This window comes from Leiobunum rupestre, chromosome 8 (genome assembly GCF_980474605.1).
Source record: "Leiobunum rupestre chromosome 8, qqLeiRupe1.1.hap1, whole genome shotgun sequence".
Taxonomy (NCBI): Eukaryota; Metazoa; Arthropoda; class Arachnida; order Opiliones; family Sclerosomatidae; genus Leiobunum; species Leiobunum rupestre.
This window is the reverse complement of record NC_143391.1, coordinates 54,010,517-55,163,949: the sequence shown is the minus strand read 5'-3', so window position 1 is coordinate 55,163,949 and position 1,153,433 is coordinate 54,010,517. Positions and strand designations below refer to the sequence as shown.

Below are 1,153,433 nucleotides of genomic sequence, written 5' to 3'. Positions count from 1 at the left end.
CGTACAATACGAAATCGCGTCTTTTAGAAAGTCAAAGTGACCGCCAGCGGCTATTTGCTCCCCGTGCCATTTAAGAAGAGCCGTTCTTTCCTTTACACCTAGATAGTTAGCCCCGTACGCTTCAAGGGGCGGAAATTTATCCCCCTTCTCGGTCGAATAATTAGTGTTTATGGGGTCAGCAGGATCGAAATTATTTTCGACAAAATTAAACAATAGGTGAGGGAATCTACCCTTATCCATGGAAGGCCCTAGTCCAAACGTCTTCCTAAACGCGGCGAGTCCCATGGGAATGAACGAATAGGAATCGAGAAAATTGAAATTAAAGCAGTTAAAGAAGATAATTTTAGTCCCGTTTACTATCACGAAGGGCACAAAGGTCTCGTCGATTGATAGAACGGCTTTAAATACGAATTGGAGATCATAACATTTTGCGGCGTGAGCGAATAAGTAAATTTTTTTAATATCCGCTAGAGTTCTGATATAATCCACAAACTTCCCCACTACATTTCCCCCGTAAAAAAATTTTTGTCGCGAGCTAAAGCGGATGCACACCCCGCAATCGAAGTTCGAGTCTCGCTCGTCGATACACGCGGGGCATACAATTTGGGATATTAGAAGAAACGGCTCATCTCGAATGCCCCCTTTTTATTTACGTGTTGTTTATTCTGAATCGACTCGATGTCATAAAACACAAACAAATAAGAAGGCACGCCCCCTAGTGCTAATCTTCGTTTGGTCATGTCAGGCTCGGGGCGGTCTTTAATTCGCTGGATGAAGCAAAGGTGAGGATGCGGCGCGTGCTTTTTACAAATACGGCAGAAAACTTCCGAACAAGAATGGATAGTTTCCCTAGAGTGATAGTCCACGTATTTGTAACAGTCTTTGCACACTTTAACTTGACTACAGAGGGAGGGAACCGATTCGAGATGGCTTTGGAAGCATCCCAGTCCGTGAAAGGAGCGAAAACAATCGACGCATTTGACGAGCTCACCGGAGCATTTCTGATGTCTGAAACAGGATTTGCAGAAAATTGCGCATTTGTGGCGTTCCAATTTATCGTATCCGACCAAGCAGATGGAAGAGGCATAATTCGTGGCGAAGAATGATGTCAATTTCGCGATAACGTCATAATGTTTCTGATTATAAATTAAATAAAGTTTATTTTCGGAGTTCCCACCTTCGCCTTGGAATAATACTCTAGGTCTGTCATTATAAACCTCAAAAACGATTATTTGATAATCAGAGAGAATAAATTGGAAATGCACTAAACTCGTGAATGCTCCACATTCGCGTTTCGAAACGCCGGCCTCGACGCGTAACTCTTCGGCTTTTTCCCTTTGTTTTCGCGAAGAGGCCTTGTACAAAGCCTTATACTCCTGGAAATATTCTTTATTTCTGGGGTTTCGCGTTTTCTTTAAATGGGCTATAGCAATAATTAAAGCACGCGGGAGACACAAGGAGTCTTTGTTTTGGACCGAGATAAAACTTCTTTTATCGCGTATGTAATCAATATGCTTTTTAAGTCCTCGTCGCCTCAGGGACCCTCCGTGAGGTAATCTTACCATGTTTAACGTGAATAAAATTGGTGAGTTCCAGAAATCATCTCGCTCATCCAGATAGATCTCCCCTTCGAGTAAATCGAAAACATCACCGGGCTGAAGTTGCGATTTCTGGCGGAAAGAAATTTCGAGGACCCGCGCCGGGAAGACTTCCGATGTACCCGAAATTTGAACTCGGTCATCATGGAGAAGTTGATCAAAAATAAAGGTCACGAACTGCGTTATCCCGAGTTCTACGTCGGCCAGGAAGCGCACTTCAACGTATCTTCCAACGAGATTAAATAGCGGATATTCTTTCGTTCCATCTTGGATAATTTCAAAATTCGCGGGTAGTTCCAGCTGAAGACCCTGGCCATCTTGTTGAACGGGCGGAGCCTCGATGACTTGAAGCGGAAGTGGCGGGATGACTGCGAGCTGTAGAGGCTCCTCTTCTTGAAGAGCAGGCAGTTCTTCAGGCTGGGGTGCTTGAAGAGGCTGAGCGATTTCCGGTTGATTACTTCCAACTTGAATCGGGGGTGGTTGGTTGATCTCTAATTCATCGAGCGGAAATGGTTGAGGCGGTGGAACATCATCATCGTCCGCGGGGAGAGGCGATAAAAGAGGAGGAATATCTTCGCTCGAATACCAGTTAAATGATGAAATCGAACTTTCACTTTCACTGCTCCACTTTAAAATTTTATGCGAGGGTCCCGCTTGATCTAGAAAAGGATCGGAATTCTTACGAGGAGAAGGAGAAAACATGGGGCATGGGGAATCGCCGCGAGAAAAAGTGTCTCTAACAAATATCGCGTTAGTGGAAGTCCCGGTTCGCGGTGAAACTTCCCCGGAATCCGCTTCGGGAACCGCTAAATTAAACGGAAGAAGTTGCGATGAAGATCTCCTTTTTCTAGAAGGAACTAGGTTATTATCGTTTGAACTCTCGTGAAATTCTGACGTAATATTCAAATCGAGGGGTGAGGTAATAGAAGTTTTTACTTCCGGATTCAGACACCTAATTTTATGAGTAAAGACGCGGGAATGCGAATCGCCGCGAGAAAAAGTGTCTCTAAGAAATACCGCGTTAGTTTGAGGAAAAGTCCCGGGTCGGGACGAATCTAGCCCTAAATCCGCTTCAGGAACCGAGATATTATATGGTAGAAGTTGCGAAAAAGATCTCCTTTTTCTAGAAGGAACTAGGTTATTAACGTTTGAACCCTCGTGAAATTCAAGCCGAGAAAAGTATCTACTTCCGGATTTAAGCGTACATTTTTTCCCTCCTTATTAAAATAGTTAGCGCCGTCGACGCCAGATGGCGATAGCGCTCCTATATTTGGCGGGGCAAGGAGCGAGTCTCTCCTCTCCTCCCCGCGCGCCAAGGCTTCCGGCGAACCGCCCGCTGTAGTTAAGCCACATGTCTCGCTATTCGTGGAACTGTCAGCTGGGGGTTTTGACCTTTCGGGAGGAAGGAGCGAGTCTCTCCTCTCGTCTCCGCCCGCTGTAGTTAAGCCACGTGTCTCGCTATTCTCGGGACTGTCAGCTGGGAGTTTTGACGTCTCGTTTAAAGGGAATTCCGCAAGCCAATTTTCTTCTTCGGAAGGTAAAAATAAATCGTCATTAAGCGAGTCTAAATTGTTTTCGGGGGGAATCGAGGGTAGATCAGGGGGGTCCACTTTCATCATTGTTTTTAAAAATATTCGTTCCTTCAAGTTCAGCACCGATTGTTGCCCTGATAATATCTGCTAGTAAGGAAGTCTATGGGGGCTTAAGGCCCCGTGTTGAAGGACATTAATCGGGCGCGGTAGCGCTAGGGATAATATTTTCGAGGTCTACCGAATGTCCGCTGGTTTCGGCTTTGCCGTTAATTAGTAATGCTTTTTCAAGCTGAGAAAATTGCAAAAATAGACTGGAGTGCCCCCATTCTGGGCTTTTTTCCGGGGAAAGTTGAGTAATTTCTAGATGAGGCGTCGTGGGATTAAGATCCGATTAGTAAAGTTTTTTCATACTGAGAATATTCGGGGGAGAATGAAAAATCATCCGTAAATATTTCAGAATTCGTAATCTCTTTTTCGGGGTTATTTAATTCGGGACTAGGTGATTTTTCCGAAGGGTTAGAACATTTTATGAATTTTATCTCGTCATTCGAAGTGGAAGAGCTGTCGTTTAGAGTAGCGTCTGATATCTTTTCAGCCAGGGGTACCCATAAATTATTTGAGAACGGGAAATCGGCGTCTAGCGAATTGTCATCGATGGGGCTAACGGGGCTGGGGTTAACCGGTATTTCACGTGATTGACTGGCCGCTGGATCGTTTGATTGGCTGTTCGCTGGATCGTTTGATTGGTTTGACCAAATGTAATCGAAGTCATCATATTCCCCGAATTCGTTTAATACGTCGTGTTGTTTCGCGCATTCAGCTAAGAAGGTCGAGGTTTTAATCTCGGACGGAACATTACCGATTAACAATTCCAATTCTCTTAAATTATTACAATTTCGCGGGGCTAGAGGTATAAGTTTAAGGTAATCAATAAGTTCAATAAAAACGCGTACCAATTCCAAATCTTTCAGACATTTAGGTAATACGCGCGGCAATTCATCAGGACAAAGGGTTAACGAAGTCAAATAGAAAAAAAAACCTAAATAATAAATTAATGCTTACCGGTCTTATTCCCGATTTAAAATCGCGCAGTTCGTTAAGGAAATTTAGTTCCATATTTTTTGGGTAAAAAATTTCGAATGGGGCTTTTTAATCGGGTCCCGGGTCATTTTATGGTCTCGGTTTTATCCCCCCTCCCCATCGGGGGATGGTATTCCAGACACGTAGGGGGGTGGAAAAATGAATCGTGTCTACCCGAGACGTAATATTATTCAGGTATAATATTTCCCACGGTTTTTTGAAAAACAATCCCATTACTCACAATTTGAAGCAGGGTCCGCTCGTATTATCCCCCTAAATTCATCGACAGCTTTTCTGATTCGTAAAATCTCGCTTTAGAAATAAAAATAGTCGGATTTTTTCACATTGTAAAAAAATAACATTCCTGACTTTGTGTTTTTTCCCCGTCCGCTATAAAAATTCCTCCTTTTATTGAAAGTTAACCTTAAGTCGTAAACTCCCCGGTTGTATTCAATAACTTGGAGGCGCTTTTATTTGGTGAGGAAAACTGTCTAGATTTCGTGACAATCTCTAGCGGTAAATTAAGCGTGGGTCCAATGAAACTCCTTAGAGGTTTAACCCCCCTAGCGGTCATCCGGGTTTCGACCCCGCCCCTTAAAATTACCGGTATATCTAGCCTCGTGAATTTACCGATAGTCAGAACAAGTCCAAGAAAAAACATGGCCTCTGGGAATTCCCGAAAACGCTGGTAAGTTTTTCAAATTTTTATTTAGCTTGATTATTAAATTCTAACTTTTTAAATATTATCTAGCCGTCAACCCTCTTCATCATCCTCCGATTCCTCCTCTAGGGAAGAGCTGGAGGCTCTTACCTCTATTTCGTGAGTTTTGATATTTATATATTTTCGTTATTGTAATATCTATTTTTTTTACCTAGTTATTCCCCTGCAAGCCCTATTCCGAGCTATTCTCTTTGGAACGATAACCTTCTCCTTCCTTCATCACCAGATGTGGTGATAATTTCTCCCAAGTAGGTTTTTTTAAAAAAATCTTTAACCCCTTTTTAAAAAAATATCCCAAATCATTTTTGTTTTTCTAAAGCCCACTTTCATCACCTTCACCGCCGCCTGTACTCCTCGCTCTCCCGGATGTTATTCAGGGCGACCATCGTTATGTGTCGGCCTTAATCTCCCTGGCCGCCGTGTTACGTGGTGCCTTTCACGCGGCCCGTAACATGGGAGACTATCTTCGCCTTTTTTCAATTGATAATCATGATTCGCCTTCTCTCCAAGCCTGGGCGGCCCAGAACGCAGCAATTTCCCATATCACCTCGGTGATAACGGGAGATTTCGCCGAAACCGCTTTCGCCGCCGATATGGGGTATTTAAAAAAAAAAATAATTTTCAGATATAAATTAAGGGGTCTAAAATTTGTTTTCGAAATCAGCTTAATTGTACCACCGCCTATCCCGGATTTCCTGAACGACCTCGAAGTCGCCGTTCCTTCTCCTCCTATTATGCCTTCGTAATATCATTTTTTAGAAAAATTACAGCTTTTTCTGAAATTAACTGGTTTTTTTTTACAGCTCCGTCCTCCTCAATTCACCGCCTGTTTCGCCTCCCCGGTGCTTTTTCCACCCTCGGATTAAAAAAACGTTTATTTATTTATTGTATATTTTCTTGTATATTTTAAAATCGTCTTTAAATAATTATCAGTAAGCTTATTTTTTCATCTATTTTCACCATTTTACTCCTTTTCTACGGAAAAAAGTCGGGTATTGTCCCCCCGCCGTTTGGCTCGCGGCAGTTTCTACTTGCAGGTGTGGGTGATTCAACCCCCGCGGGGACCCCCTTCTCTCATTGTCATCCTGCTCGTCTTATTTTTTTGACCGCGAGTGCTAGAATTCTCTGGCTTCATTTCGAAAATGTCATCTCAAGGCGACCAGCTAAAGTCAATGTAAGATAAAATTTGGTCAATTTTTTATTTTGCATTTCTTAAAAAAAATGATTTTCGTTAGTCCCGAGGAACGCCTATCGCCTTGTCGGGAAGGGGAAAATGTCATCCCCCCTCCCCTAATTCCGGCGGCAGTGTAAGTTGAAATTGGTCTATTTTTTTACAATTCTTTAAAAAAATGAAATACCATAGCCCCGCTGGAGGTCGGATACGTGGGGGGATAATCCGCTGTTGGATAGAGCGTGGGCGATCTATTGCCTCATCGGAATTCCGGCGTGAGTCGCATTTGGTCTAATTTTTTTTACATTTCTTAAAAAATGTGATTTTCATTAGTCCAGGGGAAAGCCTACCACCCCCGCGAATTCCGGGCTACGAGCGTGGCCGTCCCGTCATCCCCGTCGAGATCTCGGCGATTCCCGACCCGTAAGTTATTATCCTATAAAATATCGGTTATTTTTTTAAATATATTTTATCGCTAGCGGCTGTCAACTCTCCATTGGGCGGGGAGTCTTCCGACGTCGTCGTTGTGTAAGAAGAAATTTAACTAATCTAAATAAAAAAATAATAATATTTCTTTAGCCTACAGCCGAGTTACCCGACGTCGTTATAGACGCGGTCCAGGCTATACTAGCCGCGGCGGGGGCCGAGAGGGCCCATTAATTAATGTCTTAAGTATGTCTTACTTTTTAATCACTGCTCCGGAAATTTTATTAACACCTATTTCTTTTTCCCAGGTAATTTTTTTTCAAAAACAATCAAACACTCGTTCTTATTGCACATATAATTTTTTGATACAATCGGTGATGGAAGGGTAAAAAAAAGTAGCCCCCTAATATAGTTAGAAACCCCCCTTAAAACCTTTTAGTAGTTATACTGGATTCTTTTTTTGAAATTTCAGCAGTATATTTCGGAACTTTTTAAGGATAATAAAAAATCTTGTCCAGGCGTGATATATTTTCCCCCGGGGTGCATGAGTCATCCGAGGGATATAAAGATCGGGGATAGTTCCCGGGTTTGCGTCATTTCGTATTCGGGTTTCGAAGCGTTAAGATGTCTTACGATTTGGGTAACAGAAAACAAGATGCAAACTTTCAGCGGAAAATCAATTTTCGCTGGCGTTTAGGAAAAAATTCGTGTCTATCAATTGGTTTAAAAGGCGAGGACCTGGAAATATTCTTTTTCAACGACGTTACTTTCCAATCCTCGATATGCCTCCCGCCTGTAGCTTTTAATAAGATGTATCAAAATTGGTATCGCATTGAATCACATACTAGAGAAGTTGAAAAAATAAATTTAGCCTCGAACTCGCCAAAATTGGGGGTCGTACTTTTGAACTTTTAGCTAGTAAAGGAAACTTTACTCTTTTGGCGTATAAAAGTTTCGGGAAAAAAGAGGAATTCCAACTTGGCGAAGCGGGTATCCTAGCTTTAAATTTATGTATCCATGCAGTCGACAAACATTTGACTGAAATTGAGAAGGAGAGGGCTTGTATTGAAGCCATGTTCGAAGTTCTCAAACTTCACGTTCAACGAGTTGCCGGGTACCCTGACAGCGAAGATTTTGAAGAGATCCATTTCGGGCAAGGAGATTTTGATATATTTCCAGACGTAATGCGTAAATTTGGTTGAGAGGCGTAAACTGACATCTGCCCTTCAAGCGTATAACTTGTTCTTCTTGTGTTTTACACAGTTACCAACTCTGGTGTATTATCAAAATTAAAAATAAAAATTAAAAAAATATATGTAATGTTATTCAACTAATATTAGGCAATTGAACGCGCGTCGTGAAAGAGGCTTATTCCTACAAAAAAGAGCGAGTAACATTATTGGCTTGCTATTGTCGAAAAAAAGAGGGGGACCCCTGGAGCGCAGAAGTCAGCGGCTAAAACGGTCATTGTAAGTATCCATAAAACGAGGGGTGGTAAGCGAGGCTCCGTAAAAACGCCGGAGGCAAAAAAAAGCGAGGTTAAGTATCTTTAAATTCGGTGGATCTATAAAAATCGCTCTATAATTTTGGTATCTATAAAAAATGATATTATGGATAAAGGGACCTTATCTATATTCCTGGTTAATTATAAAATCGCTCTATAATTTTGCTTATCCTTGGCCAGGCCTATTTCTCTACAAAACACGGTCCAATTCGTTGGTCGCAAATTTTGAGGGAAACTGCCTCACTTGCCACCTTTGTCCCCTCTCAAATTATGTTGTCTATACCGGACTTACCAGATCCTAAAAAGGCGCTTCTAAATAAACCCCTCTCTGACTGTCTTGCCCCCTGTTGAAAATGCCGCCAGATCTATGAATAGAACATTATCAGCTTTGGCAGTAGGAAGGGAAACCATAGACCAGTTATATGTCCAGTCGCCGCAGCACAAACTCTATAATCAGCTTTAATGACCTGTTATTTAAAGGACTATTAGACACCAAAAATGGAATTTTTAGGCCATATTGCTAGTTGGTACCAATTTTGATGTTGAGCTACCCTCTTTTACCATTTTATCATATGTAACAATTACTCATAAGTGTGCCAAAAAGAACGTCTTCTCAATGAGACCTTGTTCACAGGTTTTTGTATACAGAGATGTTATATAGAGGCATACTTCTGAGTAATTATGTTACATAGGCCCGTACTAACCGTGCAGTAACACTTCTCATGTAGTAAATAAAAATAAAACCCGAAGGAAAAATAAATTAAAGTATGAAAACTTCTAAAATCTAAAATTGCTTGGAGGGGGGATACTGTTATTTGGATGTAGCTTCCTTAAATGTTAATTCCCCAAGAAAATGTTTTGACAGAGAATGTATTATGTCGAAATTAGTCGATAGAGGGCAAAAATTAGTTTTCCTAAATTTTGCTATTTTGGGGATCCGCGAATAACTTACCTCCAAGTTCAAATTCCCAAATTTTTAAACATTTTATTTAAAAAAATAAATAATATGGTGTGTTAAGGATTTCATTACCTATAAAATAAGTCATCGATCACATTTTTATCTCTCTTAGAACTGAAGTTATAGCAACGGATTTTCGAAAATCGCAAAACAGTTATTTTATCATATAACTTCCAAATAAACTCATTTCGGCACTTTTGCTGAACAGGGCTTAGTTTTACCCATAACTACACCTGCCCAAAAAATTTAATAAAATTCGGTGACTTGAGTGGTATGGTCCTGGTTGATATGACGTGGAGTGCTCAGTTTTAAGTTTTAAAAATCGGGTTCGTTTTGCCCTTAACGTTTGACCTTGAACGACTAGGAAACACAAGATGAAAATTTCATATGTTATATAATGAAATCTGTACTTTCAGATGGTATCAAAATTATTTTGTGTTTCAGTATCCGACATTGCCAAACCGCGACTATTCACTACCATGATTTCCCGATTTTGATAAAAACGTTAAATTTGAACCCCTATAACTCCAAAAGTATAGTTCTGCGAGTAATTCTGGTTCCTTTTTTACCTCTCCGAGGTATAACCCCTAGGAGGGGTTATACAATCACCGTGTCTGTCTGTGGGTCTGTCTGTCAGGCCTGCGAACGCGTTCGCATTTTCGGTGCAAAGTGTAATTACTGCGTGCGCAGTTTCTCGAAGAGTTGGCAAAACCACCGTGTGAGGGTGAGCGTTAACGGAATCATTTGCGGTTTGGTTTCGATGGTGTTTTTCACTCACCGTCGTGACGGTCCGGTGTAATACGTTTTTGAAATGTTTATGCGTAGGTTGTGAGTGTTGAGTTTGTTGTGTTTGTGTTCTGATGGTTGTGCATGTTGAGTCTGTTGTGTTTGTATGGGCGTTTTCTCTCCAACGTCTTCCTAATGACTTTAGGACGGACCGAGTGCTGAGTGTAATGCTACCTCTCAACGTCCAATGGCAGGGTTTCCACCAGTTGTACACGGTATTCGTCTTAGTATCAATTTGCGATCGCATCGGGCGGGATCGAACCCGGGACCTCCTGCTTGACAGGTGGACGTTCTACCACCGAACCACCGACACTTATTACTCTTTATTGAAAATTAGACCTTCAGCTTTATCGGAAGCGTATTTAATAGAGTACGAAATTTTGGTTAAATTAAAATAGAATAGAAATTGAAATTATTGCATCGAAGAAATTCTAATTTAGCGTTTCTGTATTGATTAAAAACAAATGCGCCACCCAGGTTTCGAACCCAGGCCATTCGGCTTGGCAGTCGAGCGCTCTACCACAGAACAACCAATAGCTGCTTAGGTTCACTGAAATTAAGACACGCATCGTAAGCATAATAGGTAATAAAGTCTTTTTTATTAATGAATTTATGAAGGCCTAATCTGTTTTTTTACGAATGAAATTTTAAAGGTTAAATCTTGTTTTAGCGCAGTCAGCCCGGATTAGAGGGTTAAAGGGTAGACCCTGTGGGAGGTCCACTTTGTTAGTTTTTTTGTTATTTATTTACGGGTATTCTTAACGACCTATATATAGCTGTGTTAATTCAAAGAAGATAATTTAACGTTAATTGCTTTAAGAGCTGGCGGTTAGTTAAGTGGCTCTCTGTGCTTTGTTGATGGTAAGGTTTTTGCTTCTTGTAAATATATTTGGTGTGGATATTTGGATATCTACGATTTCTAACGCAGTCAATGATTTCCTGGGTGTGCGAGTCATAATATGATATTGGAAATTGGACGGCATTGGTCTTTTTCATGCGGTATGTGTCACAACGTCAACTGGAAGTCTACGAGCGTTGAAATAAAATGAGCGTTAAAGATGCGGCAAGTATTTCGTAAGCGAGAAAAATACAAATACCATCTGTAGATATTTCTTTCATTAAAATTTGCTTAGTATTATATTCAACTGATAAACATGTACTGTAAAAAGGGTTAAATTCAATTGTGCATTGTTTAAGTAAGTCTAACTCGCTGTTGTAATTACTTAATTTATAATATTCTGAATAAATTAAACTCGATTCTTTCGTCTCAATTATTTAAATTAAAATTAAAATTTTATACCGGGCAGGGTTTGAACCGAGAATACGTTTTTCGTAAATAACTCTGAATTGTGGAGATATCTTTGGGGGTCGTGTCGAGAAATTAATACCACTAGGGACCATGCTTTCGAGGAGAGGTATATTTTGGCTTACCAACTTGTTGTATTCCCCGGCTTAATTTCATCCTATATAGGTCGATTAATGAATTTAAAAAAAATTATTTCTATGTCTTAAAGACCAACGAAGTTGGTCTGTTTACCTGTTTTGCAATTTTTTATGGCACATTCGCTGATTTTTATAAAATTAACGACTCTATTTTCGAACCTCATAATGAATACTTAGTTATCTTTACCACCAGTTAAATCGTTATAAAAAATTGCACCTACGTGATATTAACCGATCTTTAGCTATCAATGCTCAAAAATGACAAAATTGTACTTGTCAAAACACTCTACTACTTGCAAGGTTATTTAAAAAAATCGTATCTTCAAAAATACTTCGATTTCAGAGCTTAAAATTTGGCTCTAATGCTCAAAAGGTCTATACAATAAATGGTTAAAGTTTAAACGAAATCGAAACTGGTGCCGTGGGAACTTTTCTTGAAATCGGGTGATTTGTCATGGATTTACCCTAGGGGTTTTTTTTAATAAAAGTTAAAACCACGGAATAATTAAGTCAATACGATAATTCAGCCAATGATTTTCGTACTGCTTCTGCAATTTTCCTTCTTTTTTAACGTGTTGAAATTGGGTACATTTAATGTATAGCTGCTAAAACAAGTGTTATTAATTTCAAAATATAACCGCTCTCTAGACAACACCATATCTGAGTTCGTTACCATCAATAAACCTTTTTAAGGTTTGCGCGCAAGAGATTTTCTCATTAAAAGTATAAAATTCTGAAATTAACTGTTAATTTCAAATCAGAAATATAACCACTGTCTAGACTACACCACGATCAACAAACCCTTAGAAGGTTTTAAAATATACATTAGTAATAAAATTGTGAACTTTTGCTTTAGTAATTAATCCAACAAATCAATGACTTATTTAAATGATTAAAACGCATGAAAATTTATTAACCTTAATGCAATGATATATTTAATCGGACAAAAGTTTCAAAGGCTTAACGGAAATACACAATAATTTAATTTAACCATAAGACTAAAAATAAATTACAGTTTAATAAAAAACCTCATGCCTGCCTTAAGGATTTATGTTAAAAGGCAACGATTTATAACATATAATAAGCTATTTATTAATATTCAGCTACCCACCACCTTAGGCCTAAGTCTAGAGGTGTCAATGAGCGAGCTGAGTCGAGTTTTATAGCTCGACTCGAAGTTGACTCGGTTCGGTTTAGGCCCGACTCGATTTGCGCGCAGCTCATTTTTGGCTCGGTTTGACATAGGCTCGAATAAAATTGACCCGACTCAAGTTCGGCTCGGGTGACGTTTAAGCTCACCGAGCCAGACTTGAGTCGCGCTCGACTCGAGTATAACTCATCTCGTCATAAGCTCGCTCGAAACACAACTCGCTCAGACATTTTAAGGGCACCTACGCTGTCGCGGGGCCTGCAGTATCATCGCTATGCCGCAGCAAGGAAATATAGTAAAACACCTTTCAAAATTTGAAATTTTATTATCTGGGTATACTTATCAAATTTATACCCATTCAGTTTGTGTCTAGGATCTAACACTATAAAGAATAACAGGATTATCAAAGTTTGTCATTTATTTAACGAACAAAGTACCAGTAGCCATGACGTACATCAAGTCATCCGTTGATGGAAAGTACTTTTCAAATTTTGCTAGACCCCTGGTGACAGGTTGGCGGAGGCACAATGGATATTCGCGGCGCTATTCCACAATTTGGTCAGCTACACCCGGAACATATTTCTTCAAATGCGAGTGGATGTGGTGGTACACTAATGCTCCAAATGAAATGTTCGGGTAGTCCTGCTTGGATATTAGATCTGACATGTCTTCAAATGGCTAAATTATCCAAAATCGTTTGAAAATTAGTAAACAGCCAAATATTTAAGAATTACAAAAAATACCTCAAGCAATACTTTAATGTTGTTAACTTTGATCCAATCGTCATCTGTTAAGAGCCATTTAATTAAGGATTTCTCACTTCTCAGAGTGGAATCCAATAGCTGAAAAGTTAAAATAAAATATCTAAATAATGATAACCTTGTAACCTCGTGAATTTACAAATGCAAAAGACTTACCTGTCTCATCTGCTCTGCACGCTTCAACATATTTGAAGTGGAATTCCCCCGCTTTCTAATATCACGGATTAACTCTCAATTTCATAAACTTCGCATTGCCTTTTGTAAAGCTGGCGTCGTTGGGGTGATGATTTAACGCTGATTACTGCCTTACGTAACTAAATAATGTGAATGACATAATATATAGTTTTAGCACGAGTTACTAGTAATACCGATATTAATTTTTGATGAAAAGTACGTGCGTTTCCCATTATACCGAGTTCTCTTTTACTCGGAACGTCTCCAGACTATGTAGATTTTTTAAATTAGCATCCGAGGGGGTCTTCCTTTTGATTCTGGCTCATGTATCGTCGGCAAATTCTTCGTTCGAATCTTCACTGTCTGAATACTTGGCGTTCTTATCAATGATCGTTTCGCAGATGATGTTTAACACATGAGCCAAACATCTCACCCTGTGTTGTGATTGAGAGGATTTAATACCTTTAAGGATATCGTGATCCTTGAATGACGCAAAAAATGTGTACATATTGGACGCGTTGTCTGTTGTGATGGATCCAATTTTACAAGCTGGAATTTTAAATTCCATTATCACGTCCGCGAACGCTGCAGCGAGGTTTTTTCCCGACTGAGACATTTCTAGGAACGTTGTATGGTGTATAACTGCCATCTATCAGTAATCCATTGCGCAATTACTCCTTGAAAAGGATGTTGATTGCTAGATGTCCAGCAATTCACCACAAAGTACAATTTTCCAGGTGACAATTTTAAATTAAAAATATATTAGAATCAAACCAATATAGAGAACCGATTGAGCATACCTTTATTTGTTCTTTAAGTATGCCTATTTCCTTTATATACATATCGTGGATATATTTTCGTACATTATTACGTATTGGTAACTGGATTTCGCCTTAAGTAATGGATAACTTTCAAGAAATTATTGTCTTCCGTGATATTAAATGGTCGATCTTTGGCCACGATGAATTTCACTACACGGTCAATTAAGCCATACAAACTGAAAATCAAAGATTACGACAGTTTTAAGAAGTTAAAACTTTATGGGAGTCATAGATTCAAGCAAAGATAATACAAACCTCGTATCCTAGATTCGAAATATCAGTCTCGCGTGTTTTTCAATAGCGGTTACCCACTTCCTGTCGGAACTCCGAAACAATTAGGTCCATAGTTACCAGGGTAACCAACTAAAGATCAGACTACGGCCAGCTTTGATAACGTGCTGTTCGCGCAACAGAGCGTCATCAAAGATAGCCATAGGACGTTGGCAGCGACCGATGAAGGCTGATTTTTCGGAGGTCACGTGCCGGAAGTAGGTAAACGCTTAGTTACAAAACCTTCAATCGCAAAGCTCTCAGAATTCTTATCTAGGGTACGGAGTTCTATATTATCTTTGATTCAAGTGTTTATCAAAATAAAGAAGCCAGGCCCGTCACTTCCTTAGAATTTTATTTCCCAATGTATTGTAATCAAAACTAATTATTATCCTGCCAATTGTTTTCAGTCGAAGTCAAAAATACTTTAAAGTAAATCTAATTTTAGCACTATTGTATAATTTGCATAGCAATACGTAATAGATCGTTCAATTTTCGTCAATGTATCGGTAATAAAACACATACTGAACGTAGTGCAGTTACAAACAGTACAGGGTGATGAGACGTTCGTTGCGTATAACTGGCTCTTCGTTTATATACTATAAAATCGCGAAAAAGTAACAAGACACAATAACAGAGGGGAAATAAGTTATAAAGGGAAATAATACACGGTATATCAACGATTGGTTTTCCTTGAAATCCTATCGACTGGTACAACGCGTATTATTACCTAATAATTATAATGTTTATTACTTGTTCGCGCTTTTTATAGTACTTGTACATTATCTTTCACTAACGCTGGTTTCCATCGTTTATACTTTAGCTCTCATTAAATACTGAGAAATTTCGAAAACCAACGGATCACATGCGTGAATAGAGCATTTGTTGCGTACCCTTACAGACCCGACCGAAGCTACGGTCAAACGACTGGAAAAATCGATTCGATACTGCATTTTAAATTACCCATAGAAAATGGTTTCAACGATATATTTTTCAAGGTAGTTCACACGAGCCTTAAATAACAACCATTATTCGTCAGGATAACATCGTAACTATTTTTTTGCTACAGCGGGATACCCGAAGAAGAGTATTAAGCATGGATTTTAGTCCCGTTGGCTTTGGACCATTACTGTTGTATCGTTCAAACATTTTTGCTTTTTCATGTATCTCGCTTTATCGCCAAAAGTATCGGGTGCGTGCATAACCCTCTTCGCGCAGATATCGGTTTAGAACTAGTAACGTAGATCTACTTATTTTGTGGGCTTAGACGCTTGTGTAACCGTGGCTTGAATTTTTAAGGTTGGCCCTGATTAAAGCGCTTACAGTAATTGACTCTCACAATATCGTTTACTTGGCATGTAATTACTTTGGAATAAAGTACATTTTACAAAAAAAAGATCCATCTCACAACCCTTAGCAATATACTCACCATTGACTCTTGTGGTTCTGGTGTTGGGTACAATCTGATGAGCTTTTTGTGGGTGTTACGAATATGTCGCAACATGGAATTGGTAGTTCCAGATTTATTTTTTCCATAAACTTTCCTATACATTCTTATATACACGCATTCTTATAACAGCATAACTAAATAAAGAGGGGCCCACACCTCCTAACGAGCGATAGGGATTAAGTTATTCCACACATTCCAGTAATGAACTAATTCGTTTATTACAATAGATGACTCATTATGTCAAAGGATTTCATTTAAAAATATATAAAATTATACTGCAATTGTTTTTGCCTAATTTAAGTATTTTCAATGCCATAAAGATCAGTATATTACGTAATTTAATAGTTTTATCAACAAAATGCACTTGAGCGTGGTACTTATCCACAACTTGTGCAAGCGAATTTCTTTGTCAATTCGGAATAGCTGAAATATTAATAAATCTGAGACCTACATTTCCTCTTCTTAATTGACTGAGAAAGCGAATGGTTCGACCTAAAAGACGCCCTTACGCGACTGTCTTCCTCGGAAATTTCCATATCGACCACGACTAAAGCTTGTTCACTATCTTTATGTATGTACATTTAACGCACCGGGCATTACCTCCTTAAAAATAATTACCTGAACAAAAATCAATGTGGCTAATTTTATTGGAACCCTTGTCGCCAAACAAGAATGCTATTTATAATTTTTTCTTTGCCATCAAAAATAAAGTACAAACAAGTTGGCAAGCCATAATATACCTCTCCTCGGAAGAATTGTCAATAGTGGTATTCATTTCTCGAGATGACCCTTAAAGATAGATCTCCGCAATTCAGAGTTTTTACTAAAAACGTAATCCCGGTTCAATCGCGCCCGCTATAAAATTTTAATTTTAATTAAAATAATAGAGACGAAACAACAGAGTTTAATTTATTCAGAATATTATAAATTAAGTTGTTACAACAGTGAGTTAGACGTACTAAAACAATGCACAATTGAATTTAACCCTTTTTACAGTACAAGTTTATCAGTTGAATATAATACGAAGCAAATTTTAATGAAAGAAATATATACAGAGGATATCTGTATTTTGCTCGCTTACGAAATACTTGACGCATCTTTAACGCTCATATTATTTCAACACTCGCCTTTGATGGAGATACCGTAGAATAGCTATATTCGACATCTGGTAGTGGACGACTCGTAGACTTCCAGTTGACGTTGTGACACAAACCGCATGCAAAAGAGACCAATGACGTCCTATTTCCAATATCAAATAATGACTCGCACACCCAGGAAATCAATGACTGCGTTAGGAATCGTAGATATCCAAATATCCACACCAAAAGTATAACAAGAAGCAAAAACCTTACCATCAACAAAGCACAGAGAGCCATTTGACTAAACGGCAGCTCTTATATCAATAATCGTTAAATAAACGCATTTGCGCTATTACAACTATATTTAAGACGATAATAAAACCCGTAAATAAATAACAAAAAACTAACCAAGTGGACCACCCATAGGTTTTACCCTTTAACCCTCTTATCTCTGCTGACTGCGCTAAAACAAGTTTGACCTTTAAAATTTTATATAAAAAAATGTAAACTTTAAAAACCATTAATATACTCTTCCGCTAAGCTGAGTTTATAATTTTCAAAGAAACGTAATATGTATCGGTGGTTCTGTGTTACTGGTATTTAAACTTTAGAGATGTAGACGTCAATGGCTCATCGGTTAAACGTACGCGTCATAAGAAAGTACCACGGGTTCGATTCCTGACGACGATCCTATTTAACTACAAATTGATCAATTTCCACAATTGAAAATTTTATACATATCAAAAAAAATAAAATGGTACACGAAAATTTTGACGTTAATAACTATAAAACTGCTTAAAATACTTTCACCAAAGCTGATTTAGAAAAAAACACCGTAGCTTAATTGGAAGTTGAGAGGTTTCCATAACACTCAGCACTCGGTCCGTCCCAAAAGTCAATAAGAAGAAGTTGAAGAGGGAACGCCCGTACAAACACAAACTCAACACCCACAACCGTATTTAAAAACTTGATTGTATAACCCCTCCTAGAGGACATAGTCCCATCGGAGAGGTAAAAATATGGCCGAACGACGTCGAGAATATACGAGCATTCAGGCAAAACGGGTTTAAATTATAGTCAAATTTAAAGATAATTCGTAAATAATACAAAATCTAGTTGCAAATTGAGTTTTTGCAATAAAATAATTAGCGATTTGACCAGTATGTAATTGTATTTTTATTATTTCTGGCTATATCGTCTCAATTCATCGTTAAGACTTGGATGCTTTAATATATGTATACGTATTTTCCTTTTTGTACACATTATTCAGCGAAGAGGCTCGTGTAATGTTTATAGACGTGCGTCTGAAACTAACTGGTGTGAGTTCAAATCTCGTTCGTGAAATATTTTTTATTAAATTTTTCATTTTAATTTTACTTTCAGTTTGAACATTTTCTCTGCTTTTTATATCAAATAATTTATATTACTTAAATTCCTCGAGTTCTATTTTGTCATTTTAATTCATTTTGGGCTCCCAACGCCATCTCGTTACAAAAAAAATGATCAAGAATTTGGTAATTGCTGTATTTTTCACTTATAATTATTTTTAATACTATTTAATTTCAGTAGTATTTCCAAAAATATTGTTAAAAATATTAAATTACACTCTTTAAACTAAAATAACTACTAACAATAAACAATCTGAGCAAATTAGCACCTACACACGGGTACACGATTCATATTACAAAAATTTATTTTTGTTTCCTTGTATATTTTTACTGTGCAATAATAATTATATAGATCGCATTTTAATATATACTTTTTGTAAAACACTTTATTTACTTAAGTATTTATACAGGGCGTTTGTCCTCCTGGCATTGTAAAAAGACCTTTATGCTACGGTAGAAATAACCTTTAATTTGAACCAGAAGTAACTGAACCAAAACTTTAAAAGGTATTTTCCTTAAATATTAAACATTCGATATACACGTCACCACCTACTAATGGCTAGATGGCGATAGTGGAGCTATGAAGACGACTCAAAAACCCGGTTTATTTAATTTTGTTACTGCTAATATTAGAGCTTATAATTTAAATTAAATTAGATATACGGGATAATTTTAATATTAGGTGGGGTGGCGGAGTGGTAAGCACTTTCCCCTGGTTAAAGGGGTTTTCCCTTGAGGTCTTCGGTTTTCTCTTTCCATAAAAATTTGAAGAGGTTAACGGTAATAGTTAGTGTAGGGAGCTGTTGGCTCGCGTGGCATGAAGTACTTAAAAGTCGCTAGATGACTTGGTCCTAAAGTGGCGCCTTGGGTATTAGCCTATCTGATTATTATTATTATTATTATTATTATTATTAGTATTATTATTATTTATTTACATGTTCATTATGTAAGTTGGCTTAGAAATGTTTAATTAACAATTTAAACACTTTTTTAATTTAAAGAATTTATGTATTTATTTTTTAATAATTTTTTTAAAAGAAAGTAACGCGTCTTCTTCGGCTTCATCTATGGTTTCCTTTAAGAAATATGTATAAATATTAAATAAATGGCTTTTTTTGTTGTTATACCTCTCCGGGTTGTGCTTCCCCACCCTCCTGCGGGAAATAGGCTACTGGTGATGCCATCGAGGGAGATGAGGTCCGGGTGGATGCCGGTTGAGTTTGCTCCAGGTAAGGAGCGTACGGTAGCCATGGTCCTTCATTTCGGTGCAACGGAGATTGCCTCATTGGAGGCCTAGTTGCGGAGTGGGGGCGACGACTAGAAGAACAGGAGTAGTAGCTAGTAGAAAGTCTATTTCCTCCGCTGAGCCTCCTCCTTCTCTGTACACGGCAATCTGTTGCCATGTGGCCCTCCTTTCCGCAATAGCGGCACTTCCATCTCTGAAGGACCAACCGCCTTCCCGTATGCAGAACATTCACCCGGAGTCGCCGGATAACGTCTGAATGTCTGGCTACCCCAGGATCAATTCCCTCACCTGGACATTGATCGTCACACGCGGGCCGTCCACTCTTAAACTTACTATGGAATTAAAAATATATATTGTTACTGGTAGTGGCTTTCCTAAACGTAAGTCACTTATTTACGCTTACGTGTCAGGTCCGCGTGCCCAATCAATCCGGCATCCCCCTGCTGTCTCGTCCTTTCCATGTAGGCGATGTTGAGACTGCGCCAAGAGTTTAAAGAAATTTTCGTCTCTTCTTGGTTTGATAGCGCAGCCTCAACATCAATTCCATTGACCACCACGTTGATTCTACATATTAAAATCAGTTATCACGTCTACCTCATTATTTACTTTTTAGCTATGATAGATTACCCGAAATGACTCTACGCAATATAAAGAAACCATTGTCTACCTAGTCTTAAGAGAAACGTTAAGTACAGGGTGAAAGCTTTGGCTTAGGAAGAAATATCAAGAGTTATTTATGGCGCAGAATAAAAATCACAAGTCAGTGTAAATGATAAAACACGAATAAATAACGAATAAATAACGAAACTTGTAAGTAGGACACATACGCGCCTTACTTACTCATTGTCTAACCGAAAACTATGTCACCTGGTGATTGTAGGGGCAATTTAAACTTTTAGTCAAAAATAAATGTAAATATAGTTATCTGCTATTTATTCCAACAAAATAAGCAGAAAATTTACTGTATGATCTATGAGCCATATACATATTTATCGTCTGGTAATTATATATCTGTCCCTGAAATAAGTTGCAGCGTCCAAGTGGGGAGCAGTGAGTTTAAAGTGCAGCGTCAAAGCTTTTAGAAAAAAGTAAGGAACGAACGGTTTACCGTACCAACGGTACCATTTTATAGTACTGCCGTGCAAAGCACAAAAGCATTAACGACCAAAACCAAAATCTGGAGAAAACCCGCGAAATTCAAACTTTCTTTGCCTTAAGATACCCCAACTTACTTCTTTCAAGTTTGTGTAGTAGACTTGGATTTTTCAACTAAAATTATATTATGGTACTTAACAATTTACAGGCCAAACGATATTTCAGAAATATAATTAAAACCATGTCTTAAAACGCGAAAAAAATGCGTTTTGATTTGACTTTTAAAGAAAATAAACACATTAATGCGTTTTTGGTTTGAAAATAATGCAAAAACCTAAAATAATGCGTTTTGAAACAAGTCATTTCTCTAAGAACAAAAATTTTAAATTCGAAAATTAGTACAAAATTGAATTTACCGTATAAAATAAGGAGAAATAAAACCAAAATCTGTAAATTGAAAATTTGGTAGTTAATGCTTTTGTGCTTTGCACGGTAGAGTACTTGTGAACCCACCTCTACCCTCCCTTTTGAAAATTTCCCGTGTATAACCAATATAATGCAGAGACTTCTTACCAATTATAAGAAATCTGAGCACCTTTGTTCAGTGGCAGGGTGCAGGCTGTACACAACAAAGTTAAGTCTACACGGGGTAACAAATTCGGGTGATCCTAATTTTCTCACTTGCTCACTTTGCTCACTCATATAGAAATAAACAAGTGCGTCGAGAGGGGGCAAAGGAATTTCAGTGAGCAAAATTCAATTTTTCTCACTGAATTTTAAAGGTGGTGTATCATGGAAAATTGAACTTCACTAACTGGGCTTTGAGGGAAAGCAAACTTGCAGGGGAAGTGAGCAAAATCGAATTTTTCTCACTAGTTAATAAAATTGAAATATCATTTTAATGGGAAATTGGATTTTACTCACTGGGCTATGAGAGATAGCTATCTTACGGGGGAAGTGAGCAAAATCGAATTTTTCTCACTGGATTTTAAAGTTGATATATCATTTTAATGGGAAATAGGATTTCACTCACTGGGCTATGAGAGATAGCTACCATACGGGGGAAGTGAGCAAAATTGATTGTAGGTTTTCAGAATGCCAATTATTTTCAAAGGTTATGATGTGTGTAAATATTTAATAATTATCTAAATTGAAACTAAAGAACGTAATTATTAAATGAATTTGAAATAAATTTTAATATATATATTGAATGGAAATTTTTGGGCACAAAACACGAAAATGTCACAAAACCGAAGATGGTTAGATAGTGGTTACAAATTCAGTTTTATTTTCTTATTGAGACGCGAAGGGTATTTCTCCATTTATACGAGTATTGTTCCAACAACTTGCTTGTTTCATCTTCGGCTTTTTTATTTCGACAATCTAAATTTAGTTTACTCGCTTCAGCAAGCCAATAATTACACTTTTCAATACTTTCCTTTTTTCTAGTTTCTTTGTTTTTATAACAAAAAACTCGGGGTATAGTTTGTATTTTATCATCGGACAGGTGTGAGAGAACGTACAAAATCCATTTTCTCCCACTAATGGAATCTTTTGGTAATTCTGTGCGCTTGGCTTTAAGTATGGACAGCATGTAGTAAATCACGAAGGGTCCGCAGTCACTGGGCCATTGCTTCGGACTGTCTCTACTGGAGACGCACGACCATTCCTTCGAGTTGAATGAGATGTTAGCGATATCTAAAGTTAGCATTGCAAAACATAGAAGTGTTTTAAAGTGTAATTGGAGGGCTTTTGCATCAACGTGTATGCCATCAAGGATGTAAATTTTCTTTCCTTTAAAATTAACTAAGCCCAACAGCCAGTGTGATCCAAACCTTTGTGTTTGCTTAGAAAACTCACAATCATCGGACATTAAAACTGACAAAATATCTTTATTCGTCACATCGCTATCTTTAAGCACGTTGTGACAATACCAATAATTGTTAATAATAGTGTCAAGCTTCTTATAGTATTTCATTGCCACGTATGATCTAGAGAACGCATCAGCGTGAATAAAAAGAACATGATTCTCTAGTTGAAACCATTTAATTATGCAATTTTTAGTATTTTCTACTCTAACCTATTTGCCCATCGTGTTTCCAACCTTGATTTTGATATCGTTTCGGTATGTTCGTTTCACTAGCGGACATGCGCTTAGGATAAACTAAAGTAAGGCTGGGCGAATAGCATTTTTAGCCTATCGAGACGAATATCGAATACCCAATAAATTTCTAATCGAATACCGAGACGAATAGTAGTTTTTGAACCAAATACCGAATAGTTAGGCTTAGTACAAATATTACCTTATCGAATATTCGTCGAATAATAGGCCCAAATATTCGTCGAATACTAAACCGAATATTGACACAAATATTTGTCGAATAACAGATCTAATAGTCTAAATATTAAAAAACAATTAATATCTAAATGGTAGAATTGTATCAGTTTAAAGTATCATTGAGCATCCCAAAATAAAAAATATATTTTATTTTAAAATATCACTAGAGTATATATCGGTATTAAATAAGAAAATCACATTTTAACTTTTTAGGGTAATTTTTTTTCGTCGAATATCTTCCGAACATTCGCCGAATATCTTCCGAACATTCGCCGAATATTTTCCGAATATTCGCCGAATATTTAACGAATAATAATTACCGAATAATACAAATGCTATTCGATATTCGATCAAATACCAAAAAAGGCGTGAAGCGAATATCGAGACGGTTATTCGTCTCGATATTCGATCGAATTATTCGGTTAATTCGGTTATTCGCCCAGCCTTAGGATAAAGCTTATAATTTTTTTACAATGACCCAAGCTACCATAAAAGATCCAATAGCGGACGGGGGGATAAATGTTGATAATAACCCGAATACCATGTCGCTCTATGCCCTAGATACTGCCGATTTGAGTAATATTATATCAGGACTCGCTAGTTCTTCCGCCCCTGGCCTTGATGAAATTCATCCAAAAACGATAAAATTTGCTATGTCTTTCTTATTGGTCCCTTTGACATTTTTGATAAATCTATCCTTTTCTACGGGAGTCTACCCGGATAAACTGAAGCAAACCCTAATTATCCCAATTTTTAAGAAAGGGGATCCGTCCGATCCTACTAACTATAGACCAATTTCTCTCCTGTCTTGTATTGCTAAATGTTTTGACAAAGCATTTCACAATAGATTACTATCATTCACTGAAAAATATTCACTTCTTTCGAATAATCAATTTGGATTTAGAAAGGGCCTGGGTACGATTAATGCAATAGCGAGAGTTTATGATAAAATTATTACGGCTTTAGATAAGAGTGAAAGCTGCCTCGGCGTATTTCTAGATCTACGCAAGGCTTTTGACTCAGTCTCAGATGTCAGAGTATTGCAGAAATTGTACCGTATGGGGATAAGAGGAATGGCGGGAAATTGGTTAAAAAGTTATCTTGCAAATAGACCCTGCAAAACCCAAATAAATGACAAAGTATCAGGTTTTAAATATCTTTCTATATGTCAGGGGTCGGTATTGTCACCTCTACTATTCAACTTGTTCTTTAACTATATATTTAATATTATTCGAAAAGAATTTTTTTTTATATGCCGATGATGCAATACTAATCTATTCGGCGAAAAATCTTCTTCATCTAACTCAAAAAATTAATGGTCTACTGGTTAAAATTAATAATTGGCTAAAAAATAATGGCTTAGCATTGAATGTTGGAAAATCTGAATATATAGTTTTCTCAAATAGAGACACAGACCACTTTAACAATAAAATTGAGGTTGATGGTACTGAGCTAAAAAGAGTATACCTCGGTATATGGCTAGATAGCCAATTAACTTGGAATAATCATATTAATAATATATGCAAATCCCTTTCGAGAGTCTGTGGTATTTTTTACCACTGTAAAAAAGCTATTCCTATAAAAATGTTAATTGATATGTATCACGCCTTGTTTAATTCAACCTTATCCTATGGAATTGAAATTTAGGGAAACAAGTCGAATCAAAATCTTAATAGACTTTCGACTCTACAAAAAAGGATAATTAGGACAATTTACAATGCGCCTTTTCTGGCCGGTACTAGGGATCTATTTAAAAAAAGTAAGATCTTAAAATGAAGGCACTACTATTTATTTATAAAGATCTACTAAACGTTGAACCCCTATTTGAATTTAAAAAAAACCAATGTGCATTTACGACGCTACGATAAATTAAAGCTTCCCCTTTGGGTCATTATTTCTGAAATCGACAGGGTTTTTTGCTCGATAGTGACGGATTTCAACCAAACTTTTTTTGTGGGTTTATATAGCACTCGTATGGAAATGTACGAAGCACGTGGGCCATAATTGAAAAATTTCAAAAGTTATGAATTTTTGAAATTTGACTTTTTTTAATCGATTTTGCGCACTGTCTTCATATTATATTGAATATCTCAATTGGTATTTTTTTTAAATACGAAATTTGGTACCCCAGCCTAAAAGGACCATCTAAAGTCGATATTGAGGTCAATTTTTTATAGATGTTATAGTTTTTGCAATATGAGTTCATTAGGGGGGTAGTACGTGATGTTTGATTCAGAAAAAGGGTCAACTGGAAATTCATTAAATATTTTAGCTAAAAGCCTACTTATAGAGAGGAAATATACGTTGAAATAAAATTAATGGTATCTTGATTATTAAGGTCAAAATATTTTTTTTTAATTTTTAAGGTTTATTCATTTTCACACAAAATATTGCTAATAAATTAAACACAAGGTACGACTTATCATTTATTTACACAAAAAGGGTGTGCTCCCAAATTGATGAAATTTTACGATAATCTTTGCGTCCGAGCTGTTGTCACGCGCTACATGTATATTTTATTAGATAAGCCTAATATTATGATTTATGGAAATATGCGTACGGTTCCTTCATGTCGCACTGCAAGATATACGTTTACTTTTAACTAATTTAATCCAACTGGCACGAAATAATGTTAATTAAATAATGAGTATAAATAATTATATTTGTATAGTATATTAAATTCTCTTTTTAACAACAATTCAGTTTAATTATAAGTAAACTTCTATGATTTTTACTATTTTGCTTAAGTTAGAAATTAAAATAACAGTTTGATTTTAGAAATTTCTCGATGGTGAAAGGTTAACGCATAAATATATAAAGTCTTTTTGGGGTTTTTCTTCGAAGAAATATCTTGTTGTGCCGTTTCCTGCAACTGAAAAGGAAACTTTCCTATAACTCTTAAACATTTGAAGATATATAGTATTTAAATTGTAATCGACTTACCAGTTATGGAAAATGAAAATATTGTGATTCTAGAAGACTCAACTAAGCTAATGGATTTAGGAAGCTGTACTGTGGGTGACCTGATTGGGAAATCGTTTGAATGTCATAAAACTTCGTTTACAAATGGCAAAGCTGGTTTTACTCAGGTTAATGATTTATCGCCGAGGATCCAAGGAGCTATTATTTCTTAGAATTCGTCATCCAATTGAGAGCTTGGAAAGCACGATATGTTTGCACCACGAGAAATTATTACTAAGTAAATATTCATATTTTCAAAAACACTGCTGCAACCCTTTTAATATTCATAAAAGTACGATGCCAGTTAAGAAAGGGATAAGAGAATTGTCAATTGATTCTGCAGTCGAATTGTCGAGATTTTCCAAAAAAGGAATAGTACCTGGTATGAAAATTTGCTCAAAATGTCGAAATCATACACCAGTAGAACCTGCGACAAGTTCCCGAAACTCGAACAATGACTCTCAACAGACCCAAACGTTGAATCCTGACGAACAATTTGACGCTCAAAATGTTCTAAATCAGAGTTTATCTATACTGGGATGTTCCCCAATGAAGGCAAGTCGTTTATCTATGGACAGACAGGTATCTTATGGCAAGCGGAAACTCGAAACGGTAAAAAACGCAGTAAAAAACAAGCTAGCCACTGCTATTGGACCAATTGAAAGCGAAATTTTAGAATGCAAGAAATGTTCGGATCTGGACGAACTTCTTGGCCTAATGAAAGACAAACTTCAGATATCAAATAGAAATACAAAAATACAAATACTAACTTTAGTTCCTTCCAGCTGGTCAGTTCCTAAAACTGCCGAATTTTTCCAAGTTTTGTTTTACCTTGTAAGAAAAGCCAAAGAAATAAAACGAAATCGGGGAATATTGGGTCTACCTGAAACGAAAAAAGGAAAACCGTTGGCCGCCGATGTAATTTCTTGCGTAGAAAATTTCTATTTAAGTGATGAAGTAAGTCGCATATGTCCTGGAAAAAAGATAACGTATCTGTTTTTAAAAACGGAACTAGGATTCATGTCCAAAACAATGCATTACTGTCTCTAGTAAAGGAGCCCATTCCGTAAGTGTCTGCACTATTCATCAAAATGTAAAACTAATGCTCACAACAATTGGATTTTCCAATTACACGGACACATTTCCATTGTATGTATGTTCTACATCATCAAAGGAATGCATGATGCACGGCTGCTCGTCCTGCCCCGGAAAAGAATTCTTTATCAAATGTATCGAAGAGAAAATTGCCGAAAAATTAGATTCTACCGACGTGATATAATACAAGCAGTGGGTGTCAACTGACCGTACGACGTTGGTAACTCACGAATGTACAGTGGACGAATACCTTTACGAAATTGGTGATAAATTTGAAAAACTCCTTAAGCATCACTACACGGCTAAACATCAATCGAAATATTTATCCGATTTAAAGCTAAAATTGCTACCACTAGAAGAAGCCGTCGTATTAATGGACTTTTCTGAAAATTACTCTTTTATAGTCCAAGACGCTGCTCAGGGCTATCATTGGGAGAATACCCAAGCTACAATACATCCTTTTTTCGTCTATTATAAAGACTCTTCGGATATCATTAAACATATATCGTATGTGGCTATTAGCGACTCTCTTAAGCATGACGTCTTGGCTGTTAACTATTTCATTCAATTATTAATTATCTATTTAAAAAATGTTCTTCCACAACTTCAAAAGATTCACTACTTCAGTGATTGATGCGCTGTGCAATATAAAAACTGCAAGAACTTCCTAAACCTCTGCTACCATGAAGAGGATTTCCACATCAAAGCTTAATGGACCTTTTTCGCCACCAGTCATGGTAAAAGCGCTTGTGACGGGGTAGGAGGAACTCTGAAACGACTGGCTGCTCGTGCAAGTTTACAAAAAACTGTCACCAAACAGATCCTTACACCATTGGATCTATACAACTGGGCTAATAAAAATATAACGGGAATGACATTATTTTTCGTTTCAAAAGCTGACATCGATTCATATGCAGAAAAATTAAAACCCGAATGGAGAAGGCTAAAACTGTTCAAGGAACACGTAGCCATCACTCTTTCATTCTAATTAGTAAAACAGATCAAAAAATATCACGTCTCTCTGGCGATGAATTCCGTGTTATAGTTCAGGTTTCCGATGAAATCTTCGAATCAGATGTACGACCAGACTTCCTCCCTCGGCAGTATGTCGCGACTACCTTAGACGAGAAGTTATATTTTTGGTTAATTCTGGAAACAAATGAAGAATACGAAGAGTCTCTGGTGAAATGTTTCACCCCCATGGGTTTCAGAGTTCCTTTTTTTTGGCCAAATAGAAAAGACGAAACTATATTCCAAAGAGTCAAATTCTGTGTGAGGTTAAACGTCCAACGTGCCCTAGGGTAAGACACTATTATTTCGATGAAGAATGTTCGAAGAAAGTCTTATCGGTTTTCTCAAAAAAAAACTTTAGTTTTTTACTATCTTAAAAAAATATTTATTGAATGTATTGTTTCACCTTTAATAATTTTTCAGTAATAAACGTGCGCCAAGATGTTTAATATAAAATTTCATCAATTTTGGAGCACACCCTTTTTGTGTAAATAAATGATAAGTCTTACCTTGTGTTTAATTTATTAGCAATATTTTGTGTGAAAATGAATAAACCTTAAAGTTTAAAAATATTTTGACCTTAATAATCAAGAAACCTCCATTTTTTAACGTATATTTCCTCTCTATAAGTAGGTTTTAGCTAAAATATTTAATGAATTTCCAGTTGACCCTTTTTCTGAATCAAACATCAAGTACTACCCCCCTAATGAGCTCCTATTGCAAAAACTATAACATCTATAAAAAAATTGACCTCAATATCGACTTTAGATGGTCCTTTTAGCCTGGGATACCAAATTTCGTATTTAAAAAAAAATACCAATTGAGATATTCAATATAATATGAAGACAGTGCGCAAAATCTATTAAAAAAAAGTCAAATTTCAAAAATTCATAACTTTTGAAATTTTTCAATCAGGGCCCACGTGCTTCGTACATTTCCATACGAGTGCTATATAAACCCACAAAAAAGTTTGGGTGAAATCCGTCACTATCGAGCAACAAACCCTGTCGATTTCAGAAATAATTACCCACAACCTTGTATCCATTAAATTATAGAGATAATTGGAACATCATAGTAACAGGGAAAAAGCTTAGCTTGGAATTATAAATATTGGGGTGGAGGAATGTTAAAATTTCGGCTCTTCGTTTTTCCAACTGCTTTTCTGATGTAACCAAAAATGGACCAAAAGTACCCTAAACTGGACCTATTAGCTTTATTGTAATGTTAAACTCCCATAGAGATTTCCCTAAAAAGAAAAACTTGCGGTCCAATTTTGTGTACTAGAAGTACTTCGGAGAGGGAACCCTCACTAGGAAAATAATACCGGGAAATCAGCGGTTCAAATTTTATTCTAATTTGCATATTAAAATGATGTTTATTTCTTAATTCGTAATTTACACGGTCTTCGTACTGTATAACGTGAACAATCTTTTTAAACCGAACCACCGGAACCTTAATATCCGGTAGTGTTAACATGCCTGATGGATAGCCGGAACTCTCAATTTCCGGTCCGGTACAATCGCTAGCTTCTAACTTACAGTTTAAGATGTAGGTAAACCGGGTTGCATGTCAGAACATCTTGCAAATATGTCCGGAACAATTTCCGACTACGATTTGGAGATGTATTGAAAAACTCTCTACGCCCCCACTGCGCCCCCTTTACGCCCAATAGCGCCCCTTTGGCTCTCAACTGACAATTTCTACCTACTGAACAGAAGTAACTAATATGTGTGACACTGATCTTAGACGTCTTTGAGCTTTGATCGTATGGCCAGAAGTAACTAATAAGTGTGACACTGATCTTAGGCATCTTTGAGCTTTCACCGTATGACCAGAAGTAACTAATAAGTGTGACACTGATCTTAGACGTCTTTGTGCTTTCATCGTATGACCAGAAGTGACAAATAAGTGTGACACTGATCTTAGACGTCTTTGAGTGTCACTCGGCTGCCGTTTAAGAATCTGACGACATAATGAACCCGTATATCTTTCATACAATTGATAAAATATATATAGCGGAAATAATTTTTCGTTAGGTAATATAATTTCATTGGAGCTATCGAGAATTTTATTTTGTTAGCTCCTAACCATAAAAGTAACATGAGTAGTTATGTACCGTATTCCTAGCCAAGCGGGGGCGTGGCTACCGCGTCCACAGCTGCGTGACGGGGGGAATGAAGCGGGGAATCGCGATTCCGTCCCCCGCTCGGGCGCATGTCACGCGCGCGTGACCTGAATAATTAATGAGATTAACAGGTGTTTTGAATAATTAATTAGTTGATCTGTCAATCAAGTTCACTAGAGTGCAGGTGTTCAAGGTCAATTAAAAAAGGGTGAATATTAATGAGCGTGCCAAGTATTGACCTGTTATATGGATAGTATAGTAACATGTGTTTGGTAAGTGCGAAAAGGATCAATGAACAAGTGGAGGGGAGGTAAAGTTTGTATTTACTAGTTATAAAGTTTGTACCTTTATAATTAACCGTTAGGGGTATTTGACCTGGTTGTTATTTGGTTAACAACTCATTAGCATTTTTTGCGTGAATTTAACATTTATTTTGGGAAAGCGACGCGAGGATCAGTGAACAAGTGGTTAAACTCTATAGGTCTATTACATGCTTGACATGATTTTGGCGGGGAAACGGGTATAGTTTGTACTCTATAGGTCTATTACATGTTTGTACCTGTATAATTAACCGTTAGGGATATTTGACCTGGTTGCTATATGGTTAACAACTCATTTTTGGCGGGAATTTAACATGTGTTTCGGTTAGAACAGCGCGGGAAATTGTTAGCGTCGATCAATAAGTTGTTACACTCTGTAGGTTTATTATATGTTTGAATATTAATTTATGGCGTGGAAACGGGTAAAGTTTGTACCTTTATAATTACACGTTAGAGCTAATTGACCTGGTTGCTAGATGGTTAACAACTCATTGGCATTTTTGGCGGGGATTTAACATGCGTTTATGATGATGTAAGCTCGAAAAGGATCAATGAACAAGTGGAGGGGGGTAAAGTTTGTATTTACTAGTATCAACGTTTGCATGGTTTAATTACCTGACAACGGTTAGGAAGCGTCTTTGGGATTATGGACCTGAACAAGTGATCTCTTTTAGTGGATGTTATATGGTTGAGCTTTTAGCATTTTGGCTAGAAAATTATTTAACATGTTCTGAAGACGGTTAGGAAGCGTCTTAAGTAATCTTAAGAAGTAAATATTAATGAGTTTTATAAGCTGTGTTTTAACGTTAGGAAGCGCGGTAAAATGATTCATATTTACGCTAACAACACATAACGGGGTAAAGTTTGTAGGCTGGTTTCGAGTGGTCTCTCTTTTAGCGGTTGTTATAAGAACTCTTAGTCATTTTTGACTTGAAAATTCTTTAACATGTGAAATGATTAGGGAGAAAATGTATCGACCAATTAACAAGTGGTGTCTTGGTTGAACTCTTAGGAAGAAATTGAGAGTTAAAGGTATAATAAAAGGTTACATCATAATAAGCTGTGTTGTAATAACCGTTAGGAAGCGTGGTAAAAATGATTCACTTTTAATGACTGAACATAACGGGATAAAGCTTGTATCGTGTTATAACCTGTCATTCGTGGTCATCTTTATAGTGTCCCACCAGGGGTGTCTCATTGGGTAACAAGTTGTCCCTATATGGTTCGTTAATGATTATAGCCGCGTCACGTGACACGCACCATCTTATTTACGGTAATTGAAATGGGTCTTCCATAAAGATTGCTGGTGAAAGTTTAACATTTGTCAATGCTTCACCACTAGACTGGTATCTTTGGATTCGGGTAGAAGTTTCAAATATAAGTCACCCCTAATACGGGCAACTTTTTAACGGTTTTTAGGTTATTAATCTAACAATGTCTTTATGCACATAAAAAGTATATACTCTTAAATGCGCCTTCCCGAAGCGCGGTAAAAATGATTCATATTTACGCTAACAACACATAACGGGGTAAAGCTTTTAGGCTGGTTTCGAGTGGTCTCTCTTTTAGCGGTTGTTAGACATTTTTGGCTGGAAAATTCATGTGTTTTGGCCGCCATCTTTAATGATTCATATTCAAACGGGTTCCGTAGGGTGTATTGAAAAGGGTGGCTATCTTTGTTATTTTTTAGGAAATTTGCCATATTTACTTTATATCATGTTCAAGCTTGTTTTTAAACAAGTTGTCCCTAAAGGTTTTTTATATATATATTAACGTAAAACGTCGCATTAAAAGTCGGTAGATGGCTTGGGCCTAGCTGATTATTATTATGTAATTGTAAATGCATCAAAAACTATATATTACCGTCACTTAACCTTTAACAAGGACGCAGGGGTAAAGTTTGTAGGTAGCCTGGCCATCGTGAATATTAAGCCTTAGGAAACTAAAATTTATGAAATGTAAACTGGGTATTCAAGGTTATTTTTGGGGTGAAGAAATTAACTAGGGAGTTTTGTTTATTAGTGGCCATCTTGGATATTTCAAGTTTTTTAAAATAGTCAATACGTTAATGACAGTAAAGATAGTATATCCTGTCGTCCGTTAGGTAGCGTGTTTGGGGTCATCTCACGTAAACATGTGTTGAAAAGGGTGAATTACATAATGCCAAAAGACATTTCAATAACTCGCGTTTCGGCGTGGTTAACAAGTTTTCCCTATATGGTTCGATCAAAAAGCCGCGTCACGTGATCATCTGATTTATGGTTAATGAAAGGGGTCTTCCATAAATTAAATTATTATAATCATGCAATGCATTTCTTAGGTATAAACGTCGCTATCTATGGATATTTTCATTCGGATACATGATTACCTGATATGAAAACTGTACAAGTTTCAATTTTGGCTAAGTTGTCCCAAACAGGGGAAACCATTTTCGTGTAAAGTTAATCTAACAATGCCTCACGTACATAAATCGTTTACGTTTACATTGTTTTATATTACCGTACCATCGGTCTGGTCTAATCGTTAACCTCGCAGTTTGAAACAATTGTCCCTATATTAAGAATAAGCTTGGGATTATTAACAACGTTTGCAGCTCTGGCCTTATAAATGTTTCACAGTCTTTACGCACATCGTATACATTTTCCTCAAAATATCAGTTTTACGCATAAAATTTAATATTAATATTTATTTACGACAACATATAACCAGTCGAACATGTCTGCGATTCTTTGTAATTTTGCGTTAGTTTATCAATAATATCGTGTATATAAATTATAGTATTAAGAACTATACTTGTATTGAGCCGTTATAAATGTCGTAAAAATCTTTAATATTGAATAAACGTAAAAAAGATCCTCTAATCTATCGTTAACTAGCTGTATATTATTCCGTGTTTACCAAGCGGCAAGAGGAATGTTTACGTAGCGGTTTAATAGACTTTAACATGTACGGTCCGTTAATTTTCGTAAGTGGTAGCGAAATTATGGGAGGAGCCACTACGTGAAAGAACGCTCAATCAATTTGTGAACCTTTAAAATGAGTAATAGATTTATTAAATGGGTAGCAGACATGGGCTTATAGTAATATTTACAGATTCTATTTAGATTTTAGAGTGGCATTGCCATTGAACTCTTATAAACGTTCGTTGTTTATTAAAGGACATTATAGTATTGCCATTTCTCACCACTAGAGGTAAATTGAACTCTTATAAACGTAACAAAGAACGAACGTTACGTAATTCGTTGACCGAGGGTATTAAAGAACATTATAGTTTCACCACCAGGGGTAAATTAAGGACTTAGTGGCAGCACACACTACCCTGATTGTAACGACTGCTTATTAATGTAAGCAATGTTTAAATACTTGACCAACGAATGTTCCTGTATGTTAGTTTAATGTTGATATTTCGGTTAATAATGCAGTAAAAAGCTAAGCCTAACAAATACATTGTCGTCAAAACTCGGACCAAAAGCTATAACTTGTTACTGAAAACATTTATACTTTCTGTTATAATCTCCCGCGTATTAACTTGGTTATAATAATGGTTAAACGTATTTTATAGCGTCATATGAAATAACGGGCGGAAATAACTTACTAGCAGGTGTTTTCGGTAACGAGTTGAGGATGAACCCTAAAAAAGCAAGAATTACATATTTCATTTTACGGAACAAAATTGGACGACAGTCGGATAATCAGTGATAAGGAAAATAACGAACCGTGTACGGAACTATTAAAAAGTATAAATATATTGAAAAAAAAAAGAAACGAAAACTTCAAGCGGAATATATAGCAGCGAGAATAGAACTTGAAAGTGTACTTCCTACGATACGAAAGGAGCATTCTTACGAGTCTTTAAAAATGTTTTCGGAACAAGAAAGATTTTTAAGTTTTAAAAACTGGGTTAAATATGGAACCGAAGAGTTGGCCGCCTGGGGATTTTATTCGCTCAAGAACGACTCGAGTGTCAAATGTCCTTTTTGCGGACTAGTGGTTGAGGAATGGAAAGATGAAGACATACCGTTAATAGTTCATTGCCGTTCAATTCCATTGTGTCCATTTATTCGAGGATGCCAAGTTGGAAATGTAACAATATTACCAAAGTCGTAAACATATTTTTAATTTCAAAGTGTAACGAAAAATATTATAATAAAGTATCAATGTAAAAAAATATGTATCCGAGTTTTTTAATACTGCCTTTACATTAAATTTTAAGTGTTAAACTGTAAGTGTTCTAAAAAATCATTGTTAGTTTACTTTAATTAAAAAGTACTTTATACGGTCCCCTTAAAATGTTATTAAAAATAACAATGAATTCAATAGAAAGAACGTTTATTCACAATTTCTTTACAACGGTTTTAATATTAGGAATTTGATTAGTTTTACAATATTCTTGAAAATAAATCAGAGCATCCATTTGCTTTTCAGTCGGCAATTTGAATTCGGCGGGAAAAACCACGTTAGATGTAGTTTTTGTTGACTCGTATGATTCAATTCTTTCATCGGGCTTTTTACATGCCACAATAAGTTCGTTAAGATAATCGATAATTTTATCATCTGACATTTCCTCTTGCTCGGTATAATGGAGAGATTCACTCGCCTCACAATCACACGCCAGATCCGATTCTTCTTTTATTTTATTACAAGATAAATGAGTCATTAAATGTTGTTTGAAACCCCTCACGGACTGGTATCGTTCCTCACATATCCAGCATTTCTTTGGTACCCTAAGCGGAGATATCTTTCTCTTTCCCATAGCGGCTGGCTTATGAAAACAACAACGCATCTATGAAAATTATTTCACGACTTGTGACGTAGTTTATATCACGTGATCTGTTGAAAAAAAGTTGAAAGCTGAAGGAAGCCTACAGAATTGAAAAAACTGAAACTAAATCTCGAAATGGATTTTCCAATGGAGTCACGAAAGGCTTTTGGAAATACTGGGTACTTAAAGGCGACGAATTAGGTACATTCATAGCGACGGCGATAGTAAAATATCCATTTTTATTTCAAAGTGTGATCCCGAGTTTGGTAATTGCTAGGATGCTTGGATAACGCCGCCATCTTTTTCATTTTTAAACAAGTGGTCGAATGTTACATTTACACCTTCAGTTACGTTAGCTTAATAAAATTGACCACCTGCACATTATTCTTAAAACCCCGTTACGAAAATTAAACCAAAATGGTTTGCAACGAAATAGAAACAGCTGCTAGATTTTCCAACGCGTCCCGCTAGGGGTTATAAAATGTCAGAGTAGTTACATTTACACTTTTAATTACGTTAGCTTAATAAAATTAACCACCTGCACATTAAAACCGTTACGAAAATTAAACCAAAATGGTTTGCAACGAAATAGAAACAGCTGCTAGAGTTTCCAACGCGTCCCCCTAGGGGGTTTTAGGTAGTATATATATCCTTAAGTCGCCTGAATCTAGGAAGCCTGACCCTAGTGAGCCTTCCCGGAGTAACAAAAATGTAAGTTTCTATAGGTGTTTTTTTTATTGTTACAAATACTTAGTTATTTCTTCTAGGGAATCGTTTGTAGCCGTACACATTCTTTTTGCCATGATTTGGCCTAAAAATAAATATACGTCACCAAAACGATTTTTAGTAAAAGAGGTAATTTTTTAAAGTTTTACATAGTAATTAGTATAGTATTTATTGTAATAGTTAGTGTAGGGAGCTGTTGGCAGGGCGTGTAACCCGGCCACCTAAATTAATGACTTCAAAAGTCGTTTGATGACTTCAGCCTATGGTGGTGCCTTGGGTATTAGCCTAGTTGATTATTATTATTATTATATTTAAAGACCCATATAAATCTTACAGATTGGATACAAAACTTCAGATGGTCGCGAAGACCTCATTGTTTTTCGAACACCGGCTGCTCAAAATTATTCGGGGGATGCAAACCGCAAAATGAACGCGATTAGCAACCATGTCAATAAGCTTCCCAGGGCTCAGGGACAATACGATATCGAGGCCGTCGATCGCCATATCTTAAATATAACGCGACTGGCCGAATACGTTATTGTCAAAGAAAGGCAAACGAAAGAGTACCTGGGAAACTTTATCGACTTAGATCGAATAATTGTGGCCACGAGATTCGAGTATCCTAATTTCCCCGAATTAGAGCTACAACCGGGAGAATTTCACCACCATTTTAACAACGACCATACGCGGTATGAATCAATGACCACCATCTTTTGTCGGGGAAAATATATAGTATTTCTTATTTTACAGAAATGTGTGCGCCTATGAAAATTCGATGCAAGTGGCCGCTTATTTAAAAAGTATAGAGGGTAATCCCCTAGAAATATATCCCGAGAAACAGGACGACCCGACCGAATCGCCACCAGCCACATCTCCGAAAAACCCGGAACCTCCAGCGAACAAACCTAGGGAGCTTGATCTTCGAAATGGTAATTATAAAACAAAACTATCATGTTTCTCATTTTTAATTTTAAATATTAATTACAGCTCCGGGAATCACTATCGTCGTAGAAGGAGGTAAAACATTACGTTCCGAAAAAATAATTACAATTCTAATACCATTTTCCATTTCTAGGTTCCGAGTTAAAAATTATCTTATAACACGTTTTGTAAAAAATTGTATAAAAATTGTATAAAAAATTGTTTAAAAAATTGTATAAAAAATGTATAAAAATTGTATAATAGGTTGTATTAAAATAAAGCAACACACTGATCAAAAAGAGGCGAACTTATTGTTACGTATCACTAAATTTTAAATGTGTAATTATTTAACATTTTTAAAAAATATGCAGGAGGACTTGGCCCAATAGCGTTTGGTATAAATTTACACGCCTCCCTCATTCAGGCGGAGTTTCACCAGCTGGTTATTTCGGCGTGAGATAACGTTTTACCGAGATTCCCCGAAAGCGCAGAGAGAGAGTGTTTCGCCGAAGAAGCAAGGTTCCCCGAAAAGCGCGCGAGAGAGAGGGAGTTTCGCTGAAAGAGAAAGTTTTTTGCCGAGGAAGCTAGGCCACGAGCTATTAAAAAATTCCTGCACGTTTTATACAAGGACAAAATTTTATAGTTGAATTGATTCGATAACAAAAAGTGGATTATTCATACAATGTCCTTTAAAAAGGGTAGGTGAAAAACTTTTTTAAACTTAAATTTTATTTAACACGTATTTTATTTTAGTTTCTCTGACGTTACATTCGCCCACTAGATTGGTAGTGACCGTATCAATATTTAACAAAGAGCCAGGTATTTATATTTCTAATGGAGCCCAAAGTACGGACATTTCCTTAGAAACATGGGACGCCCTTACAAAAGAATGGTCTTCAGTCATTGAAAATCTAAACTCAACAACAATAAAAAAGATTTGTCTGCCAATTCCAACCGTCGAACCTTATTCCGATTGTACTTTTGAACACAATTTCGAAGTTTCTTGTTCGGGAGGAAAATTTTCATGGAATTTAATGCCATTTACTCAAAAATATTTGGAATACGAAATAAACTTATCAGCCAGTTAAGTCTGTTAAAACAAAGCGTACCGGTTATAGACCTAATGTTTAGTGTTTTGGTCGACAATTTTTCGAAATTTCAAGGGGGTTATAAACCATTACAGAAGCAAGTCCCCTGTGACTTTATAGAAATTTACGCCGCGTTTCGTATTTCTCAGGATCACCAAGTGGAAAAAGATTTTTTGGAACAATTTATAGGTTATTGTCCATTTGACGTAAGGGATTTGATTGATCATTGTTTAAATGATGTAATATATTTGAAAAACATTTTATAAATAAATTTTTTATTAGTAAATGTGTTCTTTATTATTATACCATACGAAAAATTAGTGTACACTAGCAAATTATATACACGAGGAACCATGATAATAATAGTTTCCGTATATTTTCAAAAAGCCACCTCAGGACAGGCACTACTAGCGACGATGCGTAACGTACGAAAATAGCTTATTTTAATTGTACATCATTTAAAATTTCCTTACCAACGCGTTCAGAATAGTCTTTTCGTATATCAGTTTTAATATGTTGAAAACGATGTTTGATTTAAAGTCTACATTTTAATACTCATTGTTTCTGGTTGAAAATTATAAAATGCTACAAAGTGGTCTAGATTTCTTCCGATCTAGAGTTTCAATGACATGAGTATTTAAGCTATAGACCAGAGCCTTCTCGTTAGTGCTTGAATAGGGCGCTTGGTTTGAATCATACTCGTATGGTATATTACCGCAGTTCTGGTTTAAAACGAATTTACATCTCGGGTAATATTTAGCGTGCTCTTCCATCGGAATATCGTTCTGTTCCCAAAATAATAGCTCTCCAGCACAACAGAAGCATTTGACACAACCTTGGTTATACGTGTAGAAGAGACCTGCGTGTGCTAAATCTCTCACGTCTATGTAATCAATCGGGAAATCCTTAAACGACTGTAATCTCAGAAATTCAGATCGCATAGGTCCTAAATTCCAAAAATCATTCGTTTCGCGTAGCACGGGAATGTTATCCGTAGTTTCATCCTGAACAAAATTTGCAATTCGGGAACCGTTGGATGTGAATTAGTAAAGGTACATTCCCCTCTTTCCAATCGTTAACCAAACCATCACAACAGAAACACATGACAATATTTTTATTCCCGGTGTAAAAAAAGCCGGCGTTTGCCAACTCGTTTACATTTAAAAAGGTTGCCGAAAAATTTGAGTTGAAACTCTCTTTTCTTTTTCTTTCAAAGTGCATTTTTACGTATTTAAAGCTGGTTAAAAATTTAGCTCGCGTAAAATGTAACCGGCGTCACGTAGCGGCCACTGTCGTCACCTAGCGGTAAATTGTAACTGACGTCACCTAGCGGTAACTTAAAAAACGCTATCTAGTGGTTATGGTTCTCAAAACACCTGGTACAAGAAAAAAAACCAAATATATAGTTAAACAGACGAGCGTTATTAAAGGGTAATCTTCGAAGAAAGGCATTTCTTCCAATATGTTAAACTTTATTTAAACTTATCAAGTACAGTTCAATAATACCGCTTCTCAAATAGTCCAAAATTACCCTTTCAGCCGCCACACTCAATACCGAAAACACCTGCTAGTAAGTTATTTCCACCCGTTATTTCATATGACGCTATAAAATACGTTTAACCATTATTACCAAGTTAATACGCGGGAGATTATAACAGAAAGTATAAATGTTTTCAGTAACAAGTTATAGCTTTTGGTCCGAGTTTTGACGACAACGTAGTTGTTAGGCTAAGCTTTTTACTGCAATATTAACCGAAATATCAACATTAAACTAACATACAGGAACATTCGTTGGTCAAGTATTTAAACATTGCTTACATTAATAATGCAGTCGTTACAATCAGGGTAGTGTGTGCTGCCACTAAGTTCTTAATTTACCCCTGGTGGTGAAACTATAATGCTCTTTAATACCCTCGGTCAACGAATTAAGTAACGTTCGTTATTTGTTACGTTTATAAGAGTTCAATTTACCCCTAGTGGTGAGAAATGGCAATTCTATAATGTCCTTTAATAAACAACGAACGTTTATAAGAGTTCAATGGCAATGCCACTCTAAAATCTAAATAGAATCTGTAAATATTACTATAAGCCCATGTCTGCTACCCATTTAATAAATCTATTACTCATTTTAAAGGTTCACAAATTGATTGAGCGTTCTTTCACGTAGTGGCTCCTCCCATAATTTCGCTACCACTTACGAAAATTAACGGACCGTACATGTTAAAGTCTATTAAACCACTACGTAAACATTCCTCGTGCCGCTTGGTAAACACGGAATAATATACAGCTAGTTAACGAGAGATTAGAGGATCTTTTTTACGTTTATTCAATATTATAGATTTTTACGACATTTATAACGGCTCAATACAAGTATAGTTCTTAATACTATAATTTATATACACGATATTATTGATAAACTAACGCAAAATTATAAAGAATCGCAGACATGTTCGACTGGTTATATGTTGTCGTAAATGTTTTATGCAATGTACACGTTTAACACGAATAACCGTTTAAAAGTTCATATAGGGGCGACTTGTTTAAGTAACAGTTTTAGGTAACCCGAATCCATAGATACCAGCGTGTTTAACTTTTTATAATCAATCTTTATGGACATATCCTTTAGCGACGAAAATTCAGAGCTGCAAACGTTGAAAATTATACCTAAGATACCACAGTATTAATTCAAACCATCATTGATCTATTAAAATGATGAACGGTTATTGAAATATCCATTACAAAGTCAAGTGATTTACCCTACAAAGTTTACTATTATTTAAATTTCATGAGCGCGAACCGACCTTGTTATGTAAATATTTCGTATAGTGTCAATGTATAAATGCATTATATTTACTAGGATTTATAAGCGGTAATATTAAATTTTATGCGTAAAACTGATATTTTGAGGAAAATGTATACGATGTGCGTAAAGACTGTGAAACATTTATAAGGCCAGAGCTGCAAACGTTGTTAATAATCCCAAGCTTATTCTTAATATAGGGACAACTTGTTTCAAACTGCGAGGTTAACGATTAGACCAGACCGATGGTACGGTAATATAAAACAATGTATACGTAAACGATTTATGAACGTGAGGCATTGTTAGATTAACTTTACACGAAAATGGTTTCCCCTGTTTGGGACAACTTAACCAAAATTGAAACTTGTACAGTTTTCATATCAGGTAATCATGTATCCGAATTAAAATATCCATAGATAGCGACGTTTATACCTAAAAATGCATTGCATGATTATAATAATTTAATTTATGGAAGACCCCTTTCATTAACCATAAATCAGATGATCACGTGACGCGGCTTTTTGATCGAACCATATAGGGAAAACTTGTTAACCACGCCGAAACGCGAGTTATTGAAATGTCTTTTGGCATTATGTAATTCACCCTTTTCAACACATGTTTACGTGAGATGACCCCAAACACGCTACCTAACGGACGACAGGATATACTATCTTTACTGTCATTAACGTATTGACTATTTTAAAAAACTTGAAATATCCAAGATGGCCACTAATAAACAAAACTCCCTAGTTAATTTCTTCACCCCAAAAATAACCTTGAATACCCAGTTTACATTTCATAAATTTTAGTTTCCTAAGGCTTAATATTCACGATGGCCAGGCTACCTACAAACTTTACCCCTGCGTCCTTATTAAAGGTTTAGTGACGGTAATATATAGTTTTTGATGCATTTACAATGTCATAATAATAATCAGCTAGGCCCAAGCCATCTACCGACTTTTAATGCGACGTTTTACGTTAATATATATATAAAAATCCTTTAGGGACAACTTGTTTAAAAACCAGCTTGAACATGATATAAAGTAAATATGGCAAATTTCCTAAAAAATAACAAAGATAGCCACCCTTTTCAATACACCCTACAGAACCCGTTTGAATATGAATCATTAAAGATGGCGGCCAAAACACATGAATTTTCCAGCCAAAAATGACTAACAACCGCTAAAAGAGAGACCACTCGAAACCAGCCTAAAAGCTTTACCCCGTTATGTGTTGTTAGCGTAAATATGAATCATTTTTACCGCGCTTCGGGAAGGCGCGTTTAAGAGTCTATACTTTTTATGTGCATAAAGACATTGTTAGATTAATAACCTAAAAACCGTTAAAAAGGTGCCCGTATTAGGGGTGACTTATATTTGAAACTTCTACCCGAATCCAAAGATACCAGTCTAGTGGTGAAGCATTGAAAAATGTTAAACTTTCACCAGCAATCTTTATGGAAGACCCATTTCAATTACCGTAAATAAGATGATGCGTGTCACGTGACGCGGCTATAATCATTAACGAACCATATAGGGACAACTTGTTACCCAATGAGACACCCCTGGTGGGACACTATAAAGATGACCACGAATGACAGGTTATAACACGATACAAGCTTTATCCCGTTATGTTCAGTCATTAAAAGTGAATCATTTTTACCACGCTTCCTAACGGTTATTACAACACAGCTTATTATGATGTAACCTTTTATTATACCTTTAACTCTCAATTTCTTCCTAAGAGTTCAACCAAGACACCACTTGTTAATTGGTCGATACATTTTCTCCCTAATCATTTCACATGTTAAAGAATTTTCAAGTCAAAAATGACTAAGAGTTCTTATAACAACCGCTAAAAGAGAGACCACTCGAAACCAGCCTACAAACTTTACCCCGTTATGTGTTGTTAGCGTAAATATGAATCATTTTTACCGCGCTTCCTAACGTTAAAACACAGCTTATAAAACTCATTAATATTTACTTCTTAAGATTACTTAAGACGCTTCCTAACCGTCTTCAGAACATGTTAAATAATTTTCTCGCCAAAATGCTAAAAGCTCAACCATATAACATCCACTAAAAGAGATCACTTGTTCAGGTCCATAATCCCAAAGACGCTTCCTAACCGTTGTCAGGTAATTAAACCATGCAAACGTTGATACTAGTAAATACAAACTTTACCCCCCTCCACTTGTTCATTGATCCTTTTCGAGCTTACATCATCATAAACGCATGTTAAATCCCCGCCAAAAATGCCAATGAGTTGTTAACCATCTAGCAACCAGGTCAATTAGCTCTAACGTGTAATTATAAAGGTACAAACTTTACCCGTTTCCCCGCCATAAATTAATATTTAAACATATAATAAACCTACAGAGTGTAACTACTTATTGATCGACGCTTACAATTTCCCGCGCTTTTCTAACCGAAACACATGTTAAATTCGCGCCAAAAACGATTTGTTAACCATATAGCTACCAGGTCAATTACCCCTAACGGTTAATTATAAAGGTACAAACATGTAATAGACCTATAGAGTACAAACTATACCCGTTTCCCCGCCAAAATCATGTCAAACATAAGTGTACATTAATAAACCTAAAGAGTTTAACCACTTGTTGATTTTTATACACGCGACGCTTACACTTTCCCGCCAAAAATTAATATTCAAACATATAATAAACAAGTATAACTACTTGTGATCCTAAACACATGTTACTATACTATCCATATAACAGGTCAATGACCCCTAACGGTAATCCATCTAGTTAAACAATACCACGCTTATTAATATTAACCCTTTTGACCTTGAACAGGTTGATTGACAGGTCGACTAACTAGGCTAATTAATTAACACCTGTGCTCGTTACGCACGAGTGCACGCGTGACACGCGCCCGAGGGGGGTCGGCAACGCGATTCCCCGCTTCATTCCCCCCCGTCACGCAGCTGTGGACGCGGTAGCCACGCCCCCGCTTGGCTAGGAATACGGTACATAACTACTAACATGCCTTTGATACTCTAGCTTTAACCAATGCTACCTAGTTCATTCGTTGCTCACTACGAGGCGTTTTATCCTGTTTTTTTTAACTGCCTTCCCTCCCCAAGGCATACTTTCCCTTCTACCCTCTCAACTTTTATTTCGCTAGTAACATTCATTAAGAAACAGGTCCGATTGACACTTTTGTACTACAAAGTACAATAATGCACTACTAAAACCGGTTGCACGTTCAATTCGAAGCTGGGCAACAGTGTCAGTGTGGAAAAAATGTTCCGTCAGAAAATTTGCATGAACACATCTGAAAATGTCATACTAAATTTTATTATGTTACTCATGATATTTTTGATAAAACGTCATATAATCTGAGGTTTGAAAAAGCGCAACTTTAGGAGTTTATTAAAAAATGATCAGTTACTAAAACAAAATGCTGTTTAATAATAAAGCAGGGGGAGGAAAATTAACCTTTTAAATACCCCCAAATCTAGAACGTTTTGAATTCTAGCTACTTAAAAAAAAGGTTTAAGGAGGTCATACAAGTCATGTATTTCTTTACACTAACTAGAAATATTAATTCAATAATTGTCTCTTACTGTTACATAATAGCTACTTGACAGTTTATAAACATCCATTATTTCAGTGTTTCTTGGAGTCAATTTTTTTCAACTTCCAAATATCTGAATCACAATCAATTTCATAGGCGTACAGTTCTTTGCAGAAAAGCTTCGCTTTAAGTAATATGCCAGCTAAAAATATACATCCGTTTACATAAAATATGAATTTAATTTGGAAAAAACTTTTAATGTCAGATTCTAATATTTCATGGGCAAAAACACAACTTGTCGTGTAAATTAAGCAATTAACCATGGTTTTGTTAACTGAATAGTGAGAGTCGGGGAAATCATCAACAAGGTCTCTTAAAGCTGGGAGTATTTTATCTTTAGTGACAAATGATCCTGACAAAGTAAACTGAATACTGCTGAAATTTTCAACCAATTGCATATAACATTGGAAAAATTCTTTGAGGCATAAGCAATTTTTTTTAAAATAATTATGCTTGCTCTCAAATCTAATACATGATATTGATCTTAGAGGGCCGAATTTATTAAACGCTGAAACATAATGTACTAAATAATGATATTTAGGGGTCATAATATCTGCCTAAAAAATAAGTTTCACTCTTTTTAAAAATTCTTCTATGAGGTTTTCTAAAATAGACAAAAATAACTACGGCAATTGAGGTGCATAAATATAACCAATAATTTCTCTAAACAATAAATACAAGTCCCATACATCACTAGTCTCTGGTAAAGGTATAAAGTCATAACAGATGAAAGTAAGAAGGCGGAACAAACAAAATATTTCGCTTGCTGAACCTTTCAAATGGCTATCACCAAATATGGAAGTTCTATTGTGTTTTTGTGGTTTATTAGTTTCAGTTTTCCCATAGCTGAAATCACTAACTCGTTTATTGAACAAATCCAATGATAGAGTGCTACTTGAAATTAGGTGAGCAATAACACCCCGTAAATAGAACTTTCATTAGGATCAATAGAGATACTCTGTAAAAGATATTCGTGATGAGGCATGCTTCTCAAAGCCACTTGATTTTCTTTAGTTATGTTATGAATATTTATTCGGTCAGCCATGCAAAAACGACAAATTATACCTTTGTTAAAATTAGCATTAAAGCCACCAAGCTGGTGGAGGCCTAGGTTGTCTCCGGAAAACAGTGCAGGAAATACTTTATAATATGTTTTTTCACTTGGTATAAATATGCCAGTTTCGCCAAAATCTTTAAATCATACAGTAACGGCTGCATAAGTTCATTAAATCCATATTTATCAACATCATCTGATCTTGCTAATAAAGTTAAATGAATGTTGCTGAGCTTTAATTTGTGCACTCCGTCTAAATTAAGTATTGAAAAATACCACCCTAGTACTTTATTTATTTTTCTCTTTTTGATCCAAGTGGGTTTGCAACCTCAAATTCGTCTGTGTAGATTTGAAGTTGAATGGTTTTATTTAACAAGAAAGTATTCCGCATATTTTTTTTTGCAATCGCACCTTGAAGAAAATGACCAATGGTATCACTCGACAAGTTACTTAAATCCACTTGCATTTCCAGTTGATAATCCGATGAGTCAAGTTTCTCCAAGACTTTTATTATTGGAACATAATGAAAGATTTTCTTTTTTGGAAGATTAATCGTTTCAGAAAACGTGTATTGAATCGGTTCAATCATTCCAAGATTGGATTTGCAATAAAACTGTATGTTGTAGTTGCTATTTAAACTCTCGAAAGCCAGTTTCACATTTTCTTGCTCTTTTAATAAAACATCTTGAACTTGTTTAAAACCGTTAGTATTCTTCATGACATCAATGGCCAATGCATTAATTGTTGAAAGTATTTGATTAACTAAACCTAGAAGGTCATTTACGAGAGACTAGGTAACTGGAAGTTAAACCAAGTGGTAACAGAGCCATTTGGTTTGCGGCATTATGTATAAACTTCATAAGTGGGTCGATAATTTTTTATAGCGGGAACGAGGTTGCAAGACCTTATAATCTATAATTCAAACCTGATTCGCGACCGAAACAGCTCTAGGTGGCAATGCGGTGCCTCAGTTTTCCCGCCAATTCTTGTGTGTGTAGCGTCTGCTAGAGCCGAAAATAAATACATCTGGGGTCAATGACGTTCTGTGTTGTATTCTAATAATAAAACTAGTAACTTCTGAGGAAAATATTATATATTTCAGCGCGATTTAAAACTTTAATTGTTAGTACCGTCTGCTAATACGCGACCTGTTACTGCTTCCGTCTGCTGCCGAAAGTGGGCGTATCCATTGATTTTGGTCGCGAATTCCCTATCGGCGGAAGTTAGGTTTAATCGCGAGACGATGATGAAACACATACATAATAAATAGGATAGACCCGCGGCGAATAGGCGAAGCCTTACGGAAAACGCCAGATTGAAACTCAGCAGAAAACTCAAATTTCTGCATGTCGTTGATTTAAGATGCCCTCTGTCGGTGACCTATATTACAATTTTATAAAAAAAAAAACGCACGATATTAACGTTAGACCTAAGGACGCGTTTATGAAGAAATTGTTGAAGCTGGCAAAATATGCTATATGTTATGTAATTGAAAAAGTTAGTAAATAGTATAATTTTCATTTAAAATGGTGGGAGCTTACCGTGTTATCAAATATTGCAAATACAATATTAAAAATTCAAAAAATGTTCCGTTTCATAGGTATTAGCAAATTATTATTTTCTTGATTAAGACCTGTAATTTTACCTCACATATTTACGTGAATAAATGTGTTGTTTACCTTTCAAAATTTGTTCATTTTTTAAATATTCGAAAAAGTTTAAATTTATATTAAACTTAAACTAATTTTTAAATATTTTTTTAACTTTACACCTAACCGACAGAAGGCGCCTTAGTATATCGACATGCATAAATGTGTGTTTTCCGCTAGGTGTCACCTCCGTATTCACCACAATTGAAATCTTTTATCCAGAGCTTTATATACATTTCTATATCTTTGGATGAAGAGTAACGGGAAAAACTCATCCGTCGTCTGCTATAACTCCGAAAATTTGGGAAACTTGTTTGTCTTCGCAAATTATTGTGTTATTTTGAATTAGCGAGTCATACGCCCCCTGGATGTCGTCCGTTAAAAACAAATTTAGGCCTTTTAAAAAAGGCGGGAAATTTGAATTTTGAAATGATGATATAAAGATATACCTATTTCACATATGTGGAAACTCAATAACGTTGGCAAATGTTTAAATATATATTTAAATATATATTTGTTATTTGGTGGTATGGCAGGGTACATGAAAACAGTGACACTGTCTGCAATATTTAAACAAATAAATTTTAGTTACCCACTATAATTTTACCACTGACCAAAGCCTGTTTTTAATTAAAATTTTTATTTAACTAATTTAAATTAAAAATCAGTATAATTTAAGTTACACAGGACTTTTTACAAGTAGAGGTCAAATGATTACATTCAACTCTTGAAGTTAGAAAAACATATTACTACTTAAATTTTTAGTTAATTTGATCTAGAGTAAAATTGTGTTCAGTTTTTCTGCATCTGAAGATTGTTTACTCTGATTGTATGTACATTTTCTTTTAATAAATTGGTATAGTATATATTTAATATTGGTAGCAAGTGATATGTTCTTTAAAATGGCCAGGTTTTTAAATAGGTTCATTATTAATATAATTACCCAACACAGGTTTTCGATGAGGATTTTGGAACCAATGTAGATGTGGATGAATCTACGGTGTTTCAAGATTTTACCAAAGTTTACGTAGTGAAAAATCTTCCAATTTTAAAAACAACCTTACTCCTGTTCCTAAAGAACCTGCAAATGTTGCGACAACTTCCACTGAATTGTTGCTGGTTGACGATGATACTAGTTCAGCTAATAACAGTCATGAAAATGTATGTTAGTGATTATTTTGTGAGGTCCAGTAATTTTGTCTAGTGGAATTTGTAAATCTTGGAAGATTTTCCATGTAAAACGTTTGGATTTTGGAGTTAACAGATTATTACCCATTATTATTTATTTTCCCAAAGTCGAAAATAATCTCAACATGTCTTTTTACAGATGGATACCAGAGCATCAGAGAAAACCCCTTTGTAAGTTAAGCGCAAATAATTTTTATTTTTTTTTATTTTTTTAAATTCGACATAGCGTGAAATGATAATACAGTTCCAATCTTTCAATTCGTTTGACTATAGTGACATGGTAGTTTAGGCTATGGCCACCATTTTGGCGGAGGATGTTTTATTACGGAAAAAGCATGGGTGTTGCCTTGCAACCTCACAGTGCCTTGTCCCTATATAAATTAAACTTCAAACTAGGCGTGAATAAACAATAGTAGTCAATGAAACGTGGGCTAATATTTGGGGTTAATAACCTTAAATCTGCATCAAATTTGGGTACTAAAAAAATTAGTTAATTACTTTATCTTCCTGGCAAGGTCAAAACATAATCCACAAAAGGGAAAAGGGAAATCAAGCACGCAAAAGGTGTAAAAAAATCGCTAAAATGTTAAAGCCAAAATAAGGCATAAGACTCCCAGGAGATATTGAGACAGTTCCAAAATCATCACTAACTTAGTTTCATTTAACCCAAATCTTCTCTAACCACTAAAAAACTCATACCTAAAGCCATAAGCAAAAAAACAAACACAAATCAGACACACAAACGCGAAACAACCATTATCCTCTAAAAACGACATAGTACTCAAATTTAAATTGCCAAAGTTTAAATATTCAATACTAATCTTATTGTTTTACATAAATAAATCCCGGACGGACCCCCAAAATGTAACTAAATATATTACCTTTACCCATTGACCTAATTAATCATTAACTACGTTCTAAAAAGGGGTAAAAAGGGGAAGTCGGTTAAACGTATGTTTACCTTCGCTACATTAATCGAACTAAAAACGACTGGCCCGGGGACTCACGTCACTTTCACTATTGGGCTGAGCGAGGTTATTAAAATAGTGTAGGGGTATTTTTAATTATAGTTAGTCTGTCTAGGGGTATGTTTATACTAAAAGATAACAATGGGGTTGAGGTTTGCCAAGTAAAACAAAACATTTAATAAAGATTTAAGAATAACATTGCCCACTGGGCGAAATATAACACACAAGAAAAATAAAAGGGAGGACTACGTCAAATAATGCCAAAGGCGTCATATTAAGGCGCCAGTTAGCCTGAAGCCAAATATAAATCGAAATACAAAATTGATATCATAAATTAAAATAAAAATGTTTTACGATATGGTCCAGAGACGGTGGATGCTGCAAGCTCCTTGATGGAAGAACTGGCGATGTCGGTTAGCTAGAATCACGCACTCACATATTATGCACACATGGCGACTCTTTATCGCGAAATCGGGTTCACGCGTTTCTAAAACGATCGGTCTACGCGACCCGTACTGGGACTATGTCCCAATTCTTGTTTGGTGACTTTCCGATCTTTATATCTGGCGGTCGTCTCCTCTGGTTGACTTCCAGAGTTATATATGTTGAAAAATGTCTAAGTCCGAGTATTTAAACCAGGTCGCAACTTGGTCTTAGAGATCGTCCGTAATTCGGGCCAATCATGACCTCTGAGAAAAGCCCGGGAAAGAGTAACTACCAATCCCTGACCGTGGGATCAGCCACTGTGTCCAGCGTCATCAAAGTTTTGACCCGCGCATCACTTGTCCGTAGAAATGTCAAAAGTGGCGCCAGGGCGGCGACCACCATAAATTATAAAAGTTCACCATATATGGACGCAAACGTTTTGACAGGGCGATCCCAATAAGGTCGCCTTGTTAAATTAAAAGCGGAATTCCCACGAATTCTCGCGAATAAAATAAAACATACAAAAAGAAAGTATTGGCAACTAGATAGGCAAACCTTAACGTTTTGGGTAAAATTGATGGGAAATGGTCCTTCCTTTAAAGAAAATAACAATAGGTAAGAGAGGGAGAGTCGCTAAGCCCAATAAAGATGGTGCCGCGGGACGGCAAGAAGAAAGCGAAGGGGGAACCGTGGCCAGAGGTCCCAGAACGACTTTCTATAGAGAGGGGATCTAGAAAGGGGGTAACCCCATTAACCTGTCAGCTAGACGGCCAGCGTCTAGGCAGGGAAGGGTTTTGGGGATGTTTTCCTGAGAATTTTGAAATGACTCTAAGCATATACCCAGAGTCGTAAAGTTAAGAATGTGAGAAAAGTGAACTAATGTGAATGTTTAAATTAAATATTACGGCTATTGATTTTATGCATTACAAGTTGTACAGAAAAGAAAGAGATCTACTGGAACTGGTTCCACAACAAACTTTTTTATAGAGTACTCTCTACCAGAGTTACCAGAAAGATTTAGAAATTCAGAAGAATACGCCAAAATTCCAACCAAAAAGAAGGCATACAAAAACTATGAACTAGTGTCTATTTTGTTCAATGATATTTTAAAAAGATTTTCAATGTAAGTTTATTTATATGAATTTGGAAATGTTTTTGTTCTAAATTTTTGTTACAGATATCCTAATTCACACATCATTGTTGCACAGAGACTAATACAGGAGTGCCCACATTTGCGTCAGAGTCCAGGATAAGGCTATGTAAGAATTATCCGTTGTGTAAATTAATTCACCTCAGATAAGACGTAGGTAATGGCGTTTTTCATTGAGCTGCTCTTTCTGTTGTGGGAGCACAAAAATGGGAAACAAATGCTATTTTTTGAGTTCTTTGGGAGCACAAAGAGGAGTCCTATGAAAAATCGCGTAACTTATTCCGGTAACATAATCATTTAAGCGAGCAATAATCAGTCTTATAATCAGTGGCGTATCATAAGTTCCTTTCTGATCTTGAGGACACATTTTTGATATTGCAAGCTCTGTGAGAGTGTTTTGCTCATAATTATAAGTATTCGCTCCTGTAAAACTTTATGGTAAACATTTTTAACATATTAACCAAGTCAAAATACTAAGTTAAATACTAGCCTCCTCAAAAGGGATTTAATATACAAGGGCGTATACAAGGTCTGGGATTTACTCTCCAAAATGAATGGTTTACAAGGAAAGGAACTGGGGTAATTACGTTATTACAGTTATGAAATCCCCCTGAAATAAAATCCTGGCTACGCCTTGTTAACTTGTAACTTCATTAATACCATAAACATAAGTATGACAGTGAAAGATGTTGGTTAATGATAGTTTGTTGCAGGGTGATTGTGTAATCGGAGTATTCTAACCGGATATTCGTTGAAAAACATACCTTTACAGCATTATATACAAACCAAAAATGCGTTTGGGTCTCGAATTCGAACAGAACTACCTTCAGAAACAAAATAAAGTTTTAAGCATGTACCGATTCAGCTCACGGAGAGTTGTCAGTCCTTGGATGTAATGACTTATTGTCATTACCAAGGCAGACTATCATTAACAAATTTATCATTGGGAGGATAGGAGGTGTCATATTTATAGTTATGTTACTTATGTTAATACGTTAATGTCTATAGTATATGTAACCCTTTAAGGAGAAACGGTATATGAAAATTAAAGGGAAATTTAAAAATTTCCGCCAAACCATTGATAAAGACGATAATGCTGAAGACTTTGAAGAGGTGGAAGAAGCGAAAATCAAATTTGGGAAAAATGAAAAACCACTGAAGTTCATTGAGAACAAGAAAATGACAGCACTTTGGAGAACCCTTAAGGCAACATTCACAGGTTGGAGGTAAACTTCTGATTTCTATTTTAGCAAATAAGGTCATGAATATGATAGGCTGAGGTAATTTATAAGGCTTCTAAGAGATTTATGTGGTGATAATTTTTTAAGGTTCCCGAATTTCAGGACTTTGAAGATAATTTAAGCCTTGAAGCTCATCAGAAAGCCATGAAAAATGAAATGGAGAAATCGGAACCTAATGTTTTGTTGATTGACTCCAAAATGGATAAGACATTCAATGACCGTTTAAAATTAACAAGAAGTCTAAGCATTAGCGAAGTATTAAAAATTTATCCCGCATTAGTGTATGCTAGACAAGTAAGTTGTATTTAGTTTTCTGGTTTTGTTTATTTACAATTTAGTCTTATAAGAATTCAATTTTTGTGTTTTAATTTTAGATCAAAATGGAATTCTTTAGAATTACACAAATTAAATTCAACAACAGAGCTTCGTGCAGAAATAATGGCTCACATTATGGCTACTTGTGATAGTGAGAGAATTGGTAAGAAATAATTCGATTTTTTTAAACTTTGTACTGACTATTAAATCACCCTGTATATAAGTTGACAAAGTAACTTTGTTAGTTATTGTAGTAGTATAGTTTCAGATGGTTATTCATACCAGAGAAAACACATGTTTTAAATTCGAAAATAACTAGCTAATGCTCGAGCTAATGTTTAATGTTGATAATAGTTATTTTTATATCCTTATATAATAATGCATACATATTTTCACACATAGTAAGCGTTATTTACATTTTTGAAAGCATTTCAAATTTTAATGGGCCTTGGCTGTATCACTCGGCGATTTCCAAAGACAAAGAGGAATTCGCCGAGAGTTCTTACTCTTTAGTCACATAATAATTTACAATGGCGAAACCGATCATTATTAAAAAAATGCATTAGTTGAATAGCTAGTGCCATACTTATGTTTAAGATATTTACTTAAACCATAAGTAACATAATACACATAAGTATGACTATTGAAGTTATTACGCTTCAATGATAATAGCAGCTTCCACACAAGATGAAAATGAATTAAGACGGAGTCAACATTTTAAAACTATAAATCAAGTTTATTTAAGATAAAACATAATACGAACTGAAGCAAGGTTACTTTTTGCATGGTGGTTTTTATACTGAAAAATGTAACCATTAAAAAACATGGAAGAATAAAACGTTATCGGTGCGACAAATAGAATATGCTTTAAAAAATATATTTACACAATAAAAATTTTTTTTTGTTTACACATCGCATATCTTTATCGCTTCCAATTTTCTTCAACAATAACACTTATGGTTTAAGTAAATATATTAAAAATTTGGTGGGCAAGAGAGGGCCCCAAATTATAGTTCCTACGTGGGAAAAATTCCTGGCGGCGCCACTGACGCCAAGTGTAACTACCTAAAGAACTGCCACTGCTTAAGCTCACAAGGTAATGTTTTGTTTCCAACATGTTACTTAGAGCTTTGCAATAGATGTAATTTAATTACCCACGAAAATAAGATATAGATAGAAATCTCGATATAATACAGATATTATTTAATTTAATTGAATATGGAATATCTAACCTTTAGCCCAAATTTTTAGTAATACCGAACAATTAAAAGGGCACAAAAATCACGCCCGGGATGGTCGCCCCCCCCCCCCCCCCGGTAGATACGCTACTGCAACGACCACAACCTTCCTCCCTACAAACGCCCAACCTCGCTCAACGTTAATTTTTCATTTAACCCGCCGGAATTAGTAGCTAAACTGAAAATTATTCTTGCTATCCTTATTTTGTTTTGACGGTTGTCATTTTATTTCGCCTTCACTCGCTCTGCCTCGTCTTCTCGAACCCAGAACCCGAACTTTACCCTTTAACTGTTTCGGGCCGACGTTTTCAAATGTAGATTGCGGCATCTTGATCTTTCCCCTCTCTACGCTGTTTTTGTTTCGGTTTCAAAGGTCGGAAACGCTTAGCGCTGCGCGATCCAAAGAGTTTCCCACTGTTTGTGGCAATATTTTAAAGTATTTTGGTGGCGTTTGAGCGTTTGCAACAAACAACTAACAGCTGAACGGGGGAGGCATCTAGTGTGCTTAATTTTCGTATTATTAGTTGTAATGGAAGTTAACGATGTGGCGAATTATATAGAAAGCCTTGGTAATTGGTACGAATCTTTCATAAGATACCGCTATAGTAACGATTTAAACGTGATAGAAATGCTTAAATGAAGATTACAATCGCATTGTTTAATAATGGGGCGATTTTTGTTAGCCTTAGATTGCCGCAATCACTTACTTCCCGATGACAACAGAAATTACGTAAGAGAGCTTTTGGAAACCCTTTCTAACGCCTTGAACTGTCATTTACTAGAGTTGTTAAATCATTTATATAACCAAGAAGATTTTTCTTCCAATCCGTATGTTTTGTTTGCTAAGTTATCCGTTCAGCTGCAGTAGGAAGACCACCTTTCGATATCACTAGGGATCAAATTTCGTGGTGTCGTTATAATTTAGGGCTGTCGTGGTCACGGAGTGCGGCTGTTGTTGGCGCGAATGTTCGTACCATCTTTAGGCGTCGTCTTGAATATGGAATGTTGGATGAAGAATATGAAATAACCGACGAGGAACTGGATCGAAATATATTATATCTACTGAATACCACCCAAAACATCGGGGAAACCTATGTCATAGGCGGACTACGAAGCCTCGGTATTACAAGACACGTTCCTCGGTGGGGAATCCGAGAGAGGCTCAATTTTTTGGATCCGGAGGGACGGGTCACGAGCGCTTCGCTTGAGATATCCTATACTTAGGCGGCAATACCGAGTTTTTTATTAATTAATTATTTGTTTTTATTAATAAATGAAATGAGTCCCATAATCGGTTGGGATTTTCATTATAAAAAACGATTTAATTTACGACCTATATCTAGATCCGTCTTTCACGCGGAAAACTACTCTTTTAAGGTGAAGTATACAGGGTGTCCACGACAAAAATGAACCATGGTGAATATTTAAAAATCTGTTTTAGGTACGATTTTGAAATTTTCAGTTCGCATAAAGTGTGTAGGGGGAAACCTACTATAAAATTGGTCTATTGGTCAAATTCGATCGGTTCCAAGCTATTTAGACCTAAAACGTGACGAGGAATAATTTTCTGATTGGAACCAACTTTTTAACTCTTATGGTTCTTCACGATAATTTTTGGATGACCTTGAAGAAATGGTTCAAGGTCATCAACAGCTTCATAGTTGGTTTTCACCCTACACATTCTATGCTAATTGAAAATCTCAAATTCGTACCTAAAATCGATTTTGAGATATTCTCCCTGGTTCATTTTTGAGCCGGCGCCCTGTATAAAAAAAGCATGTTTCAAGCATGAAGTTAGATACTTCCCCCACCCTCTGAAGGAAATTGATATAATAGGCATCTGGGTATAGTTAGTCCTATATATAACAAAATCGAGTGTAAATGAACTGGATTTATCGAAAAAGCGCTTGCAATCGCAGGGCATTCTCTTATTAAATCTAGTGAATGTCGAGCCCCGTCTTTTATCTAGAGAGCGGTAGTAGAGTTCAAAACACGCAACCAAACATCTGTAAAACCTTCGTCAGCAGCCCCTTGAAATTCTGACCTCAACCCCCCCCCCCCCCCCCCGAAATGAAATCCTGGAGACGCGCGAAATTTAAAATCCGATAGTAAATAGTTACACGATAAGACTCTTAAGAGAAACGCTTCTAAAATGGGGAGTATGATTCTGATACCTTCGGTTCATTACTTTAGTTCTCTGTTTCCTTATTATTAACATCAAAAGTTTATAAGATAGGTTAACAGTTGATTTTTTAAAAATTTGAAACGTGGGGAAAGAGAGTAGTAGAAAAATAGAATTTTACTTTTATAGGAATATAGACAGCAACCCCAAGTTAAACTCGTGGCGCAACGTCTTTCACGCGGAAGAAATGGTTGAAGAAATGGTTCAAAGTCATCAACAGTTTCATAGTTGCCCAGGTTGTAAAAACACGTGTATTTATAGTGGAATTTTCGTATTTTTCGTGGATAATACGTGTTTGAAAATTACACACGTGTAGAAAACGTGGAATTTAGGGTTAATAGCTCACGAAATACAGTTCGTGTAATTTAACACGTTATCTCCTGGTGTCTTAAAGGTTTTTAACTCACGAGGGTTTTTTGGTGTTAATTTACACGTGCCCTGAAGGTATGACACTGATCGACCTAGTCTTCGGCGTATGACCAGAAGTAATAAGTGTGACACTCAACGTAACAAATAAGTATGATCAGAAGTAACAAATAAGTATGAAACTGATCGAACTAGTTTTTGTCGTATAACCAGAAGATATAAGTGTGACACACAACGGCTGACCAGTAGTAACAAATAAGTGTGATCAAAAGTAAAATAAAAGAGTGATACTGATCGAAAGAATCTTCGATGCTTTCAAAGTATGATTAGAAGTAACAAACAAGTGTAAATATGTATATATGTGTGACCGTGGATATATTTTGGTTGTGATACCGGCGTTGCAGGTTGCTGTGAATAGCTCAAACAAACTTAACACATTAGAAGGATTGTGTGTTTTCTGACCGTCGTACGTCTTGTTCTTGTCTACTGTTGAAATCTCTGGCCTAAAATTTTTGACCTTTGATATAAATATCTTAATGTTGGAATTCAACGGAAGCCCGAGCGTAAAAGATGTCTGCTGAATAGCGACTTCTATGCAATCATTGGTGAAGAATTTCACTATAAGTTGCAATGGACTGCTCACTTATAGGGCACTCTGATTGTTTATTAGTTATACTGATAACGGCAGATTTGTAAGGATAGCAAGAGTTCCTACCCAGCACTGATGAGCCCCGAAAGGGCGGAAACGGTCTACTTTTGGAAACTTTGACCTAAAAACTTTGACTTTTGTTCATATTGCTTTTTTATTGAAAAATTCATTTCAATAAAAAATTATTTGAAAATATTGTTTTATTCGAAAGATTATAAATAATATTGGACATAAAATTTATTAATCGTATTTAATATTTAATTTTAGGCGGGTATGTTAAAAAAAATTTAAAATGAAAAAGTTGTGGGTGATTTTAATTAACAATAATGCAATATTTTCATTTATGAATGTAGGAGAATTACTAGGGTTAAAGAATGGAAGTTCGATGTTCGTTTAGTGTTACTACGGTGTTTGAACACGTACAATTAAAGGTGTTATACAGGAACAAATTATGTGTTCGAACATGTGTATTAAATGATGCCCGAAACGTAAATAACCGGTGTTCAAACATGTGGACGATCAGTATATGATCACGTGAACGATTCGTGTTTAAACACGTTAAAATGGGTGTGTAAGCACGTGCATGATTTGATTTTGAACAAGTGCATGGTACGTATTTACACACGTAGCGATTGATGAATATACACGTGGACGGTTGGTTTATGCACACGTACGCGGTCGGTGTATTCACATTTGTGGACGGTCGGTGTATGCACATATGCGAAAAACGTTATCAAATCGTGCTGAAACACGGGTTTGAGGGTGACAGGCTCGCCGTTTCACCCACGTGAACTACACACGTGTACCACACTATCATATTACTCGTGTTTAACACGTGCTTTTGCTACCTGGGTGGTTTTCACCCTACACATTCTATGCTAACTGAAAATCTCTAATTCGTACCTAAAACCGATTTTGAGATATTCTCCCTGGTTCATTTTTGAGCCGGCACCCTGTATAAAAAAGCATGTTTCAAGCATGAAGTTAGATACTTCCCCCACCCCCTGAAAGAAATTGATATAATAGGCATCTGGGTATAGTTAGTCCTATATATAACAAAATCGAGTTTAAATGAACTGAAGTTATCGAAAAAGTGCTCAGAATCGCATGACATTCTCTTATTAAATCTAGTGAATGTCGAGCCCCGTCTTTTATCTAGAGAGCGGTAGTAGAGTTCGAAACACGCAACCAAACATCTGTAAAACTTTCGTCAGCAGCCCCTTGAAATTCTAACCCCCCCCCCCCCCCCCGAAATGAAATCCTGGACACGCGCGAAATTTAAAATCCGAGAGTAAATAGTTACACGAGAAGACTCTTTAGAGAAACGCTTCCAAAATGGGGAGTATGATTCTTATACCTTCGGTTCATTACTTTAGTTCTCTGTTTCCTTATTATTAACATCAAAATTCATAAGATAGGTAAACAGTTGATTTTTTAAAAATTCGAAACGTGGGGAAAGAGACTAGTCTAATTTTAGATAAATCGAATTTTACTCTCGTGGCGCAACGTTTTTCACGGGCTATTCGATTGGTATAGTCAGTAATTGATACACCTACGATTTGAAGCGAATACCGTATTTCAACACTTTCAGGAATATGTGATACTCTATGGCACGCCCTCGAGAATTCGAGGTGACATGGGTGTAGATAATACCATGGTTGCCAGATATATGTTCACCAATCAAGGATTAAACCGTGGAAGCTTTATCACGGGTTTGAGCGTCCACAATACAAGAATTGAAAGACTTTGGGCAGAAGTCAATAGAGTTGTATCTGCGGAATATCGAATCAATTTTCGTTTTATGCAAGAAGAACAGATCCTTGATGGCACGGATGAAATACATATTTTCGCTTGACACTATGTGTATCTCCCAAGAATTCGAAGGTCACGCGAGACATTCCGAGAGGAATGGAACAACCATTCGCTTAGAACTGAACGAAATTACTCTCCCCAACAACTGTGGTCAATCTTTCGAGTAAATACAACTCGATGACAAGAAGAAGATCGAGAGTATTTCTAAAGCCCGGAAGTGTTCCGGGTCGACGATAATTTACCTGATGCGGTGAAACTGACAACAATATCGTGGTGCCTGAAAGTCTTTTTAGACCACCGGAAGCAATTTTACCGGAAATATCCAGACATATCGATCCATTCACAAATGACGGAAATTTTGGAATAAACCTTTATTTAAATATTGTAACAATATTATATCGCGAATAACTGTATAAAAGTATTTTATGTTATCTTACTCTTAGATCAAAAGTAAATAAACTAAGTTATCAAACTACCAATCTAAATTGAGTAAATAAATCAAACGTTGAACCCCGTCTTTTGACGAGAGAAATTGTACTAGGGAATGGCAGTGGCGTAGCGAGGATATTTGGGGCCCAGGGCAAAACTCAAAAATTTTCCATTCCCCCAGTTTTGTAACTTGTTTTCAAATGAAACCTAGTTTTTATCAGGCTTTCCCCACTCCCTCGCCCAGTCAGGTAAATTACGAATAATGGTAAACCGATAATTATTTTATATTTTCTATGGGAAACTGGCCAAGTCTTGGACATAAACCTAAGCTTTAAAAAAAAACACTTATCATATCCATATCCCATATAAAACTTTCATATTTATTCCAATTCAATATTTTATTAAAAAAATGCATTCATATAACAACATACTAAAATACCCTACCTTTTTAGTTGATTTTGCTTGAAAAGCAGGGAAAGTAAAGTGTTAAAACAAGCTTAATTATAAATTTAAAACTCAAAAAACAAATAAAATAATGTAAGCAGCAAGACAACGACGGTCCATTTCACACTATCCTCTTCATGTATTAAGTTTTTTTGAACTATCAACGCCTATAGCGTAAAATACAGCTTCGATAAATGTCACACTTATTTGTTACTTCTGGTCATACGAAAGCTAGGCGTACTGCTCCGATAAGTGTCAAATTTATTTGTTACTTGGGGCCATACGTGGTACGACCTTGAAAATGCGAGAGATAAATTATCGTATAAACCTATAAAGACCTATAAACACGGGTATTTACGACGTCAGAAGGCACGGGTGTTCATATACGCTTTGCCAAAAACCGTACTTAGAATTAAAATTAAGCGATGTAAATGCAAATCTCCGTAATATGACAATCACGGCTATTCATGAAAATTGGACTTCAATTAGGCGCAAATATAAAACCACGAAAATTTGGCTCAAGTAAATTACCCCTAAAACCAGACATAAAATTAATATTTATATTTACTGATGAAGCCGAAGATATAGGTCCGCTGTATCCTAACCTAACTCAAACTATTTTTTTGGAGGTAATCGGACTTAATTTTAAGTAAAATCTCTACCACACAAAGAGAAACCGAAAACAGTGAATCGGACAAATGCCCAATTTTTTCGGAAAAATTTGTAAAGGCTATCGAGGCCGGGAAGTGTAGATTCGTACGAGATACCTACATGACCGTCGGTGACCGGGGCAGATGTAGTAATAAAAAATACACGGTAAAGGCTGCAATGGTTAGTCACATACGTATGTATTTGGTTAATAATACCTTTCTCAATTCTCCTCGGTTTAAGGTGTCGACCTTTTCTCGATATTTGATCGTGGAAAATTTAAAATACGAGGAAGTAACTCCTTAAGAAAAAGGCCTCCAACGTGGGAAGTATAGTGATCTGATAACTACGGTTCATTTACTTCTGCTTAGATCAAAAATATTTTGATTGGAAAAATTTCGTTTAAAAATATTTTTAATTCTTTTAAGGCCCAACAAAAGACGTATCTTACTGTAGCTTTAAAACTTTTAAGGCAATAAATATATTTCATTAGTTTTCCATCTTTTTAGGCAACAAAATAAATTTTTAACAGGAGTTTTTACAAACTGTATTTGAAGATAACATAATATATTTAAGACTGGAAAAAGGGCTACAATACCCGAGAGCGTTTGGGGAAAAGAGAAACTTTTAAGCCTGTACAAAATAGGACTCCATCGCGATTTTGAATTCGCGATAACTCCTATGAACAACCGGCAAATTTAATATCAACGCGCAAGTGTTCGCCATCGGGAATCTACTTGGAAACGAACTAATTTTCATGTATAAACTGAATATAGGATTTTGGTGCGAAACCCGTCGGTGGCTCCTTACCGAGCCGGTTGCGAAAATTAGCAACTTTCCAAATGTAATATCACTAAATCCAAGTTCAATATCCAATAGATAATTTAGATAGAAGCTAAAAGCAACTTGCTCAATTTCGTACTTAATATTTCCTTTTTCGGAGTATTTGACGCTGAAAATATTACAAATATCATCTCTGGTAAATTTCTTTTGACCCTTGTCAACCAAATTAGGCCTAAAAAGTTCCGTATCAGATGAAATTTCTCTCAAAACACCCAACATTTTTAAACCTCTTTTAAAATAATCGATATTTTGTAGCCAACGCCCTATTAATAAAACATGAGCTACTCTTGCACACAACTCCTCTTTGTACTCAATATCAGTAAAATAATTGCAATTGCCAGATATCAAAGTTAAGTCAGGTATCATGTCTACATTTTCACGTAACTGTTCTAAGCTTTCTGATTGTGATACTGTCTCTAATCTTGCGCGAAAGTCAGTATCAGGGATATCTGCAAGTGACACTTTGACTGCACTTGGATTTCGGTTCAGACATTGATCGATTTCAAAGCCGCCAAAACGTTCCAGCAATGTCACCTTTCTTCTCTCCAACGTTCGTAGCTTGCGTAACAAGATCAAGGATTGAACGATTTTAAATTTGGAGCGTTATGACGTTATTGGTCTCACTGAAACGTGGCTGGATCCCTCTGTTTTGGACTCGGAATTATTTTCTCAAGATTATGTTACTTTTCGTTGCGACCGTCCTACGCGTGGTGGTGGTGCCATTCAAGACTCTCTCCATCCTCTTCCAGTACATGTACCAAATGAATTACCACAAACTGATGACGGTGTGGTCATTGAGGCAATCTTTTCGACTTTTACGTGTGGTACACGAACTGTTGTGGCAGGTTGCGCCTATATGTCACCGAGTTCTTCCTTGGAATACGTAGCCAGACTCTGTGAAATTTTCGGATTTTTGCACGAGACTCTTCCGCCTCATGATGTTTTCTTCCTGATGGGAGATTTCAACCTGCACGTTGACTGGGTAAATCCATCTCCTAGTTCTGCCGAGGAGCAAATTTTTGCGATACTCTTCTCGGATTGGTACTACAAGAAACTGTGACATTTCCGACTCGAAAAAGAAAAACCCTAGACTTGGTTTTTATAAACGACCAACGTTTTCTTAAAGGGATTGAAAGCAAAGCCAACCTACCAAGCGATCATTCTGCTGTTTCTGGGACCCTTAACTTACCCCGGCCGTTTGTCCAGCGAATTCGTCGAACTATACTCAGCTACAAGGATTTGTCTGAGAGAAATCTTCTTGAGACTGTGTCTTACGCTCCGTGGGATATGGTTTTTAACTCAAGTGATGTCGATGTAACTTGGGAACTTTGGCTGGATATTTTTTGGGCATGAGTTAAAGATAATATTCCATCAATTTCCATCTGTGGGAAAAAGCGTTCGCCATGGATTACCGGTGATAATGTCCACGACAGTCACGTTAAGAATTCCCTTTTTAATAAGGCCAAAAAATCACGGAGAGAATTGGACTGGACAAAATACAGAAATTTTAGCAACGTCCTTCGAAGAAGAACTCGAGACGCCTACGATCGGTTTATTTGTCAATTGCACGATACTATCGCTGCGTATCCCAAACGGTTCTGGAGTTTCGTCCGCTCTTAGTCACAGCTTCCACCGCCGTCGTAATTTAAAGTCCAGACTCGTCAATTGTCATGTCCTTTGGCCATAGCAGCTGCATTTGGGGATTTCTTCTACCGCAGTTTTAGTATGCCGGACACAGATTTGACTCTAGCCTCGATTAGACCTCCGGATAGATGTTTATCTCTCTCTTCTGTTGACGCATCGGATGTAGCTTTGGCCTTAAAGCGTTTAAAGAACGGCTCTGCCTGCGGTCCGGATGGTATTACTCCTAGACTTCTCAAGATGATGGCTCCAGCTATTATTGATCCACTAGTGAAGCTTTTTATCTTGTCGCTCTCAACGTCTTCTCTTCCTTCGAGTTGGAAGCTTGCTAATGTCGTTCCAGTCTTTAAAGGGTTTGGGAAGCGTAATGATCTTGCAAACTACCGCCCTATATCTCTGACGTCTGTCGTTGGCAAGTTACTCGAATCGATAGTTTCCGTGAAACTGACTAAGTTCTTAGATGACAATTCCGTAATACCAACGTCACAGTATGGATTCCGCCAAGGTCGCTCTTGTACCCACCAACTTATACAGTCTTTCCACGAGTGGTCATCCGTTTTAGACGAACGTAACCCGCCTGACATTCACGTGGTTGCGTTGGATTGGTCAAAGGCTTTTGACTCAGTTTGCTACAAGCGGTTGATTTTCAAACTTGAGAAAGTTGGTGTCAGTTAAGAACTTTTGAGATGGTTAATGAACTTTCTATCTAATCGTTTCCAACGTGTTATACATGTATATGGTCGTGAATTCAGCAGTTACCGACCAGTGCTCCCTGGGGTTCCTAAGGGGTCGATATTAGGACCACTACTATTCAACATCTTCGTCTCGGATTTACCGTCTGCGCTAACACCCGACTGTTCTATTTATCAGAACGCTGATGACAGTTACATATCGCTCCCGATTCGATCTGTGACGGACCATTTGATTCTGCAAGATAACGTCAATAGGATGTTCCATTGGGGTGTTACCAATAACATTTCTCTCAACATCAAGAAGTGCAGTTTTTTGGTGATTTCTCGGAGGAAACCTCTCGATGACGTCACCTACACGATAAACAACTTCCCACTAGCTCGCGTACACAATTTGAAAATCATCGGAGTCGTTGTTTCCAGAGATCTGAAATTGTCGTCCCATATTTGTTACATTGGAAATCGAGCCCGTCGACTATGTGGCCTTATTCGAAGAACAACTGGTTTTACGCGCGCTTCTACCACTCTATTTCGTTCAATGTGCCTGCCGGTCCTTGATTACGCGTCTCCGGTTTGGAATACTTACTCCAAGAAAGATATTACATCGTTGGAAGGTATACAGCGTAACTTGACTCGATTCGTCCTGAAAACTCCACGATCTAATTCACCTGGCCATATTCCTTATGAACAGCGTCTCGTAACTCTCCATCTTTTACCTCTATCTGTTCGAAGGGATGTTTCAGATTTGATTACGCTCTTCAAGTTCGTCAATTCTACGACTTTCGATCTCGGTGAACATCTGACATTGATTTCCAGGCGGACCCTCCCTACTTACTATATAAAGTTTGCTAGATGCCTGGCATTAGAAAATTCGTTTTTCTTCAGAACTGCTCGAACCTGGAACAGTTTGCCTGATGACATCCGGGAAAATTCCACTAGCCTTTCTGTTTCCCAGTTTCGTTCCCTGGTTTCGGAATTTCTATTTGCGCTTTGGATCAGTCAAAATTCTTAATTTAATTTTAATTTTAATTTTATTTCATTAAGTTAATTTTTTAGGTATTTTGATTTGTATTTATATTACTATGTGTTGTGTATCGTCCTGGTAACCACCCTGTAAAGGCTTTGTCTCCGTGGTTGCCTGCATTGGTTTTTCTTTGCGAAATAAATATTATTATTATTATTATTATTATTATTATTATTATTATTATTATTATTGGAAAAGTACTTTACTCAAGCATTGTGGGCCTGGACCCCCGTGAACAATGGACATGGCAAATATAAGTTCAGCTAAATAGTACAAATTTTCACCTCTTGCCGAGCTGTTTGTACTAATTGATCTGGAGTTTTCTGGGCCTTCAAATGTCTTACCAGCTACCACTTCAACTACAAGTAATCTGATAATTCACGTTTGGGGCCCCACATATCTACTGCGCCCTCATGCGTAATAAAATCGTCAGTGAAAACAACATAAACAAACGCGGAAGGATCAAAATTTTATCTCTCCAAACTTAGTTTTGCAGCATCAAATACTCTATTCCTTGGTATAAAAAATAATTAACCGCTTCTAAATTGATTTTCTTTTTTAAATTACAAATAACGTCTGTAAGAGATTTTGGTTCACTATCACTAAGCTAATCACTTGTTGTAATATAGGTCGTCTGGTCGCGATTTCCACTTTTGGTCGTATGGTCGCCATTTGCGCAATCGGTGGTGCTATATACAGGAGTGTAGTTTCCATTGGTTTCCACGTTCGCCAATGTTGTGTGGAAAGGGGATTTTATCAAAGGTATTTCTGCGGGAAATAATCTCAACACGTCTTTGTAGACGTCGGGGTCGAACACACTAACTGTTGATGATGCAATTTTTTATGTTGTATGTGATTGGTAGGAATCGCCATCTAAAATTAACAAAAGGAAGTTAGCCACTTGCTATATGTTATAATGTATCATCTTATTTCTTCATTTACCGTACTTTTTTTCCAACTCCACTTCAGGTAGTTCATCGGATTCATCTGAACTTGGCATGAGCTCCTCTAGATTAATTTTGGTGGCTGATTTCTTAAGTTTGATATCCTTATGTGTGGCGTATGTATAAATGAGTTTTTTACCAGCTTTTATGAATCGTATCTCCATCAAATTCCTCTCCGCGAGATGATTCAATCGTTTGCAAAAACGTATTATTGGCTTTTAGAAAGCCAAATCCAAACGTTTTACAAAATAATAAATTATTTTATTTACCATAAATTTTAATTTATAGAAAAAATCTTACTCTAAAGGTCCAGATAATTTGTAAGGAAATAGTTCAAAAATATGTTTTCGGACAAGCGCTTCATTCCATAATTTACAAAATATGACTGCATATATGATCCAACCATTGACTATCAACTTCTTTTTAATTGGTCCTCTAGGGACTAAATTTCACTTAATAAATAATACTATTAAAATAAACCCAACTAACACCTTAAGAATTGTTTAAGAATTAAGTTAGCACTATATCTCAAAAGTATTCCGCTATAAAAAGGTAAAAGTGAAAATGTTTAGAAAATTAAGGGTGTAGAATCTTAGTTTCTTTCCATAAACACGTGACCTTTGTTCTCAGGTGGCGTTTTGTTCAATAAAGGAACGTACCTCTAATTTTTTCCTTTTTTTTGGATAGTTATTTGTCCATTCTCGATTCGTTTGAATGTTGTGCCTTGAACACAACCGATAGCGCATTTCTTCAAGGGTCGTAACACTTGTCGGAGTATGAGTGACGGTAGCTGCAATCGGCGTGGAAGTGCCGGTGATATTGGACGGCGTATCAGCGATGTTATTTAAAGCATACAACAACCCGGGATTGGCTAATGCATTTAGAAAATATCGCGTACTTGAGAACTGTTGATATTAGGTAATTGTTCCGCCATATTTATAATCAAAAGGAATCCCGAAACTAACAAAGCCCGCACGGAAGTCTAAAGCATCGAAAGCGCGGAATGGAATTCTAGCCGCTAGTATAGTGCTGTGACTCGGACCGAAAGTCTGCATCAAAAAAGGGAACACCCAAAACCCTTCGAAAATAAGAACGGTCCAAGGCCAAAGTATCACGTGTTCCAACCATGTGTGTCGGAACCGGAGGTAACTTCGCTGCCCTCGCGTTTGAGAGAGGAAAAAGGTAGAATACCCTTGAAAGTAAAAGTAATCTGCCTCGCTGTTTTGTTGGCCTTAAAAATTTAAAATAAAACCCTAGTATTATACGACTTGATATTTACATCATTTTTAACTCCTCCCTCTGATAAATTTTCTTTCAGTAGCGCACGGGGCATGGTTAAAGACATACATCGACTTCAACACGGAGAAAAGGAAGATGTCGGCTAATGAATTTGAAAAGAATCTTTTTAAATAATAAATAAAAATAAACAATTAAACTTTTTTTGTTTCTCCTAAGGTAAAACCATGGAAAACTAACGTTAACGTAGGGATTACAAATAAGTCACGTCAGCTGAAAAGGCGGTAAAAATAGCAAGTTCCCCGGCATTTGAAAAATTCACTATTTTTCAAACTGATCTCGTGGGAATTCATTCGGCCAAGAAAAAGCTTATTCTAAACGACCTATTTACACGGGGTTCTTCATTTTGGATCTATCAAAACTGTGTATGGATAGATTTCATTATGATCTCATAAAGAAACAAGTAGAAGGAAAGTGAGGGTCTGGCGCCACTCCCAGGTTCAGGTTTAGGTTCGGGATCGAGATCCGGGATTTAAGGGGTGAAATGGGGGTAAAATCGTCGAAAAGTCAATGTATTTATGATATTTCTCGCGACGATTTGTTTTTTCGTATATCAACATATTGTGTCCAGGCCAACTTGTTCATTTATCTACGCTTATCTCGAAAGATACTTGAACGTATATCTTATCAAGTGTTATCGTACGGGATAAGTTGAAATGATGTAAAAATTGATAACCTAGGCGACGCGTGCGCAGATTACCCCTTGGGACGCGGTTAATTTGAATTTAAGAGTATTTTGACGTCATGGAATATTCGTTGTTAAAGTAGAATGGAAATATTTTTAAACTTCATTTTAATATCATTGTAGTACTTAAATATGCTTGACACTTGAACCAATCTCACGAGTATTTCTTAAAACGAATATCTCGATCACGTTTTATCGTACGAAATAAGTGGAAATTATGTAAGTTGTATGATACTTGATAACCTAGGCAGGAAGATAGCGCGCGCGTGCGCGGATTACCTGGGAGGCGTGGATTGCCCGGGCGCGCGGTTAATTTGAATTTAAAACATGGATTCCCTCTCCGAAATAATTCATGTACCCAAAATTGGACCGCAAGTTTTTTTCTTTTAGGGGAATCTCTATGGGAGTTTAACATTACAATAAACTTTAAAGGGTATCTTAGATTTTTGTTTTTAATTTTATTCAAGTTGAAAACGTATCAAGAGTCCTTCAAATAGGTAGAATAACACTATGAAAAGTTCCTTTTTCTTCTTTTAATACGACAACCCACAACTCTGATACGCAAATATATAAAGAAAATATAAAAAAAAATTACTCTACGTTCGATACGTTAAAATACATTTCCGATACACAAATATAGATAAAGAAATACTATAAAATGTAAAAAGGTAGAAAAATACTACACATTAACCATTATGAATTTAAGCTTACAACATCCTTCACGTATAGAGCATAACATATATGTTCAGAGTTAACTTGTTTCCTCGTTATCTTTATCGCATGTGTTTTAAATAGCGTATGGAATAAGTTAAGAATGTACTGAAATGGTGTATGTTTAAACCTCGTAGAATAAAGAGTAAAACATATGTTCAGAGTCGGCTTGATTACTAAAGCGAATAACACAGAGACGTTTCCAGTGTAGTCACGTAGGAAGAAAAATACTACAACACTCTCTATACTCTACATTCAACACGTTAAAATAGATTTCTGAAATGCAAATGTAGGTAGTAAATACTACAAAATCTCTATACTCTACCTTCAATACGTTAAATTACATTCCAATATGTAAATATAGGTAGTAAATACTACAAAAGCCTCTTTTCTTGGCGTTCAATATGTTAAAATAGATTTCTGAAATGCAAATATAGGTAGTAAATACTACAAAAGCCTCTTTTCTTGGCGTTCAATATGTTAAAATAGTTTTCTGAAATGCAAATATAGGTAGTAATTACTACAAAAGCCTCTTACTCTACGTTCAATACGTTAAATTAATGATATGCCTCCGATCAAATCGTTCATTTTTTCCTATTTAAATATACGCATTTAAATTAGAATTGCTTCTAGTGTTCGGCAGTCGATTAATTTTTATCCACAAATTTTCCGATTTATTTAAAAAACGTTGGTAAAAAGAATATCATTTTAACTTATTTAATTGTGTTTTTTACCCAACCAAGCATTTATTTGAATAAAAGTGGTATTTATTTAAATAACCAATAGTTAAATAAAAATTGTTAAATGTTTAAATAATCGAAAGTGAACAAGCCTATTTTTTAAATAAAACAAACAGACTTTAGAGTTGATAAGATTTGTAAATATCATTTGAAACTAATAATTTTCACGCTTTATTTAAGTCAAGCAATTACATTTTTAAAAATGAAAGAAGTTAAACAATATAAAAATTTGTAAATATTGTAAATATTTTTAGGTAATAAAGAAATTAAGAAATGTTTTAATTAAAATGTCTTTCATTTTCTACTACATTTTTAAAAATGAAAGAAGTTTAACAATATAATTATTCTAATATAATTTCAAAATCAGGTATTATTTAAATTACAAATGCATAATTTAGTGAAGCAATTCTTATTTAAATACTTTTATTTAATCAATTTGTGTATCTGAAATGTATTAATTGAAAAATAAGTGGGTTTTACTATTTATCACGGTTTTATATATATATATATATATATATATATATATATATATATATATATATATATATATATATATATATTGGAATTGTTACAAAAGGTTCTTTTAAACGTAACTTAGTACATTAATTTATTTTGGAAGTTCAAAACGTATTAAGAGCCTCCGTCGACGTCTGAAATGTGAAATGGGGCACCGACGGGGCTGGCGCGGACGCTGGGGCACGGGCGCCACCCGCGTCTCAATGTCTGACTATCATCTCGCAGTTCCATACTGGGCTATTTGACCATCAAAATGACCAAATACAAGTATATTTGAACATTTCCTTGACTACATGACTGAAAAAATGTCTAAAGCTCCATCTACTTGGTTACACAATTTGTTAAATACTTGGCTTTAAGGCCATCTAAATTAAAGTTAGAAGAAGCTAGACAAAGAGAAATTGTTCTGAAAAATAAAATTAAAGATATAAAAACTAACCAATAGTATTTCGAATACCAAATAATTCGACGTATTTGTTTTTGAAATAACTAAATAGTTTGGATATTTGTCAAAACAAAAAACTAAAAAAGTAATTGAAATTACTATTAATTTTACTTGCAATAGTAAAATACTAAACCAAATGTATAATTTATATTTTATTTTATTTAATAAATTTAAACTATAATACTAAACTTTTCAAAAAAAACTTTTACAAACAAAATTTAAAATACACATTTTTAAAATTTAACTACACCAGCTCCAAGTCAGCTAGCGACTTTTTTTAAGTAACTACTAACTACAATTAAAATCAAAGGATCTGCTATATTTTTCATGCTTTGAAAACAATTCATTAAAATCTCGAGTTTTTAAATATATGTAAAACACGAAGGAGCAGATCTTTTATCACAAATTTTCAAAAATTATATTTAATTAGTTTATAATAATATAGGGAACTCAAAAATTAAAAAACGAAAAATCAAAAAAATTACTTACTTCAACCTTTCTCCCAGTTATTAGTTTCGTTTTAAACTTGGTTTACGTTTTAGTTTTACTTTGCTATTCTAGAAAATTCCAAAATTCCTTTAGAGTTTATCAGTAAAACCACTTTAAGTATTTTTTTAATTAGTTCGGTCTAATAGTAGATTACGCACCTATAATCCATGATGTTTTCATTTAAATTCATATTATAACGAATTGAAAGTTTGAAGAAAATATTAATTTAGTTTGTAAATGAAATCCTTTTATAGTACTCTGAAGGGCTCTTAATACGTTTTGAACTTCCAAAATAAATTAATGTACTAAGTTACGTTTAAAAGAACCTTTTGTAACAATTCCAATATATATATATATATATAAAAACCGTGATAAATAGTAAAACCCACTTATTTTTCAATTAATACATTTAAGATACACAAATTAATTAAATAAAAGTATTTAAATAAGAATTGCTTCACTAAATTATGCATTTGTACTTTAAATAATACCTGATTTTGAAATTATATTAGAATAATTATATTGTTAAACTTCTTTCATTTTTAAAAATGTAGTAGAAAATGAAAGATATTTTAATTAAAACATTTCTTAATTTCTTTATTACCTAAAAATTTTTACAATATTTACAAATTTTTATATTGTTTAACTTCTTTCATTTTTAAAAATGTAATTGCTTGACTTAAATAAAGCGTGAAAATTATTAGTTTCAAATGATATTTACAAATCTTATCAACTCTAAAGTCTGTTTGTTTTATTTAAAAAATAGGCTTGTTCACTTTCGATTATTTAAACATTTAACAATTTTTATTTAACTATTGGTTATTTAAATAAATACCACTTTTATTCAAATAAATGCTTGGTTGGGTAAAAAACACAATTAAATAAGTTAAAATGATATTCTTTTTACCAACGTTTTTTAAATAAATCGGAAAATTTGTTGATAAAAATTAATCGACTGCCGAACACTAGAAGCAATTCTAATTTAAATGCGTATATTTAAATAGGGAAAAATGAACGATTTGATCGGAGGCATATCATTAATTTAACGTATTGAACGTAGAGTAAGAGGCTTTTGTAGTAATTACTACCTATATTTGCATTTCAGAAATCTATTTTAACATATTGAACGCCAAGAAAAGAGGCTTTTGTAGTATTTACTACCTATATTTGCATTTCAGAAATCTATTTTAACATATTGAACGCCAAGAAAAGAGGCTTTTGTAGTATTTACTACCTATATTTACATATTGGAATGTAATTTAACGTATTGAAGGTAGAGTATAGAGATTTTGTAGTATTTACTACCTACATTTGCATTTCAGAAATCTATTTTAACATATTGAACGCCAAGAAAAGAGGCTTTTGTAGTATTTTTCCTCCTATATTTACATATTGGAATGTAATTTAACGTATTGAAGGTAAAGTATAGAGATTTTGTAGTATTTTACTACCTATATTGGCATTTCGGAAGTATATTTTAACGTGTTGAATGTAGAGTATAGAGAGTGTTGTAGTATTTTTCTTCCTACGTGACTACACCGGAAACGTCTCTGTGTTATTCGTTTTAGTAATCAAGCCGTTTCTGAACATATGTTTTACTCTTTATTCTACGAGGTTTAAACATACACCATTTCAGTACATTCTTAACTTATTCCATACGCTATTTAAAACACATGCGATAAAGATAACGAGGAAACAAGTTAACTCTGAACATATATGTTGTAAGCTTAAATTCATAATAGTTAATGTGTAGTATTTTTCTACCTTTTTACATTTTATAGTATTTCTTTATCTATATTTGTGTATCGGAAATGTATTTTAACGTATCGAACGTAGAGTAAATTTTTTTTATATTTTCTTTATATATTTGCGTATCAGAGTTGTGGGTTGTCGTATTAAAAGAAGAAAAAGGAACTTTTCATAGTGTTATTCTACCTATTTACATATCGGAAATGTATTTATATTTTACCGTATTTAAAATATAGGTAATTGTTTTTATTGGCTTGACTTAAATAAATCGTGAAAGTTATTAGTTTCAAAATGATATTTACAAATCTTATCCACACGAAATTTAATTTAATTTTAATTTTAGTGTTTCATAGTATCTTTCTGACTATATTTGTGTATAAGAATTATATTTTACCGTATTTAAATAGTAATAAAAGCGAATTGAAAGTTTGAAGAAAATATGAATTAAGTTCGTAAATAAAATCCTTTTATAGTACTTTGAAGGACTCTTAATACGTTTTCAACTTGAATAAAATTAAAAACAATAATCTAAGATACCCTTTAAAGTTAAATTCCTTTAGAGTTTATCAGTAAAACCACTTTAAGTATTTTTTCAATCCTTATACCTATATTTACATATTGGAATTGTTACAAAAGGTTCTTTTAAACGTAACTTAGTACACTAATTAAGTATTTTTAATTTACCGTAATTAAAATATAGGTAAGTGGTTTTTATCTTATTTTATACCTACGGAAGGGATAAATAAATTAAAGCAATAAATTTTTGGAGTTTGGAGATGGGTGGAAAAAAAATAAGGCTCTTCGTTTTTCCAACTGCTTTTCTGATGTACCCAAAAATGGACCAAAATAGACCAAGAGTACCCTTAAAACGACCAAAGTCACCATTTTCGGCCCAATGTACCCCATTTCAGACCAAAAGTACCCCAAACTGGACCTATTAGCTTTATTGTAATGTTAAACTCCCATAGAGATTCCCCTAAAAGAAAAAAACTTGCGGTCCAATTTTGGGTACATGAATTATTTCGGAGAGGGAATCCATGTTTTTAATTAAAATTAACCGCGCGCCCGGGCAATCCACGCCTCCCAGGTATTCCGCGCACGCGCGCGCTATCTTCCTGCCTAGGTTATCAGGTATCATACAACTTACATAATTTCCACTTATTTCGTACGATAAAACGCGATCGAGATATTCGTTTTAAGAAATACTCGTGAGATTAGTTCAAGTGTCAAGCATATTTAAGTATTACAATGATATTAAAATGAAGTTTAAAAATATTTCCATTCTACTTTAACAACGAATATTCCATGACGTCAAAACACTCTTAAAATCAAATTAACCGCGTCCCCCGGGGTAATCTGCGCACGCGTCGCCTAGGTTATCAATTTTTACATCATTTCAACTTATTCCGTACGATAAAACTTGATAAGATATACGTTCAAGTATCTTTCGAGTTAAGCGTAGATAAATGAACAAGTTGGCCTGGACACAATATGTTTATATACGAAAAAACAAATCGTCGCGAGAAATATCATAAATACATTGACTTTTCGACGATTTTACCCCCATTTCACCCCTTAAATCCCGGATCTCGATCCCGAACCTAAACCTGAACCTGGGAGTGGCGCCAGACCCTCACTTTCCTTCTACTGAAACAGTATAGTGAAAAAGATAAACTACTTTTTACCGATACTGGTAAGTACATAAATCTTCTAAGTTTGTTTTCGAGACTCCGTTTAATATTTCATTATATGCTTCCAGATAGTCTCATGTACCAAATCGAAACCCCTGATTTGTACGAAGATTTCGCCAAACAGAAGGAAATGTACGATTTTTCTGGATACCCCATAAATCACCATCTGTTTGACGAAACCAATAAAAAGAGACTCGGGAAGTTTTAAGACGAGATGGACGGTTCACTAATTGAAGAATTTTGTGGACTTCGACCCAAAATGTACAGCATCCTGTCCGCCAAAGGCGAGAAAAAAACGTGCAAGGGTGTCTGCAAACGCGTGGTACAGAAGCGCGTCCGGCACGCGGAGTATCGCGACTGTTTGTTGAACCGTAAATTAACTATCGCGGAGATGAAGCGTATTGTCAGCAAAAAACATATAGTGTCAACTGTGCGCCAGAATAAACTATGTCTAAAACCCTGTGACGACAAACGTTTTATCATAGACGATGGTATCGCAACTTTAGCCAAATAAAATATTTTTATATCCAATTTATTGAGTATTTCTTATACAAAAAATATCTCCCGGGAAAACGTACTTACAGATCTACATGAATCATGACGTGGTTAGCTCCTTTCGTATTTTGAGTATAATAGAGACAAAATTTAATCGATTATAAAAACATGGTTTCTTTTATTATTTACATTGTGTTTAGTCAATCATAATAGAAAAATTTACGTGGTTAAACATATTTTCAAGAGCGGCAGTTACGCTACAATATTCTTGATCTGAAATGTCAGGTATATGTGATGAAACTGTAAGGCGATTAAGTACAGGAATTGGTTATGATTTCGGCACATCGTAATCCATGTCATAATCCGAAGATTCTTGAGAGAATAGAGAATTCCCCTTACTGATGTCGGTGCTCTCGGAAAGCGCAGCATCAATGATTTCGTTAAGATTGGGCAAAGTTGGGAAGACTGTAGTATCTTCATTCGGAAATCGAACGTTTTGTACAACCGGAAAGTTAGATTGTAGGATGGGAGAATTTGGTATGACGAAGTCTGAGGTATCACTTTCTTCGCCATCTACCACAACTGATGGTTGATATATGGTTGACTTTGCTAAATATTTATATAATTTATATATATAACTATTGTGTATATTAACTATTATAAAAATGACAAGGGAAAAAATACCTTTTCTAGCATCAACCGAAGACTGATTTCTCGACTTAGAAACCATGTGATTGATTTTTTTGATGACGTAAAAGCGAATCATGTCGCAAAAATAACTTTTTACAAACGACACATTTTACTTAAGTTTAATTTCTAACGTGCCAGTATAAAAATAACAATAGATGGTTCGAGGGAAGATACAAATTATACCTTTTATATCATCTATATAATATCTTTATAATAAAAAGCTGTTGGTCGGGTGGTTCGTTCGTTTCTATATAATAAACGTAGAGTGGTTCGTTCGTTTCTATATAATAAACGTAGAGTGGTTCGTTCGTTTCTATATAATAAACGTAGAGTGGTTCGTTCGTTTCTATATAATAAACGTAGAGTGGTTCGTTCGTTTCTATATAATAAACGTAGAGTGGTTCGTTCGTTTCTATATAATAAACGTAGAGTGGTTCGTTCGTTTCTATATAATAAACGTAGAGTGGTTCGTTCGTTTCTATATAATAATCGTAGAGTGGTTCGTTCGTTTCTATATAATAAACGTAGAGTGGTTCGTTCGTTTCTATATAATAAACGTAGAGTGGTTCGTTCGTTTCTATATAATAAACGTAGAGTGGTTCGTTCGTTTCTATAAAATAAACGTAGAGTGGTTCGTTCGTTTCTATAAAATAAACGTAGAGTGGTTCGTTCGTTTCTATATAATAAACGTAGAGTGGTTCGTTCGTTTCTATATAATAAACGTAGAGTGGTTCGTTCGTTTCTATATAATAAACGTAGAGTGGTTCGTTCGTTTCTATATAATAAACGTAGAGTGGTTCGTTCGTTTCTATATAATAAACGTAGAGTGGTTCGTTCGTTTCTATATAATAATCGGAGAGTGGTTCGTTCGTTTCTATATAATAATCGTAGAGTGATTCGTTCGTTTCTATATAATAAACGTAGAGTGGTTCGTTCGTTTCTATATAATAAACGTAGATTGGTTCGTTCGTTTCTATATAATAATCGTAGAGTGGTTCGTTCCTTTCTATATAATAATCGTAGAGTGGTTCGTTCGTTTCTATATAATAAACGTAGAGTGGTTCGTTCGTTTCTATATAATAATCGTAGAGTGGTTCGTTCGTTTCTATATAATAATCGTAGAGTGGTTCGTTCGTTTCTATATAATAATCGTAGAGTGGTTCGTTCGTTTCTATATAATAATCGTAGAGTGGTTCGTTCGTTTCTATATAATAATCGTAGAGTGGTTCGTTCGTTTCTATATAATAAACGTAGAGTGGTTCGTTCGTTTCTATATAATAATCGTAGAGTGGTTCGTTCGTTCGTCAGTTAGGTCGTCGACGATTTTTGTTCCTCTTTTCGCACTATTTTCGCGCGCGCGTTACAAACGTGTGGTTTTTTATGTACTCTACGAATTGCGTTTTCGCATAAATTATTCTTAGATTTCCAATTTGATTTGATACTTTTAACGCAATTCCAACTACCTTTATTCTTTATGACTTTTCCCCCGATTTACTACACTTCTACGAGGGAACTGAGGGAAGAAATGTTTAGTGAAAATTCGACTAAATGGAAGCCCGCCTCAGCTAGTTCGTTATCATATTTTGATTTTCTTCCGCCCTATGACCGACAGTCATATTATTTCTTTATAATTGTACCTTCGGCTAATTGACTAAGGACACGTGACGTCTCGAATCGTAGATTTGGGTACATTTGTTCGAATTACATTCGTCCGAACGGTGGTACAAATGTCCGAATGATCATTTCTCCGAATGCCGGAAAACAGAATCGTATGTCCGAAAACGTATTTCATTTGCCCGAAAAATTTATCACAACTTTCTTTAGTGATTTACTCGATCAGTTTATGCTAACTTTACTGGCGAATTTCATTTGTTCGAATAATCGTTTGTCCGTTTTTCCGAACATTAGGAATTGGTTGTTTTTTTAATATTGTTAATATAAGAAAATAGTAACATTAACGTGAACCGAACCTAACCTAACCTAAAATATCCACAAGATTCAACGCAATTCCCACAAAAACAACTTGAACAAACAACGATATTTACAATGTAGTTTAATATTTTTTATTCTTGCACTATAAAAAATCCTGACCCAAAAAAAAACAGCAATAAGAAATACTAATTTAGCGACAGAATTCAGACAAGTGATGCTACCGATTCGGACGAATGAAACAAACAAGTTGTCCAATTCGAACAATTGAAACATTTGTTATTTCGGAGGTTCGGACGATTGAAATTCGAATATTTGTTTTACCGTTCGGACGATTGAAATTCGAACAAATCTACCTACCCCCAAACGTATCGTGCTGACTACTGCGGAACCGATACAAAAGGGAGATACTTCAATTAACACGTACATCACCGCTTCAAACCATATATATAGTGTTATCAATTCCAGTACAATTCTATTTTCTTATACTCTTTGTAAAATATCTCTTAGATTCCATTCTAGCTCGACGCTAGTTCGCATAAACTAAATTTAATCAATTATATTACAGCCCTCTAAACAAACAAACTCTCGAAGAAATCTGGTTACTACTACTAGCTCTCGCCTGTATAATCTCGGATATTATCCACTACGTCGGGACCATTCGAAAATAGTCTAACAGACTTTGTAAACAGTTATCCCCGAAAATTCGCGTAACCCCGAAAATTACGGTATATAAATATGTTTTAATTTCTTTAAGACAAATAATTGAAATTGATACCTTTTATGATTTATTATCATATTTTAAAAGTATATCTGATACACCTTACTTATCAATTTCTATTATCAATTTGTGAATTCATATATTTTTAAAGCGTTGAACCTTTGTTCCAGGTTTGAAATATAGAATCAATTACTTTCCACGTTTTCCCACCAATGCTTCAGAAACATCATAAGGGGCTGTTCACAAATTACGTAACGTGGTAGGGGGAGGGGGGTTTTGGTAAGCGTTACGAAATGTTATGGGGGGGGAGGGAGGGTTAACTGAAATGTTACGTAACACATCTTATTTTTAATATCGTAAAATAAAATTTTCTCCATTTTCAGAAACAGTCACAATTATTAAAAACATTTGTATTTTCATTGGTTTACTCACGTTTAAAAGAATTTCATGCCCATGGGTATAAATGTTGCGTAAAAATACAGTTGTAATTTCAAATGATAATTACAAACAATAAAATTTAATACCTGATCTTATTGTACTTTATTACCAGCATATTAGTTGTTACGTACTATAATAATTTAAGGGGGGGGGTTCGATATTTGTTACGTAATTTAAGAAGAGGTGTCTTTCCGTTTGTTACTCTTTGTTACGAGGGGGAGGGTTGAGTCCAAAAAGTGGTTTTTCTGCGTTACGTAATTTGTGAACAGCCCCTAACCGAGATTGTTTCTGCTTGTAAGCGTCCTCGCTTTGGTGTAACTTAATCGGTCCCAGCGGAAAAAACTCTCTCAGAGAGCACCGAAGTAGCTGGTATAGCAAGGTAATCTCTGGCCATTTTAGCAACCGAAGGATAATTTATTTCATTTGCCTAAAACTAATATAAAAACGATTCATATAATAACGTATTAGTTTCACTCTTCGACTTAAAAAATGTCCAGTTTAGTTTTGAAAATTTACCCCAATTTAATTAAATGTCTTCCTTTAAATCGTACGCGTTGATCGAAAAAGGTTAAATAATGCTCAGTCATACGTACTTACCACCAATGAAGAACATTGGTTTTTGGTGCCTGGAGGTCGTCTTTGAAGAATTTAAGTAGCTGTGAACAATGAGCTAACCTAGTCGGTCGCTTGGGATAAAACGCGAAAATTCCATCTGAGTCTTCAACCGTAGTGGAGAAGGCAGATAAATTATTTTCATAGAAATTATTGTAAACATTCAAAATAATTGATTTAATGGATTTTTGCATCGTCTTCCCAAAGTACCGTTCCACAAAATCCAATTTCAAAGTTGTATCCAAAGCTATATAAAAATTTATGTAATTTATTTATTAATTAATCGATACCAAAGTGAAAACGGGAAAAGACAACGTCAAAAATGATCACGTGACTCCCGATGTGGTTGAAACTTCTAGAGCGTTTTTGCTTAAAGGGCAACATCGGCTTTTCAAAAAACTCTGGGTTAAAATCGAGTAGCTCCACCTCTTCGTTACCACTTGATTACAGATACATCAATTTAAGTTCGGCATTTTTCGATTTCCGTTTCCGGAAATCGCGCGGGAAAATATTGAAACTCAAACGCTGGTGTGGCCTTTTAATTGTATAGCGTGCCTATTTGTTAATAAACTCTCTCACCAATTGCTACCCAAAATGCTTCGATGTTTGAAGCTTCCTGATAACTTGCTAACTTGGTTTTAGCAACAGCGCAGGCATCGTTAAATATTTTGTCACTGGAACCTTTACTTAATTTGTCGAGAAGCCAGTGGTTAGCCGGCATTAGCATAGAGATGGCAGGATACGATTCGGAAGACATTATGTTTGTAGCAAAATCGAAATCCTAAAATTTAGTTTAAAAGTCGCGGGTTTAGAAAACATTTACTTCGGTTTCAATGTAAGGTAAAAACCTTTAATAAAACCAATAGTGTGTTAATGATTTCCCATTCACTGTCCGATAATGCCAATTTTCTTAAATCTTTGTCCGTCTTTGTAATGGATTCTAAAGTCTAAAATAAGTAAAGCAAATATTGAAATTGTGTATGTACATATTTAGTTTGACTCTTAATTGTTATCAAATCACATGTCTCAAATAAATAGCTCGGAAAAGCATTCCATAAGTAGAATTCCATCGGGTTTTTACAGCCAGTATAACTTTTCGATCTGCTATACCGAATTCGGCATTCACCTCGGACAGTATCTTTTCGCGTTGAACGGATAACCGAATTTTGGTGCCTAAAGTCCTGACATGAAATAATCACTCAAATATATTTATGTTTACAGAAAACTAACACATCTTTGAAATATCGAAAAAGTTCTGTAACTATTATTAAAATTACTATTGGTGACTCAATAACATTTTCAGGACGATTCAAGCCTGATTCAATTACTCCTACGATAAGTAAAGAATGCTCTTACAATTTCGTGGTTTCCAGTTACCTTTCTAACTGCATTTTCAATATTGCTATCCGTGGCCATGTAAGTTTCTTCTGACTCTTCTATATATTGTTCTTCGGCGTCATGACATGGTTGAGATTGTAGATGTTTAAGCAAATCTTGCACTGCCAAATTCAAAATATGTACAAAACCACGGATGCGATTTCGTGCAGTGTATCTTAGTCCAATATCCCTAGTCTTTTTTTTTTCAAATTCCTGACTAAATTTATCGCTAGCACCTAGAGTTGGGTTAAATTTTTAACTGGTCTTTTACAATTTTAACCACATTGAATAAATCTTACCTTCGTTTCAAACTTCTGTACGAGAACAGTGAACTCATCGCAAATATTGTTTCCAGTATGGCGTACTGCGAAATGAATGAACCTCAAAAGTGTGTTTTTCAGAACCCAATTTTCGTCGATCCAATGTGCTGTAACTCCCAAACCGGTATACGACTGTTCGACGTCCACCCATCCATAGTTAAAGAAACTTGATCTGGAATAGTCTGCAAAAGTACGTAAATCCTAACCGCTATTATACAAGTCTTTTTTTAAACGTACTTTACAAAGGTCTAAGACTTTTTGTGTTTCTCTTTCGTAGCAACTCATTAGGTTGTTTGTAAGTACTTTCGCAGACTTTACTACGCTATCAGCAATAAATGGGTTATCAGGATTCATTGATTTTAGCAGTTCCTTAAACTTTGGCTGTTCTACAACAGTGAATGGTTGGTCAGTTTCCGTAACCCAACGCATTAAGCAATTGTTTGCCTTGTTAGTAGTATAGTACCCCCTTCCTAGCCAAGCGGGGGCGTGGCTACCGCGTCCCCAGCTGCGTGACGGGGGGGGGGGAATGAAGCGGGGAATCGCGATTCCGCCCCCCCTCGGGCGCGTGTCACACGTCCACTCGTGCGTAACGAGCACAGGTGTTAATTAATTAGCCTAGTTAGTCGACCTGTCAATCAACCTGTTCAAGGTCAAAAGGGTGAATATTAATGAGCGTGGTATTGTTTAACTAGGTGGATTACTGTTATGGGTCATTGACCTGTTAGATAGTATAGTAACATGTGTTTAGGATCACAAGTAGTTATATTATATGTTTGAATATTAATTTTTGGCGGGAAAGTGTAAGCGTCGCGTGTATAAAAATCAACAAGTGGTTAAACTCTTTAGGTTTATTAATATACACTTGACATGATTTTGGCGGGGAAACGGGTATAGTTTGTACTCTATAGGTCTATTACATGTTTGTATCTTTATAATTAACCGTTAGGGGTAATTGACCTGGTAGCTATATGGCTGTTAAAGTTTTGGCGCGAATTTAACATGTGTTCTGAAGACCGTTAGAAATTGTAAGCGTCGATTAACAAGTTAAGTAGGAATGGTACGTTTTAACCAATCTGTATGAAAATGGTTTATATGATACAACTAACGTGTTTATTAAGAAAGAGACAAAAATAAATATAAACAGTTTATTTTTAAATTAAAATTTTAAGGGCGCCACCTAAAATTACATAAATTAGTTGTTAATATAATAAAACATGTTGAATATATTACCCCCTTCCACGATGATTTTGATCCCCGGCGCTAGTAAAAATTCATATTATAATTTCATACGTATTAAAATATATTTAACGAATTACCTTTCCTCAAGTCCAGTACTCGCATTTCCGTCGACAATGACGGGTTGATCAAAATCTCCCGATAGGGAATTGTGGGAGAGTTCGAGGGCGTTGGGGAGTTCCCAGGTGTTGGTGGGTCCGAAGGCGTGGAGGGTGGTGGCAACGTGTCGGGTCCTATTGTTAGAAATTTTATAAAAGTATAATAAAAAATAGAAAATAATTACTTCGAACTGGTCCTAGGTCCGCGTTTTCTCCTATAATTTAATATTTATCAATTACTTGTTACAGTATATTATCAAAAGTACATTACTTCCGCGTCCTCTCCCCTTCACTACTTTAATAAAATCTGCTGTAGTGTGGGAAACCCTAAAATTAGATTTTTTTTGAAAAGGTTCGTATTAAGACGTTTTACAACTTACATTGTAGTTCAGGAACGAAATGTGATAAAACATGAAAAAATCGCGCCTTTTATACCCGGCAATCTTAACCTAAATATTTGATTTACTATAGCTCGAGGTTAGGTTCGTGTATGGAATTATTCTCGAGAAAACACTGATATATTTAAAAAAACCGTTGCGTTAATAGAGTACGTAAAAAAAAATTGTTACAAAACCATTAGAAAATGGAGTTTCCTAAGCATCCCGCTAAGGGTTTATTTACCACATGTTGATATAAAAAAACCGTTGCGTTAATAGAGTACGTAAAAAAATTGTTACAAAACCATTAGAAAATGGAGTTTCCTAAGCATCCCGCTAGGGGTTTATTTACCACATGTTGATATAAAAAACCGTTACGAAAAATTACGAGTACCTAAAACCGTTATGAAAATTAGCATGTGTTATAGAAGTTCCTAAGCGTCCCGCTAGGGGATTTTTGTTTATTACGAAAAATTACGCATGTATTAATAAAAGCGTTAGATAAATTAGCATATGTTATAGAAGTTCCTAAGCGTCCCGCTAGGGGGTTTTGCGACTATAAATAGAGGGACGCGCTTTATTTGCATTTATTTCACAACTTGCATTCGACTTGAAGAAATTGTAAGTAAATTTTAAAATTTGGGGAATTACCTTTTTTAAATGACCGTTTATTGTTAGGAAATTATTCTGGCACGATGGACGTTGACCGCAAAGTAATAGTTTATTAATTCAGTCTATTTTTTATACCATTTAATTTAGTTTAATTTTTAGAACCAATCCGAAACACCTCCCTGCTCCCAGGTCAATAAGGTCCGTCGTCGATTAGATTTCGGAAATAAAGTAAATATTAAGAAAACTCGTTTCGAAGTAGACATCCCGAAGAATCAACCCGATATCATAGATTTAACATGCCACGAGGTACTCGATAGCCCTTCGAAACAATCGCCATTCAAACCAGTTGATGCGCCACCCAAAAGCACCCTATCCAAGCCAGGCCCATCTCAACCAGGTCCATCTCAAGCCGGCCCATCTCAAGCCGGCCCATCTCAAGCCAGTAGACGACGGCTGGACGGATATAGTCGTAGAGTTTTCCCGCCATAAAAATTTCGGGATAAAAATTGCAAGTTTCAAAAATAACTTGTATTTAGATATAAGGCGTTACGTCAAAAATAGCGATAGGCCAACCGCGACGAAAGACGGCGTTTGCGTCAAACTAGATTCGGCGTATGAGTTAAAAGAGTATCTAGAACAGATAGTTTATGAAGAAGGTGATTTTCAACTAAGAAACGAGAAGGTTGAAATTCTAGCGGGTCGGCGAGGTGAAGTTCTAGTTTACAAGAACCGTGGACGTCACTACGAAAAACTATTAAACTTGCAGAATTCCGGCGAAGTTTACGACGTCGCGACAACGATTCAAACCGTATTAAATATTTACGCAGGACTTTAAAAACACCATGGCCCTCGATCTTAGCACCCGTTTCAACCCTAAAAATTTTTACTCGATAGATAAAATCATTGCCAGTTCTTCTCGAAAGTATAGGTGTAAATCTATGTTATTCGAGTGTAATTTTAAAAATTTAGACCAATTAAAACACGCCGATATCAGTAACCAACTGACCCGTATTTTCCAATCAATATTAGATAGAATTACGGCTGATAATTTAGGCTACACGCGCGTCAGGGTGGTGGTAATTACCGATGAGCTGCACGATCCGATAAATTTCCAATTAATGAATATTAATGAGTTGACAGCTGAGAGAATTTTAACGGGGATTGAAAAGGTAGCCCAGTCCGTTAAGACAATTTATTTAGATTCACCCCTCCGATTCGACCTAATATTTCTTCAAGATACCCCTATGAGAGGACCCCCTCGCAGCGTTAGAACAAGAAGTTATGAATGTCTAGATCAGTATATCAACCAAGGTAACACATTTATTCCCATTAGAAATACGGACAATTTATGTTTTACGAGAGCCCTGGCGGTGGGAAGAGTTTTGGCCGACTATCAGCATTTAAAAAGTTTAGGACAGGGTGCTAGTTTTAATCAAAACGATTTAAAGACAATTAGAAACGGGCAAAAGCCCGAACAAGAAATTGAAGCTAAAAAATTACACGCCCTAGCGGGGGTTCCCGAAGGCCCCGTAGAAATAATAGACATTAACCGATTCCAAAATATATTACCCGACTACCAAATTATATTAATCTCGGCGGACGATAATTTCGATAAAGTGTTTATTGGTCCCTTCAAAGAAAAAAAATTTTCCTCTTAAAAATTAAAGACCACACCCACGTCGTACGATCTTATTCGGCCATGTTTGGGGCAAAATATTATTGTAAATTTTGTCTTACCCTGTTACATAGTATCAAACAGAAAAAAAGTCACGACTGCGGACCCGAGCTTAAATGCCGCCGGTGTCACGGTCCGGAATTCCACCCTAGTTTAGAACAGGCTACCCGTTGTAATGACTGTAATAGGTATTTTGCCGGACCAAATTGTTTCTCCCAACACGTAGAACTAGGAACCTGTCAGGTTTTAAGGCGCTTTTTAAATTGCGGGAAAGACTATGAAGGCAATCATAATTGCGACAACAAATGCGCTTTTTGCAAAATTGAGCATCCCAAAAACGAGTGTCACGTCCGCCCATTAGAAATAAAATCAAATGAGAAACGACTATGTTATTTTGATTTTGAGACCATAACGACTGACACTAAAATTAGACCAATTTTAATCATTTCCGCGATGCAAGAAGCGCCATTTTCGACCAATTATGATTACCGAAAATTTCACGGCTTTGATTGCGTTCAAAATTTCCTAGATTATTTATTAGCATGCCAGGTGACAGTTAATGGTCGGAAAAGAGATACGGTTACGAGGCCGGTCTTTGAAAACGTCATATTAATTAGCCATTTCGGGAGTGGTTTCGATACGTTGCTAATTCTTAACGGTCTATTAAAACGAAAGATTAAACCCGAGATAATTTATACCGGTTCCAAAGCCCTGGGTATGTTTCTCGCCCAATTTAAAATAGCCTTTATCGATAGTTTCATGTTCCTACCTACAGCCCTTCGAAATTTCTCGAAAACTTTTAAGATTGTCCAAAAGAAAGGTTATTTTTGTTATTCATTCGCTACGGAAAACAATTTAGATTATATCGGCGCCCTCCCCGAGAAAGAATATTTTGGTATCGACAAATTTACGGACGAGGAAATCGTAGAATTTAATCAATGGTACGATTCCCAGCGTTACGTCGTTTTTGATCTAAATAATGTTTAAACCGAATACGCGATCGATGACGTTAAACTTTTACAGAAAGGATTCGATAGTTTTAGAAATTTATTTTTAAAAACCGTTGATTTTGATTTGTTAGGGTCAAACGCCATAACGTTGCCGGGAGCCGTCAGAAATTTATTCCTTAGTAGATTTGTCGAACCAAACACTATCGCGATTGTTCCGGGAACGGGTTATAGGAAACGCCATAGTGTCAAGGCCCTAACATGGTTAGCTTATTTGGGGAAAAAACTCAACGTGAAATTTCAAACGGCGCGATCGCTAGGTGGAGAACATGTCATTTACCCCTATCGATTAGACGGTTATTGTTCCTCGCCCGAAATAATTGCCGAATTTTACGGCTGCCATTACCATAAATGCCCACTGCACACTGACCACCAGGCTTACAATAAACAGTTAAAAGATTCAAATTTAAATATTTATCTCAAAACCCTCGACCGCGAAAATTTTTTAAAAAAGGAAAGGCCTAATGCACAGTTTATTAGTATATGGGAGCACGAGTATGATCAGTTAGTAGAAGACCCAGCAATTGCGAGTTTTTGCGATTCCCTACCCTTTACTTTGTAATTTACGCCGAAGCCACTCCCGATCGACCAATCAAAGTCGTGGATTTCAATAGCATGTACCCGTCCGTCCAGATGAGTTCCTATAAATATCCCAAATCAAGCCCCGAAATTATAACTTGTAACTTTAATTTTTCCGTTAACGCTTATTTTGGTCTTATTAAAGCTACGGTGCTGCCACCTACCAATTTAAACCTCCCAATTATCTCAGCTAAAATTAATAGTAAAATTTATTATACTCTCTGCTACAAATGTGCAGCTGAACAATGTTTCGAATGTACCCATACTGATCGAGAGCGTAGCATAACCGACGTGTGGACGACCCCCGAGTTTTATCTAGCGATAGAGTACGGTTACAAAATTATTACAATTCACGAAGTACATCATTACCGAGAGACATTCGATAAAGATTGTCCGCTATTCGATGACTATATTCGGCTTTTTTACAAAATCAAAGTTCAAAATTCGTCGTATCCAAAAGACATAATTACATTAGAACAAAAACTTAATTATTTACGAGACTTTAATGAAATTGACGGGTTAGATTTAAATTTAGACGATATAACCGATAATCCCGCTTTAAAAGCTATTGGCAAACTTAGTCTAAACAGTCTGTGGGGCAAAAATTCAATTAATTTAAATCGAGGCCAAAGTGTTTTTATTAATTCTTATAAGGAATTAGTCGAAATTTTGGCCGATAAAAACAAAGAATTAACGGATTTTAAACTACTAGACGATGATAGAGCCTTAGTCACCACTCGTTTTCGGGAAGACTACGTTCCAACTTATCGGAAAGGGTCACCAACGATAGGCGCGTTTGTAGCCAGTTACGGCCGTATTAAATTATACAAATTAATGGCTCAAATTGGTTCTAATTTAAATTACGTCGATACTGATTCTGCTTTTCTTTATATGAGTAAAGACTTAAATATTCCGCTAGGGACTACCCTAGGTACATTAGCTGACCAGTATCCCAATGAAAATATAAAAGCCTTTGTTTCCTTGGGATGTAAAGCTTATTCAATTTTATTCGAATCTGGAAAGATTGTCACTAAACTTAAGGGCATTACATTGACTAAAAAAATCAGTCAATTGTCAACTTTGAAGCTTTGAAGGACCTCGCTACACGCAACCAACAATTGAAATACAGCGTCGAAGTCCCATTTAACGTGAAACGTTTAAAAACGGGGCAGCTATTCCAAAAACCAGCTGAAAAACTCGTTGGATTTACGTCTAACAAGCGAATCTTCAAGAGCGACGGTACCAGTATTCCCTTCGGCTACAAAAATGTCAGTAACGCGGCTCAAGTTTAAATCGCCGACCACGTTCCTCATCAGTGGACCGAGTCGATGCGGAAAAACAGTTTGGACTTTTCGGCTTTTAAAAAATCGACACACGCTGTTCGAGAAACCTCCCGAGCGAATCATTTATTGTTATAATATTTGGTCGGAAAAATTCAATGAGCTTAAAAAAATTATACCAGATATCGAGTTTCATCAGGGTTTATTAAGTGAGAAACCGGAAGAAATATTTGATAGTTCTATAAATAACTTGCTCGTTCTCGACGATCTCTCTCAAAGTTGTTTAAATAACGCGTACGTTTCGGAATTATTTCGTGTTGGTAGTCACCACTTAAATTTAACTATATTATTCTTAACCCAAAATGTTTTTGGTCAAGGTCGAGCGGCTCGCGATATTAGCTTGAACTCATCGTACATTGTTCTATTTAAGAGTCCGCGTGATCCTAGTCAGATTAAATGTCTCAGTCGACAAGTATTTCCTAATAACCCAAATTTTTTAAGTACTGTGTACAATAATGTAACTGCTTCTCGACCCTATTCTAATATTGTTTTAGATTTAAATCAAGAAACACCAGAACATTTCAAAGTGCGAACAAATTGCTTATTTGAAGAGGACCCAATGATAACTTTTCTAGAGTAATGGTGACGGGTTTAAAAATAATGTTTAAAAAAATTTATTCTGTTAAATATATTCTATAAAAAATATGTGAAAATGTTTTCATTGTATAAATTCTTTGTGTTTTTTGAATAAATTTGAATGTATTTATAAAATTGTTTCATTACGTAAGATGACTTGGCCACGAGCGATACGGGAACATAAACCTTATTTAACGCTCATTAAAAAAGCTTCCCCCAGTCAACGCAAATTTTTAATTAAAAACGCTAGTCCCGAACAATTAAACTCTATTTCTTATATTTGTCTTAATATTACCTGGGGGGCGCTACCTGTAGGTGCAAATAGGAAAAAAATATTACAGCGCTATAAAGCGTGCATCAGAAAACTTGCTCGTAAAAATTTAACCGACTTAAACCGTCGAAAAATTCTAATATCTCAGCGAGGCGGATTCTGGGGTGCAATTCTCGGTTCATTAATTCCCGTGGTTCTTAACCGTATTATTAATCGATGAAAAAATTCGTTTTAGTCCAAGCCGATAGCTATTTTAGCGATACGGCCAAATTAATAGACATTATTCAAAATCAAATGAAAAGTATCATAAATAAACCGATTAAAGTAGGGAGTGAGGAGGATACGTTACGAGAGTATTTAACTATGCTTCAAAGGTACTTTAAAATTAAAGAATTTCAAGGAGTCCCCGCCGTTCGTTTAGAGCCCCCACCGATGCCTCCTCCATCGAATACGTTAGCTCCTCTTCTCGCACCGGCGCAGATTATACGGCCCGTGGCCCCTCTTCTCCCCCCGGCGCAGATGATACGCCCGTAGCGACACCAACAAATTCTCCGAGAAATGTCTCTCGCAGTTCCCCCGTTTCACCCAGTACTACGTTGATTTCTCCCGATCCAATTCCCGTTTATCTACACGCGGAACCGAGACCCCCTCTTCGACCTACTCCCCCAGTCCCGGCGTTTCTACCGGATCATTTGATAGCGGAGTCAACACCGAATATTCCCGAAGCCGTCCACGAAGCACTCCGCCGCGAGTTTGATCCTCTTTCAAGTAGTACACCACGCCGTTCCGAAAGTACCAGTAACATAAGGAACCTCTTCAATACGTCTGAAGGCGCGACGGGTACTACACGAGACAGCGACGTAACGTATAGGCCATCGGCTGAAAGCGTGGAGAATTTATCGGAGGCTGTGTCTCTACCATTTTCGGATAAAGATTTACAAACGAATGAAAAGCACGTGAAGAGGAGACTAAATGTTCGCAAACCTTATCCGACACCTAAAAACAGACGCCGAGCATTAATCCCTCTTAAAAAATGGAAAAATTTATACAATAAAAAATTTATTGCTTACAATATTTATTTTCGTGATTCATTAAATGCAGACACATATTCCATAACGAGATTATGTCATTGATATATAGAGTATCATTATACATATCTAATATTTCTCTATAAGTATACCCCGAACATTTACATACGATATAAAATAAACAATGAGCACCGCATGTTTCCGAGTCAATCGGTTGGATAATATTTTTATTATATACCCACTTTTTAGCTAAATGACCCAAGTTAAAATTGTACGTAACAGGTGAATTTCCAAACGAACAGAAAAATTCTCCCTTTCCCGATTCAATAAACACAGCGACCCAATGAGAACCTGGTTCCGTCGAATCGTCCGTATTTATAATAAAACAATACGTTTTCTGTTTCGGCGCTTTTTTGGGAATCGCGTCTTTGGAAAATGTACCAATATAAAATGGGCGCGTTCTATAATCACATTTCAAAAATTCATCAAGCTGATTAGTATTCATGATAGAATCTTTTGTAGTTCGGGATAGAATGAACCCAAGATGACTTGATTATTTTGATCTTGTATGACGTAAACAGGACGAGGTCTATTAATCACTCTCTTAATAGTAAACACTTCCTTCGACCAGTATCCCTTGTAGCCTTTAGTAAACGCTTTCGGGGCTTTTGTTAATCGAACACGTTCACCGACTTTGAATTTGGCTTTTTCCCTAATTGATTTTTTACCGTAAAGATTTTTCCAAACTAAATGCTCATTATCAACCGTTACTTCACACGGTTTGAACCCGGTCGACCTGTGTACACTGTTATTATACGATCTAACAATTTTCGGTAAATCCTTAATGAAATTTGGTTTCTTAGTTTTAGTAATTAAACGATATATTTTGTTCTCGAGAGTTCTATTGGCGCGTTCTACGATTCCGCATTTTATGTCCCCGTAACTTACAAAATGTTTTATATCGTTCTTTTTTAAATAATCCTGTACGGTCTTATTAAGAAATTCCTTCCCTTGATCCGTATTAATTTTCATGGGTTTATTAACTTTGTGAATTTTTTATAACGCCTGTAGAACGTTTTTCCCGCTCTTTGTTTTCAAAGGTAACGCGGATAAAAAGCGCGATAAAACGTCAATGTTAACTAAAATATAATTATAATCCGGTTTCAACTCGTCCAAAACTATTAAATCCATTTGATGAATTTCATTCAGTGACGTCACATATGTTGGTGTACGAGCAAATTTAAGCTTTCGGTCTCTATGCAACGTATAGGGGTCTTGCGTTAACAACCATTTTTTAATTTTGGTCTTTGGAATTAAGGGCAAACTTTTTTCTAATCGCTTGACACCGCCTAATCCCCCTGGATTTTCAGTATCGTAATAGACTTTCTCTATGGTTTTATTCATGGCTGCGCGCTTTGACCTTTTAACTTGTAATAAAAATTAAACAAACCATATTCTTAAATTTATACCATTTATAAAAACAAAAATTCTGTAATAATTTCATTTACATCGTTAACCATTGCATGAAATAAATTATGTATGTTTAAAGAACAATGTGGGTAGTTTTCGTTAAAATTATTTAGAGTCTTTTGATAATTGACCAGAGGAAGAGCTCTTTTCACATTAGCCTCAAGCCTTTCAGACCAATGCGAAGCTACGGGAAGGCACGTAATGTCATGAGCCAATTGAAAGTGACAAGCTGTATTTTCACAGGATCCCGTTAACGACATTAGAATCTCGGTTAATTCGTCTTTAATACATTTCTTCATACACTGGTAACAGTTTTTTCTCTCCTGAATTTCCGTATTAAGACTTAAGCGAATAATTTTTAACCGCTCCCAGCTTGTTTTACACATTGCAAAACCGTTTGAAGTCGAGTACAAGACATTATACTTGTCATTAGCTCCGCGGACGTGCGAACGCAAATCAATAAATTTACCTCTTTGACATATAAATCCTTCGAGTTTTACGTAATCGGTTAGCCAACTATGAAATCGGGTTGCGGGTTTTGTCAAGTCAAAGAATGTGTCAATTTCATCGGAAAAAGTCCATAAGTTTTCCCAAACGTTAAGATTAAATGAAACGTATTTTCTATGCCCTTGGCGTTTAATTTTAAGATCGGTACCCGGAATGTCATTTGAAAGAAAAATTTCCAGTTTATCGGAGAGATAATGAGAGCGTGACATGGTTGAACGATTGCAAGCGAGGAACTGTTAAACCGCTTAAGGTAAAGTGCTTTAAATGGGTTTTATTCGGCGTTATAAATTACTTTGCGATCGCGTGTTATCAAAATCTCATTATCGAATTCAAAATACATTATACATGTCACATTATGTGTTAATGCGTTTTTAAATTGCACATCGAGTCGTAAACTACCGTCCTTTCTAAGAGACATATAATCCCCACTAGCATTGTTGTCGCTTGTTAGATCGAATAGATACATGTTATACCCGTATTTAAAATTTTTAAAACTTATGAAATTACCACGGTCGGCCCCATCGATCCCCATCGCGGAAAATAGACTCTGATAAGGTAAACAATAATTCCCTTCGTCGTAGTCCATTTGGAACCCATCGGGAGGATAACGATCAGGACCCACCGAGAGGGACAAATCGGTCACGTTTAAATGTTCAAATTGTAAACTATTACTATTCAATGACCCAATAAACGCATCTTCCTTGACAAAAACCACAATAGCTCGTTTCGGTAATCTACCTAAAATGATGTTATCGCGGTTTATACTCGTTAGGCCTCTCGCTACGCTAAAATTTTTAACAATCGTTTGCGTTAAGGGATAGATAGCTGGAATATCTGATTCTAGCATTTTTGCATGCGCCAATACGATTGAAGGATTAACTTTAACTTTTGTCACGTACAAGTACGCTTGGTCTATAACTAATTTATAATCCTTGCCAGCTTCCATAGACATGACGGTAGTTAGGCGCGGGCTTCTAACTAAACGAAATCGTACCGAAACTTGGTTTAACATAAACTTATTAATTTTACACACATCAACAGACAAAGGCCCCATTATTTCAAAGGATTGCGATTCTTTTGATCTTGAGCTTCGCTTCAGGGCCCCGTTGGACTCTGACTTGAACGTATCTAACCACATTTCCGAAGGCTTGGTCGTAGAGTCCATATAAAAGAGGCTATTTTGGAGTTGCGAATTTTTTGCATCTTGTCCATAGTTGACTAATTTTTCAATGTACGAACTGTAAGCGTAGCAGTTGTTCGCGGACTGGGTAGAAGTATCCCCGAGATAACAATCGCATTGACTAAAAAGCGACCCTATTAGATTATTCGTTGGTGCCACTTTTGTTTCAACGGCGGGGACATTCGATCCATCGTTATGTAAAAGTCTCAGTTTCAATTAATAAAAAATTCCAGAGGGCCATTGTCCGATAAATTGTTTGTTGGTAAATATCTTATTTCCGTTGTGGTAATTACATTAGTATTGACCAATGGGCGTTGAAAAATATCCAGCTGACTTAGCATTCCCTCGTAAACCGCCATTATTATCCTAAAAAGTCAAGTTTGGTTCTTTTTGTAACTCTCCGTTTGAACACTTTTTTTTTGGTTCCTAATGGGGCCCGTTCGTCGTTTACGGCAGCCGCTGCCAGACTGATTTCTCGTTAATCGATCAGCCGCTTTATGTAATAAATTGCTACCGGCGATTCTTAAATTGTTCTTTAACGTTTCTTTAGGGTCATGTCCTTGTTTTAAATCTTGCCACCATCTCTTGCCTACTCCAAAAGCCTCATTGGTCACGGGTTTGATAATGGGTGTTATATATTTTATCAGCTTTTTAAAAATTCCGCCCACGCCTCTTCCCCGTTGATAAACAGGTCCGGCAAAAACTGGTCCGCCACCATATTGTTCGCGGTAATATTTGAAATAACTTTCACTGTCGGCCATTTCGTCTCAAATGAAGTCTAACGACACTTTTTCCGTTTATAAAGGCTATTGTTTCGCCGAAATCCGTTTTCATGTCAATGTCAACTATTTCTGTATTATTTGTTCTCAAAGGATAGTAATCAATTTGGTCAAAAATAATAGATTTTTCAAACGGCTTATCATTTCCAGCTAGCGGTATTATTTTCATCAAAGGGGCAAACGTATCGCCTACATATTGAGGGTATATTAAATTTGAATATATATATAGTGTTCTGGCTCCCATTGATAAATCAGCAGCGTAGAGACTGTCTGTATTGGCCAAGAGTTCACTAAAGCGCGTAAAGCCTAACATTTCACCGAGACCTTTCTCAGATGAATGAAATATAATTGCAAACCCCGCCGCGGCTCCAATGTGAACGGATCCATTATGGTTAAGGGTTAATTTAAATTTATCCCTTATTTCCTCATCCAAGGTTAACATCATTGCGTCTAAAATGTCTTGGACACTCGAGTAAGCACCAGTCGGTATTTGATAATCAATTCGAGTTTCGACTCTAAACGCGGCGTCTTGTACATTATCACTTCTAATTTCAATGTAATTAAAGTTATTTAACGATAAGGACTTTATATAACCAGCAAAAGGTTTCGTACAAAAATATGACCCAATATGAAATCCGTCTTTCCGATATGGATTTATGTTAGGTTCAAAATCGAGAAGCTCTTTAATTGGTCCATTGGGAATTCTAATATGGTAGTTATTGGTGGTTATCAAATTCCAACAGAGCCCGTTTGGTTTTGCGTGGAGTTCAATTTTAATTTCATTATCAAGCCCGAATTCTTTTAAACTTTCATTAAGCGCTGCAATAAGTTTTCGCACGACACTATATCGAAGGATATTTCCATTCTGGTCTTTCTCCGCTTCAATTTTACCCACTTTCACTGATATTTTAAAGTATGTAAACGGTTGCACGTTTTTAACGGTTGTCGTGGAAACTGCTAAAAATGACCGGTTTTTTTCTGTAATATTTTCCCATGTTGGCGGTAATATAATTTCGCTAATTCCAACTTCAAAATTTGAAGGTACATTTAAAGGTCGTCCTAAATTTACTTTATAAGTAGACGCTGTATTTTCCGGGTATAAATCGCTCGAAGCGTTACTCGGTAATGTTAAAAATAGATCGTCCATTGCAAAAATAATATGGCCACTAGCCTGAACCACCACGTAAACTTTAATTAGATACGATATTAACAACTGGTTATATACTATGACATTCCTTTCTAATTTATAGGGCTATTCACCTCTAGTTATCGATAACCTGATTCTGATTTCCAGTTTTTCCTGGATTTACTGATATAAAAGGACGGGTTTTTTCCATGTATTCTCACAATTCGTTAATGTTTCTGATAAAAAGTTTTACGTTCCTTATGAAAAATCAACAATCTACTAGTAGCTGGGATCTCTCTCGACATGGTAATATACTTATAATAACATTCAAATTATTTTAAAATATTCCACCAAAAATGTGTGTAAAGCTAGTCTTAAAACAACTTAATGTTTCCCCGACATACGTTCTAAAACGCCTCACTTGGTGGCGCTGGAGAAACTTTTTGACGGAGCCTCGTACCCAGTTTAACCCCCCCGACCTCCCATAAATCTTGCTATCATACACCTTATTTAAATTGAATAATACAATATATATATTTATATATACGACCCAAAACAAAATACTAGCTCAAAATTATAGTTTTTTACCTTGTCAAATGACAATGATGAGTCCGTTACTGTTCGTTGAGCTTTACCAATGGCCGTTAGTAATGGCGTACATCCTAGAACGTTAAAATATTTTAAAAAAATGTTCATTTATAAGCCTAAAAGTTTACCTGGAAAGTATGCGGCCAATATAATTCCTAGAAATCTAAAAAAATGTTAAAAGTTACGCGGTTAGATACTTAGCACAATTTAGTTCCCATTAGCAATAACTAGAGTGCCCGAAATCCTATTTAAAACGTTCAAAACTTAAAACATTATCTTAACAATACTTCTGGCTTAACTTTCTTTTGGAGAATGGCTATTTCGACCGCGTTGCTTAAGATGCTGGGTGAAGATGCTGGGTGAAGAAAGTGGCGCCATCTAACTTAAATATTATTTATAAAAAATTTAGTAATTTATAAAGTGTTATTAATATTGATATATAATAAACAAATTAGCCTGATATTTATGCTATATATTTTAAAACGTTTTTGTTCGAAAATATATTTTTATGGCAATCTTGCAACGTAATACATAGATGGCGCTAGTGGGCTTGGAAAAGAGAGATTTTGGCAATTTTTTAGGAGGCGAGTTGCTTAAAATTATCGGTTAGGTTAAATGTTATATTATATTAATTATAAAGTGTTATGAATATTGGTATATATTAAACAAATTAGACTGATATTTATTTTATAAATTTTTAACAGCCCAAAAATATATTTTTATGTCAGTGATTTAGTACAATAGATGGCGCTAGTGCGCTTGGAAAGTAGGGATTTTCGTGGAGGCGCGGTAAATTCGAAATGTCAATATAAAATGTTAAGTTACTTATCGTAAACTTTATGCTTTGTATAATAGGAATAATGGCCATCTGGTATAATGAATTCAATACGAGTTCTATGGGAGTCAAAAGAGTTTCAGCAACTAAATATTTGGACACTGATAATCCTGGACATCTGAAGAAGTCTTAAATTTCGAATTAGAGGATGAAGGTCAAAAAGAGTTTCAGCAACTAAATATTTGGACACTGCTGATCCTGGACTAAATCTGAAGAAGTCTTATATTTAGAGATATATGGTTCGGTGTTGGTCAAACCGAAAATGTTCAATACACCTTTTTAACTATTTTTGTTTAACCACTTGCTGATTTATGCACGCGACGCTAACATTTTCCCGGTAAAAATTAATATTCAAACATATAATAAACCTTTTCAAAGAGTTTAACCACTTGTTAATCGACGCTTACAATTTCTAACGGTCTTCAGAACACATGTTAAATTCGCGCCAAAACTTTAACAGCCATATAGCTACCAGGTCAATTACCCCTAACGGTTAATTATAAAGATACAAACATGTAATAGACCTATAGAGTACAAACTATACCCGTTTCCCCGCCAAAATCATGTCAAGTGTATATTAATAAACCTAAAGAGTTTAACCACTTGTTGATTTTTATACACGCGACGCTTACACTTTCCCGCCAAAAATTAATATTCAAACATATAATATAACTACTTGTGATCCTAAACACATGTTACTATCTAACAGGTCAATGACCCCTAACGGTAATCCACCTAGTTAAACAATACCACGCTCATTAATATTCGACCTTGAACAGGTTGATTGACAGGTCGACTAACTAGGCTAATTAATTAACACCTGTGCTCGTTACGCACGATTGCACGCGTGACACGCGCCCGAGGGGGGGCGGAATCGCGATTCCCCGCTTCATTCCCCCCCGTCACGCAGCTGGGGACGCGGTAGCCACGCCCCCGCTTGGCTAGGAAGGGGGTACTATACTACTCTTGTTTATCGCGACACTGAAAAGTTAAAAAACAACGTTGCACTCTTTTATCCCAATCAAATATTAAATATTTTCCTTTCATACCAATGAAGTATCAAACAACTCAGGGTGATTCTTTTCCAGGTAATATTTTATGTGGCTAGTTAATTGTTTTTTTTTGTGTTTTCACGGATTTTATATTTGCCTCTATATTCAAGAAATTAAAATATCAATTTAAATTGCTAAATAAAAAATATATTTATATATAGAAGCTGTACCAGCACAATTGCAAGAAATTATAGTGCGTTCCCCCTCTTCTTAAGAACCTTTATATTTCGTGATAGCTTCCCCAATATTACGGGATTGAAATCACTACCCAACGGGCGTAGCTTCTAACACCTTATGTTTTCTCTTTAATTTTAACTGTTGAATAAATACGATCTGGATAATTAATATTGAGCATTTAATTCGTTAATATATATACAAAAGTTAAATAAGTTAGTTAATTAAATGAAGAGACATCGTCTTAACGATCTCAAAGAGAAGAGGGGGAGTAACATTTTCTGGCAGAAGACTCTAACAAGACTGCCAGCTCAATAGTACGGCCAACTTAGGGCTAGACATAAGCTATCCTTTCTGAAAATATTGGAGTCTTAGAAATGAGTTACTAACAGTAACTAGCTGAAGAACGGGCGCGCTACAGCCAATTGTTTGGTTCCTTTCAAATTCTCTATTCTACATTTAACGAAACATATCTTCGTAATATTTAAAACAATCTACCAGCTTTTATCACATTCCTAAATGCTTTTGTTCGACAGTTATTCGAACTAATTTCTCTAACTTAGGTGTTGTCATAAGTAAATGGACCAGAGTACATTTACAGTATATTTTTTGGGAACATTCCCAAAACTTTAATTTGTTTTCTTCTGATCAATTCGATAGCTTTTATAGTGTTTCTTAATTCCTGATTAATTACTTCTAATCACTCATACGTTAAGGGACTTCATGATTTAAGTACAGTGACAGGATATTTTGTGGGACAACAACTTTCGTAAATTTCCATATGACGACTCCTAACAATGTACAATGAGAGGATATTTCTCGCAGTCATTTCCATAACTTGGCATTATTTACTTCTGATCACAACTAAGGGCACTTGGATGGCTTTTAAGTATCTCATAATATCTGATTATTTATTTATAATCACAACACACTTAGTATAATCGAAATTCATTTTGGGTTCATTTACATCGTATTATACAATAAACAGGATCGCCCATACATACCCTTAAAATGTTATTGGCAAAACAACCAGTAAAATAGGATCGGCCACAACACCCCCGTAAACTATTATTGGCACAACACCCCCTTAAAATATTATTGCCACAACACCCCCGTAAAATATTATTTCCACAGCATCCCCTTAAAATATTATTATGTAACTGTGCATAAGAAAACTTACATTTCGCAGTATTTGCAAATTGCCATTTCATTTTCCACAAGAAAATGCTGCCACATAACGCTGCGGTACTTCCTTTTCTTACTTCCATCATCAGTCGTATCACGATAAGTACTTTCTGCCATGCTATTTAGTTACAACGAATTAGGTATTTGTTACTTCTCCGTAAATGTATTAACCAGAACTAATTTGAAACAACAGTGCAATCAGCTAACACGAAAATTACGATAAACAGTCTTATTTTGCGAATACATACGCTATTATGTCGAAAGGTCAGTAACGATATATACTCCAAAATATATGGAAAAATATTTAAAAATAATCGAAACATAGGGATACTTAAACAAATGAAAATATTCCACCTTGGTCTCTCTAGCATAAAGATATATTTATTTGCCTGTCTTAAAAAAAGAGTTAATCGTAAAGATTTTAAATATTGTATTTGGTTTTTAATGATGAATAGTCGTTATATGTTTTAGAAATATTAATATTTTTAATGATTAACCCTTTCTACGGGTCAAAATACGTTTAATTTGGAATAAAATAATCGTATCACGGATAATGTGAAACGATTAACGTTACCGCAGGATAGAATAAATTATTTTATTTATGGGAAGTGCAGACACCCTCTATAAGTGGATAACCATCGACTGAACGCCGAGCCCTACTGTAAGCTAAGAAGTTCAAAGTACAATTCAATAAACTACAAAAATTTGAAAGCACAAGAGCTAGGCTTAACGAGCTGCAGTGGCTTTTAGGATGGCCCCCGCCTATTCCGGAAACGAAGATGAAGCGCGCTCGCCCTTTGGAAAATCTCTTCCTATTGGCCGTACTGGCATTGGCGGAGAATTTAAGAAATACAGGTAGAGATCGCCCGTTTTTAATTAATTTAAAGTAACTCGTACCGTAAGTATTATTATTGTTCTTCTTCTAGGAGTAGGAATCGATAAAATAAACGTTATATAAGCTTTTCATTGTCACTTTGAAAAAAGGCGGTTCAGTTTTTGAAGAAAACGAAATTGATTCGTACTAAAAACAGATTGAGCTAAAGCGTGTATTTCATGTAATGAAAATACGCTTGTGCTCTTACCGTTCAAGGAAAGACGCTGTGCACCCACGTTTCAAGTTAATAGTATCCTCAAAAAAGTGAAAAAACTGATATCTGAACACCCGCTTCTTTGTAATAATTTGGGCAACTATTTATATTTTTATAAACATTATTCTTACAATACACTTATGACGTCCTTGTATATTCTTATGTGATGTAAATTTATGGTTTATTTAATATCTACCAACAAATTCTTAAAAGATATACTGATCTGTATATAAACCTTCTCATACATTCGTAATAATCGTTACTTTAGAACGAAAAATGAAGATACCGTAATAAACCCGCCCCCAAGATCGGTTTTCTGGGGACTTCACAACCCCTTCAGTTGCGGCGGGGGGGGACGAGACCACCGATCTTCAGCTGTACAAAGTTCTTCTGTTAAACAACTTGAATAACATTTCCACAACCTAAGTTGCCGTCCCTTTACTTTACGTGGGTTCACAAGAGTAACATTTAAATTCGTGTGCACAGTACGGAAATAACAAATACCGCGAAAATATCATATTGGACTGATAAACAAAATAAGTTTTGTAAGATCATTTATTACATAGTACACATTCGACGTGAGAGTTCCTCTTTCTGTTGAATGTTTTCGTATTTGAACCATTTAAATACTCTTTGCTGTTTGCATTACTTTATAAGTTATTTTAAGTTATAATCTTTGTAAAGTTATGGCTTTTGAATTTGTAGTCGGAAACCGAACTACCATTCAAGCGTATGCTAGAACGAACTGAATATTACAAACCCGAATGTTTTATCAACGCATTTGACCTTGTTATGGAAGACAACCACTATGTCAAAGTTTCCGGAGGGTACGAGGCTTTGCTGCTCCCCGACATGTTATACGAATTTGCTTCTGGGATCGTACTTAAAGATTTTGAAAGAGGAGAATTAGAACTCTACATATCCAAAGGAGATTATTATTCATATCCAGTGTTTAACGTAGTGCATCGAAATAAATCGTTGCAACTTTTGGAAGAAATTAATTTAAGGTAAGTGTTTTCAATAGATTCATTAAGAATAAAGATTCTGTACTTGTTTAATCGATTTTCTGAAAGTAGGTCGATTTGGGCAATTCTTTGAATATAAAATCCGATAGATTCAAAATTCATAATGAATTTATCTTTCATAACGCGTTTTTTATAAAGATTAACTTTATTGGGTCCGCATTCATAGGACGAGACAAATCACCGGGCAATCCTTCCAGTCATCCACAATGTGTCCACGTAAATAGAAATCGGGCTTTATGGCAAAACAAAGACAAATTTTGTCTTTAATTCCTTTTTAAAACTGATGTGTGTGTTATTCAAACAAGTTGGCAAGCCAAAATATACCTCTCCTCGGAAGAATTGTCCCTAGTGGTATTAATCTCTCGAGATAACCCTTAAAGATATATCTCCGCAATTCAGTGTTATTTACTAAAAACATAATCCCGGTTCAATCCCGCACGGTATACAATTTAATTATAATTAAAATAATTGAGACGAAACAACCGAGTTTAATTTATTCAGAATATTAGAAATTAAGTAGTTACAACAGTGAGTTAGACGAACTAGAACAACGCACAATTGAATTTAACCCTATTTACAGAACACGTTTATCAGTTAAATGTAATACGAAGCAAATTTTAATGAAAAAATATCTACAGAGGGTATTTGTATTTTTATCGCTTACGAAATAACAACACAAAAAACCTTCTTTAAACCACTTCACACGAAAAAATGATAATAAAAAGCCAACAATACCGCCCAAAAGCTCAACACAATCAAAAAATTAAAATACAAAACCCCAATCGACCAAACCTTGGAATCAAAACGACCAATAGAAAAATAAATAATAACAACCCAATCAATCAGACCAGAGCAGAGCAAAAATAATTAATAGAAAAATATATAATAACAACCCAATCGATCAGGCTTCAGAGCAAAAATAACGAATAGAAAAAATTTATAATAATATCCCAATCAATCAGACTTCAGGATCAAAATAGCTCATAGAAAAATATTATTATGCAGTCGAGTAATAAATAAATTCAAAACCAAGCAATATAAAATAGAAAATCAAGAAGCGCAACACCTTACCATTCACAAATACGAATTATAATTATAATGAAACCGGATAAGCTTTAAGCCACGATGTAACCACTTTAAAGGTTCCACTAAAACTGAACGATTTCGAAAAATAAGCATAACAAGTTCGCCAAGAAGGCGATGATATTATCTCATGGCCAGGTGTTACACTTATTTGTTACTTCAGGTCATACGTTGTAAGCATCGCGTATTACTCCGATAAGTGTCACACTTATTTGTTACTTTTGGTCATACGTTGTTAGCATCGCGTATTACTCCAATAAGTGTCACACTTATTTGTTACTTATGCTCATACGTTGTAAGCATCGCGTATTACTCCGATAAGTGTCACACTTATTTGTAACTTTTGCTCATACGTGGTAAGCATCGCGTATTACTCCGATATTAAGTGTCACACTTATTTGTTACTTCAGGTCATACGTTGTAAGCATCACGTATTACTCCGATAAGTGTCACACTTATTAGTTACTGCAGGTCATACGTTGTAAGCATCGCGTATTACTCCTATAAGTGTCACACTTATTTGTTACTTTTGGTCATACGTTGTAAGCATCGCGTATTACTCCGATAAGTGTCACACTTATTTGTAACTTTTGCTCATACGTGGTTAGTATCGCGTATTACTCCGATAAGTGTCACACTTATTTGTTACTTCAGGTCATACGTTGTAAGCATCACGTATTACTTCGATAAGTGTCACACTTATTTGTTACTGCAGGTCATACGTTGTAAGCATGGCGTATTACTCCGATAAGTGTCACACTTATTTGTTACTTCAGGTCATACGTGGTACGCATCGTGCATTACTCCAATAAGTGTTACACTTTACTCCGATAAGCGTTACACTTATTTGTTACTTTTGGTCATACGTTGTAAGCATCGCCATCTATCAATTAGGTCTTCCAATCTATAACAAATTTACATTAGAAGTTTTTTAAATAACGCAGCATATTATATGGGATTTAAATTTCGCGGTCAGGATGGCATTCCGCAAGACAAAAAATATTACATGGTATTCAAATTTTCGCGGGCAACATGGTATTTCGCGCCACCTATCAATTAGGCCTTCCAATCTATAACAATTTTAGACTAGAAGTTTTAAAGTACGTTTTACGAACTAGAGGATGGCGTAGATCCTTGAGGCGTCAGTTCTGGAAGCGGAGGGCCGTGAGTCCGAATTTCGGTCACGACGGTTTTTTAAAAAATTGGCTTTTCTGGTTAAATCCGGTAGGGGCTCCTCCCTGGTGGTCCCCCTTTTCCCTTCCTACCCCAAAATCGGTCCTTAAGCTGGGAGCGGCGGCGGCGGCGTAATCCCCTACAAAATTTCATTGCCACCTATGTGAGGCAATGAAATAAAAACCAACAATACCCAAGAATAGACAAAAAACAACATAAAACCCTTACTTTGCCTGAAACCCAGATACTTTTTATATTTTAAAACAAGATTTGACCTTTAAAATTTCATACGTAAAAAATGTAGACTTTAACAAGATTAAATCAACATAATTGCATTCGTAAAAAAACCAGATTAGGCCTTCAGAAATTCATTCATAAAAAATTAAAGACTTTATTACCTATTATGCTTACGATGAGTGTCTTATTTTCAGTGAAGCTAAGCAGCTATCGGTGGTTATATGATCGAGCGCTCGACTGCGAAGCCGTATGGCCTGGGTTCGAAACCTGGGTGGTGCATTTGTTTTTAATCAATAGAGAAAACGCTAAATTAGAATTTCTTCGATGCAATAATTTCAATTTCAATACTATTTCAATTAAACCAAAATTTCGTACTCTATTCAATACGCTTCCGAAAAAAAACAAAATAAACATCTTCGTAGGGTGTTTATAATCTCAACATTCCCACCCAACACATAAACATTACAAAAATATCCACTCAAACTGAATTAAAACTGCCGCGACGGTGAGCGTTAACGAAAAGCAACAACAAAACCCAACCCAACCGCAAATTTATCCGTTAACGCTCACCGTCACACGGTCGTTTTGCAAATCTTTCGACTTCGTTCCCTAATTCCAAGCAATTGCGAACGCGGATTCCGAGATAATGCGTACGCAATGATTACACTTTGTTACACAAATGCGTACGCGTTCGCAGGCCTGACAGACAGATCCACAGACCCACAGACAGACAGACACGGTGATTGTATAACCCCTCCTAGGGGACTTTGTCCCCTCGGAGAGGTAAAAACCTTTTGAACAAGCATGCTCCATTTTTTTGTACTTGGTGAAAGCCCTATTTATGAATATTTAATACAAGATGTGGGAATTACAAAGCAAAATATTTCTGGTTTATATTTCAGTTTTATTTGAATAAAAATAAAATTATATTTATAATTTTTCAACATTTTCCAAAATTAATGAAGATTAATACCATTGGTCATCTTATAAGTTAAATTAACTAGTTTCTTTCGAGGGGAGACTTCAGCTATGAATTTCAAAATTATCGGACGTGAGGGACTCCGGTAACACATTCTTAACTACTCGTTTCCTTGGACAGAAGAATATATGTGGCTTTTAATGAGAGTTTTTACTTTTTGAGTACATTTCCTTATGTTTCATATTTCCAAATTAACGTGTATAATCTTCGTGAACTTCTTTGAACTAATGTTACGTTTGGGTAGAAATATGGTAACCTTTCTAAATTTTCGTTTTCTTTGGGGCATTCTTAGTAGTATGTAGTAGAACCTCAAAATCTATCTTAAAAATCTTGCGAGGACACTTATTAATTCGCCGTTAGTTCGCGAAAATCCAAAATATCTTACATACATAGCTCATTGAAATTACGTTTCGGGGGTTCAGTTGATATTTGGGCAGTTCTAAAAAATCTGTAATCTACACGATATCCTGCTTATTTGACGAACCATTGGATAACCGATGCAATATAAATATTTTGTAGGATACTGAAACTATTAACTAAGTATGGTCAATTTCGTAGTTTTTAAATTACATGTTAATTATATTAGGTCAATTTCTACTGATTTCTTTAACTTAGGGGCTGTTCACAAATTACGTAACGTGGTAGGGGGGAGGGGGGTTTTGGCAAGCGTTACGAAATGTTACGTGGGGGGAGGGAGGGTTAACTGAAATGTTACGTAACACATCTTATTTTTAATAACGTAAAATAAAATTTTCTCCATTTTCAGAAACAGTCACAATTATTAAAAACATTTGTATTTTCATTGGTTTACTCACGTTTAAAAGAATTTCATACCCAAGGGTATAAAGTGTTGCGTAAAAATACAGTTGTAATTTCAAATGATAATTACAAACAATAAAATTTAGTACCTGATCTTATTGTACTTTATTACCAGCATATTAGTTGTTACGTACTATAATAATTTAAGGGGGGGGGTTCGATATTTGTTACGTAATTTAAGAAGAGGGGTCTTTCCATTTGTTACTCTTTGTTACGAGGGGGAGGGAGGAGTCTAAAAAGTGGTTTTTCTGCGTTACGTAATTTGTTAACAGCCCCTTAAGGGCTAACCCCTTGCGTATTTTGGTGTACCCTTGATTGCATTACCAATTAATCCCAAATGAATAAAAATATAACATATTACGAAATATTGTCGTGACATCTTCTTTGGCTAGTCTTTATTTCAATTATGGATCAACTAAGCTACCTTTGCCTCCAAAATTAGGAAAAAGAATGAAGTGAATCCTCTAAAAGATTATCAAAATGTATAAAACGGCAAAATGCGCATTTTACTTTTATTCAGGTTAATGAGATCCTTGTAATAGATGAATTAACATGCAACTATAATTTTTTTTATTTACTTTGGAACATGGTGCTTAGAATATTTGAAACTCAAACCTTCGAACAAGTTTTATATGGACTGCGATACATTGTTTACGAAAAGCACAAGTGGAAATATCCGGAGCAATTGAACATGTCTTTAACGTTTAAAGATTCATATATTTCATTTTAATTTACCATCATGTTTCTCAGTGCAAATACCTAAGTTTTGTTTGTTGAAATTGTTCATAATTGTCCTATTTCAAGAAAAAAACCTCTCAATTTTCTGTAAAATAATTCATCAAAGAAAACAACGCTATGAATACATTTAATCAAAAATGTTGGTTAGCTCTAGTTTTTGAGATACAGTCATAGTGACTTATTCAGTCATTATAATGACTTGAACAGTCTCCATGACTGTATCTCAAAACCTAGAGCTAACCAACATTTTTTATTGTCAAATTCGTGTTCAGCAGACCAAAATACATTAATATCAGCTAAGTTTGAGCCTGAAACCTTTTCTTTGTTGTTCAGTGAATTGATTTAATTAATTTAAACAAGATTATTAAAAGAAAGCGAAACCACCAATGGGGATTTCAGTTAAGAACTAAGGAACCCTTTATATGCAGTCGAATGCTCTTTTATTGACCTATTTCCCCTTGCAACTTGTTTTCCTTCTTCTAAGGACTCCCTAAAATGTTAAAACAGACTATTAAAAATTTCGAATTGCTACGCAAAAGTCTCCTTGTAAAATATTCAATTTGTATCTCAAAGCCAATCGAATAACATATTTTAAGCTAACGCATATTTCAGGTTACGCTTTCGTTTATTTAACTTAAAAGTACGTTTCGCCTCTTCGATTGGGAAAGGTTATTTTAGGACTTTTCTAAGTTTTATATTTCCAAAATGTGTCATTTGGTATTAATGAATAATTTTGAAAAACCGACCTTGTTATATTTACGCATTCCCGAATTATTGATGACACAATTAAAGCTGCAAAGAATCTTTATTAAGTGCTACCAAAACTCGACAGAACTTTTCGATCATTTTACCAAGTAATGGCGAAAGCTTACCCAAAAAGAAGACGCCACTAAAAGAAAACATTTAAACAGTTAACCAATAAGGCAAATCGTTTAAGTGCGAAAATATAAGTTAAATCTTATAAACTTTAAATCTTGGGTAAACCTTTTAATTAGAAACTCAGTTTCAACTTCGTAAGTTGGAAAGCGTTTAGCACTTTCACAAACCGATAGAGTAAAAACTCACGACAACTCCTTCCGTAAGCGAATATTCGGTATCCGCTTTCAAGAAAACTTAAATAAAAGGTGATTGGAGCAGTTGGATCGCGTGCTTTTAAGGGCTTACCACCACTGACGTAATGTAACCCCGCTTGCGAGAATATAGGCACAGGAGGTCGCTATTTGACTGATTTTTAATTAGTAATAAGACTATGTTTTCAAAAAAACAAACTTCTAGGGGTAATTTAAATTTTTTCTCATCTATAGAGGTTCTTTTGAAATAAATATTTTTTTTTAAATTTATAAGATGTATACTCAGGGTTTTTAACATATAGGGATGTAAAAATCCCGCAATAAAGCTGGACTTTTATTTCTAATTAAATTTCACGTAACGTCCATGCATGGCTGTCTTTAATTACTTAATTACTTAATGAAAAATAAATCATTATTTAAAATTTTAAGAAACGATTTTCTGTTTACCAAATCACACGATTCGTCGTAGATGGATCTACATGTTTCGTTAAGTTATACTAGGATTGTTTTAAAAGGAACGCCGTTCATACTGATGTGCCTTGAGAGAAAGGCACCATCTTGCTTTAGCGCGTATGTCACGTACTACATGCAGGGTGCACCACTATGTAACAGTAAAATACAACGAAAGGACAAAACGTTTAAATAAAAACAAAAGATAGTTCATTTTAAAGATATTATTAATGAATAGAGGCCAAGAAACAAGCTTGAGTTTTAAAAAAAAGTATAAAAATATAATATTTCGAAATATACCCTTGCGCAACCGTAGTTAAGTAATCGTCGGCACCCACAAAGTATCATTCCGGGCCCCATAAACCTGGTTTTACATTTATTTCATGTTAGACAAATATTTCTTTAAATAAAAAATGGGTGATAGGTGAACACGAAAGTAAAAATATATTAACCAAGTCTGGGGAGATAAGTAAAATGCCGTACATCGCCCATTCCTGTTGCCGAGACGTACAGCACGCGAGCAAATGGTAGGTTATCCTGAATAAACATCACATTTTCACCGATTTTACTCGGTTGGTTATTTTTAACGGCTAAATAATTTTTCGCCATATGGCATTCGTCGAAAACTACCTGTAACGGGAAATATTTAAATATGAATAAATGTTTATTCTTAAATTTAGTCAAAATAAAGGAAAGAATCTACATACCAGACCGTAAAATTCAGGGCCTAAATGGTTGATGATAAACTTAGTTAAATCCAAACTTTCAGGTTCCTTTTTGTTATTAAGCATTGAATATGTTGTAAAAATGAGCCCCTCGTATATATTTTTTAATACATTTGATTTTAAATACTTAAATAAATCCACTTTAGTTGTATCTAGCAACTGCATTTCACGACGAAAGACTAGTTCTAACGACTAAGACGTTGTCAGAATAAGGTGAAGTCTTCTCCCTTGCTCTGTTTTCCAGAATTGTGGCGCATATTACGCGAGTCTTTCCCATGCCATATTTTATACGGAAATATACACTTCTGAATTTAAACTCACCAGAACCGTCTCCTGCAAACAAATAAAATGAAAGCTTTGGTAAATAAATGAACATTAACGTGAATCTTAGACTGAAATAATTAGAAAGATTATAGTTTTGTTATTCTACGTTTCTGTTTACTTTAATGTTTTTTCTCTAACAAAAATTTTAGAAAAAACCCACCCACACAAACCTCGAAAGGCTGTATAATCTAATTTACGTTTTTAAAATTACATCAACAGTCGACCTTTTTAGACGACAAAAATTCCTAATAATATATTTTTCGGGTTTAATTTGGAAGAGGCTCTTATATTAAAAACCAAGTTAATTACCTAGTAAAAACCCGCCTCTAACTGAAATTTTCCCTAAGGCTGAAGAAAACATGTCGGCAACAAATAGCATTCTATCTTTCAACGTTTTTTATGGGACGTACGAATATTCATTTTTAGCCGAGCAGAGCAGTACCCCTTCGCAAACATTTGTTGGGTGACTGGAAACAGTTTTATCTGTGAAAATAATGGAAAACCATCTTATTACTTGCCAACTTATAAATACTAATATATACAATTATTAAATTATTTTATTATAACAATATAATATTATATAGAATTATATTTTTATAAATATTACAACATTAGGAACTTCTTTTAGTCTAATGTTAAAAATCAAATTAAAGACCATTGCCTCGAAACTTGAGGTAGTAGAGTCATATGAAAAAGTAAACGCTTTACGAAATTAGTTTGGTTTACTTTTTATAAATCGAATTATTTAAAAATATAATTTCTCTTAAAATATTGTTGTTAGACGATACCCAATTGGTTGACTAAATAGGTTGAAAATCCCAACAATGGATCATTGAACGAAACCTCGGGTAAAGTTAACACTCTGAGAAAGAAAAGATAGTCAAAATTTATTACCTTCAGATGAGGAATACTTCTGGTCCGCGGCCCTTTTACTAAAGTCATATTCCATTTTTCAAACACTAAATAATAATTCTCAAATTACTTAATTCACTTTTTCTAGAAAATATCTTGCAATCAAACGGAATAATAGTTCTTATAAAATGGAGAGGTGCTCACTGCGCACAAGCAGGAGGAAACCTATTTGGGCTAGATTAGTAAACCACTTCAGTAAATAAAAAGGTTTGGCTACCAGCCTTTCGAACCATTATAAAATAAATAAAAAGTGCTTTCATCAAAGCAGTTGAAAGGTTGATTTGGAAACATTTGAGTTTGTTCTTTTATCGGTGTTAATGACAAAAATTCTTTCACCGTTAAATTTGGCATCAAAGTCTTTACAATCCAAAACTATAGACTTATTAACAGCGACTAACGTTTTGTCGGAAGCTGCTGAGAGTTTACAGATTTTAAGGAATAGTTACGACACTATTAAATTAGGAGCAATGGAAATTTCAAAGAAATGGGGTGTTTCTACAAAATTTGAATAGAAGAGACAAAAAGTTACTAAGAGACTGAGTGGTGAGCTAGCCCAAGATTTTCGTTTTACTAACGCCGAAAGTAGCTTTAAGGTAAATGTGTTCAACAAAACTACCGATCTTGTTAGTTGTCAAATCTATGCCCGCTTTGGAGGACTAAAATGTATCGCGAATTTGTTTTCATTTCTTGAACCAAAGAGACTGGTGCTTCTTTCCGATACAGAATTGATGAAGTCCGCGGAGATTATTCAAAAGAAATACGACGAAGACTTATCTGAGGCACTCTCAATTCAACTTGTGCTATTAGTGAACACCTTGAAGTCTGAAATTAGCAAATTAAATAGCATTCGTGATTTAGCAAATATGATATGATTACATCGTTCAGCGAAGTTAATTTTATTTCTAACCATTCCAGTCACCTCTTCCTCTGCCGAAAGGTCGTTTTCAAAACTTAAAATTATTAAAAATTATTTAACAAACAAAATAAGCAAAGAGAGGTTATCTTCTTTAGCGATGCTAAATATTGAAGCGGAAGCGGCTCAATCTATGGATGTGTCAAAACTAATAGATGACTTCGCGGCTATAAAAGCAAGAAAAAAACAATGTTAACTTAAAATTGTTTTTTTTTTTAAGTTGAAGCAATAAACAATAAATTTCATTATATTGCATTGTATTTACTTACACACTTCCGAAAATTGTAATACCCCTTCATTGCAAATAAAAAAAATATAAAGCGCCCTTTTGATATCCTGCAGGGGGGTTCAAAATTTGTCGTTACGCCACTGATGCTACCCATAATCACTATCTTACGAAAGGTCTGTTTTTGATTGAAAGTTTTACCAAAATTAGTATATTTCACATGCTTACTAGAACCAGTTTTACACCTATTATCTTGTTATCTAAGTCTTAATGGGAAATTAAAACTCAATTTGACATAACATTATGAAATAATGATGATAATTGGTTAAGTAAAATATTTAAATTAATATTTAATATTTTAAATTACATTCAATAATATCAAAATGTCTGTTCAAAATATACTTAAAAATAAAATCTATTTATTTTCTAACTTATGTCCTTTATTTTCAATTATAAATTTTAGGCAAAATATGCCCTGCGTGGCAGAGCAAAGGGACAGCTATTAAATAAAAAATGCTTTTATCAAAGCAGTTGGAAGGTTGATTTAAGGGGTAGTTCGGATCAATGAAGGCACAGATATTGGAAATGTTTTAGAATTAAAGAGTTATTTTTTGGAATTATTTTAAAATGCAAAATATATTTCTAAAATAATTTCCATTTTTTCTCACCTTTTATATATTTTAAAACCCTTTCCTTAAATTTGAGCCTTGCAACTGTAACAGTAAACTGAGAAAATTTTCAATTGTAACGGAGTACGCATGTTTAGTTCAGAATTATGCATATTCTAGTGGAAATATTTAAAATGAGTTTTAAAATAGGGCTGTGGGATAAAAAATTCGAAAGAAAAAGACATACTACGAAGGTTTCTTAAGAAACCTTTATACTACGAGCTGAGTTTTGTTGCTTGATAAGGCACTATATTTTTGAAACGCTTATTTCTGCCATTGGTTTTTAATGCTATAGACGCAGTGCTTCCATATGCATTGAATTTTTCCTTGTTTGGAACGCTAAAAGGGAATATTGTAATTTAAGAGTAAAATCGGGAAAAACGATGGAAATTTAATAAAGGGTCATTATAAAAGCAATGCAATTCACGATCTAAATATCTAAAGCCACTTTTGAGGATATGATTTTTCTGCAAAATAATAATAAAACCTTAAATTTGGATTCATTTTCAGAATTAATCGGAATATCTATATAAATTAGTATTAAGAGTAGGGATACAAAATGGAAATTTCCAGGTTAAAAACGCGAAAAACGGGATTTTTCATTTAATGAAATTATCGCAAGAGGAAAATTTTATATATCAAATTTGGAAGCCCTGTATAGACGTCTGCTATGCTGTCGTAACTAATAAATATACTGTTTTATATGTTAAATTAAAATTTTATATAAATTCATATGAAATTAAACGGTCAAAGGAGTTTGCAACTTTCTATGTAAGCTAATTATCTTAATGAATTAAATGAATTTATAAAACAGAAATGTACTAAATTCTATCTATTCAAGTCTGCACTTATTATATTAAACTTCTGGTTTAAAGTAGAATTTTACATCAGCATTTAAATTTGGCATGCATCATGAAAAACTGAATATCCTCACAAGTCAAGTACCCGCTGGTAGTAAAAAAGAGTGATCTAAGAGTTACAATAAAATGACCACATTTCTTTCTAGAAAGGCCTGATGAAATGTGTGCAGTTACACTGCAGTGACTGCAGTAGCCTGTTGGAATTCTTAAAGCGACTTTCAAGAAAGACCTAGTCAAATTGAAATAAGTCATTCAGTCGTAACTTCGGGTTCACAATGTACAGCATGTTAACTTTAATAACTTTCTTGATTAAATTGATTGCAAACCTCTTTTATTGATGACTTTTTACTAGTTTAGTTTCTATAATGAGTTTCAGCAAATTAAATGCTGCAATTTTACACGTAATCATTTACAATTGAAAATTCTCTCAGTTTACTATTACAGTTTCAAGGCTCAAATTTAAGGAAAGGGTTTTAAAATATATAAAAGGTGAGAAAAAATTGATGGAAATTATTTTAGAAATATATTTTACTTTTTAAAATAATTCCAAAAAATAACTCTTTAATTCTAAAACATTTCCAATATCTGTGCCTTCATTGATCCGAACTACCCCTTAAATCAACCTTCCAACTGCTTTGATAAAAGAATTTTTTATTTAATAGCTGTCCCTTTGCTCTGCCACACAGGGCATATTTTGCCTAAAATTTATAATTGAAAATAAAGGACATAAGTTTGAACAGACATTTTGATATTATTGAATGTAATTTAAAATATTAAATATTAATTTAAATATTTTACTTAACCAATTATCATCATTATATCAAAATGTTATGTCAAATTGAGTTTTAATTTCCCATTAAGACAGATAACAAGATAATAGGTGTAAAACTGGTTCTAGTAAGCAAGTGAAATATACTAATTTTGGTAAAACTTTCAATCAAAAACAGACCTTTCGTAAGATAGTGATTATGGGTAGCATCAGTGGCGTAACGACAAATTTTGAACCCCCCTGCAGGATATCAAAAGGGCGCTTTATATTTTTTTATTTGCAATGAAGGGGTATTACAATTTTCGGAAGTGTGTAAGTAAATACAATGCAATATAATGAAATTTATTGTTTATTGCTTCAACTTAAAAAAAAACAATTTTAAGTTAACATTGTTTTTTTCTTGCTTTTATAGCCGCGAAGTCATCTATTAGTTTTGACACATCCATAGATTGAGCCGCTTCCGCTTCAATATTTAGCATCGCTAAAGAAGATAACCTCACTTTGCTTATTTTGTTTGTTAAATAATTTTTAATAATTTTAAGTTTTGAAAACGACCTTTCGGCAGAGGAAGAGGTGACTGGAATGGTTAGAAATAAAATTAACAAAGAACAAACTTCGCTGAACGATGTACTCATATCATATTTGCTAAATCACGAATGCTATTTAATTTGCTAATTTCAGACTTCAAGGTGTTCACTAATAGCACAAGTTGAATTGAGAGTGCCTCAGATAAGTCTTCGTCGTATTTCTTTTGAATAATCTCCGCGGACTTCATCAATTCTGTATCGGAAAGAAGCACCAGTCTCTTTGGTTCAAGAAATGAAAACAAATTCGCGATACATTTTAGTCCTTCAAAGCGGGCATAGATTTGACAACTAACAAGATCGGTAGTTTTGTTGAACACATTTACCTTAAAGCTACTTTCGGCGTTAGTAAAACGAAAATCTTGGGCTAGCTCACCACTCAGTCTCTTAGTAACTTTTTGTCTCTTCTATTCAAATTTTGTAGAAACACCCCATTTCTTTAAAATTTCCATTGCTTCTAATTTAATAGTGTCGTAACTATTCCTTAAAATCTGTAAACTCTCAGCAGATTCCGACAAAACGTTAGTCGCTGTTAATAAGTCTATAGTTTTGGATTGTAAAGACTTTGATGCCAAATTTACCGGTGAAAGAATTTTTGTCATTAACACCGATAAAAGAACAAACTCAAATGTTTCCATAGCTTTTCGAATTTTAGAGGCCTCGTAATTTTTGAAAGGGCTCTGAGGAGGTCTGTGTAACGTACTTTTATAGAAATAAGAGACAGTAAACGGCCAGACTAACGTGTCGGGTTCAGTCTCTTTAATGTAATTGTCGATTCCCCGGTAAACGAAGAAAGTAATTCCCATCTATTTAAACTAAGTCCAAAAAGTTATAAATTCTTTGCAAAAGTACGAAGAAATTTGACACTTCTCTAATCTCGGTGGAGCCAGAAACGGTGTCATTTATTACCAAATTCAGGTTGTGAGCGGCGCAGTGTACGTAAACCGCGTTAGGTTGTAATTCCTTTATTCGACTTTGTACTCCTGAATATACACCACTCATGGTGCTTGCGCCATCGTAGCCCTGGCCCCGACATTTTTTTATGTCTATTTCTAACTCACTCAAATTCGATAAAATTTCTTCAACAACACCTGCAGCGGTTCGATCTTTAAGGTTGAAAAATCATAAAAAAGATTATTTTACTTGTATTTCACTTGTGTTGGACTCGTTCGTCTCGATCTGAACAGTCTGAACGTATCTTAGAACAATGCTGAGTTGATCCACTTTATTTATGTCCTGTGTACTGTCCACTATTAGTGTAAAAAACGGCCCTTTTTTATTTCAGTCACTAGTGTTTGTCGTAATCGGTCTCCTAAACATTGAATGAGTTCGTTTTGTATCTTCGGACTGAGATATTTAGTAGATCGATTAGGTAGGTTAATAACTTGATTCAGTATTGGGTCATACTCTGAGAGAAGTTTAACATCGGAAAGGAAATTCCCATTGTAAACGTCTTCTAAATTTTCCTTATGACCTCGAAATGCTAAACCATTTTTGGCAAATTTGAGTGTAATTTTAACTAGCCGTTCTAAAACGTTACGCCAAAATGAGGTTTCGCTTCGCAAACGATTTTCCGTCACCGTGTCAATTGTTCTATTTCTAAGCCACTGTTCCTTTAAATAACATGACCGAATATGGTTTTGGGAATTTTCATGCTGTTTAATTTTTTTAGAAATTCCTTGCCAGTCCCTTACACCTATACCATTACACCACCCTCCTGGCGCTATATCAACATCTGTTTCTGAAAAAAGCCAACACGGCTCTCAATAGGCAGCATCCAGCTTTGGTGAGTAGCACAGCCAAGATGTTTCGAATTGAAGACCAGATTTGTTTTTTTTTGTAGAAGACCGCGGAGAAAGACCGACCTTTGGTATCTTTCGGAAAGGGGCCCATTGGTCTGCACGAACCATGTTGTAAGATTAACCTTTTGGTATCCGAATCCAATGTTTTAGAAATTCCATAGTGTCCCATATCAGATGGAAAAGCTTCGTTTATTATATTAACCGTATTTTATCCTGAATTGTCAAAGACCGCCAATAAAGTTGAATTTCCATCCGTTAAACATTCTTTAACTAGACTAGAATACTTTTCGGAACCAGAGTATGGTTTTGCCACATTTTCCGGTGGTTCAGTATTTGAATTTATCGAACACAAAGTCTGCGATAAGTTGGAATCTTCACCAATTTCATCATGCGAAGGTGAACGACATGAAATGGTAACTGACCTTTCCGAGGCTATTGCATTTATATATCTGCGCTTTCTTCGATTTTCTTCATTTCATTCACTGGCACTATTTCTTGAGTATTTGAGCTATCACAACCCAACATTAAGTTGTTAATTTTGGAATAGTTTTTAACTGCCTTGACAACTTTTCTTCAGAAATTTGACGGTTTTTCGTCTTCTGAGCACCGCTTTGGGCCTTTAATATTGAGGCGGCCTTATCCAATTTGTCACTTTCCATAATTGAACACTTTTAAAATTAACGTACAGTTTTGAGAGCTAACGCCACCAAGAGCAGTACCAGGGGGTTTATTAATACTTTCTTCGTTCGAGTGATAAGTGATTGGAGTTGCAGAGCTACGCAGTCCGATCTTTAACTGTTGGTAAAAATGTATAAATTAAATCTGGCAGGTATCCCCAAGATTTCCAGAGAACTTGTATAAAATGGGGTGAAGTGGGTTACGTGACGAAGACATGCTTAATGATGCTTTAAACAATACTAAAATTCAACATTATTCCGTAGTGGAGCTAGGGTTCGTTGCGCAGCTTGCACCCCAACACCGCTTAAGATTATCGCCCCTCCATATATATATAAAAGTTTTAAAAAAGTAAAATTATAGTTTCCCATCATAGCTTACGTAGAAACTTAGATTTACTAAGAATTGTAACAGATTAATAACGGTATATTAGTGTTACCTAAAAAAATATTACGTCGCCTTGTGTGGTCGTGCACCCTACTTCATCACAAAAATATAAAATGTGTGAGAGAAACGGTTAAGTTTTAGTTCCACTTATGTAAGATTTTCGATTTTAAAGGGTTAATTCTGTATTAATCAACTTGATAAACAAATTACTATATGTATAAAACTAATAAAACATACAGAAAATAAAAATAACTTACAAACTCAAAAGTCAGTGCCAAATGAGTGATCTACTCATCTACAATACAGATTATCCAGCAACTATCCGTATTAACCGTTTCCGTTAACACGGCCAACTTTGATCACGCGCTGTTCGCGCTACTACGGCCAACACATTCGTCGAAATTCCGCGAGCAAGGATTTTCCCCATATAAACTGTACTATAATGTGTAGGAGTTCAGCACCACTCTCGGTGGTTATATTGTCTTCAATGTAAAATTATACTAAAAATAATAATCCGCTATGTGCGCTGACGTCATACACATCTTTTGCTCATGGGTTAACACAGAAACGTCAACGAATGAGATGGCCGCTGTAGCGCGAGAGATGCGCGAGAAATCAAAGTTGGCCGTGCCGTTAATCTAAAAATTGAACACGATCGAATAAAACTTCGACGGAGTCGGACAAACTTCCATCCACAGTTATCACCATAGAAATCTCATAGGCAACTAGAATGCTGCCGTGTAACTGGCAAATGGCCCAAATGCCGTGGCAGACGACGGCAGATCTCAGCCAATGAGAGCTCAAAGAGCGGTTCTGCCAAGAATTTAATTTCACCGGAGAGAATGACGTTACCTATCTCCCGCTATAGTAACGGAACCAAGGAGGATTATTATCCTCCTTGGCGGAACCACTCTACGGCCTCACATTGGCTGAAGGTTCAAGGCGAACTGGCGTCAAGCTCGGCTGTAGGCGGCAGCATTCTAGTTAGCTATGAGATTTCTACCTTAGTAGCCGCCGGTCGCAAGAAAGCAAAATTCGTATTTGGAATCTTGGATAAAACTAACTAATATTTATTATTTAATATGTATGTTCTTTAATTTAATATGTAACCTAATTTTTAATGTGTATCAGAGGCATTTTGCAGGATAAATGTTTATATTTTTACCAATAGTTAAAGATTTTTTTTAATTCATTTCAAAAAAAATATATATGAACAAATATTACTTAAACTAAAGGGCCCCCTATTTTGTGAAAATGTCACGCCCCCCCCCCGCAGTCGCGGGGTCTGCGGGTGCCTAGTTACGCCACTGGGTAGCATAGCATGATTTGTGAAGAGCTTTTAATCGTTTACTTTTATCTCAATCATGTATCAAGAGTTTTCCAATTCTGCGGAGCTTTCAAATAAAACCCAACCATGTGTAATTTATTCGCAACCTAAACTTTCACTAGCGACACCAAGCGTCACTTAGCAGAACTACGATCTAGGGTAAACAGTAGAGATGAATTCAAAAACTGGCGGTAGCGCATGCTATAAATAACGTAGATAATTTTGTTTTAACCGTGGTACGTTTAATAGTTCCTAAATGTATTTGGTGGTATTAATTTAAAAATAATTAAGAAAATGAGTGCATCAGAATCACCAGCAAACGAAGGTAGGAACACGTTTTATTTATATTCATCTCAGTTAAAATTTCTAATGTAGCTTTTGATAAAAATAGGCCAAGACTTATGTGTTTCTGTTAATTTACCTCTACCAACGATTATGCAGTATATTGGAAATAGAATCAACTGTCTAAAACAAGGGGAAGAGAAGTTAAAAAGTAAACATATAGTGTCCTGCAGCGTCACTGGAGACTCGGATATATTTGAAGGAGGATATAAAATAGAGGCCTTATCATTACAATCCAGTGGGATTATGCATGATCCTCATCATGTGGTTTTGCATTTAAAAGATGAACAGTTCCACATTAAATGTTCATGCCCAGCTGGTGAAAGTTCTTATTGCAAACATTGTATTGCAGTTCTACTACTAATTAATAGATCTGAAACAATTCCAAGAGAGGAAAATACATGCACAGGAATAAAACAGAAATGGGGAAAACTGAAACCATCGGCGGTAGAAATGCATCGGGGAACACGTATTGAAAATCTTTGCTGTGTTAAGCCCCCAAAATACAATTCTAATTCGTTGAGTAAAGAAAAACAAAAAGAATTGGTAATGGGCTTTCTTGCAGCAACAACGTACGTGACTGCCTTACACAAACATTTTTTACCTGAAAAACATTGCTCAAAGTCTTCATCTGAAGCTAATAATTTAATTCCTTTAGAAAAAGTACCTGAAATTTTAAATTGTGATATTGACGGTAATGCCAAAATTGTCATGAACCATATGAATGACTGTGATTTTTTTATTTTAATTTTAAATGAAAACTTAGAAAACTATTTAAATGAACTTTCACGAGATGAGAGTTCTTTTTATGTAAATGAAATTTGTCTTTCATTTGAAGATACAATTAGCATTGCATTACAAACAAAGCATCAGTGTGATAAATTGTGGAAAGCTGAAAGACAAAAACGAATTACAGCTAGCACTTGTTATGAATATTTCACATACAAAAAAGATCCCACTGATAAAATTTTGAAACATCTTATGGCCAAATTTAAAGGAAATAAAAATACACAGTATAGAATATTTAATGAGCCAAAAGCCCTAGCTGCTTATGAAAGACAATTCAATGCTCAAGTAATTAAATTGGGTTTGGTGATTCACCACGACCATCCATATTTAGCCTGCTCACCAGATGGTGTAATATGGGGTACACACCTAGAATTTAAATGCCCAGTTATCGGGAAAATGAAGAATTGCGATGAAGTTCTAATGGAAACCCCCTATTTAATTAATGATAAAGGAGAGTATAAACTCAAAAAGAAACACAAATACTATGGCCAGATCCAATTAAATTTAGCTATTTTAGGTTTTGAAAACTCTCATTTGGTGATATATTCACAATTTGATGATAGATGTATTGCCATTAATGTTCCTAGAGATGAAATTTTCTTAAGACAGTTGTTGCCAAAATTACAAAGAACTTATTTTAAATCATATTTGCCTACTTATATTAAATGGAAAAAAGGACTAATTCTGAATAAATTTATTGTCTGCTAATATTGGTGTTGATAAATTTACAATTGCTGAGGCCACACGAAACATTTTATTTACATAACTCAATAAATCCCACGGCAATTTAGTTTGAAAAGCGTTAAATTGTTTTAGACGACCAATACTTCTTTCCACGTGTACTCGTGCAGTGGCTATTTTGGAAGAGTAAAGCGCCTCCTCACGAGAAAATTGTTTTTTCTTTTTCAAAAAAGGTGGAATTATCAATTTCAGAGAATTTTCATTACATAAGTCTTCAATAGCAAAGCCTTTGTCCACCATAATTGCGTCAACGTATGGTATACATTTATTTAAAATACAACTTTCCTGAGTAATCTGTTTGTCAGATGATTTACCCCCATAAGCGGGACTTAAGTAAGTTATAACACCTGAGGGTGCTATCCCAATTAAAATTTTACAAGTGTTATTTCCCTTATAATGAGAATAAGTTTTGACTTTGCACTGCAGGCAACATGGTTTTTCTACTTGCACTTCAGTGCAATCCAAAACAATGCGAGTAGAAGGAAAGGGCTCGAAACATTTAGGCATAGTGTTGACAATATCTTCCTTTTCTAGCCAGGGTACCGCTCCTTCCAAAACAGTGGCAAGGTGACCTAAAGTTTGCTTAAAATACCGTGAAGTTACTTGCTGACTTAAACCAAACACTGCGCCTAAAGCCGAGTATGAAATTCCCAATTTTAATTTCATCAGAGTTAATAAAACTCTATCAGAAGCGTTAACGGGCATTCTGGTTGGAAAATTTTCTTCAACCGCTTTCACAAGTCTACTGAAAAATCCCATACACTTTAGTCCCGTTAAACTATTAATGGTAGATGCTGTCAATACTCCACTGTTTGCTGAAATTTTACACACGTGATCTTCTGGAGTATTAACATTTATGCCTTTATCATATGTAATAATGGATGTCTCATTCCCAGTACTTTTGTCAATCAATCTTTCAGGATAATCTTGGCATTCACCAATATCATGTTCTAAAATTTCAAATATAAATATATTCATAGCAGGTGTCTCTTACGAGAGAAGTATACACAATACACTTGTCAATTAAAGCGAATTTTTCCTGAACTATTTTTATTCCAGAATGTGTATTGACAAAAAGGCGGGAGCTAATTGAAGCTAATAACATTGCCATTATACTTCTCTCATAACAGAATATTATATACTTGTGGTAATACCATCCATACATGGGCAAACCTCAGGACGGCTTCGAGGGCACCATTGAAATTAACGTTATGCCCTACGTTCCCTCCGGTGGTTTGCCAACGTATTATAGCATCTATCTATCTATCCACTTGTAAATTACCTTCATTTACACAAGTTGCCTCTTTTGTTTCAGCTCTTATTCCATAGCGTTTAATTCTCTTTTTGGCAGCTGCAGATTCCTTCTTATCAAATTTACGAAGTGGTAAGTTCTTTGAGGGTACGGCTAAAGGCCTCAGTCGAGGAGGATATTTGAAATATTCTGAAAAGTAGATAAATATTAACATAAATTTATAATGAACGATAAAGAAAGTTGAATTACCTTTATGTTCAGATTCTGGCAAGGCTTTATAATCTGTATTGTCAAAGTGAGATGAACAAACAACCATTGCCTTGGTATGCTTCTTTCCCATTTTCAAGATAATCTCCCATTTTTTGGCTAATTTTTCCATTTTGGGGAACAAATGGAACCTTAATCCTTCCATTGTTCCATTGTTACTACACCCATAAACACAACAGAACTTCACCATTATTAATTTATCAGTAAACTTTGTTTCTAATTTACAATTATCCCTACGAGCCTACGGAATTGTTTACTCTAGATCGCGCCATCTTGGAGGGTTCGTAGCGCCACCTATCGAAACTTTAGGTTGCGAATATTAAAAAAACTAAACAAATTCTACGCGCGTAGTGTAAGTAAGTACATTTATCAACAGTACTTGAATGGTGGGTCTCCAGTCCTGTTCTGGCTGTACTTCCTTACAACGGTATGGCTCGTACACTACTAATCCTCAAATAACAATAATTTCAGTCTACTCACTCTTTAAGCTTTTAAGACGCCTTACACAGATGATTAAGTTTCAATGCCCAAAACGTTTATTGTTATGAAAAATTATTCAAATATTTACCATACTTCATTACTGTAATTAAAATTCCCAAATTATTCACACAATGCTAGATGGATACACCTAAATGAAAATAAAATTATTATTTGTTTTTAACTCTGTAAAAAATCAGCTGGGTAAAAAAAAATTATGGATGAGATAAAACCAAATTAACTTTTAAATAAATTTCACTTTCCACAAAATGCTTTCTGGTACTACTAAATACGTTATTTTTAACCTAGAATATATGATCGGGTTCTACGGGCTAATTTTCCCTACGAAGCAAAGGCTTAACCGTTAAATGTTAATTACTATTCAACTGCAAGTAAATTAATTACGATAATGATAATTTTTACTCCAAAAATACTAAATTACCTATAAATAATGAGATTTAAATAAATTTCCCACAAGAAATGGTTAATTATTTCTTGAGTAGAGTGCGAAAAACAACGTTAACTCGAAGACGGACAGAATTTGATTTTTGCATTTTTCCGGAAAACTGGCTACGAGCTTATCAGTTGGCCTTCCATGTCAAAAATGGTACACTAACTTATTACAGTACGGAGCTTCTTATCTATAGTCGACTAACTTTCATTAAATGACGGGATTCCAATAAGTTTCTCGCTGAAGTTGACAGTAGCAACAAATCCGTATGGCTATCTCTGTACTGTACACGAACGCTGATACATTAATAGTAATTGTAGTACTTCAGACAACAATTGTTGAGAGTAAGAATAATGCCGTTAGGCATCCACAATACTGAATCTTGGGCATGAAAAGCGCTTAAAATAAAGTCTTAAAAGTTTTAGCTTGGCTGTATTAATTTTAGCCAAAGGAAATCGCGCTGACCCCTTAAATAACCGGATAAAATTTGGTTCGGCTATCCTTTTATTTGGTCTCTCCACTAATAAACCACATTACTAGAAACACTTAAAGGAATTTGCAACTTACCTTGCAGCATAGAAAATATCAGCGCGATAATGAAATTTCGTTTTCTTCTGCCTCTTCACCCTATTTAGGCCACTAAACCCTAATTTTACTATTTTTTCGCTAAAAACGTTGCAGATCCCTTTAATGAAACCGAATTTCATTCTGATAAACTCTCCTTCGTTCGCGCCTAAGCTGGTCTACACTGGGTCTTATTACAATGAACAATACAAATATCGTTTCCCCACATACTCTCCTTTCCTTAAGTGGCAACTTTCACCAACTGCGTCGTTGGTGTTATATTGACTACCGCGTTTAAGTTTTATGCGAACGTTCTATCCACATTACTTGCCAAGCTGGAAATCCTTACATTAGTGCGTCTAGCAACCTTGACCAATTAAGATAGTTCGTAGAAATAAACAGTACTTCTACCTTAAAATTTCAAAAATCCCTATATTCCACGATTCATCATAAACGGAAAGGCTTCATCACCCACTATAACATAGGGAAATTCAATATTTTTGGAACCGGGTATTGTTTTAGCCTAAGGAATCCCAGCTTTGTTTTCATCCAAAGCTTTTCCAAAATTGGAATGAGCAAATACTCCTCCATCGCTACCCCGACCCGTAGCACCAATATCAACTACCGTAAATCTTAATTATAATTTATCACAATTTAGAACTTTTATTAAAAAAGAAACCAAAAAATTCTTACCTATATTTAGCATTGCAAACGGCTAATAAAACTATGCTTAAAATGCCTTTATATTTGAAGAAAAATGATCCCGTATTTCTGGGTCAATGAATCCATACATGTTTTCCATCAATTGATCGAATGCAATTTGGAAAATGCCAGATCTCCTCAAATTCCTCTGCCGCTGCTTGCCACGCTTCAGTGTTTGGTGGTTTCAAAACCAAAGGAGATAAAACATCCCAAATTGCTAACAATGTATGAAAAACTACTTGGGAAACTGTAGACGATCCTGTTCTATAGTTAAGTGCAATAGTTTGAATATCATCTCTTTTTGCAACGTAGCTTATTAAATAATAATAATAATAATACATTAGTGTTTTAAAATTTAAATGCAAACAATGTAGGGCAAACAAATTAGCGTATAGTAATGGCTAAACGCTCTCCCGGTGAGATGGCTTTTCGAAAAGGCGTATCTATTTTTAATGAGAGGTCCAACTAAATTAATTAGTTCAGCGAATTGAGGTGGAACCTTACGGAAATAGACATAGAACATTTTATGGTCTTCTAGACTCATTTCTTGAACCAAACGATGGTATTCTCCATACTGCTCTCTTCTTGTGTTAATGGCACGTACCCACACTCTTTTTAAGATTGTTTTCCTCCTTCGTTTAGCGTACAATAATATCATTAAATCATTATTCATATTGGCTAGAGACTGGGTAAAACCAATTAAAAGAGCTTCACTACAAATTTCCATTGCTAAGGTCTGGGACAATTTAAGAAACAATAATAATTAAGGAAACAATTTATTTTTCAATGATTGTTATTTAAAATTTAATAATTTATAAATTAACACGTGACTGATACTTCATGGTTTAAAACGTCATTTTATTTTTAAAAAATGGATAAAAACTTTTCTGGCGAGCTTTCGGGCTGCAGCCCCGTCTCAAGCACGTCTCAATATAATCTTTATTGAATAGCACATTTCAGCGCTATCGTGCCATCTAGCCTTTTTTATGGATCGAATTTTAATAAAAACGAAACTGTAACTACAAGATATATTTGTTTTCTAGTAGACGATATAACATACCTGTATAATGTTTTTTCGAATATTGTTTTAAGCAGCAGGAACAAAAAACAATTGTGGAAAATTTGGAGTGTGTCTAAGGGCTCGTTGCAAAAGTCTGCTTTGCTAGAATCGCACATGTTAAATTCTATGGGCTAGCACTTTGGCTGGGCTTTTGCAACAGGCCCTTTGCCTCGAGTGACAAAGCCATCGAAAAAGGAGCGGTTACCTCGTAGAAAAAGACGCTACATAGCTCCACCTTAAATTTCTTTGTGTGTTTGTGTTTGGATTGAGGTGCACCTATGTTGGGTTTTAGTTTAAGGTTATTTATTTTTATTTTTATATTAAGCTAAAAATTTAAATTTTACAAACACCATAAAATAATTAAATGTTCAACATATACTTGGACACCTTGGCCCTCGAGGGTAACTCATCTCCTATTGCAATTTGAAACGATAACGTGTGACTTCTAATTTCTGTGTCGTCTCTTCAAACAACTTAAAACATTTCAATAATACCACGCCTGGCAAGCAAGTGCAAATAGATTTTCCGTTCTTCTTCAAACTCTAGACAATAATTCTGCTGACGCACCATTGATGAACCCGGACGACGGAAAAAAGAAAAAGTAATCGAAATATCTTTATATGGTGAAGTATTGAGGATATTCCCAAAACAAATCTATCGCCCATTCAGGCCACAAGTCAATCGGCCCAACGATGCCTAAAAGTTCTGACCAAGACGTATCATCATTGGCCATATCGACGGTGTTATGAAGTCTAACTGTATTACAAAACAGTCACTAAAAGTAAATTATAAATTCCGTAAATTGCTGCTCTTCAACACTCGTTAACAAGCTGACGATTAATACTTACACTAATCAAATTCAAAGGAACAGCCTACAATTGGATTGTTAAAAAGATGTTGATAAAATCATGAAGTACTAGCAACTTACCTTAAATCAACGAATAAAATGATAACGTTTCTACTGTATTTTGTTTCGTAGCAGTTACTACGTTACAATTTATAAAATTTATAAATGTATAGGGAAATTACAATCGTATTGCCTTGATAGTGTTGGAAATTGAATTGGCTTTGGAATGTGGTCTTAGGCTTTTTAAAAAGACAGTAGAAACGATTTACATTAGGCTATTATTAATCACGTCAAAGAGTGTAAAATCAATATGTAATATTAAATTCACCAAAAAATTTGAATATTTCACGCAACTATCAGTTTTTTTCGATAATTAGAGCAATGATTCATATCTCACCGAAAATTCCTCCTGCTTTACAATTAAGACAATTCAATAATTAAAAGGGCAACGCAAGCAAGCTGACAAATTTGTGCGAAGTAAAACATTTAAGTCTTACCAGAAACGGCTACTGCTAACCCGCGAGTGAAGGGCTGGGGTTACAAAGCATGGGGCTTTTTCTTTTTTCAGCTCCCTTGCGTTCCTCTTTATTCCAAAGATTATAAAACTTTTGTACCGCATTTTTGTAAGAATACAAGCTATATCAATCTACTTTAACCAAATTTCAAATAACACTCGTAGGTGGTTCCATTCAACAACTTAATTTAATCACCTTTTCGATAGCGTCTAGAACTTAATTTTGTTTCCAAGAACTTATGAGTCTACCTTGCTAGCCCACTGTTACGATGTACTGAAAACTTTGTTCCTTTAACATACAGCAATTATATTTGTAAAGTGTCATCTAGCTCAGTCGCACGAGCGATATCATTTGTTTATCTAGAAAACTAGTATAATTATATTAAAAAAGTGTGATTGAATCTTTAAGTTAGTTCGCGCAGCTAAATATTTGCCTGATTTTATCGGTTTAAATGGTGAATGCGTCATAAATAGCAGAAATAACGTAAAAAATTAAAAATAAGTTCAAGAAATAACAATAACGCCGACAGATGGCGTAGCCCCAAAGTTGCCCTGCATGCCACGAGATCGAGCCAACAGCTCCCTACACTAACTATTACCGTTAACCTAGACAAGTTTTTATGGGCAAGTAGTAATTGGAATGGATGGCATGAGCTACCTGTCCAACACGTGTTGGATATTTGCCTAAGGATTACTTGTTGCACAGCACCTGATTCATATACTGTATTTATAGTGTTTCATATTATATGCCTATTTATACAATTTTATTATTTTTCAGCAATAATGGGAATTTTTTGGATACAATTAGTGGTCTCGAGTGTTGGAGAGAAGAAGAAATGGCTTTGTTTTTCTATCCTCAATAATTAACAATGGACGATAGAATTTTTTAAATATCGGCATTTGCTTTTGTAAATGATACAGACCATTTAATTTTTACTTTGGCCATCAATGAAAATATCCCGCGTTTGTCCTTCGGATGGACAGTATAATTTGTTTTTGATATTTATCAGTTACGTCGTGCAAATGTGGAAGAAAGAAGAAAAGTTGTATCAATTCATTTAAACCGGCAGACTCGTTAACCTAAACTTGGAAAGAAAAGTAAGCAGTCTGTTCTTAATTAGAGTGTAATACGCTGAAGTATTTAAAAAGAGGTCAGTTGGAATAAATATTTATTCATTATTTCCGAGAATGGGTTGGAAATTATTTAGCAGACAAGAGAAGTTACCAACTTGAAAAGTTGAAAAACCATGTTTCTTCGAAATGAGAGAGTATTAGACTTTACTCAGTAAAGTTCTGTTAAAGCGCTTACATAGACGCTTCTATGTAAATTTTTTCTTTTGTAACCTTAACTTAACTTAGTAAAGTTTGATAAGCGTTGCTTTATGACAGTTTCGTTGTGTATTAAATGGGGCTCAAAAGTATCGCTAAAATCCGTATAGTAATACGGATTTACTGCAGGGTTTGTATGGGCGCCGGCATACGAATTAGGCGTGCTTTTGTCAGTGGCAGACATTCCTACTTGGCTCACCGTGGGCCGTACTTTCGATTGAGCTGTCACCCGTAAAAGCGGAGGCATCCTCTGATATCGAGATGATATCATATAATTTTACAGCCATTTTATTATTTTCAGATCGAAAGTTACGAACCAAAATAAAATATACAGGAATGGTTTTTCAAAAGTTCTTAGCCACTCTGTGAAGAACAGTGAGGCTTCTGTATGGTAGTGGAGTACAATCAAGGTTGAATACTAAAAATTTTAGTTTTCAATAAATGATTATTAAATGTCTTCACAAAAGAAGTGATATTATGGAGAGCTCCAAATTGCTGAGTAGTTTACTAGATCCCATTGAATATAGTTTAAAAGTAACCCAGTTAGTCTCTGTACACCTCTCAGACTTTGTCACGTATTATAAATTATAACCATATAGCAAATAATGGGAATTGGATATATAAATTTTACATTTATTTACCTGAATGTTTTTAAATTTACCCAAAAATGTATTATTCTGGAATGGTTTTTTTTGGGCATTTTCGATATTTTAGAGAAATATAAATAAAGCGTTTAAAAAGAGTTCAAAACAGTTGGTCGAGAACCAGGCGCGAAGTTGCGATTTCCAGGAGCGTACTGTGCTATCAATATAATGCCTGTGTGGAAGGTGAATGAAATTGTCGTTGCTGATTGTGTTTTTATTCCATTATTTTTGCTGCCCAAAACATGAACATCGATAACGAATGCTTTTGAACAATGTTTAATTTAAGTAAAAATGGATTTTAATTGATAAAAAATCTTAAACCTATCGTACTAATTTTCATTTACAATTTGATAGAAATTAGGTTATTTTACTATTTGACATAATTTTCTGGCCCCACTAAACTAAAAAAATCAAGGCGTATCTAACATTTTAATAGTTAAAAGTTGCTTTAAATGTTAAGCTTGTCATAACATAAGCCTCATTGAACTATTAGAGTGTTTTAATATTTTAATTCTTATAATTTGTGATAAACCTTACTATGGACTTGTAAAGTCAAGTTTTTCATATGAATATTTAAGATGTTAGTGTCAACAGTTTCAGTAACATAAATTTTGTAATTTAATAAAATTTATAGTATTGATATTTTTTTTAAAGGAAAACACAAGGAATGTTTAATTAAAATGTTTCTGTCCATCTTTCTTATTGTACATGGAAAATTTAAATTGCATTCAGAGTAAATTGTTCTCTTTTTATTTTATTTTTAATTTGGATAATAAAATACATTTCTATCATTTTTGACCATATACTTTGGTAACTTTCTTAATTGCACTTAATTATTGGAAATATGTCATTACTTATTTGGGTTAAATGTAGATTTCGACCATGTAATTGGGTAATTTAATTTTTTACCAAAATATTGGTCAAATATAACTGGCCAATAAATTGTGTTATTTAGCCACCTGGGGTGGCGGAGTGGTTAGCACTTTCGCCTCGCCGGGTTCGATCCCAGCTTGTGGCACTGGGTGAAAACTCGGAACAACTCCTTCTGCGTTGAGTTTGCAAGTTCTCTCCCCACTGGTTTAAGGGGTTTTTCCCCGAGTTCTTCGGTTTCCCCTTCCATAAAAAAACTTGCCTAGGTTAACGGTAATAGTTAGTGTAGGGAGCTGTTGGCTCGATCTCGTGGCATGCAGGGCTTGCCACCACCCTCCTACGCATTGTAACCCGGTCACCTGAATTAAGGGCTTCAAAAGTCGCATGATGACTTAGGCCTAAGGTGGTGCTTTGGGTATTAGCCTAGCTGATTTATTATTTATTTATAAAAATTTAGGAATTTTCCTAAATACTCTGAATATTTGGGTTGTATTTATTTGCTACTACTTAAGTAAGCATGGTTTAACCCAAGATTGGTTAATTATTTATGCTCAAATTGCGTTGTTTAACAGTTGCCCAAATTTTTGGACTGTAGAAATATTGACCCAAATTTTTGGGTAATATTGGCCTTGGGTAAGGCCTAGAAAAAAAATTGGGTAAATTTTACCCAACTTTATTTAGCGAGTATGAAAATTCTGCCATAGATTTCAAAATCAAATTTAGTGTTTCTTACACTTACTGTGATGTTATGAAATAAAATCCTAAAAAACCTGTTTCCATTGCCTTTAAAATATATAACGCTAGATCAGTAAGTTTATAAATAACTTTTTGGGTTGTTTCTTATCGTTCGGTGGCGCATTCGTCTCTTTTAAAGGGACGAGAGATCGACGCCCATGATAAGCGTGGTTCAAAACTATAATGCCGAACAACGATTAAACCTTAACCGGTGACATAAGTATAACTTATGTTACCGGTGACGGTACTAATACCATCCTAACAACGGATTAACATTAGCCAGTGACGTACTTATGACTTTTGATGCCCCTATCCCCAGCCGAACAACGGTTAAACATTAGCGAGTGCCATACTTGTGTTACTTATGACGCCACTATTACAAGCCAAACAACGGTTAAACATTAGACAGTGGCATACTTCTGACTTAAGATGTCACTGATACGAGCCAAATAACGGTTAAATATTTGCCAGTGGCATACGTATGACTTATGTTACTTAGGACGCCACTAATATTCGATTAAACATTACCCAGTGGCATATTTATGGCTGACTTACTTGTGAGGTCACTAATACCAACCGAACAATGGTTAAGTTATGGTTGTTGTTTTACTAGTATTGTGCATCGGGGTGTGGTTGAAACTAATAAATTTGTAAAAACTTTGCGCGTAGGATTGTCACGAATGTGGGCGCGGCGTTACTACAAACAACACTTAACGACTTTCCATCTTTAGAAATATTGTCACTTCGAAGAGACACGATCTACGAGGTTACCGCCCTACTTTTAAAAACTGTAAAATTGACTAGTAGCACCCGGCGGTTAATTGCTGTACTTAAACTTCAAGCCAAACTAGAGACTAGTCGGGCTAACTTCTTTTCCGGCCCGACCCGACCCGTCCCGTAAAAAAAAATTAAAATAATTTTTTTAAATCATAATCAGCTAGGCTAATACCCAAGGCACCACCTAAGGCCTAGGTCATCAAGCGACCTTTGAAGCTTTAAATTCAGGTGGCCGGGTTACAATGCGTAGGAGGGTGGTGGCAAGCCCTGCCACCCGGCTCCTCTTGCTGCGAGGCGAAAGTGCTAACAACTTCGCCACTCCGACCCGATTAATTATGCCCGGCCCGGCCCGGCAACCAGATAAGACCCGTAAACCCGACCCGAAGAACCGACGCGACCCATAGCATGAAGTTTTTTTTAAATAATATATTTTACTGTAGATATAGATATGCAATATAAAATATAAGAAGAGGCATTTATTTATTTAAACAATTTTGGTGAAAAAAGTTAGTTGCGAAAGAGTTGAACCTTTTAAATTTGTTTTTCGAGGACCAAGTGTCAGTCCCGAGCTGGAAAATACACGTTCGTCACTCGTTTGTGACGCGGTATAACCTAGAATTCTTCTAGCTAAATTTTTTCAAAGTACGCCGAGACACGCGACTTGCAAATTCACAATTTAACGCCGGGAAATAGAAAGTAAAACCAAAACTAAACGTAAGTGAAGTTTAGGAAAATCGGAGCAGCTCGCAATACTCCCCCCCTCTCTCTTCCTCTATCCCTCTTCGTACAACACCCGAAGGGCCGAAACATTTCACACACCCTACGCAGTACGCAGTCGCGGTAAAGGTCGGGTCAGGTCAGGCCTTTTTTTAAAAGCCCGGTCCTTTTGAAAATTGGCCCGGCCCGACCCGGTCCGACGTGGACCCGATTGAAAATTAACTCGAAACGGCATGTCCCGAAATTTAAAATAAATTAAATTTGCCCGACCCGAACCGCAAAAATTAATAATATTTAGCATACCCTATTCAATGTGGTTTTTTATAACGTAGGTGTTGTTTGGATCGCTGGTGTTCGGTTGGATTGCTAAAGCTATAACTGTGATATAGTTGTGCGCGTTTAGCTGTCTCTTTAAAATCCGGGTTTAAATCCAAAGTTCTTTTTCCATTTTGATTCACTGTAGGCATTGTAATGTTTTATCAATTAAAATCTGATAGCTATCAAGGATACAAGTCTCTTTTGAATTACCATTTTCTGAAATTTCCAATGGTGTAGAGTCATTTGTTGGAACAGCGGATGGTGTGATCCTATTTTGAGTTCTAATATTCATAAAACTGTCATCAATGAAATGATTCGCTAAAGGCAGAAATTGTTTATTTTAGCCACTATTAGCTAGATTATTGGTGTGTTTTCTGTTTTTGAATTTTCTAGAATAATAAAACAAAACTGGGAGAAAATATGAAATAAGTAACTTTGTGGTTAAAAAAGTGCATTTTGGGTAATATTTTGAACTAATTTGAATGGTAAGTCAAGAAAGTAGTGGCGTAGCTTCCACAGGACTGTGCAGACTGGGCCCCTCAAGGTAAATTCCCCCAAGATCTATGAACGATAAAAAATCTACTCTGTAAATTTCACCTTAATAAAAGTAACATATAATTTTACAAATTTGGGGGCCTCAACAACCTTTGAATTTACTTGTTTCCCAGCAATTGAAGCAACGATAGATATCTATTTTCTAAGAATAGTAGGAAATAAATGTGTGCTACCTTTGTGAAAAAAATCTAAATACATTGGAATACGTCAATTGGCGAGAAACTAGTAAAATTCTGATCAGTTACGTAATCAATTATTTAAGATCAGTTTCTGATATTACGGGAAATACTCAGCCCCTTGGATTTTAGGTTTAAAAGTGTTTGGGTTGAGGGCCCCTTTATCAAGTTTAACCCTGGGTCTCAATTAATATAGTAACCGCACTGCCAATTTTAATAATAAAATAAAAATTGTACTCTTAATTGGTATAGTATTTTGCTATTTACAAGTAAAACGTTCTGTGATTTCAATTACTTTTAAATTTTTTTTACAAATATGCAAACTATTTGGTAATTTAAAAACCATAAACGTCCAATTATTCGATATTCGAAAAACTATTTGGTATTTGATCAGTTAACTGGCTTGGATTTTTCCCCTAAGAATATTCAACCAAATCATTCAATTTGGTATTTGACTCGTCTCGAAAAAATATTTGATATTCGATTTTATCCCAAAAAAATGGTATTCACACACCTCTCACAATTTATCAAATAATTCAATCAGAGGATATTTAAAATAAGGTCCTTTGATTTGCTAGATTAATAAATCATTGCCACTGGGAAGTCACTGTGTGACCTTAGGGTATTTCCACGACATATTTTACCACCTAAGGCACATGATTACCCTGAAAACTTGTCCTGGAGGTTATTTTTGTTTTTAACTTTTATGAACTTTGACCTTGAAAAAGGGCAAAATTTTAGCACATTTTTTAGTTTTTCGCTTATATCGTCTATACAATGCGTTTTGTCTGTACCCTATTTATTAAGAAAGTTGTAGATCGTTAAATTACCTTCCAAGTTATTTTTGGCCCCATAGTTACCGAGATACAGGGGTTTGAAAACGTGCTACATTTCTTAAGTTTTAAATTATAGTCAAAATTAAGTTTTTCACTAATTCATAAGTGGGGAACTCGAAACAAATATATATTTAAAAAAAATATAATGGCACTTTTTCAAGGTCAAAGGTCTAAATAGTAAAAACAGTTTTTCTGTACGTAACGCCAATTGCGGATTGACAATAAGTAGTTTACATTTTTGCATTTTTTTATGCCTTTAAAATGATACCTCGTTCGTGGTTTTAGATTAACATTCGTCTAAGAAATTGCTCCCTCAATATTGGGGGTCAAGGTAAATTTACGAAAAATTACTATGGCGTAACTAGAAAACTACGGGACGGAACTTCCAGAAAATTTCAAAATCAGGGATTTTCGAAACAAATAACCTCAAACAGAGCCGGATTTAGACTACTGAAGGCCCCCATAATGGTCTAACAATTTTAAGTTATAGAGAATCAACGGCGTTAAAGCAAGTAACGGCTTTTAATATTTTATGTTAGATACTTGTAATTTTGATGTCAAATGGGTTAATGATGACCAAAAGAAAAGTTTATTTTAAATTTAAACAATTCTTAAACAGGAACTATTTACTCGTATTTAAAATTCCCCGAAAATAGTCGCGTGTTGCTTTAAATATTTCGTCGCTTGATTTTATGTAGCTCTTTTAAATTCATATGACTGTAAGTGTAACGATGTTTGTACGATCTGAGTACTAACATAAATTTATGGTACTATGGTACTAATATTTAAAAAAAACTCAATTATATAGAAAAGTACGTTATATAACGTATGTACTGTACTGCTGTGATTATTTTCGCTTCACCAATTTGTGGGAAAAGACGTCGTTGCTTAAAATTAAGCCCCGATTATTTAAAATATAATTATTGGTTTAAAAAATTTATTTAAATTATTTAAAATTAAATTTAGACTTTATAGTTTTGGTATCAAATGCGCACTTTCAGGGGTATCAGTTATTTATTAGTGGAACACTTACATTACAGCAACATTGCGCTAAGCCGGGAACCAACGGGAATAAACGGTATAAACCTAATAATCTAACAATATCATATAGGGATCAATGGAGGTAAGCGTGATAAATTTTTTTTGGGAGTTCACTTGAAACTACTCCTAAACAAAAATAGCACCCTCTTAAGAATTGGTACCATTAATATGGCCACTTTATTCTACACAACTACGATATCAAATTTAATATCAATTTAAGAGTTATTTAAATATTAATTATTTAATTTAACTCTGTTACTGATCACTCTTACTTCCAAAATGCGGGGCAAGTGTGAAAGAGGATGGAATCATTGTGATCATGTGAAATCCTCGACCAATCGCAATGAAATTACATACTGAGGTTATATATGGTGTCTAAATAAAGTTAAATCCTTTTCGTAGCTCTAAAATAATGTCTTGAACCTAAAGTACCGAGATGCTAATAAAGCTAGATTAAGCTTAACCTTTCCTTTTATAGTAAGTTATAATCATGAAAATTATAAAAAATAGTCTAATAAACCATAAATTATTTGACCAAAATTGAACATTGCTTAACTGATCACACTTACCACACACGACAAATTTAGAAATAGTTTTTCCAGATTAAATTTTGAAAACCTCAAATTATTAGCAAAAATACAAGATTTTCCCAGCAGGTAAAAGGATAAGTAGACTACAAAATACCAAAATACGAAACGGGTTTGTTATTTAGGAAAAAAGTTACAGAACTTTTCTTTTGGGTATAAAAATTCTAAACACATGTAGAAGAGTATAACATTTTTGAAACTAAAAGTTTTAAAAACCAAATTTAATTTAAATAATATTGAAAATATTCAATATGTGTATAATTAAGCATATTTCTGTATCCAATCATCAAATATTTTATTATAATAATATTTGGGGATAAAAGAGGGGGTGATCACATTTACCTTAATTGACCATATGTTATAAAAAATTTGGTATTGTCCATCTTCTTATCAGTCCTACTTCACAAGGCGAGTTAGAACTGTAACAAGTAACTACTTTTATATAAACATATTTGATACAGTAAGACTTATTATCATTTTTTTTATATTTTTTAAATTGCTCTATTGAGGTTTAAAATACTTCCAATTAATTTTAATCGTGGCCGAGCGGTGTGCATAGATTTGAACACTACCGTCACCAGCCTTAAATTGTAGGAGGAATCAAGATGGGGCACACCTTTAACTAAAGGTATTTTTCAAGGGCAAACTGATATTGTAAAAGTAAAATAAATTGAGATTTAACCCAAAGGCTATTTTTAACAATAGGTACTTCTATTTTTTTTGGTGTATTATTTGTCAAGGATTACAGTAATGCCAAAAGTTTTAACAGCAATTTATTATTTAGAAAGATATGATAAATATAAAATTGTTACTTTGCACCAAATTTGACCTCGGAAAATACGAAATATTTCGAGATTTTTGTACGTGTTAGATGAAGTTAGGACTGATGACGAATTAGATTTAACTACATTTTTAAAGGGAATATAACCTCAGGTTTTAGGTGTGAAACACTAAACTTCGACCATTTCCCGCTGCCTCCTATGACTTTAGATATTTTTGGCACTGTTTAGTGACTTCCCGCCAAAATTGCTTACAAAAAAGCATAAAAAACGTGTGCAGAGTGAAATGTGTTTTTTTACGGCAAATTCAATTCGCTAGATACTAGGTACGATTTCACTGGATACGATGTCCGTAGATGAGGTTAATATCTGCACCCAGGAGGAGGGTATACTCATTCATGTGGGGTCCATTAATCTCTCAGTCGCTCTCCCTTGTTTATTTCGGACCACATGAGACTAAACTAGGTACTGTCCTCTAGGTCGCAATTTAGATGGCACAGCTTGATTAGCAAGAATGGGGCTGGGGTGGCGCTGTGAGGCCCCAATACTTCGTTTACGAGTCTAGTTTTACTTTTAGTTTTTCAATTGATTATCGGTTGTAGTTTTCCATTAGACAGATAAATTAGGTTTTACTTCTGCTTTCGGTTACTTTACCTTGTCCAAATTTAACTGGGGTTGTGTCAGGCCCGTAGCCAGGGGGGAGGGGGGATTTTTTTCGCCCGACCTGGTGTTCCTCGAACTAAATCTATAAAGACTCCACTGAATACTACTCGCCCTTCCTAAATTGCGGTTCACCTGGTCTACATCTATAGCCTGGTTACGGCCCTGGGTTGCGTGTTGGGCGTTCTTCTGATTCTCTTTTATTCAATATTTCTTTTATTATCTTGCCGTTAAATCTATTTCGTCAGCAGTCCTACCTCATCCAACATGTAGAAAAATCTCGAAATATGTCGTATTTTCCGTGTTAAAAATTGCTGGCAAGTTAAAAATTTACATTTATCATATCTTTCTAAATAATAAACTGTGGTTAAAACTTTTGGCATTACTGTAATACCTGACAAATAATAAACCAAAAAAAGAAAGAAAAAACAAAAGTACCTATTGTTAAAATACCGTAAACAACTTAAAATCATAACATAAATACTTTTATTCTTCTACAAATACTAATTATTTTATTTTGATTTTATTCAAAGTATGAGAAAAAAATTGTCAAAGGCTTGTTTAAATTGTGATTTGTCCTTTCGTGAAAATTTAAGATAAATCTCTATTATTTATGAAATAAAATCTTATATTTCTTAAAATGTTGAAAAAATTTACTTCTGCACTTAATATACTGAAAAGTGCAAGGAAAAGTGTCACTTACCAGTTGACCGCGCAAAAAGGTGGGGCGAAAATGTTGAGCGCTATCGTCTCTAGGATAAATTATTGCTATTCATACTACTTATCATATTTTTAATAGTTTTTGAAAAATTTTGTTTTGTTTTGTGCCGCCAATTCTTTTGTTTTCTGGCAGAAGTCGCCACACTAGTGGACCGAGTCGGATTTTGGGGTTGATTGATGTTTTCAGTATTTAATAATTTATATAATGGTAGATTTTTATAATATTTAGTAAAATAATGGCCTCCGGTTCAAGTTCAAATATTTCAACGCGATCTCAAAGTGCCCATTCTGTGTTTGGTCAACCATGTGAGTTACCGGATCTCCAACTACCAACAAAAACCGATATTTTCTAATGTTAATTGTGGTACCGTGAACAGCTTTCGGATGATAGAAAAGCAAGTAAAAGAGACATTTTTAAACTTGTTGGTGGTGATGTTTTGAAAATATGGGAAAAAGCAAGTATGCTTGTCATAGCCCCTTGCAGCTTGTTAAACAAATTGCAAAAAATTATAGATAAAGGTCAGTATTTACAAAAGTATCCAATAACAAAACGCACATCTGCCACATTCTTGGCCGATGAAAAAGCCTTTGAAAAAGTCTTCCTTCGACATTTGTCCTTGCAAGTGTATCAGTAAAGGCTTGAGAGATAGAATCCTTTGTAAATGAGCTTCAAAGGTTCCAGTTCTGGAATGAGATTTTTGGTTCGACCAGTCTTCAAGCCGAAAGATGGTTATTGGATCAATTGATAAACGTGAAAGTGACCTGTTGCAGAAAGAGCAGGAAGAAAGAGGCGAGCTGATCACTTTCGGGAAAAACATTTAGAAAACGTAGGTTACGCTTGTAATTCTAATGAACCTTCACAAGAAATATCAAGTGATTCAGAATCTGAAAATTCTCCTAATGCAGAAAGTAAATCTGAATATAGCACTTCTGACATCTCTGATTTTGAAACGAGAACCAATCAAAACCGTCAACTGTATGAAAATTTATCACAAATGATGGAAAGGACTGGAATAAGCAACCGTGACGCGTGTAAAATAATCAATGCTTGCTTACGTGACATGAAACTAGACCAATCTGAAAACATAATCGAACCAACAAAACAAGACAGCGTATATTAATTGCAGAAGAATAATTCTACATTCGTGTTCTTTGGAATCAACAGAGTTACTTTGTATCGGCTTTGATGAACAAATAGATGACACAAGAATTCAAAAACAGAGAAAAAGGACCACTACGTCATCGTCTCGTATCGCAACGGAAAATATATCGATCACGTTGCCCCACAAAGCGGAAAATCTAAGGACATCACATCTGAATCGTTGTCTGTTTTGCGAGAAACTAATTCCATTGACACACTTTGCGCTGTAACGTGTGATGGAACTAATGTAAACACGGGAGAGCACAATGGCGTAATTCGACAGCTTGAAATATATCTCCAACGTCCTTTGCAATATTTAATTTGTATGATACATCACAATGAGTTAACGTTTAGAGCTGTTTTTCAGCTGATTGATGGAAAAACATCGGGACCAAGGGAATTTAGTCAAACCATCGGTAATACGTTAAAATTTGACTATGCCAACATACCCATTGTCGATTTCAAGGCAATTCCTGGATCCACAAATGATTTGCATGATGATATTAAAAAAGATTTAAGCACTGATCAATCGTACTTGCTAAAGGGTTGCCTAACAGTTCAGTTAGGTAAGCAGAATGCCCGTGAAGACTACTTGAAGTGTTTAGGTTCAGCGCTACCAGGTACCCTGAACCATGCAAGATGGCTGACCCTTGCCAATCGAATTCTACGGTTGTATATGGGAACCAATGAACCGCCAGGTGATCTTGTAAAAATTGTGAAGTACATTGTTCAAGTTTATGCCCCAACGGTGTTTCAAATTAAATCACATCCCCATTGTACCGATGGAGCGCGTAACTTTCACTTCTTGCTTCAAAAATGCAGAGTTAGAGAAGATGCCAATATTCGTAAAACTGTAGTGCATTCGCTAAATATAAACTGTTATTTCGCACACTACGAAAATGTTCTTCTTTCGGCCCTGACAGACACAGATGTCGAGGTCAGAAAAGATGCCGCCAAGAAAATTATTGCTTCAAGAATTAGAACGAGATCGTTGGCCCCTGTTAGAAAGATTTCAAAATCCGAAATTAATCTCAAAATGGATGGTAGAACATATTATAGTATGATAGAATGGAACAAGTCTGAAATAACACCACCTCCTGAAATCGATTCAATGTCTGACGACGAGCTAATTAATCAAGTCGAAATTGGCCAATTGCAAATTTCTAAGTTCCCATGTCACATCCAAGCAGTTGAGCGAGCCACCAAAGAAGTGACCCGAGCTTCTGCAAAAGTGTTCGGACATTCCGCGCGGCACGGAATGATTATGTCAGCCGATGAATCAAGAAGAAAAAACCAAAATCATATTTCAAAGCATTCGTTTCTTAGCAAGTAAAATTTTGTGTAACATGTATAATTAATTTAGCCTTTATATATACAATATAGATTCTAATGGAACGAGAAAACATTATTTACTGTACTTATCTATTAGAAATCTTAATAAAATAAATATTTTAATAAAGCAAGCTTCAAAATTTCACCAAGATTTAAATGGAAAATAGATAATTATTCAACATAAAGTTTGGGGTCCTAAATAAGGTGCTAAAATCTGGAAATTTGCCTTAATAACTTTTCGTCCTATAGCAAATATCTGCACTAGAAACAAAACCAAATGATACAATTTCATAAAATTCGCCCCACCTTACTGCGCAACTCGTCACTCCCACACTCGGGCGAAAAAGAAGCGAACAACCGGGAAAGCGGTTCTTCCGAATCTTCCGTAAGTTGCAATTTTATTTGTGTGGCAGGTACAACGAAGGCCAATAATTACAAGCCAGTCTATGAACTAACTTCAACTAGGAGGGGAGAAAAAAATAGCAGTCCCAATTACTACAAAAGTTTTTTAGGTGGCAAGGCTCTATTATTTGTTGTATAAGCTTTTGGAATCGAGTGGACACCTAGCCTCGGCAAGGCTCCTTCAAACCGTGAGGCCCTGTGCTGCAGCACACTTAGCACATACGTAAATCCGGCACCGAGTCCTCAAGGACAAGTTTTCAGGGTAATCTAAAAATGTAGGGTGCCTAAGGTGGTAAAATCTGTCTTGCAATTACCCCTAAATAAATATTGCATCACCCTAGATTCGCGTAACTGTCACAATGCCCAAACTCCCTATTTGCTCCGGGTTTACTCAAACAAGATTGATTTAAACCTTTGTCCGCAATAGGTTTCCAGGAATTTGGGGCTTAGATTCCAAAAAAATTACATGTAGAATGCTACAAAATCGGTTTAAAATTTGCTTTTAATATTTTTACCGTTGTTGAATTTAAAATATTTAATATTACATTTTATAAATTAAAATATAATTTAAAACAGTTAAATTTCAAAATGGTGTTCCAAAAAAAAAAGGTTCTAAAAGTTTTAATTTTCACAGATTTTCTTTTTTCATTTACAGTTTTATTAGATTCATCTTGTAAAGTTTTCTTTTTTACATCTGGATATCTTCCCCTGTGTGATTCGACAACTTTCAACAAATTTTGCAATTCGCTCTCATTTTTCGTTATTGATTCGTTAAACGTAGACATTAATGCAATAGTTCGTTCGGCTTCATCATAAACAACTTTTAGAGAATTTGTCAGCGTCTTAGCTATCTTCATTATCGTCCCATTTTTTGAGATCGGTATCGAACAATAAGTCAAGTTTGATATTCAACGATTTTAAAGCCGCCATGGAAATAGGACTTATGAAATCGCTCAATGTTTTATGTTCCAGATCTTGAAAGTTTTAAAGTTTAATTCCACGTTTAACCCATGGCCCTTCTGGTTTTTCATTTCATTTAAAAACAATTTCTTGACTTGGGACTTTATCGGAGAACAAACAAAATTGAACTATTTCAGGTCCTAGGTACCATAAGTGCCTTTCAAACTTTGAAATAGGTGTGTGAGATATATTTTTATTGAAAGGGAGGTAATCGTTTATTTCCTTGTAAAAGTTTAAGTCGTTAAATGGAGCGTCGCATGTTTTCGTACAAAATATCCAAAATCAAACGTACAAAAGACTAGCAAATAAACAGAACCCCATTTAAACTATTTTCTTCCTTTGATGTTAATTTGAATTGTGATCTTAAAACAGTATATTACTTTGGTCATCCATCGAGCCATGTGATACGCTCCGGGTATTCTAAATTTGTAAGGTAAAATGAGAAGCGAAAGATAGAATATTTCTTTGTGATCTTCTCTTGGGATACTGTCTTGGTTTCGAAGAACAGTTTAAATCTCACGAACAACCAAACTTTTTAACTTTATTAGTTTTGAACTATTTAATCTGTCATCGTTTAAGGGCGTATATTTCTTGTGGTTTAAATCTGGAAATTGTTTTTGAAATCGTTGAAAAAGTGGAATATTCGGCCCACTTGATGGCCCTAACAACGATTCGAAAACACTAGATATTATTATCTCCAAGACGGGATGCCTACAAGCCTAATGTAAAAGTTTTTCCCATAATTTTTTCTAAAAGGCAACACGCTCCTTACTTTCCTCCAGTATTTGAAGAAGTATTGTCAAAATTAATACAACGAATATCATTTAGAACAGCCCACATTATCAGAAGTTCATAAGGAGATTTAGCTTTCATTTCTATTGGGTATTTTAACAACGCCGAGTATTTTTTCAATACGATATCCACTTACAACTACTGCTAAACGATCAATTTTAGACTTCTGGTTAGCTGCTGAAATATTAGAGCTACCTTTCATAAGTTTTCATCCCAATGAACCACTAGTTGAGGTTTGTCTTTGGAGCCAAACTCTTCAGGAATGGCTTGAGCGATGATTGCGCGATGTTCTTGACTTTTACGGTAAATGCTACTTCGAGACAGTGTTACTTTTGATATGTCCTCTGAATTAGCTTTGGATATTTCCGCTGCTACTTAAGCAAATTTGTTGTTTGCGAGATTGATTCGGTCAAGGGCTGAAGTAACATCAGGGGAATTTAAAATGTTATCAACTTGTCGTTCTTTTTTGTCTTGTGGTGTATTTTGTATTGCACTTGTGCTGGCTTCACAAATTTTTCTTTTTAGGTATAAAGGAATTTCAACTTCATAGCCGTCCGATTCGGTACTGTCACTAGCAGTCTCTCAGTCGTTGTCGTCCGACGACGACGCCCGAGTTGATGGCACGCTTGAAGATAATTGTTGACTTTTATTTCCTCGTTGTATTCTTTCATCTTCTTGTTTTTGCGTTTTAGAATTCGAAGCACTTTCTGCGTTAAATGTTTATCTTCACCGGCCATGACCATTTTGCGATCTCCTTTCTGATCAACCAAACATTTTTTATCTTCGTCGAGATGACTTGGCCCATTACAACAAAAAATATATATGTACCCAATACAATGCATGACCAATTTTAATATGTTTTTCGAATTTTTATGGGCAACATTAAAAAACTTCGTTAACTTGGTTTTAAACGTTTCGCCTTGCGTATTTATGTTTCAGTTTTCCTTTTCTTATTCTTTTTAAACAATTTGTGTTGATTAACTAGAGACTGAAGCTTTCTTAAAATATTACGTTTTAAACCCTTTGGAATTCTAGCTAAATTCCATACATGAACAAGTTCATCCACAGTTATGTGAGAACTACGAATAGCTGACTCTTTTAGTATAAAATTGTGGTAAAAAACGTTTTCAACACATCATTTACTGTTCGAAGAACATTATGTGGAAGTAGTGGTTGAAGTGAGCCTATCAGCCAAAGAGAGGTTTTTAGTCTTGTATTTGACACAATAGATGAAGTTGAAGGCTTGCTTGACTCCAAATTTCTTTTAATGCTTAACATTAATGCACATTCTAAACTAAAAAGGATTATAGGTAAGAAACGGAAATATAAAAACCATAACATATGCACATTACCGTCGATAACCGAGTCAATTGCATTGAAAAGAAACCAGTTAAAATATGGCAAAACCTAAAGACTTTGACGTCAATGAGCACCTGTAAAGAATCATTTAAAATAAAAATCCCGATTCACCTTTTCCCTTCTCTACAAAAGGAACAAATATATCAATGAGCACTTTTGGAAAGTATTTTTTTTATCTTCTATGGAACTCTGAAACACCCTATTGTACACTCTGTTAAATAAGTCTTCGTCCGTTGGGATTTTGGCACTTATTTGTGATAATCTCAAAAACTATAAATGATAGCAAGTTGAAACCAATTTTATTTTTAATATTTTACGAATATCTTTCTAACCTATGTCTTGATTAACGTGTGGCATTTCCATATCCGCCGGAAACGCCAAATATCGTTTTTAACAACTTTTTCAATAATGATGTTACGCCCCTGAAATCTGCATTTTTGGATTCACAAGGGTTGATTCATATTTAGAAAGTGCCATTGTTATCCGGCTACATCGAACGGCTGCTAAGATATGGCCTATCGAAAGTTTGGGTCCCATTCGGAAAATTTTAAAATGCTCGAGGCGACCGAGAAATAATATCTCATTGTTGAGGTAAAAACAACTTTCGTCGTTTCATTGCGGGTAACACAATAAGCATAAATATATATTGATTTAACGAGTTGTTAAAACGCTCTGGTTATATGCCGGATTAATAAATTGATTAATTAGGCATTTTAGAATTTTCCGAATGAGACCCGAATTTAGCAGCCGTTCGACGTAGCCGGATATCAATGGCACTTTCTAAATATGAATCGACCCTTTTGAATCCAAAAATGCAGTTTTCAGGGGCGTAACATCATTATTAAAAAAGTTGTCAAAAACGATATTTGGCGTTTCCGGCGGATATGGAAATGCTACACGTTAATCAAGAGATAGATTAGAAAGATATTCGTAAAATAATAAAAATAAAATTGGTTTCAACTTGCTATCATTTATAGTTTTTGAGATAATCGGAAATAAGTGCCAAAATCCCAACGGCCGAAGACTTATTTAACAGAGTGTACATAATACAATTCGATATTCTTAGTTTTATTTTCTTAACGATAAATGCGTAATTTAATGTATTTTTTATTTAAAATGTTATATCAATCATTTGTTTACCAACGTGATATTGCGAAAGGTGGAGGCATACTGCCGTGTAATAAAATGAGTACTACTTGTTGGCTCATGGATTTTAATTCTGAATTAAGAAAATTAAAATTGATTATATTTTATCTATAAATGTGTATATGAATAAACGTGTGTTTTGTATACATGTGATTATGTATACATGTATCCTGTACCAAAAAAAAGCTGGTTTCTTAATCATTTAGTATTGTCCTGGATTAATCTAGTTTTAACATTTCGAATAAACATTAATCAATGCAAATTTTCGAAGGCGATCTCGACAAGGCATAGGCTATCGAGATCGAATAACCGTTTTTACAGAATAGCCCCCAGGTTCAAACTATCAAGAAACAACTTCACTTATCTGGCTGACACCATTTCGAGTGTCTTAAAAATTGCTAACAAACCGAGTATTTGATACTAGGCCATACTGTCATAAAAACCCAGGTAATATCCTTTTTATCACCCGGTCGGTTACATTATAAAACTAGGCCACTGGCTATATCATACTATGCTTTATTCCATTTGAAAACCATACCATTTTCGGGCAATGTACATTTACCAGTTAAAAACTATTTAAAATTACCAAGTTGATGAGTACTGAATAATTCTAGGTAACAAACTGAGAGATTTAATTCTCTAGGTTAAAACCAACTTTAACCGGGTTAATTTTCTGCTAAAATCAAAAGTCCTTTTCTTACCAGGTTAGTACCCATTTTTCATAATTCAAAAAGAACAAGCTAGGTTAAGTTTATTTGAAAACCATCTTAATCAAACAAAACCAGCAATTAAGAAGCAGTTTTTGGATGATAAATTCTTGCGTGAAGTGCGATAAAAATTTTATAAATTAATTTTCTCTTATCCAAGCATCATATGTTAGTAATATCTCATTTTTGTAGAAAGTGTAGATATTTTAAATCTCAGTTATTTTCTTTTTTGTAGAATTCATGGGAGAAAACAATTTTGCTTACATTCTGAGTGTGCCAAGTTTTTTCAAGGTAAAAAATACTAGTACATTGATTTGTAATTTTGGTTTCAGATGAGAAAGAAAGTTAAATAAGAACCAGTAAAAGAAGTTGGGCTGTGTAGGCTAATTTGTTTATGGAACTTGAACCAAATTTATCTACAAGTATTCGCTGCAGAAAACTTCAGCGTCGCTGCGCCACATATACAGGGTCTTTTTTTTTGCTCGGAAAAGTGTTTTTTTTTCAAAAACTATTTATAGTACCGATTTCAAATTTGGAAGGTCAATTCTCTATACCGGGGGACATCAGTTTGAGAAATTTGAGCGTTTTCGGTAATGTTTTTCACCAATTTTGAAAAATTATTTTTCGACCACTAGGTGCGAGATAAAAAAATTCTAGTATAAAGTTGTAGGCCGTCATCGAAAACCCTTAAAAATTGTTCACTCGACGAAAAACAATTTATTTATCAGTGAAAATTCGAGCTTGAAAAATTTACAAGTTGGTGAAGCCAAATTACGATTGTTTGAAACGATAATTGAAACCGAATTACCTAATCCAGTTGAAACTTTGGTTAAAAAACGACCGGATTTAAAAAACACGAGGCTATAGGTCAATCCTAAACATGCATTGGGTATTTAAAGGAAAACTTTGGGAGATTATTATCAGTGTTTGATAATATTTCGAACAATGCCTCGTTATTCAGTAGCTGAGCGTACCGAGATAGTTGCCATTTACAATGGAGAAGCAGCGCAAAACCTTAGAAGAGTGACTGAAATCTTCGCAGAAAGACATCCAAATGGAGCACCATCTGTAAATACAGTAAGACGAACAATTCACGATTTCAATCAATTTGGTAACTTGCAACCTAGGTTTCGCGGATTGGGTCAACCGGATTTAGACTTCGAGAACAATGTACTCGCGTACTTTGTGGCATATCCTCGTCACAGTTGCGCTAACGCCGCTGCTGATTTGGGTTGTTCTGCAAATCGTGTGTGGAAAATTCTTCGTAAGAATCGCTATCACCCATACAGAGCTACGCTCCACCAAGGACTAATTGACGGAGACCATCAAAGACGTTATGAATTTAGCAACTGGTTACTAAATGCTGTCCAAGAAGATAGACAATTTTTGCGCCATGTTTTGTTCTCCGACGAAGCGTCATTTTCTAGAGATGGGCCCTTTAATCATCAAAACAGCCATCTTTGGTCTGACATCAACCCACATTGGGGTTTTGAATATCATCACCAGGTTCAATTTGAACGGGTCAATGTTTGGGTTGGACTTGTTGGAAACCGTTTGATTGGTCCCTTTTTCCTGCCGACGAACCTCAACGGCCAAAGGTATTTACATTTTCTACAGAACGAACTGAGTGACGCAATCGACGACCTTCCATTGGCTGAAAGACGTCAGTTGTGGTTTCAGCAAGATGGCGCCCCTCCGCAATTTTCCCGGCAAGTAACTGAGCACCTCAACAACGAGTTTCCTGAAAGGTGGATAGGGAGAAATGGTCCAGTGCATTGGCCAGCAAGGTCACCTGACCTAACACCGCTGGATTATTTTCTCTGGGGATTCGTTAAAGCAAAGGTATACGCCACGCCCATTGAAACTAGGGAGGAACTCATTAGACGAATAATCAGTGCTTGCCGAGACGTCACACCAGAAATGGTAGAGAAAGCGTTTGAGAACTTAATTGTCCGCGCACAAACCTGTGTTGCAGCCAATGGTGATATTATTGAAAATGTTTTGTAAAAATTTATGTGAATAAAATATCTGCATTTAAAAACCAAACGTGTACATTTTTTCAAGTGTGAAAACTCTACTACGTTTGTATTAGACTTGTTCCCTTTTCAATTATCGTTTCAAACAATCGTAATTTGGCTTCACCAACTTGTAAATTTTTCAAGCTCGAATTTTCACTGATAAATAAGTTGTTTTTCGTCGAGTGAACAATTTTTAAGGGTTTTCGATGACGGCCTACAACTTTATAATAGAAATTTTTTATCTCGCACCTAGTGGTCGAAAAATAATTTTTCAAAATTGGTGAAAAACATTACCGAAAACGCTCAAATTTCTCAAACTGATGTCCCCCGGTATAGAGAATTGACCTTCCAAATTTGAAATCGGTACTATAAATAGTTTTTGAAAAAAAAAACACTTTTCCGAGCAAAAAAAAAGACCCTGTATATACTCGTTTCGGTAGCGAATTAGGAAATTTTACGGTCACGGTGTTAAGACTGCTGCCGAAAGGGATTATTGTTTTCGGTAGCGATTCTAGCGAATAAGGGTGATTTGGCATTTTAGTTTATTTAGAAAAAATAAGCTTTCTTTGAATAATGAATATTTAAGTAGATTTATGGTACATTTATTTACTTAAAAATAACGTTCAGTTTACACCAAAATAACCCACAAAATATTAAAAAAACGTTATAAATACGTTTTATATATATAGCAATATTCCTGCTGAAAATTGGTTTTTGCAGCTATTAAATATCAATGTAAACGAATAGTTAATAATTAACTAAAAACGCTCTATCTACCAAATAAAAAACAAAAACTCAACCATGCAGCAACGTTCACTTTGCTACCCGCGTAGCCAAGACATTAATAACTTAAAAATAAAAAAATTGATTTCCGTATTTAATTTTTCTTTTAAAAAGCTTACTACACTCGAAGTATTTATCAACAGTAACATAGGAAAGTATTAATTTTCAAAATTAGTGAAGACCTTTTAATTCTAGCTGGTCTATTATTATGAAATTATGAACAATTTTTTTAAGGAATGTCCTTAAAGCAGCAATAACTCATTTGAACTGATCTTTTCACAAAACTTAGTAGCAGAATGTTCTGTATGAAAAAAAAAACAAAAAATTAGCCAACCTATTCTCTATATTTTCCTGCTGGTCTTTGTACTTTTGAAACATTTTTCAAAATTTTCAACGTGGCCCAACCACAGGTGATAGCTTTTGAAAAGATTCCTCGTCAATACAATTGGCTGAAAAATTATTTTATACTTGAAAAAATTTAAAATCACCCAATTTTTTTTTTTTTTCACCTAGCCGCTTCAATTTTAACACCCAATTTCAGTGATTCCCTACTCTGACTCCTTATTAATACTGGTTTACAGTGTACTTCAGTCTGTCAGCTACGACTATCCTTGAAATGCATTAATTTTAAACAATCCATCCATGGTTTGGATTTTATTCCACTTAGCTTAATATTTTTCTTTTATATTTTTTATGTCATCACTATGAAATTGACCATATTTCGCCAATTACAATGATTTTTTTAAGGGATATTTCCCATTTCACTTTTACAAGGGTGACGGGTCCAGTATTGAATTGTCTATGGTATTAAAATAATAATATTACCATCCTTTAGCTCATAACCATTAACTATCCAATAGTGTGCATATAATCCATTATTAAAGAGCCCTCAATTTTCCATTCGATCTTTTCTTTTAATTTATATTTTAAAATTTTTAAATATTCAATTTAGTCTGTCACTTCCTGTGGTAATGGACTGACCCTGACTAAACATGTTAAAATTTTTGTTATTACATTAAAAACTTACGTATATTGTAATATACAACTGCATCCCCTTTAAAACTGTACGTTTTTAAAATAAAATCATAATGTTAACAATTTAATTTGAACTTACCTTAAATCATTCTTATTTGGAATAAGTGAAGATGAACTCCTTGGCGCACTTCTTGGTAACAACGGTATTACCACAAACGCGACTTTGCGATATCAAAAGTAGCAGTAGAGAATAGGAGCTTATAAGTTGGCGGAAGGTTTCACCAATGGATTTCTTCGAAATGGAATTTAAAGAAACGGCAGCAGACGTCAAGTATAAGATTACGATGTATTTGGTCGAAATTACCCAAGCCGGACTGGATAGATACGTCTATAAATACAACTCATAGAGAGATAGTGAGCCAAAATTGTAATGTGATCCCAAATTGGGCTAACAATTTGTCAAAATATTTTGCCATTCATTTGACCCAACCATTTTTAGCGTGTAGTAAAACGTTGGTGTTTCGTACGCGTCTCGTGTATCATCTCAAGCCATGTCTCACGCACTACATATCAATTGATCTCATGTATCCACTCAAGACCTCTCTCATGCATAATCTCAAGCCACCTCTCACGCGCTTCTTACTAATTTATCTCTTGCAGATCTCCGGTATTCTTCCGTGGGCGGTGTTAGGTGCATCGATTACACGACGACGGTAAATCCATTTTAAATGCCGGTAGGAAAAAGTTAATGCATTGATCACTTCTCATGGGATATTGTGTGAGTGATGGCTTGAGGTGATGCATGAGCTAAATTGATAAGTAGCGCTTGAGATGTTGCTTGAGATAAATTTAACGTGGTGCGTGAGAGGTGGTTGGATATAATGCCAGAGATGAAGTCGATGCAACATTATGAAATTTATTAAAGTCGCTTTCCCTTTAAGGCGTCTCGCCGCAGCGGATATACATCGGCGATATCGCATTGTGCTTAAAGAAATCTTTCAAACCATACCAAATATTGACGCTTTGGAAGTGAAACTTATTTGAGTTACTATCTCTATAAAGCGTCTTCCCACAGCGGATAACGTATTCTGCTCGAAGAAATCTTTCCAACCATACCAAATATTGACGCTTTCGAAGCGAAATTTATAGAAGCCACCACCCTTATAACGAATCTTGGCGCAGCGGACTGTTGGCCGATATCGTCTTCTGCTTAAAGAAATCTTACCAACCAAACTTCATAAAAACGCTATCCCTTCAAGGCATCTCTTCGCAGCGGATGTGGATCGCCGACATTATCTTCTCTTTGAGAAATCTTACCAACCAAACTTCATAAAAACGCTCCCTTCAAGGCATCTCTTCGCAGCGGATGTGGATCGCCGACATTATCTTCTCTTTGAGAAATCTTTCCAACCAAACTTCATAAAAACGCTATCCCTTCAAGGCATCTCTTCGCAGCGGATGTGGATCGCCGACATCATCTTCTCTTGGAGAAATCTTACCAACCAAACTTCATAATAACGCTTTCGCAACGAAATTTATTGAAACCTTATCCCTTCAAGGCATCTCGTCGCAGCGGACTAAGAACGCCGATATCGTTTTCACTTCGAAATTTTTTGTGTGACTCAAGGAATTGTTTCATTGCATATTGTACTTGATTTTACATTGATGTAGTCTAGCTTGCGTTGTTCGGCAGTGCAAGGGGGAAATAGAAAAGTGAAGTGGTTTCGTAACTGATTAAGCGTGTTGCAAGTTTCGTTTAACCATTCGCGCCCAAATTTATGTTTAAACGTTTCAACTAATTATTTGTTGAAACAATTTGGTTGCATAATAGGAGTACATCCAAAGCGTAGGGGAGCTGATAAGCCAAACTCTCAGTTAAAATTTTCGTTGCCAGAGGTTGTCTTTGTTTCCTATTTTATAAAAACTAGACGCGGTCTTCAAGATTGGAATTCATTTCGATAATTGTGGTCGTATCAATCCGAAGCAGCTTCTAGAGGATTGTTTATAAATAAGCTCTGTTAAAATATGTAGTGCTTGGAATTACGAACAAGATGAATATAGATAAACCGTATAAATTTCGATAATTTGTTTATTGGATAAGCATCCATGAATAAAGTGCACCCACCTTTAACTTTGGATTATCAAACAAATGAATAACGGATAAACGCTTTATCCATTGTCGAAACAAATATTATCCAATTTATTCGTTTGGATAAGAGCTCATGAAATGTTAATAATGGATAAAATGACTACGGGGGGTTATCCACAGATACGTATTTACGTATAAAGAACGTGGCGTATAAATATATTTTTTTATCCAAAAATAATTCCAAGCTGCAATATAACTTATCTTTTAGATAAGTCTATTTTATTATTTATTCATATTTTATGTCTATTGAACATACAGTTTTGTACCTATTTTAAGTTACTATCTATTAAATAATGTTTACTTCATAGTTATTTATGGATATTGCAATATTAACCACGGATAAAGAACAAAGGTCTCTCATTCTTCCTTTTTTCGATTCAAGTTGCCAGTTGCAAAGTTTTCCCGCCAGATTTGGCTACTTTTAAAAGTATGATGCGAAAAATACATTGTAGGTCCTTGGATAAGAGACGTAATTTTGGGGTATGGGGAATTGTAACTTTTGAAATTTAATTGTTCTACCGAGAACCGACTATGTAGAACCGGAACCGAATCGATCAAGACAAATTGGAACCGAAACCGAACCGAAAACCGTCCATTTGGGACTTGAGTTTACGAGTGAATTCTACCAAAATACGTGACCTCCCGCGTAACAAATAATCGGAATGCGTTGCCAGATGTACGATAATTATAGTACGCGTCGATAATTTTGAGGAATTTTTGGCTGCGTACTATAATTTCAACTGTGTACTATATAGTACGCTATTTTCCGATAATTTCGCTTTGGCGTACTATAATATACTATATTTTTCAACGGAGGGACGGAGAGACTCTAGACTTTTACCCTCTCGGTAGAGTCGGTAGGATTTTTCGGGAGTTCGGAACTCGATGTATGCCAATAACCTGAACGGAACTCTTGAATCGCTTGTTATCATTTATCACGGCCAACTTTGACACTTGTGTGAGTGTCCAAGTTGGCCGTGATTTTCTAAAGAGGCGGAAACCAAAGACTATATAAGCTATCGCGGCTTTATATAGTCTTTGGCGGAAACGTTTTGGAGTTGGAGACTTGGAGTGTTGGACTGTTCCATGTTCCTACTGTCCCTATCTTTCCCACTGTCCCTATCTAGTGGTGTGATGGGGTCACTGGAGCCTGTGGGGGGCTCCATACCCGGCTCTCAAGGTCATGTGATCGGGGCGCTGGGTCACTGGAACCTCATGGGTGTTCCACACTCGTCATTCTGTGACCTACTAAGGAGGGTAGTTTGCAGTGGAAGAGGAAGCCACTCTAGTCCTCAGCTGTGCCAGGGTGGGTCTCGGGCAGCCCATGGTGTCGCCTTTTGTTGGGCCGTGATGAGGGCGTTTGTTTGCTATATGTGAGGCGGTCAAAATGGCTGTCTCACTGGCCGAACGTTGTTTCGCAAAGCGCACTTTTGTCCAGGGCTGGTTGTTTAAGGTGGCCGCTGTAGTGCTTAAGGCGGAGCAGCGGGGTACAAATACATATACTTATGTTCCATGTTCCTAGAAAAGTAGAAACAATAAGTTATATGAAGTGAAGTTACTATGGAGAGTGGTGTCATTAACAAAGGTAATATAATACGATATTATCAGTTTTTTTAAGTCATTTTAAGACAGTATGGTTTACTATTACTAGAAAATTCTGTAAAAGAATCCCAAAGTGGTTCTGATAGTTATGAAACTGCAACTCATTCTGATGGGCCCATTATTAAGAAATCCAAAACTGTGAGAAAACGCATCCAAAAATATCGTAAGGAATGGGAGTCCAAACCTGAATATTCACCATGGCTAAAACCTGATAAAAAATGCACAAAAGCAAGGTGTACTTACTGCAATGTATAATTTTTGGCTCAAGTTCAAGTGATCAAAAATCATATGTAAGGGAAAAAACATATTGATAGAACTAAAGATGTTAGATCTGTAAGTAGAAACATGGCAACGTTTTTTACACAAAACCAAGATCAAAATTCTGTGTCAAATGCAGTGAAAAGAGCTGAAATAAAAATATGTGGCTTCCTTGTAGAGCATAAAATAGCTTTTCAGTCAGTTGACCATTTAACAGAACTAGTAAAGTCTTGTTTTCCGGACTCCAAAATTGCACAAGAACTACGACTCAGAAGAACCAAAACAACTTGTTTATCAACAAATGTAATTGGTGCCTCTTACAAGGAACAATTAGTTCAGACACTAAGAGAAACTAAATTTAGCATAATGATAGACGAAAGCACAGATATATCAACTGTCAAAACTACATGTATCGTAGTCAGGTTCAATGATGAAAAAACTGGAAAAAGTGTTAGCAAATATTTTGGTCTTGTTCAAATTGAACCTTCTTCAGAAACTGGAAAGGTCAGTGCTGATCATATTTTTAAATCAGTCCTCAAAGAATTTGAGTCAAGACAAATAAACATAATTGGGTTTGGGTCAGATGGTTGTAATACCATGATGGGTGCTCATGACTCAGTTGCTAGTCGATTTAAACAACACTGCCCAGGTATTTTTATTATGAAATGCATTTGTCATTCTCTGGCCATTTGTGCAAGCGAAGCTTGTAAAAAACTACCTCGTCGTTGCGAAGACCTAGCACGAAATATTTACAATTTTCTAAAGCATAGTCAGAAAAGACAAGCTGAATTAAAGCAATTTCAAGAAATATTAGGAATCCCAGTACATAGAATTTTACACCCATCTCAGACTAGATGGTTGTCCCTCATATCTGTAGTTGACAGAATTTTGGAACAATGGGAGGCTTTGAAGTTTCTCTTTTCAAATATGTGGAACCGCGAGAAATTGATTGCTGCTGAAGAAATCTATAAAAGCCTTCATGACCCAAGCATTAAAATGTACTTCACTTTTTTGCAATGGGTCTTGCCAAAGTTCACTGGCCTCAATGAGTATTTTCAAACTGCAAAATTTGTGATAACCACACTTCATGAAAAATATCTAACAAGTTACAAAGAACTCTTAATAACCTTTATGGATAGAAACTTCATAAATGTAACTGATTTCAATGAATTGAACATTACTGATGAGTCAAAGTACATTCCCTTACACCAAATTTATCTTGGAGTAAATGTTTTGAATGAACTTGGCAACCCAAAATTGAAAAACCACCCTGATTTTCAAAACATAAGGAAAGATTTCCTTAATAGATGTAGAGCCTTTCTGATAGAAGGATGTGACCAGATGAGAAAGCGATACAATTTTAACGATCCAGTGCTGTCAAAAGTATCGCTTCTCTCTCCAATATCTGTGCTTGATGGAAGATTTCCTACTCTAACACCATCGGCGACACATCTTCCTAGACTATTTGCAGGCGAAAACTTGCAAGAACTAGATGATCAGTTTAGATTTATATCTATCTGTGATATACCAGATGAGGTAAAATTACTTAAGGAAGTAGATGTGTTTGGGAATAAAATGTTAAAAATTGAAGATACTACTGGGAAAAAGAGATTTGATGTAGTAGCTAATTTTGCACTCGGCGTTTTATCACTCCCTCACTCAAATTCGGATTGTGAAAGGGTTTTCAGTAGAGTCAATTTGACCAAAACCAAATCAAGAAACAAATTGATAACTTCAACAATTGATGGCACACTTTTAAGTGGGGAATGTATAAAAGGAGCTGGCAACTGTGTTAATTTCGAGCCAACTAAAGATATGTTAAGCCGTTTTAACAAAGAAATGTACAAAATCTCTAATGACTCTAGTCAAATGGAAGATGATACCTTTGATAATTAATGATATTTTTGTTAAAAAGACACTTTAAAATTGTATTTTTAAAAGCTAGTGATCTCTAAAAACCAAGTGATATTTTTTAAAACAAGTTAGTTTTATGACAAAGTGCCAATATGATTTAAAAATCAAATAACATTTTATTTCTAATAGTTCCTAGTGAAAGAAATAAAAAAGCTGTTGCTCGAATTAAAAGAGTTTTAATTATATGAACGAGATTTCATTTAAATTTAAGCTTACATTCAAAGTCATTGAAAATACGCTCCTTAAGATATACCTCGAATTCTACTTCAATCGTTGAAAGGTGAATAGATTTGAAAACTTTAAATTTAAAAAAAATTATTAAGATTTACATTTTTTCGAAACGTTTTCAGTAATGTCGGGAGGGGGGGGGGTTGTGCCATTCAAAAATCAAATTTGGCGCCAAATGTAAGTGTGCGATAATTTTCAACGAAAATCGATAATTTTTTACGCTGGATACGATAATTTCATATTCAACATCTGGCAACGCTGAATCGGATAAAACAAATAGATTAACTGATTCAATATTCATTTGAAAAAACAATGTACACATTACGAAAACGAATAAGATAAAGTTTTTTGTTTTGAACTGAAAGGATATGTCTACTTTATTGATTGGATAATTTAGTCAACGAGCAATATTTTTTTTAAGATAGACCTCCTAATTGGATAAGCTTAGTCGATTTTCATTTAGATTTATCCATGGATAATGGAATTGTGAACATACTCGACACTTCATTTATATTATTTGAACGTTTTATAGATAAGAGGGGTCAGAGGTGAAACGTATAAAATTACACGTTTCGATATAGTTTTCTTTTTATCTGAATTGGTAGATAATAAGAAGGTATATTTTCATCAAAATGGATAAACCCATGAATATTAAAATAGACCTTATCTAATGGATACAAATTACACGCACTAAAAATATGGCATTTACTTCACTATGGATCGTTGTAGAGTTTTTGTAGGTGGTTTTAATGTGAACGATACTGATGGCATTTGGGAAATTTTTCGAGGAGCGTTTCTGTGGGCAATGAATCGTGCGTAAGTGGATGATAGTGGCCGGGAATATTTTCGTTTTATGTTTCGCTCTAACCAAAAAACCCTTCAAGTAGTATAAAAGTATTTCGTCCATTTGGATTGTGCTATTGAAGCTTGCGTTGTTGAGGTGGTAGAGTTGGAGTCTCCAAAGACAAACTCAGAAGACATACAAGAATTTAAAACGAGACCGCAATTTCAGAAAATAACCCTTAATAGCCTTATTGAATTGTCCGATAAAAAATTTGATAACACGACGGATATTTTGAGCTTCCTTGGGATATTTAATTTGGCCGAATTCATCACTAGGAATAAGCAGCTCGGAGATTTGTTTCGTAAAAAGTACGCGAAGCCTGATGCTTGCAACTACCCGCTTGGTGACTTTTCATGGAACGCTTAACCTAAAAGCATTTTAACGAAGAAGGTGCAAGTTTTGATAGGGCTATCTGGTATAGCGAAAACTAAGTTTGCATAAGCTCACGGGTCACATACCTTGATCATAAGACACAAAGACGATTGGAAGAAACTGAGAGCTGGAGTAGCAGCCACCAAAAATTGGGTCGCTCAGGATTTCCTTAAAATCTTAAATTTGGATAGGGATGCGACCTGTGATGCCAAATTTACAAGTGTTGAATTCTGTGAGGGCATTCCTCGGTTTATCTGTTGTAATACGGAGTGAGTCCTTTGGCCCATAGACATGAAGACCAAAGCTGCGAGTTTGCGCCACATAAACATTTATCTTCTCACCGAACCACTTTTTAATGGTGTGAAAGTTAACGCAAGCTCATCATCTTTGGAAATAAATTAAACTTAAATAATTTTGGGGGAAGATGTAATAAATAACCCTGTTTATCTTTCTAATAGTCGTTTTTTATACATAGATTTTTTACTTAACCTTTTGGTGAAAGTTTATTATGTTTTGTATAAATACTTAATGTTCTAGAGTATAAACAGTCCTTTTTTCGCAAAAAATTATCAAAAATGTTACGTGCGATTTTATCGTAAAAATAAATTTTGTTAATCTCTCTTCACTCGTCGTTAATTTCAATTCACCCTTTAGATAAACTTCAGTACTGGCAAGGTAAAGTATCCCGTCCTGCTAGCATTTACTGTTAGGGTCAAGAAAAGCGGTTCAATTATGTTTTCGTTGGAGGAATCTAAGAAATTATTTATCAACTAGAGGAAACTGACAGTTTCGGATGCAACTGAACCCACAAGGTGGTTTACAGTTTTTGCCATTGTTAAACTTTTAACATATGAGAGAGAATTAACTTAAATTAATATGGTCCCATTAAATTTTGGCGCCTAGTTTTAACCCGAAATCATTTTAACCGACCATTCGATGTCTAAACGTAACGTATGTTTGTATTTTTACTATTTTCTAGTACATTGCACAATGTTTTTTATCAAATGTGGTACATCGGACACGAAGTAAATATAGTCTCCAGTTTTGTAGCCTACACCAGCTGAATTATCCACATCTTGGCAGCACGTTTTAATAAGCTTTTGGTTTATCCCAGCCTTATCGGAAACGACTCTAAGAACTTTGAATCCTCCCAACTGAAGATTCTCAATATCTTCTCATAAAAGGCTCTAAAGCTCATCCGCTTTCATTTTATCACATAGGTAAAACTTCGAACCATTAATTGCATAATGTGAGAGGCTAGTTATGGAAATTCTTCATTCCCTTCAGAACTTTCCACTAGCCTTTTTACTTTATTTTCAAAATCATTAGAATTAGTAACTCCAATGATCTCACCGATAAACATTTACTCTTGTCATCTGCATTTCTCCTCTTCTGGTGTAGGCCAGTCTTTCCTAGTTGACACAACTGAACTAATTGGTAAATTCACATCATCTTCTAGATTTATCCTGAATCACTTTCCAACTTGTTCGATATATGAAGCCTGATGTAGTTTCAGTGAACCATTATTGGTTTATTCAAACTGGACTCTTAGTAAATTCTTGAGGTCCCAGTGCTTTCAGATCATACTTCTGAGAAAATAATTTGTATACATCCTGTAAGAAATCTTCTGTCTTTGCCAATACACCAAGATCATCAACGCAAAGTGTCCCAAACACATAGAAATAAACGTCTTGTCTAGTTCCTCTTTGCTGAAGACCATAGAGAGCCTTGATAAGCTTTGAACAGTGAGTATAATTATCTGTTCCTTCATAGCCGGGAATATGATTCCTGAATATTTATCTATATTACTTATCATTCAAGTACGCATTCTTTACATTCAATTGGCGCTGGGCCCATTTGAATGCCACGAAGAAACGTATGAGAGTAAAACAGATGATAAGGTCTCATCAAAGTCGACCCCCTCTATTTACTTTTAGCCTTGGGCCGTGTTTCGTATTATCTTCCCCTCGTGATCTCTCTTGACCGACATCCAACAACTCTTTGATTCATTAGTTTTTATACAACTTCTGTGACCCCGCGTTCTGCTAGTGTCTCCATTGCTTCGTCTATTACAGACCTCCTTTTCTTGACGTGGTGTGACTTCATGGCTTGTTGGTACGTCTATAGAACAATTACCTCAGTACAAGATATTTCTGCAATATTATCTTCGGTAATTGTTCTTATTAGCGTTGCAAGGTTCTTTTTTGAAAAATCATTCGGAAAAGCGTTATCTTCCAAATATTTCATTACCTTTGTTATCGATATTAATTTTCCCCATCGGGCCTCTAATAATAAATATCGGCCATTCCGTTGGTCTATAAGTGACTTCGACCCTCCAACCAGGTGGTAAAGGACCCCGCACACCGTCTATAGGAAAATGGCTTTCGGCCAATTTTTATGAAATTTCGATATGGTGTCCTCATAAAGTAACAACGATATTGATGTTATTGTACTATGCTTGCTAGCCAGATTCATTAGCTGCCCGTCACCTCTTCTTTACTAGAAACCAGGGATAAGTTGCCATTCGCGTGTTTCATGCGGGGAGGGTTCTACAGTCGAGATACGACTGGCCCGACCGTTCGTGGAATCCGTTGCCAGTCGCCTGATTTATTTTATCTTCGCAACCGTGTTAGTAATAAATCTTATATTTGTGGTTCATTGTTGTTTGGAAGGGCTCTGTTACCAGCATCTTGCGTAGATCGTAATAGATCGGTCGACGGGTATTTGATCTTGTTCTCATGCCGCGCGTAACCCAAATACCAAAGGACGCTGGACACGTGCGCGCAAGCTCCAAGTGTTCTAGCGCCTGACTTGCAAGTATAATAATATCCCAATATTGGACCCTCGTCATCAGCGGCTTCTCCGTCCCCTCCCTCGTCGTTGACTCGATAGGCAATCCAGAAAATATCCTAATCGTTAAAGGCATTATAACCTCAAGTCTTTTTTAAGGTTTTTTATGTTAACAATTTTGGCGGGAAATCTCTAACCAGCGCCAAAAATATTTGAAGCCATAGGAGGGAGCGGGAAATGAACGAAGTGTTGGTGTTACACACCAAAAAACCTGAGTTTATATTCCCTTTAAAAATCCTGGTTCACCTACCATTTTGTCGAATTCAAAAACCTCAGCGTTTCCCGCTGCAACTTATCTTGTATATATGACAGCCCTAGTTTTATTTGATAAACTCCAACGGTGAAATCTCATAAATATGGTAATGCCAAACACGGAAATCCTGCCTCCTGATTAGGTATTAACGGCGCCCATTGGGCATTTATTCTTTGAAGTCGTTCGTTCTGCTTCAACTCGGGCTTGAACAATATTTTCCATGTCGGCCTTTTCAATAATAAATCGCGCTCTCTCAACGGTCGCGTCCTGTATTTCTATGAGTCAGTGGTATTTATTAATTATTGGAGCAGCAATACGATAGAAATCGCCTATATTTTGCGCGTGTGCCATCGGTATTGTACCGGAAAACAGTTTAAACTTACTTTTGTTATGACCATTACGGGCCTTAATTATCCATCTGGTAAATTTTATTAAGTGAGACGCGTTAGCTTCTTCAGTTTCTAGCTGTTGTTGGTGCGGACGCAAAAGTGACGGCATTTTGCTTGCGATTCCAAGCTTTTCAAGCAAGGGAATCGCATCGCGATAGCCTCTATCTACAATGAAAAGGTCTTCTTCAAACCAATCTCGAATTGCGGATAGATCCTTTTCAAACTCGTTACGGAGGATCTTCGTGTCACTGTTTTTCGAATCAGAAAAGTACGGCCCTTGGATGTACCAAATGTACCCATCAGGGGCTACAATTAATACCGGCTTCAGCAAAGGACGACCCTTATGAACGCAATAAGATTGCCGTAGAACCATAAAATTGCTGCTTCTTGGTATATCGCAATACGTTCCATCAATGTAAGCAATGGCTCTAGGAATATCAGGCTGCGGATTGTATAGTTCATTTGTGAAAGGCGTTATATGTCTCTGAATATAATCTACTCTAATGATAGTCCCAAAACCCAGATTATCTGGTCCAAATCGTTGCATTAACGACTTCCGTACGTTAGATATGGCCAAACTGGTATTTTGCCTACTAGAATATCGAAATATAACTCTTAACAATTTCGTCAGAGAGTACTTGTTGCATTTTGCATCTGCTACGGTGCCGCAATACTGGAAAACATCGCGGAAATCGTTTTTGGATATAGAAAACCCCGTCTTAATTTCTTCGTCAGTAAAGGTGTTTTCGTCATCATAGTGCGACGCTGCAGCGTAGTTGGTCACAGCTCGCAATTTCGTTAACAAAGTTGTAATTGGTCTCCTTTAATTACGTACGTTTTTTTTAAAAAATCGCAAACCAGGGAGCAATAAAGGTAAAATGTTCCCCTTCTCGTCATGATGGATTGGGCAGCATCTAGTTTTTTGTGGAACGTAGATATATCTTGCAAGGTAAACGTGAATTCTTCTATCAATGGAAATCCTTGGAATTTTATAAGGCACGTTGCATATCACGCACGTCTGACGCGCGCTTTGAGTTATGACATTCATTTTTAAACAGGAAGGTTTTACTTAAACTGCTCATATTTCTTCAACTATTTATCTATTACAATTGATGCAAAAACGCGTATGCTCGCTAACTTCAACCTGTGGCAGACCTGCCGCATGACACCTTTCAACCGCAATTTCACGTTTATGATTATTGCCTTCCCCATCAATCCTAGCCATTTGCTGCCTCGCCATCTTTGATTGACACGTGCCTCTATTTTTATTCGGCATTTCTCTCTAGTTTCTCAAAAAGGTTGAGTAACAAGATAATTAAGTCCGTCAAAAATGTCCACAATCAATTTCAAGCATGAGGTCAGGTAATCACGTCCTTTAATCAGTATCGTTATGCAGTTGCGTTATAAAATAAAGCGGCCAGAGCAGTAAGTTTTAAGTTTCGAATCAGATTGAATAGAGATAATATAAAACACCAGAGGTCGGCATTATTTGGCCATTATCCACGATATTTCAAATTATTTATAGAAAACAGAAAAAATTATTTAACTTCGTATGTTAAATAATGCAGTAGAATTATTTAAAAAAAATAAACCTAGACAAGAACGTAACGTTTTTAATCGTGAAAAAAGAACTGTATCTGTTAATAGCCAAATTAAGCCGAACAAATTGTATCAAATAAATCTATTCATGCAAGTAACAACAAAAACGTGACTGAAATTTAAAATTTCCAAAATATTTTTGAATTTTTAAATAATAGATAATCAAACCTTAATATCTTCTTATCACGGAAAATTGCTTTTCATTGTTTGTGTCATTTATCGACCGAAATTGGGTCGCTACTGAAAATTAAATTATTAGTTTTGACCAAAGACAAACACATGCATCAGTGCCTACTACCTTGCACTAATATCCAACCACCATAACTTTAAGGACATCATGGCCTCTTTTAGAAGTGCAAGATCAGTTCCTGCAAAACATATTTGTTCAGATGGTACTGAGGTGGCTGGTATGGCGGGGTAATCTTGCGCCATTTTAGCTATTGAAGGATAGTGAATTTCGTTTTCCTGCAATGAGATGGCATACCATTATATTAGTACATATTAATACGAGCCAAAAATATTTGGTTAGCAATCTCATTAAGTGAATGACATAAGAAAGCATCAAGTACTAACCATCCACCACTTTTGTACGTCGGTTTTTGGTGGCTGAAGATCGTCCTTGAAATACTTTGAAAGTAAAACGCAAAGATTCCGGTACGATCTACATTGGTGGTATTTAAATTAGATGGCGCAGGGATTCCAACTCCAGAACAAGAATTATTATCCTAATAGGTGTTGAACATATTTAATACCATGGCCTTTCATAGTTGGTTTGAATAAAGTACATCTTTAAATAAGGGTCTAAAGCTAGTAAAATAGTAATTTTAAGTTTTCTGAAAACACAAGGAAGTATAAAACAAAAACGTTAACCAAATATGTACCCCATGCATATTACGTAGCAAAGCAATTAATAACACCAATGTGATGGAATTTCGACATTATAAGTGAGATTGCCACCGAATGTTATACGTCAATTAACAAAGGAATAAAATTGATATTCGCACTATATTTACCCACTAGCCCAGAATATTCCTAAGTAAAATTCGATTAAGGATTGATTTTAAAGACAGAGCAGTGCTTGAAAGCTCACCAATAGATATCTAAAATAATTCGATATTCGATGAATCTTGGTACGTTTTGAGTTTGTTTCTAGCAATAAGGCATGCTTCTTTCAAAAACGGACCCATCGTTGGATTGTTCAAATTATCCAGTAGGCTGGCATCACCATAGAGATAGTGTGATACAGCACAAAGGAATAAAGGTTTGTAGCAATATCGAAGTCCTAAAATAATAAAAATTTTACGTATATGCGGTTACGAGCTCAATTTCATTTGAAAGTAGTGAAAATAATTTGTATTGAAATTTAAGCAAGTAAGCACGTTCAGTGTCACCAAGGTACTCTGTAAGAAAATAATAACATTGGTATCGTCGTCTCGAGTCGTTATAGCAGTTAGATATTCTACTATCCACCCAAAAACCTTTCGGTTAAAAATTGCAAGGTCCTGTAAACAAAAACGTCGCATCCTATATTACTCTAGACCATAAAAGTAGTGAAATCAAATAACGGGCAAGATCTGTAATTATATTCCCATAAACGTCATAAACTGGACTTATTTATCGACAAGTGATGTGCTCTGAAGTAATATGCTAGACCTCCCGCGTCCTAAGTGTTTTACTGAGTTAAAATCCTTTGTATAACCATAAAACATTTCAAAGAGAATGGCTAATATTAGAAGAGACAAGTTTTCTTAGCTTAGGTGTAACGATTCTAATGATACAATATCAGTTACATAATTTACCAAGTTAATTAAAGAAAAAGGTCAATATAAGATAAAACGTTTTCTTAAGAATGTATAAAGAGTGAACAAATCATAAAATTTACAACATAGCGGACGAAAGGCGAGCATAAATATCAAGAATTAGTTCCTAAAAACGATGTAGCGTTACCTAAGCACGGGACCATTTCAACCTCCCGACTTTAAAGTTTTCTTTCGTTCTCGCAAAACGTGGCCCGACTTGTTTATTTTATTTATAGGTGCATATATTGTTTAGATCGAAATATATTATCTCCTCTGTTTAGATTTACTCTTTTACCTTAAAAGCATAGTAAACGAGTTTCAATAATCAGAGTCAACATAACTTGGCAGTGAAATAAACGTTGGCACGTGTTTAATTCTTGTCTCGCTAAAAGTACCAACTTGGCCAAACGAGACAAAATAAAAACACTCGATAAAATTACTGAAACTGTCCGTACTAGTGGTACTCGAACATTTCTGAACATTATCGATAGATGGCGGTGCGACTATGGAACTGGCAAATTACTGAAAGCAGACAAGTTGTTGACTGCAGTGACGTAATTACTGCAGTCAACAACTTGTCTGCTTTATTTAATTATGGTTTTAAGGTAAAAGAGTAAATTTAAACAAAGAAGATAATATATTTCGATCTAAATAATATATTTGATACAATGCGGTTCTAATATTAGTCATTCTCTTTGAAATGTTTTATGGTTGTACAAAGGATTTTAACTCAGTAAAACACTTAGGACGCGCAAGGTCTAGCATATTACTTCAGAGCACATCACTTGTCGATAAATAAGTAAAGTTTATGACGTTTATGGGAATATAATTACAGATCTTGTCCGTTATTTGATTTCACTACTTTTATGGCCTAGAGTAATATATTTGGACGTGAGGTTTTTGTTTAAAGGACCTTGCAATTTTTAACCGAATGGTTTTTGGGTGGATTTTACGCCTTTTGTTTATAACAATAGAATTGAAGTTATTATAATACCTTCAAACGTAACAAAGCGGAAATAATATTTACAAACAAAATTGAAAAGTGAACTTTCACCTATTTGGAATATTGAGAACTGTCTATCTCTTTAGCCAACATTGTGTACGTTTAGATATTGTTTACTTTTATTTCTTGAAAACGTGACGTCATTATGCTCTTTAATTCATTTTTTAATATTAATAAATAAGCTTGTACGATTGTTATTAAACTTTACACGTTTTGTACTGTGTTTATCACTCATTGGCATCGTTTACCGCCCTCTAACGGCACACTGCCCACCGTGACACTGGCGAGACACTTCGAACTCACTGCACCTCTTTCACTTAGAAACAACCTTTAAATCAGTAGCATTCGAATGTTTAATCTATTTCCCTAGGACAAGATCTGTAATTATATTCCCATAATCTTCATAAACTGGACTTATTTATCGACAAGCCCTATGGCGGACAACCCCCACCCTGACACTCGCAAGACTATTGTTGACGAACTCAGTGCCCCTTTTTACTTACAATCAATATGTTGCATACATAGTTTCCAAGTATATCCGTCATAGCGGGCATTTTAACCTTTAAAACTATTTTTTCGAACACAGCGCCACGTTTTCACCTAGAATAAACCCTCAAACCTTTTGCATTATTTTTTTAAATCGCTGGCCGTTCCGGTTTAGTACTTCTTATGTGTTTATTACTCCATGGTTTCGTTACCGACTCGCTGAACTGTACATTTGTCGCCATACCTCAAGAACTATACCAGATATGAACTTCGCCTTTGGCAGGACACAATGGGAGCTTAATTTGAAACTGTATACCAAATTACATTTAAATCGGGTTAGTAGTTTTTGCTGTAGAGTGGTCTGCGAGGAGGAGATGGAAGAAGAAGAAGAAAAAGAAGAGGAAGAAGAAGAAGAAAAATTAAGCCTTACTTTGCCCCATTACTACGAAACGTCGCCTCAACCCTGTGCGATGGAATTCGTATATGTTTGCCGCGTGCCTGTAACCTTTCAAACAATACATCACTTGTTTTGATACGACCTATAGTTTTTGAGATACGAGGGGGTAAAATCGGCTTCATTCTGACTCGAGATAATATAGCAATTGCCCGGGTAGGTGCTCTACTCTATACCCGGACCTTGCATAGGGACTACCGTCCCTTTTGATCAGATAATTTATGCCGCACACGCAGCAGCCCTTTATAGTGACGTAGAAGTGTGCGAAAGTAGAATTTCGCGCGTTTTTTTTTAAGAAATCGAGTATTTGAACGAGTGATGAATAGTTAATATATTTACCACGAACTATTCGATAATGCGTTTTACAAATAACCGCTAAAAAGCGATTTAAATATTTATTCAATTTCAAATGGGCCAAATATTTCCGAAGTCAATTTCAAAGTTTTAACATACATTTCGGTAAAAATGTACTGTACTACTCCTAAGCTCAACCTCAGGTAAAACATTAAGTTTTCGGTTCTAGAAAAAAAGTATCCCAGAATTCGGTTTTCCCGCTAACTTATAAATGAAGGAAGCTTAAGGAAGCTTGAAAAAGCTTGCCACAGTCTTGCTAATTACACCTATGTGGACTAAGAGAGTTGAAAACCTACGGTTTCAATTACGCTATTTACATAATATCTTATTGTTGTTACTAACCTTCAGCAAATTTAAAAGTGCTTCTAATGCACTTTATTGGACTTCCGTTAAAACAAATTTTCTTTACTCCTTATCTGTTTGCATCATGTTTTGTAAAGACTAAATGGAAGGAATCAAATATGAATCGTTTTAATTTCAAGTATTCACCCGATACCGATTATGTCATCTAAAACACCTGTTTTAAATATTAAGCTTAGGAAATCATGGCGAAAGTGTTATTCCAGCGCGTTTTTACATCCAGAACCAATTTCAGATCGTTGATTCCAAAAGACTGATAAAAAGCTTCGATAGAGGCTCTTCGCGTAGACCAGATAATCTTATTTTAGTAACAATATTCCGTATCTCAAAATACCCATAGTATAAGCTGAATCAATTTAAATTTCCAGATTGTAGAGTTCAACTCCAAAAAAGCACCAACGATGTTTTAGCATAACAAGTTAACGACTAAAAAGTGCGGAAAACTTATTTTTTCCGTTAACTCGTGTTCAGAATTTTTTGAATTAGTCTGTTAGCTATCACATATATCTTATTTCTAAGAAACTCGTATAATAGTAAAACAACGCTTTTTTGCTGGATACCCTAAGAAAATGGGTGAAAGGAAACTTTGTATAAGAAGTTAAGCTGGCACGAACCACCTATGGTTTCGCGTCTCGAAGGCCTATCTGGTTTTTACATTTGTTTAATTTCTCTTAGGGTTTGTTTTTTTCCCCTTCCATGACTGACTTTTCTACTTTTCGCGATTTTAAAATGTAACTTGAAGGGAAACGTTTTTGCACATATGGTTCATTAAACACATTGCGCCCCTCTCACGATTCCATGTTCTAATTCTCGTGTAAACTTGTTTATTAGTTTTAAATATTACCTTTGCTATAGCATTTCCAACGAGGGAGTCCGTGCATCACTATCACCCGAATTTTCCATGTATTCTTCGAGGGTATCAAAGTTTGCCCGCGACTTAATGTTTTTTAGTAGTTCTTGTACGGTGACTACGGTCAAATTTACCACGTGGGCGAAGCACCGAATTCGGTTTTGCGAACTATATCTTAAACTGACGTCTTTGCTAATTTTTTCCAATTCGTCTCTAAATGTGTCGTTATACACTGTGTTATCCATTGTAATAGCGAGGACCGGTTCAAAACACATATGTCACTACGTAACGTATGATCAAAAATGAATAATGCCAACTGAAAATATTGGGCGCGAGAAAGAGCTCTCACAATAGCAGCATATAATTTTTGGGTTTTGTTATAATTAAACCGAAAAGCACCTTTCGTACCAAATCAGAGGGTTCCCCTAAATAGTGTCAGTTAACAATTTCTTTTGTTAAACTATAAAATATGTTTGAAATAATACTTGTACGCTGCTCTTTAATTCGAATATAACTGACCTTTGAATCATACTTTTGTACAATCCTTAGGAACACAAAATATATTTTTCCCGTTATGTCTTACGGGAAAATGAATAAATCTAATTAACTTGTTATGAATAACCAAACTTCCATCAATCGAATGCCCAGTGATGGCAAGAAATTGAATTCGGTTATTCGATGTCCATGCATCAAGGGTAAACGACAGCATTCCCGTTAAAACATTATTAAAATTAAACAAAAACGTTAAAAGGGTTGAATTCGCTTAGACAAAATAAGCAGAAAGCCTATACACTCTTTTTCGCGGTCTTTTCGCCGCCCGGTAGTCGTCCATTACCTGGAACCACCGGTGGGGGTCTAGGCTCGGGTCTTTGGTCCCAGGATGACGATATGGATAATGGGGGTTAAGGGGGTAAACTCAACATGAACGCGCCCAGCAAATTCCCCAAAAAAGAGTGTAGTCCTACGGACGAAGTTAATTTAAAGTACCAAGTACCTCTGCTAAAAAGCACAGAGATGAATCAATAATTACCCGAATTAGACAACCCTCACCCACGAATTACTTACCTCCTCCAGTCAGCCCAGCTCTTATTGTCTTATAACTCCCGTCTTTCTAAGTATGAACCAAAAAAAACAGGCCCTTAAGAATCAGAATTTATCAGAAATAAACTTAGCCTAATTGATGAAAGAGACTACAACAAAAATTGAGCAGCATGTTCAGCTTAAACAAGTGAAATATCTCACTTAATGAAAACTATCAATAAAAGAAAAACTGACCGACCAAAAAATGCTTATTATTAAGTGGGATAGAATTATTACAGAAATGTAATAAATTAAAACTTAGTCATTTTGTGATAAAAAATTTGCTTCAAATAAGATTTAAAACAAAGTCAGTTAAGAAATAATCCTACTGTGAAATTTTATTGTAAAAATTAAAGATTAAATAAAGATCTAATTTTTGTTAAAATGGTCCTTATTTGTTTATTACTATTAAAAATTTGGTTCCTTTTTTACCGTATTTCTAGCCAGAAAAATCCCCCCTTTCCCTATTTTTTTTTAATTATGGTTGGAGCCCTCCGTTGATATATACAAAACCATTCACAATAAGTATGAACCAAACTTCTTAAATTGCTAATAGAATGGTTTATACTAACCTGGGAAATAGATTGATGACAGCCAAGTCAGGGAAAATTAGTTTTTGTAGTAAATATTAGGAAAGTCAAAGATTCGACTTATTTACTTCCTTTAAAATGTGGGAAGATTCCTTAGGGGTCAGAAGCGCTTAAAAGTAGGATTTGATTGGGGAAAGGTGCTTTATCTCATCTCATCGCTTTGACATTTAAATGTCATTCGTAATCCAAATTTTTAACCAGGTCATAAGGCGGATAAAGACGAGATTACGTGAGGCACTCTGAAATTTAAGTGGTAAAGAAGAATTTCGTAAATAGTGATATAAATGGGATTTCTTAATTTCCACTAAACATCTTGTTCGCTGTTCACGTATGGAGTTGGACCAACAGTTGTGGTTTTCATGGTGTCCATATGTGTCAGTAAACCACCAAATGAACAGTCGAAATATTCTATTTGACCAACATCTGGTTTTTGAGTGGTGGTTGAATCTGTTATGAAGGGAACTAGTCAATGGTAAAGTACTGGTTTCAGTATCAAACAAATATTTTAAAGAACCAATACTAAAATCTTAATTATCCCAACTAATAAATTATATAGGTTACGTTAATAGTGCGTATGAGATTTATTTCTTTCCAAACTACTGTGAAAGCGGTTGTTCTAATTCCATGTAGAGGCTCTGTCAAGAATTGACAAAAGCCTAAAACGATTTAAACGTTAACTGAAAATTTCTTCGGAAACGATCATTTTCCCAAACTGGATCCACATCTATATAAACCCTTTCTTTGAATTATGCGATTACGATATCCAAACAGTAATGAAAAAAAAAATCAGTCATGGTACTAGAACGGGGGAAAAAGTGGGCTTAGGATATTACACCTAAATAAGAAGTAGATTAAAGGACAACTTAAGGTTGGAAAATATTGATTAAGCTTCGCAATGAAGCTTGCAACTCATTTGATTTTACATATAAAATTCATTTTTAAAAACCCACGAAAAATATAAAAATACCAACGAAAAAGGGCCCATCAATACGGAGTTTGCTATAGAGAAGCAATGGCGGCCAAATGGTAGGAGTATAATTTCGACTAGTACAATTTGTTTTCAACTAGTCAAAATCATAGTTTTTTTGAGAAAAATATCTAAGAAGCAATGGTTTAAATGGCAGAAGTTACGCCGACAAAATTAGAGTAGACACAAAACCAAAGATCTAAGGAAGAAAATATCTTTAGCTACCCGAAGAGTATTTTCAAAGCTCAATTGCAGCACCAATGAAACGATTGCTTACCACAAAAATAGCAGAAACCAGTGGGCAAACCCACCCCTTCTTTGACCTTCACGGTGGGTATATATTACAATTGATACTGAGTCTTCGTTTTTAAGAAAAAATATTTATTATTAAGTAGATTGCTACTTGTTTATTGATAAACCATACAAATATCTATGCAATTGAAAAAAAAACAACAAAACTTTTATGTGTAGAATCTAGAAGACCGTCTTGTTTCACATTTGTATTCATGTTAGATTCCAAATAAAACAGGCACAGATAAATTTAAGCAGAAGAATTACGTTTTTTTCAGTAATTATCAAGGTTGTTTGCAAATGTTATGATTTAAATTTTTTTGCATTACTGATTTAAACTAACACCCTGTAAAGCAGAGGCATCGTATACTAGGTGAAGCTTGAGCTCCCTTATGTTCGTAATTTAATGCAATGTTAGAATATATTACATGTTATCCAGTTAAAGGATATTTTAACTTTAATTCAACCAAATGAAAAGAATTATCAAAAGTCTCTTAAAAAGTTGTTTGTTAAATTAACAATTACTATTGTTCAGAATTATAACCATTTTTCGATTTTTTATAAATATTTATTAAGTTAATTGAAAATTGGCTTTCTCTGAAACCTAAAGTTCATATTGCCGCTCACGTTACAGAACTCAACAATTTTAACTTTAATTAACCGCCAACAAAGATTTACAAACGGTTAGAAAACGCTATTTTACTAGAAGTCAATCCATTAAGAAAAACGGATAATCATTAATTTAAATGTAGTATGGATATCTTTCTGACATAGTGATGAAAGAAGAATTGGGATATATTTTGAAAAGAAGCGCATCATGAACCATAAGGGGCACAAAGGTTTCAGGGACGAAGTAGAAAATTGTCACATTCATAAAGAACAACCCTAACGTTAGAATTTTAAGCTCCGCTTTCCCTTTAATATATGTGTCCAAGCAAAAAGTCACGTTCCTTGAAATCTTTAACGCGTAATTTTAGAAATGTCCAGCGTTAAGCTATGTCTGCTGCGCTCCCAGTTTCCAATAACCTCTAGAAGGTTCAAGGAGTAAGAGGCTTGACTTTAATCACTTAAATTGCAACATACAACTAAACTGTTCCTTAATGACCTTACTTCAGCTATGATCTGAAAATAATACGAAAAAATTCTATAAATAACAAAGGATTTCATTTATGTTACAATGTTAATGTGATGCTTTTGACTTATGAAGCGAAACATTTTAGAATAATGAAGGTCTGTTTTTAAACAAGAAACACCTTGATTAAATTGCTAGCAGATTTGTAAACGCCAGGGCTGAAAATGGAATCTTTAAACGATGTTTCGGCGTGCTTACGTTCGTAACCTTTTCAATATTTTAAATGGCATGGTTATTAGCGAGATAACTAAAATGAAAACGAATTTTAAAAACTCCCATTAAGGACATTGTGTTCGGAAGTGTTTCCAGGTTAAGAAACGAATCACGCAAAGTAGCGAGGTCCCTCGATCATCAAAATGCGATACGTCAAGCAGTTCTTGGATTTATATAAAATGTTTTTCCTATAACATTTAAAGACGGTCTGTGGAAAAGATCAAGATTCTCTTTGCTGATTCACCCTTGAATTTAACATTTGAAAATCAAGACCACCGAGTTTCATGGAATCTAAGCGTTCTTCAGTGAAATAGCAATTGATTTTAAGCAAAATTGTCATTTAAGACTAATGAGCCAAATTTTAAATAAAATTAAGGTACGTGACGCGAGACGTTGAAATTATCGCAAGAATTCGGCAAAGCTGTTGGCAATTCCTTAAAAAAACTCTGATAAAAAACATGCTCGGGGCTTAATTTTCATGTAAGTTAATATTTTTAGGTTGCACTATTAATAGGAGACAAAAACATTAAAACTTACTCAAAATAAATTGATCATCATGGAATCCCAAAATAACCAAACTCAATTTAAAGTTCTAATAAGAAAAGTAAGTTATGTATTTGATCTTCATATTTTTCAGAATTTGTTTTAATTTTCTAAAAGAGTATTCAAATGAATACACTTTGGTTCGTACCATAAAGAAGCCGTTGCAATTTCGAAAAAATCCCGAACTGAAACACCAACTGTTTGTTTATTCATAATTTTAAATTTACATCTAGATAAAGATAGCGGGTTCTCTAAATGAATGAGTAGGAAAAGAAGCATTTCATTTGCTATTGTTTTACCTAAGAGCAACAAACGCAACCCGCCAAAAGTCTTATATTTTCTTGTGTACATTTTTCATTTGTTAGACATTATAGCACCTGCTGCCGTCAGAAGGGGGAGACTCAGAAATTGTCTTCCAACTTTCCGTAAAACGTGCAGCGTAAAGGCTCGTCCAATGAAATTTGTACACAACACTGCGTTAGCGTGTTTAAAGGCTAGCTGCGTTCTCCTTGTGTGGGGTGCTGTGTTTGTTGCTCCTAGTTTTAACTAACCATATTTTAAAATTAGTTAAGGTTACCTCAGTTATTTAAGTACTTTATCAATAATTTAAGCGTTATAGAACCTCAGCATTGAGATAATATAAATTGCCTTCGTACAAACGTTCGTTTTAGAAAGGTTAACGGTTTGAAGTTTCGGCAATCATATCAATATATTGAAAATATGGAAAATCTAGTCCCTTCCTACTCAAAAGAGAGAAAACATTCTTAGACTATAGCATGATCTTAAGAATACGAGATCATTTAGAAAAACGTAAGAATGGCGGGTTAAGTGGAGAGCAATGTTAGATTCTGGTGACACGAAGCAAAGTTGAAACTGCCAGCAGTAGTGTTCACCCGCTACCTGTGGCAGCTGGACCGAGAACAGTTCTATTTATAATTTCCGCTACGCTGGCCAAATTTGTTTTATTTGGCTCTTACGTCCCGATGTCATAGCTCTAATAGAATAGTTATGACATGCACTGTTTGAACTCACACGGGAAAATCGAGGTTTCTAGCGCTTTAAGCACGATCGCGTAATATAACAAGGTTAAAGGTGTGACGCAGTAGCTTAATTCAAACCAAAAGGCCACGTTAATTTAGGAAAACACCATTTATTATGAGAAAGCGGTTGGTTAGCCGATGATGTTATATCTAACCAGTTTAAAATTTCTGAATCAAATTTAACTGAGTAAGCTCTCATAATTAAATCTATATATTTTAAATCTGTTCAAACATTGGCCTCTTCAGATTTAAATGGCTTCCTAAAATATAAAACAAGGCAGAAATGTTTTAAGCCGACTATCTACTTTTGATTCTGCGTAATGAGAAATGGTTGAGTCAATAAAGGAAATCGGACTTTAACCTTTCCCTACTTCCGCCATCCAAAAAAAAATCGTGTCATTAAATCTGTGCAATCCTTCTCTAGCCAATTAATGGCAAGGAAGTATTTATTTATAAATGAAGCGCGTTAAACAAAGATTTCATTAATGTTTCGGGAAATAACACGATAAAACTTTGTATAAAAGCAAAGTTTTATTTTCATTGTCATATAGTTTTATGTCTCTCGTGATAAAGGTTAATATTCACGCTCTAAATATTTTTAATCTTAACTTCTTACTATTAACTATTAAAAATCAAAAACGTTAACAATGAAAATAAAGCCATAAAAGAATTTATTGTACAAAAGGTCATCAAACCGGTTTTTAAACCCCAAGGTTTTATTAAATTGGGTACGATGTAAACGGTTTAGCAAGCAAAGGCCAAAATAAGGATTTTTGAATTTAAAATCGTTTATTACTGATATTCGCATTTTTTAATATATATGCTCTTTACAATCTTGGATATAGTTGAGGTGGTTATATGACAAGAACTATCAGGAATGGGCGAAAGAAATTTGCATTGCGATGGAAAAATGTAACAAAACGTAAGCATAATATTAATTTGACTGGATCAAAACTAGCAATACCCAAAATCAACAAAGTTCTTATTAAGTCTTTCCCCTACTGATTAATAAAGGTCAATTTTACGGTAAGAAACCCCAAAAGAAAAGAAACCTAAACGTTATATGTGGCGCCCATCATCGCCAATCTTTATAGCAAGATGAGTGTTGCCAGTTTATTATATATTCTAGTGTTTAATAGTTTTGGGTCAAAAAAGAGTTGTTAAAATTTCCATTGAGAATCCTATACATTGTCAATCAGCTCTCTTCCTTTCTCCTTTATTGCCTTATGCATCTCGCCAGCCCCGAGTTCATCGAGGGATTATCAAATTTTGCTTAAGGGATTTAAAAGTGTTAAAATAACAATTGATACATAAGATAAATTAAAACCACAACACCCACTTCTTGTACAATTAAAGTTTTTAATTTAAAAAACGACGACTAGTTTCGTTGCCCCTTCGGGAACATCATCAGACCTGATGATGTTCCAATTGCGAGCTTCCAGCAATGAAAGACGGTACGTTAGTAATTAAAAAAAACATTGCTTTGTTATGAAACTTTTAATTACTTTAATTAGGCTAGAAGGCTAATAATTAGTCTTTAATTCCCACAAGTCACTATAGTGTTACTAAATTTGTGGAAACTATGGTTCATTTATATCAAAGGAATATTTTCCAGCATTGAAAGTTACCCAGCCAACACAAAAAGTTCCTATGACATTCCAGGGAGCTCAGGTTGGGAGATTTATGTTATCCATATGATATCCAAAAAACAAGAAATGTCGATTTGGGGACGTCCCTCGGGTAACCAAATGTCATCAGTATCCTTATCACCAATACATCCAGTAGAGGGAAGTTGAGACGTTTAACCGATATCCCACGGACTTTGGAGGGAATTTCATTAGGTCTTATTTTGGTGCTAGGAATATTCTAGGGATATTGGATTCAATATTGGGATATATCGTTTTCTCCCAGGTATATTCTGAGAACATTAATAATTATTAAAAACTTCATATTTTCCCCAGGTATGTACATAGTATATCCACAAACCCAAAAATTGTTTCCATAGAATGTCCGACGAATATTAAATTTGATATTATAGAGACATACTAAGCTTTTCATAAATATGCAAAAAATGTACACACGCTTATTAAATTGTTAAAACATTTTTAATTTTAAAATTCATGATTTAGGTACATTTCCTTTAAAAATATCATTTAACATTTTAAAAATTAATGTTTACATTCAGTTACAAATGAATTATGTACACTAATTTGTAATTTTTATTGGTTAAAAAAGGCTTTAATTAGTAATTAATCTTCAAATAGAGCTTATTTAGATTTTCTTCGATGTGAAGGATTATATTTCACTCTGTCGGAGGAGTGGTTAAACCATGATTTAATTTGTTTTTCAATATCAGTAATTGTAGCCTCTTGGAAGGTTTTGGAGCTTCAAACAGGGTCTGATTTAAAAGTTTTCAAAAATTTCCCTTTGGCTAGTTTTCTAAATTCCAAAAGATACTCCGTAGCCAGGCTGGAACGTGGCCGACGTTGCTAGTCGTAAATTGATTTTAGGCTTATAGAGCCAAAGGCCTAACTCTCAATCTACAATAATAACCAATTAATTAATATCAATAAAAATATGGTTAAAACGAAATGACATGAAATTTAATAGTTACCTACGATTCTAGTAAAGCTAATCGTCGAAATCCACCAACAAAACTACACTGATTAAAAAGAAAAGCAACTCAAATATAAAAATTTGGAGCCGGATAACGCTTGGGCCGTACACTTACACGATAGGCAAAAATGGCGTCGAATAAAGGAATTAGGAAAGAGAGATGGTTTACCGAAGTTTTTTTTTAGTCGATTGTGACGTGTGGGACAATTCAGTCCTCTCGTCCATGTGATTAATCAGGGCGAGATATGTGTAACGGCCAAGCCAACGGGGGGATACGGGGGGATACGTGGGGACACCCGTGGGGACACCCGTGGCGGAAGTATTCCGACTACCCGTTGGGGGATTGGTGGTCTTCCTCAAACGGCCATCCACAAACTCTGCCTCCCAGACGCTTGGGATTACAGGAGTACGCCACTACTCCCGGCGGTTTACCGAAGTTCCCTTTTTTTGAATAATAAAAATATAGGAAAACAATGTTATTAATTTAAAAATATTGAATTATGTTAAAATAAATCCTTATTATTTTTTTAAATATTTATAAAAACCAACTGCGTATATATTTTTTTTGAGTATTTCTTATCACGTGCGATATACGCCGCAAGCTTTTCTGGGGCGCTGGTGATGTTGGTTTTTTTGGATATTTTAGGAACGTTTTTCGTGAAGCCAATTGTGGAATTAGTTATATGGATATCTTAGAGATATCCCTGGGTTATGGGGTTATGGATTTTTTTTTTGGATATTCCAGGTATATTCCTAGAAATTCAAATTTGGATGGGGCCAGAAAGGGAGGTTTGGATCTTTTACGGACATCGCTGGGGTCTTTTGTGTTTGCTGCGTAGCTTATACTCATTTTAAATTTAATTCCCTATTTAATCGAATAAAACCAGCTTCTTATCAAGTTTATCAAAGAGAGATGGGTTTTACATGACCTAAGGTATTTCAAATTAAAAAAAAACTTCAAGTTCCCCTTGATATTGGCTATATCATATTTTATAAATAGTCTCCTTTTTAGCATTACAATGGTTTTTGAAAAAGTTTGCGAAACGTAAAAACCTAAATTTTAAGTAATTTTATCCAAAATTGCATTAACCTGGTTTTAACGCGAACACTTAAATAAGTTTTTAGATAAAGCGAAATTTTCGAGTTACCTGGTTTTAGAAATACGGTTGTGAAACGTAAGCACTTTAATTTAAAATAATTTTATCTAAAAAATAATTTATCGAGTTTAGGAAATAAGGTAGTGAAACGCTTAACTTTTTGGGGTTAGATGGCGCCTGTATCAATTGGTACGAAATTTTAATATGAAAATTGTGATTACGAATTGTGTAGGGTCCTGCGAATTGGCTAGCAATCTCACTTAAAAAAATCATAATGCAACCGTAGCTCAGAAATGATCAGCACTAACTAAATAAGATATTTTCAACTATAAGTAGGCTGAATTGAAGAATTGAACTGTAAACTTGTAGACCCCAATCGATCCATTAGTTGGCAGTTGAATTCGAAATTCATAGCGGGCTACCGAGGGCATGATATTTCTTTTCGATTAAGATACCCCAGGCACTTCTTAACCAAATTATAGGAGAGTGATGTGGAAAATGGTGGAATCGACTACACTGTACGTGGGCCCAATATAAACAAATAATTTAGAATTGTTCGAGAACCATTTGAAAGTCAACAACGCCATTTTCAAACGACCGTTCTTATTCCCAAAAAAATAAATCATTTATTATCAGCATTTGTTTTTCAGTAAACCGAAGCCAACTAGGCCTTATTAAATTTAATATTCATTAGCACTCAAAGTCAATCACCAAACTCTCTCTTCAAGTTTACAAACGTTCATACAAAATTTATCTAATCTAATGCTAGCTTATTTATTTTCGAATTGCTATAATTTTTTTAATATTTCAGAGTTCTTCAAAGTTTTAAGATAGTATCAGAATATGATTGGAAGGTTTGGATGAATTTATTGAAATCAGAAGTAAGTCATTATTAAATTTTTTTAAAGGCAAAGGTATTTCCATATTTCTAACAAAAGTGTGTATTTTTCACGCTAAAGTAATTGGTACCGGGGATAATTTCATAACAAATAAAGGTACCTTATCTCTGACCCACAAATAATAAAATTGGAAGGCTTATAATTTCATACTTTTATACAACCAAATTTATTGTTAATTTATAACCCAAAATTTAGTCATATATTAACCATATTTTAGGAAACTTATAAATTTAACCAAAAATATCGTTATTAAAATAACCCATTTTGGGTGACAACGAAAACCACCCAATATTTTGTTTGGTTAAATACTGACCGAATAATGTGTAAAAAAACAACCCAATTAATTGTTAAATTATAACCCAAAATTTAGTCATATATTAACTATATTTTGGGCTAATGTTCAATCCATATTTGGGTAACTTATAAATTTAACCCAAAATAGCGTTATGAAAATAACCCTTTTTGGGTGAAAACTGAAACAACCCAATATTTTGTTTGGTTAAATACTGACCCAACAATGGGTAAAAAAACAACCCAATTTGGGTCAAAAACAACCCAATATTTTTAAGAGTGTACGGTTTGGCGGCCGGATTACGGGTTTCTTCCTATATTCTTTTACTTCACAAGCTGACGGGGGCGTAGGTACTTCGGGTTTCGGTCTGAAATGTCCGGCTAGGCTAGGGAGTCGGTCTCAGTCATCTGGCTTTCTTCTCTCGGTACGGCTAGAAATTGGGTGATCAACAGGTGATTCGAGGGCGTTGATGGCATTACGCTTCCCAGACTTATTACTGCTTGGATTTTGCTCTTCCGGTCGGAATGTCCTGGCGGCGGGTCATCTAGGCAATCAGTGAGGGTTGTTCCGATCATGAGGGTTGCATTGAGTGTTAATTAATATCTAAGCGTGACTTCACCGCACATTATTTTATATTTATTTCGACATGGTTCTTCTCTTTCCCGAGAAGCAGAGTTCTGTTCTGATATTTTGGGGCTCTTGTCTCTTGGTTTTGTTCCGGGGATTGTACGCGGAGTTGAAACAAAAGTAATTGGTGACCTCCCATTTTACGTGGGTCATTGGTGTACCTAAGACTCGTGTCCTGTCATAATACGTAATATATGACGTCGTCTGATTTACGAAAGGTCGCTCGGGGTTGCGGGGGGGGGGGGTGCCACGGAGTCTTGAGGTTACCTTCTTTTTTGTCTGAAAGCGGAAAAGTCCAGGCGCCCTCGCGACTCTATGGCGGCAACCTTGGAAAACGTGCGCTTTTCTTGGGATCTTACCACCTTATAGTTAATATGAAGCTTGAAATGATTTCATGGGATCGCTGTGAGCTGTAGCGCGGGTGTCGAATGTTGGAGATCTCAACCTAGGGACAATCGACTTAAGCGAACCCCTAAGGTACCCGTCTACAATTAATAATAATGACTGAATACGCCCGGGACTACTCGCGTAACGTGATATGGTGGGGTTAGCGAGGGTCCTCAGTATTAAATTGGTGTCTAGGAGAAATTTGTTATTAAACGTATCAAGCCAGTTGTTAGATTGCCAAACACTAATTGATTTAATTTAAACTCAATATCCTAACCAAACATTTAAGCTAACTTAAAACTACCTAAACACTAATTAAACTAAATGAAATATTATCAAACTAAGCAACTGGCCAGTGCTCGCGGCATTAACGAAATGTAAAATCTAGGTTGCAACCATTACTTAACAAAGTTCATCCCGAAATGTTCAGTTGAACTGCGGAAACTTTATCGAAGTGGCAGAGTCCGGTTGGAGCCGTGGAAGAATCTGAGCGACGTTGTTGACGTTTCGGAACAGCGGAACACAGAATTTATGTTGGTGGCGATGGTATCTCGTACAATATGTTGAATGTAACCGCTGGATGGTTGGGCATAACGAATTGGCCAATATAGATTGTTCCTGTCCTTATCTTGAAGTCAACACGTTTACAGCTCGAAGGTTAAACAAAACACGACTTTAACGTCCAAAATTAGTTGAAATATCAATTATTTTGCTCCGATCATAAAATGGAGTCCTTTTCAAATCAAAATCCGAACCGTTACTATTTCTTTTTTTTAGCTCGCGTCCGAGCGCGCGTTATTAAAAAAACTCGCGTTATTTATCTCGCGTATTATTTTCCAACTCTTCAATTTTGAGAATAAATATAAACGTAAAAATATGTATAATACATGTAAGCATATTTTAACACAATAAATAATTTATAATATATATAATGTATAAGAAATATAAATGACTATCAAACAACTGGTCTTAGACACGTCGGCATATCAATAAGGGGTCAAAGGGGCGCTGTGATCTCCTCGCTATCCAACAAAAACAAAGATCTCCTGGTAAAAGGACGGGCCCTTCCCTTACCTGGGGTAAAACACCAACAACCGAATCACCCAATCACCAAAATATTCGACCAGCAATTATTTTGGGGGAAAGGGGATGGTATATTTCTTATTAATTTGATATTTCGCATTACAGAGCTGAGGGGACTTTAGAGGTCTAGTTCGGAATATTTTGGGGAAAAACCTGGGTAAGGACGGCTCGGAATGTATTGCACGATTGTCTTGTGATCGAGAGAAAAACACTTTCATTAGCGAGGGATTAATATTAACGTTGCCAAATGCAGGGATTTAGTTTATAATTTATATTGAGATGTTGGTTTAATTAATTATCTTAATTTTATATTTTATCGTGGGGGTTGATCGAGTTCTATAAGACTTATAAACTATAATTAATTTGTATGTATGGTTCAAAAGTTTTTTAGTTTAACATTATGTTTAGTTTCATTAAATAGAGCTCGAAATTCCAAGATATTTGACGTGCTGGGCTTTAAAAATACTTAACAATAACAGTCAATTTAGAGGGTCAAGAGTGCGGGGGAAAATGTAATAACAAAAGTAAATAAAACACAGAAAAATAAAAAAAAGTAAGTATGCGGGGGAAAGTGAACCTGATGGGTTACATATATTATAATTGGTTAAATTTTGAAAGAAATTGAAGATGGTGCCATTGGAGTCATCGGTGGATTTGACATGGATTTACCCTAAAATGAAAAAGGATAAAAAAGCTTAACCCTAAACAAAGTTAAAGAACTTCGTGCATATAATCATTCACCACTCTCCCCCTCTTTGAAATTTTTAATGTTAAGGCTTAGTTTATCTTTTCGGTGTTATAGCGTAAGGCTGATTTCCATGCGGTATTGTTGAGTACCCGCCTCCATCTCCTGTTAAACCTGATGAAATAAGCAATAGAATAACCCTTACATTTCTTTAAAGAAGTAGTCGATCTAAGTAGCATTGTAGCCACTTTAATTTGGCGAAGTTTTTCTTTTAACTTGGAAATTATGTTAAAAGCGGATGGTTAATACTTCAAACACCTGCCAGAATTTTTTTTTATTTTGGGGTGTATTCGGTGCTTAGATACTTCAATAATGCGCCATGATGTTTCGTGTCAAACAAATGTCCTCACCGTCAGAAAAAACTGGGAAATAGCCTTATATTATTTCAAAAATCTTAATTTTTATTCAAAAATGTTTGTACTTGAATAAAGACAACGGTGAATTTTGAATGCAGGTTCTATTTTGAAGAATGAGTCTCTCAGAAAGAGAATAATTTTGGGATTGTGGTTCGTTTGTTGCTTTTTCACCACTAATACATTACTTTGTTTTCAAAAATCAAACGACCCAACAGTCTATGACAAAATAAACAACCTTGAAGACATAATAAAAAAACCAAATCTTTTACCTATTTTTTATCAAGCACATTATAGTTTTCATTATATAGAGGTAAGTATAAAAAAAATTATATTTTCTCTGATATAGAAAGTTTTCAAAAACAAATTTATCTAGGTTCTAATATTTTGTATGGTTTTAACGTTGTTTTTGGTGCATTTAATTATGTCCTATAATCAACCACCAAAGGTTTCATTACCTTCTTAAAGGATCAAATTTCCAAATTAAAAACTAATTAAACTTTAAGAGAATGGCAAATGATTTTTAAAATGATGCTTGTACGGGAAACGGTTTAAAAAATTGGCGGTCTTTTTGGAGTTTGGGCGTAAGGTTCAACTAAAATATAAATAATTTAAAACTAAATTTAAAAAGACTAAAATGTTAATTAAAAATATTGGTTTCGAATTTCGTATTCGAATCACTGTTAAATTGTGTAAGAAATTGTCCTTATAAAAAATTAGAATTCAGACCATTAGAGCGAATAATTTTGTAGTAGGCCTAGAAAGCTTGCTTTTGGAATTAATTTTTTTAGGATTACAATTGATAATTTATGTCATTTTTGTCAGCACGAAATAGTTTATGGGTAATACATCCATTTTTATGTCTGACGTCTAAGATAAATATATTGCTTAGCTTATACTAGAGGAGCCACTATAGGCCAAAGGGCCCGTTGCAAAAGTTTGTTCGACTAGGAATTATACTTCACGATTGTAGCCATGCGTAGTCAATTCCCGCCGAAAACCGCGTGGCAAAATTATAACTTTCATTTTGGCTAGCGGAAATTCTTCCTTCCCAATCGGCGACTGCTCTAACCCGGCCGCTGACGGCTAGAGCGGTGGAAGTCGCTTAATTTACAGCTTTGCTCGATTAGGACAGATTTATTAATCGTGATAATCAAGCTGCAGAACCGGTTTTAAGATTACAAATAGTACGACACAAATAAGGAAAATGAATATAAAGAAGTATATTCTAAGTCGATTTTAGTCATAGTTTTCCACTTGGTATAGCAGATGGTGTTTATTTCAAAATCAAAATTACAATTTCCTAAATTGAACCGTTATATAGTAAGAACAGTTATCTGGGAATGTTTTGGGGAGCATAATGTTATGGCATTGCACTCCGAGGACGAACAATGATTTTCGAACAATGATTTTAAGGCATTACTGAAAAGATAATTTTAGCTTTAATATGATGTATAACAACATTGACCTTAATGATTTTAAGAGATAAAAAGCAAGAATTACAATTTTGGTGAAATATTTTAATATTCTAGGTTATATTTGCATGGTCGAAGACAGAAATACGGCAGTACGGGGGTACTTCCCCACGACTCAGTGACCTCCATGAAAATTAGAATGAGCGGGGTCGGGGGTTCCAAGGTCTCTCATCTAAAATACCACAATTAACCAGTTTTATAGATTTCTACCAAACGTTAGGCAAACACAAATCCTTGTCGGTGAAAAAAAATTATGTTTCAGGCTAGTTTCAATAAGTTGGGCTCGCTTTTTAGTTTTACTTTTCAAATCAAATAATTTATCCTTGATTGATTTTCCATTTCTGATAAAACAAAAACCAAACGCTTATACTTCCAAAAAATTTTCTTCGCAATCCTTGTTAAATTCCTTGGCACTGCTATAATTTTTAATGTATCTAATATCACTGTTTATTAATCCTTGCCATAATTAACAAAAATTAGGCTGATAACCTCATCTCGGTTTAATAAATTGAGTAACAACCAATAACAATTGAAATTAAAAGCTGGAGATTGGTCAGCTGCTTATTATTATCTTCGTTTATGCCACAAAAATTAAAGGTTTTCTTTGGTTTAATATTGGGCGGGGCATAAATGTAAAAAAATACGAATACGCTAGGATTTCCTTTGGCTAGATCGCTCATGGGTGACTTATGAAACTCGCTTTTTAGTGATCCGCCAAACGACCTAGCCGATTGGCGATTTCTGGCCGATAGGCTAAAATTTTCGGAATGACTTTTACAACGGGCTCTTAATCAACTATGAACTTGTGAAGTTAATAACCGGTAACCGCGTTCCATTTCGTAGGAGGAAGGTGGCAAGCCCTTCGGACCACGTGAGCCAATGGTCCCCTACACTTACTTTAACCGTTAAGAACAGCAAAATTGTATGAAAAAGGGAAACTAAATAACTCGTGAGGAAATCCCTCTAACCAGCAGCTTACCCACCTTCGTTTTGATTGTTTAAAGGTATTCAACATTAAATCCCGGGTCGTTCATAATCGGGTGATATCACGGCAATGTACGTCATTCCGTAGGCAAAGTCGTTAGGCCTAATGTCAGGATCTGCTTTCTCAAGTGTCAAATCTTGGGAACGGTAAATAACAGACAGCATTGCCAGATGTAAAAAGCAAATTTATGGTTTACGACCTTAAATATTATTAAATTCTTTGCTAAATTACTTCACTAGCATTGTGTTGGCTAGTTTTGGTAATTTTAAAAAAATAAAAGTTTATTTAAATGGTAAACCACCAAAAAAGATTCCGTTGTCGACTTCAATATTAAATTTAAACAAAGGCGATTAATAACCTTTTATGGACTGAACGTCATTGCCAAATGTTAGTGGGTATTGAAAATATGGACTATAAGGAAAAACCTATCAGAATTATTGAAAATATGATACGATCTGCTAAAATAATTGCAAAAAGGTGTACCATATGGCACGCTGTAGAAATTATGGTACTTTCCAAATTCCTAGCCAAAATTATTGAATTGTACCATAATAATGGTACGTCTGGCAACGCTAATAGAATAATTTTTCCATAAATACTTTTTGTTCGCGCTAGCCTTTTATATTTCCCTACCCACTTCGCCTTTCTTGTAATTCCCACCCGCGTACTCCCTCTATTGAAGACCCTCCCCCATCCACGGACAATGATGGCCTATTTCTGTCCCCGCTGCAAACCCGTTTTACCCCTAAACACGACAAACACACGAACAGCATTCTTTCCATAGAAGCTTCTGCAATGTCAGCTTCACTCAATCAGATTAAGAAAGCCCACAATGACTTTAACACTTTTCATAGAGTGGTTCGTTAAGTCAATGCTGTTCAAAAGATGATGCAGGTTCGAAGTATAGAAGCAATAAGAAAGTAGATAATGCTTGCTCGAAAAATTATGAAGTATATTAGGAAGTAGTTTTCACAATAACGAAAAGCGCTGTGGAAGACACTGAGTTCGTTTTAAATTAAAAAACAAGAAAGCTAACCAATTATATTTTTATTTCATAGACTCAAAAAGGCGAGATAGGGAAAAAAGTAATCGAACAAGTGAAGAGAAATGTGGGTGTACTACGCAATTTCGCCGAACTATCCGAATTTGCTCTCAGTCTGGATATCAACCATCCATCTGTTAGATTAAATGTTGATCCTTTATTTTACCGATTTCCAATGGATTTAGTTTTTCCCGAATTTGAACGGGGAAGAGATAAAATATACATAGGAAAAGAAATGATTGTTGAAAAGATAATTGCCATCCCGTTTTCAAAAAATGTTTCTTTATTATGCATGGAAGTCATCAACTTGCGGTAAGTTTATTTTTATTAAACTGTCTACAGGGTGTTTCATAAGGCTATGCAAAGAGTTTAAGGAGTTGTAGGGGGTGAGTTGAGAAGTATGCCTGTTTTTTTCTACGTTGAGTTAAAAGAGCGCCAGAGAGCTTCAGAGTGTTGCCTACTAGCCGCTGGAAGTAGGCTACAACAAGCACACAACGAAGCAGGGGGGATATGCGATCATTAAGGTTTGGGTTCGGGTGATAGGTAAAAAAGTAAAGTTAAACAGTTAAACCTCACTTATTTGTTTTAACTGCGACGTTAGTTGTTAATTTGACCAAAATGATGTCATTATAGAGCGATTTTATTACTTCTTAAGCAGAATAGCATTAAAGCAAAACGTGCTAAAAAGCTAAAAATGGTATCAGCCAAGGTTCGAAACCTTGGGGATGGATCACAGTTTTTAATACGTAGTGCACTTGCAAGTTTTTATTTTGGTTTGGAGTCTCACTTGGATGTCTCTTAACGAGTATGAATGCCAGCCTGCGTTAGAATTCAAGAGTCTGAACTTCCTAAGCAATATACGGACAGACGGTCAATTAGTTATTTTAAAAAAGGTATATTGTGTTGTTATTTCAGTATGATTAACTCTAAATGGGCTAATGGTCCTGAAAACTAATCTTATATCCCACTAGTCACTATAACGTTACTTAAGTTGTGGAAACTGTGGTTCATTTAATTTAAAGAAATAATTTTCCGCATAGAAAATTTGTTTATAATAATTTTAATTCAATTTACAAAGTATTTGAATAAAACCTGCTACTTATCAAGTTCTCGATAACCCGACTCGTTAAAAAAAATCACTCGACTCGAAAACTCGATGAAAACAAAATCGTACTAAATGAATAAAGTGTTAAAACTAATCTACTAAACACAATTGAAAAATTTACTTCAGCTCGGTAGTCAATACAAAAACTTCAAGAATTTGGCTTATTTATGCTGTCTAGAAAAGGATTTTAAAATAAAAGCTCAATGGCACTTTTTCGACACCTCACATGGTAAAAGCACATATGATGTAATTGGGGATACTGTGAAACGACTAGTATGCTAGGTGCCTTTTCAAATGTCATATCTAGTGTAAGACCTTTGTTCTAAGCAAACTAGAACGCATACATTATGCCAAAGGTATATAAATAAAACCGATTTGGTTTGCAGTCAAATTAAAATTGAATCATGATTTTCTTTGAAATAGATATCCGTTAAACAACTATTTTATTTGCGAATTTTGTAGCTAAAAGTCTCAGCTTTCAAACGGTAGTAAACTTTTTTAATTATCAATTTTCTACAAACCGTAATTTCGTCGCACACACTACCGTGTTTCGTAGTTTTTTAGGAAAATGAGTCAGTTCACGTAGCTTTAACTCCAAAACTAAATTTCTAATATTTTGTTCATTGTACTTTTCATAAACTCATATTTATCTCCGATTTAATATCATCATCTTTAGTTCAACTCAACGTACGACATTTCAGTTAAAATCGCCATTTTCCAACATTTTTTATTAAAAACTAATTTAAATATTTCGGAAATTTTTTTGAGTTACTCTCTACCACCTGTATTTATAGTGTAGAATGTTTCGTGGGTCCATCTTGAATACATTTTTGAGTTATCCGTACGCACATACTGAGATTTTCGTCGTTTCGAAAATGCGCACCCTAGATATCCTTTAAAAAAATATATTTTAAAAACTACGTTGAATTTTGGGCTAAATTAATTCTTCACTATCGTGTAAATTAATGTTGAAATAGCACACGGTGCTTTGGGGAACTTTTTTTTTCCCAAAACGGGTGATTTAACTTAAAATAACGGTTATGGTTTCTAATATACAGGGTGGATGAGAAAACGCTCAATGTCGACAAATTTTACTTGGGTTGTTAAAGGATACTTCTCTATTTAATATGTAAGTGGTTGAAATTTGGTTCGATTATTACTTAAATATTAAATTTTTTTAATACATCAAGGTTTGTGTGTACGCAAAGGTCAGAGTCATTTTGTTCAGTAATTGAAATAACGCGGATCTTTGGCACAAAAGCATTTAAATTGTCTCGTTTTTGCTTAACATATATCTGTCAAAGTCATTTCGGTTATTAAAAAACGGAATAATTTTAGTTTAATTTTAAAGTGAACTGATATTAATCCACACTAATATTTGAGATCTTTTCTTTAGGATATTGAGAATATTCGAATCTATGTTTTTAGATTATCAATTGAAACAAGATAAATATCCATGGAATTTAAATACGTTCTATGAAATTGAAGAATCTTACAGAGAAATTAAATTCCAAGACCAAAGGTTCATTGTGTTGTTATTTATTGGAGGATTAACCTTTTCATTTTTCATTGCGTTCTTAGAAATTATTTGGATTGTTTTATGTTAAAATATGATTATTATTTTTTTAAATAATTTTATATATGTTAATGTTATAACATAACTTGTATTGGATAATACGATATTTTACATCGCATTATTAATATCAAGATTTGTCGATAATCTTAATTGTTCCACTTTCGTGTAAAATCAATTCACATTTTGTTTTTGAAAAGCATGAGTGAACATTTTTCTAAAATCTCGAATAGAAGGAAAAATCTTTTAATATTAAACATGTTAGTCAAGTGGATCGCAATATTATTGATTAAAATCTTATGATTCTGCGTATCTCAGTCTGGGAGAGTGAGTGTTAATTTCGCCCCAGAGAAAAACGATTCAAAGTTGTAAAACGTTGCCCAAATATCAAAATGTATTACTGTGAATAAAGTGCACATAGCAAGAGACAAAGACAAAACACCGAGGGAAATATATAAATACTTTGCAATATAGTGCTGATTTAATTATATCCTTAAACGTGGCGTTGCGAAGCTTTTCTTTAGGATTCCCAATCTTAAAATAATATTTTCCCAATATAACAAAAATGTGATTGTAGCTCGTCAAATTTGGAAATGCTATAGAGCATATAAATATATAAATACATACATATATATATATATATATATATATATATATATATATATATATATTGTTTGTTCCTTCCCTCCTTGTTATATATTTCTGTCAGTGAAAGCAACACATAGGAAGCAGATCTAAAGAAATTGGAATCGATTTGTATAATAACTTACATTCGCATTAAAGCAAGTTGGCCTGAAAATTATACCGTAGCCCTTATCTTCTTAAAATAAGCTAGCATTAAAAATTATTTCATTAGGAACAACATTAAATATCTACATAGATAGTTATATTTTAAAATAAATTGTCAAGAGCTTTTAAATTATATTACTTTAAACATATAAATATTTTTTACTCCAACGCAAATTTTATCCTTTCTCTTACAAGAATTATGAAACAATAGCAACAAACTCTCATCCAAAAATTAAAAAAAATTATAATCATTGTTAATAGTCGTCATTTTATGGAACAAGGTTCAAAATTTGTTTTATTATTGTTTTTAGATCTTTCAATTGTTTATTTTATTGGATTAATTAAATATTGTGTAAGAGTATGACGTGGTAAAAACCACTTAGATTTAATTACCTAATGCATAATTGTAAATTTTATCTTAATTCATCAAACTTTGATTTTTATGTAAATATTGGAATTGTAAAATTAGTAACGAAATGTCAAGTTTTTATAAATATATATATATATATATATATATATATATATTGAATAATATTGTTTATTGTGCTACGAAACAGTACAGAAAAATACCAGCAAGTCTAAACACAGGTAGTCAAAAGTAATAAACCAGAAAAAAAATTGCAAAATCGTATACACAAAAATTAAAATGTGACTCAAAATAAATAAAATGAAATTGAAAATTATGGTCAGAGTTTATTATAATAAATATTTGTAAAGGTATTATGACAATTGTATGTTTTTGTTAAATAAACATTATGAAAGACGTCGTTAGAGGCTCCATGATTATTAAAGTTATGTACAATGCGACTTGTGGTTTTTCAACATATTGGGGTTATATAAAACACACTATTGTTCCTAATTACACGCTGAGGACAATTTAACGAAAAGTTTCCTAATAATTCTGGACAATTTATTTAAAAAAAAATGTATGTTCAAATTTATAAAGGGATTCCAAAATAAGATCAAGTTTATATTTATTTAAAAAATCTATGTATTTCAATGTTTGATGATAAATTGCTAAATAGAAGTAGTATAATTTATTTGGAAGGTTTTACAATTTTTTCAGACTTCTTTCACCGGCGTTACTATATAAGATACAACCATATAACAAAGATTATTTTACTAGAGATTTATACAGTCACTGAACATTTTTCAGAATTCAGTAAAAGAGATATTTTATAGGAGCAACCTAAGATTTTATGACCATGGTCTGTAAAAACTCATTTTTTGGTCGAAATGGAACAATAAGTCCTTTATTTTACACTCGCGCTTTAGAACAATGTTATTTAAGTTATAAATTTATCGGACAGCATTTCTTTTCCGCGTAAAGGTAACTCTGACTGTTTTTTGTTCATTTATCGGAATTTTGGTTTTTAAGCACCAGCCGTTAAGATTGCGCAAGTCTGACAGTAGGTCAACACAGTCATTTCCTGAGTTTATGTGATTAATTAGTTTATGGCCGTCTCCGAATTGAAGTAACTTCGATTTTTAGATTGCACTGGGGATATAAAAAAGATAAATATTGAAGTAAGGGGGACCTGGTGAGGACCCCTGAGGTACCCCGCAACAAAACTTGATAGTATACGTTGGTAAGTCGTCCGTTGGCATTTAAAAAAATTGGTACGATTGGACAAATAGCTCTCGCACCAACTAAGTAATGATCCCGACAGGCCATGCACTGCTAGTCTTTGTAATAGTCGCTGATGAGAGACACGGTCAAATGCCTTGGAAAGTTCTACATAGATGACGTATACTTGACCACTGGACGATAGGTTTGTGTCGACCGACCTAACCTTCACAAACCCGTGTTGACACTCTGGGATAAAAACGAATTATAGAAGTAAAGTTGTGGTGTATAGTCAAACACCATACCAAGCGAATTTAGAACTGATATTGAACGATAGTTACTTGAATTGCCACGAAACCCTTTTTTAATTGGTGAGATGACGGCCGATTTCCACTTCCTCCGCCCTACGAAGTGAAGGCCCGCATCTCGACAACTCTCTCCAGTCTCCACCCTCCACAGTGTTTGTCATCTATCCTTTTATTTACCATAGCCATTCGTTTGGTAAAAAGGGACTTGGAAAATCTACCTTACGCTAACGATTGTACAAAAACGTTTGATTTTTCGATGTAAATTAACACGTTGATTTTTTTTTACGAACTTGAATGCAATTCCTTAAGTTGGCCAATATTCGTTGTTGCGTGGGCGTGATTTTTTAAAAATTGCGACACTAAAACAACGACAGACAATTATCGCCATCTACTGATCAGTTATAGAAGTTCCGTGTTTGTGTATTGATGTTAAAATTGTTAATTTTAATGAAATTTCAATTAATTTTAACTTCTATTGATTTATACATGTTTTGTGTACCGTCCTGGTAACCACCCTGCAAAGGCTTTGACTCCGTGGTTGCCTGTAATGCTTTTATTTTGGCGAAATAATAATTATATTATTATCGTTCATTAGTTATTCTATAAATATACAATCCTCACTGTAAGGACATCCAACTATACAACCAAAACAGAGAAAATTTCATCATCCAGTTGGCCCAACAAGTGATAAATAGTTATTTTGAGGAGTTTACTACGAAACAATAGTAAAAGCATTAGGACTTGGATACTCATCTTCTAAAAGACGCATTTGCCCATATTGCACGACTTAATCCAAGTCCAGGATGGAATAATAATGGAATGGAACATACGAATAATTTCCTGACTCCAGACTTTATAATTGTAGAAAGTCAAGTAACACCATCTGGTACGTTAATCTTTTAATGTCTTCCGCTGGAAGAGTTCGTCTTATTTTGACCATCACGTCAAATAAACTTCTGTGCATAGGACACGACATTTGTCTTGATTTTTAGCTACAATAAGGTCTGAAAATGGATTAGTTTCTAAATCTACGTGAAACAGATAAACAAAAGGACTCTCTATGAACTTCCTTACACGATTACTTTCTAACTTGCCAAAAGCAGTAATGGCCTTATGGCCAAAAGCATATAATAAATTGCTGCTTGGGTGCATCCAGTCCCTTTCTGTAATGTAACAGAGTACACTTACCTTTTTATCCATTTTTTAAATCTCGAATAAAGCGCTGCAAAATTTCATGATTGGATGGATCTTAATACCATAGAGGGCACCTATAGTTTTTGCTTTTGTCAGTCCTACATTGCTTCGATCAACGGCAATATTTTTTGACGAAAAGCAAGTAACAATTCTTAGAATAAAATTTAGGTATAGACTGATAACTGTCACATATTCATAATATCATTTTCTTCCAGAATATGAATCGCTAATTCCATTGCCTTTGCTAACTTTATTGGACCAGACTTAGTGCCTGCTACTAAATAGTCGACCTTGGTAGAAATATAATATAATAACCTACCCCCTGCTTGCTCGATTAATTTAGTCATATCTTCCCGTGTAAACTTCTGAGAGGTACCTGGAATAACAATTTTCTTTAATATAATGGCAACTTGCTAGAAAAAACCGCTTCTTCTGGTAGTGCAAATTGCAATCCAGCCGCTTGAAGGCCAACCAAAATCGCTTTTTGATACGGGTCCTCTAAGTAATCCAGTATACTTTGGCCCATCTTTTTCCCAATCTCTGGTACCTGTAACAATTCAAGTGCAGTAGCACGCCGCAACCACTCCATACTTTTAAAATAGAAAGCCAATTTTTTAGCTAGTTTCCCCCACATGTTTAATGCCCAACGCAAACAATACTTTTTCAGAAGTATTTGCTTTTGAAGCATTAATGTTTGACAAGAGCTTCTGTGCAGATACTTCTTGAAACCCTCCTAATGCACAACTTTCTTCGTGACGCAATTTACAAAGATCTGGTGCCGTTTGAACCAATTTGGCCTCAAACAATGAATCCACTGTCCTAGGTCCTAAGGAATCAATATTCATAGCTTTGTGATGGGCAAAAAATGCAATAAGGTTCCTTTTAATTGAGGTTAACATTGTTGCTTATTAGGACAATAGTAAACAGCTGCTCCCACGTCTCGATGTAGTACTGTGCTACAAGCAGGGCACACGTGGGCAAAAACCATAGGCCTGCTTACTTAATTCCGGTGTGCCATATCTACACCAACCCCTTTAGGAATAATCTTTCCTCCTTTCTCAATAAAAATAGCGTTTCCTACCTAGGGGTCCATCTAGCCATCTCAGCTGCATTGTGCAAAGATGCACGGCATAACATAGTTCTAGCCAAGGGAATCGGTTTGAAGTGAGCTACTGGCGTAACAGCACCTGTTCTTTTGACCTGGAAGGTTACATCTTTCAAGATAGAATGCGCCATTTCTGGGTGATAGTTATAGGCAATAGCTCCACGTGGTGACTTTGATGTGATACCAATAGCATGTCGTTGATGCACACCATTTATTTTAATAACTGTACCATCTACACCTACAGCCAAGTCATTTTTATGTTGCCCCCAATAATGAACATTCTCCATTATTTCCTCAACATCACGACACACTTGATAAGTAAGTGCAGCAGGAAAGCCAAATTAAGCAAGTACTGTTAGTGCTTCTTGTTGGGAAGAACCAGGATAAGCTGGGGTATACAAACTGTATCCATAAAATGCTAGTTGATGATCTTTGACTAAATCTACATCTAATGCTTTTAGTGTTCCTACTGTAATATAACAAGGATTAGCCCATAACGCTTCGCCTTGCGTTCTGCGTGCACTATTTAATGCCTCGAAAACCTCCTTTGGCATAAAAGCCTCTCCACGCACCTCAAATGACTGATATTGGGCATCTTGAATCTTTTTAGGCAATTTTAAGCATTCCGAGTTACATCATCTCCTTTTACACCATCACCACGTGTAACGACAAGCAGCAAATTGCCCTTGTCATAAATATCAAAACTTAACCTATTATCGTTTAGCTAACGATAGCCTATACCTACATTAACAATTCGACAAACACAGCCAGGCCAGCCCTAAATAAACTAAACCAAAGGGTGAACTGGTTCAAGTTATGATCTGGACTGACTTCATGGAGGATAGTAGTCGAAATATACAAAAAATCACACTTAACAATAGAAAGCAGCGCAACACTACTACAAAAACCAACTATATAATTATTTACATAACTAGTCAGGCACAATCCCACTGGAGAAGCTAAGAAGAATACACCTAATTTGCACAAACTACGCTTCCATGATGGTGTCAAGCTCTGCAATGCACTCATTAACGCCAACGCCTCATCATGCCCAGTAAAACCCTTCTTAGCTTGATGATAGCCATGGCTATGCACATGACGATGGGCTTAAATAGTTAATAAATAATAAATAATAATAATCAGCTAGGCTAATACCCAAGGCACCACCTTAGGCCTAAGTTATCAAGCGAATTTTTAAGCCTTTAATTCAGGTGGCCGGGTTACAATGCGTAGGAGGGTGGTGGCAAGCCCTGCATGCCACGAGATCGAGCCAACAGCTCCCTACACTAACTATTACCGTTAACCTAGACAAGTTTTTATGGGCAAGTAGTAATTGGAATGGATGGCATGAGCTACCTGTCCAACACGTGTTTTAGTGTCGGGAAAATGTGTTGGATATTTGCCTAAGGATTACTTGTTGCACAGCACCTGATTCATATACTGTATTTATAGTGTTTCATATTATATGCCTATTTATACAATTTTATTATTTTTCAGCAATAATGGGAATTTTTTGGATACAATTAGTGGTCTCGAGTGTTGGAGAGAAGAAGAAATGGCTTTGTTTTTCTATCCTCAATAATTAACAATGGACGATAGAATTTTTTAAATATCGGCATTTGCTTTTGTAAATGATACAGACCATTTAATTTTTACTTTGGCCATCAATGAAAATATCCCGCGTTTGTCCTTCGGATGGACAGTATAATTTGTTTTTGATATTTATCAGTTATGGCGTGCAAATGTGGAAGAAAGAAGAAAAGTTGTATCAATTCATTTAAACCGGCAGACTCGTTAACCTAAACTTGGAAAGAAAAGTAAGCAGTTTGTTCTTAATTAGAGTGTAATACGCTGAAGTATTAAAAAAGAGGTCAGTTGGAATAAATATTTATTCATTATTTCCGAGAATGGGTTGGAAATTATTTAGCAGACAAGAGAAATTACCAACTTGAAAAGTTGAAAAACCATGTTTCTTCGAAATGAGAGAGTATTAGACTTTACTCAGTAAAGTTCAGTTAAAGCGCTTACATAGACGCTTCTATGTAAACTTTTTCTTTTGTAACCTTAACTTAACTTAGTAAAGTTTGATAAGCGTTGCTTTATGACAGTTTCCTTGTGTATTAAACGGGGCTCAAAAGTATCGCTAAAATCCGTATAGTAATACGGATTTACTGCAGGGTTTGTAAGGGCGCCGGCATACGAATTAGGCGTGCTTTTGTCAGTGGCAGACATTCCTACTTGGCTAACCGTGGGCCGTACTTTCGATTGAGCTGTCACCCGTAAAAGCGGAGGCATCCTCTGATATCGAGATGATATCATATAATTTTACAGCCATTTTATTATTTACAGATCGAAAGTTACGAACCAAAATAAAATATACAGGAATGGTTTTTCAAAAGTTCTTAGCCACTCTGTGAAGAACAGTGAGGCTTCTGCATGGCAGTGGAGTACAATCAAGGTTGAATACTAAAAATTTTAGTTTTCAATAAATGATTATTAAATGTCTTCACAAAAGAAGTGATATTATGGAGAGCTCCAAATTGCTGAGTAGTTTACTAGATCCCATTGAATATAGTTTAAAAGTAACCCAGTTAGTCTCTGTACACCTCTCAGACTTTGTCACGTATTATAAATTATAACCATATAGCAAATAATGGGAATTGGATATATTAAGTTTACATTTATTTACCTGAATGTTTTTAAATTTACCCAAAAATGTATTATTCTGGAATGGTTTTTTTTGGGCATTTTCGATATTTTAGAGAAATATAAATAAAGCGTTTAAAAAGAGTTCAAAACAGTTGGTCGAGAACCAGGCGCGAAGTTGCGATTTCCAGGAGCGTACTGTGCTATCAATATAATGCCTGTGTGGAAGGTGAATGAAATTGTCGTTGCTGATTGTGTTGCAAGCCACGCGAGCCAACAGAAGAATGCATGAAGTGCTATAGAACTTAAAAAATTAAATATTTTATAGAGTTTTGTACAACAGTGACCTGCCACTGATGCCATGGAACAAACATCTTAAACTCTAACACTAAATATTTATATTAAACGCTGTTAAAAAATGAAATCATCACATAACCAATAATATAAAGTGTTTTAACTTCGTACAAGTAGTGTTCAGGAATCAGGTGAAACCAAGTATTCACTAGTAGGAAGCCACCAGAATAAGTAAGTAAAAGTGGTAAAACCCGAGCGGCAACGGCTATGCAACCAAGTAATGCTGAAAGAAAAAGGGCAAAAACTCTACAATCTTTGTTAATTTAGTATGTTTAAATGACTTTACACATATGCATGCTATGATACTTAAAGCGCTATCCAACACGTACGCCTATGCGCAACCGCGCACTGCGCGCACGATTGTTGCTACCTACCTCCTCTATAGAGGGTATAAAAACAAAAAACGCAATAGGTTGCCATAAGAATATCTTTACGCTTGTCCTAATAGATTACTTGTATTTAAAAAGTTTTTAACCAACGGATCTCAAACGAATGATAAGGAATAATAGCAATACGATTATGTCAACACTGCGTTTAAATAAATATTCTAACTCAGTAAGTTCATTACTCACCTCAATACGAAATGCTTGAAATACGTTCGCAAAGTACTAATTTTCTTTGAATTTAGGAGCGAATGGTTCAACAAAAGCTTTCAACTAGTAGGTAGTTAAAATGGATCCACGACTGCGTGCTTCGGCAATAGAAGTTTCTCTAACCACTTCTCCATACAAACGTTATAATTTAGCAAGGTGTTCCACCTTATAGCTATTAACAATTGCTTGTGCTGTACGGAGGGACTTTTGGTCCATTCTCATATCCAACATTTCATCGAATCGGGTAGAAAAAACACTTGCTGGCGTATCCACTTGGTAGAAAGAAGTCCCTAAGTCTTCTAGCAAACCATCTAGCTTTTCTACATTATAAAAGTTTAGAAATTCCTTTGGAAACCGAAATGGTGCCCTTGTAAAAAAGAAATTTTTATCCGTTAAGAACGGAGCTATTTTAGCAGCCTCTAAGTCCTTATAAAAGGCAAATAAATGTCCCCTAGCAAGCAAAGTGATTATCTTTTTGCATGCCCCCCCTCCCCCGAAAAGTAAAGTATGCATAGGTACCTGTTGGTACAATAGCCAAGCCTTAATCGTGCATCATAGCTTACTGGAATAGTTGTAAACATGAATGGATTTTTAAATGTAAGTATAAGCTTTATACATATAAGCTATTATTTATTGATTCAATAATTTGAATCAAGCCAAAGACGTAAGGTACATAATCGACTAATCTAGTAATTTATTTACTATCTAGAAACATATTCCTTTCACGTACGCGAAATGCGTGGTCTCATGCGATTCCCTAGTGGGAGATGTGGGGGTGGAAGTTTAGTCTGAAAAGTTTCAGCGGGTTCGTCTGCTTCGGTATCTGGACTTCGTTCGGGCCTCGGGCTAAAAATGGGTCACGCTTATTGTCAAAAGAAACAACCCAAATCTAAAAAGCCGAATGGTTAGTATTACAATTTTAATTAATGTCATAAATTGTTTGTTTCAAATATAATTTCAGGGGTAAACTTTAAAAAAACGCTTCAAAATTAATATTTTTGCCCAATGAAGAGATTGAATCTCCGGATTTACCTTTTGTAAAAATTAGTTTTAAATGCTTAATTTCAAATGTTTTTATTCTTTTTAAACAGCTTCACTTAGAAAAAAATTAAGGCAAATCCAATAAAAATGATGACAAATGAAGCATTCCATTACTTGTACATATTTACAATTGAGGGCACCAACGTATTAACTAACATCGATACAATTTCAATTTAACCCAACTTATGATTAAAGATGATTTGTGATAGCTCTTACAATTCTTCAATGGGCAAGATTTTCCCATATTTAGTTTACACCTTGGTAAAATAAAATAAACCGTAGTTTAATATTATATCTGGTTAATGTAACTTAAAACAAATACCTTTGAAATCCAATCAGTAAAATAAAGAAAATTTACGCTTCAAATCAAACTTGGTCGAACCCTCGGGCCTCGTCCTCCGGTCCCGATTTTTTTTGTTTAGACTGCCAGCAGCCAGCACCGATCGCGGAGACGAGATTTAAAACTGAACCGAACTGAATTTTTCAGACTTTTTACCCCCACGCTATTACATTGCCCCCCCCCCGCAACTAGGGAATCGCGTGGTTTGACGGGAGCCCGTAGGAATCTCGACGCATTTCCAATCTAGGGTACGTAGTCTAGATTATCTTTGCTTTCACGAGCCTGAACCGACCAGTCTGCTGTTTTAATTTCCTTAAATCCCACTACCACACAAATATCACCTGCTTGCACAGCATTAATTGGATTTTGTTTGTTGACATGCATTTGCATCAAACGGGCGATCCGTTTTTTTTACCTGTTCTGTTGTTGTATACATAGGATCCGTCATCTAATGTACCAGCAAATACACGTAAAAAGGCAAGTCTACCCACAAACGGATCAGTTGCTATTTTAAAAGCGAGTGCCGTAAATGGTTCATCCTTTTAACATAAAAATACACCCTTTTAACTTAAATTTATTAGTGAAAATATCTCTTACGGTTTTCTTAACCTCAGGCATCTTGGGCTCAAAGGATGGAGGAGACAGAAATAAATGAACACTTATTTTGTATAGAATCCTCTACTCGTAAAGGCTCACGGGAAGATGTTATTTTCAAACGCATTACGAGGCGTCTGCTAGACATTCTGTAGTGTCTACCGCTCCTTTTCCCCCTTCGTGATAGCTATGCCTGTGATAAACAATTATTGTTTATACTCAATAGTTCTTTTAAATAATACTTTTTATGCAATTTAGTAATACCTAATGTATTATATTGTGAATATGTGAGGTTCAACTTAAGGGAAAAGATTACATTATCTTAAAATGGATTATTCGACCATACTACATAAGAAATTTCTTGGGATTGATTATCATTATGATTTTTTCAAGGTATGTCATTTTATTATCAAGTACTATTGGTAGATATATGTAGTAATTAAACCTTTTTAATTCTAGTTATAGACACAACATTAGCCAATGGATTAACATCTGCAGTTACGAGTTTGATATGTGTATTGATGAGTGAGACAAGCACGGTAAATATATGGATATTGATATGGATATTTCAGTTTCAAGGTTTGCATTAATGTTAAAAATAGACTTACAGTGGAAAAAATATTAACAATACTTTGAATTGCAGCTCTACGCGCATTAGTTCTGCATTAATTAATGGCACCAATGATGAGAATAGACTTCAACTACCAAAGCGAAACTGGACTAAACTGATGCGGCATTTTCTAAATAATTTTAACGAAGAACAAATCAATTCATATTTTACCAGACACAAAGCAACCAAACATTATCAAAATGGCTATCGCATGTTTAAAGCCAGTAAAGTCACGAAAGTTCTTTTGAGTACTGGTGATCAGGAAGAAGAATGTGCTATAGAATTTGTGTTTTTGAAGTGCAAAGTACAAGCATCTATGACACTGTCACGAAAATATGATGCAGCAATGAAGATAAATTTTCATACTAGCTTGATAGTGTGTTAAGCTAGAAAAGGAGGAGCGTGTATCCACGTTTCAGCTTTGGGTTGGAAAATGTTAGATTGCCTAAGAGAATGAAGAAAATTTACACCAGATGACGTTGCTTGTACTGAAAAAACGAGAGGGTGGGGAGTACCGAATGCAAAAGGTGCCTTGAAGACAAACCATTTCCAACGTCTCAACTTTATTCGGCACAAGCCTGGAAAATCTAGCGAGTCTCTCAAATTAAAAGCTGACAAACTTAAAAATTACTCTTGTTTAAAAGGTTTCGGTACTGATGACGATAACATCAAAATGCAAGGCAGGATTGAAGATTTGACTACCAGTCTGAGAAAGAGAGGTAAACGAAGTTTCTTTTGTTAGATATTGGAAGAAGCCAATTTTATACCAGCAAAGATCGTCACCAAATTAAACCCAGTTGGCAATGCTATAATTGAAGAAGCTGATAGCAGTGACAGAGTTCCACTTCCAATAAAAATATTTGATATTAGGAGATGTACCGAACCTATAATGGCTATAACAGAGCACGCTCTCTCTCTAAAACCTCATCAAACTTTAAAATCACTCTCGATGTAGCTCAATCTTTAGAGCTAGAAACTCGTTCACAGTGAATTGCGATATGTGGAAAAGTGAACGTACAGAACGTCTTACTGCTTCAAAATTCGGTGCCATATGCAAAAGGCGGAAGGAGGTAACGGCTGAATTTCTAAAAGGGATAGTAATAGGCAGTGATCTTTCACGTAACAAGTACGCTAAAGATGGTTTAAATAACGAGGTTGAAGTTGCGAAAAAATATGAAGATATCAGAGGTTCATTTCAAACATTCGTTGTTGGCTTGTGCGTAAATCCTGGAATTCCCATACTCGGTGCTTCTCCAGATCGTTTTGTTCTTGACAAAACAACCAGAAAATCAGGCTTACTTGAAATAAAGACACTGGCTAAGTGTAAGCTAAACAAAGTCTCAATTAAAAATGCAATACACGAAAAAGAACCTACAGCATCTTTTCTGAAAGTTGATGAAAATGGATCTTTTTATCTTGACAAAAAGCATTCGTATTATTATCAACTTCAAGGCCAACTTGGAATCACTGGGTTAGATTGGTGTGATTTAATTGTAGACGGCGGAGACAATTCGCCATTTCGCCAAAGAATTAATTTTGACGAAGATTTTTGTTAACAATCATATGGTTCCGCAACTAACACAGTTTTATGAAAAAAATGTTGTACCTTATTTACTAAACAAAGGCGACAACATTGCAAATGTTTCTAAACCAACAAAAGTGTGAAAAAACCAAAAATTTAAATACGAAAATTATATTTATGGAAATTAGTTCCTGTTTTAGTGTTTTAATACAGAATTACGATGTTATTGGTTTTAGTCCGTGTAATGACAATTTTAATAAAATAATTATTTTTAATAAATTAAAAAATTAAACTATTTTACACTTTCTAAAAGGGGTTCGTATTAAAAATTGTGCAAATAGCCACATATTTTCCAAATTTTTGGTAATTGAACATACATTCTATTAGGAAAAGTACTTTTTAAAATATGATATTTCTTGATGCCAGCGATAACTCGTTCAACGTGAATACGATGTCTCTCGTTCTGTTTTCGTCCACTAGAGACAACTGATCTTTCTCACCTAAAAATGGAGGAAAATTTAAAGTGGCATTTTTTTCTGTGAATAAGTTCTCGATAGTGAACCCGCTATCAGCCATAACACCATCATTTTGGTCTAATAAATCTACAATGCACTTTGTCTCGTGATTTCTATATCCGACATTCTGCCAGGCGAAAGAAGCCATTTGGCGTTATTCCAATCAGGCCCTTGGTCGTATTCTGGGACTTGTAAGACGACCAAGTGTCACTTTGGGTGGTATAGTCGTTGGGGTTTTGAATGAAGAGCTCGGTCGCGTCGATGATTACGTGAGTAGTTGGGTACAATTTTTTAAACTCTTGGGGCATATGTTCGTTAACAACTTTTCTAGAGGGCCATATTTTTAACTGGGTTAGTCTTTTACTAAAAAATCAAACCATGTCAGGCAAATGTTCGAAACTGTTGAGACTGATATGTGAAACCTGTATGCTAGGTCTTCCTCAAATAGTCCAACTTTGAAACGGCACATAACTAAGAATAGTTGGTCACTAAAGTCTAATACCATAGGGCATCCTTTAATTCATTTTTGTTAATATATTATTTTTATTTGATGTATAATATTTGTTTGTTATGTTTATTATATTGATTAATAAACTTAATAATTAATTGTTTTTCTTTTTACCAAAAAAGTGTCATGAAACGTAAATGAGTGGAAGTATTATTTTTTTCGTTGCGGGTAAGGCATTAGCTGTTATATCTTCGTCCGATCAGACCCTAACTTGTCAGACTGATAGACCGAGTCTTAATGGTAAGGGGATGTGTCAAAGATGAAGGTCAAAGGTCATCTTGAAGTTCAAATTCAAGATAAAAAATTATGTTTTCAACCTTTCCTGTTGCCTTCAAGGTCAAATTCCAGATCAAAGCTGTCAATTTTCCCTGTTGCTGTGGGGGGAATTGTGAAGGTTTTACACGGCAAATTGTCAGCCATCTTGAAAAAAAATTGGTTCAAATTTGATCGATCTCTACTACCACCACGTCGGACGATGATAATTGGGAAAAGGAGAATATTACTGATACCCAAAACCCTGTTGAAGTCATATCTGATAATGAAGAAACAGAAGTCACATGACCTTCTTCGCCTCCCGGAGAATGGAAAACACTGAAGTAAGTACTTATTATATATATCATAAACTTATATATATATATAACATTTACTTATAGGTCAAAAGCAAACGAAACGTAAAGGCATGCAAAGTCGTACGTCGTCAACTGCTGAGTGACATAAGTATAATTCCACTGTTGGATGAAATAAAACCGCTAAGGACTTTTCGAGTGCTAGTAGCCATTCTTCACACTTAACCGTTGCATCCCTACCGGACAGTGTAAAATATTTAAGAGCCCTGTGGAAATTTCATAGTCACGGGCCAAGGAAATAGTGCTGGAGCAGTACTCCGCAGTTGGGCTCTAATTGGCAAGCTGGCGGGCCCTTTTTCTATTGAATTTTTTTAGAAAAACAATCAAGCTTTTGCGTCAAATTAGAAAAAATGCCTTTACTTTTCCGTCAGAGGGCGTGATTTCAATTTTATACTTCCGCTTAAATTTAAGTGAAATGTTGAGTAATTTAAAATATAACCACGAAATGTATAGCCAAATAAATTTTGTGCCCTATTCTAAGATTTCGGGGCCCTCTTTAAAATTTACTTCGCCTACCCCCTGGCGCTGCCACTGGTTATTACCGTTGGTCGTACGGTTAAAGTTTAAAGCGCACGCTTCTTTTATTTTTGGGGCGCGAGAAAAATCGCTCGACCCACGGTGGTATGGTCTCTGTTACTAGGTACACCGGGCTATAAATTCTGACACACGACCCACTTTCCAATTACGCAATCGCTCTACGTCAGACTATCATTAACCGAAATCATTCAGTGCGATACTTATTTCTTTTATGTTACTTATGCTATATCTAATACAAATAAAAATTTGTACTCGAGATACAACTGATTCCTTTTATAATAATACCGCCTTACATTACTGCGAGTCCAAATTTCAGTTTTAATCAAATTATGTTAAATAGGGCAGTTCTATCGCTCCTAGTGAAGAGGTTCCTACTACGAATGTGGAATTTGAAGAAGTAAGACCGAGAGCTTAATTTCAAAGTACCGCCTATTTTAAAAGAAATCGTGTTATTCTATAGGAATACGAAGTTGAACCTTGGGAAGTTCTAGAAAAGAGCAGATACAAAACCGGCCGGGGTAAAAAGAAGACGAAGCCCCTTGCAAAAGCCACCAAAAATCACCGAGAAAATCCGGCCCAAAAGCAGCCGGAAACAGAGCCATAAAGGCTGCTATGGTGCAGATTGATAAAGATTACGAATCGTTCCTGGAAAGTGGTCTAGCAAAACGGAACAAGGATGATAAGGTGTGTATTATTTCGCTAAACCTTAGTTTAATCGTAAAAGCTATATATAGAAGGCTAAGCAGTGGCGCATCCCGAAATAATTTGGGGGGGGGGACTTGTTTTAATAATTAGGAACAAATTAGTTTAAATCCGGACGTTATTGAGGTGCGCCATTGTGGCTAAATCTGTCGAAAAACCATGTGTGATAAGATTATTTCGCTTTAGAATGTTATAAATACTACGACGGACAAAGCAAAAAATTTGCTCATTATGAAAGTGGCTCAAATATTGCCAGAAATAAGTGGACTGCCTAATGAGGCAATTGCAGAGAGTACAGCGAGCGAAATCGCGGACATGAACATTCAAGGGCTAGGCCAATGTGAACCTCAAGGACCAGATGTAGCAACCACAAATGCGGCATCTGGAGGAAAAACGAATGTATAAGGAGCTCAAGAAGTTGGTGCACCTTTTCCTAATCCTGAGCCTAACCCCCATCCAGAATTTTGTCTCTGTGGGAATTGCAGCCCAATGGCCACAGACATGGAAAATCAATGCTGTAACCAGCATAATTACTTAATTGGAACACCACAGTTCCGTATATTATGTTTAGAACCGTTTGTTTTAGTTCTAAACATGCGTTTGTGGAACGAGCTTCTAATGGACATAGACATGCTCCAAATAGAAAATGATCGCTTGCGCCTCGCCGCGTATTCCATTTAGCACTGGGGCTATATGGACGTTTGGGCGTGGATAATCGCTTGGTACATCCATCTTGCTCAGTCCTCCGAATTCACCAACGTTTCCCTAGTCCAAACGGACAATATAGAGGGTTTAGAAGGGGTTTTTATCCGGATTAGGATGGCTCGCGATTTTCATCGTCTCTATTAATTCTATAGGTTAAGTAGCATCGAAAATTAGAAATGAAATATTTTTCAATAATGAGTCATTTCGGAGATAATAAAACAAATGATGTACGGAAACCTTAAATTTAATATTCAATTAAAAATTCGATTGCTAAATATAAGGGGTCATCCATACGTCAAGTGTTCCTTAACTCGGAAAAGGCCAAATATCGAGAAATATTTTCGGTTGAATTGGCTTGAAAAATCATTAGGACGCCTCTCCTAACACTCTTTTTCATAAACCTTTTATTTACAAATCGGGAGTTGTTCTCGGCCCTTATTTTTGTGTAATATAACTAAAAAAAAATATTTTCCAATTGTAAAAGTTGAAAAAAATGGACTAATTTGTATCAAAAATCCATTAGTTTAAATATAAACCTGATTTTGTTACAAAAAATTAAAAATTGCATTATCTATCAGTCGTAGATCTGTAAAAAGTTTTTAACATCTTTGCTATGCAAAAAGCCTTCACTGTTTTTATTTTAACAGCGTTGTTTAAAATTAAAGCGCGAATTTTTTGCTAGGTTATTTGAAGAATGTTGCTCTGCTTTTCTACAAACAGTTTGAGCTGTTCTTAAGTGTGGAACTCCGCTCGTCACATCTGTAGTTTCGTAGTAGGTGGTATTTAGGTGGATTTTAGACAAGCTGTTGCCCATTGCTATAAGGCAGGGAGTTATGGGGGAAAGGGGGATGACACTAGCCTTCCTCTATAGCGATGATTACGTAACGATAAAACATGGTATGGTCCTGGAGAAATAATTGGCCGTTTCAGTAGGTTGACCACCTGAAAGCCCTATAACACCCTAAAATTTCCAAATCGTAGCTACAGTTCCACCTAGAACAAAGTTCACTAAGCGACAGTGGCGTATCTACCGGGGGGGGCGAGGGGGGAATGGCCCCGGGCGCATATTTTCAAGGGGGCGCGTTTTGTGGCCATTTTTAATGGTAGGTCGCAGATTATCATTATAATTATATTCGTTGTATTACAGAAAAATATAGTTTAAGATTATTTTCCATATTCGTTTAAATTACATATCTGTATTATATCGAGATTTCTATTTGAAGGACTTCCATGTATACTCATGACTAACCATAACAGAAGTTTATTTTGTCCCACGGTATCTCGATATGATGATTTATGGTTAAGGCTTCAGGAACCGTCCAAATGACTGTTACTCGACCAGAAAGTGAAATGTATCTAATGACTTCTTTAAGGGGCCCTTTTTGTAATGCTATGATATTAGAAATAGAATCTTCACTCAATCTCAAACTTTTTTCAAAATTAAACTTGAAATTTCGAGCTTGCTTAACATTTCTAAATGAAATGTCTTCAACATGGTTGTATTTCACCTTAACTCTTTTTTATTTGAACTCTAATTGATTAATTTTGTTACAAGTTTCTGTTTTAGCCGCAGAATAAACTTTTATAGGGCGGTCATTTTTAACTTTTGCTTTGACTCAATCTTTCACGGTGGACATAGTCCTGCAAAATGGCCGTTTTGTTTTTTTTTTGACATTTCCATGAGGTTCACGTGGCACTATCTTTTCATTACCAAAATAGTGGGCTATGACTCCTACTTTTTATTCTTAAAACCTGGCACCTGGCGCACATAAAATATTCTTGCTTCACTGAGTTAACTTTTTTCTCAGAAATATTTCCCCCACGTCTTCCTTTTTCAGATCTCCTTTTGTAGATAAAAATTTACTTTGTCACATTTTACATCATTAATTTCATCGCTGGGGATGCAACAAGCATACATGTCCCCACCACGTTCTTAAATATTCATGGGGAATGGTGTGCGGAATAATGGCCCAACAAATTCATTCTTTTATATCGAATTCAATAGCATCTCTATTTCTTTAGATGGCATTGAGTTCTACACTCCAGTTTGAAAGGGCTTTCCCTTTTCACCAATGGAAATATTTGTCTCTTCTTTATCACTCACATTGTCACCTACATCATTTTTAATTTCCTTCTTAGTTTTATGAGATTGAATGTGTGATTTCATCATTAACTACCATTGGGCATGGTTTAGAGACGGCATTGTTGCCTGTCCCTGGAGATGGTTTAGAGACAACATAATTAATTATATTTTCTCCAAAATTTGAAACATCATTATGGATTCTCTCTGGCTGATAAAACAATTGCAAAAATGATTCTATCTTTTCCTTTAAATTTGCACGTTCCTTAATTTGTTTTTCAGTTTCTATAGTAATTGGCGTTATATTTAGAGGTGACGGTGGTAATATGTTTCTTAATTTAGTTTATATTTCTGCAAACCCAAAATCACTTTATACCTGATTTTCCGATTCATTAGAAAAGCATTCATCAAGTCTACTATTTTTGGATGTGAAATAAAATTATTATAATATTCATGGTCTAGTTGACTACTTAAAATTATCAGTGAATTTGGTGAACCTAAAATTATAGTCTTTTGTTGCGCCACGTGAATTAAAAATTACTAAGTTCCCAAACTTAGTAATAAGATCAAATAGATCTTCAGCGTGAACTTTTAAAAAAGAGTCAATATCCAATTTACTCAAATAATCTAAGAAACATGTCTAATGTTTTCAGGTATGTGGTATATTACGTGTTTTTGGTATGACATAGAGTTCTTCAGCCATTTCAATAATCTGCAAATAAAAATTAATTTCAACACAAAATTTTCACCATATTAACCCAGTGACAAAGGTGGAATAATTTTAGTCATGAATTTTAAATTTAATTAATTGTATATGGACCTTTTTGTAAATCAGACTTGTCTGAAAGAGTTATCCAATAAAAGCCTTTTATTATTAGGGATGCACCGATATGGGTAAAGCCGATAACATCAACCGATATCAACCAAGTTCTCTATCATAATAGTAGTGTATATGATAAAATCATAGAAAAAAATGGTGCACTGAACCGTCTTTTACAAATTTTTCATGTTTTTTTCATTTTACTTGATACATATTTTCTATCACAAATCAAATACATTGGTTTTTATTTGTTTACACTCATAATTCCCCACATCTAAAAAAGGTACGATCTAGCTTCTTTAGTCTTTCGAACGTGGCGTGTCCAATCAAATAAAATATTATCCTAAGTTAGTTAATTGAGAATTTTCTTAATTTTAAAAGTTTTTCCTTAAAAAAATTTTCTACTACCGGAATCGGCGAATATCGGCTTTGCTTAAGCCAAATCCAATATAAGAAATATAGGCCAATATATCAGTGGATCCATATTTATAATTATTATTTTAACGCAAGCAGGTACGAGCTGGAAAGTTTAAAGCGCAGTTTATGAGGTTTCCAAATAGAGAAGCGTAATCCAAATGGGGGAGAACTACGGAGTTATAAAAACTTTGAATAAATGGTGTTTCGTATTTTCATAAAGGTTTTATAGGTTTGACTAAAAAATTATAGGCCATAATAATTCAGGATGGCAACAGATAAATAAAACCGTCCAGCCTTTCATCATAGCCAATTCTAATGAAATTTAAAGCTTTGACTGTTAATTTACTGTTTTGGCGGGAAAACGAAAGTTGACTATTTTCGGTGTATTTCAAACAACATCATTATTTTTACCCTTGTATTTTCTAAATCAGAAATTTCTGAAGCTGATCGGTGGCTTTTTCGACTCAACATTAAAAACGCGAACAAGTAATGGGAGGGAAAAGGAGCGGTTCTTCGGTAGATAGGCCTTCAAGGCGAAAAAATTAATTTTTGACTTAAGACTATTATTGCGTAACTATCGTCGTAACGAAGCATTTTCCAATTGCCGCCGAAATTTTGCAACGAAGGCTTAGGTAGTTTCAACTTACAAATAATAAAATGTAATGTTAAATTTATTTAGTAACATGAAGACTTCGACAATAAAAGCTAAATCAGCGAGGCAAGCCAGCAAGTATAAGGAAACCTATTGCTGCATTTGCCCATTTTCCAGGAGCGCACTCCGGCGCTGCGATTTTGGCCCAACTCAAGGCTATATTAGCCGAATTTGACCTATCACCGTCTTCCGTAAGAGATTCTATCACTGTGGCGATAATTTAATTAGAATTTTCTGTTTTGTAGATATGGCTCGACTCCAAGTCCATCGACGTCCTCCACTAGCTCGGACTCCATCAATTATAGTGATTTGGAATAATCACTTTCCGAAGACGAAGGCAGTATCGTTCTGGATGACGGCAAGTTTGATTTCCAACTCGCTAACCAAAGGAATGCATTTTTTTCTTGTATATACGATTTACCTCGTTTATAGGATGGAATACGCTTAATTAAATGTAAATTCCTTCAACTTTGCCCGCGCCTCCAACGTCATCCCCGAGCCCGAGAACCTTCCAATTTACGGGAGGTTTCATGACACGCGGATCCGAGTCCGCTGCATTTGCCACTCGTTGCAGCTGGTGGTTAATAATCCCCTCAAAACAATAGTAAGAGCGGACGTGATGGTCAAGCGCGTCAACGACTGGGTGACGTTCTTCCATCGCTCCTACAAATGGAGCGAAGCGTTTCGAAGGAGGTCACCCGGGGGCCTAGACGTTAAGGCCATCGTCGTTACTCGATGGAATTCCATCTTTATGGCTATGGAACGACTCGTTCAAGTAAGTGACATTTTGGAAACCAATGGCGAGACAGGGTTTCACAAATACTATGTTTTTGTTTCCCTTTTTGACCCTGTAGAATGGAATGCTTGCGGCTCTGAAGAGCTCCTTCATCGAGGCCAAAGCGTTTCTCGAAAACCTGCCAAGCGAAGATCATCTCTTCCAGATGAAGGAGATACTGAGGTTGCTAAGGCCCATAAAAATCGCCCCAGACAACTTCCAGAAGTGGGAGCCCGTTGTTCATCTGGTATTTGGAACGCTTCTGGATGTTTTCGATCAGATCTCGGCGGCGAATGCTCCTTACTTTATTGATTTTCGGGAGGAGCTGCTGTGCAGACTAAAAACGTGCTTCTTCGAGGAAGTGGTAGACCCGCAATATGTACAATGAAAATCTTTAAAACACCTAAAAAGCGTTTATAGATCACCTAAAAACACAAAGGAACGTCACGAAATTTAAACACCTGACACCTGTTGAACGTTTAATCAAGTGTAATTTACGTGTTAATCATGTGTAATTATGTGTGGGATATGTGTTTTATACATGTACTATAGATGTACTTGAAACGTTTTTCGTCGATGACTCACAGATGTTCTTTTACAACACCTGTGGAACGAGATCGTCACAAAATTCGGGCATCTGTAACATCTACAATACACTTGACACCTGCAGAACGCTAGCTCAACATGTTCAGTTGAACATCTGAAGAACACATCTGTTTAAGAAATGCAGCTCCCCTAACATATACAACACTTAAAAATTCCTGTTAAATTTACAGGAATTTACCTGGCAGAAAATTACCAGGAAAATTCCTGTAACATTACAGGTTTTTTTCCTGTAAACGTAGCAAGTAAAAACCTGTTCTAGACACGAGAAATATAAAGTACCATTAACAGTAAATTTTAAATTGCGGTTGTTCCAACATGAAATTTCCCATTAGGTTTACGGGAATTTAACAATCTAACTTCATTATCCTGTTGTCACAAAAATTATGCTGTTGCAATTGTTACATGAATAGCAATTTTAAATTTAAATAGATAAAACTAAATTATTGATGAACTTTTTATTTGAAAAACATGATTTTTAAAACACAAACAAGCGCAGAAACCTCACCAAGATTTTTTTTACTAAAAATTCTATTACAATTTATACTATTTAAAGTTCATAATTTCAAATCAATTAATAAAATAAAATCTGTCAACGTTCATTAACACTTGTATTTTGGTGGAATTAAATTATAAACGTGAATTTTCTGATATTTAATACTTAAAGGGTTAGGTTTTCTTCTTCCTGTCACCCTTTAAATTTACTTTCCTGCCGCACAAATATCCTGGTGGTAGGCCAACCGCAGAAAACGTTGGCCTACCACCAGGGTATTTGTGCGACAGGGAAGTAAATTTAAAGGGTAACAGGCAGAAAAAAACATAGACCTTTAATTTAATTTAACAATTGATGTTTTTTGAAATTATCAGCTTCAGCTTTCTTGTCTGTTTGCCATTGATGGAGATACTCGAGATGAAACTTTACTCAAATCCAGCTGTTTCAGTTTCTCAATCTTGATTTTAATTAATTCAGCCAAAATATTTTTCAATTTGAAACTCCTCAGCAGTGTTCAATGTTTTCTACGAGGGTACTGCCGCTAAACAATATAATAATTTTAATAACTGGAAATCACAATTATTGAACCAAAAACATATCTATGCACATTAAGCATAGTCATTAAGATTTTAGGCAGGGTCTTTCAACGGTAGTGATTAAAATACAATTGAAATTGCATTTTTTTTAGTAAAAAAGTTTAAATGGATAACCAAATTTCAAACTCAATTTTAAAAAGGGAGCTAAATGGATTTTTTTTCACCTAGCTTACTCAATGGGTGACCACAGACTAAGAAAGATAATTTTGAAGATATTTAAAGGCAACTTTTCTTACATTTCACCCAGAATGACATTAATTGAATAAAAGAAATGTAATCCCATACTTCAAGACTTGGGCAAGGTGGTTTTAAGAGGTGTTAAAACAATAACTTAAATTTTAAATAAGTCTGAATAACTATGTAAAGAAATAAAAGGGTGGTTAAATATTTTTGTATTCAATAATTGAGATTTAGGGCAAAAAAACTTGCATATTAAAGTTATCGCAGTGAAATAAAAAAGTTTCCTTTAAATGTAGCTGAAAATAAACATTATTAGTTTGTGTTCACCCATTGAATATGGTAGCAGGTGTATAATAGTCATTTTGCCAACTTTTTAAAATAATGAAGTGCTTAAATATCTTTCTTAAATATGATTCTGGGTAAAAAATCATGTATTACAGTATTAACTTAAGTAAATAAAATTTTTCATCTGCTACCATACCCAATGGTCACACAGACTAACAAAGATAATTTTCCACTATATTTAAAGCCAACTTTCCTTACATTTCACTATGAAAACACTGAAACTTCTTTCAATGCGATAACTTTATTATATGCAATTTTTTTTTCCAGAATTACAATTATTGAACCAAAGAAAATATGTAACCACCTTAGAATTACCCAACACAGCTATTCAGACTTGGGCCATGTTGTTTTTAAGTGATGGTGTTCAATTTAAAAAAAAATACTTCAGCTTTTAAATAAGATTTTATATTGGATCCACCCTATATCATTTACATAAAACGTGAAATAATTAATTTTTTTAATTCTGATTTAACTGTGATATTATGTGATTTAATATGTTCCTAATAATGTAACTTAATAATAAAATAATAGTTGTTGTATTATGGACAAGTAACAAATACGAACTATAGATGTCGCTACGAAGTTATTAGCGATATGCTATTCTCGGTCATCTTCTTACAAAGATACTTGTTCCTCAATGGCTATTGTATGTAACACGAAGTTGTACTGCTCTAATTAAATATATATTTTGCTATAGTTTATTAAGTAGTATTTACTTGTGACGTGGTTATAATTTAAAAGTCAAGTGTTTTGTCCATAAAATTTGGCTGGCGGAGTGGTTAACCAAAGCTTCGTCTCCACAACAAAGCGGTGTTCTATTCCACTTTCGGAAGGCTATCACGGTCAGTTCCAAGCGCCAAAATGGCGACTACTCCCACTCCAACCGCGTCTTATCAGGTTATGCCACCAGAACAATATAATTTTGCAACTCCGGGCGAATGGCCGAAATGGAAGCGCCGTTTTGAGCTATTTAGGCTGGCATCGGGATTGTGTGGCAAGCCGGATGAAGAACAAGTCAGTGCTTTAATATACATGATGGGCGATCAAGCCGAAGATATTTTTCTTTCGTTTGGGCTTTCTGCAGCAAATCAGACGATCTACATAACGGTTCTTGACAAGTTTGAATCTCATTTTGTGATTAGAAAAAATGTGGTTTTTGAAAGGGCGACATTTAATTCAAGAAACCAACGAGAAGGAGAACATATGGAAGAATATATTACTGCGCTATACGCATTGGCAGACTCATGTGATTACGGAGCGCTTCATGACGAGATGATCCGAGATAGAATTATAGTAGGAGTGCGAGACAAAAACCTTTCTGAAAGAATGCAATTAGATAGCACGATGACCCTGGACAAGGCTGTGGTTGCTGCTCGTCAACATGAGGAAGTTAAACGCCAGCAAGAGTTATTACATGAAGGTCAGTCAGTATCTAAAAATGCAACAGTTAATAAGATAGGTACAAAGTATCCGTCTATGGCTTACACGAACAAGAAATCTAACAGTTCCAGTTCTCGTCAAACTCGTAATACTGATGATAAGAGAAATAACAGCTATGGAAATAAACCAAAGCAAAAATGTCATAAATGTGGCAAACCGTGGCATACACTTGAAACATGCCCTGCTCGAAATGTTACGTGTCATTATTGTAAACACAAAGGACACTATTCAAAAGAATGCTTTAAGAAAAAGAAACCAGTACATGAAGTTACTGAAGAGGTTGATGAGGCTTTCATGGGTGAAGTTACTTATACGAATGACGATTCTAATGCATATCTGGAGGAAATTACAGATGTAAATCGAAAAAAGTTATGGCTGGTAGACATTAAAGTTAATGGAACTGAAATAACGTTCAAAATTGATACGGGAGTTGAGGTGACAGTGATTCCGGAATCTGTGTATAAAATTCATCTTGGAAAATATCCGTACCAGAAACCAAATAGACAAATTTTTGGACCAGCTAAGTCCCAACTTCAATGCCTTGGAATGCTTGATGCTGAATTAACATTTAATGGTAATGCTGTGCAAGAAAAAGTATACATTGTGAGAGATCTTGATAAACCTTTATTGAGTTTGACAGCTAGTGATAATTTGAAAACTGTGAAGAAACTATTCGCAATTTCAACATTTTCACAAGTAGACCCGCAGAAAGAATTTCCGAATATTTTTAAAGGTTTAGGAAATGTTCAAGATCCATACAAGATTCAGTTAACAAGCGATGCAGTGCCATATGCGTTAGCAACACCAAGAAGAGTTGCGATTCCCTTGATGAATAAATTGAAGGACGAACTCGATAGAATGGTTCAACAAGGTGAAATAAAACCAGTAGAAACGCCTACCGACTGGTGTTCTCCGATGAGAATCGTAATAAAACCAAATGGATCCCTGCGTATTTGTGTTGATTTTACCGAATTGAACAAATACATTAGACGAGAACGATATCAATTGCCTTCAGTTGATCATACACTGGGACGTTTGGCTGGAGCGAAAGTCTTTTCTAAATAAGACTGCAACTCAGGATACTGGCAAGTTCCCCTGGACCTTGAATCAAGTCAGTATACCACATTCATAACACCATTTGGGCGATTTCAATTTTATCGACTAGCGTTTGGAATATGTTCAGCTTCTGAACATTTTCAACGTCGCATTAATTCATATATCGACAATATTCCGAACACTGTGGGTCACCAAGATGATTTTCTTATTTGGGGCTCCGATATGAAGGAACATGACGTTATCTTGCGAAAAGTTCTTAAGCGTTTGGAAGAAAAAGGAGTCACGCTTAACCGTGCCAAATGCCAATTTGGGGTTGATGAAGTGAAATTTCTGGGCCATATTATACATTCGGAAGGTATACGACCTGATAATGACAAGGTCGAAGCGATAGACAAGATGTCTCCACCAACGAATGTGTCGGAACTTAGACGATTTCTCGGGATGACAAACTATCTATGCAAGTTTATACCCAATATGTCAGAGATAATGCAACCTCTCTACAGTTTGATGAGCTCTAAAAACAGATGGATGTGGAATACACCACAGAAAACAGCATTTGAGAATGTGAAACACATTTTAACCAGCAAACCAGTTTTGGGAATATTCGATGCGAATAAACCGACAATCGTATCCAGCGATTCTTCAGCTTATGGAATTGGAAGTGTATTACTACAAATCGAAAAAGATGGTACTAAACGAGTAATTGCGTATGCATCGAAAACATTATCGGACGCGGAACGACGCTACGCGCAAATAGAGAAGGAAGCTCTAGCAATTGCCTGGTCATGCGAACGTTTCCGTGACTATATCACTGGATTACAATTTACCATTGAAACGGACCACAAACCATTGTTAACGCTACTCCAAGCAAAACAATTGGACGATCTATCTCCAAGACTCCATCGTTTAAGAATTAGATTAATGCGCTACAATTATAAGATAACGTATATACCTGGTAAATCATTGGTCGCCGCTGACACACTTTCGCGAGCACCATTGTTAGAAATAGGTGACTCTGAGTTAGAAGATGAATTAGCTGCCTATGTTCAGCACATCACTTCTACACTACCTGCATCCGATGGCAAATTAGCTGAAATTTGGGAAAGCCAAACAAAAGATTCTGAATGCCAAACTATCAAGATTTATGCTGAACAAGGTTGGCCTAGAAAGAGCAAAGTCAATCCAATTTGTTTGATATATTACCCTTATCGCGATAGCATAACTGTGCAAAATGGTTTGATAATGATGGGATGCAGAATTCTTATACCGAAAGCCATGCGATCTAGTATGCTGAATAAAGTTCACGAAGGTCACTTAGGTATCACGAAGTGTAGACTTCGAGTTCGACGAAGTATATGGTGGCCAGGTGTATCTCGTGACATAGAAGACAAAGTTAAAAGCTGCACAAAATGTATTAAGGAATCAAAGAATAAACATGAACCACTGATAGTATCACCTTTACCGGACAGAGCTTGGCAAATAGTAGCTCTTGATCTATTTTATTTCGATTCAAAGTGGTATTTGTTAATAACCGATTATTACTCCCGATTTTTTGAGATAGTGGAATTGAAACAATAATTCAAATAACAAAGAACATTTTTGCGAGGTACGGAATTCCTGAAATTGTACGTAGTGACAATGGACCGCAATTTAACCCAACTAAAACTACTGCTTTCATCGACTTTGCTAAGAATAACGAATTTAAACACATCACGTCGAGTCCTTATTTCACCCAAAGTAACGGCTTTGTCGAAGCAGCTGTTAAGGTGGTCAAGCGTTGTTTGAAGAAATCCGAGGATATTTATTTAAGCCTTCTTGCCTATCGTAGTACACCTTTGCAGAATGGATTTTCTCCAGCTGAACTATTAATGAATAGACAGTTACGTACAACGTTACCGACTGCGTCTAGTCAATTGAAGCCTCGAATCCCACCTACGAGCGACGTACAAAAAGCTGAAGCAATTCAAAAAGCGTCACAACAGGTACATTATGACACAAGACATGGAGTTAAAGAACTGAAAGAACTTAAAAAGGGAGATAATGTGTGGATAATTGACATTCGCACAGAAGGTCATATTGTTGAGAAAGCGTTCGAACCACGTTCCTATATAGTTCAAACTCCGACAGGAAGATTTAGACGAAATAGGTTTCATTTGATTCCTATCCCCAATACCTCGAACCAGCAAGAACGAGCACTAGTTCCTGAGACAATACCTAATCGTCCAGATAATACCATGTTAACTCCGAGTTCACTACAATCCGACATCACACCAAATTCGAGCGTTCAACGATCAACGATTCTAAGAAGCCAGCCAGCAGCTTCAGGTTCGCCTACCGGACGAAATGATGATAGAAACCAAACACCAAAACAAGACATTATAACACGAGCCGGAAGACATGTGAAACCTCCGAGTAACTAGATCTTTAGATGCTAATTAAATATTACAAAGTAACTTCAAGAAAGAGAAGATGTGATATTTAGTAATTTAATATGTTCCTAATAATGTAACTTAATAATAAAATAATAGTTGTTGTATTATGGACAAGTAGCAAATACGAACTATAGATGTCGCTACTAAGTTATTAACGATATGCTATTCTCGGTCATCACTTTAAATACCTTGTGCAAGTCAGAATAGTTGTGTAGAGTACCAATAACGTTCGCCCATTGAGAATGGTAGCAGGTGAAAATAAAATTAGCCAGCCTAATTCTGTAATATATGCAAATTTTTCACTCAGAATCACAATTATTAAACCCAAAAAATATTAAGCAATTTTATTATTACCCAACAAAGCTATAATCAGACTTAGGGAAGCGTGTTTTAAGATGTGAAAATGAATTTAGAAAAAAAAATGCTTGAACGTTTAAATATATGATACAGAGTGGATAACAAAATTTCAAAATAAAATTTAATAAAAGCTTTCTAAATGAATTTTTTTTCACTTCCTAACATATTCAATGGGTGAACACAGACTTCAATGATAATTTTCAACTATATTTAAAGGCAACTTCCCTTAAATTTCACACTGAAAACACTAAAGTTTCCTGCAATCCAATAACTTTAACTTATGCAAATTTTTCACTCAGAATCATCACATTAAATGTGATCCATCCGGTATCATAGTTAAAAGCGCAAGCAATTTTTTTCCAAATTAATTTTTAACTAATCTTAAAACAAGCTTCCCTAAGTCTGACTAGCTATGTAGGGTAATAATAAAATAGCTAAATATTTTTGGGTTCAATAATTTTGATTCTGAGTGAAAAATTTGCATATATAAAGCCTACAGTATTAGTTTGGCCATGGTTTGGCTAATTATTTGTTTCATCTGCTACCATAGTCATTGGTAATTTTCCACTTTATTTAAAGCGAACTTCCCTTACATTTCACTATGAAAACACTGAAGCTTCTTTCAATGCGATTACTTAATTACACGCAATTTTTTTCCCAGAATTACAATTATTTAATCGAAAAATTACCCAACGCAGCTTATCAGACTTGGGCAAGGTTGTTTTTAAGTGATGGTGTTAAATAAAAAAATATAATTCATCTTTTGAATAGGATTAAAAGCTGAAGTAATTTATCCATTCAATTGTAAATTAACAAACATTAAAAAACCAGGTTCAAGTCAGAATAGCTGTGCAAAATACTTATAACGTAGAAAATGTTTTTGGTTCAATTGACCTGATGAAAAATTAGCATATGTTAAAGTTACTGGACTGATGGAAGCTTCAGTGTTTTCAGATCGAAATTGAAGGGAAGTTGCCTTTAATTAGCTTTATAAGTCTTATGTTCACCCACTGAATATGTTAACGAGTGAAAAAATTTCATTAAGCAAACCTTTATTATATTTGAGTTTGAAATTTTGGTATCCGTTATCGTGTATAACATATTTAATAGCAAAAGCATTTTTTTACAAATTCATTGGAATCATAACTTAAAACAACCTTCCCTAAGTCTGACTAGGGTAATAATAAAATAACTATGCTAAATATTTTAGTTTCAATAATTGAGATTCTAGGTGAAATATTTGTATATATTACAGTATTAAGTTGACTAAGTTTTTTTACCTGCTATTTTCCTTCAAAGTGATAACTATAATATATACAAATTTATCACTCAGAATCATTATTATTGGTGATACTTTAATTACTGTTAGGTGCAAAAGTTTTAAATTATCGCGTTTAACGGGATAATTTGTTTATACCAAATATACAACACAAATGGCCCCATACTAATTTAATTCTACTCACTATTTTGTATTTGATGATAATTTGTGTGCCGAGATAAGATCTTCTACAATTGCACCACGGCAAAGCCGTTACTTTTTGGAAAAAAAACTCTCGTAAGACACAGCCTACTTAGATCCACTGCTACTCGCATTAGAGTAGCAGGGGATCTAAGTTGGCCTTCCGTAAGCCGACGGTAAACTTTCAAGGTGCGAATTACGAATAAAATAACAAGACGATAAATCTTAAATGCGCGAAATACTAAATAACAAGACGATAAATCTTAAATGCGCGAAATACTAAATAACATACTAAGATGGTTAACTTTCAAGGCGCGAATTACGAAATAAAAATTATTTTTCTTTGAATTATTTTATATGACGTATAACGTTTCTAATATAATGTGTTTAATTTTGTATGACGTTGTTCACTTGCTAAGTAAGATTTACAATCGTAATGATTTCTTATTTACCGTGTCATACACGGTAATATAAAAATAAATACAAGTCAAAATTAAAACTTGTCGATGTAATCTAGACGCTCAAAAACACACATAAAATACGTTCAAAAGAACACTTGTAGATGTAATCTAGACGCTCGTGAAAAAAGCTTCAATGCAACTCAGACGTCCGATGTTCTTTAGACGTTCTAGAAACATCTTTATTACACTTTGAACATCTGTAAGACACTTGTATTTTTGTAAATAACCCCTGAGCTACGTTAAGGAAACATTAAATAACGAAAAGCGAACACCAGTAGTACATCTGTCACCTGTGTATGTGTTCCACAGATGTTTTCCGGTGTTCTTTAGCCGTCCCAAAGATGTGCAGTGTAGTTGCGGCGTTGTTAGACCCTCGAGGGAAAACTGCATTATTTCCCGGTAAGATAATACAAATCATATTTTTGTCCCACTCCCAGAAGCTAAATAATTGATAAAATTCTACAGCATCGAAAGCCATGGACGATGGATCAAACATTTTCCGGTCACTTGGAGAGAGTGACGCGATTCGTCATTTGTCGGAGTTTGCCGCCCGCATAATGCCCGAGGAACAGCATCAGCAGCAGGAGGAGCAGCCTAGCAGATCAGGGGGACTCTGGTCCAGGGTTCGAGTGGCCCGGACTTCAGAGCAGCCAGCCACAACGCAACAGCAGTCGTTCAAGAGCGAAATCGCTAATTATTTGGAGGAGCCCTTGCAATCGGAGGAGTGCCAGGTCTCTTTTTTTTTGGAAGACTTACCGAAAAAAGTACCCTGTGCTATCAGAATTGGCTAAGAGGGTGTTAAGTATTCCTGCGGCAAGTGCCGACGTTGAAAGAACGTTATCGGTAGCGGGTTCCACCACCCGCTTCCGAAGAAACAGAATTTCGATGTCCAACGTTGAGTACCTCCTTTTATTGAAGGAGTGGGGCGTTTTTAACTGAATTTCTGTAAGTGATGGTAATTAAGTACCTCAGGTGTCATCATCGTATTAAGATTATCTTACCTTTATAGGTGAGGTGAGGTCAAATGAGACGAGGTGTAGTGTTCAATACACCAAAGAAAACCGTTCCTTTTCAGGACCATTTTCATTTTGGAGAAAAGATCGCTAAAAATGTATTGGTCAATGGAGTTGAAATAAGCCTACGTTATATAGATATATCAAAATTGGTCGTGCGCCATTTTTGGTGGATTTAATGAGCGAAGGCATGGTGACGTCACTCTCCACAAAAACATTCATTTCATTACGACAACAATCCGTTTAATTTAAAATTTTGTTAGAGGTGTACAGGTCCGTATCCAACGGGGCGCATGAGAATGCTGAGCGTCTGCAAAACAACAGTGCGCTCCCCCTCCCTACAAACCCTAAGAACTCAACTATTAGTTAACCACCAAAATCATTTATTTTTATCCGTTTTTCTACTTGTAATTATTTGTAAAGATAATTTAATTTAGAAAAGTCAAAAAACAAATGAAATCCGATAAAATAACTTTCAATCTCAAAAAATTATTTATAATGTTTAATCACTTAAGCTTACTTAGATAAAAAAAATATATTTCATTTGCAAGTAAGCTAAGAAATTAAGCGGGTCAGATAAATTATTGGAAAACGACGAAAAGAAGCTTATCTTTAACTGATGTGTACCCGTTATTTTTTACAATTGATAATTTATTTCAGATATTCCTCAAATTAGAATTGGAAAAATAGTTTTTGAGAGATAAACTTTTAAAAATAAATTTATCTTATAAAATAGCTATTATAACTGAAAAAAAAACGTTATTTTTATTATCCCATTAGATTTTTTTCACTTAGAAATGACAATCTATTGAATAGCAAGTTTCAAAAATAATTAGTTCTGATAAATTATCTATAAATGCCAAAAAAAAAGATATTTTAATTTTCGTTTTTGCAATTTCTTTTTCAAAAATATACGTGTAACGAGCAAACTAGTATAAATTCAATAGTCATAAAAATGTTGCTAAATTTGATCTATTATTTTCGAAATTTGGAAAATAATTAAATAAAAGCAATTATCTATACAAATAAATTTCCATCAATTCCTATCAATTTTGATCGTTTTGGATCGAAACTATTGATTTTGATAATTTTTTTCTGTGTTATTAACATTTTTCAATTTTGAAAAAAAAAATATTTGAAACAAATTTGAGATAGTTGGTCGAATTTAGTTTATTTTTATATAGTTTTTACAAAACTTTAAAATTGGGCTAATTTAGATCTATCATTTTCCAATTTTGGCAAAGTTTGATCAAATTGACCAAAATAAATACTTTGTTTATCTATACATTAATCAAATTTTACACAACTTATAAATTTCCGTCAATTCCTATGAATTTTGATCGAAACTACGGTTGTTGATCAATATTTTTTCAATTTTATATTTGTTTTTTTTTTAATTTAAAACAAAATTATTTTAATCAATATTGAAATATTTTTTCCAATTTAAGCCATATCGGTTCATTTTCACCCATTTGGTTCAAATTGATCAAAATGTGATCAATTTTGGTATTTTTAAATTTTAAATTTTTTTTTAATTTTTGCACAGGGGGGGGGGGCCTTGGAATCGGTCACAATCCCATGTTATTTTCAATGGTAAAATTGCCATTTTATGTTTTCAAAAACATTTATCGTTGCCATGGCAAAACCGTTGCCCATTGAATAAATTCCCTTTAGGATTTTTCAAGTTACATGAAGTTCTACCAATCCCCCGAGTTTGAACAAAATCGGTGTGTAACACCTCGGATCGTCTCCGGCTCCATTAAGTTGCCCCCCCCCCCCACCCAATCGTATACTGGAACTAATGTATGGAAACGATTGCGCTAATCGTGCGCTCTCATGCGTCACCATTTTTATCTTGTGCGCCACTACGGTTCAGCCGCCAAACAAGAAAGAAAGTGGGGGGGGGGCAATTTAACGACGAGCCCACCCACATCAGAATATCGATACGTAAGTAGGCTCATTCGATTGCGCTCGTCGTGCGCTCTTATGCGCCACCTTTATTTTCGTTTGCGCTGCTTTAGTTTTAAAAATAGATCGAAAAACAAGTGGGGGGGGGGCTAACGACAGCCCCCCACCAATGAAATTAACTATATAAATAGCACCAAATTATAGAACTCGTCGTGCGCTTTTATGCGTCACCTTTATTTTCGTTTGCGCTGACTTCGTTCAAAAGTTACAATTGAAAACCGGCTAAATATTAAAATTTATCATTTTTTTCTATTATAGTGAAAATTTCCAATATCCAATTTTTAGTTCCTTTATTTTGAACGCTACTTGTTGGTCATATATCTGAAATTTATAACGTGCATTATTTTCATTAGGAATATTAAATTATTTTCATATTCACAACTTACGAATTCTGGTGGTGATTTGAACTATGAACTTCCTTGACGCCATGAAGCTTCTTTAGTTCGATTAAAGCCCGACAAAGGGTTAAAAACCCCTCAAGTCGAGACTTGGAGGAGTGCTAATCAGTGGCGCCGATCCCATGAGGGCAGCGGGGCCGAAGCCCCCATTGGGAAAAATCAATGACAAAAAGACATGCGAGTTGGAGAATGCGAAAAAAAAAATAAATAAAGGGAGAGACGAAAACAAATGAGAAAATTAGAAAATAGAGGTTAAGAATCAAGTAACGCGAGAGGAATCTTTAAAATGAAAAGCGGCGAAACGTGTGGCGATTGGGGATAGAAACAATGTCTTGGGGGAGGGAATTCCAGTCATTAACAACACTACAGGAAAAATGATTTAGACGCTGAGCGGTACGAACTAAGAGAGAAGAAATCGGCCAAATTTTGAGAAAAGTTATTATAGAAACAATCGTGAAGCAAACAGATATCATTAACACGGTGTCGAAGATGTACCGGATCGATGTGAAGGTACTGCAAGCGAGATGGAGCAGGGAGAGACGAAATTTGGTGGGGAAGCTTAGCGAAGGCATTTTGAGCTTGTTGGAGAGCAAGGATATCCGATTGGAGACGAAGGAACAGAAATACAAGTGGGGCAGAATAAGGGAATTATAAAGGGTACTAGGAGAGCGGAAGAAAATATTGCGACGGACAACACCAGTAATAGAGCGAATTTTCTTAGAAATTTTGTTAGCGTGACTCGAGAATTTCAGAGAAGGATCCACAATAATGCCTAAATCGCGTTCAGAGAGAGTGGTGTTAATTGGGGCATCCCTTATAAAATATGCGTGATTGGGGTTATTCCTTCCTAAGATAACCCCTTCGAGTCAGCCCAGAAAACAACAGCGTCAAGGTTAGATTGAAGACACGGACAATCGGGAGAGGATTTGATTCAATGAAATAATTTAGTGTCATCCGCAAAGAGCTCAATGAGCGCATAACGAACAATATCAGGGAGGGAGTTAACTAAGACGTTAAACGGAAGGGCGCCAAGGATAGAACCCTGGTGGACACCACAATGGACATCAGCCCAATCAGAGGCTTCACCGTGAACCACAACACGCTGTTAACGAGAAGAAAGGTAATCCGCGAGCCAAGCAAGCACATCACCCCAAACACCGGCGTGTTGAAGGGCGGAAATAATAGCGGCGTGGGGGAGGGAGTCGAACGCCTTTCTAAAATCCAGAAGAATTACGTCGACGGCGAAGCCCTGATCAAGCCAACTTGACCAACGTTTAGAAGCAGACAGGATGTTAGAGAGACAGGATCGTTTAGGTAGAAAGCCATGTTGAGCATTACTGAAAAACATTGAGGAAGCGAGGAAGCTAAGCAGCTGTTCAAAAGCCATGGCTTCAGACAATTTAGGAACCTGGTTTAAAACGCAAATGGGGAGAAAGTTAGATGGAAAAACGCAGGGACCCTTTTTGTGAATTGACGTGACATTTGCCTCCTTCTTGGAAGGAGGCAACGAACAATTCGAGAAAGAGAACGAAATAAGAAGGTAAAGGGGGAAACAAGGGAAGGGGCACAATTGCGTAATAAGAGTGGATGAATACCGTTGGAGCCCGGATACTTGTCAATTTTTAGTTTCCCAAGTTGACGACTAATATCAGCTGGCGTACACGCAAAATTTGTCAAAAGTAGAGAGAGAGGCAGCGCAAGAAGGAGACGGGACAAAGGGCAGAGGTTGAATAGCAGAGGCAAAATACTGATTCAAAACATTGGCGGCCTCCTAGGAAGAAGTCGTAGAGGAGCCATCAGATTTTTTCATTTCAATTATTTTATGGCGAGAAACGCGAAATCGATTGACATGATAATAGAAAGCTTTAGGGTTGACCTTTATAAGACTGGAAAGAGCTGTCTCAGATTTTCTCCTCAAATTACGCGAGTGATTAGTGTGGCCGTTGCGAGCCTTACGATAAGAGGCAACATGTGCAGAGATAACTGACTGGGAAGCGTGTCGTTTATTATATTGATTTCGGCGACACCAGGCAATAGATTTAACTTTTCTGCTTAAGGCCGAGCGGTGGTTAGAGTTACTATTACGATGCTTCGGCTTACTAAATGGGATAAAGGACGAAATCCCGGCAGTTAAGAGGGTATGAAAGGCAACCCAAGAGTCAGCGAGGGAATCACGGGAAAGCGTCAGAGACCAAACAATACGCGAAAGAAAGTCATTAAAAGCGTCATTGTTCCCTTTGTAGAAATTAGGTTAAGATCTAAAAATGGGAGCCATGCAAAGCAAATATAATACCGTGGTCACTAGTACCCAAAGGAGAAAAAAGAGAAATGTTAGAAACCAGACCGGGGTCAGAGGAAAAATTTAAATCCAGAATATTGTCGCGACACAGTGCACCGGCAGATCTACTTGGGAAATTATCAAACTGGGAGAGGGAGGAATCTGTTATACAATCAAGAAAGAGTTTCGTTTGGGCACAGGCACCTACACGCGGAATATTATTAAGCCAGTCTATAGAGGGATAATTAAAGTCTCCTAAGAGCGATAAACGTCACAATGAGAACAAAGAGCAGAGATAAAAGAAATAGCATACGCGTGGTTGTGATAATGAGCATTATTTGGCGTACGATATCTTATAAATTTAAAACACTAGCCTGATAAATCAAGTAGGAAGTCAGAATTTCTAAGGAATTCGGAGCAACGTGTCTGCCATACGTTTTCAATACGTTTCAACTTCTATAAAATGTTTTTGAGGAAGGTAAGCCGTTTAGTTAATACGGAAGCGACGCCAAGAAGACAATCAATTTTTTTCCTGGGGTACTACGTTTAAGCGACGGCTGTCGAGTAGGTGAGATAATAAAAAACATCGCGTGATTTTAAACTCGATAAATATTGTTAAGCACTTTACATGTAGTACACCAGAAATACGGGTAAGGTTTATAGAAATTGATACGGGGTTGTCTGGTAGTTATCGCTCCCGTATATTTTAGGCAAATAACACTCTGCGTAAGGTATCTATTTCTTTAATATATCTATGGTAGCACCATCCATAGCAAAAAAGTGTTGCCAGTAGCCTCATTCCAAGTTTATTAGTGAGTTTCGGCCCCCATTGAAAAAAAAAGCGATCGGCGCCACTGGTGCTAATCGTACATGTCCTAGTACGTAGCAAAGGCCTTCCGGAACTGAGCACGGTCGGGAACGACCTTTAGGTACTCCGGAAGGGAATTCCACTCCTGTATGGAGGAGGGGAGAAATGAATGTTTGCGAACGGCAAGTCTGAAGCCCGGAAAGATCTTAGAGGCGACCCGATTCCCTCTTAGGGGCGACGCCAGTCGGACAAGACCGCCGAGATGGGGGGGCAAAGGCACCACAGGAGCGATGAACCACGCTATTTATGATAATGAGACGATAAAGACGGCGGTGCAAAGCTAAGGTATCCCATTTGTTGTTCTTGAGCACGTTTGTCATCGACGTACTCCACGCGAATCCAACGCTGGTCGCGAAACGAAGGGCACGCCGCTGGATACTGTCAACCGCGTGGACGCCACTTGCAGTTGATGGGGACCAGACGGCCGGACAGTACTCCAGGATCGGAAGGACGTAGGTTTTAACTCCGAACGACTTCATCGCGAAGGAGCAGTGGGACAAGTGTCGGCGGATGAAACCAAAGGCCCTAGCGGCTTGGGCAATGACACGGTTGATGTGAGTGGACCACTCCAGGGTGTCTGTTAAGGTCACTCCGAGATTTTTTTGAGAGGAGACTGTGCACGGGTCAGCGCCTTGAAGGACATATTTCGCTGAGTGAACTGGTTGACCAACTCTGCGAAGAGAAAGAACTGATAACTTTGCAGAGTTTAGCGGTATCAGCCACTGCTCACTCCACTTTCCGATAGTATCGAGGTCAGATTGAAGAGAAACGCAGTCCTGTGTCGAGAAGATCGGCCTGGAGAGTGCTATGTCATCCGCGAAGATGTAAAGTTGCGAGACGACGTTGTCTCCGATGTCGTTAATTTAGATTATGAAGAGGAAAGGCCTCAGGACCGATCCTTGCGGTACGCCAGAGGAAACAGGGAGCCAGTTGGAGGTGGCACGGGGGAGTACCACTCGAAACTCCTTGTTCTGATAGGCAGTTCAGGGTCCTACCCCTGACCCCGTAGGAGTAAAGTTTGGCCTTGAGGAGCTCATGCGGAACCGAATCAAAGGCTTTGTGAAAGTCAAGGAAAATGATATCTTGTTGACCGGCTTGCTCCAGCCCAGACGTCCAGGCGTCAATGCAGCAAATGAGCTGAGTTTCAGTGCTGAAGCCATTACGGAAACCATGCTGGGACGGACTCATGAGGTTGTGCTGGATGAAGTGAGCCGAGATGGTGGACGCACTGAAATGCTAGTCGGCTTTGAGGACCTGTGACAGGAGTGCAATCGGGCGGTTCTCCGTTGGGTCAGAGTTGTCTCCACTCTTAGGGATCGGCGTGACGTTGGCCCGACGCCAGTCATCCGGGATTTCTCAAGTGTCGTAGGAGAGCTGGAAAATGACAGTCAGAGGAGTGGCTAAAACATCGGCACACCTGCGAAGGACCCAGCCTGGATGCCATCTGGGCCCGGAGCTTTTTGTGGTTTGACCTTTGTGAGCAGCTGGTGAATGCCTTTGACCGAGTAGTTTATGTCGAAAATTGGTGGGGCACGTGGTTCCAGGAAAAGAACGGCGGAAGGTGGAAGTCAGGAGATTGGATTTGGCAGCTGGAGTGGTGTATGACTGCCCTGAGCGGGAGAGGTCAGGTACTCCAGTCACTGTCACCTTCATATTTACGAACTCGTTTTTCGCCGTTCTTGTTTTGTTAACCTATTACCTTATTTAAAAAAAAGATTGTTATTCTGTATTTTCTGTATTTTCTTAATTGTTTTCATTAAACTTCACCGGTGACTTCGGGCGCATCCCGCCTGTGCTTCTCCTCTCCTGCCCTTCGCGGGGTTGGGCTGTGGTTGGGTTCGGCAGGGTCCTCCTTCCGCGTTGTCGTTGTCGGCTTGTTCCGTTGGCTGTGTTTTCGCTATTCCCCCCTTCCAAATTTCTCTGCAAAACTACCCCGTTTCTGCAACACCCCCGGTATGTATTTTTACGGTACGGGGGTATATAAATCCATTAATCCATGTCACCTTCATAGAGACGAGCTTGTAGAACTCCTTCCTGTGGGTTGTTAAGTCGGAAGCCACCACCCTCCTACGCATTGTAACCCGGCCACCTGAATTAAGGGCTTCAAAAGTCGCATGATGACTTAGGCCTAAGGTGTACCTTGGGTATTATCCTAGCTGATTATTATGTTAGCAGCCATAGGGCACAGCCGAGAACGATTATAGCGTCGCTTCGTGATACGCATCAGACGGCGGAGAGAGGAGCTGACCCACGGGAGATTATTCGAGAGGAGAGCTTCTTCATCGGAACTTAGGCAGCGATCGCCTGGGTGATGGTAGTAGTGAGTGCGCTCCACGCCTCTGCAATAGAAGTAGTGGGCGTCACTTTAACAGTTGCCAACGACCTCTCCATAGCAACGAAATCGGTCTTGTTGTAGTCAGGGACGGAACGGGCGGGGGGCAAACCACTCGGATTCTGAGAAGGAGAATGTCGTGATCACTGACTCCAGGTAGATGGGAGATGTCCTGAAGTAGGTTGTCGTCAGAGACCAGCACAAGGTCAAGAATATTGGCGGCCACGTCCTTGACCCTGGTAGGCTCGGTGACTCGTGGGTAAAATGAGAGACCAACAGCATGTGAAGAAAGCTTGAAGCCACTCGTGAGCGTAGCCCAGTCAACAGTGGGAAAGTTGAAATCACCGATTATGATGAAAGAATGCACTCTTATTGTTAATGTAGTTAATCGTTTTTAATCGAATATTTTTTGGTATTAACGTCTCAATATGAATATAATCATTAAAGACACAGTAATTAAAATGCCTTATTATCCTTAATACTCAGGATTCGGTAGAAATAGAATGCATTTTCCAATTCAAAAGAAACACGAGCGAACTATTTTTAATTTTAACTTGGATATTTTATAATTTGGTTGGACACCGAAACGAGTAATGAAGGCGCTCAGTTCCGAATAATGTTAATATAAAACTCTAAAGAGTCCTGAATGCGCTTGCTTAACGCCCAATGCAGATTTTCAGCAGTTGGCGAAAGGAAGCGAAGTTGAAGTGTGATCATGAATGCACTCATTGTTACCATAAGTATAGAGCTGCATTAGGTACTCTGTCATCCGTTACGAAAAAGGAAAGAATAAATCGTACTATGTTCGCTTACTCGTTATGCCAAAACGTAGATTCCTTTTATATATTTGGAAAGTTTTATAATAATTTTATGATGTAAGAAATAAAAAATGCCAATATTCCAATGCAATATTAATTGTTTCTAGTGGTCGGCATTATCCATCCATTATCCGAGAAAATGTTGTATAAGTTTAAAAATTTATACTCCGGGGTAATACCCAAAAGGATAATTTTCGGTTGGTTAATGATATATTTTAGAGAATAAATTAACCGAACATAAAATATTTATTTTATTTTAAAAAGTACTAATTTTTTTAGATTAGCAAAGCAATTTAATTATTATTCGTAATCGATTTACGGCAAATATTATTTTTCGAATATTAATATTTCAGGAAAAATTCTATTTAAAAAAAACGAACAATCTTCAGCGGTTAGCTGCTCTTTAAATTAATCATACCAAAAATTTAAAAATATATTCTTTAAAAATATTTTTTTTTGCGAGAAAGTGGTTAATTGATCAGACGGATAAAGAATGGTTTTTATTCATTAAATGAAATAACCGCTGATTTTTATTTTTCAAATATCTTTGTTTCGAAAGAACATTTGTGGTATACAAAAAATTATTCTTTGACAGATTTATCTATACGGATAATAATAGTTATCGGTTAACCGTAATAAATGGTTTATCCGAATAAAATAACTGAAACAAATAAGGTGATAGACTTCCGATAATTATTCATTATTCAAATCACCGAGCACTAGTGTAGCCGCCAGACTAAGGAAAGCCAAATTACTATTTGGACAATTCTAATACAGATATATTTATATTTCATTTTTTTAGAGGTAAAGTGAAATATTTTCAATTTGTTTTTAATAAAATTTTTATTTTTTCAATATCTAATTAAAATTAAAATCTTCAATTTTGCGCCCCTACAATTTTTGCGTCCTGGGACGGTGCTGGGTAACACATCATAATGCCTAAATCATCGAATAATTTCGGGCGGAGAAAGTCGGATCCAGTTTGGATGTAAAGTTGATGAAATTGCCTGGGACATGTAGAGCTAAGTGTAAACATGGGCCAAATAATGATTTATCATTATTTGGCCCATGGTGTAAACATTGGAGAAGTGAAATTAGTGCAAGGGCCGAGAGAGTCAGGCATCATATGGACAAATGTCTGAAAAAGCGGAAAAACTTGTTAAAATAAACAGATTCTTGAATATGAGTTCAGAGAAATAAATAAATATTGGTTCTGTGGTCGATTTTTTAAATTTTATTAAAATGCAATTAACTTCATTCAGTGTCAAAATTATTGATATTATAACTTATAATTGTACGTTACACAGCTTTAAGCTATTAGAAAAGGTGTATATTTTCCGATACACACCGTACACACCTTTTTCCAATTCGACGATCTCTACCGAAGACGGAAAGAAAAAAGTGTGTCGGGTGTGTCGGTGTGTCGTTAAGTCAATTAGAAAAGGTGTGTATGATGCGTAACACACCGTACACACCGTTTTCCAAATCACCGACCTCTACCGAAGATCAAAACTCTTACAATTTTATCTCAGTTTAAGAACATTGGAAGATCGAGAACTTTGGTAAGAATAAGTCGCTATAGCATATTTATTAAAGTAACGTTGATTAAAATGTAACTACCCTACATAAATATTTATTTTGATTGTATTTTAAACTCTTTATAAAAATGATCTTCTAATGAAAATAAATCATTCTGGTATTTGATCAGTTTTGTATTTTTTATGCCAAAATTTATTTATTTATTTTTTTAACTATTAATCTAAGAGTTACCACTTTATTTCTAATAACCTATGATAGTTTTATGTAACAAAACCCATATAACTTTAGTTACGTGGATTTTGCTTTTAAAAGTAATTCGATTTAAAACTATACTAATGCTCCAAAGGTCTACATGTTCTTAGGACACGTCTTTATTAATTAAATACCAACTTCAAGGACCAAATGTTATCATTTAATTTTACAGATGAATCTAAACATTTAATTTTTTTCTCAAAATGACCTCCGCCAGGTTACGTCGTTTTTGCTTTCAGGCGACGAGTGTGTGGTGTGTCTTTTAGTCAATGTAGAGGTATTCACCCGATGGTTTTACACACCCAAAACTTCGTGTTCTCACACTCGCCGGCTTACGAAGGCGTAAAATAAGACGGAGTAAAGGTATGACTGGGATTTATTATGGAGGAAGCATACTGTATCTATCAAGGCAATTAGTGAACTATATGACCTATTATAGCCAGATAACGTACAAAGTTTGTGATTTAAATTCGAAGAATTATCCCACCATTTTTAACTCGTGACGTTGTTCGTCCCTATGTTGATTAAAACGAAATCCCTCTACTAAGCAAACAACAGTTCATTACCGATATATGGAATGAACACTTAAATGAGATAATACAAATGTATTTTATATTTGTCTCGACGAAAGACGAAATTTCAAATTCGGATAATTGCGATTAATGGGAGTATAAACATAATTATGTCGGATCAAAGTTTTTCAGATTTTGCAGAAGATGAAAAATTGTAGTTTTCCAGTAGGGTATGTTTCTCGCTAAAAATGAGTTTATATAGGTAATCATATGAATTTCAATAATTGTTTTATCCATGGAAGGATAATTTTATTTTAAGGATATGTCAACGCTAGCTCTGATATGATTATTATCCCTCTGAATAAAGAAAAAGTCAGATTATTGAATGACCTTTATTAATACATTAAGCAATTTAAATAATAATTATATTTGAATCTTCGAGGAAACCAACCACAAAAGAAGATAAACCATTAAAACATCTTGCTGAAACCTGAAAAAGAAATTTTAATAATAAACTTAAAAAGCCATAAATTGATAGTGTTTAATTATTAAAGCAACAAGAGTTTGAAGACCAAAACTCTTACAACGTCATTTAATACCATCGCTAAATGATTTGATGGTATTTATGATTGTACATTACCCAGCTTCACTTAGTATCATACTTATGGATATTCTTACTTATGATTGTGCGTTTCACAGCTTCATTCAGTGTCATACTTATGGAGATAATTACTTATGATTGTACGTAACACAGCGTTAATCTACAGCCGATCTCTACCGAAGGCGGAAACAAAAATGTGTATAAGGTGTGTCGATCACTGCATTGTTTAGTCAATTAGAAAAGGTGTGTATTTTGCGATACACACCATACACACCTTTTTCCAATTCGTCGATCTCTACCGAAGACAAAGACTCGTACAGCGTCATTTATAAACCATCGCTAATTGATATAAAGATTTCACTAAGTATCATACTTATTGGACATTGTTTCTTATGATTGTACGTTCAACACACCATTCTTAACTCCATTTAGTGTCGTATCTTTATATATAATTATTTTGATTTTACATTTCACAGCTTCATTCTTAGTCATACTTATAGATATTCTTACTTATGATTGTACGTTTCACAGCTTCATTCAGTGTCATACTTATGGAGATAATTACTTATGATTGTACGTAACACAGCTTTAGGCTATTGGGAAAAGGTGTGTATTTGCGATACACACCGTACACACCTTTTTCCAATTCGCCGGTCTCTTCGAAGACGGAATCAAAAAAGTGTGTCGGGTGTGTCGGTGTGTCGTTTAGTCAATTAGAAAAGTTGTGTATTATTTTCCGATATACACCGTACACACCTTTTTCCAATTCGAAGATCGAGTCGCTTAACGACGAAGAAATGCGTGTATGTAGCTGAAACACTGTGAAAAATAGTTTGTGTTGGGACATTAGTCGTTGCGAACTAGAGAGAAAACCGGTTTGTCGAGTGTGTACGGTGTGTGAGGTGTGTTTTTTAGTCTGGGAGTTGAGGGGGAAAAAAGTGTGACGGGTTAGTCAAGCCCGATTAGTTTTTCAATTTTTTTTTCAAAAGAGTGATTGTTTCGATATTTTTGCTATTAAGCCTTTATCGATTGCGTTATTATTATACCTTTTCTATTCGTTATTTTTTCTCTGAAGCCTTAATCGATTCGGTTATTATTATACATTTCTCTAATCGTTATTTTTGCTCTGAAGCTCAAATCGACTGGGTTATAATTAAACATTTTTCTATTCGTTATTTTTGCTCTGAATCCTAAATCTACTGGGTATTAGCCTAGCTGATTACTATTATTAAAAAAAAAGTGTGACGGGTTAGTCAAGCCCGATTAGTTTTTCAATTTTTTTTCAAAAGAGTTATTGTTTCGATATTTTTGCTATTAAGCCTAAATCAATTGCGTTATTATTATACCTTTTTCTATTCGTTATTTTTCTCTGAAGCCTTAATAGATTGGGTTATTATTATACATTTTTCTATTCGTTATTTTTGCTCTGAAGCCTAAATCGACTGGGTTATTATGAAACATATTTCTATTCGTTATTTTTCTCTGAAGTCTAAATCGACTGGGTTATTATTATACATTTTTCTATTCGTTATTTTTGCTCTCCACCAGTAAACAAGATGAAGAATATTTTAACGCATTAATCATTGTATACTCATGAATTGTCATCCTTTAAGATATTATAATATTTAATTTTTATGCATTTCGATAGTTTCTATTAAGACTTTACGAAATAATACAGCGTAAAATTTAAAAAAAAATATTTCTGAAATGCATTGTTTAGAATTAGGCGAACTTATTTTAACTTTCGAAAATGGATATAGAAAATTCTAGAACTCCAATTTAATTATAATATAACATCGAAATAATATCATATGAATTCAACGCCATTTTTGTAAATGCCGTTTAAAATGTATTAACGGTCCTAAGACCAAAGAAAACCAATTATATCTTTAAGTTTATTTACTAATATAATTTCAAATCTTGGTTAATCTAATCGTGCCGTATAAATAAAAACCATGCTAAATAGCCAACGTATCTTGCATAAGGTCACTGAAGCGTTTTATCGAACAAGAAACTACTACATAAGTTAATTTATAGTTTATTATGATTCTATCGGATGAAATTGGAGCTGATTAATTTAAGGTGACAGCGTGCTTCGGTGGGAGATACCGAAACTCTTAAATTTGTGATGTGTTCTTCAGAACTTGATAAAATTCCTTTTGAGTACTTTTTCAGGCATCACATAGCAACCGAATCTGACATTTCAAGAATACGGTTGAGCAAGATAACGTTTTTTGTTAAGTTCCGGTTTTATTTTTCTAAATAAAAGGCGCAGTAATCGTTTAATATTCGTAGCAGCTTGTTAATGTGTTACTCGCATTTGGATACTCAAATACAAAAATAAGTAAGTGTACTTTTTTCTTTATAAAGATAGCCATAGATTAATAACGTCTAAATGGCAAAATAGCATGACGTAAAATCCTACCTAATTTCACGGTTAAATCTAACATATTATCAAGAAAAATAAAAACCTTGACTATGTACCTTTTTTACGATTGAAAACAGATAATATTACCCCTAAAAAGGATATCTATCGTTAAAGTTATGATTTATCAAGTGAATACAATAGCTAGGCCCAAAGCTTAAATTAACGGCAACGGATACGCGTGACTTTATTTCACAATAAGAATTCCCCTTTAAAGAAAATTATAACCTAATGCAACCTTGTAACTTATTTTTAACTTTCAAATTATTACTATACCACATATTTTAAGCAATTTTTGATAACACCAAAACGTTAAGCCGAGACAAATAACGAACAATGTGGGCTTGTTTTCCTCTTTGTTCCGTCTCTCTCAGTTAATTGTACTGACTTAAGACAGATTCACTGGGGGTAGGTAGATGATTGTTTTACTCGAAATTTGAATTAATATTGGTGATGAGAGATTCACTTGAGGTGGGTAGATGGTTGTTTGAGAGCATCAATTCGTTAAGCTTATCAGTGGTGTTATTTAGACGGCACATACGAAGACATTGAATTGGCCGTTTCCTTAATGACCATTTTATACATTGATTCCAAAGAGTTAAGAATTTTATTTTGGCCGTCTTCAGTCAGCAAAACCTATCCAACCCTTAACCGACTCTCATTATCTTAACAGACTACTAACCGATAGAGCTGTGCTACATGGGCGGTGTACCGGTTTTAAACCAACAGTTATCAAACCGGTTTAAGACAATTATTTTAGTTTTATCAAACATGTTTAAGACAATTATTTTAAAATCAAATTTATGTTTAAGGTTTTAAATTAACAGATTTAATCATAATCTAAAAAATTTAGTTATCCGTACCTGAAAACGCAGATTCTCTACATGATTTAAATCTACCTGTAGAAATCACATTTGAAACTATTATTTTGGTTATTTATTAGATGATAAACATTTTAAAACCACAAGTCAACTCTTAAGAAAACCAAAGATTTTGCCAAAAGAGTAGAGGTCGGCGTTTGGATAAAAATTCACCGTTTATTTGGATAATATCCATAAACAAAAATTATCCAACAAATAATCAGTTATTTTTGGCTTTTTCCCATATTAAATCGTTTCTATCCATGGATAAACGGTTAACCGCAATTTTTATGATTAATTGAAATTTGGCCAGTTAATTTATCTGTTACGCCGATCTCTACAAAAGACGAAACCTTAGATATTGCTCGAAAATTAAATATTGAAATGAAAAAAACTATTTTTACAAGCGATTCCTCATTAACGTGTAGGGAATCTTGTACACTATACAGCGTGTCTTAATTTGATCGGCCCAGGCAATTTTCTCAAACACTTTACCTTCTAGAAATGTGAAATTTTCAGTATCTACTCTCTCGGTAGAGATCGGTGTTATTTGTGCATTTCAGAAAAATTGTGAAATTTCTCACGGTTTTAGAGTTTGTAGTTTTTGAACGGTAGGTGGTACACAAAATGTTTCAATGAGTAAGTTGTAGAAAACCTTTAATGGAGTTGGTATGGTCAAAATCGTACATTTTGTCACGGAAATAATAGGTCGTGAAAAATAACAAGTTGGTACTAGCCAAATGTTTTTACGCCTCATGTTATTGTAATGATAGTCTGTGAAACATTAACATGTTTTGAGCCAAATCATTGTTTTACTTTTACAAATTAGGTGTTAGAGCAAGTGCAATTATTATACTAAGGATTTACAAAAAGTGTTTTACAAATACGGTTCAATAATGTCACCGTGCTGCTATAGAAATGCGTACGCGATGAAGCATATTCTGGAACGAACCACGGACAATATCTGGAGTAAGCAGTTTGAACGCTGCAATGATTATCTGGTGCAAGTCGTTTTCACTAATGACTGGCGTCTTGTATACTTCCTGGTTAGGAGGTTCACCGTCATGCAAGAAACAAAGGCGTGGCATGTTGACTAAAGGGACATGTTCCAATGCTTCTACTACTTCATTTCGTAAAAATGCCAAGTAGCTCACCCCATTAAGCCAATTCGGAAGAAAAAATGGCTCAATGACACAATCTCCTAGTAGACCTGCCCAGACGTTTAAGCGGAATTGTACTTGATTGTGATGTGGAAATCCCCAGTGCGGATTTACATCGCTCCATATATAGTTATTCTGACGGTTAAATGGGCAGTCCCTTCCAAAGGAACACTCGTCGACCGCCGGGATCAAACGGAGGAAATCTTCGTTGGCATCCGCCATGGTTTTGAACCAGTTACCGAAATCGAACATAAGGCGCTGATCACCATCGTGAAGTGCTTGGTGGAGCGTGGCACGAAATGTGTGAAATTTATTGTGGTTAAGGACACTCCAGACATAATATTTTGACAAGTCCAAATCGGAGCATGCCATTCTTATACTTACTCGAGGGTAAGCGACAAAGAAGGCGATGACTGTGTCTTCCATATTATGACGTCCAGGTGCGCGGAAACTGGGATTCACATTGCCGTCTCCTTCGAAGGCAGCAACTGCTCGGAGAATAGTGTGGTGATTTGGTTGACTGTCAGGATATAACATTTGAAACAACCGATTGTTAAACGTGCGTTTCGATGACCATCACCGTAGTATAACTCAATCCTGCACCGCTGTTCACGAGTATAACGATTCATACTTTTTTACCGGATTACTTAGAGATAATGTTTTTCAAACAAAGCGGTGGCACTTTAAATATTAAAACGGACCCACATTTTAAAAGATTCAGAATTGAAAAAAACAGATTTCGAAAATTCAGTTGGAATAAATTAGAAATTTTGTAGAACCTAAAACCTACTTTTTCTTGTTTAATAAAAAACACCAACTTTTGGTCCCTAGAAAACGTGTGCAGGGTCCTACTGTAATTCGTTATAAAATTGCACTTTTTCTAACACTTTATTTGTAAAGGTAAAAAAACATCATCATTCCTATAACCTGAGGCGTGAAAACATTTGGGTAGTACCAGCTTGTTATTTTTCATGGCCAATTATTTCAGTAGCAAAATGTACGATTTTGACCATAACAAATCCACTTTAGGTTTTCCAGTATGCTCAACAAACTTACTCATTGAAACTTTTCGTCTACCACCTAGCGTTCAAAAACTACATGTACAAATTCTAAAACCGTGAAAAGTTTCACAATTTTTCTGAAATTCACAAATAACAACGATCTCCACCGAGAGAGTACATAAAGAAAACTTCACATTTCAAGAAGATAATAGTGTTTGAGAAAAATGGCTGGGCCGATCAAATGAGGACACCCTGTACAGACTTCAGCTTCGACTTCCCTTCTACAAATGCCTACTACCACGTCTTCACCTTTCTGCTGTCTTGCCCGGCGGACACGCTTTTCTTGAGCCATGATTTTTATAATTGTTCCTCGAAGTTCCTTTCATACATCTGAAAATGTAATTAATATTTTGAAATTGCTTAATATTATCCTAATATTTGAAATTTCTACTTTAGGGTAAAACTGCTTTAAAACCTTTTTAACACAATTGTATTTGATATACCTAGAAACATGAACCGAATCCTTCAACCGCTGTTGGTTGTTTTTGTTGTACTAATTCTCGAAGAGAATGAAGTCGACGGCATTTGCTGTTACCCGATTTGCAATATCGGTAACCACGGTTTCTATCCCATAACCAGATGTGGTGATTGCACCAGACCCACACCATTTTGCTCTTTCGGGAAGTGCAATTTCTTTGGTTGCCGTTGCGGCGACCAATGTCGACCGAGAAACTGTGATCGCTGCCATAGACAAAAAAGGAGTCCATTCTATTCCGAGGAATTAATTTCTAAAGTGGTATCTTCGAACGGCTACTTGGATTCCATCTTTCAATTGGCTGACCTTAACAATGATAGCGTTTTGGACGAATTTGAGACTGGCTATTGGCTCGAACGAAGTAACCCAGCCGGGTTTAAAGGGCACCGGAAGAGTATCGCTGAGGAGTTGAAAGAATTGGATACTAACCATGACGGGTTTATATCCAGAAGCGAAATCGACCAATAATAAAAAAAGCAAATGCATTGTAAAGAAAGATATAATATAATTTGAAATTTCAATTCATACAATTTTTTCAGTATTTGTACTGCTTAATGATAATTGATTAAAACGACAAAGTTTAAAAGTACACCAAAGTTATTTTAATTGAAACCAAAACACTGCGTTTCGGCATTTGAGGAGTACTCGGTCGTTCTCAAAGGCGTTTTGCAAATCTAATAATTAAATTATAAAAATTAATATGACTTCATAAACTCCATCTGCAATCTTTTGTCTATAAAAATATGCATTCATAACTGTTGGCTTCGTTAGTGTTATAATTTAAGAGCTATGAAAAGAAATGCCAATGTAGAATTAATACCTACAGCGCCCTCCTGAAGTCTTTACGAAGATCTCCAGGTTTCGTTTTCCTGGAACGTTTAAAAATTGTAGTAGGCTTGTTATTCAAATCGATAAACCGAATGCAGCTGGTCTACGAAACGCCAAGAAAGCAGGTCAAGACTTGCGATATGCGGCACAGAGCACCCAGTTTGCAATATAACGTTTAAAGGCTTTTTAATATTTGTTCATCATTACACTTAAATGTCCAATAGTTTGGTTAAATAAAAATGTATTCTTTGGTAAAATGAATCGTGTAATGCTTAAAGATCAATTTAAAAACGGCTCCGCGAAAGCTATTTTCGGTTGTATCAACCTGTTTTTGTTCATGACGTAATATCTAAGTAAAAATTTGACTTTTTCGATGGAGCAAATTTCATTTGTACGTTCGAGAGTACAGTCTACACATTTTTCTTTAAAATCGGATAAAACGTTTTTTTGAAAACTACAAAATCTTTTCCTATTTTTCTTAAATTTACAAATCATAACGTTCCTTTGCCAATTAATATATTTACAAATTTCAGAACTCAAGATTACACATCTTTTTAGAAAAATGCCCTGGTCGTTCGCCCTGAGACACTCTGTATATCCTCCTCCTGGTTTGGCACAATGAAAATATTTTGCGCATAACGAAAGCCTCCGGTGATTTCAAGGCTCTGGAAAAATTCTCGATTTGAAATCCTGCAAAAGACAAACGGATAGTAAAAGGTTTATTAGTAATTACGTAATTAGACTTTAAAATAAAATTTAAATAAATTGCATTTCTTTGTTAAATTATAGCATTATTTGGAATTTTAAATTACGTATTTAATGTGAATAAGATTAGCTTTATATCTTAATATTAAAATTGTAATGATAAAACATGATTACGTTTATTGAGGCATAATATTTATATTGATATATTTACGATATTCAAATAACCAAAAATGTGTAAAAATGTTTTCAAGGTTAAAGAAAAAATTGCTTTCAATTTAAATTGCATTTAAATACTTTGGATTTAATGAAGAGTAAATCTAATTAAATTTTATATATTTATATTTGGGACACAAACAATTGAAAAAAAATAAATACATTATCCAAAATTATTCGAAAATTTATGTATATGATTTTATTCAGTCTTGATAAATACGTTTGGATACAAACCCAATTTCACTTTCCTGAATAAGAAATGATCGAACCAAAATGGAAATTATTTGAATTAAAAATATTTGATACGATCTCAAAAATTGAAGTCATAAAGCTAAATTGTTCGTTGCCGTCACCTTGTTTCCCAAATTTATCTGCCTGAGTTTCAAAAGCAAATCAGACGTTTGTTCTCTTCGTATCACTTTTTATTTATTCAATAACAAAATTGAGTAAAACCGTTCAATGTAATTGTTTTTCCTTACTTATTTATTTCAATGATTTCTTATTTTATCATAAAAATTTATCAAAGCTTTTCTACCTAATGATATGTGATGACTTTGAATAGAGGTAATTTAAACCATTCAATCATAAATATAAATGTTTGAGAAACCATGGCGTTAGAATTTAAAAGCCAAGAGACAGATAGAAATAAAAAATTGGGGCAATTTAATGATTAGGTTAAAAAATGCGTTAAGAGATAATGTCGGAAATTGTTAATTTTGTAAATTTCATTTATTGTAACTCTCGGCTTGAAAAGGGACCGCGGTCCGAAAGCTCGCCAATATGTTTATTTTGAATAGCCTGCTATGATCTAGTTTCCCACTCGGGGATATTTTTAGAGGAGTCACAAATTACATTGGGAAATCACTCCATTTAAAGTACTATTTGAGCGTTTTAGCCTTTAGAAGAATTTACATTTCTAAATAAATAATTTAATTAATAAATTACTTTATGAGTTCCTAGGAAAAGTTATTTAAAATGGAATATTTCAATTCGTGAGTTATTTTAAACGTTGATCGTGATTAAACACACATTGCTAGGAACACCACTGTCGGAAATATGTGAAACCTCAAACTGTGATTTTAACCGTAACACCTTAGGCTCGTGATGATTGATATTGAATTTGTATGATATATTATTGACCACGCGCATATCAAATGAACTCGAAATATATATATAATCTTTCTTCTTACTACGTACAATAGGTATAAGAAGTAGCATTCGTTTTAATAGTACTTGCAAAAGTAAACAAGAACTCTGAAGTCAAATTTATTCACTATCGAAACATTTTAGTTTTTACGTGAAATGTTTACAAAAATCAAAATTAGTTTGCCGTTATTATTTGGTATTTCAAATCAAACTTAATAATTTCTGAGAGTCCCACGATCAACTTGGTTTGGCGTGACTTGCAATGCGGGTCTTTTGAAGGCTTAATCTTGGGATTCACTTTTAACCAGTGTTTATGTGACCGGGTGCGCATGTTTCCCACACAAATTTGATAACAGATTTATCAAGAATTCCTTAAATAGTGCCAGAAACAGCTTAAGCCACATTGGAAGTGTTGCTATTCCACACAAAATACGTAAGGTTCTATTCCCTTTAATTTCATACGAATGAAAACCATAATCCTAATAGTATAAATATACGAAGTGGAATAAGCTCTCAGCCTCGTGGGTATCTGCTTAAACCTTCGCTAGTTTGTGTAGAACGCATGATGGACTTTATGGTGACCGATTCCAAACTATCGAGTAATGGCGTCGTACAAAAGAAACTACAAACTGGGCTACCAGATATTTTAAAAGGACTTTAGCGCGGCCAACTTAGATCAGCTTTTTTGCAGTAATTGGCTGTGATTGTAGAAATAATTCATCAAATGAAAATAATGGAAATAAAAATTAAGAAAATAATAATATAAAAAAATATAAAAATTAAGAACAGATAAAATTAATTGAATAATTAAGTAGTTTTGATTTAACACGTAATTTCATTAATTCACGTTAAATAAACTCGTAAATTTAAATAATAATATTCATAATAAAATTAATATTTTGTGGTTCATTAATCATTATCAGCTCAAATACAAATACAGGTGAAAAAAATTAAAATTAATTGCTGATAAACGCGCCTCTACATAGCATTGATGGACGAAATATTTCGGACGAATAGTGGAGATCCATGCGACGTCGATTGGGCAGAATATCGGATGTGGCGAAATTGGTACTACGAGGACTAAAATGGGTCGTCCGTTATTCGTCCCGTAGGACGAATTTTGGACGGGACCAAGCTGCCCAGGTAGCAAAGCAACGTTGCAATTTGGTTAAATTTTGGTTATCTGGTTGAAATATCGTTATGAGTTATTTTTTCAACGTTCTACTAACGTTGAATTATAGTTTATAAATTTAACTGTTTCGAACCAAATTTTACAATAAACTTCTTAACGTTAAAATAACGTTGTTTTTAATAAATTTCGTCTCAGTTTATTTTTATACGAAAATATAACGTTTCTTTTTGGTTTTGTTAAAAACTATTTTTTCATTAAGGATAAATAACCATATAAACGTTCTTATAGAGTCTAATTCAACGATTAAGTTTCAAATTTAACTTAATACTTTAGTATATCGTTGTTAAAAATACTACAGCAAAACCTCTAAAACTTATTTTTGGTCTTACAATTTGTCATTTACCATATTTTCACCCGAATTAAGTTGCCTATTCGTAATTTATCCATCTATAGAAAAAAAATTATTTCATCCCAAGCATAGCTCAAGTGATGTGTTATAATAATTAATTTTATTGTCGGGTATAGAAAGTGATTGAACACTTTTGTACCCCGAAACGGGATTCTAGATGCTACAATTGTAATGCGCGTAGGAGTGTGGTGGCAAGCCCTTCATGCCACGCGCACGTGGACTAACAACTCCCTATACATGCGACCAATCGAAGTCGGCTGTGGCTCTGCCCAGGTAGAGATTATGTAAAGTGAAAGTAAAAGCAGTACCTACAAATTTGTATTATAGGCAGTGCTGCAGTGGTAAAAGTATCGCGCCATTAGGCATGCCATTAGCACGGTCGGTTTTAAACAATCAATAGATAGTGCTGTAATTTGAATGAATATGGTAATTATAAGTATTAAATATATTATCAAGTTAATGATAAGCTTATAAAACATTAATAGATATTTACTAAATGTCATTTGACATGATCGCTTGGTATTTAATAATTGATTATCATGACCCAGCAGTTAAGCCTTTGTATCACTTTCCAAAGTCTCATTTGCATTAACAAACTTTTTTTTTAAAACTATGATTTTATGAATTTATTCAAGCTATAAATCGGTTCACATTGTGTGCAATAAATTAACTTAGGTTCAATTTGTTTCCAATAAGTTTAAAATTTAGAAATGATACTTTTTATTTGAATGTTGAGTATTGAAATTGAGAAAAACTACATTTTTCTAAATCTTAAAAATGAATTATTATTACCAGGGCTATATTTACTGCTAATCTTGAAAAATATAGGCCATCACAAATTCATATTATTAATTAAAAAGTTTAGCAATAGACAGTTGTGACAAAAAATTCAAATATTTAGCTCTGATTACATGATTCTTGGTATGCGATACAGCGGGTGAGCAAAATACCAGTGTATTTAATGTGAAAATTTTAAATTCTGGGAGAAAATATAATTCCATTCCCAAATTGATGTCTCTACATTAGTTCACAATGTTTGCATTAAGTGATTTTAGGAAAAAAAATTAGAAATAATGCTTTTTAATTCAACGTTGAGAGTTGAAATTTTTAAAAATTCTACATTTTTCTTAACCTTAAAATATGGGATTATTTTCATTAGAGCTATATTTACTGCTTATCTTTAATTCATATTATTAATTTAAAAGTTTAGCAGTTGAGAGTTGTGATAAAAAATTCAAATCTTTAGCTCTGATTACATGATTCTTAGTATGCAATACAGCGGGTTAGCAAAATACCGCATTCTGTATTTAAAGTAAAAATTTCAAAGTCTGGGGGAAAATATAATTCCATTCTCAAATTGATGTCTCTACATTAGTTCACCATGTTTGCATTCAGTTATTTTAGGTAAAAAAATTAGAAATAATGCTTTTTAATTCAATGTTGAGAGTTGAAATTTGGAAACATTTTACATTTTTCTTAACCCTAAAATATGGGATTATTTTCATTAGGGCTATATTTACTGCTAATCTTAAATACTATAGGCCATCACAAATTCACAATGAAAAAGTTTTGTAATAGTCAGCTGTGATAAATAAAAATCAATCTTCATCTACAGTTTCTGTTTATATTGATAGACAAATTTATATTGCTTAGTTAGTACTAAATAATTTTGAGGAATGTCATTATTGTTATATTTAGAATTTTGTTTTCTGTTGTCATTGAGTTAAGGTGATTTGTGTACCTTCAATAATGAAATAGATTTTGTAGTACCATATGTTTATGCTTTTCAAAATAGGGATTAATTTGAAAAAGACTTAAATATTTAGGAAGTAACGACAAGTAAGAATAAACTTTTTTAAGATGTTTGACCAAACTGATGGAGATTTTAGATTAAGTATTGCAATAAATAGCGTGTATATTTTCCGCCAAAAGCAATTTGTGATATTTTAGAAACAAGTGAGATATTATGTTCCCTGTATACATCGAAATTAGTATTTAAAATTCGTTAATTAAATGTTTAGTTTCAAATATTCTCGATTATTGGAAATACGATTCAAGTATTTTTAAATAACGTATATTCAAGTTTTAAGTAGATCCAATTTTTTATTGTCCAAAAAAGTGATTTGTGTTGATCTAATTAACTGATATGTTTTAGTAGTTCATATTGTATTGTAACCCAAAATTTTTATAAAAAGGACAGTTCTTTCTTTTCTTAACTTAAATTTTTTCCAGTGTCTGTTTATATTTTTATGGCTATCAATAAATTTTTATGTGAGAGATACATTAAATAAAAATTGAGCTATTTCGGAGATCACGCCTGCTTTAATTAGTATGTAAAAGGCATAAATTCTAATATAAGAACGACGTTATTTTAACGTCTAAAATACGTTGATTTACAGTTGGTTTCAATTAGAGCACTAACGTTAGAAAAACGTTTTATGGTAGTTTATTGAACGTTTAATAAACGGTTTTTTGTATAACGTTTTATTTACGTTGCACAAGTAACGTTTCTATTAGAAAAATTCTAACGTTAACTAAACGTATTTCTAACGGTTTTTTTATAGTATAAATCACCGGACATGATCTACGTTATTATAACGTTTGATTTCCTACTATTTATCAACGGTTTTAAAACGGTTTTTTAACCACATTTTGCTACCTGGGTGGGCTCTATGGACCATGCTGGGACGTCCCAGGGACGGTTTGTGTTTGCTGGGAGCTTCATTTTAAAATCATTCTCTCAACGTACTGCAGTAAAATAAAAAGATGCCTCGTTATACCTGTGAACAGCGGTCCAGGATGGTCGAATCATACTACGGAGATGGTCAACGAAATGCACGTGAAGTGAGTCGATTATTTAAAATGTTGTATCCTGACAGTCATCCTAATCACCACACTGTTCTCCGTGCTACCCGCGACTTTGAAAACTAAGGCAACGTCAATGACAGATTCCGCGGATTTGGCCATGACAACATCAACTGGAAGACACAGTCATCGCCTACTTTGTCGCCTTCCCTCGAGCAAGCATAAGAATGGCCTACTCTGATTTTGACTTGTCAAAGTACTACGTTTGGAGTGTCCTTGGCCGTCATAACTATCACCCATTCCGTACCACGCTTCACCAAGCACTTTACGATGGTGATCTGCGACTTCGGCTGGATTTCTGTTACTCGTTTAGTTATTTGGCCGACGGAAACGAAGATTTCCACCGTTTGGTTCTTGTGTCCAACGAGAGCTCCTTTGGGAGAGACGGCCCGTTTAACAGCCAAATAATCCGCACTGGGGATTGCCTCACCACAATCAGGTACAATTCCGTTTAAACGTCTGGGCTGGTCTTCTGGGAGATCGCGTTATTGGGACATTTTTTCTTCCGCCTCGACTCAATGGGCAGAAAAACCTGGACTTTCTACAAAATAAAGTCTCAGACGAGTAAGAAGATGTGCCATAAGTAGACGTCCCACGCTTTTGTTACCAGCATGACGGTGCACCTGCCCACCCAGAAAGAAACGTCGTGCAGTACCTTAACAACGAGTTCCCTGGGTGATGGATAGGCAAGAACGGCCCAGTAACTTGGCCTCCGAAGTCGCCAGATTTCGCACCGCCGGACTTTTTCCTGTGGGGATTCGTCCAAGAGGAAATATATAAAACGCCTGTCACTAACGAAGAAGATCTACGGCAGAGAATCATCGCAGCGTTCCAACTCGTAACTCCCGAGATGGTCCGTGCTTCGTTTCAAAATATGCTTCATCACGCACGGATTTGTATTACAGCGGATGGTGGAATTATTGAACCTCATTTAAAATAAGACGCGTGAATTCTGTAAATTGTATTTTCTCTAAAAAAATTATTTAAAATGATTTGGCTTAAAAACAGTCCTTTTTTATCTTTACAAACATACGATCATTTCAAATAGGCATTTCAATAAAGTACCCTGGCCACCTTGTTTTAATGTAGCTACTACGTCACACGAGTCACGTGTCTCCGTAAAGTTATAAATAACTTGCAGGCGCTTTCGTTCTAGACCATTTTCCGCTCGCGAATTTGCTTTTTCTCCGCACTTTTTTCTTAGGAAGAGAGATATCTTTTGTTTAGTTGGTTTTACTAGTCTGCTATTTCATATTTGGTAAGTGTATTCATTTTATAAACTTCATAAATCTTTGTTAAAAAAACTACTTTTAAAGAAACTGAAAACATCTTATAAGCCTGAAAGCCATTTAAGCCTCGGTTTCATTTTCTAGATGATCTTAATATAAAGGTTATTAAACATGGTTGGTCGGCATTGCTGTGTGCCAGGATGCAAGACTACTAGTTTAAGAAACCCAGGAGCCACATTTAGTCCATTTCCGAAAGATGAAATACAACGCAATGAATGGATTCGTATCATCACATCAAATACAACTGAAATTTCTATCTATTCTCAAAGACGACCATGGTCTACACCAACACCAAGAAAACCTTTAGGACAAAAATATCAAACTGTTTGTGGCTTCCACTTTAGGCAGGATGGCAAAAAAACATTTTTTGATAGGTTTCCTGCATATTTTGGAGACCCAATGGATGGCGCAACTCTGCACATAGCTCACGAAGTAGAGATTTCTTCCAACTCTACCAATGAAGAACTATTCCCTCTGTCAGAAGAAACATATATTACAGTTGAAGCTAAAAATGGTGAGTTAATAATTAGTACAGGTATATTTTTATGGTGTGTATTTAAAAAACTTTCTCTATTACAGATCACAATTATTGCCTTGAAAATGAAGATAGCAAAACGTTGGCGAATATTATCAGAACTCATAGGAATGAAATTTTATTCCTTCGTGAACAACTAGAGGTCATTTGGAAAACACAAAACTTGAATAGGGAGCTACAAAGAGAAAATCAAAAGCTGAAACAGGACGTGTTAAAAGCGCAAGACTCGGTTACTGAATTAAACAACTTGAAATTGAAAATTGCAACACTAACTAAAGAACTTGATTTTGTTAAGTTTGAAAATTTACGCAACAAAAGTAAAGTACAAGTTTTAGAGAAACAACTAAAAGAAGTTGATAGGTTTTCTTTAAAAAAAGTCTCCGGATCACCTACTATGATAAAGTTTTACACTGGATGTGAAAACATTGACAATTTTAATGATTTATACCAGTATATTGAACCTGATTTAAATAATTTAAAATTATATAATGGAGCGAAAGGCTACAAAAGAAAATGGAGTAGAACTTCTAGTAGTAGTTTCGGACGTCCTATGCGGCTATCATTTAAGGATCAGCTGTTTATGGTACTGTGCCGCTTAAAAGTAGGCCTGTTAGAAGAAGATTTAGCTTACAGATTCCAAGTCTCGGTACAAAGTATTTGCAATTTATGTTTCACGTGGTTTGATTTGCTAGAGAAACGATTGACATGTCTTACAATATGGCCCTCTCGTGCTATTGTTGACAAATACATGCCGGAGGAGTTCCGAACCAAATTTCCAAATACTAGGATTGTGATCGACGCTTCAGAATTATTTATTCAAAAGCCAAATGATTTTAAAACGCAAAGCGACACGTGGTCATCTTATAAGACACACAATACGGCAAAAGGGCTCATTGGCATAACGCCAAATGGGTTGATTAGTTTTGTTTCAGACCTAGTTCCGGGAAGAATGTCAGATAGGGAACTTACGGAGAAGTGTGGTATATTGGACTTGTTAGAACCATCTGATGGGATTTTAGCAGACCGTGGCTTCCTAATTGAAGAGTTAATAAAAGAAAGAGGCCTCACTCTCAACATGCCACCATTTTTAGGAAATAAAGCTCAGCTGTCATATGAAGACGAAAGGAGGACTCGAGAAATAGCTAGTGTTCGTATACATGTTGAAAGAGTAATTAGATCTCTTAAAACTTACCATCTATTGAGTAACATATTTCCAAACTCGATGCACACTCAGTTAAATAAAGTATGGAAAATATGTGCCTACTTAGTTAACTTTTGTAACGAACCTTTACTAGATGTAAAGAAAAACTGAAAATTATAACAAATATTTTTTATTAAAAACGAGAGTAAATGAGATCATTTTGATACATTTTTGTACTGACTTTTGTTTTAAATTTTTTAAAATTTCATGTATTTTTTAAATCTCACTATCTTTTAGTAAATAAGGCAGACCATGGCCATCATAGAAAGACAATAGTTTAGGAACCATTTCCATATAAAAAAAACCTTTATCAAAGTTTATCCTATCACAGTATGGATTAGGGTCCCCGCAATCCACCAAAAGATCACACCATGTAATGCCAGTTATCCCAAGTTGGCCTTGGATTTGGTAGAAGAAATGGTGCTTCCGATCCAAATGTATTTCCCCATTCTCATCTTTTTTAAGGAATTTGCTGGTTGGTTCTTTCGTCCGAACAGCTTCCTCGATATTGATCCCCTTTTCTTTACATTTGGCTAATGTTTTAATTTCCAATAGGCCGAAACCAACGTTCTCTTCAAACACCAATCGATCCGGAGAGGCACCCAACATTGGAAGAGACGGATTAATACATAGTCCAACTGAAAACGTAGTTACATTTGGACGGATAACTTTGTACTTCGAGGTTGCGAGATTCTCATTTCTTAAACCTTCGGCGACATATTTATTTTTTGATAGATCTGGTCCTTTAAAAATGGAGTTTACAAAAGTCTCATTAACTTCTTTACGCCTTTTACATATTTTGCCAAAGTTTGATGCGGTCAGCCTTGCATTCCTTTCTGTTTTCCACAATGAACAATTTGATTGTTGTCTCGTTGCCTCTTCAAGGTTAATGGCTGCTGTTAAACAAAGTTTAACATTGTCCGGCATCTTCGACAAAACCCTCGTTAAAAGTGGAATTAGATTTTCATCCAAATCTAGCAATCCAATAGGTAAAGGAATCTGAGTGACTAAATTTGTAACGGGTGTATTTAGACCCACAGTTGTAGTTGAAATGTCCTTCTCTTGACTAGATAAGTTTTTAAATGATGGGGCATAGTTATTTTCTTCTTGTATTTCACAAAGCATCAACCTCCGTTTACCAGCTTTCAATATTTCAACGGTGTTTTTAATTCGGCTCTCCATTGCCTTCAAATCGTTTGGGGTTCCATATTCGTCTAAAGAGTTGTAATTCCGTTGTTTTTGTTGCCTTAAGGAAGCATTTGTACTATTTTTATCAGGCGCATGTTTAATAAATTCTAAATCTGAAAAACTCGTCTTGTGCAAGTTGCCTTTAGCAGTGGGAGCACTCCATCCTCTCACTTTCTCCGTGCACGCCTGGTCATCGGGTATATAACTTTTCCCTTCACGCTTGCAATCTAGTATGTACCATAGTACAGCCGCAACGTGCTTACATGCACCACCCTCACCAGCTTTGCAACCACACCAGGCATTCTTGACCAATCCCGTTGAATTATTTAGTTTGATTGCAACATTGTATTTACTATGAAGAGTAAACGATCCTTCTACTTTGCATTTGATAAAAACAACTTGATTTGATCCACTACTTAATAAAACCTCAGACACCTTCGATGCCTTAAACATGCGGTATCCCACAGTGAAATGTTTTTTAGCACCAAAGTTCAGATGATGTTTCGTTATTGCACTTTCTTTGAAATTATTTGGTATCACATTTAACTGTTTAGTCCAGTTTCCTTTTGGCAGTAAAATCTTCTTGTTCGTAGCTAATTTTGGCTTCATAATAGGAACCTTAATGAAAATAATTTGGTTAGGTTTGTTTTACATATAGAAAATAGAAATACATACTTTGTTAAAACTGACACAATGTGTTGTTCATACTTTTTTAGCGTTAGTTACTATTTATAATTAATACATTTCGCACGTTTAAAATAGTGGTACATTTAAAAATTACGAACTAGGTCTATTTTTGCTTACATTCAACTGGGACCATCGAGCAGAAGAATTTTCTTACCCGGTACATTGAGTGACGTCAAAATATCACGTGAACCGTGACGTAGTAGCTACATTTGAACAAGTCGCGCAGGCATAGCGATCTTTATTGAAAGGCCTATTAGTTTGGTTTCTCTTTCCATTTCATGAGACGTAAACCTTTTTAGGTAGCACCAACTTGTTTTTTTTTCATGACGTATTATTTCCATGAAAAATTTTCCGTTTTTGACCAAACAAATATCATTAATTGTTTTCGAGTACGCTCTACAACCTGTTGTTTGAAAAATTTCATCTACCACGTATCGTTCAAAAAATAAAAATTTCAAAACGGTTAAAAATTTCACGATTTTTTTGAAAATTCCCAAAGAAAAGGGTCCTCCCCGAGAGAGTTTATCCTGATAATTTCACATTTCTAGCAACTATAGTTTTTGAGAAAAACGCCTGGGCCGATCAAATTAAGACACCCTGTATTGTTCTAATAAGACAAAAATTAAGCAGAGGTTTGGAAAAGCCCAATCAAGATTATATGTAAACAATTATAAAAAATCCTTTCTTAACTGATAATTAATTTTTCTTTATTATAAAGGATACACAATTTAGAAATAAAATGGGATATTTTTCAATACCTATAAAAAGCAAAATGTTTCACGTACAAGTTTACCTTAATCATTATTGAAGGAATATTCTTCAATAATTATAATTTTAAATGAAGATACTCAGGAACCAAGCAGGTTTTAGCTTCTTGTTTTTTTTATCCTTGATATGTTATAGCCCATAACGGTCAAAAGTGCCTACTGAAAAATCGAACATTTAGTGCCGAGTTTCTCATTTTTATTTCATAAATTATACTTTTAGGAAAGGGTCCTGGATTAACCTCTTCACCGCAGTTTATAATTATTATTCTCCGAAATTAAAAAGCAAAACACAAAGACAGAATACTTTTTATATTAAAGGGTTGTCAGCGTATAATGCAACGACTGGTAATTTGACTACACTGAACTTTGACTTTTCAGATTCCATATTTTCTGCAATTTGATCAGGAAAAAAAAACACATTTTCCAAAACGTCTTTTGACGCACCATTTGTTTATTCAGATGGCTTTCAATATCTTTTACGCCAAATTAATACAAGGTCAGATATTTCAAGCGTAGTTGTTTAAAACCGAATGTTTTCAAACAATCAATTTATCCATGTTGCCATAACTGTCGCAAAAGTTTATTATGGACTCATTGATTTATCTGACCAAGCCAGAGAAAAATCGAGTAGTTTAATTTTTTAATTTTATATAAATTGTATACGAAAATTTCTATTTTTGATCAGCTTTGAGGTTAAGGCTTTCGATATCATTCACGACTGGAATTTGTATAGAAATATGGCAGCTGCAAAAGTAAGTAACGTAATAATCTTTTAAATAAAAAATATAATTATAAAAAATTGAAAATGGCTTATCGCGAAAGCTTGTTTCAAATGCACCGTGTTGGTAATTTTTTAGGTTGTGATAAAAATGTGGTGAAAGTACTTAATAAATAAAGAATAAAAATAATATTTAAGTTACCCTTTACATTAGTTTCATCACTGACTTTTAAATAAACTTTCATAAAATAGGCTGCTGCTACTTTTAAAATTTACTATCTCGAAATAAACTAGGTAATTGTTCTATAAGTTTTAATTTAAGGTTTTTTATTTTATTCAAATATAAAAGAAAAGTTATTTTAAATAGGAACTGGACTTTTACATGTCCGTTTATTTTATGGGCCACACGGAAGTAAATTGCAGTATCATGACATCGACTTCACCTTTTATTCAACAGTCAACGGCGATACTCTCAGGACAACCTAGGAGTTATCGGTCAAACCTTTGGGCTATATTCACTTTGCTCCCTTATCAAGTAATATTAAAGGCTTTATTTCGTATTCATTTAAAGAGGCTCTATTTAATTATTTTAGAATTGCAAACCCTTTAAGTTAAAGGCCTTTAAAAATAAATGAAAAAATTGGATGATTTTAGTATTCTGATGAAATTTAACGGTCTTCTTCTCGTTAATATCAACACAGTCATGATCTCGTTGTATAAATCCTTAATATTTAAAAATTAAGGTAAGCGGAAAGTTTCAATAATTCATTATACCATACACTTTTCTTTCACTTTCTTGTCTATGGAGAAATTATAAATAGTTGAAATTTTAAATAAAAAGTAAAAACGACAGAAGGATTAAAGTGCATTAAACGTTTCCTTAAAATAATTTGAACAAAAATACAAATAAAAGTTATTATCTTTCGTCACAAGATAGAGATTTATTATATCAAAAGTCAAACTTAAGGCCAGAGATTCCAATTGACTTTTGATATAAAAATCTTAACGTTGGAATTCAACGGAAGCCCGAGCGGAAAAGATGTCAGCTGAATATAGCGACCGCCATGCAATAATTGGTGTAGAATTTAACTATAAGTTGCAATGGACTGCTCACATATAGGGCACTCTGAATGTATAAGAGCGCTTTATTAATATTATCGTAAACCCAAACCATTTGAACTAGAGCTTGAAAATCCGAAGCTCCTCGCGATTTCACTACGCGCTCCTAGATTTGTAAAATAAAGAGACAGTGACTGAAATGAATATTTTAAACGAGAAGGCAATGTTACAATATAGAAAACCTAATTCTCATATTTTAATGAAAAATAAACAGTACCATTCCTAGGCATTGTAACCTGTTTACAGGCATTAAAAGTAGTGCTCGGAATTGTTTATTCATTATCCACAAAATTTCCGATTTATTTAACAAAAGTTGGTTATAAGAATATAATTTTAACTTATTTAATTATGTTTTGTACGCAACCAAGCATTTATTTGAATTAAAATTGTATTTATTTAAATAATTGTTCGTTTTGTTTAAATAATAGGTTTATCCATATTCGATTATTTAAACATTTTACAATTATTATTCAAATATTGATTATTTAAATAAATATTATTTAAATATCGCCGAACTTATTTTATCCATGGATTAAAGTTAATCGAATGCCGACCTCTAATTAAAAGTCGCTCGATGACCTGGTCCTATAGTGGTGCCTTGGGTATTGGCTAAGCTGATTATTAAGATATTATTTCGTAGCTTTCGAGACCATTAAAAAATCCCCAATTTCATAAATTGATGTTTGAATTTATCAAATGTTTTTCTGAAACATTTATTTATCTTTGTGTCGTCGCGTGTGTTCAGTAACCACTACTGAACACCATTTTTTAAATCACCACAAATGAACGTAGAGAAACGGAAGTTTGCAATCTTCGTCCAACTCAAAAGCCAATTTGATGTCTTTATCTTCAACATTGGCTTTGTCCATAATAGCATCAATATATTTCCTTAATTGTTTATAGAAAAAAACGTCCTCAACTAATCTTCTTCAAATATATTTTCCTTTTCTTATAAACAACGTGATACTTTCACATACAATGGTATATGCATTCTGCTGAATTAGTGAATGGCATACCCATTAATTATAACTTCTTTATCAACTCCGTAATACTAATCGGCTACGAGTACAAAATTGTGTTCCGTGTTTGTTATATCAAAAGCCGTCGTACGCGAAATTATATTTATATTACAAATCGGATTTTAGTAAAACAAATTGTCTTATTCAAAATTGGGGAAATTTTTATTTGCCCTGATAACGATACAACTAAAATAGAAAATCAGCTAATATAATAATAATCAGATGACGGTTTAATTGATAAAATGCTTAAAGCTCAAGTAGTTAGAAATAAAAAGATTTAAAACTATGATATCATTGCCATATATAAAGTATGAAGCGGATTTAATTAAAATAAACAATTGAAAAGGTTGGTTGAGAAATGGCTTTAGCTTGAAAGTTTCCGAAAGCCTCCGACCTTTTTGAACTAAAATTATAACGTTACAATTTAATCCATCATGCCTATTTCATCTCTTTTATATAATGTTAAATAAATGAAAGTGCAATTGAACAAAAAATTAATTTATAATAATCAATAATAATTACCTAGACTAATACCCAAGGCACCACCTTAGGCCTAAGTCGTCGAGCGACTTTTAAAACCATTAATTCAGGTGGCCGAGTAACAATGCGTAGGCGGGTGGTGGCTAGCCCTTCTTGCCACGCGAGCCAACAGCTCCCTGCACCAAATTTATTCAACTTTCCTTCCGATTAGTCTAGACTTTGCCTAACAAGGTCACTAAGACCAATGGGCAATACATTCTGCTACCACCCTCGTGTCCATGGAAAATCTTAACAGATGGAGGTCGTCTATGTAAAAGACCAAACAAAAAATCTAAACCCGACCAACTTTCGTTACACGCCAAGCGAAGGGTTGAAAATTAATTAATTATTTTAATCCTCTTTAATTATTTAGATTATTTTTCTGGAAATATTCACCATTTTGATTGCGGCAGCAATTTGTTCTTTTGATGATTTAATAGCACAAGAAATATTGCTTATAAGGAATTTAGATTTTCTAAAGAAACGTTTTGTGCACCATCTGTTGGACTGGGTTTATTTGCCATTTTTCCAATGTAAGCTCATTTACCTAAAATTTACATATGCACCTAATGCTTTTAATTTTTTTAACCATTTTGAAATATACAGGGTGTTTTTTTGCTTGAAAAAGTGTTTTTTTTCCAAAATCTATGGTTTCTAGAAAATTGGAATTTGTACTGTACATGGTACGTGCCGGGGGACACATTCTACCAAAATTGCATCTAAATCAAAAAATATTTTTACGTTTTTTGAAAATTTAAATTTTTAACGCTAGGTGCTATAAGAAAATTGTCAATGAGAAAATTGTAGAGCGTCACCGAAAACGTACAAATAGCGTTGCACGAAAAAAATATAGACGTCTTTTTAACTGACAAAATACGACTTGAAAAAGTGACAAGTTGGGCAAGCTAAAATCTTTTTTTTTACTCCATTGGGAGAGTATTGCAACTTAATGAAAGTCAGAAATTTGTTAATCTGGTGTTTAATGTGAGGTCAGTAAAAACCTTAAATTTATTAAGTATTTAAATAACTGTAATACAAACTATGTAACATTATTCAATCTTAACAATCATGCCTCAATATTCCAGAGCTGATCGTACGGAACTAGTGGCCATTTACTACGTGAAAGGTGGAAGAAATCGACGACGAGTGAGTGAGATCCTTGAGCAACGACATCCAGATAGAAGACCACCCATAACTACTGTAAGGCGATCTGTAAATGACTTTCACCAGTATGGTAACGTACAACCCCGATTTCGTGGGCTTGCTCAGCGAGATTTGGACTTTGAAAACACCGTTTTAGCAAATTTTACCCACGTAGTAGTTGTGCCGCGGCGAGTAAGCATTTGGGTTGCTGTAAAACTCGCATTTCGTAAATTTTACATAGGCATAAGTACCATCCTTACAGAGCAACGCTTCACCACGGTTTACGAGATGGAGACGCTCAGCAACGGCTGGATTTTTGCAATTGGCTGCTAAATTCCGTGCCAGACGACCCACAATTCCTCCGCAACATGCTATTCTCAGATGAATACTCATTTGCAAGAGACGGCCCTTACAATCAACCAAATAATCATGTCCGGGAAGACACAAATCCACATTAGGGTTATGAACACCGTCACCAATTTCAAATTGGGCGCTTGAATGTTTGGATTCGTCTTGTTGGAAACCAGTTAATTGGTCCAGTATTCTTACCGCAAAATCTAAATGGCCAGAGTTATTTGTATTTCTTGAGAAATGTGCTAGAACCACGACCTTGACGAACTGCCGTTGGCCTAACGAGCAAGACTGTGGTTTCAGCAAGACGGCACCCCGCCTCATTACCACATAGCCGTGAGAGATTACCTAAACAACGAATTTAAACAACGATGGATAGGGTGAAACAGTCTCTAACACTGGCCAGCAAGGTCGCCCGATCTGACTCCGTTGGATTTCTTTCTTTGGGGCTTCATCAAGGACAAGATGAACGCCACTCCGGTTGAGACCCCTGAAGAGCTGCTTCAACGAATTGTAAGCACTTGCCGGGAAGTAAACCCGGAAATGATTCCACCCACCTTCGACAATATGATTGTTCGCGTCCAAGCCAGCATCGCAGCCGAAGGTGGTACTTTCGAAACGTACTTATAAATTTTGTTTGTAAGTAGGTAAATAAAATGTATCTTTGTTTTTTTTTTAAAAATTCGCAGTTTTCATCCTACGAAATTAAATCGAGTAATAACTTCTTCGCCATTGTCTCCTCGTTTTTTCCGCGGTGTTTATTGCATTAAACACCAGATTAACAAATATCTGACTTTCATAAAGTTACACTACTCTCCCAATGGAATTCAAAAAAATCTATTTTAGGTTGCCCAACTTGTCACTTTTTCAAGTCAAATTTTTTCAGTGAAAACGACGTCTATTTTTTCCGTGCCAACGCAATTTGTACATTTTCGGGGACGCTGTACAATTTTATCATTCACAATTTTCTTATAGCACCTAGCAGTTAAAATTTAAATTTAAAAAAACGTTAAAATATTTTTCGATTTAGAAGAAAGTGTCCCCCGGCACGTTTAATGTACAGTACAAATTTCAACTTTATAGAAAATATAGTTTGGAAAAAAAATCACTTATTCGAGCAAAAAAACCCCTATATATGAAGCCGCATCTCTAGGCTTGAGCCTGTATCAATTACTAACAAAGAGCCAAATTTGGGCGCAACGGGTTTGGTTTTAAGTTGAAAAACGCAATAAACACTGCTACCCAACCTAAATATGCCTTACAACCGACTCTAGGCACGCCTTATATATTCTAATCTAACCTATAATTTATAAAAGAATAGATTGATCTTAATTTGAAGTCTTTCAATATTTCATTTTTGACTTATGTCCTTCTTTATTGTGCTGTGTATTTAAGTTTTTTTAGACTAAGAAATTGTAAAATATTTGTGACATATAGAAAATTAATATAATAATAACTTTCTATATGTCACAAATATTTTACAATTTCTTAGTCTAAAAAAACTTAAATACACAGCACAATAAAGAAGGACATAACGAAAACCTTATCTTTGCTTTATCTCAACAAATGTATTTGGAAAATTTACAACACCATTCGGAAAATTCAAACCTTCGTGGCTCATTATTAAAAGCGTAAATCACCTGAATTTTCTGTAATCTAAATACATCATGAAAGCCCTAAAGATGTTTTAACGGTAGCTGCTTATTACTTTAACAAGAACCAAAGCTTTGCTTGAAGATATACCAAATATTTATATTTATATTTGTAATAAATTGGTCTTTAAAGAAGGAAATTATTAACCATTAAAAAAATCTGTTTTCCAAACTCACAGCCAGTCCAACTACACCAATTAGACTTGCTGGACGATTGATTTTCTTTGGTTGGTGTATCTCAGTTCTGGTCATAAGTAGCGTTCTTGTGTCAACTCTAGTAAAAGAAACCACTATGCAAGGATTGCCAATCAGAATCGACACTCTTAAGGACATTCTTAAATATCCGGATCTGAAGCCAGTTATCGAAACAACAATGCTTAAAGATTTGACGGTATTTTGTTTTTATTGGTTTTCAGAATAAAACTTATCTTGCTTCAGCCTAGACTTTATCAGTGTTCTTAAAATATGTCAACAACTAAAAAAGAAAACATAAGAAAATTGCTGAAATACTAGTTTGACTTTAAACACTTTTGTTATTCAGAATAACATCATCACACTTCTGTTTCAAATGAAAACTTATTTCTTTATCAGAATATTTCAATAAAACAAAAACTATTTTTTCGTTCAATACCAATAATTAAAGGGAATATAACCTCAGGTATTTGGCGCCACTGTACAGGGAAATTTGAAAAATTGAAGGGGTCTTCCGTAAAGATTGCTTTGCAGGTTATATTCCCTTTAACTTGTTTTATCTAAAAATAATTCATCTTTGATCTAAACTACTACAGGGAAACTCGCGTGAAGACAGTCAACTAGTTGGAGAGCAAAGCCTTCGACATCAAACAGTCATGGATTGGACAGATATGATGGATTGGTTCGACAAAGCTCGAACCGGAGATGCAGTGATACTTGGAATTGACGATATCTTGCTGAAGGCTCTGCAGCTATTTACCAACTCAGAAGTGCCCGAGTATTATATTGGAAAAGAACTCTTTCATTTGCAATACTGTGTTTGTCTATTAGCTAATCACTTTTCTGAGGAATTCAAGGAATTGATTAACTATAGGTAAGGGAAAATTAGCTTTTACGAAAGCAATCGACTTCTTTCCTTGGTTGGTTGCAAAGAAAATAAAATTGAAGGATCATTACATAAGATCAAAATCATTTTCATCATTACAGTTTATTTCTCACTGTGTGAATAATTATGTGTAATATAAAACATAAATTTTACTAATTATTTCAGTTAATCGTTATTAAATATACTAAATAAACTATTATAAATCAGAAAAACGGAATCTATATTTAAATAAAATAAAGAAAAATGTAAATTTCTATTTTAATTCCAACAAACCGGCCACTTCTTATAACAGTTTATTTCTACTAATACTTATTTTTAAATAAGAAATATGCCCTTTAAAATAAAGTTCCTCTGCCAGGGCGCAAAAGGTTAAGTGTTACACTGTGAGGTTGCGGAAAAAATCATATAATTAAAGTGAACTAAAAGGTTTACTGTGTATTCTTAAATTCTAGTCCATTCTTGACCGCGATTTCATTGAATTTGTTATGAAGAATAATTGTTTTTAGTGCAGCTTTCAAAAAAAAGAAGGCTTTATCAAATTGTTCCCCCTTATATTGTCACTGAAATTAACTGTACTTCTTATAAAACGATTAAAAATATTGAAATTAAAAAGAGTTTAAAAATTAAATACAATTATTTTAAATTTCAGTATTTTACTTTTTTCGCAAACTGGCATTATGGAATTCAGCAGAGCAGCGTTATTTCATCAGAGCAAGAAATTAATTGTTGAGGATACACTAAATATGAAAGGGTTAACTATGTATAAAATTTATAACGTGTTTGTTTTTTATGTAATAGGAGTAATTGGGGCATTCCTTATAGGTTTGTCAGAAATTTCATATGAAAAGATATATTTTTAAGCTGTTATGATATATTTTTAACTAAAACTTGTGAGAAACGTTTGGGCCTAGATCCGTTCATTATATTTAAAGTATTAGACGGAAATGATAATGTTAATTACTGTAAATTATAATAAATAATTTAATTTTCTTAATTTATACTTATAGTAAAATGTATTTTAAACAATGTAGTGGTATTAAAATGATACGGAAAATCGTTGATGAACTTCTTATATTATTTAATAAGGCGTTATGTAATGTGTTTACTTTCTTCTTATATTTAAAGCTATTTTAAATACCATTGTTGGCTCAAGTACATAACATAAATATAATAGAGCAATTAAAATTTTATTAACACTAGTACGGTAGCCTTCTAAGTCATCTTCTCGGAACGCGTCTACCAGAAGACATCGTCATTGAATTCAGTAGAAGTCGTCAAAACCACGATACCGAATGGCAATAGGAAGAAATTATACGTTTCGTGAAACGAGAGGTCGTAAGCAGACAGCACGCGTACGCCCTGAGACAAAATACCATACCATTGAAGCCGGGTCCTCTGGGAAAGATTACCGAGTCGTCGAAATATTCGCCTGAAAAGCACTTGTTACCTTCTGCCGCGTCGCTCAAAGTTGCCGTCGAAAAATCAGAATGGTGCCATTTTTGTGAAAATAATAATCACTATACTGGCAACTGCGAAAAGTACACGAATGTTGAAAAGAAGAATTTGGTTATCAAGAAAATACTTTGTTTCTTATGTCTAAGGAAGAATCACACGATTCGAAACAGCAGAACGAGGAACAAGCAATGTAGATACTGCGGTCGAAGACACCATCACACTATTTGCGATTCGAAAGAAGTCAAAAATTATACTAAAGAGAGTCAGAGTGCCTCGACTGGGTGTTCTAAAAGTTCGGATGATGATATTAAACCGAAGGTAGTACTTTCGTGTGGAAATGCTGAAGGCGAAGGAGTGGTGCTTATGCAAACGGCTAAAATGAAAATCGTTAACTTCGATGGAAAATGTGAAGAATCCCGTTGTCTTTTGGATACGGGGAGTCACGTATCTTTCATATGTGAAAAAATGTCTCGTAAATTGAACTTGAAGGTGATCGGTGAAGAAGTTATAACGATACACGTTTTTGGCCAAGACAAACCCGAAAGAGTCACCCGTAGGAAGGTTTGTATAGTCCTCAGAAGCTTATACGACCCCAAGGAATTTATTGAAATTATCGCCATTGAAACTCCGAAGATCCGTGGAGCGGTATTCGCGATTCCCAGTGATAACATAGTGAAGGAGATGTCCGAAAGAGGCTACCAGCTAGCAGATGTTATTGTGAAAAATCAAGTTTCAGTCAAAGACTCGTCAATAGAAGTGTTAATCGAGTCAAATTATTAGTGGAATGTTGTCAAAGAAGAGAGAGTGCGTTTAGATAGCTCCCTGATGGCCTTGAATACGATTTTCGGATGGATAATTCACGGTACAGATGTAAGAAATACTATAGATATTGGAGTAAACTCAATCGCAGTTTTACACGTAAATATTGAAGAAGAATTATCGAGCCAGGTGCGAGCGTTCTGGGAATCCGATTCGATTGGAATTCTAAAGAACAGTGAATCGAGCGTGGAAACGAAGGAGCAGTTGGATGAATTCGAAAGAAATCTTCGGAACGTTAAAGGGAGATACGAGGTAGTTCTCCCTTGGAACGTTCAAAAGTGCAAACTGGCCGATAATTACGGAGTAGCGAAGCGAAAATTTCTCAATTTGATGTTAAACCTAAGACGGAATCCGGAAGAATTTGAGCGCTACAATCAAGTGATATTTGACCAAAAACAAGCTGGTATTATTGAAGAAGCGCCATGTGAAAAGTATCCTAGTGCGAAGCAACCGGTATATTACATTCCTCATAGAGCCGTAGTGAGAGATCAGAGGACAACTACTAAATTCAGAATAGTCTATGACACTTCTTCTCACGGAAAGGATAAGTTGTCTTTGAATCAATGCTTGGATACCGGACCGTCTCTTTTACCGGAATTGTTTGATGTCTTGATCGGATTTAGAGAAAAAGCAATAGCCTTTACGGGGGATATAGAAAAGGCTTTTCACCAGATAAGTGTGCGAGAAGACGACAGAGATGCATCGAGGTTCTTCTGGGTGAAAGGTACTTCGGAGGAAGAGAGAGAAAAGATGATAATCAACAGATTTACAAGAGTACCGTTTGGTGTTAATTCCAGTCCTTTCTTGCTGAACGCTACTATCAAGTGCCATCTACGCAAAAACGAAGACCAGTACCCTGAAACGTGCCTGGAATGAAATGAGAAGCTTTACGTCGATGATTTTATATTGGGCAAGGACTGCGTAGCTAAGGCCTATAAAGTCATATCGGACGCGAAAACCATAATGAAGGACGCTGGTATGAACATACGAAAATGGCGAACTAATTCATCTGAGCTCCGTAAAATGCTCGGGGACGATACGCCTGGAGTAAACGAATCAAATACACTTCCACATAACTCGTAAGTCCTTTCACCATTCGAGCGAAAATGCTTTTTCAAGAACTTTGGGGTGAAGAATGCAAGATTGATTGGGACGATGAACTTCCGCCGAACGTGTCTAAAATATTTGACGATTGGTGCAAAGAAATTTGCGGCCTAAAACAAATAAAAATACCCAGATTTGTATTCGAGGGAATCAGGAATTCGGAACCTAACAATGCTGAAATTCATTGTTTCGTTGACGCGAGCGAACGAGCCTTTGCCGCAGTTGTATACTGGAAGTTTCAAGACATAAATGGAAATTATCAGACGAGTCTGATAACGTCAAAGACTCGAGTAGCTCCTTTAAAAAAAGGAAACAATTCCGAGACTTGAGCTAATGAGTGCCTTAATCGGATCGAGAATTGTATATCGAGTAGTGAAGAAATCTTCAATTAAGCCAGTATCGATAAATCTATGGACATATTCTACGATCGCAATGTATTGGATACGTCGAAAGCCATCGGATTGTAAACAGTTCGTAGGAAACAGAGTAAAGGAAATCCAACGACTTATTAATCCTCAAGACGTGCGTCATTGTCCAGGTCATGAAAATCCGGCCGAACTACCCACTCTTGGAATGTCCGTCGATAAATTGGCGTCAAGTTATTTGTGGTGGCACGGTCCTGGATTCTTGATCGACGGAAACGAAGAGCCGTCCGTTGATGTTATAGAAGAGACAGACTTGAAAGTGGCCGAAAAAGAATTATAAACGAATAATTCAGTTTATGTAATGGTAAACAGTGCGAAAACAGTTCAGAAGCCACTAATGGACTTGACTAGATATAGCTCATTTATACGAGTCGTGCGAATTACGGCGTGGATTTTGAGACTATTCAAAAACACGAGAAGAAAGGTCAAGAAGTTAGGATCTTTGGACGCTGAAGAAGTTCAAATGGCTGAGCAGTATTGCGTATTGAGTTCACAAAAGGAGAGTTTTACAGATGAATTTGAAAAATTACAAAATAATGAGAAACTACGTAAAGAATCAACTATTATTTCTCTGGATCATTTTCTGGATGAGAATGACCTTCTCTGTGTCGGCGGACGACTGCTCGGAGATCATTTTTCATATCGACAAAAACTCCCTTGGATATTAGATCCTAAAGGTCGACTGGCAGAACTACTCATGTTAGATTGAACCACGCGGGAGTTATTGAAGTTTTAGTCGAAATCAGAGAGACTTATTGGATTACAAGGGGTCGACAACTTGTGAAGAAAGTTATACATGGTTGTGGCCGTTGCAAGAGATTTAGAGTAAAACCAGCGGAAGTAAATATGGCGCCACTACCGACGGTTCGAACTAAAGAAGCGCCACCCTTTAAGGTGTGCGGTGTTGACTTTGGTGGTCCACTTTTAACCAAAAAAGGAAACAAGTGCTACGTCACACTCTATACACGCGCTATTACACGCGCGGTTCATTTGGAGATGGTTACTGACTTAACGGCCGAAAAGGTTTTACTGAGTTTTAGAAGATTCGTGTCACGACGAGGAATGGTACGAATATTGATTAGTGATAACGCCACCACGTTTAAAAGAACGTAGATGGATTTGGAATTACTATGGAAGAATATAAAAGGAAAGGAGGCTATGGAGTACTTCAGTAAACACAAAATAGAATGGCGTTACAACGTCCCACGTGCCCCATGATGGTGGGGCGGATTTTTTGAAAGGTTAATCCGTACCGTTAAAACCGCACTGAAGAAGACACTTGGACACGCCCACCTTATATATGAAGAATTTGAAACTACCTTAACGGAAGTTGAAGCTACGGTTAATTCGCGTCCACTTACATTCGTGTTCCAAGACGTAGATGAGCCAGCACCACTGACACCTGCCCATTTCTTGATTGGCAAAAGGTTAACCGGATTCCCGTCGCAAATTTTCAAAAATTCCGAACTGCGTCAGATTCATCGAACAGAACTTACGAAGAGACTCAAGTATCGACAGCGTCTCAGGGAAGCGTTTTGGACGCGTTGGAAGAAAGAATACATTTTGGAGCTACGGTCCGCGTTCTATCGGAGCAAGAGCAACCCTAGTCGCGAACTCGAGGTGGCCGATATCATTTTAGTAGAAGAAGGCAATTTACCACGACTAATGTGGAAAATGGGAAAAATCGAACAAACTTTCAAGAGTGATGATGAAGTGGTTAGATTTTGTCTAATCAGAACGCCGAGCGGAACGAAATTAAAGTGACCTGTCCAAATTTTGTATCCGATGGAGTACAAATAAAATATGAAATCGGAATGAAGCTTAAGCTTGAACGTTGTTCAAGGCTGGGGAGTGTGTTAAAATATTATATTGGTTAAAATGTATAAATAGAAAATTGCGTTAATGTATTATATTGTATTATATGAAGTTTTGGTACTTATGTAAGCGTATGCGCATTGTTTTAAAACGAACTTGATTTCTCGTCCGAAATTATATTTTTTTGATGTTTGAGCGCGTAAATAAAAACATGCGAATTATTGGAGATTTGAATTTGATCTCGTTCGGTTTGTTAAAATTCTCGTTTTAATAAAAAAGGTATTCGTAACGTTTAAAAAACCGGCGTTAAGCCTAGTTTGTTCAGTCGGCTAGAAAAATATTATAAAGCTCTCCCAAAACCAAAATATCAGTATTATTATTTTAACAGATACAAATATCATAAAAATTCTAAAGGAACGGTTTTCAAATTGTGTAATGCGTTCTTTAGCTAATATGGCACATTGGTCTAGGAACGCTTATTGCACGGATGGGCTCAAGAAAAATGGGTTAGAAGCTTAAAGATTCAACCAGCACTGGTGTCAGATCGACTGCCGTTTGAGTCTGTAGATAGATGGCTAAGAGAAATACAAGACATCAAATGAACGTCCTGGATAAGTCCCGATTAAGCTGATATTTAACCATACTAAATACTCTCGAACGTCTTTAGGATAAACGTACACTTATCCTTGGGATGTTCACCAAAAACCCGACGGACGTCTTAGTACTTGTCCTCGGGACGTACTTTGACTCTGAGAAAATCAGACATTTACTCGTCTTTTAACCTCCGAGTAGTGGTCGGAATTCGTATAACTTTTGTACATCAGATGAGGCTTACAAATATCGATATTCATTTATACATTTGAAGAAACGTTGATATTTTTATTTATGGATAAAAATATCTGTAAACAAATTTAATTTTCATACAATTATTCATTTAAATAATAATTTGTTCAATTTTTACGAAACGTTGTTTGTTTCTCTTACGTTTTCTATTTTTGAATAAACAATTATTCTGGGTTTGAAGGACGCAAACATTGTTTTAAGAACTGGTGAAATTCACCCGTAAAAATAACTATTGTGCTTTTAGATGGTAAATAAATAGTAGAAATAGATTGTTGTTCATTTACGTTGTTAAAAAACTGGTAAGATAAAATTTGAACAAAATCTTATTTTTTTTAAACAAATCAATATCTACGTGTGAGTATTAGAAAATAATAATTAGTGTGGTTTATTAGAGAGAAGGGTGTCTATCCGGTGAATGAGAATTTCATTCTCAATCACCGGATAGACACAAAGAGCTTGGCTCCCGCCGTTCACCCGCGCCTCTCCCGTTCCTCCCCCACCCGCGCCCCCATCTCAATCACCAGAATTTCTAATCACCAGAATTTCCAATCACCAGAATTTCCAATCACCAGAATTTCCAATCACCAGAATTTCCAATCACCAGAATTTCCAATCACCAGAATTTCCAATCACCAGAATTTCCAATCACCAGAATTTCCAATCACCAGAATTTCCAATCACCAGAATTTCCAATCACCAGATTCTCCCGTTCACGGGTTGCTTTCCCCCAACCCCCATTCACTGGATACTTTATCTCTCGTTCACCAGCTCCTTTCCCCCATTGCTTTCACCCCTTCTAATCACCAGTTGCTTTCCCCCAACCCCCATTCACTGGATACTTTATCTCTCGTTCACCAGCTCCTTTCCCCCATTGCTTTCACCCCTTCTAATCACCAGTTGCTTTCCCCCATCTCTAGGCAATAAAAACAACCATAATTGTTATCTCTCATACTATCGATCCCAATCGCTAGAAATTGGCTTTTTCCCCATTCGCTATAAATCGCAGCAGTTTGCCAGAATTAGTTTTATCTCTCCGAAATAATTAATGTACCCAAAATTGGACCGCCAGTTTATTATTCTTTTTAGGGGAATCTCTATGGGAGTTTAACATTACAATAAAGCTAAAAGGTCCAGTTTGGGGTACATTTGGTCCGAAATGGGGTACATAGGGCCGAAAATGGTGACTTTGGTCGTTTTTGGGGTACATTTGGTCCATTTTGGTCCATTTTTGGGTACATCCCTGCTTTCCCCCATCCCCATTCTCCAAAATTAGTTTTCCTCGCGCAGATATCTGGAGATTAGATTTTTACCCGTTTGCTTATCGCTTTCGAACCCCTTAATTTCTAATCTCTAGGCAATAAAAACAAGTTATTTACATTTAATTTTTTATTTTAGAACTTTGTTTTACATGTTAGTAGGTACTATCAGATATTCCATTAGATGGTTATCTTGTACATTACACAATTAAAACAAATTAAAGTAGTTAAGTTTACAGGCATTTAAATGGGGTGAAACGATCTCCTGCAACTTAATTTAATTAAAAGTTCTAACTCACGTATTTGTAGTGTTTAGCAACAGTATCGTCTGACATCCGAAGGACAGTTACAAACGTCTTCTTCTGGTACAGGTGAGAAGCTTTTGTCAGAGACCGTAGTTGCTTTTGGCGTCGGGGGAATGTCCCATTCTAGCGAAAGGTACTTTTTTTCCGATGGTGAATTATCCCTAGCCGGACAGTTTGGAAAGAATCTAGCATGTTCAAGTTCTGGTACGTCTCCTGATTTCCATCCTTCTAATACGCCATGGCATTTGTAACATCGTACTTCATCGCCCCGCTGAATATAGTAGAATCCAGCCTTCGCTAGTTGCTCCTTAGTGACGTGCGGATTTTTCCAGTGACGAAACGTTTCAAGTCGATACACTTCAATGTCCATAGCTGATCTAGACCAAATACGTTCTATAGTTTCAAATGATACATTCTCTAAGCCTACATTTACCCCTAAGTCTACTAAACCTAATTTTATCAATATGGTTAAATTTCTACGCTAAAATTATCAATATAAATGCTTTTTTCAATATGCAAATTGTTTTAAATATGTCTAAAAATATAGTCTATTACCAAGAAAAAATAGTTACTTACTTTATGGGTAGAAATCCTTTGTCAAGCTGTAGAAAAGACTGAGCGAACCGTCAGCAGGTCTTTACTCGTCAATGTGCCGTAGAGAAATGACGCACGGAAGATTAATTTATTCCTATCTTGTTGAGAATAATTCATCACGTGATCTAAACTTCAAATAACCCTCAAATTCTATTGGCTGTCTCTCTCTGACAGTTTAAACTGCCTCTAATGATTGACGGCACATATTAACCCACTTGAGTATTTGGAAAAAACCCTTTGCTACTCAAGGAGAGTTTTGGAAATACCACGTTGACGATATCAAAATCGAGCTCTCACTTGAAAATGTTTACGGAAAACAATCCTCTTGGAAAATTGAGTTACGTAGAAGATTGCTAAAAAATGGCTATGTGTTAAGTTTTTTTCAATAATGAGTCTTATTTTTTACATTTTAAAGTATTTATTAAGAGTGAAAAATCCTATGACTACACTGACGGCATATCTTAAGTACCGGTGGAAAAATCCAGTGCTCAAAGTTCAGTTATCTTATTAAACGTGCGCGTGCACAGAAAAATGAACGAGTCACGTGATAGTAACTTAATTTCTACGCTAATCTTACCCCTACTAGACCTAATTTCTGTCTAATACATTTCCAATATATATATATAAAAGAATGCCTAAAAATTTCATTTTAAATATAATAAAATAGCCTAGCTGATTATTATTATTATAACTTACTTTTCAGCGTGACCTTCAATGACTATTCCCAATGCTAAGACTCTTTATTGAGATAACTAAGAATTGATTCCCATGACTACCCTGACGGCATATCTTAAGTACCAGTGGAAAAAAAATCCATTGCTCAAAGTTCAGTTATCTTATTAATCGGGTGCGCGCGCACAGAAAATGAAAGTCACGTGAGAATCGGTACGTCACTGAAAATAGTGGAAGTGTCATCACTAGAGTTCTTTTATCAATATATTTAATTAAGGATTATTTCAAAGTTTAGATGGCGCCATGGTTCTCAAAGCAGTGATATTAAAAGATCTCAACGGGTGGAATTGGAGAAACGCTAAAAATATTATCGACATATTCATTCTCCCTAAGTATAAATAAATAAATAAATAAATAAATACATTCTTGGCATAGTAGTAGGATTTTAAGAAAAAAATTAAATACGGAAAATCAATTATTTTATTTTAAAGGTTTTGTGATTTCTCACCAAACAATTTCAACATCTTCAATGTAGGCTATCACATCAGGGGCATCTCAAAAATCTTTTTCCTCTGATCTCCTAGTTTCTGCCTCTGTCTTTAGTATTTATAAATATTTTCCTATCCATAAACCATTTCCTAACTGGTGGACATTGATAACACTAAAAGTTTACTTATAATAATATGCTGAAATACATTTTCCAATACGCAAAAAATTAAAGCTAGACCTAAAAACCTGTAAAGTGTAAATAGTTAAGACTAAATTTCTAAGCCTAGCCCATGAAAGTACATTTTCCGTAAATCATATCCTAACATGAATGCATTTGTTTTTTTTAAAAAAAATATGCTAATTAATTTCGTAAACAAGCATAAATTTTAGTTCGCCCTTCCTCCAAAATATCTAATAGAGGTAGTACATTCTCGATAAATATACATGTTCTTGGGGAATAAGAGACGTTTTTTATCAAAGTAAGCCAAGTTTAAAGCTTATTGTCATTGGTTCCATAACAAAAACCACATTCGGATCAAAATAAATTTATTTATTTTATTTTTATACAGATTTTTTTTCATTTTTTTTTGCCTTAATTTCAATTTTGGGAGTCGGTACCCGTTTCACCGAAGATGAAGATGCTTCGTTTTATTCAGCGTTGGGTAAATCGCCGTGTAAAAAAACATCTAGCATTGCATTAACTTTTTCCTCGTCCTCGTCCGAGACCCCTACAATACGTCTCTCGATCTATAAAGTAAAGAAATCAAAATAATAAGCTAAAAGATAATCCATACCTTCTATTCACTAGTTCAATTTATCACTGTCTCATATATCCACTATCGTACATACATACATTCATACACTAACTTACTAACGCTTTAGTCTCCGCAAGTTTTTATGTTGTATAATCAAAGTTTTGAATCGAATAATAATAATAATAATAATAATTAGATCAAAACAAATTTCAAGCTTACGTTAATGTATTCCCTTGAGTGAGGGCCCAATCTTTGAAAAATCTTCTCAATGACGACATGGGTAGCTAGATGGACGTCGATGTAACCTTCGTCCTCTTGCAGGTTCAATTCACGTAAATACCAGTTTTTATATTTTCTTAACATTATTTCTAACGTTCTAAACGAAAATTGTTTTTCGTTTGGCATATCAGGCTTAAAAGAAAACCTAAGAACTGCTTTAGTTACACGCATATCCACGTTATTTTCCATAGCTAATATTTAGCCCTTAAACTTGCTCGTAATTACGAAGAATGTAAAAATGTAGAATGCTCGCTCCTATATTTATGCCAAATCAGAAATCACTTGAAATAATAACTTCATTTGGTACTTAAAAAACGGTGAGAGGTGGGAGGAGGGGTTTGGTAATTTATAAATTTTTATAATCAAATGTACCATAGCAAAAGTATATAAATAATACAAGAAGTGCACTAATTATTATTTTCGCTCGCCAGGTAATTTCGTTTGATTTCCGTTTCGCACGGACGCAGATAACATGGTAACGCGACTACAGCGAACCGATAAAGCTAATTAATAAAATATTGTCAACCATTTGATATTAGAAATGTTAAAATAAAACTTTTACAGATAAATCTAATTTATAAAATATTGCCAATTGAGGGTTTGCAAGTTAGTTTGATTATAGGTTTTGAGTGTTAGAATAGAAATAACGCTAAATACAGGGTTAAATTCAATTCAAAATAAAAGACCATGACAATAAAAAATAACCTTTAAAATATAAATCGCGAAGAAAATGAAGTAACGCGACTTTTAAAATTAGTATAAAATGTTTAATCCCTCTGAAAACGTGAAAATTCATATAGGACAAAACCCAAATACATGTTTACTGAGCTTAGCACTCTACTTTTTCAATCCTCTATTCTCAATGGTGGCCTCTATTTTTACCATCGTCTGCTTCGTAAACTTTATGGATGCATTGGAAGGGCTCAAATTAAGCTAAGTGGGTACACTTCTTGTTTAATTTATATACTTCTAACCATATTAAAGTATCAATTTTAATAAAAGGAATTCAACTTAAGTGTTGTTTTGCTATCTGAAATTCGAAAACAAAGAAGGTAGTACAGGGGTACTTAAGTTGATTTTAATATTTTTTTTAGAAATAACTTAAGTATACAGCGAAATAATCATTAGTGGTATCTAATTTTTTAAGTGCCCACATACTTCTCATCTCGTATAAAAGAGGGTCATTTTTGTACTATAAAACCATTCCATTCCTGAAATCCGCTACAGGAAAAAAGTTGATTAAGCTAAGCAATTTACGAGCGACGTCCTAGCGTACTTGTAATTAAGAAAGTAAGTACTTAGTTTTACGATTTTGCTTAAAACTATGATTTTAAATCGATAAAGTGAAACACGTAAAGTGTCCCTGACCAAAATTGTTTCACAAACATCTGTACCGTTTAATAAGATACGAGTATGATAACGATTTCTAGAGCCCTATGTTCGATAATGATTCATTAGGAAAATTTGAATATAGTTTAAATTTTTAATTACTTATTTTTTGGTTTGACTACCAATTTGGAGGACTACTGTTTTGATTTTGATATAACTAAATTTGATTGGTTTTCGAAAAGTTTTCTCTTCTACCCCCGCCCCCAGTTTATAATTATGATGTCAGTTGTAAATTGTTTTTTTCGAGTATAAAAAGGGTAAACAGAAAAATTGAGAGATAGTATTAAGAAAACAGCCAATTCGAATTGTTTCGGAATCGGCTCGAGGGACTAAGTACGTAGATATACGTCAATTGTAAATTCTAAACTTTGTATATATATTATATTCATTCATTCATTCTTACTAATTTTATAGTAATGGATCCTATTTCCATAACTTTGGCCTCGGGAAATGAGTACGTCGGTACGACAACCGAATCTATGATTTGCTTTCACTGCGGCGAATGTACGGAAGAATTGGCAGTAAGAGGCGGAGAACTCTTCTTTTGCTGGGGTCGAGAGTGCGCGCATTATCAAATGGGAGTAATTTTTCGACATGGTAATGTCTATACCAAACACATCCCAGGGCATCTTATAAAGGATTTCCCGCCCCATCTCCGCTGTACGTACTGTGGAAGAAGAGGGTCGAAGAGAAGCCGTCGACGGGAGGAGTGCTCAGCGTTCGATTTCATGGGATGCTGTCATTACCCTAAGCCTCCCAGAGACCGAACTGTAGTTCGTTTTATAAATAGATAAATAAATAAATAAAATTGCGAATAATTTACAAATAAATGTCTATTGACTTTTCTTCATCCTATAATATAAGTTTATTCCTAAATTTTTAAGCTTATTACAATAAGATTTCTTTAAGAGAGAGAGAGAGAGAGAAAAGAATTGCTTAAATTAGGAAGTAATAATGAATCTATTGAATCCAATGTAAAGAAAATGCATCAAGATATTAACTTGGAAAATCCAAAAGATGATTCACCAGTAAGCAGTATCCAGTTAATTAAAAATCATAAACAAAAACCGACTGATTACGGTGCATCAAGATATAATATTTGTATATCTTCGAAAAAAGGTGAATCATTAAACATCAACAATGCGGTAATTTACTTATAATATATTTTATATGAAAATAATTAAAGGTTTTATAAATGATAAATTATATTATAGATTATAGGTGGATCTAATAGCAAAATAGTATACGTCCAGGTAAAGTATTGTTTTATTTAGAAGTTTAAATATTAAGTTAATGGTTTATTTTAGAATAACTATATGTTAAATGATTTATTTTAGAATAGCGTTGATACATATGGTGGTAGGACAACATTAGAAAGTAGGTATATTGATTTAAAAAAACTATCGATTAATTAAACATTTTAATAATATTTTTACATAGCTTCGATAGTATCCAGAGATTGTACGATTGTTATTACGAAATGAAACTAATTTATTTTATAATAAATATAGGTAGTAAAATGCTGCAAAAACCTCTGACTCTACGTTCAATACGTTAAAATAGATTACAATACGTAAATATAGGTGAAAAAATACTAGAAAAACACGCATACTATTATTTTTTTTAATTTTTGGAAATACACAACATCCACCAGTTACTTCGCAATGACGAACTGGCTGCTCTCTTTGTCCCAGGAGACATGACCAATGAGTTGGCAAAGTACGGAAAAGACTCGTACATCCAAGAATTGGCAACAGGTGGCGCAAAAAATTACGCCTTGATTTATACGGAACACGTAATTTTTTGCGCCACCTGTTGCCAATTCTTGGATGTACGAGTCTTTTCCGTACTTTGCCAACTCATTGGTCATGTCTCCTGGGACAAAGAGAGCAGCCAGTTCGTCATTGCGAAGTAACTGGTGGATGTTGTGTATTTCCAAAAATTAAAAAAAATAATAGTATGCGTGTTTTTCTAGTATTTTTTCACCTATATTTACGTATTGTAATCTATTTTAACGTATTGAACGTAGAGTCAGAGGTTTTTGCAGCATTTTACTACCTATATTTATTATAAAATAAATTAGTTTCATTTCGTAATAACAATCGTACAATCTCTGGATACTATCGAAGCTATGTAAAAATATTATTAAAATGTTTAATTAATCGATAGTTTTTTTAAATCAATATACCTACTTTCTAATGTTGTCCTACCACCATATGTATCAACGCTATTCTAAAATAAATCATTTAACATATAGTTATTCTAAAATAAACCATTAACTTAATATTTAAACTTCTAAATAAAACAATACTTTACCTGGACGTATACTATTTTGCTATTAGATCCACCTATAATCTATAATATAATTTATCATTTATAAAACCTTTAATTATTTTCATATAAAATATATTATAAGTAAATTACCGCATTGTTGATGTTTAATGATTCACCTTTTTTCGAAGATATACAAATATTATATCTTGATGCACCGTAATCAGTCGGTTTTTGTTTATGATTTTTAATTAACTGAATACTGCTTACTGGTGAATCATCTTTTGGATTTTCCAAGTTAATATCTTGATGCATTTTCTTTACATTGGATTCAATAGATTCATTATTACTTCCTAATTTAAGCAATTCTTTTCTCTCTCTCTCTCTCTCTTAAAGAAATCTTATTGTAATAAGCTTAAAAATTTAGGAATAAACTTATATTATAGGATGAAGAAAAGTCAATAGACATTTATTTGTAAATTATTCGCAATTTTATTTATTTATTTATCTATTTATAAAACGAACTACAGTTCGGTCTCTGGGAGGCTTAGGGTAATGACAGCATCCCATGAAATCGAACGCTGAGCACTCCTCCCGTCGACGGCTTCTCTTCGACCCTCTTCTTCCACAGTACGTACAGCGGAGATGGGGCGGGAACTCCTTTATAAGATGCCCTGGGATGTGTTTGGTATAGACATTACCATGTCGAAAAATTACTCCCATTTGATAATGCGCGCACTCTCGACCCCAGCAAAAGAAGAGTTCTCCGCCTCTTACTGCCAATTCTTCCGTACATTCGCCGCAGTGAAAGCAAATCATAGATTCGGTTGTCGTACCGACGTACTCATTTCCCGAGGCCAAAGTTATGGAAATAGGATCCATTACTATAAAATTAGTAAGAATGAATGAATGAATATAATATATATACAAAGTTTAGAATTTACAATTGACGTATATCTACGTACTTAGTCCCTCGAGCCGATTCCGAAACAATTCGAATTGGCTGTTTTCTTAATACTATCTCTCAATTTTTCTGTTTACCCTTTTTATACTCGAAAAAAACAATTTACAACTGACATCATAATTATAAACTGGGGGCGGGGGTAGAAGAGAAAACTTTTCGAAAACCAATCAAATTTAGTTATATCAAAATCAAAACAGTAGTCCTCCAAATTGGTAGTCAAACCAAAAAATAAGTAATTAAAAATTTAAACTATATTCAAATTTTCCTAATGAATCATTATCGAACATAGGGCTCTAGAAATCGTTATCATACTCGTATCTTATTAAACGGTACAGATGTTTGTGAAACAATTTTGGTCAGGGACACTTTACGTGTTTCACTTTATCGATTTAAAATCATAGTTTTAAGCAAAATCGTAAAACTAAGTACTTACTTTCTTAATTACAAGTACGCTAGGACGTCGCTCGTAAATTGCTTAGCTTAATCAACTTTTTTCCTGTAGCGGATTTCAGGAATGGAATGGTTTTATAGTACAAAAATGACCCTCTTTTATACGAGATGAGAAGTATGTGGGCACTTAAAAAATTAGATACCACTAATGATTATTTCGCTGTATACTTAAGTTATTTCTAAAAAAAATATTAAAATCAACTTAAGTACCCCTGTACTACCTTCTTTGTTTTCGAATTTCAGATAGCAAAACAACACTTAAGTTGAATTCCTTTTATTAAAATTGATACTTTAATATGGTTAGAAGTATATAAATTAAACAAGAAGTGTACCCACTTAGCTTAATTTGAGCCCTTCCAATGCATCCATAAAGTTTACGAAGCAGACGATGGTAAAAATAGAGGCCACCATTGAGAATAGAGGATTGAAAAAGTAGAGTGCTAAGCTCAGTAAACATGTATTTGGGTTTTGTCCTATATGAATTTTCACGTTTTCAGAGGGATTAAACATTTTATACTAATTTTAAAAGTCGCGTTACTTCATTTTCTTCGCGATTTATATTTTAAAGGTTATTTTTTATTGTCATGGTCTTTTATTTTGAATTGAATTTAACCCTGTATTTAGCGTTATTTCTATTCTAACACTCAAAACCTATAATCAAACTAACTTGCAAACCCTCAATTGGCAATATTTTATAAATTAGATTTATCTGTAAAAGTTTTATTTTAACATTTCTAATATCAAATGGTTGACAATATTTTATTAATTAGCTTTATCGGTTCGCTGTAGTCGCGTTACCATGTTATCTGCGTCCGTGCGAAACGGAAATCAAACGAAATTACCTGGCGAGCGAAAATAATAATTAGTGCACTTCTTGTATTATTTATATACTTTTGCTATGGTACATTTGATTATAAAAATTTATAAATTACCAAACCCCTCCTCCCACCTCTCACCGTTTTTTAAGTACCAAATGAAGTTATTATTTCAAGTGATTTCTGATTTGGCATAAATATAGGAGGGAGCATTCTACATTTTTACATTCTTCGTAATTACGAGCAAGTTTAAGGGCTAAATATTAGCTATGGAAAATAACGTGGATATGCGTGTAACTAAAGCAGTTCTTAGGTTTTCTTTTAAGCCTGATATGCCAAACGAAAAACAATTTTCGTTTAGAACGTTAGAAATAATGTTAAGAAAATATAAAAACTGGTATTTACGTGAATTGAACCTGCAAGAGGACGAAGGTTACATCGACGTCCATCTAGCTACCCATGTCGTCATTGAGAAGATTTTTCAAAGATTGGGCCCTCACTCAAGGGAATACATTAACGTAAGCTTGAAATTTGTTTTGATCTAATTATTATTATTATTATTATTATTCGATTCAAAACTTTGATTATACAACATAAAAACTTGCGGAGACTAAAGCGTTAGTAAGTTAGTGTATGAATGTATGTATGTACGATAGTGGATATATGAGACAGTGATAAATTGAACTAGTGAATAGAAGGTATGGATTATCTTTTAGCTTATTATTTTGATTTCTTTACTTTATAGATCGAGAGACGTATTGTAGGGGTCTCGGACGAGGACGAGGAAAAAGTTAATGCAATGCTAGATGTTTTTTTACACGGCGATTTACCCAACGCTGAATAAAACGAAGCATCTTCATCTTCGGTGAAACGGGTACCGACTCCAAAAATTGAAATTAAGGCAAAAAAAATGAAAAAAAATCTGTATAAAAATAAAATAAATAAATTTATTTTGATCCGAATGTGGTTTTTGTTATGGAACCAATGACAATAAGCTTTAAACTTGGCTTACTTTGATAAAAAACGTCTCTTATTCCCCAAGAACATGTATATTTATCGAGAATGTACTACCTCTATTAGATATTTTGGAGGAAGGGCGAACTAAAATTTATGCTTGTTTACGAAATTAATTAGCATATTTTTTTTAAAAAAAAACAAATGCATTCATGTTAGGATATGATTTACGGAAAATGTACTTTCATGGGCTAGGCTTAGAAATTTAGTCTTAACTATTTACACTTTACAGGTTTTTAGGTCTAGCTTTAATTTTTTGCGTATTGGAAAATGTATTTCAGCATATTATTATAAGTAAACTTTTAGTGTTATCAATGTCCACCAGTTAGGAAATGGTTTATGGATAGGAAAATATTTATAAACACTAAAGACAGAGGCAGAAACTAGGAGATCAGAGGAAAAAGATTTTTGAGATGCCCCTGATGTGATAGCCTACATTGAAGATGTTGAAATTGTTTGGTGAGAAATCACAAAACCTTTAAAATAAAATAATTGATTTTCCGTATTTAATTTTTTTCTTAAAATCCTACTACTATGCCAAGAATGTATTTATTTATTTATTTATTTATTTATACTTAGGGAGAATGAATATGTCGATAATATTTTTAGCGTTTCTCCAATTCCACCCGTTGAGATCTTTTAATATCACTGCTTTGAGAACCATGGCGCCATCTAAACTTTGAAATAATCCTTAATTAAATATATTGATAAAAGAACTCTAGTGATGACACTTCCACTATTTTCAGTGACGTACCGATTCTCACGTGACTTTCATTTTCTGTGCGCGCGCACCCGATTAATAAGATAACTGAACTTTGAGCAATGGATTTTTTTTCCCACTGGTACTTAAGATATGCCGTCAGGGTAGTCATGGGAATCAATTCTTAGTTATCTCAATAAAGAGTCTTAGCATTGGGAATAGTCATTGAAGGTCACGCTGAAAAGTAAGTTATAATAATAATAATCAGCTAGGCTATTTTATTATATTTAAAATGAAATTTTTAGGCATTCTTTTATATATATATATTGGAAATGTATTAGACAGAAATTAGGTCTAGTAGGGGTAAGATTAGCGTAGAAATTAAGTTACTATCACGTGACTCGTTCATTTTTCTGTGCACGCGCACGTTTAATAAGATAACTGAACTTTGAGCACTGGATTTTTCCACCGGTACTTAAGATATGCCGTCAGTGTAGTCATAGGATTTTTCACTCTTAATAAATACTTTAAAATGTAAAAAATAAGACTCATTATTGAAAAAAACTTAACACATAGCCATTTTTTAGCAATCTTCTACGTAACTCAATTTTCCAAGAGGATTGTTTTCCGTAAACATTTTCAAGTGAGAGCTCGATTTTGATATCGTCAACGTGGTATTTCCAAAACTCTCCTTGAGTAGCAAAGGGTTTTTTCCAAATACTCAAGTGGGTTAATATGTGCCGTCAATCATTAGAGGCAGTTTAAACTGTCAGAGAGAGACAGCCAATAGAATTTGAGGGTTATTTGAAGTTTAGATCACGTGATGAATTATTCTCAACAAGATAGGAATAAATTAATCTTCCGTGCGTCATTTCTCTACGGCACATTGACGAGTAAAGACCTGCTGACGGTTCGCTCAGTCTTTTCTACAGCTTGACAAAGGATTTCTACCCATAAAGTAAGTAACTATTTTTTCTTGGTAATAGACTATATTTTTAGACATATTTAAAACAATTTGCATATTGAAAAAAGCATTTATATTGATAATTTTAGCGTAGAAATTTAACCATATTGATAAAATTAGGTTTAGTAGACTTAGGGGTAAATGTAGGCTTAGAGAATGTATCATTTGAAACTATAGAACGTATTTGGTCTAGATCAGCTATGGACATTGAAGTGTATCGACTTGAAACGTTTCGTCACTGGAAAAATCCGCACGTCACTAAGGAGCAACTAGCGAAGGCTGGATTCTACTATATTCAGCGGGGCGATGAAGTACGATGTTACAAATGCCATGGCGTATTAGAAGGATGGAAATCAGGAGACGTACCAGAACTTGAACATGCTAGATTCTTTACAAACTGTCCGGCTAGGGATAATTCACCATCGGAAAAAAAGTACCTTTCGCTAGAATGGGACATTCCCCCGACGCCAAAAGCAACTACGGTCTCTGACAAAAGCTTCTCACCTGTACCAGAAGAAGACGTTTGTAACTGTCCTTCGGATGTCAGACGATACTGTTGCTAAACACTACAAATACGTGAGTTAGAACTTTTAATTAAATTAAGTTGCAGGAGATCGTTTCACCCCATTTAAATGCCTGTAAACTTAACTACTTTAATTTGTTTTAATTGTGTAATGTACAAGATAACCATCTAATGGAATATCTGATAGTACCTACTAACATGTAAAACAAAGTTCTAAAATAAAAAATTAAATGTAAATAACTTGTTTTTATTGCCTAGAGATTAGAAATTAAGGGGTTCGAAAGCGATAAGCAAACGGGTAAAAATCTAATCTCCAGATATCTGCGCGAGGAAAACTAATTTTGGAGAATGGGGATGGGGGAAAGCAGGGATGTACCCAAAAATGGACCAAAATGGACCAAATGTACCCCAAAAACGACCAAAGTCACCATTTTCGGCCCTATGTACCCCATTTCGGACCAAATGTACCCCAAACTGGACCTTTTAGCTTTATTGTAATGTTAAACTCCCATAGAGATTCCCCTAAAAAGAATAATAAACTGGCGGTCCAATTTTGGGTACATTAATTATTTCGGAGAGATAAAACTAATTCTGGCAAACTGCTGCGATTTATAGCGAATGGGGAAAAAGCCAATTTCTAGCGATTGGGATCGATAGTATGAGAGATAACAATTATGGTTGTTTTTATTGCCTAGAGATGGGGGAAAGCAACTGGTGATTAGAAGGGGTGAAAGCAATGGGGGAAAGGAGCTGGTGAACGAGAGATAAAGTATCCAGTGAATGGGGGTTGGGGGAAAGCAACTGGTGATTAGAAGGGGTGAAAGCAATGGGGGAAAGGAGCTGGTGAACGAGAGATAAAGTATCCAGTGAATGGGGGTTGGGGGAAAGCAACCCGTGAACGGGAGAATCTGGTGAATAGAAATTCTGGTGATTGGAAATTCTGGTGATTGGAAATTCTGGTGATTGGAAATTCTGGTGATTGGAAATTCTGGTGATTGGAAATTCTGGTGATTAGAAATTCTGGTGATTAGAAATTCTGGTGATTGAGATGGGGGCGCGGGTGGGGGAGGAACGGGAGAGGCGCGGGTGAACGGCGGGAGCCAAGCTCTTTGTGTCTATCCGGTGATTGAGAATGAAATTCTCATTCACCGGATAGACACCCTTCTCTCTTTTATTATTATCCATTTTTGAATGCCGCTTCGAAAGCGTGATGTTCATTTCGGCGTCTAAACTTAAACGTTATCATGGCTGAGGGAAAGTTTGATATGACGAACGGAAGTATAAAGTGTAAATAAAGAATATTCCGCTCTAAAGCGCTACCTCGTCAATTATTACGTTATTACTTTGTGCTATTTTTCTAAGGTTGTGGGGGTGTACCTATTTATCTCGGTGGCAGAAATAATGAAATAAATAAATGAGATGAGATGATCAACCATAAATGTTTAACTTTATACTCTTGGAACGTTTCCTCTCACGGATAGAGCTTTGCGTAACAGATAAATTAACCGACAAAATTTCGATTAATCATAAATGTTTTGGTTAACTGTTTATTTATGGCGATTATCCTGGGATAGACATGTGTCAGATTTATAGCCCGGTGTACCGGTAAGATTGAAACCACACCACCGGAGGTCTATCATCTGAATGCTCTACGCCAGCGTCCACAAGCCCGGACAGGTGACAAACCCAGCATGGGTAGTAGAACCCTACTACGGATGGTCACACCCTCTACGCAAGCCGCTCAACCCAGCAGAAGGTGCAGCAATGGTTCGACCAGCTCGCCACTTCGCACACAGCAGTCCTGGGGTAGACAACGATTTAACATGCAACAAAAAATATTTTCGGAAAAGTTGCTAATATTTATCCAAACGCCAAGCTCTACTCACGGATACAGATGTCGCCACTAATATGTTTGCGCTGCTGTGAGTGTGAAGTTGTGAAAATTTGTAAAATGACGTTACTAGTACCGCACATTGAACATTTCGAAAAGCTCAAAATGCGGCAGAAATTAAAAATTTACCAGGCACATATGATATTTACATATTTGTAACAAGGAAGTAATAACGAATAACGTAACACCAAAATTTTAAAAACTGCGCCTCCTAGCGACGAATTTATAGCTTCCCCCTAGGAACACGTGGTTCACGTTGGTGGCATGCGATTGCCCTAAAAGAATTTATAGCGTTAACAAAAATTAACAGTCTTAAGTTTTACCAAAAAACTATTAAACATTAGTTTTAGGGTTGGAAAAGTCCATTTTGGAGCATGTTGACCCGAGGTTTCTTCCGAAACACGAAAGCGAATAATCAAATCTTTTCAAACGTTTACCAGAAAACGTTCCTTTAAATCCATTCCGTAAATATTTCCAGTTTCCCTTCGCGAAAAAATCCCCAAAAAAATATAAAACACCTCGAATTAATTAAGTGGTCCAGTGGACTGGACCACTAACCTCCTCCGGGTAATTTTTAAACTGATCATTTGCCTACTGCCACCTCTTTATTTCCCACGCTGACGTCTGATATTTCAAGGTAAAAAATGCCTTTGCCATAGGAAACCTTTATTTCATTAACTATTTGAGGGTGCTGCTGTTGTTTAAATCAATTTTGAATGGCAATTTTGTTATAGATGTTTAATTGTTCATATATTTTCCGGATAAGAAAAAACACGTCATAGTTTTCAAATGTTCGTTTCACTGTCTCAAGAAAATCGAACATTTTTATTAAAGGTTGGCTGTTTGCAGGGGCATAATCAGGATTTGGTTCCGGGGAGGGCACACAATGAAAAAAAATAAAACAAGAAGTATTGTACATACAACCATACGTTTCAGGGGGCACGTGCCCCCTGTGCCTCCCCCTGGCTGTACCACTGGTGGTTTGCCGACTTAAAACGATTTGGAACCGTATTGAAACGATTCCAAACGGCTACAAATTGCTTCGAAGCGATACCCAGCTTCATGCGTGAACGTAGCAATATCCACATATATTTCGGAGATGAATAATTTGGTATTTTGGCTGAAGTCATACACCCTAGATATTGCAAATCTTCAAAATTGTTATTTCTTTAACGAAATAGACATATATATAAATTCGTGATTCTAAGCATAACTATTGAATTGTTGGTTTAAACAATGTTTATCCGAAATATTTTTCGGTGTTTTAAAAAATAATGTTATAAGCAAAATGCGTTATTTAACAAAAACAATATTTAAAAAAATTTTGTTTTATCCAAATTAATAATGTTGAAATATAGAACCACAACCATCGTGTTTTAAATATTGTAGATATAACAGTCAGTTTATGATATTGATCAAGGCACTTCATTCATTTGTATAAATCTATCCCATTAATAATTATTGCTATATTTCGTATAATTTTAAGATAATGACTATCCGACTCCGACCACTACCCCTTACTCTCAAACAGGCTCGTAACCTTGGTCGAAACGAGTTGGTTAACCCCCGCAAATATTGTTGCTTTAAAAATATTATTAATAACGTGTTAATAATTTAAAAAAAAAACATTAATACCGTTCTGTCGAACGTTCTCGAAATTCGACTTTGAGTATAAAAAAGAGATGTTGGGAACAAGTTAACATTAGTTAATTTAGTTTTTCCCACTAACCAACATGCCAGTAATCAGCGAAGAACAACGCTTACAGATCATTAACTCGCGTCAAGGAGGAGCGACTTGGAGTTTCATAGCGGCGGCAGTAGATTGTTCGGAACGGGGAGCCAGATACCGCTATGCGCAGTTTCTTCGTCATGGAACGATTTCGGTAATGGAATTATTTTTGTTTTCCAAACGATTTACCTTATAGCAAGTTCTTTATATAACCAATAAATATTTACGTATTAGAATCGTCCTAGAAGTGGTCGTCCGAAAAAGACTACGCCAGCTCAAGACCGAGAGTTAACCAGAGATACGGGCCCAAGTAAAATGTTTTTTGGGCACGCGTTATTCGCACGCGGGCTTCAAAACACAGGAAAACTTCCCCAAGACTCCAGAACCTGCTGTCCGATATTAGGCTTAAATTGTTAACGAAAATTATTTACCAAGGACGGTAAGTTGCGTGTCCAAGTCGTAGCTTTTAGAGAGTATCAGTGTCGAATAAAGATTCGGTCAGACAATTAACTTTAAAGCAATAGAAAGTTTCAACGTTGTTGTAGTTGTATAGAAAGTGACACTAGTCATCCTAACTTTAGAATTATCGTTAATAAAAGTTTTAATTGTATAACTTAGGTGGTTTAATCTAGTTTTTAATTATTTTATACACAAGTGCCAACAATGAGTTATATTATGTCAAGTAAGTTTCTAATTGCTCAACAATCTAATCGTGGAGTCTGGAAATGACTAACTCAATTTTAAATCTATTAAACACCACGAATAGAGTAAAGGCTGCGTGACGTGATGGCACTTTACCCATGCTTTTCCCGGTAGATAAAAAAATCGCGACCAAAATGGCGACCATGGCCAAAGCTACGGAGTGCCATTACTCTATATTAAAACAAAAAAATCGTGTGCGCGTTTATTTCAAGCAACTAGAAATCGTGCGCATAAAAGGCGTTTTCCACAAAACCGATTCCCTTCCTTAAGTTTGAAAGCCAATAACTCGTCACCTATTGGTCTTTGAGACCTGGATTTAACACTTCGTAAATATAAATTGACCACCCCGAATCCATTTTAATCATTTTCAGTGGAGTAACTCTTTTATTTTAAAAGTTGTCCAATGATATTCGTCAATTCCGGATAAGTGTTATATTTCTCGACTGAACTGATGGTCGTATCTGAAAGAGGGTCGAAAAATATTAAGAATAAAATTGGTTTCATCTTTCTATCAGTAATACGTTTTGAGAAATTAAAAATTAAGTACCAAAATTCCAACAGGCAAAGACTTATTTAACAGAGTGTACCAAAACTTCATATAATACAGTATAATACATTAACACCATTTTATATTTATACATTTTAACCAATATAATATTTTAACAATGTAGAATAAACTTAAAACCTAAAAGTATAAATAATCCGTAATTCGTTTAGATTAATGATAACGCCAGCTAAACCTAATTCGGAAGTGATACGCAAAAACCAGTTACAAATAATTATTGTCTTTTAATAAATGGTAAAACATCACAATAACTTCTCAAAATGCGCACCTTGGGCTGCTATACAAAAATTACAACGCCGTACAAATGATTGACGAAAGATTTCAGGCTTGTTCCGAATAGTCTCACATCCATCAATAATGCGTTGACGAAGGTCATTAATGTCACGGACATCTGTTTTATAAGCAAGGTCCTTCAGATATCCCCAAAAAAATCGCAGTTGTTTAAATCGGGAGATCGAGGCGGCCACGAAATAGATCCTCCTCGTCCTATCCACCTTAAAGGAAATGTTGCATCAAGGTGATCTCGCTCTGCGTGGCTGAAATGTGGTGGTGATCCATCGTGCAAGAACCACATTCGCACTCTAGTTCCCAACGGGACGACTTCCAATAGCTCTGTCAACGATTCCTGAAGAAATCGTAGGTATGCCTCTCCATTTAACATAGGCGGAAGAAAATATGGTAAGTTAAGTTAGAAGAAACCACCTATGGACTGTGAGAAGGATGATAAAATACGCGAAAAAGTAGATTAGTCCATAATTAAAAGGGATCATATAGCTAAATCTACTTTTTCGCGTATTTTATCATCATTCTCACAGTCCATAGGTGGTTTCATCTAACTTAACTTATCGTATATACTATTCTCCACCACACTCCCAACTTTTCGGCTTTCCGTTGCTATATACAACGCGTTGTGAAATTTTTAATGTTTAGGCTTAGTTTCTCTTTTAGATTTGACAGTCGCCAGCCAGATTTCCCGCACGGTACTGATGAGTTCCAAATATATAGAACGAAACCGGTCTACCGTTGGAATTTCTGGCTATTTTATTTATTTTTAGTTTAGTTTATTACTCGAAGATCTATTTGATCCGAGTTTCGCGTTTTTTGTTTGCTCGAAGACCTATTGGTACGAGTTATTAGTAAGTTTTTTTAATTTCTTCAAATTTGTTTAGGATTTAGCTATATTATCCCTTTTAATTATGGATTAATCTACTTTTTCGCGTATTTTATCATCCTTCTCACAGTCCATAGGTGGTTTCTTCTAAATTAACTTATCGTATATACTATTCTCCACCACACTCCCCCCCCCTTTTCGGCTTTCCGTTGCAATATGCAACGCGTTTTGAAATTTTTAATGTTTAGGCTTAGTTTCTCTTTTAGGTCTGACAGTCGCCAGCCAGATTTCCCGCACGGTACTGATGAGTTCCAAATAGAACGAAACCGGTCTACCGTTGGAATTTCTGGCTGTTTAGTTTATTACTCGAAGATCTATTTGATCCGAGTTTCGCGTTTTTGTTTGCTCGAAGACCTATTGGTACGAGTTATTAGTAAGATTTTAATTTCTTCAAATTTGTTTAGGATTTAGCTTTATTATCCCTTTTAATTATGGACTAATCTTCTTTTTCGCGGAAGAAAATATGGTCCAACTAAATAGTCCCCGACAATGCCACACCAAACGTTGAGGCTAAAGCGCTCTTGTTGAGTTGCGACTATAGTTCCATGTGGGTTATTTTGGCTCCATTGATTATTGTGCAAATTGACTATGCCGTTCCGGGATAAATTGGCCTCATCGGCTGTTAGGATAATACTTGCGAACTGTGTGTCATTCAGTACCCTGTCCCCAAATCACTGACAGAAGTTGGTACGTCTAGGATAGTCCGCGTCATTAAAGTCTTGGACTTTTTGAAGATGGAAAGGGTGAAAACGATGACCACGTAGGTTTCTCCAGACCATAACATGATTGACACCTATCTGTCTTCCAACTTGGCGGGTACTTGTTCCCGGATCATCATCTAAAATTGTAAGTACCTAACATTTTAACAGAAAAATGTAAAAAATTCATAACTAAAAAGTAGTTATAAACCGAGGTAGTTACCTTTTCTTCCACGTCGAGACGGTTGAAGTTTACCGCTCTCTCGTAAGCGCCGGTCTACAACTTCAAAAGTTCGCCTATTCGGTACCCTGCTTAGTGGGTAGTGTTCTTGATACAAGCTCCGGGCCACATCTCCTCTTCCTTCGGCTCGTCCGTACCTCAAGTGCATATCCGCGTATTCAGCGTTAGAAAAATGTGCCATCAATTTCGCCATTGTGGTTACAAAGTAAATAAGTTTCCCAAATAACCAGATATTTTATTCTGATTTATTTGAAAAAAAGTTCAAAATACAAAGTTAACATTGTTGAGAGAGATAAAAAGAATATTTCGACTGGTCTAACCAAATAGACGAACGTTCTTGGACGTGCCATATTAACCACAGAACGAATTAGACAAACTTAAAAGCATTCTTTTAGAAATCTTATGCCATTTGTATCTTTAATTTGGATAATTAAAATCGTTCGTAACGAAAAAATGTTTTTATTTTATTTGGAACCGTGTCAATAAAATTAAAATGGCTTTGTCTCATTTTACTTCTAAAAGGACATTAGTGAACTTTTGCCACTTGTTATTAAAGTTTATCGCCTCACGGATAAAAAACAATTGATAGTTTAATAGTCCGGGCTTGTGGACGCTGGCGTAGGGCATTCTGATGATAGGCCTCCGGTGGTGTGGTTCTTTTCTTACCGGTACACCGGGCTATAAATTCTGACAACATGATAGTTTAATGAAAACAATTTGGTTCAAGGAAGAATATTGTTTCCCAAATTTAAGGCTGTGTCTGGGTTTTTGGGGTAGTTTTTTGGGAGCCCATATCTCTGAAACGAAGCACTTTGGGACTCATGTTTATTAGACATGTTTTACTCATAGAGACCCATAGAATGCATATAGAAAGTTTCAGTTCTCTTATCCGTAACACCCTGTATATCGACCTGTCAAAGGCGTTTGACAGGAATTCACACCCACGCCTTATCAACAAGCTCCACCATCATGGACTATCTGGTTCCCTCTTACATTGGTGTGAGAATTATCTATCGAACAGAGTGAACTACATAAAATGCAACGTCAGCTACAATGTAACTTGCGGTGTTAATCAAGGGTCCTCTTTAGTACCCCTACTCTTCAACGTGTATATATGTGATATACTCTCTAGTGTCAAACACTCGAAAGTCTTCCAGTTGGCAGACGATCACAAGTTTGCGAAAGAAATTTGTCGTTACTCACACTGTATATCGTTACAGGACGACCTAAATCAACTTTCGTTATGGTGTGGTCAAAATAACATAACAATTAATGCCGCCGAGACTGTTCTGGTTTCATACACCAGAAATATAAAAACTATTTATTTTAATTATCAAATTGACGGTATTTCCCTAATCCGAGTAATAACCGCCAAAGATCTCGGTGTGTATTTTGATTGTAAGTTGCTTTATAGCGACCTTGTTGACCACACCCTAGTTAAAGCCAAAAAATTGTTGGGTGCCTCGTTTCGTAAATCACGCCAACTTAAATAATTCAAGTGTCTTTTAACTCTCTTTAATTCACTCGTCAAATCGTCAATACTTTTTGGCTCGATTATCTATGCTGACACGTGTAATTCCAATATTGATAAAATTGAGAATATTTTTAAGAGGTTTATTCACCTCTTTAAGAAATTATCAAATTGGGACAATATACTTTCTCTGCGTTTGGATAAATTTTAGGTCACTTTAGTTAAGACCGATATTAAGTTTTTACACCATGTCATTAATCAAAATGTTATTTGTACTGACCTTTTAAAAAGTCTTCATTTTAATTGTGGAACATTTAGGTCCAGAAACAGAAATTTATTCTATGTAACTAATGTACAGTGTCCTACGATCAATTGAATTATGGACAGTTATAACAAATGTGGTTCTAAAATAGACCTTTGTAACCATACTTTACTTAAAAATGGTCCTATATTTTTAGTCAAAGAATAAGTTATTTTGTATAATATTTTACCAGTTTACAGTAAAAACCAGCAAGTTGTTACACAGTTGTTCTTCATCGGGCTTATTAAATTACAAAAACATTCGTCGCTTAAATGAGTTTACAATTATGTGTTTTTGTAATGTTATGCTAATTTTGAAAGTGATATATATCCACGGGTACAAGAAATGACACGTTACAGAGTGTAGTAATTTCATAAATTCGACTATAAGGGGTAAAAACAGTTTTAAGAAAATTATAAAATACTTAGTACACAATTAAAATCATTTCAACATAAAAATATATTGAAATGAAATATAAATAAACAAAATTTATTCTACACCAACTAGTATTACTTGATTATTTGTCCACTTTTTGTTATTGAATAAATCGTTTTTAGAACTTAGAACCGTATTTATTAAAATTGCCCATTAGCCTTTCTATGGTACGGTACTGTTTATTAGATACATAAAATAAATTTCGGTTTCTGGGTATGCGTTTTCCACAGTTAAAATTTAACGATTGTAAAATGCTGGGAAAATTAACATTATTATTTACAATATTGAGTCCATTCGTTAAGTTGAAAGATTATTAAAATAATCACCTAAAAGTTTGTGACCATTAAAAGTTTTATATAAATAAATGAAATTTTTATAAACTATCCCAATTTTCACTATATTACTTGCACAAGTATCGGAATAAATCACCGACCCATAGAAGATAGTACTTTTAACTAGTGTATAGAATAGGGTAAGAAAGCAAGGTTTGGAGTTTTACTGACGAGATATTTTGTATGACGCTCCCAACAGATTTTTAGATATAGTCACGACGTTATCTATGTGGTCATTGTAATATAATTTGTTATCGAGGTAAACTCCAAGATCTTTAACGGTTTTAACTTTAGTAAGTGGGACACCATCTATAGAATAATTATAAAATATTGGCAGGGTCTTTCGTGTGTAACTAATGACCACCGTTTTCGTGGTATTTATTGGAATAATATTCCGACAGCACCATTGGAATATTATTCCGACAGCACCATTGGAATATTATTCCGACAGCACCAAAGATTAAATTTATCCAAATCTATTTGTAGCAAATGACAGTCTAAAATATCGCGAATTTCATTGGCGAACTTATGGTCGTCAGCCAATTGGAACACGCGAGAATGTTTGACTCCTGTGGGAATGTCATGTATATAAACATTAAAAAGCAACGGTCCCAATGACGACCCTCGCGGCAGGCCGCATATGACATCATTATAAACGTCAGTCATTTCCCCGTTGAATTTGATGTAGTTGACGCGATTGGATGAGTAGTCTTTGCACCATTCCAACATGGAACCTGAGAGGCCGTGGTTATGAAGATTTTGGATAAGACGAGGGTGGGATACCCTGTCAAAAGCTTTTGATATGTCGATATATACTCAGTCAACTTGACCACGGGCGGTAAAAATCGGGTCGCTGTAGTTGACGAAAGTCAGCAGATAACTTTCCACCGACCGTCCTTTTACAAAACCATGTTGAGTCTCAGTTAAGAATAGTTTGAACCAATTATAAAGATAGCGCCTTACTGTAAAGTCAAAGAGCATAGCTAGTGATCCTAACTGAGAGATTGGTCGTAAATTGGCTGGATTGCCTTTGAAGCCTTTTTTTGAATCGGTGAAATGATAGCCGTTTTCCCCGCCAGATGATAATGATAGTTTAAAAATAAAAGTTAGAGGTTTTTTTAAAAGATCACTGCAGCCCTTCAACCTAAAGTTAGGTATACGGTCGTACCCAGATGAAGTGTTCGGTTTCAGTTTCTTAAAGGACTCGATAATGTCGTCTTCGGTGATATGAAGATTAATTAGATTATTTAGTGATATTGCGTCACTTTGCGATATAACTTCGGGAATACAGTTATCACTTCCTGCGCTAGCGAAAAGAGTTGAGAATTCCTCAGCTAAGCAATGGCAGTATTGTCGGTTATAGGGACGTCATTCTTGACCAAGGCAATGTTTTGGCGAGGTTGTAGTCCCAAAATATTTCAGAGTTTTTACCTGCAGAATCGGATATTTTCGTGGAGTGTGCTGACTTGTTACGGGCAATTAGATTTTTCAATATTGGCGCGTTGAGCTCTAAATCTTTCCTTATGTACATCACTGGGTGTACGTTTAATTTTTCGATGTAAATATCTTTTTTTCTTGAGTGATTTTATCTTATCGTAGGAGAACCAGTTAGGGTAGGTCAGGGTTAATTTTGGTTTTTTATTATAATTTATTACTTTGTTTTTTTCTTTTAGGAACAGTGGTGTTGAGAGCGGATATTAATTCGGAAGTGAGTACATCGACAGCAACGTTAACGTCCGTGCTGGAATAGAATGCGGACCAATCAATGGACGCGACGTACTGATAGAGGTGTAATTAATTGCCTTCAATAAATGATAGATGGAGCCAAAATTTTCAGAGGTGTATAGAAGTCCAGCATGGTAGGTAACGCAAAGAGCTGATTGAAGCGGATCTATTTTAACGACAGGACAGTGGCTCTCTACGATTGCATTATTATCGCTTACGAGACACAAGTCTAAAAGATTGCCTTGGCTGTTCTTCGTATTATTAATTTGGGAGAGATTATAAAAGTTGATAAAATCGATTAAAAATTCAGCTTTTTGCTTCACGTAAAACTCACATCTACTTATGGTGCATTCCGGCCAATCGATTTTGGGCACGTTGAAATCTCCCAAAAATCAAAAGTCGCCGTCATACGATGAAAGTTTAGCTTTCAGTGAGGTGAAGAGTTCTTCGTATCTGTAAACTGGTGTAGTAGGGCATAAGTATATATTTCCTAGTAGAACTTTGCGATTGTCTGTCTAAAAAAATTCAAGCCAGACAGATTCATAATTTGACTCGAACTCCTCCCTCCTTAAGCACTTGATGGAGCGAGAGACAGTGATAAGAGCGCCTCCACCATGGGTAGCCCTATCGGATCTGTAAGCAATATAATTATCTGGAAAGTGTTCCGTATCTAGATCGCCAGGACAGAAAAACGATTCGGTCAGACAGTAAACTTGAAAGTCATAGGTAAGAATACTTTCGAAAACTTCATCGGCTTTGGTTTTTAAGCCTCTAACATTTTGGTAATGTATTTTTAAAGTGTTACTTATGTAGGGACGTTTGCGACACGATCAGGAGATGGTTGTGCAATGTTTTTATTATCATTGGTATATTTTTGGTCTTCCTTTAACAAGCCATAGAATTCCGTAACTAAGCAGTCTTTGGGAAAGTTGTTCGGATCGGATAGTTTCAAGAAGTCATCATCCGCGCAGGTGACGTTGAACGAAGCGTAAATCGGGCGTTTAGTTTTCATTCGAGTACAGGTCACAGAAGTCAAATCGGTGTCAGCTTCTTTATAATTTTTCATTTCTTCGTTGGTGACGTTTGTTGGTAGTCTAGATATGAATAATTTTTTTTTACGTCGAAGCGGTCGAGCAATGGCTTTTATGGAATCTGTATTTTTACCACCAATATAGATAACTTTTTTAATTTTGGTTTATCCGTAGTAGTTTACGTATTTTTGGATGATTGCGCATTTAAACGTGGTTTATAGGATTGGCCAGAAGACAAATGAGATTGTGAATTTTTTCCCATTATAAGGTTGCCTAAAACCCGTGGAATTAGAAGCTGAATTATTATTTAATGCTGTAGAATAGTTCATAGTTCGTTTCTTATTTTTTACCTCTATAAAGCATTCTGAATCATCGGACTGTTCAGCATGGTCTTCTTCGTTTTCAAATTGATTTATGTCAGGGTTAGCAAGGTTTTTAATACTGGCAACGCTTTTGTTTTCAGCATTATTCGCTTTAATTAGAGATAAGTTAAGTTAGAAGAGACCACCTATGGACTGTGAGAAGGATGATAAAATACGCGAAAAAGTAGATTAGTCCATAATTAAAAGGGATAATATATCTAAATCCTAAACAAATTTGAAGAAATTAAAAAACTTACTAATAACTCGTACCGTAATTAGAGATAACTCTCCCAGAATTTTTTTAATTGGGAATTTTATGTGTCGAAGTTCCTTTTGCATTGCTTTTATCAGCGTCACTAAATATTCATAAGAAACTTTAGGCTTACTAGAAGAAGGGTCCATGTTGTTATCGGATTCTTCTGAGATTTCGGAAACCGAGGACTTGTCTTCATCTACATCAGCTTCGGAGTTTGTGACTCATGATGGGGTCATCAAAATCAGTAGAGTCGTAAATATTCAGGGGATAAAACAAAATAAAACGCTATTATACACCTAGGCCTAGGCCTCAATTTACTAACAGAAACTTGGAAATCGCGGGAGCTAAATTACGTGCGGCCGCTCTTGACTAGAGCTCTAGCGGATATAATGACGGAACTTGTTACTTTTGAGGACCCAAGTTAATTGTATTTGGTAAAAGGGTAACACAAGTTATTTTTTGAAATTTTGAAGTAAACAAAGTACTACTTTGACAGTAAACATCACAGTTACATTTCTCGGCTAATAAACCAATTATAACGTAACAGGTAATAATTGCAAATAAACTTTTAGTGTTGGTTACATAAATCCACGAAAATTATGTGAGCAGCCTTTGAAAAACGCGATGAAAATTAAATTTCCTTGAAAATAAAAGTGACGTATTTTGTCGATATTCAATTTTTAAAGATAAGTGAGTCAGTGACAATTAAAATAAAAATGTATTATCATTACAGGAATTATTACTTAAATTTATTAAATTTGTAATTTCAAATTGGCTAATTTCTGTCCCGTTGCAATTTTTAAAAATTAAATTGAATGTATTTCATTGTTACACTAAGCCACTTTCCCATTGTGACAAACAAAAAAAAATCGAAAATTTATTCCGAATATAAATATAAACTGAGCATGATTGAGAATCTTACATTTAACTGCTTACTCATTAGAGTTCTCTTTATTATTGGCTGACTTTGTTGTTGTATAACGTATTTTGGTTTTTGATGTTGAAGTTTTATATTTTTCTTTCGTTCCTGTAAAATTGTAAAAAGTCGGCAAACATTTAATTTTACGGGCAATGTTTTTCTACATACCAAACCCACGAAATGCAAAATCTAAAATAGTTTTTTAGAAACTCAAAATGCAAAATTCCAAATCATATGACACTAATGATAAATGTCCCATATTAGCTGGTGCAAGTTTTTGCTTTTGATAATTAACCTTGTTAAGAGACAGCTAATGCCTTATTTATGGGTCCAGTAGAACATTGGACTAATTAACCCATGCTGCCCAATTCTTTAAGTTTCGAAATGTACATTTCGATCAAAAACCCTTTTGATTTCGACTGAAGTTTTCGAAAATGTCCAAAGACGAATTTTGTAAGAAAGATTTCGTAAAAATATTTTCGATCCGTATACGAATTTGATGAGGGAATCGAAATACATTTGGATAGCGTACAAGTGGGCGAAATCGTATTCGATATCAAGTCACAAAGCAGCATATACTGAGACACTTTTTGTCGTCGAAAAATGTGTCTTGCATAGGATTAAGTTTCACAATAGAAATAGGCTTTCAGAGAAGAAGGAATTTATAAAGAAAGATGATTTTCAGAGAGATCCAAAGCCTTTGAGTTTCCTGGTGTTAATTTTAGGCGCTATATCGTGTATAAATCCCATTGTTTTGGAGCTATGTGAAGGGCTACGTAGGCCGTTGTATAGGCAGAGATTTAATTTCCTTATGATTGCACGGTTTTTTAATTTCCTTTTATGTTTACAATGATTCTATATAATTTAGGGTTGTTATAATTTACGATTTATTTTGCTTCGCGATTATGTAAGGTAGGGTCTTATCAGACTTTCATAGGGCAAAATTTGTTCTTAGAAACTAGTCAGGCAACCATGTGTAGAGATTTATATATTGTAACTATTATGGTCATGTTTGAAATTGAAATTAATTCGCATCATTGTAACGCGAGGGCACCATTTATATTTATTATATCTGCCTCCGAAGATCGGACGTAGCCTAAAACGTCAGTCGCTGTACCTCGCCGAGGAGAAGTCATGTGATTGTAAATATGTTGTATTTCTAATGTTCTATTAAATTGCAGTTTATTTATTTAAATTATCGTATTTTTTAGTAAACAAACTTAACAATTGGTGATTGAATATGGATATCTAAAGGATTTCAACGCGGCTCGTTCTAGTAAAAATGGCCGTTTTTCGTTGTCATAGTCGTTTGCGAAGAACACCTTGACGCAACGTCATCTCGACTAGATCAAATCTAGAGGTCTGAACGAAAGAAAACAAACCCACAGTAATAAACCTTGTATTAGAAGAAATATGCAATAACAAATATATAATAATAAGAAAATCAAACAACAAGGTAATTCAAATACTTAGAAATCCAGAAGATGACAATCCATATACCCAAGGTAATGAAAATTTAAATAGAAAAAACCAAAAACACTGTACCGTTAACAATTCCCGGCTTATAACGCACACAAAAAACCCTTAACTGAATGGTGAAGGCTTAACAAAAGCGCATATCTCAAAATAAATAAATCTAACGTAACCACATTAATGAAAATGTATCACACATTTAAAGCCGATAAGAAAACACGTAAAATAAATTACAAAGTTTCGAGTAAAGTAAGCGAAACGAAAAAAGTGCGTTGTATACCACTTTAAATTGCATTCATAAATGACCCTTAACGGTTCAAAAGTACCGATAGACAAAAAACTAACTAAGTGGATCACCCACGGGTTCTACCCTCTAACACTTTTATCTCTGCTGACTGCGCTAAAACAAGATTTGACCTTTACAATTTCATACGTTAAAAATTTAAGACTTTAAAAACTATAAATGTACTCTTCCGCTTAAGCTAAGTTTATAATTTTCAGTGCAGCGTAACATGTATCAGTGGTTCTGTGGTAGAACACTCGCCTGTCATGCAGGATGGCTTAAGTTCGAAACCCGACCGATGTGATCGCAAAATGATATTATGACGTATGCCGTGAGCATTTGGTGGAAACCCTGCATCCGGACGTAGAGACGTTTATCGTAACCCTCAGCACTCGGTCCGTCCCAAACTTCAAAGATTCGTCACGTACAATCATAATTCGCAAAAGAAAAATGTACTACACCCAATAACAAAAAGAGGGCTCTTTTGGAAAAACCTTTTCCCTAATTCCAAGAAACTGCGTACTTCCCTCGGAGAGGTCATAATAATAACTGCACAACTGAAATTCCCAGAACTCCTAATACTCTTAGAAATTATTTTACTGAGAAAGTTAGATCTAATGAATAAACCAGACTTTTATTTAGATAAAAGTAATTGAAATGCCATGGATATCCTTCCGGTCATTGAGCCAGACATACGTACAATAGGCCAAATGATATTGAATAGCTCTGCAATCAGGGATGGGCAAAAAATCATTTAGCGAATAACGAATAATTTTTTTCCCTGTTAGTTGTTATTTCTCAATAATGTAATAACTAATTTACTTGGAGAAAAATTTTAAATAATTATAAGAAAATATTTTTAATATAATTAGTTCATAAATAAAAAAGGTCAAAATATCTGTTATATTAAATCATTTGAAATAAATTTATCTAACAAATAAAAAAAGAATGAAATATTTTTCCAGCGGATATTTCAGGTTTGCGTATTTTACAAATAAATCGTCGAAAATAGTTTGTTTAGTTATTATTTAGTAGATAACGAATTATTTGAGAGGGATAGATTCAAGGAACATAACTGAATATATTACAAAATTATAAAATAAAATACTATGTTTCGTAGACTGAAAGTAAATACCGGTGTCCGAGACAATAAAACCAATTCCACCACCATTTTTATTTTAACCAAGAGGATCAATATTCCCCAGCAATGGCACAGTGAAAGCAGACCCGCCGTTAGCTAATGTATTTTTAAATGGAATATAACCTACAATGTGTTATTTATGCAAGACTCCCACATTTTTGGGATTGCCTCTACTACGCAGCGCGAAAAGTTCTAAAGCCATAGGAGGGAGTGACTCAGTGACCAACAGCGAAACTCTTGGAAGGCAACAGAAATTTGGTTTTCGGTGAGGGGGAGGTAGAGTAGAGCCCTGGACATATTCCACAAAAAATCGTCCTTGGGATCACGGAAAACATCCTTGCAGAAAACCCTAAGGAGTGTAGCTTCGCAGGCCCGCCGCTATTAAGTGCGGGAAACCAAGCCTCTTCTCACAACACAATTCGTTTTGCGAAGGAAAATATGAAGGAACCCCAAAAGTTCGGGGGCTCAATAAGTGCCGCTAGGTGCTGGGCCCTCAATACATGTATCTTCTTCTAGGTGCGGGCGCCTTGCTCGCCTTGCGCCAGCGCTGGCCCTGTAGCTATGTCACCGACTCATTACTCAGACGACCACGTCTACCTTTCTTTTTAGGTCGAAAAATGTAAGACACCAAAGCACGCAAAAGGACGGTAAAAGAAAAAAAGACTTAAATGTCTGTGAAGAATTTCGGCAAAACGCCATTTAATACATTATCGATCAGGAAGAATATTCGCCTTTGATAGGACTTTTTTGTCAAACATTTTATCAGACAACCTATTACCCCTTGAGCAGTTCACCATTGTCGCGAATGAAAACAGTCTCTCAACTGGAGCTGAGGAAGGCAGGGGCGTGTTGTACCTCAAGAACACTCGTTTTACTTCCGAGTAAGCCGCCAACGACGAAATATCAAAACTTGAGTCTTCCAAGTATTGCAAAACCTTAAAACCATAAACGACACGGTTAATTAAATACTTCCTAAACACTCGTTATCCTCTCCGCGTACTGTATAATATATACCATAAATATGACAGTGAACGATGTCGTTTAATGATAGTCTGTCTCGGAGTGATTGCGTAATCGGAAGATTCTAAACCGGAAATTCTTCCAAACAATTATCATTACGGCATTATATACTAGTCTAAACACGTTACGGTCTCAGTTTAGAAAGCAAAAGAGCTTATAAAAAATAATGTTTAAAATGCCTTGCGTTTCAACTCACGGATAGTTATCAGTCCTCAGTATTTAATCATTTATATGGTCAGTGCCGAGACAGACGACTTAAAATAATTTAGCTTTAAGAGGAGAACATGAAATGTAATACTCATGGTTATTATGTTACTTATGATATACACTGTGTCTGTACTTGTATTTAGTAATATCCCAAGTAAATTAACTTTATTGTGGAACTTATGTTTATTAAAAGATTGGCTAGCCTCAGGCGCGGAATGTTTTGAATTAGGTGGTACAGCTTCTATTTTGAATTTGGCGCCCCGCTCATCGACAAGCTTTTAGCGCCTCTTTTAACACAATTTGGCGCCCCTGCCCAATTTCAAATGGGGACATTGTATCCATGTCAGTAGTAAAGCGATGGTGTAAAAATTCATGGATATGAAAATATATTACCTGTATTTCTGCTTTGGCCGTCTTTTTCATTCTTGTTTCTCGTGGTTTTGAACTGTTCCAAAATCCAAAAAATCTTCGTTGTCTGGTGGTAGATTTGCCTCTTTAGTTTTAGTGGATTCCATGTTTGCTGCCACCGTATTTGTAAACAGGTTAATTAGTTTTTTGTGGTGCATAGAAGCTTTACAATTAAACCACATCGTTTTGAAATTGCTGCAATAGGAGCGTTTTCAGCTTCTGGACTGGCGACATTTAAAATGTCTGCAAATCTATTTTCAATACTACTAAGAAGTGACTTAACTAATGGCGCGCAAGTGGTCCAGGAGTTTGTTTTTTATATTTCCAGCTTTCGCCTTAGTGCCAACAAGCAGGGTAGAACAATTCCATAATAAATATTTTTTTCTCCTTGGAGAATATCCAATGCCTCTGCTAAAGGTTTGACGCAAGTCAAATGTTCTTCTATGTAGAGTAACTTGGATTGTTTGAAGCAAGAGTGTTTTATTCCTAACGCCTTATACAATTCTGGGAGATTTTCCTTTACACTGAGAATTTGTCTTAAAGAGTCGTAGAGAGAGTTCCATCGCGTTTCTCCAGGCCTTTTCAGTGTGTGCCCTAAAATACCTTCTATAACCTAATGTCAAGAAAAAAGCTGCTCTGTAATATAACTAATAATGTAATACAATATAAACATAAGTTAATAAACAAAAAGTTATCGGATAGTTTAAAATGTTAACGAGGCATTTTCGTTAACGCGGAGCTGCTGTTCCAGACTTCGCTCAGGGCAGGAGGAGGTTGTTAAATAAACCTGATAACTCGCGTAACAAAAAAGTTACAATTTCCTTCATGCTATATGAAAATATCAACTGTCAATAAAAATACTCTAGCCAAACCCGACTTTGTAAAATCACGGGTACCCCTGGATATTATTTTCTATGTAGATAAGTATAACGTGGATAGACCCATTACACCTTAAACCATGGGAATAAGTTGGATAAGAGTATATATAAAACGTGAGAAGATACATCTAATGGTTTGACTGCGAGCTTATGTAAAAGTCATAAAACAGGAGACGAAATGAAAATGCTCTTTTCACTAGAGCTATGACTACTAATAACTTCGGTTCATTAAGTCATTTACTTCTGATAAAAGTATCTCTGATTTACCTCTGCTGACTTAGGTCTCCCAGCTGCGTTCCACAATGACGTACATCTCAGCATAACTTGATTGTGCAGATCGCGAAGGGGTACCGTTGCTTTGGTACATTTGGTGAGGTCCGTGGTTGCGCAGCACCTCAAATGGTGCGGTAAACTTAAATCATTCATTTGATTGTTGAATGTCATTATTGGTAGATGTGGTCAGGTGTTTTATAGAGTCGTTTTCGCTTTCTTCACTGCTCAATTCCGAATCCTCGTTCACGTCCGTTCGGGAAAGCTGAACGCCAAACAATTTGAACGCTTTCACGAAGTTACTGCAATATATATTCGTGGTAAAACATTAAACTTGTTTTAATTTCTTAATTTCTTTTCAAAGTAGCAAACGTGTTACAATTTGGTGAAACTTCCGCCCTCCCCCCTGTAACACATACGAGCCCCCTCTAACAATCATATCACAACAAAAGAGAGATCGGTAATCAAGGTATAGTACCGTAGCGATATAGGTCTACAGTGGTCCCTAAGGCTAGGCGCCGACTGGCTCTCCGTTTCGTATACGTCCTGCCTTCCACAAGGCATTGTCTCCGTTACGAAGCAAAGGCTTGTGAAAGGTAGGACGGAGACGTTACGAAGAGCAGTAAGCGCCTGGCTTACGACCACAAGCCGGACTCAGTCAATCGACGTTGGTTTTTAAGTTTCACATATTCTTGATTCGATGATTGAAAGTAATTTAATTAAAGACATTAATGTTTTGCCATTAAACTTAATATTCATTACATCAAGAACCGATATTTTAAGCTAGGGCCCTGACGAACAAAATCAAACCATTAAAACATAAAATATACAGGGTGTTCCCAAAATGGTGGTAGGACCGAACGTCTGCGGTTCTACAGACCATTTTCAGACGAAAATGTTCTTTGGAATTTTTTCGATTTGGGCCGCCTTTTCGAGGTTACGAAACAATTTATGGACATTTTCGTCTTAAATTAGTCTGAAGACAGCGGCGCCGATCCTGGGGGGGGGACAAGGGGGCTGGGGCCCCCTCTGAAATAAAAGTGAGGGCTGAGCCCCCCCCCCCCTGGGAGCACGTCAGTCCTAAAGTGCCAGGGAATTACTTACGTAGTAAACTGTAGAATCATTTAAAAATTAGTTTAAAAATGTTTATTAAGAGGCTGATGGGCAAAGCTATTGTTGCATATTTAATCTATTTAATCAATTCCCTCTCCTAGAAAATAGCGATCGGGGCCGCTGCATGTCGAACCCGCAGACGCTCGGTCTTACGACTATTTTGGGAACACCCTGTATTAAAATGAAAATCCACTTACTTTGTTAGTGCTCAACCTGTACTCCATTTGAATATCTTGAAGTAAAGTAGAAATTCTGTCGTAGCTGTGGGTCCCTTTAAATTGACGGCACGCGAGATTCGCTGATTTTCGTCCCAAGGATTCGGTATCTATCCAGTGAGCCGTTTCCCCAAAAAAACTTCTTCGTTTCGCAGACCAGATGTGCAAACGTAGGACACGATATTAAAGGTATTTTTCATGTTTTCAACATTATTGTCAAAAATGATATCTATTCGTCTACCGAGGGTGCGTCGTTTCATAACTTGCAGGTGTTTCTGCATCCCGAGGTTTTCGAATAGTTTAATTCAATAGGGATCCTCTACTATGCTGAGTGGCGACAAAGAATGGAGGACAAAATTAGTTAAGTCCCTATCAAAACCTTCTTGAGAAACTACAGATCTACCGCGACCAGAGGAAAATAACTTTGGAGTTGATGGAAACTCGTTTTTCTTACGTTTCTCGTCGATATACTTATCAAACTCTTCCACCACGGTAGAATCGTGCTTTCTCCGCAAGTGAGATTTAAAGTTCGATGTAGCTTTCCAGGTTCCCTTTATTTCGACACGTTTTGGTTCGCACTTTACACAGAGCGCTACAACCTTTTGCGCGTCACTCTGTTCAGTAAGTACACGAAAAAATGTCCCGTCTAATACTGCCGACCCTATAATTTTCGTAATATCGTCTAAACCTTGTTCCTGGAGGTGCGTGTCGTTGGCATTAGTGCTAGACGTTGCCATAGCAAGGAATCAAATATCCGGCAACCGTTCACTCGATTAACCAAAGCAAAAACAACACGGTCTAATTATTCGTTATTTAAATTAAAGAAAATATTTCCATTATTTGCATTTTTTTTTACTGAAAATATTTTGTAAAAAACAATTTACCAAATAAATGTTCATGAAATATTCGTAAAAAATTATTTACAAGATAATAGTCGAAATTATTATTTTTTTAAATCATTAACCAAATAACTAAATCTAAAATATTTTGTCCTGTCAATCGACAAATAAATCTGCTCGGATATTTTGTTATTTAGTAATTTATTTGTTATTCGCTAAATGATTTTTGCCCATCTCTGTCTGCAATAGTATATGATGTTTTTCATCAAAAAAAATGAAATTTGCACTTCCTTATATTTTTCCGCTTCTTATCCTGATCAACATTTCATTTATCTTTGTTACTTACCCACCATACTAAAAAATATAATCATACAACCAATTTTCAAACAGGATAATTTTTCAAATTATTCCAATTAGAGTCCAATATCCATCCTCTTTTTTTCGACTGAGCTCTTTGATTAAGACAACTACAATACCGTCAAAACGTTACTATCCTTCTCTTAGAAACTTAGTAGTTTCCCAACCATAAATTCTGTTTAAGAGAAGGTAGGAATACAACCAATGCAATCTGCGAGGTCTATACTCAAATCCAAAACTTTATTGATGTAAGCCAAATCTGTACCGAAACTTTTCTAGATTTAAGAAGGGCTTTCCATTCTATTGCTCACAATTACCTTTTAGAAAAACGTTCATACCTGGGTAATGGTGGTCCAAGTTTGTATGAAAAATGTTTTTGCTCTTTCATTCTTGCTTAACTTCTTGTTCGGTTATTAACAAAAAGGATATATACCAAAATAGAGCCTTCTTTGACTACGTTTGGAGGTCGCTATGATTTGCAAGTATAATATTTTTCGAAGTCGCCAAATACAACGTCAAGTTTTAAAAAATTTGCGCCTTTGGTCTATCCCGTTACTATGTTGCTAGTTAGCTGCAGTCCGCTCATTCAAAATTCTCACTCGCGTAGGGACAAGGTACATCTTTTGTTTTAGTTTGCGCGTAATCGGCAGCCAAAGTGCATGACACATCGACACAAGTAATCGCATGCTTGGGCATTCGTGAACCAGTGAAATATGACATCTACTAGAAGTTCCGGGTCTACAATCAATAACCAATAACCTCTATTTCACACGCGAGACTTCCGTCAAATGGCGATGAGCTAAAAAAAAATTAATTTCATCATTTAGAAGAGAAGCAACCAGTTAAACATACTGTTAAATACACGGTGAAATTTGAGAAAAGGCGAGAATTTCGAGGCATAGAGTTGATGCAGCGGAAAATTAAGCAAACTCTTAGAAAAAATCACTCTTTTAAAAAAACATAAGAAAAACTAATTTGGAGTCTGGTCGTATGTAAGTGGAACTTTTCAAATCTGATCTTCTGGAACTTTTTGATATAGCTGCAAAAGATGCTTTAAAATTAATGAAAAATGGAGAAGATACTAAGTACTGCATTATGGCTGGCGTAGATATGAGTCTATGTCAAAAAGAAGCTTGAAAAGGAAAACGAGTAACAGACTGAAATCAGAAAACGGAATCAAGTCCTCATTTTTACGCAAGCCAAGAATGTTTGCTACGAGCTATTGGTTCGAGTTCGAGCAGTATTGAATCTCTATCTTCAGACGATGCTTTACTAATTCCTGTTACTCCTACGTTACTTACTAGCAAGAAAAACCCGCAAAAAATCCCTCAGTTATTAACTGAAGAGGTTGCTGCAACATTACATCGAGTTACATTGCAGGCGATGTTCTTAATTGTATCTGTAGTTCAAGCATTGGGAACAACGGTAGCAGAAATGTGTTTATCAAGAAGTACAATTCGTCGTCTAGTAAGGAATTCAACAAGGCGTCATTTTCTACTTCAAATCCTCTTGTTTTACCCGGGGATGGTACATTGCTTCCCGATATTGTAGGTGGCGTAAAAAAATAAATAGAATAGCCGTCACTGTAAGTAAAGGGGGAAATAGCTCTTGGAATTTCCCGCAATCAAAAAAGGTATTGAACAATAACTAACTACCGCATTCTTAAAGATCCTTGATGAGTGGCAACTAAAAGCTCAGGTGCGTGGCCTCTGCTTGGACTCAACTGCTTTTAACCCTGGACTGAATTTGGGTTTATGTTCTTTGATTGAAAAAGTTCTAGATAAGGAACTTGTTTGGATTGCTTGCCGACACCATATTTTGGAAGTTATCCTCTCTGATGTTTTAATATCACTCTGTTAAAATGCTTCCAAAAGAAATGTCCGGAAATAGATCAAAAGAAATTCACAGTTGCTAGTGATAATTTGTATAATACCGCGGAACTTATTTCACTACGTCCAGAAATGCAAAAGTATTACAGTGAAGCAATAAAAAATCAACCGCCCAGAGATTATTACCTCGAATTGCTGAACTTGTGTCGTAACTTCCTTGAAGGTTCCGAAGCGACTGCCAAGTTTCGTGCGCCCGGGGCCTTACATCAAGCTCGCTGAATGGCAAAAGCTATCTAATGCCTAAAAATTTATTTATTTCAGAACCAAATTAATCTGACAGCAGCAGAAAAGCGATATTTTACAGAATTAGCGTTGATTGTTACTCTTATTAACGGGTGATATTGGAACGAAGTCCCGCTGGCAGAAAAAGCCCTTTGAATGATGCAAACTTCCAAACACAGGTCAGAGACTATCCAAACCAAATGATCAGCACCAGCGCCGTGAAAGCATTTCGCCGCTATCTTTGGTTGGTCTTTCTTTATTCGATCCGAGAATCACTCCAGAGGCCAAAAGAATAATAATGGGTCAAAACCTTCAGACACCGCCAAAAAAAGGATTTGAAAAACCAGAGGGCAAAACAATTCAATTACAAGAACCGTTGCTGTTAAATTATTTTGTCATGCAATGGACAAAAGCCCTTTTAGACTTGCTTATTAGAGATGGTCAAGAAACACCAGAAGCATTTTTAGTAAAAGATCCTTCACAATGGCATACTGATGAAATTTTTGTTGAAATTCAGAAAGAAGCCCGCCAAATGAAAGTTGTGCGAAGAACAAAGACAAATTCTTATCCGCGTCGTCGATCTTAACAGAAAGAAATATCTAGTGGCCTCTAAATCTAACATCCTGAAAAGGGATTCAGGAGATAAGGAAAGAATGGACATTGATTGGCAATGATAATTACTACAATAATGTTATTTTTTCTTAATTTTACTTATATGATTATTTTAATTTTCCATATTTTTTTAAAAATTACTGGCCTACAAAAAATGTTCGATTTTTCTTTATACCCAAAAAATCGTCAAATCATAACGACCCCTAAATATTGTTAGATTTCGCTCAAATTTAAATTTAAGGTCTAATCGAATAAAAAGAACCTTGTGGAGATTGCAAAATAGAAAAACCATGCGAACATTGAACAATAGTTTACATATAAAAAATTAAATAAGAAAATTTGCAATATTTTATAAAATTATTTAAACCTGGGAATAAAGTAGAGCTTTTGTACACTTAATACTCTCAGGCAGGCAGCATAACATAAAATTGACAATCGTCAAAGAAACATTCAGCAAAATTTTAGAAAACGCTTTCAACAACAGAAGTTTTCAGAAAACAGTCTCTTCCCCATGGGGTGCGAAGCAACTACATGTATCTCAAACATAGGCCCCGGGCAGTAGTTAAGAAAACGATGAGCAATAGCTAAAAATAATTGGGGTTTCGTATTTTTCTCAAAAAAAATATCTGGTTTTCATCGATCCAAACTTTATCATTGACAAAAGTGATTTAGCAACTACTGGTAATTAAAAATATTTCAGTAAAATTTAAATTTAAAATTTTCAAAATTTTTCCAAAAATCACTGGTCCAAATGTTATTTATTTCAAATTGTATTTCTTATTTTTAGTGAAATGGAATAACAGTTTTCAAATTTTTCTACAATTTAGGTACGAGTGTTCTTCCGGATTTCAAGAACAGCAGAGAGACTTCTACAGAGCCAAACGACCGTGTCTGTCGTGAAATAGATAAATTATTTCTCAGTTAAGTGAAGAAATAGCCGCATTATTGCGATTTCAGGGAATGCTGCCGGATATGAGATAAGTTTTTAAATACCTTTTTGGTTTCTATGCACTTTATACAAAGTTTATCTCTTCCGTTAAAAACAAATATCTGTATAAAAATAAACAACAGCCTTAATATAATTCGTCCCGATTTATCATTTGAAAGCTATTACACCTTTGGGTATGTTTTATAAATTAGTTTTTATATTTGTTTACTTAAGAATGAGCGATTTTTATCTGTATTATATTACTAAAATTGCTTATATCTAAATGTTTTAGACTAATTTAATGTACCGTAACTTTAATATTGTATTTTTATATTTGTAAAATATTATTTTTATATTCATAAAATATAGTTATTGTTATTATTATTACTTTATATTCATAAAATATAATTTTTTTTAGTAGTATTATTTTACATTTTTATTATCCTATTTTATTCATTATTATGTTTTTTTAGCACTATGCATTCGTATTGTGGAAGAGTGTTATTCGTGACGATGGTCGTTACTTTCATGAGCAATGACGAAGTGAATGGAGTCTGCTGCCCGGCGCCTTGCGCATTCGGAGATTGGAAATTTCAGTATCTCAAATGCGATGATTGCTCCACGCCGACGCCATATTGCTCTTACGGCAAGTGCAACATTTTTGGTTGCAGTTGCGACGGCAGATGCCGACCTACGTACTGCCAAAGCTGCGCCCGGGGAAAACGAAACCTGAAGGTTCAGCAGACAGATGTCATTCAGGGATATTTGAAGTCGATTTTCCAATCGGCCGACGGTGATAAGGATCAATTACTGAATGAGTCGGAGAGTAAATCGTGGCTCAATCATAATATGAGGGACACTATCTTAAGTTCCAAGTTCCGGCAAATGGACTCCCTTACCAAAATCGTGACTGTCACTTTTAATCTTAATAAAGGTTTATTTAAAGCTGCCACAGTTCCAAATACAGCCTCAAATCAGATTTAATTAATACTTATTCTGAGAAAATGAGTCTTAATTACGGTGCAAAAATCTGGTAAAATCAAGTTTTAAATAAGTTTGCAAGAATAAACACATTTAAGACTTAATTTAAGCTGCCACAGTTCCAAATAACATCCTTATTGATAACTTATTTCATACTTGTTTTGAGTCTAAATCAAGTCTTAAAGCCACAGTTCCAAATACATCGATCCTTATTTATTACTTATTTCATACTTGTTTTAAGTCTAAATCAAGTCGTAAATGTGTTTATTCTTGCATACTTATTTAAAACTTGATTTTACAAGATTGTTTGCAACCGTAATTAAGACTCTCGTTAGTCTCAGAAAAAGTATGAATTAAATCTGATTTGAGGCTGCATTTGGAACTGTAGCAGCTTTAAATAAAACCTTTTTAAGTTTAAAAGTGACCGTCACGATTTTGGTAAAGGAACTCTAGCTGTAATAGGAAGTCTGCCGATATCAGTAAAACTAATATACATCCAGGGTACCTGTATGTGAGCAGTCCACTGCAATCTATAACGAAATTCTTCACCAATTATTGCATGGCGATCGCTATATAGCTGGTAGTTTTTACGCTCAGGTGTCCTTTAAAAAAATAAAATTATTTTCTAAATATCTAATTTTAAAATGACCCTCTATCTGGCTACTCAAATACTGAATCAAAAATGACTACTTTGTTCAGCTGCCATGCTGGATTGCAAGTTTTAAAATCTCCAGACTTCAAGGATGGCGCTAGATGTTAGGCTATTTTTGACCAAGTTCAGTTGTTTTACACACTCATACTTAGAATTAATTTTAATTGAAATGAAATATCCTATTTGAAGAATTTCAAGTATATTATTTAGTAAATAGACTTAAAATTTTGAAACTGTTATTTAAAAACAAAAATTTTAATTTTAAGTATGTGAGGGTTTCAAGTAAGTTTAGCTTAACCAAATATAGCCAGCCAATCCTGTACGACCATTTTGTAACCAAGCTTTAAGATTCAAGTTGCAAATCCGTTACCATTAATCTAAAGGGGTCATTATAGTTGAACTCACGATGAGTTCAATTGTTTGGACTTTACTACAATATAATTTTAAAAGTATAATTTAAAAGTATAGTACAGTAGATCATATGAAATATTTGGTATATTGTACATATATTTATATCAATTGCGCGGCACGTGAGCGAAACTCATTTTAGAGAACACTACCAAAATAGCTAGATAAGAGGATCCAGTCGAAAGTTTAACATTTACGATTACTTTTTGTTTAACTTCAAATTGTTACCTCTAAGCAACTCTCAATTATGTATCATTCAAGTCCCAAGAAATGAATCTCCCCATATGAGACTTAAGTGAAGTCTTAAATGACATGACTCTTATTTTTATCTTATATTGTAACCCATAGTAAACTCTCAATTAAGTCCCTTTCAAGTCCCCAAATATGAGTCTTCAAATATGAGACTTAAGTTAAGTCTTAAATGACTCTTATTTTTATCTAAAATTCTAATCCATAGTAAACTCTCAATTAAGTCTCTTTCAAGTCCCCAAATATGAGTCTTCAAATATGAGACTAAAGTGAAGTCTTAAATGACACTTATTTTTATTTAATATTGTAACCCATAATCAACTCTCAAATAAGCCTCTTTCAAGTCCCCAAAAATTAGTCTCCCTATATGATACTAAAATGAAGTATTAAATAACTCTTATTTTATATAATATTGTAACTCATGATCAATTCTCAATTAAGCTTCTTTCAAGTCTATAGAAATGAGTCTTCCTAACTGAGACTAAAATGAGTTTCATTTAAATATATAATAATAAAACTCTTTTATTGAGACTAAAATAGATTTTATTGAGGACCCGCAATTCTGGTATCAGTTTTTTATGCTTACATAATACTTAAAAATCCTTGATCCTACATTGAGACCAATTGGCGACTAAAGTAAGACTCCCATTTTGGTAAGGGCTCCAACGGGGACGGCTTCCTTTCCTGTCAAGAAATCGACAAGTAACCAAGATGAAGAATATTCTAACGCATTAATCATTGTATACTCATGAATTTTCATCCTTTAAGATATTATAATATTGAATTTTTATGCATTTCGATAGTTTCTAGTAAGCCTTTACGAAATAATTCAGCGTTAAATTAAAAAAAAAACATTATTTCTGAAGTGCATTGTTTAGAATTAGGCGAATTTATTTTAACTTTCGAAAATGGATATAGAAAATTCTAGATCTCAAAGTTAATAATAATATAACAACGAAATAATATCATATAAATTCAACGCCATTTTTGTAAATGCCGTTTAAAATGTATTAACGGTCCTACGGCGATAACCGCTGCTCACTGTTGAGGGCTTTCGTTTTGTGGGAAAGACACTTTCAAGGTTTTCAATATTTAAAAAATTTCCAAAAGACCAAAGAAAACCAATCATATCTTTAAATTTATTTACTAATATAATTTCAAAATATAATTTCAAATCTTGGTTAATCTAATCGTGACGTATAAATAAAAACCATGCTAAATAGCCAACGTATCTTGCATAAGGTCGATAAAGCGTTTTATCGAACAAGAAACTACTACATAAGTTAATTTTTAGTTTATTATGATTCTATCGGATGAAATTGGAGCTGATTAATTTAAGGTGACAGCGTGCTTCGGTGGGAGATACCGAAACTCTTAAATTTTTGATGTGTTCTTCAGAACTTGATAAAATTACTTTTGAGTACTTTTTCAGGCATCACATAGCAACCGAATCTGACATTTCAAGAAGACGATTGAGCAAGATAACGTTTTTTGTTAAGTTCCGGTTTTATTTTTCTAAATAAAAAGCGCAGTAATCGTTTAATATTCGTAGCAGCTTGTTAATGTGTTACTCGCATTTGGATACTCAAATACAAAAATAAGTAAGTGTACTTTTTTCTTTATAAAGATAGCCATAGATTAATTACGTGTAAATGGCAAAATAGCATGACGTAAAATCCTACCTAATTTCATGGTTAAATCTAACATATTATCAAGAAAAATAAAAACCTTGACTATGCACCTTTTTTTACGATTGAAAACAGATAATATTACCCCTAAAAAGGATATCTATCGTTAAAGTTATGATATATCAAGTGAATACAATAGCTAGGCCCAAAGCTTAAATTAACGGCAACGGATACGTGTGACTTATTGTTACAATAATAATTCCCTTTTAAAGAAAATTATAACCCAATGCAACCTTGTAACTTATTTTTAACTTTCAAATTATTACTACCACATATTTTAAGCAATTTTTGATATCACCAAAAAGTTAAGCCGAGACAAACAACAAACAATGTGGGCTCGTTTTCCTCTTTGTGCCGTCTCTCTCAGTTAATTTTACTGACTTAAGACAGATTCACTAGGGGTAGGTAGATGGTTGTTTTACTCGAAATATTGAATTAATATCGGTGATGAGAGATTCACTTGAGGTGGGTAGATGGTTGTCTTACTCGAAATTTGAATTAATATCGGCGAGGGGAGATTCACTTGAGGTGAGTAGATGGTTGTCTTACTCGAAATTTGAATTAATATCGGTGATGAGAGATTCACTTGAGGTGGGTAGATGGTTGTTTGAGAGCATCAATTCGTTAAGCTTATCAGTGGTGTTATTTAGACGGCACATACGAAGACATTGAATTGGGCGTTTCCTTAATGACCATTTTATACATTGATTAAAAAGAGTTAAGAATTTGATTGTGGCCGTCTTCAGTCAGCAAAACCTATCCAACCCTTAACCGACTCTCATTATCTTAACAGACTACTAACCGATAGAGCTGTGCTACATGGGCGGTGTACCGGTTTTAAACCAACAGTTATCAAACTGGTTTAAGACAATTATTTTAGTTTTATCAAACATGTTTCAGACAATTATTTTAAAATCAAATTGATGTTTAAGGTTTTAAATTAACAGATTTAATCATAATCTAAAAAAAATTAGTTACCCGTACCTGAAAACGCAGATTCTCTACATGTTTTAAATCTACCTGTAGAAATCACATTTGAAGCTATTATTTTGGTTATTTATTAGATGATTAATAGTTTAAAACCACAAGTCAACTCTTAAGAAAACCAAAGATTTTGCCAAAAGAGGAAACCTTAGATATTGCTCGAAAATTAAATATTGAAATGAAAAAAAAACTATTTTTACAAGCGATTCCTCATTAACGTGTGGGGAATCTCGTACACTATACAGCGTGTCTTCATTTGATCGGCCCAGGCAATTTTCTCAAACACTTTACCTTCTAGAAATGTAGAGATCGGTGTTATTTTTGAATTTCAGAAAAATCATGAAATTTCTCACGGTTTTAGAATTTGAAGTTTTTGAACGGTAGGTGGTAGACCAAATTGTTCAATGAGTAAGTTGTTGAGCATACTGGAAAACCTTTAATGGAGTTGGAATGGTCAAAATCGTACATTTGGTCACTGAAATAATAGGTCATGAAAAATAAAAAGTTGTTACTACCCAAATGTTTTTACGCCTCATGTTATTGTAATGATTGTCTTAAAAATGAACATGTTTTGAAGTTTTGAACCAAATAATTGTTTTACTTTTACAAATTCAGTGTTAGATCAAGTGCAATTATTATAATAAGGAATTACAGAAAGTGTTATACAAATACGGTTCAATAATGCCACCGTCCGCTGCTATACAAATCCGTACGCGATGAGACATATTCTGGAACGAACCACGGACCATTTCAGGATTAGCGAGTGGGAACGCTGCAATGATTCTCTGGCACAAGTCGTCTTCGCTAGTGACTGGCGTCTTGTATACTTCCTCCTTGACGAATCCCCACAGGTAAAGGTCCAGCGGTGTCAAATCTGGGGACCCAGGAAGCCATCGCACTGGATCATTCTTCCCAATCCAACTCGGTGTTGAGGTATTGCATCCTGGTAAGGAGGTGCACCGTCATGCAAGAAAAAAAGACGTGGCAGGTTGACTAAAGGGACATCTTCCAAAGCTTCTGCCAAGTAGCTCACCCCATTTAGCCGATTCGGAAGAAAAAATGGCCCAATGACGCGATCTCCAAGTAGACCTACCCAGACGTTCGAGGGGAATTGTACATGATTGTGATGTGGAAATCCCCAGTGCGGATTTACATCGCTCCACATATGGCTTTTCTGGCGGTTAAAAGGAAATCTTCGTTAGCATCCGCCATGATACTGAAACAGTTACCGAAATCCAACCTAAGGCGCTGATCACCATCGTGAAGTGCTAGGCGGAGCGTGGCACGAAATGGGTGAAATTAATGGTGGTTAAGGACACTCCAGACATAATATTTTGACAAGTCCAAATCGGAGCATGACATTCTTATACTTGCTCGAGGGTAAGCGACAAAGTAGGCGATGACTGTGTCTACCATATTAGTGTTATGACGTCCAGGTCCGCGGGATCAGGGATTCACATTGCCGTCTCCTTCGAAGTCAACAACAGCTCGGAAAATAGTGTGGTGATTTGGTTGACTGTCAGGATATAACATTTGAAACAACGAGTTGGAACGCTGCAATGATTCTCTGGCGCAAAAAAAAAATGCATTTCTTTTTTTCAATTTATATCATTATTTAGATTTTTAAATATTGATATATTTACGATATTCAAATAACCAAAAATGGGTACAAAAAGTTTTCAAGGTTTAAGAAAAAAAAGCTTTCAATGTAAATTGCATTGAAATACTTTGGATTTAATGAAGAATTAATCTGATTAAATTTTATATATTTATAATTGCGACACAAACAATTGAAAAAAATAAATACATAATCCAAAACTATTCTTCGAAAATTTATGTATATGATTTTATTCAGTCTTGATAAAATCGTTTGGATAAAAACACAATTTCAGTTTACTGAATAAGAAATGATCGAATCAAAATGGAAATTATTTGAATTAAAAATATTTGATACGATCTCAAAAATTGCAGTTATTAGCGAAAGTCACCGACCGCTAGATAATGTGTTGTCTGTCCTCAATCATTTAGTTCTTTGCTGTTAGTGTAAACATTCTACAGAAAAAGTAAAATATTTCGCCTCTCAAGGTCTCGATTACGTTACATTAGCAAAATATAAAGTGAAAGAAGCAGAAAATTGAGAAAAACGGTAGAAATTAAAGCTAACTAACCACAACGAAAATAACAGGATCTGATGCTGAAGTTTGGATCGAAATGGAATCAAAACACAGCCATTGCAATGAGATATAACATTTTGAAATTTAAGTTATTTCGGTCAAACTCTAATTTTGATCTGATCAATTTTGGATGAAACTTTTCAAATAAAGTTTGATTTGCCATTTTTGTTTGAGAAAAACTCGCCATAAAAACAAATAAACCGTTTTCCCTTTAGCATTTGGTGTTATGTAAAACACATTTACGACTATAACACTATGTCTACACTTCAATTATTTCTTTGCATTTCAGTTACCTCTTCAAGTTTGACTTTTTCTTTATTGAGATGAATATTATTCACATTCAGCTGCATTAAAAGTGATTTGTACATTTCAAAAGTATTTTAGAAAAACATTGTGGAGCATCAGAAATAAATATCATAATCATGATAAGAAGTAACCATATAATGGTTTCCAATATTGAAAGTACAATAAAATTGCTATTTATTTCCATAACACTAGGTCTTAACCTAAAATTCCAACTAATATGATCAGTTCGCGAAGAAAAGAAAATTTGCGAAGGTGCTCACCGACTCCAATTGTGAATTAAAGATAATCGAAATTTTCCATTTATTATTATAGTTTATTAGTAAACGTTACAGCTGCAAATAAGAAAAACATTATTCATCTAAAATTTAATGTATTATGTTTAAATCAAGGTCGCCTACCTATTAAACCTTTTTTTAACTTCATGGAATTTAAGAAGTTTTTTTTTCATGGACCTTTGCTTATAATTAACAGCGACGGTGCCTGACTAATCCAAAAGTTAATTTTCCTTTTAGACTTATTTAAATGATAAATATGTAATATTCATGGAACACAAAAGGTGAATAAAGTTAGCTTTCATCTAAAACGAATTATAATTTCTTGATTAATGGTTTTCAAAATAATAAAACTATAGTTAATTAAAATTATTGATAAGAACGACGAAGTTTAAAAGAACACTATTAGTCAGTTAAACATATAAAGCCATTCGTATCATCCGCGAAGTCTGAAAAGACGAGAGTTTTGGGAGGAACGGTATATTTATGGAGTAGTTGAAAAGTTGTTTTCTATGGTGAAATAGAAACGGCTCTGGTGACAGATTAAACATTGGCTCTCGTTGTCTTATCCCTTTTAGTAGTTTAAATTTTGAAGTTATAATATCACGTATCCTGAAACAAGCTTCTGCAGAGTGGTATGTTTTTTTAATAAATTTTGTTATTCACTTCGCAATGCGAACATCGTCGAAAAGTTTAAACAGCAACTGGTGACTGACGTGGTCAAAAGCTTTTACTGGATCCAGAGCTAATATAGCCAGAGGACTGTTAATGTTTGGTTAAATACTTGACATAGTAATGTAAGATTAAATTAAACGACCTAGAATTCCTGATGTCCGGTCTTCGTTAATATGTTTCTCAGTGATTTTGCGAATTCGAATGGCGATTACCTGTGTTAAAATCCTGAAATCCACATTTAACAGCGATTGAGACCAGCAATTCTGTTGCAAATTATACTGGTCATACAAATCCTTTCGAATGCGCGTCTCCTTATGGTCCATGAGCAAATATGTGCACGGTTTTTTAAAGATAATGGACATCTCGGGTAGATAAGTGAGCCGTGCTTTTCGTTGCAGGGGCGTAGGAACCGGGAGGGGCAGGGGGCGGGCAATGCCCCTCCCTAGAATTTTGCTGGGAGGGGCAACTAATGTTATTGCCCCCTCCAACCTTTGGTCAGTTGAAATCTTCAAAAGGCTCAAATTATCATTTTAAAAGCATATACAGTTTATAGAACCTCAACTGTGTTAAAATTTCAGTCCTTTCCCGCCAATTTACATAGTAGTAACAAGTACACATGTATTCGGAGAAGCTAAACTCCATTAAAAATTAAAAACCATTATCCAGACCCCTTTTCATTTATCTTTGACCCCTCCAACTTCTAGAACGTTCCTACGCCCCTGTTTCGTTGAATAAGATGGTCTTGAAATGAAAACTCTATAAAGTTCGAAGCGGTAGCACCAGTAAATTGAATGAAAATGAACAGGTATTTGTACGACCCAGCCGTATATTAGAATTAGAGTTGTCGATGTTATTGGGCCAATTATAGCCACACCTAAATACTTAAGTTGTCCGTAATTTTAGCAAATTTGGCGTTTTCGACCAAATCTTCCATGTTTGTAATGTTCGAAGAAATAACCAAGAGGTAACCTTAAGCCTAAAGTACACGTTAAAAAAGATAAATCAATTATATCTTTACTAAAACGCCTATGAAAGGATAACAAAATGTTTTCTAAGCATACTGAAAAATGTAAAATCACGGTTTTAGGGACTTGTTTCAGAGATAGAACGCAAAACCTTTATGGCGAAAATAAAATAAAAACAAATGACCCCGCAAAACATTGGATTTAAAACCCAAAAGACAAGAGTGTAATATATCTATGAACCCCAATGGAATTTAATCTACCGACGAGGTAGGCCTCGTGACAGTACCATATTTTAATTGATAATTAAGAATTAATGCTTGCTGCTCCCCGAAAAATAGTCCCAAATGGTTTGTTTCGAGAGCGACGATTTCGCTTGTTGGGGACATGCGAAAATCAATCAACCTTTTATTAAACAAATTTCTTTAGTTTTTAGTTATTTACTACTTGAGTCACCCCACGACAAATGATCAAAGGTTATCAACCCTTCCCCCACGGATTTCTTTTAAAATAGGTTCTTGAGGTTCTTTTTGGCGAAACAGCCGTTTTCCCAAAATATTTTTGAAATCCTATGGAAAGGTTTTGAGAAACTAAACATTGAAAAATTGCAAAAAATGGCAAAAATAGCCTTGACCCGTGATATAGGCAAGTAAATATCCTAATGGAAATGTATCCGATTTTAATGAAACCAACCTTGATTGAAAGACATTTTCATAAGTTATTTGAGAAAATTTGTACATTTGACCCTGGACATCTTTTTTATAGGTTAAATTCTTTTATCTTTGACCTATGGCCTTTGGCCTTAACCTAGGTACTTTTTATTTTAATTATTGATTTTGAATTCTCTGGATATATTCAGTTAAAATTTTTAAAATATCAATATGACATTTTTAGTTCTCGATAAATATAATAATTTATTTTACCCCATTTCAATAAAATTATTTCATTTTCCGTTATTTGTCAAAAATGAACTTGACCCCTCAAAATGTTAGATCATAACTATTTCAATAATTGACCATTTTTTTGTGATGAAGCTCATTTTAAATCTATTTGCTTGTGGTTTCAGATCAAATTTTTTAAAAATTAATTTGCCTTAACCCTTAAAATGCAGTTGAAAATACAGGGTGTTTTTTTGTTCGAAAAAGTGATGTTTTTCAAAAACTATGTTTTCTAGAAAATTGAAATTTGTACTGTACATTATACGTGCCGGGGGACACTTTCTACCAAAATTGCATCTAAATCGCCAAATATTTTAACATTTTTTTTAAATTAAAATTTTAACCGGTAGGTACTGCTATAAGAAAATTGTCAATGAGAAACTTAAAGACCGTCACCGAAAACGTACACATAGCATTGGCGCGAAAAAAATAGACGTCTTTTTAACTGACAAAATACGACTTGAAAAACTGACAAGTTGGGCAAGCTAAAATAACTTTTTTTTGAATTCCATTGGGAGAGTAGTGTAACTTTATGAAAGTCAGAAATTTGTTAACCTGGTGTTTTATGCAATTTCAATTTGGGCGCTTGAATGTTTGGATTGGTCTTGTTGGAAACGGGTTAATTTTTTCCAGTATTCTTACCGCGAAAACTAAATGGCCAGAGTTATTTAGATTACTTGAGAAATGAGCTAGAACAACAACTTGACGAACTGCCGTTGGCTCAACGAACAAGACTATGGTTTCAGCAAGACGGTGCCCCGCCTCATTACCACAGAGCCGTGAGACATTACCTAAACAACGAATTTCCACAACTATGAATAGGGAGAAACGGTCCCGTACACTGGCCAGCAAGGTCGCCCGATCTGACTCCGTTGGATTTATTTCTTTGGGGATTCGTCAAGGGCAAGGTGTACGCCACTCCGGTTGAAACCCTTGAAGAGCTGCGTCAACGAATTGGAAGAGCTTGCCGGGAAGTAACCCCGGAAATGATTCAAGCCGCCTTCCACAATATGATTGTTCGCGCCCAAGCCTGCATCGCAGCCGAAGGTGGTATTTTAGAAACGTTCTTTTAAATTTTATTTGTAAGTAGATAAATAAAATGTCTCTTTGTTTTTTCAAAAAATTCGCATTTTTCATCCTACGATATTAAATCGTGTAATACCTTCTTCGCCATTGTTCGCTCGAATTTTCAGCCGTGTTTTATGCATTAAATACCAGATTAACAAATTTCTGACTTTCATAAAGTTACACTACTCTCCCAATGGAATTCAAAAAAAGTTATTTTAGCTTGCCCAACTTGTCACTTTTTCATGTCGTATTTTTTCAGTGAAGACACGTCTTTTTTTTTTCGGGCCAACGCTATTTGTACGTTTTCGGTGACGCTCTACAATTTTCTCATTGACAATTTTCTTATAGCACCTAGCGGTTAAAATTTAAATTTTCAAAAAACGTGAAAATATTTTTCGATTTAGATGAAATTTTGGTAGAAGGTGTCCCCCGGCACGTATAATGAGCAGTACAAATTTCAACATTTTAGAAAACATGGTTTTTGAAACAAATCACTTTTTCGAGCAAAAAAAAACACCCTGTATATGGCCTCTGACCTTTACCCGTATATTTAAAATCAAAAATATTTCAACCCTGTTTTTTATTTCCCTGGGTGTTTTTACTATAAAATGCTAAAATGGCAAGAGTTTCTGAAGCGTTTGAAAACGGTGGCGTACACGACAACGTGCTGAAAAATGTTACACGATTTTAATTTATTTATTTAAATTTATTTTATACTTTACCGGTTGTAATTTTTTATTTTTATTACATAGTTTACACTAGTTCCGAATATTGCTTACTTCAGATCTCAGTATTCTAATCGTTTTTATTTTTAGATTTGAAAGAAGAAACGTAGATTCTTATTTCTATGAGGCTATAATTTATTATATTTCTCGAGAACTAAAAATATAATATTGGGATTTAGCATTGTATAATGAAATACATCCAGGAAATTCGAAATAAATTATAAAAATACCAAAATAACCTAGTTTAAGAGCCAAGGTCAAAGATTTAAAAAAACTATAAAAACGTCAAGGGTCAAATATAAAAAAAAATATAAAATTAATTATGGAATGTGCAGGATAATGTCTATCCATTCAGCTTTGTTTTAATAAAATCGGATAAATGTTTCATCTGGAATGCTCGTACTTGGAACCCTGGCGACATCAGGGGGAATGCCACTCAGTTGGCGATTGCACAATTTCGTTCCAAAGTATCGGGATTCCTCTTTGGCATTTGACTTTCTCAAAATTCTTCATTTTTCTCTATTTTATGTTTAATTTAATTATTTTTGATTTTGATTTTATTTATTTAAACATTTTTTGTTGCGCTTTCAAATTTTTTATTTAATTACTTTGTTTGTAATCTCCAGGTTACCAATACGTGTAGGCTTTGACTCCGTGGTTACCTGCAAAGTTTGTCTTTTTTCAATATAATTATCATTTTTATTATTATTATTCCTTCTTTATTTCGACAAAAATGACAAGTAATTCTTCCCCTTTGGGCGCTTTGGTATTAAAAATGAGTTGGTAAGTCTATCTACTCTAGGAGCATAACAGCGTTAAGTCTCTAATTTGATAAACATTCCAAGCTATTTATTTATTTATGTCAATTCCATCAGATGAAGGTATTACAGAGCTTAACAGATAAATTAAAAGAGTCTTAAATGTATTAAATTAAAAGAAATAATTGTCTTATGCTTGTTGAGAAAGTTTATTGATTTTATCTCAAATTGATGGTCAAAAGCATTCTAAACCGACTTAACTTGAACGTATATTAAGAAACGCTAAAAATTAATAATTATTAAAATTTAAACAAGAAAAATATTTACATTAGGAATGATTTTGTTTCCTTTTTAATAATAATAATAATCGGATTTTGTTGATTATTTATATAAAATCGTTTTATTAGCGGACATGGTGATATTTTAAAATCAGGGAATTTTGTTTAACACTTTAAAAAGTATTATGCGCGTTAATTAGAATATTTAGTATATTTTAAATATTAGAATATTTCAAGAAACAAATTAATAGATAAAAATTACTTCTGAAAAAGTGATACATTATTATTGATTTAAGTACGCACGTGATATTTTTAACTCTACATGTAGATATTGTTAGAACCGTTTACTTTTGTAGCCACCACTGCAAAGCTAATCTCCGTTTTGGAAAACGTGTTCTTATCGTTATCTTGTACCGTTACTTGAAGAAACACACGTGTCAGAATTTATAGCCCGGTGTACCGGTAATATCAGCAGATATCTCCCATACAACCACAGCTGAATTTAAAACATGAATAAAAGCAAGAACTACCATGTATATCTTTACATCGCTTAGCGCCAAACTCATGTTAGCTTCGGATGGTTTATCCCATGTGAATCTCAAATAAAGGATGTTCCTACAATCTGATGGAACTGAAAACTTGCGTTTCGAAGATCCTCATTATGCTGTCAATTAAAACCAATTGAAAAAAGTTGAAAGTAAGTGAATTTTTTTATTATCTGTAACATGTAAGAATGAAGTATGCATATGCAAAATGTGTCATTTTCTAAATTTTACTTATTTGAAAATAAGTGAAAATATATTTTTAGGACAAACGCAGTAAATTTCCAGTAATTGTTTTAAATGAGACACACCTTTTAGGATAAGGTCAAGGTGTGAAGTTTTTGCTAAACGGGCCGGTTTAACAACTGTGTTTACAAAAATAAAAGAATAAATGTGTGAATATAACTTTCCTCTTTAATAGTCTTAATTTTCTGATCTTAAAATAAATATTGGCTATTTTCTACTCAATGATATTTTAAATTTATAATGACCAAAGCAGTGAAAGAGTTGATAATCAGCTAGGCTAATACCCAAAGCACCACCTTAGGCCTAAGTCATCAAGCGACTTTTGAAGCCTTTAATTTAGGTGGCCGGGTTACAATGCGTAGGAGGGTGGTGGCAAGCCCTGCATGCCACGCGAGCCAACAGCTCCCTACACTAACTTTTACCGTTAACCTCAACAAGTTTTTGATGGAAGAGGAAACCGAAGAGCTCGGGGGAAAACCCCTTAAACCACTTGCAAACTCAACGCAGAAGGAGTTGTTCCGAGTTTTCACCCAGGCACTTTAGAGTTTTAATCAAACAATTTAGATTACAAGGTGATTTTTTGCATATAGGTAGTTTTTGAAGTAAAGAAAAATATACTTAAAGTCCCCACCCCTCAGATTCTTGCGTCGCCGCCATTTTGCATTTTTTAAAGGAATTTTTATTTTCGCAACGGTAGGCTATTAAAATTTAATTCCAAAGATTTTGGGTAAGCTTACATCATTGATATTTCGCTCAATTATGGCGCTCTCAGAATAAAATAAATTTTAAAGGATAAAGCACTTAAAGGTGTGCTAATAACGTTAATTTAGTTAACCTCTCCCGCGTCAATTATTATAAAATTCAAATAGAATATTACCCTATACCGGTCATGTCCCGAAAACGGAGCGTTTTTGGGTAAGCTTACGTCATTGATATTTCGCTCAATTATGGCGCTCCCAGAATAAAATTAATTTTAAACGATAAGGCATTTAAAGGTGTATAATTAACGTTAATTTCATTATTCTCTCTCGCGTCATTTTTGAGAAATATGAACCCTAGCACTTACTCCCCAGTCGTTTTTTTGTAATTTAGACCAAACTTCCTTTTCCGCGTCGTGTTCCCACCGTTATCCAAAAATGTACTTTTAAGAATTTTCGTTCTGGCAAATGTGTGTGAATGTGAGATAAAGATAATTAAATTGTATATGTACAAGGGGCTGCCCTGGACTCATTACATGGATGTCGGTCCATATTTGGGGAAAATAAACTGAACAGTAAAGCAACATTATGCATACACTTTCTGTAAAAGTTTAAGTATTCCATAGTGATTAGACGATTACAGAATCCCTCTAATTGTCCTTAAAGGGTCTTTTCAGGAATTGTGAAATGGAAACTTGAAATTACATTCCTGTCACCCCTCCACATTAACTATCCCAGTTTTGAAACACTTTTAAAACCCATTAAAGGATCATAGAATCATAAGTATTTTTCCAGTTTCCCACACCACGGTCACCGAAAATTGAGCATTTATAATGCCCTTTTCTGATTGGTCGGATCTACAATCACTATAGAGTACGAGCGATTGACACGCAGAGCCTCTTGGGGCGAGCTCACGCGTAACTTGTTTAATAATAAACTACAATTCCCGTTGTAAATGTAGCCATGACTTAAAGTAAATTAACAAATCGTTTCTAGAAAAAATATTTGATAACATTTTTCCAATATATATGAATTTAGAAGAAAACCAAAAAAAAGCCTTTAAGATTTTATCGTTATATTTTCGATATAGGCGGGCTCAAAGTTCATGCGTATGAGTAGATATACATCTAGTGAGAGAGCAGTGTTTCCCGTTGAAATTTAAATATTTCTATCTTGTACAACCTAAAGTAATATTTTATAGAAATTATATGACAATTAAAATTAAATTACTTACATTAATTGTTGTATCGTAGACTTTTTTAGTCACCGACGTGGCTCGTATGCACTGCCCTTGAACTACTGAGCTGTCTTCGTTAAAAAGCTGTTTCCCTAACGTTAAATATACGATTGCCTACCAAAAGAGCATGACCTTTTCTATACGTAGATTCTCTAAAATATTTTTACTGCCAAATTTCCCACGCATTTCGTTATTTGATTCATATTACAATTAGCGTTCGCCATCATTTAACGATAGTAAATTAGTAAACGGATTTTTCCGTTTCAAAATAAGCAGTAGATTAAACCGAGTCTTAAGACTGGGCAAGAGTCACCGCTTTAAAATTTTCGTCTATTTTAAAGATACATTGTGAACGAACCAATGGATGAAAAGTTACGAAACTAGCTTTTAAATAAACCTCGAAACTCATTTCAGGTCATATTTATAATTCACTAATGACAAAATTCTCGAACAGTATTAAAATAGTTTAGAATTAGAACCTACTTTCTAAAAGCTCATTTTGCTTTCTAATACGCGCGTTGACAACTCAAACTTTACCTAGACGAGCAGCTGTTCGATTATCTACATGACGCGTTAAAAATATTATTTTTTCAATGTTTTAAAGCGATACACGATTTTTAAGACGATTTTATATTACATTTAAGTTCATATAAACGGGAAAAATTTTCAGTGGAATATTTCGTATATCATTTGGTAGGTTAATTAACGTTTAGTTATAGCCAACTTTACATTAATTTCAATGGGGTGGGAAAAAACTTTTGGCGAAGTTACGCGTGAGCTCTCCGCGAGAGGCGCTGCGTGTCATTGTCGTTTGAAACCGAAAAAGCCTACAGGTAAAGAAATTCGGGTTGAAATTTTAAAATGATTCAATGGCCTTTTAAGTAATGTTTTGAAGAACGTGTTAAAAAAAATATATTTTTCATTCGGTGAACCTAGCTTTAGTTTAATTCAAACATAATTAAAATAATATTAATATTTATTAATATCATGATTATTGTAAGTGTTGCAAGCAGTGGCGTAGCTAGCATGAGTGGAACCCGGTGCGGTTACCATGGTGTGCTACTTATTTACTAGTCAAAACGTGTAAAAAAGTTTTTTTCGGATTTCTATAGTTTTTTTTCACGGTCAGCTGTTACCCGCAAAACGGCCCGAAACGGGTGGTACCCGGTGCAAATCACCGCCGCCCCCCCCCCCCTAGCTACGCCACTGGTTGCAAAGTTTTATTCAAACCGGAATGTAACCTTTACTTTGAAAATGCCATTCTGTATTTTCAATCAATAATCAAGATGACTTTCCGAATATGAAATTGCAACTTCCAATTAGCTTTATTGAAGGGAGTTGAAAATTAGTTGAAAAATCGTCCGCTAACCCACGCTGCGACTGGTTGCAAGAGAAACTATCGCCAATCATCCATAGCACTTGTTAAACTCGGCGATTTAAGTGTGAAATTGGTTCATCCGCCATAAATACGAAAGTTCACACTGCCTTGAACTTAGAAGGACCCGTTTCTAAGCAGGATGTAAATGCTCTGCCTGGTATGTGAAATTAAATTAAAAAGAATTGTATGAAAGGTATACGGAGTATATATTTTTTTCAATTTATAATCCTGAGAGGTCTTTGATACCTGGAAAACCGGGGTGTTTCACAACCGCGATTCGGAGAATTCCTCTTCGTTTTAATCAGGAGCGTGTTTTCCTTTTATTATCGTTTCACCATTCGACTTCGAACTTTGAATAATTTTGACTGCTAGTTCGATTAGTCTTTTTCTTGCTTACAAAGCCTCCAGTGTTACTTTAGTTTCAGCTTGTGTAGCGAGTGATAAAGGTACTGTTATTTTTATTATAGATATACTTTAGGATTACTTTGTGTATGACAATTTTTAATTTCCTTCTTATTGAAAAATATTGAAACATAAAAGGAATAATTATCCCAATCTTTTTATTGGTGGATTTTAAAAGTAAAACCTAATAATATTGTAATTAATCATGGTTAGTTTATAAATATTTTTTTAAATAAACCTTACCTAAATTTGTGGATTTGAATAAGACGTAATCATTTATTAAGAAAATAATTTAAAAATAAATCTTAATAATGCTTAAATGAGTTGATTTTGAAATAAGGGATTCATAAAAATCACAGTAAGAGATAGGAATATAGGTAAGACCATGTTATTTTAATTTGGCAATTTTTTCCAGAAACATTTTAATGAATTTATCGTCGTAATTTCGAAAGATCGGTTTACGCACGAACGTGAGAATTTTACTGCCCAGTAACGGTATTGCCACCTGTTTCTTAACTATTTTTTTGCAAATCTATCTACGTTATCCGTGCAGATAAGGCAAAAAAAACGTAGATAAACTTTCTTTATAACTTCAGACAATTTTCGAAATTAATTACTTTCATTTCGAGAAAAACAGACAAAATCTGCCGTAAGTTATTTTTTTTTATAATTATTGAAATTTTGATATTAGAGTTATATGAATATTTACAAAAAACTTAAATCATGAATCATTTTTAAAATCTAATAATAAGTAGTTTGGATGATATGGGATTTGGATAACCAAGAATTCGGATAAAGTTTTTGGATTAAATAGTCAAAAACAGTAAAACAAAAGACATTTAATTTTTGAAAATGTGGAAAGTAAAAATTAAATAACCTTTACAATTGCGATACTAATACTAGTACAGAATTATACGATATAAAATTCATAAAAATTAAAATGTTGTAAAAAAATTACAAATATATCCGCATGAAGTTTAAGTTGATAGTTTTGTAGTTTACATTTAATTAAATTTAATCGATTTACCTTTATTAGAGGAAAAATGAAATCATTCATTAACGACGGAGTTTTGGCCTTGGCATCAATATTCGTAATCTTGTAAGTGTTTTCCTTGAATTAAAATTTCCATTCAACAGAAATTCGGGCGTTCTACAAATAATTCATATATTTTAAATAAGTACGAAATGAAACCGATCCGTTTTTATTAATTTATTTAACTGGATCGGAAAAAACGAGTTGGCAACATCCAGGAGCAGCAATCACATCCCACACACGGAGAAAGCAACGCGTTTTTAGACGCGCATTTTCGTATGTACATTTCTCATTGGCTAGACGCTTAAGCACCTGCCACCGCCGGAAGGGGAAAGTTCAGACAATTTCTCTCTTCCCCCCACCGCCCGCGTAAATGGTTTTGCCAAAAGGAGCGACCAATGAAAATTGTACGCGAGAAAGGGCGTGCAAGGCTCGCTGCGTTCTCCTTGGGTGTTTGTTGCTCCTGGGATACCTTACATAATGCCTAATATTCTTTAATATGACCCTTTTGAAGATGTACGCCACTGTAATTTTGCACAGTAAAACATTATGTAAACATTCAAACAATGGTGTCATTAAAAATTGATTTTTATTTATGTAATTAAAAGTTAGTTCATATTTCGTAAAAATGTAACTAAAGTTAGGCTACTGGAATATTACAGAACTTCATTTAAACAGTTGAACCTGTTCAGGATTATCTTTAATAAATCACCACTCGGTAAAATATAAAAATCTATGAAATTATTTCATTTGTGTCAGGTGCTTTGCTCAGGAGATAAAAGCGGATAAAAACTCCGAGTTGATCCGTTACACACTGCTGAAAGACAGGGCAAAGGTTATTTCACTGCTGAATACGGGAGCCAATATTGACACCCAATCAGCCAACGACGGAGGTGCCACACCCCTTATCCTCGCCACCAAATTCGGAGACACAAACATGGCTCTGCTCTTCATCGACCGTCGAGCCAATCTAGACATCCAAGACCAGCACGGGCAAACCGCTCTTCTTTGGGCGGTTGCCTTCGACCAACTGGACATCGCCAGAGCTCTAATAAGATGGGGCGCTAGCATAAATATACCCACAGTAACCGGTAATACCCCGTTGCATTCGGCCACAGCCAAGAACCACAAGAAAAGCGTCGCCTTGCTGTTGGACAAAGGAGCCGACGTCAAGATTAAGAACAAGGAAGGGTTGACCGCCTACGACGTGGCCGTCAAAGCGGGACTCGCCGATATCGCCAATATGCTGAAGAACGCCGATGTCAACTGCAACGCGGGTACGCTGACGACTTTGTTGGACAAGGTAACCGATCTGTCTCAGAAGAACAACGCTTTGACGACGCGAGTGAATGAACTGGAAGTTGAACTCTTGAAAAAGAACGTTGACTGTCTTAAAAATCCTTAAACTGGATAACATAGTCATTGTTTAAAATTTAAAAAATATTCCCAATATCTTCTTTAATTAGTTCATATATGTGCTGTTTTGTTACATAGGTGAAAAAATTAAAAAATAAGTATTTATAGGTACAAGATATGATATTTAAAATTTGTCCAATTATTTCCTAATAAAATTGGTGGTTTTCGGATAATTTCCTGCAGTGTATACAGGGTTATTCAAAAGGTTATGCAAAATTTCTAATGCGTTTTAGGGGGTGAGTTGAGAAGTATGCCGGTTTTTCCCCCATTTCCTTACGATGAGTTAAAAGAGCGCCAGAGAGCTTCCAAGTGTGGCCTAATAGCCCCTGGAAGTAGGCTGCAACAAGCACAAACCCAGCAGTAGGCACTTTAAATACTGTTTAAGTTACATTTTACGCGAGTTACTTCGATTTGTTTACAAATTCCTTTTTTACCTATTACAAGAACCCAAACCTTAATGTTCGCATTTCCCAAGAATGAGGCTTAGAAGGGACAGGAATATCGAAATCGTAAAGACACATCATGCTCTCGTAAACCGTTAAAATTTTGTCGATTAAGGTCCACAAGTTAGTCATGTGACAATTTACCGATTTTCGGTTTGGAATCTACATACTATTCTTAAATTTAGTTCGATTTCGTTGAAAATTATTTTTGAAGTTATTGCTGGCCATTTCTGAACTACGTTTATAATTTAATTTATAAATTTTAATTTTAAGTAAGATTTCAGGCCAGCTCACTGAACCCCACAAGACGAGTCACGGCACTTTAGTGATATTGGAGTTTCGTACCATTTCAAGATTCAGAATACAAGCACCATCCGCCTACAAATATTTAATATTTGAGCTTGGAAACCTCTACGAACTGTGTCATTGCTGGATACTTTCGGCGTGCTCTTTAGGGCGTTGTCAACCTGGCGCGCCAATCAAACGAAAATCCAAATTAATTATTTCAAAATTACGCGCCAATTACGCACTTTTACGCGCCATAAGTTTAAAATTTCGCGCCAGATTGGAATTTCAAGAAAGAGGATTTGAAACTTGGCGGGCTAAGTTGACGCCAGCTCGCCAATAATAACAAATTGCAAAAAAAGAAAGCACATAATTAGGCGCCCATTTCACGCTATTGCGCGCCACTAGTTTAAAATTTTGCGCCATAAGGGTTCATGGCTTATAACACATTAATTTTTTTTATTCAGTGGCAAAACTCATGAAAAAAAAGGAAAGATATTTCATAATATCGCTCGAATTATGCGCTATTGGGCTCCAGCAATTTAAAATTCAATAACATTAAATTAGGCTAAAATACATAAGTTTAATCATTTTTGAAACCAGACTAGACAATTTAACAAAAATGACAAATGTCACAAATTTCTATGTAACAAACTTCATTATATGAAAAAAATTACGCGCTATTACGCGCCAACGATATTTTATTTCGAAACTTTCTACATTTGTCTCAAACCAATTTGAAACCTGGCGAGCTAACTTAACTCAGAATGGCAATATCAATAATTAGTTTCCCAAAATAGTCTATAATTACGCGCTATAAGGCGCCACCACTATTAAATTTTGCGCCAACATGGAATTAAGGTAATAATTAAAAATAGTATCTTCACTTGTAATACAGAATTAAGGTACGTAAGAATGGTAACATATTTTTTAATTATTTAGTTTCTCAAAATAGTCTATAATTACGCGCCAATTACGGGCTATTAGGTGCCACCAATTTTATATTTTGCGCCAACATGGAATTTAGGTAATAATTAAAAATAGTATCTTAACTTGGTATACAGAGTTAAGGAACGTAAAAATAGAAAATATTTTTTAATTATTTAGTTTCCCTAAATAGCCTATAATAACGCGCCAATAACGCGCTATTAGGCGCCACCACTATTATATTTTGCGCCAACATGGAAATTAGGAAATAATTAAAAATAGTATCTTAACTTGTAATACAGAAGCTTAGTAAAAATAGTAAAATATTATTTTATTATTTAGTTTCCCAAAATAGCCTATAATAACGCGCCAATTACGCGCTATTAGGCGCCACCACTATTATATTTTGCGCCAACATGGAAATTAGGAAATAATTAAAAATAGTATCTTAACTTGTAATACAGAAGCTTAGTAAAAATTGTAAAATATTATTTTATTATTTAGTTTCCCAAAATAGCCTATAAAAACGCGCCAATAACGTGCTATTAGGCGCCACCACTATTATATTTTGCGCCAACATGGAAATTAGGAAATAATTAAAAATAGTATCTTAACTTGTAATACAGAAGCTTAGTAAAAATATTAAAATATTATTTTATTATTTAGTTTCCCAAAATAACCTATAATAACGCGCCAATTACACGCTATTAGGCGCCACCACTATTAAATTTTGCGCCAACATGGAATTAAGGTAATTATTAAAAATAGTATCTTAACTTGTATTACAGAAGCTTAGTAAAAATAGTAAAATATTATTTTATTATTTAGTTTCCCAAAATAGCTTATAATAACGCGCTATTAGGCGCCACCAATTTTATATTTTGCGCCAACATTATTTTGTTTGTAGAAACTTAGATTAACAAAAACCTTATGAAAGATTAATTATATCCCATAAAAAATTCATTACACTAAAGAATGATACTTATGACGAATTGACGACAGTCATTGAATTAAACAGCAACAATCATACTTATAATCGTCGCATTAATTATATGCTTTTTCTCTTAGAAGCTTAGCCAAGATAAATGTCCCGCACTCTGCTTAAATTCAACATTCCACTGTTAGTACTCAACGAAGACCGATATTTACAATGTTAAATAAAGTTTTTTAAATTAAAGGAATATTGCAGTAATTATAGTCCTGAGTTGTTGTTCCACTAGGCTCATTGAACTTCCCGAAGTAACTTTAACCAAATCATCAATTTGAAAGCCCACCGTTTTTTAACATTTCAAATTGCCCCGAGGCTTAAGGAAAAAGAAACTTTTACCTTTCACGTGAGCGCGTGCAGGGGGCCGTGACTTGATTGACGTGGGCCAATCAAATGCGGTTCGTAAGGTGACGTAATCTAAAATCGAATTATTATTTCCTGTAACTCAAACTAGATGGCAACGAGTCGTTGCCGTAGTCACTCTTTGAATCCTGATTGGCTGATAATGACGAAACCTCCTAAAATGTAATTGGCCCATTTTGAATTTATACGGAATCATACTATGTTATAAGATTTCTATGGTACAGCCCTAGCGCAAGGCATTATGATTATTCGCTTTATACTAATGGCTGGTAGCCCTGTTTGAAACATTTTGTCGTCTGCTACATAAATAATAACATAAAATTCTTTGAACACGGCTACCAGCCCTCGTAACAACCATTCGTAATTTCGTTTAAAGCGAATAACCAAAATGCCATGCGCATATTTGGCAGTACTACCGGTCTTGTTGTATTGTTAATATTTTAAATATTAAAAAATTTATCACAGAGTACTAAATAAAATAACGTTGTTAAGTCGTTCTTTCTCAGTATATGAAGAGACCAATTCTTCGATCAGCTAAACATTAAAAAAAACTGCATTTTCTTGCGATAAAATTTTAAAAATGATTATTCTTTTATCTTGTTTGGAAGGATTCTTTATAGCAATGAACTAATTATCAATAAAATAATCGACCAAAATTTTCCAATATTATGAATTCGCGGCAACAGTAAAAAATCAAAACTCTTTACCAAATTTCAAGGTAGACTGTCGCACATCTATCGGGAAGCTTCTTTTTCTAAAGTTAAAGCGATACTCTGGATCAGACTTGGAAATAGTGATATTTTTTACGGGGGCCCTGCGGGCCCCCGACCCCCCTTAAGTTTTTTTTTATTGAGAGCCACTGGCCCAAGCGGGGGGGGGGGGGGGATTAGGGAAAAAAATTTAAAATTAGGTAGGGAAAATAGGAAAATAAAAATTGGTTACGTTACTTACATAACATTTATTAACTTTAAAACAAGCAAGTATATTATAATATCACACATAATCATTTGTAACGCTAGATCCCGCTCTCGTATAAGGTAGGAAAACAGAGTTTCAAAAACGGCGTACAAATCAATATGTTCCAGAAATTTCCGTAATATGTTTAATAAATATTTTTTAATTAAATTCAGAGCCCCGGTGGCCCGCAACCCCCGTTCGAATGATTTATTTTAAGAGCCCACTGATTTTTATTAAGAGCCATTGGCCCCAAGACTCCCGCTAATTCCAAGTCTGCTCTGGATGATATTGGGCGATTAATTTCACAACTTTTTCGTCCGTCCGTCCGTCCCTTTTTATTTATTAGATATCCTTTTATTTGAATATTAAATATTTCTCACCTCTTATTTTGCTATTTCATTTTGGTTTGCAAAACATTTTCGTAATAAGGTGCAAAGGACTCGTAAGTTCAAAGCTGTCCTATTCAAGATCACTACCAAATTTTCATTTTAATTCGTGGAAAATTTTAGTTTCGACTAATTAGCCTATACTTATTTAGTAAGTCGTGTGACCGCTTTTCAGTCTAGACATGTTCAAACCGTGAGAGAATCCATTCCAAAGTTTGAAAGTTGACTCTCAAACTTTGTTTAATCATTCAACGTAACGAGTTTCCTCCGGCGAAAAGGAAAGACACTTTTATATAGGTCTTTTTTTTTCCAAAAATGGCTGGTCGAAAACCAAAGGACAAGGATATTGTTCAGCGTATAAAAGGCGCCATAAGTAAATATAAAGACGAAATATATATTAATAAATCGGTAACTGGCAAGTCGTTTCCAATATGGCACACCATTAGCAAGTATCTCGACGGAATAGTTAGTCCTAATGCTCTATACACTATTGTAATAAAGGGTCGCTACGAAAGTCAGGATATTTTAGGAATAAGGCAACTCGAAAGCAATAACGATAATGCTAATTGCGAAGTACTCGATGAAAATTCAGAAAAGATTAGCGACACTGGAGGCATTACCGTTTCTGATATTTCTTCAGATGAAAATCAAGACAATGTCTGTGTAATCGAATTCACCATAACTCTTAAAGCTGACGAATACGCTAGAATGGCTCCTAAGCCAGAAACGTACGGAAAAGTGTCTAAAAGGGTTAGAGAAGTATTTCAAAAAGGATCGTGGACACATATAATATTTAGACACTTCGCTGAACACACACGATTACCTTGCACTCTTGTTTTCAAACAAGCTACTGTAAGCCGAAGTGGTACACATTTTGCTAGTCTAAAAGGCCAATGCAAAGAATGCCAATCACGGTTTTTAGGTTATATCGAAGAGGAACCGAGCGTCAATACGAATGTTCGTGTTTTGTGTACCTACAAGGGATCCTATTACCAACCTCATTCCAATAAAATAAAAAGGCAGCTTTCTGGACAAGCTAGGAAAGAAGTGGTCGAAGAACTGTACAAAAGAAATATAGCTCCGAGTATTTACCGTAAGCTAAAAGCTCAAAAACAGATGCGATTGGGTGAAAAAGAACCAAAGGATCTTCCATCTCCCGGTGTTTTGCGACATGCACGACACCAAGCTTTCAAAGAATCTCTTCTCGACCATAATCCTGTAGAAGCGATTTATAAATGATGGTAATTAAACCTTTTAGGGGAATTATTAGAGATCTGGGCTATTGTAAATTCCGAGTATACTATTGGTCATCAACTCAGATTCATGTATACAGAGCATACTGCAACAAGAACGTTGGTCAGTCCAAAATATCAATAGATGCCACTGGAGGTGTTGTCAAAAAGCTTCAACCGTGGAATGAGAGTAGTGGTCATATTTTCTTATCAAATAACTGTTCAAAAGCCTTCCACGCACAAACAATATGCTGTTTGTAATATGTTATCGGAAAGCCATGCCTCGGAAGCGATATACGCGTGGCTCACTGCGTGGATAAGAACAGGGGCAGTCACACCAAATGAGATAGTGTGTGACATGTCCCTCGCCCTAATTTACGCTGTTACAAAGGCTTTTACTAACTGCAGTTCTCTATCGGAATATCTTACTAAGTGCTGGAATGTCTTGAATACCCCAGACTCCGAATTTCAACGTTCTCAATTACCAAGTTGTTATATTCGTTGTGACGTTGCTCATGTTATTAAAATTATGACCCAATTCCCGAGTTTGAAAAAACTTCAAGCGCAACATGAAACACGAACGCTACAGTTTTTTTTTAGATGCCTAGGGCAAGTTGTACAATGTGAAGAACTGGGTGATCTAGAAACCCTCCTCGAAGCTGTATTTACAGTTGCCTACTCCGAAACGGAAGGAAAATTGTTCGTACAAAGGAACCAACGAAGTGTGAACTTAGAAAAAAATTCTTAATTAAACGGGTCTCCACTGGAAACGTAGAGTCTTTGGTTAATGATGGGGGGGGGACTACGAACGTGAGATGAACAACGCTGCTGACAACCATCTTTCTAAGGAGCATGATGTAACATCACCGTTTGAGAAATTTGCGAAGAAAATAAACGAAAATAGTCTGGAAGAACTTCAAGATCCGGATCAAGAAGGTGAGAGGGGAAACCAACAGGTGTGCCCAAACATTGTTAAAGATATTATTAAAATGTCTCGATTGATTCCTCTCTGGACGTCGGTTATGAAAAAGTTCTTTGGCACTGCACCTGTAATCGCTACTAGTGCTCCAGTAGAAAGCAGTTTTTCACATCTTAAAACTAGAACATTCGGACATTGCAATTTGCCTCTACGCGCTGACAAATTTTTGGAAATGCATATCCTGTCGAATGAAGGAACTATGAATTTAGTAGGAACCAATCATAATAATGGTAAGTACTTTTCCATCCAATTCTAAAAATAATTTATTATTATTTTTAAGTGCATAATATATTAAGCAGCGCCTCTTAACCAAATGACTATATGCTCAGAAGTCGAATCTATTTTGGAAAATCAAGAATCCAACTTGGAAATTCAAGAACGTCACCTTCAAGAAACCGGCTCCAATATGGAGAGCTTGTACTCGGAAACTTACGAAACACAGCCTGAAATAGTATAATTGCGTTCTGAAAGTGAATCTCATTTTAAAAATACGGAAATGCACCGGAAAAGGCAAGAGTCGCCGCCACTCGAAGGTCATGGGTCGCCGCCACTCAAAGGTCATGGGTCGCCGCAACTCGAAGGTCATGGGTCGCCGCAACTCGAAGGTCATGGGTCGCCGCCTCTCGAAAGTCATGGGTCACCGACACTCGAAGTTCATGGGTCGCCGCCACTCGAAAGTCATGGGTCGCCGCCACTCGAAGGTCATGGGTCGCCGCCACTCGAAGGTCATGGGTCGCCGCCACTCGAAGGTCATAGGTCGCCGACACTCGAAGTTCATGGGTCGACGCAACTCGAAGGTCATGGGTCGCCGACACTCGAAGGTCATGGGTCGCCGACACTCGAAGGTCATGGGTCGCCGACACTCGAAGGTCATGGGTCGCCGACACTCGAAGGTCATGGGTCGCCGACACTCGAAGGTCATGGGTCGCCGACACTCGAAATCATGGGTCGCCGACACTCGAAATCATGGGTCGCCGACACTCGAAGGTCATGGGTCGCCGACACTCGAAGGTCATGGGTCGCCGACACTCGAAGGTCATGGGTCGCCGACACTCGAAGGTCATGGGTCGACGCAACTCGAAGGTCATGGGTCGCCGACACTCGAAGGTCATGGGTCGCCGACACTCGAAGGTCATGGGTCGCCGACACTCGAAGGTCATGGGTCGACGCAACTCGAAGGTAATGGGTCGCCGCCACTCGAAAGTCATGGGTCGACGCCACTCGAAGTTCATGGGTCGACGCAACTCGAAGTTCATGGGTCGCCGACACTCGAAGGCCATGGGTCGCCGACACTCGAAATCATGGGTCGCCGACACTCGAAAGTCATGGGTCGACGCAACTCGAAGGTCATGGGTCGACGCAACTCGAAAGTCATGGGTCGCCGCCACTCGAAAGTCATGGGTCGCCGCCACTCGAAGGTCATGGGTCGCCGCCACTCAAAGGTCATGGGTCGCCGCAACTCGAAGGTCCATGGGTCGCCGCAACTCGAAGGTCATGGGTCGCCGCCTCTCGAAAGTCATGGGTCACCGACACTCGAAGTTCATGGGTCGCCGCCACTCGAAAGTCATGGGTCGCCGCCACTCGAAGGTCATGGGTCGCCGCCACTCGAAGGTCATGGGTCGCCGCCACTCGAAGGTCATAGGTCGCCGACACTCGAAGTTCATGGGTCGACGCAACTCGAAGGTCATGGGTCGCCGACACTCGAAGGTCATGGGTCGCTGACACTCGAAGGTCATGGGTCGCCGACACTCGAAGGTCATGGGTCGCCGACACTCGAAGGTCATGGGTCGCCGACACTCGAAATCATGGGTCGCCGACACTCGAAATCATGGGTCGCCGACACTCGAAGGTCATGGGTCGCCGACACTCGAAGGTCATGGGTCGCCGACACTCGAAGGTCATGGGTCGCCGACACTCGAAGGTCATTGGTCGCCGACACTCGAAGGTCATGGGTCGACGCAACTCGAAGGTCATGGGTCGCCGACACTCGAAGGTCATGGGTCGCCGACACTCGAAATCATGGGTCGACGCAACTCGAAAGTCATGGGTCGCCGCCACTCGAAAGTCATGGGTCGCCGCCACTCGAAAGTCATGGGTCGCCGCCACTCGAAAGTCATGGGTCGACGCAACTCGAAGTTCATGGGTCGCCGACACTCGAAGGCCATGGGTCGCCGCCACTCGAAATCATGGGCGGCGACACTCGAAAGTCATGGGTCGCCGACACTCGAAGTTCATGGGTCGACGCAACTCGAAGGTCATGGGTCGCCGACACTCGAAGGCCATGGGTCACCGCCACTCGAAATCATGGGTCGAAGCCACTCGAAGGTCATGGGTCGACGCAACTCGAAAGTCATGGGTCGCCGCCACTCGAAGGTCATGGGTCGCCGCCACTCGAAGGTCATGGGTCACCGCCACTCGAAATCATGGGTCGCCGACACTCGAAATCATGGGTCGCCGACACTCGAAGGTCATGGGTCGACGCAACTCGAAGGTCATGGGTCGACGCAACTCGAAGGTCATGGGTCGACGCAACTCGAAGGTCATGGGTCGACGCAACTCGAAGGTCATGGGTCGACGCAACTCGAAAGTCATGGGTCGACGCAACTCGAAAGTCATGGGTCGACGCAACTCGAAAGTCATGGGTCGCCGCCACTCGAAAGTCATGGGTCGCCGCCACTCGAAAGTCATGGGTCGCCGCCACTCGAAAGTCATGGGTCGCCGCCACTCGAAGGTCATGGGTCGCCGCCACTCGAAAGTCATGGGTCGCCGCCACTCGAAGGTCATGGGTCGCCGACACTCGAAGGTCATGGGTCGCCGACACTCGAAGGTCATGGGTCGCCGACACTCGAAGTTCATGGGTCGACGCAACTCGAAGGTCATGGGTCGCCGCCACTCGAAGGTCATAGGTCGCCGACACTCGAAGTTCATGGGACGACGCAACTCGAAGGCCATGGGTCACCGCCACTCGAAGGTCATGGGTCGACGCAACTCGAAGGTCATGGGTCGACGCAACTCGAAGGTCATGGGTCGACGCAACTCGAAGGTCATGGGTCGACGCAACTCGAAGGTCATGGGTCGACGCAACTCGAAGGTCATGGGTCGACGCAACTCGAAAGTCATGGGTCGACGCAACTCGAAAGTCATGGGTCGCCGCCACTCGAAAGTCATGGGTCGCCGCCACTCGAAAGTCATGGGTCGCCGCCACTCGAAAGTCATGGGTCGCCGCTACTCGAAAGTCATGGGTCGCCGCCACTCGAAGGTCATGGGTCGCCGCCACTCGAAGGTCATGGGTCGCCGTCACTCGAAGGTCATGGGTCGCCGCCACTCGAAAGTCATAGGTCGCCGACACTCGAAGTTCATGGGTCGACGCAACTCGAAGGTCATGGGTCGCCGACACTCGAAGGCCATGGGTCACCGCCAGTAGAGAGTAACTAAATATGAACACTTTTTTCCAAGATGGCCGCCAAGATGGCCGCCATAACCCCCCCCCCATAACACCCCCAAAATATTTTCCAAAAAAATTTTTGTCCTTGGAAAAATCGAAAATATTTTTGTTTTCAATTTCACCTTGAAGATAATCTTTGACCTCGACGCCCGACACCTGTACACAACCACTAAGCCTCGGTCTATCAAATCAACAAGTTTGGTCACGATCGGACAAGGTCGAACCGAGATATCGGCGGTAATGTGTAACCCCACCAAATACTTCCACTTATTTACTTCTGATATCGTTTTTTCGTTTTTTCCGTTTTTTAGCGGTTTAAAATGCTAATTAGTTATTTGCGAGATGGGGAAACGAATTCGCGACCTTCGCTTTATACCCTTGGCGGTTTTGGCCCCACCCAAAATACTTTAAATAATTAAACTAATATAAATAAGTTATTCGCAAATATTTTATTATTTTAAAAACAATGCTAGTTTAAGTAGTCAAAAAAACACAATTAGTTATTGTAATATTTAATAACTATGATATTTCAATATATTTTTTAAACACTTAACAACATATGAAACACTAACAATAAAACTAAAAGCTAACAAAATTAATAATAAAGAATTAAAGTAGGTTGTATAAATAATTTGAAGGCTGAAAAATATAAAAACACAATGTTAAAAATATTTTAAGTGTATAATAAAAATAATTATAATTACATCAATTCGTAGAAGGTATTTTTCCTCTTCGGTACAAAACGAGATGTCGGGTTGGAAATTCAGGCTAGAATTTATAAATATAAATAAATTAACCTATTAAAAACGAATATATCTAAAAAATATTTACCACAAGAATTCTTTTTGTTGATCTATCATCGCACGAATAAAACACTGGTTTTGGTCTTAATCGCTTCGGAAGTATATAGTTCGAGAATGTCTGAATTAAAACAGATCGAATGTTGTACAGTGCCAACATGTTGAATTTGATCTATCATACGAAGTTCAGACTTTAAATTCTTGTGATTCCATCGCGAAATTTGACGAGTCTTACAAAAGAATAAACATTCTTACTACTCGAAAAGAGAGAATTTTTAAAGATCGCGGCAAAGAAAGTACAGGCTTTAGATGAAATTCACCAGACATCTTGATTCTAGATTTCTTTTGGTAAAATCCTTTACATTGAGATTTTATAGTTTAAGCCTGACATATATTTTTAAAATTTAAAAATATTGCCTTTGGGAATAATTATTAATTTTTTAATACAACTAAGGTTAACTAATTATCCCTATCCTTCTTAAACAAGTTTTTATAAAAATTAATAAAAACAATTATATTCAATTTTTAAAAACAACCTAGTACAAAATGTACTTATACAATTTTCAGTTAATAAACTATTCAATTACCAAAAAAAAACATAAAACATTAAAGTTTAACCGATATTAGTATAAAAAAGTACATAGAGTACATGAAAAAAATCAGAAAGAATAATAAATAATCAATGGTTCGTTTGTTATGAGCGGTAGGATCAAGGTTATATAGCGAAAGAGATGAAGAAACAAAAAAGATAGCGCAAGAGATGAAGAAACAAAAAAGATAATAATAATAATAGAAAAACATTAAATCTAGTACAAAATGTACTAATAAAATTGCTTGAAAATGCGTTGGATAAAAAAGATGAAAACAAAGGATTTTTTAATATAGAGAAAAAAGAAATTTACACCAATCCCAACATTAAATTAATAAAGCTAGTTAAAAAAGAAAAAGTAGATTATGAAATATTAAAAACAACCTCCACCGCCTGAATTAAATTAATAAAGCTAGTTGATTTGGAAAACATATTTAAACACTTAAACTTTCTAAAATAAAAACATTTAAAATAAAAAATATAAAACATTTTAAAAATTAAAACCTTTCACCAAAATAAACAAATTAAAAAATAAAAACACAAAAAAGTCTTTAAATAAAAAAATTAAAATTTTATAAGGTTTGAGTCCTATTTTAAAAAAATAAATAGTTTTAGTTTTTTTAAAAAATAAATAAATTTTTGTAATTACCTTGAGTCGCAGTTGGAAAAGTTGCCGACGATCGTTTAAATTTTGATTCGGTCGAGATAATTTGCAACTAAATAAAAATATTTATTTTAATTATTGTAATTATTTTTTTAAAATTAGTATTCCTTACTCTAAAGTTGTAACTATTTTAACTTCTTGTCGATCCAAATCATTAATAAAAAATAGAACGATCATGCCTAATTCCAAACGGATGTTATACCGTGTTAGGCGAAAGTCAGTGGTAATAGATAAATGTTTTTTTCGGAAAAAGGAAACTTGTTGTAATTGAAAGAGTAATAAAAGGTCACGTTGAAGGCTCCTACGATTTTTATGTTGACGGAACCATGGGATCTTATTTAAATTTTTATATAGGCGCATATGTTTTCCAATTAGGCGTAAAATTTCGTAAGAAAACCAGCCTTCAAGAGAGGATTGAGTGTGGAACAATAAGCCGTCAAACTCAAAAGCCTCGTGGGGACAGACAAAATTAACAGAATGAACGTCAAATAGACAAGAATTGTTATTGATTCTTCTAGAAAAAACCGAAGCGAAAACAGCTGGTGATAATTTGAAAGAATTTTTTATAAAGGGACAGGCAAAAACAATTTTGTTAAAGGGTTCTATTAATGCTTTACACTCAAGAAAGACAGTTCTCATACAGTAATTTTCAACTCTAATTGAAATATCGTTAATTTTAAAAAGGTTATAATTCCTAACTTTACGTAAAGCTAAATATTTTAGTGAAAAAGGGTTAATAGCGAGAGGATGAGTAATCTTACCAGAAACAGTCAAAACTTCGCGAGAGCCCATGGTTTATAAAAGGAATACGTTGAAAATCATGCTTTTATAAGAAAAATTTCAGAATATTTAATTTTTACATCCTGATTTTAACCTGTTTTAAAATCAAGTCAAAAGACAATTTTTTATCAAATACACCCTGCAGAAATATAATTTTATCCATTCGTTTAAATTTTATACCTCGCAGAAATATATTTCTTCCCATAGAATTTTAAAACATCTAACCCTGTAATTACCAAAATTCTTACATCCATAATCGATTTTTAAAGCAAAATAATATTAAAACTCTTAGGGCGTTGTCTTTTTTGTCACGAAAATTAAATATAAAGTCCTTCAAAAAAATAATTAATAATTTTATATTTTTATACATGTCTATATTTAAATTGACATTCACAAACAATTTTAAATACCGTTGAAATACTGATAAATTATAACTAGGTTCTATCCTTGTAGTATTAATCCCTTTAATATTCAAGGTTTTATATTTCGAAAAAAAATTAATGAAAAATACATTTGGTATAAAAGGGCAAAATTTTCTATTGAATCATAACAGGCTAAAATGGCTTCCACAAGTAATAGTCAAATCTCCGCGAGTCAGGTAGTTTCAGTTTTCGATAGTCCTGAACAGGAGATGTTAATAGAATCAGACGAATCGGATGGGGACTATATTCAAGAGGTTCGTCGCATGTCAAACATCGAAGAAGTCGGTATCGAACAATCAGTGAAAGTCAAGAAAGGGGGAGTGTCTTACGAAACTAAAACTCCGAGAAAAAAAGCGAGCGACAAGGGATTATATCTAGATATCCAGATATATTCATATAAAAACATCAAACATCTTCCCCAAGATGAACTCTGGAAGGGTGATTATAAGAGGGTGAAATTCTTAGCTAACACCCTATCCATGGATGTTATTCGAATAATAAACTCAACAAACAGGCTGAAAAAATTAATTGAGCAGACGGAAGGAAAAATTGTTGTTCCACCCACGAAGGCAAGTTAAACTCATTAATTAATTATTCGTAATAGTAATTAGAATAATATTTTAGACCTGGAAACGAAATTAGAACATGGAAGACTCGAGTGATTACGATTCGGACTCTCAATTAGACTTTTCATCGTTAAACAGTTTTAATTATAAAAAGTTTTATAAAATTAAAAAATTAAGCCCTAGAAATTCAAAAAAGTGGAAATGTAAACAACTGGACATTGACCTAGAACTAATATACTTAAACGAAATCCCCACACATTTATTTTTTACAGTATTTGAAAAGATTCTGTCCAAAATTATCAAATACGTAAGACAAGAAGCACCCGGTTTCGATTTCCTCAGATTTGCAATTCAATCGGAAAATTTAGAACATCCAATTAACATTAAATTTATTAAAATTGATCAGTTAACTGTTTCTCGAATATTTAACCATATAGCTCGCGTTGCTCAATCAAAAAAAGATTTCTTACTAGATGGAGAAATTAAATTTAGTATAATTCTTTTGAAATCCCCACAGAAAATGGGAAAAAATTTTTTATCTCTAAAAAATAGAGATATTATCGATCTTGATGCTTTTTTAAAAACTAAAACCAATTTTTACTATATCAATAATATCGATAATTTGTGCGTAGCAAGAGCCCTTACAGTAGGAATAAAACTCTGTGAAATTGCCGAGTACAAAAAGAAAAGACTTTCGTTAACAACCGTTCTTAAAGAATATCGAACCTTAACACTCTTTCGTAGTAAATTACAAACTAAAGCCGCTAAGAAATTGCACGATGATGTAGGAATTGCTCGAGGTGCTGTAGAAATTGGTGATATAGCTAAATTTCAATCATATTTAGCCCCAAAGTATCAGATAATAATATTTAACGCCACGGAAAATTTTCAAATTTATTTCAAGGGTTTTCCTCCTGCCGAACACAAAATTCTACTTGTAAAAATTGGCACGCACGTTCATTTAGCTAAAAATCTACATTCCATTTGGGGCGGTGTAGCTTCATGTTTAAATTGCGAAAAAAATTTTTATTCCACCATACATAGAAACAGGCACCACTGTTTTGACACTAGAAATATTAAATGTAAAAGATGTTTAGGTCGAGAATTTCACGAAATTTTAGAAATTCCTTTAATTCGTTGTAAACTTTGTAATAGATATTTAAAACAAGGGGAATGTTATAGTTTTCACCTAAAAAATGAAACTTGCAAGCTTTTCCACAGATGTGAAAAATGCTGTGTTCAATTTGAAACTTCAAAAACTCACAAATGTGAAACAGCTTGCGAATCTTGTAAAATCGATCATCCTCCAAACCAACATTATGTTAAACAGTCGACATTTAAAAAAGAACCACGATCCTATGTATATTTCGATATTGAAACCATAATCGAGAATAATGTGCATAAACCCATGCTCTTAGTGGCCCAAAGTGAAATTTTAAATCAGCCTGTGGAAACCACGGTTTTTGAAGGACAATATTGTGTAAATAACTTTCTCAATTTTTTGTTTCAACATGAAACTATTTTACTTACTGATGGGAAACGAAAGCGAAAAACAATTAGGCCGAAATTTACCAACCTCATCGTAATGGCCCATAATCTAAGATCTTTCGACGGAATGTTTATTATTTCTAAATTAATTAATCATGTCATTCCCGAGGTTATTTACGATGGAGCCAAGATACTCACTATTTATATTAAAGGGGTAGACATTCGTTTTGTAGATTCTTTGAACTATGTTAGTGCTCCTTTAAGACATTTTCCTAAAATGTTTTCTTTGCCTCAATCTAAAGGATATTTTCCCTATATTTTTTGGACGAAAGACACTTTGAACTATTCAGGTAAAATTCCGGACGAAAAATACTTTGAACCCCATAAAATGAAAGAATTTGAATACCGAGAATTTAAAAATTGGTATTCACACAAACAGCTCGAACCGGTCTATTGTATTAAATCAGAATCCAGAGCGTATTGTCTTTTAGATTGTAATTTATTACGCTTAGCTATGCAGAAATTTCGCATCTTATATAAAGAACTAATTGAAATTGATATCAGTAATTATGGGGGTATCTCTCTTTCTGGGGCACTTAATAATGTATTTATCGACAAGTTTTTAGAACCATATACACTATGTACTATTCCTGCTATCGGTTTGGCAAGTAGACAGAATCAAAGCGAGATTGCATTAAAATATTTATCTTGGTACGAGAAGGAAAATAATTTAATTTTGCAAACGGTAAGATCCGCGGCTGGGGAACAGGCTGTAGGTCCGTATTTTGTAGATGGGTACTGTGAAAATCCACCCATAGTAATTGATGTAATGGGTGATTTCTGGCACGGTTGTCCAAAACATTTTTCTGGCTCGAGCTTTAATTCAATTATCGGAAAATCATTCAAAGAAATTAGAGAAAGGGAATTAGACCGAAAAGAATTTATTGAACAAAATTTACCAAACCATACATATATTCAAATTTTTGAATGTGAGATATTAGAACTGTTGAGAAAAAATGTCGAGGCGAAAGCATTTTTTAATACAATTAAAATCATTCCTAAAATTAACCCTAGAGATTCGCTAGTAGGTGGCCGTGTAGAAACAATCAAGCTGTATCATGAAGTAGAGCCCTTACTTGGAGAACAAATCCGATATTTTGACTTTTGTAGTCTGTATGCCTATTGTTTACAAAAAATGGAATACGGTTGTAAAAATGTTAAAGTTATCACACACAATTTTGATTATGCCCCAGACGCGTATTTTGGAATAATTAGCTGTTGAATCCTCCCCCCCCCAGAGACCTCTACTTACCCGTTCTTCCATACCGATTTAATAAAAAACTTTATTATCCTTTATGCGGAAGTTGTGTAATAAACAATGACAGCAAATGTACACATAGTATTGACGAACGAGCTATAACGGTAGTCTTACCCTCGGTGGAAATCTACTATTCAATAAAAGAATGTAACTACAAACTGTTAGAAATTTTCGAAGTATACCACTATAGTATTACAACAAATTTTTTCAAAACATATATAGACATTTTTTTTAGAGCAAAAGTTAAAAATTCAGGATTTCCACCCAATATTAAAACATATCAAGAGCAAAAAGAGTATTTAGAAGCGATATACAAAGCTGATGGAGTGCGGTTAGAGCCTGAGGAAATTGTTGATAACCCATCCTTAAGAACTTCCGCGAAATTGGCGCAAAATTCGTTATATGGCAGAATGGCGTTAAGAATGGACAAATCATCAACTAAAATTATACATCGCTACTCCCATTTAACCGAGATTATAGCAGACACATCGAATAAATTAACAGACTTTCATTTAATCAACAACGATGTTGCCATGGTAAGCTATAAAAAAAAAAGTGAGCTTGCGCCAACTTTTCGCAAAGGTAATGTTATAGTGGCTTCCTTTGTCACCAGTTACGGTCGTATTCATCTGCATAAGCTAATTAATAGGCTGGGGAAGCGTGTAATTTATTATGACACGGACGGAATAAAATTTACACATAAACCACACGAGTGGCTACCCCCCCTTGGTGGTAATTTAGGTGAACTTACGTGCGAGACTCCGAATTCATATATCACAAAATTCGTATCAACTGGACCAAAAAGCTACAGCTATAAACTTGAAAATAATCAGACAATTATAAAACTTAAAGGAATAACTCTTACCAGGGAAAACTCAGAAATCATACATTTCGACGCCTTCAAACAAATGATTTTTGTGCCAAATACCGAGTTTAAGGTGAAAATTCCCTTTAACGTAATAAAAGATAAGTACAAAATGCTTTTACGTGTTGGCAACTTAAGTAAAACTTTCAAAAAGACTTTTTGTAAACGTGTGCTACAAGATTATATTTCCAGTGTCCCCTATGGATATTTAGAATGTGAAAATGGCGAATTGTAAAATAAAGTTGTCTTTTAATTATAAATCTAAAAAACATGTAACAAAAAAACTTGCAAAACAGGTGTCATTTAACCACATAGTTATAGTAAATGAAATCTCTTCCGAAAATCGAGTAAATACTTTATTTTTAAATAACCTAAGATTTAAACTTTTAACTTCCAAAATTGAATTTTTACTAAAAAACGGGAATTAATAGTTTTTTTTGGTGAAGGAGATATTATGATTTTATTTTTTATTCAAAATGTTATTTTTGTATGTTATTTTGAAACTTTATATAACTGGTGAAGGGATGTTTTTGATAAGAAACATTAATCTTTAATAAAATAATTTTTTAAATTTTAAAAATGTGTTTGTTTATTTTTTCATATATTCTATAAAACAGACAATGTACTAACAAAATACGTAGTATGTTGTTTTTGTTTAAACAGTAATGTCTTATATAAAATTTCTTTCACCGTTTCGAATGATGGTGTCAGGACCTACAATGTCGGGCAAGTCAGCATGGACGAACTCACTAATTAGATGGAGGAATGAATTAATTGATAAACCTCCTATTAAAATTATTTATTGTTATTCTGTTTGGCAATCAGGTTACCATGATTTATCTCAGTTTTTAACCGATATAGAGTTTATTCAAGGACTTCCGCCAATGGACAGCGAGTTCTGGGAATCAAATAGAAATTCTTTACTTATTATTGACGATTTAGCAGACGAACTTTACAAAAATGATCAAATTGCGAAATTAGTTACCGTAGACAGTCATCATTATGAAATTTCAGTTGTATTAATCTCACAAACCCTATTTCCTCGAATCAAACAATCTCGTTTAATCTCTCTTAATATGTCATATCTAAATCTGTTTAAATCTCCTCGAGATCTAAGTCAAATCCAATATCTGGCCAATCAAATATCTCCAAATAACACAAAAATAATTAAAATGGCCTACGATATGGCTACTGGAGAACCTTACAATTCACTATTTATAGACACATCTGTAACCACTCCAGATAGCTTACGATTAAGATCGTACACATTTAATCAAAATGGACCACAAATGGTAGTTTTTTCCAATAATAAATAATTTACTATATTATTATCAAGTTCATTAAAGAAAATGACACCAAAAAAGACAGTACGTACAAAAACTACTCCTATTGCAAATCCCTCTGACAGGTTTAAAACACACTATCCATATTTAAATTTATTGTATAAATCTAAAGGAGGGGTACGTAAAAATTTATTAGCTAACAGTTCTCCAAAGCAATTAAAAGCCTTACAAAGCGTTTGCAAAAACTTGAAAGGTGGTGGAATTATATTATCTAAAGCCAAAAAAAACAACTTTCTAAATATAAAAAAACAACTTTCTAAATATAAAAAAACAATACGCTTCTTAGCCAGTCCGAAAATTTCGCAAAAAAAGAAGCGTGCTCTAATAATTCAGAAAGGTACGGGATTCTTCATACCGGCTTTATTAGGCTCTATTGTTCCTTTAATTGCCAATTTATTCAATAAAAGATAAAATGAAAAAAATGATTTTAGTTCCCGCCTCGAGTGTCGGACAAATATCTCAAGAAAATAAACAGCTTGTTTCTCCCCAGGAAACGTATTATAACTTATTAGATAATGAGTTGCAAAATATATTAACTTCTAATTTAAACAGCCGCTCTAAATTGCGAGAATTTCTAAAAATACTGAGCGAGGCCCGGGAAATGAGAAAAGCGATACCGGTACCTAAAGTTGAAATTACAAACTTTCAAGCCCCCGGACCTGTTGCTCCATTAAATTCCCCGTTCACCTCGCAAATTTATTCACCCTTCAAAACGCCCGAGGGAGTTAACGCTGGAGACGCTGCGGAGGTTCGTTTAAATACTATGACACGCAAAATGAAAGAATATCTCAGTGAGAGAGAAAACGATCAGAGTAGAAAATTCCCGAGTCTCTTAAAAAATGTAGAATCTTGGAAGAGGAAAGCATCTACGCCGATTGTTAAGCAACAAAAGACAATTACCGATGATAGAATGCGTAAACGATTAAGTCGAGAAAATGAAATATTTGAAGAATACTTAGAAAATACCGATATTGGAAGTCAATTAAGCCAGGAAGAGGATTGGGATCGAGAGCTGTCTTTGGAGGAGGAGGGTGCTGTCGGTGGCGTTCCAATATCGCCGCAAAAAAAATTAAAATTACCATCCCCCCCAAAAAAATCGCCGAGGCCTAAAAGACAGACCCGCCCTCCTTCTCGTTGGCAAGAATAATAAAAAATGTGAAAAATAATTATGTGTGAAATAAATAAACATTTTTTTTTATTTTAAACAAATTGATTTATTTCGTTTCCACTCTTTCATCAAATGAATACATATATTCAACAACGCTAAACTATCGTTTCTTTTTAAATCGAAATTATACAATTCGTTAATTATTTTACTGTAAGAAATCCCCATACATCTCGAGGTTAGAAAATAAATCACATGTGGTCCGCAGTTTTGGCTTTTATTTGATTGAAATTTATGAGTATTGTGTCGAATACGCTTGCTATATCGCTCTAGCAAAAATCCATAGTCACGATGTGATCTTCCTAGAGAACAAAAAAAGTCCAGAGTGTCGCCCGATTTGTAAACAGCCGTCCAATGAGACCCTGGAAGCGTATCGGGATCGGTGTTGATTACGAAACAATATGATTTTTTTTTAATTGGAACTTTTGGTAATCTATTAGCGGGAAACACTCCGATAAATTTATCTCTCGAACGGGGGTCACACTTAAGTATAGCTTGGATTTGATTAGTATTCATCTTTCACGTCACTGTCAAAATGCATAATTTCTCATATTGATCTTTTGTTAAGTTGATTCCTCTGATAGATGGTTTTAAACTACCGTCTTCTTTTTTAAAATGTCGCACGTCAAAAGTTTCGTTACATTTTACAAGGTACGTGTCTCTTCCTAAATTGAAGGCTTTGTCGCAAATTCCAATATCTAAGCTGTATTCTGGACTTCTTTTTTTAAATTTCATCGCGGAGGAAAATATTGTTGCGCTCACTCCAAATATTACAATCGCGAGACTCAGGAGAATGTGTACTTTACCCATGCTTAACAAAATGTTGAATAAAGAATGTAGCGCTCTACACTTGAATTTTAACTATTTCTTGAGCGTAAAAAGCTCCTTTAATTATATTGCCGGTCAAATCTTTCACAATATACATACAGGGATCTCTCGTAATTACTCTATGAATTTCAAATATTTCGGCTGTAAACGTTCCCTTGTATGATTTATCAAATGTTGTTTTTGCAACGGCTAATCGAACTTTATCCCCAATTTTTAAACTTGCCTTTCCAATCATACTAAGATTGCCATAGTTTTTTTTCCCAAATTGCCGATTCATTGTTTTTATTGACATCTTTAGGGGCGATTCCCGTTGTTGAATGTTTTCGAGCGTTATAAGCTTTTGCAATTAATGGTAGTTTATTAAGATAGTGTAAATCGCCGGTCTTGGTAATTATTTTAAAAATTTTAGATTTTACCGTGCGAACGAGTCTCTCGATCATAGAAGCTTTTTTCTCGGAGTACGTGAGGTAATGGTGTATGTTATAACGTTTTAAGAGAGCGCGAAATGGGGCGTTTCGAAATTCTGTCCCTGCGTCGGTACATAAATTAAGGGGTACTCGTTTTTTGAAAATCTCTCTAAAGGCCTTCACAATCTCGCTCGAGGTTTTATTTTTAATTGGTAGAATAAACGCGAATTTGCTTAGAATGTCCTGAACTAATAACGTATAGCGGTACTTTTTATTAAAAGTTTGTAAAATAGGGAGGTCTAATAAATCGGCCATAAATGTCTCATCAATCGTCGTTACATATAATTTGTTACGTTTAAAATTTAATCTCCTAGCTCTGTGTTGTGTGTAGGTTGGTTGTTTACTGAGAAAATTTTTAATTTCTTTTTCCGAAATTTTGGGAAATTTTTTTCTTAAAGTAACACTGTCAGAATAACTATATGGGCTTTCAACATCGTAATAAACTTTACTTAATTGTTTGTCTGTTTTTGACAACAACATCTTTAAATGTGTGAATAGAAATAATAAAAACAGATTATAGTAAAAGTTTTTGTTTTAATAAATTAAATCGCATTTTAAGTTTGAAACATTTTGTACAATATCAAAATATAATTGACTTTCTACTATTAAGGGGTCAAGACCAAATTCCTTTTGGAATCTTACAACAATATGATCGTAGTTTAATTGGGGGATAGCTATTAATATCATATTTTCCACTCGGTCTTCAAAATTTGTGCTTAATCCTAGTTTACAAGAGACATCGTGAGCAATCGAAGATTTACAATGCGGATTCTCACAATTTTCGGTAATTTCAAACATTTTATCCGTGAGCTCATGTACAATTATGTCACGCATAATATTTTTTGCCGACAAAATTAAATTAATTTCTTGATCGATTGTATGTTTACAATGTTTTAATCTTTTCCACCCTGCTTGGTTGAGATTAAAACCATAATTTGTTGAATAAAAAAGATGATACAAATGGTTTTTTCCTCTGGCACAAGCGCGTACATCCACGAGTTTTTCCTTTTGTCCCTTGAAACAGTCGATTTTTATCTTTGAACCTTCAAGCGGAAGCCAGGTGTGAAAACTAGCAACTTGGTCTTCAAAAAAATCAGTTATTTCCTTTTCGAATGTGAATAGAGATTGCCAGGCTTCTAAATTTAGTTCAAATTCGGAGCAAGTGTCTAGTCGGTAAATTTTGATGGATGGATTTACATATCCTAGCACCGTTACTTCTTGTTTGGGTGAGAGACTGTGAGTTCGAGACATCTTTACCACTACGATTTCGCGAAACAACTAATCAATCTTTGCCGTCGTTGATTGGTTTTATTCCGTAATATACGTAACTTGACGCTCTTGGTTAATGACAAATCGGTTTTCGTATTCTCCAATAATAATTATGTTTTGAATATTAGTTAAGGGGGAAGCAAACTTCATTACCATACGTAAACTACCATTTCGTTGAATTGAGAGGTTGTTAGAGTTTGCCGAGGAATCGTAAGTTAAATCAAACGCGAATAATGTATTACCGTTTTTATAATTTTCGTAATCAATACAATTACCAGAGTTATTTCCAATTAAATCCATTGCCGAGAATAGTGAATAATACGACCGAGTATAGAGGTTTTTATTAAAATCTGGAGTTAGAGCAGTTTCTGGTATATTCTGGTCGTCTAATGAAAGTTGTAAGAACGAGAGATTATTATGGTTAAATTGAAAGGGATTTTCTCGACTAGACCCGTTGTAAGCAGAATTGTTTACCATTCCGATTATTACCCGATTTGGAATTTTACCTAAAAAAATATTTGACTTCACGAAATCGCTCGCGCCTGCTGAAATTGTCAGAGTTTTAACAACAGTTTGTGTTAGATCGTACAAAGCCCTCTGTTTCTGCAATATAGCATTATGTGCCAGCTGTAGATCTGGATTTACGAGAATATGTTTAGCAGTAAGAACAGCTTCTTCGATAATTAATCTATATTTGATATTAACATCTTCTTGTGATATAATTATAAATTCATCGGAATTTTTCAAGAGTCGAATTCTTAAATTCACTTTGTTTAAAAGAAATTTGTCTATTTTACAAGAGTCTACATGAAGTCTTCCCATATATTCACAAAGTTTCGATCCCGCAATATCTTTACTTCTTTTTAAAATTCCATTATTTTTTTTATCTTTATGAACATCGTTAAACGCTAGCGTTGGGTCGCAAAACCCGTCTTCGTAATAGCCCTCGGCGGTTTTGTAAGATTGTTTGGCGCCTTTATCAAAATTTAAAACTGTTGCTAAATATGCTAAATATGGGTAGCAGTTGTTGCTAGATTGTACTAAAGTCTCATTCATAAACACGTCTATTTGGCTAAAAATAGAATGCAATGGAAGATTACATAATGATACTTTTTTTTCGGCTGCTGGTATATCTATTAAAACACCGTTTTGTTCTTTTTTAACCCGAATTCGAATTTTAAGCATCAAGTTTGACATGTCAATATAATAATCTCCCCCGGGGATAGAAAAATCAATCTGTGTAGCATTAGACAAGGGAGCTATAGGGAAATAGTCTACAAATTTATTCCCCTCAATATTACCATTAATCAGGGGTTCGTTAAAAAGCTCTAACTCCGAACACATAGATTCAAATTGAGGCATAATGCTTTAGTCAAGAAAATCGGTTTTTGTTCTCTTGCGTTTTCTTTGCTTATTGCGTAATTTTGATTTGCGCTTCTTTACTCTTCGAGCTCCAGAGCCTTTCTGTGTATTTAATATGGTATCACCGAGACTATTTAAAAGATTTGTTCCAGCAATTTTACTATTTTTTTTTAACGACTCCTTAAAATTTTGACCAGCAACAACATCGTCCATTATCCTTTTCCCCATAACCAACCCTTGAATACCGAGTGATTTAGCTATGGGTCGAAAAAGAGGTGTTACGAATCTTGCTAAACTTTTAAAAATTGACCCAAATCCACGCCCAGTCTGATATTGACTTCCTCGAAAGATGTTATATCCGCGTCCTGTTTGAACATAATGATGATAATATCTTTCCATGATGAGCTTGTTTTAAGTGTACTTTAGACTAAGCATCCAGTCTTTTAAATATTAATTTAATAATAGTCTTGCCTGTTTTATATGGCAGGAGTTCACCGTAATCCGACCTTAAAGAAATTTCTATAGTCTGTATTTGATCGTAGAGAACTGGAAAATGGTCTAAAAAATGAAATCTTTCAACCTGTGCTCGATTTTTATTTTCGTTTAATTTGATAATTCTCAGCAGGGGTGTGTTAGTGTGTCCTGTTATTACAGGTTGTATAATATTTGTATAGACATAAATTCCGGATATTCCGTGGTTGAGATCTGCGGGGTACATGCCTATTTCGTTAAAAAGAGGCCTTTCAATTTGATTGTTTGAAAATCCTAACATTCGCCCGAGTTTGGGGTTATCTATTGGAAAGGTTAAAAAACTGTTTCCACCCAAACCTTTAACTGAAACTGTCGAATCTGAATTAAAATTAAACTCGAATTTAGCCCAACTCTGCTGTGGTAATGATTGTTTCATTGCTAATAAAATATCATCAATAGTGTGGTACACACCAGTTGGAATTCGACAATGGAATTTGTCTACAATATTTAGTTTATTATTTTTACCATGTTCGTAATTGTGGAAATCAATATCACGTTTTTGTCGTCGACTATTCTCAACTCTGTTTAAATCGTTTCGAAAAATTATAAAATTAGCCGTATTATCTAATTCTAATCTAATTTGAAGAGGGTCTAATGCTTTGCTTTTATAAACTGAGGATATATAATCTACTTTGTACTCAATTTGTAAGAGGTCTGCTAGAGGACCGAATATTTTAATTTCCAACCCACTCATTAATTCAATTTGAAAATAATAATTTCCATTTTCTTTGAAAATAAAAAAACCCGCCTTAAGTGAGATATGAGAATCAAAATATTTTTGAAGTTCATTCAAAATTTTGAAATGAAGAGATAACGGTATAAAATTCCCGCCTAAATCTTTATCAGACTCGTAATAGTTTCGTTCAAACGTATAACTGTCATTTTCCCAGTTAGGGTGTTCGATTGGAATATTTTTATTGTACCTAAAATCTATAACCGATTCTTCATCTGACATAAATTTTTCCTCATACACTTTTAAAGGATTTTTACTGCTAATTACACCATTTTGAAATTCTGGCGCGTTTATATTAAAAATATTTGCTAATCTCCCAGTGAAGGCAATTTGTAGATCTCTAGGAAATGAAATTCTCAAGTAATGACCTCGATTTATTTCTTCTATTGCGTAACTAATTTCGTACCGATTTAAAGGGGGGAAGTTAGTCGCCTGTTGAATCTCGTTTTTTAATTGCCTATGCAAAGATAATGGGATAATATTTCCAAAATCATCTCTCTGACCTTCAAATAAAAAAGGTTGTATGATTGATACGGAATAGAAAGCCCAATCTTCCTGCTCAAATTGCGGTATTTTTGTTGTCTCAATACGTATGTCGATAAAATTAGTACGCGAATTAAAAGTAATATTATTTAAATTATTTAGCGGGCCAAATTTTTGAATACCCGTAAAATAAGTGTCTGGTGGAATTTTAAAAAGATCTGCTAATGGATTTTGAAATTTAATTTCCATTCCTACCGGTATTTCTAAATTAAAATATAAATTATCTTCATCATCGGAAGATATCGCGGTTTTTAATCCATCAAACTGTCTTGGTTTACATCGTTCTAATAAATCACGTATAATTAAGTGTAATGTGAACGGTTGAATTTCATTATTATATTGTCTTTCTCCCTCATATCTGCCCGCTTCAAAAACAATCGCGTAATTATTCCATTGTATTTGTTTAATAACAGGCTGAGATGGTGTATTAATGGGTATTGGGAGAGAACTTGGTAGAATATTTTCTTCGGAAGGATTTAAAACTTCTGGTTGGTTGACGTCTTCATTAATATTTAGAATTAAAGGTTCTGTTGGTAAAATGTTGTTTATATTTTCTTCTAGTTTAAAATTTGGCTTTTCTTCTAAATTTGTTTTTGGTTCAAGTTTTGGTTTTTTCTCTTGTTTCACTTCTGGTTTTAGTTTCGGTTTCTTGTTAATTTTCTGTTTTTTTTCTCCTGGGTTGTGATTGTATTTCTTCCACGGGAATTTGTCGTGGTAAATATTTTTGTTGATATTTATTCACAACTAACGCTTTTTTAATTCGTACTTCGATAAAATTTGTTGCGTAAGTTAAAGAAATAGTTTTAGCGTGATTCGAGAGAGGATAATTAGAAAGATAATCACTGTCGACAAAATCATTTTCTCGAAATTCCAGAACAGATGCTAGGGGCGATGCTTGAGGTATTCTTACTTGCACATCTTTTTGTAACTGTATTTTTAATTTTGAACTGTCTTCGTTTTCGTCAACTTTTACCGTATTCATATGTATTTTTCCTTTAAGTACTTGATTGGCTTCAATATTTTTAGCAAACTCGTTGAGTATATTATTTTGAAGAGATGTTGGAATATTATTCTTATTTCGATCTAGATCACCCTCGTAACGTTTTGGTGGAATTTCAATTTTAATATAATCCCATTGATTTTCTTCGGGTGAAATAACATCTGACACGTGCCCTACTTGGAAATGCGAATACTCATTTGTTATATTCGAATAAGTTTCAGGAAGAATTATTTCTGCTAATGCGCAAGACCATTTTTCATTATTAAAATTTAAAGGTTTTGCTAATTGAACTTTAAAGCTAGAAGGTGTATTTTCCGGGTAAATATCGGGTGATGCGTTCGAAGGTAGAAATACTACGAAACTTGTCATCTTTATAATGACAGTTTCAGTTGGGCGACAACTCGTTTTATACTAATAAAAGATTTAGCGTGATAGATCGAAAGGATTGTGATTTGAACTTGAGACTGTTTGAATAACCTCCTGCAACGCTACCGATCTACCACGCTAAACCTTAACATGAAAGAGTTAAAATATCTATTTTTACGTAGGAAAAATAATCACAATATATTAGAAAATCAGCTTTATTCACATATTTTCAATCATTTGACAAGTTGGTTCAAGATTTTCCAAAACCTCAATGGGTGTTTCAACTTGATTAAGAGTTAAAATTTGATTATTTTTACAATATTCTTGAAAAAAAATAATTGCTTCCATCTGCTCATCAGATGGCATGACAAAGTCTGGTGGAAATACAACATTTGATTTTATTGTTGAATTTAAAGTTTCTTCGGACTTAATACCAGTTGTCTTTTTTTTACGTTGAATTTTCTTTGGAGTTCCAGTACCATTAACAAACTCGTTTAACCATTCTTGATGTTTTACGTTAAACTCGTTCAAATAATCAATAATTTGATCGTCTAATATTTCTTCTTTGGTTGTATATTCTGGTTTCTTTGAATGAAGACAATCGCAAACATCAATACGAATTTGATTTTTATAACTACTCGATAAGTGATCCATTAAGTGTTGTTTAAAAATTGTCTTGTCAAGACATTGTTCTTGACAAATCCAGCATTTAACATTAAAGTTTAAATTATCAAAGAAATTAAAAGCGTGTTTGCGACATGGCTCATTATAATAACAAGGATTCTCGGTAGGCGATTTGCATTTAATTTCTGGTTTCCCCATAAATAACTTCATTTTTTTAACCTTTAAAGAGCTCGATTTTTGAGACGTCTTACGCTTACACATATCCTTTGACTTTTAAATGTAAAAACAATTATTATTTATAGAAATAGTTATTATTGCAAGTTTAGACACGTTTATTAGCTGTTTAAAGTATTTTGGGTGGGGCCAAAACCGCCAAGGGTATAAAGCGAAGGTCGCGAATTCGTTTCCCCATCTCGCAAATAACTAATTAGCATTTTAAACCGCTAAAAAACGAAAAAAACGAAAAAACGATATCAGAAGTAAATAAGTGGAAGTATTTGGTGGGGTTACACATTACCGCCGATATCTCGGTTCGACCTTGTCCGATCGTGACCAAACTTGTTGATTTGATAGACCGAGGCTTAGTGGTTGTGTACAGGTGTCGGGCGTCGAGGTCAAAGATTATCTTCAAGGTGAAATTGAAAACAAAAATATTTTCGATTTTTCCAAGGACAAAAATTTTTTTGGAAAATATTTTGGGGGTGTTATGGGGGGGGTTATGGCGGCCATCTTGGCGGCCATCTTGGAAAAAAGTGTTCATATTTAGTTACTCTCTACTACCGCCACTCGAAATCATGGGTCGCCGACACTCGAAAGTCATGGGTCGACGCAACTCGAAAGTCATGGGTCGCCGCCACTCGAAGGTCATGGGTCGCCGCCACTCGAAGGTCATGGGTCGCCGCCACTCGAAGGTCATGGGTCGCCGCCACTCGAAAGTCATAGGTCGCCGACACTCGAAGTTCATGGGTCGACGCAACTCGAAGGCCATGGGTCACCGCCACTCGAAATCATGGGTCGCCGACACTCGAAATCATGGGTCGCCGACACTCGAAGGTCATGGGTCGACGCAACTCGAAGGTCATGGGTCGACGCAACTCGAAGGTCATGGGTCGACGCAACTCGAAAGTCATGGGTCGACGCAACTCGAAAGTCATGGGTCGACGCAACTCGAAAGTCATGGGTCGACGCAACTCGAAAGTCATGGGTCGACGCCACTCGAAAGTCATGGGTCGCCGCCACTCGAAAGTCATGGGTCGCCGCCACTCGAAAGTCATGGGTCGCCGCCACTCGAAAGTCATGGGTCGCCGCCACTCGAAAGTCATGGGTCGCCGCCACTCGAAAGTCATGGGTCGCCGCCACTCGAAAGTCATGGGTCGCCGCCACTCGAAGGTCATGGGTCGCCGCCACTCGAAGGTCATGGGTCGCCGCCACTCGAAGGTCATGGGTCGCCGTCACTCGAAGGTCATGGGTCGCCGCCACTCGAAGGTCATGGGTCGCCGACACTCGAAGGCCATGGGTCACCGCCACTCGAAATCATGGGTCGCCGACACTCGAAAGTCATGGGTCGACGCAACTCGAAGGTCATGGGTCGACGCAACTCGAAAGTCATGGGTCGCCGACACTCGAAGGTCATGGGTCGCCGCCACTCGAAGGTCAAGAGCCGAGCCCGAAAATTTGAGAGTGGCACTTGGAAAGTCAAGAATGGTACTTGGCGAGTTGAAATTCGGACATCGAAATCCATAGCTCGCCCCTACAAACTAAAGGCTCGAGCCTCAAGCGTCAAAATTCGCACCTGAAAAGTCACGAAATACACCTTGAAAGTCCATGCTTGCACTTGGAAAGTCGTGAATGCAAGACTGCAAGTTCTTCGAAAGAAATAGATAAAAATATCCTTGGTAAATTAATTCCTGGTTAATTGGTTATTCTAATTTATCGTACTAAAAAATTTCACACAGAATGCCAGCAGTCTTTAGAAACTCAAGAAGAAAATAGTCCTAACTGTGTTGCCTGCGCAAATGGAAATCATCCAAATAAAAATGGAGCTCACAGTTGCGTGATTTGTAAAGTAATTACTAGAATTTCTTTGAAATATTATTTTTACTGTTTTAATATTAACTTAATTCTATTTGACTATTCCCCAAAATATGGGCATTCTATCTGTTAGGTTGGCCGTTAAATGATTGTAAGTATAAATTTACCCACATCAATAGCCCTACGTGCCGAACATATTGGAATTGAAACATTAGCATTAATAGGATTTAAAGAGACAGGGGGAAATTACTACCGGGGTTAGTTGCCCAGTCTTGTTATCCTTTGTGTCTGTAGGCAGACGGCCATTTGAAGACGACCAACCATTGCCCAACGGGTGTTGTTAGGTTTCAGTTAGACATGCCGTCAGGTCGAGTTTCAAGTAACCTGAACTTTACCCGACCCGAAACCCGACAAAAATATATAAAGATATAACTATAACTTGGTCTTCAAAATTAGTCTTCGGAACTTTTTGAAATGAAAAATTAATATTTTCTTAACGGGTTGTCGGGTCGGACCGGGTTGAATGGACAGCTCGACCCGATAACACTCCGGTGGAAAAAAGCTATCCCTATAATAATACTAATAATAATAATAATAATCTTGCTAGGCTAATACCCAAGTCACCACTACTGGCCTAAGTCATCTTGTAGCTTATACGGACTTTTAATCAGCAAGCGTTTATGCGAAGGAAAAATCGAACATCTCGAGGGAAAACCCCATGATACATATCTCGACCCTGATTACTTAGCAAGCTGTTAAGCTAGCAGACTGTACTGTACTGTACAACTTACTCTGAAAAGGAAAACAAATCATGAATAGATAAGGCATATTAATACCTTTGTTGCTTTTTCGATTTTGGGAAATTAATGGCTCTAATGTATTCATAGGCCTTTACTATAGTAAACTCTCAAATTTAAAACGAAAAGGTTATATCACTAGATAGAAAGTATAATTTATAAATATTTATTTAAAAATAAGATTAATATAATTTATAAATATTTAAAATGATGTAGAATAAATTATAGTACCTTACGTTATAACTTTGTAAAGGACATTCGCCAAAGCTGTTTTTTAGAAAAACACCGTAAATTAGCAAGCGTTGGTGGCTGAGTGGTAAGAGTACATCTCTTGCACGAGGCAGACCCGGATTCGATTCCCGGCCGGCGCCAAAAAAGCGCAAATTGATACTAAGACGAATACCGTGTATAATTGGTGGAAACCCTGACATTGGACGTTGAGAGGTTGGATAACACTCAGCACTCGGTCCGTCCCAAACTCATTCAGAAAAAGCTGGAGAGAAAACGCCCATACAAACACAACAGACTCAACATCCACAACCATCATAACACAAACACAACAAACTCCACACCCACAACATTCACAACACGAACTCAACGCTCACAACCTACACATAAACATTACAATAACGTAATATCCAATCAGACTGAGTTAAAACAGTCGCGACAGTGAGCGTTAACGAAAAAAAACCATCCAAACCAAACCCAACCGCAAATTCATCCGTTAACGCTCGCCGTTACACGGTGGCTCGCCAACCCTTCGAGAAACTGCGAACGCAGAAATTTAGAGAAACTGCGTACGCAATGATTACCCTATGCCCCTCCTAGGGTACAAAGTCCCCTCGGAGAGATAAAAATCCATGAGATAGAGAAAAGCGTAAATCTTAAGAGAACGTTTTTTCTTGCATTATTACATGTAGCTCTTTCCACTAACGATTGAAGGTTCTTTTTATTTTAAATAGGGTTACAGCAAATGAGTTATTTGTGACGGGTTTGGTTACCATAATAAGATTTGTAAAACGTTATTAACCAAATTAAGTTAATAATAATAATTTAGCGAACAATATATATTTTTTCTTCCACTTATAGACCTCAGTTCACCCATGGCCAGGGTGTAGCTATCCCATTGAAGGGGAAGAAGAAGGTTATCCCAACTTGAAAAAGATTCCCTTCAAGAAAGATTCGAAATCGAGAATTGGTGAAATCAAGGAAAAAGTCCTCCAAAGAAACGTCGCCGAACATCGTACCTGCAGCCCCTCACAGAAATGAGTGCAATAGATTGGACTTCGTCGACTAAAATAATACCAATAGGTTTGCTTAAAAATAGCAACAGAACCATTTTGAAGCCAATCAGTCTTGCCCAACTTTTCGCTGTATTGCATTGCGCAAGTGATCGCGCAAAAAAATGGATGGCGAAATCCAAAAATCATTTTTTTGTTATGGTAATGGAACTGATTTCTGGAATATCTGCACAGACATATCGAGAGAGAGCTATTTTATTAGAAACCATATTTGAGGCAAAAGCTGAACCATTCAATGTATGGCGATTAGAAACCAAGGATTGCGTCGCGTCGCTCGTCGAAAAATTGTTAGCCCGTCATTGTTCTTTCACGGAAACGCAAGTTTGTACTGAAAATGAATGTAGTCAGAAAACCATTGAAATTTCAAAGCGCATTCTTAAAGTAAAATGCGCAGGAAATGAAATTTCTATCCTCGACCGAAAAATAGTTAAAATTTTGGAAAATGTGAAATATGTTCCTTGCTTATATTGCTCAGGCACTCGTGCGTTTTCCTATGTTTTACCTGATAGTTTTATTTAAGTAGAGACCGTTGATATTACAAAAGGGTTAAACAGCGAAACTCATACGAGTATAAAACTTTGTGAAATACCAAAGTATTTACGTTGCAAGAAATTTATTTTCTCTGTTCGAGGAGTTATAGCGTTTAGGCGAAGCTCAAAGAAAACCGGAAATAGTATGTTACATTACATTTGTTACGCACGTAGGCCCAACAACAAATGGGAAAAATATGATGATTTACTAGACTAGAGTAGATTGCAGCGGATACGAAATCGTTATAGTACATTTAATATTGTACTCCAATTAGAAAATTATACACCGAAAAAAATCGCGGAATTTTCTAGGATAGGTTGCGTTTCTTGTCACACGTACTCTGATATTGAAAAAAAATCTTTGTTTGGTTGACCTTTAAAACAGAATTCCTAATTTTCAGAAAAAATCAACATAGCCGTTGTCAATATAAATATATACGTGATTTAACCAAAATTTACCTTCGTCCCTCTTTTGACATAGAAATCTTTGATAAAAAATTGGTAGATACGGCGGAAACAAATAATTTCATTAATGGTTTTCTAAAATATTAGGTAAGCCACATGAATTACCCTAATACTGGGGTTGCAATAGAGGTATACTATATCTCTACAACGATTTTAAATTAAAATTTGGGTTTTTAGATAGTGTTCTAGAATTTCCTATACAACAAAAATTGTACACAAAAATGTAACAATATTTAGCTGTTATGATATTTCTGTAATTTCCAGAAATACTTTTCAAGTAAAATAAATTAAATATACAAATATATCGGATTATCAATTTTATTTATTAAATTTATTTATTTAACTACTTATCTGGGTATCAAAATTAAAACTATTTATAACTATAGTTTTAGTTAATATAACCCGAGGCCTAATATTTCAAAGAAATATCTTCAAATTGGTATATAATAAACTATGGTGTGGAAACAAAATCTTTTAACAGTGTGAATTAAAATTATGCGTTCGTGTTTAAAATGACTTCGTTGTTGTAAGATATAATAAATCTAAAACTAAATATTTTATCTTGGGTAGTATCAAATCAAAATTTGCGTAAAATTTAAAAGAAAACTAAAAGTGTGTAATTATAGTCTACGTTGCGTTTCAAAAAATAACAAATGAGAATTTCGCATATTTACGTAATCCTGTATTAGATTAAAGGGGAGTTTCGGGAGACTGCCATATATTATTGGGCGTATTCTTAAGGTCATAAAAAATTAAAAATATCGTATACACATGGGCCTTAAAGCTTTTCGTTTCCAATTTTTCGAGGGTCCAAAACACAAAAACAACCTTCAGTTATTATCCAATTGTTATTTTTATTAGATAAGATAAATTAGTGTCAAAAGAGCATTTTTTCTTTAAATGTACCTGTACGTTTAAAGAAAATTTAAACGTACCTGGTGGCGCCTAATAGCGCGTAATTGGCGCGTAATTATAGGTTATTTTGGGAACCTACATAATAAAATAATATTTTACCATTTTTACTAAGCTTCTGTATTACAAGTTAAGGTACTATTTTAATTATTTTCTAATTTCCATGTTGGCGCAAAATTTAATAGTGGTGGCGCCTAATAGCGCGTAATTGGCGCGTAATTATAGGCGATTTTGGAAACCTACATAATAAAATAATATTTTACCATTTTTACTAAGCTTCTGTATTACAAGTTAAGGTACTATTTTAATTATTTCCTAATTTCCATGTTGGCGCAAAATTTTATAGTGGTGGCGCCTAATAGCGCGTAATTGGCGCGTTATTATAGGCTATTTTGGGAAACTAAATAATAAAAAAATATTTTACCATTTTTACTTAGCTTCTGTATTACAAGTTAAGATATAATTTTTAATTATTTCCTAATTTCCATGTTGGCGCAAAATTTAATAGTGGTGGCGCCTAATAGCACGTAATTATAGGCTATTTTGGGAACTAATTATTGATATTGTCATTCTGCGTTAAGTTATCTCGCCAGGTTTCATATTGGTTTTGAGACAAATGTAGAAAGTTTCGAAATAAAATATCGTTGGCGCGTAATAGCGCGTAATTTTTTTCATATAATGAAGTTTGTTACATAGAAATTTGTGACATTTGTCTAGTCTGGTTTCAAAAATGATTAAACTTATGTATTTTAGCCTAATTTAATGTTATTGAATTTTAAATTGCTGGAGCCCAATAGCGCATAATTCGAGCAATAATATTAAATATCTTTCCTTTTTTTTCATGAGTTTTGCCACTGAATTAAAAAAAAAATTAATGTGTTATAAGTCATGAACCCTTATGGCGCAAAATTTTAAACTAGTGGCGCGCAATAGCGTGAAATGGGCGCCTAATTATGTGCTATCTTTTTTTTGCAATTTTTAATTATTGGCGAGCTGGCGTCAACTTAGCCCGCCAAGTTTCAAATCCTCTTTCTTCAAATTCCAATCTGGCGCGAAATTTGAAACTTATGGCGCGTAAAAGCGCGTAATTGGCGCGTAATTTTGAAATAATTAATTTTGATTTTCGTTTGATTGGCGCGCCAGGTTGACAACGCCACATAGCAATGTCCTCAAGTAATGATTGAGACTCGTCAATATGAAAAATATCTTCATTTTCAGTTCCAGGTAAAATGGACCTAGCGCTTTGAACTGTAACAAAAATAATTTTGTTTATTAAGCAAGTAATTGATGTATGCTCTGCATTTTATTTACTTAATTACCATCAATAGATGAGGAACCCAGAAAATTCGGTTGATTGCAATTTTTTCCCAAATTTAGTCCTTTATCTGCGACAAATACAGATAGGTGTTATTAAAGAAATATAATACAATTAACTTTGTTTCACCTGATGTAGATACATTGGTGGTGACTTTGGATAGTGCAGCAGTGTTCAGAATGGTAGATACAGTTTTAAGATGTCTTATAGCAAATGTTTCTGGAAAATTATAATTTCAATCCGTTGCTCATAATAAGTAAAATATTCAAGTACCGTCAGTTGAGATTTCTGTATCTCCATCACTGGATGGTTCTTCGCATACATTTAATAGTACAGTGTGCTTAACATTTCGCTTTAAAATTGGTGTTTGTGGCCCCTGTAGCACATGAAGTCATTTTGGTGTCGGGGTACGGTCGAAAAGTCGCTTTATAGTCGACGACCAAATGACGACCTAAAAACGTCCGAACGTTTTTCGACACTAAAACCTTAAATCCTTATTTGGGACTATTTATGGTGGGTATGGCGACCATTATCCGACTTAAAATAGACCTTACATTTAATTATTACCCCTATAGCACAAAGAGTCGATTTAAGGTCGCGCTTTGCCAATTAATCGCTCAAAATTGTAAAACTTGGCGATTTAATAATTCAAATTGAAATATTTTTAAAATAACTCCCTTTCTGTATTATATTTTTCCGAAAACGATTATATATTCAATCTGAGAATGTTTACTTATTAAAAATCTCTCAGCGCAAGTAGGTTACATTCGTATAGCTAAATATGTTAGGCTAAGATATTATTAATGAAAATTTATTCGTTACTTTTACTAAACCCCAAGGAACTCTAGAACTCTGTACTCAAGATTGAAGAGCTTTCCGACTGACGGAAATAAACTCATTGTTTCACCATATTTTAGGAGGGGCGAATTGTCCCAAAAGGTGGCGTCGGAGTTGAGTTGCAGAAAAGGCTAGTTCGGGCGAAAGAGTCCCAGTACTGCCCCCCCCCCCCTGGCTACGGGCCGGGTTTCACTCCTATTCATGGGACTTCACCAACTACATACATGTATAAAGCTATTTATATAGCTATATTTACGGTTTTATTTGGTCATTTTCAGTCACTTAAAATATCAAAAAGTAAGTCGTTTCGACGTAATTATCGAGTACATTCTAAGTCGGGATGACGTCGTTTCGGAGTCGGATCTTAGGTCTATTAAAAGGCGGTAAATAGTCGACGTTTTGTAGGCGGCCTACGGTCGGCCGACTTTTTTACCCCTAGGACATTTCGACCCTAAATCCAAAGGTCGGCCGACTTTAGTGTTTAGTACCTTTTGCTGACGTCGGCCCGACTCTAATTTGCTAAAGGGGTGGTATGCTTTTTTTTTTGCTTTTCCTATTGGTTCCACATATTTTTGCACTTTGAACCAATATTATCTAAAAAAAACATGAATTTTCTTTAATCTCATCAAATGATTTTGGATACATAGGTGTAGAGCACGGGCGTAGGAACCGGTAGGGGCAGTAGGGGCAATGCCCTTCCCTAGAATTTTTCAGGGAGGGGCAACTAATGTTATTGCCCCCTCCAACCTTTGGTCAGTTGAAATCTTCAAAAGACTCAAATTATCATTTTAAAGCATATACAGTTTATAGAACCTCAACTGTGTTTAAATTTCAGTCTTTTCCCGATAAGTTACATAGTAGTAACAAGTACACATGCATTCGGAGAAGCTACACTCCATTAAAGTTTAAAAACCATTTTCCAGACCCCTTTTCGTTTATCTTTGCCCCCTCCAACTTATAGAACGTTCCTACGCCGCTGGTGTAGAGTTTTATAGACTCATTCTGCTCAAGTACTAGTGATACTTATGAGACTGCTAAGTCTCAGGCCAATAATTTAATATTCATGTCATTTTCCATTACTTCGATTCAATTACTTTTGCTACAGTTAGATTTAGGGGACAAAAAGCTCATTTTTCATAGACAATTTTTAAAAATTTAAGAAACTACACTTATGCTTGGATATCAGTCATATCACTTACCTATATCAGACTCTTCATCGCTGATTGCTGAAAAATTAGTTTTTCTCTTTTTACTTCTTTTGCCACGTCCAAGTTTACTATCTGACTCTGTCCCTAAATCCGATGTTATTTCTGCTTTTGAACATTCTGCTCTGGCCCTCGAGTAAGACACTGCAAACAGTTAAAATATTACTTAATCTAATTTTGGAGATTATATATATGAGAGAGAGAGAGACACTTACTAGTTTTGTATAGAATTTTAATTTGATGGGATTACCATTCAGCGTTTGGTTCTATTTTGTCTTTCACCATCTTAGTAATTTGATTCATACTTAAGTCATTAGGCTAAACACATTTATTAAATGCAGTGCACCATGACTAATCTAATTATTGTTTAATAATTATGTACTAAGACAAGAGTTTTTTAAATTTAAATTAACAAAGAAAATTTTATAAAAACGTACATTTAAAAGCTTAGAAACTGATAGCGCGATAACTATCTGTAAACCGAGGGGCTAACCACTCTTAGAAAGTCTGTACACCGGATTACGCTTAGATTACCACTGCCAAAGGCAGGGACTTCAAAGATTACGCGTAATCCCATTAGTGCAGTCAATGGTACGGCTCTGTACACCGATTACGCGGAGTGATCAGCCCCTCGCTGTAAACAATACTGCGGCAGAGGTAACAGTTATCTAAAATTACAAATTTCAATAAGTTTTCTAAAAAGGACACTTTTAAATAAAAGGTTAATTTATTACAATTTAACTTGGCTACTATGAAATTAGAACACTGAATTTAGTTAGCTAAATTTACGCAAAGTGCAAAAGTGGAAATATATAAGCATTTTTGTTTGATTTGGGAAAGCAACAGCATTTTTGCTTTACAATATCTAATGGGAAATTTTTCAACTGCCTTGATGTTACAGTTTCAAATATACCTAATTTAGAGGATTGAAGAGAGTAATTGTAATTATCATCATGTTTTAGCAAATATTTCCTAACAGAAATATGCCCTTCGCATTGTCTTGCAAAATTGTTTTAATCAAAAGGATGTCTCCTGTAGTTAGCTTAACACAGTTTTCCCCTTTACGAGTCGATATCTTAAGCTTTGGACAAATTAAGGTTTTATACCAGATAACATCTTGTAGCAAATTTGGGTCATCCGAATGATACGCCTTTTTCAAAACTGGTAACTTTGTCTCTATGCGTCTAGATGGCATAGAGGAGTTTTCACTTAGCCTTTTCATAATTTGTCGTAAAGGGTCATTCGGAGACCTCAACTTTCTTTTTAAGGAATTGCAAATGGTTTTCAAATTCGAATGCTCTGAACCAATCTAAAGGGCCAAATCGACGTGTATCATTTGCTAGATGTGATAATGCATGAACGTTCACTACCATAAATCTTTTCCCATATATTTTACTAGCTGTTCTGATAAATTTGCGAAGGAGTTTCTCAGCATAATCTGAATATAATTTATCCAAATCTGGACTAGCTAATACATAAATCGCACAATGTAACATAAGAAAATGTTGCATAATTTCCTCAGAAACGATACGTTTCAAGACAACCGGACCAGTATAGGGTAAAAATTGGTGGAACTCTGTAGCCTTCCATCGGTCTACGTAATTAATGGTTCGGGGCTTCCTAGCAAAATCACTGGCAATGTAACTTGAGATCTCACTTAACTTGGCTGAGAGCATATTTTTAGAATAGGTATTCAGTCTAACATTACGAATGCCTTTAGAAACCCAAGATTTCAATAATTTTTTCATAACCCCAAGACAAACTAGATGCATGTAATCAAGTGGAAACTGCAATACCATATCAATATCTAGGTCCAATATTGGTGAATCTTCTGCACTTAAATGGTGGCTGGGGAATGTTTTACTTCTAAAATTATCATTATTACGTAATGGGCAATTGAGTTTCAGAAAAACAATACGGTTGTCATGCCGTTCGCCATGGACTAAACATTTGTCACATGAGCAGAACCCTGTGTGACCTTTGGTACCTTTAATCAGCGCTCTAGCTGGTGTATCCAGAATAAATGGACCATTAAGATGAACAGTTTTAAGCTTATTTTGATATAAGAAACCATTGTCCTGTAAATGCTTTAGATCAAATATAAATTGATCAAGGAATTCAACTAAGGATCCAGGTTTTGAATTACCACAAATAATTCCAATTGTAAATGGCTTTCCAACCATACCACTATTGAAACTGTAAACGCAAACAAGTATAGGAAAAAACTGCATATTGGTGCTATTGTGGATAGGCATGCCATCTATGTTAAAAACTGTGTTAACCCCAATATGCCAATATGCCAATATTAACCATTGTGAACAGAGACTATGTCCGAGCTAGTGTTCCTCCGCGTTTGTAATAGTGTTCTCGCATCTTTTGGGAGATCAAGCCCATATCGTCTTATCAGTATTATGTTTTAAAGCCCATTCTCTAATATCATTCTTTATGTCATATTCTATATCTGATATAGAACTTGAACTTGAGGAATAATGAAATTAATCCGTTTCATCTGAACTTTCATTTTCCACAGTTCCACTACCTTCAGTATCATTGAACGCATCACTTTCAGGATATATAACCTCACTACTTTCCGCTTTTCAACTTCGCTACCTTCCGCAATTTCAACCTCGCTACCCCTGGATTTTTCAGCTGCACTATCATCTGCATTTTTAAACAATTCGGAATCTTTTTCACTATCATTAGAATCTCTAATATTGACAACTGAATCCACTACAATACTTTTAAGAGCTTGCTTCTTTTTTCTAAGCCTTTGCCTCTTAGAAACATCTCTTATATCTTTGTAAGGTAGCCTCTTACTTTTTCCTTCCATATTTGTAAACAAAGTGTAATGCTGGTGCAAATTGAAAAAAGGGAATTCGAACTTTCAAAGTGTATAATACACAAAGGCCTAGGCCTAAGTACCTTGTATTTTATCAATTTTAACTATGCTTCTAGACTTCGTTAATGTAACTTAAAATATAATCTTTATTTAAAAACTATATGCATACTTTTAGGTAGAAGAAATAACGTTGCTTACGAAGAAGTTTAAAAAACACAAGACTAAAACCATGCACAATATCACAGCATGGTTCACGTCTTTGTCTAAGAAGTAAAACAAAAATATAACAACCTTGTTATTATCCTCCTTGGCCTTACCGCCTGTAACCAGCATGGATGCCAGAACGGAAACATTTATTCCAAGAATTCCATATAAAAATAAAGCCCAAAAATACCAAACTGTAAATATACGTTAGTTATAATTGAGTTACCGATAATTTTTAAATTGTTTCGCAAAATAATGATTAGTGAAAATAATGAAAGACTCATCTTTTGGAGTGGCGTCAGCCCAACTAAACTTTGAAAATTTGTACACAACTAAAACCCATGGTTTACAGCTGCTCAAATTATAGTCGGCCCAGCCGCTACGGATACCGAAATAATTATAACGGTATACGTACGCGGCATCTAGTGGGCGTGACGCTCACTAACCGACTCCTATCCCGTCAGACAGCAAGACCTATATCCGCTCACACATCGAACTTCGTGAACCATGGAAGTGGCTTCGAGCCGACCAACATATGACAATTTGTGCTCAATGAAATCACATGGTTTACAGCTGCTCAAATTACAGTCGGCCCAGCCGCGACGGATAGTCGGCATTGCGTCGGTGTGACACCTAGAATTCGACTGAAATTGGACCACAAATCGGACTTTCTGAGCTTTTGGAATAGCGTCGGGCCGACTAACGTTTCGCAATTTGTACCCAATAATAACTCATGTTTTACAGCTGCGCGAATTACAGTCGGCCCAGCCGCGACGGATATTGAAACCAATCATTTCCGTCGGCATGGAGTCGGCGTAACGCGCACTAACCGACTCCGACCTTTACCCGACAGCGCGACCCCTACCCGACCAAAAAACGGACTACCTGTGCTACTAGCTTAGGCAACGACTGTCTTCCATGTTGATGTTGTGATTCACGTTGCCTTCGTTTTCATAGTCACGGACAGCACGGAGAACAGTTTGGTGATTTGGACGACTGTCAGGATACAACATTTGAAATAATCGACTCACTTCACTTGCAATTCGTTGACCATCTCCGTTGTATAATTCACAGGTATAACGAGGAATCTTTTTATTTTACTGGAGTACGTTCAGAGCATGATTTTAAAACGAAGCTCTGTCTCTTTAAATACTAAAATGGAGCCACACTTTAAGCGACAGAGTAGTGCAAAATAAGAAACACGTGGGAAATTCAGTTGGCATAAATTAGACGGTTTCGTGGACTTCTTGCAACATTCTTGCCCCAAATAAGACGCGTGAATTCTGGAATTCTACTATGTAAATTGTATTTTCTCTAAAAATATATTTAAAATGATTTGGCTTAAAAACAGTCCCTTTTTTATCTTTACAAACATACGATCATGAGAAATTAAATAGGTTTCTCTAACTTTATTTTTCATGAGGCGTAAACCTTTTTGGGGAGTACCAACTGGTTTTGTTTTCATGACGTATTATTTCAATGAAAAATTGACCGTGTTTGACCACACCAATTTCATTATAGGTTTTTGAGTACGCTCTACAACTTTTTGATTGAAAATTTTCGTCTACCACCTATTTACATGGTTAACGTTTATAAAGAGAACTGCCTTTTAATATGCAACGAAATACAACAAAAACATAAGGGTATAGTTATACATGTATCGGGATTCAAAGTCCACGAGGTCCACGGGTCGGGAGAGATAATAAAACAAACACAAGAAAACACGTGTCAGAATATAGGGCGGGAAAATTCAAGAATTCCAACATATTAAACCCGTGATCGTGGGTGTTCAAGCTTAGAAAAATCGGATCCATTTCCCGTGTTAGAAAAAACACGTGTTACTTCTAACACAAGCGTTTCATGTAATGTAGCACAGAAAAATGCGGCTTACATCTTAAACGAATTTACTACCTCCATGAAAACGTAGTTTATGCGTGTTACGTTTCGGTCGGAATACTTGAAGCAACAACCGAATAAAATGGAAAAAGGCCATTCCCCTTTTAAGAATTGTTTTTAAACTATTTTTAAGCGCAATACCACCAAAAGCTCCCAAACCCTGCCGCCTCTACTTTTCCCTGTGTCGTGTTTTCCCTTTCTTTCCTCTTTCTTTGACCCGGTGTCATTTACCCCTTCCTTTGCCTATCCGCGCTCATTGCCATGTGTCATTTTCCCCTTCTCCTGCCCCCGGGTAATTTTTCGCTTCCCTTGCCCCTGTGTCATTTATTATCTTTTCCTAAAATGTTGCCTTTTGGCTATTGAACTCGGTCCCTTCTGCATGTCAAGCGAGTGCTCTACCACTGAACCACCGACACACATTAAATTATGACGATATTTAGAGAAACAACTTAGGGGAAAGTCCGTCTTCTTTAAATTTTTATGAACTTATTTAGAAATTAAACTTAAATAAGTTTAAAAGGTAAATTTATTCGCAAAGATTTTTATTATTTATAGATTTAAAGAAAATTAAGGTTGTGGCCAGGAATTGAACCAAAGTCTAACTTTTAGCAGGCGGTTACTTTATCGCTAAACCGTTGACCATTAAGTCACACGGTTAAAAATACACTAATGCGGTATTAAGACTAACAGCCTTGGAGAACGTCCTTGTTCGTTAACGCTTTTTTAAATTTATTAACGTCAATTTATTCTATAATTCATTTAAAGTTTATTTAATTAAAATTAATTAATAATTAATTAAGGCTCAACATGGATTTCATTATCTATATAAACAATAGTCGGATCATTTGTAGAAGAGTCGGTAATTTGACTAGAAGCTGTTGTAAAGGTTGGTGTACTAGTTGGCTGAGTATTGGTTAGAAATTCTTCAGATTCCATCGGTTCATATGATTCACTTTTTTCGAGGTTTATATAAATATATATTTTAATTCTGCATTAATTTCATGCTTCGTCGCTTTTTTATATTTTTGTTATTTCCTAAAACATGAGCTTCAACAAAATCCATGTCATTGTGAATAACCTTTATCCGTTTATTTGATGTGTTTGAAATTATTGCCCCAAATGGCGAATTTTGAGTTATCCCGCTTACGTTTGTTAGATAATGAATCAGTTTTCTGTTAATCTACATCGTAATTTGATAAAATTAATATAAACCAAAATTAATATACATTTATATTAATTCACTATTGTGATTATTCCTAAAAAAGTTATGTATAATTTGTAAGCTTTCGTACATTCTTAATCGTTAATCGAGGGAGGTGGTTCAAACGATTTCATATTTTGCATTATCGGTTTCATTGCACAATTGTTTGTTTAGCTTATTTAGATGGACTCCTTTTTTAATCGGGAACTTAAGTATGCACCTATTTTAAAGGTGGGTAAAAATGTCGGCCAATTCTTTAAAGTTTGAATATTTATGTCATTCATAGTTTCGTGTTTTCGATTTAAAATTGTCTGCGATTCAGACGATGTGTAAAGAAATAGCAGTTTATTATTGGTCTTTCATATTAATTAAAATTTTTGTTGGGTAGGTTGAAATTTTTATTCACCGTGTAATATAGGCGTAAACGAGTCATTATAGGCTGGTGTCGTCCATGTATGCGGGTTAATTGAAACGTTAAAGAATGCTAAGCCAAGCATCGAGGAATGCGGTATAGCCCAAGAGTACGGAAAGAGGTACAGTTTCGTGGGGTACAGTCAGCAGTAACGTATACATTGACGTACGCAGTGACGTATATGAGTTTCCCGGCCCCAAAATTTTGATATATCGCGTAATAATAATAATAATTCACCATTCCTACAAAATCTATTTGCAAAATGGGTTTATGGGATAGAGTAATTAACAATTTTAACGGAATATAATAGTTACTTCCTTATTTCTGGATTTTTAGATCGGAAATAATAGTGGCAAGGCTCATTTTAGGTATATAGGTTAATTTCGGGTTTTTGAAGATTTCATATCGACAATGCTGTTGCACATTGGATGAAGCGATTGACTTCGGAAATCGAGATCACGGGTTCGAGCCTCCTATAGTGATGATTTTTCATATTAGTATTTTAATTGTTCTTTACACTAACATTCAATTTTATTTTTATTTTTGACATTTAAAATCCTATAATTGATATTACTTAATACTGTTCTGCCAAATTAAGAAACAATATTTGTTTTTAAGTTCCTCTCACTAAGCTATCTTCATATTGTTGTAGATGAACCGAGAACGGCGCGGTCGGAGCAGCCTAGTCACATTGGTCGAAGATTCTGGATCGAGCGGCGGGGTATGGTCCTGCGTTGGTGGCGGTGGCGGAGGGGGTTCCGTGAACGACTTCCTTCCTGGGACGTCCTCTGCCGGAAAAGGTGGCGAGCTCGTAGGTCACTTCTCCCGTCTGACGTGGAATTTTGTAGGGGCCATGGAATTGGTTAAGCAGTTTTTTGGCTCTACCTCGTTCGCGGGTGGAGGAAGACATACGAGGTCTTCGGCGGTGAAGGAGCGGTCTCGTTGTAGTCTTGTCTGGCGTTGTTAAGCCTGGGCGATGCGCAGTTTGGCAGTCTCTCGGCGAGTGGTGACGTTTTTGAAGTTGGCCTGGGCCAGCGTATTAGTGGGGAGAGTGCATCCTGGTAGTACAGCATGAACGGTTCGTCCGAGGCTTGACGGTGTGCAAAAATTTGTTTCTCCCAGTGCAATGTCGGGGGTGATCCTGAAGGCGGCTTCTAGTTGGGATTTGCGTTCGTGTATGTAGTGGGTTCAGCATCCGGGCTGTAGCGACCAATTTAAAATTTTATAGTTTCGTTATTTACAGTTCCTTTAAACATCTTGGTGTATTCTTAAATGTATATTTATTTCCAAGAATTTCCAAATTCAACCTTTTCTCTTTCTTAGAAATTTATTAGTTGGTATAGCTTTGGTCTACTCTGGCGGGATTGCCGGTCGTCACCACCAGGGGGCCCGGGTGAAGCTATTTATAGCTATATCGCTCTAATTGAAGTGACCGCGCAACGGAGGTCTTTGGGAAGGGTTTGTCAAAGGTGATCTTGTGGCCAAAGCGTATCCTGAGTTATCCTATTCGCTGTATTTTTCTCTGTCTCCGTTCTTTTACTGTTGGGATGCCATCGCGAGTGCTCTTTAACCCTTTATATTCCCTTTGAGTTTATTGCCAGTTCGAATTAAGGGGTGGCCAATTATCAACTTGGAGAAATTCTCCGTTGTTGTACATTTTTAAAAGACTAAACAGTTTATTGTTTGAATGCCTGGCGCCTTGATGGCACCATGTTTGACATTATTTTAACGAAAGATTTATGAGAAAAGCAACGGCGGACACTTTGTAAGAACTTCGCTCTCACCGTCGGTGAAACACAATGAGCGCCAGGACGCTATGGTCGTGATTGGAGGGGGTCTATCCAGTGGTTTTTTAAACTGGGTCACCAATTAGATAAAAGGTAACCAACATCACGAACCGCGTGATCTGGCCCGGAACAAAACCAGACTCTTGTTGTTTTCTTGTTCAAATCTCGACTGGATCTCACTTTGTCTCCGAAGGTGAGGATAACCGAGTCCCCAAGGCCGAAAGTTCCAAAACTAAAAGTTAGTGATGAAGAACCCCGACCGCGAAGTACGGTAAAAGTAAACGGTCTCGCGGGGCTAGAAAAGTTCTTCGACAGAATGGCAAGATCCTGGTTCACCTAGTCGAACCCACCAACGGTGAAGCCGGCGCGAATGTGCGGTTAAAGCCGCCAATAAGTATGGAACTCCAACACGGATCGATCATATAAGTATTTAGTTATTAATCCGTGGCGACGGCGCTCAGATATTTTTTATTATTATTGTTGGGATTTGCTATGGTTAATGTCATACTATTATATGGTTTCATTTTAACCTGTTATAATTACTGTTATTGCTTGTTTTATTTTCCCAAATTTAATGTTAACTTTTAACCTTAATTTAATTATAAGCATACCCTATAGACACCCTATTCAACCTCGCTAACCCCACCAGTAAAGTTACGCGAGAGGGAGGACCATTTGAGTGAATGTAGGTTTGGTCACCGGGTTTCCTTAAGGATAGGAATAGCGACCTGTATCAAGTAGAAAATCCCCTACTAGGCATATGTTATCCGAATAGTCAGCAGCGCTGCCACTCAGGTATTGTTCGAGGAACGCCGGTTGCATGTCGTCGGCCCACCCTTGAATACGAGCGTGACGTTCTAATCGTTTCAGCCATCGTTCGGTATTTTCGTCGGGGTGGCCCGAGAAAGCGAGGAGCATAAGAGGGTGACTCATCCTGGCTGTGCGTTGCGAGAGCGGGATAAAAAATGCTGCCCAGCGCCACCACCAATGAAATTGTGTATTTGGGTTTAAAGACTTAATTCGTTAATTTCGTTCCTTAAAATACAAGTGTTGTAGATAACCCGAGTACGGCACGGTCAGAGGTGGTATGGTGATTCCCAGCGATAAAAACTCTAGATCGGTCGGGAGGCGATGGAGGATTCCGGATTGGTGGCGTTGGTGGTCGGGGAAGCGGTGAAGTGTTTCCTCCTGCTGGCGGCGGTAGTTCTGGTCGGGGCTGGCTACGTCTTGGTCGGTCGCAGGGGTCATTCAAGTCCCACTCTACTCCTCTGCCTGATGAGCCGGCGACAGGGGATTTTATACCCCAGTCCCCGTAAGCGAGCAGTGGAAGTCCGAGTGGGGGAGAAAAGTCGGCTCCAGGACTTCCAGGCCGGTTCGCGGTGTTTTCCTCGGGGCTCGGGCGATCACCCCGGGCTTCTCCCTCTTGGCTGCTGTTGTTTTCTAGGGGTCCATTACCATATATTTTGTAGCGTCTGCTAAGATCTTGGGGTAGGTGTTTGGTGCCTAAATTAATACGATTTGACAATTTTGGGGAAACTTTAAAATGACTTATTATGCTCTTAATTTGTAATACCTTAAAAAAATTAAATAAATGCACCTACACAATTCGTATTACAATTTATTTTGGTTTCCTTGTTTATTAAAGTTTGAGATCATTGCCTACTTCAAAAGTCACTCTTTGAGTCGGTAATTGTGGAAATAGCCCTGACCCTTAATAACAATAAATAGGTGTTATTCTAATAAATTTTTGAATTTAAATTGCGCTTACATCCAGTAACACTTTCAATGATTAGTTTCAACTCCACTTTAGAATAGTACAACAGATATATCATCTAAATATCGCGTTTTTCTGTAGAATATTAATGATTTACCGTTTCATGACAACTTTTACAATTCACTTTCCCAAAGTATTTTACAACGAGGCGTAGCCGTATAATATTAATAAAATCATGCAATCTACAGTTACAACTGAAACTTCAAACTTTTAAACCTATTTATTCACCAAACGCTTAAACACTTTAAATTTGTTACCATAGTATAAAAAAGTGCGAAAGATTAGTAACAAACTTTATCGTTTTACCTAATCTAGGGAACAGGACAACGGTTAAATGAGTGGTTTGAAATCTAGACTACATCGAGACCCCTCAATGAAGTATTTTTCCTGATGCAAATCCCTCAGTGAACAAAAAGGGAAATCGTATTTCTTCTCCAGTTTATTTTTCGCGAATCTAGCTCATGCTTTTGGCATGCTAAACTCACAGTCAATGATCCCTTGTGGTGTAAAGAGGTCAACATTTTCATTTGATAAACAATTTAAATAAGACGTATAAATGTCTTTTTTCAAAATGATTCTTACTATGATTATCTTTTATGAACATTCTAAGAATTCGAATTAGACAAAACTTTTAGCAAAGAACCACATATAAAATGAATTTCCTTAGTCAAATTACAAATGGGATAAAAAGAGTGGACAAAGATATTGGTCATCGTTTTGACTAATCAGGTATAAATTTCAACAAAATTCTTTTTTTTATTAAGTCAGTTCGTTGTAAGCTTATTACCTCAAAAAAAAACCTCATACAATGGTAAGGCTCCACATTGACTGATAATTTAAAATAAAATATGAGGAAAACTTTCCGATTTAAATTAATAATCAGCTAGCTAGGCTAATACCCAAGGCACCACCTAAGTCATCAAGCGACTTTTTAAGCCATTTATTCAGGTGGCCGGGTGACAATGCGTAGGAGGGTGGTGGCAAGCCCTGCATGTCACGCGAGCCAAAAGCTCCCTACACTAACTATTGCCGTTAGCCTCAACAATCAATGTTATATAGTTTATTTTTAGGGCAGACAACAAGAGGGATATCAAAAGCGTTGGTATCATTAGAGAGTGAAAATTCAAATGTTTCCAAAAATTTTAATATTAATTTTAAATTACTGGTATTTCTGTAAAAAATTGCAAAAACAGTTACTATTTTAAAAAGTTTTTTTTATCAAATATTAAAAAAAAACATTTTGGGTGTGGTACAAAAAACCATATCCAGGGGCGTATTAACCATTAGGCAGAGTAGACAGGTACCTAGGTCGGCATTTTTCTACGGGCGTCAACACTCTGATAAAGGTCCAAGTACTTGGCTTTCCCCTACTTAACTGACCAACCCTTTAGACAATGCCAATAGGCTTCGTGCGTAGTTTAAATTAAGGTCATAAGTATCACCGCCTACCAACCGAGTTTTATATATGAAAGCTGTCTGCTCGTTCAAAATTATCTCTGCATAACAGCTGAAAGTTCAACTCGAAAAACCTAGAAATTCAAAAAGCGTCTGCTATTTTTTAACATATTAAGTTTACGGATATTAAGGCAGATGACTATATATTTCTTAAGCCTATAGGTGCCAAATGTTTTTGTGCCTACAGGTGCCGAAAGGGTTAATTCGCCCCTGACCATATCTATTATTGAACATAACTTGGGCAACAATTTCAAAAAATTATATTAGGGAACGCAACAGAAACCGAAAGATTTCCTGACACGGCACTGTTTACACCTCGAACTATTTAAAACATATTAAAGTGAAATATTTTTTAAACACAGTAAAAGTTTATTAGCTTTTAACCGCATTACAAGTTAAATACTTATTACATAAAAATGCAAACCTAACATTATTGCAGGAAAGTCTTAAAATGGGGTACTACAGTGTAGCAGACGACCATCACGACTTCCCTATTGTTATCAGGAGTCAATGAGGGCCAAATAAGTTTTTCGAAAAAAAAATCTAGGGTCTGCTTATATGCTACCAATCAATTAAGGATTTTGTAAGTTCTTCAAGATTTGGATATAACGAAGGTTTCGTACGAGGTTGTATTTTCTCTCATACTAGATTGAAAAAAATAATTGTTTTCTTTACAGAAACACGGTTTGAATTTAGAAAATACATATCTTTTTATGCTAACCCATCAGGGTTTGGTGTGACGAGTTATACTATATCACGTTTTTACACTTAAATAATAAGTTGTGTTCTCACTGAACTTGCTAGAGATTTAAAGAACCAAGCTTATGCCAAAAGAATTGGAATGATATTCGAGGATACTAATAAATCATCGATGAAATCACAAATTCACTTTTCAAATTTCCTTTAAAGGCGTTCATTAAAGAAAGCATTGCAAGTGTCCATGTAGCTATAAGTCTTTTCTCGGGAAAACCCGCGGTGGAAATATCTCAAGAAGTACATAATTTATTTCACAAAGTGTTTTTATTTTTAAAAAGGTACGGGACATTTTTATGATATCTAGAAGAAAATATTATTTTACCAGTATTTTTAACTATTTTAATTTAATTTAAATAAATATTTGTTTGTCTAAATATCATTAAGGTGCATACACTTGCCTATTTAACTCTACTATGCTTCTTTAAAAAAACAGTAGGAATAACAGTTCTTTTTAAAGGATGCTCTGCAGGTAACAGCCGAATAGTTTTATTACATTTTCTGGCGTTGGAGTAAGAAGTGTTGCAAAAGGTGTTAAATGAGTTTTAGAATAACTTCTTCATCCCCAGCTTTCCAGATCTAAATCAACACCACGCCATTGTTGTCTTTGAAGGTGGGCAATGTATGAATACTGTCTTTGCGCCGCAGACGTAGGAGGTAGTTTATCCAACTCGAACGCGGATTTCACAAATAAACGTGCCTCTGAACGAATATAGGCGTAGTATCGACGGTAATGGGCCAATTCCGCAGTTTCCATTAGCGCAGTTCCCATTTCCACAAATGCAATTTCGCGGTTTTCCATTTGCGCAGTTTTCATTTGCGCAGTATCCCATTTCCACAGTTTTCCATTAGCGCGTTTTTCATTTGCGCTTTTTCCGTAAGCGCAGTTTTCCACTTGCGCAGATATTTTCCATTTGCGCGGTTTATCAATTGCGCAGGTTTGTCATTTGCGCAGATTTTCCATTTGCGCGGTGTCCCAATGGGGCTGTTTTCCATTTGCGCAGGTTTTTGTATTCCGCGGCTTCTCGCGACCTGAATATTCTATATTAAGCAATTTTCCTTGAAATAAGATTTTTTCAGGTAGTTTATTTTTAACGTAACCTTGTTTACCATCCAACTGTGCTGCTGGTGTATTTTTAATTACCGGTCACACTGTCCATACCAATAATTTAAAGTTGTTTGAAGTTGACATATCGGTTGTTGAATTATTTTGTTGGTAATAAATCTTCGGTCGACAAGCGAATCGTAGTTTCTCAGCCGTTAAGCTAAAAGAAAATGTAGTATCTGTAACACTGAGGTCAGTATATTGGCTGCTATTTAAATTTAGTGCCTTCCACCAAAAATGCACATTTTTAATTGCACTGCATGTTTCCTAGGGGTCAGAAATAATATTCTTTAACGGTTAGGTTAGCCGGGCGCGCCGCAGGCGCGTAGGCACCGTTTTCATATAGGAAGTGTTCTACGACAGAGGACGTATATTGTTCTACGACAGAAGCCATTTTAAAAGTGGTGCTAAGGTATTAGCAGCATTTTTATCTGAAATTGAAACATTTTTTAATTCTTGTTTATTTTAGATTTTAAACATCGTTTTTATTTTTTATCATTTTTTATTGTTCGGAAATAGGTTTGTTTCAATTCACTTATTTGGACTATATATATTTTCCCAAGAGACTAATTCAACGAATGCTATTTTAACAGCCCAACCGGACATTAAACAAACACTAGCAGCGCAGCTGGATGGTAAACAAGGTAATGTTAAAATTTACCTGCCAGAAATAACCCTTTTTCTAGGAAAAAGGATTAATAGTGAATATTTAAGTCGTAAATATCCGCGCATATGGGAAAACCGTTCAAATAACAAATCTGCGCAACGGGAAACTGTGCAAACGGGGAAACCGCGCAAACGGGAAACTGCGCAATCGGGAAAAAGCGCGCAAATGGTAAATTGCGCACATGACAAACTGCGCAAATAGCAATTCCGCAAATGGGAAACGCGCAATTGGTAACGTGCGTAAACGAAAACTGCGGAAGTGGGAAGTGCGCAAATGGAAACTGCGCAAGTGGACCCAAACCGTATCGACAGTATTCTAGAGTGTCCGACTTTTGGACCCCGTTAAGTAAAACAAGGAACTTTTCTCCAATTGCAGCGATGGGATTCGTTAAATATGGACACTAGACCCTTTACTTCTTTATTTACTTGACGAATTTTCAAGGTAATCTTTCTGTCCTTTTCTATACAGTGCCGAAGTTTTACCACAGTAATTGCGTGTATTAATAAAATATCTTTAGAAAGTCGTCCCATTGATTTTGAAGGAATTTCATTTTTATAAGTGCCCTTTGAGTGTCCTTGCTTCATGGCTTTAGATATAAACGGTCTTTCCTATTATTAGCTAGTGCCACTAAAGGAACAGTAATTGCAGTTGTTACAATTAACCTGTCGGAATGCGCCTCCGCTTGGTGGCTTTCAATTCGAGATTTCGCTACTTAAGCGCGCAAGAGATTTATCAACTGGCTTTGGTTATGCGGATTATTTAAACATTGGATTGAGAAGCTTACAAAAACATGTTTTGTTTAACAACTTAGGTTGCTTCAACGTTTTTTGAACTTCTTCTAATTGGTTCAATTTCCTTTGTAGAAACCCACAATTACTTGGGCAGCAAGAGGAGCCAGGTTCGATCCCAGCTTGTGGCAATGGGTAAAAACTCGGAGCAACTCCTTCTGCGTTGAGTTTGCAAGTTCTCTCCCCACTGGTTTAAGGGGTTTTCCCCCGAGCTCTTCAGTTTCCCCTTCCATTAAAACTTGTTGAGTTTAACGGTAATAGTTAGTGTGGAGAGCGGTTGACTCGATCGCGTGGCACGCATTGTAACCCGGCCACCTGAATTAAAGGCATCAAAAGTCGCTTGATGACTTAGGCCTAAGGTGGTGCCTAGGGTATTAGCCTAGCTGATTATTATTATTTTTATTATTACCATAGGATTCATCTAGTTGTACACCTTTCAAGTACGTGGCAGGCTTAGGTCAAATGACTTTGTGCATTAGATGTCCCCAATCTATGACGTAGAAAGTATCCGAATAGGATGCATTGTCGTCTATAGTCGCTATATTTTACAACGTTGGCTAAAGAAGCTTTTTTTTTCTCATGGATGGCATAATGTTCATCGGCTACCATTCCACTGGCTAAAGATACAAGTTTGCTAGAATGTTTTTAAAGGGATTGTTATATCTTACCAAGACAAAAGTCTGATCATGTTAACCTTATCTCTTTACTGTCTACTGAAGCTCCACTGCAAACGCCACTTAACTGTTGGACGACCTTTTGAAACTCTGACTCTGAAAGCAGATTTTGAATATCTCACATTTGTTGGATGTAAATTTGGCAGCTTTGGCGTATAGTAAGTGCGCTGTTGCGTGGGGAAAAAAGGCAACTATTCAGGTATCGAATGCCAATGAAGCTCCCAATCGCCAGTTCGTTTGACTCGTACAATCATTTTCTTAAGTGATACATGTTCGTGATACTGTAGCCAAAGTCTTGCGGTGTCACTCTTTTCTTTGTAGGCTAAGGCGAGTTCACTTATTTTAACTTTAATATTATTAAGCGCGAAGAAGTTGTTGACGTCGTCAACTATTTTTTTACTTTCTTAAAGCTTTCTGTGCAGCTGCCCTACTTCCTCAGGGTCACCATTATCATTTTTAATGCCTTCCTGAGAAGATAAGAAAGCGCCAGTTTTATAATATAATGCGCAAGCGTGTCCTGTGAACATTTGTTCCACAGAATGCCTGCGTAAACTACGCATCACATTTCCGGAAGGCCACTTCCAGCCATTATGCTTCCTATAGCTCCCATGAAACACAGGAGCAAATGAAATCCTCCTAATCGAGGAATACTCTTAGAGATGGTACTGTCTTTATCAGTGGTGGGAAACGTTTCGACTGCCTTCATGTACGAGGGTTGGTCGAAAGTGACAATGCAATGTGATTGTTTATGACGTCAAGCTTCATTAACACCAAGTAAATTGTTGTTAGGTTACTGAGATCCATAGTTATAAAAGGCCAGAACTTTGGATGTTTCGTAAGATGTCGCTAACGAAAATACTTTTTGCATAACTCCATTCTCTCTCCGAATACATGGCTAAGTTTCCGTCTAAAATGAACTTCGGTGTAGCAATTGTTTCGTCACATTATTATCGTATTATCTCATACAGTTCTTTACTTAAATATTGGCTTATATCATTATTATATTATTGTTAGAAATGTAATCACAAATTTCTTGAATGCGTCACCCAGGTTTGAAATCTCTGATCGAGTAGCTGGAGTTTCTTTTGATGTTGAATCTAGTCGAACCAGGATAATGGTAACAAGCCTCGGCAGCTACCATTCTATCTCCCCATTCATCATTACGTTTAAGAGCTCTTTCCTTAGTTATATTTATGATATGCTAAGTTCTAACCTCCTGAATTGTTAAACGGTACTGTTTTGGTTTCTTGTAATTTCTCAGCGGTATTTTCACAAAATATATCTAACGTTTTAAAATCAATGAAATACACGGACGACTTCAGTAACTGAGTAGTGTTTGCCAAAGAAGCTTCCTCTAGAGAAACCGTTGCCAAGGTTTTTATTGAAGGCCAATCAAGTATATTCTTTTCTACAAGCCTTGTGCAAAATATCAATATACAAATCAGTATTTTTCTGGTCTAGTTCATCTTTTCTTCCGAGACTTGATTCTACAACCATCTTTAAGCCTCGAGTTACCCAAACAGTCTCCCTCAGTCAAACTTGTTCCGCAAGTAATGCATTCCATCGACCCGAAACAGCTGTGGCCCTACTTTCACTTTAGCTTTCCTATAGTTAGCGATTGATCAGAAAGTTATTAGATAGTAATTATCAGATTATATCAAAAATTTACGCCCAAAATTCTCCCAAAAAACTGGACGGTTCTTGAATAAAAACTTAACTTCTAATATAACCGTTACCGTTTACGTGTAAAACGCCACCTATAACAATAGCGCTAGTATCTTTTTTTTCATTAACTCTTGAAAATTAATATTCGTAAAAGACAGTTTTATAAAATGGAACATTATGAAATGTGTAATTGTGATAAGTGTTAGTCACAAAGGGGCGTTATTAAAATATTAAATTTAATTTATCACTCTATGAATGATGTTTTATCAAACAGCCTTGAACTTAGATAAGGTTAGAATTTTAGACACAAAACCGGCGGCCATTTAGTAAAATGGTCGCCAAAAATATGGCCCTATAGGCTATTGCAAACCTAATTGTATTTTTCATTTGAAATAAGTTTTATCATCTTCCGTTTCAGGGACAATTGAAATTTATGGCAAAATATAAAAATTGACTGCCTTTTTTAGAAAATGGTGGCCCAAGTTTACACTAAATGGTTCTCTGACAGATATACTTGTCCTAAGATAATACCCATTCGAATGAAATTTCTAAAACTAACTGTTGTCGAGTTAGAAAAAAATCGAAAATATTCACCGTTTTCCAAAATGACGACGACGCTAGAGTCTGAGGCGTGGGGACTTTTGATAGATTTTTTGCTACACTAAAAATTACTTATCTTCCAATTTTCAGCTTGTTCCTCAAGTATTTGGATTAATTCCCTTTTTAAAATTATCAGCTCTGGGCTATTAGTCGCAGCCCTGGTTATGCCGACGATGTAGTGATTATAAATAAGTGGAAAATTCTAAAGATTCAGTTTGGATATGATGAGAAAAGCTCTTGTTTTGGTGGAACGCTGTTGTAAGGAGGTTGACCTCACCGTCAATCCTGAGAAGGCAAGTCTGGTTCCCTTCACTCCGATGAGGGTAGAGCGCTTTATTAATGATATTTCCATCTTTGTGTAATTATCGACGGTAAACTAACATTCTAGATGTTTAAAAGTACCATAACCTAGTCTTGGAGACTTAGCCCAATGTTTGATTATTAGATCTATAATTAGATCATCAGGCCAAAGCTGATATATGCAGCAGTGGGTTGGTGATCCAGGGTAATACTTCAGTCGGTACAAGCACAATTACGCACTGTACAAAGGCTGGCCTTTTTCGGCATTAAAGGCGCTATAAGAACAGCCCCAAGCGCAGTTACTCCTGGATATTCTTCTGCTCAATCATCATATGGAGAAGGTTGCAAGTAAAGGTACCTATCTTTTACTACATAATGGTTGGTAGGGGTCGACCTATTGGTCGAGCGTGTCTTCAAACCTGCTACACCATTAAAGTCGCCTAACATAGAATATACTTACAGAGATTCAGTCGACAAATATAAAGCCCTAATCCGACTACTCGAACCTGAGATATTGCTTATTTATGATATCGCATACCAACCATTTTGATAAGCTATGGATTGGAGAGTGCACAATGCAGTTTCAGTTGTCCCATTATATTATTTATCAACCCGGTTCGATTCATCTCTTACCCTCGAATCAAACTGACCAAAGCACCTTTCTCATCGACGATAATGGAAAAATCCATGGACTTGATGTAATTTTAATCGAGCTTTTGCCTCTTAGTGAGAATTTACATTGAACGTTTTAAAGAATAAATTATAGAACGTTTAGCGTTTCTGATAGGCCTCTGTAGGCACAACGGGAGATAAACTCCAGCTCACGACGGATCTGGTCCCAATTGACGATGCTCAGAATGAAAGCGATTCATATTTGGAGCATATGGCCAATACCGGAGTTAAATGAGCAGCTATCTCCCTAACGAGGTTATATAATAACTGGGGTCATCTCTAACGTGACCATAGATCCCGTTTTATACGGGAGTGCCCCTTTATTCGGCACTCCGTCCCAGTGTCCCCGGGGAAAGCTTCGGGACGCAGAACTGTCCCGTTATCGGCGAAGAATCTCCGATAATATCGAACTATCACGCGTTTAAGTGATGTCCGTGGCGCTTGCTGGAACGAGCTTGTAGGCGGCGAGGCCGGCAACGTCACCTCACCCGCCACCCATGTGGCACGTCAGCGTCTACTCACTGTCGCTTCACTCGTGCGCCGTCTGACGTTATTTGCGATTTGTGTTTTACAGTTACCCGTTTTGAGTTAAAATTAAAATGGTCACGGTAATCATATTGAGCCTTGCCTTTTTCTAGGTCCGTAACGTAGTCAAACGGTGCTTAGGATATTTAGGAAGCTAAGTGATATTTAGGGCCGGTATTGAAGCTAAATAATCTAAAGCATCCTGTGTTAGGCTTTTTGGGTTCTAAGGCCGATATCTACGCTGAAGCATGCCTGAGCCCGTTACAAGTATAAATTTATATACAAATTTATTTATATGAATCTCTGTAATAGTTATACATATTTTTGGCTGTTAAGGGCCAAGTCGTCTAGTGACTTAAAGCCCTAGCTATATGTTCAGCCGGTATCGATGCAAATCCGAAGAATATTTGCAATTAAAGAACCCTAAAGGGTGCTGTCTAGGAACCCTGACCTTTAAATATGTTTTAATGTACCTTTTTATGAAATGATATGCTCATTTAAACAAATAATCACTTTAATCTGAGATCAAGTTAATTCATGCACCTTTAAAAACCATTTGCCGATTGGCGCTGATCCTAGTTCAAACTTCACATGTAGTTGCTTTTATAAAATCTACTTCAAAGTCTTATTTAGAATTGGGCTTCAACGACTTAACTTGCAAATGATTTTTGTTTATACTGGCAAAGCTGGAATTAAAGTTCTAATAGCAATGTTTTACAGAAAAGCAAAGAGTCAGCAAGGATGAGATGGAAAAAGAATAACAATTTTTGCTAAATTAATTAAAAATATTTTAACTAAACAATTCCATTAATTTAATTGCCAAATTGCTAATGACTCTTGGACATATCTTATAAAATAAACAATTAAGCGAAATAACCACACAATGCGATCATTTTATAGGAAAATAGTCCTAATTGAGGCATGACACGCAACCACTCTTTAAAAACATTGCTAGAAATGTTTAATGATTTGTCTCGCGTGGTCCGTTTGATAGACAATTCACAGTATGCGTGCAATACTCAGCACGAACGAGACGAAATAAACTCAATAGCTTGAAACGGAAATATAAGTATAGTAGGTCAGTTTTAAAGAGCTTGAGCGGTTCCAGCCCCTACCAAATATGGTGCAATGTTTTAAAAATCTTTTTAAAAAATTACAACAGAAAGTAATTGGCGGTGACACATCAGCCAATCTACTCGGATTTGATATGTTCACTTACCATTTGAAAAGTATAGGCGTCTGCCTTAACCATAAAGTTGAAAAGACATCTTGGTATTCTCCGATTTATTGGTTACCGTTTCTTATTTGGATATGTTGTCAGTTCTGTCCAGTAATCATAAGCAACCCAAATCCAACTCTACCATCAGTGGAGCGCCAAAACGCAACAAGGCCATCAACAAGTCCAGTTTCGGAATTACATATTTATTTCGCAGTTACGACGATTTTCTTGTCATATATCGTTTACGAACTTTTCATATTTTTCACTCTTTACCACAAACGGTTCGCCATCTACCGATGCACGGCTGAACTGAAAAAACTGCCGCACATGATCGCAATTACCGCAACGGCCTCGCCAACTTTAATGATGCATGGAATTGCACTCCACTGCTGCGCTTTAACTTGTGTCGTAATCTATTTACTGCAAATTTGGATCGATTTCCAATCACGCTCAGACGTTTCGAACTTTTGGTGGTCGACCGAGGAAATGATAAGGTCATCTGTGTGCCACGTCCATTCCGTGGTCACAGGCTGGTCGGTGGAATTCCTCTTCGTCTTCTACTCTTTGTACTTCGAGGCCTGTTTGATATCTTTTAACGAGTCACTAAGGATTGCTTTGAAGGATTTGCTAAAGGGCGATTTGTTTTGCGCAAATCGTCTGAGAAAATTAAGATACAGTTTAACGCGTTTGAATTACAATTTTAGTAGAATTCGTCAGGAACTAGGGCCACTGATTGCTGCCAATTTGTCCATGCGAATTATTGCCATTATCGGGAAAGTTGCCGTGCTCAACATGAATATCGAAACTAGATCCAACATCGTAAGTTTGGGGCTCGGCGAAATTTACACTAACATTGCGGCGCACGTTGCAAGAATCGCCATTCTGTGCTTTTATTCAGATAGATGCTACGACCAAGTAAGTTAATATTTTGATGTCCAATAGATACGGCCAATCTCTCTTAAGTGGTCCATTATGCTCAGTTTCAGGTTAAGAAAGGCGAAATATCTAAAACATTAGGCGAAACTATACCAGATAAGGCAATTTCGACTTTGCCTATTTTCTGTTGAATTCCTAAAGGCTCCTACGCGTGTTATATCAATCCATTTTGGAAATAACTATTGCGTAAATTTCAAAGTGATCAATAAATATGTAGATTATTAGTTCATTGTAGCGTAGTATATTATTATGCTCCTAAACAATTATAAAATTGCTCGTTTATGTACGTCAACGTGGTAATCTTGGCATAACCTGCTTTATACTTACCCTGGACTCGCCAAACTTTGAAATATAACGCAATAGACGATATTTTCCAAAATCATATAAACAGGTGAAATTCAAATTTATCACCTCCGATTTATGGGAAATACGTTATAGACTTTTTCTGCCAAATGTACTAGATATTTTGCCTTTCATAACCCGCAACTGAGTATAGAAGGCAGTTTATCGTACATTACATTAATAGTAAAGGTCAAAGACAGTTAAATAAAACGCCACATCTTAAAGTAGTTTTGTCATTTACCCTATTTCTTTACCAAACATATATAACCAGAAGATTATCATAAGTTCATTGAAATGAAACATGTTTATTTGAACGCTCAACACAAATTCTTTGAAATGCGAATTTCCCCCGCCAACCCGTGCATGTCATCAAGTCTCAAAATTTACCGAATTTAAGCATTGAAGCTTCAATACAAATTTTATACGATGTTTTTTTAATAACTAAATATGCAGGTTTTATATATTTCACTTAAATATTAGAACTAGTAGCGTTGAAGTACTAAAAAGATGGTCAATAAATGATGGAACCTCTTTCTTCTGAGGAAAATAACTTTGCACGAAAATTGGACATTTGTTAATAAGTTGAGCAGTTGTACATATTTGCTTAAAATAACTAGTCTAAAGGATTAACTTAATTTAAAAATTTTACTGACTGTTTCATTTACCCTGATGAAATAAAAAATATTTGATACAATTTTTATTTAAAAGAAAATCATTTAATTAACTCTGCCTTAAGGCCTCAACAAACATTTATATTGGGAAAATTAGTACAGCCAAAGGCAGGAAAATTTAAAGTCGGACAGCGATAAAATAAAGAATTTTCACTTTTTACTAGCATTAGGATGGATAGTCATAATTATTTCTACTATCGACATCAATGGAAATATCTTCAGAATTGCATTACTTGACAGTTGATAAAAGCTGTGTTTTAATGTTATCCGATAGGTTTTCTGTTTATTCTTACCCTCGACTCCCGCCTTTGACAAGCTTTTCCCTTTAAATGACACAAACTTTGCCATATCACGCTGCTTTGTGTATTACCGAGATTTTAAGTCCAAAAATTGGAAGAGAGAACCTGAGAACATTTATTTGAAATGCTCGTAGTAAGAAAACTAGTCGTCGCAGATAAAATCTATGACACTGAGTTTCTGACTTTTCAAACTAGCTCCTCTTAAATTTTTCAAGTTTTATCCCCATAATATTAACCGCGAAATCATTCATTTAAAATGAGAGAGGTCATTTTTGCGTCGTTCCTAAAACGTCTCTGAGCTCGTCTCGGGAGACCGTGTGGGAAGACAGCGGGGGTCTAAAACGAGAGTGAAATTGAGAGATCGACGTTTGGCACATTTCCAACGTGCGCTTGACGGTGCGCATTTAAATGAAATTACACATTAATAACGATGTTGTGCTTATTTAAAGTTTAAATTTAAAATTTTACATTTTCCTGAAGTAATTTATGTCGCGAAACCGCTCAGCTCGCGTTTCTTGCAAGACATACTTCCATTTTGTGTATTCCAAATTGTGACCTGGTAGTAAATTTGTGTTTTCTCAAAAGAGGGACCTTAAATAAAATTGCATTATTTGGGAAGAAAACAACATTTTATAGAAAGTACAAAGTTCAGACACAAAACCAAAATGAAATAAATTAAAATAAACGCATAATAATAAGAATAATGAAACCTATTTCAAAGTAATATGTACCTCGAGCGTTTATCTTCGTTAATGACGTTTGTCACGAGGGAAATACCACTTTCAGTTTACTGGGACGACCCGATCGATTCATGGAACTTAGCATGAATAAAGTCAGGTCACGCTACCTATAAAATAAATTCCAACCTGCTTGACTGTCTTAACGGATTTTATACCGTTAGTCTTTATTTATTCCCTTAAAAATCGAAACCAACGGACCATATGAAACTTCGAAACGAAATGAAAAGCGCCGAAAGTTATTTTTCGGAGCTCTCAGCATCCAAATATTCTGCAACTTTTTTTAAAATCGCAAAAGAAAAATTCAAGACAAAGCAATTGGAAATTTCAGTTCAGCTAATCCAGTAAGATTAAATCTTTTCACTTATCACATGACACTATTTGGAGTTTGCATAAGCAACAAAGTTGTAAAGGCGTCTTGGTACTCTCCAATATACTGGGTTTTGCAAATATGTTGGATCGTGTGTCAGTCATTTTCTCGCCCAAAAGGACTACGTCGAGAAACAGCTATAATTCCATGTTCTATTCGCACATCAAAATCGTCCAAGAGAACAAGAACGTTCTAATATTTTTAGTATGGGCCACGTTTTAGTTGGCAATTTTGGTTACAAAATTTTCATATTTATCACGCTTTACCAAAAACGATACGCTGTTTATCGTGCTAAAAAAGAGCTCAAGGAACTTTCTGGAGAAATTTTAAGAACATCAACAACCATCCGAAACACGATAATAAAACACGGAATTGGTCTTCACGCTTGCGTATTGGTGTATTTCGTTTTCTTATCTGTAAACCTAACTATGGAGCTCTAACACATTTTAGCCATGACGTAAGAACTTATCTGGACGCAACCTTTCCTTTAAGGTGGATAGGTTAGAGCCGGAAGACACCATTTTAAACAATTTTTGTAATTTTATAAATAAAACAGAAATTTACATTTGTAAATTCTATTCTTAGTTATTAAATATGTAGATTCTTTAATAACTTAATCTTAGGACATATGTCGATACTTGCAATTGCCGGGCTTATGACACTGACTACTCTTGTCTATTTCTGACATCACATATAGTCATTATCGTTTCACCATAAAAAACAAATGATTATTAAATAGAAGTAATTTTAGGCATTCGCAAGGACCATTCCGTTTTCTTAACACTAGTAATTCGCTTTTGTGCGCCTTCCAAGTAAAGAAACACTCACAGCATCCTTGGGGGAAAATACTTTGAATGGCCATTTACCTCGTTCACGTTACTTGTTTCCAAAATATCTGACAGTGTCGATTAAAATCGATTACTTGTCAGTAATCATTCTAGGATTTAACACACTTCTGCTAGATCAATAATGAGCTTTTGGCATTGGTTATTGTGTTTGTCGTTTCTCTTTTAAACAATAAATGAAAAAAAATGAAAAATGGGTTCGAGGCAGGTTACGGAATTTTACATTACTGGCTAATTCGTTGTTTTGTGCGCGGTGCTTGTGGGCCTAAAACTCCGAAACAAAGCATGATAGAACCCATATTCATAGGACATTTTTGATTCATTAGGACCCAAGAACACGCCCTTAAATTTTGGCTAACTTGTCAATAACACCCTGTTTACTGAATATTTAAGTTAAAACTGTTCAGTTAAATAAATCTGACGACAGGGGTGTAGGAAACGGGGATCTATGTCCCTCACAAATATTTAGTTTTTTTGTTTGTTAAAACTACAAATTGACTAAGAAGATTAGAGGTCAAATAGAGAAAATGTTAAACAACGGTCCTTACTGAAATCGTTCCAATTTTTGTGTTAAAGATCAATATAAATCCGTTTATTAAATTTCGAAATATAATGGTGCAAATACGTTCCGTTATTTGCTTTTTAAAAATGTAATTACTAATCGTCAGGAGACTGCCCCTCCAGAGCATAGGGTTGGAGCTGCTAGGTGCCTCTCAACATCTGAAACGTTCCTACGTGAGACCAATTATAGCAAATCTCTTCAGATCGCTTACTTGAGATAATGTGCAATTGGAAATCACAAACAAAACTTTTTCAGTAGCTTAAATTTTTTGATGAGTGCTTTTGCTTCTGCAATCATTGAATTCTATTTTATTTAATCCAAAGAAATTTAAGTCTAATACTAACCTTATTTAACTTCACTTCCTTAGGAAGTAGCTAATGACGGGCCATTTTTGACTAGCCAAATATTCAATTTGAACGACAAAAAATGATATTTTGAAAAGGGCTTTTTCTTTTTGACTAGTCAAATTGGTCACGTCGTGATTGGAAGGTATATCTTAATTCATTATTGGCAAAAGCTGTAATTCACATAATCAATTAACACTTTTGGTTCAGTTAAAATAATTTCGATCTTTCATTGGTCATTTTGCATCATTTGAATAGATTAAGTAACAAACTTAAATAATATCGCTAATAATTTCTATCACCTTCGAGAAAATGACCATGTAAAAAATTATGAATAGTTAGAAAGTGTAGTCAAGCGCCCTTAAGGTGTCTTAAATTCCATTTTGTCATGTCAATATTAAATTGTTTTCCTAAGTTTTCTGCGTTTATGATTGACTGAAGAGTGTTTCAGATTTAGTCTGTAAAGCTCGAGCCTAGTCGAATATGTTCTAAGCGACATACCTAGACTATAGCTTTACAAAATTAATCAGCGAAGCTATTCAGCGAATCCTCAACTCCAAAAACTTTCCAAAAGTGTCTCAATATAATCGTTTTGGTCTCATCGAAAATGTGTCGCTTAAGAACATTTTCTTTTATCCCTGTATGGTTCAGTACAATATCGTAAAGTCGGTTCCCCAATACTTGCCAAGAAAATTATATTATGCGTTTTAAGCGTAGGCGGTAGAGGGAGTTAGATACACCACCACGAAAGTGTTTATTCAAATAATCAGGAAATTTAATAAATAAAACGTCATCGTATCTGGTTAGTCGGTTAACGGCCTAGACAAAAACTTGATCCACGCTCTTTATTCTGCTTTCATATTTGCATTAAAAAGCTGTTGTAAATAAATATGTTTTCGAAACCGAAGATTTTCTATTAAACGCATTATTTCATTAATGGAAAAACCTCTTCGCAATAATTTCCGGAGGAAGTGAAAAATAACTAACCTCTGAATATATAGAACTTGTTATTGAACTTTTGCGACAAAAGTAGAAAGTTCTAGACCCAAAATTAAAAAATAATTACTGTACGAAACTGCAGCCACAGTTGAGAGGTGTAAAATAAGTCACGTAAAAAATGTTCACCCTTCTCTCACTAGCAAAAATTTAATTCTCGACCCCGCTTTCAAAAGCAGAGTTCGGAAGTCTTGGGGTCCTTACTCCTGGTTTTGTTAATTTGTTCTGGGGATTGTGGGGAGGGGTTGTAACAAAAACAACTGGTGACCTCCCATTCCACGTGGGTCATTGGTGCACCTAAGACTCGTGTTCGGTGATGGTACGGATGACGTCGCCTGACCTTGTAAAGTTCGCTCGGGGTTGCGGGGGATGCCAGGGAGTCTCGAGGTTACCTTCATTTTTGTCTCCAAGCGGTAACGTCCAGGTGCCCTTTTGCCCTTGTGGCCTGGCCGTGGAAAAAGCACGCCTGTTGTTGGGGTCTGGTTACCTTAAAGTTAATATGAAGCTTGTGGACTTGGAAATGCTTTCATGGGATCGCTGTGAGCTGAGGGAATATTTCTGGTCTAGTCCGGAAGGATTTTGGGAAAAACCTGGGATAGGACGGCTCGGAATAAATTGGACCATGGTCTGGTGACAGAGAGAAAAACAATAAAATTAGCACTAAGGTGCGAGGGATTTATTTTTAGCCTTGCGGAAAGCAGGGATTTAGTTTATAGTTTATATTAAGTACACCGTTTAATTAATTACCTTTATTTTATATTTAATTGCGGGGGTAGATCGAGTTCTATTACATATATTAACTATATTAATTCGTATGAGGCTTTCAAAAGTTATTTAAGTTTTTAGTTTAACATATGGTCAAGAGTGCGAGGGAAAATGTAACAGAAAAAGTAAATAAAACATAGAAAAAAATGTGGTATGCGGGGGAAGATGAGCCTGAAGGGTTACACCTCCATCTTAAATGAAACGTTAGGCTTAAGCAGCTGAATTGCTACCCCATCTGATCAAATAGCCTTCAATGGGAACCTAAATATATTATAATTATAACAATTGTATATGATTTTTCTACCGTTTTCTTGACAAATCTTCCGTTCCTTGCCTCTGATTTCAAATAATGCCCGGTATTTGGAAAATGCTAACTTTTTCTTTGACACTTCTAGTTTTACAGCGTTTAATAAACTCTGATTAATTTTATCGCAAAACCACTTCTCCCTCGAAATGGTGATACAAATCAAATTGATTAAATTTGGTTAAGAGATGGCGCTGCAGAGTGTAGAAAAAACTGAACTGAACTCGATCTAAAAATCAATGACGTAACCTCTTCCCTCAGCGCCTTGACCTTATTGTAGGGAAATTATTCGCAATTTTAGAAATACCACTTTGACATTTATAAAATTGATTTATAAATAAATATTCGTGGTTGTTACAATCGAACAAAGTAGGGACATTTTCGTATGCGGCTCTGACGCAGCCTTCAATTGCTGCCAGTTTATTAAAACAAAGACATTTCTACCGCTGGTTATTATAGCGTGATTCCAAATAACTGAAAAATATGTAAAGACCCTTAATTCAGCTTCTCAAGACTCAAATAGCAATTTTTTACCGATAAATTTTGGTTCTTTTAAACCTGAGTCAGTTTGCCAGAATTCTGAAAAATGGAAAAATAAATTGACGATAGCTTAAAGTACTCACAGAAACATGAACTTAACTGAAGCCAACCTTTGAAATAAGTATGCGCTCTGTGACCCTTAAGACCCTTCCCAATAACATCTATTTGTGTGTATTTACTTTTTTTGTTACAACTCATTTCTAGAATCTTGAACTTACCCAAGTATTCAACCTATAACAGTAAAAATTGTATTATTTGTCTCTCAGTTTTTGCATTTTGGTATATTCTTTATAATAATTAAAGAATTTAAAACAAAGTTCTGCTACTACATGGTATACTTTTATTTACAAGTTTAGTAAATAAAAGTATACCATGAAGTAGCAGAACTATGTTTTAAATTCTTTAATTATTATATTTTAGCCATGGTCAAAAAAGAAAATATACACGATATTCTTTATGCCATGGCTATAGCAGTCCTTAAATTGATCCGACCGTTGAGAACCTGAACCTCTTTAAATAAAAACTGTTCCAACTACATATACGAAATTCAATTTCGACTAGACAAAATGGGAATTAAGCCCCATTTTCGTGCTCGCTGGTAGCGGATAAAAATCGTCAAAATTCGCTTCCGCCACTCGCAAGCGTGAAAATAAAGCTAAAATATAAGTTTGAAACAGATCGACGCGGAAAGTGAAAAAGTGTATAGCGGAAGCGGAGTTTGACGACTTTACCCGCTACCAGCGAGCATGAAAATGAGGCTAAAGGGCACTTTTGGCAAGCGTAAAAATCCTTTTCGGGAATTGAGACACCTTTGGCGCTCTAGACTACACTTTCTTAATATTCAGAATTTTTGACATGTTCAAATTATCGAAGGGGATAGATATTGTTAACGAGGTTCCTTAATCTAATCAGATAATGCGAAATGGCCAAAGAAAGCTCATTTTTTTAATAAACAAATAGTATCATTGTGTTCATTGACTATGTTAATAACAACTGTGGCCAATAATGAATTAAGAGATATCTTACAATCACGAAGTGAGGAAAATTGACTAGTCAAAAAGGAAAAGCACTTCTCAGATCGGATTGTCCTTATGTATTCCCAAAGGGGACAACCATTATCTCCTAGTATAATGTTTAATTAGGTTCAATTAACCCTATTTTATTGGCCAATGAGATTGATAAAATTAGAAGCTACACAAAAGCATCAGTCAAAATTTGTTTTGCTTTAGAGAAGCCGTATATCATAAATAAACATTCGCTCAACTCATTAATTTGGTCAACAGATGACCTTTACCGTTTTTAGTAAAGTTATTTTAAAATATGGGCATATCAAGAACTACATAATTCTTAATCTCTCTGTACATGGGTTTTTGGTCTAAATCGAGTTTAATTAACTTTCAATGTAAATTAACTAAAAAGTGGTGTTTGAGTTGTCACGTAAGATCAAACGAAGAGCGTGTTAAATCACAAAACCCTCTTTTTTATTTTTGTACTCTTTAAATTTATTTAGCTGATACATTTTGAGCCGCTACTTCATTGTCAACCGTATAATTCAAGGTCTTTTTGAACCTATTCGAACGAAATTCTTCCTCTGGCTTCCCCCTCTCTTTTTGGCCTACCAGGAGGGCGAACTTTAGCCCGTTCCCTCTCCGGTATATTTCCAAGTGTTTTCCAAGAAAATACGATTGCACCATTTTTTGTAAACCTCCTTGCGAGCGTTCCTTTTGTCAAAAAACGTAGTTAGATTCTCTTCTCACCCCAACGGGTCTACAGCGCCCGAATTCTGATCACGCGAGTTTTGGACTCAACTACAATTTCGTACGTTTATAACCAAGTCGCGGCGATACTATAATTTTGTAACTCTTTTTTCACTTCAGTTAATTTTCCCCTCTTTTTGATTTAAAGTTTTGTTAAAGTTTTAAATCCGTTTTCGATCATTTAACGCGTTGTCACGACAAACGAACTGCTTAGATAGGCCTTTAGATTTTTCAGTAAACTTTTATATCCCCCCCCCCCCTTTTGCGGTATTTCAAAGTCACATTTTGGTGCCGAAACCCGGGAACTCTGATAACAACGATTTAGATTATTCGGATTTTGCGCGGAACTTTTTTCAACTACGATGACGGAAGATTTGACGAAATTAAAACTAAGACGTAAAAGTACTAAACAAGCCACGACAAAGATCAAGGATCAACTAGACGCGGAGTTCAGTAAACCCAAGCCGGACGTGGGTATCATCGAAGGACTGTTTAAAGAGCTAGAGAGAAAAGAACCTCTTCTCGCAGATATATTTGCAAAAATAGAGCCTCTACTTGAAGACAAAGATTTCGAAAAAGAGACGCAATCTGCCCCGGAATACATGGATGAACTCACCACAGGGGCGTAGGAACGTTCTAGAAGTTGGAGGGGGCAAAGAGAAACGAAAAAGGGTCTAAAGATTGGTTTTGAATTTTTAATGGAGTGTAGCTTCTCCGAGTGCATGTGTAATTTTTACTTCTATATGAATTGGTGGGAAAAGACTGAAAATTAAACACACTTGTGGTTCTATAAGCTTTATATGCGTTTAAAATGAGCATTTGAGCCTTTTGAAGATTTCAACAGACCAAAAAGTTGGAGGGGGCAATAACATTAGTTGCCCCTCCCAGCAAAATTCTAGGGAGGGGCATTGCCCCCCTGCCCCCCCCCCCTGGTTCCTACGCCCCTGACTCACCGTCTCTATGGTACGCGCTACGCGATTAGTAATTGATATTAATCAAGGGATGTTAGCAAATCAACAACCGGCAGCGCGTCCTCAAACGATAAAAATTCCGAAACTACAGATCCGTCACTACAGCGGTATACACACGGAGTGGCAACCCTTTTGGGGCACCTACGAAAGCCAAATCCACAATAACTGCGACATCGAGAAAGGAGCTAAGTATCACTATTTAATATCGCTTTTGGAAGGGGACGCCGCTAGGGCAATAGAAGGGCTCGCACCAACAGCTGCAAATTACGATGAGGCTAGGAGGCGTCCATTAATTACGTGAGGCGTTTAGGGGGGGGGGGAGGGGGTCGTGTTAAATCTCACCCAATCTCACGTGGGGGAGAGGGGGGGTTTCGGAAAATATAACGTAATTTTTTTCCGCAAGAAACAGCTTAAATTGAGAGCAAACTGGGCTAAATTTATAAGTAAAACATGTTTCTCAACTAAAATATGGCTAAATGCTACACAATAACACCTTGCGCAGTGGCGTAACTACGCCGATGCAGTGCATTGGGACCCACCGTAGATAGGGTGCCCATAAACCACGAAAAAAACACCGTATAAATAAAGTCAATTACAGAGAAAATTAAAGAAGAACATACATAATAAATATAAATGCGTCTGTTGTAGTATTGTCCAAGATTCCAATTACGATTTTTTCCTTTCTAAGTCCGGCGGCTACCAACGTAATATAACCGTGAGTTATAAATTCCATCCAACCGCGTCGACGTTTTAGCCGATCGACGATCATATTCAGTCTTATAGATTAACGAAACCTGATTAAACCGTTAGAAATCACTCATTTGAGTCAGTCTAAATTAAAATTGTAAGTTATTTTTCTTTTCTGTATTTTTTATTACTTCATTAATTTAACATAACAGTGATAGTGCATATAGTTAATAATTAAGCTTAATAATCCTAAATTAACGTTTAAGATCGAAAATCTTAAATCGAAAGTGAAACTAAAACTATTGCTTTCCTCAAACTCAAACACCTCATATTTTTCTGATGTAGTAGGGTACACTACCACACAAAATATAATAGTTTGTTTAGGTAATACTAATATACCATTAAATAAAACCCATTTTAATTCCAACTAATTCTAAGGTTCTACGTAGGCTATGATGGGAAAAATTAATAATAAAACCTTTATAGTTATTCTCTTTACCGAAAAAACACGTTCAAACAATCTTATTCTGTTAAAATACATTGAACACATGTGCATTGTGTACCTTGTTATTTGCAATTTAAGGAGTTCTAATTTACTTCACTTTATTTTGCAACTGCCTTGAATTTGTTCATAAAACGGAATACACGACGGTGGCGTATTTACATGTTTTGTTAATAGACCGTTTCCAGACAACGTTCTGTCTATACTAGTCTTAAATATAAATAATAAAGGAAATTGTTTTTTTTTAAATAAATTTAACGCTATCAAACACATACTAACGTATTTACACTAAAAATACGCATTTTTAAAATCTCACGTGATATTAGGGGGGAGGGAGGGGTTTAGCCAAATCTCACGACATCCCACCAAGGGGGGAGGGGGGTTGAAAAATCGTCAAAATCACCTCACGTAATTAATGAACGCTCCGCTATCAGTATTTTAAAAGATCAATTTGCCAGTCCAGCGCTTTTAATAGGCAAACCTATGGAAAAACTTTTGAAGCTACCGGAAGTTAGAGAAGCAACCGACGTTCAAGGCCTACGAAAATTACACGATTCATGTAGAATTCAAATTCGAAGCCTCAAATCGTTAGGATAACTCAACGATACTTACGGTTAGTACAGTCGAAATACGGAAAAAAGAGGGTGTACATCAAACAAATTGCAAGAGAATTGTTCTTTTTTTATTCATAACGAAAAACATGCGCTAATTTAAAAAAAAATTGTTTCTCGGCCTAACTCGCTGCCATCCCCCTCTTTTTGCCTCCCTTTGGGGGTGAAAACGCCTAATTAATTCACAACTCTCGTTCTATGTATCCGATTTTAATTTCCTGGCCATATTCGTGTAGGTCTCTGTCTCATCTATAATATTGGTAAAAGAGTACAAGTTTCGTAAACGCAGCCAATATTAAGATATTTAGGTTATATACTACCCCCCAATCTAAAATTTCTCCACGAGTAGAATTTGAGCGAAGAAATTTTATTTTTAACCGAGTCTATATTTAAGTGAATGTTAGTCCAGGTTGTAAAGTTGTCTTAAGTTTGCTAATTTCGTAGTTTTTGGCCACGGGTCAAATAACCTTTGACCGCGGGACAGAAAAGACTGACCTTGCGCTGTCAAGAAACGCGGGTATTCAGAACCGCGGGAATTAATAGGCTCCCCGACCGACGACCCTCGGACTTTGCCTCCTACTCGCGTTACGATAGTCCAGCTAGACTATAGTTAATAAATACAGACAACCTTCGAATCCAGAGACAAATACAGATATTCTCTAACATTTTAATAGTGAGAACCCCGAATAAGTTAATCTCCAAAAGATATTAAACTTAAAAGTAGTGTTCTCCGTATTCGAGTATTTTATTAGTCTGTGGAAGTTTTATTGAGCTATAAAATGGACCACGAAATCTGCGTTTTCTGTAATTTGAAGGTGCTGAACGATAAAACATCAAGTTGCTTAACAGAGAAAGGTATAAACAGTATTAACAATGCTTGTAAGATGAGTAATGTGCCTATCTTTGATTTAAAAGTTGGGCAGAAAATCCACCAAAAGTGCCGTTCAAATTTCACTAACTCTGAGAAAATAAAGCAAGCCCAAAGAGTCGATTCAGCATCCTCGAGAAAACCATCATTGCGTTCTTCAGAAAGTCAGTTTGTTTTCAAAGAAAATTGCTTACTTTGTGGTCAACGAGTAAAGGAAAGGGATCTTGCTCGAAACCTAGCGTATCTTGTCAGAACCAAAACATATGATAAATCAATATTGGAAGCGTGCTCTAAACGGAATGATGGTTGGGGCTTAATGGTGAAAGGGAGAATTGAAATTACTAATGATCTACACGCTAGTGACGCGATTTATCATAAGGTTTGCGACATTAATTTTCGAACTGGTAAGAGCATACCCTCCCAACATTGTCCTAAAGAAAAAATAGAATAAAAAGCTGGTAGACCCAAGGATGATGTAAGACGCATCGCTTTTCATAAAGTTATAGACTATTTAAGAGAGAACGATGAAGAATTAACTAGCGTTCAAGATCTAGTTTCACTAATGGAAAATTATTTAGATGGTAGCAACTGTGAACCGTATTCAGCTGTTTACATGAAAAACCAAATTTCTGAACATTTTTCTAACGAAGTGGTGATTACAACTGTCGATGGTAGAGCTAACATTGTCACTTTCCGACGCAAAGCTGCACATATATTGAAGGAACTACATGATAAAAGAGACGACGATATCAATGAAGAGAAAATCAGAGTGTTAACTGCTGCAGCGGAGATATTGAGGAGCGAAATTAAAAGTCTGGTAATTACAAAAGAAAGTTACCCGTCGACAACTGAAATTGAAGATACTTCAACTAATATAAGATATTTGCCAGATTCTTTAATGAATTTCCTTAAGTTATTATGTACAGGAAAATATGTAGACGGTAAAGTTGCATCGTTAGGACAGTGCATTATGCAAGCTGTCAGGCCTCGGGTTATTATAGCACTTTTGCAGCTTGGTCTAGGAGTTCTCACTCATCATAAATTAGGGTCAAGATTTATGGTTGACGTATTGCATAACATGGGTTTCTCGTGCTCATATGACGAAGTACAACGATTTGAAAAATGTGCAGCGAAACAATCTCAAAAAGAAATATATGACTTAACTTCAAATAGTTTTTGTCAATACATGGCGGATAATGTTGACCATAACATATGCACATAAGACGGATACGGAACCTTTCACGGTATGGGTATAATTTCTACTCATACCCCTGCTATAAAGAAAACTACTGCCATTCAACGTGCAATTATTTCCGAAGATGATATACGACAGGCTGGCGGAATAAAAATCAACTATCCACCTTCTCTAAAAAAGTGGCCTTTCTTTGATAAAATATGCACCTTTGCCTGAAAATACTTTTAACCCTTCTTCAACTGATAACCGAGAAACACTGTGGAAAATATCACGTTTATTGAAAACACGTAGACCTAATTGGAGTGGATTTATGGAACTCGTCACACCAGGAACACATCCCGGAAAAGCTTCCGTTTGCTACCATCCTATGATAGATATGGAACCGACCAACGACGTGTGCATTTATTCAACGCTCTGCTTTGTGGCGAATCACGCTTCGAAGTACGATGCTGTCCCAATTTTAACCTTTGATCAACCACTTTTCCTAAAAGCAACAAGTCTAATTGAAAACGAGCCTGATGCTAGTGGTTTGAAGAAAATAGTACTTAGACTTGGAGGACTCCATACAGAAATGAGTTTTCTCGGAGCAATAGGTTACATCATGGCCGGGTCCGGATAAAAAGAAATATTTGATTTAATATATGCGAAAAATACGGTAACTCATATGCTATCCGGTGCGGCTATATCTCGGGCCGTACGAGGCCATCTATTATTAGATGGTGCTCTATGGACAGTTATAGCAAAGAAATATTTTCCCGACTTGAGCACGAATCGAGATGTCTCAGAAGCAGGTAGTATACTTAAAGGAATTTTCAGCTCAAACATCGAACCTGAAGAAGTTGACAAATCAGATTCTCTGAGAAGAATAAATGACACTATGCAAACAAATCTGAATAACGACTGTAAAGAAGACCCGACTCTTAAACTTTGGGTTCAGTACTTGGACATGATTAATATCCTGAAGTCTTTCATCAAAGCTGAAAGGACTTGCGACTGGGCTATGCATGTTAAATCTGTGGCCAATATGTTGCCTTACTTTGCTGCATCAGGACACAATTTTTACGCAAAATCTGCTCGAATCTACATTCAAAAAATGCTGGATCTCCAAATCGCATCTCCTGACGTGTTCAGCCTTTTAAGAAAGGTCTACACGTTGTAAGAAGGACGGATAAATTCTGGGCTGGTCTTTCAACTGATTTAATAATCGAACATATTCTAATGAGAGGCGTTAAGACATCTGGGGGCTTGACTAGAGGTCGTGGAATGACTGAAATACAACGAACCATTTGGTTGCTCTCTAGACCTGTATGTACCGAAATGGCAAACGCCATGGAAGAAGTCACCGGGAAACACATGCATGGTCGTGAACAGCACGCAGATATTTTTGATTCACGTCAAGAACGCGATGAAATTGACACTCAAACTCTGGAACATTATTTAGAAAAGAGTGACATCTTCGAAAATAAGAACTCCTTGAGAAACATTGCTACTGGAATTATAGCTAACGAACACGTAAATGTTCAATCAGCTTTTGAAGTTGGTTTAAGTATACTTCGTGATATGGATGTTAAGAATGTTATCGAATATACGTTCAAGAAGAAAAATCGAGCTGTCAACATGGACTCAAAGCATTCGGTAATAATTGACAACGAGAAAGTGGAAATAGAACCTTCAGTTCTATTTCAAAGGTTACTAATAACTGCTCAAGCAAACGAAGATAATCTCGCTGAATTATTCAAATTTGAACTATGCACGCATCCAGCTTCGATATTTGATGAACAAGGGCAAATGCGAGAAGCCACAAAAAGTGTGTTAGCCAATGCGTTGTGGGACTTGGTTAAGACGGACATCAGTCAAATTGATGGAGAGGTAAGCCATAAATATGTTTTAGACGGTGGATCTTTGCTCCAAAAATTGCCATGGACGAAAGGTTCTACGTATTTAGACATCATCTTGATGTATGTCGAATACGTGGAAAAAAAGTATTCGTCGTGCACCATAGTTTTCGATGGTTATGCTGCCGGTCCGTCTACTAAAGATCACGTTCATGAAAGGCGCACAAAAAAGGTTCCAGGAGTTTAAGTCTCGTTCGACTTGAATATGAAAGTAGTCGTTACAAAGGAGCAGTTTCTCAACAATGCTAATAACAAACAACAATTTATTAATATCCTCTCAAAACATCTGAAAGACGCCAGAAATAATGTTTTCAATGCAACAGCTGATGCAGACTATGACATTGTAAAGGCAGCAATTCAAGAGGCTAGCCACAATGTTACAGAGGTGATCGGTGAAGATACAGACCTCCTTGTACTTCTTTTGAAGCATACGCCAGCAGACTACAATGAAATTTATTTAAGGGGCGAACCAAAATGTAACTCAAAACGAATAAAAATATTTAACATAAAAAAATTGTAAAAGCGATTGGGCGATTTTCAAAGTGAACACATCTTATTTACGCATGCTTTTTTGGGGTGTGATACTACTTATCGTTTTTTTGGTATTGGAAAATCCATTGGATTAAAGCTCATTAAAAATAATGATACGTTTCAAGCACAAGCAAAAATTTTTCAAACTCCAAACCTAAAACAAAAGGATATCATTGAAGCTGGCGAAAAAGCACTGGTAGAACTATACAACGGTCAAGCGATCGAAAAAATTCACGATTTAAGATATCGTTTGTTTCGCGAAAAAGTTAGCAAATTTAACAAAGAAGTTAAACCAGAAGTATTACCACCAACAAGTGACTCGTTACAGAATCATAGCCTCAGGGTTTATTGGCAAGTACAAAATTGGTTAGGCCACTTATTGAATCCTCTTGAATGGGGATGGAAAAATGAGGGAAGCAAGTTGTTCCCCATTAAAATGTACCAGGCCCCTGCTCCAGATTACCTTTTGTTTGTGATACGCTGTGGATGCAAGACTGGATGCCTAAGCAATCGATGTTCTTGTAGAAAATATAATATGGAATGTACTATTGCGTGTAATGTTTGTAAAGGCTTTTGCAAGACTAATTCGGTTATTAATTGTGACGAACGACCACATAAAACCTTCACATAAAATTAGACTCGGTTAAAAATAAAATATCTTCGCTCAATTTCTACTCGTGGAAACATTTTAGATTGGGGGGTGTAGTATATAACCTTAAATATCTTAATATTGGTTGCGTTTACGAAACTTGTACTTTTTACCAATATTATAGATGAGACAGAGACCTACACGAATATGGCCGGGAAATAAAAATCGGATACATAGAACGAGAGTTATGAATTAATTAGGCGTTTTCACCCCCAAAGGGGGCAAAAAGAGGGGGATGGCAGCGAGTTAGGCCGAGAAACAATTTTTTTTTGAAATCAGGTAGCCTTCTATGCCCCATCATAACACAGAGACTCCCCACGGAGATCAATCTGGCCTTCAGTAGAGCTTACTCCAATGTCAATCACCTCAAAATAGAAGATCTTTTGTCATTCTTACAAACGGAAATCGCCAGTCGAGAGCGCGCGAAAGTTTTCGGAAAATCGGAGCCGGACCGAAAGTTCCTAAAGCCGTCGGCCGAGAGACTCAGCTTGCGCGACACTCATAGCAGTCGTAGCCAACGCCCTACCCAGAAACCGCTATCAAGTGCCGGCGCTCTAACCGTAGGAAATACGCCACGTCCCTGCCTGTTTTGCGACGCCTGTGATCATTTAAACTCTAGTTGCGACAAAATGTCCCTAGAGGATAAAAAGAATGTCCTTATCAAGAAAAGGCACTGTTTCGTATGCCTGCGCGAAGATCATCAGTCCAGAGACTTTCTTCCAAGATCCATGAACTGCAGAAAGTGCGGTCGTCGGCATCATCATCTGATCTGCGAGACGCCTCCAGATCCGGATCAGATAAATACGGATGACTCTGGCTCGACTAGCTTAAGGGTAGTGGCTAGCGCGGCTGGCGTTAAGGTTAATACTGGTACCATATTACTACAGACAGCAGTAGCGGATGCTCAGAGCTCCAAAGCTGGTAAAGCTCTTCAAGTACGTTGTCTGCTGGACACGGGAAGCCACGTGACATTTGTCAAAGAAAATATATCTCGACAGCTTGGCCTACAAACAATCAACGAAGAAACGCTCGACCTACACAGTTTCGGTTCTCCCAACGCGGTACGAACGAAGAAAAAGAAGGTACTCCTCACTCTAAGGAGTCGCCACGACCCCTATCAGAAGGTTACTTTAGAGTCATACGAGATTCCGGAGATATGCGGATCAGTATTCGCAGTTCCAAGCGCGGATCTCGCGCAACAGTTCAAGGATAGAAAGCTGGTGATGGCAGACGCTATAGGTATTGAAAATAAGCGAAGTAACTCGTCCTCTATCGATGTTCTCATTGGCGCAGATTATATAGGAGCCGTTTTGTCAGAAAATGGAAAAATAGAACGCTTCGGTCCAACACTAATTGGCTTCGAAACAATTTTCGGGTACACATTACAAGGTCCGACAGCGGTAGGTTCCCCAACCTACGGAATAAACACAGTAGCGATCATGCGAGTCTCAGCATGGGTCGTCGACCAAGAAGAAGAGGTGTCAAACCAGCTTCAGAGTCATTCGGCGTTAAAGACTCAAACGAAGACTCTACCACCGGTAACAAGATTATTGAAGACTTTGAAAAATCAACCACTTACAATGATGGGCGATATACCGTGGCGCTACCCTGGAAGTCTACCGTCTCAGAACTTGGCGACAACTATAAGGTAGTTGTAAACCGCGCTCCAGCCAGCGGCAGCTTTCAAGATTACCGCTTCACGCTCGTTCCTTTCGGCGTTACGTCATCACCATTTCTCCTCGCAGCAACAATACGTTTTCATAGCAAAAAATTCCAAACGACCAAACCAGAAGCCAGCAGAGTACTCACAGACTCGACGTACGTTGATGATGTGGTATAGGGAGCTAGCGACGAAAGGGAGGCGCATCAGTTGATCAAAGACAGTAGCGAAATAATGAACTCAGCCGGAATGCAGCTGCGAAAGTGGAAATGCAACGCACCAGACCTTCAGCGTCTCCTCGAGGGTGCCAACTTCGACAAGAACAGTGGTCCAAACACGACCTCCTTCAGCGAAGCCAAGGTACTTGGTCTTTCATGGAACAGCACTGATGACGTGCTGTTTTTCGACATAAAGCCCTACTTCAATTCGTTCAAGAGCGACGAATCTCCAAGCGAGGGGTACTGTAATATCCTCTATAAACTACCTATGTTAAATATTCAAATTTTAAAATGGAGCGTATTGCGCGCGGAAATAAAAAGAAACACGGTCTTGTAAGAACACGTGATTTGAAAATGTAAAACAAAAAGGCAGTTGGAAATAAAATATTAAACCAAAAGGATTATTCAAATTTAGCTCTTAAAAATAATATTAAGCCTAATATACAAAATACGAAATTGGCGACGGAGACTGGGCGAATCTCAACATTTTATCGTAACATACATCTCAACTGAAGATGGCTTTTCCAACTCCAAATGTATTACCGTTTACCATAGCTGAATCGAGAGAGGACGTAAGCCAACGTTGGGAAAAATGGCTAAAGCGATTCAATATCTTCCTGGATGCATTCGCCATAAACGATCCACACCGAAAGAAATCGGTGCTTCTTTACTACGCTGGACAAGAGGTCCAGGATATTCTTGAAACACTACAACTCCAAGTACCACAAGCAGCCCCGGCTCAACCAGCAGCGGGTCAACAACAAGCAGGCGCAATCCAACAACTTGACGAATATATTGTAGCAACAAATGAGCTGAATAATTATTTTCTCCCAAGACGGAATACAGTCGTGGAAGAATTCAAATTAAATCGATGAATATACAATCAGACTAAAAGCTCTCGCTGTGTCCTGCGATTTCCATGACTCTAACAAAGAAATCTTGGGGCATCTCATAAAAACGTGCTCTTCGGCATCACTTCGCCGCAGAGCATTAAGGGAGCCAGCGATAACTTTGAACGCATTTCTTACAATCGCTAAGTCCTACGAACTTGCTGAGGAACAAGCCAACCTTATTGAAACTACATCGGACTATCTACCGTCTGCAAATGCTCTTAGAAATACTATAACCCAACAACCAAGCCAAAACATTCAAATTCCAAACCAAAAACAACAACCAACTCAACGAAACTATGCTAACCATTTTCAACGAACATCCAATCAATTAACAACACGTCAAGCAACTAATCAACAAACAAATTATCCACAGCAACAGTCTCACCAACAACAACGTTACCAATCACCATTTTCATCTTTTCAAGGGGGTTATCGTCGATCTCAATTTCCTATTCCGCAACAAATACCGCGACATATACCGCGACATCCATCACCGATCATGGGCAGTAGGTTTCAATTATCGGGAACATGTTATAACTGTGGGGGCATATATCCCCATCTTCAAGGTCGACAGGGCTGTCCAGCGAGAAACGAAACATGTGCATGGTGCGGAAAATTAGGACACTTTGAAAATATGTGTCGATCGAAATCAACCAACTGTGGGATAACGTCAGCCGCAATGATTACAATGGATGAATTCCCGGAAGATCACGACGAATCTAACCCTTCCCATCAACCTGACGACGAAACTTTTTGTATTTGTACATTAACTCCATCGTGTGTATCTACAATCAACACTTCTGACCAAACAGTAACACCCAGCGTTAAAAATCGTATGATGAAAATCTTCAACATAAATGGATTCAAGGTAACCGCGCTCCAAGATTCAGGAGCGTGTATCAATATTTTGGATTTTGAAACATTTTCAAAAATGCAACCACGACCTAACCTCGAGGCTACTACGATTAAGGTATTTCCCTATGCTTCTAAAGAACCTCTATCACTCATTGGCAAATTTTCAACAACCATCAATAGTATCCATGGTATCTTCCACGTTTTACACCCCAATAAATCGGCGTACAACATTGTCGGTGCTCCAACATTAGAAAAATTGAATTTAATATCGAAAATATCTTCAATCAACGAAGCAACTCAAGACAATCACGACGATATTTACTGTCGGTATCCACACCTTTTCAAAGCAATTGGCAAACTTCGAAACTTTCAAGCACATATCCATATCAACCATTCCATGCCACCAATCCCTATACACCACCAGCGAATTCCATTCCACATGCGACCACAAGTAAAAAAAGAACTTGACTACCTACTCGAAAACGATATCATAGAACCTGCCACGGGTCCTACAACTTGGCTTTCTCCCTTGGTAATTATACCAAAGCCGAATACCCAAGATCAGATACGTATATGTGTCGATATGCGTGAACCAAACCGGGCGATACTCCGCGAACGCCATACCCCACCCAAACTTGATGACATCATTTACGCTATGACTGGAATGAGAGTGTTCAGTCGATTGGATCTAAATAAGGGATACCACCAGCTTGAACTCGATGAGGAGTCTCGTAACGTTACAACTTTTTCAACGCACATTGGTCTATTTCGCTACAAGCGTTTGAATTTTGGAGTCAACAGCGCAGCGGAGATCTTCCAAAAGGCAATCGAAAATGTTATCAGCGGAATCCCCAACTCCATTAACACCAGTGACGACATACTGGTAGGAGTTTCGGATATGAAAGATCACGATAACAAACTTGAAAGGATATTAAACCGCCTGACTGAAAATAATCTCACTGTTAACGGCGACAAATGCAAGTTTCGAAAGAATTCATTGGGTTTTTACGGATATATTTTTTCCAGTGAAGGAATTAAACCAGATCTGAAAAAAATAATGGCACTTGAATCACTACCAGCCCCTAAAAATCAACAAGAAATCAGAAGTTTCCTTGGACTTGCCAATTATTGCGCTCGTTTCATACCAAACTTTGCAACTATCACTGAGCCTCTAAGACACTTGACAAGAAAAAACTGCGACTGGATTTGGACTACACACCATGACAATTCCCTACAGCTCATAAAAAATAACTTTAAAGCCACGACGAGCTTAAATTACTTCGACCCAACAAAATTAACTACCATCCACGTCGATGCAAGTCCGTTCGGGTTAGGCGCCATGCTTACACAACTCGATTCTCTCGGACAAGTTAAAGGAAGGGTGTAATATCCTCTATAAACTCCCTATGTTAAATATTCAAAATTTTAAAATGGAGCGTATCGCGCGCGGAAATAAAAAGAAACACGGTCTTGTAAGAACACGTGATTTGAAAATGTAAAACAAAAAGGTAGTTGGGAATAAAATATTAAACCAAAAGGATTATTCAAATTTAGCTCTTAAAAATAATATTAAGCCTAATATACAAAATACGAAAGGTACTGCAATCAGTTGCCCGCATCTTCCACCCATTGGGGCTCATCCCGTCATTCACCGTCCGTGGGAAAATGTTATTCTAACAACTGTGGAAAGTAAATGGCCTCACGTGGGACAACGAATTACCCGAAGATTTATCGAAATCTTTCAACGATTGGTGTACGGAATTGACGGACTTAAATAAAATAAAAGTTCCACGCTACTACTTCGATGGAAAGACTGAAGATAATTACCCCATCCTCGAAATGCACTGTTTCACAGACGCAAGCCCACGCGCCTATGGGGCCGTGGCCTACTTTCGCTTCCCGAATATAGATGGGGAGATAACTACTAGCTTTATTACCTCAAAATCCCGGGTAGCACCAGTGAAGACCTTAACCATTCCACGTCTTAAGTTAATGGGAGCGTTGTTGGGTGCTGGACTCGTCAAACATTTGTACGATACATTAAGGACTAAACCTAGTCAAATCTTCATGTGGACAGATTCAAAAATAACACTAGGCTGGATCCAAGGTCCCGCGGATAAATGGAAGACCTTTGTTCAGAACAGAGTAAGGGAGATCCAAAACATATCCAATCCTTCCAATTGGTATCATTGTAAAGGCGTTGAAAATCCCGCCGACCTTCCAACTCGCGGACAGAAGGTACTTGACCTAGCCAACAACAAGCTTTGGTGGGAAGGCCCACCCTTCCTCAGAAATAAACTAAAATCGGAACTTCAGCCACATACAGTTGAAGACGCCGAGATGGAAAACGCCGCGGACGAGATGCGTAAAGCTACACTCGTAGTCGTGAAAGCTTCAGAAGCAGTGGCTCCTTTACCAGTCAAACTATTCAGCTCATTAAAAAGACTCTACCGAATCACGGCTCTTATAATTAGATTTGCGCACAACTCGAGGAATCCAAACAACAAGAGATCTGGCCATATGAAAGCCGAAGAGATTCGCGAAGCCGAAATCGTATGGTTAAAGGTAGCCCAACTAGAAAGTTTCCCCCTGGAAGTCAGCAATCTGAAGAACGGTAAAAAAATTGACAATCAGTCGCCTATCTTCCGACTACATCCTAAGCTGGATAAAAATGGAATCCTCTGCCTAGGAGGCAGGCTGCAGAAAAGTGAATTCTCGTACGAAGAACGCCATCCTTGGATTATCTCGCCAAACCATCATCTGTCCGAATTAATGGTACGCGCCGCCAACGATCGAGTCATTCATGGAGGTACCAATCAAACCCTCGTTGCTCTACGCGAAAGCTTTTGGTTAATCAAAGGTCGCCGAGGAATGGTTCAACGAATTGTATCGGACAATGCTAAGACTTTCAAGCGCGCAGACGTCGAGTTACGCGAACTCTGGGAGCAAGCCAACACGCCCAAGGTCACTCAATACATCGCGAACGCGCAAATTTCGTGTGTGTTTATTGCCGACAGGGCTGCCTGGTGGGGCGGTTTTTATGAACGCCTTGTCAAGTCCGTGAAAACCGCGCTTCGGAAAGTACTCGGTCGTTCGCGTCTTACCTACGAGGAACTGGAAACAACCATTATAGAGGCAGAAGCTACCATCAACTCGCGCCCCTTGACTTTCGTGTCCGAGGACACAAGCGAACCGTATCCACTGACACCCGCGCATTTCCTAGTCGGGGATCGGTTAATCGGTTTACCACCGCGTATGACCAAGCAGAATGTCAAAAGAAGAGAACTTGAACTTCAACGTAATTATCAACAGAAGCTCACAGGCGATTTCTGGAGAAGATGGAAGACAAACTACCTTCTGGCGTTACGTTCAGCCCACTTTCGAACCCCGAACATTCCTACAAAGACATTGGTTCCGCGAGATGTCGTTCTAATCGAAGAACGGATGATGCCAAGACTGGCATGGAAAACTAGAGTCGTCGACGAAGTATTCAACGGTCGCGATGGCCACGTCAGATCATGTTTAATAAGTCTTTCTAACGGCACGAAATTACGCCGCCCAATTCAAGCGTTATACCTTTTTGAAATTTAATTGTTTACCTGTATTGATTGAACTGGTTACAGTCCAATAGGGCGGAATATGTTAAATCACAAAACCCTCTTTTTTATTTTTGTACTCTTTAAATTTATTTACTTTTGGTCGCCTTTAGCTGATACATTTTGAGCCGCTACTTCATTGTCAACCGTATAATTCAAGGTCTTTTTTGACCTATTCGAACGAAATTCTTCCTCTTGCTTCCCACTCTCTTTTTGGCCTACCAGGAGGGCGAACTTTAGCCCGTTCCCTCTCCCGGAATATTTCCAAGTGTTTTAGAAGAAAATACGATTACACCATTTTTTGTAAACCTCCTTGCGAGCGTCCCTTTTGTCAAAAAACGTAGTTAGATTCTCTTCTCACCCCAACGGGTCTACAGCGCCCGAATTCTGATCACGCGAGTTTTGGACTCAACTACAATTTCGTACGTTTATAACCAAGTCGCGGCGATACTATAATTTTGTAACTCTTTTTTTACTTCAGTTAATTTTCCCCTCTTTTTGAATTAAAGTTTTGTTAAAGTTTTAAATCCGTTTTCGATCATTCAACGCGTTGTCACGACAAACGAACTGCTTAGATAGGCCTTTAGATTTTTCAGTAAACTTTTATATCCCCCCCCCCCTTTTGCGGTATTTCAAAGTCACAGAGCGTATTGATAAAATTCAAAATAGCCCGATTTCTCATATTATCGTTAATTGAAGTAAACGTCAGCGAGGTTTTTCCTTTCCTTTTTTTTGACGTTGGAAAATGACCATAATGAAGTTATTATATTTAAGAACAAGTTAATATATTTTTGATCAAAGCCAGGAATTGACCTTTCCTTAAACTTTTTAAGCGAAGATCGTTCAAAAATTTGATAATGTTTTTATTTTTTTTCTAGAGCACCTACGTTTTCAACGCACTGGCTTATTTCAAGTTCAAAGTGGCATCTAGTGAGAAAATATATGATATCGACGAGGTAATCGGCAATATAATTGATCTTATAGGTTGATATATGATTAAACATAAACTAGGACGTTGCAAAAACCGAAAACGGAATTTTCAACAAATACTTGAGCGGAGCGAGATGCAAATTCGGTGGTTAATTAGGCTTAGATTAATTAAACTCAAGTAGAGAAAGGAAAGCGAGATAAATCATTTAGTTTTTAAAGATTACTCTTTATTTCAATTCGTTTGCATTCATGAGTGGAGAAACAGTTTTAAGATGCGGGGAACGACTTGCCGGTGTGGAATCTGAGGTCGACGTCGACGTGGCCCATTGTTTAAATGTTCTTTTACGTAAAATTTCAAAATAAATTTTTAAACGTGTTGTTTTTTTTAAATAAAAATATAAATTTCAAAACTTATTTAAACGTTTTGTTTTTTTCGGTCAATAAAAATATAAATTTAAAAATTCATTTAAACGTTTTATGTTTTTCGGTCATTGTCAGCTGTTGAGTCTTTTTAGTTTTACACGAGCCTAGTATAGGCTAGAGTAAAACTCCCGTAGCCGCTACGGTCCCCGCCGCCGCCGCCGCCGTTCGCAAACACGCCGTTTTCGAACGCCACGGTAGGATTCTCATCGTCCGCAATAACGTCGTTCTCTTACGCCACGGTAGAATCCTCCTACGCTCGCGCTTTAAACCAGAGAGGGAAAGGCCGTAGAAAGCTAGCCATATGCTGCTATAGTTATACCAGCTTTTCATCCCTAAAATTCACGCGGTTTAGACAACCAACAACCTTGCAAGTCAGGCAATCGGGATTCGGTGATCTTCTGGCCTTTCCGTCTCTGGCGTTTTGGCGTTTTCGTTCGCACACGGTTTCCGCAACAGCGCTTGCCTCTCGCTTCCATTCGGGTGGGGGAGGGTAAGATATGGCGACTCTCCCACCGAGCGCTCCTATCTATTGTTGGCGACTCTTCGGAGCCCAGCCATTCTATGGAATTTGGGAACTATGCTATCACCTTCCCTGAGCCCCTAGGTGTGAAGGGAGGGGAGGGGGCGGCATGGGTTTTCGTAAGTGCATCTCTAAACGTGGTGAAATCGCTTCTGTTGGTTTTTTAACCCTTTAGCCCAACCACTCTGGGTAATTTTTGAAATTGTCACCCCTATATTTCCCACAAACATATTTCGAGCGGTTCCCATATTACCTACAAAAATATTTCGAGCGGTTTTTCTCGACCGTTTATTTTATTTGTTCATGTTTCCGTTACCGGTTATACTACTATTCGTGTGTTCGTAAAGCTTGGCTCGTGTGAAACTATTATTTGGGACTGCCGGGCCCACTTGTTTCCCCTCTCGTGGCTCCGTCAGACAGCAGTTTTCTGGCGCCGGCTCTTCTGGAGTCGTTTTTCCCCCAACACAACCGATTAACCACTCTTTCCCTTTCGACTCGTTTTCCGAAACCCCACTCCCCCCCCCCAATTCATCGCAGTGAGAGAATACCAATTTTTTTTAAAGCGCGGAACAATCACCCGTTTTTCCCTCTCGAGTCGTTTTCCGAAACGCCCCTTTTCGTTTCATCCAATAGCTTCTCTAAGACCGGACAGCCACTTTTTCTGCCAGTTTCCACAGTGAGAGCTACGCTCAATAAGATGTGGTTCTAACCTTACGCTGTTAAATAATAGTAATTAAAAACATCACGAATTATTGCGTAAGTAACGATAAGTCGACCAGTTTCGGCAGTGTTGGTGCCATCATCAAAACTAACAAAATCATATCGCGATTACAATGTTTAAATGGACTACGTTTCGGTTGGCTGAATAATACCACAATAACGTTATTTTCACATTAAAAATCTGTTCCACGCTAAACCAAAAAACGGACGTTTCAAAATTTCAATACTTTCATGTACTTGGCTGGGCGATAATTTAAGATTGGTCAAAATCTATTTCGTTGCCATTTTTTTTCCAGTGGGTGCTACGGCAGATACATTCCAATCGCATCTGTTTAAGTAGTCTTTTTATTCGGCTATTCTCTTTTTAAAATTGTGCTTAGTTTGACCGATGTAGGTTTGCTTACAGATTTAACAAGGTATTCCATAAATGCCTTGTTTGTTGTTGTCTTCTAGGTGATATTTCCCATGATTCAACTTATTTTTTATTTGGTTCTGGGGTTTAAATGCGATTTTAACACCACTTTTTAAGACAGTTTGCAATTTTATGAGATAATTTTGCAAAATAGGGAAGCGCCGAGACGGTTCTTTTAACGTTATTTTTTATAAGATTACTTTTAGGTTTTTCATACTCATTTCTTATTTCATTAAAAAGGCTTTCCACTATTTTGGAATGGAAACCAATATTTTTAAGGTTATTGATCTTATTCATAACATCACTAAAATCACTACAGATTCTAAAGGCCCTATGGATAAGGATTTTATAAACACCTATTTTCTGAGAGTAGGGGTGAACATATTTTTTATGGGGGAATAAACTGAAATTTTTCCTAAAGATACTCGTTTTGAAACTAGAGCACCGAGAAAACCAATTTTTCTATCAGATCCTTTTTATGCATTTTATTTAGGTTACTGAAAAACACGTCAACGTCTAGGGTGGTTTCGGGAAACAAGATTAAGGTTAACCATACTTACGCAATAACTCGTGATGTTTTTACTTGTTTATTGGTAATTGATAGAATAGAGGTGTCTTTAGTTAAAAAAGCGGAACATAGGCGATTTTAAACGAATATGTGTTAGAGAAGATTCTATAGAACAAAAATCAAATTATAAAGGCCACGGCTACTAGGAATAAAAGTTGGTATGCAGGAGTAGCGGAAGAGTGTTGAGTTTAGCTTTATAAGTGAATGTTTTACCTGTCGATATCAGTACACATGAGAGAGAAATAAGAAGATATGAGTTATATCGTTATGAAAATTGACGGTGCCCGGCAAACATGACACTGACTTCTTGTGCTGGGTTTTCATCTCCTGGTAGCTACACTTTAAGCCAAGTTCCCAATTGGTCGCTTTATATATAAAAGACAGGGTAGATCCTCGTTTGTGAGCCAAAGTAACTTCATTATCAGACGATTTTGTGGTTGCTACTGAAGAAAAGTGTTTTACTTATTTAATAGTATTCTCTTTTCATGGCAGGCAGCTCAATCTACTGAGGTCGAAAAAGGTCGATGTGACATGAGTAGAACGTGCAACGAAGTAAACCCTCTTTACTATTATGATATCAAATTAGTTAAATTTTATTTTGCTTCTTATTCAACGGGAAATAGTGAATTACTATTACGCTTTCTTATCTTTATCAACCAACATAAGTTGTTTTTCGCATTAAAGGCTTATTCGCTGAATTACCTCGTTTATTCCCGTATTTTAGCTTAAACTACGATCAGACTAATGTACTAATGTTTAAACCCATTTTAAGTCGCTTTGAACGGTGGTAAAAAACCCGCCATATAAATTGTTTAAGCTGAAAAGTGAAAATGTTTTTTCTAAAACTGCTTAACGTTGGTTTTCGTCATTTTATGAAATATCCTAGCAACGAAATGATTCAAACCAAAAGGGAAAGATAACTCTTCCTTAAAATGAAACATGTAACTGAGAACCATAGTGGTTGGCTCAAGGTGATGTGTATTTTATTCAAGGCTAGAAATATAAAATATTACACATGGCAATACGATATTTTTTAAATTATGTATTTTTGGCGTTTGAAAGTTTAAAAAACAATTTTTTTCTCTTTTTTTTTCTTAATATTAATCGCATTTCAAAAACCGGTGGAAGCGATGTACTTATACATTGTGTTTTATTTGTTCAGACATGCGATTTATTTCATAAACTATTAAAGTATAATATTACATTTTTATGGTGGAGTTAGTATACGGATTCTTATTGGGTCCCAAATAGAACGAAACCGGTCTATCTTAGGATTTTCTGGCATTTTTGTTTGGGGTTAATAATAATAATAATATTCAGCTAGGCTAATAACCAAGGCACCACCTTAGGCCTAAGTCATTGAGCGACTTTTAAAGCCTTTAATTCAGATGGCCAGGTTACAATGCGTAGGAGGGTGGTGGCAAGCCCTGCAAGCCAACAGCTCCCTACACTAACTATTACAGTTAGTAATATTTGAAGATCTATTTGGTCCGAGATATAAGACCTATTGGCACGAGTTATTTGTAAGTTATTTCATTCTAATTTCTTCGAATTGGTTTAGGGTTTAGCTTTTTGATCCTTTTTGATTATGAACTATTCTACCTCTTTGCGTACTTTATCACTCTTGGTTTTGCAGTCCAAAGGTGGTTTTTATTAACTTAAAACTTTTCCTAGGAACGACTTAATCATTCATTTAATACTACTTTTTAGTAAGAGGCTAGGGCCCGTTCCAGAGACATTTTCAAAAGCCTCGTGTTATGAGACCATATCTATGAGACCCGAACTCTCTTATTTTAAACGCGTTCCTGAGACAACTTTTCAAGAATTCGTAAATTCCCGATCTAGTATTTTTGGCTTTTTTTATAGGCTCCACCCCCTCCCCCCCCCCCCCCGCTATAGCCAATAGAAACGCAGGAAAATATCGGAGGGAAGCAGGTTACTTCAATCGCTCAGTTAAGCCTTAGCTTTGACTTGCTATTTATTTCTGGTAAACATTGGCAATTTTCCACTTTTGTTATTATTTACGTTTGTTTTTATATATTAATTACATTTGTTTTTCAAAAACCGCGAAATTGTTTTAAAAATAGGGAAAGCAAAGAAGGAATGCCAAGGGCAAAGAAGTCTAACCTAGGTTCAACGAAAAGGAAATAATTGTGGCTGAACTTGAAGCTAGAATGGGTTTGGTCAACATGCAGAGTTATGAGAATAGTGAAAGCCCAAGATATCATAAGGAACAGAGAAACGACTAGGTCGTGTTCCACCACTAGCCAGAACAAGTGGTGCTTTTATTGGTAAGCCAAGTGCGGGTTGTTTTCACATTACTCCTATGAGTACTCCACTGAGCGTGGTTGGTAGTGCTCCCTTTCATTTGCCTTTAAAGAGATTTTGTAAAATATTTCTAGGTAGTAGAGGTTATCAATATTTAATTGAAATTTAATTAAGCTTCCCAATTGATGGCAACACAACGGTAAAAAAATACGATTGACAATGTAAGATATTGTCAATGAAATGGATAGATTTAGAAACACTTACGAGGAGTGTACCCGAGGTGTAAATCACCGATTTTGATGAAACTCGGGGGGTATGTAGACCTTGGGGTAACATGAATTTTCACCAAGGGAAAAGTTACGCTGGGCTTCCGTTTTTCTATGGCAACCGAAAATGTTTTTGACAACTTAAAATGAAAAAATCTACATTTGAAAAAGCATGGGATTTTCTCGGTTTCACAGGGGGCTACTTGATAAATTTTACCCAAAATTTTTGAAATTTAGCATTTTAGTTGAAATTTAAATTTTTATTTTTTTTTGGGTTTTCAAAAATTTTCACCTGTGAAACCGAGAAATTCCCATGCTTTTTTAAATGTAGATTTTTTCATTTTAAGTTGTCAAAAACATTTTCGGTTGCCATAGCAAAACGGAAGCCCAGCGTAACTTTTCCCTTGGTGAAAATTCATGTTACCCCAAGGTCTACATACCCCCAGAGTTTCATCAAAATCGGTGATTTACACCTCGGGTACACTCCTCGTTAGTTTAGATATATCACTTAGTAGACAATATAGCTCGGTTACATTTTTAAATAGACGCCAGGGCTGAATACCTACTTCCATCAGATCCGCCTAGATGAGGTGGTATTGTTAACGTTCATTTTTCCTACATTTCCTGTAAAACAGATTGACATAAATTTACATACAAGTAAAATTTTGGTATAAGTGTTAACAGAAGCGATAGTAAACATCACACATAACCTCTTGCTACTAGCAGTGCCGAAACATTAGATCACGTTGATCTGTCTGTAGTTAATAATCCAGAAAGATTCAATGGGCTTTTGTAAATTATTCTACACGAAACGAAAGCTTAAAATATGCAATTTTCTCTCGAATTTTCAAGTCATTTGGACAAAACCAATAAAATTCTGGTGGCCATAAGCAACTCTATTGTTCCAGCTGAAAATGAAATAGAAAATTTTTCTTCAGTGATTTTGCCTTCATAAACGAATAATTAATCACCCTTAACTATAAGAATATTTACCAGCAGTATGTCTACTTCTTTATTGTCAGCACCCCAAATTGTTTTAATTTCCAAAGGCGCTGTCTCCATTTGCATGCTGGTTTTTCTCTTAATATCAGTTTGGCGGTAGATGGAATTTCATTTTGCTATTATTCAATGGTGGTTATCACCTTCCTGTAATTTATTACCAATAAAAGCAGTTTGGGGTCAATAAATATTTCATTTAGTATATTTTATCATTGGGTATCAGGTCAAAAGGGAGATGATAGCTACAATAAAATAAGTATTACTTATATTTTAGGAATTGAAATAAGTTTTATAATAGTGGAGGAAATGTAAAAATCAAGGTGTAATACAAAAACTAATTTGACTGTTGATGTTGTAAATGATTCGACAAACACTCAATTTGACAGATCTGGGTCGATAATAATTCGCCGTCTTTCCAAAACCACTACAGCACCTGATTTAAAAGATCTGTAATAAGATTTAATTATTATACAATTTCTCTTTTCGTTTTAATATTAAATAAAAATAGCAGTTATGAATTTCTTACCTGCGTAGGCTGTCTTTGGGGCGCCTTTCCATTCGGACCCTGGCTATTCAATAAACGCGGTTGCAGGTAAATATTTGACTAGTTGTGCCAAAAATTATTTTTGATAATCCATTCATAGTATTGGGTCAGTCACTATATATTATCGTCAGCGAGACATGTTTCGAAATTGATTGCACATTGATTTAAGGTGGGGTGGCGGAGTGGTTAGCGCTGGGTTCGATCCTGACTTGTGGCACAGGGTGAAAACTCGGAACTACTCCTTCGGCGTTGAGTTTGCAAGTTCTCTCCCCACTGGTTTAAGGGGTTTTCCCCCGAGCTCTTAAGTTTCCCCTTCCATAAAAACTAGTTGAGGTTAACGATAATAGCGAGTGTAGGGCGCTGTTGGCTTGCAACCGCCCTTCTAGAGCTCTCGTTAAAAAGTCTCTGGAACGCGTTTTTGAAAAAGATTCGCAATTTTTCATCTCTATCTAAAAAGTAGTATTAAAAAAATGAGTTTTATGAAATGAAAGTTAATTCTAGCTTGAACAAAACAATTTTTAGTTTTCCATCGAACCAACTATATTCTTACCTTTCCAATGACGCTCTACAAATTTTTCATTGTCATTTTTCATCTAGCACCTAGTAGTGAAAAATTTGTTTTGGAAAATTGTGAAAATCATTTACAGAATTCGACGAAATTTCACTGGCAAGTGTCCCCTGGTAAACTAACTCCACCATAAAAATGTATAATTTCCAGCTATTATAGTTTTCCGAATAAATCGCTTGTCGCAACCCAAAATCGCCTTGTTAATTCAAAATCGATAAAATTAAGGATCTTTTTAATAATCTCCATTCAAGGTGGCACAGATCCGCGTGTGTAGGATGTGGCTATAACTGCCACACAGTGCCACAGCTAACGACTATATCATAACTTATTTCCGTCTCTGTCAAATTACCACGTAAAAACTCTAGTATACATTAGGGTGGTATAGGACTATTCATTCGCATTTACGATGGAATTGCTAAAACAATATTTAATTTTTAAAGTTCCGATTTAACAATGCTTAATTTTTCTTAATTTCAGATTTCAATGTTCCTCTCGTTAAAACAAGTTATTTCGTTCAGATTTTCAGCCTCTGGATTCTGCGAGATAAAAAAATCCTTGTTTCCAACGGTAATTTCAAAAGATTTTAGCCATACTTTAAGAAAGATATTTTATTTATACCATCATTCTCAATGGCACAGCGTTACATGATGTATAACTTCGCTTTGCAATTGGCAAAGCAGAAACGTGTAATCTTTATTTGATAGTATAGCGTAACGATGTTTTGCAAAAAAAACATTCGCTTCAAGGATATCTTTATTTTTAAATAATTGGTTATTTAAACAACTTATAGTACAGTCGAGGTAAAGTTTGAGCTCAAACAAGTTGCAAGATAATTTTTTTTATTATAAATGGAAAAAAAGCGCTGATTCCATTAAAAAAGTTTACAGCTCTAACTCATTTTCTTCCACCTTTTTCGCCTCCTTTTTAGCGCGAAATTTACCTAAATGCTCATAGCTTAGATTCTATGGCACATATTTGCTTAAGATGTCCACGTTTAGAAAGCTGTTGTCATTCTCTAAAATGTATGTATGTCGATGCGCTGAGTGGTTAACAAGTTGGGCAAGCCTAAAACTTAACCCACACTCGTGTTGTATTCAGAAAATAATTTTTTTCTGTTTTTAATGAGAAAACAGATCGATTTTCTTTACGAAAACTTTTATTGATTAGGAAATACAATATTTTTTCATCAAACAAATCTAAGATTCGTGAGTTATTGCACCGTTAAAGTACGAAAATCAAAATTGTTTAGTTGTATGCACTAAATTTTTGCATAACGTCTGTCTACATTTGAGGCATACAAATATAGGTTTATGTAAAGATTTCCCCTCCTTAATTGTTATTTACCGCCCGAAAGGGAAAAGTAGCAACTGACACATTGCCACGCGTAGCGAAGTAGCTTCGTCCGAACAAAAGAGAGACCTAATATTGGGCATTTAGAACTTTCGAGTTAGGCTTAACAAAGTCCGCAATGAAATCGGAAAAGTGTGTTTTTTTGCCACAAAAAACTACGGACGAGAAAGCTTTCGGATTAACTGAAAAAGGTATTAATTACAGCGCGAAGGAAAAGAAATGTGCCAGATTTGAAGTTATAAACGGGACAAAAAGTTCATAGCAAATGTCGTGCGGATTTTATCAATGCAAAGTTGATAGAACGAGCCAAGAGACACACACAAGGTTTGACTAGTAAAGCCACCATACGATCGAAAGCAAGTAAATTTATGTTTGAGAAAAACAGTTTATTTTCCGGAAATTAAAGAGATAGTGTCAGAATTTTCTTCGCATATGAAGTTTTTGCATCAATTATTTAAAAAAATAGTAAAGAAAAATATAGCTATAAAACATAAATATAAATATTCACGATTAATTTCAAATTTTAAAATAGAAAGATAGCGTAACTTTTTTTATCACATACTGTCTACGTCATAGATAGGTTGATGTTTATTGGTTGCTACTAGAGCGAGCTGGAAATAGAATTTTTAGGGGATTACAGGAGGAAATTTTACTCCCATCGCTTTCTTTTGATCCGAGTTTCACACGCTTTAAGACCCTCATTCGATGGAAAATAATGAAAAGATAAGCCACTTTTGTTGTTATTATTACTGCAGGAAGGAACTGCACAATACACTGTGGCGCCCACGGTCTTCGGTGCTTTCGGTGGCATCTTTCCCTAGAATATAAATATTGTTATAATGACTATGTATAAGAAATAATGATATAATTTATAAACAATACCTTCTTATCGATTTTTTCTTCAATTTCTACACTGAGAGAAAAAAGTTCTGTAAACTTTACAGAAGATTTCTGGCAACCCATGTTGCCTGAAACTTCTGTAAAGTTTACAGGAAAAAAGTCTGTCTGTAGGTCAGATTCTTACTGTAAAATTTACATATGTCTACAACAGACCCAGTTCTGTAAATACTACAGTGTTCTCAAATATGTAATTTTTACAGTTTCGTTCCGCATGAACAATCTGTAATTTTAACAAGCACTTATGCAAATTTCACTGGTTTGGTCTGTTTTGGAAACCTGTAATTTTAACAAGCACTTATGCAGATTTCACAGGTTTGTTCTGTTTTGGAAACCTGTACTTTTAACAAGCACTTATGCAGATTTCACAGGTTTGTTCTGTTTTGTAAACCTGTAATTTTAACAAAAACTTATGCAAATTCCACAGGTTTGTTCTGTTTTGGAAACCTGTCCTTTTTGCACATATAATTGTACACTTTACAGTTTCGACCTGCATGAACAACCAACAATATTTACAGATATTATTGTACATCGTACAGCTTTCTTTGGCATGAAACACCTGTACTTTTTACAAACAGTAATGTAAATTCTACAGGTTTGTTCTGTTTTGGATACCTGTAATGTTTTAAATATAATTTTTAAATTTTTAATGCTACTCTAAGTGTTTTGTAGAAAGTGTTTAAAGCAAGTTCAGTGGTTTGTTATGCATATATTTTTTATTATTATTTTTCCATCAAACATTTATTGTATCAGATACCATCAAACTGGAACATTATGTTAGTTAATAATAATATTTTTACATTCACTTCATTTTCTTCATTTTGAGAATTAATCCTGGCTATGCACCTAACATAATTATAATTTGAAAATGTTTTTATTGTTAAAGACTAAATAATATTTACCGTTGAACAAATTGCATAAAAACTGCAGCTCTTGCCGGATACTTTATTTTCAAAATATAGCATAGTCCAAAAAAAGAGAAAAATCATGTTAACAAATCCGTTGATTTGATATGATCATTGATAATTGTTTTATCGACAGAAACTAAATATTGTGAAGAGTGTCCAAAAGTTGCTCCTATAATAAATAAATATATTATATATATAATACAATTACATTAAATGATATATAAATAAATAAGAGTTTAACCAGTTACCTATTGTTACGAGACACGGGTGGGGGGTTAGTTCTTCTCGATACCCCTAAGGTTGGTTCCACCCTAGAAATAATAAAAACTTTTCTTTTGTAAAATAATGATGTTACAAATATCTCATATAATATACAAATAAAGTACCTCAAACATTGAAAATATTACATCACCATCTTCTCTGAAATGGTCCATTAGAAGCATTACAATCGTGGCTACCACAGCTTGGGTTTTGTCCTTGTGGTGGCCTACTTTAAAGGTGGTGATAATGTTACGAACTGTTTTTTTTTTACTTCTTGAAAAGTAAGTTAGTATGTGGCTGCTCTTTTCGGTAAAAAATCTTTTAAAATTTGATAAAATATCAATGCCTAAGAGATTTTTCAAGTGGACATCAATTCCGAAACCCTCAAAGAGGAATGGCCAATTTATTTTTAGCTGTTCTACAGTCATTGCTACTTCGTTAATATCTGCTCACTGTAGAACAAAGCTTTTACTGAGCATTTCATGGATTATTTTAGTATCCGGATCACTTGACAAAGCCATCAAATTCATTTTCTCCTTAAGTTTGAGACATATTTCTTTATCTGTGCTACTTAGAGCAGGTGCGAAAGAATAATTTTCAGGAAACTTTTCTCGAGGCTTCTTTCTGCTTGACTCTTCTGTACTTGACGTTCTTTTTACTGGTGGCATTTTGCTTAGAGATTTTCGAGACAGGTGGTCAAGTCTGTTGAGTACTTGCTTTTCAGAACTTCCATACCCTGAGCTGGCTCTCTCATTACATATCTTATCATCAATGGCATTTGGGAATTTCTTTACAAACATCTTTGTAATCACTCTCATGTTGGCCCTACTAGGCCGCGGGCATTTTTTAAGAATGTCCATGAATAATACACGAATCAATTCTTGTTTAATTGATTCATTAATTTGTTTTCCTTCTTCCAAACTCTGCTGGATGTTAAAGGGGAATATACTGGCCGTTATAACATTACTTTCCAGCCACTTGTTACATCTTGGATCCTGATTATTGTCACATTCCGTGGAAGTACTTGTACATCCAGCAGTAGTGCTTAACGCCGATATCGATTTATCTTCTGGTTGACAAACATCCTGAACTGCTACTAATTAAATATATTAATTTTAGATTTGACACCAACATTAACATTTGAAATTAATGTTTATAATTAACTCCACATTAATAAACCTCAGCTAAGCTAATACCCGAGTCACCATTACAGGTCTAAAGCACCTTGCAACGTATAAGACCTTTTAATCTATAGCCGGGGTAAATAGCATAGGCAGAGCCGTACCCAAGGGGAGGATAAGGGGCAGTTTCCCCTAAAGGTTTTGGAAAGTTCGCAAATCAAGGGCCCCTGGGAAAACGAAGCAGCCCTCCGTCAGCAGTACCCTCTTCCCTGGGATTTTTTTGACAAAGCCGTGTTAGTACCCTTCTTGAAATGTTCCCAGCCCCGAATTTACAGTTGCCAAAATCACGCCTTACCCCCAATCTGACTTCATGCCACACGAGCTGGCCATAAGTTCCCTACACTCACTATTATAGTTTATCTCATGCCCTAGGACAATATAACCACATATAATGTACATAGAATTAAATAACTTGTTACCCTTTTTGAGATAATCTCCGACTTGAAGCAATTTTTTTCTATCAATGGGCTTTAATTCATCAATAGATTTCAAAAGATATTCAGTTAAAAACTGTATGTCATCTATAGAATATACGCCAAGATCGATCATAACTTGCAGAACTATCCGTTGTATTTTATCTTTAGGGAAGGATTTAAAAACCTCGGAAACATATTTGTTTAAAGCAGTAGAAGTGCCATTTTCACTGTCATCTTCTTCTGTACCTTCCGGAATTAATTCTCGATAGATAGAGTCTATTTCATAAAATATAAATTTAAGATTAACCACATGTATTACAAAATACAATCAATTAAGGTTAACCATTGGGTATTATTTTAATTGTATAGGGACTAGCCTATATCAATTATGTTTAATATCTCAAAATATACATTCAGTTGTTAATATAGTTAACCGAATCAAGCCGTTAGAAGCAGTTATGTGGAAACAAACAAAATTTACCATCCCAAAAATAGTTTTCGCTACAGAATTGAAAAACGCTCCAACAGTACACTCGCTCGAGGTTAAAAATCGCAATGCACGTAGTGTTGCCAATGTTGGCAATTGTAAATTCCCTCTTCCGTTTCTAAACGTTCCCGCCTTATTATAAAACGTTCCCCCTTAATCCTTTTGTTTTTAGCCAAATCTCTTTACATTTTTTTTACATTTTCTTCGTATATTTTGATAACTATGATTTTCCGCTCGTCTTGTGTGATTTAGGCGCAGTCAAATAACCATATTCAGAATCTTTAGAGATTATTATACGGCTAAACTAGTATTTTAAAAAGATCATTTAACCGCTAACTAGCTTCACAAAAAACAATCGTAAATTATTCTTAGAAGTCAAAAATACCGCCAAATCGAAGTATTTCGCCAACAATTCCCTTGTCCCCTTTTATCTAAATTATAGGCGATAATTCCGCCAACCGGAAAAGTTCCCGCTCATTGGCCACATTGAAGGCACGTTTCCAGTGTGTGTTGCCAGGTCCCAAAAAATCAAATTATCGTACTAGAGCGAGGAAATTATCGATTAGCTCTAAGCAATTTGCAACGCAATGATAATTTGCTTAGCTGACACTGTTGATGTATAAAAAGTGAGACAATTTTTTTTATTTACTAGGAGTGGCTGACGCACTATTTGTTCTCTCTGCCATTGTCTTAGGCAGCGCCGCTGCGGGAGTGGTTATAGCCCGATAACTTTGAAAATTATAGTATATCTTAGTGGAATTATTAACTATGTAATTTTTAAATTAAATCAAATAATTAATTATATAATTAATTATTAATTATATAATACGCTGTCGATAACTATAGAACATCTGGCAACCGTTGAACTGTTAAGCTCTAAATTAAATGCTGTCATCTCCAGCGCTTAAGCATTTTCCCTCTTTCCTGAATAGCTTAACGGAACGGGGGCGAAACGACCTTGAACAAAGACTCCAATGAGATAAATCCGATGAGACCCATACCGTCGCCCGACAATCATCACGTTCTTCTTGAAAATAACTTCTTTTCGAGGAGAAAAGCTTGTTGAAGACTGACTTAGCTTTTGCTATATGTAATAGAAAAGTCTTTCTCTATGGATCTGTGGGGTCAGCGGCACCGATACTGGGAGGGGGGCAGAGTTTGCTTTTTAAATTAACTACGGAGTTCGTTTTTGGTTGGCCGCGAAGCTCGCCCCCCCCCTCCCTTGAAAAAAAAAGAGATCGGTGCCGCTGTGTGGGGAGCTGTGTTTGATGCCCCGAGTTGGCAGGTACCTACGTACTTTCGATCAACAGTACAAAATCGTACACTAACTTGGGAACCGTAAGAGTTTCAAAGTAAGTTCCCATTAGAAAAGTGTTCCCAGTCGCATTTTATGGCCAACTATCTTCGACACGATCTGATTTGCGAAATAGGAAGTTAGGCCAAAAACGAGACGATCGTTAAGTAGATAACGTGTCGAAGACGAGGTTCTGGAGCTGATAACTCTAAAATTACTCGTGTTAGAGATCTGAAATTTGCTAGAAATCCTCGTCGAGAATGAGGGTCTGTAGTTCAACAATTTTAATGACTTTGTACCATGTCTTCAAAGTCATTCGAAAAGTATCTAAAGAACCGTAAAAGTTACGAAGTTCAATTAGAAAAGTGTTCCCCGTCACAATTTATGGCTAACTAGCTTTCATGGGATCTAATTTGCGTGTTAAAAAGTCGAGAACACGTTTCTAATTGGAAACAACTTCATTAATATATTTGAGATAGCGGTTCTCAAGTTAATTTTCAAACTACCTAGGAGACATGGTTCTAGGTCATTGAAATTTTCAAACATGTAATTTTTAAAATTTTATTTCACTCCGCCTACCGTTATCATCCGATTACTTTTATCATTTCTGACAAATCCCAAAACAATCGCTAAAAGCGAAGTCTGTATAATGTATAATAACTGTCAACATTCTGTGAATATTACAGAATAACACCGTGTCATGCATGTTTTTTCTGAAGTGTAAAAACCACAGTTCGCCCCAAAATCATTTTTGTGATATTTACAGTATAAAATAGTGAAACCTTTCAAATTAATGATTAGTGAATCACAATTAACAGAACTATTCCTGTACATTTTACAGAAAATAGTTAAAAGTATAGTCCCACTGGTATAATTACAGATGTACACTGTGTATAGTTAAAATATTTTTCTGTGTTTCTTTCATACAGAAAAACACTAAATTTATTTTACATTTCACTACTGTAAGACCTTTCTGTAGAAAGTACAGCATTTCTCTCGGTGTACTTTGAAAATAATATTTTTACACGTAGCCGGCTCGTGAAGTCGTGATTCGAGAATCTCGAACCGCGTGGTCCGCGAGAAGAAAGTCAAAAAACGCGCTTACAAATCCTCTACACGATAGTAGAAAAAGACTACTCGAAATTCCCCGTCGCTCAAGCGCGCCGAAATTGACCAAACTCATGACGTCAACAATCTGTAAAGTTTTGACGCGGCTATTGAAGTACCATTATTTTACATTAAAATATAAAACTAAATACTAATTGAAAGTGCTAATATGTATATATATTCTGATTCAGTACTTAAAATCTATCATAACGTGTTAGCCAAAGAACAAAATTAAAAATTAATCTGAGTTGGCACTATCTCTTTAAGTAACGGAAAATTATAAATCTAAAAAAAGTGTACCACGTTAGAACCAAAAACTACGATATTACAATTCATAGCATCTGCTAAGAACGAAATGATACTTGAGCACTTGAAGTTAAAGGACGTCCAGAAATAGCCAATGATTTACATGCCAGTGACCCGGTTTATCACAAATTATATAATTTCAATTTTAGATCTTTCCGTTACGTTCCATCGCAGTACCGTTCCAAGGAAAGGATCCACTCAAAAATCTGGAAGACCAAATGACCAACTAAGGCTTAATGCCTTTATTGAGTTGCTAATTTCCTTGGTGATAAAGACGAGGAACTAACGTCCGTTCACGATCTTAAGACTCATGGAAAACTATTAAGAGGGGACAGTTTATGAACCATATTCCACAGTATATTTGAAGAAAAAATTATTGGCTCGTTATAAAGACCAAATTTTAATAACTACTATTAATGAAAAGGAAGATATCGTAACGTTGCCCTAATCCGCGGATCCTTTATAAAGCAGTGGCAGAAATGCTAAGAAGCGATTTAAAATGTGCCGAAAAAATAAAGGAAAGGATATCTGCGCTTCGTCACTTGAAATTGCGGATATTTCAGAAAATGTTAAATATTTACCAGAACCGTTTTTATTCACTGGTAAAATGTGGACGTGAAAATCGCTTCAGCAAGCGTTCCGACCTCAATTTTTAATCGCGCCATTACAGCTTGGTCTCGAAGTTTTAAAGCACCAAAATCAAGCTTCGAAATTTCTGGTAGATGTTTTGCACGTATAGGGATTCTCGTGTTAGTAAGAGGAAGTGCAACGCTTCGAAAAATGCGCTGCTATAAAATATCAAACTTATGTCGTTTAATTTACGTCAAACCAGGAGTAAATATGGGGACTGGGTATCTCTGAATGTTTTGAGAGACGGCACTTTTCATTTTTTTCCCGCGCTTTTTATTTTCCGGCTTTTTGGAGAATCTGAAATTTTTTCGCGGATTAATACACTTCTAAAAAGGTAGGGAATGAGTGCTACGATCCACGGAAGGCCGTAAACGGGCAATGCCTTTAGCAGGCGTTACAAGCGAAATATTTAACAAAAACTTTTTCGTCCTCTCACGATTTTCTTTGTAAAATATTTCAGGATCAACACAAAATATATACAGTTACCTTTTAACTTATGTATTTACTCTATTTAGAACAACAAAAACCCTCTGTGAAGTAAGTTTAGCAGTTTAACTCGCCTAGTTAATCGGTAAATAGGACGTATGGTATTTCCAAGCTTCTATTTCGCGCCGAACCGAGACTTAAATTTTTATATAAATATAGGCGGCTTGTTTAAACGGTACGCAGGGCCTACTTTGTTAGATCATCATCTGTTCTCGCTTCACTGGCATCGGAGGCACCGCTGGCATGGAAGAAGTTTTACGTAGGATTAGTGACGAATAATTTAAAGCCATTTCACTATATTCTAATAGAAAAGTAATTTTTGACAAGATAAAAGATATATTTGAAGTGATGCACCAGAATTTTGAGATGTTAAAAAAATCTAATGAACCTAGCGAAAAAACCAAAAAAGTTGGTGGATATCATATGTTTTTAAATTCATGGCAATAATGGGTTACAAATGTAATAGCAAAAGGACTAGGTTTAAATTGTGATATTAATTGTGATGGGACTGAAGAAATTGAAAGCATAATCGCACAATATAAAAATTCAAAATCTGATGGTGTAGTTGAAGACATTGCTGTAATTTTACACTGGCTTGCAACTGCTATCTTAGACTGCTACTGTGATAGAGAAAGAGCTGTTTTATAGGAAAATATCTCAGAAAATTCTCCTGAAATTAATCCATTTGTGCCAAAAGATAGTCTAAGACACAGATCGACAGATATAGAATATGCAGCTTACCGTCTTGGAGGTGGTTGTTTAGGAGAAATAATAAATGTAAATAAAAGTAGATTGAAAAATGCAAAGTTATCAGCTAGTCAATGGAATACTTTTTATGAGCTTCTAAAGATTTGCAACTTTCTATCAGATCGCAACAAAACAGATCCAAACATCCCGAAAGCCATGAAAAACCAAGATAGAGGTCAAATGTATTTTATTCAACCTGCTTTAGTGCCGTATATAAAATTAGTTTCTCAATTTGTCGGAGAACACTACAGATTGTACTGCGAATCCAATGAGAAAAAAGTTTTGAGTATGTAAAGATGTTAAGCGTGAAAAAGGGAATACTTCTAAATTTGTTTTCTTCTGTTTGCAGAGTAGACTATGGCCTCTTTGTTATCAAATGATAATTTAAAAGAAGAATTCAAATTGGCATTAACCTCAATTTTTGAAACAGGTGAAAACAATTCTCAACAATCCATGGAAGAGTTTAGGCAACTTTTTTTTAAGAAAAATGGGACATGCTCTTTTAAATGATTTTGTCTGTGCAAAAATTGACAAGAAAAATAGAAAAGACAATGTACGAGGTCAAGGAGGACAACTTCTACGTGACAAACTTTACCAATTTTCTGAAAGTTCAAAAAAAAACAGCTCAGACTTCAGCGAAGATGAAATCAAGGAAAATAAGAAAAAAATAATTAAAGCCAACATTTGAAACTACCAAAGAAATCTCACCTTCATCACTGCCCACAGCTGTTAGGAAAAAACGAAAACAAGCTTCGACTCCTAAAATACCAGCTGTGTCAAGACAACGAAGAATAACGAAGCCCAGAAAATAAACTAGTCAACATTATCTCCAGTTTCTAACACATTATTGATACTAGTAAAAATCTCGTAATATTTTAGTAACTAGAAAATAAAAATAGATCTCACAATGTTAAAATGATAAAAATGTATATTAGGAATTAAAGAAAAAACACTTGTTTTTGTTAAACATCAAGAAATGTGATAAATAGTCCTAGATTAAGAAAGTGATAGGAAATAAATGTTTTTACCCCGTTTTGGTGAATTTAGAAAGGTCCAAAAATATTTAATTTTTAATATGAAAAATTTATTGTTTAAAAGTAAAGGCTGTAATATAGTCAATACATCTAAAAAAAAGTGATATTTTCAACCCAAATCTTTAGATCTTTTAACCTGACCATCCATATTCAGTCACATGATATTACAATTAATTTAAAATTGAAGATAGATTTATTTCAACACCTCGGTATGAGTGTTCTTCGGCTAAGATATTTTCATTTGTTTCAGGGCTTCTCAAATCCGAATGAATAAGAAGTGACCTACGAGATGGTTTGTAATTCACCCCAGTTAACTTTCCAGCCGTAATAAATCTAATTTTACTGAAAAAACTCTCAACCACAATGCCATTCACTTTGACAGGATAAATATAATGATTGGGATATCTTTCATTAAAATCCTTCACAAAACCAATGAAACCAAAGACGGATATACGAAGGAGATCCCAAGTTTGCCACGCTAAAAATGACTTGCCATCTCTACCAGAAAAAGATTTTCCCTGTTTAATTGTTTCCGTGGCCCATTCTTCAAAGTAAGAAAATCCTTTCAAATATATTGTGACATGCATAAAGAAACCCGTAGCACGCCTTAACTTCTTTAGCGTCCGTTGGTGGATCTCCAAATTGCGGGTGAGCGTAATTAAACAACTCATTTAAAAAGGGAAGCTGCTGTAGGATTTTAGCCGGTGTCACATTCAACTCCGACCACGAATCTCTTACAATATATGAGTGACGTAAGCCTTTGACTTGACGAAGTTAGTGTCTATCTCTCCTTTCATCTTCTCTCGTTTCAACATTCTCAATTTGTTTCCATCCATACTTCACCCCATTTTTCTCAAAGGTACGAGTACTTTTCTCTAAATATGTCGCTTTCCGTCTTCAAATATTCAATATCAATACCAGGATTACATTTTATTTTTTGGACTTTTTTTCTTAATGGTGTGAACAGTAGGTAGATTGAAAATGTAAAGAGATTGTAGGGCTCTAAAGGCTGCTGGAGCTCTGGAGTAAATGGTCAGTGCGAGACGGTATGTCAAAGGGTTCCATCTGTTTCCTTTACCACCTTGCACATTTTTTTTTGGTTGTTTAAAAATTCGGAGATTTTATGGTTTTCAGAGTCTGTTTCCCACGATTTAGAAAATGCATTTGCCAGAATTGGGTTACGTCTCTTTATTTCAATAATATTTTTCTTCAATTTCTCCGGATGATTAGTGTTAAATTCATGTAAGGCCTCGGTTAGGTCTTGACTTTCTATAGGATTTAGTGTTCATATGTTTTCTTTAAGTTCCCTTTCCATTTGAGCAATTTTTTTCTTAAGTCTATATCTGTGATTGCGTAAGTTCTTGAGCCTTACTGAACGACTCTTTGGAGTTAGGTGTTCAATGGGAAAGTTCGAAGTGATGAAAGTTCTTCTTAGCTTAGTCCTAGGTGTTGTTTGAACTAATTTTTCCCGACTTTTCAAATACCTTTAAAACATAATCAAATTAGTATTTCAGTTATAAAAAACATAATAGGTCTGTGTGAGTAGTGAATTTTTGGCTACTCGATACTGAACTTGACCAGCCTATGTGGAAAGAAATCGTACCAGCGCCCCTGAGAAGAGCGCCAAATTTATTAAAAAAGGATCCCTTTTTTTCATATTGGTTCGTCCAAATTAGCTTTAAATAGGAGGGCATCCTTGTTTGATTAGGTTGTAAATGTAAAAAATGCAATGTAATATCTCACAATTGTTTACTGTTGAATGTTTAAATCCTAAAGCATTATAATATTGATGTTAGTTTTAGCAAGGGGGGGGGGGGCAAATCGTAGTGCCTAGAGGATAGCGCCGCCGATCAAACGCCGCCGCCGCCGATTATTTAGATAACGCCGAAACGCCGCCGCCGATAAATTTCCATTATTAAAGTTTAATAATTACGTTTTGAGATCTAAACTACATAGATTTTTCTTTTGGTAGTGCTACGATTCCTAGGCTGTTGGGTGCACCGTACTAGCTTTATAAAATTAAAAATAATTAATAATTTCCAAAAGATCTGGCACCACTGCACCGCGCGCACCAAGATTTTCTGCAGCAGATAGCTGGGATAGGAGAGAAAGAAATGAAAACGGCTTTGGAGTTGCCTCGCATCGTATTTTGTAATAAGTACAGAAACGTATCAGCTGCATTGGCTGCATTCAGCAATAACTATTCTATTACATTTTAAAAATTCCTTTGATACAAAGATAAAATAATTTGTGATAATAGACTTAAATGCGCGGGGAAAAACCGGATTTGGGGGGATGAAATTTATGCGGTAGAGGGCTGGCTCGTTGGTTGTCTGTACGATAATGGCGGTGCCCTGCAAAAGTTTCTAAAAAGAGTGTATAGATAATAATACTAGTGAAATGGTAGTAAATTAGTACAGTATTGTTATTACTAGCGTAAATGTTTTAGTTTAATAGTATCATATGTGACATAGTTACTCATAAGTGTGCCTCTGTTTAACATATCTGTATTAAAAATTTAAATGAGACCTTGTTTCACAGCCACCAAAGACTATATAAAGCTACGCGTAACTTTATATAGTCTTTGACAGCCACCAAAGAAAATACAGCACTAACGTCGCGTAAAACTGGTTTTAACTTCCTTCCCCCCTACGCGAGAACTAGTTTTGATGACGATAAAACCGTCATCGACTGGGAAGTGACGTCATTAACGTCATATCCTTGCAACAAGGTATCATTAAGAAAAAATTCTTTCAGGCACACTTATGATTAAATAAGTTACATCTGATAGTATGTAACCAAAGTTACTTTTTCTTTGTTTTGGAAACAAGTGGTTCCTATTTTAATAAAATACATTCTATTAAACATGTATTTTTTAAATGTGTTTAACAATTTAAGTTCTAGCGGTCTATTAAAAGGCTGGCGCTATTTCCGAGGGGGGGGGGACAGTTTTTCCCCTTAGGCGCCGCCGCCGCCGATTTTTTTCAACGCCGCCGATTATTTTCGGAAAATCGGCGCGCCACGCCGCCGCCGAACTAATTATCGTTCCCGCCGCCGCCGTTGAAAATTGGTTCGGCGCTATGCTCTAGTAGTGCCTATGTAAGAAAAATATAACTGTTTTTTACTCGATACTCTACAAGTATTTAAAATTTTCTTATTTAAGTTTGAGTTTTTTACAGTTCTTGACCTTTAAAAAATCCATTACTCGCACAGTCTTAAAACCACTAAAATTGGATATTTACTTTTCCAAATACGAACATCTTGGACAGGTACGTGCAATATTCTGGAGAGATATTGGAAGCCTAAATATAACCGGACACAACTTTGATTGAAGTCTTTCACATGGGATATGTAATGCATCCAGAGATTTGGCTTTTGCATATGAGAACTCCTGATAAGAATTAAAAACAATATCAATAAAATTACAAAATAAAACAAGCTAAAAACATACTGTTTTAATTCCATGGCAGAAGGCATTGTTTTCATTTAAGTAGTTAAAAGCTCTAGAAATGGTGCTCTCAAAAATTGCAGAATTCTCTGAATCCCAAAATGTTTCTTGAATAGCAGGCTTTAAAACAATGACGATCGAAGCCAAACCAACGGATGTGAACTTGAGTCGCACTGGAACTTCGTGAAACCCACCAATGTTTCGAAGTGAATCCCTTCTTCATACGTTAAGCGAAAAGACAGACCCATCAAAACACTTTTCGAAGTGGTATTCTAAATCTAAAATTATAAATTGGTTTTTAAATCCTTAAATCTGAAAGTTAAGGGAGAAAAATTCTTACCAGCTCTATTTTCAACAATTGTCCAAATGGGTTTTAAAACTTCGCTATCACAAGGAATTGTTTCAAGATTAAATACTTCGTATTGAGATCTAATTCTAAAGGGCTGGAAGCTTTTCTCTTATGTGAATTTTGTAATGGATTGTTTGTATTTATAATATCACAATCAGATGATGAATCGGTAAAATGTCGAAATTTGGATTTAGTTCCAAACGTTCCTAAAGAAATTCTTAATGGTGCATCTATCTCTTTCTTTTTCACTCCACAAGTGCAAGAAGAACAATGGTTTAAATGATCAATTCCAGTGGCCTTGTCTTCGAATTTTACTCTGGGTACAGATGATTTAACTTCTTTGGTTGGGATGATTTTACTTTTACGGGAACCTTTAAACGAACTTCCGTTGTTTTATCTCTCGTTACTTTGTAATTTAAGTCACACTGGGTTGATTTATTCATTTTAAATAACAGATTTAATCGCGCGTTTATGAAATTTACAGCCACTCCAGATGTAAAATAAAAATGGACCAGCTGCAGATGACGCGTTTTAGTTGGTTCAGTGACCGACAGGTGGCGCTGTACTGAGCTAGACCGCGAAATACGAACTATTTTCAAGAAGTCTCTGATTGACTGAATTCAAATATTTCTTCTCCCACCACCCACTTTTCAGAGAACATGCCCACTGGCACTAGCCAAAGATACAGAAGCTTACTCCCGCTAATAATAATGGCGGATAATGTTGATCATAATATATGCACAATTAAGGGTTACGGAACGTTTCACGGAATGGGAATAATTTCAGCAATAACACCGGCAATTAAAAAGAAAAACTTTATCCAATGGCCAAAAACATCTGAAGATGAGATTCTACAGGACGGCAAGATTCAAATTAGATTCCCAGAAAAAAAGTTAAACAGACAGACTTAATTTAATTAAATACATAGATTTACCAGACGCAAGCTTCCAACAACTAATCAAGAATCGGATTGGAGAATTTAACGTTTACTTAGGGCTACGATAACAAATTAGAATGACTATATGGAAACTTCGATATACACCCTGGCGTGGCATCTATTTGTTACTTACTTAAGATTGATATGGACCTATCGAATTCTATTCTACTCTTTCATTTATAGCCTAGAATGTTGCAAAATGTAACTCGATACCCATCTTAACGTTTGACCAACCACTTTCTTTAAAAGCATTTAATCTTCTCCAAAATTAATCACCTAATAGTGGACATCAAAATATTGTCGTTCGACTTGGTGGTTTCCACACCGAAATCAGTATTTTAGGAACTATTGGCTATATTATGGCCAGGTCTGGAATAAAAGAACTTTCGAACTTAAATACACGTCCCATACAGTTGCGCACATGTTTAATCAAATGAAGATTGATTTATGGATTCAAATCAAATGCAGCGTGGTTTGTGGATTTTAATCTAATGAAGCGCGAATTATGGATTTTAATCAAATGAACCGTGGTTTAAGGATTGAAATACAATGAGCACAGTTTATGGATTTAAATCTTATGAAACGCGAATTATGGATTTAAATCTAATGAAGCGTGGATTATGGATTTAAATCTAATGAAGCGCGAGTTATGGATTTAAATAAAATGAAGCGCAGTTTATGGATTCAAATCAAATTAAGCACGAATTATGGATTTTTATCTAATGGAGCGCGGTTAATGAATTTAAATATAATAAAGCACGAATTATGTATTTAAATCAATGGTAGCGTGGTTTATGGATTGAAATGAAGCTTGAATTAAGGATTTAAATCAAATGAAGCGTGGTTTCTATATTTAAAGCTGGTTATTTTACCAAAAATCCAAACTAAACAATTCAAAACCGAACTTATATTGATTTATAATTAAACCCAGATTTGGGTAAGCCCTAGCTTTCCACCTTCAGAAATGTCTATCTAGGGCAAGAATTATATAATAAAACTTATCCTTGAATTGAAAAAAATACGTTTATGTAGGTAAATATGACGGCTAAGCTGCGGCCAATTTTAAGAGTGTTAAGCTGCCTGTTAATTTCCTAAACAGCAATGTCTCAATTACTCTTGGTACAAGAAATTAATTCGATTTATTAAAACAACAGTTTGAAGTTAAACCTTAATCTCTACTTTTGTACAGTCAACTTCTCTTAAGCGAAACGAGCCAGTCCTTCCCTGCACCGTCTTTCAGTAACTATTGTCTCCTAGTGAACGGAAAAATTAACGGGACGTTATTTAAATTATCTCAACACTTTTAAGTTCTCACTGAAATGTCAGGAATCCTGTGCAGGTTGTACGCGACGAGTAGTTATATCGCCAGTCAAACTGAATACGATTGCGTAAAAATTTATTCTATTTAATCTTTGGCCTATGGGCTAAATAGGCTTGCCACGATTTAACCTCCTCCCTTTAAAAAGCGCAGTGTTACTTAGATATGATGACACAGTTTCTTCGGTGATTTGCTAAAATATTTGTAAAATTATATTTGCCAACGCATAAAATTGTTGAAACTATCGCGAAATATCAGGCCAAAATACCATTTCCGAATCGTTTTGTAAGAATTATTTCTAATGCAATGAAATAAAACATGTTATTTATATTTTATTATTTTAGCTTTTAGGAGTGCTGGTGACGTACACAGTTGTTCTTCTTCAAAACGGATAATTGAAAAAAGTTAGTTTTTTCGTCATTTTTCTTCAGGACCATTCCACCTAATATTGCATTCCAAAGAATCTTATTCAATCGAACTTCGATAAATTTACCGGCTTTTAATTAATTTGACTGTCATTCAAATAAATAGAAATTATAATATTATAAAGACTGATTGCTACTTGGACTTTTTGCGTCACAAACTTCAAGGGGATGGACGACGTGTCACTGTAGGATCAAGTGCGGCTCTGTTTCAGCAAGATGGTGCACATCCCCACTTTAATCACTAAGCTCTGGCAAACCCAGACTGAAGCGGGACCAACGCCATGGCCAGCTAGATCACCTGACCCTACATGGCTTGACTACAAGTGCTCGACAAAGTCAGTTTTCGCGCAAGCATTTGATATGCCTATAACGTTTTCTGCTCCTACAGAGAATTAATTGGTTCGTTCTATGCAATATTACGCATTGCACAATTATGCTTAAAAACCCGTTGCCGAAATCATTATGGTTCACAATTCATCAACTTCGTTGGCATTACTATAATAAGAGCCATTTTAATCAAGTGTTATTTGTATTTTGCCTTGAGAGAAACCTATAAACCAGCTTATTCATTACTGACTTTTGAATTAAATTGTGTTGTGGGTTTTTTCACTTCACCTTACTTTTAACAAGTAATAATTAGCTTCGGATATGATGTTGAGCAAGACCAATATATGAGGTTAATGTTTATTAATGAATTGTCTGAGGGAAATATTTCCTTTTGTCTGCAATATTTAATAACGTTGGTATAATCGTTCTCCTAGCTACTGACCTTTGGAGGTAAAATTACTCTCTTGGAAGAAATAATTTAAGGCTGCAATTTTGAATTTTAATAATTAATTAACTTATAGAGAAACAGTAAGAAAGGTTCAAATCATTTTCTATACACCCACCATAAGAAAATTTGGTTTATGAACTCTATTTGCTGTTATGACTTATGGTAATTGAAACGAATAGCACGAGAAAAATTGCGAATTTGGTTTTCTTTCTTAAAACTGAACTTATTTTCCTGAAAAGAAAATTAATTCTACCTTATTTTTCTTGTCTTGATGGCCCATACGCGCATGCCACACAAGTAGGACCGCTCTTTTATCATCCCTTGGTTCTGTGGCTAAGTACACTGGACCTGACAAGTGTTCCACCTTGATATCCAAACGGAATAGAAACTCCACCTTTTCAGGAAGACATAGACGACGCTTGCCTTTATCCTTCTCGTACAAACAACAATGGCTTGAAACTCTAGCTTGGCGTTTCCCTTCATGGTACACTATAGTGAGAAAACATTGCATGCGAATTTTCTCATATGCCAGCATTGGCTAACTTTGTACGATCTTCCAACTTTTAAACTTATGCGGAAGTCACCTTCTCCGTCAGTAATCATCTGCAGATTATTTCTAACTTGTAGCGTACCTGGACTTTCGAATTTTCTGAAGCTGATGAACTTCGAAACACCATTCGTGATTTGCTGCGAATCAAAATACCGGAGAGCCTCTGTCGATGAACGAGCAACCAGACCGTTAGCAGTGAAGAGACCTCCACTGTCAATGAGATTGGTGTTTTTTTTTTGAGATACACAAATATCGGTGTCGACCCGAGGCCTTAGACACCAGCACACACACAATAACTGATTAATCAGGGTGAGATATGTGTAATGGCTACGCCAACGGGGGGATACGTGGGGACAGGGGTGGGGACACCCGTGGCGGAAGTATCCCGACCACCCGTTGGGGGATTGGTAGTCGTCCTCACACGGCCTTCCACAAACACTGCCGCCCGGACGCCTGAGATTACAGGAGTGAGCCACTACTCCCGGCATGAGATTGGTATTGGTACTTATTTTGATTCCGCTGGTTTCGTTGCTTCGCGTCGACTTTTTCGGCTTCGTGCAAATATTTGCCAATTGTATTTGGGACGAAATCTTCTGGGATTCTGTCGTGAAGAAACCCTTTCGAAAATGGGAGGTTTATTTTACGATGGAACTGGGGTGATTAATGATCAAGTCTTATGTAAAACTGAAATAAACAGATATTTTAGAAAAATCAAAATATGACACATTTAAGACTGAAACAAAGCTTAAGCGTGTATGACATGATCAGACTTAATATATAACTCACAGAAGTTTTAAAAACATCTTTATTTCTACGATACATTTCTTGTTAGTTTAAGTCCTTAATAAGTCTTTAAATTGACGGAAATAAAGAGAAAATATCGATGCTTATTGCTTTTTCAAGTCTTAAATAGGGTGTAAATTAAAAGTCTGAAATGTGTTTTAATAGAATTATCTACTAGTTGAAAAAACCTTATTTAGCTTAAGAAGAGCTCTGAAGTAAGGCTTAAAATACATATTTAACGTATATTGAAGTACTAATCTAAAATATAAAATAAGGTTACCCTCAAGGCTCAATTATGAAATAGTTGTTCTGAAATATTTAAATTTTGTCTTTATTTTTAAAACATAAATCACATTCAAATATTTTTTGATTATAGTTTATAAATACAGCTTAGATTTAACAACAATAGGAGTTTTAATTTAGGATGCAACTAGGATTAATTAAGAATCAAGTCTTAGAGTAAACTTCAATAAAGTTTTTTTTGTAAAATTAAAATAAAACACTTGTAACACTAAACCACGCCTCCCGCTTGTAAAATATTTGTTGACTAATATAAGTCATAGAGGTCTTCTTAATATTTCAAATACGTCTTTTTTCCAAAGTTACATTTCGATTTATATTAAGTCCTAAATAAATTTAAAAATTGACTGAAATAAAGGTAAAATAGGAGTGCAAATTTCCATATAATCGCAGATTTTGAAAAGTATCGAACCAGGTTTAAAATTTAATTATAGATTGTTTGTCGATAAAAATACCTGAAAGTTAAAAAAATCTTTATTTTAACCTCATAAGAGAGCAGAAGTCAGTTGAAACGTATATTTAAATGTTTATTTTAAATTCAAATAAAATGTACTTGAAGTTCCAATTATGGATTTAATTAGGATCAAATAGTCGTCAAAAAGTATTTCAAGCTGAAGTTGAAAAAATTATATATAATAAATTTGCACATTTTGACAAAATTTGTCTCTCGGACAAGACTTAATCATCTCTCAACTATGGCAGCTACATTGACGTTTAGATCATGCCCGAAATTTGATAAGTTAAAGCATAATATGAAATTTTAGACTTAATATGCAAAAACGACTTTAATTCGACAATTAATTGAGTATGACTAACATGGATGAAATTAAAAAATTCAATGTAAAATAATCTCATTTTATCTAAATATGACTCTCCAATAAGACTTAAATATGGCAAATATTTTCAGCTACAATTTCGTTTACATCAAATGTAATAAGAATATTTAAAGAAAAATTACATCTGCAAAATTAATATAAAATTGAGTCTTGAATTCAATTTAAAAATGTCACCTTGCCTTTAACGAAAAAGGAACAATATTTAAGAATGAAACGAGGATAATTAAGGATGAATTGTTAGACTAGACTGAAATATACATATTTTCGAAACATCAAAATATTACTCATATTCAAGACTAATCCAAACCTAACCGGTGTTAATATTCCCCAAATAAATATATATTTCACATAAATTTTATTAATACCTGCGTAACTTTTCGATTTATTTTCAGTCCCAAATAATTTTGAAAAATCATTTTTGACCAACTTCCAGAAATTATCAAGTTCAATCGATCATAAATTACAAAAACCCTCTCAAACAATTCAGTGGTCTGTTGGTCACATGAGGAATGTATTTCATTATACTAAGAGACTATGACTATTTTGAGAGAATCCGTGGGAGGAGGAGCGAGGAAAACGTCAAAGGTGTTTCTTTCAATCGCATCATCCCGTCGGAAGATGTCAGTATTAGGGAAAATAATAAGCTAGCTAAATTATTAAAGAAAATTATGATATTCGACATTACATTTCATCGAATTACCAGTTCTTAAATCAAGGACACATAAAAGGACTCTTATTATTTTCGAGGTAAAGGCTGTGAGGGTTTCAGGTGATTGAAATTTAGAAATTTTATTGTCCGTTATTAGGAATTCATATTTCCCCCTATACGTTTCAAGGAATTGATGCTTATTATAATTATTATAACAAGTTTTATTAATATTCAGTCTACATAGTTTTTTAAATCAGTTCACAAAATTTAAAAAATGGAAAATTTCCTTATTAAATGTAAATGCGTTTGTTTACGACTACGTGAATTTTGTGTAAATATAGCATTTTTTACTTCCAACTTGTTATCTACACTTATTTTTTACCGTTTCATTTTTTCTATAAATACGTAATGTATCTATCAAAAAGGGTAGTGTGTTCGAGTAATGACTTTCGAATTCTGTACCGTTTCTAAATCGTCATGTAATAAATTGTATATAGAATTTTAATTAAGTGTAAAGAGGTTTATTTCCGTTTGTGATCAGTCTGGTTTTCGCTACAGCGTTGTTCCCAAAACTCTACATAAAGCTGCGGTTTATTTCGATAATGGATTTTTTTGGGGAACGTTTGTTTTGAAGTTCAGTAAGCGATGTATTGACGTCCTCCGCATTTGTCTTCGAAGTCTATTGAAAATGACCTGACAAGTGTATTTCTCTTTCATTTCCTCACTTTAAACATGAAAGGTCTAGCTAAAATTACTCGCCATTTCTTGACTTTGAGCTAATTCTTTCTCCGATTCATTTGTTATGTTTTAAGGTATTTTCTAATTTCGCTGCTTTGTAACCGTTAGTCGTATCAACAACGTTTAAAAGAGAAAATTTTTTGTAGCTAAACTAGTAATACTTCCATTTAATGATTAGTTATAAATAGCCAAAGTTTTAAGAAGCAGCACGAATATGTTTTTTAAATTACAAACACTGTTTATGACTCTAAAAGAGCTGATTTCTTTTAATCTGTAATTTTTTGTTAAGTGACAGTAATTTTCTGTGTGTTAACGTCGAACACTACATTAATTCAATAACATTTAGAAAGACTGTTCCCTGTTAAGTGTTGTTTCCTTTGAAGTATCTGTACTTTCGACATTGCATTTATCAGAACAGCTCTGAACCCAAGAATTATTTCTGTCATAGCCCCATTGTTACTAATAAATTTGGCGAAAGCCTGAATTTGTAGTTTTTATTTAGCGACCCAGCAGCACTGGCAAGTGACCAGGGTAAAGGACCAAGTCAATGACAAGGTTTCGGTTTTCTGCGACAAGAACCATTTGGGAAAATCGCATCTGATCGGTTTTCAAAATTATTTCATTTTCCGATACCGTCATCGAACGAGGCTTCATAGAATTTTTTTTTAAATAGGTGAGGGTTTTCGCGGCTCTTTAAGGAAACTCAATGTTGGATTCTATTTCACTGAAAGCTATTGTAAGATGCTTCTCTTTTATTGAAAGCGTTCAGAAGATCTTGACTAACAGCCGAGAGAGCGAAGGCTCCAGTGGATAAAACTGACTATCCCGGAATGAGTTCAATTGTTATATCAAAATTCGTACGTAGAAAGAACGCCATCTTCATAACTGTGAATTATTGTTTTTATGCAAGTCGTGATGATTTTTAAAGAATTCCAAGGCAAATCATTTCATGAAGCCATTTTTCCTTACTCTTCGACAAATTTCCGAAAATGAAACTTTTCTAAATCTTATCATTTTCATCAAACTCAGAGAAGAATATACCCAATATAAGACCCGTTTTAACGAAAAATATAAATGGCTGTTTAGCAAAACCTTTGCATCCTAATATGTTAATGAAGTTCAAGCTCAAGTTTGTTCATTGTTAATCATATGGTTTTACATTGTTAAAGGTTCGCGTTATGTTGAATAATTGGAGCATTCGACGTTTCAAACTGAAGACGTGTTGTCAACTGACGTTATAGTTAGAGATTACCCGTTAAACGATGCTCTTCTTAATTTCTTTGTTAAAAAAGATTAATAAATAGTTCTTAGTTAAATTAGAATGAAAGTCATCGAAAAGATTAAAATTTTTCGTCGCACAAAATTCTATTTTGTCTAAAATCTGATGAAAATAAATGATTTTCGTTGCAATGGGTCCATACTATAGATTTCTTATTTAAGACGTTTGCGCTCAGTTCTTGAATAATTATAATTTGGTGATTTAATTAACAATGAAGGCTTGACTGTGGGATTAAAAATTGACGAGTTACCTCCCTTCAAAAATGCAACTTCGGGAGGGAGGTTTTCTAAAAATCCGAAGATTTCGAACTAGAATGCTCATTACCGAAATTTTAGGTTTTCATTTGGGTAGAATCGGCTAAATCTAAACTTGAATCTGTTTCATTAGTTGTAACATGAGTCGTTATATCCAGAATTTTAGGATCGATAGAATCTGGACTTTGTCCCTTTTCGTGCAGGTGGTTAGAATTTCTTTGGCCCAAAAATCTCTTTTCGCAAAGTTGGGTTTGATGGAGCGAGCTTTGTGGTTTGGTTAAACATTTTTTTAAATGACGATAAAAATTTAAACAGCTGTACCCAATACCACTAACAGTTTTATTCAAAGTTACTTTAGCCCCACAATCTAAACGATGGATTTTATAGTCATCTCCACCACTTGCGACTTCAAATTCGAACTTGAAATTAACATCTTCCAGTAACAATGACGTTTTGTGGCAAGCAGAGCTCTTTTTGTACTTTTTTACTTGATCGCGAAGCCCTTTAAGTACCTACAAATTTGACCCTGCCGGTGGATTTTCCTCAGGAGTTTCTGGTGTTTTGCTTGCCGGTTTATTTGAAGATAAATCTACTTAAGTCTTGATTGTCGTATACAACGCGATTCTCATTTGGATGCGCCATGAAGATGAAAACTGTCGAACTAGATCTACTGGAAGAAAAGAGACAAGTCAAAACCACAGGTCAAAACATTTTTATCGAGGTTTTTACTTCTCACACTGAGCTTTCAAGCACCCTGAAGCCTCTGCTCGGTATAATTATAACAGATTCCGAAAGCCGCAAGAATCAGACGCAAGCGAGATCGAAGGTCGAGACCAATGTCTCTAGCGGAAGGTCTACTAAGCCTGTACCGAGTTGTTGTTTTTTTTGCGATTTTGGTCTACTGAAATCAAGTGCATTTTGAAGGGAACTCTGATAAACTAGTGATGAGATTGAACTACATTTTCATACGTATTTTTGTCTTTGAGGTGTGAATCCAGTTTTTCCTTCGGTGTTGTACTACTGGCTGACCCAGCGTGATGTCTGGGGCGTTTGCTCAAGGTTAATCTCGGGCTATTCCGTCGAAACTACTATAAACTTTTTCATCTAGTTGGCTATTAGCTTTGTGATTTGGTAATTTTTATGGTGAATTCATGATATTTCATTTAATTTGGTGATTTTCTGTTGATTTTGTTGGAGATTTAGTGATTTCGACGAAACAAAATGATTTCGAAAACATCCCAAATGATTTCTTGATTTCTTATCTGATTTAAAAATTTCCCCGTGATCCGGTGATTTCGTGATTTCGACGAAATCAAATGATTTAAAAAAATCCCAAATAATTTTGTGATTTCTTGTGTACGGGATTTCGTAGAATGTCCGACCCCTCGTTCAATCAACTCTTAATTGACGGTACAAAATTAATTAAAATAAGCGACAATTAAAGAAGTAGAGACGGTTCATCGAACAACATTAAATCTAGAAATTCAGAAATGATAGCAGAAGAATTATGAATGATTAACACTAACCCAACCGTACCAATCCGCACGTGCCGACAATATTTTAATTTAATTTACTCCAAATTTGACGAGGCAATATTAATTGAAATTAGCTTCAACTAAAGAATTCGACATGTTCTATCGAACGACATTAAACCTAGAAATGTGGCAATGATAGCAGACGAATTTTATTTAATTAAGTCTTAACCTACTCTAGTAATATCATCGGTTTTATCTATCGCATGTTTACCATAAACATATTCTTATTATTTTAAATTAAAAAAATATATATTGATGCGGGTTTTGTTTTGAGTTAAGTTTCATCTAGGTCTCTGGGTGGACGATTTTGTTAAGGAATGATACCAAAATTCATTTGTTGGTCGTCTCATTACCAGTAATGAACGGTGTTCTAGTAATAAGGGTTTCAGTTGAATTCTTTTTGATTTCTCATTTCTCAAATCACGATGACGCAATAAAAATTGTCTTTCTTGATTTGATGGTAAAGGTACCGTTTCAACGGATCTAGATAATATATATTTTTAATAGTTAAGGGTAAAAGGTTTAAACCGATCCAAGAAATATGTTTTTTAATAGTAGAAGATAAACGGTTTCAACGAATCGAAAAAATGTTTTAAAAAGACACTTAAAAAAGTTTTAAAATATATTAAATAACTCAATTCTCGTTATCAGTGAAAAATAAGTAGTACCCGGAAAACGCTTTGTTTATAAATTAAGTGTTGACGCCTGACGTCGCCACACGTTCACTAGGCTCTCGTGCTGGGGGCACGCGCTTTCTAATCACGATGGGCCGTCTAGCATCGTGACCTAGAGGTCAGTACCTTGGAAAATCGTTGACAAACGCGCTATTCTCTAGTTGAATAATGTCTTTTTCCCAAAAATACCCGGATAATCCTCTATACATTTTGTCAACACCCAAAGCCCTCTTTTTTTTTGCCCTGGTCCCGTTAGCATGTTGGAGACCTCAAAAATGCGTTGATAAAAAGTCAAAAATTGCGAAAACAGTGTCTAGTAATTAATTGCCAAAAATGAGTGGAAAAACGCAATATTCTCTCGAAAAAAGTCTTTTCCCCAAAAATTCCCGGATAAATCTCTAAATTAGGAAACAGTACCCCATTTTTAATAAGACAAATAAATAATTAAGTCATGCCGCCTTATTCGATCCGTTGACAGCATTAACCTTTTACTCTTAAAAATGAACAATTTTAATTTTTTTAGCGGTTTATTTATTTTCAGTCCGTTGAACCTTTTTCGCTTTACACGTCTAAAAACCTTATTTTAACTTTAGACTGGTTGGACGATTAATTTCGGGCAGAGATATTTCGATCCGTTGTGCCCTTTCGGTTGGTTGGTCTTCAGCCCGTTAGACCGGTACCTTGCCCGAGAATCTACAATGGATCTACGAGTGGTTTTAGGTGGCTGCCATTTTTTCAAGACGGTACATGACGACTTTGGTGTCAAAATATTTTCACGTTTGTTCTTATTAAGACTATGTAAGAGATTAAATAGTTTTTGGTTGTTACTTTGGGTAGAATTGACTATGGGATACAGTGCTCAGTTAATTCCAACGTTGATTCTATTAGTAAGTAAAATGAGAAACAATAATTCGGGAAGGTTTTGTGCTGTTCTAAATTGTAAAAACACGGATAAAAATTTAGGGAGTTGGAAGGCCTTAGAGTGTACCATTCATCACGATAGCGCTAACCAAAACAGATTGTCCTTGCCGTGTGCCATACAGGTTCCATATTTTTCCTAAAGAAGAATCAAACCAATTGAAATGGATTCGTGCTCTACAAAGAAAGGGTTATAGTCCAAGGAAAAGAGCAGTGTTAATTTTGATTACACGTGTACGTTAATATTTGATACACTTTAAATTCCCTGTCTTTTGGAAGGACGGCCTACTCGAGATTATCTATAACCTAGTGAATATTTAGGTCATCATCATAATTTTTCATCTGGCAGGCGGACCTTAAAAAGAAAAGCACTATCTCTCAATAAATTGCAGAGATAATCTGAACATCATGATTCGGATAGAGATATTGTCAGTTTAAATACCAGTGATGAGCAAGGAAAAAGCTAAATACTAGTACTGGAGATATTTTTAACTCTCGCAATGAAATGGAACCTAGTTTTAAAAAAAATTATGAAGAGTTTGCTAGTTTTAATACGTTGGATCATGCGTACTCTCAAATTGAGCCAAGTTAACATCAAATACCGAAATACAACCAGAGTACGCAAATAAAGGCCTCATTATAGGTGACCATATCTCTTACATTTTCTGTCATTGTATAAACAAGGAAATGACATAAAGTTCTTTTTTTATTCGATTGTATCGTGTGGGACAATTCAGTCCTCTCGTCCATCTGATTTATCAGGGCGAGATATGTGTAACGGCCACGCCAACGGGGGGATACGCGGGGGCAGGGGTGGGGTGGGGACACTCGTGGCGGAAGTATTCCGACCACCCGTTGGGGGATTGGTGGTCGTCCTCACACGGCCATCCACAAACTCTGCCTCCCAGACGCTTGGAATTACACGAGTGAGCCACTACTCCCGGCTGACATATAGTTCTTCTAATACAGTAAAGCTGAATTTGGGTTTTGAGGTGATAATCGTATTTGCCTGTGGTATTTAAAATATTGTCTCCGTTTTGATTCTTTCTAACATCGTTTTTGTTACTATCGAATAACTTATCTAATTAATTAGTCATTGGACATTTAATTTCTCTTAAATGACCATATCCAATGTAACCATCAGGGCTAGCTGATAGCCACGTATCTTCCTTTGATAGAACAGTCCCTGCAAGAATAACTTGAACGCCAAAAGTATCTTGGTAGACATTTATCGTAATAGGTTGGAATATTGAACAATCGTGATTTTTCATAAAATTTCCAAATGAGGTGGTGCTGCGCTTTGGGATCTTTTTATCTGTGGATGCGGTTATATGTATTTCCCGGGAGTCTATCCATAGAAAACTGTAACTGTGAGTGACTGTTTCACTTTCGAAGTTATTCAATTTATCCTTATCCATTTCAACAGACTTTTAAAAAAACCTTTACAAGGTTCACATCATAATGAGATTGAATTTATGGGTTTATGGCAATCTGCATTATTGTGGCCATGTTTGAGATCTTGACTAGATGGTTTTAGGAAATTATAATTTTCACGGAGGCCAATTATTTTTCTTAGAACACGCGGAGGAGATGGTGGTAGTATTTTTGCATTTAGCGTAACGCTCATAAATTATGGTACCTGGTGAAAATAATAATGGAGCTAGCATTTAGCTTTTAGATTTTGCATTCAAGCTTTGGTGGCTGTCATAATATGCTGGCATCTTTAAGGGTGGAATTACGTCTTTTAGGTAGATTAGGTCTTTAAAGAAAGGTATTTCTCCAAATTATTCTGGCTCAACTTCTTTCCGTGCTATCATTCCACCTGTTAGCATGGCTAGTACAAACTGGGCCCTTCGAGTCTTCACTCTTCCAAAATTCAATTTTGAACAACAAAGCCGCAACGTGACTACAAACTTTCAACAATCCAGCAGTACACGTACCGTAACCAAATACAACATCTCCGTCCATTGTGCTAACAAACCCGGCTTGATGATCTTTTTCAGAGTGCTTGTGATCGTGATACTTCTCCACGGCAAGCCACCAGAGTAATATTCAGTTTTATAGTATATATAGTTCCAACCCACCCGTTTTCTAAATAATTGCCAGCTTCGAAACTTTTCCTAGCATTAGTTGCTTGATAATCACACGCAATTGAATCTAAAAGATAACTCTTAAGTTACGTTTGGTCAGTTCGTTTAGTTACTTTTGCACTCATCTTCTGGTTAGAAAGCCGGATTTTGAAACGTCCTTTCACCTAAAAATAATACATTTAAGACCTTATTTATAAAATATCGAGTTTCTTTGGTAATGGAATAAAAAGGTTTTTAATCTATGGTTTGGTGATAAGGCCAAACTCTAACAAAAATATATAAGCCTTGGTGTAGGATTACAAAATCATTTGGATTCTAGTATTTTTAATACATTTTGAAGACAAGTTGGCAAGGCAAAATATACCTCTCCTCGGAATAATTGTCCCTAGTGGTATTAGTCTCTCGAGATGACCCTTAAAGATGTATCCGCAATTCAGAGTTATTTACTAAAAACGTAATCCCGGTTCAATCCCGCCCGGTATAAAATTTTAATTTTAATTAAAATAATTGAGACGAAACAACCGAGTTTAATTTATTCAGAATAATATAAATTAAGTAGTTACAACAGCGAGTTAGACGTACTAAAACAATGCACAATTGAATTTAACCCTATTAACAGAACAAGTTTATCAGTTAAATAGAATACGAAGCAAATTTTAATGAAATAAGTATCTACGGAGGCTATTTGTATTTTTCTCGCTTACGACATTATTGCCGCATCTTTAACGCTCATTTTATTTCAACACTCGCCCTTTATGAAGATACCGTAGAATAGCTATATTCGACATCTGGTAGTGGATGACTCGTAGACTTCCTGTTGACGTTGTGACACATACCGCATGAAAAAGACCAATGCCGTCCAATTTCCAATATCATATAATGACTCGCACACCCAGGAAATCAATGACTGCATTAGGAATCGTAGATATCCAAATATCCAAACAATAGAAGATGTAATTATAGCAAGAAGTGCGACACCTTACCATTAACAAACAGGAATTTTCGACGTTATTATAATGAAACCGGATAAGCTAAAGCACACGACGTTCACACGATAAAGTGCCCTCCAAAACTGGACGTTTACGTGAAAAAATAAGCTAAAAATATTTAGATAAAAATATAGGATCAAAGAATAGACAAAAAAACACATTATCTCGATCAGTAAAAAAACCATACGACCCTTCCTTTGCCTAAAACCCAGATACATATTATATCCACCCAAAAACCATTCGGTTAAAAATTGCAAGGTCTTTTAAACAAAAACGTCACGTCTTATAATACTCTAGGCCATAAAAGTAGTGAAATCAAATAACGGGCAAGATCTGTAATTATATTCCCATAAACGTCATAAACTGGACTTATTTATCGACAAGTGATGTGCTCTGAAGTAATATGCTAGACCTTGCGCGTCCTAAGTGTTTTACTGAGTTAAAATACTTTGTACAACCATTTCTTAGCTTAGCTGTAACTATTCTAATGATACGATATCAGTTAAATAATTTACCAATTTAATTAAAGAAAAAGGTCAATATCAGAAAAAAACGTTTTCTTAAGAATGTATAAAGAGTGAACAAATCATAAAATTTATAACATAGTGGACGAAAGGCAAGCATAAATATCAAGAATTAGTTCCTAAAAACGATGTAGATGGCAGCATTACCTAATCACGGTACCATTTCAACCTCCCGACTTTAAAGTTTTCTTTCGTTCTCTCAAAATAAAAACACTCGATAAAATTACTGAAACTGTCCGTACTAGTGGTACTCGTAAATTTATGTACATTATCGATAGGTGGCGGTGCGACTACTGAAACTGGCAAATTACTGAAAGCAGACAAGTTGTTGACTGCAGTGACTTCATTACTGTAGTCAACAACTTGTCTGCTTTATTTAATTATGGTTTTAAGGTAAAAGAGTAAATTTAAACAAAGAAGATAATATATTTCGATCTAAACAATATATTTGATACACTGCGATTCTTATATTAGCCATTCTCTTTGAAATGTTTTATGGTTGTACAAAGGATTTTAACTCAGTAAAACACTTAGGACGCGCAAGGTCTAGCATATTACTTCAGAGCACATCACTTGTCGATAAATAAGTCCAGTTTATGACGTTTATGGGAATATAAATACAGATCTTGCCCGTTATTTGATTTCACTACTTTTATGGCCTAGAGTATATAAGACGTGACTTTTTTGTTTAAAAGACCTTGCAATTTTTAACCGAATGATTTTTGGGTGGATTTTACGCCTTTTTGTTTATAACAATAGAAGTGAAGTTATTATAATACCTTTAATCGTAACAAAGCGGACATGTTTATAAACAAAATTGGAAAGTGAACTTTTACCTATTTGGAATACTGAGAACTGCCTAGCCCTTTCGCCAACATTGTGTACGTTTAGATATTGTTTACTTTAATTTTTTGAAAACGTGACGTCATTATGCTCTTTAATTCATTTTTTAATGTTAATAAATAGCCGTGTACGATTGTTATTAAACTTTACACGTTTTGTACTGTGTTTATTACTCATTGGCATTGTTACCGCCCTCTGGCGGCACACTGCCCACCCTGACACTGGCGAGACACTTCGAACTCACTGCACCTCTTTCACTTAGAAACAACCTATAAATAAGTAGTATTCGAATGTTTAATCTATTTCTGGAATTATATTCCCATAAACGTTATAAACTGGACTTATTTATCGACAAGCCCTATGGCGGACAACCACCACCCAGACACTTGCAAAACTATTGTTGTCGAACTCAGCGCCCCTTTTTTCCTACAATCCACCTATAAATACGTTGCATACATAGTTTTCAAGTATATCCGTTATAGAGGGCATTTTAACCTTTAAGACTATTTTTTCGAACACAGCGCCACGGTTTCACCTAGAATCAACCCTCAAACCTTTTGCATTATTTTTTTTAAATCGCTGGTCGCTCCGGTTTAGTACTTCTTATGTGTTTATTACTCCATGGTTTCATTACCGACTCACTAAACTGTACATTTGTCGCCGTAGCCCAAGGACTATACCAGATATGAACTTCGCCTTTGGAAGGACACAATGGGAGCTTAATTGGAAACTGTATACCAAATTGCATTTATATCGGTTCGGTAGGTTTTGCTGTAGAGTGGTCTGCGAGGAGAAGATGGAAGAAGAAGAAGAAAAATTAAGCCTCACTTTGCCCCATTACTACGAAACGTCGCCTCAACCCTGTTCGATGGAATTCGTATATGTTTGTCGCGTTCCTGTAACCTTTCAAACAATACATCACTTGTTTTGATACGACCTATAGTTTTTGAGATACGATGGGGTAAAATCGGCTTCATTCTGACTCAAGATAATATAGCAAGTGCTCGGGTAGGGGCTCTACTTTATAAACGACTAAAGGTGGGGTGGCTGAGTGGTTAGCACTTTAGCCTCGCAGTAAGAGGAGCCGGGTTCGATCCCAGCTAGTGGCACTGGATTAAAATCCGGAACCACTCTTTCTGCGTAGAGTTTGTAAGTTCTCTCCCCACTGGTTAAAGGGGTTTTCCACCGAGATCTTCGGTTTCCCCTTCTCATAAAAACTTGCTGAGGTTAACGGTAATAGTTAGTGTAGGGAGCCGTTGGCTCGCGTGGCATGAAGGGCTTGCCACCATCCTCCTACGCATTGTAACCCGGCCACCTGTTACTTGATCAAGCACAAGCAGCATTGCTTATGTGGTCGAAGGTGGTGCCTTGGGTATTAGCTCTATTTTAAAAAAAAAGCTGTTATTTTAAAAAAACACTGTAGCTTAGCAAGCGTCGGTGGCTCAGTTGTTAGAGTAAATCTCCGGCACGCGGCAGACCCGGGTTGATTCCCGGCCGGTGCCAATAAATAACAAGGCGTACACCGTGAACATTTGGTGGAAACCCTGCCATCTGGATGCTAAGACGTTTAACGTTACCTTTTGTATAAACCTTTTCCCTCATTCTAAGCCACTGCGAACGCGGTGAATTCGCTTTGCACCGAAAATGCGATAAATTTGTTGGGACCTTTTTTTATAAGCTTAATTAGTAGCAAATATGATGATTAATTAGGTTCCATAGTGAATGGAATTAAACACTCGTTACGCAACATATTTAACAACGATTTTATATGTGGGGACCTTTTTAACAATCATGTAAGACCTTCAGGGGCTTATAAAAGGATTTTTCAAAATTGCTAAAATCAGTGGGAGAAAGGTATATTATCCGATTCTCAATGAACAGTTCATTGATGTTAGAGTAACCAGTGGCGTACGTAAGAGATCAGAGGGCTCCCCGCAAAAATATATATCAAAGGGGCTTCTTCTCAAAGAAATATGAATACCTTTGTGGGCCAAATTTGACCAAAGATTTTGTGTTAAAAATTGGAGGAGCAGTGGACTGTGATTTGAAAGCAGAATGACGTCATTCTGTTGTTCACAGGAGTATTTTTTTTCAATTTCAATGAATTTAACAAATTAATCAACAATAAAAAATAATATATGTTCTTTAAGACCGCACCTGTAACGAGCTCTTAACTGTTTTTCAGTTCGAAGAGCTGTTTTTGTTATAATTTGTGCCCATTTATGAGAAGTGGTGCTTTATAAAATTGGGTTGAGTCACTCTTTTAATTTAAAAAAATATTATAAATGAAATGTTTGTATCAATAAAAGTTTATCGATAATTGAGCCAGTTTCTCAAAAAACAAGGAAACAAAATAAATGTTTGTAATATGAATCGTGTACCCGTGTGTAAGTGCTGGTTTGCTCAGATTGTTTATTGTTAGTTGTTATTTTAGTTTAAAGAGTGTAATTTAATATTTTTAACAATATCTTTGGAAATACTACTGAAATTAAATACTATTATAAATAATTATAAGTGAAAAATATAGCAATTACAAAATTCTTAGTTATATTAAGTGAAAAATACAACGATTCGAAAATTCTCAGTTATTTTTTTAACGAGATGGCGTTTGGAGCCTAAAATGAATGAAAATGACAAGAGAATGAATTCGAGGAATTTAAGTAATATTGTTCGAGGAATTTAAATAATATTATTGGAGGAATTTAAGTAATATTATTCGAGGAATTTAAGTAATATTTTTCGAGGAATTTAAGTAATATTATTCGAGGAATTTAAGTAACATAATTTATTTGATATAAAAAGCAGAGAAAATGTTCAAACTGAAAGTAAAATTAAAATGAAAAAAATATTGACAGGAGCGAGATTCAATCTCTCATCCGCTGGCTTCAAAGCGCGCGTCTTTTTTTATTATTGTGACGGGTGGGACAATACAGTCCGCTCGTCCATTTGATTAATCAGGTGCGAGATATGTGTTACGGCCACTCGGGGATAGGGTTGGGACACCCGTGGCGGAAGTATGACAACCACCCGTTGGGGGATTAGTGGTCGTACTCACACGGCCTTCCACAAACTCTGCCTCCCGGACGCCTGGGATTACAGGAGTGAGCCACTTACCATTACACCGACCTCTTCGCTGTGTTACATGTTTAAAAAATAAAAGACATACAGGTCAAATCGCTAATTATTTTATTGCACTAACTCAATTTGCAACAAGATTTTGTATTTTTTATGAATTAACTTTAAATTTGACTAGAACGCAGGTCCAGCTTTCTTCGTAATTTCCTATATTTGAAATACTTAATTTTTGACGGTGTTAACTAATTAAATAGTAAAATGTGGCTATCGAATCCAGAGCTCCGAAATGCAAGGAATCCAAACCTGGTCTCAGGTGAGTGGTTGATTTTACAATCACCAAAAAAGTAACGGGTGACTTTAAATTTTTAACAGTGTTTCGATGTTTTAAATTTTGTGATGGTTTTAACTATATAAGTGGTAAAATGTGTATATCGTGGCCGATGCTACGAAATCCGAGGAATCCAAATCTGGTCTCAAAATTAAAATGGGGTGAGTGGTTGATTTTATAATCACCAGCAAAAAATAACGGGCGACTTTAAATTTTCAATTCGAGGATCCGCCCTTATCGTGTCCACGGTAAGTTGATGTGACGCGGATTCCCCCGTTTTGGACTGCCTTAAAAAGCATCCTATACAATTCAGAGGGTTTTTAAGGTGGACGGAAAAGTGAGCTCTAAATAGACTCCGCTTCCGCAGAGTATAATAATTTTTACACACATAAGCTAAAGCTAAGAAAACCTTTATCGAAATTAGATCAGTTTCGACGTAATATGTGAATTTCTAAAAATCCCCGGAACTACGTTCAAAAGATTTTTGATGTTACCATTTTTAAATTTCAAATTTTGAGTAAAGATGAATTTCCTCCAAAAACTCTTATTAGAAGCCAAACTATTTAAATAGACAACAACAGAATAATTATATAACTTTTTGTCTCCACAAAACGAAAAAGTAGTCCCCACTTCCAAAGCAGCGGAAAATCGTCGATGTTTCTAGAATTTAGAAACCGAAGCGTTCCATAAAAAACAAATGTACCTTGAAAATGTCAGAACACTAGCATTAACACATTTTGAGAAAAAATCTCTTATCGCGCAAATTGAGACACCCTGTATATTTACCAACTGGATAGCCTGGCGGACTTACAACTAGCGGTGTTCTTAATGAAATAAGGTACTTCATCCGCTTTTCAGGTTAAATTGCTGAAAGGGATAAGGTAAACTCTTACCAAAATAAAAAAGATGTCAAGGACATTTAAGTACACACGAATGTTTTAAGTACATTTTATATGTTATGAAAGGATTCCAAAACACTACCTACTCTGTACATTAACCTCATCGATGTGTTAATTATATCTTGCATATAAAATTAAATATCGAATAAATTTTTTAATGATTTTTAGAATCATTAGAACAAGTACTAAATCCTCCCGAACAATATTTAAATTATCCTGTACATTAACTATAATCAATATTTAAATCACTATGCACATTACACATTGATTACTTCTGGCCATATTGTTTAAAATTAAAAGAATAGTTACTGAATAATTCCTTCTGGTAATATAATGTCACACTTATTTGTTAATCCTGGTCATACATTACTCCAAGAGTCACACTTATTAGTACCTTCTTTTAATACATTGTTTCGTTAAGTGCCACACTTTGTAGTTACTCCCGGTCAGATGTTGTTGCGATAAGTGTCCAATTTGTTCAAAACTTCTATCGGTATGTTGTTTGAACTTGAAAAAAAATTAGTACAATTATTTATTACTTCTGGTTATATAGTGTCACACGTATTTGTTAATTCTGGTCGTACGTTGTTTCGAGTGTCACACTTATTTATTACTTCTGGTCATACGTTGTTTCGAGTGTAATACTTATTTATTACTTCTGGTCATATCTGTCACACTTATTCATATCTTCTGCTCATATAATATTTCGATAAGTGTAACAATTTTTAGCTACATTGGGTCATACATTGTTTTAATAAGTGTCAAACTTATTTTTAATTTATGGGCATATTTTGTTAGAATTTCCAAAAACATTTTTAGTCACAGTTAGTTTTTTCTTCTGGTCATATAGTGTCACACTTATTTGTTAATTCGATCTTTCTAGTAACGCATTTTTTAGTTACTTCTGGTCATACATTGTTTCGATAGTGTCAAACTTATTTATTACTTCTGGTCATATTTTATAGAATTTTTAAAATCATTCATGTCACACTTATTTATTACTTCTGGCCATATTTTGTTAGAATTTAAAAAAATTGTGTCGCAGTTATTTATTACTTCTGGTCATATTTTGTTAGTATCGCACTTATTTAATACTTCTGGTCCTATTTCCGGTTTCGGCTGCTACACTTATATGCTTAATATATATTAAAATATCTAATTTTAGTTCTCTTCACTTCACTTCTAATTTTAGTTCCCCTGTTACGGTTACTTTTCCATTTTTATTTTTAATTGTTCAGATCTAAAACAAAATCAAAACACCTAGTGATAGGCCCGGAGTCGAGGGGCAGGTCACTTCCTTGATTAACGACGCACCCCTCAAAAGATTAAATCCGATTTAATCGTGATTATTTTGATTAAATTCAGTTTAATCACGAGTAAGTTGATTAAATAACGTTTAATAATGATTAGAATGTTTAATCACGAGTAAGTTGATTAATTTGAAGTTTCATTTAAATCAAGGACTACTTCTGCGTATTGTTCCATACCACAGTGACTGAGAAAAATCATATCACCTCGGGTAGGAATCGAACCTACGACCTTTGGGTTACCGTCCCAACGCCACTACCATTGGACTACCGAGGCCACGAATAATCAGGCCTCGGACATCCAATTTAAGAATGACTCGATCTGATATAATATATATATGAAGCTGCAACAAAACGTGTTTTATCGCTCTCCGAGTTTTTGAAGTGTTTCGTGAGTTTTTCGTCCTTCCCAACCTAATTTTTTGTAATATTCCGGTTTTTAAAGTTTTTCTCTACCCGTTTTCAATTTCGGTTTCCGGATAGGACCCATATTTTTGGTTTACCGACGGTTTTTCTGTGTTCCTAAAAGTCGTTTTTTTAGATTTTTAGGCCCGTTTTATTATTGAACATTTTTTATTTCGGCCTCGTGCGAAAACTTTATTATCTCACGTGAACTTTTTAAAATGTCGAAAACTCTTGTGAAGTCTTCGTTACGTTCGCGCTTAAGAAGTAGGCCTAATGCGGAAAATGGTGCAGTTCCGAAGAAAACGCTGTTGAAAGATAAATCTAATGTACATTCTCCAATCTCATCAACAAACTGTGAGACAGAGATACTGAATAATAGCTATTCAATTTTGTCATCAACCGATGCTGCTTTGAACATTTCAAAACGCATTTCTATTTTACCTCCTCTTCCTGCTGATATTTTAAACTGTTCTCATGCTGCCCTCTGTGAGAATATGGAAGCTCGCCTCGTTGCCCTTGAAACTAAAGTCAGTACCTTGATTATCCAACGTGAAAGTGATACTGTACAACTTTCGGACCATCAAGACCTTATTGATATTCTTTCGGCTGATGTCGCTGTCCAAGGTCAAGAATTACTTGATTTTAAAAAGGACTTTGATCAACTTAAGACGGAGCTACAGAATGAATTTTCTTCAATTCATGCCGGTTGTTCCAACGTTCATTCTGCTATAAAAAAAAACAGATGAGGCTATTGCTGAGCTCACCTCTAATCTCAAGCGCCTCGAAGAACGTTATTCGGCTAATTCCGCGGGTTCTACTGATTTGGAATCTAAAATCGAAGAGTCCCTCAAAGAGAGAGATGATGTACAACGCCGTCAGTTTAACGCTATTCTTCGAAATCTTCCCGAATCAACTCCGGATGTTGATATTTCCAACGTTCGCGGTCTACTATCGGATCTCGGTTTTTTACACACTGAGCTAACTAACGTCCAAGTTGCGCGTTTAGGACGCCAACGCTCTACTCCTCGCCTCGTGAAATTGATTTTCCCCTCTCTGAATTTAAAATACAAATTTATATCTGGAATGAAGACTTTCCGCGCATCAGATTCATCTATATCTTTGACATGCTCTATTGACCGCACTAAACTTCAACAAATGAAGCATTCCGAAGCTGTTGAGGAGCTTCGCTATCGTTATTCTCAAGGCGAGAGAGACTTGGTCATTCGTGATGGCACGGTTCTTGCAAGATCTGAACTTCCACAGCGCCGTATCTCTTCGTCTTCTACCGTACCTACTGATGATACTTCCCCAAAAAAACTACTAAATTCACCTAATCTCGTTTTACCTATCTGTCGATCGTCTCTGGTTTTACAAAATATTATCTCTCCTCCAAAGTTAAACCCTTGCGCACCAATTTTTGTTCCTCGTCGCCGTGTTTATATTTCTTCACTTCTTACCAATGTTTGCGGACTAAACACTTATAAACTTACTGAACTTCAAAATATCTGTTCCCAATATGACATCGAACTTGTAGCTTTAACTGAAACCTGGCTAACTAATGATGTTTTGGACTGCGAAATATCACTTTTTAACTCAACTATTTACCGCCGTGATCGTTGCCCACCATTACGCAGAGGTGGTGTAGCTCTTTACGTGTCGAATCGCATTCAATGTCACAAGCTTGATCTTTTGCCCATTACAGTAACTGATCTCTGGTCTTCGACTCTCGGTTTGGAGTACCTTACTTTATCATGCACAACTGCGTCACAACGATTTTTGGTCTGCGTCATTTACCGCTCGCCAACATACGTTAATCATACTCAAACTCTTGAGCTGATTAATACCGTGACCAATTACAGCGACTCTAAAGGATTTAATTTACTGATCCTCGGTGACCTAAACTATCCTCACATTGACTGGTTGACACTAAGTCCTTTGCCTGGTGCGACCCCTCCAACCCGCACGTTTATCGATACACTTTCTTCACTACATTTGCATCAAATTGTAACGACTGCATCTCGGATTTCTACGAATTCTGCTTCAAATATACTTGACTTGATTTTAATGACTGACCCGAATCTCGCGTACGACACTCTTCACCTTCCACCTTTCGGAAAAAGTGACCATAATGTTATTCTGTTCAAAACTGCTGTATCACTGAGCTCAAATCTCCCTGTTCGACGGATTTGTAGAGATTTTTTTAAAAGCGATTTTGAAGACTTCCGTGTTTTTTTGAATAATGTACAATGGGCTGAAATTTTGCAGTCAAGTGATATTGATGTCTTATGGTCAAACTTTATGGCTATTATGGATAAAGGAATTTCGTTGTTTGTCCCATTTCGCCGTTCACATTTTCCTCGCGCTCCATGTGTTGACATCAGACTGTCTAAATCCAGTGCCTATAAATCTAAATATTGGACTACCTATGTCCGTCTTAAGCGACGCCATGGTATTACTGATACCGTTACTGCTGCTTATGAAAATTACAAACGTGCGAGAAATGGACTTACCAATGCTTTGAGAAAACAGAAACGGAAAACAGAATATGCTCTATCTAAACAAATTTCTTCGAACCCCAAAGCTTTTTATGGTTATGTCAATAAACTACGAAAAAGCAAATTTACGATTAGCGAAATGAAGACAGTTAAGGGTGCGTTAACCACTGATCTCAGCGAAATTGTGCAAATTCTCGGTTCACATTTTGCCAAGGTTTCATCCAACCAGCCGACTGTTGCTGTCGCGACCTTCACGAGTGATGATCGTCCTACTCTCTCTGTCTTACAATGTGACCGTACTACTTTATACACGCTTCTTCGTCAGCTGAATGTCACCCAAGCGGCGGGGCCTGACGGTCTTCATCCTTTCCTTTTGAAATCTTTAGCGGCTTCACTCACTGAACCTTTGCATCGTATCATCTCTCATAGTTTCAGTACTGGAACTATACCAGTCTCATGGAAAGTTACGAACCTCACTCCGATACATAAATCTGGTAGCCGTACTGAACCGGGAAATTTTAGGGGAATTGCTCAGACTAGTCAAGTTTCGCATACCGCAGAACGAATAGCGAAACCGCAATTGGAGACTTTCCTAAATGACACTGAGTTTTTCTCTAAATGCCAACATGGATTCCTTCCTGGAAAATCGTGTTCCAGTAATCTTCTCGCTGCTACCAATGATTGGACCAAATGGCTGGAGTCTGGTAAAGCTGTTGACGTCGTATTCCTAGACCTAAGTAAGGCTTTCGATACGATACCTCACAAAGGTTTACTTGCCGCTTTGCAAACAGCTGGTATAACTGAGTTGGCTCACAAATGGATTAAGGAATTACTGACCAATCGTTCTCAAAAGGTGGTTCTGAAAGGAATATCTTCGGATACCCATTGTCCATTGAGCGGAGTACCCCAGGGAACAGTGCTAGGACCACTCTTGTTTTCTGTCATTATAAACAATCTGCCTTCTGCTGTTTCACACGCGACGCCTTATTTGTTTGCTGATGATACGAAATTGGGATATCCGTTGGTTGACAGCTATGATTGTCTTCCTTTGCAAAGTGACCTGGATAGCCTTCATATATGGGCGTCAAATCTTGGTATGAAATTCAATCCATTAAAAAGTTTAGTTCTTCACCTTGGGAGTAATAATCCTTGTCATACCTACACGCTTGATGGTTTAAATATCAAAAGTTCTACTGAGGTTCGTGACCTTGGAGTAATTTCTGATAACCGATTACATTACTCTTCACATACTCGAACTGTCAGTAAACGTATCAACTCGATCTCTGGACTAACTCGTCGCAATTTTTACTTTCGCTCGAAGAAGTTTATGCGCACTATTTACTGTTCTTTAATTCTACCGAATATTGACTTTGCTTCAGTTGTGTGGACTCCCTCTTTAACGGGTGATAAAACTTCACTTACTAAATCACATAATCGTTTCACGAAGCTCACTCGTGGCCTAGATAAATCTTCACCAACTCATCGGAATCGTTCCCTCGGAATTGTAGACCCAATATTACGCCATCGTATTAACGACTTGGTTTACGTTTTCGAGCTGTATCAACAATCCCTAAAGATTCCGTGCCATGACACATTTTATGACTTCTTCGTTTTATCAACTAACACGCATACAAGGGGTCATCAAGCCAAATTAGTTAAACCCTTAATTAAACACTCAGTGCGTTTTCGTCATATAACAAGTCGAGTAATAAATGACTGGAATTTAATTCCACCTGAAGTTTTACAATCGTCGTCCAAATTTGCCTTTCGAAAGGCAGTTACACTGTGGCTCTCTACTGACGACTCTCTATGAAATCCCTAAAGTCATTTAGTACCAGGTCAAGCGTTTTTAATTTTAATTTTAATTTGAATTTAATTATTATTATTTTATTTTTATTTTTTATTGTTAAAATATTTCTAGTTCCCTTCTGTATTACCCTCTGTCGGATTACATATAAGCCTACTGTGGCTTTGTAGTCTTTGTATATTTAAATAAATAAATAAATAAATAAATAAATAAATAAATAAATATATTGACGGGATATATTTAACCCGTTGTTGACGGTGCCGTAGCATTTAACGTCAACTAATTTATAACAGGACCTTGATAGCCTGTAGTCATAACATAGAGATAATTTAATTTTTTATTATTACGCAGGAATTAATATAATTTGAAGTTTCATTTAAATCAAGGACTACTTCTGCGTATTGTTCCATACCACAGTGACTGAGAAAAATCATATCACCTCGGGTAGGAATCGAACCTACGACCTTTGGGTTACCGTCCCAACGCCACTACCATTGGACTACCGAGGCCACGAATAATCAGGCCTCGGACATCCAATTTAAGAATGACTCGATCTGGTTCACAATATTGACGGGATATATTTAACCCGTTGTTGACGGTGCCGTAGCATTTAACGTCAACTAATTTATAACAGGACCTTGATAGCCTGTAGTCATAACATAGAGATAATTTAATTTTTTATTATTACGCAGGAATTAATATAATTTGAAGTTTCATTTAAATCAAGGACTACTTCTGCGTATTGTTCCATACCACAGTGACTGAGAAAAATCATATCACCTCGGGTAGGAATCGAACCTACGACCTTTGGGTTACCGTCCCAACGCCACTACCATTGGACTACCGAGGCCACGAATAATCAGGCCTCGGACATCCAATTTAAGAATGACTCGATCTGGTTCACAATATTGACGGGATATATTTAACCCGTTGTTGACGGTGCCGTAGCATTTAACGTCAACTAATTTATAACAGGACCTTGATAGCCTGTAGTCATAACATAGAGATAATTTAATTTTTTATTATTACGCAGGAATTAATATAATTTGAAGTTTCATTTAAATCAAGGACTACTTCTGCGTATTGTTCCATACCACAGTGACTGAGAAAAATCATATCACCTCGGGTAGGAATCGAACCTACGACCTTTGGGTTACCGTCCCAACGCCACTACCATTGGACTACCGAGGCCACGAATAATCAGGCCTCGGACATCCAATTTAAGAATGACTCGATCTGGTTCACAATATTGACGGGATATATTTAACCCGTTGTTGACGGTGCCGTAGCATTTAACGTCAACTAATTTATAACAGGACCTTGATAGCCTGTAGTCATAACATAGAGATAATTTAATTTTTTATTATTACGCAGGAATTAATATAATTTGAAGTTTCATTTAAATCAAGGACTACTTCTGCGTATTGTTCCATACCACAGTGACTGAGAAAAATCATATCACCTCGGGTAGGAATCGAACCTACGACCTTTGGGTTACCGTCCCAACGCCACTACCATTGGACTACCGAGGCCACGAATAATCAGGCCTCGGACATCCAATTTAAGAATGACTCGATCTGGTTCACAATATTGACGGGATATATTTAACCCGTTGTTGACGGTGCCGTAGCATTTAACGTCAACTAATTTATAACAGGACTTTGATAGCCTGTAGTCATAACATAGAGATAATTTAATTTTTTATTATTACGCAGGAATTAATATAATTTAAAGTTTCATTTAAATCAAGGACTACTTCTGCGTATTGTTCCATACCACAGTGACTGAGAAAAAACATATCACCTCGGGTAGGAATCGAACCTACGACCTTTGGGTTCCCGTCCCAACGCCACTACCATTGGACTACCGAGGCCACGAATAATCAGGCCTCGGACATCCAATTTAAGAATGACTCGATCTGGTTCACAATATTGACGGGATATATTTAACCCGTTGTTGACGGTGCCGTAGCATTTAACGTCAACTAATTTATAACAGGACCTTGATAGCCTGTAGTCATAACATAGAGATAATTTATTTTTTTATTATTACGCAGGAATTAATATAATTTGAAGTTTCATTTAAATCAAGGACTACAGGCTATCAAGGTCCTGTTATAAATTAGTTGACGTTAAATGCTACGGCACCGTCAACAACGGGTTAAATATATCCCGTCAATATTGTGAACCAGATCGAGTCATTCTTAAATTGGATGTCCGAGGCCTGATTATTCGTGGCATCGGTAGTCCAATGGTAGTGGGGTTGGGACGGTAACCCAAAGGTCGTAGGTTCGATTCCTACCCGAGGTGATATGATTTTTCTCAGTCACTGTGGTATGGAACAATACGCAGAAGTAGTCCTTGATTTAAATGAAACTTCAAATTATATTAATTCCTGCGTAATAATAAACAAGTTGGCAAGCCAAAATATACCTCTCCTCGGAAGAATTGTCCCTAGTGGTATTAATTTCTCGAGATAACCTTTAAAGATATATCTCCGCAATTTAGAGTTATTTGTTAAAAATATTAACCCATTTCTATCCCGCCCGGTATAAAATTTTAATTATAATTAAAATAATTGAGACGAAACGACCAATTTTAATTTATTCAGAATATCATAAGTTAAGTAGTTACAACAGTAAGTTAGACGTACTATAACAATGCACAATTGAATTAAACCCTTTTACAGAACAAGTTTATCAGTTAAATATAATACGAAGCAAATTTTAATGAAAGAAATATCTACAGAGGCTTTTTGGAATTACTCGCTTACGAAATACTTGCCGCATCTTTAACGCTCATTTTATTTCAACACTCGCCCTTGATGAAGATACCGTAGATATCTGGTAGTGGACGACTCGTTCACTTCCTGTTGACGTTGTGACGCATACCACATGAAAAAGACCAATGCCGTCCAATTTCCAATATCATATAATGACTCGCACACCCAAGAAATCGTAGATATAAAAATATCCACACCAAATGTATTTACAAGAAGCAAAAACCTTACCATCAACAAAGCACAGAGAGCCAATTTACTAACCGCCAGCTCTTAAAGCAATTAACGTTAAATTATCTCCTTTGAATTAACAGAACTATATATAGGTCTTTAAGAAAGTGGACCACCCACAGGGTCTACCCTTTAACCCTCTAATCTCGGCTGACTGCGCTAAAACAAGATTTAACCTTTAAAAAATACCAGATTAGGCCTTCATAAATTCATTAATAAAAAAAGACTTTATTACCTATTATGCTTACGATGCCTGTCTTAATTTCAGTGATTCTAAGCAGCTATCGGTGGTTCTGTGGTAGAGCGCTCGACTGCCAAGCCGAATGGTCTGGGTTCGAAACCTGGGTGGCGCATTTGTTTTTAATCAATAGAGAAACGCTAAATTAGAATTTCTTCGATGCAATAATTTCAATTTCAATTCTGTTTCAATTAAACCAAAATTTCGTACTCTATTAAATACGCTTCCGATAAAGCTGAAGGTCTAATTTTCAATAAGGCGTAACAAGTGTCGGTGGTTCTGTGGTAGAACGTCCGCCTGTCAATCAGGAGGTCTCGGGTTCAAATCCTGCCCGATGCGATCGCAAATTGATACTAAGACGAATACCGTGTACAACTGGTGGAAACCCTGCCATTGAACGTTGAGAGGTAGCATTACACTCAGCACTCGGTCCGTCCCAAAGTCATTAAGAAGAAGTTGGAGAGAAAACGCCCATATAAACACAACAGACTCAACATGCACATCCATCAGAACACAAACACAACAAATTCAACACTCACAACCTACGCATAAACATTACAAAAACGTAGAACACCAAGCCGTCACGACGGTGAGCGAAAAAACACCATCCAAAAGAAACCGCAAATGCATCCGTTAACGCTCACCGTCACACGGTGGTTTTGCCAACCCTTTGAGAAACTGCGAACGCAGTGATTACACTTTGCACCGAAAATGCGAACGCGTTCGCAGTCCTGACAGACAGACACACCCACAGACCCACCCACAGATCCACCCACAGACAGACACGGTCGTTGTATAACCCCTCCTAGGGGACTTTGTCCCCTCGGAGAGGTAAAAATTAAATTATCTCTATGTTATGACTACAGGCTATCAAGGTCCTGTTAAAAATTAGTTGACGTTAAATGCTACGGCACCGTCAACAACGGGTTAAATATATCCCGTCAATATTGTGAACCAGATCGAGTCATTCTTAAATTGGATGTCCGTGGCCTGATTATTCGTGGCCTCGGTAGTCCAATGGTAGTGGCGTTGGGACGGTAACCCAAAGGTCGTAGGTTCGATTCCTACCCGAGGTGATATGATTTTTCTCAGTCACTGTGGTATGGAACAATACGCAGAAGTAGTCCTTGATTTAAATGAAACTTCAAATTATATTAATTCCTGCGTAATAATAAAAAATTAAATTATCTCTATGTTATGACTACAGGCTATCAAGGTCCTGTTATAAATTAGTTGACGTTAAATGCTACGGCACCGTCAACAACGGGTTAAATATATCCCGTCAATATTGTGAACCAGATCGAGTCCTTCTTAAATTGGATGTCCGAGGCCTGATTATTCGTGGCCTCGGTAGTCCAATGGTAGTGGCGTTGGGACGGTAACCCAAAGGTCGTAGGTTCGATTCCTACCCGAGGTGATATGTTTTTTCTCAGTCACTGTGGTATGGAACAATACGCAGAAGTAGTCCTTGATTTAAATGAAACTTCAAATTATATTAATTCCTGCGTAATAATAAAAAATTAAATTATTTCTATGTTATGACTACAGGCTATCAAGGTCCTGTTATAAATTAGTTGACGTTAAATGCTACGGCACCGTCAACAACGGGTTAAATATATCCCGTCAATATTGTGAACCAGATCGAGTCATTCTTAAATTGGATGTCCGAGGCCTGATTATTCGTGGCCTCGGTAGTCCAATGGTAGTGGCGTTGGGACGGTAACCCAAAGGTCGTAGGTTCGATTCCTACCCGAGGTGATATGATTTTTCTCAGTCACTGTGGTATGGAACAATACGCAAAAGTAGTCCTTGATTTAAATGAAACTTCAAATTATATTAATTCCTGCGTAATAATAAAAAATTAAATTATCTCTATGTTATGACTACAGGCTATCAAGGTCCTGTTATAAATTAGTTGACGTTAAATGCTACGGCACCGTCAACAACAGGTTAAATATATCCCGTCAATATTGTGAACCAGATCGAGTCATTCTTAAATTGGATGTCCGAGGCCTGATTATTCGTGGCCTCGGTAGTCCAATGGTAGTGGCGTTGGGACGGTAACCCAAAGGTCGTAGGTTCGATTCCTACCCGAGGTGATATGATTTTTCTCAGTCACTGTGGTATGGAACAATACGCAGAAGTAGTCCTTGATTTAAATGAAACTTCAAATTATATTAATTCCTGCGTAATAATAAAAAATTAAATTATTTCTATGTTATGACTACAGGCTATCAAGGTCCTGTTATAAATTAGTTGACGTTAAATGCTACGGCACCGTCAACAACGGGTTAAATATATCCCGTCAATATTGTGAACCAGATCGAGTCATTCTTAAATTGGATGTCCGAGGCCTGATTATTCGTGACCTCGGTAGTCCAATGGTAGTGGCGTTGGGACGGTAACCCAAAGGTCGTAGGTTCGATTCCTCCCCGAGGTGATATGATTTTTCTCAGTCACTGTGGTATGGAACAATACGCAGAAGTAGTCCTTGATTTAAATGAAACTTCAAATTATATTAATTCCTGCGTAATAATAAAAAATTAAATTATCTCTATGTTATGACTACAGGCTATCAGGGTCCTGTTATAAATTAGTTGACGTTAAATGCTACGGCACCGTCAACAACGGGTTAAATATATCCCGTCAATATTGTGAACCAGATCGAGTCATTCTTAAATTGGATGTCCGAGGCCTGATTATTCGTGGCCTCGGTAGTCCAATGGTAGTGGCGTTGGGACGGTAACCCAAAGGTCGTAGGTTCGATTCCTACCCGAGGTGATATGATTTTTCTCAGTCACTGTGGTATGGAACAATACGCAGAAGTAGTCCTTGATTTAAATGAAACTTCAAATTATATTAATTCCTGCGTAATAATAAAAAATTAAATTATCTCTATGTTATGACTACAGGCTATCAAGGTCCTGTTATAAATTAGGTGACGTTAAATGCTACGGCACCGTCAACAACGGGTTAAATATATCCCGTCAATATTGTGAACCAGATCGAGTCATTCTTAAATTGGATGTCCGAGGCCTGATTATTCGTGGCCTCGGTAGTCCAATGGTAGTGGCGTTGGGACGGTAACCCAAAGGTCGTAGGTTCGATTCCTACCCGAGGTGATATGATTTTTCTCAGTCACTGTGGTATGGAACAATACGCAGAAGTAGTCCTTGATTTAAATGAAACTTCAAATTATATTAATTCCTGCGTAATAATAAAAAATTAAATTATCTCTAAGTCGATTAAATAAAGTTTAATAATGATTAGAATGTTTAAATCTGATTTAATCATGATTAAATGATTAAATCTGATTAAAATGATTAAATCTGTTTAAAATGATTAAATCTGTTTAAAATGATTAAACCCTGATTAAAAAATTATATCGTGATTAGTATGAATAAATCGTACTTTATTTTTGATTTTAATGATAAATTCTCGATTCGACCGATTATTGATTAAATCGTGATTAAAATGATTAAATCTAATTAAAATGATTAAATCTAATTAAAATGATTAAATCTAATTAAAATGATTAAATCTAATTAAAATGATTAAATCTAATTAAAATGATTAAATCTAATTAAAATGATTAAATCTAATTAAAATGATTAAATCTAATTAAAATGATTAAATCTAATTAAAATGATTAAATCTAATTAAAATGATTAAATCTAATTAAAATGATTAAATCTAATTAAAATGATTAAATCTAATTAAAATGATTAAATCTAATTAAAATGATTAAATCTAATTAAAATGATTAAATCTAATTAAAATGATTAAATCTAATTAAAATGATTAAATCTAATTAAAATGATTAAATCTAATTAAAATGATTAAATCTAATTAAAATGATTAAATCTAATTAAAATGATTAAATCTAATTAAAATGATTAAATCTAATTAAAATGATTAAATCTAATTAAAATGATTAAATCTAATTAAAATGATTAAATCTAATTAAAATGATTAAATCTAATTAAAATGATTAAATCTAATTAAAATGATTAAATCTAATTAAAATGATTAAATCTAATTAAAATGATTAAATCTAATTAAAATGATTAAATCTAATTAAAATGATTAAATCTAATTAAAATGATTAAATCTAATTAAAATGATTAAATCTAATTAAAATGATTAAATCTAATTAAAATGATTAAATCTAATTAAAAGGATTAAATCTAATTAAAATGATTAAATCTAATTAAAATGATTAAATCTAATTAAAATGATTAAATCTAATTAAAATGATTAAATCTAATTAAAATGATTAAATCTAATTAAAATGATTAAATCTAATTAAAATGATTAAATCTAATTAAAATGATTAAATCTAATTAAAATGATTAAATCTAATTAAAATGATTAAATCTAATTAAAATGATTAAATCTAATTAAAATGATTAAATCTAATTAAAATGATTTAATCTAATTAAAATGATTAAATCTAATTCAAATGATTAAATCTAATTAAAATGATTAAATCTAATTAAAATGATTTAATCTTTTAAAAATGATTAAATCTAATTAAAATGATTAAATCTAATTAAAATGATTAAATCTAATTAAAATGATTAAATCTAATTAAAATAATTAAATCTAATTAAAATAATTAAATCTAATTAAAATATTTAATCTAATTAAAATGATTAAATCTAATTAATATGATTAAATCTAATTAAAATGATTAAATCTAATTAAAATGATTAAATCTAATTAAAATGATTAATGAAATGAAATTAAATTAAATAGTTTATTTAGAGTGTAAAGCAACAGTACAAAGGGTACCTACAAGGCGATACACTGAAATAGGGTTAACATAATAGTAACATCAGAAAATTAGTGTGTGCTAACTCCAGGAATTTATGTTGCACATTTTCGATCTTGCATATCAAGTAACTTGAACAGCCTCCCCAGTCGTAGAAGATACTAGACTTTTTGTCTCGGTAAAACGTCTCTGGAACGCGTTTTTGAAAAAGTTTCGTATTTCTACTAGACACGCCCCCTTTTTCGTAACTTTACGAAAGTTTTTCGTCTCTGGAACGGGCCCTAAGTCTTTTAAGTTGTTAGTGCGCAACACAGCTTTGTCATTTAAGGTGTAATTACTCATAATTTTATTGGTTTTGCGTGTAAAGGTAGTAGCCAGGCTTTTATTTTTAGTGCACCAAATATTAATTTTGTTAAGGTCGTTTTGAAGGTTGTTGCTGTCATTGCGAGCTATAATAGTATTGTAAATTTTGTTGTCATCTGCGAATTGTATAATTTTGGAATGTTGTAGAACGCTTGGTAAGTCGTTAGCATATATGTTGTAAAGTAGTGGACCTAATGAGCTGCCCTGGGGTACACCGCAGGCTGAAGGGAAAGAGACATTGGTGACAGTGTCGTTGCATTTCATTACGTTAGTGCGGCCACTTAGATAGTCTTTAAGCCAGTCAGAGGCCATGCCCACCATTCCGTATTTTTGCAATTTGTGGATCAAAAGAGGGTGGGAAACCCTATCGAAGGCTTTCGACAGATCGATCGAGATGACGTCGACCTGACCATGATTTGCGACTTGTGGCATAACATCATTTAGAAATGAGATGTGATTGGTTTCCACTGATCTTGATTTTACAAATCCGTGCTGACTGTCTGCAAGATTTGGTTTAAACCAGTTGTACAGAATGGTTTGCATTACCGAATCAAGCACTTTTGCAAAGCAGCAAAGTAACGAGATGGGGCGGTAGTTCTTCACATCGCCTGCGAACTCACTTTTGTAAACCGGAGTCACGACGACTGTCTTCCACAACATGGGAAATTTTCCCGTGGTAAAAGATACGTTAAAAATGTGGAGTAGTATTGGCACTAGAATGTCTTCGCAACCCTTGATGATAAACATAGGCATGTTATCAATTCCGGTGGATTTGGTAAGATTAATTTTTTGATAGCTAGACGAATATTTGTTTCATTGACCTTGACGCGGTTGAGGATGCATACGGGTAGTTGCTGACGTCAGTTAGAGTGTCTGAAGCAATGTTTGCAAAGTTTCTGGAGAATTACTGTGCTAAGGTGGTTGGGTCAGAGGTTATTGTTGAGTCGACCGCAATCGAGGTTGGAGGTGACTGGTTCTTCGTTCTATTGTTGACAAAATTCCAGAGGGACTTAGGGTTTAGTAGCGCTTGTTCGTATGTTGATTGAACTTGTTCTTTTCTAGCTATTGCAAGTAAGAGTTTGGCTTCTTTTCGGAGGGCTTCATATTTGTTTCTGTCATCAGGACAGTCTAGCCGTTTAGTTTTGCGGTGATAGTAATCTTTTTTTTTAGAGTTTGAATCAAATCGGCAGGGCACCAATGAGGATACCTAGAATTTCTTTTAATTTTTGATTTGGGAATGTGTTTTGTCATTGACTTCTGAACGCGATCAGTTAGGAGCTCTACGCACTTGTCAACATCCTGTGAGCTATAGAGTTCTGACCAATCCATAGACGCTAAGTCTCTGTACAGTTTTTCATAGTCACCGCGACGGTAGTTGAAGTTAGCATCAGTACGTGGTGCTGAGCAATGAATGTCACTATGGTAGGTTGCAATAGTTGGTGGGTGATATGGGTCAATCGAAACGAGGGGACTAAGGGCTAAGCTGGATGTCACAAGATTGTTGTTGACTAGAATGAGATCAAGTACGTTCCTCTTAGAATTCTGAACCGAATTTAGTTGTGAAAGATTGCATTCCGCGCAGAAGTCAATAACTGCTTGTGCTTTCGTGCGAACATTGGGATAGCAACCAATGTTGGAGTTGGTTGACCAGTTTACTCCAGGGACGTTTAAGTCACCTAGAATTAACAGGTCGTCACGAATGTCGTTGAGTTTAGATGATAAAAGTGTAATATTATTAATGAGTTCGTCAGGAGTTAGTTTGGGTGAGAAATAGAGATTACCCACTATTAGTGTGGCTTCGTTAGAAGTCTTGATCTGCACAAAAATACATTCCTTCACGACTTCAAGATCTGTGCGACGAAGGAAGGTTAAATTGTTTTTCAGGGCAACTAGCACCCCTCCCCCCATAGTTGTTGAGTCATCAATTGAACATTTATCCGAACGAAGGACAGTGTATTGGTTGGGTATAAAAACTGCAGAATGATGTTGCGAGGTGAGCCACGTTTCAGTTAAACATATTATATCAGAGTCGTTTAAAAGTACATTTGTAAATAATTCATTTGATTTAGTTCGGAGACCGCGTACGTTCTGATAAAATATCTCGGGGCTGTGTTTATTTTTGGTGTTCCTCATTATTGGTTTTGAGATCAGGAATTGTAGTATTCAATGCAACTGGGCTGTTAGGAAGAGAGGGATTGACACTCTGGGCGTTGTTTTCATTGAGCTTTGGTGTGGGGTCCTTGAAGACCATGGCAGCGGACTCAGACTCGTGCCTTCTCTCCTTGTAAAGTGGTCCCACAAATTCCGCTAGAAGGCATTCCTCTGGTCATGTAGCAACGTCCAACAGTGTGTCGAACTCAGATTCCTCTGCCCATACGTGGAAAGAAGAATAGTAGGGGGCGCGGGTTTTAGGCGAATGCAAAGGATGGTAGATAAGGAATTTTCAGATTAAAAGCATTCCTTGAGTTCCTTAGAAGTGAGATCGGGATGCAGCCTGGGTAACAAACACCGCTCGCTTGCGAGGTTTAATTACTCTTGGGACGGCCTTCAGGGAAGTGTAAGAATTGGAACCCATTAATTTGGATTTTAGTTTTTCGTCTGACTGTTTGGGCCTACGTTGACGCCCGTCGTGATGACTGTTCTTGTTGGTATTTTTTTCTTTTGTTATAGTATGGTCGCTCTTGGTGTTTGCGTTGATTTTGGTAACCTGGTTCGAAGCCTGGGTGCCATCTCCCGCCGGCGGCGCATTCGAAACGTTGTTTCTATCGACAATAGCAAAGGAGTTAAACTTTCTAGGATTTGTGCCTTGAGAGGCATCCGGTTCGTTGTGTTGCGGATGAATATTTAATTTAATCTAATTAAAAATATTAGATCATGATTATTATGATTAAATCTCGTTTAAATGATTAAATCCTGATTAAAAAGATTAGATCATGATTAGAATGATTAAATCTCGTTTAAACCGTGATTAGATTTTTTAATCTTGATTACCCTGATTTAATCATTTTACTATGATTAAGACGCACCTAAAATAGAAGTGACCTGCCCCCGATCCTTTATGAAAAAACTTTTATTTGTTATGAAGCAGTAGTAAAATTTTCGAAATTGTCGTAAAATAGTAATTTTTCAAAGGAAAGGGCACCCTAGTTTGTGAAAATTTTATGCCCCCCTTGGTCGCCGGGGCTCCGGGTCCTTAGTTACGCCACTGTCGTAACAACATAAAATTAAGGGCCTATTCCCCTTGAAAGGTTTAATTCGGCACTGTCCAACTGTAAAAATGTCAATAAATAAATACACATTTTGAAGCGTACCCACCCTGAAATAGATAGAATGGACTATGCCATCCACCCTGACATAGATGAAATGGACTATGCCATCAACGCGTTTTTCTCGTCAAGGCCGTTCGTTTAAATAAAGAATTTCCGGCTTCACGAATTATAGACGAATGTTATTTCAGTCCTTAATTCTTAAGCAAATATAAATTCAATACTGCCACGATGTATGTTCACAATAGAATTAAATCTTTTTTCAATATTTTTAACTATATGGTACGATTATTTGCTAGAAATATATATTTTGTACCCGAGTCTACGCTCTCGGTAAAAAAAGTTAGATGACCTGGGAAAACGCGCGAAAAGTGTTTTAGGCTTGTGGGTTAGATATATTTCATTGACAAAAATTAAATAGCGTCTCAAATTATGAATGTCATCCAACTAGTTGTTTGGTCTATGAAATAAGCTACTTCATCCAGTTTTCACTTTAATTTGATAAATGGGATAAGTTAAACTATGTTACCAAAATGAAAATAAAATTAGAGCACATTACAAAATAATTAAACAAAAATGTTTAAAGCGTTATTATTACGCACCCTACAAAGATTAAATACAATTTAACCGTGAATATTTTGCTTAAATTCGATTTAATCACGATTATGTTGATTACATAAATTTAAATCATTTTTAGAATGTTTAAATCTGGTTTAATCATGTTTAAATTATTAAATCCTGAATAAAAAGATTAGACCATGATTAGAATAATTAAATCACGTTTAAATTGTGATTAGATTAAATCGTGATTAGATTTTATAATCTCGATTAGATTTTATAATCTCGATTAATTTTTTTAATCTTGATCACGATGATTTAATCACGATTATCCTGATTAAATCATTTTACTATGATTAAGACGCACCCAAAATGGAAGTTACCTGTCCCTCGATAAAGGACCTTTTGATATCTTGCAGGTGGGAGGGCCAAGAGATACGTTACGCCTCTGAGTTACGAATATTTTTGGTAAGGTTAGGACTCAGTGGACCTATATATCTTCGGTTTCATCAGATAATATTAATTTAAAGTGCTTTTCGGGGTAATTTACGAGACCCCAATTTTCATGGTTTTTATTTTCGCCTAAAAGTCTATATAACGATTCTTAATTGAAGTCCGCTTTTCCTTAAAGTAATATTTTTGAATAGCTCCGGTGGTGATATAACCTAGATTTGCAATAACGTCGCTTAAATTTAATTATAAGTCAGGTTTTTTGGACAGCGTATATGGACCCCCGCGCCTTCTAACGTCGTAAATCCGCGTGTTTATTGTACTTATACGAATATGGGCGTTTTCAAGGTCGTTTCAAATTTGACGAGAAGAAACTAATAAGTTTGACACTTTTCGGAGTAGTACGAATGGATTTCCACGTATGACCAGGAGTAACAAATAAGTGTGACACTTATCAGAGCTGTACGCGACTCTTACAAAGTGTGACCAGAAGTAACAAAGTAGTTTGACACTGATCGAAACCGACTGTGTCACTTTCAACGTGTTACCATAAGTAATTAATAAGTGTGATACTTATCAAAGCCACCTGACGGTTTGCTTTAAACGTATGAGCAGATATACAATGTGTAACTCCAAACTAGTGTAAGAGTTATGCGAAGGAATTAAAAACTCAACGATTCAAAGTACACTATTGTGACAGCGCTCTTTTCCCTATCTCTTAACAGAAGAAGAGCGGGGCTTAAACGTATGGAAAGTTTTGGGGCTTTGGCGTTCCTTTCTTTTATAGCCACTTTCTTTTGTATTGCAAACCTCGGGCAATACCGGCCGATGGCTCAGCTACCAAGGTCGCACTTCTTGGAATTTGGGGGACAACCCCGGGGAAACCCGCTCGGGGGGAAAGGGGAGAAGCGAGAGGGAAGCGCACGTTTTTCGGAAAGAGGAGAACGTTTTTGGATGCGAAACGCGAATGTGTGAGAATACGAGTAGAAAGGAAAAATAAAGAATCAATTTTTTTTATACGTTAATGTTTGAGTTATTTCGTTAGTTTTCGAAACCAGAGTTCGATTTAGTGTAACACTATAAAAGTACTATAGTGTACTTTGAATCGTTGAGTTTTTAATTCCTTCACGTATGAGCAGATGTAACAAATAAGTGGGACACTTATCCAAACAGTAACGCTTTCAACGTAGATATTTAAAGTAGTCCGTGAGCCGGGCAAATGTGAATGGTAGTTTCTGAAAGGTGTAGCAATGGGGAGTGTCGGAAAAATTGGTGAATCGTGAACGAGACGTCCAGCTTTTCCCCCAAATGGGGATCAAAGGGGAAAAAACGAAAATTCGCCGATTTTTGATTTTTAATTACTTAAAGACTCAATATATTCAATGAGATTTGAAAATATAATTTAAAGAAAATAATTGAAATCGAAAATTAATTTTTTTTAATTATACTTTAATATAGATTATACTGACTGAAATTGTCAGGGATCTTCCATAAAGAACGCGATGAGGTTATATTTCCTTTAAAACGGATTATAAATAAATCGCGCCTTGCAGAAAGTGTTATCACATTGGGGAAATCTTGGATTTTAGAAGACGATCTTTTCGATAAACTTAAAAGTTTAAGTTTACTTTTCAAATGTATGCAAGGTCAGTAAACGATCTTTGTTATGACTAATTTAGGCTGAAGAAAGGTCAAATACTTATAGTCAGGTACCTCCGTGAAAGGTTTGCACTTTACCAACATTCAGTAAATGCAAATTATCAAGCGGCTCTTTGGAGTAGAAGTTTGGAAAAAACGAACAGCTTCCCCTACACTCTGAGCAATTACTATAAATGAACACTAATTTCACCGTTAAATTAACATTTAAATGAAGGAACAGCTTTTTGACGTAAATGTTTCAGTCAAATTAGTGTTATGCTCCTTAACACGTATTGCTTTGTTGTCTTTTTAATTTGGTAAGTATTTAATTACTACTTTTTTATTATGAATTTTCTCAAAAATTTATAATAAACAAATGGGAACCTTAAAAGTCTTTTCAACATAGTTCCGGGGATTTAACAAATTCACACGTTTCGTTGAAACCGATCTCATTAGTTAGTATGGGAAGTCCTGGTGCATCTGTAAATACATTTGTTGACTAAATTCATCTGAGCTCACAAATTAAAAATTGACAAATGGGGAACTTAAGAGACTTTTCAACGTGGTTCCGGGGACTTTTAGAAATTCACACATTCCGTAGAAACCGATCTCCACTCCTCAAACGTTTCTTAGCTAGACCTCATTTGTGTGTAAGAATTTTTTTTAATAAGGGTTATTGACATTCTTTAAAATGTATAAGTGCTGTTATATACACACCATTTTCGTCTGTTTGCCAAAATAATATATAATTATTATTTTGTTCTCATTTTAATTAGTTTAGCATTTAATAACATTTTTTTATGAATTTTATCTTGGCTCACGAATTTAAAATTTACAAATGGGGACCTTTAAAGACTTTTGAACGTTGTTCCGGGAACTTTTAGAAATTCACTCATTCCGTAGAAACCGATCTCCACTCCTCAAAGGTTTCTTACCTAGAGCTCATTTGTCTGTAAGAATTATTTTATAATAAGTCTTTTACATTCTTTAAAATGTATAAGTGGTGTTATATACACACCATTTTGGGCTTTTTGCCAAAATAATATAATTATTATTTTGTTCTCATTTTAATTAGTTTAGCATTTAATAACATTTTTTGATAAAATTCATCTGAACTCACTTATTTAAAATTTACAAATGGGTACCCAAATAGTCTTTTGAACGTGTTTCCGGGGTCTTTTGGAACTTCACTCTTTCCGTTCAAACCGATCTACTTTCAATAATGTTTTACTTACCTAGAGGTTATTAGTGTGTATAAATAGGAACTTAAACATTCTTTATCATGCATTAATGGGAACATATACACACCATTATTGGATATTTGCCAAAATGTTATATAATTATTGTTCTGTTGTCTTTTTAATTAGTTTAACATTAAATTACAATTTATAATAAAATTCATCTGAACTCACTTATTTAAAATTTAGCAATGGGGACCTTAAAAGACTTTTCAACGTGGTTCCGGGGACTTTTAGAAATTCACACATTCCGTTGAAACCAATTTTATTTCAATAATGTTTTTCTTAACTAGAGGTCATTGTGTGTAAAACATAATCCTGTATAAATAGGAACTTTTACATTCTTTATCATATATTAATGGGAACATGTACACACCATTATTGGATATTGCCAAATGTTATATAATTATCGTTTTGTTGTCTTTATAATTAGTTTAACATTAAATTAATATTTATAATAAAATTCATCTGAACTCACTTATTTAAAATTTAGCAATGGGGACCTCAACACACTTTTTAACGTGGTTCCGGGGATTTTTAGAAATTCACACATTCCGTAGAAACCGAACTCCACTCCTCAAATTTTTCTTATCTAGAGCTCATTTGTGTGTAAGAATAATTTTTTATAATAACGGTCTTTAACATTCTTTTAAATGTATAAATGGTGTTATATACACACCATTTTGGGCTTTTTGCCAAAAGGTTATTTATATATTGCTTCCTTGTCATTTTAATTTGTTAAGCATTTATTTACATTTTTGGATTAAATTCATCTGAACTCACGAATTTAAAATGTACAAATGGGGACCTTAAAAGACTTTTTAACGTGGTTCCGGGGACTTTTAGTAATTAACACATTCCGTTGAAACCGATCTCCACTTTTATAAGTGGGGCTTTTACTTTCTGTATATTGTATATGTGGGGACATATACGTACACACCATTTTGAGCTGTTTGACAATATGTAATATAATAACTCTTTTATTGTCTTTTTATTTAGTTTGGTTTATAATTGGAATTTTATGAATAATTTTATCTTTATTAACAAATTTTCGAAGTGGGAACCTCAATGAACTTTTTAATGGATTTCTGGGGATCACACTGTTTAATGTATATGCGGGGACCTAAATATATCGCCATCTATCGCTCGAAATTGTAATTAAAATCGATTTTTTGGTCCACAGATGTTCGTCCAGGAGAAGTCATCGAAATGTTTGGGGATATATTGGGACTTCAGTACATTTTTACGACTGGCGCCATCTTTTGATAGTGTGTGAATTTCCTAAGTCTCCAGATCTATTATGAATAGTTTATATGGTTATCTGTGGGGACATTTCTCTCTCTCTCTCTTCACATGCATTCGGAGAAGCTACACTCCATTAAAAATTCCAAACCATTATCCAGACCCCTTTTGGTTTCTATTTGCCTCCTCCAACTTCTAGAACGTTCCTACGCCCCTAGTGCAGACAGACTTTTCTAAGTCATTTCGCCAACTCAACCCAAGTTTGGCCCTCTAGACAAAGTTGATTTGGGTGGATTCGCCCCTCCGCTTAACTAGAAATCGGAGGCTAGATTAAAGTTGTTGTATCTTACGGCACTGTAAGGGCAGAGACGTTTCCAATGTGAAGCGCGGGCGAAGTACAGGACTCGAAATCTTGCCAAAACCTACGCCCTCTGCACCTCGTTATTCAGCATATTAGAAGTTTCGTAGGAATCTGGCATCATTAAGCAGCGATTCATGCTATCGAATGGCAGTATCCTAGTTAACTATAAATTTAATTATAATCAGCTAGGCTAGTACCCAAAGTACCACCCTAGGTCCACGCCATCTAGTGACTTTTATTGCCTCTAATTCAGGTCGCCGGGTTACAATGCGTAGGGGGGTGGTGGCAAGCCCTTCATGCAGCAGGAACCAACAGCTCCCTACACTCACTATTACCGTTAACCTCGACAAGTTTTTATGGAAGGGGAAACCGAAGATCTCGGTGGAAAACCCCTTAAACCAGTGAGGAGATAACTTGTAGTCATTTACATAACGCATTATGTATAATTATACTAACGTCAAAAGTAAATTAGAAATTAATTAGTTTTCAATTATTTATGTCTAAAATGAATAACGTTAACAATTATAAACAGTTACTTCTTCAATTTCAAAAAAAAACAATATGCGAATTAACTTACTCATATATATCACATGTTATTCAATTGTAGATATTTCCAAATCGGCATTAAAACTTTGAAATAAGTTCGTAAATTTATTTATTTATTTAATTTACTTTTTGCCATTGTAAACATTTTGGCTTTTGCGAAGTTATTTCTTAAAACTATTTAATAAATAATAATAATTCGAATATTTTAATTCATAATTATAAATACAGCGGGTATTGAATGTTATTTAATCATTTTGTGTATGCAAGTCAGAATTATATTTGATGATGCTATACATTTACTAGAAAGAATTGCGGAAAATGAGTTCCCTCCCAATCGTTTAAAAAATTATTGTACCACTAATAAAGGTTCTACGACACTCGTTCGACTTCAATCGTCTTATCGCAAATCGACACCTCCGGTACCGAACTAGAATGTAATTCGTTGCAAAATATCACATTTCGATCGAGATATATCTCGTTCGATAAGGAATAATTTGAGATCTCGTTCGTTTCAATTAAGTTTGAAAACTAAAAAGTTATAGAATTAGTTAGTGAATAACCTCACAGGCCCGACGACGTTTCAGACGGTAATCTTTTGGGAGATAAAAATATTTCAGGTTACGTCGAACAATCATTAGCTGTTTCTTTAAAAGAAACTTCATACAAACTTAGTCGTAGGACACGGAAAATGAAATATGAACTCAATTTTCCGCAATTATTGACTAGGATACTGCCATTCGAAAGCTTAATGGTGCCAGATTCCTACGAAACTTCTAATATGCTAAATAATGAGGTGAAGAGGGCGTAGGTTTTGGCAAGATTTCGAGTCCTGTACTTCGCCAGCGCTTCACATTGGAAACGTCTCTGCCCTTACAGTGCCGTAAGATACAACAACTTTAATCCAGCCTCCGATTTTTAGTTAAGTGGAGGGGCAGGGGTAGCCACCCCCATCAACTTTGTCTAGAGGGCCAAACTTGGGTTGAGTTGGAGAAATGACTTTGAAAAGTCTGTCTGCAACAGCACTCCCGGATCGGGTTGGCGAGAAGTAACTTTCACCCCCCCCCCCAATAAAACATTCTTCGCTACACCCCTGGTTAAGCTAAAAATGTGTTTAGCTAATTTGCGAACCAATTCAAGTACACTACTGCACATTTATGAGTGCTTTTGTTACATATGATGACAGTAACTTAGCGAATTTCTAATACGGGGCTAGCGATCATGAACTATTAAACACAAAATAAACAATACAAAGTACACATAAAACATTTGATCGGAATAGTGTTTGAATGTTTTGATTTCTGGTTTGAATTTCCACTGTTGTACCGACTTCAAATGTTGCTTCAAATCCTCGCCGTACTTGGAGGAAAAGGAATAATTTTCTTCTTTGCAACCATACTTACCTGCCTCCAAGGATTTCGGCCTCCCACACTTTTTCTTGCACTCATCATACCAAGATTCTTTCTTACACTCGCATACCTTAAAAAACATACTTCTCTTTGAATTCATCTAAATTATTAATTTTTTCGCACCAAAAGAAATCTATTCTACCCGCTTTCCCCGCCAAAACACGTAAAATATCTTTTTCACCTGTGTTTTCAACACGTATGACTTTTATACTTAGACGTAAGGAGATATAATAATAATAATAATATCAAATAATTAAAATAAATATAGTGTCAAATAATTAAAATAAATATTCTATCAAATATTTAAAATAAATGTTCTATCAAATAATTAAAATAAATAAACTATAAAATAATGCAAATAAATATACTATCAAATAATGCAAATAAATATACTATCAAATAGTTAAAATAAATATACTATAAAATAATTAAAATTAATGTTCTATCAAATAATTAAAATAAATATACTATAAAATAATGCAAATAAATTTACTATAAAATAATGCAAATAAATATACTATCAAATAATTAGCATAAATATACTATCAAATAATTAAATTAAATATACTATCAAATAATGCAAATAAATATACTATCAAATAGTTAAAATAAATATACTATAAAATAATTAAAATTAATGTTCTATCAAATAATTAAAATAAATATACTATAAAATAATGCAAATAAATTTACTATAAAATAATGCAAATAAATATACTATCAAATAATTAGCATAAATATACTATCAAATAATTAAATTAAATATACTATCAAATAATGCAAATAAATATACTATAAAATAATTAAAATAAATATACTATCAAATAATTAAAATAAATATACTATCACATAATTAAAATAAATATACAATCAAATAATTAAAATAAATATACAATCAAATAATTGAAATAAATATACAATCAAATAATTAAAATAAATATACAATCAAAAAATTGAAATAAATATACAATCGAATAATTAAAATAAATATACTATCAAAATTATATAATTCGATAGACCAGGAACATATATTTTTATCAAAATTTAGAACTTTTAATACATGGCGCATATAACACCGCGAAAAAGCGAAGAGATATACCATTTTAATATTTTGCTTAATTCCAACAGCAATGTTTCCCCGCCAAAACACGTATAACATCTATTCCACCCTTGTTTTCAACACATACGAACCTAAGCTCCCAATATCAGTATGACTTGTATACTTAGACGTAAGGAGAGCGTAGGCTTGAGCATGCTGAAACAATGGGTGAAAGAGAATATAAAAACACGCCTCCCTTTGAAACGGTCTTTCCCATAGGACGAAAAGAGTCCGGTGTCGTCGAGGAATTATCGGCTCGTGATATATCAAGGTGAGTACTATTATTTATCCCAGGTGGACCAAACTCAACAAACTGAGAGTTTTTCCTCAAATTGGAAATAATACGGTGGTAACGTTTGCGCCTTTTTATATTGCGACAATGCACAGGGTAAAACAGAGCCTTTTATTTTTTTTTGGCTTTCCAAACGACAAAGGTTAGTAATAATTTATCATTTATTTTCACGAAAGACCATGCTCATCGATATATTTGGCATAAAAATTGATATGCAGAATATTAAAAAAAATTTTCACCTTCATCAATTTTATCTTTTTACATTTAAAAAGGATATTTTAGTTTTTTTTACCTTCGATAAAGATTTCATAAGTGGAGTATCAACCTTTTATGTTCAATTCACCGCCTATTTCTCTTAAGCCTTTCTTAACAGCCAATCTAGCAGATAACAAACAATTAGTTTTCATCGTGTTAACCAGGGGGCACTAGTGTTAGCAAGTCTACCAGTCACTTTCCTAAAAATCTACTGATTTTGCACTCCTTGACATCTCTATAAGCCCCCTACTGATCGTTGTGTTTGCCTTAACGTAAATATTTGACTTTTTAAAATATTTTAAATGCGTTTTCAACGTTTTACAAAAATTCCGATTTTTTGTTTCATTTGGAAAAACCTATTTTGGATGTACATGTAGTAGATTTACCTATGTATTTTTCACCTTGAAAAACCAATTGTAGATGTAGTAGAGTCTATTTGATATTTATCATTATTCGTGTACTCAACTGTAGCTGACAAATTATTTTTTGAAAATTGGGGTTTGTGAATTCGGACGCATCGACTCCGTCGTCAATCTGCCAGAATTCTGAAACTTGGAAAAGGTAATATTTATGGTGCGAGGGAGTACCCGACGAAAGAGAATTAAGCTTTAGTCGTAACTACGGCGTAAAACATTAGGAACTGCTTTTAAACTTTAATAGCCTCATAGAAAAAATTATCTAACTCACTAAAAACCTTGTTTACTATTATTAATAACCAAAAAAGCCAGAGTTATCTAAAAATAGGAGAAATAACATAAATCACAAATAAAACTAAAACAGATATTTTTGACCGCGTTTTTTGAATTTTCCATTAATTTACTAAAATTTTACGTACGAAATGTGATTGAAATAAATATAATTTTATTGGAAATAACGTCAATGATTCTTCAATATGTGTTTAATTAAATGAATAGGAAAAGCGATTTAAATTAATAATATTTTAATATTATGAGGGTAATGATCAATTAATTTGGGTGGACGGACCTCCTATACAAGATTAAATATTAAAGATTAAACCCAAACAGATGATTCCGCGATGACACGGTGGATCGTATTCAGACTACCAGCAGTTATTTAAAGTAAGTTGGTTCTAGTAGAAATAATGAAGTGTTAATCCCAACTTCCAATCATATTAAGGAGGAAAACATTGTTTCATGCGAAGGAATGAAAGAAATCAACGATTCAAAGTACACTATAAAGCAAATTAATTGTTAAAATATTTTAACCATTAAAATAATTCAACTAAAAAAAGGCGCGACATGTTTCGGCTTATGACGAGTACGCCGCCGTTTTCAAACGCAGTTACAAGTCTCATGACTTTTATCTGCGTTTGAAAACGGTGGCGTACTCGACACAAGCCGAAACATGTCGCGCCTTTTTTTAGTTAAATTATTTTAATGGTTAAAATATTTTAACAATAAATTTGCTTTATAGTGTACTTTGAATCGTTGAGTTCTTTCATTCCTTGGTTTCTTGTGGCCTGTAGAAAATTTGAGAAAAATGCATAGGCCAATATTTGGAATTCATGTTTTGCCATTGCCTTTGCTTTTTCATAAACATTTCTACAGATATTATAAATTATCCCCATCACTCCGTTACAATAAGTTTTTTTGTTATTGATGTCTTCAGAGGAGCCTGTCGCTCCCATCTACTTATCTCGTCCGAGGAGCATATCGCTCCCAGCCTCCCATCTTCTCAACACAGAGGAGGATATCGCTCACGTTTTACCATCTTCTCAACACAGAGGAGCATATCGCTCACGTTTTACCATCTTCTCAACACAGAGGAGCATATCGCTCACGTTTTACCATCTTCTCAACACAGAGGAGCATATCGCTCACGTTTTACCATACCTAAATGCTATACGTACTGTATATCTTAGAAAGGTTTGGTCATTTTACAAATGGGCCTCTACCCGAAATCAATGAAATATATAAAAATTCTTTAATTATGTTACTTTAAATTATTTTTCTCATTTTCTAATTCTGATTTAAAGATACATGTATCTCGCCAGTTTTGAACATCATCTAGGGATTTTCTAGGTATTTCCTGTTAACCACTTAGCATATAGGCAAATCATTGGCTCGCAATCGTATTTATTGGTTCCCCTTATAAATTCATCGGACGACGCCGCGGTTACCCATTTAGGGATTGTTAGTTTAAAATAACTAGAAACTCGATTAAATAATCTAATAAGGAGCTGTATTTCCTGTACATGCTTTCCTATATAAGGATTTTTCTTTATGGAATGGCCATAGCATGGATCGTAAACTGTTATTTTAAATATTCATTTTTTGATCATTTTTACTGTAAATTGAAAAAAATGGTTTTCAAAGTTAATTGGTATTAACGAAAATTCCATTTTTGATCATTTTTACTGTAAATAGAAAAAAATGTTTTTTAAAGTTAATCGGTATTAACGTTAATTCCATATTCTGATAATTATCTATATAAAAACACCATTTATCGTCTTCTAATTTCATGTCTTCATCCCTACCGGTAAATAAAGAAATGCGTTTATAGAATGAGGTATTTAAATATTGTTTTTTTTGAAAAAAATTTCAAGAAGAAAAAAAATTTTCAGTATATCATAGAGCAATTAAAAAAGCTGTTAGAGTTCACTATAATTTTCATTTTCCGTTTGCCTAAAGGCAATGTTTTCTCAATTGTTTTTAACTTTAACTTCAGACTACATAAATCTTTAACTTCCTCTTCAAAATTGTCAGAAATGACATCTACTGCCGAAATACTCTCTTTCGATTCGAATCTCGCGCATGCGCTATAACGCGTTTGGATTCTGAGTAGCAGCCGATTGACAAAATGCAACAGGAAAAGCATGAAGACTCGCTAGTTCGTTTAAATATTCCCAAATTAAAAGTTCTATGCATTAATCTAGGTATTAAATTTAAAAGTACATGGAAGAAAAAGTATATATTGTAGAAATCGAAAAAAAATTAAAGAAAGCAGAGAAAACAAAGTTGTTGGGAAAGAAAACGTGTTAAGTCTTGTTCTACCTTAGATTCTCGGAGTCGCCGCTCTTGCCTCCACAGATTACAACAAATCAAAAAGAAAAAAGGCGTACTTTTCCTTAGTTTAGGAACTAATAAGTTCTTTCAGGGTAAGTATATTATACACTTGTTGGCTTAATTCTGGATCTGAAAGAGCTTTGCTTTATAGAACTATGTGGACAAGAAGCCCCACAGCCAGACGAAGTGACTAATTGGGAAAAAAATCCACTTCCTTCAACTATTCCTAAGATAACAGTCCTTGACGTCTATGATTACCTCGTACAGAGAAAAGCATTGATTGATAATGTTAGCGCAAAGCATTTTAAAGGCTTCAATAAATCGGTGGCACATCTTGTTGCGAAAGACATCATTAATGGGATTGAAATTAGCCTTTTAAATTGAAAAAGGTATTTTTATAAAGAACGATTAATAATTATGGTTTCAATTCAGGTCTGTGATCAATTCTTATATGTTAAATCCAGCTGTTATCCATCAATGACAGCTGAAAGTTACAGAGTTGTGGTTGTATTAGATTCTGTTGACAGGCACATTTATAGAGGAGCTTGCGAATGTATTATAGGGTTCGTCATTAGTCTTTTGCATAAATCAAAAATATTTCCTATAAATCATATTTTTTGTTTTTTATAAAATCAGGGACGTGTAGTCATGTAGGAGCTTTGCTTCTTATTTTTGGAAAAATACACTGATGTAGATGATGAAGATTTTGAGATCTCTTGCACATCGATGCCATGCTCATGGAGCGCGCCCAAGCTGAGGAAAGTTGAGTGCAAGCCCTTGACTGAAATATGTTGGAATAAGCCAAAATTATGTGGCAGTAAAAAGAGTTCCGATAGTGATCATTTTAACTATTCAAAGTTTGATCCAAGACATCAAGATGATCGGTCACCAGACAAGAAACGCATTAAACAAGCTATAATGGACCTTAGAGATATATACCCGAAAACTGGTGCTCAACATTTTTGGGATTTGGACAATGACTCTGAAAATATTTCAATTTCAACTCCGGCACCATTATATTTTGTTGATATTCAAGATCAAGTTTCTGCCATTACGGAGGCTTCATTTATTGAAGATGAAATTAAACTACTGAAAACTAGAGCCATGGAATTGATTTACAAGCCTTGTAAGTGTGACTCACTCTTTAGAAATGGGCGGTAATTTTTTGGCCTGTCCGAGTCCAATATTTAAGGTATCGAGTTGAGTCTCAAGTCCTAGAAATGTTAGTTATCAGAAGTTGGGTGATATACGTTCTAAGCCTCAGAAGAGGACACACTCTGTATTACCAATTTCTGCTTACTGACGGTTAGGTTAAAAATGGACTTGAGCAATCACTAACCCTAGCCTCGAGTCCGGAGGCCAGATGTCTTAGGACTCTAAATCGTTCTCGAGTGAATAAATTTTCATTATCGAGTCTAGAATTCTACTTGACTCGAGACTTGATCGAGTACTTGTACACCCTAGCCAGCGCCGTAACTAGCCTTTCATGGGCCCTGTGTAAGGACGTGATTCCCCCTATTATATAGAAATCAAAGGAAGTCAATGTATGGGCCCCCATCTGGGTCGTGGGCTCTGTGCGGCCGCACCTGCCTAGTTACGGCACTGCCCCTAGACTGATTTCATCAAAATTTTAAATATTAATGTGTATTGGCAGCTTTGACATTCAAGGAGGTAGATGAAATCGTACGAGAGGATTTTGTTGAAAAGCAACACACATCACAAAATGTTATTGATTTCATTGAGAGGTCGACTCTTACTCAATCAGAAAATACTTTGTGGAAACCCTGAAAGTTGGCAGACCGTCAAGTTCCATGTTCGGTCAGATATTAGGATATAGAGGAAGAACATTTCCAACTTCACTCATTGATAATATATTGAATAATCCAAAACTAGATGGGTAAGTTTGAATTAATATTTGTATTTGCAAACTATTATTAATTTAATGTATTTCATTTTAATTATAGTTATGCGAGATTACCTCCAGCAATCCAACGAGGAAGAAAGCTCGAGTCTGTAGCACGAAAATGTTATGAAGAACTATTTAAGGTGAAAGTTGAGGCCAGTGGTTTTTCTATAATGAAAGATTATTCTTTCATTGGGGCAAGTGGCGATGGACTCATTTCTGACCCAGCAGAAGAAACCATAGGGGTTCTAGAAATAAAGGTACCAGGCTCCATTAAAGGGACTGACATAACCAAAATGGAAATCGCTACCATTGTGGAAAACTTCAAAAGTTTTTGTTAGAAAAAACAAGATGGTAAAATCCAGTTAGATAGAAAATCACATTATTACTGCCAGGTTCAAGGAGAAATTAGGGTAAAAAACTTAAAGTGGGCAGATTTTGTAAATTTTACAGAAGCAAAGAATGATTTCCTTTTCAGGGAAAGGATTTGGTTTGATGAAAAATATTGGAATGAACTACTTCTTCCAAAATTAGTTAATTTTTTAAAAATATATAGTACCTTTCCTTATTCAAAGTTCCTAGTTGTCACATGAATTTATGCAACGGGTGATATACATAGCTTTAAAATTTAAAGTATTTTGCAAATGAATTAAAATTTAAGGTTAAAATTTAATGGCTGATATTCTTATATAAACATACAACAAATTCAAATTAATGGTTCATACATATTTGTCAAATAAGCGCAGACTGCGAACATGCTACTACTCATTCGAACCATACTAATTGGCATTGTTCCGTCAAAAATATGAAATTTTTTAATTCTAGCAATAGCTCTTTCTACTTGGATTCTAACTTCTGCAATTCTATGAGTTTCAATTATTTCCTGTTCTGAGAACTGCGCTTTATCTTTTAGGAATGGTGGTAAATTTAGCGTGCAATTTTTTTCTTTTAACAAATCCTCTATGAGGAACCCCTTATCGGCAATTACATTATCACCGTTATCTAATAGCAAAATGAATTTTGAGTGTTTAGATATCACTTTATCAGAAACTCTGCCTCCCCAACCATCTGAGACAAACGAAATAACTCCACCCGGTGTGATACCTATTAAAAACTTCATTGTGCTGTGATGTTTGTAAGTTGAAAAAGTTTGATTTTGAACGTCTAATGATGTTGACCGTTCCACAAATATTTAACTACAAACAATAATAATCCTAGTATTGGGGTATTTTTTAAAACACTGTGGCATAAATTTGTCAACCAGAGCTCTGCTAGGAAAGGGAAACATTTCTCGTAGTTCTAGTTCCATAAGTTTTATCCGTATATTAAATATGTCTGAGAACGTCGATGGTGATATATCAAAGCGATCTGCAATGTCCTGGTTAAAAAGTCCAACTTTGAGACGCATTAACACCGCAAAGAACTGATCAAGAAGAGATACCTTGAATGCACGCTTTCTTTTTGGGTCTTTACCTTCCTTTTTCTGTCCTCTCCAAAAATGCATTCTTTCAGCTTTTGGTTGTAAAAAACTAAATTACCACATAAAAACAGCAAAGGTGGGCAATCCCGTATAAAATCTCGTCATCTCATCATTGTCTTTAATTTTATGGACACCCCAAGTCTTCTGTGCTATACACTCCTCCAGGTCTTTCACTTTTGCCTTTAACATGCGATTTTCTACTTCCATATCGAAATACTCAGTTTGTGTACCCTGGGAATACACTGGTTTACAATCAGAATGCTCCATCGTTGATTTTGACAAACTAATATTTCCTTCAGCTGATGAAGTTAAAGAAGGTGTGAAATTATCCTGAACTGGTAATGGTGAGGTAATAGGATCTGTTACATCAATATTAGCCATTGTTTCCAATAATGAATTAGTGTCAGTCATTGATGTTTCTGGAAAGGTGTCTGTCGTAGACTGTGAAACCGTAGCTTCTTTTATACTTATATCAGTACTGGCATAATCGTGGAATTTGAGAGATAGTATCAATCTTTTCCTCACCAGGTGTTTTCCAAAAAACCTTCATATAACTTCTCCTAGTATTAAAAACAACCAAGGCTTAATTAGAAAAATTTATTAAAAAAGCAAATCGTCTTAGCAAATTGATCGAAAATTTAAAAAAAAACATAAATTTTCCTACCTACTCACCATTATGAAATTAAGAATACTTACCCACAACACTAGAGGTCTAAAAAGCCACATTAAATTTATTAAAGAGTGTAAAACACTAATCTCGTCGACTGCTAAACTAGCCTTCTGGCAAGAAACTCATTTAACGTATAACCCCGCCCCCATAGCTTTTCAAAACTGTTTTACTCATAACTTTAATGGTTTATCCAACCACCAAGCGGGCGTTGCCTTAATCTCTGATAACCCATACCTGATGCGTAATGATATAGAGAAAGATTTTGAAAATATCATCCCTGGTTACCTTCAGTGCTGTATTTTAAATTTTACAAACTTGAATTTTAAATATTTTATTTACAACATATACATGCCACAATCCAATACAAGTGCAATAAATTTACTCGAAAAGGTGATAGAACACATCGAAGAAAATGCTTTTAATATAATTTTATTGGGGGATTTTAATTGTACAATCGACCCAAAGTTAGACCGAGTAAACACCGACGAAACGCGTTTTCCACTATTACAAAAATTAAACCAAGTACCAGCTAAATATCACCTTATAGACGTTTACCGGAAGTTATTTCCTGAAGGGAAAGAAATGACTTGGCAACCAGATTCCGACCCTAGTAAATACGCACGTCTAGACCGCTTCTATGTTTCTCCTACCATTTGGCCATCTGTAGCTGGTGTCATAAAAGTATTAGGCACCACCACGTCAGACCGTATCCCGTTGATTCTCGATCTTAATATCACCTCAGCGACGAATAACAGGAACATAAGCGACACCTGGTGCTTTAATAACTCACTTTTAAAGGACCCAAAGTTTGTAAATGTCTTCTATCTTTTCTGGGGAAAGCGAATACTTGACCTACCAAACTTAGACCAAGATCTGCTCCCCTGGTGGGATTAACAAAATACCTGATTAAAAATTTTACTAAGGAATAAACTTACCACTCTAAAGTCAACCGAAGAAACGAAGCAAAACAGATATCAGAAAAACTAATCCAGAATCCAAACCTACCTGAAAATGAAAAAATAAAATTATTATAGAGGTTGAAAGAAATTGAAAACATAAAGGTTGATGGAATACTTACCCTCATCAAATTGGAAAAGGCAGTCGCTGGAAATATCCATCCAAGGAGCTCCTCAGACGTGAAAAGAATAAGATCGTTAATAGCATTTCGACAGTTACAACGGAAAACGGTAACGAGACTACTACAAAATCCGAACTCTTTAATGAAGTAGTAACATACTATATGAATCTCTTCGCAGACGAAAACACAGAAGATTGTAATGAGTACATAAGCGTTTTACCGCAACTAACAGAGGAGGAAACGAAAGATTGCGATTGTTTACTTCTAAAATCAGAAGTAGATGAGATTGTTAAAAACCTACCGAAAAACAAATCCCCAGGCAAGGACGGCCTAACCAATGAATTTAACCTGCTTTTTTGGCCTATTATAGGCGAGACAATTTTTAACATATACGTATGCATTTTAAATCGAAATTATATTCCAAGCTCCTTCACGACCGCGATCATCACCCTCATATTCAAAAATGGCGACCCGAAAAACTATCAAACTGGTGGCCAATTTCACTACTCAACTGCGATTTTAAAATTTTATCAAAATGTCTCGCCAACCGAATACGAAAATATATCTCTAAATTAATAGACCCTGACCAAACGTCTAGTATTCCCGGAAGGGACATTTTATCCAAACTAAACATAATTCGCGATATTATATACCATTTTAACTATTATTCCACTGACAATCTAGCAATTATTTCTTTGGATCAGGCAAAAGCGTTTGACAGGGTTAAGCATGACTATCTGTTTAAAATATTAAAGCATGTAGGCTTAGGAGACACGATAACAAGTTTTATCGTAGCAGTCTATAAAAACGCCACAGCGCGAGTAAAAATAAACAACACCTTGTCCGCTAAATTTCCGATAGCAAAAGGAATTCGGCAAGGCAACCCGTTATCCAGCTTCCTCTTTAACTTATCGATAGAACCTTTTTTGTGCAATATCAGAAGTAAACTAGCAGAGTACTCAGTACGGCTTCCTTTTCTACCACGTCCCCTATCAGCATTATCCTTTCCAGATGATTTAAACCCTTTCGTGACCGCAGAGATCGGTTTGAAAATCTTACGAACCGAGAGCGATAATTATACGAGGATTAGTAACGCGAAATTTAATTTAGACAAGAGCAACGGTTTATGGTTAGGTGGATGGAAGGGGAGAACAGACGAACCGTTTAAGATAAAATGGAGCAGTGAGGAAATAAAGATTTTAGGAGTACCCATGAGCACGACCGGAAACATCATAGATAAGCACGTGATGTCAGGGGCAGATGAAATTATAAACAACTTAAATGAGATACCACGAACTTCCGAAAATATATCTTTCAAAACGCGTGCCCAACTGTGCAATATCCTCCTCAGCAAACTGTATTATATTTTACCCATATTTTATCTATCTACGCAACTATCTGACAGGCTGTTTAAGGCTTGTGTCGAAGCCATTTGGGGTACGGGGAAACAATGGTTAAATAAAGACGATATCAAACAAAGTACGATACTTGGAGGGCTCGGAGTTGAGACCGTAACACAGCGGTGGAATGTTTCGCTTTTAATAAACTCCAAAATCGGATAACGGGAAAGTGGCACCCGGTAGAGGGCGCTTTCGTGCTTTACTACTTGAAAAATGCCAATACCTATAACACGAGTTATGAGGTGTTGGGTTTGCCAGACATAGAAATAAAAAAGACCACCTACCAAAATACTACGACAACCTGTTTGATTTTTGGAGAACGTGCCCTGTGCGATTAAAAAAACCTGTCGACATTGAATCTTTATTGAAAATGCCTATACTAAAAAATCCGTACTTACCACTAGACTTTTATCATCCTAAATGGAAAACCCCCGGTTATCGCTTCATAAGTGATATTTTTAATAGTGAAGAAAACTGTTTTGAAAACCCGTTTACAAATATAGGTTTAAGACCGCAAACAGAGCGAGTCCTAGCCCAACAATTTAATAAAATTACAGGTATTTACCAAAAATACATAGAAAATCTCCGGCCACCAATAGACAACGACCCTGTCAATAATGAATATATGTTGGAATTTAATTTACGCGAAAATAAAATACCACTAGAAAACGTTACGAAAACGCAATTTAAAAATTATATAACGCCAATCTCGATGCAAGTTCTCTCCCCACTGGTTTAAGGGGTTTTCCCCCGAGTTCTTCGGTTTCCCCTTCCCATAAAAACTTGTAGAGGTTAACGGTAATAGTTAGTGTAGGGAGCTGTTGGCTCGATCTCGTGGCATGCAGGGCTTGCCACCACTCTCCTACGCATTGTAACCCGGCCACCTGAATTAAGGGCTTCAAAAGTCGCATGATGACTTAGGCCTAAGGTGGTGCTTTGAAAAGCAAAAGCAAAGCAAAAGCAATTAAAAAATAGAATTTTCAAAATTTCAAATTGTAACCAAAACCTCAAACCAAAACTAAATGTCGTGTGGAATTGTACCTTCTTTCCTAAGGAAAATAATGTCTTGTGGCGCATTCTAATTGGAAGTATTATGACCCCGATTGTAGCGGAAAAAGTTTATAACTTAAGTCCAGTGTGCCCCCTATGTGAACAAATGAGAGGTGTTTTGAAACCCAAATTTTTTTAAGTGATGTACAGACTTTTATCAAAAATTTTTGCCCCAATTTTACATTAAGCGAACATATCTATCTGTTTTATGCGAAAAGCGAAGTACCATACTTCAAAATAATTTTAATTCTAATTAATATATCAAAGCTCGCAATATACTTCACATATCAAACACGAATGAACTCTAAAGACATGGAACCCATAGAAATGCTAAAAAAATATTTTAACAAAAAATTATACTTTTGTATTTTAACTGAATTTGAATATTTTACAAAAGGGGATCAATCTGTATTTAACGATTTTACAAGCTCTGGAAATTGTAATCGGGATAACTGTGAGATTCTCATCAATATGTACCTATGATGTTACACTGTTTTTGCCTTTTTTAAACCTTTCGTTTTTAAATGTAACCTAACCGTAGATAAATTGTTGTTTATGCATTGTACACGAATACTCTATACTATTCGTGGCAAGTGTCTGTAAATTTTTTTTGATATCTCCAATAAACGCCTACGCCACCTGGTGTCAGGCTTAAGAAAAATACATATAGTGATTTACCTTTAATTTACTTCTATATTTTTCTCTTGTAATTCTCAGTATAGCTGAATCGATTTGACTTCTGGTTAACAACTTGGTATTTTTCGGAATATGTAAAGTAGGAATCCAATCCGGATCACTTTTCTCCCATCCTGGATAACCCGACACAAAGTGTTTGCTACATACCCGGAAATCTACTGTGGCTTTGAAATTTACTCTGTTTATAATTTTACCCCATAACCTAAGTCGGGCTTTAGGAATTCGGTGGAATTTTATATTTGGGTCTCTGCTTTTGCTTTTACACCCAACAAAACTACAGCAAACCATAACTAAATTAAAAAAAACTACTTGTAAATGTTACCCAGGTCACTCGTCCATTGACTTAACAGGGCAGAATAACAAATATGGCCGCCCGTATGATCCAAACATAAGTCCTGCGCATGCGCTAAATTTCCCTCTTTTACCCTCCCCATTTTCCGTCGAAAGAGAGTATTGCCTCTTCGTAGTCGTCAAAGAAGAATTTGGGTTTATTAACCTCAGGAAATTTGGAATTAGGCTCTGACAAATTAGAATAAATCTCGGGCAATTCGGAAGAGGGAAATTCAGATTTGGAATCGATAATTGGATCATCGGATTCGGATATTTCCTCATATCTAAATTATGTTCTAACCAAAATATTTTTTTTTAAAGAGCTAATACCCAAGGCACCACCTTCGACCACATAAGCAATGTTGCTTGTGCGTGATCAAGTAATAGGTGGCCGGGTCACAATGCGTAGGAGGGTGGTGGCAAGCCCTTCATGCCACGCGAGCCAACAGCTCCCTACACTAACTATTACCGTTAACCTCAGCAAGTTTTTATGGGAAGGGGAAACCGAAGATCTCGGTGGAAAACCCCTTTAACCAGTGGGGAGAGAACTTACAAACTCTACGCAGAAGGAGTGGTTCCGGATATTCACCCAGTGCCACTAGCTGGGATCGAACCCGGCTCCTCTTGCTGCGAGGCTAAAGTGCTAACCACTCAGTCACCCCACCTTCATGGACATGTTTCCTTTAGATCCAGTTTTGGTTTCTCTATCCGTTTTTGAGCCCTTATCTAAAATTTGTTCTAAAGGCTTTCGCGGTTTATTTTGGTTTCACCGTAATTTTCCCCCTACTATGCCTGACTCCCCCTTCCCTGCTTAGGTGTATGTTTACATTTTTCAACTAACTCTTCATGATCTATGTAATTGACTAACCCATTTTTGAAATATTTTCTGGGAGTTTATAACGATGGAACCTCTCTGCGATTATGTCTACCAAAATCCCCCGTTAACACCTCGACAGATGTATTTTGAGCTAGGGTAACACTATCTAAAACCGACTTGCTATCAACCAAACCGATAATATCATTTACTAGATAAGATACAACGTCAAGTATCTGAATATAGTTGGAGTTCTGCCTTATGGGCTGAGATGTGGTAATGTTAGTCGGACATTGAACTAAATAGCTATTCTGATTTCCTAAACCCGAGTCTAAACCAGTTAAAATGTAAAAGAAAATAGAAAAGTTATAAAATGGGCAATAATTTGAAAAATATTTAAAATTTTATGTTAAAAAAAATCAAAATTTATCAATATTGATCGGAAATTAAAAATGTTGATCAAAATTTAACAAATTTGATAAAAATTGATTAAACTAAATTATTTAATTAAATCAGGTTTAAATATCACACCCGAAACATCTTAGACGCCATTGTCGCGGAATAACCTGGTTAGGTTTAAAGTTTAATATTTCATCTTGTATAGGAGGTCCAGACGTAATTGTTATATCAATAGATAGCCGGCCTTCAGAATTATAAATGGTGGTAGTATGAATATGATTCAAGGTGTCATATTCTATTAAATCGGGTTTAAATATTACACCCGAAACGTCTTAGACGCCATTGTTGCGGAATAATCCGGTTAGGCTCAATCTTTAATATTTCATCTATAGGAGGTGCTTTCACCCAAATTAATTGATCATTAGAGGGAACCAAACATCAAATGCTTGCGAACAAACCCCTACCGTCCACGTTCGAAAAAGACGACAACCGAGCAATGTCGAACGCGGGCGGGCTAACACGAAGTCGGGATGACCGCAAAAAAACGAACCAGCCTAGCTAAAAACTTTTACTTTTAACCCCGACTGAAACTCTGTGGCTAAATTAAAAATTTGGCGGTTTTCCTCAGTGCGGAGGCCTTTCTTGGGAAGATTAGTAGATTTCATGACGTGGAAGGAAACGTCATTGATGTGGTGAACGTGATTATATTGTTGCGTGACGTGGTTCTTTGCCGGCGTCTTTCTAATGTCATTAAGATGCTCCCTGAACCTGTCGGCGAGCCGCCTTTCAGTCTCACCGATGTAGAGCATCGAGCAGACTTTACAGCTAAGAGCGTAAACGAGATTGGACGTCATGCGGGCAAACGACCCATTAATCTGGAAATCCCGCTTCGGACCACGCACCAGTAGATCACCAGACACAAACGCGCAAGTGTTACATCGCCGGCGATTGCACTTTTGGGTACCCTCGTTAGTCGCACCGCCGGCGTTATGTCCCAGCAAGGAGCTAGAGACAAGGATAGAGCGCACGTTATTATCACGGCGGTAACACTGAAAATATGGCTTTTGTCTGGGTCCAGCCGTAAAAGGTAATAGTTTTTCCGAATAACAGTCTCGATTCTATGAATTTCCGGATGATACGTCAAGACGACAGAAGTCCTCTCAGTGACAGGCTTCTTGAGGTGAGCGGCAAGAACATCATCGCGTGTAACAGCTGAGGCATTGGTAGAGTAATCTCTTGCCGAAAAACAATCGCGCATTTCGTAAGCGAAGAATCTGTGGAAAATTTAATTTAATTTTGGGTATGCCAAGGATGACCAGAGGTAAGAACGAGTCAGTAGGCTTGCGATATAACGTGGTTGACACGCCATCGCCGGAAACCGAAATACACAAATCCAAGAAGTTGATAGTTGCCTCTGAGACTTCGATCATGAACTCCAGGGCAGGATGCATGGCGCAAAAGGATACGAGGAAGGTTTCTAGGTCAACACGACTGCAAGAGGCGAACTGAGCAACGTCATCGATGAAACGAACATGAAAATCCGGAATAGGGCCAGCGTAACCTGAAAAAAATTGCTCCTCAGCCCAGCCAACGAATAAATTCGCGTAACTTGGTCCCATCTTAGTACCCATAGCAATACCGCTAACCTGTCTGTAGAACTTGCCGTCAAACGAGAAAGCGTTCAGCATCAACACCAGTTCAGCGAGACGAACGAGGGTATCGGTGGGAGGGTACTTGTCGGTCCGTTTGTTCAAAAAGTGTTGGAGGGCACGAAGACCATCAGCGTGAGGAATCATGGTGTACAAAGATTTAATATCCATAGAAATTAACCACCTTTTAGTACCTGTAAAGGAGAAACTAGAGAAACGGCGGAGAGCATCACTTGTATCTTTAATGTAACTCGGAAGACAGGTCACAAGCGACTGCATTTCACTATCCAAGAAACTCGAAATGTACTCCGTAGACAATTGGACGACCGGGGTTGTTAGGTTTGTGGATTTTAGGTTGTAGATCGAAGTGAGATGCCCGGTGGTTGTCAACGATAAGGCATATCGCCATGGGTGAAAGATATGTAGCCTCGATCATTTAATTGATTTCAGGAATAATCTGTTTTTGATACTCGAATGTTGGATCAACTGGAAGCTCTTCGTAGAAGTCGGTGTACGAAAGTTGACGGAGGGCCTCGGCAACATAAAGGCCCTTCTTCCAAACTACAATAGCACCCCCTTATCAGCAGGTTTAATCCCAATATCATCCATACCTCGAAGAGACTGGAGAGCAACACGTTCGGCAGTCGTCAAATTAGAAGTCTTAGTTTTACGAAACTTAAGATTGGCAATCTCGTTCTTGCAGGCAGCAATAAACACATCAGGAGTTTTATGCTTCCCTTGACGATTAAAGACTTTCTCTTTGGGATTGTGAATCTGCTAAAAGATAGGGAGGGAATCTTTGGGTTCAGACGGCTGGTCGGAGAAATGGGACCGAAGGCGCAGACGACGGTAGAAGTCCTCGAGATCGTGAAGCGACTGGAAGCGATCCGGCAAAAGTTTCTCTGAAATGAAGGATAAACCCTTCGAGAGAACCATCCTTTCATGGGTAGTAAGAGTCCAATCCGGTGGAATAGTCACGACGAGACGCTCAACCGGCACTGCAGTGGCTGGAGTCCTAAGGGTGGTAGTTTTACGGGCCTTATTCTCGGAAATAGCATTGAATAAAATAGAATTTCATATCGAATGGCCAGAATTATAGTCTAATAGAGAGCGTTGTTCGGTACACAAAGGCGTCCCAAAACCTCCTTAAGTGAAATGAGAGCGCGGCGAAGGTCAGTTTTCTTCTGTTGTAAGCAGCGCAGGTACGAACGCATAAAACGTCTGGAGGCCACTCTTAAGATGTTGGTAGATTGAAAATAGAAGTTCCGCGCATCGTCCGGTCCATGGAAATATAGTCTAAAGCCATTGGGAACAACATTAGCATCCAGGAAGGAACGATGGAACGTAGAATGGGACGCCGTCTTAGTAGAAGTAGTGGTCTGGCCGAAAACTTCAATGCTGGCACCGAAGATTTCAGGCGGAACAGGAGGAAAACCAGGCGGCGGACCAAGAGTATCCCGGAAAAAAAACTGATATGTCGTTGATGAAATCAACGTGAAGAGAGTTAGATAAACGACTGATAAAGGGCATAGTGGTGGATAAATAAATAATGACAATAGAAAGACGCCGGCAAAGAACCACGTCACCCAAAATTTTAATCCCTTTCACCACATCAATGACGTTTCCATCCGCTTCATGAAAACTACTAATCTTCCCAAGAAAGGCCGCCGCACTGGGGAAAATCGTCTACTTTTAATTTAACCACAGAGTACCTATCGGGGTTAAACGTTAAATTAGTTTTTAGCTAGGTTGGTTCGTTGTTTGGGGGGGAGGTGTTGTTTTTCCCGCCCGCGTTCGACATTGCTCGGTTGTCATCTTTTTCGAACGTGGACGGTATTTTGGTTGTCGGGTAGGAGTTTGTTAGCAAGCATTTGATGTTTGGTTCTCTCGCCCCTCGTTTTTTTTCTTTCGTCGTTTTTTTTTCCTTTAATTGTTCATCAAACTTATTGCGAACATTCCTGTTTTATGACAGTCCTTTTTAGCTATTGTAGTTTTTTTCCTCCCCTTGTTGTCGCTTGTCAAGGGCGTATCCAGGATTTTATTTCAGGGGGGGTTTTTGAGGGAAAATTTCAAGGGGGGGTGCTGACGGAAGTTTCACTGATTTCTATTAAGCACCCCCCCCCCCTTAAATACGCCCTTGTCGCTTGTTTGTATTTACTTTTTTGTTGTCGCGTGTTAACGTCTCGCGCCTCGCGTCTTAACTATTTTTTTAAACATTTTCAAATCTAGTTGTCGGTTAGTCCTGATTAATTTTTTCGCCTTGAAGGCCTATCGGCCGAAGTACCACACCTTTTCCCCCATTAAAGATAAGTTTTCTCCCCCACGTCTTTGGTCTCATTACTTGTTCGCGTTTTTACTGTAATTGATCATTACCCTTTTAATATTAAAATAATTTATATTTCAATCATTGACGTTAATTCCAATAAAATTATATTTATTTCAATCACATTTCGTTAGTCAAATTTTATAAAATTGAAATAAAATTAATTTAAATTAAAAAAGCGGTATTTTTAGATAACACTGCCTTTTTGGGTTATTATTAATAGTAAACAAAGTTTTTAGTGGGTTAGATAATTTTTTCCGTAATGCTATTAAAGATTTTAAATCACAATGCAGTGTTTCGAAATCGACTTTTTGGGACAAAATTAAATATGAATAAAATATATTAAATGTGTATATATTTTTGATCAGATTCATTAGCTCTATACGAATATATATTTTATATTCTTGTAACTGCCACCAGAGGGCCGAACGTTCCCTTCTTGGAATTTCGGTAAATTACTTTTTTCATTGAATGTATAGACTTAAGTTGAACGTAAATTTAAAATTTCAATAAATTTGGTTGAACAGAAGCTCTGTAATAAGCACTCAAAGGTACAATTTTAACCAAAATAAGACTTTTTCAAAAGGCGATTTTCCAAAATATCGCAAGTTGTAGCAATACTTTGCAACGCTGTCTTGTAGAGTAGTTACCTGCAAAAAACTAGAATGCGACAGTGATCCATCTTCAAAAGATATATAAACATTTATCAAAAGAATTAGATTTGCTTGTAAACGCCATTTTATACTGTCTCTGCTCATCTTGTTCTTTACTGTCTACTATACTATACTACAGTCGAGAAACTTCTATTTGGTCCTACTGCTAGAAGAATTTATTATTTGTTTCATTAGTTTCCACGCACGCCACGGATTTCAATCGGTTGTCGTGTAACAATGAGATTAAAGAATGTGTCAATATTGAGATACAGCGGGTACGTGACGGAAAAAAGAGAGCGAGTGTGAATTAAGACAAAACATACTACAGCATTATTTAGCTATTTAAAAAACGCCCCCTTACTTAAATTTAATTTTTTAATCATCCAAAATCACCGCGATTGCGACATTATCTTGTAAATAACGGGCCTAACAAAACAATTTCGAAGAAAACAGCAAAAAAAGCTCGCTAAAGTGTTAGTTTGGTCTCATTTAGTTTTTTCCTTCGATGTTCCGCCTACACCTAAACCTCAAAGGTAAAGTTTTCTAACATTATATTGGAATCCGAGGCGTGCGTGAAACCTAATGAAACTAATAATAAATTCTACTAGCAGTAGGACAAAATAGAAGTTTATGCACTGTAGTATAGTTTATAGTGGATAGTATACAAACAAGAGGAGCAGAGACAGTATAAAATAGAGTTTACAAACAAATTTAATTCTTTTGATAAATGTTTATATATCTTTTGAAGTTCGATCGCTGTCGCATTCTAGTTTTTTGCAGGTTATTCTACGGAAACTACTCTACAAGACAGCGTTTCAAAGTATTGCTACAACTTGCGATATTTTGGAAAATCGCCTTTGGAAAAAGCCTTATTTTGGTTAAAATTGTACCTTTGAGTGCTTATTACAGAGCTTCTGTTCAACCAAATTTATTGAAATTTTAAATTTACGTTCAACTTAACTCTATACATTCAATGAAAAAAGTAATTTACCGAAATTCCGAAAGGGGAACGTTCGGCCCTCTGGTGGCAGTTACAAGAATATAAAATATATATTCGTATAGAGCTAATGAATCTGATCAAAAATATATACACCTTTAATTTATTTTATTCATATTTAATTTTGTCCCAAAAAAGTCGATTTTGAAACACTGTGTAATGTTTTATGCCGTAGTTACGGCCATAGCTTAATTCTGTTTCGTCAGGTACTCCACCGCACCGCCAATATTATCTTTTCCGAGTTTAAGAATTCTGGCAGATTGACCTAAGCACATTGACGTCCGCAGTTAGGTGCTAGTCGCGAAAATAACGCAGCCGAGAGTCTCATCGGTTTGGTCTATAGAGGAAAAACTCTGAAGTAATATGTAATATTCCATATAATGTTTTGATTTTTAAGTTTACTTTCTGCATAACCAAAGTGTGGTTTTATCTCAAAGTATAAAACTACGAATGTTTTTCTTTGATTTTTCATTTTAATGATTTTGTAATTGAAATAATACGGAATACATGAAGACAAACTTCACCTTTAGACTATACTACACCAATCTAACATTGGGCAGGGCTGTTTCATTTAAATTAGCTATTATATTTATGTATTTGTGAAAATGTAATAGTAGCTAGTTAAAAATTTGTCAGTACTAATTATATGTTATTAAGATGATCAATTTAAATTTTAGATACTAATGCACACAAATATATTAAGAGATAAATATTTGTAATTTAATATAATAGAAAAACAAAAAATCGATTGAAATTAATTAAACCTATTTTTTATTTGATTAAAAAATCAAAAAACCGAGCAATGTTGTTGTAGCCCTGGTAAATACATTTATTTGTGCTCCTTTTGTAAAATAAATATTTTTCTGTGTCTCTTTTACAGTGACTTTTTACCGATAGAAAATTGGTGTTAAAGGAAGAAAAAGTTATTGTTTTTCAATCTGTGACATCGATTAGAAATGTCATTTTTGTTGTCTGCCCCAAGTTTGAAGAAGATGGCTTCGGTCAAAGTTTGCGGCAGTTTATGGATGACTGAAATAGCAATCCGTGATATTCTAGGCTGCCAAGATGACAATGATGTGTGCGACGAGTACGACGAAAGGATTGCTGTAATTGAAGTTAAACTTATTAAGAATTTGTCAATTCTCGGACTACCCGACGATTTGAAGAAAGAATTGCAGCCTGTCATCCAGGAGATGGGCAGAAATTTCTTTGAATTCAAACACAGATTCGCATCCCTATGGCACAACGAAGACCACGAATTTTATTTCCATTTCTTAAGCCAAGTTCGTTGGCGTAATAGGGGAGATGTGGACACATTCGCGACAACGAAGCGGCATTTGCAAGAAAATGGAGCTCTGAGACGAGAACCAGACACAGTTAGCGTTTTCCATTGGGTCACCTTAGTTGGTCATCCCAATGAAATAAAGTCGGAGTTCAGTCGTAACAGGGAACAGCTGTACGCAGCTCTCAAGTCTACGGCCTGCGCCCATTTTTGGATGCTCTACGTTGACCGCAGTCTACCCGCCTTAGAGACGTCAAATACGGGACATGTCGCGACTGAAAAAGAGATTTTCGAATCCCAATTCCAAATCAGCTCACAGCAAGGAATTGACTTCGCATTTTCTTTGTTAACAAAGTCGGAAAAACTGGTCCATTTAAACGAAATAGTTGAAAATCAATTATTTAAACTGACGTATAGTCAGATTTCTCCATCAGCATGGGCTAATCATATTTTGCAGATTGATTCGTCACAAGAACTAGAAGACTTTTATCGCAAATACGGATACGCTCTGCTAGTACTGTAATATATTTGGAATGTGTTAGTTTAAAATTATAAGAAATGAATATAAAGAGAATGTAATATCGGATAGCGCGTGATTTCGAATGATTTGTAAACGCGTGAAGTGAGGTTTTGAAAAAATTAAGAGTCAGTTGAGTTTTGAATTTTAGAGAGAGAGTTGACGTGCAAGGAATTAAGTTAATAAATAAAAGAGTTATCAGCAATTTAGCTTGTGTGTTACCCACTTATTTTACATTGGTGGCAGAAGTGGGATTCCTCATTTATTCGTGAGTTTAAAAATACGACTTTTCCCCCGTTAAAAAAAATGCCACGTCGAGTTGAGCCACCACACGCCTTACATCTGGCGAACGTAAACGCTGCCCCGGAAAAGTACAATGGAGAAGGAGATTTTGGAGTATGGATGAAGTATTTTGAAGTATGTGCAGCGGCGAACGAATGGGATGACGCGAGGAAATGCAGAGCTTTACCTACGTTCTTATACGGTCGAGCGTTTAATATCTACGACAATTTAACACCGCAACAGAAGAGTATGTATGCCTTATTGGTTCAAACTTTGATGGATGCCTTTTTACAACCTGAACGACAAAGACTACACGTAATGGGATTCCGAGCCAGATTCCAGCAACCGAACGAGCATTTAGATGATTTCTGTCAGGACCTTCGAAGACTCGTTGAGAGAGCCATGCCTGGATTGAACCCTAACGCGTATGAAATTTTGGTTTTTGAACAGTTTCTATACGGTCTGCAATCTAACCTACAAGATGGGGTACACCAAGCAAACCCTAATGATCTCGCTGAGGCGTTGTCGGTGGCAAAACGTCTGCAGGCTTTTCAAGAAATGAAGCGAAATGATCCACGTTACCGTCGACCAGAGACGCTTCAGGGTGTAGGTGAAAATTTACCGGATGACCCGTCTACGTTTTCGACAAACAGAGATTTCAACTCCTTGCAAGCTACCGTTTCTCAACTTGCCAGTGAAGTCGCTGCCTTGCGCCTTGAACGATATCATCAACCGGCGAACGCGCTTCACGATTTGTATCGTCCGAACAACCCACCTCAATACAGTTCCGCCAGTTACAACGGTAATCCATACTACCCCTCTCGATACAACGCGCCTCGTAACGCTGCACCTGGGTACTATTTTTCGCGTTATGGATCCCCGAGGAACCGAAGTTCCCGACCCTACCAGCAACGTTACGCTGCACCAAATTACGGCTGGTCTCAGCAGGAAAGCCTGGATTCAAGACCCACATGTTTTTATTGTCAAGAGAAAGGTCACCTCCAAAGAGATTGTTACTATCGCTGGCGAATGGAGGATACCGTTAGAGAAAATCGTAGCGTAAATACTCGAGACCCAATTGAGCATCGTCGTGGAGCTTCAAGTTTTTTCGATCGCAATCAAGAAAATACCGAATCAAAACGTCCAAACCAGGCAATGCAGGTAAAAGGACGTTCTGGAATTACCTATTACTCGATGGTGGAAGTCAACGGAACACCAGTTTCTAGTCTTATAGACAGTGGGTCTTCTATTAGCATCATCAGAGCATCTTTGGCTTGTGACCTTGGAATAAATTCTGAGCTTAGCACCGACGAAAGCGAAACTAAAATCTATTCAGTAACGGGAGAAGTAATAAAGGTTTTGGGCAGTGTTACAATAGAGTACGGTTTCGGAAATATTAAACAGTCGTGGCCCGTCTACATTGCCGAAGGTCTTGTAAATAATTGCGTTATTGGATGTGACCTGCTCGACTTTTTGGAAGTCAAGCTCGATTTTGAGAGAAAGGTACTTCAAATCAGAGATGTTGCGCTTCCATTGATTAAAACTTTGCATTCGGCTGATACGGTTATATGTAGAATAGCGTTAGCTGAGGAAGTGGAAATTCCCGCAAATCATGAAATTGTGGTTAAAGGGATGATAGTCAAGGACAACACCAACTTTCAATTACGCAACTTCGGAACATCGTGCGGTGTGATTGAACCCATTGAAAGTTTCCGTCAAGCGAATACCTTGGACCTAGGAAGGAGTCTTGTCGATACGTCCACGGACTCATTATTCGTCAGACTAATGAATACCGGCTCGGCGCCAGCCAAAATATACAAAGACTGTGTAATTGGAACTTTACACGAAGTGCGAGAGGTTCAAGCTGCGTTGCCGCTGCCCACCCGAGAAATACAAACAACAACCTTTAATTTTGACAATTTTAATCTGGAAAATACTTGTTTACAGCCGCAAGAAACAGAGGACCTACTGAAATTACTCTGTCGTTACGACAATATTTTTTCGAAAAACGAATATGACCTGGGATTTGTGACACACGTCCAACATAAAATCAATACGGGGGAAGCTCAACCTATCAAAAAGCGACAGTATCGCGTTCCAGATTCGCAGAAGGAGATTGTTAACAATCAACTAAATGTAATGTTGGAAAACGGAATAATATCACCGAGTTTCAGTCCTTGGGCTGCGCCTGTAATATTAGTCAAGAAAAAAGACAATTCATGGCGATTTTGCGTGGATTACCGTTCTTTAAACGACGTGACGAAAAAAGACGCATACCCTTTACCTCGAATAAGTGAAACACTGGATTCTCTCTCGGGAGCTATGATTGTTTCTACTTTGGATCTGGCGTCCGGATATTGGCAGATTGGAATGGATCCGAGAGATAAGGAAAAAACGGCATTTGTTACAACGAAAGGTTTATTTGAGTTTAATAAAATGCCCTTTGGACTCTCGAACGCCCCCAGCACGTTTCAAAGACTTATGGAGTGTATTCTACGCGGGCTTCAATGGGAGATTTGTTTGATATATTTGGATGACGTCATAGTGTTCTCGTCTAATTTTGCTGAACATTTGGAACGATTAGAAAAGGTTTTCCTTCGTTTCGAGTCCAACGGTATTAAACTTAAGCCAAGCAAGTGCTTTTTCTGCAAGACCGAAGTCGAATATTTGGGACATATCGTCTCTGGTTCAGGAATAAAACCTAACTTGAAAAATACATCGAAGGTGGCTGATTGGCCTACTCCACGATCAACCAAAGATGTACAATCGTTTCTCGGTCTCTCGTCGTACTACCGAAAGTTTGTCAGAAATTTCGCTTACATCGCTGCACCACTTAACGATTTATTAAAACCGAAAAATGGATTTAAATGGACAATGGAATGCCAGGAAGCGTTTGACATTTTAAAACAACGATTAATTTCACCACCGATCTTAGCGTACCCAGATTTCCAAACTGAGTTTCAAGTTGAAACTGACGCCTCCTGTCGCGGAATTGGTGGAATACTGTCACAAATTCAACACGGACAAGATAGAGTTATCGCTTATGAAAGTCGATCCCTGAACAGAAGTGAAAAAAATTATTCTACGGTCGAAAGAGAAATGTTGGCTGTAATTTATGCTATTGAAAAGTTTCGCCCGTTTCTTTTCGGACGTCATTTTGTCATCATTAGTGACCACAACCCGTTGGTCTGGCTTCGTAACATGAAGGAACCGCGTGGTAAGTTCGCACGTTGGATTCTTAAATTGGAAGAATACGATTATGAAGTCCGTTATCGAAGTGGAAAGAAACACGCTAATGTCGACGCTTTATCGCGTTTGCCCGAAAATTTAAACCAAAAAAAAGACCAAACGTTTTCTGAAACGATCAACGCTACGTTCTGCTGTGCACCAAAAATTACCCTCGGCGAACTTCAGGCACTACAAACAAATGATCCCGACATCAGTAAATTAACTACAAAATTGATAACCGGTGAGAAGCCAACACCTGAAGAGTTGAAAGGAGAAGAAAATCGCCGCTTCTTATATCTGTGGAGAAATTCTGCCGATTTATACCAGGAAAACGGACTGATGCGTAGAAGGAAGCGAGACACTAACCACTCCCAAATTGTAGTACCAGCAAATTTAATTCCGAACCTCTTACACGAATTTCACGACGCTCCCTACTCTGGACATCGCGGAAGAGAGAAGACACAAAACGCCATTCAGAAACAGTTTTGGTGGCCCCTGATGAGCGAAGACATTACTCAATGGTGTAGGGAATGCATAGCATGCGCTCAAACTAAACCTCCCCATCAATACCAGGTGGCACCCATGATAAATATCGAAGTTGGCCGCGCGTTTGAGAAGGTCGGAGTTGATGTTATTGGACCACGTATACCATCGAAACAAGGAAACAAGTACGTTCTAACCGTCTCCGATTATTTCACAAAGTGGCCCGAAGCTTACGCTCTTCCAGACGAAAAAACTGAAACCATTATAACAGCGCTCTTACACTACGTCGCGTCATGGGGAATACCTTTGATAATGATCACAGATCAGGGTAGTAACTTTGATTCTGAAATGTTTAAAAAATTTTGTGAAAAACTGGGCATCCAAAGAAACCGAACGTCGCCTTATCATCCTCAGTCTGATGGATTATCAGAGCGTCAAAACCGAACTTTGGAGGAAAAAATAACCATGTACATCGCCAAGGAACACAACGACTGGGAAGATTGGCTACCATATATATTGATGTCTCTAAGAGGGAGCATTCACAGTTCGACGGGAGTCACCCCGTATAAATTGGCGACAGGCCGAGAAGCGAAGCTTCCACCAGAACTCTTTCTTGAAGTAGAAATGAATAGACCACAATCACCAGCCACGTATTTGAGAAGTATGGAAGAGGAAATGACTCGTGTTCATGAGTTTGTCGCTACTCGAATTAAAAAGAAACAAAACGATCAGAAGAAACAATATGACACTCGCGTCAATTTCACTGCCTATCAACCCGGAGATCGAGTTTGGCTTTACAATCCATATTGTCCACCTGGGCAAAGCGCCAAGTTCCATAAACCATGGGTCGGACCTTATACAGTTAAAGAAATCATCGGGCCCGTTAATTACAGGATCGTGAGAGATTCCGATGACAAGATTAGCGTTGTCCATCACAACAGATTGAAGAAATGCTACGTTTAAACGATGATTCGACGAAAAATACAACTAACGATTTTGAAAATGGACTTAAAAATTATCAAATAAGGAAACCGAATGCACTATGAACTATTCATCGTATTAAAGGAAGAAAACTTTTGACAAAATTTAAGAAATGCATCGGTATTTGTTTTGTGTGTTTTGAAATGTATAAAAAAAAAACCAAACACGAGGACGTGTTTATTTCTGTTGGGGGGAGGTATGTAATATATTTGGAATGTGTTAGTTTAAAATTATAAGAAATGAATATAAAGAGAATGTAATATCGGATAGCGCGTGATTTCGAATGATTTGTAAACGCGTGAAGTGAGGTTTTGAAAAAATTAAGAGTCAGTTGAGTTTTGAATTTTAGAGAGAGAGTTGACGTGCAAGGAATTAAGTTAATAAATAAAAGAGTTATCAGCAATTTAGCTTGTGTGTTACCCACTTATTTTACAGTACTTATCGTGCGATTATTCACTTACCGCGATCTCTTCAAGGCGGCACTTCCTGAAGTAGTTGACTTTCTCTCAGTGGAACAGTTCAGCGTCGTTGCGAATAGGCTCGCGTACAGCGTTTCGGATTCGGTTCGTCCGTACGACAAAACTTGCGGCGACCTCTTCTTGTTGTTCTGGAACACTGCGTCGAACCATCTTCGTGCCCAATATGTCGAAAGGAATCAGAAAGATTTGTCCACGTTGTTGGAACTTCTGTCTCGAGAGTTGATGGCCAATGTCCGACCAAGATGTTTCTTCTTGGTTATACGCGAAGTTGAAAGGCTCAATATTTTGGGCTCTTTCTTGCAGTCCGATAATGGGTTAAGTTTGTGCACTCATCTAATTGACCGACGATATATCCAATGTCTTAAGCGTTTACGTTCGCATATCGGATCAATAGCCGAAATTGCTCAGAAACTCGAGAAGGTCATGAAGAAAACCGGTATTGACCTTTTCGAACTTTACCATTGGATACACGGTGACTATTAACATTTTGTTACCAAATCTGTTTTTGATCCTCTTATTTTGTAAAATTTTATTTCATTCGTACTTTGAAAAAGAGTAGATTAAAAAACAGATTTCCATATTTAACTCTTCTCAACTTGAAATTAGTTTTACCTGCGACCCTTACGCCCCTACCGAAGGCGGATATTTTTAGGCTTCCGCTGGAAATGTAGTCCGCTAGATAAAGTAAATTAAATTAAGCTAATTATATTTTTACCTCTCCGAGGGGACTTTGTCCCCTCGGAGGGGTTATACAACGACCGTGTCTGTCTGTGGGTCTGTGGGTGGGTCTGTCGGTGGGTCTGTGGGTCTGTCAGGCCTGCGAACGCGTTCGCATTTTCGGTGCAAAGTGTAATCACTGCGTACGCAGTTTCTCAAAGGGTTGGCAAAACCACCGTGTGACGGTGAGCGTGAACGGATGCATTTGCGGTTTGGTTTGGATGGTGTTTTTTCGCTCACCGTCGTGACGGTTTGGTGTATTACGTTTTTGTAATGTTTATGCGTAGGTTGTGAGTGTTGAATTTGTTGTGTTTGTGTTCTGATGGTTGTGCATGTTGAGTCTGTTGTGTTTATATGGGCGTTTTCTCTCCAACTTCTTCTTAATGACTTTGGGACGGACCGAGTGCTGAGTGTAATGCTACCTCTCAACGTCCAATGGCAGGGTTTCCACCAGTTGTACACGGTATTCGTCTTAGTATCAATTTGCGATCGCATCGGGCGGGATTTGAAGCCGAGACCTCCTGATTGACAGGCGGACGTTCAACCACAGAACCACCGACACTTGTTACGCTTTATTGAAAATTAGACCTTCAGCTTTATCGGAAGCGTATTTAATAGTGTACGAAATTTTGGTTTAATTGAAATAGAATTGAAATTGAAATTATTGCATCGAAGAAATTCTAATTTAGCGTTTCTCTATTGATTAAAAACAAATGCGCCACCCAGGTTTCGAACCCAGACCATTCGGCTTGGCAATCGAGCGCTCTACCACAGAACCACCGATAGCTGCTTAGATTCACTGAAATTAAGACACGCATCGTAAGCATAATAGGTAATAAAGTCTTTTTTTATTAATGAATTTATGAAGGCCTAATCTGGTATTTTTTAAAGGTTAAATCTTGTTTTAGCGCAGTCAGCCGAGATTAGAGGGTTAAAGGGTAGACCCTGTGGGTGGTCCACTTTCTTAACGACCTATATATAGTTCTGTTAATTCAAAGGAGATAATTTAACGTTAATTGCTTTAAGAGCTGGCGGTTAGTCAAGTGGCTCTCTGTGCTTTGTTGATGGTAAGGTTTTTGCTTCTTGTAAATACATTTGGTGTGGATATTTGGATATCTACGATTTCTAACGCAGTCAATGATTTCTTGGGTGTGCGAGTCATTATATGATATTGGAAATTGGACGGCATTGGTCTTTTTCATGTGGTATGTGTCACAACGTCAACAGGAAGTGAACGAGTCGTCCACTACCAGATATCTACGGTATCTTCATCAAGGGCGAGTGTTGAAATAAAATGAGCGTTAAAGATGCGGCAAGTATTTCGTAAGCGAGTAATTCCAAAAAGCCTCTGTAGATATTTCTTTCATTAAAATTTGCTTCGTATTATATTTAACTGATAAACTTGTTCTGTAAAAGGGTTTAATTCAATTGTGCATTGTTATAGTACGTCTAACTTACTGTTGTAACTACTTAACTTATGATATTCTGAATAAATTAAAATTGGTCGTTTCGTCTCAATTATTTTAATTATAATTAAAATTTTATACCGGGCGGGATAGAAATGGGTTAATATTTTTAACAAATAACTCTAAATTGCGGAGATATATCTTTAAGGGTTATCTAGAGAAATTAATACCACTAGGGACAATTCTTCCGAGGAGAGGTATATTTTGGCTTGCCAACTTGTTTAATGAAATATTTATCTTCATATTATTTCGAACCTAATTGAAATTTTAAGTAACGCATCAAAATGTTAATTATTTTTACATGGGTAGAATGACTGTTGAGACGTTTAGAGGCATTTGGTTGTAATTTATCTCTGGCACAAGAGAGGAAAGAAGAAACCGACACAGTTATGTGCTTCAATCGAGTTGAAGAAACATCAAAATCGTCTCAACTTTGTTTTTCTCTTTAAGTATAAAGAAAGATAATAAAAAACTTCGTACCCCAGATTCGAATTCTGAGAGCTTTCTAGTTGACGGTTTTGTAACGAAGCGTTAACTCATTTTCGGCAAGTGACCCCCGAAAAATTGGCCTCCATCAATCGCTGTTTTGTCCTATCACCAGTTTTTGCTTTAACAGCGTGTCATAAAAGTTGGCTGTGGTCTCCTCTATAGTGTTGGTAAGTTTGGTAACTATATCTAGGGTACGAGGTTTATATTGTCTTTGATATAAATATATGCATTCATAGTTAACTAAAACAGATTTAAGATACATAAATATTTGGACGTCGAGGGGTCGGACACTTGCCATTATTTTGTACGGGATTTCGGGATTTCATAGAGATTTTGGCGATTTTATCATTACTTGTTGAAGTGATTTTGGGATTTCAATGTTAATTTACCATAGAGAGAGTTAAAAGATTTTGCGATTTTAGACAAAGTGTACGGGATTTTGGTAAATGTCCGACCCCTCGTTGGACGTATTTATCTCGACTATTGCCATTCACCATAACATCCACTTCTACGTAAAATATACATGGGTATGGCTTATTTTTTATTTAAAATTATTTAATATTTTGTTATAAATGAGCCTTTAAATGCTGTTACAATAAACCAAAACAAAAATCAAACATGGGTAAGTAGATTTTCCGGTTTTTACAACTTATAAAGCGAAATATGGGTTAATAACACAAAAACTGTAATGATCGTGCTAAAAATTGGACACATAATATATATTATGAGTTGTAAAAATTATGAACTACCGCAAGTTAGCGTTGAGAATAATTTAAGCCAAGCCAGACTGTTGCGCTATCTACCACTAGTCTTGCGTGAGACGGTGAGATGAGGATAAGAAGACGTAATTTAAAGAAATATATATTTTCTTAAAAGATAGAAGTCGCCACCAACTAATGATAACTGTTATGTTTCTAAAATGAATTCAAGAAAGTGTTTCTCAATATGAAAACAGAGATATCTACTTTTGTCGAAAAATTATGTGCTATGGTATAATGTAAATTTGACCGAAAATGAGCCAGCCATTTAGTGGACTCTTGTGGTTAATAAAAAAAATTAGTGTTTCTCAAGATCCCAGCCACAGCAGATATAAATTGTGGCTCTAGAAGTACTATATTCCCAACTTCATGTATATACATTATTATTAGGTAGTTTATGGGTTGTGAAATTTATGAACTTTTAGTTTTCAAAACAACGACAAAGCTTTCGCAGAAATAGTCGTTTAAATTTTATTTACCTTGTTGTACGCCTTTGACGTGGTGACATTTCCCAAGTTTACAAGAGTGCTTATTTTTAATTTTGGATATTTAATTTTTTATTAAAAAAGTCAAGAACAAGCAAGGGTACAATTGTATAAGACGTATTTTTAAAAAGGTGATGATTGTGAAAATAAGTTGGTAGATCTTAGGATAGGCCTCTTCGAGTTGGCCTTTTCTATGTTAAGCAGGATACATGAAGCGAAATATGTGTTTGGACCTATTTAAGAGTAATATGTGGTATTAATATTATTTCTAGGTGTTCTCGTGGGAATGCCAAATTTATATTTTTCATTTGTATACCTTTCTCATTTTTAAGTACTGGCGAACATTATTTTTCAGAAATAATCTACGTACTTCTGTCTTTATAAGTTTTAACCGCCGGTACTCTACGGGAAGGAGGAAAGACTGAATTTCTACTCATTAGTCATTACACCAATATTCAGTTAGTATTGACTTGGTACTAAGTTTGAATAATACCATTTTCATTCAATGTTTAGAGATTATCATTTTATTTTTATACCTGTAGTTATTCATCCTATTCACTTTCTTGAAGATTGTGGTTTTAACTAATCAGGAATGCAAAATCTGACTTTATATCCTGATGCTGCCTTTTAAATCTTATGATTTAACTTGGAAAGAGTTTGGTTAGGTAGGAATGAAATAGTCATTAGTTTTTTTTTTATTTTAAAACTGATTATAAATTTGCCTTAGCCCTCAAGATCTTTTATCATCAAATCTAAATGTTTGTTTTAAAATTTATGCATAACCACGCCATTTTCATAATGTTCATTATAAAATTTTAGAAAGAGGGTATTTACACCCAAAAATATTCAAAATAGGCTACGCATGTGTAAGAGTTGTTTTGGTCGGTTTTCTGGGCATCTAGCAATTTGGGCCAAAATAATGTCTCAGTGCTGTCAGTTAAAATTTGTATTTAATTTTTAAATTATCATCTACTTAGATGATTTCACAGTACTAGCCAATGAGATCAATTTTATTTTATTGTGTTAAAATTTTTGACACTACACCTGGGGCAGAGCTTAGTTTGTTTTATTTTTCATGAATCAGTGTTATCTAAGTGCCACTTTTTCGTGAAAAGTTGTATCTCAAAGAACAGTGACAAGCTGACAAAAAACAATCAACCTTACCGACGAGTCTTCGTAAATGAATTTTAATCATTATTATCTCTATTATTACTTTTACTCCCAAAGGTTGGTTGTAGAGGTGTGCAAATACCATTTATTGGGGATCGAATCGAATATCAAAATTTTTTTTTCAAGGCACGTCAAATACCAAATTGAATATTTATAACGTCAAATAATTTGGTCGAATATTTTTAGAGCAAAATTTTAAGCCAGTTAACTGATCAATTACCAAATAGTATTTCGAATACCAAATAATTTGACGTATTTGGTTTTGAAATAACCAAATAGTATTTCGAATACCAAATAATTTGACGTATTTGGTTTTGAAATAACCAAATAGTATTTCGAATACCAAATAATTTGACGTATTTGGTTTTGAAATAACCAAATAGTTTGCATATTTGTGAAAAAAATAAAAAAGTAATTGAAATCACGGTTCATGTTACTTGCAATAGTAAAATACTAAACCAAATGTATAATTTATATTTTATTTTATTTTATAAATTTAAACTATAGGTGGTATTCACGAGAAGAAGGCGGCCATGGCTCTAAGGTAGATAGTTATGGGGGAAAGGGGGATGACACTAGCCTTCCATTACAGCGATGATGACGTCACGAGAATACACCCTATAATACTAAACTTTTTCAAAGAAAACTTTTACAAAGAAAATTTAAAATACACTTTTTTAATGATTAACTACCCCAGGTCCAAGTCAGCTAGCGACTTTTATTTTTTAGTAACTATTAAGTAGAATTAAAATCAAAGGATCTGCTATATTTTTCATGCTTTGCAAACATTTCATTAAATTAATATTTAATTTAATTTATAATAATTTTAAACCAATAATTTAGTTAACTCAAAAATTAAAAACCGAAAAATCCAAAAAGTTACTTATTTCAACCTTTCTCCCAATTATTAGTTTTGTTTTGAACTTGGTTTACATTTTAGTTTTACTTTGCTATTCTATAAAATTCCATAACAAAGAACACGCAAATAATCTAGCCAATAGACGCGAGAATAAACAACTTCTGCCTTCACTAAGAAGTTTAAATACAGAGGGGTCCGTCACTTCGATGAATCGTGTACGAGATTCCTAATCAAGGAATCTGGAATCAAGATTCTTGATTCTGCTAAGATTCTAGCCAGATTCCGTGATTCCGCCATGATTCCTTCATATTCCGTGATTCCACTCTTGATTCTTTGATTCTTATGTGATTCCTTGATTCTTGTTCGATTCCTTGATTCTTGTTCGATTCCTTGATTCTTGGTCGATTCCGTGATTCTTGTTCGGCTACAAACTTGTACAAGGTTCCTTGAATCATCTATTCGCAACCAAAACCAATCTAGCTGTTCGAATATTATAGAAAAGGCTTAAGGTTAAAGTCGACTAAATAGAGTATAAGTTGTTTAATTATAATACTCAACATCGGCTCTCTGACGACGTTATCATTGTGGGGGGGGGGGGCAGAATAACGTGTACAAGGTTGGTGTATATGGCTGGAAGCCTTCACACCATGCACACAGGAGAAGGACTCATTAACTACACTGCCATCAAGTAATACAAAAGGCCCAAACAAACGTCCGAAAAAAGTTATAGTCAAGCTTGAATGGTTTTACGTAAAATGTGAATCCGGTGTGTACCGTACTGAGGACGTCTACTAGATTGGTCGGCAGAGCCCTTGACGTAAGTGCCCGAAGAAGAAAAGCCCGAGCCGTCCGTCGCGATGGGCAAGTGAATTAGGTGTGGGAAGCGTCAGCCATTGCGGCTCCACACCGAGCGCAGGAGGCCGTGGGACTTAGATTAAAGCGATGGAGAACCGCCCTAGTGGGAAGTCTGCCACAGCCGAGGCGCGCGAGTAGCGTGTCATCCCGCCGCGTTAAATTAATTAATTAATGGGATGACCGGAATCCACAAGACACGTCGCGCCGACCTTGATAGCCGGGATCACGAAAGCCAAACCCACCACACCAGAGCCCTCAGGCAACGAGCCGTCGGTATACATCACTGTAGCGTTCTTTCCGTGAGGTTCTAGAGCCGCGAGGAAAAGTTGTCGCAGCATATCCAAACTGTTGTCCTCCTTAGCGGTAGTGATACAAGTCAAGAGAATCATCGCGGCGGGTGGTTGCCAGAACGGCGAATCCTTGAAAGTAAATGGCGACGGGAGGTATTGAACAGCCAGCTCAGGTTGTGGGCCTGTGCTAAACGCTAAGCCCTGAGGAGGAATGGTAAACGTCCCAACGGGAAGCGATGTTCCAAAGTCTCGAGAGAAGACAATCCTTCCCTCAAAAAGGAGGTGTAGTAAGCAGTGTGTCAGAATTTATAGCCCGGTGTACCTAGTAACGGAGACCATACCACCGGAGGTCTCTCATCATAGTGCCCTACGCCAGCGTCCACCTAGCCCGGACAGGTGACAAATCCAGCATGGGTAGGAGTATCCTACTTCAGATGGTCGCACCTTTGACGCAAGCCACTCAACCCAGCAGAAGGTGCAGCAATAGTTGGACCATTTCCCACTTCGCAGACAGCAGTGGGATTAAGAGTCAAACCCTTTGGAGAGAGCTTCTAAAAGGAAAGGACCAGCACACATTAGTCCTAGTAACCCGGCACAGCTGCTGGCACCGGAGATCCCGGTGTGAGTCCAAAAGGCCGGGAAGGATGACTCTGAGAGTTGAATTTTGAACCTTCTCGAGCTTAGCAAGAACAGTGGAGGTGACCGACGCATAGAGAGAGCTGGAATAATCCATCCTGGAGCGAATGAGGTGGGTATAAAGGTATAACGCAGTCAAATGACTGCTCCTGTCGGCCCCACAGCCAGTCGCCGAAACCGCCCTGAAAAGACTGAGACGCTCCAGAGAAGTCGAGATTAGCCCGTCGATCTGGGCCGCCAATGAGAGACTTTCGTCTATACAGGGCCGGACTTAGAGGTCTCGCGCCCCGGGCGAAATGCATGGGCGAAAGTTAGTGTAGCGGCCCTCCGGTATATCCACCCCTATGGTAAAATTTTAGAGGCACTGGGTGACCCTCCGGTTCGCACCCCCCCCCCCCTAAGCACGGCCCTGCGTCTATAGTAACCCCTAGATATCTGTATGACGTCACCCTCGACAGGATATTGCGTCCTAGCTGAAGCTGAAGAGCGTCCGGAATCTGTTTGATCTTGGATAGAACCATGTATTGGCATTTCAGCGAGACATTGTCCATGGCGACCTGCATGGTCGTATATAGACGCTCAAAATTCCGACCGCATATCCAGGCTGCGATATCATCTGCCTGTTCCCCCTGGTCGACCGCCCTGGGACATAGCAAGGGATTCCCATCCAGCATGATTCTGAAGAGGAGGGGACTTACCGAGTTGCCCTGAGAGATGCCCTGCTTAACCGTAAAAGGTGCCGATATCTCTCAGTTGACTCGCACTTGGGAGGTACGATCTGTTAAGAAGCTTTCCACCCAGCTGAGAAGGTTGCCCTCGAGACCGCTAATAGAGGAGCGCTTGGTGATGAACACCGCTAGACAAAATTGGTTGGTTGCTAGGGCGCACTGTGCCGCCGTAGTCAACCGCAAAGCATTATCCGTCGCCCGCCGACTCTTGCGGAAACCCGATCGGTCTTGGGGGAGAACATGATTTTTCTCCAGGAACCAAACCAGACGGCCCAGTAACAGTTTCTCATAAAGTTTTCCCAGTTTCAGGAGGAGAGAGATATCTCTGTATGAATCAGCAGAAGTGGGGGACTTACCCGGCTTTAAGATCGGATGGAGGATGGCTTGCATCCACCTCGCCGGCATGATGCCCGCCTCCCACAGGCTGTTGTAGAAACTCAGAAGTGCTGTGCGGAACGCCGGAGTAGTATTTTTGATAATAAGGTTAGAAATGTTGTCCACGCACAGAGCTGTATTGTGTAACCCGGAGAGGACCCCATATAGTTCCTATGCCGAGAATGGTCCATTGGCGGGGATGTATGTCAGCGCGAAAGGCCATTCAAATGTAAACAGTGTAAATCTAGTTTTAAACATTAAAATAGTCTGAATGTGCATGTAAGAACCCACACTGGCGAAAAGCCGTGCAAATGTAGTTAGTGCGAGTATGCCTGCAAGGTGAAGAGTAGTTCGATTAGACATAAAATAAGTAAGCACTGGAAAGTAAAGATGTACAAATGTGCTGTCTGCGACTATGCCTGAAATGACAAAGGGAATTCATTTATTCATCTACGAAAGCACACAGTGGAAAAACCGTACAAATGCGATCAGTGCGCCTACTCTTGCACGATAAAGCGTATTTTGATCACACACAAAAGGAAACACACTGTCGAGAAACCTTTTAAATGTCCTTCGTGTGATTTTGCTTTCACCGTGAAGAGTAGGTTGATTATCCATGGAAGAACGCATACTGGTGAAAAGCCCTTCAAATGTGCGCAGTGTAACTCCGCGTTCACTGAAAGTAGCAGCTTCAATAAACACAATCGGAAGCACGCTGGCCAAAAGCGATACAAATGTACGCCTGCTATGAGAAACACGGTGTAATTAATCACGAAAGAACGCACCTTGCTACGCGTGAAAGGATTCAAGTCTCTTACGAGGAGACTACCCGAGGTGATAATCACCGATTTTGTTGAAACTAGGTGGGTATGTAGACATGAAATTTCACCAAGGGAAAAGTTGCAATGGGCATTAGTTTTGCCATGGCAACTGAAAATGTTTTTGACAACACAGTCTGTATATTGTCCCATTGAAAATAAAAATTGATCAATTTTTACATATTTTGATCAAATTGACCAAAATTCATCAAACTATCATAAAATTCATTTCATTTGTCAATTTTGATTTTTTTTTGGTTTAAAAGTTTAAAACATTTGAATTATAAATTTGCGAACAGAAGAGTAAAACAATTTATGAACTTACCAATTTGTAAAATTTGTATATGTTTTCTGTCGATGAACATAGATCTTCTAAAGGGTTTAAATCATTCTCGCATTTTAAAGGGAACCCAAATATTTCTTGGAGCTTGACTATTTCCTCCCTCAATGGAGCAGATTGGCATTTACTTTTCTGTGTATAAGTCATAATGGCTTACAAAAATTATAGTATTTGTCGTTGGTTTGATTTGATTACTTCTTGGTTCCGACTAAGATTACGAAGCCAAGCTAAAAATTTGTCTTCAAATTAGAACATATAATATAAAATTTCACACAATTATTAAATACGTACTTTAACTAACATTTACAGTTCCATTTCTGTTTCCTTTGACTTCAGCTAAGAATAAAAAACTTTTAAAAATAATAAAAGATCGATAATGAAATGATTTTTTAAAACTTAATTGGTAAAATACTTTTTTGAACGAATTATATTGGTTCCAAATAAATAATACATTAATTTTTTTCTAACCTTAAATACAAAATTGTTTTACCAAAACGCATTAATTAACATATAATTTTTTTTACAAAAACGCTTTAATTAACATATACAATTTATCCCAAATAATAAAATATTTTACCTCTGTTGAAACTTGATGCACCATTTTGCATACCATTTCTTGGAGCTATATGGTCACGTACATCACATCGCCTACATTTGTTAATAATTTCCTCTCTTTGGGTTAATAATTTTTTTGCGGTCCAATAAAATATGTATTACAATCATCATCAGTAGCAAGAACATTCCAGTAAGCCACCATATATGAACTTAAAAAACTGAATTTACCTCATTTTTCCCTAGTTTACCTTTGTCTAAACTCAAATCATCATATACAGACTCATATTGAGATATCCCACGCATTTGCTTGCCATGTTCTTATACAAAATAATTGGAAATTTCCCATTTGTTTATTAAAGATAAATTAAGGAATGTTCACCTGTAACTCCTGTAGATTCCTCTAAAGACGATTGGATGCTCTCACTTAGTGGCCTTTTGTTTGAATTTTTCTTTCCCGTTCCATTTGTTGAGTTCAGTGAAGCGCCTAATAGCATAAATTATATTTATTATAAAATATAAATTAGAATTCCAAGACATTCTAAATCACTATGTTTACCAGTAATATCTTGTGATTCCATTAAAGGCGATTGGAAGCTTTCACTTAGTGACCTTTTGGTTGAATTTTTTTCCCCGTTCCATTTGTCGATATTAGTGCAGCAGCATCTAATAAGACAAAAATAAATGTAATATTTACTCTAAAATATAAAAATTGAGAAATTTAAACCATTGGATTCCAAAAAGTAACACTGGGGCCCTGGGCTATTATTTAATGGTCTCCTGTTTTTTTCTTTTTTCTCCAATCCATTTGTTGAGATGATATTTGAAGCAGATCCTAATAAAAATACAAAGCAATATTTACGATATATGATAAAAATTCAGTTACCTAGCTTAATACTCACCGTTGCTAGCTGGTCGTAGGACAGATTTGAGAACAGGAAGATTGGGTATCTGGTCGGAATCTGAGTCTTGGTGAACTTCTTCTTCCAAACTGATTCCATAATAGCCTTTTTCATGTTTGGTGCGTTGTCAGTCACCAAATAAACAGGAATGTTTTCCAAGTCGTCTGCTTTTATTATGGTCTGCAGGTAATCATGTATTGCTAACTGAATATTCTCAGCAGAGTGGCTTTGATCGAAGGGCAAACATGCCAATGTAAGCACTTTTGGCAGAAAGGTACTTGTTGTAAAATGGCACGTTAGACAAAGATACGCATCCATTGACTTTGATGACTCCACTTTGTTTTTAATTGCATTGTTAATTTTGAGCTTAATGTCTTCCACCATCTTAAAGTAGAGATCAGGAACAATATTCCTAGAAAATGTCGTCCTTGAAGGTATTTTATACTTGGGGTCACATTTCTAGATAACATCCACAAAGCCTGGGTCTTCCACGACTGAAAATGGTTGAAAATCATTCGACCAATACTCTGAGTGATTGCAATTGCCTTAGGATGTTTGGGCAAGTATGATGTAGGCTTGGTATAATCTTCCATTGTCGTTTGACGCCTTTGATCTGAGATCTTTTCAATATCTTTTAAATCTGAAAATTCTGTCACATGTTTAAATTGCAAATGTTTTCTCATGCTGGATGTATTTCCTACTTTTGAATTTATGAAAACGTGACATGTTTTACATTCTGCACTAGATGAATCAGGTCGTCGATCAAAATAGTTCCATATCATTGACTTTAAATGTGGAGTTGGGTTACTTGGGCTGGCATTTATCGGCAAGGCTTCAGATTCTTGGTCCTCGGAAAAACTGCTATCAGAGTCATTTGAAAATTCGCAAGAAATTTGTGATTCATTGTCTTCTTCTTCTGGTGATAAAATTTCCTCTTGAAATGGCTTTTATTTTTTACGTTTACTCATTTTTGGAAATTATTTTTAATAAATAACCAAAAAATTAATAACTAAAAAGTTAAAACTTTAAAGTAACTTAAATGTAAAAAAAATAAACAATGGCCACCGCACCTCGACTCTACTGTAGAAAATACTAGAAACTTTGAAAGTAAAAGTAAAACTAAAGGCAGCGTGGGATACTGGGATTTGACAACCAAACCAAGGCTTTGAAGGCTATAGAAGAGCCTTGACCAAACAATGAGTCAAGAATCTTGTGGGAAATCACGACCAACTACGATCGTGCATCGAAGTTTGCCGTGTGGAAGAAAACTATTGTCGCGCCGTTTGCGGAATATTTTGAAGCAAAGCAAGCCCCTAGAAATGAGGCTCGCCTTCATAGTAAAAGACTCGACGGGAAATAGTAGACTCGCCGGGTATTTTTTAATATTCTCGAGTCCACTCGCGAATTTCGAGTACTCGCACAGCCCTATTAAATTATAATTACAAATCAATTTTATCTTAAAAACAAACCTTTTTATATCTGGATAATGATGGTTATTATTCACCAGCAACATTTGGTAAACTATTTTGGTTATTATTATTTTGTTTCGCTTTTTTACGTTAAAAAGTAAAATCTCCTATCAAAAAGTATTTTTTTTCAATTAAGGAACATAGTGACCACTTAACGGTTTTACCACTTTATCACATTTTGACATAAAATTATAAATTAAAAGGTGAGCCAATTAAGTGATGTCCATCAAACAAACTGTGTGCACAGTGCAATTAAATGGCTACCGTAGCGCCATACCAAGAATTTAAATTTCTCGCACGACTGGAATAACGGACTCGTCGCGATTTTTTTTCTGGCTCGAGTCCACTTCGAGTAATTTTTAGGCTTTGGCAAAGGACTCGGGTACTCGTTCGAGCATTAGAAAAACGGGTTGCGAGTCCGAGTCCGAGTACTCGACTTAGACTCGGGCACGAGTACTCGCAATTTTTGTTTACCCGCACAGGCCTACTTAAAACGCTTAAATAACTAGTAACGTTTTTATTTTGGCTTACATCAGGTTCAGTAATCACAAATTCTTAGATACCAATAGGAATAACCTGAAACTGAAATATTTATTTAAATTTTTTAAGGTTTTAACAAAAACATCCCATATCAAAATAAACAAGAAAAATAAACCCCTAAAGTAAAATTTAAATTGATAGGGTAGGGGTAACGTGACCCAGGAGGCTTTAGATGTGACTACACAAAGTTAAAAACCGAGGTCTAAGCTTCACCATAAGCTTAGACTATAATGTATAGGTTATAAAAAGGAACGAACTCACAACTGAAATGATAATCGTTGCATCCCTTGATACTGGGCGGAAAACTATAAATAATACAATCTTTGATATTACATAAATAATAAATGAACAATGTAAATCATAATAATTTTTTACTTCTGGCTCCATTGTTGTAGAAACTGATTCATCAATGTTTTCATTCCAACCGCAGATGTCTTCGCGAATATAATTTGAAGATGTAATATGAACATTAACGGCATATTAATTTTAAAATCAAATCTTTGAGTAATAAATTTAATACTCTCGTCGTGACACTACAGCCTTTAAAAATAGAATCATTTGGAAAAATACCACTTAACTGGAGTTGAAAGGTTCTTCATCTAACTTTTCTCCGCGTTTTGTTTTTGTGACATTTTCGAAATGACCTCTTAACTTCTATATTTTCTTTAATTCGTCCAGTAATAATTTTCATAATTTTATAGAAGTGAAAAAACTAAATTAAAAGATACTTAAAACGGTTTTAAATAAGTAAATTGTGAAATGTGAATTTTAAAACCGTTTTAAGTCTCTTTTAATTTCATAATTTGAATTATAACTTATTTATTACCCCAATGACCTACATATTTTTAGGTTTATTTAATTAACTGTTTCTTTCATTTTGGTTGATACATCATTCCATGGATGCGCATTGTTTCAAGTCTCTTTTCTATATTCTTCAGTCCGTGTATCCCAAATTAATGGATGATTTTTAATTAGCTTGATCAACGTTTCTTTCCACATCAATCCGTTTCGCTTCCCCTTACTTTTCTTATAATATATATTTTTTTAATAAGGCCCAAGTCCTAAACAAACAATGACCAGGTGATGCCAAACACACTGGAGGCTGTTCAACCCGGGTGTGTTGCGCAATATTTTGATATGCATGTACAGTCTCATTGGCTGAAGGTCTCGTAAAAATCGCCGTGCGAGGAGCGGTAAAGTCTAGTCTGGTTAGAAGACAGCTCGGTGCGTTTATCAATCCAAAAGTCATCTTTTTTAATTGCAAAAAACCCCAATTATCGACGAAGGCGGTCTTCGATCAGTCACATTCCCTTACGTTAACTTGATAAAAGCTTTTCGAAATGTCAAACGTGGTTATATACTATTCGTTTCTCAGATATGCCAAATATTTGGGATCGAACTGTCAGACCCCGATTCAACCATTCAAACTTTTGCAAAGCCGTTTGGTACGATAGGTGCAGCCCACGGCGAAACACTGGGTTCTATCAAATCTAGATCTAACAGCTTTTCAATCTCCACTCGCTTTCTCTTCTTAGATGGATGGGGGTGAACGAAAATAGGCTTGCCATCGGCGGTTTCTATCGCTTGTTTAATGATAAAACTTTCGCTGGGTCTTTACCTAAACACTTCTCGGAAATCCGAGATGGTTTGAAACCAATGTACCCTCTCCCCATCCGTTCACTTAGACTTCGAAACCAACGACTCCAACGCTGTGGGGGTTCCCACAGTGCCGGGACCCTCATTGTCTACCTGACAATAATTTACCCTTTCACCTTTCCCTTCGGAATGAAGGAGACGATGCGCTGGGGTGGGGGTTACCCTCCCTCGCTCATTCTAAGGTATATTCGCTCCACCCGGGGGTCAGACCTTGAACGACAAGAAAGCGCTGGATTCGCCACCAGCAAAATTTATGTAAAGCCTGATACTACCCACGATATAACACGTGCCACGGCCAAATCTAACTGTTATGCTGTTTTCGCTCATTTTCCTCCGTTTTTCCTCAAAAATGGGGATAAAATTATCATCCAGAGTCTTAGACAACGGTTACATGGGGCTCGGAACGGTGACGCTAATTTTTTCATGTAACCGGTTGAACCTCGACGTTCAAGGAGATAAGTAATCAGCTAAGCTAATACCCAAGGCACCACCTTAGGCCAAAGTGATCAAGCGACTTTTAAAACCATTAATTCAGGTGGGAGGTGGCTGGGTTACAATGTGTAGGACGGTGGTGGCAAGCTCTTCATGCCACGTGAGCAAACAGCTCCCTACACCAACTATTATCGTTAACCTCGGCAAGTTTTTACGTCGACGTAACGAAAACGACCTCAAAGCTAACGTAATAATAAATTATTGCATGCTGTACGGAATGTATATAAATTAGTCTTCATTTATGTATTTATAGTTAAAAGTAAATAATATTTAACTATGCTACTTATTTTAGTATATAAGCATCGTTAAGTAACAATTTTCACAATTTGTATATACATATTTCGTATTAATTAATTGAACGGACATTATTTAGAAATAAAAGAAGCCCACACGGGTAAAATGGTTATTGCTTTATTACACTCTGAGAAATAAGGGAATATATTTATTCCTTTAGGGTAAATTCAAAATTTCTCCAAAAACGAAACCCCATAAGTGTATTTTTAAAACCTTTTAGATGTACTTTTATACTCCTTTTGTGCCAAATGAATTGTCATTAATACCTTAAGGTGTAAACATTAGACCCTTCAAAAAAGATAAGGTACTGAAAGTAAACCACTAAGGGTAACGAATATTCCCTCTTTGGTCGAATCTTATTCCCTTATTGAATGAATAGTATTCCCTTAGTGTATAAATAATATTCCCTCAATGGTCGAAAAGCATCACTTCTTTGGTCGACTGGTATTTCCTTAAGGAACAAATAGTATTCCCGTGTTGTATAAATTATATTCCTTTAGTGTATAAATGATATTCCCTTAGAGTATAAATAATAGTATCTTACTGTATATATAGTATTCCCTCTTTGGTTTTATAATATTCCCTTACTGTACATATAGTATTATCTTTTTGATCTTATAGTATTCCTTTGGTCTAAAAGTATTCCTTTATTGTACATGTATTACTCCCACTTTGGTTGAATAGTATTCCCTTGGTGTATAAATAATACTCCTTTAATGATTATATAATATCACAACTTGTGTATAAATATTAATCCCTCTTGGTTCAAATAGCAATTCCTCTTGGGTCGATTAGTATTCCCTTGTTCTATAAATTTTTTTCCCTCTTTGGTCTAATAATATACCCTTGTTGTGTAAATATTTCAACCATCTATATTTCTTAATTTCTATATTTTTCACAAAATATAATTCTTAATCATCCATATTTTCAATTTTGTCAATTACCTTTTTGACAACTTTTAAGCATTTCGATGACGATGGCTTCTCGACTAATCGAAATTCAATAAATGTAAGAGTTATCATTAAAGCTTTTGGATACTGTACATTAAATATCCAAAAAATTGAAAAATAACAACAAATCGCATCTATAAAATTAGACGCTATAGTTACTTCTATTCCATCTAAAAAAATTTGGTACTCATTGCTATTATATTTATGTCCTTACACTACAATTATGGGCCCTTTTCCCATAACACCTTTTTTTCTTCAGGGCAAAAAAGGGCTGGTATTAAAAGCACAGAATAAATTTGTTTCAGCGCTGAAATAACAGAAAAATATTTTAGAGCAGTAAAGTACAGCTAAAGGACCGTTATTCAGAAGTGGTATATTTTAATATTAACTTATCCGCATAGATTCGGTTCAGGAAACTAAATTAATTGCAGTACTAAAGGTTTAAAAGATTGGTTAATTTAGAGTTGAAATATATGTGAGATTATTTTAGGTGAGTCTAAGGGGCATATATGAATCAAAGTACAAATAAAATATCTCCACCTAGATTCAGCCCCTTGCATTATCTCTTACTTGAGGTAAGATCTATCGAGTTTAAAAAAATCGAATTATTTCTTACCAATTCTCTCACTATCACAAGTAGCCATTATGTGAGCCATTGTTTCTGCACGAAGCTCTGTTGTTGATTTATTTGATAAATTCCCAATTTTATCCCCGCAGCTACGCAAGGAAGCTTCAATTTTCTCACTTAATTTAATTTGTGTAATTCTAAAGAATTCCATTTTGATCTGAAATTAAAACGTAATTCTAAAGAATTCCATTTTGATCTGAAATTAAAACGTAATTCTAAAGAATTCCATTTTGATCTGAAATTAAAACGTAATTCTAAAGAATTCCATTTTGATCTGAAATTAAAACGTAATTCTAAAGAATTCCATTTTGATCTGAAATTAAAACGTAATTCTAAAGAATTCCATTTTGATCTGAAATTAAAACGTAATTCTAAAGAATTCCATTTTGATCTGAAATTAAAACACAAAAATTGAATTCTTATAAGACTAAACTGTTAATAAACAGAACCAGAAAACTAAAGACAACTTACTTGTCTAGCATAAACTAATGCGGGAAACATTTTTAATACTTCGCTAATGCTTAGACTTCTTGTTAATTTTAAACGGTCATTGAATGTCTTATCCCTTTTGGAGTCAATCAACAAAACATTAGGTTCCGATTTCTCCATTTTATTTTTCATGGCTTTCTGATGAGCTTCAATGCTTAAATTATCTTCAAAGTCCTCAAATTCGGGAACCTTAACAAATTATCACCACAAAAATCTCTTAGAAGCCTTATAAATTACCTCAGCCTGTCATATTCATGACCTTATTTGCTAAAATAGAAATCAGAAGTTTACCTCCAACCTGTGAATGTTGCCTTAAGGGTTCTCCAAAGTGCTGTCATTTTCTTGTTCTCAATGAACTTCAGTGGTTTTTCTTTTTTCCCAAATTTGATTTTCGCTTTTTTCACCTCTTCAAAGTCTTCAGCATTATCGTCTTCATCAATGGTTTGGCGGAAATTTTAAAATTTCCCTTTAAGTTGCATATACCATTTCTCCTTAAAGGGTTACATATATTATAGACATTAACGTATTAACATAAGTAACATACCTATAAATATGACACCTCCTATCCTCCCAATGATAAATTTATTAATGATAGTCTGTCTTGGCAATGAAAATAAGTCATTACATCCAAGGACTGACAACTCTCCGCGAGCTGAATCGGTACACACTAAAATTTTTTATTTGGTTTCTGAAGGTAGTTCTGTTCGAATTCGAGATCCAAACGCATTTTTGGTTTGAATATAATGCTGTAAAGGTATGTTTTTCAACGAATATCCGGTTTAGAATACTCCGATCACCCTGCAACAGACTATCATTAACCAACATCTTTCACTGTCATACTTATGTTTATTATGGTATTAATGAAGTTACAAGTAAACAAGGCGTAGCCAGGATTTTATTTCATGGGGATTTCATAACTGTAATAACGTAATTACCCCATTTCCTTTCCTTGTAAACCATTCATTTTGGAAATCCCAAAACTTGTATACGCCCTTGTATATTAAATCCCTTTTGAGGAGGCTAGTATTTTGACTTGGTTAATATGTTTAAAATGTTTACTATAAATTTTTACAGGAACGAATACTTATAATTATAAGCAAAACAGTCTCAGAGAGCTTGCAATATCAAAAATGTGTCCTCAAGATCAGAAAGGAACTTATGATACGCCACTGATTATAAGACTGATTGTTGCTCGCTTAAATGATTATGTTACCGGAATAAGTTACGCGATTTTTCATAGGACTCCTCTTTGTGCTCCCAAAGAACTCAAAAAATAGGATTTGTTTCCCATTTTTGTGCTCCCACAACAGAAAGAGCAGCTCAATGAAAAACGCCATTACCTACGTCTTCTCTGAGGTTATTTAATTTACACAACGGATAATTCTTACATAGCCTAATCCTGAACTCTGACACAAATGTGAGTATTCCTGTATTAGTCTCTGTGCAACAATGATGGTTCATAGTGTTTAGATGCCTTCTTTTTGGTTGGAATTTTGGCGTATTCTTCTGAATTTCTAAATCTTTCTGGTAACTCTGGTAGAGAGTACTCTATTAAAAAGTTTGTTGTGGAACCAGTTCCAGTAGATCTCTTTCTTTTTTGTACAACTCTAAAAAAAACATTTCAATTAAATGTAAAACAAAATTTGATAACATTTTAAAAAGCTAAGTCCAATATCAAGAGACTGAGTCAAAGCAGATTTCAGGTTATTAACCCCCAAATATTAGCCCACGTTTCATTGACTACTATTGTTTTTTCACGCCTAGTTTGAAGTTTAATTTATATAGGGACAAGGCACTGTGAGGTTGCAAGACAACACCCATGCTTTTTCCTTTATAAAACATCCTCCCTCAAAATGGTGGCCATAGCCTAAACTACAGAGTGCCATGTCCCTATAGTCAAACGACTTGAAAGATTGGAGCTGTATTATTATTTCAGGCTATGTTGGATTTAAAAAAATAAAATTAAAAAAAATTATTTGCGCTTTACTTACAAAGGGGTTTTCTCTGATGCTCTGGTATCCATCTGTAAAAAAGACATGTTGAGATTATTTTCGACTTTGGGCAAAATAAATAATAATGGGTAACAATCTGTTAACTCCAAAATCAAAAGGTTTTACATGGAAAATCTTCCAAGATTTACAAATTCCACTAGACAAAATTAGTGGACCTCACAAAATAATCACTAACATTCATTTTCATGACTGTTATTAGCTGAACTAGTATCATCATCAACCAGCAATATTTCAGTGGAAGTTGTTGCAACATTTGCTGGTTCTTTAGGAACAGGAGTAAGGTTGTTTTTAAAATTGGATTTAAGATTTTTCACTACGTAAACTTTGGTAAAATCTTGAAACACCGTAGATTCATCCACATCTATATTGGTTCCAAAATCCTCATCGAAAACCTGTGTTGGGTAATTATATTAATAATGAACCTATTTAAAAACCTGACCATTTTAAAGAGCATATCACTTGCTACCCCTATTAAATATATACTATACCAATTTATTAAAAGAAAATGTACATAAAATCACAGTAAACAATCTTCAGATGCAGAAAAACTGAACACAATTTTACTCTAGATCAAATTTACTAAAAATTTAAATAGTAATATGTTTTCTAACTTCAAGAGTTGAATGTAATCATTTAACCTCTACTTGTAAAAAGTCTTGTGTAACTTAAATTATACTGATTTTTAATTTAAATTGGATAAAACAAAATTTTAATTAAAAACAGGCTTTGGCTAGTGGTAAAATTATAGTGGGTAACTAAAATTTATTTGTTTATATATTGCAGACAGTGTCTCTGTTTTCATGTACCCTGCCACACCACCAAATAACAAATATATATTTAAATATATATTTATTTGTTACATTTTTAAGCGTGTCGAGAAAATAGGCATTGGCTTGAGCTCTACTACAGCTTGGATTAATAATAAAAGCTAACGCTTACTGGATATTTCACTCTCGGTTTTCCGCGTCTACCAAACTTTGGGATTGCTTTCAGCGCCATCTGTCGATTTTTCGCGTTTTGGTGGGACAAGCTTTTTAAGGAGGGCGAACGTGTTTCTGCACGTGGTGGATTATTACCCTATGTTATTCTCTCTTGTATAGAAATTATTATTGTTTGTAGTTTTCAAGTAAGTACCGCATATTATGGTTATTATTATTTACGTAAGTATTAATTATTTATTGTTTTAGATATGAGTTTCAGTGGCTGGAATCAACTTTCGGTGACATTGTGAAAACCATAGAAATCTCATAGGTAACTAGAATGCTGCCGTGTTACTGGCAAATGGGTCAAACGCCGTGGCAGACGATAGCCAGATCTCAGCCAATCAGAGCTCAAAGAGTGGTTATGCCAAGAATTTAATGTCACCAGAGAGAATGACGTCACCTATCTCCCGCTATAGTAGTGGAACCACTCTACGGCCTCTCATTGTCTGAAGGTTCAAGGCGAACTGGAGTCAAGCTCGGCCGTAGGCGGCAGCATTTTAGTTACCTATGAGATTTCTATGGTGAAAACAATGAAAATTTTGGGTATAAAAAATGTTTGATTCTTAACATTTTATAACATTATTGTACCGTATTATACCGTTGAATTAATAAGTAATAACGATTTAACTATTAATAGCTTACAATGATTCCACACGAAGCCGAAAACAGGACTCAAATTTCAAACTGCCGTTATTTAACTTATGTTTGAAATCTCGCGCACGTGAAGCTTGTCCCACTAAATTGTCTCCCCCCCTCGCTATCCCACCGTCTTTTCCAAAGTTTGAGAGACGCCCGAGAATGCGTTGACGAAGGTACGTAAGATATATCCAGTAAGCGTTAGCTTTTATTATTAATCCAAGACTACAGTAACTGCCGCCGTGCAGTGCATCATTGGCTGCGCAGAAAACCTGCCAAGGCCCGTTTTACTCATATTTAAAATAAATTGATTAAAAAAAGAGTGACTGCAAGTGATAATTCTTCAAAATCTCATTAAGAGTGCACACATTATTGGGGGGAAGGCAATCTTACCTTGTAAATAAATTCTGGTCCTATAAATTCCTTGAGGGAACAATCGTTGTTCATGCGCGACTTGAAATCTTCGAAAGAAGCTTCATTTAGTATGACCTTTTTTTCTTTCGCCATAACACAGTAAAATCGTTATAACATTAGCCATTACGGAGCTCTCCAAACTGCTTTACTCATAACCAAACGTGAATTATATTATTAAATAACCTGTAATTGGCGTCAAAATAAATCCGAACTCCGAAGATGTTTAAGAAAGTAAAGAACCGACAAGAAATTCCAAGACATAAATATCAGGGTTGCCATGCAATTCTTAAAATTACCCTTAAAATATAAGAACAGCCCAATATTCAAAAAATTGGAACAAGTCTCATTTCCCACAAAAAAAAACAATATTTAGCCCCTTTTCGTTGCTAAAGTTTGACTATTAAATGCTTAGAATCAGGGGCGTACCGAAGAAGGGTCGATAGTCTTAATCGATATCTACGCCGCAAAGAAAATATATTGTGCGATTTTGTTTTATAAAATTGTAATATAGGTCACCGACAGAGGGTGCCTTAAATCAACGACATGCAGAAATTTGAGTGTCAATCTCGCGTTTTCCGTGGGTCTATCCTATTTATTATGTCTATGTTTCATCATCGTCTCGCGATTAAACCTAACTTCCGCCGATAGGGAATTCGCGACCGAAAACTATGGATACGCCCTCATTCGGCAGCAAACGGAAGCAGTAACAGGTCGCGCATTAGCAGACGGCACTAACAATCAAAGTTATAAATCGTGCTAAAATATATAAAAATATATAATATTTTCCTCAGAAGTTACTAGTTTTATTATTAGAATACAACACAGAACGTCATAGACCACAGATGTATTTATTTTCGGCTCTGTCAGACGCTACACACACAATAAGTGGCGGGAAAACTAAGGCACCGCACAGGGCCGGATTAACGCTATGGGGGACCCTGTGCAAAGTAGAATTTGGGGCCCTTAAAAAATTCAGACCTTACTATTTCGAAGATGGGGGCCTGTTAAACTCGGGGCCCCTGTGCCATGGCAGACTTGGCACATGCCTTAATACGGCCCTGGCACCGCATCGCCACCTAGAGCTGTTTCGGTCGCGAATAAGGTTTGAATTATAGATTAAAAGGTCTTGCAACCTCGTTCCCGCTATAAAAAATTATCGACCCACTTATGTAGTTTTTACATAATGCCGCAAACCAAAATGGCGCTGTTACCACTCGGTTTAACTTCCAGGTAACCTAGATGAAAATACTTTTTCACGAGCTAGAAGCCAAGGCCCATTGAGATTTAAAATTTATTTAAAAGTGAGAATAGCTCTTACTATGACCTTGAATGTATTTATTTATACCTAGGGATAATATCTATGTCGAGACGTTTTTAGCGTTTTTTTGCAATACACCCGTTGGTCCCCCCAGTACGCCCCGCCGCTTAAGATTAATCAAAAAGTTCCGATTTTTGACATGCGAGACAACGCTCCGATTTGAAATTGGCGGATTAGTCATTAACGCCGTCTTTTAACAATATATTTTATTCGTAACGAAGGTAGACGTTTTACATTACGAAACTAGCGGGAGAGGCCGCCACAGACGGATTTCGCCAAGTTTTAGTAAAGCCAAAGCTATGGCAATATTCGGCGGGCATTCCGCTATTGCAAAAATCGTTCTAGTTACCTTCTGATTTCTATGGTTAAATCACGAAATTCAGTCTCCAATTTTGCGGGAAACAACTGTCTACAATTGGCAACCCTTAATTTTGGCATTCTTTACGTAAGCCTTGAACGCAGATGGTGCTTACTTTACGGCTTTCACGCACTGATAGAAAGTTATTTAATAGAATGGTATTTAAATAAATATCTTCAAAATTTAGTATTAAATATGCCAAATTTATACAGTTGTGTTTTCTGTACTAAGCTCACCAAAAAGTTTTCATTGCAACTAACTCATATACAAAAGAAACATGGAAATGACTCAGGTTTGGTTCTTAAGTGTGGTTTGGATGGTTGTGGAAAAACATAAACATTTTAATAAATATAGAAATCATGTGAAATACTCTCATAAACGTCTTTTGCAAAATGAAATTAATGAATGTTACCCCTGTGGCGCCATATGGCGAGAGAAAAAACAAAAAAGTTTTTTTGTTCATATTTTTTTGTATTTTTAAAAACATTTTCATTTATGTATCCCATAATCCTATAATTAATAATTTCCCATGGTATACCCCGAATATAATAAAAAATCCCCAATTGATTAAAAATCCTTTAATACACTTGATTAACCCCTACGAAGCTACGATACTTGGAATGTCATGAGTAGTATGGTTGAAAAGCCCCAGAAATAGCCAAGAAAATAGATATAATTTAAAATTTTAAATATTGAAAAGTTTATTTAAATCCATAATTTAGCGAATCTATTCTATTCATTGTCCCACCTTAGTGCAAAGATAATCTAGACTACGTACCCTAGATTGGAAATGCGGCGATATTCCTACGGGCTCCCGTCTAACCACGCGATTCCCTAGTGCCGGGGGGGCAATGTAATAGCGATGGGGTAAAAATTCTGAAAAATTCAGTTCGGTTCAGTTTTAAATCTTGTACAAATCGGGACTGGAGGACGAGGCCCGAGGTTTCGACCAAATTTGATTTGAAGCGTAAATTTTCTTTATTTTACTGATTTTAATTTTATTTTACCAAGGTGTAAACTAAATATGGGAAAATCTTGCCAATTCAAGAGTTGTAAGAACTATCACAAATGATCTTTAATCATAAGTTGGGTTAAATTGAAATTGTAGCGGAGTTTATTAATAACGTTGGTGCCTTCAATTGTAAATATGGACAAGTAAGCCTAACGGAATGCTTCATTTGTCATCATTTTTAATTGGATTTGCCTTAATTAGAGATCGGCGTTTGAATAAGAAATTATCCAATTATTTATTTTTATTCATAACCGCAAATTATCCAAAAAATATACGAAAAAACCCGATTATTTTTGCATGTTAAATCGTTGTTTATTCGTATAAAATGTTCATAAAAACAGTTAACCAAACGTTTTATGGTTAATCGTAATTTTGCCGGTTAATTTATTCGTTCCGCCGACCTCTAGCCTTAATTTTTTTCTAAGCAAGGCTGTTTAAAAAGAATAAAAATATAGAAAAACATTTGAAATTAAGCATTTAAAACTTATTTTTACAAAAGGTAAATCAGGAGATTCAATCTCTTCATTGGGCAAAGATATTAATTTTGAAGCGTTTTTTAAAGTTTACCCCTGAAATTATATTTAAAACAAACAATTTATAACTACATCGATGATAATTTAAATTGTAATACTAACCATTCGGATTTTTAGATTTGGGTTGTTTCTTTTGAGTTATGACAATAAGCGTGATCCCTTTTTAGCCCGAGGTCCATATATCGAAGCAGATGAACCCGCTGAAACTTTTCAGACTAAACTTCCACCCCTACCTCTCCCACTAGGGAATCGCATGAGACAACGCATTTTTTCCACACTGACACTGTTGCCCAGCTTCGAATTGAACGTGCAACCGGTTTTAGTAGTGCATTATTGTACTTTGTAGTACAAAAGCGTCAATCGGACCTGTTTCTTAATGAATGTTACTAGCCTTGGGGGGGGGAGGATGTTAAAAAAACAGGATAAAATGCCTCGTAGTGAGCAACGAACGAACTAGGTAGCATTGGTCAAAGCTAGAGTATTTTCTTGGATTTTTCGTTGTTATGTGGAGACGCTATCGCCATCTACTTACGATATAATACCAGATACTAAAAAGAGCCAGAAAGGGAGACAATAAATAGTCTTATATGGTCGATCTCGAGTTGAGCATTCAATAAACCTTCACACTTTCGGTAATCGTGTCACTTTTGGTAGTAGTATATTTCAACTTGAGCATGTTTTAGGCACTAGGGGTTTTTGCGCTGAACTAAACCTGGATTACTCACAGGGCCGGATTAAAAGGTGGGGGGGGGGGGGGGCTGATTATCTTTCAAGCACGTAAGACATGCAAAATGTTTGTAGAATCGACATACAATTGCTTTATTTGGTAATTTTGCATCTCATTCGGCATTCGTTAGAGACTTTTACTCAGAAATTTCTGTTGCGGAAGCCACTGGGCTTCAGCCCTGGTTGCCTCCCCCTATTTCCGGCTCTGATTATCCAATAACCCTGAAAATCGGTTCAGTTATACTAATTTCCATAATTATAGTTAAGTTTATATTATTATTACGTTACTTATGATAATATATAATTTAAAACTAAATAACTTTCAAATATGTAGCTAGCGGAAAAAACGTTAGGGTTAACTTTAAGGACGTGTAGAAGCTATTATTCATCCAAGGTAGAAGTAGCTTTTTCGTGTACAGACCGTACAGCTTTTCGCGCCTTTTTTAGTCTTACACGAGCCTAGTATAGGCAAGAGAAAGACTCCTGTGACGGGCGCTGACTGGTAACGGCATTCTATCACGAATTAAATATAGGCGCAAAAAAGATTCTATACGTGAGTTTCGCTGCTATCCATCTAATATATCGATGGTACTTTTCACAACAGATGAAAGCTTAAGCTGACGTCATAAGTCACAGTGGTCATACTGGCATCACAAGTTTATAATATTTTGCATAAGTCTGTCCCTTCCTATGTTTTACAAGCAAAACGTTTAATGAGAGCTAGATACGAGATACTATATAACGGGCTTCGGCGACGTTTTGCGTCCCCACGTTATCGTGTCTAGCGTTGCCTTTAACAGCGCCTCGCTAATGGGCGACTTTCTTACCGTTATGACGTCACTCTGTGACTAACTCTCAGTAAAATATTTGCCAAAGTGTCATACTTATTGTAATATATTATAGACTTATGCCGACATGAATCAAATAAGTATCATCCTCGTCTACTTTTCCGTAGAACCGCGCTTGCGCCATACATTATTGAATCAAAATCAATTAAAAAATTCCCGTTTAATCAAATCGGATTTATCAAAACGGATAAATAAATTATTGTTTTATTTTTATCCGAAACCATGTCAATTTGGCCATGGAAATTACTTATTTTATTTTAATCGTTACCTAATCAAGGGCATGATGTTACTTTTATCGTTAGGAGCTAACAAAAGAAAATTCTCGATAGCTCCATTGAAATTATTTTACCTAACGAAAAATTATATATATTATTATATATTTTGTCAATTGTTTGAAAGATATACGGGTTTATTATGTCGTCAGATTCTTAAACGGCAGCCGAGTGACACTCAAAGACGCCTAAGATCAGTGTCACCCTTATTTGTTACTTCTGGTAATACGATGACAGCTTAATGACGTCTAAGATCAGTGTCACACTTATTAGTTACTTCTGGTCATACGATGAAAGCTCAAAGACGTCTAAGATAAGTTTCACACTTATTTGTTACTTCTGGTAATACGATGATAGCTTAAAGACGTCTAAGATCAGTGTCACACTTATTAGTGATTCTGGTCATACGATGAAAGCTCAAAGACGCCCAAGATCAGTATCACACTTATTAGTTATTTCTGGTCATACGTTAAAGGCGACGGGTACGGCTTAGATAAGTGTCATACTTAAAGGACCACCGCCATTGGTATTTAATTGCCTGAAATGTGTAGAGCATATAAAAATATGATTTGTCGAGAAAATCCGATGTAAAAATAATAGATATTGCATTTATAATTAATTTTTGAAATATGTATTGTTCAGCAGCGGCAAGACAGTTGCGCCGCATAGCGGTACTTGCAAGAAAGATATCAACCTCACCTCTCCTAGCGCGCGCTCCGCTTTCTGTGTTTTGAAATTCCGCGCGTGACCACTCTGGCACTAGTGGTAGGTTAGTTGGCATACCATAAACAATTTAGAGCGCTCCAGAGTTTTGGTCGCTGAAAACATGTCTGCCCCTGCATGAGCCGTTTTACTAGTCTTTGAAACTGCCAGGTAACCTTGCCCGAGAAGATAAATTAGCGTCAAAATTCGTTATTTAAATGGAGGCAGCCTGAAATTATTGCTCAGAAACATGCAGAATCTAGATTAGAACGTAAAAGGCATTATTTTTTTTTAAATTCAGACCCTTAAGGTACCTTATGGATATATTTTTAATCCCATATGAGACTAAAAATAATTTTAAACCTTTTCTAAACTTTTGCGGTGTAAATTGTATACCCGTAAAGGATTAAAAATAATATATTCCCTTTTAAGTCCCTTTTTAGAACCCTTTTTCTAAGAGTGTATAATTATGATTTTAATAAATCTACTATTATTTATAAATTAAATGTCTGTCGTAATAATGTATTAATATGCAATATATATAATCAAGAACCCATAGACGTACCAAGAACAGAGGAAAGGAAATTTTGCTGGATCGCCTCCTAATCGTTTTTTTTAAAAAGGCGGAGCTATTGAGTCTTCTTCCACTTTTGTTACTTCTAAGAAGGCGCGAACCCTTACATATACAGATAATTACATATTATTTTTAAGTTGTTTTCAAGTTGGCTTTAAGTTGGCTTTAAGTGTCCTCCATTAAGCGAAATTAGAGTTGGTTTTAGGTGGTTTTTAAGTAGGTTTTTAGTTAGTTTAAGTAGTTCTTAGACCGCTTATTTTTTTAGTTACTTAAGTTATTACAGGCGGAAAATATAAAAAGGCGGGGCTTATTTTGAAAATATGGATTAGGAGGCTCCACAACGGGCTAAAGCTATGATTACGTGTTCTTAGTACGTCTATGGGTTCTTGATATAATATGGTCAATGGAGGTAAGTGTGATCAGGGGGTAAGTGTGATCTACCCTATTATTTCCACAAATATTATTATAATAAAATATTTGATGAATGGATATTGAAACATGCTTAATTATTCACATTTTGTATATTTTCAATATTATATTAAATTAAATTTAGTTTTTAAAACAATTAGTTGATAAAACGTGATGATCTTATGCCCAAAGGAAAAGTTCTGTAACGTTTTTTTAACTGGCCAAGCGGTTTCATATATTGCTAATTTGTAGTCGGCTTATATTTTTACCTGCTGGAAAAATTTTGTATTTTTGCTAATATTTTGAGGTTCTCAAAATTAAATATGGAAAAATTCTTTCTAAATTTGCAGTGTGGGGTAAGTGTGAACAGTTAATCAATGTAAAATTTTTATAAAATAATATATGGTTTATTAGACCACTTTTTATAATTTTCAAAATGTAAACCTACTAAAAACGAAAGGTTACGCTTTAGCGTATGGGTATTTATGTTTAAAAATATATTATTTTAGAGCTACTAAAAATATAGCTTATTTAGGACACCATATTTAACCTCTGTATGTAATTTAATTGTGATTGTTCATGGAATTCACGTAATCACAATTACCCCACCCCCCTAACACTCTTGCCCAGCATTTTGGGGGTAAGTGTGATCAGTAACAGAGTTAAATTAAATGACTAATATTTAAATATCTATTTATCTAATGTTATATTTGATTGCGTAGTTGTGTATGATAAAGTGGCCATATTAATGGTACCAATTCTTAAGTGGGTGTTATTTTAAGTTAAGAAGTAATTTTAACGACCGAGAAAATGGCGAATTTCTACCCCTCTAAACCTGTACTCGATGTTTTGACGGGTGATAGCCTAACTGACATCTATGACAAATTGATTGACAGCTCTGACAGCTTGAGTGACTGCTTGGACAATTCTGGATATTGTACAATTCAAAAATTCAAAAACAGTCTGAGCCATCGGTCAAGCTTTCCAAGCTGATACTCCTCAAGTTCAGATATGTGGGGGTCCATATTCGCGAAGGAGAAAATGGAATCTCTGTTCTCAGCCTTTAAGTTAACTCCAAAAAATATTTTTATCAGACTATCCTCCATTGACCCTATACTTTTGAATTATAATCAAAATAAACAATATGGATAATTTTGTCTTAAAATGTAACAAAAAAATCAGTAATATAATTTACGTTGGAAATTTAAAATCTGAAATACTATTTAGCGCGAAAGATTTATATTTTTATATGGGATTATTTAAAAAAATAATTTTAAAACCAAATAAAAAGATGAATTACTATAATAATCGTGAAATATTTAAGTCAAGTTTACAGATAATCGTGTTGGACGTTAATTTGAAGAAATATACTCTCGGAATATTAGGCTTGAGAAAGCGAGACTTTGCAGGTGGCTGGTCCGGACACTTCACTGTTGAACCTATTACATGACCACGCTTCGATTGACATCAATCATGCTGAATGCAGAAGAAAAAAACCACAAAACGTCCGGTCGTTCACCAGCCTTTTTTCCATACTTTGAAGAAATGGACGATTTTTTGGCTTGCAGGCCGATGCCGAATTTGATTGGTATTTATAATTAAAAACTCCTTGACCGCAATAATATTTTTCGTGACATTTTTCTAAATATATTAACCAGGAGATGAAGACAAGAGAGAAAAAATATCTTCACCGGAGCTGTCGGAAGACGACGAAGCCGGGCAGGAAAATATTGATATAGATAATTTGCGGCGCTTTCGACTGGGGGCTACCATTTTTATTATTTTCCCCGTTGCGACCCCCCCAAAGTCACCTTTAATAGGATCTTTCAGTAGGATGAACAAATAATATTTATTCCCATGGGAATCCCAGCAGATTACATTGTAACAGAGACATAGAGACCACGTGAGCGATTGTAGATTCTAAGCCTTGCCATTTTAGCCCGTGTGATTCTCCTAATTTTGATCCTTTAAAGCTTTTAACTCTTAAAACCTAAAACTAATTAAGCTTACCTTTAATATTTGTGTTCTCTTATATACTTAGGAAATGAATGGCAAATCACAAAGGCCTAAAAGTGATATCCCACGCTACAACTATTTTTTTAACTAATATAATTAACAGTATGATAGTAGATACTGTATGGAAAACAGCTTTTCATCAACAGGGCTACCAGAACATTTTTACGAGCTTCAATTTCAGACGCCGAAAAGGTCTATATAATCGTGTGAAAATGGTGAGCAATCTTTCAACATCGCGATAAAAACAGAACAAGCTAATAAATGGTCAAATAATTTTGAAAGATAAAACGGGAAAAAAGACTAACGATTTTTGAGTCAGCTCATGGTTTTAAATTGGTAATATTTGTATATCAATGAAAGTTAAGATTTTATTAATATGAAAAGAAGTTAAGGATTCGAGGACACAACTAAATAATTATCTCGCGCAACTCATGGGTATATTTTCGACGTTGTCCAACGCAATCCAATCTAAACATGTTTCAAATCCCCAGTACCATGCAGAAGCCAATCAACCACCTTCTATTAACAGTCAATTACCCGTTCAAAATGCATTCCAAACCAATAATTTTTCATCTCCCAGAAATTTTAATACCTACGTCACTCCCAATAGCCCTTCCCAATAAATTCAATTTAAACTCCATGTCCGAACAGTAGAAGGAAAGTAAGGGCGAAGCGCCAGTCCCAGGTTCGGGATTGAAATCCGGAATTTAAGGGGTAAAATGGGGGTAAAAAGGTCGAAAAGTCAATGTATTTATGATATTACTCGCGAAGATTTGTTTTTTCGTATATCAACATATTGTTTTCAGGCCAGCTTGTTCATATATCTCCGCTTATCGCGAGTGACACTTGAATGTATATCTTATCACGTTTTATCCTACGGAATAAGTTGAAATGATGTAAAAAGTGATAACCTGGGAGATAGCGCGCGTGCGCGTATTACCCGGGGGACGTGGTTAATTTGAATTTAAGAGTGTTTTGACGTCATGGAATATTTGTTGTTAAGTGACGTAGAATGAAATTAATTTTAAACTTCATTTTAATATCATTGTAGTACGCTTGGCACTTGAACCTATATCACAAGTATTTCTTTAAACGAATATTTTAAGTATGAGAAACGTATCGTTCTCAAATAATACTTGAATATACTATAAAAGGGGTTGTATAGCGTTGTGAGAGATCATTCCTAGGTTAACTGCGGCAGCTATATTCAAGATGCTTAAAGCCCAACATATTTGCCCCACGTGCGCGAAAGGTTTCGTTACCAAGTCCTCCTTAAATCGGCATGTTAGAGAAGTACACGGCGATAGACATAAGTTTATCTGTGAAGTATGTGGTAAGACTGTTGCTAGATTAGAATATTTTAAGAGCCATCAACGAACTCATGACTTGAATGCACCTGGCCCTTCCGAACCTATGAACCTGTCTCGCACACCGTCACCAATGCAACGTTCGCCAGCATCTTCCCGTCCACCGTCACCTAGCCTGCTTCAAGACATTCTACTGGAATCTACCCATACACAACCATCTACAGCGGATTTACCCAACAACCCAACGCCATCACCTGTTCCCGCCTCCTCAATACTTGATGAAACACCACCAGCATCTCCAAGTATGGTCCAGGCCTTGAATGATACGCTAGCGTCTATTCGTTACAATGCCGAAGACTATGATATTGATGCGGGGATGTTTATTGAACGTTACCGAGCCGCTTTCAGTAAATTTTTAGTAGAAAGACTCGCCAGTAAACGTGGAATTAAATGGTTCCTACTCGTAAGATATGTTTATATGAGACCTTTAGGAGGTGCGGAACAAAGAGCGGAAGTACGACCCTACTTCCGAAGCACTATGCAAACAACATTAACACTCGACGTCATTGAAAACCAGCTGAACGACTGCATTGAAACAATACAGTCAGCAGCGGAAAACTTTGAAGCGACAGGTATGTACTAAAATTTATAAGTTATAGTTTGAACTGAAACATATTTTTGATAGGTTCGGGTTGGGTAATTGACCGTGTTCTGTATGTAGAATTAAATGTAGCATCTAACCAACCGTTGCGGGGGTCATCGTATATGGAACTACCTGAAAAACTATCTCGACGTCACGCGATTCATAATATTAGAAACGAAAATGATGAAAAATGTGTTCTCTGGTCAATTCTAGCTAAACTTCACCCAGTTTCTCGGCTTCATCACTCTAACAGGGTTTCAAATATACACCTTATGAAAATGAACTTGATACCAGTGATATATCTTTTCCTTTCAAATTAAACGCTACGGAACTTAAAAAATTTTAATTAATGAATAATTTGTCAATATCTGTGTTTGGCTTCTCGGGAGATATATTCCCTCTTTACGTAAGCGCTAACAAGTGTGGTAAGGAAAGGGAGGTTGATTTGCCATACATCACCGATGAAACTAAAGATATGTACGATGGGAATAGACATTACTGTCTTATACGAGACCTAGGAAAACTGTTACAGCATCTAACAAAAAACAGAAGCACAAGTTATTATTGCAGGTAATTTAGTTTCCAATATATTAGTTTGCAATCTACTAATTATTTTCTGTATTAGAATGTGTCTTCACCGATTCAGCGGTAATAACGCGGAACAGCGACGTCATGCGCATATCGAAGAATGCGTCACCCACGGTGTCCAAAAAACAGTTTTCCCTACCAAGAAGAAGACGCTTTATTTTGATAAATATGAGTGGACGGAAAAAGTAAAAATAAAAATTATTTAATTGAACTCTTAATGAAATGAAATTATTAGGTGCAGTATGTAATTTACGCCGATTTTTAAGCAATCCTACCGAGAGTTCAAGGATGTGATCTAGATCCCGATTTAAATACCAGCAAAGTCAACATGCACATCAGCTGCGCGTATTCGTGGGTGCTTGTTGGACCTAACGGTAAGTTATTCCGCAAAATTTCCTTTTAGATATATTATAAGAGAATACTTATAGGTGTACCTGTTCGAACCGATTGCTATCGAGGACAAGATGCAACTCGAAGATTTCTGGAGTCTATTCTGGAATTAGAGAAGGAGTTGATGGAACTCATTGAGACCAATGTACCAATGATTATTACCCTGGAGGAGGAGGAACAGTTTCAAGCTGCTACGCATTGCTACATTTGTCAGAAACAGCTAAATCATGGAAATATGCCCGCTGTTCGAGATCATTGTCATTTCAGCGGTAAATATAGGGGGCCAGCGCATAACCTCTGTAATCTTCAAAAGAAAGTTCCAGAATTTATCCCTATTTCCCTTCATAACCTTAGCAGGTGAATTTATTAAGTTAATTAACCAGAAAATAAACCTAATAATAATAAATCTTCATAGATACGATTTACATCTTATATGTCAGGAGATTGGTCATTTTAAGGAACAGACACTGGTCTGTAATCCTTCCACTAGTGAAAATTATATTTCGCTCAAACTAGGTAAAATATATTTAATTATGAATTTAACCTTAAAATTAATTTTATCGTTTTTTAGGGAGATTTCGGTTTTTAGACTCTTATAGATTTCTAAGCGATAGCCTCGATGCTCTAGTATCTAATCTCGTTTTGGAAGGAGCCAGTAAATTTCAGATTGTTAAGAAATATTTTGAAAGAGATAAAGTTCAACCCGTACGAGTATATGGACGATGAAAAGAAATTTGACGAGACGATGCTGCCATCTAGAGAAGCGTTTTTCAGTTCATTGAAAAATCAAAATATTTTAGAATCTGATTATTTACACGCCCAAAATGTTTGGACAGCGTTTAATATTCAAACATTAGGTAAAATAACTATAGTATAAATATTTCAAATCTCTTAACCTCGGTTTTCGTAGGGGAATACACCGACCTCTATGTTAAAGCGATGCGTTGCTCTTAGCCGACGTTTTTGAAAATTTTAGAACATTATCTATAACTCATTATAAATTAGATCCCGCTCACGCTTACACAGCACCAGGTTTAGCTTGGCAAGCAGCTTTGAAGATGACCGATGTTCGCCTCGATCTCATACTTGATATAGATCAACACTTATTTATTGAAAAGGGTAACGCTTTTTGATATTTTAAATATTATTGTATTTACATTGAATTTTTAGGTATTCGAGGCGGTGTTTCAATGATCTCAACTCGTTATTCTAAAGCGAATAACAAATATATGCCCAACACATATGATTTAAATTTTTTTTAAACATTTTTTTTTATTTTAATTATTTTAATTAACTTAATTTATCTCAATTTAAGATGCGAATAATTTGTACGGTGCTGTTATGTGTGAACCACTACCGCTAGGCGATTTCCAGTGGGTTCAGGAGGATGATTTGCAACACTGAAAATATTTTGAGTATTCCCAATAACGTTGAAAACGGATACATTTTACAGGTAAATAACAAGTGTTATAATTATTGAATTATATTTTTAAAGAATTGTTTCCTTTGCAGGTGGATCTTAAAAAAACTCCACCGTTGCATGACTTACATAACGATCTCCCAGTAGTGGCGGAATCTAAAGTTATTACACATGATATGCTATCTCCATACTCCAAAGATCTCTTAGGAAAATTAAATATTAAGGAGAATCAAAGTCTACCAAAACTTCTTCCTAATTGAAATAATAAAGAGAAATAGTACATTACCGTAATTTAAAATATTATGTAGAATTAGGTTTGAAAATAACCTTCACTCAAGTAAAATGGTTGGAAAAATATGTTAGATTCAACACTGAACAAAGGAAATTATCCAAGAGCTCATTTGAAAAGAATTTCTGGAAAGTTATGGTTAACTCTGTTTTCGGGTAAATCAATTTAAATAATTTATTGCGGTTTTTTCCCTTACTTCATTTATTTCTTTAGAAAAACAATGGAAAATTTACGGAAGCATATAAATTTCGAGTTGATTCATAAACCAGAAAGAATGTTAAAAGTTACAAGTTCCCCGCAGTTTGAACACTTTACCATCTTTAATGAGGAGTTAGCAGGCGCTCATTAGAAGAAAGCTAAAATTGTTCTTAACCGGCCTATATTTACCGGATTCACCATTCTCGATTTATCCAAGGAGCTCATGTATCGGTTCTATTATGGATTCATAAAAAATACGTACGGGAACAAAGCATCACTATTATTTACAGACACTGGTAATTTAATTTAATATCATTTTTTTTAAATAGTACTAATATATAAAATATTTACAGACAGTTTAACGTACAACATTAAGACGGATGATGTTTATAAAGACTTTAAAGTTCATAAAAACCGCTTTGACTTCTCTGATTATCCACCTTCGCATTTCCTTCATTCTAATTACAATAAAAAAGCTCTCGGCTATTTTAAAGACGAGACAAATTCACAGTTAATTCAAATTTTGTAGGACTTCGTCCAAAGCTTTATTCTATTAAATTGTACGGGGAGTCTAAGACCGCTGAAGATATAGAAAAGGAGTAGTAATTGGGGAAATCTTTAGAGTCAATTTTAAACCATAAAAAGGTTTGTAAGGGCGTTGCCATGAACGTTATTAGAAACGTCATCTGCCACGAAGACTATGAACGTTGTCTTTTTAATCAAGAAACCATGTCAGCCGAGATGATGCGTATAGCTAGTTTCAAGCATGAGCTATTTACTTTAAATACTAGAAAACTTTGTTTATCACCAAATGATGATAAGAGATATATTCTACCCTGCGGGGTTCGTACATTAGCGCACGGTCATAAAGATATTGAAAATTGATAATGAATACTTGTATTTATGTATATATAAAAAACTGCTATTGCTATAAATTGTAAAAAAATATTTTATTGAATACATTTTGCAGATAAACTCTTTAATCATTTTATCGTTTACATTTTTATCTTTCTTAAACCTAGACACAATGTTATACATTTCTATTCCTTTACACCTGTTTATAGCAAAATAGAGATACAGAATGCTCCACACGTATTACAAGTAACAGTTTTACTGTTTCGTTCAATAAAGTCATTAAATTGAAAATAATCTGGCGGGTTTCCAAAGGAATTCATGAATTCACTATTTTTATGTTTAGAAAAATATAATAGAACCCAGTGTTCTCCAGGTTCAGCACTCGTATCGGTATTTACAATAAATAAAGAAGGGAATATTTTTACATATTTAGGTAGCTTGACAGCCGCGAACACGCCTCGAAATATACTTTTAGTACTTAAATCTTTTTCAAGAATTTTAGTTATCTGTAGCGAATCCATTAATTACTGTAATCGAAAATCACGGTTCGATTTTTATCAATTTCAATCAAATTTTGAAACTCAGCGTAAATTAGAATGCAAATCGTCTCCGGTAACGGTTTTGCAAATTTTAATTCTAATCTCAGGTTACTGTTTTTTACAAGATGCAAGTGATTAGCGTTGTTATTAAGATCCGAGGTTAAATTGTACGCGAATAAACAATTTCCGTTAGGGTAATCTTCCCGACTTATCTGATTCCCTTCATCTACGTTCCACTGATTAGTTTGAATGAAAAGATAACAAAACGCTTGAATATATTGATTTTCCTCAAAGTTTAGAGATAACGCCTTATGAGGGACGCTGCTACCGTCAATGTACAATCCAATGCTTGATAAATCGAAATGTTGAAATTTGTACGGTGATTTTTTCAAATCTCCTAGAAACGCTTTTTGTTCCACAAACCCGATAACAACTTTCTTGGGTGCTTGTCCGGTAAATAAAATATCTTGCACACTAGTCAAAAGACCAGCGGGTATAGAAAATGAGGTGCACTCCGAACGAGTTACAGGATATTTAGCGGTTCCATATTGTAGCGCTTTGGCTTGAGCGAGCGATAGTTCCGGTATCACTTTAACTTTCCTCAGATAAAGGGAAGCTGATAAAATCTCCACTTTACATTTTACCTCGGAGTGAACGCAAAAAGCTGCTCTATTTTTATCGAATTTAATTTTCAAATCAACCATATTTAATAAAAAGCGTGGTTGTTGACATAAATAAGTATGGACTACGCCTAACAAGTCAATCGCCCCTTTTTGCGCTAAACTCGCTCGTTTAGAGAAACCAAAATGAATCGAACTTCCATGCCGTATCCCGATAGAAAAGTGAACTCGTTAAATAACTTTTTTTCGCAGAATCTCCGAACGTTAATAAAGTTTGTATCATACTTTTATAAGCGTAATTTTGACTGGAAGGTGTTACTGCTCTTTCATTAAGAAATACGTGGACGTCGCTTAAAAGCGAACGAAGAAACAAATTCTCGGGGGCTATATTGTCGGCTGGAGTTCCGGCGGCCCCACCCGCAACACCTGGAACCGCGGGTTGCGGTAGTTGACCATTATCTTTAGTTACCTTAACTCGAACGTGCAACAAAGTTTGTGAAAGGTCTATATACGTTTCAGAGTTACCGTTGATAGAAAATGTAATTGATGCGTTATCAACTATATTAGATATTGGATTATACTCAACCCATTCTCCACCAATAATCGAAGACTGTGTCATAGGTACTTGAAACAAATCTAGCTCGGAATTTATACACTCAACTGAGTGCGGGTGTAAAAGGGACATTATGAGAATATATCGGAACGTTTAGGGAACCGCCCTTTCGCTATCCTGCCTGCTGTTGAAATGTCGCTTTTCGACTGAGTTCGTTTCCTTTTATTTCCGGAACCCGTCATTCTTTTAATATGATCCGTAGCTGAAGATGTTAGTCTCATGGCTTCATCAGCTTCTGAAGCTAAAGTTTCCCATCCAGCGTTAATAGAATGCGATTTAAGCGTTGTTTTAATTGGGACTCCGCTTACGCTAACAACATCGGTCGCTACTTTCGCTCCGGTACCCAAGTAAGAAGCGCCTTTCCTCAGTAAAGGTACCTCAAATCTAAACGCTGAAGATAATATATTTCCTAGTCCATGCCCTCTTTGCACAGCTAAACCTCTATATACAGGTATTCCACCGAAACCAACCTGGTTTAAATAGTAACTTTCATAATCAGTTCTTGAAGGTGAATATTCAGGCCTCATGATGTTAACTGTTCGCTCTCTTAAGCTAGAATGAGGGTGTGTCCTGAATGATTAAAGGTTTATAGTGAAGTCCACATTTTACGGGGTTTAAAATATAATACAACGTGAGCTTTTCCACTATGAAACTGTATTGGCTCACCTAAATCATCTGTTATATTAATCTCTATAGTCTTAATATTATTACACACGACTGGTAGGTAATGAGGTTGTGAAAATATTTTTGTAGCTGTTTTCCCATTAGACTCGGCTTTCTCTTCGACGCTTATGATTCTTAATAGAGGTGCTAAACTATACCCAACAACGCTATTTTCAACCAGATCTGAATAAACGAATAAGGAATGTAGCCCAGCGTTCATATCAATTGGGTAGGGGGTTATCATTGAATTTAAAATGGTGAAATCATTATCTCTTCTATCCTTAAAACCTAGTAAAATCGATAGATCGGGACCAATTACAGCTCTGATTTTCGGTTGCAATATAACTTTAATTCGATTAGAATAATTCAAATAAGCAAATGTAACTTGTTCTTCTTGGTTGTGGACGTTCATAACGTGTAATAGTTCTTCCGGAGTTTTATAAAAACCCACGGGAACTTCAAATATTTTATCATATTCGAGAGGGTTTTTAACTAGAGGGTTATCAGTCATTTTATCATATTCGAGAGGGTCTTTAATAACCAATAGATTAGGTTTTCGAACGTTATGCCATGTCCGAGGATAGCTTATTTCCACTAACCTAACTTCGAACTGTTCCTCAAATCTTAACGGTTCAGCTAAATACGTTCGAAATTTACCAACGCTATTATCTTGGTAATATAATGACGAGGAATCTGAAGGTAGCGTTACGTAAAAACTCATTTTAAATCCACTTCTTGTGTCCAAGAATTAAATGTAGGGTCGTATTCTTGCCACTTGACATACAGTTCTACGCGGCCGTCCGATTTTTTCCTCTTTTTTTATTACTTTTTCGATTATGAAGTAACAGTCTTTTAAATCTCGACCAACAATCTTAACCTCCTCTCGATAGAATACTCCTAAAATGGGGTTAGAATTTAAATCCATCAGCTTATATACAGGTGGGTCACGTGGTAGTCTCTCAGCTATTTTAAACAATTCTATAGTAAAATTCGGGTTATATTTCTTATCGAAAATTGATAAATTTCTACTTATTCTACAAATATCTCCAATTTCAAACGCGTATGTTAACGGAGGAGAAAAATTTACCGAACCGTAAAGATTTTAGCAGAGTTATCTAGAGTAACTTCCGCTGGTTTAAATTTAATTGATCTGTGATAACTATTGTTATAAGCGTTTATAATATCATCTGAAACGTCGATATATTTAAGGGTGTTATTCTGCGTGAAATAGCGATATAAACGAGATTTAAAACTTCTAATGAATCTTTCAATAATGGACGCTTTCAAAAAGTTAATACCCCTTCGCTGTAATTCACTCTGCACTTCTTGACAGACAAATTCGTTTCCATGATCACTTTGAATTCTTTTCGGTTGACGACCGTTTTCAAAAACGTTACGTAACAGTAGAAGGTAAGTCCCTTTTAACGAGTTCAATGACCGAAATCCAAGATGGCGGCCGATAGCTTTGAAAAGTGCTTATGTTTCCCAACCTGCGTTAACTGGTTTTGTCCTTGTGTCCACACCCTTGTTTGGAATGTGGTAATACCTTGATTGTTCGAGAGACCCATTCACCAATGATGACGTCAAAAAAATTTAAAAAAACCGGTTTTTGACCTTGGAAAAGTCGAAAAACATATTTTAATTTTAACTCTAAATTTGACCTTGAAGATATTCCTTGACCTCACCGATTGACCCCTGACCACAACCCCTAAGCCTCGGTCTATCACCCCAACAAGTTTGGACACGATCGGACAAGCTCGGACCGAGATATCGACGGTAATATTTGACCGCACAATTACTAACGTTTATTCACTTTTGATATCGTTTTTTTCGTTTTTTCGTTTTTTCGCCATTTAAAATGCTAATTAGTTATTTGCGAGATGGGGAAACCTTCGTTTTATAGCCTTGGCAACTTTTGGCCCCACCCAAAATACTTTAAACAACTAATAAACGAATCTAAAATGTCGATAAAAAACTATTTCTATAAATGATAATTATTTTGACATTTAAAAGTCAAAGGATATGTGTAAGCGTAAGACGTCTCAAAAGTCGAGCTCTTTAAAGGTTAAAAAAATGAAGTTATTTATGGGGAAACCAGAAATTTAATGCAAATCTCCTACCGAGAACCCTTGTTATTATGATGAGCCATGTCGCAAACACGCGTTTGATTTTATAAATAGTTTTAAATTTAGTGTTAAATGCTGGGTTTGTCAAGCTTTATTTCTGGAACGAAGAGTTTTTAAGATGCATCTGATGAATCATTTGACATCTAGTTATTCTAATAAAACACTTCTTAATATTGATGTTTGCGATTGTCTTCATTCAAATCAACCGAAATACACAAGCGAAGAAGAAATATTAGACGACCAAATTATTGATTATTTGAACGAGTTTAACGTAAAAAATCAAGAATGGCTCGACGGGTTTGTTAATGATAATGGAACTCCAAAGAAAATTCATCGTAAAAAAAGACAATTGCTATTAAGTCCGAAGAAACTTTAAATTCAACAATGAAATCAAATGTTGTATTTCCATCAGACTTTGTCATGCCATCTGATGAGCAGATGGAAGCTATTATCTTTTTTCAAGAATATTGTAAAAATAATCAAATTTTAACTCTTAATCAAGTTGAAACGCCCATTGAGGTTTTGGAAAATCTTGAACAAACTTGTCAAATGATTGAAAATATGTGAATAAAGCTGTTTTTCTAATAAACATATTGTTCTTATTTTTCCTACATAAAAATAGATATTTTAACTCTTGCGTGTTAAGGTTTAGCGTGGTAGATCGGTAGCGTTGCAGGATGTTAATCAAATAGTCTCAAGTTCAACTCCCAATACTTTCGATCTATCACGCTAAATCTTTTATTAATATAAAACGAGATTTCGCCCAACTAAAACTGTCATTATAAAGATGTCAAGTTTCGTAGTATTTCTACCTTCGAACGCATCACCCGATATTTACCCGGAAAATACACCTTCTGCCTTTAAAGTACAGTTATCAAAACCTTTAAATTTTAATAATGAAAAATGGGTGTGTGCATTAGCAGGGATAATTCTTCCTGAAACTTATTCAAATATAACAAAGGAGTATTCGCATTTCCAAGTAGGGCACGTGTCAGATGCTATTTCACCCGAAGAAAATCAATGGGATTATATTAAAATTGAAATTCCACCCAAACGTTACGAGGGTGATCTAGACCGAAATAAGAATACTATTCCAACATCTCTTCAAAATAATATACTTAACGAGTTTGCTAAAGCTATTGAGGCCAATCAAACACTTAAAGGGAAAATACATATGAATACGGTAAAAGTAGATAAAAACGAAGATAGTTCAAAATTAAAAATACAGTTACAAAAGGATGTGCAAGTAAGAATACCTCAAGCATCGCCCCTAGCTTCTGTTTTGGAATTTCGAGAAAATGATGTTGTCGACAGTGATTATCTTTCTAATTATCCACTCTCGAATCATGCCAAAACTATTTCTTTAACTTACGCAACAAATTTTATAGAAGTACGAATTAAAAAAGCGTTAATTGTGAATAAATATCAACAAAAATATTTACCACGACAAATTCCCGTGGAAGAAATCCAATCACAACCCAGGAGGAAAAAACAGAAAATTAACAAGAAACCGAAACTAAAGCTAGAAGTGAAACAAGAAGAAATACCAAAACTTGAACCAAAACTAAATTTAGAAGAAAAGCCAAATTTGAAACCAGAAGAAAATCTAAACAACATTTTACCAACAGACCCTTTTATTCCAAATATTAATGGAGACGTCAACCAACCAGAAGTTTTAAATCCTTCCGAAGAAAATAATTTACCAAGTTCTCTTCCAATAGCAATTAATCTACCGTCTCAACCTGTTATTAAACAAATACAATGGAATAATTACGCAATTGTGTTTGAGGCGGGCAGATATGAGGGAGAAAGACAATATAATAATGAAATTCAACCACTCACATTACACTTAATTATACGCGATTTATTAGAACGATGTAAACTGAGACAGTTTGATGGATTAAAAACCGCGATATCGTCCGATGATGGAGATAATTTATATTTTAATTTAGAAATACCGGTAGGAATGGAAATTAAATTTCAAAATCCATTAGCAGATCTTTTTAAAATTCCACCAGACATTTATTTTACGGGTATTCAAAAATTTGGCCCGTTAAATAATTGAAATAATATTACTTTTAGTTCGAGAAAGAATTTTATCGACATACGTATTGAGACTACAAAAATACCGCAATTTGAGCAGGAAGATTGGGCTTTCTACTCTGTATCAATTATCCAACCTTTTTTATTTGAAGGTCAGAGAGATGATTTTGGAAATATTATACCATTATCTTTGCATAGGCAATTAAAAAACGAGATTCAACAGGCGACCAACTTCCCCCCTTTAAATCGGTTAGAAATTAGTTACGTAATCGAAGAAATAAATCGAGGTCATTACTTAAGAATTTCATTCTCTCGAGACCTACAGGCGGCCTTCACCGGGAGCTTAGCAAATATTTTTAATATAAACGCGCCAGAATTTCAAGATGGTGTAATTAGCAGTCAAAATCCTTTAAAAGTGTATGATGAAAAATTTATGTCAGATGAGGATTCTATTATAGATTTTAGGTATAATAAAAATATTCCAATTGAACCGCCTAACTGGGATAATGACAGTTATACGTTTGAACGTAATTATTACGGGGCTAATAAGGATCTAAGCGGGAATTTTAAACCGTTATATCTTCATTTCAAAATTTTAAATGAACTTCAAAAATATTTTGATTCGCATATCTCACTTAAGGCTGGATTTTTTATTTTCAAAGAAAATGGAAAATATTATTTTCAAATTGAGTTAATGAGAGGGTTGGAAATTAAAATATTTGGTCCTCTAGCAGACCTCTTACAAATTGAGTTCAAAATAGATTATATCTCCTCAGTTTATAAAAGCATTAGACCCTCTTCAAATTAGATAATACGGTTAATTTTATAATTTTTCGAAACGATTTAAACAGAGTTGAGAATAGTCGACGACAAAAACGTGATATTGATTTCCACAATTACGAACAAGGTAAAAATAATAAACTAAATGTTGTAGACAAATTCCATTGTCGAATTCCAAGGGGCGTTTACAACACTATTGAAGATATTTTAATTGCAATGAAACACTCCTTACCACATCAGAGTTGGGCTAAATTCGAGTTTAATTTAAATTCAGATTCGACAGTTTCAGTTAAAGGATTGGGCGGAAACAGTTTTTTAACCTTTCCAATAGATAACCCCAAACTCGGGCAAATGTTAGGTTTTTCAAACAATCAAATTGAAAGACCTCTTTTTAACGAAATAGGTATGTACCCCGCAGATCTCAACCACGGAATATCTGGAATTTATGTCTATACAAATATTATACAACCTGTAATTACAGGTCACACTAATACGCCCCTACCGAGAATTATCAAATTAAACGAAAATAAAAATCGAGCACAAGTTGAAAGATTTCATTTCTTAGACTATTTTCCAGTTCTCTACGATCAAATACAAACTATAGAAATTTCTTTAAGGTCGGATTACGGTGAACTCCTGCCATATAAGACAGGAAAGACTATTATTAAATTAATATTCAAAAGACTGGATTCTTAGTCTAAAGTACACTTAAAACAAGCTCATCATGGAAAGATATTATAACCATTATGTACAAACAGGACGTGGATATAACGTATTTCGAGGAAGTCAATATCAAACTGGTCGTGGATTTGGGTCAATTTTTAAAAGTTAGCAAGATTCGTAACTCCTCTTCTTCGACCCGTAGCTAAATCACTCGGTATCCAAGGGTTGGTTATGGGGAAAAGAATTATGGACGATGTTGTTGGGGGTCAAAATTTTAAGGAGTCTTTAAAAAAATAGTAAAATTGCTGGAACAAATCTTTTAAATAGTCTCGGTGATTCCATATTAAATACACAGAAAGGCTCTGGAGTTCGGAGAGTAAAGAAGCGCAAATCAAAATTACGCAATAATCAAAGAAAACGCAAGAGAACAAAAACCGATTTTCTTGACTAAAGCATTATGCCTCAATTTGAATCTATGTGTTCGGAGTTGGAGCTTTTTAACGAACCCTTGGTTAATGGAAATATTGAGGGGAATAAATTTGTAGATTATTTCCCTATAGCTCCCTTGTCTAATGCTACACAGATTGATTTTTCTATCCCCGGGGGAGATTATTATATTGACATGTCAAACTTGATGCTTAAAATTCGAATTCGTGTTAAAAAAGAACAAAAGTATCCCTATGTCACCTTCCATTGCATTCTATTTTTAGCCAAATAGACGTATTTATGAATGAGACTTTAGTACAATCTAGCAACAACTGCTACCCATACTTAGCATATTTAGCAACAGTTTTAAATTTTGATAAGGGAGCCAAGCAATCTTACAAAACCGCCGAGGGCTATTACGAAGACGGGTTTTGCGACCCAGCCGTAGCGTTTGATGATGTTAATAAAGATAAAAAAACAATGGAATTTTAAAAAGAAGTAAAGATATTGCGGGATCGAAACTTTGTGAATATATGGGTAGACTTCATGTAGACTCTTGTAAAATAGACAAATTTCTTTTAAACAAAGTGAATTTAAGAATTCGACTCTTGAAAAATTCCGATGAATTTATAATTATTTCCCATGAAGATGTTAATAAGAAATATAAATTGATTGTCGAAGATGTCATTCTCACGGCTAAGCATATTCTCGTTAATCCAGATCTCCAGCTGGCACATAATGCGATACTTCATAAACAAAGAGCGTTTTACGATCTAACACAAACTGTTGTTAAAACTCTGACAATCTCAACAGGCGCTAGCGATTTCGTGAAGTCAAATATTTTTTTAGGTAAAATTCCAAATCGGGTAATAATTGGAATGGTAAACAATTCTGCGTACAATGGCGCCAGTCAAGAAAACCCTTTTCAATTTAACCATAATAATCTCTCGTTCTTACAACTTTCATTAGATGACCAGAATATACCAGAAACTGCTCTAACTCCAGATTTTAATACAAACCTCTACACTAGGTCATATTATTCACTATTCTCGGCAATGGATTTAATTGGAAATAACTCTGGTAATTGTATTGATTACGAAATTATAAAAACGGTAATACATTATTCGCGTTTGATTTAACGTACGATTCTTCGGCAAATTCTAACAATCTCTCAATTCAACGAAATGGTAGTTCACGGATGGTAATGAAGTTTTCTTCCCCCTTAACTAATATTCAAAACATAATTATTATTGGAGAATACGAAAACCGATTTGTCATTAACCAAGAGCGTCAAGTTACGTATATTACGGAATAAAAACAATCAACGAGGGCAAAGATTCGTTAGTTGTTTCGTGAAATCGTAGTGGTAAAGATGTCTCGAACTCACAGTCTCTCGCCTAAACAAGAAGTATCGGTGATAGGTTATGTCAACCCATCCATCAAAATTTACCGACTAGACACTTGCGCTGAATTTGAACTGAGTTTGGAAGCCTGGCAATCTTTATTCACATTCGAAAAGGAAGAAACTGATTTTTTTTAAGACCAAGTTGCTAGTTTTCACACCTGGCTTCCTCTTGAACGTTCAAAGATAAAAATCGACTGTTTCAAGGGACAAAAGGAAAAACTCGTGGGTGTACGATTTTGCGCAAGAGGAAAAAACCATTTGTATCATCTTTTTTATTCAACAAATTATGGTTTTACTCTCAACCAAGCAGGGTGGAAAAGATTAAAGCATTGTAAACATACAATTGATCAGGAGATTAATTTAATTTTGTCAGCAAAAAATATTATGCGTGACATAAATGTATGGGGATTTCTTACAGTAAAATAATTAACGAATTGTATAATTTCAATTTAAAAAGAAATGATAGTTTAGCGTTGTTGAATATATGTATTCATTTGATGAAAGAGTGGAAACGAAATAAATCAAATTGTTAAGAATAAAAAAATGTTTATTTATTTCACACATAATTATTTTTACACATTTTTATTATTCTTGCCAGCGCGAAGGAGGCCGGGTCTGTCTTTTTGGCCTGGGAGATTTTTTAGGCGATGGTGATTTTAATTTTTTTTTGCGGTGATGTTAGATCGCCACCAACAGCACCCTCCTCAGAACCTAGCTCTCGATCCCAATCATCTTCCTTGCTTTATTGACTTCCAATATCGGTATTTTCTAAGTATTCTTCAAATATTTCATTTTCTTGATTTAATCGTTTATGCATTCTATCATCAGTAATTGTCTTTTGTTGCTTAACAATCGGCGTAGATGATTTCCTTTTCCAAGAATCTACAGTCTTTAAGAGACTCGGGAATTTGGCCTCTCCCCTAGTCTGTTCGTTTTCTCTCTCGCTGAGATAGTCTTTCATTTTGCGTGTCATAGTATTTAGACGCAGCTCTGCAGCTTCGCCAGCGTTAACTCCCTCGGGCGTTTTGAAGGGTGAATAAATTTGCGAGGTGAACGGGGAATTTAATGGGGCAACAGGTACGGGTGCTTGAAAGTTTGTAATTTCAAATTTAGGTACGGGTATCGCTTTCCTCATTTCTCTGGCCTCGCTCAGTATTTTTAGAAATTATCGTAATTTGGAGCGGCTGTATAAATTAGAAGTTAATATATTTTGCAGCTCATTATCCAATAAGTTATAATATGTTTCCTTGGGAGAAACAAGCTGTTTATTTTCTTGAGATATTTGTCCGACACTCGATGCGGGAACTAAAATCATTTTTTTCATTTTATCTTTTATTGAATAAATTGGCAATTAAAGGAACGATAGATCCTAGTAGAGCCGGTATGAAGAATCCCGTACCTTTCTGAATTATTAGAGCACGCTTCCTTTTTTGCGAAATTTTCGGACTGGCCAAAAACCGTATTGTTTTTTTATATTTAGAAAGTTGTTTTTTTTTTGGCTTTAGATAATATAATTCCACCCCCTTTCAAGTTTTTGCAAACGGTCTGTAAGGCTTTTAATTGTGTTGGAGAACTGTTAGCTAATAAATTTTTACGTATCCCTCCTTTAGATTTATACAATAAATTTAAATATGGATAGTGTGTTTTAAACCTGTCAGAGGGATTTGCAATAGGAGTCGTTTTTTACGTACTGTCTTTTTGGAGCCATTGTCTTTAATAAAGTTGCTAATAATATAGTAAATTATTTATTATTGAAAAAACTACCATTTGTGGTCCGTTTTGATTAAATGTGTACGATCTTAATCGTAAGCTATCTGGAGTGGTGACAGATGTGTCTATAAATAGGGAATTGTAAGGTTCTCTAGTAGCCATATCGTAGGCCATTTTAATTATTTTTGTATTATTTGGAGATATTTGATTGGCTAAATATTGGATTTGACTTAGATCTCGAGGAGATTTAAACAGATTTAGATATGACATATTAAGAGATATTAAACGAGATTGTTTGCCTCGAGGAAATAGGGTTTGTGAGATTAATACGACTGAAATTTCATAATGATGACTGTCTACGGTAACCAATTTACCAATTTGGTCATTTTTGTAAAGTTCGTCTGCTAGATCATCAATAATAAGTAAGGAATTTCTATTTGATTCCCAAAACTCGCTGTCCATTGGAGGAAGTCCTTGAATAAACTCTATATCGGTTAAAAACTGAGATAAATCATGGTAACCTGATTGCCAAACCGAATAACAATAAATAATTTTAATAGGAGGTTTATCGATTAATTCATTCCTCCATCTAATTAGTGAGTTCGTCCAAAATGATTTGCCCGACATAGTAGGCCCTGACACCATCATTCGAAACGGTGAAAGAAATTTTATATAAGACATTACTGTTTAAACAAAGACAACATACTACGTAGTTTGTTAGTAAATTGACTGATTTATAGAATATATGTAAAAATAAACAAACACATTTTAAATTTAAAAAATTATTTTATTAAAGTATATGTCTCTTATCAAAAACCATTCCTTCACCAGTTATATAAAGTTTCAAAAAATAACATACAAAAATAACATTTTTGAATAAAAAATAAATCATAATAATTCTTTCACCAAAAAAATTATACATTAATTCCCGTTTTTTAGTAAAAATTCAATTTTAGAAGTTAAAAGTTTAAGAGATTTCATTTACGATTACTATGTGATTGAATGAAACCTGTTTTGCAAGTTTTTTTGTTACATGTTTTTTAGACTTATAATTAAAAGATGGTAATTTTATTTTACAATTCACCATCTTCACATTCTAAATAGCCGTAGGGGACACTAGAGATATTATCTTTTAGCACACGTTTACAAAATGTTTTTTTGAAAGTTTTACTTAAGTTCCCAACACGTAAAAGCATTTTGTACTTATCTTTCGCCTAATTTTAAATATCGGTTGCAATCTTTGCAACGTTTTAAAGCTATGTCTGGAATTTCATGGAAATTGGGTCCCGAACATCGTTTACATTTAATATTATGCGGCGCGAAACAATGATGTCTATCACGATGTTCTGATGAATAGAATATTTTTTCACAATCCAAGCATGAGCTTTTACCACCCCAGATATCATGCAGATTCTTTGCTACATGCATATTCGAACCAATTTTTACAAACAATATTTTAAATTCAGAAGTGATGTTTCCCTTATAATAGATTTGAAAATTTTCCCCAGCATCAAACACTATAATTTGGTATTTTGGGGCTAAATAATTTTGAAATTTTTCTATATCTGATACACCAACTGCCCCTTCCAGAATCCCAACGGTAGTGTGTAGTTCTTTTGCCTGTTTAGTTTGTTCTCTACTTCGAAAATATGTTAAAGTGCGATACTCCTTTAAAATGTTTGTTAACGGTAATTTAAGTCTTTTAGCATAAGCAATATCAGCCAATTTTTTACCAATAACAATTGATCTCGCTACACACAAATAATCTTTGTTATCAACATAGTAAAAGTTAGTTTTGGTTTTCAGAAATGCATCTATATCGATAATGTTCCTATTTCTTAACGATAAACAATTTCGTCCAATTTTTTGGGGCTCTTTTAGAAGAATCACGTCAAATTTTAAATCACCATCCGCTAATAAAAAGTCTTTTTTTGACTGCGCAATTCTTGCGATATGGTTCATTACTCGCGAAACAGTCAATTTGTCAATTTTTATAAATTTTATATTAATGGGAGTAGTAGTAAACTAAAACTTAGCACTTTTATTTCCAAGATGGCCGCCAAGATGGCCACCAAAACAACCCCCCACCCCCCCAAAATATTTTCCAAAAATTTTTGGAAAAATCGAAAAACATATTTTTGTTTTCAAATTTCACCTTGAAGATGCTCTATGACCTCGACGCCTGACACCTGTACACAACCACTAAGCCTCGGTCTATCAAATCAACAAGTTTGGTCACGATCGGACAAGGTCGAACCGAGATATCGGTGGTAATATGTAACCCCACCAAATACTTATGTTAATTTACTTTTGGTGTCATTTTTTTCGTTTTTTCGCCGTTTAAAATGCTAATTAGTTATTTGCGAGATGGGGAAACCTTCGCTTTATAGCCTTGGCAACTTTTGGCCACACCCAATCACGTGATATCCAACTTACCCCTGTTGAAAATTAAACTTTATTTACTTTTTGGAAATAAATAAATAAACAATCAATACATAGTTTGCATCCCTACGTCATCAATGACGCAGTTCCAAGTATAGATATAAGAACCAAGAATAAATATTTAATTTGAGCTAGAATGAACTATGCCGCCATTTTGCCGGTGTAGATTTCTTAGTAAAACGGGAGGGTTAACAGTTTCAATCGTCTGTTTGCGGATTTTAATTATTTTCAAATGATTAAGAAATTAGTTTCACGTTAAAAATGGTTATCTGCCTGGTTAAAAATTGTTCGAGTAGTTCAATTACCAAGGGGAGCGAAAATTGTTTATTCGATAGCGAAGGTAATTGTAAAAAGGATGACCGCAAAGGCCTAACTTTGATAAGCTTTGTCAACTTCTTTTCGTAGATATTTCTGTCGTAATTTGATATTTTATTTAAATAACCCGGCCTTAGAATCTTATCTGACTTTGTTTAGGGCCCATTTAAAATTTTAAAGCATAAATCTAATTAGTTTTGTCGCTTTGACGAGATTACCAACAAAATGGCTACCTATTTAGTAGCTACGCGCGAAATGGTTTGAATTTTTGATCACCCTCCCAGTTTCCTTGGAGACCATAGGCCCCTCCCTTCGGTGCAAACTATGTATACACATTTTAAAACAAATTACAATGGAGCTGGTCAATATCCGCCCAATAACTTATGTATAACCCCGGTCGAAATAAAATACAATTTAGCTTACCCCTGTCGAAATAAAATACATATTTTAAAACACAACAAATAGGTCTGATTGGTCAATATCCACCCAATAACTTTTACCCCTGTTGAAATGAAACTTTATTTACTTTTGGAGATAAATAAATAATACATTAACGACATAATAAACAATCAATACATATTTTAAAAACACAACAAATTACAATGAATAAAAGCGGTATTTATTTAAGTAATTGTTTGTTTTTATTTAAATAATAGGCTTATTCACTTTCAATTATTTAAACATTTTGCAATTTTTATTAAACTATTAGTTATTTAAATAAATATTGAAATATAGCCGAGCTTATTTTATTCATGGATTAATCTACTGCCGAGCACTAACTTTTGCAACTCGAAAGGCTATAATTTTACACAAATGGATGGCTGGTTAATTTTTAATAGTAAAATAATATATTCTAAAGTTGGAAAAACATTTTTAAGTTACATAATCAATAAGAATTCCAAAAACCATTTATTGAAAATAAATAAAAAATAATTAACTTTTTAAATTAAAAATAGCAACATTGTAGATAGAATTTTCTCTGACTATACACAGTAAACGAACGGCTGATTATTGGTGACTATATTAAAACAAAATTAAATTTATTAATTTGAATTATTTTCAAAATTAAACATTACTTACTTTGATTTATAAGTTTATTTTTCTGCTGAACAGCGTTACCAGAAACATGCTCTATGAAACTCTGCCGCATTGTGAACTATAAAAAATATCTATATATCTTTAAATTCATAAATTAAAAAATTACCTCTAGGATAGAACAGGTAATTTGATACCCACCCTTAATTATCGTCACGTGTAAACGTTATCAACTACAGTTACAGCCTTGGAAAACTAGTTTGGATTTTTCAACAATTGACTAATTATATCAATTAAACGCAAAAATGTTTATTAACATCTGGTATTATTGATCCTACTCTATTTTTTCCCAACTTTCGCATTTCCGCGCCAGATTGAATTAATCAATAAAATTATAAACGCAGATCACGTTTTGCCAGGAGACATTCCACAGAGCCAGTGAGAAGAAAAAACTGGTTGCTCTAACAAACGTTGTATATATTTAATGTGAATTAAAAAACGGTTTTTTTCAAAAAATTAAATTTTATTTTGTATTGCTCTGTTGTTTATGTAACTTTTCTCTATATAATACAAGAAATATTTATAAAAAAAAAGATTTATTTCATTTTATACACAGTGTTTTTCTTAGAGCGAGGATAAATACATACCGAACTATATTCGGATTCTATACAATCTGTATCTCTCGAACGTCTTCTATTTCCTCTTACACCACATATTATACAAATTAAATGCTGAGGAAAGATTAATAATGCATCCGATGGAATTCTCATTGATAAACAATTGCCTTGTCTAAAAACAACAGGTTGGTAGTAAAATCGACATTGTTTACTACAACAATAATACAGGAGTCCACCATATGTTTCTAACGACTCAGTATATCCAAAACAATAAGGACAACAAATAAAACCATCTTTTTGTACTTTAACAGAACCTCTTTCTAACAAATTTTTGCAAGAACTCTCGTCCACTATATAAAATGAAGAAATAATTAAAAAATATAATTAAAGAATATTAAAATTACTAAATAACATACTTTTATTTCCAAAATTGAAGAAAAACTGTATTTCTTAATATTCAACTCTCTCGTTTACACGGCGAATATATTTCTAATGATTAAAGGTATAATTCAAGTTTTTATACAAATTATGTATGTGTAGATATTAATATTATCATAAATTAAAAACCCCGAAGATTTCAGGTTATATAAAAATAAGTCAAGGTAAAATCTTTTTTCATAATATAGTATATTTAAAATCACCTTTAGAAATAATTAATCAAATAATTATGTTTCAAAAATAATTTATATTTTGTAATTATTTTCAACCTTATTAAACGATAATTATAATACAAATTTATCGTAAATACATGTACTTTTTATATATTAAAAGGGTGTTCGTATCGTTGGAATGTGCTTTCCCCACATCAATACACAAACCTGCTAACCTTGAGGAATTTAATATTTTTCAAAATATAAGTTATTTGTTGAGTTGTATAATATCAATGTAAAACCTAATTGCGAGTAAATTTTTTTATTATATCACAGTTGAAATGGGAAAACGCGAGATGTCTCAAAAATCGCCCTCTTTAAAAGTTAAAAAAATGAAGTTATTTATGGGGAAACCAGAATTTAAATGCGATTCACTAGTTGATAATGAATGTTATTTTGACCAGCCATGTCGAAAACACGCGTTTGATTTTATAGATAGTTTTAAATTTAGTGTTAAATGCTGGGTTTGTCAAGCTTTATTTCTGGAACGAAGAGTTTTTAAGATGCATCTGATGAACCATTTGACATCTAGTTATTCTAATAAAACACTTCTTAATATTGATGTTTGCGATTGTCTTCATTCAAATCAACCGAAATACACAAGCGAAGAAGAAATATTAGACGACCAAATTATTGATTATTTGAACGAGTTTAACGTAAAAAATCAAGAATGGTACGATGAATTAGTAATCGACGGTAAGATTCAACCTTTGAACTCAAATGTTGAACCAACTAGTAAAGAAGAAAGTATAGATTCTAATATTCTTAACATGGCTGAAGAAACATTGGATTCTTTAATGGAGTCTAATCCTGTACTTACAAACGATTTGAAAATGCCGAGCGATAATCAGTTGGAAGCACTTATTTATTTTGAAGAATATTGTAAAAATAATCAAATTTTAATTCCCAACAATGCGGAAACTTCTATTGAAATATTGCAAAATCTTGAAAAACTTGTAAAATGATTTAAAACATGTAAATAAATCGTTTTCTATAAAATCCACTGTTATTATTTTCCTACGTAAGATTTCTTTCAAACAAAATTCAATAACAATTTACTTTTGAAGATACAATTTTTTATAATATTTAATAATATTTATTTTGCCAAAGACAAAATTTGTAGGCGACCACAGAAAGTCTATATGTAACGAATACCATCCTAGTACAAACCACTTAATTAGATTAAAATAAATAAAATTTTACTCGAATAAAATCATTTTTTGCGAAGAATTACAAAATAAATTATACAATTTATAAAGATTTTAATAATAATTCAATTCCAAAAATCTGTACAAAATAAACCATCCAATTATTAGGAATATGAAAAAAATAATGGTTGTAAAAAACTAGAAATATTATAACGATATAATTAAAAATATTTATAATTACATTATTTCGTAGAAGTTTTTCTTCTTAACTAAAAAATGAGGTAATATATCTATTTACTTATAACTGTTTTAACCAAAAATATCTTGCTATTAACTAATTGAAGATAAATTCTCAAGTTTTTATTTATTTTGTGAGATAAATATAAATATATAAATTAGTAAAGAATTTAAATTAGAATGCTGAGAGATAAAAATATTGATCTAATTTGTGTCAAGGTGCAGTTTTTTAATACTGTAACATATTTAAAAACATTTCTAGAAATGATTAATCAAATATCTATGTCTCAAAAATAATTAATTATAATTATAAATAATAGGTGTAACCTTCTAACTTAATATCAAACGTAAATTATAATTCATCATTCTCGTAAATACATATCCTTTAAGCATATTAAAAGGGTGATTTCAAATTTAAAACAAAAATGAACTATACTTATTTTTTAAATTATAAAACTAACCTTGGATATATTATACATTAAGTATAGTTAAATGTTAATTATCTTTTTTAGATATGCGTATTCTTTTCTATAAAAATAGGGCGTTGTCAGATTAAAAAAATTACGGTTAATAGTATTACACATACAGTCACATTCTGTATAAAAAGGTGACATTTTCCATGGTAGGAAAGCACACTGACTGACAAATTTGTTTCGTTCCGGGGACGTAGTTCAAATAAGACAAGTGTTTGAACATTTTTCTTACATAAAAGTGAACTAGATTTAAATGGAAATAAAATTTGTAAAAATATCAAAGAATGCTTTCGATCCAGTTCGCGCAACCAAATTTTCAGCAGGCTTAGATTTAAAATCTGCATATGATTATATATTGGTTTCTGGAAACAGGATGTTAATAGAAACAGATTTAAAAATTTTACTTCCCGAAAACACCTATGGTCGTATTGGTAAAATTTTTCAAAATGTTGTAAAAATTTAAGAAATGAGTTCTTAATTTACCATGTTTAAAAAGCTCCTCGCAGTGGTTTGGCCCTTCATTACGGAATTGATGTTTTAGCCGGAGTTATTGACATAGACTATACTGGACCAATTGGTATTGTTTTAATCAATCATGGGAAAGTTGATTATAAAATTTTAAGAGGTGATAAAATAGCGCAATTGATTTGTGAGAGAATATTTTATCCATCAGTAGTAGAGTGTGAAGTATGTTTAACCAAGACTTTACCTAAAGTTTTGACATAATATACTATTTCTTGTTATTAAACAGAAATTTAAAGAAACGGAAAGAGGATGTCATGGGTTCGGTTCAACCAACTAACACAACTTAATGTTTATAATTTAATTTATGTAAAATAATTAAATAAATATTTAACCAACAGTTAAAAAATGTTTTATTTAATTTTTTATATAAACAAATATTGGTATATATGATTATATATAGAATTTGTTAAGATAGAGTTAATATAATTTTATTACAAGAAAACAACAATGTATAAATACAATTCCGATTAAAAAATTAACTGGGTATATATGACCAATTCTTTCTAAATCAGATCATCCCTACTATGATTGTTTGATGAATATAATTATTGATAAAATAAGTATCTCCAAGTTTAGTAATAAAAACTCAATAACGTATAATTTTTATTAACAATTGATAGCATCGACCTCAAACTAAATTTATATTGCCACACAAAATTATTTAAAAGCTTTAAAAATTATAAATGTGAAGCATGAAATATTTAACTGAGTTTGTAAAAAACTGGGATCAGTTTGAATTTTCTGAAATAAGTTGACAACAAAGATAAATCTAAGCGTAAATTAAACTTAAAATTAGGTAAATGAATATTAAAAGGTACCAGAATTTACGTACGTCTTATTATCTGGAATTTTTAGGTATCTTAACTACTATAAGCGTATTAAAACTTAATTTCATGTATTTGTCCGCGTGAAAAAATTTGCATTCGTGAACGTTTATCTTCGTGTATTGAATAAACGTAACAAATTAAGAATAAATCGTTCTTATCGTATCTTAGTCTGTTTATTGTATTTGTACGTTTTCTGGTTCAATAGGCTACAATAAGTTTTGAAGATGACATATGGAGTTATTTATCTCCCGTCTTTTAATGTAAACAACCTATATTATGTGTAAACTATGAAATACATTTATAATTACATTTATTATTACCACTATTATAATTTCTAGAGGGCTGTATTTTTAATTTGAATGGTTTCTTTATTAAGCGTACAGTCAATGGTTTTTATTGTCGCTTGCTTATGCTTCATTTTAATTATATTTATAATTAATTTAATTGGGTACAAATATTAAATAATGGAAAATTTCGTTACAAACATGTATGTATATTGCATTTTTAATACATACAGACATCTATTATTATTTTATATTTTAGCGTATACGTCACAAGATCGGTTTAAAGATTTAGTTATTGGCAACAGCAAATATAATATATATATAACTTAGATTAGTCAATTTATCATTTTCACAAGCTCGTTGGTATTTTATAACGACAAAACGATCGTTAGGTTTCATGGAAAACGAAATAATGGGCGGGAATAATAGAACTGGCACGTGCTTTCCATAATGATGTTAGTGTGATGATTAAAAAAAGAATTTTATTTAAAACCGGCACTCTATGAACAAATACCAAGAATTTTGATTTTTATGGATTTTGCCTATTTCATTACTTTTGACACATAACAGAATAAAATCTGTTGACGACAGTCGAAAAAAATGAGTGCTGAACAAAATAAGGAATTGTGTAAGGAGAATGAATTGTTGTCACTACAACATACAATTATAGAATTGAAAAAACAGAAACGAAAACTTCAAGCGGAATATATAGCAGAGAGAATACTCCTTGAAAGTTTGTTACCTTTCATACGAAAGGAACCTATCTAACGAATATTTGCAAAGGATTTCGGAAGAAAAAGATTATTGAGTTAAGATGAATTATCCACCTGGAGCTTTTTCGCCCTTTCTACGGTTTAATTGTTGAAAGACGGAAAGATTGTGATGTACCGTTAATAGTTCGCGGTAATCAGATTCATTTGTGTCCATGTATTCTTGCCAAATTGGAAATGTAAAATAATATCACAAAAAAAAGTTAAAAAATTTTTTATTTATAATTTTTATTTCAAGGTGTAACGATAAAATATTTTTGTGTAACCTGTTTAAAATCGGGGTTGTTAATGTAGTTTATATTACGTGGTTTGTTAGAAAAAACAAACCACATCGCTTTCTATACAAACTAGTTTCGCTTTGATTTTTGTTGGCGAATAATGACTTATAAAGAAAATAAGGAACCGTTTAAGGATTATGAACTGATTAAACATTTAAATAAAGAATTGAAAAATCTAAATCGAAATCTTGAAATGGATTTAATTGCACAAAGAATGATATATTTTCAAAAAGAGCATAATTATCACGAAATGCTTTTGGAAGGAGCCCCAAAAACTGGGTTCTTAAAGGTGATAGACGATTTAGTGGTTTTTATAGATAGCGTGTTAAATGTTGTTAACGATAGTTCCTTTGTGTCAACAAAAAATGTTGTAAAATATTAATAAAAGTTTTTAATTTTAAATCAGAGTTTTTATTTTAGAGTGTGACAGCTAGAAGGATGTAAGATAATTTAAAAACAAATTATAACAATTTTTTACAAACATATTTAATTTCAGGTTCAGAGTTGAAAATTATTTTATAACATTGTATTATTCATTTTTGAGTTTTATGTTATAAATTTACATAATACTATTACATACTAAACAATCAGATAAAACAACCCTCATCAAGGCGGAGTTTCCCCAAATTGTCTTAGCCGGCGGGCTATCTTAGCGTGAGGGAAAACGTTACGCGCACCAACTCCAGGGTATACCGGGAGAAAAAACCTTACGATAAGGAAGAACGGTGAGAAACGCTCTCTATTAAAACATTCCTACACGTTTTATTCGATCTAGCTAGAACTAAATTTACTGTGTTTTATAGCCGTTACGTTGAATTTCTAATTAACTCGGCAAAAATTGCGTATTTTTAAAATAACTTATATTGTTTTAAAATTGTTTTTTTTGTTGTTGTAGTATCTTTAAAATTTAGGTCGGACAGTCGACTAGTTGTAACAGTATCAATTTTTTCGGAAAGAGCCGATACATTTAAGCGATCATACAAAATAGTAAGAAATCAATTTCATTACACGAAACATCGTTAATTTGTTTTGATTTATATTAGCGAGAAGCACTCTGTGATTTCGTAGAAATCTACGCTGCCTTTCGTATTTCACAGGATTATCAAGAGGAAGAAGATTTTTTGGATCAATTTATAGGTTATTGCCCATTTGACGTAAGGGAATTAATGGATCATTGTTTAAATGACGTACAATATTTAAAAAGTGTTTTAGAAACAATTATAAGAATTGAAAACATGTTCAAAAATAAAAGTCTTTCAAACTCATACTACCTTTTTTTTATTATTCAACGTAATATTTTTAGTCTAAATTACAAACAATTTAATATTTATTTTATCTTTTGTTTTAATTTAAATGTTAACTAAATAATATTTTTTATAGTACTCGATCGACCGATATTTTGCTAAAAAATTCATTATAAAATGCTACAAAATGGTTTAGATTTCCTTCGATCTAGACTGTTAATTAAATTATTAATTAAACAATAGACCAAAACCTTCTCGTTTAAGCTAGAATAGGGTTTTTGATTTGAACGATACTCGCCCGGTATATTACCACAGTTCTGCTTTAAAACAAATTTACATCTCGGGTAATATTTTGCGGGAAATTTTTAAACGATTGTATTCGTACGAATTCAGATCGCATTGGGCTTAAATTCCCAAGGATTGTTCGTTATGCGTAGCACGGGAACATTTTCTGTAGATTCATCCTGAACATATTTGCAATTCGGATACCGCTGTATATGAATTAGTAAAGGATGATCACCCTTTCTACAACTGCCAACTCGTTTACATTTAAAAAGGGTTGCCTTAAAATTTGAGTTGAAACTCTTTATCCTTTTACTTTCGAAATGCATTTTTTACGTATTTTACTGACTGTCAGTCATCGGAAAAGATTCGTTGATGAATGCTGGATGATTATAAAAATCAAGAAAAAGTTGCTGTAGTCACTCGTATCACATGATGGTTAAATGTGACTGGCGTCTTCTAGCGGTATTTCCCAAAACTAAAGTTTTACAAAGATTTGTAATATTATAGGGCTGTTTAAATCAGCTACCTGTTTTTGAGCTAGTTAATGCCTTTTGTTTTCAAAACACCTGCCACCAAATACCTCATGTTCCGATAAAATCCGTAGTTATTCTTCAATAATTCGGTCTATTTGTTCGTTGCAAGCACTTATCTATTTACAAAAACATTACATAAATTTACCCAATATTTATTTTAATTAGATAATAAATGTATCGATATTATTCCCATTAATAATAATAATCACCTAAGTTAATACCTGAGGCACCACCCAATGGTAAATGAACTTACACTTAGTAAATTGAACTTATTCAAAATTATAAAACTAAACAAAATGATATTAATTACGCAATATCATTGGAATTTACCAAAAATTATTCAATTAAAGAATAACATTTGAATTTCTTAAAATTTATATAAATGTAGACAATGTTGTTTCTACTAAATTTATTTATTTCAATTAACCCAAGATACAAGCATTTACCAAAATGTATGTTTTCAATTTATTATCAAGTCAATCATAATAAATTAAGTTAATCCAATAATATAAGAACTTACCCAATTTAATTTGATTTAGCCGAAATGTATTCAAATTTACCCATTTTATATGAAATTACCCATGGGTTTTTTCTTCAAATCACTAATAATATAGAATTTATCGCAACAAAAGATACATTAATTTGCGCTATTTTGCAAAAACGGTGCACAATTTCTTTCAAAAGAAATAGGATTGATTTACTCTGATGATAAAAATGTTGTCATTGTTCCATGTTATTTAATAGAACCAGTAAATCTTGAAAGATAAAGACTTTATTCTAAAATAATTTAATATTATCTCACCTGGAATGACTCTAAAATTTAATAATCACATAATTTGCAAAATGTTCTTAAATATCAAACTGATGGACTGTTACTTTTAAATTGACAATTGCATACTACATTAAAACTAAAATTATGGAAATGTTTCCTAATGCGATATTCTACTATAATCTTCATAAATACCGCAAAAATAATGTAATTCATAGTATGTCAAATCTGTTATAATATATTTTACATTTTAAAATTCAAAGCCCATTTGATATATTATTATATTGAAAATGGTCTTTAAGCTTGGTCTATTTATCTAATAATGTTCTTTTGGCATGTAAATATTTTACCTAGGACACCATTATTAATATGTTAAATTTGCTATGATCAACTTTAAAGGATTATTTGTATAGTATGTGGTAAATCCAACTATCGGAATAAATTAAACTGATTGTAATAATTGTAACATACAATGCACATTAATCAAGGTGATGGTCAATAAATCCTATTGAATCACAGAGAAGTGAATTGTGAACGTTCAATAACAGACCGTAAAAATAATACCTAATACCAAGGTGAACAAGCTCGGCAACATGATAACACCCCAGTTTTACCACAGGTTCGATTGACTCCATTTTCATCACTTTTACCCACAGGTAAAACGACTAGAAGTTAATTACCTATCCATTAATAGTGTGGCCCCCGGCTAGAATGTGTTTTGCGATTCATATACTCTTCGCTCGGTTAAGTGGAACTTATTCTTGCCTGGTTTGAAATATTTTACTAATTCAAGCATTCAAAGTTTTAAATAACACTAAACATCGCGATAATTCTTATAAGATTTAATCATACGATTATTACATAATACATCCAAACATGCTTTTGTAGAAAATATAATAAACATTTCGTATAAGTGTAAATTTTCTTGTCCTATAATAATCAGACAATTAGTATTTTAAAGCAGATCAAATAAATAAACAGGTACTGTATACGAAAAATGTGTTACAATGCAAAAAATAGTAGCCCGAAACCACAAGAAATTTTTTAAATGTTTGCGTAATATTAGAAACGTTTGCCCCGAAGATAGATACAATATTTTATTTTTTTGCTTAAAATGTAGATGTTTCATTTCTTAATATTTTATATATTTTTTTAAATTTCGTGACGAAGATTTTGCGGTTTGATAAAATCTCATTACAAGATTAGCGGAGGTAAAATATTATTTAAAGGGTTTATTGTATTATTTTGGATATTTTTTCTTTATAATAAATATCATGAAAAACTAAATTAATTGAAATTTAAAAAATGGAGTCGATACATGTAAGCGATCATACAAATTACCAAGAGAACAATTTAACTATCCGAAACACCTTTATTTTGTAGGATTTATAATAACTTTTAAATCAATCGATTTTATGACTCTCTTTACTGTCTGATAAGCTTAGCATTCTGTGAGGTTGATATGTAAATTTTTGGAAATCATGGTTTACTATCAAATTTTGGGTTTTAGTTTTTAACACTTAATCTAGTTTACAACTAACGAGTGTTGCTTATTTGAATAAAATTGATAACATAACTTTTTTCCAAATTTTGTTTTTAAACAAAAATTCAAAATGAATAATACAGTTATAAGATAATTTTCAACTCGGAACCTGAAATTAAATATACTTGTAAAATTGTTATTATTTTTTCGGAAAAATTGTCTTATATACTTCTAGCTATTACACTTTAAAATTAAAAAACTCTGATATTCAATTTTAAAAATATACTTAATTAATGCACTAAGTTACGTTTAAAAGAACCTTTGTAAACACGAATTTATCCATTTGTTAAACATAAATTCCACATTAGATGATGTATGTATGATGGGTAAGACTTGTGAGAAAGATTAATTCTTATGGAACTTTATTCTGCTTTTAATACTTTAAAATACATTTCAAATATGAAAATATAAATAGAAAAATACTACTAAAATCCCTTTTTAAATTTGATAAAATAAATTTCCGATATGTTAATAGGTAGAATAATAATATAAAAATTCCTTCTTCTTCTACATAACACAACTCCGATACGCAAATATAGACAGAAAATACTAAAAAAAACTCTTTACTCTACGTTCGATTCTTTAAAACACATTTCCGATACACATATATAGATAAAGAAATACCAAAAAAGGTAGAAAAATACTTCACATTAACCATTATGAATTTAATCTTACAACATCCTTCCCGTAGAGTAAAACATATTTGTTCAGAGTCAACTTGTTTCCTCGTTATCTTTATCTCATGTGTTTTAAATAGCGTATGGAATAAGTTAAGAATGTATTGAAATGGTTTATGTTAAAACGTCGTAGAACAAAGTGTAAAACATATGTTCAGTGTCGGCTTGATTAATAAGGAGAATAACATTGACGTTTCTGGTGTAGTCACGTAGGAAGAAAAATACTGCAACAATCTCTATACTCTACATTCAATACGTTAAAATATATTTCCGAAATGCCAATATAGGTAGAAAAATACTACATAGGCTTACGGTATTTCAAGTAATTTAACATCCACGATTTTCCTATTACAAATATTATTTCTTAAAGAATTTTTGTAAGATTAGTCGAAAATGATATGTCAATTGTAACAAGCTTATAAATTTAGGAATAAACTTATATATTAAAGATAGTGTTGTAAATAGGAAAATTAAAATTAAAAAAATGTTTAATATGTAAATATAGTTATAAAAATAAGACAAAAACCACTTATCTATATTTTAAATACGGTAAAATTAAATTTTTACACACAAATATAGTCAGAAAGATACTATAAAAACTCTTTAATCAACTTTAATACGATAAATTAACTTTCCAATGTGTAAATAAAGGTCGGAAAATGCTCTACGTTCATCACGTTAGAATATATTTCAATGCGCAAATATAGGTGGAACAATAGTACAAAAACACCTAAATTTGGCGTTTAATACGTTAAAATACTTTTCCAATACGCAAATACATAGAAAATATTACAAAAATGTCTTAACTCTACTTTAAATCGGTTAAAATATATTTCAGATATCCAAATACATAGAAAAATACTAGAAAAACATCTAAACTCTACTTTTAATGCAACAAAATACAATTCCGATATTCAAATATTTAAAAATACTTAATTAATGTACTAAGTTACGTTTAAAAGAACCTTTTGTAAACACGCTTTCTAGTTTTCTGCTCTCTTCCAACTATCTTGCAATATTTTCAATCCAATTATATCTGTTTTTATATCCTTAACTGCAAATGTTTTAAACAAAAATAATACAAATACAAATTTGTTATACTAAAAAAATATCCGTACGCGTGAAGACAATATGGAATAAAGTCAAATATTTCATGTTATAAATGCAATAAAACATTAATCGGGTAAAATATGAATCCATAATGTTTTACACAAAATTAATAAAAATTAAAACATTTTATTCTAAAATATATCCGAGACAATATGAAATCAAGTCAAATATTTCATGTTATGTTAACGTAATTCTGATAAATGCAATAAAAACATTAATCGGGTACAATATGAATCCATAATTAAACCTAGCGGTGAAATTATGTAAAAATGTTATTAAATACAACACGGTTCAAATAAATATTTTATCCAATGGTTAACAAATTGAGGTGGTTTTAGAAAACTTGCTTTTCAAAGCAATAAACAGTAAATAACCATAAATAAATAAATAATAAATAAAATAAGACGTATGTATGTACCATGGCAATTACCTTTTATTTCTTATACTTTTAACTCGAAAAAATAGAAGTGTTATCTGTATGATAGATAATATAATAAATTTTGGGTTTTACTGTAGTGTAGTCTAAGCCTTTAAAAAGTTTAATCCTGAGTTCTACAGTACCACATTTCCGAAAAGAACACTAATATGATATCGGTTCTTTATTGTTAAGTTGTGTAATTTAAGAATTGAAATTATAAACACGAAAGAGTAATTTTATATTAATATTGAAAACATGTGTGAAATATTAATTGAATACGTTTTGCTAGAAGAGGAAGAACTTTTGAGCCACCTGTCAGAGGTGTACTACGAAGAAACCAACCTACTCTTCAATCAACTAAAGTCTCCAGATTCTTTATAAGATTTAATTTACTTTTTATCAATTTTAATTTAATATTTTTATCTCTACCAGTATTTTTTTAATTTTATTTGACGAAATTCAATCTGCAAACATGAAAAACTGAATATTTAAATTTTAAAACAGACAGATCAAATCAGAAGCGCATTGTGAATTAAACAGAATTAATAATGACACGTTAATTAAGGTTTAAAATTAAAAAAATAGATTTAAATATCCTCTTTTTTAAGGAACATGCTTCTGCAATTAATATTTCTATTTTGAATTCCACAGTTAATGTAAAATTAAGAAAACAATTAAATTTAAAAACATTTTTATATTCAAAACCAAATCCATTCCATTATTAGCAATGATGCTGTTGTTCAAATGTGTAGGGAAATTCAGCATAAAAACCGCTCTTTTAACAACGTAAACACATTACAACCGCATAAAATCAAATAATTTGTTAGTTAATATTTATCATTATATTTATTTAATTATACTAGTTAACAATTACAAGATTTAGCTCGAATTTCAAACCTGATACCTAATTTCGTAGTAAAGAAATATCTTCTACGGATTAAGGTAAATATAAATATATTTAATTGTATCCTTATAATATATATAATTTCTTTAATGTTCTATTTTTACAACCTTTAATTTTTTCATATTACTAATTATCTCTTAAGTAAATAGGCTATTTTGTACATATTTTGAGATTGTTTTGTTAATCTTTATTGTTTATATAATTTAATTTGCAATTGTTTAAAAAATAATTTTATTGGTGTAAATTTTTTTATCTTATTTATTGCAATATCCGGGTAGCCAATACATTTAGTGTTTGGCGAAAGAAGTATTATTATTATTATTACTATTATTATCAATAGTTGTTAAGTATTATAAACGATTGTATCTTCAAAAAGTAAATTGTCAATAAGCTTTGTTTTAAAAACATTCATTTTTATTTACAATTTTTTTCAAATTAGAGGATTTATTAATTGATATTTTATTAATATCTAGCGGTTGTTTGTAAAAACCAGTTTTTTCTTCTCACTGGCTCTGTGGAATGTCTCCTGGCAAAACGTGATCTGCGTTTATAATTTTATTGATTAATTCAATCTGGCGCGGAAATGCGAAAGTTGGGAAAAAATAGAGTAGGATCAATAATACCAGATGTTAATAAACATTTTTGCGTTTAATTGATATAATTAGTCAATTGTTGAAAAATCCAAACTAGTTTTCCAAGGCTGTAACTGTAGTTGATAACGTTTACACGTGACGATAATTAAGGGTGGGTATCAAATTACCTGTTCTATCCTAGAGGTAATTTTTTAATTTATGAATTTAAAGATATATAGATATTTTTTATAGTTCACAATGCGGCAGAGTTTCATAGAGCATGTTTCTGGTAACGCTGTTCAGCAGAAAAATAAACTTATAAATCAAAGTAAGTAATGTTTAATTTTGAAAATAATTCAAATTAATAAATTTAATTTTGTTTTAATATAGTCACCAATAATCAGCCGTTCGTTTACTGTGTATAGTCAGAGAAAATTCTATCTACAATGTTGCTATTTTTAATTTAAAAAGTTAATTATTTTTTATTTATTTTCAATAAATGGTTTTGGAATTTTTATTGATTATGTAACTTAAAAATGTTTTTCCAACTTTAGAATATATTATTTTACTATTAAAAATTAACCAGCCATCCATTTGTGTAAAATTATAGCCTTTCGAGTTGCAAAAGTTAGTGCTCGGCAGTAGATTAATCCATGAATAAAATAAGCTCGGCTATATTTCAATATTTATTTAAATAACTAATAGTTTAATAAAAATTGCAAAATGTTTAAATAATTGAAAGTGAATAAGCCTATTATTTAAATAAAAACAAACAATTACTTAAATAAATACCGCTTTTATTCATTGTAATTTGTTGTGTTTTTAAAATATGTATTGATTGTTTATTATGTCGTTATTGTATTATTTATTTATCTCCAAAAGTAAATAAAGTTTCATTTCAACAGGGGTAAAAGTTATTGGGTGGATATTGACCAATCAGACCTATTTGTTGTGTTTTAAAATATGTATTTTATTTCGACAGGGGTAAGCTAAATTGTATTTTATTTCGACCGGGGTTATACATAAGTTATTGGGCGGATATTGACCAGCTCCATTGTAATTTGTTTTAAAATGTGTATACATAGTTTGCACCGAAGGGAGGGGCCTATGGTCTCCAAGGAAACTGGGAGGGCGATCAAAAATTCAAACCATTTCGCGCGTAGCTACTAAATAGGTAGCCATTTTGTTGGTAATCTCGTCAAAGCTACAAAACTAATTAGATTTATGCTTTAAAATTTTAAATGGGCCCTAAACAAAGTCAGATAAGATTCTAAGGCCGGGTTATTTAAATAAAATATCAAATTACGACAGAAATATCTACGAAAAGAAGTTGACAAAGCTTATCAAAGTTAGGCCTTTGCAGTCATCCTTTTTACAATTACCTTCGCTATCGAATAAACAATTTTCGCTCTCCCTTGGTAATTGAACTACTCGAACAATTTTTAACCAGGCAGATAACCATTTTTAACGTGAAACTAATTTCTTAATCATTTGAAAATAATTAAAATCCGCAAACAGACGATTGAAACTGTTAACCCTCCCGTTTTACTAAGAAATCTACACCGGCAAAATGGCGGCATAGTTCATTCTAGCTCAAATTAAATATTTATTCTTGGTTCTTATATCTATACTTGGAACTGCGTCATTGATGACGTAGGGATGCAAACTATGTATTGATTGTTTATTTATTTATTTCCAAAAAGTAAATAAAGTTTAATTTCAACAGGGGTAAGTAGGATATCACGTGATTGGCTGTGGCCAAAAGTTGCCAAGGGTATAAAGCGAAGGTCGCGAATTCGTTTCCCCATCTCGCAAATAACTAATTAGCATTTTAAACGGCGAAAAAACGAAAAAAACGAAAAAATGACACCAAAAGTAAATTAACGTAAGTATTTGGTGGGGTTACATATTACCGCCGATATCTCGGTTCGACCTTGTCCGATCGTTTGTTTTTAAAATAATAAAATATTTGCGAAAAATGAAAACTTATTTATATTAGTTTAATTATTTAAAGTATTTTGGGTGGGGCCAAAACCGCCAAGGGTATAAAGCGAAGGTCGCGAATTCGTTTCCCCATCTCGCAAATAACTAATTAGCATTTTAAACGGCGAAAAAACGAAAAAAATGACACCAAAAGTAAATTAACATAAGTATTTGGTGGGGTCACACATTACCGCCGATATCTCGGTTCGACCTTGTCCGATCGTGACCAAACTTGTTGATTTGATAGACCGAGGCTTAGTGGTTGTTGACAGGTGTCAGGCGTCGAGGTCAAAGATTATCTTCAAGGTGAAATTTGAGATTGAAAATATGTTTTTCGATTTTTCCAAAAATTTTTGGAAAATATTTTGGGGGGGTGGGGGGGTTGTTTTGGTGGCCATCTTGGCGGCCATCTTGGAAAAAAGTGCTAAGTTTTAGTTTACTACTACTAATGGGATGGTCTAAGAGTTCCGATTGTATAGCGAACCGCAAGTATTCGTAATCGCTAGCTTGACTTTTAATATGGTCTATAATTTCCTTTAAGATTCTTTTAAAAAGCGTAAAAAACAAACGGGCTGGAATTTGTTTTAAATTAAATAAGGCTAGTTGTACGTCAATTTGAGAACATTTCCACTTTCGGGATTTTTTTGGAGTTAGTTTTTTAATATGATGAAATTGTTTGTAATTGAAATTGTTTAATGAAGTGAAATCTAATTCACTATCACTTTCGTAGCTAGATTCGTCGTCTGACGACATTGTTTTACCCGCAAATACACTCACACAATAGATGTTAAAACCAACAAAGTTTATTTATTTTTCTTGATTTGTAACATGGAATTTTTCTCTAATTGCTACTCTTCCATTTCTAAAATAATAAACAAATTTTAAAATCTGAATATTATACTCAGATTTGGTTTAAAAGTCGATTGGCCGAGTTTAAAATTCGGATGACGTCTAGAGAGAGATTGCTGTCTGATACGTATTTAATTCTTTTATGATCTGCTCGCCACACTTCATCCTGGGTTTGATCTTTAATGGCGTTGTGAGAGTATATTTGAATATCGAGATACACAGCTCGATCTCCAACTCTTTTGCGTGGTGTTCTGTTTTCGTACGAAACTCCATCTTTCTTCACTTTTACAGATTGTTCAAGTCCAATATTGGAGATTTTTGACATTCGCTGTACCTAACCAATAAAGGTAATATCATCGTCGAGCTCTTGAATTAATACTTCTTGATTCGACTTGGAGGTAGATGGTTCGTCAGCATTGATAACTGAGGACATTTTGTCCGTTTGGTGATTTCACATCAAAATCCTCGCCTTTTTATACGGATTGTAAATACATGTATAATACTGTTAACCTTAATTATAATTTTTTTATCTGACAACGCCCTATTTTTATGCAAAAGGACGCACATGCAAAAATAATAAAATTTGAACTATAATTAACATGTAATAAATTCAAGGTTACGTTTATAATTTAAAAAAAAGTATAGTTCATTTTGTTTAAATTTGAAAACACCCTTTTTTAATATACAAAAGAATACGTATTTACGAGAATATTGTATAATTAACATTTAATATTTTAGATACAATGTTGATTATAATTATAAATCCGTTTTCATTTGGTAGTGTTATAAATTTTCATACTCAACTGTCTGAACCCGCGGGCTATCTCGGCGAGAGAAAAACTGTTACGCTCACCAACAAAGCGCAGCGGTCTATCGGGAGAAAAAGTCTCGAGGAAGGACGGTTAGAAACGCCCCGCGCTTTTTTTATTAAAACATTCCTGCACGTTTTATACGATTTAGCTAGAACTAAAGTTACTTTGTTTTACAACCGTTACGTTGTATTACTTATTAACTCGTCAAAAATGGTGTGTTTTAATAGCAAAAAAGTGTATTGCATGTATTATTTCTTTTGAAGAATTCGATTAATATACAATGGTCTTTAAAAAAAGGTACGTTAAAACTTGTTGTTTTTTTTTAAATAACTTATATTAACAGCATAAAATCAAAGAACGGTGCTCTTTAACATATCTCCTGGCGAAACGTGATCTGCGTTTATAATCGATTGATTAATTCAATCTGGCGCGGAGATCCGAACGTGAGTAAAAATAGAGTAGGATCAATAATACCAGATGTTAATAAACATTTTTGCGTTTAATTGATATAATTAGTCAATTGTTAAAAAATCCAAACTAGTTTTTCAAGGCTGTAACTGTCGTTGATAACGTTTACACGTGACGATAATTAAGGGTGGGTATCAAATTACTTCTAAAAAATAGTTTTATTTGATTATGTTACTTTAGAATGTATTGGAGTACTATTGAAAACCAATTTCCCTGATAAAATTACACCTTTGTATGGCAAATGTTAAAAAAATGTATCTCCAAAAGTAAACACATTTTATTTTATTTATTATAAACAAAATTGGCTATATCTCAGGCGGATATTGACCAGCGCCATTGTAATTTGTTGTGTTTTTAAAATATGTATTGATTGTTTATTATGTCGTTATTGTATTATTTATTTATCTCCAAAAGTAAATAAAGTTTCATTTCAACAGGGGTAAAACATAAGTTACTGGGCGAATATTGACCAATCAGGCCTATTACAATTTGTTGTGTTTTAAAATATGTATTTTATATCGACAGGGGTAAGTTAGATAGCACGTGACAGACAAACTTGTCAAGGTTATAAAAAGAAGGTCGCGAATTCGTTTCCCCATCTCGCAAATAACTAATTAGCATTTTAAACGGCTAAAAACGAAAAAAATAAAAAAACGATATCAAAAGTTAATTAACATAAGTAATCGGGGGGGGTCAAATATTACCGTCGATATCTCGGTCCGAGCTTGTCCGATCGTGTCCAAACTTGTTGGGGTGATAGACCGAGGCTTAGGGGTGGTGGTCAGGGGTCAAGCGGTGAGGTCAAGGATTATCTTCAAGGTCAAATTTAGAGTTAAAATTAAAATATGTTTTTCGACTTTTCCAAGGTCAAAAACCGGTTTTTTGAATTTTTTTGACGTCATCATTGGTGAATGGGTCTCTCGAACAATCAAGGTATTACCACATTCCAAACAAGGGTGTGGCCACAAGGACAAAACCAGTTAACGCAGGTTGGGAAACATAAGCAATGTTCAAAGCTATCGGCCGCCATCTTGGATTTCGGTCATTGAACTCGTTAAAAGGGACTTACCTTCTACTCGTAACGCTTCTAAAATTGTTACACCTTTCTTATTTTTAACCGCTACAGCCATAGCGTATTTGCTAAATATGTCAATAATACATAATACGTAGCGAGATCCTGAATTATATTTAGACAGCTTCTGAAAATCTACCAAGTCCGCTTGCCACTGTTCGTCAATTCCATAAACAATAGTTCGATTTCGTTTGAATCGTCTTCTAGCAGGTTTATGCAGCGTATATGTATCCTGCTTTATTAGAAATTGTTTTACTTTTTCCAATGAAACCTTTAAACCTTTATGTCGAGCTGAATTATAGAGCGTTCGAACTCTAGCGAATGACCCTGGGTCCGCGGGATTAGTATAGATTTTCTCAAGTTCTTTCTCCATATCGGGTAATATTTTGATGTAATAGCATGTAACGCCAAAAAAGGAAATTAAATAATTCTAATATTATAATAACTATGATAATTAATACAGCTGTGATAATTTTCGGTGATTTTGAAAATGATTGTGATAAATAGGCTAAAAGTCCTAAAGAGACCGTTTCTGTACAACCTTCCATTGTAGGCTTATACTATGAAATGAGAACAACATTATCAGGTTAATATATTTTATTTAGTATGTATCCAAGGTCTTAGAGGACTAGGTGAAGATGATGATAGCATTGAACTACTTGGTGGTGTATGAAATACAGCGAATGTTTTTAACAGTGTCAATCTTACAGGATTTTTAATTAAACGTTTTGAAATATTTGACTTATGAATACCCTCGTAAAACTCACAAGGAGACGACCCGAGGTGTTTCTCACCGATTTGGTTCAAAGTTGGGGGATTGTTAGACCTAGATGTAACATGAAACCCGTTAAAGGGAAAAGTTACGCTGGGCTTCCGTTTTGCCATGGCAAACAAAAATGTTTTTGACAACATAAGAAAAAGTCTATGTAAAATAACATGCGAAAATGACCAATTCTAAGGGTCCCCCTAGTGCAAAACTTCAATTAATCGAAAAAAAAATAATTTAATTTCAAAAAAATAAACAAAATATTAAATTTAACATTTTTGGATTACTTTGGACAAATAGGGTAGAACAAAAACCAGTTTGGGTGAACTCGAGCGAATTTGAATAAATACGTCGAAATTTTAGGTATAATACAAAATATTTGTTAAACTTATGCCGTGATAACTGCCATATATTTTCGCCGATGAATCTTAAAATTTCTTTATTACATTATCTGAACGATGTAAACAGATTTTTAGATTTCGATAGAAAAACGATGCAATTTTATAAAATGGCGGATACAAATATAAATCATGGTGCAATAAGTTAGGTAATTTTTATCCGATTAGCCTAAGATTTTCTACGTTACATTATCTGCCCGAATGAATTCGTACTATAGATTTTTATAGAAACCCGACACCATTTTGTAAAATGGCGGATATCAATAAAACTCATCGTGCGATAAGTTCCGTAAATATTCGTCGATTAATAAGAAATTTTCTACGTTTCATTATCTGCCTGAGTTAATTAGACCTATGTCTTTTCCAATAATAATCCGACGCCATTTTGAAAAATGGTGGATATAAATATAACTTATGTTGCGATAACTGCCGAAATTATTTGTCGATTTACGTGAAATTTTCTACATTACATTATCTGATCGAATAAAGAAGCCCCTTACACTGTGATAGAAATATGACGCCATTTTACAAAATGGCAGATATCAATATCACATAATGCGATAACTGCCGAAATTATTTGTACACTAATTTGAAATCTGCCGTATGCAAAATAGCGCATAGTTTCCGAGTTATCAATAAATTCCAGAGTTACCAATAATTTCCCGAGTTATCAATAATTTCCCGAGTTATCAATAATTTCCCGAGTTACCAATAATTTCCCGAGTTACCAATAATTTCCAGAATTACCAATAGTGTCCAAAATAACAAATTATTTCCCAAATTACCAATTATTTCCCAAATTAACAATTATTTCCCAAATTATCAATAATTTTCCAAATTACCCAAAATTTCCTGAATAACAACCATTTTCTGAATTAACAATAATTTCCCAAATTACTAATAATTCTACAACTAATTTAATAATATTTCAATTTTCCCAAATTATGCCTAAATGATAAATTTAACCATAATTTTTTTCTATTAATCCAATGATATAAGAACTTACCCAATAATATTGGATTTGGCCGAAATGTATTTAAATTTACCCATTTTATTCAAAATAGAAAGGACTTATTTATTCGATCATTTAATGAAACAGAAAAATTCAGATTTATCGCCGAATAATTACGGAACTTATATGACATCCGCCATTTTCCAAAATGGCCTCGAATTTTTTTAAAATTAATTGGATTTATTATCTTTAATAGGTTATGTAAAGTAGAAAATTTCAAGTAACTGGACAAATAATTTCGGCAGTTATCGCATTATGAGATATTGATATCTGCCATTTTGAAAAATGGCGTCATATTTCTATCACAGTGTAAGGGGCTTATTTATTCGATCAGATAATGTAATGTAGAAAATGTCACGTAAATCGACAAATAATTTCGGCAGTTATCGCATCATAAGTTATATTTATATCCACCATTTTTCAAAATGGCGTCGGATTATTATTGGAAAACCCATAGATCTAATTAACTCGGGCAGATGGTGTCGGTTTTTTTATAAAAATCTATAGTACGAATTCATTCGGGCAGATAATGTAACGTAGAAAATCTTAGGTTAATGGGATACAAATTACCTAACTTATTGCACCATGATTTATATTTATATCCGCCATTTTATAAAATTACGTCGTTTTTCTATCGAAATCTAAAAATCTGTTTACATCGTTCAGATAATGTAATATAGAAATTTTAAGATTTATCGGCGAAAATATATGGCAGTTATCACGGCATAAGTTTTACAAATATTTTGTATTATACCTAAAATTTCGACGTATTTATTCAAATTCGCTCGAGTTCACCCAAACTGGTTTTTATTCCCCCCTATTTGTCCAAAGTAATCCAAAAATGTTAAATTTACTATTTTGTTTATTTTTTTTAATTATTTTTTTTTGATTAATTGAAGTTTTGCACAAGGGGGAACTCTTAGAATTTGTCATTTTCGCATGTTATTTTTCTTATTTTATGTTGTCAAAACATTTTTGGTTGCCATGGCAAAACGGAAGCCCAGCGTAACTTTTCCCTTTAACGGGTTTCATGTTACATCTAGGTCTAACAATCCCCCAACTTTGAACCAAATCGGTGAGAACCACCTCGGGTCGTCTCCTCGTCAGTAACTCCTATAGGATCAATCACTGTTCCAGGCGTTTTTCTCACAGCGTAATACAAAAGATCGATTATATTAGATCCTCCAATCACTTGTCCTCGAATAGAAAGCTCTCCTGAGTAAGTCCATCTAATATATCTCGGATCTTCCGTAGTCGCTCGGTATAATGAAATTTTATCACTAACATAAGTTGCAGGTAGAGAATAAGATATTTGCGCGAACTAAGTTTTAGGTCGTTCAGAGTTTTCAATAACGGAAGAGATTTGCTCTTTACGTACGTTAGTTAACCGTCGTTGGAGAGTTTGATTGTATAATGGTAATTTCTTTGATTCGTTTAAATCTGGATTATCTAGAATAGATTTCATTTCATCATCGAGTGTCTTCTCTTTTTGAAGTTAAGGTGTTTCTTCTGTTTTGGAAGGTGTAGTGTTTTTTAATCTATCCATTACATCTTCAGGTACTAGAAGCATTTTTCGAGCCATCATCGGTTTATAGCTCGGCTTATTGCACTTCCGGCGACTGAGCTAACGATAGATAGCAGTGGCGCTAATAAAAATGGAAGAAAACCACCCTTTTGTACCAGAATCTTTCGTCGTTTTGATAAAGGGTTCTTCTTCGACACGTTTCGTATAACCGCGCTATGTTTCTTTAACCGCTTACGATGACGTTCTGACAGTTGAATTGTTCCGTGCAATACATTTATACAACATTCAACGAGAGCCAATATAGCTTCCTTGCTAGCGTATTTAATAGCTGTCTTTCTTTGATTTAGATTACAGGATGTTAGGAAACGTAGAAAGTCCATGTTTTTCTTAACTCGTTTTGAGACATCCATTTAGAGATTTTCTTAGCCTTTCTTAAAGCGCAATGAACAGCGCAGTCTAATTCAACGTCTTCTAGTTCTGATAATTTAGGACAACCGGTATCTTCGATGTTAGTTACTGGAACACCGAGGAGTGTCGATAATACTGCAGCTTTTTCTAAACCTTTGGTGAAAAACGAAGTCGCTTTTTCCGCTATCTGATTGCAAATGTCACGTCTCGTTCTGTAAGGACGTTCGCCGTCATTCCATCGAAGATGAAAAATGTTATGAGATATCCATCTGCATTGTCTTTTATCTTCGTTTAAAAGCTCTTTGAAAGGGCATGGGGATTTGAAAGTAAACACATCCGATTCTTCAGTTTCTAATACTACGTAAGCTAATTCTTTAATAATCCACTCTCGATTCACCCTAAAAAAATTCCCTTCTATAATACACTTCATTTTGGAATAAAGACAGCCGATTCTTCACCCGGTATTAAACCTGTTCGTAGTAAATACTGATCTGGGGTGTGAGGTTTCAAGTCAACTAATAAATACCCAAACTTCCGTGACGTAGCTTGTTGAAACGGATCAATAACGTATTTGCTATTGGTTGGAGATATCTGCCTCGCGAGATGATAAATTGTTGATTTATCTCGTGGTGATTTAAAAATAAATAGATAATGAGCATTTAAATTTAAAGTTCTTATTTCTTTTCCGGGGTAATAAAGGTTTTGCATTAAAATTAGTACGGAGGTGTTTCTGTGATGAGATCCACGAATAAATAAATTAGTTACATCTTTATTATTAGATATCTCGCATAATAAATCGTCTAAAATAACTAAATTCCTAATTTGCAGGTTTAATATATTAACATCGAGTAACCCTTCGTGAAACTCGACTGAAGGTGTGTGTTCTAATATTGATTGAAATAGTTTCGGCTGATACTCGGTATAACACCATATTATCCTCTCCGGAGGAGGGGATATGCAGGTCTTCTTATATTGAATCAACCGTTTCAAAAGGAATGACTTTCCGCATTGGGTGGACCCGGCTACAAGCCCATTCATTGGATGCTGTAAGCTTAAATCCATAATGGTAAATGAGAATCGGAACATTAGTAATTGCCTTTCTATCTCTTCAATTTTAAAAGTATATCCGAATTAATTCTATATTTTTAACATTAACAAGTCTCCAAATTATACCAACTTTTAACCAATTTTCCCCAATTGTACTAATTTTTAACAGAATTTCCTAAATTATTCTAATTTTTACCATAAGCCAACTTAATTTCAAAACTATTGTCTATTTATGAAAATTGAGTTTTGTACGTATTTGGAATCGTTTAATTTTTATTGGCTTTACGATATTTCAAGTTAATTTATAAAATTTATAAATGAGTTTAATTAAATTAATAATTAAGTTTCGTTCGTTTATTGAATCGGTATTTATTAATTATTTTTTTTATCCCCCACACTCTTGATCCAGCTCCCTACTATACGTGTACATTTATAAAATCAAAATTGAACCGTCATGAATAATCCATATAAACGTAAAAGACGCGGCCGTCTTGAAGTCCAAGTTTCGTTTCCACTGAAATAGAAACAACAAGAGGAAAGGGTCTTTCTGGTGACCTAACTTTTAACATTGCTGGACTTTTTATATTTATTGTGTTCTGTTACTTATAGTCATATAGATTTCCATTCATTCGAGGAAGTTAGTGAAATAGTGGAAGAGTATAATAGGACGTGGTTAACTATGCAAGAAATAAAAGAGCATTTGGACGAAATGGAAAAGCATTTAAAAAAGTGGGAATTGAAGTTAGAAGAAGCTTGTCAAAGGGAAATTGTACTGAGAAATAAAGTTAACGATATAAAACCAAATACAATTGGATTGAAAATATTGCAAGATAGTTGGAAGGGAGCAGAGAAGTAAAGGGATAATATTGTATGTCATTGATTGGCTTAAGACCTGTTATATAAAATATAAAATAAAATATGAAATAAAATAAAATATAAAATAAAATATAAAAATATAAAAATATTAAAATATTAAAATTACTAATTTTTAACAGAATTTCCTAAATTATGCTAATTTTTGCCATAAGCCAACTTAATTTTAAAACTATTGTGTATTTACGAAAATTGAGTTTTGTTGATATTTTGAATAGTTTCATTTTTATCCCTGGTTAAAAGTTATTATAATTGGGGATATTTTGTTAAAAGTTACATAAATTTGTGAGATTCTTTTAAAAAAAACTGCATAGTTTTGGTTATTTTCAAACAAAAATAGAAAATTAAAGCCTGCTTTTTGATACCTCGGAGCTTAATAACAACGCTAATCACTTGCATCTTGTACAAACAGTAACCTGAGATTTGAATTAAAATTTGCCAAACCGTTACCGGAGCCGATTTCCATTCTAATTTACGCTGAGTTTCTTTAAGTATTTTTTCAATCCTTATACCTATATTTACATATTGGAATTGTTACAAAAGGTTCTTTTAAACGTAACTTAGTACATTAATTTATTTTGGAAGTTCAAAACGTATTAAGAGCCCTTCAAAGTACTATAAAAGGATTTCATTTACAAACTAAATTAATATTTTCTTCAAACTTTCAATTCGTTATAATTTGAATTCAAATGAAAACATCATGGATTATAGGTGCGTAATCTACTATTAGACCGAACGGATTTAAAAATACTTAAAGTAAGTGGTTTTACTGATAAACTCTAAAGGAATTTAACTTTAAAGGGTATCTTAGATTATTGTTTTTAATTTTATTCAAGTTCAAAACGTATAAAGAGTCCTTCAAAGTACTTTAAAAGGATTTCATTTGCGTACTAAATCCATATTTTTTTTTTCAAACTTAGAAGTTAGTTTGCATGAAATATTTACTAATACCTGAAAATGGACTTAAGAGTGGATAAGATTTGTAAATATCATTTGAAACTAATAATTTTCACGCTTTATTTAAGTCAAGCAATTACATTTTTAAAAATTAAAGAAGTTAAACAATATATCAAGGTATTACACTCAGGTAAAAAAAATTAGTTGCGTTATGTTTTTATATTTCTTTCTTAATTACAGTGATGCTTAAAAGCAAACCTCAAATCTAGAAAACAAAGTTTTTTTAACAAGGGATAAATTTATTTAAATAGATGCTTTGGTGACATCTAACGGCGGCAATGGAAAATAATAAACAAAATACTAAAAGTATCATGTGTTATTAAAATTTTAATTGCTATATTATATTTATGGTATGTACTTGAACCCATTATGGTATTTGAAATAGCTTAATATATGAAGAAAGTAAACATATTTCTTAAAGCATAGAAAGCGTTATTATTTTTATAATTTATTAATTAACTATTAATATGGTTACATTATTTACATAGGGTTCTTAGTTAAAAAGATCCAAGTACCTTTAAAGCTCACCAATACATAAATGTAATATTTAGTTGCATAATCTTATCGGTATTTATATGATCAATAAACACAAAAATACAAAACCTGATACATTAAATTATGCATTTGTACTTTAAACAATACCTGCATTTGAAATTATATGGCATAAAAACCCACAGCTTATAAATAAAATTACATCGACGTTTTCAAATCAGTATTATCAGTTAAAAGAATTAAATTATTTGCATTGTGTTTTATATTCTTCAATTATGTTGAAATCCATACGGTAATAAGGATCAAAACGCGATAATATAAAAAGTTCTGCAAAACTAATCCTTTATCGAAAAGTCATCTTAGTATTGTTGCTATTGCAGTATAAACAAAACGATAACCAAAACTAAATCCTATTCCCCATTTTTCTTTCTTATGGTGAAGGGCGAGGTTTTTCTTGTAGCATTTACGGATGGAGGTTCAAAAGAAATCTGGAAAATTCGTTCGCAATTTCATTTTCTGTTCAGCTGTAGAACGAATAATCGTAATCTTATCATTTCCGGGTAATTAAAGCAAATTTAAGCTGTACCACACGATCTTCGCTCCGATAAACGAAGGTATGCTCTATCCAAATGCATACAGATGGAAATTAAATTTAAAAAAAAATTACACACGCAGACAGAATAATATAGGCACGCTGCTTAAATTGTTTATAATATTTGATAAAAAGTACACTGGTTGTTTGCGAAAACATCTGCCACCTTTAATTACTATAAATATTATTTATTAAACAGATATTAAAAACATTATTATTTATTTTAATTTTCTATTCAGAACTGTTTTATATACAACTAACTTATCTCGTAATCATAGTTTCGTACCTTTGGAAAAATTATAAATATTGTAAATTTGTGGAGAAATTATCTCCAAATGGCTATGGACAGAATATTTTACCCGACGAGGAATTGTACACTAACTCATATACAAATTACGACGTTAAGCCGAATTAAAATTTGTAAAATATTGTAAATATTTTAAGTTAATAAAGAAATTAATGTTTATTAATTAATAAATGTTTTAAAAAATAAGATATCTTCTATCAGACCCAACCGCGGATTATCCTAGGGCAAATCTACACGCTTAGAATAATCCGTCATGATACAATCATGCTGGAGTTGAGATGGATGATCAATTTGACAGCCATTGCACGCTTTCTTAAGAGCTTCGTGTAATTGTTTAATTACATCGTTAGTCATCGCCTCCTTTATTTCCTTGATTTGCTTTAAACACTTCTGAATAGACTCGTACTGGTCGAGGAAATTCAACCAAGAAGATTGAGCGAAAGCTACCCCCTCTTTAGTCGGTAACAGTTTTCCATAGTTTACTCCATAACCATGGTACATTTGTCTAACATCTAAAACCTTTTGTTCGGCAAATCTATGAACCGAAAACCGTTTGGTTTCAGAACCTGTGAAAACCCATGAAGTTTCAGCTTCGTTATTGAAATAAGCTTCAATGGCATCTTTCTTTGTCCATAGCTCTTGCAGTTCCGCTTCTGTTAGTTTGATACCCTTTGTTAAATCTAATAGACCGCAGTAGATGGTTTCATCTGCATAAACGATTAACCCTTTGTCAGCAGACACAGGAAATGAACAATTCCTATAAAATAAATACATTAAGACAAAGTTAAGAATTATCACTGAGTATTCCTACTTACATTTTAAGGTTCCTCGGAGTCACTTCCAATACAATTCAGATGGTGAACTTTCTAAATATGGTCTTACTATTATACGGTTTTTCCTTTTTCTACTCTGAAATTATTTATCTTCGATATCTTATTTATTAAAATGGGGTTTAAAATTAATTCCATTCTACGTATACGCATTTTGAAGTGTATCGCGTTACGTATATAGGAATTTACCCGGTCCTCATACGGAATCACGTTTACAATTATAATACTTGAGAACGATACGTTTCTCATACTTAAACTTGAAATATTCGTTTGACATACTCGTGATATAGGTTCAAGTGCCAAGCATATTTAAGTACTACAATGATATTAAAATGAAGTTTAAAAAAAATTCCATTCTACGTTACTTTAACAACGAATATTCCATGACGTCAAAACACTCCCGCAAAGTACTTAACAATTCTATCTTATTGATTAAAATAGACACTTAATGACATTAAATGGAGTTTGAAATTAATTTCATTCTACGTCACTTTAACAACAAATATTCCATGACGTCAAAACACTCTTAAATTCAAATTAACCGCGTCCCCCGGGTAATCCGCGCCCGAGGAAATCCGCGCACGCGCGCTATCTCCCAGGTTATCACTTTTTACATCATTTCAACTTATTCCGTACGATAAAACGTGATAAGATATACGTTCAAGTGCCACTCGCGATAAGCGGAGATATATGAACAAGCTGGCCTGAACACAATATGTTGATATACGACAAAACAAATCGTCGCGAGAAATATCATAAATACATTGACTTTTCGACGATTTTACCCCCATTTCACCCTTAAATCCCGGATTTCGATCCCGAACCTAAACCTGAACCTGGGACTGGCGCCTCGCCCTTACTTTCATTCTACTCCGAACTATTTTAGTGCAACTCCTAATCATCTATTTAGCCTATTCATTAATAATAATTTTATGCCTGAAACACCTTTTCAGCAGCAGCCGTTAAATTGTCAACCACGTCCAAAATAATCAAATTCGTGTTTGAATTTTTGTAAATCTTCGTCTGTTTTTCGAAGTACATTTTTAAGCTAAATTTTCATACAGTAGTTAATACACTTGTAAACTTTACTTCTCCTTTTGAACTTTTAATTTTAACCTTTTTTTTGTCGAGAGACTTCTATATTCATATTTTTTGTATGTTATCGTTGCTTTTTTTTAAACAAGAACCGTGTTTATCTTATCTGTAAATTTATTTAACTTATAATTGAGTTTATTACTGGTTTATATACGTTGGAGTTCAATGAACTAATCAGTGTTCTCTTTCAACATCGTTATGTTCACCTAATTGCTTTTTCTTTAATAACGCGATGGCCATTCATCTTTAGTTCTCTCATCGGGAAGGGTTTACCTTATTCCCTCTGATTGGACACGAACACGCTGTATGAAAAACAGCAGTTATAACTTTAGCAGTAAAATTTCCTATATTTTATCTTGGTTGTTAATTTTTTTAAGGCGAAAATTATAAGCTAAATAATGCCTTATGGCAAACCGTACTAGTGACACCTTTGGATTTTCCGCAGCATCTGGTACGCATTGTCTTTGCTGTGGAAATCGCTACCATTCTTCCTCTACTGCGTTTATTTATTAACAGGATGAGTCGCCTACGGTATAACCTGTATTAGGAAAGCGGGGGCAGCTGCCTGGGGATATAGGTACACTATGAGGTCGTGAGCATCTTGTTTCGACAATCTCAAGGACAAATTCTAGTCTCTTCAAAATGGCGCTTTACGCTTACGATAATATGTAGTCGCTTAGTATTTTTTAGATGAGATTTAGTTTTAATTATCATACGTATTATTATATTTGATTTTTTCTTAATATGCTGGGTAATAGTAAACGTTGTGTTTATTCATTGTGCCTAAACAATGAAGAAAATTGTGATAAGGACCAGGTAGTTTTCATTACATTACCAAGGCCTAAGAAAGATTTGGTCAAGTGTAAAAAATGGGTGGAAGAATCGATTTAGATTTATTTAGTAAGGTAGAAAAACGGACGATGTATATTTGCTCTTTACATTTTGTGGGAGGAAAAGGGCCAACGAAAAACCATCCAGACCCAATAAAATTTAAAGAGACTACAGACACTCTAAAGCTGATGGTACGTAATAGTTTTTATATTAGCCAATCTCTCACACTCCTTTTTTGCTGATTTAATTATTTTCAATAGGTTTACAAAACTAGTTCCAGCTATGAAGAAAACTTCTGTTTTTCGGAACCAATCGTTGTTGAAGATAGTGAAATTACTGATCACACTTCTAATGCTTTAAATCAAGCTAGTGAGCCGAGTAACGTTAATAATAAATCCTTGAGTGAACTGTCATCAATCACATCATATTAAACTCAACCAATGATTATAGAGGAGGAAAGGGATGATTTATGCAGTTTTATACCAATTGTCAATACGTGTACTGAAGAAAATATAACTACGCCTAATGAATCTGAAATTCAAGAACTATTTGACTTTAATAACTTAAAAGCTGCGTTTACCTCTTCGCAAGTAATCTGGAAACATCTACAATAGTAATATCCCTAAATGTTTCGCGAGACTCTTTAATGCCAACATTGAAAGTGTACGGCCAATCAATTCGGGAGAACCATCCGATGCTTGCGCAGTTTCCAGAATTTGCCAGTGTTGAAATGGTTCTTGTCGCTTTCAAAATTTTTAACCAGTGGTCATTATGTGGTGGTTTTAAAGGTGTACATAAAACCCAACGAAGATGGGCATGTCTCTATATTCACCGGTAATGTTCACTCAAAAACATGCGGCATGATTTTAAGAGAAGTAAACCGAAAAAAATCAATTTGTGAAAAATGTACGAAGTTTAAAAAAAGGATTCAACAGCAGATACATCAGAAGAAAAAATTAAAAGGAAACGAGAAGAGGAACCACTATTTGTCTTAAAATTCATTTTGGATGTGTTATTCAAAAATGGTCTGAAAAATAGTCAATATCATAGGCTGTGTAACGTTTTAATCATTATATTGTAACAACGGACTCGCGAAGAAAGATTTTTTAAATTGGATGATACTAGCCGTGGACAACTATACAATATATTTTCAATGGCAAAATCGGTTTTTTCGAAGGTACCTAGCGGAAAAAACAAATAATTTTTGTTCAATAATCCAAACGTATATTAGTTCACCGTGGTCGGTAGTACATAATTTGTAAATTTCAACAAAATTGGCCGAAAGTTTTTTTTCCATAGGCCGTGTGCGGGGTCCTTTGTGGAAACGCAAAAAGGCGATGAATCCAGCGTGGATAAACCAAGGATTCTTTATTAACAGGATGAGTCGCCCCCCAAAAAAGGCGGCGGGGTTAGCCTGCCGTCATGCGCAGTAGTATCTACAAGAATCGACAGGGTCAAGGCTAAATACTTTGAGGTCGTCTGTGTATTCGGCGATTTATAGCTAAGAGCACGAAAGGTCCGCGGACTCCGCGTTTAAACTAACTATGGCTCGGGTTTTGAATACAGACCCACAAAAATTTGTACGATTACAGAAGAATACTCTACATTGCGATCACAAATATTTGGGGTAGGTTACTAAAGCTTGGTTGATTTTATATATCTATTCTTTTGGCAAGCTTCATCCAAGTACGAGATTTGGTCAATAATCCAAATGGTGCTGCTCAGTTGGAGCAGTAAGGTTTAAAATATTTGCTTCAGTCCGAATTATCTTTCCAGTATTTCTAATTCTTCCACATCTTGCATAATGCTAGCAACTAAATTTACTAACATCATAATTAGAAGTAGTTCTAAATTAACAATATCATCCATATTTTTCCAGTATTTTAAATATTTTCTACAAATGAAAGGGTCAACCAAACTCGAGCCTTCTCTAGTCCTCCCAAATTTGGTCAGAGTTTGGTCGAGGCTCACTCCATTTAATTGGGAGACATCGATTCCCCGTTTCCCTGCTCGAGACAGTAGTGTTTGATATGTCCGGGTTTCAGCTATTCACTCAGTGAACCAACTGCGTCAGGGGTTCATGCGCACCTTGAGTTCGGGTATCCAACTCAATTTGGTGGCTAGAAATTCGTGGCGAAAAACGTTCAAGGAGCAGTAGCGGCGCCAGGATTTTTGGGGAGGTAGGCCTACCATTTGGAGGCCCCACCAAAATTAAGGAGCCCCCTCCCCCGCCACAATTTTTTCAAATCTGTCCACGTGGATTATTTAATTTTTTGAAGCAAGTGGTGAAATATTTCGGTAAAATGGGTACGCGACGAAACAAATAGTTATTTATGAATTTAAACATGACTAAAAACTAGGTGTGTGTTGATCCTCTTTGTGTACTGATAACACTTAACAAATAAGTTGTTATTTACTTATTTCTACGACTGAATTTCAGTCTATCAATTTACATTTATTCCTTCGGTACTTCGCATGTACATCCCTTACATCAGAACTTTACGAAAATTGATATACGGATGTACACTAACACTTGTAAGTAAAGTAAGTTTAAGAACCATTAATTTGTAAAGATAAAATTAAAGATACAATTTGGATATAGTAGCGCTCGCGAAAAATTAAAACTAAAAAATAAACTACTCTCAAAGAAAAGTTTTTTTCTTTATTTTAACAGAAGATAGTGTAATTTAATTGTAAAATAGTATTATACAGGACAAATATTCTTTACAAAAATTTAAATACAAACGAAAAAAAACACTTAAAGTTTGTATTAATTGTCCTCGAGGGAGGAGCCAGGCGGGAAAGTGTTCATTACCGCGGCCGCGTTACCCCGTTGCACGGCAATGCCGATACGTTGTGTCAAAAATTCCACAGAACGTGCCTCTCCGGTTACTTCGCGTATTTTCCGGCCTATCGCGTGTACTAAGGCCAAGCCGTCCCGCCCAAAGGAGCCAAGGGTTTCAACCGCAAAAGCACAAAACTGAAAACGATGTTCGAGAGCTGAATACTTTGCTTTTTTCTTCGATTCAGCCTGGGTAGCAGCCCAGAGAGGCGCTGTAGAAGAAGAAGCCAAGTATGAAGGCGCCAAAGGGTCAGTGCACGTGAAGTCCCACACTAAAGACTTCCCTCCGGACCACGGAACAAGCGACATCCCGTCAGGACGTTTGCCGTTGCTCCGCAGCAAACCTGGGGGTTCGAGGATAGAAGGCACACCGGCGGACACGAGGGCACGTTTTACGATGTCGTTGATGGCGACATGACGGGATAGGCGACGAGTGCTTTTACGGCAGCTCAAACCGTGAGCCACGAGCGAGTAGACATGGGCACCACAATTGCAATTGTGCGCAACACAAATGTGAGCGCCCAAGCGAAGACCGATAGCGATGCGAAAAGAATCATCGTCGAGATGAGTTCCCAGTGAAGGCGAAGGAAGCGCGTTCAGCCAGGCGCCGGATTCCTTTGAATTCAACGAAAGGAGCCAAGCCCTATCGCGGTCGCTTGAGGCGAGTTCCGTTAAACGCCTGATGGTTTGCTCGAAGACGGGGTTCTCCCAGGAACGCTGAGCCCTGGTGATCTGGGGGAGGGGGATTTGCCCCCGTGAAGCATTTCTATTTCAAAAGAGCGCCGTCGAAAACCTGGTCTTGACCGATGAGAGAGCGTGGAAGGATATCTCGCACCAAAGACGCCGCACTAGAAGATGAAGATAAAAAGGCGGGAAGAGCGAGTTCGTTAGCGTGGCGAATTCCGAGGCCACCTTTGGACACTGGAAGTGACGACTGGACCCAGACCGGGTCTGACGCCTCCAGCCATTGCCGTCCATCCGCAACCGCCGCCCGCCGTTCGGTCCAGTCGCAGCCACCGCCAGCCGTTCCGTCCAGCCGCAGCTGCAATCAGCCGTTCCGTCCAGCCGCAGCTGCAATCAGCCGTTCCCGTCGAGCCACAGCCATGTGGTCAGAATTTATATACCGGTGCTCTAAACCGCCGCAGCTGCAGTAAGCCGTTCCGTCCAGCTGCAGCCGCAATCAGCAGCTCCCGTCCAGCCTATACACAACACGCAGGCACCCCTACTGGACAACGAACCGTCATTAAACACCTCTACCCTATTGGTAGTGGCTCTTTGATGTTTATAATTCCCTTGACCACTGGGTGGTCCTCCCGAGGGTCACCTGGGTAGAGATAGTTACCACCTTGTAACTACATCTCACAATGCTTGGTGTCTTCTCTGAAAGAGAAGGACCTGAATACACCAGCTTCCTGACTCACCACCAGGTCTAACGTTTATATACCAGCAAGGACCCTTAGCGCATCGCTCGAGACTGTCCGGTAAGCACAAATTATACGTAGGGCAGCAATTATCTGCCGGCAGCCGTTCCGAGCTATTTCAAGAGTCAGATATTGACCCTTAATCACGATTAGTACTATGGAGCTTTTTGCTGGGAGCAGTGCTGCCAGTCAATACCGCTATTACAAGGACAAGATTTACTGCATAAAACGGAGTCTCGTACCCTTTTACAACGCAATTAGAAGATTTATATTCTTTGCTTTATTTTAATTTTGCCGGTGATGCATTGAATTTACGTTTCTACAGATTATTTTGAAGCTAAGTTTGGTTAGTAATTTATAAATATGTTTGTGGTTCTTCCGTTTTTCGTATGAGAGGGCTTTAGTAAGCAAGGGAGGGAATCGTCGAAAGAAATAAGGTCTTCCTGACAAAGCCAAACGGGGCCACTTCGGAGAAGGTATGACAGCTTGGGTATAGCCAAAGAGTTTTTCAAGAGGAAAAACCCGTGGTGTGCCGACACCTGGTGGAGATTTTTAGCCATGACCTTCAATGCCTGGATTTTATCACTCATGCAGGATGAAATCGCCTCGTCAGAGAGTGGAGCGCCCAGGAGGACGTACCTCGAACGGTCCACGATTTTGATGCCAGGGGTCACTGCTATGATAACTATCTTGCACGTGTTCTTCGCGGGTGTGTTTCCCTTCCTTTAGGCTAGCTTTTCTTTAGCTTATGTTTTAGTTAGCGATTTTCTTGTGCATCTTTTCTCCGGCTTTCTCTCGGTATATGTGTCGGCCCTGTGCGTTTGTTCAAATTGTTCTACGGTGATAGTTTTATCTCATTTTAATTTGATAAGCCAGCTCCTTATTTCGGTGTGTATCGGTCTGCTTCGGCTATTTGTGCGACGTGGCTATTTTCGCGTCGTGGCTGTTTTCGCGTCGTGTCCGTCCGATTGCCGGTAACTGCTTTCGGTCTAGTGCATAGAGATAGAAAATAAGTAGAGTTCTAATGAAATCTGAGGGTTTGTACCGCGTTGCTATCCCCATTCACGAGCTATGCGTTATAGGGAAGAAATCCGTGGCGCCACAAACGGCCATCTAAGAAACTAAACTCCCTTTGTGGCAACCAGCTGGGCTCTAAGACGTCATTGCAGAATGTAAACAACGTCGATACTTCGAGAGAAAAAACCAGGATACTGTATTTTAAAATACAGTATCCTTGATTAAATACAGCTATCAATCATAATAATAAATTTCTGATAGACTGGCATTGCATAGAAAATTGTCCTTGGAAAAGAATTATAGTGGTAAGTTTTCTTTGAACTGCTTCTTTTGACCCTTTTTTCTTCTGCTATATCATTGTGTATCTGCCGATTTTTCTTAATCTTATATTTACAAGTATCCTATGGGGACTTTCCAATGGCCGTTGATAGCCACAGCCATAAATACAAGGGCTGATGTGTCTTGAGTTTACGAATCCGGAAAATTCATTTTCTGTCCATTCAGTATGTTTCTTGATCGACGTTTCATCAATAGATAATGCTATTAAAAGTTAATGATCTAATTTGTCACTCACATTTTTAATGTAGTTACAACTTGGAGCGATTTTGTTTATAAATTCTCGTAGAGGGTTGGGATGTGGTAAACAAAGGTGTTTTCTCAAGAAAGCGTATGCTTTGTAACCCTTCAGGTTCACTTTCCCCCAGTTACTTACTTTTTTAATTTTTTGTTTTATTTACTTTTGTCATTACATTTTCCCCCGCACTCTTGACCCTCTATATTGACAGTTATTGTTGAGTATTCCTTAAGCCCCAGAAGTCAAATTTCTTAGAATTCCGAGCTCTATTTAATAAAACTAATCACAGTGTTAAATATAAATTAAAATTAATGATAAATTAAAAACGTAAATAACTTTTGAACCATACATACAAATTAAATATAGTTTATAAATCTGATAGAACTCAATGAACCCCCACTATAAAATATAAAATTGAGAGAATTAATTAAACAGGGTACTTAATATATATTATAAACTAAATCCCTGCCTTCAACAATGTTAAAATTAAGAGCCCTTGGCATCTGGAGATAATTAGTGTCTTTTTCCTCGTTTATTACCATGTTACAATACTATCGGAACCGACCCCACCCACATTTTTCTAAGAGACTTTGCCGACCTAAACCAGTAATATTCCCTCAACTCACAGCGATCCCATGGAACCTTTGTCATGTTAGCGGGCCTTTATCCCACTATCAGGTAACCCGAATCTAACTAAAGCGCTCGTTTTCCAAGGCCAGGTCATAGGTAAAAAGTGTGCCTGGACATTTTCGCTTGACAACAAAATAAATATAACCTCGTGATTCCTGGCATCTTCTCTCCCACAAACACTGAGACCCCCGCAATCACGCGGAACCAACCTCAAGGGACCTTTCGCGGGTCGGACAACGTCATACATCCCATGACAGGACACGAGCATTGGGTGCACCAATGACCCTAATAAAATGGGAGTTCACTAATTGCTTTTCATTTTCAATTCCGCCCTAAGATCCCTGGAACGAAACCAAGAGACAGAGCCCCAAAAAGACAGAACTGCAGAGAACTGGACAGAACTCTAGAGAAAGACCATGTCAAGATTAATATAGAATAATGCGCGATGAAGTCGCGCTTAGATATTAATTAAACCTCAATGCAGCCCTCATGACCGAAACAACTCTCACTGACTGCCTAGATGACCTACATCCAGGACATTCCGACACCCTCGAATCACCTGTTGATCACCCAAAATCTAGACGTTCCGAGGGAAGAAAACCAGATGACCGAGACCGATTCCCTAGCCTAGCCGGACTTTTCTGACCGAAACCCGAAGTACCTACGCCCCCGTCAGCTTGTGAAGTAAAAGAATATAGGAAGAAACCCGCAATCCGGCCGCCAAACCGAAGACGAGTAAAAAAAGATAAATAAAAAGAAAGTGTGAATAAAGAAAACGTGTTAACAAGCAGCCCCCAAAGACGTCCCGTTCTGTGAAGTGCGTGTGTCGGGCATCTTACGTAAACCGACGAACGAGAAAACCCGTAAACGAAGAGACGACAACGTAGCGGAGGACACCGAAATAAATGAAGAGTAGAATTTACATCATACCCCCCCCCCCCCCAATGTGGAGTACCCAGGGTCGACATACGAAGTAGCCAGTGAAAGTAGATAAAAAGTTTTTGAAAGAAAGTTTAACCCCACGCTATTGTTCCAGTAAAAGGTTTACAGGAAGTCCCCTCGAGGTTGAGAGTTTATTTCGCTTCGTGTATTTATACAGTTCGGACTATATTTGTTTAGTTCGCATTGTACCCTCGTTGTAGCCATTTTTGTTTAGTTTTATTGTGAGTTAACATTGCCATTGTGTAATTGTCGAATCTCTAATTGTAGTAGTTTAATTGAATTGTTTATTATTTAGTGTAAGTGTATATTTGTTTCTGCTCTCTCCGACCTTTGAGTCCAAGATGCCTGAGTAAGCGATAGTTTCATTAAGTATTATATGGTCAAAGAGTGTATATTTTCCTGTTTTAATTGCCCCTCTTACGTTGGAAAAAGCTAAAAGAACCATAGTAGAGATGGCCTAACCATCACTAGAAGCAAACTAAAATTATCCCCTCAATCCACCCGCAATTTGTTCATTTCTGTATTTAGTGTTTTATAAAATTCAGTGTCAAATAAAGATTTTGTGATTGATTAACGACAAAGGGTTTCCATTCTGAATTCGAATCTCCCCCATTTTTCTTTTATTTCTTTTCCCCGTATGTAACCCCCTCTCTCAGATTTAATTCACGCCACGAAAGGCCACGACTTGCATTGTGTCGCCATCTTCCCCCCGCCTTGGTGAATTAATATCTTTGAGAATACTTCTGTCAGTCAACCATCACATGACAAAGTCCTTAAATTTCCTTAAAAACGTTATAGCTTTCGGAGAATAAAAATGAACTGTTGAAGTTGGACCAAATCTTTCGTCTAAATTCAATAAAAGCTTTTCTCATTTCATGAAGAGAGTTTTTTAAAGATGAATCATCTTCAATCTCGTCCATTTCAGTAGATTCAAAATCCATCCATACTGACTACAAATTTGAAATAAGATAAATCACGGAATATTAATTATTAGGGCAACTATTTTCTTCTGTATATTCTTTATCTGAGGATGACACTTCGAACTCGGGAGTGTCGAGATCATAGAATGTTTCATATTGGACATCCGAAGACTTTTTGGAATTTTCAATGCTTCCGTGCAACAGTAGGTGCTAGATGTATATTATTAATCTCGAGTGTCTCCGAACTGACCAACTGATTATGTTAGTTGTAAGTCCGCCATAAAGTTGTTTTTGTATAAACCGATACCCTTAAAATTGTATACTTTTCTCCCAGTTTTGTTGAATCTCAAGGGAAAATACAATTTGGAACTTCACAAGCTTCAACTATTTTCAGATTTATTTAAATTTGCATAAGTACTATAATTAAATTATTATAATTCATTCAAAATTGTATGTAAAACAAGTAATATTTCAAACTTCAAAAAAATTAACTTTATTTATGATAATAAAGCCTATTACAATTTGAAATTTCCTTAGAGCCTAAAAAGTTTGGCTTTCAAAAGCTGTAGTTAGTTTCTCACGCCTATTTCGTTGCCTGAAAGCAAAATCCACATAACGTCTTAAGACTTGTGTATATAGTTACGTGGATTTTGCTTTCAGGCGACGATTTCTAGTCCCTCCAGAACGGTGTGGTGGCGCTACGTGGTTCTTCCCTATAACGCATGCCACGGGGGGGGGGGATGAAATTTCCATAACAGAAAGCTGCTCTTTTTTCCCCTGTCTGGTCCTCTACTTATTTTCTATCTCTATGGTCTAGTGCTATCGTGTGATCTGGTCATTAATCTATTTCATATTCTGTGCATCTAAACTGCTGGTTATCATTCTGGTTAATAACCCCGCTACTGGCCATAGCCCGTTTCTGCTACGATAATCTTAACCCATGTGGACAAGTATTCACTAGTTCTGCCTCGCTCTATATGCCCATTGGTCCGGTTGTGTATATTTTTCCCACACTCGTGCCACATTGTTGTTTTCTTATTTTATTACATAATTTCATTTTCATTATAGTTATGGTTTCTGTGTTTTGTAATTGTTTTACTACTAAATTGTTTTATTGGGCGGAACTCACGACCAATCTCTTTTTTCGTGATAGTGTGTACTAACTTTTGCTATACTTTGTTCGCGCAGCATTCTTCCTAATTTAATGAACTTGTTCTTCGGCTCCACGTTCCGCGTTTGGTGATGTCTACGTAAGAATCACAACCTTCCTTAAGTCTTTGCGGTCAGTGTGGCAGGTCGTTTATAAGTTTGAATGGTCATTATGGCCGTTCGTCCACGTGTTGGGGGCCCCTATTCGCGCCTCAAGTCCATCCGCCTTCTACTTTATCGCCTGCGGAGGGTTGTTTAGATATCGTCCGTCTTATAGATAGTTTAAAATCGTCTCGCCGTTTAATCAGCCGAATCCCGAAAAACGCTCGGTACATGGCTTCGATGGCCCTTTCCACAGCCATTAGCAAGGTTGTTCGCGACAACTCTTTTGTCGCGTGGAAGGCTTTTCTGTGTTTCCCCGTGGCCTGTTTTCAGGCGCCGATCGTCCGCGTGGGCAGGAAAGTTTCGTTGACTACTGCGGTCAAGGCGAATATCCAACGATTTGAGGCGGACCTCGCCTTCACCTTCGAGCCTATCGGGAATACGACGTCAAAGAAAAAGGGGCTCGCCAAACGGGCTGTTGGTAAGATCGTCGAGGCCAAAATCGCCGACGGCGATATTACCGGAGCGGTGCGTGTTATTTCGTCGAAGGTTTCTTTCGCGTCAGTAGAGATAGATCATATTTGAAGGTGTAAATCCAAGATGGCCGCCAAGATGGCCGCCAAAACAACCCCCAAATTGTTTTCCAAAAACCAGTTTTTGACCTTGGAAAAAGTCATCAAAATATTTTTGTTTTCAATCTCAAATTTCACCTTGAAGATAATCCTTGACCTCGACGCTTGACCCCTGACCACAACCCCTAAGCCTCGGTCTATCACCCCAACAAGTTTGGACACGATCGGACAAGCTCGGACCGAGATATCGGAGGTAATATGTGACCCCACCAAATACTTCCGCTTATTCACTTTTGGGGTCACTTTTTTCGTTTTTTCGCCGTTTAAAATGCTAATTAGTTAATTGCGAGATGGGGAAACGAATTTGCGACCTTCGCTTTATAGCCTTGACAAGTTTGTCTGTCACGTGCTATCTAACTTACCCCTGTCGAAATAAAATACATATTTTAAAACACAACAAATTGCAATAGGCCTGATTGGTCAATATCCGCCCAATAACTTACGTTTTACCCCTGTTGAAATGAAACTTTATTAACTTTTGGAGATAAATAAATAATACAATAACGACATAATAAACAATCAATACATATTTTAAAAACACAATAAATTACAATGGCGCTGATTGGTCAATATTCGCCCGAGATATAGCCAATTTTGTTTATAATAAATAAATAAAATGTATTTACTTTTGCAATACAAAGGTATAATTTTATCCAAATAGGAAATTGGTTTTCAATAGTACTCCAATACATTCTAAAGTAACATAATCAATAAAAATTCCCAAAAAACAATGATTTTATATAAAAAATAATTACATAAACAATCAATAAACATTTTAAAACATTACAATGAACTTAATCGGGCGATATCAAACAGAGATTTAACAACTAATGTATTATAAAAAATTCAATTTATTTACTTTTTAAAGAAACAATGTTTTAGCAATTCAAAAGTATAATGTTATCCACCTACAATAAAAACGTATTACTTTACCAATATAAAAATAATTCTTACATTTTTGAAGATACAATGTTGTTTTTATTGATACTTTTGCTAGTGTTCGCAATTGTTTATTCATTATCCACAAATTTTCCGATTTATTTTAAAAAAGGATGGGAAAAAGAATATCATTTTAACTTATTTAATTATGTTTATTACGCGACCATGCATGAATTTGAATAAAAGCGGTATTTATTTAAGTAATTGTTTGTTTTTATTTAAATAATAGGCTTATTCACTTTCAATTATTTAACCATTTTGCAATTTTTATTAAACTATTAGTTATTGAAATAAATATTGAAATATAGCCGAGCTTATTTTATTCATGGAAAAAAATTAATCGACTGCCGAGCACTAACGTTTGCTACCCAAAAGACTATAATTTTACCCAAATAGATGGCTGGTTAATTTTTAATAGTAAAATAATATATTCTAAAGTTGGAAAAACATTTTTAAGTTACATAATCAATAAAAATTCCAAAAACCATTTATTTAAAATAAATAAAAAATAATTAATTTTTTTAAATTAAAAATAGCAAAATTGTAAATAGAATTTTCTCTGACTATACACAGTGAACGAACGGGTGTTTAACGGTGGCTAAATTAAAACAACATTAAGTTTAATAATTTTAATTATTTTTCAAATAAAATAATACTTACTTTAATTGATTTATAAGTTTATTTTTCTGATGAACAAAGTTACCAGAAACTAAATAAAACAAAAACGTTCAAGTGAAATATATTTTTGCATAAAAGTGTCTTATCGAAAATATTTACACGTACCTGAGAAATCAACTTTAAGCTCACGTTTGTTACTATCGGAAACGCTAAAATATAATATATTGAAAGGTTTGCTTTGGTATGACATGCCAAACCGAATAAAAATAGTATTTGCTCTCTGGTTATTTCGGACTACGAGCAAATAGTATATTTAGCTTGTTAGAAAATCGTCACCCCCCTAGCTTCCTAAATTAAAACCAAAACGTCAAATTTATCAATAGCTTCCTTCTTAAAATTGCACTTAAGCTTAAATAGTAAAATTCCACTAGGTAACATTGTTGAATAACTCTGGCTTACATAGTAAATTACCACTTGGTAACATTGTTAATTACCTCTGACTCACATGGTAAAATACAGCTAGCTAACATAGTAAAACATCTGTGGCTTACATGGATTAATTCCAATCTAGCTAACATAGTAAAACACATCAAGATTTCATCGTTTAAATTCCGTCTAGCTTTCATCGTAACATTTAATTCTAGCTTATCGTAAAACTTGCCAATAGATAATACTGTAAAGTGCTAGCTTACAAAGTATAAATGCGGGCGGTATAAGAACCAACGTCAAACGGAGTACTAACAACTAACGTTATATAGTATTTCGTTCCTTTAAATGGTAAATTGGGATTTTACTGGTTCTGTGTAAAGGATTTAAATTTATATTTATTTACTACAATTTTCCAGCTAGTGCTCGTTTTTATGATATGAGATAAAAGTATTTAACTTTGTAAGATACCGAAATCTTGCGGTGTAAGCTACAGATTAATTTAACGTTGTGATCGTTGTCTGAGTCAGCTAGAAAGCCTTGTTCAATTTGTATAATTGGGTTTGCCATAATATATGTTCGAAAGAAACGAAATTCAATGTCAGTCGTTTCAAATCGAATTCAGTTCTTTGTAGAAATTGCTAGTAAATAATAAATAAGGTGATTAAAATAAAACTTGGATCAAAAAATTACAAGAAGTTAATTCTTTCCAAATGGACAAGTGGTAATTGCTTCCTCAATTGCCAGTGAGTCGTGTGCCATTCATATTGATTTTTTCCAACGTACAAATTCTTGTGTTCGTCGCTTACTCGGTGTTTGAAATGCAATGCGAATAGAAAATTAACTTTGTCTTCGCGCATAAAAAGTGCGCCGCCTCCCTCAAAAAAGATCTCGGGAAGTTTCGAGAAATCATTCAATAATTCACCATCGGTAGACATCCTTTCCACTAATCGCTCATAATATTTGTTTCTTTGCGTCTATTCAAAACATTATTTGAAAATATTTGAGAAGAAAACGATAACGAAATATTTAAGATCCGTTGTTTGAAATTTACATGAAGGCTCAAAGTAAAAAATTAAGATTCAAGAAACAGGTGTGAAAATTGTAAAATCAATATTAAAAAAAAGATCTAAAGAACTAACCACTTTATTCGTTTTATCAAAAATCATTAGTTAGGGCTTTCATGGACATACTGGCCATTGTGTTTTCTGTTGTTTTTTTCACAAAAAAAATTGCAATGAAGGCGATAATACTCTCTCATTGCTAACTCTTGTTTTAACAGAATCTTTAAATATGATTATAATGGTAAACAATTTTACGTCTCTTGTTCAGGAGGGTAAGTGAAAGCCCAGCTGCTTTAACTTTAACTTGCTCCGTTTAGACGAAGTAAAGGATTCTTGTTTTGTCTTTGGGGGGTGTTGAATAAAATATACATATACAGCGAAAATTTCCGTCATATTGATTACGACCTCCTCGCTGTCTAGGTTTCATTTGTAACATAACAAAATTTCATATATACTTGATTAAGTTCTTTTCCAAAAGTTCATAATTCCATGATGATGCCAAAAACTTCTAGGAAATGTTTGAGCGGCCACCAGTATCTGGCTAGTATGACAGAGACCGTGAAACAGCTAACAAAGTTTATATTCCACTTTCCATGATTCAATCTTTTTGTTAAACTATTTTTTTTTCGGAATTTCGTTCATAAGGGTCGAAAAAGTGCCCTGTCATGAAATATTTCGGTTTCTGTGGCGTTTAGTTCTCTATGAGGAATAACTAATATTTTGGAAATGTTTGACTTCTGATCTCATCACAAGGTGGCGCTATATCAACAACATTTTGTTCAAGTTTTGGTCGTGAGTAAGTGAGCGTACGATTGGGTTTTTGATATTTTGAAAAAATATTAGATAAAAATTTATTATGTTTAATAGTTTTTCTGCAATCTTTAAAAGAATCACCATTAAATTTAAAATTAAATTTATTTTTAACGCTTTTTTGAAAGTAACACGATTTTTTTTAATATGGAACCCACCCCAAATAAAATGACAAAAACTTTTTGTGTTTTTTTCATTTACATTTCATGCAAGAAGAAGATCAATATTTTTTAAACGTTTCTGAAAGACTTTCTTTGCGTGTGATTTTTTGGCCGGAATATTTTAGGCAAAAACTGAATAAAATAGAAAAAAAAAACGTTTTCCCCCATTTTAGGCATTTGTTTTTAAATTTGAATTTAAGTGAAATAACACCAAAAGAATTTTTTTTTTAATTTTTTAACACGTTCTTTAATGCCTCTATCGAAAAAAACCAAAAATATGGGATCATCTTATTTTAAATTATCACGGAATCAAGTATGTTCAACCTTCTTTTCTATTTCTTGGTGCTGAACTTAAAATACTCTGATTTCAAATCTATAATAGGACAATTCAATTATACTCGCCAGACTCTACACTATCAACAACAAAACTTACCGAACAGGTAGCTTGCGGTTTTTAGTTAAACGCCGTTATAGGACCTGATGGTATATATTTTCATATTTTGTATTAATTTAATAATATTATCGTAAATTAAACCTAGGGTCTACTTATATGCTACCAATGTAATTTTCGACGCTCACCAAAATAGGGCGTACCAATAGTTTTTGTAAACAAGAGTGCTAATTACAAACCAAGGTTCGTAAATCGTGCATGCACAAGGTTGGCTGATGCAGCCGGTTTTCAAAACGTAAATATGCGGGTTTCGGTATGGTGGGTAGAGACAGCGCGCCCCTCATTTTGACGTCTTTGGGTTACAAGATGTTTCGTATTGAGAGAGAATCGTGAATAAAGCCCCTCCGAATTATTTTACGGAGAAGTCGCTGGCGCGGCGGACTACGCCGTTATTCCTTGAATTGGAATGTGGCAAGGCTTTAAAAGTAAGTACAGCTTTAATTATCTCCAAATTATCCAAATTAATATTAAAATAAATATTGATAGTTTTATATTAAAGGTTTTTAAAATGCCTGGGTACAATTGCACATTTACGTATGTTTAGCCTAGCTTATTATTATTATTATTATTATTAAACAATGACAAAAAACATCAACATTTCGCATTACAGATTTCCTGTGGAATCTAATATTCGAAAAATGTGGATGGAAAAGATCAAATCAGACAAGGTTAATCCAAAATACGCAAGAATTTGATACCGATTTCAAAGCTGAACTTGTAAACTCAAAACCAAAAATGTACGTGAAGCAGAATTCAGTTCCTTCTTTAATGCTAGATGAGAGTGGCGTAGCCAGGGGGGGCACAGGGGGCACATGCATCATCTACGCCACTGCTAGATGATAGTTCTTACCTCAAAGAAAACTGTAATAACAACTTAAACATTTAACACCTGCCAAATCTACATCTTCCAAAAACAGAGAAACCCCACAAGACCCATCCTTAACGATTGATTATAATAATAGTTCCGATCCAAAAGAAATCTGTGATAACAAATTAAACAATTTGATACTTGTTAAATGTAGATCTTTAATTAACAGATAAAACCTAGTTGAATATTTTAAACAAACAAATTAGTTCCTAGCTTAAGTATTTAAAATATACCGGAATCCTTTTGTTATTATAGTTTGGAAATTTCTAATTGTGTTCGAGCTTATTGGATATAAAACCAGATAACTGTCATGTTTTTATTATATCAAAAGTTGTGATATTAATGATATATTGTGATAATAATTTTTAATTTCGTAAATTGTTAACTTGTTATATTAATTATCTCAAAGGCTCACCTATTTTAAAATTACTAAAGATATCCTTTTTACCCGGCTTTGCACGATTTTAAAAACTTTCCTTTTTAAAAATAAAAATTTTGAAGTTAAAACCGAGTTGCTTTTTTTTAGTTTCCATTATCCAAATAATAATAATTATAAAAATATTATAATATTCATAATAATATATTTATTATTTTTGTATACTATAATATAAATATATAATGAATTTTTATATTATATTATTAATAACATGTGTATTATAAATATATAATAATATTAGTAATATAATATAAATGTAAGTCCATGTAACTACATATCGTTCAAATATTAAAAAAATGACAGACCAGACTAAGAATAGAATAAGCCTCCTTATTCGATAGACTTCCAAAAAAAATTGTAACCCAATGACGTTACTCGAGCGAGAGGTAAACTTTACGCGAATTTTCTACAGCGAATGCTTCGAAACAGCCTTAATTTTAATAGCTTATCGAAAAACCTCAGACGTTCATAGGTACTTTACAATTAAGTATTTTATCAATGTACTATTACGGTTTCAAGGCTCAAATTTAAATAAAGGGTTTTAAAATAGACATTCCTATCGTATAATTATGTACGAAACGGTGGCAAAAAATCATTACAATTATTTTCAAACATTTATGAAATAAACTAAAAATAAACTTTTTTTTTAATCCCTAAATAAAAATTTAATAAATATTTGGTCAACTTAGTTCCCTCCTCTTAATTTGGCATTTAACTGCTTAAGTAACACAATTTGAAATTAAGAATATGAAGGATTTTGAGTTTTATAACATTTTTTGATAATAAAGGTTTTGGAAAGAGGTTGTATTTTCTCGAAAAACAAGATTAAAAATTTCAAATAAGCAACGAAGTTTGGTTTAAAATAAGTATATCTTTTTAAGCGAAAACATCAGGGTTCGGTTTGATGAGCTATTCTATATCACGTTTTTACACTTAAAAAACCAATTGGATACTTACTGAACTTCCGAGAACTTTAAAGAACCAGGTTCCCGCCAAAAAAATTGGAATGATATTCGAGGATGCTAATAAATCCTCGATGGAATCGATGTACGAAGAATGGCTGATCATAAGTTCGCTTTTCAAATTTCCTTTAAAGGCGTTCATTAAAGAAAGCGTTGCAAGAGCCCATGCAGCTATAAGTATTTTCTGGGCAAAACCCTCGGTGCAAATATCTGAAGCTGTAAACAATTTATTTCACAAAGTGTTTTTACTTTTAAAAGGAAGGGGCCATTGGAATTTTAATTTAAATGAAAAACACTGTTTGTTTTCCTAAATATAGTATTTTTTCTTGAGGTGCATACAAAAATATTTTTTTAGAAGCAAATTTTTGTTAAAAAGGCAAGTAGGAGTACGAGATCTTTAACAAACGATAATGGTATTCTCTGGGTATAAAGGAAATTTAGTAACCCTACTCAATAGAAAATTCAAAAAGAAAATAAGCAATTAACCATTTTGCAAGATGTCCGAAATGAAATACCAAAAGCAATCTATGAGAGTACGAAATGCGGTTTTCCGTCCTTCTGGGAATTTGCAAAAATAGAACGTGACCGCGACCAACGAAAGACAAAGAGCCGTTATAATCCAAACTAGTTCGCTCAATCCCAAAATGTTGTAATCGTCTTGTGAGCCATTTCTTTCTCTGAAAGTTAAGATTACGTCTGCCGACGAAGCGAAGTAAGGAGATAAAGTAATCGATTCGCCAGATGTAGCTCCCATAGGCCGGAGGTAGGCATCAATGAACTGAAACATTTGAAATAAATTCAAGAAGCTTAGATTAGGTTAGGAAATTTTGTAACTGCTTAATGTTAGCTTGTTTTGGGAAAAATATGACCGTCTATTAACTGTGCTTAAATCTCGATTTCAGGAAAGAAATTAAACATCGTTAAGTAGGTCGCGAAGGATATTCTCAAATAATTTTTTATAACTGAGATTATTTTTAAGCAAATACAAGATCCATCTTTTTTAATTAATTTTTGAATTCTTATCAAAGTTTGATATTTATGGAAGTTTTAAAAGTATATCTCAACTTATATATTAATTTTTAACGGTCATTTTGTGAACTTCTTTCTACGCTCACTTGTTTGCAACGTAAATTTTCAATTAAATCAAAAATGAAAATATACGCTTTATTTAAGTTACTTTTCCATAAATAAAATAGCTATCGAATAAAAATGTTTTGATTCAAAACACCTTTCTAGTCTCTTAATATGATATTTTCGAATAAAAATTTTAACCGTTAATCAAGATCAACTTATTTCAGGTAATTAGATTATTAAAATTATAACTTGAATGATCAGATGTTTAGCTTAAATGATTACCCATACGTTCTCTACTCGTGGTAGTAACAATCCAATTTCCGATTCTTAATTCAATAACCACTTATTTATTTTCAATTATTTTTTCTTTTAAGCTAGTATTAAGGTGCATAAATAATAAAAAAAAAATGCTTTTACTTCATAAAGTTTGGAATAGTTTGAAGGGTAAGTCCCATCGATATTTTTTTTTAATTGTTCATTTAATAAATAAATTTTTTTATATTTTTAAATCTGCTGTGGTTGGGGTCTTGAGGAACACGTGCTCGAAAATAGGTCCGAACCGAAACAGTTGTCACTAGTCGGTGGCGTCACCTATCTTTCAAAGAATTTTTTTTATTAAATGTTATCTGCTTATACTTGTTTAACGCTAGTGGTAGAAAGCACCACTTGCTTAAATTATTCTCGCCGCTAAATTGCGGTAGAGGACGCCAGTCACGCCACTGTTTTGCTTCGTACATGATTTAAAAAAGCTCCACAGTTATCAAATCAAAATTTTGGCTCTAGAACTCCTATTTTCCCAACTCAATGATAAGTGCCGTTTGTGAAAGGTAGCCCAGTATCCGTCGCTAATTTAAGTCAAACAACAGTCAGCCTGTCTTCACTTCTCGATTTAGATGGTATCATGGTATGAGACCGATTGAACTACATTTTTTTGTGCAGTACGGATCACTAGTGAGTAGCGCGTGCTAGAAATCGAACGTTATTTCATTGTTTGTCTAATAATACTAAAATATATGCCTGTGGGTGGAAGTAAGCAAAAATCTTTTAAGCTCTACGGTAGTCGCTATTGGCATAATTACTCACAGTCACTAATTGTAGTGAAATATTTAATGAATCCTGATTGTGTTATGCCATCGTCAGTGGTGATACTTGGAATTTCATATAGGTGGGCTTTTTTTTACGAATTATGGGCCCCCTCAACAAATGGCTAAATCAGCAAAACAACCAATAACAAATTACAATTTTTTTATTTTCTCTAGACTAATTTGACAACATAGTTCGCCTGTCCGTATATGAAATCCTCGCGTTTACGTTAACTTTGCAATCTCTGAACTGACGACGTAATTATTAATTCTTAAATCCCTTTTGGGCTTGTGAAAAAGCGACGGTTTAGGAAGATATTTTTACCTTTAAAAACATTTCGCTAATTTTTATAAATCTTTTTCCCATTTTGGTAACTATTCAGACTAATTTTTCAATAACTTTTGAAATTTTTATTAGTTCATTCATTTTTAACCACAAAAATCATTTTGTACTATAATTAAAATTTTCAAAAACATTTTACTATTAAAACGGTTAGTTAATATCACTTTTTTAAATTAAATGTTTTCATATTAATTTCATATTTGTGGGATCTGGTCCCCCACCCCTGGAAAAAATTTAGATCGCCGCCCCTGATTTTAAGTACGAACCAAGTTCGAACGACCAGCATTTTTTTGACGCGATGTCGATCGAAAAGGAGAGTTCAGCGCTCGAGAATTTTCAGTTTAGAATAAAATGAAATTCATTCAACTAGAGAAAAAATACCCGTTAATTTTGGTTTCCAAAACTATTTTAACAACGGTCAGAACGTTTCGCTGGAGTCTATGAAAATATTCATCTTTCGTCGCGAAGGACGAGTCGTTAATCTCTTCCTACTGGATTTTAATTGACTGAGAACTAACCAGAATTATTTTTTTTAAAAAGCTGCCCACGTAAGCTTTTTTAAAACTACCATTATCTTTAAAATGTATTGATTTTGGTTATTTTATAATTTCAGAAAAAATTTCTCTTAAAATTAATTCATCACTTCTTTTTATCTGTCTCTTAAAATTAATTCATCACTTTTTTTATCTGTCTCTTAAAAGATTTGCTACTCTTACAAATCATTTTTAAAGCCACACATATTAAAGTTTAAGCTTTAATCTTAACTACGCTCTATTTTTACCTCCCCGAGGGGACATAGTCACCTAGGAGGGGTTTTACAATCGGTGTGTCTGTCTGGACTGCGAACGCATTTTCGGAGCTAAGTGTAATCGCCGCGTACGCAGTTTCTTGGAATTAGGGAAAAGTTTTTTTTCCAAAAGCGCCCTCTTTTTGTCATTGGGTGTATAATAATTTTCTTTGGCGAATTGTGATTGTACGTGAAGAATCTTCGACGTGAGCGTTCTAATAATTTTAAATTTGTATTTTCTATTTCTCATTTTGATGCTTTGGTAATTTAATAACGTTCTGGGTCTAAAGTTGGTTTTTTGTTATATTGATAATGGAAATTAGTTTAATGCAATAACATTTGTAATATTTATAATTTCTATAAAATATAATCTACTGGTTGAGATAGCACCGGGATAACATATTTTATGGCGAAATATCATTGAGTACCGTGTCCAGTAGTTAATTTCCCCCAAGGGCAAATTCTTCCGAGGAGAGGTATATTTTGGCAAGCTTGCCAACCTGTTTGTATTACATTATTATTTTTATAATCTATTTTCGAACCCTTAAAATGGAAATATAATACTAAATAATATTAAACAAAGCCTACTCCCTTTTCCATGGCTTGCTGAAAAGGTATTTGTGCGTGATCGAAAATTGCCACTTTACTTTTAGCAAGAAAGTGAAGTATCTGGGAGCGTTTAACAATAATTATTCTGTAAAATAAAATGATATAAGTTGCAGAAAAGAATTTGGAAAGCATCGATTAGCTTAGTCTTAAGATATAAGTATATGTTAAAGCATAAGCCTATCAAATCCCCCCCTATGTTTGATTTGGGTATATGTATTCTGCACTAGATAAATCAAAATCCGGATCAACGCTACCTGGTGGAGAAAAATAGCAAATTCTCCCAATCCCCACCACCTATATTACCTCTTGCTTTATACGAAGTAGACTTTTCCGGTAGCATGCATTGGGGGATTTGTTGATAAGTTTCGGTTATTCACCACCAGGTGAATTCAGGTAGCCAGTTTGGCCAGTCATTAGCCTAACGTTAAAATCCCATTTGTTTCAAACTTCGGGGGCCTTGATAGTCTTTAGGTTAAAGGCATATTTTAAGGAATTTCTGCAGGAAAGATAAATATGGTGTGTTCTGTTTCCCCTCGTATCTGTCATCCTGTTACCACAAAGCAACTGGATGGTTCAAAAGGCATTGCAGCATGCTCACGTTAAATTCCTAAAATTTATTGACGTTGGCGTTTCCATCACAACCATTATTAGAAAGTGCCGTTTAAATAATATCTATTTGCATTTGAATTCAATTTTTATATAAAAAAATTAACTTTCAAAAACATTTTAATTTGTTCCCTTACATTACGTGTTACACATGTACTAAGTAAATAAAAAAACCTAGTAAATATGTTTTTAAACATTCAGAATAAATATAATGTATGAATTTGTTAAAATGTTCTAGTAACATTTATTTTAAAGAAATTACCCATGAACTTTTTGGCATTAACACCAATACAAGCTTAATTAATATAAAATTTCCATTTTTACTTACTTAGAGTTTAGATTTTCGTAGACGTATTTTCCCAAATAAAGGGTTCGATAATGGTAAGGATCATACGCCGTTTCAAATAAGTCCAAGTACTGAAAAATAAAAATCTTCAATATTATTATTTAATTCATTATCTATATTATTATTCCATATTCGTTAAAATCTTAAGAATAAACATGACACTTCTTGGATTTTCTAAATCAATTTCAAGTCTAAAATACTTACTTCACTTAATAGACCCAGATTAAAAGATATGTTATATTCGTTATTTATTATTAGTGATTCGTTATATACACCAGCGAATTTATCTCCCATCTTCTGAAATGAATCATTAGGTCCGTATTATCATTTTAAAATATTTTGAAAATTTTCTTCATTCGAATGAAATTTATTAACGCCAGATTCCGACATTCACAACTTACCGCTAAAAAAGTCTTCGGCAGCAGTATTACAGCTGACCAGCCACATATACTGAAATAGCGGCTGTGGCGTAATTTTATTTTTCATTTTTTGATTCGAATGATACTCTTGATGGAAGTAGGCAGTTCGGTTTATGCAATCGTTATTTGTAATGCAAATTTAGAGGTCACGTGTTAATAACCATCATTAGAAACTAATGAAAAGTTCTGTTTCAACCATTACTGCAAATTAATGAAGAATTTTGTTTGTTGAAAAAGTAAATATCGAAAAACATTATAGAACAAAACATTCTGTATATTTTGAAATGGAAACCATGGCGACACATTTTTGTTATGATCCAGTGGAAGCGAAGCTTGCACTTATAGGCCTAATCTCTGAGTGCGAGGTATGTGTAACCGGTTATTTCGCGTTGTGTCTGTAAAGAATCTTTATGAGTTGATTCTATTATCTAGGAAACAATGTAATATTATAAAAATATTACAGCTTATGTACAGCGTGTTTTAATTTAATCGCTTAAGCCATTTTTATCAAAAACTAATTACTTAATAATTTGGAAATATTAAGAGTACATTTATTGGTAAGGGAGCTCCTTAAAATATAATTCCAAGAGAACACATTTCATAGTTTTAGTAAATTTATTTAGATGAATTCAATGTAATGTCCTTCTCTCACTGAAAAGCAGAAGTAATTGACAAAAGGTTTCCGTTCTTATAAACCTACTAGCTTTAATACCCGGCTTCGCCCGGGTCTTTTTGATTTGTACGTAATAAAAGTACGGTACCATAACAAAACCGTTTTCAGAAAACTTCGTATTTTTATTTCCTTCTGATGATTCTTCCTAATAACTTTTGGGAGAGCTAACAATTCTCGAGTTTTAATTTACAAATGCCTTGTGTTGAGTCCGTTGAAGAGCCCCCAAATTCGACCCCTTCGACCGCTCCGTCAATGTAGAGCCTAGGGAGCGTCCATTAAATACGTGAGGCGAATTTAGTGAGATGTCGTGAGATTTCGCTCGCCCCCTCCCTCCCCTGAAGAGTCTTCAACCCGGACAATAGATGTCGGAATTGTATTAGACACTACGTTAATTGGGAGAGCTATTCCGACTTTAAATTCAAATGACCGACTGAAAAATCATTTGAATTCCTTTTACTAATTCAAAATTATGCGCAAATAATATTTCATATACATATAAATGCGTTTAAATTATACATATTTTTCCTTTTAAACAATATAATTTTGACAGCGTTATATTTCTGAATCAATGGTACTAAAGAAAGACTAAACAACAAAGTATTAAAAGTTTAACTAAATGCGCGACATTTTGCAACATTTTTTGTGTAAATACGTTAAGGCCCAAACACACTTACGGTTCGCAAGCGATTTCGCCTGCGAATTAATTCGCGCACGCGCCCATGCGCCATGACTTCCATTCTATTTAAGTCACGCGACACGACGCGATTTGCCAGCGAAATTTCGCGCGCGAAGGCTATGTGTGCATCCGCCTTTAATTTGCGTTGGATTTATTTATTTTTGCGCAAAGCTGTTAATGTGTAGGATTAGGCATATTTCAGTGGATAATCATGTTTTACTTAATTTTACCCAGTTGTATAACAATTTAACACTGTTTCTTGCGGGGGGGTGGAAATACGTGATGTTTGCCGAAACCACCCCCCTCTCCTCCACGTGAGATTGGGTGAGATTCAGCTTGACCCCCTCCCTACCCTAAACGCCTCAGGTATTTTATGGACGCTCCCCTATGGGCGTCTAAGATAAGCCCTTCCCGTCAAAACCTCCAGCTGAGAGGTGAAAGTCCAAAGTCGAGTAAAATAAAACTGGAAATTGAATTAGATTAATAACCATGTCAGGTATTTGGAATTAGGCGCGTTTAGTTTGAAATCAGGCCTTGAACATTGAGTTAAAATTTCAAAGCTCTAGAGCTGACCATTCTCGAGTTTTTAGGAACATGACATACGAATAAATAAATAAAAGGACAAACTTTAAGAATTATAGTTATAGATTATAATTAAAACATTGAAAATCAAAGTATTCCACATTTTTCACTTCTGTAATTGGCTGTCAGACTCAAACGTCAGTGAGGCAATTAAAATTTAAAGAATTAACCCTTATTTGTTTAAATCAACTTTGCTTTTTGCTCTTGAACATTGCGGTTTTATGCTAGTAATAATTTTGGTGAGTTTAATAGAAACGATACTCAAATTAGTCAGATACTAAAAAAAAACTATCCTTATAGTAAACCAACACGCACCACCTTCCTTCGAGTTGTTCGGACTCCGAAAATTCGGGAAATGTCAATTCAAGGTTTCATGGTCAAGAGCATCGGAATATAGACATGGAAACGACCATGTGGTTGAATGCTGAGAGCTATCTTCAATTTTAAGAATGCTCTACAACCTTTGTTTTATCACCTAAATAAAGGAAAAAAAATTACTAAAACAACGAAGTGTTTTAAATTTTTCTTAAATTAACAAATTCAAGAGTTCTTTAACCCATAAATATCCTAAACTGCAAAGCACCACAAGAGAGTAGCGAGCCAATTGGGTTTCTTCATGTAAAAACTCTTCTGTTCGCGTTCGGATTTAAATGTTTTAAAGTGTATTATGTTTGGTGTTAATATTTATGACTTTTGGATATTTATGTTATGAAAATATCTCCATTAAATTCTTTATACATCATCACGACTTAGATAACAATTGTACTTAATCCCTTTCCGGTATCGTCTGTATTATCCACTGGAGCCTTCGCGCCCTCTGCAGTTAGTAAAGATCTGCTGAACGCTTTCGATAAAGGGGAAGTAGCTTACTATAGCTTTACAGAACATAAAATCCAACATGGAGTTTCCAAATAGCACCGTGGAAACCCTCACCAACTAAAAACATTTATTTATGTGAATCCATGGTCGTAAACAGTCTAAGAAAAGGAAATATTTTAAAGCGATCAGAATCGATTTTCCAACATGGTTTTAGTCGCAGAAAACCGTAATGACTAGAAAATTTTGGGAGAGCCATGTGGCTATACAACAGAAATTATTTTAGGGTCCAGAGCCATTCTAATAAATTAAATGTAAATATTTCTGAGACTTCACAGGGAACCAACACTTTCGATGAGCTTTCGTTCCAATTTTTTAAGCAGATGAAAGTTTGCAATTTCATTAAGTGTTCGATGTTTACACACCCAGTAAAATTACTGACACCCAAGCAGCAAATATAGATTTTAATAACAGCAAGTAACGGTTTAATAGCAATAAATTGAGTAGTTTCCAGCTTTGTACAGTTTTAAGTTTGTTTCTATTGTAACTAAAAAAATTAGAACCCGTATTTGTTGTTTCACTGAGCACACTTTCGAACGGTAATAGCTGGTGTAGGTTGCTGTTGACTCGCGTAGCATGAAGGGCTTGCTACCCCCTCCTACGTATTGTATACTGGCTACCTGATTCAAGGCAATATAAATCGCTAGATGAGTTCGGTATTAGCCTAGCTAATCGTTCATTTTAACTTAAAACGATTCAGGTTTCGATGATGGACTTACAAAGTGGCTTGAGTGGTCCCACCAAGACATTACTTCGAGAAATCTTCAAGACTCACAACGAGCGTGGGAGCAGCCTCTGGTAGTAAAGGCAGTTAAAAAAATTTACGATTTCGCCTTCAGGCACACGGACTTAAGCTCGTTTGCACTCGATAATGTCCGCGAGAGGGTCCGTGCAAACTGGCCGCCTCGGCGGATTGGGTAGCCTGCTGTGGGGCGGCGGGCCTCCATATGCGGGCACGACGGTCCTGGTTCCCGGCCTTTGGAACCACACCGGGATCTCCGGTGCCAGCTGTGCCGGGTTACTTGGACTGCTGTGTGCTCGTCGTTCCCCTTTAGGAGCTCTCTCCAAAGAGTTTGACTCTTTACCTTCATAGGTAGGGTGTCGGCTGGAGTTGCTACAGCATCCACTCTAAATCCCACTGCTGTGTGCGAAGTGGGGATTGGTCCACCCATTGCTGCACCTTCTGCTGGGTTGAGTGGCTTGCGTCAAAGGTGAGACCATCAGTAGTAGGTTTCTGCTACCCATGCTGGATTTGTCACCTGTCCGGGCTAGGGGGACGTTGGCGTAGGGCACTATGATGATAGGCCTCCGGTGGTATGGTCTCTGTTACAAGGTACACCGGGCTATAAATTCTGACACACTGCATCATACAGGTTGTCTTCATTTGATCGGCCCAGGAATTTTTCTCACACTATTACTTCTAGAAATGTGAAATTTTCTGTATGTACTCTCTCGGTAGGAATCGTTGTTATTTGTGAATTTCAGGAAAATCGTCAAATTAATAAATAAGTGCTACCATTGATTTTAATTTCATCAATAAGATACGAGGCTTTAAGTAAAGAAGAATATGTTTCAGCAGCAACATACGGTTTAACAAAGAAAACCATTTTATTGAAAAGAAATCCGAAAGATACCAGAGTGAATCCTTACAATAAGGATGTTTGCACTGAGAGAAAAAAGTTCTGTAAACTTTACAGAAGATTTCTGGCAACCCATGTTGCCTGAAACTTCTGTAAAGTTTACAGGAAAAAAGTCTGTCTGTGTGTCAGATTCTTACTGTAAAATTTACATATGTCTACAACAGACCCAGTTCTGTAAATACCACAGTGGTCTCAAATATGTAATTTTTACAGTTTCGTTCCGCATGAACAATCTGTAATTTTAACAAGAACTTATGCAAATTTCAGAGGTTTGGTCTGTTTTGGAAACCTGTAATTTTAACAAGCACTTATGCAAATTCCACAGGTTTGTTCTGTTTTGGAAACCTGTCCTTTTTGCACATATAATTGTACACTTTACAGTTTCGACCTGCATGAACAACCAACAATATTTACAAATATTATTGTACATCGTACAGCTTTCTTTGGCATGAAACACCTGTACATTTTACAAACAATAATGTAAATTCTACAGGTTTGTTCTGTTTTGGAAACCTATAATGTTTTTAATCTATTTTTTAAATTTTTAATGCTACTCTAAGTGTTTTGTAGAAAGTGTTTAAAGCAAGTTCAGGGGTTTGTTATGCATATATTTTTTATTATTATTTTTCCATCAAACATTTATTGTACCAGATACCATCAAACTGGAACATTTTGTTAGTTAATAATAATATTTTTACATTCACTTCATTTTCTTCATTTTGAGGATTAATCCTGACTATGCACCTAACATAATTATAATTTGAAAATGTTTTTATTGTTAGAGACTAAATAATATTTACCGTTGAACAAATTGCATAAAAACTGCAGCTCTTGCCGGATAGTTTATTTTCAAAATACAGTATAGTCCAAAAAAAGAGAAAAATCATGTTAACAAATCCGTTGATTTGATATGATCATTGATAATTGTTTTATCGACAGAAACTAAATATTGTGAAGAGTGTCCCAACATTTCTCCTATAATAAATAAATATATTATATATATAATACAATTACATTAAATGATATATAAACAAATAAGAGTTTAACCAGTTACCTATTGTTACGAGGCACGGGTTGGAGGGGTTAGTTCTTCTCGATACCACTAAGGTTGGTTCCACCCTAGAAATAATAAAAACTTTTCATTTGTAAAATAATGATGTTAGAAATATCTCATATAATATACAAATAAAGTACCTCAAAAATTGGAAATATTACATCACCATCTTCTCTGAAATGGTCCATTAGAAGCATTACAATCGTGGCTACCACAGCTTGGGTTTTGTCCTTGTGGTGGCCTTCTTTAAAGGTGGTGATAATGTTACTAACTGTTTTTTTTTACTTCTTGAAAAGTAAGTTAGTATGTGGCTGCTCTTTTCGGTAAAAAATCTTTTAAAATTTGATAAAATATCAATGCCTAAGAGATTTTTCAAGTGGACATCAATTCCGAAACCCTCAAAGAGGAATGGCCAATTTATTTTTAGCTGTTCTACAGTCATTGCTACTTCGTTAATATCTGATCGCTGTAGAACAAAGCTTTTACTGAGCATTTCATGGATTATTTTAGTATCCGGATCACTTGACAAAGCCATCAACTTCATTTTCTCCTTAAGTTTGAGACATATTTCTTCATCTGTGCTACTTAGAGCAGGTGCGAAAGAATAATTTTCAGGAAACTTTTCTCGAGGCTCCTTTCTGCTTGACTCTTCTGTACTTGACGTTCTTTTTACTGGTGGCATTTTGCTTAGAGATTTTCGAGACAGGTGGTCAAGTCTGTTGAGTACTTGCTTTTCAAAACTTCCATACCCTGAGCTGGCTCTCTCATTACATATCTTATCATCAATGGCATTTGGGAATTTCTTCACAAACATCTTTGTAATCACTCTCATGTTGGCCCTACTAGGCCGCGGGCATTTTTTAAGAATGTCCATGAATAATACACAAATCAATTCATGCTTAATTGATTCATTAATTTGTTTTCCTTCTTCCAAACTCTGCTGGATGTTAATGGGGAATATACTGGCCGTTATAACATTACTTTCCAGCCACTTGTTACATCTTGGATCCTGATTATTGTCACATTCCGTGGAAGTACTTGTACATCCAGCAGTAGTGCTTAACGCTGATATCGATTTATCTTCTGGTTGACAAACATCCTGAACTGCTACTAATTAAATATATTAATTTTAGATTTGACACCAACATTAACATTTGAAATTAATATTTATAAGTAACTCCACATTAATAAATATCAGCTAAGCTAATACCCGAGTCACCATTACAGGTCTAAAGCACCTTGCAACGTATAAGACCTTTTAATCTATAGCCGGGGTAAATAGCATAGGCAGAGCCGTACCCAAGGGGAGGATAAGGGGGAGTTTCCCCTAAAGGTTTTGGAAAGTTCGCAAATCAAGGGCCCCTGGGAAAACGAAGCAGCCCTCCGTCAGCAGTCCCCTCTTCCCTGGGGTTTTTTTTTGACAAAGCCGTGTTAGTACCCTTCTTGAAATGTTCCAAGCCCCGAATTTACAGTTGGGTCATTCCATGTGAAATCGACCAACGTCCACACGGCACTATCTCCGATTTTATTGAAACTCCATACACAATTAAAATGAACATATTTAGGAAGAAATCCAAAGTTTTAGGTCCACACTCTTGTAACTTTTGGAGAAATGGTTTTTTGAAATTTGTTAGTGCACGCAACTTTTTTTTGCGCCGTTTTAAAGTGCGATGTTTGAGCCTTTATAATTAATTAATATAAAGGAGTACATTTATGAAAAAAATTGTAACATTTAAAGACTTGTTGGACATTCGCTTACAAATATTAGTTTTGTACTGTGGGATATATATAATTTTTAAAAAAATGTCAAAGTCGGCGTAATTTTCACCGAAACTGCAAAATGAGATAAGCTAAAAGGTCAAGATTTTCAAATTGTTTCTTTACGGTTACTATAAAACTTTGAATATTTTTGCTAAAGGATGCCTTTCACCGGAAAATATATTAATATTCACGATCTCAGTAAAACTTTTCCAATTTAACCTCCTTCAATATAGACGTTTTTACCAAAAACGTGAAAACATGGTAATACGTTTAGTGTTTTATAGACTGTTGGGAAACTAAAAATCACATAAAATCTGATACCAATAAAAAGGCAAGATTTCTATCTACAACATGTTAAAATAAAAATGTTGACTATTAAGGTTTTTCTGGTCCAAATTTAAACGTCAACTTTGACCGTTTCTCAGATATTTATTTGTTGCTTTTGTACAAAGATACTATTTTGTCATAGTCTAATTTTTTTAGAACGTTTTTTTTACAGTCTGAAGTCGTTTGCGGAGCAAGAATTCCTAATATGTTCTGTGACGATATCCAACATACATCCATTCTGCGTGGAAAGCCCTTTCCGTTTCATGCAGTTTACCGAGGCATCTTTCTGCTCTTCTGATCGTTCGATAACGTTTCCTACGTAACGTACCACTCTTCATCATAGGTACAAGCAATGAAAACCCCTGGTATGCAATCTTCCCATGATGTTAGTTGAAAGACGACTGGAAGAAATAATAGAAATTTTGTACCAAAATTATCGGCAGATACTCTTTTGATATTAATCTCGTTCTCGTGTTTGAAATTGAGACTTGTTTAACACCGCTCGTAAACTGGCTTTAACTACTAATCGTTTTACTGTACCACCGATACCGTCACAAGGGCTTTTACCGTGTGAGGTGGCGAAGAAATGCCACTCTGCCTTTATATTGAAGTCATTTTCGTGAGCGCTTAAATTAGCTAAGTTCTTATAATTCTTATACTGGATCGCGGCGCCATCACTGAAGTAAAATATTTTCGTGATATTCGGAAACTTATTTTGAACCTTTTCTAACATTTTCCACAAAAATGCGTGAACGGTATTAGCATCGTGTGTCCAGCAGTTAGATATTATACACAAATTGAAATGATTCAAAAGCCTCGTATCAGAGTTCTTCGCCACCTCACACGGTAAAAGCCCTTGTGACGGTATCGGTGGTACAGTAAAACGATTAGTAGTTAAAGCCAGTTTACGAGCGGTGTTAAACAAGTCTCAATTTCAAACACGAGAACGAGATTAATATCAAAAGAGTATCTGCCGATAATTTTGGTACAAAATTTCTATTATTTCTTCCAGTCGTCTTTCAACTAACATCATGGGAAGATTGCATACCAGGGGTTTTCATTGCTTGTACCTATGATGAAGAGTGGTACGTTACGTAGGAAACGTTATCGAACGATCAGAAGAGCAGAAAGATGTCTCGGTAAACTGCATGAAACGAAAAGGGCTTTCCACGCAGAATGGATGTATGTTGGATACCGTCACAGAACATATTAGCAATTCTTGCTCCGCAAACGACTTCAGACTGTAAAAAATACGTTCTAAAAAAATTAGACTATGACAAAATAGTATCTTTGTACAAAAGCAACAAATAAATATCTGAGAAACGGTCAAAGTTGACGTTTAAATTTGGACCAGAAAAACCTTAATAGTCAACATTTTTATTTTAACATGTTGTAGATAGAAATCTTGCCTTTTTATTGGTATCAGATTTTATGTGATTTTTAGTTTCCCAACAGTCTATAGAACACTAAACGTATTACCATGTTTTCACGTTTTTGGTAAAAACGTCTATTTTGAAGGAGGTTAAATTGGAAAAGTTTTACTGAGATCCTGAATATTAATGTATTTTCCGGTGAAAGGCATCCTTTAGCAAAAATATTCAAAGTTTTATAGTAACCGTAAAGAAACAATTTGAAAATCTTGACCTTTTAGTTTATCTCATTTTGCAGTTTCGGTGAAATTACGCCGACTTTGACATTTTTTTTAAAATTATATATATCCCACAGTACAAAACTAATATTTTTAAGCGAATTTCCAACAAGTCTTTAAATGTTACAATTTTTTTCATAAATGTTCTCCTTTATATTAATTAATTATAAAGGCTCAAACATCGCACTTTAAAACGGCGCAAAAAAAGTTGCGTGCACTAACAAATTTCAAAAGACCATTTCTCCAAAAGTTACAAGAGTTTGGACCTAAAACTTTGGATTTCTTCCTAAATATGTTCATTTTAATTGTGTATGGAGTTTCAATAAAATCGGAGATAGTGCCGTGGGGACGTTGGTCGATTTCACATGGAATGACCCAGTTGCCAAAATCACGCCTTACCCCCAATCCGACTTCATGCCACCCGAGCTGGCCATGAGTTCCCTACACTCACTATTATAGTTTATCTCATGCCCTAGGACAATATAACCACATATAATGTACATAGAATTAAATAACTTGTTACCCTTTTTGAGATAATCTCCGACTTAAAGCAATTTTTTTCTATGAATGGGCATTAATTCATCAATAGATTTCAAAAGATCTTCAGTTAAAAACTGTATGTCATGTAAAGAATATACGCCAAGATCCATAACTTGCAGAACTATCCGTTGTATTTTATCTTTAGGGAAGGATTTAAAAACCTCCGAAACATATTTGTTTAAAGCAGTAGAAGTGTCATTTTCACTGTCATCTTCTTCTGTACCTTCCGGAATTAATTCTCGATAGATAGTCTATTTCATAAAATATAAATTTAAGATTAACCACATGTATTACAAAATACAATCAATTAAGGTTAACCATTGGGTATTATTTTATTTGTATAGGGACTAGCCTATATCAATTATGTTTAATATCTCAAAATATACATTCAGTTGTTAATATAGTTAACCGAATCAAGCCGTTAGAAGGAGTTATGTGGAAACAAACAAAATTTACCATCCCAAAAATAGTTTTCGCTACAGAATTGAAAAACGCTCCAACAGTACACTAGCTCGAGGTTAAAAACCGCAATGCACGCAGTGTTGCCAAAGTTCGCAATTGTAAATTCCGTCTTCCGTTTCTAAACGTTCCCGCCTTATTATAAAACATTCCCCCTTAATCCTTTTGTTTTTAGCCAAATCTCTTTACATTTTGTTTTTAATTTTCTTCGAATATTTTGATAACTATGATTTTCCGCTCGTCTTGTGTGATTTAGGCGGAGCCAAATAACCATATTCAGAATCTTAAGAGATTATTATACGGCTAAAGTAGCATTTTAAAAAGATCATTTAACCGCTAACTAGCTTCACAAAAAACAATCGTAAATTATTCTTAGAAGTCAAAAATACCGCCAAATCGAAGTATTTCGCCAACAATTCCCTTGTCCCCTTTAATCTAAATTATAGGCGATAATTCCGCCAACCGGAAAAGTTCCCGCTCATTGGCCACATTGAAGGCACGTTTCCAGTGTGTGTTGCCAGGTCCCAAAAAATCAAATTATCGTACTAGAGCTAGGAAATTATCGATTAGCTCTAAGCAATTTGCAACGCAATGATAATTGGCTTAGCTGACACTGTTGATGTATAAAAAGTGAGACAATTTTTTTTATTTACTAGGAGTGGCTGACGCAATATTTGTTCTCTCTCCCATTGTCTTAGGCAGCGCCGCTGCGGGAGTGGTTATAGCCCGATAACTTTGAAAATTATAGTATATCTTATTGGAATTATTAATTATGTAATTTTTAAATTAAATCATAATAATTAATTATATAATTAATTATTAATTATATAATACGCTGTCGATAACTATAGAACATCTGGCAACCGTTGAACTGTTAAGCTCTAAATTAAATGCTGTCATCTCCAGCGCTTAAGCATTTTCCCTCTTTCCTGAATAGCTTAACGGAACGGGGGCGAAACGACCTTGAACAAAGACTCCAATGAGATAAATCCGATGAGACCCATACCGTCGCCCGACAATCATCACGTTCTTCTTGAAATTAACTTCTTTTCGAGGAGAAAAGCTTGTTGAAGACTGACTTAGCTTTTGCTATATGAATTAGAAAAGTCTTTCTCTGTGGGGTCAGCGGCACCGATCCTGGGAGGGGGGCAGAGTTTGCTTTTTAAATTAACTACGCAGTTCGTTTTTGGTTGGCCGCGAAGCTCACCCCCCCCCCTCCCTTTAAAAAAAGAGATCGGTGCCGCTATATGGGGAGCTGTGTTTGATGCCCCGTGTTGGCAGGTACCTACGTACTTTCGATCAACAGTACAAAATCGTACACGACGCTCGTACGTTTTATATATCTATTCGTGGCGTTGATAATTAATTAAAGTAATCAACCAAGTCTTCAAGGTCATTCGAAAACTAACTTGGGAACCGTAAGAGTTTCAAAGTTAGTTCCCATTAGAAAAGTGTTCCCAGTCGCATTTTATGGCCAACTATCTTCGACACGATCTGATTTGCGAAATAGGAAGTTGCGAAATGTTAGGCCAAAAACGAGACGATCGTTAAGTTGATAACGTGTCGAAGACGAGGTTCTGGAGCTGATAACTCTAAAATTACTCGTGTTAGAGATCTGAAATTTGCTAGAAATCCTCGTCGAGAATGAGGGTCTGTAGTTCAACAATTTTAATGACCTTGTACCATGTCTTCAAAGTCATTCGAAAAGTATCTAAAGAACCGTAAAAGTTACGAAGTTCAATTAGAAAAGTGTTCCCCGTCACAATTTATGGCTAACTAGCTTTCATGGGATCTAATTTTCGTGATAAAAAGTCGAGAACACGTTTCTAATTGGAAACAACTTCATTAATATAGTTGAGATAGCGGTTCTCAAGTTAATTTTCAAACTACCTAGGAGACATGGTTCTAGGTCATTGAAATTTTCAAACATGTAATTTTTAAAATTTTATTTCACTCCGCCTACCGTTATCATCCGATTACTTTTATAATTTCTGACAAATCCCAAAACAATCGCTAAAAGCGAAGTCTGTATAATGTATAATTACTTTAAACATTCTGTGAATATTACAGAATAACACCGTGTCATGCATGTTTTTTTGTGAAGTGTAAAAACCACAGTTCGCCCCAAAATAATTTTTGTGATATTTACAGTATAAAATAGTGAATCACAATTAACAGAACTATTCCTGTACATTTTACAGAAAATAGTTAAAAGTATAGTCCCACTGGTATAATTACAGATGTACACTATGTATAGTTAAAATAATTTTTCTGTGTTTCTTTCATACAGAAAAACACTGTAAATTTATTTTACATTTCACTACTGTAAGACCTTTCTGTAGAAAGTATATACAGCATTTCTCTCAGTGTGGCGCCTTTGCCAGCCAATATAGATGTTCATTTGTTCTCGACGCATACGCCTGTGTTACGTATATTGTTTCCTATATAGGAAAATCGCAACAAGGAATGCCAATGCTTTTACGTGACGCTGTGAAAGAAGCGAAAAAGGATAAATGTTTCGTAAAAGAAAAGTTAAAAATTATAGCTAGTAGCTTATGTAGTTGTAAAACTTGATTCTCAGGTCACTCTGGGAAATGAACCAGTTTAGGGGTTTTTGAGTTGTAGGGTGAATACGTTTTCCTTACTCAAATCACATTTTTTTTGGAATTTCTACTATTTTACATAATTGGTCTACACGCGTCAGTCTTAATCCAATGTACTTGTTTATTTTAGTGACCCGAGGTTGCTGGCCAATTTGGCCTATAGGCAATCTGAGCAAATTATTCGTGATTGTGAACTTAATGAGGTTACAGTCTAGGGCTCGGGGATTGGTCAACTTTTATCCATAAATAAAATTTTCCAGTTTATCCGATACATTATTATTTGAATAAAGCTGTTCTTCGTATTATTCGATTAATTTTATCCGAATAAATTAACCACTTCGTATTTTGATTAATTTTATCACCGTTTATTTATCGTTTAATACTTTTGTTTATCTAAGGATTCTAAACTCGTAATTAAAAGTTATTTATGTCAATCTTTCAACCAAATGAAAACTAATGTGTAAACTTCTTTTATTTCTTAAATTAAATTAACTGTTTTATGATTTTCGGTCAACTTCTTTATTTAGATAATATAGCTATTTTTCGATGAAGAGAAACGGCAATCGTACAAAAATTATATAAATTAGCTATTGTCGGAAAAAGGACTTTTGAACTTTTGTGCCTTATAACCTTTCGAAAATCCGAAATTCGAACAAATTAACTACATTTGTCAAACGCTAGAATTATTTAGTTTTCGGCAGTTAACTGCGCGTGACGATGGCGGAAGCTTCGGTACAAGATATAGATAAAGCTACCGAGGAAATGGGCCCCAACCTGGTTTCTTGAAACGGTACAAGTACCACCTGGTTTCTTGAAACGGTACAAGTACCACCTGGTTTCTTCAACCGGTACAAGTACGTATGCCCACCCTCTCGAGACATTTATTTTTGACTCCGGGCCCTAGGCTATGATAGGGTCTCTAATTTTCTGGTCTGCAGATCTTCAAGACCAGTTCAGCCACTTTAGCGCGACACCTACTTTATTAATTTGGTGGGTGTTCAGTATTTATAACTTTAGAAAGTTCTAATGTCTCCAAAGACTTCGTTTTCATAAACCAACATTTAAGGGGAATGTTTCAAAGTACATACATATATTTTATTTCATTTCTAGCCTTTCTAATTGGAATTTAAGTCTATGTTATTTGCTTTGAGCCGGAGAATATTGAATTTAGATCTAGCATTATTACCCGACTTATACGATATATTTGAAATAAATTTAGTCGAGTAATACAGAATTTGGATAATTACATATGTTTTGTTGTTCGTTTAAAATAGCATTTCTTTCTATTTGATTTGAAAAATATTTTTGATTAATTAATGACTATAAAATTTGTTCAAAAATACGATGTTTTCTTTTCTCGAAAATATGTTCAATTTCTTTCTATTACGAACCTATAATCTGTTTGGTTATTTCTAAAAAATAAAATAACAGTTACAAAATTAAATAGCTTAAGCTCTTCGTGGTTTTTCGGGTAAAATATATTTTCGAAAACATAGGCAATGATAAACTTATTATGTTTAAAAAACAAGTTATGTTTATATATATAAAAACTTAACCAGCTAAACAATATGAAATTTATTTGAACTAAAATGTCATCGGAGAAACGTGCGAGAGATTTATTCGGAAAATTATCAGTAAATTGTCCGATTATTTATATTTCACTGAATTTTTCGAACGCAATGATCAGAAAACCCCGAGCCCTATTACAGTCGTTTTAAAGAATACGCAGAGGAGTGGAAAGTTGATACGTTTTTTCTTTGCATATGTTGATTTTTTGTTACGGATTTTTACACTCGTCCTTTTGCGGGACGGCCTTGCTTTGTGCTATGGTAGTGAGGAGAAACGAAGGTTTTTCGACGCTTTATGCTGACGGCCCTGCTTAGGGTTCTGGGTGATTCGAAAATGCGTTTAAAAAAAATTAGATGTTCGATTTACTTTCCTAAAGACTAGTAGCCTAGTACCATTGTCTACTTCTCGTTTGACAGCGACCACGTGACTTTCCTTTACACGTTTACAGATTGGGCTTTTAGCGACTGAAAGCGGCTATTGTACAATAGTGGCGTTTCGATTTAAGCCTCGCCTACCGTGTCAGATAAAACGCAGTATTGAAAGATACGCATTTTGCCGCTGATTTCAAATACGTAAATACATTCATAAAAATGTGGAATGCGGCTTACTTTCTTGGGATAGCCTTTTTATAGGTCGGTTTGCTGCATAGATTTTGTTTGATTATAAAGTACGGTTTTCAAATTTTAAGGGTTTATTTTTCGTATATTCACTTAATGATTTTAAATTTTCGATATAGATCAAACATTATGGGTCAGTTTACTATATAGAATTATACTTAATGACATTTTAGTTTTTAAACAAGGCGGCAAGAAATTGTTTTGGTTTTTCACACTCGTTTCGTATCTGCTCCGTTGTTATATCGTAGATTAAAAAAAAATATTTTTTTAATCTTTTTTTAAAATTCTTATTTTTTAAAAATCTTTTTATTAAATCTTTTTTAAATTCTTATTTTTTTTTAAATCTTTCTTTTTAAATTATTATTTTGTTAAAAATCTTTTTTTTTAAATCTTATTTTATTTTGTTTAAATTTAGAATGACACCGCATCAAATTTCGGAAATGATGTCGTTATTAGGAATTAGAGTTCAATCTCTAGGCTCTTCCCGAAAAAGTAATTGGAACTTGCTATTTTAACCGCAAGCACTTTTAAACATAATTTTTGGGTTACGTTTGGGACGAATTAGGTCACTATGTATAGATAACCGCTGGTTATTGATGTTTCGCACGATGATAATAATTTCGGCGCGGACGATGACGATTTATTGACGCAGACCGTTGAAAATTTTGAAGATGAACAAATAGTTAAAAACCTTCTCCTTAATTGGTGTAAGTGCAGTGTAGATTTAACATGATTGGCTAGTAACAGAAGTCTATAATAGACACCCTGCCGGGGAAGTATCTAACTTCCTTTTCCACCTATGTTAAAAATTGGAAACATTCTTCTATCGGCAATAGCTAAAGGAATCACTAAGCTCGCGTTGATTAATGCCGTTTTCCTTTGAGATTCCTCTGCGGTTAATTCGATCCAGATTTGATTAAGACGTCATTGCTCTAGATGCGAGTGGTAGCACGTGTGCGACAAATCTACTCTCAATGGAATACGACCCTATCAAAGAGCAGCGTCTAGAAGCGTTTTCCATTGGGGTCACCCGAGCACTCCCGGAGCGCTTTGAAACGGTTTACGTCTTCCGTTGGGAAAAAGCAAGCAGCTCCGAGGCGGATTCACGTGTTCCAATGGGGGGAGTGTTCGCTCGAAGAGCACTGTAAACCGCCCCGTCTCTCCCGACGGACTGACTTTCTCCTCGCTCTCGGAGCATGCGCGGATCGCCTATGGAATACGACCTACTGACATTTCCCCATGGCTTTCGAAAATCAGGCAGAGAGCAACCGCTCTGTAAAAATTTCGTTTTTCATTGGGAGCAGCCACTCCGGCCGATTCGGAGGTGGAGTTAGGATGTCACACAAATCTGGATCAAACTCCGAGCAGTCGCAATGGAATTTTGCCAGTAAAATGTAATTCATTGGGTTGCTCCGAGTGCTCCTGGTGTGATCCGATATTATTTCCGTTTTCCATTGGAAAGAGCACGGTGGCAGAGTAACGTCCCACATTGGCAGATCACCCAGGTTTGCTCCTTCTTGGTATATGGAGCGACATTTTAGGAGCAGAAACATTCCCCTCCATTGTAATTCACTCATTTGTGCATAGTTCACCCCTAGTGTTTGCCAAGTGAACTATTTTGTTCTTTCTGTCCGGCACACTGGTTGATGGAAAATCATGTCGGCTGCTCGAGCGGCTGCTGGTAATCGTATTGAAAACTTAAAGCGCGTTGCATATATATTTCTCGAACCTTCCACCGAAAGTTCGTATGATGTAGAAATTCTGTTTGGTTTCAAAAACGCAAATTTAAACGGAAAAAACTCGATAATTACATTGGCTCCGTTGTTCATCTTTACTCGGATGAAGAAGTAAGTATGCAGTAGTAGAAATTCATAGCTTATTCAATATGGGTAATTTACAAAACATTTGCAATTTCGAAAAAATTTCGCTTAAAGAGGGATGTGTGTTCATTGATTGAATCATGGTTTGAAGACAGCATGTTCTTCCCCAAAAACATACAACATTTGTTGATCGATAAGCGATATCCACAGTAACGCATGTTTTATCATTATTATGGTTGGCTCAGTTTTGATTTCGGACATTTTTGGTAATATCTCAAAAATGGTTCACTCTGAGAATATTTTAGGTAAATCTATAGGTTTTCTGGAAATAAATCGTGCATGTGTGATGTTGCCGGTCGCTTTGGTGCGTCCGAAAGCTTGTTCCATAGAATACTACAGAGGGTACGGAATTTGTTTTTGTGGAGATAGCGCCAACGGTGGTTCAGTTCCCAACCACCCAAAGTGAAAAATTGAAGGTAGAAGAGGATTTTACTTTTACCATTTCCAAAATTTATCTTCTATATAAATTAACATTTACATCATGAATAGTTAGCTGGTTTCCGGGTGTAGATGGCAGCTACATTAATATTCGAACATCGGCTCACAAAATTAAATCGACGTAAGTAATCCAACATGATACGACATTCATTACTTGACAAGGAATATTCGATTCACAAAGGAAATTTCTAGATGTATTAACTGGAGTATTCAGCAAAATACACGATTCCAGAGTACTTAGTTTATCATTTATCAACAAAGAATTACCGAATTTGGGCGCGGATGGTTACCACATTATTGGAGATGCGGCTTATCCTTTGCGGGAATGGCTCATGAAGCCATTCAAGGACTACGGAAATTTAACAGATAAGCAAAAAAACTGCAATAAGCGGTTTTGTGAAACTAGAGTGCTTAAAGAAAACACATTTGGTATTTTAAATCAACGATTCAGGCAGCTTACGCGAATTGACTTTAAAAGTGTAAACCAGATGTCAAAATTAGTTCTCTGTGGTTGAGTTTAGCACAATTTATGCATTGACAATGATGACATTTGGGAAGACGTTCCATCTGACAATGAAGGTGATAGCAGTGACAGTGAAAACGCATTGAGAGTTGACTTTAAGGATGAACCAAATCAGAACCGACCAGTTAGATAACATTTGCGGCTTGGGGGGTTGCAAACAAACTGAAATTGTGATTTGTTTGATGATGATTTATATATAATTTGCACTATGTATCGAAATGAAAATTAAAATTGTTCAAAAATAAATTAAACATTTAATGCAACACTTCAATTAGAAATCTATTTGTTTTCCTGGTTTTCGGTCTCCTCCATTTCTCATAAGAAAGAAATGTCTATTTTCCACTTGCCATAAATAGTTCCTTTCAAAGGTGGGACTTGATTTAATGCTGAATGCTTAACATTCGTTCAATCGATTTAGCACAATAGTATGTTAACAATTTTTGTACAAAAATAACATTTCAAAATATAATGCAATTAGTTTTCAATTTATTTATACGATATATTTCTTGTACAATAATATTTTTTGTACTACACAATACCATTAGTTTGGAAAACCATGAGATCAGTTAGCAGTGAAAATAGGAACTATTGATTTCATAGATATAGTTATCTAGTTTCAAAAACAATTGAGCAAATACTGAATTACGAGAAATTGCATTGCATAGCCAAATTAATCAGATGTTTTTGCGAACAGATATTTCATAAGATCCATCTTCTCTTTGTGACAACGTTTTCTTGAGTCTTCTTCAATTTTAATAATTTCAAGTAGAATTTCATCAGGATTTTTTGGCTTTTTCTTTGACTATGTTCTTTAGTTCTTTAGTTCTTTTATTGCTCAACAAGAGGTCTAAGACCCATCACGTTAAGACAGTGGACAATACAAATTATACATATACAGAGAAAAAATATATACAGTTTGTATGTACAGGAAAACAGTACAATGTGAGGGAGATACAAGGGAAATAAAACAAAATAAAGGAGTTATATTACATTATTACATGTAAACGAGTTAAATATGAAGTTCTAGGAACTCAGTTAGCTCCTTGCGGAACTGTTTGGGGTTGGGAATGGACTTTAGGAAGTCCGGGAGAGAGTTCCAGTCACGGACCGAAGATGGGAGGAAGGAGTGCCTGCGGACGGAGAGTCGAAAGCTTTGGGTGCAGAACATAGAGACCTTTTCTGATTAATTTCAACAGCACCCACACCGCGTAATTTGATCTTTATATTCAACAACCTTTCTCGAAAAGTTTTATTGTTTTTCTCTGCTTCGGTTTTCCTTTTCATCACTGGCATGTAGCGGATTTCACATTGCTCGCCCGACCTCTTAATTCCAAGGATGACATCTATGTCACTTGAAATTCTGGCCCACATGTTTTTTTTTATTTCTGAATTTGTTCATAGGGCCAACTTATGGTAAGTATTGTTCATATTTGTCGTACAAAACATTTGTCTCGGGAAAACCCCATTCTAAATTCAAAAACAGTGTAAGAACAATTATTGAACAGCTTTGTGAGCCAAAACATACTTTTTCATCTTATTTTTTGTGTAGAGAGATGAGTGTTTTAGTTGTAACATTTTGGGTTGAGTGTAGCGTTTCATTTGCTCATTTTGTGGCGAGTGCAAGATTTCATTTGGCTCGGTTAGTGGTGCTTGGGTACAACTAGTTGGTTTCCTTGTTGAACTTGGTGTTAAAGGTGCACTTTGATAAGATGTTTCGTGACATTCCTTGGTTTGGTATTGCGATAACCATCAACTTGCTAACTGTTCTTCTGTAAAAGTCATTATTTGTTTTTCACCTATCAACATTTAGATAAAATTATATTACACCGCATTCATGTTTATTATTGCTTATAGGGCTGTAACGTAACCAAACTAAATTATTTCTACCCAAGGAGTGTCTCCCGAAGTCTAGGGTAGAGAAGATCACGTCAATAAAGCCTTATATATATATATATAAAATTAATCAAGATTTTGCTTTACCGAAATTAAAAACACACGTCTTACCATTTTTTTATAACAGCACGCAATAACATATCTTTGAATTTCATTATTATTGTTCAAAAAGAGATAATTAAATATTATGTTTTCTTCGCACGAAGGAGACTGACTTGAGGCCATGTTTCAGCGCGACCATAGGAAATTGATTGCTCTCGCCTCGAGATCTAGCAGTGACGTCAACTCCTACATTAATCATTTTTATTGTTCCATTGACCACACGCCCGACATCGATGGTCGAAGTTGGCCGTGCATGATCGCTCGGAGGCACATTAACGCTGTTCATTAGCGATTTCGTCCACTCCCCAGTTGCTACGTCTCGAAAAACGGAGCAGTACAAGTGTGACCAAAACCCCTCAAATGGAAGACGAAAATCAGACTCGAAGCAGTTTCGATTTTCCGAATGGAAAACAAAAAGCCCAAAGGAAAACGGCACGAGTGTATTTTTGTTTATACTCCCTTCCCCTTCTCCCGACGCTTGGGATTATTCTGAAACAAAATATCTAGTATTGAATCTTATAGCGTTTTCCATTGGAACTGCTTGGAGATTGATCCAGATTTGATGATAACATCACTGCTCTAGCTCCGAGGTGAAAAAAACGCTCGATGGAAATACTCTGAGCACCTCCCAATTGAATACGAAATATTTACAGAGCGGCATGTCGTCTGCTTCCGTCCGAAAGCCAAGCAAAAATTAGTTCAGTTCAAATTCCATTGGCGATCCGAGCACTCGCAAAAAAATCGCTGGGTCTCTAGGGACCGAGCGACAATGAGCGATCTGCGAGCGAGTGGCGTTGCCAATGGAGGACGTCACTCGGCCAGGTCGGCCTCCGAGCTGCTCGATTTTTCCCAATGGAACAGTCCAATGGAAAAAGCTATTATTGTTCGTAAACCAAATTCGGGGTGCTTTTTATTTTTTCCAAAGTTAATTAATTAATTGATTAGTAATTTTGGGTTTTAAACTTTCATTGAGGATTTTCGTTTATCTCCGGTTCAATTACTATTATGCCATAGTAAAACTAACTATCATGTCTCTTTAAGGATGTCGATCATAAAAAGTAGCATGAACAATTTGAAAATTAAAACAAGAAACTAATTATATTTAAATTATATATAAATTAAAATGATTACAATTATCGTACGTGATTTTTGGGTCAAAGAAAGACAAGTGGCGTTCGTTTCGTATTGTAAGGAGTGCTGAGGTGGCGGCACAATTTTAAGCTGAAGAGTTTACTTAGATTTTTTTTAATTTAGTAGGAAATTGAATTTAATACACCTGATCTCTATTGATTGGAAATACAACCGAAGCTTATTTTTTAATTGAGAAAAATTCGACAATACGAACGGATTGCATTCAAGCAGAAAAGAAAATGTTGTTTGCGTCAGCTGAGATTCGAACCCCGATCACTTGCGTTGCGGGCGAGTATTCAACCATTGAACCACCGACGTTTATTATGTAGTTGAGAAAAATTTAAGAATATTAACCAATTGAATTTCGAGAGTAGGAATGTTGGTAATCCATGAAGTGTGGATAGGTAAGCGCCGATGAGCTCGCACTCATACGAGAAGAGGTAATATTACGGCCTTGGCCGAAATGTTAAACTAGTACTCAAGGTTCTTTCAGGTTTTGGAAGAGCAATAAACCACACACCTTTTATGCAGTCTTTATAATGATAACGTGTATCACTTTTACAAGAAATGTAGACACCAATCTTGTCTCGAGCCATTGTTAAAGCACATAAAAAGATTTTAATTTATTTTAGATATTTAGTTGAACTCACCCTGATAAAAAATTATTTAGTGTTTTTTTTCGTTTATATTTTAATACATAATTGAAGCTAAATAACATAATATAATTAATCAGAGACATGTCACCTAAAGGCTAACTGATCAAAAACCAATAGAAAAAGCGCTCCACATACGATTACATTATAGTTTTATCATTATTCGAAAGATGGCGCTGTATCTCAAATTATATTTCCGTTTGCCGCGTTAAAGTGGGTTGACTTTTCCAAGTTGGTTAAAATTAAGGCTAAGTTTCTTACTGAGGAAACTACCTTCGCGGTATATCTTTAGTGCGCTATTGTAACAGAGTTTTCTATGCTTTAGAGTAAGTGCACTATAATTAATGTGAATTTGAATAGATACAATAAAAAGTGATTTTTGTCAATGACACTCGCATAGCTGTCACTATTGGAGTAAACAAGATATTTTTTGATAATTGGCTCATAAATGTTAAGGGGTGTGTTTCGACTTAACTACTAAGTTAAAGAACTATTTACTCATTGATAATTACCATGGATAAATTTAATATGCATGTTACGAAATCAATTGTAATCTTATAAAAAACAAGTATTGGTAAAACCAGTAAATAAGAAAAAGAGGCCGGAGCTCTGTATCAAATCTAGACTAAAGGTTGAAGGTCAGAGGCATATCGAAAAGGTAATTAATCCTTTTGTTTAAAAGCTGACCAGAATCATCAATTACTAGATTATGATTAAAAACGTTCTACGCCCGAAGGCTATTGAAAGTTTCTGGTACCTTAGTACCAGTTGAATGAAATTCTTTACGCACAGTTCACCATTGTTTATGGTTAGTAAGGAAGTAGCGACAAATCGCCTTTAAATATTGAGACATTAAAATGATACTTAAGAGATTAATTTGAGTTCAACGAAGTTTTCCGCCTGAGGTTAAGTTTGTCGGATCAGGTTACCGCGAACTTCACATAGAGAGTATTGGTAACGGGGAACTGTTAACGAATAAACCCGAGACTTCATCTTAGCTGATCACCTGCGCTATAAGCTCATTCTCACTAGGGCTGAGGCCTCCGAGAGAAGATGGCCCAAGAACCACTGTCTTCTGTTTCTAATCACAAGGACACTTGACCTTTTTCATTCGGGTTGAATAGTGTCACTTGGAACCAATAAGCTTTACGTCCATATTTAAATTACCCAATAGACAGAGGTGGGATTGAACCAAGTTTTAATAACCAAGGGGGCACTTATTCTTACTAACCCCAAGGGTCAGAGGTTAGGACACTAACTGGAAAATGTTAAAGATGCACAAGATCCTAGGTCATAAATACCACTTAAACTTTAACACATTCAATATTTAAAAGCAATAGTACAAAAATACTTTCTAATATGAAAGCATTGATACCGGTGCTTTGTTTTACACATAAATGATTTTATGGCAATACTCAATTCTTGGAATAAGAGTTCCAAATGGATATAGAAGGTCAGGAATTTTAGAGGACTAACATTTGGGAACGGGTGGCTTATGAGAAAGCGCCTAAAGAGAAAAGGGGACAGCGAGGGGTCAGCCTATCGGACTATGGACAAAGACGGGGTCAGGGTCAGGGTCAGGGTCGGGGTCGGGATCGAGACTATGCGCACTAGTCTTCAAAACTAATTTGGGGATGACTCTACGACAGTGCCTAGGGGTACCCTCCCTGAACGCCAATTGCAAATATAACAATCTTTAGAAAGAAAAGGCAGCATCCCAAGGCAACTAATGGTATTTTAACAGAAACTTGGTGTAAAGGAGCATGAGAGGGATAATCATGGCTGCGAAAACTTAACGAAAGAGCAATATCTTCCACGATTTAATAATTGGGAATTACATAATTAACCCCAGTTTACAAGGAGCGCTCACAATATTTTAAAATTATCGAGCCTAGCCTTTATCCTAAAGATTTACAGCTTTTGGAAACTATTCTTGGGATACATATTTTTTATTAAGTACGTGTATTTATGTGTTTCTTATGACTTAGGGTAAAAGTACCACTAGCTTATTTAAATAAATTGTATTTGAAGTTTAAAAATACACTACCAACAGTTGTCAAATCGTTGATAACGTATACGACGTAAATTTTTGATATCGAGTAGCACTCCTGAAGGACCGAAAAGGAAGCGTGGACTATAGAACCTAATTAACTTTATATAAAAACAGGTCACGAGTAACATCATAAAAGGGCATATTTTATCAGTTAAAAATATAAAATTTTAAAAATTACTTAACACTTGTATCTAAAACGTGTATTAGTACAGCAGTAAGTTAAATAATAGTACTAACACGATATTTTAAGTCGACACAATTTATAAAAATAACTGGATTAGCTTGCATAATAACTTTTAAAACATACTTTAATTAACTTAATGACTAGCCTGTGGGGAATATTGACCCAAAATAAAAAGAAGACTAAAACTACCTGATGTTAATAAAAATTTTAAAAACAACTTGAAGAATACAAGAAGTTGACAAAGTTTATTACAACTGTTAATTATCGGTGGTACGAAGAAAATTACATGAGCTTCCCTATAGACAGTTTTCAAAAAAATACCGAAAAATAACAGAATCTTCACCAAAATTAACAAAAATGGCTCGGGGTTTTCTGATCATTTCGATCGAAAAATTCAGTGAACTATAAATAATCGGACAATTTACAGATAATTTTCCGAATAAATCTCTCGCACGTTTCTCCGATGACATTTTAGTTCAAAAAATTTTCATATTGTTTACCTAATTAAGTTTTTATGTATATAAACATAACTGGTTTTTTAAATATTATAAGTTTATCATTGCCTATGTTTTCGAAAATATATTTTACCCGAAAAACCACGAAGAGCTTAAGCTATTTAATTTTGTAACTGTTATTTTATTTTTGAGAAATAACCAAACAGATTATAGGTTCGTATTAGAAATAAATTGAACATATTTCCGAGAAAAGAAAACATCGTCTTTTTGAACAAACTTTACCGTCATTAATTAATCAAAAATATTTTTCAAATCAAATAGAAACAATGCTAAATTAAACGAACAACAAAACATATGTAATGATCCAAATTCTGTATTACTCGACTAAATTTATTTTAAATATATCGTATAAGTTGGGTAATAATGCGAGATCTAAATTTAATATTCTTCGGCTCAAAGCAAATAACATAGACGTAAATACGTCATAACTTAGATTTTGAATTCCAATAGAAAGGCTAGAAATGAAATAAGATGTATGTACTTTGGGCATCCGTACTTGTACCGTTTGAAGAAACCAGGTGGTACTTGTACCGTTTGAAGAAACCAGGTGGTACTTGTACCGTTTGAAGAAACCAGGTGGTACTTGTACCGTTTGAAGAAACCAGGTGGTACTTGTAGCGGTTGACGAAACTAGGTGGTACTTGTACCAGTTGAAGAAACCAGGTGGTACTTGTACCGTTTGAGTAAACCAGGTGGTACTTGTACCGGTTAAAAGAACCAGGTGGTACTTGTACCGGTTGAAGAAACCAGGTGGTACTTGTACCGGTTGAAGAAACCAGGTGGTACTTGTGCCGTTTAAAGAAACCAGGTGGTACTTGTACCGTTTGAAGAAACCAGGTGGTACTTGTACCGTTTGAAGAAACCAGGTGGTACTTGTACCGGTTGACGAAACCAGGTGGTACTTGTACCGGTTGAAGAAACCAGGTTGGGGCCCATTTCCTCGGTAGCTTTATCTATATCTTGTACCGAAGCTTCCGCCGTCGTCACGCGCAGTTAACTGCCGAAAACTAAATAATTCTAGCGTTTGACAAATGTAGTTAAATTGTTCGAATTTCGGATTTTCGAAAGGTTATAAGAAACAAAAGTTCAAAAGTCCTTTTTCCCGACAATAACTAATTTATATAATTTTTGTACGATTGCCGTTTCTCTTTATCGAAAAATAGCTATATTATCTAAATAAAGAACTTGATGAAAACATAAAACAGATAATTTAATTTACGAAATAAAATAAGTTTACACATTAGTTTTCATTTGGTTGAAAAATTAATTGTAAAAAAAAAATTGACATAAATAACTTTTAATTGCGAGTAAGAATTACTTAGCTAAACAAAAGTATTAAACGATAAATAAACGGTGATAAAATTAATCAATATATGAAGTGGTTAATTTATTCGGATAAAATTAATCGAATAATACGAAGAACAGCTTTATTCAAATAATAATTTATCGGATAAACTGGAAAATTTTATTTATGGATAAAAGTTTACCAATCCCCGAGCCCTACTCGGAAGTGAAAAATATAAGTGACAAATAATAGTAACTCAAATACGAGAAAACCAAACTTTTTGTTGTACATGTAGCTGTATACCGTCCCATTTTTAAAAAAAGTAAAGAAGTTCTCATCTCAATTTGCTATTATTTTACCTTCTTAGCCATGAAATATTTCCTATTTGACCCTAATTATTAAAACGTCATGGTTTGTGATTGTAAGCCGTACGACAATTATTACTGTTATTTAATTCAAATTAGTATGTTACCACGTTTTCTGATCTGTTGTGACATAAGTGTTCCTTCTAACCGATCATCGATTATGCCCTCTTATCAAATCTTCATAACAATTGTTTGTGACTTTAAAGTCAGTCTAAAGGATCAGATTTTACTGTAATTAATGCTTCAATCAAAGCAGTATAAAGACATGTTTAAGACGGGTGGGTTAAGATATTTTAGATTTTGCAAATATCTTAAATAAATATAGATTATTTTCCTCTCCTTATATACTAATTGATCTGATGAAATTTTAATGGACATTGCGTTTAATAATGGAATTTAACTTCCATGTGTAGGCTGTTATTGTTAAAATCTTAGATATCGTCAATATCTTTCTTGGTTGGTCTAAATTCAGCACCCCCCTTAAACCTTCCTTTATTATGCTTTGATAGAAGCATTTTTACTTTCATTTGGTTTTCCATCTAAAAATTACAAGTGAAATTGAAACGGCTTCCGTGCTCTTTCAAAGTCCAATGGTTTAAGATGTTAAGGTAATCTGATTTTGTTATCCAATTTTGCATCCTAGTAATTATTTGTCATATCATAACTCTGTGAGCACATCGCGAGAAATTTAAACCTATGGAATATGCACAATATATTACCTCATTAAATGTATGAAAGTAAACGGGTTTTAATAAATGTTAAAATATTATCCGGGTGTATGAAATTCCTAGTCTAACGACCATACATAAACGCTGAGCCCAGCCCCTTGGACCTAAACATAGCGTTATGTTTATGAATTTCCAAATATTTCCGTTTAAAACTTGCCTAACATTTATTTCCTTAATTTATTACGAATCACCAATGCAAAGAAATTCAAAGAATGGCAAAAATCCTAAGAGGTAGAAGAGTAAACTTCATTTGCCAAACTATGTTAAAATTTTAAAAATTTTGGAAATATTTTTTATAATTTTACTCTTATGTCTTAATTGAAACTTTCAACGAAGTCTTTTATTCTTTTAGAGCAATTCAATTAAAGGTTTTATAGGCTGCTCAAATTCCAGAATTGATTGGCCGGATTTGCTATTAGGAGGTACAGAGAAGCTGATACACCCATTTTTCACCCAGAATTTTCTAACATAAGTGTGGCCCTTTATAGTTTCAATTTATAAATTAAAATTTTCGTGTATTCGTTTATATCACGAAAGCGATCAGCTCACGTTACCAATATTTGATGTAACGTAAACTTATATAAATATATATTACTAATTAAGTACTTAAATTCACCATAATATGCCAATAAATTAACTGCTTACAAGTGATTGTAACCTTAGGGAGGTTCCTCTTTGTCTCTTCCATTTAGCCCTGGGGTCGTACTGTGTCTGCTAAACCAAATCCAACATCAAGCGATCAATGCAAACATTGCGAAACGCTCGATGCGAGGTAAGACAGCTCCCTTGCACAATTTTGCCCTCCACGGATGGTATTTCCCTACATCACTGACTTTCGAAGAGTGTTGGCATTGGGCGACAATTTCCACAGGGACACTTGTAAACAAAACTAACTTGAATTTGTGTATGATAATAATAAGTATATATGATAATCAGCTAGGTTAATACCCAACGTTGTTAAGGGTCATAGATTTGCTATTCTTACCAGTCAGCGTTGCCTTGCCGATCGTGAGCTGCGGCTTCATTCTGCATATAAATGTTTTCGATAGGCACGTTATCATCAACATCTCCCAACTGGCGCCAAAGGTTCAAATTGATATGGTTATACACCGAAATAAATATAATTACCAAAATCCATATTGCCTTCTTCGTCTACTTCGGAATCGCTATTTTCGTCTTCATTTATAACATCTGAATCGTCCGATTCGTTCCCAGATTAATCCGAATAAAATATGCCATCTTCACTTTCACTAAAGCCATTTTTATAACCTTAGTTTTTCATACATGTTAGCCTCGGAGCAGTATTTGAGAGGCAAGGAATTTTCGGTGCGCAAAACTGAGAGAAACTACGGTAGAAGTATTCCGTTGTTCAATAGAAGATTTTTCGTTTAAGGCATCAAAAACCGTAGCATCTATAGTTTGTTGTAGCATTAAGCGGAGCCTAAAGCTATCTGTTGTGGAAGATAGCCAGTTTCGGGCAATGAGAGAGCTCGTTTTTGTGACGAGCCTCAAGCCGTCAAAATTCAAATCCGATATTTATTTAGTATTATTCCAAGTTAACTACGATACTTAAAGCAATGAAACTTTAAATTCGTGTATTTTGAAAGTTTCCGCGTCGTTTTTTTTACTAAAATTAAGGTTGCTGCGAATAACTTGCAACAATCTTATTTAAGGCAAAAGATTTAAAAGACATTGATATATCTTCAACACTCAAAACCTGATCATGTATTGAATCAAGTTCATTCTACCCATCTTCATTTACTTAGAACTCAGGTATATTAAAGTAATTCTTAATTGGAAGGAAAACGTAACCTTTGGTTTAATACTTGTAAAATTGAACATACCATTACGTTGATTACATAAAATCCCTATTACTAGGGGGCAACACACCCCAGGTGATCACATGTAGATTAACCATTCATGTTATGTAGACAAGAGATTACAGTTCGTTCCTGATATGTGGTTTGACTAATAAAAGTATTTAATGTTATTCTAACGGAATGTTTAATACAATACAACATGGTGTCAGAAGTCACAACGAACCCAAGGTATTAGACTGTTTCATCGACGTTATTTTCTTTTCTGACAATCATATTATAATAATCGGGCCTTGCCGAGTTTAAGCCTTAGTGATGGCGACTGCTGTTCTTAAATATCCTGAACATTTTATACCTGGCTCCAATCCAGCTGAAGCATGGCGATTTTACAAGGAACGATTCGATATTTTCATAGCTGCTGCGCAAATGGCGGGTGAAGACCAAGCGCAACAACGTCGAAATATATTTTTGCATGTATTAGGCCCTGAAGGCTTAAAAAATTTGCAAGACACTTCCTTTTGCCCAAGCCCCTGCAGACAGAACATTAGCAGACATCTTTGCTGCTTTTGATTTATATTACAAGCCCTATTACAATGTGACCTATCCTCGTTACAAATTTTTAACTACCCGACAGCTTCCACAACAACCTTTTGATGATTTTATATTGCAATTACAATCCCAAGCTGATAACTGTGATTGGGGTGATCTGAAAGAATCTATTATTGCCACAGCTATAACTATTGGAATAACAAATACTGAGGTACGGAAGAAGTTACTACTCAAGCCTACGTTGACATTGCAACAAGCTGTTTCCATGTGCCAAATAGATGAAACTGCCAATAAACAGTCGATGTCCATTGCTACAACTGTCACTCTAACAGACGAGACACCGACAGCCACTGTACATGCTATTCGTAGACAATCTTACCAACGACGTGCCACTAATCACAACACCTATCCTCGTCAAGACCCATACAGACCTCGTGCCAACAGTGACAATACACTTACTTCCACATGGCACCGTTCTGACCGCTCGTCACGCAACGACCCTACTACTACCAAATGTTCACGTTGTGACCGCCCTCACGGATTTCAACAGACTTGTCCAGCTCAAGGTCGCCGATGCAGAGGTTGTGGAGGTCTAAACCACTTCATGGTTAAATGTCGCTCCGTCAATTCTTTAGAACAATATCTACCACAAGATTCATCTCATCATCCACCCTCACCTGAATATTACCAGCAATTGGACTACAAGTCATCCCAACCACAATCTGGCCATACAAACTACAATCAGTTCCCGGACGACCCGATGTTACATCTATATGCGTTAACAGTGCACTCTATAATGCCACGAAATGATTTTCAAGAACCAGATATATGACTTGCTCAGTTAAAGGTAGACAATCAATCCATTAAATTTAAGATTGATACAGGAGCTCAAGTAAATGTGCTACCCCAAACAATATTCCGTACATTATTTACTGGCTACAAGATCCAGACATCCAAACATATAATTAAGGCATATTCGGGCCATAATCTTGCAGTTTTGGGCACCGTGAGTTTGCAGTGTGCTTCAGCTACCGCTATAGCCCCAACTCTATTTTATGTTATTCAGCAAGACAATGTACCTATAATAGGGGGAGCAACTGCCCTCCAACTTGGACTCATCGCACGATTACAAAATAATGTACCGCACATAGGAACCTCTACTGTAGCTGCGGTACGGATGCAACCCGGAAGTACAATTCTTACTACAGCCCAGTAAACCCTGGATATCTCTAAGGACATACAATACAAGTTTCCCACTCCACAGCAAATTATAGATCAGTATCAAGATTGTTTTGATGCCATGGGCAAGTTACCTGGTCAGCATTCCATTCTCCTCAAACCTGGTGCAAGACCATACATCTCACCACCACATTACATTCCAATACAACTTAAATCTAAAGTCAAGACGGAACTGGCCCGAATGGAAAAATTGGGTGTTATAGAACCAGTCATCGAACCTACTCCCTGGGTACATCCAATTGTTATTGTTCGTAAACCTAATGGGGAGGTCCGTATTTGTCTGGATCCCAGGATACTTAACGAAAATTTGTTACGAGAACATTATCAAATGCCAACGGCACAAGAGATTTTCGCACAATTGCATCCTGCTAAAATATTTACGGTTTTGGATGCCAAAAGTGCCTTTTGGCAAATTGAATTAGACGAAGCCAGCTCATACCTCTGCACTTTTAATACCCCATTCGGACGATTTCGATTCAAACGCCTACCATATGGAATAGCTTCGGCATCAGAAATTTTTCAGCGCACCATGAACACCATTTTCGCTGACATCCCCAAAACTCATATTTCAACAGATGATTTCTTGATGCACGCTGTCTTAATTCCTGAACATATAAAAATTTTGAAGGCAGTACTCGAACGTGCACGCAGTACTGGTCTAAAATTCAGTACCAGTAAAATTCAATTAGCGGTAAAACAAATTTCGTATTTGGGTCATATCCTCTTTGAGCATGGCATACAGCCAAACCACGAGAAAATACAGGCCATACGAGAAATGCCAGCACCAAAAGATAAGACCGAATTAAGACTTTTTTTGGGAATGCTAAACTTTCTATCACGATTCATCCCAGACAACTCAGAAAGAACCAACACTCTGCGTCAACTTCTAAAACACACAACTGAATTCCAATGGGACCAAAACTACCAACAAGAATATGACCTTCTAAAAGAAGTAATAACCAAGGCGCCAGTGCTAGCTTTTTATGATCCCAATGCACCAACGGTTATTTCAGTAGATGCCAGTCAACATGGTATAGGAGCGGTTCTACTTCAAAATAACAGACCCGTTGAGTATGCTTCTATGACTCTGACCTCAACACAAAGACAATACGCCCAGATTGAAAAAGAACTCCTGGCTGTCACTTACTCCTGCAAACATTTTGAATTTTACATAGCAACTTCCACAGTTACTGTGCAAACGGACCACAAGCCACTTCTAGCGGTTACTAGGAAACCGTTAACCTTATTGTTACCACGACTTCAGAGACTATCACTGGAATTGGCGAGATATAACCCAAAATTAGTCTACATTCCTGGGTCCCAACTGCATATAGCTGACACATTGTCACGAGCGCCTTTACCACAAGTCACCATAAACACAGCCCATTTGGAAGGCCCTTACGCTACTGTGTATGCTTTAACTACATTCTCGGATGATAGGAAAGAAAAACTGAACGCAGCCACTCAACAGCTAGTAAAGCAGTACACATTAGAAGGATGGCCAAAATGCTATAACAAGATTTCAAACAATGAAGTAAAATTATATTGGCCCCTGCAAGAAGAAATACAAGAAAATGAAGGTTTATTGTATCGAAGCAACTGTTTAATAATTCCTACAGAATTAAGAAACAATACTATGGCTCAGATTCACGGGGTGCATCAAGGCATAACAGCCTGCTTAGTAAAAGCACGTAAGAATGTATATTGGCCCAACATGACTAGGGACATTACGAAATATGTCTCGACCTGCCCAACATGTTGTCAACGAAGTTCTGCCAATATTACGAATTCCTTTCACCCTCACGATATACCGCCCTTGCCGTGGCACACAGTAGGGACCGACTTGTTCAAACATAAGTCAAGACATGTAATCTTATTGGTGGATTACTATTCCAAATACGTGGGGGCACAAGAATTATCGAGTACCAATGCAGAAGCAATAATAAAGTTCATGGTCCCGCATTTTTCCAGACATGGCATACCACAGCGTCTGATCTCGGATAACGGCCCACCATATAACTCTTACATGTTCTCCACATTTTTGAAGAAATGGGGCGTTAAACATGTGACGTCTAGTCCCTATTTCCCCCAAAGTAACGGATTATCAGAGCGTACAGTCCAGACTCTCAAGAACCTTATGAGCAAGGCTGAAGAAGAAGGAAAGGACTTAAATTACGTCCTAATGGAATATAGAACTACACCTCAGCTACCATTGCCAAGTCCAACTGAAATGTTAATGGGGAGAAACATCCGCACCCCACTTACCACAAACGATGTTACCCTTAAACCATATTACCCAACAAGACAAATAAAGAATGTACTACAACAAAGACAACAAAATATGGTCAACCAAGCCAACCGTCGCCCTCACAAACCATTAAGAAAACTTCACATAAATGAGAAAGTATGGTACTATGTAGCAATGCGACAATGGTTACCAGCAATAGTCATAGATATTGATAGTAATCCAGAATCGTACATTATAAAAACTGAAAAGAATCAAATATTCAGAAGAACTCGTACACATCTTCGACCTCGACAAACACAATATGTGATAAAAGTGGAAGAACATCATAGAAAACCTGATCATGATAGGAAGACAATCGCCTTACCAAAGTATTGTAATAAACATATGGAAGAACAAGCATCAACGTTCCCCATACAACCGGTTCAGTCTCAAGACACACGATCAAGAAGTCAACATGGAAGAAAAGACCAGGAGGAAATATCTCAGACTTTTGATGCCCAGGAAGAAATATTTAAAACCCCCGAAAATTCCCCAAATCAAATGGAGAAAACAACAAAACAACAAGATGAACTATTAAAGGGAGGCAAAGGTGATTTTCATTTGCACTATTGGCCTTAACATTCAGGTACCGTGCTTCAGAGGCCACCAACCCCAAGGCGATCAATAGCACCATCATCGTTCCCAATCTATCCAGAAACATGTCTAAATTTAACATCGGTATTACCCCCATTTTCAACTAGTCCTTCAAAGATGAATACAAGTGAAACAACATCGCAAAACACCAGGAACAATGTGCAGAAGAGATCATCTAGAGGCCGAATCTTGAAACCAATAAAACAGTTCTCACCAAGTTAAATAATAAATTTAACAATTAACTTTAAAAAAAAAGAAAAAGAAAGAAAGTTGTTATATTGTCATATATATTATCATAACGTCATATTGTATCATAACGTAATATTGTTATTATCAGTTCTTTAGTTAGACACTAGGGGGCAACACACCCTAGGTGATCACATGTAGATTAACCATTCATGTTATGTAGACAAGAGATTACAGTTCGTTCCTGATATGTGGTTTGACTAATAAAAGTATTTAATGTAATTCTAACGGAATGTTTAATACAATACAACAGGCCTAAGACACTAGCACACAATAACTGATTAAACAGGGGGAGATACGTGTAACGGCCACGCCAACGGGGGGAAACGTGGGGACAGGGGTGCAGAAGATCGAAGACGGAGTAGGTATGTTCTGGTTGGGAAAATAGGGCGGGCGATGAATAGCTCTAGCCAAGCATGGACAAATTAGTAGCTATGTGTCCATGAGCCTAACGGCTTTCGGCTAGCTCGTTATTCGTTGTCGCCAAGAACGAAGCGCCACCGTTCGGAAAATATGAATGTGTAACTTCGGTATAAGCAGCATTTAAGCTTATAGTATACGAGTTACTGGTTGAACTTTTGCATTTTTGCAGAATTAATATGCCAAGTATTATTATTGTAGTGTGCTTCAATTCAATTCAGGCTATACATTCGGCAAATTCGAATTTGGCTTAACTTCGCGACAAATTCCCCAGTATTTGGGAAATTTTTGGGGAATTTAACAAAGTAAAGTCTGCAGTGATGTGCTTTTCAATTCTAAAAGGTACACTGTCTGCTCGATTAAATAACTTTTATTATGATCTTTCAGAAGAATAAGAATCAAGGTAAATTTTGGTCAAAAAAATGGTTAATTTTAAGGCCGGTTCGGGAAAATTTTATTTTGGCGGCTTACATAAAGCGCCAAAATTTTTAGAGCAAAATTTTAAGTTTTAGGTTTTAATTAAATGGGTTAAATCCTATATCTGCATTCACATAATGAAAACGACTCGGAATTTAATTATCTGATTAAATTTAATTTGTGTTTTAATAACAAAATTAGATAGAATTTGAATTTAAATTATTAGATTAAATAAAATTGTTGTTTTAATAACAAAATTAGATAGAATTTGAATTTTAATTATTTGATTGAATAACATTTGTGTTTCAATAACAAAATGAAATATAATTTGAACTGAGGCAAATAACCTCGTGCGATAAATTTTATAATTCCAGCAGTTAACTGTTATCCCCTCCCGTCTCCTTGCCCGTGACCATAATTTCTGACAATTCCGTACTTAAATTAGAAAGCTACTAATCGAATTAACGTTTCTCATGCATCACTCATGAAATTAAAAATATAACTTTTAAATGTAAAGTAAAATATATATATTTTTGCACAACGGAAATTTTGATTATTGTTTATTTTATTTTTCCTTAAATGAGTCATATCTCGGTTAAAGTACTTTCTACATTTACACAAACTAGAGAAGAACCTAATCTTTTTGATTATATTTATTTATTTAAAATTAAATTTGAAAACAAATATACATTTTGCTTTTCGGTAAGAGATATTTGATACGTTTAGGTTAAATTTCTTTAATTTAATTTGTTTGAAGGAAGTTATGAGGAAAACTTTAAAGTATTATACAAATTTTGAAATAAAATTCCTATTTGTCTGATATTCCTTTTGGACAAACTTCCCTACAATTACAGGAGAATCCAGGTTAATTTGATTTTACCGACATGGGGGAAATGGTTTTAACATTTTCCTTGAAAAGAGTCTTCGGACTGGATGTCTTAGTATCGGATTTCTATGATTTCTTATGTCCAAAATGGTCGTGTCAAGTTAAGTTTCCTTATTACATAGGTACTTGTACACACAGATATCACAAACGTGCTTCTGTTCTAACACAAGGTTATGTGATGTAATCAACATTTAAAACTGTCAAGTAAGTTAAGTGTGTTTGTTTGAAAGATTCTGTGTGTTGACTGTGGTTGTGTAGGTTTTATGGTGTCTGTTGGTCGTTATTGGTATGGAGGAATATTTGTCGGCAGCAAACACATCTGCTCCGTGCGACATGCAATAAAGGTACGAAGGATGAGATACTTAAATATAATTTTCTTTGATTTATTTTTTTCTAAAAAGCAATTTTTTCCTTTATCGCGTCTTTTTTAACCAAATTGCAGTTTAAGATACACGTAAATAAAGAAACAACAATGAAAACAGATACTGAAATAGATATTCCCAAATAATATATTCTGAAAACAGGTTTGAGAAAACTAGATTTCATCGCAACAGCTTCATTCAAATTATCTTCAGATACGTCAAAGGCTTTTCTTAAACTCCAAGAATCAAGGAACCTACGTGGACCCTGCTGGTCCGTTTCCATAAATCGTAAAATCCTGTAAAATAATATTGAATTATTAAGAAAATAAGATTTTAATATAGTTTGTTTACGGAGATAATATGGCCCATTCTAGAATAGTGTGAATCTAAAGAAAACAAAAATTGTTCAAGTGAAAGATATTTTTGCGTAAAAAACTCCATCTTTTCAATTGCTACACTAATTTAGTTTAATAAGTTACGCATAATTGAGAAATCAACATTAAGCTCACCTTTGTTACTATCAACTCGAATAAAAATATTTTTAAAGCGTTGACACGCCAACCCGAATAAAAATAGTATTTGCTCTATAGACTACGAGCAAATATGATATTCAGCTTGTTAGAACATCGTCACCTTATTAGCCTCCTAGATTTCCAACAAAACGTAAAATTTATCAATAGGCTGCATCTTAAAATTGCGCTTTAGCTTAAATAATGAAAAATCCCTGGCTTACATAGTACAACATCTCTAGCTTTCATCAGTAAAATCCCATTTAGCTGACTACGCTACATTAATTTCTAACTTATCGTGAAATAGCTCGCTTGCTTATGAGGTAAAGTGCTAGTGTACAAAGTATAAATGCGCGCTGGATAACACCTAAAGTCAAACGGAGTACAAACATAACGCGTGAACATTAAATGGCCAAACCCCCCTCGCAACTAGCGCTATTGGACCCTTAGTATAAAATCTAGGTTAATTTCCCAGACAAGAAAAGTTGTGAAGAATTTCGCTCCTTTAAATGGTAGATTCCGTTTAGTGGGTTTGGAAACTTATTCGGGGTTTTACAGTTTCTGTGATTAGGTTTAAAATTTATATTTATTTTATTACAATTTTCCCGCTGGCGTTCATTTTTATGATATGAACTAGAGGTATTTTATTACGTAAGCCAGCGAAATTTTGCAACGTAAAATAGAGATTAATTTGGCGTAGTGATCGTCGTCTGAGACAGCTAGAGAGCAAAATAGATTTTTATAAAATCAAATGGTTGTCGTTACAAAACGAATTCAGTTCTTTGTAAAAATTACTAATAACGATTATAGGAGTTGAGTTCAATAAAACTTGGATAATAAATTACAAGTAGTTAATTCTTTCCAAATGGATAAGCGGTAATTGCTTCCTCAATTGCCAGTGAGTCGTGTGCCATTCATATTGGCTTTTCCCAGCGTACATCTTCTTGGTTTCGTCGCTTACTCGGTTTTTGAAATGCTTTGCGAATAGCAAATTTACGTTGTCTTCGCTCAAAAAAAGTGCGCCGCCTCCCTCGAAAAAGATCTCGGGAAGTTTCGAGAAATCATTCAATAATTCACCATCGATAGACATCCTTTCCATTAATCGCTCATAATATTTGTTACCTTGAGTCTATTAACAAAATAGTTTGAAAAGAGTTTAGAAGAAAACTATAACGCAATATACAAGGTCCGTTGTTTGCTGTTAACATTAAGGTTCAACGGGAAACTAAAGATTCAAGATTGAAGAAATGGGTGTAAAAGTGGTAAAATCAATATTTACAAAAACGTTTTAAAGAACTAACCACTTTCTTCGTTTTATCATTAGTAAGAGCTAGCAGGGACATACTGGCCATTGTGTTGTTTGTGGTTTTCAAAAATAATTGCAACGAAGGCGATAAGAAAATTTCATCGCTAACTCCTGGACTGTTTAAACAGAATCTTCAAATGTTGTGATAATGGTAAAAATTTTATTAGCTCCGTTTAGATAAAGAAAGTAATTCATTTATTGGCTATAAAAGATGTTGAATTATATCTACATATACGACCAAAATCTCCGTCTTAGTTATAGATTTCTTTTTGAACTGAATAAAATTTATGATATACTTAAGTAAGTTGTTGTTCAAACTTTCATAATTCCAAATCTTCTTTGGAAATGGTTTGTTTGCATGACGGAGACTGGTTTAAATTAGTAAAACCAAAGGCAGGAAGGAAACTAATGAGGCAGCTTATAAGTTAATTTACCACTTTCCAATGTTTCATCTTTTTTCTCTTAATGTTATAACAAGGAATATTTTATACAACGTTAATTTTAATTATAATCTTTTTTGTAATTATGGTTCGTTTTATTTCGATTTTTGGAATTTGGTTCATTAGAAACAGCTAATGCCATATTATGCAGTGAAAGATTATAGCGGAATAAGCATTAAAAGAGTGCCCTGGCATGATATATTTTAGTGTCTGTGGCGTTTAGATCCCTATGGAGTATGACAAATGTTTGAAACTGTTTCACTTTCGATCTCAAAACCAGGCTGCGCTATTACAAAAAAACATTTCGCTTAAGTTTTTCTCACCAAGAACGTGACATGGTTTGAATCATAATTTTTATCAGGGTAGTTTTGAGCCGAGCGGATTTTGAATTTTACATTTAAAAATAACTTGAGCGGTGCCACATTGTCCGCGGGTGACGTAAGATTACACGTTGAATACATCATCTTCTCCCACCTCAACTTGAACGTGAAAGAGAGTCTGAGACCAGTCTTCGTAAGCTTTGTAATTTCCACTACTTAAAAGGTTAATGGCTAAATGTTGGTAATACTGGAAATGGGATTGTATTCGACCCATTCACCATCGGTAATTTCCGTGTGCGATAACCGTACTAAAAAAAATCCAATTCCGAAATGACGCACGGTTCCACTAATTTTAAAAGTTCCAAGTGTGGTCCTCTCACTTAGTCATCTTTCTATATTATGTACCGTCTGCTAAAATCTTGGGGTACGTTGTCGATGCTCAAATTAATTACCGATATAATAAGATTCAATGATTTTTGGGGAACTATAACATATCTAATACATGACTTGTTTTAATAACTGCAATATGTTTGTAAGTGTACACTCAAGTTTTCCGTATTTAATTGAGTTAATTGTCTACTTCAAATCATTTATTGCGTCGTTATTTGTGGGGAGAGTGCAGACTCTAAATAACCATGCGTGTTATTCTAATAAATTTTTGAATTTAAATTCCGCTTACATCCAGTTACTCTTACATAAATTTGTATTAGAATAAAACAAAAGATCTATCATCTAAGAATTGCGATTTTCTTTACAGTTTTATGACAACGTTTACAAAACCACCGTTCCAATATCAAGTACGACTTCTCGGCAAAAACAATTTAAGTAAAGCTGAACTCACGACGAAGCACAAGAGAAGATCAAAAGTTTTTAACCATGCGACAAAGCCATATGAAGTTCATAAAATCGTGCCATCTACAGTTACAGCTAAAATTCCAAACTATTACACCTATTTATTCACCGTACGGTTAAGGTCCTTGAAATTCGCTACCTTGTTATGGTAAATAATATGAACGTTAAGTAAGTCACTTTATCGTTTTACTTAATTTAGGGAACAAGAAAACGATTAAATGAAAAGTTTGAAATCTAGACTACATCGAGACCCCTCAATGATATATTTTTCTTGGTGCAAATCCCTCAGTGAACAGAAACAGAAAGGGTATACGTATCTTCTACAGTTTCTTTTTCACGAATCTTTCTCATTATTTTGGCATGCTAAACTCGCAGTAAATGTTTCCTAGCGGTATAAAGAGGACAACATTTATCATTTGATAAACAATTTGAATAAAACGTATTAATGTCCTTATTCAAAACGATTCTAACTATTTTTATCTTTTATGAACATTCTAAGCATTGAAATTAGTTCAAACGTTTGGTAAAGAACCACATATAAAATGGGTTTGCGTTAGTCAAATTACAGTTTCATCTCAAAAAATGGGATTATAAAATAGTGAACAAAAATATTGGTCATCGTATCGGCTCATGCACGATTTTCAAAAATCTTGGTATTGGCTGAACATGAAAGCATAAATGTAAAAAAAGTATTTTTATTTTAACAGGTAGTTGTAAGGTTAAACAACGTTAAAGCTTCATATTGACTGATATTTTAAAATAAAGTACGTGGAGACAAAGAATAAAGCCAAAAAAAGCTACCTGGTCATGAGATCGGAAGCCAATATTTACAAAAAATATTTATACCCCATAGGGAATTTAACGCCACAGAAACCGAAAGATTTCATGACTGGGCACTGTTTAAAACGAGTTAACAGCTAAATACTTTTTAAAACTTTTAAATATTAAATAATCTTTAAAGCGGGTTAAAAATTAAATAATTAAATAAATAATTTTTAACGCATTAACAGATAAATACTTCTTACACATTAGTGCAGGAAAGTCTTAAATAGGGTAAAGACAGTGTATCAGACGACTATCATGACTTCCCGATTGTCAATCAGGGCCAAATATAACATTTTCGTAATGAAATCTAGCGTCTGTTTATAAGCTATCAAATTTAATTATCAACTAGCTAAATGGAGGGCGTACGAATAGTTTTTGTATACAAAAGCGCTAGTGCCAAACTGAATATAAATAGTTTTTCGGAAAAATCCTAGACGTTCAAAGGAACTTCTTTACAATTAAATATTGTATCAATGTACTATAGCAGTTTCAAGGCTCAAATTAAAGTAAAAGGTTTTAAAATATATACCTTCCTTTATTATAAATATGTACGAAACGGTAGCAAAAATTAACTACAATTATTTTCAAACATTTATGAAATAAACTAAAAATATACTTTATTTTTTAAATTAATCCCTAAATAAAAATCCAAATGAAAAATATAATAAATATTTGGACTTTGATACGTCTCAAATCAGTCTCCTCCTCTTAATTTGGCATTTAACTGCTTTTGTAAGAATATCAAGGATTTTGTCAGCTTTACAACAGTTTTTGTAGATAATGAAGGTTTTGGAAAGAAGTTATATTTTCTTGCAACTAGATTGAAAAAAAAATTATATTAAGCAACGAGGTTTGGATTTGAAAAAAGTATATTTTTAATCAAACTCATCAAAGTTCGGTTTGATGAGCTATTCTATATCGCGTTTTAACACTTAAAAAACCAATTGTTTACTCACTGAATATGCTAGAACATTAAAAAACCAAGTTCCTGCGATAATAATTGGAATGATATTCGAGGATGCTAATAAATCCTCGATGGAATCGATGTACGAAGAATGGCTGATCATAAGTTCGCTTTTCAAATTTCCTTTAAAGGCGTTCATTAAAGAAAGCGTTGCAAGAACCCATGCAGCTATAAGTATTTTCTGAGCAAAGCCCTCGGTGCAAATATCTGGAGCTGTAAACAATTTATTTCACAAAGTGTTTTTACTTTTAAAAGGAAGGGGGATTTCAATTCTATCTATCAGAAAATATTATTTTTCCAATATTTAAAAATATTTTTAGAAATAACTTCAATTAAATTCAAACTAATGTTTGCTTTTTAAACCTAAAAAGCTTATTTTTAAATTCAATTTAACGATTTTATTCCGGTGCTAATAAATATAATTTTAAAAGAAGCAGATTAATGTTAATTAAGCAAGTAAGAAAAAGGGAAATTTAGTCAACCTACTCAATAGAAAATTCATAAAGAAAATAAGCAATTAACCATTTTGAAAGATGTCCGAAATGAAATACCAAAAGCAATCTATGAGAGTACGAAATGCCGTTTTCCGTCCTTCTCGGAATTTGCAAAAATAGAACGTCACCGCGACCAACGAAAGACAAAGAGCCGTTATAATCCAAACTAGTTCGCTCAATCCCAGAATGTTGTAATCGTCTTGTGGGCCACTTCTGTCTCTGAAAGTTAAGATTACGTCTGCCGACAAAGCGAAATACGGAGATAAAGTAATTGATTCGTCTGAAGTAGCTCCCATAGGCCAGAGGTAGGCATCGATCAACTGAAACATTTGAAAATAATTGAAGACCTCAGATTATGTTAGCTAATTTTTGGAATGTATAATATTAGCGTTTATCAAGACTTGGCCCTTTGCGTTTTATAATTTTCACAAACGAACTGTTTAAAACTGTCAGCTCTGGAACAAATTTTCGAGATTTCGCGGATGATAACAAACTCTCTAGAAAAATCAGAACAATACAAGCCTGTGAAATTTTCAACAATCATTTTGAATGCTATACACTTGTTTAATTTGTTCTAGAATCGAGTAATGTTCTGTTATCTGGGGCGGAGGTAGTGTACATAATGTTAAACAAGCCGAGAGAGTACAGAGAAAATTTGCGTAGCTATATTCAAAATATTTTCCAAAAAACAAAATTTAGGTGCATAAATAAGGAAATGTATTAAAAACATGTAATCTTCTAACAATAGCAAGACGTTTAAATTTTATTGAACTTATGTTTCATTTTAAATTAATTCATAACGACGTCAATTGTGTAAATTTGGTAAAATGTTTAAAATGACTGCGTACGTTGGTACGGTAATTTTTCTGACGTACACGAATTAATTTCATTTTATTTTGTAAAAATATGTAAATAGATTTTACTAACGATATTTTAGAAAGATGGTGGAAAAATAATTTTTTTTAATTTTATACAAATGTTTCTTATATTAATGTAAAACCTGTAAAATTGTAAAAAGTGATAACCTGATCATGTTATTTTGCAGGAATATATTATATAAATATACATGTATACATATTTATACAGTATAATATATCATATATATACATATATTCATATTTATATAATATATCATATATATACATATATTCATATTTATATAATATATCATATATATACATATATTCATATTTATATAATATATCATATATATACATATATTCATATTTATATAATATATCATATATATACATATATTCATATTTATATAATATATCATATATATATGTTAATATATAATAGAATATATGTTTATCCTGTCCCTTCTTGTGCACTCTAAGAAATTAACGTAATTTCACCCAAAGATTTACAGTCATATCAACGTATCAAATTTATTAACGGTCAAATTAGTGTTATGTTACTAAACGAGAATCTGATATTTAAAATTACGGTGAAATGGAACTTGAAATTTTTGACCGTTAAATAAACAGTGATAATATATTATTTTAACTGCACAATAACACAACATAAAATAAAAGTGTAGATCGTTGAAATATGTTTTAAATCCTAGAGCTGGTGCAGTGGGAAAATGTTTTTCTACGGTAACGCCACATTAAATAAAACACTCAAACTATAAGCTTATGTTTTGTATGGCATGCAAAACGAGACCGAATTATGTTTGAGTCTCGTGAAGAGAAGTTATAGGGGTAAATGTCTTCTGGGGAGACTTTATAGCGGTAAATGTCTCATGGAGAGACGTTATAGCGGTAAATGTCTTCTGGAGAGACGTTATAGCGGTAAATGTCTTCTGGAGAGACGTTATAGCGGTAAATGTCTTCTGGAGAGACGTTATAGCGGGAAATGTTTCGTGGAGAGACGTTATAGCGGAAAATGTCTCGCGGAGAAACGTTACAGCGGCAAATGTCTCGTGGAGAGACGTTATAGCGGCCCATGTCTCATGGAGAGACGTTATAGCGGTAAATGTCTTCTGGAGAGACGGTATAGCAGTAAATGTCTCGTGGAGAAACGTTATAAGAGCAAATGTCTCGTGATTTGGCATAGTTCTCAAAGCGTATCGCAGTAAAATGGCGTCAAATTTTAAATTGTTAATTTTAATTTAGCTTTCATTAAAATTATTTTATATTGAATATAACTTCAGTTATTTGGTGTGTTACACCAACATTTCGAACATTGTCTGCTCCCTAATCGCAGTGTTTCCAAGAACGCGAAATGGGGCAGAATTTAAGAAATTACCAGACATATGATATTTACATATTAATGTTAAGGGAGTACTAACGAGTGACGTAACACCAAAATTTTAAAGCTGCGCCCCTTAGCGACGAAGCTAAATGTAAAAAGGACTATACTTTCCGCCCAGAGCTTGTACCTTACAGTGCAAATCGCATGCGCGCCTTGAGCATTCCAAGTGAGCGTATCTATAGTTTCTTAGTTTCACCATGGCTATAGAAGAGTTGGTTGAGGAATTCGGACTCTTTCCTAGTGAAATGCTTTCCCCCTTCTGCCATCTAGCGTAGCGCGTCGTAAAACAAAACAAAAAAATAGTTTCGTCTGCTTGTTAGAAGGGCGGTCTATAACAACTGTAGGAATTGAATCAGCCAGGTAAATTTACTTATGAAAAATACTTAATTTGCAATTTAGAACGAATTAACTATCGTTATTTTAAACAATAAGGTATTTATTTCAAATTATAAATACATAATGTCAAGGCCTAGGCCCAAATTCAAATGTTGGGTGAGCTTTTGCAGGACGAAGTGTAGATCTGAAAATAGGCAAGATGATGAAACAATTCACTAAATTCATTACTTTAAAGCACCTAAGAAGCCTGATCGTTTGAGACAATGGCAAGATTTATTCCCAAGTAAACCTCTAAAATCAACGAATGTATTCTGTGAACTAAATTTTAAACCAGATGACATTTTAAAGACATTTTCTGATACGATTGGTGGTGAGGAAAGAAACACATGTGATCATGCCAAATGGGAGTTAAGAAAAAGTGCGCTACCAATTTCTGGGGATTCAGAAGGAACTTTACAAAAATTAGGAAGTGCCATGTCGCCAATGTCATAAGACAATGAATTGCATCGCCCAACATTAGATAACGTTAAAAATTACAGTGTTTGCAAAAGAATCCTAGGAATAGCAGACCAAGTCATTGATGAATCTGAAAATGAAATAATATCTTATCCTGTTAAAAAGAGTTGTTCCGAAGTTACGAACTTTCTCATTTCTACATAAGTCGAAACAAGTGATGAAGCGGCAGTGGTATCTAAGTCCATAACACCATTGATTACTACAAATGAATTGGCTCAAAGTTAAGAAACAGCTCTCATTTTGAATGGAAAAGAAGGACCAGTTGAACGTAGATCTAAGAAAAGATGTTTTGAAAGTGATTCATTTCTAGACCAAATCAGAGAAACTAATACCTAAGCGGGTGCAAATGTTAGTATTCCATTGCACGTTCCTGAAAACGCTTCTTGTATCATCGATAAGATGTCAGAACCAGGTTTCAACACTAGTATAACATCGCAAGAATCTGTTAGCCAAACAAGTCTTGGCAATTCATCGTACTCTAATAGAAAAACAGAAAACCGGAAATACAAACGTAATCCTTCTTCTGAGGTCTATTATTTACGATGTAAAATTGAAACAAAATACCAAACTCATCAAATGTCTACGAGATTCACTACGTGAATGGCAAACTAGTATAAAAAAATTAAGATGGAAAAAAAGAATTTGATAATTTGCCCGAAAAACAAAAATTGATTTTGAAAGAAACCCTAGGAAATTCATCAGTGAAGTCATCCATAACAACGTCGAGTGCAAAGAACACTACATTGGTCTCACTGCACGCGTAATTAATTTTATGTAGCTTGTCGATTGCATTTTATCTGTAGAAATGTGAACAAACATTTACCAAGTCGGGAAAAAACAAAACGCTAAGCAAATGCACTAAATTAACTTAGAATGTATTGGCTCGCGTGGCATGAAGGGCTTGCCACCAACCTCCTACGCAGTGTAACCCGGCCACCTGAATTATTGGCTTTAAAAGTCGCTTGATAACTTATGTCTAAGGTGGGGCCTTGGGTAATAGCCTTTCGGATTATTATTATTATTATTATTATTATAGTAGATAAATGAGAATAAACTAATGCTTTTAATACTTAATTGCTTTCCTTATTATATTATTTCAATTTATTTTTAAACTCATAATATAACAAAATATAATATAAAATTTAAAATTGTAACCAGGCGACGAGCAGAGAGAGTCGTCGCCTGGTTATAAATAAGTACCTCGATTTTTAACATTAAACTCGATGCTTCACGCTATGGGAAAGTTAAGGGAAAAGTAGACATAATTTTGGGTGCTGAGGTACCTTTATTTCTGGTGTACGCATCAGTAACTTTTAGGGACTTGTACAGGTAAAACGGCTTGGTTTATGATGAAACGTTTTTTAAAGGATTTGCGTTTATAGTTTAAATTAATTTCCTAGCCATATTATTGCTACTAAATTTGAAAAGAAAGGTATTAAATAATTGTTTAAAAATTTTGCTGATTTTCAATGTAAATAGGTTACAGCAGGTGGCGATAGCGTCTAGGATCAGAAAATTTTACGTTGTTGCGCCAGCCTCTCTTACACTTATTTTTGCGTCCTTGAAAAATGAAATAAAATGGCGTCCATGCGATGCGTTAGCTCGATTTTCTTAAGCCTTGGTCTTCTAAAAAAGAAAAGTGTCATATAAAAGAGAGCGATTGGCGTGTTGAAATGTGGAAGAGTGGTTATAGGCGTTGATATTCTTAAACAACTTCGTTCTAATAAGGAGGGTTCGAATCTAGTATGAATGAATATTTTTCGGATGGGTTCGATTTCGAAAACGTTTGTGTTATAAATGAACCTTAATTTACTAAATTATTTAAATTAAATATTTAATAATATCGAGATGGAATACTCATTGGTCGGTCGTAGGGTAAAGGAGCTGCCTACGATTGTACTTCTCATAGAGATCAAAATATAAGTAGAGGGGAAATCGAGCCTGACTGCTTGAAACTCCTGTTCCGACCCCGGAGCCTTTGGCTGTGGATTTTGAAACAACAGAAACTATACGCGTCTCTACACTTCTAGTTTTTAAAATAAGCGCGAGATGACGCCACGGTGAATATCCTAGTTAGCGCCGCATTATAGTAGGCTACGTACTTTAGTGAAAAAGTCTATGGAATTAATTTTCAGTGTGACTTGCATGAGAAGCTTTGCATTGCCATTGAGATTGGAAATTTCCTTAAAATGGTTATGGATGTAACGAAAATATCTGATAGAGTAATGAAAAAATCTCAGAGTGATGTAGTTGAGCCTCTTAGACCTTTGTTACATGAAATGGAATTATTATCTAAGTATGGTGGTCAGTTAACTCGATGTTTTGAATATATGTACGAGTTTCATGATACACCTTGTGAAAGTTATGAAAAGTTATTTAAAAAAAGCAAGCTAAAATCAGTGTCAACATGTTAAGGAAGCAAAATACTGGCAATGATGCTTTGATGCTTTTAATAGCTGCCTGGCAATTTGGTGAGACTCCTATTTCGTATTCTGATCAAAGTGTACAGGATTATATTGGCGATGGTGATATTACAGAAAGTGAACGTAACATTATAGTGCCTTCCATGTTTGAAGATAAACATTTATGTTGTTTCATTATGCTTATTTTAATAATTATGAGATACTTTGGGTAAACAAAGGACATAACTTTATTGTCTGGTTGCTCACTCGCGTCTGCCAGACTGGGCAGTTTTACAAGTACAGGTAAAATAATGTTTATCGGGGAGGTGCTTCAAAAGTCGCATGATGACTTAGGCCTAAGGTGGTGCCTTGGGTATTAGCCTAGCTGATTATTATTATTATTATTATTTATTATTACCTATATTATATACATACAAAACATATGTGATTTGTGTCCAGTACATTAACTTGGGAAAAGTTCCACCTCGGTGTTTCCTAAATGGCTTACAAGTGGCCTTGTGCCTGATGAAATTAGCAAGTTAAATTTTATTGAGAAAATGCTAATTCAGAAAGTTAAAGTATTTCAAACTATTATTCGTTTGCAAACGCTTTTGGGGAAAAAAACTGTTAACCATTCTGGATTAACAAGGGCGGTTAGAAGTTGTGCGGTTTATCAGCCTCTTCCTTTGTCACAAACTGTAGAAATGTAATAATTTACCTGCTGACCACGAATTAGTGATTCTAGTTAACGGGCTTACTACTAAAAGTAAAACCGTTTGGCAGTCATTAGTGGATTTAAATTTAGTGAGAAATGCTATCTTGAAATTAAAAGATGTAAATATCAGTCAGTTAAACGACGAATATTTTTTTGGGTGTTCTGATATGGAGACGTTTAAAATTGCTTCAAATGATAAGTCATTGCTTAGAAGGTTGTCTGAATTGGAGCAAAGAGAGTTATTTAATCACTATTTCATTCATCCTGTAAATGGAAAAAATCCGAGGGGAATTTTGGATGTTTTCCAAGTGAAGAAAATTGAAGAAAGTGGATTAAGTATTTGGGAAAAAAACCTGGATTTAATGTGTTTCCCCAATTTATATCCCACTGGTTATTTTGGAAAATACTCTGAAAGACCTTTGGTCAACTGACTGAAGCAAATTTTCGTCTTCAGAGGGTATTAAACAAGGATAGAAGGTTTTCGAAAAATGAAAAATATCTTTTTCATCTTTTTTATGATAGTGAAATCAAAGGGTTGTGGAATAGCATTAATGTTATGTTACGTATGACTACGAAATTAATAAGTCTCTTCCTGTTCATTCTCTAGTGAATCAAATGGAAGGTAATGAAAAAGAACTAGAAGCTAGTTTGTTTGCTTACATGCAAAATATGCGTGGCACACAGGAATTTTGGTATAAACGTTTCAGTGAAGTTAAAAGTAAGTGTTTGCAGCATGGACCTCCTACTTTGTTTGCTACGTTGAACCCAGCAGAGTACGACTGGTTGGAACTTCATGATCATTTGCGATCAGTTTTCCCGTTGAAAACAAATCTTTAAAAATTCCAGTTGGTGAATTATGCAATAACGACCCTGTTGCTGTAACAAGACATTACCATAACCAATTTCAAGCCGTTTGGAAGAAACTTATAATGGATAAAGAAAAACCTGTTTTGGGGCAAGTGCTGCACTATTTCTGGAGGGTAGAATATCAAAGTCGGGGTGCACCTCATATTCATTTTATTTTATGGATTAAAGATGCACCAAAAATTGGGATGGAAAAAGAGAAGGAAGTATTGGATTTTATTCAAAAGTATGTCACATGGGCTTTACCAGATAAGAACAAAAATCCAACATTGTACGATTTAGTATCAAAATACCAGTGGCACAAATGCAATGCAACGTGCTTGAGGAAGAAAAAAAGAGGAGACACATTTATGACATGTTGTCGTTTCAATTTTCCCAGAAGTGTTACTGATACGGCTATTCTTAACGCAGTTGATACTACTATTAAGCAACATGTTGCAGGAAAATCCGGGAGAAAGCTTTACTTGCTACCTACATCCATAGCGGAAACGCACATCAATAATTACAACCCTTTGTTGCTTTTGGCTTTTAAAGGAAACATGGACATTCAGTTTTTATCTGATTTGAAAATGGCTATTGCACGCTATATCACCTCGTATATTACAAAAAAAGAAAAATCAGATAAGGAGAGTTTTTGGAATGATTTAGGAAATAAAGGCTTACCCAGCCGTTTGTGGTCAGTAGGTTTAAAAGCTATTTCACTTCGTGAAATTGGTAGCAACGAGGCAGCTGATCGCTTAACGCAGCAGCATCTGTATGGGAAATCGGATTCAATTGTTTTTGTTAATACTTCCCCTAAAGAACATAGAAAGCGATTACTTAAGCAGTACAAAGATTTGAAATCTCTGAAAGAGACTGATCAGTTAGTTGATGCTATATATCCAAATCGCCCTGATAGTCGAGAAGACACTTGTTTGTATGATTAGGTAGAGGTTCTACTATCGGGTTTCAAAAAAGCTTATTACAAAACGACATTCTGAATTACTTGAACTAAAAAATGGAGCTGGTTTTGGAAAGATGAGGGTTAAACCTTTCCTGGTTCAGAACCCAAATCATGATTTAAATAAATCTGAATCAGAGTCTGAAAAGTTTTATCATGGGTTGTTGATGTTATTTTTACCTTAGAGAGAAGAAAGTTCTATACTAGGGAATGATAAAACTTTTTAAGAATCTTTTGAAAGTAATTTACCAAGGTTAAGGGATATGATGAAGTATCATGTAAAGTTAAATGCTTTACAAGAGGCAGAAAATGAACCGCAAGAAGCTTTGCCTAAAGATACACCACCTGACAATCAGAATAATTTTGTGGTAGCTAGCACTGATAATCCTATTGTGGGAAGATAGTTGGTAGAAGTGCAATGAATGAAGTAAACGCAGCTCTTAAGGAAATTTAATTTTTACTCCTGACAGCTTAGCTTGTGCGCTTGTATATTCAGAAACAGATAAGAGGAGTATCTGTGATAAAATCGTTAGTCATTTTTGCAGTTCAAACTCTTCTGACGAAGCACTGCATTTGTTTATAAGTGGATATGGAGGAACTGGGAAAAGTTTCCTAATTAAAACGTTTAGAATATTTTTATCCTCGCACTTTCAAGAATTAGGCCCGGACACCTTGAAGATAATGCAGAACACACTGGGCCATTTGAAGCTACTAATAATCGATGAGTTTTCTATGGTATCTTCGGCTTTGCTAGCTTATATCCATTTAAGATTATGTGAGATAACTGGTAAAGAAGAACCATTTGGTGGAATTTCAATTTTGGCATTAGGATATTTATTGCAATTACAACCCATTAAAGGGGATCCTGTTTTTTCTATGCTTACTCATATAGAAGCTCGTAAACGTATTGGCTCAGTTGGTGGATTTAATTTATTTCGACAGTGTTTCAAACTTGACGAGTTAACTATTAATAAAAGACATGTTGTCAGAATTTATAGCCCCGTGTACCGGTAAGAAAAGAACCACAACACCGGAGGCCTATCATCAGAATGCCCTACGCCAGCGTCCACAAGCCCGGACAGGTGACAAAACCAGCATGGGTAGCAGAACCCCACTACCGATGGTCGCACCCTTGACGCAAGCCGCTCAACCCAGCAGAAGGTGCAACAATGGGACGACCAGCCCGCCACTTCGCACACAGCAGTGGGATAGAGAACGGATGCTCTAGCAACTCCGGCCGGCACCCCACCTAGAAAGGCAGGGAGCCAAGCCCTTTGGAAAGAGCTCCTAATGGGGAACGGCGGGCACACAGCAGCCCGCATAACCCGGCACAGCTGGCACCGGAGCTCCAAAAGGCCGGGAGATGGGTCCGCCGTGCCCTCATACGAAGGCCCGCAGCCCCACAGCAGGCTACTCAATCCGCCGAGGCGGCCAGGTCGCCCGGCCTCTCTCCATTAGCCTGGGCTGAAGCCCAGTATCCATCCCACACCTGACCGAAGTCGGAGGTAGGAGATAGGAATTAATAAAAGACAGAAGAAAGACTTTTCTATGGAGAAATGTTGAGTAGACTGAGGTTAGGAAAGGTTACTGCTGAAGATGTTGATCTTTTGAGGACACGTCTTATTCCTAATGCAGATAATGTTGAGGAGGTTGCCAACTATTACGAAAAGAAGGTAAAAAACCTGTTTGCTTGTTATCAACCAATAAAATGTGCAATGACCTAAACAGTGCTATGCTTCAAAAATGTGGTAATCCTATTTTGGAAATATAAAGTGAGGATAAGGCCCATGGGGAGCAGGAAATGCAAAAAAAAAAACAGTTAAAGAGCAGCTCAGGAAACTCGGAAAGCAATATATCAGTGACAGAAGGATTAGAATCTAGACTATTGCTTTGCATAAATGCTCGTATTATGCTGAGAAGAAATCTCGATATGGATAAAGGACTTGTTAATGGAGCCATGGGTACTGTGAAAGGGTTTAAAAAGAATGTAAATGGAATTGTTTCACAGTTATTGGTTTTATTTGATAATCATACCACTGAAGAGAAAATTGAAAGAGTTACAGTCAAGTTTGAAATTTTGACAAACATTTATGTTTCAAAAAGTCAATTTCCAGTGGTTTTGGCTGATGGGGTTACCATACATAAGAGTCAAGGTATGAGTGTGGAATGTGGTTTGATGAATATTGGACCAAGTATTTTTCAAAGTGGGTTTGTTGAATAACGAGGTAGCACCAAAACATTATTAAATATGGTTTAATTGTATAATTAAGTTTAAAATCATTTTAATTTTTATATAGAATAGAATTAAATAAAATGGAGAAATACGTTACTAGGTGCAATTTGCGAAATAATTTAAGAATTTTACACAAAATGTTTTTATGGTTTGATATAAAAAGTACCCGTGGGGCTGATCACTCCGCGTAATCGGTGTACAGAGCCGTACCTTTGACTGTACTAATGGGATTACGGGTAATCTTTGAAGTCCCTGCCTTTGGCAGTGCTAATCTAAGCGTAATCCGGTGTACAGATTTTCTAAGAGTGGTAAAACCCTCGAAAGTACCATTGTACTAATTTTGAAAACTATTTTATTTAGTTTTTGGAATGACAAAATTTATTAAAAAAAATAATATATTTCAATATTGAGTCAGGAACTGTTTTGATTTATATGTATAAACATGAAAAAAGTACTCTATGAAAGAGATCAATTTAAATGATTTATATTTCATAGTTTGAGGTTTTTTACTTAATATAACTTTGGTCATCTTAATGAACGTATTTGAAATTCAATTTATTAGAGTTCATATAACATTACATCATCTATTTGATGTTACTTGGCAACAAAATAAATAACTCATAACAAAATATAACTTTTTATAAGGAGATATTTTTATCTTAAAATGAAACCCGGTTCGTTATTGGTTCCATTAAAATCTAGTACAATCGTCCTGAAACTGTTTATTATATTTTCTAGTTCAGAAGAAGGAACATATATTATAGGAAAATGCTCAGCTACGCTGAGAAAAAAGGGGATATATAGGTAATCCTGGGAATTTTACTGCGGCTAAGAAGGGACAGGTATAAGTGAAGATCGTACCAATTGAAAACGCCCTAACTAGCTTCGTACCAAATGACATCTTATTAAGTGGCATCGTACCAAGAGACCTTGCCCTAAGTGGCATCGTACCTAGTGGCATCGCCCTAAGTAGATAGTACTTAGTGGTTTCGCCCTAAATTGCATAGTACCTAGTGACATCGCACTAACGAGGAGACTACCCGAGGTGATAATCACCGATTTGGTTTAAACTAGGTGGGTATCTAGACCTTATGGTAACATGAAATTTCGCCAAGGGAAAATTTGCAATGGGCATTAGTTTTGCCATGGCAACCGAAAAGGTTTTTAACAACACAGTCTGTATATTGTCAGGCCTGCGAACGCGTTCGCATTTTCGGGGCAAAGGTTAATCATTGCGTACGCAGTTTCTCGAAATCTCTACGTTCGCAGTTTCTCGAAGGGTTGGTAAAACCACCGTGTGACGGTGAGCATTAACGGATTGATTTGCGGTTGGGTTTGGTTTGGTTGGTCTTTTTTTCGTCAATGCTCACCGTCGCGGCAGTTTTAATTCAGTTTGATTGGATATTTCGTTATTGTAATGTTTATGTGTAGGTTGTGAATGTTGAGTTCGTGTTGTGACGGTTGTGGGTGTTGAGTTTGTGTTATGATTGTTGTGGATGTTGTGTTAGTGTTATGACGGTTGTGGGTGTTGAGTTTTTTGTGTTTGTGTTATGATGGTTGTGGATGTTGAGTTTGTTGTGTTTGTATGGGCGTTTTCTCTCCAACTTCTTCTTATTGCCTAAATTTTTGTTAAATTCTTAACTAAATTTCGTTAAAACACAAAAATTAGTTCATTGTTACCTTTTAATAACGCTTAGAAAAAGGATAATTATTCAAAACTCCCGCGGAAACTATATCAAAGTAATAATATAGCGCAACCGTGTGGAGAACTATCAATCAAACCGGGTAAAAAATATAATCTCTTCAATTTTTCGAACTTTAGTCAAATCTCGACGGGTAAAAAAAAAACATAATAAAAGTATATAAGGCCGTTGCCGTCAATATAGAAGATATAGTCTTTCTTAATTCTTGGCTGTCAGACGAACTACTACGGGACGGGGTCCTGGTGTCGGTCAAAAGTTATAAGGTAACTTTGAGGTTTTAATTAGTATGTTCGGTCTTCGGTCAACAAAAGAGTTAAATTGTGTTTCGCGTTTGGAACGTGAGTGAATGGACTTAAGTGTATGAACAGTGCGTGTTTAAGACTGAAAGTGTTAAAGTAATTGTGAACTAACTCAAGTCAGCTGTAAGATAAAATTGATTGTTATTATTTTTGAATTGGAATAACCTAATTATACCCTTGAAATTATTTACTCAACCTAGAGGCTAATTAAGTAGATTGGAAGTAATTAGTAGCGAAAAGCTCTCAGCTGTTAATTAAGACAGTTTATAGTTAGGTAGTTTAAATTTAGTTAAAATTACTCAGTACAATTTATGATATTTACTTAAGTGTAAGTGTGTTTTGTTTTATTTTTAAATCACGATGAACTAAGACAAATCTAGTCTTAGACACTTGAGTACCAGTTATGTACAATTACGTAGAAGGGATATATATTGTTGGGTTATTGATAAAAGTTAAATCTAGAACGTTCCATAGACTGTTCTGAATAAAAATAAACATTAATAATTTTGCATAACTCGGGTTGCCATTTTATTTTCTAATTACTTGCCCACAACATTACAGTTCTGGCAATCCCGAATCAAATAATTTTTCGATATAATGGCAACGGGAAATTATTCTCGTAAATTTATCACGCGGCCTTAGGGAATATTCTTTTAACCAAATTTCGATAAACTGTCGTTTAATTAAAATCAGCCTGATTCCGTTAAAATTATAAACCAAAAAGCGAACGGTCGTTATAATACCCTCTGTAGATATTGCTTTCATTAAAATTTGCTTCGTATTATATTCAACTGATAAACTTGTACTGTAAAAAGGGTTTAATTCAATTGTGCATTGTTATAGTACGTCTAACTCACTGTTGTAACTACTTAACTTATGATATTCTGAATAAATTTAAATTGGTCGTTTCGTCTTAATTATTTTAATTATAATTAAAATTTTATACCGGGCGGGATAGAACTGGAATAACATTTTTAACAAATAACTCTAAATTGCGGAGATATATCTTTAAGAGTTATCTCGAGAAATTAATACCACTAGGGACCATTCTTCCGAGGAGAGGTATATTTTGGCTTGCCAACTTGTTCTCATTACGTCATCCAACGCGCATTGGCCCACGAATCAACGTTTTTATTAAATTATAAACTCCTTTTAATCATAATTGAGAATAGGACTGTACTAACTAAAAAGTAATTTTTAAATACGTGTAAAGTTTGCCTACTTAGTATGTAAAGGCCGTTATATATAGGCTGAAAAGCAAAACTTCCCTCTCAATACACAATAGATTTCAGTACCAGATTAGGTACGATGCCACTTAGGGCGATGCAACTAGGTACAATTCCACTTAGTGCGATGTCACTAGGTACTATGCAATTTAGGGCGATACCACTAGGTACCATTCTACTTAGGGCGATGCCACAAGGTACGATGCCTTTTAGGGCAATGTCTCTTGGTACGATGCCACTTAATAAGATGTCATTTGGTACGATGCCACTTAATAAGATGTCATTTGGTACGATGCTAGTTAGGGCGTTTTCAATTGGTACGATCTTCACTAATACCTGTCCCTTCTTAGCCGCAGTAAAATTCCCAGGGTTACCTATATATCCCCTTTTTTCTCAGCGTAGCTGAGCATTTTCCTATAATATAATATACTAATCTAATAAATAAAAGTTATTTCGCCAACGCTAGCGCCATCTAAATAATCGTTTAGTCATTACACTTTTCGCTCCCATAGGAAAGAGCCCGAATTCCTCAACCGTCTTTTCTATTGCCCTGGTTTCACCGTTGGGTTAATGTAGAAAATATACTTATTTAATATTATAATTACATATTGTAATATATTAGCCGAATAGCAAATGATTAAAATTAATACAAAATTTTAATCTTCAATAACAGAACGAGCGAAAAATCTAGGATTTAATTAAAAAAACAACAATGAACTTTTATTTCAATCGTTGTCCAAAATACTAACTAATTCACAAGAGTTGAATAATAAGTAAGTTTATACATAATAGTTTCAGAAGAAATTACGGGGGAATTACTTAAGCGACGCGTAACTTTCCTCAGATTTAGGCGCCAAAACGGTTTGGCGGGAAATCGCGGATGAATACACTCTATAAAAGAACAGCCAACAATGGCAAAATCCGATTTTTGAACAGCCCTTTTATTTGTGTTTGCGTAAATTTCGGTAACATGACCAATATTTCGCTTTATCTTGAAAACAATAGTCACCCGAAGTTAAATTTTAATTTATTTATTCGTATATTACTATTTAAATGTATTAACTCTAGATTAACTTTAACTAATAACAACTCCTAATAGTTAATAAAGAAATTACGGTTTTTGTGTTATTCCGGATACTTTATTTATGTATATTCTACTCATACATTATAACATACGGAATTATTAGGTAATTTAATCTTTTTTTAACGTAACTCAATGTGTATAATATTATTAATGTAGGCCAATGGTATGGCTACTCTAGAATCATTTAATGTCTTAATATGGCCTGCAATTTCTCATGTAATCGCGAGTCCAACTCTGCCTGGAAAAATATTTTTCTAATATGAATTCTGCCGTTATTACCACTTACAATTGTTAGTGCCTGCACGATTTTAACAACCTTGTTCAAAAACTCTGCCACCGTTATCGCTGCCCTTGTGGCGTTTTTTGTAAACTTAATGTCTCGTGGAGAGATGTTATAGCAAAAGGTTCTTACAAGCGGTTATAGCATAAAATCGGGTTGATTAAGTTGGCCCCCCTTTTTTGAGTTCCCAGAAAATATCTCTTATCAATTTTATGCACCCACAATGCGACAAAATGCGACAACAAGAAAAAGAGATGCGACTTAACCATTATCCAGAAATAATTAAAATTAAAAGGGGGGCTAAATTAACTTCAGCCCCCATAATTTCGTTATTCAACTAGTATACAATATCATAGCCACTGCATGTCAATGCGAAGAAATGCGACAGATATAATTTTGATTGCGAAAATATAGTTTATGAGAAAACTTATAGAGAAAGTGGGGGGGCTAACTTAACAGTATACCCCATATTAATTCATAATTTGAATTAATTAATTAATTATTCGTAGCCTTGACCACGCGTGTTTGAAAATGTATAACCCTTAGCTCGGTCACGCCATTCGTGCCGAATAGTTAGTTTTTAAATCTCCATAGAACAACTCTAGCTCAAAACTAGGCTCGCAAGAATCAATCCTGACACGGAGCACCTATGCCCATAGACGGTAAATCAAGTTTATAATGGTGACGGATTTGTTTCTCTTAAATTAAAAGTTATGTTTTTCAGTTTTCACACCCAATTAACTTTACAGCTATTCGCAACCAAAAGTTTCAGTAGTACCACCAAGCGGAATTTTTCTAAACTAAAATCGAGGGGAAACAAACAGGGGGTGCAATAGAGAAGAACGTCCACAGCTGACTCTTCAAGGCTGTTTTTTTGCGTTCGAGAAGGATTTTTTGTTAGAACGAAGTAGGCTTAGCAAAATGTAACTTATTATCTGGAAATTTTTAGGATTTTTGGTAGTTATTCAAGTGTTAATAGAAATGTAAACTATAAAATTAGTTACGCGTTATATCAGTAAGGTCTGGAGGAATTTACAGAAGAAGTGGAGGAGAGTGTTGAAGGAGAATCATCAGGTGTGTGCTAACTTCATATTTATATTAGCGAAATATGCAAATTAGAAGTTTAAAACTAATACCTGATTTTTGTATTTAGGTTTTGTACAAATTACGCTGACTCTACCACAAATAATTCAGTACATTGACAACCGAGTAAACTGTCTACAGGAGGGTGAATTTAGAGAACGGCCATCAAATAGAAGCTTTGGTTCTTCAAACAAGTGGTATATTAAAGTAATCTCATCATGTTACGTTAGAAATTAATGTAAAAGAGTTTGCTGTACATTGTACCTGCCCTGCTGGAAGTAGCGGGTTCTGTAAGCATTGCATAGCAGTTTTACTATTAGTTAATCAAACTGAATACATTGAAAAAGAAAAAATAACTTGTACCGGCTTAAAAAAAGTGGGGGAAAGTGCAAAAAACAGGTGCTTCAGAAATGCATAAGGGTATGCCAATAACGGATTTGTGTTGCGTAAAGAAACCCAAATTTGAAAAGGTAAACTTTAGTGAAGAGGAGAAAAACCAGTTTTTAATGAAATTTCTAAATTCCACCCAATATGAAACTGCATTGCACAAGCATGTTTTCCCCAAGCCTAATACAACTAGTCAATCAAAACCTGCTCCTCTTCAGATTAGAAGTCAACCGCAGAGTAGCGAAAACCGTAATGATAGCTTTATTAAGGAGTATCTAACCCGTATGATTAAATGTGAAATACTTTAAATGAAAATTTGGCTCGATTTTTAAATGAACTTCCCAAAAACTTAAATGATTTTTATCAAACTCGTATCTGTGTCTCGTTAGAAGAAGCTACTCAAATTTCTATTTCAACTAAACAACAGTGTAACCGCCTATGGAAAGAAGAGCGTCTCAAAAGAATTGCAGCTAGTAAATGTTACGAACTTTACACCTACCAGAAAGATCCCACAGAAAAAAAAAAATTCAAAGTTCAAAGGTAATGCAGACACTAAATATGGGGTTGAAAATGAGCTTAATGCGATAAATTCTTATGAGAAAAAGTTTAATCAGAAGGTAACGAAGATAGGATTAGTAATTCACCCAGAGCATCCGTATCATGCGTGTTCTCCTGATGGACTAGTTTCAGACCATTTAATTGAAGTTAAATGCCCGGTAATTGGTGCTTCCAAGACAATTAATGAAATGACAGGTGATATTAAATTCATAAAGAAAACTGAGGTTTCAAAATTTATTCTAAAACCAAAACATAAATATTACGGAGAAATTCAATTAAATCTGGCTATCTTAGGCTTAAAAAATGTAATTGACTAAGTTCCTTATTACCGAAATTACAGGAAGTTTATTTAATTATTATTTGAAAATTTACATGAAGTTAAAGAATGTTTAGAATTTATTTTCTAGCAAATTTAAAGGTGATTTTTTAAATTTGTTTCAACTGTATTAATTTTTATTTAAAAATAATAATTTGGGTTTTGTTTAAATATAATAATTTAAGTTTTATTTGAAAATAATAATTTAGGTTTTGTTTAAAAATAATAATTTAGGTTTTGTTTAAAATAATAATTAGGGTTTTGTTTAAAAATAATAATTTAAGTTTTATTTGAAAATAATAATTTTTAATTTATTTAATATTTAATTTTAATATATGAATGTATATATATCTCTATATATATATATATATATATATATATATATATAATATATATATATATATAAATTGACGACAGCCGCAGCTACTGTGAACATCTGGTCTACGTATGGTAACAATTCGCAAGGTATTTTAGTTTGGAAGCAGTTAAAATTCTTCAATCGTTCGATAGCTCTTTCTAGCAATGCTGGAGGACTTCAGGGACTGCTCTCGGGTAAATTGCTTCTGTTTCTTATATAAAAAGGGGGGGCCTGATTAATTTCAGAGCTTTCTCACTCGCACAGGTCGTCGATTGCTAAACCTTTGTCCATTACCGCATCTACGTAACTAATGCACCTGTCCAGTACTCCACTTTCATCAGTCAATTGCTTGTCCGACGATTTTCCTCCATAGGCCTTACTTACAAACGTGATAACTCCTGATGGAGCGACGCCAATTAAAACTTTGCATGTATGGCAACCTTTGTAATGGGAGTAGATTTTTACGTTACATTGTAAACAATGAAGTCTCTCAATCGGAACTTCCGAACAGTCCAAAACGATGCGCGTATCTTCGTAGGACTTGAAACCTTTGGGCATTGACGTTACTATCGCGTCTTTATCCAGCCATTTGACAGCTCCTTCGAGGACAGAAGTAAGCTGAGTGAGGGTGATTTTAAAATAGTTGGACGCCAAGGGCTGACTTATTCTGAAAAGGGCGGCGATGGCAGAGTGCGAAATGCCCAGTTTTAGTTTCATAAAGGTTAGTAATACTCGGTCAGAAACACTCATAGCCATTCGGCTCTGAAATTTACCGTCAAGTACTTCAACTATGGAATGGAAAAGTTCAATCGATTGAAGACCAGTCAGAGAAGACACTGAAGATTTGTTTAATATTCCATTTGAACTTGAGACTCTGCATAAATGTTCTTCTAAGGTGTTGACATTAACACTTTTATCTGCAGTTTCTATCAGATCTTCGCATCCAACACATTTACTCAACTCTAAAATATCTTTTTCCGGAGCGGAACGAACGACATCGAGTTCAGTATCATTATTTCGATTTTTTGAACTGTCGCTAGGTAAATTATCTACTTTTGCAACATTTCCGTTCGATTGCCTTTTTTCGTATCGAATATTTCTCGCTTTAGATGATTCATTTTTCGGCTTGTCGTGTTTCCTTACTGGTAAATTCTTGGAGGGTAACGCCATTGGTTTTAAACGTGGGGGGCAATTAATTCGACCTATAACGATATTATTAATTGATTAATATCTAACAATGTATTACGTTCAACTTTATATTATTAATTACCTGAATTTTCACAATATGGAATGGTTTTGTAATCATTTGGTTCGAAATGGGCCGAACAAACAACCATAGTTCTCGAGGGTTTCCTAGCCATTTTTAATTTTATTTCCCAGGCTTTGGCAAGTTTCGGAATTTTTGGGAATAAGTGAAATCTTACGCCTTCCATAACCGCGTTGTTTTTAACCATTTTTCAATATTTATAAACTTTAGATCTCATAATTAAATAAACAACCGATTTATCTGTTAAAATCTAAAATAACAGGACGAAAACGCGTTTTTCCGAATTCAAAAATAACGCGTCTTTCTACGGAGCGCTCAGTTTGCCCCCCCCCCCCATTTTCAAATTGCGACGCGGCGCGCGCGCCACCTATTGAAACTTTTGGATGCGAATAGCTGTCATCTTTTATATTTTAGAAATTTATCGCTATTTTCTTAACAAATCTCTCGGCCTTTTAAGTTTGTATTTCTACCGTATTTATGTTGTTAAAACTGGGCTTTACTATAGGCGGAGTGCGTAGTTTAAACTTTGGTCAGAAGTATCGCCGCCTACCTACTGAGTTTTACATCGAATGTGTGAAAGCTGTCTGCTCATTCGAAATTATCTTGATATAAAAGTTGAACGTCAGAGCTTAAGAACTGTCATATTCAAAAGTTATCTGATATAGTTTCTTCAACAAATAGTTGACCGGTATTAAAGTAGCTGGTGCTACATGTATCTTTTCTAAGCCCGAAGCCTATATCTCTGCACAACACCTGAAAGTTCAACCGAAAAACCTAGAAATTAAAAAGTGGTCTGCTATATCTTCACATATTTAGGTCACGGTTATTAAGGCAGATGGCGCTATATTTACTAAGCTCAAAGCCTATACAGCGTGTCTTAATTTGATCGGCCCTGGCGTTTTTCTCAAAAACTATAGTTGCTAGAAATGTGAAATTATCAGGATATTCTCTCTCGGGGAGGACCCTTTCCTTTTGGAATTTTCAGAAAAATCGTGAAATTTTTATTTTTTGAACGATAGGTGGTATACGAAAATTTTCAATCAACAAGTTGTAGAGCGTACTCGAAAACCATTAATGAAATTGAATTGGTCAAACACGGACAATTTTTCATTGAAATAATACGTCATAAAAAAACAAGTTGATACAATAAGCAAGTTTTAGAGCATACTCGAAAACCTTAAATGGAATTGGTATGCTGGAAATCGGGCATTTCGTCACTGAAATAATTGGTCGTGAAAAACAAACAAAATTGAAACTTTTCGCCTACCAAGTAGCGTTCAAAAACTAACACTTCTAAAACCGTGAAAAATTTCACGTTTTTTTAGAAATTAACAAATAACAACGATCTCCCCGAATGAGTACATACAGGAAATTTCACATTTCTAGAAAGTATAGTTTTTGACAAAAATGCCTGGGTCGATCAAAGGACACCCTGTATAGAACTTTCCAAGGCCTGTAACGGGGTTTCCCACACTCGTCTCATCCATAAACTTCATAATCATGGTCTTTCCGGCTCAATTTTAACCTGGTGCGTAACTTACCTCTCAAATCGTGTTAATTATATAAAATGTAACGAGGAAGTAACCAAATTAAATACAACGTTTCCTGTGGCGTACCGAAAGGTTCATCTTTGGGGCCCTTGCTCTTTAATGTTTACATTTATGACATTCCGAATACCGTAAAATTTTCGATATTGCTCCAACTAGCCGACGACCACAAATTTGCCAAAAACATACTCAGCCATACGGACTGTCAAGAGCTCCAGCAAGATCTAAATCAACTTCACATTTGGTGTCATAGTAATAACATTCTGATCAACGCGTTCAAAACAGTCTTCGTTTAATACACACGTAAAACAAACCAATAAATTATAATTATGAAATAGACAATGATAAGTTAACGGGATCGACAACTGTCCAAGATCTTGGCTTTCATTTTGACCGTTAATTACTTTACGGTGAGCACATTTATCAAACCGTTGCCAAAGCGAACAAATGTTAAGGTGCATCGTACCGAATTTCACGTCAGCTCGGCTCACAACATTGCTTTAAAACCCGGTTTAATTCCTTAGTTATTTCCTCCATTAAATATGGATCAGTAATATACTCAAATAGTTGCCGTTCCAACATAGAAAAACTCGATTCAATTTTAAAAATTATTTATTTTTATAAGACTTTTAATATTATTTTTCATCAAAGTGACTATTTAAGTACTCTTAAACTGTAACATATGAATTCCATTGAGAAAATTATAATAAAAAACGATATAAAATTTGTCCATCGGATTTTAAATTATAGAACTATTTGTCCTTCTGTTCGGTCAAACTTGTAAATTGTTTTTCTCTATTTCATGACATGAATGTGGCTCAACCAGCTGATTGTTTTATGTCACAATAAAACAAATTCTATTCTATTCTATTCTATATTTATAAATACCCACATATACCCATATTTATATATATATCTTTTAAACCATTAATTAAATTGGAAATACAATAACAATTTAAACTAAACAAAACCTACTTTGTTTTCCATGGCTTGCTGAAAAGGTATTTGTACGTGATCGAATACTGTCTCATTTTTTTTAGAAAAAAAGTTAAGTATCTGAGAGCGTTGAACAATCGTTATTCTGTAAAACAAAATGATATATAAGACGAATGACAGAAACAATGTAAATGAAAGGATTAGTAAGAAAATATGTCCTTATAATTTGGAGGGCATCGACGTGCTTAGTGAAGGAAATCTGTGAAAGGCATATTTCTGGAATTTTGACAGGAAAGAGGAACAGGCTCGTGTATTGTCAATTTGGGAAAATACAGTTTTTTACGATGTTCGCAGCTCGCAAAGAAACAAGACGGGTGAAAAAGGAATATTCACGCAGTAGAAGGATGGATAAAAAATCGCCATAATCTACCGCAAAGCAACTTTAGGGTTAAAAGGGCTTTACAGCTTGGTCACGTGGAATTTCTAAAGTATATTGGCGTTGGCGTTTCCATCGTTACAGTCTTTAGGAAGTGCCGTTTAAATAATAACTATTTTAATTTGAAATTAATTTTCATTTAAAAAAATTTTGAAACACATTTTATTGGATCTTTTACAATGCTTGTTACACTCGTCGGAAGAAAACCGCTACGAATTTAGTGTACAAATCTAATAAATTTGAAGTGAAAAATGCGTTTAATTCAGATTATGATGAAATTTATTAGCATTCATAATAAATAATTTATGACTGACGTTATAGTCTTCTGTTAAATTTTATCTGAAGATTTAATGTAAAGAAATTACACATTAAGTTTTTAACACTAATAATAACTTTTTAAATACACAAATTTCATACTTAGAGTTCAGATTTTCGTAGACGTATTTTCCCATATAAAAGTTTCGATAATGGTAAGGATCATACGCCGTTTCAAATAAGTCCAATTTCTTAAAAGTAAAAATGTTCTTTATTAGGATTTTATTTATTGATTATTTTAAGCAAAATTTTATATATTTTCATATTTATTAAAATGCTAAGAATAGACATTTTCTTAATCAATTTTAAACTTTGATTATTTCCAGATTACTTTAAAAAACTATTTTAAAAAATGCTTTCAAATACTTACTTCACTTAATACACCTAGATTAAAAGATATGTTTTTTTCGTTATTTATTATTAGAGATTCATTATATACACCATTGAATTTATCTTCCATCTTCTGAAATGAAACGAGAGGAACATATTATCATTTAAAAATATTTTGTCAATTTCATACCGCCAAATTCAGCCACTCACAACTTGCTTAGTAATATATTTGTTTCTTTATTTTATTTAAATCTTGGACCGCTAAAAAAGTCTTCGGTGGCAGTATTACAGCTGACCATCCACATATTTTGAAAATACTAAAATAGAGATTGTGGCGTAATTCTATTTCTCATTATTATAATTGATGCGAATGATACTCTTTATGAAAAAGGCCGTAATAAACACTCTGGTTAAGGTAATCGTTATTCGTAATGCAAATTTAACGGCCGCGTGTTATAACCATCATTAGAAAGTAATGAGAAATTTTGTTTCAACCATTATAGCAAATTAATGAAGAATTCTGTTTGTTGAAAAAGTAAATATCCAAAAACATAATGGCTCATCTCTGGATACAAATATAAAAAATCATGCCGCATATTTTGAAATGGAAACCATGACGACTCATTTATGTTATGATGCAGTGAAAGCGTAGCTCTTTTTAATGGGCCTGATCTCTAAATTCAAGTATGAGCGTGCGTGGTACGTGTGTGACCGATTTTTCTGCCTGTATCTTTAAAGAAATTTAAAAAAAATACTTATTATTAAGTATTTTACCATATCTTTAAGAGCAGCAATTATTATCTAGAAACAGATATAGTCTTTAAAAATGTTTTTAATTTTTTATGTACAGGGTATTTCAATTGGATGTTTCAGTTCTTATAAACCCATGATTATTAATACTAATTAAAAGTCAATGTATTCCACAATTCACACTTAAGTAATTGTCTGTCAGACTTAAACGTCAGTGTGGCAATTAGTATTTAAAGCATTAACCCTTAGTTCTAAATCAAATATGCCGTTTGCTCTTGAACAACGCGGATTTATGCTAGTAATGTTTTTGGTGAATGTAATCCCTTTTCATAACGGACTAATCGTTAATTTTATCATCCTTTACAATGCAGTCCATAGGTGGTTCCTTTTAACTTAACATTGCGTATATACTAATCCCCACCACTCTCCCCTATTCGGCTTTCCGTTGCTTTGCAACTCGTTTTGAAATTTTTAATATTTAGGCTAAGTTTCTCTATTCGGTACTGACGAGTCCCAAATAGGAGGAAACCGGTCTACCGTTGGAATTTCTTGTTATATTATTTAATTTAATTTTTCACTCGAAGACCTATCGGTACGAGCTATTAGTAAGTTTTTAAATTTCTATAAATTTGTTAAGGGTTTAGCTTTATTATCCCTTGTCGTAATGGACTAATCTACTTATCCGCTAATTTTAATAGTCTCAATAGACGTTTTAAACGTCTATTGAGATTATTGGCTACCGAAGTCCGAAACGAGTCTAAGTGGTGAAGCCACTTGGAAGAAACATCAGGTTTCACTTACGTTTAATAAAGTTTGAAGTTCATTACGTTCTGTTTCGAAAAGTTTCAAAATTCTTCGTTTATCTGTATCAGCACCAAAAATTTTAATTTTTGGAGTTGGACTTAAAGCATTTATTAAATCTATAAACGATTGACTTTCAACTACTGAAAATGGGTGAGAAGTCAATAGCACGAAATTAATGATATTCTAAAAAAATATTTAAGGAATTAAACTAATATAATTACGAAACCCTTTTAAATAAATTACATATATATATATATTACCTAAATTATCATTATCTTCCTCTTCTTCGCTAAAAATATTAATAACCGAGGAACTTTTTTCATAAGTGCCAACCGCCAAATTGGAATACGAAACCGAAAATGAACGTAAAACCTTAGATAAAATTATAATAATTTAATAAAGCGGTTGCTGTGGAACTCCCGAGTAAATAATAAAACAAGGAATTATTCAGTCTGAATTACAGTGAGAGGGAGAGTTAGTTTTTCTCTCCCTTTCTCCACCTGTTGGCGTGCGGATGCCGGAACTATCGGGCCGTCGTGTCGCTACTCTTTCCTTATATTGCGCGCGTGTGAGATAGGGTTGCCAGCGTTGGATGGTTATTTTCGCGAAATTGAAAACGGAAACGCGCGAAAATAAGAGTGAACTCGCGACTAAGTGACTCTAAAAAAGCAAGGTTGTGATTGCAATTTTGTTTTTATTCAACTTACTGATTGTACACATGAGCAGTGTATAGTTTTAGCATTTTTCATCATGCAGGTAGATCGAAAAAAATATCTTATCTTATCTTAGTAGCCAATACATTATTTTGGGAACGTTTGAAGTTGAGTAAGGTCCTTAGGGGAGCTACGGACTACTATTTGGGGGTACTTTGAAATCATTGTGGGGCGGCCAATTTGGAATTTAGAAGGGGGGCATGACACTAAAGAGATAAATTGATAATTGTTTAATAATAATTATTTAAATAAAAAACCTAAGAAAAACGTTTACCAATGGTATATCGGAGCCGGCTCCTGAGACGATTTTATTAGAAAGGAGCCGGAGCTGATATGGTCGGATCCGGAGACGAGCGGAGCACTATTTTAAACTAGAGAGCTCAGGTAATAAAAAGCCTGGTTCCCCTATCAATGTTACACGGTACCATAAGCGTTTAACTTTCATTCTGTCACGTAACTGACTGGAGTAATTCTTGCGAAAGAACTTCTCCAGTGGATTATTTACTGGCACAGCCCAAGGCTCGGGTTACCATCGACATCACACACGAAACTCGCGACTAGGTATCTTTAACTTAAACAACGGACTCATCACGAGGGCATTGGGGATGGCGCTTCTCAAAATGTTTAATGGTTTTTATCCGTTTTCCAAGGACCATTTTTAACATCTTGGGAGGGCCATTGACCACCCTTATGCGAAACCTATGAAGAATTTCAGAAAGCGAGTAACTCCATTGACCACAATAACCTAGAATATTTGTTTCAGTGGAAACCAGTGAAAACCGGAAAACCCGGCATTGCAATGCTCTTCCCAATTTCTTTTCTTTGCGAAATATTCCACATAAATCTAAAATTGCATACCCCTATTTTATATCAAAAGGAGAGATTGACCGGTTTAAAATATTCAAATATAAAAGGGAAATTATTTATTATTATTTGTTACAAACTCTATTTTTATATACAATACTCCAACTTTGAAACGTCGGATATACCACTTTCGAAAAAATAATGCCTCGCGAGATAAGGTCAGTTGTTACGAATTCGCGGGCCAACCAAGTGTTACCAGCAGCTTCACTTCCAAAATTCCATACATTTAGCATGCAGCAAATTAGTCGAAGTGAAATGATAATAATGTAGAATCACCTTCGAAATACGAATTGGTAAATAATGTATTAAGGTTAAGCCTAGGTATGTCACCTTTTTACCTTAACAATTAAGTCAAGATGAAGTTCGTTTATTGCACGATCATAAATTGTCCGTCCAACGGGATCGCGACAAGGTTCAATCTCGATATTTTTGGCCAACCCTTAGACGTGGTGTCCAACGTTTCGACATTATACTATTACTAAGAGCTATAAAGCACGTTACACCCGTATTCCCGTTCTCACGCACTCAAATAAAACCAGTTGAGCACTTCGGTAAGGTAGGCGAAGATATAATGGGTCCCTACCGTTAAATTCTAAGCAAAATTGCAAGTCTGTGTCGAATATTTTATAAAACACCTGGAGTTAATACATGTTCGCCGTAAAAGAGTCGACGTATGCTGTGCGAAATTCCCGGACTTCATACAACGTAGATTTTAGTGAACAGGGTCGAAATGTCATTTCGTCGTCACGGGACCATACGTGTCGTTGCTTAAAGCTAGGAGCAACAAACACAGCACCCCACACAAGGAGATCGCAACCATTCAAACGTCGTGCATTTACTTTTGTACATTTTTCTTTGGATAGACGCTTTAGTGCCTGCTGCTGTCGGAAGGGGAAAATTCGGAAATTGTCTTCCCACCGCCAGTAAAACGTTCAGAGTAAAAGTTCGTGCAATGAAATTTGCACACAACACTGCGTTAGCGTGTTTAAAGGCTAGCTGCATTATCCTTGTGTGGGATGCTGTTTTTGTTGCTCCTAGCTTAAAGGTTCTTTCATCCATACCGAATGTTATTGAAGGAACAACCGGGTAATTTGAAGAAATCAACCCAAATATTATACGAATACCGCCGAGTAGATATTCCAATGAACCGCGTATTACGCTTTCAAATTATCTCCTAAATGGGAAGAATAATTTTATTTTAGAGTAGGAAATTAATAATGCGATTACCGTTGAGATTTGTCAAAAACGTAAAATGGCGTGGTTAAAGCTACTTATCTAATTTTTCGGTTGTTTCCGAATCTAGCTCCGGCAAAATTACTGAATCAGTGCTTCCCACCTTCACTGACATTCTGTAAAAAGCATTCCTCCCAAATCTCTGTTGGTCAAGCTTGACGCGGCGAGAGAAGATCTAAGTGCGTTGCATGTCCATTGACCGCCAATATGGAATTTTTATAAGCGCGTTTATCTTTCAATCTTTTCATAGTATTCTCATGAAATAACTTTATTATCTAACGACTAAAATTTATCTAAGCATTATGTCTAGTGAGATATTGTCTTTAAGTAGGGGTCGGATTTTTTATAATATAAGCTATTTTAATAATGATATCTTACATATTAAAACATAAGGCATAGACGAGTGAGTGTACGGGATTTTATTTCAAATTTATTTATAAACAATTATCTACTTATATTGAAAAAGGAGTGCATATTCATTCAATTTATAGGGATAAATAATTATTTTTGATTTTTTTAATAAATGTATTTATCGTGGTAGACGATAAATCATATCACCAAGAAAACGAACAAGTGATTTGAAATATAATTTTTGTTAATATTGTCGTATATGGATAATTTTTGTTTAAATATAAAATATTCTTTAAAAAAACAAATTAAATTTACTCAAATCTTTCTTATCTGTAGCTATATTTTTTAAAGAATATAGCATGTTGAACAACGAAAAAATGGGTATCAAGAAATATCTGGAATTATTGGTACTAAAGGTCATTGTTTTGAAGAAATTGAATGTATAATTTTCGTTTCTGGTTAGTCAACGCCATAGATGAAGTGGCTCATCTCACACTAAGAGCCTGAGCTCGATTTAAGACTGAGCCCAGGCTTTATTATGAGAATGATACGAGCCAGAGACTCCAGAGAAACACGTGCCGTAACCGTAAAGGCTTTTTTCTTACCGACACGACGAACTTCGATTACGTGCTGTTTGCGGTATAGCAAAAGCGCGAACAGCGAGAGACCACAGTTGGCCGTGTCACTCTTGAAGAGAGCTCTGGTCTATTGGGTTAATACGGAATTTACGTAATTGGCTTTTTCGGATAAACCAGTCGTTTTCTGATTGGTCCAAAGTGCACTACTTTTAAGAACTTTTGAAGATTGTTGTAATGAAGAGAGTACCAGGCCTGGTCACCCGGCTGTTTCGTTTGACCTATGATTTATATATAAATATGAAAAAATTATTTATCTTAAGAAAGATATTAAAATGAGCCCCGCGAGCTATACAAATTTTTATGACACTAAGACGAGCCCGCTTCCGCGTTCCCGTAGTGATGTTTGGCAGCATAAGAACATTGCGAATGAAATATCAAATGGTGACACAAAACGCGTCACGAAATGCAAATATTGTGACAAGTGAGTATTCAGTGTTAAGAGTTCTACACTAAAATTGTATCTGAAACTTTGGTTTTATTTTAGACTTTTTTATTTTTACTTAATGTAAATGGCCTTGTTTGGGGCCCTACAAATTAACTCGAGGGGATCTTTCGGGGCAACGAAGAAAACGGAAAAGTAGGCTAACAAAGTGTCAGAAGCAACACTTTTGGACATTTCAAAAGTTTTTGACTAGTGCTTTTCCATTACCGTTCATTCAACGAATGTCACGGAAAAATTTACGCTTCTTCATAATCTTATTAAAAATTAGTTTTATCATTTAAGTTTTCTTTTTCGTATGTTGTTTTTAACCAAATCCGCGGGTTAGGTATTTTTTCTCATTCCCTAAATATAGGGGGGTTCTAAAAAGGAGGACCAATTCCGAGAAATTGATAATTGGGTCCCTAGATCCCACAGGTCCGGGACGCCGCCCAAGTTTAAGTGGTTTCCCCCTTTTGAAGGTCGAAGTATAGTCTCCTTCCTTTTGTTAACAGAAACCATTTTCTCAGGAATATCCCAATAAAAAGACCGCTGTTTTCCTTTTTTTTTGAGTGTTCGCGATATTTTTGGAAAAGGGTAAAAACTTATTTCTCTGCCAAAAATTAAAAGACTCGAAAAGACCAGATTGCCTATAGTTGTAAATCTTAAATTCCAACATCCCAAATAAAAAAGCCTGCCATGATAGATATATGCCATAAAGCCTTTCGCGGTATCATCTACGAAGACCCATCGTAAAACCTAAAAATAATATTTTCTCAACTTTACCTCCATAATTATTCAGCATCCCGTCATAAATTTAAACTTCTAATTGTAACCTCTTTCGATGATCGGATTGGTTACCCAAAACCCGCCACAGTCAGCGATTGGTGTGACCGACTCAGGACCCAATGTGCCCGGATGATCTTGGCGATCAAAACCAGGAGACTTGACAAAAAAAGAGAGAGCTGAGGATCTGACCAGACGAGTCGAGCCGGAGAGCAAAACCTGGGAGGCTTGACGAGAGAGCAAAAACCTGGAAGGTTTCCGTCGGTCCGGTTAAATTTCAAAGTTATAAAATTGGAGCTAGATGACTAAATAAAAATATAAATATAATAGTTTACAAGAAACGACTTATTCGACGGGGTATCAACCGCAATTCATCGTTTTAGACGTACTATTTCACCAAGACTGATCTTCTACTTTGGCCAACTATTCTAACTCTCTAAAAATTTCTAGTTTCCGGAAGTGTAGTGTCGACGATTTGAGTACACCAATAATCTGTGATAAGTACTACTTTTAACAACTCATGGCTTGGCAAAATATTTTACGATATAGGTAATAAAAATCTGGCAGAGTCAATAAATAGGATATATTTTGTTTAAGAGTGTTGGGGATAATTTGAATTGTGGGTGGGGTAGTTTTAGACATCTGGGGTTTGGGATTGTCGGGGATTATTTGTTGATGTGTATTGTTTTTAGTTTAACTTTTGTACGCTTAAACGTTATTTAGCGTTTGTAAGTAGTGTGTTAATAAAATTGACTATTGGCACGATATTTTAGATTTAATTTAAAAACATACCCCTAGACTAGTTTTATAATGTTCAGAAGCTCCGAGAATATATACCTTACATTTTAACGCTAGAGGGAAACTCAGAGGAATTATATATATATCTATTAATTTAGCGTTACACGAATCCCATCGAAGTTGCAACGTTTCGAATGATAAAACATTGACGCTTTAAGCTCATTATTTATTCAACCATTAGAAATTGGCTGCTTCATTTGGGCGTAGCTGTGGAGGAGACACGTTTTTACTTATCTCGACACAATTTATACATGTTAAAATCAATTTTGCCGACCTTTTCACATGGAAACCGACTGTAAATAGATGAATGACTGACTGGAAAACGACGTTGGCCTGAGTTTAAATACCCCCAAATTATCGACCCTTACACAAGCCAACTGACTGTAAATAGATAAGGGACCAACTCTACAACTCTTATCTATTTAAACAATGCCACTTTGCTTAATGAAAACGATTTTTAGATAAAAATTTGCTTTCGTTAAATAGCAAAAAACACCGTTATACCATTATGTTATATTTCCTTACAAAGAAACTAGTAATAAAAACCAAAAAGTTTGATTGAAATTAAGTATTTATCAAAATGCAGTGCATATCTTTCGACGTTTACTTTCAATTTGATTAAATAAAAGTATAAAATACATCAATTAATATTAATATTCGAATTTTAATAAACGAACATTAAAAATCACACTTAAGTTACAGTTTAAAAAATGTAATACACTATTTCAGTCTTTAGTGACAATTTAAAAAATGTAATACACTATCACAGTAGTAGTAGGGGAGTGTATGTTTGAGCATTTGGGGAGCCCGGGTTAGCCAAGGGGAGCTAGGGTGGGGGAGCCGAAGGAGGCAAGTGGAGCTAGGGGGAGATTTTTTTCAAAGGAGAATCAAAAGTTCGTGTACCTACCCTGGAGCGAGGGGGAGATTTTTTCAAAGGAGAATCAAAAGTTCGTGTACCTACCCTAGAGTGATTTTTGAAATTTCCGTGGGGATTCAAATGTTTGCTTACTTATCCCAGGGTACTTAGAGGACAGAGAACTGAACTGTGGGGTATATCGGTACTTAGAGGACAGAGAACTGAACCACATGTACATTTTCTAAGCCTATTTCATATATTATTTGTTTAACGGTACTTAGAGGACAGAGAACTGAACTGTGGGGTATATCGGTACTTAGAGGACAGAGAACTGAACTTTAAAAGAATATTGATACTGAGATGACAGAGAACTGAACTTTGAGGGTATATCGGTACTTAGAGGACAGAGAACTGAACTTTAAATGTATATCGCTATTCGAAGGATAGATATTTATTTTGTTCATTCTAATCCTATCACATAATGAAGCGTGTTCGTTTCTCCGATGTGACCGTATATATTATTCCGTACGAAGATCGAGTGAATCATGTTCTAAGAAATAAACAACATTTTAGTATGCTTATTAAATTGAAATTTGAACCATTATTATCTCCGGTATTTATCAACTGGAGGGCTAATGACGTACAAGTCAGAGTTCAGAACGATACAGGGTGTAAAGGAATATTTAAAATTTCCATATGAGTAAAACAAATTGAGAAATACCATATTCAATAGATAAATACCGACCTTTACTCTTTTTTTTGTATTCCAAAGTTAATTAATAATCGAAATCAAATATAAAAGTAAACATTTGGAGTACGTAAATGCATTCTGGGAAATCCCATGACGATTGTATGTTATTTCTGCATCGACCTTTATACTCTTAATTGGGTATAAAAGACAAGCCTGAGATCATTATCATTATTCTCTCCATCGACATCCACAACGAAGAAGACGAAACATCAGACTTTGAAATGTAAGTATATTTTATTTTCAATAACTTAGAACTTTCAAGTTCGACAACGAGCGTTAGTAATATTTATATATTTGAAGGTCCGGAACAAATATTTTCCAAATTTCGGCAAAGAAAGCAGTATCCATCACCGCGGAAGGAAAAATAAAGCTGGGACAAACGGACGGTTCATCGGGAATCGTTCTGACTGAGACCGAATTCAAAGAGTTATGGAACAGACGAATGGTGATCACATCATTTCTGGAAAGCGAAACTATCCAACCCTCTACATCGTTCTTCGAAGGTTCGGCAACCAAACGTATCGAGATGTCTTCTTATCAAGACCGACGTGTGTTGGACATTCGAGAGATGGTTCCTGGAACTGGAAAGAGCTACGGAATGCTCTTCCCGACTAAGAAAGGGTTTAACATTGGGTTTGAGCTGTGGACGAACTTAGTTGAGAAGTACGAAAATGTAATGACTATTTTAGGAGAGACCATACGGGTTCGAGATCTGATCGCAAATAACGTGGTGTCACAGCTGCGTGAATCAATCCGATTAAAATGCAACGGGTGTATGTATTCCCTCCCATCACAATTAGAACATGACTGTTTAGTTCAAGATTGGTCCGAGAGAGTAGAAACATCATACCCTGATGCCGTAAAGTCTCCCGATATTAATGCCACGCATAATGTATTCCTAAACCAAACATTTTTGAGTCACGAATTTTGTAAAGAAATTTTAACTATTATTATTTGTACTTCGAAGAAAATGCTTTTATAAATAAAATACATTTATTAAATAGATATCATTCATTCTTTGTTCCTCGACATTGTTAGTCATGGAAATAGACCTAAGCCTAAAGCACCCTTTTAACGGAATAATAAGTGGTGCAACCCAATCGGGAAAGTCTGTGTTTGTGGCAAACCTAATTAAGAATATGAAAACGTGTATTTACCCAGTTCCTGAGAGAGTAATATGGTGTTACACCGAATATCAATCTATTTTGTTTAATTCCGTTCTGAATTACTCGCCAGCGGTGGAATTTCTTGAAGGACTTTTAGATGTAACTATTCTTGATCCTAATGTAAAGAATTTAGTAATACTTGATGATTTGCTGTGTGAGATTGCGAATAACAAAGATGTGACAAATCTCTTCGTTAGAGTCAGCCATCACCGCAATACCTCGATCCTGATTCTAATGCAAAACTTGTACTACCCCGGTAAGGAGATACGAACATTGAACCTTAATGCGCACTATTTAGTTATTTTTAAATCGCCACGTGACCAGTCAGCTATATATCATCTTGCAAAACAAATATCACCCGTAAATAGCAAGTTCGTCATAGACGCGTTCAAACAAGCCGTATCTGAACCTTACGGATACTTGTTGATTGATTTGAAACCGAATACTCATGACAAACATAGACTTCGGTCTGGAATTATACCAGGAGAGCAAGCGGCTATCTATTTACCCAAATAATCTATCGGAAGAAATATTTATTAGTATGTAGTAATAATGAGTGGAAAAATACAATTTCTAAATCTACCCGATTAGATTAATGGCTAAATATTGATTGTGATTTACCAGTCAACATTGTACTTTGGTTTTTACGATGTTATTATTTGAGCGAACTTTAACCCCAGTAGGACTCCTTTAAAAGCGACATAGATCTTTGGGGTGAAATCATTCTGATCCGGAAAGCTGACGAAAGAAAACCTCCAAAGAGCAGAAGTGATTATCTTCTATGATATATTGTAATGTAAGTAAACTTTAATATATTCCGACTTTAACATGTAGTGATTTCTCTTGACGAAAATTTATTGATGACAGTTTAGACTTCTGAGAAATGACTGGTTTTATAGAAGCGAATTTCTATAGAGTGAAGGGGGAATGGATCATTAAAGAAGTGGCCCTCTTCATAGACCAAACGGGAGACTATCAAGCATGGACATTCAGACCACCATTTCCATTTTCGGATCTCTCACCGGAGGATAAAAGACAGTGCAGGTGGTTAAAGTGGAACATTTGTGACTTGCGTTGGAACGAGGGTCAACACGCTTATAGCAGTCGAGAAACTGTCGCGAAACATATCCTTGAAAGGGCCACTACGTTCTATTGCAAAGGGACAGAAAAAGCGGAAGTTCTCTCAAAATTTTTAACGGTTGACGTTAGAAACGTTGAAGATTTGAGCTGCCCCCGTCTTTCTACCATATACTGTTTAAGTCCGCCGGAGCATTGTAAGTTCCATCAAGATCCCAATCGCTGTGCCATCGTCAAAGCGCATAAAATCGCAACATGGTTTCGTCGAATATTGTGCAAGAAAATATAAACTTTTTGAAATATTTATCGAGTGGAAAAGCGCGTCAAAGAAAAGCCGCTATTAAAAACGCCAGCAATGAAGAGTTAAAAACTTTAGCCGAATGTTGTATAAATGTTTTACGAGGGTCAGTAAAAATTTCAGATGAGCAGAAGAAGCGGTTGAAGAAACATCGTAGTGTTCTTCGAAAATTTAATCGAAAGTTATCCCCATCAAGGGGAAGAAAGATTCTTAATCAAACAGGTGGATTTTTACCCATTTTGTTGGCCCCAATCCTCTCAATTCTTAGCTCTGTGGCAGGCGCCGCAATAAGCAAAGCAATCAAGTGATGGCTCGTAAAATGTTACTAGTTTCGGAAGAAGTTTTTCGAAGACTTCAAACTGGAAATACCAAAGTGGGAGAAAATCACGAGCAGATACCGAAAGTGGATTCTCTCCTCGAACTACACACTGACCCTAACATTGTTATGGAACGCCGAAAATTGAACCAAACTGAAAAACTAAATATTTTTAATCACAAACTACAGCAACGCCTCAACAAGGGAGTGAAAGAAAAGAAAAAAACTTTAGTTAAAAACTGGGAAACGCAAATCGCCTCCGCTATACCAGGGTATTATATTGACCAGTGTTTGACCTTGTACAAATGGACAGAGAAATCTACAAATATTAAGTTTAACGAAAATGGTGAATTAATATATCAAGGTGATGCAATTTCCGGTTCGCATATTATAGATCTTTTGGCGTATTGGGCGGTAAACTCTAAAAAAATTAAAATCATTCCCGGAGTGGACGAGTTTTACAATTGTTTAGTAAAGGAAAATGTACCTAAATCCTTATTTAGGGAAGTAATATCTAGTAAAAGTAAAAACAAACGTAAAATGAAAGATTCTGTTGATTTAAAAAATGACGATTATGATAGTAATATGATTGGTAATGGGTTTCAAAATTGGATTGTCTTGTAACGTTTCGAATAAAATTTGACATATTATGAAAATCAATTTTTACTTTCTATTCACTTATAACTTATCCATCCTAATGGACGGTAGTGCGATGGAAGCTGCTGTTGTAACCAGTCTTACTGATTCGTTCTTAAAAAATCCGAAAGTATTGACCGCTTTCTTAATCATAATCATAATAATAATCTTCGAAATATCTGAGGTGGTGTTTCATAACTATAGTAGTGCAAACTGCACGCGGAATGGATAGACTAAAGGATATATACTTCAATGTCCGGGAGTCTGGTTCCTTTGGAGGTGTCAAAGCGCTTTATCATGAGGCTAAATCGAAAGGCGTAAAGGTGACGTTGAAAGATGTAAAAAATTTCCTTAAAAATCAAGATACATACACGCTGCATAAACCAGTTAGACGTGTATTTCAGAGGAATCGAACTATTGTGTACGGTATTGACGACCAATGGCAAATTGATTTGGCCGATTTGCAAAGTTTATCTCGTGTGAATAAAGGGTATAGGTATTTGCTCTGCTGTATCGATGTATTCAGCAAGTTCGCAATTGTAGTAGCAGTAAAAAATAAGAAGGGACGGACAATGGTGGAGGCTTTTAAAAATATTCTAACGTCTGGACGTCAACCCAAAAGAGTTCAAAGCGACCACGGTAGTGAGTTTGTGTGTTCCGCTGTTCAAAAATATTTCGAACAAAGTCACATTAAATTTTTCGCAACGCACTCAGAATTAAAGGCGTCCGTCGTCGAACGTTTTAACAGGACTTTGAAAGAACGAATGTATCGTTACTTTACTAAAAATAATACCCATAAATATATTGATGTTTTGAAAGAACTTGTTGGATCATACAACAATAATTATCACAGCTCTATAAAATGTAAACCAGTTGATGTTTCCCCGGAAAATTCGGATAAGGTCTGGAAAAATTTGTATGGGAAAATTAATTTTTCCCCGCCAATTTCGTTTCCATTTGAGATCGGAGATATTGTTAGAATGAGTAAAAATAAGAAAACATTTGAAAAGGGATATTTGGCGAATTGGACGGAAGAATTATTCCGTGTAGTTCAAAGAATTCCAAGAGATCCGCCGGTATATAAGCTACGTGATCTCAACTCTGAGCTCATTACGGGCGTTTTCTACAAGGAGGAAATACAGCGAGTCGGTAAAGACCTGGAAAATTGTCCGTTTATAATTGCGAAGATTTTAAGAAGCAGGCGGACTCCCGACGGACTAGTTGAGAAATTAGTACGTTGGAAGGGATATCCACCCTCATTTGACAGTTGGGTTAAAGAAATTATCATAGTATGAGTTTCTACATTACATTACCATCGGATTCTTCTTCGAAGTTCTTCGAGGGTAATACCATGAGTAAATTCCATACGTATCTCCCGGAATGTGTTCAAATCGATGGGTCTTACGAGGTTGGTCTAGCCGAGATTAGTTATCCGAGAACATGGAACAACCTAAGGGATGATTGTATCGTAACTCTTTCGAAGAACAATGAACGTGAGTTTCCGACTCATATCGACGTGCCTAAAGGTTATTACGGGTGCGTTACAGATCTTCTAGATCTAATCCAATTCGAATTTGATAACAAACACGCTGCTGTTATAAGCGCCACAACGTCACGCGTCTTACCAGTCTCGTTTAAATACGTGAAGCACTTGAGAAAAGTTTACGTGAAATTGGAAAATAAGGTTTATTTAAAAATGTCGGGAATCCTAGCGACAATACTGGGATTTACGAGAAATACAGGAGAGGATTTCACTATTAACAAAAAGGAAACGCTATCGAAATATACCGTCGATATGGATGTTGGACTTCATTCCTTGTTTGTATATTCTGACATTGTAGAAAATCGTGCTGTAGGCGACTGTAACGCCCCACTTTTAAGAATTGTGAGCGTTCAGGGTAAAGACGGTGACACCGTAGATAGAGATTTTATCAAACCGCATTACAACAAACAGATTTCAAACCATCGAAATTCACATTTTGTCAGAAATGGGTGTACCAGTTCAGTTCGAAAGAGGAAAGGTTCATATTACTCTACATTTTAGACCGAGACGAACGTGGACACCCTTATAAAAGAAAAACCAGAGTACCGTGTTTTCATTTCTCAGTTAGAAATTGACCCGTGCGCACCATGAAAACAGCATTCAGAGAAGGCGATTCCGATTACGAAAAGTATTATTTAAATCAAGTTCGGTTTGGTTCAAATAATACTATCGACTATGACAACTATTACCAATCGCAAATCGGGAACGGTTCATTCCCATTTTATCAAGGCTCATCGACCCAACGCGGTTACGGGCTCGGTAACATATTGGCATCTGCTTTTCGAAAAGCTGTCCCAATTTTAAAAAGGGGCGCTATTTTCTTAGGAAAAAAGTTTCTGAAAACCGGCGCTAGAGTCGCGGACGATGTTGCTAGTGGAGTTCCGATAAGAAGTTCATTGAAAAATCACGGTACCGCTATCGGGAAGGAAACGTTTTCCGAGTTAAAGGATATGGTGAAACAAAAAATGTCTGGAAACGGTATAAAAAGAAAGCGTAGAAAGATACAACTCGTCAGTTCAGTCACAGCTAAGAAGCGAGCGAGACGCGTAACTAAACATTCCGATATATTCTCAAAATAATGGCTTTAATTCATCATCAGTCTGGTAAATGCACCAACTCGGAATTGGACCTTTTCGAGGTTCCTCTCACGCAAACGGGAATTGTCAGTGGAGAATGGGTGGAATACAATCCAATTTCTAACGCGGACGAAAATTCGAATATTAATTTCGATATCCCCGGAAACTCCGAGACTTATTTAGATCTGTCCAAAACACTCCTCCACGTGCAAGTGAGAATAGTGAAATCTGGCGGCGCAGATCCCGACTACGATAAAGAAACCGTTGGTCCCGTAAATATGTTCCTTCACAGCTTATTCAGCGAAGTTCATTTAATTATGAATGAGAGATCGGTCACCACATCGGCCCAGAATTACGCATACAAAAGCATGATTCAAACTCTACTCACGTTCGGAGGACCGGCTAAAGAAAGCTTTTTGACTAGTTCTCTCTTCTACAAAGACACAGCCGGGAAATTTGACGTGCTGGCAAGCAACGAGGGTTTTCAGAAAAGAATGACGTTTTCGAAAAAAGGTACAATTGATATGATTGGAACCATTCATATCGATATGTGTCAACAATCACGCTTTCTACCGAATATGCTTAATCTCCGATTCAGGTTTATTAAAAATCCCAACGAGTTTTGCATACAATCGTCAGGCGACATTAAATATAAAGTTAAATTTGAAACAGCGTCGTTGTACATCAGAAAAGTTAAAATTATTCCGGAAATTATTCTCGCGCACGCAAAAGCGTTGGATCGTGGCTCCATGAAGTATCCAATTATTAGGAGTGAGTGCAACACCTACTCTATTCCGATAGGATCAAAAATGTCAACACGCGACAATTTATTTAATTCTCAAATTCCTAAGAAAGTCGTAATTGGATTAATAGAACAAAGCGCTAATTTGGGCGATTATTCGAAATCCCCTTTTAATTTCCAAAACTTTGGTGTAAACCATATTGCTTTATACGTTGACGGTACGTGTATTCCCCATAAACCCCTAACTCCAAACTTCAAAAATGACTTATGTATGAGGTCATACATTAACTTATTTCTCCAAACTGGGCAATTTAATATTGACGAAGGAAATCTAATTAATCGAGAAGAATTCGCCGAAGGAAATTGCCTATTTGTATACGATCTCACCGCGGATCTCTCCCACTCGGCGGAGCACTTTCACTTGATCAGGAACGGGAGCGTGAGATTAGAATTAAAGTTTGTGGAAGATTTACCCAAAACTGTTACCGTACTGTACTACGCGGAATATCAAAACCTCATAGAAATCGATAAAAATAGGACTGTGGTCTTTGATTACACCAGCTAATGGACACGTTACAATTGACTAGCATCCTACAAAAAGATCCGTACACCAAAAAATTATTTCGTGGCGTTTTCGCGGCTGATAAATTACCCAAATATGTAAAAATATTTCCGTCTCTATATTTTGTTAATACCGGATTATCGAATACGAACGGTGAACACTGGACTGTGATATATTGCTCATCAAATCGTAATACCGAATTCTACGACTCCTACGGGAATCCTCCGGACTATTTTAGATTTAATGATTTCATCGAGAGAAATAGTAAAACTGTTACTTTTAATTCAAAGCAACTTCAGAGTAATAAAAGCAAAACTTGCGGTGGACATTGTGTTTATTACGCTATGAATAGATGTAGGGGTATTAAAATGTATGATATTGTTTCGAGGTTTAAAAATAATAAAAATGTAAACGATAGTATGATTGAAGAATTCATGTACAAAAGATTTTCAATAAAGTTTTTAAAATAATTTTATTTTCGCTATGATTTGAATAAATATATATATATATATTATCACAAAAAAATATTTCGTGGAATCGCGGGGCCCCAGCAGCGCGGACGCGGAAACATTTGACCGAGTAAACGCGCGCGCGAGGACGTGGTGTTATCTCTCCGCGGGAATTCTGAAATGGCCATGGGCTAGAGTAGTGACACCATCTTCTAAAATGAAGCGCTTGTCATCACATGGGTTTAAACATAATTTTGATTGTTGCACTGTAAAAAGTTCGTGTTTTTTGCTTTGTATGCGCGTCATCTGTGCTATGGTCACCTTTCTGTTCAGCAAACAGTCACGATACTCTTCGTGTCGTACATACTTCTTCACGACACGTTTACAAATGCCTTTGGCCGTTTTCTTTTCGCCGCTCGCCGACAGTAGCGAATACATTTTCGGACGAAGTCCGCAAAACTCCTTGATGGGGATTCCGGACAGCTCATCCTTGAATTTACCAAGTACTTTGCAATTCGTTGAGCTGAAAAGTGGATGGTTCTCGGGATACGAGGAGAAATCATATTTATCGGCGTGTCTCGCGAAGTCGGCGTACAGATATCGGGTTTGAATGACATAAGTCAGGCTATCTGTAAATAGAGGGAAAAAAAATATTGTAATACCTTTTAAGCGAAAACGACAAATTCGATGGATACGTACCGGTATCCGTGAATAACAGTTTTGCCTTATTTCCGTACTGCTCTCTGACGACATCGTAGTGGAACCTGTACATTAACAGTTTTGACAATTCTAGGATTGTAAAACCGGTAAAGATTGGACGGTCCAAGGTCAAACTCTTCTTTTTTAGGTGAATTCCAACAAGGTCCTCGTTGAATATCGTGAATCGTTCGAATGCGGGCGAATTCGCTTTTTTGGTGGCCTTCTCGGGGGTTTGGACCAGGAAGAAATTGATTCTATTACGCAAATTCTCCATGGTTTTTCCTGAAATGAAAACTAATTATATTTTCCGTTTATAACAGAGGAAAAAAACATACAAATACCAAAGACGGCGTTATTTTGTAACTTCCAGAATTCGCGTTCAAAATTGTTAGTTGCTGTTTTACGCTTCTCCGTGTTGAAGTTTATGTAAACACTGAGCCAAGTCCCTTGCTCAAACGAAAGCACTCTATGAACTTTTAAGACTTTCATCCCTTTGGCGACATAATATTTCAAGCTCCGATAGTGGACAACGTAGTGTTCCTTGGTGTTTAGGTTAGGGACGAGCTTTGGGAGAGTGTCTTTTACCGGAATGTTTAAATGTTCAAGTTGTGCTCTGGAGAATGGTGAAAGTTCAGTCGTTAAGATCGGACGCTTTTCCGGAGCCAAAGGGTAATCATTGTGCTCGTCGTGCAGTTTACTCGGGTAAGCCAAATCGACTTCCAGAATAAAACCTTTTACGTCATCGTCAGGGTGAGCGAGGATATTTTGGAGGCTTTCTGTACTCCACACGAAGCTTTTCATCGGCATAGGGTCGTTCATCACCGTACCATACAAATTGTTACAATCTGGAAGTAAAATAGATGGTTTTTATAATGCTAACAAATTTTATTTTCAAAATATTTACCGAGATACGTGATGAACGTGTCGGGTTTTGTGGCGTCATACGTGTCAGGCAAATATGTGTTATTAGCCACGGCATGGCGGTGGGATATCATCGATACCCCACCACGTATACCGCGCTCGATCATTAAATGCATATCCGGATCTAAAATTAGATCCAGTTCGACACCGGTCATGTAGAGTGCGCTTTCCCATGCAAATCCGGGTCCTGTGAACGCATGCGCAGGGTACAAATGGTAGTAACTAAGGCAAATGGTCCGAAACGCCTCGAAAATATCCGCAAGTTGTAGGCAATCGGATGTCACGTATAGATCGTGATACTCTCCTATAAAAATATAGATAACATTAATCAGTTGTAATGAAAATAGTTATTTAATAATTATTTACCGAGGTTCATAGTGTGAAATGTAGTCCACACATTTCTGGCGTGATGGTAGTCGCTATCGCTTATGTGTTCCTTAGTGAGTACATTAAAGAAAGCCGCCTTTGATGGTAGCGTTTTCTCTTTAAATTTGTCAATGTGGTCGACGTAATCGTAGGGATACAAACCCTTTCGAAGAAGAAGCGCAACTTCATCCGGAGCAAAATTTGAATTCAAAATCGGAAATTTTGAGGGTCCTCCTTTTGCCAGGTTGGAGACGAGAGTTTCTAGAGAGGCGGGTAAAAATCGCACCGAATCAACAAATCGCAATTTCCCGAGAGAAAAGGAAATGTATGTTTCAGAATTAGTCGGGATACAGTTGATGTCTTTATTTTTGATAGTTCCAATGTACTGCATAATTAAATGCGCGTCGTAAGCGCTTAAATTGTGGATAAAGACCGGGATGTGGTTTGGAGCTTTTAGCTTCAGGTTACAGCTTTGATGACAAGCTCCCCGATATTTGCCGCTGTAATGGTCGTGGTCGCGAACCTTGATATCTTTCACGGTAAAACATTTGTTACAAACGTAACAATTTGTTGCCATTTGAAAGGACGTCATTTCAACGCTCGAAAGATTCATAGGTTTGACCTCTCTGATCTTTTCGGAAATAATTGCCTCCTCCCGTTGAAGCGAGTCTAAAAATTTCATTGTCGCACCATCACCTCTGAAAGTTACTGGCTTACTGGGCATACCTACGTAGAAAAACATTTTAGTAAAAATAATTATTTCGATAAATCAATAAATATATATATATATATTTACCGTCGGGTCCTACAATAACAAAGCACCACCCACACGCTATGTGAAGGGACAAGGTTGTTGTGCTAGAAAGTGTTTCGTCTGGAATACACGTGTGCGCCTTCGGAAGAATTGCCTCGAAATCAGCATAAATTGTATATGGAACCTAAATTTAAAGCGTTAGCGTACTATTTAATTTTTTCATATGAAAAATAAGTAATATTACCTTTTGACACCATCCATGTTTCTTGAATTTGAGAATTGGGTTTTTAATTGGCATGTTAACTAACTGTGGGCCGTGGACTTTGCAGTTATTGACGTGAATCTGATGGTTGATTTCAGCATTTGTACCCGCAGAACGGTGAAGGCAATAGCGGCAATAGTAAGTTTTTCTACAATTCCTGGTATGGTCACTAAGGAGGCGGCTTAAACTCTTTATTAAGCAGTAATGAAATTTACTCCCTTCGGCTAGAAGGAGCAAATCTATTTGGCGAGATTCTTCCACGACCTGTGTACTCACGTAACGCGGGAAAACGACACCTTCATACGCGAATACGTTAACGGAAAGATTATTACTTATTTCGAATTTTTTTATTTTCCCCGAGTTTAGTTCAAAAGGAAATTTAACACCTGCGAGATTCAATTCGTCTATATGTCGCGTGTAATTACGAACGAGATTTGGGTTATGGTTTACCGGATGCAGTTTGGCCAAAATCGACCAAATGAAACACTTTTGGTCACTGTTTTTCACGTTGATGATAGCCATTTTGTTGGCAAGTTTTGCGGGCGTTTCGATGAAGGATCCACCGACTAGAGGCGCGTAACTAATGATGTTGATTTGAAGGAAAAGGATACGGTCTAAAACCCATCCAGATCCCTGGTTTTCAAATTCCAACATTGACTGTACAATTTTCTTTGTACTTTCGTCAATTTGCCCGGTTATATCTTCCTCGCCTAAAACCCGTATGTCAGCCCTTGGAAATACGGCATTACCTCCGCCAACCCCGCTTCGTTGGCCAAGGGACGAGTAAATCTACACCGTACTGTCAAGTACCATTTTAGTCCCTTCTTAATTTTCAACTTATTTCGCAGGTAGTTTCCGATCGCACGTCGATTACGATCGATGAATTGTTCCGCGTCTGTTTCCACTCGTGCTGGGGTGAACCTCGCGGCGAAGACGTTATCGCCCAGTGCGAAAATCTCCTCCAATTGATCCTGCTCGGAAGCGCTTCCGTCTGGATTTTCAGGTTGAATTGCTTGGTTTGCCGCTTCCCACTGCGTCATAAATTCGCCCACATTTTCGTCATTTTCGTTCTCTAACATCTCCTGGTAATTAACCTTTTCCAAAAGATCATCATCGTACTGGCTGTCTCTGAAATCGAATTCGTCTGACCTCTGTCTTTTGGTTGGTGAAGTTTCCGTAGTTTCAGGTCGTGAACGTTTGACACGATGTATCACTCTATTACGTACTGGAACAAAGTCCACTCGATGAGACGGCCCGGCTTCTTGACTCCAATGAAAACCTTCACGATAATTTGGATCAACGGGGAGAGTCGTCGGTACGGCGGGGAGAGTCGTCGGTACGGCGGGGAGAGTCGTCGGTACGGCGGGGAGAGTCGTCGGTACGGCGGGGAGAGTCGTCGGTACGGCGGGGAGAGTCGTCGGTACGGCGGGGAGAGTCGTCGGTACGGCGGGGAGAGTCGTCGGTACGGCGGGGAGAGTCGTCGGTACGGCGGGGAGAGTCGTCGGTACGGCGGGGAGAGTCGTCGGTACGGCGGGGAGAGTCGCTTGTGTGGAAATTTCTTTCGGGAGGTTGCTGAGTCGGATCTGATGAACGACCCCCTCAGCGGACGGTCCGGAACTTTGGTAAAATAGTTCTTGGGCAGGCGAAGATACAGGGTGATGTTTCTCGGTATGGGATCTTAATTTTACCCTGCGGGTAAAGGCGGCTCCACATTCAGGACACGAGTACCTTTCTTCGTCATGTTTTTCGCGAACGTGACGAAGAAGATTCTTTTTCGCGGAAAACTTGGAAGAGCATTGATCGCAATTAAACATTATTAAAATTTTACTAAAATTATAACTCTAAGTGAATACTTAAGAAAATCGATGATATAAAAATCTCAGCGGAATAGACAGATTCCCATTAAACCACCCGTTTTTATATGGGTACGCTTTTATCCTTTCGACAGTATCAACCAATCAAATCAGAATTGATAGATTGATATGAAATGCAAAAGTTTCGACCAATTATGTCGCTTAAAAGTGATGATATAGGGATACTCATTAATATCATAGAAGGAGGTGATCGCGAAAGTCTAAAGTTGTAGATTACAATACAAACATGACTCATCGCGTTATCTGCCGGTTATCACGAGGTTGCTCGTCGATGGAAATCTACCAACACTGAATTCTAAATACGTAGAATGGAAGTTTAGCATGACTCAAAACACTGCCGACGTGTTATCATGTGCAATATATAAATATATTGGTATATATATAAGAGGTGCATTTGTGATGAAAGTTCACAAGTCAAGATGGTTAAACGGCCAAGAACAGACTCCGAGAGCTCTGGCGAGTATAGCAGAGACATCGATGTCGCAGTGAGAATTGAGCAGCCCGAATACGAGTAAGTGTAAAATTTATTTTCCTTAAAATCCATTTTTATCTTGTTATTAATTTTGTGTTTAGTTCTGATTCGGATACGTTACCGTACGCGCCGAGTCCCTCTTTACTTGAAGTAGTACCGCCCGTACCTCCCCAAATGCCGTATCCAAGCAATAATGCCAACGCAATAACGTATGTTTTTTTTTGTTTTTTTTTTGTTTTTGTCATTTGGGTTTCTCTTATACAATTTACCTACAATTTACAAATAGTATCATAGATTCCATAATAGAAATTATTGGACCTATGATATCCGTAGCCGGAGATAGGAGCGATGAATTGATGTTGGCTATAATAGCTGAAATCACAGACATTTTGAGTAGCAGGTAGGACTAAAATATATATATATAATGTATAGGGAAAGTATATATTTTTTGTATTTTCCGCAGCGGATATTCCTATAGCGACGCGCAGAGAGAGGCGGAGGACACGCTCCATCCACCCCCTAATGTGCGGGGCACATAGTATGTTTTTAATAATATTTCAACTTTCCATGTAGTGTAATAACAATATGATATTTTTAGCGTCGTGGACCGATTATGGGCCCTGATGGAACGCAGACGTTGGGACTTGAGAGATGTGGAAGGTTATGTTCCAGAGAGGGAAGCAGGGTTGATGGAGGGGTTAATTAATTTAGTAGTCCGTAACATGATGGAATATCTTAATTTTTAATAAATTTTTTAAGTTCGAAAGCTTGATTTTATTATTTAGTAAGCTTATTTCGAAATTAACGCATACCATTATTATAAATGCATATTTATTATCTTCAATAACCCTAGACTATGTTGTTTAGTTATCTGTCCTCTAAGTACCGTTAAACAAATAATATATGAAATAGGGTTAGAAAATGTACATGTGGTTCAGTTCTCTGTTCTCTAAGTACCGATATACCCCACAGTTCAGTTCTCTGTCCTCTAAGTACCCTGGGATAAGTAAGCAAACATTTGAATCCCCACGGAAATTTCAAAAATGACTCTAGGGTAGGTACACGAACTTTTGATTATCCTTTGAAAAAAATCTCCCCCTAGCTCCACTTGCCTCCTTCGGCTCCCCCACCCTAGCTCCCCTTGGCTTACCCGGGCTCCCCCAGCTCCCCCTGGCTCCCCAAATGCTCAAACATACATTCCCCTACTACTCACAGTTTAAAGTGACAGTTTAAAAAAGGAACGCACTATCACAATCTTTATCGACACTTTAAAAAATGGAATACACTATCACTGTCTTAAGTGAGTTTAAAAATAGGAATAGAGCAAAACACGAGAACCACCAATGGTGAAGAGAGTTTACAGTAAAAACGCGAACAAGTAATAAGACCAAAGAAGTGGGGGGGGAAAACTAAGCTTTAATGGAAATAAAATATGCGGTACTTCGGCCGATAGGCCTTCAAGGCAAAAAAATTAATTAAGTCTAACAGACAATTTGAAAATGTTTAAAAAAATAATAAAGGTGCGAGACGTTAACACGCGACAACAAAAAGAGAAAATACAAACACACGACAACAAGGGGGTAAGAAACTACAAACGCTAAAAAGGACTGTCATGAAAGAGGAATGTCCACAATAAGTTTGATATATTAATCAACAATAAATATAATATATGCCCCTTTAAGGCTGCACATTTAACGAGCTCTAAACTGTTTTTTCAGTTCGAAGAACTGTTTTTGTTATAATATATGCCCATTTATGAGACGTGGTGCTTTACAAGAATTACATCCCAATTTTATAATTTGTTAAAAAATTAGTGTTTTCTAAAATTAAAAATTAAATGTTTGTAGTGTCTCTAATAAAAGTGCCGAACTAAGGCCGGTATAGAAAAATAATTTAAAACTCGAAAAAATATTGTTATATTAGTTCAACCACATATAACTTGTTACCTTTGCTGCGCAAATACTCAGCCCGTCATTTTGCCTCCTTGGCATTTCAAATTTAAAAGCTCGAAAATTATTAGTTGTTTCGTAAAGATTCAATGCTATCAAGGTACACTCTGTTTAAAAAGTCTTCTGCTAGAAAACTATACTAGATAGATCGATGAAACCAATTGCAACTATTATTTATTTTTCAATATCTTTCGTTATTTATCGGTTTCATCTGCAAAACATTAATAGTTTAGGCGGGTACCGTCAAAACTCATTTTTGACAACTTTTTAAATATTGGTTCTACGGCACTGACTCGCGCGTTTTTGAATTCACAATGGTTGATTCATATTTAGAAAGTGGAAAAATTATCCCTCTACAACCAACGGTTTAGAAGTTATCGCGGTTTACAAACGTTCGTCGAAACTAGGAAACACCTAAAATGCATCAAGCGATTATTGGCAACCAAAAATGTTTTTCGCAACTTCAAACAAAAAATCTCTATTCGAAAAAGTATGGTTTTTTTTAGTTTCACATCCTACCTGTAAAAATTTTAAAAAATAAAAAAAAATTACCAAAATGATCAATTTGATCAATTTAAGGTAGATCAAATTTTCTTTTCAGGATACTAAGTTTAGTTTTAAGAAAGAAAATCAAATTCAATATTTTCCTTTAAAATCTAATTTTATTGACTCGTGCTTTTCGTGTTAGTATCCATAAGTCATAACAGCCAATAGAGATAATAAAGCCAAATTTTCAAAGGGCGGGTGTACAGTAAATGATTTTAACCTTTTTTACTGTTTCTTGATAAGATATTTAATTATTAAAAGCATTTAGACTGAAATCTCTAGCCTTTAATTATTTCTTCGAAATGAGTAAATTTACCTCCAAAGGTCAGTAGCATAGGAAAACATTATTACCTATTACAGACAAAAGGCAATCATTATATCATATAATAAACATTGACCTCGTATATTGGTCTTGCTCAACATCTTATCAGAAGCTAATACTTACTTGTTCGTAAGTAAGGTGAAGTGAAAAACCCACAACGCATTTTAATTCAGAAGTCAGTAATAAAAAAGCTAGTTTATAACACTTGATTAAAATGGCTCTTATAATAGTAACGTCAATGAAGTTGATACATTTTGAACCCTATTGATTTCGGAAACGCGTTTTTAAGCATAACTGTGCATTGTGTAATATTGCATAGTACGAGCCAAATGATTATCGGTAAGAGCAGACAACGTTATAGGCATCAAAATTCTTGCGCGAAAACTGACTTTGTCGAGCACGTTACGCGTTCGCAAATTAAAAATTGAGCAGTGTAAGGACAAGGGATCTTGCTGGCCATGGCTTTGGTTCCACTTTTGTCTAAATTTGCCAGAGCTAAATGACCAAAGTTGATATGTGCATCATCGTGCTGAAAGAGAGCCGCACTTGATCGTACAGTGACACGCCGTCCATTATCCCCTTGAAGTTTTTGACGCAAAAAATCCAAGTAGCAATCAGTCTTTATAATATTATAATTTCTGTTCATTTGCATGATATGCGAATTCATTCAAAACTGGTAAATTTTGCGAAATTCGATTTAATGAAATTCTTTTCAATGCAACATTAAGTTAAATGGTCCTGAAGCAGAATTATCCCCTATCAAGAACAACAACTGTGTATGTCACCAGCACTCCTAGAAGCTGAAAATAGTAAAATATAAAATACAGTTTTTTTACACTGTATAGAAAATTGTATTAGAAATATTTTAGAAAAAAACGACTCGGACATGGTATTTTGCAAGGACCGATATTTCATGAATGATTCGAAGTTATTGTGCAAGTCATTGAAAAAACTATGTCACATCCAAGTAACACTGCATTATAAAATATACTTCCCTCATTTTTGGCAAAAGTAAATTAACCGAAGTTATCGAAAAGGCGCTCAGAATTGGATGGCGTTTTAATATGAAAATGATGAGAAAATCGAGTCCAATAAAAGCGAAGTTTAACCATTTCTATGTATAAAAAATGGTTTCTTAAACACAAAAACCTTTATTTTGGCCCAGGAGCACCCAAAAATGTTACTTCATACGGAAAATGCCTCCAACTTGGGGAGTATAGCAGCAGGATAACTTCGGTTTATTTTCTTTTGTTTTTTATCTTTATTACTTAAGCCTATTTAACTCAAAGGCCAAAGATTAAACAGAAGAAATTTTTACACTATCGTATTAAGATGAGCAATAAATTTCTCATCGCGTACAACCAGCACAGTTTTCCTGTCATTTAAGTTTTCATAATTTTAAGCTATTTACGGTTAGTTTTAATTACTCGAGCAATAACTGAAAAGTGCTAAGTTAATTTAAACAACGACCCGTGAAAATCAAAATTAACTTTTCAATATAATTATTGATTTGAATTGTTAAGAATGTTTAGTAAAAATAACCAGCCTTAAAACCAAAAAAACCCGCTTATTTGATTTACTCGATTTGAATGTTTAAAATTCGTTGTACTACGTGTGTCTCGAATCAACTTTTTCGATTTTGTATATTATGAGAGAAACATATCGTCAGTGCTCATGAAAAATGGCAATTGAAAGTTTATGGATTATTTTTTATTATTTTAGCCAACGAATGGGACGATACAATTCAACTATTTTATTGAATCTATTTCTTTGTTTGTTGTTCAGAAGTGATTTCAGATCTGGTTTGAATATTATATTAATAATCCAGATTAGAAAATTGAACTACTTGTAAATATACTTTCTTACGTTTTGGTACCTTGGCTGAACCTTTTAATTGAAGATTAAATGTTTCACCTGTTTTACTAAATCGCGTTTTTAATGGAAAATCTATCACTTAAAGGCATTTTTTTATAATTTGAGTTTCTTTCTTTGCTATCTCCATACTGGTAGTCTAAATAACCTTTTATTTCAACAAAAAAAGATCTGCTTGAAGCGAATGGTATTTCGTAAAGATCTGTTACGTTTTTTAAAGATTAAACGTTTCATATTTTTCAAATGCAAAGTGAGGTTGTACAGGATGATTAAACGCCGTGCAGTTGGAAATCTTTAAATAAACCACCAATCTTTCTTAAAATATGGCTAAAATATTTTGAACTTACCGTTGGAAACAATGATTTTTTTATCTCGCAGAATCCAGACGCCGAAAATCTGAACGAAATAACTTGTTTTAACGACAAGAACATTGAAATCTGTAATTTAGAAAAATTACCCATTGTTAAATCGGAACGTTGAAAATTAAATATTGTTAAAGCAATTCCATCGAATAGTGCGAATGAATCGTCTTATTCCACCCTATTGTATTCTAGAGTTTTTCCATGGAACATTGACAGAGACGTAAATTATTGAAGGGGTAGTCGTTAACTGTGACAGTGATAGCCAGCCCATAACGTTCACACGCGGATCTGTGCACCCCTGAATCGATATGAAAAACTGCTTGGCATGTTGCAATTGAAGTTATGAAATATAAAAATTATTATTGATATTATTTGGCTTCTTAAAACCGAAGTTGAAATTATATTCTTAAATTAATGTGTATTACCCCAAAGGTTAACTATATCTCTTAGACCATAATATTATTCGATTTGAATTATACATGGTTTTATTTGGTTCAGATAAGCGATTTATTTCAAAAACCATAAAAGCTAGAAATGTAAGCATAACGTGGAAACCTTTTTGTTAATTTTCATGCTAGATAAAAAAATTGATCAATTTTTAGTGCGTCATTGAAAAGGTCAGAATATCGTTGTTTCGATAGAAAAATACCAATTTTTCACGAAAAAAACACGACTTGGAGAACTGGAGAGTAAAAGATTTAGCTTTTGTTTTTACAAAATAGTGTTTGAAATTAGACTTTCAGTTGTATGTTAATGTAAAACCTAGACTTCATATTTGGAGTCGGCGTTATTTCGAGTATAACAACGCACGCCTGCTAATTTTGATACATAACGGCTTCGTACACTGTGCTGCAGCCCGAACAGATAAATTAATTCAATTAAAAGATAATTAGTTAAATTTCTACGGTTACTGATAATGTTCTAAAATTTTTCGAAAAATATTTTTTACAAGTTTACGCTAGGTCCTAAACTAATGAATGTTAATGGTCACTGTAAGTATTAAAGTATTTAAAAACTTTTAAAATAATACTTTTACAAAAGATATTTAGCTTTTATTGTTTTAAACATCTAAATAGACATCAGTTATAGCGATCAGTACGTAATACATCTACATTTATAGGGGTCTTTACATCTTTATTTATAGCGGTCACTACGTAATACTTCTTCATTTATTATGTATTAAATGAGATTAAATCGAGGTTGACTATCATTATGATCGTTTTTTTTTTACAACTTTGGTTTGATATTCAAGAGCAGAACTTACCGAGATGGTTGCCTTGTTCTTTGGAGATGAAGTGAAATTTTTGAAAATACGGCTAGTGTAGCTAGTTTTAATTGAAATAGTCGGTAGTTTCCAAGTATTTAAATAAAACGATTTCAAAATCAGAAACATAAAAATGTTAAAGCTAAATTTTAAATTTTACATCGAATGCTTAGGTATATATCTTAAACCTCTCAGTCTAAAATTGTTTGTAAAACTTGTTTACTTTTACAGGGTGTTTTAATTGCTCTGACTGAGCATTCTTTTCTCAAACTGCAAGAGATGGAGTTGCAAAATTTTCATGGTATTACTTCTAGAGTGAGATCGCTTTAAATCCCAAATTTCAGAAAAATCGGACATAAATTCAGGTTTTCGCAAAAAATATGTTTTTCACCGGTAGGTGCTAGAACAATCGTTTTAATGAGAAAATTGTAGAGTGCTGTCAGAAATGTTCAAAGAAATTGGTTTCATTGGAAAAGAACACTTTTTTTACGGAGATATGAGCTCATGAAAAAAACAAGCAGTCCATAGGGTATTTCTCCATCAAACCAACGATATTCTTAATTAATCGATGACGCTCTACAAATTTCTCATTGGCAATTTTGATCTCAGAAAAGGGTCCCTTTAACTCCCTCAGTATATATACTCAAGCATTTCAAATTTCTAGCTAGAAATGTTTTTGAAATAAATTGCTTGTCCGAACAAAAACACCCTGAATATCTATATCGCTTCCGCCGGTTTTTCAAAATGAGCTTAAGAAGATAAAAAACAGGCTCTCAATCGATCCGTTATATATCAAGCAGAGATCGGCATTCTAATTTACAAAAGAGAGCCCCAGCCTAACCTAGGGCATTCGCGATCTTTGAAGCCCTGAGCTCCCCGACCTATGATATCAAGTTTAACAGTGTTAAAGTGGTTTCTTTAAAATTTAATTTAACAACACTCTCTAGTACAAACGTTTTTACTATAGAGTGTTTTTAAATTAAAGCCCGCGATCTTCTGAATGCCAGAAGCCCACGCTGTGTAATCCCCACGCCCAAGCCGCGAACAAATATTTCGTATACTTTTGGCAAGTTATACACGATGATTTTATTAAATTAAAAGGTGGTTTTAATCAATAAAATAATGTAAATATAATTTTTGTACTTAATTTCCATCTACATTTCGATAGAGAGTAGGTTATTTAACCATTTGATTATGTTTTTTAAAGGATAGAAGGGGGAGGGGAATGGCGAAGTCTAAGGCGAGTATAAATCATCCTAGATCGCGTTGAAAGAGGTTCCGAAATGACTGACAAATCGAAGAGTTAAATTAGTTAAGCCTAAAGAAGAGAACCAACGAAACGTCTATAGTGTTAATAATACTTCACAAGATAAAATTAAGAATTGGAACTATCAAACAGGTCATATTGTATAGAATCACAATTATACTCATAACACTAAGAATACTTCAGAGCTTGAATTTGAACTTATGAATTTCCAATCGGAAAAGGGATGATGTGCGTTTTAAAAATCTAAGACAAGCTTTAAAGAGACGAGGATGCCTATTTGTATACTTTTGTGGCGGAGGACCTCGTTTCTTCCCCCCCCAAAATAAGTTGGATGGCGATAACGAGCCAGTCGCTGGCAAGCCAACCGCTGACGAGCCAATCGCTGAGGAAACCGAACACGAACCAACTGTTTAATATGTTACCTACGTTTATATTTTTCTATTTAATTTAACCTATGTATATGTATATATTTTTCAATTTAATTTAACCTATATGTATATGTAAAGATTTTTGTATTTTATTCAACCTACGTATATATTTTTCTATTTAACTCTATTTAATTTAACATATGTACGTATTTTTTTATTAATTAAACTAGAGCTTCAATGTTAAAGCATTTTATCATTAGAAATTTGGCAAATATACCTAAAAACAAAAGTCAGGCTGGCGACGGGTTAAAGTTTTCTAATTTTGGTTCCACTAATTATAAAAAAACAAGGTGATTAAGGAATCCGTAAAAATATTTTTTATTTCAGGTCATAAGTTGTAAGCATCACTTATTACTCCGATAAGTGTCACACTTATTTGTTACTTTCGGTCATTTTAGAACGGCCTCCGATAAGTGTCGCACTTATATACTTATTTGCTACTTCAGGTCATACGTTGTAAATTTTTAACAAAATTTCTACCACACAAAGCCAAACTACCGAAAACGGTAAATTGGACAAATGCCCAACTTCTTGGGTTTTGATTTTAAAAAATTATGAAAGGCTATCAATGGCGAGATATGAATACTCGATATTTAAATTTTCGCGGTCAACATGGTATTTCGCGCCACCTATCAATTAGGTCTTCCAATCTATAACAATTTTACACTAGAAGTTTTTTAATATTGCAGCATATTATATGGTATTAAATTTCGCGGTTAGGATGGTATTTTGCAAGACTAAAAATATTACATGGTATTGTATTGTAATTTCGCGGTCAGGATGGTATTTCGCAAGACTAAACATATTACATGGTATTCAAATTTTCGCGGTCAACATGGTATTTCGAGCCACATATCAATTAGGTCTTCCAATCTATAACAATTATAGACTAGAAGTTTTAACGTTCGTTTTACAATCTAGAGGATAGCATAGATCGTAAAGGCGTGAGTTTTTTAAAGCTGCTAAGCTGAACTCGAATCTCGGTGAAGACGGTTTTTTATAATATGGGCACTTCTGGTTAAATCCGGTAGGGGATCCTCCCTTGTGGTCCCCCTTTCTCTCCTGCCCCTGAATCGGTCCTACAGCTGGGAGCGGCGGCGTGACCCTCTACAATATTTCTTTACCACATATGTGAGGCAATGAAATAAAAAAACTAATAAAATATTTTTTTAAACTTAAACAACGCAAAAATATAAATATAATATAAATAAATAAGTATCTTATTTTATATTGCCAGCCGCGATTTTATATTTAAGGTCGAGTAGTTTTAGCTTTATTACGGGACTTAACGAGGTACTTCAGCGAATTTAGCCTTGTAGGCAGAAACAACTTCCGTTTGTTGATAAACCAGGTAACAAGATGAAGAAAGCGTAATAGTGCTTTATTTATTCCCGTTAAGATAAAATAAAGCTGATTTTATCTCTCAAAAGTAAAGAGGGCTTACTTCGTTGCACGTTCTCCTCATGTCACTTCGTCCTTTTTGGACAACAGCGGATTGAGCTGCCTGCCAGGAAAACAGATTACTAGTAAATAAGTAAAACACTTCTCTTCAGTTGCAACAATAATATCGTCTGATAACGAATTAAAATTTTCTCGCGAACTTGACAAACCAGTATATAAAATTGGTTTTTGCAAACGATGTTCGACCCTGTCTTTTCAAAACAATGCGATTATGCAGGCGTATAGAACCATTTTCGGAACTTGGCTTAAAGCGTAGCTATAAGGAGATGAGAGCCCAGCCCAAGGAGTCAGTGTCATGTGTGCCTGTTTTCATAAAGAGATAACTCATATATCTTTTTAGTTCGCTTTCACGTATACAGATATCGACAGGCAACACAATCACTTATAAAGCTAAACTCAATAACCTTCCGCTACTCCTACATATCTACTTTATTCCTCGTAGCCGTTGCTTTTATAATTTAATAGCCGTTTGATAGAATCTACTCAAACGCAAATTCTTTTAAAATCGCCTATTTAGCAGCTTCTTTTTAAATTAAGACAAATTTTTTCTTTCAATCTACAACCTATTAGAAAAAATTATTTGGCCAATTACCTCGTCGATATCATATATTTTCTCACTAGATGCCAATCTGTACTCGAAATAAGCCAATGCATTGAAGGCGGAGGTGACCTAGAAAAATGTAAAACAATAGTTAATTTTTGAACGATCGTTATTAATATAACGCCTGAGGCCCTCAGTTCTTAGAATCGAAGAACTGATCACTTGGTGCAAAAAATTAAAGGAAGCAGTCAGTCCCTGACTTTGATCAAAAATGTGTTTACTTGTACTTCAAGAGAATGACTAAATAGCGATGATCCCCGGGTACCACCTTTTAACGTCACAAGAGGGGAACGGACAAACCCCACCGACGTATGCTTCAATTATGGATAAAATGAAATATCGGGCTAATTTGATCAACTTTTTAAATAGTGTCAAAATAGTCATTATCACTAAATGTAAGTAAAAACTCTCTTGCGTGACAAGTCAAACACCACTATTTGTTAATTTAAAGTAAATTTAATTAAAATTGATTAAGACCAGATAACTTATTTTGAAATTTATCAGCTAAAATCAATTAAGGTCTAAGGCCAGCTGCTGACAAAATAAATAAGTTGCGCGAATGTTTATTTATGATAGACCGCTTCTCTGAAACTAAATTTTGACTAAAGGATTTGTATATAGTTAATCCAATATAATTGGCTATCAGAGAAATAAAATAAGTTAATCAAACCTAATTAAACATTATTATACGAGCAAATGGTTATCTTCTTTCGTGTTGACAGGTGCTTTTTATTTTTGACTAGTCGTGATAGTCAGATATCTATTTATTCATTATTGGCCTAAGTTGTTATTAACATAATCAATGAGCACAATTCCTCGTAGCAAGAGGAGCGGGGTTCAATCCCAGCTTGTGGCACTGGGTTAAAACTCGGAGCAACTCCTTCTGCGTTGAGTTTGCAAGTTATTTCCTCACTGGTTCCCCCCCCCCCCTTCCTGAGTTCTGCGGTTTCCCCTGTCCATAAAAACTTGTCGAGGATAACGGTAATAGTTAGTGTAGGAAGCTATGAGCTCGAGTGGCATGAAGGGCTGGCCACCACTCTCCTACGCATTGAAACTTGGCCACCTGTTTAATGTTTAAAGGCATTATAAATCGATATATGACCTTGGGCCTAAGCTGGTTATGAGTATATTGGTTGATAAAAAAAATCGAGCTTTCATTGGTCAGTTAACATCATCAGATTAAACTTAGGAACCTCGTTGTATACTATCATTAACAAATTATATCTCCTTCGAGAAATTGAAAATATCTAAAATTGTGAATAGTAAGATGTCTAGTCAAGCGCTCCAAACGTGTCTCCGAATTAAATTTTAACGCTAGTCAAAAGTGTCACAAGTCCCATTTCGTCTAGTCGAAATTGAATTTCATCTTTGTGAGGATTATAGTTTTTATTTATATAATTTAAATTTTTCAACGCCCGGAGGAATTTATCGACTGCTATTGAAATGGAAAATTTGTTATAACAAAATGGACCAAAAGTACGATTGCATAGGGGTGAAGTAATAATTCTTATAAATATATGTTTTGAGTAGGAGGCGAGCCTTATGGGTCACAAAAATAATAATTATTTCAAAGATCTATTTTAGTTGAATGGACGATAAAGTACAATACTCTACAACCATAAACTGATCCCGTGGTAAAAACGCACGAGTTGCTTCAAGAACGTTTCACTTACGTCATCCACAACTTCGATCAAATCACCCAACAATTTTAAGAGTTGTTAGGCTATTTCAACTAACTGGAAATGCCAATGGAAACATTGAAGAACGTAACCAAGGTGGTCATAATGTCGATAATGATATTTTGGCTTATAATAATCAGTTAGGCCTAAGGTGATGTCTTGGGTATTAGCCTAAGTCATCGAGCGAATTTTAAAGCCTTTTATTCAGGTGGCTTATCCTCCCGACAGACCAGGAAGTGATCTATTCGAATTGGGATATTCTTATATATTCATTTGGAAAGTTTTAAAACAAAATGCATCCTTACCGATGTTCACCTCCACCAAGGATTAAAAGCAGGTGACGATGATTCAAATTGGCCACTGGCTCAAATTTTCACCAGGCCATTCTCTTCATCGATGAAAGTAAATTTTCTCGGGATGGAGTTGTGAACATTCATAACGTTCATTGCTGGGATACCCAAAACCCTCGTTTTACCATGCCCACCAACCATCAAGACCAATTTAGCCTCGACGTATAAGCAGTAAATTTTAAACAACCGTATGATTGGTTCCGTTTTCATTCCGGACCGGCTAAATGGAGAGACCTACTTGAGTTTATTCCAAAATGAACTCAATGGTTTTTAAGGTGCTGGGCCACACAGAAATCGAGTTGGAAATACTATCTTGACATTTTCACAACGAATCGATCGGAAAAAACACTGGCCATCCCGTTCTTCGGATTTAATTCCGTTAGATTTATTTTCTGTGGGGTTAAACTAAGGACAAATATTACTACTATCCAGTACAGACCGTTGCGATTCTACGTGAAAGAATAGTACGTGACTTCGCGAGGTGACTGTAAAAATGTTGGAGAACACAATGAAGTCGATAGTTAGAAGAGTTCAAGTCTGGGTAGTGGTCGACGGTGGAGTTTTCGAACAGTTTTTATAATCATCATATCAGATTATTTATTTCAGGTATCTTACTTATTTAAAAAAAATAGTTCAATAAAAATGTTATAACGCTTTCTAGGACCACTTTTATTTAATGGAAATTGCACGTTAGCATCGAAAACGTAAAATCTTTATATTATTAGCCTTAAAACCTGGTATCTGTCGCAATTATATTTAGGGCTCGACTTACTATTTCGCAGATCAGGTTCCAGCTAGTTAGCCATAAAATCACTTTTCTGATTGGAACCAACTTCGTTACTCTTACGGTTCTCGAGATAATTTTAAAATGACCTTGAATATATGGTTCAAAGTCATAGAAATCTTCATAGTAGGTTGACCCCCTGAGCGCTCTATAACACCCTAAAATTTCAAAATCGTAGTTAAAACACGTTTTGAAATATTCGCCATGGTCCATTATTAAATTAACACCCTGTATTTGTTTACAACAGCATGCCATACGAGCTATATCTGATAGTTAGTAATATGTCTTACCTGGTTGTTTCTAAATAAACCCATTTCATTGAAACTATTTTGCATTGTCAACCTTTGTTTTTTGGCCATTGGGTTTTCATCAATATAGGAAGCTTAATTTAATTTCCATTAAATAATGATACCCTCTACTTTCTAGATATATTTTACCACGTTTTTTCGAAGCCAAATAAAGGGGAGCACTACTAAACACGCTCGATGGAGTACTCATATGACTAACGTGAAAACGTCCCACAATTAACGTACCAATAAAAACACCCCTTGTTTTGGTTGGTGTTGTGCGAGAACTGCTAACGCTTGTAGAAGGTACGGGTTTTCGTTTCTATTGTTTCAAAATGTAATGTATATTTAACATTTAATTTTTGTTATTTTAAGCAAATGAAGTACAGTTTGAAGTACCTATTTATTATGGTTGTTGTATCAATGCCATTTTCAACACTTGCTTTAACATAAATCACAGTGTGGCCAATTAATGTCACCACCCTAACCTCAAGTTGTATCAGCTCATCGTAACTGACTGTACCACCCCCAGGCGTTTTTCTGATCTTAATGCTAACTGGGCCTATTTCTATGCTTTTGTAGTGAGACCATTTTGTTATAATTTTTGGGCCCGTTCTTTTGGTCCCCATAACAAGGGCTGACACATTCTTTGCAATATTCTTCCACACTTTTTAAAACAATTCTAGCTTCAAGCCCAGCAACAATTATTTCCTTTTCCCTTATGTTCAACCTTGGTTAAACTTCTTTGCTCTCTTTCTTAGCAGTCTTTATCTTCGCTTTCCCCATTTTTAAAACAATTTCAGGTTCAAGAATAATAAATTTAAATATATAAAAACAAAGTATTTAATATATATTTTAAAAAATAACTGATAACTTACCGAGTTTACGAGGTCGAAAGTGGTAAATTGCCGCTGATTACAAGAAACAATAACAGACAACGCTAAGGCTTAATCAAGTGATTTAAGTGACCCGCTTCCCGCCGGAATTTTCTGGCGTTTCTATTCGCTCCAAAAAGGTAGACGTACAATTATATTAGTAACCCCCTCCAGCAAAATATTTAGGAAGCACATTGTTCCCAGGTTCCTACGCCCCTGTCACAAATTAAATATTTAGTTTACAGGGTGTTAATGATATAATGTCCTACATTTTAGGGCGTGTTATCGGAGTCTTAAGGAATCACAAATGTACTATGAACAAGAGTCCTAAAATGCTTTGTTTAAGAGTTTTAGGCCCTCAAACCCAGGGCCCAAAACAACGAAATAGTCAATAATGTGAAGTTCGGTAATCTTTCTTCGACCCAATTGTTTCCATTGGTTATTCAATTGATTTTTAACGGTCAAGCGATAAAAACAATAGAAATTTCCAAAAGGTTATTATTGAACAAGCAGAAGTTGGCGAAATCTTACAATGATTTAATTACTGTCAAGTTCCATTTATTCAAAGAATTGAGTTTAATCGACTCTGTTAAACATGGTCAGAAATTTTGGAAATAAGTGAGTTGTACGAGGTGATTGCCAATTCAAAATATTGGATGCTGGCATAGTGCAAAGAGCGCCAGAGCGGGAAAAAAGGTTAAATGAAACTGAATGGTACCCTTAATGTTGAAAACTAGAAATGGTACTTGTTAGTGTTGAATACGCGAAGTGGTTATTGGGAATTCTTCCATTTAGTAATCATTGGTTTTTCAAAAGTCACACGATCTGATCTTAGCTGATGTCATTAATAGACTGGATTATTAAGGGTCCTAATTCTTTCAATGGATTTCATAACACGAGGATAAAGTTTTTCATTGAATCGACATAAATATTATAACTTAGAATTAAAGTTACAAATCATAAATTCTATTGTTTTAAAACATTAAAACAATTGTTTAAAATGGCCACTTACGGGGCTAATACAGATACTAGTTCGTCGTACAAACTATTTTCGAACTCTTTCAAGGTTCCATCTGTGTTACGGATAGTTTCAGAGCCATCAAATATGCGTTGTCTCGAACTTTAGTCATTTAAACTAAGTCTATTAGATAGGCCCAGATGAAAACGTCGCATGGGTTTAAGTTGGGCGATCATGCTGCCCAAACAACTGGTCCACTACGATCCTTCCACCTTAATTGGTGGTCATAAACAACATGTGCCTTCTTGATTTTAACTTGACGTCTTTGAGACCATTTATACTAGGCAAAAACAAGGACCAACTAAATGGTCACCAACAATACCACACGAAACATTTTGGTGCTATGCAAGTGAAAAATACTGTCACAGGAATAACGGACGTCCCATTTTAGTCCTCGTAGAACCAATTTTCTGCCCAATCGACGTCGCATGGATCTCCACTATTCGTCCGAAATGTTTCGTCCATCAATGATATCTAGAGGCGCGTTTATCAGCAATTAATTTTAATTTGTTTCACCTGTATTCGTAATTGAGCTGATAATGATTAATGAACCACAAAACATTAATTTTAATATGAATATTATTATTTAAATTTAAGAGTATATTTAACGTGAATTAATGAAATAACGTGTTAAATCAAAACTACTTAATTATTTAATTAATTTTATATGTTCTTAATTTTTATATTTTTTTATATTATTATTTTCTTAATTTTTATTTGATGAATTATTTCTACAATCACAGCCAATTACTGCGAAAAAGCTGATCTAAGTTGGCCGCGCTAAAGTCCTTTTAAAATATCTGGTAGCCCAGTTTGTAGTTTCTTTTGTACGACGCCATTACTCGATAGTTTGGAATAGGTCACCATAAAGTCCATAATGCGTTCTTTACAAACGTTAAAGATTATAACATAGTAATCTCTAGTATCGCTGATAATATATCATAAGAGTAAGTATTTTAATAAAAAACTGTTTGATTTTTTTTATGATTTTAATTCGATTTTTTTAATTTGTCTTTTACAGAGGTAGGAAGAAAATATGTTTGATCAAAGTCTATTTTGACTCGTTACCTTCATTGAGTATTCATCTTCACTCTCACTGAATGGTGGACTTATAGCTCAAATGTGTTCCGTGAATAGTTTAGTGAATTTGTAATTCCAAAAGTAAGATTTGCGTTGAATGCTCCGAACGTTAAGGAAGGTTCGCTGTTTTTAAAGTTCATTTTGGACCTGTACATGTTTCAATTTACCTTTTTAAGTTTATTATTCATCACTACTACTGAATTGTTCGCCGAAAGCTTTATTTCATACTGTTATATTTTATATATTGAATTTGGAATTCCAAAAGTAAGATTTGCGTTGAATGCTCCAAAAGTTAAGGAAGGTTTGCTGTTTTTAAAGTTCCTTTTGGACCTGTACATGTTTCAATTTAACTTTTTAAGTTTATTATTCATTACTCTCACTGAATGGTCCGCCTAAAGCTTTATTTCATACTGTTATATTTTATATAGTTAAATTGTAATTCCAAAAGTAAGATTTGGATAGATATTAAAATTAAGCTTCGAGAAACAGCAATTTCTAGAGTACATTTTTCATCCGATAGTCTTAATTTTTTAAGGAATAGTATTAAATGGCTTAGTTTTATTTTGCTTCTGATTTAAAAATTAATTTTATTGTTTTTTTTACATTTGTATAAGGAAGGTTATTTAATTTTTTAATAGTTTAGTTCGAAATTTATTTTGTTATATAAAAATTAAATAACTATATAAGTTTTGTAATTTATATGTTAACTGCTTATACTTAAGTTTCCAACTTTCGAAAACTTATCGTGAACATTTAATAACCTTATATAATAAATGCTAATTTTTATGTAGAGTTCGTGTTATTACAAACAAATTGTACACTTGTTGCTGGAATTTTTCCATTATATTGTATTTTAATGTTTTGAATAAAATTTTAATATCAAGTTTGGCTTTTTAAATTATTTGTTCGGAAAACGATATCCAATGAACGTCCTAGTTTCATCCCTATTGAGCCATGATTGAACCAAATTAAAGGCCTAAAGACATCTCTAGGTTTTATAGAAAGACATCCAGGGGACCACCGCCGTAATCGCCGTTGGACGTCCGAAAACTCGGCTCTAGACAAACCGGACATTTGGTCGTCCTTTAACGTCTAACCAACGTCAACCCCGGATTTTGAGATGTCTTACGGGCGAAGGCAAGATCCGAGTGTGACGTCTACCGGATGTCCAAAGGACGTTTGTGTGTTTGCTGGGGTGTAATTTGTTTCTTCCACTTAGGTTTAATGTCCGGCTTTAAGAAAATCAAACTGTATCAGTACCATTCCGTGACTTCAACAGTTTCCTTAACACTCGTATTTCGCTCTTGTGCGCCCTCCAAAATAAGCAGTATCCCAGCATCCATCGGGGTAAATACTTTGAATTGACATTTTCTTTTAAAAATGTCTTATTTTCAAATGTTTGACGATATTTAACAGTGTTGATTTAACTCGATTTTTTTAAATAATGGAACTCGTTATTTATTAAATGATTGTAGTATTTTTACACTTCTGGTGTTTCAATAATTACGTTTTGGCAATTGTTCGAGGGGTCGGACACTTGCCATTTTTTGTACGGGATTTCGTAGATATTTTTATGATTTTATCATTATTTTTGAAGTTATTTTGGGATTTCAATGTTAATTTACCATAGAGAGAGTTTAAAGATTTTGCGATTTTAGACAAAGTGTACTGGATTTTGGTAAATGTCCGACCCCTCGCAATTGTTATTTTGTTAATCGCTTCACTGTTAAAAAAACAATGAATTATAAATGCATACATTTGGGTTCAGGCAGATACCAAACTTCACATTACTGGCTATTTCGTTGTTTTGGGGCTCTGTTTTGTGCGCGTGAAACTTCGAAACATTTTTACCTAATGACTTCGTTGTTTGTATGCTTTTTTTATTGTACTCCTATTGGTCGATTAACATCGGTAATAAGCGACTCCAAATGTGACGGCGCACATATCTCTAATTGGAACCGAATCTCTAATTTCTATGGTTGTCGATATGAATTTTGAATGACTTGGAAGGTATGGTTCATTGTCATTGAATTTAATCTCATAAAATGACCCCCTGCAACGTCTATGCGATCTGAAAATTCCTAGCTTATTTTATTGGACAACCTTTAATCCTTTATTCACTGGACAACTGATCCATCTGAAATATGCTCATCTTCTTTCCGTCAGATTAGTTTAGGGCTACATTATTTTATGTTTAGATATATACACTGATCTGATTATTTCTCAGCATACAGGCAGATATCTGTTATCTGAGAATTATTAATTGAAAAAATGTTTATCGCGAATAGCATGTGCAAGACAACAAGGCACTTGTGAAATTGGAAAATATAAAGGCACTAGCGTGACTTCTATGTATTTAGAAACTGTCGTATCAAATCGATAACCGGCAAAAGTTTTATCATATTCTTTATCACGCCATGAACTACTTTGGGGTAAATGAAAATGTTTAATTTATTAGCGACCTAATTATTTTATTAACGGCAGTGGAAACTGCTGTTTCGACCACGCGTCCAATGACAGGTGGGGAAAATGCGCCCTAAAGAAAGAGCGAATTTTATATGTACTTCGAAGAAATTTCTCTTCAAGGGAAATTACACTTTAATGGATCTACAATTTAAGGAAACTGCCCTTCAAGATCTGCCCTATGTAACGAACTCTTTCAAGAAAGGAACCCTTTAATATAACTGATCTCAAAGGAAACTACGCAATAAATAATACAGGGATATTGCGGCTTATGGTTTATGTTAATACGAAATTTAATTTTCGCGCTAAATATTGTCTTTCCGCCTCCGAAATAAAACAGAGGTGAGTCGGACCTTGCTATCTAAAATAACGTTTCAATAGGTTTTTCCTTAAAAGAAAACCATAAAAAAGTAAAGTTTTCTGGTTTTTTATTCACCCTTCTTCAGTGTTGATATTTAATTATAATATTCACAATATTTCATGTGTAAAATTGAGTATCAAAATGTACTTGAAATTAACGTCATTTTTACTAATTTTATCAACGGTTGATTTTAAGCTAGAATTCCACGTTTAAATTTTGTTTTCTTATTATTTTTATTCACCAGTTTTCATGTGTAAAATTAAGCATATATATTCAATTGAAATTAACGTAATTTTCACTAATTCTATCAATGGTCGATTTTAAGATAGAAATCCACGTTTTAATTGTGTTTCTTTACCTATTTTTATTCACCAGTTTTAATGTGTATAACGATTTAAAAGTCGGTAACTTTAAAAAAGATAATGAAATTTATTTATCTTGATATGCCATGGGGTATAAATTATCTAATATATAAAGAAGGGTTTTTGTTTGTTTGTCCGTTATAGGAATCTACAGTTTTCAACTTATAGCGTTTTCCATTGGGAACCTCCAAGTGTGATACGGATTTGTTAAATGACGTCACTGATCTCTGTAGGAGGCGCTCGGAGGATTCGCCCTGGTAGCTCCCAATGAAATACGAAACGTTTTCGGAGCACTCTTTTGTTTCCCTCTGACTCTTGAGTTGGGGCAGCCGGGAGCACTCCGGGAGCACTCCGGGAGGGAGTACCTTGGTCAATGGAAGACGATCCTCCCTCTCGGAGTTGCCCCTTTTTTCCCAATGGAATACGATTTTGATTTTGGAGCACTCCGGGAGTGCTCAGAGGTTCCCAATGGAAAACGCTATTAGGTCGACCACATTTGGAATGGTACCCTAACTTTGTTTTTCGACGGTTACGGTCAGCAAAACTACTTTAATTAATTGAATTAATTTAATAATTAGATATATCCGCTATATAGAAGATAATACACTTTGGTCTTAGCCAAAATACCGTGTTTCTTCATTAATTAGGACTACACACGAAAAAAGCTTAAATTATTGCAAATTTTTTCGAAAATCCTTCTACCAGACACTAGGCCATATAATAAAAGGCAAATTATTATGTAATCAACGTAAAATTGGTTAATATTGTCATTAACTAGTTAGTTTTATTGGGTACGGTGCCGTGCGTAGAAACAGTTATTACAGCATTCTATTTTCGTAATGAATGTAATTGAATTTCTCCACTGGCGCTGATTCATAGGTTACACAAATAACCATTGTTCCCGGGACATACTGGGTAACCCAGCTAGAATTAAGAATTAACTATATATTTAGTTCCTGCATGATGTTTCTTCTAAAATATATAATGCTGTGTAGGATTCCATGCTTAAGTTACATATATAAGTATATAACGGTTTATCAATAGTTGTTTGCAACGTTGTAGAGCAGTTCATTAAACGTTTCAGCAGCGTTTATATAATAACGATTAAATTGCGTTGTTAATAATAACGTCAGAATTTGGTAAATTATTATGGAAACAATGTTTGTTTATACGTGGGCAGATTCGTTCTGTCACCGGACATCGTCAACGTTTAATCTCAACTTAAAATTAACCGTTTTTGAACGGTTAATCAACGAGTTTTTGCTACATGGGAAGGGCTTGAGCTTTTTAATTTTAGATTTTTTATCGAGTCAAGCGCGCGCTCTCTATCTTCAATAACTAATAGCTAGTGACGTAGAAAAACATATGCACGTGACTTCCCTTATTTTATAAAAAAAAAAAACGTTTGTCTTACTAGTGCTAAAACAATCTGAAATATTTTGATATAAACAAACTACACTAAGAACGAACCATAAGAGTAAACTTCTTTAAATTGAATTCAAATTCGCCGGTTTGTGTACCGTCTCGTGATGACTCCATCCAAAAAACGGAGGTAAGTGGTGATCACTTAATCAACGTTCTCAAACATGTTATGATAATGGTAGAATGGGGATCTAAGAAATATCTTTTCGCTAAGAATGCGCGACTGAGCTAGGGGTCCTCTAAGCAGACGACGTGCGTTTATTCCTCTGGTAGCCTTGACAACGCGTGTTGTAAAATGAATAACCCTTAGCACGATCACGCCATTCACGGCGAATAGTTTGTTCTTAGATCTCCATTGAATATCTCTAGCTCAAACCGTATTTATAAAGCTCTAAAAGCTAGAACTGCCAACTTAAAACTTGGCTTTACTATAGGCTCCGTGCGTAGTTTAAACTTTGGTCAGAAGTATCGCCGCCTACCGGCTGAGTTTTAAATCGAATGTGTAAAAGCTGACTGCTCATACAAAATAATCTTCATATAAAAGCTGAACGTCTCCGCTTATGAACTATCATATTCAAAAGTCGTCTGCTATAGTTTCTTCGACAAATAGTTGACCGGTAATAAAGTAGATGGCACTATCTTTTCTAAATTTGATTTTTTTGAGGTACTAGGAACTAAGGTAGATATTTTTTAAATAAGAGGTTAGTCTATTAAATGAAAGATTGGAGATTAAAAGGGAAGATTGTTAAAAGTAGAGATCTGGTAATTATTTTATTTTCAGACTAAACTTCTTCTGCTACCGTGGCTATTGGCTTTGGCCCACAGTCTTGGCTCCATTTTAATTTTTTTGAAATGTAATGTTAATAAATTAAACGATTTTATAGTTGACATGCTGGTTTGATTTGTTAAATACTAAGAAATTTAGAGAATAAGTTAATATTTCTAATATGTAACAGAAAAGTATTATTACAGTTGATTTAATCATGTAAAGCAATTGAAACTATAGTAAATACCAATGTCTATAACAGAGAGTTTAAAATCAACATTACCATAAATACTTAAATAACGGTTCAATCAGTAAAGGATTTACCAAGAGGTTTAGCAGGTGTCCAGATCTTGCACAGAGCTAGACTGATTCGAAACGAAGCCAAATCAAGGTAAAGAGGGTAATTATCCCTAACTAATGTGCCAAGGTGGAATCTAATCCGCAACTGCTGTTTGATTGGAAATTGAATGCACTATAAATGTGAAATCTACGATTTGATTGGAAATTTTCTGCTATACAAATAAAAAATTAAATGTTTCTATACTTAACATTTTACTAGTTGATTGAAAAACGTTGGTTTCAGAAAATCAAAATTTACGGTTTGACTACATTACATTTTACCGGGGAATGTAAAATTGGGTATACCACAAATATAATATTAAAAATGTCTTGACCGTTATTTTTACTACAAATTCCATGTTAAATGAACTGTCATGTCACCGTTAAATAAACTTTTAAACTTCTGTTAGTTTCACACTCTTCACACAGTAATGTAAATCTCATTGTTACCGTATTAACTATCATATAGCGTTGAATTTTAATGATCAATTTGACGGTTAAGTTTACGGTAATTTCGTTGAGTGTACCGTTAACCTCAAGTTTTTATGGAAAGGGCAAACCGAAAAACTGGTTGGAAGTCTGGAAGATAACTTGCATATTCTAAGCCTAAACTTACTTGGTCGTTACATTTATCCGAATAAAAACAGTAGATCGTAAATACGGCGATATTCGCCGCTGCGTCCCCATAGATTTCCACAAACCTCCAACTAAAGATATCGGTTCCACTTGTTGATTGCATGTTAAGAAAGATAACATCAGACATAAAGAACAAAATGCGAACCGATAAACTGGCGGTTATTAGAGGTGCCAGCTCCTGACGTATTCTATTAAAATTTCTATTGAGTCGCGTCAATCTGCATCTTTCGTCGTAGAGGCGATCCGCGCACATTAAGTCATTTCCTTTCTGCAAACCATTCAACGTCTTCGATAGCGATTCGTTAAAAGATCGCAAACAGACCTCCGAGTATAAAGAGTAGAAGACGAAAATACATTCAACTGACCAGCCCGCAACGACAAAGTGCACATACATCACAACCGCGCTGATAGTTTTCTCAATTAGCAGCCAAACATTAGCCTCAACTGCCTTCGTTAGGTTCACAGAACACAATACGAAATACACCAATATGCAAGCGTGGAGGGCAATTCCGTGTTTCATTAACGTGTTTCGGATGGTAGTTGACGTTCGTTCAATTGCTCCGGAAAGTTTCTTGAGCTCTTTGGTTGCACGATAAATATTGTATCGTTTTCGGTATAGCGTGATAAATATGAAAATCTCGTAACCAAAATTGCTAACGAAAAGCGTGGCCCATACTAAAAATAGTTGAACGTTGTTGCTCTTTTTGACGATTTTGATGTGCGAATACATCATGGAATTATAGCTGTTTCTCGACGTAGTCCCTTTGTGCAAGAACACGAAAAAGCTCTGACACACGATCCATATTATTAGCGGAACCCAGTATATTGGAGAGTACCAAGACACCTTTTCAACTTTGTTGTTTACGCAAACTCCGAACAGTCTCAAGTGATAAGTGAACAGATTAAATCCGACTGGATTAGCTGAACTGACGTTTCCAATAACTTTGTCTTGAAATTTTCTTTTGATGTTTTTTAAAAATTGCAGAGTTTTTGATTGCGGTCTGGATGCTGGGAGCTCCGAAAAATCACTATCGACGTTCTTCATTTCGTTTCTAAGTTTGATATGGTCCTTCTGTTTCGTTATTTAAGGGAATAAATAAAGACTAACGGTATTAAATCCGTTAGACAGCCAAGCAGGTTGGAATTCATTTGTGAGGTAGCGTGACGTGACTTTATTAAAACTAAACTCCATAAATCGATCTAGTCAACCGTGTAAACAGAAAGGGGTATTTATATCGTGACAAACGTCATTATCGAAGATTAACGGTACATATCACTTAGAAATAGGTTTAATTATTCTTATTATTATGTGTTTATTTTAAAATGTTGTTTGAAACTTTATTTAAGAAAACACATTTATCAGGTCACAATATGGAATACACAAAATGAGAGGACGTCACGCAAGTTTAAAGGAACGTGAGCTGAGCGCTTTCGTGGCAAAAATTAAAACACGAAAATGTTAAATTATAAATTAAAACCCTAAAGAGCCACACCATCGTTAGAAAATTCAGGGTGAAAAATGAGTGGCTCCAGCTTTTCTATTCCTCCTAATAGCAAATCCGGACAATTACATTTGAATAACGGTAATTAAAGCGCTCTTAAGAATATAAGATTTCTTTGAAAGTATCAATTAAGACATAAAATATAGACATATATATATATATTTCCTAAAGATTTTAATTTTTTAACATAGATAATCCTTTATTTAACGCATTATCCATTAAAATTTCATCAGATCAATGAGTATATCTATTTATTAAAATGCGAGGAAAATAAACTTAAGTTGTATTATCATATTTATGAAATAAACTACTATATATATATATTTAAGAGATTCGCAAGATATAAAATATCTCAACCCACCCCTCTTAAACAGGTCTTTATACTGCTTTGAAAGAAGCATTAATAACATTTATATATGCTCCATGATCGGTAAGAAGGAACATTGTGTCAGAATGTATAGCCCGGTGAACCTACTAACAGAGACCATACCACCGGAGGTCTATCATCATAATGCCCTACGCCAGCGTCCCTAATCCCGGACAGGTGTAAAATCCAGCATGGGTAGTAGTACCCTACTACTGATGGTCGCACCTTTGACGCAAGCCAGTCAACCCAGCAGAAGGTGCAGCAATGGGTGGACCAATCCCCACTTCACACACAGCAGTGGGATTAATAATCGATGCTTTAGCAACTCCAGCCGATACCCTTCCTACGTAGGTAAAAAGTCATACACTACACTTGGAAGAGAGCTCCTGAAGGGGAACGAAAGTTACACAGCGGTGCACATAACTCGGCACCGGAGATCCCGGTGTGCCCGAAAAGGCCAGGGAACAGGACCACTGTGCCTCATACGGAGGCCCACGGCCCCACAGCAGGCTACCCAATCCGCCGAGGCGGTCAGTTTTCACGGACCCTCTCCGTTAGTCTGAGCCGAAACTCAGTTTCCAGCCTAAATCTGACCAAAGTCGGAGGTGGAGGTATGACCATTTGATCAGAGCTAACATCTCACAGTGCGCCACCGCCCTTATGGGTAACAAGAGCAGAACCCTAACTCCCCGGTGAAGCCACCAGTTATTGCACACTCTAACCCATTTAGGGCCCGGTAAGAAGGAACACTAATGCCACAACAGATCAGAAAACGTGATAAAATACAAATTTCAATTAAATAACAGTGATTTAGACTATGGTTGTGTGGCGCAACCATAACTTGCGCCATTAGGGAGCGCAAGCGTAGTTTTCGGTCGCCAATAATTGAAATTATTGGGCTCCCCCATTTGGCTGGCGCCAGGGAGAAAGTGCCCCCTTATTCCGGCTGTGTTCTTCAGAAAGAAACTTGGCTTTATTTTTTCCGAACTTGTTAATGTTAACCCCCTTTTTACACTTTTTTATCGCGGCAAACGGATATAGAATTTGAGATGAAGCACCATCTATCGAATAATGATAGAACTATACTCGTATGTGGAGCCCTTTTGAAATTTTTTATTAATTAGCCATTAGGTGACAGGTCTCTGATTAATTATATTTTATTTTAGTAAGCTGTTTTTTCTTATTAAAAAATTTAAGTGCACAAAATAGAAAAAAACTACATAATTTTGGATCGTGTTTCGGAGTTGGGTTGAACTAAAAATATTAAATAAATAGCCCAGGCTAAAAGATATAGTTGCAAGTTGACTTGATTGAAGAGAAACTAAGGTACTTGATATTTCTCTAGTTCATTGAACGACGGGCTTTCTGAAAATGTAACAGCTGCCTACACCAGCTATTACCGTTCGAGAGTATGCTCAGTGAAACAGCAAATAGATTTCTGACTATTTTAATTAAAAAAAAACAATTTTAAAATAGTACAAAGCTTAAAACTACACAATTATGGTTTTAAACCGTAACTTGTTGCAAGTAAAATCTATATTTGCTGCTTGGGTGACAGTAAGTTTTCTGGGTGTTTAAACATCGTTCACTATATCAATTTGCTAACTTTCATCTGCTTTAAAATATTGGTTCCCTGCGAAGTCTCTGAACTATTGACATTGAATTTATAAGAAATTCTGTCGTAGCTACATGGTTCTAAATTAATTTGGTGAAAACCTTTATTTCTATTATTTTGTAGTGATCCATCAGCATTGCAAACGACCAGGGTAAAGGAACACGTCGATGACAAACAAACTTCATTCATATCTAGCTTTCGGTTTTCAGCGACTAAAACCATGTTGGCAAAATGATTTTGATAGGTTTTCAAAGTTATGTCCGTTAACGAACGAGTATTCATAGAAATAAATGTTTTAAGTTAGTGATGGTTTCCATGTTTTTATTAGGAAACTCCATGTTGGATTTTATTTTCTTGAAAGCTAGTGCAAGCTGCTTCTCCTTTATCAAAAGCGTTCAGCAGATTTTAACTAACTGCAGAGGGCGAAAAGGCTTCAGTGGATAATACCGCAGGGATTAGTACAAATGTTATCGAAAAATTCGTACATAGAAAACAAGCCTTTTTATACCCTCTTTATTCTTGTTTTTTGGAAGTCGCGATGATGTAAAAAGAACTCCAAGATTGACTTTTATCAATTCATTTAATGAAAACCTTTCCATATAACATAATTATCCAAAACTCATTGACACCTATATATAGGAGCAACAGATACAAGGAGAACGCAGCGTTGTGTACAAATTTCATTGGACGAACTTTTAGCCTGAACGTTTTACGAATTTTCCTCTTCCGACGGCAGCAGGCGCTAAAGCGTGTAACCAATGAAAACTGTACACAAGAAAATGCACGACTTTTGACGGGTTGCGTTCTCCTTCTCCTTCTGTGGGCTGCTGTGTTTGTTGCTCCTAGTTGACACGAACTAGCAAAACAATTAAAACCACACAAGATTAACACAAAACATATTACACTTTAAAACACTTCAATCCAAACGCGAACAAAAGAGTTTAGAATATAAAAAAAATTGGCTCGCTATTGCAGATTAGGATATTTATTGGTTATAAAACTCTTGACTTTTGTAATTTAAGAAAAACGAAATCATTTGTTAATTCTGTGGTGGGTGATAGAACAAAGGTTGTAGAGTATAATTCGAATTGCAGATACATGTAGCTCTCAGCATTAGACCACACGTTCGTTTCCATGTTTTTATTCCGATGCCCCGGACCATAAAACCTTTGATTGACATTTCGAGTATTGTTGAAGTTCCAAAAGGTGGTGTCATTTTGTTATTAGGATATCTGACTAAATTGACTAGCGTTACGATTTCATTTTATAAATATTGATTTTTAATAAGTTTTAATTATCAAAGGCTTATAGGAACGGAAACCTTTGGTCAACTAGTTCTGCATTTCGGCTGAGGGAAGGAAAATACATTGCATGAATGAAATTTTGTTTCAATAAAATCTTCGAACCATAGAATTCATAAAAATACATTTTATTATACAACGAAATGTTTTCAGATTTTTTATTGAATTTACAACTTATCAATAAATTAACTCTTACTTTCTTACCATTTCAAAATTTAAAGTAATTAGTGTTTGAGAAAAATGGCCTTAGCGATTAAATTAGAACACGTTGTACATAAGCTGTAACTTTTTTTGTTTTCTCGATAATATAATCATCTATTAAAAATATGGTAAAATTATCAATTTTAAGTAAAAGTTCTTAATTCTTTACCGACACAACCTGAAAAACCGGTCACACGCATCCTACGCGTATATGTAATAGCTTCGCTTCCACTTTATCATAACAGAAATGTGTCGCCATGGTTTCCATATCAAAATATACAGAACGTTTTGTTATATTTGTATCCAGTGACGGGCGATAATGTTTTTCGATATTTACTTTTTCAACAAACAAAATTCTTCATTAATTTGCAATAATGGTTTAAAAAGAACTTTTCATGACTTTCAAATGATGTTTATTAACACGTGGACGTTAAATTTGCATTACGAATAACGATTGCCTAAACGAGAGTATTTATTTACTTGGTTTTTCCATGAAAAGTACCATTCGCATCAAATAATGATAAATAAAATTACCGTCGCTTTTGTATTTTTTTCAAAATATGTGGCTGGTCAGCTGTAATACTGCCGCCGAAGACTTTTTTAGCGGTCCAAGATTTAGATAAAATCAAAAGAAACAAATATATTTAAGTTAGTTTTGAATAGATGAGTTTCGCGTTATAAAATTTCCATGCAATGACCACATATTATGTTTTTAAATATTCTTAAATAATAATATATTCCTCACGTTTCATTTAAGATGGAAGATAAATTGGCTGGTGCACATAATGAATCTCTAATAACAAATAATGGAAATAACATATCTTTTAATCTTGGTCTATCAAGTGAAGTCAGTATTTTAGGGCATTTTCTAACAGTCCAAGAGCACACGCCAAAATAATTAATTTTTCCTTTCTGATAGTTGCACAATATCTGCAAGTCTTACGGGCCGGAGTGGAGCTTTTGGGAAATTTAAGCTAAGTGACGTCACATTCGGAGACCCATTAGGCAACAGATAAGGTACACGATCAAAACGAAGTCCATATATTAGCCATTTGTATATACAAGGTGATATTATTAAGTCTTTTAAAGAAAGTAGGGCCATACGTCATATAATACTGATGACGTCATCACCCAAATCCACCAATAAGCAACCTATAAGGTACAAAACTGAAAATAGCGCCATTCGATAGCTCTGAACCTGTTCTTTCAGAAACATATCAGTCTTACGACATAAATGAGGGCAAATGGCGTATAAGACTGATTTTGTCACACCTCACCCAATAAATTGAATTTAACGCGCCGTGCCCGGAAGAGCCCGGAACTTGCGTGAAGATACTTACGGGAAAAGTCTCTCGTGTCGTTTCTACCAGAAGACGCCGATTACGAATATTTGGGTTTAAGCACTCTAAATTGTGTTTTTGGCTAGAAAATCGGCGCTTCGAAATGCTTGCAAAGAGTATTTACCAATTTAGTTTTTCAGATAGTATACCGTTATCAATTTAATTGTATGAAAACGACTTAAATAATTTCTAAATGCAAAATACAACTCGTTTATATACTGCACACAAATAATTCATACACGCTTAAACTGATTTAAAATACATTTGGAATATCGAAGTTCCAGCCGTCGGGCTTATTTCGACGTTAAGCAAAAAACCTGTTTCACATTTCGTTGTCGCTATCGTCGCTGCTACTCACTTCTATGCTCAATTCGTCTTCTTACTCCGTATCGCTACTATCAAATGTCACAGCTGCTAGATTCGGGGGGATTTGTTCGCTGTCAAACCATTTTGGCTCAAATAGACCACGTTCCAAATTCCATCCGTGACGAAGGGGGTCCTCAGATAAAGCAATTGCTTCCGTAGCTCTATTCCAAAGCCCACATACAAAGTTTGTGCGCAATAGCTTTTGCTTCATCACGGCATTACAGGGGGGGGGGGGGAAGTACTTCCGTCAGTGCCTTTGCCCGCGGTATATTTAAGATCGCTAACAAAGGTTAACAGAGTGCGTAAGGAGGAGAGGAGACGCAATTCCTTACTAATTTTTACCTTTGATATTGTATTTTGTTCAATTTCCCAAGAATTAACAAACACAGTTAAAAACTCTAACTTTTGTCTCTTGTAATTTACTCTATTTATGCCAAGTTCTTAATTATTTATTGATCCCTATTATCCAATAAATGTTTCTATACAGTGACGTGGCCTTGTTTTAATTTAGCTGCTACGTAACTGCTTTAACTTTGGTAATATTACGAGCGCGCTTAAGGCGAGATTAACCTCGGATTTTCACGTTCGCGTGCATACTGCTCGTTTCAAAACTATTCTAATAAGCCGTGATATTATGACGTAAGAGCAACATAAAAACAAGTTCGGCAAGCGTAGCTGAATTTATAGTAAGGCCAACTCCCTAATTTTTTCAGACCTGTTTCGTTAAATATTTTGAGATTATTATCTCACGTTGCGAAAATATCCGCTGCTTTGGTCCACAGACTATGACCACCCAATTAACAATCCCATAAGTTAGAGGTGGTATCTCTTCCTAGAAAACGTGACGTCAAACCTGTCTCTTCGATTCCCGTGAAAATTGAAAATTTAAGAAATATTTCAGAGCCAGCCCAGCTGTGCGGTCAAGATTGGCAAATAGTAGTAGGCGAATCTTAGTGGGGTGGAAGGGGAGACGATTCTTGCCTTTGCGGGGGGAACGAATATACAAAGGGGAATACCGAAAACTATTTCGCTTGCGGCAGTTCAAGCTAGCCTTGCACCAAACGGGATTAGAAATACGTTTGCTTTGGGAGTTCAAATATGTATGTTAAGGCTAGGATGATACCGAGTTCGGAGATAGTATAGGTCAATATGGACAAACATATCTGCCATAGGTAGCATAGTCATTTGTCTACTTACAGGTATCATTAACTTATGACAATACCTGTAATGTTTTTGTGGGCTCTTTAAAACGTTTTTAGATTGGGCGCGTGACTTTAAAAAAGAGAGCGCGAATACCAAGCGTAAGATCGCAAATTTGAAAAGATATTTTAGTTTGGAATTAAATATTGGAACCTAACGGCTGCGTGTATTTTATATCCAAAATCTAGTTAAGCCTAACATCGCGAAAACATTAAAATACCTCTCCCAAAAACAATTGTCGTATTCGTTTAATTCCTTAAAGCCAGTGGCGGACTGGGTCTAAAAATGTGAACCGCCAAGAGACAAAGGGGGACCACCCAATACCACAGGCGTATCCAGGGGGGGGGGGGGACATACCCTACCCCGAAATATAGTGTTAGGTTCAGTTTTAGTTTTATTGAGTGATATTATAATTTAATATTGAAAGTTTGGTTGAAATATTGTGTAAGGTTTAAGGGGGCCCACTGACCAAACTTATCATGGGGCCCACCTGCCATCGGGAAGGCCCAGTCCGCCACTTCTAAAAGCGTAAATTTCCTTTTAAGGAAAAGCTTTGATAACAAGACATTCTAGCGTCTAAATCACAACCCGGTTTAAAATAATCCCTATGCAAATCTTTGGGTGCTACGAAATCATAGCGTTTTTTAAACATACTATACGATTTCCAGTTAGTTTTCTAAATCGTTGTCGAAACTCGGTGGTTTTTAGTAAATGTGGATAATTGGGACTATGTAAGCAGTTTCGTATTTTTCGAATCTTGCCAAATCTTCCAAACGCCATATCATTTCAACCATTGGTCTCAGTGAGCAAAAAATTACACTTTCTGAATATGAATCGACCCATCTGATTCCAAAAATGCATATTTTAGGTTCGTAGCCATAATATTTAAAAAGTTGTCGAAAACGACATTTGGCGTTTCACCCCTGTATTTGCATGTTTTGCGAAATATAAAAAAAGATTATGAGAAAAAATATTTTTTAAATAAAACAAGTCAATGGTTCCCCCGTCGTATCTACTATAGATATCTAGAAAAAGTTAATTTAGTGCAAAAATCACCACGGCCGAAGACTATTCGAACAGAGTGTACGTTAATTAGGTGTATGCGATATTTGGCCGAACGACTTATGGGTGTCTGCGTAAAATTGGTATACCCGTCTTTCTGTTGTACGAAAATTTGTTGTACGTAAATTAGAAGTACGCGTCATTTGGGGGTATACGTTAAAGGGGTGTACGCGTGTTTCCGGTGTAAGAAAATTAGGTGTACGTCGATAAGGGGTTCGCAAAAATTAGTCGAATGACTTCCGGATGTAAGCGTCTTCTCAATGTAAGAAAAATAGTTTTACGCCAATCCAGGGTGTATACGCTATAATTAGTGAACGCGACAAACCGGTGTACGGGTTTTCGAAGAACAAACGACATTTTTGGGAACGATAAGCATAAATTCATGTTTTTCTGTGATAATTAATTACAAAAAACTACATTTTTAATTCAGTGTATGCTGATTTGACGTTGCATTCACGATTTCCGTGAAAAGCGCGACTTAAAAACCATTCGTTGCCATTTGGCCGAAAAGTAAATCCCCGCCTTTTGGCCCTACCCTACCATATTTTCCCAGCGAAGGTCGCGGAGGGTTTTCTACGTAAAGCCTAGCCTATTTTATTCTTTACAACATTATTCTTTACAACTTTATCTCGGGTGGGGGAGTAGTATTCTGAATAATGAATTTGCAACGAAAATCGTTTTTTAAGGACAGACATGTACATATAAATATAGCGTCTTGATTCGAAGATAAGTTTATTTGAAGATTTGATTTCAGTTAAAAACGTAATTACGCGTTAATAAGATGGCACAGTTTTACTATTCCCAACAGGGGAAACAAAAATTACTTTTCGAGGGTTTCGGCTATATTCGCGACCGTGACTCGTCAGTAAAAAACTTACTGGGTATGTGGAAATAGAGCTACCTGCAAGACAAGAGCGCACTCACAAGGAGAGTACTCGAGGTGTTTATTGCCGATTTAGTTCAAAGTCGGCCGTAATGTAGACCTATATGAGATATGAAATTTCCCAAAAGGAGACGTTGCACTACCCATTCGATTTGCCATAGCAACCGAAAATGTTTTTGACCACTTACAACCAAAATAAGATTTTTTCCTTATTTTACCCAAAATGTGTTACAATTTACCCTAGAAATGTTTTAATTTACCCAAACTTGATGAAATTTACCTGAATGTGGTCCAAATTACACATTTCGTGATTTTCAAAATTTTTCAAAATTTTCGTAGCTAGGACCCTGTGAAACCGAGAAAATGCCATGCCTTTTTAAATGGAGATTTTATTGTTTTAATTGATCCAAAACATTTTCGGTTGTCATAGAAAATCGAATGGGTAGTGCAACGTCTCCTTTTGGGAAATTTCATATTTAATATAGGTCTACATTACGCCCGACTTTGAACAAAATCGGCAATAAACACCTCGGGTACTCTCCTTGTCAGTCATCAACCCGCAGCCAGGAGTCAGGAGTCAGAGTTGATGTTAAGTCGGAACATACGTGCCATCTACCAGATGCGACGAGGAGAGAAGTTCTCAACGACGTAAATCAAACCAAAGTTCTGGCAATGACTACGCAAGAATCTACCCTAGCTATAGTGAATAATGTCGTCAGCAACGTCAATGCCGCCGCCACACCTCGATTACCACAAGTATCGAACTTCAAGAGAGTAATTCAGAAGTATCACCTAGGAAACGCTCCCCCGCAGCCAGCTGACCTTACTCTACTCGAGATTCCCAATGAATTGAAAAGAACAAAAGGGGGCGAAAAGTTCCTAAAACACGACACCGGACCTGGTGATGACCGAATTTTAGTCTTCACGACGAACGAAAACATCCAATTACTACAAAATTTATCGAATTGGATCGCCGACGGAAAATTCAGAGTCGTGCCAAGGCTGTTTTACCAACTCTACACAATACTCTCCTTTGTAAGGGGGCAATGCATTCCGCTGCATGGTATACGCGATGCTTCCGAACAAGCGCCAAGAAACATACGTAAGACTAATTAATATAATCAAGGGGCTTCATAATTTCCAACCTGACAGCGTCTTCTGTGACTTAGAACTTGCCGCTATTAATGCCTTTCGTCAGTGTTTCCCCCAGATATCAGTTCCTGGTTGTTTCTTCCACCTTTATCTCAAAATGTTTATCACAGAGTCCAAACTGAAGGCCACCAACAGCGTCCAGGAATATTTCGATGCGCTAGTAGAGATTCTTTCACCAGAAGCCATCCTTGTTGCTAATTATTTTGAAGGACAACTACGTTTGAGGGCGCAACAACAGACAAGGGCGAAGGCAAGCTACGTTCCCTATTGAAATGTGGAATAACTACGAAAGAGTATCAAACAACCTGCCTAGATCGACGATTCCATTCTTGCGTGTCCCGCGACCACCCAACTATATGGAACCTAATTAAGAACTTGGTAAATGAAGAAGTGAATTTCACAGGAAGAGTTCAACAACTACTGACTGGTCAAGAACTTGCGCAAAAGAAACAAGTTGGCATGCCAAAATATACCTCTCCTCGGAAGAATTGCCCCTAGCGGTATTAATTTTTCGAGATGACTCTTAAAGATATATCTCCGTAATTCTGAGTTATTTACTAAAAAACGTAATCCCGGTTCAATCCCGCCCGGTATAAAATTTTAATTATAATTAAAATAATTGAGACGAAACAACCGAGTATAATTTATTCAGAATATTATAAATTAAGTAGTTACAACGGCGAGTTAGACGTACTAAAACAATGCACAATTGAATTTAACCCTATTTACGGTACACGTTTATCATTTAAATATAATACGAAGCCAATTTTAATGAAAGAAATATCTACAGAGGGTATTTGTATTTTTCTCGCTTACGAAATACTTGCCGCATCTTTAACGCTCATTTTATTTCAAATTTAACATCTTAATCAGTCGAGAAAACGTTTAAAATAAATAACGAAGTAATGACGACCCAGTTAAAAACCAGACCAACATAAGTGTAAGTGCACGATGTATACAACTCGATAAAAATAAACGACTGAAAAAACGAAATAAAATACGAATAAAACGAAAGATATTTAAAATTAAAAAAACTGATCCTAATAAAACGTGAAAATACCCTCCACGTCACGCATATTCGAAATACGCAGAAGTAACGTTATACTTTATCCAGTTTAAAATATTAGAGTATCAAAAAATCAAAATAACGAATAGAAAAATACACAATAAAAACCCAATCAATCAGACTTCAGAAACAAAACTCATAGAAAAATATTATAACGCAGTCAAGCAATGAGACTTCAGAATCAAAATAATTAATAGAAAAATATTATAACGCAGTCAAGCATTAAATTAGTTCAAAAACTTAGAAATCAAGCAATAGAAAATATAATATCAAGACGAGCAACACCTTGCCATTCACAAATACGATTTTTCACGTTATTATAATGAAACCGGATAAGCTTTTGGGCATGACTTACGCTCTTAAAGGTTCCTCTAAGACTGGACGATTTTGCGGGAAAAAAGAAATGAACTTAAAAAATAGTAGATACAAAAATAATTTCATTCGTAAAAAAAAAACAGATAAGGCCTTCATAAATTGATTCATAAAAAAAATTCAAGACTTCATTACCTATTATGCTTACAATGAGTGTCTTATTTTCAGTGAAGCTAAGCAGCTATTGGTGGTTCTGTGATAGAGCGCTCGACTGCCAAGCCAAATGGCCTGGGTTCGAAACCTGGGTGCCGCATTTGTATTTAATCAATAGAGAAAACGCTAAATTAGAATTTCTTCGATGCAATAATTTCAATTTCAATTCTATTTCAATTAAACCAAAATTTCGTACTATATTAAATACGCTTCCGATGAAGCTGAAGGTCTAATTTTCAATGGAGCGTAACAAGTGTCGGTGGTTCTGTGGTAGAACGTCCGCCTGTCTTGGGATCAAATCCCGCCCGATACGATCGCAAATTGATACTAAGACGAATACCGTAAACAATTGGTGGAAACCCTGCCATTGGAAGTTGAGAGGTTGCCATAACACTCAGCACTCAGTCCGTCCCAAAAGTCAATAAGAAGGAGTTGGAGAATACGCACCCATAACAAACGTAGCGACGGTGGGCGTTAACGAAAAAAAAACTCAATGCAATCGCAAATTTATTCGTTAACGCTTACCGTCACACGGTGGTTTTGCCAACCATTAAACTGCTAAAACGGTTGTTCGACAGCGTACGCAGTGATTACCCCGAAAATGCGAACGCGTTCGCAGGCCACACACACCCACACCCTCACACACAGACTGACACGCTGGTTGTATAACCTCTCCTAGGGTACAAAGTCCCCTCGAAGAGGTAAAAATATCAAGATATAGACGACCGTATTATAAATATCGTGAGGCAATTTGCTAACCTGCATTTAAAAAAGCATGGGATTTTCTCGGTTTCACTGCGAAAATATTTCGAAAAATCAAAAAAATAAATTTTTAAAATCTCAACTAAAATGCTAAATTTGAACTATTTTGGGTGAAATTCATCAAGTTTGGGTAAAATTGAGAAAATTTCATTGAATTTGATAAATGAAGGAATATTTGCAAAATTTTACCTAAATAATTTTATTTGAAATTGACACAAATTGGGTAAAATGACCTAAAATGTTTAAAATTGGATAAAATCGTGTTAAGCCAACGAATATCGTCTAAAATGGGGTAAAATAATCAAAATTCGTCCAAATGACAAAAATTGGGTAAAATGGTGTTAAAACAACTAACATCGGCTACAATGGGTAAAATGGCCATAAACGTGGTTAAAAATGATTAAAATGAATGAAATTGACTAGAATCGTGTTGAATTAATTGGATTGACTAAAATGAACGAAATTCCATAAAAAGAGCAGTACTTACTGAAGTTTCGACGAAAATCGTCTTAAATCAATTGAAATTGACTAAAATAAATCTGCAAAACTACCAAAAGTAGATAAACTGAAGAAAACCTACATAAGTAAAAACTAAAAAGTTATCGATTTCAGTGTTATTTCGTAAACACTAATTAATAACAAAAACTAATATAACTGAAAGATTTTTTCGTTATAAATCACCCTTTCGTTCACATATGAAACCCCAATTTTGAAACACACACTTCAACGTTTTCCATAATATAGTTCGTTAATAGGTCTTTCAATAAAAAAATGACTGCTTTTCCGACATGGAGGTGTTATACGTTAGGCAACGGGACATACCACTCTAAACTCCTATTTAGTCTTTGGATTTATATTCTTTCGTATTTTTGCCAGGGCTACCAGGCGATAATATCGTGATTTTATCGTTGTTTACTTACTCTACAAAGCAGTCGAAGTGCCTAGGCCTAGCGTTTTTATTATTGTTAGGCGATTAAAGTTTGTTTTTAAGATGGATAAAAAAAAATATAGACCGAGAGGTATTATTTGTTGTATTCCAAATTGTGTTAGCAATACAATAGATTCAAACAATATAAGCTTTCACTAGTTTCCTAAAGAAAAGATCATAAGAGATGAGTTTTAGGAGAATACGTTGCATATCTCAAAAGATGTCGAAATCACGTAAGTTATTAGAATTATATAGCAAGTCATTAAGTAAAAAATATTTTTACCTTTTGGACTTTAAAACAGGTAAATAGTAAACACAGGAAAAGACCTGTTAAGCCGAGGCGGCAAGGCCTGGCTTTTATTATTAATTCAAGCTCCGACGCCGCGTGGCCTAAGAGCAAAATCCGCGTATCTTTTTCAGATTTGTGTATATAGTTACGTGGATTTTGCTCTCAGGCGTCGGTACCCCCTCATCCCTTGAAACGTCAAAGACGCATGCGCAGTTCAGTCGCCTTATGTCTGTATTTTCCAACCACGCTTTAGTAGGGGGGCAAAGCAGAGAGATAATTTTTCATTGAAACACCTATTACAATTTGCAAAAAAATTGACTTTTGTTTTGTCGAAGCTCCCTCTCCAGCAAGTCAAATGTCTGTATGTCTGTAACGCTGTTTCTCAGAAACTTCACACACCTAAAGATCTAGGCGGCTTTGACTAGGTGTTATTTTCATGAATTTTGGCGGTAAAACGCGGATGAATACATTGCTTAAAAGAGCAACTTTTCTTACATCGAGCAGTTGCAACATATTTTAATTTTAAACGCTATGGGGTGTACAAACAAAACCAAAATAGGACTACTTTTTTCCTCTATTTTCTTCTGCTAAAACCGAGTGAAATTAAGTCAGTGAAATAACTATCAGTGATAACAAGCCAAAATGAGATCACTTTCAAAATTAAATAACCTTGCTTAAATTTGGTAACACAAATAAAATCTACGAAAAGTCTATAAAGCCAGGGTTCGACTACCGGAAAACTGCAAATTTTGGTTAATAGTTTTAGAGTTATTGGCAGTTAACTAAAGACAGCCATTTTCCAGTAGTAATTATAGTTAAATCATTCTATTCATGATTTAATCGATGTAAGAAAATTTGCTCTTTTAAACAATGTATTCATCCCCGTCAACTGCAGCAATCTGGTGAAATATAATTAAAGCTTTTCATGACCCACCACACACATATATAGTAGTTCAACTCCAAGGCTTTAATATAGAGACTTGGCACCCCGTAGCTTGGGCCATGGCCGCCATTGTGGTCATATTTTTCTCCCCACGATAAAAATTATTGAAAAAAAAAACTGTTACGTACCACTGCTTATCGTTAACAATGACTTCCTTGTGAACAACCTAAATAATTAATTTCAACTACAAAATATATATCAAAGAAAATATTTCAATTTGGAGAAATTTTCGCTAATTTACATTTTAGCGTAGTTATATCTTATCACAGCCGACATAAATATAAGTCGTTTTTTTAAATAGAAAGACTGTCATTATTACATTGTCTATTTTGTCAACTCCCAATTACTTAATTATAGCTTAGTTATATATATTTACAAAAAGCTGTAAGTTTTGAGTTTGAAATTTTTTCCAGTTTTATTATGGACTTAAATATATATATATTTTTATTTGTAGTGATGGACATTAAGTTAACAAGAAGCAAGCATTTATTGGAATAATACTTCTGATTTGCATCTAAAAGCAAAATGAGTGGTAGTTGTACTTTATACACTTGTAATGTGTGTTTCAAAGTGTTTTCTTCCCAAAAACCACTGTTGTGTCATTACTCTACACATCGAAATGTACCACATGTTTCTTTCAAATGTATTTTGTTATCCTGTGATAGAACATTTAAAACACTTGGTTTTTTAAGAGTTCACATTTCAAGGGACCATTCTACAATAAGTTTCAGAGCTATTGAAATTAATCCACAGATTGGTTTGAAGTGCCAAGTAAATCTTTGTAAAAAAGTGCTTGAAAATCCAAAGGAACTGGTTAGACACACCAATAACCACAACTTAAAAAATGATGAAACAGTTTTATGCCCTTTTCAGAGCTGTGAATTATATTTCTCAAAGGTAACAACATTTACTGCACATGTTTCAAGAAAGCATCCCTATCGTGAGGAACTGGCTTTTAATTCTGCCATAGTAGATACATGTGACGACAATGAAGCCCATAGCACAATTGCATGTGACAATGAAGCCAGAAGCTCAATATATGAATCTGTGGATTTGGATATATTTATAGACAATACTGAATGTTTAGATGCATCGAAATTTTTTTGTTATGATATGGCGCTGTTTTTGCTAAAACTTGAAGCTAAAAACCTTATTCCAGCTTCCATTATTCAGAATAGTGTTGATGAATTGATAATTATTTCTGCGAAACAAGAAAATGAAGTTACTGAAACAGCTTTAGTGAAAATTTCAAGCTTAAATGATCTCCAAAAAGATTAATTAAAAAGTTCTTACGGATAGTTTTTTTTTCTAAAAAAGCATTTAGATATGGAACTTAAAAGAGACTACTTACGAAAACAATCTGAGGTTTGTTAGCCCTATAACAATAAAACTTGGATATGATGGCAATAGAAAACCCCACTATTTGCAGTACGTTCCTATTTTGGAGTCCTTGAAATCATTGCTAATGCATCCAACCATTATAAAAAATTTACAAAACTTTGAAAACAGTGCCCCAGATGATTCGTTACTTGTCTCATGAGTTAAACCAAAGTAACAACCCCAAAGAAATTGTGCATCTAATTATTTTTAAAGATGCTTTTGAAATTGTGAATCCCTTAGGTTCTAAAAAGTCTATTCATAAGCAAGTAGGTGTTTATTACACAATTGGTAACCTTAAAAATCATTGTCGGTCATCTGTAGATCATTTGCAACTAGTGTGCCTATTTTTAGAATCAGACTTGAAAGAGTTTGGCTATGAACAAATTAATGGAGCCTTAATTCAAGATTTAATAAAACTTGAAAATGGACTAGATATTGCAATACCAGGATTTGCCCCAAACCTAAAAGGCCATCTATATTGTGTTACGGGTGATAATTTAGGATCTCATGGTTTAGGTGGCGTTGTAGAAAGTTTTCGAGCTGGGTATATATGTCGATTCTGTTATATCAAAAAGGACAAGGATACTGACCTGAGCGTCACATATGAAAACCATACAAAAGAAAATTATGATGAAGTTGTTTATACACTAAAGATATATAGAAGTAATAAAATTGAAATAGAACATTTGTCGGGGATTAAGATAGATTCAGTATTTAACCGTTTAAAATACTTTCATGTTTGTAACCGTGGCTTACCCAGTTGTAGTGCTCACGATTTATGATATGATGTTGTATATAGGTAAATTGGTAGCTGACCACTGCTTCACAATTAAGCAGCTAAATACAGTTATTAACAAGTTCAAACTTTTTGGAAATGATTTTTCAAGTGGCCCCGCGTTGGTTAAAGAGAGCTCATTGGTGTTTTGTTAGGTTTTTTACTATCATGGTTCATAATCTAGTTGAAGACAAAGATACCGATATTTGGAATTTGGTTATACTACTGAAGGACATTTGCAGCCCTGGATTAACCATTAGGCAAAAATGCAATTGCTTAGGGCATCAAGAAATATAGAAATTAGGGGCACCATCGAAATTTTATTCATTAGGGGCACCATCGAAATTTTATTCATTAGGAAAAACTAAACAATGTGATAATGATACAATGGAACTAAAACTAAATAAAAAATAACATTTATAATAATATACTCCTTTGAAGCGTCTACCGACATCGGCAATTCACCAAAACGATTACCTCCATAAATATATTTAATACCGCAGGCCTGGTGGCGGGAGAAAAAAAGCATCATGAAATGTTTTGACTATAATAAATAAACTAAAGTCACGTATTTTGGTAAAATTTTTATTTATTAAAACTCACAGTTCAATAAATACATTTAACTCGTAAAACATTTTGAAATAATGGTAGTCTGGCATCATCTATTATACTTTAGAATAGTCAAAACATTTCGTGTTACCATTTTGTTCCCGCCACCAGTTTGGCGGTATCCAATATATTTATAGAGGTACTGTAGCGACCAATTTTAGTATTATATTAATGTTAGTTAATTTAGAAGCCCGATTTAATTTTTATTCTGTAATAATGTTTTCTTTCCCACGTTAGTCAGAATTTGACCTTGTCGTTTCCAGGAAAGTTTACGGGTTGGGGTAATTTTGGGCCACCTGATGGGGATGCTGGTCGTCACCACCAGGGGGACCCATGAGAAGTTATTCTTAGCCTTGACTGTTCTCATTGAAGTGACCGTGCCACGCTTCAGACGGTCACTTTGTGAGGGGGGTTGAAAAAGGTGACCTTGTGGCCAGAGGTAGCCAAAATTCTTTATTTTATCTCTCTCCGTACATCCATCTTCGGGATTAGCGAGTCCCCCTATTATATGAACAATTCACCGCGAACCCCCTGAAACCCTTTCTCTCTTTCCCTGCACTTTCTTTTACAACAAGTCCGAATTGAGGGTTGCCAATTATTTTATTCGGAGTATTTCTCCTTTTTGTGTTATATTTTTAGAAATAGCTTTAAGTGATGTGTGATACATGCCTGGCGTCTCGGTGGCGCCAGGCTTGACATAATTGCAAACCTTGATTTGTGGTGTCCCGCTTTTGGGAACCAAAAAATTCAAATAAGCGTGATAACGCTTTTATGGCGATTTGTTGGGTCCGGCCAGGACTTATGGTCCGGCTCCTCTGATTGGAGTGAATGTGCGCGCCTCGTGAGCCACGTGACTTTGGCCACGAACAAAACCAGGGTGTTCGCGCCCTTTTGGTCAGATCTGGCTTGGTTCTCACCTTTATTCGATAAGGTCGAAGACTCTCTAAGTTGTCCCGGGAACGGCCTTTGAAAATGCGAGGTTGCGGTGGCGGGAATCAGTGAAGCCGCGAGATTCTCGACCGCGAAGTGCGGGTACCGTTACGGTCTCGCGGAACTAGAGAAGTTCTCGGTCAGCAATGACAAAATAAGGCTTCGATTAGTCGTACCGAATTTCGGGGAAGCTACCGCGTATGTGTGCGGGATCATGAGCAGCAAGAGGTGCGGTTAAAGACTCCGACCAACATGGACCACCAATCCGGACCGTAAAAATAAGTATTTTAAAATAAGGAGGATGGCTGTGGCCATCAGTTGTTATTTAAATTGAATTCTTTCAGAAGTGTCATATTGTTAAGTGTTTTATTTAATGTGTTTAGTGTTTAATTGTTTTTATTTGGTTTACCTTCTTTAATTAAATGTTAATACTTAATTTTGAATTTCGTGTAATGGCAACTCTCAATTTAATGTTTAAGCAAATATACCCTAGACATCCCTTTTCAATCTCGCTAACCCCGAAGGTTACGCGGGAGGGAGGATTTAAATTCACCATTCTAGACTTGGTCGCTGGGTCTCCTTTAGGCTAGGAGGGTGACGCAAGGGTTTGAGTAGAAAACCCCTACAGTACTGAGGTAGTCGTTTTGACGAATTGCAGATGTCAGCTGTAGACGCTTCGCCTTATTTCAGTGGTGGATTTACCTTAAAATTAATTATAAAAATATAAAAATTTATCCTACAAAATGTATCTCTTACAGGTTAAAAAATTAAGTTACGGAGTAAAATATAAATAAAATATAAATGCATCTGTATTAGTATTATCCAAGATTTCAAATAAGAATTTTGTTTTCCTGAGTCCGGCGTCTACTAGCTAATGAGGGGGGGGGGGGGCATCAAAATTCTTAAATTTGCTTAGGGCAGATATTGGGGTTACTCCGGCCTGGGACATTTGTGAATTGATTTTTGCACCTAAAATTTCTAAAAATCAAGTAGCTATCTTAAAACAAAAAATAGAAGATTACCTGCACTATAGACTGACATTATTTCCTGATATTCCTTTAAGGCCAAAGCATCATAACATGGTCCATTATCCTGAGCTTATTTTGAAGTATGGACCTCTAATATGGCTTTGGACCCTCCGATTTAAGAGTTTTAACTTCTATTTCAAAAAGTTGCTCGTAATATTCAGAACTTTATTCATATCACTAAAAGCTTAGCAAATAACCATCAGATGCTTCAAGCATACTATACTGCAGGTAATCTTCTCCCAGATGACAATTTTTCCAGACACAAATGTTTTTGAGCTCAATTTAGCTGTTTTTAATGATAAAATCAGATACTGCATTGAAAGAGTTGGTATTGATATATCCGTTGCTGGTACCACTTGCACTACAAATTGAGTATGCGCGGTACAGCTTATGAAAATAATCAGTTTATCTTCTTAATAAATGAAGGAGATTTCTTTGTTGTTGGACAGATAATTTTAGTCTTAGTTTCAGGGGAACAGGTATTTTTTGTATTTAATTTGTTCAAGTTTATTTATATTAATTTTCTTGGTCTATATGAAATTACGGAAGATATGAAAACAGTTGCGTGTGTACCTTTTTCGGCATTGCCAGATTATTACCCTCTAAATATGTATCATGTTAACAAAAGGAAAGTTCTAAATTTAAAACATTCCAATTATTATAAATAGTCTACAAATGATTTAACAATTCATATGTCACTTTCGAGTTATGTTTACTTATGGAAATAATGGTTTATTTAAACCAACTAGGAATGTTCATATTTTCTGATTTTTAAATCGCGTTCATGATTCCCATTTGCAAAGTTAAAAGCTCGTTATAACCATAAATTTAAATTATTTCAGATAAAAGAAAGACAGACATGTTCTTGGCACCCTATTCCCCGAACTTCGAGAAGAAATTAAAATAAAACTACTTGAAAGATTTGAAACACTGGGTGTAAACCAACAATCAGATTTGTAATATATTGAAGAGGACGATGTCAAAGATATTATGAAGGCAATTGAGCCCCGTAAGTTTCTTAGTCTTTGCAAAGGTCTGAGAGCAGGTATACATTCTACTATTTTTTTAACAATTGGAATCACTATAATTAAAGACAATGCAAGTATTCTTTAGATTTAAGAATGGCCGGTAGGCCATTCTTATTTAAGGGGTCAGCGCGATTTCCAATGGCTAAAATTAATACAGCCAAGCGCAGGAGAATCAATAGTCAGGTCGCTAAAAATTTTTAAGACTTTATTTTAAGCGATTGGTGTACAGTACAGAGATAATCATACGGATTTTTGCTACTGTCAACTTCAGCGAGAAACGTATTAGAATCCCGTTATTTAACGAAAGTTAGTCGACTGTAGATAAGAAGCTTCGTACTGTTATGAGTTAGTGTACCATTTTTGACATGGAAGGCCAACTGATCAGCTCGTAGCCAGTTTCCCGGAAAAATGCAAAAATAAAATTTTGTCCGTCTTCGAGTTAACGTTGATTTTCGCACTTTACTCAAGAAATAATAAACCATTTCGTATGGGAACTTTATTTAAATCTCATTATTTATACGTAATTAAGTATTTTTTAAGTAACAATTATCATTTTCGTAATTCATTTAATTGCAATTTAACAGTAGTTAACCGTTAAGCCTTTGCTTCGTAGGGAAAATTAGCCTGGAGAACCCGATCGTATAGTCTAGGTTAAAACTAACGTATTTAGTAGTACCAGAAATAATTTTGTGGAAAGTGAAATTTAGTTTGAAGTTAATTTTGTTTTATCTCTTACATATTTTTTACCCAGCTAATTTTTTCAGAGTTAAAAAAATATATAAAAGGTGAGGGAAAATTTATGGAAATTATTTTAGAAATTTATTTTGCTTTTTAAAATAATTCCAAAAAATAACTCTTTAATCTAAAACATTTCAAATATCTGTGCCTTCATTGATCCGAACTACCCCTTAAATCAACCTTCCAACTGCTTTGATAAAAGCTTTTTTTATTTTATTTTAGCTCCATTGGAAAAAACTGCCCTAAAACCTGCGTGTAATACTTCAAATTCTTCAGGAGCTGGTAATGTACCTCTGCAAAACATGGAACCATCCACCAATATTCAGTCTTCACCAACTAGTTTAATGGCCTACCACTTTGACACTTCCTCCCTTACAACTGAAGTCGAAGATGCTTTGCTAGAGAAAAAAAAGGTTGACACCACCACAAAGGGTAGAATTTGTGCGACAAGTGGTTAGAGATGCTTTCAAATTAAGAAGTAGACCAAGAAAGGCAGACATGGATATTTTGGCCAGAAAAATTGTATTCCAGTACGCCAACAGTTTGCAAGACAAGATTGGAGATGAGATAATTGGCAATGGCTACTCGTCACTTTCGAACCAGTTTGTGTCTAGAGTGGATAATGTCTTAAGAACCAATCCTATCAGAGTGCGTAAAGCTGGTAAGAAAATCCAAAACACTTTGTCCAAGGGAAATATTGATGACCCATAGCCGCTTATTGAACCAGCCTCAAATTTTGAAAATTTTAACTCACAGAAACCAAAACCAGTCAGAATTATTGTTCAAGACAGTTATGGCTGTGTTAATGTTTCACCGTCAGTTTCACCAAGGCAGAAAAGTGAAATGCAAAATAAAGCTGATCAATTGATGATACTCTTTCAGGAATACAGTTTTTATGAGGAAACCTTGAAACTATTTTTTGAAATGTACAATTTACAGAGACTTTTAATAAACGAGGGCAAGTTTTCAGTCCTCAAAATTCAAGAGGAATTTGCTTATGCTAAAGAACTAATGGGATTTGATATGAAAGAAAAAATGAGATTTCTGATGCTGAACACACTAAACCTGCAGAAGTTCAAGACCTTTTTTTATGATTGCAGATTATTTTCGCGAGGAACATAATCTTTTTTCCAGTTAAAATCAGTAAGTATTCTTATCAAGATGAGAGTTAATTAGCGGAAGCTCTGAGTTGAATTCTTACAGGTGACAGACACCATTTCTTCTCTTAATGAATCAGGAATCCTCCCTCCAACTCCAGTTATCATAGCATATGGTTTGTACTTTCAACTGATCAATTAATTGACTTTTCAGTGCCATTGAATCTTCCTAGAAAGAGTGAAAGGTTCAATTGAAATTCTTTGGCGGAATAAAAATGAAAATGGCATGAATATTTCCTTGCCGCCATATAGATGAGAGTTCAACTTTTTACCTTTATGGGTTCTGAAAAAACTATTAAATTTTCTGATTTAAAATTTTTAATTTGCCTTTACAAATATAGGGGCTTCTAGAGTACTGGAGATGGAGTGTGTTTTAGCCATTGATGGAAAAGTGGTTGTAAAAGAAATTACAAACTTTGTGTCAGCTGTTACCATTTGGTTCGCTTCATTCTATGTTTTCAACTTAAAATATCCAGAAAATTACACGCATACCCTGGAGTTCATCCAGAGGTTAATAGTTTTTACATGGACTAATTAATGTATACACAGGGACGGTCCGCATAGGAAATTTAGCGGCTAGCGATTGCTAAATGTGCCCTCGAGCGGCGATTGTGCGAACTAACGACAAACTGAGTCAAGGGGGATGGAAACGGGAGGAAAGGTTTAAGGGTACAAAAAAAAAGCAGTCGCCTTGCCGGCGATGTTGTAAGCTCCACGTGCGTTTGGTAAATTAATTCATTTATATTAACAATTAAATTGATTGATATTAATTTTTCGGCCCATACATTCGAGACGTTATTCTCAATTTCTCCAGACCAAAAGAAAATTAAAAAAGTGGATTTAAGTGATTCCGATAATGGTAAATCAAAGATTTTTTTGGACAAGGCTTAGAAAAAGATGAACAGGAAAGGTATAAAGAAATCTTTCGTGTGCTTGATGGAAAAGTGGTTGTAAAAGAAATTACAAACTTTGTGTCAGCTGTTACCATTTGGTTCGCTTCATTCTATGTTTTCAACTTAAAATATCCAGAAAATTACACGCATACCCTGGAGTTCATCCAGAGGTTAATAGTTGTTACATGGACTAATTAATGTATACACAGGGACGGTCCGCATAGGAAATTTAGCGGCTAGCGATTGCTAAATGTGCCCTCGAGCGGCGATTGTGCGAACTAACGACAAACTGAGTCAAGGGGGATGGAAACGGGAGGAAAGGTTTAAGGGTACAAAAAAAAGCAGTCGCCTTGCCGGCGATGTTGTAAGCTCCACGTGCGTTTGGTAAATTAATTCATTTATATTAACAATTAAATTGATTGATATTAATTTTTCGGCCCATACATTCGAGACGTTATTCTCAATTTCTCCAGACCAAAAGAAAATTAAAAAAGTGGATTTAAGTGATTCCGATAATGGTAAATCAAAGATTTTTTTGGACAAGGCTTAGAAAAAGATGAACAGGAAAGGTATAAAGAAATCTTTCGTGTGCTTGATGGAAAAGTGGTTGTAAAAGAAATTACAAACTTTGTGTCAGCTGTTACCATTTGGTTCGCTTCATTCTATGTTTTCAACTTAAAATATCCAGAAAATTACACGCATACCCTGGAGTTCATCCAGAGGTTAATAGTTGTTACATGGACTAATTAATGTATACACAGGGACGGTCCGCATAGGAAATTTAGCGGCTAGCGATTGCTAAATGTGCCCTCGAGCGGCGATTGTGCGAACTAACGACAAACTGAGTCAAGGGGGATGGAAACGGGAGGAAAGGTTTAAGGGTACAAAAAAAGCAGTCGCCTTGCCGGCGATGTTGTAAGCTCCACGTGCGTTTGGTAAGTTAATTCATTTATATTAACAATTAAATTGATTGATATTAATTTTTCGGCCCATACATTCGAGACGTTATTCTCAATTTCTCCAGACCAAAAGAAAATTAAAAAAGTGGATTTAAGTGATTCCGATAATGGTAAATCAAAGATTTTTTGGACAAGGCTTAGAAAAAGATGAACAGGAAAGGTATAAAGAAATCTTTCGTGTGTTCTTTATGACAATACTTCGAATCACTTTTACACGAAGGGTAAACACACAGCTTTTTCCTCATAATTAATTTGTAAAACTACTTAAATAAATTAAAGCTCTTAAATCATACACCTTATTCAAATGAACGAAAAAAAACCGTTTGTTTTTCAAATCATTAGCAGACGCCAACATCGATAGACTCCAAGACTTGCAGATAGAGGACAGCATCGTTTTTCCGTTTGATGACGTTTTGACTCGGCTAACTTTGCTTAAGGGGGGAGGAAAAGAGGGAACAGCATTAACAAGACTTAGTCGCCGATTTTATGAGAGAGTGGCGTTGTGCGGACCGTCCTTGTGTATACATTAATTAGTCCATGGTTGTTACTTTTGGTGGTATTTTTAATTAAATTTTTGCATTATATTTTTCTAGATGCCTACTAAAAATAAATCCAACCACTGGAAACAAAGGAAAGAGACGTGGGATAAACCGAAGAGTTCTTGATTTAATTACTAAAATGGCAGTTAATACTGAATAATATTTTTATCTGATAAACATTTTTAAAGGGCATATAAAAATAAATGCTAAATGCAATTGGAATTATGTTTTTATCTAATCTAAGGTACAATTATTTATATTTATTAAGTGGCTCTTACGCGTGAGGCAAACTATCACACTTATTCGATTTCGGGGGGGAAATATGTAAAGGCAGTAGCTGTGCCTGCAGTGTTATCCCGGGATAGTCTTAACGTGCTGGAGGAATTTATAAATTATGATATTTAGCTGTTGTAAAGAAAAAAAATTATACTTGCATTTAGCATTTTTTGTCCTCTTTTAAATGATTAAACAGTTTTTTAACCAATTTTCTTTTACTGGTGGACATGTGTTCCCATATGCACCACGCTTTAAATTGTGATAATAAGTAAACTCAATTTAAGCTACAACTGTATCCTCTTATCAGTAAACAAAAAAGAAATTGTATCTGGACCATGTATTATTTTTAAATGATGAAAGTGTTAAAACAAAGTGCACACAAATTTTAATTGTAGATGTAATTGTGCAAATTGGAATAAAAAAACTATTACTTGAACATAATTTTATTTTCTATTATACTGGAAAAACAATGACAAATGTCTTGTTGCCACAACAGGGTGTGACTTTCCTATTTTCAAAATACTGTAAAAGCAATGGGGAATTTACTGTTGGGGACAACTGGATTGGAATAATCTATTTTTAAATTACCGTTTAGGTAATGGAAAATTTCATGTTAGAACAACATATGCGAAAGTTCTATTTTAAAAGTACCGTATTGACAACGGGAAATTTCATGTTGGAACAAAAGTAATTTAAAATATACTGTTAATTGTACTTAATACTTCTCGTGCCTAGAACAGGTTTTTAATTGCTAGGTTTACAGGAAAAAATACTATAATTTAACAGGAACTTTCCTGGTAATTTTCTGCCAGGTAAATTCCTGTAACATTAACAGCAATTTTTAACAGGGTAACATGAATTTTCACCAAGGCAACAAATACGCTGGGCTTCCGTTTTGCTATGGCAACCGAAACTGTTTTTGACAACTTAAAATTTAAAAATCTACATTTGAAAAAGCATGGGATTTTCTCGGTTTCACTTGATGTGAAAATTTTTCGAAAAATCAAAAAACAATAAAATTTTCAAACATATTGGAAAAACCACTTCTTGTATAATAAAAAGTTTATTTAAATCTTTAAAATTCGGACGACTAGTTTCGCCACCATTCGGGGGCTTCGTCAGGTCATACGCCGTTGCTCGCGATACAGAGCTTTAAATAGCCCTCACACAGCTACATTTTTTATAACAATTATTTTTTATTTATATAGCTAGATTAAGTAAGCGCAAAGGGCAATTATATAAACCAAACTTGGAGTTAGGGAATAATATGAGCCAGTTTTGGGCAATGAATTTACCTGGACCATCATCACGATTGAGTGTGTTGCCGTCTGTACGTATTTTTAGAATTTCAAGAGATTCTCTAATGTTTAGTTTAAAATAGTGGTCGGTTTTATATACCATATTTATTTTTTGGAAGTTAATTTCGTGTCCCGTTTCGGTAAAGTATTCGGCTAGCGCATATGTCGTAGTTTTTTGGTTCCGAACTGCTAATTTGTGTTCATTTATTCTAAATTTCAAATTCCGTTTGGTTTGGCCAATGCACACATGGTTACAGCTACATTATATTTTTATACCCCATAGTTTTCCAAGTTACTTATAGGGTCTTTGATGGGTTTTGAATGAGAGTTTAATTTATTATAGGGTTTGTATACACGTTTTATATTATTTTTCCCGAACACGTTACCGATTACATCAGAGACATTTTTAATATATGGTATTACAACTATTTCTTTTTTATAAGGCTCTTTTATATAGGAAGTATTGGATTCGATTTTATTTCTATGTACAATACGGCCTATGCCTTTATTTAAAATATCACTCTTAAAACCTCTATCAGTAGCGATGGATTTGACAAATTTTAATTCTTGAGTTAGGGTAGTTTCACTTGAACACAATTTGACTGCGCGATCAATGAAGAAGTAAAAATAACTTAATTTTTGATTTGGGGGGTGAGACGATCGTTCATGTGGTGGAATACAAACGGAGAAGGGATTACGATAAACTTTAGTATTAACAGTATTGTTGACTTTAGAAATTAAAATATCTAGGAATGGAATCGAATTATCAACTTCCAGTTCGAAGGTAAATAGTCCTTTAAATAAAAGATCATACATAGCCGACTATAGAGTTTGTGCTGCTGCGACTGGACATATAACTAGTTTGTCTATGGTTTATCTTTATACTGCCAAAGCTGAGAATTTTCTATGCATCGACCTGGCAGCATTTTTCAACAAGGGGGCAAGACAGTCAGAGAGGGGTTTATTTAACTGCCTATTGAATGGATTTATCCAAAGAATTTAAATAGTGTAGAAATTTGTCGATATTGTTTATTCCCGTGTCGCCATAGAGCCAAAATGTCATCAACATACCGTTTCCAGAAGTCGATTGTAAATGGGGAATACTCTCTAGTTTGTCCACGTATATGTCACATGGCTCAGAGAGGAGCCCATTGCGAGACCTGAAATTTGTATGTTAGTTTTACTGTTGGCTTTGAAAAAAGGGTTTTTTACGCAAAGTTCAACTAAATTAAGGATGTCATTGATTTTACACGGATTAAATCTGTTGTCAATAAGTCTTTGTCTAAAAACTTCCAGCAAATCAGGCACGGGAACACTAGTGAAAAGCGCAACTACATCGAAGGACACAAAAAAAGTCATTTTCGGATATTGTTAGTTTATTTAGGTCTTTTATTAATTGGGTGGAGTTGTTGATGGAATATTTATGTTGCTTGGTGAGATGTCCCAACTTTTTGACAATAAGTTTGGCAATTGGTTTTGCTGACGAATTTACGTTTTCTACAATTGGTCGGAATTTAAGGGACGGTTTATGAATTTTTGGGAGTATATACATTCTTGTGGCAGAATAGTCGGTTACAATTAAACGTTTAATTTCTTCATTGGTGAGCGTATGGCACTGTTTCAACGTTTTTTAGACTTTATCGTGGAAAATATTAGTCGGATCTTTTTTTATTTCTTTACAAGTATTAGTATCTGATAGTAAGTCAATAAGGCCCTTTGTATAGTCTTTTTTGTCCAATAAGACAATACATCCTTCTTTATCAGCTCGAGTGAGGAGTTCATTTTTTGTTAGGTTCAGTTTCAATTTAGTTATGTCTTTTATAGTATTTTTACATTTATTCCTTAAATTTGATTTTTTTGGTGTCACTAAGTTTATTAAAACCGGCTTCGATTTCAGTTATGAAATCTTCTTTATTAAGGGTCTTGGGGGTAATTGCAAAGTTTTGGCATAATTTAATGACAGCCTCTTGGTTTTACGTTAGTACGTGGGACGATTTATTGACGATTTTTGAGTTCGTAAGAATCCGGGAATATTCTTCGGGGAGCGGGGCTTGGTTTTTATTTTGTCTTTGGCACAGTTTTTTAGTTCGTTAATTTTTTTATTAAGTGTCTCAATTTCGTGCGCATTCTTTGTCAATAGAACATAGTAAAGATTATTATCATACCAAAGATGATCCATGGTCGGCTTATGGTGACTGTTGATTTTGGTCGATTTCATAAAATATTATTTGACAATACCCTATTTTGGTAAAATAGGCCCGAAAAAAGGGACTTGACGTTAGAGATTTTTTACGGGACCAGGATATGTTAAAAGATGCTACCAAAGAAATAAGATAATAGCTAACGGTATTGACGAACAATGGCGAGCTGATTTAATAGATTTGCAGAAACTCTCGTGGCAAAATAAGGGAAATCGTTATATATTCGCTTGTATTGATGTATTCAGCAAATTCACCTTCTTTGAGCCGGTGAAAGATAAGAAGGGGAATACCACAGTGATTGCGCTCAAAAACATACTAGATGGTGAAAGAAAACCCAAACGGCTGCAGAGTGATCACGGGAACGAGTTGGTTTGTAAAGACGTTCAATTGATGTTAAAATCACGGAGCATACCATTTTTCGAGACTAACTCGTAAGTCAAAGCCCGTGTCCTCGCACGTTTTATTCGATCGTTTAAATCAAGAATGTATCAATATTTCACTGGAAAAAATAAAAATACGTCGATGCGCTTAAAAATTAAAGGTTTAGCCCGTCAAAGTAACCGTCCGTAAATTATAAAATAATTTGGAAAACTCTATACGGAGGTTTTTATTTTAGTCCGCCGGTGGCTTTTGATTATTTAGAAATTGGTGATACTGCAAGAATTATCAATACAATGCTATCTTTGAAAAAGTTTATATCCCAAATTTTTCCGAAAAATAGTATCGAGTGATGAAGCGGATACCGAGACAGCCACCGGAACATATAGGGATTGCAATCCCGCAGCGTTTTCAATTCAGCAGGATCTTTGCTGGATCCACCAATTTATCCACGATACATATAATATAACGCTTCGCTTACTAGACAGGCGTGTTGTACCTAGCTCCTTGCATACAAACATCAGCGAGCTCTGGTAGCTGGTCAAAGAAACAGTCGGAAGGTCGCGGCCTCTGATTGGCGGATTATATTTTAAATTTTGTAGATCGTCGTTTATCGCTTTTATTTTCTGTACTTCCCGATGAAATCAGTGGGTATTGCTTATGGTATGATACATTTATGATTATGATATTTTTATTAATAATTAAGTTGCCGGGTTTTGTTTTAAAATTACAATAGTTGTTATTGTGATGTAATATTTTCATTTATAGGAGCCACCTTATTAACGACGATTTTAAACAACTTTGAAGTTCGCAACCACGTGGTAAGTTTATTTAGCCTTTGCTTTTACCAGATTTTATTATTATTAGGGTTCTTTATTTTTAATCTAAAGCGTACTGACTTCTATTTCAGTTGTCTGCCAGGGACAGTGTGCTTAAATTTGAGTATATGAACATGGGTCCCAAAGGAAAATATCATCAAATCTATGGTTTGTAGAATTGCTCGGCTCCGCAATGTAACAACAAACAAGAGGTGGAAGGGTGTAATTTTTCATATTTTCGGTTTCCAAAAGATCACGAACGGTATGACTTTTTTGGGTTACTCATTATGATATGTGACTGGTGCTGACTACGCCTCATTATAGGCCTCAGTGACGGATGTTTTTGATTAGTCATTCATCAAAAACTACTTTTCGTTATTTTAAAAACAACATGATGGTGTTTGACTGGTCCTCACTATGCCTTACCATAGGCTTTGGTGACGAATGTCTTTGGCTCATTGCTATCAATTTCAATATGTTTATTACTGCATGGTGAGGGATGTTTCTTGTATTTTTTATGGATAATTTTATTAAATTGGTTATCATAATTATCCATTGTAATCTCTAACGTTAATATAAAATTATTTAGTCAGATGTCAGAAATGGGTTTCAAACTGTGGCAATTTGAAGTTACATGGTTTAAACTCCTTGGTATTGTACAAAACTCATCGATTATGCGGCAAACACTTCGAAATATCGCAATTCATGAATATAGCGAAAAAAATAAATTGACGCCAAATGGTCTTCCGACAATTTTCAACTCCGAAGAGCAATCAGCAAATTTACTGGATGGACTTGTGAGAGCTAATACATCAGTCCACGTCACCCCGAGAAAATCTGGAGGTTCAACGCCAAAAACAACTCCAATTAGACCTGGAAGTGCGACACTCCGTAGGAGTCCTAAATTAGCAACAGCTCATGCCTCACCAAAACAAATTGAAAATGTGTGTAAAAGACAACCATCAACACCTCAATTGAAAGTGACAGCAAAAAGAAGTAAAAAAAAAGAAAACTGTTGGGTTCTGAAGACCATGATAATCTCAAAGAAATAACCGTTATGGCTCAAAATACACATGGTTTTATTAAGAATGACTTAATATTTACTTTGCCATTTATCTAATTTTTATTTTTATCATGACAGTTTTGTCCCCACAAGATTTCAACATTCAAGAACCGGAATTTGCCTGAAGGAAAAGGAGAAGATCTAAAAGGCCTGCTGAAGAAATTTCAATCGATGAAGATCGACTCATTTTAAACACTTTGATCCAAAAGTATTTGACAGACAACAACTATATTGAAACTTCGCAACTATATACGTTGATAATTTTCCACAAGGTCAAAATAGTGAAACATTTGTCTATAGTTTATATTTACTAATGCATATCTTTAATTACTTTAGAAACGATCTTCAATTGATACATTCCCTTCTTTGCTTGAAATATTTAAATGCCACCCTTCAATGACTTCAGTTAACCAAAAAGTAGAAGATCTTCCACTATTTAACTCCAGTTTGGGTTAGTATACAGCTTTTGATTAAAATGGAAACCTAATGAATATAGTATATAATACATTTTTAATTTTTCTAGGTGCAATTGTTACAGCCCTTTCACAGAAAGTTACCCCGAGGAGAAAGCTAAACTTAGAGTAAAATCAACCCAAATTAGCCGATATAAAAAACGGATATTGCATCTTAACGCAAATGTCGTGCGTTCAAAAATGGATAAAATTGGAAAAATTAGGGAATATACAGTACCACCTAGAACAAAGTTCACTAAGCGAGCGCTCGCTTAAAGCGGCGCTTATGGGGGGGGGGGGGTATTAGCTGTTGCTGCTGCCAGACCCCCGTAGTGGCAGTCTCTTATCAGAAAAACAACTGATTTTTTTTGAAAGTCAATTAAGACTTTCCAATTTAAAACCAAAAGGGGGGAGATGGACAGATACCGATAAAAAATTTGCCCTGTCAATACATTATGCAAGTCCAAAATGCTATAAAGTTTTGAGGAAGATTTTCTGCCTGCCACATTCAAGAACGCTGCTTGATTGGCTTTTCACCATAAACATCCAGCCAGGTCTAAATTCATTCGTTTTTGAAGAATTAGAGAAGAAGACTAAGAACATGAAAGCTAAATATCGAAATTGCATTTTAACAGTAGATGAGATGTCTCTTTCTGAAATGCTTTCTTATAATCCAGCCAGAGATGAAATTGAAGGCTTCGTGAATTATGGGAAAATGCCAAAGAGCGAATACTCGCTAATGAAGCTCTGGTTGTCATGGTTCATGGGCCATTCAAACAATATATACAGCCAGTATCGTACATTTTTGCCAAAGGAACTACCAGCGCCGAATTTTTGAAGACATTTCTAATAGAATCTATCAATCAATTAGAATTAATTGGCCTTAGAATAAGAGCTATACTCTGCGACCAAAGTGGCACTTACAGAAGTGTTTACAATAAGATGCAAGTTACCAAAACGCAACCATTTATCACTATTTATGACAATAAAATATATTGCGTATTTGATTGCACCCATCTGCTCAAGAGTTTGAGAAACAACTTTAGGAAATATGTTATAGTGTACAAAGATAGAATAATTTTATTCCACTATGTTGATGAGTTCTTTAAAAAGGACAGACAACGACCTGTGATAATGGCACCAAAACTCACAGAAAGAATGCTCAATCCAAACAATTTTTGGAAGATGAGGGTAAGTTGGGCTGCAAACCTCTTTAGTCATTCAGTGTCCGTTGGAATGTCAACTTACATTTCACTAGGTATTTCGGGAAACTAATTGGACAATTACTTCTACTCTGCCTTTGTTATTGTTTTCCTTTTATTATTTATAGGTGAACTTGATGCCCAAGCAGCTCCGACAGCTGTAGATGAAGCTTTCGACGCTGTCAACTGTAGCCGATTCAAAAGTGCAAAAAAGTTGTTAAGGCCATTTAAGAAAAGTTCTGGTCACAAAGAAGTGTTACTGAATGCCAAAAAAATGTTTGAAGAACTGGACTTTTTAGTTCCCAAGAATGTGAAAATATACTGTGTAGATGGATGGATACAATCTATTACAGCCATCCTAGCATTATGGGAAGATATAAAAAGTGAAGGGTATAAATATTTCTTCACTAGACGATTGACGCAAGATACATTGGAAAATCTGTTTGCCACAATTAGGCAGCGAAGGGGAAACAATTCCAACCCGAATTCAACACAATTCAAGCATGCGTTCAAACAGGTATTAATGATGACATTATTTTCCAGTAGTGGCAATGAAAATTGTGAAGAAGATTGTAATGAAACCCTTTTTTCACTGAAATCATTGACACAAAAGTCCAACCATGTTTCTTCCGAAAGTCCAACCACAATAGTTGCAGAAGATCCGAACAAAGCGACCTTAAAACAATTGCACGTAGAAAAAACTGTTAAAGACTTTGGGTCAAAAATTGACATCAATTGCTTAACATATATAATCAGTAGTAAAATTTGTAAAGTCAAGAACAATCATAATTGTGTCCCCGGTAAAGAAATTTGTCAATTTATAACTCAATCTGAGGAATTGTAAAGCGATAATAAAATTTTCACCCATCAAAAAGCGTACTCATATGAAAAGGGCAGCTTTGGGTGGCTTATTTCCCCATCTGATGCAGTCTTACAATTAATGTTGCATTGCGAACATGTTTCTCTAAATCAATTCAATGAAAACATGCATCAGCCGAATATATTGCAAAATTCAATATTCCTTAAAAACTATTGAAACTTTACTGCCGAATGAGGCTGTATTATGCCGTAAAAATTTTAAATGTTGGAGTGATTTACGAAAAAGATAGAAAAGCACGACAAGCAGTAGCAAAACGAGTAGCTCAACAAAACGCTACTTCAGCAACACCTGGAAGCGGAAACACCGAACTATAAAGTACCGCTTTTTAGAATTATTAGCGTTTAAGTAAAAGACAGTGACACTTTAGACTCTATATTCACTACACAACAAGCTATTTACCCGTCATGGGCTCAAATATATAAAACTATCAAAATTGATAATATGGACGACTTGGGGAACCCTGTGCAATTCAAAATCGGAAAGGCGCACGTATAATGTCAGAGCTGGTTACGGCTCAATTTCCTTGCAGACGGGAATAACTGTCAGCGAATGGGTAGAATACATACAATCCCATTTCCAGTATTACCAACGTTTCGCCATTAACCTTTTGCATTGGTGGAAATTCTAAAACTTACGTAGACTTGTCTCGGACTCGCCTTCACGTTCAAGCGGAGGTGAGAAAAGACGATGGATCCAACGTGTGATCGGCGCGGGAGGCGCTATTACTTCACCCGCGGGCAATGTTGCACCGCTCAATTTATTTTTACACGACGAGACTGTTTAACAACTTCGCCGGTAACCAAAGTTTCCTGAAATGAGCCGAATATGCTCAAACGGGAACTATCGATAAGATCGGTGACCTTTATTTGGACATTAATTTTTTTTATTTCATTTTGATATGTAAATTGGATCAGCTTCATTTTATCTGAGGAAACTTAAATTATTAACCAAATCCCGTTATTTCACTCGAAAGTATTGTAAATGGCTAGAGTTAAATACACCTTTACCCGCCCTGAATGTACTTCATTTTTAATCCCGCAAGGGTACATGAGGGTGGTACCGGATCATTTCCCAGACAGATTCCGAATAAAGTCGTCATGGGAATGGTTAGTCAAACGGCGTTTCTAGGTGTTTGAAAATTATCTCCGTATAATTTAAAGCACTTTAATTTGAATCACATTGGTTTTTTCGTTGACGGGAGTAGCGTAGCTCGAGGCTCGAAATAAAATTTGTTACCGCTTTACCCGAAACGATTGCCGTAATTGTGAACGTGGAGTTCCAGTCTCTGATTGAAAAATATAAAAACAGAACTGTAATCTTGTACTGAAATGGGCATGATGCAACTAAAGATAATTATGGAAAAAGATAAGTTCACGAAAAACCTATTTCGAGATGTTTTTGCGACGGGTTAGTTATTGTACTTTTCATGTATTAGGGGCTGTTCACAAATTACGTAACGTGGTAGGGGGGGAGGGGGGTTTTGGCAAGCGTTACGAAATGTTACGTGGAGGGGAGGGAGGGTTAACTGAAATGTTACGTAACACATCTTATTTTTAATATCGTAAAATAAAATTTGCTCCATTTTCAGAAACAGCCACAATTATTAAAAACATTTGTATTTTCATTGGTTTACTCACGTTTAAAAGAATTTCATACCCATGGGTATAAAGTGTTGCGTAAAAATAAAGTTGTAATTTCAAATGATAATTACAAACAATAAAATTTAGTACCTGATCTTGTTGTACTTTATTACCAGCATATTAGTTGTTACGTACTTTAATAATTTAAGGGGGGGGGGGTTCGATATTTGTTACGTAATTTAAGAAGAGGGGTCTTTCCATTTGTTACTCTTTGTTACGAGGGGGAGGGAGGGGAGTCCAAAAAGTGGTTGTTCTGCGTTACGTAATTTGTGAACAGCCCCTAACCATAACACGGAAAATTTTGACTTCTTCGGAAACAGCCCAATTACGTTTCGCTTCAGTGACTAAGCCCATCACATACTGGACAGTTGCTCGTGCTAGCAACCGTTGCTGGCACCGCCAACGTTGCTCGTATCGGCGAAAATATATGGCACACTACAATAGCCGAAACTCGCACTGACGCTGGCGACCTCCTGTTCGGACGAACGGCAGTTTCGTACCGACTTCAACCTGCCTGAACATTTTGACGCTCCTCTCAGCTTCGGTCTCTGACGTCACTACATCCCTACTCTTTTTACCCAATAAGCATACGGGAGAAAGGGCACACTAGATTTTTCCGCCAAAAAGAGAAATTGCAACACGCCACGAAACACGTGGATATGTTTTCTTCTTGTTGCATTTAATTATTATCAGCCGGCTTTTACATTGTGGCAGATGACATAAAGTCAATTATTTTAGAAAAAATGGGGGGCGTGAAAATGCAATGAATGATGAAAATGACTGTGGTAGTTTAGATTGGGATGAAAAATTAATAAATGTGGTAAAAGGGAAAACGTTTTTAATGGACTTTACCAAAAACACCCACAAAGATAAAATTTTAAAAGGAAATGGATGGGAGAAATTATGTCTAAATCAGGCTAGTAATAGATTTCTTTTAGTTTAATATTATAGTTTGATAAATTATATTACAATGTTAATAAATTCATTTATAATTATTAGTTATTGATTCCTCCTAAAATAAAGAAGTTATTTATTGGTTATGAGAATTCTCATAACCAATAAATAACTTCTATCTATGTACATATTTATTATATATAAAATTTTTATAATATAGCTACTTATTGCAAAAAAAAAGGTGGAAAGCATTACGAGATAAATTTCAAAGGGAGTTACGTAACTCTAAACAACCAAGTGGATCAGGAGTTAAAAGCAGGAAAAGAAAAATATGGCCTTTAATGGAGCACATGCTTTTTTATAAAAATTATATGAACGACAAGGAGTAAGGAAAATTAAAATAAGATTAAAATAGAATAGTATTAAATCAGTGTTTTATATTTATCAGCACGAAAAGTAATATAATTTTGGAGACTCCAGTGGAGAAAAATACAAATTTGGAGAAAGGTCTCAATAGCCCAAGCTGCTCCTACACAGCCAAAGAAAAAACAATAAAATAACATCTGCCACTAACATTATAAGGTTAAAATATAAAAAGTACCGTTGCCGAGTTTGCTTAAAAAATAAATGTTCCTGTCGCTTAGGTTACAAAATAAACACGTACATAATTTTGACCGTCGAACGAACGAAAGCTCGGAACAATCGCGAAATGCGCGGTTAAAAACGAACTTTTCAAAAATAAACGTGGGTCACGTGGGTGCAAAGGTCTCATGACTCGCATCATCGACTTAACAGCCAATAAAATTCGGTTCAGTCAATTATTTTTTAGGGGTGGCCTACTATTGATGAGTTCGTCCTCTGAACAAATAATTTAGAAACATTTTGAGACGCGGAATAATCCGCGACCGGTCTCAGCTCGTATTTATTCACTCGATTTAATGAAATTTAGAAGGGACTCGTCTTGGGCTCAAAAATTAATACGAATATTTAAGGACTCGGTCTCAAACTCACAAATTGTGCAGCTATGTTGATAAGGCGATAATTGGACTAGTTGAAAATAATAATGCCAAGATAGAGCAGCTTTCAGATAGCACCACAATGTAAAATGGAAATACACCAATTAATATTTGAACATTTATTTGATGACAATAGCACTGAAAACTAATCGTAAAACAAACGTCATGGACTTCAAAAAAAGTTTTATCATCATTACATTTAATCGAAAACAATTTTTTTGAACTGAAATTTAAATCATATCATATTATTTTAAAATTGAGACCATTTTTAAAATCACTCATAATACCCGTACCCCGCCCTTCCTCTTAAAACCTGGTTTAATTGCCATTGCACTGCCCCTACTCTAGATTCAAAGTATTGGGCGAAATAATCGCGAATTTTTTCTACCTCTTTTGCATGAGTATTGCTAGAGATGTTTCCGCAATTAACAATGGCTCCCTCCTCTTCCATTGTCCATTGGCCATTAGTAATTTATCCCAAATTGTTTTCGCTATCGATATATTTTGGAGGACAGTATTTTTTATTATTAACTGGCATCTCCTCTTCTTTAACATAAAAGTTTTATATTCTATTATTTAATATGAAATTAGTTTACTTTATTCTAATCTCAAATTACCATTAGATAATTGTGTAGACAAATTGTTGCTTTTATTACGGCTTCACAGGTTTTGATATTTCCTATAATTGGATGGCGATAAACCTTCCATTTGGTTGAGAGAATACCAAATGCATTCTCTATAACCCTCCTGGCCCTAAGTAAGCAATAATTGTATAAACGTCTTCTTAAATTCAAATTACTGCAAAAAGGAAATGTGAAAATTTAAATTTTAAAATAATTTAATAAAAGTATGTAAAATATTGACCTACCTTCCAGGATAAGGCCGCATACGGTAATGCTATAATGGAAAAGATATGTCTCCAACTTTTACATGGGGGAATTGATTATTTTTAGATCCTTTAATTGTTTTCGGTAAAGGGAAGAGAGAAGGGTGTCTATCTGGTGAATGAGAATTTCATTCTCAATCACCAAATAGACACAAAGCTGTAGCTTGGCTCCCGCCGTTCACCCGCGCCTCTCCCGTTCCTCCCCCCACCCGCGCCTCTCTCTCAATCACCAGAATTTCTAATCACCAGAATTTCTAATCACCAGAATTTCTATTCACCAGATTCTCCCGTTCACGGGTTGCTTTCCCCCAACCCCCATTCACTGGATACTTTATCTCTCGTTCACCAGCTCCTTTCCCCCATTGCTTTCACCCCTTCTAATCACCAGTTGCTTTCCCCCATCCCCATTCTCCAGAATTAGTTTTCCTCGCGCGGATATCTGGAGATTAGATTTTTTACCCGTTTGCTTATCACTTCTGAACCCCTTAATTTCTAATCTCTAGGTAATAAAAACAAGTTATTTACATTTAATTTTTTTATTTTAGAACTTTGGTTTACATGTTAGTAGGTACTATCAGATATTCCATTAGATGGTTATCTTGTGCATTACACAATGAAAACAAATTAAAGTAGCTAAGTTTACAGGTTAATTGATTATCTACGAGTAAATTAGTAAAATCTTGTAGTACTTCTGAGGGTGATTTAAAACACCCAAAATAAGATTTTACTTGATGGTACGAATTAAATTGATCTGGGTACAAAAATAAACCCTCGAAAGGTTTTCCATATAATAATTCGTGAATTTTTTTAAGGTTTTTAACAATAGCTAAGTACATGCATTCGATAACATTTTTATGTTCGTTTAAAAGATTTATTTGAAACCGAATAAAATCAATTTTTTTTTTGGAACTCACCGATTTCGCGAGCTCCCAGATCCAGAACATGACCGTAGGCAGAGTTCAATTTGATGTTGTTGATCGTGGCGACGACGGATACGTTGTTGTCGTGATAGTCGATGATGTTGTGGGTTAGAGACGATGCTCCGGTTTGCGTAGCGGCGGCGAAAAGCTCTCCCCAAAGAGAGAGTAGATTGGTGAAAGCTTCGGAGGTCAGGAACAGAATATTTTCGTTCGATTTTTTGAAGAAGAGAACTTGTAATTTTGATCCGTCGAAACCAAAAGAAATGTAGACTGATCCTCCTAACGTGATTTTTATGTTGATACGTCTTTCTTTGCCCCGGCGTTTGGATACGGTATGCGTCTCGGCTATAGAAAATGAAAATGTTAAGCCTTTGTCTATTGAAATAGTAATAGTATTAATAAAATAATGCTTACCAATAGATCGTTTTTCCATGTTTACGGTAGATGTCGAGAGCAAAGCGGATGCACTTCTTTTCAGTTCAGCGTCTCAGAGAGAAATGACGCATGGGTGATTAATCAGTTCCTATCTTGTTGAGATTAATTCATCACGTGATCTAAACTTCAAATAACCTTCAAATAACCTTCAAATTCTATCGGCTGTCACTCTGAGATAACAGTTCTAGACACTCGAAACTGCCTCTAATTATTCCCATTGACGTCACATATTAATCCACTTGGAAGAAGAAAAAAACCCATTGTAGTTTCCTCTCGAGAGGTTGTGATGCAATCATATCCTAGAAAACAATACAATTAATAGAAATTAACATAAAATTAGTATACTTTTAATACCATTTTGAGAACTACAGTGAAAAAAGTTACAATTTTACGGTAGAAACGTTTTCAAAATACCACAAAATGAACTCAAATAAGAAAATTGTAATTAAAATAATCACTACGGCTATAATTTTAGAAGGTTGTTTCAGGACGGTGATTATGGCAGATGTTTGTACTTCAGTGTCCATATCGGAAATGAAGTTAAATGGAATATTTAGCGTAAATAAGTATAAATTTTAGCATAACCCTAATATTTTCTCGAGAACTGAACAAGTTCTTTGGGAATAAGAGATAAGCTTACTATCTTCCCCTAGGCCCTATATAAGGGGGGTGTCTGAACTGGGGGAACGTCACTCTATTGTTGTTCTTTGTGCGTCTAGTACCAGGATTTTTGAAGCTCTCTCTCTCTCTACGTAAGTTTATTTTGATTTTTTTATCGTAATTTTTTGTATAAGGTTTAAGTAAATTGGCATTAAAATGAAAGGTGTACAATACCCAGAAATTAATTTAGTTGATACCCCGGAAATGATTATAATCGACTCCCCTGAATTGATTGATATAACTGATAACGAGCTCCCGGAAGTACCCATAGTAACTTTACCCGATTCTCCAGAAATGGAAATAATAGATTTAACTGATACCCAAGACCCTACCCTTTCCTTAACTACAGTAACTGATTCGCAATTGGAACGTTTAAAAGAAATGACAATGGTACGAGATTATCTTAGAGAATATCAACTAACCCATCAAATCTGTTCGCCCCCTTTCGTTAATTTACCTTCACCCCTTTTAAGACCTAGTTCTATTCCACCTGACGAAGTACGTTTTTCGCCCTCGTATACGCCTATGGATGCTCCCTCACCCTTTCTAGAATCAGATGACACATGCCACTCTTTATCTTTGGAAGATAATTTTATCATGTCGTCCCCCAGTACGGACAGCATTCAGCGCTTAGCTGAGAACGTACAAGTTGCCCGACGGGACGCGGAGGAACTTGCAGCCGCAGCCGCAAGGGCAGCCGAAATGTTCGAGGAAGCTAAAGCGTTGTTAGCTGCTCGTACGGCTAGTAGTAGTAGCAGGCCCCCTCATAATATTTCCTCTCAGCGTAATAATGACCCTATAGCGGTCGCTGGCCCCTCACGAGCTCCGCAGTATTCACCTCCATCGTCTCAGACTGCTGAGAAAAACGCGAACCCCGAGAACGCAAATTTGGCTGCCCCCACTTCGTCTCCTCCTCAAGTTGGAGGTGGGCTGGTTGACGCACCAATAACGCCTCCATCCTTTCCTAATTTACCAGGTTCTGTTAAAATATTGAATAATAATATCTAAAATTTTCCAAATTTTGGACTAATGGGACGGACTTTAAATGTCCGGTTAGAAAATAATATAGAAAATGGTATTTATATATTGATGGAAACCCTATTAGAGGACTGTTTGCCATCAGATATGGTTTCGGTTTCATTCGTGAACGTCACTAACCACGGCTTTCAAATTAACGTTAGTTTCCGGCGTCGGGACCAATTAGACTTGCAATGGTTGATGATGTATATCGAAGAAAAAAGCTATAGATCCGAGAACGATGGTAGTTTTTTTGAAGGAATAGTTACGGTTAATCGAGTCAGATTACCGAAAGGCGGAATTAGATCAGTTGGGTTAGGGATTTCCCTTGAAAAAGAGTTTTCTTTTTATAAAAAATGCACCATAACGATAAATAACCCTGATAAAATTTGTTTAGCACGAGCTCTTGTAGTAGCCATAGCTCATAGAGAATACATGGAAAATAAAAATGATGGAGAACTTAAAAGAAAATATACTACTATAAGACAGTGTAGAGGAAAAAATATTGAAACGCAATTACAGACCCGCGAAGCTAGGACCCTTTTGGTATATTCTGCATTAACAGACGAAGAATGCGCTGGTCCGGACGCTTTAACTCGCTTCCAAGAAATCTTGCCCGAATACAGTATTATCGTTTTTCGATTACACGATCCCGTACCCTTAGTTATTTTCGGCGACGTCAAAGAAGAGAGGGAACTAGAAGGGCCTCTCCGCAAACGTCTTTATCTTCTAAATATTGACACACATTTCAACGTAATTACTAACCCCAAACCCCTTTTCGCGTTTAATTACTTTTGCGAAAAAGGTTTAGTAGGTTTTAATCATCTCAGTGAGCATAAATGCATTCTTTTCTGTCACGCTTGTTGTAGAAAACAAGATTGCCGGAAGGAGGTAGATAAAATAACTTGCCAAACATGTTTAAGAGTTTTCCCTAATCAAAATTGTTACGATTACCATTTATCAGGACCCGAGCCCTTATGTAATAAAATTTACGTTTGTAATCTTTGCGGAAAATTTATCAGTATGTTTAAGCGTAAGGCTGTACACGTTTGCGGAGAGACCTATTGTCTTTCGTGCAGTGAGTTTAACCCCGCAGGTCATCTATGTTACATGCAACCTTTAAAGACCGTCCGTAAAGATTCTGCCGATAAAACTACTCGTTCTCGAATAAATAGCAATAATAAACGGGTCCACGACTCCGACAAGGAACAATCACCACTGACCAAGAGAAGTACTCCAAAAACGGAAGTCTTTGTTTTTTATGACTTGGAATGTAAACAAACAAATCGTACTGACGCCAATGCTTTGATTCACGAACCAATTTTATGCGTTTCGCAAAAAGCGTGTAAATTCTGTTTCGAAGAAAAAGATAGTCAGTACGCATGCGCTAAATGCGGTAGTGGTCCTCGGGAGAAAATATTTCTCTCAAAAGACCCCGTCGGCGACTTTCTAGAGTATCTTCGTACGCTTAACAGAGTGGCTGATAAGATAATATGTATTGCCCATAACGCTAAAGGTTACGACGCGCAATTTATAGTACGTAAAATGGTCGATTTAAAGTGGACCCCTAAAGTCTTGACAGACGGGACCAAATTCATGAATGTACAGTATAAAAAATTAAAATTCTTAGATTCCTTAAATTTTATGCCCTTTGCCCTTTCTCAATTCGTTTCCACATTTGGTTTAGATAATAATTTAAATAAGGGACATTTCCCGCATTTACTGTTTAATACCGTAGACCATGAATTTGATCCAGCCCGTTCGAACGAAACCAATTACGTACTACATAATGACATGCCTCCGATGGAGGCGTACGACCCTAATCGTTTAAGCGGTAAGGCCTACGATGAATTTATCCAGTGGTATAACGATTCCCGGTCCGAAGCTTGCGGAAATTCGGACCCCAACTTTAATTATTTTGATTATAAAAGAGATTTAATCCGGTACTGTCACCAGGACGTAAACATTCTTTTGCAAGGCTGTTTATCATATCGTTCTATTTTCATGGATAAATTCAAAATAGACCCGTTCTTAACTGCGATAACGATTGCGGGAGTATGCAGTTTTATCTTTAGGAAACACTTTTTACAGCCCGATACGATTGGTGTAGTGCCCCCTTTCGGCTATCGTATGAACTGCAACCAGAGTTTTGGAGCGATCGAATGGCTTGAATGGATGTCTCACTTACGAGGGAAGGAAATTCAGTCTGCTTTTAATGGATTTGAACCTAGAATTCTTAACATTAACGTGGACGGACTTCTCGATAACGAAGTCTTTCAATATCAGTAGTAGGAAACTAAATATGAACACTTTTTTCCAAGATGGCCGCCAAGATGGCCGCCAAAACAACCCCCCCAAAATATTTTCCAAAAATTTTTGTCCTTGGAAAAATTAAAAAAAATATTTTAATTTAAATCTCAAATTTCACCTTGAAGATGATCCTTGACCTCGACGCCTGACACCTGTCCACAACCACTAAGCCTCGGTCTATCAAATCAACAAGTTTGGTCACGATCGGACAAGGTCGAACCGAGATATCGGCGGTAATATGTGACCCCACCAAATACTTATGTTAATTTACTTTTGGTGTCATTTTTTTCGTTTTTTTCGTTTTTTAGAGGTACAAAATGCTAATTAGTTATTTGCGAGATGGGGAAACGAATTCGCGACCTTCGCTTTATATCCTTGGCGGTTTTGGCCCCACCCAAAATACTTTAAATAATTAAACTAATATAAATAAGTTTTCATTTTTCGCAAATATTTTATTATTTTAAAAACAATGCTAGTTTAAGTAATCAAAAAACACAATTAGTTATTGTAATATTTAATAACTATGATATTTCAATATATTTTTTTAAACATTTAACAAAATATGAAACACTAACAATAAAACTAAAAGCTAACAAATTAAATTAATAATAAAGAATTAAAAAAGGTTGTATAAATAATTTGAAGGCTGAAAAATATAAAAACACAAATGTTAAAAATATTTTAAGTGTATAATTAAAAATAATTATAATTACATCAATTCGTAGAAGGTATTTTTCCTCTTCGGTACAAAACGAGATGTCGGGTTGGAAATTCAGGCTAGAATTTATAAATATAAATAAATTAACCTATTAAAAATGAATATATCTAAAAAATATTTACCACAAGAATTCTTTTTGTTGCTCTATCATCGCACGAATAAAACACTGGTTTTGGTCTTAATCGCTTCGGAAGTATACAGTTCGAGAATGTCTGAATTAAAACAGATCGAATGTTGTTCAATGCCAACATGTTGAATTTGATCTAACATACGAAGTTCAGACTTTAAATTCTTGTGATTCCATCGCGAAATTTGACGAGTATTACAAAGAATAAACATTCTTACTACTCGAAGAGAAAAATTTTAAAGATCGCGGCAAAAGAAAGTACAGGCTTTAGATGTAATTCACCAGACATCTTGAGTTTAGATTTCTCCTGGTAAAATCCTTTACATTGAGATTTTATAGTTTAAGCCCGACTTTTATTTAAAAATTTAAAAATATTGTCTTTGGGAATAATTATTAATTTTTAATACAACGAAGGTTAACTAATTATCACTATCCTTCTTAAACATGTTTTTATAAATTAATAAAAACAATTATATTCAATTTTTAAAAAAACAACCTAGTACAAAATGTACTTAGACATTTTTCAGTTAATATACTAATCAATTACAAAAACAAACATAAAACATTAAAGTTTAACAGATATTAGTATAAAAAAGTACATAGAATACATGAAAAAGAACCGAAAAAAAAACAGAAAGAATAATAAATAATCAATGGGTCGTTTGATATGTGCGATAGGTTGTATATATGCTCAAGTGTATATAGCGAAAGAGATGAAGAAACAAAAAAGATAGCGCAAGAGATGAAAAAAACAAAAAAGATAATAATAATAATAATAATAGAAAAACATTAAATCTAATACAAAGCGTACTAATATCATTTCTTGAAAACTTATTGGATAAAAAGATGAAAGCAAAATTTAATATAGAGAAAAAAAGAACTTTACACCAATCCCAACATTAAATTAATAAAGCTAGTTAAAAAAGAAAAAGTAGATTATGAAATATTAAAAACAACCTCCACCGCCTGAATTAAATTAATAAAGCTAGTTGATTTGGAAAACATATTTAAACACTTAAACTTTCTAAAATAAAAACATTTAAAATAAAAAATATAAAACATTTTAAAAATTAAAACCTTTCACCAAAATAAACAAATTAAAAAATAAAAACACAAAAAAGTCTTTAAATAAAAAAATTAAAATTTTATCAGGTTTGAGTCCTATTTCAAAAAATAAATAGTTTTAGTTTTTTAAAAATAAATAAATTTTTTTGTAAATACCTTGAGTCGCAGTTGGAAAAGTTGCCGACGATCATTTAAATTCGAATTTGGTCGAGATAATTTGCAACTAAATAAAAATTTAATTTTAATTATTGTAATTATTTTTTTAAAATTAGTATTCCTTCCTCTAAAGTTGTAACTATTTTAACTTCTTGTCGATCCAAATCATTAATAAAAAATAGAACGATCATGCCTAATTCCAAACGGATGTTATATCTCGTTAGGCGAAAGTCAGTTGTAATAGATAAATGTTTTTTTCGGAAAAAGGAAACTTGTTGTAATTGAAAGAGTAATAAAAGGTCACGTTGAAGGCTCCTACGATTTTTGTGTTGACGGAACCATGGGATCTTATTTAAATTTTTATATAGGCGCATATGTTTTCCAATTAGGCGTAAAATTTCGTAAGAAAACCAGCCTTCAAGAGAGGATTGAGTGTGGAACAATAAGCCGTCAAACTCAAAAGCCTCGTGGGGACAGACAAAATTAACAGAATGAACGTCAAATAGACAAGAATTGTTATTGATTCTTCTAGAAAAAACCGAAGCGAAAACAGCTGGTGATAATTTGAAAGAATTTTTTATAAAGGGACAGGCAAAAACAATTTTTTTAAAGGGTTCTATTAATGCTTTACACTCAAGAAAGACAGTTCTCATACAGTAATTTTCAACTCTAATTGAAATATCGTTAATTTTAAAAAGGTTATAATTCCTAACTTTACGTAAAGCTAAATATTTTAGTGAAAAAGGGTTAATAGCGAGAGGATGAGTAATCTTACCAGAAACAGTCAAAACTTCGCGAGAGCCCATGGTTTATAAAAGGAATACGTTAAAAATCACGCTTTTATAAGAAAGATTTCTGAATATTTAATTTTTACATCCTGATTTTAACCTGTTTTAAAATCAAGTCAAAAGACAATTTTTTATCAAATACACCCTGCAGAAATATAATTTTATCCATTCGTTTAAATTTTATACCTCGCAGAAATATATTTCTTCCCATAGAATTTTAAAACATCTAACCCTGTAATTACCAAAATTCTTACATCCATAATCGATTTTTAAAGCAAAATAATATTAAAACTCTTAGGGCGTTGTCTTTTTTGTCACGAAAATTAAATATAAAGTCCTTCAAAAAAATAATTAATAATTTTATATTTTTATACATGTCTACATATTTAAATTGTTATTCACAAACAATTTTAAATACCGTTGAAATACTGATAAATTATAACTAGGTTCTATCCTTGTAGTATTAATCACTTTAATATTCAAGGTTTTATATTTTGAAAAAAATTAATGAAAAATACATTTGGTATAAAAGGGCAAAATTTTCTATTGAATCATAACAGGCTAAAATGGCTTCCACAAGTAATAGTCAAATCTCCGAGAGTCAGGTAGTTTCAGTTTTCGATAGTCCTGAACAGGAGATGTTAATAGAGTCGGACGAATCGGATGGGGACTATATTCAAGAGATTCGTCGCATGTCAAACATCGAACAAGTTGGAATCGAACAATCAGTGAAAGTCAAGAAAGGGGGAGTGTCTTACGAAACTAAAACTCCGAGAAAAAAAGCGAGTGACAAGGGATTATATCTAGATATCCAGATATATTCATATAAAAACATCAAACATCTTCCCCAAGATGAACTCTGGAAGGGTGATTATAAGAGGGTGAAATTCTTAGCTAACACCCTATCCATGGATGTTATTCGAATAATAAACTCAACAAACAGGCTGAAAAAATTAATTGAGCAGACGGAAGGAAAAATTGTTGTTCCACCCACGAAGGCAAGTTAAACTCATTAATTAATTATTCGTAATAGTAATTAGAATAATATTTTAGACCTGGAAACGAAATTAGAACATGGAAGACTCGAGTGATTATGATTCGGACTCTCAATTAGACTTTTCATCGTTAAATAGTTTTAATTATAAAAAGTTTTATAAAATTAAAAAATTAAGCCCTAGAAATTCAAAAAAGTGGAAATGTAAACAACTGGATATTGACCTAGATCTAATAGACTTAAACGAAATCCCCACACATTTATTTTTTACAGTATTTGAAAAGATTCTGTTTAAAATTATCAAATACGTAAGACAAGAAGCACCCGGTTTCGATTTCCTCAGATTTGCAATTCAATCGGAAAATTTAGAACATCCAATTAACATTAAATTTATTAAAATTGATCAGTTAACTGTTTCTCGAATATTTAACCATATAGCTCGCGTTGCTCAATCAAAAAAAGATTTCTTACTAGATGGATAAATTAAATTTAGTATAATTCTTTTGAAATCCCCACAGAAAATGGGAAAAAAATTTTTATCTCTAAAAAATAGAGATATTATCGATCTTGATGCTTTTTTTAAAACTAAAACCAATTTTTACTATATCAATAATATCGATAATTTGTGCGTAGCAAGAGCTCTTGTGGTCGGAATAAAGCTTTGTGAAATTGCCGAGTACAAAAAGAAAAGACTTTCGTTAACAACCGTTCTTAAAGAATATCGAACCTTAACACTCTTTCGTAGTAAATTACAAACTAAAGCCGCTAAGAAATTGCACGATGATGTAGGAATTGCTCGAGGCGCTGTAGAAATTGGTGATATAGCCAAATTTCAATCATATTTAGCCCCAAAGTATCAGATAATAATATTTAACGCCACGGAAAATTTTCAAATTTATTTCAAGGGTTTTCCCCCTGCCGAACACAAAATTCTACTTGTAAAAATTGGCACGCACGTTCATTTAGCTAAAAATCTACATTCTATTTGGGGCGGTGTAGCTTCATGTTTAAATTGCGAAAAATTTTTTTATTCTACCGCTCGTAGGAACAAACACCACTGTTTTTCTGCTTCAAATATAAAATGTAAAAGGTGTTTAGGTCGAGAATTTCGCGAAATTTTAGAAATTCCTTTAATTCGATGTAAACTTTGCAATAGATATTTAAAACAAGGGGAATGTTATAGTTTTCACCTAAAAAATGAAACTTGCAAGCTTTTCCACAGATGCGAAAAATGCTGTGTTCAATTTGAAACTTCAAAAACTCACAAATGTGAAACAACTTGCGAGTCTTGTAAAATCGATCATCCTCCAAACCAACATTATGTTAAACAGTCGACATTTAAAAAGAATCCAAGATCCTATGTATATTTCGATATTGAAACCATAATTGAGAATAATGTGCATAAACCCATTCTCTTAGTGGCCCAAAGTGAAATTTTAAATCAGCCTGTGGAAACCACGGTTTTTGAAGGACAATATTGTGTAAATAACTTTCTCAATTTTTTGTTTCAACATGAAACTGTTTTACTTACGGATGGGAAACGAAAGCGAAAAACAATTAGGCCGAAATTTACCAACCTCATCGTAATGGCACATAATCTAAGATCTTTCGACGGAATGTTTATTATTTCTAAATTAATTAATCATGTCATTCCCGAGGTTATTTACGATGGAGCCAAGATACTAACTATTTATATTAAAAGTGTAGACATTCGTTTTGTAGATTCTTTGAACTATGTTAGTGCTCCTTTAAGACATTTTCCTAAAATGTTTTCTTTGCCTCAATCTAAAGGATATTTTCCATATATTTTTTGGACGAAAGACACTTTGAACTATTCAGGTAAAATTCCGGACGAAAAATACTTTGAACCCCGTAAAATGAAAGAAATTGAATACCGAGAATTTAGAAAATGGTATTCACACAAACAGCTCGAACCGGTCTATTGTATTAAATCAGAATCCAGAGCGTATTGTCTTTTAGATTGTAATTTATTACGCTTAGCTATGCAGAAATTTCGCATCTTATATAAAGAACTAATTGAAATTGATATCAGTAATTATGGGGGTATTTCTCTTTCCGGGGCACTTAATAATGTATTTATTGACAAGTTTTTAGAACCATATACACTATGTACTATTCCTGCTATCGGTTTGGCAAGTAGACAGAATCAAAGCGAGATTGCATTAAAATATTTATCTTGGTACGAGAAGGAAAATAATTTAATTTTGCAAACGGTAAGATCCGCGGCTGGGGAACAGGCTGTAGGTCCGTATTTTGTAGATGGCTACTGTGAAAATCCACCCATAGTAATTGATGTAATGGGTGATTTCTGGCACGGTTGTCCAAAACATTTTTCTGGCTCGAGCTTTAATTCAATTATCGGAAAAACATTCAAAGAAATTAGAGAAAGGGAATTAGACCGAAAAGAATTTATTGAACAAAGTTTACCAAACCACACATATATTCAAATTTTTGAATGTGAGATATTAGAACTGTTGAGAAAAAATGTCGAGGCGAAAGCATTTTTTAATACAATTAAAATCATTCCTAAAATTAACCCTAGAGATTCGCTAGTAGGTGGCCGTGTAGAAACAATCAAGCTGTATCATGAAGTAGAGCCCTTACTTGGAGAACAAATCAGATATTTTGACTTTTGTAGCCTGTATGCCTATTGTTTACAAAAAATGGAATACGGTTGTAAAAATGTTAAAGTTATCACACACAATTTTGATTATGCCCCAGACGCGTATTTTGGAATAATTAGTTGTCGAATCCTCCCCCCCAGAGACCTCTACTTACCCGTTCTTCCATACCGATTTAATAAAAAACTTTATTATCCTTTATGCGGAAGTTGTGTAATAAATAATGACGACAAATGTGCCCATAGTATTGACGAACGAGCTATAACGGTAGTCTTACCCTCGGTGGAAATCTACTATTCAATAAAAGAATGTAACTACAAACTGTTAGAAATTTTCGAAGTATATCACTATAGTATTACAACAAATTTTTTCAAACCATATATAGACATTTTTTTTAGAGCAAAAGTTAAAAATTCAGGATTTCCACCCAATATTAAAACATATCAAGAGCAAAAAGAGTATTTAGACGCGATATACGAAGCTGATGGAGTAAGGTTAGAGCCTGAGGAAATTGTTGATAACCCATCCTTAAGAACTTCCGCGAAATTGGCGCAAAATTCGTTATATGGCAGAATGGCGTTAAGAATGGACAAATCATCAACTAAAATTATACATCGCTACTCCCAATTAACCGAGATTATAGCAGACACATCGAATAAATTAACAGACTTTCATTTAATCAACAACGATGTTGCCATGGTAAGCTATAAAAAAAAAGTGAGCTTGCGCCAACTTTTAGCAAAGGTAACGTTATTGTGGCTTCCTTTGTCACCAGTTACGGTCGTATTCATCTGCATAAGCTAATTAATAGGCTGGGGAAGCGTGTAATTTATTATGACACGGACGGAATAAAATTTACACATAAACCACACGAGTGGCTACCCCCCCTTGGTGGTAATTTAGGTGAACTTACGTGCGAGACTCCGAATTCATATATCACAAAATTCGTATCAACTGGACCAAAAAGCTACAGCTATAAACTTGAAAATAATCAGACAATTATAAAACTTAAAGGAATAACGCTTACCAGGGAAAATTCAGAAATCATACATTTCGACGCCTTCAAACAAATGATTTTTGTGCCAAATACCGAGTTTAAGGTGAAAATTCCCTTTAACGTAATTAAAGATAAGTACAAAATGCTTTTACGTGTTGGCAACTTAAGTAAAACTTTCAAAAAGACTTTTTGTAAACGTGTGCTACAAGATAATATTTCCAGTGTCCCCTATGGATATTTAGAATGTGAAAATGGCGAATTGTAAAATAAAGTTGTCTTTTAATTATAAATCTAAAAAACATGTAACAAAAAAACTTGCAAAACAGGTGTCATTTAACCACATAGTTATCGTAAATGAAATCTCTTCCGAAAATCGAGTAAATACTTTATTTTTAAATAACCTAAGATTTAAACTTTTAACTTCCAAAATTGAATTTTTACTAAAAAACGGGAATTAATTATTTTTTGGTGAAAGAGCTATTATGATTTTATTTTTGATTCAAAATGTTATTTTTGTATGTTGTTTTGAAACTTTATATAGTTGGTGAAGGGATGGTTTTGATAAGAAACATTAAACTTTAATAAAATAATTTTTTAAATTTAAAAATGTGTTTATTTTTTCATATATTCTATAAAACACTCCATGTACTAACAAAATACGTAGTATGTTGTTTTTGTTTAAACAGTAATGTCTTATATAAAATTTCTTTCACCGTTTCGAATGATGGTGACAGGCCCTACTATGTCGGGCAAGTCAGCATGGACGAACTCACTAATTAGATGGAGGAATGAATTAATTGATAAACCTCCTATTAAAATTATTTATTGTTATTCGGTTTGGCAATCAGGTTACCACGATTTATCTCAGTTTTTAACCGATATAGAGTTTATTCAAGGACTTCCGCCAATGGACAGCGAGTTCTGGGAATCAAATAGAAATTCTTTACTTATTATTGACGATTTAGCAGACGAACTTTACAAAAATGATCAAATTGCGAAATTAGTTACCGTAGACAGTCATCATTATGAAATTTCAGTTGTATTAATCTCACAAACCCTATTTCCTCGAGGTAAACAATCTCGTTTAATCTCTCTTAATATGTCATATCTAAATCTGTTTAAATCTCCTCGAGATCTAAGTCAAATCCAATATCTGGCCAATCAAATATCTCCAAATAACACAAAAATAATTAAAATGGCCTACGATATGGCTACTGGAGAACCTTACAATTCGCTATTTATAGACACATCTGTAACCACTCCAGATAGCTTACGATTAAGATCGTACACATTTAATCAAAACGGACCACAAATGGTAGTTTTTTCCAATAATAAATAATTTACTATATTATTATCAAGTTCATTAAAGAAAATGACACCAAAAAAGACAGTACGTAAAAAAACTACTCCTATTGCAAATCCCTCTGACAGGTTTAAAACACACTATCCATATTTAAATTTATTGTATAAATCTAAAGGAGGGGTACGTAAAAATTTATTAGCTAACAGTTCTCCAAAGCAATTAAAAGCCTTACAAAGCGTTTGCAAAAACTTGAAAGGTGGTGGAATTATATTATCTAAAGCCAAAAAAAAACAACTTTCTAAATATAAAAAAACAATACGGTTCTTAGCCAGTCCGAAAATTTCGCAAAAAAAGAAGCGTGCTCTAATAATTCAGAAAGGTACGGGATTCTTCATACCGGCTTTATTAGGCTCTATTGTTCCTTTAATTGCCAATTTATTCAATAAAAGATAAAATGAAAAAAATGATTTTAGTTCCCGCCTCGAGTGTCGGACAAATATCTCAAGAAAATAAACAGCTTGTTTCTCCCCAGGAAACGTATTATAACTTGTTAGATAATGAGTTGCAAAATATATTAACTTCTAATTTAAACAACCGCTCTAAATTGCGAGAATTTCTAAAAATACTGAGCGAGGCCCGGGAAATGAGAAAAGCGATACCGGTACCTAAAGTTGAAATTACAAACTTTCAAGCCCCCGGACCTGTTGCTCCATTAAATTCCCCGTTCACCTCGCAAATTTATTCACCTTTCAAAACGCCCGAGGGAGTTAACGCTGGCGACGCTGCGGAGGTGCGTTTAAATACTATGACACGCAAAATGAAAGAATATCTCAGCGAGAGAGAAAACGATCAGAGTAGAAAATTCCCGAGTCTCTTAAAAAATGTAGAATCTTGGAAGAGGAAAGCATCTACGCCGATTGTTAAGCAACAAAAGACAATTACCGATGATAGAATGCGTAAACGATTAAGTCGAGAAAATGAAATATTTGAAGAATACTTAGAAAATACCGATATTGGAAGTCAATTAAGTCAGGAAGATGATTGGGATCGAGAGCTGTCTTTGGAGGAGGAGGGTGCTGTCGGTGGCGTTCCAATATCGCTGCAAAAAAAATTAAAATTACCATCCCCCCCAAAAAAAATCGCCGAGGCCTAAAAGACAGACCCGCCCTCCTTCTCGTTGGCAAGAATAATAAAAAATGTGTAAAAAATAATTATGTGTGAAATAAATAAACATTTTTTTATTTTAAACATATCGATTTATTTTGTTTCCACTCTTTCATCAAATGAATACATATATTCAACAACGCTAAACTATCATTTCTTTTTAAATCGAAATTATACAATTCGTTAATTATTTTACTGTAAGAAATCCCCATACATCTCGAGGTTAGAAAATAAATCACATGTGGTCCGCAGTTTTGGCTTTTATTTGATTGAAATTTATGAGTATTGTGTCGAATACGCTTGCTATATCGCTCTAGCAAAAATCCATAGTCACGATATGATCTTCCTAGAGAACAAAAAAAGTCCAGAGTGTCGCCCGATTTGTAAACAGCCGTCCAATGAGACCCTGGAAGCGTATCAGGATCGGTGTTGATTACGAAACAATATGATTTTTTTTAATTGGAACTTTTGGTAATCTATTAGCGGGAAACACTCCGATAAATTTATCTCTCGAACGGGGGTCACACTTAAGTATAGCTTGGATTTGATTAGTATTCATCTTTCACGTCACTGTCAAAATGCATAATTTCTCATATTGATCTTTTGTTAAGTTGATTCCTCTGATAGATGGTTTTAAACTACCGTCTTCTTTTTTAAAATGTCGCACGTCAAAAGTTTCGTTACATTTTACAAGGTACGTGTCTCTTCCTAAATTGAAGGCTTTGTCGCAAATTCCAATATCTAAGCTGTATTCTGGACTTCTTTTTTTAAATTTCATCGCGGAGGAAACGATTGTTGCGCTCACTCCAAATATTACAATCGCGAGACCCAGGAGAATGTGTACTTTACCCATTGATAACAAAATGTTGAATAAAGACTGTAGCGCTCTACACTTGAATTTTAACTATTTCTTGAGCGTAAAAAGCTCCTTTAATTATATTGCCGGTCAAATCTTTCACAATATACATACAGGGATCTCTCGTAATTACTCTATGAATTTCAAATATTTCGGCTGTAAACGTTCCCCTGTATGATTTATCAAATGTTGTTTTTGCAACGGCTAATCGAACTTTATCCCCAATTTTTAAACTTGCCTTTCCAATCATACTAAGATTGCCATAGTTTTTTTCCCAAATTGCCGATTCATTGTTTTTATTGACATCTTTAGGGGCGATTCCCGTTGTTGAATGTTTTCGAGCGTTATAAGATTTTGCAATTAATGGTAGTTTATTAAGATAGTGTAAATCGCCGGTCTTGGTAATTATTTTAAAAATTTTAGATTTTACCGTGCGAACGAGTCTCTCGACCATAGAAGCTTTTTCTCGGAGTACGTGAGGTAATGGTGGATGTTATAACGTTTTAAGAGAGCGCGAAATGGGGCGTTTCGAAATTCTGTCCCTGCGTCGGTACATAAATTAAGGGGTACTCGTTTTTTGAAAATCTCTCTAAAGGCCTTCACAATCTCGCTCGAGGTTTTATTTTTAATTGGCAGAATGAAAGCGAATTTGCTTAGAATGTCCTGAACTAATAACGTATAGCGGTACTTTTTATTAAAAGTTTGTAAAATAGGGAGGTCTAATAAATCGGCCATAAATGTCTCATCAATCGTCGTTACATATAATTTGTTCCGTTTAAAATTTAATCTCCTAGCTCTGTGTTGTGTGTAGGTTGGTTGTTTACTGAGAAAATTTTTAATTTCTTTTTCCGAAATTTTGGGAAATTTTTTTCTTAAAGTAACACTGTCAGAATAACTGTATGGGTTTTCAACATCGTAATAAACTTTACTTAATTGTTTGTCTGTTTTTGACAACACCATCTTTAAATGTGTGAATAGAAATAATAAAAACAGATTATAGTAAAAGTTTTTATTTTAATAAATTAAATCGCATTTTAAGTTTGAAACATTTTGTACAATATCAAAATATAATTGACTTTCTACTATTAAGGGGTCAAGACCAAATTCCTTTTGGAATCTTACAACAATATGATCGTAGTTTAATTGGGGGATAGCTATTAATATCATATTTTCCACTCGGTCTTCAAAATTTGTGCTAAATCCTAGTTTACAAGAGACATCGTGAGCAATCGAAGATTTACAATGCGGATTCTCACAATTTTCGGTAATTTCAAACATTTTATCCGTGAGCTCATGTACAATTATGTCACGCATAATATTTTTTGCCGACAAAATTAAATTAATTTCCTGATCGATTGTATGTTTACAATGTTTTAATCTTTTCCACCCTGCTTGGTTGAGATTAAAACCATAATTTGTTGAATAAAAAAGATGATACAAATGGTTTTTTCCTCTGGCACAAGCGCGTACATCCACGAGTTTTTCCTTTTGTCCCTTGAAACAGTCGATTTTTATCTTTGAACCTTCAAGCGGAAGCCAGGTGTGAAAACTAGCAACTTGGTCTTCAAAAAAATCAGTTATTTCCTTTTCGAATGTGAATAGAGATTGCCAGGCTTCTAAATTCAGTTCAAATTCGGCGCAAGTGTCTAGTCGGTAAATTTTGATGGATGGATTTACATATCCTAGCACCGTTACTTCTTGTTTGGGTGAGAGACTGTGAGTTCGAGACAGCTTTACCACTACGATTTCGCGAAACAACTAATCAATCTTTGCCGTCGTTGATTGGTTTTATTCCGTAATATACGTAACTTGACGCTCTTGGTTAATGACAAATCGGTTTTCGTATTCTCCAATAATAATTATGTTTTGAATATTAGTTAAGGGGGAAGCAAACTTCATTACCATACGTAAACTACCATTTCGTTGAATTGAGAGGTTGTTAGAGTTTGCCGAGGAATCGTAAGTTAAATCAAACGCGAATAATGTATTACCGTTTTTATAATTTTCGTAATCAATACAATTACCAGAGTTATTTCCAATTAAATCCATTGCCGAGAATAGTGAATAATACGACCGAGTATAGAGGTTTTTATTAAAATCTGGAGTTAGAGCAGTTTCTGGTATATTCTGGTCGTCTAATGAAAGTTGTAAGAACGAGAGATTATTATGGTTAAATTGAAAGGGATTTTCTCGACTAGACCCGTTGTAAGCAGAATTGTTTACCATTCCGATTATTACCCGATTTGGAATTTTACCTAAAAAAATATTTGACTTCACGAAATCGCTCGCGCCTGCTGAAATTGTCAGAGTTTTAACAACAGTTTGTGTTAGATCGTACAAAGCCCTCTGTTTGTGCAATATAGCATTATGTGCCAGCTGTAGATCTGGATTTACGAGAATATGTTTAGCAGTAAGAACAGCTTCTTCGATAATTAATCTATATTTGATATTAACATCTTCTTGTGATATAATTATAAATTCATCGGAATTTTTCAAGAGTCGAATTCTTAAATTCACTTTGTTTAAAAGAAATTTGTCTATTTTACAAGAGTCTACATGAAGTCTTCCCATATATTCACAAAGTTTCGATCCCGCAATATCTTTACTTCTTTTTAAAATTCCATTATTTTTTTTATCTTTATGAACATCGTTAAACGCTAGCGTTGGGTCGCAAAACCCGTCTTCGTAATAGCCCTCGGCGGTTTTGTAAGATTGTTTGGCGCCTTTATCAAAATTTAAAACTGTTGCTAAATATGCTAAATATGGGTAGCAGTTGTTGCTAGATTGTACTAAAGTCTCATTCATAAACACGTCTATTTGGCTAAAAATAGAATGCAATGGAAGATTACATAATGATACTTTTTTTTCGGCTGCTGGTATATCTATTAAAACACCGTTTTGTTCTTTTTTAACCCGAATTCGAATTTTAAGCATCAAGTTTGACATGTCAATATAATAATCTCCCCCGGGGATAGAAAAATCAATCTGTGTAGCATTAGACAAGGGAGCTATAGGGAAATAGTCTACAAATTTATTCCCCTCAATATTACCATTAATCAGGGGTTCGTTAAAAAGCTCTAACTCCGAACACATAGATTCAAATTGAGGCATAATGCTTTAGTCAAGAAAATCGGTTTTTGTTCTCTTGCGTTTTCTTTGCTTATTGCGTAATTTTGATTTGCGCTTCTTTACTCTTCGAGCTCCAGAGCCTTTCTGTGTATTTAATATGGTATCACCGAGACTATTTAAAAGATTTGTTCCAGCAATTTTACTATTTTTTTTTAACGACTCCTTAAAATTTTGACCAGCAACAACATCGTCCATTATCCTTTTCCCCATAACCAACCCTTGAATACCGAGTGATTTAGCTACGGGTCGAAAAAGAGGTGTTACGAATCTTGCTAAACTTTTAAAAATTGACCCAAATCCACGCCCAGTCTGATATTGACTTCCTCGAAAGATGTTATATCCGCGTCCTGTTTGAACATAATGATGATAATATCTTTCCATGATGAGCTTGTTTTAAGTGTACTTTAGACTAAGCATCCAGTCTTTTAAATATTAATTTAATAATAGTCTTGCCTGTTTTATATGGCAGGAGTTCACCGTAATCCGACCTTAAAGAAATTTCTATAGTCTGTATTTGATCGTAGAGAACTGGAAAATGGTCTAAAAAATGAAATCTTTCAACCTGTGCTCGATTTTTATTTTCGTTTAATTTGATAATTCTCAGCAGGGGGGTATTAGTGTGTCCTGTTATTACAGGTTGTATAATATTTGTATAGACATAAATTCCGGATATTCCGTGGTTGAGATCTGCGGGGTACATGCCTATTTCGTTAAAAAGAGGCCTTTCAATTTGATTGTTTGAAAATCCTAACATTCGCCCGAGTTTGGGGTTATCTATTGGAAAGGTTAAAAAACTGTTTCCACCCAAACCTTTAACTGAAACTGTCGAATCTGAATTAAAATTAAACTCGAATTTAGCCCAACTCTGATGTGGCAATGATTGTTTCATTGCTAATAAAATATCATCAATAGTGTGGTACACACCAGTTGGAATTCGACAATGGAATTTGTCTACAATATTTAGTTTATTATTTTTACCATGTTCGTAATTGTGGAAATCAATATCACGTTTTTGTCGTCGACTATTCTCAACTCTGTTTAAATCGTTTCGAAAAATTATAAAATTAGCCGTATTATCTAATTCTAATCTAATTTGAAGAGGGTCTAATGCTTTGCTTTTATAAACTGAGGATATATAATCTACTTTGTACTCAATTTGTAAGAGGTCTGCTAGAGGACCGAATATTTTAATTTCCAACCCACTCATTAATTCAATTTGAAAATAATAATTTCCATTTTCTTTGAAAATAAAAAAACCCGCCTTAAGTGAGATATGAGAATCAAAATATTTTTGAAGTTCATTAAAAATTTTGAAATGAAGAGATAACGGTATAAAATTCCCGCCTAAATCTTTATCAGACTCGTAATAGTTTCGTTCAAACGTATAACTGTCATTTTCCCAGTTAGGGTGTTCGATTGGAATATTTTTATTGTACCTAAAATCTATAACCGATTCTTCATCTGACATAAATTTTTCCTCATACACTTTTAAAGGATTTTTACTGCTAATTACACCATTTTGAAATTCTGGCGCGTTTATATTAAAAATATTTGCTAATCTCCCAGTGAAGGCAATTTGTAGATCTCTAGGAAATGAAATTCTCAAGTAATGACCTCGATTTATTTCTTCTATTGCGTAACTAATTTCGTACCGATTTAAAGGGGGGAAGTTAGTCGCCTGTTGAATCTCGTTTTTTAATTGCCTATGCAAAGATAATGGGATAATATTTCCAAAATCATCTCTCTGACCTTCAAATAAAAAAGGTTGTATGATTGATACGGAATAGAAAGCCCAATCTTCCTGCTCAAATTGCGGTATTTTTGTTGTCTCAATACGTATGTCGATAAAATTAGTACGCGAATTAAAAGTAATATTATTTAAATTATTTAACGGTCCAAATTTTTGAATACCCGTAAAATAAGTGTCTGGTGGAATTTTAAAAAGATCTGCTAATGGATTTTGAAATTTAATTTCCATTCCTACCGGTATTTCTAAATTAAAATATAAATTATCTTCATCATCGGAAGATATCGCGGTTTTTAATCCGTCAAACTGTCTTGGTTTACATCGTTCTAATAAATCACGTATAATTAAGTGTAATGTGAACGGTTGAATTTCATTATTATATTGTCTTTCTCCCTCATATCTGCCCGCTTCAAAAACAATCGCGTAATTATTCCATTGTATTTGTTTAATAACAGGCTGAGATGGTGGATTAATGGGTATTGGGAGAGAACTTGGTAGAATATTTTCTTCGGAAGGATTTAAAACTTCTGGTTGGTTGACGTCTTCATTAATATTTAGAATTAAAGGTTCTGTTGGTAAAATGTTGTTTATATTTTCTTCTAGTTTAAAATTTGGCTTTTCTTCTAAATTTGTTTTTGGATCAAGTTTTGGTTTTTCCTCTTGTTTCACTTCTGGTTTTAGTTTCGGTTTCTTGTTAATTTTCTGTTTTTTTCTCCTGGGTTGTGATTGTATTTCTTCCACGGGAATTTGTCGTGGTAAATATTTTTGTTGATATTTATTCACAACTAACGCTTTTTTAATTCGTACTTCGATAAAATTTGTTGCGTAAGTTAAAGAAATAGTTTTAGCGTGATTCGAGAGAGGATAATTAGAAAGATAATCACTGTCGACAAAATCATTTTCTCGAAATTCCAGAACAGATGCTAGGGGCGATGCTTGAGGTATTCTTACTTGCACATCTTTTTGTAACTGTATTTTTAATTTTGAACTGTCTTCGTTTTCGTCAACTTTTACCGTATTCATATGTATTTTTCCTTTAAGTGATTGATTGGCCTCAATAGTTTTAGCAAACTCGTTGAGTATATTATTTTGAAGAGATGTTGGAATATTATTCTTATTTCGATCTAGATCACCCTCGTAACGTTTTGGTGGAATTTCAATTTTAATATAATCCCATTGATTTTCTTCGGGTGAAATAACATCTGACACGTGCCCTACTTGGAAATGCGAATACTCATTTGTTATATTCGAATAAGTTTCAGGAAGAATTATTTCTGCTAATGCGCAAGACCATTTTTCATTATTAAAATTTAAAGGTTTTGCTAATTGAACTTTAAAGCTAGAAGGTGTATTTTCCGGGTAAATATCGGGTGATGCGTTCGAAGGTAGAAATACTACGAAACTTGTCATCTTTATAATGACAGTTTCAGTTGGGCGACATCTCGTTTTATACTAATAAAAGATTTAGCGTGATAGATCGAAAGAATTGGGATTTGAACTTGAGACTGTTTGAATAACGTCCTGCAACGCTACCGATCTACCACGCTAAACCTTAACATGAAAGAGTTAAAATATCTATTTTTACGTAGGAAAAATAATCACAATATATTAGAAAATCATCTTTATTTACATATTTTCAATCATTTGACAAGTTTGTTCAAGATTTTCCAAAACCTCAATGGGTGTTTCAACTTGATTAAGAGTTAAAATTTGATTATTTTTACAATATTCTTGAAAACAAATAATAGCTTCCATCTGCTCATCAGATGGCATGACAAAGTCTGGTGGAAATACAACATTTGATTTCATTGTTGAATTTAAAGTTTCTTCGGACTTAATACCAGTTGTCTTTTTTTTACGTTGAATTTTCTTTGGAGTTCCAGTACCATTAACAAACTCGTTTAACCATTCTTGATGTTTTACGTTAAACTCGTTCAAATAATCAATAATTTGATCGTCTAATATTTCTTCTTTGGTTGTATATTCTGGTTTCTTTGAATGAAGACAATCGCAAACATCAATACGAATTTGATTTTTATAACTACTCGATAAGTGATCCATTAAGTGTTGTTTAAAAATTGTCTTGTCAAGACATTGTTCTTGACAAATCCAGCATTTAACACTAAAGTTTAAATTATCAAAGAAATTAAAAGCGTGTTTGCGACATGGCTCATTATAATAACAAGGATTCTCGGTAGGCGATTTGCATTTAATTTCTGGTTTCCCCATAAATAACTTCATTTTTTTAACCTTTAAAGAGCTCGATTTTTGAGACGTCTTACGCTTACACATATCCTTTGACTTTTAAATGTAAAAACAATTATTATTTATAGAAATAGTTATTATTGCAAGTTTAGACACGTTTATTAGCTGTTTAAAGTATTTTGGGTGGGGCCAAAACCGCCAAGGGTATAAAGCGAAGGTCGCGAATTCGTTTCCCCATCTCGCAGATAACTAATTAGCATTTTGTACCTCTAAAAAACGAAAAAAACGAAAAAAATGACACCAAAAGTAAATTAACATAAGTATTTGGTGGGGTCACATATTACCGCCGATATCTCGGTTCGACCTTGTCCGATCGTGACCAAACTTGTTGATTTGATAGACCGAGGCTTAGTGGTTGTGGACAGGTGTCAGGCGTCGAGGTCAAGGATCATCTTCAAGGTGAAATTTGAGATTTAAATTAAAATATTTTTTTTAATTTTTCCAAGGACAAAAATTTTTGGAAAATATTTTGGGGGGGTTGTTTTGGCGGCCATCTTGGCGGCCATCTTGGAAAAAAGTGTTCATATTTAGTTTCCTACTACTAATATCACGGTTGTTATTATCACGGGTGTAAAACGTGTTTTCCTATCAATAGAAACTTAGCGTTATACGGCGACCACACTCAGACCCATAATTCGCGATACGCGTCAACCATTGCTACCACTAACCGTTTGAAACAATTGGGATACACTGTCCATGAAAAATGGGAATGTACCTTCAAAGCTGAGCGGAGTACTAACTCCGTCATCGACGCATATCTTTCTACCGAAAATTTAAAATTTAAAATTAAAGAACCAATCCGCCCCCGCGAAGCCTTTTTCGGAGGACGTACGTCAGCCTTGAAATTACATCACACGTGTAAAGAGGGGGAGGAAATTAAATACATTGATATTTGTTCACTCTATCCGTGGTGTAACAAGTATTGCAAGTTACCAGTGGGACACCCTAAAATACATGTAAAAGCTCCTTTCCCGAACATTTCTACCGTAAACGGATTAATAAAAGCCACAATGTTACCGCCTCAATCTCTCTACCATCCCGTTTTACCCCAAAGAATAGGATCGAAACTAGTGTTTGCCAACTGCCAAAAATGTAGTGAGTCTCGAAACCAGCAGGATTGTCCCCACGAAGACTCAGAACGACAAATAACTGGTACTTGGGTTGCAGATGAGGTACAGTTGGCAATCGAAATGGGTTACAAGGTCATTTCTATTCACGAAATTTGGGAATACGAGGTAGTAAAATACGACCCGATATCGAAAGAGGGCGGTCTTTTCTCCGAGTACGTCAACGCGTTTCTTAAACTCAAACAGGAATCCAGCGGCTTACCCGCGGGAATAGAGACCGATGAAGAGATTAAGAAATACGTTGACGAATATTACGAAAAGGAAGGAGTAAAACTTGATCCTACCAATATTAAAAAGAACCCTGGACTTCGTACCATCGCGAAGCTTTGTCTTAACTCTTTTTGGGGTCGTTTTGGTTTAAACCCTCGCAAAGACCAATCGGCTATTATTAGCGATCCCAAAAAGTTTTTCGATTTATTCTTAGACCCCGACATAGAAGTTAAATCGGTTATTCCATTAATTTAAACGCATTGCGTGATCAAGTGGGCGTTTTTGAAAGATATTGATCTTGTTTACCCAAACACGAACGTAGTAATTGCAGCCTATACGACCGCAATGGCTAGGATCAAGTTATACTCTTATTTAAGGAGATTAGGCCAGCTTACGTATTATTATGATACGGACAGTTGCATTTATCTAAAAGAACGAGATGGAATAGAGATTGAGACTGGAAATTATCTCGGAGACATGACCAATGAGTTGGCAAAGTACGGAAAAGGCTCGTACATCCAAGAATTGGCAACAGGTGGCGCAAAAAATTACGCCTTTAAAGTACTGAACCCTACGACCGGTAAAGTCTCCTACGAAATGAAAGTCAAAGGGTTCCGTATAAATCAAGGCATTAAAGATTTGGTTAATATGGACACGCTTAAAAGATTGATAGGTGTCGACGGAGAAACGAACGAGCCAGTAACCGTACCACAGCCGAGGCAGATTTTGCGTCTACCCGATCATACGGTCGTTTCCGTCGACCGTACTAAAATCTATAGACCCGTCGTAGACAAGGTACGGTTACTGGACGACTTCACTACGGTACCCTACGGCTATAAAGCTAATCTAATTGCTAATTCTCGCTAAAAATTAGTCTCTCCACTCTAAAGTGAATATAGGTTTCAGTCTTACGACTCTAAAGTAAATATAGTCTTGCGACTCTAATGTGAATATCAAACCTATACGGGGTAAGGGATGAAATAGGTTATTCGATTATATTTTTCCTCCGCTGAAGAGTCCCATAAATTTAACCGAATTTTAATTTACATTTTCATTTGTACGCTAGTACTCGAAGAGAGATAACCATGCAATTTATTCATCCGTTTAATTGCGTAACGGCAGGCCCGAGTCAGAGTGGCAAAAGCTATTTAATTGAATCTATAATTAATCACGAAGAGGAAATGTTTGTTCCGGGTTTCAAAGAAATACATTGGTATTACGGAGAATGGCAAGCTCTATACGATAAAATGAAGCACAGGGTAGTTTTTAAAGAAGGATTGCCTGTTTTATCTGATTATGACGGAAAAGATCCTATATTATTAGTTATCGACGACCAGATGAGCGAGAGTAAAGGTCAAATTGGTGATTTATTCGTGAAAGGCACCCATCACCGTTCTCTAAGCGTTATTTTTATTACACAGAACTTATTCCATCAATCAAAAGATAGCAGATCCATATCCCTGAATTCGCATTACATAATTTTATTGAAAAGTCCCCGAGACCGTCAGCAAGTGGCTTATCTCGCTAGACAAATGTTCCCTGATAAGTGGCGTTTTGTAGTTGACGCTTACGAAGACGCGACTTCGAGACCTCACGGTTACCTAGTATTCAATTTAACTCAAACTTGTCCCGAAGATCAAAGAGTCTTGACTAATATTTTACCGGGAGAAACGTGCTACGGTTATCTCCCTAAATAAATAAATAGAACTTACATTTCGTAACTTCAATCAGTTATGAATCATGTCTCGTAGAGTACGTATCGAGAGAGACGCTCTCCGATATCTCGGTCGTTGCAAACCCGTTCAAAGAAAAGCCATTTTAGCTAAAGCCGACAAATCCCTCATAGACGCTATCAGTGAATGTATTCATAACACTTTAATTGGTAACGTAAAACTATCAAATACCCAAAAAACCAGGTTATCTCGTCATAAAAATACCCTTCGAAAACTAGCTAGTAAGCGGGTAGCTTGGAAAAGTAAAAAGAAATTGTTAGTTCAGTCTGGGGGCGGATTTTTCTCGTTTCTTCTACCCGTCGTTTCAACCCTTCTTGGTTCTATATTTGGTAGTAAACAATGAAACACGCCAGAAAAATGATTCTCGTCCCTAGCGGCGTTTTAAAGCCAGACCCGTTCCCGCACCCCCTCGCTCTGACAGTCTCTGAATTAGACGTTAAGATGGACCAAATATTAAATATGAAAGATTTAGACGACGCCTCGAAATGGATTTTATACGAACAAGCTTTAATGAGACACGGAAATCTACGTAAGCAAGCCTCGGCTCCTAAAGAAATCGAAATTGCCCCCGCATTCGACTCGCTAAGTAGGGACTGGATAGACGATTTGCCTATGATATATTACCAAAAAGCGCAAAGCATGGTGGATCAGTTGGAAACTGTACCCGAAAGAATACGGTGGGATGAAAATGGGGAGCTCGTAATAAACGGTCGACCTATTAAAGGTTCCAATATTAGCGAAATTACCAAAGCGTATTTAAATCCTAAAACCCACCCAAAACCTATCGGATATTTCGCGTTTATTTCCAATTTAACCCAATTTAACTCTTCACCGGCTATCCAAGGCTTTCCCTCCCCGCTAGCTCCGAGAACCCGACAACGACGTTCTCCCGTTAAGCGCGAGTATCCGGTTCCTCAAGGTGGGCGTGCGCGCAGGACAGATAAGCCCCGTCCCACTCGTAGCCTTGACCGCGATCACTCCTCCTCCACGTCTGACTCTTCTCTTCACTCTTATAAACAAACAAGGAGTCGCGCGCAAAAGTCTAAAGTATGGGCGAAGCTATTTTAGAAAAAATATATTTTAACCCGAAGCATCCGGCTTCTTTCGGAGGCGCTGAAAGGTTATTCCAGTCCGTAAAGTCTCACGGCTTAAGTAGGGAAACTGTAGAAAAATGGTTAAGAGGAATCGACGCTTTTACGATGCATAGGCCGAAATATAAAAAGTTTCAACGAAATAAAATAGTAATTAGTAATATAAGGGAACAATACCAGGCTGATATTAACGATATGCGCTCGTTAGAGGCAGATAATGACGGATACAAATACATTTTAACAATTATAGACTGTTTTAGTAGAAAAGCGTGGGGGTTACCTCTTAAAACTAAATCGGGGAAAGAGGTTTTGAAAAATATAAAAATTGTTTTTAAAGACGGAATTCCATATAAATTTCAATCGGACAAGGGCACGGAATTTAGGAATAAAGAAGTACAAGGATATTTCAAAAAGAATAAAGTTAAATTTTTTAGTACCGAAAATGACGAAATAAAAGCCTCTATCGTAGAAAGGTTTAATAGAACGTTAAAAACAAAAATGTATAGATATTTTACCCATCACTCCACAAATAGATATTTGGAAGTCTTACAGGACTTGGTCGAAGCGTACAATTCCTCTTATCATAGCTCAATTAAAATGGCCCCTAATGACGTTTCGGAAAATAACGTATTACGTGTGTACAATAATATCTACTCTAAATATTATGCCGAGAAACTGAAAATGAAACCGCAATTCCAAGTAGGGGATTTGGTTAGAATAAATACAACTAAAATGATATTTCAAAAGGGTTTCGAAGCTAATTATACCGAAGAAATATTTAAAGTCGTAGCTATAGTTAAAAGACATCCCCCCGTTTATAAAATAAAAGACTTGGCAGAAACCGATATAAAAGGAACGTTCTATTTTCGAGAGCTTCAAAAGGTCAGTGCGCCTCGTTCGTTCAAGTTAAACAAGATTTTACGTCAGAGAACTAAAAACGGAGTAAAACAATTGTACGTTAGTTGGCTAGGATATCCTCCATCGTTTAATAGTTGGGTTAATCAAGATGACGTCTGGGATTTACATAACTCTTCCTAGTAATACTAGAGATAAGAATAAGAATAATTCAGAAAATACTCTAGCCTCGTATTCGACAACGTTGGCCAAACCCATTAGTTTACGCGGAGATTGGGAAATTGCTCTGGTAGAAATTATTTATCCTTTATCTTTTTATAACGTAAGCGAGCCAATGGGATGTGGAATAGAAATTAAGGAATTACTATCGAAACCTCCAGCCCACATAGTAGATTACAAATATACCTACGACTTCCGCGAGATACCTCAGGGCTACTACAAAAATCCTCATGAACTTTTGGCAGTACTTAATGAAAGTATTAAAAGTTTGAACCTTGATTTAAAGGAAAGCGCTAATTCAGAGTTCGATAATGATTCATTAGGAAAATTTGAATATAGTTTAGAAAGTGGACACGTACAATACACTTCCTATAGTAAACATTATTATCAACTCGAGTTAACGCCAAAGTTGAGGAAAATTTTAGGATTTAGAGATAATGTTACTGATATTTCACCTAAGGTAGCATTCAGATCAGATTCCCCTATGCAATTAAACTTATTCATCCCCGATCTTATGTTCGTGTATTCCGATTTGGTAGGAAATGAAATGGTTGGGGATACATTAGCCCCCCTTTTGCGAACAATTGTTGTAGACCAAAACGCCCCCAATGGATCAACCGTTTCAAAAACTTTCGATTCTCCGCATTACCTTAAACTGAGTAGAAATTATTTTGACTGTATCGACATTAATATAAGAACTAGTTTAGGTGAATTCGTGCCATTTCAGTTTGGTTCAGTCACGTGTAAAGTACATTTACGACGAGCTCAGTAAAAAAAAAAGAATGGCTTATCAGTACGTTGATAGAAATTGTCCCTACATGCAATATTATTTAAATCAGGCGGGGGGCGGAGTAGATTTACCTTATTTCTCTGGGTTTGCGGGACAAAAAGGACACGGAATTGGTAGCTTTTTTTTCTGGGCTAGCTAGGTTTGTATTCCCATTCCTAAAACAGTCTGCCAAATACGTGGGAAAAAGGGCTCTTTCTACAGGAAAGAAAGTACTCGGAGACGTCTTGCAAGGTCAGGACTTAAAAACGTCAGCCAATAAACGAATGACAGAAACTGTGGACGAAATGGCAGCGCAAGAAGGTTCGGGTCGTCGCAAGAGAAGAAAAACTACTAAGAAACCATTGAAGAAAAAGAAAAAGAGTTCAGTTAAACGCCGCAAGTTCACGCGTACGGTTCGCGATATTTTTGCTCTCTAAAAAAAAATGGAAGTACTTAAAAGCGAATTAAATATTTTCAACGAACTACCAACTCAACTCAGCGTTGAAAAAGGTCAAACGGTATGGTGTAAGCCAATTTCATCTATCGACAGCAGTTCTATCATCGAATTCGTGGTACCGGGTACGGGAGACTCTTACACAGATTTGGCAATGACAATGATATATTGTAAAGTAAAAATCGTCAAAACCAACGGTGACAACTTGGATGCTGGGTCTAACGTTTCGCTCGTGAACAATTCTCTGCATTCGCTATTCAAACAATGCGAAGTGAAACTCAATGATACGACGGTTTCACCATCGGCCTCAAATTACCCCTATAGGGCCTATATCGAAACCTTGCTCAACTTTGGGTACGATGCAAAAAACACTCACCTTGCGACATCTGGATGGTACGATGACACGGCTGGAAGTATGGATCTGATAACAAACGCCGGATTCATAAAACGTCAGGTTCTAGCTGCTGAATCAAAAGAAATTGAACTTTACGGGAACATTTTTTGTGACACTTTTAATTTCAACAAATATTTAATTAATGGCGTACAACTTAAGGTTTCACTCACTAGAAATAGCGATAATTTTACCCTTTTTAGCGACACTGTCGACGCGTATAAAGTCGAATTTATAGACGCTGCTCTAATTGTACGTAAAGTTAAAATTATGCCTAAAATTTTATTAGCCCATCAGCAAGGATTATTACGTAGCAATGCCAAATATCCCTTTACTCGTACTGAAATTAAAGTTAAAACATTAGCTAGTTCTATTCAGAACGATAGTTTTGACAATATATTCTTAGGTCCGATGCCCAACAGAGTCATTATTGGTTTAGCCACCAACAAAGCGTATAAGGGCTCCGTTAAGTCTAATCCTTATAATTTTGAAAATTTCGACCTAAATTATCTGGCTCTATACGTTGATAACGAACAAATCCCTTCGAAAGCGTTGACCCCTAATTTTAATAGTAAACAATTTACGCTAGCCTATCATTCGCTATTCTCGGGATCTGGGATACTCTACCAAGACGAGGGAAATCACATTGCGTTGGCTCACTTTCCTCTAGGCTTTGCCCTATATGCTTTTGATTTAACCCCCGACAATTCGGCCAGTGACGTCACGTTTTGGAACCCCGTAAAGAGAGGGCAACTACGTTTAGATTTAGGATTTGGTACCCCTTTAAAAGATTCTACGGTCGTTATCGTGTACGCTGAATTTCAATCTTGTTTACAGATAGATAAAAATAGGAACATTATTCGAGACTATTAAAATGACTACGACAAACGTGGACTTATCTCAGGCACTGTATAAAACACCGAACTTTTTAGGCGTGTTTTCTTCAGATAATTTAAAACCCATGGTGAAATATCCGCAATCGCTTATCATTAATTTTGATAAAAGGGGCGAAACAGGTTCTCATTGGATTTGCGTCTACGTCGATGGCCGAAAACGGGGATTCTATTTTGATTCAATGGGGCTTCCCCCATTTTTACCCACAATCAGAAAATATTTAAATTCAATGTGTAAGACGTGGACATTTAGCAATATTGCGTAATGTATATTTTGCATAGAACTAAAGGACAGAGTACAAAAACGTACTACCAAAAGTTTTCCAAAAATTGGGAAAAAAACGACAGCAAGATATTTTTATCTTTCGCAAATCATGCTAGAAAAATCATCACATCGAATTTAGCGAATCCATTAGCTAGAGAGAGAGGTATGGTGACTGACTGGAAATTCTCATTCACCAGATAGACACCCTTCTCTCTAAGGGATTCCACTTTGATTATCTTCTAAGGCTTTTCCAAAAGTTGAGTTCCCAAACACTCCACCATCACTACCCCTACCAGTAGCACCAATATCGACCAGTGTAAATCTAAATAAGTTTAAAATTAAGTACTATAAATTTGAAAATGAAAATAAATTAATAGTGACATTTTATCTTACTTATATTTATCATCACATACAGCTAGTAAAACTACGCTGAAAGTGCCTTTGTAATTGTAAAATAATGAGCTTGTATTTCCAGAGGCTTGAACCACAACGTGCTTTCCATCTATCGCACCTACACATTTAGAAAACTGCCACAGTTCATCAAAATATGTTGCTATCTTTTTCCACTGGTGCATTTTTGGGGGTTGCAAAACCAATGGAAGTAAAACTTTCCAAATTGCAGTTAATGTATGAAACACAATTTGGGAGACCGTAGAAGATGCGGTTCTGTAATTCAGTGCTATAGTTTGCATGAATGTCGGTGCAAAAATCCAGAGTAAAAAAATCCCTACGTAAAAAACCCACGGATAAAAAAGTCAAAAATAAAATCGAAACGTGAAAATAAGTCAATGGCAAAAAAATCCACAAAGTTTATTTTTCCTGGAAAAGGAGTATTTACATTATCGCAATCTAATATTGTGTGATATCGCTCTCAAAAAATTAGGTACATCCCTTGTTCTATCGGAGTATTCTTCGCACAATAATTTTAGCCTCTCTTGTAATTCTGAGTACATTTTTCGTCGTTTCTTTGGTGGTAAATTTCCAATAACACGTTGCACCAATTTGGTTTCGTCCGCGGCCACTTCTAGTCGAATCTTTTCGATTAGAGTCCAAAGTTAAATGATAAAAACATCCAAAAACGTATTTTCCCGCTAGAATTACAGCTTTTTCGAAATCGACGTTAATAGAAGTTGGATTAGGGTATGTCTTTCGCGGCACACCCGTCAAGAACGGTTTCAAACATTTCTTTATAAGTGCTTTCCGATTTAGATTGAAAAAAACAGTAAACTGCAGTAGTAAAAATCTTTTTTACCTGAACTCGAATTTCGTAGAGTTGTAAAAAATGTTTAGGCGCTAAAGAAAAATGTCCATCGATAAACCACTCGGAAGCCTTTTCTAGATTGTGAAGACCTTCATCCATCGCAAATAGAATGATTCGCTCTTTTGCACTTGAACCATTATCACTTAACAGTAAGCTTTTATTTTCCGGTCCTCCAGTAGTGCACCAATCACCTTCGATCTTAACGTCCTCGAGACAACTTGGATTTTTAGGGTGGTGTGAAGTTCTCAAGTTTCTAATCGTCCTCTTGAGAGTCTTGACGGTGTTTTCGGGTGGCATTCAAGCTTTAGTCGCCTCATCCAGTTGCGACACAGCTTCGGCAAAGATCTCAGATGGTTTAATTCTAGATAATTTGGCTTTCTCCTTTAGTTTTACTCGGAATTTTGTGACTTCAACTTCTTTGCTATCTGCGGGATGATTGTGGTTATGAAATAATTTTGGGTCCGAGACGCACAGCGTGGTTTTTAAAATTGCTCTACATTTAAAAGAGTTTGCTTTTACACAACGCCAACGTATCTGTTCACGACCACGAACATGTATATGTACGTCCCGACATAATTTGTCGTTTCCTTGGTTTGATTTAATTATTTCCATGCATTAGCAATGAAGACCCAAAGCGCTCACTAAAAGAAATCAACCGGACTAAAAGTTAAAACTGTTTAATTTTTTCCTGTGGTGTTTCTTGATTTAAAAAAAAAGATAACATTGGGGTTTTTTTAGTTGGCTTTTTTTCCGTAGATTTTTCAACTTCTGGGTTTTTTTGGCAACTACCAGTTTGCATAGCGTCACCAGTACCTACATAGCTTTTTGAAAAAAAAAGAAATTTAACTTTCATATTATACGGATAACGTCGAATAGACAAATTACCGTCAAGTTATGGCTAAACGTTCTCTTGGTGAAATAGCTTTACGAAAAGGCGTATCCTCTTTCTTAATCAGAGGCCCAACTAATCCCGGAAGATCGTCAAATTTAGAGGGAACCATGCGGAAATACACTTAACACATTTCATGTTCTTCCGATCTCATCTCTTGGACAAGACGATGATACTCGCCAAATTGTTATCCCCTTCTTTTAATGGCACGCACCCATTTTATCTTCATCAATCTCTTCTGTCTTCTTCTAGCGTGTAGTAATAATATTAGGTTATTGTTCATATTCGTCAGAGCTTGTGTAAATCCAAATACAGGCCCAATCACTGCACTATTATCACTACGATTTTCCATTACAAAGGCCTTAAACATTTTCGTAAAATATATTTAACCCTTTAATAACCCGGGTTTTTTTGTCATATTTATAATATAATAAACGTACACCTACTTTAAAATTCAAGAAATATCAGAACATTATTATAATATTTAAAGAGAATAATGATAACTGAAATCAAAATAGCTAAAACGATATTTATGCCCGCGCGACAGACACGACGGATATCAAAACAAACGACTGCGCACGCATCCGATGGTGTTCCTGTTTTCTATAGTAGCGACCTGCTAGTGTGCGATTCTCCGAAAATGAAGTCAATGCCAGCGCCAGCGTTCTTTCGCGCTGACGACGAAAACGTGTTTTGATAAAAATTGGTATACAGAGTGTCACATTTAAAAATTTATCGCATTTAAAATAGTCCCTTGGATGTCACGTTGACATTTATTGAATATATTTTTTTAATGGGCCAATTTAATTAGCTTATTCGCATTTATTTATTTTTTTCAGTTTAATTGTAATTTTGTATTTCTCGATGATTTTTTATTTTCGAAATCTTTCTTAATAATTTTAAAGCAATTTTTATTTTCGGAACCATATAACAAGAAAATAGTAGTAACAATAAAACGTTTGTTCTCAATTTTCGACTTGAAACTATCAATCGTCGTGTATGAGCGCTGGACGCTCTGCATGACGGTTGTCAGGTTTACGACCCGAACTCTGCAAATAACGACCCCTAGGTCTTTCGCAGAGTCGCCCTTAAGAGTGGCTTGTAGGACCAAAGGCCACGGTCCGTCCATTCCCCACTCTCCCCCCTATTTAAGTCGCCAGCTGTAAAAGAAGATTCTCGTTCTCCCGTATCGCATTTTTAAATGTTAACACGCGCTTGTATTTTCTCATCTCCTCGCGGGTGTCCACGCCAAACCATCGCATTCTATGTTTATTGGTTTTTTAAGTGTACCCCCTCATTGTATTTGAATTCCCCGCTCCCAATTTGCGCTACTGGACGCGAAAGAATTCTCTCTCTCGCTCTCTCTCTCTCAATACCCGTCGAACATTCGGCTTCCTCAAAGAAACTCTTACGCCTTTCCAACATAAAAAGTCATAAATGGTCTTCCACCGACAATATATATATTTCTCCAAGGAGCTCATAGTCTCTCGACTTCCAACTCTACGCTTTTCGTCATACCACTGTTTTCCCACCAATCAACAGAGCTTTAACCATCTTTTACTTTATCGTTCTTTCAACTTTATCCAATCAAAAAAAATATAAACAAAACTTGACCCAGAAGAAAAACCCTGGACACGAGGGCGACTGTCGAAGAAGCTAAGAGTCGAAGGACAAGTGTCAAGGAAGACGTTTGGACAGCGAGTGCGAGGATCAAAAGTTAGGAAAATAAGAGTAAGGACTGATAATCCCTGAGAAAAAGATACCTAGAGGTACAAGTAGGCGAAAGTTTCTTACACACGATTGTCCGAGTGGACCACCGTCAAAGCCAAATCGCGCGCACGACCATCGACAGGGTGAGCTATTAAACTTTTATGGTGCTACTGTTTATCTACCGAGAGAGAGAGAACCCCCACCCCATTTTAAATATAAGCCGGCGACATGAAAATTATATTGTTATAGTGTATATTGCATGAATATTTTAATATTTTAAGGTAAATTGTTGATTGTATTGTTTTAAGCGTCATTACTTGTTTTATTGTGTATTACATTAATATTGATAACTTATATATATGGTTTGGACACCCGATTGTTAAGTTCTTTACTCACTGAAACCTATCATCCCCTAGACCAGCGGTTCCCAATTTTTTTTTACTATGGAACCCTAAACTATCCACCTAATTCTGGCGGAACCCCAACTCATTTTGTTACTTATCTATCTTAAAAGACTCTTGCCACAAACAAAGATGGCCGCGCTGTGAATTCTCGGAACTCCTGCGACCTTTCCGCGGAACCCCAGGGTTCCGCGGAACACCTTTTGGAAACCGCTGCCCTAGACACAACCCCAAACCCATCAGACGAGACCCTTCTTTCACCTTTGTTAGCGCTAGGGATACCACATTAAGATTAATTTTTTCGTCATCGATAAATTTTAGCGTGACAAGCGCCAGCGTCAACTTGAAGAATTTTTTTCCAGTGTGCGGCGGGTCGAAAGAGATAGTAAAACTATAAACTTTAATTCATCGCTACTACACCGATATATAAGCGCGACGTGTGGGGGTTTTGCGTCTACTTGGCCATGAGTCGATGTCGGGGTGTAAAAGTGTTTGATATTGCGAGTAGTTTTTCGAAAATTTTTTTAATAATATAATTAAAGAATTTATGTATTCAAGATGTTCCATAACTTTTGAAGTCGTATTTTATTTACCTATATTCTAAACAAATTACTATATAATTTAAAAAACATTAAATATTAACAAAATTATTATATACCCAACTTTTTAAGGTTCTAAAAATATCCAAAGAATCGACGTTAAGTTTATTTATGTAGTCAGTCCAATGATGGAAATTCGGTAGAGTGCGAATACCGTCTCCAACAATGTATATTTTATTATCACAGGGTTTAAGTGACGGTTGCTTTTTAAAGACGGTTAATACAGTTGATGTTTCTGGCTGACTATCTGCTTCATAGAATTGTTCGTGGTTTGGATATGAAAGAGATTCGCGGTTATTCGAGTGTTGAACAGTCTTCTTCGCCACTCTCTTGCTAACACCATTCGCGGTTTTTTTTTCTCCCCGCTCCGAAAGGATGCTATAAATTTTCAAGCGCTGAGCGCAAAACTCCCGAATCGGTATAACATCCATGATCCATCTCGAATTTCATCTTCTCAATCACTGTATAATTTAAGTCCTTGTAAAGAGGTTGACTCACGGGATAGCTCGAGAAATCAAAGACATGGGCGGACTTCTCAAAGTTGGCGTAGACATCGTCGGTCTGCATATCTTACGTCAATTTATCGGTGTCCGTTAACAGGAGTCACGCTTTGCTCCCCAAATTCTTCCCCACGTACTCATTGTGAAACTCGTACTTCGAAAATTTAAAAAGATTGAAAAGGGAGAAGCCTGTGTAGATGGGACGATTCAGGGGAATAACAACGAGTTCCTTATGGAAAATCGTTCATTTTTAAATGCCCGAGAAGACGCTTTCTTGATTGGCGACCCGGGTGTTTGCACGAGATGGAAATTTGTACGATTACGGAGATTTAACATGGAAAATTGGAATAAATACTTATCAATTTAGTACTATTACTGAGCAACTTCAAAAACACTCGTTCAAATTTCTCTTTGGCAAATTTTCCTCTTTTTAGTGTTGAACTCGATGAATGGACAAAACCCAAGTGGGGATTTTTCTCGGAAAAAGTTGAGGGCCTCTACGCGCAGCCGCGAATGACGTATTTGGATTCCGGTCTTCTCGATTGCTCACAGATAAAGTCGTCTTATAAAGTTCTTAACTCTGTCTGTGCTTTTTTTAAGCTGGGGTCATTCCATGTTAAATCAACACACTCATTTTACTTGCCCTACTCGGATATGGATGAAATTTCGTATAGATATAGTGCATATGGACAGAAAGAAAAATGCACAGTTTTATTGAATTATCGCAAACGGGTTTCAAAATATAGCTACGTGAAATTTCAAAAAATTGCCAAAAACGCACCGTTCGTATATTTTCTAGATCCGTTCCAGACGCACTTATAATTCAGCAAGAGAGTTGCAAATAGTGTCATTTTACTCAGTTTTCTATGCCATTTTTTTATGATATACAACAAGGTTAAAAATTTCAAAAAACACTTTTTTAATTTTTTTTTAATTTTTAAATTTGATTTTCTAAAAAAGTGCATCATGAAATTGTTTTTAAAAAACCCTGTGAATTAACTGTACTTGTGTTAAGTGATTGTCAAAATTTGAAAGTGGGAGGTTAATGGGTTCATAGTTAAAAAATTTCAAAAAAGAGTGGTTTTTCAAGAGATTTGCCTTTAATTGTAATAAGAAAAGTAATATTTTGGGCGAAGGGGGGGGGGAAGCGCCAGTCGATTAGCGGGGGAAAGACACGTGCTTTAAGGGAGATAAACTGACTTTTGTATCTACGAGGTTTCAGTTTCAGTTTTACTTTCTTCACACTAATTCTCTCTCGCCAGTTGAAGACGGACTTTTATCGTTTTTATCGTAACACCGAGTTAGTATGTGTTGGATGGATTAGTTATTTTGTTAAAACTAACTTATTACAGTGTTTTAATCTATTAAATAAAAGTAATCACACTATTAGTGACAAAAAGAAACTGATAAATGTTTCATCATGGATGTGTAATTTATTTCCTGAAATGCCTAAAGAAGCTAAAGTTTGTGATTTTTGTCGAAAAGAAGTTGGAAGGTCAAAGGATAGTACTAATGCCAATCTGCCTGGACCTTCAATCAACATTAGTGAAGAATCCCGGAGTTCAGATTCGGATAAAGACCCAAGCTTTTCTTTACAATCAAATATTGTAGTTGATAGACTGACAACTTCTCTTTTGGAGCTAGAAGAGTCTCCAATTGTCAAAAATAAAATTCTATCAAAGCCGTATGCTACGAAGAAATTGAATAAAATTAACTCGGCAATGAAGCGTAAAATCTTCGTAGCAGCTGAAGATTCATCTGAAAGCGATGCTGAGGATCCAGATAAGTCAATTTTACAAAACCTCAAAGACACATTTTCTAGTTCTACAAGCAGAGCTAAAAAGGTAATGATACTTACCTGTCTACCAAAAAAATGGGGTATTAGGCAAATAATGCGGGAATTTAACGCGCCAAATTATATGGTAAGACAAGCCAAAAAAATTGTAAAAGAAAAAGGTATTTTATAAAGTCCTAATCCAAAACCTGGTTAAAACGTTTCAAAAGATATTGTTGATACCATTCATTCATTTTATGAAAATGATGAAAATGGGCAGGTAAAATTTTGAACATTAGTGTGTTGATTTGACATGGTGATCCTTTTCTAAAAGTAAGGGAAAAGCTGTAATTTCTTGAGACCTTCCATATTGCCTTTATTATGTTTAAATTTTTTCTAAACGGAAGTGAAGTATATGAATTGGTCATCTAATAAAGATAAAAACGTATTTATTAATTTTTTTATAAAATATTAAAAGTACAAAAATGGACAAAGTTCAGAAAATGCTTACAAAATGATGAAATTTTTAAAATATCATTAGTAAAATATGCAATTATTGCATATTCAGAGCTAGTTTTAAAATAATCTAAGTTTAGATGAAATTATTATCAGTAACAAAAACTTATACATATTTCAGCTTCAAAGTTATACATTTTAAAAATCTATTACAAACATCACTTTATTAACCTAGCCAATATTTATTTCATTTTATTTATCAAAAATCGAAAATATCTCACTAGATTTGTCACTGTAATATAATTTGTTCATTTCACAAATTTTTTGTTTTATCCTTACAATGAGATAAATTCTGTCCGAAAATGTATACTTATGATTAGGCAATTTTTTTAAATATGTATTGCCATTCCGTATGTTTTTTTACTTTAATACGGTATTGTATCTTGTATTTGTAAGATTTTTCATTTTTTTCTGTATTGGCTTTTATATTTAAAAATTTTAATCGTATTATAGTTCTAATTTTTATATAAGTGAAAATTATTATTTATTGAGGAAATGATTCGAAAATTTTATCGGTTACAATTATAACAACACCCTTTTCTTTACTAATTGAAATTGCTTTAGAATTTGTAGCTTCTCTGTGATGGTGGAGAAACATTTTCTCAAAGTCATTTATATCATTTAAAAATGTATTAGACTTAATCACAAATCCCCCTTAGCTTAATTGGGAAACCCACGATGGAATATTATACGAATGTTCAGTTATTGAGTTGGAAGAACATTTCAAATTAATATTAGGGGATTTTTGCAACGCAACCAGCTAAATATTCCATTCCACCTTCTTCTTGTGGCGATAAAACAGCATCGGGATTTTCCTTATTACGATTGTTTGATTGGGGTGAAGAAAAATTAACTTGCACTGGTTAATTTTTGGGGGGAGGGGAGAAGCAAATGTGTCTTTAGGGGTACAGTTACGAGTTATGGTTATTAAATGTGAAAAGTTTAATTTTTTAAGGGGAGAGTGTGTTGGAGAAACTACACCACTAAAAACACATGATGAATACATGTCGTTGTCAATGGGCGATAAAGGGAGAATTTCAATAAATCCTCGTCATTTAAAACTACATCAGATTGCTTGAGAACAATTGTCACAAAGTACTCATCGCACGATTGTGATACAGTGTTAACATTGGACTTAACTATTCCAGGATTTTTTCCTAGGATAATCATTCTAATCCTATAACAGCATTTATAGAAGTAGGATGATCGTCCAATCCTCCTCGCGTTCTTAATTGTGAGAAGAAATTCTCCAAGCAATCTTGATTTAATTTGTGAGTCAGAATACAGGGTGTCTTCATTTGATCGGCCCTGGCATTTTTCTCAAAACCTATACCTTCTAGAAATGTGAAATTTTTAGTATGTACTCTTTCGGTGGCGATCGTTGTTACTTGTGAATTTCAGAAAATCGTAAAAATTTTCACGGTTTTAGAATTGGTAGTTTTTGAACGCTAGGTGCTAGACGAAAAGTTTCAATGAGTAAGTTGTAGAACATACTATAAAACCTTTATTGGAGGAGGTATGGTCAAAATCGTACATTTTGTCCTTGAAATAAAAGGGCATGAAAAATAAAAAGTTAATACTTCCCAAATGTTTTTAGGCCTCATGTTATTGTAATGATAGTCTGTGAAAAATGAAAATGTTTTGAGCCAAATCATTGTTTTACTTTTAAACTTAAGTGTTAGAACAAGTTAAATTTTATAAGGACTGACTTTGAAGGAGACGGCAATCTGAATCCCAGATTCCGCGGACGTGGACGTCTTAACACTAATATGGAAGACACAGTCATCGCTTACTTTGGCGCTTACCCTCGAGCAAATATAAGCTCCGATTTTGAATTGTCAAAATATAATGTCTGGAGTGTCCTTAACCACCAGAAATTTAACCCATTTCGTGCCACGCTTTACTAAGCACTTCACGATGGTGATCAGCGCCTTAGTTGGATTTTGGTAACTGGTTCAGTACCATGGCGGATGCCAACGAAGATTTCCTCCGTTTCATCCTGGCGTTTGACGAGTGTTCCTTTGGAAGGGACGGCCTATTTAACCGCCAAAATAATCATACGTGGAGGGATGTAAATCTGCACTGGGGATTTCCACATCACAATCAAGTAAAATTCCGCTTAAACGTTTGGGCAGGTCTACTACACGCTAAAAATGGTTGGGTCAAAATTAACCCTAATTGGGTCAAATCTTACCCAAAACTATGGTTAGTATGGCTCCAGTCCAAGAACTTGGGTAAACGTAAAACAACCCAAATTGAGCAAGCAATTTCACTCAAAGTTGGGTCAAATAAAATTTACTCAAATAAATGAGTAATAAAAACTATCCATTTTGGGTTGTTTTTATTACTCGTTTCGGGTTAAATAATAACCCAAAAATTTGGGTTAAGATAAGAGAAATTGCCCAATTAGAGGAGTTATAAAAATTACCCAAATTTGGGTAGTTCTTATTACTCATTATTAGGTTAAAGAATAACCCTAAGACTTTGGTTAAAAAAAGAAAAAATGCCAAAAACATTGGGCCAAAATTTAAAAAATTACCCAATCAATTGGTTATTTGGTTTACCCAATAATTCTGGTCAAAAACCAAATTTAGCCTCATAAATTGGTCAGTAACATATTTAATATTTGCTTAATTTATGTTTGTACAGAATTTCCCCTTAAAAATAAATTTAAATTAAAGGAATGCTTTTTGCTAAATCTAACAAATACATTTTAAAAAATTGAAAAACTCTGCACTTCATTGTTAAATTCTTATAACAATTCACAAACAAAAGATATCACATCTTTAAAAATTAGAATTTAATATTTACACCATGGAATATGGCTTTAACATTTTTATAAAATGACTATTTTAAAAATTGTATCAAAGGCTATGATTTTAGCCAAGCAATATCACAGGTTGATTTTAGCCATACAATTTCACATGGTAAGACTTAACCAAGCGATGTCACAGATTAGGATGAACTGTGAAATCATACATATCACAGATTATAACTAAAATTATGTCACAGTCACAGGTTATTGTCACCACTTGTAACTTCACCTTATTTTAAGAAAATGTTACATTTCAAAAACTATGTTAGAGATGTTTATGAACTTTTATAAAGTTGTAATAGCTAAATTTTATGATAGTAGTATTCAATTTTTTTTAAAAGCAAAACAGAATGACTATGAGAATCGTCACAGTTATCAACTAAATTTCAGAAAAAAATATCTTACTTTCAATATTTAAATTTAATAGTAGTTTGAAATATCACTAAAATTCTTAAAACTTTGTGATAGTGAAAAATATCATTATTACCAAAACCCTAAGTAGTACAACCATGAAACCAGTGTTTCAATGTTTTAACAGCGTTTGTGACGCTTCCAGATCCTTTTCAATCTCCTATTTCAAAAAAAAGAGTCTTGGAAGAGCTCCCATACACTGCGACACTTTGGAGGGTAATTAAGGTCCAAGATATACAAAAGTTTGAAACAGGCATCAACTGCTCTCAACAGGGACTTTCTCGGGGAAAAAACATTTTCAACCACGATGTAACAAATAGTAGTGTTCAATGTCTCCGCAAGCCACAATATGAGGTTCAGGCACTCCACACTTCCTTACATTATCAAAAATGCCATCTTTGTCCTAAAAATATTTTATTTGTCAAGAGTACAATACACTGAGAGAAAAATATTGCGTAGAAATTACATGGAACTCCTGGACGCACAGAAGCCAGGAGTGTTCTGTATTTTTTACAGGAAGTTTCGTAAATATCTTTTACTTGAGATTCCTGTAATTTATACAAATAGCTCATAGTAAAAATTTCAACAAGAATCATTGCAATGTATACAACTGAAATAATAATTAAAATTTCTAACACGCCTGTAAATTTTACGGAATTTACATTTAAAAACTGCGTGAGTATTGCCAGGGAATATTATATATTTGATTTGTTCTTACTACCCTTTTTAAAAATAAGTTTAGGTACACTATACATTTCCGTAATTGATTTTTAACCAATTAGGTACTTTAATTGTAAAAAATATTCAAAAAACTTGCTAAATATATACCAAAAAGCTCCAGCAGAACTAGAGTCCAAAGCAAGAGACAGAAACACGTGCACAACATAGTAATGCAACTCATCGGCTCGGAATCCAGACACGTATTAAACTTAGTTCAAACCACAAACACTAACGCGATGAATTTGCATTTAAATATATAAACATTAATTTGTTTTAATTTGATGGGTAATTAAAAATATGACTCCATTGGTGCTTTTACGAGATGTCACTAAAAATCTTTTCTTCATATTAGTTGATTTACAACAAATAATGCATTTTTATGGATTATTACTGTTTGGTAGAAATTCAACTTCGGCCACAATAACTATAGGAACTACCTGTATTTTAAATACCTTAAAACGTCTTCATTGTTTATTGTAAATACATAGTAATATGTATTGAACAAATATGTACATATATAACATTTCTACCATAGAAACTACATGACTGTCGTTTATTACAAATATCTGAAACAAACCTGTAATTTTTACTATAAACAAATAGTAATATGAACCAAAAATTTATGTATATATTACAATTCAACGATAAATACTACATGAAGCCCCTGTATTTTAAATACCAAAAACATCCTGTAATTTATACTGTAAAACAAATTGTAGTATATACTGAAATTGTATGTATATATTACTATTCAACGATAAATACTACATGACGCCCCTGTATTTAAAATACCCAAAAACATCCTGTAATTTATACTATAAATATTTCTTGAATATAGTAATTTAAACAGTACAGTACTGTATTAAAAAGATACAGAACAGGTGCATCTGTAAATTCTACAGTTTTTTCTCTCAGTGTAGATAAATAATAATATAAAGAGTAAAATACTTACTGGAATGTTAGCAATAAATGAGTTCTTTGCATTTTCAAATGATGGTTGTACACTCTGTTTGAAAAGTCTTCGACAGCTGAAATTTTTGCCCTCTTTTTAATTCTGCTAAAAAACTATAATAGATAGTTCGATGAAACCAATTGCAACTTTTATTTATTTTCCAATATCTTTCGTTATTTATTGGTTTCGTCCGCCAAAAATTAATAGTTTGGCGGGAACCGTCAAAACTCATTTTTGACAACTTTTTAAATATTGGTTCTACGGCACTGACTCGTGCGTTTTTGAATTCACAATGGTCGATTCATATTTAGAAAGTGGAAAAATTATCCCTCTACAACCAACGGTTGAGAAGTTATAGCGTTTCCAAACTTTCCTCGAAACTAGGAAACACCTAAAATTCATCAAGCGATTATAAATAACGCAACTTCGATGACAATTTGGAAACGCGATAACTTCTCAACCGTTGGTTGTAGAGGGATAATTTTTCCACTTTCTAAATATGAACCGACCATTGTGAATTCAAAAACGCGCGAGTCAGTGCCGTAGAACCAATATTTAAACAGTTGTCAAAAATGAGTTTCGACGGTTCCCGCCAAACTATTATTTTTTGGCGGACGAAACCGATAAATAACGAAAGATATTGGAAAATAAATAAAAGTTGCAATTGGTTTCATCGAGCTATCTATTATAGTTTTCTAGCAGAATTAAAAAGAGGGCAAAAATTTCAGCTGTCGAAGACTTTTCAAACAGAGTGTACACTCTTTTTTCCACATGGATAAGATATAGTTGGAACCAAGTAAGGCAAAATCAACAAGCACCCAATTTGAAAAGATTCTAAACAAAACTAGTCAAAATAATTTAAAAAAATAAATTTTAAAAACTTACCATCTTCTAGATCTTCATTACGTTCTCTAAAGTATGTTTTTAAAATGTTATATTTAACATTAACACGAGCATTTTCCCATATTACATTGCAACACTTGGCGCTCCAATTACTTTTCAAGTTTCCACAATTATTGGGATATAGCAGTGAGAAGTCCTGCTCTATCTATAAAATAATTATTTGATGAAAAAATGATCAAATTCACTAAATGCTTACACTATTAGAAAAAACCCAATACCATTCCAGGTATATCTTTGAGACGTGGAAATTGTTCAAATATTCGAGTAACTGAGAACTCAGATTTAGCTTTAATCCATTGCCTTCGAGAATGAGCTGTTAAACTCATATACTCTTTGACTTGCGGAAATGGATTTAAATTTTCCCTAAGCCAATCATCCACAGAGACATCACTTGGAAGTTCATCAACTGAATACAGAGATTAATAAAAATTAATTTTCAAATTTAAAAGCTATTCCTGTGGGTTGCCCTTATAATTCCAAAAATTACCAGAGGTAACTGTTGCAGTTGCTAGGGAGCTTTGGGATATAATTTGAGCGTTTTTTGTTAAAGTTTCGCCATTTGTTTTCTTTCTTTTCCTAATGTTACGCAATCGATCTTCAAGGTATACAGTTGCTGGACGTTTGTTTCCAAAAGAAAACCATGCTAACTAAAAAGAAAATTCGGGTTAGGTTATATGGTACCAAAGTTGTACTGTACAAACATATGTGAAATTACTATTATACTCGATCTAGGACTAATAATTCAAATTGTTTCCAATTAAAATGATTCATTGGATAGAATAAACATGATTAACTTTCCTTATATATCAATGTAAAGGAAATACAGAATTTTTTACGTAGTAACTTTAAAATGTAAAATCGAAAACTGACTTGAATTATCAATTTTTTTTTCACAATTAAAGGGACCTATACTTTTCTATTTCAAAACCTTCAACTAAAGACAGCTATGGAAAAAGACACCAATTATTCATTTTCTGTTTAACAGAAATAAATTGTACTTTCAAAACAGGGAAGGAACTTTAAGGTATTAGATGGTAGTTTTGGATACTTCACAGCCAATCGAGAGCAAAAACTCAAAACTAAAATAAAATGGAATACCACCAGGTCGTTAATACTTAAATATGCCAAAAGATTACCAAATTTGATGTTCCATATCACTTAAGTGCAAATGCTTCCGCGACCAAAGGTATACCAAGAACCAATTGAGTTCAACAAATTTTGAAATATTATACCTAGTTCATTTAATAAACACAAAAAATTATACTAACATGGCCATTGTTGTACTTGCAATTTAGTCTTGGAAATTCCTTTATTATGGTTTTGGCCAATACATGTTTAACCAACGAAATAGAACTAGAAATTTAAGTTTCACATTATTAAATTCCAAACTTCTGCGATACCTAACTATTAAACCTTACTATTCTCCATGAACTTCTATTAAATTAGATACAAGAATTTGGGACATTAGCTTTCGTTTTGGTACGGAAAAGGGCAAGGTTGAATCTAATTCCGCTAAAACATCTCTGCCATTTTAAGTCTTCATTAAAATGGCTCTTACATTATGTGATGCAATAAGGTTAGCATCATAATGGTTGGTTTTAAAAAATGTCCAAAAACTTACAAATGAAATTGTTTCGTTACTTTGACTTGAATTGCTAACCGATGTTTCGGCACTGTCATTAGCAACATGGCTAGATACTACACTAGTGCCTACATTTGACAATCGATCCAAAGTGGTTAGAGCAATACTATTATTTAGTAACGTTTCACTGGATTCAGTAACATCCATTGAAATTGCTTTTAATGGATTATCCTCATTTTCCCAGGCACTTTCAGCCCTATTATAAAATGAACAAACATTGTTGATATAAAGCCATAATATTAAATTAAAAATAAAAAAAATAGTAGAAGGTCATACATTATACATGAAAAATATTAATTTCATTTTATGAAAATTAAGGTTATGGTGGTTTCAACACCATATATAATCTAAAATGGATGGTTAATACACATTATACACTACTGTTAATGACAATAGACCAGAGATGGGCATAGAAAAACTAGTTTTTTGGTGTCTGAGTAAATTTAAAACATTTACTCTCCTAAAGAAAACATTTACACTACTATTTTGAGATTTAAAAATTAAATATTTTACACAATTTAATTTTTAAACAAATTTATATTTTGGCACAACATATAAATTATTAGAGCCACTGAAAGCTCTCGAAAGCTGTAAAGGTGCGACATCTGCTATTTCATTTATATTACACAAGCGAATATTAGAAGGTTTCATGATATTTACACAATGTGCATGAAAGTATCTCTCAAAGGAGATTGTCTCTAAAATTGACACAACAAATGTAAATTGAAGTTGATCTCTATGCAAAATAAATTCTATTTTTCCAAAGACTATATCCTGATCATTTACATCAAGTACAAGAATTTGTCCTGGTTTATACAAAAACCCATTATGTTTTACCTAATTTAAACATGCAACGTCATCAAAGACAGATCTGCATAATAAATTTACAAGAGATTTGCCATGAGCTAGGTGGGTCAAAAGAGCCACATTTGAAGGACCGATTTCAGTTTCCTTCTGTATGAACGTTCTTGAATTTCTGATGTTAAATGCAACATTTGTTGTTGATAAGCCAATGACTTGGAAATGTTTTTAAAGTTGCATATTACATGGGCATACTTTTTGAAGAAATTGTGTTTGGCTTCAAATCTTATAACTCCAACACGAATAAGAGGACCAATCATTCTTATACATTCTGTGTAGTGCAACATGAAATGATGCTTTGGTTTGAGAGATCTATCTGGGAACAGCATAAGTAAAAATTCGTGGTGATCTTTAAGTATGAAAGGAGAAAAAATTATATCCACACATAGCTTTCATTTTCAAATGGAATTAAATCGCTTAAATTAATGGCAAACACCAAAGCTGACTAGCACTTTGCCCTGTTTCACCGTCTGGATTTTGAATCTGGTATTTTGTCAATTAGGTTGGTTTATTTTTAACATCAGTACCGAATGAAAAACTAGAAATTCTGCTATTTAATTGATCTAGAGTAAAATATTTTTTGTTTATAAGGTATCCTAAAATAAGTTAAATTTGAAACGGGGCAATTCCTTCAAGTACATCATGCATTATATCTGGAACAAAGTTGGTTGTGACATGAAAGTGAGAAAGTTTATTAAAGACACATGGTCTATTAATACCAGTTTCTACTGGAGATTGTAGGGCAACATCTTGATTATAATTTTCTATGGTTCTTAAAAGATTACAGTCTGCATTAGTTTGCTTTATCATGGTACTTCTGTGGATTTTACATAAGTGACAAGGATAATTGGCAGTTAAGCACTCAATTAATCCAAGGGGAAGGTGCATTCCAAGATTATCTCCATTGATTTGAGCTAAAAAAGCATATGCTTCACCAGTAAACTGCGGTAAATTGATGTGAAAGCCATTTGTCTCAACATCGTGAAATTCTTCGTATAAATGTAAAAGCACATAATCAATACCGAGTTCTTTGACATAACTCGACTTAACTAATGTTATCAATTAAATGTTATTTAAAGTTGAGTTGAATTGTGGTGGAAATGCTTTAATGGTAATGTAAAAAGGAATAACTTTATGCGTACCTATTTTAGCACCTAATGGATTTGTAACTTCAAACTCATCAGAGTAAATCATTATTGGAAGATTTATGTTACGATCATTGAATATTATATTTGCACCCTGCTCACAATCTTTATAATCTCTCAAACCAAAACTTTCACTATTAACATATTCATTGATAATGTCATAAACACATGTTGATTCAAGAACGTTTGTAAGTGTACTCTTTAACGGAACTAACTGAAAATGAACTTTCTTGGTTTTCTCTAATGCAACTCCACTTAGAGGGCATTGAACAAACTTATTTACTTCACCCATTTCAATATCTCTAGGTTCAATGAGATATTCGTGTTCTTTAAGGTATTTTTGTTGCTTATAAGGAGTATCAAAGTCTTTAAATGGATTTTTTAACTTATCAAATTCGGAAAATAACATATATAAATCTAAAGCCTCATTTTTAAATTGTAAATTAACTTTACCTTTCATATACTCTATGATATCACCAACTAGTTCAGAAACTCTCGTAAGAATGGTTTGAATACAAGCTTGAGAGACTGTTGGAGATGACTTTAATTCACAAATAAACTGAACAGCTGAATCTAAAATGTCACTTACATCAAGACAGTTTTTATCAACATTTGCACCTGTATCAATTTCTTCCACCATCTCAACATTATTTTGTTTGTTATTTAAACATATAGAGATGGACATGATGCTCCATTTTATTTTCAAATCTTTCATTAAGCACAAAGGAATGATTTTTTAAAAGGTGACGTTTCAAAGAGAAAAATGTTGAATACGACTGGCTACAATGCTCTTCCGCACAAAAGAAATAGCAAGAGTCATCCCTTAAATTATGGGTATTTTTAAATGAAATACTAAATTTTGTGGGCTACCAGGAATGTCCTTATGGAACTTAAAGCAGCAATAACTCATTTTAATTGATCTTGTCACAAAACTTAGTAGCAGAATGTTCTGTATAGAAAAAAAACCAAAAAATGAGACTACCTATTCTCTATATTTTCCTGCTGGTCTTTGTACTTTTGAAACATTTAAAAAAAATTTAAACGTGGCCCAACCGCACGTATAACTTCTTTTACAAAATCAGGTGATAGCATTTGAAAAGATTCCTCGTCAATGCAATTGGCTGAAAAATTATTTTATACTTGAAAAAAATTTAAACAAAAAAATAATAACAATACCGATGAAATTATCTTTTAGCTCTATTAAGGACCACTCTAAAAGCTTATTTTCAACAAATATTCCATGTTGTTAGAAAAGTTACAAATCCGGTCGATATTTAAATACCTAATTGAAAATAAACAAATACATATACAACTAAGAATCAAAAAACCTACTAAACCTTCATTTCAAACAATAAAATTTAAATCAAGTTTTCTTAACACATATTTAAAATATAAACATTTAAAACTAACAGCCCTTACCATAAGCCTAACTCTTACAAACCAAATCCATGAAAACTGGGCTAACATTTATTGAACATATCAAATATTGCTATTAAAAATCCGCATTAGTTTTAAAAATTCAATTTTCATCTTGCTCTATCTTAAAGAGGTAGTGGCAGATTTTTTTTGTATATCATATTTTTACATAAAATATATAAAAATACCATGGTAAATATAGTGGTATTAAAAAAATTGTAAAAAAAAATAATAATTAACTATTTAATTTAAGATTTTAAATGCGAGGGTCAGCTTCTCCGCAAGCGCCGCGTCTCATATTGCTGACGTCATTCGCGGGTATTATCTGCCACTGCCTTGGCCGCTATAGCGAGCCGAGAGATAATGCTTAGAGATAAAACGGGAGGAAAATAGTAGCGACCGGGCGCTTTGTCGTTCATTTTTCAACTATTACAGTCGGAAAGGTAAAATAGGGTGAGGAGCTCGGGGTACTTTTTTCCGCCCGTCGCCGGAGCACGGGCCACGGATCACGTGACATATCGTGGTAGACCGTAGAAAAAAACAAAATTTCCAAAGTGTAGTCTCATAAAAGCCAAATATTAACTAGTCGAAGGATAGATACGTCTAGAAATAACCCATATTCAAATCGTGAACATAGTGACCCAAAATTGTAATGTTCTCCCAAATTGAGCTAAAAATGACTCAAAATGAGTCGGAAAATATTTTGCCCATTTTTAGCATGTAGGAGATCGCGTCATTGGGACATTTTTTTTCCGAATCGGTTTAACGGGGTGAGCTACTTGGCGCTTCTATGAAATGAAGTAGTGGAAGCATTGGAAGATGTCCCTTTAGTCGACCTGTCACGCCATTGGTTCTTGCATGACGGTGCACCTCCTCACCAGGAACGACATGTGGTGCAATACCTCAACAAAAAGTAACGTGAGCATTGGATTGGGAAGAATGGTCCAGTGCGATGGCCTCCTAGGTCCTCAGATTTGACACCGCTGGACATTTACCTGTGGGGATTCGTCAAGGAGGAAGTATACAAGACGCCAGTCACTAGCGAAGACGACTTGCGCCAAAGAATCATTGCAGCGTTCCAACTCGTTACTCCAGATATAGCCCGTGTTTCGTTCCAGAATATGCTTCATCGCGTATGGATTTGTATAGCAGCGGACGGTGGCATTATTGAACCGTATTTGTAAAAAAACTTTCTGTAATTCCTTATTTTAATAATTGCACTTGTTCTAACACTTAATTTGTAAAAGTAAAACAATGATTTGGTTCAAAACATGTTAATGTTTCACAGACAATCATTACAATAACATGAGGCGTAAAACCATTTGGGTACAATAAACTTTTTATTTTTCATGCCCTTTTATTTCATTGACAAAATGTACGATTTTGACCATACCAACTCCATTAAAGGTTTTCGAGTATGCTCTACAACTTACTCATTGGAACCTTTAGTTTTTGAGAAAAATGCCTGGGCCGATCAAATGAAGACAACCTGTATACTAAACTCCATATTTGCTTTTCAAGTCGTAAAAAAGACTCTTAAGAGATTTGTTAGATATTATTATACTTTTTTGAAAAACTTGCATTGCCCCTTCTTTTTTCCATCACAACCCATAGCATTCATAGTTTAAGACATTTTGGGTATTCAAATGAATGCCATATCCGCATTTGGTTTCTATAGGGTCATACTAACGATCGTTAGCGTAACTATTTAAAACGTCAAACCAACTATTTATTGATTCTATAAATGATGCTGTGTCATCGCAGACCCCCATTTTAATAGCTGTAGCCACATTATGCGACAAAAATTCAGCCGCTAACCTCACATTTTGTCTTTGGGTTTTAACACAGTTAAAATGGAGTCTAGTAAGCTGAGGACACATTTTAATTTCGCCTTTATCTGCTTTACACATTTCTAAAACTGGTTCTTTTCAGATTTTTTGGTCATCAAGTATAAACCCTGTATTTAAAAACCAGTTACGTACTAATTTCAAAAGATGTGGTGCATCAGCGAAACCATATATCTTTTCGTTAGAATCAGCAGGGTTTGAAAAAAAGGTTTTGTTAACGGATATACCCAACACTTTATCATTAACGCAAGCCACAACTTCAAATCGTGCTTTTTTTAATTCTACTATGGCAGATGACAGTAGAGATTTCCTCATTTTTTGATCAAGCCCTAAATATATATTGGCTGCTTCCAGCTACAAAATAATCCCCGAGCCATAATAACTTGTAGTTGGCTATGAGGACCAATGACTTGATCATATTTGACATTATATTCTAAAATTGTTTTAAGCTTAACCTCGTCAAAGGTCAGGACCACTAGTTTCTCTATAATATTCATAATTTGTTCATTAGCTCGAATTATGTTTATGACATCATGCAACAAACCCTGACTAAGATCAAGTTTGGCCCTGCCTAGAATTGTTTTGGCCCTACCTAGAAATTCGCGAGAAAAAAAATTAAAGCCCTTGGCCCTACCTAAAATTTTCGTTTTCCTACAAGGCTCCATGTAGGTATTAAAAGTTTATAACGAATCTTATCCGGGTAAGTTGTACTGAGAGCTAGTCTCACTATAGTGTAGTAGACTACAATACAAGTAACGTTAGCCTATATTTGGTCTATCGCCTGGCGCAATTTTCTCTCTTTGACTTACTCGCTCGTAAACATACGTCCTAAGGGCCCGTTCCAGAGACATTTTCAAAACTCTCGTAAGTTAAAAAGTTACGAGAGCAAATCTACGAGACTCGCGCTCTCGTATCTTAAACGCGTTCCAGAGACAACTTTTCAAGAATTCGTAAACTCCCGCTCTCGTATATTTCGCCTTTTTTTTAATAAGCTCCGCCCCCCGCCATAGCCAATAGAAACGCCGAAAAATATCGGCGGGAAGCAGGTTACTTCAAAAGTTATTTTTGCGTCGTGCGTTAAATCTTACTTGTAAAAAGCGGCGACTTCCTAATCTCGGCTACTTATCTGTTATTTTATTATATTTTATTTATAAAATTAAATAAGTTTTTATATTTGTTTTTATATATTTACATTATTTTTTTATAAACGTGAAATTGCAAAAATGGGGAAAGCCAATAGAAAAGACAGCGAAGGTGAGCACAGGGCGAAAAATTTTGGCGAAAGAGAAAAGGGAAGCAATTGTTAGTGGAATTGAAGTGAGAATGGGGCTAGTGCAAAGAGAAATGGGCATAGGAAAGAGATATGAAAGTGCGGAAGAAGTGACAAAAGCTTGGGAGGAAATTGCGAAAGAAGTGTCAGCAGTGGGAATGGGCAGTGTAAGGAGTGGAAGTCAAATACGAGCAAAGTGGTCCGACTATAAAAGTACCATAAAGAAAAAGGCCCAAGATATCATAAGGACTAGAAAAGCGACCGGGGGTGGACCAATCAGTTATGATGAGCTGTCGCCACTTGAGATTCGGGTAATGAAGCTAATTGGTGAAACTGCTATTCACGGAATAACAGGTGGTGATAATAGAATTGATACGATGGCAATGAAGAATCAGGTACATAAAACTGCACTTCATTTACTTAAAATATAAAATTAGAATTGTTATAAATACATTACATTATAGAAACCAAATCCCGTACCTTCGATAAGCACCAGTGGGTTTCACACTAGTAGAGAATAACTAAATATGAACATGTAAATCCAAGATGGCCGCCAAGATGGCCGACAAAACAACCCCCCCATCCCCCCAAAATATTTTCAAAAACAAAAAATTTTTGTCCTTGGAAAAAGTCAAAAATAAATTTTAATTTAAATCTCAAATTTCACCTTGAAGATGATCTTTGACCTCGACGCCTGACACCTGTCCACAACCACTAAGCCTCGGTCTATCACCCCAACAAGTTTGGTCACGATCGGACAAGGTCGAACCGAGATATCGGCGGTAATATGTGACCCCACCAAATACTTATGTTAAATTACTTTTGATATCGTTTTTTTCGTTTTTTCGTTTTTTCGTTTTTTCGCCGTTTAAAATGCTAATTAGTTATTTGCGAGATGGGGAAACGAATTCGCGACCTTCGCTTTATACCCTTGGCAACTTTTGGCCACAGCCAATCACGTGATATCCTACTTACCCCTGTTGAAAATTAAACTTTATTTACTTTTTGGAAATAAATAAATATACAATCAATACATAGTTTGCATCCCTACGTCATCAATGACGCAGTTCCAAGTATAGATATAAGAACCAAGAATAAATATTTAATTTGAGCTAGAATGAACGATTCTATGCCTCCATTTTGCCGGTGTAGATTTCTTAGTAAAACGGGAGGGTTAACAGTTTCAATCGTCTGTTTGCGGATTTTAATTATTTTCAAATGATTAAGAAATTAGTTTCTGCCTGGTTAAAAATTGTTCGAGTAGTTCAATTACCAAGGGGAGCGAAAATTGTTTATTCGATAGCGAAGGTAATTGTAAAAAGGATGACCGCAAAGGCCTAACTTTGATAAGCTTTGTCAACTTCTTTTCGTAGATATTTCTGTCGTAATTTGATATTTTATTTAAATAACCCGGCCTTAGAATCTTATCTGACTTTGTTTAGGGCCCATTTAAAATTTTAAAGCATAAATCTAATTAGTTTTGTCGCTTTGACGAGATTACCAACAAAATGGCTACCTATTTAGTAGCTACGCGCGAAATGGTTTGAATTTTTGATCACCCTCCCAGTTTCCTTGGAGACCATAGGCCCCTCCCTTCGGTGCAAACTATGTATACACATTTTAAAACAAATTACAATGGAGCTGGTCAATATCCGCCCAATAACTTATGTATAACCCCGGTCGAAATAAAATACAATTTAGCTTACCCCTGTCGAAATAAAATACATATTTTAAAACACAACAAATAGGTCTGATTGGTCAATATCCACCCAATAACTTTTACCCCTGTTGAAATGAAACTTTATTTACTTTTGGAGATAAATAAATAATACAATAACGACATAATAAACAATCAATACATATTTTAAAAACACAACAAATTACAATGAATAAAAGCGGTATTTATTTAAGTAATTGTTTGTTTTTATTTAAATAATAGGCTTATTCACTTTCAATTATTTAAACATTTTGCAATTTTTATTAAACTATTAGTTATTTAAATAAATATTGAAATATAGCCGAGCTTATTTTATTCATGGATTAATCTACTGCCGAGCACTAACTTTTGCAACTCGAAAGGCTATAATTTTACCCAAATAGATGTCTGGTTAATTTTTAATAGTAAAATAATATATTCTAAAGTTGGAAAAACATTTTTAAGTTACATAATCAATAAAAATTCCAAAACCATTTATTGAAAATAAATAAAAAATAATTAACTTTTTAAATTAAAAATAGCAACATTGTAGATAGAATTTTCTCTGACTATACACAGTAAACGAACGGCTGATTATTGGTGACTATATTAAAACAAAATTAAATTTATTAATTTGAATTATTTTCAAAATGAAACATTACTTACTTTGATTTATAAGTTTATTTTTCTGCTGAACAGCGTTACCAGAAACATGCTCTATGAAACTCTGCCGCATTGTGAACTATAAAAAATATCTATATATCTTTAAATTCATAAATTAAAAAATTACCTCTAGGATAGAACAGGTAATTTGATACCCACCCTTAATTATCGTCACGTGTAAACGTTATCAACTACAGTTACAGCCTTGGAAAACTAGTTTGGATTTTTCAACAATTGACTAATTATATCAATTAAACGCAAAAATGTTTATTAACATCTGGTATTATTGATCCTACTCTATTTTTTCTCAACTTTCGCATTTCCGCGCCAGATTGAATTAATCAATAAAATTATAAACGCAGATCACGTTTTGCCAGGAGACATTCAACAGAGCCAGTGAGAAGAAAAAACTGGTTTTTACAAACAACCGCTAGATATTAATAAAATATCAATTAATAAATCCTCTAATTTGAAAAAAATTGTAAATAAAAATGAATGTTTTTAAAACAAAGCTTATTGACAATTTACTTTTTGAAGATAATTGTTTATAATACTTAACAACTATTAATAATAATAGTAATAATAATAATAATACTTCTTTCGCCAAACACTAAATGTATTGGCTACCCGGATATTGCAATAAATAAGATAAAAAAATTTACACCAATAAAATTATTTTTTAAACAATTGCAAATTAAATTATATAAACAATAAAGATTAACAAAACAATCTCAAAATATGTACAAAATAGCCTATTTACTTAAGAGATATTTAGTAATATGAAAAAATTAAAGGTTGTAAAAATAGAACATTAAAGAAATTATATATATTATAAGGATACAATTAATAATAGTTATATTTACCTTAATTCGTAGAAGATATTTCTTTACTACGAAATTAGGTATCAGGTTTGAAATTCGAGCTAAATCTTGTAATTGTTAATTAGTATAATTAAATAAATATAATGATAAATATTAACTAACAAATTATTTGATATTATGATGTTGTAATGTGTTTACGTTGTTAAAAGAGCGGTTTTTATGCTGAATTTCCCTACACATTTGAACAACAGCATCATTGCTAATAATGGAATGGATTTGGTTTTGAATATAAAAATGTTTTTAAATTTAATTGTTTTCTTAATTTTACATTAACTGTGGAATTCAAAATAGAAATATTAATTGCAGAAGCATGTTCCTTAAAAAAGAGGATATTTAAATCTATTTTTTTAATTTTAAACCTTAATTAACGTGTCATTATTAATTCTGTTTAATTCACAATGCGCTTCTGATTTGATCTGTCTGTTTTAAAATTTAAATATTCAGTTTTTCATGTTTGCAGATTGAATTTCGTCAAATAAAATTAAAAAAATACTGGTAGAGATAAAAATATTAAATTAAAATTGATAAAAAGTAAATTAAATCTTATAAAGAATCTGGAGACTTTAGTTGATTGAAGAGTAGGTTGGTTTCTTCGTAGTACACCTCTGACAGGTGGCTCAAAAGTTCTTCCTCTTCTAGCAAAACGTATTCAATTAATATTTCACACATGTTTTCAATATTAATATAAAATTACTCTTTCGTGTTTATAATTTCAATTCTTAAATTACACAACTTAACAATAAAGAACCGATATCATATTAGTGTTCTTTTCGGAAATGTGGTACTGTAGAACTCAGGATTAAACTTTTTAAAGGCTTAGACTACACTACAGTAAAACCCAAAATTTATTAATAGGGCGTGAATCACCAGATATTACCTATCACACAGATAACACTTCTATTTTTTCGAGTTAAAAGTATAAGAAATAAAAGGTAATTGCCATGGTACATACATACGTCTTATTTTATTTATTATTTATTTATTTATGGTTATTTACTGTTTATTGCTTTGAAAAGCAAGTTTTCTAAAACCACCTCAATTTGTCAACCATTGGATAAAATATTTATTTGAACCGTGTTGTATTTAATAACATTTTTACATAATTTCACCGCTAGGTTTAATTATGGATTCATATTGTACCCGATTAATGTTTTTATTGCATTTATCAGAATTACGTTAACATAACATGAAATATTTGACTTGATTTCATATTGTCTCGGATATATTTTAGAATAAAATGTTTTAATTTTTATTAATTTTGTGTAAAACATTATGGATTCATATTTTACCCGATTAATGTTTTATTGCATTTATAACATGAAATATTTGACTTTATTCCATATTGTCTTCACGCGTACGGATATTTTTTTAGTATAACAAATTTGTATTTGTATTATTTTTGTTTAAAACATTTGCAGTTAAGGATATAAAAACAGATATAATTGGATTGAAAATATTGCAAGATAGTTGGAAGAGAGCAGAAAACTAGAAAGCGTGTTTACAAAAGGTTCTTTTAAACGTAACTTAGTGCATTAATTAAGTATTTTTTTAAATTTGAATATCAGAATTTTTTTATTTTAAAGTGTAATACCTAGAAGGATGTAAGACAATTTTTCCGAAAAAATAATAACAATTTTACAAGTATATTTAATTTCAGCTTCCGAGTTGAAAATTATCTTATAACATTGTATTATTCATTTTGAATTTTTGTTTAAAAACAAAATTTGGAAAAAAGTTATGTTATCAATTTTATTCAAATAAGCAACACTCGTTAGTTGTAAACTAGATTAAGTGTTAAAAACTAAAACCCAAAATTTGTTAGTAAACCATGATTTCCAAAAATTTACATATCAACCTCACAGAATGCTAAGCTTATCAGACAGTAAAGAGAGTCATAAAATCGATTGATTTAAAAGTTATTATAAATCCTACAAAATAAAGGTGTTTCGGATAGTTAAATTGTTCTCTTGGTAATTTGTATGATCGCTTACATGTATCGACTCCATTTTTTAAATTTCAATTAATTTAGTTTTTCATGATATTTATTATAAAGAAAAAATATCCAAAATAATGCAATAAAACCTTTAAATAATATTTTACCTCCGCTAATCTCGTAATGAGATTTTATCAAACCGCAAAATCTTCGTCACGAAATTTAAAAAAATATATAAAATATTAAGAAATGAAACATCTACATTTTAAGCAAAAAAATAAAATATTGTATCTATCTTCGGGGCAAACGTTTCTAATATTACGCAAACATTTAAAAAATTTCTTGTGGTTTCGGGCTACTATTTTTTGCATTGTAACACATTTTTCGTATACAGTACCTGTTTATTTATTTGATCTGCTTTAAAATACTAATTGTCTGATTATTATAGGACAAGAAAATTTACACTTATACGAAATGTTTATTATATTTTCTACAAAAGCATGTTTGGATGTATTATGTAATAATCGTATGATTAAATCTTATAAGAATTATCGCGATGTTTAGTGTTATTTAAAACTTTGAATGCTTGAATTAGTAAAATATTTCAAACCAGGCAAGAATAAGTTCCACTTAACCGAGCGAAGAGTATATGAATCGCAAAACACATTCTAGCCGGGGGCCACACTATTAATGGATAGGTAATTAACTTCTAGTAGTTTTACCTGTGGGTAAAAGTGATGAAAATGTAGTCAATCGAACCTGTGGTAAAACTGGGGTGTTATCATGTTGCCGAGCTTGTTCACCTTGGTATTAGGTATTATTTTTACGGTCTGTTATTGAACGTTCACAATTCACTTCTCTGTGATTCAATAGGATTTATTGACCATCACCTTGATTAATGTGTTACAATTATTACAATCAGTTTAATTTATTCCGATAGTTGGATTTACCACATACTATACAAATAATCCTTTAAAGTTGATCATAGCAAATTTAACATATTAATAATGGTGTCCTAGGTAAAATATTTACATGCCAAAAGAACATTATTAGATAAATAGACCGAGCTTAAAGACCATTTTCAATATAATAATATATCAAATGGGCTTTGAATTTTAAAATGTAAAATATATTATAACAGATTTGACATACTATGAATTACATTATTTTTGCGGTATTTATGAAGATTATAGTAGAATATCGCATTAGGAAACATTTCCATAATTTTAGTTTTAATGTAGTATGCAATTGTCAATTTAAAAGTAACAGTCCATCAGTTTGATATTTAAGAACATTTTGCAAATTATGTGATTATTAAATTTTAGAATCATTCCAGGTGAGATAATATTAAATTATTTTAGAATAAAGTCTTTATCTTTCAAGATTTACTGGTTCTATTAAATAACATGGAACAATGACAACATTTTTATCATCAGAGTAAATGAATCCTATTTCTTTTGAACGAAATTGTGCACCGTTTTTGCAAAATAGCGCAAATTAATGTATCTTTTGTTGCGATAAATTCTATATTATTAGTGATTTGAAGAAAAAACCCATGGACAATTTCATATAAAATGGGTAAATTTGAATACATTTCGGCTAAATCATATTAAATTGGGTAAGTTCTTATATTATTGGATTAACTTAATTTATTATGATTGACTTGATAATAAATTGAAAACATACATTTTGGTAAATGCTTGTATCTTGGGTTAATTGAAATAAATAAATTTAGTAGAAACAACATTGTCTACATTTATATAAATTTTAAGAAATTCAAATGTTATTTTTTATTTGAATAATTTTTGGTAAATTCCAATGATATTGCGTAATTAATATCATTTTGTTTAGTTTTTTAATTTTGACTAAGTTCAATTTACTAAGTGTAAGTTCATTTATCATTGGGTGGTGCCTCAGGTATTAACTTAGGTGATTATTATTATTAATGGGAATAATATCGATACATTTATTATCTAATTAAAATAAATATTGGGTAAATTTATGTAATGTTTTTGTAAATAGATGATTGCTTGCAACGAACAAATAGACCGAATTATTGAAGAATAACTACGGATTTTATCGGAACATGAGGTATTTGGTGGCAGGTGTTTTGAAAACAAATGGCATTAACTAGCTCAAAAACAGGTAGCTGATTTAAACAGCCCTATAATATTACAAATCTTTGTAAAACTTTAGTTTTGGGAAATACCGCTAGAAGACGCCAGTCACATTTAACCATCATGTGACTACAGCAACTTTTTCTTGATTTTTATAATCATCCAGCATTCATCAACGAATCTTTTCCGATGACTGACAGTCAGTAAAATACGTAAAAAATACATTTTGAAAGTAAAAGGATAAAGAGTTTCAACTCAAATTTTAAGGCAACCCTTTTTAAATGTAAACGAGTTGGCAGTTGTAGAAAGGGTGATCATCCTTTACTAATTCATATACAGCGGTATCCGAATTGCAAATTTGTTCAGGATGAATCTACAGAAAATGTTCCCGTGCTACGCATAACGAACAATCCTTGGGAATTTAAGCCCAATGCGATCTGAATTCGTACGAATACAATCGTTTAAAAATTTCCCGCAAAATATTACCCGAGATGTAAATTTGTTTTAAAGCAGAACTGTGGTAATATACCGGGCGAGTATCGTTCAAATCAAAAACCCTATTCTAGCTTAAACGAGAAGGTTTTGGTCTATTGTTTAATTAATAATTTAATTAACAGTCTAGATCGAAGGAAATCTAAACCATTTTGTAGCATTTTATAATGAATTTTTTAGCAAAATATCGGTCGATCGAGTACTATAAAAAATATTATTTAGTTAACATTTAAATTAAAACAAAAGATAAAATAAATATTAAATTGTTTGTAATTTAGACTAAAAATATTACGTTGAATAATAAAAAAAAGGTAGTATGAGTTTGAAAGACTTTTATTTTTGAACATGTTTTCAATACTTATAATTGTTTCTAAAACACTTTTTAAATATTGTACGTCATTTAAACAATGATCCATTAATTCCCTTACGTCAAATGGGCAATAACCTATAAATTGATCCAAAAAATCTTCTTCCTCTTGATAATCCTGTGAAATACGAAAGGCAGCGTAGATTTCTACGAAATCACAGAGTGCTTCTCGCTAATATAAATCAAAACAAATTAACGATGTTTCGTGTAATGAAATTGATTTCTTACTATTTTGTATGATCGCTTAAATGTATCGGCTCTTTCCGAAAAAATTGATACTGTTACAACTAGTCGACTGTCCGACCTAAATTTTAAAGATACTACAACAACAAAAAAAACAATTTTAAAACAATATAAGTTATTTTAAAAATACGCAATTTTTGCCGAGTTAATTAGAATTTCAACGTAACGGCTATAAAACACAGTAAATTTAGTTCTAGCTAGATCGAATAAAACGTGTAGGAATGTTTTAATAGAGAGCGTTTCTCACCGTTCTTCCTTATCGTAAGGTTTTTTCTCCCGGTATACCCTGGAGTTGGTGCGCGTAACGTTTTCCCTCACGCTAAGATAGCCCGCCGGCTAAGACAATTTGGGGAAACTCCGCCTTGATGAGGGTTGTTTTATCTGATTGTTTAGTATGTAATAGTATTATGTAAATTTATAACATAAAACTCAAAAATGAATAATACAATGTTATAAAATAATTTTCAACTCTGAACCTGAAATTAAATATGTTTGTAAAAAATTGTTATAATTTGTTTTTAAATTATCTTACATCCTTCTAGCTGTCACACTCTAAAATAAAAACTCTGATTTAAAATTAAAAACTTTTATTAATATTTTACAACATTTTTTGTTGACACAAAGGAACTATCGTTAACAACATTTAACACGCTATCTATAAGAACCACTAAATCGTCTATCACCTTTAAGAACCCAGTTTTTGGGGCTCCTTCCAAAAGCATTTCGTGAGAATTATGCTCTTTTTGAAAATATATCATTCTTTGTGCAATTAAATCCATTTCAAGATTTCGATTTAGATTTTTCAATTCTTTATTTAAATGTTTAATCAGTTCATAATCCTTAAACGGTTCCTTATTTTCTTTATAAGTCATTATTCGCCAACAAAAATCAAAGCGAAACTAGTTTGTATAGAAAGCGATGTGGTTTGTTTTTTCTAACAGACCACGTAATATAAACTACATTAACAACCCCGATTTTAAACAGGTTACACAAAAATATTTTATCGTTACACCTTGAAATAAAAATTATAAATAAAAAATTTTTTAACTTTTTTTTGTGATATTATTTTACATTTCCAATTTGGCAAGAATAAATGGACACAAATGAATCTGATTACCGCGAACTATTAACGGTACATCACAATCTTTCCGTCTTTCAACAATTAAACCGTAGAAAGGGCGAAAAAGCTCCAGGTGGATAATTCATCTTAACTCAATAATCTTTTTCTTCCGAAATCCTTTGCAAATATTCGTTAGGTTCCTTTCGTATGAAAGGTAACAAACTTTCAAGGAGTATTCTCTCTGCTATATATTCCGCTTGAAGTTTTCGTTTCTGTTTTTTCAATTCTATAATTGTATGTTGTAGTGACAACAATTCATTCTCCTTACACAATTCCTTATTTTGTTCAGCACTCATTTTTTTCGACTGTCGTCAACAGATTTTATTCTGTTATGTGTCAAAAGTAATGAAATAGGCAAAATCCATAAAAATCAAAATTCTTGGTATTTGTTCATAGAGTGCCGGTTTTAAATAAAATTCTTTTTTTAATCATCACACTAACATCATTATGGAAAGCACGTGCCAGTTCTATTATTCCCGCCCATTATTTCGTTTTCCATGAAACCTAACGATCGTTTTGTCGTTATAAAATACCAACGAGCTTGTGAAAATGATAAATTGACTAATCTAAGTTATATATATATTATATTTGCTGTTGCCAATAACTAAATCTTTAAACCGATCTTGTGACGTATACGCTAAAATATAAAATAATAATAGATGTCTGTATGTATTAAAAATGCAATATACATACATGTTTGTAACGAAATTTTCCATTATTTAATATTTGTACCCAATTAAATTAATTATAAATATAATTAAAATGAAGCATAAGCAAGCGACAATAAAAACCATTGACTGTACGCTTAATAAAGAAACCATTCAAATTAAAAATACAGCCCTCTAGAAATTATAATAGTGGTAATAATAAATGTAATTATAAATGTATTTCATAGTTTACACATAATATAGGTTGTTTACATTAAAAGACGGGAGATAAATAACTCCATATGTCATCTTCAAAACTTATTGTAGCCTATTGAACCAGAAAACGTACAAATACAATAAACAGACTAAGATACGATAAGAACGATTTATTCTTAATTTGTTACGTTTATTCAATACACGAAGATAAACGTTCACGAATGCAAATTTTTTCACGCGGACAAATACATGAAATTAAGTTTTAATACGCTTATAGTAGTTAAGATACCTAAAAATTCCAGATAATAAGACGTACGTAAATTCTGGTACCTTTTAATATTCATTTACCTAATTTTAAGTTTAATTTACGCTTAGATTTATCTTTGTTGTCAACTTATTTCAGAAAATTCAAACTGATCCCAGTTTTTTACAAACTCAGTTAAATATTTCATGCTTCACATTTATAATTTTTAAAGCTTTTAAATAATTTTGTGTGGCAATATAAATTTAGTTTGAGGTCGATGCTATCAATTGTTAATAAAAATTATACGTTATTGAGTTTTTATTACTAAACTTGGAGATACTTATTTTATCAATAATTATATTCATCAAACAATCATAGTAGGGATGATCTGATTTAGAAAGAATTGGTCATATATACCCAGTTAATTTTTTAATCGGAATTGTATTTATACATTGTTGTTTTCTTGTAATAAAATTATATTAACTCTATCTTAACAAATTCTATATATAATCATATATACCAATATTTGTTTATATAAAAAATTAAATAAAACATTTTTTAACTGTTGGTTAAATATTTATTTAATTATTTTACATAAATTAAATTATAAACATTAAGTTGTGTTAGTTGGTTGAACCGAACCCATGACATCCTCTTTCCGTTTCTTTAAATTTCTGTTTAATAACAAGAAATAGTATATTATGTCTAAACTTTAGGTAAAGTCTTGGTTAAACATACTTCACACTCTACTACTGATGGATAAAATATTCTCTCACAAATCAATTGCGCTATTTTATCACCTCTTAAAATTTTATAATCAACTTTCCCATGATTGATTAAAACAATACCAATTGGTCCAGTATAGTCTATGTCAATAACTCCGGCTAAAACATCAATTCCGTAATGAAGGGCCAAACCACTGCGAGGAGCTTTTTAAACATGGTAAATTAAGAACTCATTTCTTAAATTTTTACAACATTTTGAAAAATTTTACCAATACGACCATAGGTGTTTTCGGGAAGTAAAATTTTTAAATCTGTTTCTATTAACATCCTGTTTCCAGAAACCAATATATAATCATATGCAGATTTTAAATCTAAGCCTGCTGAAAATTTGGTTGCGCGAACTGGATCGAAAGCATTCTTTGATATTTTTACAAATTTTATTTCCATTTAAATCTAGTTCACTTTTATGTAAGAAAAATGTTCAAACACTTGTCTTATTTGAACTACGTCCCCGGAACGAAACAAATTTGTCAGTCAGTGTGCTTTCCTACCATGGAAAATGTCACCTTTTTATACAGAATGTGACTGTATGTGTAATACTATTAACCGTAATTTTTTTAATCTGACAACGCCCTATTTTTATAGAAAAGAATACGCATATCTAAAAAAGATAATTAACATTTAACTATACTTAATGTATAATATATCCAAGGTTAGTTTTATAATTTAAAAAATAAGTATAGTTCATTTTTGTTTTAAATTTGAAATCACCCTTTTAATATGTTTAAAGGATATGTATTTACGAGAATGATGAATTATAATTTACGTTTGATATTAAGTTAGAAGGTTACACCTATTATTTATAATTATAATTAATTATTTTTGAGACATAGATATTTGATTAATCATTTCTAGAAATGTTTTTTAAAAATGTTACAGTATTAAAAAACTGCACCTTGACACAAATTAGATCAATATTTTTATCTCTCAGCATTCTAATTTAAATTCTTTACTAATTTATATATTTATATTTATCTCACAAAATAAATAAAAACTTGAGAATTTATCTTCAATTAGTTAATAGCAAGATATTTTTGGTTAAAACAGTTATAAGTAAATAGATATATTACCTCATTTTTTAGTTAAGAAGAAAAACTTCTACGAAATAATGTAATTATAAATATTTTTAATTATATCGTTTTTTCTAGTTTTTTACAACCATTATTTTTTTCATATTCCTAATAATTGGATGGTTTATTTTGTACAGATTTTTGGAATTGAATTATTATTAAAATCTTTATAAATTGTATAATTTATTTTGTAATTCTTCGCAAAAAATGATTTTATTCGAGTAAAATTTTATTTATTTTAATCTAATTAAGTGGTTTGTACTAGGATGGTATTCGTTACATATAGACTTTCTGTGGTCGCCTACAAATTTTGTCTTTGGCAAAATAAATATTATTAAATATTATAAAAAATTGTATCTTCAAAAGTAAATTGTTATTGAATTTTGTTTGAAAGAAATCTTACGTAGGAAAATAATAACAGTGGATTTTATAGAAAACGATTTATTTACATGTTTTAAATCATTTTACAAGTTTTTTCAAGATTTTGTAATACTTTAATAGAAGTTTCCGCATTGTTGGGAATTAAAATTTGATTATTTTTACAATATTCTTCAAAATAAATAAGTGCTTCCAACTGATTATCGCTCGGCATTTTCAAATCGTTTGTAAGTACAGGATTAGACTCCATTAAAGAATCCAATGTTTCTTCAGCCATGTTAAGAATATTAGAATCTATACTTTCTTCTTTACTAGTTGGTTCAACATTTGAGTTCAAAGGTTGAATCTTACCGTAGATTACTAATTCATCGTACCATTCTTGATTTTTTACGTTAAACTCGTTCAAATAATCAATAATTTGGTCGTCTAATATTTCTTCTTCGCTTGTGTATTTCGGTTGATTTGAATGAAGACAATCGCAAACATCAATATTAAGAAGTGTTTTATTAGAATAACTAGATGTCAAATGGTTCATCAGATGCATCTTAAAAACTCTTCGTTCCAGAAATAAAGCTTGACAAACCCAGCATTTAACACTAAATTTAAAACTATCTATAAAATCAAACGCGTGTTTTCGACATGGCTGGTCAAAATAACATTCATTATCAACTAGTGAATCGCATTTAAATTCTGGTTTCCCCATAAATAACTTCATTTTTTTAACTTTTAAAGAGGGCGATTTTTGAGACATCTCGCGTTTTCCCATTTCAACTGTGATATAATAAAAAATTTACTCGCAATTAGGTTTTACATTGATATTATACAACTCAACAAATAACTTATATTTTGAAAAATATTAAATTCCTCAAGGTTAGCAGGTTTGTGTATTGATGTGGGGAAAGCACATTCCAACGATACAAACACCCTTTTAATATATAAAAAGTACATGTATTTACGATAAATTTGTATTATAATTATCGTTTAATAAGGTTGAAAATAATTACAAAATATAAATTATTTTTGAAACATAATTATTTGATTAATTATTTCTAAAGGTGATTTTAAATATACTATATTATGAAAAAAGATTTTACCTTGACTTATTTTTATATAACCTGAAATCTTCGGGGTTTTTAATTTATGATAATATTAATATCTACACATACATAATTTGTATAAAAACTTGAATTATACCTTTAATCATTAGAAATATATTCGCCGTGTAAACGAGAGAGTTGAATATTAAGAAATACAGTTTTTCTTCAATTTTGGAAATAAAAGTATGTTATTTAGTAATTTTAATATTCTTTAATTATATTTTTTAATTATTTCTTCATTTTATATAGTGGACGAGAGTTCTTGCAAAAATTTGTTAGAAAGAGGTTCTGTTAAAGTACAAAAAGATGGTTTTATTTGTTGTCCTTATTGTTTTGGATATACTGAGTCGTTAGAAACATATGGTGGACTCCTGTATTATTGTTGTAGTAAACAATGTCGATTTTACTACCAACCTGTTGTTTTTAGACAAGGCAATTGTTTATCAATGAGAATTCCATCGGATGCATTATTAATCTTTCCTCAACATTTAATTTGTATAATATGTGGTGTAAGAGGAAATAGAAGACGTTCGAGAGATACAGATTGTATAGAATCCGAATATAGTTCGGTATGTATTTATCCTCGATCTAAAAAAAACACTGTGTATAAAATGAAATAAATCTTTTTTTTATAAATATTTCTTGTATTATATAGAGAAAAGTTATATAAACAACAGAGCAATACAAAATAAAATTTAATTTTTTGAAAAAAACCGTTTTTTAATTCACATTAAATATATACAACGTTTGTTAGAGCAACCAGTTTTTTTTTCTCACTGGCTCTGTGGAATGTCTCCTGGCAAAACGTGATCTGCGTTTATAATTTTATTGATTAATTCAATCTGGCGCGGAAATGCGAAAGTTGGGAAAAAATAGAGTAGGATCAATAATACCAGATGTTAATAAACATTTTTGCGTTTAATTGATATAATTAGTCAATTGTTGAAAAATCCAAACTAGTTTTAGAAGGCTGTAACTGTAGTTGATAACGTTTACACGTGACGATAATTAAGGGTGGGTATCAAATCAGTTTTACAAGGTTACATTAGAATGTTGAACCAGTTATAGCTCGCAATCCGGCAGAATTTCATATACCGTGTCTTGTACGATGGCTTTGCGTGTTTCTGGTAACTTTGTTCATCAGAAAAATAAACTTATAAATCAAAGTAAGTAATGTTTCATTTTGAAAATAATTAAAATTATTAAACTTAATGTTGTTTTAATTTAGCCACCGTTAAACACCCGTTCGTTTACTGTGTATAGTCAGAGAAAATTCTATTTACAATGTTGCTATTTTTAATTTAATTATTATTATTTTTTATTTATTTTCAATAAATGGTTTTTGGAATTCTTATTGATTATGTAACTTAAAAATGTTTTTCCAACTTTAGAATATATTATTTTACTATTAAAAATTAACCAGCCATCCATTTGTGTAAAATTATAGCCTTTCGAGTTGCAAAAGTTAGTGCTCGGCAGTAGATTAATCCATGAATAAAATAAGCTCGGCTATATTTCAATATTTATTTAAATAACTAATAGTTTAATAAAAATTGCAAAATGTTTAAATAATTGAAAGTGAATAAGACTATTATTTAAATAAAAACAAACAATTACTTAAAAAAATACCGCTTTTATTCATTGTAATTTGTTGTGTTTTTAAAATATGTATTGATTGTTTATTATGTCGTTATTGTATTATTTATTTATCTCCAAAAGTAAATAAAGTTTCATTTCAACAGGGGTAAAAGTTATTGGGTGGATATTGACCAATCAGACCTATTTGTTGTGTTTTAAAATATGTATTTTATTTCGACAGGGGTAAGCTAAATTGTATTTTATTTCGACCGGGGTTATACATAAGTTATTGGGCGGATATTGACCAGCTCCATTGTAATTTGTTTTAAAATGTGTATACATAGTTTGCACCGAAGGGAGGGGCCTATGGTCTCCAAGGAAACTGGGAGGGTGATCAAAAATTCAAACCATTTCGCGCGTAGCTACTAAATAGGTAGCCATTTTGTTGGTAATCTCGTCAAAGCGACAAAACTAATTAGATTTATGCTTTCAAATTTTAAATGGGCCCTAAACAAAGTCAGATAAGATTCTAAGGCCGGGTTATTTAAATAAAATATCAAATTACGACAGAAATATCTACGAAAAGAAGTTGACAAAGCTTATCAAAGTTAGGCCTTTGCGGTCATCCTTTTTACAATTACCTTCGCTATCGAATAAACAATTTTCGCTCTCCCTTGGTAATTGAACTACTCGAACAATTTTTAACCAGGCAGATAACCATTTTAACGTGAAACTAATTTCTTAATCATTTGAAAATAATTAAAATCCGCAAACAGGCGATTGAAACTGTTAACCCTCCCGTTTTACTAAGAAATCTACACCGGCAAAATGGAGGCATAGTTCATTCTAGCTCAAATTAAATATTTATTCTTGGTTCTTATATCTATACTTGGAACTGCGTCATTGATGACGTAGGGATGCAAACTATGTATTGATTGTTTATTTATTTATTTCCAAAAAGTAAATAAAGTTTAATTTTCAACAGGGGTAAGTAGGATATCACGTGATTGGCTGTGGCCAAAAGTTGCCAAGGGTATAAAGCGAAGGTCGCGAATTCGTTTCCCCATCTCGCAAATAACTAATTAGCATTTTAAACGGCGAAAAAACGAAAAAACGAAAAAAATGACACCAAAAGTAAATTAACATAAGTATTTGGTGGGGTCACATATTACCGCCGATATCTCGGTTCGACCTTGTCCGATCGTGACCAAACTTGTTGATTTGATAGACCGAGGCTTAGTGGTTGTTGACAGGTGTCAGGCGTCGAGGTCAAAGATCATCTTCAAGGTGAAATTTGAAAACAAAAATATTTTCGATTTTTCCAAGGACAAAAATTTTTTAATTTTGAAAATATTTTTGGGGTGTGGGGGGGGGTTGTTTTGTCGGCCATCTTGGCGGCCATCTTGGATTTACATGTTCATATTTAGTTATTCTCTACTCACACTCCTCCAGCCACAACAAGTGGTGTTTTTTTTAATTCACCATGTGCCGGGCGTTTTTTCGTGTCTCCATTAAATACACCACCGAGCGTGGGTGGTAGTGTTCCCCGAAACTTAACATCAAAGAGAAGTGGTAAATAAAAGTAGGTGTCATTAGTTATTTTAAATTTAATTTAGCTTCCCAAATTGATGACAACAGAATGGCAAAAAAACAAAAATTAAACACGCAAGATATTTTTCATGAAACTGGTATGTTTAGAAATGTGCAGTTTAGATATATTACTAACTAGTGCAATAATTAAATAGTTGCAATGGCTGAAAACCCACTTCCAAACCCACCTAGGCCAACAGTAGAAGCAAAATCCAATAGTGGTATTGTTAATGTGGCTCTTTTTGTACATTTCCTGAAAAACAGATTGATATAAATTTACATTATAAGTAATAATTTGGTATACATATTGAAGGTGATAAAAGAAGCCATAAGAGGCTGCGTACCATACCCGAGCCCTCCGAACCTACTACTAGCAATGCTAATGCATTAGATCAGGCTGCCCATTCCGTAGTTAACAACCAGGAACGTTTGAATGGGCTTTTGGAAAAGTTACTACAAGAAATGGTCACCCAAAGAGAGCAGAATGGCCAACTTTTTAAATCCTTCTCACTTCATTTGGACAATTTAAATAAAATTTTGGTTTTCATTCACAATGCTCATGTTCCAGCTGAAAAGGACAAGATCATATACGAGCAGTATGTCTACTCCTTTAAAATAAAATTAATGAATATTAATGATTACCTTTTCACTAGCTTTCAGATGTAAAAACGCCCTGCAACAGCAAATCTGTTATTGTTTTATCAAAAATATATGATATTCTTATCTTTTGTCTAGTCAAACAGCTGACCAGTTTTTTTTTCAAGGGAGCTGTCTCCATCTACCTATTTTTTCCTTTTCATAAGTTTGGAGGTAGATTTAAATTTTTTCAAAGGTGGTTAACACCTACCTGTTTTTTTTACCCATGAGTGAATAATTTTTTCAATAAACATATCTTAAATATATTTGAAGATGTGTTTTTAATATTTGGTTTAAACGCAAATTACTTAAAAACCAGAGTTACAATATTAAATAAATACTTTATTTTAAGAATTAAAATAATGTTTATTATAGTGGAACAAATGTAAGAAATCAAGGTGTAATACAAGGAATAACCAGATGTAACAATGAGAAAAAATGTATCGTGAGAAAATAATAAGAATTTTTGGCACATAATGTTTTGGGAATTGCAGATAGTTGACTTGAGATCACCAAACCCTGGACGTTATAAAGTGGGGATTAAGCAATGTGAAAGTTATATTTAAGTTAAGTTAAAGTTAAGTAATAATTAAAAAGAACACTTGCAAGTCCATGAAAATTCCATTTCAAGCCAATTGGTCTACTGATTCCTGTGATGTTCTAGGTTTTCGACCAATTGGTTTAAAATGTTATTGGCACGAGCTTGCAAGCGTGGGTTGTGGGGCTCGGGGAGAACACTTGCACCATCTTGTCCATCTTCTACCATTGGCTCAGGCATTTCCACACCTTCGTCAAGGTAGAAGTTGTACAAAATGGCAAAAGCGAGAACAAATTGACAAACATTTTGAGGTTTATACAACAAATTCCCTCCGTAGTCACTCAACGCGCGCCATAGAGATTTGAAGAGACCATTGCATCTTTCGATGCAACTGCGGGCTCTTCTAAGACGACGGTTGAATCTCTCCTTTGGCTGAGTTCCCGGATGGAGAATGGGACGCATCAGCCAAGGTTCCAGAGGGTAGCCACTGTCTCCAATTAGCCATAATCCCTCTGTATCCATTGAGGAGAGATGAGTCCTGAGGTCACAATTTGCCCATATGCTTGAATCGTGAGTACTCTCAGGCCAGTCCGCCACAACGTCCAGGATTCTAGTGGTGGAATCGCAAACCTAATTGTAATAAATGTAAAAAAATAGTGTAAATATTAGAAATATTGAAAAGTATCGTTAACTACACAATTTTAATATACAAAGTTATGGCTTACCAACTGGACGTTGATGGAGTACCGGCCTTTACGATTAAGATAAACATGTGAATCGGGAGGACTCGGATGGGGATGTGGGTACAGTCTATGCTCCCAAGACACCCAGGAAGACCTGCCTTCTCCATAAATCCGATCTTCGTACGTAGGATCTCTTCCTGGGTTGATGGGAATTTGATGTAGTGGTGCATACGACTGTTGATAGCCGCTGTCACACGACGAATGATGCGGCTCACACTCGACTTGACAGTTCTGTGTCGATAATCATTCGCCGTGACCCACTGAATGCTCCCCGTCGCAAAAAAATGCAAGCATATGAGGAACTGTAATAAGTTAATTTCATTATACAATTGATCCAATTGAAATATATCAAAACGAAAAGACTACTGTTCAATCGATCTTCTTTTCGTTTTACATTATATGTATACTTAAATATAAAACTAAACGATTGGTCTTTCTTTTCTCTTCGTTTTGTTATTAAGTAATAATGGCAAAGGAATTCTTACCTGCGTAGCAGAATCAATTGGACGACCTCTCTGTGTTTGGTGATCCAAATCAGGCCTTAGCATTTCCCAAAGCTGTATAAATACCGTTTTAGGTAAACGGTAATGTGCCAAAAATTCTTCATTACTCAAATCCATAGGATTGGGTCTCTCTCGATACATTCTTTCTCGCGGTACATCTGGTTCAACATTATTTACACCTTGATTTATCGCATTTGCTCCACGAAGGGCCAAAAGAGCAACGTACTCAGCCATATTTCTGCCTCTTTTGGCTACCCAACGAAGACGCAAAAAACAGCTGTTATTATTTTCTTTCCTACCCCCCCCCCCCAGGCTCCATCTACACTCTACTTTTTACTCATATTAGATTTGGCGGTAGATTTGATTTTTAACAAACCGTTCAATGTTCTCAAGTGTTTTTTTTGGTGATTATTTATCGATCGGGAAAGGATAAATTTATCTGTTAATGACAGCTAAATTTAAAAATACCCAAGCTACTCCAATAATTATATACGTGTTGGTTAGCAAATTTAAAATATTTTATTACAAGGAGGCAAATGTAATAAAAATCGAGGGGTAATACAAAAATGATTTGACTGTTGGTGACACCTGGAATGATTCGACAAACACTCAACTTTACAGATCGGTGTCGATAATAATTCGCCGTCTTACCAAAACAAATAATCTATAATAAGATTATTTTATAATACACCAAAATATCAAAACGAAAAGATCGTTTTTTCTTCTTTTCGTTTTATTATTAAATAAAAATAATGATAAACGAATTCTTACCTGGGGCGCCCTTCAATTCGGGCCTCGGCCATTCCCATTTGTAGCTCAATAAACGCAGTTTCAGGTAAATGTTTGATTGGTAGTGCCAAAAATCCTTATTTTTTAAATCAATTCATAGTATTGGGACACTCACGATACATTATTTTCAGCGGGATGTCTGTTTCGGTGTTGTTTACACCTTGATTTTTCATGTTAGCTCGAAGAAACTTCACCGCCATTTTCTAAAAAAATTTCGCCTCCAAACGTATTTACGAGAGCTCTACGAAAGCTCCTGAGCTCTCGTAGAAGATACTAGACTTTTTGTCTCATTAAAACGTCTCTGGAACGCGTTTTTGAAAAAGTTTCGTATTTCTACTAGACACGCCCCCTTTTTCGTAACTTTACGAAAGTTTTTCGTCTCTGGAACGGGCCCTTAAACGCCTCACTTGTAATTTTTGTTGTTCTTTAACAAGCCAAATTGTATATAATTATTTAAAAATTTTATTATTATTACATCAATAAAATTTTTCTTATTATTAAATTAATAATTTTTTTACTATTAAGTATATTATTTACAAATAAATATTACCAACTTTACTTTTAATCGAAGAATTCCACCCTACGATTACCTCTTTAGGCTTGATAAGGGGGAAGACTACAGTGGCCATTGTCTAGTTTCGCGCTATTTCAAGCTGAACTGTTTTATTGTTGTGTTTTAACTTATTAAAATATTATTGATGTGTAAAACAGCCTCTTGTTTAGTGCTTAAAATAATTTTGACAATTTTAAATTTCAAAGTAATCTAATTATTACGTTTTAATTCGGACCCCCGGAGCTAAACACGATTTTTACCGCCAATTAATAATAATAATAATAATCAGCAAGGCTAATACCCAAGGCACCACCTTAGGCCTAAGTCATCAAGCGACTTTTTGAAGCCTTTAATTCAGGTGGCCGGGTTACAATGCGTAGGAGGGTGGTGGCAAGCCCTGCGTGCCAAGCGATCGAGCCAACAGCTCCCTACACTAAATATTACCGTTAACCTCAACAAATTTTTATGGAAGGGGAAACCGAAGAGCTCTGGGGAAAACCCCTTATACCAGTGGGGAGAGAACTTGCAAACTCAACGCAGAAGGAGTTGTTCCGAGTTTTCACCCAGTGCCCCAAGCTGGGATCGAACCCGGTTCCTCTTGCTGCGAGGTAAAAGTGCTAACCACTCCGCCACCCCACTTAATCTTTTAGGAAAAGGATTTATTTTAGGCTGAACTGGAGGGCAATCTTTATTTAGACTAATTTAGCTAGAATAGCTAATTAGCCTTGAAAAAGGCTGTTTAAAAATTAGCTTAAAACAGCTAAACAGCCTTTAAAAAGGCTTTATTGGCAAAGTTAGTCTCGGAAGAAACTTAGAAAAAATTTGACTGGGAGAGAATCGAAATTGAGAACTACCTGTTTGTTCAGGAGCAGAAAACGAAATGAAGAAACGCGCGTTATCTGGGACAAGTCCGACCACCGAAGGTCTAGGTCCAAGGGGGGATTATTCGTAGTAACGGTTTTTCTCTCTGTTGGATATTGACGAAAGCCTCTAACCATGGTCGCCAATGACGTAGATGGATGCCAAATCTTAGAGGTACCTCGCGTTCGCACAAAATTCTAGCCGTCTTACTTAGCTCCAAACTATATCTGTCTTTATAAGACTAAATACGCGAGTATAAAACTTTAATCGGAAGTAACATGCTTTTAATGTTAAAAGCATGTTATTTGTTTTGATTTATTACTATTTTAATGAAGTATTAAATAATTCAGGGCTCCCAGCGATTTTTTTAAAAATATTATAGGAATTATAGGAAATTTCATAGAAAATATAGGAATTTATAGGAACATTTTAGCTAAAAATAGGAAATTATAAGAGTATAATGAAATTATAGGAGTATATTGAAACTATAGGAAATTATAGGAGTATATTGAAACTATAGGAAATTATAGGAGTATATTGAAACTATAGGTAATTATAGGAGTATATTGAAACTATAGGAATTGATAGGAACTCTGGGAGCCCAACCGGTTTTCGGGAACACCAGAGCTAAGCTCTATTTAGAAGGCAAATTGAAATACATTATTTTTAAAATTATAGGAATTTCTGGATATAGCTATAGAAAAACTAGAAAATTTCTAAAAAATAGGAATTTATAGGAACAATTTTGAGAAAATAGGAAATTATAGGAGCATATTTAAATTATAGGAATTTATAGGAATTACAGCAACTCTGGGAGCCCTGTAAATATTGGAAAATATATTCAAAAATCTTTTAATTTAACGGTCTTAATCAAAGTCATACATTTAAAAAATATTTTAACATTAATTTTAAAATATCACAAATACTTTTTCACAATGTTATTTTTCACTAGATTATTTTTGGCAACTAATTAAATGAAAAAAAGGAAAAGGTCATATAAGAGAACCTTGTTAACTTGTTAATTAACTTAGAATTTGTAGCCTCTTTGTGATAGGAGATAAACATTTTTTCAAAATTATTGACATCGTTTAAGAATGTATTGGACGGAATTACCAAACCACCATAACTTAATTGAGTAACCCACGAAGGAATGGTATACGAGTGGATCTTGTTAGTTTATTGAAGACTTAATGTCCAAGGAACTTTGGTTGTTATCACAAGTGGAATTTAAGATCTTTTCACTACAGGTGTCTTTCAGAATTTCTTGGTTTTCTGTAGGCTGTATATCACAAGATACATTTGATATTGGGTTTTCATTAGAGCATTCTTCAGTAGTTAGATTATATTCTGGGGGTAGAAGTTCATCTGAGGTTGATTTTTCACTGGAAATGGTCTCAACCTAAAAATTTTAATGAAAAAAGGATTAATTTTTTCAAACCTCTTGATCACTTGATTTTCGCCTGTCTCTTGATTTTCTTCCCATGGTTTGGCATGCAGCTTCATTGATTGGTAAGTTGATTGAGGGGATAGCCGATGGTATTAATAACTTCTTTGATTTGTAATTCATTAAGTCTGCCATCAAATTTCTTTGAAAGTCTTGTTCGATGAAATGCTCTGAACATATCCTGGCACATTCTAAATTTAGGTTGTTTCGTAAAGATCCACATGCCTTTATCCATTTCTGCCGGATATTTATTTCGGATGGAAATCGATGGTATGACAAATTCTTACCCCTACTTCCAGTAAAAAAATTACTACACCCAGAAACTGAGCAGCGTTGACCTGGCATTATCCTAAATCAATGGCGAAACGTGGTCTCTAAATTCAAAATAATCAAGTCAAATTAAGGCTTCAAAGTTAAGACTCGGCAATAACTAATACTAATTTACAACAGATTATTCAATAAAATCACTAAGCTTGCAAATTACCACTATAACCTATATAATACTCGAAACTATTTACTACATTAAAATTTAAAAAAATATATTTTTACCTGCGTTTGAATTATAAATTGGTTAGCCATGATGACAAGCCATCGTCTGACGGTCCGAATGGGTAAAATCCCAACTTCTGCTACACGCTACTCGCCGATTTTGTTGTGGTACCCCAAAATATAACGCGACTACGCGAAGGCTCGTTTATTCGGCAGTGGCATCCACTGACGTCATGAAAGGGGAAACACCGATTGTTTGCCTCCCTTTTTTTGCGCGCCGATCTCTCGTTCCCCAGAACCGGCTCTATCAGCCAACCTTATTATACGCAGTTTTACGAACCTTGGTCTAGGTCCTTTCTCTACGATCAGTGGTCACTGATATCACGTGATTTCGCAAAAGGGACAAGGAGTAAAAAAGAAAAAACCCTAATCCCCAGGACGCTCTCTATTCAAAGTAGTGACTGGTACGATGCTTTACGCTTCGACTTCAGCTCCGCTGGGATTTCCCTTCGTTTAAGCGTTGCAACGGTTTAAGTCGTATTAAAGAAATCCAGTTGCTCACTTAATGCCCCCTTTTGTAGAATTCCTAGAAACTAAGCTTATGTTTATTGTGTTGGTTGGAGCTAAGTTATCACTGAGGCGAACAGGTGTTTTTTTTTTTTGCTGCTTTCCTTGCACGACGGACTTCCCCATCCCGGGCCAGTCTTTTGTCATATACTCTATATCAGTGTAAACAGAGTACACTACCAAAAGCAGAAACCACAGAGTTCGCTGCCTTTGTTTGTGTACTCAAGTAATATTGATTTCGAGTATAGGTGGTTCAGAAGGGAACGTTTTGTTAGGGCCATTTAGGACTCTTGGAAATTGGAATTGAATGGGGGTTCTTTTTTTAGGGGGCTAGATGACCAATTTTTAAAAATAAATAAAATTTAAAAATCACATTTAGAGGCCCCAGAGGCAATTTTTTTAAACTTTTAGAGGCCCCTAAAATATTCCTAAAATTTTTGAACATAGGCACGTGCCTACTTGTGCCTACTGCTGGCGGGGGCGCTGGTTAAAGTATCTAGCGTAACTGTTGATTGTTAGTGGAAAGATACTTTTATCGAGTTCAGCTATAATTATCTAAACGTGCTATACTGTTTATCTTCTCATACGTATTCGCGTATCGGATATTTCCTCGAACACCTATTAACTTAAAATATAGTACCTAGTAAAAAATGATTTTATCTAAAGGTAAAAATATCTGTATCTGGATAATAGGTACAGTTTAGATATACAAAATGATTCCTATGTACTGTGAGTAGCCAGGGCCGGACTGGCTAGTAGTGGGCGCCACCGACTACGCAGTCGTGTTGGCCCCATTTCCCATCAATTCCAAGTTTTTCCTATTTGACCCCCGATCTGACCGGCGTTCGCCGGTTAGCCGCCCGGGCCAGTCCGGGCCTGTGAATAGCGACACGAAATTTAACGGAACATTTCAATTAAGAGCAGGCATAGACCGAATATCAACAAAGCTAACTCAAGACGTTAAATCGACCGATAGGTAGATTCAGAAAGCCAGTGGGTGAGAATTTGCGTGAAGTGAAGTTCCCTCCGGCCCGGAATTAGAGAGTGCGGGGCCCTAAGTAGTGAGAAGGGGCCCCTTCTCTCAACGCAATTGAAGGCAAAAAGAGGGGGCGCACCAATAAGTGCCGCTAAGTACGAGAGAACCAAAAACCCCGCTAAGTGGGGGATACCAATAAGTGTCGCAAACTGCAGGATCCCAAAACATGTCGCTAAGTACGGGGGGAACCAAACACCGCCGCTAAGTGCGGGATACCAATAAGTGTCGCTAACTGCGGGATCCCAAAACATGTCGCTAAGCTCTTGCAAGTGGCGTAGACCAGGGGGGTTCCGGGTCCAGACTTCGTCCACCCCCCATAACGGATTTTTTCTGTCCCCTAATAAGTGCCTCGGACTTGTGAGTGCGGCGCTCTAGGCGGTTGCCTTTATCGCCATGCCCTAGTGCTGACCTTACTTCCCCTACGTCATATCGTCGACTGCTTCTTCGTCTTCCTTTATGATAGGATAGTAGCGGAAAGATGGAGAAACACTGAACTCAGCGGTAGTCACCATAATTTCTGTATTAATAGTACCGACACATTTATGCGAAATACTAATTAAATTACATTCATGACGGCAAACGACGATGTCCGTCATGTTAAGAGTAGGTGTTTCTTTTAAAGTCTGGCCAGGGCTGGATTGGGCCGGTGGGCTGGTGAGCGTTATCTCACGGGGCTTCGACCAAAATTACCCTTTAGTTCGACTGGGGACCGCTTGAAAATTTATTTTTGGGGAGCCGCAAGCCAACAATACCCACTTCACGAAAAAGGCACCTGTCCACCCCTGAGTCTGACTCTTGCGCTACAAACGTTAATAATGATCAGTGTTTCTCTCAGAAACGTTTCCTCGGGGGAAGGTAACTAGGTTCAGGGTGGTGTTTACCAGACAAACGTGTGTGTGATATCCATTGGCAAGCTCTTAACGCCAGGGAGGTAGACATTACGAGAGAAGCCTGATAAAACCCAGCTAATGCTTATTTAAACTAAAAACATAATTACGTTCGTTTTCACTCTTTGTACCTGGTATATCTTTTGATCGATGTATTAAATTATAACTACCAAAACAAGAAAAATACAGACAAGGAACCGTTTGGAACGTCGCAGATATAGCCCCTCAAAAAAAAGATAGATACCAAAGGGCAATAATTTAGATACATAAGATATATTCTTTGCAAACAGATACGAAAAAAAAAATATGTGTAAGAAATTTTTATATATCTGTGTTCGCCTGAAAAAAGTTAGTGTCTTTTACCCACAATAGTATCTTGTACCTAAAAATGTAGCTAGATCCGTATCTAGATATCGCTGAACACTGTGACGCATATAACCCCTATTCCCTCTTCTAGAGTTGCCAGATGTACGATCTGGATCGTATTTGTACGATATTTAGGCGATCGAAAGTACGATCCGAGAATCAGGCCCGTATATCCGCCTAGGCATATTTAGTAATATATCAGCACAGCTCCGACTTCTACCGGTTAATTAGAGAAATTCAGACATAGCCTAGTTCCAGGGATCGGAGTAAGTGCAGCTCGTGAAAGGTAGCCCGGTAGTCGTTGGTTTATAATTAAACTAATAAAACGAATGATCTATCTATCTCGAAAACTGATTGTATAATTATTGTACATATAGGAAAATTAAAATATTGTAATTTAAAGTGTCATTGCTAATTTGCGTTTTTGATAGAGGAAATACACGACGTATGAATTCAGTTATTGTGAATACTAATAAAAGTCGTCTTTACTCAGTGTAGCCGCGGAGCGAACTCGGTTACTATAGACCTCAAAATGTGCCTTACCATGGCCCTACCTAATTTTTGGGCTGGTGACGGCCCTGGGTTTAGAAACCTTCGGTGTTGATAATAATGAGGAAGAGCTATTGGGTGTTGATAATAATGAGGAAGAGCTATTGGGTGTTGATAATAATGAGGAAGAGCTATTGGGTGTTGATAATATGATAGAGCTACTAGGTGTTGATAATAAAGAGGAAGAGCTATTGGGTGTTGGTAATAATGAGGAAGAGCTAATTGGTGTTTATAATGAGGTTAAGCTATTGGGTGTTGATAATTTGATAGAGCTACTTGGTATTGATAATGAGATTAAGCTATTGGGTGTTGTCACTATTGAGTTTGCAGATGTTGCTATTGATAATGTGCTTATCGATGTCGAGTTGGGTGTTGATATCAAATGAAATTTAATGGGCGTTTGAAAAGAGCCAGTGTTAGTTGGTGTCAGTAACAAATGAGACGATGAGGGTAAAGAGAGAGAGCAACAGTGGCGTAGCCAGGGGGGCACACGAGGTACATGCCCCCCTAAACGTATGGTCGTGCGTACAAATATTTTTATTTTATTACTTTTTTTTCAATGGCGTCCCCCCCCCAACGAAAAAAAATCTTGGCTACGCGACTGGAGAGCTAGTGGGAGTTGAACTTGAGCAACAATTGGAGGGTGGCGATAAAACGTTGGAATAAGTGCTTAGAGTACTTTGGTAATCTAAATCTAGATTTGTTAATTAAATGGCTCATTAGAAGTAGGAGTGCTATAATTACCATTAAAATCATCAAATTTTGAAGCATTACAAATTATACGAACTAAATGAGGGTATTAGTTGAAATACAATTTTTGAAATATGAACTTAGGTTACTGGTACTCTTGAATTTGAGTTAGCTTTTGTACTAGATTGTTCTTCGACCATTTTGTGGTTTATAGTAGACTGTATATTTCTTGAGGAACGCTCGTTGCTATCACAATATTTCTTTTCATTAGAGTTTCCTGGAGGAATTAGGTTGCCTTCTGCAGACTCAATGTTGATGGCTAAATAACAAACCTCTTTGTTTGTCAATTTTTTTTCGCAATCTTTCCCTTGATTTGCTTTCAACAGTTTGACATTCGGATTTATTACTCGGTAAATTAATTATGGGTAGTCCGGTAGCTATTAAGAGATTTTTTGGTTTACTATTCGTTAATTCTGCATGTAGATCTCTTTGATAATATTTAAAATTGATTTTGTCTCTAGAACATCCACAAGCATTCGCCCATTTCTGCCTCATGTTGATATCAGAGGGGAATCGATGGTGCGATAAATTCTTATTTCTAGTACCCATTAATGAATTACTGCATCCATAAACCGAGCATCGCAGACCGGGCATGGTTAGAATATTTACAATATGGTGATCCTAAATTTAAGAAAAACAAACCTCCGTTAAAAGTTAGACCTTGGCTATACGCTTTGGTCGTAAAATAATTTTCTGAAACTACATCATACTACAAATTTAAAATGTAATAACAAGTAAAGTAAATGTAATTCTCACTTGAATTTGAAGTATTAAGATAGTAAAACCATTCATTAGAGCATAGTACTCGATTGACTAGAGCGTAGAGCCGCTCATCTGCGGTACGCGGTACATCGAAAACCATATTTTCCTAACAGCGTAGCGCTCGTAAATACCAGAAGGGCTGGGTAAACACGCCGAAACCCGAAATACGCGACGCGCGTTTCTCTTCGGCTATTGGAATCCAACTACGTCATTTTAAGGCAAAAAAGCGAATTCCACCCCCCCCCCCTTTTTTCTAGAGGCGATTTCTCGATTCCAGAAGAGCCTTTATAAGCCAACCTTATTATACGAAGTTTTTACGAACCTTGGAAAAAACCAGGGTTTTTGATCGAAATTTTGAGTTTAAGCCCTTGCGATAGTGAACTACGTATCGTTCCTTGTTGAATAAATAAGGGACAAGCTTAGACCGAGTTGCTCTTTTTTGAAGGTTTAATCGTTTAAGCATAAGTTTACAATAAGAAAAAATAAATCAGTAGTTATTTTTAGAGATTCCAGCGAGATAGGGCAGCAGTTGCGTTCTAAATGGACCTCCAAAATGAAGCCGTAGGGTGACTCATCTGATTATGTAAGCGCGTGTTTGTTTGCCGAAGGTTTAGGCTTAGTTTCTCTTTTCGGTGTAATAGTCGTAAGCCACATTTCCCGCACGGTACCGATGAGTAGAATTTCTGGCTATTTGGTTTAAATTTATTACCATTTTCAATCGAAGATCTATTTGGTCCGAGATACGCGTCTTTATGTTTGCTCGAAGATCTATTGGTACGAGTTATTTGAATTTTTTTTAAATTTCTTAAAGTTTTACAAGGGTTTAGATTTTTTATCCTCTTTCATTATGGATTATTCTACTTATTCACGTATTGGGGCAGTAAACTGATTAAATGGGATAAAAACGCGGTACTTCATCCAATAGGCCTTCCAGACGACGATATAATTTAAGACAACTGAACAAACAATTTGGTATATAAATATTTGACACTGCTTAATTTTTCATAAGGTACAATTTAATTTACGAACGAAGAGAGAAGAGCGCGAGCTTCAGCCTCTGAGCAAATAAGAGGAGAGCGTGAGCGGGAGCTCTATCACTAGTTAAGAAAGAGAAGAGCGCGAGCGCGGAAATTTGTATTTTACCCTCCTCTGGACGTTATTCCTATTCCCCTGAGCGGTGGATTTTGGAAGCTGGTGAAGGGAATAAGCCTTTTCAGTTTACATAGAGCCACGCAGTGGCAATTGCGAGAAGCTCATGAACTGCTGGATTTTCGTCTGCTAAGCAGACGATTTTCCAATAAAGCGTCTGCTTAGCAGACGAAAATCCAGCAGTTTATGAGCTTCTTGCATTTGCCACTACGTGGCGCTATGTAAACTGAAAAGGCAAATTGGGGAATCGGGCGATAATTTATACGAGCTACCAGACCATAGAAATCAGAAGGTAACTAGAACGATTTTTGCAATGGCGGAATGCCCACCAATTAAAAGGTAACTTTAGCTTTACTAAAACTTGGCGGAATCCGTCGGTGGCGTCCTCTCGCTAGATTGGTGACTAAAAAGGCTACTTTCCTTAAGAATTAAGGATATTGTTAAAAGACGGCGTTAATGACTAATCCGGCAGTAAAATTGGTTAAAAACCATTTAAATGGATAGACGATGTCCGAAAATGGTCATACTAAAACTTTCACGTGAATATTTTCAGTATTTTTATTATTAGCAACCAAAGTTCAAGTTTTATTCCCCTGACTCGAGAATCTCAGAACCACTCGGTTGAACCTACCTGCAGCGCCATCTCCGGAAAAAATGGCAGCAACTACTTAGTACTTGCCAATTGCGGTTGTCACTTTTAAATCGTAAAGTAAAATCCGTAATTGTCGACGTCCTCTGACCTCGCTAAAAATATTAAATGAATGTTGCTTAGCTTTGATTTGTGAACTCCATCCAAATTATGAATGGAAAAATAATATCCGATTACCTTATTTTTCCCTCTTTTCGATCCCAGTGGATTTGCTACTTCAAAATCATTCATATAGATTTTAAATAGAATAGTTTTATTAAGCGAGAAAGAATTTCTAATTGGCCTTTCTATAAAGTAACATTGGCCTTCTTGTTTAGATGAATCGGGCGCGTAGAAGTGACGTTTCGCTATGACAGCCAATAGACGCTAGTATTAACTCTATTCATGTCTTATTCAACTTGTTTAAAGTTCCACGTCTTGATATTTTAGCGTAAATGGGCTCGAGCGATTTCGCGCGTGCTCCCTGAAATGAAGAAAAAGCACGAGCCTTTTACGCTTAAATATTAAAGAGCGCGTGGAACATTTTAGCAAGTTGAACAAGACATTAACTAAAATTAACAGAAACTTGGTAGAAATAACCGTTATTTTAATGAGAGAAAACCGCGGTACTTCGCAATATATGCCTTCGAGGTGGGTACAAGATTTAAAATTCGACGAGTCGCCCTTTTTATAAAGATCTAAACTTTGAAACTGAACTGAGTTCCTACGTATCTCGTGACGAAAGCGATACATTAAAACAAGTTCGGCAAGCGTAATGACTTTATAGATAGAAAGTTGTTATCGGGTTTGTGGAACAAAAAGCGTTCCTAGTAGATTTGAAAAAATCACCGTACAACTTTCAACATTTCGATTTATCAAGCATTGGATTGTACATTGACGGTAGCAGCGTCCCTCATAAGGCGTTATATCTAAACTTCGAGGAAAATCAATATATTCAAGCGTATTGCAATCTTTTCATTCAAACTAATCAGATAAGTCGGGAAGATTACCCTAACGGAAATTGTTTATTCGCGTACAATTTAACCTCGGATCTTAATAACAACGCTAATCACTTGCATCTTGTAAAAAACAGTAACCTGAGATTAGAATTAAAATTTGAAAAACCGTTACCGGAGACGATTTCCATTTTAATTTACGCTGAGTTTCAAAATTTGATTGAAATTGATAAAAATCGAACCGTGATTTTCGATTACAGTAATTAATGGATTCGCTACAGCCCATAGCACAAAGTAGTCGGCCCGAACGCTACGATTTTGGTAGGGACGACTGGTCGGGGCTAAGTCGGGGGTAGTGTCTTTCCACTACTAGGCGAACAGTCGGGATGTCCTAACCCAGCCCTGGTTGGCCCGACTAAGAAAAGTAACACAAACTGACCGACAGCATATTCGCCTCATTTCCGACTAATAATTTGTTGGTCGATCAGCTAGAAATTTTATAGTCGGCCCGAACGCAATGATTTTGGTAGGGACGACTGGTCGGGGCTGAGTCGGGGGTGGTGTCTTTCCAATGCTAGGCGAACAGTCGGGATGTCCTAACCCAGCCATGGTTGGCCCGACTGATAAAAGTTACACAAACTGGCCGACAGCATATTGACCTTGTTTCCGACTAGTAATTTGCGTGTCGGACAGTTGGTAACTTTTTTAGTCGGCCCTACTGTTGGTCATCGTCCTATTTGCAGTATAAAAATTTACCACCAGTAGACCTTTAGGTCGCCCACCCTAAAACGTTTACTTTCCCACCTAACTATTTGGTGTTGGCCCAAGCCTTCAGTCCAATGTGTCCAAGAAAAAGTGGCGCAGATATTTGTCTCATCGACCTTACTTTGGTTTGCCCTGTTAATGAGGTTGACTGATTTCCTTAGCACAGAATGGTGTTTTACAACATTAGGTTCCTTCGCGCTTTGTATTGAAACGATATTAGTGTCGCGTAACGTCGTCCTGCACGTGCTAATAGAAACCATAAAATGTTTCCTTATATTGTTACATAAGTTATAACTACTACTTGATTTTTAACCAAATAAATTTATTACAAAACTATAGTTTTCATATTGAAACATTTTTAAGTTATTTATTTTTTTATTAATGGCTGCTTAAAATACTCTAAAAAATTGTGATCAGAAGACTTTAAAATGTAATTACTATTACGTAACATTGCGCAATAAAATGAAGTATTTGAAGTTGACATTTTTAGTAGTAGAGGCACATTGAGAGTCCTGGAACACGGCGTGGAAGTGGAATTAAGGTGGGATTGGGATGTATGTTAAAACCCGTAGAAAAGCAACATATGTTATTTTGCCGTAGTTTTTTCGATAGATAAGATAAGATATTGATAAGGTTCGGCTTGTTTCTCTTTATCTCGCGATTTAAATATAGTATGGAATAAGTTGAAAATGTATTGAAATGATGTAAGTTGTAAAGAGTGATATGTTCTTGTTAACCTAGGTGAGAGATGAGAACCGAGTAAATCCACAATATGTTAGGTGTTTTCTCCCATGGTGGAGGTGGAATTGAGGTGGAGTGAGGTGGGATTGGGGTGTATGTTAAAACCCGTAGAAAAGCAACATATGTTATTTTGTGGTAGTTTTTTCGATAGATAAGATAAGATATTGATACGGTTCGGCTTGTTTCTCTTTATCTTGCGTTCCGAGCACCAACGCGTTTTCCGCGATATTTTCCGCACGCGAACACGTTTTCCGCGATATTTTCAGCATATGAGCGCGTTTTCCGCATACGGTGGGTGTAAAACATTATACATTTGTGTTCGGCTTGTTTATTAAGTAGTGGTGGGTGTTGTACGTTAAAGTAATAGTAGGTAGAATAGGTTGCGAATGTATTGGAATTTAATTGCTTGAAAATATGTGAATAAATTTTATTTTTCCTATAAAATCCATTGTTATTGTTTTAAACATACAGTAAGAGTGACTTCAGATATTTGCATAAATAAATAAATGATTGTGTTTTATGGTGGTATATTTGTATATACAAAATAAAAATAAGGTTTTGTATGGTTTTTGTTTTTCAAGTATAGTAACCATTTGCTTTAAAGAAATTATTTTATTGAATACTTTTTATACATAAATTCTTTAATCATTTTATCGTTTACATTTTTATCTTTCTTAAACCTAGACACAATATTATACATTTCTATTCCTTTACACCTGTTTATAGCAAAATAGATACAGAATGCTCCACATGTATTACTAGAACAACTCTGTAATTGGTTAGAATTAAAAGTCACAGTTTTACTGTTTCGTTCAATAAAGTCATTAAATTTAAAATAATCTGGCGGGTTTCCAAAGAATCCATGAATTCACTATTTTTATGTTTAGAAAAATATATTAGAACCCAGTGTTCTCCAGGTCCGGCACTCGTATCGGTATTTACAATAAATAGAGAAGGGAATATTTTTACATATTTAGGTAGCTTATCAGCCGGGAACACGCCTTGGAATATACTTTTAGTACTTAAATCTTTTTCAAGAATTTTAGTTATCTGTAGCGAATCCTTTAATTACTGTAATCGAAAATCACGGTTCAATTTTTATCAATTTCAATCAAATTTTGAAACTCGGCGTAAATTAGAATGGAAATCGTCTCCGGTAACGGTTTTGCAAATTTTAATTCTAATCTCAGGTTACTGTTTTTCACAAGATGCAAGTGATTGGCGTTGTTGTTAAGATCGGAGGTTAAATTGTACACGAATAAACAATTTCCGTTGGGATAATCTTCCCGACTTATCTGATTCCTTTCATCTACGTTCCACTGATTAGTTTGAATGAAAAGATTGCAATACGCTTGAATATATTGATTTTACTCATAGTTTAGAGATAACGCCTTATGAGGGACGCTGCTACCGTCAATGTACAATCCAATGCTTGATAAATCGAAATGTTGAAAGTTGTACGGTGATTTTTTCAAATCTCCTAGAAACGCTTTTTGTTCCACAAACCCGATAACAACTTTTTTAGGTGCTTGTCCGGTAAATAAATGATCTTGCACACTAGTCATAAGACCAGCGGGTATAGAAAATGAGGTGCACTCCAAACGAGTTACAGGATATTTAGCGGTTCATATTGTAACGTCTTGGCTTGAGCGAGCGATAGTTCCGGTATCACTTTAACTTTCCTCAGATAAAGGGAAGCTGATAAAATCTTCACTCTACATTTTACGTCGGAGTGAACGCAAAAAGCTGTTCTATTTTTATCGAATTTAAATTTCAAATCAATCATATTTAATAAAAAACGTGGTTGTTGACATAAATCAGTATGGACTACGCCTAACAAGTCAATCACCCCTTTTTGCGCTAAACTCGCCCGTTTAGAGAAACCATCGTTATCGAAAAATGAATCGAACTTTCCAGGCGTATCCCGATAGAAAAGTGAACTTGTTAAGTAACTTTTTTTCGCCGAATCTCCGAACGTTAATAGAGTTTGTATCATACTTTTATAAGCATAATTTTGACTGGAAGGTGTTACTGATCTTTCATTGAGAAATAAATGAACGTCGCTAAAAAGCGAATGAAGATATTATCAGCTGGAGTTCCCGCTGCACTAACCGCAACACCTGGAACAGCAGGCTGTGGTAGTTCACCATTATCTTTAGTTACCTTAACTCGAACGTGCAACCGTTGATAGAAAATGTAATTGAGGCGTTATCAACTATATTTGATATTGGATTATACTCAACCCATTCACCACTAATAATCGAAGATTGTGTCATAGGTACTTGAAACAAATCTAGCTCGGAATTTATACACTCAACTGGGTGCGGGTGTAAAAGGGACATTATGAGAATATATCGGAACGTTTAGGGAACCGTCCTTTCACTACCCCGCCTGCTGTTGAAATGCCGCTTTTCGACTGAATTCGTTTCATTTTATTTCCGGAACCTGTCATTCTTTTAATATGATCCGTAGCTGAAGATGTTAATCTCATGGCTTCATCAGCTGCTGAAGCTAGAGTTTCCTTTCCGGCGTTAATAGAATGCGATTTAAGCTCTGTTTTAATTGGGACTCCGCTAACAACATCGGTAGCTACTTTCGCTCCGGTACTTAAAAAGTTTTCTTCCTAAGTAAGAAGCGCGAAAATATTTTTGTAGCCGTTTTCACGTTAGACTCAGCTTTCCCTTCGAGGCTTATGATTCTTAATAGAGGTGCTAAACTATCTCCGACAACGCTATTTTCAACCAGATCAGAATAAACGAATAAGGAATGTAACCCAGCGTCCATATCAACTGGGAAGGGGGTTATCATTGAATTTAAAATGGTGAAATTATTATCTCTTCTATCCTTAAAACCTAGTAAAATCGATAGATCGGGGCCAATTACAGCTCTGATTTTCGGTTGCAATTTAACTTTAATTCGATTAGAATAATTTAAATAAGCGAATTTAACTTGTTCTTCTTGGTTGAGGACGTTCATAACATGTAAAAGTTCTTCCGGAGTTTTATAAAAACCCGCGGGAACTTCAATTATTTTATCATATTCTAGAGGGTTATTGGCCATTTTATCACATTCGAGAGGGTCTTTAATAACCAATAGATTAGGTTTTCGAACGTTATGCCATGTCCGAGGATAGCTTATTTCCGCAAACCCAACTTCGTACTGTTCCTCAAATCTTAACGGTTCAGCTAAATACGTTCGAAATTTACCTACGCTATTATCTTGATAATATAATGACGAGGAATCTGAAGGTAGCGTTACGTAAAAACTCATTTTAAATCCACTTCTTGTATCCAAGAATTAAATGTAGGGTCGTAATCTTGCCACTTGACATACAGTTCTACGCGGCCGTCCGATTTTTTCCTCTTTTTTATTACTTTTTCGATTATGAAGTAACAGTCTTTTAAATCTCGACCAACAATCTGAACCTACTCGCGATAGAATACCCCTAAAATGGGGTTAGAATTTAAATCCATCAGCTTATATACAGGTGGGTCACGTGGTAGTCTCTCAACTATTTTAAACAATTCTGTAGTAAAATTCGGGTTATATTTCTTATCGAAAATTGATAAATTTCTACTTATTCTACAAATATCTCCAATTTCAAACGCGTATGTTAACGGAGGAGAAAAATTTACCGAACCGTAGAGATTTTTCCATAATTTAGCAGAGTTATCTAGAGTAACTTCCACAGGCTTACATTTAATTGATCTGTGATAACTATTGTTGTAAGCGTTTATAATATCATCTAAAACATCGATATATTTAAGGGTGTTATTCTGCGTGAAATAGCGATATAAACGAGATTTAAAACTTCTAATGAATCTTTCAATAATGGACGCTTTCATTTCCGATCGCGTAGCGAAAAATTTAATGTTCCTTCTTTCTAATTCACTCTGCACTTCTTGACAGACAAATTCGTTTCCATGATCACTTTGAATTCTTTTCGGTTGACGGCCTTTTTCAAAAATGTTACGTTACGCTTCTAGAATTGATACACTTTTCTTATTTTAAACCGCTACAGCCATAGCGTATTTGCTAAATATGTCAATAATACATAATACGTAGCGGAATCCTGAATTATATTTAGACAGCTTCTGAAAATCTGCCAAGTCCGCTTGCCACTGTTCGTCAATTCCATAAACAATAGTTCGATTTCGTTTGAATCGTCTTCTAGCAGGTTTATGCAGCGTATATGTATCCTGCTTTATTAGAAATTGTTTTACTTTTTCCAATGAAACCTTTAAACCTTTATGTCGAGCTGAATTATAGAGCGTTCGAACTCTAGCGAATGACCCTGGGTCTGCGGGATTAGTATAGATTTTCTCAAGTTCTTTCTCCATATCGGGTAATATTTTGATGTAATAGCATGCAACGCCAAAAAAGGAAATTAAATAATTCTAATATTATAATAACTATGATAATTAATACAGCTGTGATAATTTTCGGTGATTTTGAAAATGATTGTGATAAATAGGCTAAAAGTCCTAAAGAGACGGTTTCTGTACAACCTTCCATTGTAGGCTTATACTATGAAATGAGAACAAAATTATCAGGTTATATTTTATTTAGTATGTATCCAAGGTCTTAGAGGACTAGGTGAAGATGAAGATAACGTTGAACTACTTGGCGGTGTATGAAATACGGCGAATGTTTTTAACAATGCCAATCTTACAGGATTTTTAATCAAACGTTTTGAAATATTTGACTTATGAACACCCTCGTAAAACTCTAACTCCTATAGGATCGATTGCCGTTCCAGGTGTTTTTCTCACAGCATCATACAAGAGATCGATTATATTAGATCCTCCAATCACTTGTCCTCGAATAGAAAGCTCTCCTGAGTTAGCCCATCTAATATATCTCGGATCTTCCGTAGTCGCTCGGTATAGTGCAATTGCATCACTAACATAAGTTGCAGGTAGAGAATAAGATATTTGAGCGAACCAGGTCTTAGGCTGTCCAGAGTTATCAATATCGGGAGTGATTTGCTCTTTACGTATGAATGTTAGACGTCGTTGAAGAGTTTGATTGTATAATGCTAATTTCTCTGATTCGTTTAAATCTGGATTATCTAGAATGGATTTCATTTTATCATCGAGTGTCTTCTCTTTATGAGATATAGGTGTTTCCACAGTTTTGGGTGGTGTAGTGTTTTTTAATGTCTCCAATACATCTTCAGGTACTAGAAGCATTTTTCGAGCCATTATCGGTTTATAGCTCGACTTATTGCACTTCCCGCGACTGAGCTAACGATAGATAACAGTGGTGCTAATAAAAATGGTAGTAAACCGCCCTTTTGTACCAGAATCTTTCGTCGTTTTGATATAACTTTCTCCTTTGACACGTTTCGTATAACTGCGCTATGTTTCTTTAGCCGCTTACGATGACGTTCTGACAGTTCAATTGTTCCGTGCAATATATTTATACAACATTCGACGAGGGCCAATATAGCTTCCTTACTGGCGTACTTAATGGCCGTCTTTCTTTGATTTGGATTGCAGGATGTTAGGAAACGTAGAAAGTCTATGTTTTCCCTTACCCGTTTGGAGGCATACATTTAGAGATTTTTCTTAACCTTTCTTTAAACGTAATGAACAGACTTGGAATATCTTCTAGTTATGATAATTTGGTGCAACCGATATCTTTGATGTTAGTAACTGAAACTCTTAGGAGTGTTGATAACTTTCCATAATACACTTTATTTGGGGATAAAGCTTCTTCACCAGGTATTAAACCCGTTCGTAGTAAATACTGATCTGAGGTGTGAGGTTGCAAGTCAACTAATAAATACCCAAATTTCCGTGACGTGTCATGTTGGAACGCGTCTATAACGTATTTACTATTGGTTGGAGATATTTGTCTCGCGAGATGGTAAATTGTTGATTTGTCACTTGGTGATTTAAAAATAAACAGATAATGTGCATTTAAATTTAAAATTCTTATTTATTTTCCAGGGTAATAAAGGTTTTGCATTAGAATTAGCACGGAGGTGTTTCTGTGATGAGATCCACGTATAAATAAATTAGTTACGTCTTTATTATTAGATATCTCGCATAACTAATCGTCTAAAATAACTAAATTCCTAATTTGAGAATTTAATATATTAACGTTGAGTAACCCTTCGTGAAACTCGACTGAGGGTGTATGTTCTAATATTGATTGAAAACGTTTCGGTTGATACTCGGTATAACACCATATTATCCTCTCTGGAGGAGGGGATATGCAGGTGTCCCTATGTTGAATCAACTGTCCTACCAGGAATGACTTCCCGCATTGGGTGGGCCCGGCTACAAGCCCATTCATAGGATGTTGTAAGCTTAAATCCATAATGGATAATGAGAATCAGGGGCATTAGTGTAATCAATTTTATTAGTTTTTTTTAGCATTGCATATTATTATCGCGAGATAAAGAGAAACAAGCCGAACCTTATCAATATCTTATCTTATCTATCGAAAAAACTACCACAAAATAATATATGTTGCTTTTCTACGGGTTTTAACATACACCTCAATCCCACCTCACTCCACCTCCACCATGGGAGAAAACACCTAACTTAACTTGAAATATCGTAAAGCCGATAAAAATAATATAAATTTATTACAAATCGCTCATTTTAGGGATAAAATAGAAACGATTCAATTTTCATAAATAGACAATAGTTTTAAAATTAAGTTGGCTTATGGTAAAAATTAGAATAATTTAGGAAATTCTGTTATTTAAATCGCGAGATAAAGAGAAACAAGCCGAACCTTATCAATATCTTATCTTATCTATCAAAAAAACTACCACAAAATAACATATGTTGCTTTTCTACGGGTTTTAATATACACCCCAATCCCACCTCACTCCACCTCCACCATGGGAGAAAACACCTAACATATTGTGGATTTACTCGGTTCTCATCTCTCACCTTGGTTAACAAGAACATATCACTCTTTACAACTTACATCATTTCAATACATTTTCAACTTATTCCATACTATATTTAAATCGCGAGATAAAGAGAAACAAGCCGAACCTTATCAATATCTTATCTATCGAAAAAACTACGGCAAAATAACATATGTTGCTTTTCTACGGGTTTTAACATACACCCCAATCCCACCTCACACCTCCACCCCGTGTTCCAGGACTCTCAATGTGCCTCTACTTTTAGTCAATATCACAGGCGTCTTTTTCACCTTTTAAAACAAAAATATAGGAACTTGATTAATGAAAATATAACATATCTTTAGCACTTAAATTTAAAACAAAGTCTAATCTTATAGATAATTTTAAACATCGTGCTTTCAGACTATATTACTTCAACCACCATCTTCTATTCGCTCCCTTCTTCTAAACCTTCCCCCTTCACGATCCTTGGCGTGTTTGATCCAGCCTTTGATCACTTGCTCAATGTCAAACTGTCTGGCGTTAGTAAGTTTTGGAATTCGGCGCACTACATCTGTAATTTATCTGATTTGTTAGGTATTGTTATTAAAGTATATCGAGACTGCATTACCGATAACAGCGCCCTTCAGTTTTAATTCCTTAAAGCCAATTTTTCCGTTAGCACCATTCCAGTTGAATTTCAAAACTAACTCGTGAGAAAGTGTGTTTTTCAAAACTCTTCTGGTTGTATCGTTTAGGCCTTTACCTCCTCAGAGTCCCATTAACGTCAGCTTAAAGCGTGATTTATATCATTAATATTTCTAGTATTAATTTTTTACATACATTGTGCAACTGGACACCTTGGGTCAGCCCATGCTTACCCGAAGCGCAACTGTATGTCCAAGGTCAGGAGTGTTGAGGGTGAAACATTTCTACATGCGCTAGTAGATCAAAAATAGTGCGAATAATTTTTAAAGAAATCAAGCTAAAAAGCTGGTCTATTTTTTATCTACTAAGGCTTGTAGTAATGATACAACCACAGCCAAGTCAAACTTGCAATGGGGAAAAATAGGCCGAAAAAAGATGTCAATCACCACTGTCTCCAACTTACAATTTGACTTTTAGTGTTCTTGTCTGCCAACAAGTTCTCAAGCTGTTCCAATCCCTCTTTCGATTGTATAGGAAAAGCTGGCAGTCCATTAACTTGAATATCAGCAACTGTAGGTTGTGATAGAGTTTGCAAATTTTTTATCATCTTAGAGATCAAATCTGACAACATGGCAAGGACTGCTTTTTGAAATTTTTCATTCTGCAAACCTTAAAAAACGCAATTGATTTAACTACTTAAAATATAAAATAAATCTATTAATTATTACCAGCAGTAGAGAGTAACTAAATATGAACCCTTTTTTTCCAAGATGGCCGCCAAGATGGCCACCAAAACAACCCCCCCACCCCCCAAAAATATTTTCCAAAAATTTTTGTCCTTGGAAAAATCGAAAAACATATTTTTGTTTTCAATCTCAAATTTCACCTTGAAGATAATCTTTGACCTCGACGCCTGACACTTGTCAACAACCACTAAGCCTCGGTCTATCAAATCAACAAGTTTGGTCACGATCGGACAAGGTCGAACCGAGATATCGGCGGTAATATGTGACCCCACCAAATACTTATGTTAATTTACTTTTGGTGTCATTTTTTCGTTTTTTTCGTTTTTTCGCCGTTTAAAATGCTAATTAGTTATTTGCGAGATGGGGAAACGAATTCGCGACCTTCGCTTTATACCCTTGGCGGTTTTGGCCCCACCCAAAATACTTTAAACAGCTAATAAACGTGTCTAAACTTGCAATAATAACTATTTCTATAAATAATAATTGTTTTTACATTTAAAAGTCAAAGGATATGTGTAAGCGTAAGACGTCTCAAAAATCGAGCTCTTTAAAGGTTAAAAAAATGAAGTTATTTATGGGGAAACCAGAAATTAAATGCAAATCGCCTACCGAGAATCCTTGTTATTATAATGAGCCATGTCGCAAACACGCTTTTAATTTCTTTGATAATTTAAACTTTAATGTTAAATGCTGGATTTGTCAAGAACAATGTCTTGACAAGACAATTTTTAAACAACACTTAATGGATCACTTATCGAGTAGTTATAAAAATCAAATTCGTATTGATGTTTGCGATTGTCTTCATTCAAAGAAACCAGAATATACAACCAAAGAAGAAATATTAGACGATCAAATTATTGATTATTTGAACGAGTTTAACGTAAAACATCAAGAATGGTTAAATGAGTTTGTTAATGGTACTGGAACTCCAAAGAAAATTCAACGTAAAAAAAAGACAACTGGTATTAAGTCCGAAGAAACTTTAAATTCAACAATGAAATCAAATGTTGTATTTCCACCAGACTTTGTCATGCCATCTGATGAGCAGATGGAAGCAATTATTTTTTTTCAAGAATATTGTAAAAATAATCAAATTTTAACTCTTAATCAAGTTGAAACACCCATTGAGGTTTTGGAAAATCTTGAACAAACTTGTCAAATAATTGAAAATATGTGAATAAATATGTTTTCTAATATATTGTGATTATTTTTCCTACGTAAAAAAATAGATATTTTAACTCTTTCATGTTAAGGTTTAGCGTGGTAGATCGGTAGCGTTGCAGGACGTTATTCAAACAGTCTCAAGTTCAAATCACAATCCTTTCGATCTATCACGCTAAATCTTTTATTAGTATAAAACGAGATGTCGCCCAACTGAAACTGGCATTATAAAGATGACAAGTTTCGTAGTATTTCTACCTTCGAACGCATCACCCGATATTTACCCGGAAAATACACCTTCTAGTTTTAAAGTTCAATTAGCAAAACCTTTAAATTTTAATAATGAAAAATGGTCTTGCGCATTAGCAGAAATAATTCTTCCTGAAACTTATTCGAATATAACAAATGAGTATTCGCATTTCCAAGTAGGGCACGTGTCAGATGTTATTTCACCCGAAGAAAATCAATGGGATTATATTAAAATTGAAATTCCACCAAAACGTTACGAGGGTGATCTAGATCGAAATAAGAATAATATTCCAACATCTCTTCAAAATAATATACTCAACGAGTTTGCTAAAACTATTGAGGCCAATCAATCACTTAAAGGAAAAATACATATGAATACGGTAAAAGTTGACGAAAACGAAGACAGTTCAAAATTAAAAATACAGTTACAAAAAGATGTGCAAGTAAGAATACCTCAAGCATCGCCCCTAGCATCTGTTCTGGAATTTCGAGAAAATGATTTTGTCGACAGTGATTATCTTTCTAATTATCCTCTCTCGAATCACGCTAAAACTATTTCTTTAACTTACGCAACAAATTTTATCGAAGTACGAATTAAAAAGGCGTTAGTTGTGAATAAATATCAACAAAAATATTTACCACGACAGAACCTTTAATTCTAAATATTAATGAAGACGTCAACCAACCAGAAGTTTTAAATCCTTCCGAAGAAAATATTCTACCAAGTTCTCTCCCAATACCCATTAATCCACCATCTCAGCCTGTTATTAAACAAATACAATGGAATAATTACGCGATTGTTTTTGAAGCGGGCAGATATGAGGGAGAAAGACAATATAATAATGAAATTCAACCGTTCACATTACACTTAATTATACGTGATTTATTAGAACGATGTAAACCAAGACAGTTTGATGGATTAAAAACCGCGATATCTTCCGATGATGAAGATAATTTATATTTTAATTTAGAAATACCGGTAGGAATGGAAATTAAATTTCAAAATCCATTAGCAGATCTTTTTAAAATTCCAACAGACACTTATTTTACGGGTATTCAAAAATTTGGACCGTTAAATAATTTAAATAATATTACTTTAATTCGCGTACTAATTTTATCGACATACGTATTGAGACAACAAAAATACCGCAATTTGAGCAGGAAGATTGGGCTTTCTATTCCGTATCAATTATCCAACCTTTTTTATTTGAAGGTCAGAGAGATGATTTTGGAAATATTATCCCATTATCTTTGCATAGGCAATTAAAAAACGAGATTCAACAGGCGACTAACTTCCCCCCTTTAAATCGGTACGAAATTAGTTACGCAATAGAAGAAATAAATCGAGGTCATTACTTGAGAATTTCATTTCCTAGAGATCTACAAATTGCCTTCACTGGGAGATTAGCAAATATTTTTAATATAAACGCGCCAGAATTTCAAAATGGTGTAATTAGCAGTAAAAATCCTTTAAAAGTGTATGAGGAAAAATTTATGTCAGATGAAGAATCGGTTATAGATTTTAGGTACAATAAAAATATTCCAATCGAACACCCTAACTGGGAAAATGACAGTTATACGTTTGAACGAAACTATTACGAGTCTGATAAAGATTTAGGCGGGAATTTTATACCGTTATCTCTTCATTTCAAAATTTTGAATGAACTTCAAAAATATTTTGATTCTCATATCTCACTTAAGGCGGGTTTTTTTATTTTCAAAGAAAATGGAAATTATTATTTTCAAATTGAATTAATGAGTGGGTTGGAAATTAAAATATTCGGTCCTCTAGCAGACCTCTTACAAATTGAGTACAAAGTAGATTATATATCCTCAGTTTATAAAAGCAAAGCATTAGACCCTCTTCAAATTAGAATAGAATTAGATAATACGGCTAATTTTATAATTTTTCGAAATGATTTAAACAGAGTTGAGAATAGTCGACGACAAAAACGTGATATTGATTTCCACAATTACGAACATGGTAAAAATAATAAACTAAATATTGTAGACAAATTCCATTGTCGAATTCCAACTGGGGTGTACCACACTATTGATGATATTTTATTAGCAATGAAACAATCATTGCCACATCAGAGTTGGGCTAAATTCGAGTTTAATTTTAATTCAGATTCGACAGTTTCAGTTAAAGGTTTGGGTGGAAACAGTTTTTTAACCTTTCCAATAGATAACCCCAAACTCGGGCGAATGTTAGGTTTTTCAAATAATCAAATTGAAAGGCCTCTTTTTAACGAAATAGGCATGTACCCCGCAGATCTCAACCACGGAATATCCGGAATTTATGTCTATACAAATATTATACAACCTATAATAACAGGACACACTAATACCCCCCTGCTGAGAATTATCAAATTAAACGAAAATAAAAATCGAGCACAGGTTGAAAGATTTCATTTTTTAGACCATTTTCCAGTTCTCTACGATCAAATACAGACTATAGAAATTTCTTTAAGGTCGGATTACGGTGAACTCCTGCCATATAAAACAGGCAAGACTATTATTAAATTAATATTTAAAAGACTGGATGCTTAGTCTAAAGTACACTTAAAACAAGCTCATCATGGAAAGATATTATCATCATTATGTTCAAACAGGACGCGGATATAACATCTTTCGAGGAAGTCAATATCAGACTGGGCGTGGATTTGGGTCAATTTTTAAAAGTTTAGCAAGATTCGTAACACCTCTTTTTCGACCCGTAGCTAAATCACTCGGTATTCAAGGGTTGGTTATGGGGAAAAGGATAATGGACGATGTTGTTGCTGGTCAAAATTTTAAGGAGTCGTTAAAAAAAAATAGTAAAATTGCTGGAACAAATCTTTTAAATAGTCTCAGTGATACCATATTAAATACACAGAAAGGCTCTGGAGCTCGAAGAGTAAAGAAGCGCAAATCAAAATTACGCAATAAGCAAAGAAAACGCAAGAGAACAAAAACCGATTTTCTTGACTAAAGCATTATGCCTCAATTTGAATCTATGTGTTCGGAGTTAGAGCTTTTTAACGAACCCCTGATTAATGGTAATATTGAGGGGAATAAATTTGTAGACTATTTCCCTATAGCTCCCTTGTCTAATGCTACACAGATTGATTTTTCTATCCCCGGGGGAGATTATTATATTGACATGTCAAACTTGATGCTTAAAATTCGAATTCGGGTTAAAAAAGAACAAAACGGTGTTTTAATAGATATACCAGCAGCCGAAAAAAAAGTATCATTATGTAATCTTCCATTGCATTCTATTTTTAGCCAAATAGACGTGTTTATGAATGAGACTTTAGTACAATCTAGCAACAACTGCTACCCATATTTAGCATATTTAGCAACAGTTTTAAATTTTGATAAAGGCGCCAAACAATCTTACAAAACCGCCGAGGGCTATTACGAAGACGGGTTTTGCGACCCAACGCTAGCGTTTAACGATGTTCATAAAGATAAAAAAAATAATGGAATTTTAAAAAGAAGTAAAGATATTGCGGGATCGAAACTTTGTGAATATATGGGAAGACTTCATGTAGACTCTTGTAAAATAGACAAATTTCTTTTAAACAAAGTGAATTTAAGAATTCGACTCTTGAAAAATTCCGATGAATTTATAATTATATCACAAGAAGATGTTAATATCAAATATAGATTAATTATCGAAGAAGCTGTTCTTACTGCTAAACATATTCTCGTAAATCCAGATCTACAGCTGGCACATAATGCTATATTGCACAAACAGAGGGCTTTGTACGATCTAACACAAACTGTTGTTAAAACTCTGACAATTTCAGCAGGCGCGAGCGATTTCGTGAAGTCAAATATTTTTTTAGGTAAAATTCCAAATCGGGTAATAATCGGAATGGTAAACAATTCTGCTTACAACGGGTCTAGTCGAGAAAATCCCTTTCAATTTAACCATAATAATCTCTCGTTCTTACAACTTTCATTAGACGACCAGAATATACCAGAAACTGCTCTAACTCCAGATTTTAATAAAAACCTCTATACTCGGTCGTATTATTCACTATTCTCGGCAATGGATTTAATTGGAAATAACTCTGGTAATTGTATTGATTACGAAAATTATAAAAACGGTAATACATTATTCGCGTTTGATTTAACTTACGATTCCTCGGCAAACTCTAACAACCTCTCAATTCAACGAAATGGTAGTTTACGTATGGTAATGAAGTTTGCTTCCCCCTTAACTAATATTCAAAACATAATTATTATTGGAGAATACGAAAACCGATTTGTCATTAACCAAGAGCGTCAAGTTACGTATATTACGGAATAAAACCAATCAACGACGGCAAAGATTGATTAGTTGTTTCGCGAAATCGTAGTGGTAAAGATGTCTCGAACTCACAGTCTCTCACCCAAACAAGAAGTAACGGTGCTAGGATATGTAAATCCATCCATCAAAATTTACCGACTAGACACTTGCGCCGAATTTGAACTGAATTTAGAAGCCTGGCAATCTCTATTCACATTCGAAAAGGAAATAACTGATTTTTTTGAAGACCAAGTTGCTAGTTTTCACACCTGGCTTCCGCTTGAAGGTTCAAAGATAAAAATCGACTGTTTCAAGGGACAAAAGGAAAAACTCGTGGATGTGCGTGCTTGTGCCAGAGGAAAAAACCATTTGTATCATCTTTTCTATTCTACAAATTATGGTTTTAATCTCAACCAAGCAGGGTGGAAAAGATTAAAACATTGTAAACATACAATTGATCAGGAGATTAATTTAATTTTGTCGGCAAAAAATATTATGCGTGACATAATTGTACATGAGCTTACGGATAAAATGTTTGAAATTACCGAAAATTGTGAGAATCCGCATTGTAAATCTTCGATTGCTCACGATGTCTCTTGTAAACTAGGATTTAGCACAAATTTTGAAGACCGAGTGGAAAATATGATATTAATAGCTATCCCCCAATTAAACTACGATCATATTGTTGTAAGATTCCCAAAGGAATTTGGACTTGATCCCTTAATAGTAGAAAGTCAATTATATTTTGATATTGTACAAAATGTTTGAAACTTAAAATGCGATTTAATTTATTAAAATAAAAACTTTTACTATAATCTGTTTTTATTATTTCTATTCACACATTTAAAGATGGTGTTGTCAAAAACAGACAAACAATTAAGTAAAGTTTATTACGATGTTGAAAACCCATACAGTTATTCTGACAGTGTTACTTTAAGAAAAAAATTTCCCAAAATTTCGGAAAAAGAAATTAAAAATTTTCTCAGTAAACAACCAACCTACACACAACACAAAGCTAGGAGGTTAAATTTTAAACGTAACAAATTATATGTAACGACGATTGATGAGACATTTATGGCCGATTTATTAGACCTCCCTATTTTACAAACTTTTAATAAAAAGTACCGCTATACGTTATTAGTTCAGGACATTCTAAGCAAATTCGCTTTCATTCTGCCAATTAAAAATAAAACCTCGAGCGAGATTGTGAAGGCCTTTAGAGAGATTTTCAAAAAACGAGTACCCCTTAATTTATGTACCGACGCAGGGACAGAATTTCGAAACGCCCCATTTCGCGCTCTCTTAAAACGTTATAACATCCACCATTACCTCACGTACTCCGAGAAAAAAGCTTCTATGATCGAGAGACTCGTTCGCACGGTAAAATCAAAAATTTTTAAAATAATTACCAAGACCGGCGATTTACACTATCTTAATAAACTACCATTAATTGCAAAAGCTTATAACGCTCGAAAACATTCAACAACGGGAATCGCCCCTAAAGATGTCAATAAAAACAATGAATCGGCAATTTGGGAAAAAAACTATGGCAATCTTAGTATGATTGGAAAGGCAAGTTTAAAAATTGGGGATAAAGTTCGATTAGCCGTTGCAAAAACAACATTTGATAAATCATACAGGGGAACGTTTACAGCCGAAATATTTGAAATTCATAGAGTAATTACGAGAGATCCCTGTATGTACATTGTGAAAGATTTGACCGGCAATATAATTAAAGGAGCTTTTTACGCTCAAGAAATAGTTAAAATTCAAGTGTAGAGCGCTACAGTCTTTATTCAACATTTTGTTAAGCATGGGTAAAGTACACATTCTCCTGGGTCTCGCGATTGTAATATTTGGAGTGAGCGCAACAATAGTTTCCTCCGCGATGAAATTTAAAAAAAGAAGTCCAGAATACAGCTTAGATATTGGAATTTGCGACAAAGCCTTCAATTTAGGAAGAGACACGTACCTTGTAAAATGTAACGAAACTTTTGACGTGCGACATTTTAAAAAAGAAGACGGTAGTTTAAAACCATCTATCAGAGGAATCAACTTAACAAAAGATCAATATGAGAAATTATGCATTTTGACAGTGACGTGAAAGATGAATACTAATCAAATCCAAGCTATACTTAAGTGTGACCCCCGTTCGAGAGATAAATTTATCGGAGTGTTTCCCGCTAATAGATTACCAAAAGTTCCAATTAAAAAAAAATCATATTGTTTCGTAATCAACACCGATCCCGATACGCTTCCAGGGTCTCATTGGACGGCTGTTTACAAATCGGGCGACACTCTGGACTTTTTTTGTTCTCTAGGAAGATCACATCGTGACTATGGATTTTTGCTAGAGCGATATAGCAAGCGTATTCGACACAATACTCATAAATTTCAATCAAATAAAAGCCAAAACTGCGGACCACATGTGATTTATTTTCTAACCTCGAGATGTATGGGGATTTCTTACAGTAAAATAATTAACGAATTGTATAATTTCGATTTAAAAAGAAACGATAGTTTAGCGTTGTTGAATATATGTATTCATTTGATGAAAGAGGGGAAACGAAATAAATCAATTTGTTTAAAATAAAAAAAATGTTTATTTATTTCACACATAATTATTTTTACACATTTTTTATTATTCTTGCCAACGAGAAGGAGGGCGGGTCTGTCTTTTAGGCCTCGGCGATTTTTTTGGGGGGGATGGTAATTTTAATTTTTTTTGCGGCGATATTGGAACGCCACCGACAGCACCCTCCTCCTCTAAAGACAGCTCTCGATCCCAATCCTCTTCCTGGCTTAATTGACTTCCAATATCGGTATTTTCTAAGTATTCTTCAAATATTTCATTTTCTCGACTTAATCGTTTACGCATTCTATCATCGGTAATTGTCTTTTGTTGCTTAACAATCGGCGTAGATGCTTTCCTCTTCCAAGATTCTACATTTTTTAAGAGACTCGGGAATTTTCTACTCTGATCGTTTTCTCTCTCGCTGAGATATTCTTTCATTTTGCGTGTCATAGTATTTAAACGAACCTCGGCAGCGTCGCCAGCGTTAACTCCCTCGGGCGTTTTGAAGGGTGAATAAATTTGCGAGGTGAATGGGGAATTTAATGGAGCAACAGGTCCGGGGGCTTGAAAGTTTGTAATTTCAACTTTAGGTACCGGTATCGCTTTTCTCATTTCCCGGGCCTCGCTCAGTATTTTTAGAAATTATCGCAATTTAGAGCGGCTGTTTAAATTAGAAGTTAATATATTTTGCAACTCATTATCTAATAAGTTATAATACGTTTCCTGGGGAGAAACAAGCTGTTTATTTTCTTGAGATATTTGTCCGACACTCGAGGCGGGAACTAAAATCATTTTTTTCATTTTATCTTTTATTGAATAAATTGGCAATTAAAGGAACAATAGAGCCTAATAAAGCCGGTATGAAGAATCCCGTACCTTTCTGAATTATTAGAGCACGCTTCTTTTTTTGCGAAATTTTCGGACTGGCTAAGAAGCGTATTGTTTTTTTATATTTAGAAAGTTGTTTTTTTTTGGCTTTAGATAATATAATTCCACCACCTTTCAAGTTTTTGCAAACGCTTTGTAAGGCTTTTAATTGCTTTGGAGAACTGTTAGCTAATAAATTTTTACGTACCCCTCCTTTAGATTTATACAATAAATTTAAATATGGATAGTGTGTTTTAAACCTGTCAGAGGGATTTGCAATAGGAGTAGTTTTTTTACGTACTGTCTTTTTTGGTGTCATTTTCTTTAATGAACTTGATAATAATATAGTAAATTATTTATTATTGGAAAAAACTACCATTTGTGGTCCGTTTTGATTAAATGTGTACGATCTTAATCGTAAGCTATCTGGAGTGGTTACAGATGTGTCTATAAATAGTGAATTGTAAGGTTCTCCAGTAGCCATATCGTAGGCTAATTTAATTATTTTTGTATTATTTGGAGATATTTGATTGGCCAGATATTGGATTTGACTTAGATCTCGAGGAGATTTAAACAGATTTAGATATGACATATTAAGAGAGATTAAACGAGATTGTTTGCCTCGAGGAAATAGGGTTTGTGAGATTAATACAACTGAAATTTCATAATGATGACTGTCTACGGTAACTAATTTCGCAATTTGATCATTTTTGTAAAGTTCGTCTGCTAAATCGTCAATAATAAGTAAAGAATTTCTATTTGATTCCCAGAACTCGCTGTCCATTGGCGGAAGTCCTTGAATAAACTCTATATCGGTTAAAAACTGAGATAAATCGTGGTAACCTGATTGCCAAACCGAATAACAATAAATAATTTTAATAGGAGGTTTATCAATTAATTCATTCCTCCATCTAATTAGTGAGTTCGCCCATGCTGACTTGCCCGACATTGTAGGTCCTGACACCATCATTCGAAACGGTGAAAGAAATTTTATATAAGACATTACTGTTTAAACAAAACCAACATACTACGTATTTTGTTAGTACATTGTCTGTTTTATAGAATATATGAAAAAATAAACACATTTTTAAATTTAAAAAATTATTTTATTAAAGTTTAATGTTTCTTATCAAAAACATCCCTTCACCAGTTATATAAAGTTTCAAAACAACATACAAAAATAACATTTTGAATAAAAAAATAAAATCATAATATCTCCTTCACCAAAAAATTATTAATTCCCGTTTTTTAGTAAAAATTCAATTTTGGAAGTTAAAAGTTTAAATCTTAGGTTATTTAAAAATAAAGTATTTACTCGATTTTCGGAAGAGATTTCATTTACGATAACTATGTGGTTAAATGACACCTGTTTTGCAAGTTTTTTTGTTACATGTTTTTTAGATTTATAATTAAAAGACAACTTTATTTTACAATTCGCCATTTTCACATTCTAAATATCCATAGGGGACACTGGAAATATTATCTTGTAGCACACGTTTACAAAAAGTCTTTTTGAAAGTTTTACTTAAGTTGCCAACACGTAAAAGCATTTTGTACTTATCTTTTATTACGTTAAAGGGAATTTTCACCTTAAACTCGGTATTTGGCACAAAAATCATTTGTTTGAAGGCGTCGAAATGTATGATGTCTGAGTTTTCCCTGGTAAGAGTTATTCCTTTAAGTTTTATAATTGTCTGATTATTTTCAAGTTTATAGCTGTAGCTTTTTGGTCCAGTTGATACGAATTTTGTGATATATGAATTCGGAGTCTCGCACGTAAGTTCACCTAAATTACCACCGAGGGGGGGTAGCCACTCGTGTGGTTTATGTGTAAATTTTATTCCGTCCGTGTCATAATAAATTACACGCTTCCCCAACCTATTAATTAGCTTATGCAGATGAATACGACCGTAACTGGTGACAAAGGAAGCCACTATAACATTACCTTTGCGAAAAGTTGGTGCAAGCTCACTTTTTTTTTATAGCTTACCATGGCAACATCGTTGTTGATTAAATGAAAGTCTGTTAATTTATTCGATGTGTCTGCTATAATCTCTGTTAATTGTGAGTATCTATGTATAATTTTAGTTGATGATTTGTCCATTCTTAACGCCATTCTGCCATATAACGAATTTTGCGCCAATTTCGCGGAAGTTCTTAAGGATGGGTTATCAACAATTTCCTCAGGCTCTAACCTTACTCCATCAGCTTCGTATATCGCGTCTAAATACTCTTTTTGCTCTTGATATGTTTTAATATTGGGTGGAAATCCTGAATTTTTAACTTTTGCTTTAAAAAAAAGTCTATATATGGTTTGAAAAAATTTGTTGTAATACTATAGTGGTATACTTCGAAAATTTCTAACAGTTTGTAGTTACATTCTTTTATTGAATAGTAGATTTCCACCGAGGGTAAGACTACCGTTATAGCTCGTTCGTCAATACTGTGGGTACATTTGTTGTCATTTTTTATTACACAACTTCCGCATAAAGGATAATAAAGTTTTTTATTAAATCGGTATGGAAGAACGGGTAAGTAGAGATCTCTGGGGGGGAGGATTCGACAACTAATTATTCCAAAATACGCGTCTGGGGCATAATCAAAATTGTGTGTGATAACTTTAACATTTTTACAACCGTATTCCATTTTTTGTAAACAATAGGCGTACAGACTACAAAAGTCAAAATATCGGATTTGTTCTCCAAGTAAGGGCTCTACTTCATGATACAGTTTAATTGTTTCTACACGGCCACCCACTAGCGAATCTCTAGGGTTAATTTTAGGAATGATTTTAATTGTATTAAAAAATGCTTTCGCCTCGACATTCTTTCTCAACAGTTCTAATATCTCACATTCAAAAATTTGAATATATGTGTGTTTTGGTAAACTTTGTTCAATAAATTCTTTTCGGTCTAATTCCCTTTCTCTAATTTCTTTGAATGATTTTCCGACAATTGAATTAAAGCTCGAGCCAGAAAAATGTTTTGGACAACCGTGCCAGAAATCACCCATTACATCAATTACTATGGGTGGATTTTCACAGTAACCATCTACAAAATACGGTCCTACAGACTGTTCTCCCCCTGAACTTCTGACAGTTTGCAAAATTAAATTATTTTCCTTCTCGTACCAAGATAAATATTTTAATGCAATCTCGCTTTGATTCTGTCTACTTGCCAAACCGATAGCAGGAATAGTACATAGTGTATATGGTTCTAAAAACTTGTCAATAAATACATTATTAAGTGCCCCGGAAAGAGAAATACCCCCATAATTACTGATATCAATTTCAATTAGTTCTTTATATAAGATGCGAAATTTCTGCATAGCTAAGCGTAATAAATTACAATCTAAAAGACAATACGCTCTGGATTCTGATTTAATACAATAGACCGGTTCGAGCTGTTTGTGTGAATACCAATTTTTAAATTCTCGGTATTCAAATTCTTTCATTTTATGGGGTTCAAAGTATTTTTCGTCCGGAATTTTACCTGAATAGTTCAAAGTGTCTTTCGTCCAAAAAATATAGGGAAAATATCCTTTAGATTGAGGCAAAGAAAACATTTTAGGAAAATGTCTTAAAGGAGCACTAACATAGTTCAAAGAATCTACAAAACGAATGTCTACCCCTTTAATATAAATAGTGAGTATCTTGGCTCCATCGTAAATAACCTCGGGAATGACATGATTAATTAATTTAGAAATAATAAACATTCCGTCGAAAGATCTTAGATTATGGGCCATTACGATGAGGTTGGTAAATTTCGGCCTAATTGTTTTTCGCTTTCGTTTCCCATCCGTAAGTAAAACAGTTTAATGTTGAAACAAAAAATTGAGAAAGTTATTTACACAATATTGTCCTTCAAAAACCGTGGTTTCCACAGGCTGATTTAAAATTTCACTTTGGGCCACTAAGAGCATGGGTTTATGCACATTATTCTCGATTATGGTTTCAATATCGAAATATACATAGGATCGTGGTTCTTTTTTAAATGTCGACTGTTTAACATAATGTTGGTTTGGAGGATGATCGATTTTACAAGATTCGCAAGCTGTTTCACATTTGTGAGTTTTTGAAGTTTCAAATTGAACACAGCATTTTTCACATCTGTGGAAAAGCTTGCAAGTTTCATTTTTTAGGTGAAAACTATAACATTCCCCTTGTTTTAAATATCTATTGCAAAGTTTACATCGAATTAAAGGAATTTCTAAAATTTCGTGAAATTCTCGACCTAAACATCTTTTACATTTAATATTTCTAGTGTCAAAACAGTGGTGTTTGTTCCTATGTGTGGTGGAATAAAAAATTTTTTCGCAATTTAAACATGAAGCTACACCGCCCCAAATGGAATGTAGATTTTTAGCTAAATGAACGTGCGTGCCAATTTTTACAAGTAGAATTTTGTGTTCGGCAGGGGGAAAACCCTTGAAATAAATTTGAAAATTTTCCGTGGCGTTAAATATTATTATCTGATACTTTGGGGCTAAATATGATTGAAATTTAGCTATATCACCAATTTCTACAGCGCCTCGAGCAATTCCTACATCATCGTGCAATTTCTTAGCGGCTTTAGTTTGTAATTTACTACGAAAGCGTGTTAAGGTTCGATATTCTTTAAGAACGGTTGTTAATGGAAGTTTATTCTTTTTGTACTCGGCAATTTCACAGAGTTTTATTCCTACTGTAAGGGCTCTTGCTACGCACAAATTATCGATATTATTGATATAGTAAAAATTGGTTTTAGTTTTTAAAAAAGCATCAAGATCGATAATATCTCTATTTTTTAGAGATAAAAATTTTTTTCCCATTTTCTGTGGGGATTTCAAAAGAATTATACTAAATTTAATTTCTCCATCTAGTAAGAAATCTTTTTTTGATTGAGCAACGCGAGCTATATGGTTAAATATTCGAGAAACAGTTAACTGATCAATTTTAATAAATTTAATGTTAATTGGATGTTCTAAATTTTCCGATTGAATTGCAAATCTGAGGAAATCGAAACCGGGTGCTTCTTGTCTTACGTATTTGATAATTTTGGACAGAATCTTTTCAAATACTGTAAAAAATAAATGTGTGGGGATTTCGTTTAAGTCTATTAGAGCTAGGTCAATGTCCAGTTGTTTACATTTCCACTTTTTTGAATTTCTAGGGCTTAATTTTTTAATTTTATAAAACTTTTTATAATTAAAACTGTTTAACGATGAAAAGTCTAATTGAGAGTCCGAATCGTAATCACTCGAGTCTTCCATGTTCTAATTTCGTTTCCAGGTCTAAAATATTATTCTAATTACTATTACGAATAATTAATTAAGGAGTTTAACTTGCCTTCGTGGGTGGAACAACAATTTTTCCTTCCGTCTGCTCAATTAATTTTTTCAGCCTGTTTGTTGAGTTTATTATTCGAATAACATCCATGGATAGGGTGTTAGCTAAGAATTTCACCCTCTTATAATCACCCTTCCAGAGTTCATCTTGGGGAAGATGTTTGATGTTTTTATATGAATATATCTGGATATCTAGATATAATCCCTTGTCGCTCGCTTTTTTTCTCGGAGTTTTAGTTTCGTAAGACACTCCCCCTTTCTTGACTTTCACTGATTGTTCGATTCCAACTTGTTCGATGTTTGACATGCGACGAACCTCTTGAATATAGTCCCCATCCGATTCGTCAGACTCTAATAACATCTCCTGTTCAGGACTATCGAAAACTGAAACTACCTGACTCTCGGAGATTTGACTATTACTTGTGGAAGCCATTTTAGCCTGTTATGATTCAATAGAAAATTTTGCCCTTTTCTACCAAATGTATTTTTCATTAATTTTTTTCAAAATATAAAACCTTGAATATTAAAGTGATTAATACTACAAGGATAGAACCTAGTTATAATTTATCAGTATGTAAATGGTATTTAAAATTGTTTGTGAATGTCAATTTAAATATAGACATGTATAAAAATATAAAATTATTAATTATTTTTTTGAAGGACTTTATATTTAATTTTCGTGACAAAAAAGACAACGCCCTAAGAGTTTTAATATTATTTTGCTTTAAAAATCGATTATGGATGTAAGAATTTTGGTAATTACAGGGTTAGATGTTTTAAAATTCTATGGGAAGAAATATATTTCTGCGAGGTATAAAATTTAAACGAATGGATAAAATTATATTTCTGCAGGGTGTATTTGATAAAAAATTGTATTTTGACTTGATTTTAAAACAGGTTAAAATCAGGATGTAAAAATTAAATATTCTGAAATTTTTCTTATAAAAAGACTGTCTTTCACCGTGTTCCTTTTATAAACCATGGGCTCTCGCGAAGTTTTGACTGTTTCTAGTAAGATTACTCATCCTCTCGCTATTAACCCTTTTTCACTAAAATATTTAGCTTTACGTAAAGTTAGGAATTATAACCTTTTTAAAATTAACGATATTTCAATTAGAGTTGAAAATTACTGTATGAGAACTGTCTTTCTTGAGTGTAAAACATTAATAGAACCCTTTAACAAAATTGTTTTTGCCTGTCCCTTTATAAAAAATTCTTTCAAATTATCACCAGCTGTTTTCGCTTCGGTTTTTTCTAGAAGAATCAATAACAATTCTTGTCTATTTGACGTTCATTCTGTTAATTTTGTCTGTCCCCACGAGGCTTTTGAGTTTGACGGCTTATTGTTCCACACTCAATCCTCTCTTGAAGGCTGGTTTTCTTACGAAATTTTACGCCTAATTGGAAAACATATGCGCCTATATAAAAATTTAAATAAGATCCCATGGTTCCGTCAACATAAAAACCGTAGGAGCCTTCAACGTGATCTTTTAATACTCTTTCAATTACAACAAGTTTCCTTTTTCCGAAAAAAACATTTATCTATTACCACTGACTTTCGCCTAACACGGTATAACATCCGTTTGGAATTAGGCATGATCGTTCTATTTTTTATTAATGATTTGGATCGACAAGAAGTTAAAATAGTTACAACTTTAGAGTAAGGAATACTAATTTTAAAAAAATAATTACAATAATTAAAATAAATATTTTTATTTAGTTGCAAATTATCTCGACCGAATCAAAATTTAAACGATCGTCGGCAACTTTTCCAACTGCGACTCAAGGTAATTACAAAAATTTATTTATTTTTTAAAAAACTAAAACTATTTATTTTTTGAAATAGGACTCAAACCTGATAAAATTTTAATTTTTTTATTTAAAGACTTTTTTGTGTTTTTATTTTTTTTAATTTGTTTATTTTGGTGAAAGGTTTTAATTTTTAAAATGTTTTATATTTTTTATTTTAAATGTTTTTATTTTAGAAAGTTTAAGTGTTTAAATATGTTTTCCAAATCAACTAGCTTTATTAATTTAATTCAGGCGGTGGAGGTTGTTTTTAATATTTCATAATCTACTTTTTCTTTTTTAACTAGCTTTATTAATTTAATGTTGGGATTGGTGTAAAGTTCTTTTTTCTCTATATTAAAAAATCCTTTGTTTTCATCTTTTTTATCCAACGCATTTTCAAGAATTTTTATTAGTACATTTTGTACTAGATTTAATGTTTTTCTATTATTATTATTTTTTTTGTTTCTTCATCTCTTGCGCTATCTTTTTTTGTTTCTTCATCTTTTTCGCTATATACACTTGATCCTACCGCTCATATCAAACGACCCATTGATTATTTATTATTCTTTCTGGTTTTTTTCCGGTTCTTTTTCATGTATTCTATGTACTTTTTTATACTAATATCTGTTAAACTTTAATGTTTTATGTTTGTTTTTGTAATTGATTAGTATATTAACTGAAAAATGTCTAAGTACATTTTGTACTAGGTTGTTTTTTTAAAAATTGAATATAATTGTTTTTATTAATTTATAAAAACATGTTTAAGAAGGATTGTGATAATTAGTTAACCTTCGTTGTATTAAAAATTAATAATTATTCCCAAAGACAATATTTTTAAATTTTTAAATAAAAGTCGGGCTTAAACTATAAAATCTCAATGTAAAGGATTTTACCAGGAGAAATCTAGACTCAAGATGTCTGGTGAATTACATCTAAAGCCTGTACTTTCTTTGCCGCGATCTTTAAAATTGTTTCTCTTCGAGTAGTAAGAATGTTTATTCTTTGTAATACTCGTCAAATTTCGCGATGGAATCACAAGAATTTAAAGTCTGAACTTCGTATGTTAGATCAAATTCAACATGTTGGCATTGAACAACATTCGATCTGTTTTAATTCAGACATTCTCGAACTGTATACTTCCGAAGCGATTAAGACCAAAACCAGTGTTTTATTCGTGCGATGATAGAGCAACAAAAAGAATTCTTGTGGTAAATATTTTTTAGATATATTCGTTTTTAATAGGTTAATTTATTTATATTTATAAATTCTAGCCTGAATTTCCAACCCGACATCTCGTTTTGTACCGAAGAGGAAAAATACCTTCTACGAATTGATGTAATTATAATTATTTTTATTATACACTTAAAATATTTTTTAACATTTGTTTTTATATTTTTCAGCCTTCAAATTATTTATACAACCTTCTTTAATTCTTTATTATTAATTTTGTTAGCTTTTAGTTTTATTGTTAGTGTTTCATATGTTGTTAAGTGTTTAAAAAATATATTGAAATATCATAGTTATTAAATATTACAATAACTAATTGTGTTTTTTTGACTACTTAAACTAGCATTGTTTTTAAAATAATAAAATATTTGCGAATAACTTATTTATATTAGTTTAATTATTTAAAGTATTTTGGGTGGGGCCAAAACCGCCAAGGGTATAAAGCGAAGGTCGCGAATTCGTTTCCCCATCTCGCAAATAACTAATTAGCATTTTAAACGGCGAAAAAACGAAAAAAACGAAAAAATGACACCAAAAGTAAATTAACATAAGTATTTGGTGGGGTCACATATTACCGCCGATATCTCGGTTCGACCTTGTCCGATCGTGACCAAACTTGTTGATTTGATAGACCGAGGCTTAGTGGTTGTTGACAGGTGTCAGGCGTCGAGGTCAAAGATTATCTTCAAGGTGAAATTTGAAAACAAAAATATTTTCGATTTTTCCAAGGACAAAAATTTTTGGAAAATATTTTTGGGGGGTGGGGGGGTTGTTTTGGTGGCCATCTTGGCGGCCATCTTGGAAAAAAAGGGTTCATATTTAGTTACTCTCTACTACCAGCAGTTTCTTTTGACGATTTTGGTGCAGGAATTAGACTCACGCTATTTGATTCCTCAGCTGTTAAATTGCTTCCTAAAAGGATAATTAACGTTAACGAATAAAATAGTACAATTATCAAGATAAAATTAATAATAGCATGTGCTGTTTGCTCAACGTACCACTTTTTTGTTGATATAGAGTACGATGTTTAGAAACTCTGATTTTTGGATCAGTAGCTGAAAATATTATTTGCTACAGCACATACATGTACATGTATATTTTTTTAGCTTACATTTTCACTTACTTGGAGTAGCAAACAGCGACTGCTGTTGTGTTGGCATTGCATTATGTCCTAGATTATCGTAAAGAAAATCGTCTGAGCTATTGCCATTATTATCAAGTTCCAAGAAACCCTCTGTATTGCAAGTCATTTTTAGTTCCACATCTAGATGTATTTATAGAGTGTGACTATTGTTTTCGTTAGAATGTTGTGAAGTGTAGTCGTCGTCGTCGTCCACCTTTTAAACACCTTCCACATCTTTTGAACGGGGTGACATAACCCCGCCGTTTTTTCTAAGAATACTTAATATGGTTGCCTCTATCTGCACAACCAAGTTTCACGGGTTAAATTTAGTTAGCGGCGATTTGCCAGCTTCTTCTATCCGACCCCCCTTAGACACTTTTAAAAACAATACGCAGTCTTACAGTTTTGGATACGATTGACTTTTAAATTCCGTTTAAGTTTTAAACTATATAACCGCTGTACCTCTACAATGTGCGCACGTTTCAGCTCTGTCGTGGAAACAGGGGGCGCAAAAGCCCCCCTTTCCCGATTGTAAGCGTTGATTTACGCACGCTGATTATTACCCAACTGAGTGACTTAAAAATTTAATTTCTCTTTTAAATTACGTACTTACTTTAGCTCTAGTGGTTTGCCAGGTTTCGGTGCCCTAGAAAAATTAGGGGCTCTTGGGCGCCGCATAAACCACATTACCGCTGACGTTCGTTTTTGCCTTACGCAGAGTGCGTGATTTACGTCTCGAAGCCGCGTATGGCCAGAAGTAACAAATAAGTGTGACACTTGCTTATCGAAGCCGTGTATGGCCAGAAGTAACAAATAAGTGTGGCACTTCCTTAACGGAGCCGTGTATGGCCAACGCTATTCGCGTGTGATTTGAGGTATAACTTTGAAACTTGATATAGTTATTAGGATGGGCATTGCGGATATTTTACCAAACTTAATTTTAATTTAACCAAGGCTTAGTTTGTTTTGGCCTATTTTTTACCTTATTCGCGTGCGGTTTGAGGTATAACTTTGAAACTGGATTTAGTTATAAGGATGGGCATTGCGGATATTTTACCAGGCTTAATTTTAACGCTGTTCACGTGCGATTTGAGGTATAACTTTGAAACTGGATTTAGTTATTAGGATGGGCATAACGGATATTTTACCAGACTTAATTTTAATTTAACCAAGGCTTAGCTTGTTGTGGCCTAATTTTAACGCTATTCGCGTGCGATTTGAGGTATAACTTTGAAACTGGATTTAGTTATTAGGATGGGCATAACGGATATTTTACCAGACTTAATTTTAATTGAACCAAGGCTTAGCTTGTTGTGGCCTAACTTTAACGCTATTCGCGTGCGATTTGAGGTATAACTTTGAAACTGGATATAGTTATCTGGGTTGGTATTGAGGATATTTCACCAGACTTAATTTTAATTTAACCAAGGCTTATCATGCTTTGGCCTAATTTTAACGCTATTCGATGGGTGTTGCAGATATTTTACCAGACTTAATAACCATCCCCCGCTTTTTGAAGAAACCCAAAATGCCCTACGCAAAATTTCCAAATGTCTGACCCCTCGGAGAGTACATCATACTTAGCCCCCTTCTATTAACAACTTTGGTCTTCCCTTCTTTTTGACCGCGTCTCTTTGTCGACCTTCGTCTGGCGCTTTTCTGCCCTCGAGAAGGACAGGCAAGAGGAAAGGTATTGACAAGGGGAAAACGGGGGCCCATCTTTACCCGGTTTTTCGTAGAAGTACGAGCCAGTTTTTATATGCATTGTTGTTGACGGGACACCTTCATTTTTGGAATGTAGGGGTTGTGTGTGAAATGGAAAAATTCTGTACCCGAGATGATTATTCTTCGGTTTTACCCTTTTTTGGTCGCCAGTAGTCAGAAGAACTCGTGAGGTATAACGGTCTTGCAGTATAGATTCACGAGCATATTTTCCAGCTAATCGGCTTTTACACGTCTTAAGTTAATACATTTCGGTTTCCATTTTGTGCTTTTTTTTTCGTGTGGTTTTGTGCTGGGATTGATTTTATCACCCTCAAAGTTTGGATTGCGATTATTTTTTTACCGTAAGTTATTTTCCGGATTTCGTTTATTTTTAAATTTGTTATTTATTTTCTCTTAATTATCATTTCAGTAGCATTGACTGTGCGTAGTGTACTTTTTTAAAATTTATTGTTAAACTCTCACGAGAAGGCCTTTTGAGCCGTAAGTGCTGATAAAGTGGGATAAGGTTTTTATACCGTAACCGTCACGGGAAGGCCTTTTGAGCCGTAAGTGCAGGTAAAGCGGGAGAAGGTTTTTATACCGTAACCGTCACGGGAAGGCCTTTTGAGCCGTAAGTGCAGATAAAGCGGGAGAAGGTTTTTATACCGTAACCGTCACGAGAAGGCCTTTTGAGCCGTAAGTGCAGGTAAAGCGGGAGAAGGTTTTTATACCGTAACCGTCCCGAGAAGGCCTTTTGAGCCGTAAGTGCAGGAAAAGCGGGAGAAGGTTTTTATACCGTAACCGTCACGAGAAGGCCTTTTGAGCCGTAAGTGCTTATAAAGCGGGAGAAGGTTGTTATACCGTAACCGGCACGAGAAGGCCTTTTGAGCCGTAAGTGCTGATAAAGCGGGAGAAGGTTTTTATACCGTAACCGGCACGAGAAGGCCTTTTGAGCCGTAAGTGCTGATAAAGCGGGAGAAGGTTTTTATACCGTAACCGTCACGAGAAGGCCTTTTGAGCCGTAAGTGCTGATAAAGTTGGAGAAGGTTTTTATACCGTAACCGTCACGAGAAGGCCTTTTGAGCCGTAAGTGCTGATAAAGCGGGAGAAGGTTTTTATACCATAACCGTCACGAGAAGGCCTTTTGAGCCGTAAGTGCTGATAAAGCGGGAGAAGGTTTTTATACCATAACCGTCACGAGAAGGCCTTTTGAGCCGTAAGTGCTGATAAAGCGGGAGAAGGTTTTTATACCATAACCGTCACGAGAAGGCCTTTTGAGCCGTAAGTGCTGATAAAGTTGGAGAAGGTTTTTATACCGTAACCGTCACGAGAAGGCCTTTTGAGCCGTAAGTGCTGATAAAGCGGGAGAAGGTTTTTATACCATAACCGTCACGAGAAGGCCTTTTGAGCCGTAAGTGCTGATAAAGCGGGAGAAGGTTTTTATACCATAACCGTCACGAGAAGGCCTTTTGAGCCGTAAGTGCTGATAAAGCGGGAGAAGGTTTTTATACCATAACCGTCACGAGAAGGCCTTTTGAGCCGTAAGTGCTGATAAAGCGGGAGAAGGTTGTTATACCGTAACCGGCACGAGAAGGCCTTTTGAGCCGTAAGTGCTGATAAAGCGGGAGAAGGTTTTTATACCGTAACCGGCACGAGAAGGCCTTTTGAGCCGTAAGTGCTGATAAAAGCTTTTTGTTGTCAGTAAGAATGGAAGAAGATGATAAATCAGAGAAAAGGGAGAGGCTCGCGCCAAAAAGAAAAGATCTTAAATTCAGGGGAAAAGAGAGGGCTATTAAAAAACAACACTCTAAAATTAATAAGTCAGTATTAGACGTTCCATCTTCAAGCGCTGCCGCTTCTTTACATGGCACGACTGAGTTTCCGCTTATGCCAATTTTAGAAGGAGAAGGGCCTCATAATCTCGCTACAGGCATTCATTCATATCTACCTCGTGACCTTCCAATTAATTGATATTGACTGTTTATAATCTTTTTAATCAAAGTACTTGAAACAATTCATAAATATAAGAGAAATCTCAAAATGTTCTTAATCATTCACTACTTCAAGCAGTCAGGCTCCAGGCTCGTGTATACAAATGTTTCCTCGCGTGATATACAGGGTGTCCATTTTTAATCGAAAAAGTGATTTTTTTCAATAACCGTTGTAGTTACAATTTTGAAATTTTTAGTGTGAATTGATAGTACCGGGGGCCATTGTTGTACATAAAGTTTTTCGATTTTAAAAAAAATATTTTAAAATTTTGAAAAAATAAATTTTGATGTATTGGAGCTCGTCTAATTTTTCCAATGAGAAAAATGTAGAGCGACGTCGAAAACATAAGAATAACGTTTGGTCGTTGAAAACAAAATAATTTTTCACGAAATTACACGCGTTTGAAAATTGACTTAACGGGTAAACAAAATAATTGGAAAAATCAAAAACTAGAATCTTTCGGATGCAGTGGAAGTCGTAAGACAATATTATTTTTATTTATTTAAATTAAGTTTAATGAAAAATAAATTCCAAAAACCATATCCTCGAAATTAGATACGTGATATCTTGAAAGTTCCTTGAGTTTTTACTGATCGAAAATGTTCTGTGGTAATTTAGCATTTAAATGAGAGTTAGAAATTTAGAATCTTGCATTAAATAAATAAATTTATTGAATTTTCAAGTGCATGTTATTACAAAGTCGGCTCAAATATACCACCATCAGCTACAACACATGCTTGCGCTCTAACAATTAAGTTTTCAAATGCACGCTCTAGCGGTGTTAAATCTGGCGATCTTGGTGGCCAAAGAACCGGACCATTTCTTCCTATCCATCGACGTGGAAACACATTATTTAAAAATTCAACCACATCTCTCCTAAAATGTGGCGGAGCACCATCCTGTTGAAACCAAAGACTTTGTCTTTGAGCTAATGAAATTTCATACAGGTGGTCTGCCAGTTAAGATTTTGAGGCAAGAACACTGGACCAATGAGTCGGTTTCCTAAAAGTCCTACCCAAACATTTAAACGCCCAAACTGAACTTGGTGGTGATGAGGGAATCCCCAATGCGGATTTTCGTCTTGCCAAATGTAGTGATTTTGATTATTGAAGGGACCGTCTCTAGAAAATGAACATTCGTCTGTAAACATATTTCGAATAAATTGCGGTTCATCTTCCACAGCGTTGAGTAGCCAGTTGCAAAAGTCCAATCATCTTGCGTTATCACCACCAACTAATCCTTGGTGAAGAGTAGCTCTAAACGGATGGTAGCGATATTTGTGAAGAACCTTCCAAACACGCGATTTACTAGAACCTAAATCTCTACTTGCTGTTCTAACGCTCCTACGAGGGAACGCAGCAAAATACGCTAGTACAGTGTTCTCAAATTCCATATCCCGTGCACCCAATCCACGACCCCTAGGTTGTACGTTACTGAATTGCTGGAAATTATTAACGGCTCTTCTTACGACACCTATGGATGGTCTTCGAAAAGGATGTCTTTTATGGAATATCTCGCAAACTCTCCTAAAATTACGACCACCTTCTCCATAATACACAGCAACTATCTTCGTACGATCTGCTATTGAATAACGTGGCATAATTTGATATTTCAGAGAACAGAATAAAATAAACATCAGAATAAACATATTTATACAAAAATCTTCTAAAAAATCATAAATGCTGATCAGATGAGTATTTACCAGAAAAAAAATGGTTATCAAACGAAAAAGTGAATTGGCAGGTTGTCAATTTCAATTAAAAAATCGTTAATAGAACGTCGCGTCACGATATGTAAAATTAAACTTTTTTATTTGAAACAATAAATAAAATTTATTTTCATTGTGTCCAATTTCGGGGATATTATTTTTGGAATTTTGGTGAGGTCGTTCAATTCAAAATGTTTTTCCTTTCGGTTATTTTTCATTAAATTCCATTTAAATAATAAAACTAGTATTTAGTTAAGTCTAAAAATAATATTGTCTTACGACTTCCACTGCATCCCAAAGATTCTAGTTTTTGATTTTTCCAATTATTTTGTTTACCCGTTAAGTCAATTTTCAAACGCGTGTAATTTCGTGAAAAATTATTTTGTTTTCAACGACCAAACGTTATTCTTATGTTTTCGACGTCGCTCTACATTTTTCTCATTGGAAAAATTAGACGAGCTCCAATACATCAAAATTTATTTTTTCAAAATTTGAAAATATTTTTCTAAAATCGAAAAACTTTATGTACAACAATGGCCCCCGGTACTATCAATTCATACTAAAAATTTCAAAGTTGTAACTACAACGGTTATTGAAAAAAATCGCTTTTTCGATTAAAAATGGACACCCTGTATATTAAAACGCATAGTCGGTAGAAATGTTTCCTTGCGCGATATGTTCTAAAATGTTTAGTCGGCCAGACGTGGTAAAACGTCATGTTCGAAAATTTTAAATTTCATTGCGATATTTGTAAAAAAGATTTCATACAAAAAGTCAGTTTGAAACGTCATTCACTGATTCATCAAAGGAGTGCCTTAGCCAGTACATCACCCACAACGTCGGCAACTGCAGATTTAACCGTACCTTCAACATCGAAAGGTATTCAACACCCACCTTATCCATTTGTCTTACCCCAACCCAAAATTCTTATCCTTCCGCCCAGCCCTCCTCTCTCTCTCTACTCCACCTTTCCCAGCATGCGGCAAACCTACACCATCCCATTGTCCTCACCCATTCCACCCAACCCTCCCAGGTGGGACAACTTCAATGAACTTTTTTTAAACGAAAACGAAGAAATTTCCCTGGATGTTGAAGTGACCTGCTCACGCTACACCCCACCTGACACTGTTATTGACCCGCAATGCCTCCTGGATGAAATCAGATAATGTCTCATTGAATATCTAGCACGCCGTTTACGTAAAAACGGAATCAAATGGAGGATCGCTATCCGGGCTGGTTTTACGCGTGATATAGCGGCCGGACAAACTCTGGAAGTTTAACCGTTTTTCAGAAGCAGGACTTTCACAACCTTATCCGCTGAGGAATTACCTAATCAAATCATCGAACGTGAGAAGCAAATCACGAAAGTGATGGAAGATTGCGAGGAGATGGGATCAGGGTTCAAGATCCAGAATATAGTTTTTTCAGGTAGATATATTTAATATCTACCGCTAGTGGCCGGTACTTATATAGAACTACCGGAAGAAATTAGAAGTACAAAAGGTGTGCTTAATGTCAGATCTGTAGACGGGAAGTGTTTATTATGGAGTACATTGGCACATTTATTTCCTACATCATCTAATCCAATCCGTGTAACGAATTACAATCGGTACGAGAATATGATAGACTGTTCAAACATTTCGTTCCCATTTGTTTTTTATTCGACGAAATTAAAGGTGTTTGAGAGGAAAAACAGTTTGTCCGTAAATATATTTGCGTATGAAGACGTATTCCCTCGCCATATAAGTGACTTTAAAGTGCCTGAAGAACGACGTATCAATCTCCTGTTTATCACGAACGGCGAGAATCACCATTTTTGTTTAATTAAAAGCATGAGCAAGCTTTTATCAAAGTTTACCAATCACAATGGTCAGTCGTTCTACTGTCATTATTGTCTACACAGATTTAATGGTGTTAACGCCAAGTATAACCATCAAAATCATGAAACTGAGTGCTGTGTTTACGATCCTCAACGGGTTATGTTACCATTCAAAGAACCTGTTCTCAAATTCAAAAATTTTGAATCGAGAGTTCGAGACACCGAGTACCTTTCGTAATTTACGCCGATTTCGAATCGATTTTAAACAGGTTAAATACCCAATTACCTGACTCTAAATTATCGTCAACAACCAAAATTCAAGAACACATTGCCTGTGGATTTTCATACATCGTTGTTGGACCTAAAGGTTATTTTTTTATTATTATTTTTAATTTTAATAAAAAACACCTTTTTGAAATTTAATATATTTTATTTCATTTTTTGTTATTATTATTTTTTATTTTATTTTAATAGGTCCAAACCCACCCGTCAGTTATCGTGGTGAAGACACGGTGGACGTTTTCTTTTGACAGACAGTCTTAAATTGGAGGAGGAATATATTCAGTCCAAGTTGAAGGACAATATTCCGATGAATTTCACCCTGGAGGAGGTTGAGGAAGGCCTAAATAGCGTCACGTGTCATATTTGTGAAAAGGATTTCGCGGAGGACGATATCCCCGTTCGGTATCATTGTCATTATCCCTGTATGTATGAAATTAGTGGTAATAGTTGATTTTATAAAATGTCTTTACGCTTACCCAACTTTTTGAAATGTTTCCCTGGGATAGTTCAGCCAAAGCCTACGGATAAGTTCATAAGCTCTCTAGGGGGAGAGAAAACAGATACACAACAGAAGCGGGGAGGCAACATTTCAACACGATGGGCATGGTAATTTTATAAAAAGAACTATTGAAAAATATTAATATTTTTCAATTTAGGGCAATTTCGTGGTATGGCACACAACGCGTGCAATTTAAAACTCAAAGTTGTTAAATTCATTCCTGTGATAATACACAACTTGTCGAGGTAAGTTTTCATTTCTAATGTAATAATAATAATGTATCTAGATACGACGCGCATTTAATCATGTAACGAATTGGGTTGCAAAAAGATGGGAAGATTTCCTGTATTCCATCCAACAAGGAGAATTACATCAGCTTCTCCTTTAACAAATTTATATTTTTAGATTCATTCGGGTTTCTTCCTGAAAGTCTTGAAAACTTGGTAGCCAATATCGCAAAGAGAGTGCCAGCCAGTTTGAAATTTTATACACCGGAACAAGTGGAGCTACTATTACGTAAACAGGCCTATCCGTATGAGTACATGACAAGCTTCAAGAAGTTTGATGAAACCCGGCTTCCTCCGAAAGAAGCTTTCTACTGTTGACTTTCTGGAGAGAATATTTCCGAGGAGAGTTATAAAAACGCTGTAGAAGTATGGAGACTATTCAATATAAAAAATCTCGGTAAGAACAAATATTGGTGAAATCTCGAATACAGATAAAAATTATAATATTAAAAAGGTTATAAATGGGCCAGTTTCATGACCTTTACGTGACGGTGGATTCGCTGCAATTGGCTTCCGTTTTCGAAAACTTCAGGATTATGGGTTAGACATTTGTCATGGATTTACTTTGCAGGGATTCAGCTGGCAGGCAGCACTACACAAAACTAAAGCCAAAATGGACTTATTTCTATGCCCAGAAAAGAGCATTCGTGGGGGTGTGAGCATGATTAGTCATCGATTCGCACAAGCATATCATCCCTATATTCCTGAGACGTATGACCCGTTAAAACCTAATAATTACATCATGTATCTTGATGTAAATAATCTTTACGGGTTAGCAATGTCAATGCCTTTACCCGTTTCGTAATTTAAATGGGTCTCCCACCCTAATCTCTTGGAATATGCCGGAAAATTTATTTTAAACTGTCCCAACGACTCCCCTCAAGGTTTTATTCTAGAAGTAGATTTAGAATATGATCTAGAGTTTCATGACTCTCACAATGATTATCCTTTAGCACCCGAATCTTCAAAAATTAAAGAACACATGTTGTCTGATTATTATAATGAAATGATGGGGGAACTAAATTTCCCAATTAAACAGTCTCCCCAAACTAACCCCTAATTTATACGATAGAGTAAATTACGTGGTTCATTATCGTAACCTTAAATTTTATCTATCGAAAGGGATGAAACTTTTATCTGTCAAGCGGATATTGACCGTTAACCAGAACGCGTGGCTTAAACGGTATATCGAGTTCAATACATTCAAGCGTCAAAACACGACAGACGAGTTTTCCAAAAACCTCTAAGCTTTTAAATAACAGCGTTTTCGCTAAAACTATGGAAAGTCTCCGTAAACAGATAATTTTTTATCTAGTAAACACCCCGTAAATGGCTATAAAGAAAGCTTCCTCTCCCACCTTTAAAAAGGTTACCGTTTCCCACAACGAACTCGTGGGAATTGCACAAGTGAAAAAATATACACAGGTTTTTCAATTTTAGAACTATCAAAGTTAGTTGTTTATGATTTTCACTACCACTCTATTGTAGATAAATACGGGGACAATGCTCGTCTTTTATTTACTGACACTGATTCACTGACGTATGATATCAAATGCGAAGATGTCTACAAAGACTTTGAAAAGGACTCTCACCGATTTGATTTTTCGTCGTACCCTTCTAATCATTTTCTTTATAACGTTAAGAATAAAAAAGTGTTAGGGAAAATGAAAGACGAGCTAGACGGGACCCCAATTGAAGAATTTGTCGGTTTACGTCCTAAAGCGTATAGCATTCTTTCAAAAAATGGGGAAAAGAAAACCTTAAGGTATTTCAAAACGGGTAGTGAAAAAACATATTAGTCATTCTGACTATCGCGATTGTTTATTAAAAAAAACAATTTCCCTGAATTCACTAAAACGAATTGTGTCTGATAAACATTAACTGTTTACAGTATCTCAAAACAAGATATCTCTCAACCCTTGTGATAACAAGAGATACATCTTGGAAGATGGGGTTGAAACTTTGGCATACAGTCATCGAAAAATAGATGTAATGGAGGGGTGTAGTGATTAGAATGTTTTAAAAAGACAATTTTTTTTAGATCAATACTTGTAATAACGGGTTTTTTTTTGTTTTTTTTTAAATGTTTCGCAACCAAAACTAATATTCAAATATAAATAATGGGAAAAATAAAAATTTAACAAAGATTTATTAAGTGATTTTTATACATAAATTCGGATATCATACGATCATTAATATTTCTATTTTCCACAAATCTTTGTAATATTTTAAACATTTTAATTCCTCTACACATATAAATAGCGAAATATACGCAATAACCACCACAGGTCTGGCTGGAATATCCCTGTAATTGTTTGGAAATGAACGTAACGGCTAAACTATTTCGTTCCACAAAATCGTTAAATTTAAACTTGTCGGGTGGATTCCCATAACTGTCCAAGAATGTAGTGTTCAATTTTCTCAAAATATATATAACACACCTAGGAAAATTTAAATATGTTATAAATTAAGGTTTATTGTTGATTTTTTGTTGATTTTTTAGACGGTATTAACGAACCCGCGCCGTTTACGACAAATAATGCAGGAAACGTTTTTAAAGTTTTGGGTAATTTATCTGCCGGGAAAGTTCCACTAAATAGATTTTTCGTATAAGGATCGTTTTTCATTATTCTTTCGAGTTGTCGAGAGTCCATTTTAAAATTGCTCTGTTGTTGTCGATTTCAATCAAAGATTGGTATTCGGAGTAGTAAATTGCGCTAATTGTAGTCGGCAGAGGATCATCAAATATTAATTCAAGGCTAACGCAACCGTTCTTTATAAGGTTAAAAGAATCACTCGAACACCTATATAAATCTGGGGTGAAATTAAAAAGAGCGCATTCCCCTCGGAAAAATCCTCCTTCGATATACTATTTCCTTAGTCCAGATTCCACTGGTTTGATTTTTAAAAAGGTTCGCATAAGACTGCATAAATAAATTATTTTTGAAATTGGGATTTAATGGTTTATGTGGTACGCTCGAACCATCAACAACTTTATTCGGGAGTTGACCGGTGATACAATTGTCTATAAAGCAGCGTTCAGACTATGTGAAAATGTTACGTTAGCTTCGATCGTATCGTTTCGGTTATGTTGGTCGCGTCGGTTCGTTCATTTCACTGTTCAGAAAGGAACCAACTTTCCACGGAGATTAAAGTAAAAGGTGATTTTTCACATTGAGTTGAGAATATTAATCTAGAGATCCAATCAAATCTGCTCCCCGCGAAACAAGTTTTTTGAAAATTACGAATGTGCTGTCTCCTATAAAATGACGATAAAACGTTATCATATGACCCGTGGCGCCATCCATTATTTAAAAAAATATATTTTTGCCGGAAAACGCGTCTTATTTGAACGAACCACTGAGAGATAGACGGCGCCACGGGTAGAATGATAAAGTTCTCTCGCCATTTGTTAGCAGACGGCAGTATTCCTATTTTTTAAAAACTTGTTTCGCGAAATACTGAAATCCGACATTTTGATTGAACCTCTAGATTAAAATTCCCAACTCAATGATTGTTCATCCAATCAGAGCTCAGTAATAAGGACGGAAATATTGAAATAGGCTACAATAGCGACAGATAATAGAAAGGCGCAAATTTTGAATAATAACAATTTACTTGCGGCCTACATGATCAATAGAATTAAAAACCGAAGAAATAGGGAAATTTGGATGAATGATTTTTACAGTTAGAGAGAAAGATGGAGATTTCCACAATCTTATTCCAACGCGAATGGGCGTTAGAGGTCTGTGCTCCTCCTAAGCCGATGTCTTCCCCGAGTTCCCGCGTTAAAATTCTGAATTGTCTGCTATGAACTTTTTGAGCTTTAAACCGAGACGCCATCTAGGCAGTCCTTAACGAAATGAAAAAATGTAAACGACACGCGCGAAAATTTAAAGTCTCTGTTGAGACGTCTGAACCTTTTAAGAAATCGAAAGAACCGACACGTTCGACGCAAACGTAATATTTTCACATATTCTGAACGCTACTCTACGCATATTTTATTTCCTTGAGTTATTGAAAAGGTATTGCATTCTGTGCGTGTAATAGGATATTTCATTGTAGCCAATTCTAAAGTTTTAGCGTGTGATATCATAATTTCTGTTGTTAACTTCATTTTCCTGATGAACATAGCAACATGTGTGAATACGACCTTGGATATAGTTCCATCGGAGTGTAAACAAAATTCGTTCGGGCTCTTAATGAACTTGAAATTAACGTCAACGAGATTGGGAATGAACCGATTCTGTTGACAAATATCAGCTCTAACAACTCCAATCATGTCGATAACACCTTCTCGCGCTAAATTCGCGCGTTTTTTTAATCCCTCATTATCATCGAAGACATCGAATTTTCCTGCAGTATATTTGTAAAAGAGCGAGGCTGTCAAAAACTTTCTTTAGCCGGTCCTCCAAACTTTAATAAAGTTTGAATCATGCTTTTGTATGGGTATTTTCGACCTAGGTATGATGCACCTCTTTTTAAGATCGGCATCGCAGATATGAACGCCGATGCTAAAATATTACCCAATCCATATCCTCTTTGCACGGCTACACCTCGATGTACGGGTAATGAACCATGTCCAATTTGATTCGGGTAATAATTCTGATAATCGCTTACAGAAACGTGATCTAAATTACGCGGGAACATGTTCCACCTTCAACTCTCGGGTTAAAAATGAACCCTATATTGATTTACGTCTAACTTTAATAAAGGGGTCCAACTTCGGCGAGGACGGAAATGTAATGTTACATGCGCCTTTCCACGGTCAAATCGTATTGGTTCCCCCATTTCACTCATAATATTTATTTCAATAGTTTGAAAATTGTTTTTTTTTGCGATAGGAATATAGTCGGGGCGAGAGAACTCCGTTTGGACTACATCTCCGTCTTTTCCCTGAATACTTAACATTCGTAAAAGTGGTACATTTGTGTCTCCAACTAACCGACTTTGGACGATATCTGAGTAAACCATCAAATTGTGTAAACTCGTGTCGACGTCACAGGTGAAAGGGGTGGTCATCGAGGTTACTACGGTAATATTTTTACCTAGAGTTCTTGTGAAACCTAATAAGATAGCGATATCATGGGGGATAAAGAGCTGATTTCCCGCTTTTAGCTCGACAACTACACGTCGATTAGGTCTATTGTAATAAAAAACCACTCTGTCTAATTTTTTACCGTCTTCATCAATCGACATTATTTCTAACAAATCTTCAGGTGAACCGTAATACCCGGGTGGGATAATAATATTTATATCATACATTTCTCCCTACGCATCTCTTTTGAGATAGTTATCAAGTTCCTTTATTTGTTTCGTCCTTATATCAATTTGGCTCGTTTGTGAAAGCGTATCTTCTTCCTCCTATATTTGCAGAGTGCCGTTCGCGTATCTAGTCTGCCAAATTCGGATTATGCATTTTTGTCGAATGTTATTCTAGGTACGTGTGTAGTTAATTTCCGCTAGCCCAACTTCGTAATCACCTTCAAGTTTAATAGGTTCAGGTAAATACATTCTGCTCTAGCTTATTGTATTATTTTTTAAATATTTCGATGACGCATCACTCGGTAAAACAACAAAAACTGCTCATAGTTTCACTGTTTCTTGAATCCAGGAATCGAAATCTGTACTGTAACCTTTCCACCGAACAAATAACTCTTTAGTACCGTCAGGTCTAGTCCTCTTTTTAAATACTTTTTCAATTTTAAATTCACAGTTGTCAAGATCTTTACCAATTTTCTGTTCTTCCTCTGTATAGAACGAGCCTTTAATGAGCTCGCCTTTTAAATCCTCAAGTTAATATACAGGTGGATCTCTCGGAATTCTTTGAACTACTTTGAATAATTCCTCCGTATAGTTGGCCCTTTCTTATATTTGGTGCGGTATGATAAAGTTTTTGTACACCCCCCCAAAACTTCCAGGGTCCTTTATATCCAGATATATTTCCTTTAGTTTATCCATTTCGCGTACAGTTCATATTACGTTCGTGAAACCAGTATGCAAAATTAAATGATTCAATGACGATATTAACTAGTAATAATAAACACGCTGTGATAAATTTAGGCGATTTTAAATATTTGCAAACGTTAAGACTGGTATAGGACCATCATAATGTGTCAATAATAAATGATTGAAAAGAAAAAACGTGTTATTAATTTATTTTATTTTATTTTAACCAAATTTTACATACCATCACCTTCCATAGATTGGGGGCTTTCGGGTAAGGTGTAACTACCGGGGGAAGCTTCCTCCGTTTCATTTAAATAGTTATGAGAGATTGTGGGACATTTTCTTGGGCCAGTAATTCGTAAAATTTATCTAATCCGATAACACGAGACAGCTTATTAACTTGTTTTCTTCGCGTTTTAACTGTTTCGTGCAAAAGATCCATAATATTAGAGCTAACTATAGGATGTTTTTCATACATTAATTCCCCATTTGCAGGCCATTCAATGTCAGTGTTAATTTCAATCCACTTGCACAACGTGATAGCCGGTATGTCGATGGCAATTTCGGAGTAGAAATCCTTTTTAGGTTGTGTTTCAGATATTTTCTTTTTAAATCGGGCTATTAATACTATTTTGCAATAAATGTTTATAGAGCTCCACTTTCTGAGATTCATTAAGGTTCTGATTATTCAACAGTCTTCGTGTCCATGTTTTCATCAAGTTTTGGTTTAGAATTTAAGCGTTGATAGACGTCTTCTGGTACCAGAATCATTTTTCTAGCCATTCTTATTTGTTAATAGCTCTACTTATCGCTGCCCCCGCCACGCTACTCACGATAGACAGAAGTGGTGCTAATAATAGCGGTACAAAACCACCCTTTTGAATGAGAATATTTTTTCCTTTAGATGCGGTCTTGAGTGTAGAAATCTTCCGAAAAATTTGTCGGTGTTTCTTCAAACGTTTCTTATGCTCATCTGATAGTTAAACGTTTCCGTGTAAAACATTTATAACGCATTCCACTATCGCTTTGATGGCGTCATTGCTTGCATGTTTTGTCGCATTTTTCTCTGACACGGTCCACATTTGGATATAAACTTCTTCATTTTGGTAGAAAGACAGCAGCCTCTTCACCAGGTATCAGACCCGTTCGTAGTCTGTGTTGATCTGACGTAGTCGGTTTTAAGTCAACCCATAAATACCCGAAATTTCGCGCAACGACTTGTTTAAAAGCATTCATAACGTCTTTACTGTTAGTGGGAGAAATTTGTTTAGCTAAACTAAGAATAGAAGAAATATCACGCGGGCTTTTAAAGATGACTAGATAATGTGCACTTAAATTTATTGTTCTAATTTCTTTACCTGGATAATACAAATTTTGCATTAATATAAAAATAGACGTGTTCCTGTGATGTGATCCACATATGAACCAATTCGTTACACATTTATTCTTAGCCACCTCTGTTAAAAGGTCATCTAAAATTACGGAATTCCTGATTGATGGGTCTAAATTATTTACTTCTAATATCCCCTCATGAAATTCTACAGTACACTCTGTTAAATAAGTCTTCGGCCGTTGTGTTTTTTTCACTAAATTTATGTTTTCTCTTGAACGGAACTAGATAGATGGATGAATCAAAAAGCTTCGTGAATATTTTTCAAAGACCTATAGGGTGACATATCTTGTTCTCGGATCAAAGCGCCACCTTCGTTAAAAACGGTAACTAGCACTTTTGGGACTTATTGAAATAATGTGGTTACGACGCTGAAAGTGCCCTTTTTGGATTCAGCATGGTCGATTCATATTTAGAAAGTGCAAATATCTTAACTCTACGACCAACGGTTGAGATGCTAAGGCCATTTGAAAATTTTGTCGAAATTCGCGAAATGCTAATTTACAAAGTGGAACATTTTAATAATAAAGTCAATCTTTCACTTCACTCGAACAACTTACTAAATTAATTGGTAAACAAAAGGGCCTTCCCATTCCCGTATAAATTAAACTCATCCAAACTCATGTGGAACAATAACAACCCGAAATCGGGTGGCTGCAGAGCCATATGCCCGCACCAGGAGGTCATTTTCCCCAAAGGATACTGTTTGGGCTCTCATTTGGGACAACCAGAGGCAAATTTCGATATTACCAAAAAGGAATGGCCAGCACGTGGCCGCCGAACATAACAAAAAATTCATTGGCGTAATTACGTCGGAAAATTGGGCCAAGTTGTCCCAAAAGGGCGCCCACTGAAGAAGTGCCATTTCGATACTGAATTTTTAAATTTTTTTTCTGAAACATGCAGTGGTGGCGTTAAGGGTAGGCGAGACAGGTTAAAGCCTATAGCCTACGTTTGTTTTCACTGCGGGGTCCCAAATCCACTTGACAGGGGCCCGAAGAGGGCTCAGTAAGTCCATTTTTAGGGCACCAAATTAAAATAAAATATTTAAAATAAATGCCAGACTATTTTCCGTTTTTACGTTAAATTTAAGAAAATTTAATTTTTAAGTCAATATATATGGTTCCCACAATTGAGGAACAGAGAGCCCACAATTGTGAAACATTATTTAACGATTATTAGCTCACACCTAAAAATCTGCTGGCGCTGCACCCGCCGTCGAACCGGTTCTGAAAAACATTCGGCATTGTGTTTTAAGTTGTCCCAGGGCGCGTGAAGGCAGTTACGCCACTGGAAAAATTCGTATTGCGGCCCGCCCTCAAGCTTTTGAAATTTTGATTTCCGACAATCAAATTACACGTGTGTTTTGTAATTGTTTCTCGTTAACCTTTTCTACTATTGTTTCTATTTAAACGTGATTTTCCTGTTTCGGAGAAAGAATTAGCTGGCGCCGCTTCCAACTAAAAGTGTTCAATATCGGGAATTGATTTATTTTAATTTTTCTTTCCAGCTAATTCCAGTAATGACAGTTTTAAACTTTCCGTCCGAAACATACTAGGAGAGCTGAAAAGGTTGCCACACCCGCTATCATTTAGCGCTGAATTCCAACACCACAGCAGTTCGCGGCAACGCTTACCAAAGCGGTGTTTCTCCGCAAAACGGTAAAACTCAGACTCAGTGGCACAGCCGAGTCACTCGCTATGATGTTACGCTTTTTAATTCATCGGTGGAAAATGCGTAATCAGCATGCTGAACGTAAACAATCAAAATATCGTCATGTTTTTGAGGGGCATTGTAGGTAGTTTGAGGTCACTTTATCCCGTTGCGATTATGTGTTGCCGCAAATATGTCCTCCTCTTTGACGATTTCTTCGTTCAAACGTTTTTAATTGTCGGTAGATAACTACTTACGAAATGTGAAATTTAGTAACGTTGCGTCTCCGTGTTAATTATCTGTCGTTTAAACTCTAAAAACCGGGGCGCGTCTGGTCGCAAAAGACATTATGTTACATATGGTTTTATACATAATAACGATAAGTATGACATTTAACGAGATTAACAACGGGACTGATTTTCATAGTTATTGCGACATCAAGTTGTTTTATCAGCAGTGACTCCCCTAGTGTTCAAAATACCCCATATTTCCGCCTAAAGCTAGGTTTCCTACAGCGCGCGTCGAAAAGCGACACCCAACTTTGAGCATGCTAACGTTTTCACTCACGACAAAAAATTATGTAGCGCTCTTACGTGCGTTGGTGGAAACGCAGCCTAATGCTCGGTTTTCACTAGAGTTGGTTTTAATGCACTTTTGTTACGACAGAAAAAACAAATGCACGGTCAATGTTAGGTAACAGCCGATAAATACGTTAGTGGAAACCTAGCTAAGTCAAAATATCTGGTTTCCGATAGATCCACGGAATATTAGGCTTAAATTATAAAATTTAAAAGAAAAACTTTCTCGACGTTAAGAGCCCATTTTTTTGGTACGCGTGATTCGCACGCCGGCTTCAAAACGAAGCCAAAGTGACGCGCGTTTCCAAGACGTGCTATCCGATATTAGGCTTAAATGATTTAAGAATATTCTTTTTTCCAAGGGCGGTAAGTTGCTAGTGCAAGTCGAAGCTTGAAGAGAATATCAGTGTCGAAAAAAGTAGTGGTTAGAAAATTAGCATTAAAGCCATAGGAAGTGTCATACTTATCGGTATTATGTTACTTATGATAAAACGTAATTCCAATTTAAACACAGGTGATATTTGAATGCAAAATAAATAGATAAATAATAAATCAAAAAATATTTTATTTTTCATAAAATGGGAAAACAAAACGAAACGGGATATATAATTTATACATTAATAAGGTATAGCGTCGCCTCTTCTTCTTAGGCAAAGCCGCAGTCTACGGCGGAAGGAGCTCGTTAGCGCCCGCAGATATTGAGGCGATACACGGTTAAAGGCATCGTTCACCATGTTCATTAAATCGTTGGCGTCGTTCGGTATTCTTTTCTTCATAAAGTTTGCTATTTTTGACCACAAATTCTCAATGGGATTTAGGTCAGGGGAAAAAGCGGGCCAATCTAAGGTCTCGAACCCTTCAGCTTCTAGAAATGTGTTAACCACCCTGGCAGTGTGCGCGGGGCAATTATCTTGCATAAAATAAATCCTTAAACGATAAAAGCCATCAGAACGTTACTGCATTTTTATACTGTAAACAAACCTGCCAGCGTTCTCCAAGCCATATATAGCGGCAACTGAGGGCATCATGGAATCTTTTAGTATCTGAATATTCGACTGCCCGTTAAGTCGTCCGACAATAGGTCTCAGAATGCCGGATTTACCATCTCCAATGCAGCACCAGACGTTCACTGAGAAACGGCCGCTCCTTTTAGTTCGGTAAATGTTTTGAGAATCATTTCTCTGATTTTTTCTCCTGGTTATCCAGATTGTCGGATAATTTGAGGAACTCTGGAACGACTAAAACATACCTTAAATATATGGGTTCGATATAGTAGTTAGCAGTTTGCAATACCTTCTCGTCCGAAAACAAAATATAACGAGTGAGGACCTCTCTGGGCCATCGCAAAAGCTGACGACAAAATCCCGCCTGGCTAGTTTGTGGCGAGGTGTTAGAAATGGCTTACATAACGAGCGACGACGACATAAGCTGGCCTTCTTAAGTTTCGCCCATACAGTTGGCGCAGTTACTCTCTTTAAATTATTTTAAAACAGTAGACGTATAAAACAACGTGATATAACGGTTTGGTTTATAGTTGATAATTTTTTAAATATAATTGTAGTGATATATATTGTATTTTGATAATGTTTTACGTCATAATCTAATTTAACCCAAAAGTATAAAAGAGATTACGTCCTCAATGAAATTATTAGTTGATCGAGGTTTATAGTTAATGCAACATGCCGGTTATAAGTGAAGAACAAAGAGTTCAAATAATTTCCTTAAGACAAGAAGGAGCGACATGGAACTATATTGCCGCTACAGTGCATTGTTCAGTGTCTGTTGCTAAATATCGCTACTCACAATATCTTCGACATGGAAGAATAACGGTAATATTTCTTTTCTAAAATTAGTTTAAATGTAAATATATTTATTTTAACGTGTGTAATAAGAACCTTGAACGAAGCGGGCGACCCAAGAAAACGACGCCGGGCGAAGACAGAGAGCTGGTTCGTGAAGCCATAAGAAACCCTGCGATGTCTATTCGCAAATTAAGGGATCGCTGGGATTTAGCTGGGGTTAGAGTAACTGCGCCAACTGTATGGGCGAAACTTAAGAAGGCCAGCTTACGTCGTCGTCGCTCGTTATGTAAGCCATTTCTAACACCTCGCCACAAACTAGCCAGGCGGGAATTTTGTCGTCAGCTTTTGCGATGGCCCAGATAGGTCCTCACTCGTTATATTTTGTTTTCGGACGAGAAGGTATTGCAAACTGCTAACTAGTATATGGAACCCATATATTTAAGGTATGTTTTAGTCGTTCCAGAGTTCCTCAAATTCTCCGACAATCTGGATAACCAGGAGAAAAAATCAGAGACATGATTCTCAAAACATTCACCGAACTAAAAGGAGCGGCCGTTTCTCAGTGAACGTCTGGTGCTGCATTGGAGATGGTAAATCCGGCATTCTGAGACCTATTGTCGGACGACTTTACGGGCAGTCGTATATTCAGTTACTAAAAGATTCCATGATGCCCTCAGTTGCCGCTATATATGGCTTGGAGAACGCTGGCAGGTTTGTTTACAGTATAAAAAATGCAGTAACGTTCTGATGGCTTTTATCGTTTAAGGATTTATTTTATGCAAGATAATTGCCCCGCGCACACTGCCAGGGTGGTTAACACATTTCTAGAAGCTGAAGGGTTCGAGACCTTAGATTGGCCCGCTTTTTCCCCTGACCTAAATCCCATTGAGAATTTGTGGTCAAAAATAGCAAACTTTATGGAGAAAAGAATACCGAACGACGCCAACGATTTAATGAACATGGTGAACGATGCCTTTAACCGTGTATCGCCTCAATATCTGCGGGCGCTAACGAACTCCTTCCGCCGTAGACTGCGGCTTTGCCTAAGAAGAAGAGGCGACGCTATACCTTATTATATATAAATTATATATCCCGTTTCGTTTTGTTTTCCCATTTTGTGAAAAATAAAATATTTTTTGATTTATTATTTATCTATTTATTTTGCATTCAAATATCACCTGTGTTTAAATTGGAATTACGTTTTATCATAAGTAACATAATACCGATAAGTATGGCACTTCCTATGGCTTTAATGCTAATTTTCTAACCACTACTTTTTTCGACACTGATATTCTCTTCAAGCTTCGACTTGCACTAGCAACTTACCGCCCTTGGAAAAAAGAATATTCTTAAATCATTTAAGCCTAATATAGAATAGCACGTCTTGGAAACGCGCGTCACTTTGGCTTCGTTTTGAAGCCGGCGTGCGAATCACGCGTACCAAAAAAATGCGCTCTTAACGTCGAGAAAGTTTTTCTTTTAAATTTTATAATTTAAGCCTAATATTCCGTGGATCTATCGGAAACCAGATATTTTGACTTAGCTAGGTTTCCACTAACGTATTTATCGGCTGTTACCTAACATTGACCGTGCATTTGTTTTTTCTGTCGTAACAAAAGTGCATTAAAACCAACTCTAGTGAAAACCGAGCATTAGGCTGCGTTTCCACCAACGCACGTAAGAGCGCTACATAATTTTTTGTCGTGAGTGAAAACGTTAGCATGCTCAAAGTTGGGGGTCGCTTTTCGACGCGCGCTGTAGGAAACCTAGCTTTAGGCGGAAATATGGGGTATTTTGAACACTAGGGGAGTCACTGCTGATAAAACAACTTGATGTCGCAAAAACTATGAAAATCAGTCCCGTTGTTAATCTCGTTAAATGTCATACTTATCGTTATTATGTATAAAACCATATGTAACATAATGTCTTTTGCGACCAGACGCGCCCCGGTTTTTAGAGTTTAAACGACAGATAATTAACACGGAGACGCAACGTTACTAAATTTCACATTTCGTAAGTAGTTATCTACCGACAATTAAAAACGTTTGAACGAAGAAATCGTCAAAGAGGAGGACATATTTGCGGCAACACATAATCGCAACGGGATAAAGTGACCTCAAACTACCTACAATGCCCCTCAAAAACCTGACGATATTTTGATTGTTTACGTTCATCATGCTGATTACGCATTTTCCACCGATGAATTAAAAAGCGTAACGTCATAGCGAGTGACTCGGCTGTGCCACTGAGTCTGAGTTTTACCGTTTTGCGGAGAAACACCGCTTTGGTAAGCGTTGCCGCGAACTGCTGTGGTGTTGGAATTCAGCGCTAAATGATAGCGGGTGTGGCAACCTTTTCAGCTCTCCTAGTATGTTTCGGACGGAAAGTTTAAAACTGGCATTACTGGAATTAGCTGGGAAGAAAAATTAAAATAAATCAATTCCCGATACTGAACACTTTTAGTTGGAAGCGGCGCCAGCTAATTCTTTCTCCGAAACAGGAAAATCACGTTTAAATAGAAACAATAGTAGAAAAGGTTAACGAGAAACAATTACAAAACACACGTGTAATTTGATTGTCGGAAATCAAAATTTCAAAAGCTTGAGGGCGGGCCGCAATACGAATTTTTCCAGTGGCGTAACTGCCTTCACGCGCCCTGGGACAACTTAAAACACAATGCCGAATGTTTTTCAGAACCGGTGCGACGGCGGGTGCAGCGCCAGCAGATTTTTAGGTGTGAGCTAATAATCGTTAAATAATGTTTCACAATTGTGGGCTCTCTGTTCCTCAATTGTGGGAACCATATATATTGACTTAAAAATTAAATTTTCTTAAATATAACGTAAAAACGGAAAATAATCTGGCATTTATTTTAAATATTTTATTTTAATTTGGTGCCCTAAAAATGGACTTACTGAGCCCTCTTCGGGCCCCTGTCAAGTGGATTTGGGACCCCGCAGTGAAAACAAACGTAGGCTATAGGCTTTAACCTGTCTCGCCTATCCTTAAAGCCACCACTGCATGTTTCAGAAAAAAAATTGAGAAATTCAGTATCGAAATGGCACTTCTTCAGTGGGCGCCCTTTTGGGACAACTTGGCCCAATTTTCCGACGTAATTACGCCACTGAATTTTTTGTTATGTTCGGCGGCCACGTGCTGGCCATTCCTTTTTGGTAATATCGAAATTTGCCTCTGGTTGTCCCAAATGAGAGCCCAAACAGTATCCTTTGGGGAAAATGACCTCCTGGTGCGGGCATATGGCTCTGCGGCCACCCGATTTCGGGTTGTTATTGTTCCACATGAGTTTGGATGAGTTTAATTTATACGGGAATGGGAAGGCCCTTTTGTTTACCAATTAATTTAGGAAGTTGTTCGAGTGAAGTGAAAGATTGACTTTATTATTAAAATGTTCCACTTTGTAAATTAGCATTTCGCGAATTTCGACAAAATTTTCAAATGGCCTTAGCATCTCAACCGTTGGTCGTAGAGTTAAGATATTTGCACTTTCTAAATATGAATCGACCATGCTGAATTCAAAAAGTGCACTTTCAGCGTCGTAACCACATTATTTCAATAAGTCCCAAAAGTGCTAGTTTCCGTTTTTAACGAAGGTGGCGCTTTGATCCGAGAACAAGATATGTCACCCTATAGGTCTTTGAAAAATATTCACGAAGCTTTTTGATTCATCCATCTATCTAGTTCCGTTCAAGAGAAAACATAAATTTAGTGAAAAAAAACACAACGGCCGAAGACTTATTTAACAGAGTGTACGTGTGTGATGTAATACTGAATTAAAAAAGTTTTGGTTGGTATTCGGTATAACACCATATTATTCTCTCTGGCGGGGGTTAAATACATATTTATCTATATCTGATAAGAGTAGCGATAAAGAAACTCGTCGCCGATTGTGTCGCCCCACTCACGAGACCGTTAAAGGGATGGCTTAAGCTGATATCCATTTTAGAAATGACACATTTTGAATGAATCTGGTTCTTTTTATTAACAATTTTTCAATAACATTTTTTTCGCCGAACAAACAATTTCACTTAATATGGTATCACCAAATTGTTGGTCTAAAAATGATTTACCCGAATATATGGATTTAATTACAGAATAGTTCAAATTATAAATAGCCCCCAGGAGGTGTAATTCTAGCCTCGTGCCCCAGTCCATCATTATAGAATCGTGCTTTAGTTGACTACCATTCGAGAATTCGCAGCCTATGCATTGTCTTTTTATATATTCACGAATCTGATCCTCAACATTCTCGCTAATTTGATTATATATACAGACAACTTCATTGTGATAAACTAAAATTTCATCCCAAACTTCGACTAATTTATTCCACGTAAACCTAGCAATTGTTAATCCTTCTTTCCCGGGGAAAAGTGTACCATAAAACGGTCCAGTTCCAAAGAACATTTCACGGATGTTTAAAACTTTCCGGCTTTTGTATAAAGTCAGTTCGACCCGTCTAGTCGTCGATCCCTCAAAAAACCAAGTAGAGCCGTCGGTAGAGTCAATGTTAAAGAACTTTGCGATGTCTGCCCGTTTTTACCACAATTGTTGGAATTCGTCTTTCGTTAGAGTTATCCCAGTTTTCCCATCAATGATTCCAAGCCTTATTCCACATTCTGGTGTCACGACAACACCTTTAAGTTGTGATATTGGGAACACTTTCTGGCTAGACCTGGGATAAATATTATGTTTAAAAATTTATCCAATATTTGGTGGATGGAGATTTTACTTACATACTTAGCTTCCAATGACTTCGTGTGATTATTTCCAAATACGCAAGTTTTTCGGATTTATATAGTATTCGACTCTCCTCAAAGTGCACATAGAATTTAATCCCCCCATATTCCTAGACCGCACTTTGAGACACCACCACTACTTTTTAATAATCTCGCACGTTTCTCTAGCACCCTACGCAAATTGTCGCTCGCGTCTGTCATTTAATATTGTACACGTCTTTATATAGACATATCTCGCGGCTCTCTATCCACTTACAATTACCCACTACATTCCGGCGGTAGCGGTAGTGTGTGAACTAATCTACACTAGTCTACACTATTATCTTATCACGTTACCCCACTACATTCCGCTAACCAAGCGGTAGTTGTAGTGTATGAACGAGGTCTCTCATTTGATTACTACTACCATTTTTACACCCATTTCATCAACATTGAATCTTTATTTTTCCCTTGAGCCTTAATGTCAATATTAAACAACGGTCTTTGTTTTTTGTGTTATCGTTTTCTCCTAAACTATTTTCAAATAATTTTGTTAACAGACACAAAGTATCAAATATTATGAGCGATTAATGGGAAGGATGTCTATCGATTGTGAATTATTGGACGATTTCTCGGACCTTCCCGAGATCTTTTTTGAGGAAGGCGGTGCACTTCTTTTGAGCGAAGACAACGTAAATTTCCTATTCGCATTGCATTTCAAACACCAAGTAAGCGACGAACACAGGAATTTGTACGTTGGGAAAAATCAATATGAATGGCACACGACTCATTGGGAATTGATGAAGCAATTACCACTTGTCCATTTGGAAAGAATTAACTACGTGTAATTTTGAATACTAGTTTTATTTTTTTTAAACTCCTTAACTTTTACTAGCAATTTATATACAAAGAATCTTATTTGTTTTGTGGCGACTGACATTGGAATTGGTTTCTTTGAAACATATTATGGCCAACCCAAACAAAAATTTTTAATTTTTTTCTCTATCTGTTATCAGACTACGATCACAACGTTAAATTTATCTCTAGCTCATAAAATAAAAATGTGGGAAAATTGTACAAAAAAAAGATAAATTTTAAAACTAATCACAGAAACAGTAACAATGCTTTTGTCCCATCGAGTCGATTCTCATTCAACCGACTGTCCCATTCGGCCGATATTTTGTTTACTCACAAGTGAAAGCATGAAACCTTACCTAACGAAATAAACAGATTTCAATTTTATATTGCTTTCTTTAATGACCTTAGTATTATATCGAATAAATGGGTTTCGCCCCAATGGGATATTGCAAAATTAGAATTCGATCAATTGGGAAAGTATATTTTTCGATTCGATCCATTGGGAATTCGACCCAATAGGATTATATCCAACGGGATTATACCTTAACAATACCGAATATGTTTCCTAAACCACCTTATAACCTACCTTTTAAAAGAGCGAAATACTTTATCACGTTTCTTGTCTGGGAAATTCACTGGGTATAATAAAAACCTTGACTTTAAATTAGGGGTCCAACAGCGCTACACTGTTAAAAAAAAATTGTTCTTATTTGAACAAATCGCCGTTCAGAAGGTTGTCCCTGTAACAGAACGCCATTTTGTTCTAATATGAACAAAAATTATTCGTTCGATAAAGAACGATGGTTGATGGTTCAATATTGAACTAAGATGTTCTATATTGAACAAACCTTCTTTGTTCAAATTAGAACGTTTTGTCGTTTGCGGTGGAACACTTGGTCGTTCGCTGTGGATCATTTTGTAGTTCACCGTGGATCATTTTCTCGTTCGACTTGGAATGCTTTATCAGTATTGCTTTCTTTATTATAGCTCATGTCTCCTGCCGGCAGTTCATCATGCTAAATTAATAAAAAATAACCTAACCTAACCCATTGCGCACCGAATAGGAAAACCAGGCCTAAAACTAGATTTTTTGAAATTAGTTCCAACCTCAAGTTTCCTCAACTACAACCATCTTAATGAGCTTAAAATATCTACCACGTAAGTGATATGCGTTAACTAACTAAAACCTTTTTCATAGCACATAAGTTATTACTTTCTATTCTCAGCCTAAAGGCCGAGAACTGGTAACATACGATGTTAGAATTTATTTCTTTGCTGAAAACGTCAAACCAAATTGCAGTATATTACGAAATATTTTCTGTAAAATTTAATTCTGGAACTTTGGCAATTACATTTCCGAACGAATTTCGTCTACCTTACAATCAAATAAAAATACACTTAAAAAAACGGTGCGTGTCCTATAAATTCGGATCTTTCACAACCCTTTTCCACTTCGTAAGGACACGGAGGTTATTTATTTCTGTTAAGTTTCTTTTCAATAGGTGGGGTAGTTTCTGAGAAACAGCGTTACAGACCTAACTCCATTTGAAAGAGCTACTCTTTAACAATGAAATTGAATCTTCGGTAAATTTCCAAACACACTGTACATACAACTACAAACACAACTTCATTACAACATGTTCTTACTCACCCTGTAAATAAATAACTACGAGTAATAGTTTAATCAACCAGTACACTAACTTAAAACAACATAATAATGTACGAAAAAACTACCTATAACAAAGCGCACTCTAAACCACTCATTTATTACTATATGGAGGTTATACTTTTTTGTTACTTTTGGCCATACGAAGTTTTCCGCAAAATAGTGTCACACGTATTTGTTACTTTTGGCCTAACGATGTTTTCCGCAAAATAGTTACACACTTATTTGTTACTTTTGGTCATACGTTGAAAGTGTCACACTTATATGTTAATAGATGTACATAAAGACAATACAAAGAAATCCATACAGGATTGTGTGGAAAACCTATTCTAAGGGGAACGATCTCCTAGCTATTGGAATGAATCAATTCTATTGTGTAGTTTACAAGCCTTCCTCCAGAGGGCGAAAGAGCATTCGTTCTTATTTGAACGAAATATAATATCTTTAACACACCGTTCTCTGTTACATACCTTTAGAACGCTATCGTTCATTTTTGAAAAGACTGTTCTAAGTTGAACGTCTTCTGAACGAATTTTTTTAACAGTGTAGTTGATATAGGTGTATGGCCTCTTCAACGTGTTATGTTTGTACTTCGATTGACGTTGGGTTTAAGCCAGCGCGCATTAATAATTTGTAACCTCGAGCAGTTTTCCGATAAGCAAAAAATTAATTTTACGATGCAAGCTAGTCTGGATTTTAACGATGCTAACCAAAAATGTTTTACTACGTTAGGTAGTGGTATTTCACGACGTGATCCAGTGGTATTTATCTGTGTAAGCTATTCGTGTTTTACTATGTAAGCCAGAGGTATTTGACAATGTAAGCTATTGGTGTTTAACAAATTAAGCCAGTTTTATTTTATTTGGTAAATCAGTGGTATTTTAATATTTAAGCTTCAGTGCAATTTTAAGAAGAAAGCTATTGATAAATTTGACGTTATGTTGGAAATCTAGGAAGCTAGAGAGTTGACGATGTTCTAATAACCAAAATATACTATCTGCTTGGAGTCGAGAGCAAAGACTATTATTTTGGGTTGACTTGTCATACAAAAGCAAAGCTTCAAATATATTAATTAAAAGAGTAACAGGAGGAAACTAAATGTTAATTTCTTAGGCGCGCGAAACTATTTAAACTAAATTACAGTAGCAATTAAAAAGACGAGTGATAAGACACTTTCACTCCAAAATATCTTTAACTTGATTTTTTTTAGTTTCACACTATTCTAGTATAGGCCATATAAAATTCGAAGAAAATGCACATTACTAGTTTATCTTGTTCATACTACACTTTTACTTTACAGGATTTTAACATTTATGGAAACGGCCAGCAGGGTCCGCGTAGGTTCCTCGATTCTTGGAGTTTAAGAAAAGCCTTCGAAGCAACTGAAGACAATTTGAATAAAGCTGTTGTGATGAAAACCGGTTTTCTCAAACCTGTTTTCAGAATAAATTATTAAGGAATATCTAATTCAGTATCTTTCTTCTTTGTGGTTTCCTTATTTATGTGTATCTTAAATGGAAATTGGGTTTAAAAAGACACGATAAATAAAAAACAAATTTATAAAAAAAAAGCAAATCAAAGAAATTAGCATTTAAGTATCTCGTTATTCAACTATAAAGTTATATTCGTACCTTTATTGCATGTCCTACGGAGGAGATGTGTTTGTCATAAAAAATATATTTCTCCATACCTATAACGATCAACAGACACCGCCATATTGTAGCTGGGAATAAGCACGTTGGCCTCAACATACAGGAACAGTCTTAAAATGTGGACTTCCTTTAATTACGATATGCACATATGGAAACTTAACACGGCACGTACATTTTTGACAGTCGAAATCTAGTTTGAAGACTCGTTTCAAGGAAAATGGAAAAACCATTTTCCCGTGTCGGTATAATCGAATTGTTTTCCTGGAATTTCCTGTAATTGAAGGGATTTTTGGCCAAAAGGTATATCAATCGGTACCAATAGTTCTACCGATAACCAAAATGTACATTTTTTTCAAATAAAATTTTAAATAAACAAATATAATCAACAAACAAAATCAACAAGATTTTGTTCTTCGATAGTTTGTGAAATTGTAGAAACTAATCTAACCGATGTATGACTCATTAAAGGACAAATTAAAAATTAATAAACAAAATTTCCGCTTTGCAAAAAAATATTTATTTTATTGTACATTTGAAAGTTCTATTCTTAAATTCAAGGGTGATACCTAAGAGTAACTTTCAAATTTAAGTATGGAATTGTCAGAAATTAAGATCTTGTAAAAGTATTTTCTTGTTATTTTTAGATATATTCCAGCTAGAAAAAAAGCTGCATTTTTAATAATTTTTGTATTTTCATTTTAGCGTCAAAATAAAAAATAAGAAAAAAGTAGTTTCCTTTGTAAAATACATCTCTAATAAGCTCTTAAAGTTAATTAAAAATTTCAAAAAGAAATGTAAAATAAATAAAATAGGCCAAATTTTCAACTTATCATCATAGCACCGCGTAATAATTGGGCGATTAGAGTCTTGGAAAAGATAAAATTGAACCTGGGGGCTAGATTACATTTTAGAAAGCTTCCCTATTACCGGTTTTGTAACGAAGCTATTACCCACTTCCTACATGTGTTCTCCGCAAATTTGGGCCGAAGGGCGCTATCTATAGATTTTATTATAGTAAAAATTGATATAATTTTTCAGAGCCCCGCTCAAGGCAATGATATATTTTCTAGGGTCTTTGGTAATCATAAGTAGTGGTGACAGAAGCTACAGGAAGATGCTTAATTCGGGTGAAAAAAAGATCTCCATAGCACTTCAAATGGAACAATGACAGAAGCAAGGAGAGGGGAGGGGAAGGGAGGGGAAGGGAAATATGACACGGGCAATGAAAAGGAAGAGGAAGGGAAATGACACAGGGGAAAGGAAAGGGCAAGGGTAAATGGCACATTCAAGTAGCGAAGAGGGGCAGGGGAAGGAACAACTGGCACAGGAGCAAGGAAAGAGGATATGTTTCGGGAAGGGGGAGGGACAAATTACAATGCCAGTAGAATGAGGGGAAGGGAAAGTGACACAGGAGCAAGAAGAGAGGAGGCGTCAGGGATGGGGAAAATAACACAGGGAAGAGGGAAAGGGATTTCGATGGGGAAAAGACACAGGCAAGGAGAAGGGAGGGGATGGTATAAATGACACGAAACTTTTAGAGGGGATTAGCAGGGGATGGGGAATATGACACAGGCAAATATAATAGAGGGGCAGTGGAAGGGGGAAAGGTCACGATTGAATACAGTAGAAGAACAGACGAAGTAAAAAATGATACAGGGGCAAGCTGAGGGGAAAGGAGAAAGGAAAAATGACTCGGTGAGAAGAAAAATAGGCAGGAGATGAGGTAATTGAAACAGGGGAGAGGAAAGGGTAAGGAAAGATAACACATTCAGTAGAGGGAGGGAAAGGGGTAGGGAAATTTTCAATAGAGCAAACAGAGATGATGGGGCAGGGGATGGGAAAATTGACACTGGAGAGAGTGTAGGGAAAGAAGAAGGGGGAAGGGAAAATGATACGGGCAAGAAGAGGAGAGGTGGAGAGAAATGACACGGCGAAGTAGAGGGGATGGTAATGTGAAGGGAAAGTAATACGGGCAAGTAGAAGGGAGAGGCAGGGAAATAAAAAAAGTAACACAAGAGCATTGATAGGGAACATGAGACTCAGCAGGGGAGAGAGTAGGCTAATTGGAAATGAGGGGAGGAGCATGGTAAAGGATAATAACACAGGAGCAAGGAGAGAGTATGGTCTGGGAATGCAAAAAATGATACAAGGGCAGGGGAAGGGTTTAATATCACACGGCCAACCTATTATCGGACGTGTCTTTCTCGCCATCAAAAATGCTAGTACAATCAGATAATGGGAACTTTCGACAGGCAAGTTTTTTTACTGAATACCCTTCTATAATAGATTTAGATGAATTATAATGTTATAGGTTAAGCGATTTTAATCATGATGGCTCAAATTTTTTTCATCAAAATATTCATTATCCAAAGCACACTTAAATGATGAACTTTGTCCATCTAATTCGTCCTTACATAATGCATAACGATGAGCTTGTATATCGTTATACGGTCATTGATAGATTATCTCGGAAATCTTTAGGTTTATGTCAAGGCTCTATTTGAAAATTAAAATGGTTGAAATTAATAATTGAAGTAAATGATTATTTCTAAATTAATTATAATTTATATTTAATAAAATATATTTAATTATATTTAACTAAATATATACCCATAAGTAATGGACGTCTGGTCGAAGTGCGCAAACGGGCATGTCCTTAGCCCTTCACCCCTTTCACTAATAATAATACCCATAATTTTATGATACCTCATAAACGTACGCTATTTATATGCTGGCTTCCCAAAATAAGGCGTTAGACAGACAAACGTAAATATTATATGAGCCGCACCGCTTTATTAGTGCCGCAGAGGACTCGAGACGTAGTACGCTCCTGCGTCTCTCCACTCGAAGCATTTAAACGCATCACTAGACCTACCAATCTAAGGCCAGATCGTCAATGGTGGTCCAATGTTTCTTCGTGTCGAGGGGTTTGAGCAATTTTAACTTTATTTTTGAATTCCAAGTCAATCCGGTCACCAGTTTTCCACATTACATTGATATAAATTCAATTTTGACTAGCTTATCTCCAAAATTTATTGGTAAATGAATTAACGGTATAAATAAACCAAATCAAATTTTAAAATATGATTCGCTTTTAGCGAAACTAATAGCATGTTACTTTGTCTCTTGCTTTTCGAATATTCACCACATACATGCAAGTGAAAATGGTCTATAACTAAACAGGGAATAAGGCCAGCTGCTCGAAAGGCACACACATTGCGGTATTTTTGAAACATAAGTAACCACTCCTTCTGCGTAGAGTTTGTAAGTTCTCTCCCCACTGGTTAAAGGGGTTTTCCACCGAGATCTTCGGTTTCCCCTTCCCATAAAAACTTGCTGAGGTTAACGGAAATAGTTAGTGTAAGGAGCTGTTGGCTCGCGTGGCATGAAGGGCTTGCCACCACCCTCCTACGCATTGTAGCCCGGCCACCTGTTACTTGATGACGCACAAGCAACATTGCTTATGTGGTCGAAGGTGGTGCCTTGGGTATTAGCTCTATTTTTAAAAAAAGGAGATCTTTTGACGCAAATTTGGGAAACATTTTCAGTCGGAAACAGTAAGATGGGATAAATATTTCATAATAGATAACCATTTAATTTAATTAAATTAAATTATAGGGATCCGTTAAAGGTAATAATAATAATAATAATCAGCTAGGCTAATCACCCAAGGCACCACCTTAGGCCTGATTTTAAGTCGCTAGCTGACTGGGGGCTAAGGTAGTGCCCTGGATAGTGATATTTTTTATTGTATAGTAACGTCATACAACGCATATTTTAAATGAATAAAAATAAAATAAATACTTCTACTCCAAATTATGACTAATTAAAAACCTTTTAATATGTGAAAGATACCGTTTAACGATATATACCTGTTAATGATATTTTCCACAACGAACAACAGTAAAATTAAACAATTCAGAGGAAGGTGGTGATATTTTCTAAATTTCTTCAAAGAACAAATATTTTTCCTTAAGCCTAATACAAAATATTTTTTAAAACCTTTGAGCTTAACTCAAATTTGAAGTATTTTAAACAGTTTATTTAATAAGATTAGAATAAATGTAATTGCTTTTCATCAAAATTAAACGGAGTGAAGCGGAATCCAAGTACTAAATTCACCTGTTTAGCGATAATGCATTTTAAAAAATTTCGCAAAAAGTGCCTTAATGTAGTTCAGTTTTTGGTTCTCGTATCTAATTTACTGTGATTTGGCCCTGAGTTATTTTGGTCTTTTATAGCAACAGTCGGCTCCATAAGACTATCAAGGCCCCCTTAAGTTTAATTGGTCATTGTAGAATTTCGTTTCGTTATCTACCGGGATTTGGGAGAGCTATTCATTTAATTCTGTGTCGCCGACTGAAAAAAAATCAGAGAGCCGTATTAATGCCTCTCTCCGTTAGGGTTACTAAGGTATTAAAAGTAAAGACGAAGTAAAAGTCTAAAAATATCTTTATTTAAAGGAAACCTCCTTCAACGTTCAAATCCAAGAGAGAGTACACGAGAATCTAACCAAAACGGTCGTGCATTGAGTATTTATACCTTTAAGGTAACTTTTCCTGTTGGAATGTCGACTGAGAGCATGGAAGAAGTAGAGGAAAGCTTTGGACGCTATGTCCCCGCATTTGACCCCCGTCGGTTAGAAAGGGTCGAGTTGGCTCTCGGGGTTTCCGAGCTTTTACAAAAGGGCAATATATTGTTGGTGCTGGTGTGACACATTTTGAAGAAAAGAAAGGGAAAAATTTTGTATATTGGGAAACATTCGTTGACCTAAAAATTAAACAGGGGGCATAAAATAAGTGTACAATAAATTGAGTTTTTTGTTTTTGCTCGTTATGAGCCATTGTGACGGGTGGGACAATACAGTCCGCTCGTCCACTTGATTAATCAGGTGCGAGATATGTGTTACGGCCACGCCAACGGGGGGATACTTAGGGATAGGGTTGGGACACCCGTGGCGGAAGTATGACAACCACCCGTTGGGGGATTAGTGGTCGTCCTCACACGGTCTTCCACAAACTCTGCCTCCCGGACGCCTGGGATTACAGGAGTGAGCCACTACTCCCGGCTAAATTGAGTTTTCACTAGCTGGGATTTTAAGCAAAGGTTTTTACTGTCATAAAGACGCGTGTTTAAAGCACCAGACTGGCATGGGTTAAATAAAATTAGAATCTACGCTTCTTGGCGGAGAAAAAAATTAATTTCTAATAATAATAATAATAATCAACTAGGCTAATACCTGAGGCCGGGTGAAATTGCGTAGGAGGGTGGTGGCAAGACCTTCATGCCACGTGAGCCAACAGATTCCTATTCTTACTAACACCATTGACCACAACAAGTTTTTATAGAATGGGAAACCAAAGAGCTCGGGGGAAAACCCCTAAAACCAGAGGGGAGAGAACTTGCAAACTAAACGCGGAATGAGTAGTTCCGAGTTTTCATCTAGTGCCCACCCCCTCACCCGTACCACCTTTACAACCTCTTTCCATTCGTGGCATGCATTGGGGGATTGGTTCATAAGTTTCAGTTTTTCATTGTGATAAAGCCCTTATTATTAGAGAAGGCAATGAAGCTATACGATTCTTGAAAAAAAACAACCTTACTGGATATCGTGGTGCCACCTAGTAATGGAAAAGGAAGCTGAAATACAATTTTTTTTAAATCATTTAATTTTCAACTGTTATAATTGAAGAAAATATTCCATTTAATGTAGCAACTAGTACCATGATTAGATATTTGTTTAGGAAAAAATGAAAGCTATAAACAGTGCGACTTACATTATTTCTCCTTTTGAGTGCATTAAATTCCCCCATAAAAATAATAGTCGACTTTTGGTTATTATGTTATTTATGATAATAAGGTAGTTAGCATTTTTTATTTATTGATTACTTTTTGACCTCTTTTTCAAGTAATAATATATCTCAAAAGAATAAAATTTTGTCATATTTTTGGTTATTTTATTGCTAATGATAAAGATATTACCTTTACATTATAAGCCAAGGTAGATATTTGCTTTTGGTTGAAGATCTTATTTTCCTTTGTTAAACAACGATTTTTTTATATATTAGTATACTGTATTTAATTTCATTTCATTTATCCCTTGGGTGCGATAATTCTATCAATTATTAAATAATAATTTTCTTTAAATTGAGAGTTCTGGCTAAGATTCAGTGAATTTGACCAGGCAGCAAACAGTGGCTTCCCCCTATGAAGTTTAAATTTGACCTTCCAAAACACATTTCAAGCTCTAGAATTAATTTGAAAGGCCAATTTCGGTAAAAGTGGCTCTTTGATTATTTATGTTTTGGTAAAACACTTCCCTAAGAGCCCTTGATCATATTTTCTTCCACGAGTCAAAATAACAGATTAATTTTTACATAAAGATAAATCCCAAGTTTAATAATAATTCATTTCATTGCTGGTCAATTTCAACCTGACTCAAAGAATCCTTAAACAGTCTAAATCTATGTATAAATTTCCAAAATCTTTAAATTGAGAATTCTGGCTAAGATTAAGTGAAAAATGACCTGGTCACAGCAGAGGCTGCCCTCTATGAAGGTTAAATTTGACCTAAGAATACTCTTATCAAGCTCTAGAATTATTTTGAAATGTCAAATTGAGTAGAGGTGGCTCTTTGATTGTAAAATGTTTCAGTAAAACACTGTAGTACGAGCAATTTCGAACTTAATCAGTGAAAGGTATCGATGAAATTTCACTTCAAAATGAATCCTACATATCCTAATAATTCGTGATAAAATGTAACCTGGCCCAGAGTCTATTTCATAACATTTATTTTAATTTGTTAAGCCCGTAACTTACTAAAATATTTTAAGCCTCTTGAATTAATAAAGGACATCGCACTTCTTCTATGGGATTTTGCTTTCAACCGATTTTTTTCAAATTGAAACATGTTGTTCGGCTTGATCAAAGGAGCAAAATTGTCCATTGTCCTAGCTCCTATAGTTTGGCCAGTAGCAGCGGTCAAAAGTGGACTAAACTTACTTTAGTCTATTTGTTAAAAGAAGTCTTGGCCCATCGCTTAGCGCTCTATGTTTGCACGTCGCTAGTCCGGGCTCACTATCAATAGAGGTTTCTTGCCGAAATTCCGGGTGCTTTCCAAAACCGAACGTCGGCCGGGAGTAGTGGCTCACTCCTGTAATCTCAGGCGTCCGGGAGGCAGAGTTTGTGGAAGGCCGTGTGAGGACGACTACCAATCCCCCAACGGGTGGTCGGGATACTTCCGCCACGGGTGTCCCCACCCCACCCCTATCCCCACGTATCCCCCCGTTGGAGTGGCCGTTACACATATATCACCCTAATTAATCAGTTATTGTGTGTGCGCTGGTGTCTAAGGCCTCGGGTCGACATCGATGTTTGTGTATCTCAAAAAAAAAGAGCGTCGTATTTGGTTACGTTCTGTTCGTACGACGTTCTGATCGCACGATGAACGAACTCAGTAGATAAATAGTTAAGTATTGAGTCTTAACTGTCGTGTGACCGTGACTTTAACCGAGTATTTGCTGTATCGATAAATAAGTGTTTGATCTGTTGTTGAGTGACTGTTTCTTACCTATGAGCGAGTGTTGAATGTGGGATTCAACGAAACGGTTAATCATATATTGTTACCCCTGTGGCACATTGGCGAGAAGTGTTTTTTTTTCTTTTAATTTTTTCTTTGTTAAATGCCCTCAATCGAGGAAGAAAATTTGTTTTGTGTTTATTATTTTTTTTATGCCTATTAATCTTTTTTTTTTATAATACCAAATAAAAACCGAAACCCCGCATAACGGGAAAAAAAATGAAACAAAATCGATTTCTCCTAACAATAAAAGTAAATAATAATAGGTAAGCCAACAATAAAAATTCAAAAGTAAAGTTAGTTAAAATCAAGCCCCTATAAATACATATTTAAATATTTATCGAATTGAAATAAAATAAACAATTTAAAACCCCTAATTAAAGTAAAACCTATAAGATCATCATCATAAATATTAATTGTTTCGTTTGTTAAGTATTAAGTCTGTGTTTTTCGTTGTGTGTCCCATTTATGAATATTAATAGAATTAAGATTGTTTTTCATTTATGTGCCCCATACTCCTATATTTGATAAATTTCCCATAGTGTACATTAAGTTTAATCAAAAATCCCCAATTGATTAAAAATCCTTTATTACACTTAATTAGCCCTTACTATACTTGGTATGCCATGCGTGGTATGTTTAGAAAGCCCCAGAAAAATCGCAGAAGATGGATATAATTTTAAACTTCTAAATATTAAAATTAAATGAAAAAAACCCCATAAAACGGAAAGGTTTATTTAAAACCATAATTTAGCGAATCTATTCTATTCATTGTCCCACCTTAGTGTTACTTACTCCCTGATAGACAATCCGGCGCCAGGAAAAATGGAAAATCCACCCAGAAGGTCAAATTGCACCATGAGGCAACAGTTCCAACAGGAAAGAGCGTCCGAATTTCCCCCCCTTTTTCATGCAAACTATGTAGCGGCTGACCTAACCCCTGCCTTACAGTGTGAAAGGTCATATTTGGCTCTGGAAAAATCCCCGAAATTTAGTTGCCAAGGACGAAAAATAAACAGTCACCCAAAAGGGGTAGAAACAGAGACCCCTCCAGTATAATAACGCCGCCTTCCAACCCCCCAGGAAACCATAACTGCAAGTAAAAACCACTACCAAGCCTACACTTCCGACACCCGACTTTTCCACCCCCCACCCCCCTAGACGGAAGAACAACAAAACCAGAGAACGCAAAGGAAACAGCAAGAGATTTTTTGACAGGAAGAGTTCGAACAGAATCGGAACTAGAAGAGATCCCCAACCCAGTCCGGGCTTAGGCCACGATATCCCAAGAACGTAGTCCCCGATGTCCCAATAAAAGATGCATAATGCACAAAATAAACGGTCAACCCAAAAGAGGCGAAATGCCCATCGCGTTTAATTTGAAATGAATCCCTAAATCCAAGAACGTTTTTCCCGTGATGGAAAAACTATCGGCAGATCGAGTCAACTAAAGGCACCCCCCCAAACCCACCTGTCGTCGAAGTATCATCCCACTGGCAAAGGACATTCCTGGGTTCCGTCCCCTTCTTATCGAGAAACAAGTCGTCCAAGTCGCTTATGCAGTAATCCGGTATTCGAGACACCAAGAAACAGAGCCAGCGAAAAGAAGACAACATCCCCTGACAGCGAAACCGTAACGTAGAAAATTTCCTTGAAAACCCCCCCTTACTATTCCCTGAAACGAAAAAACTACGTTTAAGAATATACGCTAATCCCCGACAAGTTAAAAGATTGAGTCTAGAGCCCCTAATATCCTGTTAAATCGATACTCCCCAATAATTCCTCTAATACCAAGTTAGAGTGTTTTGTCAATATCCTGTCTCAAGAGCGAGAAAAGCCCCGTGTCGAGAGCCCCGAACAATACCCCTTTATTCCAGAAACCAAGCCCCCAACCCAAAAAGTATCTTAACCGATTTCTACCTTCTCGACGCCAGTTAAATTTAGAGCTACTCTCCCCAATAATTTAATTAAATCTCTTATTAAGCGCTTAACGCAAGTTTTTCTTTCTATATTTTATTTTACCGCCCCAATTTAAGTGTTATAACCCTCACCATGGCTACCAGGTAGATTTAAGTAAGAAATCCCATTTTTGAGTTAACTGTATTTTGCCTTTTTATTTTATATATATCAATAAAGACATTTCAATCGAGAATTTCATTGAGTATCCTAATTACTGTCCGTTATCATCATCTTTCTTTTATTTATTATCATCAACGCACCCAAGGCACCACCTTCGACCACATAAGCAATGTTGCTTGTGCGTGATCAAGTAACAGGTGGCCGGGTTACAATGCGTAGGAGGGGGTGGCAAGCCCTTCATGCCACGCGAGCCAACAGCTCCCTACACTAACTATTACCGTTAACCTCAGCAAGTTTTTATGGGAAGGGGAAACCGAAGATCTCGGTGGAAAACCCCTTTAACCAGTGGGGAGAGAACTTACAAACTCTACGCAGGAGTGGTGGTTCCGGATTTTCACCCAGTGCCACTATTAAACGATAGGCGCGGGGCGAAGGGGTAATAATATATTCTGATTTCTTTAGTATTTCTTTATTTTATTATTGCTCATAAAATATTGAATAATAAATAATTCCACGTACGAAAATTCATCGAATAATAAGTTACGAGAAAAGAAGAGTTTATTGGTTGCAGAGACGAGCATGCGCAGCGTTTATTTTCGATTTTTACTGGCGCCTAGCACCTTTTTTAGGAACATACTATTAACCCAACGTATGTATGTGTGTGTGTGTAGAATTGATTCTCTTTTTCTCGTCCTAATTATTCTTTCGAGCGCCAACTCATCAGTGGCGTACCCGGGAGGGGGGGGGAGGATATATATATAGTTTTTAGCACGCACCTTTCAAGTTTGCACGCCCAAATTTTCCACATTCGTTCTCATGTCCGTAAGAAAGCGATTCACGTTATTTTATCAATGGCGCACCTGGGAGGGGGGTGCATAGTATTCTAGAGACCCCAAATTTTGGAATAAATTCATCGAAAGATAATATGAAAATATGTTTACATCCATTCCGTCGGTGGCTTTTTGATATTCCTTCTCGGAATTTACTTCCGCCACCAGGGGTCACAGCGCTTCCGTCTTACATTATAATAATTCGAGTAGTGTAGTGAAGCATAATATGTAAAAATATTTCCATATTATTTTTATTGGATTTTCTTCCCAAATTTGGGGTCTCTGTAACACTGCGGGGTGGGTGGTAAAATTGTTTTATTGATTTTTATCTCGCACCTTTAAGTTAAAAAAATTATTGGTTGCAGAGCTGACAAACAGTGACAATGCGCTATGATTCTATGAAGCGTTTGCGTTGAGGGAAAAACAGACGAGAAGAGTCTCCCTTGCACAGTGGCGTTTTTTGCGCCTTTTACTCAGAAAAGGCGCGAAAAACACATCTGTAACTGCACGACAGTCACATTACTACGACTATGTATTGAGAACGCTGGATTATCACAAAAAAGAGATGTTTTACAAAATTTGCAAGTGTAATAAAGCATTTAAGTCGAAATCTGGTTATCATTATCATAGAAATAAATGTGATTCAGCAGAAAATAATAATGTAGTTGAAGCGGGAAATTATGTATGTAAGGAATCGGGTTGTACGTTTTCGTCTAAGTATAGTGCTGACTGCGTAAAGCATTTTGGAAAAATCCCACAAAATTAAGTTTAATAACGAAGTCAAAACTTTCAAGAAATATTCAGGTAATTTCGTTGAACCTTAAAGGGTCTATGACCTTTCTAGTTTGGTAGAGTGCACTAACACTTGTAAGCTTATTAAAAAATCCACACGGATTACTACGAACAATAACAAATAGTACAATAAATTCCCCATTAAACCTCTACTATCAGGCTACTATAGGGGTTTTAGTTCAAAACTTTGTTGATTCAACTAATAAATTTTAAACAAAACCATTCTAACTAGTGAAATAACTATATATCAGTGATTATATATTTAATTTAAAAACGTGCTATATTTCGAAATATTGCCTCTTCACGTAGAGGCTACCTTAGGATTATATTAAAAATCGACTTTAACCAAATATGGTAAGAATATGCTGTGTGGAAAAATCCTATTAATTATATTTTTTTTTCTTTTTCGCGCCTGGGGTAATGAAAAACTTTCCCAGATAAATTATAAAAAAGGTTATACTCCCTTTTTGAATGTTTAGTACCGAATAAAAGCACTAGATGGCAACACCGTTCCAATTTTGAAATTAACTCCTGTAGCTTCACGTTGTATTGATTGATACTGCACTGACGAAATGTGCTTAAGTGAAATATTATTTTTACACTCCAAACATAAATTAAGTAAATGGTTGCCTTAGTAGAGCTGAAAGCCTAACACGCAATACGAAAGGGAATTTTAAAGCGATTCTAGTATGCGAAACGTTAACCAAATTCCCCAATTATGATTCTCATTAACTTAAAAATATTAAAGGAATAAATTAAAAAATTAATTTATTTGAAACTTGTTCTCATACCTATTTATCAATAAAACACACACCGCAGTCTTCTATATTATTCCGTTTTTTTCCAAAGGTTGAGCGTAAAATTGGCAAAAATATAGTTTTTGAACGCTGCGTCCATGTTTGAGTTTTTTTTTAAATTACTATGGGGTTAATCAAAAATCAGTTTATCTGAAATCTAAGGCCCATATTTTAGCTCGTGTTTCAGAAAACAAAACTACTCAACCCTAATTCAAACACCTACAAAATGTATTATAAATTGACAAAATAAACCGTTTTCGGGGCTGGTTTCCGATTAAGAGAAAAACCCGTCCAGACTTTTAGCTTTAAGGACCATAGTCATAAGATTAATTTCTCCACCTAGCTAGTAATGTCAGATTTACATACAGGGTGTTCTAGGTAAGAGTGTCAAAAATTAAGGGCGTATCCTATGGGTCCTAATGAATAGAAAATACCAAATGAGGTTTTTCCATTTCAACTTGACTATATAGTGGAAAATTTGTATTTTATTATTCGATTTTTCTTCGCCTAGAAGGCATACGTGCCGAAGTACCGCGCTATTTCTGATTAAAAAGGTCTTCCTTTACCTAATTACCTTTTGTTTGTTTAGTTGTTTGGCTAATATTTTCTACGGATTTATTTCCTTAAGCAAATAAGTTTAGCAAAGTTTTAGACCTGTAATTAAATTATTTTATATATATATTTTTTTAAACATTTAAATTTCGTTTCTGTTGATTATTAAGGTGTCTAATAAAATTATGACAAAGAAAATTTACATTTCATGTATACAATTTGTGCTGAATACAAATATAACGGCCAAATTGTGCTAGCAAAAAATCAAAATAAAACAATTAACTACTTCGGGGTCGCAAAGACACCCAAAATTCGACCTTCAAAATTTATGTAAATTTCATATTTTTGTCCGAACACGTTAGCTATTCTAAATTATAAATGGGATCAATGAGAAATTATTTTAAAGCCTCCTTCCTCTTCAGGTGCGCCACTGATTAAATAGCGCGAATCGCTTACTTACGGGCATGAGAACAAACGTACAAAAGTTGGGAGTTAATTTTTAAATTTAATAACGGTGAAATTCCATATAACCCCGCCCCCCGGTACGCCACTGGGAATCGCTTACTGACGGTCATGATATCAAAGTGACGGGGCGCTCGAAAGCATTATTAGGCATGAGAAAAAGAGAAACATCTCAAATCACACAAACACACACGTTGGGTTAATAGTACGTTCGTAAAAAAAGGTGCTAGGCGCAAGTAAAAATCGAAAATAAATGCCGCTCATGCTCGCCTCTGCAACCAATAAACTCTTCGAACCGGTCGGAGAATTAGCCGCTCGTATATAGTAGGTGTAAAAATCTTGGCGAGAAAACTCTATTGATAGTGAGCCCGGACTAGCGACGCGCGAGCGTAGAACGCTAACCGATGGGCCGTGACTCCTTTTAACAAATAGACTATACTAAGTTTTGTCCACTTTTGACCGCTGATACTGGACAATTTACAAGAGCTACGGAAAAATGGCAAGAGTCAATTTTGCTCCTTTGATCAAGCTTAGCAATATGTTTCAAAAATCTGTCGAAAGCCAAATCCCATAGAAGAAGTGCGATGTCCTTTGCATAAATTTACCTTACAGGATTTTTACATTTATCTGGAAATAATTTAACCTAACTGATGCAAAAATGTATAACATATTCATGTTGCTATTAATACTTAATGCCAACTACGGAAAAGTATCTGTCATAATAAATAAACAAAAGGGGTACAGATATATATCCACATATCATATCAGCTGATCGCGCCTATTTATTCGTAGGACTCGGTTTAAGCAGCGCCAATTTCAAACTATTAATTGAAACTGTAGATTTCTTAGACGAAATTGTTGTTTTAATCCAAAATTTCATTCCAAATTTTAAACTTTTATAAACATTATATTGGTTTTATGAGGGAGAAAAATGTCAGTATTTTAAAATAATTCAGATTTTTATGGGGATAGACAAATTGGCAATCGATTACAGTTATCAGACAAGAATGAATGTTAAAGATCAAAATCCTATAGAAATGTTAAAATCTTATTTTAATTCAAAGCTTTTTTATGTTGTTTAACTGAATGTGAATATTTTAGAAAAAACGAAAAAGTAATCTTCACACAGCTATTAGAAGCCGGCATATGCAGAATAGAAGGTCAAAAAGTTGTATGAAGTTGCAGTTATAGGATTGTTCATATTTCCTGTTTGTTTTTTGTTTATTTTTGTAGTTTAAGATTTAAATAAACGCTTACCTGCGTCGACAGGTAAGCTTAAACCAAAAAAAAACTATTAATAATCTAAAACTTAATCGGTAAAACCATTAATTGGAAGAATTTAATTAAAATTACGTTCAAAAAATTTATATCACAAATATTAATAAAAAATATCCAAAATACAGGAAATCTTTAAAATGTGTACCTATTTAGAATGATCTAGCACGACCTGGCTATCATGAACATTATAATAAAGGCAAAAGCTAAATTTTTTAAAGGTTAAATACAATTAAATTAACTAAGACAAGGTTTGTTTTTCTTTAGAAATAGTTAATTAAAATTAATTAAAAGCATTTCAACCAAAAACATCGATAGGAAAACGTTTATTTCCAGTGAAAGATTTGCAACTTGCGTAATTAGTTGATACTCGAAAAAAAAAAAGGATTTTTTATTTTTTTTAAACGGGTCGCTCACGAAAGACCGCTGACGTCAGTTATTTCATTTACGTCTCAAAAATTGGCTCTACGTAAATCGACATTCTTAGGTTTATATCTATTGTCAACTAACCATCGTTAAGTAATGCAATTAAAGTATGTTTGACGATGTAGCTATCTCTTTAGTGTAAACTAATGCTTATTTAGTAATGTTATTCTAGTACGGTATACAAATGTTTTTAACAGTTATTATAAAGTTGCCATTTTCAGTTGTCGTAAGTTTGTTTGACAGGTACTTTATTGTTAATTGGGAAATGAAATTGTTAACTCTCCCACTAGTTTTCTTCCTGCCTTTTTCTTCACTAATTGTGCCCATATAAAAGTTCGCTGAGCCCTTAAATAAGCTCCTATTTCATTCAGAGAAGAAAATTTGTTTAGGGCAAAATTACATAAGTTCATTTCAAAATAAACCGCGGTTGGGTCGTTTGGATCGATACATTAATTAAATACGAGTACTTAGCTCGACAACTCCTGGAACGATGCACTTAAGAATTCGTGTTCATTAGACATTTCTGAGTTACAAGGACCCAAAGATTAGTCATGGTGACTTTAAACGTCCATTGTTGTCAAATACACCTTTGGATCCAGCACAAGTGGTGCTTTTTGAACGAGTGCATTTCTAGGTACCCAGGATAAAATAAGTTCAACTTTTTTTTTCAAATTGTTTGTTGATCGGTGTACCAAGTGTCTGTTAGTAGGATTTTTTAAAGTTTGAATTTTAGAGTTAAAAAAAAATCAAATTTTTCGTTTTCCATAAAACATATACAGATAAAATAGGTCTTCGTTTTCTCAAACAGAATTTCACAGGATATTATACATCACTGGGTATGTCGCTTTAGTCCCATTCGACCGAAATCCCATTCGACCGAATTCCGACGAAACGTGCGGTTTTTATGTGTCCCATTCGACCGAACGCTGCTATATAAATTGGCTTTTGCTATGTTTTCAATTTAGTTACTGAAGTCGTTTGCAATGGAGCGGATAGCTAATAAAGGAGGGTATTTATACATCAATAATAATTATTAATTCCATCTTAATAAAAAGAAAGATACAAATTGCTATTTTTCTTGCTGAAACGCGATGTGTAAAGTCAAGAAAAGTAACTGAACCAAAACTGAAATAGTAAACTTAACCAACTCTAACCTAACCTAAACATGGATCTTCGATAGTACATACCTTATAAATAAAATACCAAATCACCCCGCCAATTGGGCTACATTTTAAAATTCTTTCGGTCGAATGGGAATAAACGGGTATGTCTCCCAAATGTTGACCATCCTTGTTTGAACAAATGCAAGTTTTCACGCTGTCTTTGAAATAGCATTGCACCGGATAAAAACTGCCATCGTAGTCACAAACAGGTTTATATTGTTTATCTGGAAGAAACATTTTTCGAGGACTCCAAATTATTAATAGCACATTTATTTCTATACCAAAAAAAAACAAGTGGATCAAGCCCCAAATATAACCTCTCCTCGGTGGAATTGTAAACCTCCTGCGACGGATTAAATGACTCAGACGAAACATGCGAGTTTAATTTAAAATATTTAATAAAATATTTCGAGAGCAACTAACGCTATTATACTTTGAAATCGCGTATCGTAAAACTTAAATTCGTTACATCTAAGTTACTTAATAACTGCACAGTGGAAGGAGCGTCGTCGGTTCCGTGGTTTAACTCCTGTCTTTCATGCGGAAGGAGTCGAGTTCAAACCCCGCTCGATACTACCGCAATTTTTAATATTCAAATATATAATACTAACTTAATCAATTAGGCTTCAAAACAAAGGTAACCAATAGAAAAAATAAACAACGCAATCAACAAATTAACTTACAATTTAAGCAAAAGTCAATCATACAAATTAACATACAATTCTAATAGCAAGAAACGAACACACCCTACAAAGCACGAAAAAGCGACTTGTCTAAATACTGAAGACACGTCAAACCGGTATCACCCGATTAATAAAATTATATGACACATTTTAAGCCGTTAAAAGAATTCGTTAAATAAATTCCGAATATGTGACTAAGTTAATCAAACATTAGAAAACGACGTACATGCCGATAACTTCGAAAAATTAACGATTTCTCACAAACCTTGACAATATCAAAAAGTTATTACTCTTAAAAAATAATAGATAACAGCGTACTATGGACGTGAAAAAACCTACCAACACCAATAATACCAAAAAAAGGTAAATAAAAAACACTCGTTATCTCAACGAGAAAATAAAGAGATTAAACAAATTAAAATAAATCAGAAACTAAAGACATTTTTTATAAAGAAAAATATAGTTATTTTTACGCAGTAAATAAAACTAGGTGACCCGGGATCTATTTCTGCTACCGATCGCATTTTACATAAAAATAATTGATTAATTTTAAATTCAATATAATTCACAAAAGCGTAAAATGTTGTTGAAAAAAAATTTACAAAAGTGTAAACAAGCATTTTTGCCCCGTCCGGGAAAATATTGTCTCGAGCTCCAAGGTTTAACAGTTGGTGAAGGGGTTTCTTCGTCGTCTTTGGTTGACAGTCCATTTGAACGTTGAAAAGAATCAAACAATTTTTTTTAAGTCTGTTTGTTTTATCATATAAAATTATATCATCATAGTTACTTGATTTAAGTTGCTGCTTGATAGTCTCAGAAGGTGAGGGTGTTACCGTTTGCAATTTCTCACCATCCTTTAAAGTGAACTCGGTTTCAAAAGTTGATCCGTCCATTGAAGTTGATTCAGTTTGTATTCTCGAAACGTCAACGGAAGTGGAATCAGTTTCTACTGTCAATCCGTCTTCTGAAGTGTATTGAATTTGTACTGTCGATTCGTCTTCAGAAGTGGATTCAGTTTGTACTGTCGATTCGTCTTCAGAAGTGGATTCAGTTTGTACTGTCGATTCGTCTTCAGAAGTGGATTCAGTTTGTACTGTCGATTCGTCTTCAGAAGTGGATTCAGTTTGTACTGTCGATTCGTCTTCAGAAGTGGATTCAGTTTGTACTGTCGATTCGTCTTCAGAAGTGGATTCAGTTTCTACTGTCGATCGGTCTTCTAAAGTAGATTCAGTTTCTACTGTCAATCCGTCTTCTGAAGTGTATTCAATTTGTACTGTCGATCCCTCTTCTGAAGTTGATTCAGTTTCTACTGTAGTGGTTGGTATTAAAATTGTTGTTGGTATTTTTGTAGCAGCAGTTGTTGCTATTCGAATCGTTGTTGGAATCGTTGTCGCTGCCACTGTTGTTATTCTAGTCGAGGACGGGAAAGTTGTCGCTGTAATTGTTGGTTTCGTTGTTGGAATAGTTGTTGGTATTCGAGTCGTTTTTGGGATCATTGTCTTCGTAACGGTTGTTTTTAGAATTGTTGTAGTGGTTGTTGGTGCAGCAGTTGTCGCTGCACTTGTTGATATTTGAGTCGTTGTTTCCGTAGTTGTTGGTTTTGTTGGTGCAACAGTCGTTGGTGTTCGTGGCGTTGTCGGGATCGTTATCCCCGTAGTTGTTGAAATTTGAATTGGGTTTAATATCTGAATCATTTTAGGTGTCGTTGGTTTGGTTATTGGAGTATTTGGCGTAGTTTTTGAAGATATTGAATCTGAAGAAGATTGAATAGACGTCATAGAATAAGTTATGCAAATTTGATGAATGTTTATGTAAAAATGAAAAAAATAACCTTTTAAGCAGTCGTTTTTGATATACCGACTATTATCTCTCGTCCCCCAGAAGGTATCAACACAGTAGCAATTTCCAAACCAATCGCACTGCTTAGGCATAAAATCCCCATTTTTGGTACACTTTACAAACACTATTTGGATACAACATATAATTAATTTAAAATTGTTTTTTTTTTATAAAAATAACCTCTAAAATCACTGTTATGCCTTGCAAAACTTTTAATTTCCTTATAACCTCAGTTTCCTTCTGTTTAAAAAAATAATTCTAGTCATAAACACTACATTTTAATATAATTTTACTGGGTGATCTTTTCTTTAGTTCGAAGAAAGTAATAAAAATATACTTACAGTCAATAACACAAATTCCGGCTTCGACTCCTAAATTAATTTCAAATAAAGCTTTTTTTGCATTTGAAAATAGAAGTTAAACTTACCTTTTTCGTGAACATCAAAAAGTAAAAGTAAAAGCTAAACACAAAACGGTATTTTAGTCATGAAAACGGTAAAAAATACATACCTTTAATCTGTATCCTATTTTATCTTTCACCAATTAATTTAAACTAAAATCCTACTATATTTGTTAAACCACACAGCGATAATCCTTACAAAAAATGTCTCAAGAAATCTTAAGAAAATCCTAGGAAGCTCTAGGTCGTCTATGGGTATGAAAGTTTGGAAAAATTATCTTCAGAACTCTTTGGAAAGTGGAAGTGAAGTTTTGAGAGAAATTGCATTGGAATATATTGGGAAATTATTTCTTAAAATTTATGAAGATGATCGAATGGAAATTTTTAGAGAAAAATTTTAGGGAAATAATGGGAAAATAAGTCTGTGGACAACGTAAATAAATGGGGGGATATTAGATACAAACTCGTAGCATAAATAGAGGGAAATCGTGGACAAAATTAAGTTTGATTATATTTCTATTTTTATAAAGAAAAGGGCCCAATATTAAACTCTTTGAGACACTGAAAAAAATGACCTGCGCAAATATAACCAGATCTTGTTATATAAATAATAATTTTTTTTATTGGGTTTCAATTTTTAATAACCTTTTAAAAGATAACCAAAACAATTTTATATTAAAATCAATTACCAGTTGATTAAGTTTTAATGTTTGAAATTAAATCTAAAATTGACATGATTAACAAATGCCAAATCGAAATCGATTGTAAATATTTTAACATTTCACAAAAACCAATCCTAAATTATACTAATTTTCCAGTATCATTAAAGTTCTTTAGGAAATCTTAAGGGAATTCTTTAGAAAATGTTAAGATAATTTTATGGTATTCTTCAGAATACACATATGTTTTTTCGAAAAACACATTAACAAAACGAAACTCTTAAGAACGCTATGTTTCCCAAGGGAATTACTTAAGAAATTCCAAAGAATACCGTTAAACATTTCTTAAGATTTCTTGAGACATTTTTTATAAGGGAACTGTCTGCTTTATACTGCGCCGTTAATTTATCACAGTAAAATAAATAATATCTATCTAAGTTGTATCATAGCGGACATTTTATAAAGGGGGTGGGGGCTAGGTGGGCCTCAAAAGTTCTTACAGTCAAAGCTACTGGCAAAGGGGTTTCAAAACAGAACTCTCCCTGGTCTACATCACTTTATCTAAGACTTATTTCTATGGTAGAAATCATTATACCAATAGCGAATTCGTTTTCATCTCGTTTTTCTTGCGTTAGAAAAAATACTCTTCAAAGTTTAATTGGAGTTAAATATCAACTGGATACGCTTTGAACTTTAACAGAAAAAGGTTTTGTTGCAGTCGTTTCCCCAACACAAAATACGTATTAACATTTCATTAAATTCAAACTTGTATGTACGACATTTTCCTGTTGTTATTAAATTTATCGGCCATAAACTCATAGCTGTCTTTTCCCACCTGAGGTTCTCAATAAAGTCACAAGAGAAGTTCATAAATTTTTGAAACAAAGGTAAATGCCACAGATATAATTATTTATTAGTTTGAAATACTAACCACATTTTATGAAGATAGCTAAAGAATCTTACATTGATTATATGAAGGAGTTTAAGGTTACTAAGAAATAGTCAATAACCACCTGTGGCATTATCATTGGGGTGGAACTTTCGCAGCAAAAGGAGCCGGGTTCGATCCCAGCTTGTGGCACTGGTTGAAAACTCGGAACAACTACTTCCGCGTTGAGTTTGAAAGTTACATGTATCTCCCCACTGGTTAAAGGGGTTTCCCACGAGCTCTTTGGTTTCCCGTTCCATAAAAACTTGTTGAGGTTACCGGTAATAGTTGGTGTAGGGAGTTGTTGACTCGCGTGGCTTGATGGGCTTGCCACCACCCTCCTACGCATTAAAACCCCGCCCACTGTAAGAGTTGCTTGATGGCTAAGGTGCCTTGCTGATTATTATTATTATTATTTATTTTAGTATAAAATTCAGGCGAGAGAAGAGAGGGGCCCACGTTTCCACAAACCAGGTTTTCCTCTCTCGGGTTTCTCTCAGAAAAAGTATAGCTATCTCCAGTAAAGGCTCTCTTGGGTCCCAGAACTTATATTTTACCAGGGCTCGGGTTCGCTATCGACGGCCCTGATAAAAATCACTCGTTGGTGTTGAAAAATGGTCGTCCTTCAGAACTACAAGTATATTTGGCCTGTTAGTTGCGTGGCATTGCTAGGGTTCGCTAAAAGCTCTTTATACATATAAACACAATTAAAGATGAAACGGTTAACGTTAGATATTTTGGAAGAATATAGTATAATCCAAATAAAGAAGGACTCATACAGATACGAAAATAACCTTATTTCATGTTAGTTCAAATAATTTTGATAAAGGTAGGATCAAGTGATTTACAGAAAGGAGTCAATAATTTTGGATGATATAAGTTCAATAAAGATTGGAGAAGTCATATTCAGAGAATATCAAATATTTCCTGATAAAGTACTCGAGAATTGGATAGAAATTTTATCAAAGAAAATATTTTCCCTTATTTCAATTATTTATGTACAGATGTAATTGTAGATCAGTTTCGGTCAGTTTTTGATTTCGAGTATTTTAATATAATATAAGTTTTTAATACCATTTTATCGTTTCCGGTTCATTAGCTTGAATCTTATTAAAAAGAATCATTAATTTCTTCCTTGTTTAAACTTTTCTGTGATAATCATTATAATTTTATTTAAGGCCTCAATATATGGTGTTACTAATAAATATTTCAAAAATTCAGGAACGTGTTATCTGGGTCTCAATAAGAAAAAAATGCTTACTGCAAATGGGTCCTAAAGGGCTTTGTTTCAGAGATATCGCCTCCCAAATACCACCGTAAAAACCCAAGCACAGCCTTTAACATGATCATTGATCAGTTGTTTTTATAAGTAAGATACGTTTGACAACCTATTTTATAGAATTGATACTGTTACAAATAAAATAAAATATTAAATTTTGCGTTACGAATGTTTATAATAATCAAAGTTAAAGATACATTTAAAATTTTCTAAAAGGACACATTTTTTAATTAAAAAAAAATATGGACTGGTGCCAGGAAACGGCCTAGATTGTACCAGGAGTAGATTTCCCTCATTATTGTTTTTTTAGCGGTTATGTTATAACGAGCAGAAAGGTGTACGATAGACACTTAATATCAGAAAACAAAAAGGAGCACTCTGCAAGGTCATCGAGTGCTGCACCAGTCACTTTTCTTTGTCAAGACGAACAATTCTAACTACATCGCAAATGTGATTTTCAACATTACCTAATAATTATCCGTCGCCAAACTAAATCGCCATCTCATCAATGGATACTTTTACCTTGAATTCCCCATGGTGGGCCCAGTTCAGCTGAGTGAAATTGTATACTCAACAATTTCACATAATTTCGAATTCAATTAATATTTTCCCCAGCTCTGTGTTTAGAATCATACACCCCTCCCGAATTGAAAAAAAAAACCCGAAGAATTGAATGAACGAAGGGTCGTCGATATCAAATATTTCATCAACGAAATCAGAAATGTTGAGCTTCATCAATGCACCAAAAATACTAGAGGTTCTCTTAAACTCGTAAAAGAGACGCAGTTTGGAATTTTTCCGGTTTCTTTATTGAGTGTTCCTGGTCCCTACTGCTACCGAACTTTGAAGATCCCAACAGACCCTATACCCTTAAATCAGATTGAAGTAATAAAATTAGCATTAAACGATTCCGTCGCGTGGGTTGCCATGACGCCAGATGAAGAGCACACCAAAGTAGACAAACCCTTGTACTTCAACCTCATCAAAAAACACGTTGCTTTTTTTGCACAAAGCATCGAGCCAGTTTTAGAGTAATAGCACGAAAAAGAAGAAATCGACATCAAAGTACTGTCGCTCCGTTTAAAAATTTGTCAAAGGGGGAATTAATATCAAAATTGAAGAATTCTAAAGAAACAGAAAAGCAAATTGACAAGTCTGGAAATGAATTGCAAGACGATAAACACGATTTTTTCATGCATATACTAGAGAAACATATTGGAAAGAAACAAAATGAAAACACAAGTGATCCCGAACCAAATACAGAATCTCAGTCTTGGAACAAAACCAATAATGACTTTTCAACGCTATTTTTGGCCACACAGTTGAAAATGCCCAAGAAAAATCCTAATGGACGGCGATGGCATCCTCTAGTGATACAATGGTGCCTTTTTATGTTTGAAAAATCTCCAGGCTTATACAAGGTATTGAACGAATCTGGAATATTGAAGTTGCCATCCAAGAGCACGTTACAAAGACATTCGCCAGATATTGGGGCGCAAACAGGTTTCAGGCCTGAAGTTTTTCAAAAAATTAGGGACGACCTGAAGAAAAAGAAAATGAAGAACACAAATGGTACTGACTATTATTGTCTAGTTTTAGACGAGATAAAAATGCGTGAAGAACTTGTGTACCGAGCCGAAAGTGGAGACCTAATTGGGTTCACTGAACTGAACAATGTTGAGCAAAGCTTGACAGATTTGAACTCCGAACTTTATAAGGACAAACAAATTGCAACTCATGTTCTTCAATTTATGGTTCGGGGAATAAGCTCTGCTACAAGTACCCTTTCGCTCATTTTGCTACAAACTCTCTAACAGCAGAAAAACTGGACAGCTTAATGTGGGAAGCTATTCGTAAGTTAGAGTTAAGTGGTCTAAAAATTCTGAGTGTCGTAGGTGATGGAGCTGCGACTAATAGGAAGTGTTTTGGTATGAATGGGGATTATAAATGTAAAAATCCTTACTCATGCAGTGATGAAAGAGATCTTTACTTACTATTTGACTCCCCTCATCTAATCGAAACGGTAAGGAACTGTTTACTTAACAGTAGCAATAAATCTACATTCAGAAAGATGAAAATTAATGATGAGCATTTGATGTGGGATACAATAAAAGAGGTGGTACGCGTTGATAGTGCCCAAAGAAATCTACGGAAATTATACAAAATATCAGAGAAACACTTAGATGGGAAAAACCGCATGAAAGTCAAATATGCAACCCAAGTTTTATCGAACAGCGTTGCCCAAGCTTTAAGACTATTTCCCAAATTCCTGCCCTGAGTTAATCAGGTTCATCGAAATGTTCAACAAATGGTTCGACATTATGAATGTTGGCAGTCTTTTGGAAGGTTACCATACGCGAAACCAGAATGTCAGACCATTTAAGTCACCAAACGATTGTAGATTAAACGTAAGTATTATAACGTTTTCTTTTACAATTACAAGTGTTAAATTTAATCTTCTTTTCAGGGGCTAAGAAATGACTTTTTAAACTACCTTGACGAATGGGAGTCATATGTGCAGAACCTTCCCGTTAAAGGAAAGGATAAAAAGGCAATGTTACTGACCCCTGAAACCGTATCTAGGTTGCGTCAAACAAGCATGTTAAATTATTGTAATTCGATGGTTTTCTTACTCTAATTCTTGAAATTTTATATCCAATAGCCAAATGCGTGCTGGAGTTAGTGCCTTACCTCTTGGAAAACGGAGCCAAATTTGTTCTTACGGACCACTTAAACCAAGATCCTTTAGAACAATATTTCTCCAAACAGCGTCAAGCTTGCAAAGCAGGTTCAAACCCTTCCGTTTACAATTATGGTCGCAGTGCACGAAAACTGCAAACGTTAGCTGAGGGACGAATCAAATTAAAGGTCGCAGGTGGAAATACACAATTACATTTTCTTTACATTAAAAAAAATCATTTTATTCAAATGTATGATATACATGGTTTTTTTTTTCACTATAAAATATTTTTATATTTGAGGCTCAACTCTTTTTCTACCTCTTCAGTTATTTTCTTACGGGTTTTCTCCTTGGATTTGTACTTGGTGGCAAGTTGTTTGTTCCTTACTCTAGCTTGATATTCATTGTTAAGCTTATTAACATGCCCTTTTCCTATGGTATTCAGGTATGTTTGTAGGATCATGTTCATTACTTTAGTTGCATGTTCTTTACTAACTCCAGCTTTTCTATAAATGTTTGTCCATTTCATTTCGATGTTTATATCTACATCTATATCATCCATGGGCTTTCTTTTTTTGGATTTTATGAACGTGTCATTGTAAAACATACCAATGCATGTTTGGATTTTTTAATCCCCCTCTATCGACAGCCTTGGTCCATTTGCAGTACCCAATTGGCACTAGAGTTTTATCACTTGCGGAGATTGCTCTTCCAATTTTCTGGAAGTCATCAGGACTCTTAGGCTTTAATAGTTTATTAAGAATGAACCCTACAACGTAGTACAGGTTGGAGTCCATTTCTGTAAATGGTTTGCTAATTGAGAGTTGAACAGGATCACACTCGAAAGATATCTCCATTTCGTAAATGTGCTGAATCATCAAATGTAGCCCCATCACAATTTCTGGGTCTTTCAAATTTGGAATCTGAAATTATGATTATAATTAAAATTTGTGACAAGGAAATGAAATTCTAAACAGTATTACATTAAATTGGTCATTATGTAACTCTTCCACAATGTGCTTGAAATTGTAGTTTTTTAGAATTTTCTTGAAACTTTCATACAGTTTGTCTTCTCTAGTGCTTGTGAACAGCTTCCTTAATTCATCTTTAAACTTTATAAAAACAATGCTACTGAAATCCAGCTGTCCAATCCATTCTTTTAAATCTTTCCTTTCTATTCCCGAGAAAAGGTCCAATTCCTCCAAAACTGCTTTCAAACATTTTCTCGTAGTTCACTTCTGAAAGAAAACTAAGATTAACAGAAGTTCTCGTTACTACGTTAAAGTGTAACAAAAATCTAATTTTTTTTGACACAGCTATTGCCCCAATGACATCAGCATTGCCGTAAAAACTGCAAGTTCAAATGATACTTATAAATTTAAATATATAAAAAGTCAATGTTTCAGTGCTATTGATACCAACCTTCCACTATTTTCTGTTTAAATGTTTCATCTGCTTTTTTACGTTTCATTTCTTTGTTAATAGGAACATTTCTAGTTAAAGATATTGGATTAAATAATGAAATAAAAAATTATTAATAGCAAAATACACCTACAGATTTAAAGCATTTAGTTCTGAAGTACCAGGTTTTGTAGGGCTCTTGTTACTAAGAAAATAATTCCAAACCCAAATAAGCAAAAGATATCACAAAAAATGTATTGATATTTCATGAAACTTACAGATTTGCATAACTTAATCCTGAATTTCCTGGCCTCGGCGGACTCATAAGAGGTCCTTTTTCTCACTTTCTCGACATCATTACCACTTGCACTAGCATATTTCACCCACAATTCTCTGTTACTGTCATCTATTTCAATTTAATAATTTATAATAGGTTCAAATTTAAACAATAGTAAAAATAAATGATTTACCTGAAGATTCTGAAGATAAGTCATCATAGTAAATGGTGTTAGTAGGCCTATCTGTAAGTGGGCCTGTTTGAAAAGAATATCCCTCAGGAAAGATCTGATCATATGCGTGGTGCGAAAATGAAGACATTTTGCTAAATTTTCTGTTATTTACCTAATTCATTAGAAGTTCACGATAACTGAATATATTACATAAGGCTAAAAAAGAGTTCTAATCAAAGCAAATGGCAAAAGTAACACGCCGGTACGAATCGTACGCGGCTTTGTTTGCTCCAACTAATTTAAACTGATTTCCGGTTTAGACATTTTTTCCCGATAGATGGAGAGGGTAACGGTCATTTTTCTCTTTCCACTCAAGTGAAACGTTCCTAAGCGCAGTTTCTTATTAGTTCCATGGGCCTACCCATGACTAGAAAATTTGCTGATTATATCCAAAATGGTGGACCCTTGGATAATTCGAATATATATAATCATATCAATGAGAGATGGCGCCACACGCACTCTCCAAAAAAAGGCTACGTCATCACGTTTCTGCTTCCCCTCAAAAGTTAACTCCCCATAGACGTTCTATTTAACGGGACTGATTTCTGAAAACACTATCCCATGTTTTAACTCTCATCAAGTATCTGGCAACAAAGCTGATATTTTTTAAACAAAAGCACAATGTTTCCTCGAGGAATATAATACTGCGTACCTGGAACAGAAATTTGTATTCCCTCATCACGGACTCGCTGTTTTAGCTTCGGCAACGCGAGAGCTATACAATTTCGGATATACGAGCGTAGCGCCGTCGTAAAAATAGGCGGAATTTTTTGTCTCTATAAATTTTGCCTACTTTTCATTCTATTCACAAGGATTTCTTGTACAAGTTGAAACACGAATATTCTACCTGGATTCTACGAAACTATTTTCGGAGATGTTTTTTTATTTTGAAGACAAAATCAATAAACCTTTAACACGATTTTAAAACCGGCACGCATATCTAACCAAGTCCCAACGAACACGCGGACGAAATTTTGACTACGGTGTCCGCTAGGTGTCTCTAGTACCTTAAGTCCGAATTGCCTACATTGCTAGGCTTATGAATCCGATATTTAAATTTTATTCTAGAATTCAAACCATGGTCACTAAAATAAATATATACGACTATGAATCCCATATTTCCCCTCCAGTATTTCCATCCTCCTATGTTTCCTAGGAAAATAAATGACATTTTTTGGACGGAAGGTCTTAGGTCCAATCTCTTTAAGGGGCTAAATTATTGGAAGCACCGTGTATGCAGGACTGTCTTAACCTCTCAGGCGCCCCTGGGTAAAAATATCAGGCGCCCTTTTTCATATGGCCAGGTCTTTTAATAATTCAAAAATAAATGAAATTGTGATAATGAACATCCCCTTGCTATGAAATCCAGGTTGGGAACCAGCACAAGCGTTGCTTTTCTGGGTACCACGGTTAAAATTAAGTTACCGTTTTTACATAAACACAAAATATCCTATTGATTGGTGTATCAAGTGTCTGCTAGTGAGATTTATTAAACTCTTTCTTTGACATGGGAATTTTTCTTTATTTCCGCGTTTAAAAGAAATATCGTAATCCATCAAAAATTACATAAAGAAAAAAGGTCTGCGTTTTCTTAAACAAAATTTCACTGGATGTGTAACATTTTTGGGAATGACTGACAAACTTTTCCCCGCCTTGTTTGAACAGTAACAATATTGCTCGGCACCGTCAAAAAAGCATTGAACCGGATAATAACTGCCATCATAGTCACAAACAGGTTTAAATTGTTTATCTGGAAGAAAAATATAACAAGAGTAACAAATTATTTATAATTTTCATCTTTAATAAGCCACATTTAGAGCAAACACATGAAGAAGAAATATAGATTCGTAAGAGGTATAATTTGTTTTTTTAAGAATACTTTTCGTAAGAGATATAATATGTTTTTAAAGAATATTTTCCCTAAGAATATAATTTATTTTATTAAAGTATATTTTTTGTAAGAATATAATTGGTTTTTCAAAGTAAACTTTTTGTTATATATATAATTTTTAAAAAAAAAATACTTAACGGAAGAATATTATTTTGTTTTGCAAAGAAAACTTTTCGTTATAATATAATTTGTTTTTCAAGGAATAATTTTCGTAAGAATATAATTTCTTTTTAAAATTACTTTTCGTAAGAATATAATTTATTTTAAAAAATACTTTTCGTAAGAATATAATTTATTTTTAAAAATACTTTTCGTAAGAATATAATTTATTTTCAAATAATATTTTTCGTTAGAATATTATTTGTTGTTCAACAGTGTATACAGGGTGTCTACATTTGATCGGCCCAGGCATTTTTCTCAAACACTATACCTTCTAGAAATGTGAAATTTTCAGTGTGTACTCTCTCGGTGGAGATCGTTATTTGTGAATTTCAGAAAAATCGTGAAATTTTGCACGATTTCAGAATTTATAGTTTTTGAACGCTAGGTGGTAGACGAAAAGTTTCAATGAGTAAGTTGTAGAGCATACTCGAAAACCTCTAATGGAGTTGGTATGGTAAAATCGTACATTTTGTCACTAAATTAATAGGTGATGAAAAATTACAAGTTGGTAATACCCAAATGTTTTTACGCCTCATGTTATTGTAATGATTGTCTGTGAAAAATGACCTGGACGTCATAATACTAATATGGAAGACACAGTAATCGCCTACTTTGCCGCTTCCCTCGAGCAAGTATAAGAATGGCATGCTCCGATTTGGACTTGTCAAAATATTATATCTGGAGCATCTTTAACCATCATAAATTTCATCCATTTCGTGCCACGCTCCACCAAGTACTTCACGATGGTGATCAGCGCCTTAGGTTGGATTTCGGTAACTGGTTTAGTACCATGGTGGATGTCAACGAAGATTTCCGCTTTTTAATCCTGGCGTACGACGAGTGTTCCTTTGGAAGGGACGGCCCATTTAACCGCCAAAATAATCATACGTGGAGGGATGTAAATCAGCACTGGGGATTTCCACATCACAATCAAGTACAATTCCGCTTTAACGTCTGGGCAGGTCTATTAGGAGATCGCGTCATTGTGCTATTTTTTCTTCCGAATCGGCTTAATGGGGTGAGCTACTTGGCATTTCTACGAAATGAAGTAGCAGAAGCATTAGTCGACCTACCATGCCTTTTGTTCTTACATGACGGTGCACTTCCTCACCAGGAACGACATGTCGTGCAATACCCCAACACCGAGTTCCCTGAGCGTTGGATTGGGAAGAATGGTTCAGTGCGATGGCTTCCTAGGTCCCCAGATTTGACACCGCTGGACTTTTACCTGTGGGGATTCGTCAAAGAGGAAGTATACAAGACGACAGTCACAAGCGAAGACGATTTGCACCAGAGAATAATTTCAGCGTTCCAACTCGTTACTCCAGATATGGTCCGTGGTTCATTCCAGAATATGCTTCATCGCGTACGGATTTATATAGCAGCGGACAGTGGCATTATTGAACCGTATTTGTAAAACACTTTCTGTAATTCCTTATTATAATAATTGCACTTGTTCTAACACTTACTTTGAGTTTGCAAGTTATTTCCCCACTGGTTTAAAGGGTTTTCCCCCGAGCACTTCGGTTTCCCCTTCTATAAAAACTTGTTGAGGTTAACGGTAATAGTTAGTGTAGGGAGCTGTTGGCTCGCTGGACATGCAGGGCTTGCCACCACCCTCCTACGCATTGTAACCCAGCCACCTGAATTAAAGGCTTCAAAAGCCGCTTGATGACTTAAGCCTAAGGTGGTGCCTTGGGTATTAGCCTAGCCTAGCAATGATTTGGCTAAAAACATACTCATTTTTCACAGACAATCATTACAATAACATGAGGCGTAAACACATTTGGGTAGTACCAACTTGTTATTTTTCATGACCTATTATTTCAGTGACAAAATGTACGATTTTGACCAAACCATTAAAGGTTTTCGAGTATGCTCTACAACTTACTCATTGAAACTTTTCGTCTACCACCTAGCGTTCAAAAACTACAAATTCTAAAACCGTGAACAATTTCACGATTTTTCTAAAATTCCCAAATAAGAACGATCTCCACCGAGAGAGTACATACTGAAAATTTCACATTTCTAGAATGAGAAAAATGCTTGGGCCGATCAAATGAAGACACCCTGTATTTTAGGTTATTTCAACAGACGAAGTCTGCCCATTTCGTGAAAAGTGTAGCATTAGCCAAGATTAAATTTTAGTCCGGCTCTCTATATGTGATTTTTATAGCTATTTTCACAATTATTTTTTAATTATTCGACGCGCAAACTAATACCGCTCTGGTAGTTTAGAGCAGCTCAATGGATAATTAGATTGAAAATAAGGAAGTAATAGTTTATTTTCGCTACTTATCGTTAAGCATGACAATTTAAACATTCGGTCCTTTTCAAATTTTCTTACGGGTAAACTTGTTTACTAAATCAATTAATATTAAGAGCCCAGATAATTTCCTTTGCCGCCTTTTCACCTCTCGGGTGCACCGGAAAAACAGTTAAAGGCAGTTATGGTACAAAACAAGAGGTAGCCGTGGCAACCAAATAGGGAAAATAAGTGAACCACGCCATGCCTCAAATAATAGTTCCTCACGAGCTTACCTAGCAAAATACAACAATTATGAAATATAGTTAAGAAATTAGGCACGGTTTCGTTTATGTCTTCGTTTAGCGGGTGCGGCCCTCTTTCCTAATACCGCATCTCAAGAATATTGGTTTGTTTCCCCTTCCGTCTCTCTGGGGCTTGGCCCCGTGTACGGGTTTGAGGACCGCTAAGTACAATGGAAGGTATAGAATACGCCAGGGGCTAAAATAAGGATTTTTAAGAACTGCCCAAAAAATAACGGCGAGCTAGCCGCTATATAAAAACTAAACACCCAAAACCTAATTTCAATGTGCTATAGAAGCAGTTGGATTCTTGGGTTTATTTTATTTTTTACAACTTTCAGACGAATATTTTTAAAAAACCTAATTGGCTGCGTTTGTAGATATGTACCAGAAAGACCCATCCAACTGCGACATCTCACATGAGGAAATCAGGTATTTAAAATGTATGATACTTTTTGGCGATAAATTCACGATTAATAGCACTTCCCAAATCCGATTTTGGAACTGCCCAAAAATGCCAGAACTACCCACTGTTTAAGGCCTTGGAATACACCCTTTCTCTTAATTTGTGCCACCAAGTCAGGCATTTAAGAACGTACTTCTAAGAGATGGTTTCTGTTCCCCTTCCGTCTCTGGCGCTTGGTCCCGTTCCGTGGATTTCGTTGACTATCCGAGGCTTGACCTCGTGGATGGGTACAGAAACCGATAGTACCGTGGAAGGTATAGTATTACCATTTTTTCTCTATTTTTACCACTCCAGCGCCACCGAGTGAGGCGTTTTAGAGCGTATCTCTTAGAAGGAGATTTGCCTAAGCCATGCAAGCTCTTTTAGTGCGACTGATAATAGTGGCAGTGTAATTGCGGCGCGGGAACGTACTTTGAATGTAGTAGCGCGGTGTTACCGGTAGATTTGGAGACGCCCGTGTCGGCGGTGGGGACTGTAAAAGTCACAGCAGTCTTACAAGAGCCTACGCTAGTGTAAAACTAACAATAGCGAGAAAAAGAGCGATATCAGCAAAACTTTCGAGATCGCAGAAACCGTTACACAATTTATTCCGAAAAACTTGGTTAACGATGCAATCTACATATTTTTCATTAAAAACTCTTTACCGTCAACAACATTACGCAGACAGATTGTCCGTTCTTTTAAAATATCCATTAAGTATTTTGCGTAAGTGTTCTTAATTCTTCACCGTTACTTTTTTTTAACTAACGTGATAAACTTGTCGGTTAAAAAAACTTGGGCAAAAATCAAGTACTCTCACATGTTAATTAATACTTTCAAAGGGCAGTTTAGACCCAAAAATCTAAATCAGTATTGCCGTAAATAAAAACATTAAAGGTGGTTTTTACTTCGGAGCTAAAGTTTCTTGGTAGTTTGGATATCGCTTCCCGATTGCTAAAGTGTTACCTGATTTTGCATTTGCACTGGAATAAGTTCAAAGCTTAGAAATGAATTCTCACTTGTCAGTTCCGGAGTTCTTTCTTGAAAACTCCTTCGTGAAAAAATCTTAAATAATGAATAAGCTATGGGGCTACATCCTTTCCAAGGCCTGGCTTGCAAATGCAGTTTTCGACCTAAACACCGTCTGATTCTACTACCGCTGCCTAAATATTATGTTTCATGTTTGGAATAAATTGTAGAGAAATAACATCGGCCGTAAAAGGTTTATAAGATTTTAAATTGCTGTTTATTTTTCAAATGTTGTAATTAAAAAACTGCTAAGGTTAAAATATGTAATAATGAAACGGAACCACTTTTCACCAGAGAGGGGCCAAAATTGCTCGCGCTCATAATTAAAAATCTTCTCCCCCTTTAAAAAAGAAAACCGATGAACTTGTTCAGAGTCAGGCCAAGCGCCGAGCAGTTCTCTCAGGCACTGATCGTTCACGGCGCATGCAGCGAGATTTGTTGATCGAGGTGCTTGCGTGCTCACTTTTGAGCGCTGCGTTCTCTAGCGAGGTAATAGTTCGTTCACCAGGGTCGACAGAGATCTACCCGAGCTATTGAATTAATTTTGTTTTAATTTGAAGAATCTCATTCACGGTGAGCGACCGGATGGTTTGTTTAACAATAAACGCTCACTGGGCGAGGGGGGTCTTTATTTCAAAAACTAGATTTTTATCATCATCATCACTTTTTTTAATTTATTAAATCAGTGACAAGATTAATATTTTTCTTTAATTTATCATCGATTTGTGATCTAAAAATTTAATAACAAGAGAAACAGAAGGTATATACGAAAATGTACACAATACTAACTGCCAAAAGTAATCATTAATTAGAGTAATATAAAATAAATGGGTAATATAAACAGCAAACTAGGGATAGGACCTGTACAGGGTGTTTGGAATTGCTCTGACTGGGCATTTTTTTCAGAGACTGCAAGAGATGGAGTTGCGAAATTTTCAGGGTAATATTTTTAGTGTGGGATCGCTTTAAATCCTAAATTTCAGAAAAATCGGAAATAATTTCTGGTTTTTGTAAAAACAATTTTTTCACGGATAGGTGCTAGAAAAAATGTTTCAATGGGAAAGTTGTAGAGCGCTGTCGAAAATTTTCAAAGGAATTGGTTTCATTAAAAGATATTAGCTGATGAAAAAAACAAGCATTTTTGAACGTAAATGAAAGATATGTCTGAAATATTTAATTGAACATTTTATTCGAAGAAACATAAGAATTTTACAAGTGAGGTTCTATGATACCTTCTTTTTCCAAAATACATGTTTCGGCACTAAGAAGCATGTTTTGAAGCGTCTAATCATATCAGTTCGAAGGCTGCAGTAATTCGGTGACACAAATCTTCGATCTTCTCTACGGGCGTCACGTAAACATGTGCTTTGATGAACCCCACAAGAAAAAGTCTACCGGAGTTTGGTCCGGAGACCTCGCAGGCCATCGAACGTGACAATTCCTTACAACCCAACGCTGAGGGAAATCGGTTGTTAAGACGCTCCACTACACATCTAGATACGTGGGGTGGTAGGCCGTCATGTTGGTACCACATCTGTCTGTAAGCTTCCAGCGGAATATCTTCTAAAACGTCTGCTATTTCGTTTTCAAAAGCGCCAAGTAGTGTTGTCCATTCAGACGAGCTGGCAGGAAAAATGGGCCATTAACTCGATCCCCGAGCGAACCCACCCAAACATTCAGTCGGAGTTGATGATGATGATGATGATGATGAGGAAAACCCCAGTCAGGTCACATATGGGTGTTTTGATGGTTGAAAGTCCCATCTCTCCCAAAGGAACACTGGTCGGTCACCAGCATTTGATTGATTAAATTTGGGTTTTCATCAGACATGGTTATTAGCCAGTTGCAGAAACCACATCTACGTTCCATATCTCCTTCGTGCAGAGCTTGGTGGAGGGTCGCTCGATACGGATGGAAGTGTTGATTGTGAAGAGTGGTTCACACGTAGTTCGTCGATAATCCATGATTGTCGCTTGCATCTCTGACGCTGGCTCGAGGATATGCAACAAAATAGGCTAGAACAGTGTCTTCCTAGTTGATGTTTTGACGACCTGGTCCACGTAATCGGGGATTGACGTTTCCGTAAGTCTGAAAGTCACGAACAGCTCCAAGAACGGTGTTGCGGCTTGGTCTTCTATCTGGATATCGAACAGTAAACAATTCACTAACCTTATGCGCGTTACGATTGGCTTCAACATAAACTAACTCGAACATAAAAGCACGCTGATCACGAGAATAATGTAGTGGCATGTTGAATTAATGGCTTCAAAAGTCGCTTGATGACTTAGGCCTAAGGTGGTGCTTTGGGTATTAGCCTAGCTGATTATTATTAAAACAAAGTTAGAGAATGGTTGAAAACCAAAAGATTTCACATGAAATACTAATTGAAAACCTGACCTTCGTGCGTAGTTGGCCTACTGATACGTTTTTAGGCCTACTGTAGGCCTAAATTGGCGTTTTGTTAAATTGCATGTACTATTTTATCTTTTAACGTGATTTCTTTCATTTACGTACAAAAATGCGAAGGCTATTGGCCCCTACGGACATCTTATTTTTTTCATCAGCTCATATCTTCGTAAAAAAAGTGTTCTTTTCCAATGAAACCAATTTCTTTGAACATTTTCGACAGCACTCTACAACTTTCTCATTGAAACGTTTTTTTTTCTAGCACCTATCTGGGAAAAATATTTTTTACAAAAACCCGAAATTATTTCCGATTTTTCTAAAATTTGGGATTAAAAGCGATCCCACATTAGAAATAATACCCGGAAAAGTTCGCACCTCTATCTCTTGCAGTTTCTGAAAAAAATGCCCAGTCAGAGCAATTCAAAACACCCTGTATAATAAGACTATTAATAATATTGCACTATTTTATAATGAAAATGTATATTACGTCGAAATAGTGAACGACGAAACCCCTTCCAGGTTTAATTTTACCAAAGTAAGTAACAGGTTCATCGAAATCTGTGGGACTCGGTTGCTGCAAACATTTTACTCTCGATATTAATTAATTCCGGTTTTAAAAGGCTTTAAAAGTCGCTCGATGACTTAGGCCTAAGGTGGTGCCTTGGGTAGTAGCCTAGCTGATTATTATAAGTATCGTGTTATACTGAAAAAAGGTTAAAGGGGTGGTATTACGGAAGCTTAAAATAATTTAACTTAACAAACCAAATTTTGGTTAAATCTAATGTATACGGATTTGCGGGAGACGAGACCTCAATTTACAGACTATCCAAATCTGGGGGGGGGGGGGGGGGGTGATCTTTATAAACTAAACTTTGTGCGATAGAAATACAACATGTTATTAAGCGGGGTTAATTTGTTTTCATTGAAACTGAATAGTTTTTTACATACACTCCCTACGGTATTTAATTCTATTGATTATAAAGTAGAGCTTTTCGGGATAAAAATGTTATGTAAAAAACTGGCGTAATATTCATGTTTTAAATAGATATTTGCTGTTTTAAAAGTAATTCGATAAAGTTTTTCATACTAATTACCTAACTGCCTTTACGGCATTATTTACTTTTTTTTTAAGAAATAGTCGACACGTGGATATTGTATTATTATGTAAAGTGTTAATTGAGGTTTTCAATACGGTCAGTTGAGATATTTTTAGTTGCGAATTATCTTTCCGGAATTTTAAACACGCTGTTTTTAACCGTCGCGTTGAATGGCTGATTTTTAGCAGTGTTTATACTGTTGGTGTCTGATTTAATAACACTATTTTTCTTATTTTCTTTTCTCTGTGGTGAAAGTAGGGCTCTATCAATCGCAAGTTTTGACCACAATTGAAAACGACGTGTGTTCCGTCGTCTAACCTTATGATTGCTTTCATTTATACCGTTATAATTACACTGTTTTTGACAGTATGCTATAAGAGCGTAAAATTTATTATAATCGAGCAAGGTAAAAATAAAGGAAACGTTTTGCACTACATTAGTATTTTCAAGTTCTTAACACCATAGCAGAGTTTAAGCCTCGGTGCCAGTTCGAGGTAAGGGCGATGGAAACTTGGATTAAAATCGTGTTACTGGATATTGCACTCTACCTTTGACAATGTATTTTCGGGCACAAAAAATGGGACGGGATGGTGTTGTCGTGAAAACGCTGATCCAAACAAATCGCGATGCATGCGCGGAATGTGCGTAATCGTAAAATAATGTGATTTGAAAAAGTTACTGTTTTTTTACTGTTCAGTTCCTTCTTAGGATTATTTCATGGTTAAGAAAGTATTAAATGTTCTTAGTTCTAATAAAGTGAATACTATTGAAATTTAACATCATGGGAAGAACTAAGCACTGTGCTTACCCCAAATGTAATAGCGACTCAAGGTATGATAGGGAACCACATATGTTAGGGGTATCCTTTTTGGCTTTCCCAAAAACTAAAAGGACACCAGAAAATTACAAATAATGGTTACATTGGTTAAGAGAAGTAAGGAATGATTTTCAATCCGAACAAATCACGAGTAACATATATACATGTATATGCTCAAAACACTTTGTTGGGGTAAAGGACTATCGAAAGAATACCCCGATCTTGTCCATTTACGGGTTAACTCATAATTTATAAACTTTGAGTTAATATCAACAATGTATAATTAATATAAATATATCAATTGTTTGGTTTTCTAACAAAACTAGAAAACCAAGCGGAAATTATGGATGTTTTAGAAAATTTGAATCCTCCATATATTTCTACGAATTCTCTTCAAACTGGAACGATTGAAACCATTTCATTTGAAAGAACAGATGAGATTACCGTTGCTGAAATTTTAGCCAATATCACTACGAGTATTGAAGTTGACACAGAAGAATAGATAGATCAATTGGGAACGATTCGAGAACAGTCAAGAATGGACATAGAAGAAAGTGTTGATGTTGACACTCCAAAGTAGATTCGATTGATAACTTTTAACAATGCTGTAGTGAATGAAGGATTCCGGGAAAATTTAAACACAACTATATGGATACTTTTGGATCATTATTAACACTCAAAAATGGTTTTCCAAAAACAGGATAATTTTAACTGGTTTTTCTCTTTAAATAATAGTGGTCTAGATTGCAGAAAACCAATAAACAGACCAATAGTGTCATAATAACTCTTGATGTGAATGCCAAATTTAAATTAGAAGTTTCATTCTTGGGTAAAGATCTGAAGAACCATCTTTAATCACAGTACCAACAACATGCAGCGGATTTAATGCAGAAGACCTTATCTTATTGAAAGACCGATTCCATGGAATATTTTGTTTGACAACTGGAGTTATTCGTTCTGAAAATTGCATCAGATTAACCCATAAGAAAACCTGTTTATATTGTCTGAAACTTAGAACTTATGCCTTGAAAATTATTCCTAGATGATAACGATCAATAATAATAAAAATAAGAATAATCAGCTAGGCTAATACCCAAGGCACCACCTTAGGCCTAAGTCATCGAGGGACTTTTGAAGCGTTTAATTCAGGTGGCCGGGTTACAATGCGTAGGAGGGTGGTGGCAAGAACTGCATGCCACTTGAGCCAACAGCTCCCTACACTAACTATTACCGTTAAACTCAACAAGTTTTTATGGAAGGTGAAACCGAAGAGCTCAGGGGAAAACCCCTTAAACCATTGGGGAAAGAACTTGCAAACTCAACAAAGAAGGAGTTGTTCCGAGTTTTCACCCAGTGCCACAAGCGTGGATCGAACCCGGCTCCTCTTGTTGCGAGACGAAAGTGCTAGAGTGTATTCTCTTTAGAATTTTCACGACAAAGAAAAGGGCTTAAAAATCACAATTCCAAATAAATACTCAGATAAATAATTAAAATTTTTATTGTTTAATTGAGATCGTTGCTTTGTAAATAAAGTATCGCATAATAAATTAAATACTGAGGTACCGGCCCTTTCTGTAAGACACTGATAATTTCCGTAGACAATAAAACACTATACTATACTACCCTTTAACCTTTTTTCAAATTTCATACTTAAAACTATAATTTATTATTATCGACAGCAAAATGTTTGCAGCATCCCAGCTCCACCAGATTTAAATGACGGTATTATTATAATATCGTTCACTATCTATAAATTTTCATTATAAAACAGTCAAATTATATACTATATAGGTCATTTTTATTTTATCCCATTGTTTTTCTTATTTTGGTATATTACTCTAAATAATTACGAATTTTTGCAGGTAGTATCAATTGTGTATATTTTCGTTTATACCCGCTGTTCCGCTTTTTATTTAAATCGAAGAGCACACAAATCGATGATAAATTAAAGAAAAATAAGTTATGATGATAAAAAACAAGTATTTGGACCTGTATTGAGTATTCACTCATTTGATCACTAAAATTTACAACGTCTGAGCTTTCATTTCGAAATTCGTTCACAATTTCCTCCACCACTGCTTTTCACACATTCAACAGGAAACGACTGTAGGCAAAGCTTTATCAAAATGATCATCGCATTTTAAATTTTCATTTTGATGATAATACGAAATATGTCTAGGGAACTGAATACCGGTAATTGGAATTGTTCTTAACTGTATTTAAAGAAAAATTTACTCACCTATTTTCAACAAGGCCATTATCTTCAAATGTTTTACACATAGGTTCTGATGCCATCTTGGAATATTATTTCGAGTGCTCCAAGGTAGTACAGTTGGAGAAACGGTTTTTTTTCTATGGTCATCGTGCGAGGTCGTGTCTTGGGGCGAGGTCGTGTCTTGGGGCGAGGTCGTGTCTTGCGGCGAGGTCGTGTCTTGCGGCGAGGTCGTGTCTTGCGGCGAGGTCGTGTCTTGCGGCGAGGTCGTGTCTTGCGGCGAGGTCGTGTCTTGGGTCGAGGTCGTGTCTTGGGTCGAGGTCGTGTCTTGGGTCGAGGTCGTGTCTTGGGTCGAGGTCGTGTCTTGGGTCGAGGTCGTGTCTTGGGTCGAGGTCGTGTCTTGGGTCGAGGTCGTGTCTTGTGGCGAGGTCGTGTCTTGGGTCGAGGTCGTGTCTTGGGGCGAGGTCGTTGTTTGGGGCGAAGTCGTTGTTTGGGGCGAAGTCGTTGCTAGCGTGGAGGTCGTTGTTTGGGGCAAAGTCTTTGCTTGCGTAGAAGTCGTTGTTTGGGGCAAAGTCATTGCTTGCGTGGAAGTCGTTGCTGGGGTCGAGATCGTTGCTTGCGTGGAAGTCATTGCTTGCGTGGAAGTCGTTGCTGGGGTCGAGGTCGTTGCTTTACGCGAAGTCGTTGCTTGCGTGGAAGTTGTTGCTTGGGGCGAAGTCGTTGCTTGGGTTGAAGTCGTTATTTGGGGTGAAGTTGTTATTTGAGGTGAAGTCGTTGCTGGGGGCGAAGTCATTGTTTGGGGCGAAGTCGTTGCTGAGGTCGAGGTTGGTGCTTTTCGCGAAGTCGTTGCTTGCGTGGAAGTTGTTGCTTGGGGCGAAGTCGTTGCTTGGGTTGAAGTCGTTGCTTGGGTTAAAGTCGTTGCTTGGGTTGAAGTCGTTGCTTGGGTTGAAGTCGTTGCTTGGGTTGAAGTCGTTGCTTGGGTTGAAGTCGTTGCTTGGGTTGAAGTCGTTGCTTGGGTTGAAGTCGTTGCTTGGGTTGAAGTCGTTATTTGGGGTGAAGTTGTTATTTGAGGTGAGGTCGTTGCTTGCGTGGAAGTCGTTGCTGGGGGCGAAGTCATTGCTTGCGTGGAAGTCTTTGTTTGGGGCGAAGTCGTTGCTGGGGTCGAGGTTGGTGCTTTTCGCGAAGTCGTTGCTTGCGTGGAAGTCGTTGCTTGCGTGGAAGTCGTTGTTTGGGTTGAAGTCGTTGCTTGGGTTGAAGTCGTTGTTTGGGGTGAAGTCGTTGTTCGGGGTGAAATCAAGGCTTCTGAAGATGTTGTTGCTTGAGAAGAATTGGTAGTTGCTTCAGAGGAGGTCGTTACTTCAGAGGAGGTCGTTACTTCAGAGGAGGTCGTAACTTGAGTTGAGGTTGTTATTTCTGGCGGAGTAGTTACTTGAGGCGAAATCGTTTTTTCTGGTGAGATGGTTAATTGAGAAGAAGTTGTTACGTCTGACAAGGTTGTTATTTGAGGCGACGTTGTTTTTTCTCGCGAGGTGCTTTCTTGAGGCAAGGTGGTTATTTCCGGCGAAGTCGTAATTGGAATCAACTTTTGAGTCGTAATTGGAATCAACTTTTGAGTCGTAATTGGAATCAACTTTTGAGTCGTAATTGGAATCAACTTTTGAGTCGTTATTGGAATCAACTTTTGAGTCGTTATTGGAATCAACCTTTGAGTCGTTATTGGAATCAACTTTTGAGTCGTAATTGGAATCAACTTTTGAGTCGTCATTGGAATCAACTTTTGAGTCGTAATTGGAATCAACTTTTGAGTCGTGGAGCTTTTTTCTACAGAAGGAAAAGCCAAAACTTCAAATTGGTCAAATTATAATAATATTAACATGCTTAAATCAAGAAAAGGATTATTATTTGGCTGTACCTCCTAGGGACTTAGTTACGCAATAGACACACAGGAATGTTTTATGGCAAACATTCTTAAAGTTCTGGTTATTTACTTGTTGCTTTTGAAATAAATAGCAATTGCATGTCCCCTAGGTGGGGCTTTACAATCACCGTTTCTGTCTGTCTGGGCTGCGAACGCGTATGAATTTTCGGGGCAAAGTGTTATCACTGTGTTCACAGTTTCTTGGAGTTAGGGAAAAACTTATTACAAACAACCCTCGTTTTTCGTGGGAAGTAGTATAATTTCTTTTAATTTGCATTAGTTTCGGTCGGGACCCGAACCCGAGCCCTCCTGCACGACAGGTGAGCGTTTTACCACAGAACCACGGATACTTGGTTTTACTTTGACTTGCCAACTCTTTCTATTGCCTATGATATTGTGTCATGTGTTTACTCGTGCGTCTATGTGTATGTGTGTGTGTCACCGCGAACGCGTTTGCAGTACGGGGGGCAAAGTGTAAGAACTGCGTTCGCAGTTTCTTGAATTTTGAAAAAGGTCACTAGGGTAAAACCGCCGTTAAAGTGAGCGTCAACGGATGAAGTCGGCGTTGAGTTGGGAAGTATGTTTGTGACGTGTGTAATGCTTACGTGTATGAAGGTTGTGTTTTGTATGTACGGGGTCTCTACTCTTCAACTTCAACGTACTGATTTTGGGACGGACCGAGTGATGAAGGTTACGGCAAACGTTTCAGCGTCTAAATGACAGGGTTTCCACCAAATGTTCAAGGTATTCGTCTTAGTAACAATTTGCGCATCGGTAGGGATTCGAACCCGAGCCCTCCTGTATGACAGGAGGACGACCTACCACAGAACCACCGATACACGTTTCACTTCCCAGCTTAAGCGGAAGAGTTCATTAACAGTTGCTATAGTCTTACATTTTCGTTCTTTTTTTAGCATTACGGGATATGGTGTACAATTTAATTTACTGCTCAAAAGTTATTATACTTGTTGTCTTTAAAATAGTTTCTCGTACGGGTAAATTTTACAATTCGGGAGCGTACTAATATTTTTTATTAATTTAAAATTTTTCATTTTTGTTGCTTTGTTATTTTAAAAACGTTTTTGCCCTTAAGTTGGTTTTTTGTTCTTTTGACATAGGAAATTTGTTTAAGGCAATAACATCTGAAAAAATACTCTACCGGTCGGGATAGGACCGGGATTAAGTTTTTGGAGGACGCTCCGAATTTGCGGTACATCGTTAAGTGCCGTGTCCAGTAGTTAATAAGAGTAGAGGTATATTTTGACTTGCAAACTAGTTTTAAATGGATATCGCTTACAAAACTTTTATGTTTAAGTCAAATAAACATTAGTACAAGTTCTAAACTGGCCATTCGAAAGCTATTTTCATAAGAAAACGATGCCTTCAAAATAAATCGATAAAATAACACTTATAATGCAGTTCTTTGGTAAAACATTTAGCATATTGAGTCCCTAATAATGGCATTCCAGCAAAGTGAATGAAAAATATGCTTGAAATATAACCCAACCCTCTGCAAACTTTCGATATTAAGAAACGTTAAAACAATGGGTTAAGCCATCCTACCCTGCTAAATTTTTAGCATTGAATTATGTTTTCCCAGCTTATCAATATTTCAAATCGTGTTTTTCAGATAAAAGCTGGTCTTTTTGCATCGAACTAACGATATTGGTGGGTTTTCGACGACGCTCTACAAATTTGATTTAGCCCCTAGTGGTGAAAAATTATTTTTGAAAAGTGTGAAAAATCTTTAGAAATTGAGTTGTTTTTAAAAAAGAGTGTTCGCCGGCTTGAATAACGAACCATTAAAAATTCAATGTTCAAGCCATTGTAGCTTTTTTAAATTAACTTTTCAACCAAAAAAAACCCTTTATTTGATTTCCATTGTATATTAATTTTGTTTGAAAAACAGTTACAGAACAGACGGAAATATAGAACGGCGAATAAAATTATAAGTGTTGCAGTTGCCCCAGTTATGAATTCGCCAGAATATAATTAGGAAAGCACGCTATTCTCGACAAAAATGAATTGAAGACATTGCTGGTAATGACTGGCTAAAAGATAAGTGTAGCTTTAAATGCTCATTTTATTGCTCACTTTTGAGCGGCCGATCAATTTAAAATATTAAATGGTGGGAAATAGTTCCTATACAATATCATTTACAATTCCTAACGCAATATTATCTGTTTTCCAACTAAATTTTGCACATAACATTTAATTCTTTATCTTTTTCCTGATTTAAATTATATTGTCTGCGTTTATTAAAGGGTTTTCTTAAAATCGTCTATGCATGTTCGAAATATATTTACTTACAACTACATGAAATTCGTAAACAATGCATGTTTCATTTAAAGGTTCGGGCATAGTTTTTTATTTATAATATTGAAATTATTGCTCCCTTGCGTTGACCAATAAATTTTTTATTTCAATTTATTATCTCACTTTGGTGTTTTACTAAAACACTTTTTATATCTGATAGTATTAAAAACTTTTTGCTTCGGAATTTCATATTCTTAACAATGTTTTCTTTAAATATTTTGTAGATAAGAAATCTACGAAAAATCAATTCTCATTGATTTGCTTTTTAATCTAGAAAGCTTTTATATTTAAAATTTAATACTTAAATTAGCAAATGTAACATAATTACTCCTTAGTATGCCACTGTACCTTTATTCCACTTAAACATCTTCGCTAAGGGTTGTTTCTCCACGAACCGGTAAAAAGGTGAACTACATTAGATTTTAACCTTTTTATTCATCCTTGTAATTTTGAAAGTCACACTATTATCTACTAACGTGTGTATTTATTCCAACGGAAAACCTCTAAATTGAGAAAGAAATTTTGGTCGCGGAATTTTAGTCAGCCCAATGTACCGTGCGTCTCCGAGAACTTCATTAATTAATTAACAGAACTTTACAGTATATTGTAGTTCATTTTAGTTCCTAAGCCTTGGTGGTTCAAACCAGTTTATTTACTTTATTAATGGCCGTCGGTTTATTAGACGTAGAGCTAATACTGCGACGGCATAATCGGTATTTGAGATTCGATGACGTCAAATATAATAATAATAATAAATAATAATAATAATAATAATAATAATTTCTTTATTAATTCTGATGAACTTGATCAAGTTTACAATTGTTGTGGCCAAGTCATAAATGACTTTTAGGCCAACTAACCGCAGACCATAATTAAACAAAAAAAGAAAAAACATACAAGAAAAGAAGAAAAGATAAAAAAGGGCTGGCAGTCTTCAGGTAGTCGTTAATGTATTAGGTTTGTTACATAACCCTTCGCTTTCTTTTTAAATTGATTTAGTGTTTTTATGTCCTCTGTCATACATTCATTAAATTTTTTTATACCTTTATAAAAAATAGATTTAACTTTTGGAATTGGTAAAATATTTTTCCTCCTCGTATAGGTTAATATGCCATTACTTAGCGGGAAAATATTATTATCATAAATTGTTAGAGATTTAAAAATATGAGTTAGGCTACAAAAGTTATAAATTTGATAAATATTTCGAAATTACAAAGTTTCAAATAGTGGTTTGGTATGGTCGAGAAATTGAACACGGGCGATTGTTCTCACAATCCTTTTTTGAAGAAGATGAATACGGTGTAGGTTTTTCTCAGTGGTATTACCCCATACAGAGAGATACGGGAATACACCGGTGAATATTATAGCTGTTTGCAAATATAATCAGTCAGTATAGTTCTGTTCCTAGAAATTGTGTAGATGCTATATGGTGTTTCGTTAGCTATTTTAGAAACATGTGAATTCCAATTTAGTTGTTCGTTGAACATTAGGCCCAAGTATTTATAATTTGTAACGCGGTTTAGATTTATATTATTTATAAAAAGATTTCTATTATATTTTATGATCTTGTTAGGGTTTGAGAATATCATATACACTGATTTATCAATGTTAAGTTTTAGATCGTTTACAGTTAGCCACTCATAAATAGTTTTCAGATTTAAATTAAGGCATTTGATAATTTCATTTAAATTACGACCATCATTTAGACGTAAGGTATCGTCGGCATAAAGATAAAAGTTTTTTTTCTAAGTCTTCATTTAACATGTCATTTATATGAAGATTAAACCGGATTGATGATAAGGTAGAGCCTTGGGGAACCCCGGTTTTAATAGTAATTTCCTTTGAGAGTGTATTATAAACTTTTGTTTGACAGGTTGGGTCAGTTAGGTAAGAGGCTATCCAGTCATAGCTGGATCCCCTAACACCCATGCGGTATAGTTTATGCAAAAGTGTTTTATGATTAACGTAGTCAAAGGCTTTTTTGAGGTCTAAGGATACACCCACTACATATGACATCAAATATTACGTAGAGTACAGACGACGCAATATCTGTGAAACAAACCGTTAGTGAAGAAATAGAGCTAGTGGCATATTTATGAGTAATTATGTTACATGTGCTTTTAGGTATAATGAATGACCTAGAAGTCTTACCCACAAAATGTTAACTATGGTAACAATATAAAATTAAGAAACGTGGATGAGAAAATGAGTTCTTAATACTAGCTTCTACAGGATTTGTCCAGGGTTGTTCTTTGGGTTCTAATGATTTAACAATGTCTTAGGAACATGAGCCCCGAAAAAGTACCGCTCAAAAGCTCAAAATTATTTCAAATTTACTGAAAAATATTAAGCCTTGAATCAAATTCTTTGTTCTTAGTGATCATTTTTAATAACTTGAATGTTTCACCAATAAAAACAAGTACCAAAAATTGATTAACGGAGTGTTAGAAGTAATCTTTTTAAAAAAAATGATTTTGTTAAACCAATCGCCCAATTCTCGATACCATCCAATACAAGTTTTAAATTTAGTTTTGCTAAACTTTGTTTTGACAAGTAGTTATAAGACGCATTTAAAAGTAAAAACCATTACATGAATTGTTCGAAATGACTACCGCCAGCTCAAATTAGGTAAAACAGATGAATTAAGACAATTAAAAAAAACAAGCGGAACCTGAAAATTGTGTAAATAAATGGTATAAAAACAATGGATTAGGCATGCATATTAATTTAAAAAAACACCATAAAAGAAATTGGGACTCGACTAAAGTGCTTTGTCAAGAAGCTACATGGTTTAAAAGATGTTTTAAAGAAGCTATCTTGATAAAAGATAGAGTATGTTAAATTTAGATGAAGGTAAGGTTAATATTAAAGGCTGGGGGGGAGTTTATTTTAATAAATAATTGTAAACGGAAAAAATAGAGGTGAAAAAAAAAGTGAGTTGTTAGGTTGGAGATAATATTATAAACAATGTTGTAAAATTGTTTGAGCGATTTTAGTATTCGTGTATTATAGGCTGAAGAAGGACTACGGTCCGAAAGCTTCCCCACGATAAATAAATTTTGTTTTATTTTATCAAACATCTCCATGTAGTAGCAGATCTTTTAAAAAATATAACTAAGTTACAATTTTTAACCATGGAACAACATATTAATATTTTTGATGAAATTAACTGAATTGGATAAAATTCGGAATTGTTAACGATTTTGGGGTTTTCAGGTTAAAATAGTTAAAATAAATTGAAGACATTTTGGTGAACTACAATAAAATTTGAAACATAAATGAAATTAGACACACGTTTGAACTTGGGGTCTATAGAAGCTAGGAATATTCAAATAAATTGTAAATTTAAGGAAAGTGGCGGTAAAATCCATAAAAATCTGGGGGAAATGGGTAAACTCATATAATCTAGCTATATTTACGTTTATTTATTTTTTAATAAATATTGAGAAATTTCAAGCACTGTACATATAGGTAAAATTTACTTATGCTAAGTACAATTGCCAAAACGTTATAGAAATTGAATAAATTGGTAAACTTTTGAAATTAGGTATGTATACGAAAAATTTAAAGAATAGGATAAAATTAAATAAATTTTATCTAAAATGAAAAAATCACATGATTTTGGAAAATTTCAGGGATTTTATCTAAAATGAAAAAATTGGGTTAGTCCGTGTTCAGTAATGTAAATATAAATAAATTTCGAAAATTTAAGAGACGATGTAAAATTGTTTTTTTCCCTCAAAATTCCGCATAAATTTAGGTAAATTTACTAATTGATAAATATGATTAATTTAAGATTTATCTAAAAATTGATATAAATGCTAATTAGTAAAATAACATAAAAATTTGAGAATATATGTAAAATTTTGTTTTGAGAAGCTTAGATCAAACTGACCAACACGCTTAGAACCTGAAAAATTCAGAATTTTCGAAGTAAAATCTAGATTTCGCTAAATAAAATTAGGGATATTAATGTAAAATTTATAAAATGCAAATTTCTTATATTTCAATTTTTTTCGGTAAAATTAAGTAAAATATTAAAAAATTAAATAACAATTGCAAATTTTGGTTTTTAAGTTTATTTTAAAATTTTAAAATAAAATTACGTTTTTTCAAGGAAATTTGAATATAATCAAGACAACTTAGGTAAAATTCAACAAACTTTAGGAAATTAGAAATATTAAAGAAACTTGTTTCTTTTTCTCATTTGTAGTTTTTTTTTAATGCTCAAAATTTCTTAAAAGTATCAAAATTTCAAAAAAAGTAACCTAAGATATGAGTTTATACAATTTTTTACAGTTGTTCGACCTTTGAGCGATTTTAGAATAAAAACCAATTGAACACATTTTTTTTTTAATATTATCCCTAATATTTTTCATACTTTTTACCTCTCCGAGGGGACAAAATTGTTGTGGGTGTTGAGTCTGCTGTGTTTGTTGAGTCTGTGGTGTTTGTACGGGTGTTTTCTATTCAACTTCTACTTATTGACTTTTGGGACGGACCGAGTGCTGAGTGTTATTCAACCTCTCAATGTCCAATGGCAGTGTTTCCACCAATTGTTCACGGTATTCGTCTTGGTATCAATTAGCGATTTCTTGGCGCCGGCCGGGAATCGAACCCGGGTTTGCTGCGTGCACGAGATTTACTCTAACCACACAGCCACCGACCCTTGTTAAGCTACGGTGTTTTCTAAAAAACAGCTTTGGCGAATGTTAGGTACTATAATTTATTCTTCATCGTTTTAAATATTTATAAATTATATTAATCTTATATTTAATTACATATTTATAAATAATATTAATCTTATATTTAATTACATATTTATAAATAATATTAATCTTATATTTAATTACATATTTATAAATAATATTAATCTTATATTTAATTTAATATTTATAAATAATATTAATCTTATATTTAATTAAATATTTATAAATAATATTAATCTTATATTTAATTAAATATTTATAAATACTATTAATCTTATATTTAATTAAATATTTATAAATAATATTAATCTTATAGTTATTTAAATATTTAAGTATTTTATTGTAAAATTTGATCGTGATCAGGAATTGAACTCGGATCGCATTGTTACCATGCGGATAATTCACCACCGAGCCATTGACTTCCTAAGTATACATATTAAAGTAAAGGAACCATTATTATAAGGCGGGTTTGTTTTACTAAACCGATGAATACAATATCTGTGGATATTTTTTATTGAACTTTGTTTTTTAATTTTTGTGAACTTGTTTTTATTTCGTCGGGAATTGAACCGGGAGCGCGGTTTTAGGACTTTGATTCATTGCCGCTGTGTTATTGATTCCCTTTACGTTGTGTTATAAATCTGAAATATATTATTCAATGACGTTGTTTAACTCTTTAATTATCAGTAGGTTTATTTTTACGGATACGCTTTTTTTAATATAATATGTATCTGGGTTTAAGCCAAAGGAAGGGTCGTATGTTATTTTTACTAATCGAGATAATGTTGTATTTTGTCTACTCTTTGATCTTATATTTTTCTCTAAATTTTTTAGCTTATTTTTTTCCACGAAAACGTCCAGTTTTGGAGGAAACTTTATAGTGTGTACGTCGTGTTCTTTAGCTTATCCGGTTTCATTATAATAACGTCGAAAATTCCCGTTCGTTAATGTTAAGGTGTCGTACTTCTTGCTATAATTACATTTTCTATTGTTTGGTTTCTAAATTTTTGAAGGAATTTGTTGCTTGATTGCGTTATATTTTTTGTAATTTATTTCGTTTTTCAGTCGTTTATTTTTATCTTTTGTGTCTTTAGCGTAATGGTTCATTTATGAAGAAAATACATCGTGCTCTTACACTTATGTTGGTCTGGTTTTTAACTGGGTCGTCATTACTTCGTAATTTATTTTAATTGTTTTCTCGACTGATTAAGATGTTTAATGCAGTTCATCAGTTAAGTTCGGTTGTTTTTATTTATAAAGAGCCCTAACTATTCCGTCTACGGTCATTTATTGATATTCGAGCTGTCGTTTCGTCAAGTGGCTTTCTGGGCTTTGTGAATGGTAAGTTTTTCGCTTCTTATTAATACATTTTTTATTGGTGTGGATATTTGGATATCTACGATTCTTAATGCAGTCATTGATTTCCTGGGTGTGCGAGTCATTATATGATATTGGAAATTGGACGGTATTGGTCTTTTTCACGCGGTTAGTGTCACAACGTCAACAGGAAGTCTATGAGTCGTCCACTACCAGATGTCGAATATAGCTATTCTACGGTATCTTCATAAAGGGCGAGTGTTGAAATAAAATGAACGTTTAAGATGCGGCAAGTATTTCGTAAGCGAGAAAAATACAAATAGCCTCCGTAGATACTTATTTCATTAAAATTTGCTACGTATTCTATTTAACTGATAAACTTGTTCTGTAAATAGGGATAAATTCAATTGTGCATTGTTTTAGTACGTCTAACTCGCTGTTGTAACTACTTAATTTATATTATTATGAATAAATTAAATTCGTTTGTTTCGTCTCAATAATACCGGGCGGGATTTAACCGGGATTACGGTTTTAGTAAATAACTCTGAATTGCGGAGATATCTTAAAAGGTCGTCTCGAGAAATTAATACCACAAGGGACAATTCTTCCGAGGAGAGGTATATTTTGGCTTGCCAACTCTTTTGATTTTATTGAAAACGGAATAAACCTAATTTTAAAAGTTTATACAAATATTAGTTGATTTTACCCAACTTTCCTTAATTTTACCGAATATGCTCATAATTTTTGCTATTTTATAATTTGTTTAATAATTCTTATACAGGGCGTTAACTAAAAAACGATAACGGGCCAATAATTCAAAATTTGTTTTAGCTAGGAATTTAAAATTTTCAGGGAACGAGCAGGGGCTCGCTTGACAACGGGGATATTCAGGACCTTGAACCATGCCTTCAAGGACATTCAAAATATATATCGATAACACTTAGAGAGAGACACAAAGTTGGTTTCAATTAGAAACTGGATCCCCGTCCCATTTTAGGACTTAATAGTTTTGGGCTGACCTGATTTGAGGTTATTTAACCAATAAGAAGTCGAGCGATTTTTTACTCATGCTAGATAATCAAAATTTGCATAGACTCATCTGGTAGAATATTTAACCTCGGATGACCTTTAACTCATAGTTCAAGGTCATTCAACCAATGGGTTTAGAGAATTTGTTCCAATTTGAAAGGTTTTCATCATGGTGTTTTGCATCGGGTTAATGTCATTAACACCTAAAATTTCAATTTACACACCTTTTCAGTTGGAATTATTTCTCTAAATCCATTGGTTTTCAAGATAATTTTTCAATGACCTTTAACCATCCAAGTTATAAATACCCCAATTTTACTCGTATTGCTCAATTTATCCAATTTTACTCGTTCTGTTTAATTTACCCAATTTTTCTCGTATTGCTCAATTTACGAAATTTTACTCATATTTATCCAAATATTAATAAATCTTTAGTTTAATTTTTCCCCAAAAATTGAAATGTTGAATTTAATTTTCTTAATTGAGGCCGACTATGACAAATGACATTTTGCTGCCCATTTTTAAGTTTGAAGAAACTTTTCTCCCAGTGAATTGGAAAAATTCTGAATTTTAGGCGGCACTTTTCGGAAATTTTAGGTGGCGCTTCAGGAATTTTTCCGGTGGCTCAAGCGCCGCCTAAAACACCCTAGTGACGCCACTGGTACTTTTCCAAAACATATTCGGTTTCCATGGCAAAACAAAAGACCAACCTTCTTTAGGTGGATAGGGCGAGGTGGAGGAATTATGTGGCCATCCGGATATATTATTTAAACCCGTGCGATTAAATTTTACTTTTAGTAAGTTAAATGTTTTTAAAATAAATTGCCCTTTTAAAATCACGAGGTACTCTTCACATATATTTAATTCCAGTCTACCACTTTCTCCGATATTTACAAATAATTAAAGAACGAAAATTTTAATGTTTAACATAATATAGTTTTTGACGAAAAGGCCTCACAGAGAAATTTGATACACTTTGTACATGAAAAAGAAAAATATAATCACCTTTTATGCAGTCTATTTTCACATCTCTATCATAAACCAGGATTCCTGACATGGTATCAACACAAAAACAATAACCCAAAGTGCATTGCTTAGACACAAAATTCCCATTCTTGTCACACTTATACACTATTAAGTAAAAGTTAGAGATTAGTTTTTACACCTATGTTGTTTTAAACTTTAATTAATGTAGTTTCAAGAGACATTTCGACTAAATTCGTTTTGGTCATAGTACAAGTTCCAGAATCGAAATGGGTCTCTTATTTAAATTGCTTCGTTTGATAAACCGAACCTTCTGCTTATAATATTGCGGCTGATACATGACGTTATTTTGGAGGGGTTTAGCTATTTCCGGCTTTGCTCGTGCCCTAATTCTGGTAGGGCATTAACTCTCACTGCATATTATTTTCGCGAGGGTATTCTTCATAGTAGCCCTCATTTGGCTCTCTACCTAAAATATAAATAAAATGACTGCCAAGACCAAACGGCCATAAACCGTTGATCGGGACTGTACCTAGCAACAGGGGCCAGACCACTGGACGTCAATCATCAAAGTGTCCTACGCCAGCGTCCCTAAGCCTGGAGAGGTGACAAATCCAGCATGGGTAGTAGTAGCATACTACTGATGGTCGCACCTTGGACGCGAGCCACTCAACCCAGCAGAAGGTGCAGCAACGGGTGGACCAATCCGCACTTCGCACACAGCAGTGGGAGTAAAATTGGATTCTATAGCAACTCCAGCCGACACCCTACCTACCTAGGTAAAAAATCTAACCCTTTGGAGAGAGCTCCTAAAGGAGAAAGACTGGCGCAGCTGGCACCGGATATCCCGGTGGGCTCCAAAAGGCCGGGAATCACGGACCACCGTGCCCAGGCGGTAGTAATAACCATCACCAGGAATTCATACCTCTAACTTGGAATGGTTATCCGGCCGTATTCCCTATGGTAAGATCTCGGGGACCGTTTTAGTGACGTGTATGAGAAAAAAAAAATCGCCCCCTCGCACGCGTCTCCCCTCTTTAGGAGTTTTTAACCCGCGCAACCTCCCGTTTTTACAACTGTAGTTTTTTGTTGTTCGACATCCCGGCCATTTCGAAATTTAGGGTTTGAAACCCCACCATTGATAACGACGGGTCAGCTCGCTCTCCCGACCTCCCATGTGGAAGGATTAAGTCCGGTATTGTTAGCGCTGTCAAAATTGTCAGCAGTTACAATGCCCTTGAGAACCGCGAAGTCCGAATTACGAGGTGACCGTCGCGTCGCTATCAATAGAGCGATAGCGAAGGGAAAAGCAAAAAGATGTTTGAACCCTTTTTCGACACTGGGGGATGAAATTATCTGAAACTAGGATTTAATACCATTGAAAATCGTATGAGAAAACACGTATGCTCTGACGTCAAAATGATGGGAAAAAACGGTCCCATAGATAGAGACGGAAATCGGGCGAGATAACCATTCCAAGTTAGAGGTATGAATTCCTGCCATCACTTAATATCAATAAATCTACCAAATTCGTCTGCAGTGGCGTAGCTAGCAATATAAAAGACTAGGCAAATGCCTATAAGAGTTTCAAACTGGCTTCCAAATTCAAAATAAAGGTGCAATGAGCAAACAAAAATTATAAATTTGAAAAATCGGTATTCGTTCGCATACAGGGTGATTCAAATTAAACTGGCAACAATTTACAGGCTTGCTCTTTGGGTAAAAAGGAGTAAAAAAATCTTAAACGCTTTCCTACATTCAGCCGTATCCGAGTAATTGGCCTCCAAAACGTTGAAAAATGCGCAAAAGTGACTTTCAGCAGATTCTCATGACATCTAGTGACTGCGCCAGTTGGCTGAGTTCTCAAGAGTGTGGAAAGTATGTAGGAATTAAAGTCGGCGTTTTTGCTAATAAACTTATTTATAAAGGTAAAAGCCTTCAAATATACAAGAAATAGCGTGTAAAACAAACTAGAAATCTTTACTGAATGCTAGCCCATTGCGCTTATTTTAAATTTGCTTTCAGTACATGAAAAAAGTACTTTTAATACACCTAGCTCACTTAAACCTTTGCAATTGGCATTGCGACATACATTCAGTCAATTTTAGTATCATTTAAATTATTTCTTAACATACCTTAACCTTAAGCTAAATAATTATAATTAATCATCCTTTTTTATGCTAAGCTCGTATAAGTCATGTGAAGTTAAAAGGAACCACCTATGGACTGCATTGTAAATGATTATATAATACGCGAATAAGTAGATTAGTCCATTATGAAATGGGATAATAAAGATAAACCCTAAACAAATTTGAAGAAATTTAAAAACTAACAAATAGCTCGTACCGATAGGTCTTCGAGACAAACAAAATGACGCGAAACTCGGACCAAATAGATCATCGAGTGAAATACTAAATTAAATAGCCAGAAATTCCAACGGTAGACCGGTTTCACCTATTTGGGACTCGTCAGTACCGTGCGGGAAATCTGGCTTGTTACTATATCACCGAATAGAGAAACTAAGCCTAAATATTAATAATTTCAAAACGAGTTGCATAGGGGGAGATTAGTAAATATGCAATGTTAAGTTAAAAAGAACCACCTATGGACTGCAGTCCATAAGTGGTTCCTTTTAACTTAACATTGCGTATTTACCGTTCGAAGATTCAAGGCGTGTTACATGTTTGTGACCCAAAACTATGGTTGCGCTCCCTAACGGCGGCGGGTGTAACTACTCGTCGGAAATCAAATTTGATTCACTTTAGAAGCTAGCAAATTATAAACTTAAGCAGACGCTGGACGTTATTATACCCCTTATACGGTTCGGCACCATTGCGTCATCTAGACCCTTTTCGGTCGTGAATAGTTTAACAGAGATTAATAATGAGTTGTCATTGTTGTGGACTTCAATCTTACTAACCAATTTTTCTAGATTTCCCCAGAACTAAACGTTGGGTAAAGGAAAAAATTCGTGTTCTTTGAGTTAAAGGAGTAATAACGTCTTATGAGATAAGTGAATAAAAATTTCTACTTGCAAAATTTTACTAAGAGTTCGCATCTAGAAGTATGCTATCGTAACGATTTAAAATATTGATAAGGTGATTTAAATTTCCAAGAGAAACCATAAAAATGCATTTCATTGTTTTATGGTTTCTCAAAGGTTACATGTACTGATACCTAGAACATAACATTGATCATTGTATTTACTAGGGTGACAATAAAAAATTTTGTTTAATATTTCCAAGGTCTCACCCCCTAGAATTGTTCATGTACCTTTTATAAACATTCACACAAAAAATCAAGAAAAAACAATAGTTTTTATTGGTTGCGCAATACATTTCAAATTTAAATGGGATAAACCATGTGTTCGTAATATAAAAAAATGTTGTTGCCTTAGAACATTTGAATTTTTTATGGAATCATTGTAGATTTATTTGAGTTTGGAAAGTCCTGTCGATGCTTTTCTACTACTTGCAATAGGTACTGTTTTTGCTCTTCTTGAATGACTGAATTAATGAAACTCAACGTTCCGCTGCATCATTTACGACCTTCAGTTGTTGAATTCTTCGACGACCTTCAAGGAAACTATTACGTTGTTCCCAAGTACTTGGATCTTGTGTTAAAAAATCCGTAATTTAATCCAAAGCTTTAAATAATTTGAAGGTGTTTTCTGACACGAAATCGAACAACTCTTTCATTTGAACGGCTGTTGCATCAACCTTGACACGTCATAGAGGGTTTTCGGAACCTTTATTTTTCAATGCTTGGACCATTTTCACTTTTGTTTCAGAAGGCACGTTAGAATCGAAAAAGGCTAATCCGACAAGTGCTTCACTTAAGTACCACAAATGTCCTGATATGTTTTTAATTGCATCATCAGCAACAACTTTGTTTGTTTTCTTGTAATTATCAAGTTCCTGTAAGAGTTTTAGGTCATTGTTAGGCGCTGCTGCTGCACAAGGAGATGTATACCAATACTTTAGATAAATCTGAAGCACAAAACACATTAAAGGCTCGTAGACTACTCAATTCTCGGGCACTTAATTTGAACTGTGAGCGAAACAAGTAGATCTTCAGACTGTATATTAGCTTAGCCATCCACCTAGCTTGATGCAGAGCTCCAGGAGCATGAATACGTTTAATGGTGTCATCATCACCCAGGAATAAAAGAGAGAGCTGCAATAACTCTTTATAGTCATCTCTGGGTTGGAATGTTTTTAGCTGATCTTTGAGGAACTTTACAAGATGCTCTTTCAATGGATTTAATTGTTTAGCCACAGAATCTTCATGGATACCACTCTCGTATACAGCTATGTCTATCTTTTTCTAGTAGTCAGAAAACCTCTGGCAAATCTTGATATTTGGTCCACTCGTCGCTCCCATTAAAGCATTGAAAACACTCTCAATAGCAATCTCCATATCATGGTGTCGGCAAGCTAAGCTAATAAGGTCCCATTGTAGTTTCTTTTCAAGGAGAACGCAGGCACCAGCTTTAACTCCACTGTTACTGGCTGTTGTATCGAAGCACATAAATTGAATATGTTCACTTAAATTCCACTCTTTTATTAAATTAAAAACGGCACTTGCTTGTGCCTCTTGACTCAATTTGTAAGTGTCACTTTTGTCGTCGCTCTTCTTTTTTAGCAAGAAAAGTGTCAAGCGAGCCCATGCTTCCACGCCTCCCTTTCTCTCTGGGCTTTCAGAAAATCTCTTCTATTGTCATGAGAGTCAAAGCATCCACGTGAGCTATGCCAAATAAGTCATTAAACACACTGACGAATGCCGATTCCTTCTCTAGTTGTTGCGGTGTTCGTCTCGAAGCACTTTTTTTTAAAGTTTGCCACTTAAAGTGTAGTTTTTTAATTTGGTTAATGACGAGGTATTGCTTTCTTGTGGGAATTTTTGCCTTATCCCAAAACGTACAAATTTCCTTAGCTGTAGTTGAGGCACTGAATTGAATAGATTTCTTTTCATGTGAGTGCAGGTGGAAAAAACGTCCTAAAACTTGTTTATTTGACGGTAGTTTACAGCCACTTAAAGATTCAAAGGTGCCTCCAACCAACCAAATCCCACGGCTTTTTGTAGTAACTGTGCCACTTATACTCGCCATCTTCAGCATTCACCAGTGGATAATATTATAAAGTTAAGAATGATCTCTCATGATCAGAAACGTTAGTAAAATACTTATTTAAATACGAAATGGGTTATAATAAAAAGGTTTAGACAGTCTTTTGTTGCGCAACCTCTATATATCAACTAAACGATATGAAATTTTCAGAGTTTGTATTTTATCACTAAGGGAAAAAGTTAGAGGGTGAGACCAACGAAAAGTCCAACTTGCGATTTTTACATGTATTTAATTGGCACCCTAGTATTTACAAAATAGGTTCTAAATGGCCCCCATTGGCGTGTAGGCAAGCTTGGACGCGTCTTCGAAAAGATTCTCGAACACGACGAAAGATTTCTAGCGTGTTTTGGATAGGAGCGCAGGCGTTAATTGTGCGTTGACGTCAGTCTTCACCGTCTCGCATTTCAGATTTGTATACCAAGTCCTTATTATGGCACCAAATATAGAAATCACATTGGTTCAAAACAGGAGATCTGGCTGGCCATTCAACAGTTCCACCTCGACCTATCCACCTCTGAGGAAACTCGGCATCATGATAAGCTCTAACCCGAAGGATTAAAAGAGGGGGTGCTCCGTCGTGCATAAACCACATGTGTTGTCTTACTGTTAGCGGTACGTCTTCAAGTAGCTCTGGTCAAGTGTCTTGTAAAAAGGTTATGTACGACTCACTTGCTCATCTTTTATAAGGTGGGAAAACTCGGAGTCTGAAAGTTGAAGGTCGCGATATTCGTTTCGCCTCGTTATCATTAGTGTCATAACGTCATTCAGTATAGCGATCCCGTTCGCGTTAGGAGATAAAAAAATAAACAATATAAATATATATATATATATATATATATATATATATATATAATTTTTTTTTTCTTTAAATTCTTACTCAAAATCCATGTGATCGGAGACAATACTGCACATTGCGTCCAGTAATACCCGAAATCGGTGCCACGGGTCCAAAAAAGCGCGTAAGTTCCGTGTTATGTACCTCCTATCGCAGTTCTTGGTAGCCGTATATTCTTCTTCATAATCACCGCTAACGAAGATAGTAAATTATATGAATAAAAATTAATAATAGTTATTAAAAAAGTAAATAAAAATTAATAATAGTTATTAAAAGAGTAAATACAAATTAATAATAGTTACAAGAATGTATTTATTTTTACCTAGGGAGAATGTCTATGTCGAGACGTTTTTTAGCCTTTCTCTCAATCCACCCGTTGGTCCCCCCAGTAGGTTCCTCCGCTTAAAATAAATCGAATAATCCCGGTTTTTCATTGGCTGCTTAAAATTTACGTCACCTAACGCGATGGAAATCAAACGCCGGTGACGTTTTGTCCCCTCCCCTCCCCCCCCCCCGCGCGCGAGACGGGGGAAAGGCTTTTAACGTGCCCGGCGATTGTCGCAACACAATCATTCTTCATAAATATAAATAAATACATTCTTGGTAGTTATTAAAAAAAGGAAATAAAAATTAATAATAGTTACTTAAAAAATAAATAAAAATCTTACACATTTTCCAAATCCGAGTTTGCGACCGTACTAGCGTCGTCATCCACTTCGATCTAGGGTACATCCATCGGAAGATTGGCAGTAGTTTAAATTGTAGATTTTGTGGTTTTCTCAGATTGACCAGGGGGTTATATACACATATTTTCGGATATAAACAGTTCCGGTAAACTGTAGGTTTCGATCATGTCTGCAAGATGGGTGTTCCGACTGGCAACCCGGCTTACCTGGATATTGACGCTTCCGGCAGGTAACTCGAAAAATTGTAAATTCCGACTATCCAGCACTATCGGATATTGAGGTTCCGGCAGTTCAGTATAAAAATTATTTTCTCAAAGTTAGGAGCATCAGTCTTTGAGATCCAGTCAAAGGTGTTCGGCTCCGTCTATCTCACGGGATTAATGTTTTCCAGCAGAGTTTGCAAGTTTTTCAATTTGTAAGTGTATTTTAGAATTATTTGTTCATGAAATAATTTACTTAAATACTTAGATACTTGGTTTTATTTTCAAATTTATAAATACTTGAAATATATATTTCAGCTTAATAATGAAGGCTTTCGTAGTAGATGTTGAATATCTCATTGGACGGGACACCACTACAAAGGTTGTAAAAGATGTCGCGGGGGTTTCGGTCAGCGCGGATCAGAAAGTTGCGGCGTTCCTATTTGAACCCCCGCACAGCCAGGAAATCGTATCGCAAAAAATCAGCAAACAAAACGAGTGGACGACGAAGAATCTTCACGGGAATGCGTGGGACACTGGTTTTTCGTATGGGATAACCATACGAAAAACTGAATCAAGTGTTAATCACGATGACCCGAGACTATGATACGGTTTTCACGAAAGGATCCGAAAAATGCGCTCTATTAAGGGGCATCTTGCAACGAGACGTCCACGATTTGGGTGATTTTGGGTGTCGGATATGGGAATGGATCCCACGGTGAAATGTTTATTTAGCCACAGATACAACCACCATTGCGCGCTTCAAAAATCCTCGTTATATTCATCTTGGGTGTATAACAATATTGTTAGTGTAGTTTCGCAAATATTTTAAATAAAATATTATTTTTTTCAACTGACACTGAATTTATATTTTATTTTTATTTTATAAGCCAACCAAAGCGCAAGTTTCCCCTATTCGTTTTCATACGCTGACTTAACTTTATATGTTTGGAAAATATATTTAGTTGCGCAAATATTTTAGATAAAATATGATTTTGCTGAGACTGAATTTATATTTTTAAAAGCCTACAAACCTGAAAGTTCCCCCTACCTGTTTTCGAACGTTGACTTAGTTTTCTTAATACTATGGAAAATGTATTTAGTATGTTGCGGTAGCTACTATAGTTTGATATTCACAAATTTGTTTTTTAATCTGATACAAGTACATACAACTACTATAGTAGGGGAGAGGTATAATCAATAAGAGCCAGTATCTAATAAAGTAGGAAAAATTCAATTCGATGACAATTCGCTGTAAGGAAATGAATCGCTTTCCGCGGACGGTGGCGCGAACCCCGATGGGCCGGCAATTCGAGAAATCTACCTCGGGACTGGAGTACACTTAGGAAAGCTTCTACCCAGAAAGAGAGGTTTTGCAGTAGAACTTCATCTAAGTAAAACTCTTTTCGACGTTAGCGACGAGGTGAAGACTTACCTGAGTGAAGTAATCAGGGTTCGGAAACTTATAAACAAGAAGGTTCATGAACAACTGCGTGCCGGAATTAGTTACTGTTATGGTTGTGATATTGCCCACCCTTCCCAGCTACAACACGATTGTCTTAACGCGTGGGAGATGCGGGTTGAAATGAACTATATGTTAGCAGTCGTGAAATTAAACTACGAAGAGATCGGCAACACATATTCATTCAAAACATTTTTAAATGATGTTTTTGTAAAAGAATGATAAATCAAATTGTATGTACTGCTAAAAGAGATTTTTTGTAAATATTTTGTCATTCTTAAAAATGGATTTCACCTTACAGCACCCTTTCAACGGGCTCATCGTTGGTGCGACGCAGTCCGGAAAATCTTTCTTCGTAGCTAACCTTATCAAAAATAAAAATATTTGTATTTCACCCCCCCCCCAGAGAGAATAATATGGTGTTATACGGAATATCAACCCAAACTGTTTAACACGGTATTAGACCATACACCTACGGTTGAATCTTACGAGGGAATACTTGACGTTAACATTTTGGATCCTAACGTAAATTTTTTTATCATTCTCGATGATTTACGAATTTATTTATCCGAGGGTCCCATCACAAGAATACTTCAGTTTTCATTTTAATGCAAAATTGATATTACCCTGGAAAGGAAATTAGGACTTTAAACTTGAACTCTCACTATTTGATAATATTTAAGTATCCACGTGATAAGTCAGCGATTTTCCATTTCGCGCGTCAGATTTCACCTACTAACAGTAAATACGTCATCGACGTGTTTCATCAAGCGACGGTCAGAAATTTCGGATATTTATGGATTGATTTAAAGCCAACCACATCAGATCAGCATAGACTACGAACCAGACTACTACTTGGAGAAGAGGCTGCCGTTTTTATTCCAAAATAAATCATGTCTAAGAGATTACATGATCATCGGGAATTTTTAAAGTTCCTTACCACGTGTAATTCTTGTCAAAGGAACGCGTCTATCAAATACGCTAATAATGACGTGATCAAGGCGATTGCGGAATGTTGTATAAATGTGTTACGAGGGAACGTGAAACTGACAGATGAACAGAAGAAGCGGTTGCCGGTTGAAGAAGCATTGTAGCAATTTAAGGAAGTTTTAGTACAAAAAGGTGGATTTCTATCTCTAGTGTTAGCCCCACTTCTGCTCCCGCGGGTTTCTTAGAATCTTTATCCCTGTCGTACTTTAAATCTCCGAAAGTCATCATAGCATTTTTACTTTTATTCATTATTATGGTTTTTGAACTCTTTGATTTCTTGTACTGGTATCACGAACGGAAAATGAACTGCACGAGCAATGGACAATCTTGAAAAAATATACTTTAATGTAAAGGATCCTGGAAGTTACGGCGGTGTGCAAGACCTTTATCGCGCAGCCAAAGCAAAGGGTCTGAAGGTTTCCATAAAAGACATTAAGGGATTTTTAAAAGGGCAGGATACCTATACACTTCACAAACCGATTAGACAGCATTTTCGACGGAACAGAACGATAGTGTATGGGATAGACGAACAATGGAAACTCGACCTGGCAGACCTGCAAGACATCAAACGACATAATAAAGGTTTCGGTTATCTTTTATGTTGTATTGATGTATTTAGTAAATACGCTTTTGCGGTGGCCACAAAAGACAAGAAAGGGGCAACGATGGGTACGGCGTTAAAAGCGATTTTAGAATCATGTAGAAAACCAAAGATTGTTCAAACTGATCACGGAAATAAGTTTCTTTGCAAAGAGGTTCAACGCGAACTGAAACGTAGAGGAATCAAGTTTTTCGCGACGCATTCAGAAGTAAAATCGAGTGTCATCGAACGTTTCAATCGCGCGTGTACCGTTATTTCACCCAAAACAATACGCATAAATATATCGACGTACTACCGGATTTATTGGATTCTTATAACAACAACTTCCATAGATCTGCAAAATGTAAACCCGTTGAAGTAACAACCGGAAATTCAAAACAGATATGGGATAATTTATATGGGAAAATTGATTTTTATCCTACTGTCAAGTTTCATTTTGAAATAGACGACTTAGTTCGAATCAGCAAAAATAAAAGAACTTTCGAAAAGGGATATAAAGCTAACTTTACCGAGGAATTATTCAAAGTAGTAGAGCTAATACCGAGAGACCCACCGGTATATAAACTCGAAGATTTGAACTCCGAGCTCATTTTGGGAGTTTTCTACAAAGAGGAAATACAGAAAATAGGGAAGGACCTCAACAACACTATATTTAAAATAGATAAAGTTTTAAAGAGGAGTACAAAACCTGACGGAACTAAAGAATTTCTCGTGCGTTGGCGTGGTTACGGCTCCGATTTCGATTCTTGAGTCCAAGAAATTGTGACACAATGAGTTTCTATATTACTCTCCCCATGCACTATTTTAAAAATAACACTATAAGCAAGTTTAGAACGTATTTACCGGAACCGGTAAATCTCGATGGTGCTTACGAAGTTGGTCTTGCTGAAATCAGTTATCCGAGAACTTGGAATAACGTTGAAGAAGAGTGCGTAGTTCGAATTTGGAAAACAATTTCGGAAGAATCGAAAGGAAAACTAACAAAACAAATGAAACAGCTCTTTACTCTGACTAACCACGTCAAAAGGGATCTCAGTGGAATAACGGATTTCGTAAATATCGTAATACCGCCAGGGTGTTATGGAGTCGAAGATTTACTAGAAATTCTGTCGGTTGATGATTTCTGTCAAAATATAAGTTCTAGAGTCAAGTTTCATTATAACAAACCAAATCGCAGGGTTGTGGTTACATTAGAGGAAATGAACCAAATACATTTCCCCCACGAAATTGCCTCTATATTAGGGTTAATGAGAAACCCCGGAGAAGATGTAACTGTTGACTCCTCCATGACTGCGCCTTTCAGCTGCGACATGGACGCGGGTTTACATTCCCTGTTCATCTACTCGGATATCGTTCAAAGCCGATCGGTCGGCGACTCAGACGTACCCCTTTTGCGAATTATAAGTATTCAAGGGAAAGACGGCGATATTGTTGAGAAGGAGTTTTCGAGACCTCATTATATGCCTATAGCGAAAAACAATTTTCAAACGATTGAAATTAATATTATGACTGAAATAGGTCGTCCGGTACATTTTGAACGAGGAAAAGTGCATGTTACGTTACACTTTAGACCACGAAGAACTTGGACTTCCCTATAAAACCTAAAGAAAATCAGATTTATCTTCATTTACGACGAGTACGTAAAAAGAAGAAACATGACGTCTCATAATTTAGATTACGTTTCGGTAAGCGACTTTCAAAATTATTACTTGAATCAAATTGGAATTGTATATCGGGGTGTCGCCGTACAATGAGGGTATGGGCTCGAAAGTATATTAGCTTCGGCATTTCGATCTGCCATGTCCATCTTAAAAAAGGGAGCTTCCTTTTTAGGACGGAAATTTTTAAATACAGATTCTAAAATCGCTTCAGACATCTCCGGTGGGGTATCACTCAAAGAGGCTTTAAAAACTAGGGGGAAAGAAGCGGGGAAAGAAACTTTGAGAAGAGCCGCTGAGCACGTGAAAGCTCTCACCGGTAATGGTAAAAGGAAACGAAAAGCGACCAAAATCATCAGCTCAGTTCGAACCAAGAGTAAGAGAAGATCTGCTCTTACGAGCTCCGATATTTTTTCATAATGTCACTCGCCCACCTCAGTTCTCAATACAGAATTAGCTCGGAACTTGATTTATTTCGCGTACCGTATACTCAAACCGGAATAATAGGAAGTCAGTGGGTAGAATATAACCCTTCATCAAACGTTAATGAAAATCAGACGATAATATTCTCCATCGCCGGAAAGTCGGAAACCTACATTGATTTGAAAAAAAAAAAACGCTTATTCAAGTTCAAGTTAAAATCATTAACCGGATGGATCTTTACCTTTAGACGAAAATATCACCGCAAAAACACCCGCGGACAAAGTTGGACCGGAAAATTTATTTTTGCACAAACTCTTCGGAGAAGTTCACGTCTCATTGGGAGACAGATCAGTTACGTCGTGCGCTCAACAGTACCCTTACAAGAGCATGATCCAAACTCTCTTGACATTTGGAGGGCCGGCTTAAAAGTGTTTCTTAATGGGTGCGCTCTTCTACAAAGACGAAGCGAGAAAATTTGATGGATTTTTTAATAACAATGGATTCAAGAATCGTACTAAATTCGCTCAAGAAGGGGTAATAGATATGATTGGGGTCGTACACGCTGATATTTGCCATCAAAATCGATTTATTCCTAACATGATCGACGTGAATTTTAAGTTTATTAAAAGCCCCAATGAATTCTGTTTACACACGGATGGTACGAAATGCGTCAATGTCCATTAGAAAAGTTAAATTGACACCCGAGTTAATGCTTGCGCATGCTAAGAAGATGGAATTGACCAACATGAAATTTCCATTTACGAGAACAGAATGCGGAAACAAAATAGCTGTCAAGGACAATTTATATAGTGGTCAACTACCAAATGAAGTAGTCATTGGTTTAGTCAACCAGAATGCCTTCTTAGGTTATTTCAAATGTCTCCGTTCAACTTCCAAAATTTCTCGCTGACTCAAATACATTGACGGGAGTAGTGTCCCCCAGAAGCCTTTGAGCCCAAACTTCAAAGAAAACCTTTTTATGCGCTCTTACGCTAATCAATTTCTAGAAACTGGTCAATGGAAGGTAATTTTATTGGACGTGATGAATGGACACGCTCTTTTCGTATTTGATTTAACCCCGGATCTCAACGGAAGCTCAACCGAATGTTTCAACCTTTTAAAGAATGGGAGCGTTCGCCTAGAATTAATCTTCGGAGAAGCGTTGAATACAATTCGGAATATCAATCATTGGTTGAAATAGACAAAAACAGAGCGGTTTTATTCGATCAACGCTCATAATGGACTCGCGTCAACTCGAAAGAATCCTGAAGCGTGACCCGTACGTCAAGAATATATTCAGGGGAATCTACCCCGCAGATAAGCTACCCAAAATCGTCAAAGCATTCCCCTCGCTATACATCGTCAACAGCGACACATCGAAAGGGCAAGGAGAACACAGGATTACTATCTACATTTCAAGGAAAAATAACACCGAATTTTTCGAAAGCTATGGAAACCCCCCAGATTTATTTAAATTTAACGATTTTGTAGAACGCAACAGTCTAACTGTTACGTATAATTCCTATCAATTGCAAGGTTATTTTAGTAAAACATGTGGCGGATATTGTGTATATTTCTCTATTAATCGGTGTAGGGGTATAAAAATGTTTAAAATATTACAAAGATTTTCTAAAGATAAAAATGTAAATGATCTTATGATTACGGAATTCATGCATAAAAAGTAGGCAATAAATATTTCGAAATAATTTCTTTTTATGGATTTTCATTTCTCAATACGATAATGTCTGAGTGACAACGTATAACGTTTATCGTCACACGGATTAAGGCACATTTTGGTTTGACGTACCGTTAATAATTCATGTTTTTTTACTGACAATACGCTTCATTTCTTCGACGGTTACCTTACTCTTTAACAGACCCTCGCAGTATTGTTCGTGGCGAACGCGCTTTTGGACTACACGCCTGCGGGTTCTCTCCCCCCCCTTCGCCGACAAGATTGGGACACATGCCCCTGGCCAGGTCAAAGTTGATCTGAGGTTACCGAACCGTCAGGGTTCGCGTCCGTCGCGGTTGCCGGCCCTTCGGGATTCACGCCGCCGTCCGCGGAAAGCGATTCATTTCCTTACAGCGAATTGTCATCGAATTGAATTTTTCCTACTTTTTTAGATACTGGCTCTTATTGATTATACCTCTCCCCTACTATAGTAGTTGTATGTACTTGTAGCAGATTAAAAAACAAATTTGTGAATATCAAACTATAGTAGCTACCGTAACATACTAAATACATTTTCCATAGTATTAAGAAAACTAAGTCAACGTTCGAAAACAGGTACGGGAAACTTTCAGGTTTGTAGGCTTATAAAAAAATAAATTCAGTCTCAGCAAAATCATATTTTATCTAAAATATTTGCGCAACTAAATATATTTTCCAAACATATAAAGTTAGGTCAGCGTATGAAAACGAATAGGGGAAACTTGCGCTTTGGTTGGCTTATAAAATAAAAATAAAATATAAATTCAGTGTCAGTTGAAAAAAATAATATTTTATTTAAAATATTTGCGAAACTACACTAACAATATTGTTATACACCCAAGATGAATATAACGAGGATTTTTGAAGCGCGCAATGGTGGTTGTATCTGTGGCTAAATAAACATTTCACCGTGGGATCCATTCCCATATCCGACACCCAAAATCACCCAAATCGTGGACGTCTCGTTGCAAGATGCCCCTTAATAGAGCGCATTTTTCGGATCCTTTCGTGAAAACCGTATCATAGTCTCGGGTCATCGTGATTAACACTTGATTCAGTTTTTCGTAAGGGATAAATCCAGTGTCCCACGCAATCCCGTGAAGATTCTTCGTCGTCCGCTCGTTTTGTTTGCTGATTTTTTGCGATAAGATATCCTGGCTGTACGTTGGTCCCAACAGGAACGCCGCAATTTTCTGATCCGCGCTGACCGAAACCCCCGCGACCTCTTTTACAACCTTTGTAGTGGTGTCCCGTCCAATGAGATATTCAACATCTACTACGATAGCCTTCATTATTAAGCTGAAATATATATTTCAAGTATTTATAAATTTGAAAATAAAACCAAGTATCTAAGTATTTAAGTATATTATTTCATGAAAAAATAATTCTTAAATACACTTACAAATTGAAAAACTTGCAAACTCTGCTGGAAAACATTAATCTCGTGAGATAGACGGAGCCGAACACCTTTGACTGGAACTCAAAGACTGATGATCCTAACATTGAGAAAATAATTTTTATACTGAACCGACGGAACCTCAATATAACCTCAATATCCAGTAGTGCCAGTCGAAACACCCATCTTGCAGACATGACCGAAACCTACACTCCTACAGTTTACCGGAACTGCTTACATCCGAAAATATGTTTATATAGCCCCCTGGTCAATCTGAGAAAAGCACAAAATCTACAATTTAGACTACTGCCAATCTTCCGATGGATATACCCTACATCGAAGTGGATGACGACACTAGTACGGTCGCAAACTCAGATTTGGAAAATGTGTAAGATTTCTTTGGTTAATTATTTTTAATTTTTATTTATTTTTTAAATAACTATTATTAATTTTTATTTCCTTTTTTAATAACTACCAAGAATGTATTTATTTATATTTATGAAGAATGATTATGTTGCGACAATCGCCGGGCCCGTTAAACGCCTTTCCCCCGTCTCGCGGGGGGGGGGGGGGCAAAACGTCACCGGCGTTTGATTTCCATCGCGTTAGGTGACGTAAATTTTAAGCAGCCAATGAAAAACCGGGACTATTCGATTTATTTTAAGCGGAGGAACGTACTGGGGGGACCAACGGGTGGATTGAGAGAAAGGCTAAAAAACGTCTCGACATAGACATTCTCTCTAGGTAAAAATAAAAACATTCTTGTAACTATTATTATTAATTTATGAAATTTTACTCATTTTTATTCATATAATTTACTATCTTCGTTAGCGGTGATGATGAAGAAGAAAAATATACGGCTACCAAGAACGGCGATGGGAGGTACATAACACGGAACTTACGCCCTTTTTTGGACCCGATTTCGGGTATTACTGGACGCAATGTGTAGTATTGTCTCTGATCACATGGATTTCGATTAAGAATTTAAAGGAAAAAAAAATATATATATATATCTTATAGTCCCCATGTAACTCCTAACGCGGACGGGATCGCTTTACTGAATGACGTTATGACACTAATGATAACGAGGCGAAACGAATATCGCGACCTTCATTTTTCAGACTCAGAGTTTTCCAACCTTATAAAAGATGAGCAAGCCATTTTAGATAATGTCGGTGAAATCATAATGTCCAGTATATATACGCATTATCTAAATGCGTATTTTGTATAAATATTTTGGAAGAGTTTAAATAAATTTATTTTAAACATAACCATGAAATTAATAATTAGTTTTCAGTTTTATCCTCCCTCTATATCAGTTCTCCGTCCTTACTCCACTGATTTAAAAACCCTCCGCCATGCCGGGAGTAGTGGCTCACTCCTGTAATCCCAGGCGTCCGGGAGGCAGAGTTTGTGGATGGCCGTGTGAGGACGACCACCAATCCCCTAACGGGTGGTCGGAATACTTCCGCCAAGGGTGTCCCCACCCCTGTCCCCACGTTGGCGTGGCCGTTACACAAGACACCTGTGTATATTTTAATAAGAATAAAAATAGCTTTACACAGTAAAAGTTTAAAAGTACAACATTTAGTACACGGCGACTAGTTTCGCGCTCTTTTCAGAGGCATCATCAGGTCTGGTTTTGACAAATTAAAAATATACAAATTACGGTTCGGGAGAACCACGTGACAAAACTAAAAAACTAGAAAAAACAGAAAGCTACAAGACCAAAAATAATACAGAAAAACAATCATGAAGCTGGTTTACCACAATTCAGCTAAAAAGCTACCCGGACCATTATCTCTGTTCAAGCTTAGATTTAATTTCCGTTTTTTAATTATTTGCAATGACTCTCTAATATTTAATTTAAAATAATTATCAACGTAGGCGATATGTTTAGGTTTATTAAAAGATATTTTATGGGTAGGGTTATCCGCGATATGTTCCGCCCGAGCAGAGTTGTAAGATTTATTATTTTTATGTCATTTTTATAGTGTTGTAAGTCGGAAAATTTTCCGTGGAAAATTTCCCGCTCGGAAAATTTTCCGGAAAATTTCCGTATTTTTCCGAAAAAAATAATAAAAGTTTTCATTCCATGAGTAGTATAATATATTGTTTGCAAATTGAAATAAAGCGGTATTTTCGCCTCATTTTTTCGAATCTGAAAGTAAAACTAAACTTCTAGACTAGTTTAAACAGACTAACAATGTAACGCTATTAAGGTTTTGTAGTATGTTTACTGATATTAGACATTTTACATCGATAAAAAGTTAAAAACATTTAAAACCCTTAAAAGGTAATTTGTTTCAAATTTTTATTTTTCCGATTTGGGGAAAACTTTCCGCAATTCGGAAAATCTTCCGCATTTTATTTTTCCGGAAAATTAAAACGTTTGTAGAAATTTCTAATGCATTGGCCCGTGTAATTTCACAGGAACAGTTTAGTTCATAAACACCATATTTGTCTAAAAGTGATGTTTATCTTTAAGAGAACCGAAGTTATATTGTATTTTGTTAATAGGTTTAAATACAGGTTTTATATTATTGTTACTAAACACATTGCCGATACATTGACTTATGCTATTACAAAAGGGTAGAACAACAAAATCATGTTTATTTATGCCAGCTTTCAGACGGGTAATTTTAATTATTTTCGCCCTATTTCTGATTTTGTATAAGCCCCTGTTCAATATAGGAACCGGAAACCCCCTATCCTCCGCTATGGCTTTGATCATATTGATTTCGTTATTTAAGCTGGTAGGGTGTGAACAAATATTAATGGCTCTTGTCATAAAAGTATAAAACGCCGTCAGTTTTTGGGCAGGAGGGTGATTAGATTTTCAATGTGGGGGCATGGATACAGAAAACGGTTTTCGAAAAACTTTAGTTTCAATTTGATTATTGTTTTTTGTAATTAGAACATCGAAGAAAGGGATGGAGCTATTATTTTCGATCTCTAACGTAAATTATGAGAGTCTACCGAGTTGATATAATCCAGGAACTTGTTAAGATTAGCCGTACCATGTATCCAATTGGAAATAATATCGTCTACGTATCGCTTCCAAAAATTAATGGTAAAAGGAGAATTAAAAATAATTTGTGTCTCAAGTTTGTTTAGATAAATATCACATAAGAGTGGGGACAGAGGGCTACCCATCGCTAAGCCTGACTTTTGAATGTATATCCTGCCGGTAATTGTGAAGAAAGGGTCTATTACACCAATTTAGACTAGATTTATAATGTCTTCCAATTCCATTCTATTACAATTATCATCTATTAATCGATCTCTTAAAACATCTAAGGCCCCGAACCGTAATTTGTATATTTTAATTTGTCAAAACCAGACCTGATGATGCCTCTGAACAGAGCGCGAAACTAGTCGCCGCGTACTTAATGTTGTACTTTTAAACTTTTACTGTGTAAATAAAGTAGCTATTTTTATTCTTATTAATTTCTATCTACTCTTGCCTCATACTTGTCGTAGAAGCATCCTCAAAAATAGTAAGTACTTGTTCCTCCATTTCTTCTGGAACGTCTCCTACTGCGGCATCAGGTCTATTGGGTTGTATTTTCCCAGTTTCTCTAAAGCATCTCTCAACCTCCGTGAGCCTTTGTCGATGTGGAAGCTGTCTTTGAGGAAGGTGCTCCTGTTTCAAGCGCCGCGCTTCCACCGCCTTTCTCTTAACGAGTGCATGCATAAGATGCATATCGGGAAATTTTGCATTCGTGAAGTACGCCATAGCGTAGCAGGTATAAGATAAGAAATGTGAATTTCATTATTTAGGCTCCTCAATTTATTGCAAATTCGAGCTTCTTACCTGTCCAATAAAACAATTAGAAGATGTTTTGTAGACTAAACCTGTTTACTCACAACTTTTCTTGTGGGTGAATAATTAGTGATACCATTAATTACATTGAGTGTACTAGCATTCGAGGAAAAAACACTTTCCAAAACGCCACACAAAGTGGTAAATTTTTACTTACTTATGGTATTAGAAGAATAAAAAACGAAATTCAATAATTCCCCTATTTTTAATAGACGTAGTCACTTAGAAACACCTTGTTATTTTTAAAAATCTATTTCTACACGTAGCTTACTTCTTTCAGTTTAAAAACGCACTCTTGATACTAGTTCGGTTTTTTATCGAAAAAGATTGGAAACCAAATGCTTATTGAAAGGAAATAATTGGGTTCAAGGAATAATAGAAACTACACATTTGGGCGTTTTTCGACGTTTTGGATTCCGATTTTTGATGGCTAATTAGTAAGATACGGTAATAGTTAGTGTAGGGAGCTGTTGGCTCGATCGCGTGGCATGCAGGGCTTGCCACCACCCTCCCGCGCATTGTAACCCGGCCACCTGAATTGAAGGCTTTAAAAGTCGCTTGATGACTTAGGTGGTGCCTTGGGTATTAGCCTAGCCTTGCTGATACGGTCCAATTTAGGAAAACGTTTCTTAGAACTATTTTTACTCCTTGTTACCCCAAGAACAAGCCTATAAATTTTTGCCAGACGTCTATGAAACACCCGGTATATTCTTGTTATTTGATTACATCAATGCTCTCAGCAGCACTTTATTTAGCTTGTTTCAATTTTAAGTGAAGCTTAGTCTACGCAATACGCTGTTTGGACCAAAGTTAATTTAAACCCCACTCTGTCACTGAGTATAAATAATCATAAGTGATCGGCTGGATAGAGCATCGTTAATAATTAAAAAAAACTGTCAGAACTTTTAAGATTCTTATGCTAGTAACAAATACTTATTTTTAATTTATTTTCACTTTCCGTAAGTTAAGTAAATAATTTGACAAATATACGTACACAATGTGTTACAAGTGCCTGCATTGACCCCTAAATGAATTTGGTATAAAAATTAGTTTGAATTTTAGATATAAAGAAAAATTACCTTTTTCAGGTACTGGAGTAACTACGAATAAAAGCTAAAGTACAAAAGGTATTTTATTTATTAAAAAGTGACCAAATACTTCATTTCATTATAATTTTGCATTTGTTAGTTAAAACAGCAATTACGGTGGTTTTACAAATTATTTAAGAGAATTGTGCATAATAAAGCGTAAACCAGATAAATACTTATTGTCCATCTCAAGAGTAATTTGAGGTCTAACCACCGTCAGATAGACTGTTCACCGATTACGCTTAGTCAAAACAGTTAAAGGAACAGATTATAAAGAGTAAGCGTACTCTCATTAGTACAGTGAAAGGTACGAGCGTGTACTCCGATTACGTGGAGTGACTAGCCACTCAGAGTTTTTGTTAGAAGAAATTCTCCAATAATATGTAAAATTGCACAGGAGTTTAATAAGGTCAACGAAGAGTACATTCAAAGCTAAAGGCCAGTGGATTGGACCAAAACCCTTCTACCACCATTCGCTACCTTAGAGCAAGAGTCAAGCAAGTCTGAAAACCCCTATTTGAAAAAAACCAGTTTTAAGTTCGAAATCTAGCATAATAACAATGATAATCTAATAATGAAAATTTACAAAATTAGAGTGAAAATATATATTGAAAATTTTGTACTGAGTCACCTTAATTTAAAAACACTCAAGGATTCTTATTTTGAATTTCTTTCAATAGTCACGTATCTCGACTTACTTGACGTTTGCTCTCAGGTAGCGCATTGTATCCAAGACATATCTACATTGCAAAAAATCTTCATACCAGAATTAAAAAGTGTTGCGAATTCGTTTTCATTTTATTCTTTCTGGTGCTAGAATAATTAATTGTTTAATTGTAACGTATTAATTTAGTTAAAGTGCTAACTGAGTGCGCTTTACACTATATAAAAGGAATGCAGAAGTAACATTACACATATTATCCTTTACATTGAATTGGAAAGTGTATAGGCGCGCTGTTTTCTGTTGTTTTTAAATTTATCACCCATTGAACTATAACTGTCCTTTTTGCAGCTGAGGTTCTCTGTAAATTCACAATAAAGATTAACAAATAAAGTTAAATAAATAATAACCTGCTAGGTTTGAATAGAGCTCTGTTAATAGGCGGCACCTATCCTTTATAATAATGCGTGACGTCTTTTATTAAAATCAAAAAACCACCTTCGGAGGTCAAACAGTTCTTTGAACCTCGAACAGCAAGCGGCGGGAATGTTCTTTGGTTTTCTATTTGAGTTCAATCAATTTAAAACAAAGTGATTGAGAATATGATTTTTTGCGCTATGCACGTTTATAGGGAGATAGAAACGGAAAAAAGTTTATTTTTAAAGGCACAGTTAAACTTTGAAAAACCAACAGGCAAAGGTGGATACAAACTTTAAGAAATATATATCTTACTAAAGTAAATTTAACAAATTCAAGAATTGGTTCTCTTTGTTTGATTACAGAGAAGAGAGAGAGAGCCTAGTACGAAGATCAGATATTGGTGTTAGTAACGAACCAGAAGAAAAGAAATAATAATCCACTGAAAAGTTCACAATGGTGACATATTTTGAATCGTTATAATATATGTGAACCTAAATGTATTCAAGTCCTACTGTGCTAGATTCCTTGTGTCACGCAGATTTGTCTGTTAATGATATTACCATGATGGAACAAGATATTTAAGAAGTCAAGTTTAAAAACAAACCTCGAGAAACACAAAATCATTCTACGAAAACTTGAAGGATGAAATTGAAACGAAACCGAAACCGAATTTCTGTTACATATTTCAAGAAAGAATCGATTGGTACAATTACATTACCAAAAATCCTTCACTGTTCTTTTTCCTTTAGAGTAATTGAGCACCTTCGTAGAGTCAATAAGTGATTTCTACTATTTGATTTGATGGTTTAACAAGCACTGATATCTATAACTAATACTATATTTTGATTTATTAATTTTTCTTATATTAAGAAGCAATTTTAATGGCTTCTGGAAGTGTTTTTTTTTTAACTTCATAACGTTAAAAATTGTTGGCACAGCTGAATATGTTGTTAGCCTATTTTTAGTTTAAGTTTCATAAAACATTTATTGGTGAAATAAATATTAAATTCTATGATTAACATGTACATATTCTGTTGTTTTAGGTAGGAAGAGGTTAATATGGTTTTGTTTCTGACTCGGTCTTCACGAGGTTTTAGTTCTAGCCGTTCAACATAGGACCGCCCAATTTCTCACAGCTACATGTATACTTATGGCGCAAAGGCAGCGAGTCGATTTCCAATTAAGTTAATTAATTAAATCATTTTTTTTGCCCTTGAAACGGTGCCGTGAATCCTGCAACCTACATACACCTATACAATAATACAACCAATATTTTTCTGCCTCAGTCAATTTAGCGGCTGCGCTGGGAGGGGGAGGGGGGTTGGTTTATGACTCAGTCTTCACGATTTGAGTTCTAGCTGGGGCCCGGCCAAAACAGTCTTCACGGGATTTTAGTTCTAGCTGGGGCCTGGCCGAAACAGTCTTCACGGGATTTTAGTTCTAGCTGGGGCCTGGCCGAAACAGTCTTCACGGGATTTTAGTTCTAGCTGGGGCCTGGCCGAAACAGTCTTCACGGGATTTTAGTTCTGGCTGGGGCCTGGCCGAAACAGTCTTCACTGGATTTTAGTTCTAGCTGGGGCCCGGCCAAAACAGTCTTCACGGGATTTTAGTTCTAGCTGGTGCCTGTCCGAAACAGTCTTCACGGGATTTTAGTTCTAGCTGGGGCCTGGCCGAAACAGTCTTCACGGGATTTTAGTTCTAGCTGGGGCCTGGCCAAAACAGTCTTCACGGTATTTTAGTTCTAGCTGGGGCCTGGCCGAAACAGTCTTCACGGGATTTTAGTTCTAGCTGGGGCCCGGCCAAAGCAGTCTTCACGGGATTTAAGTTCTAGCTGGGGCCTGGCCGAAACAGTCTTCACGGGATTTTAGTTCTAGCTGGGGCCCAGCCGAAACAGTCTTCACGGGATTTTAGTTCTAGCTGGGGCTCGGCCAAAACAGTCTTCACTTGATTTTAGTTCTAGCTGGGGCCTGGCCGAAACAGTCTTCACGGGATTTTAGTTCTAGCTGGGGCCTGGCCGAAACAGTCTTCACGGTATTTTAGTTCTAGCTGGGGCCTGGCCGAAACAGTCTTCACGGGATTTTAGTTCTAGCTGGGGCCCAGCCGAAACAGTCTTCACGGGATTTTAGTTCTAGCTGGGGCCCGGCCAAAACAGTCTTCACTTGATTTTAGTTCTAGCTGGGGCCTGGCCGAAACAGTCTTCACGGGATTTTAGTTCTAGCTGGGGCCTGGCCGAAACAGTCTTCACGGTATTTTAGTTCTAGCTGGGGCCTGGCCGAAACAGTCTTCACGGGATTTAAGTTCTAGCTGGGGCCTGGCCGAAACAGTCTTCACGGGATTTTAGTTCTTAAAGAATAAGTCAAGTCTGCAATCCTTTTACCTATTCTTCGTTTTACCGTAAATATTCGGTAAGCGTAATATTTTGAAATTTGAAAGTTTGTGGTGAAAACGTCGATTTTCGGTAAATCGAAAAAACAACAATAAACACTTGGGAATGGTAAAGCAAATTTTTCTATGTTAGAGTCATAAGTTTGTTTTATCCCTTTAACCAATACAGCAGCTTTATTTAAAAGACATGTGCAAATAAATTCGACCATTTGAAGAGATTTATGACTGGGATCCTATTTCAATTTTGTAATTACATTCATTAATGATCTCAGTGATAATTAAATTGTTTTGATTCGGAATTCTAGTTTTCTGTACTGTGGGACTGGGAATTTTTTTATTAATTGACTGAAAAACCGACTCATCAATTTCAGTTGTGTAATTCTATAGCAGATGGTCTTAAGTTTAGATGGGTTAAATTCTTTGGTATTGGAAATTTTTTGTTTTATTGTTGATAGAGATGAAATTTGTGACACATTACACCGTAAATTTATTTTCAATGGAACTAAAATGGATGGTTGAACATACGGGAGGTCTATGAAAGGTAAAATCAGTTATGTGTACTTCTGTAATCATATCCAACCAGCCATTTTATTTTGCGTTTTTTTTTCTTGAAAGTCTGACTGGTGTAGTTTTAATTTTACTTTCAATGTTCATAATTATTTCTAGTTTAATAGAATTTTCATCCGCAATACTTTTTTCTCTATAATGTACCGATGATAAATAAATAATCAGCTGGGCTAATACCCAAGGCACCACCTTAGGCCTAAGTCATCAAGCGACTTTTGAAGCCATTAATTCAGGTGGCCAGGTTTCAATGCCTAGGAGGGTGGTGGCAAGCCCTGCATGCCGCGCGATCGAGCCAACAGCTCCCTACACTAACTATTACCGTTAACCTCAACAAGTTCTTTATGGAAGGGGAAACCGAAGAGCTCGGGTGAAAACCCCTTAAATCGAGATATTGCCATTTTCGACCGTTTTCGATTTCTATGGGCTTCACTTTTTCTCCTTTGAAAAAGTAATACAATGCCAATTGTGCATATAATCCACAATAATACTGGTTACTTTGTTTATTGTTATCATCTGGAATAACGTAAAAGCAAATGATTGGATCTTCTTGAACTCCAAGACGATCCAATCAAAAACAAAGTGTGGAAGGGTTTTGTTAGTTCCTCGCTGGGTGTGTTTAGCGAATCCCAAATGTGAATCTCTTTAAATTGCCAAAATATCAGACCCAACATCCAATGGTCATCTCCACCGGGATATCTTGGAATCAAAACAGCATAAACCTCTTTTTTTACCAGCTTCACTCCCTATCAGAAATTGAAGGAGGTATTGCAAATTATGAGCATCGTTCCTGTAGAACGCCCTGATATAGTGATCGCTGCTGACATATAGTACAAGATCTTTCATATCCAACCTACTTATTAATGTATACATGCAGTCATTCAAAATTAATTTTGAGATATAGTAATTAGGTCACGTTTTTAGGATTGTGCTCCATTCCAATGAAATTTATTTGATTGTATTCTATTTTTCCTCTACCATAAAAATCCCCTTTTCCAATCGTAAACGATTTAGATTTTTCAGTTATTTTATTGAACTTGACCGTGCCATGAATTCCTTCGATATTCTTTATCGGTGTTGAATTCATTCAAAGTCTCGGATTCCCAAGTTTCAATATTGGAAACACACTGATGTAAAGCACTATTTCTTTCACCTTAGTAACTAACGCCTTTAATTCCAGACTTCATTGAAGATTCCAAACCCGATATTTCATTTGGAGGATAAATTAGATCTTGTGTTTCATTTTTCCCCTTGTGCAGTTGATGTAATTTTATTCAGTTTTGAGTCCTCTACTTTAATGGTATTAGAGTTATCCCGAACAGATTGATAGACCCAACTTCCTTTTCTCTTTTTCTTCTTTAGTCGCTGAGCTGAAGGATTCAACATTTTTTTAAAACTGTACAAGGATCTTCTTCATACAGCATTTACTAAAATGACTTGGTCATAATCAAGTTTCCCTTTTTCTATCTCACTTTTAAGTTTTCATTAAATATGTTTTGTGGTTTGGCATTTGGTCTTGGAATGCACCAAATCTCTTAAACTGAGCAGCGATAGCGTGGTTTTAAAAGCAACGTCAATTTCAGAATATGGGAATTGACTGATAACAAAAGGCCAATCATATATTAATTAATTTATAACTGCGTCTATTTGCTGAGTAATTCAAAAGGTCGATAATCCATTTTCATTAAGATAACGAGTTAAGTCATCACGTATTTGAGTGGGATAATATAAAAACCAACTAGCGTTTTCGTCAGCAATTGCTTAAAAATAATTGTCACTGTAATCACCAACTTTAGGAACTTGACCCAAATATTTGCAAATGTTTACAAACCTTTTCTTTCCAAAACTCTTTTATAGTTGTCAAAGATTTTTTTTATGCAGCAAATACTAAACGTCGAAAATTGGTCATTTTCGAGTTCAATATTTCTCATCGATACCACAGTAATATAAATAGTACCGATTTGAATGGATTCCAATGTAATATATTGATTTGTCTCGTATTTGGTTTACCCAAGTTAATGGCCTGATGCAAACTTAATTTTATTTCAAGCGTTTTTTTAAATTTAATTTTTACTATGTCTTCATTTAACACTATTTTTGAAAGCCAGTGCTGCGTATAAGGAATTTCCACAAATACTAGATCTCCCAACATTATTTTTTTGGGATATCAGAAACCTTTAAGGAGTAACTGTTTCTGCATGGTCTATCTTTTCTGCCTCTGTTAACCCTTCCTCTGAGTGAGAGTGTTTTTGTCAAGTTTCTCAGAATTTTTAATTGTTCTCTTTACATTTTGAGGAATGGGTAGCGCTTTCTTTAAATTTTCAACCAATACGTTTTCATTTCCTTTGTAATAAAAGAGATGAATCTGTTGGCTACATTTGAATAAAGTGTAAACATATCTTTGAAACTCTTTTGAATATGCAGATTTGTAAGTTTTGATATAAAAATAACGTTTCCTCGCAGGGTGCTTTTGATTTCTTTTATACTTATTTATTTTATTGCTCCATCCGATTCCATCGTACTTCAATATCAATCCATAACTTCTGTTTTCTTCACAACAAATGATGTAAATATCATCACCATTTATACCTTTATTAGGTAGCCGTTTAAGAAGCTTCCCTTTAAAAGTACCATATTCCACTGATGTTAAAATTTAAAAGGCATAATTTATATCCACATTGGTAATACCAGTTTTATAGGCTAGATGGTTAATTTCACTTCTTAATTGGCTTATATTGAGATACTTTTTAATTGTTCTGACAATTTGAGAGGTGCCAGTAAATATATTTCAAGGTATTTATTGTGGCATGAATGTTTTTATAAGATTTTTATCTTTTGAGAAAAACAATTAGCAGTGAAGAGGATTGGTCTCAGTGGAGACGACTATATCCCGTCTGAGGATATTGATAGTGATAAGACTTATAATGACACTCATGTTAAATGTGTAAGGTCTAAAAGTAATGTTGTCTATTTTCCATTTTATAAGAAAGCGAAAATGTCGTTCAACAAAATATTATCACTTTAGCTTTCAAAAGTAACGTTTACCAAACAATTAACGTGAAACACTAGAGCTATGAAGCTTTTAAATTTTGTGAAAGACGGCGTTTTGACCAGAATGGAAATACACAAAGAAACTCGAAACAGCCGTGGTTTCCAACAAACCGTTCACCATTAACTTAGGTGAAAAATAATACGTCAAAGGGAACTGTTCCTAAAGATGTTTATCAGGAAACCTTAATGGATATTAACAAACAGTTCATCGAAAGTAAATTAGATAGAAATCAACCATATGTTGTTGACATAGAACCACGTGCTTTGCTCAGAAATACTAAACAGGCTGAAAATGCAAAATACTTAACAAAAAATAAACAAAAAATAAGAATGTATTTTGTTCATTGTGTAATAATGTTGAAAGAGGGGGAAATATGAAAACATTAATCGAGAAGTTGATCTAGAGTTAGATCTCGATATAGTTTTTGGTGACACTTAATCGATTAAATTGGCGGTCTCGAAAACAGTGCTCGGATGACAGGGGCGTAGGAACGTTCTAGAAGTTGGAAGGGGCAAAGATAAACAAAAAGGGGTCTGGAGAATGATTTTTAATTTTTAATGGAGTGTAGCTTCTCCGAATGCATGTGTACTTGTTACTACTATGTAAATTAGTGGGAAAAGACTGAAATTTAAACACAGTTGAGGTTCCTTAAACTGTATATGCTTTTAAAATGATAAATTGAGCCTTTTGAAGATTTCAACTGACCAAAGGTTGGAGGGGGCAATAACATTAGTTGCCTCTCCCAGCAAAATTCTAGGGAGGGGCATTACCCCCCCTGCCCCTCCCGGTTCCTACGCCCCTGTCGGATGATGAAAGCACCGAACAATGTATGACCTGTGATACTACATTTAACCTGGGAAATTTTATATCACTACCGTCGTCATGAGAAACACGTAAATAGAAAATGTCCCACTTTTTGCATTGTTGAATTTACTACATCAAAATAAATTTGGGACTGTGCATACACATTTTTGGAGAAACCTATTCTTGGAATTGAACTTTGAGGAGATAGGAAGGAAATCACTGATACAATTAAAAATAGTTGTGCGACAGCTTGCCAAAATCTATTGTATTGCCATTACCATATTAAAGATGATGTGACCTATTCGTTTCGCCGTTATAGGGACGTTGATGACGATATTCCAGCTTTTAATTTTCACATTCAGGAGTTACAAAAATGCAAAACTCGTGAAACATTTCAGAAACTGTATGAACATTTTCGTAGAAAATGCACAGTAAAATATTTTGAATACTTTGACAAACATTTGAAGGAAGATCTCATAAATCATGCAATTGCCGCTCAATTCCTGCGTTTTTAAGCATTTTAAGAGAAAACTCCAACAATCTTAGTGAATCGTTTTAAAAACAATTAAAAGATAAAACCGAAAATATTGAAATTGATTTTGACGAAGCTGTGTTAATTTTTATACTATTTCAACAGCATTACTTGGTTGAGTTTAAACTCTAGATTTAAATGTTGATTTAGTTCCGGCAGTTAAATTTGGGTTAAATTCTGGTTGAGAATCCGACCCAACTTTTTAGCTTCCCAATGCGGAATGTAGACTATCATTTGAACCATTGGCTGAAATGACTTTTGAAAATGGACTGATTGAGCTTTGTCCTCACTTACAAGTGTACAAAATAAGAAATCCTAGCTTATCTCGTAAATAATAATCAGCTAGGCTAATACCCAAGGCACCACCTTAGGCCTAAGTCATCGAGAGGCTCTAGAAGAGAATGTTCTTGCAAATTCGGCAACGGACAATGTTCTCACCTTTTAGCTGTTAAAATTTTATTACTACTAATATGGAAAAAAAAACTATATTTTCACTCTTAGATAGGTACAGGATATAATCTACAGGAAAAAGCGGGCGCTAAGGAAACTTTACTAATCTGGTAGATTAATAATAATAATAATAATAATAATAATCAGCTAGGCTAATACCCAAGGCACCACCTTAGGCCTAAGTCATCAAGCGACTTTTGAAGCCTTTAATTCAGGTGGCTGGGTTACAATGCCCCTGATTCAATACACGCTAGATGCCATTAAATCGATTATCCACCAAGCTAAAACTCTTAAACTTTTAGCATTATAAGCAACAAAAATTACATGCTTTTAAAAAAGGATTTAACAAAGAAGTCCAAAATATCTCTTTTGTTTGGAAAGAGTCCAACGTCTTAAAAAGTATTCCAATTCTTTTTAATTCCATCTGAAACGTTTGAAAATCACGTGTTGTTTGAAGTAACAGTTAATGAACTTACGTCGTTAGAAGTATAATTATTTTGGATCCTTCACTAGATAAACTCAGAACGAATGACTTAGAGGAAGAGTTGAAAATTCTAGGTTCCCTTTCTAACGCTGCAGTGGCATAGAGGATGATAACATAATGCAGGAGAAGTAGTTGATGATCATTTAGAGGCATTTGAGATGGAATCAGGGTCGGATCAAGAAGAGGGTTTAGGGGAAGCATCTGAGACTAGTCTGGTGGAGCCAGAGACGTATGAAGTTCTGGGCCTGGTTCAATGAACTACATGGAGACCATTTGGAAATTTTTCCGCAAGTTGGTGGAAGGGTTGGGTCCTCTTTAATGGAAGACAAAGTTATACCTTTCATAAAACTTATCAATCTTGGTTGGGCCAGATAAGTGGTATAACGGAAACATCCTCAAGCTGGCGGCTCAGGGGATGTATATTATTATAATGAGCGTCTTGTTATTGAAATGTGTAATTTCTGGCCTCAACCCCTTTCTTGGGCTTCCATGGGACAGGAAACCTTCAGGCCAACTAATTACTTATATTAAAATCATTAATTCACTTTTTGTTCCAGATGGATTCATTAGTATTGTTTGTAGGTGAAGCAGAACTTGCAATGAGGAGATTTGTACACAGGGAGTTGCCATGGCCGGTTTTAACTAAAGGAGTCTTCCACTTGTGGGATAGAGATGATGGAGGAACTATCATGGCAGTGGATTCATTGATATTTAAAACTCAATGCGGCCTATTAAATTAATAATAAATAATTATAAAATAATATTCGTGTCCTGGAAGCACGAGATGGATCAGCGCCTTGCCGAGATCAGGAACCAAATATGCCACTTTATTCCAGCCCTGCCAGTGACAAAGCTGCTTCGTTCACATTCAGTTGTTAACAACCTTAGTGTGGTCCCGTTAGGTTATTCAAAGATTGATTAAATGCATTCAGTGTTGGTATAGACATTCTTTAATATATAATAATATAATATATTTTGTTAATTTATTAGAAAAATTACAATATGGCGTCTGTAAAATGGGATGAAGGAGTTAGTTGGGGAAGGGAAGATGTAGAGGGCGATATTGGCCACCCAAACAAGCTACCCATATAAATGTTTTCGAGGAGGTTTTGGGACACTTAACGACGTCTTCCCAGAGATACTCTTCCACCCAAATTTATATTCTAAATTGTGTTGTGAGTGTTAAAATTATCGTACTTTATTCATGATAGTTGCTTCCTTTCTTTAAAAGTAGACGAAAAATATGTTCATAAAGTTCTGCAATTAAGCATTTCAGGTTGTTCGCGAGGAAAGAGAGGCATTTGTGTTATTTGAGTGAGTCCTAGAATATATTCCAATTTGAGGTTTTTTTTGGAGTTTTGAAATTTTTAATATTTAGGCTTAGTTTCACTTTTCGGTGTAATAGTCGCAAGCCAGATTTCCTGCACGACACTGACGAGTCCCAAATAGGACGAAACCGGTCTACCGTTGGAAATTCTGGCTACTTTATTTAATTTAGGTTTTCACTCGAAGATCTATTTGGTCCGAGTTTCGCGTCTTTTTGTTTTTCTCGAAGACCTATCGGTACGAGCTATTTGTAAGTTTTTAATTGTCTTCAAATATTTTTAGGGTTTAGCCTTTTTAACCCTTTTCATAATGGACTAATCTACTTATTCGCTAATTTTTTCATCCTTTGCATTGCAGTCCATAGCTGATTAATTTTAATAATTAGACTCTTCACCTTACATACCGTGGTAATTTCGTTGGCGGCGTTACAAGTGAAGTCGGATAATATTATTAAAGTTCCAACAAGGTTAAATATAACGTTTTTATAGTTTTCCGAAACTAACGCTGTGTAGTTTGAATTTTTATAGCCCGAAAATTTTGCAACTATCCTGGGCGAAATTTCGTCTTTTTACCAGCATACAAACAACGTTATTTAGGCCTACTTCTACGTTCATCATGATCACTTAAATGAAATATCAGGCTGACCAAGACTTTCTCGTTGCGGATCCCGGGTCTTTCACGTTAAATGCTTGTGAAGGTTTTTCTCGAGTTGTGTTTCTTATCCACTTATTTTAATTTCACGATTTCACTTGCCTTATTGGATTTCTGAGAAACTTAGTGATATATTTGAAGCTCATGCTCTGAAATTTACAGGAAAAGGCGGTTCTAGAAAAATGTTTATTTTTTTGTTTGCATAATTATAAAAAAGGACAAGACAATAGTACCCAAAATTACATTTCAAGGTGATGACAAGAAAATGATTAAAAGTTTTTAAACGGTTTGTCTAAATTGCATTTCTAGTGATGAAGATAAGTCTAGTGCTTACTGCTAGCACTCTTCATGTTTCTTAAGCAGTACAAAACGTTGAATCACCTTACCATTTCCGTTTAAGTAAATATTTATATTTACATAAGAAGGGCCCCAATTTGCATGCGGTTCTGAGATTTCATGGTGGTAATGAAGCAGCAAAGTAAGCAAAGACGGTGTCTTACATATCAATGTTTGGATCACCTAGTTCGAGGAATCTCTGACTCTTCTTTTATTTTAATTACTCTTACCGAGACATAATTTTAGCATAGAAGCACTGTCCACTAGGCATTCTAAATCTTCAATTTGAATTTCAAATACGGTTGTGTATAAGGAAAGCGACTCTTTAAATAAATAATTTGTTACTGACCTTTGTTTTAGATAAATATTTCAATTTGAAAAATCTATTCGTAAACACTTTTTAAAACAAATTAAAAAGATAGCGGTTTTGTTTAAAAAGACATGCAAACATTTAAAACCTATGAGTTTATTGTTATTTTAGCCGTAGCATTTTACGTCAACTAATTTATAACAGGACCTTGATGGCCTGTAGTCATAACATAGATAATTTATTTTTATTATTACGCAGGAATTGATATAATTCGAAGTTTCATTTTAATCAAGGAATACCTCTGCGAATTGTTCCATACCAGAGTGACTGAGAAAAATCATATCACCTCGGGCAGGAATCGAACCTACGACCTTTGGGTTACCGTACCAACGCCACTACCATTAACTCTATGTTATGACTACAGGCGATCAAGGTCCTGTTATAAATTAGTTGACGTAAAATGCTACGGCACCGTCAACAACCGGTTAAATGTACCCCTCAATAATGTGAACCAGATCGAGTCATTCTTAAATGGGATGTTCGAGGCCTGATTATTCGTCGCCTCTTTAGTCCAATGGTAGCGGCGTTGGGACGGTAACGCAAAGGTCGTAGGTTCGATTCTTGCCCGAGGTGATATGCTTTTTCTCAGTCACTCTGGTATGGAACAATTCGTAGAGGTATTCCTTGAATAAAATGAAACTTCGAATTATATCAGTTCCTGCGTAATAATAAAAATAAATTCTCTAAATTGTCAAATAATTGCGCAAAAACCAAAATAAAATAATTTTTGGATATTATTTTCAAAATAGCCTTTAACTATGCTTTGCCAACTCATTTTGTAGTTAAATTGATCCGTAGGTCTAGTCTAAATAACCTATTTTGTTTGTATTCATTTAATAGTGACCTTCAACATATGGTTGGTTTCTCACGCAACGAAAATTGAAGCATTTATTTCTTATTTATTTAACCTGCACATATCGGACATTGAGGCTACGAGTCGAACGTTTATTTACCTTCTTTTATTTTGGAGTTACTCTTAAAACGTCCGCATGCTATATAAATGCAAAATAATAATTAAATAAATAAGATAAACTGCTATGTATATTCCATTCGAAAATAAGACACGTATAATTTGGGCTTAGACAAAGGTTGAATGCTTGATCGCACGAAGCGGTAACTGGATCCGCATTGTTGCAATGAAAATTATAAACTACAGGCTGCGTTCTTGATAAGGAAACGGCCATTTAAAAGTGCAAGTAAGTAAACGTGCTTTTGGAATGTATGAAACAAAAAAGATTTGTTAAATTAATCATCGCTTTGGTTTTAAGATTTTTTCTGGACTAGAGCTGTGAATTTTAGGATGCCTTGGTTTTACCAAGAACTTTTAGTAGGGATTTGAATTTGTAATAGCTTCATTCCATATGCATGCACCTTGTTATACCACATGGCTCGGAGGATTATTACCATATTTTAGTGAATATCCCCACATACGAATATAAACCGCAGTTTCTTGAGTTTGAGTTAAGTATATTTTAAATATCCCGCAGCAGTATATACCCTGCAGCAGTATATACCCGGCGGTTTATCTGATTACATGTTTTTATAAATTTCGTTCGTCTATAACGTAGACATTAACGGTACATACTGCAATTGAAAATGAGTTTTAAGACTGGATAGTATCGCAGCGATAAATCAACCGTGCTATATCGACTGTCTCGATTATTAAAAGATCCAAGATTATCGCGTGTGAGAAAAAGATTACCGATTTTAAAGGAATAGGGTAAAAAAATTATGGAGCGCAATGTCCGTACGTCAAAAATAGAAATTTGTTGTTTCCAGTTTTCTGTTATTTATTCTTATATATGAGTATAACCCGCATCTAAATCGGAAATTTATTACAAAATAGTGCGGGTTATATTCGCTAAAATACAGTAATTCATTGAGCGCACTTGTTTCAATGCTTATAAAAATATAATTTTCCAAGGTTAGGTAAAAAAATAATAAAACACATTGAAAGCAAGATTTTAAAGCAATGCAGCATGTCTTAAATAAGAAAATCAGGTATTCGAATAATTTAACTATAATATTTTTATGAATGTTTAAACCTGAAAATATTTCATAACTACTTGCATTTTAGCAAGTGTACTAAATTGTATAAATACCACTGACCCACAGTGGAAGGACCCAATAGAACTATTTCACCGATTTTGTTCCCTTAATCCCAGGCGCGAAGGATCGTTTAGTGTTAAAGGGGTACAGTCTGACTATTGAATTTAGCGACCGCTTAAACGAAACAAAAACTACACTTTTGCCACCCCTGTCCAATTTTAAGAGAGCTACATTGTACCCTGATTGGTCTGAAAATGTCAAAATTAAATTGCATTTAATAAGGAATTGATATTTAAAATTACGTATTTGGCATTTGAAATGAACTAAAATTCAAAATAAAATTTATAATCGTATTTAATTAATCACTGATTTTAACTTGATCAATTTCCAGTTATTTATAATAACGTTGAAATAAAATAAGTTTGGCAATACTTTGAAGAGACTAAACGCTTTTTAAAAGGAATTATTTTTAAAACAAAAGGCCTATAAAACTAGGTGATTTTACTTATGGTATTACCAAAAAAAGCCTAACGAAACAAATGGGCATCGCAGAAAAGTCGTTGAAAGGTTGTTTTTTTTTCCAAAAAATAGCGGACTTAAATTTGCATAAAGATTGTAACGAATCTGCATTATGGGTAATAAATAAAAATAGGCATATGCCTTCATGTAACTATAAAAATGCGTTAAAGCATTTAAATACAACAAAAAATCATGAAAATATATATTTAAAAAGAAAGGTCAATTGTGTATTTAATCAGGATGTCGCATCAGGGTCAAATCGATCAATCCAAGCGTGTTTCTCAAAAACGACGTAACGGAAAATCGTGTAATTGTCAGGGTATGTACAACACATAGTAGTCAATTTAATTTGTAAATTTCCGAAAAATCTAAGTATTTATTTCCGTTTTTTTTCACCGGTAGGTCGCAGACAAGAAGAACCAATGAGAAAGTTGAAAAAAATAAGAATACAATTGGTTCGGTCAAAACAGGTTATTTGCCCCCGAGTTGTGAGGGCTTGAAAGAGGACAAGTAGACCGTAGGAGGCAATAGCTTCTTTTGAAACCAAAATAAGCAAATAACAAAAATGTAGGTTGGTTGGAATTAAAACTTTCCGTTATGTCGTTTTTGAGAAAAACGCTTGGGTCGACCAATTTAAAAGACCCTGTATATACCTTTGTAAAATAATTGTTCAATTTTAATTTGATGAAGGCCTACGCTACCAAAACCCTTTTTATCGGGCATAAAAAACCCGTAAATTGAATAAATTTGCTCTAATTAATATACAATGTTGCTCTCTATTAATCTTTGTTTTACATTTAACGTACTTAACCATTATTTAAAAAAAATTCAAGAGTGGTTAAAATACTGTTGCTTACATAATCGTTTTTATGACTTGTCAAACCCTATCCTAAAATCTGGAGATTGGAGACTGTAACTACAACGAGGGTGAACCGAGTTGGATTTTTTATAAAAAGAAAGTATTTATTCCGTTCCATGTAAATTGGTGGCATTAAGTATAAATAAAAAAAATCTGAATCGAGCCTCTTTTGGGGTTAGAATTATTTTAGGAATGCTTGGTTGTTTTGATCAGTTCTAAAAATATACAGTTAAATTGCCCAAACAAGGGTCTGTTATTGAAGAAAACCCAATTACATAATTGTAGACAGCTTAATAGTTTTAATAGTTAATATCTGTTTGAAATCTAACTTGAGTTATTATATATTTTCAGTAAAGTATTGTGATACCTCTGATGGTAAATAACGTTGTAAAGGATGAATTTATTGCAAGGGTGGGAGTGGTTTCGGTAAGTAATACGATTATTTTAATTTCACTTTTATGAATTTTATAAACTTTCGTTAAAATTAAAACTCATATCACAGAGGTATTTTCATTTAACTTTTTAAACTCTTTTAAACGCTCCATAAAATTAAAATTCATATCACAGAGTTATTTTCGTTTTAATATATTTCGCAAAGCAGCAATGGAAAAATCTTGTGTTTTCTAGAAGTTATTAAATAAAGGTATAATATGGTAGGAAAATGGTTTGGTCCCGTTTCGCCGTCTCATCAATCCGCCGCCAAAAATTTGTTCGATTCACCGCTTTTCAGTTCGCCGCCTTACCATTTGATCGCCTTACATTTCGCCGCCTGTATTCTTAATTATAGTTTTTAAAGGTGTTAAATATGAATAACGCATTTTTTCGGGTGCGTTTGTAATTCCGGAAGATAAATAACGATAATTTAAAAAATAAACTATTTTTTAATATTGTTAAATAACAACTGGTGAGTTGTTTCCAACGTCGCAGTTTAAGAAATGATTTCCGATCCGAAATTAGATTTGATTGAAACGTTGAGAGGAGGTTATGAGCTTATTTACAAAGGTTACAAGTTCAGAAAAACTAAAGACAGAGACCAGAAAACCGACTATAAATGTATCGTACCATTTGATCTCGATAAAGTGTATAATGACTAAAATGCTAATCATCATCATTCTTCAAATCCACAGATCTACCACGCCGTGCGATGCGATTTTCTTCACCAACCAGGAGACGACGAAATAACTTCAGCTACAGCAGTTTCGTATAATCGAACACTGCGAATAATAAATTGTAAAATGTATATAATTGTTTTGAATATAAACTTTTATTGTTAAATTGAATCTTTAATTCACATTGAAAGGCGGCGAATTGCACCAGCGGCGAATTGCAACTCTCTGGGCGGCTTAATGAAAAACGGCGAAACGGGACCACTTGGCGGCGAAATGTAAAGCGGCGAAACGGGACCAGACCAGGAAAATATTTATATTGTATAATCTAAACGTTTAAATTATTCCAGAAAAGGAAATAGCTTTAAGTAATGTAAAAGTTGAAATTGCTATAGCGTGCGTTTCTCCTGCCTAACAAAAAAGACCGGAACAAACTATTTAACGTAAACGTATTTCGGCGCTAAGAACGAAGCAGGGTTTTCGTTTAAAATTCAAGGGTGCAGCGTTAATAGAGAGTTCTGCATAATTGATTTAAATGGGCCACTGAAACCCAGATATTTACAGTGACGCAGAACATACTTTGAAAAACGTCAAGCTTTAAGACACGTGCTGCTCAATATTTCAATTTAGAAGAGCGCGTTCAATTTCGCACGCGCCTCCTGAAAGAAAAAAAACGCGCGTGCTATCAGCTTTAGCCTTACAAATAAAACTAACATATGCACGAGACTATTCTATTATGTTACTCGGGGATGCACATTATTGGGGGGGGGGGGGGAGGCGAGCGGAATTTGTTTAGGTACCTTTTAAATAATTCGGGATTTCGAAATAAAAGTAAATGATAATTTTCAATCACGATAAAGTATAATTTGTATAAAGAGTAAAACTTTTCTATTATAACGATCGAGGAAGGGTGTGCCAAAATAACATTTATTTGCCTTTCTTAAAATCTAAAACGATCGGTGTTCATTCTTGAGCTTAAATGAAAAACATCCCGGTAATAATTTAACGGACGGCTAGATTTATCAAGGCTGCATTCAGTAACGTTCAACGGACTTACCGTTGAGCGTTTTCTGTTTCGACGTCACACACGGCTTGCTCATCGGTTACTCAACGAAGTCATCGGCTGTAAGAGCAGGTTTTTTCGGTGCACATTGGTTTAGTGACGTCACACAAATGAAGAAGTCCGCAAACCTTAATTGAATTGTTTTATTGGAAATTCTTTTGTTTAAAAATACAGAATTAAATCAACTTTTCTATTATAACGATCGGTGTTCATTCTTGAGCTTAAATGAAAAACATCCCGGTAATAATTTAGCGGACGGCTAGATTTATCAAGGCTGCATTCCGTAACGTTCAACGGACTTACCGTTGAGCGTTTTCTGTTTCGACGTCACACACGGCTTGCTCATCGGTTACTCAACGAAGTCATCGGCTGTAAGAGCAAGTTTTTTCGGTGCACATTGGTTTAGTGACGTCACACAAATGAAGAAGTCCGCAAACCTTAATTTAATTGTTTTATTGGAAATTCTTTTGTTTAAAAATACAAAATTGATACGAAAATGTGTAATATTTTATCTTAATTATTTGGAAACGTTAGAATTTCTGTAAAGTGTTTTACATATGAAGAAGGCGCAGGTATGCGGCATTTCCCAAAATTGGCAATGGCCAAAAAAGCGTTCAGCAATATACTTTGTCACATTGAACAACCTTGATAATTATTCGCCGTTGTAATTTTAACCAACCAAAGGTTGTTGTTTCGATGGCACTTCAAGGTAGTCTTTCATAATCGACTTCTGTCTTTCGTAAATTCAACAAGCATAACAACATAAGTATTAACAAAAACAAATTAGAAAAATAATTTTAACTTTTATTACGTTAGGAAACATTTTATCTTCCGGCATCAAAGATGTATATGGATACCATTAGGAATGCTATCGAACATCGCTCAAATATTAGGTGAGTTAGTTTGTCCATGTTTTTTTTTGCGTTCAGTTGAATAAATGAGGAAATTAATTAAAAAGCTTCACTAGGTTGCGTAAATGCCATGATATAAATTTAGTGGATCAAGTAAATTATGTGAAGTAAAAAGTAATGACATATTATTTATTTTAGTGATTTGGTCAAAGCCGTAGGAGAAAGCTGGGAAAGTTTTATTTTAACTTACGACGTTAGTTACATCCCTGACAAAATAGCACGTTTAAGAAGTTCTAAGTTGTCTTACAGGGAATGGTGGAATTTAAGAAATAAAAATGCATTTAATTAATTAACTTCTATATTTATTGTTCTATTGTAACAATTTACTAATAATAAGTTTTACTAAAATAGTGTCTTATACGTACTAATTGCTATGGACGAAATCTTTGATATAGGATTCGATATTGATATATCGCAGAGTTGGGTAAGTTTACCATTATTTATATATTGAAAGCAATCTCCACTTACGGATAAATTACTTTTTTTTATTTTATTTCACTAGAAATAGATCAGTATGCTATTGAAAATTAATTTATTTAAATAAGATCCAATATTATTTGATAAAAACATTATCACTGATAAACTTCAATTGATTAGTTATTTGATAAAATGTTGTGTTACCCAGAACATTCAAGCACTATTAAAGTTCGCTTAACGTATTTGATTGCGAATGATAAATGAACTTAATCAATAATATTTGATTGTAATTTCAAAATAATTGCTAAAATTTGATTTTGGATTTCAACGATTAAAGTTGCATTTCGTCGGCGGCCGATAAGGTTTATTAATCGGAATATGATTAAACTCAGTTACGAATTCAATAAAAAATGAAGTAGATTGGGTCCACTTCTGACAAACTTTGATCAAAGTTTGATAAAACTTAAGTTGCATACGTTAAATTATTTCAATATTCGTTAGATTTAATTTTAATCTTCGTTATTTTGGTCGATTTTTAAATCAATTAGTTAGGATCCGGCTTTTTCAAAAGGTTTAAAAATATAATTTTTGAAAGGATATGTGGGTAGGCATCAGAACATAAATATCAACCATTTTGCAGGACCTTGATATATTCTTCTATCTGTGTGAACTTTCATATTTTTCTCCTGATCGGTCAATTGGTCAATCAATTTTTTCCCGTGTTTTGGAAGAATCCTATATCTTTATATTTTCTTTGCCGCCGAGAACCGTCACTATGCAAACAACGGGAATCTTGAAAATGGACTTGAAGGTATAAAAAATATTTATTAGCAAGTTCATGATAAGACTCTGCTTCCTTGTTCTCTTAACATAGATTTATTTTACCAGGGCTTGAGTTGTTTCCTTCTTGGTTTATTGGCCGTATCACTGTGTATGATTTTTTATGCTAAAAAGAAATCCAATTCCGATCTTGAAAGGAAGTCTGTTAAAATATATAAAATGACAATTAATTTCATACAAAATATCTGGATGAACTTGTGCATTTTTTTCAACGAAGGTAAGTTCGATTTCCGATATTTGGTATTTATTTAAGGTAGACCTGGAAAAACTCAGGCTACGGTTTGTCTCCCTGAACGCAAAGTGGTACGATAGTCCTGGATGCGTATCTATTATTAGCCTTTGGTTCATAAGCGACATGGCTAATAAGCACCTAATTATTTTAAATCGACTTGCAGTATAGTATTTAGTGATAGCAGGAAAATACTTTAAAAATGAGGGATATTAGCCAAGAATTATCAATTGACGTGAAATTTTTTAAAGCACGAGGCTAATTTTTGAACTATACACTATACTTTGTCTTTAGTGTAAGGCTGACTTATAGAACATGTATTCTAGGTATTGGTGCCTTACGGTGCCACGCACTCATTTAGCTCGAGTGCTGGGGAGCCAGGCCGGTGCCCCTCAAACCCCGTTCTTTATACTCAAGTGGGCCGTCTCTAACGCGACCTAGAGAACATTACCTAGCCTAACGCAACCTAGTATTGTCGAACTTAGCCTATAGCTTTTGAATATTGTATTTTATCGTTCCTTGGCTTGATTTTAGAAAAAATGTCCGAAAGAAATCTATAACCTCCCCGAAAATAAGCTGATACAATTACGTGCTCAAAACGTGTAAAACGAAAATAATTAAGGTATATAATGGTTATGTTTAATATTTAATTGAAACTGTTCCTGGGATCTACTACACCAACCTTTTTCTTTTTTGTTTTTGATTAGTAAACACGAAAATGAAAGTTTGATTTCATGTGTCCTGCTTTAAGTTGGGGGCAGATCTAAAAATATTCGGTCGAATGGGAATGCTTTTTTTTCGATTGAATGGAACCTTTCAATTTTCTAGCCCATTGGGCTGGAAAAATGAAATTATTCGGTCGAATGGAAAAACACCGTTTAAGAGCATACCTAAGCTGTCCGAAGTCTTTCGGTTATTTCTTGCTTTGGAAAATAAACAACTGCAGCATATGCTCTCTCAATAGCGTCCACCAAAAAGTGAATTTCTATTCCAATTTTTAATTTTTGCGTCTTGCCAATAAAACGTTGCGAAAGAAAATCCTTGTAAATGTTTCAGCTCACAGCACCAAACATCGAGTTATGTAGCCAGCTCTGCTAGAAGTTCTTAATCCCACGTTAATTAACGGTTCCACATTTGTAGGACTTTTACACTTTTATTTAGTCATATTAAAAAGCATGGAATTGTTTCAAGTTTTAGTATCCCCTGTGGTAAAGAGAATTGTGGAAGATTTCGCAAAAATGACACGCCAACATCCTAAAGGAAAAGACAGTCAAGAAGTCCCAATGATGGCGGTGAATGTAAAACATTTTTCACAAGCCGAAAAATATGAAAATGATGATTATGGCGTCTAAATTATTAAAAAAATTATGATAGAGCTACAAATGCTAGAAATCTATAGGAGCGAGTAATGGATTTTTTCGGAAATACAGAGAATATCATTTACTTCATCATAGCGTAGTTGAAAATCTTGGTAATAACCTTGTGAATGTTTGCTTTGATATCTTAAGAAAACCAGGTTGAAGGCAAATATAACACACTACGAGAAATTGAAGTGGAAATCGATAAAAAAATACTTTCTTAAACGAAATCGAAATACCAAGACGCAATTCTTTCAGCTAACACCAAATACAACATGTCATTCTTTTGTTTGTCAAATTGATCAATAATACAACCATTACAATTTTCATACACGCACCTTAGCACAGTGTTTCGAAAAGCCCAAAATGCGGCAGAAATTAAAAAATTACCAGACACATATGATAATTACATATTTATAACCAGGAAGTAAACAGGAATAACGTAGCACCAAAATTTTAATGCTGCGCCCCCTAGCGATGAAGTTAGCTTCCCCCTTGGAACACAGGGTTAACGTTGGTGGCATTCGATAGCCCTTAAAGAGTTTAGAGAGTTGACAAATATTCACAGTCGTAAGTCTTACCATATACTAATAAAATTAAGTTTTAGGGTTGGAAAAGTCCATTTTAGAGCATGTTCACCCGAGATTTCTTCCAAAACACGCGAATGGATACCTTATATTTTTCGAACGTTATCTAGTAAACGTTCCATTATATCCATTCTATAAATATTTCCGGTTTCCCTTCGCGACCGTTGAAAAAAGTTGACTTGGAAGGTTTGTAGAATATTACTGTAAATCTAGGCTGAAACCGCCATATTTGGCTATAAATTTCATCAGCAACTTATGCATACCGATTTGGGTAATAATATTTGGCAGATGTAAATTAAAAGTAAATATCGTTGGCTGAAAGCCAAAACTGCGTACTATTCTGACCCCTTTTTTTGATGAGGTTCTTATCTGTTATCAACGCTATAAATTTATTTTTTATTGCATTATAGTAAAATTGCATTACATTTCCTAAATTTTTTCTTAAAAATTAAACGATATTAAATAGAATAAAAGATTAAGGTACATTTTTTGTAAAAATACGATATCATTTTGAATATTTGTACTAAAGAGCCGGTTACCCCACAAGTATCGCTATTTATGTAGAATTTCAATGACTATTTAAAATCATTACCGAATACATTTTGGTAGGTCGTAGTTGCTTTCTGAAGAAGAAAAAAATAGTAGCAAGATTACAACCTTTAAAGCGCTAAAAGCCCAATTTAACGACATGCATCGTCAAAACTTTTTACCGAAAGATGGAACTCTGTTACGATATGAACTAAGTCCATTGCACGCCTGGATACGGTTTATGGAGTTTTGCTTACATTTGGAGTACCGCAACGTGGATGGATTAAAGACCTGGCGCATTAAGGGGGGAGCTAAGAACCCGACCTTCATTAAAAGAAAACTAGATATTCAACGTTTGATGTGGGAGAAGTTATCACTAAGGGTAGACTTTCCTAATACTGGTGGGTCTGGCACGAGCAACGATGGAAACACGGCCAGAAGGTCTTTTTCGCCTTCAAATCAAGAAATATTTGCAGAAATTATTTCCATTGAACGTTGGCTTGTGGAGGGGTTTCACGTAATTTTACGTGCCATATCCTCAAATTTTCCCATTGATTCCGAAAGATTCAGCCAGTATTGTCTAGAATTAAGTAAAAAGTACGTTGACAATTATAAGTGGTTTAATTTGCCTGTAGCCCTACATAAAATCGTTGTTCACGGGGAAATAATTATTCACCTGTCCACTTTACCTATAGGATTTCTAAGTGAACAGGCGGGTGAGTCCCGTAATAAATTATACCGTCGAGACAGGGAAATGCATTCTAGGAAAACATCTAAAATTGACCCGTTGATTCGAGGGATGCCATTATTTCGAACGTTTCCCTCAGCAAAAGAATAGCAAAACGAAAACAAATTCCACTTCCGAGAGCCGTTATGGATTTACTTAAAGAACCAAATGAACTACCTTATTCAGTCAGTTTAAGTAATTCTGAATTGTGTAATGAAAACCACAAATATTTTCTGGACAATATGCGTTAGCAACTGAAAATATTGAATAGCTATGTCTGCTTCATATATTTTAAAACCAATAAGCAATTAAGATTTGTGTATATTCTCAAATGATGTTTTGCCTGATTAAACTGTTTCCTATAATATATTTTTTGCAAATTAGTATAAGCTAGGGTAATACTAATTTGCAAAACGGTAGGGCTTTTCTACTGTTATTTGTTTTAGCCAAATATTGGCTAGGAATTTTATTACTAATTTCTAAATTTTGAAACTCAACTTTCTTCAACGATCGCGAAGGGAAACCGGAAATATTTATAGAATGGATATAATGGAACTTTTACTAGAAAACGTTCGAAAAATATTGGTATCCACTCGCGTGTTTCGGAAGAAATCTCGGGTGAACATGCTCTAAAATGGACTTTTCCAACCCTAAAACTTATTTTTAATAGTATATGGTAAGACCTACGACTGTGAATATTTGTCAACTCTCTAAACTCTTAAAGGGCTATCGAATGCCACCAACGTTAACCCTGTGTTCCTAGGGGGAAGCTAACTTCGTCGCTAGGGGGCGCAGCATTAAAATTTTGGTGCTACGTTATTCCTGTTTACTTCCTGGTTATAAATATGTAATTATCATATGCGTCTGGTAATTTTTTAATTTCTGCCGCATTTTGGGCTTTTCGAAACACTGTGCTTAGGGATCAGAACGCTACTTTCATTATGTTCCTATTTAGAAAGTTTGGGACATATTTAAAAAAAAGCACAAGATATATCAAGACAAGAAAATATTCACGCAAACCGTAAGCCAGAAATATCACAGCTCTAGGTTGAAAAATCAAAGAAAATGTTGTCAATTTATGGATCGATACAGTACAGTTTCAAATATATCTTGATGAATTTTCGGGTGACAATTCAGGACTGCCTTAGCTCGGCAGCTTCAGTTTTGTTTTTAACCATGAAATAATCTACTGTTTATGTATGATAGATTATTCTAATAGTAGCGATAAATACAAATAAACAGATTTTGTTCGAAGGCCAATGGACAGACATCGTTGTCACTCGCAGTGCTTAGAGCTAGATAGTGCCGAGGGTTTAACTTATGGAGTAAAATCAACCAGTCCTCTACTAAATTTAGATAACTTTGATATAACCAAACAATTTCCTATAGATATAATACACGATTTACCGGAAGGTGCTATTGCAAAAATTTTAAAATTAATAATGAGCCATCTAATAAGAATTGATGTTGTGGATTTAGACACCATGAATGAGTGAATTAAATATTTTTCTTGTGGCAGAGTAGACAGTAATCGTCTTAGAGGATTTTACAATAACGTAATTTTTTAAGATAATATATTTTAACTTCCAAACCAGCTTCTACTTATCTAGAGTTATTTAGCGACTTGCACATAAATATAAATTATACAATAAGTAAAAACAACGATATTTAAGAGTGCACAAGAATTGTGTATTAAAAAATAAAATATTTAAAACCCGACTAGTTTCGGCCGCAACATCGCTCCGTCATCAGGGGTCTAACCCGTTTGTTGGTTACGTCTCTATATTTGTAAGCTAGGTTAACAAACAATATATGTCATTTTTTAAAATAATAGATTTTTCCAATTTTTAATGTAATCTACTCCGGGTCCTAGGTCTCGATTTAAACAATTATTTTTATCTGTTGATTTTTTAATATAATACGATTCATAAATATTTAGTTCTATACGATTTTTACAAGTTTTTATAAGTTTTACGGTATCTGGGTTAATGGAGTGGTTGGTTTTACAAATATGCGCCGCTAGGGCAGAGGTTTCAATCTTTTTTAGTCTAACATCGGCAAAATGTTCTTTTGAACGTTTTTTTAAACTTCTTTCTGTCTGACTTATGTATTCCTTACCGCAGCCACACTGTATAGAATAAATCCCAGGTTTATCCTCCGGTTTTATAGGGTCTTTTGAGCTAGTTAGGTAGCTTGCTATTTTATTAATAGGTTTGAATGCGGTAAAACAATCTAGAGAAGTCCTCAAGATGTTAGCAATTCTGGATGACAATGTGGGGTAGTAAGGGATACAAACAATCGTCTGGTTTTTGTCAAACGGTTTGACCTTTTTCTGTTACTACAATACCTCATAACAGATCAGCTCACCCACTATCCCAAAAGATGTCGTCCTTCTACACATTAGTCTATAGGGCCCTAAATGTTTGCTCTAATGACACTCATTTAAGTTTGGAACTAGATTTTCTAAAACTAGTAGCCACAGATAGAGGTTTCTCCCCTACAGTGGTTGAAAAAGCGTGTAATAAGTTCCTTAGTTCCAATGACGTTGCCAAACGTACTAGACTCAAACCGTTTGACAAAAACCAGACGATTGTTTGTATCCCTTACTACCCCACATTGTCATCCAGAATTGCTAACATCTTGAGGACTTCTCTAGATTGTTTTACCGCATTCAAACCTATTAATAAAATAGCAAGCTACCTAACTAGCTCAAAAGACCCTATAAAACCGGAGGATAAACCTGGGATTTATTCTATACAGTGTGGCTGCGGTAAGGAATACATAGGTCAGACAGAAAGAAGTTTAAAAAAACGTTCAAAAGAACATTTTTCCGATGTTAGACTAAAAAAGATTGAAACCTCTGCCCTAGCGGCGCATATTTGTAAAACCAACCACTCCATTAACCCAGATACCGTAAAACTTATAAAAACTTGTAAAAATCGTATAGAACTAAATATTTATGAATCGTATTATATTAAAAAATCAACAGATAAAAATAATTGTTTAAATCGAGACCTAGGACCCGGAGTAGATTACATTAAAAATTGGAAAAATCTATTATTTTAAAAAATGACATATATTGTTTGTTAACCTAGCTTACAAATATAGAGACGTAACCAACAAACGGGTTAGACCCCTGATGACGGAGCGATGTTGCGGCCGAAACTAGTCGGGTTTTAAATATTTTATTTTTTAATACACAATTCTTGTGCACTCTTAAATATCGTTGTTTTTACTTATTGTATAATTTACAGCTTCTACTTTGTTAAATTTTTGACCAATCCCAGTTTTTCGGAAACTGTCAATCAATCGTAATCCTTGTGTGTACTGGAAATCAATACTCATGGAAAATTCTTAAAGCACAATAATAAATGAACTATTAAATGTTAAATAAATATAAAATTCATAAAAAAAATTGATACCTCTTAAATTCTGTGTTGATAAATAACCATTATGGAAATTATAAAAAATTTCAATATATTATTGAAATTGTTAAATTTTTCATTACATGGTTAATTTCACAATCAGCGTAAAAGTATCATGAATTCATGAATTGAATTTTGGGGTTGATTAACATTAATGAAATTTGTATTTTCATTTACATTTATTTAATAAATTAAATTAAATTAAACATCAATTTAAGAGGATTGAATACACTTATAATCGTAACTATATTTGTTTTTGTGACTAATTGCAATCATAGGCTCTCTGTAATTATTAATCTACCATTTTAATCAAAATAAATCATTTGTTCTTAAAATCTTAATTATTATTAAATTTTCAATTAAATAATCATGCTTATTTTGCCATTATTGTTTATTTTAATTTATTTAACCTATTTAATGGTCATGTAGTTTTTTTTAAAACGTGACAGAAGATATACATGGTGTACACTAAAAATCGATCCAGAGCTAAAAATAGAAAAGTTTATTTTTCCTAGGAATTTGATATTTTTAGATCGCATAGCACGAGCAGGGGGTCCTTTGATGATACGAAACCAATGACCTGAAGGTCATTCAAAATCTATCTCGAGAACCGTTGAGCTTAGAGACTTGGTTCCCATTAGAAAAAAATGTGCTTAAGTGCGTTGGAACCGATGTAAATTAGTCAATAGGAAACTAAGAAAATAAACACTAAAAACAAGGTCGTTAATAAAAAGGTTCAGTATACAATTTACTATGGGTGGTTAACTGAAATGAAAGTGGCTCGGTATTGAAGTTGCTAAGGGTGGTTAATTGCACCGAAAAAGGTTCCGTATTGATCTTACTGAGAGTGGATAATTAAACTTCGCAAAGTTTAGTATCGAACTTACTAACGGTAGTTAACTGATCCGAAAGAGGGTCGGTATTGATGTTGCACAGGGTGGTTCATTGCACCGAAAGAGGTTCCCGTATTGATCTTACTCAAAGAAGTTCATTAAACTTCACAAGGTTCGATATCCAACTTACTATCAGTAGTTAATTGAAACGAAAGAGGTTTGGTATTGATGTTGCTAAGGGTATTTTTTTTGCACCGAAAGAGTTTCCGTATGGACCTTTCTTACGATGGATTATTAAACTTACAAGGTCATGACCCGAGTTGATAATCACCGATTTTGTTCAAAGTCGGTATCATGTACACCTCCATGTAACTTGAAAAGCCTGCAAGGGAAAAGTTGCGACGGGGTTTCGTTTTGAGAAAATTGCATATAAACCTAATGAATTTTAATTTGTTAAATCAGCTTAAATGTATTTTTAACGGTTATTTTCAATGGAAAAATCCCAAATTATGTTTACAAAAATGTTTTCGGCTGCCATTGCAAAACGAAAGCCCGTCGCAACTTTTCCCTTGCAGGTTTTTTAAGATACATGAAGGTGTACACTATACCCGAGTTAAACAAAAATTGGTGATTATCACCTCGGGTCGTCTCCTTGTTAAGATTGGTTAAATGAACCGAAATAGGTTCCGTATTGATTTTACTTAGAGTTGATAAATAAACTTCGTAAGTTTCAGTAAACAACTTACTAAGGGTGGTTAATTGAAACGAAAGTGAGTCGGTATTGATGTTGCAAATGCTGGTTAATTGCTCCGAAAGAGTTTTTTTACGGATCTTACTTAAAAGTTGGTTATGTAACTTCAAAAGGTTGAGTATCGTCTTACTAAGGGTAAATAATTGAACAGAAAGTGGTTTAGAGGTGCTCTTGCTAAAGTTTGTTATATTAACTTTAGTAAATTTAGTGGTAGATTTGATTGGGTAGAATTGGCCATTACTGTGTTAAGGATTTACCTTAAAAAAGATAAAACATTAACACAATTATTAGACTTAGTGAAAAATGCTTGAAAAACACTTATTTTACTTATGAAGTCAATTTTAATATTCAGGATAAGGGTTTAGCAATGGGTAATCCATTATCGACACCAATTGCCAACTTCGTCATGGAACATATCGAACAATCCATATTCAGAAAGAAACAAATCAAACAATATATAAAAATGTGGTATGGTTTTGTGGACGAATTATGTCAATAGTATTTCTTTCATGGTAGAGGGGGAAGTAGCAAGAGCTCTCTCGTTTCTCGACGTATTGGTCAACCACCAAAAGGGAGGTTTCGAATGTTCCATGTACCAGAAACCCAAACATGAAAAATCGTTTTTGAATTTTATTTCTGGCCAACATATAAACATTAAAGTTGGTTTAATCAAAGCCTTAAAAAATAGAATACATTTTGGATCACCCTGTTCAGGATAAAGATATGTATTTTAGTCAATTGGTTAACAGTGGTTATACAAAACACTTAATAAGCTCCATATTCAATGATAATAATTTGAAAACTAAAGTAAAAAAGAAGCTCCAAGTAATGTGCTTAGTTTACCTTTTATAAAAAATATTAGTGAAAATACTAGACGTCAACTAAAGAAACACGATGTGACACTCGTCAATAGAACTGTAAACACGTTGAAATCCAATATTATAAAAAAATAAAGCACTAGTTGAGGACGGAAAAAAACGGGGGTTATTTACACTATAGATTGTAATTTTAAGGAAATTTATATAGGCCAACCAAAACGGAATATTAAAAAAAAAACGGAACGAACCTAAGAATTGTGTAAAAAGAAAGATCTAAATAATGGCTTGGCGCATCATATAAAATTGACTGCGATTTGACGAGTATGACATGTAATGAAACAAATTGGTTTAAAAGAAATTTTATAGAGTCGGCGTTCCTTGAAAAAGGAGGGAATAGAAATTTAGAAGATGGCTCAGTCGGGGTGAAAAGTTGGGGTTTATTTAATCTAAATAAATATAAAATTAAAATAAAGGACAATTATGTGAAGATGAGGGAAGAAAAAAAATGTTTTTTTTTAAAATTGTAAAACTTGTTACAAATTTAGTTTGGTTAAGTTTTGTTTGTAAGTTAAGCATTATTAAAAATAGATGGAAGATTGATGTAAGGTTTTTTAAATATTTAATTATCTATAATTTTTACTGAATTTAAACAATTTGACAAATTTAAGACGATTGTTACAGCAAGGATCCTTCATAACAGGATGAGTTGCCTACGATAAAAACTGTATTATTGAAAGTGCGCGAGCATCCTATTTAACCTATTTATTAAAGAGATCTCTAAAGCCGCGTTCACAAAGACGTTAAAAATGGTAAATAAGGTAGAAGACGAAGTTAGAAATCAGCGGTTCACAAACCCGCCGAAAGTCGAAAGGGGAGAGAAAATTGCTCAAGACGAGAGGGAAATCGGCGGTCAACCCGTATCTACTCCAGTTTGATATTTCGACCTTCGACTAAAAATCACGTAACAGTTTTGGCCAATAGAGAAGCGGTTATGACGTCGTGTCGGTCATGTGATACTCAAACACCGGTTTTCTCGAAAAAGAGTGGAGTCCGAGGCCCGAGGGATCGAAAGACTTTGTTTACCTCGTGGTTTCGGTGCGCTATGGTTGCCACAAATAAAACTGTGTTAGCGCGAGTAAAGGAAGTCTTTGTGTACTGCTGACCTTGTGCAGAAGTAGAAAGAGAAAGGCTGAAGTCGGATGACCCCGCCGAAAGCGGAATGCTCTTCCCCCTTTTACTTTAGAATTCTCCTCAACAAAAAGTCTTTGTGAACGCGGCTTTACATTTCAAATGATATTACGCTATACGCTGATGACACCTTAAATTTAGATGGAGGTCCGGTCCTAAACAATGAGCACATAGGGTACCTATTTAATTAAGCGAAACCGATAAATTTTTGTTATTTAATTTATTCACACACTTAATATTTTGCGTCTCAATCTGCGGCTAAACCACGGAAAAAAAATTAAACCGATAAATAATAGACAACAAAACGTACTATATATTTAAATACTATGACTATTTTTGTCTAGATTATATAGTCCCTAGCTTCTAAAATTTATAACCCCTTTAATTATAACAAATCAACTAGCCGTTGGACCCGTCAGCGATATATTTTAGATGTTCCGCTTGCACACACAAATTTAACACTAAATTCAATTTTTTGTAATGGCGAGAAAATATACATTGATATTAACCCGTGGCCCCAGCTCGTTTAAAAAATTTGCCAAATTTTTCGTACTAAACAAAGCAATATAAATTTTCATCTTCAACTGTATAACAACTTTTTTTTAAATTTTTGTTTCTATATAACCAATGATATGGGAACTCTGTGTAATTTTTTTAATATAACCATTGCAATTTTTTTACTTCTTTAAAATTCGAAAAATGATTTTTCTAAAAAGATATTAATATAAACACATACAGAGGCATAAAAGTCGTTCTCGACTTAGCCTCTCCCAAACAAAATGTAATATTTTTCACTTTGATAAATAAATCCATTATTATTAGTATATTAATACCATACTAAAAGGCGTGAGCATCTTTTTCGACAGTCTGAAGGACAAATTACAGTCTTTACAAAATGGCGCGTTCCTGGAATTTTGTAATTTTTTTAAAATATCATACATACCTTTGATATTATTAATACTGACTTCGCGGTTCTCAGGGGCATTGTAACTGCTGACCATTTTGACCGCGCTTACAATGGCGGACTTAGGGCCCGTTCCAGAGACATTTTCAAAACTCTCGTAAGTTAAAAAGTTACGAGAACAAATCTACGAGAACCGAACTCTCGTATCTTAAACGCGTTCCAGAGACAGATTTTCAAGAATTCGTAAATTCCCGCTCTCGTATCTTTCGCCTTTTTTTGAATAAGCTCCGCCCCCCGCCATAGCCAATAGAAACGCCGGAAAATATCGGTGGGAAGCGGGTTACTTCAAGCGCTCAGTTAAGCCTTAGCTTTGACTTGTTATTTATTTCTTGTAAACAGCGGCAATTTTCCACTTTCGACTTTCAGTTATTTTACTATAAATATTAAACTTTATTTACATATTTTCAAATTTTGTTTTTATTTACATTTGTTTTTATATATCATTTACATTTATTATTCATAAGTTTTACGCGAAATTGTTTGAAAAATGGGGCAAGCAAAGAAGGAGTGCAAAATGCAAAGAAGTTTAACCAAGGTTGAAGGAAAGGGAAGAAATTGTGGCTGGGCTGGAATGTGTTTGGCCAAGATATCATAAGGATCAGAAAAGTCCACCACTAGCCAGAACAAGTGGTGTTTTTATTGGTAAGCCAAGTGCGGGGTGTTTGCACATTACTCCTACGAGTACTCCACCGAGCGTGGATGGTAGTGCTCCCTTTCATTTGGCTTCAAAGAGACGGCAAAATATTTCTAGAAAGTAAAGGTTATCAATATTTAATTTAAATTTAATTGAGCTTCCCTAAGGTGTTGCCTTGGGTATTAGCTTAGCTGATTATTATTATAATTATTATTGATGACAACACAATGGAAAACAAACAAAGATTGACAAAGCAAAATATTGCCAATGCAATGGGTATATTTAGAAAAAAACAGTTTAGGTATATTACTTACTAGCAGATATAGCTCAGTTACATTTTTAAATAGACGCAAGGGCTGAAAGACCACTTCTAGATCCGCCTAGGCCAACGGTACGAGAAAATTTCAAAAGTGGTATTGTTAACATTGCTCTTTTCCTACATTCCCTGAAAACAGATAATTTACATAGAAGTAATAATTTGGTATACGTGTTAAAGGTGATACAAGAAGCCATATGAAACATCATACATTACCTGTGTCCTCCGAACCTATTGCTAGTAGCAATGCCTAAACATTAGACAACGTTACCCTGTCGGTAGTAAATAGTCAAGAACGATTGAATGGGCTTTAGAAAATGATTCTAAACGAAATGGTAGCTCAACATGTTCAATTTTCTCTCTCCTTTTTGAGTCATTTGGACAATACCAATAAAATTCTGGTGGCCATACACAACTCTCTTGTTCGGACTGAAAAGGAAATTTAATTTCAGTGATCTCGCCTTTATAAACGAATAATTAATAACCCTGAAACATAATTACATTTACCAGTAGTATGTATACTCGTTTAAAATAAACTTAATGAATATTACTGATTACCTGTTCTCTAGCTTTTAGATGTAAAACTTCCCACAACAATGAAACTTATTTCTTCATTATTGTCAGCTGACCAAAGTTTTGGTGATTTCTTTCACGGAGCTGTCTCCATCTGGTTTTTCTCTTAATATCAGTTTGGCGGTAGATTTGAATTTCATTTGGATATTTTACAAAGGTGGTTATCACCTTCCTGTAATTTTTTATCCATAAAAGCAGTTTGGGCTTCAATAAACATTGTATTAAGTATATTTGGGAGTTTTTTATCATTGGGTATCAGGTCAAAAGGGAGATGTGTCCCCTTTCTCTTTAAATGATAGCTACAATTATAAATAAATACTTCTATTTGAGGAATTAAAATAATTTTTATTATAAGTGGAGCATATGTAAAAAAATCAAGGTGTAATACAAAAAATTATTTGGCTGTTGAAGTTTACTCTGTGAACGATTCGACAAACACTCAACTTGATAATAATTCGCCGTCTTTCCAAAACAAATACAGCACATGATTATGAGGATCTACAATAAGATAATTTTATAAAAAAAATTGCTCCAAAAGTGATATTTTAAATATATTAAAACGAAAAGATAGTTCTTTCTTCGTTTCGTTTTATTATTAAATAAAAATAGTGGTAAAGGAATTCTAACCTGCGTAGCAGAATCTATGGAGCACCCTGCAATTCGGGCCTCGGCCATCCCCATTTGTAGTACAATAAACGCGGTTTCACGTAAATATTTCATTGGTAGTGCAAAAAATCCTTTTTTTTAATCAATTCATAGTATTGGGACACTCACGATACATTATTTTCAGCGGGATGTCTGTTTCGATGTTGTTTACACCTTGATTTATCTCGTTAGCTCGAAGAAACTCCACCGCCATTTTCAAAAAAATTGATTATTTTCGCTTCCCAACGCATAACGAGAGCTCTACGAAAGCTCCTGAGGTATCGTAGAAGATACTATACTTTTTGTGTCATTAAAACGTCACTGGAACGCCCCCTTTTTCGTAATTTTACGAGAGTTTTTCGTCTCTGGAACGGGCCCTAAATCCTTTCACCTGGAGAGGTCGGGAGAGTGACCTGGCCGTCGCTATCAATGTAGGGGTTTCGAGGGGGGAAAAAAAAAATATGTTTGAACCCATTTTTTGAGTAAGGGGTTGAACCTAGGCCTTTAAAGCTACTAAAAATAAAACTAGCAGGTGACAACGAAACAATTTGTCCTTGAACCTGTCGATTTTAGAAAAACGTCCCGAAAGCTACGGCGCATGATCTCAGGCTTTCCCCGTCGCGGTTTACGCTCGGCAACTCATCCTGTTATGAAGAATCCTTGGTTGCAGCGTAGGGTTAGTAAGGGGCCCCTAATGTATTGGGTTTTTTTTCTAAATATATTGTAAAAGAACGTGACAAAGCAAAGAAACGACTCCAGACTGTCGTCTGTCGGGCTAGGTGTCACAGCAGGAGGAAAAAACAAGGAGAGGCGTTGTAGGCTTACAATGGCCGAGTATGGAAATATTTTGATATATTGTTCGGGTTAAAAGAAACATTTGTAATAGTCGTTCTTTGAAGAAGGGCCACGGTCCGAAAGCTCCGATTTAAATAAAAAAAATTTAAAGCCATGAAGTAGCAGCTTTTTTAAAAAAAAAAATAAGAATTCATAATTAACCAGGGCTCAAAGTTTTAACATTTATAATTTGAAACTCTCAGAAAGGCTTAAAACCGAACAAACCGATCCATATGTTTTCTTACTTTGCATCTTACATAGTTGAGTTATCTACTCATTTTATTAACATTGTAGAACCATCCTCAAGTTACATCGCAGCGTTTGCTTCGTGCAAAGGGTAGTACAGATACAAACGCCTTAATTTTGGTATATCATCAGAGTCCGAATATTTTCAACACGCTATACGAGATGTCGTTAGTGGAATAAACCATACCTTGAATATCACAGATGATATAATTGTCGAAGGAGTTAGGCAGCTGCATCATGATGAAACCAAACACTAAAGGCGACCTCCGATAGTGCTCTAACGCTTAAAGTTGGAAAATTTGATATTTACCGAAGCTTGATATCGTTTTTTGGCATGGTCATCAGAGGTCAAGGCTTAACGATTGATCCCTATAGTCTCTGCGCTAAAGAATGCTAAAACGCTACAGTAGGCGAAGGAAGTTCGCAGTTTCTTAGGAATGGTTACTTTTTGTTCAAGATCATTAGCCCACTTTTGTACCATCGCGGAACCATTGCGGCATCTTAGCATATCCTAAACGCAGTTGGTGTGGGGAAAAGAGCAGGCGGACACTTTCGAATACATCAAGGCCGAAATTACAATTGTTCGCGCTAGAGAAACATAGCATTTTTACCCTAACCTGCCAACCGTAATATACACAGATGCTAGTCCTGTTAATTTAGCCGATATCCCCAAAGACCAAATCGTTGATCACTGCCCGTTTTTTCTATCACCTACCGGTCAAAACATACATTTTGGAAAACATTAAATATTTTTTTTCTGAAATTAATGTTCATAGTTATTTCAATGTAAAATCAGACACCGTTTGCAAATGCGTTAAGGAACTTAATAATGTTATATGAGGGGGAAATATAACCTTTAAAATATATGTATCTTTTCCAGCAACAACATGGAAAAAGAAAGTTCCATTTTGAGAGTAGTGCAAAACGACCTACAAAAATCAGGGACACTAGTCCTCTTGCCTCTATTTTGCACATTGAGAACGCGAAATATTATGTAGCTGTGCTTATGATGATTTATTTAGCCGTTTATTATTTTCAATAGGGTATCCAAAAAGCCGCACCTCAGACTCTCTGAAATGGAGGATAATAGCTGGCTCCTGGTTATTTTCTGTGGTGGTAATTGCCATTCAAGTCACGAGCAATATGAGTTCGCAATTTTCGAGCACCAAATATTTCGAAGTTAACTCCGTTGAAGAACTTATGAACGAACCTTTCCAAAAGATTTCCCTGCTTAAAGATGGCCCGGAAGAAAGGTTTATCAAACTAATGGTATTTTAGTTATTCCAGTTAATCGACGAACATTGATTAAGTTCAATCTCCTACAACTCGAAGCAACTAAGAAAAACAAACCTAACGCTCCCTCGATTTTATCTTTTACAAACCTTTTCGGGGAGCTTCATAGTCAAAATATAAAAGTTGCCATTTGTTTGTCTTTTAAAACTTAGAATATGATAGGGTTTGGGAAATGGTGAGCTTTAATTCATTTAATTGAATTCTTTGTTTCAATTCTTCTGATCGATTTCATTTTTTTGCTCAAGATAAATAACGACCACAATTTAATAATTAAGACCAATGATCCATCATAGAAAATGTTTACTTTGAAAAAACTTTGAAAAATTATCTCTTGACTATTATCACAGGATGACATCAATTTCGTTTTCTTACTGCGACTGATAATGGTCAACTTGCTTGAAAACACGAGAATATACTTCCCTTGAAAATTACGACGCTGCTGGGTGTCTTAATGATGGCAATGAAATATTAAAATTTTATGAAGATTAAAAAAAATGTCTTGATGGAAATGATTCAATCTAGAATTATTACGATTTAATCGTATAAGAGTAACCGAATAATCATTACAGTGCAGGTGATCATTGAACTAGTTTCCACTAAGGTTAACAATGGCATGATTTAAACTAAATAACTATACGTTTTTTACAGTAGAAATTACGTTATAATACTTTTACTTGACCTAGTTAGCGGGTGTAGACTTTTTCTAAGGCTCGTTTCGTCAATAAATAAATCGTTATATAAAATTAAAATTTTACAAACATGTGATATAATGATATCTTTTAGACAACAGAGAGCGAAATTAGATCCCACTGCAATATTTGTTTGTACTTAGTTGCCTCAAGGCTTGGTACGTTCAACTATATTTTATTTTACGATTTACATTTTTATTTTTCAGTCAAAGGATTTGAAAATTTACAACGATCTAGCAAGAAAAATAATTGACTCTGAAGGCGATTTTTACATTAAAATTGAAGAGTTTTTGAAAACTTTCTCAAAGGAAGCAATTATTTGATAATTTCGAGTTTCGTGCTTCTAGTTAGCTGCCTTCAATCTTACGAGGATTTACGGTTAAATGTTGCTAATTTTTACTTATCAAAACCCATCAAAGCAGAATACGCCATCATGCCCGTTTCGAGGAACTGCTCGCAAAACAAAATTGATCGACTTACTTTTCTGTGAGTTGTCAATGCAGATTATAATTAACTTTCAGATCTTTAGAAGGCAGATTATAGATTAAAAGGAGGTGCTTAATACAGAAAAATTTCGATATGAGGGCTAGCTTTGTAATTTAGCCGTTAGGGAACGTTTGAATTCATCGTGTTTTAAGCATGCAAAGCGACTTTCAAGTGGGGTGTGAGGGGTCAGAATTCGATTCCAAAGACGTCATCAGAGTGTAACTTTGTAAATGCAACGAACGGCTACCGAATGACGTATTTTAAATGAACTTAACCCCCCCACATTATCATTATTTTATTCGTTTCAAAATAATTATGTAGTTAGGTTGATAATACGTATCTTTTTTGTGTATACAAATATTTATTTGTTCCTTTTTCGTAGCAAACTGAGCAAATACATCCTGAATGTTAATTTTTAAGGCTAAGTATTGCCTTTTAAATACTCTCAAATATGAAATCATTATTTATTTGGAATGAATGCTCTCATCTATTTTTACAAGCTTAGGCCTCTATCCGCAATTTTTTCCCCTTCCAATAATGAGAGCCACAGCGTATTTAAGAAGATTTTTATATCTCGTTTTTTGTAATATGCTATATACCAGCAGGACTTTCAACTGAATTTATTAATAATAAAAATCAGCTAAGCTAATACCCAAGGCACCACCATAGGCCTAATTCACTAAGCGACCTTTAATAATTTTCTACTAAATCATGTAACATATTTTCAAACTGAAATTGCGTACCGAACAACTATTGCAATTATAAAAGTTTTGATTCAATTTTATTGTTACGAACTTAAATAAAAGAAACAAAACTTTCAATATAAAACGTTTCCAGAACTTCCTTGTTTATGCTTCATTCCCAATGAATTAATGGCTTATCCCTAATTAAGCATTTATGTATTTATTTGATATATTTAAAAACAAGGATTATTTCCAGAAATTGTAGACCACCCTCTAACCTGACACATTTTATTTTTGATTTCAGATTTCTTTTTAATTGAGATTTTATTTAATATTTTATCTGTGCACTTTTTATATATATTTGGAAATATTTTAAGTTCATATTTCTTCTTTCTTAAGTATTCAAGCTCATATGGAAAGTCACGTATTTCACCAGTTTTACTTGAAATTTGATCATCTAAAAGACCAAATGTTGTGGCGCAAAACCGAAAGTGAGCTTAAGGTTTTAAATCTGGAAAATTCCGCAAGTGTATTTAAAATGTACCTAATGGGTATCACCTTTTCTGCCGTTGGATTAATCATCGAGTTTACTTTGAAAATAACCGCGACACGCCAAGGAAAACAGAAAATTGATAGAAAACGCAAACGCAGGCGTCATAGAATGACTCTTTTGTAACAAAATCAGAAAAAGCTTCGCTTTGTATAAATAAAACACATTATACATATTTCAGCATCAATTAAGATAATTTTTTGCTTATAAACCTTAGATTTTTAATTATCGTTGAACACCGAGGATTTTGTTTAAGTAATTTATACACAACTAATATTTTTATCTCACCTCGTAAGGTAAACTTTACGAAAATTTTGAAAAAAAATTGCGAATCCCTTGAATCTGATATATTAAAAGTATTCCAATTTATTAATAAAATTCGAATGTCAAAAATTTCTTCATTTTTAGTTCCACATCGATATATATATATATATATATATATATATATATATATATCGAAGTGGAATATTGCTATGGACGGAATGTCGTTAAGTGTTGTAGTTTGTTTGTTTGTTTGTTTGTTTGTTTGGCGTGGAAAAGCGATGACACGGTAGATGGAGCTGCGAAAATAATTTTTATAAATATAACCCTGATAGCTGCTGGCCGCGTATTCTCCAAAAACCGACGCTTTCACCAAGCCAACCACGGCGTTCTCTTCAAACTATATTCGGAACTTCGAGACGTTTTTAGCGACGTGGGGGGATTAGGCTAGTTAAATTGTCGCAATTGTCGTTCCTTTTTCCGCGTTATTTTACGTATATTTACGGCATTTAAGGTCAAGTGAACCTCAAACTTGGCCTCCCTCCCCCCAACTCAGTGGATTTACACGAAGGGTGACACGGGCGTTGCGGGAAGTTTGAATTACAGTGTGAGGCTACACAACTTTTACCGATGGCCGGTTTCAGGTCTGTCAGGTAAACAGGGGCACAATTTCGACCCCCCCTTTAATAACAATACGCACTCTTCGCCGTCAACTCTTTAACTTAGGATGGTACTTCTTATATCAAACGATAGAACGTGCAGTGCCGTTAATTTCCGCCCCCTCCGACCAACCCCCTTAAAGGGGGAGTGACCGGGGAAAAAGTTGGTCTCATTCGATAGTACAATAAAAGTAAAAGATTGGAATAGTCTACGCTCACGACTACTTGAAAGAGTCAGACCAAAAAATCCAAAGCAGTCGAACTTAGGGCGTGTTGCAAAAGTCTGCTCTGCTAGAATCACACATGTAAAATTCAATGGGCTAGCACTTTTGCAACAGGCCCTTAAGCTGCAAAGTGTGCGACCATGGGGACAGAATCTCCATCTTGCCATATTCTTAGTACTGTAACTATATTTATTCTTATTTAAGACATATTTAAAGACTCGAAAACGTAATTACGATATGTATGCCTTTCTGCTACAATTAAGTTAATTTTCCCCGGGTACTCGCGTAACTTCAATGATGGGGTTAGCGAGGGTCCTGAAATATTAATAAGGTGTCTAGGGGTTTTATATTAATTAAAATTAGAATTGTCTAGGGGTTGTTAAAAATGAAAATGAAAATTGTCTAGGGTAGGATATTATTTGAACATCAGAATACAGTTTGAAGATTACCAAAGAAGCTGAATATTTATTTTAACCATTAAACACTAAACACTAATGAAATAAACTAAACGACAATTAGAAATGCAATCTGGCCAGTGCCGCGACATTCATTAATTAAATTTGATATGTTTTTTTTTAGTGCATCTTAACCTAACATATATTTCGTCGTATGGCCAAAGAATATAAAGCCCCAGGAATGGAAGGATTGATATTATTGGCCGCGTGTTTTGGCCGAGCTAGAAACTTCCGGCAAAGCAAATCAAAGTAACCGGAAACGGTTAACGCAACCCGGTCTCTCTTCAAAAACGAGAGGCGCAAAAGTTCCACTAGACGGAGCTACACCTTCCATTCCTGGGGCTTTATATTCTTTGGTATGGCAGAGTTCCAGCATTAGGCTAATCGAACGATAACGTTTTCGGCAACAAAGTTTTACATGATACTTATGTGTGCGGTGGATGACGATTACGCTGTGGTTGTGAGAGTTTCCAAGTTGTAGTCCATGATGAGCCACGAAGAAGATTAATTGCCGGTTATTCACTGGCGGCGATCGCTATCGACGTAGCGATTTGTTGCAGGCCGGCGACTGGATTGGGATCTCTGATGGTCCTCACAGGGAGTTTTATTTATCAACGGACCACAGGGAGAAATGAGTAGCACGATCATCCGTGCATTTTAATTATTTTTCTTCAATAATAATACTCAGGTCGCGAAGTAGTTTTAGCGCGAGGCTCGTTGAGACGTTCATCCGCCTTCGTTCTGGTCACTTTTTACTCTGCTTTTCTGCCCCTCGGTCACTCTACTCATCACCTCGTCAAATCACATCGCGTGGTCAGGTGGGTCAACAGCGTGGTTCATCTCCAATAGGTGAATCTCACGATGCACACAGAGTGGGGTTTTTCCACACTTCCGCGGTATAAACCGAAGATATTTTAAAACGTCATCCATGGGAAAATACAACGACAAAATTATATATATTTCAACAACATGCGTGGGGTTATTCCCCACTTTTTAAGAATAATACAACACAAGCCTAAAAAGAACTACTTGGCAATCCTCTCACTCTCGGACCTTTAAGTCAAGAATAAAAGAGGGAGCGTACTAAGCGAAGGGACACCTGCCTAGCCCATCCAGGAAAAGAGAATATTCGCTATGAAGGGACGGGTCCTTCCCTTCACTGGGAATTTCCGAGAACCTCGCTAACAATAACTGTAGGTCTAATCTGTAGAATATTAGGCCAGCGAATATTTTCAAAGAAAGGATTGTATATTTGTAAAAATTTTGAATCTGAAATAACTTGCCTAAAACCAAACTTTTAATGTTAAGGTAAATATGGATAAATTTATATATTTCGAATTAAAATTCCTAAATACATTATTGCAATAATATTATTTATGCAGTTGTTAATAATCCAATTTAAATATCTGCTCTAAGAAAATACCAATTTAATCACCGAGATAATATAAATCACATGGTCTCAACAGCTTTGGTATTGGTTTGCCCACCCGGGTATCCTGAGGGTGAGCGGTGGCCACTCTTTAACATAGGATGTTAAATTATATATCAAACGCTAGGAAATCATATGGCCTCAACAGCTTTTGTATTGCTTTGCCCACCCGCGTATCCTGAGGGTAAACGGTGGCCACTCTTTAACATAGGATGGTAAATTATATATCAAACGCTAGGAAATACCATGTGCTCAACAGCTTTTATATTAGTTTGCCCACCCGTTCTCCCGATGGTGGGCGGCATCCACTCTTTAACTTAGGATTTAAATTTATATATCAAACGATAAAAAATCACGTAGCCTCAACAGCTTTTGTATTAGTTTGCCTACCGGTGTCTACTAAGGGTGTATTGGTTTGCCCACCCGAATACACCGATGTGTAATTAATATTACGGCCTGGTCCGACTTGTTATTAACTGTCAAGCATGATTAAAATAGTCACCAAATCTTATCATGCATAATTTTCTTCGTTATATTTAAACAGTAGTCACAGAACGCGGCCTATGGCATGTGGGAGAGCTCACGAACCTGACCGGTTACCGACTGAAAAATAACCGGGTTTCTATGAATTACGCTAAAGATAATTAAAATTAAACTGGGTTGTAGGCGACTACTAAAGTCTAGATTAAGAAAAACATGACGACGCTAAAATTAAACAATAACACTGGATTTACTCGGGTGGAACTAGTACGATATTTCCCGCTAAAGGGCAGTAGTTTAAACTTAAGCATTGACAAAAGGGACCGTTACGGTCGGAATAACATTCTTCAACTAGTTACGGTCATTCTTGAATTAGTGGAAAAGAATTTCTCCACTCTTTCGAGTCGGATGGAATACAAAAATCCGAAGATGGGCCACTTATCCCAACTACGTCATCGATATTTCGAGGAGTGTCTTGGAATCTTGCAACCTGTGTTCAGGATACTGGTCCACCTTGAAACTTATATTAAGGACACTAAAGGGGCGCGGGGATCGGTGCCAGAAATCTTAACCGTCCATGGCTAGACAAAGGTTCCCCCTTTTGGTGGGATCACGCACCGGAATCTAAACACTTAGAAATAGCTCGTACCGATAAGCTCTTGAACAAACATAAAGATGCGAAACTCGGACCAAACAGATCTTCAAGTGAAAAATTAATTTAAAAAAAAAATAGCCAGAAATTCCAACGGTTGCAAGGTTTCGTCCTATTTGTGAAAAGTCAGTACTGTGCGGGAAATCTGGCTTGCGACTATTAAACCGAAAAGAGAAACTTAGCATAAACAAAAAAAAATTCAAAACGCTTTGAAAAGCAACGGAAAGCCAAATAGGGGGAGAGTGGTGGAGAATACTGTGGACTGCATTGCAAAGGATGGTAAAATAAGTGAATAAGTAAAGTAAAGTAAGAAAAGGGATACTAAAGCTAAACCCTGAACAAATTTTAGAAATTTAAAAACTTACAAATAGCTCGTGCCGATAGTTCTTCGAGCAAACAAAAAGACGCGAAACTTGGACCAAATAGATCTTCGAGTGAAAATCTAAATTAGATGGAATAAAATGCAGTCCATAGGTGGTTTATTTTAACTTAACATTTCGTGAATACTATTCTCCACCACTCTCCTCCTATTTGTCTTTCCATTGCTACTCAATGAGTTTTGAAATTTTTAATGTTTAGGTTTAGTTTCACTTTTCGGTCTTAGAGTCGCCAGGCAGATTTCCCGAACGGTACTGACGAGTCCCAAATAGGACGAAACCGGTCTACCGTTGGAATTTCTAACTATTTTATTTTATTAAGTTTTAAACACGAATATCTCTTTGGTCCGAGTTTCGCGTCTTATTGTTTGCTCGAAGACCTATCGGTACGAGCTATTTATAAGTTTTTAAATTTCTTCAAATCAAATTTTAATGGTTGATTACAAACCTTCTTTGCACAAGTTATCGTAATAGTTGGCAACCTCCTCAACATTATCTGCATTGGGAATTAGGCGTGTCATCAGAAGGTCCACATCTTCCTACCCTCAGTCTACTCATCAGTTCTCCGTAGGAAAAGTATTTCTTCGAAAAATTTGAAACACTGACGAAATAAATTAAATCCACCAACTGAGCCAATAAGTTTATGAGTGAGCATAGAAAATACAAGATCCCCCTTAACGGGTTGTAATTGCAATAAATCTCCTAATGCCAAAATTGAAACTCCATCAAACGGTTCTTCTTTACCAGTTATCTCACATAATCTTAAATGGATATAAGCGAGCAAAGCCGAAGATACCCTAGAAAACGCATCGATTATTAGTAGCTTCAAATGGCCCAGTGTGTTCTGCATTATCTTCAAGGTGTCTGGGCCTAATTTGTAATATGCCGCAGTTTTGCCACGCTGAAAAGGTAGCATTAACAAACGATGCAGAGAAACTCCTCCTATGTTATGGGCAACCAATCCAGTAGGAGCTGCCAATGCCACGCAAGGTTTATCTTGAAATTGCTAGCATAAAATATTCTAAGGGTTTTAATTAGGAAACTTTCCCAGTTCCTCCATATCAACTGCAGAGCTTCGTCAGAAGAGTTTGAAATGCAAAAATGACTAGCGATTTATCAAAGATGCTCCTCGGATCTGTTCCCAAATATACAAGCGCACAAAGTAGTTAAAATTAAATTTTTCTTTAGAGCTGCGTTCACTTCATTCACTGCTCTTTCGGCTTCTCCCAACCCTCTTCCCTCAATAGGTTTATCAGTGCTAGCCAAGGGCGTATCCAGTAATTTATTTAAGGGGGTTTTTGAGGGAAAAACTCAATGGGGGTGTTGACGGAGGTTTCACTGATTTTTATTCGACACCCCCCCCCCCATAATCAGCATTTCGGGGGGGGGGATTGAACCCCCCCCCATAAATACGCACTTGGTGCTAGCTACCACAAAATTATTCTGATTGTCAGATGGTGTATCTTTAGATAAAGCTTCTTGCAGTTCCATTCCTGCTTCTAGTAAAGCATTTAACTTTCCGTTATCCTTCATTATATCCTTTAACCTTGATAAATTACTCGCAAACGATTCTTTAAAAGATTTATGATTCACTAGTATAGAACTTTCTTCTCTCCACGGTAAAAATAATATCAACAACCCTTGATAAAAAATATCAGACTTATTAAGATATTTTTGGATTATGATTTGGGTGCCTGTAAATGATCTAGCAGTGATCTTAATATGCTCTTAAGAGATTTTGAACGAATTGAATGTGATCTAACACTTTAAAAGTGATATTTTTAAACCTTTTATCTCATAAAGATCACCTAGTATATTAGGAACACATTTGGATTATAGAAAAAAAAATGTACGATCTAAAATTGTACTTTTAATGGACGTTGAAGAAAATATATTGATTTTCCAAAAGTATATTGCCTTACTAGATGATTTATTAGATATATTCATCGTCATACCAAATGGTTGTGACTCGGCGAATTTTGAATCACAGCACAGTCTCATTCTTATTTTTTCTATTCAACAACACCCTTCAAAATAAAAATAAATTCAATATATGAAATAAAAAAATTATTTTTCTCCTTTAACTAATATGATAATTGATAAGTCAAGGGCATATCCAGGATTTCATTTCGCGGGGGGGGGGGGGGGGGTTGAGGTCATAATTTTAAGGGGGTGCTAATGAGGGTTTTACAGTTTTCTGTTAACCCTCCAACCTGGTCACCAACATTTCCGGGGGGAAAACTTGAATGCATACATATGCGATGACAATTTGGTTTATAATTTTAATTAACCTATAAGATTATCAAAACACTTCCTCCAGAGGTCTGTGTTAGAAATCATATGAATGAAAATTTTCCTTCTGGTGGTTGATATATCAAGTTGAATTAATAAATGGTGTGTAAAAACCATATTAAAATTAGCTATTGAAGTCTGTGAAAAGCTCTAGTACCTTTATATGTATATGAAGTGGAAATTTGGTTGCCAAATTAAAATTTGCTAATATCAGATTGCTAATTTTGCTACATTTGAATATATTGAGCGAGCTCTAAGACGTATCCAAATATAATTATATTTCGCAAATGTCCTATATATTGATATGTAAATTCACCTAAGGTAATCAAAAACATAATCCCCTTCTCTCTCCAAAGTTCTGTGTTAGAAATCAACACATTAATGAAAAATTTCCCTTTGGTGGTTAGTATCTATTAAAAAAGTGCTTATAAAATAAATTTTATGGTCCTTCCAAAAATTACCCAGCCAAGGTCAAACATCGCTACCCATTTCGCCGTTGAACGATTTGGCCTTAGGAGTGTGTAAAAGCGGTGAAAGTGACGTCACTCTTTTGTAAAACTCCACGCTCTTCCCGCCAGGCCGTTTATACAGTCGAACCTAGTCACTTCCTATCCTTCTAAAAATATGGAATCCTTGAGTGAAATTACTGGATTCCAGTTTCTCGAGAGAACGTAGGTTTAGGGGAGACTACGTGATGTTTTATTTGGTCAGTCTGCTTTTATAATTATCACCGAGTGTTTCAATCGAGGTTTGTAAAAATTTATTTTTCGAGTAAACTTATATTTATATATATTATTAACTATGTAAAGTAATACAAATAATAAAATAGTAAAAATCATGCAAATAAATTTTTAAATTAAGCTAAATATTTTTTGTTACTGGTTAATCGAAATAAATTTCTGGTCTGTCTTTTCAAGCTATAGATAAAATAATTAAAAAGTAGTTTTTTCAATACAAAAACTTAATGCAGTATTGCATGGTTATGATTTTCATTTGGTTGAAGCACTTTGAAGCAATTTCTAGAGAGATATATAATAAATAAATAAATACAATATTAAATTTTAAAGTTAAATATTTTATTTATTTTAATTGGACTTTTTTCTAACATTCAAAATTGCCATGACTGAGATTTTTAAAATTAGATTCATCACAAATACTTTATAAATTCAATACTAAATTAAAAATGACTTTAGAAGAAAATAATAAAAGCAGAAGTTTATTATTAACTTCTTGTTAAAGCCAATCTCTGAGATTATTAATTACATAATATTTACTACTCTAGCATTACAATATTATTTGAAAGACTCGATATTCAGATTTTTCCGAAACGAAAATTCTAAAAGAACCTATAGAAAATGTGACTTTTAAGTAATTTGTTTATATATTTTAGGTAGTGTTTTTACGCATATTTTTGTTTTTCCTTTCTTGGCCTTGAACTTTCTTCATTTAGTTTATAAAATTCATCCGTATTATTGTTTTAATTTTAGTATATGTGAAAACCAATTCCTTTGGATATTTTGATTGTTCTGTTAAAATTATTTTGGTCTCAGTATTTATAATTCCTTTCTCTTTCCTAATTATAATAGTATTTGTTTCCTCATTTTCGTGGTATTTTAGTAATTGTTCTTCAAAGAAACGAACATCGTTCAAAAAATTATATGATGGCTTTATATTACCACCATAACTTAATTGTGACACCCATGTTGGTGTGACATCGCAGTGGTCAATTTCTGAGTTATTTAGACACTTCAGATCCAAATTAGGATACGCTTTGTGAAATTTATTTGTCACCCAACCTGCAAGGTATTCTAGCCCGACTTCTTCGTATTCAGTGATAGTTTTATATGTTCGAACGTGTTATGTTGCTTGGGTTTTAATAACTTTCTTATTGTAATCCTTATTAGAGGAGCTGTATATGGTTTTTCACAGCCTTGGCGGGCTTGATACTTGTTCAACGTCTATAGAGCTCTCATCATTTATTACCTCTCCGAGGGGACTTTGTACCCGAGGAGGGGTTATACAACCACCGTGTCTGTCTGTCTGTGGGTCTGCGAACGCGTTCTCATTTTCGGGGCAAAGGGTAATCACTGCGTACCCAGTTTCTCAGAATTAGGGAAAAGGTTTTTCCAAAAGCGCCCTCTTTTTGTCATTGGGTGTAGTATAATTTTTTAATCGGCCGGGATTCGATCCCGAGCCCTCCTGCACGACAGGTGAGCGTTCTACCGCAGAACCACGGATACAGTTGCGCTTCATTGCAAATTAAAAACTCTTCCGAGGAGAGGTATATTTTGGCTTGCCTACTTGTCTGAAATACATTATCAATGAACTCGCTCATGTCAACATCATCTGGAGTTATTTCTGAAGTTTTTAAAATATTCGTAACAAAATATTCTTCTTGGGAACAGGCTATGGTATTCATTTTGGTCTGCAGAATACCTGGACCTTTACCTAAAATGATCATCCGAAACCTGTAGAGCAAATTTAGAGGAGTCGGATGATCATCTAGTCCTCCCCTTGTTCGTAACTGAGAAAAAAATTATCAATTCAATCTTGATTTTGGCGATGTGATATATTGACTCCCATATTTTCCCTTTAGATAGTGATATAGGTTTATTAGCGAGTCAATATAACCCAGCCACTGGTTATATAGCCTTATAAGTCGCTAGATGACTTAGGCCTGTAGTGGTGACGTGGGTATTAGCTGATTGATTATCGCTTTTTGAAATACTTGGATTGTGGTTTTTTTCAGAGGTTTCATTTGTTTCATCAGATTGGACATTTTGTTTAAAACTGCACCCATATCATTTACACAAGCAGTTACAATAAAGCCATCTTTTTCTAGTTCGTCTATAGCGATGTATAAAATATAAGCAGTCATATTTTCGTCGAAAGCAAGATAGATAGGCTGCTTCCAACTGGAAAATAATCATCTAGCCATAATCACTTGTAATTGAGTATGCTCTCCTATGACTTGATCATTTTTTACGTCATATTCCAAAACTGACTTCACTTTAACTTCGTCGAATGTTAACAATTCTAATTTATCAATAACTGGCATATGTGTTCCACTCGCTTTCATAATATTCAATCCATCCTTTTGAAGACCAGTGCCAAAATTTAAATGTGAAGCGTATTTTTTAAGGGTAGATATGTGTGGAAAAGGAAAGTTTCTCTGTTGACGAAAATATACATAGGCTCGCTTGCTTAGATATATATTCACTGTCCCAATTAACTTATTTAGCACCTTTTAACAAATTAATTTGATTTTTAGTGAAAACCTTTTGTGGAATTTCTTCGTATTTGAGGTTTTGTCCAGCTAGATTCTTGTTTTCAGTTTGTAAACGTTTGACATATTTCCTCATTTTTTTTTTTAATTCGATGGACTGCACACCAAACTACGATTTTTTGTCTTTCTTCATTATTCGGTTACATAGGTTCTTCACTTTTCTAATACTAACTTCACGAGCAGTTAAGAGCTTCTGATTCTTTTCCAGAACTTCTTTTATATTGGAGTTATATTTCATATCTTTAGATTTAGAACAGGTTTTTAAATTATTTGAGTAATTTATATTTTGATAGCCATAACTGGAATAAATAGCAGCGTCTTCGTTTTGAATACCCGAATCTTCAGTAAGAATGCTTGACTTTTCCGTTTGAATACAAGAATCTTCGGTAGCAATAATAGACGAACTATTTCTTTGTGAATCCCGGACTTATTTAATGCTAGGTTTCTTCACATTTGTAGAGGTAGTTTTACTTTTAAGAGTAAGCGACGATTTGGATTTTCATTTAAAATTTATCTTGATTTCAATTTGTTTCTTATTGGGCAAGTGGTTTTTGGTGAATCAGTTAAAAAGTAGGCACTTTTCTTAAATATAGGAGTACTTTGAAAGGCACAGTTCAGAAAACCATGTAAATAGGAACTTTCATTTGATCTATTCAACAAAATATTATTTGCGTTGGGCAAGGAATTTTCATTATCATTAATCACAGTACAATTGTTATTGATGTTTTTGATAATGATAAAATAGGAACTTTAGGACTATTCTCTTTAACACACGATCTAGAATTCAACATAAGCGAAGGAACTGCATCCTTTCTTAATGATTTTTAAGGTTTTAAATTAAGTAGCTCCCCTTTTAAATCGTGATTGAAATCATCTGGCTTAAAATGTTTTGAACAAATTCTAGAATACTTAACATTCTGAGAGTAGCACCTATCACTCCAAATGTTTTGCATTTCAAAATTTGAAGGAAATTTATGGTATGATAGATCATCGCTTTAAGTTTTCTGGACATTGTTTTCACAGCCATTAACGGAGCAACTGTATCCAGGCATTTTAAGTTGGAGGACCTAAGATGAAAATATTTAATAAATAAATGGTGTTCTGTGTTTCAAATAACTTTTTTTTATAAACAAGTAAAGATTCTACTTTCCAAAACCTCGAATTTCCGCAAGCTTTGTCTGCTTCAAAACATTTGAAATTAGCGCGGCTTTAGCAACCCGAGGCCCGAAGCCATAAATATACATAAACGGTATAATAAAGTCTTTAAAGTTTAAACCTTTGTTGACAGGCATTTTGAATTTAGGGTCTAAGATTAAAATATATAATAACTAAAACGGGTTTTAAAGTAATATATATAATAAAATAAATAAATTAAGCTTCTATTTACCTAAACATTCGAATTCCCGCAAGCTTTATTGCGAATTGCGGATTCAGAGTGCGAGGCCCGAGGGCCAAAGCCATGTCGCGAACTGGTAGCATGTTCAACTCTCCCTCACGTAGGAATGAAAAAAGAGGGGTTTCATTTTATCTTATCTACCCGTTCATGGAACTGATTTTCGGGAAAGAGCTGACATCAGACGAGGAGGGGCGCTACCATTATCCTCCCCACTTACTCCCGCAAATTTCTCTCCGAAAACGGTCAGTATGAGCCAACCTCTTACTGCATGATTTTACAATTCTTGACCCCCTCCTACCCTTTTGAATTGACCTTTAAATTAATTTTTAAAATCGCATAATAAATGGTGCTCAGTTAAGTGTACAAGGCAAAGACAAGTTACGTGGATTTGGCCTTAAGGTGACTATTTTTTACCTTTATGCCCTTTCTGCTAAGAGTAACTTTTACTTTGCCATCTTATAGAAATATTTGCGATTTTCCGCGGTATTTCAATTCATAATGTCGAGAGTTTTCTGATTTAAATATAAAACCATATTAATTTTATTGTGCAACAGTGGTATCATTATTTTTAATTAATACTATGCACAAGTTAGTTATGTGTATTTTGGAAATACACTACAGTATCATTTCTTTGAAGTAACACTCTGTTTAAATACATTTATTTGGTTGGCGTTATTTTTTTGGCTACAGTATTTACGAAACATTCGGCGTCGAAATTTATTTTCCCGACTTCCGTTTTTGACAACTCCGGAAATAAAGCAGTTGGTTAGAAGGTTATGGCAACAGGTGAAGAAATTCCTTCTTTCACTTTCTCTAGGTCAGTGTGCCTCGTTCTGTCGTTATTTCCTGTTTTTTTTTTTAATTTAAGACTTCAGAGTATAGATTTAAAATAAATTTAGTCGTTATTTTCAATCTTGGACTTCGCCAGATGATAAAGTAAATTTTTCATATTTGTGTTTTTATCCTTATACATGTGCTCAAATATTCATAGTTTTCCTTTGAACCGGAATAGGCAAACAATTAGACTAAGGACTATTAGGCCTAATAGTGGGAGCCCATGGTAAATTGTGATAAATGCTACTGTGACACAGCTTTGTATTTTCAACCATACTCTTAGGTACTTAATACAAATATTTCTAAAAATGCTAGTTATTCCTCTTTTTAAAGTATATTATCCAATTGGTGTCGACATGGTGTAAGGATTTGAATTTTAGTTATATGAAACCACCCATATAATATACATTGCACTAAAACAACCTTTACGTAAAAATATGGATAAATTAATGTTTTTCAGGTGGTCAAGTTACACAATTTCAATATCAGTATCAGTATCACAAAAAAGAAATAAATTAAATTTACTTATAAATGTATCAAGTACCCAAGACTGCTAAAGTATAGTACAAGCACCTTATGTATTAATTTTCAAAGCTGTATCGCAATCTAAATAAGTCAGGTGTTTTTTTAATGTGCTCCCACTATAATCCATTTTTAACAAATTTGATGTACTAAACTACGAGTGACTTCATTTATTCTTAAAAGTTATTTGAAAAAATATTATTTTTTGAATTTTGAAACTTATTTGCAATTTTTAATTATTTTTAAATTTCAGTTTTAAAGTGAATTAAACTTATACGAACATTTACATTTTATTTATTTTTAAATCGAATTTTAACTTTAATAATAAACTTTAAATTTCGTAAGTATAACTTAATTTTATTAGATTTAAAATTTAATTTAAATTTTAAATGGGTTTTTTATTTTCTAAATTTGTTTCTTAAATGGATTTTATTTTTTACTTCCCTTATGTAAAGGTTTTACTTAAAGCACACGAACCTGGTATGACTGCTTTTGTAGCCCAAAATGGATAGCTTTGATTGCAGTTCATGTAGCTATTCAGGACGAAGCGCTAATGTTTTAAGCTTTCATTGTATAAAGCAGCATACGAATGACCCTCTTCTTGTGGTTACATGTAAGTTTTGTCCTTTTGTATCTAAAAGCTATGAACTTTTTAATGGTCATTGTTCCAAATATCACAAAAACATTGATGATAACAATATATTCAATAATGAACAAGTTTAAGTAAATGAAGTCCCAAATAATGACATTATTTATAACGGGTCAAGTACTGATGATTTTGGGGATTTGTTTAATACCGCAGAAATTGATAATCTCCCTGACCTTGAAAACCAATTTCAAGATTTAAAAAAAGATGTTGGGTACTTCTTTCTTAAACTTGAAGCAAAGTTTGGGTTTAGTAAAAAAAAGCATCAATTGCATTGTTCAATAATTTAGTGAGATTTTTAGAGCTTTAGGAATTTTTATTCGATTTAAATTGATACAGATCTCAAGTGAAGACGGGAAATTATGATCGGACCCTTTACTTAATGAGTTATTTAATTTTAAAGAGACTGTAAATTCCTTGAAGACGGATACCTTTAGAAAAACGTTTAAATACGTTTTTGGGTAGAATTCCATTTGTTGGGGATATAGTATTCCCATTTTGGAAAGCCTTAAGTCTCTTATTTCTATACCAGACGTTAGATATTGGATAATTCATTCACATGATAGTCAAGATGATGTAATGAGAGATTGGTGTAATGGAATTTATGATAAAAATCACAGATTAGCTGGTGGATTTTGTTTAAATATTATTTTAAATGTGGATGATGTGGAAACAGTCAATCCCATTGGGATGAATAGAAAAATCCACAAGTTAATGGTTTTTAGCTATGAATTAGCAAATATCCCACCTATATTTCGATCCAAATTGTACACAAAACAGCTTCTTGCAATTGTAAAGTCACCGTATATCAAAAGGTTTGGTATGAGGAATATTTTAATCGATTTCATTCAGTCTATGAATGAACTTCGTAATGGGTAAGACTTAGGGCTTAAAGTCAATGGTTTACCACAAGAAGTAACTGGAATATTACAAGGAACTCCTGCTTCAAATCAGCTGTGGGGTTTTAAGGAAGGTGTAGGTTTGGCCCGTAAGTGTTGTAGGACGTGCCATGATGCTAAACCTCAAGTTTTCTAAAATTTAACTCAGGAGTCTTTTACTATTCGCACAACTGAAGAGCACTTAGAATTGTGTGACATACTAGAAGATATAAAATCAAAAAAAGTCGCGATGAGTGGATTGCTGAATACAGCATTAACTGTCTTTCCCCATTATTTGAAATTAAAGATGTTGATTTATCTATTGCGACTCATGATCCAATGCATGTATTATTAGAAGGTGTAGTTCTAGTGGAGATTCAGGCACTTATTACCTATTTAATCTCAGAAGCCAAACTTCTCAACTTAGAATGGTTAAATAATGCAATAAGCAATTTTAAGTACACTTATCTTGAATGCAAATCGAAACCATCCACCATTGGATCACTAAACATTTCTACAGCGTCTTGTATGACATTTGTAGAAATACTGCCCCCTATTCTAGTTGAAAAAATTGACGAGGGATCTAAACAATATTCAATAAATTTTACACGATTAGCCCAGATTATGGTTGTTGGCACATCACCGTATGCAACTTCGGAAACCATAGTGCAGCTCTAGTTAATTGTTGAATTATATATATCTGAGTTTCATAGGCTCTACCAGATGTAACTTATAAAACCTAAATCTCACTATCTCATTAATTTACCGAGGCAAATTTCAATGTTTGTCTCATTAAGACATTACTAGTGTATGCGATTTGAGTATTTTCTTTTCCGTTTTCAAAGGTCGCAAATGGGGGGTTTTAAAAATATAGATCTAAGCATGTATAACTTTCATCTATTAAGAAATTGTTTTTATCAACGATGCCCTAATGGAATTGCAAACCTTAACTACCAAAATGACAATTTAATTAGTATTCATCTGAAAAAATTAATTTATCAGTAATTTGTTTTTTTGATGTCCAATGTTACACTAAATTTTCCAAAATTATAATTTTACTGTCCAAAGATAGCGAATTGGTGTCTATTATTGTCCGTATAGCCACAGTCCAATTAAAAACTATTTGGTCCAATGTTTAACTGACTCATTTAATTTCAAAAATAATTATTGTTTTAAAAAATTGCAAATTTAAATACCAAAAATAAATTAAATTAATAATGAACATTAATTATTTATAATCTACTCTATTAAGGATAAAACGTTTGATGAAACTGATATACTATATTAAAATTTATAAGCATCGTCCTACATTTAATTTTAGACTCAATTTAAAAATGCTTTAAGTAAAAAAAATAAGAAAACAACGGTCATTGCAAAATATGCCGGTAGATGAACGAAAAGGATTTAAAAGATTAGCATCTGCCACTACTGATGGTCCTGGCATTGCAAAAAAATCCCAAACTAAAACTGATAAAATTAGATGTCTTCTAGGTAAAAGATTGCTCGGTTCATTTTTCATATTGGAAATTGCATGTGAAATCATTAAACATTGTTGATTGATAGTGATTAATTTTATGGTTTGTTTACCCTGAATATGAAGCCTCCGGGTTTGGTGTTGGCCACCAAAATATTTAAAAATTTTAAATTTTTTCCTAACATTCAGTGTAGAGGGTGACACTTAAGATTTAATTAACAAATGAGGTCACCTCCAAATTTAGGGTAAACAAACCAATGAAAAAATTTGTGAAAATCCACCACTATAAGTAACATTATTTGATAATTTCACATGGAATTACCTCTGCATAACATTTTAATTCCACATATTCAATTTCATATTTTAGTGGTTTTTCAAAAAACCGATTTAAAGGTGAAGATATAAACGAGGAAGAGCTAAAAGATGCTCTAAAAAGTCTTAAGTCAGAAATTCAAAAAGCTTTACTGAGAAAAACTTTTGTGAATAGAACTGGTCTAGTCAAAAGTGATACCAACTCTTCAATGAAAAAGGATTATCTATGCTTTGATAAAGCTGAATTTGTGAGTATATACATGTACTGAAAAAACTCAAGTTGTTCACAAATTTTGTCTTATAAACAAATTACTTTTTCCCTGAGTAAAACTCATAAGTGATTTTATCTTAAGCGTTACTGTTGAACCCACTGTTGAACCCTTTTCATAAATAGTTTTTTTTAAACTCTTTTAATAGTAGGTTTTATACGAATTCAAATTGATGTGTTCCAAAGACGTTTTTGATAAAGTAAGCAAAAAGATATCTTAATTCTTCAGGGCTGTTTTAGCCTTTAAGTAGGCCTTAGGCAAAAATCTCTCATTTACCGACTTTTTGGACCTTCGTAGGACCTATTGTATCGTATCGTAGGCCCTTTGCCAAATCTGCCTTGTGGATAAGGCGGACCTGTAATTCTTAGATACTATTGCTTAATTTCCGGAAGTAAAAAAGATAAAAAAGTACGTTTCATTATAATAATAAAAATAATAATAATATTACTTATGAGAGTACTGAAATAATGTTTAAATATTTGTTTCAAGGAAACAACTGATTTTCTACGTTCTTGGAATTGGTTTTTGTTAAAATCTGGAACATTTCAGACAAAAGGATCCAAAACCCAAAACATTATTGAAAAGTAAAAGTAACTATATTGATAAAATATCCTAGGAATTTAATTACAAATAAATTTTAAAATTTCTATTATATAGGATTCGAAGTTTAAATCACAATTTGAAAATAGATCAAATGGGCCTCCACTGTGCATTCTTTCAATTGTCAATGGGAAAGTAGCTAAAGTTGGAAATGGATTAAAATCATATTTAACGAAAATGAAAATAATATTTCCACAATTTTACTGACACTACTTTTGGTGTACTATATTTTTTAACTGGACTTCCCAAATGTTTTTTTTGCATCCAATGGCACTGCTTGCCAAATGGGATATGGGGCACAAGTACTACAAATTGTTTGCTAGGGCATCTAAATTGGATTGTATGTTGGAAAAACATATGGCAACATTTTAATAAATTTGTTAAATAAATTTGTTAAAGGATTTTTTTTAATAACACAACCATTTTAGATCAGTTTATTAAAAGATCATTTGGGATCGTTTAATCTGATCTTATTTCAAGGAATTTAAGTTACATTTTAGCGAACATGTAAAGAACATTTTAAGAGCATGCGACTTAGATCACGAGACCACTTTAAGAGCATTTAATTTAGATCATAAGATCATTTGTGGTGCGTTTAAAAACCACTAAGGTCATTTGGAAAATGATCGAAGACCGTACATGATCTTAAATCGGTTCCAAATTTGGTGATCTTAATGTGAATTTTGCCTGATCTCGAAGTGTGCTTCGCATTTGCAGTGTATCATCGACTAACTGTTTCATGAATATATATATGCTCTAAGGATCGGTTTTTCCAGTTATTTCAAATCTGTGTTCTGTTTAAGTTATCGCTTTCTATGTTCTCTAGGGGAAGTTTTAACAAAAACAACGGAATCCGATTTCCCAAACAGATGCTGCTGCGTTAAGCGATCAGCTGCCTCGTAGCTACTAATTTCACGAAGTTAAATAGCTTTTAAACCTACTGACCAGAAATGGCTGCTTAAATCTTTATTTCCTAAATCATTCCAAAAACTCTCCTTATCTTATTATTCTTTTTTTTTAAATATACGAGATAATATAGAGTGGTATAGTCATTTTCAAGTCAGATACAAACTGAATGTCCATGTTACTTTTAAAAGCAGAAAGCAACAAATGGTTGTAATAATTGATGTTCGTTTCGGCTTTGGATCTAGGAAGCAAGTAAAGCTTTCTCCCGGATTTTTCTGCGACATGTAGCCAAGAATGTATTTATTTATACTCAGGGAGAAATAATATATCGAGATTATTTTTAGCGTTTCTCCAATTCCACCCGTTGGGGCCCCCGGTATTCTCCTCCGCTTTAATAAAATCAAATAATACTGCAATCTCATTGGTTCTTAAAAATTACGTTTGTCGACGCGATTAACGCTGCTGCGAGGACGCAAAAAATAAGACCGCCTCCTTTTTTCCTCTCCCCCCCCCCCCTTAGCGTGACGGGGTTAGGGCCTCAACGTGTCCGTCGATAGTCTCGACATATTCATTCTCCCTGAGTATAAATATATACATTCTTGATGTAGCTTAATAGTAGTATCAACTGCGTTAAGAATAGCCGTATCAGTAACATCTCTGGGCAACTTGAAACGACAACATGTCATGAATTTATCTCCTTTTTTCCTTCTTCCTCAAACAAGTTGCGTTGCATTTGTGCCACTGGTATTTTGATACTAAATCATATAATTTTGGATTTTTATTCTAAACTGGTAAAGCACATGTGACATACTTTTGAATAAAATCCAATACTTCATTATCTTTTGCCATCCCAATTTTTGGTGCGTCTTTAATCCATAAAATAAAATGGATATGAGGTCCACCACGACTCCGATATTTTACAATCAGAAATAGTGCACCGCTTGCCCTAACACAGGGTTCTCTTTATCCATTATAAGTTTCTTCCAAACGGCTTGAAATTGGTTATGGTAATGTTGTGTTACAGCAACAGGATCGTTATTGCATAATTCACCAACTGGAATTTTAAAAGATTTTTCTTTCAACGGTTAAAAAGATCGCAAATGATCATGAAGTGCCAACCAGTCGTACTCTGCTGGGTTCAACGTAGCAAACCACGTAGGAGCCGAAGACTGAAAACACATACTTTTAACTTCGCTAAATCGTTTATGGCATAATTCCTGGATACCACGCATACTTTGCATGTAAGCAACAAACTATCTTTGTCATTATCTTCCATTTGATTTATAACAGAACGAGACTTACTCGCAGTCATACTTAACACAACATTTTTGCTATTCGTCAACCCTTTGATTTCACTAGCAAAAAGAAGGTAGTAAATGGTATTGTTCATTTTTAGAAAACATCTTATCTTTGTAACGTCTCCATATTAGAACTCCCGTAATAACTGACTGATATTTACATCTCTATAAAATGGGTTAATATATTTTTTTATTTCAAGACAGCATTTCTTACTAAATTTTAATCCACTATTGAAGGCCAAACGCGCCGACCAATCAACATCCGAAGAAATTTAAATCAACCTATTAGAAGACTTGAAAAACTTACGAGACAATTTTTCGGCGCGGCGCTAAAACGAGATGTAATAATTGTGTATATTTATTTTTAATTTGTTCCAGGCAAAATTTAAACCAATGGTTATCAATAATACAAAAATATTGACCAATCCCTTTAATTCATTTCAACCTCATTAATTATGAACTTTGTTGGCCCAATGACGAGTCGTATCGCGAGAAGGAGGTACAAGGGCGGAAACACGAGCCGACGTAGCTGTCACAAATTGTATATACAATTTTGACTAGACAAAATGATAAATTCACTACACATCCATTTTGCATCGACATTTTCCCGAAATTTGTCTAGTACTTTTAAACACAAATATTATTGGCTATTCGCGGAATATTAAACATTTTATTGGGTAAGCCTAAATCCGCCCTTGTTTCCCACCCATTTATTTTGTTGCTGAATGCACTGATATATTCGAAAGTTTAACTACGCAAAATATTAAACGTAAAATTAGGAGAGAAAATGTGTCAAGTCAAAGTTTTGTCTAGTAAAATTCCCGTGCCTAGTAAATAAGAAAAATATTTTGAAACCTGTAGCGTATATAACTAGGCGTATCTATAATAAACCTACAATATCATTCACTTTAAAATATAATTTCCCTTTTCTATTGGCCAATTTAAGCTCATCCCAATTACGGCTCCTCTAGCGAAAATTTACCACGCATTAATTAGAAATCCTTACACACAGTTAATTTTTGACCTGACAAAATCGAACGACCAATCCTTGACAAATTACAATGGTACTTTTAGAAACCACCAAGGGGATTCCAATTGCATCCAATAAGCCATCCATCCTTACACTCATCTTTTCAATATTAGTTGGTTAAACAGATTTTTCCCGTAACGCCATGAACTGGCTTAATGTTTTCGTATTTTTTAAGCTTGTATGTCCATTTAACATACTTATAACCCGATACATCTACAGAGCCTTCTTCACTATCTGTTTCTAGGAATAGAGTTTTTCACATTCTTCATTACAAGGCTAGCATCAAAACTAAGATTCAAGACTCTTCTTTCGTTCACAGGGTGTGATACTGATCCAGTGTTTCAAAATCGACTTTTTAGTGACAAAACTAAATATCAACTCAATACGGCTTTTTCTAAAGGCTTTTTATCCAAAATTTGCAAGTTGTTGCAAAATATTTCATAACTGTCTTGTAGAACCGTTCCCGTAGGATAACTTACAAAAAACCCAAGCACAAATCACCTCCAAGTTTTTAAGATATATCTAGTTTTCTCACGTTTAAAAATATTTCTTGAAATAGCTAATTCATGGTGTCTCTGCATATATTGTTTGGCTTTTCGTTACTATAAAACCTACTACGAAGGAGAAACCCCTTGCTAGTTCGAACCTATTTGAAGCCAGGCACGACAAAATCCTGCTTATATTAGAATAAAAAGTAAACTAGATTAATTAACTTGTTGTAATGAATAAATAGGTGTTTTTTTCAACTAATATTGAACAGAACTGAAACTTTATTTGATTCTGTTATGACGGGGAAGTCATCTAGTGTAAATAGTTAGTTTCCAAAGAGTACAGACCTGGTATTAAAACGGAAGGGAGATGATTTCAACGAGTACAGGCATGGTATTAAAAAGGTAGGGACCTGATGTTAAAATAGTTCATCCCTGGTTTTAAATAAGCAATGACCTACGAAAAGAGGCATGGTATTAAATAGGTAGGACCTGGTGTTAAAATAGTACAGACCTGGTACTAAATGGGTAGAGGCACCGTTTCCAGAGTGCAAGCCTGGTATTAAATAGGTTCCAAAATAGTACATGCCTGGTAATGACCTGGTTTCCTAAGTGTTTAGCTGGTAAAAAATGGGCTATGACCTTGTTACTAAAGCATAAGGACCTTGTTTCTTAAGTGTAAAGACGTGGTGTTTAATGATTTTATCATTACAAATGACATTAACCTAGTGTAAGTAGGTAGTGACCAGGATTGTAAATGGCTTAACAAAGTTCGAGCCTGGATTAATAAGGTGGTATTAACAAAGTATAAACTCGTCATTTGAGACCAATACAATGTTGAAACTAGATATTACATGGTACAATATAACCTGGATTTTGAATGGTATCAAGTAGGTACCAAGAGTAAAAAATCCAGGTAATATTTTGGTAAGGGATTGATGAGGCTTAACACCATTTAAACGTTTTGAGTGTGTGTTAGTTTTGTTGCTTTCCGTTTGTTTGTTAGACTGAAACCAACACACTTATGACTGAAATTTTACATAGGATATTAATATTGTAAATTAGGAAGCCAGATCATTTTAAGTAAAGAGACGACTACTCATTTTCGTTTAAATCTAAAACCGCATTTGAATTATTAACACCAGCTTTATAAGTTATTTCTAGTTAATTTTAATTTTAAATTGATTAAGTTAAATGACGGAAAGTCCAAAGACCACCTATGAACCTCTTAGGTCTCCCTGGGCTGCGAACGCGTTACGGGGGCAAAGTTCGAAACACGTTACCGGAGCAAAGTCGAAAAACCGTTTTTGCAGTTTAAAAGTTGGCAAAACAACCGTCTGACGGTGAGCGTTAACGGATTAATTTGCGGTTGGGTTGGGTGCGGTTGTTTTTTTTCGTTAACGCTCACCGTCGCGACGGTTTCAACTCAGTTTTATTGGAAAGTTTGTTATTGTAATGTTTATGTGTAGTGTGGAAATGTTAAGTCTGTGTTATGGCGGTTGTGGGTGATGAGTTAGTTTGTATGGGTGTTCTCTTTTCAACTTCTTATTGACTTTTGGGAGTGTTACGGTAGACGTCTCAACGTCCAAATGACAGGGTTTCCACCAAATGTTTACGGTATTCGTCTTAGTATCAAATTGCGATTGCATCGAGCGGGATTCGAACCCGAGTTCTCCTGTATGACAGACAGACGTTATCATTGAAAATTATAAGCTCAGAGTAAGCGGAAGAGTATATTAATAGTTTTTAAAGTCTAAATTTTTTAACGAATGAACATTTAAAGGTCAAATCTGGTTTTAGCGCAGTCAGCAGAGGTAAGATGGTTAAAGGGTAGAGCCCGTGGGTGGTACACCTAGATAGTTTTTTGTAATTTATTTGGTTTTTTCAGTCGTATATTTTTATCTATTGTGTATTTAGCATATTTAGTTTTGAAGCGTAATAGTTCATTTATGAAGAAAATTTCGAGTTATATACATCGTGCTCTTACATTTATGTTGATCTGGTTTTTAACTGGGTCGTCATTACTTCGTAATTTATTTTAAACGTTTTCTCGTCGGATTAAAATGTTTAATGAAGTTCGTCAATTGGGTTTGTTTGTTTTTGTTTATAAAGAGCCCTAAATATTCCGTCTACGATCATTTATTGTACGTTGTAAGCCGTGTATTGCTAACGGTTTAGGTGTTTTTCGTTTTTCCTTTCACATTTTTTTTCAACTTTCAGTATTTGGATTAAATTGCTTCTTGGTTGAATATTATTTTATATTTTTCTATTGGTTATTTTTTTTGTTGTTTAGTACGTCAAACTCACTGTTGTAACTAATTAATTTATAATATTCTGAATAAATTAAACTCGGTTGTTTCGTTTCAATTATTTTAATTATAATTTCAATTTTATACCGGGCGGGATTGAACCGGGATTACGTTTTTAGTAAATAACTCTGAATTGCGGAGATATATCTTTAAGGGTCAACTCGAGAAATTAATACCACTATAGGGACAATTCTTCCGAGGAGAAGTAAATTTTGACTTGCCAACTTGTTACAACTGTAATTTAAATGAACAGTTTGTATTTTGAGTTGTGTTTTATAACGACATAGAAATATTTCTTTTCGGTTCACTAAAGCAATTACTCGGAGGAATTGAAAATGATTAAAAGTTATACTTCAAAAGGGAAACTGCATATGAAGAGCTTTTTACAGCCTAGTTAATCGATAGTGACATTGCAAGTGGCGGAATGTTTGTGAATTTCATTGGAGAAAATGGAATAGATCTAGGTGGTTTGACCAAAGTTATTTTATCCCTATTCTGGGATAAAGCGAACTCTGAATACTTTATCGGGGATGATTCCAAAGTTCCTTTTTTATGTTGTTATACTGAATAAAATACCCAATGCAAAGACATGTACCAGATTTTTGTCTATTTCTGTACACTTTTCAAGTGTACAGGAATTTGCCAATATCTTCAATGCAGTTTTGCAAGAGGCTGATAGTTTTCAGATTGATGACTTCTAATTGCAAAAATTTTAATTGCTCTAACTCATGGGCTTGAAACTAAGAAAAAGACTACCTGAGCTGTAACTCGCAGATTTTGTTTAAATTTTCAGGTTGTATGAAAGTCTACGTAAACCCAGAGTTTGAACAAAATTGGTGAGTTACACATCGTGTAATCCCCTTGTAAGTATAACTGAGTTATATTTGGTACCTTCAATATTTTGTTTTCGATAAATCATAAACTGTGATAAAATTCCTAATAAAATGTATACATAGTCACATTATTTTTTTTGCAAGTAGTCAAAAAGTCATTTATTTTAAACGATATAAAAATTGTTTAATCTCCTTGTAAGTATTAGGTACCTCTTTTACTCCCATTAATAACTTCAATATTTTGTTTTAAAAAAATCATAAACTGTGGTAAAGTTGTAAGAAAACTCAAAAAGTGACGTATTTTAAAGGGAAAAGAAAACATACCATTTTTTTACAGTTGTTTATTTAAATAAAAAAATGTTCAATTGGATTTCAATTTGTGTTTAATAGTTAGTTTAAAATTAACATAGATTTTAAAAATTACAGTTGCGAAAAATAGTTTAACTCTGCATACTTTGTCGAACCTCAAAATTACCCTTTCAACAACGCTTTCTTCTTTACCCTGTTCGTTGTTCAGTGTGTTTCGATCTCTGATTCTCAATGAAATTGCTCGCGAAACATATAGCTGATTCGTAATCATTTCCGTTTAGTGGCCTCTCAATATTTTCTTTGACTAGGCGATAAGAGAGTGTTTTCATTTCCTCATCCATTGCTGATTACCACTCTTTGGCCTGTCGAGATCCCATTGCTTGCTCATATGTCTAAGGTATAATATCTTCTGTGCAGCAGGCTTCATAAACCTCAGGAATGTCGCTGTCAGTTACCGTAGTTAACAATGTCATTGTTTTATTTTATCTTGCCCCTCCGACTTTCTTAGGCTTAGCAATTAACTAATAAATGTAAATATATTAATTTTATTAAATAAATGTTTTCAATAAAAACGTATTCGCTAATGATAAATTCATAAGTTGTATATCGTTAAATTTCCAGAAGTTTTTGAAAAAAAAATAAAAAAAAGGATCAACTAGTTAAACTTACCGTCGTTGAAACTGTTAAATATCCCGCTATTTTTTATATTTTAGGTTAATCTCAAAGAGCATTCCTGGTGGTAAGAACAGTATTCGGGAAAATAGATAGGAGGGAAATCTGTTCCCCGGGCCACTATGATTGCGAAGCAGACTGTGGTGAAGTACATGGGCCCTATAGGCAGTGATGTAATGATTAATCCACAGAGTTAGCAATAAGAGGCGCACCTGTTTCTCGGAAAGTGCTCCTTCTATTTCTACCCTACGCTGTACCTGCTTTTTTCAGTTAAACCTATTATTTTATTTTCGAAAAGCCCAAAATGTGACTTCGTCTCAGTGTTTCCATATTTGTTTCCACTCGTTTGTCTTTATTTTCCCCTATTTTGGTAGATTCTTTTCATGCAATATTTTTATTTAAAATTTAATAATTAATTGTTTAGTGAAAACTAAAATAGTTTTAATTATAATAGGAAGCTGGCAGACCATGTCTACTACAGATGGTGATGAATGGTGTGAAAACAAAAATATTTTTAGTAGTACGTAGCTGAAAATAAACTAATTTATATTTTCAGCTGATCGTACAGCTACTTATAAGTGTTTAACAAGCTCTAGAATACAATGTAAATAATAAATTTATAATTACAAAGTATTTATTTTGTTTAAACATACCGTTAGCGTCTGAACCACCAATCCGACGATCAGATGTAGATCTTGGATAAGCGAACTGCGAAAATATCCAATAACTATGGACCAGGATTATCCAATCTCGAACATGTTTCATCCAACAACCACCAACAAGGATTATCCAACGCCGAATATGTTTCATTACACAACTATGGACAAGGATTATCCAACGACGAACGCAGACTATCCAATCACGAGCGTGTTTCATCCAACAACTATGGACAAGTATAATCCAATGATGAACAATTGTTATCTAACAACAAAGAAAGGTTATCCAACGACAGAGAAAGTTTATCCAACGTCAGAGAAGGGCTATCCAACGACAGAGAAGGGCTATCCAACGACAGAGAAGGGCTATCCAACGACAGAGAAGGGCTATCCAACGACAGAGAAGGGCTATCCAACGACAGAGAAGGGCTATCCAATGACAGAGAAGGGCTATCCAACGACAGAGAAGGGCTATCCAACGACAGAGAAGGGCTATCCAATGACAGAGAATGGCTATTTAATGACAGATAAGCTTTATCCAACGACAGAAAAGGGTTAAGAACTAAAAGGTATTTAATTAACATTTATTCAACTATATTCAGCTGAGCCTAGGAGGGTGGTAGTTTCCTGCGATTTAGTATTAATTTAAGCCAATCAGGAAACAACTTTTTGTCTTTGATATGATCCAAAAGAATTGCAACACAAATCCCTCTTATCCCGCTACTGAGTGCTGACTACCAACTAATTCAGTTCAATATTCATGGTTGAAATACATATGTTCAATGACTTAATTAGTTGTAATTATTTCTTTGATCCTAGCGTTAAATAAAATTGTATATATCCCTTTCGAAGATCGAAGTAATTACTATAGATAAATTACGATTTAAACTGGTTAAATGTCGGACTAGTTGTAGAACCAATTTTACGTAATTATGAAAAAAGTTCTAAAATAAACAAATTAAATGTTAATAACTTGTTTTTTATTGCTCATATTATAGAGAGTAAAAGTAAAAAGTAAAAAGTAAATCAATTATAGCGATAAATCAATTATAGCGATAAATTCATGGAGTTTGGGGATGGGTGGAAAAATTACGTCTCTTCGTTTTTCCAACTGCTTTTCTGTGGAACCCAAAAATGGACCAAAATACCCTAAAAGCGACCAAATCACTATTACCGGCCCTATGTACCCCATTTTGGACCAAAAGTAACCCAAACTGGACCTTTTAACTTTATTGTTATGTTAAACTCCCATAGAGATAGGGAAAACAAATTCTGGCAAACTGCTGCGATATATAACGAATGGAGGAAAACCGATTTCTAGCGATTGGGTAAGTGGTGAAGAAATACTTCATATAGCACAGCTACGACCAATCCAAAATACGTCACTATAACTCCAAAAGTAAATTTTGGGGTGGTCTCTTTGAAAGAAATGGATGATTCGCTGTTTTCCAAGCTCATTTTGGCCAATAACTTTTTATAATTTTGCTTCTAAGGTGTAAAATTTTTCACTCTCATTCAGGGGTTCACTTAAAGCCCTAATTTATAAAGCAGTAGTTTATTTAGTGAAATTGTAACTCCAAAAGTAAGTTTTGAGGTGGTCTCTTTGAAAAGAAGCGGGAACGATCACTGTTTTCAAAGTTCATTTTGGCCAACAACTTTTCATTATTTTGCTTCTAGGGTGTAAAATTTTTCACTATCATTCAAGGGTTCACTTAAAGCCCTAATTTATAAAGCAGTAGTTTATTTAGTGAAATTGTAACTCCAAAAGTAAGTTTGGGAGTGGTCTCTTTGAAAGGAACGGGTGATTCGCTGTTTTAAAAGTATATTTTGGCCAATAACTTTATATTGTTTTGCTTTTAGGTTGTATTATTGTTCACTCTCAGCCCTAATTTATAAAGCAGTAGTTTATTTAGTCAAATTGTAACTCCAAAAGTAAGTTTGGGAGTGGTCTCTTTGAAAGGAACGGATGATTCTGTTGTGTTTGTAGGATGCGGGGTTCCTGAGATGGTGTTGGGGGAAGAGAATGGAGGTGGTGGAATCCGAGGCTGCGGGGTACTTGTTATTTGCGGTTTGTAGGATTTGTTCAGCATTGGAGGAGGCAGGTGTGCCATGAAGCTGGCGTCAGTGGTGATTAATGAGGTGGAAGGTTCGCGTGGAGTGGTAGGTTGGAAATTATTTGGTTTTGGCAAGCGGGATTGATTGTCAGGGATGATGCCATGTGGCTGTGGTCCATGGTTGACTTGTACAATTTGGCTTGTCACTTGCGGTGTGCGTACTGAGTTTGCCGCTGGTTGGTGGAGTGGTCGACTTGTCAGTCCCTCATGTTGGTGATGCGAGGTTTGGGGTGTTACTCTAAGGTGGTGTCTAGTTCGTCTATAGGACTTGGCATTCTGGGTTTGAATTATGTATGAGTGTGGTTCTTCAGCCAGGGCGATTATGGTGGCAGGGAGCCACGGTCAGTGTACTGCATAGTAGAGGACCCTGTCACCAATATTTAGACTTTCTGACGAGAGGTGGCGACGTCCTCGTTCTTGTGCTAACATCTTGGCTTGGCGAGCCTGTAGCGTAGCGCGAATGTGTTCCGTTGGGTAGTGGGGCTGAAGCGGTGCCATAGTGGTGGTTAGCGGTGTCCGTATGCGACGGCCCATTAACATTTCGGATGGAGTTGGCAGATGTCCAATGGGGGTGGAATGGTATTCCATAAGGATGTATTGGAGGTCACGGCCCTCTTGAGTCGCTTTCATGAATATGTTCTTGATAGTATGAACAGTTCGTTCAGTCATATCGTTTGATTTGGGGTAATGTGGGCTGGGTGTGATATGTTGCACACCCCATTGCTCTAGAAAGTGCCGAAACCCTGTCGGAGACCAGTTTTTGCGGGGCACCATGTCTGGCAAAGTGCGGGTTTAGAAACTATATGATCGAGTTGGTATATGTGTGTTTCAGCTCCACCGCTTCCACAAATTTGGAATAGTAGTCTACCAAAATGATTACGTTTGTGTTGCGGGCATGAAAAAGGTCTGTGCCCACCACTTCCCAAGGCAGCTGTGGTATAGGAGGGGGCTCATTGATATCGGTAAGTTTGCAGGGTCTCGTGTCCGGCATTTTGGGCCAGTGCGCACATAGTCAGTTATGTCAGCGGTCAGTGATGGCCAGAAGACATAAATTTTGGCCCTGGCGATACATGCATTTGTGCCCTGGTGGGCAGCATGTATCTTGGCAAGGGTATCGTTTCGGAGTGGAGTAGGGATGTAGAGTCGGTCACCTCTATATAGTAGTCCGTCCGATACGTGAAGTTCGTCTTTGTAAGCCCAGTAAGGTTTTAAAGCGATGTGTAGCTTGTCAAAACAAGAAGGCCAACCACAGCGTATGAATTGCATGAGTGATTGGGAGACTGCATCCTGTGCGATGACCTCCCGGACAGCTTCTTGTTTAGATGATGACCAGGCTGTTAACGTGTAGACTGCGGCACTGGGGCCTTCGAGTTCTTGCGTATTGATGGCTGTGGTTTGTCGGGGCGCACTTGACAGGGCATCAGCCACCGGTAGGTATGTGCCTGGTACATACACTTCATGTAGATTATAATGCATCAGCCTAAGTACCATGCGTTGCAGGCGTGGAGACAGTAGTTGGAGAGGCTTGTTGATGATGGAAGTCAACGGCTTGTGGTCTGTCTGCACCATGAAGTGTGTGCCAGCCACGTAATAGTGTAACCTTTCGCAGGCATATACCATAGCCAGTAGCTCCTTCTCTATCTGTGCGTATTTCTGTTGTGTGGTGTTGAACGACGTAGAGATGTATTCAATAGCCTTATTGTTCTGAAGGAGAACCGCGCTGACACCAGTGGGACTGGCATCAACGGATATTGTCATGTGTACTCCGGGGTCAAACAGTGCCAGTACTGTGGCCGTGGTGAGTAAACGTTTCACTCGATGAAAGTGGTGTTCCATGTTTGCATCCCACACGAAGACGTTATCTTTTCGTAACAGCGCACGCAGTGGAGCTGTCTCCTGTGAATGGTTTGGAAGAAATTTGGCGAGATAGTTGACCATTCCAAGAAACCTCTTTAAGGAGAGTTTGTCCGCGGGGGATGGTAACCCCGCTGTTAAAAAAAAAATATTTAATATTTTTATTGGTAAAATTGATTCTTCCACCTACACTATCAAAGGCTTAGATTAGTGTTCAGTCACGCACGTTGATTAACCAAGGGTTAATCACGAATAAAGCAGGTGGAGGTTCACTGTCTCTGTATATTACGTTGTGGTATCACAGGGAAGGGAATCTCCATCAGTTATAACTTTATATTATTTTGCTTATTTCACTCTCATTCAAGGGTTCACTTAAAGCCCTAACTTATAAAGTAGTAGTTTATTTTGTCAAATTGTAACTCCAAAAGTAAGTTTTGAGGTGGTCTCTTTGAAAAGTAGCGGGAACGATCACTGTTTTCAAAGTTCATTTTGGCCAACATCTTATTATTATTTTGCTTCTAGGGTGTATAATTTTTACTCTTATTCAAGGGTTCACTTAAAGCCCTAATTTATAAAGCAGTAGTTTATTTAGTGAAATTGTAACTCCAAAAGTAAGCTTGGGGTGGTCTCTTTGAAAGGAACGGATGATTCGCTGTTTTCAAAGTACATTTTGGCCAATAACTTTATATTATTTTGCTTTTAGGTTGTATTATTGTTCCCTCTCATTCAAGGGTTCACTTTTAATATATAGCTTTCAAAATTAAAATAGCAGAAAATATGTATGGTTTACAACATTTTTTTGTAATTCACAATTGTATGTATTTCATATTTTAAATTATAAAATAAAGTTTCACCGAATATTTGAAATTTACTGTGAATAAATTATTTTTAATATTTTTAATATTACATTACGAAACTGATCTGTAACAATGTTGTCCCTTGTTCAGTTTTCATATTACATAATCACATCCATCTAATACCAAAATGCTATAAATACAAAATGTAAATTTCAAAATATTGCCTATTTAATAAAAAACCTATCCAAGTAGCTTTATCTTTCAATTTCAATATAAATGACCTTATGCAAAAATAACCAACTATATTCCGAGGTTTCAATCTGTGAAATTCTACAATTGGCGATTCCAGATGATCTAATGCTGGATTACTTTTAATGAGGTGTAAAATAAAAAGTTTCGCATTAGATTAAATAAAATCTTCCACTGGGAAATCAAGAGCAGTTTTCTCTGAGATTTGTGTCTTTCACTGGTTCTCAACCAATCAACAGATTCCAATAACTTTTTTCAAAAGTTAACTAGTTGTCTGAAAAAATTAGCATATTTAACTTTCTCACTAGAGCCAGTTATACATCTATAGCTTGTTATCTAAACCCTAATGGACAATTAGAAGTCAATTTGACATAAAACAATTATACATTGTTTAGTATAGGCCTAACATATTTAAAACTATTTTAAATACCGTTAATTACATCCAATAATATAGTAAAATATCCTACAGCAAAGTATTGATCTGTTCTATTTAAAATATTTTTTAAAATAAAACTTTTTATTTTCCAACTTATAGCTTTCTTTTACAAACATAAATTTTAGGCAAAATATGCCCTGTTAGGCAGAGCAAAGGGACAGCTATTAAATAAAAAATGCTTTTATCAAAGCAGTTGAAAGGTTGAATTAAGGGGGTAGTTGAGATCTATAAAGGCGCAGATATTGAAAATGTTTTAGGTTTAAAGAGTTTTGTTTTGGGAATTTTCAAAAGCGAAATATATTTCTGAAATAATTTCCATCGATTTTCCTCACCTTTAATATATTTTAAAACCCTTCCCTTAAATTTGAGCCTTGAAACTGTAACAGTAAACTGAGAAAATTTTTAATTGTAAAGGATTACGTGTCAAATGACAGCATTTAACTTCTAACACATATAGAGTAGTTTAACTCAAAAAGCATGGGTGACGTCGTATCACGTGACACTGAAATCACTGTATAAATACATATATAACAGAAACTGAACTAGAAAAAGTCACAAATATTAAGTAAAAGAGATTTGCAATAATTTTATCAAGACTGTGTTCAAGTTAACAGAGAAAATTTGGATGTCACTATAGCTTCTATTTTCACAATCAACAGATGACATTCTCTTCCTACAGAGAGAGCCGTGTGTCTTGCCCTGTGGCTTAGAAAATATAAGTCATGGTTTTTCTTCCAATAACAATAAATTCTTATAGGCCTTTCTAGAAAGAAACATGGCGTTTTAATGTAACACTTAAGTCTCTTTTTTACTACCAGCGCTTACTCGACTTGTGTGGAGCTTCAGATTTTCATAAGCCATGCCAAAACTGTATAAAGCTCCGTATTGTTATGTGTAATTCTACCATGGATTAATAAGGTTAATTAATTCATGATTCTACTTTAAATGAAAAGTTAGATAGATAGAATTTAGTATATGACTTATATAACATCAATTAAATTCATCAAGATAATTAGCTTACATAGAACGCTGCCAATTCCTTTAACCATTTAATTTATTTTATATTCATACAAAATTTTTAATTTAACATAAAAAAGCAAATTAATTAAGTTATAACACATTACGAGTACTAATTTGCAAAATAAATCTGCACGAGCTAGTTACAACAACGTAGAAGACGTCTATCGGATTGAAAATCAACGCCAGAAGCCCAGAAATAAGCTTTTAATTTGAAAAATATGGTGCCGTATCAACTAACAAGAAATGTAGCCTACCTCGTATTTTTCTCTTTTTCTTTCTAGATTTTGGTCATACAACCCCACTAATTTATCCATGGCTAAATGCGCGTGATTTTAAAAATTGGTTGAAATATTTCGATTAGAATAGAAAAAAATCAGAACTTAACACGCGTACTCATTTACAATTTAAAATTTTCTCAGTTAACTGGTACAGTTTCAAGGCTCAAATTTAAGGGAAGGATTTTAAAATATATAAAAGGTGAGGAAAATCGATGGAAATTATTTTAGAAATATATTTCGCTTTTGAAAATTCCAAAAACAAAACTCTTTAAACATAAACCATTTTCAATATCTGCGCCTTTATAGATCTCAACTACTCCCCCTTAATTCAACCTTGCAACTGCTTTGATAAAAGCATTTTTTATTTATGTTGTAGACACGGGTGGTGGTTTAAATGAATATTTTAGAACTTTTTGAAAAAACACCATTTATGGTTTACACATATTTCGTTATAGCTCGGAAACTATTCATCCTACGGAATTGCGGTTGGTATCATTCGATTCGGCACAAAATATTACGTACGATCCGAAAGTATGATTGGTCCTGGCCAAATGGTTGATATACCTTTTAGGGGGCAACTGTACCCTCTTGCCCCCCCAAAACTGTGTTGTCCACCCCGCATCGCTGTGGACTCATCGGATCCTCAAAGTAGACATCAAAATAGAATTTTTAGGCCACATTGCAAGTTGGGACGAATTTTGCCGCTGGAGAGCTCATTTTGGGCCTCTTTTACAACTAGAAGTGTAAGGAAAAGGAGGGCGCGTATAGTTTACGTATACGCCGGTAGTCGGCTAACGCGCCTTTTTCTAGTTGTTTCAAAATCCACAGCCAAAGGCTCCGGGGGTCAGAACGGGCGTTTCAAGCAGTGGGGCCCGATTTCACCTCTACTTATATTTTTATCTCTATAGACCGATACACATTTGAAGTGGGATACGATACTTTAACAGGGCTACCGGCCATTTATGGCCGATTTAATAAAAATGTCAAGTGTTACTAGATGTCGATACCAGTCAGAAACACCATTTTTACCTCTCAGAGGGGACTTTGTCCCCTAGGAGGGGTTATACAACCACCGTGTCTGTCTGTGGTTCTGTCTGTCAGGCCTGCGTTCGCATTTTCGGGTAAAAGGGTAATCACTGCGTACCCAGTTTCTTAGAATCAGGGAAAAGGTTTTTCCAAAAGCGCCCTCTTTTTGTCATTGGGTGTAGTATAATTTTTTAATCGGCCGGGATTCGAACTCGAGCCCTCTTGCACGACAGGTGAGCGTTCTACCGCAGAACCATGGATACAGTTACGCTTCACTGAAAATTAAAAACTCTTCCGACGAGAGGTATATTTTGGCTTGCAACTTGTTTATTATTCGGTTGTTTGTTTGAATGTTGAGATTGTTTTGGTTTTAATTTGATAGTTTTAATTTAAGGAATCTGTGACTTAATATAGTATTCTTTAATATTTTTAAACATAAATGTGATAATTTGTTTTGAAAAGTTAATTTGGTTTTCCTAATTATTCTAAAAATCAATTTTATTGTTTAGCCTTAGCAAAACTATGGGGAAATGTGTGCTTGATTGCAACCAAAAAGGAGTATCACACAAAGTAATTAAAAATAACTTTCAATAATTTATAAATTAAATTTATTGTTATTATTGAATTTAGGTATCATATCCTAAAGTGCCATCTAGGTGCAACAAACACAAGGAGAACGCAGCTAGCCTTTAAACACGCTAACCTAGTGTTGTGTACAAATTTCATTGGACGAACCTTTACGCTGCACAGTTTACGGGCGGGGGGGGGGGACAATTTCTGCGTTCTCCTTGTGTTTGTTGCTCCTAGGTGCCATCCGCCAATAAGCCATGAGACGCCGTGATTATATATATAATCCAGTTCATTATATATACGTTTGCTCAAAACACTTCAAGGACTAGAGTTAATGGTCGAAAGTACTTAAAAGAACAGGCAATCTCACCAAAGTTTGATTGGAATTTCGAAGTACTAATACGTAACAACACAATTGTTGAAACCCATGATAACGAAGAAAACCAAATAATTATTCCGTTAAATATACCAGCTGAAAATGAATTAATTCTACAACCCAGAACTGACAATACAGAAAATCACCATTAAATTGAAATAAAAAAATGACAATTTGATAGACGAAAATATTAAACTAAAGAGAGAAAATGAAATTCTAAAAAGGAAAAACTATATTTTGGAAGAAATGAAAAATAAATTTCTTAATGAGACAGCATTTTAAAGAACAAAATAAAAGAACTTAGCAGAAATCAAGGAACGACTTGTTTTGGACTTTAAAATAAGAAAAACGCCAAAGAAGAGGAAAAACATCGTCAAATTCTTGAAGTAAGTTTAAAAAAAATTAAACCTAGTTTACAAAATTTAAAAGACAAAGGAGTGACGTTCTTATTTAAACAGGTATCCCTTCCTATGATAAGTTATTGACATTGTTCAAATTACTTGACTAGGGTCCCAATTGGGAAAATATTATTTTATGGAGGGGAAATGAAGATAAGTGCGTGAAAAAAAGTTCACCGGCAGGGAGGCATAGAAAATTAAATGTGAATGACCAATTTTTAATGGTGTTGATGCGCATGAGGCAAGGGTTGTTTGTGAGAGACCTTGCTTACAGATTCGGAGTTTCACTCAGTAACGTAAGCAGCGCCTGTAATACGTGGATAAACATTATGTACCTCCGACTGGACCAAATAAATCTCTGGCCAACAAGAGAAAACATTAATTCTACTATGCCTAATGAGTAAAAAACTGTACCCCACTACGAAATTCCTTCTTGACGCGACCGTGATCAAGTCTCAAGCTTAATCATACCTAGTTAGAGGTCGGCGTTTGAATAAGAAATTATACGATTGTTTATATTTATCCATAACCGATAATTATTCAGAAATATTTTAAAAAAATGAATAATTTTACATGTTAAATCGTTGTTTATTCGTATAAAGCAAATAATACTAATTTTAAGGATTAATTGAAATTTTTGCGGTTAATTTATTTGTTCCGCCGACCTCTATACCTAGTGTGGCAATCATCGATGAACTTGTAAAGGTCTGATCGCCATTAGCCCAAGTGGGTACGTAACTTTCGTATCGCAACTCTTCTCGGGGAATATATCTGACCAGGCTTTAACCAGAAGAACGGGTTTTTTAAACCTTGCTTTTTCTCCTCTGGATTCTGTTATGGCAGATTAGGTAAATTTTCTATTGATTGAAATTTTGGTTAATCGTCAATAACGTTTTTAAAAAGTGGTGTTTATTTTTAAGGCTTTTTAATTGAAGACATGCTTAAAGACATTAATGTCAAACTAAATATCCCTCCATGCTTGCGTGACAAAGAACAAATTTTAAAGGCTGAGTTAGAAGTCCTTTCATAAAATAACAGCACTACGTATTCATGTCGAAAGAAGAATAGCAAGATTTCGTGGATTCCATATATTTGACCGTTCAATCCAACTCTGTCTAGCATCAGTCATTAATTAGTTATGGACCGTTGCGGTACTTTTAACTAATTTCCACTGACCTATCATTAGCAGAAGTCGTTGAGGACATGGATTGTTCTATTGATAGCAATTTTCTCGGGAATTTTAAGTATGTTTTCGAAAAAGAAGAACCTTCAGACTGGGAACTTAATGACAGTTTTGTAGAAGACTTAATGTCTGATGTCTCTGACGGTACAAATGGGAGCAAAATAGAACAAATTCATTTAAATAGTAGTAGACAATGCATTTGATAAAAGTCCCTATTCGTAAATGACCTATTTTAACTTGTAATTTTTTTAACAATTTCTTGTTTACTTGGGAGATAAATTAGTACAAAATGGCATAATAAATAATTTTAATAATATTAATTTTTTGTATCAAATGTAAAAAGGACTAGAAATTAAATACAATGTATTTACTCATAACCAGATCACATGAGAACCTCCAACGTTCTAGCCCCTGATCGTGGCCAGCCTCTTTCTAATCTAACACCTAGTGGTGGTCCATTTTGCAGTAATACGACCCCTAATGGTGGTCATTCGTCCGGTAGTAGTACTCTTCTACTAGGACAGTCCGCCCCTAGTATAGCTATCCCCCCTGATGTTTTGTCCCGAATACTTAGCCAGTTAGTCCAATTATCCAGTCAGCAACAGCAGCTGAAAGCTGTTTTGACAAACCTACAAGCGGTTCGACAAGGTCAAACTTCGTTGCCCCCAAATCCTTATCCAGTGAAAGCTACCCACTTAAGTCAAACGGCGTCTCATCGTTGGTTCCAAAATTCGGTTAAACCACATACCCCTTTAGGCACGACTGCTTTTATTGCTGCGCTTTCGACCGAAGGTTCGAGTCTGCCATCGACTCAATCCACGCAGTCTACAGGGCAAACTTCCATGATCCTTTGACTTACGGAGCTTTCTTTACCCCTTATTACGGTGCACCGTTCATGCAAACTACTCTCAACCCCCTTAACCCTTTTCAGTATAACCTACAGATCCAGGTCCGAAAGAATAATTTAGTCGGGCTTATTAATACCGATTGCTAAGCAATTTACCTGAAAACGCATTTCAGAAATTCATCCTACGCTCGTTATTAGATGGAACCGCTCTCCGTTGGTTCACTGAAAACCAGCCATTCTCCGCTTGGGATGAATTAGAGACAGCGTTTCGCGCTCGCTTTGAACGGAAATCTAATGTTGACAATATGCGGAAAAACATTATGGACCGTGTCCAAGAGCCCCAGGAAAGTGTCAAATAATACGCGGATAACTTGTATAAAATGTTCAACCAACTAACTAAGCCCCTTGATGAAAGTGAGCAGGTTAAATTGCTTAAACGTAATTTTAGGGAAGAAATTACGATTCCCCTTTTATCTACACGTTATTATATCGTTCGAGCATGTAAGATGACGAGTATTCCCTAGAAACTATGCTAACTAAGTAAAAGCGGAATCCCAGCGTCGCCAATACTGGAATTTCTAGTAATCCAGTTAAGCGTAGTAATACCAATTCAAATACTAGCTAGTTTAATAACGGAAATAGTAGTTCTTTCCAGCCCCGTACTAACAACGGTAACCATGGAGAAACAAACAGAAGCAATGGTCACGATGCATCTTTTATTTATTCGGGTACCGGTGGTACAAGCTCTAATCCCATCATGGTGGGGTTAACGTCCCAATCATTTCGAACATCACTTGTCACGGGTGTGGGAAGATAAGGCACACGCGTCCTTTCTGTAGAGCAGCGACCCGACCGTTCAATGTGGGAAATGACCCCATGGGCGGCCCGAGGGTGTCGCAGCGCCAGCCTGCGTCTCAGCCACAAATAAAAACACCCCATCGAGCGTGGAGATTTCGGAACATTATTTAGATTTAATCAGGCAATCAAGACATTTTTCATAGGCTCAACTCCATGCTTAGCGTGAGTAGATAGCGCTTCCTCTAACACCGTTATTAACCAAAATTCAAAACCCGTATTAGAATCGTACGGTTATAAAACGTCAATTATAAATTAAGCTTTAAGACAAGCAGAGTATTTTAATTCCAACACACGGTACTGTATTTGCCTCCTTTTGTTTGCCGGGTATACCAATGCATCCTCGGGAGATATTTTATTGGCCTGGTTGGCATGATTGTTGACTTTGGTCAGGGTAACTACTGCTACCCCGATTCATAAACTACTAAATTAACTACTTACAAGTACGTATAATTCGTTTAATTACCTCTGCGAGGGGACTTTGTACTCTAGGAGGGGTTATACAACCACCGTGTCTGTCTGTGGGTTTGTCTGTGGGTCTGTCTGTCAGGCCTGCGAACGCGCTCGCATTTTCCGGGCAAAGGGTAATCATTGCGTACAAAGTTTCTTAGAATCAGGGAAAAGGTTTTTCCAAAAGCGACCTCTTTTTGTCATTGGGTGTATTATAATTTTTTAAACAGCCTGGATTCGAACCCGAGCTCTCTTGCACGACAGGTGAGTGTTCTACCGCAGAACCACGGATACAGTTACGCTTCATTGAAAATTAAAAACTCTTCCGAGGAGAGGTATATTTTGGCTTGCCAACTTGTTTTTACCTCTCCGAGGGGACTTTGTACCCTATGAGGGGTTATACAACCACCGTGTCTGTCTATCTGTCTGTCAGGCCTGCGAACGCGTTCGCATTTTCGGGGCAAAGGGTAATCGCTGGGTACGCAGTTTCTTAGAATTAGGGAAAGGGTTTTTCCAAAAGGGCCCGTTTTTGTTGTCATTAGGTGTAGTATAAATATGTTTCATTTTGCGTTAGTACCGGGCGGGATTTGAACCCGAGCCCTCCTGCACGTCAGGTGAGCATTCTACCAATGAACCACGGATACATTATACACTTCACTGAGGAGAGGTATATTTTGGCTTGCCAACTTGTTATAGCTCTCTCGATGATGATTTTGTTGATTATTCCGGGATAAAAGAAAAGGATTTTCGTCTGGCGGACGAGATAATCATACATCCAGACGGCAATCCCCAGAATTTCTATCTGCTTCCCTGCTGCTTTCCACTCGCGAATTTTTGGAGGATGGATTTTTCGCCTCTGCTTTGCCCATTCTCCAGAATTTGTTTTCCCCTCACAAATTTTTGGAGGATGGATTTTTCCCCTATTCTTTGTCCATTCTCAAGAATTTGTTTTCCCCTCGCAGCTTTTTGGAGGAGGGTTTTTACCCCTCTGTTTTCCCCATGCAACTTTTTGGAGGATGGATTTCCCTCTCTTTCCCCCTCCCCAAACTCCATATTTTATCGCTATGATTTTTAAACTCTATAATTTCTTTATAGCTTCCAAACACCTTAATTTCTAATCTTTAGAATATGAGCAATAAAACCAGTTATTTATATTTAATTTGTTTATATTAGAACTTTGTTAACATGATTACGTAAAATTGGTTCTACTAGTCCTACATTTAAACCGCTTAAATCGTCATTTATCAATATAATAGTTATTCATTCGATCTTCGTAAGGGATGTAAACAATTTAATTTAAAGGGTTGAAACTTCTTTATGCAAGAGCAACTTGTATAAATAATTAAAAATAGTTCTACCTCACGTATTTGTAGCTTCTCACAGCAATTTCGTCTGATAGTTGAGGGACAGTCACAAACGTAGTCTTCAGGTGCAGGTGAAATGTGTTTGTGGACGACAGTAGTTGCCCTTGGCGAAAGTGGAATGTCCCATTCTCGTGAGAGGTACTTTTTTGTAAGTGAATTATCCCTCGAAGGAGAGTGAGGATAGCATCTAATGGTTTCCCATTCTGGAAATTCTCCTTGTTCCCAATTTCCTAAGACACCGTGGCACTTGTAACATCGTACATTGTCTCCAGGTTGAATATAGTAAAATCCAGCAGCAGCTGGTTGTTCTTTGGTGACATGTGGGTTTTTCCAGTGACGAAACAATTCAAGTCTATACGCTTTGATTTATCCATTGCCAGTGTTTCTTTCGGGCATCTCTCCGGGGGGGGGCGAAACCCCCGGAAACAAGTCTATTGCAAGAATTTAGTTATTTTAGACGATTTATTATGCGCGATATCTAATAATAAAGATGTTACTAATTTATTTATTCGTGGATCTCATCACAGAAACACCTCCGTACTAATTTTAATGCAAAACCTTTATTATCCTGGAAAAGAAATAAGAACTTTAAATTTAAATGCTCATTATCTATTTATTTTTAAATCACCACGAGATAAATCAACAATTTATCATCTCGCGAGGCAGATATCTCCAACCAATAGCAAATACGTTATTGATGCGTTTCAACAAGCTACGTCACGGAAATTTGGGTATTTATTAGTTGACTTGAAACCTCACACCCCAGATCAGTATTTACTACGAACAGGTTTAATACCGGGTGAAGAATCGGCTGTCTTTATTCCAAAATGAAGTGTATTATAGAAGGGAATTTTTTTAGGGTTAATCGAGAGTGGATTATTAAAGAATTAGCTTACGTAGTATTAGAAACTGAAGAATCGCAAGTGTTTACTTTCAAATCTCCATGCCCTTTCAAAGAGCTTTCAAACGAAGATAAAAGACAATGCAGATGGATATCTCATAACATTTGTCATCTTCGATGGGATGATGGCGAACGTCCTTACAGAACGAGACGTGACATTTGTAATCAGATAGCGGAGAGAGCGACTTCGTTTTTCACCAAAGGTTTAGAAAAAGCTGCAGTATTATCGACACTCCTCGGTGTTCCAGTAACTAACATCGAAGATACCGGTTGTCCTAAATTATCAGAACTAGAAGACGTTGAATTAGACTGCCCTGTTCATTGCGCTTTAAGAAAGGCTAAGAAAATCTGTAAACGGATGTCTCAAAACGAGTAAAGGAAAACCTAGACTTTCTACGTTTCCTGACATCCTGTAATCTAAATCAAAGAAAGACAGCTATTAAATACGCTAGCAAGGAAGCTATATTGGCTCTCGTTGAATGTTGTATAAATGTATTGCACGGAACAATTGAACTGTCAGAACGTCATCGTAAGCGGTTAAAGAAACATAGCGCGGTTATACGAAACGTGTCGAAGAAGAACCCTTTATCAAAATGACGAAAGATTCTGGTACAAAAGGGTGGTTTTCTTCCATTTTTATTAGCGCCACTGCTATCTATCGTTAGCTCAGTCGCCGGAAGTGCAATAAGCCGAGCTATAAACCGATGATGGCTCGAAAAATGCTTCTAGTACCTGAAGATGTAATGGATATATTAAAAAACGCTACACATTTCAAAACAGAAGAAACACCTGTACTTCAAAAAGAGAAGACACTCGATGATGAAATGAAATCTATTCTAGATAATCCAGATTTAAACGAATCAGAGAAATTAGCATTATACAATCAAACTCTCCAAAGACGGTTAACTTACGTACGTAAAGAACAAATCTCTCCCGTTATTGAAAACTCTGAACGACCTAAAACCTGGTTCTCGCAAATATCTTATTCTCTACCTACAACTTATGTTAGTGACGCCATTTCATTATACCGAGCGACTACGGAAGATCCGAGATATATTAGATGGGCTAACTCAGGAGAGCTTTCTATTCGAGGACAAGTGATTGGAGGATCTAATATAATCGATCTTTTGTATGACGCTGTGAGAAAAACGCCTGGAACAGCGATTGATCCTATAGGAGTTACAGAGTTTTACGAGGGTATTCATAAGTCAAATATTTCAAAACGTTTAATTAAAAATCCTGTAAGATTGACATTGTTAAAAACATTCGCTGTATTTCATACACCACCAAATAGTTCAATGTTATCATCATCTTCACCAAGTCCTCTAAGACCTTGGTTGCATACTAAATAAAATATATTAACCTTATAATTTTGTTCTCATTTCATAGTATAAGCCTACAATGGAAGGTTGTACAGAAACGGTCTCTTTAGGACTTTTAGCCTATTTATCACAATCATTTTCAAAATCACCAAAAATTATCACAGCTGTATTAATTATCATAGTTATTATAATATTAGAATTATTTAACTTCCTTTTTTGGCGTTACATGCCATTACATCAAAATATTACCCGATATGGAGAAATAACTTGAGAAAATCTAAACTAATCCCGCAGACCCAGGGTCATTCGCCGGAGTTCGAGCGCTTTATAATTCAGCTCGACATAAAGGTTTAAAGGTTTCATTGGAAAAAGTAAAACAATTTCTAATAAAGCAGGATACATATACGCTGCATGAACCTACTAGAAGACGATTCAAACGAAATCGAACTATTGTTTATGGAATTGACGAACAGTGGCAAGCGGACTTGGAAGATTTTCAGAAGCTGTCTAAATATAATTCAGGATCTCGCTATGTATTATGTATTATCGACATATTTAGCAAATACGCTATGGCTGTAGCGGTTAAAAATAAGAAAAGTGTAACAATTTTAGAAGCGTTACGTAACGTTTTTGAAAAAGGTCGTCAACCGAAAAGAATTCAAAGTGATCATGGAAACGAATTTGTCTATCAAGAAGTGCAGAGTGAATTACAACGAAGGGGTATTAACTTTTTCGCTACTCGATCAGAAATGAAAGCGTCCATTATTGAAAGATTCATTAGAAATTTTAAATCTCGTTTATATCGCTATTTCACGCAGAATAACACCCTTAAATATGTCGAAGTTTTAGAAGATATTATAAACGCTTATAACAATAGTTATCACAGATCAATTAAATGTAAACCCGCGGAAGTTACTCTAGATAACTCTACTAAAATATGGAAAAAATTTTACGGTTCGGTAAATTTTTCTCCTCCGTTAACATACGCGTTTGAAATTGGAGATATTTGTAGAATAAGTAGAAATTTATCAATTTTCGATAAGAAATATAACCCGAATTTTACTACAGAATTGTTTAAAATAGCTGAGAGACTACCACGTGACCCACCTGTATATAAGCTGACAGATTTAAATAATAACCTCATTTTAGGAGTATTCTATCGCGAGGAGGTTCAGATTGTTGGTCGAGATTTAAAAGACTGTTACTTCATCATCGAAAAAGTAATAAAAAAGAGGAAAAAATCGGACGGCAGCGTAGAACTGTATGTCAAGTGGCAAGATTACGACCCTACATTTAATTATTGGATACAAGAAGTGGATTTAAAATGAGTTTTTACGTCACGCTACCTTCAGATTCCTCGTCATTATATTACCAATATAATAGCGTTGGTAAATTTAGAACGTATTTAGCTGAACCGTTAAGATTTGAGGAACAGTACGAAGTTGGGTTAGCGGAAATAAGCTACCCTCGGACATGGCATAACGTTCGAAAACCTAATCTATTGCTTATTAAAGACCCTCTCGAATATGATAAAATGACTGATAACCCTCTAGTTAAAGACCCTCTCGAATATGATAAAATAATTGAAGTTCCCGCGGGTTTTATAAAACTCCGGAAGAACTATTACATGTTATGAACGTCCACAACCAAGAAGAACAAGTTACATTCGCTTATTTAAATTATTCTAATCGAATTAAAGTTGAATTGCAACCGAAAATAAGAGCTGTAATTGGCCCCGATCTATCGATTTTACTAGGTTTTAAGGATAGAAGAGATAATGATTTCACCATTTTAAATTCAATGATAACCCCCTACCCAGTTGGTATGAACGCTGGGTTACATTCCTTATTCGTTTATTCTGATCTGGTTGAAAATAGCGTTGTTGGAGATAGTTTAGCACCTCTATTAAGAATCATAAGCGTCGAAGAGATAGCCGAGTCTAATGGGAAAACAGCTACCAAAATATTTTCACAACCTCATTACCCACCAGTCGTGTGTAATAATATTAAGACTATAGAGATTAATATAACAGATGATTTAGGTGAGCCAATACAGTTTCATAGTGGAAAATCTCACGTTGTATTACATTTTAAACCCCGTAAAATGTGGACTTCACTATAAACCTTTAATCATTCAGGACACACCCTCATTCTAGCTTAAGAGAGCGAACAGTTAACATCATGAGGTCTGAATATTCACCCTCAAGAACTGATTATGAAAGTTACTATTTAAACCAGGTTGGTTTCGGTGGAATACCTGTATATAGAGGTTTAGCCGTGCAAAGAGGACATGGACTAGGAAATATATTATCTTCAGCGTTTAGATTCGTGGTACCTTTACTGATGAAAGGCGCTTCTTACTTGGGAAAAAAAACTTTTAAGTACCGGAGCGAAAGTAGCGACCGATGTTGTTAGCGGAGTCCCAATTAAACAGCGCTTAAATCGCATTCTATTAACGCTGGAAGGGAAACTTTAGCTTCAGCAGCTGATGAAGCCATGAGACTAACATCTTCAGCTACGGATCATATTAAAAGAATGACGGGTTCCGGAAATAAAAGGAAACGAACTCAGTCGAAAAGCGCCATTTCAACAGCAGGATAGCGAAAGGACGGTTCCCTAATCGTTCCGATATATTCTCATAATGTCCCTTTTACACCCGCACTCAGTTGAGTGTATATATTCCGCGCTAGATTTGTTTCAAGTACCTATGACACAATCTTCGATTATTGGTGGAGAATGGGTTGAGTATAATCCAATATCAAATATAGTTGATAACGCATCAATTACATTTTCTATCAACGGTAACTCTGAAACGTATATAGACCTTTCACAAACTTTGTTGCACAGTCGAGTTAAGGTAACTAAAGATAATGGTCAACTACCGCAACCCGCGGTTCCAGGTGTTGCGGGTGGGGCCGCCGGAACTCCAGCCGACAATATCGCCCCCGAGAATTTGTTTCTTCATTCGCTTTTTAGCGACGTCCACGTATTTCTTAATGAAAGATCAGTAACACCTTCCAGTCAAAATTACGCTTATAAAAGTATGATACAAACTTTATTAACGTTCGGAGACTCTGCGAAAAAAAGTTATTTAACGAGTTCACTTTTCTATCGTGATACGCCTGGGAAGTTCGATTCATTTTTCGATAACGATGGTTTCTCTAAACGAGCGAGTTTAGCGCAAAAAGGGGCGATTGACTTGTTAGGCGTAGTCCATACTGATTTATGTCAACAACCACGCTTTTTATTAAATATGGTTGATTTGAAATTTAAATTCGATAACAATAGAGCAGCTTTTTGCGTTCACTCCGACGTAAAAGTAAAGTGGAGATTTTATCAGCTTCCCTTATCTGATGAAAGTTAAAGTGATACCGGAACTATCGCTCGCTCAAGCCAAGGCGCTACAATATGGAACCGCTAAATATCCTGTAACTCGTTCGGAGTGCACCTCATTTTCTATACCCGCTGGTCTTATGGCTAGTGTGCAAGATCATTTATTTACCGGACAAGCACCTAAGAAAGTTGTTATCGGGTTTGTGGAACAAAAAGCGTTTCTAGGAGATTTGAAAAAATCACCGTACAACTTTCAACATTTCGATTTATCAAGCATTGGATTGTACATTGACGGTAGCAGCGTCCCTCATAAGGCGTTATCTCTAATCTTTTCATTCAAACTAATCAGTGGAACGTAGATGAAGGGAATCAGATAAGTCGGGAAGATTACCCTAACGGAAATTGTTTATTCGCGTACAATTTAACCTCGGATCTTAATAACAACGCTAATCACTTGCATCTTGTAAAAAACAGTAACCTGAGATTAGAATTAAAATTTGTAAAACCGTTACCGGAGACGATTTCCATTCTAATTTACGCTGAGTTTCAAAATTTGATTGAAATTGATAAAAATCGAACCGTGATTTATAATTATAACACTTGTTATTTACCTCTAAAATGTATCCGTTTTCAACGTTATTCGGAATACTCAGAATATTTTCACAGAGTGTTTGCAAATCATCCTCCTGAACCCACTGGAAGTCGCCTAGCGGTAGTGGTTCACACATAACAGCACCGTACAAATTATTCGCATATCTTCAATTAAGTTAAATTAAGTTAATTAATATAATTAAAATTAAAATAATTAAAATAAAAAATAAATAAAATAAAAAAATTATTTAAAAAAATGTAAATTAACTAAATAGCATATATAACTGCTCTCTTTAGACGAATCATATGTGTCGGGCATATATTTGTTATTCGCTTCAGAATAGCGAGTTGAGATCATTGAAACACCGCCTCGAATTCCTAAAAATTCAATGTAAATACAATAATATTTAAAATATCAAAAAGCGTTACCCTTTTCAATAAATAAGTGTTGTATGAGATCGAGGCGAACATCGGTCATCTTCAAAGCTGCTTGCCAGGCTAAACCTGGTGCGGTGTAAGCGTGAGCGGGATCTAATTTATAATGAGTTATAGATAATGTTCTAAAATTTTCAAAAACGTCGGCTAAGAGTAACGCATCGCTTTTCACATAGAGGTCGGTGTATTCCCCTACGAAAACCGAGGTTAAGAGATTTGAAATATTTATTTTATAGTAATTTTACCTAATGTTTGAATATTAAACGCTGTCCAAACATTTTGGGCGTGTAAATAATCAGATTCTAAAATATTTTGATTTTTCAATGAACTGAAAAACGCTTCTCTAGGTGGCAGCATCGTCTCGTCAAATTTCTTTTCATCGTCCATATACTCGTACGGGTAGACTCCCTTCCGCAAAAGCAGTTGAACTTTATCACTTTAAAAATATTTCTTAACAATCTGAAATTTACTGGCTCCTTCCAAAACGAGATTAGATACTAGAGCATCGAGGCTATCGCTTAGAAATCGATAAGAGTCTAAAAACCTAAATCTCCCTAAAAATAATAATAACATTACTGTTAAGGTTAAATTCATAATTAAATATATTTAACCTAGTTTGAGTGAAATATAATTTTCGCTAGTGGAAGGAATACAGTCAAGTGTCTGTTCCTTAAAATGACCAATCTCCTGACATATAAGATGTAAATCGTATCTATGAAGATTTATTACTAAGGTTATGAAGGAAAACAGGGATAAATTCTGGAATTTTCTTTTGAAGATTACAGAGGTTATGCGCTGGCCCCCTATATTTGCCAGTGAAATGACAATGATCTCGAACAGCGGGCATATTTCCCTGATTTAGCTGCTTCTGACAAATGTAGCAAAGCGTAGAAGCTTGAAACAGTTCCTCCTCCTCCGGGGTTATAATCATTGGTACATTGGTTTCAATGAGTTCCATCAACTCCGTCTCTAATTCCAGAATAGACTCCAGAAATCTTCGAGTTGCATCTTGACCTCGATAGCAATCGGTACGAACAGGTACACCTATAAGTATTCTCTTATAATATATTTAAAAGGGAATTTTGACAAATAACTTACCGTTAGGTCCAACAAGCACCCACGAATACGCGCAGCTGATGTGCATGTTTACTTTGCTGGTATTTAAATCGGGATCTAGATCACATCCTTGAACTCTCGGTAGGATTGCTTCAAAATCGGGGTAAAATACATACTGCACCTAATAATTTCATTTCATTAAGAGTTAAATTAAATAAATTTTATTTTTACTTTTTCCGTCCACTCATATTTATCAAAATAAAGCGTCTTCTTCTTGGTAGGGAAAACTTTTTTGGACGCCGTGGGTGGCGCATTCTTCGATATGCGCATCACGTCGCTGTTCAGCGTTATTACCGCTGAATCGGTGAAGACACATTCTAATACAGAAAATAATTAGTAGATTGCAAACTAATATATTGGAAACTAAATTACCTGCAATAATAACTTGTACTTCTGTTTTTTGTTAGATGCTGTAACAGTTTTCCTAGGTCTCGTATAAGACAGTAATGTCGATTCCCATCGTCAATATCCTTAGTTTCATCGGTGATGTATAGTAAATCAACCTCCCTTTCCTTACCACACTTGTTAGCGCTTACGTAAAGGGGGAATATATCTCCCGAGAAGCCAAACACAGATATTGATAAATTATTCATTAATTCAAATTTTTTAAGTTCCGTAGCGTTTAATTTGGAAGGGAAAGATCTATCACTGGTATCAAGTTCATTTTCATAAGGTGTATATTTGGAAACCCTGTTAGAGTGATGAAGCCACGAAACTGGGTGAAGTTTAGCTAGAATTGACCAGAGAAAACATTTCTCATCATTTTCGTTTCTAATATTAAGAATCGCACGATGTTGAGAGAGTTTTTTAGGTAGTTCCATATACGATGACCCCCGTAGCGGCTGGTAAGATGCTACATTTAATTCTACATACAGAATACGATCAATTACCTAACCCGATCCTGTTAAAAATATAATGTTTAAGTTCAAAATATAACTTATAAATTTTAGTACATACCTGTCGCTTCAAAGTTTTCCGCTGCTGACTGTATTGTTTCAATGCAGTAATTCAGCTGGTTTTCAATGACGTCGAGCGTTAATGTTGTTTGCATAGTGCTCCGGAAATAGGGTCGTACTTCCGCTCTTTGTTCCGCACCTCCTAATGATCTCATATAAACAGATCTTACGAGTAGGAACCATTTAATTCCACGTTTACTGGCGAGTCTTTCCATTAGAAATTTACTGAAAGCGGCTCGGTAACGTTCAATAAACATCCCCGCATCAATATCGTAGTCTTCGGCATTATAACGAATAGATGCTAACGTATCATTCAAGGCCTGGACCATACTTGGAGATGCTGGTGGTGTTTCATCAAGTATTGGTGAGGCGGGTACAGGTGATGGTGTTAGGTTGTTGGGTTAAGCTTATGTAGATGGCTGTGTACGGGTAGATTCCAGTTGAATGTCTTGTAGCAAACTAGGTGATGGTGTACGGGAAGATGCTGACGAACGTTGCATTGGTGATGGTGTGCGAGACAGGTCCATGGGTTCGGAAGGGCCGGGTGCGTTCAAGTCATGAGTTCGTTGATGGCTCTTAAAATGCTCTAATCTAGCAACATTCTTACCACATACTTCACAGATAAACTTATGTCTATCACTGTGTACTTCTCTAACATGCCGATTTAAGGAGGACTTGGTAGCGAAACTTTTCGCGCACGTAGGACATGTATACTGAGCTTTAGGCATATTGAATATAGCTATCGCAGTTAACTGTGGAATGACCTCCTACAACGCTATACAACCTCTTTTATAGTATATTCAAGTATCATTTGAGAACGATACGTTTCTCATACTTAAAATATTCGTTTGAAATACTCGTGATATAGATTCAAGTGCCAAGCATATTTAAGTACCACTTACGTGATAATGTTATTAAAATGAAGTTTTAAAATATTTCCATTCTACTTTAACAACGAATATTCCATGACGTCAAAACACTCTTAAATTCAAATTAACCGCGTCCCCCGGGGTAATCCGCGCACGCGCCGTCTAGGTTATCACTTTTTACATCATTTCAACTTATTCCGTACGATAAAACTTGATAAGATATACGTTTAAGTACCATATAAGTGTACTCTTGAAATTTGAGATAAGCGCAGATAAATGAACAAGTTGGCCTGGACACAATATGTTGATATACGAAAAAACAAATCGTCGCGAGAAATATCATAAATACATTGACTTTTCGACGATTTTACCCCCATTTCACCCTTTAAATCCCGGATTTCGATCCCGAACCCGAACCCGGGATCGGCGTGTCGACCTTACTTTCCTTCTACTATCTTGCTTTCTTAAATATAAATATGTAAATAAGACTAATGCTGTTAATATTATTAAGTTCCCTGTAAAGCTGCGCAGCTACTGCTCGACCACCCCGCACTTTTATAGGTACGTTTTTATTAAAGTTTCCAATTTAAATTAATCAATTATTAACTGTTTTACTTTATCTATGATTAATAGTTTATTAAAAATTGCAAACCTTAATTGTTATTTCCTCATGTTAACTCGCCAAACCCAATAGTAAAAGTTGAGACCCGATACTTAAATACGATGTGTTAAAAGGCTACAATCAAGAAGGGTAATTTTACTTAACTCTTGGAAAATACCTGTTACTTTTGTTAAAGTGTTTTGACGTTAAGTTTTTCTTACTGTAATAAAACTTAATGCCTTCCATCCTAATTTTTACCCCTCCGTGGGGACATAGTTCTAATCATTTATTTTTTTTATATTTCTAATTTTGTTGCTTTGGTAATTTAATAACTTTTTGGGTCTAAAGTTGGTTTTTTGTTCTTTTGATATTGGAAATTTGTTTAATGCAATAACATATGTAATATTTATTATTAAAAAATAATCTAATGGTTAGGATAGCACCGGGATAAAAAAATTTTGGAGAACGTTTTTGATGGTGAAATATCATTGCGTACCGTGTCTAGTAGTTAATACACCCATTGACAAATTCTTCCGAGGCCGAGAAGAGGTATTTTTTTCAAGCCTGCCAATCTGATGGAAAATATTTTACACATTTGCTGTAGTTCGTAATAGGACATATTAATCTTTCGTTGAGAGCTGTTTTAATAGCCATGTATATTTAAATAAAGCAGCTCTTTAAACATACGACGTTAACAGCTAGCTTGATTCACCCCTGAAAGCCGAGCCAAACATGGCATCCTTTAAATTGAAACCCATCCGAAACAAATTCATCCATACTAGATTTGAACGCACTTCAGTCGGATGAAATGTTTTAGGAATTTAAACGGCTAAAACCACTACACCAAACTTAACCATGCTGATCGCGTTTAATATGGCATATTTCTTTTCATGGAGAGAGTGGCAGATTAAAGTAAAATTTTCTGACCCTAGACGCTATCGCCACCTGGTGTAATCAGCAAAATACTTGAACAATTATTTATAACATTTTTTTTTCAAATTTAATAGAAATAATATGGCTAGGAAATTAATTTAAACTATAAACGGAAATAAAATTGCATCATTAACCAAGCCGTTTTACCTGTACAAGTGTCTAAAAGTTACTTTGGGGTACACTCTGTTAAATAAGTCTTCGGCCGTTGGGATTTTGGCACTTATTTGCGATTATTTCAAAAACTATGAATGATAGCAAGTTTAAACCAATTTTATTTTTAATATTTTACTAATATCTTTCATACCTATGTCTTGAATCACGTGAAGCATTTCCATATCCGCCGGAAACCCCAAATATCGTTTATGACAACTTTTTTATAACGATGTTACGCCCCTGAAACCTGAATTTTTGGATACTGAAGGGTCGATTCATATTTAGAAAGTGCCATTGTTATCCGGCTACGTCAAACGGCTGCTAAGATATGGCCTATCGAACATTCGGGTCTCATTCGGAAAACCCCTGTGTGTATCGTGAAATATAAGACGGCAATCCGAACAAAGTCAAATAAACGCTTACGTAAGCTCGGAAATATAATTTTAGAATACAAGTACAAAGTAAGAAATCTTTATGGACGATTCCTAATTGATTACCGAGTTAAGCGCCCAAATCTGATAGTTGAAGATACACTTGAATAAGCTAAAATGAATAATGTTAATTAATTGATAATTGATTAAAAATAATACATATAGTAACATTTCGTTCTATATGAACAACCCCTACATTTCTAGATAAATACTCGTACGCAAAATATGTGTGTTTTTTTAAATCGACGGACCAAACCGTGATGAAAAGTTTATAATATTAACGAAAGTTCATCGAATTTTAATCCAGATTTGATCGGTTAATTTTTATCATCAATTGGTCAGATTTCGATCAAAACCTTTCTTATGGATAACAGATACTACGAACATCGACAACTAAATCTTAAAAGATTACCGTAACTTGACTACGTAATAAAAAGGAGAATTTCCACCTTTAAAACATTTCTTTCAAAATAAAATAAGCTGATATAGATAATTTTATCAAAATTTTTTTGTAGCCCTTTGGTCTATATGAACAACCCCTGAATAATGGACAATGTCGAATGATAAACATTTAAAAATCTCGCGTATTATAGAAATGATGTCCCTGTTTGTTTATATTTAAAAATAGCATGAAGCATGTTTTTCTATAGAGACGACCCCTACTTTAATATCCATATAAACCGACGCTACTAGTAGCGAGAAATTAAAAAAACATATATAATAAACTGAAATTAATAATAATCGTATTATGGAAGCCGATTTCTGCATTTAGCATTAAAATAAAATAAATAGCACGGTACGCGCGGCGAAGACTTTTTACCTCCGAAACGAAAAAACTTCAGATTTAGGGTGGAAAATAGCCTCCATCATTGATGCGACTATTTGCCACCGAAAGTCGGGGCTCGGTTCGTGTCGGTGGGAAATAGCTTTGGCCGCGCGGCTACGCTATAGAGTAATATCGACGTGACGAATGTCGACGTCACCCATGCTTTTTCCTGTAGATAAAAAACTGCCCTCAAAATGGCGGCCATAGCCCAAAGCTACAGAGCGATACTAGTCTATTTGCCACCGAAAATCAGACACCCCGATTTTCGGTGGCAAATAGACTCGATCGCGCGGCGGTTGCTATATGCCACCGAAATTCCCGAGCCCCAGCTTTCGGTGGCTAATAGTCGTGGCCGCGCGATCGAGACTATTTAAGCCCGACTTTCGGTGGCAAATAGTCGTGGCCGCGCGATCGAGACTATTTAAGCCCGACTTTCGGTGGCAAATAGTCGTGGCCGCGCGATCGAGACTATTTAAGCCCGACTTTCGGTGGCAAATAGTCGTGGCCGCGCGATCGAGACTATTTAAGCCCGACTTTCGGTGGCAAATAGTCGTGGCCGCGCGATCGAGACTATTTAAGCCCGACTTTCGGTGGCAAATAGTCGTGGCTGCGCGATCGAGACTATTTAAGCCCGACTTTCGGTGGCAAATAGTCGTGGCCGCGCGATCGAGAATATTTAAGCCCGACTTTCGGTGGCAAATAGTCGTGGCCACGCGATCGTGCTTGAAACACTTTCGCTGTCTAGTCGCTATGGGAACGTCCTCCTAAAGCTCTGGTAAGAAGTTCTAGGTACTACTCTCCATTTAGCCTAGGCGGAAGGAAGTAGGATTATACTTGGGAACTGCGGATCGTCCTGTTCACTGTTCACAAACCACTGGCGGACGTTGATACGGCGAGGATAGTTTGCTTTGTTTTAGGCTTGGATTTTTAGAAGGTGGTAAGGGTGATAACGATGCCCATGTAGAATTATTCACATCATGACATTTATGTATAGCTGCCTTCCAACTTACGAGTTCTTGTACTTGGCTCGTCGTCATTACCTGAAACTTTCCAAACAAACGGTTTTTTAAAGCCAAAAATGTAAACGTTATTTGAAATTGAAGTAATAACCTGTTCTTCTACATCAAGTGGAACGTTTCGCACTCCCTCTCTTGAGCGTTGGAGTTGGAGTTCAAATGTTCTTCTTTTCGGTATTCTTCTAAGGGAAGTGTTTTGGTACAATCTACGGTCTTGATCTCAATTTCCTTCTGTTCGTCCGCACATCAAATGCATGTCCGCGTATTCTGAGTTTATAAAATTTTCCATCACTATCGCAAGAGTGATTACTAAGTGATTAAATTTCCAAATTAACAAAATGTTTTATAACGAAAATTACATCATCGCTGTTTGAAAGATTTTTATACCTAGGTACAGTGATGATATAATATAAATCCTGAAAAAAATCCCACTTTTTGTAGAGCTTCAAAGAGGTACAGTAATTGTAGAGCATACTCTAAAACTAACAAGTATAGGTGGTTCTATCTAAATATGTTTTTAATAAGATAATACAGCAGGAAACCAGGTCCACATTTGCTTGCGTTTCTGAGGCTTTATCAAGGTAATAATTTTAAAATTAATTGACCCTATCGAGATGTAATTTTAGTATAGAACCGTTCATGAGTATAACGAGGCATTTCAAATTCGGTTGCAAATAAGGAAAGCGACTCTTTAAATAAATAATGTATCAGTTAAATTTGATTTCTATAAATATTTAAATATAAAAGTTGGTTATTATAAAACTAATAGAAACACATTTCAAACTTAAGGATATTTCTTCTTTTTTCATGTTGTAAAAAGGCTTTTTTTAGACCGATCCAGCTTAGTTTTAGACTCATAGTATGCTCTCCAACTGTCTCTTTTTTCTTCTTCCCAGTGTAAAAATACTTTTTTTTAAAAATATGATATAATTTGATATTTTTAGGATTAATTGAGATTTTAACTAATAAACAAACACTGAAATTTTGATAATTCTAAGTAACATAGTTTCAAATGAAAACTAAAGTGTCAAACTGGATCTGAAAAGAAAATTTTGTACTAATTGAATGATTCTTGTGAATTGTATTTATAATCTTGAAACTATTCTTCTTCTTCAGTAAAACCGAGGTGTTGATATTAAATTATATTTTCGTGAGCATTTCCTTATAGTTACTTTAATATTCGGGAAAGGAAATATTATATGGAGATTCCACAGATTCATTTTCATAATATTATGATTGTCAAATAATTGCGCAAAAACAAAAAATATATCATTATTTTTCGATATTATTTTGAATAAAGCCTTCATTAATGATAGTCTAATCTAAATGAGGGATAAATAATGTTTGTATTCATTTACCATTTCCCTTCAACAAATAGTTCGATTCTCACGCAACAAGATATGAAGCATGTATTCCATATTTATTTAAACCTGCACATATCGAACACTGAGGCAGCGAGTCGAAGTTTCTGGACCCATTTTTATATATTAAGAGTTATTCTTAACACGAACGAATGATAAATAATTGCAAATAGATAGTCTTTTATAATGCTTTATTATGTATATGACATTCTGAATTAAGTAGGCTTTTAAAAATTTGATTGCACTAAGCGGTAACCGGATCGGAAAATTATAAGCGTTCTCTTCAAAGAAACGGCCATTTCAAAGTGAAAGTAAGTAGACCCGCTTTTTAAATGTATCTAAAGAAAAATGGCATATTATATTACGCAGTACTTTGGTTTTTAAAAAAATTTTGGCCGTCCATTTCTCGATTTTAAGATGCCTTTGTCTTACGTAGAGCTTTTAGTAAAGCTTTAAATTTCTAATACGATCATTTCGTATGGAATAACCCTCTCAAAAACGAAATTGACTTTATAAAAAATAAGAAAGTATTTACTTAAAGGGATAATGAAAAGCTTATAGAAAATATATTTATTCGATTTATAATAAAAAATAAGTACGAAAATTATACTCACAATTTTTTGTCGATTAAATACAATTTTTTATTAATTAAAAGCTTCGTAGAAAATGAGTCTTGGCCATTTTGGCCTCTTTCAACTGTATCTTCCTCGCTTTCTCCATTTGTTAACTAAACCAATCAGAACAAAATTACATCACCTTTGCCGCAGCCAATGAGAAATCGAATCTATTTCTATTTCCGGAAGAGAGAGTCAGTCCTCGAAAACGTTTTACCTCGCTTAAGCCTAAACCACTCGTTTGTAAATTTCTACCACCAAGTTTTCCAAAATATTATTAATTTTTACCGCTCGGAGCATTTCTCCAACATTAATCTCCCTATAATTTTATCTACGTTAAAGTTTCCCCCTAAACGGATCCCCTCCTTCACCACAAGTCAGCATTGTAACAAGGTTGTGGATGCCTAGGCCTTAGCTCGCCCAAAATAATTTTTCATTCTTGAAGATTATCACAATTGTTTCGATTTTTACGGTGAGATAATTTGTCTTTTTTTTAAATCGTTAATTGTTATATTCAGATATTTTCGTTTTGAAATCGTTATTTTAATTTTTTGCTTGCTGTTTTTACATACTTTTGTGGGAATTGAATTTTTGTGAAAAAAATCCTGAAGAGTATCAAAATTATTAAGATTTCTATGGTGAGATATTTTTTTAAATTGTGAAATTCAGATATTGAATTTTCTCACACTTGCTTCAGGTTATAATAACGGAGGCAACATCAGATGTCTGGAGAAGGTGGAAATATTTGTGCAGTTTATAACTGCTGTAACAATACTTGCCAGAATACAAAAGAAAAGCAAATAAAGTTTCATAGCTTTCCTAAGGATCTTCAATTCGGAAATCAGTAGTTTAAAGTTTTAGGGAAATCTGAAGATTGGGTTCCTCGGACATTTTTAAGAGTATGTTCGGATCATTTCACTGATGACTGCTTTAACTTCTATTCTGATGGTCAAATAAAATCCCTCAAACGTGCCACTGTACCAAATGTGTTAGACCATAAACAATCATTATTTGGAAGAAAACATTTTATTATATACATCATGCATAGTTCATTATTTTTTAAGTATCTTCGCCTACACTCACCAAACAAGTTGGGGGAAAATGTTGACTCACGTGTATAGGTCTTAAGAATTACAAGAACATGTTTTAACTAATATAATTTAAATATTACCAATGATAAAATAAACATCAATTATTTACAAAAACACAATCTTGAAATCTTGGATATTTGAAACCTGTGTAATCACCCGATTCCTCTGACAATTCCTCCTTTATGTTTCTGACAGCACAACTTGGAATAGGCGTCGTTCTATTGTTTCCCATGCACAACATAAATATAATTACGGGAAGCTACATATCTATACTTCCTACAGAAATTTTTTTCTTTGTTATAACACAGTGCCAGAAAACCTGTACTGGACTAAGGGGGAATTAGTAGGAGTGAAGACTGAAAAATGAATGTAAATAGCAATGTCTACACTCCTCCACATTTTATCTCCCTACATTCTCTTAATCTATCTATAGTATTAATAGTTTTTATCATTATTTGATAAAAAATTTAATTTTCCTGAATAACTAACTCATTAATTTTGAAATCATTTATGTCATGGGTTTGCTGAGCATATTGACGGTAGCTCACTTCTAAGACATCAATGTCCGTACAGTGTTTTACAAACTTCGGAAATGTTTGTATACACGAATGCCCAACTGCTTTTTCCCTTATCTGCCGAACCTCTTGGAAACAAAAACTTTCTGCAGCTGTAGGCATTGGTATGCAATTTAGCATCTGCACCTATTTGGTTTTATATTTATAATAAGAAATTTAAGTTTTAAATTTACAGCAAATTGTATACGAGTAACACTTGACTGAATTGCTTACCAGTTTGTATTACCAATACGTTGATTATTTGGAGCAACAATAACTACATTCTCCTCTTCTTCGGAGACTCTTCGATGTTGCACGCCAAAGTTTTGCTCTTTCATACTAACTTCAACAGTTCAACTCCCACAAAAAATGTATATACAGAAAGCAAAAATTTAAGTAACGATTTCAAAACGAAAATATCTGAATATAACAATTAACGATTTCAAAAAAAGAAAAATTATCTCACCGTAAAAATTCAAAAAAAATTGTGAAAATCTTCAATATTGAAAAATTATTTTGGCCGAGCTAAGGCCTAAGTATCCACAACCTTGTTAAAATGCTGATTTGTGGTGAAGGAGGGAATCCGATTGGGGGGAAAACGTTTCCGTAGATAAAATTATCTCGTTTGAAGATTCGAGACGTGTTACGAATTCGCAACCGAAAACAATAGTTGCGCTTCCTACCGGCGGCGCTCAAAACTACTCGATGGAGGTCAAATTTTATGCACTGTGGAAGCTAGCAAGTTCGATACTTAAGCAGGTGCTTGACGAAATTACACCCCTTAAACAGTTCGGCACCGTTCCGTCATCTAGACCCGTTTTGATCGCGAATAGTTTCACAGCGATTAATAATGCATTGTCATAGGTCTTCAATGTTGCGGACTTCAGAAACAAAAATTGGTTATTGGTAGAAAATTCGTGTTTTTCTTATCTTTTTCGATAAAAAACCAATGCTTTGTAAAAGGAAACTATTGGGTCCAAGGCATAATACAAACTGAACATTTGCGCTTTTCTCAACGTTTCGGAGGCTGATTTTTGAGGGCCAATTACTCGGATACGGTTCAATTTTGAAAAACGTTTCTGAGGTACTTTTTCACTCCTAGTTACCAAAAGAACACGCTGTTAATTTATTGCAGACTTTTCTGAAACACCCTGTTAATATATACAACAATTGTACGGGTTTAAGTCTGGAGTTCGGGCTTGTCACGCATTTAGTCCACCTCGTGCTCTCCATCTCAAGGAGAACGTCGCATCCAGGTGAGCTCTAACATCTCGACTGAAATGGGCTTTTAGAAAGCAAACTATAATTTAATACCTTCCGAACCCAAAGGGTATTACCGAATGCAGGCATTTTTTAAAAATCATTTGTTAAACTCCTTTACATTGTAAAATACAATATTGTATTTTACAATTAAGAGGATATAAATCCGTGCGATTTTTTCTCAGGGGTAATTTAAAATAAATATTGGGTAGACTGAAATAATAAAAATACTAGAGAGATAAGTGAGTGTGTCTACCGATAGGGGTCCCCGCGGGCGGGTGAAACGGGGGTAAGCATTCCCCCCATTCCCCCCCCATTTTGCGTACATTTTCGGGTGGTCAAAAGGTTAGCTGATTTACGATGTTATAACCCCTCATAAAACCTAGGTGGTAAGCCCCCCCAATTTAGGTCAATAGGTTAGATGATCTCCCCCTGTCGCTATTCGGTAGGTGGTGTGGAATCAGCTGACACGATGTTATGCAAACAGCTCTAAACCCGAGTAGTTAAATGGGTCCCCTCAACAACAAAACCTATCAGTCATAGTGAATGTCCCCCTAAGGCACCTGTCTTTCGAGGTGGTAATAAATAGTTCAATGGGTTTTCGCCGACAAACACTTTTCCGCCGCCGAACACTTTCCCCTATTATTTTCAAACACTTTCCATCTTATATATGGGTCCCCTAAGGGGTGTAAAAGGGTAGCGTAAAATAGCGGGCGTCCTCGCTAAAGTGTTTTGTCAAAAAAAAGAGCAGGGTGTATACAAATTATAAGTTTTTATTAAGATATTTTTCGAGTACAGGCTGAATACGATTTACATTGAAAATACGTCTTTGGAAATGTATTTTATTTATATTATGGTAAATACGTCGATCTTCGTAAGGTATATACCGAAGTTCACTCAACGGGTTGAAACGAACCATCTGAAATTAGCGTTTTTACGAGCATTTTCATTAAATGTTCTACCTCGAGGCGTTTTACGGTAAGAGTTACGATTTCGTCGCCGTGATCCTCGGCAGGGCTGGTTGTGGGTCCGCCGGAGATGTATTTTTCGGATGGCGGGATATCTTGGCCCTCCAAAGCGGCGAGTGACGGACAGTTGGGATAAAATTTGTCGTGTTCCGCTTGGGGTACGACGCCGGTTTTTCAACTGCCTAACTGTCCGTGGCAGAGGTAGCAAGTCCTCTTTTTTCACGTGTACATTGTCCCATTGCTTGAACGTTTCTAGCCGACCGGTTACGGTGTTGAGATCCTCGTGACTAGCCATCCCGATTCTCTTTGAGCTACGGAATAATATTTCTGGGTCTAAACCCCAAAATGACATAATCTATAAAAATGACGTAATTTAAGAATGACTCACTAAAGATGACGTAATCTACACCATGAACCGTAAAGATTACGTAGAAGCGTTGTGGTTTTCATAAGCCAGCCTCTATGGGAAAGAGGAAGATGTCTCCGCTTAGGGTACCAAAGAAATGCTGGATGTGCGCTGAAATATACCGGTCCGTGGGAGGTTTCAAACAACATTTAATGACTCATTTATCGTGTAATACAATGAAAGAAGATTCGGATCTAGCGTGTGATTGTGATGCGAGTGAATCTCTCCATTACACGGCGGACGAAGAAATGTCAGATGATAAAATTATCGATTATCTTAATGAACTTATTTTGGCATGTAAAAAGCGCGGTGCCCCAATGAAATCAACCGAGTCAACGACAGCTAACCTGCCAGCTGAATTAAAAATGCCGACTGAAAAGGAAAAGGCTGCTCTGATTTATTTTCAAGAATATTGTAAAACTAATCAAATTCATAATATTAAAACCGTTGTAAAGAAAATGTGAATAAACGTTTTTATATTGAATACATTGTTATTTTTAAAGGTGACCGTATAAAGTAATTTTTACATTGGAAAATTGACACTTAATATTTTTATAACGTGGGCGAATGAATGGACACAATGAACTATTAATTACGTAATTTAAAAAATGACGCGAGCAATGAGAAATAACGAATCTGATTTATAAGATGATATATTACAAAATTTATTTTTCTTTTACGAGTCAAAAATATTATAGGGTGATACAAAAAAATTAAAATGGACATCGTATTTGACTGTCTATTTCAGCGCGGTTCTGGGTAATCCATTCTGCGAAAAGTAGACTTTTTAAAATATCCGCCATTTCCGTGTCAATATCCGGTTTGAGTTGTGGGGGTTCCGTAATCGGCGCTTAAGTCATCTTTTTCGAGTATCTTAACATTTTTTTATTTTCAACCTGTTAGGGCTCCCACGAGCGACGAAACAATAGGCAGAAGAAACGAGAAAAATCCGGCACCTTTTTGATTGATTAATATTCGTTTTTTAGTTTGCCAGCCCAATTTTTTCTGGGCAATTTTGCGTAACGTTTTACGGTGTATTTTTAATCGTAGTTTTTGCCGCGTGGTTAGACGTATATTCCCTATAAGCGTATTATACACGCAATCGGATATCGCTTCGATCAACTCTTTATTGGCGTTAATTAAAATATTACGTCTCTTAACGCCCTTTAATTTGCCGACCGATTCGAGCAGTTGTTTTTGCGACCTGACTCGTCGAGACATTGTACATCGAATGAATTCGACTCGCTGTGGGGGTGGTAACTAACCACCCTCGGAAAATTATTATTATTTCGGGATGTATACTGAGACTTGCTCGCGGGGGAAAATATTAGTTCTGATCCGATGTTCATCGGGGCAATCTTTTTGAAGATCGATCAATACGTAAGAGTTTGGGTCTCTAGTCGCGTCAGAAATCGCTTCGATAACAAAGTTTGAATTATCAGGGGCCATTTGACGGGCTAAGCAATTAATCTGCGTTTTGTCCCGTACATTTTTCGTTAAAAGTATGTAGTGCGCATTGAGGGAAATTTCGCGACACCCGCGACCCTGATGAAATAAATTTTGACTTATGTAGATAAAGCTAACATTACGATGATACGAGACTTTGGTGAACAATTGGGCAACTTCTCCCTTTTGACCCGCTCCCATTAAATCGTCTAAAACGGCTAATATACGTTTCGAGCCGTCAAATAAGTCAGGATCTGGTAAACCCTTATGAAATATAACGTTATATTTTTTAAGTTTATCGTATCCTGGCTGATCCTCGCCGTAAAACCGGTGGATTTCTTCAATTTGAGGTTCAAACATTTGTTTTAAATGTTTAATCAGTTTTTCTACGAAATATGTCTTACCACTCTCTCTCTCGCTGACCATGTCGCCTAAATAATGTCCCGTCTCTATAAGGGGTTGATTTGACACGTACTGGATGGCGTCAGTGTCCAAATATACCGCGTTCTCTCCGACTATTTCTAGATATTTTAATAAGACTAATCTCGCTTGACAGGTTGTATAAGCGGCAATTACGCAATTTGTATGTTTTAGAGGTATTTCCGCTTCCTTGATGGGCGCTGATTTCACTAGAAGAGTCGTATCGTTGACTGTCAAAACCGATTTTACGTTGATTTCCGGATTTGATAACAGTTCAAAGAACACTTTGGGTTCGCGAACGATTTCAGTTTTGGTCACAATGGACCGCTGAACGAGTTTTCTGGAAAAAAAACCTCGTTTTAATATCTATCACGCTACCTAATATGACTTATAAGCCCATGGGCTAATAAAATCCATACAGACCCCCACATGGAATTTTGCATTAGTTTAGAGATGGCGCGAAGTCCTTCGTTTTTCGATGCTTTTGTCGGGTTCAATTTGACCCCTTCATGACGCTCGAAAGCCGCAATGTACTCGACCCGGGCTTCGGAAGAATGACATTCTGACGGCAAGCCGTTCGCCTCCACCTTGGTTTTTAAGAAACAGTCGACATAGTCTCGAAAAATCCCACCGCTGTCGTAAAATTCATTTATGGCAGGATTTTGTTGTTTTTCAAGCACCCATTCGCACCCCCATTGTTGAATGACGGTATAACCCATTTCTTTAAGTTTATTGGTTTTCCTCTTCGTGTTGGAAAATCATGTATTAAGGGTATCGCTCGCGTTAGCGTAAAAAAGGCTGGTTCCTATTTACCGAGTCCCCGAAGCAAGTCCTACATCCGCTAAACCTTTAGTGAAAAAAATCTGTTTATATTTTGTCTCTTCGAACTTTTTAAAATAATACTTACCAACAGCCTTGATATTGTAGAGCGTTTTTCTCCCCGATTAGACCATCAATTTTAATTTTTCCAGCACGTGGTTCTCGGCCATTCCGCGTTGATACGATGGTAACATTCCGGATATGCGCTTCCCAAGCCAGCCACTCTAAAGCCTCGGTGGATTGAGGCTCGGATAACCGATACAAATTAGCGGGAATTATGCCAATCGTTTCTGGCGCCAAATTTTTTCCTTAGCACGTAACTACACACTGGAGCGATAGTCACACCAACGCTAAACGGATTAACTTCACACAAGTCTTGAATTAGTTTCATAAACTTTACACAGCCTTTAGCTAGTATGTGGGTATCTCTAGAACAATAGAGTTTTAACGTTTCGAGGTAATTAAATCCCGAACTCTTTTCGGTTTCGAGAGCGTACCATTTGTTAAAACTTTCGCTGTCTTTAGCCGTGAAATATTGGGCACCGTAAGCTTCCAAGGGGGGCAGCGAGTTCTCCGAGACGTAGTTTGTTTGCTCGGGTTTGTAAAAATCAAAATTATTATCAACTACATTGAATAGAAAATGCGGGAAAAAATCTTTCGTATATTCGCGGCCCAGATCGAACGTATCCGCGAATTTCGACAGAGGAATTGGAATATAATTATACGAATCCGATAGAGTTAAATTGTATAGTTTCAGTTGCAAGATGCGAGTTCCATTTATTATCGGATCGGGCTCAAACGAGTCGACACTCTCCATTATAACTTGTAATAGGAGTTGCATAGCATAATTACTAGCATTATGTCCCATCGCGGTCACTCTTCTTATCCGAGCCAGTGTTCTTAAATATTCGAAAAACTTTCACGCGGAATCTGAACCCAGAAATTGTCTTTGGCGAACGCCGCAAACTTTACATGCTGCGTCGGGGGTGTCAACGCACGCGCTACAATAAGTTTCCGACACGCACAAAATGGGCTGATGAATATAACAGTTTTTCTTTTCGGGGTGTTGTTCGGTTTGGACCGTTTCAAAATCGTAGAATATCCACATCTGAGTAGGCTGACCATTGGAATCGAAACGGGGTAAAGGGCGTCGCGGGTCTTTGATGACTTGGATGTAACATTGATGTCCCGTGGGGCAAAACTTACGACAAACTGTACAATACTGTTCGTTACAAGAATGCCGCTGGCCGTCGCGTTTAGTCAAATCGATTAGAATCGAACATTCCGAGCAATGAAATAAATTTCGACATAATGACAATTTATCGCCGGTTAATTTTATTTTGTGATGCGCGTAGCAATCGACACCTGTAAAATTACGTAAACAGTCGACACACTTTATTATTTCTCCGGTACATTTGATGGCCCGGCAACACGTGAAACAATAAGTCTGAACACGAGTGGGATCTATCTTGTCTGTACCCCTCGAGACACTTTACGCAAAACTTTTCTTTGCCGAATAAGGGAGCCAGCTTTTTAACTAGATTGAAATGGTCGCCCTCGTTTAAAAGTACAATACGTTTTCTGTCCATACCTGCCCGTATTCTAGAATCGTACACCAAGGTCGGCCAGCTGTTTTTAATTTGATAGATTAAAATATCGTATTCTTTGAGGTACGTTCTAAATTTTCTAATCGACTCTGGCGACGCGCATTCTTTGTTAGCTCGGACACCCGATTTGGCGCATAGGAGGAGCGCCTCGGCTCGCTGGGCCAGATTGTTTTCTTTGGTATGCGCCAAAGTTTCATAGACCGTTTTTAGTCTTTTGTTTTCGGGTTCGTTCTGGTATTTACACAGCGCTACACCGACGCAAAGAGCTCTAGCGAGACAGATTGAGTCGCTGTTCGCAATACGGACAATTGATTGTCTATTTCTAGAAAACATGGCAAATGTCTCTAGTCGTTTCCGTTTTGCCCAGCCACCGCCTTGGGGCAGACGGACGAGGGAAAGAAATTAAATTAACGGGTGCCATGAAAAAAGCTTCTTCCTTATCTGAGTATATAGATTCGGATACCTCGTCGAGAAGGGCGTCAATATAAATTTGGTCACGTGCCTAAATGAAATGGTTATATCGGGATGCGCCGCACCCAGCGCCGAACTACGGATTACCGGTTGTACCATGTCAGCGGGACTTACATCGCGCAACACCCGTTCAGTGACCCTGGCAAGCCCTTCCGCTATTTTATCAGATATTTCAGCTTCCAATTCAATTCCCGTCATATTGAAGTTCGGGAACTGTTTTTCGTGCTGTCCCAAAATTACGCAATTAGGGTCCTCAAAATCAATATACCCTACAATTGGGAAATTTCCCTCCTCCTCCCCGTAATCGCTTTGGTTAAGTAGCTCGTTGAAATATTCGTTCACCATTTCGGCGGATTCACGCGGTTCGGGGTCTCCAGCATCATCGGCCGTGACAATTTCATCGGTGTCTATAAAAAACAAATATATATTTTTTAATTTCTTATATATTTTTGATACGCGGTACGAGAGAAAAAAACTTACTCTTCAGGTAGTCCAACACAGGTTCGTCATATTCGGCACCCAACATAGCATCCCACTCGAGTTAGAGTAATTCTTTTTCGCTCTTTTTATATCTCGCTTCAATAATTTCGCCTAACCGAGACGGTAATGCTTGATTAAATAATTGGAGTTCGGCTACCGTTTGGCACAGCTTGAACAGTCTCAAAAATTGCAATAACCGTCAAAATTAATTTAAAACTCAACCGGCTAAAGATTGCGGGTAACTTATATGGTGCAAACCCCGGCTCTAAATTTAAAAATTAACATATTCCGTTATAAAATTGCAGAAGTTGGGGTACGGACCAGGGTCTATTTACAGCCAAATCGTCTAGAAACCAACATAAGCTTTCGCTATCCATTTTTTCTAGGCGCTAAGAAAACGACTTCCAACTTGATAATTCCGCTGATTAGTGAAGTTTCTTTGGCCGATCGGACTCTATTTATACGTATCTTTTGAGGCTGTATAAAAATAATATCACGTCGTTAATTCGAAACTCTATTATATAAAAACTCGATTGTTTTCTAAAGATGGGCCCAATGTTTTTTAAGCCTATAAATTTAAGGATGGATAGTGATCAATGGCTACTTTAACGATAGCCCCATTCCCCCCATAAATTTGGTGGCGGTTCATCCTTTTATCGCTGACAAAAGTTGTTTTTCAAAAAAAAAGAGCCGTCGAAAAACATTTTTGCCCTATTTTGACAAAGCTGGATGAATATACGAAAAAACTTTTTGACGGTGCCCTTCTTGTTCTCCGAACGGGTCCCATTTTTTTTACGAGGCGCCTTTTTTATTAGATACCAAACCCTTAGGGTGGAATCCTTTGGGCCACACCACTCGAGTCTTAATTGAACGATGTAGGCGCCACCGGTCTTTTTTCTTTGAGGGAAAATGGTTTAGGGCTCTTTTTTTGTGTCAAGCCTAAGCGAAAACCAAATTAAGTTTGTCTTTGATCCACGCGCGACTCCTGAATTTAACATGACGCGTCAAATCGGGTATTGTTAAAATAGTGTAATTTTATTGCGCACTGAAATGTTTATAAAAAGCGATTGTTTTCACAGCTGTTTTTAAGCGTCGAAGGATGGTCATGGTAAAAGAGGTGACAGTTATATAGTCAAAAACTTTTTAATAAAAGACGTTTCAAAGTGTTAGCATTGTTAAGATATTTTTGGGGGATAAACGTTTTGTCGAAAAATGGTTATAAATGAATGTTGTTGCGCGTAGAATTTTATGGATCCTCATAAACTAGGGGGGATAGATCCTCTTAACTATTTCAGTTTAAACTATGAGGGATTCTCCTAAGTTTTTTCTTTTAAATGCCCCTACGTATGGTGGTGTCCAAAGTGTGTATGGGGGTCCTTTAGGTATAAAAACCCTGGAATTGCATCCCTAAGATATCACAACTCTGGTACTATGACCTCCTCCAGAAGTCCATCGCCTCTGTACAAGGATGAGGATGAGGACGTCGACCTGTAAGTTTTTAGTTCGGTGATCTCTAAATGTTATTTTGATATTTTCCAAATAATCCTTTTTCGATTTTGGATGGGGTTTTAATAATAATATATATTTTCATATTCGCCTTAATCCAAGAAGGTGAATGTCGCTTCAACCCGCAGGGGTTGGATGATGCTGCTGAGGCGGGTAGCTGGAGTCGCTCTTCTTCGGAAGGTGAAGGAGGAAGTTATCCACAACAACAACAATTCCAGCCACCCGCCGACGTAATCCCCACCGCCGGACCCGGTTTCGTCATTGACGGGGATGGGTAAGCTTGAATTTATACCTAAATATTGATGAAAATATATTCCGTAATTTAAATTATATATTTGTTTAGTCTCATCAGAGAGGTTTCGGCCTTATTTGAGGCCCGGGCGTTTCTGACGGTAATGACCTCCCCGTCATTGGCGATGTCGGCGGTTCAGCTGGATAGCGACCTCCAGACCCTGCGGGTTCTATTGGACCTAATTTTCTACAACCGGGTGCTTTTACAAAAAATAAAATGCTTTATCTTATACCTTGTCTCTTTTTTATATATAATTCTTAAATTAGACCCCCCATATCCGGAGGTAATCCACGTAGAGCCGGTCGACTTACACTCGGCTCCAGTTATTTCCACCTAGCAATTCGCTTATAACGTACGCATATATATATATATATATATATATATATATATATATATATATATATATATATATATATATATATATATTACAAAAAAACGCAGTGTTGTTCAGTCTTTTTTTCTAAAAAAGGAACCTCATGGTCACGGAGTCCCGAACCCACCCTACCCCCGAAGTCGTGGCATTCGCCCAAAGGTAATTTTAATTTATTTCATACGATTTAAATTTACGTCATACAACCCTCCACACCTTTTTTTAGACTTTCTCTCGAGATAAGCGAGTTGTGTCGGTGGAAGGTTGGAGCGTGTCTCGCGTACGCAGACAGCGAGGAGCAGTCTCAAGCTGTATACGACACAGAGGGGCTGTTCCACGACATGCTCCAACAACTACTCAGTGACAACCTATAATTATTGTATATTTTTTGTATTTTTCATTTGTAAATAATTCCTTTGTATATTTTAGTTATTTGTCCATATTTATTTTGTATGCCATTTGCTTTTTTTATAAAATATATAAAGTTTAAATCCGTTTTTTGGTTTATTGATAAATTTAGTTTAAAGATGACTTCCGGTATGGAAGGTTCTATTCCCGCCTCTCCCGTTAGGCGGCTTATCGCGAACAATCCTAAAAACGCATTACTAATCGCGTTGATTTTACTTTTAATGGGAGTTGTAGAATTTCTATCTCTTTGGTTTACCAATATGGGCGTCGCTATACACATAACACCGCAAAATTTGACTAATCGCGTGAGTCATTTAGTCAACCCATTACGTCATCCTGGGTTTACGTCTGAACTCGATATATCTGTAGCTCTATGCCAGGTCTTTGAGATGTCTTCGAGCGCCTGGAATGATTTATACGGCCACTGGGAACAAATAAATGATCCCCAACGGCTGCCCTTTCGATCACCGTTCCCGCTATCTGATGCGCTAGTGACCGCCGCCATGTCTGACCAAAAAGAATTAACCTTGCAAAGTACGATATCCGAAGCGTCGGTCGTAATCAAAGCGCCTGAAACTCGAGAATTGGACAGATTCAAATATTTCATTAATTCGCACAGTCAACTCCTTAAAGTGAACCAAAAACTCTTTGAATTAATGGGTTACGTTATAACCGATAATTATCGTAAAATTTACGAAATATTGTATAAAGAACCATGCGCACCCAACAATTTATTTCTATCGGTCGAACATGAAAGGTATGATACCGTTGTACGCTACGCGTCCAATTACGTAACAGCATTTAAAATTATTGAAGATTTTATCAGTTGCCCACCAAAATATGTTTTGCGTATTTAGCTTTTACAATTTGTTCACTAAGGTATCTACAAACCATAAATATATTAAATATAAATTGTTTTATCTTTAAGCGTTTTTTTCATCCGCTTAATGTACTGTAACATTGAATGTGTAAATAAAACCTTATAATTTGTATACACTCTGCTCTTTTTTTTGTCAAAACACTTTTAGCGAGGACGCCCGCTTTTTTACGCTACCCTTTTACACCCCTTAGGGAACCCATATATAAGATGGAAAGTGTTTGAAAATAATGGGGGGAAAGTGTTTGGTGGCGGAAAAGTGTTTGTCGGCGAAAACCCATTGAACTATCTATTACCACCTCGAAAGACAGGTGCCTTAGGGGGACATTCACTATGACTGACTGATAGGTTTTGATAAGTTGTTGAGGGGACCCATTTAACTACTCGGGTTTATAGCTGTTTGCATAACATCGTGTCAGCTGATTCCACACCACCTACCGAATAGCGACAGGGGAGATCATCTAACCTATTGACATAAAATGGGGGGGCTTACCACCTAGGTTTTATGAGGGGTTATAACATCGTAAATCATCTAACCTATTGACCTCGTAAATCAGCTAACCTTTTGACCCCCCGAAAATGTACGCAAAATGGGGGGAATGCTTATCCCCGTTTCACCCGCCCGCGGGGACCCCTATCGGTAGACACACTCACTTATCTCTTACTAGTTTAAAACATCATGAAATTTTCCGAAGTTTTACAACGACAACAAGATAAAGGTGAATAAAATACGGAAGAAAGTCACTAAGTCTAGATTATCAAAATTGATATTGGTTACAACTAACAATAAAGCCCTTACCAAAATTACGATTTCTTATGTCGAAAATAAAGTCCTATACGTATCCAATATAGTTTGGATAAAATACTTTTTTTATCAAATTTGAATAAAATTGGTTTGGTTATTGTATCAAATATGACACATTTTGGATACAAATTTCAATCAAAATCTAATAATGTGTTTCCTCCGTTAAAAAAGTTTTAAATCTAATAAGATGTGCCAAATATTAATTAATTTTGAAGTAAGATTTCATCAAACATTTTCGTAAACGAGTAACAAATAGATTAAATAATAAATAATACCGTAATATATCAAATTGAAATAATCATTTAACTCAAAGCTAAGCAAAAACTATAAATATTAAGACACAATATAGCACTTGTTATCTAAATAAAAGTAAGAAATGGTTGTGTGGAAATGTGCAACAACAATACATATGTATACTATCTTTATTATAAAAATCACTTCGTCGTCGTCCGAGCTTTCTGGAATGTTTGCTTAGTATGTTATGAAGCCAAAGACGGGGCGGTCCGCGGAACAGAGGGAAACCGTGACTGCCTTTCGCTTCGTTACTGAGGTGGTTCGACTAAAAACAGCGCGGGACAGTATTTGTTTCTGTTCGTCATGAGTGGGGAGCAAATCTGCCAATGCTGCCAATGGGTACTGGGGGGTTAGGACGAGAGACAAAAGCGAGTTTTTAAGTTATTTTTGCGAGGGAAAAAGGGTACCGCGGTAATTCTGGCATGGGGAAAAGGAGGAGGGGTGCCTTACTGGGGGCTTTGGGACGAGAGAGAAAGGCGAGTTTTTAAGTTTTTTTTGCGAGGGGAAAAGGGGTTGGTTCGACAATGGGGAAAAGGGTTCCACGGAATTTAAGGCATGAGAATATGGCGGGATGGGGTGCCTCACTGGGGGTATTAGGACAAAAGAGAAAGACCCGTTTTAATGTTATTTTTGCGGGGGGGAGGGTACCCCGGTAATTCTGGCATGGGGAAAGCGGGCATGGGGCCTTACTGCGGTGGAGTTCCTCGAAACACACAACTAGCTGAGGACCCGCCCGTTGTGTGGGCTTCTCGGCTAGTATATATATAGAAAGCCTTTATTTTCTTCGGTACAAATGCGTTCTCTTGTTACATTTCTCATATAACATTGTTTGTTTTATAAGTTATTACTCTTGGTATATTTTCATAATGAGAAATTGTAGGAACACGTTAATGGTACATTTTCTCTAAATTGGATTGCCTCCGTTGTTATCATATAAAAAGCTATTAATACGGACTACAATATATGTAGTTTATTATCGTTAAGGCACTTCGTGTTTATAGGCTCTTGAGATACAGTGATATTAAAAGGAGCCCGTACTTACTTGATTAAGATGCCAGCTGTATTTGTTTTGGTCTCGTTTTTCATAGGTCTATCTTTAAGCAATGAAATATTACAGTCTATCACTATGACCTTATTTTGTACGCGTGGTAAAACTGAAAAGGAAGGCTCTTATTTCGGTTTCAGAGTTAGACCGGAACTTATTTGTGAGCTATTTGAAACAATCACATTTTGTTTAGTTTCGACGTGTGAAACCAAATTAGTGCTCAAACTTTAAACTAACAATTGTGACAAAAACGTATTGCATATTTATTACCCAATATTTTTTTGGTTTAAACTTTCTTCCAATAATAGATAGCAGTCAATTTAAACCTTTGTGAGGAAGTCTCAGCGTTCGTTGAATAAGTTGTAAAGAAAATAGCGACATACATCAGATGAGGCTTAACAAACATCAATATTTATTTATATAAAGAAACGTTGATAATTTTATTTATTGATAATTATTTTCATACAATTATTCAGTTAAATTATTGTTAGTTCAATTTTATGAAACGTTGTTTGTTCTAGGAGCACCAAACACAAGGAGAACGCAGCTAGCCTTTAACACGCTAACGAAGGGTTGTGTACGAATTTCATTGGACGAGCGTCACGAGCCTTTACGATGAACGTTTTACGGGCGGGGGGAAAGACAATTTCCGAAATTTCCCCTTCCGACTGCAGCAGGCGCTAAAGCGTCTAGCCAATGAAAAACATACACAAGAAAATCCACGACTTTTGACGAGTTGCGTTCTCCTTGTGTGGGGTGTTGTGTTTGTTGCTCCTAGGTTTGTTTCTCTTACGTTTTCAACTTTTCAATTAACATTTGTTCTTGGTTTGACGGACGTTAAAATTTAAGAACTGGTGAAATTATAACTTTAAAAACTTGAGTGCTTTTAGATGTTAAATAAGTAGTAGAAATAGGTATTTGTTCATTCTCGTTGAAAAAAATTATAAAATAAAATTTTAACAAGATCTTTTTTTTTAAACAAATCCAGATCTACGTGTGCGTATTAAACAATTTGGCAAGCTTGCCGAAACGGTTTGTGTCCACTTGCGCAGTTTTCAATTGTGCACTTCCCACTTCCGCCGTATTCGTTTGCGCACGTTCCCAATTGCGCGATTGCTATTTGCGCAATTTACCATTTGCGCAGTTTCCCGCTTGCGCGGTTTTCTCGTTTGCGCAGTTTCCCGTTTGCGAGTTTTTCCTGTTGCGCAGATTTGTTATTTGAACGGTTTTCCCATTTTCGGGGATTTTTATGACTTAAATATTCACTATTAATCCTTTTTCCTAGAAAAGGGGTTATTTCTGGCAGGTAAATTTTAACATTACCTTGTTTACCATCCAGCTGCGCTGCTAGTGTTTGTTTAATGTCCGGTTGGGCTGTAAATACCAAAAAAAAAATAGGTTTTTCTTAGTTAAAATAGCATTCGTTGAATTAGTCTCTTGGGAAAATATATATAGTCCAACAGCGACTCGAAGCTTCTCGACCTTTAGGCTAAATTCATAGTGTAGTAACTGTTTACTGACAGTTCCAGCTTTAAGGACGATTTTAATGATGGTCATACCTCTTAAACAATTGTAGGCGGCACAATAAAAACGATACTTTTTCGTATTTTATAACAAATTTATTAATTTTTGTATCATTCTTATTGTTATAATAGCAAATTAAATATAACAGCAGCATTAAAAACTTATTGGTTTTGAAATATTGTATGAGATTCCTTCCACATATTCCAATGCAGTAATTTTAGAGTATTCGAACTGTTCCTTTAGATTGTCAATTCTTTTTGAAATTTCTATGTACGTTTTGTCTTTCGTCGTCAGAACAGCTCCCGCAGCAAGTTGTACCCAAACGGTTTCGGACTCTGCCTGCTCTTCAATGAATTTTTGTATGAGAAAATATACGTTTGGGTGTACTTTCCCAACAATGGACTGAAAACGGTTGTGACCACCTAAGAGGGAACTAATTAATTGAACTGAAAACTTTATTTCATTATTTTTGCCTTCAAGATCATTGTTTGTACGCTTACGAACCCCGTACATATTCCATAATTCTAACGGAATTTTTTTTATCCACTGCTCCTCGTAGTACTTGAACAAATGGAATAACGATAATGGCGAGTCATCCGCAATTTCATTAAATATCTAATTATCAACGAAATAAAATGAAAATATGCCTCAATAATAACATTTCAATAGATATACTGTACCTCTACTATTGTGATCGTTGGAAGAAAGGCGAGAGACATTATCAGACGACAAAATTTACGAACGGAAGCATTACATTTGTACTGCTCCGACAGTCCCAAAGTGTTAATTTTTCGATATATGGCTTGAGTATGGTGAAAGTAACACCCTTTCAGATTTGAGTTTGGAAAATCTAGCTTCAGTGCTGAAATAACAGCCACCTCAAAATCTAACATAATACACTCAGGTTTTAGTGAAATCCCATTTTCTAAAGCTATATTATTCAGTTGCCTAAAAGGTTTAAGCGATTTAAAAAATATTTTCCATTAAATTTTAATTAGAAAAAAGAAAACATACCTAAATACCTCCTCGTACAGTGCTTGAGATTTTCCATTCAAAGGGCAATAAACGGTCGGGATAACTTTACCTCCTCTTTCAACTTGAATTGTATAAACTTGTTTGTACAATACTGGAGAAACTTTATAAGTTCCATCCATAAACCAATTTTGGTTTTCAGACATCCTAAAAATATTTAAAATATATTAAATAAATGCTGATGTACTAACAGAAAATTATGTACCTGGTAAGGTTTTTTAATGTGCCAAACATCATGATATCTCCCGATTCACTTTTAAATAGAACGAATGGTTCTTTGAACTCTTGGTTTTGAATGAAACAAAGTTCTTCTGGTATAATTATATCTTTTATATCAATAGGAAGCGATGGCAAAATGCTATTTCGGTTTCTATATAATACACTAGATACAGATTTCAGCGGAGGAAAAACCACTCCGATCCCCGGTTCATTGCTTTCCAATTTAGCTAATTTCGAAATTCAATGAATTTAATATCATTACAACCATTAAAATATGGCATCCCCCATTAAATAAAAATATATTCTTACCTGCTTCCTCGTAAACATTTGTCACCAACTTAGAAGGTTCTCGCCTCACCTGGAGTTTCATTTCGCTTTTCAACAAAGAGACACGAAATTTTTCGGAATTTCCCAAAATGTGACTTTCGTGGTGAACACCGCGTTCCTCTGGGTTTTCGTAATTAGCATCCGTCCACAAACGTCCTTTACAATCCTTAGATAAACACCTCCAACGAATTTTAAACTTTGTTTTAGTTTCAAATCGAGATCCAAAACCGTGATAAGAACAGGCTTCTTTTCCTTTGGTACTGAAAAATCTCTCCGTGTCGAAAAAAATATTATTTTGAGCAAACTTCATAAATCGTTGCAATATAAATGGTATATAAAAAATAAGTGAATTGAAACAAACCTATTTCCGAACAATAAAAAATGATAAAAAATAAAAACCATGTTTAAAATCTAAAATAAACAGGAATTAAAAAATGTTTCAATTTCAGATAAAAATGCTGCTAATACCTTAGCACCACTTTTAACATGGCTTATGTCGTAAGACAATATACGTCCTCTGTAGTAGAACACCTATATGAAAACGGTGCCTACGCGCCTGCGGCGCGCCCGGCTAACCTAACCGTTAAAAAATATTCTTTCTGACCCCTAGGAAACATGCAGTGCAATTTAAAAGGTGCGTTTTTGGTGGAAGGCACTAATTTTAAATAGTAGCCAATATGCTGTCCTCAGTGTTACAGATACTACATTTTCTTTTAGCCTAACGGCTGAGAAGCTACGACTCGCTTGTCGACCGAAGATTTATTCCCAACAAAATAATTCAACAACCGACATGTCAACTTCAAACAACTTTAAGTTATTGGTATGGACAGCGCGACCGGTAATTAAAAATACACCAGCAGCACAGTTGGATGGTAAACAAGGTTACGTTAAAAATAAACTACCTGAAAAAATCTTATTTCAAGGAAAATTGCTTAATATAGAATATTCAGGTCGTGAGAAGCCGCGGAATAGAAAAACCTGCGCAAATGGAAAACAGCCCCATTGGGAAACCACGCAAATGAAAAACCTGCGCAAATGATAAACCGCGCAAGTGGAAAACTGCGCTTACGGAAAAAGCAGAAATGAAAAACGCGCGAATGGAAAACTGCGGAAATGGGATACTGCGCAAAGGAAAACTGCGCAAATGGAAAACCGTGAAATTGCATCTGCGCAATTGGCCCATTACCGCCGAAACACACGTCTACTCGGAAAACTTTTCCCTTGGCGTTTTAACTACTAGACTCGGCACTCAACGATATTTTGCATATTCAGAGCGTCCTCCAAAAAAACCGTAATCCCGGTGCTAACCCTACCGGTAGATTATTTTTATTATAAGTAAAAAAATATTACAAATATTACCTGTTTAAGCGTATTTCAAATATCAATAGAACCAAAAACCAAATTAAAACCAAAAACGTTAGTAAATTTACAAAGCAACAAAAATGAAAATAAAGTATTAACATTTATTAGAACGCTCATGAAACGTAAAATTTAAACGTGCGAGAAACTATTTTAAAGACAAAAACCAAGCATTAATATTACAGTTTAAACAATCTAACATATACGTTTTTTCTGTGGCGCACTCGATTTGTAGGGACTACAGCGCTTTCCTAAACAGCATTTGTTTAATCAGCATTTTCCAAATCAGCGTTTTGTCATAATAGCGCTTTGTCATAACAGTGTTTCTTTATACAGCGTTTCCCAAAACAACAAATTGTTCAAACGGTGCTTTGTCATAACAGCGTTTCTTTATACAGTGGTTCCCAAAACAACAAATTTTTCAAACGGCGCTTTGTTATAGCGGCGGTTCTCTAAACCGTATTTGGTCGAAACAGCGTTTCCCAAAACGGCGCTACTTTCTAAAGCACTAATAATATAGGCCTATTGTAATACATATTTTTCTGGAATTTCGGCAAATTTCATTACCTAATGGTTTCTGCCGATAGTTAGTATTGCAAACTTACCTAACCTAACCTAACCCCTGAAGTTCATATGTATGTTATACATTTTCCATCGTCAATTCATATCAATTTTAAGAAACCGCTGTCTTGACCAAAACCGCTGTTTCAAAATCGCTAATTTGAGAAACGCAATATTCAGAAACGCTGTTTATGGAAAAAGCTTTTTTGACAAACCGCTCTATTGAGAAACGCTTAACCAAAAAACGCTGACTAAACAAAAAGCTCTTTCGACAAACCGCTCTATTGAGAAACGCTATTTCAACAACCGCTGTTTTAACAAAGCGCCGTTGCAACAAAATGCGGTTTTGAAAAACGCGCTTTTGAAAACGCTATTTTAGTCAAGCGCTCTATTCCCTACATATCGGCGCACTCATCTAATTATAGATCTTCGTCTAGAGATTAAGTGTCTAAAGATTCATTATTTTTGAATATGTGACAATGATATCAGAAGTGTATAAAATTCATTTTCTGAAATTTATCATTTTCATTCTTCACCCACAGAAATTTATCAGAGCTATTGTCGCAATGGACAGGCTGTAATCGTGACTCTTTGATTTATAAAGTTAATTATCGAATTGAATAGATTTGGTTGAGATTAGGTCTACTTTATAAACAGTTATCGAATGGTGGTACCAACTTCGTGGTCGCACTAGACTTCAGTTTCAGACCATGATGTGGTAGGTAGTAAGAACCAACTTAACACTCTTGCGAATGTTCACTTTTCAAACTATTCCTACCTCTATTGGTTCTAATAGTGGTAAAAGTACATCGGATCTCTCTCGCATTTTCTTAGTAAATTTGTTTTTCGACTAGTGGTGCCCACTGTCGGAATATTCTGCAAGATCTCTTTTGGCGAGGTCCACGGAACCTTTACTGTGTATCTTCCTTTCAGCTCTGAACATTTCCATCAGAACCACTATCAGTACACAACGATTGACTTATTTTTCTCTAAGTGTAGAAAATATATTAGTTATCTCTATTTGTACGAGCTCTCACAACTCTTTTTCAGGCTCACTTTCGATATAACTTTTGGCAAAATTAAACTCAGAAATGGGTTAATTTGTATCTTTAGATCACAAATTCACTCTAGCATTGATCTTCATCGTTTCAGTCTCGTTTGGGAATTTGACTAAGAAGGGTTTAGTTTAAAAAATTCGTTTGGTAAGTGATTAATTAAAAATGAGGAAATAATCTTTAAAATATTAGCCCGCTAAAAAATATCATCGAGTCAAAACAAAGCATGCACTTGTAACAAGAATTACTTGCTTTTGGTTTAAAGATTTGTTACATTTTTATTACCTCTCCGAGGGATATTACAATCACCGTGTCTGTCGGGGCTGCGAACGCGTAAGCTTTTTCGAGGCCAAGTGTAATCGCTGCGTACGCAGTTTCTTGGAATTAGGGAAAAAGCTTCTCCAAAAGCGCCCTCTTTTTGTCATTGGGTGTATTATAATTTACTTTGGCGAATTGTGATTTTACGTGAAGAATTTTCGACGTTTGGGACGGACCTAGTGCTGAAGGTTACGGTAAACGTCTCAACGTCCAAATGCCAAGGTTTCCAACTAATGTGAATAGTATCATTTTAGCTTAGTCAGCAGAGGTAAGAGGGTTTAAGGGTAGAACCCGTGGGTGGTACACTAAGTTTTTTGTCTATAGGTACTTTTGAACCGTTAAGGGTCATTTATGAATACAGTGGTACACAACGCCCTTTTTTCGTTTTGCTTACTTTACTCGTAACTTCGTAATTTATTCTTATCGGCCTTAAATGTGTGATAAGTTTTCATTAATGTAGTTACATTGGTTTTATTTAATTTGAGATATGCGCGGTTGTTTAGCCTTCACTATTTAGTTAGGTTTTTTGTGTGTGCGTTATAAGCCGGGAATTGTTAACGGTAAGGGGTTTTGGTTTTTTCTATTTCAGTTTCCATTACCGTGGGTATATGGATTGTCATCTTCTGGATTTCTTGGTATTTAAATTAACTTGTTACTTGGGTTATTATTATATATTATTCTATTGGTTATTTTTCTTGTTGTATTTCGTCTATCGAAAGTGTTGATAATGTGGGGCAGAATTCATGTCTACCATTTTTTATTTGCATTGATTTTTATTGGCCTCATTGCGTTGTCGTCATGAGCCCACGTAGTTTTTATTAGTGCTTTCACTTATAGTTTTGGTTTTCGCTTTAACTTTGGTTTTTCATACACATTTGATTGTTTAAAACCTTTTTTCGTTTCGTGAACGTTCTAATAATTTTAAATTGTGTATTTTCTATTTACAATTTTGTTGCTTTGGTAATTTAATAACGTTTTGGGTCTTAAGTTGGTTTATGTTCCATTGATATTGGAAATTTATGTAAGGCAATAACATTTGTAATATTTATTATCGTTATAATAAAAAAATATTCTACTGGTTGGGATAGAACGGGGATTGGGTTTTTGTGGAGGACGCTTTGAATATGGTGAAATATCGTTGTGGGCCGAATCCAATAGTTAATACGCCCAAGGACAAATTCTTCCGAGTAGAGGTATATTTTGGCAAGCTTGCCAACTTGTTTGATGAAGTCTGATACCGTTGGTACAATTAACCGACTTTTATCACAAATATTCTCGAGGATAACCACTTTATATCATACGTACTCTTTCAAACAAATAAAGAAACATTCTAAAAAATGCACGCGATTTTATTGGAATTATTACTTACACATCTGATAGTATTTACTGTGACTTATTTTATTTTAGGTTTACTGAAATATGCTTCAATGAAAACAACTACCGATAATGTTTCTGTGATGTTATTTAAATAACGTAACCTGTAAATAATTAAAACGTGTAACAAGTCTTTGGCAAGCATACTCTTTAACTGCACTCCTAGTACCGGGAAAAACAACCGTATGATGATAACGACTTCAGAACCACCTAATATTAAAATGATGATTAAATAAGTGCAACCTGCTGTTCAATCAAAAGATGCCTCAATTTAAGTTTTATAATAGTAAAATGAAGCTAACTTGCTCTCAGCAAGCGCCATGTGTAAATTTCAAATTGTGTACACTTTAGTTTAACATCAATGTTTTGCGATGGCTTTTTCTAACGGTGCTCAGTGCATAAGAAATATGCATTGGTAAATCATCTGCGATACGTTAATGTCCTATAATGGTTCCTGGTACCGTTAATTAAAAAGGTACTAGAAGAAGAGACATTCATGGATGAATTATTTTAATGAGGTGTAGAAAGCCAACGATTTTCTTAGCTTTCGACACCTAGGTCTTCATCAAAGTAACTAAATCGAAATAAAATTAAACGAAATTTAACCAACACAAAGTATTTAAAAAATGTTAGGAGAGATACAATTAATTTTACTTAAAAATACTTTAAAAACAGACCATTAGTACAATAAAACGCCAAAGCCCCCCGAAAAAAATTAAGAGCTTCTTATCAGCAGGTGTGTCTCTTCTTTAAGTTAATTTTTAATGGATTATTTCCATGCATACGTTTGAAATTTTGTATGTATTTTAAACTCTATTTTATTAAATTTTAAATATTACAATTACTTCATGAGCCTTCTGTAATAAATGAATATTTTATTATATTATACAATGACAAAAATCAGTACTTATCTCACTACTTATATTTTAAAATGTTTTCAAATTTATGGTACAGTAAACCGATATACCGTTTAGGTGGAAACCAGTTGCTTAGAGGAAGTTGACTCTCTACTAGTATGATTTTTAAAAATAAGTTTACCTTAGAATAATGTTTTAATATTACTTAACGTGTATTTTTACCTTAAACATTATTAAAAACTGTTCCATTTATTTCCTTAATTAAATTATTTTATAACATACATGCTCGAGCAAAAAGCTTTTATAGCAGATATTATATAAATTATTATTTTACCCCAATGAAGTAGGATAGGGTTTAAAAATTCACAATTTAAGATATATATTTATCTTTCGTAGTACTTCTTAACACTTCCTCGATCGGCATTGCTTTCGTGTTCAACTGTATCTCGGAACTGTTTGAAAATTGCTCTGAATGTACCCTGTCCACGATTTTACAGAAGAGCCGCGCTAAATTAATTTTACACGAAAAGACGTTTTCATGAGTAAAGATTTGACTTCCATCAAACACCGGGTATTTTTCCATTTAATTTCTTTTGAAGTGATGAACTAGGAAAAATAAACTGAACCTGTGTCAAAAATTATTTTTCATTTAATTGAAAACTGCAAGAAAAATGTGACTCGAGGTTTATTATTGCAGCCATTATATTATATATTTATATTATATAATATAATATATATTTATATATACAAATATTATACTAAGGAAAACGTTTACATTTCTTAATATTTATAAAATAAATTTGTTATCACCTTCAAGCCGTTATTGCAAACATGGGAACTTTATATGTTGAGTAATTTCATAGGTTATAATGCGTCAATTTCAATCTGATAACTTCCAATTTTAAATCTTTAACCCGTCGGAAGCTACTTTTAAACCCCCTGAATGTTAAACGTCGAAAAACAAACTCGGTTTTTTGTTGCAATTATTTTGTAACATAAAATATATTTTTATAAGAAAGCATTGCTTGAGTATAAAGTTAATGTTTTAACAATTCTTACTTTATTCAGCAAATAGCTTTCATACTTTTGTATTTATTGTGAATACGCTGTTTATATTTGAAATTTCACTAAGCATTTTGGATCAACCTTTTCGACATGATTCAAGGTTTTTTGAAATTGTCTAATCCCTAAGCGAACGACAAAATAGAGACATTGCTTTACTTTTATAGTTATTACTATTGATTGGTCTAGGAATTAGTATATATACGTATAATTCTTCTATTATTTTCCTCGGGGATTACGGTTAGTTTACTTTAACAAACTTAGGATTATTATAGAGGAATTTTGTCCATTCTACTAATTAGTTATTAATGGTGAACAAAACAGACGTAAGGAAATGAAGGTTCAATGTTAAAAGCTGGTTAAACGTAACAGAAAACGAAAGTGAAGTATGAAATATACAAACAAACAAAATTGGGAAATTCATAAAACACGCAAATTTAAAAAAAAAGTTTTCTTTGTGGCCTTTTGGAGTATCTGTTTTGAATCGCCATATTGTCTGTTAACATGTGTCAGATTTATAGCCTTGTGTACCGGTAAGATTGTCCTTTAACAACCACTTGCTGAATATTGTTAAAACTGTTAAACTCTCTTGCATCGGAAAATGTTTGTAAAAGTGTTAACGTATTTGACAAAGACGCCACTGCTTTTTAAATATTTATTGCGAAACTTTCCAACAAGAGAAACAGATGTTTACATATGTTTTATTACGTATAAAAAATCATTATGTTCATTTTATTTAATTGAGAAAATAATAAAAATTAAAAATAATTGACTCGCTTCTTTGTCGGATTACTTTTCCTTCATTAATTCTTTTACCTGATAATTAAAAAAATATAATAAACAGTGCATCATTTCAGGGATATGGGTCCCTAAACCGAAAAATTAATGAAATGTATCAAACGAATTCTGCCTTGAACCAAATAGTTTGTATTAAATAATTTTTGTGTTTTTATAAGTTAAACAATAATGTAGTTAATAACAAGAACCTAAATTTGATCAGTGAACTGTTCGACGTTCCAGGGGAAAAAATTGCGTGGATTAAATTTGGAGCCTGGACCGGCCTTGCAACTGCCCCACCTCATCCTATTCACCTCAAAGTGAATAGTTTAATCGATGTTTTTGTAAGTACCAATATAAAATTATAATCTTGAATACGGTTAAAATGAGGGACTTAATAACCCTAGATTAAATAAAATAAACTGTCTTAAAAATCTCTAAAAATCTGAAATCTTTTTTTAATTTTTTTTAATTTTCACTTTTAAGACTAATTTCGTCCTATTTTATGTATTTTTAAAGTTTCACTTTAAACTTAATTAAAACGCAACTTTACAGATAATGAACTGCTAAATATTATAAGTTTTTTCAGTTCATTATGTCTCAGTTTAGTTTGAAGTTAAAAACAACAGTTATATGAGATTAATTTGAGTCTTAATAAGTTATATATGTTATTAAAAAAGACACTTCCTAGAAAGGGAAGGTATAAATTTTGCATTGATTATCTGGTTAGATATAAGTGCCAAAACGTATATTATTCCGATGTGGAAGTAGGTACACGGGAAGCCCATTCTTTAGATTAATAATTTTCTGGATATAGAGTATATTAACATTGAAACTGTTTACGTTAACTGTGAATTTCTTTGAAGGTCACAAACAATCGATAACTAATTTTGATCAGGAAACCGACGCACAACACATTACACGCGTAAGACCGGTTCGTCAGTAAGCTAAGATTTGCGTGTAAACAAAATGACAAGAAAGTAATTTTTTGAAGTCTGCTTTATATAAGACATTAAAACGCGATAATAATTTCCTTTGATTTTGAATACTATTGCATTTTAACATCAGACAAGATTCCAATGCAAATATGGCCATCAAATAAATGAAGAGTGAAATCCTTCGAAAAAACCGTTAAAATCGTTCAATTTTAAACTAACCAGTGCAGTATCTTGATAATCTATTACCATTTGTGTGTTTGCAATCGTTCCGACATATTTGAAAAAGGAATTGTCCTGAAAATTTATTAACTATTCCACCTCAACACTGAATAACCAAGATCTATCAACTCGAAAATAATAATAGTTCTTTTTATAAAGTAACGTGGCCTTCTTGTTGAAATGTTGCTCTTACGTCACAGTCTCTTACTTTGACAAGCCTACGAGCGCGCGCTACAGTCGCGAGGAATATAGCTTTTTCTAAAGCGCGTGCAAATCGCTCGTGCGAGGAATACACTAATAAAGCTGGGTCTTGTGACGTAAGAGCAACATTTTAACAAGTTGGGCAAGACCACTTTTTATTTTATAAAATCAACTATTCGTAACGGTAAATCGCCTACTACAAGCTATTTACAAAAATATCGAACGACAATATGAACGAAACCGCAATTGGAAAGTTCATCAGATTTGTTGCTGTTAATGTAAGTACACGGATAAAATATTATATTTTATATCATTTCAACAAATAAATTAAAACTCAAACTAAGGCAATGTAGACAATAAAAATTTACATTTATCAACTCCACTGATCGTACACTATCAAATGCTAACAACATGGTAATTGAGATCCAATTATTAAATTGAGAAAACGACCATTTTCGACAAAATTCTTCTTAGGTTATTAAAGTACTCTTATTGTGTTAATGAACAAGATGACAGAAAATTTGAGAAAGTTTTATATTAAAAACATAATAAATACATCGAGGATATTGGATGTACTCAACGTCCAGGACATTATTATTTGTCACTATTTAATTTATGCGAGTGTTTGTTAATATATATTTTTTCTCAACGAACTATTATACATATAGTTTACAAATCAAAATCAAAAGAAATAATAAAGAAAGAATGGTTATCAGTTGTAAAAATTCCTACTCTGATTATCCACATATGAAACTTAGTACATACTTTTGAAACCAAATACGTTATCACTTAAGTAAAGAATTTGTCAATTTCCTCGTTTCACTTTAATTTGAGATCTTAATATTATGTGACAAAAAGTAAAATATTTGACGTAAAAATCTTTTCTATAAAATATCTTCAGACCAATTTTTAATGAGGTATTTCTAAATAAATATTACAGCTGTACGCTAAAGACTACAGAGCCCAAAAAATTCAGAGTAAAGAAAACAAGTTGGCAAGCTTGCCAAAATATAAATCTCCTCGGAAGAATTTTTCCTTGGGCGTATTAACTACTGGACTCGGCACTCAACGATATTTCGCAATATTCAAAGCATCCGCCTAAAAACGTAGACCCGGTTCTATCCGAACCAGTAGAATATTTTTCATTATAATTATAATAAATAATACAAATATTATTGCCTTTTACAAATTTCCAATATCGTAGAACAAAAAACCAACTTTACACTCAAAACGTTATTAAATTAACAAAGCAACAAAATGAGAAATGGAAAATTCTAAATTTAAAATTATTAGAACGCTCACGAAACGTAAAATATACATGTGATAAACTATTTTATAGACAAAAACCAACCCATTGTATCCAATTATATATCTTAAAAAATAAAATGTATATGGAAAACAAAAGTTAAAGCGAAAACCAAATCTATAAGTGAAAGCACTAATAAAAACTGCGTGGGCTCATGACGACAACCCAACGAAGCCGATAAAAATCAATGCAAATAAAATAAGTGACAAAAAGGTTCCTTCAAAAAAATGAACCATTTCGCGGAAGAAGTAAATAATTTTAAAAGAATAAAAGATAAAACAAATATAAAACAGCAAAAATAAAAAGTCAAATAATAGAAGAAAAAATCTTTTAAAAAAAAGATTAGGCCTTCAAAATTTCATTTGTAAAAAAATTTAAGACTTTATTTACTATTATGCTTACGATAAGTGTCTTATTTGCAGTATAGCTAAGTAGTTATCGTTGGTTCTGTGGTAGAGCGCTCGATTGCCTGACTAAACGGCCCGGGTTCCAAACCTGGGTGGCGCGTTTGTTTTTAATCAATAGAGAAATCGCTAAATTAGAATTTCAATTAAACCAAAGTTTCATACTCTATTAAATACGCTTCCGATAAAGCTGAAGGTCTACTTTTCAATGAAGCGTAACAAGTGTCGGTGGTTCTGTGGTAGAACGTCCGCCTGTCAAGCAGGCGGTCTCGGGTTCGCAACCCGCCCGATGCGATTACAAATTGATATTAAGACGAATACCGTGAACAATTGGTAGAAACCCTGCCATTGGACGTTGAGAGGTTGCCATAACACTCAGCACTTGGTCCGTCCGAAAGTTAATAAGAAGGAGTTGTAGAGAACGCGCCCATAACAACTGGCGCGATGGTGAGCGTTAACGAAAAACAAATGCAACCAAACGCAACGTAATCGCAAATTTAGCCGTTAACGCTTACCGTCACACGGTGGTTTTGCCAACCTTTAAACTGCTAAAACGGTTATTCGACTGCGTACGCAGTTATCCAAGAAACTGCGTACGCAATGATTACCCTTTGCCCCGAAAATGCGAACGCGTTCGCAGGCCTGACAGACAGACAGACTGACACGGTGGTTGTTTAACCGCTCCTAGGGTACAAAGTTCCCTCGGAGAGGTAAAAATGCTTGCTTAGCTTTTATATAGAAACATTTTTATGGTGAACTCTATTACTTATAAATAAGTTAAAACATTGTTCAGGAAGACGACCGTAGTACCTTAGCAGAGAAACTGTTTATCAACTTTGTACGCTTCGAATCACCTCTGCTCCTTGATTTTATTAGACAACCATAGAGTTCTATCGTTCTTCTTTAACATTTTTACAGATTGTATTCTATTCTGAAGACGATGGCAACGGTTTCATCGACGGACATGTCAGCACTTTCTTTAAAAGTATTGTCAAATATCTTCAGTTAAGGTATAGTGAAAATAATTAACAATCTATCTAAAAAATTTAGTATCTGCAACGCTGAAAAAGTTTATGAATATGAGCAATAAGAAATCGGAAAAGGTACACGTCGAGAAAGTTGCGATACACTTAAAACCGCTGACTTTTGGAAAACAATTTTCACTAGATGGCGAAAGTTATTATTCCCTATTAGGCCTACGTGTTTCACCGCGTATTTTGACTTGTTAAATTACGCGTAGCTTTTGATTATCAAACACACTTATTATGTTCCAATCGCATTGATTTTGAAAACAAACACCGTATGGTCTTATTTGAAATAAAGCGTATTAAGCAAATATTTTGCGTGTAATAAGAAGTTATTTGTTGTGTATTTAGAGGTTAATTTTCATGAATATTATCATTGTTGCTAATCGGAAACTAACAAAACTTCACAGAGTCTGCAAAAATTCTACTTAAACGTTTTTAAAGCTCATTTTAAGTTTAAATTGCATATGTTATTCGCAGTGGGGTAGCCAGAAACACGGTATGGAAGTGTCATGTTATAAGAGGGGGTATGGAAAGGCCAAATGGAGGAGTTATAGGGAATTGTCACCACCCTAAAATTGGTTAAAACCATTGAAATGGATAGAGGACGTCCGAAAATGGTTATTCAAAAATTCCATGTTAATATTTACCGTATTTGATTTATTATTTGGAACCAAATATCGTTTTTTACCCCCCCCCCCCGACTCGAGAATCTCAGAACTACTTGGATGAACCTACCTGCAGCGCCATCTCATTTTCCCCGGTTTTATCGTTTTTAGGTCGGAACTGTCGTCTGCTACGACATTCTCCTTGGCTTTTTAACCGAGTTATATTCGTAGATTGTAGTTAATGGTGTTTTTAAAATGCCTTACACGCCACCCTTTCTCAAATTTTTGCCGCTTCATTCTTGTGGCGCAGCACGTAGGTTCAACCGTGATTTCTAAAAAAATTGGAGCCGTTTGATGTAGGTTGCGGAAAAAGTTACGTAACTTTTTAAATACTTTTCCAATAACTATAAAATTTCAGGGACATAATTTATATATTTTCTATCATTCTGTAAAAAAAACCTCGAAAATTTTGGTTTTGGTGACAATTCCCCTTTAAGATATAGAAATCCTACCCTTCCTTTCGCCGCTGACTATTTGTCCCATTCTGGAAAATTAAAATACCTATCTAAGAATTACTTTTGCAAGGTAGCAAGTGCATGTGTAACTTTGCTTCATATTTCGTATTCATTGTTAAAAATATAAATAATAGGCCTTTCCATAAAATATTTCTACGTGCTTTGTCTGTTTTTTACGTCACACCACCAATTTCGCTAATACTAAACAATACGTTGGCTGTACCTTTCCGGTAAGATTTCCCCAAACATTTTACACCGAGCTTAGGCTTAGTTCAAACTGATTTTAATATATTTTCGATACTAATTAAATGACTTATTATTGCAATACTCATTGGGTCGTAGGTCGTTCACGTCGCCTACTTTTCGGTGTACTTAGGCTAGCTAGAGTACTAAAAAACATCGCGTGTTTTCGTACACTGTACCTCAGCTTAGTGCGCTCTGAACTCACCTACGACGCTCTTTCATGGGGCGGATGTGCAAGCTATCTTTTCAACAAAATTGAAAACGTAGAGCGAAAGTTTATTGAACTTGCGCACACGAACTTTCTTAATAATAAACCGTACGATTAAGTCGATTATGCATATCTCCTGAACTACCTGGGCCTAGAGACAATTCAATTATTTTTAGACAAACGTCAAATCATTTTTATTTGGAAACAAATCAACAACAACTTACACATACCTGATTTAACGCCCTCTTTAAATTTTCACGTGCCTAAACACTGAACGCGTCAAAAAATTACATTCTCCAGCACTAAACCTATAAGCCCCATTTTAAGAATGCAAAAAACTTGTAACTCGTATAACAACCAATTAGATCTTTTCTCATGCAAATATTCGCACATTTTTAAAATTATTTAAATTAGTCCCTTTACAAATTTCATAGTTTTGAACTTTTGTATTTTTTTTCATTCTGTGTATTACCTTGTTGGTACTATTTGTTCTGTTGTAATGCACAATAAACCCCTCATTTCATTTCATTTCATTTCAACTTTGTGAAAGTATTATTAAAACTTGGATATATATTAGCTAGTATTTTTAAATATACATCAATCTTTACCTGATACACTACTGTGAGTTTCAATGAAATGTAAAGAATTAGATCACAAGGCTATAAACTGTTACACATCATTGAAAACGAAGTAAATTTTTCGTTATTTTAAATATTTAAATCCTCTTCTCTTTTGACTTATTAAGAAAACGAAATACTTTTATACTTAAAACATTTGATATAACAAATTTAACAACATTACCTGGATAAATTTTAATCCACCGTGTTTTGTAGCAGACGACGTACCAAACTCAAGGGTCAAGTGAAGGTAAAAACAAGGAGTTATGTATATAACGTTGATCTAAATCATCCTTGCAAAAACAGTTTTCCTTCCGCCTCTTACCGTAATGAACATTTTATATAAAGGTCTATTGAAGTATACCAGAATGCCAAAATGTCTTATGAACATGGGTTTTAAAGTACTTCTTCCCTGAACCAAATGGTTTTTTTTAAATGATCAATATTGTTTTTTATCAATGAAGTTATCAAATTTAAAGCGAGTGGCGAAAGATCATGATTGTGTTTTTAAAAGTAAGATTAGTCTTATAAGGAAAATTATTTATTTCAAAGTATTGATACTGTTACAGAAAAAGTTGGAAATAAAATTTTCTAGTTACTAATGTTTTAGTTATGAATATTACAGATGCAAAAGCCGACAACATCCTAAAGACATTTCTAAAAAAAATATCCGGTATGTAGCTAATATGGCACATTAATTAAAAACCAAGTACGAAGATATGCGCTAAGTGCAAGGACGGACTTAAAGAAATGGTCTAGAAGCTCAAAAACTAAACCAGGAGCTGATTTCTGAAAAACGGTTACCAGATGGATGGATGTTCATGACAGTAGCTAGACGGCTAAGATAAAACTAACAATTCCCTTACAAAAACATCCCAAGGGATTGTTCGGAAAATTCTTGGGAATTGTAAGGTGTTGTTGGGAGTAAAGCCTTAAAGCACATTTTACCATTGATGCCTTAAGAAACTCTTTAACTATTATAAAGGATAATCTCTTCAGATTTTTTCCCTACAGCGTTTCCTTGGAAATTCGTAGGGTATATTTTCTTACGAATATTTTACGAAGTTATCCCTTAGAAATTCTTAAGGTATATTTCCTTACGAATATTTTCCGACGTTTTCCCTTGGAAATTCGTAAGGTATATTTTCTTACGAATATTTTACGAAGTTATCCCTTGGAAATTCGTAGAGTTTATTTTCTTACGAATATTTTCCGAAGTTATCCCTTGGAAATTCGTAAGGTATATTTTCTTACAAATATTTTCCGACGTTTTCCCTTGGAATTTCGTAGGGTATTTTTTCTTACGAATATTTTCCGTCGTTTTCCCTTGGAAATTCGTAGGATATATTTTCTTACGAATATTTTCCGACGTTTTCCCTTGGAAATTCGTAAGGTATATTTTCTTACGAATATTTTCCGACGTTTTCCCTTGGAAATTCGTAAGGTATATTTTCTGAAGAAAATTTTCTGAGGTTTTTCGTTGTAAATTATTCAGGTATATTTTCTTACGAATATTTTCCGATGTTATCACTCGAAAATTCGTAAGGTATATTTCTTTGATGTTTTTCTTAAGAAATCACAACAGTATATTTTCTTACGAATATTTTCTGTAGCTTTCCCTCAAAAAACCCAAACATATATTTCCTTCTCTCTTAAAAAGTTTGGTTCCAATGGTATCCAAAATGGGTAAAATTTTACCCAAAACTATGGTCACTATTGCACCTAAGTTGGGCAAACCTTAAAATACCTAAATTGGGCAAAAAATATTACCCAAATGTGGGTTAATCTAAAATTACGCAAATGTTTGGGTAATTAAATATTAACCCAAAAATGGGTTATATTAAAAAAAATTTAAGGTTACATTTGTAATTTAACTCAAATATCTTGGTAGTTTAAAATACCCAATTAAAAGGGTTGATTGAAAAGGTGGCCCAATTAAAAGAGCCAAATATATTTTTTGTACCAAAGAACTAGATTACTCCATCAGAAATTTGATATATATTCAGCCGTGAAGGTACTTATTCCACCATACCCACTGTTGCTAACCATTACACACCCAGGGTGCTCTATATGTGAGCGGTGCAATGAATTTTACATCAATGTTATTCACCTTCTATAGCATGACGGACGCTATACAGCAGACAGCTTTTAGGCTCAAGCCTGTATTTGAAGCTCTAACGTTAGAAAATATATCCAGAGTTATAATTTCAGTCAGACCTTCAAACCGCAGACCGTTACCGCATATTGAGGCTAATCAACACTGTGTAGGAACTCCGTCTTTATTCGGAAGAAGCTGCCGATATCATTAAACTAATATACATCCAGGGTTTCCTAAATGTGAGCAATCCATTGAGATTTATAGTGAAGTTATTCACCTATTATTGCATGGCGGTCGCTATACAGCAGACAACGTTTATGCTCGGGTTTCCGTTTGAAAATCTAACTTTAAGAACTATATCAACAGTCAAAATTTCAGCCAGAGATTCCAACAGTAGACCGGTTCACCCTATTCTCTGAAAGAAATTTTGATATTTAATATAATTTTTAAGGTTGGATTTTCAAACGGAAGCCCTAGCATAATTGTTGTCGGCTGTATAGCGACCGCCATGCAATAATTGGTGAATAACCTCACTATAAATTGCAATGGACTGCTCACATATAGGGCACCCTGGATTTATATTATTTAACTGATATCGGAAGCTTCTTCCTCGCCAAGACGGAAATCCTACAGAGTGTTGATAAGCCCCAAATTGGGGAAACCTATTTTGTGTTTAAATCTCTGACAATAAAGTAGACAATGATGTAGAAAAGGTAGAAAAACTAAGTATAAGCAAATTGAAATAAAATAAAAGGCTCTTGTTCAAGTTATTTCTGAAGGAAATACTCTTTGGCAATCTTAAGAAATCTTCAGAATTATTCTTAAGAAGTTATTCTTTAAAATCTAAAGAAAATTTGACCTTAAATTCTTAAGAAACATTATCCTAAGAAATTCTTACGAATTTGTTCTTAAGAATTCCTTAAGAATTTGTTCTTAAAAACTCCTTAATGATTTAGTGCAAAGAAATCCTAAAGGAATTGTTCCAAAGAAACTCTTAAGAACAATCTTGGGAAAAAGGTGCCAAATTTACCAAGGATTCCCATGATTTTTCCTTAAGAATTTCTTAAATTTTTCCCTTTTTTTTCCTAAGAATCTAAAGGAATATTTTTGTAAGGGAAAGACAACCTGCTAGAGCTCTAGAAAGAGCGTTAGTCATTCCAGTAGACGAACAGGAACGAGTACTTAATAGTTAAAAATGACAATATCCGGCTCTTATACTGGTGTACAAAATGTCTAGCGTAATTTTTAAAAAATTCAAGACGTTTTGCGGATAGTCTCAAAACCTGCAACTATGCGTTGTCGCAAATCATCAAGGTCACGCTCTTCTGTCTTTTTCACCCAATCATTCAAACATTGCACAGGTTTAAATCTACCACATATCAACTTTAAGGAAATGTCAAACCCACGACTAAAATTAACTGGAACTCCGTCGTGCAAGAACCTTATGCGTCGTTTTGTTTCAAATGGCAAGTCTTCGAGTAACGTAGCTATAGAGTACCAGCAGCTTGAAACCCTGCGACGTCACCAATGTTAAACGTCTATTGAGAAAAAACGAGAGTTTTCATGACAACCATTACGGAAGCTACGGCTGTGACGTCACTAACTTTTAAAAACGCATCAACTGCTAGCACTCTATGTTTCAATATTTAGGCTGGGTGTCAGAAAATAAGGTCCATCTAAATGATCGCCAAAAATTCCTTAACAGACGTTAAGGCTAAACTAATGTTGGCATGAGGGTTTTTTGATGATTTCATAAATTAAATATTTAGGGTTAAAATTGGCCATATCAGATGTAAGCAGAATACGGAGGAACTGAAGGTGAACACTAACTCTGTTTACATACATCTGACCAAAGTCAATTCGTTAAGGATAGTAGGCTTCGTTTAAAATTTAACATTTTGAAAGTGGTATTAATGGAATCAGTATATCGTGAAAGATTTGAGTTGATAATTTAATTGAAAGTACTTGTTCCTTAACGTCTTGTGGAATATTTTCGCTCTTTCCCGAGTGTTAGGTGGTGGCACTTGTTTGCTGTCTCTTAGGCGTATATGTACAGCTTCAAACGTCTGCCTGGCACCTGTCTTTGAAGAAAATGTTTGTTACCAAAATGGAGCTTCTCAACCATTTCCTCGCGCCGGTCCCTACAATAATTTCATATTCGCATATTCAATATTTGAAGAGATTGCGAAATTTACCATAACTTTCATTATATCATAAACATTTTTGGAAAAAGCATGCCTTTTTATACTTCAGTATCAACTCACAATTCGGAATAGCTACAAACAATTTCCTTATTAAATTGAATAAAAAATTTTTAAACGCTTTCTAGTTCCACCGATAAGAATCAATTCCTTTGCGAGATTATCAGCGTTTACATATTAATTTTGGTAATAAAAATATTTTTGACAACACAATATAATTATTAAATTTACCTCGAACAGTATCAACACTTTAAAAAAGCTTCCTTGTCAGACTTACCTTACTTCTAAAGGCAAATCATTATCTTTTATCACTTGTTATTAATTGTAACGCTACATGTACACTGATCAAGATATTTTACCAATTTATGAAAACAATCAGTTCAGGTTAAAATCAAGTTTTAAGGCAGCTTACCAGTTTTTGAGGTTGAATTTTGAAAGCTCATATCTCAGAAACGAATCAGACCATTGATCATTAAACATTTTTACTCGTTGAAACAAATAGAACCCGCCCCTGAATTTTTTACCTACTTATCCTTAACAACCTGTATATAAAAAGGAAACCCATGTAGTTGAATACAGCAATGAATAAGTGTCTTATATACAAACTTCCCGACGTATACATTTTAGTCAACACGGAATAAAAGCTATGGATACTAAATATCAACCTCATATACAAGTGCTATTGCTTTAAATTATTTGAATTTTTTGAATAAGCCCATGTAGCACAAAGCAGTCGGCCCGAACGCTACGATTTTGGTAGGGACGACTAGTCGGGACTAAGTCGGGGGTGGTGTCTATACACTACTAGGCGATTAGTCGGGATGTCGTACCCGCGCCATGGTTGGCCCGACTAATAAAAGTAACACAAACTGGCCGACAGCATATTGACCTCTTTTCCGACTTATTATTTGTGGGTAGCTCAGCTGGTAGTTTTTTAGTCGGCCCTACTGTTGGCCTTTTCTACATATACAAATTAACCGCCAGTCGATCTTTAGTTGGCCGACATCTAAATGTTTGTTTTCCTACCTAAGCATTGGATATTGGCCTACAGTATTATCTGATAGGTCATTTTATTGCCGAGCCTTCACTATGAAGAATACCACCCAAAATTGTCGGGATGTTCTATCCAAGAAAAGGTTGGCAAATTATCTCCCCTAAGAAACTGCAAACAATTTCAATTTAATTATAAAATGTATTTCTTGATTTTTATGAAAATTAATTTATTGCAAAACTAATATAATTTTTTAATGCAAGTTTGGTTTAGATGCAAAGGTATAAGTTTAAGTTAATAGATTTACAATTCACAATATAACAAAAATTATCAAAAACTTAGAGACTTCCAGTTGGTTATTTCTAGGAGCTAAATCGTTTCCTGTGTATAAAAAATGGTAGCATATGTCTTAAAAACTTTCAAAAATCAGGAATATACAGAAAATTAATACAAACCTTTTTTTTGACAATTTCGTCAAAAACATTCAAATAAATTAAAGAAAACGGTAAAAAATTAAAAATTCTTAAGAATAATAATACTTCGATAATACAGGACAGATCACCCACTTTTAAAAAAAAATTGAAACTTTCAGTCGAAAAACCATCCTGTAAAGATTACACGTTAACTGTCTTTCGCTGGCTCTTTAGCTTATTACTAACATCATCAGCTGAACTATTTCCAGCTAAAAATATTACCTAAAAATATTTTGAATCAATATTTGGTAGATAAATGTAGGAAATCTGAGTACACACCTGAATAATTATGATTAATTCGCTTAACTATATTACAAAGCATTGGTAAATGATTATTTGATTAAGCTAAGGCTTAAATTTACCAGTCACGGACACGTTTAATCGCTTAAGACTGTCTTGTTTTCAAACAAATAATAGCTCTTTAAAGAAGATAATAACTCACTTTTATCTTTCAACTTCTTAAATTTCAAAAATTATCATTACAAGTATTTACACCATAGAGATATAAATTTAACACGGTCGAATAAAGTAAAACTTAAACTTTTGGCCACGACATGCAGCGAGCAGCTACCGGCTTTCCCCTTCTCTCTCAGAGTCCTGATTTCTGAGTATCACGTGGTACGCACGGAACGATATTTGTATGGTAGAAGGCTAACGAACTTTAGTTCCCCCGTTTGAAATAGACGCTACCAACAGGTGGCAGGTCAAAACTGTTATAACTCGTAAATTAAAATATGATGAATATCAATCAAATTAATCACATTTATTTATTATTTTAACTTATTTGAATAGATTGTTGTAATAAATATTACTTTTTAAATAAAGATGTCACTTAAATGAGAAAATCTAGCGCTATTTTAAAATAAGGAATTAAGGATATAATAAATGTCTGACCTGTCGGTAAAGCCAACTATATAAACGTGTCTAGTTATATGGGTGGCAAATTGTCGTTGACACTTACCCAAATAACATATCATCTATCTCATTTTAGCCACTGTCATTCTAGTCAGAATCTAATTACAGAGTCGGTAAAACCGTCAATAAATTAAGTCGACAATTACCTATCAGTAAATCAGTTCAGAATTAAAATTTTAGGTACATTTATTTTACGTCGGCAGATAGTTGTTTAACCCGACATTTCGAATATCAAAGTAAGGGTCGTTATTGACGACTGTAAAATGGTAAACAGGCGGCACATACAACACATATAAAACGGAAAGGTGGGTTAAAACGACCACAAGATCAGTCGGTCAATGGTTGGTTGAGCCGACCTCTCGTACTATCAAATTTAGGGTTGCAAATGCCGACTTTAAAATGGTTATCTTAATCAGCGTTGGTAAATAGTCGGCACCTAAGAATACATTGAACTGGAGTGTTGCAATGGCCGTCTGCTTAGTGCCCACTTTAACCGCCGATGGCAAAAAGTCAAAACATTGGACTGTAGTCGGTTTCAGTCGGCAAAACCGACCCGACCTTTAACCGACTACTAACCGACCGCGCTGTGCTACATGGGAGGTAAAAAGAAGTACTTATCGCAAAAAAGTAGATTCCAGGCTTTCCCATTAAGCTACTAGCTAGGAATAAACCTGGGATCCTTTTGCTGCGAGCAGGGAGTTTAGAACGGGAGATAAAAGGATGGTCATTTATTTCTGCTCTAATGAGGAACACTTCAGAAAAAGCCTCTGCAAAATGCCGGCCACATTGACTATTTAACGTCATCTATTGGCAGTGGCTATTTGGTTTTAGTTGTGGATTTCAAATTTTACACTGACGTGGTTAAAACTAGCACGGACCATTCTTAGTTCAGAGTAAATCGTAAGATTATGTCCACATTATCTAATGAAGAACGATTCAAAATGGCAGCCACCTTCCTGCGTAACCAACAAATCCACAAAAATAGGTAAATGTCGCAAAAAGCCGTATCTTGTCCCGTATTTATCAAACTTCGCCAACCCCTTCCAACCCACCCCACCTCTTGGTTGAGAACACTCAAAGCTCTGGCAAAATGACTCCCGTTATGGACTCCCTGTTGCGAGGGAATAGTCTTGCTTTTTTGTCAAACCAGACTTTTTATATTCTGATAACTTCGGTTCAATTGTTTCTTGTTTTATAAAAGTATGGTTTATAATATTTTCATCCCAATCAAGACTTCTTTATTTTGAAAATGCGAACTCACCTTAACGTTAAATATATAGCACCTTTATATAATTAACCATATCAATAATATTTTTTTCAGATATAAGGTAACATTTATCAACCAAGATGCGAGCGACCCCTCTAAGGCCAGTCAAGGAACCGTGTTTAACGAATCTGATGGAACAGGAATGATTGGATGGCTTCTTAGAAATGTCAGTTAAAAAAGGCTTCGGCCAATTTTGAAAGATTAGTCAAATATTATAAAAACTAATAACCCATTCAACACCTATATGAATCTTTTGGTGTCGTATCAATCTTTTACCCTATCCTTAGAGAGTCCATTTCCGCATCGCTTTTAGGTTCACTTTTCGTCTTATTAGCGTTTTACCTTGGCCTTCACGACTCTCACAAACACTTTTTTGCCGGGTTTTTTTAACTGTAGAGAATTCTGACGTCAAGAAATTGAAATTGCATTTGAGGAAAATCTAAAATCAAAAAATGAAATTTCCACTGCCGTCACAAGGGTTTATCCTCTTCGATAAAAAAGGTCTTCTTATTTGAGAAAAACCTGTGGATCGATCAATTACGACGTTACGGAAATTTGTGCAATTTCAGACTGTTTACAACGCACAGTAATCAATTGAAATGATAATCTTAAGAAAAATCGAAGCATTTTTGTGCGTTAAAAAACAGTTCAGCGGTAGGTCGCAGAGAAAAAGTGTCAATAAGAAAGTTGGAGAGCGTATTAAAAATAGTAAGAATACTATTAGTTTGGGGAAAAATAACCGTATTTTGACCGGAGTCTTCAGGGCTGGAAAGAAGACAAGTTTGCCGTAGGAGGCAATAGCTTATCTCAAAATAGGCAAGTAACAAAAATCAAAGGCGATATCTTTGACCCTATTTGTAAATTTTAAATGTTTTATCGAAAATTCGAAGCTTTAATTCCAACAAACGAAATTTTTTTATTGCTTATTTTGGTTTCAAAAGAATAAATTGCCTCCTACGGCCAACTTGTCCTTTTCAAGCCCTTAAAACTCGGGGAAAAATAACCTTTTTTTGACCGAACCAATTGTATTCCTCCTTTTTTCAATTTGCTCTTCCAATATCTCATAGCCACTTTTTGTCTGCGACCTACCAGTGAAAATATAAATTATCTGAAACGCACAAATATGTTTCGAATTTTCAGAAATTTACAAATTAACTTAATAACTATGCGTTGTATATTCCCTGCAAAAATCCATCAATTTTAAAAACCCTGTATGTATTTTTATTTTGTTGCATCGCGGCCTAAATGAAGAGGATATTTTACCTTTAATTACAACAATCTGCATGTTTCTGTTCACGCTGAAAAATATTATTGAATAAAAAAGCTATACCGTTAAGATCGGCTATATTTACTATTTCCACTTCTTCTTGAAATAAGAATGCCTAAATTTTGCTCTACACAGTAAGCTATGGATTTGGGTCAGTAGCTGTCTTTCATCTACACTTTCAAATAATCCGAAGTGTATAGATGAAGTGGAGTAATCAGATAAGGTTGTCTGAATATTTACAAAACATTGAATTTGGAGCCACAAGTTGGCGAACAGTTTCAATTTAAGGAAAATGTGTACGCTTTCAGTCCCAGAACAGAAGAAAATATATGGTACCAAATGAAAGCGCCAGGCGTAGGCTTCTTGAGAAGGCACCTTCCCGTTTACATTAATTTGCGTATTTTCACAAATTTCAAAAGCCGAGATTCTAGAGGAACACCAAAATGAAACTTACTTAATTAATGTTTGCTTTTTTTTAAAATAATAGAAATTTGAATTAAGTTGTTGGTTCCGAGATTATAACTGGATTATTCTAGCGTCAATTTAGTCCGGTGTGCAATTTAAATAAATAATAAAGAACTTGTTGTTGAGTATGACTTTTGAAGTTGCCCAGCCATGTTTTTCAAGGCCACCTTCTGCAAGCGTAGTAAATTAAAATCCATTAGCCATAATCCCGTTAGTATTATAAAGAAAACCTTTAACCTAATAACATTTTTTTTTAATTCATACGATTAATTATTTGAATAAATAACAATAACTTAATTTTATTTATATATTCCATATAGGAGACAGACTTAGTTCTGATGCCAATACCGATAGTGCATGAAAACTTTGGTTTCGTTAAGTTCACAAGCACATTTTGGGTAGTCAATTGGAAAATCATCTCCGGAGTACCGAAAAAATCTCCAATCAGCATCTTCACTACAACAAAAGCATTCCAAACTGATGTATGATCAATCGCACACTATTACAGGTTTACTATAATACTGAATATTTTCAGATGTGGCTTTTGATTTTCGCCACTTGGGTCTTGTTTCCTGCCGTCTGGAATTTATGCAACAAAATTAGCGTTTTTGGTAAATCAAAAGGTTATTTTTACAACCTTTTTGCGTCATACGCCACGATCGTCTTGCAAGGTAAAGTTTTTTGAGATTTTTAGTTAAGTTTTATATCGTTTCCATTTAACATATAGCACAGGACTTTGAGGGTGGAATGGCATTGCGTTTGCTTTACATCGGCTGGTTAATTTTCTCGTATTTGATCAGTGCCTCATTTTCTGGATATCTCCTATCGCTCTTAACGTTGCCTGATCCAACGGAGACCATAGAATTCTTAACTGATATTCTGAAGTATCCCGATTTTCAACTCTTCGTTATCAAAAACACAAATGCACAGAAAGCCATTGAGGTAAAGAATTAACGGAACTAACGGGCGGAAATCGATATTTTAAGACCTAGAATCCAGTGTAGGTCGGTATCAGTATCAGAATATAAGTATTTATTAGACTGGTATTTCTAATCGTGGTATACTAAAATAATGTGCCTTGTTTATAAGCCGTGCAGATTATTAGTATTTTATAACCTTATCTCAAACAATTAGTTTGTGCAATGAAGAGTTCTCATTGTTAAAAAATGTTTCAAGAAACAAATCTTTTTACAAAAAAGACAGTGTTTATTTTATAATAGAAATTGGGATAGGCAATCAAATCATGATGCATAAAAAGAAATACGAAAATCCCTCCTAATAAAGGGCTACACAATTTTCTCGCTTTAGCCTTATTTTGTAGCTCTAAGGTCAGAGATAAAAATTTAGAATTACCGGTAAGAATTTGAGATTTTTTAGGCGAATATAAAATGCGGTCTTTTGGGTCTTCGTCTATAAATTAAGGCTCTAAAAAATTAATAAAACTTACAGACAACTGAAGTAAAAAATACAATTGATTTTTAAGTTATAAATCAATTGCTGAAAATAATATTATAAAGGAAGTAAATCTTTATCAGATATCGCTTAAGTTAATAGACTTCACGTGGGGCTCAGAAATTACTTTTAATTTAATAATTTAAATGTTAAAGACACAATGCGCCAGTTGCTAACAGTGTAGACGATGCAGATATGGCACATTAATTCAAAGTTCAGGAACTCGTTCCATGTTAATTGGTAACAGTCGATAACTGTGAGAGCTAAGTTTAGGTAACCGGCCAACTGTAAAACCTATTACCTTTGCAACTTCAGATATTATCGTGGGAATTTTTAAATAAAACCACTTGTTTGCGAACTTTATTTAATTGTATTTAAATTTACTAAATTTAAATTACTTCAATTTAACGTTGCCTATTTTGGGCCTCCTTACAATTTTTATCCATTTGGGAGTACCAATTTCATTCCTCCTTCAGAGCTTTCTAAATTTAGTGTCTTCAATTTTACAACGATTTCCAACAGCTCCCTTCAAGAGGGGGAATGATGGAATTTTCTTGGAACAGTTTGCGTCACGAGGCTTCCACCTTGAAGGTCAGAGTTCGGCCTTGGCAAGTTTGGGACAAAATGTGCCCAGTACGATTTCCACTTCTCTCGAAGAAGACTGTTTTTCAAAAGGATAGGAGGGAATTCCTTCACTCCCGCAGCATTCTTTTGGCTCTATTTATCAGAATGTAGCCTACTTCCAAATATACTCTTAGAGGGAATAGAGCATGGTTAATTTACCTTTAGATTGATTACTTATTCGTCTTCATCTCGAGGGACCTTAAATGGGCGTCACATGTCAACCACGCTTGTAATCGGGCCCGTCGTTTGTGTGGACTCATTCGTCGTACTACCGGTCATACCCGCGCATCCGTCACGCTCTTTCGCTCAATGTGTTTACGTCTCTCCTCTTTGGAAACCCTATCGGAAAAAGGACGTTGCCGCATTGGAACGTGTTCAGCGATCGTTTACTCGTTTTTACCTGAAGTCACCGCGACCAAACTACCCTGGCCATGTCTCTTACGATAAACGACTAGCGATCATTCGTCTTTTACCATTATCTGTTCGTAGAGATGTTTTTGAAATGGTCACGCTTTTGAAATTAATCAGAGATACGACTTTCTTTCTAAGCGACTTTATGACTGTCAGTATTCGACAATCTGGCCCTTCATACTACAACAAGTTTGCTAGATGCTTAGCCCTGGATCACGTTGCCCACAGACATCAGGGAGGCCTCTGCTCAGTTATCTATCCCGCATTTTAGCTCTTTAATGTCTTAATTTCTTTTGACAAATTGGCTGAATCAAAATTCTTTTTTTTATATAATTCTTAAATGTTTTTAATTGATTTTGTACCTATTCATTTCGAATAATTTTTTTATCTCTTGTTTGTTTTGTCCCGGTAACCACCACGAATAGGGTTTGCCTCTGTGGTTTTGAAAAATAAATATTATTATTATTATTATTATTATTATTAATTTTTAACAATACAACTTCAGTTAATCAATTACAGTTACAAATAATTTAATTTCAAGAACGCAAAGTTTTGAAATACATATAAGAAAGAATTAGGGCTCGTTGCAAAAGTCATTCCGAAAATTCTAGCCGATCAGCCAGATATCGCAAATCGGATAGGTCGTAGGCGGATCGCAAAAGAACGCGTTGCAAAAGTCACCTATGAGCAGTTGACTCACTTTTTTTTTAAATTTAAGCCCCACCCACTTTTCAACTAATGAAAACGTGTTTATTTTCGCGGCAAAAACGAAAATATTTACTATTACTCTGAATATAACCGAGAAAAAGTTATCAGCACTATTTTAGGGAAAGTAGGCCAGGATTAAAAAATCGTGATATGGGATACTGTAAAAAGTATTGCAGTGCTAAAGAAATTAGCAAGGGCAGGGAAGAAATAGCTTTAGAAGAATGAGCTCTAGTTTCATCTGAAACGAAAAACAAATCAAAGACAAATGGATTGATCTAAAAAAATTACCCAAAAGCCCAACTTATTCAAAAGAGCATGAAAAATAATTTTTCTTCACAGATATGGATTTGTGAACAATGTTTACCTAAATTTTGGTAGAAATCTTTGACCAGACTTGCAAATGGTCTTTGGGACCCTGACTTCCTTATGTAAAATTTTCATGAGGGTTACTGACTTGTGGGGAAGTGAAATGGGGGAGTGAAAAATAAATAAATATATACAGAAACGACCGGAAAAGCAGGTGCTTAAGTATTTATTTGTAACTCTTATATGCTCGTTTATTTATAAAATGAAAGAAGGATGATTTAGTGCCAGGCACTTCGAAACCAGTTTGCAAATTAACATTATAAATACCTCTGATTTTATAAAATATACAAATTACACGAAGTTTTTTCCTTTTTCATATTAAGGAAAAGTAAATAGTTTATGATATATTGTGAAACTCTCATTTCCATTCAATTTCATTTAAATTGCGGGTCCTGGTGACCCTCGAACACTCTTTCAATGATATTTTTCAAGGGTTCCAGCATTCATTTTGAGAGTCAATGACCTCCGGGATTGCCCCTAATGGCAAGTCTATCTGGAACATGCAAATATTACAAATCACCAAAAAAATATTTTACGAAAATTGTCATTCTTGCTTTTTATCCCCTAAAATAACTTAGGCGAATGATGTTTATCATTAAATTAAAGCTTACATTTCCCATTCAGTAATGCCTTAAAATCATTGTTTGTTCTCACTATGCTCCCCAAAACATTCCAAGAGAATGGTTTTTACAATGTAACGGCTCAATTTAGAAAATTGTAATTTCGATTTTTGAAATATACACCATCATTCTACTAGATATATACTAACGAGGAGTGTACCCGAGGTGTAAATCACCGATTTTGATGACACTCGGGGGGTATGTAGACCTTGGGGTAACATGAATTTTCACCAAGAGAAAAGTTACGCTGGGCTTCCGTTTTGCTTTGGCAACCGAAAATATTTTGACAACATAAAATGAAAAAATCTACATTTAAAAAAGGATGGGATTTTCTCGGTTTCACAGGGGGGGGGGGGGGCTACTTGATGAATTTCACCCAAAATTGTTCAAATTTTGCATTTTAGTTGAAATTTAATTTTTTATTTTTTTTTTTGGGTTTTCAAAAATTTTCACAGGGTACCCCCCTGTGAAACCGAGAAAATCCCATCCTTTTTTAAATGTAGATTTTTTCATTTTATGTTGTCAAAAACATTTTCGGTTGCCATAGCAAAACGGAAGCCCAGCGTAACTTTTCTCTTGGTGGAAATTCATGTTACCCCAAGGTCTACATACCCCCGAGTTTCATCAAAATCGGTGATTTACACCTCGGGTACACTCCTCGTAAGTGGAAAACTGTGACGTAACTCGACTTCTTATAAATTCGATTTATATATTTTATTTTATTTTACTGTGTCCTACTATTGTCGTCTTAAAACCGGTTCCGCAGCTTGATTATCCCGATAAATAAATATCTCCAAATCGAGCCAAGCGATCAATTCAGCCATTTTCTCCGCTCTAGCCGTCAGCAGCCGGTAAAGAGCATTGGCCGATCGGCTAGAAAGAATTCGCGCTAGACGGAATGAAAATATTTCTTTTGAAACGCGTTTTTCGGCTGATATCGCGATTCGTGACCTAGAATCCTAGCCGAACGACCTTTTGGAACGGGCCCTTAGTTAACCAAAAGAAACAAATACACACTTATTTTCTATCTTTTTAACATACGTTAGCCGGCAGACCGGACGAAGGGCATGTTCTGACAAATACCATGTATATAAACTATTTGTCGCTTTAAAGAATATACTATTTAAACTTTGTTACAAACTTTTTAACTGTTATAATTTAAAACAGTATTCCAATGACGGCAATATAAAAAAAGTGTGGAAACGTATTCAAAAATTGGACAGTTTTTTGGACATAGATGGTGAGAAGATTATCGGTAAATGCATGGCCATCGGGAATGGAGATGATAATGGCGCCGTGTTATTAATGGATCACGCACTTCTGCAAGGACTAGGAGTTTATGGAGCTTGCAGTTACTTATATAAAGAGTTATTCTATATGCCTAAGCACATCGCATTCTCTGAATTAACAGGATTTGCATTCAGTAAACATTTAGACAAGGTTTTAGCTGAAAAAATCTACCAACTGTAAGTAATTGTGGTGTTGATATCGAAAACAACATTTGAAATATTTTGTAAAAAGATAAATTATAAGAAATATTTAAGTTAGATTTGAACAAAGAAATTTTGGTTGTTATGGCTGAATAGTCATAGCTAAATTGCAATTCGTCTTAAGTAAGGTTATGTCTAAGGCGAATAAATATCTCTGTCTAGCGAAAGTAAACTAGTTTTTTCGTTAAATTAAAGGTATACAGTTAATTAAAGATTACATTTGGTTCATGATTGCATGATTAAAAAAAAACATTTTTCACCAGTAGGAATGGAAAAATAGTTTTAATTATTAAGAAACGCATAAAGGTCTACGAAAATTATAATTGGTCAAGTGTGTCATGAAACTACAACTTGGGAAATTGTGGATATATACAGACTGTTCTTATAGTTTAACATAATATAACGAAATATTAGTTTACAGTTAATTTTATTGATATTGATGAGAGCAAAAACAGGAAGGGTCATATTTTGGAATCTCAGACTAATCATTTAAGAAACTTAGGATTGCCGATGTTAAGACAACATCAGATTCGGGTAATAATTTAACCTAAGATGGTAGAAAAACCTGAAGAAATAGGCTCCAAACTTTTATTATCTCAGGTTAGGTCTCGAATCCACAAAGTTGAAATAGTATTTATTACACCTGAGAAAAATATGACAATAAATTATTAAAATATAAAAACTATATTCAGTTCAAACGTCAATGTGAATAAATTAATATTCCTTGTCTTAAGTTTTATTTGGTAAATCACACATTTAAAAGAAATTTATAATTACTCTCGCCCTTTAAAAAAACCACAAAAATGAAACGACCACGGTACCGGAAATTTCAAGTCTATCAATCTAAAAATGTCAAAAAGGTTTTTTCTAAGATTCTTTGGCTTGATTGTTGCGTTGTGAATAGAGTTCTTAAATTACCGTAAATTAGGAAATTTACCGCGTAATTTACCGTAATTTTCTTTTTTTTATATAAGTAAGGGTTTTTTTACGATTAAAACAAGGAATACAAAAAAGAAACGCTTTTATTGGGTATTATACATTTTATAAATTACCACAATAGGTTATAAATGCCCAAAAATGTCCAATTATCTTCATTTTGAGATGCATTATCAGTATCATCATATTCCTCAGGGTACTCACTATCGTTTTCATCCTTGTCAGATTCATCGATAGTTAATTGAACTGGTACCGTTGATGACTTCATTCTAACACGGCCTTCGACTCCTTGGAAATTCGCAACCAAAACAAATCTAGGTGGCGCAGCGGTGCCTTGCTCTTCGAGTTAGTGCGTTACGTGGCTTTAGCCTATGATCTAGTGTTTGCTGGAGTTAAATAACATTATCAAACGATGCAAAAATACACTAAAACGTGAATAATGTTAGGTTTTGAGTTTTGTAATCTTGTGCGACGTATTTTAGATACATTTACTCCGAAAAACCAAAGAAAATTGAGAAACAGTGAAACGTACCCTGGTAATTACCATTTTCGTAATTTACCTGAGAAAATTGTAAATTAGTGTTACCAGGGTAGTTTACCGCGTAAATTACCGGGGTAAATTACCGATTCGTATCTCTAGTTTTGAAATATCAAATTATTCTCAAAATAAAAAATCTTTTTTTATAGCGGTACATTTTATTTCGAATCTGGAATCCAGCGGAGGAATTTCGACATTGGATCCCACAAAGGAATTGGCTGTCTTTACATGCTCGAAGATTCAGCTACTGAGACGAGTCTCACCATGCGAAGTCTATATTTCCCGTTATTTCTCTTCGGAATCGGAATAATAATAAGCGGAATGGTTTTCATTGCACAATTGAGCTATAGCAAAATGTACGACGTCTCTCTTTCTAGTAAGAAAAAGTGAAGACGAAGGTTTTCCATGGTCGGCACTTGTTATTTTGGAAACTGTAAATGCCACCGAATTATTTTGATGCCATCAACTTTAAGTCGTTTTAAATAATGAAAATAGCAAAACTTATAAATTTCCCAAGTTGCATGCGTTGTAATGCAAAATTAAATAATTTTTTATAGTGATTATACTTAGCTTAAAAAGCCAATATTTAGTAATCAGAGGTGAATACGGGTAAGGGCCCGTCCTGTTACCGAGAGTTCACGCTCATCGCTATAATTGACATTTCCCGTAGTCGCAAGCTCCCTCTTCTGTAATCACTTTTCTTCGTGGCCTGGACCGCTCGGCAAAAGTAGCCATACGAGGGAACCCTGACCGTTCTTACCTTTTGCTTTTTTTTATTTTGTACGTGCTATACCGGTAAACCTATTGCAGTATTGTAAAATTAAAACTTCAAGCTCCGGTGATTTCTTAGTTTCGGTAACCCCTTTGGTATTGCATGGGAAATCGATACTGGCTCCAGAAGTCCTGATTTTCAAAATTTCATTTTTTTCTGTATTTGAAAATGATAAATTAGGTGGTGGGGGTTATCTGGTTGTTGGGAAGCTTTGTAAGCGTTATGATAGCAAAATTATTAGATATGTTATAAGAAAGATAGTGCCATCCCTGCTAAAGTGCCAAGATAAATGTTTAAGCTGGTATAGTCAGTATTTGTGCGTGTGTATCGGTGGTGTGATTTGCTAACACATTGGTCGGTGTTAATCCCTCCTTTAACTTGAATTGGAGCTGATGATCCAAAAATTTGTTTCAAGAAGGACAAAAACCCACGAACACGGACGAGGAGTCAGAAGACTGGTTCGATATATTTTAGATATGTGATTCCAATATTTCAGTCACGGTAGTCTCGAAAACATTGAGTTTTTACAGAATACCCCACGTAAAGCAGAACGCTTTCGCCCAACAGAAATTAGTAGCCAGGAGCGTCGCAGAGTTATCATCAGGATGCCATCCGTTTCATCGTAGTTCACTTTGATAAGCACTTTGATTAATGCTGGTGAATTGGAAAAGTTAAACAAATGGAACAAGATAGGCTAAATAATAATCGGGCATCAATTTAAGGGGTGCTAAATTATTTTAATTTCACAGTTTTCTAGTTTTTATTTTAGTGTGCATACATTTTATTTAGCCTTATGTATAATCTGTTCGTAGTATCCCCCATTAAATATGTTCCTTGGTATGGGTATGGCAATTTATCAAATCCGATAAAATCTTTTATTAGCTTCCATTAATTCCCTAGACAACATGATTTTAAATAAACCCTCTAAAACCCCACCCAATTCATTATGCGAGCCCCCCGGCAATAGTCAATTGTAGGAAATGAGCATAGTTTTTAAGTCTGTCCGTATAACTTAAGTTTACGCAAGCTCTTATTGCTTTTCAAATTGGCGCTTTGACCAAAAGCCATCCGAATAACTGGTTTCATACCACATTCTCTTATAACAATTTGTCCAAAATTGCATTAAAAACTAACCAAGGGGCAGTTGCAGATAATTAACATTTCAAATTTATATAATAACTTGCATCATGATTATGATAAAATTAATTAACTTTCTCAAACATGATATATCTTGCTTAGTTGTTACAAAAGCACTGCTTATATATGCTTAATCAAGATCAGATATCACTGAAAAAATTTAATTTAGATAAAGTGAAATAAATCAGGTAACTATGATAAAAATCATAAAACTATTAAATAGTTACACTGGAAAATTATTTTTCTCTTCTAAAACAGATATTGCCAATAAAGCGCAGAATTTCCGCAATAAACAAAGTGTTATATAATGTAATCATGTATAAATTTAAGTCAGATTAGATTTATATAAATCAAATTTTACTTTTATGCAAAAAAGGTAATCAGATAAGAGAAAGAATCATTTATTTTTCTTGTACATTTATCACGACGTTTAACACCTTAAAAATCGATATCATAATGAATAGTTGTTACACTTCATATTTCATTTTGTAAGACACCCAGCCGCTGAACAACAATCGTTAATCTTGGCTCCTAGTCTTGGCCAATGGATAGCGGGGGTACACACAGACTCACAAGTTTGAATTTACACGAGCAATATTCGATTTCTTCTTTAGAAAGTAAAATAAAATAATTAAATCAGCCTCGAACCGAAGTTATTGTTGTAATACACCCAAATATTAAAATAAATTTTCTTTGCTAACCTTTTAATGAAAGTAATTTGTAATAAAAATTTAACTAAAAATTAAGAGACTGTAAATTATAGATTTATTTATTGATTGAAATGAAATCTGTGTAATTTACATATTAATAACTGTAAATTGATAAAAATGTAAGAATGTAAGTTTATACATAAAATCTATGTCATGCAAGTCCCTTGTTAATTGGTTTTTCATGAATTTACGTCTTTCAAAAATTCCATTGGTTAATTGGTTCACATTTATTTCAATAATATATAATTAGTGAGATCATACTGATCCATTTTTTTAAATATTATCGAAAGCCTTAATCGTTACAGGTAGGTGGGTGACAAATTAGATGCTCTGATGTCCACTATTAAAAACCCAGATTACCAAGACGCAAGGTTTATCGAAGGAAGATCATTTTCTTAAGTACAAAATAGGGAGTGGGATTCTATTAGTAAAATGGTAAATTCCATTGGACACAATAAACGAAGCGGATGTAATGAAGAAGTAGTGTGTTTTAATAATCAAAGCTAGGAAAGCCACAGCCAAAGTATGAGGTTTGTTTTAGAAAACTGTGGGTGACTCAGGTGCAGATATCTCACAGATGACACTAATTGAAGATAGAGTCAAAGCATTGCTAACTGGTGGGATGGGTAACTCGTTACATAGATCGAGGTAAATTTAATGACTCTTTGGGAGTACATGTATTTAACGTGACATAGCTGGGAGGTAAAGACACAGCAGCAAGTAGCTGAAGGAAATGGACGATTCTATGAGTTACGCATTGCTAACTGGTGGGATGGGTAACTCGTTACATAGATCGAGGTAAATTTAATGACTCTTTGGGAGTACATGTATTTAACGTGACATAGCTGGGAGGTAAAGACACAGCAGCAAGTAGCTGAAGGAAATGGACGATTCTATGAGTTACTTGATAAAAACCGTCCCTTCTCCCCCTTGGATCACAACCCCAGCTACGCCACTGATATGAACCCCTAGATTATCGGATTCAGTGGCTAGTCCATGTTAAATGATTTTACTGGTAGCGGTGAGTTGTCAGATGGTACATGGTAATAGTCGCTATGAAATTAATCAATTAAAAATTTCACTGGTTAAAGTAAACCAGTAGATGGGAATAGGGTAAGAGCGATTGACGTGCCGTACCTCCAGGGGTGAGCTTGCTCGTAACTTGGTTAAAAATAAACTACTATTCCCGTTGACGCTAATATCAATGTAGCGATGATTTAAAGTAAATTAACAAATCGTTTTTAGAAAAAATATTTGATTAACATTTTTCCATAATAAATGAATTTAAAAGAAACCCAAAAAAAGCCTTTAAGATATATTTTATCGTTTTATTTTCGAAAAAGGCGGGCTCAAAGCTCACGCGTATGCCTAAATATACATCTAAGGAGAGGGTGGTAATTCCAGCGAATTTTAAAAACTTCTATATTTTACAACCTAGAGAAGTATTTAATAGAAATTATATGATATTTAAAATTAAATTACTTACATTGTTATATCGTAGACTTTTTTAGTCACCGACGTCTCGTATGCATTGTCCTTGAACTACTGAGCTGTGTTCGTTAACTGTTTCCCTAACGTTAAATATACCAAAGGAGCTTGACCTTTTCTATACGTAGATTCTCTAAAATATTTTCCATTTAACGCCAAAAATCCATCGTATTTCGATATTGGTTTCGTATTACAATTAGCGTTCGCCATCAGTTAAAGATACTTGAAGATAGTAATCGGGTTTTTCCGTTTCAAAATACGCGGTAGATTAAACCGAGGCTTAAGACTGGGCAAGATTCATCGCCTTAAAATTTTCGTCTACTTTAAAGATACATTGTGAACGAACCAATGGATGAAAAGTTATGAAACTAGCTTTTAAATAAACCTTGAAACTTATTTCAAGTCATATTTATAATTCACTGATGACAAAATTCGCGAAAAGCATTAATATTGCACCGAATTACAACTTACTTCCGATTATCTACATGAAGCGTTAAAGATATTATTTTTGAATGTTATAAAGCGATAAACGATTATTCAAGACGATTCAATATTACATTTAAGTTCATATAAACGGGAAAAATTGTCCGTGGAATATTTCTTATATAATTTTATAGGTTAATTAACGTTTAATTATAGCCAACTTTACATTAATTTCAATGGAGGCGGAGAAAAACGTTTAACCAAGTTACGCGTGATCTCGCCACGAGAGGCGCTGCGTGTCATTTTCGTTTGAAACCGACCGAGCCTATAGAACTTTATTTTATAAAAATCAGCTGCCATCGTACCACCTTAGGCCTAAGTCTACAAGCAATTTTTAAAGCCATCAATTCAGGTGGCTCCTTGGTGGAAAGTCCTTCATTCCACGCGAGCCAACAGCTCCCTACACTAACTATTACCTCAACTAGTTTTTCAGAGGTAATGGTAAATTCATGGTGTCAGGGGTCTCTGGAAATAAAATGTACAAATTAGTTAATTTATTGCCGGAAGATAAGCCTGTATTCAATTTTTTGTTTTACTTATAAAAACGCGTCTTTATTTCTACTTCATAGCTAGTGTGGAAAATAAATATCAACTATAGTATGTGCCTAATTGTAGCACAAATGAGATATAACATAACTTCTGCTACTGCACACAGGTCAACTAGAATTTGCCCCTTTTGGCAACAGCGATTGCTTCTGGAGTCATGCGGTATTCATCCAATGAATAGCAGCCTAAAGTTAAACTGTAAACTTTTATTATAATGTAACTGAGAGACCTCTTTTAATTACAACAAGAACTCAAAACGAAACACATTAATTAACGGCAACGCGCAAATACAATTTTCGTGATACCAGGAGGAAAAGTGTTAAGTACCGAAGCCACGTTGCCCCGTTGGACAGCGATCGCGATTCGTTGGAAATATTAAAACCTAATTAACTGCTGGAAAGGATAAGGACATTTTCTATCGAAGACCGAAGGTATAATAAAGGCAGCAAGCAAATGTTATGTTAACGACTTTATCTCGTTGATAACAAAAAGACCCCCCTGTTGTATCGAGATATCTAACATTTTATTTCAAATGCAATTTACCCTTTCTAGTATGTGAAATAATAACGATCATATATTATTTTTTTTTACAATTCTCCAGTAATCAGTGCAAACTCTGTCTTGTTGTTGTTTACCTTTTTTATGGCGTTTATAAAATTTTAACTCTTTGGGAAAACTATGGTTCAAGACAACAATCGATATTCATTATCACCTATAGCCCCGGCAAATTAGCCGAAAATATGACCAGACCGAGAACAAATTAGTTACAAGCTAATTGGCAAGTAATAGTGGTGCTTATTATAGAAAAAAGGTCCAAAAGGTTTGCGGCGGCAACCCCCAAAACGTGGCCGCCATGAAACTCATAGCTTTATTTTGATATATTTGGCGTTGCTCTATGACGTACGGTGCAGACGTTACAGGCCTATTTATACGGCCGCCATCTTTAATTTTTAGGTTTTTTGTAGCTTACGGCTTTAGGGATAGAGATGAAGAAACAACTTAGTAGAGGGTCATTCCACGTTAAATCGACAACTCTTGCAACCATGGGTCGGCCGATCCAAATGAAATTTTTACCACGTACAATAAGGACAAATTGATGGGCAAATACGAAGTTTTAGAAAAAGATATTAAGCGGTTGCAAAACTGGAGCAATATGAACAGAAGTCACTTTTCGAAGTGACGTAAAGCTAATTTTGGTACCCCCAAAGGAATCGTTGATTTAAATATAACATACAAATACGTTATTAGCAAAATATTCGGTTATAGTGTAAAACATATTGTAGATTTCAAGAAACACCATAGAAAGTTTCTATCTTTAACCGTTTGTTTAACAATAATAGTTTTCTTAGAATATTTCTAAAATGGGGATCACCTTCGACGGCGTATAAAGTCCCAACTTCCATTTTCAAATAAAAGTTATTTCTAAAAAGCCCCTTACGTAAGCTTTAATTTGATATACTATACTCCTAGAGTAATTGGTTTTTAAGTTTTGAAAAAAAAACAATATTCGAATTTTGTTTATTTTCGCAAATTTATCAATAAAATTGTAAACAATATTTTTGTATTTTAGAAAGTACTAATACAAAAATTCTATAAAAATTATTTTTGAAAACGTAAATTAAAATCTGTTTGTACATTGTCTAAGCATATTTTAGACATTCTTAATTTGGAACGCGATTTGCGAGAAACTGCTTTAAAAGGTGCTGGAAGTCTAACTAGAATATTCTCTAAAGGAACAAAGAAAATATGACAGTGTAGCAGCCTTCTTGTCTGATCTCACTTGATAAGAATTTAGAAATAAAGTTACTCCTTAAATCGTGGCGATTTTTTCAAAAACAATTGTAATTTGATGTTCATAGCTTAAGTGAAATTCTTTGAATTTAATGTAAAGTAATAGTAGTTTATTCGTGTTTTGAACTTTAAAAATTCGGGATTAGCGATGGAATTAGATTTACATTTTCCGAAACGGTACTCCGTCGGTGAACTAAGGAACGAAGAGTGTTATAAAACTTCATTGTGTAAGACAAAGGGAATAAAGTAAATGGACGAATTGGAATATGAAATAAAAAGTCTGATTACAGCTCGCTTAGACGATATTGCAGTTGAGAGTTTGCAAAATATTTTTGACCACCATTACCCAATTTTAATTACGAGATATGAATTTTATAAAAAAATGTTGTGATCCGTTTAATATGCACAAGAAAAATATAAAATGTAAATACATTTTAAGTACTCAGTCTTTATATAAATTGTTAAATAAATAATTATTTAATACTTATTTATTTATTTAATAAATAATTATTTAATACTTATTTATTTATTTAATTAATACTTATTTAATACTTATTTATTTTTAATACATATTTATTTAATTCTTATTTATTTCATACTTTTTATTATTCTTATATTTAAATAAATATTAATAAATTATATTAATCTTATATTTAATTAAATATTTATAAATTATATTAATCTTATATTTACTTAAATATTTATAAATTATATTAATCTTATATTTAATTAAATATTTTAGTATTTTAATGTAAAATTTGATCGAGATCGGAAGTTGAACTCGGGTCGCATTGTTACAATGCGGATAGTTCACCGCCGAGCCATTGACTTCCATAGGGAAGATATTAAAGTAAAGGAACCATTATGATAAGGCGGGTTTTTTTACTAAACGGATGAATACAATATCTATATTGTATATTGAACTTGGTTTTTTAATTTTTGTGAACTTGTTAAAGTCTAAATATTTTACGTATGAAAATTTAAAGGTCAAATCTTGTTTTAGCGCAGTCAGCAGATAAAATGGTTAAAGGTTAGAACCCGTTAGTTTTTTGTAATTTATTTCGTTTTTTCAGTCTTTTTTATCTATGGCGTGCGTGTTTAGCGTATTAGATTTCAAGGGTAATAGTTCATTTATGAAGAAAATATCGAGGTGTTTACATAGTGGTCTGGATTTTTCACTGGGTCGTCATTACTTCGTAATTTATTTTAAACGTTTTCTCGACTGATTAAGATGTTTAATGCATCTAGATCATCAATTGGGTTCGTTTGTTTTACTTATAAAGAGCCCTAACTATTCCGCCTACGGTCAGTTATTGATATACGAGCTGCCGTTTAGTCAAGGGGCTTTCTATGCTTTGTGAATGGTAAGTTTTTTGCTTCTTGTTAATTCATTTTTTATTGGTGTGGAAATTTGGACATCTACGATTCCTAATGCAGTCATTGATTTCCTGGCTTTGCGAGTCATAGTGATATTGGAAATTGGACGGTATTGGTCTTTTTCATGCGTCCACTACCAGATGTCGAATATAGCTATTCTACGGTATCTTCATGAAGGCCGAGTGTTGAAATTAAATGAGCGTTAAAGATGCGGCAAGTATTTTGTAAGCGAGAAAAATACAAATACCCTCTGTAGATATTTCTTTCATTAAAATTTGCTTCGTTATATATTTAACTGATAAACTTGTTCTGTAAATAGCTTTAAATTCAATTGTGCACTGTTTTAGTACGTCTAACTCGCTGTTGTAACTACTTAATTTATATTATTCTGAATAAATTAAACTCGGTTGTTTCGTCTCAATTATTTTAATTCAAATTAAAATTTTATACCTGGCGGGATTGAACCAGGATTACGTTTTTAGTAAATAACTCTGAATTGCGGAGATATCTTTAAGGTACATCTTGAGAAATTAATACCACTAGGGACAATTCTTCCGAGGAGAGGTATATTTTGGCTTGCCAACTTGTTTTCAATAAGTCGTAGACATTTTTTAAGGAACAACACATATTATAAATATTTTGTACAAGTGTTGGAATTCTTTTAAATTTTGTTTATGCCTTGGTGGCCCTCTTGGTTAAACGTAGAACCGACCATTATTTTTATTTTTATGCGCCCACTCATTTGCTCCCGTAGCGCTGGCGTCCGAAGGTCTCTCTCTCTCTTTCTCGCTCACGGAAAGGGCTTATCGCTTCCCCGTAGTTTTTGTTGGTTTTATGTTTACTACTCTATTGAAATACATAATGCAAGTTTAAATCTATTTGTTTAAAAGTAATTTGATTTAAATTCTGAATAATTTATTTATAACAATCTACAATGGGCATAATACTTAGCCGATTTCAGTTTATTTAAAAACAAGAATTAAACCTCGGCGCAAGAAATAGCTTCGGATTACTAATCCTGGTTTAAGACGGTTTAAAATGTCTCATCAGTCAGGTTATTAAGAAGGAAAACTTTGCAAAGTAAAGGAGGGCTATTTTACAAAAAGAGTAAAATTTGAACTTGACGTAACGTATTCTTTCGAAAGATCTCATTTGGCGGGTGACGAAAAACTCGGGGAAAATGTACTCTTACGAGCGGAGCGTTCTTTGAAAGAGTTGAGTTAAAAGAGTACCATTTGAGATCACTCTCATATTTATAGTCTAAGTTTTGCCCATGTCTGTACTTGTGACATCGGCTTCCGCGGAAGGATCTTTCTCAAAACTGAAGATGATAAATAATTATTTAAAAAATGAAATTTCTCAACATCGGTTTTCATCACTGTTGCTACTTAATATTGAAGCGGAAAGTGCCACCACAATGAACATATCGCGTCTATGAAAGCGAGACGCAAGATGTTTTAAAACTACCAAAAAATATATAGTTCTCGTAACTCGTACTTTATTCTAACAATATAAATAAATTAAATTTTAAATCAAAAAGGCTTAACTTCAAAAGTGTTTTTCTTTTGAATATTGGAAGAGGACAGAACAATGGCGTAACTAAAGCTTTTGCCTAATTCATTACTAGAAAACGTCCCCCTCCCCCTAGCTACGCCACTGAAATAGAGGCATATCGATATCGAGCGGAGTTTAATTTTGGGGATTCTAACAAAAACTTCGATCAAGGCAATTGATCGTCATCTATCAGTTAACTAAAATCTCCCTCCCCCCCCCACCAAAAAATTAAAAAAAAATCCCACTTTAGGAGGCCTGTCGTCTTCGGTTGCAGGCGGGCCTTAAATCTGACGCAACGCCACTGGGTTTGGGAAGAGCTTAAAATGAGTTATTGCAGCGTTACTAAAAGTAAAATTCCATCCTGATCACGCGATCGAACACGAAAACCGACGACTTAAAGTAAACCGAGGCATCATAGCAATAACTCCAAAAATGGATGCCCTTCAACGTTTCTTTACAATATCGACAATGCTTGTGTAGAAAGATTTAGGAAAAACCCCTATATCATGTATATTGTAGAAACCTTTTTGTTTCATTTTATCCGATGAATAAAATCGTGATCTCCCTGTAATAAAAATATCCTCAAAAATTGAAACTCTTAATGTTTATTTTACTTATATATGTTTTAAATGTTTGTTAGTTGTAAGTTCACTTTAACTTTTTGTTTTATCCCTTATTTTGTATATCAACGCTAGCTACTCGTTTTCTATAATATTGTATGTATCCATTGTAAAAGCGCTCCCACGGTAAACCATTGCTTTCCGCCAACCTAAGACTAGCGGATGGGTACAATGATTGACATGTTTGGGGGGTCTCATGAAGGGGTCCACTGCTTCCGCTTTTTCGAAACTCTTCTAAAAGACACCAGGTATAAACTGTCCAATGGCCTTTCGACATTGGGCTTCCTCCGCGATTCTTGGGGACGATTCTTCCCAAAGAAGGGATTTTTGTGGAATTTCGCTTTTTCTCCGCCATTTTTCGCACCACCACTTTTGTCGCTCAAGAAAAGAAACGGTTTTTCGCGAACTCATCCCTAGCCGACTTGGAAACCGCGCCTTAGCGGGAAAAAAATACGCTTCTTTACCGTATATTGTACTTATTCTTAGTGTATTAAAATGTTCATCTTTTTTATGTTTAATATACTAGCTTGATTTATTTAATGATAATTCGAGTAAAATCAGTTAGAATGATCATATATTGCCTAATAGCTTTTTTCAGTAGGCTTGTTAGGAAAAATCTCGCTCTCCCAATTTTCTAGAACCCCCTATTTACTGTTTCGTCACAGCTTGCACAGTTGGTTTCCGATTTCGAAAATACTTTTGGTATTTCTGATAGTCTCAAAACAAAATAAACACCACGAATGCTTCAGCCGAAAGTGCAAAAGTATCAAAGAAAATGTTAGTAAGCTTCGCAATGTTATCGAGTCTCACGGTGATCCATTCCAAACTCCATCAGCGGACCTTCAAAACCTCTTAACCCATAAAGTAATGGATTCAATTACTGCTCGTGACATTGTGATGAGAGATGAAATTGGCCAAGAACACTTCAAATCGTTCGTAACTGAACGCCTAAATAATGGGAAAATTAGTGTAATGAAAATATTAAATTTCGTTCACTTAAAATCGACAACGCGAAGTCGATCTGTTCGTGTAGGGGTGAACACCGTAAAAAAAACTGAAGAGCGTGACCTTTTGCAACGATTTATCATTGTCGCTAGGAGCCAAGTTATGGACTTGAAAGAATGTATCGGAAAGTATGAGCTAGGGGCCATTCCACGTGGACTATTCGCTAGTGACGATTCCCTTCTCTTACCCGGTGATACAGTGAAAGTTCTTCATGTTTTAGAATCCTTCACTTTAGAAACAATCAAAGGATAAATTAAGAAAGATACAAACACCGTAATAGTAAGTATTGAATGTTTGGCCAGAAAACATTAAATAATGGTTTAGAACTGAAAGAGCACGAATAAATTACCCACAATGTTTTAATAGCAGATGGAATGGTTGTCATACAATCAAAGAAGAAAGCAAATAAAAGAAAATCATGCCAAGATCTCGCAGAAAAATTTGTTGCTATCATATCTAAAATCTCAACGAAGAAGTTAGATTAATTTTTGATAATTATTAAGACATCTCTCTCAAAGAATAAACCAGAAACTAGCGAAATGAAAATAAATCTACAGCATCCTTATCGCTAACAAACTTTCAAAGAATTATTTTCGTTTACACGTACAATTTGATTAAACCTGATGTTTGGCCGAATTCTCCGTTACACACCGTTCTGTTCGATCACTATCTCTATAGTGTATATACCTCCTGATGCCTCGGCAAATTACTTTGAAGAACTTGGTGTCGTTGATGATCGAGCTATCTCTAGCCTGGATGGTTACCTTATTTTATTGGGGGACTTTAACTTAGATGTTTTGCAGCCTCTTAAGCTAAAAGGAAGACTCCTTAAGTCTGCCACGTCGGGACTTCAGCAACTTATCAAATCTCCGACCCGCATAACTTTGACCAGTGCCTCACTTATCGATCATATTTACGTCAGCCGCCCCGACCAAATGTTTCACCGCGCCGTTGTTCGCCTCGGCTTATCGGATCATGATTTAATTTTATGTATTCGACGGGCTTTAAAACCTGTGAAGATTTCCAAAATAATTCAAATTCGGTCCTATCGTAATTTCGACGCGAATTTATTTGCCCATGCTCTTACTGACTCATTATCTACTATACCCGACGGTTCGGTGGATGATTTGTGGATGTCTGTTCTAAATTCCTTGACTAATACTTTGAATCATTTTGCGCCACCTATTTCTCGACGGTGTACAACCCTTGGTGGTTCAACTCAGAAATTCGCAAATTGTCGCATCACCGCGATCTTCACAGATCTCGACGCTCTGGCCCGAATGCAGTTTTTCACGAAGCTCAATATCGTTTTTATAGAAATGCGTTAAACGCTCAACTACGGTCATCCAAGAGTTCTTATATCAAGCTTGAAGTCGAGCAATCTCAGGGTAATTCTCGTCTTCTGTGGAAATGTTTCATGGAGACACTTCCTGTTGTCGTTGAAGAGGTCCCTAACCAGGAAGAGTTGGTTGTTACTGATGTTGAGGAAGATGATGATGCTTCATCTTCAGATTCCAGTACAGACCAGACCTCATCCAACGAAAGTTCCGATTGCGGAGACGCGATCTCCAGATCCGTTCGACCAGCACAAGACGTGGCCTCCATACCCGTCTCTAAAGGCAAGACCACAAGAACCGCGGGTCCTGTTCTCCGAGACAGAACGAAGTGGAAACCACTTTCTTGCACGGCCTGTTCTCCTCCAAAAGACAAAGCATTCCTGGTATGTGACCTGTTACCTACGACCTCCAAGGAGGCTCGCTCATCCGTTGACCATGTGCAATGGGAGAAGGCAATGAATGAAGAGCTCGTAGCTATGGAGAAACTTGAAGTTTATAAGCTGGTCGATCTACCGAAGGGTCAAAAAGTGATCGGAAACAAATGGGTTTTTCGCACGAAAATCGCTGAGGATGGAACTATAGCCAAGCACAAGGCACGTCTCGTAGCAAAAGGATTCACTCAACGAGAAGGACTAGACTATCACGAGACGTTTGCTCCAGTGACACGCTTAAACACCCTGCGAATTTTTCTGAGCATCGTTTCCCAGAAGAAACTAAGCATGCAGCAGTTTGACGTTAAGACGGCCTTTCTCCACGGTACCTTGACGGAGAAGATTTACCTACGTCAACCTGAGGGATTCGAAGATGGAAGCGACAAAGTCTGGCTACTGAAGAAGAGTCTCTACGATCTGAAGCAATCACCTAGATGTTGGAACGAGAAGATTGACAAATCTCTTGGAGATTTTGGCTTTAGACACTGGGAGGAAGACCATTGCCTTTATGTCTACTCGACTGATGATACTTACCTGATCCTGGTCTTGTACGTTGACGATGCTCTGGTTGCCGGAGATTCCAATGAAGCGATTGATGGTTTCTTGGAGAAATTCTAAATGGTCACTGGTCCGGCAGCAACATATCTTGGACTTCAAATCGATGTCTTGAGGGATGGGTCAATCTTCCTTCACCAGAGCGCTTACGTTGAACGAGTCTTGGAACGCCTCAACATGACTGATTGTAAACCAGTAAAGACACCAGCTACGGTTGCTGGTTCAATCCCAGATGATCAAAGACCGTTCGAGTCGTCAACCTAATACGCCTCAGCAATTGGAAGTCTCTGATACGCAACCATGGGTTCCAGACCAGACATAGAGTTCGCCGTAAACCGCGCCTCTCAAGCTATGGCAAAACCGACTGTCGCAGACAGGAATTCGGTCAAACGAATATGTCGCTATCTTGGACTGCTGTACAGATCAGATGATGTCTTGACCATAGTGTCTTACTCCGATGCTTACTATGGTGGATGCGAGAAATCCAGACGTTCAACTTCTGGTCTCGTTTGTCTCATGGGCTCTACTCCGGTCACTTGGGCCAGCAGGAGACAGCAATCAGTCAGTCTTTCAACGATCGAGTCAGAACTGATGGCAGCTACCGAGGCAGCGAAGGATGTCGTATGGATAAAAGCAGTCAAGACCACAATTGGAGTTGCGAACGACGAAGTTCCAGTACTTCAAATCGACAACGCCGGTACGATTAAGTTAATCCGTAATCCTGGGTTTCATCGTCGGACTAAACATATTAACATTCGCCAATTCTACGTTCGTGAACTGGTCGATGGTGGGATGCTTGATGTCGTCTATGTACCGAGCGAAGATCAACTAGCCGACATCTTTACGAAGAGTCTCCCAGCTGAAACATTCATTCGTCTTCGTCAGACAATGAATCTGCGAGCAGTAACTCAAGCCGAGACGTGACATCCAGATCCGTCGAGGACAGTCAGAAAAAAAAACGAAACGATCTCCCGACACCGCCAAGAAGTTTAGCAAATACATGTTCACTCATATCTTCATTGAGGGAGAGTGTTGAAGTAAACAATGAAGGTATATTGTTTTCATAACAAGCGTTATCTTATCTAATATGTTTAGTATTGTTATTTAACAAGATAAAGCATTACTATAAAACGTCACCGCAGTAATAGTCGGAGAGTCATTCCGCTTCTGCATTTTCAATAGTAATGTCGCTCACATATTAACTTAGTTAGATCGTAAATAGTGTTGTACATATTGTTTTTAACTTCGTTAATAAATTACTAGTTGGAATTTTATTACGTCGTCAGTTTATTCACTCTTCAGTGGCTCTGCTCCGTGTGCGTTGACACAAAACTCAACACTTTCTATATCAAATACCCCGCATGATTTAATTCGAATAATGGATACTGTCGTTTTGAATATGGATGGAGCTTATGGTGACTTGCACTTATCACTCCAGAAGAACAAGTCAGTCTTTATGTTGTTTGGATCTCCCCATACTCTTTCGCATTTTCGAAATATTAAAGATTTACCTAAAAGTGGTGTTACGCGGGTTTCTTCTGTGAAATATTTGGGAGTGTACCTTGATGAGGGGCTCACCTTTACCAACCACGTTGACTATGTCTCGAAAAAGGTTAATCAGCGTCTGTGGTGTATTCGTTCGCTTAAGCCATGTATCTTTAAATGTGAAGTTATTGAACACTTTTTAAATCGTTGGTGCAGCCGCTTTTCGATTATGGTGATATCTTTTACTATGCGTGCTCTGATTGTTATTTACGTCCTCTTCAAATACTGCAAAACCGTGCTGCGAAAACTGTGGTTGGTGCGAAGCGTCGGTCTTCCGCAACCCTTGCACGTGATACCCTGAAGTGGATGACTTTAAAGCAACGTTATGTGTACCACCTATTAATCTTTATGTTCAAAATTAATTCTTATCAAGTACCGCCCTATATAAAATAACATTTTCAATCGGTCTCATGTTACTCGCTCTAGTGTGGCTTCTTTTCACCTGGAAACTCTGTCGGCCACTATCTGTAAACGGAGCCCGCGTTCTAGGGGAATCTCCTTGTGGAACTCTCTTCCCCTAAACCTCCTACGTTAAAAATTGTCTTTTAATGAATTTAAACGCGCTATTCTTGATTTCGTGAGAGAGAAGGGTGTCTATCCGGTGATTGAGAATTTCATTCTCAATCACCGGATAGACACAAAGCTGTAGCTTGGCTCCCGCCGTTCACCCGCGCCTCTCCCGTTCCTCCCCCACCCGCGCCCCCATCTCAATCACCAGAATTTCCAATCACCAGAATTTCTAATCACCAGAATTTCCAATCACCAGAATTTCTAATCACCAGATTCCCCCGTTCACCGGTTGCTGTCCCCCAAACCCCATTCACTGGATACTTTATCTCTCGTTCACCAGCTCCTTTCCCCCATTGCTTTCATCCCTTCTAATCACCAGTTGCTTTCCCCCATCCCCATTCTCCAGAATTAGTTTTCCTCGTGCAGATATCTGGAGATTAGATTTTTACCCGTTTGCTTATCGCTTCAGAACTCCTTAATTTCTAATCTCTAGGCAATAATAACAAGTTATTTTCAATTTAATTAATTTTTTATTTTATTTTAGAACTTTGTTTACATGTTAGTAGGTACTATCAGATATTCCATTAGATGGTTATCTTGTGCATTACACAATGAAAACAAATTAAAGTAGCTTAGTTTACAGGTTAATTGATTATCTACGAGTAAATTAGTAAAATCTTGTAGTACTTCCGAGGGTGATTTAAAACAGCCAAAATAAGATTTTACTTGATGGTACGAATTAAATTGATCTGGGTACAAAAATAAACCCTCGAAAGGTTTTCCATATAATAATTCGTGAATTTTTTTAAGGTTTTTAACAATAGCTAAGTACATGCATTCGATAACATTTTTATGTTCGTTTAAAAGATTTATTTGAAACCGAATAAAATCAATTTTTTTTTGGAACTCACCGATTTCGCGAGCTCCCAGATCCAGAACATGACCGTAGGCAGAGGTCAATTTGATGTTGTTGCTCGTGGCGACGACGGATACGTTGTTGTCGTGATAGTCGATGATGTTGTGGGTTAGAGACGATGCTCCGGTTTGCGTAGCGGCGAAAATATCTCCCCAAAGAGAGAGTAGATTGGTGAAAGCTTCGGAGGTCAGGAACAGAATATTTTCGTTCGATTTTTTGAAGAAGAGAACTTGTAATTTTGACCCGTCGAAACCAAAAGAAATGTAGACTGATCCTCCTAACGTGATTTTTATGTTGATACGTCTTTCTTTGCCCCTGCGTTTGGATACGGTATGCGTCTCGGCTATAGAAAATGAAAATGTTAAGCCTTTGTCTATTGAAATAGTAATAGTATTAATAAAATAATGCTTACCAATAGATCGTTTTTCCATGTTTACGGTAGATGACGAGAGCAAAGCCGATGCACTTCTTTTCAGTTCAGCGTCTCAGAGAGAAATGACGCATGGGAGATTAATCAGTTCCTATCTTGTTGAGATTAATTCATCACGTGATCTAAACTTCAAATAACCCTCAAATTCTATCGGCTCTCTCTCTCTCTCTCTCTGAGATAACAGTTCTAGACACTCGAAATTAAACCGTCCCGTGCTCGAAACTGCCTCTAATTATTCCCATTGACGTCACATATTAATCCACTTGGAAGAAGAAAAAAACCCATTGTAGTTTCCTCTCGAGAGCTTGTGATGCAATCATATCCTAGAAAACAATACAATTAATAGAAATTAACATAAAATTAGTATACTTTTAATACCATTTTGTGAACTACAGTGAAAAAAGTTACAATTTTACGGTAGAAACGTTTTCAAAATACCACAAAATGAACTCAAATAAGAAAATTGTAATTAAAATAATCACTACGGCTATAATTTTAGAAGGTTGTTTCAGGACGGTGATTATGGCAGATGTTTGTACTTCAGTGTCCATATCGGAAATGAAGTTAAATGGAATATTTTGCGTAAATAAGTATAAATTTTAGCATAACCCTAATATATTCTCGAGAACTGAACAAGTTCTTTGGGAATAAGAGATAAGCTTACTATCTTCCCCTAGGCCCTATATAAGGGGGGTGCCTGAACCGGGGGAACGTCACTCTATTGTTGTTCTTTGTGCGTCTAGTACCAGGATTTTTGAAGCGCGCTCTCTCTCTCTCTACGTAAGTTTATTTTGATTTTTTTTTATCGTAATTTTTTGAATAAGGTTTAAGTAAATTGGCATTAAAATGAAAGGTGTACAATACCCAGAAATTAATTTAGTTGATACCCCGGAAATGATTATAATCGACTCCCCTGAATTGATTGATATAACTGATAACGAGCTCCCGGAAGTACCCATAGTAACTTTACCCGATTCTCCAGAAATGGAAATAATAGATTTAACTGATACCCAAGACCCTACCCTTTCCTTAACTACAGTAACTGATTCGCAATTGGAACGTTTAAAAGAAATGACAATGGTACGAGATTATCTTAGAGAATATCAACTAACTCATCAAATCTGTTCGCCCTCTATCGTTAATTTACCTTCACCCCTTTTAAGACCTAGTTCTATTCCACCTGATGAAGTACGTTTTTCGCCCTCGTATACGCCTATGGATGCTCCCTCACCCTTTCTAGAATCAGATGACACATGCCACTCTTTATCTTTGGAAGATAATTTTACGGACAGCATTCAGCGCTTAGCTGAGAACGTACAAGTTGCCCGACGGGACGCTGAGGAACTTGCAGCCGCAGCCGCAAGGGCCGCTGAAATGTTCGAGTAAGCTAAAGCGTTGTTAGCTGCTCGTACGGCTAGTAGTAGTAGTAGTAGTAGTAGGCCACCTCATAATATTTCTCCTCAGCGTAATAATGACCCTATAGCGGTCGCAGGCCCCTCACGAGCTCCGCAGTATTCACCTCCATCGTCTCAGACTGCTGAAAAAAACGCGAACCCCGAGAACGCAAATTTGGCTGCCCCCACTTCGTCTCCTCCTCCTCAAGTTGGAGGTGGGTTGGTTGACGTTCCAATAACGCCTCCGTCCTTTCCTAATTTACCAGGTTCTGTTAAAATATTGAATAATAATATCCAAAATTTCCCAAATTTTGGACTAATGGGACGGACTTTAAATGTCCGGTTAGAAAATAATATAGAAAATGGTATTTATATATTGATGGAAACCCTATTGGAGGACTGTTTGCCTTCAGATATGGTTTCGGTTTCATTCGTGAACGTCACTAACCCCGGTTTTCAAATTAACGTCAGTTTCCGGCGTCGGGACCAATTAGACTTGCAATGGTTGATGACGTATATCGATGAAAAAAGCTATAGATCCGAGAACGATGGTAGTTTTTTTGAAGGAATAGTTACGGTTACGTTTAATCGAGTCAGATTACCGCAAGGAGGAACTAGATCAGTTAGCTTAGGAATTTCCCTTGAAAAAGAGTTTTCTTTTTATAAACATTGCACGATAACGATAAATAACCAGGATAAAATTTGTTTAGCACGCGCTCTTGTAGTAGCCATAGCTCATAGAGAATACATGGATAATAAAAATGATGGAGAACTTAAAAGAAAATTACTACTATAAGACAGTGTAGAGGAAAAAATATTGAAATGCTATTACAGACCCGCGAAGCTAGGACCCTTTTGGCATATTCTGCATTAACAGACGAAGAATGCGCGGGTCCGGACGCTTTAACTCGGTTCCAAGAAATCTTGCCCGAATACAGTATTATCGTTTTTCGATTACGCGATCCCGTACCCTTAGTTATTTTCGGCGACGTCAAAGAAGAGAGGGAACTAGAAGGGCCTCTCCGCAAACGTCTTTATCTTCTAAATATTGACACACATTTCAACGTAATTACTAACCCTAAACCCCTTTTCGCGTTTAATTACTTTTGCGAAAAATTTTTAGTAGGTTTTAATCATCTCAGTGAGCATAAATGCATTCTTTTCTGTCACGCTTGTTGTAGAAAACAAGATTGCAGGAAGGAGGTAGATAAAATAACTTGCCAAACATGTTTAAGAGTTTTCCCTAATCAAAATTGTTACGATTACCATTTATCAGGACCCGAGCCCTTATGTAATAAAATTTACGTTTGTAATCTTTGCGGAAAATTTATCAGTATGTTTAAGCGTAAGGCTGTACACGTTTGCGGAGAGACCTATTGTCTTTCGTGTAGTGAGTTTAACCCCGCAGGTCATCTATGTTACATGCAACCCTTAAAGACCGTCCGTAAAGATTCTGCCGATAAAACTACTCGTTCTCGAATAAATAGCAATAATAAAAGGGTCCACGACTCCGACAATGAACAATCACCACTGACCAAGAGAAGTACTCCAAAAACGGAAGTCTTTGTTTTTTATGACTTGGAATGTAAACAAACAAATCGTACTGACGCCAATGCTTTGATTCACGAACCAATTTTATGCGTTTCGCAAAAAGCGTGTAAATTCTGTTTCGAAGAAAAAGATAGTCAGTACGCATGCGCTAAATGCGGTAGTGGTCCTCGGGAGAAAATATTTCTCTCAAAAGACCCCGTCGGCGACTTTCTAGAGTATCTTCGTACGCTTAACAGAGTGGCCGATAAGATAATATGTATTGCCCATAACGCTAAAGGTTACGACGCGCAATTTATAGTACGTAAAATGATCGATTTAAAGTGGACCCCTAAAGTCTTGACAGAAGGGACCAAATTCATGAATGTACAGTATAAAAAATTAAAATTCTTAGATTCCTTAAATTTTATGCCCTTTGCCCTTTCTCAATTCGTTTCCACATTTGGTTTAGATAATAATTTAAATAAGGGACATTTCCCACATTTACTGTTTAATACCGTAGTCCATGAATTTGATCCAGCCCGTTCGAACGAAACCAATTACGTACTACATAATGACATGCCTCCGATGGAGGCGTACGACCCTAATCGTTTAAGCGGTAAGGCCTACGATGAATTTATCCAGTGGTATAACGATTCCCGGTCCGAAGCTTGCGGAAATTCGGACCCCAACTTTAATTATTTTGATTATAAAAGAGATTTAATCCGGTACTGTCGCCAGGACGTAAACATTCTTTTGCAAGGCTGTTTATCATATCGTTCTATTTTCATGGATAAATTTGAAATAGACCCGTTCTTAACTGCGATAACGATTGCGGGAGTATGCAGTTTTATCTTTAGGAAACACTTTTTACAGTCCGATACGATTGGCGTAGTGCCCCCTTTCGGCTATCGTATAAACTGCAACCAGAGTTTTGTAGCGATCGAATGGATTGAATGGATGTCTCACTTACGAGGGAAGGAAATTCAGTCTGCTTTTAATGGATTTGAACCTAGAATTCTTAACATTAACGTGGACGGACTTCTCGATAACGAAGTCTTTCAATATCACGGATGTTATTTTCACGGGTGTAAAAAGTGTTTTCCTATCAATAGAAACTTAGCGTTATACGGCGACCACACTCAGACCCATAATTCGCGATACGCGTCAACCATTGCTACCACTAACCGTTTGAAACAATTGGGATACACTGTCCATGAAAAATGGGAATATACCTTCAAAGCTGAGAGGAGTACTAACCCCGCCATCAACGCATATCTTTCTACCGAAAATTTAAAATTAAAAATTAAAGAACCAATCCGCCCCCGCGAAGCCTTTTTCGGAGGACGTACGTCAGCCTTGAAATTACATCACAAGTGTAAAGAGGGGGAGGAAATTAAATACATTGATATTTGTTCACTCTATCCGTGGTGTAACAAGTATTGCAAGTTACCCGTGGGACACCCTAAAATACATGTAAAAGCTCCTTTCCCTGACATTTCTACCGTAAACGGATTAATAAAAGCCACAATGTTACCGCCTCAAGCTCTCTACCATCCCGTTTTACCCCAAAGAATAGGATCGAAACTAGTGTTTGCCAACTGCCAAAATGTAGTGAGTCTCGAAACCAGCAGGATTGTCCCCACGAAGACTCAGAGCGACAAATAACAGGTACTTGGGTTGCAGACGAGGTACAGTTGGCAATCGAAATGGGTTACAAGGTCATTTCTATTCACGAAATTTGGGAATACGAGGTAGTAAAATACGACCCGATATCGAAAGAGGGCGGTCTTTTCTCCGAGTACGTCAACGCGTTTCTTAAACTCAAACAGGAATCCAGCGGCTTACCCGCGGGAATAGAGACCGATGAAGAGATTAAGAAATACGTTGACGAATATTACGAAAAGGAAGGAGTAAAACTTGATCCTACCAATATTAAAAAGAACCCTGGTCTTCGTACCATCGCGAAGCTTTGTCTTAACTCTTTTTGGGGTCGGTTTGGTTTAAACCCTCGCAAAGACCAATCGGCTATTATTAGCGATCCCAAAAAGTTTTTCGATTTATTATTAGACCCCGACATAGAAGTTAAATCGGTTATTCCCTTAAGTCAAACGCATTGCGTGATCAAGTGGGCGTTTTTGAAAGATATTGATCTTGTTTACCCAAACACGAACGTAGTAATTGCAGCCTATACGACCGCAATGGCTAGGATCAAGTTATACTCTTATTTAAGGAGATTAGGCCAGCTTACGTATTATTATGATACGGATAGTTGCATTTATCTAAAAGAACGAGATGGAATAGAGATTGATACAGGCAACTATCTCGGAGACATGACCGATGAGTTGGCAAAGTACGGAAAAGGCTCGTACATCCAAGAATTGGCAACAGGTGGCGCAAAAATTACGCCTTTAAAGTACTGAACCCTACGACCGGTAAAGTCTCCTACGAAATGAAAGTCAAAGGGTTCCGTATAAATCATGGCATTAAAGATTTGGTTAATATGGACACGCTTAAAAGATTAATAGGTGTCGACGGAGAAACGAACGAGCCAGTAACCGTACCCCAGCCGAGGCAGATTTTGCGTCTACCTGATCATACGGTCGTTTCCGTCGACCGTACTAAAATCTATAGACCCGTCGTAGACAAGGTACGGTTACTGGACGACTTCACTACGGTACCCTACGGCTATAAAGCGAATCTAATTGCTCCTGAGGACGGGGACGTAGAGCCCTCCAATCGCTAATTCTCGTTTAAAATTAGTCTCACCACTCTAAAGTGAATATAGGTTTCAGTCTTACGACTCTAAAGTAAATATAGTCTTGCGACTCTAATGTGAATATCAAACCTATACGGGGGTAAGGGAGGCAATAGGTTATTCGATTATATTTTTCCTCCGCTGAAGAGTCCAATAAATTTAACCGAATTTTAATTTACATTTTCATTTGTACGCTAGTACTCGAAGGGAGATAACCATGCAATTTATTCATCCGTTTAATTGCGTAACGGCAGGCCCGAGTCAGAGTGGCAAAAGCTATTTAATTGAATCTATAATTAATCACGAAGAGGAAATGTTTGTTCCGGGTTTCAAAGAAATACATTGGTATTACGGAGAATGGCAAGCTCTATACGATAAAATGAAGCACAGGGTAGTTTTTAAAGAAGGATTGCCTGTTTTATCTGATTATGACGGAAAAGATCCTATATTATTAGTTATCGACGACCAGATGAGCGAGAGTAAAGGTCAAATTGGTGATTTATTCGTGAAAGGCACCCATCACCGTTCTCTAAGCGTTATTTTTATTACACAGAACTTATTCCATCAATCAAAAGATAGCAGATCCATATCCCTGAATTCGCATTACATAATTTTATTGAAAAGTCCCCGAGACCGTCAGCAAGTGGCTTATCTCGCTAGACAAATGTTCCCTGATAAGTGGCGTTTTGTAGTTGACGCTTACGAAGACGCGATTTCGAGACCTCACGGTTACCTAGTATTCAATTTAACTCAAACTTGTCCCGAAGATCAAAGAGTCTTGACTAATATTTTACCGGGAGAAACGTGCTACGGTTATCTCCCTAAATAAATAAATAAATAGAACTTACATTTCGTAACTTCAATCAGTTATGAGTCATGTCTCGTAGAGTACGTATCGAGAGAGACGCTCTCCGATATCTCGGTCGTTGCAAACCCGTTCAAAGAAAAGCCATTTTAGCTAAAGCCGACAAATCCCTCATAGACGCTATCAGTGAATGTATTCATAACACTTTAATTGGTAACGTAAAACTATCAAATACCCAAAAAACCAGGTTATCTCGTCATAAAAATACCCTTCGAAAACTAGCTAGTAAGCGGGTAGCTTGGAAAAGTAAAAAGAAATTGTTAGTTCAGTCTGGGGGCGGATTTTTCTCGTTTCTTCTACCCGTCGTTTCAACCCTTCTTGGTTCTATATTTGGTAGTAAACAATGAAACACGCCAGAAAAATGATTCTCGTCCCTAGCGGCGTTTTAAAGCCAGACCCGTTCCCGCACCCCCTCGCTCTGACAGTCTCTGAATTAGACGTTAAGATGGACCAAATATTAAATATGAAAGATTTAGACGACGCCTCGAAATGGATTTTATACGAACAAGCTTTAATGACACACGGAAATCTACGTAAGCAAGCCTCGGCTCCTAAAGAAATCGAAATTGCCCCCGCATTCGACTCGCTAAGTAGGGACTGGATAGACGATTTGCCTTTGATATATTACCAAAAAGCGCAAAGCATGGTGGATCAGTTGGAAACTGTACCCGAAAGAATACGGTGGGATGAAAACGGGGAGCTCGTAATAAACGGTCGACCTATTAAAGGTTCCAATATTAGCGAAATTACCAAAGCGTATTTAAATCCTAAAACCCACCCAAAACCTATCGGATATTTCGCGTTTATTTCCAATTTAACCCAATTTAACTCTTCACCGGCTATCCAAGGCTTTCCCTCCCCGCTAGCTCCGAGTGCCCGACAACGACGTTCTCCCGTTAAGCGCGAGTATCCGGTTCCTCAAAGAGGGCGCGCGCGCAGGACTGATAAGCCCCGCACCACTCGTAACCTCGACCGAGATCACTCCACGTCTGACTCTTTTCATCACTCTTATAAACAAACAAGGAGTCGCGCGCAAAAGTCTAAAGTATGGGCGAAGCTATTTTAGAAAAAATATATTTTAACCCGAAGCATCCAACGTCTTTCGGAGGCGCTGAAAGGTTATTCCAGTCCGTAAAGTCTCACGGCTTAAGTAGGGAAACTGTAGAAAAATGGTTAAGAGGAATCGACGCTTTTACGATGCATAGGCCGAAATATAAAAAGTTTCAACGAAATAAAATAGTAATTAGTAATATAAGGGAACAATACCAGGCGGATATTAACGATATGCGCTCGTTAGAGGCTGATAATGACGGATACAAATACATTTTAACAATTATAGACTGTTTTAGTAGAAAAGCGTGGGGGTTACCTCTTAAAACTAAATCGGGGAAAGAGGTTTTGAAAAATATAAAAATTGTTTTTAAAGACGGAATTCCATATAAATTTCCATCGGACAAGGGCACGGAATTTAGGAATAAAGAAGTACAAGGATATTTCAAAAAGAATAAAGTTAATTTTTTTAGTACCGAAAATGACGAAATAAAAGCCTCTATCGTAGAAAGGTTTAATAGAACGTTAAAAACAAAAATGTATAGATATTTTACCCATCACTCCACAAATAGATATTTGGAAGTCTTACAGGACTTGGTCGAAGCGTACAATTCCTCTTATCATAGCTCAATTAAAATGGCCCCTAATGACGTTTCGGAAAATAACGTATTACGTGTGTACAATAATATCTACTCTAAATATTATGCCGAGAAACTGAAAATGAAACCGCAATTCCAAGTAGGGGATTTGGTTAGAATAAATACAACTAAAATGATATTTCAAAAGGGTTTCGAAGCTAATTATACCGAAGAAATATTTAAAGTCGTAGCTATAGTTAAAAGACATCCCCCCGTTTATAAAATAAAAGACTTGGCAGAAACCGATATAAAAGGAACGTTCTATTTTCGAGAGCTTCAAAAGGTCAGTGCGCCTCGTTCGTTCAAGTTAAACAAGATTTTACGTCAGAGAACTAAAAACGGAGTAAAACAATTGTACGTTAGTTGGCTAAGATATCCTCCATCGTTTAATAGTTGGGTTAATCAAGATGACGTCTGGGATTTACATAACTCTTCCTAGTAATACTAGAGATAAGAATAAGAATAATTCAGAAAATACTCTAGCCTCGTATTCTACAACGTTGGCCAAACCCATTAGTTTACGCGGAGATTGGGAAATTGCTCTGGTAGAAATTATTTATCCTTTATCTTTTTATAACGTAAGCGAGCCAATGGGATGTGGAATAGAAATTAAGGAATTACTATCGAAACCTCCAGCCCACATAGTAGATTACAAATATACCTACGACTTCCGCGAGATACCTCAGGGCTACTACAAAAATCCTCATGAACTTTTGGCAGTACTTAATGAAAGTATTAAAAGTTTGAACCTTGATTTAAAGGAAAGCGCTAATTCAGAGTTCGATAATGATTCATTAGGAAAATTTGAATATAGTTTAGAAAGTGGACACGTACAATACACTTCCTATAGTAAACATTATTATCAACTCGAGTTAACGCCAAAGTTGAGGAAAATTTTAGGATTTAGAGATAATGTTACTGATATTTCACCTAAGGTAGCATTCAGATCAGATTCCCCTATGCAATTAAACTTATTCATCCCCGATCTTATGTTCGTGTATTCCGATTTGGTAGGAAATGAAATGGTTGGGGATACATTAGCCCCCCTTTTGCGAACAATTGTTGTAGACCAAAACGCCCCCAATGGATCAACCGTTTCAAAAACTTTCGATTCTCCGCATTACCTTAAACTGAGTAGAAATTATTTTGACTGTATCGACATTAATATAAGAACTAGTTTAGGTGAATTCGTGCCATTTCAGTTTGGTTCAGTCACGTGTAAAGTACATTTACGACGAGCTCAGTAAAAAAAAAAGAATGGCTTATCAGTACGTTGATAGAAATTGTCCCTACATGCAATATTATTTAAATCAGGCGGGGGGAGGAGTAGATTTACCTTATTTCTCTGGGTTTGCGGGACAAAAAGGACACGGAATTGGTAGCTTTTTTTCAGGGCTAGCTAGGTTTGTATTCCCATTCCTAAAACAGTCTGCCAAATACGTGGGAAAAAGGGCTCTTTCTACAGGAAAGAAAGTACTCGGAGACGTCTTGCAAGGTCAGGACTTAAAAACGTCAGCCAATAAACGAATGACAGAAACTGTGGACGAAATGGCAGCGCAAGAAGGTTCGGGTCGTCGCAAGAGAAGAAAAACTACTAAGAAACCATTGAAGAAGAAGAAAAAGAGTTCAGTTAAACGCCGCAAGTTCACGCGTACGGTTCGCGATATTTTTGCTCTCTAAAAAAATGGAAGTACTTAAAAGCGAATTAAATATTTTCAACGAACTACCAACTCAACTCAGCGTTGAAAAAGGTCAAACGGTATGGTGTAAGCCAATTTCATCTATCGACAGCAGTTCTATCATCGAATTCGTGGTACCGGGTACGGGAGACTCTTACACAGATTTGGCAATGACAATGATATATTGTAAAGTAAAAATCGTCAAAACCAACGGTGACAACTTGGATGCTGGGTCTAACGTTTCGCTCGTGAACAATTCTCTGCATTCGCTATTCAAACAATGCGAAGTGAAACTCAATGATACGACGGTTTCACCATCGGCCTCAAATTACCCCTATAGGGCCTATATCGAAACCTTGCTCAACTTTGGGTACGATGCAAAAAACACTCACCTTGCGACATCTGGATGGTACGATGACACGGCTGGAAGTATGGATCTGATAACAAACGCCGGATTCATAAAACGTCAGGTTCTAGCTGCTGAATCAAAAGAAATTGAACTTTACGGGAACATTTTTTGTGACATTTTTAATTTCAACAAATATTTAATTAATGGCGTACAACTTAAGGTTTCACTCACTAGAAATAGCGATAATTTTACCCTTTTTAGCGACACTGTCGACGCGTATAAAGTCGAATTTATAGACGCTGCTCTAATTGTACGTAAAGTTAAAATTATGCCTAAAATTTTATTAGCCCATCAGCAAGGATTATTACGTAGCAATGCCAAATATCCCTTTACTCGTACTGAAATTAAAGTTAAAACATTAGCTAGTTCTATTCAGAACGATAGTTTTGACAATATATTCTTAGGTCCGATGCCCAACAGAGTCATTATTGGTTTAGCCACCAACAAAGCGTATAAGGGCTCCGTTAAGTCTAATCCTTATAATTTTGAAAATTTCGACCTAAATTATCTGGCTCTATACGTTGATAACGAACAAATCCCTTCGAAAGCGTTGACCCCTAATTTTAATAGTAAACAATTTACGCTGGCCTATCATTCGCTATTCTCGGGATCTGGGATACTCTACCAAGACGAGGGAAATCACATCGCGTTGGCTCACTTTCCTCTAGGCTTTGCCCTATATGCTTTTGATTTAACCCCCGACAATTCGGCCAGTGACGTCACGTTTTGGAACCCCGTAAAGAGAGGGCAACTACGTTTAGATTTAGGATTTGGTACCCCTTTAAAAGATTCTACGGTCGTTATCGTGTACGCTGAATTTCAATCTTGTTTACAGATAGATAAAAATAGGAACATTATTCGAGACTATTAAAATGACTACGACAAACGTGGACTTATCTCAGGCACTGTATAAAACACCGAACTTTTTAGGCGTGTTTTCTTCAGATAATTTAAAACCCATGGTGAAATATCCGCAATCGCTTATCATTAATTTTGATAAAAGGGGCGAAACAGGTTCTCATTGGATTTGCGTCTACGTCGATGGCCGAAAACGGGGATTCTATTTTGATTCAATGGGGCTTCCCCCATTTTTACCCACAATCAGAAAATATTTAAATTCAATGTGTAAGACGTGGACATTTAGCAAAAGACGATTGCAAGGACTAACTAGTAACGTTTGCGGCGAATATTGCGTAATGTATATTTTGCATAGAACTAAAGGACAGAGTACAAAAACGTACTACCAAAAGTTTTCCAAAAATTGGGAAAAAAACGACAGCAAGATATTTTTATCTTTCGCAAATCATGCTAGAAAAATCATCACATCGAATTTAGCGAATCCATTAGCTAGAGAGAGAGGTATGGTGACTGACTGGAAAAAATCCGGTTCCAGAGGATAAAACAATATATTCCCACGCTATCTGGTATCTTTTAAAGATATGACCCGTCCTCTCTCGAAAACATGCGAGCGCTTCTATGGGCGCCAAACCATTTACTTTCGAATAAAATAAACCATCCAAAAACAAAAAAATTAAAATAGAATCAGAAAGTATTGGTAAACTAGTTAGGACAACGTGGGTGGTTTACGCAATCTAGCATGAAAACAAAACATTGGTAGAAATATATTATTGCATTATTCCTGTACGTTCTATTTAAAGTACTTTCTAAAAGTCATTGAAATCTGTTACCGTCTTGAACCATTGAAATATGTTTTCTACCCGTCATTAACAAAATATCTTTAGTACACGCAAAATAAGATTGGTGAAAAAAACATTGCCTTAGATAATTTAACAGGGATTTAGTTAGCTTTGGGTCTTGTAATGATAAAAAAAAAGATTGAAATTTGACTCTGCCATTTTATTTAATAATATAAACTCATGTACGCGAAAAAAACAATTGTAAACAATTTTTCCTATGTAACTTTTTTCACTCTTAATAAATACTTTAAAAAACGTAACAAAAAAAGACTCTTTATTGAAAATCGCTTACCCTTTTTTTCCAGAATTTCGTTAAGTCAACCAGTCCAATGCAAGAACGTACTACAATGCGGACTCTTATCTGTAAATTTGTTAGACTTTGCACGAACCTAAACCATCTTCTCGTGACGTACGCTAAGAGGAAGATGGTGGAAATTCCCAGTCTCACGAAATTAATTATCTACGAACACTATTTAACCAATGGAAAAATTTACCGACTTTACCCACACTGAATAGATTCCACACTCAATCACTAACTTAGATTTCATCACGGAAAAGAAGGAGATAGGATATAGGGGCTAGGAAATGGTGGGGATGGAAAATGGTATAAAAAGGGAGTAAATCAATTAGAACAAATTATTCTGATCTGGACCGATGAAAAAGAAATCAAAATGCGGTAAATATTATTTTAACATTTAAATAACTTTTGGGACAAAAAAAATTAAAGATTTTAATTTTCTTCATGTAGAATTGAAGAGATTATAAATAGAGTTTTATGGACGAGCCGAAATGACGATACTATAAAATATGAGCTTAGAATAAGGTAATAAATTAAATTTCACGAATTATATATGCTGTACTAAAGTTAAAATTTTATGTATTGTTCTGTTAGGATTGAGGAGAGAGAGGACGTAGCAGGAAATCGGATGTTCCTACAATTTGTAAAACATCAATTATACTGGGATGATAGGAGCTCCGTCCATAGTAGTAGGATTCTACTATCCATACCAATTAATATGGAATAAAAAAATTAACTTTTATCACGATTCTTTTATTTTCCTATCCAACAATAATCATTTCAGTATATATCAAACATTACAATAACAAGGATTATATGCAATTGCAATTGCTAAAATAGTGTATTCTACCGAGTTAATAGTCTCTAAGATTTCCTCCTGGGGGTTCCCCCGAAACAGGATTAATTTTTATCAAAGTTGTATCAGAAGTAAATTAGGGGGAAGTAAGCGCAATGTTTTTTCAGCTATTCTAATCTGCCTAATTTAACACGTGACGAATTTTTTATCGCTAACCGATGAGCAGTAACCTCTATTTTTGGTTACATTTTACATTCTCCCGTGACATCAATTGGTTTCAACCAATGAGAAATCAGGATTTACTTGAAGTTTCGAGTGTTATTTGATCTCTAGATATACGACTCAGCGTTCTTTTAGTTCCTGGACCTCATCGAGAAGAGACACGTAGATTTTCGCGCTCCGTTCCCCGCCTTCTCGACTCTATTTACAGGCAAAGGCTTCAGGATTTCCGTAAAAGTAAGTGACTTTATTATTTTACTGTAGAGGGAAATTAGGCCTTGTTTAAATTGAAGTAAATAGACTTAGATTCTAGTCAAATAGTCATAGAGTCTAACCAAAATAAATAGAAAAACATTTATTGAAATTTAGGCTTAACCAATTAGGCTTAAGAATGTTGACAATAGCTTATAGAAACTATCAGTTTACAGTATGGACATCGAAGCGTATCGACTTGAAACTTTTCGTCACTGGAGAAATCCGCACGTTACTAAGGAACAACTAGCGAAGGCTGGATTCTACTATATTCAGCGGGGCGATGAAGTACGATGTTACAAGTGCCACGGCGTATTAGAAGGATGGGAATCAGGAGACGTACCAGAATGGGAACATGCTAGATTCTTTCCACACTGTCCGTCGAGGGATAATTCACCATCGGAAAAAAAGTACCTTTCGCAAGAATGGGAGATCCCGGCACCACCAAGGGCAGCGGCACTGGAGGATGACGATTTCATATCTATTCCGGTCAGACGTGGTGAGGTAGAACTTTTAATAAAATTATTTATACAATCCGCACTTGCAGAAGGTAGTTCGTTTCAGCCCATTAAATGAAATTGTACATATTCCTTACGAAGATCGAGTTAATTTTTTTTATATTGATAAAATGCGATTTAAACGCGTTATTTATATTGTCGGTCTAATCTTAGAACCTGTTTTACGCAATCATGTAATTAAAAGTAAAATAAAATTGGAAATGTATATTTCTTGTTTTTATTACCTAGAGATTAGAAATTAAGGGGTTCAGAAGCGATAAGCAAACGGGTAAAAATCTAATCTCCAGATATCTGCACGAGGAAAACTAATTCTGGAGAATGGGGATGGGGGAAAGCAACTGGTGATTAGAAGGGATGAAAGCAATGGGGGAAAGGAGCTGGTGAACGAGAGATAAAGTATCCAGTGAATGGGGTTTGGGGGACAGCAACCGGTGAACGGGGGAATCTGGTGATTAGAAATTCTGGTGATTAGAAATTCTGGTGATTGGAAATTCTGGTGATTGAGATGGGGGCGCGGGTGGGGGAGGAACGGGAGAGGCGCGGGTGAACGGCGGGAGCCAAGCTACAGCTTTGTGTCTATCCGGTGATTGAGAATGAAATTCTCAATCACCGGATAGACACCCTTCTCTCTTTCGTGTGTACTTGTTGATTTCTGTAATGTTTTAAATGGGTATTGTTTGTTGAACCAAGTTGGAAATCAGTCTCTGACTGAACTGGATATCCGAATCAAGCCTCATTATTGTTAAACGGAGGCTAGGTCTAAATCAAAGTTATAAACAGATCCATTTCGCAACTCGCTTTGAAACAGTAAAATTCATTGATGAATATACGAGACAATTTATCAGATAACGGAAATTGTTTTAGGTGTTTAGCTTCACATGAATGATTAATTTAATTTTTGTGGAAATGTTTACAGAATTATACTAAAGCCTTTACGAAAAGATAGTTTAATCAACTGACATGTAGATAAAATGTCAACATTATCGTGTCCGAACAAAACACAAAAACATTATAATAATCAGCTATAGCTGATTATTAGATATAGTTATTAGTTTAAAACGTATTTATGTTACTTCTATCCTCTAAATAAGGGTCGTTTTTGTTTATCTTGAGATGCTATGGTTGATATATGCTTTTAATACAATAACAGAAAATAAGTTGTATTGCTTAAAGTGCAATTGTCAGCTAAAAGGAAAAGTTGGTTGTACCATTGACGCCAGCAATAGCACGCCTTGGATAAATATTTTTGAAGAAAAATATAAATTTTAGGAGTTCTCACATTATTTTAAAATTAAAATACAGGACTGTTAGTATTTAAAATAACATAAAGGATATATATTAGGTCTGTAACGGTTTAATCAAATTTGAAAATATGGACTCTACGGCGCGGCATTTGAATTCTAAACTCATCTCAGCAAAGCTAGCAGTTCACGAAAGGTATTATGAAGGTTCGCCAGGAAACTGTTCGAAACGAAATAAAAGACTTCTAATAATATCCAAACTCCAGACAAAATCAACTGACAACATTTAAAAGTGAAAACACTTTAAATAGCGAAAAATCATAATACATTTCGTGGTGTCGCTAGTTGGCCACTTATTCTCTTGCAACTCGCCTATTAACTGGGCTATATCTTCTGTATTTGTCACACGATTACCCTTAATAGAGCTAGAAAATGTTTATATGCGGCCAAAGATTGTTCTTAGTTGTAAATTTCAGGAAAATTGTGACATTTTTCACTTTTTTCACAGTTTTGGGATTTTTATTTTTAACGCTAGGTGGTAGACCAAAACAGCCAAAATACAAGTTGTTAAGCATACTCGAAAACTCTGCCTTTAAACTGGTTTGGTATAAACATTTAGGTTTTAATATAGTCATTATCCCCAACCAGAAATTGGTTATTGATATTACTATGTCATTAATTTAAATTACCAAGAAAGAAATCGTGACGCGACAGAAGTCACCGAAACACACGCTTCTGACGTGTAGAATTTGGTTTCCTTTTTGTCTACCGCCCTCGGGGAGAAACATTAACAACCAAGATAAGGGCACACGACAAATACATTCGACAACAAATTTTACAATTCGGTTTTTGGAAACCGTTTGAAAATATTTACAAATTCTTTAGTTTGAAAGCTGTTTACTTCGCCCAACCGACATACTTACGAAAAGTAAACAGATTTATGCTATTTCGGTGGGGCGTCTTAATTTCACTGCACGAATTGTAACACTAGCAGAGCTCGGGGAAACGGATAAATTAACATCCAAAATTTCAATTCATCATAAAAAATTCGATAAACTGTTTATTTATGGATATTATTCGCGACTATTATACGAATTTATATGCAACAAATAAGTTTTTATTGGGATAATTTTTAGATGTGGATATAAAAGAAATGAACGGAAAATTTATTATCCGAACGCAGAGTCCTAAACACTAGTCACAAGGTGAAACTGAGGATATGTGGTTTCGGTTCGTAAATATATTTTCCCTTCGTATTCGGGTTTTAAATGGTTTTACCAGGGTTTAATAGGGCGAAACAAACTGTAATTAAACACTCAAACATTCCTCGGGCATTTTCGGGGGTCGAAGCAGATCAACTATCATCATGCCTTATGAAGAGAGCGAACGCAGACTAGAACGGCTTGAGAGGCTGAAGACGGCGTTATGTTTTTTACCGAATGAACTGTCCTTTCAAGAACGCTGGGAGATTCAAACGACGTTTACCACGAACGATCTTAAGTATGGCTGCGCGATTTTATGTTATGCTTTGGATTTGAGTGACCTTGTACAATTTTGTAGTTAGTAATGAATTATGTATAACACGTTCTTAAATGACTAAAAAATGGAATGCCATTATTTTCGTCTGCATTCTATCTTTACAACTTTAAATAGTCAAACGGATTATTAATCTATAATCCGAATCAATTTGTGAATGGCCGAATCATCAGTGCTTTAAATCTATTACGATAGGCTGAGTGTATTAACAACTTATTGGTATCATATCTGTTGTTAAGTTTACGCATTATTTACAGTTGATACCGTCAATAAATAATAAATTATATAAAACATAAATATGTTGGAAGTGTAAATTATTAAAACTGAATTAAATAAAAGCGTATTTTTATTATCTGAATCAATCATAACTTACTCTCTTAACTTTATTAAGTATCAACTTTGTACAGCTGACAGTGTACAACAATGATAATTTCTGTTTTTAAAATATTAAATTGATTATTACCCTGATCAATAAAAATTATATATAAACTACCAGAACGTTTTTTTTAAAAGCTCGATTATTCGGATAAGGAGAATTTCTCGATAACCCGACTCAAAAAAAATATTTTCAATCTCAACTACTCGACGAAACATTTTGGATACTTGATAACCAACTTGATCCGTTAAAGCAATTAATTAGGCCATTACGGTTTCCAGACTTGTTAAATTGGGACGACAAAATTGTTCAGCTTAAGGCTATCTTCGAAATCGTCGGCATGCTATTAGAAGCATACTCGGAGGTAGTTTATTAAAACAAGAAAGCCATGCTCCTACACAACATCGCCTATTGGGCGTAAGCCAAGCTTAGTTTCGACTAATATAGCAAACCTTTATAAACAATGTGAATGGATGCAGCAAAATTCTTATCTCATTGATTTTCAATTTGTTCCAGATTCCGGCTTTTTACAGAAGTTATTTTAAGATGAACTAGCACATAATTGATGTCAATAGATACGAACCCTGTTTTTTTTTTCAAATTATGTTAGATAGAATAAAATACCTTAGTAAGGTATGTGGCCAAAAAGGCCTAATGATCCAGTCATATACGCAGAGATTTGGTTTTCAATATTGACATTGACGGAAAAAGAAAACTTAAAACAATAAAGATTTAGAATTTAGCAATCATAGGTATCGGGTCGAAACCCTGATGATTTCCGAAATCATCGCTGTTTCATTATTAAAATTCCACGCCTTTAAAGCCGTTCAACAACGTCTGACGTCATGATTGTAAGCGCTAAAAATTCAGAAGCCGTCGATGATTCAGCACTGGTTTTACAATAACTTTATCTGATATACGACAAGTGGTATAACAGTCACCTTAGGTGTATTCGAGTGCAGTGTTTGGAGTGTTTGTGTTGAAAGGTATCGGTTTTTTATGTGAAATACATATTGAGGTTAACGATATCGTCTGAACTCTAAACATCCGAAAGGATTCTCCTAAATGTTTACGATATACGTCTTATTATCAAGGCCAAAGCGTCGGTTGGGATTTGAACCCGGGTCACATGCGAGGCAATGACGTGTTTCCTTTGGGGGATTCATACTCTTGGGTGTCTTAAAGATCGGAGTACCTCAAACAACACGGGTAGAAATACCTTGTATTACCGCGTACGGATCTCGCGAAATGAGTTTTATTTGGAAATAAGGGACGAAGAAAGAAAGTAAGTTTACAGTGAAAACGTTTCTTGAGAAAATTTTCATATAAGCCCACTCTTTATTGACACACAAACCAAATTAATATAAGCACAAAAGATATATAAAACAGGCACACACGAATTCATATACTGCTAGATATATCATTGGACTGTTTTAAAGACTCAAAATTTTGTGTACAAAATATAAGATTACGTTAGAAAACGTTTTGTATTATACGAATCTGGTTTAATACGTTAAGATATATAACGTGCTAAATTTTTCAGTCAGAAGGTTCGCAGATCGTCGACCCCGGAGGTCGCTCAACTTTCAAAACACATTCACAGGTTTTTCGTAACAGTCACTATGATAGATTACTCTATAGTGTTATAAGATATTATCTTCTAAAAGAAGCGGATGATGCTCAATTAGCAAAAAATTATATTTTCAGGCGGACGAAGATTGAAGCACCCTCGCTCCGTTTGTTTGACAAATCACCTGCGAAATTAAATTGCGCGTTTTACTTTCTCTCATTTAGTTTCATACAAAACATGAGGTTGAATTTAAGTCATCTGTTATAGCGAAACGTAAAGAATACGATTGTTTTAGGCAAAAGTGTCAGAAATAATGGGTCAGTCGTTTACCAAATCTGATTAAAACTTGACAAATAAATAGGAACACCGTTTAAGGTATAGCTCTTATTTAAGCCCGTAGTTCTTTTGTATAAAAGGATACAGATGCACCAACAAGTATCGGAATCGTAAGAATATTCAACACTGTGCCGTAGAAAAGTTTCAAATTAGTAAGTGATAAACCTTTTTATATATTACAATTTATTCGTTAATAAAATACTATAATTACTGTACGGTCTTAATATAGCAGAAAAGTCCCCTTTGACGGCTTTCAATTTCTACCATTGAGAGTTTTGTGATTATTTAACAGAGAAGTCTAACCCGGGGAATAAAACAAAGCCCAGTTCACACTAGAAAATTAATTGGGCCACTTAATTGAAACCAACTAATTGTAAGCAAGAAAACTGTACAGTGTGAACAGAAAAAGTTGCAACAATGGTTACAATTTTTCTGTTCACCTTCAATTTTCTTGCTTACAATTAGTTGGTTTCAATTAAGTGGCCCCATTAATTGTCAAGTGTGAACTGGGCTTTAGAGTATATATTTTGAGTTGTAGCTGCTTGAATGTTCAATCCAAGATTACAATGTAGATGCGATCTAGCTCCCAGTTAGAAATGGTAGTTATTAAGTCGTCTCCAATAGTCCGCACAAAACCCTACCCTCTAAAAAGTGAAGCAATATTTAGAATTCACGGCTTTTTTGGGGGCCCAAAATTAATATTTCTTGGCGGCCCAGACTGTGCAGAGTGAATACATTTCAAATTTCCTTTATTTTTCTGTAAAATTACCCTGATATTTATCTTAAATAGAGAGAAATAAACAGAACGAAGTGCATTGAACAAGTTCGCCTATTATAAACTGCTTGTTCACTTAAACCGAAATTTTCCAGTGATTAGTGAGGGGATCGAAGTTGAAATATTTCTTTAGCCGAGTTTGTGTTTATTAGCGATATTTTATTTAGTTCTATTAGTGTTCTTTAATTTTTCCCATATTGCAGATCGTTCTCTTAAATCAAAGAAAGATCATGAACGTCAAGCTCAGCCTTGCCTTGTTTTTGTGCAGCGTGCTTCTCTTCACTATTTTGGAAACCGGACATTCGACACTCCACAGAGGTGCTAAATCCTTTATCTTCTTAGTTTCTATCATTAGTTTTTCAAATAAATGGGCAAAAGGCATAGTTCGATTAAGCCAAAATGAAGCTTTCCTTACGTATTTAGTATTTTCAATTGAGTTGTGATCTGTAAACTATCCTTTTTTGAGTGCCAGAATATGAAGGCTACCATTTTGTCCAAGACATTACTTTAATGATTGCATAGAAGAAGCAGTATGCTATTTTTACATCTAAAAAGAGCATTTACAGTAAAGTACTTTTGATATAGGTATTTTATTCAACTGATTTCCTTCTAAACAATTAAGGCTTTTAAAGATTTTGCTGATTAATGAGTGCGGTTTCTTTCTCATATTTAGGACCAGCCCAACCAAACTATCACTCCTTTATTTATTAAAGTTAGAAAGCTCTCTAGAAGAAGAAACTCAACGCCTCCTTCTACTCTAGCAGAATGTAGGAACCATATCTTCCCTGAGCTCCTATATAACTTAGAAAATATTTGAAAGCTATAATGTATTGACCTGTTTTGATTTGTTTGTAAATAAGAAAACAATTAGACAAAGGTTTTTCTATTTTATGCGAAAACGACTTTCAATAAAACGATACGTTTACTTTCTGAACTAATACCTCGAAGAAAAATGGGATGACTCTTTGTTTCATGTTTACGTAACAAAATCACAGTAACGCTGTTGCGATCAAAAGCACTATCTATCATCGTCGTTAAGACGATTAAACGATTTTGCGCTTTTATAAACGTTAAATTTTAATTTTCAATGCATTTTTCTCATCGATCTATTCAGGAGCTTCAAAAGTGGCTGCATTGAAGACCAACAAGGGCGGAGGAGAAATGATGGGACTCAAATCTGCCACGGGCTTAAGAGCAAGCGAGGAAAATGTGAAATTATTAAGAGAGGATAAGAAATAAATGTTCATTGGGACTATTTTTTACGGTAAATTTATCAAAGGCAGTTATTTATTGAGTATCTATCTCGCGTATCACAAGGGGAAAAGTATTAATGATTTCCCGCCAATGTGTTCGCAGGAAGACGGCCCGAAATATACCACCTTTGTAGGTCGTACGGAATTTAAATATGATATACCCAAATGTGTTGCCAAGTCCAATTTAATTTGATCTCTAAAAAGTATTTTCTGTTTTCGCTTCTAAAAATGCTTTTCTTCTTACTGTCACGGACAACACGCGTAAATGGCAGCTATTTGGCTGACTTTTGGTGTTTTGACGACAAGCTGATTATCAAAGTCATCGGTTGGATGAGTGAAGTTTAAGTGTTCATATTGATAACGATGTTTTGTTAAAGTTGCCGGGAATGTTTTTTAAATATAGCGCTTATTCCCTGTTGTTTCTTTTCAATATAATTTATAGTTTTTTTTTAATTTAAACCGTCTATTTACACTAAAACTTCATCAACAAGTTGATTTAATAGTTAAGGGCAATATTACTTCCAATGGTATTTGTCCTACAAATTATAACAGGCGGAATTACATTTGAAACTTACTTCCCAACACACAAAGACATACGTGACAGACCTTACTTTCCCAAAACCTTATCTCGCATTTCTATGCAAAAATGAAATAAGGGTATCTCGTCTGCACTGCATTAGAAATATGTTTATCTAAGAGTCCAAATTTATATTTAATTAAACCTGAATATTTTAAATTTTCAAGGTGAGCACAATGGATCCTGCACCTACAAATATTTAGAATATGATATATCACAGAAAATTCAAATATCTCATGGAACCACTTGTCATCGTGGGATTAACAAGCTCTGTTCCGCACAAAGGGTTTTTTCTCCGAGACCTTCGGTTTCCCCTTTTACCACGAAAATAGCACCAAATACAAGAGGGTTTATTTGTATTCATAAAACATATGTAAACACTTTTCCATTTATCCACAGAAAAATTTTCATATTAACGATGTCGGAAATTGTGGCCAATAATGATTCAAAATTTAATACTTGAAATTTAATTAGAACTTTAAATGAAAACTAAAATCTGGGCTAACAAAAACAGTTTTACAGATTCTTAAATTGAGTTGCCAAAATTTTATAAAATCTTCTCCCCTTGGTCGTAAGAAGGTTCTATGTAAACTGAAAAGATGAATTACTTGTGAATTTTCCCTCATAATGATTCTTTCTTTTAAATGTCGTAGGAAGGTTTTTGTACTTATCTCAAGACCGTCTCTGAACCATTGTGGTAACCGTTGCCAATTCCAATATTTTATAGCATGCACAAATCTTGGGATTATCTTTAGGGGAAGGGTGGTTAAACCAAAATTTAAATAAATAAAATTTCCAAATCAACGTATATTTTGTATTCTTATTTAAACTTATTAAATCTTTAAAATAATTTAAAATTTTTTTAATTCTCGCAAAACAGATTTAAAAACCGTCATAGCCCTTATCACTATTACCAACATAATAGCAAATTCCAGTAATTATATCAAAAGCAACTGAAATAGTCTTCAAATAAATTTTTTTATAAAAATAGGTAACCCCATACGATCATTACCAATACCATAAAGAACAACATATTGAAACGCGTACAAACCAAATTGTACGCGACTGAAGACCAAAAACTATGATCGGTTTAATGGATTTTAAATAAAACTGTTTTGCGGGATTTTAATAAATTTTCAAAAACTCCTTTTCTTATATAATATGCTATATTCAAAATACGTATAAAAGTGTTTTCTTTTCGGTTGTCACTCTTTTCAATTATTTAATAGAAATTGACTCGTGCATAAAACTAACATAAAGAAGTGACCTCATGTATTTGATACAATCTCCTATTTATGGTTTGAAAAATTAACGCACAATAAAAGGTCGGTGTTTATTAAATCATTTAAACGTTAATCAAAATATTTTTAATTAGTACTCTCACCCAAGCATAAAAAAGTTGTGACACAAAGGTGTGTTCCATTTTGATATCAAATTTGAAAAACAATTGCACTCTTCCCTCTCCAATTAAAGAACCTTATCTCAATATAGGTCAAATTTTCTTAATTTCATATTTATCATACTTTTTATTAAACCATCTTATTAAAAAAATTCAAGTTAAAGACTAAGCTAATAATTTAGCTAAATAAAGCAATTTGCTTTGAAAACAAAATACAGGTAACTTAATGATTTATTAAATTTATACTAAACCTAGAACACCCTCAGCAAAAGAGATACAGGGAGAAAGATATTTCTAATGGTAATGGGATAGTTCGATTTCAACAAATCGAATGACAATTGCGGTCTTTCCTTGAATTTTTCAAAACCATGTTTGATCGAAGGCTGATTAAAAAATATTCCTTATTTTTCAACTTTGCGCATTTTAAATGTCTTGTGAAGTTCGAAAGTCTTAACGGAAATATTGAAAGACTGGCGCTAAATCCACAACTAAGACAATGTAGTTTCGGTATCGATGAACTTGTCGAGAAACGGTAATGGAAACCGTCCGTTAAATATTTTATATGTTCCTCACATTGTTAGGAACTTTGTCTTTGAAGTGGTTGAAATTATTTTCTTCGTTCAACAGTTGGTTGTGTAAAGGGATTCTTCATTACCTTCTTCCCTATAATGAACAATTCTAGTGATACTTTATGTCCCAGTAGCAACATAAATTGTTCTGGCCAATCGGCAAATATTCCAAGAGCCGCCTTGGCTTCTTCTCTTTTAACTGATAACAATAATTTTCCATGTTCACGGAAAAACACTTCTATTTCTGTAGAATCTTTTAACATCGAAAACGATTCTTCGCTATCGAAGCCCGGGGTTCTAAACATTTCAAAAATTTGGAACTTCGAGATTTTCGTGGACAAATGCCGTCGATCGAATATAGTCGCGCAAGAATTAAAACTGAAAGTTTATAAGAAAAGGAATAAACGAGGGAATAAGTATTTACACGTGCTAACCTTAAAGTTCGGTAAATATATTTAAAAATCTGGTTTCGTTTCGTATTTTTCACAAACATTCAAACTAAAACGAGAAACTTCACTTCGAAAAATGTAGACAAATATTTAGAACTCCAGTCACTTTGAAGGGCGTTCGTTCGCCAGTCGAATGCAGTCCCCAGTATGGACGGCCGATGTCCGACAAGATATGTTCCGGTGCGGCCCCCGGCAATACGTAGGTCGATCGAGACCGACGTCGAGACTCCGAAATTCGCGAGGCCTCAAAAGAATTTGTTAGAGCTAACAAATACTCGACAAGAAACGGAGAGATAGAGAGGATGCCGGAAAATGCGTTTGCATCAAGACACTGGAAAAAGCCGTGAAAATAATTAATCAGTCTTAACAATAAGGTATTATTGCTTTTTATTTCAGTTTCCAATCTACCTCATTTCGTTTCTTTCAGTCTCGGTTCGATTTCAGCAAAATTCTTTTGAATGTGAACGTCTAGCTCGACGACTAGGCTTTAATAGCTTTTTTTGTGGGTGTTTGAAGTATCGTCTATACACTATTTTTGTGGGCACGTCAATCGGAGTTTTCCGCCATTCGGGGGAATTCGGCAGACTTTCCTAGGAAAGTTGGGATACGCCTTCTTTCTTTCAACTTTATTCTGCAGTTTTCATTGGGCGCGAAGTCACATGCCGATTTACGTCAACAGAGATCGTACAAATTCGACCCCTCGCTCCGACTAGTTGCCGTTACGTCATAGAATGACACCACGTGAGTGTGAGGCTGTAATCGCCATCTATGCGACTCCGAAGGACAATGTTCAGTTCAGTTCAGAACCGTTTGCGCCTGCAGATTAAGTTTAACTTATTTTGAGCCCCATGTTAGCTCTATTGTCGTCTGCTAGTTTTAAAAAATGGCGTTTCCTGGTGCTGCTGCTGCGATTATTGAAAATAGAGAAAGAATTTACTGAAGAACTCGTCGAAATGCATTTGAAATGCCCGATAGAGTTTCTTCTTCAATTTAGAATGAGAAAAGACGACGTTCGTTTCTTAATTGATTAGTTAAGACCTCTTTTACAAAAAGAGAGGGTCAACAAGTACGTAGTTACTGTTGAGCAGGAAATCTTGGCTACCCTTCTATTTTATGGCTCTGGTTAATTCCAAAGAGTGGTGGGAGCCAATTATGAAAAAGGTATGAGTCAACCCTCCGTAAGTCGAGCAATCGAGCGTGTAACAACCACGATAAATCAAAAGCTACGACACTTAATTTCGTATCCATTACGTGGGAAAATTGTTGAGAATACCAAGGTATGTTTCATAAATAGTGTATGACTTAACAATATATTACAATTCTGTATACCTTTAGATGTCATTTTTGAGGTGGTGCCAGCTACCCGATATTCTGGGAGCGGTGGACTGTACACACATCTGTATGGAGGAGCCAAGGTTTAACAGCCAAGAATATTTAGATCGTAAAGGCAACTACTCGATCAATGTTCAATTGGTACTTTATTAAGGGTAGAATATTAACCCAGAATGAAACTAAAATTATACATTATCGTAGGTTTCTGATAATGAAACCAGAATTTTGGATGCTGTAATAAATTGGCCTGGATGCGTTCATGACTCTTTTATTTGGTGTCACAGTGGGTTATACCAGAGGTTTGTAGGTGGAGAAATGCCAACTGGTTATCTATTAGGGGATAATGGTTATGGACTACAGCCTTGGCTTGTAACTCCAATCCTGAACCCTAGTACCCCCAAAGAGTTAGAATTTAATAAACGTCATAAAAGAGGTAAACAAAATATTCAGTTCGCAAGGACTACTTGTTCTTATGAGCAATTAGACTATCAACTTTTTGCAATTCGTTGTGTGTAGACTATAGTTATGAAATATAATAATATTTCAGAGGTAGGAACATCATCGAAAGGGTCAATGGCATTCTGAAATCAAGGTTTAGATGTCTTGACACAACAGGAGGGGCTTTATGTTATCAACCAGATAAAGTTGTGGCGATAACATTTGCTTGTTGTCTGTTACACAACTTCTGTCTTGACAGAAAAGTTCCGAATCCTGTTCCGCCAGGTAATAAGGTTTTAGATATGCATTACAATTTGTATTACTTATGCACATTTCTATACTTACAGCTCAACTTGAGGCAGTCATTCGTAGAATTGCCAATGGGCACCAAATGGTTCCAGAAGCATAATTATTATCTGCAAAGGAGTCGAAGATTGAGGCAAAGCCTAGTTGACCTATGTGTGGTAGCAGAGGTAATGTTAAATCTAACAAATATAGCACACACCATAGGTTATAATTATTTCTTTTCCACACCACCCATGAGGTAGAAATAAAGGCGCGTTTTTTTTAATGAGGTTTCCCTTCATAACACTTAAATGTGCTCAGGCCTATCCTCAGTCATAATTCTTATTAAAGATTGGACTGATTTATAGGTGGAGGTTGAAGGCCAGTAAAAGTTGCCAACAGTGCAGAGAGGGTGTTGTTCTGCCTCTCTTGAATCGCTTCTAAGCGTTCTTGGCTCGCAGCTAAACGCTCAAGAATGCTTGTTTGCATCTCAAGAGCGTTAGCTTGCCTTTCCTGTGCTCGAGTTTGTTTTTTCGACTCCTCAAGCACTGCTTTCTGGTTGGCACTTATGGTTTCAATACTGACCAACAACCTCTTTTCATCAAGAACAATCTCGTCAAATGTGGCAGTCACCTTCTCCTTAAATGGCAGTGATCTTTTTCTGGAAATGTTACCTGAAAAATTGTAATAGGGTTTTCTTCTGAGGTGAAACTGTTCCTGCCTACGACTGACGACGGCCAAGTAGCCAGAAACTATTGGGGAAAGTGTCCTCAATAGTCTCGTAATGGAGTTTTCTCAAGCCATGACATGCAGGTAACTGAAGTAGCATCTTTCGAAGCCATCATTAATTAAAACAAAACGTTTACCAGTAGATGTTCCTGCCCCTGAAGTGGTAGAAGATGACTGTTGGTGCTGGACCTTTGAGCTGCTTCCAGCTCCATCGCCATCTCTGTTGCCATCGACATTAAAGCCTTAGACAAATACAATGTTAATGAAACCAATGACTTAACATCTTACTGCTGATCTCCTGGCCAAAGGTTGAAAGAAACTGTGCAAGGACGTTGTCTCTGAAAATAGTAACCGCATTGGAAGAATTGAAAACAAATTTAGAATTAATGGACCGTCTTATTCTTACTGTGCATTATCATCCTGAGTCTGAAAGATTTCAGCAGAATCCCTTTAAATGTAAATGTTATTATCACATTGCGTGCCTAATTGTCATTGAGTTATAATTCAAATATTTGTTATTTTAGATTAGTTTGATTGAACAATTATTATTAGTTTCGCAATTGATAATTACACTTATTTATATTTAAATTGCATTCATAGGTCAATATTGTACGGTAAAGGTCATTGAAAATTGATATGACATCTCATATTACTAAACATTACATCGAATATCACTGGAACGGACATCTCATATCACTAAAAATGACATCGAATTTCACTGGAACGGACATCTCATATGACTAAAAATGACATCGAATTTCATTGGAACGGACATCGAATATCACTGCAACGAACATCGAATATCACTGGAACGGACATCGAATATCACTAAAAATGTCATCTCATATCACTAAAAATGACATCGAATTTCACTGTAAGTGAGGTAGATATTACTTACTATTTATTAATATGACATTTCAGGTAAAATACTATGAAATTGGTTTTTAAAAGGTTATATATATCATCTTCCTTACTTGGTGTTTTCAGGCACTCCAGACGTATTTCCTGAGTATGTGAGATCATCATGACTATATAGGCAACGTACAATATCATACCACAGTTTTCAATCAATATATTTCCTACTACGTACATTTTACTCGCAGAATACTCTGGATCAACTCCACTAGAATCTTCTAGGAACTCGGAAAATGAAATATTATCACCAAAGGATAGAATTGGTCCTTCAAAAGATTCACTGAAACTGGGAAATATTCTATAGGATGACCAAATTATTTTCAAATCAACTCTTACCATTTACCACTAGTCAATTCAGAACCCTCTGCAAGGAAACCACTACTGTTACTAGTATTCCCAGCATCAGGCACCGTTGATTGTCCACAGTTTTATAATACAATTCTATAAACTTTGTGTTGATGTCAGCGGTGTAGCCACGATTTCAGTTCAGGGGGAGCACTATTATTATTGTGAAATAAAATAAATTTCACATCCCCCCTCAATGGGCCCCCGCAGGTTGGAGCAAATGGGGCAACTGCCCCACTTTGACTGTATGTGCCCCGTTGATCTCCCTTAAATTAACGTTTTCCCTATGCAATTTCGAGGTTTTATACTACAATTTTTGCACTACCCTGGACATTGGCCCCCTTTGAACGATGTCTGTGGGTACACATGCCCCCCTATTCGAACTACGTTATTGGCTTTATTTTTATATTTACCTAGAACTAGGTAGGGAGGTATCTATGCCACCAGTAATTCCTGCGTAAGTCATTGACGGTAGTAGGGATTTCACCCTCTCCTCAGTGGGCGTCATTTGTGGAGCGTCTGTGCCTGATCCACCTCCTGTTTTCTTTATGAAAACTGAAACCTTAGCTGCGGCTTCCCGGGCTTCACTTTTTAGAACGCTCCACTTCTTTGGAACATCAGCAGAGCTTCTGTTGTTATCACCAACAGAATTAACCATTGCGGTTATACCTTCCCACTTTTTATGTTGGGCTTGGGTAAGAGACCCTCCTTTATGAAGTCGAATTTCTTCATAAGCTTGGGTCTCCATGGCTGACATCAATTCCTCCTTTTCATCACAACTTGCCATTTTTATCAAAATAAATAGCCTATTTTAAACGTTAAATATATGCTATTTTACATAAATAAAGAAACTTTTATCAAAATCAAATTTATTTGATGAAAATCAAATTAACAAGTGACTTGTTTCTCAGAAATTGTGCATGAACACTCATCCCTACAAATAGTATTTGTTCCTATTTTAATTATAACTATGCAAATTTATTTTAATTTTAAACATAAAATAATTCCCAAATCGGAGTGGCTATTCCAGACGGAATAGCTTTCAACTAAAATGTGGCTAAAACGTCCGAAACTTTCGGCTGGAATAGCTGACGAATTGTTGGAGGCTATTCCGGCCGAAATTTTCCCAACCGAAAGTTTTGGCCATAATAGTCGTCCATCACCAACCAGCTAATTCGGCCGACATTTTCCCGTAGTAAAAGTTTCAGCCGATTTATCCAGCCCAGTGAGGGCCGTCTAATCCGGCCGAAACTTTCCTTTTATAAAAAAATTACTAAAACTTAATTTTAATAGTAAATCGTGTATTATTGAGAAAAATAAGCAAACTTATCAAACCATTAATACTAACCATTTAACTGACTTTTTTCAAATGATTATTTTTCGTTTTCACATTGGAGAGTAGAGACACGAGGCGATAAATTCCCAACGAATTTATCTCAAATAATATTACTCTTCCGGTAATCCGGGACAGACGAATAAATGTTTTAGTTTGGATTACACTACACTCGTTTTGGAATCGTTATGTTTCTAATAATGAGATAAATTCTTACTGAATATGAAATAAATTAATTGTTTTCTAGTGGCCTCTCTAACCGCTTGAACAAGACAAAGCAAAACTAAAGCCCCACGGAGAGCAAATGTCTGCTATATGTTTGGAGTTAAGAAGTTTCGATTCTATACGGAAAGTTTCAATTGTAGATAAAGTTTTTCTGACTTCCTATCTATGGTACCTTACCCGGTGGGTTGTATTTTCATAGGGCATTTTTCATAACTACTTTCCATAGAATTACCCCTTGGAAATTAATTTACAAGCGTGACGTGTCACCATGTATATCATTGGAAAAAAGCCCTAAAGATTTCAGTACATATTTAATTCTTCGTCGTCGTGTATATATTGAGTGAAAATAAAATAAAAAAATTAAGGTTTTCAATTTATATTTCAATATTTATATTAATATTAGAAATATATTGCTTGATTGTTTATTCTTGATAACAATTATATTTTGTTTTCTGCATATAACTAAATGCTGCCCGTCGTCAGTTCTACTGTATCTATAATCACACTTTTCATAGAATTTCGAAAATACCTAGTGAGTAGTGATTAGCGAATAGATTCCGTCGAAGGCACAATTTTGTTGTTTTGACCCCAGGAGCAATATTACCCGCTTGCGGCTTTGTACAGATTATTTTGTAGACTACTTTGTAGTAGTACTACTACTAAGCCTAGGTTTACCCATAGCCTTCTAAAATCTATGCCTAGACAACAAGGAGAAAAGGGGGTGGCATTTCCCATTTCGAAAATTTCGCTAGATGGCGCACAACTGGGGTATTTCAAGGCGGGAGATTTGAAATTATACTTTGATGACTGGATTTTTACATAGTTTTTTTAACATAATTATGGTAGTTTAGGTTAGCAAAATAGGTTTGAAATAATAAGGCTGAATCTTAGAACAAATATTTATTCAGTTTTATTTTTATTAACAATTACATTTGAACTTATTTAGCTCGTAATATTGTTATATCAGTTTTTTAAAACAAGTGAAATATTTTTAAAACTAGTGATATTATACTTACTGTCTTGTTTAAAATATAACAAGGATTTAAAAAATAAACAGCTGAAATTAAATCTAAAACAATCAACACTTTTAAGTCGACTATTACATGTAATACTGAGCATTTATTTTTAGGTTTACCTACAAAATCCAAACGCTTTTAAGTCGACTAGTACACTATCACGTAATACTGTTTTTATCACTTTTATATTTTTTAAAAGAAAGCTCATCTTAACAAAAAATATCACAAGGCTTTTAACAATAGTAATGACTAAAATTAAAGCGAGTTTACCCTTACCCTTATACTTAATACTGTTTTTCCTTAAAAACCTTTAACTCAAAACTATTACAACTTCATATGTTTACGAGACAATGGTTTTTTGATGTATTTCTTCACCTTTCCATTTATGTCGCTCAAGTCTTTCGCGTAGTTGTCTAAAAGTGGTCTAAGGAACTTTGTCAAAGTCAGTTGAGAAAGTTTTTCAAAACTGTCACAGTCGCAAGTGAGTGCTTTAGTGTAAAATGGTTGAATTACTTCTTGAAGGATTTCTAATGTTCTTTTTTTTTCTAGATAGGGCAAAGCCTCTTTAACGAAGTCTGTAATAGTTCCCAAAATATTGATTAAATAGCGACTTGGATACTTCAGCCCTCCAAAGTCTTGATATTTGATTAGACTAAATATAGGAGCATTAGATTCTGGCTGGCAAAAGCGATCATAACACACTGCACATTTCGTATCAAATTCTTCCACAATTCTAACAATATAGCCACCCACCATAGCTATGGCAGTGTTTTTTAGGGTCGACATAAAAGCATCTCTGGGTGTTATATCAGAAAGCCGATGAAGAATATTCATTACTGGTATTGGAATGGTAGATTTTGCCTTTTCAATTACTCCTGGCAAGGATTCAGGCTCGAATCTTTTCAACGATTGGAATTCCTTTATACTGGATCCAGGTTCTTCTTTTCTGGTAAGTTTTTCAGTGCAGTTACCGTACTTCGAAGGTTTTATTATCCCAATTTTAATAGATTTTTCTATCGAGGTAATACACGATATTGCATTCATTGTGTCATTGTAACCGCCCATTTGCTTCAGATGACTGAAGAACATTTCAACGCTATCACTTGATGTTTTACTCGTTAGGATGAACATGAAGCCTGATTGGAGAAGATATTTAATGAGATAAATATTCGACATTGTTGTTAATACGAGAGCTTCGTAAGTTTCATTGCTGAATTTCCCCATCTTGTGTGTTGCGTGATCTTGGATAAGTTTTATAGCTGGGAGAAATTCTTCTTGAAGCCATTCCAGCCTTTCATCTGTTGGTTCGAAGAAAGGCAATTTGTTGGGATTTTTCGAAACCAGTCCTTGCTGAAGGCTGCGAACGTTGTGCATTTGAAACCATTTGCATATAAGCTCCATTATGTAGATAGTTGCCCCTAAATCT

At 35.2% G+C, this 1,153,433-nt stretch overlaps 18 protein-coding genes, 4 long non-coding RNA genes and 12 other non-coding genes across 37 annotated transcripts; 18 read left to right on the top strand and 16 right to left on the bottom strand.

Moving 5' to 3' along the window:
* Positions 1 to 81,336: 81,336 nt before the first annotated feature.
* Positions 81,337 to 82,166, bottom strand: LOC149933741 (uncharacterized). Its single transcript, XR_016473245.1, has 6 exons — positions 82,162 to 82,166; positions 81,812 to 81,867; positions 81,726 to 81,755; positions 81,523 to 81,675; positions 81,437 to 81,466; positions 81,337 to 81,383 (listed from the first exon to the last, which is right to left on the bottom strand). It is a non-coding gene; the product is annotated as an uncharacterized LOC149933741 (long non-coding RNA).
* A 36,378-nt stretch (positions 82,167 to 118,544) lies between these two features.
* LOC149933740 (uncharacterized) lies at positions 118,545 to 120,271 on the bottom strand. Its single transcript, XM_090157400.1, has 3 exons — positions 120,109 to 120,271; positions 119,890 to 120,048; positions 118,545 to 119,557 (listed from the first exon to the last, which is right to left on the bottom strand). The coding sequence occupies exons 1-3, from the start codon at positions 120,269 to 120,271 to the stop codon at positions 118,545 to 118,547; spliced, it is 1,335 nt and encodes a 444-aa protein (XP_090013526.1).
* A 101,821-nt stretch (positions 120,272 to 222,092) lies between these two features.
* Positions 222,093 to 223,134, bottom strand: LOC149933739 (uncharacterized). Its single transcript, XM_090157399.1, has 2 exons — positions 222,942 to 223,134; positions 222,093 to 222,793 (listed from the first exon to the last, which is right to left on the bottom strand). Exons 1-2 carry the CDS (start codon positions 223,132 to 223,134, stop codon positions 222,093 to 222,095), a joined length of 894 nt encoding a protein of 297 aa, XP_090013525.1.
* A 7,140-nt stretch (positions 223,135 to 230,274) lies between these two features.
* LOC149933738 (uncharacterized) lies at positions 230,275 to 235,520 on the top strand. Of its 3 annotated transcripts, none has more exons than XR_016473060.1 (2): positions 230,275 to 230,344; positions 235,343 to 235,520. XR_016473060.1 is itself a non-coding variant. In XM_090156783.1 (2 exons), exon 2 carries the CDS (start codon positions 233,958 to 233,960, stop codon positions 234,447 to 234,449), a length of 492 nt encoding a protein of 163 aa, XP_090012909.1. In that variant the 5' UTR covers positions 230,288 to 230,344; positions 233,954 to 233,957; the 3' UTR covers positions 234,450 to 234,547. The 3 variants fall into 3 exon arrangements, 2 of the variants coding, with proteins under 2 accessions (XP_090012909.1, XP_090012910.1); XM_090156783.1 differs by lacking the exon at positions 235,343 to 235,520 and adding an exon at positions 233,954 to 234,547 and having other exon boundaries at positions 230,288 to 230,344; XM_090156784.1 differs by lacking the exons at positions 230,275 to 230,344; positions 235,343 to 235,520 and adding exons at positions 233,652 to 233,844; positions 233,954 to 234,547.
* A 7,159-nt stretch (positions 235,521 to 242,679) lies between these two features.
* Positions 242,680 to 244,415, top strand: LOC149933737 (uncharacterized). The gene is made up of 2 exons (XM_090157398.1): positions 242,680 to 243,082; positions 243,148 to 244,415. Exons 1-2 carry the CDS (start codon positions 242,680 to 242,682, stop codon positions 244,413 to 244,415), a joined length of 1,671 nt encoding a protein of 556 aa, XP_090013524.1.
* Positions 244,416 to 256,825: 12,410 nt separating this feature from the next.
* On the top strand, positions 256,826 to 257,695 carry LOC149933736 (uncharacterized). Its single transcript, XM_090157397.1, has one exon. It carries the CDS (start codon positions 256,826 to 256,828, stop codon positions 257,693 to 257,695), a length of 870 nt encoding a protein of 289 aa, XP_090013523.1.
* Positions 257,696 to 258,649: 954 nt separating this feature from the next.
* Positions 258,650 to 259,057, top strand: LOC149933735 (uncharacterized). The gene has a single exon (XM_090157396.1). It carries the CDS (start codon positions 258,650 to 258,652, stop codon positions 259,055 to 259,057), a length of 408 nt encoding a protein of 135 aa, XP_090013522.1.
* A 137-nt stretch (positions 259,058 to 259,194) lies between these two features.
* On the top strand, positions 259,195 to 260,112 carry LOC149933734 (uncharacterized). The gene is made up of 3 exons (XM_090157395.1): positions 259,195 to 259,413; positions 259,455 to 259,519; positions 259,590 to 260,112. The coding sequence occupies exons 1-3, from the start codon at positions 259,195 to 259,197 to the stop codon at positions 260,110 to 260,112; spliced, it is 807 nt and encodes a 268-aa protein (XP_090013521.1).
* A 13,738-nt stretch (positions 260,113 to 273,850) lies between these two features.
* Positions 273,851 to 274,566, top strand: LOC149933733 (death-associated inhibitor of apoptosis 2-like). Its single transcript, XM_090157059.1, has 2 exons — positions 273,851 to 273,917; positions 274,117 to 274,566. The coding sequence occupies exon 2, from the start codon at positions 274,124 to 274,126 to the stop codon at positions 274,484 to 274,486; it is 363 nt and encodes a 120-aa protein (XP_090013185.1). The 5' UTR covers positions 273,851 to 273,917; positions 274,117 to 274,123; the 3' UTR covers positions 274,487 to 274,566.
* Positions 274,567 to 318,234: 43,668 nt separating this feature from the next.
* Positions 318,235 to 320,316, top strand: LOC149933732 (uncharacterized). Its single transcript, XM_090155838.1, has 4 exons — positions 318,235 to 318,246; positions 318,348 to 318,400; positions 318,788 to 318,850; positions 319,544 to 320,316. The coding sequence occupies exons 3-4, from the start codon at positions 318,795 to 318,797 to the stop codon at positions 320,187 to 320,189; spliced, it is 702 nt and encodes a 233-aa protein (XP_090011964.1). The 5' UTR covers positions 318,235 to 318,246; positions 318,348 to 318,400; positions 318,788 to 318,794; the 3' UTR covers positions 320,190 to 320,316.
* A 73,943-nt stretch (positions 320,317 to 394,259) lies between these two features.
* Positions 394,260 to 397,074, top strand: LOC149933731 (uncharacterized). Its single transcript, XM_090157394.1, has 3 exons — positions 394,260 to 394,466; positions 395,543 to 396,546; positions 396,624 to 397,074. The coding sequence occupies exons 1-3, from the start codon at positions 394,260 to 394,262 to the stop codon at positions 397,072 to 397,074; spliced, it is 1,662 nt and encodes a 553-aa protein (XP_090013520.1).
* Positions 397,075 to 400,852: 3,778 nt separating this feature from the next.
* On the top strand, positions 400,853 to 402,451 carry LOC149933730 (uncharacterized). The gene has a single exon (XM_090157393.1). The coding sequence runs from the start codon at positions 400,853 to 400,855 to the stop codon at positions 402,449 to 402,451; it is 1,599 nt and encodes a 532-aa protein (XP_090013519.1).
* A 5,889-nt stretch (positions 402,452 to 408,340) lies between these two features.
* Positions 408,341 to 994,916, bottom strand: LOC149933709 (uncharacterized). Its single transcript, XR_016473142.1, has 3 exons — positions 994,703 to 994,916; positions 994,490 to 994,620; positions 408,341 to 408,427 (listed from the first exon to the last, which is right to left on the bottom strand). It is a non-coding gene; the product is annotated as an uncharacterized LOC149933709 (long non-coding RNA).
* Positions 447,806 to 447,878, bottom strand: TRNAT-GGU (transfer RNA threonine (anticodon GGU)). The gene has a single exon. It is a non-coding gene; the product is annotated as a tRNA-Thr (tRNA).
* TRNAT-GGU (transfer RNA threonine (anticodon GGU)) lies at positions 452,745 to 452,817 on the bottom strand. The gene has a single exon. It is a non-coding gene; the product is annotated as a tRNA-Thr (tRNA).
* TRNAT-GGU (transfer RNA threonine (anticodon GGU)) lies at positions 453,086 to 453,158 on the bottom strand. The gene has a single exon. It is a non-coding gene; the product is annotated as a tRNA-Thr (tRNA).
* Positions 453,427 to 453,499, bottom strand: TRNAT-GGU (transfer RNA threonine (anticodon GGU)). The gene has a single exon. It is a non-coding gene; the product is annotated as a tRNA-Thr (tRNA).
* On the bottom strand, positions 453,768 to 453,840 carry TRNAT-GGU (transfer RNA threonine (anticodon GGU)). Its single transcript has one exon. It is a non-coding gene; the product is annotated as a tRNA-Thr (tRNA).
* On the bottom strand, positions 454,109 to 454,181 carry TRNAP-GGG (transfer RNA proline (anticodon GGG)). Its single transcript has one exon. It is a non-coding gene; the product is annotated as a tRNA-Pro (tRNA).
* TRNAT-GGU (transfer RNA threonine (anticodon GGU)) lies at positions 456,559 to 456,631 on the top strand. The gene has a single exon. It is a non-coding gene; the product is annotated as a tRNA-Thr (tRNA).
* On the top strand, positions 456,900 to 456,972 carry TRNAT-GGU (transfer RNA threonine (anticodon GGU)). The gene has a single exon. It is a non-coding gene; the product is annotated as a tRNA-Thr (tRNA).
* Positions 457,241 to 457,313, top strand: TRNAT-GGU (transfer RNA threonine (anticodon GGU)). The gene has a single exon. It is a non-coding gene; the product is annotated as a tRNA-Thr (tRNA).
* On the top strand, positions 457,582 to 457,654 carry TRNAT-GGU (transfer RNA threonine (anticodon GGU)). Its single transcript has one exon. It is a non-coding gene; the product is annotated as a tRNA-Thr (tRNA).
* TRNAT-GGU (transfer RNA threonine (anticodon GGU)) lies at positions 458,264 to 458,336 on the top strand. Its single transcript has one exon. It is a non-coding gene; the product is annotated as a tRNA-Thr (tRNA).
* On the top strand, positions 458,605 to 458,677 carry TRNAT-GGU (transfer RNA threonine (anticodon GGU)). The gene has a single exon. It is a non-coding gene; the product is annotated as a tRNA-Thr (tRNA).
* Positions 491,792 to 493,316, top strand: LOC149933717 (uncharacterized). The gene is made up of 2 exons (XM_090156467.1): positions 491,792 to 491,929; positions 492,392 to 493,316. Exon 2 carries the CDS (start codon positions 492,468 to 492,470, stop codon positions 493,314 to 493,316), a length of 849 nt encoding a protein of 282 aa, XP_090012593.1. The 5' UTR covers positions 491,792 to 491,929; positions 492,392 to 492,467.
* Positions 502,723 to 503,296, top strand: LOC149933716 (uncharacterized). Its single transcript, XR_016473277.1, has 3 exons — positions 502,723 to 502,921; positions 503,034 to 503,136; positions 503,221 to 503,296. It is a non-coding gene; the product is annotated as an uncharacterized LOC149933716 (long non-coding RNA).
* Positions 518,904 to 520,866, bottom strand: LOC149933715 (uncharacterized). The gene is made up of 2 exons (XM_090156466.1): positions 520,746 to 520,866; positions 518,904 to 519,125 (listed from the first exon to the last, which is right to left on the bottom strand). Exons 1-2 carry the CDS (start codon positions 520,857 to 520,859, stop codon positions 518,904 to 518,906), a joined length of 336 nt encoding a protein of 111 aa, XP_090012592.1. The 5' UTR covers positions 520,860 to 520,866.
* Positions 750,658 to 751,316, bottom strand: LOC149933714 (uncharacterized). Its single transcript, XM_090156899.1, has 2 exons — positions 751,252 to 751,316; positions 750,658 to 751,182 (listed from the first exon to the last, which is right to left on the bottom strand). The coding sequence occupies exons 1-2, from the start codon at positions 751,268 to 751,270 to the stop codon at positions 750,809 to 750,811; spliced, it is 393 nt and encodes a 130-aa protein (XP_090013025.1). The 5' UTR covers positions 751,271 to 751,316; the 3' UTR covers positions 750,658 to 750,808.
* Positions 907,445 to 911,376, bottom strand: LOC149933713 (uncharacterized). 2 transcript variants are annotated; one of them, XM_090155535.1, is made up of 6 exons: positions 911,247 to 911,376; positions 910,020 to 910,053; positions 909,934 to 909,963; positions 909,585 to 909,716; positions 908,541 to 909,506; positions 908,208 to 908,445 (listed from the first exon to the last, which is right to left on the bottom strand). In XM_090155535.1, exons 1-6 carry the CDS (start codon positions 911,265 to 911,267, stop codon positions 908,309 to 908,311), a joined length of 1,320 nt encoding a protein of 439 aa, XP_090011661.1. In that variant the 5' UTR covers positions 911,268 to 911,376; the 3' UTR covers positions 908,208 to 908,308. The 2 variants fall into 2 exon arrangements, with proteins under 2 accessions (XP_090011660.1, XP_090011661.1); XM_090155534.1 differs by having other exon boundaries at positions 907,445 to 909,506.
* Positions 918,919 to 963,222, bottom strand: LOC149933711 (uncharacterized). The gene is made up of 6 exons (XM_090155375.1): positions 963,099 to 963,222; positions 962,326 to 962,359; positions 962,241 to 962,270; positions 942,349 to 942,474; positions 930,082 to 931,875; positions 918,919 to 919,198 (listed from the first exon to the last, which is right to left on the bottom strand). Exons 1-6 carry the CDS (start codon positions 963,129 to 963,131, stop codon positions 919,011 to 919,013), a joined length of 2,205 nt encoding a protein of 734 aa, XP_090011501.1. The 5' UTR covers positions 963,132 to 963,222; the 3' UTR covers positions 918,919 to 919,010.
* On the bottom strand, positions 956,795 to 960,998 carry LOC149933712 (uncharacterized). The gene is made up of 3 exons (XM_090155376.1): positions 960,929 to 960,998; positions 957,427 to 957,520; positions 956,795 to 957,323 (listed from the first exon to the last, which is right to left on the bottom strand). The coding sequence occupies exons 2-3, from the start codon at positions 957,459 to 957,461 to the stop codon at positions 956,930 to 956,932; spliced, it is 429 nt and encodes a 142-aa protein (XP_090011502.1). The 5' UTR covers positions 957,462 to 957,520; positions 960,929 to 960,998; the 3' UTR covers positions 956,795 to 956,929.
* Positions 963,442 to 964,230, top strand: LOC149933710 (uncharacterized). The gene is made up of 3 exons (XR_016473090.1): positions 963,442 to 963,694; positions 963,778 to 963,871; positions 963,936 to 964,230. It is a non-coding gene; the product is annotated as an uncharacterized LOC149933710 (long non-coding RNA).
* Positions 994,917 to 1,119,491: 124,575 nt separating the features above from the next.
* On the bottom strand, positions 1,119,492 to 1,121,353 carry LOC149933708 (uncharacterized). The gene is made up of 3 exons (XM_090157392.1): positions 1,121,191 to 1,121,353; positions 1,120,550 to 1,121,121; positions 1,119,492 to 1,119,662 (listed from the first exon to the last, which is right to left on the bottom strand). The coding sequence occupies exons 1-3, from the start codon at positions 1,121,207 to 1,121,209 to the stop codon at positions 1,119,492 to 1,119,494; spliced, it is 762 nt and encodes a 253-aa protein (XP_090013518.1). The 5' UTR covers positions 1,121,210 to 1,121,353.
* Positions 1,121,354 to 1,153,433: the final 32,080 nt, after the last annotated feature.

Excerpts from the sequence above, each read along its gene's own strand:
- LOC149933740 (XM_090157400.1), bottom strand. The coding sequence starts at position 120,271 with ATGGAAGGATTAAGGTTCCATTTGTTCCCCAAAATGGAAAAATTAGCC. Across the intron at positions 120,049-120,108 it reads GCCAGAATCTGAACATAAAG|AATATTTCAAATATCCTCCT; the intron begins GTAATTCAACTT and ends TCTACTTTTCAG. Across the intron at positions 119,558-119,889 it reads GGCAACTTGTGTAAATGAAG|AACATGATATTGGTGAATGC; the intron begins GTAATTTACAAG and ends TTGAAATTTTAG.
- LOC149933713 (XM_090155534.1), bottom strand. The coding sequence starts at position 911,267 with ATGAAAACGAATTCGCTATTG. Across the intron at positions 909,964-910,019 it reads TTTTGATGTTCACGAAAAAG|GAGTCGAAGCCGGAATTTGT; the intron begins GTAAGTTTAACT and ends AAATTAATTTAG. Across the intron at positions 909,717-909,933 it reads CGGAATTTGTGTTATTGACT|TGTTTGTAAAGTGTACCAAA; the intron begins GTAAGTATATTT and ends GTATCCAAATAG.
- LOC149933736 (XM_090157397.1), top strand. The coding sequence starts at position 256,826 with ATGGCCTTGAATACGATTTTCGGATGGATAATTCACGGTACAGATGTA.
- LOC149933730 (XM_090157393.1), top strand. The coding sequence starts at position 400,853 with ATGGGAGCGTTGTTGGGTGCTGGACTCGTCAAACATTTGTACGATACA.
- LOC149933708 (XM_090157392.1), bottom strand. Across the intron at positions 1,119,663-1,120,549 it reads GTTTTAAATCACCCTCGGAA|TCATCCACTTCAGGGTATCA; the intron begins GTACTACAAGAT and ends GTTGCTTTAAAG.
- LOC149933732 (XM_090155838.1), top strand. The coding sequence starts at position 318,795 with ATGAAATCATTCATTAACGACGGAGTTTTGGCCTTGGCATCAATATTC. Across the intron at positions 318,851-319,543 it reads GCATCAATATTCGTAATCTT|GTGCTTTGCTCAGGAGATAA; the intron begins GTAAGTGTTTTC and ends CATTTGTGTCAG.
- LOC149933733 (XM_090157059.1), top strand. The coding sequence starts at position 274,124 with ATGGACATTGAAGTGTATCGACTTGAAACGTTTCGTCACTGGAAAAAT.
- LOC149933739 (XM_090157399.1), bottom strand. The coding sequence starts at position 223,134 with ATGAGTCCGTCCCAGCATGGTTTCCGTAATGGCTTCAGCACTGAAACT. Across the intron at positions 222,794-222,941 it reads TTACTCCTACGGGGTCAGGG|ACAACGTCGTCTCGCAACTT; the intron begins GTAGGACCCTGA and ends ACGACATCGGAG.
- LOC149933717 (XM_090156467.1), top strand. The coding sequence starts at position 492,468 with ATGTCATTTTTGTTGTCTGCCCCAAGTTTGAAGAAGATGGCTTCGGTC.
- LOC149933731 (XM_090157394.1), top strand. The coding sequence starts at position 394,260 with ATGAAAGTAGTCGTTACAAAGGAGCAGTTTCTCAACAATGCTAATAAC. Across the intron at positions 394,467-395,542 it reads GTGAAGATACAGACCTCCTT|AGACTCCCCACGGAGATCAA; the intron begins GTACTTCTTTTG and ends ATCATAACACAG. Across the intron at positions 396,547-396,623 it reads GATTATATAGGAGCCGTTTT|GTCCGACAGCGGTAGGTTCC; the intron begins GTCAGAAAATGG and ends ACACATTACAAG.
- LOC149933712 (XM_090155376.1), bottom strand. The coding sequence starts at position 957,461 with ATGTTTTCCAGCAGAGTTTGCAAGTTTTTCAATTT. Across the intron at positions 957,324-957,426 it reads GTTTGCAAGTTTTTCAATTT|CTTAATAATGAAGGCTATCG; the intron begins GTAAGTGTATTT and ends TATATATTTCAG.
- LOC149933738 (XM_090156783.1), top strand. The coding sequence starts at position 233,958 with ATGAACCGAATCCTTCAACCGCTGTTGGTTGTTTTTGTTGTACTAATT.
- LOC149933734 (XM_090157395.1), top strand. The coding sequence starts at position 259,195 with ATGGCGCCACTACCGACGGTTCGAACTAAAGAAGCGCCACCCTTTAAG. Across the intron at positions 259,414-259,454 it reads TCGTGTCACGACGAGGAATG|AACGTAGATGGATTTGGAAT; the intron begins GTACGAATATTG and ends CACGTTTAAAAG. Across the intron at positions 259,520-259,589 it reads GGAGGCTATGGAGTACTTCA|GTTAATCCGTACCGTTAAAA; the intron begins GTAAACACAAAA and ends ATTTTTTGAAAG.
- LOC149933737 (XM_090157398.1), top strand. The coding sequence starts at position 242,680 with ATGGTTGGTCGGCATTGCTGTGTGCCAGGATGCAAGACTACTAGTTTA. Across the intron at positions 243,083-243,147 it reads TACAGTTGAAGCTAAAAATG|ATCACAATTATTGCCTTGAA; the intron begins GTGAGTTAATAA and ends TCTCTATTACAG.
- LOC149933711 (XM_090155375.1), bottom strand. The coding sequence starts at position 963,131 with ATGAAAACGAATTCGCAACACTTTTTAATTCTG. Across the intron at positions 962,271-962,325 it reads TACTCCAGTACCTGAAAAAG|GGGTCAATGCAGGCACTTGT; the intron begins GTAATTTTTCTT and ends AAATTCATTTAG. Across the intron at positions 931,876-942,348 it reads GAAAATAGACTGCATAAAAG|AAAAAAGCTCCACGACTCAA; the intron begins GTGATTATATTT and ends TTCCTTCTGTAG.
- LOC149933735 (XM_090157396.1), top strand. The coding sequence starts at position 258,650 with ATGGTAAACAGTGCGAAAACAGTTCAGAAGCCACTAATGGACTTGACT.
- LOC149933715 (XM_090156466.1), bottom strand. The coding sequence starts at position 520,859 with ATGGCGAAAGAAAAAAAGGTCATACTAAATGAAGCTTCTTTCGAAGAT. Across the intron at positions 519,126-520,745 it reads GACCAGAATTTATTTACAAG|GTTTTCGATGAGGATTTTGG; the intron begins GTAAGATTGCCT and ends TACCCAACACAG.